The sequence below is a fragment of the Arvicola amphibius genome, chromosome 12 (assembly GCF_903992535.2).
Source record: "Arvicola amphibius chromosome 12, mArvAmp1.2, whole genome shotgun sequence".
In the NCBI taxonomy this organism is placed as follows: domain Eukaryota; kingdom Metazoa; phylum Chordata; class Mammalia; order Rodentia; family Cricetidae; genus Arvicola; species Arvicola amphibius.
The window spans coordinates 25,151,350-26,125,546 of NC_052058.2; the positions used below are offsets into that span (position 1 = coordinate 25,151,350).

Sequence of the window (974,197 nt, forward strand, 5' to 3'; positions counted from 1 at the left end):
GGGAATTCTGGGGAGCTGCTGTCAGTGCTGCTGATGCCATGGTCCTCTATGCAGCCCCGGGACAAAGCAAGGCAGGAGGGACCAGGAGAAAACCATGCTTGCTCTAGAGAGGGCTTCTGCCTAAGATGGGAACCAGACAGCTTGAAGCACTGCTACTTTGGGTTGTAAAGTTCAGCTATTAAGTTGTAAGAAAATGGGCAAGGCTCCTCAGAAAGCTGTTTAGTATTTCTGACAGCCTCATTTTGCATGGAAAGATCACCTTGGGCACATGAGCGACCCTACGCCTGAGGCGGGCAATGGCATATATGGGTCAGAGGTCAGTCTCTGTTAGACCTATCTCGGTTCCCTACAATCTACCATGGACATTATTCTTACCCCTGACAGCTCCAGGCAGATGACATCCAACCAGGCACTAACATACAGTTATCCTAAACGTCACTGCATGGCTGTTGTACCAGCCTCTGTTCTGGGCCTGGTTTCCGGCAGGTCAATGTGGGGACTGCCAGGTCTAGGTTGGGTAAGTGTTGACCTGAGCAATGCCAGTGACTCCAAAGAGAGGCCAAGCCCTGCCCTGTGAGAAATGCCCACAGCTAGCTCTGTCTAGTCCTGGCCTCAAGGACAAGGATGTTGGATGTTTACCTCTCTCTCAGCCCCAAACACAGCACTCGGAGGCTTAGACACTCATCAGCAAGAAAGACAGATTATGTTTGGTTTCTTTCCTTGCAGATTTGACCCCACAGCTGCCACGATACAGTAAAAGGTTTATTAGCTCAATGAGGTATTTCAGTTCTAGAGGATACAAAACCAACGACCACAAAAATGATGGTTTCTTTCTTCTTCTTTTTAATGTAATGTGATGTGACACTTTATTGTAGACCAGTTACAAGTCCACCATCTTCCCTTCCATCTGAAACACGTGTTTCTGTGACTCCCAACGCCAGTGGCCAGTGATGAACCCCCACCCCCACCCCCGGACAGGCAGCTGAGGTGGCCAAGGCTTTCTTCTCACAGCTCCGACCTCTAATAAATACCATGGGAAGAGAAGTTAAGAACCAAGCCAGGCAACCAACCAACCAACCAATCTACTTACCCACTCAGAACTCAAGCTGTTCAAAGCAAGGCTGACCACAGGCCCCTCACTGCAAACAAGCCTCTCACTGGAAGCTGTGTGAAACTTCATTTAAGACAGTGATACTCAACCTGGGGGTCGTATGACCCTTTCCATGGGCCACCTAAGACCATCTGAAAACACAGGTCTTTACATTGCAATTCATAACAGTAGCAGTATTGCAGTTATGAAGTAGCAACAAAAATAATTCTATGGTTGGGGGGGTCACCCCAACATGAGGAACCGCATTAAAGGGCTGTAGCATTAAGAAGGTTGAGAACCACTCATTTAAGAGCTAGCTCACATTCTTCAAAGTGGTGGCTGCCTGGCAGGAAGGGTCTTGGGGCACCTTTCAAATGAGATCGGGCGTTTTCAGGGTGGTATGGCCATAGACTGGGGCACCTTTCAGATGTGGACCCTGAGCTGTAACCTGCACTGCCAAAGGGAAGGTACAACTTCAATTTGAGCTTTTTTGTTTTCCCTGAGGAAAGAGGCAAGAGAAGGGATGTGAATACACGGCTCCTTGTTGCCTGGTGGTTCACAGTTTAAAGTTTGAGGCAGGAAGCTACCAACGTGCTTCAGGGCAGAGGGGTCACAGGCTCCTCCCTAACACATCTTGCGGCACACAGACTGAGAAGTCACCATCACATAGGATCTCACCATTCATCCTTACCTTTATCAAAGTCCCACCAACAGCCAAACGGAATGAAAAAGAAATTAACCACCATCTCTTTGAGTTGGGTGCCGGCTCTCTCTCGGTTTATTTCAGTTAGTTACAGAAACTCATTCAGGGCCTTGGCGTGCAGGCTTCTGCCGCCAATTTGGATGAACCAGACTGATGGCACACCACAGCTAAGAGAGTACTCCATTTTTATTTCTCCTAGCTTGGTGATGCCTGCCATTAGCCAGTAAAGGGTGCCACCTCATAAGGCACCTTGGAACAAGTGGTAGGGACACTGGTTCCAGGGAGGGAGGACAGCTCAGAAGAGCCCTCTACATCCACTCTACTGAGGCAGTGCACCACGGTAACAGGAAGGCCTTAGTGACCCGGGAGGCTCTCCTGAGGGGTGCAGAACTGTGTGAGTGTCTGTTTATGCTGATGTGTGCGTGCACGCATCCACACTGGAAGAGGGAGGAGCAAAGACACACCAAACCTGCACATAGACAGGGGCGGTATCAGATCCCTGTTGGACCTCCTTTCCTGCTGGGTCAGCTGCAAAGCTTCAGCTCAGAGACTAGAGCCCTTAGTGAAAGTCAGGACACAGAAGTACCTATTCGCTCCACTCTTCTGTCCCTCAGGCCCTGTACTTGCAAGGACCTTATGGATCACCTCCGCGAGGCCTGCGCAACTGGAGTTCCCACCCTCTGCAGCGGTTCCCTCGCCTCTGGCTGGTCTGCAAACCCGAGGCGCTCAAGTCTGAAAACGAGGTTCCAGCCCTGAGCTCCAGAAGATGGCAGGGGGCGGGGCAGCACGGGTTGTCTCTAGCACAGTGATACAGGAGGGGGTGTGAGGCTACATCAGCAGCGCCGCCAGGAACTGACCATCTACCTCGTCAGGAGTTCGAGCTGTACTCCACCCACAACACTCCATGGAACCTTCCTAGAGAAGGGGAAGGGAATGACCATGGTTATAGGATGGAAAGGAAATAGGAACAGCGCAGGGCCTGACCAATCCATTTCACAGGCCAATGTTGTGAAGCCTCCAACAGCAACCTCTCCTTTCTCAGTGGTGCTTGCACTAGAAGATGAGCTGAGAGAGACACCTCAGAGTATACCCTTTGTCTAGGACAAGTAAGACTTCAAGTGGCAGAGGACGGCCCTTACCCTGGATAAGGGCTTGGGTCACACGCCACAAGCATATTTAGATACCGGATGCTTAAGCAAAACACATTCTTACGTAGTTTTACAAGAGTCTGAGGAGAGTCTCCTCCTCTGTGATTGCCACACCATGAAGTAGTGAGACTGTGCCTGCCTGTCGGGCTGACAAGCCATCAGACAGCTCCACTCTGCTGCGTCTACAGCAGGTAGTGCCAAGTCAGCCCATACCACCAGATAAACTGTGGCCATGCTGAGAAGTGGGTGTAACCACAAGGAGGAGCCACAGTCTAGAAATAACTCATACTTTCTCTACAGTAAGATAATAGCTCTTGTGTATCTGCTCTGCCCCTGCTATTTCACAACTTTAGAAGACATGATAACAGGCTTTTCTGGCTAGGTAGAGTTCCCCAGACAGCTGAGCAAGCAAGCAGGTGACAGCTGGTGACAGGCACCAAGGTAAAGGCTGGCTCTGTGAGCTGCTGCACTGGAAGCAGAGGCTGGGACCATTCTCACGTCTGCGACTGGGAGGCTCTGAGAGAGGAGTGGCCTGGTGGTCCCGAGTCTTCCAGACACAAATGTCTAACTCTTGAGCTCCTTCCTTAATCAAGTTTAACCAAAGCCCCTGACACGCCAGCTTGTACGCCCTGGCAGGGCTCTGTTCCCACACACAGGAGCCCACAGATCCGTTCGGAACAGCTGCCTCCTGCTCAGGTCAACCTCAGCACACTGGATTTCTGACCACAGATAGATCCTTCATCTCGTCATCACCTGTCACCTAACAATACTCCCGGCTGAAAAGCTACAGACTTTTACCCGCCTCCCACCAGCTCACAACCCATGAAAGGCAAAGAAATCCATTTCTTTGGGGAGTAAAAAGAGTTTTAAATACAGTAGTATGAAAATATAACTTAAAAATATAAAAGTCAAACAGCATACGGAAGACTTAAAAATCTGTTTGCCCATTAGACCCATAGATACTTTGTAGGAAATAAACACATACTCAAAAATCAGTAACACTGTCACAGCTCATAAAACTGGCTTTAGAAATAAAGAGTTACAAAAGCCTTTTGAGTAAGAAAGTGTTCCTATTCCAACTTGGGTCAACCAGCGGCTGTTAACCCCAAGCTGTCCATGTCCACAAGGCCCAAGCCTCAGCACAAGGGCCCGGCAGTCTGTGTGTGCTCTGTTTTCTTCCACCATGCCACCCAGTCAGACACAGGACAGGGGTCTCACAGCACCCCAAAGGGACGACAACAAACAAAGCTCTTGGCTTGCATATTTGGTCAGTGTTTGTAGTGCAACTGAGCGGGACCTCCAGCTGCCCACAGCCCCCTCGGGCACGGGTCCTCTTCCCCTCTTTTCAGTCACAGTAGTCTGGGGCGGGCGGAGAGCGGGCAGAGACAGCAAGAGGAGTGGAGGTAGAGAGGAGAGATGAGAGAGGGAAGGGATGCTGCTGCAGGGCTGGGCCCCATGACTGTCATCCGCAGCGTGGGAATGTGTCATACAGGTAGCCCAAAGCGGTGCTTCTTCTTCTTCACAGGTTTGAGGGGGGTCAGTCTGCGGAGATCTTCCTCGGCCTCAGACTCCTCCATTTCGTCATCAGCTGAGATCAGGACCTGAGGTAGTGAAGAGACAAAGCCTAAGATGCCAGTGGTAGAAGCTCCTTTTGTGCTTATCTTCCTTGGAGGCCAGCCTTTCTGTGAGGCCTCAAGTCTCCTACATTCGTAGAGGAGGGTCCACAGTGAGATGTGCTGGCCTGCTGGAGCTAACATCAAAGTCACCACCCTCATCCGTCAATTTACTAATGCTCCCTTCCCCACGCCTTCCTCCGACTTCCAGTCAGACCCAAACCCTATCAAAGTCCCCTGGGTGCATGGAATCACAGGACCTCTTTCAAAAGGGAATGAAACCATGCCAGGGACCACACAGGGCGTGCAGCTCCAAAGGGGCTGTCTTGAGCCAACTCTGTCACTTCTGAAGACGAAGAAGGAAATTGCTTTACTCATCCATACAGCTGGGACACTGAGGACAAACTTGCTCATTCCTGCCATAGCAGCTGGCCTCACACCTCTGAGAACCATGGGGAATGTGGACTCCAGCTGCAGAGGGTGGGGCAAACACCTCAACACCCTTCCTGTGGACGGAACCACTTGATCACTCCCTGCTTTGGCTAATGCAAACTTCACTTTACTATCAGAGGCCAAGCCGTGTGGTTGTGAACGCCCATGAGCTGTAGCTCCTGCTCTATGGCTATCTGCCATTCATCAAGTGTTTGCCAAGTCTTATGATTCGAAGTGCTGTAACAGATTTATGAACAGAAACTTGAATAAACCGTGGGCCTTGCCCTCTATCTATCTACTCACCTTCTAAAGGTCCCCCCTAGCCTGCCAGGGTTCTCCAGGGGTGTCTGCCTATCCTTAGTTGCAGGCCGTCAACCATGATTGATGATATGAGCCATCTGTGCAGATCCTTTCTTCGCTCATTCCTCAAGCCTCAAGAGGATGAGTCTCCTCCCTCTCTCTCTCCTCTCTCTCTCCCCATCATCTCTCTCTCTCTCTCTCTCTCTCTAGTTCGATCTCTACCATCTCTCTCTAGGCGCTCTCTCTCTCTCTCTCTCTCTCTCTCTCTCTCTCTCCCTCTCCCTCTCTCCCCCTCCCCCATCTCTCGGACAGGATCTCACTAAAAAGCCCATACTGGCCTGAAACTTAATATGTAGACCTGGCTGATCTCAGACTTACAGAGATCTGAGTGTTTCTACTGTCCAAGTGCAGAATTAAAGCCATGTACTACCAAGTCTGGCTAATCTCGGCCACTTCTGCAGCTCCCATTAGCAGCACAGTGCTCGATACTATGGAGTCTCCTCAGGCCAGCCAAACCCGCTACAACACTGCAACACGCGAGGGCACAAAAGTGCAATGAATGCTGCAGACCAGCTAGAGCACACACCCCTGCCCCGGGCTGCATCCTTACGTCAAGCCCTTGAATTTAGACCCCAGCAGATAAAGGGAGATGAGGTTACCTCTGTGAAGTAGTCTTATATTTTCAAAGCTTGCAGTCAGTACTTCCCTTGATTGTTAGTAGAGGACAGGGCTCTAGGTACCTCCATGCTTCCCTGGAATAAGGTGCATTTCCCCTTACCTGGCTGTCTCTACTGCTAGTTCACAGGGACTATCTGTAGCAAGTCACCCTGACTACACACAGCATCTTTTTACCCTGGGAAGGCACATATGACAACATTGGGCTCTGGCTAGATGAGGCTCTGAGTGACCTGGGCTACTCTTCAGCTCAGCGTTTTCTTCTCCTCTGACTAGTGCTGTGAATCAGCATTCAGGAGATGAGATGCAAACATGAGACCTGAGACCCTCCAGAATCCAAGGTATGATGGCTAGAGTATGACTCTCCCTTGGGAGAGCCAAGGAGACCCCTACCTCAGACTCAGACTCCTCATGGGATGCTGCCCTTCGGTAGCGAACCTTGCTCCCATTCCTTGAGTCCTGGTTGGCTCCTCTTTCTTCTAGCTTAGCTTTCGTCTTCCCTTTTCTCATGAGGAAATTGTCTACTACCCAGAACATGAAAGCCTATGGGAAGGAAAAGTGCAGGTTACTCTGGATAAACCAAACCAAAGCAAAGCAGAGGGATCCATAGCCACCCTTCTATAGACGTAAGAGAACCTCACTCAGCCCTGACTATCTCCCGGAACACTCAAGAGAAATTATCACTCTATCTATGCTGTGCTTTTATTATCAGAGAACAGCAGGATAATTCTTGCTGTGCTCACTCATGGGTTTTTGTTGTATTAAATAACAGGCAGCCTGAGGCCAAGTGTGATGGTGCACATCTTTAATCCCAGCACTGGGGAGGCCATCGGGCAGTGGATCTCTATGAGTTCCAGGACAGCCAGGGCTGTGTAGTGAGATCCTGTCTCAAAAAAACAAAACAAACCAGGTAGCCTGTGTTGGGCCTAGAACCAAGGTCTTTAACTACCTGCTTTGAGCCCTCATGGGTCCTTCACAGGTGACCACACAGTCTGCTGCTTCAGGGAGCCCCGGTTCCTTCAGCACTCTACACCACTGGTTCCTCACTTTTGACCACTGTGCTCATGAGTTCCTCTGATGTCTGTACTCAGCAATAAATATCTGAAGAACACTTGAAATGATCCTGATCTAGAAGTTACAGATATCCTGGGATATTTCAGTGGGAAATGGCCTAGCAGGGAAGGCAAGCCACACTTCCTAGGATCCCTCATCTGAAATAGGGGCCCTGGAGAGGGTACCTAAAATTCTGAGGAAGGACTCCCACCATTTATAAGACTGGCTATGTGATGGCTACATACAAAGGTCTGTATGGGGGCTGCAACATGACTTTTGTGTCACTTGGGCTTTGAACAGGAACCCTTGAAGGCAGGGTACAAAAGCTGGGGTAAAACACGCAACAAGGCACTGACATTGACAAAGAAGGGGACTATCAGCATGACGATGGCCAGCTTCAGGTCTGGGTTTTCAATTGGATTCAATAGGGCCACCTGCAGAGAGAAACAGACACAGTGAGAAGCAGACCACAGAACGGCACACAGAGACTCAAACACTACCCAAGAGCCCTTACGCTCACGGTGGTGCGGACCCTAGATCTGACTGTTGATAAGGGACCCTCAGAGCCACTTTGGGTCATGTGCCCTTTAGCCGCTTCCCCTTGTAGACTTGAGGCCACCGAGTGGGACCCAAGTGGGACCCAATCCAGTAGGGAGCAGCCTGAAGCCCTGGAGAGGAGCAGCAGTGGAAACTCAGTGGGTGATCACTAGAGCCTTGGACGATGAGGTGCTAGACCATTCTCCAGCAGAAATCCCGTACAGCCATCACCTTGGAGCACAGCAGCTCTGAAAGACTTAGGCTTATTTTCTTAAAAAAAGCAAAACCTCAGTCACAGATAAAAGCAAAAGAAAGCCAATATCTGAGCCACATGTTTTAGAAGGCTCCTTGGCTATTTTATACAGGAATGAGTGGCATAGATGTATCTAGTAGCACTGGGGTCAGAGGGCTGTGGGCAGGGCTGGCACTGGGGTCTGAGAACAGAGGGCAGGATTGGGGATACTCCCAGGGAGTATGATATGTAGGCGGGGACAGACCTTAGAAACTGAACTGGCTAGCCCAGACACATGTGTGAAGGACATTGGCCAGGTAGACACAGTCACAGCTACAAAGTCTGAAGACTAACCAGACCAAACAACACCCCAGAAAGGACTATGCTTCCGTTACGTTTGCATGTGCCCACAGTTTAGTCTAGAGAAGACACGTATTCACAGGCAGTGCACGGACGCCAGTACAGGAACAACAGATTAATACTCTATAAAGAGCTGCTCTATTGGACCAAATCCAGGATTTCACGGAGCTAAAACAAAAACAAGCAGGCAGGGGCTGGGGCGATGTGAGATGCTGTCTGATGGCTCAGCGGGGGCTGCACATGCAGAGGGAGGAGGCAAACCTTTTTCCACTGGAGTATGAGAAGGACGATGAAGACGACAGACTTTTCAAAGATCATGATCACGATGTAAAGGGCACACTGCCCCCACCCAGGCCCCACATTGCAGAGGGTCTCCTGCAGGGACAGGGAGGTGCTTAGTCTCATGGGCCCAGGAGCTGAGTAGGACAACACCCACCCACAACCCCCTTGCAGCTTGTACCCCTAGCTCTATCCCAGAACCCTGGCTCTAAGGTATTCATGAATCCCTAAAGCTCTACAAAGCACCTCATTCCTAAGCAGGCAGTGCTCTGAATAAAGCCAGAATTCCTAATTTGGACATACCAGAATGTTTTTCTTTCAAAACCTCGTAGGACAGAACTAAGAGGCACTGAAGTTAGCAAGAGCTGACCGCTGGCTCTCTGGGTGAAGCGAGAGCACCACTACTATCTACAGCTGACTCCCCAGCGACGGGTGCTATCCCTTCCGTTCTCTGCCCACTATTGAGACTGGCACTGCAGTTAGAAATGCAGCAGTCAATTTGTTTGTCCACTTCCTCCTCCCGCCACCCATTTCTCAGTCCTGAGAACATCAAGCAGACCTAGAGAAGTCAGATTCCGAATGAACTCATGTAAAGGAACGACAAGTTGATGCTTTCCAGGGCCTTTTTAAAGAATTAAAACAAAAACAAATTTTGGGGGGCAACCTATTAACGTTGGCTAGGACAAAGAAGAGAGAAGCTCTTACAAGGGTGAAAACAGGCTGAGGCCAGCAGCTAAGACCGAGGCTTGTCTGTGAGTCTGTCAGTGGCTATGCTTAGGAAATGTTTGGGAAGGGCCCATCAGTCCACAATGGGGGTTCGGGCCCCAAAGTACCTCTAGAATGCTTCAAAAAGGGACTCAAAGAATGGTGGAGGACCAACCTCTCCAGAGCATGATCTAAGGGAGCACAGAACGTGATGAGAGGCCTCTCCAAGTGGGGAGAGCGGGGTGCCAGGGCTGTGCTCTGGATGCTCAACAAGAGCAGTCTGTGCTCCACTGACAACAGGGGCAAATTCACATTTCAGGAAGAGAATCTGGTCTGCAGAGAAATCTCTAACTTCTCTTGGATTCTTCTGTTTCCATAGCAAACCTAGGCATTCACGCTGCAGGCCCCCAGCTCTGCCTGGGCCTGCAAGCTGAACGTAGTGGAAGCAAGAAAATGCTTTTACATAGCTGTCATGGACGAACACCAGACTCTGCTGTTTCCTTTTCTGGACAAGGCTAGAAGGCAGGCAGGAAGCACATAGACACACACTAGCTGCCAGTTCTAACGCCTTCCTATTTACTTCTGCCCCAGGGCAGGGGGGCAGGGCATCTGAGTTGCAGCAAAGCACCTCAGAAGAATCAGCGCTCCTGGAAAAGCTGATAATCCAAGTTTTGCAATGCTTTTGGTAAATCACCTGACCTTACTGAGAAAAGGTCACTTGATCAGGAGAGGAAACTATTTGCTGAAACTTTTAGGCAAGAATGGTGACAGCCATGAAGGAAGTACCCCTGGGAAATGCCTGAAGGGGACCAGTGTGTCTGGAGGCCAGCAGACAAGTGACACGTTTGTTTACAAGGACACTCACTTGTCAGAGGTAACTTCATTCCATTTGCTTGTGAGCTGTGAATGACAAAGGAGAAATGACTCCTCCTCTTTGTAAGTTTGTCTATACAGTGGAGCTGCCACTGCCTTCTGTTTTTTCAAACTAAAATAAAAATATTCAAAACCGCCAAAGATGGAGAAAAGCACCCGTGTCCAGTTGACCCACCCCCACACCCTCTCCTCCTGTGTACCCAGGCCACAGGTCACTGAGGCTGGACTGAGTGCACACCTGACAGTTTGTTTGCAAGCTCTCTAGAGAGCAAACCCCTCTTCTTTGTTTACCCGAGAGCTGTGGGGCCTACATGGAGTTCCTGCCTCAACTGGACAGGGAAGATCACAGGTGTGGAAGGTAGAATGTTGGCCCTGCAAAGATGCTCACATCCCAATCTCCGGAACTCACGACACGTGATGTGACCTAGCCAAGGGGGGAATTCTGGCTGTTAATGGAATCAAGGTTGTGATTCAGACTCTAAGTGGAATATATGGAGTGTCCAGGTACAACCAGGGAATCACAGGGGCCCTTCAAGGTGGAAGGTCAGGCTGGAATGCCCTGAGAAGAGCCTGACTACTGGCTATGAACGCAGAGGGAGAGAATCATGAGCAAAGGGACCTAGAGAGAACTAGAGGGTGGCAGGGTAACAGAACAACCATCCCTATTACCTACTAATGCCTTCCTGTTAACAGAACTGGGTTAGACTTTTGGAGGAACTACAAATCAAATCAATGGGTTTGTCTCAAGGCACGAAGCCTGTGTGGTTTGTTATAACAGCAACTGAAAACATCGACAACAGACAACTAAAAAGCAGCTTTGGGGAAGATAGTCTAGGAGAGGAGGACTTGGGACATTTGCCTTGGAGACACTGAAGACTCTAGTCCCCAACAGCAGTGACTGAGTTAAGGGAATGGCCAAGAGGACAGGGCTCACACGCAGTCTCTGCTTCCAGAAGGGAGCGCCACAGTAAAAGCACACTGAGAGCAGTGGTGATGGAGGCAGGGGAGGTGTTAGGACTCCTGGTGAGAGGACAGAGCCTCACACTGCCCCAGCTGCTGTCACTTAACTCCTCTGGCTGTCCGTTTTATAAATGAGAATGACGCAGACTAGGTCCACATGCGGTGTGGCCCATTCTGTCCTGCAAGCTGAGAGCGCTAGGATTTGGGCATTGCAAAGGCCTTCCCTTGAGTCCTGCACGCATGCTGTGTGCGGCACTATCTTAAGTCAGTGACTCACGGGCATCAAGTAACAGGCTAAGAAAAGCCCTCCCCTGAGCTCATCTTCCCTCAACACAAACAATTACTTAAGATGTCTAGAAATTCCCAAGGCACTCCACAGCCAGCTCCGCCAATCATGTGCCTTTTTAAACTGTCAGCCCCTCAGAGATCTCAGCCACCTAGAAGTGAGCAGTTCTCTGGGCCCAGAGCCATGGGTTGTTTGGATGGCCTGACAGAGGAATGTGGATCCAGATTTCTAACCACAACTCTTGTGTTTGCCCTGGTGCCCTCTGGTGGTGAAGTTCTACTAACACTGTTTCAGAAGAGTAGCTCGGCACTAGCAGCCCCTACGGAGGCCAACTTCAGCTCTTCATATGCTAATAGCAGAAGGCAGCTTCTGACTCAGGATGTGACACGGGTCTTACAAGGTAGGCCTTGTAAACCAAGCTGCTGGCCTGAAGCCTTCTATCTAGGTGGTGATGACCTCATGTCTGAGTGACTGGGACAGCCACATGCTAGATGGGGGACAAGTGTATAGTTAACCTGACCTCAGAGGGGATGCACACTCCAGTCAGCAGAATGGCCAAGTGACAGAACAGACATTGTGGAAGGGTCAGGCAGGCTTTTACCTCCTTGTGGACTACCTTCCCAGACAAGACTCGCCCCTCTTTCTAATGTGTGGGCAGGTGAGGTCTTAGGGGATCTCAGCAGAATGAGGTGGCTTCGCAGTTCTGCAGGTGGGATCACAAGTGCCTCTGGTGGAAGGGCTTCCCCTGGCTTCTGCCATTTTCTCTCCCATAAAAGTGAGTGTTTTGGCCTTGAAGTACTTCCTTCCTGCCCCCAGGAAAGTGATATTCAGACCCTAAAACACACCCCTTTCTGTTTCACAGGAAGACAGCCAAAAGCTCCCAAGCCTCCAGATTTCCGAGTTACACAGGGTGAGTAGTCCCCAACACGCTCTACCCAGTGTCCATGGACATTACCATATTCTCCAAAACGTAGGGATTCCCACTGCTGCCACTCCACCAAGACACTGACAGCGCGTACGCCCACATAAATGAGAAGCATGCCTACAGTGGCGTCCAGAAGAAAGTTGATGAGGTACCTAGAAAGAGAGGCCATACCGGCATGGTCAGGGAACAAAACCCACTAAGCTGGGGCCTCGGTGAAGCACTTACCAGGGTCTGGAATCAGGCTAAGAGATCCAGTCTTTGTTTGACCTATTGGAGGAGAGTGGTACCCTTACGTGTATTTATGCAAGGGGCAATGGAAATGGCGGCTTCCATTTCTAGGTGTCTGAAAAGGCACTAACACTGAAAACTTGAAGAACAGGAACGAGAAGGACAAAGACACTTTATAAATTTCAAGTGTATGTGCCAAGGCCAAGATTCAATAGCATTCCTGGAAATAGCAAGGAAACTGAGAGGAAAAGAAAACCCAACTGACAACAATAAATCCATTAAGTAATTCTGCTCATTCCCTGATGGTTCAGGCCACATGAGGTCATAGAACTGTGCCACTTTCCCAGGGCATTCAAGGAAAACGGTTCTGAGACTTCTTAGATAAAGCAGACAGGGTCACACGGCCACATGTTCACCCCTATCTGTAATCATGTATGCAAACAATAGTTTCACTTTTAGTGGTGCTGGCGATGGAACCCAGTACCCTGTATATATGCTAGGCAGATGCTCTGCCATAACTTCACTCCCAGACTTGACTTTCACACTTCAGTGAGAGTTCTGCTGCTCTGAGAGAAGGCCAGAGGACTGGAGGAAGGGGTGTGGGGAGGCATGCCCATAGCGACCACATATTCCTGCAAGGCTTATTTCCATTCTCCAGACACAAAACCTTTTCTCACCAAGTCTCACCAAGGTAAAACATCTTTACCTGCCCTCCGCCTCCCCCCCACCCCCCCACCGGGCCCTATACCTAGATCTAACTGAGCACTGCTGGACACAGGCTCCAGCTATCCAAGAGAGACTAAGTGGGAAATGAGGTCACTGAGGCAGGTCCTGACCCTCTGTGACACCAATGGTTCTGAACTCCCTGTAGATAAGCTCAAGAACAGGGCTTCCGAGCTGCTAGGACCGAGACACTTCAGGCAGACTAGCAGACCTCTGCCCCAGCCTGGGTTATGTGATGTGCACAACACTCCAATATGGGGGCAGCATACTGTGCTCAGTCCCCAGAACCCAAAAAAACAAGCATGGAGAGGGAGGCAGGCAGCTTGCTCTTCCCCCTTAAAGACACAAGAGGTCACTCTCAGATCAGAGTCAGAAAGAACAGCCACAGCTTCCAAAGCAACTTCTACTCTGGCAGGAGGCTACCGCTCTAATTGGTGAAGAAAGCTATCCACACCTGCATTTCCACATCTGAGGTAAAGCCTGAAAAATACCAAGGAATGGGTACAGTCAGTCTTGCACTCACTTATATACTTGTCGAATACTTCCTGAACCCACTGTGTGCTGTCCTTGGAAACTACTCTGTATTCAACACAGGAGATCCACTCAGGCATCAGAGCATCATGGGGCCTTGGGCGCAGACTGGTTGAAGTCTAGCTCCACCATCTCTGCACTGTGTGAACATTTTGGCACCTCTAACTTGAAATTGAAGATGGGGAGTAAGAGTTAGGATTGGGGTAAAACCTCTGCCACTCTGTCTCCTAGGGGAATGGCCACTCCTCCTACTAGTAAGAAGTACAGCATCTCATATCAACATCGGAAAGCCTATGTGCTCTGTAACTGGCACAGAGCTGCTCCTGCCATGCTAGCCTGTCCTGCTTGGGGGGAGGGTGCTGGAAACATGGGGCTGCTAGGCCTGAACTTGGACTGATTAGTTAGAAAGCCAACACAAAAGGTAACTGTCAAAGCCCTAAGAGCCAACCAAAAGCTGAGTATATAAACTCATGAAGGCATGCCATAGGATGAAACTAGAGAGGAATTCAGAAGGGAAGGGATGGGTGCCTCTCCCAAGCAAGAGGGCTGCACTAGTAAGGGAAGAGAAGGCCAGTCCATATTTTCAACTGAGGTTGAATTCAAATACAAGACTCACAGTGAACAAGGGTCCTCTTCAGTGAGATCTGCTAGGTACACATTTGCAAAGTGGATGAACAGCATCCCTATGGCTTGTTTGGAAGTGTCTAAAAACCTGCACAAAACAGAACCAGCAAGGGTTACCAACCTGACAGGACAGCAGCCACAGATCACCCAGACCAAGCCTCAAAGTCATTCCTAAATGCAGTGTAAGGAGATACCAAACAACATGCGCAAGATGCAGAGGGTCTCGTTTTCCTCACTAGCTGTGAGAGTAGAACTAAATGACAGATTTGGGAGAATCAGAGACTGAGTGAGTACCAACACGAATTCCCCACCTGTGGGAACAATTCTTTAAGAACCAGCGAGTGCATGCATGACAATTCCTATGGCACTTATTGACATGACGAGGGGTCTTCTGAAGGGGAGCGGAAGTTTCCTTAGGGCAGGAGTGAGTTCAGGGTTCCACACTGTTCCCTGAAGCCTGCCTGTCTCCTGCCAAATGACTTACTGTTTGGGAGTTTCGTCTTTGGAATCTATTTCTGAAGCTTAACCATCACATAACGAACACACAACTGCTACTGTAGGGTCCTCCTACACAAAATGAGTATCTACACTCAACACTCGCTCTCCACCCCAATCCAGAGTCCCAAGGCCCCTGTAACTTCCCAAGTGCCAGAGGTGTGAGGAATATCTTTTGTCCTAATACTTGGTGTTTGGCCCCAGGTCCCCTCACAGACTTGCCAGTCCTGTGACTGTCCTGGGTGATAGGAGTCTCTTTTGTTCTAAAAAGGTGACTAGTTCCTACAAAGATTTAGGATGGCAAGGCCACTGAAAGACTAAGTTGTGATTAAACCAAGACCCACCATACTCCAGGGAGAAAAGAAGGGCTGTAGACTAAGTTAACAGACAGGCAAGCCTAGTGATTTAGCACACGGGGCGTGGAGTGCTTTGGAACCAGTGAACAATGAACTGGTACACAGGGGATGGTGTGTTCTAAAGCCATTGTCACAGGACTGTGCTCGGGACTTTCCAGCTCACTGAACTTCTCCGTCTAGCCATTTATCTGAGTCCTTCATAACAAATCAGGAAATATAAACACTGTTTCCTTGAGTTTTGGGTCACATCTGATAGGGGGTGTTCTAAGGATCTCTGGCATATGCATGACGAATCTCCAAATAAATTTGTATTTGTTTACACATACAGACTGCAGAAGTCAAGAATAATCTCGTAACAAGTTGAAACGAAGAGATCCGCAGCAGAGGCTGCCACATTTGTGCTGTCATCATCCACTGCCAAAAGCACATTATAAATAAAGGGAGGCGCAACAGTTATTTGAAAAAAACAGGACTAACTGCATATTACACAGCGTGCCTAAAACTCACGTGAGGAATTCCTCATCCTTTATATGATACATAATCTCTCCTATTCCATGCCCTACCTACCCCAATACACTGCTGCCAGTCCCCAAACCAAATCCCCAACAGAGCAGAGAGCTTTCTAGGGTGAGTCAGCACGCTGGTACATACCATATTCTCCATGGTCGTCTTTCATGCTTTGGTTCTCGGAAGCGTTTAACTGGAAGAACAGACAGACATCAGTAGTTTCTCAAAACAGCAAAGCAAAGTACATACACAGGTTGGGTTATCAGTCCACCTGCTACTTACACTGTTGACTTAAAATACATTGTTAGCTCAGGACATACACGTATTGCTCACATGAAGGTTACCGAGAGCCTGTACTGCTGTCTGTCTGCATGGATTCTTCAGAACAAGATATTTATTAAGCGAGACTTCTCACAGGGTGCACAAACCTGCATTTCCGGTGCACAAACCTGCATTTCCCTTCTGACAAAGCTTACTTAGGTAATTACTAGGAACGGCAAAGGACAATGCAGTGGCTTCTCACTCTAGCGTATGTTCTGTCTGAAGACAATCCACTCACTTATCCTGAGGTTTACGGTCTACTCCAAGCCAGACACTGAGGATACAAATGTAAAGTTAGCTGTCTAGGAAACAGGGAGAGCTATGTAGTCACACAGGATGGAAAGTGCTAGAAAACAGACAAATTTGAGTCTGGAAGCAGTAGTTAGGACTGGCTTCTAAGTCCTCAAGGCTGAGTAAGAGCTTACTGAAAGACCAGAGAGGAGCATGGACACCGAGCAGACACAGCTTCATGAGCTCACATGTACAGCAACACAACATGGCTATGTGCTCAGAATGATTTAATAGGTCTCACCATAGTAGATAACAAGAAAGTCTGCTGAAGAAACAGCAGGTAAGAGGGTGGAACATTGAACATGGACCAAATTGGGTAGTGGGGGTCCTAAGTACTGGGGTCAGGGAGTCTGGAGTGAATCCTGTAGGAAAGGAAGAGCCAGGAGAGTCTAAGCAAAGTTGGCTTAGAAGAGCAGCCCTGAGAACTATGCAGACATGGCTTCCTGGGTGGAGGCCCGGAGAAAGGATGCTGGCTGTGCCCACAGTTCTATGGAAGAGGCAGCAACAACCTGTTCAAACTGGGCTGGCAAAGAACTCACCAGGTTTGCACCTGTGCCCGAGTGGTCTGGGCATACTGTCCAGAACAGAGGAAATAAAGTTTCACTATTACAAGCATCCCTAAAGCTCTTGGCAACATTCCACAACTAAAACAATCACCACAAGTGCTGCTGGTGTGATATTTACCCCCACTGAAGTGCTAAGAAAGAAAAAGACTGACTGAAGGCATGAAAGATCCCTAATCACAACTGGTAGCAGGCAAGAACCAACTTCTGGAGAAATCCCAAGCTGCCAGAGGAACAGCAGGAGGAGGGTTAGAGAGGAAACAGAACGCAAGTCAATAAACCCTGCTCTCTGAATAAATACAGCAGTCCACATTTGGCAGGGCAAGGCTGCCCATAAAAGACTGCAATAGCAAGCAAACCTGCCATCTCAAGTCGTGTTGGTACAGAGACTGAAAAGCTGGTGCAGCTATCAGGAAGTCTGCTGCGTCCTTGACACATGTAGACCCAAAACCTCAACAGTGCCAAAGAATCTCGAGTGGAAGCCAAGAGGCCCTGTTGGCCTGGATGGCTTTTGAAAGCAGGTTTTCCTAGAAGCAGACCAAGGCTCAGAGGGGTAGGGGCTCACAAGAGAATGGTCTAGAAACTTGCAGCTGGGGCCAGAGCCATTTTATGCTTATCAGTCTTATCCTCATCATTATTAGTATTATTTTACTTTTTCATTTTCCAAAACAGTATTTCTCTGTGTAGCTCTAGCTGTCCTGTAACTCGCTCTGTAGACCAGGCTGGCCTCAAACTCAGAGATCCACCTGACTCTGCCTCCTCAGTGCTGAGATTAAAGGTGTGCGCCACCATGCCCAGCTCTCTCCTCACCATTATAAAGGACATCAAATATTCCAAAAGGATAATGTTCTAATTTCTACAATACACACATTTAGGTAACAGAGTGGCTATAATTTTCCTTCTAATGGCTTATGGAGAGAAATTATACATTATATATGTTAAGTAGATTATAATTATATATGCTAAACAAATCACATAAAATGATATAATTAAAATACATTATAAGTAATTATAGAATAAATTTATTGTTATACTACTACATTAACGTGATACATGGATAAAGGAAAACAATTGCAGTACTATGGAATAAATCCTTACTGACTATATTTGGAGACAGTGTTTTTGAAAAAGCAATTAAGATAAATAAGGTCCTTTGGGGGGTCCTAACCAGTATGACTGGTGTTCTTACAAAAAGGGGAATCCGGACACAGATGTATGAGTACACCAAGAAAAGACCATGTGAGGACATGGTAAGAAGTAGCCAGCCACACAATCCTGCAAGATGTGCTTGGGCAAGGGTGGCACAGAACTTGTGGGGGTGGCCTATCAATGTCTGGTTTAATTGGAGGCCAATGCAATGAGAGGGAGCCTTGACCTGATATTGCCTGGATGGCCAGGAACTAGAGACTGGATAGCCTAGAAACCTAGGGTAGAACCAAACATGACTGGCAAATAAATAAATAAATAAATAAATAAATAAATAAATAAATATCAATGACATGTTTCTTACTATTATGCTATCCACATAAATCGGTGCCTTGTCCAGTCATCATTACAGAGCTTCCTCCAGCAGCAGACATTATGCAGAGACAAGAGTCTAAATTGGAGGTCTCTATTGGGTCCCTCCCCTTGGAGATCAGGGAACCCTCCAGACGAGGGGGTGGAAAGAATGTAGGAGTCAGAGCAGATGGAGGACACCAATAGAACTCAGCCCACAGAATCAACTAAGCAGGCTCATGGGGACTCAGAGACTGAAGCAGCCTGCATGAGTCTGCACTAGGTCCTCTGCATGCACTCTGTGCTTGTTTAGGTTGGAGGTTTTGTGGGACTCTGAACAGAGGGAGTAGGGGTGCCTCCTACTCTTTTGCCTGCTCTTGGGACCCTTTTCCTCCTACTGGGTTGCCTTGCCCCACCTTGATATGAGGGTCTGTGTCTAGTCTTATTGCATCTTGTTATGCTGTGTTTGGTTGCTATCACTGGGAGGCTGCTCTTTTCTGAAGGGAAATGGAGGTGTAGTGAATGGTGGGGGGTGGGAGGTGTCCAGGAAGAGTGGAGGCTGCGGTCATTGTATTGTATGAGACAGGAATAAATAAAAGGAAAAAAAGAAGAAAAAGAGAACTACTGGCTTATCAAGAAAGATTAAAGGAGAGACCATGGGAGTGGTATCAACCAGAGCTCAGGCAGTCAAGTTCGTTCCACCATCCCTGCTTCTGTCTGTCTCCTCTCTTCTCTGGGTTCACCTTCCCATTCACAAGCTGCACACTATATTGGCTTCAGAAGTATATGAATGAGCTTGGCTACATCCTGACCTCTCCACGCCAGGTCCCTCCTTTCTTCCTTTCTTACAGGTGTAGGAGCCTAAGTCTCCCCACCTGTGCTCCCTACTCATGCTATTTTTTTTTTTTTTTTTTTGGTTTTTCGAGACAGGGTTTCCCTGTAGTTTCTAGAGTCTGTCCTGGAACTAGCTCTTGTAGACCAGGCTGGCCTCGAACTCAGAGATCCGCCTGCCTCTCTGCCTCCCGAGTGCTGGGATTAAAGGCGTGCACCACCATGCCTTTAATCATGCTATTCTTTCAGAGGCTTGAATGCTTCTTTGGCTCGTTCTTTCTCAAGCCTTGGGAGGCCATTCTCATAGGGTTCTGTGCTAAGGATACGGCAGTTTCCACACCAGCCACTGATGGATCTTCTGGACACATCTACTACCTATCTAGTCCAGGCCTTCATGATTTGCGTTCCTGTGCTGAGAGTGTTCTCTGACAGGCTCCCCTGCTCCTCCACCAGCTGGTGCCCACACTTGCTGTGAGTACTCACAGCAATGTAGAAGGCCTGACTTGCCTAAATGGCTCCCATCTCCTCCAATCTTAATTCACTTTTGAATTAAAATACACCTTTTAGAAAGTATACATATACAGGAAAAACATAAAATTCAAGGTATGTGTTTCCCTTTCTGAGATGAGATCTTGCTGGAGAGCCCAGGCTGGTCTTGAACTTGAGATCCTCCATCTCAGCCTACCGAGTGTTGGGATTACAAGTGTGACTACAATGGCTAGTCCCAATCCTTTTCTTTCTCTTTTTCTTTTCTTTCATCTTTATGTTTCAGGTGGGTCTGTTGTAAGCAGCACATAGGCAAGTTTCCCCTGAAATCTAGTTGGAAATTATCATAGGCTGAAACGTAACCCCCTAATCTCTAAACAGTGTAATCTCCCATGATTACACTGGTAATCAAGTCAACTACTGCCACCTCCTGTCATAAAGGACAGTGACTTAGATCAACCACAGATTTTCAGGTACTGGAAAACAGCAATGCAGAAGCTACCTTCAGAGAGGGACCTTTTCAATAGCCCTTGAGAATCACACCGCAGAAACAAGCATCACATGCCTGTCCAGTTCATGAGTCATCCTCAACAAAGAGAAGATGAATCGGATGGGCCTGTTGGCAGGGCAGAAAAATCCAGGCCACATTTGCTAACCACAATCAACAAGCACGTCTGATGGCCCAAGCTGAAGTCAACTGCCACAGCAACCGGAGTCAAACTCCTTCTCTTGGCCCCCACTTGGCCCTTTCCTGGGGCAGAGATGGCAAGAAGACAATATCAGATGGCACCTTCCGCCACTCTTTTCCAAAATTCAGTAAATAAATACCTGCCCAGAGCCATACTATGTTTTATAACAAGAAGGAATATTGTTTGTTCATCTAACTGTCTATCACCCACCTAGCCATCCACCCATTCATCCGTTTAGCTGTCACTGGCCTCTCCAGGATATAAACAGATTGCGCAGTCTCTTTTCACCTAAAACACAGTGACATATAAATTCATCAAACTTCACACTTGAGACGTGTTGCTTCACTTTAGTAACGAATCCCCTACCATTAAAGACACAAACAGAAAGCTGCCCCTCACTTCTCCCTAGCATTCAGGGGAAGGACAAACTCCTTCTCTAGCAAGGTCCCACATGGCCGGATCTCGCTTACTCTTCTGACCTGACTCCACTCCTCCACTCCTCCACCACACAGGCCTCCTCTTGCCCCAAACACCCACATTCTGTTTCTCTTGCAGCAGCACTCTGCTCCAGGCCAACAGTGACTGGCTCCCCATCCTGTACTGGTTCTCAGGTCCTCTCCTCAAATGTGGATGTGGGTTCTGCAGACACCCACACCTGCAGGTCACCAACCTCCTGTTCATGGTACTCAGAAATTACCAGGTTTCTTCTTTCTTATTTTTTTTTTTTTTTTTTTTTTGGTACTGGAGACTGAACCCAGGGCCACATGTGTGCTAGACAAGCACCCTGACACTGACCTACATTGGCAGCCCCTGTTGTATTTATTTTTATTTGACTATACTTTTATATTTTTAATTTAAGATAACGTCTAACTAAACCTCAATCTGGCCTTTGTAGCCCAGGGAGACTGAAATCATGATCTTCCTATCTCAGCCTCATGAGTACTTGGGATTACTGGCTTACGTCGGTAGGCCTGGCTTCTCACGTATTTTCCGGGCCGTTTGTCTTATTTTCAATAGCATGTAAGCTCTGTGGGGTCACGTCAACCATATTCACCAGTGGCACTCGGATGGAGCCTGGCTCACATTTGATAGCTGGATAATATCTGCTGAACAAAGGAATGTATTTAGATTGTCCCTCAAGCTCCATTTCTTGAGACTGTCTGGGTAATTATTTTGATTTCAGTAAGTTCCATAAATTTTCATGACAGGTTCTTTCAACTTAGGTGTACAGACTAAAATTGTTTTGGTCTGAAACAAGGAAGCTGCCAGCAAGAATGCCAGAGGACAATTACCCCTCAGTGCAGGGCAGAAGAAACTGGTCCACAAGGTCTTTGTCATAGTATCTGGACTCAGAAGCCAGAACCAGACAACTAGGTTTTTAACCACAAGTGCTCACAAGTAGTTTTTGGTAAGGACTTAACTTTTTCTGAATCAGCTAAGATTCTAAGGTAGCCAGATTTAGACCTATTGAACATGCTCAGTCAAGGGCTAAGAGATAAATGATGAGCTCTCAGAAAAGCTGAACCAGTCAATAAGCTTACTCTTTTGAACACAGTCCTGGAAGTCACAGCTTCCCCTGGGAGGAAGGTGGCAGTGCTACCTGCTAATGATAATGAACCAAGGAGGAGTGAGTCCCAGTATTATCCCTGACAGCACCTCACAAGGGACTCTGACGCAAAGCAATAGTAGCAGCTGATAAACACACAAGAAGATAGGAAGCCTTGATGATGCTGACTTTGAAAATACTAACTAGTCATTTTCATCAAAATTAATAAAGATTAATAGATGCTGTAAGAACTGAGAACAGGTATTGCTGGTGATTTCCCTTTAATCCAGGTATTTTGAGATAGAAAGATCCACCTTTAATCTGGGCCACATCTGCTGGCAGTCTATATAAAGGGCATGGAAGAAGAATGCTATGTTCTTTGCTTGCCTGCTCTCGCCTCACTGGCAAGTCCATCCCCTCACTGGCATTAGAGCATGCTTTTTCAGCATTCTGGTGTACAGTGGAGACTGGATGAAACATCCTGCCTCATGGACTGAACAACTACCGGATTCGTGGACCTTCCTATTGGCAGGCTGCCATCATTGGACTAGCTGGACCACAGCCTGAAAGTCATTCTAGTAAGTGTTCTTCACACACACAGACACGCACGCACTCACACATACACACATGCTCACACACACACTCCCTCTTCTCCCTCTCTAAATTCTGTTCCTCTAGAGAACTGTGATTAATGCAGATTTTGGTACCAGGAGGGGTTCTAGAGTCACAGAAGCATAAGGATGAGTTAGTTGTTAAGCCTATCTGGAATAGGCTTCCCAATTGGCCAACACCTACAGTTACTGAAGCCTCTCCTGGAAGCCCACGGTGTGAACTATTTTACAAACTTAAAAAGACAAATGCATTTATTATCCTGATTCACCAATTGTAGGCAATGAGTTTGGTGACCCTGTATATAAATGTTTTGACCATTTGTGGGAAAATGAAAAAAACCAACAATGATGCTGGTCGGCTGCACTCTAGCATCTCTGGACAAACTGACGAAAGGAGAAGAATGAGCTCCATGATAATTAACCAACCTCTAGCATCTCAGAATATGGTAAAGGACAACAATGAACTTAATGATAAAATAAATCAGTTTCAGACACGCATACAAAGTCTAAATATGCCCTGGAAGAGAATCTTATTTCCGACAGTCACAGAGCTCAAGTTGAGGGAAATCAAACCAAAGTCCTTAATATAAGGTTGGTTAAACATCTGGGGAAGAAGTATGTGCACAGATCTCTACAATGGGTGAAGGTTGTGAAGATACCTGTGTCCCACATAAATGCTCACTGAAGGTGATTTCAGCCGAGCAGTTCAGTAATCAAGTAGATAGGATGGCCTGTTCTATGGACAGTCTGCCTCTTCCCCAGCCATTCCTGTCACTGCCCAGCGGCCCATGAACAAAGTGGCCACCATGTTGACAGAGATGGGAGTTACGTATGGACTCAACACTTATTCACCAAGGCTGACCCGGTGACAGCTACTGCTGAGTGCCAGATCTGCCAACGTTGAGCCCCAGATAAGGAACCATTCCCCAGGTGGGGGACCAGCCTGGTGGCAGGCAGGCTGATTACATTGGAACACCTCCTCCATGGAAGGACAACACTCTGTCCTTACTGAAGTAGATACTTATGCTGGTTACGGATTTGCCTTTCCTGTATGTCATTCTTCTGCCAAAACTACCATACACGGACTTACAGAATGCATTCTCTACAGTAGCGGCATCCCATACATTATTGCTTCTGACAAAGGACCTCACTTCAGAAGTGTGGCAGTGAGCCCATGATCATGGAATCTACTACTCTTACCACTACTCTACTACCCTGAAACAGCTGGCCTGATAACAAGATGGAATGGCCTTTTGAAGACATAGTTACAGTACCAATAGGTGGCAGCAGCCTGGAGGACTGGGGAAGGGCTCTCCAAAAGGCAGGTCTACACTTTGACTCAGTGTCCAATATATGATATGTTTTTCCCCATAGTCAGAATCTGCACGTCCAGGAATCAAAGCTGGAAAAGGGAATAGTTTCACTCACTATCACCACTAGTGATCCACCAAGAAAATTTTTGTTTCCTGTTCCTGTGACCTTAAGTTTTATTGATCTAGAAGTTCTGGTTCTAGAAGGGAGGGTGCTCCTCCCAAAAGCCACAACAAGCATCCCATTAAACTGGAAGCTCAGACTTCTCCCTGGCCACTTTGGACTTCTGATACTCATACACCAGGCTCAGAAAGGAATAACAGTGTCAGGAGGGGTGAATGATCCAGACTACCAAGGGAAAACTGGATTGCTTCTCCACAAAGGAGGTAAGAAGGATTCTTTCTGAAGTGCAGGAGATCCTGTAGGGCGTCTCTTGGTGCTACCATGTCCTGTGGTTAACGTCAATGTGAAACCACAACGAGCTAATACAGGCAGGATGACAAAGGGCACGATCCTTCAGGCATGAAGGTATGGATCACTTCTCTAGGAAAAGGCTCAAGACCTGCTGAGTTCTCACTGAGGGTGGAGGAAATACTGAATGGGTGGCAGAGGAAGGTGGGTATAATTACCAGCTAAGGCCAGTTGAGAAACAAGGGTTATAGCAGACATGAGTGCTTCTGTTGTATTTTGCTAAGGTGTTTGTACAGATATCTGTGGTTACTTTCTTCAGTTTCTATAGCATGTAATATAACATCCATGGAGAGAACATCAGAAGCTACCATTGTTGAGATACCAGAAGAATGTCCTTCAAGGGACACTGTCACCTATTCTAAATTTATAATGTGTTAAGGGTTGTATGAGGAATAATTATATCATGTTAGGTAAAATTAAAGACCTTGTTAAGTACATAATGCATTTACAATTGTACATGGGATAGTTATATCATGTTGGGTGTAATTATGACCTGGTTATTGTTTCACTTTGAGATTAAGCATGATATAAGAAGATATAACTACGTGAAGTTGACAAGGATGGAATTGTGATGGCTAAACTTGGCTAACAACTGACTACATCTGTAATTAACTAAAACCCAAGAGACCGAGCATACCTGCGAGGGATTTTTTTCCAAATTAAATCATGTAAAGTGGGGGGACCCATTTTTAATCCAGATCTTTTGAGGTGGGATGATCCACCTTTAATCTGTGCCATTCTTTAGCCATTGTGAAGGGGCCACATTCACAGAGGCTCTTGGTCCTCTACAGCCCTAGTTAGCAGTCCATATTCCTATAAACAAATGGCCCATTAGGGAGAATGGGTTCATCCCAGCGTGGTTTCAGAACGCCTTAACACATCTTCTTGGACAAGCAGACTGAGCTGCCATCTAGACCCTGTGTGCACTCAACTGGGTTCCTTTGAGGATTTCTGAGGTAGTCTGACCAATTAAAATAGTGTCAGCTCAGTGAGACTGATAGTTCCCAGAAGGCACTCAAGATAAACTAACTCACTCACCCAAGGATGGCATCGCCCTCATTTCCGGGTGAAGAAACTGGTGCTCAGAGCAGTTAAAGACCTACAGGTGGTAACTGGTGATGCTGGGACGAGGACAATGCCCAGCTTCACTGGTCTGGAATAGTATCAGGTGCAAAGTAAAGCTTGTGAAACTCAGATCTCTATGTAATCTGGATTGCAAAAGTCAAGAAGAGCATCTCAGAGATGATCACCCTAGGAAAGGTAAATCTAGGGCTGGTAAGATGGCTCAGCAGGTAAAGATACTTCCTGTACAAGCCTGGTAACCTGAATTCAATCCCCAGAACCTACATGCAGACACCACACACACATGGTAAGGTAGAAGGAGAAAACCGGTTCCACAAAGTTGTCCTCTGACCTCCACATGCCTCCAGACTTCAGTGTTTTCAAAAAGGTAAATCTAGATGGAAAAACAGTTCCAGAAGCCATTTAGTCTGGAAGGTGGAGAGGATATCTATATAAGAATAAATCAAAGTTTTATGATATAGCATAGAAGTCAACCCAGTCTTAGTGTAGGTTAGAAGTGAAGGCATTTGACTATTAAAGTTCACAGATACAGACAAGAGGTCAAACTGGCTCCTCTGATAAGCCCTGCTTGTGACCTTTCCTCCTGTCACCCCTAGTAGTTCAGGCTCTTAGGCAACTCCACACCTGCTCTGCCAGTGGGAGTGGACCAGAGGAAAGAGAGCCCGTGTTTCCCAAGAGCACACAACATGCCTCCACCATCACTGCACTTTCAGCCACCTTCCCATTGGCTGCTTCTCCAAGCTCTACTTGTGGGTTGTTGTGGCCAAGGGCACAGTATTAGTTAGGAAAGTTGGTTACAGGTGGAAAGAGTTCTGTTCCTCAGACCATAGTGTAAAACAAACAGGGGACTCAGCAATGAGCATAACTAAATGTGCACCATAGCGAGGGCACAGAAACACCAGGATGAGTGGGCTGTGGGGGAAGCAGAGGCCTGGGAAGTAGGAGGCTGGGGTCTAGTCCTTGCCCAGTCTCTGGCCTGCTGGGAGGCTTAAGTGAGCCACCCTGTCCCTCCAGCTCCACATGTACAGGAGTCTTGGACTAAGAGGTGCATATTCTAGTTCTGCTGAGTGACGATACAGTGGGAGTGGCCTTAACTCCTAGGACCACCAACAGTCGCCAAAGTGGGGTGTGCTGGGCTAACTGTGAAACCAAAGCAGGAGCCACACTGTTACATATTTTTTTCCCAAAGATTCATTTATTTATTATGTATACAGTGTTCTGCCTGCATGTATGCCTGTATGCCAGAAGAGGGCACTAGATCTCATTACAGATGGTTGTGAGCCACCATGTGGTTGCTGGGAATTGAACAGTGCTCTTAACATCTGAGCCATCTTTCCAGCCCAATTGTTATACATTGTTATTAAAGCTCCATACCTTACAAGAGTAAGTTTCTGTTTCCTAAGCCATGGTATCTTGTAACCATGTTTTTCAACCCACGCTGAATCGTGACCCCACGATGTATAAACCACCCCTTTGCCTTACTAAACTCCTGAACATGTGATATGATTGCCCCTTTGCCTTGATTACTTACTGCTCTTCCACACGATGAATTCTTGCACTTATCTACCCCGCAGGCAGCCTTGAGCCGACTCCCACTCTTCTGTCCAGCTGCTAACACCCAATTATCTCGACAGCTGTTTTCTATCAACCCTAACCCTTCCCCATAAAAGGGACTTCAAAAGTCAGTGAGGGGCTCTCTCTGAAAGCCCGAATTTTGGGAGAGGCAACTGGCCAGCCAGTTCTAAATACAGTTTGCTTTAACCAGACAGTCATGGAATTATCCCCGCCCCCAGGTCTAGCGTGGACACTCACTCAACACTACCGTTCTAAGTACCTCATCCAGCACACTTTCCCTAAGAGCTATCAAGACTGGTAATCAGCTACCCCATCTTGAAGATAAGAAGTAATCTCAGAGGGACAAAATTATTCCAGATGAAGCCACAAAGCACTGGAACACTACCACTATGCAAAAAGGCACAGCACATCTATGAGTCCTTCCTCTGGATGACAAGTACTTGCCCTCCCAACTGTCCCGAGAGCCTCCCCAAATGTATTTCTATCCTGACAACATTACACAGAATCATGGCACCGCCTTCTCCAAGGACAAGCCGACAGGAACTGGCTTGTTTTGAAGCTACATAAGAAGTGGAAGTGTGTCTAAATGAGGACCAGCTCTGCAGTTTCAGAGGCAGCATTACTTTCTCAGCAGATGAGAGGCAGGGGATACTACCTTTAGAGCATACTGGTGGGAAAAATAATTTTAAAATAAAAGGTGGCGCTAGGGCTATAGCTTAACGTCAGAACATCTGTGTGGACATACAAGGCCATGGTTCAATGCCTAGCACCACAAAGCAAAAAGAAAACTGATTAAAGTCAGTCATTGTGACATACACTGGTAGGCAAATGCTAAAGATCGAAGGTTCAAGGCCAGTCTGCTGTACCTTTTTTTTTGGAGGCTCAGGATATAGATCCATTGGTAGAGTGCTTGCAAAGCATACTCAAAGCCCTGGGTTCTACACCTCCCCCCCCTCCACCTGCAACATATACACAGCACTGGGTCAGGCAGTGCAGGCACATAAACCCAGCACTCAAGAGGCAGGGGCCGGAGAGTTCAAGGTCATCCCAGACTGTACTACAGGAGACCCTGTCTCAAAATGAACCAGCAAAAATGAACACTATAAAAGCAAAAAAAGGAGCAAAGAGGTGGTAGCTCATACCTTTAATCTCGGCACAAGCAGGTGGACTTCTGTGAGTTCAAGGCTAGCATGGTCTACAAAGTGAGTTCCAGGACAGTCAGGGCTACACAGAGAAACCCTGTCTCACCCCCTACTCCCAAAAGGAACTAGTAGTGGCATTTCACTTGTATTTTAATAAATAAAGCTTGCCTGAAGATCAGAAAGTAAAACAGCCCCACTGGTCAGCTTTACAGACCAGGCAGTGGTAACACACACCTTTAATCCTAGTAGCCACACTAGTTGCCTTAGAAACCTGGCGATGCATGCCTTTAATCCCAATGGTGCACCTGTAATCCCAGCCCTAGGAGAATTATAAAATGGGAGGAGACAGTTCTCAGACACAGTCTCATTCTGAGATTCCTGGAGGCAGGATCGCCACTTCGGATGAGGTAGAGGTTAAGAGCAAGTGGGTGGCTGCTTTGCTTTTCTGACCTTCAGGTTGAACTCTAATTTCTCTCTCTGAGTTTTTAATTGTGTTTCAGGAGCTAATGAGACTGCTAATAACTTGGCAATGACTGGTCTTCAGAGAAACACTCTCTGTTGTGCTAATGAGGGTTGCTACAAGAACATACTTTGGCCTAGTGAGAACACTATATATCTACCCAGATGCTGCCTCTAGCTGTCCTTCCAACTCTTCTACCTCTCGGACCACCAAGACACTCTTTACAATTTTACTCAACAGGTGGCCTTAGAAGATCAGATGACACCGGAGGGACACAACTACACTGGAAACCTCCCCTGCAGACCCTCAGCCCAGGGAGATGAGCACCCAAAATACAATCATCCAACATCTGAGAAAAATGAAAGCAGCCTTGGGAGCAGAGTGGCAAGAGGCAGGAGAGCAGAGAGCAGCCAAGAACATTTAACTTTCCAATAACCACATCCCAAGAATGCTGTGGGTTTCAGTGAGGAGATGAGCCCAGTGAGGAGAACACGCAGGCTTCTTTGGCCATCCGTGGGAATCTCATCCAGAGTGGCCTGACGCTCCAGGTCCCGGGTTCTCATCTATTTCCACCTTTCCTCTCCTGAGGAAGAGCAGGTGGATGGTGAGAGCAGAGGTGATACGTGAGAAGAAAACCAGCATGGAGACATTCTGCCATGAACAAAGGCCCTTGGCAGAGAGGGGTTGTGGAGGAAAGCAGGGTTGTAGGCAGGAAGGACTAGCTACGAGAGCTCATCTTGGCCATGCTTGGATCCCTCATACTGGGATCTGTAGACAATGGTCATAGAGGCACTAAATGGAAAGGTCCCAATAACTAAGGCTGGGTAGACTGCTTAGTGGAAGACGTGTTGAGAGAGAGAGAGAGAGAGAGAGAGAGAGAGAGAGAGAGAGAGATCTGTTTTGAGGGTTACAAAGTCCAGCTACATGGAGTGAGGGGGAAGTCACTTCAGCATTTAGAGGTCTGGAGCAGGGCTTCCCTGATGTTGTTTTTGAGTCTGACTCAAAACTATATCCTCTCTTGGCTTTGGCTCCACCTTCCTAAGAGTCTAGAATGGATATACACCAATTCCAGAGAAAAGTAAGTCCTGGTTCTGCTCAAAACTATATCCTCTCTTGGCTTTGGCTCCACCTTCCTAAGAGTCTAGAATGGATATACACCAATTCCAGAGAAAAGTAAGTCCTGGTTCTGCTATTTCTCCTTTAAAACAGGTCTGCTTATGCCACCTACCATCCAAAAAAGCTGCACACAATTCACAAAGCCCTAGAAGAAAAAGGAGAGCTCTCCAACTTGTCCTTAGACTTTACAAGCAGGTGGGAGTGCTGGCCAGTGTTGACCTTTGGACTTGCTCTTCAGCCATGATACCTGGAGGATACTTGGCTAGGTTCTACCACACCTGATGCTATGAACAGGATCCAAATGTGGCAAGCTCAAGAACAGAGCCAAGGAAAGCAGAGTTAAAAGACACGGTTAAGAATCAGAACAGGCAGGGCCCGAGAGGTGGCTCAACAGTGAAGAACACTTGTTGCTATTCCAGAGAGCCAGGGTTTGGTTTCCACCACCTGCATCATGGCTCACAACCATCCATAACCCCAGTTCCAGGGGATCACCAGGTATGCACATGGTGCACAGACATACATGCAGTCAAAACACCACACATGAATAAACCTTAAAAAAAAGAATCAGAAGGGGCTGAGAGATTACTTAAATACACTAAAGTATCTATTGTGTTAGCTTGGGGACTTGGGTTTGGATCTTCAGTACTCAAAGTAAATTTCTGGCACCTTTATGTGGTTGTAACCTCAGCTCTGTAGAGTAGACAGGTGGAAGGTGGTTCTCTGAAGTTCACTGGCTCCAGTCAGCCCAGCTGAATTAATGAGCTCCAATTTGAGTGACAGACCTTTCCTCAAAAGCTGATGTGGAGAGGGACTGAGGAAGGTACTCAAGGTCAATCTCTGGCCTTCACAGGTGCATGCGCACACACGAGTGCACACTAAAAGAGCATCAGGAGAACGGTGACTGTGTGTAACCACACTCTAAAGGAGAGCAGGTGGTTGAACAAAGACCCTCTATGGTGTCTACTCACAACAGGACAAAACCAGGCTCTGAACCGCACATGAACTAGGACTTCAGTGCTTGAGAGAGGGCTCCTGGTGCCCCTTTCAGTGAGAAAGGAGCCCATCAAGTGCCCCTTTACACAGAAGAGGAAACAAAGCCACAACAGAAATTAAAATGTATAAAAGTGTCACCATATAGTGGGTAGATTTCTTTTCAAGCACTGCCCCGTTTGACTCCCACATGTAATTCAGAGCTCACCATATTAACTAAAACAGTCTGAACCCCAGGATGGATTGTAGAAGCAGATTTCTCACCAGTTAAAAGATAAACAGAGAGCAGTCAAGGAGGCTTGCTAAGAACAAGGCAAAAAGGTAAATCTAAGAAAGGCTAATTGATGCCTTTAATCCCAGCACTTGGAGGCAGAGGCAGGTGGATCTCTGTGAGTTCAAGGCCAGCCTGGTCTACAGAGTGAGTTCCAGGACAGTCAGGATTGTTTCACAGAGAAACCCTGTGTCAACAAACAAACAAACAAACAAACAAACAAAAAGACTAATTGTCTGAGACTCAGAAGATGGAAGAGGCAATCAGTGCCTTTGCTGGCTAAGATGTTTGCTGGGAAACCCACTTTCCAGAGCACAGAAGTTGGCAATGCTACAACCCAAGCGTGGGACTGTGGCAGTCGAGTCTACATTCCATCTCTCAGTTCTCACCTTCCCCCTATAGGCAGACACACAAGAATGGACCCATGTCCACTCAGCATACAAACCTGGACTGTGAGTTGCTTGTTCAAATCATCTGTTTTTCTAGTCAGACTGCAGGCTTTTTTTTTTTTTTTGGAGAGCAGCAGTCAAGTGTCCCAACTTCTCCATTTCAGTTTTGCTCTGTCATGTGACACTGTTACTTGCTACTCTGAAGGCCAGTGGCTTACAACAGACATCTATTACTGGTTTAGATGTGTTGTTCTGACATGATCTTTCGTGTGGCTGCATCATCCCTGGGCATCCACATACGTAGCCTCTCACTACATAACATTTTCAAGAGGTGCTTAACATCTGCCACTTACAGTATCCCACAGAATAATGGGGGTGGGGTGGAGAGAACAGTAAGTAGGAGGCACTGAGAGCATATGACTCCTATGTGGTTTGGAGGAAATCTAAAACCATGCTGTTTTTGTGCTACCATGGTAGGCATTGTATGTAATGTTAAGAAACTAAAGAACTGGACATTTGGTACATGGCCTAAAATCATAACGCTTGGGAGGCTGAGGTCATTCAAGGTCAGTTTCTCCACCATAGCAAGTTGGAAGCCAGGCCCTTCAGGGAAGGAAGGAAGGGAGAGAGGGAAGGAGGGAGGGAGTCAATTCTTTCTTAATGTATATAATCTGCTAACATCACATTGAACTGTAACTAAAAACCTTAACTGATAAAGAGATTCAGTAGCTAAGATGTAATCATAAGGCTGAATCACTTGCTTTGAGTAAAGAGGGATCAAAGTTCCTTTAGTCAGTTTTTTAAATTAAAGGTGTATTTTTTAAAGATTTATTTTTATTTATGTATTGTGTGTGCACACGCACCTCAGGAGTCCAGAAGAGGGTGCTGAGAACTGAACTCCAGTCCTCTGGAGGAGCAGGAAGTGCTCTGAACTGCTGAGTTCTCTCTTCAGAACCCTTTATTCACAAGCGACATTTCCCCCTGGATACAGAATCCCAGACTGACAGGCTTTTACTATGCACATCTGAAACATGATCCATTGTTTTCTGACTCAAATAATTCGGTGAAAAGCCCATATTATGTTTACTTCTCTACATGTAATGTCTTTTTCTCTTCTGGCTTTATAGTTTTCTTTCTACACTATTCTTCAACAATTTGATTTTCCTGTGGCAGTCGGATTTTGTTTCTTCTGACTCAGAGTTTCCATCAGCTCTGGAAAATATTCAGTCGTTATTAATTTTTTCTGCTCCTTCCTCTTTCATCCCTTTAGAATTTCAATTACATACCAGATTTTTGCTATTTTTATGTAAATACAGTAATATTTATTATTATCAGAGCTTTGTTCATTTCTCAGTCTGTCCCCCTCTGTGCTTCAATGTATAATGTTTGTTATGTTTTGGCATCCAGCATCCTTGTGTACGGCCTGATTCTGTTAAGTTGGTCTACGGAATGTTTTGGAAAAGTTATTTTCTATTCCAGAAATTCCATGTGATTCCCTTTAATGTCCCATCGCACTCCTTGTTATGGTCTGGTTTTCTTTAAAACATTAGAAGGGAGCAGGGAGACAGCTCGGTCTGTAAAGCACTTGGTGTGCAAGGATGAAGACCCAAATTCAGATCCCAGCACACGTGCAGAAGCCTGCGGTGGCAGCATGTGCCTGTAACCTCAGCATTATGGGAGCAGAGGAGACAGATCCTAGAGCTCACTGCCCAGACAGCCTTCAATGAGCTCCAGGTTCAGTGAGAGACCCTGTCCCCCCAAAATAGAGAGCAACTGAGGAAGACAGGTGATATAAACCTTGGACCCTCACATGTGTCTGCAAACTGACTGATTTAACTAGCTCTTCAGCCTTGCCTAGCACACTTCTACCCACCTGCTTTCTGTGTATATGCATTGGCCTTTCAAATATCCCATTGCATTTAGTCCCACGCCTACCAGCCCACAGTAACCACTAATTTATCTGTTGTCACTACAGATTAGAATTATATTTTTCTAAAATTTTTAATGGAGGCACATAATATATATTCTTTTTATATGGCATCTGTTGTGGAATATTAGTTGCAGATGTGCTACTTTCTTTTATGCTGCATCTGTTTAACTCTGCGAAGCTGTGTTGCTTTGCCTGTCTAAAACATCTGATTGGTCCAATAAAGAGCTGAACAACCAATAGCAAGGCAGGAGAAAGGATAGGTGGGGCTGGCAGGCAGAGAGAATAAAAAGGAGGAGAAATCTGGGAAGAGAAGATCAAAGAGTGAGAGAAGGAGCAGCAGAGGAGGACATCAGGGTCCAGTCACCCAGCTACATAACTAATAGTGGAGCAAAAAGAAAAAAGGTATAGAGACTAGAGAAAGAAAATACCAGAGGCAAAAGATCGATGGAGTAATTTAAGTTAGGAAAGCTGGCAAGAAATAAGTCAAGTGAAGGCCAGGCATTCTTAAAATTAGAACATTTCCATACATTTACTTGGGAGCTGGGTGGTGGGCCCCCAAAGAGTAAAGGAGTTAAAACAACAACAACAACAGGCATCTGCTCAGCATCTTCAAGCATGAGCATCAGCCATGCTCCTGCACCACACATCAGTGGCTTACTCCTGGTTGCCAACATGTACTCCATTGCTAAGACATACCATAGTTATCTGTTCACATATTCACGAACATTTGGACTACTCTTTTGTTTTCTTGTTATATTCTGTTGTGTTCTTTCTACTGAATAACACAGGGAAAACACTGCTTGGTTGTATGAGACATGGAACTGTATGGGAACAAGAAACTGGCAAGTGATTTTCCAAAATGCTTGCACTGCTTTAATGTCCAACTATAATGTACGTGATGGAGGACTCTCATTGGTTAATAAAGAAACTGCCTTGGCTTTTTGATAGGGCAGGATTTAGGTGGGTGGAGTAGACAGAACAGGATGCTGGGAGTGAGGCAGACGCCTCGGGCAATTGCCATGCCTCTCCTCTCTGGGTCAGATGTGATGAAGCTCTGGCCCAAGATGGAATTACGCTAGAATCTTCCCGGTAAGCCACCACCTCATGGTACTACATAGATTATTGGATATGGGTTAAAGCAAGACATGTGAGAATTAGCTAATAAGAGGCTAAAACTAATGGGCCAGGCAGTGTTTAAATGAATACAGTTTATGTGTTGTTATTTCGGGACATAAGCTAGCCAGGCGGCTGGGAACTGGGCGGCAGGAACACGGCCTGCTGCCTCCTCACTACATGTACGAAAGCTGAAAAGGTTATATTCTTTCTGCACTTGGTACTGTTGGTCAGTTTTTTAAAATGTTATCCAGCTATGTGGGTGGATAATGGTATCTCATCATTACTTTAATTTGCATTCCCTTGATGACTAAGATTGTCTTTTCATGTGTTTATTGGCTATTTGTGGATCTTCAGGAGAAATGTCTATTAATAGCTTTTGCCTTTTTAAAAAGAACATAGTCCCTTTTCACTGAGTTGTAAGAATTCTTCACATGTTCTAGTTATAAGTGCTTGATAATGTAAATACTTTCTCCTCGTTTATGATTTACCTTTAAAAAATGAACATTAATTTTAATCTACAATTCACATATTTAGAGGGCACACTCTGATGTTTTCATATATGCATACACATGGAAAGACTAATTTAGGTTAATTATACATCTATCATCTCATTTATTACATTTTCTCATAAGACACTTAAATTTTCCCTTTTCAATTACTGTAAAATACATTTTATAATCCTATTTCTGAATTGACTGAGACCAGTCTATTCCTGATTTTAGAATGTTTTAGATTTTGGAATATACACACACACACACACACACACACACACACACACACACACACACACACACACATATATATATATATATATATATATATATATATATATATATATAGAGAGAGAGAGAGAGAGAGAGAGAGAGAGAGAGAGAGAGAGAAAAAAGGCAGAGTCAGGGAGAAGCCATGGAGCTGCCCGGTAAGCCACAGTCATGTGGTGACACACAGATTAATAGAAATGGGTTAACTGAGAAATGAGTTAGCCAGACATACACTTATGCTATTGGCCAAACAGCATTGCAAATAATATAGTTTCTGTGTGTTTACTGCTGGACCGGGTGGGACAGAAGTCTCCACCAACAGAAACTATTTGGCTGGAACCTCCAGCTCACTCCTGCTTGACCTGGAGAGCCCCAGCCTATCTCTCCAAACCCCACTCTCCTTGAGACTCTCCAACAAAGAAAAGGTGTCAAAAAGCTCATTCCACATTCCTGGCGGTTGGGGCAGCTCCTCCCCTGAAGTTGCCAGCAGCCCAAGTCTCCACCTAAGCATTTCAGCTTGTCAAAAGTTGGGATTCCATACTTGGGCACAAACCCAGCTTGTGGAGACACATCATCATCCCTTGCCTACAGCGTATATATGATCCCAGCTTTAGTTTGGAAGCATGACTTCTCCCTTGATCTCTGAAGCTGGAGAACTCATCTGGGAGTTGATTTGCTCAAATAAACCTGTCCTTTGTCTTTTTCAATTAGGCTTGATCTGACTTACTGCATTGGCAGAGAAACCTATTATAATGTTACAGAAACCAGTAAACTGGATAAGAGAGATGGCTCAGTGGTTAAGAGCACTTGCTGTTCTTCCAGAAGACCCGAGTTCAGTTCTCAACACCCATGTACTGCAGCTTACGGTCATTGTTAACTCCCGCATTAACCTGCCCTCATGTGCGCATATCCACCCCTACACATTGAAAAGAAGAAACCGGTAAAAACCTAAGTGAGTGTTTCCCTGAGTTCTGGAGCCACCTAAACAAGTTAACCAAGCCTAGTATGTGAGCTGTATGGACCCCAACATCAGTGAGTCAGAAGCACGGATAAAGCAACTGGAGGCTTGAACTGGCAGCTAAACAACGGTGGCCTTGAATCCTGAGCCCTCTTGCAGGCTCAGAAACAACGCCCGAGGAGATGCTGCCAGAATGGAATCGCATGAGAGGACACTGCACAGTGTATGCTGCTGCAGAAATGATGGTTTGTTAGAGCTGCTTCAGCTAAGAGAAAAGAAACCCTAGTTATTCTCCCTGCCTCGGTGAGAGTTACGAGTCAAGAACAGTGAAGGAAATGCCCCCATTTCTGGGGTCAGCAGTAGTCCATTTTGTGACTGTGTGGAAGAAAATGAGCTTTCCTTTGCACTGTTTGCTGGAGCTCCACACTCCTCTGAGGATTTACTGAATGCCTCAAGTGTCCAGTAAGACCCCCCCCCACTGTCCCTGTGAAGAACTCTGACATCTCCGAGTCCTGGGAGAGCTTTGCTTACAGCTCCCTAGCAACGGCTCTTTCCTTTTCATCATGAGTTCACCACCACCCCCTCAGAGGTAAGTGTTCACCAAGAGTCCCTAGGAACCCCACGGCAGGTGTCTACAGCTTCTCCTGTAGCTTTTCCCTTCATACTGGCTCCTGCAAACTCAGCTGTTTTCACTCTCCTTGATTTTGTCTTTTTATTTGTTTTAATTTTTTGAGACAGGGTTTTAATGTGGGATGCCCTTCTGCATGCTGTGAATATGTCTTATTACCATTGGCCAACAGTCAGGCAGAGTAAAGCTAGGAGAGAAATCCAAACAAAGAGATGGGGGAAAGAAGGCTGAGTCAGGGATACGCCAGCAGCCGCGGGAGAAGCAAGATGTGAGGTAACAAGCCACAAGCCTCGTGGTAAAATACAGAATAATAGAAATGGGTTAATTTAAGTTGTAAGAGCTAGTTAATAACATGCTTGATCTTATAGGCCAAACAATTTGTAATTAATATTAAGCCTCAGTGGTTATTTGGGAACTGGTGAGTGGGAGAGAAACCTTAAGTTACAGGGTTTTTTTTTGTGTAGCCCTGGCTGTCCTGGAACTAACTCTGTAAACCAGACTGGCCTTGAACTCACAGAATCTGCAAGGCATGCACCACCACAGGGCAGGCCAGCACAAGTTTGCCTTCTTAATGTACCACAACTTTTAGCTAATGTGGGTTCCTCGCTGCTCTTAAATATGGCAAGTCTCCAGGCAGAATGTTGGGAGGAAGAACTCCAACTCACCTCCTGATCTTTCCATGGGGAAAGCTGTCAGAAGCAGCTGTTGTCCAATGGCTACAAACGAGGGTTTCATATATGTTTGCCTACTTTCTGGTTGCTTATAGAAGAAGGGTTAAGTTATTCTTTCATAGGCCAAAGCATCTTCATCTACATCTACTTTTGCACAGACTCAAATGTCAAATTTACCCATACAGAAAAGACTGCTCTGGCTTCAGTGATCCAGTCCTATTGATTCCTAATCTCAAGATGACAAACCTTTCTTTTCCCCCACATTGTCCATCATGCCTAGAATACACTGCACTGATGATCTCAGTGAAAACCAAGGGGTCATGGATAACAGGAACCAAATAATGCTGAAGATCTCTACTTACAGAAGACACAGGGGCCCACACTGCACATGAGAGGCCGAGAGGCAGGAAAGCCCAGAGCTGGACTAAGATCCATGGAGTGTGACCTCCACTTTTGTCATTGAACATTAACTTAAGCGCTTGGTGCCTCCATTTTTCCACATGTAAAACAGACTAACGTGAGTATCATCTGAGAAGGCTCATGAGGAGGAATGCACATACAGGACCCAGTTCCTAATAAGTTCTCTACACAGTAACCAGATCAAACTGGCCACGGCACCTCCACTTTCTGCTTGTGATCTTAACTGCACAAACAAGGGGATTTCACAGAGAACACTGACAAACAGATCCTGTATTTACATATTCTTAAAATATCTCTCTGGGGCTAGGAGTGGGTGTGCAGCTCAATGGTACAACATTTAATTAGCACTGACTAGCTCCTGTAAGATTCAGGGCTCAACACTCAGGTCCCAGCACCACCAAAACTCTTAATAAATCTCCCTCCAGGTTCCATATTAGTTAGAGAGGAGAATATAGCACAGCAGAGAGACTTAGGCCGGTGCTTCAGGTCAGCACCCAACGAGAAGCTAAAGTCACTTACACAGCAGCTCTGCCCCAAACAGGCAAACCAGATGTTATCACAAGCAAAATATAGGCCTGGACCAGAACAGAGTGGCCATGACAGCACCAGGGCGACTGAGGAAACTTCAATATGGGGCTGCACGCTGTACAAGTGCTTCCAAGAGGTCAGGGCAGGGTGTCACAAGTCCAGCTATTCCCAAGTCACCAGCATCATCTAATTGATCCTGAGCTCCTTCCTGCCACATAACACAATAGCAGCTGTGGCCTGCACGGTTCCCACGTCACAGCAGAGGCTAGGAAATGCCTCAGGTGGCACGCCTATCTACCCTCTACTTCCTGATGCCTTATATTACCCCAGCAAAAATTCAGCCTGAGTTACTATCCACATGAACCTGATGCCAGGACCCCCTCTACTAGAGAAAGAGACCACACTGTATGTAATGCAGCTACAGCTGGGAGTGATGGCATATGCCTGTTATCCAGCACTTGGGAAGTTGAGGTGAGAGGATTGTCTTAAGTTTAAGGCGAACCTACAAACTGAGTATCAGGCCAGGCAAGCCTGTCTCAAAAAGCTCAATAAATAAAAAAAAAAAAAAAGAAAGTAAAGGAAGAAAGGAAGGAAGGAAGGAAGGAAGAAAGGAAGGAAGGAAGGAAGGAAGGAAGGAAGGAAGGAAATAGCTGTCCTCAGAATCCTGTTCCATCCACATCAATGACACCTGTACAAACAGCATTCTTGTTGGCTGCTCCCCGGATATTCCTCCCTTTTTTTGTATCAGTTATTTTCTTAAATACATCGGGCGGGGTGTCACTTTTGGCAAGCTGGGCAATGATAGTGCATGCCTTTAATCTCAGGACCTAAGAGGCAGAGGCAGGTGGATCTCTGAGAGTTCTGTGAGTTTAAGGTCAGCCTGTTCAACAGAGTGAGTTCCAGGACAGCCAGGGCTACACAGAGAAACCCTGTCTCAAAAATCAAAATGAAACAACAACAGATCACTATTGTTAAATTAAAAGACATCCAAAACTACCTTTGTTCAATTTCATGTAAGAGTTAGAATGTTTTGTTATGTTGCCAACAGTGACAGGATTTCTCAAAGAAAAATCTGAGAGTAGAATTGTAAAACCAGAGTTTTTTCTTTTTCTTCTTCCTATGCTAGCGATCATGCATTCTAGGTCTATCATGGAGTAAAATTCCATCTGTCAACCAGGGTTCTTGACAAAATTAACAGTATGTCTTTCAACGCTGTGCCTGTAGGAACACAACATACTCTTGCCTCTGGCCGCTCCTGTGCTGGCACCACTTTGGGGAGCCCCTGGAACCAACAACTCAGACTTGCAGTTTGTTCCTTCAAAAATACAAGGGCAAGGCCAACCAAGGAGAGCCACAGGTGTGTCACATTTGTTCAAAGATTCTGTCACCCACACACTCTATCTCTAGGGCAGTGGTTCTCAACTTCCCTAATGCTACAACACTTTAATACAGTTCCTTGCGCTGTAGTGACCCCCAACCATAAAATTATTTTTGTTGCTACTTCATAATTATAATTTTGCTTCTGTTATGAATCATAATGTAAATATTTAATATGCAGGATATCTTATATGTAACCCTTGTTGGAGTTTCGACCCACAGGTTGAGAACCATTACTCTAGGTGAAAACACACACACACACACACACACACACACACACACACGTGAGCAAGCTTGCTCGCTGCACTCTCTTGTAAGTGTTTCATCTCAACTATATTGCTGAAGCAGAAAGACTACTCGACGGCCTCAGGCACGCAGCCAGGACACTCACACCAGGCAGGGTACCAACAGGACAGATTGTGCAGCTGCTGGGCTGCGACTCTGAAAACCCAGTTTCTGCCCTCTCTCTCTGCATTAGCTCTGATCACTCTAAAATCATCTAGGAAAATGGAGAGCCCCATGAAGGATACAGGTGAATTTAAGGGGCCTGAAAAAGCCTGAAGACTAGAAGACACTGGAAGGCGGGAGTATCTGGGGAGAGAGTGGGTTTTGGCACCACGTGTGGCCTGGTCTGCACACTCAACTTTGTAAACACAGAAACAAAGAAAAAGCACAAAAGCCCTGATACTTATCAACGCCAGGTACAGGAAAAGCCAGACCCTGCACCCTGTCTTTAAGAAGGACGATGCCTTATCTACCAGGCAACTAGAAGCCAGTTAACAGTGAGGACTGTGCTTGGTTTTCACCCACAAGGAGCCATCAAAGGTGGACTACAGGTTCTGCTTATTGACTGTGTGACCCTGAGCAAACTTCTCTGTGACTCAATTTCTACTCTACAAGGGGTACTATAAGTATCTGTACATCCACATTTCTTTTTTTAATTTATTTTCATTTTATTGGTGTTTTGCCTGTATATATCTATATGAGGGTGTTGAATCCTGAAGTTACAAATGGTTGTGAGCTGCAATGTAGGAGCTGGGAACTGAACCTGGTTCCCCTGGAAGAGCAGTCAGTGCTCTTAACCGCTGAGCCTTCTCTCCAATCCCCATAACCTAATGATTTTAATGTGGTCAACTATCAGAGGATAATTTAAAGTGAGAGACAGTATGGTGACAAGAAAATCACACTGGGCAACATGTGGTACACCCTGAAATCTCAGCACTCAAGAAGTAGATCAAGGAGACTGCCACAACTTCCGGGCCAGTCAGGGCCACAGAGTGAGACCCTGTGTCTCACTCACTATGAGTCACGAAAAGCCAGGTAGGGGAAAGATGAAGAGGAAAGCAAAAAAGGAGGAAAATCAAGATTGCTCAGAGCCAGAACTGTAGTAAAAAGCAGCCATGAACTGAGAGCCGTCAGTAGCTTTGTGAGGGGTGGACAGGACAGGCAGGAACAGGAAGAAGCCGGCAGCGGTAAGAGTTCCGCTCTGCATCTACGAAGGCATGAGGTGAAGCTCCTGGTTTACAAACAGATAGAACCCTTCCTCCTAGGACTCCTGTGGGCACGCCAAGTGCACAGCACAAGAGTCAGGAAGAGCCAGCTCTAGTGACCAGGACAACCAGCGACCACCAAGTGCCTGAGCAAAAGAAAGCCCACGAGAGGAGGCAGTCTGTCACCTGGAATGCTCAGTCCCAGCGTACCCCTGTTCTCTTGAGGCCCCCGTGAGAAATCACAGGGAAAACACAGGAAAAAGCTGGTGGAGCCGGTATGGAATCCTCCTAAGACCACAGCTCTGGGTACACGCTCATTTGAAATTCACACTGACCTGCTGGTTGAAATGAAAGTCTGTTTTGTTTTATATATATATATATATATTTATATATATTTACTATGGACTCTATATGAAGAGGGCCAAAAATACTGTTCAAACATTGTTTCATGTAAGAACACTGTACAAAAGAGGAGGGTAGAGAGGAAATTCCTATCCAAAAACCAAGTTAAAAGCACTTGGGAAATGTTCTTCCATGGGGCCTCTGAATGCACATGATGCACTAAGGAGGGTAATGACATCACCCCCACCCAGCACCCACAGAGGACCAGATGTAGCTGACACTGATCCTTGAAGAATTCCAATCCCCAGAAATCCAAGGCCCAGAAGAGAGAACTACCATTCCTATCTTACAAGGGAAGAAAAGCAGAGCTTTGAGGAATACCTACACTGCTCAAGGACAGAAGCAGAGACCTAGGTGTGGACTGGATCCACAGCCAAGGGTCCTGCTATTTTTAACTTCTTATGAAGAAACTCCATCAACACAGCTTCATCTTCATGTAAATGTTATACTAATTACAAAGGGTTTAAACAGATCATTAGAACAGCAGAGGTCTTATAGGCCCCTACAGAGCAACACTTGGCCAAGAGGTATTTAATAATTTAAAAAATGCATTTGATGAAATTATTTTAAAATTCAGATTGTCTCCTAATTCATGCAACTCCAAATTAATAAAATTTGATTATAAATGAAGTGGGAGGAAAATGCCATTTGGACAAATGTTATCAAAGAAATGAACATCTAGAAATACAAGTTTCTTCTTTTGTTTTCACAGAGGACGAGACTCTGTGGATTGCTTCTATCCCAATATGGTATGATAGACCACGCCCTCCTGAAAGGTTGCTATGAACATCTTCAAAAAATTACTTCACTCAACTGCCAACTGAGAGGAACCTAGCACACAGGTTACACCATAAAAGACCTAAATAACAGCGCCCCCATTCAGCAGGAAGCAGTTTGGAGAGAAAAAACTGCGCCCATTTTCCCAAATATTGCTTATAAATGTTCTTTTACATTTAAAGGGGGAGATGATATAGATATGAATTTGCATTGGTATAGATTTTAAGGTCAATTTTGTTATATGTATATGTATTTCTGATCTTGATTAAGCTATTGTGATTGTAGTTCATTTTAAAAACTGTAATGTATAATTAGGAAATATAGGTTGTTAATGGATAATCATTGATAATAGTTAAGCTTGTAGTCATGTTATTAGATTTTCTAGATATGTAGAGATATATTTCAGTTAGATAGACATTCTTCATATCTTTCAAAGACTGCAGAATATGACATTTAATGTTTTAATAACTTAGGGTTTTTCATGACAATGAGACACGTCTGCTCCTGGCAGCACCAATCTACTTCAAGAGGAAGATGGGCATCGAAGAGGCTACTTATGGAGTTTGTTAGCCATTTGGGCAAGAAACTGCTCTTGGCTGGACTGTTCCATAAACTGGACACAAAGAACCCGCAGAGAGAGGACTGCTAAACTTGCCTAAAGATGAGATGGTCTTTTGGAGTTCCTGATTCATAAAAGAGTCTGCGAGACGTTCTGCAGGACACAGCAAAAAGTGACTAAACTGTCTTTGGAATTTCCTGCTTCATGAAAAAGTCTGCTGGACACTATGGGCCTGAAGGCTGAAGATGGATGCCCCAACGGTACAGAGGAACTTTGGGTGACTGTCTAGGCAGCGAGTTGTCTCTGTCATTTCTAGAGTTTAAAAGTTACAAATGACTTGTTTACTTAGGTAATATTATATCCTTCTGGAGTCTTTGATGGAGTTGAAAAATAAATAGATAGTTATAGATTTCCTTAGTTATGATAAAAGATAAAATAGATTTAAATATTGTAACTGTAATACTTGCTTGATAACTGTTTTGTTATATGTAATTTTGCTATGTTAAAGTTGAAGCCTTTCTTTTTTGTTTAAACAGAAAAAGGGGAAATGATGGAGGAGAGTTATCTGTCTATGTTTCTTTCATTAGTTAATTAATAAAGAAAACTGCCTTGGCCCTTTAAGAGACAAAAAATTAGGTAGGTGGAGTAGACAGAACAGAATTGTGGGAACAAGGAAGTAGAGTTGGGGAGACGCTTCAGGCAGTCTCCATAGTGAGTCTCCATGCTGCTCCTCTCCGAGATGGACGCAGGTTAAGATCTCTCCTGGTAAGCCACACCTCGTGGTGCTACCCAGATTACTAAATATGGGTTAAAGAAAGATGTGAGAAGTAACCAATAAGAGGCTGAAACTATGGGCCAGGCAATGTTTTAAAAGAATACAGTTTCCGTGTAATTATTTCGGGTGTAAAGTTAGCCGGCGGCCGGGTGGCGGGACACAGCCCCGTCGCTTCCCACTACAGCATTTGATGAAATTATTTTAAAATTCAGATTGTCTCCTAATTCATGCAACTCCAAATTAATAAAATTTGATTATAAATGAAGTGGGAGGAAAATGCCATTTGGACAAATGTTATCAAAGAAATGAACATCTAGAAATACAAGTCTCCTGAAATGAATGCCCTGAACTAACCGGCGTGCTAACATCAACACACTACTTTCCCTAGTGGGCACAGCCTGGACAGAAAAAAGAGCGCTCTTTCTTTCCAAGTGGAAAGGGGTATGTGCCGTGTGCTGTGCCTGGAGACACTGCCTTTACAGCCTTACAGCCCCAGCTCACAGTGAGGTACAGCTTTTTCTTTTTTTTTTTCTTTTTTTGTTGAGATAGGGTTTCTCAGTAGCTATGGAGCCAGTCCTGAAACTTGCTCTGTAGACCAGGCTAGTCTTGAACTCACACAGATGCGCCCATCTCTGCCTCCTGGGTGTTGGGATTAAAGGCGTGTGCCACCACCACCAGGCAGCTTGCTTTCTTTACAAGGAAGTAACCTTTAGGTGAAAGGTTACCAAATAACAAGGTTTCCACTCTGGAAGCGTGGAAGTGAGAGTACTTTTACAAGGGAGAAATGAGGAATCCTCCCACTTTCAACCAAGGAGTAACTGGCCTTTCTCTTTCTTGATTTTTTTGGGTTGTTTTGAGATAGGTTCTCTCCACATAACCCTGGCTGTCCTGGAACTAGCTCTGTAGACCAGCTGGCCTTGAACTCTCAGATCCACCTGCCTCTGTCTTCCAAGTGTTGGCATTAGAGGTGTGTGCCACCACCGCCCAGCAAGGCCTTGCTACAGCCTCCTGACAGCATTAACAGTGACATGTAGCACCTATTATGGAGTGTTCATACATAAAAAGTTTATATGAATTTAACTGCTCCAAACTGGGGAGCCCTGGGGTCATTAAAACAACACAGACACCCAAGGAGTCACTCAGAAACCTGTGGAATGTGGACACTTTACATTTCCGCAGTGGAGTCTTCTGAAGGCCAGCGTCACTGAAAAGCAAGAGCATGTGCACAAGCAGGGGGCTGGAGATCTGGCCAAGGGGCAGAACACTAGCCTGTCATGGTGAGGCCCAGGCTCATTCTAAGCACTGCGACGGCAAAGCCACACTGAACAGTTGAGCTAACGGTTCAAAACTCAGCTGTAAAATAAATGGCATCTGGGGAAACGTGAACACGCAGTGGATATCAGATGATGATGATACGAAGTTATTCGTCCTCTTAGGAGGGCTGTCCTTTAGGAGATAGCTGAAGTATTCAGGTAATCACCACAACTTTTCTTCAAATGGCTCAGGAAAAATAAAGAGAAAAGCTTGACAAAGTGTGAACTTAGGAAACTAGGTGGCAGGCTGGCATTTGCTTTTCTGACATTTTTTAAAGATAAAACTGTAGTGGGATACAGAGAGGTGACTACAGAGACAATGCACCTACTTGGTATGTATACAGAGCACACAGGGAGGCCAGCTCTGCATGAGTGAGAACAACATCCATTTTATCCAAGATTAAGGCGTCAAAGCTGGTGGACTGCTGGGGATTTTTGCTTTGGGTCACAGGAAAATAGCTATCACTTCTCAGGGCCAGTATCCTGTTGGTACAATCTGGATCCATTTCTACCAGCTTGCTAGTCTCCCCTATCTGGGACATCAGAACACACAGGCACATTTACCCAAGCTGTCAAAATGTTGTTTTGTTAAAAGCCAATTGTGTCCACACGTCAGCTCAGAACCCTGACTGCATGGTGAAGGAAGCTTGAGTGTGCTCTGCACTCACAGTCCTGGGGGTCAGCACCCCCAAAAGCTAACACGCACAGGCCAATGCTGACCTTCGGCTGACGGCTAGATGGCTTTTCTACACTGGAATAGTTTGCCAAGCTCCACAACTGCTCAGCTCCATTCTGCTGCAACTCCAGTCTGAGTGACTTCAGTGAGTCAGACTCTGAGACAAAGATACCACACAAGAGGGACTGCTGGGCAGGCAGATCATGACAAAGCTCCCTGCTTACAGTATTTCTATGTAGATACCCAGTCAGTTTCATAACATCTCTGAAAACTCAGAGCGGCTATACAATCTATAATTGGGCCTGAGTTTGCTGGGCATTCCCTGCACAGGGCTCCTTAGCCGAAAGCTCTGGGACAGCCACCTACTTGATTCATAAAGTGATGCTGCCATGAATGCACCAGCGGCTGGTGGCTCTAATAGTCTGCATGGCTGCACAGAATGGAACAGGATGCATACAGAACCTAGCATAGCTGCTTTAACTACCTAGTCTGAGTCAGTCTGCAACTTCCAGACACAACACAAGACATCAACCAGAGCCCCAGGGAGAGAAATACTTGTGAGAACCCAAATTTTCTCCGGGTGATATTAAGGTACGTATAAATCCTTCCTCTAGGACAAAGCTCACCCTCACATACCGGGGTAGAAAACACAGCAATGAGGGCAAAGTGATTTTACACACAGAGAAAGAATAAACACAGGGGTGTGGGGACCCATGGCAAACAGGAGTGTAAAGGAGGAAACATCAGAGCCTCTCAGGCAGAGAAGTGGGTGTATCGTACTACAGCAAGGTCAGGTGAGGATGTAAGGTCCGGGTAGTCAGAACTGGGAGAGAACCCAGAGAGACACTCATTCCACTGCCTTAAGGGACACAGTACCAGGAAGGGGAGACCTGAAAGAGAACAGGAACTGTCAGTTCAAACTGTTCACAAGAATCTGAAAGGCATTTAAAATGTGCCTGAAGATGATAAAGATGGGATTGCTGAAGTAAGGTGGCTCCACCCCTACTCCAAGGGCTTCCAGTTGGGCTCTGGCTCAGAAGGCTGGCCCTTGGTTCCAGCAGCTCAGACAGACAGATTCTGTGACCAGGAAAGCAGATGTAGACCAACAGCTGGTAGCAGATGTGCTTCTCCAGCAAAAATCTAGTCCACAGGGTAAGGCAGCCCCTTAGGAATCCCTGCCTCTTCCTGTCTATTCAAAATGGAAAAGCCCCACAGTTGTATTTCAACAGGGCCAAGACCGTCCTGCAAAGGGTTGGACCTCCTGGTCATACCACAGTCGCATCATCTGGGCTTGCTCTACCTGCTCCATAGGTCCAAGATGGACCCGGTATGGCCTCCCGACTCATCACTCAGTGCCTACCGGCCACTCCCATAAACCTCTTCCACATGGAGCCTTCTCCTGAACGGGAATCTACTTTCTCAGTTAGTAAATCTCACAGGAAGTACTAGCCACACTGGGATGTGTACAGAAATTCGCGCTGAAGATTAAGTAAGGAGGTGAGAGTGTCCCTGAAGACTCGCAGGGCCAGTGCTGCCACTCTGCGCACTGTGACCCCAGCACAGTTCTCATCGGTGAGCAACTCTGCCCTGGCACAATCACATTTCACTCTCGGAATCACAAGTGTGAAACCCGAGGGGGCACACTGGACTAATAGCACCAATCGAGCCCAGGAGAACGGTCAAAATCTTGGGTTTTGCATAATAAAAATGAGACCTGTCGTTCCTAAGAAAGGAATGGTGGCTGAGGAGAGGAAGCGAGACAGGAAGAAGGCCCATTCACAGCAGTGTGTGCACCTGTCAGCAACCGAGTCTAAGTTGTCACCAACTGTTACTGTGGGAACGAACGAGCAGAGAAAATGGCAAGGCAAACAGGGATGGAAAAGAAAAAGTGACAAACACAAGCGCAGTTGCGCGCTTCTTGTTCACGGCCAAGCGGTCAGAAATAGCGGCCAGGAGCAGACGCTCTCCAGGGACAACTGAAGCCTGCTAGAGTTTGCCCAAAGAAACTCTTGTTACAGATAAGCAAGGCTAACCCAACATCTGCATTCAGCTGCAGGAGCTCCCCTCCCCCCCAGACTGAAGAGCAGATGTTGCTGGAACTCCCCATCCTGCCTACAGAGAACAGTTTTGAGAACAAACCAGTTTGGGAATTAGTGCCATAGTACATCTTAGTTATAACTACTCTCTAACACATCCCTGGGACACGCCAGGGATATATATATACATATATATATATATATATATATATGTATATATATATATGCCAATATACCTCCATCCTTTATTACAGGGAGGATGCCCATCTGGGAAACACAACCTTCTAATCCCGGGGGTACTCAAGGTCCTTACCCCAGCCCACAGGACAAGGGCCAAATGAGACTTCCTTCCTTACTACCAAACTCTCAGAGAAGAGCCTCTGGGACTTAGCATGGAGATCCTGAGACACTCAGCCTTCTCCATCGAGCCAACCAGGATGTCAGAGTTTCACGGAAAAAGAGGAAATTCAGACTGTAAATAACAAACATGGTTTGGGAAGAACAGCCAGGTGAAACTTCAGATACAACTTAATCAGGAAAGCTTGGGATAGAGCTGAACAGGTGGAGAAGAAAAAGAATGAGTCGTGGGGACCAAGGCAGTACGAGAGGATCTTTCCTGAACAATGGAGGGATTAGGACTCGGGACGCGGCAATGTGGTGACCGGGACTGCACAGCCCGAACACTACAGGTGGGTGTGGGTGCGGGATCCAAACGTCAACAGAGAGGGCAAACGTCAGGAGAGAAGGATCAGAAGAGTCTAGCGTTAGACTAGTAGGGACTTAAGGCTGTGCGGTCTAAGAGCCAAGGGGAGGATGAGAGGAGACCCGGAGAAGGAGCCGAGAGCCGTGCCACCTTTGGGGTGGATCTCGGTCCGTACCGGAAAGTGAGGTACCCTTAATTTGCGATGGCAAGGTAGGAGGGGTCAGTTTTAGGCTGGCATCTGGTAAGAGACAGGTCTAAGACGACGAGGGGCAGGGGCACTCCTGGCCAAAAGCAGCCGCGATAAGCCGAGGAGTGTGAGGGTCCGGGGACTCCCTTCTAGACTGCGAACGCCCAGCACGGTCTCGCGGGAGAGAGAGGCACCGCAGCCCTAGGGCCCAGTCCCCAGGCCGGAACTCTACGGGCAGGAGGGTCCCTGGGGTGGGGCTGGCCCGCGGCCGGCGACGGGGACGGGGAGGAGCTGGGGTCCCGGACTCACGCATCAATGTGCTGAAGGCCACGACGCCGAGCAGCCCCTGCAGGAAGATGCCGAAACTGTGCATGAGAGCGCCGCTCTCACAGCGGCCCGCCCCGGACGCGACCGTGGAGGCCGGCCCTCCCGGCAGTCCGCGGCTCACGTTCCCTCCCGGGCCTTGCATGGCGGCCTGGCGGCAGGGCGCGAGGGGCCGCCCGGCCTCGCTGCAGCCCGGGCCGCGCCGCCCAGCCGCGACCCGGGACCTGGAGCTGGGAGCCGGTACCTCAGCCCGCGGCCGCCCCGGCGCCGCGCGTAACCCTACGTCTGAGATCGCAGAGCCTGATTGGTCGGGCCAGGCGTGAGGCGGGCTTCGCCTCTCCGGGGGCGGGGCTCCGGCCAGGGCTGGGGGCGGGGCCGAGGGGCATCTGCAGGTAGATAGAGCAGGTGAGCCAGACTGTGTGGAAGGGAATCCACAGAATTCTGTGCTCTATCTACGTCGTGAGGGTAGCGTCAGGGACAGTGATTAAGTCTGTCGTTAGGTCCCTTTCCCCTCCAAGGTGAATGAATCTTTTATCCCTGGACATGGATTTTGCCCCCAGATTCGGATTCACCACTTCAGAAATGGAGCCCAATAACCTGCAGCCACATTATGCTGAAGCAAGGTGTTCAATCTCAGACTGTATTCTTGCCACGCCAGACAGAGTGTTCTACTTTTATGGTCAAAAGCCAGATGATTAGATTATTAGCCAATTCTCCAAAGTGAGTCGTCCCCCGAACCCTAAACATAATTTGTGGGGTTTTTGTTGCTTTGAAACAGGCTTTTGTATAGCCCAGGCTGTCGTCAAACAAGGATGGCCTTGAACTCCTGATCCCTAGCCTGCACCCAAGCTCTGGGATTACAGGCCTGTGACTCCAGTCTGATTTTGCTGTGTTGTTTGAGATTGGGGTCTTGTCTTGTTGAATTGCCTAGGCTGATCTGGAACTTCTGGACTCAAATGATCCTTTCACCTCTGCCTCCAAGGGAGCTAGGACTACAGTTCAGTGCCACTAAACTTGGCTCCTTTTTACTTCAACCCAGCCACTTTCTCTTTCTAGAAGAGTGAATTTAAATGAGAAGTCAGTATGTGCATGCCCCTGCTTTGCTCACTTATGAGGTACGACTACAAATTGAATTTTTTTAAAACTAGGTCTGGAATGTGTTATATAGACCAGGATCTGCCGGCCTCTGCCTCAAGGCATATACCACCACACCCAGCCTGATTTTTTTTTTTTTAATGCTGACGATGGATATTTGCTGATTTTCAATACACCAGTGTGCAGACACACACCCATTTAAATTCTTCCTACCCAGACTCCTAGACTTCTCTGGTGTCTCTCTAGACTCCTACTGGAGTCCCAGAGCCTTGACCTTCCTGCTCCATGTCAATGGACATGTGTGATACAGGTCCAACTTATTATTGTTGGACAATAAATAATATCTCAGAAGAAATTTCCCCAAGAAGTTCTATTAATCAAAGAGATCTAAATGATCTCCAAAGATTTCCTAGTTAGCAGGAATATTAACTGTATAATTCTGAAGAAAGTACAATTCTCCAGCCTCTCGACCTACCCACACAGCATTGACTGTATGGATGCTGCTCCCTCCTCCTGCACACGCAGCAAGCCCACCTGACCGCCCTCCCCACTGTGCTCTCACTTTTGTGTGCAGCGCTCTTCAGACTGTTAGAGGCAGGACAGAGACAGCCGTGTGTCCTGAGCATGAGCTTCCTGAAGGGAGAACTAGTCTTGATTCACTCTTGAATCCAACAGCTTTAGCATACAACAAATGTAAATTTAACTGAATTTTAACATAATTTTGAAAATTCTCCATAGATTTATTGACCATGGGGGAAAGATTAAGAAACTAAATGGATAAGGGAAAGTTAATACTTCATTATTCCCAGTAAGTCCAAGAAGGATCTTATAAAAAAAAAAAACAACCCACCTAACAGATACAGTTCATGTTCAGGAGAACCAGAGAATGTGTCTTAAAGCAGAAGAGACTGTAACTGGGCATGAGATTATTAGTTACAACCAGGTGATGGTGGCACACACAAATCCCAGTACTCAGGAGGCAGAGGCAGGTGGATCTCTGAGTTCAAGGCCAGCCTGGTCTACAGAGCAAGTTCTAGGACAGCCGAGGCTACACAAAGAAACCTTGTCTAGAAAAACAGAACAAAACAAACAAACACAATTATTAATTACTTGAAGACATAGTTCAAGAAAAAATTGCACATAGAGGTGAAAAATGTTTGGGATAAAACATTGCTCTGTATACATTCAGATGTGGATGATTCTAAGGCCCGCAGAGAACAAAAGACAAGAGGATTCTGCTCATTCTATCTCTTCTTAGAAACTTAAAAAAAAAAAAACAACTAAATCCAGAAGAGACAGCAAAAGGCCGGTGGCTTCTAGAGCTTTATTTGAGTAGGAAGGGTCTCTCTTACTCATTAGAGTTTGGGAGAATGTACTTAGCAATGAAGCTGAGGTCCACTGCAAAGAGTCTGGGAGAATGTACTTTAGCCAGAAGCTTTTCTTACTATGAAATTAGCACAAATGAAGTTAAAGACAGATTAATACCTGTTTAATTTTCTCACAACCATTTAAAACGGTCATATCACAAACTTACTAATTTGCCAAAAGAAAGAAAAGCACACATATATTCATTCAAAATAGTTTTGCTTTGTTTTTAATCCTTTAAAATTATATCCATCAAACTTGATGGGAAATAGGTATTCTAGTGCATATTTCTCCTTAAGTGTACTTGGTCTTCAAAGCATAAATTTTAAATTAAGAGTAAAAACAGCAAGCAGGTAGTATACAATGCCAAAAGCGTCTCATTTTGTTCCAAACAAGCAATTTGATTTTTTTTTTTAAAGCAAAATACATTAAATAAGGTGCATTACTTCCAAGGAGGGAGTACTGGAAAGGCCTAAGGACAGAGCTGGAACCAGCCTGAAGTCCCAATCCTGGCAGGCCTCTGATTGTCATTAGAGAAAATTCAACTAAAAAAAGAGGAGGGGGTGAGGGAAAAGCAAATGTGCACTCTCAAGAGAAACATTCAAACTATTTTTTCCAGAGACTTCAAACGGACTAGAGACTGCCTAAGCTTTGTAGACTTCTGTCTCTACCAATCTGCTTTGTGATCTGAGCTGCCCTTAAAGTCTATAACCTTCAACATTCTGTGACCGCCTCTATTCTGCCAAGCTAGACACAATTAGGCAGATAAGCCGTACAGGAACCCTTAGGCCTGAGTCTCCACACATCCTGAGTACAGTCCCTGTCACACATCAGCAATGGTGACACCGCTTCAGGGTCAGCAAGCTCACCCCCTCCTCCCCGCGGCTCAGCTCTGCACTCTAAGGCTGGTAGTGACAACTGTCTGGTGACTCTGCTGCCTGTCTCCCTTTCACAATGCTTCACTGTGGTAGGCCGGAATGCCACGCCAGACTAGCTAGAAAAAGCACTAGCAGAGTCTTAGACCTCCCCGACAAACCTTCACTCCTGTTTCTCCAGGTTACTGTGAAATTTTGACTTCTTAAACACAGCAGCAAGAAAAAAAAATCACCATGCAGTGCATTTAATAACCATTACCTTATGTCTCAAACTTAATGCTGCTTACAGAGCAAAGCTACCGGTGTGGCCGAAGACAAGCACTAAGGAAAACAATCCCCAAGTGAACCAACAGAACCAGATCCATTTGGACTAGACTTTGGGCTTAGATTTCTTACAACAAAACTCTAGGTCAATGGGTAGCTTATGCGGATAAATTCAAACTCTCCAAGTACATATATTCTCATACAAAGCAATCATCAAAATTCATAAGTAAAACATTTAAAGTGAATAAAGCTAATTCTGGGAAAGTGACCATTACTTCTTGGTTGTACAGGAGGCTCTGCCCTTACAGAGTTTCTAATCAAAACCATGGCCACAAGACAGCAACTTACAAAGGTCCTAAGACTGGAGACATCCAAATTTACAGAGGGAGTATCTTGTTAGCTCAAGTTTTCTACTTAGCTTCTGTTAGTGATTTGCCTTCCTCACTTCAAAAGGACAACATATGTCCTACTGATAAAACAGATTACTTAGGGACCTGTATGAATTTGCACACACATGGAATATCCCCAGTATGTAAGACAAGTTTGAATTCACTGTGTTTCCACAGTCCAAAGACTACTAGCACTTCTAATAATCAATGAAACCAGAAAAGAATCTCTTCAATCTAAGTTTTTGCTGAGAGGCACCAAGTAAGAATAAGTATCAGTGACAGGTTTTACAATGATTTTACATTGCTGTTACTTTTCATTTAGGTTCCCTGATGTTCTGTGTCTCTTAGAAACAATGTTGGCTTGAGAGGGGTGGGGTGTTGTGAGCCCTACCTGCCTTAAGCTGTATTCAGGCATCACACTAATAACTGAATTGGCTCTAGAGGGCACATAAAATGTACTCAAGTGTTCGGGAAGCTTTGGTCCGATGCTCTTTCCCTTGCAGTGAAAACCATTTTATTTCTAGGAAAAGAGACACATGAAGGCTAAACTCGGTGGTTTTCTAGCCTGCCTCTATCATAATTCATAAATATCTACCAAGATCATCCTTTCCAGAGGTTAACTAATACCTTTCCTGGACCCATATTATAAACACAGGGAACCAAGTACATTGCTATAGAAAGGCTAAAGATAGAATTCAAAGGTTCCATTAATGCATCCCTATACTTGAAAAGAATGAAGGTGCCTCACAAAGGAAAATAGCAGTCACAAGAAACCCAGGAAATATAGTCAAAACATTGGGGCCAATGTGCACGTACAGGTCAAGGGTTGGCTAAAAAGACCAGCATAGCTGTAGAGTCTAGTTTAAGTCCGCTAACTTCTCAGGTCTAGGAGAAGAGGCCTTCCATGTGCTTGTAAGTTTGTCAACCCAGGTTAAACATAGATCACAAAAAACTCGACAGCAGGCAAGCTGTGGGAACAAGTGCAGGGGAACTCCAGATAACACACCTCTAATAAATTTATGAGGTTTCTTTCTTTTTCTTTTCTTCTGTTTTTTTGAGACTTCACATACAAATGTCCAAAACACAAACCTCTTCCCCAACAACGCAAGATATTACCACCTTAAGAATCTCAGAATCATCATAACTGAACATGACTGCTACCCAACCTAACCTCAGCATCTTTGTTAGATAAATGGAAAAAAACAAAAACAAAACGAAAGCAGAACAAAACAGGGTCCCATATAGTCCAGGCTGGCCCAGAACTCACTACGTAGCTGAGGATGATCTTGAACTTCTGATCCTCATTTCCACTTCTCAAGTGCTGGGACTAGAGGTATGTATCACCATACCCAATCTGGGATTAGGATTTTATACTTTAAAAAATTTTTTTTGCAGAATTCTCATACAATCCTCTTATGTGTGACACCTGGGAGGAGGGATGGGGCAGATACGAGTATGCCGTATCCCAGTAAGTGTGCTCTCCTCACTTGCCTAATTTATGACTGGCCTTTCTACAGGAGAAAGAAACTAATGACGGTACAGTCAGACAAGACCATTGTGCCCTACCCCTCCCCCACTCGGAACTACTTAGGGCCTGTCATCTCTGATGGTTCTACATTCTGTGATCTTTGAGTTCAAGAAGAACGACATAATGGCACAGTCATTGTTGTCACCCCTCCTTTTACTACAACAATGTGAAATTCTATAGGTATACGTTTTATGTCCTCATGACACCCCCTCTTGTACTGACTTAACCGCTGAGGTCTTGGGGAAATTCTAAAAAGACAACCACTCCAAATCAGCCTGCCAATACCAGCTGTTTACTATCGAGAATGTTTCTCTCCAGCAACATGAAAACTCCAGTTATTTTTTAAAAGCTGGATTTCTAAGTAAGCTCAGACAATGAGCTGTTACTTAGATGAAGCTTCTTCCAGATATGCCTGATGGTGACGATGTGAATAGTCATTGTTTTAAGACTTGGCTGTCAGGTCAAGAGTTATCCAATGAAGAACAGGATCTAGACTACAGACTTTCCCAGTGTTCATAAAAACAAGTGGGGGTTGAGGTGAGGAAAGAAAAAAATTCACAATTTAAATTTGTAATATTACCTTATATTTGCAATTTGTATAGTTGTTCAGAATTTACTCAGTTTGCAATTTTAAAACATTTTCAATTCTTGAGGAAAAAATGCTAGGGTATAAATCTGTAGAGATCAAGGTAACCAAATAAATAAATAAATAAATAAATAAATAATCAACAAGGAAAACATTTAAAGGAGGCAACCTGTGCATGTATGTCTTTCCTTACTCATGGCTATAGCATAGCAAGTGCTATTTTCTATAATAGCTAACAATGTCATTAAAAGTGAAAATTCACCTGGAATTTCATGTCAACTTGAGTTTAATTGAAAAAAAATTCAAAGACTGAGCTAATGAATGGGATTTCTCAGAATGTAAATTACATTCAATTTAAATGGTGTGACTGGAGACAGGTATAAGCATGGCTACAGAGGTTTCCAGACTCCTCCACTACCTCTCCCATCCAAGCAAGTACCAATCAGCTCTGATTGGCTTTCCAGATGAAGCAAGATCTGGGACATTTGGGGTGGCGTTGTCACATACTTATAACCCTAGGATGCTACTAAGAAACTCCATACTTTGCTCTCCTGTGCTTCTTCCTGGACACACCTAGAGAACCGGGAAAATGGGCTTTACAGTGGAGCCAAAGGACACCACTGATTTTCACTGAGAGCAGAGACTCCAGAGATGAAACAGAGGTAGTCAAACAACTCTAGAGAGAAATAAACATAAATAAAAGCCACATAAGTATCTTTCAAAACTGAAATAGCAGACATTAGTCTTTGTGAGGCCGCTTAACAATGGTGGCCAGAACTGGGTAAAGATGAAGAATGTAACAGTAGAATTCTGAGGAGAAATTGGTTAAGGGACTGGTGTAAGTGCCACGTGATATTGTTAAGAAAGCAGACAGGGCCTTCTCTAACTTCTGTCATAGTTTCAGCATTCAGCTTAAAAATGGCATCATACAAAAAATGTCACTCATGGCTGTAAGCGCAGTCATCAACAGAGGTAGTAAACAAAGAAACTCCTACGAATAGATTTTAAAATGGATCAACGTTTAACTAGACATTCAAAACCCTAGAGCCATATAATTATCCCCAAAATGAACTGCTTTAATTTAAAAAAAAAAAGCTTAAAAACACAATGGCAATGAAGCACTGATGTGCCTTAGGCACAGTCCCAAGTCAGTGCTGACTTAGAGCTGTGTCCTCTCTCTTCAAGAACGAAGTTCAGTCTACAGTGGGAAGGGGCAGAATGGAGAGAACCAAACAGGTGCTGTCCAGATCACTCTGATTTTCCATTCATGGGAATCCACAGTTTTAAGGTTGTTTTCTCACAACTTTTAGAAACTGCAATCTTCCGAGCAGAGGTCGTATTTCCACTGCAGGAGAGCCATTTTTGTGCTGTTTGCGCTTCCTCAGTGCATGTCCTCCTTCCCTGAAAGTGCAAAGAAAGCTAGCCAACATCTGCAGGGCCCACAGCCCCAGGACGACTGCAGCCACCTTGAGAGCAGGGCAAACGGTTTACTGAACTGTGCTTCGAAGACCCGGCTCCCCCTGCTTGTCCTTCTCAGTTAGCAAACTGCTCATAAAAAGCAAACTTGATCCTCTCTATGTGATGGCAAAGCTTGATGGCAGGTCCCAACTTCAAGTCCATGCACTCTTGAACGGTGGGAAGGGTAAGGAGCAAAAGGGCTTGCCCATCAATTTCCTGTTGAGGACAAAGAACAGAATCCATGATGTGCGCACAAATGAAGCTTCTTCATGTCAGTTCCTACTTGCACTGCCACAACTACAGTTCTCTGCTTCCCTGCATTAGTTTCCCCTTTAAAAAGTGCCAGACTCCGTCACCCAGAGAAGCTTTTGGAGTTAGTAATAAATTTTACCAACCTTGAGACATTAACTTACAAATTCTGCTCAACAGAAATTCGATATCTATGAAGCCCTGTAACTAACAATTAATTGTGAAAAGAAAAAATGCTTTTAAAGGACTCTTTCTTTCTTTTTCTTTTCTTCTGTTTTATTGAGACAGGGTTTCTCTTGTGTAACAACCCTGATTGTCTTGAACTCTTTTGTAGACCAGGCTGGCCTCAAACTCAAGAGATCCAACTATCTCTGCTTCCTGAGTGCTGGGATTAAAGCCGTGAGACACCACGCCCAGCTAAAGAACTCTTTCTAAATCTAAAACTATTTGAAAATACTAATGTTCTCCTACTTTGTAAAATTCATTTAAAAAACTTCAAAGATGACCAGGCCTTTGTTTTATTTTTGGGACATGGTCTCACTATGTAGCCTAGACTGGCTTCAAATTCACTATGTAACCCAGGCTGGCTTCCAACTTGTGAGCCTCCTACCACAACTATCCAAGCACTGGGGCAACAGTCATAGATGCTGTTCTGAATATAGCTACATCTTCTGCCTTCCATAGCTATTTGTGTTTCACCATACCTGCATTAAAACTGGTCACCACTCCAGAGTCTGGTATATTAGAGATGCTAACTTTTTTAAGTTAAAAGCACCAGGGCTGGAGAGATGGTTCGCTGACTGTTCTTCCAAAGGTTCTGAGTTCAATTCCCAGCACTCACATGGCAGCTCACAACTGTCTATAATTCTAGTTCCAGGGAACCTGACACCCATGGCAAATCACCAATGCACATAAAATTAAAACAAATAAACATTGTTTTTAAGAAGATGAGGTCAATTAATATATGCCTAATTTTTATAGGATAGAATTCAATTTCGAGGGAAAACAAAGCAATAATCTGCTGCAATTATGGTACAAGTCCTATGAGTAGCAAAAGGGAACCACAACAATCTTTTGTATCAAAATATTATTTCCTAAATCTTGTAATTTTTGCCTATTATACACATAGCTCTTTACCAAACAGGCATACATTATTACAGATTATGCTCTTCACGCTTACCTGGTCCAGGAATATTCTTGCCAGTGGCGCACAGTCAGTGGATCTGATGAACCGCACGACATCTGCCACACTCCACTTCAGTGGGTTACTGTCCAGGTGAAGCCTTTCGTCAACTTCAATCCTTATTTCCTTCAATAACAAGATGACGCCAATTGGTTAAAGCACTAACATTTTAAAAACCTTTCCCCAAAGAAACTCCATAATCCTGTAAGATAGGAGTTAAAGTAGACTTAAGACTAACATCCCCCATGCCCCTATTCTCACTGTCTCGGACTGCTTTCTTCCAGCAAAGATAATAAGAGGCTCACATGCATTAGCTATCTGGAAAACTTGTAATATGAATTTTATCAAATTTATTTATATTTCCAATGTGTTTCTGGACTGTTTTGGTTGTTCTCTGATAGGATGCTAGAGCAAATGGTATTTCAAATGAGAACAAGAAGAAGAAATCTTGGTCTGGAGAGATGGCTCAGAGGTTAAGAGCATTGCATGCTCTTCCAAAGGTCCTGAGTTCAATTCCCAGCAACCACATGGTGGCTCACAACCATCTGTAATGGGGTCTGGTGCCCTCTTCTGGCCTTCAGGCATACACACATACAGAATATTGTATACATAATAAATAAATAATTTAAAAAAAAAAAAACCAAGAAGAAATCTTTTATTGTCCCCGTTAACGGGACATTTTAAAAGTCCAGTTCTGTTTATTTTAGAGGGGGTTTCATGAGGCACCCAGGATAGCTTTGAACTGATAGCTCCATCACCCAAGTACTGGGGTTAAAGAGTATGTATGTCATCATACCTGGTTTTATACTGTGCTGGGGATTGAGCCTAGGGCTTCATGCACGATAGGCAAGCACATGCTACCAGTTCTAAAGTAAGTTACCTGTAGCTGGAACTATTATATAAGTCATACAATGTGCATTTATGTACAGAGTAAATGTGCTAAACAAGACAGGTGAATAAGAACTAAATGGGTAAATGATGTGTGTTTCTAGAAAACCACACATATTCTAAAAAATTATTTAAATGACACTTTTCTCTAAACCAAATGGCAGGTTGCAAAAATAAGCTAGCAATGAAACTTTTTCTTTTTACTTAAAACCAGCAGCTCCTTGTGAATGTCCCTCTATAATAATATCCAGATAATCCTTGAAACACATGAAAACCACAGCGTTGAGGATAACTTTATTATTTAAGTATTTTTATTATTTGTATTTGTGTGTGTGTGTGTGTGTGTGTGTGTGTGTGTGTGTGTATGCACACAGTATACAAAGGGGCCAGAAGAAGACAACAGAACTAGAATTCCAGGTAATCTTGAGGGAATGGGTGCCAGAAATCCACCTGGAGTCCCGCAGAAGAGCAGAATGTGCTCTTAACTGCTAAACCATCTCTCCAACCCTAGAAATTCTTCCTAAGTTCATATGGAAAGTGAGCTAGCACCATAAATGAGAGAATATAAAGGAAAACAAAAGATTTCTTTTCCTCTAACAAGATACCTTTGGTGAAGGAGGCTTATTTTCATCATCTGAGAATGAAAGAGTGCCGGGTTCTTTTTTACTTGTCTGTGTGTCTGGGGGCAGTGGGGCAGACTTCTCACTCTGGGTGGGAGAAGAGGAGCTTGATTTTTTTTCTGACGTTTCGGATTCTTCCTGTAACTCGTCCTGTTGTTCAGATGTGCTGCCCTCACTTAAGGACTCATCATCTCCATCATCTGCATCATCCTCATCTTCTCCCCCACTTCCCTAAAAGAAAAGGAAAAAAACCTCACTGAAACTCAGGACAAACCAGTAGTCACTGAACCACAAAACCATCTACTGAGCAGAGAATGAAATTACAAAGATGTACAGGTACTGTGTGTGCAGACTGTAAAGCAGTGGTCACTTGCCCCTATAAAGATCTCATACCTGGGGTGAGCCCACTGGGGTATTGTCAACAGATGCAGAAGCCCGTTTCTTCTTATGAACAAAAATATTTTTCCGCCTTTTTCTCTTCTTACTGGCTTTTTTCAGGGCACAAGCTAAATTACTATGACCACCAGGTGGCCTCCCAATTCTTTTATTTTTCTTCTTTCCATAATAGTGTGCTAAATATAAATGACCAAAAAGAAGGAAAAAAGTACCTTCATTATTGTTGCATACCTCAATACCACAGGATTCCATTTGCACAGCAGAAAATGGATGTTATTACATTTATAGTTTAAACTCCACACATTGGGATAAGCAGAGAAATATATAATTTGATTTATACTAACATGTAAAAATATAAACAATCCTCACTTTATCAAGGCAGACAACATCTCCATCAATCAGAGAGTTCTCAGGCCCCAAGCACTCATTTGCAAGGCAACCACTTTTCTGATTCCTTCACTGCAGATGAACTTGCCTCTGCAGCACCTGCAGAGGGCACTGGTTTATAAATGCTTCTTTCATATAGTATGATTCTTTTAATCTCACCTGTGCTGCATATTTAAGTAGCCAATTCTTTATGTTGATAAGTAGGATTCTATAGTATCGATTTACCCATTCATCGATTTCACTGTTGATGTGCACTTGGGCCATATCCTGGTTTTGACCATAATTAATAAAAGTTGTAATGAACAGCTCAGGTTCTTTGCAAGAGCAGTAAGTGCTCTTAGTCACAAAACTATTTCTTTAACCCCTCAAACAAGGCTCAAACAGGGTGTTGCCAAAAGTTAGGCTTCCATATGATCAGTCTAAGAGTTATCTCCAAGAATAACAAGAGCCTTTGTCTTAAAGGAGGTAGATGACATTGCTGAGCATCATCAGGCCTCTGTCCTGGGGCCTCGACACAGGAGTGCACAGAAAGTGCACATGAACATGAAAAGCTGCCCCTGCAACCTGACTGCACTGTTGTACTCACCAAAAAACCACTCTGCTCCACCACCTACACATTCTCCCCGGGTTCTGGTAAGGAAGCACTCTTCTACTACTAACTGTAGCGTCCACATTTGTGTATCTGAGTTGTTTCTCTTATTACAACATACCTAAGTTCTATCCATGTCACTACAAATCTCAAACTTACATTGCCCAAGTAACAAACTGTACTGAGCTGTTGTTATGTGCTTACTATGTATTTGTGTATCTTCTTCCACAATGTTGTGCCACTTCTTATTGTTTAGTTTTCTTTTTACTTTATTTAAAAAACTAAAAAATGTGACACTGTAGATTGAACCCAGGATTGCACAAGTGTGCCACTAGTTGTAACTTGCTTTTTATTTTGGAATTTTTTAAAAAAATTACTGAGATATATTCACCTGGCAGTCTACTGTTTACTGGCTTCAGTGAAGTAACTGCTGTGTGAAATCATCACTAATTCTAGACATATTTCTATTTTTTTAAAAAAAAAATTTAATTGAACTGAAACTCATGTAACATACAATTAACTGTTTTAAGTATACAATTCAGTGGTAGTTAATATATTCAAAATGGCATGCAGTTATCAGCTCTGTATCATCTCATAACTTCCTTTTATATTACTGAGTTGTGGAAATTCATAAGATGTTCTGGAGAGAATTCTTGGCTGGACACACACATTAAGGATATTTCCTTAATATTATGGATTGGCTTTCTCTTTTTTTAAAATGGCATTATTCAAAAAACGAAGTTCGGATTTGGTTTTTCTGTTTGGATACCCATTGCTACTGGTGCCATGCTAACGTCAGTTCTTTCCTCACCGTTTGTCACCCTTGTTAAAGTCATCTGATTACCCAAGTTTCACTTTATCTCTAGATCCTCTATTTCAACCCACTCTTTATTCTTTAATAAATTTCTCAATGATTACAATTGTCTTTTATGGTTAAAAAAGAAAAAGTCCTTCAACTTTATTTTTGTTCTTTCTTTAGAATTAAAAGTTTTGTGTATTCTAAATACTTCTTGTTTTTAATTAAAGTTTAGAATATAGAGACAAAAACATGCAACAGCTTATATGGTGGTATATGCCTATAAGCCCAGTAATTGGAAGGCTGAGTAAGGTGGACAGAAAGTTTGAGGCAACCCGAGGCTACACAGTGAGTTCTAGGGCAGTCAGGGCTATACAGAAAGACTGTTTCAAAACATGAGCTGGGCATAATACTGCACAACTGGGCTACATAAGACCTTGTTTGAAAAAAAGACAAACCAAAGTCAAACTAAACCAATAAAGACCCCAACACTTCCAACCCCCTCACACACACACAAAGAAAAAAGGGGGACTTGGCATGTAGCATAGAGATAGGGTGTTTGCTTAGCATGCATGAAGTCCTGGGTTCAATACCTAATATCACACATGGAGGGAGGAAAAAAAGAAGGGAAGGAGGAAACAAGTGTGTGTGTGTGTGTGTGTGGGGATAATTCTGATTATGAAGTAAAGTAATATAAATTTTTTCTAATATAATTTCTGCAAAAATGAATTCCTCCTTGGTTCTTCTATTTTTAAAGATTTTTTAAAAGATAAAATATAATAAAACAACAAAACAGAATGAGATCACATGACCACAGTATATTATCATCTGATCCTTTATAGAATATTGTGCTTCTCTGATAGCATGCCTATCTCTATAAGATGTAAGATGACAAATGTTAAGGCTAACACATCTGAAAACCATTACTCACTGTATTTAGTCTTTGTAAGAACGGAGCAGTTCTCAGAACATGTATCCAGAACCATCCGCGGACCAAAAAGGTTAGGACAACATTCCAATTTGATACATGTTTGTCGGCAGAACTCAGGCACTCGATCTGCTGTCTTCACTATCTCAACAGTAGCTCGATAACTCTTCCCTTTGTATCTACAATCAGAAAACATCAGATGCCAAACGTATCGCACCAATGTTCACCCTAAGAAAAATTGAACACAAGTATGCTGAAAATAGCTTTACTTGACTTCAGAGCTTGAGAATTCTCTTAATGATTATTTTATTCTATGTGTGCTTATGTTTGGCCTGCATGTATGTCTCTGTGAAGGTTTTGGATGCCTTGAAACTGGAGTCACAGATAGCTGTGAACTGCTATATGGTTTCTGGGAATTGAACCTGGTCCTCTGCCAGTGCTTTTATCTGCTGAGCCATCCTTCCAGTTTCCATACTTTGAGAATACTTAAAACAAAAAGCAAGTTCTGTACTTACATCTGGTGTGGAGGCCCAGAAACGTGAGCCCATTCCACCTTGTCCAAAGGTCAGAGAGTTGGAACTTATCTCCATTCGGTCAAGGCTATTATCTGTTTCTACCTCAAACAAAGGTCCCACCTAGATTTAGGTGTAGTCTGCTGTCTCAAGGTTATTGATTGTTAACAGGTGTGGCTAATATCCAAACCTTATTTTTCAGGAATAGAGAAGTAGATCTGTTTCTACTCCAAACAAAAGTCTAAGAGTCCAACTGAGTTCCTACTCCTATAAGGAGATGACTATGGATTCCACCAGTGGGTGGTTTGCCAACAGAATGTTTTGGTCTAGGGTGTGAGCGATACTTGTCTTGTTCTAGAAATAAAATGTAGCCCACAACCTTCAATCAGTATGTTCATTTCCTTGTATCATGTTAATATAGTCTTTTTATTTTATCTTTGGGGTCAGGAGTATTTTAAGCAACTGGAAATTAAACGCAGGTGATTTTAGTATTCAATGTTTTCCTTTTTATTATTTTGTTTCCGTCTTCATCCTCTTTACTGTTTTTCTGATGCCCACGCCCTACCCTGGCAAGAGGTATTTTTGTCAAGGATGGTCCCTGACAATCTGGTACACTACAACTTGAAAATTTAATTATTTAAACAAGAAAGACAAAGCCTTTGCTTTCTGATCTTAGGTGAAAGTTTACATGTGTATGCAGTCATTTATTTATCCATTTACCTGAGCGATCAATCCAAAGGGCCTGAAGTATGCTAGGAAAGCACTCAATCAATGAGCTCTGTTTTCCCAGCCTTGAATTTTAAGTACTACTTTTACTAATTACTCTAAAAGCATCTTTTAATTAAATCTTCCTTTATCCTGAGCAGTGATCCTCAGAGGGTGGCTCAAGGACAATATGAGATGCCAACTGCTACCTTGCCACAAAAAAAGTTCAGGTCAGAAAGCAGTAATGAATGTTCATAAATTTTTGCAAAAGTCTTAAAACAATTTTCTCTATCTTCACTCTAATAAAAGTGTTATGTTTATGTTTCTTAAAATTTATATTTCTTAGAATTTGTTTTTATCATATAACATAAAAGAAATAAAAAAGAAAAAAATCAGCCTGGTCCTTTACCACAAACAGCTGCAGCAGCTACAAGAGTCGAGGGTGAGGTACTCTACTCACTTGGCTTTCAGGACTTCCCCACATCCATGCCACACAGAATCTTTGTCCAGCTGGAGCTCACGAAGGACACGACTGGGTTTGTAGGCTGCATTGATAAGTAAAGTGAGGACCTGAGATGGGTTTTAAGGCAGAAATGTAGATTCAGGAAGGAGAAAAATCAGATCATTAGACTATTAATAGAGTTGCCAACCTTACGCATTTTGAAAGCATTTTGGAGATTATTTCCAGTTAAGAATGTTAACAAAATAATAAAAGCAAAAGCATGTCAGCTACAAATTAAGAGTAATCAGATTCTTTACAACATTCAGGAAAAAACAAGTACCACAAATTTAAAAGTACCCTAGCATGTACTTTCAAATGCTTTTCCCATCATGGTGCACAGACAATTGTATTTACTTGGGACTGGGGAGAAAAGAGTTTACTTGACTTAAAGCTATAGTCTTTCATCGGGAGAAGCTACACCTGGTAGGAACCTAGTGGCAAAAACTGAAGCAGAAACCATGGAGGAACACTGCATACTGGCTTGTTTTTCAAGGATTGCACAGCCTGCTTTCTTATACAATCCAGGACCGCCTGCCCAGAGGTAGCATTACCCACAGTGCACTAGGCTCTCCTACATCAATCATTAACCAATAAAATGCAATAGAGACTTGCTGACAGGAGGCATTTTCTCAGCAGAAACTCTTCTTTCCTGATTACTCTAGCTTATATCAAGTTGACAAAAACCAGCAGGAGAACATTGTACAGGCATCAGTCTCCTGATGGCCAGGAGTCTGGTTCACAAACTCTAGGTTCCTCAGACTCTGCCTTGTCCTTTTGAAGACTGACAGGTTCAAGTCCTCAAACTTGTTACAAACAGTGCAACACACTGTGGCTGAAGGTACTGAAAGCCTGAGAAACTCACAGCTTAATCATGGACTCGAGTTAATACCACACAATCTCTTATTGGTTGTAAACCAATCTCACAGTGAACCCATACATTCATAAACATTTTTTTCTTTACACAAGGTCTTGCTTTGCACTCAAAATTCTACTCCCTCAGCCTCCTAAGTGTTAGAATCACAGGCACACACCCCTACCACTCCTATCAGCCATTCCATCCCCTCAGTTATCTGGGACTGCTTGGAGCTTTGAAGTTGGGAATTCCAACCTACAATTTCAGGCAAGGCCTTCCTAGAGTCAGTGGGGAGGGGTTTCATCCTGGACCATGTGAAGGTGAACCCTGATGCAGCGTAAGAGATCTCTACTTCGTCCTCATCCATGTGGTGTGGTGAAACAATGATCCCTAGCCCAATCCATGCCAATGCCAGTCTCCATGAGTCTGCTAGCCAGGGCTCTCTAGCCAGCCATGCGGTGTAAAAGCAAAAGTAATCTACTGTCTGGTACAGACTACTGTCTTGTTCCAGACCTATCCCTCCAGGCCCAGCACATGCTGTGCTCTGGTTTAGCCTGCTGAGTCCACCTACCTACTTCTGCCTAAATCCTCCCCAATTCACAGAAAACAAATGAAACTATAATTACTGAAACAAAAAAAAAATACAACTAAGAACACAAACCACAAAAGCAAAATCCTCACAACTAAATGACTACAATCACACACCTTTAAATAATAACTTCAAATATTAATGGTCTCAACTCTCAAAGACACATGCTGACTAAAGGGATTAAAAAACAAAAACCCATCTTTTTAAAAAAATATGTTTTCTTTTCTTTTTTAAAAGATTTTATTTTTATTATGTATACAGTGTTCTGTCTGCATATACACCTGCAGGTCAGAAGAGGGCACCAGATCTCATTACAGATGGTTGTGAGCCACCATGTGGTTGCTGGGACTTGAATTCAGGACCTCTGGAAGAGCAGTCACTGCTCTTAACCTTAACCTCTGAGCCATCTCTCCAGCCCCCCATCTTTCTTTTGTCTACAAGAAACTCAGCTTTAAAGGCAGTACCTTTTTTTGTGACAGCATCAGCAATTTAAACAAGAGGTCCTTAGAAGAACTGGAAACATGACCTCAGAGGGGACAATAGGTTTCCAGTTTTTTTCAAGTTTCTTATTTGCCAACAGAATTCTTCCTCACATGTATAGTCTTCACTATGATTAGACACAGTCAAGAAAAGCTTCACCACAAGCCAAATCAATAGGGATGCTTGGTCTTGAACTTTTTTAGCCTCCAAAACTATGTACTAAATAATACTCCTTTTCTTCATAACTAACCTTCCTCAGGCATCTTGTTACAAGAACAAAAAAGATTTAATACAATACATTCGGGGGGGAGGGAGGAGACAGATAAGGCTTGTTACTTTTCTCATTTCAAGGCACTATCTGATGTCTTAGAACTGTGTTATGGCTAAGAGGGAACTACCATACACGACAGTTAATTTGATTAAACCTATAGCTATTTATCGATGGCACATGATTCTCTGCATGAATGAGCCTAGGAGACTCCTGTTTAATTTCCAAGTTCTGTCCTAGGTCAGAACCTTACCTCTCTAAGTACCAGAACACAGTTCCCAGGTCCTACACACTGCGGCAGCTCAGCAATTCTTCCTTTGTTAAGATACGGTCCTGAGAAACAGCGGTGGTTGAAGTATATCTTTGGACAACAATATTTGCCATTGATCATCACTGGAAATGAAGAAACAAGCATTCATTCGCACTCTACTCCATGTCTCTAATGATGAGCTGGGGGTGGCAACCAACCTATACACCATTATATGAGTTATGAAATTACATATTTTTTGTATATGTGAAGTTTGTACATGCTATGCAAGCTTTGAACTATATTCCCAGCCATGTAATACATATTTTTAAGATTAGCATACTGTCTGACAATGCTCTTAAATATCTTATACTTACTTTTATGCTAACTTATGGAGTTTTTAACTATCCTCAATTACGTATGTTGTTTAACTCATGGGTAATGTACACAAATCTAGAGGCCCACACTTTTGATAAAAGAAGTAGAGGATCTACTCCATGAACCCAGTAGTTTTGATAGTCAGTTATTTCCAGTTCTTCAAATATCAATTATTCAATTATGTATTCTATAGCATTCCTAGAGATGAATGTTGAACATTATCCAGACTTACAGCTTGTCTCCTAAGCCCCACCTTAATTAATACTTCAAATACACAGGGGCTTTTTTTTTATTGTATTCTGAGATAAGAGTCTCACTATGTAGCTCTAGTTGGCCTAAAGTTTTATATAGAACCATTAAAAGGTAACCAAGGATCTCTTCTCTACAATGTCACAAATACTATACCTGAGTGTGTGGAGTTCAGCTGATTCTTCAGGCCCTCATGGACAGTTCTTGAAGAGAGTATTCTGGATCAAGACAATAAAGGGAAAAAAAACAGTGAAATTACCTTTAATACCAGCAAAGCCTTCAGGTTAGTTTCCTTCAAAAAAACAAATGTGGCAAGTTGTAAATCAAATAGAAGAATGTTCTTAATTCATAACACCTTGTTTTTTTAATTAGAAATTATTTTAAAATGCATACACACAGAGAAACCCTGTCTCAAAAATCAAAAAACACCCCAAAAACCAGCAACAACAAAACATGCATAGGACAACTGAGCCAACAATCTATAGACATGTGATTATGTATATAAGTGTATGCATATATATATACGTATACATATACATATAAATACAGTTCAGAAATTACAAAACTCTATTATAATCTCTGTAAATTTCTTGTGGGATTTTGATTGCTATTGTTTGAGGCAGGATCTTGGCATATACCTCTGGCTGATCTGGTATTCGCTATGCAGCCTGAGAGGGCCTCAATGTACATGGAAGTTTCTGTCCCACCCGGTCCCGTAGCCACTCAGTCCAGAGAAATACACAGAGGCATATATTAGTTATAAACTGTTTGGTCTATTAGCTTAAGCATATTATTAACCGTAATTCCTATCTGTATTTAGCCCTGTAGCTTGGTACCTTTTCTCAGTAAGGCATTCTCATTTTGCTTCCTCTGCTTCTTTATAGAACCTAAAACCTTTTGTATTTTTTATATTTATTTATTTATTATGTATACAATATTCTGTCTGTGTGTATGCCTGCAGGCCAGAAGAGGGCACCAGACCCCATTACAGATGGTTGTGAGCCACCATGTGGTTGCTGGGAATTGAGCTTAGGACCTTTGGAAGAGCAGGCAATGCTCTTAATCTCTGAGCCACCTCTCCAGCCCAGACTTTTGTATTTTTAAGATGCAAGTCAACCACCAATTGACTGTTTCCCAAAGGCTGCGTGTAAGAGTATGCTACAGATAGTTTCCTGATGGGCTCAAAGGAGGAGCATAGCTTTTCTTGTCCAGTTGCTGTTCTGTACATCAAGACACTGTGACGAATCATTCTCTGACTTACAACTCTTGTTCTTCTTTTACAAATACTTCCCTCTTTTATTCAAATGGCTTCAATATCTAAAAGCTAAAAAAAATTAATTTGGGGAGAACATATTGAAGATATATTTTCCCTTTTGTATATAGTAAGAATTTTGTTTGGACATGAGGGTTTTACTACATAACGCAGGCTAGCCTGGTACTCACTATACAACCTGCCTTTAAATGATCCTGCTGAGTCAGCCTTTAAAGTAGCTAAGATTATATGTAAACACCACCATGTCTAATATTACAATGCAATTTTAGGAAAGAACTATACTAAGAGAAATATATAAGCTATCAAATTTGACTTAAAAGTTTATGCTTCCATCTGAGAAGATAACATAAAGGAGATATATTCCCTTAAATAGTTATTTCCCCTACATACTCTAAATTGCAAACCTGAGCTGTTTGGACATCTATTATATTACTTACTGTTTTTCTGGTTGAACCACTGCAATTTTCCGTTGTTTATGCACTGTAAGAAAAAAAACACCAAAAATGTTTTAAAGACAAAGACTTATGCTTGTAATCAGCATATTTGGTACCTGGTTGTATGTAAATAATGAGCAAGTACTTTTAAATTAGACTTTAAGTGTTAACATTCAAAGGAACATTTTTCTGGGTTAGGATCATTTTAGAAAAAAACAACATTTTCAAGGATCACTAGGCTAATCAATACCTACAAATACTTTAACAGAAAAAATAGATACTGAAAAGAAAGGCTGATCTGACAAGGAAACTAGGACCAGTTAATGGAGTAGGAATAGTTTTCAGCATAGTGTTCAGGAAATAAGACATTCATATGTACAAAGCTAGACTCTTAACTTACATCATATATAAAAATAAAAGCAAATTACTAAACAGAGATAAAACTTCAAAACTCTTACAGATGAAAAAAGTTCATGGCACTGAATTTGTAGAACCTTTCTTAAATATGACACCAAGAGCCATGATAAAAGTGTGATAAAAGAGTCAATAAATTACACTGGAATACACTGAAATTAAAAACATGTTATAAAAAGAGAATAGAGGGTTGACAAGATGTCTCAGTGGATAAGGTCACCTGCTACTAAGTCTGACAACCTGAGGTTGATTCCCAACAGCCACTAGGTGGAAAAAGAGAATCAACTCCCAGGAGTTCTCTGACTTCCATATGTGTGCAATGGCATGCACATGTGCACATACAAACACAAATACACACACAATAAATGCAGAAAAACCCACTATATAACTAAATGAGAATGAAGGGACTGGAGTGGTGGCTTAGCAAATAAGAGCACTTGTTCTTACACAGACTTAGGAGACAGAGGTAGGCAAATCTGAATTCAAAGTCACCCTGGCCTACCCACTGAGTTCTAGCCCAGTCAGAGTCTACACTGTGAGACCTGGTCTCCAATTAAAAAAAAAAAAATTTAAAAAAAGGCTACCTCATTCCAATAGAAGCCAGTTTCTGAGCTGCCCTATGAAGAGATCCATTTGACAAAAAAACTTCAATCGCCAATGATCAGCAAAGAACTAAGTTCCTTGGTTCAGTAGCCTATGGAAATGAATTCCTGTTGCTATTGTCTGACTGTACTCTCAAATTAATTCTGAAACCCTACTTACCACAGTAGGAGGTGAGGCAGGTGGTAGTGGTAAAGACAGACCTTTCATGAGTGGGATTAGTGACCTTATGGAGGGTTCCCAGAGAGTGAGCAGTCTGCATTAGCCTGTGAGGACTCAGCAAGAACATCTCTGGGCTGGAGAGAAGGCTCAGAGGTTGAGTACTTGCTCTCTTGCAGAAGACCCTGGTTTAGTTCCCAGCCCTAACATGGTAGTTCACAACCATCAATAACTGCAGCTCCAGAGACTCTGATCCCTTCTTATGAACTCTGGAGACATCAGGCAGCTACATGATACATATTTATACATGCAGGCAAAACGCTAATATACATATGATAAAAAAATTTTAAATCTGAAAAAGGCCTTGTCTAGGAAACAGAAAAGAGATCCTAGTATCTGCTGGCACCCTATCACTTGACTTCCCAGGAACAGCAGACACATCACTTTATAGAATTTTGCTATCAAAACCAGAATGGACTAAGACACTTGCCAGTAATCATCTGAGTAAACATGGGGTGAGTCTTCCCAGTTCAAGTCCTAAGATGATAACTGTCCTGGTGGAATCCTTTATTACAACCTGTGAGAAATCAAGATTACCTAAATTTAGCCCACACCTCTAAGCTAATAAAAGTTTGCTCCAGTAACCGTCTATACAAAAGGTAATATTTTGATTTTCTCTGAAATGTCTACATTTACCATAACTGGTAGCACCTGTACAAGAGATCATCTGATAACCAATCCACTAATCAAGACATAGAAAAATACCTCGTGCCCGGCGAGGAGTACTGAGAGGATGGCCATTGGTTTCACACCAGCCCAGAGGAAATATATCCATCGACTCCACACTTACAATAAATTCAGGTATAGGTTTCTTAGAACCTGTTAGATTAAGAAAACAAAATTTTAACTATTAAACATCTTTCTTTATAAGTGTTTTTGTTTAATGTGATTTGTTTGTTCAGTCTTTGAGACTGGATCTCACTAGGTTAACATAGGCTAGCTTTGAAATCCCCTGCTTCAGCCTCCAAGTGGTGGCACTAAAGGCACTGCACAGCCATGCCTAGTCCTACACATGACTTTTTAAACAATGCTGTAATAATACAGACACAAATCTCTTAAGCAATAATCTTTCTCATGGAAGTCATATAGTTTGATATATAAATATTATGAAAAAATAAGTTGCTTTCTATATATAAATTATAAGAACCAAAATGGAAGTACATACACAGATTGACCTTTGGCAAGGAAACAGCAAAGAAGCAACTTGAGCTATGATTGGTGTCATTCATATGGCTAACAAGTATCATAGTCATTTCCTTGAAATAACCAGAATATGAGGGCAAAATATCACGTTTACTTTAACTAACTGGACTACTGTCTTGCATTTTTGGAATAAACCTGAATGTGGAACAATGGATTCAAATCAGGAAAAGTAACTTGGCAGATGTTGCAAGGATGTCTGCAGTAAATACTGTCCTTGACATCCGTATTACACATCAATTCTATAAATCAGAAACAGAATGCAATCATTTTAAAGACTATTTGGTAGCAGGATTTAAAAAAAAAAGCAGGTCACAAATAATAGCTAAAGCATTAAGGACTTACATAGCTTCATCCACAAACCTGTCCAATCACTAAATATCACTTTGAGAAAGACAAATCAAGTTGTCTATATTCTACTTGGTTCTATTTTCTTGGGGCAACCAAAATGTTCACCACTACAATAAGTGAGGCAGTTTATGTTACACAAATGTATTTTGGTAACTTCAAAATACATGTTATTTTGATTTACCCTTATGAAAATAAAGAGCTTTTATTGACTTTCATTTCTTAAAATTGAAAATCCAAGGACACAGAGTAAAATATTAGCTTAAAATTTTGGATTTCAAATTGTATTATTATTTCAAAGTCCACCAAGTCTAACAAGCTACACTACAGTGGTGAGCAGGAAGAACAAAAAAAAAAAAGCCACAGGAAACCTGTCAGGCGTGTTGGCCTACCGTCCAGCTGGAGCCACAGGTAGGAGCCTCTCACTGCAGTGATGGTAGCAATGCACACTTCTTCAGGGAGGAGAGGGTTCACAGCCTCCAGCTTCATGTTCTTCTTAAACTGGTGATCAGAAATTGACTACAAGAGAATCAATGAATCAAATTCATTAATTAGATTAATACTTAGTATTAATTCATGTACTCAACTAGAATGTTTTACAAGCAGTGTTTAATCACTAGATTTACAGTAAGGCAATATCTTGTTTTGTTTTCAAGGAAGCACAGAGAAAATAGGAGGAAACAAGTTTTGAGATTTAATTGTTTAATTCCTGATAACTCATTAAAAATTGCTATTGGTTTTTGAGAGTATAAACCTAGGGCTCTCTAGATGGGCTTAGTCGGTAAAGGTACTTGTTTGATCCCCAGAACCTATAAGGTAGAAGGTGAAGACAAACTTCCACCAAGTTGACCTCCACATATGTGCCATGACAAGTGCACGTGTACATTATGCACACACAGAATAAATAAATAAATTTAAAAATAAAGCCATAACCTAGTAGGATGTATAAAACAAGAGACGGCAGGCACAGGCTGGCAGTGAAGAAAGTTCAGAACTGTTAGCACCAGACTGATGCACGTGGAGACAGAAGAGAAGTGGCCTAAACAAGATCTGGCTGATTTGCAGGTTTCTTCTGTTTTGTTTCAGACAGGTCTCACATAGCCCAGGCTGAACTCTAACTTTTGCTACATGCAAAGATGAGACCGTTATTCTTGATCGTCCTCCTACCTTCCACCTTCCAAGGGCTGGCATTTCAGGTATGCACCACCACACCTACGTTCTGAGGTCCTGACTCAGGGCTCCATCATGCTAAGCACACACTCTAAAGAGATGATGAGCTACATTCCCAGTCGTGAATTTTTTAAATTAAAAATGTTCTTTTGAAATAGGGGTTTTACTATTTAGAAATGGCTGGCCTCCCATTTACATCAATCCTCCTGCCTCAGCCTCCTAGAGCACTGGAATTACAGATGTGTATTTTCATGCTTGGAGGACCTTTTTCTTTCCTTTCTCCTTTTTTTAAAGAAACATTTAAAAAGCATTTACATTATGCCATTATATACTATTACATACCTCAGGGCAACTGTGTCTTTCCCTTCCCTACAGAAAGTGAGATTTATTCTCTGGAAAAGACAAAATACAAGATCTTTGGGCAGGAGGACACAAATAACTGTTAAGGGTGTGTGCATAGTAAAGGCCAAGCTGCAGCCTCTATAATATCAGACAGGGACAGGAAAAGATCTCTTACAGTACTAGGACAATACACAAAGATTTATTTTTTCTCAATAAGTGGCCCGTGAGATCCCACTCTGTAAGAAAAATCAAGGTTGACAAGCCCCATCCAAACATGTTCAAACTTTCCAACCATTTTTTGTTTCACTTTCTCATTCTTAAATATAAGCAGTAATCTAGAATAATCAGATATTTAAGAATATAAAAGCTACAGACAATATCAGCAATTGGAGAAAACAGCATGCAAAGAAACTTTCACACCAGTGGTGGTGCTAATTAGCATCTTCTGGGAGACAAGAGCATCTATTTCACACTAAAAGTAACTTTAGAGCTGGGTTTGGTGCACCTTCAATCACAGCACCAAGAGGCAGAAGCGGAGAGATGTCTGTGAGGTTAAAGCCTGTCTTATCGATATAGCAAGTTCCAGGCCAGACAGTAATAGACAGACCCTGTCAAGTCAGTGATGCTGTATCAAAAAACAAAACAAAACAAAATAGAGAACTATTCAAAGAGTAGTTCTGAAAAACAAAAAATTAAAAAGTTGGGGCTGGAGAGACGGCTTAAGGCCAAGAGTTCTTGCTGTTCTGGCAGAGGACCTAGGTTTGGTGCCAGAATCTACATAGTGGCTAATAACACCCTGCATCTCAATTTCCAAGGGGTCTGATGCCATCTTCTAGCCTCTGAGGACACCACATGCCCAGAAACACAAAATACCGAGATTTTAAATGATTAAAAAAATCATTTTTTAAAATAAAAACTCATGATCCCTGCAATTAGTAAACTGAGGCAAAAGGATTACATGAGTCCAAAGACAGCCTTGGGCCTCCAGTGAGTCTGAAGCCACCAGGAACTACAGAGTGAGAGTAAATCTCAAAACAAACAAACAAACAAACAAAAACAAGACAACAACAAAAAGGCCAACTGTAAAGTTTTGTTTGTTTTTGGAGGCAGGATCTCAGAAATGTATGCAGCCATAGCTGGTCTGGAACTCACTCTGTAGACCAGGCTGGCTTTGAACTCATAGAGATCCATTTGCCTCTGCTTCCCAAATGCTGAAGTTAAAGGCATGTGCCACCAGGCTCTACAGAGATTCTGTATTTTTTATGAGAGGAAAAAAGGCAGGCTATCTGCAACTTTGCATAAAGGAGAGAGAAAAGGCAGGTTCATCTACAAAAAGTTAAGAGTAATCCTGTCTCAAAAAAAAGGTCAAGAATAAAATTGTCTTTTTACTTAAAAAAAAAAAAACCAAAACACTAGAAGTAAGAAAGTGAGTAATATTTTTTTTAAAATTCTGAAGTAATGTCCAACCTAACTTTCATATTAAAGCTAAATTATGAGTATGACAGTAGAGTGAAATTTTCAATATATAGAATTTGATAAATTTACATAGTCCTTATTACATATTTTAAGAAGCTATTAAGCAATAGCAGGCACCATCAAAACAACCAAGCAGGGGCTGGAGAGATGGCCAAGTGGTAATAGCACTAGCTGTGAAAGCAAGAGGACCTGAGCCCAAATCCTCAATATTACTAAAAAGCTAGAGATGATGGTGGATGCCACAGGCCCTCTGGGAATGTGTCAGCCTATCAAACAGGAAGCTTCGCTTCGTACGCGATAGACCTACCTTTTAAAGACTGAAGAGAAACAAGAAGACACCCAACATCCCCTTCTGGCTGCTGCATGTACACATGTCTGTCTCTGTCTCTCTATATCTAACTGTCTCTCTCTCACACACACAACCAAGTAAGCCAAGAGAGGAGGAAAGGGGCCATGAGTTACACACAGTAGTAGGGCGAGGGCAACTCCATGTGTGGCAGTGACAAGATCAAGTGGGAAGCCTCGAAAGCAGCCTTCCCAGGGAGAAAAAATACTAGGAACAGTCATCTTCCTACTGCACTGCTTTCGTGGATTAGTGACAAGATGCTACTAGAAGGTATGGGAAGAACTAGTAATGAATACAAAGAACATTAACCAAATAGCAACAAAACAGCAATTACTAACATGACAAACATTTTAAAAAGGGAAAAAAAAAATTTAAAATGCTGCAACAGTGAGCTATTTAAGTTTAGAATCACATAATGTAATGTAAAACTTTTTTTTTTCTTTTTTTTTTTTTTTTTTTACCCAAACGTCATCAAAACTAAATAATGATGGTTAAGACAGAAGGGAAGGTAACATGAAATAATTAAATATTTATTTACTATAATATGTCACCAACATAAGTTTCTAAATTAATACCTCAAAAGAATGCAGCATATTGTTTTGAAAATAATGAGGTATAAATGTAAGAATTACAACGAAAGAAAAAAGTGGTCACTGTATAAACTGAGGACATGGTCTCTCCAAGGTACGGCTGAGGATCTCACCGGAGGGAAGCACTTCTGGGGGGCAGCTGCAGCACCACACTGTTTGAGGTAGTCAGCCCAGTCAAAGTCCTGGCTCCGGAAGCCTGCCCAGAAACAGAAGAGCAATGGTTCACACCCAATACGCCTGCCAAAGTGTATCACAACTCCTAATGCTGATATCTATGGACTTTTATCAATGTGGAGGGGCACACTATAATACAAACAACAATTAATATTGTTCATGCTAGGGAACCGAACAAGGAATATACACAGCTTATTTTATAAAACAGAATAACTCTGGGAAAATTATAATTATGTAATAAAATTAATGAAGTGTTTAAACTTCCAAACTTCAAGTCAGATATTTTGTGAGCAGTACTAGTTACTGACAATTTGCCAAGAGTTTAAAAGAAAAATTAAAAGGACTGGATTTGATTTCATATATAGAAATTTTGTCTTATTGATTTTTATTAGTACTTTTTAACCAGTGAGGACTTTTTGTTGATAAGTTATTTGCTTTCCTTAACATGTCTTAGTTAATACCAATACAATGTCCTTTTTTTTCCCCTTAAGACAGGGTTTTAAGGGTATCCTGGAACTCATGTAGCTAAAATGACCTTGACCTATTGATAATCCTGCCTGACACCTCTACCACCTTCCAAGTTCTAGGATTACAGGCATAAAACACCACACCCTGGCTCTGCTGCAATACTCTTAACACTGTTTCCAGATTCATATTCTATATCTAACAGTCTCAGAAGTAGAGAGAATAGTGGGCAAAGGGATGCAGCTGGAGTAGGGGAATTATTTCTAATGTCCCTTCTATGGTTGACAAAATTAACTGAACATCTCAACACAAAGAAATGGTATTATAACTGACAGATATGTTCATTACTCTAACCTAATCATTATACATTGAATATATGCATTAAAATGCTACCCTGTACTCCATAAATATAGTATATGTGTCAATTAAGAAAACATTTTAAAACTCTAAATGTTATGCTATAATCCGAATCATAAATTCAACTCAAGACTAAAAGAACTCTCTACTTCAATCTATAAAGGTTCTAGGTAGCTATATCTCCAAACTAGTATCTAACTCAACTCCATATGTGCAGGGTGAGGAGCTACATGGTTGCTGTCCACTTTTGTCTAAAATGCTCTGTCTCAGAGCTTAATCACAGGCTACTCAAAACTGTGTCCTCCTACAGGCAACAGTCCCCACTATCCCCTTTCTTGCCCAAACAAAGGCCTCAGCTCTCCCTTTGACCCTATCTCACTTTCTGATAAAAACATTCTCTGGCATGTTCCTTTCTTAAATATTTCTATTTTTATATATGTATAAGTGTATGTATATATGTGAGCATGTTCACACGTGCATGCTGGTACCTGCAGAGTCCAGAAAGGGGCACCAGATACCCTAGAACTAGAGTTGCAGGCAGCTATGAGCCACCTGCTATGGATACTGGAAATTGGACTCTGGACTGTAGAAGCAGCAAATGCTCTTAGCCACTGTGCCAATTCTCCAGGCCCTACTGTCATTTTCAATTACATAATACCTTTAATACTTGTTTTCTCCTTTTCACACAAAGGTAGCAATCAGTGTAAGAACTTGGAAGTCTGCACTTTCCTACAAAGAAACAAGCTCCTAGCTTAAGTATTCAACACCACACCATCCGACCAGGTGCTCCTTGTGTTCTGCTCAGCGATGTGGAGAACCTGGGAAGTCCTGTGTATATTTTCCCTCTTGTGCTTCTTGAAGGGCTAGATTATACTCACCTCTGCCTTCCCGGTGATAAATTCAATACATATTCACAACAAACACCACATAAATGTTTTCTTGGATGAATGAAGGCTGGGTGGAGGACAGTTTGGGATCCTTGCTAACATGAGTGCTTCCAGCACAATGCTTCAGCAGTCAGCATTCAAGAGAAGCCTTGCTTCCCAAAGCCTACTAAATTGAAATAATCTGATTTGCTAGTATGATGGCTGGGCAGTGGTGGCGCAGGCCTTTAATCCCAGCACTCGGGAAGCAGAAGCAGGAGGATCTCTGTGAGTTCGAGGCCAGCCTGGTTTTACAGAGCTAGTTCCAGGATAGGCCCCAAGGCTACTTGGAGAAACATTGTCTCAAAAAGCCCCCACCAAAAAAGAAAGAAAGGAAGGAAGGAAGGAAGGAAGGAAGGAAGGAAGGAAGGAAGGAAGGAAGGAAGGAAGGAAGGAAGACTAACATCTGACATTTTCCATATATTCCACATTTAAAAATACTATAAATTTCAGTCAAATTCAGTGAAATCTTATTTCAGTACTTTGATTAGAAGGCCAAATATCAAATTTTACAAAGTTACAAGAACAAGTAAAATGAGCTGTTACTCCTTTTGGATCTTGATCGTAGCATCCCTGACTAGTCATCTGGATAACAAGGCCTCAACGCCTAAAAATCACCAGCCTTCTAGCTCAGGTCTACACGCTCAGCGTCTGCCAAGCTTACTGTCAACACACACAAACACAGGCATATCTGGGAAGAGAGACTCTCAACTAAGGGATTCCCTCCATCAAACTATCCTGTGGAGAGTCTGTAGGCAGTTTCTTGATTAATGTGGGAAGCCCAGTCTGCTGTGGGGGCTGCCACCTCGGGCAGGTGGTCCTAGGTTGTATAAAAAAGCAAGCCTGAGCAAGCCATAAGGAGCAAATCACTAAGCAGAATTTCTGCATAGTCTACTTCAGTGTCTGCCATGAGCTCCAGCCTGGACTCCCTTCAGTGACAGGTTTTAAGAATAAGATGAAAAAACCATTTCTTCTCCAAAAATTGCTTTGGTCCATGACTTATTCCAGTAAGAGAAGCAAAACAGACACCCATCTTTCTGCGACATCCCAACAGATTCCAAATGAACAAAGTAGGGAACCAGAACAGAATCCAGGCTTGAACCTGTCCTTCTGGCTGCCTATAAAAATATATGTCAAAGTATGAAAAAAAAATAAAAAAAAAAACACTAACACTTCAGCTTGTGACTTCAAATATTACAGAATGAGCTGGATGTGGTGGCATACTCTTTTAGTCCCAGTGCTCAGGATGCAGAAGCAGAAGGTTCTTCTCTGTGAGTTCAAGGTTAGCCTAGTTCACATAGCAATTTACAGGCCAGCCAGGCCAAATAGCAAGACTCTTCCTCAATAAGTAAATAAAATTATGGAATCTAGATCTCATTACCTTATCTTGGACAGAAGGTATAAAAGATCTTAGCAATGACATCCAACATATATTTCAAAGGCTAAGTCAGGTAGATAAGAAATTTAAAGCCATCATGGGTCATACAGTAAGTCTGAGGACACACTCAGCTACATAGAGAGATTCTACATAATTAATTATGATTAACAATAATTTTGAGAAACAACACAGAAGAACTCAAATGCGTACCCGGAGGAGGGTTGATGTGTAAACCATTCTTTAGACTCCATTGCACAGGAAAGATACCAGGACTGTTAGCATGGCACACAAATGACCGCCTTGTATGGTCTTCTGATCGAAGATCATCCATTTCCACCAGAAAGTACTTATCATCAAAAACCTGTATAATTAACAGATAAAACTGACAAATGGATTTTTTATATTATGTATATTAGATATACACACACATATCTATCACAAATAGATCTGTACTATCCTTAGCACAATCAAACATGTTACACAAGTTCATTTACACTGACACTGAGTTATTAAAATAGTCAATAAATGTTAGTTCTACATCAGGTACTATTTTCGTTAAATATCTTTCATATATTTACTCAGTTTTACTTTTGGTAACAATCTAATGAGGTAGGTACCATTCTCTGTCTCTCTGTCTCTCTCTCTTTTGTAGACCAGGCTGGCCTCGAACTTAAAGAGATCACCTGCCTCTGGCTCCTGAGTGCTGGGATTAAAAGAGTGTGCCATCACTGCCCGGTGGTAGGTACCATTTTCAATTCCATTTTACAGGTAAGGACAATAAATTCAAAGAAAAGTAATTTACCACAGGTTACATGATCAAGAAACTTTTCTTTTTTTTAAACCTGAACTCAAACCAATTATTTGGGTTCCAAGTAAAATTTAGTTTAAGCTTAGTAAGGGGTCAACTACATTACTCCATTAACAGCAAATGCCAAAGTGAGAAGTCCACAACTATCCTCTGTGTCTCTTCAGACTCCAGAGAAGGTTGGTGTGTCTTGGTGTCATGTCAGGTCTATGTCTACCTCTCTTTTTCTCTTTCTTTGTGTGTGTGTCTTAAAGATTTATTTTTATTCCATTACTTATATGTGTGTCTATGGGTTTAGGTGCTGAGGAGGAGGCCATAAATTAAACTGTAATTACAAGTGGTTATAAAGCACTTGATTTGGGTGCTGGGAATTAAACTAGTCCTCTGTAAAAAAGCTCTTAACCACAGGGCCATTTCTCCAGCTTTCAGAGAAGGTCTTAAGACTACTTATAGGCTCAAGAATCTCTTATAGCTCTAAGAATAATCTTCCACTAAAACAAAGAAAATGCAAATCTATCAAGTCAGATAACTAAACATCCTAGTAATTATTCCCATAGTTATAATCCACCTTGGGCTCTACTTACAGAAAATGGGGTCCTGCTCTACTCTAGTCCTAAACCAAATACTCTCTATTACACAGTAACTGCACAACTGACATAATGCACAATGTGCTCAGCTCCTGTGGTTGCTCTTAACAAGAGCCTCAGTTTTGTCAGCTGTTGGAGAGAGAGCATTCTGACTCCAGAGGGCACAGCTGTAGCTATACTAGTGGTGATGCTAACTCTGTGACCCCAATCTCTATGTCCCCAAACCCTTCCCTAGTTAGATGCGTGATGGCACTGCCTGGATTCACACTTTATGAACGCTGTGGCCCTAAGTCTTCTAGTTACATGAAGGAAGGCTTGCCTCTAAAGAGCATTTCTTTCTACTCTGCTGCCCTGACTGCTCTGCTCTGGCTATACAAGACTAAGACCTGAAGAAGAAATGGCACACAAAAAAACTGGGCAATACAATACAAATACAGAAGAGATTCTGGCTTCAGAGTGAACTGTATTAGGATAGCCTAAAGATCAAACCACCATCATTTCCTCAAGTAGTTACCCTGACGGCAATTCTTCCCAGAAGAAATAACTCCCACTTCACCTTAGCAATTGTAGCAGGAGAAATCCCAAAAGGAGACCATGGATCCACAGCTTCCAATTTCATATTTACAGAAAATTCATGGGTTCCAATAACTTGCTTATCCTGAAATATATACAACAAAAGAGTAAAAATATAGTGTCTTTGAATTAATTTATGCACATATGTAGCTAAATACTTGTAATGGTTAATATTCACTGTCAACTAGACTGAATTTGGAGTCCTCTAGGTGACATGCTTTGGGTGTGTCTCTGAGGGGATTTCCAGAGAGGTTTAACAAGGAGGGAAGAATATACTCTGAATGTGGAGAATATTACCCTCTGAACTACGGTCCTGAATTGGGTGAAAAAGTAGAAATGAGCTGAGCACCAGCACGCATTTCCCTTTGCTTGCTGACTGCATGTTTACTGTGAAGGGACACCTCAAGCTCCCGTCTCCAGGCTTCTCAGTCACAATGGTCTACAGCCCTTCAAATGAGTCAAAACAAGCCCTCAGCGCTTAGGCTGCTTTTGTCATGGGTGGTTCATCACAGCACAGGAAAGGTAATCGAGTTAATGAAAAGAACAGAGCCGCTAAGCTTCTGGTAAATCTTGCCACTTCTCTTCCTGGGAAAATCTACTCAGGACAAAACAACTCATGTAAAGCATTCCTCTCTATGTCTGCAATGCAATGGACATCTGGAAGAAAAAACATATTTATTCCTAACTAGTTAAGGTTATGCAGCTAACTGGAAAAGAAGGCATTTAGACAGCTTTCAGAGGACCTCGAAAGAGGATGATCAGCATCCCTGCTATCTGACCTCTCCTTCCCACACTGCAGGCCATAGCGCTCTCCTGCCTCCAGTGGTTCCTTCCCATTCTTTACCTCCCCCAAGTGCTATTTTTTACTATATGGTAAAACTTGTATTTATCATGAGTTTCTGTATTTACCTTAAATAAATAAGAAGGTAATGGCTCTTCCTCCTCCTCTTTTACTTTGGCCAGAATATCTTGCCAATCAGCTTCATTTTTCAGATGCCTGATGGCTTTAGTGAGACAAAATAGCATGATTTAAGAAGAGAGAACCTAAAAGATGTTTTAACTTCTGAAAGCATTTACATAAATAGAATTACTTTCTACTACGGATTAGGAAAAGGTTTAGGTTTACTACCCCTCCACCACCAAACTCCCCTCAAAAGAGGGTTTTTCAATATAGTGCTGGTTGTCCTGGAGTTTGCTCTGTAGACCAGGCTGCCCTCCAACTCAAAGATCCTCCTGCCTCTGCCTCCCCAGTACTGGGATTAAAGGCATGCACCACCATGCCCAGCTTTTTTTTTTCTTTCAGGGGTGAGTTCAGGTCCACCTTCATACAAAATAACCTGTATTCGAATCTCAGTATTCTGTTTAAGAGGTCAAAACTTAAAGTTTGTTAAAATAACTACAGTAAGAGCAGATGTAATGCTGCAGCCCACGAGATAATACAATAAATACCCAAACTGGACTACACAGTAATGAATGCAAGTAAACTATTGGTAAGGGAAAAAGTCTGAGGTATAGTCAATAATGTATGCTAAACTATAAGCGGTAATAACAAAATCAAAGAGAAATATATACTTAATGCAATTACTTTGTATAAATATAAAACACTTTTTAATGTAAATTAAGAAAGGTTTCCATGCCGGGCGGTGGTGGCGCATGCCTTTAATCCCAGCATTCGGGAGGCAGAGATGGATCTCTATGTATTTGAGGCCAGCCTGGTCTAAGAGCAAGTTCCAGGACAGTCAGGGCAACACAGAGAAATCCTTGTCTTGAAAAGCAAAAACAAAAATGTTTTCACGGCCGGGCGGTGGTGGCACACGCCTTTAATCCCAGCACTTGGGAGGCAGAGGTGGGCGGATCTCTGTGAGTTCGAGGCCAGCCTGGTCTACAAGAGCTAGTTCCAGGACAGGCTCCAAAGCTACAGAGAAACCCTGTCTCGAAAAAACAAAAAACAAAAAAAATGTTTTCATAATATGTAGAATATATTTTTCACCCTCACAGATAAAAGTGCTATGTTACTCTTTACCTGACGGGGGCTGAAGTTCATATCCTTGCTGAGCAGCCCAACCAATGTGATGAAGAAACGGATCTAAGTAGTACAACCAGTGTTCAAACTTGTCAGAACTTCCGAGTCCTTCATAGCGCAGCCTCAGCCGTCCCCCGATGTTCTCCACTACAGTAACAATCCAAGTGCTTAAGGAGTCTCGAAAAGCTTGACATTCTAGTCTGGACCCAGGAGCAATGAGATCTAAAGGATTCCTTCCATTACGGAGCTGCAGGTTAAAAACGTGAAATTGGAGAGGTTAATGTTTCTTAAAATTCAAGTTCTAAATTTTGTGAAACTAGTCTTCATACTGCTTTACTCACCCCACAACAGTGGGATTAATTACATTGTCTATAGATGGCCTCCCACAATACCACTTTTCGATGATATGAATATGATTATCATAAAGAAAAGCTTACTTAAAACACAAAATTGTTTTAACAAATATCTCTAATTATTATTTCATTTACTATAGTTTTAAAAATAGAATCTTGTTTCTGATTATGAAAGCAAATAAGATCATCATTAAGGAGAAATCAAACATGCCTACCCTCTTCTATAATCTTAAAGACCTGAAGAGACCACAGAGAGTAGCTGGTATAAACACTACACCCAAGCCAATATCTACTTCTGCTTCTCTTTGCTATGTTTTTTCTTTTTTTCAAAACATATGCTGTTTTTCACTTATTAGATTACAGATCTTTTTATTAGAGCAGATGTCAGCTTCCCTAGATTTTAAACTGTTCTTAATATTTTGCATTTATGTGAGCAATAATGTATCTACCTCATCATCCATTCATTTTATTATTTTTATTGTCCTGGGCAAGGATAAAAAAAATAATCTAAGTATAAATTTTTAAAATTTGTTTGAAACAGTGTTCACAAATGGGCATGGAAGTATCTATCAGCAGAACCTTAACTGGCAACTGATTGAGAAGCTTCTCAGGCACTAAACAAGCCACCGAAGTACAACTTCTGATACCACATTTAAACGTTCCAATCCCTATGCTTATGACTCTAATAATAACAATGATTCTTTTCCTCCACACAGTAAATGAGCTATCAGTTTTGAATTCCTTGCAAAAGTTTCCATACTGGTTAAAGAAGCAGTGATACTCACGCCCTCTAGCAAAGACACGGGAGGACCACAGGCTCCTCTCAGGGTCTGCTGTAGAAACGCATCCCAATCAGACACCTTATGTCGGATGCCTAAACAAGGGAAGTAGTAGTAATTATTCATGTCAGCCACTGAACACAAAGAAACCTGACATATAGAAATGACTTAAGGGTAGGCTTATCACTTAAAAATCTCTTTTTGAGCATTTGAAAAGACAAAACAAACTAGCTACAAAATGTCCTCATTCTTCACTGAGCCATGTGCTAGTTAGTTTTTTGTCACCTTGGTACAAGCTAGAGTCATCTGGGAAGAAACCTCCATTGAGACAATGCGTCCATCACACTGGCCTATACACAAGTTTGTGATGACAGAGGCGGGAGAGCCCAGTACACTATGGGTGGCAACCCCTCTGAGCAGGTGATCCTAAGGTATATAAGAAAGCCAGTTGAACAAACCACGGGGAACAAGACAGTACAATGTTCCTCCATTGCCTCTGCTTCAATTCCTGCCTTGGCTTCTCTTAATGGACTATAGCCAGAGATATACATGTATACCAAATAAACCCTTTCCTGCTCAAATTGCTTTTGGCCATGATCTTTATTATACCAATAGAAACCAAAATAAGGCAGCTACTCTCTGGCTCAATAAGAACTGTATCTAAAACAGAGACTATTAGTTGTACAGAAAATAATTCCCTTACTTAATTTTATAAAAAAAATTCCTACTTCATTTTTGTTATAAAAAAATTTCAAACATGAATAAAAAATACAGAAAGAGGCCTGGGTGTGATGATGTATGCTTGTAAGCTGGGAGGCTGAGGCAGGCAGATCTATATGTGCTCCAGGCCAACCTGATCTACAGAACAAGTTCCAGGCCAGTCAGGGCTACATAATGAGAATCTGTCTCAAAAACAAAAACAAAACAACCCACAGTAACAACAACAAAATACACACAGAAAAAGGTACAATGAATCTTCATGCAACATAGCTTCAACAACTGTCACCTCATGCCCAAATGTTTTATCTGGAGCAAGAGTTAGCAAACTGTCACTTGTGGGCTAACTCAGACCTACTTTTTATAAATAACACTTTACTGGCACATAGCCATGTTGATTATTGATGTTTTGTCTGTAGCAGCCAGCTTCACACTGCAAGGGTAGAATGCTGTATCTATGGCGGAGACTATATGAGTGACAGCTAAAGCATTCACTATCTGGTCCTGAGCAGATCATTTGCCAACCCCTGGCCCATACCCTCACAAATTTTACTGCTACACAATCAAGAACTAATTAGAAGCCAATTTTAAACATCATATAATTTCATCCATATATATTTAAAAAAATATTCATGAAATAACTTTAAATTTCTTTGTACTTGTGAGTAGTTGTCTCAATGTGTATCTCTGCACTGTGAACATGCAGTGCTCAGAGACACCAAAAGAGGTTGTAGGATCCCCTGGGACAGGAGTTACAGGCTTGCTAGATGGTATATGGATGCTGGGAATTGAACCTGGGTCCTAAAGAAGAGTGGCCAGTGCTCTTAATTGTTGAGCCAACTCTCTAACCCCAAAATAACTTCTTACAAAACCAGAACATCATGCTTATAACAAGTTAGTAATTCTTCAAAAGTAAATGTCTAGTCTACATACAAACTTCCTCAATTATATCAAAAATGATTTTTAACTTCTTTGATCTCACTGGGAACCACTTTAAAAACCATGCACTGCAAACAATTTGATATCAAAACTCCTTTTGTCTGTAGGTTCATTCTTCTCTTTCCCTTCCCTCAACTTTCTGGTAGAACACTTACTGAGACACACAGCCTCTTAGCATATCATTTTTCAGAATTTGTTTTAACCGGCTGCTTCCTCATGGTGACCTGTTGTCCCATTGCCCCCATGTTTTTTGTCTTTTCAGTGTGTGCATAGGTGTGTTAACAGGGACTGAAGCCAGTGCCTTGTACTTGTGTGTGTGTATTAGTAGGGAGTGAAGCCAGTGCCTTGTACTTGTGTGTGTATATTAGTAGGGAATGAAGCCAGTGCCTTGTACTTGTGTGTGTGTATTAGCAGGGACTGAAGCCAGTTCCTTGTACTTGTATACCAGGCAAGTATACTTCCACTGAGTTATAGCACCAGACTTGCCCCTTCTCTGTTCTACAAATCAAGGTTTAGAGCTCAGGTCTGATTTTCCTGGAGAGGAGAGAGTAAAAGTATTTCACAAGTGGAATTATATCCTTCCCCAAAGAGCACATAAGGTCTAGCTGTACTTCTGTGTCTTACTTAAGAGTTTCTATTGCTGCTACAAAGCACCATGACCATAAAGCAAGTTGGGGAGGAAAGGGTTTATTCAGCTCACACTTCCACAGCACTGTTCGTCATTGAAGGAATCAGGAAAGGAACTCAAACAGGCAGGATCCTGGAGGCAGGAGCTAATGCAGAGACCGTGGAGAGTGCTGCTTACTGACATGCTTCACATGGCTTGCTCAGCCTGCTTTCTTATAAAACCATGGGTCATGACTACCAACCCAGGAACAGCACCACCACTATGGGCTTCCTCCCCACCTTTTTCCACCCCCCACCGTAATCACTAGTTGAGAAGAAGGATTACAGATGGATCTTATGGAGGCATTTCCTCAACTGAGGCTCCTTCCCCTCTGATGACTCTAGCTTGTGTCAAGTTGACACACAAAATCAGCCAGTACATTCTGTAACATTAATAGCTTTGTTATAAACTATATGTGCACACATGTATGCTGTGATACAACTGTGTTTACAATCACCCATAAGCACACGAGAGGCCAAAAGAGAATACCAGGCATCCTGCTATACCATGTTTGTAATTATTCAGCCACAGTTAAGGCTGCACTTCCAGGTTCTAAAGGCAGGCACCTGCAGATGAGCCCTCGGGAACAAAGCCCCCACCCCCGCGTGGCCCATGTGTGACTCAACTAAAACCCCTGTGTGCATGCATGAGTCGCTCATCATGCCACCCCTGTGCGCATGTGCTAGGCAGCTTTTAAAAGCTGGATACGCCATTCTCTCTCCCTCCCTCTCTCTCTCCCTCTCTCCCTCCCTCCCTCCCTCCCCCCCTCTCTCTCTCTCTCTCCCTCTCCCTCTCCGTCTCCCTCTCTGCACACCGATCCCCAAGCCTGTACACATCCCCCTCTAATAAACTCCTAAGCGAGTTTGTTTGTCTCATGCTTTCTTCTCACTCGCGCCAGGTAATTTCAATGTTTTAATTTATTTCACCAAGATAACTTATATTCTCTTTGTTTTACATACAACTCTTATTAAACTAGCCAAAGAGAAATATCTTTGTTTGGCTTCTATTGCTATTGTCAGTATGCCAGCTCGCTAGCAAGCTGTAGGGATTCTCTGAGGTTTGCTTGCCACTGTGCTGTGGATACAAGCACATGTGGCCATGTCCAGCTGTTAAGTGGGCTCTGGGCTCTGGGAACGCAGGGCCAACTTTACACAGCAAGTACTCTTTCCCACTGGGCCATCTCCACAGTCCCCAACAGCTTTTACCTGTCACTACACAGATACACGGATTCACTGGGGGCCATCAATTAATCAATTTATTTCCATAAAAACTTCTCTTTATAAACTATTTGATGAACTTGAAGTAAAATATATGAAAAGAAAGCAGGCTATAAGGATGACTTTCATTCTTTCTCCATATCTGCTGATGTCTAAAAATAATCAGTTAGTGTCCAAAGGCCATCAATGAAAATTGTTTACAAATTTTACTATGAGGTCATAAACAAATGTTTGCATGAAGTCACTGAAGATATTGTCCTTATTAATGTTCAAACTGTCTTTAATCAGAGGATGTCTACAAGTTGAGTCCTGAGTCCTTTTGATATAAGTCATGACAGTATGGCAAGATATTTCTGACCCGAACCAGAACCAGTTACTTCTCTAAGGAACCCCAATGTTTCAATAAAAATAGTATTTAAAGTCAGATTTGGTAACCCACAAATATAATTCCAGTAACTGAGAGGTAGAGGCGGAAGAATTAAGAGTTCAAGATCAGCCAAGTGGGGTGGTACACACTTTTAGCCCCAGCACTCAGGAGGCAGAAGCAGGTGGATCTCAGAGTTCAGAGCCTGGCCTACAAAGCAAGTTTCAGGACAGCCAGAACTGTTACACCGACAAACCCTGTCTCAAAAAAAAAAAAAAAAAAAAATTCAAGATCGTCTTTGGTTGCATAGTGAGTTTTAGGCAATACTGGGGTTTACAAAAAGCTGTCTCAAACAATACCAAAGATGGTATTTAAAGATACTAAGTGAGGACTTGTGGGTACAACTGCAATGGCCATTAGGTTGGTTCTGGGCCTTTTCAGTGTCCAGAAGTAAAAGATCTCGTTTGCTGCTGCTTTAAAAGATCATGTACATTGTAGCTCATCTATATAGATCAGATTTGTTTTTTCTCAGGCCAAAGACCTTAGTTATCAATTAGATGTGATCATTTTGCTTTATTTCAAAATACACCAATAACAATTTCAAATACCATCAGTTCTACAATCGACACAATCACCAGTGAAAACAAAGGTTTTTGTTGTAGCCCTAATATACACTTCTATTAGGAATGGACATGCACATAGCATTTCAAGTGCTGGAGAGTTCTGTGGCCACCCCTCAAGTTCTATATACACACAGAAAGTTTTATTTTGATTTGGAAGAGTTGCTTTTTAAATTTTAATTCTGTTTCATAGTCAGATTTTATTGTACTTTCATATAACTTTTCTATATGATTTCTTATTTCTCAAAAAAATAAATTCACAAACACATTCATATCCTTTCTTATTCTTCTAGTGTATTTCAATTTTATTCCTTTCTGGTTTTTGTAACACTTAAATTTTATTTAGCATGCGTGTGCCTGTGTGTGTGTTGCACACTTGTGAGTGCAGGCCCAAGGTAGATGTCAGGAATCATCCTCAAACTATCTTCCATATTATTCAATGAGGCAAAGTCAAACTAGAAGCTGGCCAATAAGGCTAGTTTTGCTAATCAGTTTATTCTAGGGATCCCACCTCTGCCTTCCAAGGCTTGAAATACAAGCAGGTGGTCATGTCCACCTGATATTTACATGGGTTCTAGGAATCCAAATTCTAGTTTTATGATTTCATGCTTGAACAGCAAGTGCCTAACAACTGAACAACCCCCTGCCTTAAATATATGTGCATGTGTGTATACACGTGTACATATGTACACACACACACACACACACACATATCTCAACATATTCTGAGTTGGTAGGCCAAGTGGTGGGTCACTCCTTGGCTACATTAGACATTCAAGAAGATGATTCTTATTGATGACTATACCATTCAGCATAAAATACCCTTTCTCTCCTATTGTTCCTCTCTCACATATTAAGGTGGAAACTCCTGACGTGTTTGCTATTTGTACTTGTCTCTACACTTTTGTCCGTCCTTTTACTTGTCTGAAGCTTTAGAAATCTCTGTTTAGAAATTATTCCTGCATGTGAGACAAATGTGAGTTATGCTTCATCAGCTAATCTGAGTTTTTCGCTTTTAATGGAAGAATAAGCCCACTAGTTGTGCTTACTGATATACCCTCCCTGGTTTTCTCATATCACTTATGTTAAATGAATCACTGGTGTATGAATGTCATGCTTACTATGTGATTTCTATTTGAATATGAACTTTCTCTTTTAAAACCAATGTTTTGATATTTAGATAGGTTTGTATTTTCTACTGCTTACTTTTATGTTAACACATTTATTTATCTATATCATTTAGTTTGTGCGTGTGCATGCACATGTGTGTGCACATGTGGGTGTGGCAAGCCCCCATAAGTGTGTGTATACATATACCAGAGGAAAACATAAGATATCATCAACATATTTCTTTTTAAAAAAATAAAATAAAATCTCTAACCAAACCTGAAACACTATTTGACCAAGCTAACTGGTTGTCAAGCTCACAGGACCTGCTTGTCTTTGCCCTAAAGCTCTTGAGGTTATGGCCTTGGCTTTAACATGGGTGCTGGGCATTTGAACTCAGGTTCTTTTGCTTTTTTAAAAAGAAATTTATTTATTTAATATATATGAGAACTCCTGGAGCTGGAGTTACAGACAGTTGTGAGTTGCCATGTGGGTGCTGGGAATTGAATCTGGGTCTTCTGTGCTCTGAACCACTGAGCCATCTCTCCAGTCCCAGGTCCTTTCACTTTTACAAGTAATCTTACCCCCTAATTCATCTCCCAACCCCTATATAAATAGCTTAATTTTTTTTTTCGACTCTGTACAAAGTTTCACTATGTAGCCCAAACTGGCTTTACATCCCTCTTCCCTCTGCTAACTGGGTGTAGAAACTACAGACACGAGCTATCATGTTTAGCTCACAATAACTTTATACAATAACATTAGTCCTTTCTATTTGAGGATGAGTTTCTTATTTATGTTGTGGAATAGCATATTTGTTAAACTATGTAAAGATGTTTTGCATTTGCTTATGCTTTATTTAACTATGTAAAGATGTGTTGCTTTTGTTTATGCTGAATTTGTTTAACTATGTAAAGATGTACAGCTGTTTCACCTTGCCTGCCTAATGCATATGATTAGTCTAGTAAAAAGATGAATGGCCAATAGCCAGGCAGAGAAGGAAGAGGTGGGGCTGGCAGGCAGATAGAAAAGGGGGGCCAATTAGGGGCCTTACAGACACTGAAGAAGCAGGAAAGCAGGAAGGACAGTATGTAGATGAGGTAAGAGAGCTTCAGGAGCTCAAAGATGAATAGAAACAGGTTAATTTAAGTTAAAGAAAAAATGCTAGAAACAAACCTAAGCTAAGGCTGATCATAATTAACCACCGTCATGATTTGGTGGGGGCTGGTGATCCAAGAAAGTCTGCTACATATTTATTTCCTTTTACTCTTTAAACAACCTGCAAGTTGACTATGTTCAACCTCTTTTTTTCTTATCTCCTTCAATATTTTATCTCAGGTATCATTTTTTTACTTCTAGTCAACAACTTAAAAGCAACTGATTAATTACATGGTGATAAACATGACAAGAAAGAAAATAAACAGAGCTGGAGAGATGGGTCAGCAGTTAAGAGCTTTTACTGCGCTTGTACAGGACCCCGGGATAGATCCTAGCACCTACACAGTGTCTTTTCATTCAGAACTTCAGTTCCAGGGGATCCATCCAATGCCTTCTGACTTCTCAGGGTAACAGTGACACACATGGTACAGAGACATACATGATGGAAAAACACTCATACACACAAAATAAACACCACTAGTCACACGATCTCCACTGCTTTATTTATTTTTTTAGCAATGATACTGTATCTACATTGTATTCCTATATGTATCAGGTAGCTATAATAATAAAAAATCATTCATTTGGTTTTCTAACCCTCCTTTTTTGGGGAGGAAAGTAGTTTTAACACAGGGTTTCTTTGTAGCTTTGGTAGCTGTCCTGGACCTAGCTCTTGTAGACCAGGCTGGCCTTGAACTCACAGAGATCCACCTGCCTCTGCCTCTGAAGTGCTGAGATTAAAGGCACATGCCACCACTGCCTGGCTTAAGACAGGGTTTCTTTATGTAGTCCTGGCTTTCTTGGAACTCACTCTGTAGACCAGGCTGGCTTAGAACTCAGAAATTTGCCTGCCTCTGCCCCCCTCCCCCAAGTGCTGGGATTAAAGGTGTGCACCACCACTGCCTGGCCTGAACCTCATTCTTTAGTGGATTCCTTATGAAAGGCTCATGGGAACAATATTCCTCAAATGTTTTCGACTTTCCTAACAGTTTATACAGGGTTTTTTAACCAGAAGTTCATCTTGGATAGCGATAAAATCCTCTCATTCTCTCTTTCACTGAATTTCTTAATTAAGTGATGAAAGTTAGCAGCAGCATCACAGAACAGACCAAAAACATCATCTGGTGACAGAAGACACAATTGAATGTAAAGAATGTATTTGTTCTACAAAAAGCACACAATTTAAATTAAAGGACACATAAGTCAGACCCAAATTGGGGGAGGTCCTATAGAGTACCTTTCAAAAATGTCAAAATAAAGAAAGACTAAGAAAGCTAAAGAGATACAACAAAAGGCCCAGCTCCCAGACCAGAAACAGAGGAGACTGGAACAAAGCAGCAGCCCTGCTGGAAGCCTGGCCTGGCTATACCACCCATGTCCCAGTGACCAGAGATAAAGCATGAGGACTTGGTCCACATTAAAGGAAACTCTTTTTTCCCTGGCTGTCCCGGAACTCACTCTGTAGACCAGGTTGGCTCTGAACTCTGAGATCTATCTGCCTGCCTCTGCCTCCAGAGTGCTGGGATTAAAGGTGTGCGCCATCATGGCCTGGCTTGGTTGGTAACTTATTCTTGACATATGACAACAGAAAGCAAAGGTGACTTAGAGATATCATTTTTTTTAAATTGTTAGCATAATTTAAACAAGTATAAAAGGTCTGAAGACTAATAAATAGCATTTTACCAGACTTACTTTCCTGATTTTGATATTTACTGGGCTGCTCATGAATGTCTTATATTTTAGAAATACATTTCTATGAATAAAAAAGACATCATGGCTAAAGCCGATACCCAAGTTCTTTAAAAAGAAGCCTGTGTGGATAGGGAGAAAGGACCAAAGCAAATGTGGAAAAACATCAACACTTGGGGAAAATGTCACAAAATGTCATCAAGAATGTTTTTATACTATTCTTACAACTTTCTTGTAAATTTAAAACTAAATCAAAGTAAGGAGTTATAAATATAAAATGTCACCTGTTTTATTCAGTATGTAATCTCTCTGCAACCTTTATCTTCTCCGTTAAAGAATTTTTTACTTTTTTATATTTTCTTACGTTATTTTAAATATATGAATGTTTTACCTATGTATATGTCTGTGTGCCAAGTGCATTCTTGGTGTCCACAGAAGACAGAAGAGAGCATTAGACCCCATATTAGAGTTATGAGCTACTATGTAAGTACTGGGAATCAAATCCATGTTCTCTGCACAAGCAGCAAGTGCTCTAAATACTAAACCACCAAGACATCTCTCCAGCCTCTCCTCCCTCTTAAAATTTTATCTCTCTATCTATCTATCTAGTCTTTTGCATCTTCCTCCAATTTAATTGATGGCCTACTCTACATAGGGTACATTCTTGTAACAGAACTTCAGTCTGTTCATTTAAAGACCAATAGTGCCATGTAACCTATAATCCCTGCATCTGGAGGGCTGAGGGAATGAGGCTTTCCAAGTTTGAGGTTAACCTGTGCTATACAGTGAGACTCTGACTAAAAAAAGGGGGGAGGGGCTGTAATATAATTTACAAGTTTACTTTTAAGTAAGGAGAGAGGAAAATAAAAGGAGAACTTGAGAATGGTGTCACAGGCCTGGAATCTCAGTTCTGTGGGCAGGTAAGGTTGTCAAGTGGCAAGGGTGTTGAGTCTATCCATCTGGCCTGCAGTCAGGCCAGGTCTGGTAGCATATGCCTGTGATCTCAGCTCTCATGATGAATGTGAGTTAGAGGTCAATCTGTGCTACACCGTGAACCACAAAAAACACAAGGATGCAATCTATCCAGGAAGAAAGAAGCTCTCCTCAATCACATGTATAAAGCCCTAGGTTCAATCCCAGAACAAAAAACAACCACCGGATCTCAAAGTCTCAAACTCAGACAGCCTCAGTCTAAGAATGAAAAACGATAGTTTTGGGGCTGGAGAGATGGCTCAGCGGTTAAGAGCACTGCCTGCTCTTCCAAAGGTCCTGAGTTCAATTCCCAGCAACCACATGGTGGCTCACAACCATCTGTAATGAGGCCTGCAGGAAGAATACTGTATACATAATAAACAAATAAGTTAAATATTTTAAAAAAAGAGAAAGTATGGTTTTGATGGCCATCAAAAAACCTGAATGGTTTATAGTGGGGGGGGGGAGATTAACTGGGAAATACAGGGCCAGAGGTTCATTTGGTGGTAGAGTGCTTGCCTAGAACCAACAAAGTACTGGGTTTGAGGCCCCAACACTGCATAACTGAGGCCTGACAGCAACTGCTTGGAATGCTGGCATTCCCAAGAGTAAGGAGGATGAGAAGTTCAAGGTCACCCATGGCTATGTAGCAAATTCAAGACCAACCAGAGATATATGAGACAATGTCCCAAAAATTAAAAATAAATGATAAATAAAACAGAGTTTGGAGAGATGGCTCAGGAGAGATTGGCTGCTCTTCCAGAGGTCCTGAGTTCAATTCCCAGCACCCACATGGCTGCTCACAACCAATCCCAGGGAATCTGACCTCCTCTTCTGGCTTTCTCTGATTACAGTAGAATAAGGTTCCTGATTCCACTCGGATGAGCTGGCCTCTGAGGAAGCCTGTCACAGGAGGATCCAGAAAGACTAGGCCTTGGGGCACAAACCTCACGAGAGCACAGAGAGACACAGGCCAATGGGGAACCATGAAAGACACAGCCAAACAAAAACCTGGTAGCACACACCTGGAAGCCCAGCAATTCAGGAAGGAGAGGCAGGAGGATAGCAAGTTGAAGGCCAGCCGGGGCTACACAGTGAATGAATGAATGAAAGTGTAGCTTAGTCATAACAAAAATTTTAATTGGGTGGTGGGTGTCTGGAGAGATATCTCAGCAGTTGAAAGCACTGGCTGTTCTTTTAGAGGACCTGAGTTTGATTCTCAGCAGTTGTCAATTGTCTGTAACTACAGTTCCAAAAGATCTGACACCCACTTTGGGCTTCAGTGGGTGCCCCTATGTACATGCACATACACACAGTTTAAAAAAAAAGCTAAAGGGTTAAAATAAGATAAATTATAGATAATATGATTTTAGTTTAAAAACAGGCAAATTTTTTCATTAAAAATGTGAGCCTAAACTGGGTAGTGGTATCATGCGCTTTTAATCCCAGGACGTGGGAGGCAAAGGCAAGGCAAATCTCTGTGAGGTCAAGGCTGCCTGGTCAACAGAGCTAATTTCAGGACATTCAGGGATACACAAAGAAACCCTATCTCGAAAAACAACAAAACCAAGAAGAAAACAAAAAGTTAGCCTCACCTAAAACGCTGTGTAAATCTACATAGGAGTAGCCTGACAAGCCTCAAGACTGTGGCCAATCTAAATTTTCTTACAACAATATCCTATCACACCTTGAAAGGGAATATGCTACTACCTTCTGGAACTTCCAGGGTCTTCTTATTCTGCTCACACCACCCAAGGGGATAGAGGCCAGCTTTCCTGATATCACACCAGAAGTCTGCTTTCCGGTCTTCACCATAGCCTTCATAACGAAGTAGGAGTAACTGCTCACAGGCAGTAATGATGGTGGCAACCCAGTAAGTTTCGGGATCTTTTTTCACAGCTACCTCAAGCTTCATCCCAGGAGCAAAGCCATTTTGCAAACGTATGTCCACCTGAAAAAAGAAATGTTATTAGCCACCAGACAAAATGTATTTCATGAGTGTTTTTCTGCCCAAATTCTTTTTTAAGACCTAAGATTTTCAAAGCACTAAATGCCTATAAAACCTTCTCAAAGGAAACCTGAGAAATTCTAATTATAACTCATAACACTGATGAAAAAACCAGAAGTAGCTACAGGGCTCTGTCCACATGGCAGTGATTGAACTTGGTATTTTCAACAACACAGCCAGTCTATTATGATTATAGAAGGTATTTTCTAGAAAGTAATACATTACTAAACATTCACATTTTCATATCCTTCAACATGTCTTCAAGATATCCACAACAAAAGTTTTAGATAACCACAACAGGGAAATGAAAAAAAGTATAAAGATATAAATCAGTAGTATTAGTAATATTACGTACAATAATGCAGGAAGTCCACACTTCTGTCAGCTGTTATAATAAAGTGTTCTAATGTAAACGAAAAGTTACATGGTGACAAAGGTATGGGTTAGCAATTCTTAAGTACATTAAAATTAAGTATATATAAAGGTACCATGGGAGTAGTTACAAATTTAAAAAAAAAGGGCAGGGGGTGGATATGCTGGCACTCACCTTTAATCCCAGGAATTGAGAGGCAGAGGTAGGGGGATCTCCTTAAGTTCAAGGCTAGCCTGGTCTACAAAGCACTGGCTTTGTGGGACAGCAAGGGCTACACAAAGAAATCCTGTCTCAAAAAGCCATACACACACACACACACACACACACACACACACACAAAAAAAAAAATCTAATCTCAACCCCCTAAAAAGGGGAAGGGAAGACTGGAGTGAATCCTGTCATTGTGGACTGGAATCAGAAGTATCTAAATAAAAACATGAACTGATAGGAAAGCATATAAATGTGGGCATAAGTGCATGGGTATTTCTTAACCCTGAACAGATTTAGTGCCCAAATAGTTTTTATATCATCTTGCAATCAACAAAAACAAGGGATCATGGAAAAGCTACTAGTTACAATTCTGGTAAAAAAAATAAAGTAGGAGTCTCAAACATCTTGTGATGTCAAACAGAAACAATTAAAAAAGTATGGGGCATGTTAAAAGGAAACACAAGATAGCTAAAAGGATCTCCCAATGGTCACAGTTGCAAATCGAAAGATAAATATAAAACAAAATGGTGGAAAAATATCATCAGGTGGTTCCCAACAACAGTCCCAGTACTCAAGGGACTGAGGCAGGAGGCCTGCCTAGACTACATAATGAAACATCTCAAAAAACAAAAAGTGGAATGAAAATAACTTATCAGACAAGCGTCATATAAATATGCACAGAAAACAAGAATTACTGATAGATGCTAAAACTACTATGATAAAAAACAGTATTTGCATAATCTCAAAGGATTACTCTATACGATTCTTATCAGCTGCAAAAGGCAAAACAGTAACAATACAATGAAGAAAATGGCACATATCACTTTAAATTTATCAAAGTTAATATAACTCCTAAAACATCAATATCGCAATTGCATACATTTGCCTGATTCCATACAAGAAAAGGACTTTATTTCCTTTGGCATGCTTGACATATCTGAATATACTCAGTTTAATAAGGGGAAAGTTTCCCAAATCAAGAAATAGTGCACAAAATAACCGACATATAATATATATTCTTTAAAAGAGCCAAGTTCATGAAAGGAGACTCCGCTGTGACAAATGAAGCAAATAAAGTGGGTGAGATAGAAAGGTACCTGCCACTAAGTTCACCTGAGTTCAATCCCCGGGAGAACTCCAGCAAGCTGTCCTGACTTCCAGGCATGCACTGTGGCACATCCAAACAAATACATGCACGCAAATAAGCAAAAGTGTAATAGAAAACTTAAAATAATGGAAATGTAGTCAAAAATAACTAGAAAAATGAGAATGAAGTCCTGAAATGAGCCAAACAAAGTTCCATGTTGCTGTTGCTTTTTTTTAAAAAAAAAAAAATCTAGTTTTCTTATGATTAAAAGTTACAATATAGTATGAAGTTTACATTCAAAACTTGTTTTTTGCTCTTTCACTCACCAGATTTTATACAGTCACTCTAGGATGGGTCTAACATGCTAAGAACTGATGAGTCTAAAGACTCATCAGATAGAGCATGCTCCTTCTGAGGATTCTGTTCTGTGTTTCCAAGGGAACCACTACTCCAATATGCAGGGAATTTCCTGAAACCAGGGCACTGGAAGTCATTCAACCCTTAAACTGATTCAATTAAATCTGTGCTGCCCACAACTGAATTGTGCCAATAAGAATTTCTGAGTTCAGCCAGGCTGTTGTGGTGCACAGCACACCTTTAATCCTAGCACTCAGGAAAAGCAGGTGGGTCTTTGTGAGTTCAAGGCCAGCCTGGTCTAAAGAGCTAGTTCTAGAACAGCTAGGGCTGTTACACAGAGACTCCTGCTGTCTTAGAAAAAAAAAAAAAAGAATTTCAAAGTTCAAAAACCAAGGATACTTGAGTTTCTATCCTAAGAGTATGCTCTTCCTCTTCCTCTCCTACCACCCACAGCCCCACAGCCTGCAGCGTCTCCTGGAATGCCTCAGTTAGGGGCTTTACTGGACAAATTGAAGTAAGTTTTTTTCTCTAATTTTAAGAATTAGTACTACTGATAGATTGGTCTGCCTCTGTCTAGTTTTCAATAAAAGACTTCCTTTCAGTGAGTCTCCATCTCCCAAGTGGCCACTTGGTAGCGTAGGCTTTTTCCTTTGGGAAAGCTGAGCTCAGGTAGAGCCCCTTCATTTGTGGGTTTGACAAAATTATCTACAGGTATTATGCAGTATCTCAACCCTCATTTACAGCGCCAGGGAAATTTTGTTGAAAAAATAAAATATTCTGAACACAGAGTCACATTATTATTATATGTGTTTTTCATGGTTTTATCATTCCCCTAACGAGCGCCAAATATAAAAACAAACCTACCCAATCTTCCTCTCCTCACCCATTCCTCACAATTAAAAAACCCTGCAAAACTGAATGTGTAAAAGATACTGCCCATCATTGAAAAGCATCCCCAAAAACCAAAACATTCTTTCTTACAGTGTTAACTCTGCATTTTTATTATTCATCTGCCAAGCACTGGGATTACAGGTGTGCCGCAGGTGTGCCGCTATGCCCTTTTTATGTGGGTTCTGAAAATCTGAACTGAGGTCTTCATACTTGTACATTAAACACTGTATTGACTGGGCTGTCTTCCCAGTCCCAGGCTTCCTGTTTTCACACATCTGTCTCAGTGTACTCTGTTCACACACACACCCTGCAAAAAGGGCAAATTTTTTTGATGATGATAGCAGGAAGAAAGAAATGGAAAACCATTTACATTTTTTTCAAATTTCCTAACTTTTCTGTTTTGTTTCTGTAGCTTTGGAACCTGTTCTGGAACTCACTCTGTAGACCAGGCTGGCCTCAAATTCACAAAGATCCGCCTGTCTCTGCCTCCCAAGTGCTGGGATTAAAGGTGTGCCACCTTCGCCTGGCTCAAACACCCTAACTTACAAGAATTCTGAGTTCACTTATGCAGAAAGTGGTACCAGGGAGTAGGGCGTTGCTGTGACAGGTCTAACCATACTTTTTTTGTGGAATAGGGAAGACTTTGGGACTCTGGACTAGGAAAGTGGTTGAATGCTATAAACAGGGCTTACTTACTGGGTATCCTAGTAGGAGCTTAAAAGACAACAGCACTGAGATCAATGTGGACTATGGAGGCCCCTCTTTAAGAGGTTTCGGAGGTTACAATATTATCAACTGGGATAGAGACCATTCTTATAATATCTTGGCACATTCTTGTGGCTGCATGTTGCTCTTGTCCTAAGAATATTCCTGAAGCTAAATGTAAGAGTTTTGGACTAATTTCATTGGCAGAGTTCAAGACAGTCAGATACTGACTCTGTTTCTTATATGTATTCGCTCATATGCAGATCCACAATGAAAAAAATCAAACAAGGCAAAATGAAATACAAAGTATATAGTTTAAGGAGAAAGAGCACGAGGAAATTTAATGTTGAAGCCATGGATTGTGCTGAAAGAATAAGGAGAAATGAAATAAAGGGAATGGTGCCCTCAGGGCAAGACCTCAACCAGCTAACCCTGAGTCAAACTTGTGAAAAGGCCGAAGGCAGCAGTTTTCAATCGGCAGATCACCACCCTTTGGGGGACTGAATGACCTTTCCACAGGGGTTACACATCAGATATCTTGAATATTAGATTTTACACTACGGTCCATAACAGTAGCAAAATTATAGTTATGAAGTAGCAACAAAACTTATTTTATGGCTAGGGCGGGGGCTGGGGGGGTCAGCACAACACCAGGAACTAAAGGGGTGCAACTTTAGGTAGGTTGAGAACCACTGGCCTAAGGAATTAGCGGTTTCTAAAAAAACAACTGCAAATCAAAGCTTATGAAAATATAACTCAAGAAGGGCCAGGAGGCCAGGGCCCATCCCAGGTAGCAGTAGAATTTAGAAGCATCTACCATCTATCTCTGGCTTTAGAGTCAAGAAGGATAAAGGAGTAAAGGGGTCACAGAAACAGCATCCCCCAGGGGTTAGGCAAAGCCGCTGAGGCCAGATGTAGGGCAGGCCCAGAGAGAGCACTGTGAAAGTAAAGGATGTGCTGGGCCCGAAGATGGTAAAGACGCCAGAACTATAGGACATCTTCCAAGGACAGCTCCAAACAGACTGAAAGCAGCCCAAGGGAGGGATGTTGGAGGCAACAAAGCTGGAAGGACAGAGCCATCTAGGTCCTTTAGTATCAGACACAGAACAACAAGGTCTGGAATTTGTCCTGCTACGTTTCAACCTTGCTTGGTCCAGTATTTCCTTACTCTGCCTCCTTTCCTCCCTTTTAGAATGGTAATGTATATTTCTTGTCATTGTACATCAGAAGTATGTAATTTGCTTTTTGCTTTTATCCAGAGTTATAAATTAAGAGATTGACTTGAGTCTCAGAAGAAACTGGATTTTAAACAGTCTTGAGACTCAAAGACTGTGAAGCTCTGAAGGTGAACTAATGCATTCTGCATTCTGCTACGGCTATAGGCCTACTGGCTAGAATGAGACTGCTCCCTAAAGGACCCCAGCTGCTACAAGTGTTTGGGAAGGGTTAGGAGATGTGGTCTTGTTGGAGAAGGTGTGTCACTGGGGTAGGCTCTGACGTGTCGAAAGCCCACACCATTCTCAGTTTACTCTCAGCCCCATGGCTGTTGTCTCAACAATATGAGCGCTCAGCCTACCTGCTGATAATCACAGACCTCTGAAATTCTAAGTCTCCAACAAATTCTTCCTGTAAGCTGTCTTGGCCATGGTGCTTTGTCACAGCATTAGAAAAGTGACTAAGACGCAATACAAAGATAAAGAGAAAAGGGGTAAGCCAGGCATGGTGGCAAACATTTTTATTCCCAGCAGTAGGAGAAAGCAGGTTGATATCTCTAAATCTGAGCCCAGACTTGTCTATACAGCAAGTTCCAACACAGCCAGGGTTACAAAGTGAGACCCTGTCCCAAGAGAAAAAAGTAAAAAAGCCAAGAGGTATTGCCTACATGTTTAAACGACGCATAGGGAACTGTGGTGGAGCCTGTCTCGTCTAGATAATCCTCCCAGCTGAATTCTTCTACTTCTACACCAGGCACAGGATCTGCAAAACAAAACAACAACAAAAAGTTGCATCTCGAAGTAAACGCAAGGTATATAAACAAAATTTACTATAGGACAAATTCATTGATCTTATACAAAAAAAATTAAATACTTTTTGTCTTAATAGCAAGTTCCCTAAGTGCACTGACTGTCAATTTAATTCAACATAACAGTCATCTGATATACTCTCATGCTCAGTGTGGAGGTTTGAGTAAGAATAGATCCCATAGGCTTATATAATTAGATGCTTGATCATTAGGGAGTAGCACTATTTGACAAGGATTAGGACACTGGAGTGGATGTGACCTTATTGGAGAAAAAGTGTCACTAGGGATGGGTTTTAGGATTTCACATACTCAAGTCAGACCTAGTGTCTCTTTCTCTTTTCCTGCAGCCTATTGATCGGGATGTAGAACTCTCAGCTACCTCTCTAGCACTATGCCTGCCTGCATGCTGCTTTGCTTCCCACCATAATTAAATGGATTAAACCTCTGAACTGTGAACCAGCCTCAATTAAATGTTTTTCTTTTTTGAAAACTGTTTTTTATTGAACTATTTTTTCTCCGCTTCCCTCCCTTTCTCTCCTCTCCCGTGATCCCCATGTTCCCAATGTACTCAGGAGAGCTTGTCTTTTTCTACTTCCCATGTAGATCAGATCCATGTATGTCTAAATGTTTTCCTTTTGAAGAGTGGTCATGGTCATGTTTGTCTCTTCACAACAATAGTACACTGACTAAGACACTGGGAAAGCAAGAAATATTAAGTTTCCACAAATGAATCATATGAAACTAGTGTTAATATAAAACTATTCAAATTACTCTGAACTCAAATACAGTATCTAATACCAACATGTAGGATTCTTAATAGACATTTCAAATTTAAACTGTGAACCTGCTACTAGATAATATTTTCACTCAATATAGAAAGTGTGAACTTACTTTTGGTCCCCTCCTTCTTTATTCAGCCCTGATATACAATCCAATGAAGCATATCCTATCTCTATTTCTCATGAAGTCCACTGCTATCTCTAGAGCAAGGTCTGTCCACATACCTTTACCTCCACCCATCTAAGACTGCAAAGGCTTGACAGGAGCTGAGCTACCCTTCCACTTTCTATGAACCAGCTCACAACTCCCTGTGGGCATTGCACTCACATGCACAAATCCACATACAATCACACAAATATACATAATTTAAGATTAACCCCAAAATCTTTGTAAAGGGTAGGGACTAGAAGCTTCTTCCTTGATGACTAGTTTCCACATTACTAGAAGGTGCTACAGAGGTTGTAGAAGAAAAAAGTTATCAATTTTACTCAACCATAGACCCAATAAGTTTCACTACCAACCTATTGGTTAAGATGTGCCCACTAGGGCTAGAAAGATGATGGCTCAGCAGTTAAGATCACAGGTTGCTCTTCCGGTGCCCAACACCCACATGGCAGCTCACAACTGTCTGTAACTCCAATTCCAGGCATCTGACACCTCCACACCAAATGCACATAAATTTAAATAAATTTTAAAAAAGGATGTGCCAACCTGTGACTAGTCCAACCTGAGGCCCATGCCACAAGAGGGAGCCCATGTTTGATACTGTCTGGATGACCAAGAACCAGAGGCAGAGCAGTCCAGAGACCCAGGACAAAACTAAATATAACTGGGAAAAAAATGTCTATGAAATCATTCCTAATCATATTCTGCTGTACTCATAGATTAGTGCCCAGCCCAACTGTCATCAGAGGCACATCATTCAGCAACTGACTGGAGCAGACGCAGAGCCCCACAGCCAAACACCAGGCAGAGCCAGGGGGACCCTGCAGAAATGGGCAGAAAGAATTGCAGGAGAGAAGCCCGAGGGGCCAAGGACACCATGAAAACACGACCTACAGTGTGGGATTTCCCTCTGTATGATGTGATTACCATTAATGAATAAAGAAATTGCCTTGGCCTGTTGATAGGGCAGAACTTAGATAGGCAGGGAAAATTAAACTGAATGCTGGGAGGAAGAAGGTAAAGTCAAAAGAGAAGCCATGAGCAGCTACCAGAGACAGATGTGCTGAAACTTTGCTGGTAGGTCATGACCTCGTAGTGTTACACAGATTAATGGCGATGGGTTAAATTAAGATGTAAGCGTTAGCCAATAAGAAGCTAGAGCTAATGAGCCAAGCATTGATTTAATACAGCTTTTGTGTGATTATTTGGGGGCTAAGCAGCCTCCCCCAACACTACAGAATCAATTAAGCTTGGCTCTTAGGGGCTCACAGAGACTGAAGCGACTCACAAACGCATAAAGGGTCTGTGCTAGGTCCTTTGCATATATCTTACGGTTGTGTAACTTAGTGTGCTTGTAGGACTCCCAACAGTGGGAATGGAGGGTGTCTCTGACTCTTTTGCCTGTGCTTAGGGCCCTTTTCCTTCTACTGGGTTGCATTATCCAGCCTTGATATGAGGGTTTATGCCCAGTGTTACTATATCTTGTTAGACCATGTTCAGTTGATATCCCTGGGCGATGAACTCTTAACTTTTTTTATTTCTTTTTTAAAAAAGAAGGAAAACTGGAAGAGTTGTTCTGGGAGAGAGGGGAGGTAGGGGGAATGATGATGGAAGGGAAAAGAAGAAGAAACTGTAGTCAGGTAGTAAAAGTAATATGAGAGAAGAATAAAAAGATATGCCCACTGGTGCACTAATGACATGACTTTTATGGGGACAGACAATTGCTTTCTGATTGGATGTGAGGCTGCTCCACAGGAAGAAAATTCATACCTACTATCATAAATTTGGTCAAAAGCCCATGGCTGGGAGATCAAATAGCTAGTAAGGAAATCTCCCTCTTTTGTTTTGCTGAATGAATATACTATGTCCATTAAACCACCTTATAAATATATTTATTTAGGCCCACAGAGCAGTGATACTATCTATCTTTTTGTTATGGATGGACGTTACTTCCGAGACTTGTAACTGGCCAAAGAGCTAAAAATAAATAAATGCTCAGGCCTAAATAAGGCCTAGATATTACCTACTCTGCGAGGTTCAGGGAGCAGGGTGTTAAGGAGAAGAACAGAGAATGCTGTGGAGTGCTGTCTTCAGGGCACGGCTGTCACATTCATGACTTCACAGTAGCTGTGATCACCATGTACAAACTGCACAAGCCTGGGCCCAACAATGTCTGCAATGGAGGGAAAGGGGCCCAGGAGGTTCTACCCTTCCCTGAGGAGCTAGAGGCAGACAGTGGCTGATGGAGGAGGAAGAGACTTATTTGTCAGTGGTGTAGTCAATGGTAAATTGCCTAAGCTGCTATAAATAAGTTCTCACCAGGGCTCTTATAAGCCAAGGCTAATTAAACTTACTAGATCACCAAAAGAAGGAGTATGAAAGTAAACTGGGAACTAGTGGGAAAAAGGAGACAAGGGAGTATAAGAGGAAACGAATATGACCAAAGTGCAGTATATACATGTGTGAAAATTGCCATAATGAAATGAAACCTATTACTATGTATAATTAATATGCATGAATTAAGAAAAAAATGTAGAAGCTGGGCAGTGGTGGAGCACACTTTTAATCCCAGTACTCGGGAGGCAGAGGCAGGCGGATCTCTGTGAGTTCGAGGCCAGCCTGGTCTACAAGAGCTAGTTCCAGGACAGGCTCCAAAGCTACAAAGAAACCCTGTCTTGAAACACCAAAAAGAGGGGGGTGGGGAGAACATAAAAACGGTATGGCCGCCCTGGATAACAGTATGACATTTTATCACTAAGTCTATCGTTTGCAAATTGCACTCAAGATTGTAGGATACTCAGTCCCACATACAGCATCTACATCACACTGCTTTGACCTCAGTACTCAAGAGACTGGGAAGCTGCAACTTCATCAAGCACAAAACCAAACTGGTCAAAACTGCAGCACAGATGCAGGAGGGGCTCACAATACCATCAGCTGAAGAGGTATTAACAAGTAATGGCTGTTTGAGGAGAATCAGTTTTCTTTGGCTGCAAACCCTGAGAGGTTGCCCATGGTCTAGCAGATGCCCTCACCTGTGCACACATAGCCTAAGTACACTCACTAGATTTTTAAAAAGAGCACAAGAAGTTAAGAGGGAAAAATATAGCTAGGGGTTTTGGAAGAGTTGGAGGGGAGGGGGGTAGACAATGGATTTAATCAAAACACACATTCAGTAAAACCAAAAGACCATACAAAAGCAAGATATGAACAACCAAATATGGATGAACCAGAAGAAAATGACCTAAAAAAATAACCTCAAGAGAATGTTTGAAATTCTTAAAGATGAAATGAGAAATTAGCTTAAAGAAATGGAGGAAAAACTAACAAAAAATTGGAAGATATCAGCAAATCACTTAAAGAAAACCAAGAGAAAGAACTCAAATATATAAAAGAAAACTATTCAGGACTTGAAAACTGAGATAGAAAAACTAAAGAAAACACAGATAAAGGAATTATAGAAACAGACATCATGACAAAAAGATCAGGAACCACATATGCAAGAACGAACAACAGAATACAAGAAATGGAAGAGAGAATCTCAAGTGCTGAAGATAAAATAGAGGAAATAGACTCATCAGTTAAACAAAACATTAAATCTAACAAAGGCTTAACCCCAAATATCCATGAAATATGGAACACCATAAAAAGGCCAAATCTTAAAATAGGTATAGAAGGAGAAGTTCAATTCAAAGGCACAGAAAATTCATTTAACAAAATCATAGAAGAAAACTTTCCCTACCTAAAGATAGATATGCCTATGAAGATACAAGAACACCAAATAGACTAGATCAAAAAAAAAGTCCCCTTGCCACATAATAATCAAAACACTAAACATACAGAGGAAAGAAAAAACATTAAGAGCTGCAAAAAAAAAAAAAAAAAAAAAAAAAAAAAAAAGGCCAAGTAACATATAAAGGTAGACCTATCAGAATTACCCTGACTCTAGGCAGAGTAGACAGAACTGAATACAGGAAAGAAGGGCAGACAGAGAGCGGCCATGGAACTGCCAGGTCAGACATGTTAAATCTTTCCCGGTAAGCCACGACCTCGTGGTGTTATACAGATTATTAGAAATAGGTTAAATAAATGTGAGAGTTATTCAATAAGAGGCTAAACATAATGGGCCAGGCAGTGATTTAGTTAATACAATTTCTGTGTGACTATTTCGGGTGTAAAATAGCAGGCCCTCTCACACAACAGATTGGCGCTCCAATGTGAAAAACTGACTCCACATAAAATCTGAGAGAGCTTCAAAAAGAATACAGAGTTTAGCACAGCTTCTTGCTGTTTGCTGGCAGCTTGCCTCAACTACTTTAAGAGAGATTTTTCTGATTCAGCTGTAGCGGTGGGGAAAAAAAGCCATGCAGTTTTAAAATGCTGGCTTTCTGGGCTATGCTGCTAGCACAGCTACTGTCTCTTGTGGGAGACAGAGCTACAGTTTGATGGCAACTGGACTTGCTGTATACCTAAAAGGGAGGCACTGCGCATGGCTCAGAGGCACAACTGACTCACAGGCACAAGCAGCTTTGCCATGCACACGGCACATGGCGCAGTGCACATGGCACAGAGGCACAAGGTTCTGCTATGTTGGACTGGGTGGGGCAAGTAGGCAGTACCTGTATTTGACCTGGGATTGTCGCAACTTAGATTCTTAAGAGCTTAGCATTCTAAAAGTACAAAGCAAAAGTGTTCCTGGACAGTAAAGAATTACAGATTCACAATAGGACAGATTCAGACATAAGCGACCTCTAAATGGGTCACAATAGTGAATAAATGTACGGAGGCTTGGGAGAGAGAAGAAAGAGTATAGAGAGTCATAAAATAAAGTTAGTGATTTTAAAAAAGGGTAAAGTCTTTAAAAAAACAGAGTACAGACAATCACAGATTAATAAAATAAGCTACGTAAAAATGGAAAATTCACAAGAGTCTGGATTATGTGTATTATTCTGTTTTCTTTAAATTTTTTGATTGTGAAGGAGCTAACTACAGAGAGATGTTTCATTTATTTATTTTTTTATTTATTAAAAATTTCCACCTCCTCCCCTCTTACCATTTATTTCCCTCCCACTCCCTTCCCCCTCCTTCTCCAGCCCTAAGAGAAGTCAGGGTACCCTGCCCTGTTGGAACTCCAAGGCCCTCCCACCTCCATCCAGGTCTAGGAAGGTATGCATCCAAACAGACGAGGCTCCCAAAAAGCCAGTACATGCAGTAGAATCAAAACCCAGTCACTGGCTTCTCAGTCAGCCCCCATTGTCAGCCACACTCAGAGAGTCCAGTTTGATCACATGCTCATTCAGTCCCAGTCCAGCTGGCCTTGGTGAGCTCCCATTAGATCAGTCACATCGCAGAGAGACATTTCATTGTGTGGGCTCCTAAGCTAAACCAGAACGGATATTATAAAGGTATTATGACTTCAGAATTTGGGTCTAAGGATATGATGCTTTGGAAAAGATGTTCTTCTTTTGTTTTCATAGAGGATGAGACCCTGTGGATTGCTTCTGGACCAATATGATATGACAGACCACGCTGGTGCGGGAGAATTGTCTGTAACCTGTCAATCATGTGTTAAATAAACGCTGATTAGCCAGGCAGGAAGTATAGGTGGGAAAACCAGACAGGAAGTAGAAATGATGCAATGAGAACAAGAGAATTCTGGGAAGGAGGAAGTTGATTCCTCCCACTCCTGCCCAGATCATTGAAGCAGCAGGATGTGATCTGCCCCACTGACAAAGGTACTGAGTCACATGGCTAACATAGATCAGAATAATGGGTTAATATAAGTGATAAAAGCTAATAAGAAGCCAGAGCTAATGGGCCAATCAGCTTTATAACTTACAGAGATCTCTGTGTGATTTTCTTTGGGGCTTACTGGCTGTGGGGTACCAGGTGGGACAGAAACCCCAACAAGCAGGCCCCCTCATGTTATACCACGCCCTCCTGAAAGGTTTCCTTAAACACCCTCAAAAACTTACTTTACTCAACTGCTGACTGAGATTAACCTAGCATATAGGATACACCATGAAAGACCTGATTAACAGAGCCCCCATACAGCACGAAGCAGTTTGGAGAGAAAAAAATTTCACCCATATTCCCTAATATTGTTTATGTTTTTTTTAATTTCATTTAAATATAATATAGATATAAATAACTTGCATTGGTATGGATTTGGCTTTATTGATATAAATTTGAGGTCAATCTTGTTATATGTATATTTCTGCTCTTGATTAAGGTACTGTAATTGTATAGTTCATATAAAAATGTATTGTAAAATTAGGAAATATAGGTTGTTAATGGATAATCATCGATAATAGTCAAGCTTGTAGTCATGTTAGTTAGAATTTCTAGATATATAGAGATATATTTCAGTTAGACAGGCATTCTTCATATCTTTCAAAGACTACAAAATATGGCATTTAAAATGTTTTAATAACTTAGGACTTTTCATAACAATGAGACATGTCTGCTCCTGGCAGCACTAATCTACTTCAAGAGGAAGATGGGCATCGAAGAGGCTCCTTATGGAGTTGGTTAGCCATCTGGGCAAGAAACTGCTCTTGCCTGGACTGATGCATGAACTGGACATGAAGAACCCACAGAGAGAGAGAACTGCTGAACTTGCCTAAAGGTGAGATGATCCTTCGAAGTTCCTGATTCATAAAAGAGTCTGTGAGACATTCTGCAGGACACAGAAAAAAATGACTGAACTGTCTTTAAAATTTCCTGCTTCATGGAAATGTCTGCTGGATACTATGGGTCTGTAAGCTGAAGACGGATGCCCTGATGGTACAGAAGAACTTTGGATGACTGTACAGAAAGCAAGATGTCTCTGTCATTTCTAGAGTTTTGGAAGTTGCTTACAATGTACTTCCTGTTTAATTAAGTAATAGTATATCCTTCTGGAGTCTTTAATGGAGTTTGAGAATGAATAGTTATTATTATAGTTTTCCTTAGTTATGATACGAGATAAAGTAGATATAAATATGGTAACTGTAGTTCCTGCTTGATAACTGTTTTGTTATATGTAATTTTACTATGTTAAAGTTAAAGCCTTCCTTTTTGTTTAAACAGAAAAAGGGGAAATGATGTAGGAAGTTCTTCTGTCTATGTGTTGCTTTTATTGGATGAATAAAGAAACTGCCTTGGCCTTTTGATAGGGCAGCACTTAGGTAGGCGGAGTAGACAGACTGAATGCTGGGAAGAAAGGCAGACAGAGAACCGCCACGGAACTACCAGGTCACACATGCTAAATCTCTCCCAGAAAGCCACGAGCTCATGGTGTAATGCAGATTATTAGAAATGGGTTAAATCAAGATGTGAGAGTTAACCAATAAGAGGTTAGACATAATGGGTCAGGCAATGATTTAATTAAACAAACAAAAAGAAAAAAAAGAATTACACCTGACTTCTCAGTGAAAACAAGGAAAGCCAGAAGGTCATGGTCAAGCATTATGCAGATATTAAGAGACCATGGATGCCAGCCCAGACTACTACACCCAGCAAAACTGTCGATCACCACAGAAGGACAAAACAAGATATTCCATGAAAAATCTAGATTTCACCAATACCTAGCCACAAACCCAGACCTACACAAAATACTAAAAGGAAAACTCCAACCCAAGGAAGATGATTACACCAACAAAAACACAGAAAATTGATGATCTCATCACAGCAAATACAGAAGAAGAAAAAAATGCACAAATTAACATCACCAACGATGAAAGCTAAATTAACAGGAGATAGCAACCACTGGTCATTAATATCCCTTAATGTAAATGAACTCAACTCATCCATAAAAAGGCACAGGCTAACAGATTGGATATGAAAACAAAATCCATCCCTCTTCTGCACGCAAGAAACGCATCTCAACCTCAAAGATAGACATCGTCTCAGAGTAAAAGGTTGGGAAAAAATATACCAATCAAATAGACCTAAGAAACAAGCAGGTATAGCTATCCTAATATCTAACAAAATAGACTTCAAGCTAAAATCAGTCAAAAGAGACAAAGAAGGACATTTCATATTAGTTACAAGAAAAATCCTTCAAGAGTAAATTTCAATACTGAACACCTATGCCCCAAATATAAGGGCACCCTCATATGTCAAAAAAACATTATTAAAGCTTAAATCACATATTAAACCACACACACTAGTAGTGGGAGATTTCAACACTCCCCTCTCACCACTGGACAGGTCAATCAGACAAAAAATGAACAGAGAAATAAGAGAACAAACAGATATCTACAGAATATTCCATCCAAACAGAAAAGAATATACCTTCTTCTCATGGAACCTTCGCAAAAATTGACCATATACTCGGTAACAAAACAAACGTCAACAAATACAAAAAAACTGGAATAACCCAATGCATCTTATCAGATCACCATGCTTTAAAACTAGAAGTGATTCGAGGCCAGCCTGGTCTACAAGAGCTAGTTCCAGGACAGGCTCTAGAAACTACAGGGAAACCCTGTCTTGAAAAACCAAAAAAAAAAAAAAAAACAAAAACAAAAAAAAAAAAACAACTAGAAGTGAACAGCAATAGTAATATAGTAATTCCAGAAAACCCACAAACACATGGAAATTAAACAATGGTCACCTGAATAATCAATGGGTCAAGAAAGAAATAAAGGGGGAAATTAAAGACTTCCTAAAATTCAATGAAAATGATGACACAACATACCCAAATTTATGGAACACAATGAAAGCAGTGTTAAGAGGCAAGTTCACAGCACTAAATGCCTACATAAAGAAGCTGGAAGAATCCCACACTAGTGAATTAACAGAACATTTGAAAATTTTAGAACAAAAAGAAGCAAACTCACATAAGAGAACTAGACTGCAGGAAATAATCAAATTGAGAGCTGAAATCAACAAAATAGAAACAAAGAAAACAATACAAAGAATCAATGAGACAAAGTGTTGGTTCTCGAGAAAATCAACAAAATAGACAAACCTTTATCAAAACTAACCAAAAGGCAGAGAGAGAATATCCAAATTAACAAAAATCAGAAATGAAAAGGGGGACATAACAACAGACACGGAGGAAATACAGAGGATCATCAGGTCATATTTTGAAAACCCGTACTCCACAAAATTGGAAAACTTAAAGGAAATGGACAACTTTCTGGATAAATATCACTTACCAAAATTAAATCAAGACTAGATAAGCAAATTAAACAGACCTATAACTGCTGAAGAAATAAAAACAGTCATCAAAGGTCTCCCAACCAAAAAAAGCCCAGAACCAGATGGTTTCAGCTCAGAATTCTACAAGACTTTCAAAGAAGAACTAATACCAATACTCCTCAAATTTTTCCACACAACAGAAACAGAGGGAACATTGCCAAACTCTTTTTATGAGGCTATAATTACCCTGATACCCAAACCACAGAACTAAGAAGAGAATTACAGACCAATCTCATTCATGAACATTGATGCAAAACTACTAAATAAAATACTAGCAAATTGAATCCAAGAGCACATCAGAACCATCATCCACCATGACCAAGTTGGCTTCATCCCACAGATGCAGGGATGGTTCAACATATGAAAATCTGTCAACGTAATCCACCATATAAACAAGCTGAAAAAATAAAAAAAAAAAAACACATGATCATCTCATTAGATGCCGAAAAAGCTTTTGACAAAATACAACATCCCTTCATGATAAAGGTCTTGGATGGAGCAGGGATACAAGAAACATACCTAAATATAATTAAGGCAATATACAGCAAGCCAACATCAAACTAAATGGAGAGAAACTCCCAGCAATTCCACTGAAATCCGTATCTATTCAATATAGTTCTTGAAGTACTAGCTAGAGCAATAAGACACCAAAAGGAGATCAAGGGGATACAAATTGGAAAAGAAGAAGTCAGACTCTCACTGTTTGCTGATGTTATGATAGTTTACATAAGTGATCCCAAAAATTCTACCAAGGAACTTCTACAACTCATAAACACTTTCAGCAATGTAGCAGGATATAAGATTAACTCAAAAAAAAATCAGTAGCCCTCCTGTACATAGATGATAAATGGGCTGGGGAAGAAATCAGAGAATCAACACACTTCATAATAGCCACAAATAGCATAAAGTATCTCGGAGTAATTCTAACCAAACAAGTGGAAGACTTGTATGACAAGAAATTTAGATCTTTGAAAAGAAATTGAAGAAGACACTAGAAAGTGGAAAGAGCTCTCATGGTCTTGGGTAGGCAGAATTAATATATTAAAATTGGCAATCTTACTGAAAGCAATCTACAGATTCAATGCAATGCCCATCAAAATCCCAGCAAAATTCTTCAAAGACCTCGAAATAATGGTACTCAATTTCACTTGGAAAAGCAAAAAACCCAGGATAGCCAAAACAATCCTGTACAACAAAACAACTTCTGGAGGCATCACAATCCCTGACTTCAAACTCTACTACAGAACCATGGTACTGAAAACAGTCTGGTACTGGTATAAGAACAGACAGGAGGACCAATGGAACCGAACAGAAGACCTGGATATCAATCCACACATCTTTGAACACCCAATCTTTGATAAAGAAGCAAAAAATATCAAATGGAAAAAAGAAAGCATATTTAACAAGTGGTGCTGGCATAACTGGATATCAACATGTAGAAGAATGAAAATAGACCCATATCTATCACCATACACAAAACTCAAGGCCAAATGGATCAAAGACCTCAACATAAAGCCAGCCACACTGAACCTTATAGAAGAGAAAGTGGGAAGTACACTTGAACAAGGAACAGGGAACCACTTCTTAAATATATCCCCAGCAGCACAGACACTGAGACAAACAATTAATAAAGGGGACCTCATGAAACTGAAAAGCTTCTGTAAAGCAAAGGACACTGTCAACAAGACAAAATGACAGCCTACAGAATGGGAAAAGATCTTCACTAACCCCACATCAGACAGAGGTCTGATCTCCTAAATATACAAAGAACTCAAAAAAAATTGGACACCAAAAGATCACATAATCCAGTAAAAAAAAAAAAAAAAAATGGAGTACAGACCTAAACAGAGAACTCTCAACAGAGGAATCTAAAATGGCTGAAAGACACTTAAAGAAATGTTCAACAACCTTAGTCATCAGAGAAATGCAAATCAAAACAACTCTGAAATTCCATCTTACACCTGTAAGAATGGCCAAGATCAAAAACACTGATGACAACTTATGCTGGAGAGGTTATGGGGGAAAGGGAACACTCCTGCATTGCTGGTGGGAATGCAAGCTGGTACAACCCCTTTGAATGTCAGTGTGGCGATTTCTCAGAAAATTGGGAAACAACCTTCCTCAAGACCCTGTAATACCACTTTTGGGTATATATCTAAAGGATGCTCAATCGTGCCACAAGGACATGTACTCAACTATGTTCATAGCAGCTTTGTTTGTCATAGCCAGAACCTGGAAACAACCTTAATGCCCCTCGATCGAAGAATGGATAAGAAAAATGTGGTACATTTACACAATGGAGTACTACACAGCAGAAAAAAAAATAACGATAGCTTGAATTTTGCAGGAAAATGGATGGAGCTAGAAAACTTTATTTTGAGTGAGGTAACCCAGACACAGAAAGACAATGATCATATGTATTCACTCATAGGTGGTTTTTAAGCATAAAGTAAAGAAAGCCAGCCTACAAACCACAATTCCAGAGACCTTAGACAACAATGCAGACACTAAGACTTACATAGACATAATCTACATGGGAAGTAGAAAGTAGAAAAAGACAAGATCTCCTGAGTAAATTGGGAGTATGGGGACTTTGAGGGAGGATTGAAGAGGAAGGGGAGAGGCAGGGAGGAGAGCAAAGAAAAATGTAGAGTTCAATAAATATCAATAAAGAAAATGTTAAAACAAAAAATACACTCATTGGCATTTTTCCTCCCAAAATAGATTACTGTATCCATAATTATTGACAAAAATTTATTTGTAATGGCTAAAAATTAGAAAAATCAAAATGAATGAAAACATGAGCGGTTGATATAAGTGCAATACATTCATGAAATGTGACTCATAATACAAAGTAACAAACTGTAGCTGGCAAGATGGCTCAGGAGGCAAAGGCATTTGCTACCAGAGTTCAGCATTAGGGCTCACATGGTGAAAGACAAGAACCTACTCTCCCAAGCTGTCCTCCCCTCTTTACATGTAAGCCATGTCATGCTCACACCACACAAATACACATAAAAATTAAGTGATTAATTAGTTTTTTAAAGTTAATAAACTTTGACATGCAAGAGTGTCAACTCATCAAAAGTTATTTCAGGGGAAAATGTTAAATGTTCATATACTAACTTTATTCATGAGGCATCTTTAAATGGCAAAATTACAAAGATAGCAGATTAATAACTGCCTCAGATTAAAAAGTGTAGTGAGGGGGCTGGAGAGATAGCTGAGTGGTTAAAAGAGCTGACTGCTCTTCCAGAAGACCTGAATTCAATTCCCAGCACCACATGGTGGCTCACAACTGTCTCTAATTCCAGTTCCAGGGAACCTTATCGATGCCCATAAAATATATTTTATTACAGTTATGTGAGAGAAACTGAATGAAGGGGAACATGGAACCTATTGTCACTATCTTTGCAACTTCTATGAATTCAAAATATTTAAAAGCAATTATAAAGTAATCAGCAAAGTACAATTATGTAGAAAATGTGGCCTGTTAATAAAAACTTGTTTATTTTTCAGCAAACAGTAGTTGTAGTCCCTAGTGGCAGGTCCTCTGCCAGGCCCAAGCGACACCAATGAAAACTGTATGACTTCAAAGAGCGGCCAGTTCAGTGGTAGAAAAGACAAGTCAGACAAAGTAACACAGGCATCTGCACTCTAGAAAGGGGTTTAGCAGAACCGATACCTGCATCCAGCTGCTGCTCCCCGTTCATCTCCACAGCATATGGGCTGGCTCCTCCCCGGGCCAAGGATAGGTTGAGGCTCTCTGCTACGATATGACGATGATCTGAGGTTTCAAGTTTCTGTTCAGTGGGCATCCAAGGATCTAAACAAAGGTGTTTTTAGAAAGTTACAACCATGGCCAGCATTTGATTGGGTTGAGAGGAAAGAGAAAAGAAAACCACTTAGAGGATGTAGGGTTACAGTCATGGGGACATGGCACCTTTTCCAAATGTGAAGTTTGTCGAATGACTATGGATACCCAGATGTGTGTACAAGAAGACTTAACAACTAGGGATTACAATAAATGGTGACTGAAGAGATGGCTCAACAGTTATGAGCACTGACTAATGACTTCAGGACCCAGGTTCAAGTCCCAGTACCCATATGGTGGTTCACAACCATTTGTAACTCCAATTCCAGGGGATCTCGATGCCTTCTGGCCTCCTTGGGCATCAGGCATGAAAGTGGTACACAGACACACATTTAGGCAAAACACCCGCACGTATAAAATAATTTAATGAAGACTACAATAAATTAACAGATGGATGAGCCCTAACTTTTTTTTTTTTTTTTTTTTGGTTTTTCGAGACAGGGTTTCTCTGCAGCTTTTTTAGAGCCTGCCCTGGAACTAGCTCTTGTAGACCAGGCTGGCCTCGAACTCACAGAGATCCACCTGCCTCTGCCTCCCGAGTGCTGGGATTAAAGGCATGCGCCACCACCGCCCGGCCTAACTTTTAAACTTAGTGTAGTGGCTTCTATCCATAAAGATGCTAATTCTTCCATCGACAAAATCTTCAATACCGTCGGGCGGTTGTGGCTCATGCCTTTAACCATAGCACTTGGGAAGCAGAGGCAGGCAAATGTTTGTGAGTTCAAGGTTAGCCCAGCCTGGTCTACAGAGCTAGTTCCAGGACAGCCAGGGCTGTTACACAGTGAAACCCTATTTCAAATGGAAGGGAAAAAAAAGAAAAAAGGAAAAAAAAGGACCACTTTAACACCTAAGACAATCACTATGAAATAAGTTTCAAACCTATTTATGCTTTAAAACAGCTTTACTGGCCAGGCACTGATGGCACACACCTTTATTCCCGGGACTCAGTGAGAGGCAGTGAGTTTGAAGCCAGCCTGGTCTACATGGCAAGTTTCAAAACAGCCAGAGCTACATACTGACAACCTGTATCAAGGAAAAAAAACAAAAGAAATAAAAAAGAAAAAAAAAGTTTTACTGGAATAGAATCCACTACGGAAATGTACAATCTAGTAACTTTTAATTAAATTTACAGAGGATTTAGCTATTACCATATACTAGTCTTAGAATATCTGTGTCATCCTGAAAAGACTTCATGCTCATGCCCACTAAGCACACTAAAAGGTGACTGTCATCATCATGAGCTCACAGGTACAGAACAATTACCATACCTGCCCTGGAGCCAATAGCTAGCAAGCAGCAGAATCAGACTTTTAACCAAGGAGGATATCTACATTTCATGTCCTCGATTACTGTATTATCTCTCAAATCAAAGCAAATGATGACTTTGACCTCCTAATGCTCCTGACTGTACCTTCTGAATGGTGGGATGCATGGCTGTTATGGTTAATTCTAAGAAAGAAAATTCAATAACTATTTATCAGGTAGTTAAGGGGGAAAACCCACTAAGATATTTTAATTTGCAGACCTATTCCAATTCAAAAGACGTATACTTTTAAAGTCTGCTGTTAAATACGGTCGATGTCCAATTGTTCAGACTTACAGCTCTAACTCTGCTTCTGCAGGTACAATTCACTAAAAGCCACTCTATTTCCTGTTCCTTCACTCTCAACAGTACTCAACCATCATTCCCTGCATACGTCTGCTTTAGAGAGTAAATTAAACTAGTGTTCATATTTGTCAAATAAACTTGATTTCAGGATAAAAATTTTCTGCTGATTTATTAAGTTGTTTCTCCTGATTATTTTTATTGTTGCTAATCTACTGCTACATGTCTAAAAAAATTAAAAATTAAAGTCTGACAAAGTCCAGATTTTAAAGCACTGACAGACAAATCTTAGTCACCTATATAAACTAAATTAAATTTGACCAAAATGTAATCTTTTCAAGATTATGTAAATTCAATTACCAATAGCAGTATCTGTCTTTGCTCAAAAATTGGCACTAATAAATGCATTAAACACCTAAAATTATTTCCTCTTAGGAACAGGTTCTTCTAATGCCCAGGCAAGACTTTATTTCAAGGCTTAAGTGATTCTCCTGGAAGTCTCTCAAATATTATCACACTTGGCAAACAATGAGAAAATGTTAAGAAATACATGACACAAGAATATAAACATGTAAAATATAGTCATTAAATGTCTTGTTTTGAGACTATGTCTCTCTATAGAGCCCTGGCTGCCCTAGAATTTATAAAGCCAGGTTTGCCTTCAACTCAGAGATCTGCTTGCCTCTGTCTCCCTAACCTCTGCTGTGGTTAAAAGGCATGCCAACACACTCAGTCATTAAAAGTGTTATTAATGAAATATTTTTATTCTCAATCAAATTCCAAAGGAAGTGTTTTACTTTATTGATATGCTAATTCTTTAAGAGGACATGCATATCCAAAAGGTGTGAATGTAGACAGGGGCTAAGGATATAGCATAGTGATAGATCATTTGTCAAGCAGAGACACCCTGGATTTGACTCCATTAACAAGAAAACAGCAATAACAAAACAACAGTAACACACATACATATATGGCTTAGGATTGATAAAGCAGTTGCATAGATGGAAGTTTCCGTAAAGATTTGTCACTCGTATTGTTTTACTAAAATGCTGTTTGGTCAATAGTCAGGCAGGAAGAATAGGCGGGGCAAGCAGAGTAGGAGAATTCTGGGAAGAGGAAAGGTAGTGACACAGTCACCAGCCAGACACAGAGGAAGCAAGATGAGAATAAAGAGGTACCAAGCCATGTGGCTAAACACAGATAAGAATTATAGGTGAATTTAAGTTGTAAGAACTAGTTAGTAATAAGCCTGAGTTTTAGGTCAAACAGTTTATAATTAATATAAGCCTCTGTGTGTTTATTTTGGAATGAACAGCTGAGGGACCAGGCAAGACAGAAACTTCCATCTACAGGAATAGCCAACAGCTTCCTCATTAGATTTAAGGCCTGCTATACAGGGAGAAACACTACCTGGTACTGTAAATCTGGCCAATAATCCATGGCTGGGAAGCACACACGACCCAGGGATGAACCTATTACTATTATTTTGCTAAATGAACATAATATCAACTTGCTCTCTAATTTGTATCTCTCTACTCACAGATTAGTGAAACTCTCAAATCTCAGATCAAATCAGGAGGAATTGTGCAGTGGATAGTAGTTAATGTAGAAACTCACACCTTATCAGAGGGTCAGGAAGTGTTGGTGGCATGCTCAGTCACAAATGCACCATCTATTCTACTTATTTTATTTTTATTTTATGGGTATGAGTGTTTTGTCTGCATATATGTGCCTGAGGAGGCTAGAACAACAGAACCCTGGAATTGGGTGGGTGCTGGGAAGTGAACCTGGGTATTCTTTTAAGAGAAGCAAGTGCTCATAACTCTGAGCCCGATCTCCAGCCCAAATGGGATTTATCAATACTACATAAAACTCTACCCTGAGGCTTAGGGACCATCAAGGAGGGGAGAAAAAGACTATAAGAGCAAGAGGTCAAGAGAGGACCAAAGCAAAACACTCTTCTGAACATGACAGAACTGCTATTCTCATGAACTCACAATAGCTGTACCTGCACAAGATCAAGCCAGTCAACAGCCTAGCATGGAGGGAGAACTGGTTAAGAGCCCCTATCCCTGATGAGCTATGGACAGTTGATGACTTCTCTGGGAGGAAGAGTCAGTTTTCTTTAAAGATGGTAGATAAACCATGCGTCAGTGGATGAATAAGACCCAGAAATATATGGGCAGCACAAACTAGACTCTAGAATGTTTTCTTTTTTAAAGAGGAAGTTTAAATGGGTATAGAGGGGCAGGGGTGAATTTGGGAAGAGATAGGGAAGAAAATATGATTAAAATTATATTTATGAAATTCTCAAATTTATAAAAATATTTTTATAAAACTACCTTGTTCTTGAATATTTATTGCAACATTATTCATAATAGATAAATGGTAAAAAATATTCAAATGTTTACCAATCAATTAATGGATAAATAAAATGTGGGGTATCTAAAACAATGAAATCTAAATCATCCACAAAAAAAATATAATACTACTACATTTTATGATGTGATATGGTGGTTTAAACAGGTATGGCCCACACAGACTACTGAGTTTGAATGCTCAACCCATAGGGAGTGACACTATTAGGAAGTGTGGCTTATCTGTAGTAAGTGTGTCATTGTATAGGCAGGGTTTGAGGTCTTATATGCTCAAACTATGTCCAGTGTGGTACACAGTCACCATCTGCTGCCTGTGGATCAAAATACAGAACTATCAGCTCCTTCTCCAGCACCATGTCCGCCTGCATGCCACCATTTCCTGCCATGATAACGGACTAAACCTCTGAAACTGTAAGCCAGCCTCAATGAAATGTTTTCCCTGTAAGAGTTCCTGTGGCCATGGTCTCTTCACAGCAATAGAAGACTTTTGGGTACCTTAAAAATACTATAGTAAGTAAAAGAAGACAGACATAAAAGCCAAATTTTGTATGTTACCAATTATGTTAAACATCCAAGACAGGCAAACTGTCTTCACCTCTACAGGCACAAAAAGATTAATGGAGGCCAAACACCAGGGAGAGAGGTCAATAATTAACAGAGGGTGGTTTCTGTGTTTATTTTTTTTTGATGGAACACTAAATATTTGAAAACTGGATTGTGATAGGAATAGCTATATCATCCTGTAATAGCTGGTAATGATAGCTAAGATCCTGGTACTTCTCTGTATATTTTTTTTAAGAAATAAAAACTCAGCCAAGCATAGTGGCACATGCCTTTAATCAGAGCAGAGTTTGAGCTCACATAGTCTACATGGTAAATTCCACGACAGCCAGAGCTACACAGTAAGACTCTATCTCAAAAATAATTAACAAATAACTAAATGAAAAAAGAAAATACTCTAACTGTATACTTTGTGTCTCTGTATGTACATGTGTGGGGGTCAGAGGTCAAAGGACTATATCACCTTCCACTATTTTGGGGAGACTAGGTTCCTCCCTTCCTGTCTGTCTCACCTAATATGGAACTTACTGAATTGGCTAGACTGACTGGTCAGCAAGCCCCAGAATCTCTCCTGTTTCATCCCCTCCAGTGTAGGATTATAGGTTTATGATAATGCACTTGGCTTTCTTCTTTAATGTGGGCCATTAGGATCTGAACTCAAGTTCTTATGCTGTATCAATCAGGTGGTTTATTGATCAAGCCTTCTCCTCAGCCCCTATATACTTCACATAAGTGAATTTCATGACATGTAAAATACAGTTTTAGATTTTTCTTAAAAAATGGTATGTACACTGAAAGAATCTATTGCTGCGGGGTATTAGCACTCTATAAACCCCAAGACTGTGTTCTTTACTGGAAAAACCTGCCTAGTTATACTGTGGCCCAGTGCTAGCACACACTTTTAATCCAAGAGCTTTCCACTTGAATACTGTAAATAGGATTAAATAAAGTCAACCATAGGTTAAGAGGTGGAACAACCAAAAAGCTGACAGGAAAAAAAAAAAACATAGAGAGTGAGGAGGGGCAGGAGGACAGAGAGAGATGCACAGGAAGTAGAAGGGAGGGACATTCAGTTTGAGGAGTTTTGTTTGAGATGGTGTAGGAGAAAGTTCTCTTTTGGGGACACTGGCAAAGGAGGAAAGTCAGCCAAGTGCTTTCTCTGTTTCTCTGAGCTAGCAGGTTTTCACTTGAATCATTACTGGTAAAATTGAATGACTGAAATTTAGATTAAAAACAATAGTCTATGTTAATTGGATTTTGTCAACTTGACACAAACTAATGTCACTCAAGAAAAGGAACCTCAACTGAGAAACTGCTTCCATCAGGTTGGCTTATAAGCACAGTGGGGCTTTTCTTGGATTACTGTGGGTGGTACCACCCCTATGCAAGAGGTCCTGGTTGTATAAGAAAACAAGCTGAGCAAGTCATAAGGGAAAGTTAGTAAGCAGCATTTTTCCATGGTCTCTACTTCAGTTCCTGCCTCCAGATTCCTATCTGAACTCCTGCCCTGAGGACAAACTGTGATTTGGAAGTGCACACCAAATAAACCCTTCCACCAAAGTCATTTTGTTATGGTTTTATCACAGCAACAGATGAGAAACTAGTGCTGAAACTTCTGTATCAGTTACTTTATGTTGCTGTGAAAAATAGCATGACCAAGGCAACTTATAGAGGAATGTGTTTATTTGGGCTTATGATTCCAGGGGGATAGGAGTCCCTTGTGGTGGGGAAGCAGAGCAGCATGAAGCATGGCAGCAAGAACAGGAAGCTGAGCCATCAACTACAAGCAGCATCTAGGGGGATGGGAGAGAGCACATGGTAGACACACAGACAAAGAAAAACGTCAACTAGGAGTGGAAATGGAATAAGGATATAAGCTCTCAAAGCCCACCCCCAGAGACACACTTCTTCAAACAAGGCTGCGCTACCTCCCTGAACGTTGCTTCCAACTGTGGACCATGAGTTTAATAGCTGAGTCTATGTGGTCCCAACATTGGTAAACAGTGTTTAGAACTAATACTACCTTCCTCTAGAATTTATATGCACCATTAATATCAGTTATATAAGAAAATGCTATGCACTGATAGCAGTGGTATTATGATCTACCACAGAATTCTTTCTCAGTTACTCATTGTTTACTAAGCACATATTAACTAGCATACCATAATCTAGGTAAACAAACATTCTAGGCAAGAAGAAACAAGAGGGGGAAAAGTTGTTCTCATTGTTTGTTCTACAATGTAGTACAAGTAGATGGTAGATGAACCCTATAATATATTCCATGAAAATAAATGTTATAGGAAAAGCTAAAATTTGCAGGAGGCCAGAGAGTACTGCTTTTAACAGGCTGATAAAGGTCTTCCTTCAGGGGCCATGAGACAATAACAGGGAAGACAAGGAAATGAACAACACAGATACCCGCAGAAACAGGAAGTGCAAAGACCTTGAAGCAGGAGCTTGTTTGAATGGTAGAGGCTACTATGGTTGGAAAAGAATGATAATGGTTGAGACACCAGGAGATGAACTCGAGAAGGTTTTAGGGAATCACATTATATAAGAACTTAGAGGCTCATTGGTCCCAGTGGCACACATTTTTAATCCCAGCATTTGGGAGGCAGAGGCAGGAAGATCTCTATGAGTTCAAGGTCAATCTGGTCTGCATAGTGAGCTCCAGGACAGCCAGGGCTACGTAGTGAGACCCTGACTCATCACTCTCCCCTCCCCCTCAAAAAAAAGAACTTATGGAATGCTAGAAAGACTGGGTTTGAGGAAGCCACTGGAGAATTATGAGCAGAAAAGGGACATAATCTGATCTTTTCAAGGAGCTACTCTATAACTATGTTGAACAGTGTTGAAACAGACTGGAAATAAAAGCAGGAATAGAAAGATCAATTTAGAAGATACTGGAAGAGTCCAATGAGAGGCATTGGTGTCTAGGTTGAGGACAGTTAACAGTGAAAACTTTGAAAGGAATAAAGATGGATAAAGAGAGAAAATTCTGGGCCTGAACAATGGGAAGAATGCACTGTAACAAAGACTGGAAAATCTGAGAAGGGCAGTTTTGGGAAGAAAAGCCATGAATTCCAAAGGAAATCAGGGGAACATGCCTGTCTGCTTCCATCACAACTGAGGCCTTGCTCTTTGAGCTTTCAAAAAAAATGTTGCCAATTAGTAGAACTGTGACTTATACCTTATATGTGTACATTTTGGGTTTATAAGTTATTTTCATAAGCTATACTTTTACCTGATTATAACACTCATTTTTAAAAATAAAATCTAGAATAGGGTTGATTTTGGGGGTAGGGGTTGTTTTTGTTTTTTTCACTGTGGCAACTTTCTGATCAGCTTCAACCCCACCTTACACTTCATTTTCTCTAAATGTACTAATCAGCCACAAAAGGATTTCCCATGCTAATCATGCTCGCTGTAAAAAGTGTGTGACTTTCATTTTATGTATATGGATATTCTCCTTGCATATTTATCTATGAACCACTTGTGTGCCTGGTGCCCTCAGAGCCAAAAGGAGGCACTGAATCCCCTGGAACTGGAGTTAGAGACACCTGTAAGCTGTCATGTGGGTGCTAGGAATTGAAGCTGAATCCTCTGGGAGAGCAGTCAGTGCTCTTAACTGCCAAACCATCTTTCCAGCCCCTATGCTAACATTTTTAGGTCTCAATTGTGACACAAATTTTCTAGTAAAGGCCCTTGAATGTCAATTTTTCTAAGTTTTAAAACACATTTTAAAAAGTCTCAGGTATAAATACTATATTAACTATCCTATAATAATATTGGAAATGTAGTTCTGATAAATTTATAAGTTCCTGGTTCACACTATTGAGTATTTTACAGCCATTTCCACAGCAATTACTAATTAGTACCTACTTCTATGAAATATTAAGATTATTAAATTATGATCTTTGAAATTTTTGTTCATGGTATCCAAAGTTGATAACCATTTTAAAATCATTTATTTATCCCACTATTTTATAAGCTAGAGAAATAACAAATCTCCTATAGCTGATATGATCATATTTTTTCATAAATTCAAAGTTTCGCCGGGCAGTGGTGGCACATGCCTTTAATCCCAGCACTCAGGAGACAGAGGCAGGTGGATCTCTGGAAGTTCGAGGCCAGCCTGGTCTACAGAGCTAGTTCCAGGACAGGCTCCAAAGCTACAGAAAAAACATGTCTCAAAAAAACAAAAAAAAAAAAAAAGGAAAGAAAGTTTTCTTTATAGATACCAATAACAAGAACACTTTTTGTTGTTGTTTCCACTTTTAGACAGGATCTCACTGTGTAGCCGTGGCTAGCCACACCTGGATGCTCTGTAGATCACACTGGTCCTGAACTCACAGAGAGATCCATCTGTAGATCACACTGGTCCTGAACTCACAGAGAGATTCACCTGCCTCTGCCTCCCAAATTAGAATTAAAGATGTACACTATCACATTCAACAGATAAACACATTTTCTAAGTCAGTATATCTTTTCTTAAGAAATAAAGAGAACTCTAATTCACAAGAATAAGCACTGTAAAAATGTACTAATTTATTATTAAAGGACTGAAAAGGCTGGGCTGCTTGGTAATCATTATCAAGAAAAAGTAGTATTTTAAGTGCCTTCAAGTGAACTGGATAGTTCTAAAAGGTAGCCAATAAATATATTTAAAATTCTGAATTTTTACACGTCTGGGAAAAAGAAATCAAAACTATATTGATTCCATCTTACACCAAAAAGAATGGCTTACCAAGCAAATAATAAAAACAGACACTGGCAAAGACTAGCAGGAGCATCCCCTTTAAGCATTGTTGATGGGAACGTAAAATTGTATGTACACAGGCCCTATGAAAATCAGTATGGTAGTTCCTCATAAAAAACAAAACCTACAACTATCATATGATCCAGCTTTATCACTCCTGAGTATATTTTCCAAAGACCCTAAGTTAAAAGTACATGAAATGCATGTGTGAAAATGTTATAATAAAACTCTTAACTTGCATGTCATTTTTTAATTGAATAAAGTTAACACAGAGTACCCAACCTGTATGTCCCTGTCTATTTTTATATTTTAAACAGCAAATAAATATATCTTAGTACATGGCAAATTTAGCTGTCAACTTAGGATACTATATGTTTTTAAATTTAACTACTCTGCTCAACCAATAATTGCATTTTACAGGTGAGGATGTGGAGGCTCAGAGACATCAAACAACCTTCAGTTCATGGGTTCGGGGCAGCAGGGACTGGAGTTTTCCAAGTCTTTGCAGGCTCCCAAGCTTCTCTGAATATCAGGAAAAACGAAGATGACTGTCAGGTATCATGACTGAGAACATACCAGACAACAACTAATTTTAACATCTAGTTGGCTGGCCCAAAGCTCTTAGAAACTTGATTAATTTGTACTAAGCAACTGGCAATGTTTTATTTAATACTTAAAATTAATCACAGAAGACAACCTGGAATAACTATGGTGGTTTGAATGAGAATGCCCTCCCCCCTCCCACTGGCTAATGGTTAAATATTTAATCTCAGCTGGTAAAAACTGTTTAGGAAGTGTGACCTTGACAGAGATGTATCACTGAGCAAGAGTTCTGAGGTTTCAAAAGGCATATGCCATCCCAGTGTGCTCTCCCTCTCCCTCTCCGTCTCTGTCTCCCTCTCCTTCTCCCTCTCCCTCTCTCTCTCCCTCTCCCTCTCCCTCCCCCTCTCCCTTCCCCCCCTCCTTCCTGTTTGTGAGATGTGAACTCCAATGGTCCTTGCCACTGCCATGTCTTTGCTCTGCCACATGGACTCCAACCCTCTAAAAAAAAAAAAAATCATAAACCCTGTCTCGAAAAACAAACAAAAAAATCATGAGCCCCATTAAATGCTTTCATTTGTAAGTTTCTTTGGTCATGTTTTTTGTGACCGCAATAGAAAACTAAGACACTGACTCAGATTATTTAACTAACTCTAAGAGTTGAGCTACAGACAGAATAAAACAGAAACCTGAAAATAAAGCCCTCTAAATGCTTTTGATGTTCAAGAATGGCCCTATTCAAGAAATGAACCTCAAACTAAAAATACTCAGCAGGCCTAATGAGTTCTAGGGATTTACTTGATTTCTTCTACATCATGAATAGCTATGGATGTACTCAACTGAGCATAGGCAGCCTCTTACCTAAACAAACAAACAAACAAACAAACAAATAAGTGACTACTGAGAAAGAAGAGGATGGAGGGAACTGGGAACCCTCTGAATACCACAGTGAAAGACAAACTAAACAGGGTCAATTAGGGCATTTTAATTTTTATGTTTAACCCATTACTCAGAGAACCCTTCATGAGCTATGTGTATAAATGGCTACAGATCAATGGTGGAGTACTTGCCCAAATACAAGTATTTTTCCACAGAAGCACTGCAATAAGAATAGGAGCAGGAACAGGGTTACTCCCAAGATCACCAAATAAAACCGGAAAACCAACAAGTATGTAAACTGGACAGAGAAATACAAGAAACATAAAAAAGGCAATGAGACCTTTGAAAGATCATACTCCTCAATTATCAAATAAAAGCATATTGAAATGGTTAAAATCTGAAAAAAACACTACTAAAAAATACAAAGAAAACTTTGTTATGAGAAATGGCAAATATTTTGTATTATCCCTCCCGAACCCTAGGCCACAGCTCTACAAGTAAAGCACCTGAAGACTGGTCACCCAGAAGCTGCTCTCGGAGCTGCAGCTCCTTGGTCTAACGTGACAAAAACATTTTCCACCTCTTTTACTGGTGGCCTTAAATGGAGACAGGACAGCCCACTCATAAAACTTGCTAAATTATAGCACTTACATTACAGTGATTTGTGCTCAAACTGATAAAAGGTGATCATTATTCTACCCTCTAAATAAAAACAAAATAAACCTCCTCTATTCAGAGCATAAAAAAAAAAAAAACAAGCAAAATACCAGATAAACCTAAACCAAGTTAGAATAGCACCTTGGGTACAATCAGTGATACAGAGTTGTCCAAACCTGGCCAGAGAAAAGGTTTCTGCTGAATTTACTTTTCTACCAAAACAGGAAACTTTCATATTAAATACAACACAAGAACTATGCCACCAGATTAACAATAATACTGGACAACAGGATCCTTGCAGAGTCTGAATTTATTCAAACTGTAAGGGGCATTTGATGTGTTTATGGAAAGCCTTGCTCAAAATGCAAAACAAACTCCACCTATAATGATTTGCCAGTGGCTTAATTCATATAAAAGTAACAGTTTTCTCAATTAAGACATAGCCATGATTTTCAGTACAAGGATGAAATAAAAAAATTCTTAAAATGTATAACCTGTCTTGTATCAGCATCCTCACAAACTACGGATGCAAAATAAAAACAAATTAGTAACTGGCTGGACAGTGATGGTGCACTTCTTTAATCCCAGCACTTAGGAGGCAGAGGCAAGTGGATCTCTGAGTCCTGGGCCAGCCTGGGCTACAAAGTCAGACAGCCAGGGTTACATAAAGTAACTGATTCAGAGTACAAGTAAAAATCTCTTCCTGTAAATAATCTGCACTTGACAGCTGGTTACTACTACCTTAGTTGTTAGTTTGTTTGCCTAGCTTACACAAAGCCACGGTTTGAAGCCCGGCACTATAAACAGGGTGTGGTCACTATAATCCTAGCCCTAGGGAGATAGAGACAAAAAGTAGAAATTCAGGGCCACAGTGACTTGGTGCCATCTGGACTACAAGACTCTGTTCCCAAAAAGGAGAGAGAGAAAACAGTATTTTTTTAACTAATACTATATCTTGAAATAGTAAGAGACTAGCCAGGCATATTGGTTCATACCTTTAATCCCAGCACTTTGAGAGACAGAGGCAGGCAGGTGTCTGTGAGTTTAAGGCCAGCTGACCTAGAAAGTGACTTCCTGGACAGCCAGGGCTACATAGTAAGACCCACCTTTTTTTTTTTTTTTTTTGAAAAAAAAAAGGGGGAGGGGGAAGAAGAAAGAAAACAGAAATAGTAAGAGTCTAGAACTGATTTTTTTAAAACTATAAATTCTAATAATAGTGGTTTTAAATTACATCAATTCTTCAGACATTCTTATAAATTATTAAAAGTTGAGTATCTTTTATATGATGCCTGTCATCATAAGTGTTTTAAATTTCAGATTCTAGAATATTTGCATAGACTTTGCCAGTGAGCATCCCTAATGAACAATTCAAATTAGAGATGCTCAGTGTGTATAACTAAGTACATTACTATATTTACTCTTGCCAAAATGGTCTCATCATCTTGTTACTTTGAGATAACAACCAGTTTAATTACTTCAAGAAGGAACACTATTTATTTATAAAAGATCTTCTTTAAATAAACTTCTCTGGGGTGAGGGAGAAACAGAGAGTGATCGCTGCACCAAACACAGTGCATACGATTGTTTCACCCATCCCAACAACATCTGAAACACTCCCATTTTAGAGGCCAGGGAATGGAGAACCAAAGAGGTTGTATTACTTAATTTACACACAACACAAATTTAAAACCTAAGTCATTTCTCCATCATGCTAATCTACTGGCTATCCAAAAAAGAAACGCTTTCTCCCACCAAATGGACTTCCTCATCTTCTGTCACTTCCTCTCAAAACTTTATGTATGTTCTAAAGCCTCAAATACAGAAAAAAGATAGAGAACTACTTACAGAAAGCTTTTAGAGCTACAACCCAATGAATCAGCTAACAAAAAGTAATGAGCACGCCTGAGTATTGTTCCTGGTGACAGGTCTTCCTCATAAAAAGCTCTAGAGAACAATCGCATGTGAGTGTACTTTACACCTAGCTCAGCTATGCTACACTCTTCATAAAATCAAGGGTCACCAGTGTATGCTCTAGTTCTCTCAGAACTGGACTTTTAGATAGTTTTCTTTCTTTAAGATTTCTCTCTCTCTCTCTCTCTCTCTCTGTGTGTGTGTGTGTGCACGCGCGCGTGCGTACACACACACACACACACACACACATACTTGCGCACTATAGCTGTGTGGAGGTCAGAGGACAACTTGGTTCTCTCCTTCTACCTACCTGAGTTCCTGGGATCAAATTCAGGTCATCAGGATTGACAAGTACTTTTACCCATTGAGCAAAGCCAAGAGCCCAGGACTGGATTCTTAAGGACAGGCAGGCATGGGGCCCACATTTATAATATCAGCAGTCTGGAGGCTGAGGCAGGAGGAATGCAAATTCAAGGCCAGACTGGGTAAGTTTCTTTTTTTAAAAGGGGTGGAAACGGGGAGGGACCGTCCCTCAACACAGGCTGGCAGGGTGAGTAGATAAAAAAGGTTCAGGCAGAGCTAGGGAGGGGTTAGTCCAAGGGTAGCAGTACCTACCTGTTATGTTCAAGGCCCCAAGTTTCATCCCTTGCATGGTGAAGAGGAGGGAACACAATCAATATAAGCGCTAATTGGAAACTGGAGGACTATCCAAAATGAGAACACAAAAGCAGCACTATCTCAGCAAGAGCCACTTAAAACGCTACCAATCTGGAAGTCATATAAAAAAATAACAGACCTCTATATAGTCATTTCCTATGGTCATAATTTTAAATATTTACAACTTTAATGAACATAAAATGGCATTTTGCTGTATTTTAATGTGTTGTATTTCCAATTAAGCCCACAAGGATAACTATAATAATAATAGTTTTAAAAGAAAGAAAAATAACTTGGTGAGGCTGCAAAGAAACAAAAACCTTCACAGAATATTCACAGGCATATACAATAATAGTATGGACCAAGTCAGGTGTGGGGACTTCACAGAATATTCACAGGAATATAAAATAGCATGGACAAGTCAGGTGTGATGACTCAGGCAGGTGGCTCCAGGCCAGCAGGGTCTATAGAGTAAGTTCCACAACAGCCAGGGCTATACAGAGAAACTCTGTCCCAAAAAACAAAAACTACAGTTATGTCCCTCTGGTAAACAGTTTGATAATTTCTCAAAAAAGTTAAACATAAACAATTCTATTTCCAAGATTAATTAAAACATATATCCACACAAAAATCAGTACAGGAATATTCACAGCAACATTGGAGATAGCCACCAAAAAGTAGTAACAACTCAAATGTTCATCCATGGAGAATGTATAAATGTCATGACCTATATCCCTTCATCAGAATATTATTTAACAATAAAAAGAAATGAAATACTGATACACTAACTCATGGATGACATTCAAAAACTTTATGTTAAATTAAAGAAGGCTACCAAAGGAGATCACATATTATAAAATATCACTTACACACATATCCAACATAGGCGAATCTAGACACAGAAAGTAGATTAGTGGTCGCTTTGAGCTGAAGTAGAAAGAGATGGGTAGAGAGTAACTGCTAATGTAGATAAGACTTCTTTTTGGACTAATAAAATATTCTAACATTAAACTATGCCGATAATCACTCAAGTCTACAGGTATACTAAAAAAATTTTTAACTGTATATTTTAAAGTAGACGAGCCTTTTCTCCTAAAAAAAAAAAAAACAAAAAAAACCAAAAACCCCAAAAAAACAAATATTTCTTGTTTTAAGGATGAAAACTTACAACTGACTCTATTTACTTTATTTTTCTTGATTAGATGCCAAGATTTTGTCAAAAACAATGAGGTTAAGGTAACAGCACATGCCCTTAATCCCTGCACTCAGGAGGCGGAGGGCAGGCAGACCTCTTTGAGTTCAAGGCCAGCCTGGTTTATAGAGTGAATTCCAGGACAGCCAAAATTACACAGTGAGACCCTGTCTCAACTCCAAAATACTGCGTGTACATGTACACACACACATACACACACACACACACACACACACACACACACACTACAGTTAGGATGAGGAATGTAGCTCAGTGGTACAGTAATTGCCTGGCATGTGTGATGCCCTGGGTTTGGTTTCCAGAACCCCAACAATAGTTGCTTTTCATTGTCTTTCTGGTACTTGCCATTTAATAATGAAAGGAAAGCACTTAAGATACTATCTAACACTGAAGACAGTCATTTGTAAACTTAAAGGACTAACTACAAAAAATTATTAGAACTTCAAGCTCACACACCTAAGTACAAAGTAGGCAGTCTGGATGGTTCTGAACTCAGTAGTCCTATGGAACAGCCCAACACTCTCTGGTGTACAATTACAGCCTTAACTCACAACAACACAGATTTCACAGACTGCCTCTGGACATGGGCATGCCAATCCAGCTTCAGTGCAGAGGAAGTACCAATGAATTTTCACCCTCTGCTTCTTTAAGACAAAGTGGAAGTCAATGCATACTTAGAAAATTGAGATACAAGAACTAGGTGATTTTTTTAAAGTTAATTTTGCAGTCATGTGAATGCCAAGAAAATAAGATTCCTACCACCTGCTGCAGTTGCTTTCATTCTCTAGATCACTGTTTCTCAACCTGTGAATCGAGATCCTCTGGGGTGAACGACCCTCTCACAGGAGTCATAGATCATATATTATATTATGGTTCATAACAGTAGCAAAATTACAGTTATGAAGTAGCAATGAAAATAATTTTATGGTTGGGGGTCACCACAACTTGAGGAACCATATCAAAGGGTTGCAGCATTAGGAAGGTTGAGAACTCTAACTACCAATGACATCAATGTTCTTGATCTGCAGCATATCACCTCTAGCTATCCCTGTGCCAAGCTCTACTGCACTGTTCAAAGGGGCAGCAAACATGCTCTAATGCAGCTTCAAAAAAAAAAAAAACCCTCAAAAACAAACAAACAAAACCTCTCCTGTTGTTCCCCCGCCAAAGGAAAATGTTGCATCTCCTTTTCTCTACTTCATTTTCACAGTAAGATGTCCAACCCAGCCTTGTCTACATAAGCCATTCCCTTCCTTCCTCTTCAACCTCGACTTAGTTTCCCCTACTGCACTGGCACTGCTTGTGTAGATCACCAATAGCCTATCACCAAATTCAATATTTCCCCTCCATCCAAACTTCAGGTCCCTAAAGCATTTATCTTCTCTGCTACTGACTCTAGTCTCCTGGTTTCCTTTCCTCCTCTATAGCCAATCCTAATCCCCTCCTACTAACACCTAACTCTAAAGGTTAGAATTCTACAAGGTTTGGTACTGAGTTCACTTTTTCCCCATTCACGTTTGGCTTTCTCTTCTCAGCCAACATCATGGAAATTCATGGCTATAAATATTACCAATTATTCTTTGGACTCACTCTCTGGACTCCCAATTCTAATTGCAAATAATTCTCCTTAGGTTTTCTCATCTTGGTACTGTACAGTCAACCAAGATTTGCCCTCACTCCATCTACTAGGAAATCCTACTAAGTCTGCATCATCATACCATATTAAAACTGGTCACTTCTCTTTTCAGTGCCATCATACCTATTCATCTTGACAAGTTCAGTTGTCTCCTCAACCAAACTTCCAAACTGTCTCCTCAGTCTTGAAGAAAATCCATTTTCCATATGCGTATAGATATCTTTTAAAAGATAAAACAAGCTAGACATGAGGCTCACACCTATAATCCCGCCATTGAGGGAGGAGAACTACTCTGAGTCTGAGGCCAGTTTGGGCCACACAGTGAGCTTGAGGACAGTCTGGAGTATATAGAGAGACCTGAATTCATAAAAACCAACCTCCCATCTTAGTTATCCTTGTCAACTTGACACTGCCAAGAATCATCTAAGAGAAAAATCCTCAACTAAGGAACTGCCTAGATCAGATTGGCCTGTGGAATATCTGTGGGTGGAGCTATTTTGCTTATTAACACAGAAGGGCCTAGCCCACTGTAGGTGGTACTATTCCTAGGCAGGTGGTTCTGGGTTATATAAGAAAGCAAGCTAAGCATGAATGAGCCTGTGAGTGAGCCACCAAGCAATGTTCCTCAGCGGTTCCTGCTTCCAGACCTGCCTTAAGTTCCTGCCCTGACTTGTCTCAATGATAGACTGTGACCTGGATGTGTGAGCTAAACCTTTTCTCCCTAGGCTGCTTTTGGTCAGAGTGTTCTATCAGTAAATTAGAACATAAACTGGTATCAAGAGTGGGGTTTTGCTTAAATGGACCTGACCCTCTGGCTCTTATGCTTTTTGACTATTTTGTTGGACAACTGTGGAAGATTTTAGAACTTTGCTCAGGGAAAGCATTTGTAAGTACTCAGGACTTCATGAGCTATTGTTACAGGAAGATTTAAGAGAAAATGAACAATGTAGGATTGGCTTGTGAGGTTTTGAAAGGAAACAAAGAGCCCATCAAGGCCATCTGTGTGATGTTTTCTGGAATAGGAATCTACAGTTGCCAGGCAGCTGAAACTGAAGAATCAGTTGTGATTAACAAAATATTAGCACCAGTAAAGTAAAAACCTGTGCTACACTGAAAAAAATAGATGCTGGTACACTAAGATTGAAAAAAGACAAAAAACACAGAATGGCTAAAATCAAAAACACCAATGATAGCCTTTGCTGGAGAGGATGTGGAGTAAGGGGTACACTCATCCATTGCTGGTGGGAATGCAAACTTGTGCAACCACTTTGGAAAGCAGTGTGGAGGTTTCTCAGGAAATTTGGGATCAACCTACCCCAGGACCCAGCAATCCCACTCTTGGGAATTTACCCAAGAGATGCCCAATCATATTACAAAAGCATTTGTTCAACTATGTTTATAGCAGCATTATTTGTAATAGCCAGAACCTGGAAACAACCTAGATGCCCTTCAGTGGAAGAATGGATAAAGAAAGTGTGGAATATATACATATTAGAGTACTACTCGGCGGTAAAAAACAATGACATCTCGAATTTTGCATGCAAATGGATGGAAATAGAAAACACCATCCTGAGTGAGGTAACCCAGGCCCAAAAAGATGAACATGGGATGTACTCACTCATAATTGGTTTCTAGCCATAAATAAAGGACATCGAGCCTATAATTTGTAAAAAATCCTAGAGAAGCTATATAAGAAGGTGAACCCAAAGAAAAACATATAGTTATCCTCCTGGATACTGGAAGTAGACAAGATTGCCGGACAAAAAATGGGAACATGGGGGTGGGGTGGGATGGGGGGATGGGGAGAGAAAAGTGTGAAGTGGAGGATGGGAAGAGCTTGGGGGAATAGGATGGTTGGGATATAGGAAGGGTGGATATGGGAACAAGGAATTATATATCTTAGTTAAGGGAGCCATTCTAGAGGGGTCCCCAGGTGTCCAGGAAGACGCCCCCAGCTAGGTCCTTGGGCAGCTCAGGAGAGGGTGCCAGAAATGTCCAGATCCTATTGCCATACTCATGAATATCTTGCATATCACCATAGAACCTTCACCTGGCATTGGATGGAGAAAATGACAGAGCCCCACATAGGAGCACCGGACTCAGGACCGTGAGGAGTGCATTTACCCATTGAGACGGTGGGACAGATCTAACGGGAGACCACCAAGTCCAGTTGGAATGGGACTGATAGAACAGGGGACCAAACCGGACTCTCTGAATGTGGCTGACGGTGGAGGAGGACTGAGAAACCAAGGACAACGGCAATGAGCATGAACTCTACAGCATGGACGGGCTCACTGTGAGCCTTGTCAGTTTGGTTGCTCACCTTCCTGGACTTAGGGGGAGCTGGGAGGACCTTGGACTTAACATAGTGAAGGGAACCCTGATGGCTCTTTGTCTTGGAGAGGGGTGGAGTGGGGGGAAGGGTGGAAGGGAGGGGAGGGAAGTGGGAGGAGGAGGGGAGGAGATGGAAATTTTTAATAAAAAAAATTGTTAAAAAAAGATTCTGAAAAAAAAAACAAAAAAACAAAAAAAAAACCAAAAAACAAAAAACACTTGCCTTCATTATTCTTGAAACAGGGCTTCACTGTGTATCCTTGTCTGCCTTGGAACTCACTAAAACTAGAGCGGCAGGGCTTGATGAGCAATCAACATCAGTGAGGTGAAATCTCTGGGAAGTATTTCCTCATCACATAAAAACTGTATGTGTGTAAGGGCAGGGGAGGGGAGTACAGGACTACTTTCAAAGTAGCAGAAAAAAATTGGTAATGTGTAAAAGTCCCCATGAGTCACTGTGTGGCAAGGTTAAAGTCCCTGAAGAGGGCAAAAGAGGTCACTGGTAAACGTGAAGCTTCCATAGCAATGGGAACCCCAGGATATAGAAAATACCAGGACCAAGGGATGTCCATCAAGGACAATAAAAAGTGTAGAATGAAATCAGTCTCAGTCTACAAGGCAAGGTGTGAGTACAAAGGATGGTAGCGCTAGAGAGGTAGGTAGGCTGCTGGACACTGAACTACAGTATCTTCATTACACTGCTGTATGTTGGGTTTGCTTTGATTTGATTGTTTAGAAACAATCAAATGAGAATTCTTGCCTTTCAGGAAGTATATAACCTAACTTTCATTTTACAGGGTCCCGCAATTAAGAGACTGGATTTTTATAAGAGTTTGGACTTTTAGAGTGTTGAAAACTTTAAAGACTATAGTACTTTAAAGTTGGGGCTATGTTTTATATTAAAATATTAACATGAGCTCTATGGAACAAGGAATTAAAATGTGACTGGAGCAACACAAGCAGTGAAGTATCCGCATCAGGTTTCACTGTCAACACCACACAGCCTAAAGTCTGAAAAAGCCTTGAGTGACAATTTTTCTAGGTCAAATTAGCCAGTGGGCATGTCTATAAGGGGTTATCTTATTAAATGAGGCAGGAGAGCCCTGCCTGCTGTGCACAACAACATTCCTAAGCAGGCGGTCACAGGCTGTATAAGAAAGCTAGCTAAATATGAGCCTGTGGGCGAGAGCAAACATCATTCTTCCATGTTTTTAGATCCAGATTCCTGCCTTGTGTTTGTACCCTGAATTCCCTTACTGTGACATGAAAACATAAGTCAAATAAATCCTTTCCTCACCACAGTGTTGATCAAACTACTTTATCACAGCAACAGAATGAACTAGGAAAGTCAATCTTTATGAATCAATGACAAAGCAAACCATGTCAGAATCCTAAAGGCTTTGAATAATTACCTAAGTAGTGAAATCCAAACTCCTTATTAAGATCTCCAGTTCCTGCAAGATCTGGTTCCTCTTTGCCACTTTATCTTTCCATTCAAACTCCCTCTGTTTTTGTTGTGATGGCTAACCTTGATTTCAACTTGATTATATCTAAGATCAACTAAATAGCACATCTTTGGACAGGACTATTACAGTTTTCCCAAAGGATTAACTGAAGGAGAAAGACACTCTCTCCAAGCGAGCAGCAACTTCTTGCACAACCCAGATACAGAAATGATCAGGTGTGGGGGCTCACACTGGTAGTTATGGCAGCATATTGTTTGGGTTTTAGTAAATAAACCTTGTCTGAAGGTCAGTGCAGTCATACCCGTTTAATCCCAGCAGCCACACTAGTTAGCCACAAAGGCAGAGCGGTGGTGGTGCAGGCCTTTAATCACAGCTCAAGGGAGGGATATGAAGCAAGAAAAGACAGGAACTTGCTCTCTTTCAGTCTGAAGATTTCAAAAAGGATAGAACTCTCTAGTGGCTTGGTTGTATTTGCTTTCAAATCTTCAGGTTGAACCCCAATACCTGTCTCTGAGTTTTTATAATTTGTGCTACAATTGGCACCCAACATTTGGAGTATGAATTCATTTGGAGTATGAATTCACAAAAAAAAAAAAAGCCATTTGCCTGTGACTTTTTAGCTATTGGCAAAGGCCAAAGCTGCACATGGGGCTCCAGCCACACCCAGCTAGGCTTTCTTTTCTTTTATCTTTAAATCTCTGAGGGAGTTTGGGATTTTTTTCTCTTGTAGCCTCTCTGAAACAGTATCCATCTGCTACCCAAACTCTAGAAGCACCTGGGACCCAAATGCCACAGGATTCATCAGCTCTAGGCTGCTGGTTCTGCCATCAGGCAGTCACCCGCCACACGTGCTTTTTCCCTGTATGGGGGTTAGGCAATGCCTTTAACAATAGAAAACTGCAGGCTTTAGAACAGCTGGTACATGAACAACTAGATGCTCACCATATTGAAGAATCGACCAATCCTTGGAATTCCCCTTATTTGTTGTTAAAAAGAAATCTGGAAAATGGAGAATGGTAACAGACCTAAGAGCTGTTAAGGTGATTCAGTCAATGGACTCTCTACAGTCTGGCATTCCTTTGACTTCTCTATTGCCTAAAAGGTGGCCTCTTATATTTTTTGATTTAAAAGATTGTTTCTTCACTATATCTTTATGAGAAAAGGACAGAAAAAATTGCCTTCACAGTGCCTACTTATAATTCTAAGCCTGCTAAAAGATATCAATGGAAAGTTCTCCAAAGAGAATGTTAAAAAGCCCCACCCATTGCCAATATTTTGTAAGTCAACCATTGGAAACAAAAAGTAAGCAATTTCATCAATCTATACTTTACCATTACATAAACAAGATTTTGCTACCTGATTCAAATGTAGATACTTTAGAAAGAATGTTTGAAAAAGTAAAGAAAAATTTGCCTTGCTGAGGATTACAAATTGCTCCTGAAAAAAAAAAATACAAAGAGGTGATTCTATTAATTATTTAGGCTATAAATGAGGTTAATAAAAAATTAGACACCAAAAGGTGCAAATTAGGAGAGCTAGATTGCAAACTCTTAATGACTTCCAAAGATTGCTAGGAGACATTTCCCATCTATGGTGCACTACTGGGATATAACCTGATAAACTGATTAATTTAAACAAAACCTTAGATGGTGACAAGGATTTAAATAGTCCCAGGGAATTATCAGCTGAAGCTGGAGGGAACTGGCTTTGATAGAAATTACAGAAGGTGTAAGTGGATTGTGTGGATCCGCATCTTAACTGTTCTGGTCATATTACCCTCCAGACATTCCCCTACAGGAATTTTAATGCAGAGGGAAGATATTAACTTGGAATGGATATTTTTGTCATATAAACCAAATAAAAAATTAAAAACTTATATGGTCTCTGAGTTAATTTATAAATAAAGAGGAACAGACCCAGCAGAAATTACAGTACCTTTTAATAACAATGAAATTGACAAATTATGGGAGCGCTTGTAATTTTTTTGAAGAGATTACCAGCAATTATCCCAAAGCAAAAGAATTCAACTTATAAAGAGAACTAACTGGATTCTTCCTCGCATTGTATAGGACACACCAATAACTGAAGCACCTACATACTATACTGATACCAATAAACCAGAAGTCAGATTACAAATCAAAAAAATTAAATAAAGTGGGATCAAAGTCCTTATGATTCTATCCAAAAGTCAAAATTGTATGCTATTCTCATGGTACTAAGGGATTTTAAAGAACTTCTCAACATAGTTACCAATTCGCAATATACAGAAAGAGCTGTTTACATATTAAAACCATTGAATTTATGCCAGATGATATAGAATTGAGTTTATTATTTATTCTGTTGCAAGATATAATCAGAAACAGGCATCATCCAATGTACATAACACATGTCCAATTCCATACAGATTTGCCAGGTCCTCTAGCACAAGGTAATACAGAAATCAATCAATTATTGATTGGAAATTTGCTGGAGGCATTAGAATTTCATTAAAAAAACCATCATGTCAATAGCAAAGGTCTAAAATAAAAAAAGACTTTTCTATCATGTAACCACAAGTCGAAGAAATTCTAAGAAAATGTATTTGTTCTTTATACAAACAAACACTGCTACCTTCAGAAAGTAACCCAAATGGTATTCAAAGAAATAAAATCTGGCAGATGAGTATGTTTCATTTTCTAGAATTTGGAAAACTAAAATATGTACACTACACCAATGATACATATTCAGGATTTCAATGGGCAACTGCTTTGAGTTTGGAAAAGGATGATTCAGTAATCACACATTTGCTAGAAATTATGGCCATCACGGGTATATCTGCACAAATAAAGACAGACAATGCTCCAGCACATGTCTCTAAGAAAGAAAAAAAAAAACAGTTCTTTGCTTATTTTCTTTTTTTTTTTTTTGGTTTTTTTTTGGTTTTTTTTCGAGACAGGGTTTCTCTGTGGCTTTGGAACCTGTCCTGGAACTACTTTGCTTATTTTCATATAAAGCATATTACAGGTATACCACAATCCTACAGGGCAGGCAGTTATAAAAAAAAATCAAATCAAACTCTAAAGGATATGTTAAATAAACAGAAAGGCATGATAAATACCCCCCAGAAATAGAGTGCATAATGCATTATTAACTTTGAGTTTTCTAAATGATAATGAGAAAGATTAAAGCTGGCTTTGGAGTTGGGGTATGGTTCTCTCCCTTCTCTAAACCCAAGCATGCTTATGAAAGTGAAATCCAATATCTCTTTCTTATGTCAGAAGAGCCACCTGATATAGAACAGAAGAAAAGCAAAAAATCTAAGGACTATTTTCATAATCCTTTAGTTTAACAGCTTTTCTTAAAGGTATAAGATTTATAAGATATATACATACATGTTTTGGGGTTTGAGTTTCTACCAGTTTTCTGCAGTGAACCATGAGCATGCCTAACAGCAACTTTTCAAATCTTCAAAAGGAGGAAAGGGCCCACAAAGACCATTTATCCAGGTCTACGATAACAACATTAAACTGAAAAACACCACCTAAAAATCAGCTTTGGGCTACAAACTACTCTGAACAATTTCAAGGTGGCTACTTGAGATAATCCAGCTTAACAGAATGCAAAAGCCAGGACTTTAGACCAAGTCCTGCACTTTCTCATTATGCAGAGACTGGACAACAAATGATATAGCTATCTTTCCCAGGACTTGATAATTAACCCAAATTTTTCTTTTCCAGATCCCCTAAAGATACCATCACCCCCAGACAGCAGGAAGTAAATTTAAGAATACAATGCCCACATTCCCAAGAGATGGGGTGGGTGGTTTTGGATCACTCAATGGTTTATGGATGTTTGTCATTGTTTAGAGGGGTTGGTTACAAGCTGTTATTAATAATGGTTAGGAAAAATCCTAAATAAAGAAAATTAGACTCAAGGTTCTTGTTTTGAAAAGAAAAAGGAGAATATAGATATAATAAGGTAGATTACTGCATCTACTTTTAAAAACTATTAGTTTTAAAAGTTTTACATTGTATTGAAATTTTGAATATTGTATACAAATTTTGTATATTGATACAAATTTGAGACTAATTTTGTTAAAACATACTGTACATATGTTTCTAATAGTATGTACATGTATTCAAGGTATTGTACCTATACAACTCATTTAACAGTGTAATGAAAAATTCTAGTCCTTGAAAATTATTATCAAATGTTTAGGGTAATAAGGAAATGCAGGTCGGTAGTTAATCATCTATTATAATCAAACCTGTAGTCATATTAGGTATGTTTTCAAGGTCAAACAAAGATAATTTTAGATAGTCATCTTCAAATACTTCAGAAATCTACAGAATAAGACACTTAAGATGTTTTAATAACATAGGCTCTCTTATTTTGTGACAATGAGACATGTCTGCTCTTGGCAGCACCAATCTACTTCAGAGAAAATAATGGGCATTGAAGAAACTTCACATGGAGTTTACTTTCCTTGTGGCAAAATTAAGCCACGGGCAAGAAAATGCCCTTGACTCGATTAGTGATATTATACTGTACTAACTGGACAAGCAGGATACAAAAGAGAATGATTGCCAAACATTGTGAAAACGAGGAGGTACAGCACTTCAGGACATCCTATTTCACAGAAGTCTATCAAATATGTTAGGCCTGTAGGCTGAAGAAGGATGCCCCAATGTTGCGGAGGAATTTTAGGTAATTGGCCAGGTAGCCAGCTGTTTCTGTCATTTCTCACATTCTCTGGAAGTTGCTTGCTTGCACTCTGCTTACACAGTTAATATTATTTCCTTCTTGGGTCTCTGAGGGAGATGAAGACTAGATAGTTACAGCTATAGTTTTCCTTGTTTACCAGATGCAGAAAGCAAGTTATGATAGAAAGTAAATTAGGAACAAAACTTTGAACTTACCGTGATAGGATAATCAAGTATTTTCTCTGAATTTGTCAAATGCAAATAGAGTACACATTTTTATTTACTAACTCTTACATCTTAAATTAATCCATTTTTATTTTCTCGTGTATTGCCACGAGGCTGTGGCTTACTGGGTAAAGTTTTGGCATCTGTCTCCTTCGGAAGCTACATAGTGCCTCCTTGACTTCATCTACTTTCTCTTATTATATGTATCTCTTCCAACCTAGCTATATTATGCCCTGCTATAAGTCAAAGCAGCTTTATTCATCAACCAATAAAAGCAACACATATACAGAAGGACATCCCACATCACAGGACAAAGCAGCCACACAGTCCAGGGCAGTGGCACACCCTTTTAATCCCAGGACTCAGGAGACAGAGGCAGACTGACCTCTGTGAATTCTAGCCTACACTGGTTACACATGTTCCATTCAGAAACAGATACAGGATGGATGGTGGTGGCACATGCCTTTAATTCCAGAACTCAGGAGGCAGAGGCAGGTGGCTCTCTGTGAGTTTGAAGCCAATTGGTCTAGAGGAGCTAGTTCTAGGGCAGGATCCAAAGCTACAGAGAAACTCTGACTCGAAAAAACAAAAGAAGAAAAAAAAGAGGAGGAGGAGGAGGATGAGAAGAGGAAGAGGAAGAGGAAGAGGAAGAGGAAGAGGAAGAAGAAGAAGAAGAAGAAGAAGAAGAAGAAGAAGAAGAAGAAGAAGAAGAAGAAGAAGAAGAAGAAGAAGAAGAAGAAGAAGAAGAAAAACATGTAATGGTGGCTCACAGCTTAAATCCCTATGTTTGGGAGTCTCACTTTAATCCCAGGACTTGGGAGAAGGACACAGGAGTGATATAGCTGGACATAGAGATGAATATAAAGGGGAAGAGACAGGAACACTGTGGAGTGTGCAATCTGAGGATCTGTAGAGACAGGATCTTGCCCTTTAGGTTGGAAGATTTGGTAGAGGTAAAAGGTCTCTCTAGTGTTTGGCTGTTTTGCTTTTCTGATCTTCAAGTCGAACCCCAGCATCTGTTTCTGGGATTTTATTATTCATGCTACAATGCAATTCTCAAAGGAAATTATTTTCCCCTTACAAACAAAACATTGGAGCCAATCACAGTGGTGCACACCTTTAATCCCAGCACTCAGAAGCAGGTGGATCTCTTGTGAGTTTGAGGTCAGTCAGGACAGCCAGAGCTATACAGTGAGACCCTGGCTGAGAAAACAGACAAACAACATTTGGAGTAATTTTCAGTCCTTTAAATAAAATGGGAATAGGGCTGAAGAGATGGCTCAGCAGTTCAGAGAACCTGCTGCTCTTGTAGAAAACCTGGGTTCAGTTCCCAGCACCCACATCAGGTGGCTCACAATCACCTACCTGCAAAGCCAAGTCCAGGGGATCCAACATCCTCTTCTGGCCTCCTCAGGCAGGCGCACACAGACACACACTCATAAAATTAATCTTATACACTGAAAATTTAATAAAGACGTATTTTATTTGTAAAAATCTTTCTACATGAACATTACTTATTAAGCAACTAACATATGATATACAATTATGACTTTTATTTTTGCAATGAAAATCTCTAGTATAGCTAGCTGGCTTTGAACTTACTTAGTCATCCAGCCTAGTCTGAACTCATGACCCACCTCCCTATGTTTCTCAGATGCTAGGATTCAAGTGTGCACCATTGCATCCAGCCGTACAGTTATACATTTAAAATACAGAAACTCAATTGACACTTTATTGTGCATAAAGAAAAACATTGCCTGCATCCAAGAGAACTAAGGACTTGGACTTTCTTTAGATACCGCTTAGCTGAAAGAGGAATTCACATTTAAGAGATGATTTTGCTGATAGAAAAAAAAATGAGCCACAAATCTATACTTTAGACTGCACAAGAGTCCTAACAGTCTAAAGACTGAACCTCACTAAGGTTCAGATTAAATGAAAATACTAAAAGTCTATTTATATGCAGAAAGAAAAGTTGTTCAAATGCAACACAGAACTTCATGTTCTTTAAATCTATTCCCAGAATAGTATACTAAGTTGACATTACAGAATAAACATCACTATTCTCTAAGGTTATAAACAATACCACATATTACGAGATGTTTTTTCTCTTGTTGCTTTTCTCACTGTAGTACAATATAATCCAATGTTTTCTGGTCCAATTTAAAGCTAGTTAATATCTTAAAAAATAAAGTAGATATTCAAAGTTTGTTTTTTCTTCTGTGAACTTCTTTCACATTAGTCTACTCTATTTCATGTTTTATAGTAAGAAGCCACCAAAGAAATACTGAAGATTTCTCAGAGATTAAGAGCTCTCTAATATTTGCCTGCTTTTGCTTTTCTGATCTTCAGGTTGAACCCCAATATCTGTTTCTGGGTTTTTATTATTCTTGCTATAGTTAGGCCCAGCATTCAGAAGATAGAAGCAAATGGATCTCCAAGTTTGAGGCCAGTATGGTCTACAAAGAGAGTCTCAAACACATAAACAAAAGTTTTACAAGGAAAAAGGAGGGCTGCTTTGGCCTGTCTGCTTCCACACCCTGCTATTACATGCGTCTACCTTGTTGCTACAACTGCTATTGCCATCCTTCTCTGACATTAGAACCCAGATTCTTCATATGTCCAACATGAACTGAAGACTAACAGCTCTCCAGGAATCTTCCAGGTATTCAGTACAAAAGGTTCATCTGCACTAGAACAGTGAGTAAACTATAAGACATACTCACTGCACTGTTTCAGTTTCTGGAGAGAAGCCAAAGTAATAGAATATTTAAATCACCCAGACTCCAACCTCAGGGCTTTGCAAGTTCCAGTTCTGAGAGCTATTCACAACTTGTACTGTATTCCCATTCGTACCAGATCACTTAGATTTGCCGTCTAGCAGTTATTACAGTAACCAGGTTTCATTTATTTCCTTGTGTTTGTCTTTTGTCTCTTTAGGGTAGTGTACAATGACAATGGATATTTGTACAACGAACGGCAGGCACAAAGAATGAGTCAAAGATGGAGAAAGGGAGCAAGGAAAAGTGAACACATTTCCAACCTATATCTCAGTTTTGTAATAACAATCCTAAAGAAGACTTCATAAGACTGTCAAGCCTTCGACTACTGTGAGTCACAGGCCTATACCTTAGCGCCTTCCTCCAAGAGTCTCCAATAACCACTCAAGAACAGAGCAACTTCAATAAAGGAATAAGATCATATAAAAGGCAAAAAAAAAGAAAAAAGAAAAAAAGACCTTTCTAACTTCAGACCATTTCTCACAGTATTTTGAAGAGCTATAGTTCTAGAGTGGCACTTCAAACTGAGGAAGGCATTTATAGTACACTACACAGAAACACAGCAGAAGTTAGCAAAAGAAAGCCTTCCTCTCCAACCTATATTCTGTATCCCAGACCCTTCCTACAATATAAAGTAATATGGTATGGCTGTCAGAGAGTAGAAGGTGAAAATCTGAGTGCTCATTTACTAGGTGAGACAAAAGACAAAGGAATCAAAAATAGCAGGTTAAGCAGGTGAGATGGCTCAGTGGGTCAATGGGTTTGTAAAGCATTTGCTGTACATGACAATGGTTAGATCCCTTCAACTCACTAGGGAAGGGTAGAATTAGCTCCCAAATGTTCTCGACCTCCAGATGCACACTGTTGTACACATGCTCTTGCTTATACAAATACATGTCATACAGGTCATAATACACAATAGTAATGTAGTAATGTTTTGGAGTTTTTTGTTGTTGGTGGTGGTGGTGGTGGGTTTTGGGGGGTTTTTTGGTTGTTTTGTTTTTCGAGATAGGGTTTCTCTGTGGAACAGCCCTAGATGTCCTGGAACTAGGTCTTGTAGACCAGGCTGACCTTGAACTCACAAGAGATCCAACTGTCTCTGCCTCTCGAATGCTGGGATTAAAGGAATGCAGCACCACCACCACCTGGCAATCGCAATAATTTTTAAAAATACTACTGCAGCCGGGCGTTATCTGACAGACTTTTTTGTGAAGCAGGAACTTTTGAAGAACTGTCCTACATTCTCTTGGCAAAGCTCAGCAGTCTCTTTCTCTTGTGTCTTCCTTGTCCAATTTGGACAGTATAGTGTCAGCAGTCAAGGCAAAGGCAGTTTCTTTCCCAGTGGCTAACACTGCCACTGCTACAATAAAAAGCAAATGCCATATGGAAGTTCTTTGATGCCCATCATCCTTATTTTTTTTTTAAGTAAATTGGCGCTGTGAGGAGCAGACAGGTCTTACTGTCATGAAAAGCCTTAGGTTATTAAAACATCTTGAATGCTATATTTTGTAGATATCTGATATATTTGAAAACCATCTGTCTATCTAAAATATATGTGCTTGCTTGGCCTTGAAAACATACCTAACACGGCAAAAAATCTGTTAAATGACTACTAACCTGTATTTGTTAATTATCCTAAATAGTTTGTAATAATAACTTTAAAAGACTGGAAATGTACATTGCAGTTTTAAATGAGCTGCATAGGTACAATACCTTAAATAAAAGTAGAAATGTGTGTGTGTGTCTACATAACAAAAATAACCTTAAAATTTGTATCAATATACAAAAAATATCTTAAACAAAAGTAGGAACACATATTAAGTAATAAAAAAACCTTAAATTTGTATGAATATATAAAACTTTATACCAATGTAAAATATTTAAGATTGATAGGTGGTTCTTAGTTTACTGCCTTTAGTTCCTACCTTGGTCACCCTTGATGACAGAGTATAACCTGTTAGCCAGATAAACCCTTCCCTCCCAATTTGCTTTTGGTCATGTGTTTTATGACAGCAACAAAAAACAACTAAGACAACAGTTCATCATAATCAGTATTTGTATAGTTTTCATGCTATTAAAACATACACATATACACACACGCAATCAAAAAACTTTCAACAAATCTTTACTGAATATTACAATAGGCCAGACCATCCTCTAGTCTGAAGGCCAGGAAAAAAAAAAAACAGACAAAACTTTGTCCTATAAAAACATATAGTCTAGAGTTGGAGAGTGGTGGTGTATGCCTTTAATCCCAGCACTCAGGAGGCAGAGGCAGACACAGGCTTACACATAGAAACCCTGCCTCAAAAAAGAAAGAGAGCTGATGGAGGAGTGTCTATGTGTTAATTTCATTGGTTAATAAAGAAACTGCCTCGGCCCTTTAAGAGGACAGAAAATTAGGTAGGCGGAGTAGACAGAACAGAATTGTGGGAGAAAGGAAGCAGAGTTGGGGAGACACTTCAGGCAGTCACCATATGCAGTCGCCATGCCTCTCCTCTCTGAGATGGATGCAGGTTAAGATCTCTCCTGGTAAGCGACCACCTCATGATGCTACACGGATTACTAAATATGGGTTAATTAGCCAATAAGAGGCTGAAACTAATGGGCCAGACAGTGTTTAAAAGAATACAGTTTCTGTGTAATTATTTCGAGTGTAAAGCTAGCCGGGTGGCGGGACAAAGCCCCACTGCTCCATCTACAGAAGGGGGGGGAGGACGGACGGACGGACAGACAGTCAGACGAGAAATATATAGTCTTGCAAGGGAAAAAATAGTACACAAAATAAATAAGTAATATGAAATATTGGAAAAGGGTGAAACTTTAGTTATACTAAGATCATTTCTGGGGAAAAAAACCCAAGGCAACAAGAAAGCTAATCACATTCACCTCTACATAAAAAACATTCCAGCAGAAGGCAAAACATGTGTAAAGGCCCTAATGAAGGAGTCCAATACACAGACTGGATATAGCAGATGTCATCTGTGGTGACAATAGTTAATGGGGAAACTGCAAAGTCAGGAGGGAAGCAGATTCTGAACAGAGGAGCAACATGACGCAACTCACCTATGACTGGAGTCCTGCTGTATCAGCAACAGATGGTACAGGACAAGGGCAGAAGACAGGAAACAGACAAATGAGCTTGAACAACAACTGAAACCAAAGTGGTAACAATGAGGATGCTCAGCAAATTCTGATCCTTAGAAATCCAAGAGCTGGTCCCAGAATCTGGAATTCAAACAAGAGAAATTTCTATATAAGGCTAGAGAGATGGCTGGATAGGTAAGAATACTTGCTACCCAATCTAGCAACCCGAGTTCAATCCTGGAACTCACATGGAAAGACAAAGCCAACTCCCAAAAGTTATCCTCTGACTTCCACATGGGTACCATCACACACACACATACACACACACACACACACACATGCAAAAAACATACACAATAAATAAATAAGGAACTGGAGAGATGGCTCAGTGGTTAAAAGCATTTACTGTTCTTTTAGAGGACCCAAGTTTGGTCCCAACACACATACCTTGAATTCTAAAGAGGCAGAGCAGGCCAATCTCTATGTGTTTAAAGCCAGCTTGTTCTACATAGCAAGTTAACAATTCCAGGCCAACTTGGGGAAAAGGAGGAGTCATGGCTTGCCAGTTGCTGTGAGAAAATACTAACCAAAATCAACTTGAGGAAGGAAAGAGTTTAGTTCAGCTTACAACTTTCAGGTAAAACCCCATTACTGAGGAAGTCAGACCAGAGCCTGGAGATGAGAAGTGAAGTAAAGGCCATGGAAGAATGTTGTTTACTGTCTTCTTCCCTATGCCTTGCTCACCTTGATAATTTTTTTATTTTACTTACATGCACACACATACAAATAAATAAATAGCCAAGTGTGGTGGTACGAGGAGAGGCAGGTGGGTTTCTGAGTTCAACAGCAGCCTGGACTACAAAGCGAGTTCCATGTCAGCCAGGGCTGCTACATAGAGAAACCATGTCTCGAGAAAACTAACTAAATAAATAAATGTGATTTAAAATTTTTAAAGAAAGCATTAAGTTTTTAATTAAAACAAAATTAAATTTCTAGCGAAATATTAACACTATAAACTCTACCTGAGAAACCAAATTGCCAATATAATGTTTAATTTTAAATAAGTACCTTGAAAGTATAAACAGAAAGAGTATACTATTAATAAAGGGTACGTCATCTCTTCTAAAACTTGGTACTCTGCCAGCATTCTCCAGTAACATACAGGAATTAAATTTTTTGGCCCTTTTTCTTCCATTCTACTGCAGTCAAATTCATTTTAAAAATTAATAAAAGTATTTTATTATTCCAGAAAAAAATGCTTTAAAATACCCAGAACATGAATCAAAACAGCAACTGACTAATATGTAAGCACTCCACACAACTCTCCTCAGCAATCAGAGAGAAATAGGGAGCTTTATAGAGAACAGAGATTTTGCTGGCCCATTTATCGCACAGTGTAATTCTTGCTGCACTGTTATGTTCACAGCCCCATGCTAACAGTTACCCACATTCCTGATGTCAGGTAGCTGGCTCACCACAGTCCCAGGAAGTCACTGTGGAACCACCCACCCACAGTTCTCAGTCTAACTGCCCCGAAATGGCTCTGGATGCTGCTACTTTCAAGGAGGAAGAACTGGTAGGGACCTCCCAAAAATGAACAATTACAAACGCTCAAGTCTTAGTAAGTTATTTTAAAAGAAAATGTCAAAATACTTCCTAATTTAAACTCACTTGCTCCATCGGAACCTGAAATATTTTGCCTGGTACAGTTGTGTATACCTATAAGCCTAGTACTTTGGGAGGAGCTGGCAGGAAGAGCAGAATTTCCTAAGTCATCCCTGATGCACAGCAAGTCTGAAGTCCAATCTTGTCTCAAAGCAATATAAAAATCTTTAAATATTTAAGCCTACTAGTAATTTCTATACTAACAATATAATATCTGAGTATCCTCAAACCAATTAACTCTGTAGGTTGCACTCTGACAATAACTGTTTCTCAACACATCCTACAAAGATGGTAGCCCATACCTTGGTCAACATCTTCTAGAGTAGATGATGTCTCCTTCTGACATCACTTCAATCATAAGTTCTTTTGTGTCATATCCTCTCCTAGGACTGTAAACTTCTCAAGGGAAAGAACTTACTCAAATGTGCACTCTTTAAACCTTCTAGACCAATGCTTCCCAACATAGCTCCTTAGCAAGTGTCGTGTGAATTTCTGTATGAGATTAAGGTACTCAGCTCACTAAGGTCTAGTCCTAGAGGGCCCAGTGCAGCTAGCAGAAAAACTGGAGGAGTCAGTGAAGAGGCCCCTGTAAATCCCTTAGGTAGTATCCAGAAGCAATTTGATTGACTCTCAGTTCTCTTAAAACACTACCACGTTAAAAGAAGCCTCCAAAATATTGGGATATTTTTCCCTCCACTTGTTGTGGAAACATTGTATCATACAACTTGTCAGGTTGCTCTGTTACTTATAAAGTCTTTCACAGTACAAAGAACTAGACTAACCCTAAGCAGTTACTATTGGTGGTCAATCTCTCAACTTGAGTCCTCAATCAACTGAAAACAAGAAGCTTTTGACCGTACTTGTGAGGAGTTATCTTAGTTAGGTTAACTGGGATGGAGAATCTACTCCCTGAGCTTAACAACTTTCCCTAGGGTTGATATGGGAGTCCCCTCTGAGTGTTGTGATTACCATAAATGAATAAAGAAACTGGAACTTTGCTGGTAAGCCACGACCTCGTGGTGATATACAGATTAATAGACATGGGTTAAATTAAGATGTAAGAGTTAGCCAATAAGAAGCTAGAGCTAAATGGGCCAAGCAGTGATTTAATTAATACAGTTTCTGTGTGATTATTTCGGATCTGGGCAGATAGGAACAACCAAGTGGCTCCCCTGCAACAAATTGGTGCCCACATGTCCAACTAAATCCAAGTAAAACCTGAGAGGGCTTGAAAAGGAATTCTAGACAAAAAAAAAAAATTACAGAGTTTAACACAGCTTCTTGCTGTTTGCTGGCAGCTTGCCACAGTTCCTTTAAGAGAAATTTTCCTGATTCAGCTGTAGCAGGAAAAAAGCCGCAGCCGTTTTAAAATGCTGGCTTTCTGGGCTATGCTGCAGCAAGCCGTTCGGGAGGTGGAGCACTTGAGTGGGGGTTTGTGAGCAGACTGTTGCAGCCTGCTTAATGGCAGCATGGACTGGCTGTATGCCTAGAGATGGGGCACTGTGCATGTCTCTCAGAGGCGGTGAGCAGCTCCACCATGGCGGACTGTGCTGAGCAAGCAAACAGTACCTTATTTGACCTAGTAATGTTGCAGCTTAGATTCTTAAGCATTTAAGAAGTGCTTCTGGTCAGAAAATAATTACAGATATGCAATAAAGACAAATCCAGATTTTAAAAAAGACCTAAATATGGGTCACACTACTGGATAAATGTACGTAGGCTTGGGAGGGAGAAGAAAACGAGTATAGAGAGTTGGAAAAGAAGTAAATCATTTTTTTTAAAAGTCTTTAAAGAGAGAGTACAGACAGTCATAGATTAAAAGAAGTAAACAAAGAATAAAGCACATAAAAATGAAAAGTTCACAGAGAGTCTGGATTATGTTATTGTGTTATCTTTGAATTTTTTGACTGTGAATGAGTTAAGTAAAGAGAGACATTTCATTGTATGGACTGCTAAGTTAAACCAACATAAAGGTATCTTGATTTCAAAATTTGAGTCTAAGGATATGTTGCTTTGAAAAAGAGTTTCTTCTTTTGTTTTCACAGAAGATTAGAACCTCTGGATTGTTTTAGACCAATGTGGCTTTTGGACCAAGGTCCCCTGAAAGGTCGCCATGAACACCCCAAAAATAATCACAAAGAAAATCACTTTGCCCAATAAACAGCAGGAAGCAGTTTGGAGAAAAACTACACCCATATTCCCAAATATTGTTTATAAATGTTTGTTTACATATAAAGGGGGATATACTATATAGATTTGCATTGATATGGATCTTGGTTTACTGATACAAATTTAAGGTCAATTTTGTTATATGTATATGTATTTCTGATCTTGATTAAGGTATTATGTTTGTGTAGGTCATTAAAAAATGCAATGTATAATTAAGAAATATAAGTTAATGGATAACCATCTATAATGGTCAAACTTGTAGTCATGTGAGTTGGATTTTCTGAATGTATGGAGATATATTTCAGTTAGATAGGTATTCCTCAAATCTCCGAGACCTTCAGAATATGGCATTTAAATATTTTAAATATTTTAAGAAATTAGGACTTTTCACGACAGTGAGACATATCTGCTCCTGGCAGCACCAATCTACTTCAAGAGGATGATGAGCATTGAAAAGACTCCTTATGGAGTTGGTTAGCCATTTGGGCAAGAAACTGCTCTTGCCTGAACTGCTTCATGGTATGCTGCAGAATCTGGACATGCAGAACCCACAGAGAAATGACTGCTAAACTTGCCTAAAGGTGAGATGATCCTTCGGGGTTCCTCCTTCATGAAAGAGTCTGCTAGACATTCTGCAGGATACAGAAGAAAGTGGGGGGAACTGTCTTTGAAATTTCCTGTTTCATGGAAAAGTCTGCTGGATACTATGGGCCTGTAGGCTAAAGATGGGTGCCCCAGTGGTATAGAAGAACTTTGGGTGACTGTCCAGGCAGCAAGATGTCTCTGTCAATTCTAGAATTTTCGAAGTTGCTTACAATGCACTTTCTGTTAACTTAAGTAATATTATATCCTTCTGGAGTCTTTGATGGAGTTGAAGAATTTATAGTTATAGTTTTCCTTAGTTATGATAAAAGATAAAGTAGATATAAATATTGTAATTGCAATTCTTGCTTGATACCCATTTTGTTATATGTAATTTTACTATGTTAAAGTTAAAACCTTCTTTTATTATTTAAACAGAAAAGGTGAGGTGACGTGGGAGTCCCCTCTGTGTACTATGATTACCATTAATGAATAAAGAAACTGTCTTGGCCTGTTGGTAGGGCAGAACTTAGGTAGGTGGAGAGAACTAGACTGAATGCTGGGACAAAGAAGGGTGGAGTCAGAGAGATGAGACTCTATGGAGCTGCTGCCAGTCAGACATGCCAGAACTTTGCTGGTAGGCCACGACCTTGTGATGATATACAGATTGATAGACATGGATTAAATTAAGATATAAGAGTTAGCCAATAAGAAGCTAGAGCTAATGGGCCAAGCAGTGATTTAATTAATATAGTTTCTGTGTGATTATTTTGGTTCTGGGCGGACAGGAACGACCAAGCAGCTCCCCTGCAACGTAGGGTTGTGAACTGTGTAAACAGAGGGAGCTGTTTACCAACAGTGGGTGAATAGGACCAGTTCTCCCAACCTTCCACGGCAATGATCTTCCTACCAAGACAGACCATACCTATAAACCGTGAACCAAAACCACTTTCCCCCATAGGCTGTTTTTATCAGGGTATTTGGTGACAACAGGAAAAGTACCTAGTATACTGTTAAGATCCACATTTATTTTGCTCAGAACACTTTTAGAATTTCCATAAAACTCAAGTTTTGACTACAGTTGAGACTTTCTTTGTCCCAAGTACAACTTTCTAACACACTTTTGTCTACCTTCAAATAAACTTGCTAGAACACAAAATAAATGTCAGAAAGGCAGCCATGGAAAAATGAGGGCACTGAGAATGAGAAGGACTCTCACAGGGAAGAAAAGCACCACTGTTCCCAGAATTATCTGTCCATAACAGCTATGGGCTAGTAATGTACCACCATGGGGAAAACAGAAATACACTAGCAGGGATTGCTAACTGCTGCTGTAGTTTGGGTCTTTTAAAAATATTTTTATTACTTTTAATTATGTGTAGGTGTGTGTGTCTGCATGTGGGCATGTGAATGGGAATTCAGGCACCCTCAGAGGTGAGAGGTGTTGGATCCCCTGGAGCTGGAATTACAGACACATGAGAATCACCTAATATAGGTGCTGGGAAGCAAACTTGGGTCCCCTGAAAGAGCAGCAACTCTCTTAATTACTGAGCTGTCTCTCCAGGACCCGAAGTCCATCTCCACAAAGGCCCATGGAGCAGAAGATTTGGTCCCTAGCCTTTGGCACTTCTGGGAAGTAGCAAAACATTTAAGAGACTGAGCCTAATGGAAGGAGATTAGGTCATAGGGGTGGGCTCTCAAAAGTGACTGTGGCACCCAAGTCACTTTCTGTCTTTGCTTCCAAGCTACCACAAAATAAACCATGTGTTCTAGCATAGCTTCCTACCTTTTAGGAACTGCCTTGTCACAGTCTGTCCCCAACTCACAAAGCCAAGTGATCAAAGACCAAAACCACGAGCCAAAATAAAGTTGTTCTCTTTATAAGTTAGTTATGTCAGGTATTTCTTAGTGACAGAAAGCAAGCCAGCACAGGGGTTTTCTTTGGAAACATGGTCTCATATATCGGAAGCTGGCCTGGAACTCCGTAAATAGCCAAAAATGACTTTGGGCTTCTGATTCTCCTGCCTCCATCTCTCAAGTATCAGTATGATAGGTATGTGTCACCATGCTCCATTTATGTGGTTCTAGGTGTCAGACCCTGGGCTTTAGGAATGCTAGGCAAGAATTCTAACAATGGGCTACATCCCAGTAACATTCCCTGCCCCCCCCCCAAAAAAAAACACTTTTTAGGAAAGCATTTCATTTTTTTTTATTTTTTTAACTGAAAAAAAAGTTTTTATGATATATTCTGATCATGGCTTCTCCTCCCTGCATCCTACCCTCCTGCCTCCATGCCCTGTCTGTCTGTCTGTATGTATGTATGTCTCTGTCTGTATGTATGTCTGTATGTCTTTGTCTCTCTCTCTCTCTTTAGAAAACATATCAGAATTTTTAAAAAATAATTTTAAAATAATAAAAAAGGCAAAAAAGAAATATGGGCATGCACACACATACCCCACCCCTCAAAACCCCTAAAAACACAAAATTGGAAGCCATGATACACAAGCAAAAAACTTGTAAGACAAAATGTCCAAGCAAAGTTGTATGTGAGAAAGTCTACCCATATCACTGAGTTCATTTTGTGTGGGCCATCTACTACTGGGCATGGGGCCTACCCTTAGTGTGGTTATTATACCCACCCAGCAAGACTCCACAGGAGAAAACTAATTGATTCCTTTTCAAGTGGATGTCAACTGGAGAGAGCTTCTCGACTAGTGAAAGGAGCCCATGTCCACGTCTCTCTGCAGCACTGAGATCCATACAGCTCTGACCCATACAGGCCGTGTACGTGCAGCCAGTCTCTGTGAACTGGAATGTGCAGAAGTCTGCTGTGTCTGAAAGATCCTTGGATCCACCCATTTTTTCTGGCTCTTACAGCTTTTTGCCTCCTTTTCCACATAGCTTCCTGAGCCCTGGGGGCGGGGGATGTTGATGAAGACATGCCATTTAGGACTGGGTGCTCCAAAACCTCTAGATTTCTGAACACTGTCCACTTGTAGGTCTCCATGTTAGTTCCCACACACTGCAGAGGAAGCTTCTCTGATGACGGCTGAGAGAGGCACTGATCTATAGGTAGGTACAGCAGACTGCCATTAGGACTCATTTCGTTCTTTAGCAGAACAATGGTATTTGGTTTTCCCCTAGGCCCATGACCTATCCAGTCTCAGGTTCTTGACCACCCAAGAAGTGTCAGCCATGGTTCTATCTTGGAAAGTGGGCCTTAAATCCAAGCAGAGTAGCTGGTTACTCCCACAATGTCTGTGTCACTACTACACCAACCTATCATGCGTACTTCACTGTTTTGTAGCTGGGCTGTAGTTACCTTTCAGTACCATGCAGAATACCTTCCAGTACTGTGAGTAAGTAGTCACTAAGGGTGAAGGCTCTAGTTAGGCACCAGCTCAACTTCTCTGTATTCAATGAGATATGTAAGTGTTGTCTTCAGCAACAGGGCCTTACCTATGTGGAGAGCAACTGTTTTAGGGTTTCTATTCCGTAACAAAACACCATGACCAAAAAGTTGGGGAGAAAAGTTTGGCTTACACTTCCAAATCATAGTCCATCACTGGAGGAAGTCAGAAAAGGAACTCAAGTAGGGCAGGAACCTGGGGGTAGGAACTGATATAGAAGCCATGAAGGGAAGCTGCTTACTGGCTTGTTTCCCATGACTTGCTCAACCCACCTTCTTACAGAACCCAAGACCAACAGCCCAGGGATGGCACCGATATCCACTGATGAGCTGGATATTCCCCCACTGATCACTAATTGAGAAAATGCCTTATAGCTCTATCTCATGGAGGCATTTCCTCCACTGAGACTCCTTCCCCTCTAATGACTCTACCTTGTGTCAAACTGACACACAAATCAGTCAGTGTCACAACCAACAGCCTTCGCAATAACCTGCTGTTTGGGGTTTTCCATAGAGTACCTTTGGCCAATGACTTCAACTAGATGTAATCCATTCCTGGCACTGGAGAGTTCAACTGGTGGTAAAACATATCGAATTGGGGCACTGTCTTCCTTGTTATTTAGTGATTCCATTTAGATTTCTTTCATGCATGTATATATTTTAAAAACTTCTACAGTAGTAGGATAGGAAAGCACTTTAATGGAAACAATACAGAGAAGTATTCTAAAGTTCTTCCAATAAAGAATAATAATTACAAATTTTGCCTGTTAAAATTTATACTTGTTTTCACCAAGCTAAACAGCCACCATCTTTGTAAAATCATCTGAGCCTGCTTGTAAGTGCCAATCATAATAGGGCCTGTAGACTGCTAATATTCCCTTATGGAGGAGAGGGTGTGGAGAAGCACTGTGACCTCGCCTGAACTGCTCCAACCTCTAGTTGTTCCCTCCAGACTTTTGTGTGCAATTCTGCCCTAACTTCTGCAGGCAGAGAGAAAGAGAGAGAGAGAGAGAGAGAGAGAGAGAGAGAGAGAGAGAGAAAGAGAGAGAGAGAGAGACTCATGCTCCTCCTACAAGTAGCTCTTCACCCATGCTCTGAGTGAAGGTAATGAACTCATTGATTCCCATAGGGCGAATTCTTGTGGAATCCAACTTTGGTTTGACACTGGGGCTTTATGAGGAAGCAGACACTGTTTGTTTCAAGGCAAAACAATTCTCACAATGCTGTAAAGTTTAACCACAGAATATCTTAGGATTACAAATAAAAATTCTCTTAAAATTCTACAACACACCTGGAATACCATGTTTGATATTCTAAGTACCCCAGATAAAAAACAACTTTTGGGGCCAACAAGATGTCTCAGCAGGTAAAAGACCCTTGCTACATGAGCCTGACCACCCAACTCTTCACTCCTAAACTCTCATGTAAAGGATGTAGTGTTTTATACCTGCAATCCCAGCACTCCTGTGGCGAGACGGGAGGCAGAGATAAAATACTCACCCTGAGGCTCACAGGCCAGCTAGCTTTCAGTACACAGCATAGCAGAAACAATAATAAAGATCTGCAATGACAAGGTAGGGGAGAACCAACTCCCAAAAGTTGTCCTGTGACTTCCATATACATGCAGAGTGTATGTATGTATGTGCTCACAAACACATTTACACACTCCATACATACATGTATACAAACATATATATAATAGTAACTTTTGAAGTCAACTTTTTAAAATGTGTCCATATTTCTGTCAATAAACAAAAGAATACTTAATAATTTAGAAGTCAATATTAATCAATGCTGTAAACTCTGTCATCTAAGCATAATACCCATCACCATTTTAATCAGAGCAGCTGTCATTGCTCATAAGACACTCTCAAACTTGGGTCTTTTGAAATTCCCGCAGAAAGAAAGTATGAGAAGAACATCTGAGACTCCAGCTATTCACTCTTTGTACTCCACCTGACCCCTAGCTACATGTAATTCTGCCCCAGATCTAGGAGATGCTAGATGAAGGTTGAAAAAAGGAGGTGGAATGTTCATTCCATCTATGCAGTTATAGAGTCCTCTCCCATGCTAGGGTGAGACATTTCAGTAGTGTGTCTCTTTGGGGGTCACACCTTTGAGTCCAATAACCTCACTGACTCAGCAAGCACAGTTTAGTGGAAGCAGTCCTTTAGGGTTGGTGGCAGCCTGCCTGGGATGAGTAGATGTTTATTCACCAAACAGCCAATTAAAGTGTACGAATTAACTACATTTTTAACAAGCAACACATGCACAGGCCCTAGACTTTAACAGAATGGTTAGCAAGTTGGTAGTTTACTGGCATCTTCAGAGGCTTTTTTCTCCTAAGACTCAGAAGAGAAACTAATGCCTGATACGAGTACTCTCTCTGTACTATAGCGATGTGCCACCCAACAACATTCTGTCATTGATGGATTGTGTGCACACATTGGCCCCATTAGATTCAATCTTCTAGAGGAGCTGTAGTTTTCATAGATGCCTTAGAGTCTGTGTAAATACACACTATGTCCTCACTATGATGAAACTGCCTAGTAACACATTTCTCAGAACATGTCCTTGTATGACCACCTTTGGGGCACAACCTGTGAACAAAGGATCGAAAGTACGAAGAAATCCTTTCTACTCTCCTTCCTTATAACTATAGTAACTTTCAATTTTGTGCCATATAAAAATATTCCACTCATTTTTAAAGCATATTCCAGTTTGTACGTGTTTAGTTCCATGACACCCAGTTTAAAAGATTCAGATTATCTAGTAAGTCTGCAACCAGTTATATTTCATGTTAATATGAAATGTATATCTGTATGAAAAATGTTTTTTCTTTGTGAATTAAGAACTATAAAATTGTCCGGGTGGTGGTGGCGCACACCTTTAATCCCAGTACTTGGGAGGCAGAAGCGAGATTAGCCTGGTCTACAAGAGCTAGTTCCAGGACACGCTCCAAAGTTACAGAGAACCTGTCTTGAAAAATCAAAAAGATTACTTTAGTAATCAAAAATCAAAAAATTACTTAAGTCCAAAATCAAAAAATTACTTGAGTCCAAATTTCTCAAATTTGCCCCCAATCAATCCCAGTCAGTAAGACACTGAAGGTCACTGCTCACAGATGCACACTTCAGAATTTCCCTGAACTTCCCTATATTCAAGGAAAGGAAAGGGGAAAAAATAGACAAGCCTATGCCTGTGAGGTCCTCTTTCATGCCTGTGGCTGTCTGCCTGTCCAGGGAACAAGAGGTTCTCCCCGATGCAGGCAGCATTGGTGCTCTCCAGTAAGAGTACACATTTATTAACAACAGAGGAAGGTAAACAGATCAATAGACTTATTTCTGAAGTTGCAATCCTGCTCCTCCATGAAACAGGTCTCATCAGTCACCCCTGTGCAATGGACATCTGAGTTATTCTACCCAACTCCCACATAAAACCTGAGCAATGGCTGCTTCTTTGTAACTTCTACCACAAAAACTAAAGCAAATGACTGGTGCTAAATACTGAAGGTTTTTGCAAAAGCAAAGTGCACTGCCAGACATCTAAAGATGCTCAGTCTTCTTGAGAAAGGGGATATTATAAATTACTATGGATTTTTTAGTATTTTAAACATATTTAACATGTATGTGTGTTTTGCCTGGTATAGAACGAGAGTTAGTCAGTTGAGAGCCACTATGTGGGTTCTGGGAATTAAACCTGGATCCTCTGGGAAGAGCAGCCAGTGCTCTTAATCAGCCATCTCCCCAGACCAAACTAATATAATTTTTTAAAAGTGAAGTTGAACAAAGAAACTTTGCTAACCTAAAATGTTAATCAAAATAAGCACTGTTAGCCAGTGCACAGCTTTAATCCCTGTACTCAAGAGGAAGAGGCAAGCAGATCTCTGTGAGTTTGAGGCCAGCCTGGTCTACAGAGTGAGTTCAGTACAGCCAAATATACACAAAGAAACCCTGTCTGGAAGGAGGGAGGAATCGAAAACGGAAAAACCAAACCTTTAACCTTCAACTCACAGCTTAACAGAGACAGGAGACATTCAACAAATAATTAGAATTGTAATGAAGGAATAGAATATGACCGGATAGTGGTGGCGCAAGCCTTTAATCCCAGCACTCAGAAGGCAGAGGCAGGAGCATGGTATAAGGTGGACATGGCCTATAATGGAGACAGGGGAATGCGAGTTCCAGGTAGTAGACAGCGATGACTCAGACGGTAAAGCACTTGCAGGGGAGTCTGACCATCTTAGAATCCACATAAAGTGAAGGGAGAGAAGGGATTCCACAAAGCTCTACTCTGACTTCCACACACTTGTCTTTACCCTCCACACATATGCACATTACATATATGCACAATTTAAAAACAAAAACAAAAAAAAACCTTTAATAGCTATTGTTTTCCATGGTTGGCATTTTCTTTGGGCTGCCAACCAGTTCCCAAATAAAGACATAGAGACTTATTATTATGAATTCCAAGCCTTACCTTAGGCTTCTCCCACTAGTCTTTTAACATATTTTAACTTGTTTCTATTCTTCTACATTTTGCCTCTGGGGTTTTTTACCTTTCCTTCATTCTGTATGTCCTACTTTCCTGCTTCCTCCATGTATGGTTGGCCCCTGCATCTCCATCATCTCCTTTTCTTTCTTCCAAGCCTAAATTCCTCCTCCTACTTATTCTTCCCGCCCATAAGTCCCCCCTACACCTACTTCCTTGCTATTGGCCATTCTGCTTTTTATTAGACAAATCAGGTGCCTTGGACAGGCAAGGTAAAACAGCAACACATCCTTACGTAATTAAACAAATGTAACACATCTTTACACGTTAAACAAATATTCCACAACAGTTGTCACCTTCTGCTGCTCCACAGAGATCCCATCTCATCTTAGAATAACTATCACCCAGGGGGGAAAAAAGACTTTAACAAAATTCTGGAATACAAAAGAGTCTAAAATATTCAAAATGCCTTCTACCTTTGACTAAAATATTAAAATTATTTCCAACTCTTTTAAATGCCTCATTATGTAGCCTGGCGGCCGGGAACTTACTATGTATCAAGTTGGCCTTGAACTATAAGAAATCCTCCTACCTCTGTCTCTGATACTGGGATTAAAAGTATGTACCATCAGGCCGGGCAGTGGTGGCAAACACCTTTAATCCCAGCACTCGGGAGGCAGAGGCAGGCGGATCTCTGAGTTCGAGGCCACCCTGGTCTACAAGAGCTAGTTCCAGGACAGGCTCTAGAAACTACAAAGAAACCCTGTCTCGAAAAAAAACAAAAAAAAAAAGTATGTACCATCATGTCAGCCTGATCTACAAGAGCTAGTTCCAAAGCTACAGAGAAACCTTGTCTTGAAAAACCAAAAAAAGGGGAAAAATTCCAATTTACAAAGCTCTACTCACCACAGTATGATGCACAGCTGCAGCACCACTTGAAGACAACAGATAAGACAATATTTATCACTACAAATACTTAATACTTTATTACGCGTTGAATAAACCTGCAATAACAGTAAATAAACAAAATGAAACCAACTTGGGTTTATCTTGAATGTCCATGTTGGTAGCAATGTGATTTAATGAGAAAAAAAAGGATCTAGTATGGTGCTATAAACTGACAATGTCAGTGCTCAGGAGGCTGAGGCAGGAGGATGACAAATTCAAACCCAGCCTCACACACACTAGTTCCCTGACCAAAAACAGGGTAGCGCTAAATGAAGAAACCTTGGCTACCTTTGAAGCATCTGATGCAACATTAAGATTTATTTATTTTTATTTATGTATATGTGTATGTGTGTCTATATGAATTTGCATGTACCACATCCATGCAGGTACCCATGGAGGCCAAAAGAGGGCATCAGATTCACTGGGACTGGAGTTAGTGATAGCTCTAAGTCACCTGAGATGGATTCTAAGAACCAAACTCGGGTCCTTTGCAAAAAGCTCTTTAATGGCTGAGCCACCTCTCCAGACCCCTGGAAGTCTTTTTTTTTTTTAAGTTTTTTTTATTTGTCTGCATGCCTACATGTACACAGGCATATCACATGCCCCCATCACACACAATGATGTAGGTGTGTCTTCTATCTATCTGATGATTTCATTGGTTAATTAAATAAAGAAACTGTTGGCCTAATAGGTTAGAACATAGGTGGGTGGAGTAGACAAAACAGGAAGAAGGAAGTGAGGTAGATGCCTCAGGCAATCGCCATGCCTCGCCTCTCTGGGGCAGACCACCGTGCCTCTCCTCAGGGAGACAGACGCGAGGAAGCTCCAGCCCAAAATGGACGTACGCTAGAATTTTCCCGGTAAGGCACCACTTTGTGGTGCTACACAGATTATTAGATATGGGTTAATCAAGATGTGAGTAAGAGGCTAAAACTAATGGGCCAGGCAGTGTTTAAATGAATACAGTTGTGTGTTGTTATTTGGGGGCATAAGCTAGCCAGGCAGCCGAGAGCCAGGCGGGACGAAAAGCAGGCCCACACCACCTCACTACAGAATGGTGCCCAACGTGGGGCTCGAACCCACGACCCTGAGATTGAGAGTCTCATGCTCTACCGACCTCACTACAACACACACAAAAAATAAAATTTAAGGGGCTAGAGAGATGGCTCAGAGGTTAAGAGCATTGCCTGCTCTTCCAAAGGTCCTGAGTTCAATTCCCAGCAACCACATGTTGGCTCACAACCATCTATAATGGGGTCTGGTGCCCTCTTCTGGCCTGCAGGCATACACACAGACAGAATACTGTATACATAATAAATAAATAAATATAAAAAAAATTTTAAAAAATTTAATAATAACAAAAGAAAACATTTACAACTCTTTAGTCCTCTGAAAACATGTAATTACTCAACTCCTAAAATCCTTAATTCTGTAAAATCTTCTTACTCTCCATCCATGATTAGGTATTTGGACTTTACAAATACAGAATAAAATATTAAACAACTAAGAAAAGCACTGTGTATAGCATATGTATATATATTTATGTAAGCCAATAAAGTTACCAAATACTTACTAGTTTTCCATTAATTCGGACATGAGTAAAAGGTGATGACACTTAGCCTGACAGCTAGGGTAAGTCACTGACTGTATGATCCTGCTTATAAGAGACAGCCAGGGTAGTCAAGATCAAAGGTAGACATTACAGTGGTGGTACCACAGCTGAGAGGAAAGGAAAATGGAGTCACTATTGATTAATTATCTTTTCACTTTTATTTTTGTTTTTATTGAGCTATACATTTTTCTTTGCTCCCCTCCCTTCCATCCCAATCATTCACTTCTAGTTCACTTTTAAGAAATGAAGAGATGGACGAAGGCAAGAACTGCATAAAATTATGAACATATTTAAGGTAGAATGGTTAAAATTATAAAATTCCGGTCATACTTTATCTCTAATTTTTTAATTTAAATAATAATAAAAATGCACTTGGGACTGGAAAGATGGCTCAGCAATTACAAGCACTTGCTGCTCCTGCAAAGGAGCTAAGCTTGGTTCCCAGCATCCACAAGGCAGCTCAGACTTGCCTTTAACTATAGGTCTAGAGGATCCAATGCCCTCTTCTGACCTCTCAGGGCTCTTACATGTACATGATGCATTTACATATACTCAGGCACAGAGCATCCACATAAAATGATAAAATTGCTAATGTATCTCTTAATTCTTTTCATGCTCTAGATAGGATATGTTAAGTGAACCTGTGTGGTTACCATCTAATTATCCCAAGGCTGTTTCACAAAGACATGAGTAAAACCAATCTAAATGTTTTCTTGAAATTATGTCTGTAAACTGCTATACATTATTTTTAACAAGAGAGATTGTGTGTACATGATGTGTGTTCGAGTTTTGAGGAGTGATAAATGAGTATGACTATGTATGCAAGCAAGAGGAACTATTGTTTCTCAGATGCTGCCCACCTTGTTTGTTAAAACAGGTTACTCGCTGGCCTGGATCTCCAAGTAAGCCAGGCTGACTAGCCAGTCACCTCCAGGGATCTACCCGTTTTAGCAGCCCCAGTGCTGACTGACCCCATACATCTAGCTTTTTTTTTTTTTTTTTTTTTTGGTTTTTCGAGACAGGGTTTCCCTGTAGTTTCTAGAGCCTGTCCTGGAACTAGCTCTTGTAGACCAGGCTAGCCTCGAACTCAGAGATCCGCCTGCCTCTGCCTCCCGAGTGCTGGGATTAAAGGCGTGCGCCACCACTGCCCGGCTACATCTAACTTTTTAATATGGGTTCTAGGAACCAAACTCAGGTCCTTATTCTTGCAAGACAAGCACTTTATTGACGAGCTACTAAGTAAGCACTCCCAGAAATAATCATTAAGAACACTGGCAGAAACTAAGAGCAGAAGAGCACTAAACATGAGTACTAAGCTAATGCAAAAGGATATTAAAACCAAACAGCAACTCATAGACAGCTTTACCACTGAGGCCACTACAGATACATTTCAAAAACCCCTGTGATGCGGGGAGGGAACTGAGAGATTGCTCATCAGTTAAGATGAATCACTTGCTGCTCTTACAGAAGACCAGGGCTCTATTCCTAGCACCCACATCAGGCGGCTTACAACCACCCATAATTCCAGCTCCAGAAGCTCTGAAGCCCTCTTCTGAATTTCTCCAGCACCAGGCAGGCATGTGGTACATATACACATGCAGGCAAAACATTCACACGCATAAAATAAATAAATCTAAAAAAAAATGTTTTAACCACTCAAGATATAAAAACATTAATTTTGACCTCAAGCAAAATATTTGTTGCTTAAGTAGCTTTAAACTTTAAACATCAAAAAGTAAAATAAAAACAATTGTACATCAGGAAGAAAACTTTTTGAGCTATTTAAATAACTGCTAAATATCTTATTTCTTTCACCGTATACTGTCATTCCATGTGTGTAACAGCTAACTGCCAGAATGACTAACTTGGCTGTCGACTTTACTACAACTAGAATCAACTAAAACCCAAGCAGCTGGGCATGCCTGCGAGAGATTTTCTTAATTGGAACATTTAGGTAGGAAGACCTACCCTACATCTGGGCCACACCTTCTAGCGGCAGCCCACATAAAAGGACCTACAATAAATAAGAAAGCTTTTGCGCCAGGAGGTGGTAGCTGCGAGGTCAACCTGGTCTACAGAGTGAGTTACAGAAAAACCTGTCTTGGGAGAAAAAAAGGAAGCTTTTGCTTTGGGCCTGCTCATGCTCACTGGCAAATTCATCTATCCTCCTGTGGGGGTATTCTTTCGATGATATCAGAACCTACTTCTCTGAGATTCCAACACAACTGAAAACCACCAACTCTATAGGAATCCTCTGAGGCTCCAGCACCAGACTGGATCTGCTGAGATAGCCAGTCTTATGGACTGAAAAACTACCAGACTCTTGGCCTATCAGGCCTATCAGTTGGGGGAGACTACCCAAATCATAGCCTGTAAGCAACTCTAATACATCTCTCATTCATTCATATATGTGTGTGTGTATGCTTTTTTTATGCTTATCAGTTCTGTTCCTTTTGAAAATACTAAAACAACTACTAACAAACCATGTTTCATCTTTCAGTCCCCAGCACCTACACTGGGCATCTCACAACTGCCTGTAATTCCAGCTCCAAGAGGGTCCAAAGCCTCTGGATTCTGAGGGCATCAGCCTCATCCATGTGCATATATTCACATGCACACACACGTATAATTTAAGATAATAAAAATAAATCTTTAAAAAATGCTCTCTAAATATTACCTCATCCCAAAATCCAAATCTCCCCACAAAGCAGATACTCTTTAACTACTCTATCCACCCAAAATTAGTTCAGCAATTAACTTCTTCCTATACTATGCAAAGCATTAAAAAGGAACTAATCCACGACGTACTGTACACATCAGAAATGAGGCACAGTGTTTAGTTCATTAACATTATCTACAAAGTTCACATCATCTAACAGAATATGGATGAGGGGCTGGAAAGACGGCTCACTGGTTAAGAATGAGTACAGGTCCCAGCACTTACGTGAGGTGGCTAACATTCACCTGTAACTCCAGCTGCAGGGAACCCAACACTCTGGCCTCCTCAGGTACTGTAATTCATGTACACATCACACATACACACCTACACCACACATGACATACATAATTAAAATTAAGTATCTCCAACAGAAAACAGACTGAATTTCTGCTTTTAAAAAAGTCTTGCTGGGAGGCAGTGGGGCAACCCTTTGATCCCAGCACTAGGCAGGCAGAGGCAAGTGGATATCTGTGAGTTTGAGGCTAGTCTGGTTTACAGATCAAGTTCCTGGACAGCCAAGCCTACACAGAGAAACCCTGTCTCAAAAAAAAAAAAAAAAAGTCCTGAAAGATTACCTAAAGACAGAGAGAGCTTAATGAAGTTTGAGATTTTTTTTGTGTGTGTGTGGTAGTTTTTTTAAATGAATTTTGCCTTTATTCAGGTTAATTTGATATTATACCGAACTGGTGTTTACTTTGTTTTGTAAGTCGTTTTTGTTTTTTTACAAAGTCTCTCTATTATGTAGCACTGGCTGTTCAGAAACTCACACTGTAGGCCAGGCTGGCCTTCAACTCACAGAGATCCACCTACCTCTGCTGCCTGAATGCTGGGAAAAAGGCATGTGCCACCACACCCAGTCTCTGACACTGGATTTATTTTGGTTGAATTATAATTACTAAATATTTTTATTCCTTCTATAATATCTTGACTTTCCGTTTACATATTTTTATTTTATATCTCTTAAAACATAACTATAATCTTCACATCCAATTTAGTAAATTTTCTTTAACAATAGCATGTTCCATTGCATTTTTATGGCTATAAATACAACTGTTAGATCTCACTATGACAGGATAAAAACACAGGGAAGTTTTGGAAATAAAAAGGAAAAGGAGCCTCTCATCTAGGAGTCTGCCAGAGGTTCTTGCCAATGGAGAAGCAAGAATTTTAGCAAAACTACTAACATGTTGTGAACCTCCTAACATAGAAATATACTTCTTTCATATACCAATACTTTATGCTAAAATAGAAATAAACTTGGTTTAAGGTCTAAATGACCATGGATAGGGCCCCATTCCTTACCCCGAGTGGATAGTTGGTTGTTTGCTAGGACAGTATCACACTACATAGCCTATGGTTGGTTCTGAATTCACAATCCTCTTGCCTCAGCAACCCAATACTAGGATTACATGGTCTTTGCCTCCCAAGTCTGAGACTAAAGGCATGTGCCAACACTGAGCCTGAATATGGTTTTATTAGCATCCCTTTGAATAAAAACAGACTAGAAGAAAAATTATACACATATCCTCAGTACTTCGTTACTAGAAAAGGTGTGCACTGTGCAGGGAGCCGCATTTCTGACATGGCATACAGCAACGTACTGCATGTGTCAGTTCCTTTTCTAAAGCTTTGCTTAGGACAGAAAGAAGCTAATTACTAAACTGACTTGGAGTACAGAGTACTCAAAGAGTATCTGCTTTCCGGGAAAGATTGGGTTTGTTTGGGATGAATGGGACTTAGAGAACGTGTTTTTAAAGATCTTTGTTAAAGCTTCTGCAGTGGGCTGATGAGATGCCTTAGTGGGGGGGGGGGGGGGAAGGTAGGGGAGCTAGATTCTTGAGCTGGAGAGAAGACTCATGCTTAGAGCACTGGCTGCTCTTCCAGAGGACCTAGCTTCAATTCCTAGCACCCACATGGCAGCTCACGACTGTCAATAACTCTAGTTCTGACCCCAAGAATACCAGGCACACATGCTATGCATGGACATATACATAGGCAAAACACATGATAAAAATAAAATTTATTTTAAGCCAGACAGTGGTGGCACATGCCTCCAGTCCCAGAATTCGGAGGCAAAGGCAGGTTTATCTCCATGAGTTCAAGGCCAGGCTGATCTACAAAGCAAGTTCCAGGACATCCAGGAATGTTACAGAGAGAAACCCTATCTTGAACCTATCATGCAAAAAAACAAAATGAAACAAATTTTATTGTAAAAACTCTTTAAAAAGCCAGGCGGTGGTAGTACACACCTTTAATCCAGCACTCAGAAGAGAAAGGCAGGTGAACTCTGTAAGTTCAATACCAGCCTAATCTATAAGAGATAGTTTCAGGACAGCTAGTGATGTTACAGAGAAACCTGGGGGGGGGGGGTGCTTTTCAGAGGCGGGAGGTAATCTGCAATCCTGGCTTTCCTGTAGTGAAATGGGAGGGAAGTAGAGACAAGAGACCAATATGCAGTGCAGCAGCAGAAATAGCAAGAGACCCTCCTCTGCCCAGAAAACAGGCAGAAAGGACTGGAAAAAAAGCACTTGCTGTTTTGTTTTTCTTGACAGAGGACAGGGGTTCACAAAGTGGCTTGAAACCATCTGTGACTTCAGTTCCAGGGACTCTGACATCCCCTCTTCTGTCCTCACAGGCACGAGGCCAGTGCTACATATACCTATATCCAAGCAAACACTCCTTCATGTAGAATCAGATAAACACATTTAAAAACAAAAACCCAAAATGGAACAAGTGAACAAACATGCCATGCCCACAATCATACAAAAATAAGTGAAAACCTTTATAAAAAGAAATGTTTTTTGGTTTTCTTTTTAATTTTTATATACAGTGGTGTTTGACCAGTGAAGTTTTTGTACTGGAGTCAGATCCATTGGAACTTGAGTTACAGACAGTTGTGAGCTGCCATGTGGGCGTTGGGAATTGAACCCAGGTCCTCTGGAAGAGCAGTCAATGCTCTTAACCACTGAGTCATCTCTCCAGCCCTTGGTTTGTTTCTTGAAACAGGGTTTCTCTGTGTAAACAGCCCTGCCTGTCCTGGTCACTCTATAGACCAGGCTGGTCTCGAACTCAGAGATCCACCTGCCTCTGCCCCCCTGAGTGCTGGGGTTATCGCTCTTCAGTATCACACACAACAGGCCCATCCCACCACTCTTGGTCCACTACTTCTTCTTCTTCTTCTTCTTCTTCTTTTAAGACAGGGTTTCTCTGTGTAACAGTCCTGGTTGCTGTCCTAAAACTCACTCTGTGGACCAGACTGGCTTTGAACTCACAAAGACCCACCTGCCTCTGCCTCCCAAGCACTGGGATTTAAAGGCGTGTAGCACCACCACCTGGAAGAGAACTTCTGCAGTAAAATCTACATTTGTTTTCTTTTAGTAACTTGTTTTTATTCCTATCCTTACTCTCACTTTTGAAAACTTTAAACATGGATTTCCAGCAACCTAACTACATCCTTTCTATTTTTAACCATTTCCAGTGGGGCTAGCATCACCTGAAGAACAGCAGCAGCCTAACAAAGCCCACAGTCTCCTGGGAAACCATGATCCCCAGACACTTTAACCAATCTAACAACTACGCACATAGAAAAAGCTGTCTGCAAACACAAAACACACAAGTTGGAAAAAATTGGAGCTCCCTAAGAGAAAACACTCTGTCATGTACCTTTCTAAATTTCACTGAAATTGTTATAAAATGTTATGGGTCAAATAATGCCATAAAGTCTGTTTACATTTTTAAAATGGAAATCTTTAACATAACAATATTTAGCATTCAGAAATGCCTTTATAAATATTCTGTACTTGTCACTTCATTGAATATAACATAAGGCCATTATAAAAGGTCAATAAAGTTTGGTTCATTCATCTTTTCTACAGTTATTAAAGTCAAATGACATCTGCTACTACACCACATTTCTAAGGCAGAGCTGTGTCTAGTTACCACCATGAAAGCAAAGGTCACCCTACAAATGTGCGGGCAGGCAGACTTTTGCACTTCGGTGGCTGTTTGGTTTATTTAGTACACGGTTCGGTTTGGTGTTTTGAGACAGGGTTTTATGTAGTCCATAATGGCCTAAAACTCACTGAGTAGCAGAGGATAACTTTAGTTTTAACCCTTCTGCTTCCCAAATGCTGGGACTGTAGGCCTAACTCACCATGCCCTGTTGGCAAAGCACTGTTTCTCCTTTATTTATTTAAAATCTCTGTGTACTTGTGAGCACATAAAGGGGAAAACCACGGTTCCCAAAGAAACAAACATTTAAGAGAAACACCCTTCTGTATTTTCTGTTTCTTATATATGCCTTCGATTGCAACCCAAAGATTCAGCAGTTTTCACAAAGAAAAGCCAAGATTTCAAAAAAAGAAAAATCAAGTAGTTCATTAATGCTGGCTAAATCATCAGGTACTCTATTAGTTTATGAAGACTATAAACTTTGAGTTAAATGACCAAATTCAAATCAGTTGCTGGCCCATCAACTAGCTGATTAGACGGAATTATTCAGAGAGAAGCCATTTCTCTCTCTCCCTCCCTCCCTTTCTCCATCCCTCCTCTCTCTCATACATACACACACACACACCCTTCCTCTCATACACACACACACACACACACACACACCCCTCCTCTCTCTCATACACACACACACACACACACACACACACCTTTGAACTTTGTGGAGTAATCAACATGTATCTCTAAACATGGGCAGTAAACCACTCCCACTTTCTATCAAACAGAGTGGGGGGGGCACAACAGGACGCAGGCCTTTGCAAGACACTAACAAGATAAGCTTTCACTTAGAACCTAATGTGCCTCCTGTAGCAGTAGAAACAATGGGCACAAAGATATATTAAAAGATATTTGGGAGATACAGGCAAATTATTGCAGCACTTACCTAAATTTCAACCTTTTGCATAGGGTTATAAAAATGGCTTAAATCAAAGGGACATATTTTTATTTATGTTTTGTTCTTGCTTTTACTGTTGGACTTTTAATGATTTGATAAACCAGGTGTACATCCTACATGCATAAATCAAGTTAACTGCTGTCATTTAGAAGGTTGTTAAAGCTTTATACCCATATTATTAATTCACTGGACTTTAAAAAATCAATTTTCATTCAATTTTCTTTGCAAATTCTATGCTTTAAGGAATTACCTCACCTACTGATTGACACCTTAAACTCTAACTTGTTGGGAAAATCCATGGTTCTTCCTTCAGACCTAGATAGATCTGTATCCCCAAATGGGCAGTGATATAGCAATGTAACTTTAACTGTGAACATAAAAACTCTCAGAAACACAATTCAAACACAACAAATCCTACTCAGCTAAAATGTCCTTCAGACCACAAAGATCAAAGGTCGAAATACTAAGACACTGTAGATACTGAAAAGGCCTACAGCATTACAAAAACACAGCATCATAACTAAACCACCCACAACCCCGAGGTCACATACTTGCTAATCTTCAGTTATTAATACTGCCCCTTTCACATTCTAAGAGATCCTGCTATGAGGGAAAATTCACTGGCTGGGATAGAAGTAAGAATGGTGGTTGTCTTGGGGAAGGGGCAGGTATTTATTTAATTCCAGGAAACCCTTTGGGGGTGGGGGCTGAAAATCTTCCATTCATTAATGTGTATGTGGCCATCAGGACATACATAAAGCAAAACAAAGCTGCCCTGTCCTCTTAGGACTTCGCTGTTAAAAGGCAGTTTTTAATTTTTAAAACTTTAAAATTTTTATTTATGTGCATTATTGTTTTGCTTGCATGTATGTCTGTGTGAGGGTGTTGGGTCCCCAAGAACTGGAGCTACAGACAGTTGTGAGCCACGTGGGTGCTGGGAATTGAACTCGGGGCCTCCGGAAGAACAGTCAGTGAGTGGTCTTAACCGCTGAGCAATCCAGCCCCAAAAAGCTAATTTTTTAAGTGGATTGAAATGCCATCTCTAAATGCCTATGTCCAAATAAAATTCACAAAATTATCCTAGCTATAGCTAACAAGATGGCTTTTCCAATCTACTTTTATAAAGGCACATATCGTGAGAGCTTTCAAAACGCTGAAATCCCATTTTAAGAAGTCTCCAAATCTTAGAACCAAAAGAATGGTGATCTACTTATCCTACTTTTGCAAACAAGGAAAATCAAATCTCCACTGGGTAGAAACCTACCCCAAGCTAAGGTAGCTTGTCAACAATGTAATAACACAACTGTTTCCCCTCTAGCTCCAACTGGCAGCTATGGTCGTGACATTGCAAACAAATCTCAACTCTGAATCTACCTGTGGCCTAGAAGCGCTCAACATCTGCCACGAGTTAACAGGCCCCAATATGGATTTATGAAAACGCATTCATCTTCCACCCTATCAAGACAGCTGACAAGCCAACAGTTACATGCTCAGGCATTTTGCTTCAGATGAAATAAAGTTAAGCATGACATCTTAAAAATCGTGATTCGGGAGAGGACAAACGCAGATATTGAACAAATGCATCTTACTTCCTTCAAATCCTTTTGATGAATACAGGACTCACCAGACACCACTGTGGTCATTAACGGCTTTGAGTGACCCGCAGGGAAGAGCTCCCACCAAGTAAAAAAGCCCTACTTGAGACAGAAGCGTCCCAGCCCACTCTGGGCGCACAGCAAGCTCTAGGGGTGACCTGGGCTTGACAGCTTAGTGCGAGACCCCACGCGAACAGCTGGCGTCTTGGGAAAAACTTAACACGACGTCCATCCTTTCCGCGGGAATTTATTTCTCGTCTCACAATCTGCTCCGCAAAGAGCAGGCCTTGCTTCGCAGGACGCTCGGCTCGTCCCTCCAGTCGTCTTTACGGCGAACAAAACAAGACTCGGGAACAGAAATCGAAACGGTCACGGACCTCCCGAGCGGCCTCGGGACGCTGACCACGGGTCCGGGCGGAGGGTCGGGCGGCGGCGCCTCTCGATCCGCAGCGCCGGGGAGGCCGGAGCCACCGGTTGCGGCGGAGGCAAAGACGCTCGGCCACCGCGCGGCTGCTGCCTGGGCCCTGCGAAGTTGAGCGGCCGCGCGGGCTGCGGGTTCGCGCCCCGCCCGGAGCGAGCCCGAGGGGGGGGGCGGGTCCGCGGGGGCTCGGCGGGAGGGAGCTCGATGGGGAGCTGGGCGGGGGGGGACGACCGGAGCCCGCAACTTGGGCGACCGCTACTGCCACCCGGCCACTTCGGCCTCCCGCGCCCAGCTGTGTGCCGACGCGCGCTGCTCGCCGGTCCCCTCGCCCCGGGCCACCAGCCTCCGCCGCGGCCGCGAGGTGCCCGGGCGCGTCCCCGTAGCCCCGGCGGCCGGCGCGCCGAGCCTCGGGACCGCGCCAGGCCGCGCGCCGGCGCCGCGTTACCCCCCGCCGTACCCCCGCCCCACGCGCCGCCGCCGCCCGTTGGCGCCTCCAGCCGCGCGGCCGCCCCCCGCCGGGTCCCGGCGGTTCCCGCTGGCAAAGTTGCTCGGCCTCTCCGGGACGGAGCCGCACCGCCCCTCAGGCCGCCGCCCGCGCGGGAAGGCCCAGCCGGTCGCGCCGCTTTTTTACCTGACGGAGTTTTCGCGCGCGCGCTCATTCGCTCGCTCTCCCTCCCCTCTGGCTCGCTCGCTTGTTTTCTTTCTTTCCTATTTTTTTTTTCTTTGCGCTCGCCCGCGCGGGGCGCCTTTTCCGCTCGCGCCGCCCGCGCCCGCCTGCTCGCGCCCTCCTTCCTGCTGGGCCCGGCAGAGCGGGGCGGCCGGCAGCTCTCCCCGCCCCCCTGCACCCGCGCTCCGGCGGAGGCGGCGGCGCCGCTCCGCGCTCCGACTCATTCCAATATGGCACGGACGCAGGGCGCATGCGCCCGCGCCCCCCACCCACCCACCCCCACCTCCGCGGTCCTCCGGGCGACCCGCTCCCCTCGCCTCGAGCGTGGGGCGCTCACGGCCCGACCTCCCCGGTGCGGCCGCCGCCGGCTCGCGGGGCTGGAGCTGCACGGGAGAGGAGGCGTCCACGGGCCAGGGTCCATTGCTCTGGTCGCGTCCCCAGCCGGCACGTCGCCGAGGACGCCCGCGAGGCCGGGCAGCGCGCCGTGGGCCTCTGATCCCCGACGGCGCCGTGAACTGAGCGCGGTCGGGAGCCGAGCTCTCGGGATGCGGAGGCGCGTCCTGGCCCCTGCTTGAATTTTTGGAGAGAAAGACCTCACCTTGGCTTCTGGGCAGAGCGGCTCGGCGGGACCCGAAGTCCCTGAACCGTCCATCCCGGGCGAAGCGCGCCACTGTAGCCCGCACGTGACCACCTCGAGCAAGATGGCATTAGCAGAGAGGCAGCGGCTCGGCAGGTCCCCAATGGGCGCGTGCCGCTGCCGAAAGGGCTGCGCCCGCCGCCCCGACCACATCGGGAATCCCGCGTGTCCCTCTGAGACCTAGCAGGGCACTCTAGTGCTTACTTAGCTCTACCAATGCGACTCAGGCACATCGGCAAACCTGATGTCCAGGCTTGCTCTGGAGGCACAGGGTGACCTAAGATCTCCAGAGATCAGTCTCGAATCCGGAGGTGTCCACGGGCAGTTCGGTTCGGCGACTCAACCCTTCCTCTGTAAGCACAGGTGTCAGTAGGACGCACACACACCTGCTCCAGAAAGTTCCCTCAGAAGGGAAACTCAGCACTCCTAGGACCCGGGAGTGCCAATGAGACCAGACTCTCCAGCCCTAGATGGTCAGTCAGGGCTCCTGCCTCTGAGCCGAGAGGCACCCACACACACACGCACCCCACACACAATGTCTTGGGAGCTTTACATTAGGCATCATTCTGGCTTTGGCCACCTTAGGAAATACCCACATTACAAAATCCAGATGATTTTTTTTTTGTTTTTTTAAGTACCACTGAAAAGACAAAGTAACAAGAAAAGAATGTAAAAATATCCGTTTCTACACAATTGGACGTTCCCAAACAAAACCTTCTGCATAGATACTTCTGCATGCTTGCAAGCACACATTTTCTTTCATTTTCTACTTTCACTAACATGTTTTGTTTGCATGATCATTTTTTAAGGTACGCAGTTCCTGCATTTTTGTGTTTTATTTCGTTGCAGTTATCTGCTTGCATATCCTTGAGTTCTACACGTGAGGATTAATTTCTGGGAGTGGGGAAGTTTTCAGGTGGGAAGCTGTGAATGGCCCTGTATTGCCCCACTTGTTCTCATCAGCCAGGAACAGCATAAGAAATTTAAAGCACGTTTCTAAACACTGAGTGACATCTTTTCTCCCTACGTTAATAATGCCTATATTAATAATCTTCAGCTATCAAGATTACCTTATTTGACATTTCTTGGATAGCTAAACACTCAAAATGTCCCCATTTGCTCTCTATATTTCCCCTTCTGTGAATGACCTGTGGTTCATATCCATTTTCTTGGGGAGCTGAATCTCTTCTAACTTTACACAAGCCTTTTTTTCTGTTAAAGATGTTTCGCGTTTGGTTTTGATGCAAATATTGCCCAGCCTGATGTTCCTTTTTGTTTTAGTTTACAATTCATTTGTCATTCTAGTCCTCTGGTTGTTGTTGTTGTTTGGTTGTTTGGATGCTAAAAGTGAGCCTTTATGTAACCCATCTGCTAGCTTGTATAATTTATTTGAATATTGTTATTTTATGATCACCTGTCCAATTTTATTTTTGCTGTATTTAGGAGTAAAATGTGGATTTAATTCACCTCTATCACAATGGTTATTGTTTGCGCAGTCTCCATTTATTAAATAATTATCATGTTGTTCTTTGCTTAGCAAAACCTACTTGTTTGCTACACTTTTGCTTTCGGCGTGTGTATTTCAGAATCCTCCATTTCCTCCCATACACCTTGGTTTCAGTAAATACTGTATAGTTATGAATATCTGTTCTTTGAAATAAGTTTTTACATCTGATGGGGGTCGATTCTTTTTGAATAGCACTGGTTTACATACCCATACACATCCTAGGGTAATTAGATAAGGGTTAAGAGCATCGCTTGTGAGGGCCAGAGAGGTGGCTCACAGTTAACAGTGCATATTGCCCTTGCAGGAGACCCACAGTTCAGTTCCCAGCACCCATATGGAGTTCACAGCTGCATGTGCTTGAGCCCCAGGTTATCCAGTGCCTCAGCCCTCACACTCGTGCCCACACAGAGACACATAATTACCAGGTTCAACACTGAACAGCCCTGTGACCTTGGCAAGTTAACTGCCCCAGGCCTTACAGTTTGGGTCTGTAAATGGGGATCAAGTAACACTACCTCACAAGCTCAGTGGTTGGCACTCAGTAAATCCTTAATGTTGGCTACTGCTGGCAATCATGTTTTCTGTTCCAGAGAAGAATATGTATGAAAATGTAACAATGAAACCCATTTCTTTGTACTCTAACACTGATGATGATGACGATGATGATGATGACGAAGATGATGATGATGATGATGACAGCTAAAGGTATCAATACTAAGGTTGGAGCTGGGACTGATGGTATATGGCCTGTAGGCCCAGCACCTGGGAGGCTCCTGAAAAGTAATCCAATCCCGATGGCATAGACCTTTAATCCTAGAACTCAGGAGGCAAAGACAGGCAGATCTCTGTTAAATCAAAGCCAGGCTGGTCTATATAACAAGTTCCAGATCACAGCCAGTGCTAGCTACATAGAGAGGCTCTGTCTCCATACATACATGTACACACACAAACACAGTTGCAACTGACATGGAGTTACATTAATCTAGGAACTTCTTTTTTTGTTTGTTTGTTTGTTTGTTTGTTTTTGTTTTTGGAGACAGGTTTCTCTGTGTATCTCCGGCTGTCCTGGAACTCACTCTGTAGACCAGGCTGGTCTCGAACTCAGAGATCCACCTGCCTTTGCCTCCCTAAGTGCTGGGGTTAAAGGTGTGCGCCACCACCGCCCAGCTGAACCTATTTCAGCAGATCAAATACTCCATAACATTTCATTTTTCTACCCAGGACCTACTTAGGCTTTTAATTTATTCAAATCCTCAGGAGCCAAGTCCCTTGTTGCCTCCAGTATTTCTCCACTGCTCACCTGGTGACCCCTAATGAAGAAGGGCAAGGGCGACAAGGAACTGCTGAAATTTCCATCTGAACACTTGTTTTTTGTTGCAGCTGTGTGGATGTGGGTGCATACCCCTTCCAAGGTCCCTCCAGAAAGGTCATGGGTGTTTTCCCTAGAACAAATTAGGTTTCAGGTCATCCGCAATGAGAGACAAAGTTAGGCCACAAGGGCTGCCAGCTCCTCAACCCTTTTAAAACTATGTGTTCGCTTACTGGGGGGAGGGGTACAGGTGTGGGTGTGTGCCATGGCGCCGTGTGGAGGTCAGAGGACAAGCTAGGGAGTTGGTTCCCTCCGTAAGTCATGTAGATTTCGAGGCTTGAATTCAGATCATCAGGCTTGGCGGCTGCAGCACCCTAACCCACTGAACCGTCTCAGCAGCCCCAGCTCCTCCACCACCAGGAAACTTGGATTGGGGTGGTTGATTGAAGAGGCACATGAAGACAGGGGTAACATGGCAGCCTGATTTATGGTCATAATACCCCCCCATAAAGGTTTTCTGGTTGCTTTGTACAATTCAGAGAGCTTCACTTGGAGATGCTGTGGGATTGGCCCCGTTCCTTCTTCCACTGCATCCCACTCGCCCACTTAACCAGCTGCACCAGTGTTTGCCAACTTGATCACCAGAGACAGTGCTTCAGTTGCAGCAATTTCCTTTCCCTCCCATGAGTATGCCACAACCCTTCCTGCCATGGGGCACCAACTGGCACACTCCATCCTGCCTCCTGTATTCACCTTCCCATAGTTACCATCGTCTCATTGTTCCTGTACCTCTTTAATGAGGTAATTAATTCCTTAGGCCTCTGATTACTCCATCTAAATATGTGAGTGAGTCAGGCTTCCCCCTCCCTCCTCCCTCCCTCCCTTCTTCCTTCCTTCTCTTCCTCTCTGCTAGTTCCATTGACAGTCTATACCTCTCTTTCTCTGACCTAAGACAAAGACAACAGTCCCCTAAGAGAAGGGACATGCTTGACTCATCATTGAGCCTGAGCCAGGAGAGGGGACAGTAGCTACAACAACTAGCCTATCAGATGGCAGCTTAAGAACAGAGGCGGGTGCCCGGCAGTGATCACACACACCTTTATTCCCAGCACTCAGGAGGCAGATGCAGTTGGATCTCCAACTACAGAGAGAATCCCAGAAAAGTCAGGGCTACACAGAAAAAACAAAAACCAAACAAAAGAGGAACAGAGGCTGGCATTCCCCTGAGGAACCTTGACAATCTGCCGCTTACCATGTCCTCAGTGGCCAAGGGTCTAGGTCTTTTCCGGTAAGCAAACCTCTCTTCCCAAAGCCACACCTACTCACAGGTGGTAGATATCAACTTGGGACTTGGTACCAAGTGAGAATGTGAGGTCTGGACCCAGGGAACAGAAAAGCATCCCTGATTCATCAGATTCTTCCCAACACAAGAACTTAAACTCCTCAGCCTGCTAGGATCTGCTGTCAATAACCAGTGGCTCACCACTGTTACTGCTTCCTACACCCCAAGAAAGGCAGGTCACATAATGACTCCCCATGGCCAGTCACCCAAGTGAGCATGTGACTGCTACCAAAAAGTCCCACTTACTGCATAACACTCTCTGCTGATGACTTGGATAGCCTGCTGACCTGGAAGTCACAGGCCATTGCTACATGACCTCTGACACCTACCCGGCTCCATATCCTTTTCTTGGCACCTGCCAACATATTACCACCGCCATTGTCTGCACCATGTAGAAGAGAAAGTAATAGGTTCATAGGTAGACAGCGTGGGGTCGAGTTCAGATTTAGTCCGTTTTTCTCAGACCTTCTGTGGAACTCACTTTGTGGAAGCTCAGTTTCCTCATCTCTGTAACCAGGGATGAAACCTCCTACCTTTCCAAGTCCTGAGAATCCAAGAATACACTCTGCAAACTGTAAATCGCATCAGAATTAAATAATTGGATTGAGGGGACTGAGGACATAGGTCCATAGTAGATTTTCCAGCATACTCAAAGCTCTGCATTTTGACCGGATGGTGGTTATAAGTGTTACAGCTCTTAAGGGAAAAGTTGGAAGTCAGGCCTGTTCCCGGGGGGATGGTTTCCCTGCTGGAACTAGCAGTTCTGGTACTCTGCTCTGCTAAGGAGATGTCCCTGCAGAGATGCAGCAGCTTTGCCCCTGCTCAGGCGGAAGTTGTTACTTCTCTGCCCACTCCACTACCTCTGCTGGAGTAGAAAATGGCAGCCCCAAACTGACCAGGTACAGGGCCTATATAGTGTTTCTTAGAGACAGAGTTTTTATTGTTTTGTTTTTTGTTTTTTTCTGGGGTGAAGAATTGAGGGTGGGAATTGGCTGGATTTCAATCCCTGAGCTAGAACAAACTCATAGATTGTCTGGATTTTGTGCTCAGAGATTGGTTGGGTTTTGTGCTACCTTGGTCAGGGGCATCATGTGTTTCTTAGGCTCTGGTTTCAGGGCCAAAGCATATTTCTTTCAGTGGCCCTTTTTCAGGGGCAGTGAATTGGCTCTGGTCTCAGGGTCAGGGTGTATTTCTTTTACTGGCCCTTTTACCCTACAGAGGTGACACACACCTTTAATCCCAGCACTCGGGACACAGAGGCAAACGGACCTCTGTGAGTTCAAGTACAGTCTGGTCTACAGTGTGGGTTTCAGGCCAGCTAGGGCTTGCTTCATCCTCAGTCAGTCACCTTGGAGCATTGGGACAGGCACATTTCCCAAATCCCATTTTCTTTTTCTTGTTTTTTATTTGTTTGTTTGTTTGGTTGGTTTTTGTTTGTTTGGTTGGTTTTTTTAAATTATTTTTGTTTTTGGGTTTCTCTGTGTAGCTTTGGAACTTGTCCTGGAACTCGCTCTGCAGACCAGGCTGGCCCCGAACTCACAGAGATCTGCCTACCTCTGCCACCCGAGTGCTGGGATTAAAGGCATGTGCCACCACTGCCAGGCCCAAATTCCATTTTCTATCCTTAAGTACCACAAGCCCAGTGTGTACCCACTTTATACCCACAGCCCTTTCTTTGTATTTTGGGAAGGGAGAGAGAATTGATAATCACAAGTTTCCCATGACTTTCTCATTAATCTTTTTTATTCTCTCTCTCTCTCTCTCTCTCTCTCTCTCTCTCTCTCTCTCTCTCTCTCTCTCTCTCTCTCTCTCTCTCTCTCTCTCTCTCTCTCTCTCTCTCTCTGGAGGTCATTATAGCCTACACTGGCCTTAGTTCTATGTAAAGCTAACTAGATGAGGGAGTTGGGATATAGCTCAGTTGGTAAACTCCTAAGTATCTGACTTTCATACCCAGATCCGGTATTAAAAAAGCAAGGACAATGGCAGCATGTTCCTGTAATCCCAGTGCTGGAGATGTGGACACAGAGACCACCGGGCTCAGCCTATGTGCTGAGGTCTAGGCTGCTGAGAGGGCTCAGAGCATGGAAGGGCTAACCAGACAAGCCTGGAAACACCAGCTCAAGTCCCAGAGCACAGAAAGGTGGGGAGGGAAGCCCCACAGAATTGTTCTCCAATCTCTGCACATATACATCCCTCGTGTGTCATGTCCACACACAGTAATAAAAATACATTTATCAATTAATTAAATAAAACAAAATCAGGAGGATGGCACTGCGGGAACAGCACCAGATGTGCTCTGTCCCCTATACACATGTGCATATGCTTACACGTGCACACATATGCGCCCACAGAGACCCCTTACACACACACATGGAGTGAGTTTACTGTTTGTTGATCTATACACATGTGCGTATGCTCACACGTGCACACATGTGCACCCACAGAGACCCCTTACACACACACAATGAGTGAGTTTACTGTTTGTTGATCTATACACATGTGCGTATGCTTACACGTGCACACATGTGCACCCACAGAGACCCCTTACACACACACATGGAGTGAGTTTATTGTTTGTGGATATTATTTGGATTAAGTAGCAGGAGAAATGCATATGGTGACTGGTACAGATAACTCGGACTGGAGGCCCTTATGCCAAATGTGGCCCCTGTGCTGTTTTCTTCAACCACCATGGTCACCACACACGCGCCTTTGTTTTCAGGAATAATTTATAACCAACAGAACATGCGCATTTCATCCACATACAGTTTTCCTGAGAACCGGCCGAGGCATAGCCCCTGTAAAAACCTCCACCACCGTGCAGGATGTGGCCCGGTGTACCGGCATGTGCCTATAATCTTAGCTGCTTCGGAGGCTTGGGCAAGATGGCTGTGTCCCAGGCCAACCTGAGCAATGCAGCAAACCCCTCATTCAAACTTTTCTTCCTTAATTTAAAAGGATGGGGGATGCGGCTTGATGTTAGGGCGCTTGCCTAGATAAAGACCTGGGTATCAGCGCGCCTGCCACCCAAGATCAGGGAATATCACAGAAGAAGGGGTAAGAGAACGTAATGAACACGGGTGCTGGTCTCTGTCCCTGTCATGGCCATTGCGCTCAGGAAGCTGTGCTTCCAGGCTTAGACCTACACAACATCAAACCAGCCAAAATTCCGGCTTGGTTAGGGGAAGAGCTCACAAAGCCCCACCCCAGCTTAGGGACTGCTAGGGGAGGGCCAGGACTGTTGGGGGAGGGCTATAACTGCTGGGGGAGAGCTATGACTGCTGGGAGAGAGCTATGACTGCTGGGGGAGGGGCTATGTCTGCTGGGGGAGGGGCTAGGACTGTTAGGGGAGGGGTAGGACTACTGGGGGGAGGGGCTAGGACTGCTGGGGGAGGGTTATTTGTCTTCGTGGAGGTGACTACCGGTGAGTTGTCCACGCTTGAGCGGATGCTCTGACACTCTCATGCATATGGGCAGCAGTAGGTGGACTGCGGGTTATTAAAAATGAGAAAACATGAACTTGAGGAGAACATGTAATGGATAGTGATCCTGGAGGACTTAGATAGGGGAAGAAGATAGTTCTGATCAAAACACTTTGTATATAACTGGGCATGGTGGTGCGTACCTTTAATTCCAGCACGCGGGAGGCAGAAGTTCCAGACCAGCCTGGTCTACAAAGTGAGTTCCAGGACTAAAAAGAGAGATTTTGTCTCAAAACAAAAACAAAATATTTGTACATATATTAAATTCTCAAAAAATCAATAAAAATACTATTTTAAAGCCCTGAGATGGGTCCGTGGGTAAAGTGCTTGTCACAAAACATGAAGACCAGAACACAGATTTCCAGCATTCAAAGTATGTCAGCCCAGAGTTTGGGAGGCAGAGATGGGATTCCAGAAGCAAGATGACCAGCTAGATTAGCTGAATCAGCAAGCTCTGACTCAAAATATAAGGTAGGGAGCAATCAAGGAAGACCATGGATGTCAACCTCTGTTCTTTTTTTAAAAAAAATATTTATTTATTTATTTATTATGTATACAATATTCTGTCTGTGTGTACGCCTGCAGGCCAGAAGAGGGCACCAGACCCCATTACAGATGGTTGTGAGCCACCATGAGGTTGCTGGGAATTGAACTCAGGACCTTTGGAAGAGCAGGTAATGCTCTTAACCTCTGAGCCATCTCTCCAGCCCCTCAACCTCTGTTCTATATGTAAATACATGCACTCATATGCATGAACACACATGTGAACATGTGTTTATTCATGCACACACACAACATATATATGCAAAAACAATCGTGCATCTGTACACATGGACTTGTACAGGAATATTCAGAACAGTTGTGTTCATAAATATCCAACATGGGCAACAGGAGGCTAAAGCAGCAAGTGTGGGTCACCTATTCTGACAGCTATGAGTTTCAGAGGTGACAAGGAGCACCTGTCTCAGAGGGCAAAAAGAATGGATCCAAATAATGCCACATTGCCCAAATAAGTCAGAAACAGAAGAGCTGACTACCTTTAGCTGAAGTCTTGGGATGGCAAAACTGACTTTCGGGGGTAGAGACTACATGAAGTGTACTTCTGGGCCAAGGACACTGCCAGTAAAAAAGAGACAAAGGAGTCGCCCAGAGTGGCAGACCCTGCTCGGGTCAATAGTTACATGGCGTGGGTCTAGTCAGTCACCCAGTCGACTACTGGTGGTTTCATGCATTTGAGCAGGTGTACACTATTCCTCAGTAAAATCTAAAAAAGGAAGGAAGAAAGGAAGGAAGGCAGGAAGGAGGAAGGAGGGAAGGAAGGAAGACGGGAGGAAGGAAAGAGAGAGGGAGGTAGGGAGGGAGGAAGGAGGGAGGGAGGAGGGAGGGAGGGAGGGAGGAAGGAAGGAAGGAAGGAAGGAAGGAAGGAAGGAAGGAAGGAAGAGGCAGGCGGGAGGGTAGGAAGGAAGGAAGGAAGGAAGGAAGGAAGGAAGGAAGGAAGGAGGGAAGGAAGGAAGGAAGGAAGGAAGGAAGGAAGGAAGGAAGGAAGGAAGGAAGGAAAGAAGGAAGGAGGGAGGGAGGGAGGAAGGGAAGGAGGGAGGGAAGGAGGGAATGAGGAAAGGAGGTAGAAAGAAGAGAGGAAGGGAGGAAGGAAAGAAGGAAGAGGCAGGCGGGAGGGCAGGAAGGAAGGAAGGAGAGAAGGAAGGAAGGGAGGAAGGAAGGAAGGAAGGAAGGAAGGAAGGAAGGAGAGAAGGAAGGAAGGGAGGAAGGAAGGAGGGAGGGAGGGAGGGAGGGAGGGAGGGAAGGAGGGAGGGAAGGAGGGAGGGAAAGAAGAAGGGAAGGAGGGAAGAAAAGCAGGCAGGCAGATCAGCCTCCAAGGCTTCTCCCAGAGAAGCCTCTCAGGCCCCACAGCAGTCTGCACCCTCCCACCCTTCAGGACTCTGGATGGGGACCTGCACCTCCAGGTGCAGAGTTGGGACACCAGAGTCTGTGAGCCGCTGGCTAGTGAATGAGGTCATAAACATACAAATAGCAGGGTTACAGCAATTTGAGAGACTTTTATCCCCAGTATGCCAGTGCCTTTTATGGCAACTCGTAAATATACCTCCTATTACAGTTGTAGCCATCACAGCCAGAGGGACCAACTGACCTGCAGCTAAGAGTAAAGGAGGAGAGACACCACGTGGCACTGCCAGACACAAAATTTCCCTTTTTACTTTTCTTTATGAGCCACACATCACAGGCTGGCCTCAGACTCTCTATGTAGCTACTAATGACTTTGAACTCCTGAGCCTCCTGCCTTTATCTACTAAGTGCTGAGATTATAGGCAGGCATGACCATGACCAGTCAGTCTTCTGTGGTGCTGGGGATTAAACCTAGGATGTATGCACGCTAGACAAACACTACCAACTAAGTATAGGCCCAGTTCTGAGCCTGGGCTTTTCTGAAGTCTGGGAACTCCATGTCTGGGGTGGGGCATGATTGCCAGCTGAAGGCAACCTTGCTCAAGGCACTTAGTCCAGTACTTTCTTGTGTGGCACATGAGGACAGAAAGGGGATCTCAGCAACCTTAACAACAGCATCCCATTTAGGCTAAGCCAGTCCCATTCTCCCCACTGTGTCTTCTCTCTGTTTACTTTTTCCTTCTTCCAAACACTGGCAAACTTCAGACTCTACATACCTGCTACTTTCTGAGTACCGGCTCTGCAGGAGAAATCACCCAAGGGCGCATGTACACATGTGCTGTCATGGTGCCCCACGTGTGAAAACATCACACGCAGAGCAGTGAGCATGAACGTACAGATGTACACAAGCACCCACAGATCTGGGCACACATCTGAACAGGAACTAAGACAATGGTTTCCATTCTCCGGGCTCCTGATAAACACTTAGGATTTCTGATTGAGAGTTTTGCCTATGAGCTGGGCAGTGGGGGCACACACCTTTAATCCTAGCACTTGGGAGGCTGAGGCACATGGATCTCAGTGAATCTGAGGCCTGCCCAGTCTACAAAGTAAGCTCCGGGACTGTTATACAAAGTAACTCTGTCTCAAAAAACATCACACACACACACAAAAGAGTTGCTTATGAGCTAGCACAGTGACACATCTTTAATCCCAGTTCCCGGGATGATGGGGCAGGCAGATCTCTGTAAACTGGAGGCCAGCCTGGCGTACATGGAGTTCCAGGACAGCCAGAACCACACAGTGCTATCCTGTCTCAAAAACAACAAGAAGTTGCTTGTGTATACTATGTTATATTAGATGTTGTGCCCTCAATGGACTCTGGTTTGGTTTTGGTTTTGGAGATGGGTTTCTCTGTATAGCCCTGGCTGTCCCAGGACTCACTCGGTAGACCAGGCTGACCTCAAACTCACAAACAGCTGCCTGCCTCTGCCTCCTAAGTGCTGGAATTAAAGGTGTGCGCCACCAATCAGCTCTCTAATTGATTCTTAATCCTTACCATAGACCTGGGTGGTAGGCAGTATATTGCCCGTTTTACAGATGGCAGAACAGATTTAAAAGCTACCTTCCTATGATCCGCCTACCCGCTGAGCCCTGGATATTCTCCAATGCAGCTCTCACGAGCAACAGCAACAGAAAGCCTGAGTCCCATCCTTCCCCCTGCACGCTTCCTCTGGTCACCTTCTCCCACACAGGTCCTTCTGTGGTTACAGTGAGGTGAGCTCAAGACTCCCAAGAGGTTGTTCCCATCTTCAGCTGTTTGTCCCTATTTCCCTAGAGGCCTTCCTTGGTGGCTACTAGCCAGGAATTCTCAGGTTCTCTGTGAGAGGGCAGGAAATGTGACTGAGCTTAGGGGTGTCTGAGACAGCCCCAAAGGCCCCGAGCCTCTCCCAGAACTTGGCCATACTGAACTCTAAGGACCAGGCTTGACTTGCCAGCAGCTGCCTATCACCTCTCTACTTTGGCTCCCTAAGATCTTTTTTGCCCAGTTTCTGAAGAGAAAGAATGTGATTTTCTCACAAAGAGCCAGAGGTCAGGAAAAGCCATCTTTTTCAAGTGGGTCACTTTGGGACAGTAACCCCTAGTTAGGTTTAGCCCATGCAGGTCATGTCTGTCACAACTTCAGCCAGACAGATAAAAACTGTTAGGCAGGAACCTCAGGCTGGGTAGAGGTAGGCCCAGTCTCACAGAGGGAACCTGATAGACTGCTGACTGAAATGTGCAGAATTTTCTGGAGTCTAGAGCTAATAGTCTCTGTTTCAAGAGAGGTTGGTGCAGGATCCGGCATCTGGGTACTGCCTGTCCCTCGGTGTGGCCTGATGGGAGAGCAGATGTGGGCCTGTGACCCAGTGCGATTCTGGGGCTGGGCTTGTGGTGGGCTCGTAGAGAACAGTAGTAGCGGTGGTGGTGGAGGAGGTGAAAGAACAGACCCAGATTCCAGGATTGCTGACAAGAAGGCCAGCCAGGCCCCTCAGATCACAGTCGCTTAGGGCCAGGGAGATGAGCCTCAGAGAGGGGGCGGGAGTGGGGTGGGAGTGGGTTCTCAGCCAACAGACTGAGAGGACACTAAAGGCTTTTGAACTGCTTGGGAAAAGGAGGGGACTAGAGAGGAGGGAAGGGACTTCCAGGAGAAACCTGAATGTACAGCGGTCTCTACGTGGGAATGCAGAGTTTAGGGCCTGAGGAGCCGACCCTTCAGGCCAGAGTGGGAGACATCCTAAAGGCCCATCCTACTGATACTGCCATTAGCTCACTACTGCCAGGGGCGCCTCTGATCTCCACGGCAACTCAATCCATAGAAACTACCCCAAATCCCCTTAATTGCCATAAAGACCGAGGCCCACGCAGGATTGCGCTTTGACATATCAGCAAGCCTATGCCTTTAGCCCCTATCCTGTCTCCACCATGGGCTTCAAGCCTGGAGTTGATCTGTTAGATACATTAAAGAACTTAAGCGAGGCCATCACAAGACAGAAAGAATGTAAATATCTATAAGACAGGTGATGTCAGCATGAATTCATGGGATAAGCAAAGGATGCGGTGGGGGGGGAGATTGCAACACATTAAGAAAGGAATGGTATCCAGGATGTATAAAAGCCCCAAAATCAATAAGAAAAACATAAAAATATAGTGAAAACAAGGGCAAAGGCTACAACAAACTCTTTATAGGAAGGAAATAAAGGGGCTGGAGAGAAGATGTGGTACCCAAGAGTACTTACTGCTCTTCCAGAGGACCTGGCTGTGGTTCCCAGCACCCACACTGGGTGGCTTATAACCACTAGTAACTCCCATTCCAAGAGTCTGTTGGTCCCTTCTGACCTCCAAGCATGGCAGGCACACACATGGTACACACACATACCTGCAGGTGAACACTCACACACATAAGATAAAAATAAATTTAAAAATTAGTTTAATGAAGAAAAAGAAAACGAAACAAAAATAATCAAGGGCCAGAGGCAAGATGACTCAGCAGATAAAAGTGTCCTCCACTAAGGCAGATGAACCAAGCTCTGTCCCCAGGACTCTTACAGAAGGAGGAGAGAACCGGTTTCCTCAGGTTGTTCTCTGACCTCCCCATGTACACATACAAACTCAAACAAATAAACCTAATTACAATTTTCAAATGATCACTAAGTAATTTTATCATTTGAGGATTTCTAACTTATGTGCCTTTTTTGTTTTGTCTTGTTTTGTTTTGTTTTTCGAGACAGGGTTTTTCTGTAGCTTTGGAGTGTCTGTCCTGGAAACTCGCTCTTTTTTTTAAAGACTTATTTATTTATTTATTATGTGTACAGTATTCTGTCTGCATGTTTGCCTGCAGGCCAGAAGAGGGCACCAGATCTCATTACAGATGGTTGTGAGCCACTATGTGGTTGCTGGGAATTGAACTCAAGATCTTTGGAAGAGCAGGTAGTTCTCTTAATAGCTGAGCCATCTCTCCAGCCCGGAAACACACTCTTGTAAACCAGACTGGCCTTGAACTCACCAGAGATCCGCCTGCCTCTGCCTCCCAATGCTGGGATTAAAGGCGTGTGCCACCACCGCCCGGCTAGGACACAGGTTCTTTAGAGCATGATGCTATACATCTTCCACACAACTCAGCAACTCAAATCCCAGAACCTGGGGACAGCCTCAGGGAGGGGCCTGCACTGGGGGGTGGGGGGGCGGGGAGGGCGTGTCCGTAGCCGATCTGTAACAGCACTCCACTGGAAACAGCGAGGATGTCCAGGGACAGGGATTGGACTAACCTCCCCTGCTGCCTCTCGCAGAAGTGATGTGCCAATTACAAGGACCGAAGAGAAGAGAAAAGGAAATGGTCGACTTGGGTAGGCTGCGTCTATGGAGAAAGCATACCCCACGTGCCCCGCAGGAAGGGTGGACTCCTCGGGGAAACAGTCTAGATCTGGGGTCTGAGATATGGGGTTGGAAACCAGTTTCCCTCATCTCCCACCTGTCCCCTCCCAACTAAAGCCTAACTGTGGTCAGTGGAAGAAAGGAGAAACTAAGTTCTGAAAATTGAAGTTTAAGGGGTCTTTTCATTTTCAGATAGGGTCTCTCTCTAGCCCAGCTAGCCTAGTACCTAGGCTACCCCTAGGTCAGGCTACCTCTGAGTTTGCAGTAATCCTCTTGCCTCAGTTTTCCTGAGTACAGGGATTGCAGGTATGAGTCATTCTGCTTGACATGAGTTTGTTTTTAATTATTTCTTTCCTTGTGTGTGTGTGGAGGTTGGAGCACATCTTACAGGAGTTGTCTTGTTCATCAAACTTGGCAGTAAGTGTACTTGTTGCTAATTATCTTACTGGCCTGAGGTTTAAGGTTTTAAAGAAACAGCATTGAATTTTGAATACCAAAATGATATCACATGCTTTGTTGCCTACAGGGTCTTCTACAGAGATGGCATGACCTCAGGAGGATAAACCAAACCCGGTTCACCTAATTTGCCCGATGAACCAGTTATATGTCTTGCATTTCTTAAATATCTTCATAGTTGTGTATCTGTTGATGCCGGGTAATGGGCTCCTGCCGCGGGGTGCTCGCGGAGGTCAGAAGACAGCTTCTGGGGTTCAGGTCTCTTCTTCCACCTTTGTATGGGTTCTGATAGTCAGGCTTTTTCACAAGTGCTTCCGGCTGAGCCATCTTGCCAGCCCTCAACTAGTTATATGCCTTAGGTACACAAACACCAAAATGCTTCTTAGAAACATAACAACTTGTTTTGTAGTACAACTAGTGTTATTCTCTCTTTATGGGGGGGGGCAAAAACCAAATTGCTAACCCTCCTGAGATCTGAGCCTGTGGAAAGCAGATAAAGGAGCTTCTTGGTTTCATTTTATTGTATTGCTTTATTTTCCTTCACACGGGTTTTGCTGGGAAGCCCAGAGTTGCCACTAAAGTCCTTCTGTAGCCCAGGATGGCTTTCAACTGAGATCTTCCTCCCTTAGGAGTCCTGAGGTTACAGGCACTGACCATAGTAGCAGGAATAGTAAAAACCAAGATACAGATATGGGGTTAAAGCCGAAGGTCAGAGAAGCAGAGCAGTCAGCCACTAGAGAGACCTTTAACCTCTTTATCTCTACCAATGCTCTCAGCTCGAAGGGGCAATCCAAGAGAATTCAATTTATGATTATGATTCTGCCTAAAAGTCAGAATTATATGGTATTCTTATGGATTAAAGGATTTTAAAGAACCTCTCAAGATAGTTACCTATTCGTAATATGTAGAAAGAGTTGTTTTGCATATTGAAACTGCCGAATTTATACAAGATGATGCAAAATTGACTTTGCGACTTATTCAGTTATAAGATATAATCAGGAATCAGCATATATGTAACACACATCTGAGCCCGTATAGGTCAGCCAGGTTCTCTAGCCCAAGGTAATGCAGAGATTGATCAATTATTGATTGGAGATGTGTTGAAGGCCTCAGAATTTCATAAAAAATCATGTCAATAGCAAAGGTTTAAATGTGGGACCCTCACCCCTTATTCTCAAAGGGATGAGAAGGAATTTCCTAGCAAAATGTTTTAAAATTAGAAGCACAGACTAGCCTCACGTTCCCCCCCCACACACACACCCGTGAGATTCCAAGCACAAGGACACTCAGCTCAACCCAGCCGGCCACCTGGTACAGGCTGATAAAGATGGCCTGACTCAAACAGGGTGGCCTTGCTCTAAGAACAAAAAATTAGCTGACACAGTAAGATTGGACCTTATTGCAGCCGGGGTTAGAGATGGATTCCACACTAGTTTTTATTATGCTAAACAAACCTTGCTTATTACAGTCTGGGCCTCTCTGGTGGTCTCTTTAGGGGTCGTAATCTGGGAACAACATTAAAAAAAAGACTTTTCCATCATGTGTCCACAAGCTAAGGGGATTATAAGGAAAGGTTCCACTTTTTCTTTACATAACCAGTCAGTGCTACCTGCAGAATTAACCCAAAGGGTACTTAAAGGAATGAAATCTGGCAGATAGATGTGTTCCATTTTGTAGAATTTGGAAAACCAAAATATGTACACCACACCATTGATACCTATTCAGGTTTTCAATGGAAAACTGCTTTGAGTTTGGAAAAGGCTGATTTGGTAATCACACATTTGCTAGAAGTTATGGCTATCATGGGTATACCTGTACAAATAAAGACAGACATATGTCTCTAGAAAATGAAACAGTTTTTGCTTAGTATTATATAAAGCATATTATAGGTATACCACACAATCCTATATGGCAGGTAGTTATAGAAAGATCAATTGAATTCTAAAGGATATGTTAAATAAACAGAAATGTATGATGTTTACCCCCAGAAACAGATTGCATAATGCATTATTAACTTTGAATTTTCTAAATGCTAATGGGAAAGGAACAACAATTGTGGAGAGACATTGGATAGTAGAAAAAACTACATAATTAAATCAGTTGATATACTTTAAAGATGTACTGACCTCAGAATGGAATTCAGGACATGTGTTACATTGGGGAAGGGTTTTGCTTTTGTTTCCACAGAAAAAGAAAAGCTACATATACCATCAAAATTGGTAAGATTCAATTTAAACAAGAGACACCTCTGAATTAGAAGAGATGATAGTTCAAACAGCATGGCCGTTTAATCTAAACTAAGCTATAAAACTAACAAATGCTTTCATTTGATCAGAAATAACTGCCAAAAGAGGACTTACTGCAAAATTAAAGTTGGGGAAGAGTTTTGGTTTTGTCTTTTCAGGAGAATAAAGATATCCAGCTAAGAAATCTGAAGACCACTGCAATAAACAAATGGGATATCTGGTTTTTTCTTTTTCTTTTATTAATTAAAATTTTTATCCAAGGCCCTCCTCCCTCCATCCAGGCTTAGGAAGGTATGCATCCAAATAAAATAAGATCCCAAAAAGCCAGTACATGCAGTAGAGACAAATCCCAGTGCCATTATTATTGGCTTCTCAGTCTGCCTCAATTGTCAGCCACATTCAGAGGGTCCAGTTTGATCCCATGCTTGTTCAGTCCCAGACCAGCTGGAATTGGTGAGCTCCCATTAGCTCAGGCACACTGTCTCAGTGGGTGGACCAATATGACACACATATTTCCAAGAGGTGGGGTGGGTAGTTTTTTCGTTCAATGGGTTATGAATATTTGTCATTGTTTAAGGGGGTTTGTTATAATTTGTTTTTGGTTACAGTCAGGAGGAAAGCTGAACAAAGATTAGATTCAGATTTGTTTTGAAAAGGAAAAAAGGGGGATACTGAAATGATAAGATTAAAAGGTAGATATTGAATCTACTTTTAAAATACAACTACTAAATTTAAATATTGAATTAGATTTTGTATTTGTATACAAATATTGTATATTGATATAAATTTAAAATTAATTTTGTTAAAACATATAAATTTCTACTCTTGATCAAGGTATTATACCTATACAGCCCATTTAACAATGTAATGCAAATCTCTAGTCCTTTAAAGTTACTATTACCAACTGTTTAGGATAATAAGGAAATGCAGGTTAGTAATTTGTCACCTATTACAATTAAACGTGTAGTCATCTTAGGTATATTTTCAAGGTCAAACAGAGATATATTTTAAATAGGTCATCTACAAACAGTTCAGAGATCTATAGAATATGGCATTTAAGATGTTTTAATAACATGGGTTCTTTTTTATGACAATGAGACATGTCTGCTCCTGGCAGCACCAATCTACTTCAGAGAAGATGATAGGCATGGAAGAAACTCCACATAGAGTTTGCTTTCTTTGTGGCAAAAGTAAGCCACTGGGCAGGAAAGTGTTCTTGCCTTGACTGCTGACAATACACTGTCCAAACTGGACAAGCAGGACACAAAAGAGAGTGACTGCCAAACCTTGCCAGAACAAGGTGGAAAGTCTTTCAAAAATCCTGCATCACAGAAACATCTGTTGAATATTCTAGGCCTTTAGGCTGAAGATGGATGCCCCAATGTTGCAGAGAAACCTTGGATGACTGTCCAGGCAGCCAGCTGTTTCTGTCATTTCTTACAATTTTTGGAAGTTGCTTGCTTGCACTTCCTGCTTACTCAGTTAATATTATTTCCTTCTTGGGTTTCTGAGAGAGTTGAAGGCTAGATAGTTATAGTTTTCCTTGTTTACCAGACACAGAAAAGAAACTCACTAAAAAAAGTAAAGTGTATAAGGTTGAGAGATAGCAAAAGATTCTTTTAGATGGTAATGCTAGTTATGATAGAAAGTAAATTAGGTACAAGACTTTGGATAGATAATGGAGTATTTCCTCTGAATTTGTCAAATGCAAATGAACTAGACATTGTTGATGTACTTATTGCCTGTATATATTGTATAGTTATTGTATTTATTTTATATAGTTTTTCTTATATTAGTTATAACCTTCTTTTTAAATTTTAGACAAAAAGGGGAAATGTAGTAATATTTCATTGTATTTTAATAAGTAAAGCTTGCCTGAAAATCAGAGTGCAGAACTAAGCCACTAGAGGCCAGGGAGTAGCAACACACACTTTAATCCCAGGACTCAGGAGCTGGATCTCTGTGAGTTTAAGGCTACCCTGGGCTATACAAGATATATCCAGAAACAGATCCAGGTGGTGGTTGTTCATACCTCTAATCCCAGTGTTTGGGAGTCACACACTTTTAATCCCAACACAGGAGTGATATGGCTGGGCAGAGAGAGGAATGGATATAATGGGAAGAGACAGGAACTCACTGGAGTGTGGGGTCTGAGGTTTGGTGGAGACACAGTGCAATCAAGGCAGTCTGAGGATCACCCCTTCAATCTGAGCCTTGGTAGAGGTAAAAGGTCACTCTGTGCAATCAAGGCAGTCTGAGGACCACCCCTTCAATCTGAGCCTTGGTAGAGGTAAAAGGTCGCTCTAGCGGCTTACAGCTCTGCTTCTCTGATCTTTAGTTTTAACCTCTCTATCTATCTCTGGGTTTTTATTGTTCATGTTACAGACCACCACTGATCTGCTGGAGCCTGGGGTTTGTGTGAGTTGTGGTGTTGCTTTGCTACCTAGGCAGGCCTCCTACCTGTCTCAAGCAAGCCTCGCCGTCTCAACAGTGGAATACAGATGTGTGCACCATCTCGCCTGTGTTAACATTTTCTTCTTTTCATTTTGTTTGTTTTGAGGCATGGTCTTTCTATGTAGACCATGTTTCTCATCATGTAGACCAGGTTGACCTCACATTCACAGAGATTCACCTTGCTTCTGCCTCTTGAGTACTAGGATTAAAGGTGTGGGCCAACCTGACTTGTTACAGTCCTTTTCTTTGTTTTGAGACACGATCTCACCGGCAGCCTTTACCATCCTAGAACTCCCTAAATAGACCAGACCGGCCTTGAACGCACAGAGATCCCCCTGCCTCTGCCTCCCAGATACTAGGATTGAAGGCGTGCACCACATGTTGTATCACCTGTGCTGAGGCCGTACTGATGTTTCTAGTGTGACTAAAAACGAAGTAACCGGGCTGGGAAAATGGCTCAGGAGTTCAGATCGCTGGCTTTACAAACATGGAGCATCCGTCCTCTGGGATAGTCAGAGCTACATAATAGAGACCCCCCTCTAAAAAGGACGAGGTTCAATTCCCAGCACCCACATAGCAGCTCACAATATCTGTAACCTCAGTCCCAGGGGATCCAACACCTTATTCTGACCTCCTCAGGCACCAGACATGCATGTGGTACACAGACATATATGTAGGCAAAAATACCCAAATACATAAACTAAAATATAAATTAAATAACTAAGCAGCTTTCTTCTCTGGAAAACACTAACTGGCAGACTGCCCTAGTACAGCAGATGCCTTGTAGAGCTTCAGGTTTGGGAGTTCAGGGAAGCTGGGTCAAAGGCTTGGCGGCCTTGGCGGTGACTCAGGTCACAGTCTGATGACAGCGACTATAAAGGGGAAGGGTGTGAGGTCTCCATCCCAGCCTGGACAGAGATACACTTCCATCTCTCATTAACTGTGCTGATGAGTATTCATGGATGCCCCAGTGCTCGGCACTCGGGCCTCCCTCTTCGTGGCCTGAGACCCTGTGGTTCAGCCTAGGACTCCTCAGGGCCTCTAACTGGGGGTTACCTCTAGAAACAGGGATCTCAGGAGTCAAGGGTGTTTATATATCAGGATCTTTGGGTCACATTTCTTGGTACTTCTGCCCTTGTGGCATGAACCTGTGTACCAGGCACTGGAGAAAGCACAGGGGCCTTGGGAGCCTTGAGAGAAGAGCCGCCGCTAGGGGGCAGGACTCCCACGTGTTTCCTCTGAGCTGTGAGCAGACGAGCCAGGCCAAAGCACACTGTAGCAGGAGCCTTTCGCTGCAGTTCCAGGAAGGCCTCAACCAAGGGTCAGCAGAGGTTATGTTAGCCAGAAGTCCGTGTGGAGCCTAGGCCTAAAAAGACAAAACAAAGCAAAACAAAAAGCCTTCAGAGGGTAAAGGTGCTTGCTAACCAAACCTGACAGGAAGAACACCACAGTATCTAGAGAACCTGACCCGGGCTTGACATAAAAGATGCTTAACCTATGGGCACCCCATCTCGGAAGCAGAAACACAGGCTGTGGGGAATGGGAAGCATGGTGGAAGTCTCACTTCTCTAGGAAGGGCCTCTGGACCTGTTCCCTGAGGGGAGAGGAAGAGCAGATGTGTACCAACCAGGAACGAAGTTCTTCCTTTATCAAGCTGCTGACTAGGCTGGACCGAGGAGCAGGGAGCTCCCAGGATGCCCCTAGTTCCTCTATCTCTCTCTCAATGGCTCTGAGCCCCTCAGACTTCAGCTTTAGAACCTGGGACCAGTGAAGAGCCTTGGTGAGGAAGACTCCTCAGAGATAAAAGGGAGCCTGCCCTGCCCTGTCCTGGGGCCACTGGCATGGGTTGTAGGTGTACTGTGTGGGCTGAGCCCCCTGGAGAGGGGAGGACTCATTGTTCCTAGTTCTAGTGCTCAGGAAGCCAGGGGGAGTTCCTGAACAACACTGACATCCCCAGTTGATATCTGTTCATGGAGGGAAGAACCTGGCCCAGGAAGCTCAATGTCACCAGGTTCTGACAAGGACATCGGAGCTCCAGATCTGTGCCTGTCTCCCGTGCACACTTCCCGATTCCAGTTAGCACTACCTGGACAAATGGGAAAGCCCGCCGCCATGCAGCAAAGATAGTAAGATCGGCTGAGTCTCTCACGGAGGCAGTGCCTTTAAGGGGCCAGATGAGGTAGGCTAAGTGGGGTGGGCCCTCAGGTGTCTGTCTGGGGGATCCCTGTGATCCTTCTGGAAGATGGAAGTCATTCCTGGGACAGTAGATGGGGATGAGGAGCCAAACAAATACTCTTTTCTCAGTATAGCATTGAAGGCCTCCCAAGCTCAAGCCTACCAGATTCCTCTCCTCAAGTCTGGGCTGTTTCATTTCTTCTGTTCCCACTCCTGACTACCCATACATCCATTCCTGTTTCCTGAGCCATCCCTAGGGACCATAGAGATGGACATGCCAGACTTGCTTGGTTCAGAAGCCTCAGAGGCTTGTTCAAAGGGCCCAAGAGCATTGATTGGTCAGAAGGAGAACAGAGATAGGAGTGGGACTGGGGTGGGACTGGGGACAGGGAAGGCTTCAGATGCCTAACAATTTCCCCACTTTATAGCCTTCTCCTCTGCCCATCCAGGCCTGGGCCCAGGCATAGACCAAGGGAATGCCCAGCTAGCTCTTTCTGGTTCAGTGGAAAGAAAAGGGCCAGGCTGGTAGGCTAGGTGTTTGTAAATGGGGTATCAGCTGTTGGCACTCTGGGTGAGACTGTAAGTTTTCTGATCCTTCAGATAAGACTCTGGGGATGTGCCATGCTGTGATTACACACCAGGCAACAGGTGGCAGCTGAACACTTAGAATCAAGGCAGGAGGAGTTTTTTTTTTAAAGGCTCTAAATATGAGCTCTCCGGGTGGGGCTATCCCTCGGGATAAGGGCACAGCCTGAGACACCTAGTCCTTAAGAACGGCAAGCATTCCCTGAGCAGAGGGTTGCCTCTGAAATTTGGTATGGGCAATCTGGGCACTCCCCTTCAGAGTGAGGAAGCAGGGCCAGCCTGGCCCATGGTTCCTACACCAACAGTTCAGACACTTAACCCGAGCTGGAAGTCATGGGAAGAATTGCTTTTTATTCTTCTAAACAATCTCTACCAAGGAGGTAGAGGCTTCTTAGCTCTGCACACCCCACCCCCCTTAGAGACCAACCTGGTCCTGGGCAATTCAGTGTTGCCATGACAACCACACACTTCTTCCTTAACCGATTAAATCCAAGTTGCAGATTAAATCCTGGTGAGTTGTCTTCATACGTATGAAGAGATCCATGCCTCTTCCATCACATGCATGCCTCGGATACCTGCTCCTTGTCTCTTACTGTCTGAGGCAAAGAAGAGGCATCTTGTACACTCGTATGCCCCTGGGGTCGACTTGGTGGTAGAGCTCACTGGAGATACGGCTTGTGGGAACACACCCACAGCAGTATTGTAAACAGCTGCTAAGACGAGCAGTCTTGTAACTGAACAGTGGTCCTTAGATCTCTCAGTTTAGGAGGTTCCCTTAAGGCAGTGGCTCTCAACCTGTGGGTCGAGAGCACTTTGGGGGTCGACTGACCCTTTCACAGAGGTCACCTAAGACCATTGGAAAACACAGATAGTTACATTATGATTCATAACAGTAACAAAATTAAAGTTATGAAGTAGCAACAAAATAATTTTATAGTTGGGGGTCACCATAACATGAGGAACTGTGTTAAAGCACGGCAACATTAGGAAGGTTGAGAACCACTGCCTTAAGGACTTGGTTCACCAAGTATGGGGCTTGCCTATGTGTGAACTAGCATTACTGTGTGACTGAGACCTTGGACCTAGGGCTCCCAGACTAAACCTTTTTGAGTTTCCATTGATTGACCTCAGCCTCCTCTGACCAGGAAGAGAGAAGAACCACCTGCAGTGTGGAGCTTTTTGGCAATGGGCTCATGGCTTAGCCTTGCAGGATAGAAAAGAGGCAGAGCAGCCGGGCGGCGGTGGCACACGCCTTTAATCCCAGCACTTGGGAGGCAGAGGCAGGCGGATCTCTGAGTTCGAGGCCAGCCTGGTCTACAAGAGCTAGTTCCAGGACAGGCTCTAGAAACTACAGGGAAACCCTGTCTCGAAAAACCAAAAAAAAAAAAAAAAAAAAAAAGAAAAGAAAAGAAAAGAGGCAGAGCAAGTCAGGCATGGTGGCACACGCCTTTAGTCTGGTACTCAGGAGACAAAGGTAAATGGATCTCTGAATTTAAGGCCAGCATGGCCTACAGAGTGAGTTCCAGGACAACAAGGACTATCCAGAGAAAACCTGTCTTAAAAAATAAAATAAAACAAAACAAAAAAAAGAAGAAAAGAAAAAAAAATGAAAGAAGAGGAGGAGGAGATACGGGTGTCAGTAACCAAGAATAGCCCTGTCTGCAATAAGCAAGGTGCAGGTGGCCCTGGGAAGACGCCTCAGCTTGGTAGGAATGGCTTAGCACATTTAGTAGAAGGCAGCTATGTTGTAAGTATAGAAACGTGTGGACCTCCATGTCAGGCCAAAGTTAAGGTCTAGCCTGCTCTCAGGTCTGTCTGAGATAGAGGTCTTGGAGTCACTAGAGTCACTTAGGAGGGACACGAAACCTGTCTCTGTCTGGATGGTCAGAGCCCCCTGCTCTGTGCTCCTGACCTTGCATGTTGAATGGTCCTATGCACAGGGCTGTTGCCCAGCTGGGCTGCAGAATCCTTTGGTCAGAGACAGTCCATGACCATAACTGCACTTCTGCCTCATCTTTCTACTCTCTGAGACTTAGTTTCTTCACTCTGGGGTACAACAGTGGGGACAAGAGTCGGGCAGGAAGGTGAGCAGTTTCTAGAAGAGCACTATTTTCAAGATGGTTGAGATCCACAACACTACTGGGCTTAGACATCTTGAGAAGAGCTTACAGTACTTGGTCAGAGTTCTAGATTTTGAAAAGAACATAAATATCCATCCCCCCAAAATTCCAGGCAAAAGAAAAAAATAAGGAACTTAGTTACAGCTCAAGGGCAAGATGTGGTGGCTCACGCCTGTAATTCTACCATTCAGAAGGCATAAGACAAAGGGTATCACCAAAAGTAGAGGTCAGCTGGGCTTCATAGTACCAGGACAGCTCTGCCTACAGAGTGAGACCCTGTTATACACACACGCATGCACACACAAAACAAACAAACAAAAACTATAGTACATATCTGTAATCCTAGAATTCAGAAAATTGAGAAGGAAGGATTACCATGAACTTTAGACCAGCCTGGTTTATATATAGCGAGAATCAATTCCATTAGAGCTGCATACTGAAATCATGTTTTAACAAATAAAAACTCAGCTTAAGGAAAAACAAAAGATTGTAACTGAGAGGAAACAGAAGCCCACTTTTGGTTTAGCAGAGAACAATGTTCATATACATTATCTTTTAACATATAAACACTGAACATTAATTGACCCTGTATCATGACATGGAGGCATGGAAAGGATGAAGAGGACACGTGTGGAAGTGTAGCCAGAGTCCCTTCTCACAAAAGAAAGGTGACGGAGCAAGGAACAACACAGGAACATCCTGAGAGGATGGCACCTCACTTGTCACATGTAGACAATATGTTACATAGCTGACAAGTAAAGAAGATGTGTTCAAAGTCAGTGAGCCACATATAAACACACACCATACACACATGCATGTACATGTGCATGCACACACACAGACACACACAGAAATGCCTGATGGATGCTTAATAGAGACGAGGACATAACCCAGTTTCTCCACTGATAATGTACATAGAAGAAACGAGAAGACAGGACACCCTCTGGTGGCCTCTCACAAGGCCTCCTATCCCAGGTCTGCTACAGGAGAGCCAAAAGGAAGCAGAGGCAAGCACAAGGCATGTATTTGGGCATTGTGCCCATGAGCCCTGCTGGCAGCCAGAGCACCATATGATTTCACTGAGTTACAAAAGAAACTAACCTAAGTGGCTCTGTCCTTCAATTGCCCCCTGCAGCCCGATATCTGCATACCTACATGAACATGTTCTCGTCTTTAGTGAAATGCCTCTTAGGGGTATGAGAAGCCACATGGGGAAAAGAGCGATCTTCGGTTCTAATTTGAGAACATAAAGACGTACCATGCTAATCTGTCTTTTTATGGAATTCTGTCAACACACCAGGGAAACAAGGAAGGCTCTCTTAGTAACATGGCTATTTAAATGGGAACGTGTACAGAGGAAAACATTGCCGCTTGCCTTCTGGCTACAATGTCTCATTATCTGGGGTCTTTGTGATCTCCAGGCAGGCTCTGTCAGGAGGAGGAGAGCAGACAGGGCTCTGGGGCTGGAGAGGCTCAACCTTTACCCGTGAAGGACTGAAGTTCCAGGGTTCCCAGCTTCCCTCTGGGAGTTGAGCCTCTCCTGACACCTGAAAGAGGACTCCAGCAACCTTCTTCACCAAGCCACCATCATAATGCCCTCTTCTTCCTCTGCATCTTTATCCTGAGCCAGGGTCTCTGTAGCCCAGGCTGGCCTCCTCTGCATTTTTATCCTGAAACAGGGTCTCTGTAGCCCAGGCTAGCCTCCTCTGTATCTTTATTCTGAAACAGGGTCTCTGTAGCCCAAGCAGGTTTCCTCTGTGTCTTTATCCTGAGACAGGGTCTCTGTAGCCCAGGCTGGCGTCCTGTCTCAGCCTCCTGAGAGCTGGCACTGTAGACTCATGCCACCACACCTACTGTTTCATGATTTTCTACAGGAGGTTCATAAAAACAAGGCGTGGGTGAGCTAGGCAGCAGTCAGGCTACCCAGAGTGAAGCCTGCTTTCCTCAGTCAGGCTACCCAGAGTGAAGCCCGCTCTCCTCAGTCAGGCTACCCAGAGTGAAACCCGCTCTCCTCAGGCTTCCCTTCCTCTCACCCACCAGGGCTGGAGAAAGTCATGCACTATTAGTTCCAGATAATTGGAAAGAGTGTCAGGATCTCCCAGACAAGAACTAGAAACATGTTTTCAGTTGTTGCCTCCCAATGTGACTAAAGCAGTCATGTCTTAATTAGTCCGTGCTCACGGACGAGCTCTGATGGAGTGAGTACCCAATTCCTTTCCCAGGCCCAGGCCTCTCACAAGATGGTACAGATGACATTCAGAAAAAGTGGCTATTGGAAGACCCAAGGCTGTGGAATTTTCAGCTTCCTTCAACACTGAGCACAGTGAAGACAGATTGCTTCTGCCTAAGGCATTTGTGAAGTCAGAATGACATTGTGACAGTAGCAAGTTTCATCACTTTAGGAGAATGTAACAAATGCTGATCTAAAAGGCTTCTTTGCAAGGGATCTGTTCTGTGACAGCATCAGAGGCTGGAAGGCAACCAGGGATGAACCATGTTACACTATAGAGCCTCTACCACAAACAGGTGGGCTAGGGTTCACCTGATGCCGAGTGATGTATCTACTGACTCACTTATGACGTCATTTACATAACCTATATAAATTTGTATAACCTATAGCAGTTGTCTAATGGGACAGCCCTCTTTCCCCTTTGGAGGTTCTGTGCTTGGAAGCAAAAAGAAATGATGGAAGGCTAGGGGCAAAAAGCGGCGAAAATGATTGGCTGAACAACAGAGAAACAAGCCACTACCTTATATAAAATCTTCCTTTTTTATTTAGACAAAAAGGGAATATTCCTTTACACTGTCTGAATATACGTCACTGTGATTGGTTCAGTAACAAAGCTGACTGGCCTATAGCTGGGCAGGATAAGCTTAGGCAGGTGAGCCAGACTAAGAGAATGCTGGGAAGAAGGGGAGGAATCTCAGGGTCTCCAGGCGACACAGAGAGATGAACATCCCATGCTGAAAGAAGGCACTGCCACATGGCAGAGGGTAGACAAGAAATATGGGTTAATTTAGTTGTAAGAGCTACTTATTAACAAGTCTAAGCTATCAGCTGAGCATTTATAATTAGTAATAGGTCTCTGGATGGTTATTTGGGAACTGGGTGGCAGGACAAAATTTCTCTTAACCTGAGAAAGCGTAAAAGAATTCTAAACACACAAAAATAAAGTCAAACTTAGCTTCCTAGTCTCATGTTTCTCATGCTGGCGGCAGTACAGAGATACATTTCCCAGTCGCTGCCTATGTGTTTGAGCCACCAGCACAAAAACCACCAGAGAGAGCCCCACCAGCACATCATGAACAAAGCCACAGGGTGTTGTCGGGGATTTCTGTCCTGCCCTGTTCCTGCAGTCATTAAGTCCCAAAGAAATCCACACAGAGGTCTACATTAATCATAAACTGATTGGCCCATTAGCTCAGACTTCTTATTAACTCTTATAACTTACATTTAGCCCATCATTATTATCTGTGTTAGTCACACGGCTCAGTACCTTTTTCAGCGGTGTAGTCACATCTTGCTTCTTCTGTGTCTGGACAGGACTGCAGAGGGAGCTTCCCTCTTCCCAGAATTCTCCTTTTCTCATTGACCCGCCTCTCCTTCCTGTCTGGTTGGCTCACCTATACTTCCTGCCTCACTACTGGCCAATCAGTGTTTATTTAAAACATAATTGACAGAATATAGACAATTGTCCTGCACCAACAGGGTATGTATAAGTTTTGCTTATATAGCCAAAAGAGAGTACAGATATGTAGTAAACATGGATCCAGGTGGAAAACCCTCTACAAGAATTACAGTGTAATTACAGTGTGTTTAAAAATGTACATAGGCTTGGGAGAGAAAAGAGAAATGATATTGACAGTCATAGATTAAAAAAACAGTTTCAAAACAATAAAATAAAGTTCTTCTTGAATTATTTCCCCCTGTGTCCTAGCCTCTGTCAGCTAAAACATCTGGACATGAGAGGTGTGGTATTATTGACCTTAGATCCTATGCCTCTCTGAGTTCTGTTACAGAATGTGGCAGACACTTTGCAGTCCCTGAACACTTTGCAGGGTTGTAGGATGAAGGACTCTTATCTCACTGACCTCATCCCTGCCCTCGGCCAGTGCTCACGGTTCACTAAGGTTAACTTGTATGACGACTTCTCCATGCCCATCCTGAAGGACCTTTTGTACCACACAGCCAACTTGAAGTTGAGTATGGAACAGTACCCTGCCCCTCTGCAGGGCTATGATGAGTCTGGTTACATCTCCATAGAGAGATTTTCCCATCTTTGCCCTGAGCTCATGGATACACTCAGGGCCAGAAGGCAGCCCAAGGGAATCTCCTTTGCTACCCATACCTGCTACAAATGTGCTGAGCGCTGTGTCTATGACCTGGGGCCCAGACTTTGTCCTTGCTGGCAGTAAATAGGGAACATGACTTCTGATTTGAAGACATGGAAGGCTTGGGACACATCTCTCACCTGGGGTCTCAGAGCTCGTGGCATCAGACACTGCTAACATGCTAGGAACAGAATGATGTGCAATGAGGTGGACCTTGCAGGGAGAACAATGGGACAGTGGGGGCAGCTAGAGTCTTGTGGAGTCAGAGAGACAATTTTGTGTTTCTACGTGGCTTCTGTCGGTGGAACAGTGGCTTTGTCCTGCACCTGCAAACCTGGATGCTCTCCCTCTGGGGTCTTTTTCAGTTATTAACCTCACTGCCAGGTTCAGGGTCAGGAGGGTTCAGGGACTCAGGAATGGAAAATCTCTGGCATCTGGTGAGTGAAGCAGAGGTCAAGGTCATACTGGTGTCAATAAAGTAAAAGCTGCTGTGACACTTCCCTCATTCTTGTCCTTGGCCTGTGAGTTAGTCACATGCCTTTTGTGTGGTTTTTCAGTTATCTGCACCAAAATTCCAACTTAAGGGAGAGTATACATACTTCACAGGGCCAACATTCAGTGTATTCAGGCCTCGGGGTACTGTGATCTATCAGAGATGGCTGAAGAAGACACGTGGGGCAAAGGGAACAGGGTTTGTGACCTTTATTTTTCTTCCACATTTGAAATTTTATTTTTCTTTTATAGCCTCATGTTCTCTAAGCTGGCTTGAATTCTTGATTTTTTTTTCTTGTCTCACTGATAATACTACCATGAGCCACTATGTCCAGCCTGCTTGCCACGTGTCTGAAGGGTTGTATTCCTATGGACTCTTAAACTCTGAAGTAGCCATAGAGTGTATAACGGTGTTCAATAAATATGTCTCTACTGGTATAAAACATTTACTTTTAAAAAGATTTTTAAAATTGTATTTTATTGTATTTTATGTCTTTACTTGTGGTCTCTGTGCTGATTTATTTTTTTAAAAAAACTTCCTAGGAGCCGGGCGGTGGTGGCGCACGCCTTTAATCCCAGCACTCGGGAGGCAGAGGCAGGCGGATCTCTGTGAGTTCGAGACCAGCCTGGTCTACAAGAGCTAGTTCCAGGACAGGCTCCAAAGCTACAGAGAAACCCTGTCTCGAAAAACCAAAAAAAAAAAACAAAAACAAAAAACAAAAAAAAAAAAACAACAAAAAAAAACTTCCTAGGCCTAGAATTAGCTTCCTATATAGTAAGATACCAATAAAATAATTTATTATTGCTCTGCTAAAAAAAATAAAGTCCTTAAAAATAAATAAAGTAAATCAGGCAGTAGTGGCACATGCCTTTAACCACAGCACTCAGGAGGCAGAGACAGGCAGATCTCTCTGAGTTCAAGACCAACCTGGTCTATAGAGTGAGTTCCAGGATAGGCTCCAAAGCTACAGAACAACAACAAAACAAAAGGCTGGAGAGATGGCTCAGAGGTTAAAAGCACTGGCTGTTCTTCCAGAGGTCCTGAGTTCAATTCCCAACAACCACATGGCTGTTCACAACCATCTGTAATGAGATCTGGTGCCCTCTTCTGCCCTATAGGCATACATGCAGGCAGAATACTGTATACATAATAAATACAATTTAAAAATAAAGTAACAAAATATAATAACCCATATAAAAATAGGAAATACACAGAGAGTCTGGATTCTGTATGCTATTGTGTTGTCTTTAGATTTTTGGACTGCCAATGAAGGAATGACAGCTGCTAAGACATATTGGATTATGAAAACTGCTAGATTAAACCAACCTACATAGTTTAAAAATGTCTTGACTTCATAATGGAAGTCAAAAAATATGTTACTTTGGGGGAAGAGGTTATACTTTTATTTCCACAGGAAATGAGAGGCTGTGGATTCATCCAGGTTGATATAGGTCAGGTTTGATCGAGGAAGATCCCTAAAATCCTGACTACAGGCATAAAGAAATAAACCTAAAAAAAAAACTACAAGACATGTGATGTATATGCTCAAACACAAAACAAAAAATAATCTTTGGCTGACTTGTATACAATGCACAGTATATACTTGTATTAACCCAGATATGTATGTATATTACTCTTAAAAGTTTATTTTCAGAGCAAGGAGACAAGATACCAATAAAAACAGATGGCCCAGGTGATCCAGCATCCAAAACAGTTTCAAGGCTGCTGGCTGAGATGATCCAGCCTCATAGAATACTCTAGTAAAGACTTAACAATTATCCTCATTTTTCTCAAGGTTCCCTTAAAGATACCAGCACCCACAAACAACAGAAAGTAGTCTAGAGAATGACTCCAGTAATCCCAAGAGTTGGAATATGGGTGGGTTTGGGTTATTCAATGGTTTATAAATGTTTGTCATTGTAAAGAGGGCTGGCTACAAGTTGTCATTGGTCATGGTCAGAAAAAAGCTAAACAAAAGAGTTAAATTCAAAGATCTCTTTTGAAAGGAAAAGGGGGATATGATATAGAAATGATGAGAAAAAAAGGATAGATTACTGAATTTACTTTAATCCAGAAAACAACTATTAGTCTCAAAATATTTTACAGTGGTATGGATTTTGGTTTATTGATAAAAATTTAAAGTTAATTTTGTTATACTGAATGTATATTTCTACTCTTATTTAGGGTATTCTGTTTAGACAACTTATTTAAAAATGTAACATATAATTAAGACATGCAGGCTAGTAGCTAGTCATCTATAATAATCAAACTTATAGTCATGTTAGGTATGTTTTCAAGGTCATACACAGATATATTTAGATAGACAGATGGTCTTCACATACTTCAAAGACCTATAGAATATGTATTTAATATGTATTAAATATGTATTTAATATGTTAACATAAGGCTTTTTATGACAGTGAGACATGTCTGCTCCTGGCAGCATTAACCTACTTTAGAGAAGATGATAGGCATCAAAAAAAAAAAAAAAAAAAAACCAAAAAACCTCCATATGGAGTTTGCTTTCTTTGTGGCAAAAGCTAGCCATCTGGGCAAAGAAACTGTATTTGCTGCGATTACTGACAGTATTCTGTCCAAACTGTATCAGGAAGATGCAAAGAAAATGACAACCAAATTTTGCCAAGACAAGGTAGAATAATCCTTCGAAACTCCCTGCTTCTCAACAATGTCTGGCAGACATACTAGGTCTGGAGGCCAAAGTTAGACGCCCGGATGGTACAGAAGAACTCTGGGTAACTGTCCAGGCAGCCAGATGCCCCTGTTGTTAGGTAACATTATACCTTTCTGGGGTTTTTGAGGGAGTTAAAGATTAAATAATTAGACTTAAAGTTGTCCTTAGTTATGATAAAAGCTAAATTAGATACAAAACTTTAGACTCACCTTTGCCCCGAGCAACAGGAGCAAGGAACCTCAAACTGAGTCCCATGAAACTGGAGCCACCATCAACCTTTCCTTCATCGAAACCATTTAGCTGAGCAGAGACATTTTGTCACTGCCATAGACAGCTATGGCAGGCAGACTCGGAATTTACTGTGTAAAGGTAAATAATAGAATATTTTCTCTAAGTTTGCCAAATAAAAAGGATAGTGTAACTGTAATTCTTACTTGATAACTGTTTTTGTTGTATATAAGTTTACTATGTTATAAAATCTTCCTTTTTAAGTAGACAAAAATGGGAAAACGCTGTGGAATGATCCTTCTGTACACTGTGAAGATGTGTTGTTTGGTTATTCAAGACAGGGTTTCTCCACATAGCCTTGACTGTCCTGGAACTTGCTCTGTAGATCAGGTTGGTCTCAAACTCAGAGATCTCCCTGCCTCTGCCTCCCGAGAGCTGGCATTAAAGGCATGCGCCCCTACCATCCAGCTAAGGATCATAAATTTAAGGCCAATCTAAGCAACTTAATAAAACTTTGTCTCAAAATAAAACTCTTACAAAGGGCTGGAGGTGTAGCTCAGTGTCACAGTATATGCACAGCTCCCCAGAACCACAAAAGAACAAAATCCATGTCAAGGTGACTGGGCTCCAGTGTAGACAAATAATAGAGATCCAGGGACAGATGTGGGAGTTCAAGATGAAGATCAGAAGTGGCGCACGCCTTTAATCCCAGCACTCGGGAGGCAGAGGCAGGCGGATCTCTGAGTTCGAGGCCAGCCTGGTCTACAAGAGCTAGGTCCAGGACAGGCTCTAGAAACTACAGGGAAACCCTGTCTCGAAAAACCAAAAAAAAAAAAAAAAAAAAAAAAGAAAAGAAAAGAAAAAGAAAAAGAAAAGGAAAACAGCCAAGCCACTAGGGAAGTCTTGTCTCTTCCATCTTATAGTCCCCGTTAGTGCTGGGTAAAGGCACATGATACTCTAGTACTGGAACTAAAGGTGTGTGACATCACTGCCTGGCGTTTAGTGGCTCAGTTTCACCCTCTATCTTCAGGCAAGTTTTATTTATTAAAACATAAATATCACTACAGTTCTGTTTTTTGTCTAAAATTTTTAAAAGGCTATAACTAATATAAGAAAAACTAAATACAATAAGTACAATAACTATATGTACAGGCAATAAATACATCAACAATGTCTAGTCCATTTTCATTTGAAAAATTCAGAGAAAATACTCCATTACTTTTCTGATGTTGGTGAGTCCAAAGTGTCAAAGTCTTGTACCTAATTTACTTTCCATCATAACTTGTGTCTGATAAACAAGAAAAACTGTAACTGTAACTATCTAGTCTTCAACTCTCTTAGAGACTCAAGAAGGGAATAATATTAACCGAGTAAGCAGGAAGTGTGAGCAGGTGACTGCCAAAAATTGTGAGAAATGACAGAAACAGTAGCTGTCTGGACAGTAATCCAAAGTTCCTCTGCAACGTTCGAGTATCCGTCTTCAGCCTACAGGCCTAGCATATTTGAAAGATTTTTCTGTGAAACAGGATATTATAAAGGGCTGTCCCACCTTGTCTTGACAATGTTTGACAGTCACTTTCTTTTGTGTCCTGCTTGTCCAATTAGGGCAGCATACTGTCAGCAGTTGAGTCAAGGGCATTTCCTTGCCCAGTGGCTTACTTTTGACACAAAGAAAGCAAACTCCATGTGGATGCCCATTAGCTTCTCTGAAGAAGATTGATGCTGCCAGGAGCAGACATGTACTTTGTCATAAAAAAAGAACCTGTTATTAAAGCATTTTAAATGCCATATTCTGAAGACCTCTGAAGTGTTTGAAGATGACCTGTTTGTCTAAAACACATCTTTGACCTTGAAAATATATCTAATGTGACCACAAGTTCAATTATAATAGGTGATTAACTACTATAACCTGCATTTCCTTATTATCCTAAACAGTTGGTAATAATAATTTTTAAGGACTAGAGTTTTGCATTACATTGTTAAATGAGATATATAGCTACAATACTTTGAACATGAATAGAAATGTATGTACAGTATGTTCTAACAAATTTAATCTCACATTTGCATCAATATACAAAATTTGTATATAATATACAAAAGTCTAATCCAATGTCAAACATTTAAAACTACTAGTTGCTTTTTAAAAGTAGATTCAATAATATACATTTTTATCTTATCATATCTATATCCTCCCTTTTTCCTTTCAGAGTAGACTCAATAATCTACCCTTTTATCCTATCATATTCTATATTCCCATTTTATTTGTTTAAAGATTTATTTATTATGTATACAGTATTCTGTCTGTATGCTTGCTGGCCAGAAGAGGGCACCAGATCTCATTAAAGATGGCTGTAAACCACCATGTGGTTGCTGGGAATTGAACTCAGAACCTCTGGAAGAGCAGTCAGTGCTCTTAACCGCTGAGCCATCTCTCCAGCCCCCCTTTTTTTCTTTTCAAAACAAGAATCTTGAGTTTCATTTCCTTTGTTTAGGATTTTTCCTGACCATTACCAATAATAACTTGTAACCAACACCCCTAAACAATGACAAATATTCATAACCCATTGAATGACCAAAAATCACCCACCCCACCTCTTGGGAATGTGGGCATTGTATTCTTAAATTTACTTCCTGCTGTCTGGGGTGACAGTATCTTTAGGGGATCCGGAAAAGAAAAATTTGGGTTAATTATCAAGTCCTGGGAGAGGTAACTGTATCATTTTTTTTGTCCAGTCTCTGCATAATGGGAAAGTGCAGGGCTTGTCTCAAGTTCTGGCTAGAGCAGTCTGTGAAGCTGGATCATCTCAACTAGCCACCTTGAAATTGTTCTGAGTAGTTTGTAGTCCAAACCCAATCTTTAGGTGGTATTTTTCAGCTAGGTGTTGTTATCATATTCCTGAATGAATTGTTGTGGGGCTCCATTCTCCCTATAGAGATTTCATAGTCACCGTTAGGTGTATTCATGGTTCAGTACAGAAAACAGAGATTTAAACCCAAAATCATGTACAGGAAGGCAGATGAAACCTTTTTCTAGAATTAGTTAGTATTCTATATGACCATTAATATCATGACAAAAAGTTAAAGAATATATATATTCTTTAAATCTTATACCTTAAGAAAAGCTGTTAAAGAGTCAATATAAAACTAAAGGATTATGAGATTAGTAGCAATAAAATAGTCCATAAATTTTTGTTTTTCTTTTGTCCCATATCAGGTAGCTCTTCTAACATGAGACAGATTTTGTATTTCACTTTAATAAGCATGCTTGGGTTTAGAGGAGAGAGACACACTCCAACTCCAAAGCCAGCTTTAATTTTTAATTGAACTGGGACTATAAAAAGACCATTTGCATTACATGTCTGTAGAAGACAGTAGCAACAAACATTTGGGAAGATTTATGAAATTTTATCCTTTTGGAAATTTGTTATATGAAGAGACCAATTTACACTTTTTCTTGAGACATTTTTTTTCTGGATGATTTGTCCTTTTTCTTGAGATGTCTCATTTGTCCAGTGTTCTTCAGATTCTTTAGCTGGATACCTTTATTCTCCTGAAAAGACAGAAACAAAACCCTTCCCAAACCCTAATTTTGGGGAGATTCTCTTTGGCAAGTTATATCTAATGAGATGAAAAGTATTTATTAGTTTTATAGGTTAGTTTAGATTAAATGGCCATGGTGCTTAATAAACTATCATCTCTTCTAATTAAGAGTGTCTCTTATTCAAATTGAATATTCATCGATTTTGATGGCATCCATAGCTTTTCTTCTCCTGTGGAAACAAAAGCAAAACTCCTTCCCCAATGTAACACATGTCCTGATTTCCATTTTGAGGTCAGTACATCTTTAAAGTACACTGGCTGATTTAATTCTGTCATTTTGTCACTGTCCAACGTCTTTCTGCAGTTGTTGTTCCTGTCTCATCAGCATTTAGAAAATTCAAAATTAATAATGCATTATGCAATTTATTTTGGGGGGGTAACTATTATCCCTTTCTATTTAATTTAACATATCCTTTAGAGTTCAATTTGATCTTTCTATAACTGCCTACCTTGAAGGATTGTGTGGTGTACCTGTAATATGCTTTATATAATAATAAGCAAAAAAACTGTTTTTTTCCTTAGACATATGCTGAAGCATTGTCTATCTTTATTTGTACAGGTATATCCATGATGGCCATAACTTCTAGCAAATGGGTGATTACTGAATCAGCCTTTTCCAAACTCAAAGCTGTTTCCCATTGAAATCCAGAATAAGTATCAATGGTGTGGTGTACATATTTTAGTTTTCCAGTTTCTACAAAATAGAACACATCTATCTGCCAGATTTCATTCCTTTGAGTACCCTTTGGATTATTTCTCCAGGTAGTACTGATTTGTTGTTTAAAGAACAATTAGGACATTTCCTTATAATTTCCTTGGCTTGTAGCCACGTGATGGAAAAGTCTTTTTTAAACCTTTGCTATTTCATATGTTTTTTATATATAAAATTCTGAGGCCTTCACCAAATTTCCAATCAATAATTGATCTATTTCTGCATTACCTTGTGCTAGAGAACATTGTAGACCCATATGTGAACAGATGTGTGTTATGTAAATGGGATGATGCAACATGACCATGACAGCAAAGATCTGATCTGCATCTCTTGGTTTCTTTCATTGTGAGGGCTGGGAATATGGATATAGTTCAGTTGTGGAAGCCCTGGGTTCAATCCCCAGGACTGTAAACATTATTTCAAATATGTCAAAATATTTCTTATTGAGCTGGATTTTTCTTCTCTAAAAAATAAAGCCACAACACTGACACAGGGAAAGTCACAACTTTCAGGCCACACTTTGTTCTTGTTTGGTGTGTGAGTTCAGGGGCTCCCTACTACTTTTACAGAATCTTGTGATGGGTCAATGGCTACAGTGCTTTTTCTTGGTCAAATGATGACTAACCATTAACATCTAAGACAGTTCGTTAGAAGATGTAACTTCAAAGGTCAATCACACGCAGAGGGAATTAATTCATTAAAAAATGGACTTTTGGTCTTCACTTAAAGGGATATTCCTCCTTCAGTTGGAAGGCTTCAACTAGGCGTTCTCTTCTTTGGCATCATTTCCAGGGTGACGCTCAATCACAGTGGGACTTTTGCACAGCGACACACGCTGTCCAAGAACCACTCCACGGTGGGTCCAGGTACCAAAAGGTCAGAGCAGCATCAAAGTCATGTCATTTTGTCACTGAGTCTGGATCTACCGAACTGAGTCCTGAGAAAGTGGACTAGCTTGGTCTCTGTGAAGAATGCTGTCCCAAGGGTCACTCCTAAGCAGATGGTCCCCACAGCGATGTGTGCCAGTCTAGCAGACCAGCCATGATCACAGCAGAGGACCGCCTGGGAAGAGAAACTAGTGTCACTGCCAGACAAACCAGGGCACAGTTACCATACAGCTGCTTCTTCTTTTAGGTTTATTTTATGTGTGTAAACTTATGTGCATATGTGCCCTCTGGGTGTGTGTGCCCCAGGCCTTTAGAGAGACCAGAGCTGATATGGGTGCTGAGAACTGAACCCAGGTCCTCAGGATGAGCTGTGAGTGCTCTTATTCATTGAGCTAACTCTCCAGCCCTACATCTGGCTTCTAAGTCATATAAAAGGCACAATGATGAGACTAGGGGTTAAGTACTGCCCTTTAAGTCTGATCAATCTGTTTTGGATGGGAGTGGGGAGTCTAGAGGGAAGGACACTGGCAGCTTGCAGAAGTAGGGTGAAGGCTGAAGGGAGTCTTACCTCTGAAACACCAGTAACACCACCACTGAGGGCAAACACCCCAAGGAGGACTGGCGACAGGCGCAGGCCAGCCAGGGGTCTGTGGGGGCTCCTCTGGAAGTAGTTATGGATGAAGTGAAGGCTCTGTGTGATCCGAATGCCCATGTTAAAGCAGTTGGCCAAGATGAAGCCCACACTGCCACACCAACTGGTCAGGAGGTAGGCTAAGACCAGAAATGAGGAAGACAGTGCCAGCATGGTGAAATTGTACCTGGGGAGACAGCAACATGGCGAGGACAAGAACATTACACAAAAGAGTGGCCATATTAACTCACAGAGAGATCTGAGCTCATATTACTCTTAATCCAATGTTTTTATGTGTGCTGTGGGCTGGGATGGGTTGTTTAGTTCTTGTGCTAGAGAAACCCAAGGCCTTACATATGCTAGGCATGTTCCTTTGCCTTTGTATGCTTTTTCTTTTTTCAACAAGGCATATCACTTTGTAGCCCATGTTGACTTTGAATCTCCAGGGTACAAGGATTATAGACCTGAACTACAATACCTGGCTCAGTCCTTGGTTTTGTTGTTGTTGTTTTGTTTTGAGACAGTCTAGGCTTACCTCTACCTTACTATATAGCTCAGGCTGGCTGGCCTTCCGGAATCTCAATCTCTGTCTCTCTGTGTGTCTCTCTCTCTGAGGTACTCAGAGAGTACCTCACAATGCACAAACCAAGCATTCTTTTTTTTGTTTTGTTTTTTGTTTTTCAAGACAGGATTGCTCTGTTGTAGCTCTCGTTACAACTGGAACTTGATTTGTAGATGATGTTAGCTTCGAACTTGCAGAGATCTACTTCCCTCTGCCTCCCATGTGCTGGGATTAAAGGTGTTTGCCACCACCTAGTTAAGCAAACATTCTTTACTGAGCAACATCTACAACCCTGGGGCCTTAAACTCATAATCTTCCTGCCTCAGCCTCCAAGAGCTAAGATTACAGGTATGTGTTCCCAAGCCCAGCCATAACCAATGTTTTTGTAACCCTGAATATGACATAGTTAACATGCAAATAAGACCCCTAAACAAAACACATACAATTCAAGATACTTACATTTCTAAGGATAACAATTTATGAGGTGATTCTTTGTAATCAAAACACAAAAATCCTTTTCAGTTGAAATCTCCAATGAATGTGACCTGAGTAATAATGCCAGCTCTGTAAAGGACTGTGAGGGCTGCTAGAGACACTGGCAAACATTAATATGCATGGCTCCTATCCTGTGGAGCTTACATTTGCTCAGCAGAGAAATGAATCAGCACACTGAGGCTGCGAACCACCCAAGGACTGACCATGATCACAGCTCTACAGAAACTTGCTTTATTAGAGTGCATGATAAGACACACACACACACATGCCCATACACATACACACACACGCATGTGCACACACACGCACATACACATACACACACATGCACACACACTGTACTCCAACAAAGGATGTATAATTTCATCCAGAATTAAAGAAAGAACATTCATTTACTTCTCAGTAGAAAATCTGGTTTCATGACCAATGAGCATACAAGAGCTTGTATTTCCATTCACACTACTACTCTGAGTTCCTAGCTCCAAATCTTCAGATACAAATGTAATTCTCACCCCCATCACGGAAACTTCTCTTTGCAACAAACAGATAGCCAATCAAAATGCAGAGTTGTGGAGCACAGTCCCAACTGATCCATCTACAACACAACTCCTACACCCGAGGCTCAGGGGTCGCGGCAGAAGAGGAGACACAAAGACTGTAAGAGCCAAAGGAACAGGAAGTTTACTGTGAGGTTGTGTTCCCTAGAAATGGAAGAAGCTACACCAATGAAATATTAACATGGCTGCCTGCACATGACCCAAACAAAGACAATACCAATAGCTATGTTAAAATGGACAGGGGAAAGCACAAACGGCAACTGAACTACAGGCAACTAAGTGTAGTGAGACATTTTAACTAGGCAACAATGTGTTACATTTATTTATGCTGCAGAATATTGCTTTAACTGTGTAAAGGGTGTTACTTCTGTTTATGCTGCATTGTTTAACGATGTAAGGATATGTGTTTTATTATGTAAAGATGTGTTGCATATGTTTTACCTTCCTGCCTAAGGCACCTGATTGGTTTAATAGAGAGCTAAACAGCTAATAGCTGCTAGGCAGAGAAAAGACAGGTGGGACTAGCAGGCAGAGAGAGTAAATAGGAGAAATCTAGGCTTGAAGAGAAAACAGGAGGAGTGAGAGGAAGAGGTGAAAAGAACAAGGGACACATCCAGGGCCAGAAACTAGGCAGCCATTAGCCAGCCAGAGAGAGATGGCAAGAAAGTAAGAGAAGGTAAAAAGCCCTTAGGCAAACTGTATATAAAGAGAAACAGGTTACGTTATAAGAGCTAGCAAGAAAGAGCTAAGTTAAGACTGAGCATTCAAAACCTAATAAACTTCCTGTTTCACAGTAAACTTCCTGTTCCTTCAGCTCTTACGGTCTTTGTATCTCTTCTGCAGTGACCCCTCTGTGTCATGATTTGGGAGCTGGTTGGTGGCCCAGAAGAAAAATTCTGGTACAACTAAGGACTGCTGGGAGTGACTGAGAAACAGTCTTCCCCAGGGAAGAGCACACCAACTGCTTATTCAATACCAAACGGTCAGCCCTGGAAACACACATACAAGTGACATACAGACTGAGTGGGTTGTATTTATATATTTAAGAACACGCACACACCAATTAAAGGACAAGAGGTCGTGAATTTGAAAGAGAGCAAAAGGGATGAGTAGGAGTTAAGAGGGGAAAGGGAATTTGGAAATGATTATAATCTTTTAAAAAATAATTCTTTAAAAAAATGCTACAACATGCTGTCTAAATTTCTTCATGATTTGGTCATAAGACCTCTGTTTCTCTTTTTGGGCCTGGGTTACCTCACTCAGGATGGTGTTTTCTATTTCCATCCATTTGCATGCAAAATTCAAAATGTCATTGTTTTTTACCGCTGAGTAGTATTCTAATATGTATATATTCCACAGTTTCTTCATCCATTCTTCCACTGAAGGGCATCTAGGTTGTTTCCAGGTTCTGGCTATTTCAAATAATGCTGCTATAAACATAGTTGAACAAACGCTTTTGTAATATGATTGGGCATCTCTTGGGTAAATTCCCAAGAGTGGGATTGCTGGGTCCTGGGGTAGGTTGATACTGAATTTCCTGAGAAACCTCTACACTGCTTTCCAAAGCGGTTGCACAAGTTTGCATTCCCCCAGCAAGTCCAGTTGGAATGGGACTGATGGAACAGGGGACCAAACCGGACTCTCTGAATGTGGCTGACGGTGGAGGAGGACTGAGAAACCAAGGACAACAGCGATGAGCTTGAACTCTACAGCATGGACGGGCTCACTGTGAGCCTTGTCAGTTTGGCTGCTCATCTTCCTGGACTTAGGGGGAGCTGGGAGGACCTTGGACTTATTTGGCCTGGAGAGGGAGAGAGTGGGGGTATGGGTGGAAGGGAGGGGAGGGAAGGGGGAGGAGGAGGGGAGGAGATGGAAATTTTTAATAAAAAAATGAGGAAAAAAAAGACCTCTGTTTCTCTTAAACATTTCAAATGTGTTTTAGCATTGCCTCACCTCTTCCACATTAACACTGAAATTATTGTTAATGAAAATTCCCTTCAAAATGTGGATTCTGTCCCTGCATGTTAGGGCACACCTTTAGTACCAGCGCTCAAGAGGCAGAAGCTCATGGGTCTCTTTGAGTAGGGCCAGTTTGGTCTACATAGCAAGTTCCAGGACAGCCAGGACCACACAGAGAGAAACTGTCTAAAAAAAAAAAAAAAAAAAAAAAAAAACACAACAACAACAACAACAACAAAATGTGTAATACGTGGTAGAGTCCTAGTTTATGTATTGCCACATCTCTCACTTAGCAGACTTTAGATTATATTTTATTTTTAAATTGCTCAATGTTAGAAGCAGCTTTCAAATTGAAATATGGTATTTTTCAAAGTTAAACTTTTTATCCATGGGAGAAAGGGTAGACTCAAAGCAGTTCTGCAGCTATGAACTAGCTAAGGTGAAGAGGATGTATAGACAACTATTTTAAGATTATGGGTTGTGATCTACTAATAGGCTGGCAAATTAATTCAATAGGTCATATTGTGTCTTTAAGACTTTTAAATTGTATTTTGTTTGTATGCGATGGCTGTCTGTGTGTAGGTGTGTGTGTGTGTATGAGAGTGCACATGTGCTGCAGTGCACATGTAGAGATCTAAGACAACTTGCAGGAGTTGCTTCTCTCCTTCAAGCACAGGTCAGAACTCCAGGGTTCAGGCTTGGCAGCAGGCACCTGTACCTACTGAGCCATCTTATCTTACCTACTCTGAGATGTAGCTCTTTTGAAGAATGAGATAGAAGAGAAAAAAAAGAATCAATGTATCTTGTGCATAAGTGAGATGCTTCCTGCTTTATGGAAGCTTGCTTCTGTTACACGCATTTACATGTGTACCGGGTCATGTTGTACTCAGACCAGTCGTTTCCATGGCTTCAGATTCAGGATTGCTTGGCACTGGTAAAGAATAGTTTCCCTGGCTTACATCTTCTAAAATTCCAATTCTATTGGCCTGGGAGAAGACCAGAACTCCCTAAGATAATGGCTTCAGTCTGGGCTAGTATCTTGGCTACACTCCAGTCACGATGCAGCCAGGCCACCAGGTTCCTATGTGCAGCAGTCTAAGACAAGAACAGACAGAGGGTGCTGAGAAGGGAGAAAGACTCCCTGACTCTGGGCTACCCCTTCCTCACTCCACCCTTAGACCAAGCCTCTGAAGTTTGCAACAGTACTCGAGGTAACAGAGGCAGCATGGAGACCTTCAAGGATCCAGAACTCAAGAGACAGTGGTTAGTTAGAGAGGAGGGCAGGTACCTCTTCACTCACACCACCCTTCAGTCTCTCCTTATCGTTTTATCCTTCTCCTCATCTTACAGTGACATCATAAAACTCTATCCTAGTATTTTAGTGTGAGGATATAAAAAGCAGATGGACTTTTATAAAAGACGAATAATGAGGGAAAATTTTAAATACATGTATGTGCTCAAGGGTCTACTTTGTACAGAAGTGACAGGAGAGAGTAGTAAAAGTAGGGTGAACAACTATTCCCATGGAAGATTTTGAATCACAGTCACTGTTAGAACCACTGATGAAGGATCCAGGGCAGAAGTCCCAATCTGGAGCTAAGAGATAAGAACTTGTATTGAAATACATATCTGCCTTTGAGCCTTCTTCTTAAGAAAGATGTCACAGAGTCCTGAGATTCTCGGAGAACTACAAGTCCCTTAGGGACAAGAATTTACATATATATAAGTGATTTGCCTACATCCATGTCTGTACACCACCTGCATGCATTGCCCAAGAAGACCAGAAGAGGTTGTCAGGTCAGGTCCCTGGAGTTCCTGAAGATTGCTAGCTGCCATGTGGGTGTTGGGACTTGAACTGGAGTCTCTTGAAAAAAAACAAACAGCCTGTGTTCTTAACCATTGAACAATCTCTCCAACTCCTAAGAGTCTGCTTCTTGAAAAAGCAAAGTAACCAAGTAAGCCCTGAGCTGAGGCCCACTCTTGAACAGGGATGAGGTGGGATGAAGACTAACTTTTTCTAAGGTTGCCTACAAACCTAACAAAAACAATGCTCTCAGGGTGATACCCATCCCCCACTAAAGGAAGTGGAATATTGGTTTCCTAGACCCATTCTGGGAAGCACCAGGTAAACTGTGTCGCGGCAATGGTGGTCCTAGGGAGACCACACTAGCAGTATAGTACGGCCTCTGAGAAAAGTGTAGCCAAATCCACGCTCAGAATGCAAAGTAAAAGATGAGCACGCTACTTCACTCCATCCAAGGCGATGATTGAACGTGCACTTTCCACGCTACCCACCTGTCAACCTCCTCTTTGCTCATAGCCGCAAACGTGAAACACTCGGCCACACCGTTGACTGCGAGCAGGAGGACATAGAGACAATAGGAACGCATCAACACAGGACCTACAGAGAGACAATCCACAGAGATTCGAGAGTCAGAACGGGGTGTGCCCTTAGCTCCACCATGTGTTCAGAGAATTAGGTCAGGGGCCTGATGGCGACAACGGGAGACTGCATGCCCACCTGAGGACTCCGCAATGACCAGAACACTCGGGTAACACCAAAAGGACAGTGACATATTGTGGTGTATTATTTTTGTTTTAATAAATAAAGTTTGCCTAAAGATCAGTTCAAAACAGTCACACTAGTCGGTCATACAGGCCAGGCAGTGGTTGCCCACACCTCTAATGCCAGCAGCCACACTAGTTAGCCATCAAGGCCGGGCAGAGGTGGTGCACGCCTTCAATCCCAGCTCATAAAAAGGGAGAAGACAGATCTCACTCTCAGTCTCAATTTGAAAATTCACAGAGACAGGAGAGCCTATTTCAGTCTGAGGAAAAAATAAGAGCCAATGGCTGGCTGATTTGCTTTTCTGATCTTCAGGCTGAACCCCAATATCTGCTCTGGATTTTTGTTATACATGCTACATTTGGCACCCAACATTTGGGGTATGATTTCACAAAAAAAAAAAAAAAAAAAAAAAAAAAAAAAAAAAGCCACTTGCCTGTGGCTTTACAGCCACTGTCATAGGCCAGAGCTCCAAGTACCTAGGTTTTTCTTTTTTCTCTCTTGGCTGGCTCTCCCTTCTTGGGCTGCTGCCAAACTAGGCAGCTGCCTTGAAATCCAGTCAGGCTTTTACTGTTCTATGCAGCAGCAATAAGCCTCACGTCTTCATCAACATCATTGGCAGATTTGGTAAGAAAATTAACATAATGGCAATTAATTTATATTTTAATAAGTAAAGCTTGCCTGAGGATCAGAAGAGTAAAACAGCCATGCTGGCCAGACTTACAGACCAGGCAGCAAGGACATAACTTTAATCCTAGTAGCCACACTAACTTGCCATGGAAACCAGGCAGAAGTGATGCATGCCCTTCGTCCCAGAATGAAAGGATTATAAGATGGGAGGAGACAGCTCTCAGTCTCATTCTGAGATTCCTGGAGGCAGGATCATCATTTCAGACTCAGGTAGAGGTAAGAGCCAGTGGCTGGCTGCGTTGCTTTTCTGACCTTAGAACTGAACCTGAATTTCTGGGTCTGAGTTTTTATTAATTGTGTTACAAATTGGGAATTCTTAAAGGGAAGGATTAGTTAGAAGAGTTTTTTCTCATATTAAAAAAGGGAAAACACCATTACATTAGAGGGATTTGTGTCTGTATGGTAATAAGCTAGACAGTTTGAAAATGGAACAATTAAATGAGAAGATAACTAATTTAGAAGGGATTTATGTAATGTCAACTGTAAATGTCAACATTATCATTTTTATGGTATCATTTAAAAAGTTGGCTAATCTGAGTGCTAGGATATAGGCTTTAGAGAAATCTAATAAAACAGATCATAGAGATATTCAAATCCAGACAGAGGAATTTAATGGAGAACCAATTTCTGCATTGCATTATAAGAATAGAGGGGAACAACCTAAGGTTTTCAAACAACCAATCTTAACATATCCAGCAACCTTACAGGAGTTGTCAAATGACAGAGTAAAAAGCTGAAATGGACTCCTAGGCCAATGTTAGATTTAAGGAGATTCAGGAAAGCAATAGTCTCATAGGGCCTGCATTCACCTTTTGTGAAGCGAATGTTAAACTCATGGTCAGTTTGTAATAGAATTATCCCTAATAACTGGATAGAGTTGGTTAAGTTGTTTTAAAGCCTGGTCATAATTACAATGGAGTAGCTTGTTCAGAGAAGAGGCCAAAACTATTAAAGAATGCAGTAAAGCTAGAGGTAGGGAAATCTCTTATAGGCCCATATTCCAAATCTGGTTCAGTCGTTTCCTGCAATAGTAGAGGAAACACCTTCCCAGAGTAAATAAAGAACCTAATGCTTACTGGAAGAAACAATACAGCTTTGGATAATACAAAAGGTATAGAAGAGAAGAGAGAACAAAAAATTCAGAAAACTAAAATATGTACAAATTTGAGATTAACTTTGTTGGAAAATACTGTACATACATTTCTACTCTTGTTCTAGATATAGTACCTATACAACTCATTTAACAATGTAATGCAAAACTCTAGTCCTTGGAAATTACTATTGCCAACTGTTTAGGATACTAAGGAAATGCAGGTTAGTAGTTAATCACCTATTATAATTGAACTTGTAGTCACATTAGGTATGTTTTCAAGGTCAAACAAAGATATAGTTTAGATAGAGAAATCATCTTCAAACACCTCAAAGATCTATAAAATATGGCATCTAAGATATTTAAATAACATAGCCTTTTTTTTTAATGACTATGAGACATGTCTGCTTCTGATAGCACCAATCTATTTCAGAGAAGATAATGGGCATTGAAGAAACTCCACATGGAGTTTACTTTCTTTGTGTCAAAAGTAAGCCACTGGGCAAGAAAGTGCCTTTGCCTCAATTGTTGACAGCATGCTGTCCTTATTGGACAAACAGGACACAAAAGAAAGTGACTGCTGAACATTGTAAAAACAAGGAGTGGGGGCTGGAGAGATGGCTCAGTGGTTAAGAGCACTGCCTGCTCTTCCAAAGGTCCTGAGTTCAATTCCTGGCAACCACATGGTGGCTCACAACCATCTGTTATGAGGTCTGGCACCCTCTTCTGGCCTGCAGGAATACACACAGACAGAATATTGTATACTAAATTAATTAATTAATTAATAAAAAAAGACAAGGAGGGACAGCCCTTCAGAATATCCTATTTTACAGAAAAGTCTGTTGGATATGCTAGGCCTGTAGGCTGAAGATGGATGACCCAATGTTGCAGAGGAACTTTGGGTGACTGTCCAGGCATCCAGTTGTTTCTGTCATTTCTAAATTTTTTGGAAGTCTCTTGCATGCACTTCCTGTTTACTCAGTTAATATTATATTCCCTTCTTGGGTCTCTGAGGGAGTTGAAGATTAGATATTTATAGTTTTCCTTGTTTACCAGATGCAGAAAGCAAGTTATGATAGAAAGTAAATTAGGTACAAGACTTTGAACTTATCAAGATAGGATAGATGTAGAGTATTTTCTCTGAATTTGTCAAATGCAAATGGACTAGACATTGCTGATGTATTTATTTTCTGTAAATACTGTATATAGTTACTGTACTAATTGCACATAGTTTTTCTTATCTTTGTTATAGCCTTTTTATTTTAGACAAAACGGGGAATATAGTGGTATATTATTTGTTTTAATAAATAAAGCTTGTCTAAATAACAGTGCAAAGCAATCATACTTATTAGCCATATGGGCCAGGCAGCGGTTGCACACACCTTTAATCTCAGCATCCACACTAGTTAGCCATAGAGACCAGGCAGTGGTGGTGCATGCCATTATTCCCAGCACTAGAGAGGATTATAAAATGGAAGACAGGTCTCACTCTCAGTCTCAATCTGAGAATTCATGGAGGCAGGACTACCCATTTTCAGTCTGAGGTAGAGGTAAGAGCCAGTGGGCTGGCTGCTTTGCTTTTCTGCTCTTCAGGGTGAATCCCAGTATCTGTCTCTGGGCCTTTATTTATTTATTTATTTATTTATTTTGGTTTTTCGAGACAGGGTTTCCCTGTAGTTTCTAGAGCCTGTCCTGGAACTAGCTCTTGTAGAACAGACTGGCCTCAAACTCAGAGATCCACCTGCCTCTGCCTCCCAAGCGCTGGGATTAAAGGCGTGCGCCACCACCACCCGGCTTCTGGGCCTTTATTATACATGCTACAGTGAGGAATAAAAACACAGATCTTATGCTGAACAACTAAAAGTTTATCTAGCCACAAAGCAAAGCTGTAAGCATTTCAATCAGCATGGAGGTGATGCCTGCAAGTTTGAGCTCTGAAAATACCAGCATGTATCAAGGGAAGCTCAACTGAGCAGGCTGCAAAGGCCCTTTTGGGAATAGCCAGCGCCAGGACCAGCAGCAAACTCCTGAGACAGAACTTCACAATCCACAGTGAGAATCAGAGGCCCCAGTGGTACATACGGTGTTACATTCAGCAATGCATTTTTAAGAACTTTGTTGATCCAGGGCAGTGGGTTGGCTCAGTGGGTAAGGTGCTTGCTGCAAAGACTGACGCCTAAATTTGATCCCTGGAACCCACACAGTAGAAGAGAACTCACTCCTACAAGTTGTCCTGACTTCCACATACTTGTGGTACCTGTATACACACACACACACACAGTGTCATTTTTTAAAGTTACAGACTAGATACTAGAAGCTTTATCATGGGTTTGATTCTTCACTTTTCAGAGGGCTATTATGATACAGAGATGAGCAAGTAATTTCTCTCTCTCTCTCTCTCTCTCTCTCTCTCCTTCCTGTTGTTGTTATCATTTGATTTTGGGGAGACAGTGTTTCATGGAGCCACGGCTGACCTCCAACTCTTTACCTTTTGTTTCCACCTCCTGTGTATTGGTATTTCAAGCATGCAACACCATGATTTTCCTCTAATGAGCAATTTCTAATAAAAGAAATGATCGTTCAAACTATAACCCAGCAATTGCACCCGAGGTATCCATCCAACAGAAATGAATGCACACGTTCACAAAATGTGGACTGGCTCTATTCAAAATCACCCAAACTGACCAGCAATAGAAAAAAGAACAAGCCAACTGGTGCCTTCCATTCAGAGTAACACTCCACAGCAAGAATACTTTTAAAAGGGTGGCTAAAGAGATAGCTCAGCAGCTAAGAGCACTTCCTGTTGTTTCAGAGAACCTGGTTCCATTCACAGCATCCACACAGTAGTTTGTGACCATCTAAAATCCACTTCTGGTGACCCCATGCCCGCTTCCAGCCTTCAAAGACACTGCACATGCATGCGGTGCAGACACATACACACAGGCAAAACATTTGTACACATAAACTTTAAAATAAAAATTTAAAAACAAAGAAAAGATTTCTGGACATTGTGGTACTGTGGTGCACACCTTTAATCCTATCACTCAGGAATCAGAGGCAGGTGGATCTCTATGAGTTTGAGGACATCCCAGTCTACAAAGTCAGTTCTAGGATGGCCAGAGCTGTTACAAAGAGAAACCTTGTGTCGAAAAAACAAAACCAAACCCAAAAGCCCCAAACAAAGCAGAACTGAAGAAGCTTGGACTGAGAGTGGTTAAGAGTCTGCTTGGCATCTGCAGAGCCTGGAGTTCTATCCTAGCACCAAATGAATCAATACACGCAGCAAATAAAGTAGTAAGGCCAAACCATAGAGACAGGACATTCTTTTCTGCTTAATGCAGGAATCCTTTCTAGGCAAAGTCAAGTTTTATGAAAATACTTAAGTCATCAGAAAAAAACTTTCAGGCTGGGCTGGGAAGTACTGTGACGTGAATGCTTTCTGACACACAGCACTAGTTAGAGCAAGGAGAAGAGAAATGGAGTACGGGAAACCCGATAGACAGCGTGTGCAGAGGCCCTGATGCTACCCAGACAGTCCATGGGCTTTGCAGTGTAGTAGCTTGGTGACAGCTTGGCCAAAAGTAAAAGCAATGAGCCAGGTGTGGTGGAAGAGGCAGCATGATGATGGCAGTTAATGTATGTCTGTAGGATGACTCGCTCTACCACATGAGCACGGTAATCACTGAGCAGCCCCTCTTGTGGCTGTGTTGAAGCAGAGGCTGTTTCTTGGGGACTGTTTTCTCAGGGGGCAGAGTTGGTATGAAATAGTTGGACCCAATCTCTGCACATAAACTTTCCAATGGCTTCCCAATGAGGCTTCCCAAGCAGTTCCCTGATGGAAATGTGCTGCTTAAGGCGCACACCCCAGGGAGCCACAGACCAGATCATAGGTTTCACAGCAAGTGTTTCCTCAAACTTAACAGCCTTTATTCTGGTGTAGAAACATGGTCTTTTCCCCAATACCAAAAGTCTGAGCTCCACTGTGGTCACTGAAACATGGAAATGTAAACTTGTATTGGCAGGGTTCTTTATATTGAGATGGGTCAGCAGAGAATCTTCCAGTTCCTTCTACTGATCTGAGAAAGCAGAAACATCTCTGCTTATTCCAGGATAAAAACTGCAAATATATGGTCAGTCTAGAGCCTAGCATAGTTTGAAAGGGTAAAAACCCCCAAGGAGTAGAAAGTACAGTGAAATTCTAGGCAGCCTGGGAATCAAGAATTTCTTCTATTTCTTCTATTTCTTCTTCTTCTTCTTCTTCTTCTTCTTCTTCTTCTTCTTCTTCTTCTTCTTCTTCTTCTTCTTCTTCTTCTTCTTCTTCTATTTCTCCTCCTCCTCCTCCTCCTCCTCTTTTCTTGTTAATGTTTTGTTTTGTTTTTTTAAGACAGAGTTTCTCTGTATAGCTTTGGAGCCTGTCCTGGAACTTGTTCTGTAGACCATGCTGGCCTCAAACTCAGAGATCTGCCTATCTCTGTTTCTTGACTGCTGGGATTAAAGGCTACCACTGCCTGGTGTGATCAAGTGTTTCAATGATAGATATAGTCTATGCTTTTCTTCTTCCAAATCAAGAGTCCATAGATTAAATACATACTGTGATTTGCCAAGATCAATTTTATTCTAGGCAAATGGCTCTGGGTTATTTTTCCAAGGCTTTTACTAAACACACTCTGAGATTTACAAGGCACTTACTATCTCAGATGTATTTAGTACACAGTAGAGACCCAACATAGGCCACACTCTGCTTTCCTCCCTCACTTAGAGGAAACACAGATAAGTACTTGGCAAAATATTTTATGCCTGAGAGGAACACCACCAACAAGGAGGATTTACCACTTCTTCACATGAAGGTGGAGAACTGATCTCCCTGGTGCAAGCCCAGACTGCATAATGATTGTGCACTGATAGTGAAGGAACAGCCCCAAAGCCTCGGCTATCCAGAATTTTGCCCCACAATGACACAGAGGTCACCCAAGTGTGCACATGGCCCGAATTTCACAAGCCACCTCTATTTCTCTTCAGAAATCAGAACAGACTGTTACAAAGTCTAGCACATACCCGATCCTGAACTAAGCATGGCTCCTCCATAGATGTCCAGAGCCAGTTGAGAATAGGCAAAGCCAAAAACAGTGATGGTCAGGCCAGTCAGCACGGCCAGCTTGAGGAGAGACTCCAATACCGCAGCAGCCACAGCAACGTCCTCCTGGGCCAGGGGAAAGGAAGGAAGTCAGAGTCCGAGCTGAAGTGTCCTGATGCAGGCCAGCTCTCCCAGGGAGGGCTGTGCACCTCTGCTTTTCAGCTCTTCAGGAGAAATGTCCGGTGTGCTGAGGAGACACTGCTCTATCCCCACATTTCCACCACACTAGCCAGATCTGTGCTGCTTCTGACTGATGGCCAGGAACTCTGCCCTTGTCGCTGCACACTTAGGAAAATATTGCTAAGTCAGACTTCGAACCAGATCTTACTTTCAGATACCGGGCATAAATTGCATTTTGTCAAATACCTCCTAAGACACATAACAGGTGGATATGGATTGCTTTTAATTGCAAAATAAGTCAGAGGGAGGCAGAGGAGAAGGCTCCTCAAGTAAGAGTGCTAACTCTTCATGCATGTGGGCCTGAGTTCAAATCTTCAGCACACATGTCAAAAAAAAAAAAAAGAGCCAAAAATGTTTTAAAGTAAGTCAGAATTTTCAGTGGTTACGGTGCTGAGGATCTAGTTCAGTTGGGAGGGTGCCTGCCTGCCATGTACAAGGCTCCTAGTATGACCCCTAATGCTGCACAGACTGCCTGAAGGGACACATGTCTGAAATCCCAGCACTTGGCAAGTTAAAGCAGGAGACTCGGAAGTTCAAAGCCATTATTTGCTACATGAAACCCTGTTTAAAACAAGCAAACAAACAAAAACAAAAATAGAAACCCAAGAATTAACTAGTTAAAGAGTAAGGTCAGACAGGAGGACAGCCAGGAGCAAACGAGAAGTAAACTGAGTCCTGCCAGCAGTAAGAGTGTGACAGGAGAATGACCCAGGTGTGATGACACATGCCTTTAACTCCACTATGTAGGTAGTACAGGCAGAAGGATCAAGAACTTCCAAATCTACCTTGGCTACAAAGGGAGTTCAAAGTCAGCCAGGCTACAAAACCCTGTCTCAAAAAACACAGCAAGGCAAGGTGGTGGTGGCGCACGCCTTTAATCTCAGCACTGGGGAGGCAGAGGCAGGCGGATCTCTGAGTTCAAGGACAACCTGGTCTACAGAGTGAGTTCCAGTACAGCTAAGGCTACATAGTGAGATCCTGTCTCAAAAACCAAACCAAACCAACCAAACAAACAAGAAAGAAACCAAAGCAAAACAGGAGAAAGAAGAGGTCTAGAAGAAAGTGTCAGCTCAAACTGAAGGAAAACCGACTGCCCACATTTCTTCCCATCCACCCGAGAGAAGTCATGAGCGCCAACCTTACCTGCTTCTGATGTGCGGCATCCTTTTCCCTCTCTAGTACCTTAGCAAAGAATATATAAAAACTCTCCTCTACTGGCTGAAAAATTAGCCTGGCCACAAGGGACCCGAGATTATTCACTATATCATATACGCCTACAAAACAGAAAGGAAGAACAATAATCACGTTAGTTCTTAATTTCACAGCACTACAGGAAAATTACTTCTCTAATCTTTAATTTAAAATTTTTAATTGTTTTTTTTTTTCTTTTGGCTATAGGATCTCATGTAGCCCAAGCAGGTCTTGAACTATCTACGTAGCCAAGAAAAACCTGAACTTCTGATCTCTCACCCTCATCTCCCAAGCACTGAGACTACAGGTGTGTGCCACTTTCCACGGCGTGGAGGATTAAACTCAGGGCTCTGAGAATGCCAGACAAACACTGTACTAGCCAAACTGCTTCCCCAGCCAAAAGTTTGCAAAGTTGAAGATAAACTGTATATTCCCATGTGGTTGAAGAAATGCTAGATCTATGCACTAAATGATAGTATCTGTTAAATCTGGAGCATAACCCCAGCCCCTGGCACCCATCCCAGCCCCCTGATCTGGGAGTTGCTTTGGTCTGGACTCCAAATTCCAGCATGCCAGGCCCTGACCCCTCTGTGCGGGGAGAGGATCAGGACCACTTCCACAGGGTATTCAAGTGGGCTCCCAGAGGATATACACATGGTTCCGGGTTTGCATGTGCTCCCTGCTTTCCTGTCCCCCACCATGTGCTCAGCCACCCGAGAGCACCGTATTTAATAAAACAATGGGCCTTTTAATTCAGTTTGATCTGATCTAATTGGATTTCTTTGTGCCAGTGGAGCTGCTCGTCTTAGGATTTTTTTCTAACAATATCTTGCAAAACCTGCAGTACAGTATTGCAACCATGATCCTGCCATTGTCACAGTCATGAGAGAGGTGCATTTATCGCTAGCCCTTTAGAAAGTAAGTCATCAACTCAAAACTAACCTTTTCTCTACTTCTACTTCCATGGCTCCGGTATCACACTGGAAAATCAATATAAAACAAACCCTGAGAGACTTACCCAGGAGCACTACCTGGGAGCAAAACTTTGTGACTATGATGAGCTCCACCCCTCAAAGTGACTATAGAAAGCAGGTAGAGAGTGAGGGTCCAAACAAGCCTGCCACTCGGGTCACACGACAGGGTATCATCAAAGACCTAGCGTCCATTAATGGCATACATCTTTAATGAAAACACTACAGGATTTCATCTTACCCTGGTCGCCAAAGTTTAATACATTCAAAAATGTCATCACATATCGCTCGCCTATAATAGAAAAGCAAAGTTATTAGCATTTCAAATGAAATAATCATTTTTTCTTTCCTTTTCTTTATGATCTATCAATGCTTCCAATTGATAATTATACTCCCCACCCCCACCCTTTTTGTGAGTTCAAGAACGGACTCAATCTTGAGAATCTCCTGCCATACGTTCCTGGGTACTGGGCTTACAGGTGTGTGCCCCCATGCCTGGATCTAGTTCACAAGTATTCTCAGAGAAACATCAGATAACCTAAAAGACCAAAGTCCTAGCAGAGTTTCCCACCACATCACAGCAACAGTTCAGAAAGTGCTGAGACCTTAACTGATGGAGCCTTGAAGCCAAATTAAAACCAAATAAAGAGTATTTCAAAATCAGTCTATTAACAATAAAATATGGTGAGACTACGCTAATATTAACAGTGAAAATGGCTTCTAAGTTTTAAGGGAGGCCACATATACACCCTCCCTCTTTTCCTCCCTCCCTCTCTTCTTCCCTCTCTCCAGGGTTTCTCTGTGTAGCCCTGGCTGGAACTCACTCTGCAGACCTGGTCTCAGACACAGAGATCCGCCTGCCTCTGCCTCCTGAGTGCTGGGATTAAAGGTGTGCAATATCATGCCTGGCTTGAATTTTCTTTTCCACAAATGAAACACCCTGGCCATGATAGAGACAGAGTACCAAACAGTGGCCACAACCCTAAGGAGCAAGTTCTTGCTTCCTGGAAACTCAGAAGGAAAGTAGCATAAGGTCAAACTCCCATCTTCTCACAAGACTCCTCTCTGAAAAGACGAGTGAGCATGAGAGGGACCCTGTGGGTCCTCCCAGGCTCCCATCTATGCTGCTCTGACGCTCCCTCACTGCAGACAGTTCCAGCTTTTGGAAGTAGTCAGACTCCACATCCAAGAGTTTGTGATTCTAATGATCAAACTAACTGTAAATCAAAAACATTCAGAAAAAAATGCATTAGAACTGAACATGTTGGACTTAAAAGTTTGAAAAACAGTGTGTGGAATTTCTCATTTGTCAGTGTAAATATAAACTGGTCGTGTCATCTAGAGGATTTTCATTATATTGCTTGTTTTTCCTAAGTTTATAGGTACTGTTCTTTTGTCAGTTTATTAAAGCTGTTGTTTTCAAAAAAAAAAAAAAAAAACAAAAAAAACAAAACAAAACAAAAAAAAAACCTGAACACATATGGCTCCTTTAATTATTATATTCTCTAAACAATACGGTATAATGATAGCTTTATATAGCACCTGCACTGTACCAGGTACAATTAAGGACTTCTGAAATGATTTAAAGCATAAAGAAGGATATGCTTAAATCATATGCAAAAAAATACATTTTTTACACAAGGAATTTTAGTATACCTGGGATCGGTGCAGGAACCAAAACCTGATATCAAGGGACAACCGTGTAGTTCCCTATCAATCCCTGAGTTCACACTTTCAAATGGCTCAAACCCAGAGGTAGCACACGCCTTTAATCCCAGCATTCTGGAGGCAGAGGCAGAGGACACTATACACAAGGCTAGCATGGTTTACTGAGTGAGTTCCAGGACAGTCGGGGCTACACAGAGAAACCTTGGCTCAAAAACCAAAACTAAACAAAACAGTCCAGAACAAAACAAAACAAAAACCCCCAAAAGCCCGAGGGGTCCTCAAAGAGCACGTGCTGACTGACTGAGATCCAACCATAGTCCACAGGCGTGTACAACTGTTGCCCATCTGTCTTTGTTCTCAGCACCTGACACTGTGTACAGGAAACACGGGGAAGAAGAGGAGAACGTGCACACTCTCACTACTGTACACAAGACAGGTTTTTTTGCTTTATTTTTCTGAGACAGGGTTTCTCTGTGTAGCCTTGACTGTCCTGAAATTCACTCTGCAGACCAGGCTGGCCTCAGACTCAGAGATCCACCTGCCTCTGCCTCCCATGTGCTGGGATTAAAGGTGTGCTCCACCATTGTCCAGCTGAAAGACAGTTCTTAATAGAGTCAAAAAATGTATAAAAAGTTAGGTTATGATGAGATTATATGTTTTTCTCTAATTTTCAAATTTTCTGTCATTGATATAATAATTTTATAATAAATTTATTAAATGATATAATTTGGGCTTTTCCAGTTAGATTTTACTTGCAGTTTGGATGTGAAGTGTTCCTCCAAGTTCCATGTGTTTAAGCTTTGAGCCCTGGGCATGGTGCTACAGAAACCTCCAGGAGGCAGGGACTGGAGGGAGAAAGTCAGGTCACTGGAGCACGCTGCTGAAGGATATATTAAACTCTGGCCCCGTCTGTTTCCTGGCAAGCCTCCTCTGCCATGCACTAGCGCCATGATACACTGTGTTACCTTGGGCCCAAAGCAACAAGGCTAAGTAGCCATGGGCTAAAAGTGTGGGCCAGGTTGAACCATTCCTGCTTTTAAGTGATTATCTCAGGTGTTCGGCCACAGGAACAGACTTAGATCTTAGTTAAGCTATCCTTTGTTACTACAGGACTCCCAGGTCGACCCACACAGAGCACAGCCCCCAGTTTCCTCATCCCTACACAGAGGGAGAGAATGTCTTTTATAAGGCTGTGGACACGTGTGCTCCTAAACTAGACAGCTCAGGTAAAACAGAACGCTAAACAAATAATGGTTCTCCACCTTCATTTAAAACGAAACACAGCAAGCATTTTCTAGGTGTCCTCTGTGAGGACCCCAGATAGGCGCTCTGGAGTCAGCGCCCCGTGAGGTCTCTCGCTTCTATCATGATCTCCCAGTCGCTCAGTGTGACCTTTTGCTTTACTTACCTTCTGTCAAAATCTGTTTCAAGAAAGACTGTTTGAAAAAACTCCAAGTCAATTTAGCCTCTTTCCAATTGACAAATGCCTAAAAGGAAAACAAATCATAAAACAAAATTACCAGCATTTCAAAGCTAAGAGTTACCTGGGAGACAAAGGCCCATAAGGTCCCAACTCGAATAGTTTCCTCTGAATCTTCAATCAGAGATAAGCACACAGAACCAAAATATACCAGAAAATAATGTATACGGTAGCTATAATTTAAATCTTGAATGTTCCTGAAGGCCTTGTGGTGAAAGCCAGGTCTTCAGTAGGACCTGACTGGAAGGTGGCAGAGCCTTTCAGTGGTGTGCACTGAGATAGGACTAAGGCCACTAAGGATGGGCTGTGGAGGGCACTGTGACAGCCCCTTCTCTTCTTTCCCTTCCCAGACAGGAAGGAACTTTTTGTTCAGCCACGCACTTTCGCCACAATGTGCCATCCTGACACAGGCCCAATGCAGCAGGACCAACTGACCATGGATGGAAAGCTTTTCTGGACAGGCATCTTGTAATCTCAGTACCCAGAAGGCTGAAGCAGAAACATTCTGAGTTCAAAACCAGCCTTAGCTATAAAGGGAGCTCTAGACCAGCCTAGATTACAAAGTGGGCCCCTATCTCAAAAAAACAGAGCAAAAAAACCTCCAAACAGGAGTGGTGGCTCCTGTAATTCCAGCATCAGGAGGCAGAAAAAAGGACTGACCTCCATCCAGAATATTCTGATGACAGTGAGTTTGGGGCCAGCTAGACTATAGAGTGAGACCTTGTCTATAAAAAAACTAAAACTGGACTAAACTTTCTTTATGATTTATTTCGGTTAGTTGTTATAATAACAGAAAGCTTACTTCCAAAATTGGAAGGCAAAGTCTTAGGCATATCTAAATCATACATAAAGAACCCTAAAGAATTACTGGTGTTCCTTTGGATGCCTTTGCAAATACTACCATATCTAAAACACAGTTCACATTCAGTTCTTTCCTTAAAAAAAAAAAAAAAAAGATAGATAGACAGACAGACAGACAGACAGACAGACAGACAGACAGATAGATAGATAGATAGATAGATAGGGTAGATTAGTTCTTCAAATTCCACCTCTTGTATTCCGTATCTTAAGGCTACGTTCGGCCACTTAGCCTTGGCACAGTTATAAAGTGTACTCACATATTCCAGAAGAAAACCAGCCTTCCTAGGTCAGGTAAACCACTCAGAATCGTACAACAGAGCAAAGTCTAGATTAATAATCACAACAACAAAACCCTAACTTTACCTCTGCCTCTTCTGAACCTTCCAGGAGCCTCAGGCTGCCACTTCCTAAAGACAATGAAGGTGAGGAAACAAACACTCAGCGAGGCTTCAAGCCAGAAAGCCACAAGTGAACAATGGATAACTGGTTTCCCTCAGTTCCCAGTGGGGACTCTCTGTCGCAGGCATCCTAGAATCTCAGACTTTAAGTCCAGAACAATGCTGCCCAGTAGAATTATAATGCTTAGTTTTCTGCAGCTATAGAAAACAAGAAAAAGAAACAAGGGAAATCATTCTGTTTTGGCTTCCTTCCTTCCTTCCTTCCTTCCTTCCTTCCTTCCTTCCTTCCTTCCTCCCTCCCTCCCTCCCACCCTCCCAACCTGCCTCCCTCCCTCCCTCCCTTCCTTTCTTCCTTGCTTCCTTTCTTTATTATGTATACAATATTCTGTCTGTGTGTATGCCTGCAGGCCAGAAGAGGGCACCAGACCTCATTACAGATGGTTGTGAGCCACCATGTGGTTGCTTGGAATTGAACTCAATGCTCTTAACCACTGAGCCATCTCTCCAGGCCCTCTGTTTTGCTTTTCAACACATGCTCTAGCTATATAGCCAAATAACTTTAAATTCACTATGTGGCTTAGCCCTCTGTCTCATTGCCATGACAAAACACCTGATGCAAGAGACTCAAGGAAGGAGGTTAGGCTGGCCCACACTTCCAGGGTCCGTTCTGGAAAGCCAGGAGCTGAGGCAGCTGGCCGTGCTGTATCCACAGTTAAGAAGCAGAAGACAATGGATTCCAATGGTCAGCTCCTTTCCCCTTCAGTTTATCTAGTCCAGGACCCACCCATGGCTGGTTCTGCACACACTAAGAGTGCGCCTCCCCACCCCAGTCAACCTAATCTAGAGACTCCCTTACAGACCTGCTTAAAGGGGCCTTTTCTAAATGGTTCTAGCTCCTGTTGGGTTGATAATCAATATTAGCTATTATAATATATAACCCAGGCTGCCGTTACTGATGATCGTCCTGTCTCAGCCTCCCCTCCTGAGTGCTGAGATACAGATATGCAACACCATAACTAGCTAATTAAGACAAACGTGTGTGTTTGTGTGTGTGTGTGTGTGTTTGTGTGCATGGTAGTCAGAAGACACCTCTGGGGAGTCAGTTTTCTCCTACGTTTACATGGATTCCGGGGTTTGAATCCAGGTTACCAAGTGTGCTCAGCCGAGCAGCTCTTCCAACCGGGCCATCTCACTGGCCAGACGTGACTGTGAACGCCCTGCTTTCTCGCCTCCACACCCGAGTGCCAGGACCACAGTCCCACACCACCCCACCTCATCTCTTTTAAGACAGGGTCTTATCTAACCTTGAACTCAATATGTAACAGAGGATGACAGTGAACTCTGGATCCTCCTGCCTCCACCTATCAAGTGCTGGAATTATGGGCATGCCATCACATCCTGCTACATAATTTTAATATACTTAACTCAAAATATTATTCTGCTGGGCAGTGGTGGCGCATGTCTTTAATCCCAGCTCTCAGGAGGCAGAGGCAGGTGGATCGCTGTGAGTTCAAGCCCAGCCTGGCCTATAGAGTGAGTTTCGGAACAGCTCTGTCTTGAAGAATCAAAAGAGAAAAAAACATAGTTCTCTTACCACGTGCTGAAGATAAAGACACAGCGCAGCACTTCACACTGTTGCTTTCACCCCAACCCTTCTACACTTACTGCTCCCTCAATTCAGACTATCCCAAAATGCTCCACAGCTGCATGCAGCTCAGGCCAGATGACTACTTTAGCCAGGGCAATCCTAGAACACCTCTGAGAAAGTGGGGGCTCTTTTTCAGCCCTGATCCTTCTCCCCTTTTCTTTCAGACAAGAAGAGGATGGGCCTGAGTCCCCACAAACTGTGCTGCCTTCAGGGCGTCAAAAACTCTGAGAAGATGCCAAAGTATCTCTAGCCCTGAAGGGAGCCTTCCCCAGGCAGAAGGAAATAGGGCCAAAGATGTTTGTTCTCCAGAACAAAAGGTGCCAGACAACTTAACACCACAAGAGGGCACTGTGCACCACTTATTCAGAAGAGAGACAGCATCTCCCATCTCCCATCGCCTCCGCCCCGGAACAAGGGTGTCCTTCTGAGGGTCTGTGCTGTAGCACCTGTGCTATTTCAAAGGAAACGAGAAGTTCAAGTTTGCCCATGGGCTCTTGGGTCCTGCCACCCCCGCCCCCTTTCCGAAGACACTCACTTAGGTGGCCCAAGCTGGCTACCTCAAAAGCTTGTAGCCACTGTCCCTCCCTATCCTCTCAAATGCTGGGATTGGAGGTGTGCGTCACTACATCAGACCCCGTGATACTCTTGTTGAAGCCTACTTGCCAGTAAGTAGTAGTATATGTGTTTGGGCGATCGGTTCAGCTTTCAGAAGAGAAAAGTCCTTGGGAGAGTGAATGCTAATGCCTTCAGCATAGATTCAGAAGGAAAGGCCACACTATTTACTATGGCCAAAGTGTTCATTAAGGACACGTTGGCAGGAAGTCCACTCTGAGGCTTGGGTTCTCACGCCGCTAAGTGATAGAAAAGAGGAAGCAAATTCTGGGAACTTATGTCCTCCTATTTAGAATGGATCCACCAACTATTTAATAAAGCTGAGCTAAGACAGGCATGAATTCCTCTGAAATCTCCTAAGCAGACATCTACAGCCTTGCTGTGTTAACTGGCACCGAGACTCAGAGGGTGAAAGGTGAAAGGCACTGTATGAACGGAGACAGGCTTAGAATCAGAATCAGGCTCGTCCTGCTGAGTCACTCTTCCCCTCCCAAACTCTTCTGACTCAGGATGAGCAGCTGTAGCCCTCCACACAGACAGTCACTGGGAAGCCTGAGGCCACGGGCGTCACGGGCATCGTCGCCTCCACTGCTCCACTGCTCCCTACAGCATCCTCTCCCTTCTGCTTTCTCTTCACACACCAGTCCTCACAGGCCACTGGCTGCCCCAGACTTGCCCATCCTCCCATTTTCATCACCTCACGACTGTCCTCATCACTTCCTCCCAGCCAGACTTTTCACTTAAACTTCTGGTCTAGCCCATCCTTTTCCTGTAGGTTCAGGCTCTGTACTAAGCTTAGAGCCTAGTTTAAACTGCTTCTTGACTTAGCCCAAAGACCATGGGCAAGACAGCTAACTTTGCTAAGGCTTGCTTTTGTCGTCTGCAAAATGAGATAAGCTCTATCTTACAGGAAGATTAGTTAGGCACTCAAACTCTGAGGCACAAGGGACTAAGAGCTTAAGGCTATATATAGTGAGACCCTGTCTCAAAGAGAGAGAGAGAGACAAAGAGAGAGAAGTCCTGTTTCACGGAGATCTTAGGGGCTGAATGAGAGAAAAGTCAAACACTATAAAGCCACCCAGCACAACTAAAAACCTTTCAGATGGGTATAGTAGCCCAGCACTCAGGAAGTAGGGACAAAAACTACAAGTTTAAGGGTATCCCTCAGCTACATGGTTAGAAGCTAGCCTGGGTTACATTAGATCGTGTTTCAAAAACAAACAAACAAACAAAAACAAAAAAACAATCCTGAGAGAAGACCAACCATTGTCTTCACTTGTATACCTACTGCTGAGCCCACCTAGCTCCGGCCACACAGAAGGCCCTTGCTGAACTCAGTAGGTCACAAAATACAACAAAAAGCTGTGGAGTCACCACAGCAAGCATGTGATGGAATACCCAGTGCAGACTCAGCCAGCCACGCTGTGCTGCGTCATCACATGCACAGGACTGTGTGCATCTAGTGTCATCAGAACAGAAGCTTGGGACGGCTGAGAATCCTATCTGCGTTCAGGAAAGCTTCCTGGAGGAAGCTGCCTTGAGAGAGAGCTTAACAGGGGAGGACAGAAGCGAGCCGTGCATGTGTGTGGTGATATTCAGAACCGTGGGAGAACTAAAGAGATGCTTCAGACTATGGGGTGACTGGGCTCCTCGAGTGGGCCAGATCGGGAGTGGCAGAATAAAGGGTGGCTAGAGATTATGAAGGGAGGTGAGCATGGCATGGGGCGAGCACCAAGAAGTGGTAACCCTGGTTTGAGCTTAATTTGGGAGCCAGTGGAGTTTAAAGAAGGTTTTGTTTTGTTTTAGAGTAGAAAAAGATTGGTTATTTTTTTTTTTTTTTTTTTTTTTTTTTTTTTTTTTGGTTTTTCGAGACAGGGTTTCTCTGTGGCTTTGGAGCCTGTCCTGGAACTAGCTCTTGTAGACCAGGCTGGCCTCGAACTCACAGAGATCCGCCTGCCTCTGCCTCCCGAGTGCTGGGATTAAAGGCGTGCGCCACCGCCACCCGGCAAGATTGGCTATTTTTAATTTTTTAAAATAAAATTTGTTCTTCAACAAATTTGCACACACATACAGTACTTTACTGACCTGGCTCACCCTTTCCCAGCTCCCTATCAGCCCTGGCTACCTGCCATTCCCTACAAATTGTTCACATTTCATGACAAGAATGTCCATACTCTGAATCCCAGACCAGTGATGGGCACAGCGCAGGTTAAACAATGCTTTTGTTCTCCCTGAGGTTTTGAGTGGTTTTGCACAGGAGCCTGGGGCAGACTGCCACTCCAGGGAGACAGACAGGCTACTGCTCACGGGAGAGCTGAGCACACACAGACTATTCTCTTCTTGACGTTTGTTTTGTTGTTTTTGAGGCAGGGACTCACTATGCAGACCAGGCTGGCCTTGAATTTACAGAGACCCACCTGCCTCTTAAATGTTGGAATTAAAAGAATACACCACTACATCTGGCTTAAACTCTTATCTTTACCCCATTAAAAATAATAAGCCTGAGTAATTTTTCTACCTGGAACTTCTCAATATTTAAGTAAATAAAAACTACCTGATAAAAAAAGCCCGATTCTTTTGGAAGACTAGTTAACCAACCACATAGATCAGAGCCAGTCCACAGAAAGCAATCTCAAGGAAGTGGATTCAAATCAAGCTTCATGGTTTGGGGTTACAGTCACTTAACTCCTCTGACCTTCAGCTCTCCCATCTGTAAATGGAGACAACATTTACCTCATAGGACCTTGTGAAGATGTAACACAAAAACCCACGTTAGTGCTGGCAAGAGCGGTTCCTGTACTAGACTGCTTTTTCCTCCCTCCCTGAAGCTCTCTATCTCCCCCTGCATCGCTTCTGGCACTACTTAGAATTGAACCAGGACCTTACAAACATTAGGCTATAATCTTAGACTTTTTCCTCTTTTTTTTCAGTTTTGAGACAGGGTCTCACTAAGCTGCCCATGCAGCCTGGAACTCACTATACAGCCCAGGCAGTCCTTGAACTCTTGATCCTTCTATCTCAGCTCCTTGTGTGGCTGTCATGTGTTATCAGGTCCATCCTTAAATGGCTCTTTTCAAAGTTCGAATGACTTTGTGGAGCTCCTGAAGTCTTCAGATGAGCCTCATGAGTCAGATAAGCCAATTTTAAATATAACGACTCTGGTCAGGTGTGGCGGCAGTCTATAGTCCCAATTATTGGTGAAGAGGAGACAAGAAGATTGAGCCTAAGAGTTCAACCCTAGCCCAGGCAAAAGAACCAAGTCTCCTCTCAAACAAAACAAAACAAAATCAGAGTCTGTAGGCTTCAGATCTATCCCCGATGCCTTCCAGACCCACAGGAAGCTCTCTGAGACCTAGAAATGTCTCTTCCTGTATGCCTGTGTTCTGAGTCGCACCAAGCATGGGGATTGGGGCATCTGTCCCAGCACTACAAGTGCAGGTACTTTCAGTGTGGACTGCTTGTTAAACTGTGATGTTCTCATGTCATTGCCGTCAGAGCCTTGCTCCAGCACAGCCATGTGAAGATGGTGACACCCACTTGTGCCACGCCAGCGTTCAGCCTGTACATGTCCCATCTCATTAGACTCTCAAGACCTTATAAGGGATGTGCCATCATTACCCTTATTTGGCATGTAAAGAAACTATTAACAATTCAATTGCCCCTTTCCAAAACATCCTAGAGAGCAGAGCTGGTCCAGTATGAAAAGCTAGTTAGATGGCAGTGGGCACTGGAGAACAGGGTAGCAGAGGGGCTCTTCGAACCTGCAGTCCTAACGATCTACACCCACAGAGGAGGAGACGCAATGGTCGCCAACTGTCCCTGACTCAGGTTTGCTAGGAGCAGCTGATGAGTATGGCGCTCCTTGTTAACACCTGAGAACACACCTGGCTCTGACACAGACTCTGGTCCTTCTTAAAGAGCTGTACAACGGGACTCCATAAACCCTGAGACTATTTACATGTGTTTGGCTACCTCTTCACGTAATGGCAAGAGAGAAGTCCAGTGGATACCCTTCTACTAAAAGCGAACAAGCAAACAGGAGCCGAGAAAAAGGCACGTGCTCAACCAGGAGCGAGTGGGTCTGAGGAAAGGCTGTGGTGTACTGTCCCACAAGATTCTTTGGCTCCAGGCCAGCCAGAAGCACTGACCCAGTGGAGCTGGAAAATACACGGCAAACAGCCCGAGAGTGAAAGAGCTGAGTGGAACAAGGCTATGCTTCATCCCCACATGCCAGCACCCAATTCTCTCATTTGGTCTAATGGGGAAACAGTCATGTGAAATGCTGGCCTCATGCCAAGATTAAAAACAAAACAAGACAAAAGTGACCACCAGCTAGACATGGCGTCTTTCCTATCTTTCACACCAGCACTCCGAAGGCTGAGGCAGCAGGATTGCAAGTGAGAGGCTGGTATGGGATAAAAAGTAAAACTTTGTCTCAAAAGGGTCCAAAAAGAAAGAAAGAAACAAACAAACAAAATAACCACTGGGGGTTATTCCCGCATTCTCATATTTTGGACTGCCTCTGCCAGAGGTCAACACAGACTATAGGAAAAGGCACAGATGAAAGTGGAACACCGGTAACTTGATCCCCTGCAGGCTCCTAACTTCACTCTACCCTCATCTCCGGCAGGTACTTAATGTGCTCAGTCCCTGAAATACAGAGTCACAATGCCGGCCTTCAGAGTAGGTACGCCCACTGGCTGAGAACATGAGGCACTTATAGGGCCTAGCACAGCTTTTCCTCTCCCAGGAGCAGGTCCGTCTCTGGGGAGACACTGCTAAGTGCGATATTGGTGGGCGGAAGTGTGAGAGCCACCGAGAGGCCAGGGATGTTCAACATTCTGCAGTGCAAACCACAGTCCTTACACCAAAGAGCATCCTGCCCCAAAATCACCAGTGCTAAGATTTGGAAATCCTCACCTGGTATGTGGCAAGGACTCACTCAATAAATACAACCTGCAAAATTATCTTCCTATTATAATAAGGCAGTGCAGTTTCTTTAATTCAAGGCCAACCATCATCTGTGAATTAAATGATAAGAGATAAAAATGCATTACTCACTCTGCTTCTTGTAATAGTGGGCAACAGTTGTGATATTCTGGAGACAGGAAGAGTTAGTTGCTTGGTTGATTCTGGGGAATGCAGTAATTTTATTAAATAAATCACATAGCAGAGCACCAGAACAGCAGTATACAAAAGCTGAAACAAGAAAATAAAGGGTTGAAATGAAATTGTTTTTCTACAGGCATAATTACAACAGGACTATAAATATCCTCTTCAAGGTAAATAGAACTCGTGATTAACTTTCCAAAGAGCAGCACAGCACTGAACTCAGGCCAGCTCCGCTGCAGCGCCTTCATGCACAGGCTCCAAGCACTTCACTTGCTAGAGAACTGAAGCACCGTGGCAGATGCCACCAGCTCAGATCCAGCAATGTCAGGTACCCACCCAGCAAACTGCGGCTCCAGGTGCCCCCACCGGGCTGACAGCCAAGAATATGCCATCATTTAGGACTGGCTTTTCCATAAACCGTGGAACCTGTGCTATTTATGATTACAATGGAATTGGGCTACTGGCTCACTCCTCTGGCAGGGTGACAGCTGATTCAAGCTGCAGGAGGAAAAGGTGGGGTCGTAAGAAGGTCCCCCTCACACTCCGCCCATCTGGGACAAAAGAATCAATTCTGGTCAGAAGTGGGCCATCCAGCTTTTGTTTGCAGGTTGAAAATGAGTATCCAAAAGGGCCCCTTGCACAGGCTCCCTTCTGCCCTCCTTCCTTTCTAAGAATGGCAGTGCACCCTAGCTCAAGAACTGGGGCCACCAACCCCCTCTTTCTACTTGCCTACACCAAGGAAGCACCTGTCAAAAGCCATGTGGCAGGGAAAAAGAGGAGCCGTGGTTGGTAGGCTGCCTCCTGTGCGCTCTACTCTCAGCCATGCATAAGGCCTGTCCACCAGCCTTCAGGCCTCAGGCCCTTAAAAGACAAGCAGTGTGGTTGGGAGAAATAGCAGCCATGTCGATTTTCTGCTGAGCGGAGTTTTGGGGAACAGTGGCAAACTGAAGGCAGGGTACCACAGCCACAGGACCCTCCCTACTGTTTCCATAAGGACAAAGTCACATGATAAAAGTTACCGTTTTAACTACAGGATTCAGCGGCTTGTAGTATACTTATATTGCTGTAAAACCATCAATGTATCACCACTATCTAATTCCTTAATATTTTCATCACCTCAAAACAAACTACGGACCCTTTAAGCAATTACTGCTCATTCCCCATCACTTGGCAACTGCTAATTTGCTGTGTCTGTGGACCTGCCTATCCTGGACATGAAACATCAAGGGCATCATATAATTGGCCGACTACTTCTTTCACTTAGTATGTTTTCAAGGTTTACCTCCATCGTAGAATCTGTCAGTAGCTGTCTGTTCTTACCACTGACCTCTGGCTGTCCTGGGACTCTGAAGACCAGGCTGACCCCAAATTTATATGGCTCCTCCTGCCTCTGTCTCCAGAGTGCTTTGATTCATATAAGCCATCATGCAAGGAACTTCTTAGAACTGAATAACATTCCATTACATGGACACATCAAATTCAGTGGCTAATGGGCATTTGGGTGTGTCTATCTTTTGGTCACTATGAACAGTGTTATGGACATTCTCTTTGGTGTGCATACTTGAGAGTGGAAATGCTGGGTCATATGATAGCTGTTTAATTCTTAGAGGCACTGTCATACTGCTGTTCATGGCAGCTGTATTTTTTATGTGTAGACCAGAGATGAACTAGTTTCAACTTCTCCACAACCTTGTCTACAGTTGTTAATCTATACCTAATAAAAACAATACCCGCCCTAGCAAGGAAGAAGTAATAAAAGTGTGTTTACTGTAGAATATTATTTTCCAGTGTGTTGCTTTTGTTTATGCTGCATTTGATTAACTGTGAAGCTGTGATTCTTTGCCTGTCTAAAACACCTGATGGTCCTGATGAAGAGCTGAATGGCCAATAGCGAGGCAGGAGCAAGGATAGGCGGGACTGGCAGGCAGAGAGTAAATAGAAGGAGAAATCTAAGAGCAGCGAGAACGAGCAGCAAGAGAACAAGGAGAGGAGGCCATCAGGGGCCAACCACCCACCTACACAGCAAGCCACGGAGAAAGAAGCAAGGAAAGGTGTACAGAAATAGAGAAAGATAAAAGCTCAGAGATAAAAGGTAGTCAGGATAATTTAAGAAAACCTGGCAAGGAACAAACCAAGCTAAAGCTGAGGAATTATACATGAGAATAAGTCTCCATGTGTGATTTACCTGGGAGCTAGATGGTGGGTCCCTCAAAAAGCCAAAAGAGTAAAAATCATATATTTGTTTATTCAGTTTTAGTCAGATTTTTTCTGTGTAGCCCAGGTTGTCATGAAACTCACAAGGTAGACCAGGTTGGCCTTGAACTCCCAGAAGTGCCTGCCTCTGCCTGCCCAGTGCTGGATTTAAAGGTCAGGACAGGCCCTCGCTATGGTTTTGACTTGCATTTCCCTAATAATTATTGATCCTAAATATTTTTCCATGTGCTTATTGTCCATTTATTTTATATATTCTTTAGGAAAATGTCTGTTCAAGTTCTTTGCCCAGTTTTTATCTGAGTGGCTTATCCTCTTTGTCAGGTATAGGTATTCCTTATTTACTCTGAGGGGAGTTTCATGGGCAGTTCAAGGAAGACCTGGGAGGCAGGTTTGACAAGGGGACTCTCAGTGCCCGAGCAAGGCTCACGTGCTGCTCTGCAGTGTCACTGCATCTGTTACACATCTGTCAGTGACTGTCCTGTGTCTCACTGTATGGAAACAAATGCCTTCCGTTTCCTTTGCTGAACTAAGACCCTACCATGGGTAGGAGCTGTGCATTAGAAACACGTAGTGCCAAGTGCCTTTCCCACAGTAAGAGCAGATCACACTGGGTGTTCCTGAAGCCTTCTATCCTACCAGAGAGAATGCATAAAAACAAGGATAATGACGAGAACTACGGGTCTAGGTCCAATAAGACAAGGGAAAAATAACCACAGATAATCTCTCAAAACTATGTATCTCTTTTCAAATTGGCTTTGTAGGCAATTTTCATTCTTAATTAATTTTAAATCTAATTAGTTTGTGTTCCATAAAAAATCTGTAGTTTTTAGAGGACATAGGAAAGAATGTCAAATAAATCATTACTAAATCATTTGCCTTCTTAAACATTAATAAAAACTACAAACTAGAAATCCAGGCATGGAAGTTCATGTCTCTAATCTCAGGAGTTTCGAAGCTCACTTAGGAGCACTGCCGTAAGTTCAAGGTCAGGCTGGACCACAGTGTGAAACTGTCTCCAAAACGAAAACCACAAACAAAACCAAAACAAGGGAAACCTACAAAATGAAGCCAGGAAAATTGTGAGTGCAAGGTTACGCAGCAAGACAGCAAGACCCTGTCTTCAAAATAAAAACAAAAACAAACAAACAAACCCTGCAAACCACTTCACACATCTTTTGATACCAGCTAAATATCTGATCTTAGGCTTCATTTTGGTTACTTTCATCTTGTTTATTTATTTAGGCCTTTGAGACAAGGTCTCTCTGTGTAGTTTTGAACTCTAGCAGGCACTGAGCTTGTAGACATGAGCCTGTCCCACCTCTTGAGTGCTGGGATTGAAGGTGTGAGCCCCATGACCAGCTTTAGGCTTCATTTTTACAAACAGTACTTTCAGTCCAGCACAATCTCTGTTAGAGCTGGAACTACAGACCACAGCTAAAATACAAGATGGGCGAAAATTGCTAAACCTGAAAATGGACTTGCTTGGACTTGAGTCATTCAGTTTGCATTATGCGAGATTTCAGTCTAAGTTTCCTCCTATTCTGCCAACAGCTGATGGAAATTCTAGGAAAATAATACACATACAATTTGATTCCTACCCCACCCTCTTGTTCCCCCCCCCCACTCCTCCATTAGACTATGAGACAATCACAGACCAGTTTGATATGGGCCTGCCCACAGAATGTCTAAAAGGAGTTTTTGATGCTGGACAACTGGAAAGGATGACCTTCCCCAGGTCCCTAGGGACCCTAGTGCCACTGTGTGAAACAGGACGGGTACAGCAGCTGGAGGGGCGGTGGCAAGCCACAATTCTGGAGTTTCCAACTATTCCCACAAGCACGAATACTGTGAAGATAAACACGTGCTAGTGGGAACAAGGCAGGAAAACAGATGTGGACAATGTGGAGTAAAGCATGAGCCTCACCTGCGCCAGAGAAAAAATGTACAGACCCCAGTGAGGCAACCACAGCACAAGGAAAGCCGTCAGGACACTCCGGAAGATGACGGCCATGCTCTCAGCAAGGACCTGCACACAGAGAGGAAATATAAAAAGTCGTCACACACACAAAACTCAGCATGGTGGTTATCCTGGTAGAGAGGGTGGGGCATCCACAGTAATGCTGTATTTCTTGGGATAGATGAGCAGTTCACTCATCTTTAGTATGCTATGCATTAAGATATAATACACATATATGCTACTATTCGTTAAATAATGTCTTTTAAAAGAGGAAACGAAACATCAATATTAGCATACAACTTAACAAGATCACTAAAAAAATCTGAAATATCTTATAGAGCTGAATTTTAATTCTAACTATCATCTTCCTTATTACAAAATCTACTTTTCATTTATACTATAGAGAGGTAATCCCCCTTGCTATGTGTGTGTATGACCAATGCGTCCATACATGTATATGTACGTATAGCAGGTACACAGGCGTGGGCACGGCACATAGGGGCCAGTGATCAAGGTCAGGTGTCTCCCTCTGTGGCCCTCCACCTTATATGTTTTGAGACAGGGTCTCTCGTTGGACCTGGAGCTCAGTGATTGGCTAGGCTGGCTGGCCAGCAGGACTCAAGATCCTCCTGTCTCTGCCCCACAGTGCTGGGATTACAGGCATGGTTTATAATATGGGTCCAGGGATAGTAACTCAGGTCTTCATGTCTTGAAGAGCAAGCACTTCGCTGACTGAACCATCTCCCTACCACCCCCTTGTCTTTGAGATACAATCCTGCAGTGTAGCGCAGACGAGCCTTGAACACACCATCCTCCTGCTTCAGTCTCTGGAGTACTGGGATCGTTTGTGTTCACCATCATCACTCAATAGTCAGGAACAAACTCTAGCACAGCCCATCTGATAAATTCAAAATAATAAATCTATCATGCTACCCTTTTCCAATTAGTCCTCTACTCTCAAATCTAGAAAAATCATTCTCTCCTATAAAAAGTTTTTTAAAAATACCACACATCTGGAGGCTGGAGAGATGTCTCAGAAGTTAAATGCACTAACTTCTCTTCCAAAGGACCTGGGTCCAGTCCCCTGGACACATATAGTGGCTTGCAACTGTCTGTAATTCCAGTTCCAGATCTAATCCCCTCTTCTGGCCTCCAGAAGAACCAGGCACCAAGCTAGTGTACAGACACAAAGGTAAGCAAAACACCCATACACATAAAATTAAGTAAAAAATAAATAGACTGCACTTCCAGACATGGTGGCACACACCTTTAATCCCAGCACTTGGAAGGCACAGGCAGGTGGATCTCTGTCAATTCCAGGCCAGTCAGGGCTACATAGTGATAGAGGACTCTCATTGGTTAATAAAGAAACTGCCTTGGCTTTTTGATAGGGCAGGATTTAGGTGGGTGGAGTAGACAGAACAGGATGCTGGGAGTAAGGCAGATGCCTCGGGCAATCGCCATGCCTCTCCTCTCTGGGACAATCGCCATGAAGCCAGCCACCAGGTCAGACATGCTGAATCCTTCCCGGAAAGATACCACCTCGTGGTGCTACACAGATTATTAGAAATGGGTTAATCAAAATGTGAGAGTTAGCCAGTAAGGAGGCTAGAAACTAATGGGCCAGGCAGTGTTTAAAAGAATACAATTGGTGTGTTGTTATTTCGGGGCATAAGCTAGCCAGGCGGCCGAGAGCCAGGCGGCGGGAAGCTGCCTGCTGCCTCCTCACTACAACATAGTAAGACCCTGTCTCAAAAACAAATAGTCAATAATGACTAAAAACCCACACTTTCTCTTACTGTCCACATTTCCTGTTCACAAGAGGGTCACTGACCTTGAGCTTAACAAACATGTGTGCTTGTGCCAAGACCCAGAAAGGCTCTCCCAGAAGCTCCAGCACTGCTGAGAGACCAAAGAGCACCACTCCAGCTCCGTAGTGGGGCACCACATCTGGATCGGGCACTTCAAGCAACTGCAACCAGACCCAGCCCAGGAGTAAGGACCAAAATACACCCAGGGGGACACTACAAGAATAGAAAAGATGTTTTTTTAATACACAAAGTTTTGTCTTAAGTATAAAAACACATTAAAATAATAACATTGAATGAAAGCAACCATCATCATAAAAACAATCTCCACAACAAGAAGCTGTTAGCGGGGAGTACAGACATCACCGACATGCCTGGCACTATGACTGAACCCTTCATCTCACTGGCACACCACAGTGATCCTCAGTCATTATCCCCATTTGGAAGGAAACTGAGGCTGAAAGGGACCGGTGATTTGGCCAAGAACACAGGACCCAATCATGATCTAACGCCCAAGCCTACAGCATACCCACTGGTTTAGACTATGTTGATGTGGGAGAGTCTTCTGTTTGCGTTGATTTCATTGGTTAATAAAGAAACTGCCTTGGCCCATTTGATAGGCCAGCCCTTAGGTGGGTGGAGTAGACAGAACAGGAAGAAGGAAGTGAGGCAGATGGCTCAGACAGTCGCCATGTCTCTCCTCTCTGAGATGGACACAGGTTAAGATCTCTCCTGATAAGCCACCCCTTGTGGTGCTACACAGATTACTAAATATGGGTTAAAGCAAGATGTGAGAATTAGTTAATAAGAGGCTGAAACTAATGGGCCAGGCAGTGTTTAAATGAAGACAGATTGTGTGTTGTTATTTCGGGGCATAAGCTAGCCAGGCGGCCGGGAGCTGGGCGGGATGAAAAACAGGCCTGCCTGCAGCTCCCCACTACACTATGTGAAGGAGAAAAGTTTTCAGAAAAGCCTGTTTGTTGCCTATACTTAAAATGGCAACAGACATTATACATCTTGCACCCCAAATAACCAATAATCCCCAGCATGGCACTGATTTCATGTGTGTATCACAGGGCACACAGTTGACAGTCATCTTGCCAATCAAATGACACTTGCCAGCCCTTCTGACAGGCACTTCTGTGAGGCAACAGTTATGCAAGAGTGGCATTGGGAAACACCTCCACCACCAGCCTCCTGGCGGGGATCTAACTAAAGAAACCATTTTAATTTTCAGCTGACATACTTGGTCTATAAGAACATTCTAAAGAATGGAAGAAAGGTGTAAAGAAGCCTTACCAGACTTTTTAATACTAAAAAAGTAGTTGCTAAAAGCTCAAAAGAAACCACAGGGCAAAAAGATTAGGAATAAAAAAAGTGGAGCAGGAAGACAGGAACCCTACCGGAGAGGAGACCAAGTAAGCAGTATCTCCAACCAGACTCCCTTCCTGCTGCTACAGTTAGTGCCCGAAACCCAGTCTGGAGACAGTTAGATGTGGGCAGGCTCTGTCATTTCACTAGGCACTCTCGGCATGTGTGTTCTTAAAACTCGTCATTTCTAAAGCACAACTCACGTTAGCCACAGGAGGTTGAGGGTCTGACTCCAATCGCGCTGAGCACCGCCACTCAGACAGGCTCTTCGGAAGGCCTCCCTGGCCAGGAAGACGGTCGTTGAGTAAAGAAGGGTTAGTCTACAAAGCAAATGTAGAAATTGGTAAGGCCTCCAGGCTAGTTTTTAATTTTTTATTGAAAGACTCTGAGATTTTTCTAGTAAGTGAGACAAAAAAAGACATTGGTCACAAACCAATGGTGAGCCCAGTGACCCAAACTTGTGATTCCAACTATATGGGAGGCTGAGACAGGAAGACAAGTTCAAGGCCTGCTGGGCTACAGAATGAGTTCAAGGCCAGCCTGAACAACTTAGTGAGACCCTATCTCAAAATAAAAAGTAAAAAGGAGACTAGGGATGTGGCTCAATGGTACAGCACTTGCCTAGCATGTTCAGAGCACCTCAGAAAAGACAGACAAACTCCCAAAGCCCCACACCAGATGGGGATATAGAGCACAAAGTCTCTTACAAGACCCCACCAGTCTGATCCACATGGCAACCAGCGTTAGGAGCCACACAAGGTACACCTGACTGTGTGTGCCTACAGCTACATCTGAGACAGAAAGTGCTGCAGTGACCTGAGAGCCTACAGCCTACGGCTGTGGGCAGAGGTGTGGTCCTGGCCATAGGAAGGAAAGACAAGTTTATCAGCCCACATAGCAAGGGGACCTCCTGGTGACACTGGAGCTCTGCGAAAGAAGCAGAGGTTCCATCACACGGAGGTGCTAGCCAGAGAGTTTTAGGGCAAACAGCAATGCAAGCAGCCATTAGATGCTGCTGCAATTCCACTCAGTAGGATTTGCCTGAGTTCCTTGCAGGTGGCCAGCACCTGGGTCAGTCTTCCTGTACCCAGAGAAAAGCAGCTATCAAGTGCATCCTGCTCCCCATTAGCCCACCCACATTGCAGATGAAGAGCCAAAGCCACACCTTAAATAGTGAAGATGTCAGGGCAGGCACCTGACAATCTGGAGGAGAATACACAGGAGAAACCTCTGATCCCTCTTCCTTTCTGCTTTTCAAATGCATATCTCAACGACTCCTCTCTGCTTCAGCTCAGCCTCGGGACTCTATGAACCCCACCTAGTACAAAGCTAAGCTTGGGAACTGCCATTAGGCTCTTTGAAAAATGTTGTAAGCATTTGGTTGGTAAATACCAGGAAAATTCTGTATGGAACATACTGTTTGTTGTCTTGTTTATCAGGAGATGAAGAAACACCCGAGAAGCTGAGCGATTCCAAGGACATCATTTCATTTGTCTTTGTGTCACTTGTGAAGACAAAATAAGTGTGGGTGTCCTTGAGCAGAGAAGAAACAAGCTGGGTCTAAGACAGAACATGTTCGCTTTCCACAGAACCAATCGCAAGGATTCAGGCTCTGATCCTAGCTACCCTATCTCAACTCTAAAAGCACTGAGGCGGAAGTGTAGGGGGCTGGCTGTTCCAGCCCTGCAATTATGAAGCACATCCTCACGAACTACAGAACTCTTGCTTCCTGCATTGTGTCAGCAGGACAAGAACACTGGATTATACCTGAGACAAGGTTTGCAAAGAATTACTCCCACTCTCTCCTGGCTTCTAAGAGCAGAGAAACCGGAAGAGCTGTGGGAGAAATGTGCATTTGGAGGTTGCTAATGGAAAACCCTGCATGGGTCCATTAAACACAGCAGGACCCGCTCATCCCCCCCCCCTCCCCCCCCCCCCCGACCCTGCACTTCTCTTCAGCCCACTGCTAAAGCACAGGGCTACTGGGAAAGGTATGGTTCTAAATTCTGAGGGTGGCACATGGGTACAGTCTGAAAAAAACTGTGACTCGTGACGAGAGTTGCGGACAGCGCCAGGGTGCCTTCCTCTTACCTGACATTCACTATGCCCACGATCTCCTTAGACAGGAAGCGAAGGATAAATGCATTCAAGACAAAGGTGATTAATCGAAACAATACCTGTAAGAAAATACAGATGAGTTATGTTTAGAGTATTGACTTCACTGAAAGGAGGACTGTGAAGCTGTCCTTCCCAATGCGATGTGACATCACAGGCAGCTCTGCTATGGAGACTCATCTCTACGATCCTTACCTCATTTGGTTTCTGTAAACTGTAATTCCTTAGAGGCTCTTGCCATGCTGAGCAGGGAGCAAAGAACCCAGGAAGGAATGTGGGAGTCTCCCTTATTTACTAAGGAGATAAGAGAGGCTGGGCAGACTCAGTCTTCAGGCTCAAAGTCAAGGAGACAGAGCGAGAACTGCAATAGTGGTTCACATTTCTCCAGGGCCCTAGCTAAATCTCCAGACACATCCAGCCTACAGCCAGTGGGCCACTTGCATCCCAGATAGTTATGGAGGACACCCAACACATTTCTGGATGACAATGTCAAAAGACCAGACATGCCCAAATCCTATTTAGAAACTGAACACACTGAAGCAAGAGGCTGCAGAGTATGGTAGGTTCACCAAGAATCTGGGATATAATTTCTTCTTTTCTGCCCGGCAATATCTAGAGATTCCAAGGATATTTAATCTCTTTAAAATTGATTTTCTTAGTTACACAGAAAATACTATGTTTATTGAATACTTACCCCTTTCCAGAAAGGAGTTGATGCATCTTTTAAATAACAATTGTAGTAATAACATGAAATGGGAATGGGAAAATAGCATCTAGTTATTGTCATTTAACACAGACACATCCTAAGACTTTCAAATCTTTCCATTAAAGAAAACCACCCAAGAGCCAGGCAGGGCAGTGGTGGTGCCTGCCGTTAATCCCAGCACTGGAGAGACAGAGGCAAATGAATCTCTGAGTTTGAGGCCAGCTTGGTCTACAGGGCAAGTTCCAGGACAGACAGCCAAGGTTACACAGAGAAATCCTGTCCTGAAAAGCCAGAAAGGAAGGAAGGAAGGAAGGAAGGAAGGAAGGAAGGAAGGAAGGAAGGAAGGAAGGAAGAAAGGAAGGAGAAAGAAAGAAGAAAGCCATCTAAATAAAGAGTCCTTCCCATGAGATATAGGAAAACCAGAACCTGCAATTAAATGGGGCTCCCAAATGGAGCTGCTGAATAGGATGCAAGTCTCACTCATGCGCTCTCCTCCCAGTCACAAATGACAAATCACTTCAGTGTTCAGCATGCTCAAGGTTACCCACAGAAGATTCGATCAGTGGAGACTAGAGGACTACCATGGTCTGAAAATGTCTGGGCCATTAACACTCTAGGCCATTCCTAAAGTGTTACCAGTGTCAAGAATATCACCATGTTTATGAGGTCAGTCATAGGTGATCCTCTCTGACAGAAGCTCTGAAGCCTCTTAGAGACATGTAGGTTCATATACACATGCCAAATTCTGCACTCAGTGCTGGTGGTGGGGATCCAATTCGTAGTCTTATTAAAGTACTCTGCTGAGTCTCAACCCATCACTTAGTTTTAAATGAATGCATCATCTTCTAATTTTTACAAGCCTCAACTTCCTCTGTCGAACAAGGCTAAATATCTCATAAGGTTGATTACAGACTAAAATAAGATTATGGAAATGAAAGCATTTTTAGTGTATAAAGGCAATAAAAACATAATATGGTCACTAGCTCAGAATTAAGACCACAAATTACATAACAAAATGCTGCTGCAAAGCTACCATAAGTATCAGCATTATAACTTAAGGAAGCATAAAGGACTGAACTAAAACAATCAAAGAATATGTTATATGACTTCGAAAAATCCATATTTACAATTATAAAGTCCATCATTTTGTACAATCATATATGCTGATTACAAATTGTACATTTAAAAAGTTATTATTATCCAAGACACTTAAAGTCTTAAGTCATATCAGTATCTTCTAATTGTTCTGAATAAAGATTTGTTCTAATAACTCCTGATAAACCTAAGAAAGGTTCCTAGAGCGATCCTGTGTTTTAAGGCCACCAAGTGGTCCTTATTAGCAATATAACCTCCTTTCATAAAGGACTTTACATTTATAAAAGCTTTTACATTTATTAATTATTTAACCCTTAAAAACAACCAAGCAGGGGGGCTGGAGAGATGGCTCAGAGGTTAAGAGCATTGCCTGCTCTTCCAAAGGTCCTGAGTTCAATTCCCAGCAACCACATGGTGGCTCACAACCATCTGTAATGGGGTCTGGTGCCCTCTTCTGGCCTGCAGGCATACACACAGACAGAATATTGTATACATAATAAATAAATAAATATTTAAAAAAAAAAAAAAAAACAACAACAACAACCAAGCAGGCTAGTCATGGTGGTACAAACCTTCAATCCCAGCATTCACAAAGCAGAACAGGCAAACCTATTGAGTTTGAGACCAGGCCTGGTCTACCTAGAGAATTCTCATCCAGTCAGGGCTAAATAGATCATGTCTAAAGCAAGACAACAGCAAAAGCCAACCAGAGCTGAGAACATAGCTCGGTGATAAAATACTTGCTTAGAACATGTAGGGCTCTAGGTTCAACTCCCAACACCAAACAACAACCAGGCAAATGTGCCACAAGCAAAACTCAGAAAGAAAGGTCTGCCTAAGAACAAACAGCAAAAAAGTGAGTTCTACGGTTAAGTCATTTGACTCCGACTCCTGTGTGTCTTCTATAATCTGTTTCTTTTTCTCTGGAAAAATAAACACTATGTATAACACACTGAAGTCACATACATTGTGAAGTAGGAAAACAGAACTAGACAAATGGAGTTAAACAGAGTGGCCAGCACTCATTAAGCACACACTGTGTGCAAAGCGCTTTTCTCTATCCTATATCTGTATTTATGTAGCTTACCTCATTTCGTCCCTACACTGCCGTTCACAAACTTATTACACTTAAGAAAAGTAGCTGACATTGGTAAGCACCATGTAATGTGCCAGGACATAACAGGATTTTATCTAATCTTCCTAACGGCCCTGTGAGGCTGTATTTCTGTTCTCAATGAGGACGCTACTGGGATGGTGGCGCCTGCCTGTTATCCCAGCACTTTGTAAAGAGAAGCAAGAGTATCGAGAATTCAAGACCAGCCTGGACTACAACACAATACCTTTTCTCAAAAAATAAAAAAATTAAAATGCAGGAGTGGTGGCTCACACCTATAAACCCAGCACTCAGAAAGCAGAGGCAGAACAGATTTTCAAGTTCAAGGCCAGCCTGGTCTACACCGTGAGTTCCAGGACTGTCAGGGAGGCACAGAGAGACCCTGTTTCAAAAACAAACAAACAAACAAACAAAAAACCCAAAAGACTGATGTTCAAAAAAGCCAACCAATTTTTTTTTTACTTTAGTTTTTTTTCTTTTTTTTCCTTCTTTTTTTTTTTTCACTTGGCCCTGCCTCCTGAGTGCTAGGATTAAAGACCACCACACACACATACCTAAGCCAAGTAATTCTTATCTTAAAAGCAGTCCTCTAACCCGTCTAACTCAGCCAGGTACTCTCTCCTAACCTCTTTGTGCCTAAGATAATGGTGAAGGGCGATTCTGGACCTCTGTGCAATTGGATTGACAAGCTGGAGAATGAGGGCATTGGGAAAAATGAGGAACTTGACTTAGAAAAACTGACTAATCGGACAGAAAGACTATATACTATTCGGATCAGTGGTTCTCAACCTTCCTAACGCAACGACCTTTTAGTTATAGTTCCTCATGTTATAGTGACCCCCAACCATAAAATTATTTTCATTGCTACTTCAAAATTGTAATCTTGTTACTGCTATGAATCCTAATGTAAATACTCTTTTAAGATAGCGGTTTGCAAAAGGGTTCACAACCCATTGGTTGAGAAACACTGATTTTGATGAACTGGCAAATGTCACCTGGAAAAAAAAAGGGGGCAAAAATGTCTGTCAAAGACACACAGAAGAGGCAGTTTATTAAGTGCACACTAAGATACAGGTGCTGTGCTAAGTGTGTTTATTCAAATGATCCCAAGTAATACTTGCCAATTGCTTTCTGAATTAGATACTATTACTCTCATTCTGTCAATAAGTAGCTAAGACTCCGGAGCTGAAGTGATTTATCCTGAGTCACGCATCAAGTACTGCCTGAACCCGGATCCCTGTCTTAGCTATGCCATATAGTCTCTCTAAATAGTGCGGATCAGCGTTGCTGAAAGGTGTTTGATAACCAAGAATGGAACACACAAGAAATGAACCCCTTAAAGTAAGATAAGTGGACCTAAGTAGCCTCTGTCTCCCCCATTGGATTAAACGGTGTCCTACGGCTACATGGAAATGCAATCTTCAGAAAGAAAATGACAAGTTTGCAGTCATTCCGCCAAGACTCCGACTGCGGTCTTCCGACTCCTAACCCGGCGCCCCTCCCCGCCGCCGTGGACTCCCGGGGAACCGGGTAGCGCGGGAAACCAGGACAGCCTCCCCGCGAGGCGCTGAAGTTGGCGCAGCAGAGTACCTGCAGCAGGAGACTCGAGGAGGCCAGCCGGGCTGCCTGGCCCAGCACCTCCTGGCTACCCATAGCCTCAGTGCCACCGCTCAGAGGAGGAACCGCGCCTTCCGCCCCGCTCCGTCGCGGGAAGACGACGTCACGAACAGGTGCGCTCCTGATTGGGGACATTGACGCGGGGGCGGGGCACAAGAAGCTGCGCGCCCGAACATCTTGTGAGGCTGTGTCTTAGTCGCCTTTTGCTTTTGTTTTTGTTTTGGTTTTCCTTTCTTTTCCTTTCCTTTCCTTTTCTTTCTTTCTTTTGTTATTATTGTTGTTTTGAGAGTATGTTTAACTTTGGACCCTGTAGTCCATGTTGGCCTAGAACTCGCAGCCGGAACCCAGGCCCAACTGTTGTCTTTTGGTTTGTTTGTTGATTTGTTTTGTTTTGTTTTGTTTTCCATAGGATTTCGTTATGTAGTTTTGGCTAGCCTGGAACTCGATATGTAAACCAGGCTTGCCTCTAACTCAGTAATCCACCTGCCTCTGCCTCCCAAGTACAGGGATTCCAGCTCTTATTTGAAATAAGGTCTTGCTGTGTGGCCAAGGCTGGCCTGGAATTCACTTACAGAGTCTAAGATGGCCTTGAACTCCTGATCCTCCTCTCTCCAGCTCCCAGGTGATGAGACTACAGGAATAAACCACCACACCAATGTGTATATCAGAGAACAACTCTCGGGAGTCAGTTATATCCACCTTTGCATGGGTTCTGGGATCAAACTCAGATTGGCAAGCTTACAGGGCAAGCACTTAACTTGCTGAGCCAATTTTGTAGCCTGCTTATGTCCTGCCCCACTTCCTAGTACTGGGGCTTGGACCTAGGACTTCATGTGTGCAAGGCAAGTGCTCCACCGCAATGATTACAGTCCCAGCCCTCTTTTATGAGTGCATGTCTCTTGTAAATCAAATACTGTGCCAGTCTTGGAAGGTGGCCTCATAGGCTGAGAGCACTTACTTAACACAGAACTCTAGGTTCAATCCCAGCACATGTTCCTACTCTGGTGGTGTATTCCTGAAATCCAGCACTCAGGGTGAAGACTGGAGGATCAGAAGTTCAAGGATACCCTTCACCAGTCTATGATACAGAAGACCCTGTCTCCAGACAAAGCAAAGAAAGACAAACAATGGTGTTGGGGACAAAGCACTCAGGAGAGACTCGATAGCCGGATTCTGGCCATCGGCTCTCACACAAATACAGTCATAGCACCCTTTCCCAGTTAAACTGGACAGGACTTCTCCCCATTTTACAGAGGAAGAACTGAGGACTGAAAGTTAGACACAGCATTTTCATTGTAGAAATCTTCCCAAAGCTCTGATGCTTGGGCCCCACTGTCAGAGTGAAGGAAAGGAAGCCTTGAGGGTGTAAAATGCCATGTTCAAATCTGCACCGCGTAGGCCTGGACAGAATGGATCAGAGTCAAAGAACACACTAGACATTTTTTTTTTGCAAAGTCCCCAACATACACAATCATCTTTTTCTAACCTCTTAAGCCTTACTTGATCTCAACAAACTCTTTTTCCCCTTCACATCATCACTGTCTTCATCAGTACGTTCTAGACCCCCACCAAGTTTGGAGCCCTTATTCACGATACTCAGGAGGTAACTATATCTTTGTGAGTTTGATGCTAGCCTGGTCTACACAGCAAGTTCCAGACCAGCCAGGATGACAATGAAGTTCTGTCTCAAAACAAATGAGCAAATGAAAAACCTGGAACCCTTATCAGTCCTCAAAGAGGCCTTGCTGGTTTTTCTTTGTTTCTGTCATCTTCTGTGCCTAAATCTGTTCCCTGACAGTGCTTTTCTTTTTTTTTCTTTTTTCTTTTTTTCTTATTTATTTATTTATTTATTTATTTATTTGCCTTTCCAGGGCCCTGATCCTGACTCCTAACCACCCACAGTCAGTACTAGCTATGGACTAAATGTCTGTGTCTCCTCAACATTCATATAACGACAGTACTAAATGTGGTGGCATTGGAAAGTAATTAGGTCATCGCGATGTAGCCTTAATAGTGGGATCATTGGCCATATAAAGAAAACTCAGAGATACAGTGTTTGCTTGCCATGTGCAAACACGTGGTTTGACCCTCAACACCTTGGAGTTTCTCTGTTCCTGCGAGAGGCTACAGGAAGAAGGTGGCTACCTACACACCAGGAAGGGTCCCCCTCACCACAACCAAGCTGGCTGGCACCCTGATCATGGGTGTCTAGGATCCAGGATTGGAGAGATCAATTTCTGTCATTTAAACATCACAGTCTATGAAATTTTGTGACATCAGCTCAAGCTGACATTGTCGGTGCCTTCAAGCACTTTGTACTCTTGTCTGGATCTTGGCGTGGTCTGCACTACAGTGAAGAGATGATTTAACTAGCCAGGGAGCTTCAAGCAGGCAGGAGTCAGCCCAGCAGGACTTGTGTCCCACAGTGCTGACAGAAAACATCCCCTAAGCTCTCATAAATGCCTCCTGGCACGTCACTGCTGCTGCCACAGCCGAACTGCATGGCTCAACGCCTCTCTGTGCTCATCTTCCCAGCAGAAATGAAGTCACCAGAGTGTTGAGACTCTGAACGTGAGGTTTTGACCATCAGACAGACTTATCCTCGAATCCTCACTCACTAACCGGGTGACCCTCTATGTGCTGATTGTTTTAAGTGGAGATACTAGGATTGGTTCTATAGCTCATTAGTACAGTGACTGCCGAGCATGTGTGAAGGCCTGGATTTAAGCCTCAAAATCTATGATATCAATCAGGGTATGGATGTAGACATAAATACAGATATCACCTGTCCTGTTAAAGTAGGTGTAAGAATTTTAGCAGTCAAGTTTGGCCTACAAGAAGCTTAAATTCTACTGAGAGACCAAAAAAAAAAAATCGGAGAAAAAAAGCTAATGCACAATTGATAAAAACTCAGAGAGAGAAATTGGGGTTCACTCTGAAGATCTGAAAAGCAAAGCAGCCAGCCACCAACTCATACTTCAACCTCAGTCCAAAATGGTGATCCTGCCTCCAGGAATCTCAGAATGAGACTGTGTGTTGAGAGTTGTTTCCTCCCATTTTATAATCAATCTTCTCTAGGGCTGGAATTAAAGGCATGCACCTCCCGGTTTCTATGGCAACTAGTGTGGCTACTGGGGTTAAAGGTGCATATTACACCCTAGTCTGTAAGGCTGACCAATGAGGCTGTTTTACTCTCAGATCTTCAGGCAGGCTTTGTTACCACACAGCTGAAATGCCACTACAAAAAGCCATAAAATCCCAAATAAGAATCAATAATAAAAGAGTAAAACAGACTCCTTGAGAGTTTGAGACTGTAAACGGTGGCCACTAAGGAACTGTCTTCCTCAGGTATCCCCCCCTTCCACTTGACTCTGTGCCAGGCGACCTCCCTGCCAGGGAAAGATGATCTGAGTCTCCAATTCCATTACTAAACTGGTAGGAGGTGCCAGGACTGGTGCTAAGCCAGTTAGACTTCCAGGGCAATGGGGTAGGATGGGAGGCTGCCAATGGGCAGAAGGCAGAATAAAGGCTATGACAAGCCAAGCCCTGGGCCTCAACTGGGTGGCATGTTCCCACATAACAGCCACTAGGGGGCATGACTTGCTGGGCAAGGGCTTTCCTAGACCAAGCCTTCCACCAGTCCAGAAAACCTTCAACAGGTTCCCTCCTTGAAATAAAACGTCAACTCTCTGCTCCTCACTTGAAAGTCCCCGGGGCCATGAGAAGGCTTCTGCGATCATAACAGAGCCACACTGTTGGGTCTGCAAAGCAGGGCGCTGGCTCCTGTATCTTCACGATCTCACTGAACTCTTCTAGCAGTCCAACAGGACTGTTGTCTCCTCCGTCTTACAGACCAGGAAGCAGACATGGCGTTTGAGGAGCAGTGATTGGAAATGCCAGAATGTGAACTGGGCAGTGTGATGGTCAGTTCCATAATCAAGACTACACCAGAGGACTGACCCATTGTCCCTCCTGATCCCTGGGTTCCACCTCAGCAGCCATGATTCAGGAAGGGTTCTGGAGTCTGCATTGTTTGTTTGTTTTGTTGTTTTGTTTTGGTTTTGGTTTTTCGAGACAGGGTTTCTCTATGTATCTTTGGAGCCTATCCTGGAACTTGCTCTATAGACCAGGTTGGCCTCGAACTCACAGAAATCCACCTGCTTCTGCCTCCCAAGTGCAGGGATTAAAAGTGTGCGCCACCACTAACTGGCTCTGTATTGGTTTTTGTGGTGTTTGTCTGATTATTTTGCCTTTGATACAGAGTCTTACTCTTTAGCCCAGGCTGGCCTGGAACTTTTTATGTTACCTTGATTGGTTATGATGCCCTGGACAAAACTCTGGAGAGTATTGCCTGAGGGTGGATCTTCAGGAACCTTAAGAAATTTGTCTGCCATAGTGGGCTGAAGTAACTGTCTGCCCAACGTGGATAAAGCGAGCCCTGAGGTCTGTCCTGAACTTGTTTAACCCTCCAATAGGCCATGCTTCCAGGGCTAGTGGTCAGGACATCAGCATCTAGAGACAGTGCCTAGTGAGAGTCTTAGAGAACATCTGTGTCAGGAATTATGCACACAACAGTCCCTGGACCCCAGGTCTTCTATAGAATGGTGTGAGAAGCTTGGAAGGCAATCACAAGACCCTGGTTTTACCTGGCTCCTCTGAGCATTGATCTGTGCAAAGTAGCCTGCAATACCCACGGTATCGATACAACTCATTCCCGATCCAGTGCCCTGAGCTGGGCGTTGGAAGGGGCACGAGAGCAAATGAGCCCCCACTGGGTTCAGGGGTCTCTCGTGGGAAGAACCCAGAGTGAGAGTGAGCAGGTTGAGGCACTGAAAAGTTGCAAGGGAAAGTAGGGATGGGAGTGAGTAGAGAGCTGCTTCTGGCTGAAGCAGCAAAGAGGAGTCCCTTCAGGGGATGTTTTGAAGGATAAGAGGGACTGATCAAACAGAAGCACATTTAGGGCAGAGAAAGCAGAGTCAATGAAGCCTAGAGGAGGGTACTTGCTGAGTCTGTGGGTGGACCCAGGAGTAGGCTGTGGCTATCCTTGGGGCAGAATTCTTGAACCCACCAGCCTGTGGCCAGTGTTGAGCTGGCAGCCCTGAGAACAGCAAGTCCATGGCGGTGAACACAGCATGTGAATGAATACATACTAAGGGCATGGTGGTGACATTTGTAATCTCCGGAGTCAGGAGGGTAAGGCAGGAGGACTTGCTGTGTGTTTGAAGCAGCCTGAGCTACATAGTGAGACCCTGCCTCAAAAAGCAAAATCAGGACTGGAAAGATGGTTCAGAGGTTAAGAGCACTCACTGCTCTTCCTAAGGTCCTGAGTTCAATTCCCAGTACCCACATAACAGCTCACAATTGTCTGAAGTCTTCTTCTCATGTAAAGCAGGTGGATCTCTGTGAATCTGAGGTCAACTTGGTCTACAAAGTGAGTTACAGGACAGTCAAGGCTACCCAGAGAAACCCTGTCCAAAAAAAAAAAAAAAGCCAGCCACCAGGTGTTTATGAATGGGGGCAAGGTCAATGTGAATTTTCATGGTCTTCTTACCAGAATCTGCTTTGAAATAGTGTGTAGGGTACATAGGTGCACGCATATGAATAAACATACTTGTGAGTTTGTGGATGTGAAAGTCAGATCACATTCATGCAGTATGAGAAAGTATGAAGATAAGCATTGTGTATGAATGTGGGGCTTAGCATGCCTGCAAGCTCATGAAGCAGTGGTATACATCTGCAATTTTAGCATGTAGGAAGCTGAGGCAGGATATTCATGAGTTCAAGGCCAGCCTGGGCTACATGTCAAGACCTAGCCTCATAAATGAAAAAGTAGATAAACTGTGTATTAGTCTGTCAGTTTTTGTTTCTCTGATTCCAGATCTTCATCCAGGCCCCATTTTCTGCATTCACCTCAATAAATCCTCCCATCAATCTTATAAGGCAGGCTAATTACAGAATATAATTACTTCCATTTTACAGGTGAAAAACTGAGGCTCCAAGGGGTGGCAGAGTTGGGATTGAATCCTAGCTGCAGGGTCTCAGAGGTTCCCCTTTATTGTTCCCATCAATCCACTTCTTAGGAATTCAAAAAGTTCCTGTTAAGGAAATGTCCCTGGCCTACTCATGGTTGGCCTGGACCTGGCCTGGCACAGAGTTCCTCATGGGGTGGGTGGAAAGGAACTGCTCGTGGGGCTTGGTTCTTGAGGCCCAAGCCTACACACATAGAAAGGTCACATGAGGCTGCCCTTGTATATCCAAAACCCCAATGAATTTCGGTGAGAACCAGGTGAGGGTTTAGGCCACCCCTCCTCTAAGCACATTCTAAGTTCCCTGTCCCTTAAAACCACAGTCTGGCTGGAAAGTAGCCCTGCATGTTCCCAGACCAGCTTCCCAAAAGCTACTCACAGGTGCCAGTCACTCCTGGTTTATGCCTTGCTGAGGATTGAACACAACACTCTATCATACTGGTCCAGCACTCTGTTAGCTTAGGTATATCCTTGGAAATACCCAGCCAGGAACCTGGTGCCTCCATCCCAGGCCCTGATAGCCTGGAGCAGCAACTTGCATTCCTGTCTTTTATCTCTCATTGTGGGTGTGAGTTGCCGTGTGAAAAGAAGACAGGCAGGTAACACAGAACCATTTTTTTGAGCTTCAAAGATGAACTGATCCAAACTTAGATACTCCTCTGGCAAGCCATTTTGCCTCTGGTCACTGTTTCATGGTCTATAAAGTGGAAGAGGTAGTAAAACCTGCCATGTGGGTTATGGAAAGAATTAAATGAGACAATATGTATGGAAACACCTACATACATTACTAGGCACTAAGAATGAACACGCTCAACAAATACAAGTGATGGCTATCATTTTTGTCATATTTACATCAGCAGGACTGACATTGTTTCCTCCCATGCACAATGAAAAACATTCACTATTTTTGAACCTCTGTGTTCCACTCCCATAAAATTATTTTTTGAGACAGGGTCTCCGTATGTAGCCCCGGAGCTCACTATGTGGACCAGAATGCCTTTGAACTCAGAGTTCCCCACCTCTGACTTTCAAGTTCTGGGGTTAAAGACATGTACCATCAAGCTAGGCCCGTAAAGATTCTTTAAACTGGCCTTTTCTTTCTCTTTTGCTCCCTCCCTCCTTCCTTCTCTTTCTGTCTCTTATTCTTTCTCAGGCTTCCTTTGCTGGCATATAATTTTTGTATGGCTCGTCCACATCTGTGGTTGATGGACATGTTTGTTGCTTCCACTTGTTTTTTACTGTAATGAATAATGTTGTGCTATGAATTCCTGTGTCCACGTTTTTATGTGGACATCTGGGTTCAATCCTCTAGAAGTGGGATAGTTAGGTCTTGTGGGAACTCACGTTACCATTGAGGGGCTGCCAGGCTGTTTTCCACAGTGATTGTACAATTTCAAATTGCTCTTCACAGTGCATAAGGTCTCCAGTTTCTCCACAACCTTGCCAATACTCACTATTTCTCTATACATGTGTGTGTGGACACTTACATTGTGTATGAGCTTCCGTGTTTGAGTGCATGTGGAGGCCTGAGGTGGGTTTTTGCCTCGGTTGCTCGCCACCTTGTGTATTAAAACAGTGTCTCTTGCTGAGCCCAGAGCTCTGTTTCAGAGTCTTACTAACCAGCTTGCTCTGGTGCTGTCTTTCAGGCAGTCACTACACCCACCTGACTTTTTTTGTAGTTTTGGGGGATCCAAATTCTTAAGTCTGATTGGCAAGTGATTTCCCTGCTGAGTTAACACTCTGATCCCCAATTTTCCACCACAGACTGTTGTAAGGAGGGGGCTGCTTGTTGGTTCCTGGCCGCTTAGCCCTGAAATAATCACACAGAAACTGTATTAATTAGATAACTGCTTGGCTTATTAGCTTTAGCTTCCTATTGGCTAACTCTTACGTATTAATTTAACCCATTTCTATTAATCTGTGTGTGGCCATGTGGCTGTGGCTTACTGGCTAAAGTTTTGGCATCTGTGTTCGGCAGAGCTACATGGCTTCTCCTTTGATTCTGCCCTTCTTTCTCCCAGCATTCCATTTAGTTTTCCCCGCCTAGCTCTGTTCCCCTATAGCTCTGCTATAGGCCCAAAGCAGTTTCTTTATTCATTAATCACAGCATACAGAGGGAAATCCTACATCAATAGATATCATCCTAATGGGTGTGAAATGGTATTTTATTATGGTTTTGATTTGCATTTCTCTAGTGACTAGTGATGTCGGACAACTTTTATATTCTTACAGTCATTTGAATGTCTTGTTTGAATACATGTACATTTAAATCTTTAGTCCACATTTAAATTCTTCTGATTTTTGCAAACATTTACTAAGTGACTGACTAATTCCCAGCATGCCGGGGAATGAGAAAGGACACATAAAGCTAAGACCATGCTTGCCACACGAGGGTTTGTCCTGCTCTGCATTCCCGGGCTGCAGAATGAGAAAGGACATGACTCCAAAAGGGGAAGATGTACAGATCGGACAAAGAGCTCAGGTTTCAGAGACTCTGTGCAATCAGTTCTCCCTGAGGTGGGCCTCACCACACCCAACACTGCTGCGGTCAATACCTGGCAGCTGGAAGCTGACCGGATATGGCAGCTGCCTAGGGAAGCGACTGAGTGGGCGTCCTGCAAGAGAGTGGGCAGCCTGTGACAGAGTGGGCGACAACCTCTATGCGTACAATCTTGAGATTTAGTTTAAATCCACCGGCACACAACCCGCCAATCACACACAGAGCCCTTGGCTCTCCAAGGGTGTGGGCTGGAGACCAGAGAGTGTTAGAGATTGAGACTAGAAAGACAGAAGGACCCCTACTGCCCTGACTAATGCACACCTACACCCGTCCCTTGAGCTCCCTGAGCCTCAGTTTTCTAATCTGTAAAACTGGAGAATTGTGATACAACCAGATTGGTTATGAAGCTAAAAGAAGGGGAACACGGAGCCGGGCGGTGGTGGCGCACGCCTTTAATCCCAGCACTCGGGAGGCAGAGGCAGGCGGATCTCTGTAAGTTCGAGACCAGCCTGGTCTACAAGAGCTAGTTCCAGGACAGGCTCCAAAGCTACAGAGAAACCCTGTCTCGAAAAACCAAAAAAAAAAAAAAAAAGAAAAGAAGGGGAACACGCACAGGTCCTCTTGTATGTTAGGGCAAAAGAAATGATCGTGAAATTTTATTTTTAACCATATAAAAATTTACAGAGACCAGAAGATCTACAATTTTTATTTAAAAAAAAAACAAGGCGAAAGCAGGCGGTGGTGGCGCACACCTTTAATCCCAAGACTTGGGGAGCAGAGGCAGGCAGATCTCAGTGAGTTCGAGGCCAGTCTGATCTACAGAGTAAGTTCCAGCACAGCCAGTGCTACACAAAGAAACACTGTCTCCAAAAACAAAAATGAAATGAAATAAAATAAAATAAAAATAAAAATAAGAAGCAAAGTGATAAGGGGCAGGGAAAACCCAGGTCAGGAGGAAGGAACGAGGGGGTAGGGCTATCTTCTTCAGCTACAGCTGCTTCTGTGAGGGTGACCAAAAAGGTCGTCAGAGGCAGAACCCCCAGGGAGCCTTCCTGACTCTGACTGCTTGGTTTCCATCCTAGTGTGACCTTAGCCATCACAGCCCACCACATGGCAACCGGGAATCTTCTCACTGATTTGCCAAGCTCATGGCCAGGGGGAAATGTGTCTTCAGATAGGGTGAAAATAGATCCCTCACTAAATATGCTCATCATAGCTAAGAAAAATAAATAGAACCAAGAGGGGAAAGAGAGCAGAGGCAAGCTGCCCATGGGGTTGGGACTGAGCTAACACACAGGAAAGGGTGTGTATGTGTGAGTGTGTCTATGAGTGTTCGAGTGTATGGTTGTGCATGTGTGGATGTGACTGGATGAGCTTGTGTTTCTGGACGTCTGAGCACGCACAACAATAAACGTATGTAAGAGTGGTAGTATTCATGTATGAAGGGGTGTATGTGCTGCATAAGTAGTCCTGCAGGTCGGATATGAGCATGTGAGTAAACATATGTGTGAAAGGTGAAAGCATGTAAGCCTATGAAAGAGTGAGCATGAGATTATATAAGCACTGTGGGCATGTGTGTGAGTGTAACTACATGTGTGATGTATGATCATGCAGGCATGAGAACGTGTGTGATTGCTGGGCTGTGGTGGTGCACGCCTTTAATCCCAGCACTTGGGAGGCAGAGGCAGGAGGATCTCAGTGAGTTCGAGGCCAGCCTGGTATACAGAGTGAGTTTCCAAGGCAGCCTGGACTGTTACACAGAGAAACTCTGTCTCAAAAAAACAAAAACAAAACAAAACAAAAAAGTCAAAAACAAACAAAAAGCAAAAAAAAGAAAGAAAAGAAAAAAAGGAAATACGTGTGATTGTATGTAAGGATGCATATGTGAGGTTTTTGTGTGTAAGGATACACTTGAGTGTGTGCATGCAGAGTAGCAGGTGAGTTCAGGGTGAGTTTATGTGTGTGCTTCTGAGTTGGTGTGACAATGTGGGGTGGTGGCAGCTACCAACATAACTGTACAAAAGAGTGAAAATATGTGTGATCATATTTCTGTGCTCTTGAGTATGTGAACATGTATGAGGATGTATGAATGAGCTCTGTGTATGGGGAATGTATGAGTACATTTGTGTGAGTGTTCACTTCAATTGTGTGGTGTATACATAGGGGCATGTGCAAGCCCATGTGTAAGGACTACATGAGTGTGCGTGAGCTTGTGCGTATGAACATGAATATTGTATCCTCTCTCTGCATGTGTGTGCGCGTGTGCGCATGTGTATCCCAAGTCATGTGCTCTCAGAGGCTGCCCCAAGGGAAAGGAGAATTCTCTGGGCTTAGTCACAGACATTCCGAGAAAATATTTCAAAAATAAATATGCTTGTATTTGTCATGGCAACTTCCTGCTTCACAGTGGCTAACAAGGCTTCTTAGAGTTATAGCCTGGCAGGGGTCCCTTACAGACACAGACTATTGGGACCTAAACGGTCTTGAAGCCTGAAAGACCTAAGGATATCCGTAGAGAGATTGAGGCCGCAGGTCCCCCAGCTATCGAAGGCAGAGCTGTGTCTGGAACCCAGGCTGGCTGCATTCCAATCTGCTGTTCTTGTACCTCTCTCCAACGTGAAACTTTGCCTGTGTGTTTATTCAGAAAGCATTTGTTAGTGTCCCTGCAGTGCCAAGCACCATACGGACTGCTCTAAGATACATGCAAGGGCCCTGAATCGAGCAGGTGCTGGAAGGTAGACAGTAAACCAATAACTATCACCAAGTCAATAAGGTAATTACAGGTCCAGATAAGTGCCTTAAAGTCAAGAAGGCTGTTGATGTGATCTGGGGCCTGCTTCAGCTGAGGGCGTCAGCGAGGAGCTCTGCAGATTGACAATGGAGTTGAGACACGGTAGAAGGCGCCAAAGCCTCACAACTGGTGTCCTGACCCATATCCCGGTTGACCTAATGGAGGAAGAGAAGCCAGTTCAAAGGGCCAAAGGTCAGAAGGCCTTGGCCACACCCCTAACCCTATTTAGTGATGGAGAAGCTCTCTTCCTTGTAGGTACCAGGGAGATTCTACCGCAGAAAAAACAAAAACTGGGGGATAAGCTTTATGAGCTTCCTGGGAGCCAGGAACCACCCTCGGTTCTGGATCAATCTCTGGACCAGCCCTCATGCATACCACAGAGACCACAATTATTAAATAATCATAATCCCTGGCATTTGGTAAGCTTGTGTCAGGTGCACAACCAGCGCTCTGAGAGGTTATTACATTCTTATTAGGACATTGTCATCTGGGCCTGGTCACACTCGTAGGAAGACACAGAGCTGCCATTCCCCACAGGCCAGAGCCCCCGAGCCCATCCAGTGGTCACTCCGGTCTGACCTTCATGTCCTCCTGACATGGTCCTCATGGCCACCTTATCCCCTTGGGCTCACCCTTCTTGTCCTCCCATCAACTTGGGCTTCGGGACCTTCCAAGAAGTTTTGAATCATGTCTCAATCTTTACGGGCCCCGGTCATTGTCCTTGTCCTTCTGTACCTGTGCTCCAGCAGAATCCAGACTTTTACGGGCCAAGCACAGTCCTCAACAGAGTCCTGCAAGGCCTGACAGGTGTGCCTCCTCTTACCACTCGAGAGGGAAAGCAGTTAGCTTAAGTTTACATGACTATAGAAAGGGGTCAAGTGACCTGACTCCACACCTTGATTGTCCCCATGCCTTCCCGATGGGGTGCTGGTCAAGAGCCTGGCTCTCTTCATTCCAGCTTCGAAGTGTGGGACTCTCTCCCAGCACCAGAATTGACTTAGGCGGGACTCAAATTCTACTGCCATGATGCTAAAACAGAAAATGCCTGATCTTTGAGGTCATTCTCAAACACTTGAATCCCAAATGTTGACATGGTGAGTACCAAGGGCTCTCCCTGTCCATGCCTTAGAGCAGAGAGAAGAAATGTAAAATTGTTCAGCTCCATCTTAGTGTAACTTGACTCTGTATGGCCTTAGTTTTCCCATCTGTAAAATGGAGATATATAATAGTATTCACCTTACAGAATTGGAGTTAAGTAAAACTAAGATGATAATGCAATGCCTGGCATACTCTAGACTCTTAGTGAAGATCCGTAGGTCCTTTGGATGGCTGGACATTGGCCTCAAGACTGAGTGGAATGGACATGTTGCTCCCAGCATTTGGGAAGATGAGGCAGAAGAGTGGCAAGGTCTCGAGATCAGTCTGGGCTATACCGCGAGACCCTGTTTCAAAAGAAACAGAAAGACTGAGTGGCTAGTGTCAGACTTCAGATATAGGGCAGAGATTTTGGTTTCCCAGGGTGTTGCTCAAAGGGCCATGGTCGTCAGTCATATCCTTGAGTTCCTGATGCTAGGGTTCAGCAGGCCCTGCTGTCCCCTTGGGTATGACAGAGCAGAGGGGCAGTGACAAGGCCCTAGCGTCTCCAGCAACCCTGCAGGAGAAGCAGAGGGGGTTCCAGCCAGTGGCATCTGAGAGCTACAGATGAAGGAGTGAGTTGAGCCTTCCATGCAGTAAGTTCCCCCAAAAAATGCTGTTGAGAAGCCTGGCAAGAAAATCCCCGAAGGTGCCGACGCAGACCTCATGGGGAACTGTGCACAGGGCCCTCGCCTGCTTTGTTCCCTTTAGCCTGGTGGTTTCCTCTCTGGTCGCCTTTCTGCTTCCTAGAGCTCCTCCACTCTTCTGCTTCAACAACCGGTTTCCTGTATCTGACTCTAATTCTGAGAATGAATTATCGAAGAATGGCTTCTCCTCTGCTGGCCGCTGGGTGTAGAGGCTGGGCACCTCTGCCAAGGACAAAGATCAAAGTAGGGGAAGAAGACAATTTAAAGCAAACAGGTTTGGAATGGGTACATTCTGAGTCCCCTGCTGGGGAACTCAGCCAGATAATTGGAATGGGTACCCTCTGGGTATGTGCTGGGGAATTCGACCAGTGATTGCTTGGTCTGGCTAACTGCAAGTTCTCAGATCAAGGACTTTTAGAGTGAGGGCACAATTTACCTGATTTCTGGTTCCAATTCCAATACTATGTGGCCTTTCGATCCTTCATGTCACTGGCCTTAGTGTTCTCAGTGGAGTGAGGTGGTTCAAGATGCCCTGGGGAAAGTCCCTGGGTGTGTGGGCTGAGGCTTGTCTCCATTCAAATGGGAAGCTACTTTCAAGAATCTGCAGACCTCATCGTTCCTGCGCTCTTGACATATTTTCCATTCTGCTGACCCATGCTGGAGCCCACAAGTCTTGGGCTCACTCCCCCCATCCCTGTCTCCATAAGACCCCACTTTCTGGAGCCATCAGTTTCAGCTGTGCAGAACTCTACTTTTGCCTAGATTGAGAATCTCTCTTCTCAGGGAACTAAGAGGCACCTCCTAGCCTGTGCTCCCCCTTGTACCCTTAGATTCCTGGCTTTCCCCAGAGTCCCTTGGGTGAAGGCTACAGGTATATTAGAAGAGCTTGGGGCTGTCTAAGGGCCTGGTCTGCTGGTCTTCTTGAATACCACCCAATCTCCCTCTCACAAGTGGATTGCAAGTCGAAGGCCTCCCTGGCCTACAGAATGAGATCAAGGATAAGCCAGGCAACTTAGTGTGACCTTGTCTCAAGAAACGGATTGTGGTGCTGGGGAGTGATGCTCAGTTGGCAAAGTGCTTGCTGTAAGAGCTAAGAACCTGAGTTTGAATTCACGGCATCTCTAGGAAAGCTGGGTGCAATTGGAGTGCCAGTGTTGGAGAACAGGAGAGTTTGGTGGGTCCTGGGAGCTAATCGGCCAGTCAGCAGAGCCAATAGGTGAGCTTCAGATTCAGTGAGGTATCCTGTCTCAAAAACTAGAGTGGAGAGCAACTGAGGAAGACATTCAGCATTGACCTCTGACCTCTCTCTCCCTCCCCCCTCTGTCTGTCTCTTGTCTCTTACACACACACACACACACACACACACACACACATGCACACTCAAACAACAAAACAAAGAAACTACCATGCTATTGTTAGTCCCATTCTACCATAACAAAACCAGGACAAGAGGAGTTCAGCTGTCCAGGGCCACATGGCAAGGGTACTGGGGCACCATTCTGTCTTGCTCTAAAACAGGGCTCTCCTTATAGCCTGACCTTTGTCTGGGCTTCCCCTTGTCCTCTAGAGTCACAGTCTTCCCTGGAGTTCATTGATTGGGGACTTCAGGCCTGCTAGAAGAGCATAGAGTTAAGAGCCCTCTCTGTTTCAGTGCCCTGAGTCTCCTCCCATGGGTGAGCTGCAGGGCTCACAGTTTACCTGGAAAACAAACACCATAAATGATCAGGAAGCCATGTAAATATTTTATAGCCAAGGCAGTAAATAATGCAGCTTTCTGGCTATGCCCAGCCTGGTTTGTCTGTTCCACATCCAGGACGGTCTGTCTGGGTTCCTGTCTTGGGTTATTTATTAATTAACTTATCTATTTTTGTTTGTTTTTTGAGTCAGGGACTCCCTCTGAAACGCAGGCTGGACTTGAACTTGCAGCAATCCTCCTACCTCAGCCTCCTTACAGGTTTGGGCCACTGAATCTGGCCTGACCTGTAGTTTTAAAATAATTGCTGTGTTCTTGGCTGAGCTCCTTCATATACACCAGCAGTTTTCAAACTGGGGGCCGCATATCAGATAGCCTGTATATCAGACATTGATATTACCATTCATAATGGTAGCAAAATTACAGTTATGAAGTAGCAAAGAAAGTAATTCTATAGTTGGGGTCACCAGCACATGAGGCCTGTATTAAAGGGTTGCAGCATTAGGAAGGCTGAGAACCACCGTATTAAAGAGTCGCAGCGTTAGGAAGGCTGGGGACCACTGCATTAAAGGGACGCAGGCTTAGGAAGGCTGGGAAACACTGCTTTGCAGCATCAGTCCTGCCTCACCTGCGCTCAGCCTGGACTACCCCTCTCCTTTGTCTTTCAGAAGTCATTCCTTCAGAAAGCTTTTTTTGACTTCCTGGGAGGGAGTGGGGTGTCTCGTGACTCCTGGGACACCTCTCTTGGACTCTGCACTCTCTACATGGTAACCTTCTGCCTCTTATGACGTGACACATGGTGAGTTATCGGCTTTTCTTTTGTCAACTCTGAATGAGCAGTCGTCTGTCTTCCCGGCGGCGGGATATAAAGGCTGGTGTGTAGTAGGTGCCCATCAACAATGCAGAGGGGAGAAGAGAATGCCTCGTTTAGTTTAACTCTTCAAATTTTGTGGTGCTGGGATGAGACCCAGAGCCTCACCTGTGCCAGACAAGCCCTCTACCACTAGGAGATGAGCATTGCTATGTTTATCTTATTTTACAAATCAGAAAACTTAGGTCCAAGTGGCAGGGCAGGGCTTGAGCTCAGTCCACCTGATCCAAGTCTGATGCTTTCTCAAGAATCCTCTGAGAAAACCAGGTATGGCAATGCACGTAAGAGGCTGAGGCAGGAGGGTTGCTGTGACTATGATGTCTACCTAGACTATATAGAGAATTCAAGGCCAGCCTCAATAAAATAAACAAAAGAACCTACTTGGGAACTTACTTCTTTCCGCTGCTGGCCTCTAGGGCTTTGGATCAGGCCCCTCTGCTTCTGCTCAGGAAGACTGTAAGCTTCCTACCCCACCTCCAGGCTTAAGTAAACTGTGAGTTTTGATCCATGAGTTTGAATGGCTGAAACAGGTAAGGGAGAAGGCAGCTCTAGCCTTTTCTGGGAGGCAGCAGAGTGAGCTGCCCTGTGCAGGAGGTTGGGCCACAGCCCTGCAATCCTCAGGTCCCATAGCAACTTTGGGAAGACTTGCATCAGCCAAGGGCCCAGGATGGAGACAGGGCTACGCCCTGTTGTTCTCGGACACAGTTCTCGGACACAGAACTTCTCAGACACAGTTGTCTAGAGGTACTGCGCCACTTTGGGGCCATGTCCCCAGCCAGGCTATCATAGTCTTGCAGGAACCTGAGACAAGCAGACAGACGATCCTGTCTGCCTTTCCCCATCCTGGGCCAGGCAGTGAGAATGAGGACAGAAATCAGGGCACAGGCACTGTGAGGTGGCATAGGACGAGGACAGCATTACACAAGAAGTCCTGGCTGGAGCCTGGCCTCGATTTTTGGTAGAAGATAGGGCATAGAAGTGGGGGAGTAAATAGGTTCCTACTTTCAGGAGAACTCTAATTGGTTGCCTGTGGCACCTGGAACTGTGAAAGATGTTGAGCTATATTCCTGAAGGACTGGCAAAATATTCAGTGATCAGCTAGCATGGTAGCCCATCTAGACCCATGTATCCCCTCCTTCCCCTCAGCAGTCAGCACAGAGTAGGTCCCCAATAAGAGGTCTGTGTCCCTTGTTGATTAGTTACAGGGTCAGTGCAGAGGTCGTTTGGAGACACCATTCAGTGCAGAAAATGTGAATATGGATCTTTTCACTATAATGTAAGAGCCAGGGAGGGAATAAGGAACCAAAGAATGGAAGTCAAGACCGTGTTATGAGAAATCAGCAGCTAACAGATGCTTATAAGAATTTCCTAGTCAGGGCTGGAGAGATGGCTCAGTGGTTAAGAGTATTGCCTGCTCTTCCAAAGGTCCTGAGTTCAATTCCCAGCAACCACATTGTGGCTCACAACCATCTGTAATGAGGTCTGGTGCCCTCTTCTGGCCTGCAGACATACACACAGAATATTGTATACATAATAAATAAATATTTTTTTTTAAAAAAAGAATTTCCTAGTCATACAGATAGAAATCCTGAGCCCAGGGACAAAGAAGGCGGTCACAGCTTGGTCCTCACTTGTCAGTAGGGACCAGGAGTATTTCAAAGCAAATTCCAGAGATAAATCTTGGCAGAGGCCCAGGCAGTAAATCCCCGTGCCAGAGGAGGTAGGGCCTAAGCCTCCATGCCTGTCAGACTTAGACATCCCTGCTAGGTCCAGCACAGGAAAACAGAAGGGATAGGGGTTCTTGCAGGAGACAAATAAGCAGGAGGCTCCTGATGGGCTGAGAAACTCGGAGCAGGCTCAAGGGAGGTGGCGTAGCAGAGAGGGCAGGCAGTCAAGAGGCCAAACAAGTTCCTGCTGTATGTTTACCTCTCTGTCACCTCCTCCAGACACTAACTCACAATGTCATTCAAGTCTCTACAATTAGGGTACACTCCGACAGGCCATAAATTCCATCTGTTCCCTCCAGCTGTGGGCAGTGCTGGGCCACTCCTCTCACTCCATCTGGCCTAGTTACCTGCTTACCTTTGCTCCGCTAGCTGGTGGTTGTGAACTCAGCGCAGGTTAAGATGTCAGGCCCACTCTGCTGAGTGACAATGGATGTGGCTTTTAGACTTCCTGGGCCTCAATGTCTCCTATAAGATGAGGCTAATGATGGTACCTACGACACAGGGGCTCCGTGAGCAAGTGTCAGCCCAACGGCAGGTGTTAGCTCAGGGCTTGCCAGGTACTGAGCACCCTGTGTGTGTGGAAGCTGGAATTGCTGGTTTTAATACAAATTCTAAGATCACACTCTCCATACCTTCTTCAGAGTCTAGAGTTCACCCAGACGTCCAAGGGGAACCCTAACAAGATTGGGGGGGCATGTGAACTGATAGCATCGTAGTTGAGGATTCTAAAGGCCTAGAACAGAATAAGACAGGGGGCGGGGAGAGAGCTCCATACAGTCCCTGGCCCTGGGCCCAGTAAGCACTAAACTATGGGTAGTGTAGGCCATCCCAGGCCACCTATAATTACCTCTCAGCAGAGTTCTGAAGTACTGGGCGGGGACAGCATTTTTCAGCTTTTATTTGGATGCACAGACATTGCCCTGAGGCAGCCTTGTGCCAGCTGCTCCCAGATGAAAACAAAGGTTGATTCCCCTCCCCCTGCCAGACGGTTATCACTAACCCTGATCCCCCCCCCCCCCCTGTTATCACTAACCCTGGCTGCCTTACCTGCTTGCAGTACCTGAACTCCTAGCAGAGCTCTGATGTCTCCAGGACAGGGCCTTCCTGCACAGTTGGGTGCAGAGACCCACAGAGAAGCAGAATAATCCTATCCACTTTGACTGCCATGGATAAGACCCCCACTGGCCTGTTCTATACAGACATCCAGCATGCAGATGACAAGCATGTTAACAGATGTTGCTGGGAAGCCCCCATGACCCTCAGATACGGGTGTGGGGCTACAGCTAAGGCGTGAACAAAGGCAGCTGGCAGGATACTGGCACCTGGGAACCTAGACACACTTGCTGAGTTTTAGAACTTGACAGTGGTCCGAAGATAGATAGCTCGGTGGTGAAGTGAGTGCAAAGAGCTGAATTCCATTCCCCAGCAAGGGAGGGATGGGGGTGGGGGGCGGGGAGATGGGGGAGATGAAGAGAAAGAGGGAGGAACAAAAGGAAGGAAAGGAAGAAGAGAACATAGAGGAAAAAAGAAAGAATCGATGGTGAAGGAGAGGAAGGGTCTTCTCAGCAGCCCTGGGGCTCCCTCCACGTGTGCGCTGATACCCTTATCCATGAGTCACCCGTGGGTCTCCTTGCCAGGCTCCCAGTAGCCCATCATTAAAGGCTGAGCCAGCTAAGTTCTCTGAGCAAAGGTCAGAAGGGCAAAGGCTGAAAACGGTTCCGTGGACGGCTCCTTGGACTCACTCATGTGTACCCTTCCATGTGGACGAATGCGCACCTGAAATGGGCTGTAATCAGCCTCGGCGCTTCCGGGCAGCTGGCTGTAGCGGCAGGTGGAGGGTGGCGCTCGGTTTTCAGTCTTGCATGGCACACAGGCATTGCCTATGAGGCAGGGCACTCTGGCCCCAGCTCTGGTGGACCTAAACCTGTATAAGGACCGTGCCTTCCCCATTTCTTCAGTCAAGGACCCAGTGTAACCCACAGTGTTGGGCTTCCCTTCCCTTCGGCTTCTGCCTAGAAAACCTCTTTTCTGGAGTTTCATTTCTCAATCTCCTCGATATATGCCCGGGCTTCTGCATGACATTCTAGGTCACTAAGGGTGCTCTCCTCGCTGATGCCTGGGGTGAAGCCCATGCTCCAGCCCTCAATCCACACCCTTTCCCTTGGTATTTCGGATGAGCCATTCTACAGTGGCTGTACTGCTCTCACGCCTCTGCTGGCGCCGTTTCTGCCACCTGGAGTGTCTCCTCAGCCTTGCCCCCTCTGACACTAAGGAATTCCTTCAATCATTGTCTGGTGCCAGAGTGATCCACAGAGTCTGTTCAGCTTGGTTAGCCCTAGCGCAGAGGCTGGCATCTAGGGGGTACTCACTCCTGACTCCAGGGAATGAAGTCTGTTACTGGAAAATCACTTGGCTTCTTGGGGCCTTTGTCTCTCTATCCTCGAGGTTTTGGTGGGGACTACACTGGCAAGATTTTCAGTGAGCTTCTGCAAGCCTGAGAAATTAGATGAAAAACTTCAGGCCATGTTCGTTTCCTGCCTCATTTTGAAACTCACCTTGCTAATAACAAAACTATACAAAGGCAGCCGGGCAACAGTGGCGCACACCTTTAATCCCAGCACTCGGGAGGCAGAGGCAGGTGGATATCCAGGTTTGAGGCCAGCCTGGTCTACAGAGTAAGTTCCAGGATAGCCAGAGCTGCTACACAGAGAAACCCTATCTTGAAAACAAACCAAACTAAACAAAAAAACCAAAACTTTATAAAGGCACAGTAACAGAGGCAGCAGCGATCTACCGAACACTTAGTCTGATGTAGGCACTTGGCTAAGTCCTTCTTTTGTCTGAGTTCTGGGGGTTTAGGGGGAGCTACTATCAACACCATCTACAGATAAGGAATCTGGAGTCAGAAAGGGAGAGTGACTTGCCCAAGGTCACGTAACTGTAACTGAGTGACTGAGCTCCTCCATAGACTGGCAACCCACAGTCCAAGGGGACTCTAGACCTTGGCCATTTCCCTTCAATATAACCTGTAATGTTGAGGCAGGCCCTCTGCATGCTGACTTCTGACTGCTTTGGGAAGTTTAGATTCTGGGAACTGGCTAGATGCATACAGAGGAACAGGTCAAGGACCCTATAGACAAACGCAGGACCTAAACTAATTCAGCCTTAGTCCCCTGTAACATCCTGTGTGGCCTCAGGCAAGGATTTACCCAAGCCTTGCTTCCTTCATCTGTGGCACGAGTGGGAATATTTGAGGTACCCCAGAGGTAGTCCATTAATTAGACAGCAGGAGGGTCTCTTGTCTAGCCATTTGCAATCCCCTCTACTCAGGACACTGCCCGAGTCACCCCCTTTGGGCATGGGAGAGGCTCCTTGACAAGGGCACAGAGGCAAGAGGACCTACAGACACTTACTTGGGCTCCCTTCAGATCCCAGTGTGCAGCTGGGGAGGGAAAGAGGTAGAAGACTGAGGGTGGGGGTGGGGTGGAAGGTGGTGGTGTTGTAACCCTGCTCCTCCACAGCCTCACTCCATATCTCATCGTATCTCGTGACCACTGACAGTTGACACACTCATCATCTTTTAGAGAAACTGAGCTACATAGTAAGGGGTCACATAGTAAGGGGTGCTGGGCTGGGGGGCAGGGCTACATAGAGCCTAAACATCCTTGCCTCTGTAGTCAACAGGACTGGCCTTCCCAGACTGAGGGAACATGGCTGGGGCGTCCCACCTATGAAATGGCCTTGAGCACACCTTTCTGAGCCCTGGCAGGGGTGGGTAGGGGGTGGGGTCTTCAGGGCTGCTCTGATCTGAGCACTGAACAAGCTGAACAACCTGGTCTAGTATCCACTACCTACTGCTCATCTAGTCTCTCCTCACCATCATCCTCTAGGCTCCCTGGGATTGACTTCTTGTGGGAAGCATTCTCTGCCCTCACGTCTTCCTGGTTATGTTCACACTTTCTCAGGAACCTGGGTTTGAGGTAGAGCATCAGGCTGGGGCTTGGCACCTGGACAGGGATGGTGACAGAGGCAGGGAAAACAGACATTTTACCTGAAGGCGGTATCACCAGACCAGCTCTCACTTAAACATAGAGAGGACTTAGCTAGGTGTTATATCTCAGGCAAAGCAAATGCCATGTGCAAAGACTCAGAGGAAAGATGTTGTGAGATGTGTGTATTCATCTTCCTGGAGTTTGGAGACTGACAGGGGTGGGAGGAAAGGCTAGGTCACCTGTGTTAATGGCAGATCCGAACTTGGGATCTCACTCACTCTAAGAGGTTTGGGATGAGCCCCAGGGCCAGGAAGCGATTCCTGGATACTTTGTAAGGGGGTCACACAGCTGCTATGAAGAGAAAAGATTTCCAGGGCTGAGGGAGGCAGTCTCTTGAAAAGAGGGGATGCAAAATGGGCAGACAAGAGACGCAGGGCAGTGAGACAGAAGTGGGGACAGGTGAATGGAGAAGTCAGGTTGGGGATACTGAAGCATGAGGGTGATACAATGTGTGCGAGTTCCCACACTGCCTGGGGGTTGGCTGGGGTTGAGGCTAAGAATAGGGGCTGGAGTCAAAAGCTGATCAGGCAAAGGCCTGGAAACCTGTGCCTCTGGTGCCCTCTGACTTGAGAAGGCTCATCCTAGGAAAGAAAGGTCATCCTGTATTCCTCAATGTTGTAGCTTACTGCAAATGTGTCACCCCCGCGGGGGCTGAGACTGGGCTGACCCTGGCCTTCTTGAATGTCTGGGGGAAGGAGCAACATTCTTGGGGCTTCTGGAGGACTCCAGCGTCTGGTATGGATGGTGTGGAAGCAGAGGTTTGGAGACACAAGAGGAGAGGTAGAGTACTTCCCCAGTCTCTATTCCTGCTAACCTTCCTATTCATAGGCCCCTGCTGGCACCTCAAAACACATGCATGAACTCACCCCTACTGCAGCCCCTAGAGGCCAGCACTCTGAACCCACTGATCCCTCTGCGTTCTTTCCTCAACTTTCTGACCTCCAAATAGTGCCCCTTCCCCCATTCTGGCCAGAAGCAATCGACATCCAAGGAACCTAGCCTCCCATTCTACCAAACCAGCAGGGTTGGTCTGGGAACATAAGGGAGCTAGGGCAGACCTCAGCATGAACTTCCCAAGCATCTAGGTTATAAAACCTGAGGACAAATTAAAAGTCTAATTCATCTTTTTCTTAGAGCTTTCAACTGGGTCTCAGATCGCCTTTGCACCTAGAAACTCCTGTGATCCTGAGCCTGGTACCTGTGTCTGGGGCCTCATTTCCAAAGCCTACTTTAAGAGAGTTCGGTATGGCTGGATGGCAGAAGCCAGCTGACTCCCTACCTACATGTGGCCTACTTGGGAGCTTAAATTCTGTACTCCAGCCCTTGACCCAAATTCTACCCCATATCCAGAAATTATAGCCTTGTCCTGGCAGCCCATCTACCTTGTAGTCATAGGTCCTGGGGTGCTGGCATGAGTACTGACTGTGGGCTTTTTTTTCCCCTTCTTTTTTCTTTTTTTTTTTTTTTTTATTTTTTAACCTCAAGGGCTCACAATTCCTCCTGTCCAAGCCTTTTCAACAGCCTGGCTGCCTGCCTAGCCACTGCGGCCAAGATGGCCACAGCCTATGCCCACAAAAGGCTGTGGGCAGAAGCTTGGCCTAGACCTGTGAAGGTGGTGGGTTGGGGTTAGGTGGGCAGCAGCTGAAGGGGAGGATTCATCCTACACTAAGGAGGCACCTCCTTTGCCAACTGCTGCCTACCACGAGCTGCTGGGATTGGCAAATGGGGCAAGGTCTGGAGCAGAGGGATGGGCAAGCCCAGCTGCCTGTTTCTGGTGCTGGACACAGGGCTGGGTTCTCTGTGGCTAATGTTAATTTGGTGTCCAGGTAGCCCCAGGGGGTGTGGCTCTTACAGCTGAGGAAGATGAGGCTGAGAGAGTCACACAGTCAACATGGTGACTGCATACTGCCTCTTACCACCCGGGGCCTCTGCCCAGGGCTTAAGCTTCCAGAGAGGCCCTGTTCAGAATGTAGTAGAGTTGGGCTCACGAGAAACAAAGGCTTTCTCCAGAAGGGTCATGTGTGTGGGGCCTGGCTGGATGCTAAGAGCTGGGTGGAAGCCGGGCGGTGGTGGCGCACGCCTTTAATCCCAGCACTCGGGAGGCAGAGGCAGGCGGATCTCTGTGAGTTCGAGACCAGCCTGGTCTACAAGAGCTAGGTCCAGGACAGGCTCTAGAAACTACAGGGAAACCCTGTCTCGAAAAATCAAAAAAAAAAAAAAAAAAAAAAAAAAAAAAAAAAAAAAGAGCTGGGTGGAAAGGCATTCCAGGGGCAAAGCAGAAAGTGAGCCGAGACTGGAGAGTGGAGGGAGAGGAGCAGGGCTTGGATAAGCGCCCCAGGGCCTCTCCTACCGCCAAAGGACTTGACTGTAGGCTGCTAGGCCGGGATCTGCTCGTCCAACTGGCCCAACCACTTCTCCTGGGCACTACCCCACTGCCTCTTTGCAGAATCTTACCAGGAGATGCCAAGTGAACTCTGCCAGGGGCCTCAGCTCCCTCTTCCCATTCTCCAGACAAGGATAAAGAGGTCATGAGCTCCAGGTTGCTCTGTTCAGCCTGAAAGAGTCGGGGGCCAGGTCATATCCCTCTGGAAAGGGATGTGGGGAAACTGTCTGGGGAGACCTGTGCAATTACACTTTCTTCTTTAAATGGGCTTGTTTCGTTTGCTTTAAAAGACACATTCTTTTCCCATTCAAACAGCCAATCAGCCAATGGATTCTTTTTTTTTTTTTTTTTTTTTTTTTTTTTTTTTTTTTTTGGTTTCTGTGGCTCTCCCTGCCTGTCATCTTCAGCTTTGGGTCTTTACCGGGCTTGGTCCTCACCAGCAAGGCAGTGCCAGGGCAGGTGTTGGTGTCTTGGCAGTGTCCAGGTAGCTATGTGACCCAGAAATAGAACTGGGTCTTTTATAGTGCGGCCAGAATCACATTGAGGACTGGCACCTCCCCCTCCTTGCTGGGAAATGCTTCCCTACTGCACAGTCCCAGCGCACAGTCCCACTGCACAGTCCCACTGCACAGTCCCAGCGCACAGTCCCACTACACAGTCCCAGTGCACAGTCCCAGCGCACAGTCCCAGCGCACAGTCCCAGCGCACAGTACCAGTTCACAGTCCCAGCGCACAGTCCCAGCGCATAGTCCCAGTGCAGCAAGGGAAGAGGGACTGCAAGGGTGGTGGTGGTACGGTAGAGGCTGGGGTGGAAGGGTGAAGGGTAAGGGTGTGGTGTGGTGTGGGGGGGGATGCAGTTGTAGGTGAGGGCTTGTGTGGCTTGAGTCTCTGGAGGGACTGTCTACAGCCCTTGGCTTCCTCAAGGACCTTTCATCCCAGGGATACCTCATCCCCTGTCCTCAGTTTCCTGTATCTGCCGAATGTTCAGGAAGCCATCATCCACAGAGGAGCTGAGACAACCACGTAGGAACAAGTAAGGGACTGATAAAGCCATCCCTGTCTCACTCTCCGGCCTTCACCTCTGTGGTCAGGCACACCAGTGGAACCCTGGCCTTCACCCCTGAGTGGGTTCTGGGGAGATCAGGATGTTCCTTGTAGTCTCTAGCTGACACTGGTGACCAACCCCAGCTCCACTGCCCATCCTTGCTGCTCCCAGGTCCCTGTGAGGAACTGGTACAAGAGGGCTTGCTCAGGAGACTGTGCTAAGCTCAGTGCTGGGCTCCACCCACGAGAACCACAGGGAAGCCCTGTGCTGTGCTGTCTCCTAGGCACTTTCCTCATTTCTTCCCAGGAATTCTCAAGTTTCACTAAACAGATTTATGGAAGAGGAATTTCAGGGAGGATTAGGCCAGCCCTGCTGACTTTGTGTTGACAGCTGGAACTAAGCCAGGTTGAGCTTGCTCCTCTGGTCTCAGAAGCTCCATCTCAACCACCAGATGTCATTATTAACATCTCTAGTCCACAGATGAGGAAACCTATGCATAGTAAAATCACAGGTTCAGGGCAGAGCAAGGCAATCACCGTTCAGCTCTTCCCCTGCCATGTGGCACCACCCATAAGGTCTTTCTGGTCTGACTTGGCTTGTCCTTCACCTAGTGCCAGAAGCTGAAGCCCCTGTGGCTGCCTTGGTGACTGGAGGCCTGGGCTTGCCCTACGCGCCCTTCCCATCTCGCTACCCCCAACAAAACCCTGCCAGGCTCCGCTATTCCCAGCAGTTGCCCAAATATATCATTCCTGCTGCCTGTGTTTCCTGTCCCAGAAACATGAGTCCACTCTCTCTTGAGCAGGCCAGTGTTCTGGGTGTGGTGGAGGTGGCTGCCCTGACAGCCAAAGCTTCAGGGCTAGAATAATGACACAGGCAGAAACAGAGCAAATGGTACTGAGCATGGGACAAAAACTAACTGCTGACTGAGATGAAATGGGAGACCCTGTCCCGTCTTCAGCTGGTGGCTCTCAGGAACAATGGCTGGTCTTTTCAGGTTGCTTCTTTGGATCCTAGACTTCTCCTTTAGAGGTCATAGGATCCTATTTTGCTCATGGCTTGGGATAGTGCCAGGGTGGCAGGAATCTCTGTCCTTTTTTCTGGACAAACCCTCCAGAGAGCCCTTGGTGGTTACTGCTCAGTTCCATCCACCTCTGGTCCCTTGGCTTTTCCTTAACCTGGAGAAGAAGGGGTGAAGAGGAGGAAGTGGGGGGAGGAAGGAAGAGAGAAGGAAAGAACCACGTCTGGGAGCTGCTTTGGGCCCAGCTTTCCTGAAGGATTTAAACCCATGTCATGAGAGACAATCCAGAATCCTTTCAGGGCCAAAAGCCTGTGACTTAGCACAATGGCCATTCCTATAACCCTAAACATACAACATAGCGACCAAGTCCTTAGCAGACATCCACCCTAGCTGAGAGTGTATCCATTCTCTCCTCTCTCTCTCTCTCCTCTCTCCTATCTCTCTTTACATGGCCTCTTTCACAGGTGAGAACGGGTTGGAGAGGTGTGGTCCTGAGGATACAGTCAGGGTCATAGACTCAGCATGTGATAAAGTTTCCTTCGTAGCCTCAATAGGTCCTTATTAGGTTGGCTGGTGACAGCTCATCTTGATCCTGCCTGGGACTACCCAGTGTTGTACCCAGCTCCACAATGCAGTGGTTCTAGCCAACCCGGTCTGAAGCGCTGACTTCTACACAAGCCTATCTTCTCTAAGGACCTTTGGCCAGTCTCTGGAGAGAAGCCCACCTGCATCTCTCTTCTGCCCTTGCCAGAACATGGCCAGGTCAGTCTTAGCCGCTCTGCATCTCATTACGTCACAGTCCCCCTTGCTAGTCAGTCAAGTTACCCTTAACTATGGTCCTCACTTCTGGGTGCTTGAAGACCGTACACAAGGCACACATCTAGCACCTGGGACAGAGCCCAACCCTGGGTAGCCCCCATTATCAAACACAGTTCTTCTTCATTGCCTTTTTCCAAGGAGAGAAAGCAACAGGTGGGAAGAAAGGTCTGCTGGCTGGCCCAGAGCTCCCCAGTGGCTGGCTCTCTTGCTGTGGTCCCTGGCACGGGGTAGGTCCATTGTTGATGTTAATGGGAGAGGCTCAGTTTAGCTGCTGTGGATCTGGAGGAGGAGCTAGATAGGGTGATACCTGATTCCAGGTGGGCAAAGGTCGGTCACCTGAATCTTACCTTGCACACCCTTTCCTTTAGTCCAGCCCCAGGAAAGCTAAATAGGGCCCCTCAGCTCAAGGAAAGGCCATGGCTAACAACTGGGCATCAAGGAGTCCTCTGTGAGGAGACACAGCCAAGATAGATATAAAAATGTTGGTAGGAAATGAACCAGGAAACGGCACATTCAAAAGCCTGATGAGAGAAAAACGTTGACTGTCTTTCCAAAGGAATTCAATCTGGCCAGAGTCAGCTTTGTGGAAAGAATCCACCGTCATAGGACGGGGCTGGGGACCTAAATACTCATTTTCAAACTGGGTCCACCTTTCTTCCAGGGAAAAGGTACCCAGGAACCTTCCTCTGTCTGTAGTAGGATGAGTCGCTGTGGTTTCTTCTCCCTAGTCCAATCCTCACCGGACATTTAAAATAAGGTTTAGAGGCCGGGCGGTGGTGGCGCACGCCTTTAATCCCAGCACTCGGGAGGCAGAGGCAGACGGATTTCTGTGAGTTCCAGGCCAGCCTGGCCTACAAGAGCTTGTTCCAGGACAGGCTCCAAAGCCACAGAGAAACTCTGTCTCGAAAAAAAAAAAATAATAAGGTTTAGAGCCCTCCATCTGTGTCAGGTTCCCCTATGCCTGGAAGTCTCAGGCCTGGGGGGGGGGGAGGGTGGGTGTCCACTCCTCTGAGAGTCAGATCGCAAAGAGCTGTCTAGATTTTTATTTCTTCTAAGTGGTACCCCTAGAAGGAGTTCAGGTACTTCAGAATCCTAGAACCCTCTTTTAGCCTCCTGGGAAGGGTCATTATTCATTCATTCATTCATTCATTCGTTTGTTTGTTTGTTTATTTATTTATTTGGGGGGGTTCGAGACAGGGTTTCTCTGTGTAGCTTTGGTGCCTGTCCTGGAACTAGTTCTTGTAGACCAGGCCTGCTTCTGCCTCCCGAGTGCTGGGATTAAAAGTGTGCACCACCACGGTCTGGTTATTTTGTTTCTTTTCTTTTCTTTTCTTTTCTTTTTTTTTTTTTTTAGAGACAGAGTCTTACATGCCCAGCCAGGCAGACCTCCACTTGCTACGTAGCTAAGGCTGAACTTGAACTCCTTTCCTGCCTTCGCCTCCTGAGTGATGGAGTCTCTCTCACTCTGACCCGCCATTTGTGGTTTACTCTGTAGCGGGAAACAAACGCAGGGCTTTCTGCAAGCTAGACAAACGCTCTATTATTCGAGTTACATGCTCGGCCCGGGAAGTCACTACTTTGGGTAAGTATAATGTAACATCTTAGTGCTCTGGGCTTTGGGGACAGAAAAATGGACTCCCTGGCTTCCATTTGGTTCTCAGACTTTGGGCCCAGGGGGCCCTTAATGAACAAATGAATGAATGAGTTACGGCTGATGATCAAGTTCCTCTTCTGGAAAGAAAGCTTATGCTCTGATTGAAGCGAGGGGAGCTCGGGACCATGGGCACAGGAGAGATTGGGAACATGGAGATAGAGGTAATTCCCAGAACTATCTGAGGGGCAGCGCCTAGCAGACTGGCTAGAGCGTTTCGCCCTGGAGACCTCCTAGCTCCTTCTCTCCCGCAGGGCTGGATCGGCAGGCCTGGCGGCGGGCACTGAGCCCGTTCGTTCGCAGCCCGGCTCAAGCCAGCAGGAAGAGGAGTGAGGCCAGGCGAGGCGGGCCAGCTGGCCAGTGGGGAGTCCCGCGCGTGGGCGCGAGTAGTTGGGGAACCCCCGCCGGTGCCTCCCAGGCTCCATTGTGTGTGCTGTGCCCCCACCTTGGCCTCAGAGTATAAAATAGTCCCCAGAGATGGGATGGCTTGCGTGCCACTGGCGGGTGAGGCGCAACTGAGAGCCAAGGAGGCCGGAGAGATCAGGGGACTGAGACCTGAGCTGAAAGAGGCAGAGACGCGCCGGACCCCCGGTTCTCGTGGGCGGAGTTTCGAAGGGGCGGGAGCCCGTGGGGCGGGTCTTGAGTGTGGGCGGGGCCGGGGCCGGCACCTGGGTGAGGTCGCGCAGCCCCGCCCCTTCGCACTTCCGTGTGCCGCGGCGCCAGAGCAGGAGGCGGCGGCCGCGGGATCCCGCGAGCGGCCCCCGGACTTCTACCCTCGGTGCCGGGACCCTGCCGGTCCCCACTGGCCGCCGGGCCAATCCTCACCAGGCCGGTGCTGACCTCCCCGTCCACGCGCATCGGGGAAAGCCGCGCCGCTAGACAGACCCCGGTCCTCCGGGACCCCTGGCGCCTGGCCCTGCGTCGGGAGGTGAGTGCGAGCTGGGCCCGGGCGCGGGGTCCGAGCTAACTCGAGGGCGCAGAGGCCTTTTGCCCATCTTCTCTCTCCGCTGGCTTCCTTTCCCCTCTTCCTTCCCCGGTTCCTGGTTCTGAAACTGAGAAACTGAGCCATTAGAAGCCGGAGTCCCGCAGAGCACGGAGACCCGCCGGTGCCTCGGTCTCCTAGTTGGTCTGACTTTCTCTTCGACGGCAGGAGCCCAGGCCTTACTGCCCCCGCATCTTTACCCTTCTGGGTGCCTTCAACCCCGCCGAGGGTCCGTGCGGTCCTCCGGAATCTCCCTGGGGGCCTCTACACGTTCATCGGTCCCCACCCCCTCTTGCCTGGTCCTCCTCTTCCAGGCCGAGTCTGCCTGCCCCCTTGCCGTCCGTGTACTCCGTCTCCCTACCCCCGCCAGGCCCGCCGCCCCCTCGACCCAGTCCTCCTGGAGCCGCGCCCCCGGCCCACGCTCGCAGGCCCCTGCCAGTCTAGCCTCCGGTCCTTTTCCACCACGGGGCGGAGGCCGGGCCGCCCGTGGTCCTAGCCTCCTGCGCGGCGGGCGGACCGGCGCGGCGCCTCCTCCTCGCCCTATCTTTTCTCTCGGTCTCTGAGTCTTTCTTGGCTCTCCGTCTGTCTCTGGGCTGGGCGTGGCTCCAGTTCTTACCATTTCCCCTGTCCTCTCCGCCCCTCGGAGCCCCCTCTCCCGGTAGCCTTTGCCTGGTGCTGTCAGCCTCTGTCCCACAAGAGATGCCACTCCCTCTGGGGGGCCTAGTAAGGTGATAGGGCAGCAGTGATGGGAGTGCCCTGCCCTGCTGGCTGGCACGGAGAGGGAGACCAAAAACACCACCACAACGGTTCCCACTTCCCCAACTTCCTCGGTATAGGGGAGGGGAGAGAAGAGGGCCTCACTAAGCAACCCACTTAAACCTGTCAGGAGGATTTAGAATGAGTGGGGGCATGGGATTCCTTTCTCCTCTGGTCCCTACCCTGGGCCCTTGGAGGAGCTTAGCTTCTGTTGCTGTCTCTGTTTGGGCCTGTGGGTATGTTATGTATCTTGTCTCCTTGTGTATTGTCACTGTAGGACTTTCTCCGTGTGCCCTTTTCCACGTGTGACTTGTTTGTATGTTTATGACTGTCTATGTGTCTTGAGGCTCCATGCGTGGCCCTTACAACGTCATGTCTTGGCGAAGGCGAATTGCCATTGGCCTCCCCTCTATTTTGTGATATGTGTCTTTGCTTGCTCATGTATGTGTATATATCCCTATGTGTTTGAAAAGTCCTATGTGCACCATGTAATGGTGACTATCTGGCCATGAGTAGATCCTTTAATTATAGGAGCTGACACTATTGGCGGGCCAACCCACAAGGCTTGTGTGTGAGTGTGTCTGTTTAAGAGTGCGTACAATAGTATTCGGTTTTCGGTTCTTCCCCCGCTGCTGCTGATCTTCTGTGACCAGGCTGATCTGGTACTGAGGGAGGGGACTGGTCCTTGGGTTTCCTCGTTCCTGCTGTGGATTAGCCTGGGTGTGGTGAGCAGCCCAGCCGAGGGTGGTTGTGGTGTGCTGGTGTGTTTCCTCAGTGGCAGTATCTGTGTGATGTTGTAAAGGCTCTGGTATAGACCATGCTGAAGGTGACACTGGCAGTCCGGGGCTGTAATGGGAGAGTGTGACTGGTAGGTGATGCGCGGTCTGACTGTATGCAGGTGTTGAGGCGTGACAGTGGCTGTGGGTAACAGCAACAGGAGGGTGTGAGAGGGTAATGGGCAGTAGGACTAGGAGGGATGCTGGGTGCCCAGCTGTGAATAAGCTTACGGGAGAACAGGAGGTGCTGGGTGTGTGCTCTGCATGCAGAAGCCCAGCCCTGGCTGCTGGAGAGAAGGGGAAACCTGGAGAAAGTTCTGGGTTTGCAGTGGTATGCTCAAGATTTCAGGTTCTGGACCAAAAACGCCATGGGCTCAAATACTTCCCATACTCTGTAAGAGTAGGAGTCCCTGGGAGGCAGAGGCAGGCAGGTCTCTGTGAGTTCGAGGCCAGCCTGGTCTACAAGAGCTAGCTCCATGACAGTCTCCAAAGCCACAGAGAAACCCTAACTCAAAAAACAAAACAAAACAAACAAACAAACAAACAAAAAAGAGTAGGAGTCCCAAGCCAGGCCTCTGTGTGCTGAGTTTTCTTTGTAGAGCAGAGAAATCGAGGACTCAGATTCTTCAGTAGTCTTGGCCACCGCACATGTGAGGTCTTATGTGGGGACCATTACTGGCTGGCTGTCCTAGTCTTCTGGAATCTGGGACCATATTTCCCTTGTAGCATAGCGTGTCATCTGCCTCTTGCTGCCTCCCTGACTAGGCTGCAGGCAGGAAGGAGGATTCTCCAGAGTACCAGGACACAGACCTGTTCAACCCTGCTCAGCCCCGCCCCAACCGGCCCCCAATCTCTGTAGCTATGGTGGGGGGAGTGGGGGTGACTCAGAACTGTGATTATTGCAGGGTTCCATTTATCTGGCACAGCTAATTGGAGTTTAAATTTAAACTGGAAATCATTTGAAGTACTGATGGCAAGATAAAGCCTGAGGCTGCTGCTGCTTCAGGAAGTAGAGATGGGGTCTCTAGTTGGGGGAGTGGGACTTCTTTGTTGTTTTTCGAGAAAGTGTTTTTCTGTGTACCTGTCCTGGAACTCGCTCTGCAGACCAGGATGACCTCTGACTCACAGAGATCCACCTGCCTCTGCCTCCCAAGTGCTGGGATTAAAAGTGTGCACCACCACTGCCCTGCAAGGGGGTGGGACTTGTTGAGGAGACCTAGCTTGCAGTGGGAATGCCAGATACTTAGGCCAGGGCCCTGTGCTGCCTTTGCCATTCCTCCTGGTCAGGATATCTCTAGGCCTCAGTGTGTTCAACTGTACAAGGGTGCGATAGTCATGTGAGAATCACCTGAGACCATGAAACAAGGACTGAGATGAATTACTATTACTACTCTGTCCTCTTGCTTTCTTAGTGGCGCTGAAGACTGAACCTGGGACCCTACTTGGAAGGATCACTGAACTCTTTCATTTTTTAGTTTTTGAGACAGTAACATTAGGTTGCCCAGTCTGGCCTTGAACTTTCTTTCCGTGTAGCACACATTCACCTTGAATTTTTGCCTTTTCTGCCTCAGGTCCCCGAGTAGCTAGGCTTACAGGTTATGTTTCACTGTATTACGGTCATCTCTTGCTTTCACTGTGAATCTAGCACAAGAGCTGGCAAGACATGTTTTGAAGCCTTAGAGCCACCTGGGGCATTGGAGCAGTAATATTCCCCCACACACACTTAAAAATTAGGCTTATAGTTGGGCATAGTGACACACCTTTAATCCCAGTACCCAGGAGGTAGAGGTAGGTGGATCTTGCAACCAGGGATACACAGAGAAGCTCAGTCTCAAAAAAGTGGGGATGGGCAGAAAGGCTCACTCAGTTTACATAGTGAATTTGAAGCCAGTCTGGGTGAGATGAGACCCTGTTCTTATCTAAAACAAGAAGCGGGGGTGGGGGAGAGGCTCAAAGGAATTGTCTGAGGTTGGTGCGTCATTGCACCTTGCAACTCCAAAACCTTTAGGTCTACCTCCTTGACAGGAGGGTCAGAACAGGTGTTCATCCCCCATCCCTACCATGTTCCATGGCCTCCTTACCATACTTGAAATGTTCTGGGCAAGGACACAATGTTCTAGACCCTAACATGGAAGGGACATGTAGCTGGTTCCCAGGAGAATTGGAGCCTAACAGCCAGCGGCAGAAGAGAAAGTCAAGCCCAGGGAAGCCTGACCTCCTTCACCCAGCAACTCTGAGCCGGCCTGTGCTGGCTGTGCAGAGGCTGGCTGGTGCTGGAGCCTGTTTGGCTGAGCCTCCCAGCTCAGCTGTTTTCTCCTGTTCCTACAGGTCTGCTGGGAATTGGCCCAGGCAAGGGCGTTGGGCCTACTTCTGGTGGTTAGTGAGTGACTGCTGCAGCAGGAGCCGGGAGGCCTGGGTAGGATGGATTGTCTAGGGCAGATGGGCACTGTGCCAGGGTACCCTTTCTCTTCAAGACTTGTCTTCTTCCATTGGGACTGGCTGGATCCCAAGTTGCATTAAAAAGCTGTGATCTGGGTGTGAAGCAGAGTGTCTAGTGGAGGTGCCCATTGCTTTGTCCATAAGGGGCTTTCCTGCCTGATACCTGGCTGTGGCTTTGACCTTGGAGCTCAGAGGACTGGAACCCACCAGTACTGAGAGGGAAGATGCGATGATACTGCTTTTGATCAGTTTGAGGGACAGTAGCATGTAGACCAAGGGTTGCATCAGCTTTCCCGTGCTTCCTCAAACTGCCCTCGTGTTGCAGGAAACGGTTCACCTGTGCCCCGTGGTGCGTCGAGTGCTTGTCTGGAATAGGTTGGCATCTCCCAGAGAGACTGAGTGGTCTCCTACTTCTCCCTCATCTCCTCAGCCTCCTGATTCAGAGCTGAGCTGTGCTGGGCACTGTCTTTGAGGGATGCCAGGGGAAGGTTGCAAGTCTCTGAAGTTAGCAGTGCTCCCTGTTGGGCCAGGCTTGCTTCCTTGAGCCCCTGTTGACATAAAGTCCTGTGACCTAGGTGCCCCAGCTCTGTGGTAGTGTGCTTAGTGTGTGAAGCCCTCGTAGAAGCCCCAGCACTCAAAACAAACAGAAAAAGATAGAAGAAACAGGAGGAAGGAGGAAGGAAGTAGTTCTGTGTGTGCTTGGAGGAGCCCCCGTGAGCAGAGAGAGGTCTGCATGTGCGTACACACATGCATGTGTGTGTCCTGGAATCCGTGGAGTAACAGGGCAGGCTGGCAAGGGTGGTTTCCTTCAGGGGCCCCTTGATCAGCCCCCATTCCCACTCCCTGGCTGTTAGCCACTGTTAGTGCAGAGCTTGTGAGGGTGTTTGAAGCATCTCAGTGTGGAGAGGGAGGAGGTTGAGGTTCTCACGCCAGTAGGAGTAGGATAAGGGTCTTCTATCTATTCATCCTACCCCGGACCAGGTAGGGAGGGGTTGATCTGCTTGGGGCTTTCAGCTACCTGAAGTCAGGGAAGCCAGCTCCTTCCAGCACTTAGCCTTAGGTTTATCAGCCGAGGACCCGCCTCCTGCAAACTCAAGCATCCTCTGGCTGGCTGGCAGACTGCACGTGCTCACACAGGTAGACAGTGCCAAGCTGCACTGGGCATATTTGCCCCAGGCACACACTGCCTATGCGTAAGCACAGTTGTTCACATGCATCTCCTCAAGGGACACACTTATACACTCCTGCAGAGACGTACTTCCTTCTCTGACTATCCACACACATCACACAATGCCCATGCTAGGTCAGATGGGGAGCCCTGGTCTGGATTGTTACCCACTCTGGCAGTCAGAGTCTCTCACCTGACTGTGAGGGTCCAGGTGGAGTTGAGATCACCAGGGCTAGCTGGGAGGTGGTAGCACACGCCTTTAATCCCAGCACTCAGGAGGCAGAGGCAGGTGGATCTCTGTGAGTTCAAGGCCAGCCTGGTCAACATAGATTGCCAAATCCATACAAAGAAATCCTGTCTAAAAAAAAAAAAAAAGAAATCACCAGGGTTGGAGGAAGTTAGGCCATAGTGTGAGGGGGATCTGCCCACATGACCTAGGCCCCCAGGCTGACAAGGGTTTGATGTTGGAGATACGGGCACAAGTGTGGAGGAGGGCTCTAGTCAGCTGCTGCAAGCTGTGGCTAATGCCACAGAAGAGGAAGTGAGTGGGCTGTTTGGTCATGGGGCCAAGGTGATCATAGGCCAACGGGGGACCTACAGCTGCTTTGTCCTCACACTCTGCCTGGAGAGAGTGGAGTTGCTGAACTCTGTGGCCTGTCCAGCAGCACATTTTCCTCCTGGGGTCCACTCTCCAAGGCTTGAGCCCAGGAAAGAGACCCAGCTGGTCCAAGATGTTTCTGGAGACTCACTTCCTCTGGGCTGCCCAGGAAGTGGTTTCAGAGTAGGACTGACCAGCTCTGCCTGTGGCTTGCTTCACCCCAGTTCTGCCTGTGAGGGGAGTAGTGTCTGACCTGGGTTAGGCCACTTGACCAGGCTTTCCATACCAAGACTGTCCAGGCTTGTCTGAAACTCTGGTAGGAGACAAGGGCCTGAGACCAATAAGTTGCCTGCAGCCCCACAACCGCACGTCCTCCCCTGTTCCAAGCCTGTAAACCAGAGCACAGGAACTTCAGCACCAGTAGGCACTGCCACCTGCAAGGGGCTGTGTTCTGAAAATTAGGAAGCACCAAGCAGCCGTGTGGATAAATCTGTGCAAGTGGTTTTCACACCCAGTACCTTGGTTTTTTTCTCTGACAATGATGTTTATATTCACTTTTATGAGCTACTTGGGAAACAGCAGATAATGTATGCAAAAAAGCAGGAACTGGCTGAGTGGTGGTGGTGCACTGCTTTGATCCAAGCCCTTGGGAGACAGGCAGGTGGATCTCTGTGCGTTCAATGCCAGCCTGGTCTACAAAGTGAGTTCCAGGACAGTCAGGGCTACACAGAGAAACCCTGTCTTGGAAAAAAAAAACTGTAAAGCAAACAAAACAATAGCAGGAACTGAAGGCATGGAAAGCACTTAGTGCCTGGTGCAGAGTGACTAACTATGCAGGCCTATTAAATGATATTAATAATGTGCCATTATTGTTTGATGGGCTGGGACTGGCTGGGTGCCACAGCCACATGGCTATCAGGTCTGTGACTCTCTCATTCTGTTAGTTCTGCTGCCACCCACAAAGGTAGGCATTGGGGAAGGCTCTGTTGATTCGGGGTTCCTATGTCCTCTTCAGAAGGGGCCCCGGGGCAGAGTAGCTATGCCCAGTCAGCAGCACAGCCTGTTCCTATTCGTGTCCCCCTCGCTCCCTTTCAAAATGAGGAAAACAGATCTCACAACAGTGTATGACGAGAAGGGAAAGGCAGCCCAGAAGTAGCTGCTTAGGGCTCTTCTCCGCTCCTCTCTGCTTGGGCCCATAATGAGGAGGTGGGTGGTGAGCCCTCTTATCTGGCTGCCTATCCTTGGGACCCCTGAAGTCAGCCTTTGGGTCAGAGAAGGGTCAGGCATTTGGAACTGATTAGGTTGGAAAGTGGGGCTTGTATGCCCATCCATGTTGCATCACTGATGTGTAGCACTTAGTGGGAGGAACCGTCATGTCCCAGGAGTACAGAGAAGGTCAACTTGTCTTTGCCCATTGCTGTTTGGGACCAAGAGGCTGGAAGTCTCTGGCGATGAAGAATGGTAAGGATGGTGGTGGTGTAGCACACAGGCCCAGGAGGTTGTAGGGCTAGAGACCAATGGAAGCTTGTGCCAAGTGTAAGGGTGTTGTGAAGTTACAGGGGCAAGACCTCTGCAACAGCAGACATTCTCAGATGTAGTTGTTCCTACCTCTGTACCCAAGCCAGAAACTAGACTGCCCTCAGCCTGTTACCTTATCTGTGAGATGGGCAGAGCAGGGTGTCCATGTGAGACGTGATGGGAAAGAGCCACTGAGGGGTAGGGCATAGGAAAAGAGAACACTGCACATACAGAAGGTCCTCATAGAAGGAACTTGGTTTCAGGGAAGTGAAAGGGTCCCTATAGCCAGGGCACAGGGATGAGGAGAAGGCAGCTACCCTTAGGGAGGCCAAGGCTATAGGTAGAAATATCTGGTGGGAAACACTAGGAGTTGAGTCAGGGGTGACAGGGTTTACTTTATTGTCTTAAAAGTCTTGAAAGCCCTGTTGGGAGCTGGGACATCAGAATTAATGGGGGAAGGTGAGCTGTAGGGAGGCAGGTGCCCAACTGGGCTTGGCAGTAGCGACCAGGTTGGGGTAGGAGGTGGAATCAGGAGAGGCCTGGAGGATTGCTACAAAGGTAGGCTTGGGAGTGGGCTGTGTGGGGAAGGCAGGCAAGCAGAAAACAGGCCCCAGGTTTCTGGCCTGATGACTGTGAATGTGGGCACTCTGGCAGAAGAAGACACATGGAAGCAGGGTATCAGTAGGCTGCTGTGGGCTAATTTGAACTTTTTTTTTGACTCATTCATGTGGTGAGGTTGGAGAGCCAGGTGGGCACATACGCCTACAGTATAGGGTTCTAGGTCCAAAGTGAGACCTGAGAATCTAAAGCTGGGTTGGGGAGGAAAGGACCTCCTTTTGGTGGGAAAACTTGGAAGACCTCAGATACAGGATAGAACAGCTGTCCCGCAGAGGTCCCTCCTGGGGCCAGGAGGGCAGGCCTGTGGTCACTGAGCTGCTGTTTTCACAACAGCAGAAGCTTTGGATCACATCTCTAGACATGTTGAGTAAACAGGCCTGCCACTAGGCCTAGGCTGGATCAGATGTCTATGTGGTATAGACTGCAGGGTTGTTGGGGACATGGTAGGAGGATATCTGGGGTTCACCAGTGGCAGAGCCAGAGAAAGCTTATGAGTCTAGGTTATCAAGACACAGAGATTTCTGGGCCATGAGGAGCTATTGTTGACTGTGGACTCAACGACACTAGCCTAGCTGGGATCCTGGAGTAGTAGGCAGTTTAGGGCATTCCACAGCTGGATTAACCCCAAGAGGATCAAAGACAGCTAGAGATGGGTAGTGGGGCAGGTGGGAGAGAGAGGACTAGGTGGAGGATGGCAGTGTGCACAGCTTCTGTGTATATCTCTGCCTCATTCCAGGCCCTGTGCTCAGCATGGTCTATGGGTGTGATCATTCCCATATTGCAGATGGAGATACTAGAGAGGCTTGGCCGTATTCTAAACTATATCCACCCAACCCATTTATGCCTGAGCTCACCAGTTCATTTATTAACTTATGAGGGGGATGGCTCACATATGGGTGCTCCCAGTTTTTCCAGCTTTCTCCAGATCCCTGAGGTCCTGGGCCTGTCCTCCACACACTGCCCATCTTGGAGGTTATAGACAGATAGCAAAAGACCAAAGTGGCCATTTTGCCTTCTCCTGGACACAAAATAGTTTATTGTTATAAATCTGAACTTTCTGGGGACCCTCTTTGAGAGAGGAGGGGGAGAGACTTGGGACCACCAACTGGGGGGGCCACCAGAGCAGTCCCCCCTGCAAACAAACATAGTCCCTCAGCCCTTATACGTCTGATGGGCAGGTCTAAGAGTTTGAGCTGGAAACTCTTTCCCTTCTCCTCTCCCTTCCCCCTCCTGGCCCCCATTGGCTTTGTGGCTTTGATTTAATTGCTCAGTCTCTTGGTCATCTTCTGTAGTGTGAGTCTGGGGCTCATGGAGGGCATGTGTGGGCTGCCCCCACCACAGCACTTAAATTTCTCCCTCAGTCACCAGGCCTGTGACTGCCACCTGTGAGCTCCTGCTTCAACATTGGCTCACTTCCCCTCAGGGCCCTGCAGGCAAGTAGGCAAGCTGAGGCCTGCCTTGGGATGTGCTTGACCAGCCTGTCCTTTCTCTTCCGTATTTTGGAATTCTCTTTGGATCTTCTGAAGAGGAAAACTCATCCTGGCCTGGTTCCTTGCTATCCTTCCCATCCCCTCCTTTTCTCTCCAGCCACTGTGCTCAAGGATACTGTGACAGGAAAAGCCATACTTGGTGCCAGATCTTATCGGGTATGCAAGGTCCTTCCAGGCCTCTGAGTTTGTCTCTTTGCCTAGAGTGTGTCTGTTACCTGTCTGTATATTATGACTTATCACACTATGTGTATGTGTGTGTTATCCTAGGGCAGTGTGTGTGTGTAGCTCTGTGTGTGTCTGCCTTCGAAGGAGACTCCTTAAGCGTATGTTTAGGTTAGCTGGTGTGCCCGTGTGTGTACATGTGTGTGGTTGTTTTGGAGAATCCTGGATGTTCCCCTTCCACATGGCTCCTCACAGAGAACCTCTTGTCCTCAAAGGAGCTGGCTTCAGGCTTGGGCCATGAAGGGCTTTTGTTTTTCCTTCATGGGTACCTGCAATTTTTCCATTCATTGAGCTCAAAGAGTCCTGATCCGGGGGTCTGTGAGAAAACTACAATTCTGAGCCCAGTGCAGGCTTGAAGCGTTCTTACCCAATGTGTGTTGGCAGAGGACTTGTGAGCCAATTGACAGGAACCCGAGTCCTGGCCCTCAGGCTGGATGCTCTCCAGCCACCCCAGCCAGTAGACGTTTGTGGCCTCGTTTCTACTTCAGTGCTCTCACTCCCTATCCTCACTGCCTGAGCAAACCCTGGCCCCATCCTGCTCAGTCCTCCTCTGCCTTCCACCACCCTGTGTCCCATCAGCCTGTCCTGTCTGGGGTACTCACTCATGGGACCAGCCTGGGACTAAGGCAGACTTTTGTGACTCCAGTCTCCACCCTGTTTTGTGCAGAGTCATGTCACTGCGTGCGTATTTTCCAGAGAAGATCCCAGCTTTCACTTGATTCTTAGGGTAGCCCAACCCCTGTGCATCTGGAAAGGTACCACTATGCCACGCAGAACCCACTTCCTATGCCCGTGCACTGTGTTTGGGATTCTTTTTGGTTTTGAGGTAGGGTCCTTCTGTAGCTCTTGCTGAGTGATGGAATTACATACGGACAGTGCCTACTGGCATGTAACTAACCCAGGTTTTCATGATTTGTTTTGTTGTGTTGTTGTTGTTTTGTGTGTGTGTGTGTGTGTGTGTGTGTTGGATTGAGTTGAACTGAGGGTCTTATACTGAGTTCTACCAGTATAAACTCTTAGCAGTGAGAATCTTGAGCGGCCATCATGTAGCCAGGAGAGAGATGACGGAAGTCGAGGGAGAGACACCATCCCACGTACAACAAACCCAAGTCCCCAGCACTTGAGACAGTGGCACAGGTTACTAGTCAGCAGCAGCTGCCTTCATCAGGAGTGAGGAAAGATTACCAGGGCTGGCTTTTGGTTGGTACATGAGAAGAAGGCCATTCTGGCTAAGGGGACACGCACAGGTTCATGGGGGCTGACAGGTGAGGTGCTAAGCAGCCAGAGGGATTTGAGATGGAGACCAAGATGGGGCCAGGGTATAGGAAGCCTTAAATGGCAGGTTAGGTATCTGACTTCTAGCAACAGTGCTAGCTGAGAAGGTTCCATGCTGTGGGAAGGTCACAGCTGAGAGAGGGTGCTGTGGTGGATAGCAGGGAGGAATAAGAGTATTGAAGGCATCCCTGCTTTGGGACCTGGCTCTTACCTAAGACCATGGGCTCTGGTAGAGGCCATCTCTCTGCTCTTCCTGCTGGCCCTGTTTTCTGAGTTGTGAAAGCCCATGGCTTCCTTGACTTGGTTTTGTCTGGGAATTCCACCATGGAGGTCAGCCTCCCAGGTGCTTCTGTTCACAGGCCCAGATTGGTTGTTCTTCATGCCGACCCTGTTCTTTACGACTGCAGGGCCAGCTTCTTCTACTGTGCTTGTCACAGCACCTCTCAATCCATCCCATCCCGTGAGCAGACCTATGTCTGCTCTTCTTTCCCTCGCAGGCCTATACACCAAGTAGGGTGACAGCCCCAGGAGGGCATCACTTTGCTGCCACTGGCATCTAGTCCAGCTCTGTACTACAAGGAGCTCTCATTTGGAGATGTCTCCAGCTCCTTGTAGTACAGAGAAAACTAAGGTCAAGGTTCTGCATAAAAGGTCTCAGATCTCACAGGCTCCCTCTACCTGGTCTGGTTCTGTCTCGCAGGCAGGCCGTAGGGTTTTGTCCACTGGACAGTGGGGAAGGCTGGGGCTGGGGGTGAGAAGAGAGACTTCGATCAGACTGCTATGGGAAAGTGTGGACAGGATCAAGAAAACCTCAGCTGAAGCGCCTGGTGGGTCATCTGACTTCTTTAACAGCTACCCGGGAGCAAAGCCCTGAGGAACCCTGATCCTACTTCATGTAGCCTCTGCCATCCACACCTGCCTACCTCAGACTAGCACTCTCTGCCTGCCATAGGAGGTGCCATTCTGCTGCCAGCCCGTGCCTCCCTGGTCACATTGAGGCTAGCCTCACTCAATACCTTGGGCTGTCTGGAAACAGGTTTCTATTTGCTCTGGAAAAGGTGACCTGTCTGCTGTGACTTAGCTACTGCCTTCCTTACCTCAAGGCTTCTGATTTCTGGCAAGGATAGGGACCCAGGCCAGTTCATGTTTTCAGAAGTGGAGGAAAGACAATAGTTAAGGTGTCTGTGCAAGAGGAGAGGAGTGGCCTTGAGGGCAGGCCTAGGGCCAGTCCAGGATACAGGATGAGTGTAGAAAGAACTGCAGCATCCAATAGGCCTGTGTTCAAATCTTCCCACCACTTACCGCTGTGTGACCTTGAGTAAGTCACTTACCCTCTTGAAACCTTGATTTCTTTCTCTAGAAAATCCTACCTGGGGCTGCACAGGGATAAAGTGTACAAATATAATTACAAGGCTAATGCAGTATGTTGTCATCTTGGACAGGACAGATTCTCAGAAGCAGGTGAGCTGAGATTGACATCTTGGCTGTTTGGCTCTTTCCCTTGGTCTCTTTCTCATAGACAGACTGGGAGAGCAAGAGCATAGAGGCTCAGAGCTCCCAACAATGGGGAAGGCCCGCGGCTCCCCCATGGAATGCTGTGAGGATAGCCCCTGCTGTCCCCTGGGCCTGCTAAGTCTGAGGCTGAGGCAGTATCCTTCTTTTGGGGCCTGTGGCCCTGGGCCTATTTGCATGGGGTTTATAAATACTGGGCACACCTTGCCTTTGTGTTCTGCTTACCCCTAGTCTTCCCACCACTGCACAGACACAGCAGTCTGTGGGCAGACCGACTTCCCTGTGCAGATGGGCACTGTTGCCCAGAGCCTATCTCAGGGTCACCCTGAGATGGCAGCAGATGCTAGCTTGTTTCCCTTCTAAGGTCTGGATACTCCAAATAAGAGCCAATGGGCATTAGCACTGGCAGGCGCCTTTGCCTTCATTTTTGTCCCAGAAACTTGGGGCAGGGTGATTTGACTCCTGTATGACTCTTGGGTAGTCCATGGCAGCCCACAAAGACCACGACTCCCCAGTGCTGGTAGCACTGTGGCCTGGATGCAGGTTCAGGGCTGGGGCCCAGACCTGCTGTGGTTGTGGTTTTCCCTCCAGTGGCTTGTAACAGTAAGCTGTGATGAGTGGGAGCTGAAGTACAGACCTCAAGGGCAGCCCACGGGTCAGCTCCTGCATCACCCTCCTGTGGCTTCTCTGATTCTTTGTCTTCCACACAGCTCTGTGAGCCCAGGGCAAGCTAGGAGCAAGGAAAGCCTTGGGCCTGCTGGCAGAGCTAGACACCAGGGGGAGCTGTGGGAGAGGCTGGCCAGCAAGTTTGTGGAGTGCCAGTCCAGAATCAGTTGCCACATGCTCCTGCAGACATGTTTTTCCTATCTCAGAATTAGGGACTGTTTCCCACCTCTCACTGACTTGTGGACACAGAAGAGACACAGTAGGGTACATGAGCAGACTTAGAGTGTCTCATAGGGCATGGGGGTAGCATTAACAAAAGGGCATGTCCTAGGCCCGTCGGGCTAATGCAGGCCCTTATCCTAGTAGGCTTCTCATCAGCACAACCTAGAGACCAGGGACAAGTCCTCACCTGGAGTAGGAAGCTGCAGAAACTCAGAGCCCAGAATACCTGCATAGCCACACAGCCAAGACAGCACTGGCGTCAAGGACCTGTGTCTAGCCAACCTTACCATTTGCCACTGGGATGGCTCTAATCTCATGTCCCCGAGGAGCCTAAGCCCCTTCTCTTATTTTTTCTATGCCTGTTCAGCTTTACCTTCTGAAGTACGAAGCCAGCTGCTCACTACCCTGCCTTCTTCTTCCTCATTGAGACTTGGGCCTGCTGTGATTTGGCCTTTGGTATGTGGCCTATGGCAAGTGTGTGCTAGGAGGGGCCCTGCTTCTTACTTCAGACCCTGAAAGCACTCACTGGGGCACTTGATGCCTTAGACTCTGAGGGCAGTAGGAGGTCCAAGATGTCTTTTTTCCTTGGGGATTTGGGGCGTCTCTCCAAGATTCCTACATGTGACTAATGCCAGTCCTCTGTATCTTGCTTTTCATGCCACCATTTACTGACCTCCCATCGTATCTTATTCCCACAGGGTCTCACATACATTCACTTCTATGACTGTCCTTGTGCTGGTTAGTTTTTTGTGAGCTTAACCCAAGCTAGAAAGAAAGGGATCCCCAATTGAGAAAACACCTCCATCAGATTGGCCCACAGGCAAGTCTGTAGAGCATTTTCCTGATGGATGTGGGAGAGCTCAGTTAACTGCAGGCAGTACCACCACTGAGCAGGTGGTCCTGTAAGGTACAAGAAAGGTAGCTGAGCTTGGTGTGGTGGCGCGTGCCTGTAATCCCAGCACTCAGGCAGAGAAAGGTAGATCTCTGTGAGTTTAAGGCCAGCCTCTACAAAGCAAGTTAACAACAACAAAAAACAAAACTCAAGAAAGGCAGCTGACAGCCTGAAAAGCAAGCCAGGAAACAGCTTGGTCTCTGGTCAGGTCCTGTCCACACTCCTGCACTTTATGATGGACTGTAGACTGTAAGATGAAACAAGCTGCTCAAGCTGCTGTGGTGGTGGTGTCTATCCTAGCCACGGAGAGCACACTAGGGCCCTCTTATTCTTGCTGATCTGTCGGCCTGCAAGCCCATGCCCATGCATACTCCAGGCCAGGAACCCACAGCAGCTTCTCTTTTCTGCCCTCCAAATTGTCACGTGCACTGGTCCAGCGCTCAGCATTTGCCCACCTGCTGGTTTCAGGTCAGAGACTGGGGGCAGGGGCACAGGCTGAGACTGCACACCTGCTCTGCCTTTTACTGAGTAGGAGCCAGACCCGGGCAGCATTTGGTGGAATCCAGCCTCTTTAGTCTGTCTGCTCTGGTGTGGGCCTTAAACTCTGGCTGGGCACTCTGGGCTGGTCAGTGTTTCCGTTGAGCTCATTTGGACTGGACTCTGGGCAAACCTGGCTGCTGCTCTGATTGCCCTGCTGAGGAGATGGAGGGAGCTGCCTCATGCTGGGCAACCGAGTTTTGGTGGTGGTTTTGTTTTTGGCGTGTGTGTGTGTGTGTGTGTGTGTGTGTGTGTGTGTGTGTGAGGGTACCCTGAGTCCATCCTTGTATATTATAGTCAACATTAAAATACAGTTTTAGATTTGGAAGAAAATGTGAAACCGCACCCCTTTCCCACATCCCCCCACCGTGTCTCTTTCATACCTCCTTACCTGCCTGGAAGGGATCTTGGTTGCTGTCTCCATTCTCAGTTTGAAAAGACAGGAAATCTAAATAGGTAGGAGGCATGTGACCTGAGGGCCTTCTGTTCAGAAGGGTGGGGTGTGCTGAACCAAGTCAGGGTAGAGTTGGTAGAGCCTTCTAGTCTGGCTCAGCCTGGGTCTCAGTTTACCCATCTTAAGAGTGGGGTTTTTTGGTTGATGAAGCAGGACTCAGTTTGGCCATGCTTCTCTGCTTGAGTGGTTATGAACAAAAGCAGCAGAGAATCAAGAAGTGGGCATTGCTGACACTGTGGGGGGCCCAGCACATACTGGATCCCTGGCCTGCTTAGGCCCCTGACCATGAAAGGGGCATTCAGTGTCTTCCCACATGATTGCTTCAGGATCACAGATTCAGATGTCTCCAGGGTCCATTTCAGGAATGGGGACAGAACCCTGACCTGTCAGACTGACAAAATAGCTGTCACCATAGTGGCTGTCACCCAATGGGTCTGGTTTCCCACCTTTTAGTTTTACCAGAAGTGCCTCAAATCCAGACTTAACGTTTGACTGCCCAGCTTTCCCCTTTGGCACTATTGCCTTTGGTGTACCATGTGGGGCAGTTCAGGTGGTGTGAGCTCTGTGGAACATGGGTGCCTGGACATCCCCAGCAGTGGTCTCCACTGCCTCTACTCTACTGTCTTGCCGTCATTCATCATGTGCACAATCTCCCTGCAGGCTTCACCATGGCGCCATTCCTGCGCATCTCCTTCAACTCCTATGAGCTGGGCTCGCTGCAGACAGAGGATGAGGCAAGCCAGCCTTTCTGTGCTGTGAAGATGAAGGAGGCACTCAGCACAGGTAGTGTTGGAAGCTAGTCCCTAGAGAGACATGGGACCTTCTCGCCTAGATTCTTCTTATCTCTCTGACCTACCCAGCTGAGGACCAGAAAGACAGAAACAACCCAGTTCTCTCCAGGGTTTGAAACTGGTTGAATTGAGCCTCCTATGTCTTAGGTTTCACCCCACGATTTCTACATGTCTGCCGGGGCCAGGCCCTGAGCTGGACACTGAGGCTATTGTGTTCCAGAACTGACTTGGCTTTGCCCTCTTCCCCCAACAGGGATAGGTGGGCAGGTCACAGGAGATGAGACATCCCCCTCCCACCTCTGAGGGAACCTGGGGTCAGGGTGGCTTACTGGGGATGCTTCCTTCACTTGGTCTCACCTTCTGCTCCCTGCCGGCTACTGCCTACACCCATTAGGTTCTAGCTAAGCTGCTTCTTCCTCCAGGAAGTCTCTGAATATCAGGGTCACTTGATGGCAGGAAGGTTTAGAAACACTGTCACTGTCCTTGTCCTCAATCCCATCATGGCTGTGGCTTAGTTGTTACCTGAGGAATACATTGACCCGTGTCTGGGACTCACGACAAGGCCAGGCCGTGTTCCTTGCCACCAGTCCTTGGCTGTCATGTGGGCACGCTTCCGTGTGTTCACTGGGTAACAGAAAGGGAGGCTGAAATGGAGGTGGAGCTGAAGGGTTACAAGAGAGGGAAAACCATGAGTAAAGCACTGAAGGTGGGCCACCAAAGTACCCTGAAGGCGCAGGAGCCTGCTGCATGCCCTGCGGGCTTGCTGGAGAACCATAGCAGACCCTCAGGACTGGGGAGAGAGTAGGTTGTGTGACAATGAGGGATAAAGAGGGAAGGAAGGGCTTGAGTCCTAGCCTGATGTTGTCTGTCTGGCCCTGGTTGCAGAGCGAGGGAAGACCTTGGTACAGAAGAAGCCCACCATGTATCCTGAGTGGAAGTCAACATTCGATGCCCACATCTACGAGGGCCGTGTCATCCAGATTGTGCTGATGAGGGCAGCTGAAGACCCGCTGTCTGAGGTGACCGTGGGCGTGTCAGTACTGGCCGAGCGCTGCAAGAAGAACAATGGCAAGGCGGAGTTCTGGGTGAGAGGGTCATGTGCTGTGGTCCTGCATGTGCATGTGTGCTTGTGGGGTGAAACTTGGTGAGTGGGCATACCGCAGTACCAGTTACCAGTACGACTCTGTAGCTACTGTGGCCTGGGCTTGAATCCCGGCCCTGACGTAACAGGTCCTCAACCCCCTGAGCCTCTATACTTCCATTAAAAGGAGTAAAGACATCCCACCTCCGGGTCCCTTTGTGGAATGAGCACTAGTCTGCAGTGCTTTATTGCAAGTCAGCTGTGCTGTCCTGACTTCATAATCCTATGTCCTTGGGAGGCAGAGACAGGATGGTTACAGCTTTAAGACATGGTGGGTAACCTAATGAGATCCTGTCTCAAAATTTAAAAATGTAAAATTAGACTTGGGGCTTACCTCAGTGGCAGAATGCTTGTCTAGCACGCACAAAACCATAGATTCAGTCTCCAGCAGCGCCAAGTATGGAGACACTGCAGAATGTGACACCTTGTAGGCGCTGAGGGAAATTATCGTGATTGCTGTGACTATTTTTCCCCACCTGTTAATTTTGGAAAGGCAGGATATGCACTATAAAGTGATGTGCTCCCACTCAACGCCAGGCCTCCTATGCAGAGGTACCTGTTGTTTTATTTGGGAGTGTTTTAAAGATATTACAGAGATGGATCAGAGGTCCTGAGTTCAATTCCCAACAACCACATGGTGGCTCACAACCATCTGTAATGAGCTCTGGTGCCCTCTTCTGGCATGCAGGTACATGCAGGAAGAATACTGTATACATAATAAATACATCTTAAAAACAAAGATATTACCGGTCTAGCCAGGCATGGGACCAAGATCATGCTACTTAGCAGTAAAGAGGTGAGAGAAGAAAGCCAGCAGCTTGCCCACTCACCTGCTCTAGCTGGGACTCTATAGACACGTGCCTCTGTCTAGTATTCTGTCTGGTATTCTTGGTGGCAGTAGAATGCCAGTGCCAATACAATCCTGTAGGCTTCTGCAGCCAAACTAAAAAGCCTTAGTGACCATTGGAAGCACTGATCAGCCTTCAATGAGGAATGAAGAAGACACTCAGATGGAAGAGAGAGTGCTCAGATTCTTAGCCAGTTAGGCAGAGACTCAGGAACCCATGGGCATGTGCTCGCCCTGAGGAAATGCCCCTGGGTCTGGGTCCTGGAATAGAGGCATAGGCCCTTCCCTCTAGGTGGTCTGGGCTAGTGCAGAACCTGTCCCAGAGTGCAGTGTGTGTGTTTCAGGCATGGTGGTGTGATGTCTGCATGTGCATAGGGGGATGGGGTGGGAGTTTCCCTCCGTGCTGCTCTGGACCACATGGCTAACAGGGTGTGGGCTGAATCCTTTCACTTCCCCAAATGTAATAATACCCTGGGTGCAGAGTGGGGCGGGGCTTGGGCGGGGGCATGGCCCCACCCTCTCCTCCCCGCCCACCCTCTCCTCCCTGGCCACTGCCTGGCCAGGCTATAGGGCCCCCCTTGGCCTTGGGGGAGGCCTTGGGGTGGGTTCTGAGTCTCACCTGGGCCAGGCCCACCCTCACTGATTTGACATCCCCCTCCCACCCCTGCAGCTGGACCTGCAGCCTCAGGCCAAGGTGCTGATGTCTGTGCAGTATTTCCTGGAGGATGGGGGTAAGACCCCCACCTGGGCAGGGGCAAGCGCATTTGCCAGGTCAGGGGAAAACTTTGCACTGGTACCTAAGGAAGCAACTCCCATGGGGACATGTTGGGACCATCTTGGGAGGTTTGCAGGGGGAGTGACTTTCATGACCCATGGGGCTGACTTCACCCTATGGCTCACAGATTGCAAACAGTCTATGCGTAGTGAGGAGGAGGCCAAGTTTCCAACCATGAACCGCCGTGGAGCCATTAAACAGGCCAAAATCCACTACATTAAGAACCACGAATTCATCGCCACCTTCTTTGGACAGCCCACCTTCTGCTCTGTGTGTAAAGAGTTTGTCTGGTGAGGGTGGCGACACCTGCTGGGGTGGCCCAGGAGGGAAGGGACTGCATATCTTCACTAGAGTATCTACCTTCACTCACTCTTCTGGGGCTTTGCCTTCCAGGGGCCTCAACAAGCAAGGCTACAAATGCAGACGTAAGTCTCTCAATGCATGCGTGTGTGTGCTTAAGCGTGTGCTGTTGTTTGTATCCCTGGGTCTGGATGGCATGTCTGGGCAAGAGGCCTGTATATGAGTGTGTGTGCTTGAGTCGGTGAGTGCCAGGCTGGCTTGTTGCAGCTTGCCAAAGCCAGTTCTGTGCTTCCCAACTCTGTGCAGGTTCTCAGGTTGTTTCCAAAAATAGACTATTGTAGAATTTACATGGAAACCAACCCCAAACCAGCCACGGGCACACACTCTATCCTCAGGGGTGGGTGTGAGATCTTCACTAGCACTCCCCTGACTGTGTGTGCTTGTGGATGCAAGTATCTCTGATGCACAGGTGTGAACACACCTTTCACCATGACACACAGTGTGGAGCAGGCTTTGCAGACTGCAGGTGTGGGCAAGCATAAGCTGCTCTACTATTTATTCACTGCGAGGTCAAGTTCTTCACACTGACCAGGTGTCTCTGTTTCCTTGTCCATGAGCTAGGCATAATAGATCCAAGTGTGAAGGCCCACTGGGATGAAATATGTAAGCTATGTTTTAAGGGCTTAGCAGGTAGTGAGCGTTTAATAAAAGAAGCCTACTGTGATTATTCAAGCTTTGTATGCATGTACAGGTGTCTTTGTACTGGGGCATGTCATGTGTTCATGTAAAAGAGTTTACTTACTAGCTATTTGCTATCTTGAAATAAAGAAATGGGAAAGAGAGGCTCTCTGGCCCCTATACATCCTCCCTTCTGCCCACCCCCCATCCCACCCTAGGAGTCCTTAAGCCTTCTCTGTTTTCTACAGCCCTTTAGATTGGCCCATCTCTTGCCCCATGCTTTCCAGGCCCTTTCTGGAAGGGCTGGCAGGAGGAGGGAAAAATGAAGCCCTGAGCTGAGGCCTGTGTAGGGTGAGGTGTGGGCGGCCAGTGAGAAGGCTGGCTTTGTGCAGAGGGCTGAGCTTGGCCAGCAGTGCCAGCTCAGACTCTGCATCTCTTGGTAACTCCCACTTCCCTGTCCTGGGCCTGCGCCCCTTCAAGAATGCAACGCTGCCATCCACAAGAAATGCATTGACAAGATCATCGGCCGCTGCACTGGCACTGCTGCCAATAGCCGGGACACCATCGTGAGCTGGGTCCTTGGGGTCGGGGGGATTGGTTAGATAGGAGGCTGTGGGTGCCCTAGCCTTCCTTTCCTTTTTGGGCCTTTGGGTTTCCCAGACCTTAGTGGGACTCTGTTATGAATCTGACAACACACAGGGTTGGGGGAGAACTGGCATGTGACCCCTGACCTGTAATACCCTTCCCCTCCAGTTCCAGAAAGAACGCTTCAACATTGACATGCCACACCGGTTCAAGGTTTACAACTACATGAGCCCCACCTTCTGTGACCACTGTGGCAGCTTGCTCTGGGGACTGGTGAAGCAGGGGTTAAAGTGTGAAGGTGTGTGCTACCCAGATCCCAGCTACCCCCAACCTCCTAAGCCCCAGCACCCACCATGATACCTTCACCCCTTTCCCTGATACTTCAAAGGACTCTAATCTGTCCACACTTCATTTGGGGTGAACCCTTCATTTAGGAGGAACCCCTCCCCACTGCCCTTCAAGTCTCCATCCTGAGCTTTATCCTCAAGTGTGCAGTTAGGGACTCACTGAGGAGAAGTGACTGGAAGTTCTTAACCAAGGCTTGCCACACACTAGCAGGCCCTGCTCCCGGGCTCCCTTGTCCCATGCTTCCTTTTAGGAGAGTCTCAAGGTCCTGAGGAAGCGGCCTATCTCACTTGTCCCAGATGTTAAAGGGATTATAACTAGCTTCCATTCTCTCTCCTTTTCTCCCTCGCTGTCCCCTCCTTTTCCTTCCCTCTCCCTCTCTTTTTCTCCCCCTTTTCTCTCCTTCACACCCTTTCTCTTTTTTCCCCTTTCTCTTTCTCCCTTCCAGCCTCCCTCCTCCTTTCTTTCTCCCCCATCTCTCTCCTCTTCTCTTTCTCTAACCGGGATCTCTGTAGCCCAGGCTAATCTGCAACTGTGTAGCTGAGGCTTGCCTCAGATGCACAACAGTCTTGCTATCTCAGCTTCCCAATTGCTGGGATTATGGGTGTGAGTTACTGCATCCAGATATTTTCTTTATCTTTACTTAAACCATGAAATATTCGAAATGCTCATGACGGCTTCAGATGCCCTCATCCCTGAAAGGAAGCTCAGAAGTCCAAAAGTTCTTCTGTCTCTTCCCCTCCCTGCCCCCCTCCCCTTTTCTCTTCCTCCCTGCCCATTTCTGAGACCTAACACTGGTTGCTCTGCTTCTGTCTCTTACAGACTGTGGCATGAATGTGCACCATAAGTGCCGAGAGAAGGTGGCCAACTTGTGTGGCATCAACCAGAAGCTCTTGGCTGAGGCCTTGAACCAAGTGAGCCAGGTAGGCAGGGGCATTGGGGTCTGGACCTAGGGTGATGCAAGCAGAGGCTCTCAGGGCTCACAGAATGCCTGGGAGCCCTAAGGTGAGGCTTCTGTAAGATGAATTTAGGTAACAGAGAGGTGGCCTTGTCATCTTGGGAAATTCCTCATTAACAAGGGTCTGTGTTATATCTGTGTCATGTATGGTATATCGTGTGGTGTTTATATGTATTTTGTGTGTAAGGTGTGTGTGTGTGTTTGTGTGTGGTATTTATTTGGTATGTAGTGTGTCCAGAGTGTGTTATCTATGAGTGGGTGGTATATAGAGTATGTGGTATGTACATATATATGCTGTATGTGCATAGTGTATATGGTTTGTTTACATGATGTGTGTATGTTGTATGTATGCAGTGTGTGATATGTGGGGGTGGGTGGTATGGCATGTGAGTGTATGTTGTGCATACATGTTTATGTTGTATATGCATAATATATATGACGGGTGCACGTGTGTATGGTGTATGAATGCACAGTGTGCGGTGTGTGTTGGGTATATAAGAAAGGGTTCTCGCGATGTGTATGTATTTACCTATGACTGGAACTTAAGGGATAGTAAAACTTTAGAGTAAAATGCTAGAGCAGAAATGAAATGAGTGACTAGCAGGATGTTTCATGGGTAAAGGCTCTTTCCACTCAGGCTGACAGCCTGAGTTCCTGCTGCAGAACCTATGGACTAGGAGAGAAGCGCCCCACAGGTTGTCCTGTGGCACATGCATGTGTGCATATATGTGCTGCACATATGCACAAATAAATGTAAAAAATATTTGAAAATAGGAGGTTAAACAGTTTATTATTGCTTAGGAAGGTATGGTTTAGTCACCACAATCCTGTGCCTGTAATCTGTGCCTTTGAGATTGCTGGGCCAGGGGAAAGGAGGGGAGTGTCCTGGGAGTCCTGGGCTCTGCCCTCTGACGCCACTGGGATTGGGGGGATTGGGACTGGGGATCCTCTCACTGGCCTAGCGGTTCTGACAGTGGTCTTACCAGTTGGCTTTCTTCTTGTGCCCTTTCCCTAGAGATCCTCACGGAAGCTGGATTCAGGACCATCAGAGACTGTTGGAATATACCAGGGATTTGAAAAGAAGACAGGAGTCTCTGGAGATGATGCCCTAGGTGAAGCTGGGTCAAATACCCCCATTAAATCTCCCATTCCCCAACAGGGCAAACAAAGGTGCCAGTCTTTCATGCTGAGTGAGTCCTAAGATGAGGTACTGAGCCCCTTTCTCTCCAACTCCTTCCCCAGCCCACCCTTGGGATTCCAATAAGCCTTTTTGTCTAGTAAGTTCTGGGAAGAGGTACCACCCATGGGGAGTGAGCCCCTTCTCTCCTCTCTGAGACCCTTGCCTCGCCTACTCCTAACCCCTGGAAAGGGAGTCATGTAGACTGAGACCTTAGTTTCTCCATCTCTCTAACAGACAACAATGGGACCTATGGCAAGATCTGGGAGGGTAGCACCCGCTGCAACATTGATAACTTCACGTTCCACAAAGTGCTGGGCAAAGGCAGCTTTGGCAAGGTGAGAGCAGCCTGCGACCAGGGCTCAGGGCTTTCCTGTTGAGCATCAGAGGCTGATAACCTCAGGGTCGTTGCTCAACATCTTTCCCTTTGGTAGGTCCTGCTTGCAGAGCTAAAGGGCAAAGACCAATACTTCGCCATCAAATGCCTGAAGAAGGATGTGGTGTTGATCGACGATGATGTGGAGTGCACCATGGTGGAGAAGCGGGTGCTGGCGCTCGCCTGGGAGAATCCCTTTCTCACCCACCTCATCTGTACCTTCCAGACCAAGGTCTCTGGCCTTCCCATCGTTGCCCGTGCCCGACCAACCCTGTCTTTCCCCATGGCAGGGCTGTGTCTGTTGCAGTCACACCTCCTAAGTTGCTACCCTCAGCCCAGGTCCTGTGTCTCCTCCTTCCTGTGGGGGTTCTGTGAGCTTTACCTGTGCTTACCCCACCCTACTCCAGGACCACCTGTTCTTCGTGATGGAGTTCCTCAATGGGGGTGACCTGATGTACCACATTCAGGACAAAGGCCGCTTCGAACTCTACCGTGCTACGTATGTGAGGGCCCTGTGTGAGGAGAGGTCTAATGACTCTTTGGCTGAGTCTAATGCCCTTTATCCTTCATTCCTTCCTCAGGAAAGGCTTGAGTCAGGACAGGGCTGGCACTGGGGACACTTGGGACACTGTGTGGGAAGCAAGCTCTGGCTATGGGGCCAGCACAGGTCCTCTAGGCCCTTGTCCTCTCTTTTGGCCTCAGGCAAAACAGCAGAATGGATAGTGCCCTCTACAGACCATGGTGTGCGGCTCCCAGACTACAACAGTAGTGCCTTCAAGCATGTGTATCCTCTAAACTAGTGGCGTGTGTTTGCACACTTGTGTCACAGAAATACCCTCCTACCACAGAACATTGTCTAACTTCTCTTCCAGTTTGCTGCCTGGACTTCCAGCCTCCACTTACCTGATAAAGACTGTGCTTGGTTGGGTCCATGGTGTCAGTAGGGTTATTGATAGCATTTCCTGTCCTGGGGTGGGGAATGGGACTGGTGGGCAAAGGCCTGGATCACTGTCTCTTCCTCAGGTTTTATGCGGCCGAGATCATCTGCGGGCTACAGTTTCTACACAGCAAAGGCGTCATTTACAGGTATTGGTGGTATTAGGGCCCCTGGACTTCTGGGAAGGGTAGTGCCTAGCCTGATCACAGTTCCAGCACTGCTTAGAGTGAGTGTTTGGCTGAGTATCTGCTTAAACCCCTAACTCGGTACAAGGATTTTTCTGCCCCTTCAGCTGAGGCTGGTGCAGCTCTAGGAGCTGGGAGCTCACTGTCCATATTCAGTGCTCTTGGAAGGGGGCAGCCCTGCAGGCACAGAGTCTCCCTACTTTATGCTTAGCATATGCAGACAAGCCTGCACTCTGTATCTCGATGTGGGATGACACTAAACTATTTATCAGGCAGGAACTAACTGTGGAGCCAAGAGGTGTTTTCACACCTCTGTAATCCCAGCACTTGGGAGGCAGAAGCAGGCAGATATCTGTGAATTTGAGGCCAGCCTGGGCTACATAGGACATCCAGAGCTACATAATAAGACTTGTCTCAAACAAAAAAGAATTAAAAATCAGCCTGGGCTGTATATTGAGACCCTATCTCATAAAAGAAAAGAAAACCAACCAAACCAAGCCATGTGACAGTATGTATCAAATACTGGTGCTAACCAGTTTTCTGGAATGGGAGTGAGGAGCTGCAGAGATAACAGTTTAGAGAACCTGCTTCCCTTGCAGGGTTGGGTTCTTGGCATCCATGTCCAGTGGCTCACAACTGCTTGTAGCTCTCATTCTAGGGATCTGATGCCCTCTTCTGGCCTCTGTGGGCACCTACACTCATGTGCACTTACCCACCCACAGACACACATACATAATGTGTAAATCAAAAATAATAATAATAAATAAAAAGTGGGAGTGAGATACATATTCCAATTTGCTTGTCCATGCCTAGAATGACTGGAGGCTGTCTGGTGGCTGAAGTTCAGGATACACGTTGTGCTGTGTGTACATTCTATTATTGTTCCCATTTAGATGACTAATGGGGAAATCAACACAGTCCCTGCCCTTGTTGAGTCAGATAAACCAGAGCTGGGGAAGGGGGTGGGACATATCTGCCAGCCAGTTAGGGGACAAGGGGCAAGTGGTGTCAGTACCTCTGAACTTCACTCAAGGCTTCAGGAAGTAGGATGTCGTGTGTCCCACATTTAGCATAGAGGGCTGCTGCCAGAAGGCACCTGTGTTTAGCACGCTGAACTCACCTTTTTCCTCTGTGTTCTCTGTGCTCCAAGGAAAAGCTGTGGACTTGCAGGGCTGAAATCCAGCATGTGGCAGTAAGGCTAGGGAGGATTAGAACTGGCACCCAGGGATATTGTGTCCCTTTTTCTCCTCAGGGACCTCAAGCTGGACAATGTGATGCTGGACCGAGATGGCCACATCAAGATAGCCGATTTTGGGATGTGCAAAGAGAATATATTTGGGGAGAACCGGGCCAGCACCTTCTGTGGCACCCCTGACTACATCGCCCCTGAAGTGAGTAGATGTCTCTCACTCAGCCATCCGTTTGACCTTGGTAGGGTAGAGTCATGGAAGCTTTCTAAAGAAGGCTGGTTCCCTACTCTGTCCACTGTTGCCCCCAGATCCTGCAGGGCCTGAAGTACACATTCTCTGTGGACTGGTGGTCCTTTGGGGTCCTCCTCTATGAGATGCTCATTGGTCAGTCGCCCTTCCATGGTGATGATGAGGATGAACTCTTTGAGTCCATCCGGGTGGACACGCCACACTATCCCCGCTGGATCACCAAGGAGTCCAAGGACATCATGGAGAAGGTGAGCCTGGCTGACACATGCTTTGGGTTCCAGGAGCTCCCTCCCTCGGGCTCTGTGCCTGACATATCCCACGTCTTGATCTGCCCCTGTTCCCAAGGCACTCTTTTCTAGGTCTCCTATCTGGACTCAGCAGGGTGTGGTGACTAAGGGTTCAGAGGGAGACAGACAGACCTGAGGCTGAGTCTGGCTCTGTCTGTGACAAGCTAGTGACCTTGGGTGGGTCACTTAACCTCCCTCTCCGCATCTTCAGACTGCTTCAGAATTAGTAGAAGCACTAGAAACTGGGAACACTCAGCACCTGACTGACTGCGAGTGTCAGTAAAACATAGAGCTCTACCCTCAGCCCCAGAGTTCCTGGGCTGAGTCTGTCCGGCCTTGGAGCCCTTGATCTGCTAGCCACTTCCAAAAGCTCCAGTTTCTCATGGCCTTGAGTCCTGACTGAGGCCCCTGTGGATTGCAGCTGTTCGAGAGAGAGCCAGGCAAGAGGCTGGGAATGACAGGGAACATCAGACTTCATCCCTTTTTCAAGACTATCAACTGGGTCCTGCTGGAGAAGAGGAAGGTGGAGCCACCCTTCAAGCCCAAAGTGGTATGACACCCACCCCTGTTCCAAGCCTGGTCCCACCCTTGCCCTGCCCCCTTCCTGCAACATTCCCACACTTGCCCCTTTTCCTTTCCCAACATACCGGCTTCCTGTTCTCCCCTGGCATGCTCTACCAAGCCTGTGCTCTCGTGTTCTCATAATCTCCCCAGTCCGACTCCGGCAGTCATTCACAGACATTTGGAACTGTGGACTAGGGTCGTAGGGTCGTGAGCTGGAGAACATGGCTCAGTGGTAGAGCACTTAACCTAGTGTGTACAAAGCCGTAGGTTTGATCCTCGGCACCACCAAATAAGAGGCAGAAACAGGCAGGCCTGATAGAGCATGCCTCTAATCCCAGTACTTGGAAGGCAGAAGCAGGAGAGTAACCACAAGTCTGAGGCCAGCCCAGTCTTCATAGTTACTTCTCAGCTGGCCAGGACTATGCAGCAGAACCCTGTTTCAGAACAGCAACAAAGAAGTCGTGTAGTGGTGGTGGCAGTGAGGCACCTGGTGCTGAGGCAAGAGATCATTGTAAGTCCAGGTCAGCCAGGGATGCATAGCGTGATCTTGTCCAAGAGGCCAGGGACCAGGAGACGGGACCTCACTGTATTGTTCAGTCTGACTCAGACTCCTGCACTTACACTGGCCTCTTACAGGTGCGCACCACCATAGTCAGCCGCCTTGTAACTAAACTCTTCAATATGTTGTGCTTTGGAAACCATGTCTTGGCCACCAGAGTTAGGGTTTCACCTCCATCTACTCATGAATCATATTCGTTTTCCAATTGATATTGGACGTGCTGAGCCCTTGTTGGAGCAGAACGCTGTGCTGGGCTTTGGTGAAGTAAGAAGACACCCTAGTGCTGGAGGAGCCCCACCTGGTGACAGTCTGATAGACAACCACTGTACTGGAGATGTCACAAGGCACACATCTATGGGTTGCTTTGGGAGTGTATATCAGTAGGAGCCTGGGATGCAGAGTGGTCTGAAAGACTGCTTGGGAGAACTGCTCTGTGTTAGTAGGGCTTGGGAGTCTTCAGACCAGACAAAGGGCAGCTCTAGAGGGCATTCCTGGTAGTGAGCGATGATTCCATCAAGGTCCCAGATCCTCAGAGGCCACTGGACTGGTTGGAATAGGGAGTGGATAGCACCTCTGGGAAGTTGGAACTTGCTGGTTGTGATGATGTACATGTGTAATCCTAACACTCAGGCGGACACAGGAGGTTCTCAACTTGAAGCCAGAATACACAGCATGGTCTTGTCTTTGAAAAGAGAAGTTAGGGCGCAGTATCCCTTGTGATCACAGCGTCTTCTGCTTGCCTTTATCTCGCTTGCTTCCTGTCCTCTTCTGGGACACACTGTTCCCACTGGGAACACTGGGCAGTCTCTGTGACATGCCCTACACTTGTGCTTTGAAGCAGCAGGCCACTTTCCTGTGTGGATCTTGTATTTATATAAGTTCCTGTGTATATCTTATATTCCCTTTTGTGGATCTTATATTCAGAGGCTTCTGGAGCAGGGTGACAAGCTGACTCAGCTCTTGCTACAGAGAGAAGTTTCTTCCTGCACACACTAGTCAGGTGTGATGCCCCACTGGGGGCAGGGCAGGCATGTGAGCAAGGCAGTGGACTCTCAGCCCCAAGCATGGGCCTAATAGGAATTGAGCCCAAGGGCTCCAGTGTAGCTAGCTCAGTGGCAGAGTGCTCACCTAGCATGTCAGTGTCCTCCCCAAATAAAGGTAAAAATAAAAAACTAAAGCCAGGCATGGTAGCACATAACTGTAATCCCAGCCCTTAGGGAGTGGAGGCAGAAAAATCATGGGTTTACCACACAGCAAGGCCTGACATCTCTGAGCCTGTTTTCCTGCAAATAAAAGAGTAGCATTTCTCTGGGACTGTGGTGTAGGGTAAGATGAAAAAAGGAAGTGAACCCAGGGCTCCCCTAATCTACCAGTTTTCAGAAGAAGTCAGAAATCTGAATTTCCCTGTTAAAAATATTGTTTCAGAGTCTATCAAAGCCTAGCACTGAGGTCTAGGAATGTAGCTCAATCGTGAAGCACTTGCTACACACACACACACACACACACACACACACACACACACACAAGTCCCTGGATGTGATTCCCAACAATTTGCCAAACAAAACCAGTACTAGCTAAATACTTGTGCCTTCCAGCTCAGTTTGGCCCGAGGGTCACCAGCGACCTATCTCATCCAATCCTTCGGGGCAGTGAATTAGGAACTTTTCTTATAAACAGCCAGAGAATAAATATTTAGAGCTTTGCAGGCTAGGCAGTCCCAATGCAGCCATACTCCATGTGCCGACGAGTGTGGCTGTATAAAACTTGATTTGTGGGCACAGAAATTTGCATTTGACTTCATTTTCATGTGACATTGGATATCCTTTTAATTTTTTTTTCCTAACCGTTTAAAATCATAGAGGCTAGAACTGGGAGTAGGGGTGCTTGGTGATGATGCCAACACTTGGGAGGCTGAGGCAGGAGGATCATGGATTTGTAGGCAGCCTGAGCTACATGAGACTTTGTTTCAAAAACACCAAAACCAAAACCAACTAAACAAAAATAGCAAAAGCTATTCTTAGCTTATAGGCCCCTTTAAAAACAGCAGGAGACATGTGGCCCACAGGCTGAGTTCACCGGCCCTGTCCTGGAGGGTGCCCCCTATCTTTACTAACCCTGCACTCCCCTCCCGCCTTCTTCATCCCTTGGGAAATTAGCAATACCCACTGGTGGGACTGCCCTCAGGCGACCAGTGATACCCTCTTTCCTGATTGAGTAGACTGCCCTGGCTTCCCCTACCAGACCTCAGAGGCCTGGGTGCCTGTTGTGCCTGTGAGGGCAGACCTTGGAGATACCCTGGTGGTCACCCTCACCCTCTGCTGCCTTCTGCTCACAGAAATCCCCTGCAGACTACAGCAACTTTGACCAAGAGTTCCTGAGTGAGAAGCCCCGCCTCTCCTACAGTGACAAGAACCTCATCGACTCCATGGACCAGGCAGCCTTCCGTGGCTTCTCCTTCATAAACCCCAAGTTTGAGCAACTCCTGGACAAGTGAGCTTCCCAACCTGCTTTACATGCCAGTAGAGCAGGCCATTCTGCCCTGTTCCGCATCCGCATGCCCGTGGACAGCCGCGGGTGACTGGGTGTTTGCTGCTGCTGCCTCCTCACCCTCAGAGGGTTCGGCTCTTGTTGCCTGGGCTCCCAGTACTCCCTCTGTGAACTGTTTGTGAATTTGCTTTCCCTTTGCCGTCCGAGGGAAACTGTAAATCCTGTGTTTCATTACTTGAATGTAGTTATTGAAATATATATTATATATATGCACATATATATAATAAGCTGTATATATTGCTTAGTATAGAAAGCATGTAGGGGACTGGTAATGTGTTGACTTTTTTTAAAAAAATAAAAAGCATGTATGTGTATGTATATGTTTATATACATACTTATACATATATATGTATGTGTATATATACGTGACCAAAAGAAAAAGCACAAGCTGTCTGAACCACAAGGTTCTTTTATGTGTATCTAAATAAACACTGAATGGTACCAACCTGGCTGTGGGGACATTTATGTCCCAGGAAGCTGGTGTCAGGTGCTCCTGTTACTTTTAACTGCAGTCACAGACCCCTGAGTCTTCATGCAAATGTGTTTGTATTTAGGGGTTTCCTTATTCTTGAGGGCCCTGGGACTGCAGGAGCCCCAGATATCTCTGTGGGGTGATGGTAGGAGGTGAGACTGGACAGAGAGGGTCAGCCCAGAAGTTGAGAGAAGCAGAAAGCCAGGTCTGAAAACTGAAGCCAAGGCTCTGAGTTGGGAGTCTCAGGGCTGGAGTACGTGCATAGTGTGCATAGAGCTCTGGGTTCCATCTGGAGCTCGGTCCTTGCGCACGCACACACACCGTTGGTAGAGTACTTGCAAACATGCCTGAAGCCTCGTCCGCAGTGGTGCATAAACTCGACCTTTGGGAGAGGGAAGCAGGAAGATTAGGACTTCGGGTTCATTCTCAGCCACACGGTGAGTTTCAAGGCCAGTCTGGGCTATAAGAAACCCTGCCTCAAAAATAATAATTTTAAAAAGATTTAGAGGCTGCCCCCTGATTAGGCAGGAAGACAAAGAAAGGAAAAAGCTTTTAAGTATATCTGGATTCGAATCCCAAAGTAGCTGTTCAGCAAAGGTCATAACCCTTCATTGTTTTAAGCCTCAATTTCTTTTTTTTTTTTTTTTTTTTTTTGTTTTTTGTTTTTTCGAGACAGGGTTTCCCTGTAGTTTCTAGAGCCTGTCCTGGAGCTAGCTCTTGTAGACCAGGCTGGCCTCGAACTCAGAGATCCGCCTGCCTCTGCCTCCCGAATGCTGGAATTAAAGGCGTGTGCCACCACCGCCCGGCCAAGCCTCAATTTCTTTATCTGTGAAATGGGATCAGGGCAAGGAGGGACCAACTGTAACTGCATATCTTCTTTTGAGACAGGGTCTCTCTATGTAGTCCTGACTGTCCTCAAGCTTGCTATGTAGACCAGGCTGGCCTCGAACTCACAGAGATCCACCTGCCTCTGCCTCCCGAGTGCTGCGATTAAAGGTGTGTGTGTGTCATATGCCTAATTGTAACTGCACATTGTATTATCGCTTCTCTTCTTTGGGAGATGAGTCAGCCTCTAAATTCTAGAATGATTCTACAAGAGTCCTTGCCTACCTGGAGGAGGGGAAGGGAATGCCTGGATGGGTGGCTGTAAGGCTTGCTTCAGTATGCTGGGAGCACAGACTGCGCTATCAGGGAGCCTGGGGGCTTCCTGGGAACCAGCATGGCCTTGCTGTGCAGGGGCCCTGCCTGGGCTCTCTCCACCACCCCCGTTGCTCCCATTCTACAAGCTACCAGTTTGTCCCTCCCTCCCTCCCTGCTGCTGCCTGGGGCACAGGTCTCAGACAGGGCCCTCCCTTGGGCCCCTCTGGTCCAGCCCCTGGGGCCCAGCTGGCTCTTTGTCCAGGAGGTGGCTGAGGCAGTCCTAGTATCTGATTGGCTGGTCCAGTAGCCATGCTGCTGACTGCCAGCAGTTCATTCTTCTGGGCTGAGGTACAAATTTCCACAGCCTGGAAGGCAGGATGGACTGGAACTGACCCAGGGAGAGGGCTGTAGAGTAGGAAGTGGTGTTCCGTCCTCTCTCTCAGGAAACACTCCTGTCTCCCACTGTACCTGCCCAGGCCAGCCTGGACACAGGGAGCAGTGATACTCATTCTCCTTACACTCACAGACAGTGTGACAGGGGCTGTGATGGAGAACACTGGGATAACGGAAACCTCGAGGAGGCGCTTAGGGTCCCCTGTCTCCTGCTGCCACTACAACATTCAAAGGCCTCCAGAACCTCCACGAGGCCATGGGCAATGGCTGTAGCCCAGGAGTGGTGGCATTTAGGACCACCGCCATTCTGCAGCTCCAAGTCAGATTTTTGTTCACAGCATTGCATGCAAAGATGGGGTTCCTCCTTTGAAAGGAAGGGCTGAGTGGTTTATCAGTGTCAGGGCAGGCATTGAGGAGAGGCTGGAACACAGTATATAGAAACCAAGGCTGAGGTTTGAGTTTCGCTGTGCTACCCACACACTGGATGATTCTTGCCAGTCTCAGTCTCCTCACCTGTGGAAGGGAACCACCAGTCTGGTGGAGCAGCCGGTTCGAGAAGCCTTCATCCAGGGCCAGTGACTGGTGGGTACAGTCTAGATGGGAACCTTCCTCAGGAAGCCTGATTCCCTGTGGGAAGTGGCTCTCAGGGATGCTGCCCGATTACCTGGAAGGGCACACGTCTCTAGACCTGTTCCCAGCTTTTGAGTAGGTGTCAGGTCTGGCCTATGGCCTAAGGAAATAACTTCTCATGCTAGACCCAAAGCCACTTTTCCTGGCATCTACAGGCCTGGAAGAAGGCAGGTTGCCCTTTTCCTTGCCAGGCGGGTAGGCAAGCAGCAGGAAACTCCATCCTCAGTGTCTAGGAAGAGCAAGTACCCCACTCAGTGTGGCACAGACTCCAAAGTCAAATTGTCCTGGTTTCAGTACTGTGGATCCCGGTGACCTCAACAGGTGACTTAGTTTCCCAGAGCCCCACTTTCATTTCCTCCACTGGAAAAAGGGACTGGTCATGATATTGCTGTTGACCGTGATGACACAGTGGTGTCGTGTATTGCATAGACTCAGCTTAGTGACCATTAGCCACTGTGCCCTGCCCTTCCGTGGGAAGAAACATTCTACCCCACCCTGGACTCCTAGGGTGTCTGGCTAGACTGTAGTTAGCCACCCAGTCACCCAGTGCTCCCCCTTCAGACAGGGATACTCAAGAACCTTAGGCCCAGACGTACTAGGATGCCACTTCTGCATGTGTTACCCAGAGGAAACTGGAAGTGAGCAGAACTCTGGGCATTTGGGAAACTGTTTAAATATTTTCCTGACAGGTGCAGGGCCAAGAGGTTGCAAAAAGAGCTCAGTAGAAAACTAGTGTTTCAGTGGGGTTCTTCCACCTTACTGCTTCCATGTGTCTGCTTTAGAACATATTTTTAGCTGTGTGTGGTAACCCGTGCCTTTAACTCTGAGTTCAAGGCTAGCCTGGTCTACAAAATGAGTTCCAGGGCAGCCAGAGCTGTTACATAGAGAAATTCTGTCTCAAAACAACAAATACTGTTTTTAAGTGTGTGTGTGTGTGTGTGTGTGTGTGCGCGCACACGCATGAACATGTGTGTACACACATGCGTGTGTTAAGTGTAGGTACCCTCAGAGGCCAGGGGAGTCAGATCCTGTGGGTGGGGCTGGAATACAGGGAGCTATGAGCCACCTATTTCAGGTGATGGCAATCAGACTTGGGTCCTCTGAACCAATGAGCCATCTTTCCAGCCCCAGATATACCTGCGTTTGTGGGCACTGGCATCTTGGGGTACAGGAAAGAGCTATGGAGAAGAAAGATACCCAGGTGAGTGAATGAGTGTGTTGATGGATGGATGAAGGATCAACCGGACTCTGCCTGTCGGACCACCTGGAATTCCAGTGTCTGTCAGCAGCGCACAGTGATGAGGGGTACAGTCTCCATGCGGGGGTTCGGTCATGGCTGAACCGTGGGACCCAGTGCCCAGGTTGGTCAGCTTGAAGGAGGTCCAGACATCACATTTTGAAAGCTTTCCTGATATTTATGTGCATCAGGGTGGCGAGCCAGTTAGGCAAGGTGAGAATCTGCATGTTTCCTACATTTCCCATATTTCCACATCTTGGAAATCGAAGTCACCTGCCAGCATCGCCAAGCTAGCCCTTGTGTGGAGGAGGCTCGGCTCTCTGGCCTCTGGAGTATTGCCCTGTGTCTGGGACTGCAGTCAGAAAAATTGGTGGGTCTGTGAAGTGGCCAGGGCTGCATTGCCTACTGCCTGCCTGGGCTACATCGCCCCCTAGTGGAGGCCATCTAGCAGGCGCTGCAGGCGGCATGATTGAACACTTTCTCACAACATTTGTTAGTCTCTAGCTGCTGGAGACCCTCCCTCTTCTTCCATAAACAGTGACCTTTTTGTCCCAGAGAATGGTATCCATCCTAAAGTGGTAGCCACTTTCCCCAACACATCCTTGTTGATGTATGAGCAGCTGGTACAGTAGGGAGGGCCACATCTGCAATAGGTTCTACTAAGAGGAACTAGGGGGTTATTCAGAATCTGCCAGGGTGGGAAGGGCTCAGAGGGCTCCGGGACCTCCCACGGCTGTCTCACCTTAGCAGGACAGTCCTCTGCAGCTCTCCCAGGCACTGCTTCCACTTTAGAATCATCAAAGCTGGATGGGACCCCTGGATCCCTCCACCCGTGACTGTGCCTTGGGTGACTGCCTATGGAAGACCAGAGGCTGGATGGCTGGGTCTGGTCTTCTGAGTTCTGACCACCAACCAAAGAGGGAGGACATTGCACGCAAGATCTGAAAACAAAGAAGGGGATCAAGGACAAAGGAAGGTTCCCCAAGTGGGGAGCCTGGCTAAAGTCACCACGACCTAGATGGCATCGGTGTTCCCTGAGTCTCATTATCTGACTGACTTCAGCCCTCCACCTCTATAGCCTCCATGATTCCAGTCTTTGAAACTTAATGTCTGTTCCTAAATCAGGCTTTTTAAGTGGGTCTTAGAAGACCCACGGTTTCTTCCCTCTGCCTGTGTTAAATACACACTCAGCCCTGACATTTGCTGCTCAGCCCACGTTAAGCGCTGCACAAAGGCCAAGGCCCTGCGGGAAAGAACTCTTCTCTGAGATGCCTGCTGGAGTCTGCCTTTCCTCTGATTTCACTTGGATAGTGGGCACATGTGCTGTGGGCGGTGATGGTGTGTGCGCTGTGTGCCTGAGTTCTTATCTTCCCTGGAGAAGCGGGTGCCTGCCGTGTGCCAGGAGCACGACAGGTGTCTCAGAGCCTTCACCCAGCAGATGTGAATGAGCATGCTTAGCATGCACTGTGCGTGGCCCACAGGCTCCTGACAATGACACTATGTGAAGCTCTGTTCTTCTTCCCTGCACCGTGGCCTGTAATTAATCTTCACAGCAGCCCCTGCGGAGATGGGTGTTAAGCCCCACAGTTCACCAATGAGTCAGCAGACGGTCTGAAGAGTGAAGGATTTGCCCCATAGCTCCAGGAGGCTCCTTGGAGTCTATGAGTTAGTTCCCTGGTCATGCTTTCTTTGGCAATGAGTATAATTGCTCGCAGGCCACTGGGTTTGCTCAACACTAGTCAGGGGGAGAATGGGAAGATGCCCCTCCCTGGACCACAGAAGCCCAAAGAAGAGAGAACATGAGCAGGAACTGCAGAGGATAGCCAGGAGGGGACATAGACAGCTTGACTTGGCCCTGGAAAGCCTTTGAAGATTATAGATCCCCAGTGGATACCTTTGTGGATTCACAGTTTGGTAACTGGAGGGAGCCAAAGGGGAAAGGGATGGTGTTGGACCAGGTTTTCACAAGTAGTCACGGGGAAACTTTCAAAAGGGACAATCAGCTATGTCCCCAACATACTACCTCCTGTAGGTCAGAAGCCTGCCTCCTCCTTTCTGTCCTCCGCAGATTCCCAGACAGCACAGTGAGCCTAGATCACAGCTAGAGGTCAGATACTGTGTCCAGATGCGTTTGGGTAAGCGAGTGAGCACACGGCAAAAGAGAGCTTTTCACCTAGGCACGGCCCTGCACCCGGAGGAAGCAGAGCTGATCTTCAGGCCTGCCTGGGACCAGCAGTGGCCAGCAGAGGTGTGGAAACTGACTCAGGGCTGAGGCAGCCACAGGAGGCCCCAGCTTATTAAGACACCTGCCAGCAACAGCGCAGCAAGGCTGCTCTAAGCTGCTTCCTGGCCTTTAAGTCCTAGGTTCAGAAATAAGCCAAGCAGACACACTCTGCCTCAATAGTGAGTCAAAAACAACACATTTCACAAAATAGGTTTTGTTAGCTTAATTGTTCTTGAATATCCTGTTTGGAAACAAGGTTTTATGTTTCAAATGTTTAAATTTTTTTTAAACTCTGGCTCAGGTATGTTAATAGCTCAGTAGTAAAGGCCCTGTTGATAATGGACCCATACTCAACCTCCACCTGGCATGCCTAGGAATTAGCATTGCTGGTGGTCAAATTCTAGAGCATAGGCCTAGAGTGGAATCTGGGTCTATACCGGCTTGCTCCATTCCATGCGTCAGACCCTAGCCGGTTCCTTGTTGCTGCTGTTGTTTGGGTCGTAGGCAGTCTCCAAAGGCTTCTGTGGAGTTTTGTTTCTTTCAAAGCTATGTTTATTTAATTGTATGTGCATGTGCACACATTCACATTAGTGTGTCATGGCATGTCTGTGGACATGAGGGTACAACTTACGGGGGTTGGTTCTCTCTACCATTTGGGTTCCAAGGATAGAACTCAGTCTTGGTAGCAAGTACCCTTATCTGCTGAGCCATCTTGCAGGCCCTATTTCTTTTTAAAATCTATTCTCTCTCTCTCTCTCTCTCTCTCTCTCTCTCTCTCTCCCTCTGTGTGTGTGTGTGTGTGTGTGCACATATATGCCCATGGAGGCCAGAAGTGTGGCACTGGATCCCCTTGAGCTGCAGTAAAGTGTGGATAGTCTTAACAGTGCCAGGAATCCTACAAGGTAGGGGGGCACATTCCAGGCACAACAATAGGGTAAGGAGCCCTGGATTGGGAGTCAAGAGTCTACAGTAGGGTCCTTCATCTTGCCATCCCCCTCTCCCCTACACCCGTGGACTTGGAGTCATCAGCCAGCTCAACAGTAGGAAAATAAGTGCCAGAGGCTTATAGGAATGGCACACAGATCCCATGCGGCTTTAAATTATGAGAAAGAAAATTTGAATGTCAAATGTCCCAGTTCTTGGCACAATTTAAAATAAACTGATATGAACAGCGGTAGTTCCCACTGTCACAAAACTCCACCGCAAGTGGCAGCGGCAGTAAGAGCCAGCGATGCCTGCGGTGTGGTTCCTTCTCTGCTCTGGTTTGGTGTCATGACCCACACAAAACTCTTGTCCCTTTCTGCTCCTATTTCAAGAGCAGCACAGCTGGCCAGTCAGGCGGCCTCCATATCCCCCCACCCCTTGGAGCATCCAGGGCCTGGAGACACTATAGTGTTGCAGGCCTGGAGACACAGGTCGCTACAGTGTTGCAGGCCTGGAGACACAGGTCGCTACAGTGTTGCAGGCCTGGAGACACAGGTTGCTACAGTGTTGCAGGCCTGGAGGCACAGGTTGCTACAGTGTTTCTTGAGTAGGTTCTAAAGGCAGATCCTGCACTAGAGGATTCCCTGGTGCAGGAAGGGTCATGACCCTGAATTTTTGAGCAATTAGTAAGCACTAATTGTGTGTGAGGGAAATGGGCAGATAAGGAGCAGGCCTGGAGGTCTCGTGAAGACAAGGTTTTGTGAGCATGGAGATGTGCTAGCTTTTCTCGAGTGGGCACCAACAACCAAGGAATGTTCCCTGGAAAAGGGTACAGCTTATTCCTGATACCCCCAAATAAGTAAGTCCCACAATAGGATATGCTTTAAGTCGTGATAACACCAAGTGCTGGTGGGATGCAAAACACTGGGCTCCCTGTTGGCAGCAGTGGGAATAGAAACTGGCCTCATTTCCCACTGAAAGCAGTTTGGCATCAATGCTGTAGCCCCCCAGTGGCTCCATTCAGAAACAGTTTGGTGGTGGCCTAGAGTGCCCCACAGGCAAGAAATACTTGTGGCCAAACGTGTGTAAGGAAGCAATTAGAAATGACTGGAATGTCGTTCACAGAAGACGCCTAGAACAAGGAGCACAGTGCATTCCCTATACAATACTGGTTCTATTTTGAGATCCAAGCATCAAGCCTCCTGTTTCAATTCCACTAACATCCCCAGCTTCTATGAAAGGAGTAGTTCATACCTGTAATCCGGGTATGTACTACATGGTGAAACCATGTGACCAAAACCTAACCTCCAAAACACTTTATTTTATTATGTATTTATTTTGGTTTTTTGAGGCAAGGTTTCTCTGTAGTTTTGGGACCTGTCCTGGAACTAGCTCTTGTAGACAAAGCTGGCCTCGAACTCACAGAGATCTGCCTGCCTCTGCCTCCTGAGTACTAGAATTAAAGGCTTGTACCACCACCGCCCAACTTCCAAAACATTTTTAAAAGGGGTACAGGAAATAAGGAAATAGAGGGGAACTGTGAAGCCCCCTTTCCTCCTCTTCCTCTTGCTCCCCCTCTTTTTTTCTAGAAGGATATCATTCAGTAGCCCAGGCTGACTTCAAACCCACGATCCTACTGCCTCAGCCTCCTGCATGCTGGGACTGCAGGTGCATGCCACTCCTTGTGACTTGTGATACCCTCTGCCTGAACCAATGCAGACTCTGAACCAATTCAGGAGACTAGGGTCATCCAGGCTCTAGAGTTGAAGGGCCTGAGAGTCTGAGGGAACCTCACAACCTTGGCTTCCATCAATAACATTTTACTTATTAAAATCTGTGGTCTAGGGCATGGCTTCATAGTAGCTCACTTGAGCAAAGGCAGGTCCTGGGTTCTAGTCTAGCTGAGTGGAACATGCAAGGGAAGATATTAGAATTTTACCCCGGAGCACAGCAGAGGTCTAGAAAGGCTTATTTTAGTCTCTGTGCTTATGTTCAAAGGGGCTCGTGATTTAAAAGTGCTTTTAAAAGAACAGCTGTCCTAACTCTTGACCCGTCAGCTGGCTACCTGGGTCCTTTTATGACGGTTCTGTACTCAGCGTTTCTGCTCTATGTTTCTTCTTTATGGATGTGACATTTCCAAGTTTTGAAACATTAAAAAGAATGAGTAGGAGAGAGGCCAAGGTCAAGAAAGCAGCCAGGGGCAGAGAAGCTGCAGCAGCAGAGAGGCCTGGGGCCCACGGGCATAGAATGTGGGGATGTGAATGCAAGATCCCTGAAGGTACATCCATCCTGGTGGCTGTCCCCTGTCCCCATTGTTGAGGGGAGTACTGGCACTGAGAGCACAGGCCTGGCAGTCCTATTAGCCCTGGCCAAAGGGGAGCTGACAGGTTTAAATTACCAGAGTGGTTTAACCAGCACCTGGGGTGGCAAAAGATGGGCATTGGGACCTGCAGGTGGTGGGAATTATGGAATCCCCCGCCTCTTTTTTTTTTTTTTTTTTTGTTTTTTGTTTTTTGTTTTTTGTTTTCTGAGACAGGGTTTCTCTGCATAGCCCTAGCTGTCCTGGAACTAGCTCTGTAGACCAGGCTGGCCTCAAACTCACAGAGTTCAGCCTGCCTCTGCCTCCCAGGTGCTAGGATTAAAGGCATGGGCGCCACCACTGCCTGGCCAAGTCTGACACTTCTGATTAGAGGAGTGACCATTTTTCATGGGAACTCAGCTTGGCCTCATGACTCTTGCCCCGGGGACAGAGGACAAGCATGTCCCAGCCCTAGCTGTCCTCTGCCAATTCAAAGGCCTCAGGGGTTCAGGGGAAAGCAAAGATTTCCTCAGAAAGCAAACAGTAAACTTCAGCCCAAGAGGCTACAGCACAGGGCACTATGCATCTGCGATCTTTCTGAGGCCGTGAGAAGAAAGCAAAACTGAGGCCTTCTCCACATGCAGAGGGACGGGGCCCAGACACTGGGGAGGTGGAGGCTCCTCCTGACCAATAAAATAGTTCTGCAAACTTTCAGATACTAAGAACTTATAACGAAAGACTGTCCCGGATCAGGAAATAAAATACTGGAGATGGAATTGCAGCCCTCTGAATCTGCTTGGAAACTCCTGCCCAGCTCCAGCCCATTTTCTCCTTTACCAAGAGGCCAGCGCCTACTTCTGGTTGTCCCATAGGCCCCAGGCTTTCCCTAGCCTGACTTGTGTGACTTTTCCAGGGTGTACAAACACCCACTCACCTCAAATAGGACCCTGACAGACCAAAGAATGATTCCACCCAGGTCTACCCTGGTGAACTCGGGAGTTTATTGGGGTTACCTGAAGGAGCATGGTTACTCACTGTCAGCTGTCGCCTGAATCTCATCCCGGTCCGGATGACTCACTCAGGCTGTGGCCCTGCAGTTTCTTATGGAGCAGCAGGTGACTGGGGAAGAGCCACTCCCCGGGCAGCCCTTGGCTGCTTTTGTCTCTTTGGGGAGGGGCCTTGAAGTCCTGAGTCTCTGAGCTTCCAGAGTCTTCTAAACTTCCTGAGTTTCCCACACCTTTGAACGTCACCTCAGGAGGGAATGTTCCACCTGGGAGGAAATAGCACAATAGCACAGTCCAGAGCAGTGTTTCTCAACTGTGGGTCACGATCTCTTTGGGGGGTCAAAAGATCCTTTCACAGGGGTTGCCCAAAGCCATTGGAAAAAAACACAGATATTTGAGGGTTCATAAGAGAAGCAAAGTTACAGTTATGAAGTAGCAACAGAAATAATGTTATGGCTGGGGGTCATCACAACATGAGGAACTGAATTAAAGGGTCACAGCGTTAGGAAGGCTGGGAACCCCTGTATTAAAGGGTTACAGTGTTAGGAGAGCTGAGAACCACTGTGATAAGCTTTGGGAAGTTTGAAAACCACTGTATTAAAGGGTTGCAGCATTAGGAAGGCTGGGAATCCCTGTATTAAAGGGTTGCAGAAAAAAAAGGGTTGCAGTGTTAGGAAGGTTGAGAGCCACTGTATTAACGTGTCTCAGCTTTAGGAAAGTTGAGAATGTTTTGTGTTTGTTCTTTTGATTTTCAAGACAGGGTTTCTCTGTGTAGACCTGGCTGTCCTGGAACTCACTCTGTAGAACATGCTGGTCTCAAACTCAGAGATCCACCTGTCTCTGCCTCCAACACCGCCCAGCTCATATCACAGTGTTTTATACTTGTTTATTAGTGTGTGTGGCTGCATGTGTCACAGTTTGAGCATGGGGGTCGGAGGACAACTTGCAGGAGTCAGTTCCTGCCTTCCACTGTATGAATCTCGGGGACTGAAACCCAGGTCATCAGGCTTGGGGATAAGTGTCTTTACTCCTGAGCCATCTCATCCCACCGCACACATTGGTTTATATTTAATATATTTTCAAGCCTCATATAAATAATGCCTGCATGCATTCTACCACTAGCCTATGGGACAGACATGCTCCGCACTCTAAAGGTGTTGTCCTTTATATGTTTTTGACATTGGTCTTTCCCAAGCCTACTCACTCAAGCATTTCTTTCCTTCCTTGTTTCTGATCTCAATAATTTTATTGAGAAAGCCATATAATCCACCCACTTAAGGTACCCAGCTCAGAGCTTGTTGTGGTGCTGTGTGCCTTTGATCGCAGCACCCGCCAGGCAGAGGCAGGTGCAGCTCTGGGAGCTGCAGCCTAGCCTCGTCTACAGAGCCAGACTGGGACACCCAGGACCACACAGGAGACTCTGTTGCAAAGGTACAGAAAGTATTTTGGAACTGGAGGTATGGGTCAGCCGTCTTCTGACCTCTGTGGGCACCAGAAGGACATATGGTACCACATATATACATGAAGACAAAGCACTCATGCACGCAAAATCAATCTGATAAAAATGGGGCTGAGGAGTTGGCTCCATGGCTAAGAACACTTGCTGCTCCTGTAGCAGTTTGAGTCCCAGCAACCATACAGTGCCTCACTATCTGGAATGCTTCTGACCTTCGCAGGCACCAGGCACATGTGTGATACACATACATACATACATACATACATACATACATACATACATACATACATGTAGGCAAAGCACTATTCACATAAAATAAAGAAATCTTGACAATTTAAAAAAGTCCCCACTCTAGTGGCTTTTACTCTGGTCAGAGCTTATGTGTATCAGCACAGTTACAGAACATTTCTGTCACCTAAACGGAAACCCATACCCTTCCACCATTACTCCAAGCCTTTGCACTCCCGGAACTAGGTGTCCACTGATGTCTGTCTCTGCAGACAGGCCTGTCTGGAACATCTCAGACAATATACCATTTTGTGTGCATGTGACTGGTTAAGTCTATCCCTTCCCATGGTGTTCCATCATATATACTTACCATAATTTATTTATTCAGTAAAAAAATAATGTGAAATTCTGCTTTCAGCCAAGATGAAATTAAAGAGATCATATTTACGTTCCTTCCTGGAATGAACAAACAAGCAGACATTTAAAAACCTGTAAAAGGGTTTGAAACGACACCTCTAAGCACACCAGTGTTAGGCAACCAAGGCCAGGGCCATCCAGGACAACGGAAACAAGCTCGTGGCCACCCCAGCCTCGCTGCTTGTCAGTGGCCTCAGGCTGTGGACATCCAGGAGGCCAGCGTGGATGCAAACCCAGGAGCATGACCACAGTGATCTCTCTGTGGAGACAAGAGAGCCATGGAGAGAGAAAGACAAGCCAAGACGCCTGCAGAGGCCCTGCTTCAAACCCTCAGCGGAGAGTACTACATGAGGCCAGGGAAGAGAACCATCTGAATGAATTGGGACAATCCTTAGACCTCGTGTGGGTCTGGGAGTGGAGCCTGACACAGCATCCAGACTGGGAAGCCTCGTGATTCAAGGGTCATAGTGTACTGAACCCAGAGAGGTTTACTACAGTCGCAGAATAAAAATTTACTCTAGGCTAGATATTGTTGTGGTCCTGCCTAATAAAACTCAGAAGCAAAACCCAAAGGATCCATCGGTTTCCAAGAAATTTAAGCATATTCTAGAATGAAGTTTAAGAATATCTATGAAACTAGAAAACAAACCATTTAAAGCCAGGCACGGTGGCACACACCTTTAATCCCAACCCTTGAGGGGCAGAGGCACACATATCTCTGAGCTTGAGACCAACCTGGTCTGCAGAGAAAGTTCTAGGACATTCAGGGTCACACGAGAAGCCCTGTCTTTAACAACAAAAAGCACTGGATGGTGGTGGCACATACTTTTAATCCTAGCACTCGGGAGGCAGAGGCAAGCAGATCTCTGTAAATTCAAGGCCAGCCTGGTCTGCAGAGTGAGTTCCAGGGCAGGCTCCAAAGCTACACAGAGAGAAACCCTGTCTCAAAAAAAAAGAAAGAAAAAGAGAGAGAAAGAACAGAAGGAAGAAAAAAGAGAGAAAAGGAAAAATAAAAGAAAACAAAATATTCAAATAGTTGGATGTGATGGCTTCCACCTGTAATCCTAGCACTTAGGAGACAGAAGCAGGAAGATCACAAGCTTAAGGTCAATCTGGTCTACATAGCAAGTTCTTGGCTGTAGTGGGAGGCCGCTGGTTTGTTTCTAGCAGCTCAGCCCCAAAATAACCGCACAGAAACTATGAATTAAATCACTGCTTGGCCAATTAGCTCTAGCTTCCTACTGGCTAGCTCTTTTTTAAAAAGATTTATTTATTTATTATGTATACAACATTCCTTCCATGTATGCTTGCATGCCAGAAGAGGCACCAGAACTCATTATAGATGGCTGTGAGCCACCATATGGTTGCTGGGAATTGAACTCAGGATCTCTGGAAGAGCAGTTAGTGCTCTTAACCTCTGAGCCATCTCTCCAGCCCCCTTACTGGCTAGCTCTTACATCTCTCTTTTTTAAAAAATATTTATTTATTTATTATGTATACAATATTCTGTCTGTGTGTATGCCTGCAGGCCAGAAGAGGGCACCAGACCTAATTACAGATGGTTGTGAGCCACCATGTGGTTTCTGGGAATTGAACTCAAGACCTTTGGAAGAGCAGGCAATGCTGTTAACCACTGAGCCATCTCTCCAGCCCCCTAGCTCTTACATCTTAATTTAACCCATTTCTATTAATCTGTGTATTGCCACGTGATTGTGGCTTACTGGCAAGATTCTGTCTGGTGTCTGTCTCTAGCAGGGCCACATGGCTTCTCCTGGCTCTGCATTTTTTCTCCTAGCATTCAGGTTAGTTTTTCCCACCTAGCTCTGTTCTGCCCTGTAATAGGCTCAAAGCAGCTTCTTTATTCATTAACCAATAAAAGCAACACATAGACAGAATGACTGTCCACACCATTTCCCCTTTTCTGTTTAAATAAAAAGAAAGATTTTAACTTTAACATAGTAAAATTACATATAACAAAACAGGTATCAAGCAAGAATTACAGTTACAATATTTATATCTACTTTATCTTTTATAATAATTAAGGAAAACTATAATTATAACTAACTATTCTTCAACTCCATCAAAGACAATGATCTTGTACCCTGTCACTTGTATTGTTTTAATAAAATGCTGATTGACCAGTATCCAGACAGGAAGTATAGGCGGGGTGACAAGGCAGGAAGTAGAGGTGGGGCAACGAGAACAGGAGAATTCTGGGAAGAGGAAACAGTCAGTCAGTCTGCAGTCATCACCCAGATGCAGAGGAAGCAAGATGAGAATGCCTCACTGAGAAAAGGTACCAAGCCACGTGGCTAACACAGACAAGAATTATGGGTTAATGTAAGTTATAAGAGTTAATTAGAGGCCTGAGCTAATAGGCCAACCAGTTTATAATTAATGTAAGCCTCTGTGTGTTTCTTTGGAACTGAATGGCTGTGAGACCAGACAGGACAGAAACCTTTGTCAACACCTGGCCAGGAACTACATGGTGAGAATGCACCCAATCAACAAAACTTCAACACCTAGTAAGATAAAATTGACAATATACGGTATCCATTCAGAATTTACTAGGTTCCGGGATGGAGACACATGCCTATATCCCAGCATTGGGAGATAGAGACATGAGGGTCACAGTTTGGGGTCATCTTTGACTACAAAGGGAGTTGGAGGCTGGCTTGGACCACATGAGATCCTGTCTCAGAAAAAAAGAAAGTTAAAGCCAAAGAAAAATTATTCCAGATGGAAACTGGAGTCAACACAAAGGAACAAAGAAGACTGGAGACAAGGGCTTCATGGACTACTAAGGTAGCTTTAGTGACGTCTTACCTAGAACCACACAGGCATGCAACTAGCCCCAGAGGTCACGTGACATAACATGACATTATCATACACACACCATCATTCTTGGGACAGTTTTGTGCAGATGAGCCTGAAAGTCCTCAGTAGCACATCCGTGTGCCACTCTTCCACTCACAGTCCTGACGCCCTCTCAGGGGGATCCGTCAACACATGGCTGTACATTTCTCTAGGTAGCCACTTCACTGAGTAGACATTTATGTGGCCTCTGCCCTATGCAAAACAATATGCCCCACTATAAGAAGAAAAGCAAGCTTATCCGGAAACATCCCCAAGTGTTCAATATTTCACAGTCTACAACATACCACTCGAAAGCAGTGGTTCTCAACCTTCCTAATACTGCCACCCTTTAATACAGTTCCTCATGCCTGGATGATCCCCAATCATAAAATCATTTCATTGCTACTTCATAACTGTAAATTTGCTACTGTTATGAATCATAATGTAAATATCTGATATGCAACTCCCAGAGGGATCCCAGCCCGCAGATTGAGAACAAGGAAGCTGAGAAACACTGAGGCAAATGGACAAGTTCTTCCCAGCAGAGACTGGCAGCCCTCACACATGACAATTTAGAAGTATGTAGCAGTGATGGTGAAGCCTTATTGGCACCCTTGGTTGTTGGGAGTAGTGAACCCCCAGATTCTGAATTTCCTGTAAACAACTTGTTTTCCTCTGCTCTGAGACAGTTTGCAGCTGCTCTGAGCACGAGACCCTCAGGAGTTACTGATGGCAGGGGAGTGGTTTCTGGTGGGTTTGGCTGGGGCGTGGCTATCAGTTAAGGATCCCTATATGAGCTGCGCCTGGATACAATAAAGGGGGCATTCCTGTTTCAAGGATGACCCGTGTCTCTGTCTGTGTGTCTTTGTGTGTTTTAATCTCCAGCCCCTTGCCCGGTTCACAAACTGTATGATGGCGTATAGAGCGCAGACTGGCGTAGTGCGGTGCCCTTGGTGAGATTTACAAGCGCACAGGAGACCAACCTCTGGGTACACCTCTAAAGGTGTTTCTGTAAAGATTTAGCCGAGGAGGGAAGTCCTTTTCTGAGTGAGGGTAGCACTATGGACCTGGGAGATTCAGACGAAAAGGGGAAAGTGAGCTGAGCACCAATATGCATCGTTCTGTGTATTTGAGCGCAGATTCCCTGGAAGCAGCTGCCTCCTGCTCCTGCCACCATGCCTTCCCCTCCTCAACGGATTGGACCTTCCATCTATAAGCCAGAATGAAAGCTTCCTTAAGTTACCTTGTTAATGAGAAAAGGAATAGAATTGTTGTTAAGATGGGCTGCCTCCCAGTTTTTGATCATTGACAACTTTTAATTAAAATATTTAGTTTCTTTTTTAAATATTAAAAGTTTTCCATCCTATCAACTGTCACTCTACCATGTTTGGGACTGCAGGAGAGAGAGGGGGGAGGGAGAGGGAGAGGGAGAGGGAGAGGGAGACTCTTCATGCCACCAAAATGTATATTAACCTGAAAATAGGACCCCAGTTTGGGCTGGCATGCAGATTTCTCAGCTGGGGTGTGTGTAAGCAGAAAGATTGTTTTTGGAAGGTTTAAGAATGTATGGAAAAATCCAGTTAATGCTATACTTAAGATATTCCACAGCTTTGTTTTCTTTTTTATTTATTTTTATTTTCTCTTGGCTTAGTAGATGTCTTCAGAAATTTCATCCCATTTGTCTATACTAGAGAATGCTGCAAACCAGATGTGGGGATATTTTAGGGGTGTTCTCCCCTTCTTCCTTTCCATGGGTTCTAGGAATTGAAGCATGGGTAGTAAGTGCCTTTATTCACTGAGTCATCTCACCGTACCTGATATTCTTTTTTTTAAAAGATTTTATTTATTTATTATGTATATAGCATTCTGCATGTATGTCTGCAGGCCCAGAAGAGGGCACCAGACCTCATTACAGATGGTTGTGAGCCACCATATGATTGCTGGGAATTAAACTCAGGACATCTGGAAGAGCAGCCAGTGCTCTTAATCCCTAAGCCATCTCTCCAGCCCCTTGACATTCTTTTAAAGATCACATGTCATAAAACAATTCTCAAAGCCTGGTATGGATTATACTACTGTAATTTCAGCATTTGGGAGCTGAAGGCAAGAAGATTTCCATAAATACATAGCTCAGATTACATAGGGAGACTCTAATATAAACAAAACAAAGTCAACACCCTCAAAATAAAACAAAAAACCAATTTGCAATAAATATTAAGTATTCGGGTCACATGAAACATGTTTTCTGACCACGTGGTATTGAACTGGTGGACAATATAGGAAGATCTCTGGAAAGTCACCGAATGTTTGCAAACTTAAATAATATAACTGCAAACAATGCATGAATAAAAGAAGAGATTAAAAATAGGAGCTCCTAGGGTAGAAGCATCTAAAGTAGCAGCACAGGATAGATCATGTCTTAGTCAGGGTTTCTATTGCTGTGAAGAGACACCATGACCACAGCAGCTCTTATAAAGGAAAGCATTTAATTGGGGCTGGCAGGCTTACAGTTCAAAGGTTCAGTCCATTATCCTCACAGCAAGGAGCATGACGGTGTGCAGGCAGACATGATGCTGGCTACATCTTGATCAGAAGGCAACAGGAAATGGACTCCCAGACACTGGGCAGTATCTTGAGCATGGGAAACCCCAAAGCCTGTCCCCACAGTGACACACTTCTTCCAACAAGGCCACACCCACTCCAACAAAACCACACCTCCTAATAGTGCCATTCCCACTATGAGCTTATGGAGGCTAATTACATTTGAACTGCCACAGATGAGAAGAATAAATCCCCAGAAAAATGCATTGCAGAAACTTACCCATGAAGAGGTTAAAAGACCAGGTAGTCCTACAGCTGAAAGAATTGATTCTGGGGATTGGACCTAAGGCCTCAAGCATTCAAGGCAAGTCCTCTATCACTGAGCTATAACCCCAGGCCTTGAAATTAGAGAAGTCTATCAAGCATGTAAGGTGTGCTTACTTCAAGTGGTACATACATTAAAACCGGAATGCTCCAGAGAAGATTGGAGTAACAAGATGACATGAAAATTTATGAAGCATCTTCATTTTCTTCAGAAAGACAAACAGCACATGTTCTTTTGTATGTAGAATCGTGTGTGTGTGTGTGTGTGTGAGTGTGTGTGTGTGAGTGTGTGTGTGAAATGAAAGCAAATGCTGGACTGTTTGGTGCAAGTTAGTGGACAGCGATAGAGGCGGGAAGGGTGGAAGGAGAATGCATGCGATCAGACTATAATGATCTACTTATATGAAAATATCATAATGATCCACTGCTTCGTGAGCTTTGTTTAAATACTCATTTCATCTTTCGCGTGGGTATTCTGCCTGCGTGTATTTCTGTGTGCCATGTGCATGGCATGTCTGTGGGGGCCAGGAGAAGGCACTGGACCCCATGTAATAGAATACAGCTGGTTGTGAGCTGCTATGTGGGTGCTGGGAATTTAGCCTCTAAAATTTAACCTACATTATTTTCTATATGAACCAAAAATTATAATCATTTTAAAAATTAAGTAAGGGATAATACCAAGACTACAAATTAAATGATGTAAAAAGTTATTTTTTAAAAAAAGATTTATTTATTTATTATGTATACAGTGTTCTGTCTGCATATATATCTACAGACCAGAAGAGGGCTCCAGATCTCATTACAGATGGCTGTGAGCCACCATGTGGGTGCTGGGAATTGAACTCAGGACCTCTGGAAGAACAGCCAGTGCTCTCAACCACTGAGTCATCTCTCCAGCCCCATAAAAGGTTATTTTTTCCGATATTACGCCACAAGAGGGCACCAGAGCTCAGGATGGTCGGCCGAAAGCCACTCTGTTGCAGCCGGGAATCGAACTCGGGACCTCTGGACACGTAGGCAGTGCTCTTAGCCGTTGAGCCATCTCTCAACTCGAAAAGGTTATTTTTAAACTACATTTTATAGAGTAAGAAGCAATATTTTCCTGTTGTATACATACAATACACACACACACACACACACACACAATCTTTTTGAGAGAGAGGTCTCACTAGGTAAATCACACTGACTTTGCATTCAGAATCTTACTTCGACTTCCAGAGTGCCAAGATCACAGACAAGATCACTGAGGCAAGCTTTTCTAAAAATATTTTTATCTTTCACATTTGTTTCTATTAGTAGTAGTATTAGTATTGTTGTGTGTGTGTTATGTATGATGTGTATAGGGGGGTTCAAGAATGTCATGCAGTGTGCATATACAGATTACAGGAAGACAACTTTCGAGAGTTTGTGGGATCCTGGGATCAAACTCAGGTTATCAGGTTAGCTTAACAAAGGCTGTTCTTATGAAACAGCCGTGCTGATCCCAGGGATGGAATTCAAGTCATCAAGCACAGTGGCACGTATCTTTCCCTACCAAACCATCAAGTCAACCCTCTGGCCAGCTCACCGATGACATTGTCACCTTCTGTGGTCTCAGAGGTATTAGATGGGGCTATGTCTTGATTTCTATGTGGCCATTTTCCGCTGTACCCATATTTAATGTACCTAGTTCTACACAGAGGGCAGCTATCCTGCTGTTCTTAGCTCTTGTAGTCCAGGCTGGCCTTGAACTCAGAGATCCACCTGCCTCTGCCTCCCGAGTGCTGGGATTAAAGGCATGCGCCACCACTGCCCGGCTTATTTTTTTTTTTTGAGACAGTGTTTCTATTATTTGTTTATTGATTGTTTTTGTTCATTTGTTTTCTTGAGACAAGATTTCTTTGTGTAAAGGTCATGGCTGTCCTGGAACTCTCTTTGTAGACCAAGCTGGCCTCCAACACACAGAGATCCACCTGCCTCTCCCTTCCAAGTGCTGGGATTAAAGGTGTACACCACCACTGCCTGGCGATTGTTTTTTGTTGTTGTTGTTGTTGTTGTTATTTTTTTCTGAGACAAGGCTTTTTTTTTTTCTGTGTAAAAACCCTGGCTGTCCTAGAACTTGCTCTGTATAGCAGGCTGCCCTCTAACTCACAGAGATCTACCTGCCTCTGTTGGAAGCAGTTTTTTTTTTTTTTTTTGGTTCTTTCGAGACAGGGTTTCCCTGTAGTTTCTAGAGCCTGTCCTGGATCTAGCTCTTGTAGACCAGGCTGGCCTCGAACTCAGAGATCCGCCTGCCTCTGCCTCCCGAGTGCTGGGATTAAAGGCGTGCGCCACCACCACCCGGCTTTACCTGCCTCTGTTGGGATTAAGGTATTGGCCACCGCACTAGGCTTAATTTTAATTTTAAAATAGCATTGTAATTGTGGTTTTCATTTGTATTTTCATTTTGAGACAGATAATAATTCAAATATTTTTTTCATTCTGTTCTGCTTTTTTTTTTTTTTTTTTTTTTTTTTTTTTTTTTTTTTTTTTGGTGTTTGGAGCCAGGATCACATGATATAGCCCAGGCTAACCTCAAACTTAAAATTCTCTTGCCTCAGCCACCTGGATGCCCCAGTTTCTTTGAAAGATGTGGTTCACTGTGGAGGAAGGAACGTCCACAGACACAGAACCAAGAGGAGTACATTCAGCACACAGGCTGCTGGTGGGTGGAGACACTTCTCCCATAAACTTCAGGTGCATCCTCGTATTCTCAGCTTTGGGGTGGGTGGGGACCAGAGGCCTCTCTGGTTAGTAATGCATTCTTAGCAAGTTTACCTACTAGTCACAATAACGTTAGGTAGCTGCAGAAGTTAAGCTAAGTAGTTGTCAAAGAGCCCAAGGCAGAATACGAGCTGAAGGTAACTGTTCTGTTCATTTTTAATTTTATTATTTATTTATTTATTTATTTATTTCTGAGACGGTCTCTCTGTGTATGTAGATCAGGCTGGCCTCAGATTCACAGCTCTCAGAGATCTGTCTGTCCCTGCCTCAATTGCTGGATTTTTTTTTTTTTTTTTTTTTTTGGTTTTTGGTTTTTTTCGAGACAGGGTTTCTCTGTAGCTTTGGAGCCTGTCCTGGACCAATTGCTGGATTTAAAAGCATTTACCACCATGCCCAGCTGGTAACTTTGTTCCTTTTCTGTTGGATTTTTGTTTTTTGGAGACAGGGTTTCACTCTGTAGACCAGGCTGGCCTCGAACTCACGAGGCAGAGAGAAGTCACTGCTTCTGCCTCCCGAATGCTGGGATTAAAGGCGTGTGGCAGTGGACATGCAACAAAAATGGAAAATTCTAGAAGTTAAAGTGTGGGCTATGGATATTTTGTTGTTAAAACTCTGTCAAATGTCCTTCCTCCATGGAAATAGGTGGAAAACCCTGACTGAGTATGGTCAGGTCTGAAGTCATGGCAGGGATCATGGTACATGATCATGTTCAACTCTGGGGACAGTCTCGCTGCTGAGTCTTGAATGGGGATGGAGGCAGAAGGGGACTTGGAGGCAGGGAAGGAAGGCGTGACTACTGATTTTGGAAATGATGGGATCTGGGCTTCGTTCTGCCCTGGGTTTAGGTCTATTAGGGGCAGTTAGGGGCCTGTTGATAGATTTCCCACTCCCTCTGTGTGTGTCTAGGGGAACGTACTAGTCATGCACATGTATGTACCGGTGTACTCACCAGGGTGAGGGCACAAGTGGAGGCCAGAGGTGGGTATCAGGTGTCTTCCTCAATCCCTTCTCCACCTTACTTTTTGAGACAGAGTCTCTCAGTGAAACTGAAGTGGAATTTAAACCAGACTGGCTGGCCAGCAGCCACCCTATAGGCCCTGCCATCTCTGCTCCCCAGGGCTGGGTTAGACACATGTTGCTACCTGGCCATGCTGGGTTAGACACATGTCGCCACCTGGCTGTGCTGGATTAGACACATGCTGCCACCTGGTATTATGTGGGTTTTGGGGTCCCCATGCACAGCAAGCTCTTTAGCTTCTGAGTCCTCTCCCCAGCTTTCCTTTTTTTTTTTTTTTAAAGATTTATTTATTATATATACAACATGTATGCCCACAGGCCAGAAGAGGGCACCAGATCTCATTACAGATGGTTGTGATCCACTGTGGTTGCTGGGAATTGAACTCAGGACCTTTGGAAGAGCAGCCAGTGCTCTTAACCACTGAGCCCTTTCATGTCTGAGGACTCCTCCCTCTCCATTTCAACCCCAGATACTTTCCTTCTCCTCTTAAACCGCAGGTTCCAGACTAGTCTTAGCCTGTGAGAAGATGGGCAAACCTAGAGATGGACAGATTGGGAACGGTATTTGGCCAGATGATATCCTTCAAAATTCCTCTGCAGAAGCCACTCTTCTTTGTTCTTATTTGTTCCTCTCCCCCACTGCATGCCCCGTGACCCTTCCCTCCCCTTCCCTTTGTTCCCCCAGTTAGTTCTCACTTCTGCTTTTCTATTACATCAATTCCATATTCTTCTCTATTTCCCACCCTCCCTTCAGAGCTGGTCCACTCTCACGATCCCTTTTCTAGCTCACCGACCTATATAAACACACATCTGAATCCATATATGCCTGCAAATTTAAATTTAATTTCCACATCTAGGAATATGCAGCGTCTCTTCCTGAGTGCTGCAGGACTCAGTCCTGAGGGAAACAGCCACCATCTTCCTCAGATCAGCTAACCCTGCTTTGGAGACATCATCAGATGCCTGCCTGTTGCAGGGGGAGGGGAGTGTTGCTATGGTCACTGGACCCCCACCTCTAGCCATTTCCCATTGTTCCTTGAAGTCTTCTGTATACAATTCTGCCCTAACTGCAAGTACCTAAGGGTAGGTGGGGGTTAAGCTGATGTTTGTGCGGGAACCACGTAAAGAGGCTCTATGAGGCTATGGGCCAGCCATCGTTCATGCTGGATGAAGGCTGTTTGGGGTCCTAAATGCTCCTCTCAGTATACTCCTACCCACAGGCAAAAAAAAAAAAAAAAAAAAAAAAAAAAAAAAAAAAAAAATTACTTTTTTCTTTTTTTGGTTTTTCGTGACAGGGTCTCTCTGTGTAGTCCTGGCTGTCCTGGAATTCACCTGCCTCTGGCTCCTAAATGCTGGGATGCATGTGTACCCACTTCTTTCTTTTTTTTTTTCTTTCTTTCTTTTTTTTTTTTTTTTTGGTTTTTCGAGACAGGGTTTCTCTGTAGCTTTGGAGCCTGTCCTGGAACTAGCTCTTGTAGACCAGGCTGGTCTCGAACTCACAGAGATCCGCCTGCCTCTGCCTCCCGAGTGCTGGGATTAAAGGCGTGCGCCACCGCCGCCCGGCTCTTTTTTTTTTAATATTTATTTATTATGTATACAATATTCTGTCTGTGTGTATGCCTGCAGGCCAGAAGAGGGCACCAGACCTCATTACAGATGGTTGTGAGCCACCATGTGGTTGCTGGGAATTGAACTCAGGACCTTTGGAAGAGCAGGCAATGCTCTTAACCGCTGAGCCATCTCTCCAGCCCCCCACTTCTTTCTTAAATTAACTTTTGTGCATTGGTGTTTTGCCTGCGTGCATGTCTATGTAAGGGTGTCAGATACCCTGGAACTGGAGTTACAGACAGGTTGGAGCTGTCATGTGGGTGTTGGGACTTGAACCCAGGTCCTTTGGAAGAGTAATCAGAGCTCTTAACAATGAGCCATCTCTCCAGCTCCCAATTTGCTTTTTCTTGTTCTCCTTTTCTCCTTCCCTGGCTCTCACAGACGTGGCTTCTAGTCTCCGTTGTGCTTTACTGTGAGGTCAGAGCCTAAGACTGGCATTTCTGTGGCTTTGGACTCCTCCCTACCAGACTGGGACATTGTTAGTTCCAGTCCAGAGGGCTGGGAACAGGACCCTTCCTGTGTCAGGTTCAGGCTCTTGGGGGACAGCTCCTAGGACAGAGGGCTCATGCTTCCCAAGACTATGACTTACCTAGCCTATGTCTGTTCCCGAGCTAGCTCCATGCTGCAAGGGCTCCACCAGCACCCATCCCAGTCCAGGCTTGGGGGATTCTCGTGACTGACATTGACTGCACTCCTGCCCATATTTCTACTTAGGTCTATAAATCCCAGGTCTCCAGAGAGGCCGATTTCTGGAACCTCACCCAGAATTTCCACTATGGCTTTTTCTTTTTTCTTTTCTTTTCTTTTTTTTTTTTTTTTTTTTTTTTGGTTTTTCGAGACAGGGTTTCTCTGCAGCTTTAGAGCCTGTCCTGGAACTAGCTCTTGTAGACCAGGCTGGCCTCAAACTCACAGAGATCCGCCTGCCTCTGCCTCCCGAGTGCTGGGATTAAAGGCGTGCGCCACCACCGCCCGGCTTCCACTATGGCTTTTATCTCACCTTTTCCCATTCTCAAAGGGAGGACACCCAGGACAGAGGTCCAGAGTGCCTCCACATGCCACCACCTGGGAAGGGACGCTTGACAGGAGTGAGGATGGACAACACCCAAGCTCTGCAGCCAGAAGTGTGGACCCCAGCCATGAGGCTGCTGGCTGAAGCTGCATATCTCCCATTCAGGGATGATAGAAATGCTCTCCAACTTCATGAGTAGTGTACTGAGAAACCACTGACTTGTATTTTGAAAGGGTGAAATTGTATAGCATGTCATTAGATCTCAACAAACATGACAGGGCCGTGTTAATAACAGTCATCATGTCTAATAGCCAAGAATTCTGGTTAGCTTCCTGAGTTCTGGACCTGACTCACATATTACAGATGGCCCCATGTCTGTAATCTCAGGAAACCTGGTGCCAAAGGCTACTTGCCCTGAATGAAGGGCTATGAAAAGCAACATCTTCAGGCCCTTATCAGTCTCACAATGTCTGATGCATTATTTAATGCCCATCTCATCTTCCCAGTAGCCTAAGGAAGTTGTCATTATTCCTATTGCACAGATGAGGCAGCAGGAACCTGGGGACAACGGAGGTGGGACTCCACAGATATGTTCCTCTGGAATTGAGCATCCACCACCCTGCCACCTGTGTAGCTGGTGGCTGAGAAATGAGCAGGGCACCCTCCTCTGCTGCCATGTCACATGCCCTGGCCGTGAGGCGGTGCGAGTTCTGCCAGCTGCAGGAGGCTCTCACTGGTGGAGGAAAAGTCAGACTTGTGACCTTTGTGCAGCCTGGAGCCTTGGCTCTGAGCAAGCCCAGAAGCTAAGGATGCCTCAGACGTCCTGCCCAGGCTTCCCACCTCTCCAGGGGTTACAGGAATGAGGGTTCCCTGGGCTCTCAAGGCTGGAGTGTCTGGGATTCTAGCACACCCTGGAAACCTACATAGCAAAAAAGCAGCAGCAATATCGCTCACTCCTCAGAGCCCCTGGGTCCCTGAAGGTCATAGTTCCCTGAGTCTTTGATGTTGTAGAACTGGATCTAAGTGACTGCCACAGGCCTTGGGAGCTCTGCTAGCCCTCCCTCCCCAAGCATCTGCCTGCCTGCTCAAGCTCTCACACTCTCCAAGGCCTTGGGGAGGCTGGGCAGTCTGAAGGTGAGGAAGCATCCCCTCCCATCTCTGCTCTGGAAGTCAAGTGCTCCCCCGACCCCACCCCTTGCTGTGCTAGGGACTGAATCCAGAGCCTTATATACAAGCTAGCAAGTAGAGCCACCCCCACCTGCTCCTCCATCCATCCATATCCAAGTCTGCCCCAACTGTACATTCTCACCGCATGGCACCGCCTCAAGCCCTTGCCCCTCTAGTTCCCATCACGCTGCCTAGCATTCATTAGCTAATCCTGCTCAGATCCTTGGTTCACAGCAGGGGGAGGCTCAGCAGAGTCTCGTGGGTCCTGCAGCTGGGCGTATCCGTCCCATTTTGCTTTTGGGAACATCTTTACATACATGCATAGATAGTGCAGCAACTTTGTTGACACATATAGGCACTAAGCTGAAGGCTGCTCCCATCATCCTTCAGGACAAAGACTGCATAGTTTCTCCTATAAGGAGGCCATAGGGACAAAAAATGTCGAGTCACAAGCTGTGGTCCTTTACTGTTCACACTGGGCCAAGGATCACATTATCTTGTAGTAAGAAGTAAATAAAGTGTGTGCGTATGAAGTAGTACCGGAGAATTTCAGTAATGCCACTGTCACTTCCTCCACCTGCTGCGAGCAGTTGCGGCCCAGAGCTCAGAACACAGCACCTTCCTCAATCTCCTTCCTCCCGATTCCTCTGTGTACAGGGTGTGCTTAGCATTGTAGTACCACAGATGACCACCAGGTGGTGACTAAGCACTCCAGACCTCGGGTTTTATGGTTTACTAGTTTGTTGTTGTTATCGACTATGTAAAAAAAAAAAAAAAAAAAAAAAGCCCTGTAATTATGCCAGGGCTCCAAACTGTTGGCTAAGAAGCAGTTCCTTCCTACTGTCCCAGATAGGGAAATGGCCTGCCTGCTTTTCTCAGATACGTAGGCTCCAAGCCTCCCGCGGTTTGCCCTGAATCCACTTACCCACTGCGAAGTCCCAGTCATCTTCCTGAGAGCTACCTTCCCTGCTGTTTCTGGAGTTGGTGCCACACAGTCCCTGGCACAGCCAGATCTAGCCAAACAGCTCACTAGCTGATCAGTGTGACAGGATTCCTCTGCTCAGACTCAAGGGAAGACACGAGAACAGCTCTGCAGACTGCTCATCCTTCCCAAGGCACTGAGCACTTCCTAGGAAGCCCGCCAGTAGCTCATGTCCCCCAAAAGACAAAGAACAAATGAATCCTACAACTTTTGACAACAGAGTTGCAAGAACTTGAGGGACATGAGGTAGCCATGAAGGATCCAGGCAAGTTTCTAAGCAGGGAGCCTTAGAATACTGCTGGCTTTGGGGCACACTGGGGAGGGAGGAAGGGGCTGGATCCTAGTCTGGCTAAAAGGCAGGGTGCAGTGAGTGTCCCCTGGTTGTGGCTGGGAGAGGCTGGACAAGGGAAGGTGATTCCTGGGGACACCCAGATCCTGACCCCAAGCTGAGTGTCAGCTGTCTCCCTCCTTCTTCCCTCCCCCCTTTCTTCCCACAACTCGCACTGGATACATTCACAGGAAAGAGAAAAAATGGTCTCAGGGTTCATTTTTCTCAAAACATATATTTACGTCTCTTCTTAGTACGCTTCTCAGCACCTTGCTAGAACCTTGCAGGAATGTACGGTTCTCCCACCCAGCACCCCATGCCTTCCCCAGGGCTCTTCCTAGCCCTTGGTGACAAGGCCCTTCACAGCTTGCACAATGGCATCCTTGTCAATACCAAACATCTTCAGCAGCTCAGCTGGCTTCCCACTTCTTGGCACTTGGCTGACAGCCAGGCGGGTGACAGTGACTCCGGGTTCGCCCACGACTGCGGCAGACACGGCCTCACCTATGCCACCTGAGAAAGGAGAGTCAGATGGGTCTCAGTCTGAGCCCAAGATGGCAAAGGTTGCACATGCCCCCCACCCCTTGCCAGAGCAGGCATCACTAATCCATCATAGCACTCAATACTCACTCCAAGTCCAAATGTACACTTCAATATGGTTTTTCCTGAGATAGCTCAGGAGGGCCTCAAACTGATCACAGTCTAGGATGGCCTTGAACTTCTGATTCTTTTAATTCGACCTCCAGAGTGTTGGGATTACAAGTATAAGCCACCTGCCCGATTTTGCAGTACTGGGAATGGAACCCAAGACTTCATGCACCCTAGGCAAGGACTCTACCAACTGAGCCCTACAGCCATTTTTGTTTGTAGCTTTGTCTGGTTGAGAACTCCCTATGTAAATCAAGGTGACCTTGAATTCACAAAAGATTCACCCATCTTTACCTCCTGAGTGCTGGGATTTAAAGGGACATTGATTGCCAGGACACTTAGCTTTACACAACTTAAAAAAAAAAAATCCAAACCTTTTTAAAAATGTGCCCATTGAGCATGGGGACCTTGGGGAGGGTTGAAGGGAGGAGGGGAGAGGCAGGGAGGGGAGCAGAGAAAAATGTAGAGCTCAATAAAAATCAATTAGAAAAAAAGCTGAAAAGAGTGCCCATGGGACATCTTTTTTTTTTTTTTTAACTGGTCCCCTGGAATAGGAGTGTTAAACGGTTGTGAATGACTATGTGGATGCTGGGGATCAAACCAAGGTCCTCTGGCAGACTGCCGAATCTTTCCAGCTCCTTGCCAAATCTTTCCAGCTCCTTTAGCTTTTAAACATTTATTTTTTTATTTAGTATGTGTGTGCACACGTGGTGGAAGGCAACTTGACCCCAAGTTTTGGACTTGACCTTAGAGTCTAAGCTCACATCTTCCCCGGAGACACCTTTAAGAAATGTGGCAGGTGCTTGTAGGATCTGCTTTGAAAGGATCAAAGATGACATTCTGTATGTAGCCAGAAAACGCACAACCTTACGTCAGTACAGCTGGGACTTGGTCTCTTGTGAGGGCTTTGGCTTAGGGACCCAGCTAACTTACAGCTGTGGACTGGCTAAGCTCCACGAACCCTTGCCAGGGCTGAGAATGGCAAAGGCAGAGGAATTTAATGCATTGTCTACCCCTTGGCTCCCTGCCCCTGCCCCTTTCTTTAGCCTTTCCAACCCAGTCTGGTGCAGTCCAATTACCTTCATAGTAGTGATCCTCCACCGTGAGGATCCTGCCTTTGGTGGCACGGGCAGAGTCGAGAATAAGCTTCCTGTCCAGGGGCTTGATGGTGAAGGGATCCAGCACACGGATATTGATCTTCTCTGTGAGGGAAGACCAGGACACAGCTAAGAGAACAGCTATGTGCTGTGCTATGCCCTGTCGTGGAACTTCAGGGTCTCCTTATCCTAAGTAGGGTGTCTCGGAGATTGTCTCATAGCTACTGGCCTAGAAGAACTGCTCTCTGGGGCTGTCTGTCCCCTTGTCCCCACTGTTGAGGCTTTGCTTACCAGTGCCCTCTGGGAGATCCATGCTACAAGCCATAGTCCTGTTTGCCCCCAAACCACACAGGCCACTCTGAATACCTACCACCCTTCACTTCCTGATCACAGCTTGAGAAGTGACGAGTCTGGTGATCCTATTGAGAGGTTAATGCCTGCCCTACGATATCACTAGCTGACATTAATACCTATAATAATAGTACAAATGCAAAGTCACACCTAAGGCCTCAGGATAGACCCAAAGGTTAAGGACCAGTTTACAGATGGGCAAACAGAGGCACAAGGATGGTGAGTAATGTATTTAACTAGGGCTTGGTTGAGCTGTGGTTCCAGTCCCAACATCAGGCTCCAAGGCCTCTGATATGATACACTGGGACCATAGGTTCTAGAACTCGTGTCTCGCTGGACATGGCAGAATGACTCAAAGGGTGGCTTCAGTGACTGGCATTTAACTAGATGAGATTCTGCGACGGCGCCAGTCTGGACCCCACCTGGGTCCCTTTCTCCTCACCTTTCTTCAGCAGCTCCGCAGCAGCCAAGGCCTCATGCAGAGTCACACCGGCCCCGATCACCGTCACCTGGTCATCTTTGCTCTTCAGAACCACCTGGGGGTGACATGGGGCCAGTGAAGTTCAGACTACGGGCCAGTGAAGTAGGGTCTAGTAGTGGGAGCAGCAGCAGGGTTGGTGGCTCTCTGGGGTTCTCTCAGACCCAAGGACACAGCACTGACCTTGGCTTGGCCAACCTGGAAATCCTCATTGTTACTGTAGATGATAGCATTTTCAGGGCGGCTGGTCCGGATGAAACAGATGCCCTGAGATTGGAACAGATAAACTGAGAAATACAGGACAGCACTTAGACCTGCCCTATGACAGAGGGGGGAGTTTTTAGAGGGCCGCTAGGTGCAAGCCTCCTCCAGCCACCAGTCAATGATAAGCTATAGTCATTGTGTCCCAGCTGCTACAGCCAGGAGCTGGGGCTTGGTCTCTGTGGCTGGCACCTCTAAACACATGAGAGGCAGCCTCAGCTTAGCTAATCTCAGACTGCAAGCAAGAAGGGGGACTCTCTCGACCTCTCAGTGGGGCTACTCCCCAGAATGCCTCAGGAGAGAAATGGGAAACCCCATGCTAGTCTCTGTCAGGCAGCTCTTGATCTGAACCATGAGGCTCAATTTACTCTGTTCCTCAGCTCAAAGAGGGCAAGCATCAGCGGCTGTCAATCCGGCAGGTGTTGGTCATTCGGCCATCACTGCCATGAAGCACCGAGAGCGGTGTTCTTCCTGGCCTTGTTTCTTTAAGTTCTACAAACACCAGGGACAAGGTCAGGAAATGCCTCCCTGGGCACCCAGTGACCGACTCTGTGCTTGCTTGCCCACCCCCTTCAGTCTCTCTATGGAAGAGCTAGTTTCAAGAACGGTCACGTAACTAACCTTCGTATTGGCTGCCAGCTCCACTGCCTTCTCTGTCGCCACTCCATCGCTTGGGTAAAAGACAGTTGACATGGGGACCGACCGAAACATGGCCAGGTCTTCCAGGGCCATCTGAGAGGGCCCATCTTCTCCTGGGGTATTGAAGAGAAGAAGATGATTGGCACCCCGGTTTCAACCCCTCACACCCCTGATCTAAGGAAGGAACTGGGTGCTAGCATCCGGTCTCAGCTCACCAATGGACACGCCACAGTGGGAGCCACAGAGGTTGATGTTGCTCTCAGAGATGGCTGCCATGCGAATCTGGTCGAAGGCCCGTGTAAAGAAGGCCGCGAAAGTGCTACAGAAGGGCACTGTCCTGTCGCGTGTGGCACAGCCCACAGCAATGCTAACCTGAGGACAGGAAGGGCAGGTCAGCCCTGAAGACGCAGGGAGCCCAGAGCCCTCCCGAGGCCACATGTGGGAAGTAGAAGAGCCTGCGATCCTAGCATGCTAACTCACGTGAGACTTCAGTATGCCTACAATCTGTTAATAATCACCGCAAAACTTCTCAAAATCATCTTCCTTCAATGCACAATATAGTCAACAAGTGTTATATAATAGGGCAGAACAGGTTCTTCTCCTAAGATTGTTACTACATTTGCTTTGTTAATTTCCTTTTCTTCTTTAATAGTGAGTTAAGAATTTTAATGTGTTTATTATCTGTAAAATAGAAATAGCTATGATAACTATGTTATAAATATTTTGTGTAACCTATATTGAAGAAAGTGTTAAGTGTTTGTACAAAGACTTGAGAATATGAAAGTGTATGTTTATCTGTTATCTGGGAAAGTTGTGGAGGAAAAATCATTTTCCTTTGACACCAGGTATGGTAGCAGTCTGCAATCCCAGCACTCAGAATATAGGAGTAGGAATTGAAGGCTAGCCTTAGCTACATACTGAAATCTAAGGCAGCCTGGACTAATAAGAGCCCATCTTAAAAAAATAAAAGGATTCTATAGACCAACAAGTCCCTTTACCACCATACCTGTCCTACATACAAGATCCTCCATGTGTAACTGTCTCTTGGGAATAATCACCCCCAAAGTGGCTATTCAAGATCAAAGGTCAATATGGCTTCCTTGTCGCTCCTATGGTTTCTCTGAGCTGGCCCATAGCTGGCAGTTGGCATTGCCAATATGGCTGCCCTAGGGAGGAAGAGGACTTCATCTTGCCCCCACCCACATCATGGTGGTCCTGCAGCTGTGGCTGGCTGTACCCCTCAGCCTATTCCAGCACCTACCATGTTTTGCTCAGCAATGTAGCACTCAATGAAACGGTCTGGGTGCTCTTTTTTGAAGAGCTCTGAGAAGGTGGAATTTTTGGTGTCCCCATCCAGGGCAATGATGCGGTCACTGGCGTGACCCAGCTTGGCGAGGGCCTGTCCGTAGGCCTTCCGGGTGGCTATCTGTGGGGAGGAACGAAGGCTCTGAGTACCACTGGGGCGTGTGTAGGACTGAGGCTGTGCACGGCAGCAGCTCATGACTTAATTCCAGCACCAGGGAGGCCAAGGCAAGCGTATGTTGAATTTAAGGCCAAGTTTGGGCAATACACAGTGAAACTTGGCATCAAGAAACTAAAAACAACAACACAAAAAGGGAGACAGAACAAAAAAGCCCAGCAAGACCTGGAAATGGCCGAAACACAAGATCAAAGGCCTGGGTATCAGAAGGCTGCAGGCTGCATGAAGGGTTTTACTCGGCAAAGCACAGACTAACACAGCGCTGCCTAGCTTCTACCAGACCACAAAGGAGCCCCGAAGTCTGCATTCTTTTCAACTAGAAGCTTACTGTGTGACCAAGGGTAAGTCCCTTGCCTTCTCTGAGCCCCTGGGAGTACATAACTCCCCCATTAGGAGCAGACAGGAACCTGAGCTCATTCCTTCCACAAACCTCTGGAGGCATCTTGGCTTAGACCTCAGGAAACTAAAGAACCAGCCCCACCCCAATTCTTTCCATTTCACAAAAGAGCCAGCTAGGTACCTTGTCCCCCACTTTGTAGCTGGGTGGGGTGGGCATGCGGATGTTGGCAATGTCCACTGAAGGGGCATCCTCCTGAGGGGGCGTGGCCAGGATCTTCTTTTTACTCTGGACCTGGCTGTAAATCTCCTGGATAATCTGATCAGCCATGTTTTTGGGGAGGGGCTTCCCATGCCATGACTCTTTGTCCTCGATCCCTGTGGGTACAACCGGAGAAGAGAGAATGTCGTCAGGCAGGAATGTCCACAGAGGAAAATCCTGGGGATGGTGGTGTCACAGGAAAGGAGAACAGGACATCATTAGGGACAGAAAAGGAGTAGGAGCCAAGCATGAGCAGATGTGGATCCCCTTTGCCATTGTCCCCATAGACCTTGCCCCAGACTCTGCAGGCCATGCTGGAGAACGCAGACTCAGTTTTGCAGTGAGTAGGGAGGAATCCCCGGTAGAAGATGAAGCTGACAGTCGGAAGGGAGAGAATACTTCTAACTTATGTCACTGCAGCCTAAGGAGATCCAAGAACAGATCAACCCTCGCAGTCAGTACCAGGCAGTCTGAGGCACCCCCAAACCTGAACCTCCATGTTGGTTCCAGGGATTAACTGAAATCAGCCAACTTGGCAGCAGCAGGCACCTTTACCTACCATGGCATCTTGCCAGCCCCCTTTTCCTTTTGAGTCTCACATAACCCACGTTGGCTTAAAGCTCATTAAGCAGCTGAGGGTGACCTTGCTCTCTTCTGCCTCCACCACCCAAGTGCAGGCACATGCCACATTCTTGGTTCTCTTTCTGTCCTTTTTAATACAACCATCAGAAGTGAAGTGAGATGTCTCATTGACTCTGATTACGTAAGGCTTGATGTTCCTCCATCTTTAAGGAGGCAAGGGTTAAACAAGGCCTTGGCATCTGGAGTTCACCCCTGGGTGTTGAGGAGGGACTATGCTCGCTTCATTCGATGCAGGGAGCCATCGTCTACAGCCCGGTGAAGGAAAGCCTCTCCCCAATGCACTACTTCCTTGGGGGAGAATTCAGGTCTTTCAGGAGCTCCTGGGCTGTGCAATTCCAGGCTATGCTGCAACCCAGGGCGGATGGCTGGAGCTGGCAGAAACACTCCATTAAATGACACCATACACTAAGGTCGGGTAGAGGGGCTGTCTCACTACGAAACGTCTGCCTGTCTACATGGCTCACTCAAGACCAGCCACTTTAGGAAAATGACCAAGAGCAGGCATTTCTCCAGGCACAAGGGTCTCTGTGGGGGTGAGGAACACACACAGACCTGAGATCCCACGGCCCTTGAAGGTCTTGGCGATGATGGCTGTTGGTTGGTGCTTAGCCTGGCCAAAGGCCTTGCACAGCTCCTCCACGCTGTGTCCATCCACGATGATGGCGTGCCAACTGGGGAGAGAGGTGGCACAGGGTAAGGGGCAGCCAGGTGCCAGAGTACCCACAAACGCCCTCAGGAAAAGATATGGCCCAGCATCTGGGAGCTTGCCTGCATGCCACCCCATAGCTTACTCCAGCTGGAAAGCCTAAGACACTACTGTTTCCAATCTGGACTTCCTTCCTTTCCCTACATTATTCTGCCTCCTTTGGTTACTTTTAATTTCCCTCCTTTCAAATAATTCTATGCTTAGGTCATGCACCGTCCTCTCGTCCTGATCCACTCATTTCCTACTAAGAGATGTTTTGGAGACAACGCACGGAGTTTGGAACGCACCTGTTATTAGATTAATAAAATGTTTGGCTCAGTGTCCACCAGATTCCTCCACAGATGCTGCAAACTTTGAAACATTCAACCGTGTTCTCTAACCTCTGTCAAGGAGCTGGGACATCTCTGTGAACCTGAACACCGTTGGGGACTGAACCCAGAGCCGTGTGCATGCTAGGCAAGGGCTTTACTATTGAGCTATGCCCGCACCACCACCTTTTTGGTTATTAATAAAGATGGCAGTAGACCGAAGATGTAGCTCAGTGGTATTAGTGCTTGCCAAACATATGAGGTCCTGATTCTATCCCTCAGTAACACATGTGTGCACATATACACACACAGACATACACGGTAATTTGTCCAAGGTCATAATGCAAGTTGTATGAGGACACAAGGAATTACAGACACAGACCCCAGGGGGTATTGCCAGGTTTATACTCAAGTTTCCAGACTGGTACAATCTTGGGGAAACCCCGTATAGGCACCTTGTGGCAGTGTCCTTATCTGCCCAACAGAAAGAATATTCCTAACCCCCCTTTCCCCCCTTTGTAAGGCCAAGACAACCTCAACAGGTGTTCTCATCAACAACCACACAATTCACCACAAAGGGAAGCCATGAACACCCCACCCAAGGCTCTCGAGCCCCACATTTCCCCAGCCCAGCTTGCTTCCCAGCCAGCCGTCCTCCGTAGCCTCCTCAGCCATACGGCACCTTAGAGTCCCCAACCTCTTGTCTTTGGGGCTGAGGAGAAATGCTGAGGGGGGAGCCCTCAGGCTCACACCCACCTTCCCTGCTTCACAACACTGGATTCTGAACTCATTGTCCCTGAAGGTTGAAGTGGGAAGTTGAGAAAACCTGATTATTATTTCACTAGCGAGGAAGCCTGCTCCTACCTTCCAGGATGCTGGGGTTGGACTAGCCAACTCATGTTCACTTTGCTACATGTCCTTCAGCCTCATGGACTGAGCTTATGTGCATTTGCACCTGTGGACTCTTCCCCCGTAAACAGACTAGCATCTAGGTGATGAGATATGCAACCATGTAAATACGCTTGCTTTAAAAGAGTCCTTCTCGGGCCACAGCCTCACACATACCCAAAGGCCTCACAGCGCTTCTGGTAGATGTCCACCTGGTGCTGCAGTGGGGCTGGGTCACTCTGGCCCAGACGGTTGACGTCAAAAATGGCAACGAGGTTGTCCAGCTTGTAAATCCCAGCAAAGGCCATGGCCTCCCAGACAGAGCCTTCGGACACTTCCCCGTCTCCCAGCATGCAATAGACGCGGTAACTGTGGACAAAAGGCAAGTGGAGAATGAGACCCTCAATACCACCCTCCCAAGAAACCTACTAGACAGAGGCACAGCCAGACACAGATGGCTATGTAGAGCAGGCAGCGGGGACACGGCTAGGTCAACAGTGTCACTAGGACCATAATGCCCAGCCCACTCTCCACAAGTAAGCTGCCAGGAGCCACAGGACTAGCTGCTGAGATGATGCGGATCTGGGCAGTAAGAATCAGAGTTGGGGCTGTTGGGGAAAGAGTTACAAGGTTGAGCAGGCTGGAGAGCAAGCCAACAGCCCCTCCCCACTCCCCCAACTCCCCTGCCACCCCAGAGTAGGATAGATGGGACCTTGGAAACCAGGCTCATTCCACCTGGGGGGAAAGAATAGGCACAGCTGCTCAGCATAGGGTCCAGATGCCTCATGGGTAGGCTCTCTTGTCCTTGGCCTTTCTCCAGTGGAGCTTTCTGCCCTCAACACAGGCAAATGTGGGCATCTCAAAGCCGGGTGTGAAGGTAAGAGCATGAAATCAGGCTACATTACTGGGAGGGTGGGGTGAAGTGGAGTGAGGCTGAGGCAGGGGACTGGCTCAGAGACTTCCTAGCCTGGAGAGTGAGGCTACTACCTCTCTCCATCATGGGTCTGCTCATGGTTGGTGTAGGGCCCTGAGCTGTGTGACCTCCCTGAGATGAATTCCCCAGATCCACAGAGGATAGGAAAACATTCAGATCTGCCAAAGGACTTATGTCTGAAGGTTGCATATCTGTGTCCTGGACTGTCCAGCTTGCTATATAGGAAAACACATGGGAGTTGGGGGGAATACCCTTCACCTTGCCCCATGTTCAGCTGTGTGGTTCTCTCTGGCCAGGCTCACAGAGGATATATACCCCTTAGCTGCTCATGACAGCAGTTTGAATCCCCAGAGTGACTGTAGGCCAAGAGCCAGGCAGCTAGAGCTGTCAGCATGACTCAGCACTTCCTCAGCCAACAGGCCAGAGAACTTTCTGTATGCTTCCCTGCCTGGGGTTTTTCTTGTGAGCCATCTACTGGGTGGGGTCACTGGTACCCTGGCCCAAAGGGCCCACATTTCAGACACATGCTTTTCTGGACCGTGGTTTTCCTCAAGTCATCTTTTCTCTTCCTAAGGTTACCAGGAGCCCAAACACCCCAAAGGAGTTCTGGTCTGGCACAGAGCTCCCCAAAAGGACCTTCATGATAGGAGCCAGAGAGGCAGGCATGTGGGGATCCTGTCTAAGGAGGCTGAATGGCTATGTCCCATGCCCAACCACTTCCATAAAGTGAGACTGGGGCCAAGCAGGGTCACAGCATGGTCTTGTACTTCAAGATTGGAGACAGAGACAAGGCTGGCCTCATAGGGTCAAAAGACTGAGGAGAGGAGGATATCCTAAAGTCCTGAGATGCTGGGAATCGATGAGGGGACCTAGCTAGAGATGCCAGACCTGTCCAATGCTAGGGACTGGTGCTACACTGTGATCCACTTGAGTACCCGTCTCAGTACGGCTCTCCAGAGGCTGTAAACTAAGAACTGTCACTAACAGAACTGTCAATATCAGACTTACTCTGTACATCAGAGTTAAAAAAATTCAAAGATGTTGGGGCTAGGGGAGCAACTCAGTGGAGGAGCGCTAACTCAATTAGACAAGGCCTTTGCGCCCCCTGCGAAAAAACAAAGACGTGACACGTGCTTAAAACCATAAAGACTTAGGCCAGTCAAGAACCGGTTAGCTTCAGGTAGAGGTGCCTGCCTAATGTGTGTGATTTGTTGTTTTGTAGCTAAGACAGGGTCTCACAATGTAGCCTTGACTTACAGAGATCCACATGCTCTGCCTCTTGAATGCAGGGATCAAAGACTCACACTGCCTAGCATGCCAGCCTAATGTTGATAGATCCTATTTACTCTATTCTTCTTTTTTTCTTTTTTTGGTTTTTCGAGACAGGGTTTCTCTGCAGCTTTTTTAGAGCCTGTCCTGGAACTAGCTCTTGTAGACCAGGCTGGCCTCGAACTCACAGAGATCCGCCTGCCTCTGCCTCCCGAGTGCTGGGATTAAAGGCGTGCGCCACCACCGCCCGGCTACTCTATTCTTTAGATCACAGAAATAAAAGCTCTACATCAACAAACAAGGGCCAGGGGCTGCAAAGGTGAAGTCATAAAGGTCAGGTCAATGCTCATGGAAACCATCTTGTATGTCCAACAAGATGAGCTAACTGGTCTATGGTATGCCCACAGGACAGGGCATTGTAGACACCAATGCAGCTCTTGCTAGTTTAACCCCAAGGAAATGCCTAGGATAGACTGTTAGCATGTTTTAGGGCTCAGCGGGTGAAGGCACCTGATACTAAGTCTGCCCGACTAAGTTCAATTCCCCAAGTTCCTGATTGTCCTCAAGTTATCCACGGACCTCCAGGGCACGCACATTCGCCTCTTCACTGCCACAAACAAATGGAGACGGGGGATGTCTAGTATTTTAAAAAGCAGAATGTGAACTTATATTAGAACTACAAATTTGTAAATTCTTTTATGAAGACTTAATGTGGAAGAAATATATTCTTAGATTTAAATTAGGGAAAGGAAAGGGAGCCAGACTTGGAGATGCATGCCTATAATTCCAGCCGCTTATGGAAGAAATCAAGGCCGGATGATCACAAATTCAAGGTTAGCCGCAGCAGTTAGAACTATAAATAGATAATAAAACAGAGAGCTAATCCCTTTTTTGTTATCACTGTTCTATAACTTCGTGCTAAACAGGCAGGGTCCAGACGTGATTCGACTGTGACTGTTCTTTCAGGAGACCTGAGTTTTACACTATCGTCTTCCACTTAATATCGCTCCAGGTTGTAGTTTTCTGTAAGTGCTACTAAGTGTAGGTTATTTTATTCTGGTAAACAAGTATTTTAGCCACGCAAATAAGAGCATGAAGACTGTTAGGCATTTGTCTAAAATATCAGAATTTTGAAAGCCCTGGGACACTGACTGATTGTCCCTGAATCTCAAAGGGTAACATACCAGGAATTTGAAAACTGAAAAACTTGGTTTTTTTGTTTGTTTGTTTAACTGTATCACTGCTGGTGAATAAATATACTTAAAGAAAACAAAACAAAAACTTTTAAAAGAGACTGCAGGGAGAGAGAGTGCCAGCAACCTCTTTGTCTCTATCAGCATGCCACCTCTGAGCGCCTGGCTGGGCCTGATAATCTCCTGGTGCCCTGGCCCTTCACCTCCACGCCCCCATCCCCTACACAGTACTGTCTGAGGTCCCAGGCCTCAGCTAAGCCTGGCTCTAAGCCACCACAGCCTCTGAGAACCCACTAAAGCCCTTCTCCCTATACTGGACGGATAGACATGTTCTATTATGTCGAGGTCAGGAAACACTCCTTCTCAGGGAATTACTTCAAGCAACTGTGGGAATAATTAACTCACACCTCTGGATCGAGGCCAGATAAAAGGTTCTTAAACATACACCTTACTCTGTGTACTTTACCTCAGAATGAGTCATTTCTGGGTGTAGCTATGCTCGCCCTAAAGCTCGGCCAGGAACTGCAAGGAAGACTGTGCTGTGGGTGACTCTGGACTGAGGGGTTGGGTTCTGGAAGGGCTGGGGCTCTCCTAGAGAGCTGATCCAGACCGCCCTCCCCCCCAAGAACTTCCCATGAACAAGTGCTTCCCAGTGTGTGGGCAGGGCAGTCAGGCTTCCTGCAGCCACCTGCCCCCAGAGGGACCTGGCCGTGCCCTCTCTTCTGCAGATTTGACCTACGGGGAAGTGGGATGTTCCTGGCTGTAGGCCAGTCCCCTCCAGCCCTCCTAGGAAGCTCCTTGCCCACAGGGCACCTGGGATACTCAGAGTCAGACCAGAGGCTCTAGGTAAGTGCTCTCCCCAGTGACACCTCACACCCTCTCCTCAGTGGGGCTTCTAGTGAAACCTGGCACTCAGCCTTGTTCCCACTTGGCGGGCTGGAGGAACTGTTTGGACCAGTGGTTATTCCTAGCAGCTTGTTAACTTCCTTGATGCAACCTGCAGCAGACTAAGTGGCTGAAATCTGTCCCGAGGGTACTGGAGTTCTATAAACCACCTGGTCCAGAACAGCTAACCCAGCAACCAGGCTGTACCCACCCACCAGTCTCTTCACCAGCTGATGGGAGGTGACAGGACCCAGGAACCTTCCAGAATAACCCAGGCCAAGCTTCCTGGTGCCAGTCAGACATGGGGGTAGGGAGGCAGGCTTCTCTGACACGTCCAGGATCCAGGCACTAGATTGAGGGCATGTGGTGGCACCATGTACTTACTCAGGGTGCAAACCTGGCCTCACAGCCAGACTCTGGAAGGGTCTCTTACATCTGATTCGATATAATCTGAAAAGGGTGTTGGCCAATGCTGTGGAATAACCCTTCTGTACGCTGTGAATAAATGTTGCTCTCATTGGTTGATAATAAAAGCTGCTTTGCCCTATAACAAGGCAGAATACTGCTAGGTGGGAAATCCATGCAGAGCTGCAGGAAGAAGGGTAGAGTCTCTCCCTGACTCCTGACATGAGCCAGTCACCCAAGAAGCAAGATGCCAGCAGACCAGTAAAGCTACGGTCATGTGGCAATACACAGATTAATAGAAATGGGTTAATTTAAATGTAAGAGCTAGTTAGTAATAAGCCTGAACTATAGGACATACATCCTGTAAGTCTCTGAGTGATTATTTAGAAGTGGCTGCGAAACAGGACAGGATAGAGCAACCACTGTTTGCAGACCATGTCACCATCTTCAGGGCTTCGAGGGCAGAAGGGGGCACAGGTTTATTTTACTTAGCCCCAGTTAGGCAAGAAGAGAAGCCAGGGGTAATGTAGGAGGGGTTAAGCCTGGACCACTGAGGAACCTCCCTCAAAATTATCAAGGGTAGGAGTAGGGAGTGTGGGTTACCTGGCTTTGTCAAAGTATTTGCCTGTGTATGCCATTCCACAAGCAGCTCCCAGGCCCTGGCCCAGGGAGCCAGTGGCCACATCGGTGAAGGCTTGTTTCTGTCATAAGAGAGATCCACAGTTATTCAAGGGGCCAGGAAAGAGCCGTTTGCTTCCAACTCACCCCCTAAGACCCTGGCTTCTCTGGCCACAGCAGCCAGGGCAACATTTCCACCTTGAACCAGTGAACCGCTCCCCTGCAGAAGGCCCTTCTGGAGACTGAGTTCTAATTCAGACAGCAAAGTCACCATGGGAGTGGGTTCAATTCCAAGCCCTGTCCTCCAGTGAACTGTGTGACCTCAGGCTGGGAACTAAACCACTCTGAGCCTCATCACCTCACCTGTAAACACAGCTCAACACACAAAGTGACTAGAGATGGGTAACAGAGATTATACATAGAGAGGTTTTAGCACTAGCAATACCTACACCACAGTGTGCCTGTGATATGCCAGTATGTGCTGGGATCAACCTGGCACTGAGGGTACCACAAGTACTCTGCCATCACCTCCTCTGCCTCTTTCCTCTCTGTTTGTGCATAGGAAAGGGGAAGATGAGCAGAGACCAAAGAGGCCCCCCATTGGGTGACTTACCGGGACAGGATGCCCATCCAAGTCGGAGCTGATCTTCCTCAGGTTCAGCAGCTCTGCCTCGGGCAGGAAGCCAGCTTCAGCCCAGACTGCATAAAGGATGGGCGCAGCATGGCCCTGTGGGGACGTGCACAAGGAGGAGGTCAGAGGCAGAGCTGCAGGGGCCGTTCCCACCTTACGTGCAGCTCCTGGGCCTGGCTGAGCTGGCCAGTCAGGATATCCATTTCAGAGGAGGAAGCCAGTGAAGGCTACTTCTCTGCTTTCATCCCTCTCCAGACTCTTGGTTTTCAGCCCAAAGTTCCCACAGTCCAAAATCGGGAGGCACCATGACAGGTGCAGGGGGCACAGCTGTGCAGCTGGACAAGTCCAAAACCCCAGCAGGCAGCAGCCACCCTAATCCCTGTTTCTGGCAAGGGACATACTTGGATAGACTTCTAAGCCCCACAGCCTGCCCCAGGAAACCAGAGGCTGCTGAGCCAGGCCAGAGGACAGGTGGATTTTGGGTAATTGTGGATTTTTACTAGAAGAGGAAACACAGGGTGTCCACACTCCCAAACTGCAGTGGACTGTCACGCACAAGGAGGGCACACTTTGGCCCTCAGAATGTTGGCACAACACAGAGGGACTCAGGCAGAAGGCGACACAGGGGCTCCAGACCTGGACAGCATCAAAACTGAGCACACACCCCGCAGACACGCAGGTTCCACGGTAGTGTACCCCTCTTGTTAGTCTTTCTGATCTGCCAGGCTACTGAAGAGTAACCCATTAATTCTGGGCATTGGTTCCTTAGCTCAAGTTCAATTTATCAGATCGGCACAAGGCATGATGGGGGAACAGGACAAGCAGATAGTGAAGGAAGGATGGGCTGGGGCTGAGCTACCACGCACTATTCCAGGGTCCTCACAGGGCCCAGCCACAGGTAGGTGTGGCTGGCAGCACTCTTACCTTGGAGAGCACAAAGCGATCATTGTGAGGGTTTCGGGGATCCAGGGCCTTGTAGCGCATGGTATGGAAAAATAGGACAGCCATGATCTCAGCGGCGCTGCAGCATGATGTGGGATGGCTGTGGCCGAGGAGAGAAGACAGACATGAGCATCCTGGCCATAGACCCTGACCTACAACATCTACTCTGGCATGTGTCAGGGACCTGGGGATGCCTGCTCTGAGGAGACTCATATAGGCCTGGCTCATTACAGTCATGGGCTCCCAGTCCTTAGAAACATGGTACAGATTTCAAGGAGGCTACTATTGGTGACTTAGGATCTAGAGTGGCCAGTGGGTACCAGAGGCTGCCACGCTTTCCCAAGAGTACCCAGTATAGAGGGTGGAGCTTAGTACCTACCTAAGTGTTCCTAGAGGGACTCTAACGACTTAGCTGAGAGATGGTACCCACACCACTGACCAAGGAGTCACATCCCAGAGACTGCCCAGAATCCACTTGCTTATATAAGGAGTATTCTGCCCACTCCAGGGTCCATTGGAGCCACGGGCAGAGGGGTAAGGGAAGGTTTGCAAACCTGAAACACTAGTCTTTAGTTTTCTGAACAGACACTCTGAAAGCTGGCATCGAGAAATGCATAACACGCAAGCTCATCTTCCGCAAAAGGCTATCCTTGTAAAAATAAAAAACCCCTTCTGCCTGTGGATAAGAGCCGAGGGGGCTGGCAGAGCAAGGACCCGCCCTTCCAGTTCTGGAGTGGTAGGGTCTCTAGTTTAGAATCTTATTTTGATAGCCTAATGGTTTTAGAAAGCGCAAGGATCGTATCCTAGAGGCCAGATTAGTTCAGGCCTCACAGGATCACTTCTTTGACCTGTTCCCTACCCCGGAAGGGGGCCCAGCAGCTGCAGTTCCTGGCCAGCTGCGGAATCGGCCTAGCCACACTCCATTAAGTCACACAGCCTCCTCCACATGCAGCCACGCTCAGCCCTAATGCTAGTGTTCGAGATGTTTCATACTAAAACATAACATGCCAATACCAAGCCCAAGGGCACATGCAACCCTGGGTGGGAACACACCAGCAGCCTCCTCCCGTCTTGGGGTCCCCATCAGGTTAGGGGTAAATCGCTCCCAGCATAGACAGGTTAGTAGAGGAATCCAGAACTGTCCATGCTGGTTTAGTTCCCACATCCCCAACACACAGTAGCTTCATACTTAACCATCTCTATGAACTCCTGGTCAGGGGGGAAAGACACTACACCTGGAAAGAGGGAGGGGAGGACATGTAAACTCTTGCCTGGCTCCCAGGGACCCTAATCCCTTGTTTCCAGCATCAACTTCAGCTGAGAGCACCCAGGCCAACTGCCTTTCCTGCCCTTTGAGTACAGTCCCCTTCCCAAGATGACTCAGCAGTTAAGAGTTCACACTGCTCTTCCATAAGAGCCAAGTTCTGATCCAGCACCCACATGAGGAGCTGCCTGTAGCTAACCCCAGCTCCAGAGGTTCAGACACCTTTCGGCCTCCACAGGCACCTACACTCGCATGCGCATACCCATATACACACCTAAAAATAAAATAAATCTTTTTTAAAAAAAAATAAGTGCAATAAAAATTTAAGGGGGGATGGGAAATGTCATGGCTTGTTATGAGGAAGCCCCAGTGGGGAAGGAAGGCCCCCAAAGAAGAAAGATAGAGGCAAGGATTCTTGGCTACTGGCCACAGGGTGACACTCTGGCATGTCCATAACTAAGGACCTCTCGAGAATTACACGGCAGAGAGATAACTGCGGCAGAGGAATGCCCAAGCTCACACACAGCAGACAGGGAGGTTTTTACAAGCGAGGAATTTACAAGAGATGCCCCAAGTTGATAAGTGGATCAAACCATTGATTAAAGCTTTCCTTGTTCGGCCCCGGAAGAGGATACCTACAACACATCTGGCCAGCTGCTGCTGAAGTCCCACTAAGAAAGCCCTGCAAAAGGAGCCCAGTCCTCCCTGCGTCGCCCACAGCAATGTACTTCTGAGCAGGGAATATGGGCTGCATGCCGTAGCAAGTATGACGTAGTTGGCTCATCTCCCTAAGGCTCAGTTTGTTTATGAATATGGACGCTGTGAAGGGGCTTGGGGGGTCCAGTGAGAGCTAACACAAAGGTACACAGTGGATTGGCCACTGCCACTAGTGACTAAAGGCACAAGGGGCCAAACCTCTGAGGGTCTCCAACTGCTCCCCCACAGGTCAGGACTCTGCTTCACTCGTCACTCCAGCAAGAGAGTGGAAATGAATCAAACATTGAGAGAGGATGGCCACTTTTAAGCCCAGATTGCTAGAACATCTGTGGGGTCAGAAGTATAGGGACCTGCGGCTTCAGGACTGAACTCTCCTTGCAATCCAGCCTGCCTGTGGGTGCCATGTAGACCATACCTGAAGATGCGGGCTGAGCAGAAACGGGGTGAGGGTGGAGGTATTTGTGCCTCTCAGGGGTTACAAGTAGACTTGGCTGCTTGATAAAAACTGCTGCCTTGGCCCAAGAGGGCATTTAAAATATTGACCAGTTCAGTTTACCCAGGAAATGTGCAATGTTTCCCCGAACTGCCCCCGCCACAAACACACACACACACACACACACACACACACACACACACACACACACACACAAAGCTTCCTTGGTCCCCTCTCCAGGAGGGCTTCTACCTCTATAACATTCATTCCTGCTCTTGGGCTTCCTACAGGAAAAGGTCAAAGATCTCCCAAGGAGCCTCAAGCTTTCTCAATGAATGAACAAACCAGAGGGGCTAAGCACTCACCATGGCCTTACCATGACAGCCTCCAATGCTTAAAATCTACAAAGGAAAAGACCTGGACACCCAAGGGAGTACTGGGAACAAGTGGACTGGGCTTAAAGAGAGCAGAAGAAAGATCCAGATGTGATGTGTTCAGCTGCACACGTGTGTGCATATGTGCATGAAGGAGCCAGGGTATGGCCTTGGTGGGCTTTCCAAACTGGCAGGTTCTCTGTGTAAAAGCCCAAGCTGGTCTGGAATTCACTTTGTAGACCAGGCTGGCCTCGAACTCACTGAGATCCACCTGTCTCTCTGCCTCCAATGTGCTGGGGCCCTTGGTTAATTTGGCCTGGGATTCCCCAGTTAAGCTAAACCGGATGGCCACTGAGCCCTATAGACCCAGCAAGCCCATGTATAGGAATATACGAAGCATGGAAACATATGTTCCATGTGCACCCTGAGGAACAAACAAGAATGTTCCCACATTAAACAGCAAGGAACGACCCAGAACAAACCCTTGCATGCATCAACAGAACAGATAAATGTAACAGAGTGGCATATATCCAGCAGTGGCCATGAGTGACCTACCATTTACAGACATGACATCAGCGTCACCTCACAAACAGCATGAGGCAGAGCAGGGCATACTTGTTTGGGAATACATACAAATGTAATTTATGCACACTATAAAACAACAGAATAAAGGGGCATTCAGGATGTGTTTCTGGGAGAATGGGAGATAAGGAAAAGACAAAGAGATTGCCTCCCTCCACTGCTTCCCATTTTAGTTTTTGAGACAGGGTTTCTCCTTGAACCTGGCTAGACAGACTGATAGTCTGTGGGGCACTCCACCCTGAGCTGGGATTACAGGGTTACTGCCACACTCAGTATGCACATAGCCCCCCCTTTTATTTTGTTAGTGCACACCTATGATCTCAGCACTTGGGAGGTAGACTGTGTCCCATGAGTTCAAGGCTATCTTGCTGTATATAGTGAGTTCCAGGCCAGCCAGGATTATATAGCAAGACCTTGTCTTTAAATAAATTCAGGGCATCAAGTCCCTCGAACAGTGAGCTGATTCTCACCCAAAATGAACCTGATCCTGCACCTCAGACCATTCCTTCAGATCTTTGTCTCACCTCTTCCAAACCAGCTCTACTAACACCAAAGATCAGCTCTAATGTGCTTCTCATTTTGGGGCTGAGGCTGTAGGGTCTTCAGAAGTCAAGTGAACTGTTCAGAAACCCAGTGCCTGCCACCAGCAGAGGGAGGACAGAAACAAGAAAATGTGACATACAGGGGAATAGGGGTCTGTAAGAAGAAATGAGGCATGAAAAGTCATGTTACCACGTGGACAAATATACATATTATGCCACGTGAAAGAAGCCAGACCCAAAAGACCTCATTCTGTCCAATTCCATTATGATAAAATATACAGAAGAATTAAATTTTCAGAGACAGGAAAGCAGACTCAGTGTGGGGAGAGAGAAAATGGCAGATGCAGAAGGCCTTTGCTAGGGAATGTCCTAAAAGTGATAAATTCACTAAAATTACCATAAATATGTATGTAAGTGTGTGTGAGTGTGTGTGTGTGTGTGTGTGTGTGTATAAAATCTTGGCTGGGTAGTGGTGATGCACGCCTTTAATTCCAGCACTTGGGAGCTCAGGAGGCAGAGGTAGGTAAATCTGAGTTCAAGGCCAGCCTGGTCTACAGAGTGAGGTCCAGGACAGGCAGAGCTACATAAAGAAACCCTGTCTCAATAAGCAAATGAACCAAAAACCAAAAACAACAACACAATCTCAGAATTAGCTGCGAATACAATTCAGTGGTAGAGCACTTGCCTGGCTCCGGGTCCACTAACGCCACAAAAACAAAGTGCGTCAGAAGCCCACATTTCAAAGCTTTCACTCCGCATAATGTGCGTCCTCGGAGCAGTTACTCATCCGTCTGCGGAAGGACAGCAGTGCTCAGGAGTCTACACTTCCAGACAAGCCGCACAGCCCTCGCCCATTGCACTCTTCTCTATCCATGGATGCAACCAACTTCTGGGCAAGAGGCCCCAGTGTGAGTCCTGCTCTACCTCACTTCTAGATACAACAGCACCCAACCTAAACCCCCAGCTCTGTCCAGGTCCCTGGTCTCAGGGGTGTCGTGGACACCGGGAAAGAGAACTGCTCTTGATTCTATGGATCCAGGCTCTACAGACAATAGGCCAAGTCTAGGAGCCAGTGTGAGTTCACAGGAAGCCACAAGACAGTCCCCAGCAGAGCCTAAGCTAGTGCACATACCTTGGTCTCAGCTTTAAGGAATCCTGGCCGTTAGCTCTGCTGACTCAGAGCTTGCCCAGGCAAAGAGCCCAGTAGCTCAAGAGCTGCCAGGTGTCTTCACCCTGAATTGAGAAAGGCTGCTGCTGCTGGGGCAATCCCAACCACTTTGCTCTTGCCTCAGCTTCAAGTCAGGCAGGGGCAGGAGTCACACAGGGGGGACTAGTATCTTGAGAAGGCCCTCTGCACATGTCCCAGAATGCCTCTGAATGCCAGAGCTGGGGAACAGGGAAATAGACCCAACCACTTGAGCAGGGGAAGGGACCCCAGAGCCTGTCCACTCTGAACCCTCAGTCTCACTCCTGAGGGACCTGATTTGAAAGCCATGGTTTGGATGCTGTTATGTGGTACATGTTGGAGGTTTAAACCTGGGTGTAGAGGTGCTATAGAATGTTGGAAGGTCAATGGGGGAACTGGAGGTATGCTCTTGGACTTCCTGTTTTGCTAGGTTTCTTCCTCTCATACATATTCCCACCATGGGCCTCACCTGGACAAGCTACTTGAACTTTCTCCACCTAAAACTACAAGTTTAAACAACAACAACAAACCAAAACACCCAACAACCTTTTCTTTGGGCTGGAAAGCAGACTCAGGGGTTCTAAGTACTTACTTGTTGCTCTTGCCAGGGACCTAGGTTCAATTCCTAGCACCCACATGGTGGCTTCACAACCATCCACAACTCCTGTTCCAGGGGATCCAATGCCTCTTCTGACTTTCATAGATATGTGTATGCTACAGGCAAAACATTCACATAAAATCAAGAAATCTAAAAAAACAAAACAAGACCAGGTGCTGGTGGCATATGCCTTTAATGCCAGCACTTGGGAGGCAAAGGCAGGCAGATTCCTGTGAGTTTGAGGTTAGCCTGGTCTACAGAGCTAGTTCTAGAACAGGTTCCAAAGCTACACAGAGAAACCCTGTCTCAAAAAAACAAAACCAACCCCCTCCAAAAAAAAAAAAAAAAAAAAACCAAACTAAAATAAACGAATGAAAAAACTTTTCTTCATAAAGTTGACTGCCCCACTATCTTGTTATAGTAATGAAAATGAGACTAACTACATTTCTAGGATCTCATCAGTTAAAGATGGAGAAACTGAGGCTCAGAGAATGGTAGGATCTTTTTGACAAGGACATCGCTGTTCAGAACAGAGATGGAGACCTATCTCCTCAAGCTTACAAGCCAGGTCTGAGCCTACCCTATCCTCCCAGGTACTCTCCCAAAAGCTGTGGGTCAGAAACTCTAAGGGACTAGCTGAAAGCACAGACTACTTTCCCTTTAAATCAGGCCTGACTGTGGTGCATTGGTTTGGCTAACACAGCCTAACCCTGCAAGGTGAGGGCTGAGAACTTTTACCACTAGCCTCAGCAACCTGGCCACTTCTGGCAAGGCCACTGGAATTTCCTTTAGTTAAAGATTGGATGAGTTGGACCCTTGCCACACAGCTGCCTCCGCACGTGGCAGATGACCCCAGAGAGTCCCGCCACTGTGGGTGCCACCTTAACACAAAGGCCTCTGTGGATGGCCTGTCCACCCAGCTCCCCACACAGAGGCCTGTGTGCTGACTTTCTGGGACCTCGTGGGGTCTAGGGCATCCAAGGCTGATGATACGATACTGCCCACTTAGGACTTGCCATCCTGAAATCAGCAGCCTGGATTCTAACTGGTAGGATGTCCGGCCTCAATGGGCAGCCGGTGAAGGCTGGACCAAAGTGTTTTTTTTTCTCTGCCAGATTCCAAATTATCTCAGAAAATGGGACACATTGATTGGGTGGTAAGTTCAGTTGGTTGCAAATGACTGGGTCAGAACTTCAGTACCGAGCCTGCCTTCACTTGGTGCCTTTACTTGCTGGACCCCATTTACTTGCAGTGAGTCTCCAAATAAGCATTCAGGAGCCCCAAACACAGTCACATCTCAAGCCTTCCCGGAAAATTTTCTGTACACACATACACTCTTTGCACACATATTTCAAAATCATTCTTGTGACAGAGCTTGAGAAGCAGTGCCACTTCCTTCTGAAAAACATTTCTCCAAGTAGTACGTTTCTGCACCTAAAATAAATCCGAACATGCAAACACACATCATGTTTTACATACCCACCTCTTCCATTGTGCACATGGATACTTTCAGAGTTCACTGAACTCCCAAGGCTACAATGTAAACGTCAGTGTAACTCTGTAGCGGCTTGCAACCTTTTCCGCTGGAGAGATCACTGGTTTCGGTTTCCGAAGTAAGCCCCCTTACAACTGAAAATGTTACTTAATTTCTCTCTAAGGGGTACCTTCCCCCACCCCTTGATTCATTCTCCAGCCTGATAACCGACCCAAGAGGATTTTGAGAGGCCAGCCCCACACCAGGCAGTACTAAATAGCCACGGACTACCAGTTTGTGCAGATCACTTAACACACTGCTTCTCAATGTCTTCACCTGTAAACTGATTATCAGAAAGGAATCAAGGATGTTGTGTCATTCCAGGAATACCCAGTTAGCTGCCCCCTGATCTTGGCAAGGTTTGTGTGCTTATCCGGCTTTGCAAAATGCTCCCCGCACAGGGACCAGTTAGTTAATGCTCCGCCTCTCTGACTCGACTTCAGACCTGAAGGGAATCATAGGGCCGCAAGGAAGACGGTGTGAAAGGAAGTCAGGTCTCTACTTGGGCAGGGAACACCCTATACCGCAGGCAACGATCTAAATCAAAGAGAGATAACAGGTCCAAAGTATGTTGGGGAAGTACGGTGGGCAAAGGGCTCTCAAACCTGAGAACACTCCGTCTCAAAAGCACGAGTAGGGTTAAGTAGGAACCCACGCTAAAAGGCCAGAGAGATTAACTCCTTTAATAATATGTCCTGTATGGAACTGGCCAGAATCCAGATTTCTGGTCTTTGTTCACAGCTTGGTTGGGCTCCTGAACACTCCCAACCCAGTCCCCCAAACCATTTCACAAAGCCCACACCTCCGTTTCAGCGGTTTCACACCAGGCCCGATGGAGATCTCAGAATTTCTTGAAATCACCCAGTGTGGAAACACCGTTATCCCAGAACTTCCCTTTCTGTGTGGGCCTTGCTCCTTCGTTCTACAAGCTTTGCAAACCTCCCGCCTCGGGTCTGTTCTTGCCTATATTCTTTCCTCCCAAGCCTAGGGTGTAGCGAACACGAGTCACCTCCCCGCCCCCACCCTGAAGTCCTCAGCAGCGCTGGGATCCAAAGCAGGACCCCAACCCACAAAAGTCAGGAGTAGGAATAAGTGTCGAGGAGGGCAGCGTGGTTAAAGATTCGGAGATGAGTGGGCCCCGAGTTTCTTGCAAAATGGTGGACTCTCCACACAATTTTCTGCTTACACTGCAAGGGCTCAAATGCCAACTCTCGCTGTGACCTTGAACAATTGCTATAAACCCGAAACCTCAGTTTCCCCATCTGCAAGTCAGTGTAACCAATAGGTTGGTGGAGAGGGCTAAGGCCCACACGTGCGCCAGGTTCTCCCGCCAGCAGACATGGTGGCCACCGGGTGCAGCCGCGGAGCTCGGAGGCGCGCTCGGGTGGAGCGGGAGCCGGGGAACCCGGGCCGGCGGGAGGCGCTCGCGAGGCCCACGCGGCCGACCCCGGCGGCGGAAGGCTCCGCCATCTGACCGCGCCCCCGCCGCCGCCCTCATGGCGACTTCGTGCTGCGCGACACGGAGCCGGTGAGACCGCGGGACCCGGCTCCCCGCCCCGCCAGAACTGCGCGCTCACCCCGAGCCTGCCGCGGTGGTGGCCTGGATGGAGCTGATGCGCAGGCGATTGGCCGTGTCCTTCAGGGCCTGCAGCTTCTGCTGATCCGGCTTGTGGTAACCTTCCATGGCGCGGTCGGGCGAGGACGAGGACACTGAGGCTAGAGACGCAGAGCCAGCGGCGGGTCAAGCGGCGACAGGCAGCGGCCGAGGCCCGGTACTGCGGGCGGGCGCATTAAGACTCCTTAGGACCCACCCAAGAGGGCGGGGCGGGGGCGGGGCGGGGCGCCGGATCACCCCAGGCCGACGAGTGCCCTCGGGCCCCGCCCCTCGCTTTCTGGACACCAGCTGCCTGGCCTGGGGTGTCTGTCTGGGCACACGCTCTGTTGGCATTAACCACGTATTCTAACAGCACCAACAAAGTAACTTTACCACTATTCCAGGTTCTAAGCGTGGCTCAGAGTTCGCCGGCTGACTTGGGTGGGGTTGAGAAGAGAGATTCTCAGTGCACTTCACTAAGGAAAAGGCTGAGACTTGGCAAGGTCAATTAAAGTCACAGAGCTGGTGGGTAGCTTGTGGGTCAGCTGCAACAGAGTATCCCAGCCCCCAAAAGTCCCGGAGCTTTAGGGACCTGTACAGGGCATGAGAATCAATACACAGTACCAGTCACGGTAATACTGAGAAATTACTAGAGTAGGCTGGTTTCAGACTACGAGGGCCTATGGAGAGATTACTGGGTTTGCCTCTAGATCTGTAGGCGCAGGAGTACCACTGTTCTTACCAGAATGGGAGGAATGAGGCTCCCAGTGTGGAGGTAATAGAAAGCATTACCATCCCAGTCTCTCTGGATCCATGCCGCACGCTCAGGTCAGTAGTTTCTGGAGGAGAAAGCTGCAAGCCTGTGAACCTGTGAACCGGTGCTGGACAGAGGCAAAGGCACGTGTACAGCCTCAGCCCAGGTCGTCTCTGCGTCCTCCACAGCGCTCAAATTCACAGTCGTGAGACAATGGGCCCTGTGCTAGTGAGCGCCCAGCCCCCAGTGCTCCCTGTCAGGCCTGTTTCCCAGGTGTCCCAACCAGACTGAGTGTGGCATGTGATAGCTTCTGGCTTCTGCTGGCCCTGCCCAAAGAGGCTGACCCTCCCCCAGCTGTATACTGGACCTGGGACTGGAGTGATGTGACCTCAGAGTGTTCCACCGTCGAGAGCCGTGGCAAGTGCCACTCTATCCTCAGGCTGCTAACTGGTCAAGGAGGCAAACTTCGAGAACCCTTTGGGCCTTTCAACCCTGTGACCCCGAGGGCAGTGATTCCTGGCCCAGGCCTCCTTTTCTACACCTCTCCAATGGCACAATGCTGACTTCATCATCTTCTTCACAGTGAAAAGTTATCATAATCTATTTGGGAATGGTAAAATAAGCTAGAGAGGTATATGTTTTTATTTCTGAATGTTCATTTCTGTATATCTGAATGCCTTTTTAAAAGATTATAAAGTAGTTACCTTTCTCCCTTCCCTTTCCTTCCTCCAATCCCTTTCCTTCCTCCAAACCCTTCCCTACACCTCTCCTTGCTTTCTTTCAACCCTGCTCAAAGATCTCCAGGCAACTAAGGAATCCCGAGAGCAGGAGAAGTAGTCTTCCCCAGGAAAGAGCACACCCATTGGCTACCATAACCCTGAAAACATATATCCAAGTGACATTCTACAGACCAATTAGGTTATATTTAGGTATACGTATCCTTACTTGTATGTGAAAACAATTAATGAAAAAGATGCTAATTTCTATATCCACTCTAGTGAAAATGTCCCTACCTCCACTCCGGGAATCCAGGACCTTGGCTATCATTAGCTTCTAAGATCTTGTTTCATCCTGGGTTTCCATATTAATTGGGTTCAGGTCATCCTGGATTCAGCCATATTTCAGTTCTTTTGGTCTTCCCCAGGGTCAGCTTTGGATTCAGAATACTGGGCTGGCTGGAGGTTTTGCCGATGTCCTGTTTGTTGGGTTTGGGTCTTTATTCAGAGATGTCATAAATCACATGGTACTTGGGAGCAAGACTTGGATTCCACCTGGCTTCCAGCTCTCTTCGAACATCCTGAGATCTGTTGAGTCTCCTATTCATATTCTTTGTGGTTGCCAGAGAAAGCCGTTGCTCCCTTAGTGGTTTCCCTCCACTGCTGGAATAAAACCCAGCATATACACCCCTAGCCTCCCTCCCATTATCTTGTGTTTTATTTATTTATTTTTTTGGCACTCACCCCCATCTATTTCAACATAAGCCTTGCCTTTTGTCTTAGTTAGGGTTTCTATTACTGTGAGGAGACACGGTGACCACAGCAACTCTTACAAAAGAAAACATTTAATTAGGGCTGGCTTACAGTTCAGAGGTTCAGTCCATTTATCGTCATGGTGGAACACGGTAGCACACAGGCAGACGTGGTGCTGGGGAAGGAGCTGAGAGTCCTACATTTTGATCCACAGGCAACAGGAAGTAAACTGTTTTCCACACTGGGCATAGCTTGAGCATAGGAGACCTCAAAGCCCACCCACAGTGACATACTGCCTCCAACAAGGCCATACCGACTCCAAGAAAGCCACACCTCCTAATAGTGCCACTCCATATGGGGACCATTCTTTTTCAAATATCACACCTTCCTTTAAGGACATTAAGCTTCCAGATGGAGAGATGGGTCAGTTGTTAGGAGTACTTGCTGCATTTTCAGGGGACCCAAGCATGAGAACCTAGATTTAGTCTGGCATGGCATCATGTGACCTTGAAATCTGAGCACTGGGAGGCAGAGACAGCTGGATCCATGCTGCTCACTGGCCAGCTAGTCCATTTAGCCTACTTAGCAAGCGCCAGGTTAATACTATCTAAAAATTTTTTTTTAAAAAAAAGACTAAAATTAGGGGTACGTCCCAGGAGAAAAGAAACCTGAGGCTGTTCTCTGGCCTTTGCACATGTGTACACATGTGTATGTGTACACGTATGCACAGAGGCACATATGCAACAACATGAAACTCAGTTGCACATTGTGGTGTACAGTTTAATCCCAGCATCAGGAAAACTGAGCCAGGAGGACTGAGGCAGCCTGGGCTACATAAGGAGATGTCTCAAAAACAAAAGCCTACTAAACCCACTCCCACCTAGAGGTTTGTCCCTGCTGTACCCTGAGCTAATAAAGCTCTTCTCTTGGTGTTTCTCATTGCCAGGGTTTGAAGAAGGACTGCCTCTCTCTCTCTCTCTCTCTCTCTCTCTCTCTCTCTCTCTCTCTCTCTCTCTCTCTCTCTCTCTCTCACACACACACACACACACACACACACACACGCACACACACACACTTTCTAGTCAGGGTCTCACTATATGTAGCCTCATTTGGCCAATAACTCACTATGTAGACCAGGCTGGCCTCAAATTCGCAGAGATTCACTTGCCTCTGCCTCCAGAGTGCTGGGATTAAAGGCGTGCACCACCAAAATATCCTGTGTCAGTACCAGTGGACTAGAGGAGGAGGCCCTGCAGACTCCAGTGACCTCTTGTACATAGTAGGAGCAGTGGAAAGAAAGCATTGCCATCCAGTGTCTGAGATAATACAGTCAGCAAGGGTCAGAGCTGCACCCAAAGAGAGGCATCAGGAGGATGTCACCGGAGGGAATCGGGTCCTCCAGCTCATGCCCTTCATTCTAACCTGTCCACCTTGAGACACAAAGGTGCTCTGTTGAAAGGCAGGAAGTGGCACAGATGTCCTGCCGTCAGCATCAGGTGACAGCAAAGGTCGTGGCAACCGAGAGCAGAGTCCCACACTGAAACGAGCCAGAGATCCACACAAGACTTCCAGCAAAGGGTAGGCACCCTCTGTGCTCACAATCTAATCTCCCCCTCAACTGACTCCAGGACATCCACGATCACCAGAATGTACTGGGAGGCTACTGGGGGTGCTGAGCGGGCAGCATGCACCCTGGTATTGTGATTGGGATGGTTGCAGGAGACATCACTTGACAATGATGATGGATCAGAAAGGTCAGAGTTCACCTCAGCAGGAAACGCCAACACTGCTCAGCTAGGCTGTGCAGGGCAGCTATCATGGCACTTGGAGCAGGCTGGAGGAAGCCCAGGTGTGACGTTGTCTGGCACACACACACTCTCACACTCGCACACACTTACTCTCACATGCTCTTTCGCATACACACACCTTCGTCTTTCTCACAATGCTGGCTCGTATGCCCTCTGATGAGCACTCTCTACCCTCACAGTCTTCCACATAGACCCTGGCAGGACACACAACCCACTAGCCAGCTGCAGCTCTTGGCCCTGATGCTCTCTGATGCCTCCACTGCTGGCTTCCTCTCCTGTTGGCCCCATGTTGTGCTCGTCCCTGGACAGAGCTTGTAGCATCTCTATAGCATCACCCTGGTCTCCTACAAGGTCTCTGTGCCTTGGCTGGGGCCCTGGGTAAAGCCAGAGTCCAGCCCTTCTGCTATCAGCCTGAACTGGAACCTCAGACATGGAAGCTCCGGTTTCACAGCCAGGTCCTGGCAGAGCTCATGCCCGTTGACCCAGAACTCTACGTCAAGAGGTAGTCCTGAGGGATGCTCCCCGTGCAGGCCTCTGTGGTGGTAGTGGGCAGAGACTAGGGCCAAAGTCAAGACCAAACCTCTGAAGTTTTTTTTTTCTTTTTAAAAACAGAGTCTCAATAGGTAGCCCAGGCTGCCTTAAACTCCCAACCCTCCTGAGCGCTAGGGTTATAGTCGTGTTCTATGATGCCTGGTCCCAAACCTCTTGAGAAACTGAGTCTTTCTAAAGCACATTGACTGAGGAGTAGAAAGTAGAAGGACCCATGGGGAAATGTCGCTCGGAAGTGGCCCCAGAAGATGTGACCTCACATTAACTTTTTGACCTGTCTCTATAGAGCTGGGCCAAGGACTTTGCATTGGTAGCAAGACCCTTGGGCAATTGTGTTAGGGTCCTGGGGGTTCTGACATCCAGACATAGGGTGATAGAACTGGTCCGCTTGGACTTCGAGCTTTGCTGGGCTTCTGAACACAATCTCATCACTTAACAAGTTGAGACAGGGGGACTGAGGTTCTATGCCAACTGGGTTACCTAGGGGGAAAAGCTGAGATGGCCATTGCACACTATTACCAGAATAAAAACAAGGGACAGGAAAACAGGTAGATATTTGTCAAAAACAAGGGACTGGGTGTGGTCTACACACCTGTCATTCCAGTACCTGAGTGGATTTTTGTGGGTTGGAAGGCAGCCTGGTCTACAAGTGAGTTCAGGACAGTCAGACTGCATAGTGAGACCCTGTGTCAAAATAAAAACAAATCATTTTTTAAAAAAGCATTTAAAGGGGTGGGGGAGGCTGGGGAGATGACTCAGTGAGAAAAGGAGCTTCCTGCCGAAGCCCGAAGCTGACATTCTGAGTTTGCGGCCCAGCACCCATATGGTTGAAGGAGAGAATTGTTTTCCTGCAAGTTGTCCTCTGACTTCTAAATCACACACACACACACACACACACACACACACACACACACACACACACACACGAGTAACCAATTGAAGCATCTGTGCACGGGTGCGCATGCGCCATACTCATACCTATTCACAGGAACTTAGTAGAAATCAGAAAGGCCGCACACACACCACACACACACAGTAACAAATTGAAGCATCTGTGTGTGTGTGTGTGTGTGTGCACATGAGTGTGTGTGCGTGCGTGTGCGCATGAGTGTGTGTGCGTGTGTGTGCGTATGAGTGCATGTGAGTGTGTGTGCGCGCGCGCGCCATGCTCACACCCATTCACATGGACTCAGCAGAAATCGGAAAGGCTGCAAGGATGAGTGGAGAGCCTAGAGAGATTTGGCGGGTGGGACTGGGAAAGGCATACGGTTTCTTCTTTGCCCGTTCCTTTTTTTTTTTTTTTCCTTTGGGGATTTGCTGGCAATGACCACAGTTGACTTTTATAATCAGAAGAAAGCAAAAAGAAAATTCTGTCTTGAAAAACCTAGTGCCGAGGCTGGGGGCCGAGGCAATCATGCCCTCTCCATTCCCCATAGTTATGTAAAGCTGGGCCCGTGTTTCATAAGTCAGGCTGCTGCCTGGGATGTTTGGGGCCGAGAGTACAGCCTCAGGCTGTGCATGTGCCCCTGCCCTTGTTTGGCTGTCTGGATGCGGCTCAGGGTGAAACTATCTTGATGTACTCTGACACATCTGCCGCTCACCATCCTCCATCTACTGAGTGGGCACCGATGAGGCGTGAATGGCTTCTAGCAGCTGCGTTCCTGAGTGACAGCACTGGCATTGCTCTGGCGGCCCTGAGTCCGTGTGTGCACTCCTGGGGCATGCCCCAGCTGGGTGCTGTGAGCCCCAAGCCAGCACAGGCCTGTACTGAAGCCAATCTCCATGGCTATGGCCTTGAGACACTTCCTTTGACTCATAGCCAGGGCTCCTGGCCAGCATGGCCCTGGGATGAGTCTTTATGGATAAGTATCTAGCACTGAGTCCCACAGTGCCTCACAGAGAGCACCTGGCTGAGGCTTGTAGATTGATTTATAAATCTACTGTCCTCCCTAATACCAGAATTCCCTTCCAGAGGATTTTTTTCTCTCTCTCTTTTAAAAAAAAAGTTTAATTTATTTTTTATTTTATGTGTATAAGTGCTTTACCCATGTGTATGTATGTGCACCGTGTGTGTGTGCCTGGCATCTGAGACCAGAAGAAGGAATTGGATCCTCTGGAACTGGAGTTACAGATGGTTGGGATCCACCACGTGGATACTGAGAACTGAACCCGTGTCCTCTGCAGGAGCAGCGAGCGCTTGAAGCCACGCTTTTTAGCACTTTTGACAAGGCGCCCTAGGGAGAACACCACCTCTAATTTATCTTGACTGGAAATATGTAAACAAACAAACAACATCCAAAACCAACCAATCAATAAACACTTCAAATTTATCATCATAAAAGTAAGATATGCTTATTATATGCACCTAAAAATGAACCAGGCCTGTAATTCCAGATGCTTGAGGCTTTCTTGGTCCACACATTGAGGCCAGCCTGGGCAACTTAGTAAGATCCTGATTCATAAGAAAAAATTTTATTATTATTATTATTATTATTATTATTATTTTGATAGTCTCTCATGCAACTCAAGCTAGCCTTGGATGCACTGTGTGGCTGAGGGTACACTGAACACTTCATTATCCTGCCTTCATCTCTTAAGTGCTGCATTCCAGATGTGTAACAGCAAAAGAACAGAAAACAAGGGTGAAGAGCCAGGAATGATGGCAGTTGCCTACGGTCCCAGCATTGGAGGATGAGGCAAAAGGGTTACAGCAAGTTCAAGGCCAGCCTGTCCTATGTTGTGAATTCTAGGCCTGTCTGTGCTACCTAAGATCCTGTCACAAAGAAATAAAAGAAAGTTCAAGGCCATTCTGACCTAAAAAATATTTTTTTAAAGACTGTGTTTGTAGCTCAAATAGAGTGCTTACTTAGTCCCTACAAGGCCCTGGGTTCAATCCCAACAAATTACAGAAAACAAAACCATACATGCCCAGGAAATAGAGAAACCTTGTAAGTAAACTAAAATAATGTATAATTTCATACAAAAAGGACCACTGTTAGCCTGCTCATTTGACAAATGCTGACTTTTAGATTGAGCTGAGGAACCACTGCAGAACAGGGTTGGGGTCCCTGTGCACCTCGGATGGCCATGCAGGGCTGAAAATGGAGAGTCACTGTCCAGTGTGTGTTTGTTATTATGTCTCTTGAAAAATGTTATCAAGACTCCCCCTCCCCCCCCTTTCAGGAGCAGTTGTGCGATCAGATCGATCTAAGATGGCGACCATAGAACTGGAAACCACACCTACTACTAATCCCGCACCTGCGGAAGAGGAGAAAACAGAATCCAGTCAGGAGGTTGCCAACCCAGAGCACTATATCAAACACCCTCTCCAGAACAGGTGGGCACTCTGGTTTTTTTAAAATGATAAAAGCAAAACTTGGCAAGCAAACCTTCGATTGATCTCTAAGTTTGATACTGTTGAAGACTTTTGGGCTCTATACAACCATATCCAGTTGTCTAGTAATTTAATGCCTGGCTGTGACTACTCACTTTTTAAGGATGGTATTGAGCCTATGTGGGAAGATGAAAAGAACAAACGGGGTGGTTGATGGCTAATTACATTGAACAAGCAGCAGAGACGAAGTGACCTCGATCACTTTTGGCTAGAGACACTGCTGTGCTTTACTGGAGAATCTTTTGATGACTACAGCAATGATATATGTGGAGCTGTTGTCAGTGTTAGAGCTAAAGGTGATAAGAGAGCAATATGGACTCCTGTGTGTGAAAACAGAGACGCAGTCACACACATAGGGAGGTTATACAAGGGAAGGTTAGGACTCCCTCCAAAGACAGTAATTGGTTATCAGTCCCACGCTGACACGGCTACAAAGAGCAGCTCCACCACTAAAAAGAGGTTTGTTTAAGAAGACACCTGAGAGGCTGGAGAGACGGCTCAGAGGTTAAGAGCATTGCCTGCTCTTCCAAAGGTCCTGAGTTCAATTCCCAGCAACCACATGGTGGCTCACAACCATCTGTAATGGGGTCTGGTGCCCTCTTCTGGCCTGCAGGCGTACACACAGACAGAATATTGTATACATAATAAATAAATAAATATTTAAAAAAAAAACTTAAAAAAAAAAAGGAGACACCTGAGTGTTCTCACAGGACACTGCGTCACACAATCGAGATTGGGAGCTGAACCAAAGCCTCATCTAAGCAGAGTGGACTGCACCGAAGTTTGATTCCATCTAAATGTTGCTAAGATATAAGAGAAGTCTCATTCGCCTTTGTCTTGTATCTCTGTATTCATTTCTTCCCTTCCTTCCCCCAATTTTTGCTAGTGTGTTCACTACCCCAATCAAAGAATTACAGTATACACCACCCCAGACTCCGCAGGTGTGTTCCTGGCCCACACTGTAACAGCTGGGTAGAACTACCATGATACACACATTTGCCTTTCCACAGTATTCGAAAAAGAACTTGCATTTCTGTTACCTTAGCAGGAAAAGATCTGTTTCTGCTCCACTCTGTGCAGGAGCGTGTTTTGCTGGTGAGAGTCTGCGTGCAGTTTTCCAGCAACCTCATGTCCTTCCACAGCGTTCTCCTTGCTGGCCTCTTGCTGAGGGCTGCTAGAGTTTATTTGCTTCCCTCCTTGGATAACATTACTGATTCTGATTTCAGTTTTTCATTTGTTTTGCTTTGTTTTTTTCCTCATATAACATTGGTGAAGGATCCAGGAATATAACATAAACGTGGAATAAACATTAAATTTGTGTATTCTTTGGTAATTTTTTGTTTTTTTGTAACTACAAAGCTTTGCTACAAATTTATGCATTTCATTCAAATCAGTGATCTATGTCTGTGTGATCCCTAAACATAATTGTGGACTATAAAAATGTAACACCATAATTACATTCCTAACTAGAATTAGTATGTCTGCTTTTGTATCTTTATGTATCAAAATACAAATACACTTTTATTTTGTTTTTGTATTTGTTCTTTTTTTTTTTGTTTTGTATTTGTTCTTTTAATCTGGTTACAAATGGCTCAAGTAGAAAAGCGGTCCCATTCATATTAAGACAGTGTACAAAACTGTAAATAAAATGTGTACAGTGACTTGTCTTTTTTAAAAAAAATGTTATCAAGATCATCAGCCCATATCACTTATCTAACATTTTCCGGCATTTAAAAATTCTTCAGAGACATCATAAAAATCTAAATTTAATTAATTTGCTGCATGTGTGCGTGTGTAAGCGGGACATACGTACCACAGTGGAGGTCACAGGCTGGCTTGCCCGAGTCAGTCCTCTCCTTCTCCCACGTGAACCTCAGGGACCAACTCGGGCGGCAAGCACCTTTACCAGCCAAGGCTTTTATGTCACCTGCCCAAAGATAATCTTTACATGGGTGCGTGCTATCCAATCACAAGGCTGTCTATCTCAGAGATGTCTGAACTCCGCTTTTCACCATGAGGGGAACCTATGTACCTCTTTGTCTTGGTGGCATGTCAGAGTCCTGTACCAGAAACAACTGGGTCAGAGGGCAGCCATCCTTCTAGAGCTCAGCATGTATTTGGCAAAGAGCTCTCCAGAAAAGCTGGTTCTGCTGGCTCAGTCACCTTTGCCTTTAACTGATGAAGTCCCATCTTGGGTGGGAAGGGATCTCAAAGAGAGCGACCAAAAGCCTATTCCGTGTTGGATGGCTCTCTGACCATCACTGGATCTCAGAGTCTTCACATCTTTAAAATGGGTTTTCCTCACAATACCCATTGTAACCAAAGTTGGACTCCCCTTTTGTGTTAGACCATGTGTGCTGGTTCAGTGCCTTAGGGCTCTGTTCTCCATCTGGGAGGAGCAAATACCACCAGGCCATGCCATCTGAAATCTGTCTGCAAGTTCAGACAATGCTCTTCTTAAGCAGTGGGATGTAGGGGTGCAGGGAAGTTACTGGAAACCCATCCTCCTAAGGTTTTGATTGCCGTGTTAAAGACCATGGCCAAAAAACAACTTGGGGAGGAAAGGGTTCGTTTGGCTTATACATCCTGATCACAGTCAGTTATGGAGGGAAGCCAAGCAGAATTCAAAGCAGGAACTTCGAAGCAGGAATGAGACAGAGGTCATAGAGGAACATGGCTTCCTGGCTCGCTCCTCCTGCTTGCTCCCCTGGTTTGTTCAGCTTGCTTTCTTGTATCATCAGGACCATTTGTGCAGGAATGGTACTGCCCACAGTGAACCAATCATTAACTTTAAAAAATGCCCTACAGAGATGTCCATGGGCCATTTAGTGGAGGTGTTGTCTCAATTAAGGTTCCTATCTCCCAGTGACCAATTTGTGTCAAGTTGGTGACGCTAACTAGCACATGCCTCACGGCCCGCAAGCAAAGGACTATGGGACAAGAGGAGAAAACCGGGAACACCCTACAGACTTCTTACTCGATGACCTCTGTAGGCTCTGGACCCCGTGTGGCAGCCAGGGCAGCCACCATGAGAGGAAATGGTGTGTGCAGAGGGTTGCTGCAGCTCCTTAGCTTTGCTGGGAGCTGGCTCACCCAGGAACACATTGTCTCATTTTCTCCTTGTTCATTTGTTGGCTATTTCTGTTGTTTTGTTTTAAATCACAGTCATATTGCGATGTAGCAAACACACCATGAAAGTCACCCTTTGGTTTTTATTTATTTATTATTATTTTTTTAAGACAGGTTTTCATGCAGCCCAAGCTTGTCTTGAATTCACTGTGTAGCTGAGGGCGTATCATTCAGTGATCTGGAGTATTAAATACTGGGGAAAGAATCCAAGTGAAGTGCTTGCCTATCCCCAGACCCCCTCCTGTGCTTCTGTGTTTCTGTGGCCACTGGTCACCAAGATGCGTGGGGATTTCTCCCCAGCAGCAGTCCAGCCTTACACACCATCTGGACTCGTCTAATTCAGTCCAGTCCTGACTCCATTTACCTCATCTGACCTCCCAGGTTGAGGTTCAGTCCCAAGCCATTCCATTCACAGGTCTGGATTTCCAGAACTTCTGGCCAACCAGTCATGTTGCAGTTCCCACAGCCCCCTTCAGGGATGGATACTTTATCAGGATGGCTCAAAAACTCAAGGAGACACTTTCCTAACATCTGCCCCTGTGTGTGTGTGTGTGTGTGTGTGTGTGTGTGTGATCAGTTTAAAGAGTTTATTTAGCTAGTCTGTAGTTCCCATATTCAATGAAGCACTAACTTAGGTGTTGCCGTGCTGTTGTGTAGGTGTGATTAAGTCAAAGATCTATCCTGGATGATCCGGCGACTCGGGCTGCTTGGGTGAGAGGACAGATAGGAAAGGGTTCCTCTGTGGAGAAGAGCTTCAGTGTGAGAGCCCAGCAGCCTGATGAATTTCCAATTTGTCAGCTGGCCTGGGTGCACTGGGCCCCCTCTCTGCAACAAATCTCTTCGGGCCCATTTCCTGTAGGGTATGTTTTTGAGACAGGGTCTTCCTGTAGGGTATGTTTTTGAGACAGGGTCTTGCTAGGTATCCCAGGCCAGCCTTGAACTCACGATCATCCTGCCTCAGCCTCCTGAGTGCTGGGTTTAGGAATCTGTGTTCCCAAGCTGTCCCTTTCCTTTCTGCTTCTGGATCACTCTGGTACAGAGAAAGGTCAAGCATCTGTTTCCCATTGGGTAAACATTAGCAGGGTTTTTATGCTTGCAACACACGCGCTTGTGAACACACCACACACACACACACACACACACACGTATGTACATGCTGGCCCCAGGGTGAGGAGCTGCTACAGACAGGACCTTGCATGTCCAGACTGTGTGGTTGACCCTCTGAGTCATCCCATAAGCCCAGCCCATACTGCTGGCCTTGCTTTCCGTCAATGTACGGAAAAGGTGCCAAGTCATTCTAACTTGTAATTTCGGAAGGCAAGCCCCACCTGGCATTGCCCAAGGCGTAGGTATCTCCCTGGGTGGAGGGCAGGCAGCGTCTGTGGGCTCTGCCCAGGTGGCCATGCTATGCAAGGCTGGGCTGGAGGTGAGCGGTGCACTTTTAGGGAGGTTGGGCTGGAACAGCAGAGTGATCTTCATCCCTGCCTCATTTCTGATAGCTCCCGGATTACCCTGTGCAGGAAGAGGTGATGGAAGTATTTGCAATGATCCCATGGATATAGGAATGAATTTTGTTGGAGGCTAGAGAAATTGCTCAGTGGTTAAGAGCACTTGTTGCTCTTGTAGAGGATCTGAGTTCAGTTCCCAGCACCTGCATAATGGCTCACAGCCATTCCTAACTGGTTCCAGGAGATACCGTCTTCTGACCTCTGGGGACATCAGGCACACGTGTGTTATACAGACATACATGCAGGCAAAACACTCATACATACAAAATAAAATAAACAAATCTAAAAATGTATTTAAAAAATAAATTTTGCTTTGTTTTATGGGTGGACTGTCTTTCTGGGCTCAACTGTCTGACCCACAAGCACCCTGGGACACTTGGAAACCACTAACTGTATCATACTCATGACATTGGGGCAGGGACAGCGAGGAAAAACATCAAGTTCCATGCTCAGGTTCTCTGTCCCACCTCTCAGAATGCCTTCCAAATATGGAATTACAGGAGGGGCAGCCATACCTATCTGGCATCTCTGTGGGTTCAGGGGGCATCTCCCCAGCCCAACGACTGCTTCTTGCACTCCCTGCCTCCACCTTGATGCTGTCCCCTCACCCTACACGACTGTACCAGCTCCAGTGTCTCTAGACCAATCGCTCCTGACAGCTCTGACACCAGCCTTCTGGCAGCACCTCGTCCGTGAGCCAAGAACTGCCAACGTGAGCAAAAGACTCACAAGTCCCTGACCTTGTCTCGTTCATAGAAACAGCTGGGGCTGGAGAGATGGCTCAGAGGTTAAGAGCATTACCTGCTCTTCTGAAGGTCCTGAGTTCAATTCCCAGAAACCACATGGTGGCTCACAACCATCTTTAATGAGGTCTGGTGCCCTCTTCTGGCCTGCGGACATACACACAGACAGAATATTGTATGCATAATAAATAAATAAATATTTTTTAAAAAAGAAAGTTCTCCAGCTTATTCAGATTCTGGTGGATTTAGTTTCTCACACAATTCCAGAAAACCAGTGGCCTCAACTCCTACCTAGGTGTGTGTATGTACAGTGTACTATCGTATGTGTGGAGGCTAGAGACTGACACTGTCTTTCTCAATCACTGTCGACTTCAATTAAAAAAAATTCCAAGCCGGGCGATGGTGGCGCATGCCTTTAATCCCAGCACTCGGGAGGCAGAGGCAGGCGGATCTCTGTGAGTTTGAGACCAGCCTGGTCTACAAGAGCTAGTTCCAGGACAGGCTCTAAAGCCACAGAGAAACCCTGTCTCGAAAAACAAAAAACAAACAAACAAACAAACAAAAAAAATTCCACGCCCTTATTTGTGTCTCTGGGCATGACACATGTAGTGGTCAGAGGACAATCTGTTACTTTTCTTCCCACCACGAGGATCCAGGGTTTAAACCACAGGTCATTGAGCGTGACTGCAGGTGCTTTACCCACTGAACCATCTGGCTGGTTCTCCACGTGACTTTGAGACAGGGTCTCTCACTCAACCTCATCAATCTGGCTAGGCTGGCTAGTTCTAGAGACCTGTCTCTGTCCACCCACCATCCCCACTCACTGCCAGGGATGCAGCCATATGCTCTCGATGGGCGATGGGGCTCTGAATCCAGGTCCCTCGTTTGTGCAGTAGGCACCTTACCAACTGGGCCATCTCCTGAGTTGATAGCCTAGCCTGCAGCGTCCTGAGCTCTAGAGCTTGGGAGTGACCTTGGGGTGACCTTCTACTCCTTCGGCAGCTATCTCCCAGGTGCTGCAATGAGATACATCTCTTTGTATGATGTGGTACTGGGGATGGAACTCGCACAAGATGCGTGGCTGTGAGTGTGTGAGGTAGGTGCTCTAGCAAAGTTAAGCTGCATCTACAACCTAACTGTTAATGACTAACAGCAACACGAATGACCCAAGAACCTATGACACCGAATAATTTATCAGGGAGGGGATGGAGTAAAGAAAGGCTTTCTAAGAAAAACAGAACAAAGCAGGTTCTTACTATGTAGCTAGGTTGGTCCCTTTGGATTCACGAATCTTCCTGCCTCTGCCTTCCCGAGACAGGTTTCATTTATATAGCCCAGACTGATTTTGCTATGCAGACAAGGATGGCCTGGAACTCACCCCACCTGCTGCGTGCTAGGACCCAGGTGTGCGCCACCATGCCTGCAGAGTTCCGGACAGGACTCCTCTCAGATGTGTTTTCTTCCACTCAGGGGTGGCCGCCTTCATTCTCTTGATGTTATGCCCCAACGCACAAAGTATTTTTAAGAATGTATTGGTCTTTGACAGTTCCCATGAGACCAGTTGTAGCTGGCATGATTAGGAAGGTCATCTGCTCTAATCTCTATGAAGAAGAGTAGCCGAATTAATTTGCTTTCATTTTCTGCTATAAAGACCAACTTCCTAGGAAGTGGGAGTGTGGTTCAGTGCTGGAGTATACGTTTAGCACACACATAGCCCTGGGCTGAATTAAAAACAAAACTAAATTTAAAAAAAAAAAAAGAGGTAACATTGCAGAATTCTAGTTACAAAGAAAGTCAGTTCAGATCTAAGTGGAACATGCTGTAATGTGGTCATGTGGCACACTAAACCTCTCCGGTAGAGACGTCTTTGTGTGGTGTGTGCCTGTGTATGGATGCCTGTGGACACTTCTCGAGGCCAGAGGCCGACACCCTGTTCTCTAAATCACTTTTCCACTTTATTCTTTTGAGACAGGGTCTCTCACTGACCCTGGAGCTGTTGAAAGGGTTACAGTGACTTCCCAGGATCCAGCTGTCCCTGCCTCACCCACACTGGGGTCAGAGGCCTGTCTTCACACTGGCAACAAACAAAACAGTTGCTGAGGATCTGAACTCAAGCCTGTATGCTTGTGGAGCAAGCACAGACCCATACCACACACCCGTGCCGGTCTTCTGATGGCCGGACTTCTGGAGAAATAGAAGCCGAAACAGGTATACATGGCTTGTCTTGATTTTGGCTGGTTTTGTTCCCTGCCCTTATGCCACCTGAGCAGTACAGGGCTCTGGCAAGGTACAACTCATTCGACAGTTCCTATTTATACAAATTAAATAAAAACACAATTGGAATTTTTAGTAGGTGCTAAAACTTGATTTTGAAATTTTATTAAAAAAATATATTTGCAAACATATAAAATTTAGGATGAAAAATGCTCATTTTAAAACATGTAATAACTTAATATTTGCAAACATACACAGATGGTATAAAATCCACACCACTAAAAAGGTTAATGAGGTGGCACTGCGCTCATGGAACAAAAGCTTCATGGTGGCGAAGGGCTTCTCTCTCCACGAAAGAGCTGAGAACCTGGTACAATGGAAAGTCATGAGAGCCACATGGCCAAAGCAGTACGAGGAAGGACCACTCACAGCACGTGCACTAACTCGCTCCCTAAGGATTCACAGATCAAAGGGAAATACAACTTTGCATTTCTCCCACTTCAAAGTGATCGATATTGCAATGCAGCATTTTAAAGAATGACATTGAATCTGAATCCATGTGAAACATTGCACATCTCGCCTGCTGAAACTTGAAGAAAAGACAACAAAGCAAAATAACCCCAAACCAAAACCCCAGCAGGCTCCTTGAGGCCCTGGCTGCTTGTGGAAATGCTCTCAGGCATGGCCTTTGAAGTCTACTGTAAGGAGTTCTGCTCAGACCCAAACACGGGATTCTTGAAAACAGGGCACTGTTGGTTTTAGATGCTCTGAACACAATGGAAGAAAACCAAAGGCAGGCAAGAACAAACTCATGGTCCACAGTAGATGTGCCACAAGGACACAGGACTTAGGCCATGGCCCCTCAGTCCTTGCCACTCACAGGGTCCTGCTGTGCCCAGTCCTCCTCCCTCCACGGTACAGCGCGATGGCTAAGTCTGCTGTGTAAGCAGCGAGGCACCTTCAGTTTCTTTTGCATCGTTAGTATCTCAATGGCAGTTATGGCCTCTACTACAGAAATGAGAAAACTCCAAACAATGTTCTTTGGGGAAGGAAAACAATAAAGCTGCATGGTTTCAAAAGACTACGTACTAGTGGGTTCAGTAGAGTTTATAATTCCCACTAGAAGACTGAGAACAAACAGAACCAATGCTCACACATGCAAAATCTAGTCATTGGTATCTAAGCCAAGCCTGGGCCAAGGCCTTGCACAAAACACCACTGTCCAGGGCAAACTGTGGACAGTCCGTATGGAGAATGCAGGGGTGTCTCTCCTGATACTGATGGTCATGGTCACTTGAGACTTAGGACTCAAAGTCAAGTAGATCAAGTGGCAAGCGCCATGGGGCCCAGAAAAGGTGTATAACTGGGAACAAGGTTGTCTGTACTCCAAACTCTGGGCTGCTCGTCCCAGGCCCTTTGACCACAGGGGTGAGGGATGGGATGTGTACACAGACGGACAGAGCGGCCTAAATGCGGTCTCCTGGACTCTGCCAACCTAGCAAGAAGTATCTCCAATGTCCCTTTTAACTCAGCTATGGTTCTAGCAAAGACACTGTAAACATGCAAGCTATGCTAGTAGAGTTTCTCGATCGTATGCCTGAATGAGGAATAAGGCAATGGAGCTGACTTTGAGGCCAGGCTCATCCAACTGCAACTACCCAGGCTTGGCCTGGCTCTCTGGGGATTCATTATAGCCTGACATCCTAGTAATCATGAACTGGAACTTCTGGCTTCTGAATCTGAAGTAAATGCTTGGAATCTATAAATCTGAGAGTTGAAATAGGTTTACCCTTTTCAAGTCTCCATCACTTCGGCACTTAGAAGTTTATGTTTACACTGAGGAAGCCCTCTAGGAGATTCTACTTCAGGTTTGTCTTAGTCATTCCTAGGATTCAGGGTGAAAAGTAGCAGATCTGATTGCGGATGCTCTAGGGCACCCACTCTTCTCTCTGATATCACACACACTCAAAAGCATCGCTAAATTCAAACTCCTACTGGAAGGAGGACGCTGACTCACGTTCACTGATGTGCACTACAGCCACACCCGGGCGATCACACCTACAGAGTGTTCCCTTTATAAGCACAGCCCTGTGGTCTCTTGACCAGCACCTTCTACTGTCAGCAACACGTCATCTCACTAAACTTTATCTTCCTTAGATGACATATGAACAATTAATTTTTGGTTGCTAAATTTATACACTATCGTGACAACAAACTATCCCTAATTGAGTACGAAAAAGTAGGCTTCCCTGAATTCTGCACACCGCACACAAAACTAGACAGACAGCAAGAGGAGACACTGGACCGAGATGCAGAAACGCTGTCCAGGAAGCATGTGGAGATCAGCAGGAGCCAATCCAAGGAGTCTCTAGGCTAAAAAACTAAGACCAAACTAAAATAAGTAATTAATAAGTAATTATCTAAAATTTCAGCTAGAAAGAAATTGATGAGCCTTTGATTGAGTTCCCATTAAAGCTTGAGCGACTGCTCCCGCGGAACTGTCGCGCCTGTCTGCATTATTCACAGCGAATCCTCATGCCAGCTGGTTGAGCCAACTGGGTTCTTACCCATCATTAAATAGTGCTCAGGAAAGTAAGCAGTGCATCTTAATTGGTTAAATACTACAAAATGACCTGTATCATAGAAACAGACACTTTTCATTCAAAGAATATCTCAAAATTACTATTGCTGGAATAATCAAATTCTACATTAAAATATTACTAAACACCATTACATGCCATAAAAGAATAAATAGAAACCATGGCAGATCAATAGCAGCATCACAAAGCGTCTTCACAGTCGCCCACAGGCTGGAAGAGCTCCCAGCCTGGGATACACTGGGGAGGCTTGGCGGCTCACGTGTGCTCTCTGCCTCGTCTTCCACACAAAGGAAGGGCAGTGTGAGTGCAGCTCCCTTTCCTGCATAGCTTTAAAACTGCTCTCAGCGCACTGGAGGAATGGACCCAGAATGGCTTTGTCAGATCGGTCCACTGGTCCTTTTGTCAAAGCATTAAGGAAACAATCAACAATAACTTTAACTGTTTAGACAGAAAAGGAAATAAGGCTGTGCTTCACACACAAACTCGACACTTCCAAACCACTGCAGAGTTTACTAAAAGTGGAGCCTTCTGGTAGGACTGGAATCTTGGCAGCCCCAGACTCTGCTTCCAAGGTTCTCTGTCTCCTCCACCAGAGCCCAGCCGGGCCCTATCCAAACAGCCGTGCTTCAATGGTGTGTTGCGCACGGCGGGACCAGGAACACATAACGAAACACAAAGAAATCCCAGAAGTTTTAAGGCCCAAGCGGGGTGCTCATAGAAAACATACTTCACTTGAACAATACCTTCTAGAGAATCAACTTAAATTCTGATCCTTAAAACTTGAAGCTACTTTGTGGAGCTGACATTCAGTTCAGAGCTTGTAGGGCCGGAAGTGGAGGGAGGGCATGGGCTCCACTGAGCTCTGCTGCAAGGCTGGTGGCTCCTCCTTCCACACACACCCACGGAACTCAACACAATGGTCTGCTTTGTTGTTTTTGTCAAACAAAGGTCTGCTGGTGATGCTTCACAGTGAAACCTCCATCATCACTGAGAATGTTCTAGAAAACATCCTTAAGGACCAAAGCTCTCTCAAAGGCTCACACTCAGGCTTCTCAAAGCTCCACATTCTAGTCAGATGGCCCACAAGATGCCTGCTTGTTTCTGAGGTGCGCCCTCCACCTTCACACGGACTGTACTCCAGTCATACGTTGTGGTTGTCTTTGTTCTTGGTCAACATCTGCAAGTAGACTTCATGAAGTGTACTGAGGAAGCTAGAGTCGTTCTGGAAGAGATGGGAAACGGGGAGACACAGTGTCAGCTACCTCTTCAGAAATGACTGTCTCGCTGACGACTTGGGAGGACACAAACATGGTTGGTGCAGCTAACTCCCCAAACGCAGAGACAATGACAGCGACAGTCATCACCCCGCCAGGAACGCATACCCCGAAAGAGCGAGCTTTCTCTCAGGCAACCATCTGAATTTGTATTTTTGCTGAGATACAAAATTAGAAGCTAAGCTGACACCCTCCATACCTTTATTAGATGTATCAGTGTGTCCTGGAGCTGAGACTTGCTGAGAATAATGGAAGGCTTTCTCTGACTTTCTGGTGTCCCAACAGTGAGCGGGGAGGGAGAGCTTGCTTTCCGCTCTAGGTCTGTGGACCTGGGAACGGTCTGCTGGAACACACTGGGGGACAGCAGGACAGAGGACACTGCTGTGGTTGCTGCAGCAGCCAGTGGGGGCCCCGCCATCTGTGGAGGAATGACAGAGCAGCGGTCACTTCGCACTGCAGCACAGGAGCAGATGTCCACGTCCACGCCGGGGACATGTGACCACAGAGCTGGTAGCACGAGGCTGGCGCAGAGCAGAGCTAAACACTAAACTCTTAGATCCTCATTTTCCTTTTAGAGAAGGCCTCACTCTGCAACCTTTGCTACCCCAGAACTCACAACGTAGATGAGACTGGCCCAGAATTCTATCTCCCAAGTACAGGATTAAAGAGGTGCCCCACACTCCTGGTCTCTTTTTAAAATCTCTGTGTACTCCACTGTGAGCTCCATGAAGCAGGGATGGAAGTCAGAGGACAGCCTTGGCTTGGTCTTCACTTTCCACCATTTGAATCTGAGGATTTTTATCTGAGCCACTGTCTGCCTTTCCTTAAGACTTTACGTGTGCCTGAACCTCATGGAGGAGAAAGTGGGAAGTACACTGGAACACATTGCCACAGGAGACCACTTCTGAAATATAACCCCAGCAGCACAGACACTAAGAGAAACAATTAATAAATGGGACCTCCTGAAACTGAGAAGCTTCTGCAAAGCAAAGGACAAGGTCAACAAGATAAAAACGACAGCCTACAGAATGGGAAAGATCTTCACCAACCCCACATCAGACAGAGGGCTGATCTCCAAAATATACAAAGAACTCAAGAACATCAAAAGAACAAATAATCCAATAAAAAAAATGGGGTATAGACCTAAACGGAGAACTCTCAACAGAGGAATCTATAATGGCTGAAAGACACTTAAGGAAATGCTCAACATCCTTAGCCATCAGAGAAATGCAAATCAAAACAACTCTGAGATTTGATCTTACTTACACCTGTAAGAATGGCCAAGATCAAAAACACTGACGACAGCTTATGCTGGAGAGGATGTGGGGTAAATGCGGGAACACTCCTGCATTGCTGGTGGGAGTACAAACTGATACAGCTGCTTTGGATTTCAGTATGTCAGTTTCTCAGAAAATTAGGAAACAACCATCTATCTCAAGACCCAGAAATACCACTTTTGGGTATATACCCAAAGGATGCTCAATCGTGCCACAAGGACATGTGCTCAATTACGTTCATAGCAGCATTATTTGTTATAGCCAGAACCTGGAAACAACCTAAATGCCCCTCGACCGAAGAATGAATAAGGAAAATGTGGTAATTTACACAATGGAGTACTACACAGCAGAGAACATGATGACATCTTGAAATGTGCGTGCAAATGGATGGATCTAGAAAACATACTGAGTGAGGTAACCCAGACACAGAAAGACAATTATCATATATACTCACTCATAAATGGCTTTTAAACATAAAGCAAAAAAAAAAAAAAAACAGCCTACAATTCACAATCCCAGAGAACCCAGACAACAAAGAGGACCCCAAGAGAGACATACATGGATCTAATCTACATGGGAAGTAGAAAAAGACAAGATCTCCTGAGTAAATTGGGAGCATGGGGACCATGGGAGAGGGTAGGAGGCAAGTGGAGAAAAATATATAGCTCGATAAAAACAAAAGGAAAAAAGATTTTATGTGTGCTTTTCCTTTTATGTATATGGGTTCTTTGCCTGTGTACCATGTGCATGCAGTGCCCAGAGAAGCCAGAAGAGGGCATTGGATCCTCTGGAATTAGAGAGCACAAATGGTGCTCAGCAACTGCTGAGTCAACTCTCCAGCTCTTTGTTTTTCTTTTGCTATAAAACTGGGCTGGGAGCATCTCCTGATGACCACAAGAGGACAAGCTTTCCTAAAGCAGACAGAGGTGAACTTCTGAATCCAGGAGAGGGTACAAGATCAGCAGCAGGCGAGCAAGCGACACGGCAGAACTGGTTGGTGGACAACACGTGTCAAAACCAGGGCAGTGTTGGAAAGAAGGGGCGAAGCGTGCAGGCCTAGGAGGCTTTGCCATCAGAAGTGAGGGGCTTGTCTGCAGGGACTCTTTGCTTTTCCAGGTCAAGGTTGATATGGTGCCCAGTACCCACCCAGTTACAAATAAGGCCGACAGCCCACCCAATGGCTGACCTCCCTGCTGCAGTCAATGCTGACATCTCCGTAGAGTTAGCAGAAGGTCTGTAAGGCTCAGTACCTCAGTTCTAGAAGGGACACCTTGACAGGTCAGAGCTTGAGCGCCTCAACTTTCACTAAGGTGGTAAGAGTGGACTTCACACCAACGGAACCAAAAATGTTCAATGTGCTCTTCAGAGAAAAGGAAGTCCCAGGGCTAGGGAAATGGCGAAGTGCTTGCCATGTCTGCTTTAGGTTAGCTTGAGAGGACCTGAGTTTGGATCCCCAGAAACATGTAAAAAAATCTGGAGGGCTGTGGTGGCCCACCTGACATCTCAGTGCACAGGAAGTGGGGACAGCAACTTGGTTAGGTTCAACCAGAAGCCCTGGCTCAGCACTAAGGTCGGCGCTGGCCCTCCACACATGTATGTGTGTACACACACACACACACACACACACACACACGTGCGCGCACACACACGCACAGGGTGGGATCCTTACCGGAACGGCGCTGGGCAACACCTTAGGCTGGGCAAATACTTCAGGATCCTGGTTTTGCTGCATAGACTGAAATGTTTAATGGAAAAAGAACAGACAGAGCAAGTTTTGCTAGTTAGTGGTGACAAATCTTACTTATCTACAAGGAATGGTTCAGAGGCTGAGAGAAATTTGTTGGCAATGCAATCAAGGACTCCTCTCCACCATGAGAGCTTTGGGCCGAGGATCCACGGAGCCCCCTGGGAAGATGCACTGGCAGAACCTTTCAGGTGGCTCTAAGAAGTGTGGTGGGGGCTGAACTCAGGGCTTGCAAGTCAGGCAGACTGTACTAGTGACCATAGCCTCAGTTTTGGGGTTTGTATGTCTAGAGTGCAGGCTGGCCTTGAACTTACATTCTTCCTGCCTCAGCCTCTTAAGCAGCTGTGAGTTTTCTTTTTCTTTGCAAAAGCAAGATCTTAAAATCAGTTATTCTCATCTAAGTATTTACACATATGTAAGTGGTTTCTGCCGGGCAGCATGCAAGAGTGTTGTGCTGATCGTGGAGAAGGCAATGCCTGAGCTTCCGGATTAACTGACCCTTGGGACAGACCCTTTCCCTCTGCAGTCAGAAACCAGAGTAAACTTCCTTCCCTATGCTTCCTCTGGTATTTTATCACAGCAAAGGAAAAGAGCAGGATCCTACCTCCCGACACAACCCTGCCCCTAGAGCAGAATGCTCCTTCCAGTTGATGCAGTCAGATCCCAAAGCGGGAAAGGCAGCCAGCAGTCAGAGCAGCCACTCCACTCCCTTCCGGCTGTGACCAGGCACCACTCACACAAACTCAGCTCCTTTCCCCTCCATACCACTCTACCATGAAGCCTCACTGACTGGACATTAAAAAAAACCCTTGTCCACACTGCCCAACCCAGGCCCCTACTGCTCAGGCCCAAGTGACTGTCAGCTTGTTCTGTAACGAACGGCCTGATCCCTCTTTGCCATTTCCAACAAGGTGTATTTCATTCAGAATGTTTCAGTGCCTTCCAAGGTCTGAGAACAAAACTCAAACTCCTTAACTTACAATTTATTCATCTCCCAATGCTAACTCCTCCAGGTTTGTTCCCATAGCAAATTCAGTCACCACTGACCATGGGCAGGGGTGGGAGCGGCTAGTGTACAAAATCACACACACACAAAGACATATAACCGTGTCACATCACTTACAACCAAGGCTCTTGCAGTTTAATCCCTTCACTCCTTCCTGCTATTACCTGAAGGGCTGGAGCAAGCACCATGTTGCTCAGGGAGGCTGAGGTTGCTGCTCTTGCTGCTGCTGTCTTAGAGGGAGGCTCTATGAAGCTCTCAGGGGTGGCCAGCTGGCCAGCTGCTGAAGAAAAGTTGGGTGCCATTGCACCTTTTCCAAGCGGCTGTGCCTGTATTTGGTCATGCTGTGGGGTCAACCTGAGTTTCTGGAGCAGATCAACGCTTGGAAGGGGCGTGCTAGCTGTGCTCGACAGGCTCCCTGGGGCTCTGAAGGGGCTCTGGCTAGCAATCAGACTGCTGTGGCTGAGCTCAGGGACTGGCTGGTTCAGGAGTGGAGACTTCTGTCGAGGTGTGGTCTTCACTGCTTGCATTAAGGTACTATTCCGAGGTAAGTGGGGAAGCTGTGCAGCAGGAGCTTCGGCTGGCAGAGTGGGACTGAGGACAGGGCTTAGTGGGATCGTGTAGCTTGGGGCATGCTTTTCACCAGCCTGTGCAATGGAAGCAGGAGTGATGAGCACCGGGGTGGTGGTTTCAGGCTGGACTGTGTGGCGAGCGCCAGAATGGACACCCAGGTTTTCAGACTGAGGTGCTCCCCCTGACTGCTCAAAGGAAAATGGGAGGAATGAGCTGGGCTCTTTCTGCGCCGTATCTCCGGGCAGCTTCTCCACGTCTTCTGACTCTAGACCCACGACTGCTGGCTGCTCCTTTGGCAATGAGGTTCCAAACAACTCTTCTACTGTCAGATGCTTGTGCCCAGATGAAGCAGACTGAAAAGTAAAATCTCTGTGAACAACTGTAACCAAAATTCTTTTTCATTACATAGAAATACGTAGAAGCAAAGAGTGTGAAAAAATGCCTGAGGTAACCTAGGATGCAGAAGGATTCAAACAGCGCCTACCAAAGGCTCTCCAGGTTCAAGGATAGAAATATGCTTAATAACAAAGTCTGTACTGTGGAGTTCCAGGCAATAGTTTAGCTTACTTTGTTCCCCTTGGTGAATTTAGCTACAGTTAAGGGGCACTTGTATCACAACAAAGCTCCCTGTGCTGAAGTGCCCATTGTTACTGACATACCGGGACATGATGCCAGCAAGAAAGGGGACCAAATTCTAAGAAATTAATTTTTACTGTCTAGCACTGAACTGCAGGAACCTAAATACCCAAAACAATCTTACCCATTATTATGAGGCCTTTGCTGCTCCGTGCCCTCAAATTCCAGACTACTAAAGAGGAAGGGAACCATCCATCCACACTGAAGACTGGAGATAGGGGAGGGGCTCGGTGGGGACCCCGCTACAGCACGTGCGTGTGCAGAGGGTATTCTTTATTCCTCTTTTTGCTGTGCTCTTAAAGTTAAAGAGAGATTCTGAATCTGGAGTGGTTTTGTTTTATTTTGAGACAGGGTTTCTCTACTGCCCTGACTGTCCTGGAACTCACTATGCAGACCAGGCTGGCTTCGAACTCTGAAAGCTCTCTTACACAGTGAGGCTACATCAGAATGTCTTTTTAAATTGTAGAAGTAAAAAGGAATAATAATAATAATTCACATGGCTCAATTTCCTCATATTTTTACTTCTCTAGAGCCCAAATTCTAAATAAAAATTATCAAGGTTAAATTCTTGAGTACTAACTGGAAAATTCACAAAATTGTAAAAATTACATAACCACATCACATACCCATATGTGACCATTAGTTCACAGCTCTCCTGCCAGGCTATGCACACCTCAGACCTGGGGTTGTTTATACTCTTTTGGGGATGTATCCAGGCTGGCCTTGAGTTTTCAACAATCATGTTTCAGCTTCCTGATTGCTCAATGTCCAGCAATTAAAAAAATTCTTTATGATAAAAAAATGGTTCAAGATTGTGTGATAAGAACTTGGCTGTGGTAGCTCATGCCTGTAGCCCTGGATGGCGAGTGGAGGTAGGAGAATTAGTCTGAATCTAAGGCAAGCCTAGCCTACGCAGTGTGCTCCACATTGGACCAACCAAGACCAAATCAAATAAAACAAAAATTCCAAACAATGTCCTCACCATCGAGCTGGGAGTAGAGCACAGCTGTACACCAGAATCCAGGGGACAGTGGGGAAGAGGAGAGGTCCAAAGGTACCTCAGACACCTAATGTATTCTCAGCTAGATGAAACTATCCCCTAGGATCTAATCCAATCCAGCCCAAGTTAACTTAAACAAAACCAAAGGAAAGTAATGGAAAACAATATTCTTATTTATTAATGCAAATTAATGTAGATTACAAAATCATACTGCTATATATATACACCACATTTAGATCTATTTTGGAAAATGAAGTATTGGGCTACTCTGCAGAAATTTCAGGTAAAAAGCCATATTTCTATGTTAAAGAATAGGAATAATTAAATCACATAAAAAAAAACTAAAGAAGGGGCTGGACAGATGGCTCAGAGGTTAAGAGCACTGGCTGCTCTTTCAGAGGTCCTGAGTTCAATTCCCAGCAACCACATGGTGGCTCACAACCATCTGTCATGAGATCTGGCACCTTTCTCTGGTGTGCGGGCATACATGAAGGGAGAATGTTGTATACATAATAAATAAATATTTAAAAAAAAACCAAAAAAAACCTAAAGAAACCACACCAGAGAAATATTACCAAGAGAATTTAACAAGTGTATTATGAAATTGAAATGCATTTTTTTGTGAGCTGTATTTGTGGTATACAGACAAGTTCATGTGGTGTACACATGTGCACACGTAGGTAACGTGCATGTTTGTGGAGGACACAGTCGATGTCCGATGTTGTCCCCTAGGAACCAGGGCTCACCATTCAGCTAGAGCGGCCGCCCTGCGAGCTCTAGAAGCCTGTCTGTCTGCCTCCTCAGTGGCAGGCTCAGCTTTCGTGTGGATGCTGGGACCCACACTCTGGCCTTCATGCTTGCATGGCTAGCACTGCACTGACCTAAATCCCCCTCAGCAGCCCTCATGAAATGGGATTCAATACCAAGGTTTGGCAGCATCATCTCTACCCAGCACTAGATGGCAGTGTTACTAAACAGTCTTTCTGTGTAGGGGCAGAGGAAGGATTTTAATTGTTTCAGACAATCACACAGCTTCTGACAAAATCCAAATCTCAATATTTTATAATTCCTTGGTTGTAGCTGAAAAAAATAATAGTTTTACTTTATTTCATGTTTTTGAGACAAAGTCTTGCTATACAGCCTACACAGCCTTCACATTTGGGAGTTTCCTGCTCAGTTTTGTGCTTGTAAGCCCAGTGCTAGGCAGGTGGAGGCAGGGGTGGGGTCATAGGGACTTACTGGCTAGCCTAGTCAGCCATGGCGAGCTAAGGAGAAACTCTGCTTGCAACATAGAATGAGCCAGGTCTTTGATTCTAGTGTGTGAGAGGCATAAACAGGAGGATCTCTGTGAGTTTGAGGCCAGTCTGCAAGTTCCAGGACAGTCAGGGCTACACAAAGAAACCCTGTCTCCAAAAACCAAACAACAAAACAAAACAATAAAATAAAAAGGTACCCCCCAAATGCACACAAGTCAGAGTGCTGTAACAAGGCCAGGACTAGGTGGGCAAGGAGATGATAGAATTGTTGGCACAGGCAGATGCCAGGTAGAATCTTGTGGGCCAATGCTATGAGTGAGACAGGACCCCATGGGAAGCTGTAAAAGCAGAGGCACGAAAGCTAGGCTTTAGCAACTCATTCCGCTCGTCTGGCTGAGCACAGAGAAAGGAGGCAGTGTCAAGAACAAAAGCTAGGGGACTAGGAAGGAGGCTGCTGCAGTCTGGATGAGAGTTTCATGGGCCTGGGAAAGGAGCTGGGGACATGTCATTATGATGTCATGCATATGATCTGACAGACAAGTGATGAACCAAGCTTGCCCAGTGGTTCAAATCCTAAAATGTCACTGCTTTGTTACTTTGACAAGGCTAGGGCTTTAGCTGTACAAACCTTATCTTGTAACCCAGAGGGTGTCTCTTCTAGAGTCTCGGTGCTTCCCAGATTGGAGAGCTGAGTGCTTGGCTGTAACCCAGGGCTGGAGATATTTGAGCCGCCCATCTGATTCTTGGAAAAGAATTAAAAGAAAAAGTCTATCATCTGAAAAAGGATTGCTGTCTAAAATTTGGTTTACATTTGAAGTTATCAAAAAATTCCTTAATTAAAAAATACGCAAAAAACCTCACAATGTTTCTATCAATTCTCATAACTATAAAGTGAAGAATCTATGTCTATGTGTGGTAGCTCCAACCATTTTGGTTTTAATCACTCATTTTAAGAAAAAAATATCATTTTTCTACCAGATTTTTCCATAATTTAAGTTACATAGGACACCTTTAACTGTTGGGAGCCACAGCTCGATCTGCACGCCCCCTCTGACAGCCTGCTGAGATCATGCCCCTGAGCACTCCAAGAAACCAGCAGTTTGTTCTCTGCCATGGCTTTGTCTTTTAAAATGCTCCATAAAGCAGAATGGAATACAAGCACAGCACTGGCTTCTGACACATGGCATGATGCCTTTAATATTCGTGCAAGCTAATTTATAATACCAACAGCTCGTTCCTTTTCAAATGCCAAGCATACAACATCTGGATTACTTTCACCTTTAAAGATTTTTATTTTATGTGTATGTGTGTTTTGTCTACATGCATGTATGTGCACTGTACGTGGGGAGGTCAGAATGGGGCACTAGATCTCCTGGAGCTGGAGTTAAAGACGATGTGATCTGTTGGTCCTGGGAACTGTAAGAGCAGCGGGTGCTCTAGACCACTGAACCCCTCTCCAGCACACTTTCAATCTTTAAAAGCTACCTGTCTATGTGTAGCAATCACGTGTGTGGGCATGGGTGAGCACCTGTGAGAAGGAAGCCAGAGGAGGATCCCGGGTCACTCCCTCTCACAATGAACCTTGGCTCACTCTCGTCTCACTGTTTAGGCCAAACAGGTTGGCCAGCAAATCCTTAATTTTTTTTTTTTTTTTGGTTTTTCGAGACAGGGTTTCTCTGTAGCTTTGGAGCCTGTCCTGGAACTAGCTCTTGTAGACCAGGCTGGTCTCGAACTCACAGAGATCCGCCTGCCTCTGCCTCCTGAGTGCTGGGATTAAAGGCGTGCGCCACCACCGCCCGGCCAAATCCTTAATTTTTAAGCCAAAATTCTGAAGCCTCTGTTCCTCCATCCCATCTGTACCTGTTGAGGGTACAGGCTGACACAGCATGCTTTTTTATGGGGGTGATGGGAATCAAACACTGGTCCTCACACCGTACACTAAACTATTTGACACAATGAAACATTTCCCCAGCCAGTCATGAACATAGCTTGAATAACTGTACAGACGAGTTTCATCTCATTAGAGTAGACACCTAGCAAAGACAAATCAGGGTATAATTGGGCAAATACTGTTTTCTTCTAAAAGTTTTCTTTCATTTCTTTCTTTCTTTTTTTTTTTTTGAGACAGTCTTGCTATGCATTTCAGATTGACTTTGAATTCATGGTCTTTTTGTCTCAGTTTCCTAACGTTCTGAGATTACAGGTGTAACAACCACACTTGACTTAGATTTTACATGTAGTTTTTAGGCTGGGGTTGAAGCTGGATGTCCTCAGCCACTCTTCCTTTATTGAGACAGGTGCTGCGCTCACAGACTCTGCGATACTGAGCAGCCACCAAGTCGCAGACATCCTCTAGTCTCTGCCTCCCCAGCACTGTCCTGAACCCAAAGCACAGCTGGGGGTCCAGCTCAGGTCCTCATGCTTGCATAACAAGCATGTACTGCCATCCTTCCAGAACTCAGGGATCAGCCTGATGTTTTTTCTGTTTAGATGTACAAACCAGTCTGAGCTGAATTTTGAGTTATATGCTACAGTTTGGTTAAAATTCATTTTATGTGGACATGTATGCATATGGACACCTAATCCATTTCAATACCACTTAAATTTGCACTTGCTAAAAGTGATGTTTCACTGGGCATGGTGGTGCACTCCTTTGATTCCAGCGCTCACAGGCAGGCAGATCTCTGTGAGCTCGGGCCAGCCTGGCTTACAAAGCAAGTTCCAGGACAACCAAGGATGTTACACAGAGAAACCCTGTCTCAAATAACCAAAGCCAAAAAAAAAGTGATACTGCAAGTGAAAGTATTTTTGTTATTAAAAAGAATCTTTGGTCGGTCCTAGGTTCAAATCCTAATACTGAAAAATAAACACAAGGCAATGTAACATACATAAAAATCCTTAAAGATGACCACTGATGGACATACAGTTATGCTGTTTGGAAACCTAAGTCACATTTTAGAGATCTGTTCCAGCTTTTGTTAAGTACTGTCTATGTCAGGATAACAATAAAAACAAACAGCAAAACAAGAAACATCTCCAAACTTCACCACGCAACAGAACAATTCTTTTTTTTTTTTGTTTTTTTGCAACAGAACAATTCTAACAAGAAAAATAAAAGTTAATTTTCTTGATATTATACTTTTCAGAAACATGCTCAACAGAGGACTAGGGACTCAACATTAACTAAATAGATAGAATGCTGCATTTCTCCTATTCAAATGATAATTCTTATATTATTTCAAAATATCATTTTTTTTTTTAAAGACAGAGTCCCTTCAGACTAGCCTGAAACTTACTAAGTAACTAAAGCTGGTCTTGAACCCTGACCTTCAGTCTCTGCCTTCTTGGGATCATAGGCCTGTGTTACTACGCCTAGTTCCAGAACACATTCAACCCGTGTCACCCATCTGAGTTAAGGTGAAAACAGTCTATAAAAGGCCACAAAATATTTTAATCTACCAGGGTCTTCATCAGTCCACTCAGGAACACAATGCTGTCCCTAAGAAACACTTCAAGGCAGCAGGTATAATGCTCAGACCATGCACGGGTACCTCGTGGGCGCCTTAGTAGCCGACTGGAAGCACTTTAGGGCGTGGCGCCTGTGTAAGTCTTTTGTTCAAGGTCCATTTTCTGTGTTGATGATGGCCACCAGCCATAAAATTTAGTAGGAGATATGTCCAATCACATACAAATTTGTTGGAGGATAATAATATTTCCAAAAACTTGGAAAAAAGAATCAAAATCCAGAATTCTGTCCTGTGGCTAGAAGCAATGCAAACTGGGCCAGCCGTAAAGGCAGTGGCTTTAGCTCTTTCATCAGGCACATGACCTATTTGTGCTGCTGTGGTAGTGTACAGCGGGATTTCAACAGTCAGGAGGCCGAGTCAGGAGGATCACTTGTTTGAGTTAGAATGAGACCCTCCAAAGGGGAGGGGGGAGGAAGAGATGATTATCTTATATAAACTGACTGAACAGGGAAGATTTAGAACTGAAAGTGAATCTCATTAAACCTGAGGCCTTGCCTATCCTTCCTGCTCTTGGCTGCCACTCTCTTAAGTCCACCAAGGAGATACAGAGAGACCGTCTGCCTCCGTGCTGCTGGGGAAGAGTCATGCACACACTAAGATCCAGAGCCATTTCTAATGGCAGCTCCATATGTCAAAACAGGCAAACAAGGCAGAAGGCAGAGCTTGTATTAAGGAAGCTCTGCTTATTTACAGCCTTTAAAAACAAAAAGAAAACCCTATAAGTAAAATGTTAAAAGATTGAACAAATCTTCAAGCATTTCATTTGAATCTAACTTTAATTAACATCTTATGTATTCCAGCATGTTTTTTTTTTTCAATAGAAGATGCTTTCTGTACGATTTGCTTTTGCAGTAATTGAAAATAGAAACCTTATCAGATTTTCAGATTGTGCACTTGACACTAGCATTTCTAGTGTCTAGGGGTTGGGTTCAGTAGTGGAGAGCATGCTCAACTCCAGGAAAAGCGCTAAGATTTAAAAAGAAGCCTTCTTTCCTTTTGTGGTTTTTTTTGCTTCTCAGCCAGAGATGTAAGCCAAGGACACATTTCGCAACATCTGTCCTACTTGACAGTATAGTTTCTGTCTTACAGGGACTTCGATCCAGTTACCAATCAGGCAGTAATGATCAGCACCCATGAACACAGACAGCTAACGAGAACTGCACAAGATATTATGAGATGATATCTATGGAAAATTAGTTAACATTTGGACCAAGCCGGATGACAATAACAAAAAAATAAACAAACCTCAAATTTTATTTTTATTTGATTTTTTAACAATCATGACTTAGCCAGTTGGTGGTGGTGCATGCCTTTAATTCCAGCACATGGGAGGCAGAGGCTGGTGGATCTCTGAGTTAGAGGCCAGCCTGGTCTACAGAGTTCCAGGATAGTCAGGGCTATACACAGAAATGTTGTTTCGAAAAAGCAAAACCTAAACCAAAAAAAAAATAAAACAAAAGTAAAACTAAACAGACAGCCAGATGTGATGGCATACACCTTTAAACCTAGCACTGGAAGGCAAAGGTGGGTAGATCTCTGTGAGTTCAGGGACAGCCTAGTCTACAAAGAAGTTCCCCGACAGACATGACTACGTGGTGAGACCCAGTCTCAAAAAAAAAAAAAAAAAAAAAAAACCAAAAACAAAAAAACAACCAGGAGACAAAATATTCCCAAATCACCCCTCCACCCAAAATAAAAAGAAAAAAAAGTCACGCCTCCAAACAAACAAGAGCTCGATAACGCTGAATTTCAGAAAAGTGTCACATTTGGATAAAATTCCAAATGATGGGTTCAATGACAGAACACAAACATGCCATTTACTATTAAGGGGCACAAATTACCAGACTGTTTTCAAAAATCCACATAAATTCCCAAGGCCATCTAGCACTGAACAGGACTGCAGGGGTGAGAGACACTGTGACGCTTTCCCTGAGATACCCGTTGAGCACCAGCCTCCACCCTCTATGACCATCTTCTCCCACGGTAGTGCTATGATGGCCACAGGAACAGAGAACGAATTGTATGATTCTTCCCTAACCACTCACTCTGAGGGAAGCAGACTGTCCTCAGTCTGTTAGGTTTGATCTTGTAGACCCTGTTCTTTTCTAAACTAAGGACTGCTGTAGGCACTGGAGTGGCTCTGCCCATCTCCGAGACAGCAGGACGCTCTCTCTCCTTTGGTATTCCCTGGTCAGCACCCAGAGAGCCTTACCCTCTCATACTCATCCTTGGCTCTGCTAAGCATCTCCAGGATGTCGATGGGCCTCTGGTCACTGCAGCCATTGGCTTGGCTGGGACTCTGCTTATCTCGAGCAGCCTGCTGGGATCGCCGTGTCTCCTCTTCTACCACACTATAGGAGGAGAAATAGGTTTCAGAAAGGCCACTTCACACAACTGGACTCTGGGACTCTATTGTCGACTTTCCAAGTAAGAGTGTCACAAGACACTGTCCTTGCAATAGATGAAGAACCTTGGTGACCTCGTTCCAGAGAATACCTGACTTAACCATGCCACCATCTTAGTCACAACAGTGAACAGCCCTGACCTTAAGTAGACAAATAGAACCCCTTTTGGGAGGTGGTAAAAATAGGCCCATTAAGAAATCCGTTCAAGCATCTCCTTTTCTCCCACAAGTAACTCAGAGTCAGTAGGAATAAGTGGTGAGTGGACGTTACTAAGACATTGAAAACTGAGCAGGATACTGTGAACTAGCCTTGAAAATGGCTATTGGTGAATTCTCTACAAGCAGACAAAGGGCTCTGCGCTGAACGGGTGACCAAACTCAGGGCAGTTATGGGTATGTATTAAATTTTATTGCCATTATTTAACTCTTCATTTTAAGTTCCGCAAGTTAAGAATGCCACGGACAGGGCTGGAGTCTTCCACTCTTCCTACAGCTTACACTTTAAATACCACCTTGCTCCTCCTTCATCCTCCACCAAAGGAAAGGTTTGAAGCCACTGAGCAATTTCAGTAAAATTGTTAGGAACTAAAGGCTGGATGGGGACCACATGGGTACTTTATTTCCTGTATAGATTTTAATAATACAACTAATTAAAAAATACATTCATGCCTTTAATCCCAGCACTCGGGAGGCAGAGGCAGGCGGATCTCTGAGTTCGAGGCCAGCCTGGTCTACAAAAGCTAGTTCCGGGACAGGCTCTAGAAACTACAGGGAAACCCTGTCTCGAAAAACAAACAAACAAACAAACAAAAAAAAAAACCCAAAAAACCAACAACAACAACAACAAAAAAAAACATTCAGATTTCAGTCACAAACTACAATGACTAGGCCTTCCTGATATGAGATTTTATAGTTGCAAGTCCCACGTGGTAGTGTTAACTGAGATCTCACGGGCAATGACTACAGCGAGTCAAACAATTCAGTACAAAAGGCTCATCATGAGAGACAAGAGTAACACGAACAGCAGAAATAAGGCTACGTTATTCAGCGTCAGTTAGGACAGCCTGCCCAAGACCCCCATGTGGGATATGGCAATGATGGTCATCATTCAACACTAGGTTAAATAATACTGCGTCTTAAAAAGATGGCAGAGCTAAGTAAGACTAGAGACATAGCTCAGCTGCTACGCAAATCATGCTCTGCAAGCTAGTTGGAGCTCCAGAACTTACATAAAAAAGATGGGAGTTGCTGTGTTCATGGTATCTCTTCAGAGCAATAGAAACCCTAACTAAGACAGAAGTATACAGTGATATTTCATTTGTATTTTAATAAAGTTTGTCTGAAGTTCAGAGAGTAAAACAGCCAAACTGGCCAGCCTTACAGACCTGACAGTGGTGATACACATCTTTAATCCCAGTAGCCACGCTAGTTTGCCATAAAGATTGAGTGGCAGTGGTGCATGCTTTTAATCCCAGCCCTAGAGAGGAATTTAAAATGAGAGGAGCCGGGCGGCGGTGGCGCACGCCTTTAATCCCAGCACTCGGGAGGCAGAGGCAGGCGGATCTCTGTGAGTTCGAGACCAGCCTGGTCTACAAGAGCTAGTTCCAGGACAGGCTCCAAAGCTACAGAGAAACCCTGTCTCGAAAAAACCAAAAAATAAATAAATAAATAAATAAATGAGAGGAGACAGCTCATAGCCCCAATCTCATTCTGAGATTCCTGGAGGCAGAATCAACATTTTGGACTGAGGTAGAGGTAAGAGCCAGTGGCTTGCTGTTCTGCTTTTCTGACCTTCAGGTTGAACCCCAATTTCTGTCTGGGGTTTTATTAACCATGCTACAGAAGTATTAAGAGATTCAGCCTTGTCAGAGGAGGTATGCCACTGGGGGTGGACTCTGAGGTTTCATTCTCAGCCTGTCAGTCTGTCTGTCTTGTGCGTATAGATAAGACGTATGCTCTCAGGTGAGTATAGTGGTGTACCTGTTTACTCCTAGTACTCACCTGAGAGGCAGAGAAAGGTGGGTCGCTGAGTTCGAGGCCAGCCTGTGCTACATAGTGAGTTCCAGGACAGCCAGGGCTACATAGAAAGACTATCTTAGGGTTCCTATTGCTGTGATAAAACACCATGACCAAAGCCACCTGGGGAGAAAGGGTTTACTGTGCTTACTCTTCCACAGCACTGGTCATCACTGAAGGAAGCCAGGGCAGGAACCTGGAGACAGAGCTGACGCAGAGCTCATGGAGGAGTGCTGCTTACTGGCTCACCCCAATGCTTGCTCAGCCTTGCATATTTTTTTGTTTTTGAAACACAGTTTCTCTGTAGCTTTGAAGACTGTTCCAGTGCTAGTTCTTGTAGACCAGGCTGACCTTGAATTTACAAAAATCTGCTTGCCACCCCCGGCTTCAGCCTGCTTTCTTATAGAACCGGGGACTAGATGGGTGTGGTGCATGCCTTTAATCCCAGCAGCAGGGAGGCAGAGACAGGTGGATCTTCATGCATTCAAGGCCAGCCAGGACTATATAAAGAAACCCTATTTTGAAAATCAAAAACAAACAAAAAAATCCAACCCAAACCACCCCCCCACCATCAAAAAAAAAAAAAAGAACAAACCAAACCAGAACCACCAGCCCAGGGATGGCCCCATCCACAATGGGCCTGGCCCTCCCCCATCAATCCCTAATTAAGAAAATGGCCTACAGTTTGACCTTATTAGGTATTTTCTCAACTGAGGCTTCCTCCTCTCTGATGATTCTACTTGTTATTAAGTTGACATAAAAGTAGCAAGCACAGAGACCCTGTGTCAAAAACAAAACAAAACCCAAACCCCCAAAACCCAAACAAAAGGCACTCTAGCACCATGCCTGTCTGCTCCCACGCTCCTCAACGTGACATCACGAAGCCCTAAACCCCAGTATATGTGTTTCTTCTGTAAGCTTCCTTCACTATGATGTCTCTCTTCACAAAGAAAAGGCACCCTTTCCCCTCTCCCTTCTCAAACTCCAAAAGCATGCACCTAAGATAGTAAGAACAAGACTAAAACACACTTTCACAATCTCTCCAAAGTCTATACAGTCATTTCTGAGCAAACAGTTAAAGGGTTCTTTGTTTGTTTGTTTGTTTTGGTTTTTTTGAGGGGGGAGGTTTCAAGAAAGGGTTTCTCTGTGTAATAGTCCTGGCTGTCCTGGAACTGATCTGCCTGTCTCTGTCTCCTGAGGTGCAGAAATTAAAGGCATGTTGCCATCATGTCTTGCTTCAACATTCTAAGTTTTAAGGTTAAGTTTAGAACTTTGTCTTTGACCAAAGATAGCATCTGAATTTTAGATCTAGTATAGGTTTAGGTAGTCACTCAATTTCCCATATGGCCCCTCAGCTTTAAGTTAAAGGATTTTTATTATATTGTGGCTATCAGAAGTTCCGAGAACTGTACCTAACAGACTGTGAACTGACAGACTTGCTTCATTTTGGTGCCGGAAACTAAACCCAGGGCCTGCCTACACATTTGCCAATGACCTTCATCTTTAGCCCAAATTCATTTGTTTAAATGTGCAAGATGCCCAAGTTTTAGTAGCATTAGTCAGTGGGGTGATAGTCCGAACTACACAGAGAGCAGAGGTACATGCAGGCAGAGAGACAACAACGAAAGACGTTTGTGTCCCCCCTCCCCCTTCTCCTTTTTCTTCAATCTTTGGTGACCAGGGTCATTTCTCCAAAGTTAGTGGCATCATTTGTGAGGCATTCTCTTCAGATATAAATAGGCCAAGCCCTCAAAAAAGTCACTTTCAACTAGGCACCCTTTAGTCACTGTTTTGGGACACAAAGTTTCCCTCCTCCCATAGCTGAGATGTGCTGTCATCCAGGCTGACTGTAAACCCACAAACCTTCCTTCCCTTGGCACTGGGAAGTCACACAGACAGCTGCAAGCACTCTAGTAACTCAATTCCCTTTGCTAGTTCCCTATCTATTTCCAGGATCAATGCAGTCTTTTCAGATGGGCCTTCTGTCTTCAGCTCCAAAACCCACTAAGGTTAGTGTCTGGAGTGCCTCCAAGGCCCTCAGAAGAAACTTCAGTAGTTGTTAGAGCTCAAACAGACAGACTCTCTCATTCGGGACCAAATACTCTAATTTGACAGGAGAAAATATAAATGTATTAATATATTCCAAAGTTTAAACACACCTGCCACCTTTACAAAACAGCAAGCTACCAAATAAATGCCTTGGTTGAGATCATGAGGCAGTGGCCCAGGATCTCAGAGCTAGCATGTCCTCTGCCCATGCTAACCCATGCTCCTGTCCTCCTCTATATCATACCTACAAGCAGGAGCAGAATAAATCTTTGCTTCTATAAACTATAAAATAATGAATGCCATTATTGAAAAGTAGCATAACTTTACAGAAAAAGTATTTTAAAAGGAAGTGTTTCTAGAAAGCCAACAGCCCTCCAAGGTGCAACCAGCAGTAAGCACAACAGGTCTGTCCTGCAAGCTCCCAGTGGAGCAGATGACAGAACAGTAGTAGATAAGCATTCAATCAGGCCACATCAGTAGTCCTGGGTTATTAACTTGATTTTTGTATGTGTACCTTCTAACGACATGTAAACATGCCTAGAATTGAGGCTACTAGGTTATTATACTTTCAGGATGATTAATTAATACAGTTAAAAAAAAAAATCAAGACTGCCAGGCGGTGGTGGTGCACGCCTTTAATCCCAGCACTCGGGAGGCAGAGGTAGGCGGATCTCTGTGAATTTGAGGCCAGCCTGGTCAGGCACCAAAGCTACAGAGAAACCTTGTCTTGAAAAAAAAAAAAAAAAAAAAAAAAAAAAAAAAATCAAGACTATTTCCCTCCAAATATACAGTTACAAATCTTGAAGAGAGTTAACAGAATTTGGATTTGGCAGAAGTAAGAGTTCACTGCTGAGTCAAGCAAAAACTAAAGAGGACATATGCCAACATATGCAGAACACACTACTCCCTGCACGCTTTCCTCTAGTTCTGAATCATCCCACACCCCGTCTAGCACTATAGTGTCCTGGGTTCCCAGAATTCAGACGGGCAGTCTTGCACTACGGTCACTCAAGAGGTGGCTTCTACAGGCAAGCCAGCACGACAAGAAGTCATCCTTTGGATCTTAATTCATCGAAAATTATTTTCCAGATTTCAAGGTTGTGAGTTTTAAATATCTTTTGGAAAACAAACTGTAGATCAGGACTTGCTAAACTCAGCCTGTGCTCAAACCAAGTTCATCTAAAGAATACATAATCTGTATCACGTTACCGAACACAGTACCACTCCTTACAGTCTAAATTGGCATAGTCATTGTATATGGTGGTCAGGCTGTCTCCTGATGTACCTAATGTTCTCTGCCAGGCAATTTGGCAGCTGTAAGCACAGCTAAGTATCTGCTCAACTGAACTGTCTGTAGGATTGGATACAATGGATAAATGTTACAAAGGAAACTTTCAAATCCTGAAAAAATGGTATTGACATCAAATCATTAAACAATTACATTTGTAGATAACAATCACATACATAAATCTAATGTGTACACAACAGATGAAAAGGGAACAGACATTTGTAAATACACAGGGATCAGTAGTATTATATGTAATTTTTAGAAAAAAATTTGCCTTTGTCACACTTTTGGCAGTAAAAGGAAATGAGAGGGATATGCATTAACTACGAGATGTTAGTACAGAAGAGAAGCTGGGGTCAGAGTGGTGTTTATCTTTCATTCATCTATGGAATAGATATTAATCTATGGAATAGATATACTTACTCAGCCATGAGTTTTCATTAATCTATGGAATAGATATACTTACTCAGCCATGAGTTTTGCTATGCGGTGACAGTCATTCTTGTCATAAAACCAGATACTGTATATTGACACTTGTAAAACAAAGAGAAAAAAAGAGATAAGCATAAAGTTTTCAAGTTTGAGTACATGAACAACATAATACTGGATTTACCATCAGATCCTCAAATTATTAGTAATCCCTCTAAAGGAAAAAAGGATAAAACGAAGCATAAAACCTCTTCCCCAGAAGTCCATCAAAACCAGGACAGGTAAAACATTCAAGATGTTAAAAACAAAAACCAAGTGAGGTATGGTAGCATATTCCTATAAACCAGCCTGGGCAACTAAGTAAGGCTGTCTCAAAATAAAATTAAAAATCAGTCAGGAATATAGCTCAGCGATGCTTAGGTCATCCTAGTAAAACACACACACACACACAGAGCCACTAAATATCAGTGTTTGGGTAGAACCTCCAGCTCACTCTTGCTTGATCTGGAAACCCTCATCTCTTCTTTCCCCCGCCCCTCTCCAAACCTTGCTCTCTCAGAATCTCCAACACAAAAAAGGCACCAAAAAAGCCAAGTTCCAAGCCGGGCGGTGGTGGCGCACGCCTTTAATCCCAGCACTCAGGAGGCAGAGGCAGGCGGATCTCTGTGAGTTCGAGACCAGCCTGGTCTACAAGAGCTAGTTCCAGGACAGGCTCCAAAGCCACAGAGAAACCCTGTCTCGAAAAACCAAGCAAACAAACAAACAAAAAAAGCCAAGTTCCACATTCTTGGCAACTATTACCACTTCCTCCCATGCTGCCACCAGCAACCCAAGTCCCTGCCTAACGTGTTCAGCTTTTGACCATATTTGGGCACAGACTCGGCCTGTGGTGAGCATGTCATCACCCCTCCCCTACAACCTATATAATCTCCCTGCTTTAGTTGCGGTGTGTGGCTTCTCCAGCACTGATCTGAGACTGGAGAACCCACCTGAGAGTTGCTTTGCTCAAATAGACCTGTTGTTATACTTTTTCAATTCGGCTTAATCTGGTTACTGTGTAGGTAACCTATTATGACATAAGAGAGACCTATTATGGGGGGGGAGGGGGCAGACCACCTATTAATCAGATGCAGCATTACTTACATACTATCAAAAAAGAAAGACCGACAATTAACTAAGACTCAATCAGTACTGATGATTCCGCACATGAGAATACAAAAATGTCTTAAGGTTACAATGAAAAGGTTTTAACAGAAAGTTTTAAAATAACTGCTGACCAACTGTCTGTACTTGACATCAGCCAGTAATGCTTCTTTTGCCACCTTTTCTTATTCCCAGTACAGTGATCCACATAACTAAGGACTTCAACATTTTTGTTTTTTTTTTTTAAAGATTTTATTTATTTATTATGTATACAATAATCTGCCTCCATGTATACCTGCAGGCCAGACGAGGGCGCCAGATCTCATTACAGATGGTTGTGAGCCACCATGTGGTTGCTGGGAATTGAACTCAGGTCCTCTGGAAGAACAGTCAGTGCTCTTAGCCACTGAGCCATCTCTCCAGCCCCGACTTCAACATTTTTGTTGCAACATAACTGACTTTTATCATTAAAGGTGGTGATATATAAATAAGTTTCTAAAGCAGTTTTTGGATATGGTGTGTAGAAATACTGAAGATGTAAGTCAAAGCAAACACATGGCTGGGGAGGCCTACCGACTGTTCTAATGTACCACTGGGGGATGGAGTCTCTCTCATCCTAGAGATAACTCACTTGGACAGGAGCTTGAGGCGTTGATCTCACTACCCCACAGCCAGAAAGCAGAGTGATGGATGCTGTCTGGAAGTTAGGACAGGTCTTCCCACACCAACCAACCTAGTCTAGCTAACCTAGGGCTGTCGCCTAGGTGACTCTACGTCCTGGCAGGTGGCAACTGATACTAGCCATCACATCATCTAAAATATCTATTTTTTTCCTCTTAGAAACGATAGTGTCATTCTATCCAGGAATCTTTTCTATCTCTGTAAATACCAGTGGAACTTTTTTGTTAGTGCAGTACACCTGTATGGGGAATTTTGTTTTTGTTTTTTAAGTTTTATTTTTGAGGCAGGGCTTTGTTTGTTTTGCTGTTTCTGAGATAATCTTGCAATGTATCTCAGGTTGACCTCAAAACACTGATCCTTCCTCCTCTGCTGGTGTGTGTCACCAACTCAGACTTAGGCAGTGTTTTGTTTCTAACATGTTGATTTATTTACTGTGGTACCGGAGACTGAATCCAAACCTCTGCCTTCTTAACCATACCGCAATCCCCAGCCCTGCAACTGATTTTGTGTGTTCTGACCTTGTATCTTGAGACTTACCAAACTCCTTTGTCAGCTGCAGAATTGTATACAATGATATCACTGAACAGCAGTGGTGAGAACGAACATCACTGCCTGGCTCTTGATCTCAGAAGGAAACACATTTAGTCCTTTACCCGCCCCCCCCCCCCACACCCTATTAGCCGTAAGTTTTTGTAGGTATGCTTCACCAAGGAACTGGATCACTTCTATTCATAATTTGAGTATTTATCATAAATGGACAATGGATTTGTTGAATGGTCTTTTAGAAAAATTTAAAAAGCTGGGTATGCTACTGGACCGTGGAGCACATGCCTAGCTTGTGCAAGGCCCCACTATCAAAAATAAAAACAATAACAAAAATCATATGCTATTTCGTCTTTAGATTATTGACTTGGAAGAGTACATTTGTTGATTTTCAATCATGAAGTCAACTTCTCTTATCTGGATGGTGCTCCCTTGGGTACCGAGCATACTTTTTAAATGTATTAACGGACTTGATATGTTAGTATTTAGTAGAGGATTTTTGAATCTATGTTCATAAAAACATACAAGCTGGTAGTTTTTCATCTTTCTTTTGGTATTATAGTAATAACGGTCTTACAGGAACATTTGAGAAGTATTCCTTCTTTTCCTACTCTTGGGAAGAGACTAACATTAGTATCAATGTTTTTGAATTTCTGGTAAAAACAACCTGGGCCTGGATTTCTTTTTCAGGAACTTGTAAATTACAAATAAAATTTCTTTAATATGGTTCAGTAACATTCAAGCTATCTATTTTGTCTTGGTTGAGTGTCATTTGAGCTTTTCAGGAGTTATTCTATTTCTTCTAAGTCACCAAGTGTTTATGAATGCAAAGTTGTTCATAAAACCTCAAGTTTCTAGACAGTTGCAGGATTTGCAATATTTCATCCCCTACCCCCACCTGAGACAACTCTGATTTTGTTCTTTGACACTGGGCCTCATTTTGTAGCCTATGCTACCTGGAATTCATGATTTACCTGTCTCAGGATCCCCGTATCCTAAGAACTATAAGCATGTGGCACTATGTGCAGCTCTCACTGTGTCAGTGCTCCTGTTGGCTTTGCTAACATCTGTCTGTATTTCACACAAGCCTTCTGCCCCAGTGATTCCCTCAGTCTCTCCAGCTTCACTATCTGTGTTCTGCCCCAGTGATTCCCTCACTTTCTCTAGCTTCACTATCTGTGTTCTTTGTGTTCATTGGTTTAAGCTTTGAGTTAATTTTGCATCTTTTTTCTTTCCTTTCCTTTTTTTTTTTTTTTAAAAAAGATAAGGTTTTTCATGGCCAGGCTGGCCTTGAACTCCTTAATCCCCCTTCATTTACGAGGTGCTTGGGATCATAGGCATGTGCCAGCACACTTGGCAATAGGAATTCAGAAGGTTCTCAGCCAGTGCTGCACAGAAAGGCAGACATTTCTCATGGCTTGCTAGGCCACTGAAACTTCTTAAAAATCATGTCCCAGGCCTGAATGGAGTCATAAGCCATTCCCATCCTGACTTTTTCCTGGAGGAGAGGGAGAACATCTCCCTGGTGGTCACTTCTTATTAGCAGAGCTTCCAATCCTTCTTGTCAGGTTTGCTTGGCTTCCCTAGTAAACCTGGCACAAGTCCCATGCCATCTATGGGAGGCCAAGTCCACCTGGGCTACCTTCTGCTTCTTAGGCAGGCTTGCATTGTGTTAAGACCGTGAGAGACATCTTCCTGCTGGGTTGGTCTGTGCGTCTGTCACAACCCCATCACCCTGCTCTGGCTATAGCCTGCAGAGGTCTCCATTGCTTTGCATTCTCTCCAGGTTTTACAGTTGTACTTATCAAGAAGAGACAAGCCATTCGCTTGATTGTTCATGTCATGTTGCATTTTTGTGGTTGGAAAACAGGAGTGTAAGAAGACAGCTAGGTGGTTTATTAATAAACCAGAGAAAAAGATTTGCTTTAGGATTATAGCTAGAACACAGGCTGGTGCATCCAGAGAGCACCAGCACATCTGGTTTGCCACCGCACACCGGGCACCTAGATCACTGCACAAGAAGTAAAATAAAACTAAAAAACCTTTTTTCCATCTATTTATGTCTGCGTCACAGCATACTTATAGAGGTCAGAGGACAACTTACAGGGAGCTGGTTCTCTCCTTCTACTATGTGGGTTCTGTGGCTCCAACCCAGGCAGGAGGCTTGGCAGTAAGTTCCTTTATATGTTGAGTCGTTTTGTCAGCCTCCCCCCCCCCCCCCCCACCTTCGAGACAGGGTTTCTCTCTGTGACGGCCCTGGCTGTCCTGCTCTGCCTGCCTCTGCCTCCAGAGGTGAAGGCACGAAGATCAAGTTTGAAGCCAACCTGGGTCACATAAAGAGATCCTGTTTCAAGTTTTTAAAAAACCCTTTTAAATAAATAATTAAATAAGCTCTGTAAAGATATTATTAGAACATATTGATCTATAAAGCCAATTGATAAAGGCTATTTATTTGCTGCATCCTGAATTAAGACCACCCTTCTGCAAGACTTCATGGCAAACCATCTGATAATCTGCTATTTAATTTTCATAAAAGTTAAGCTGGATTTTTCTACTGTTACTGCCGTGTGAATTAAGATACTATTAAACAGAGCAAGCAAATGGCTTCATCTTAACGAATGGAGAACATGAATAAGAATTTTTTCCCTACTCTGTTTACAAGGTTCCGTGTTCTGGCATGGAAAACCACCAACTGTATGAAAACTGCGCTAAACATTCAGAGTCCTGTGTGCCCACAGATCCTTATGGTACTTGGTCATAGAGCTGCTTCCCATGCCTGGGACCCATTTTTTATTAAAGTGATTCTTCTAGTCACAGAATTTCAAAACACTGCATGTGCTGTCAATGAACAGGAATTTTGTAATGTTTTAAATAATGCAAATTAACAAATTAACTCAGCTTTGACATCTCAATGGAAGGACACAGAAGCAGCCTTGCTAGAGAGAAGATGACGACAAATTATCTACTTTACTGGTCTAGAAGCTGAATCTCACCCCATCACTAATTCGGAGCAAATCACACTAAGGCTTTCAAAGATTCCATATATGGAAATTACAGGCAATCACCTTTCTTTAAATATCCCTCTTCCCAACCTTGGCTCGGAACACCTAAAACACTAAAGCCCAGCTACAGCCACGTAAGCTGCAGCGTGGACAGAGTGCTTCTAACATACAGTGCATCAGGTGTGGACTGCAGCAAAGCTCTTTCTGGGCTAAAGGGCCAGGGATTCCAGTTAAACAATTAGAATTTAAACTGAAAGCCAAAGTAATTTCATCAGAGCTGCCAGCTTAAGGCAAATCTTCCTTAAGTTCCTTCTTCCTTTTTCAAGAAATCCAATGTAATTTAGAAATAAGACATTTGCTTCTATACTTGTCCATTATCAAACAAACTGCCAAAAAAGAAGCAAACACTTTCAAAGGCATGTTTGCAGAAGAAACCCAGATAAGGAGGCCAGGATGATAGCTTAATGGGCAAAGGATAAGAGTCACACTCAATTCTGCCAGAAGCAGACCTGTAGAGGTTCAGAGACGCATCCAAGAATCAGTGCTGTCTGCCAACATATCAAAAGCTCAGTGCATGCAACTGGCAAGAAGGCTCAGGGAGCTGCCACCAAGCCTGTCACTGCCACTAGTGAGGAAAACCAGACAGCCAAGACCGAGGACCTTGTCTCTCAGCACAAGCTAAGCGTTCTTAGAGAACCTACACTGAAAGGTCCCGCACATGCTGCCCACAACTCCGTGCTGAGACGGCCTGAGCTAATCTCTCCACTAACTGTCCCACAGACCCAGGCTTCTGGCAAGGCAGTACTATTCTGCCACAGCAAATAATGATTTGTACCCGTTTCATAAATAGTTTTCCTCAAGATCAAGGGGAACTAGCTGATGAATGCTACCACACATCTTGATGCTGGTCCCCAGACAGTCACACACCATGGCAGCTATTGAAAAGGCAGGGTGCAGGATGTGGCTCTGCCGCCCTTCCATGGAAACACCTAGACAAGCGCTTCTCCTACTTTTCAATTGGGGGCCTTTCCTTTTGAAAATGAAAAAAATAACTATTAAAAGCATTTGGATTATCCAAAATTGAGAAAAACTTATAAGCTGATGGGAAAAATGTTCTACTTCTCAGGAGTCCTGCATGAGGGACTGAGCTACTTAGGATAATTTGATATTTTACTCAGCTTTATTTAAGCTGTATGGGATACACACAAGATCAAGAAAATTCAAAGTAATCTGGAGACTTGCCAAAGCCTTGAAGAATTCTAGAGCTACAGCAACTGACTCATTTATCATTTATACCTGACCCATTTTCTAAAATGATCTGGGGAGGCTGGTACTTTTCTTAATACTGAGCCAAGTAAAGAAGGAGCTTCTAGTGGCAGTGTTAAGAGTTCTAAAACTTCTGAGGGCTAGAGAGATGGCTCTTAGGTAAGGGACTGACCTAACCCAATCCCTGGAATTCACATGGTAGAAGAGAACTGACCCCCTGCAAGGTGTCTTCTGATTCTGCCACATTGTCCATATGGTATTGTACACATACACAGAGAGGCACACATACAGAGGCACTTGTGTGCGCGTGTTTACACACACACACACACACACAACAACATTAAAGAATTAAGAAAAGAAAAAGATCTATGAATTTCTGGGCTGGAGATGTAGCTCAGTGATAAAGCACTTGCCTAACAGGAGAAAGAGGAAAAAGAGAGAGAGGGGAGAAAGAGATTCCTGAATTCAACTTCTACTACTGTGAAAACAAAAGCCAAACCCCCAAAGTAGAAACAATTCTAAAGATATAAAGAGGGGCTGGAGAAATGACTCAATGGCTCATTGCTCATACAGAGGACCTGAATTCAGTTCCTACGACCCTTACACCTCCAGGGGCTCTAACAAATTCTGACTTCTGAGGGAACATTATATACATACATGACACATATAAACTCAGTCAGACACATGTAAATAAGATTTACAGATATGAAGATTTCTTATAATAGGAAACAAAAAACCCCAAGAAAATCAGCTTTCAATATTGTCAAATACGCTTTAATAATCTGAAATGAACATTGCAGCTATATAAACAGCAGTCTGCTCCAGCTAGCAAGAACACAAATGTCTCTACCTGATGACAGATCTTTTCAGAATAAGCCTGGTAGGCCCTGTGCAGAGCCAAAGACAGACTGGCCTTTGACTTGAACAGGAGATACTTGGAGGCTGCCAACACTTAGGAAGATGAGACTGCGCTGTGCATCTCAAGAAGGCTGGCAAAGGTGGCTTACCCTTCAGTCTGAGAGTAGTCACCCAGGCTGGCAATGGGGGGCTTACCCTTCAGTCTGAGAGTAGTCACCCAGAACAATGCACACTAATATGGTAGGAGAGGAGCCCAAATCTTCAAAGTTAAGTGAGATAATCTACTTATTGAATACTGGGTAGAAAATTTGAATCATGTGACTTAAAACTGCTACTCTGCAAGCATCTCAGCTTATTTTAAAAGGGTTGCCTTCTCAAAATTAGATACTGTGAAAGCAATGTGAGCTCTGAGTGGGATGCAGGCCGGTGAAATGGCCACTGGACTTGGGAATTAGGAAACAAATTCAACAGTACTATGACTGATGTTCCCATTTAGCTAAGTTTTTTCCCCCTTTCTTTTTTTCTTCTTTGACACAGGTTTTCTCTGTGTAACCACCCTGGCTGTCTGGGAACACGCTCTGTAGAGCAGGTTGGCCTCAAACTCAGGGATCTGCCTGCCTCTGCCTCCTGAGGGCTGGGATTAAAGGTTTGTGCCATCATCATCTGGCTCCCATTTATCAAAAAATTCTCTCTCTCTCTCTCTCTCTCTCCTCGCTCCCCCTCCCCCTCTTCCTCTCTTTCTTTGTAAAGGTTTTTCAAGACAGGGTTTCTCTGTAGCTTTGGAGCCTGTCCTGGAACTAGCTCTTGTAGACCAGGCTTGCCTCAAACTCACAGAGATCCCGCCTGCCTCTGCCTGGGATTAAAAGCGTGTGCCACCATCGCCCGGCTCAAAAATTTTTTTCTTAAATGAAAGGTAACTCCAAAAAAGGGGAGAATCACAGTAAAGTTTTCACTTGATATAGGACTATAGCCACTATTATCACAGTGCTCAGCACTCATGGTAGGGCTTCCAAACTCGCTATGTATGACTTACGGGTGTGGCACAATGTTGGGCATGTCCACCACTTGCTAGTCAACTATTTACTCTATGTTCCACCCATCTTATCATTTTAAGATATTGGATGGGAAAGATAAAGCATAGAAAATGGCATTTGGCATTTACAAGTATGAATTCTTATTTCTTAGATTTCCAGGAATCTACAATTAGAATGTCAAGATACAGGATTATGATTTAACCATAAACCTGTTTTCCCCCTTAGCTTCTGCATTCCTATACATTTTCCTGTTTATGAAGAGATCATCAACTCAGAGTTGTAAGCACCAGTGCCTATAGCATACAAGGGATCTGTTGTGTCATTAGCAATAGGCATGTCCTCCCCAGTGCTGTGGCTGGGATCAGTATTAGCAGTGAAGCCAGCACTCTGTGGTGCTAGAAATCCAGGTGTGTGGGATGTACCTGTGGCTCAGCTGGTAGAGCGCTTGCCTAGCGTGCACTCAGCGCTGGTCTCCATCTCCAATACTACACAAACAGGGGCATGGTAGGTGGGAGATCACTAATTCAAAGTCAACCCTGGTTATATTGTGATTTTAAGGCCAGTCCAGGATATGTGGGTCTCTACCTTAAAATAACAACAAATCCAGGATGTGAGTGCTTAAGAATCAAATATATAATTTTTATAGGTTGGTTTAACTGAAAAGACAAAGCTGACCATACCTGAACACAGTGACATTTCTGTAACTGTGATCTGCTTAGACTCCAGGTCACTGAACCTGCAGAGCTCATCTCGAGGTTTACTGCCCACTCCACAGGGCTTTACTTCTTTGGCTAGTGGTTAATTTGTGCTTCACATTTTATAGCAGCCATGAATTTTATTATATAAACACAACATTAAATCTATATACATGTTGACATATTTCTATCTAGATATGTGACTATACTTACTGACTTCTCAAAAGAAAAAATTCAAAGAATTTACAAAACAATATAGTTATCTAACTTACAACCAAGATAACACTGGAACACAAAGATAAAAGTTGCTTTTACAGGATAAGACTACCTTAGGGGAGAAAAAGCCAGTAATTAGTGAGCTGCAATAAAAATATTGGTTTTTGAACATTCTGAACTGATTGAGGATTCAAAAAAAAAAAAAAAAAACAAACACCAAGAGGGTATTTAGTAGCAGAAACAATGAGAATGCAATGTCTGACCTCACAGCGGCAGAGTCAGCTCCCAGTCTGAGCTCTGCATGTTCTCAGGGTGTTTTACCTCTTCAATCTCTAACTGCGGCAAGAGTGAGGAGGCTCTTTCCTTATCTTGGTCCTGGAGGCCAGGCTAATGCAGTTGCCACAGGTCCTTTCTCCCTTCTGATTACAGCGTCAAACCAACCTCAGGGCTGCAGCTGCTGAGACCACCTGCCTTTGCTCAGGCTGTGAGCAGCACTGTTGAGCCGGAGATCACAAACGACGAAGTGCTGAACTTTTTGTTGTTTATAAATTCCTTTTTCAGTCTGGAGGTAGAACTCACATTTTTTGACTTGATAAATTATAAACTAATCTTGCGAGGAAACTTCTTGCACTGTGCTTTAAGTCTGAAAATCCGTTCCAAATGCCAAGAGCACCCACCGTCTCTTCTGCTCTGCCTTGCCCTTGAACCGAGAAAGGACACGGAGAAAGACAAGAGCAGCAGCTCCAGCGTTTCTTCACTAAAACTTTCCACTTGGCAGCTGCACTTTCAACACTATGGAAATGAACCTTCCGACATTTTCTAGTGATCTAATTTTAATTAAAAATGCTCTCTCCCAAGAGACTGATATCCGGTACAAAGGCAAAGTTGTGAGCGAAGTGGAAACCAAGGAGGACTTCTCCCAGGCCTTTTCAGGTGAGTTCAACAGTAATATTTTTACTATCAGCTGTATTTGTAGGTAACTGAGTGTTGGGAAGGCTAAAGGGTAACATATGAGACTAGAAGCTGTATGCCATTAACATTCCAGATTGGGTTTTATCTAAATATGATTATTTTCATACTGCTTTATACAAACACAGATCTGTTCTTGCTTAGAAGTGTCAGGTAAGATGAAAATCAGGACACATCCAAGTGTTCTTGGGAAACCAGAAAAGGACTTTGCTCATCTGGGATTATAGAAAAGATCTTGCGATGAGGGAAGTGGCCTTCAGTAGAAGGCCCCTTCAGGTGCGGAGTGGGGACCTGAATGGGTATTTTCCTTTAGAGAATTCTCCCAGTAATTAACTCTAACAAAGTGCACAAAATACCCACTCCTCTTTTGGTTAAAAGTATCACCTAGCTTCCCCCAGTACAGAGTAAGGTTAGGGCTGAGAAGAGAAAACCCACCAGACATTTGTTTTCTAATTAATGGGTATATTCTTGAAGCTTACCAAGAAAAGCATACAAAGTAACATCACATCTGACAGATGAGATTTTCAGCACAAAGGCTAACCCTCAAGTTTACAATTGGTAACTCTTTTAAGTTACAGACCTTATCATCAGTTTTTGCCACTCTCCTACAACTGTCTAAGAATGAAACATGTACAGCTCCAGCCTTAATGAAGTAGCCTTACTTTATTAAGAATCTGTCTCTGTGTGCATTGTGTGTGCATATGTGTGTTTGGAGGGGTGGGGGAAAGAGGTCTTGATACATGGTCCTTCTGGCCTGATACTTGCTTATGTAGTTCAGGCTGGCATCAGCCTTGGTCAATTCCGTCTCAGCCTCAGAGTTCTGGGAATTACAGGCATGAGCTGCCACTGCTGGCTTCACTAAGAATCATACTCCTTCTCAAGAAGATAGACAAGTCACTGAAAGCTCCAGATTATTTCAGTAAATTTTACTTAACAGTTCTCCAAGAAAACAGAGAGAACTTAAGAACCAAACAACCAAATTAAAGTCCTTTGAAAGTACATAAAAGTTTTGAAATTTATAAAGCACTGCACCTGGTCAGGTGCTAGACAGATGACATATCTAATAAATATTACTGAACTGGCATTACCTGAGTTAAATAATCACCTTTTTTTGATAAAAACAAAGTAAAAAGCAGTTTGAGATAGTTTTGGTCAAAGGAAATCAATGCAAACAGTTTGCATAAAAGAAAATGACTGAAGCCGGGTGGTGGTGGCACACGCCTTTAATCCCAGCACTGGGGAGGCAGAGGCCGGCGGATCTCTGTGAGTTCGAGACCAGCCTGGTCTACAAGAGCTAGCTCCAGGACAGGCTCTAAAGCTGCAGAGAAACCCTGTCTCAAAAAACCAAAAAAAAAAAAAAAAAAAAAAAAAAAAAAAAAAAGACTGAATGCCAGAAGATTCTACAAAGCTCAAAGGTATCACAAACTCAGTATTCACACTCAATTTAACTGGGTTATTACAGTCTAGCTGTAAGAAAAAGAAGCTTGCTTGGTTCTTTTTTTGTTGCTGTTGCTGCTCAGAATGTAATATTTTGGTGGTAGTCCATTACTAGGTAAACATGTGCATCAGAAACTGATTTCGGGTTAAATCACTGTAACTCTATGGTGCCCATAGAAACAGCTGTCAATGGATCCTTGGCACTGGGGAAAACATGACCTTGGAGAAAGAGTGAGGCATCTTCTGGAAGGGAAAGTGGATCGTGAGGCATGGGTTCCCCAGTGCAGAAGCAGACTTTCCTGTGCTGTCAGAGCAGAAATGTATGGGACCTGGATCTGCCTCCTCAGAGTCTGCTCTGCACAGAGAGATATCCTAGTTGGTATCACTACCAAACACCACGCCTCTGGAAATGTCTTAACAAGTGACGGGGGAGATTTTTTAGATTTTAGACCATTTGTTGTGCTGTTTGAGACCATTTAGGGGCCTGAGGACACTTCTGTTAAATGGGACACTTCCAGGAAATCCCTAAGTTTTAAACTCAGGCAAAAAGTTCACTATTGGTTTCTAAACCTGCATATTAAAAAGATACCTCTACATATATCTTTTTTTCTCCCCGGAGACAGTGTTTCTCTGTGTAGTCCTGGCTGTCCTGGAACTCACTGTATAGACCAGGCTGGCCTCAGACTCACTGAGATCCGCCTCCTCTGCCTCTGCCTCCCAAGTGCTGGGATTAAAGGCGTGCGCCACCACCGCTTGGCTTAGGTTTATCTTGGCATGACTACTGTACCTCTTCTGTTTCTATTGTTGATAGGTCAATCATACTAACAGATGAGGTTTTGTTTTGTGTTTACTCTTGCAATGCAGTTTCTGCCTTCTGCAATGAATTTCTACACTCACTTTTACTTTCCTTCATCTTTATCCAGATTTCTCTTTTTCTTTCCTACCTCCTTGTCCTAGAAAGCCTAACTATACTATCACATAACCTTACTTTGCAATTATGGGTTTCTAACATTCCATTTATAACTTTCATATATATTTGGTACAAACTAGTTCAAAATTGTTTGCATTTGTATCCCTATTAATATTTATCAGTTATGTATTCTTAACAGTTACCTCAATCTTCCTTGGTTAAAATTTGCCTGATGTAGCTCATTCTACCCACCATTTTCAACAACACATGACAATACCATATTCATCTATTCTGATTAAATTATTGATCTAATTATTCTGGCATTTTTGCTTGGAGTTTCTATTTACTTTCTCCTTTCCTAGACTGACAGGGTAACTGCAGTAGCTATCCTGGATCTTTAATTTTTGGGGGGCTGAGAATCAAACCAAGGACTTTGTGTACGTTAGGTAACTGATTTACCACTGGGCTATTCTCCTAGCCCCCAAAATGGAACATTCGTAATCTCATTTAAAAATTCTCAGCTAATCAATTCAGTTACCCTCATTTCCTTTTTTACCCCTTTCTTCCCTCCCCCCTCTCTCTCCTCTCTTATTCTTCCCTCTATTTTTATTTTACTTTATTTACTTTTGTGGTTCTTTGAGACAGGATTCCTCTTTGTAGCCCTGGCTGTCTGGAACTTACTCTTAGACCAGGCTGGCCTTGAACTCAATGGAGACCCACCTGCCTCTGCTCCTGAGTGCTGGGATTAAAGGCGTGGGCCACCACACTCAATTTCTCTTTCTTTTAGAAGCAAGGTTTCAGTTCGCAGCTCAGGCAATCACAGCAATGACAGGTGGAACCCATAGCAGTCATTCGCCTGAGCCTAGCAGAGTGCTGGGATTATAGGTGTGAGCCACAATGCCTACTTGTAACTATTCTTGTCTTAATCTTGGGGTGCTTTTAATGCGAAAAACTGTCTATGTTCCTGCCCTCTAAAACCTTCGACTTTCTGTATGTGTTGCAGACCTTGAGTACATTAGGCAATAAAGCAGCTGCTCCACCCCAAGCTACTCTCTGAAGCTCAGTTTTGCTTTGCATATTAGAACTAGACATTTCATTGCTCTGTACAGCCATTGTCTATCTTGATTGGACTTTTTCTTTCCACATCATTCTTTTTTTTTTTCTCCCCTTCTACTCTCTTCCATGGTCCCCATGCTCCCAATTTACTCAGGAGATCTTGTCTTTTTCTACTTCTCATGTAGATTAGATCCATGTATGTCTCTCTTAGGGTTCTCTTTGTTGTCTAAGTTCTCTGGGATTGTGAACTGTAGGCTGGTTTTTCTTTGTGTCTAAAAGTCACTTATGAGTGAGGATTTTTATTATTTTTAATTATATGTGTGTTGTGTGTCTATGAGTGGGAATGCAGGGGAGGCCTTGGAAGCCAGGGTATGGGATCCTTTTGGTAGGTGCTGAGGCTGAATTCCAGTCCTCTGCAGAGCAGCAAGCTCTCTTACTGCTGGGCTATCTCTCCAGTCCCCACCATTAGTTCTTATTTCTTCTGTGTTCAATTTTTTTTTCTAAACTGTACTTTTGGAACTATGCTACTGTTTATACTAACTGAAATTAAGGATTAGGGATTAAAATGAAATTCAATTAAAAACTCAGCAGCACTAGCACCATCTCAGTCACACACAGTTGGTGGCTGTGCATCGCACAGGCTGCTTCGGAAGTCCCTCCAGTCAGGGTCTCCAGAGACAAATGCTCTGTTGCTGCTGGAATGCCTATGCTCTCTTGAATTACTCACTGTTTAGTTGTCTGCCCCAGCCCTGGAGCCTTAAGTGGTCAGTCTGAAGGGTGTTCCTTTGAGTTGGGTTGCTCAAGCAACCTTTGGTTCCTTCTGCCTCTGCCATAATGCAGCAGGCCCAGTGTGCCTGGGCCTCTTTCAATGCCTAGATGGAAGACTTACATCTTCTACAGAATCTGGAAAGTCTTCCATTAGAATTTCTTCGAATAGTGCCACTTTACAATCGATTTTAACATCCCGTCAATCTTGTCATCACACTAAACTTTAGAACTGTCCTACTTTCAGTACTTTCCCCCTTTTAAGGATTCATTCTCAGTTTCCCCAGATAATCCTTCTAGTTTACCAATGTGTGTGTATTTAAAGCTGTTGCTAAATTCAGGCAGTGGTTCCGCAGTCTTTAATCCCAGCACTAGGGAGGCAGGGGCAGGCAGATCTCTGTGAGTTTGAGGCCAGCCTGGTTTATAAGAGCTAGTTCCAAGACAGGCTCCAAAGATACAGAGAAATCCTGTTTCAAAAAACCAAAACCAAAACAAACCAAAACAAAAAGCTGTTGCTAATTGTTGCATCCAGGTAGAGAGTCTATCTTAGTAACTAAAATCTTAATTTCTGTAAGTTCTACTTGGTTACTTCTCAAGTCTACTTGTTATTTTTAATAGCATTTGGTTCTGTAGTTATTTCTTTTTTTTAACTTGTAATCCCCATTTGATGGGTATACCCACTAGATTCTCCATGTGGTTACTCCATCCACTGAGGTTCTGGGAAGGGCTGTCCAATGCTTTTCTTTGTTGTACAGTGCCCTCACTACTCATCGTGAATTACCTCCTGGCATATCAGTAACTTTGTACACAATGCTTATGTGACATCTGAGGGCTACCTGGGTTACAGGCATATCAAAGAGTCTTGCAGCTGTTTCTGCTCAGTATTTCTGAATACTTACTGGACGGTGATTAATTTTATGTTAATTTTTTGCCTCAGTTTAACTCAAACCCAGAATTTATGATGAAAAACATATTCACAACATACAGGAGGAATCGCACACCAGAAAGGCCTATGGTCACAACTCTTGGGAGACATTTTCTATTGAACCTATAACTCAGACTTCAATACCCTTAGCTGTCAACCCACTAGACTGACAAATGTATCTTCTCAATTGACTGATATGCATAGAGCATTAGATCTGGCTAGATACTGGTTTCTGTGTCTCAGCTCTAACTTTCCACACTTGTGAAATCTTAACTCCTCATCATATCACACAAAATAATAGCATCCTTAATTTAGGAGACTTCCTAGCCCCAAGGGTCCCAAAACAGTTGGCAGCAAGTGTTAAGCTCACAGGCCTCTCATTTAAGTTTTCTGTTTTCACTTTGGTATTGGTTCATGGAAAGCTACTCCTTCTTTGGTTCTGCTATATATTTAATGTTTCGTATAGCAAAAGAACTTTGCAACACCATGGCCTACTTGTCAGAAGTGCTTCTATTGAGTATTTTAAAAAAAAAGGAAATCTGGGTATACCTGTAATTCCAGTATAAAATCAAGAGTTTAAGGCCATACAGTGAGTTGGAGTCACCCTGGGCTACGAAAGGCACTGCTTTAAACAACAGTAACAACCAACCAAAAGGTGGGGGTGGGGAGAGCAAGGGATGTGGCTCTGTGGTAGCCACTACCTTAGAATGTTCAAAGTCCTGGAGTCAATTTTTAGCCAACACCTGAGTACTTAAATAAAAAGCAGCCTTAAAGACTTAATTTTAGCATATGTATCTTTTTTCAATAGATATCTCAAGTTATCTGTATCTAAAATAGTTGAAATAGAATTGCGGGTTTAGCTTAGGGGAAGAATATTTGCCTAGCATGTCTAAGGCATTGGGTTTGAGTACCAGCGCAGCAAAAACTAGGGGTAAGAGGAGTGGAGAGAACTTCTTGAGGAGCAGCTTGTTTGTGGTTCCTGTGAGAAGTGATAAAGGAAACACTACAGGCCCAGGTTATAAGGGAATCTTGGTTATAGTTAAGTATTTACAATTGTTTCAATAATAAGACCACCTGGTTTGAGTCTAAGATGGGGATACAATCCAATACTTACAACAGGTTTAAGGAATTCATACAAAGTCACAGTCAGTAAGATGGCAAAGCTCAGAACTGTCAGCAAAACAAACTCCACTCTAAGAAAGTACTACCATGCTAAAGTCTTTCTTAGAGACTTATTCTGCAGCTTTTGAATGCAGAAATCATTTATAAAATTTAAAAAAGGAATGTCTAAATAGGAGGCATATTTAAATAGGACACAATAAATGGTATGCTGGACGACAGGTTCATGCTTTAAACCTCACTGTTCAACACCGCAAATTCAAATATGTTAAGCAAATTAAAAACATTATTGGCCCTCGGCAGTCAGTCCCATATGGCAGGCGGTCAGCCTTCCGCCACTGCAGAAGTAGACAGCACTGCTCTCTGCCAACTGTGTCATTTTACTGGAGCAGTGCTGATGGAACACTGGCTTAGCTTCCTAACTCCTGAGCAGGTTTCTAAACACCGAGGATCTTATCTGCTCATCTGTAAAGTTGGGGGCCAGAGAGAAGAGACAGGAGCATGACTACTGTTCAATAACTGCAGAATATGCAGCCCCTTAATTCCTCCCTCCAGTCCAATTAAAGCCTTGTGTAGCTACCGAAAGGCTCTTAGAATGAAGATACAGTATTTCTCAAAGATTCAGGAGAATCACTGAATCCAATGAAAGTACCTTCTCTAAGATTGTACCTTTTTGTGGGAGGGTTGAGTGCTTTGTATAAAGAAAAAGCTAAAAAAATAAACTAAATAGAACAATTTAGAACTGGAAAAAGTTACAGTTCAATGTTTGCTCCCCACCCTCATTTACTCTAAAACTGAACCTGAGTGAGAAAAAGTTGGATATAAACGTATAATTTGAGCTAAATGGGCCAGGTATCTTGGTGGCATCTCTCGCGGGAGAATGATGAAAGAGCAGCTACAGGATCAGTATAATTACCCATACGTGGAATCGGATCCTAGCGCTTATTTAATGGACAAATCCCCAAACAACTCAACAGTTTCCTGACCTGACAGAGTTATGTTCTATGTTTACTACTCATTAGACAATCGTACACAGTCCTAAGACCCCACATTACTTTATGCCAGGAGTTCTCAACCTATGGATTATGACCCCTTTGGGGGTCGAATGACCCTTCACAGGGGTCACCTAATACCACTGGAAATATCAGATACTTACATTACGACTCATAACAGTACAAAAATTACAGTTATGAAGTAGCAATAAAAATAATTCTATGGTTGGGGTCACCACCACATGAGGAACTATATCAAAGGGTCATGGCATTAGGAAGGTTGAGAATCACTGCCCTCTGCTGCCCTGCCACCTCTAATACAACTCCTTCTTTAAATGTTGCCTCCAATGGGATGGCCTGGGTAAGTGAGCTGTTTCTGTATTTTTTTTTTTTTTTTTAGACATAAAGCTTTATTAAAGGAGAGAGGGAGAGAGAGAGAAGAGGGGGGAAAGCAGAGAAGTGGGGAGAGAGGCAGAAGCGAAGCTGCCTCTCCGAGAGGAAGATGGAAAAGAGAGTCCTGTTTCTGTATTTTTAAAATGCTTTCTAAAAAACTCTATAAACCAAGACAAACAAAACAAAACCACAAACCAAGCACATTACACTTTTCTCCACAAAAGTATTTCAATTAATGTTATGAATACTGCTGATGGTTAAAGTCTATGATAACATGATGGGTTAAACTTACAGGACACTGACAATTTTGTGTCGGTCCTAGTTACAGTCTACAGATGCTAGGTTTTCACACGATGAAACCAGATGACAGTCTGCCTGTAAGTTACAGTCTACAGATGCTAGGTTTTTACACGATGAAACCAGATGGTAGTCTGCCTGTAAGTTACAGTCTACAGATGCTAGGTTTTTACACGATGAAACCAGATGACAGTCTGCCTGTAAGTCTGCCTTTATTTGTTCTGCACAAGCACAAGAGAATCACTTCCAAATAACCAAATTCTGGTAGGTTAGGTTATTTGCTTGTTTGTTTGATTTTAAAGAGAGGATTTCACTGTGTAGCCTTGGGTGGCCTGTGTGGACCAGGTTGGCCTTGAACATACAGAGATCCATCTGCTCTGCCTCCTGAGAATAAGAGTGTGCTTCATCTCCACCATGCCCAATATAAGTCAATTTCACAGGACTCTAAATGTGAAGGACTTGGGCATAGGCTAAAGATAATCAAGTCTCTTGAGGATTTTCCTCTGTGACCAGGAGGAGTAATACAGAATTGTCAAAACAGTAAAAAGCAGAACTTATCCAATTTTATTGTAAAAATGTAGTTAAGTGTTCTTTTGAAGAATTTTCCCACAATGAAAATTTAACATAAAATGGCCATTTGTAACATTATACTTTCTACTAGTTCATATAAATCCTGAATTTACAGGTATTAAATAACATGTCTTTTTTTGTTTGACTCTTTGAGATATGAATTTAGATCACAGGCTGCCCAGCCACCAAAGGGCTGAGATTATGAGTGTACACTACCACTTCTGGCTCACGAAGTGTCTAATAGGTCTGTAGGACTTAAAATCTGAGCGGATTTAAAAACCCAAGAAATAGTTTACTGAAAAATCAAGAGATATATCTTATTTTGCTTAGATACTTAAAAATGAGCAAAAAAGAATGTGGGGTTCCTGGCTTTCTAAACCACTGTTTTGATATCCCTAGGGGTCAAGGACAAGCAAACTGCCCCTGTCCTCAATCACACCTCTAACACCTGTACTGAACCATCAGAACCCAATGGACATGGTGTGTGTTGCTGGAGCTCCAACCCAAAGCCTATGAATGCTAAGGATCTATCTACCACTGAGCAATGTTCTTGCTCTTTAAGTATACTCTTTTGTACAGATGGTCCCACACTTATGATAATCTAACTTAAGATTTTTGCTTACAAAATGCTGTGATAAGTAGCATTTACTGAGTGAAAAATCGTATTTTGGACTGCACATTTCCTTTGGAGTAGGATACATGGGAGACGCTACTGCAGTGCTGCAGAAACAACCAGCCGCAGCCCCCACTCCCACATGGTCACAGGGAGACAACCAATAGTCTACAGTGTGTACTGTGGTGCTGAGCTATGATATTTGGCAGTTTAAGTATATTAGTGAGCTTTCAATTTATGACAGATTTGTCAGCAAGTAACTCCAATGTGACACCATGAGGAACTTCTATACGTTTTTGAAAGGGCGACTCTGAGCTTTGTTACCTGAACTTCAGTCACTATTAGAACCTGTTAAAACACTTGATAAGACCTTGGACTAGGAACTCTCCAACTAACTGTATGCCATGCACCTCGAGTCTACCTGTGTATCCTACATAGGGTACTCTTCACCATTAAAACACAAGAGCTTCTGACACAGTATCTGTACCTACTAGACGACACTCTATTGACCGAGAAGGTTAAAAAGTGCATTGTCCATGGCAAAGTCCTGTGGAAAGCACGAGTGTCTGCTCTCATTTTGTCTCCCATACCAAGTTCTGTTGCTCAGGGATATGAACTGACAAGAACTCAGCACCACGACAAAAACAAAGGACTAAATATTTCATAGCAGAAACAAATACAGTGCTAACAATTGAGCTAGATAGTATAGCTGACCAAAATAACCTGAGTTAGTTATCTGCAAAAGTCTTCAATTTTAAAGTTAGCTTAAAATGTTTGCTTCTGGGGCTGCTGAGATGGAGTGGTGAGTGAAGGCACTGGCCATCCAGCCTGACAGCCTGAGTTCCATACTGGAACCCACATGGTGGGAGGAGAGAACTGGAAGTTGTCTGACCTGCACACATGGGCTGTGGTGAGTGTGCACTAGGGTACACGGTCACACAGAGATACATTTAGAAGAGTTTGATCTTTTACCAAGACACACATTTATAATCAGAAAGAAGAATGTAGGCCATATTTTGTAAAATCTGAAACTCCAAAATCCACTGTCCTGAAATAAAAACCCCTGTTAACTGTAAACAGATTACTCACAGCTTGCGTTTCTATACAGAAGAAATGGTTCATGGAGCTGAAATTCCAAATCTTTATTCACTGGTTCAACCAGATTGTGCATGTTCAGTCGGTTGACAATGGTAAAGCCATGGTAAGGCGAAGCTGACCTTAGATTTAAAGCAAGGGAACACATGTTACCTTTTAATCTATAGAAATGCTATCTACTACCTTATTTTTACACACACACACACACACACACACACACACAAAGCCTATATTACCACATCACATGAACAATTAGCGTTTGAAACCATGAACAAAAATACAAGGCTGGGGCTCTAATTCAGTGGCGGAGTGCTTGCCTAGCATGAACAAAGTCCTGGGGTAAGGCCTCTAAAAATTAATTAATTAATTGTCAGGCCATTTCCCTCTTTGCTCCTAAGTGTTTCTAAGGATTCAATTCCTCAATATAAAAGGCGAAGTCACCAGGTTCCCCGCCCCCTTCACTGCCTGTACCTCTCCTGTTCTGCCACTCTGGCTCCATCAGTATCTCTGCAGGTGTGCTTCCCTCTCCAGACTCACTGAAACTAGACTACAACCCCCAAACTAGCACCACATCTTCTCTGCAGCAAGTACCCTCTCACCTCAACACCCACTTACTGCTTTCCTATTTACCATCTTTCGCCCACTACTAGAATGTAAGCTCACTGTAACTGAGGATCTGTTTCTCTCCCCCATACACGTATACCAAGATTGATATAAGTGAAGAAATGCCATTTTTTAAATACAGTACAAGTATGTCTATGACTGCCATCCATTGCAGCAATCTTTCCTATAGTAAATCACTTTTTTGTATGTTTTTCCCGAGTTAGATGGACTTGAGTTACACAGTAGGAATGCTCTTAGTGTCCTTACCAAGGGGATTCATCAACAATGCACTCAACACTCTTCAACATAACACAATACAAAAAAACCAGACATCAATAATCTTGCTGCTACCACCCTAAGTTTTAGAAAACAAGGGAAGGACCTGCCTCTAAGAACAAGACTTATAGGCATCTAGAAAGACAAGTGTCCCCATGACTGTTATATCCTGTGGTCTGTCTTTTAAGTATCTATGTTGTCAAACAAGGTAATATTGGAAACTATTGCAAATCAACAATTTAAAGAATTTTCAGAAGCTTAAAGTAAAATATATACAAGTATGAATAACCCAGGCATTCTAAACAACTCTCAAACTAAAATAGATACAATAAAGACTATATAACCCAGGAGTTGGGAAAGAATTGAGAAAGGGGCAGAACCAGTCACAGAAGGCAAATTTTCATTAGAAACTACAGATTAGCAAGACTGATATCTCAACTACTATCACTGATGTATTATGTCCAGTGACATTCATATGTCTATAATCTTAATATGGGATAGTTGATAACTGGAAAAGGCTTTCTATCCTGAGATAATTTTGTCAGGCTCTAAGAAGAGAAGCAGCTAGGGTAGGATATACAGTCTGAATGGTTGAAACCTGGAAGAAAACGAACAGGAAGGCTCCAGAGACAAATACACACTAGAAATGGACCATGTTGCATGAGACTGCTCACCATTCAAGTGAAACAGAAACATACTTTAAAAACTTACCTTCGATATACAAATAGGGTCCCTTCTATATCAGTCTTCTCCTGTAACAGATAATAATTCTGTTAGTTTCTCACTAATAATAACAATCATTCAATGCCAAATGGTTTCAGTGGAAAAGAAATGCTTTAAGGCCAACTTGTTTTATTTATTGTGAAATCTATTGTGTGTAACTACGTAGAGGTCAGCAGTCACCCTCAGGAGCTTGTTCTTTTGAGTCAGGGTCTCTCCTGGCCAGAAAGCTGGGCTTGCCGGTCAGTGATCCTGGGAACCACCTGCCTCCACTTCCCCAGTGTTGGATTGCTTTGTTTTGTTTTTAATGACAAGGTTTATCTGTGTAGCTTTGGAGCCTTATGTCTTGGCACTCACTCTGTAGACCACGCTGGCCTCAAACTCACAGAGGTTCACCTGCCTCTGCCTCCCGAGTGCTGGGATTAAAGGTGTGCACCACCACACACGGTTCCCAGTGTCTTTTTCTGTGGGCATCTCAGGTTCCTTACAAATTGTGTAACCATTCAACTCTGTAGGTATTTATATAAGTGCTGCAATGTCCAATTCAAAATGTCTACAACTGTAGCATTTTTCTATTTTAGCCACTAAGGAACATTAAAAAAACAAAACAAAACAAAACAAGAAACAGAATTAGTTTTATTTTTATGTATTATTTTTTTAAATTAAAAATGTGCCTGCATGTTTTGCCAGCACGTATGTCTGTGCACCCTATGTGTGCCTGGAGCTCACAGAGGATAGAAGAGGGTATTGGATCCCTTGGAACTGGACTTACAGATGGATATGAGTGACCATGTGGGTGCTGAGAATTGAACCCAGGTCCTCTGGAAGAGGACTAGCACTCTTAGCAACTACTGAGCCATTCCTTTAGCCCCAGCTTTAACTTTGGAAAAGCCAAAACCTTCCAACTAGGTCTCTTAATAGGGAGTTGAGGTATTTTATGTTGCAACTTCAAAAATAAAACAAACAAGCCCCATCAAACTTTAACAGTCTATCAAAGTTAACAGAAAAAGAAAGTAAATTGATACAAGGGCTGGACTGCGAGCCTGATGCTGATGCTGCACAGCAGCAAGCGCTGAGCCAAATCCCCAGCCCTCCGGGCATTTTCTTAGAGGATACTTTGTTTCATCTCTAGAGAATCTTTTCATTAGTAACAAATTCTGTAGTTCCTTAAGGACTACTACTATACACAATTCATTATTTTTCAAGCTTGGTTAAGCATAGTGGCTAGAAACTATTCTTTGAGTAGGCAGTTCTGGCAGGTTTTAAACACCCGAAAATGTGACTAAGAAATTGTAACTTATACAGCCTAGTGGCAGAAGCACAGTGCTCGCATAGCATCATGAGGCCCTGGGTTTGATCTTCTGCACTCCAAGAAGTAAACAAGAAAACACAAGCCATTAGTGTTCTTTCACTTGTGACAGTGGCATAGTCAAGTTTTAGGCATAGTGCTTTTATTTTTTGTCTAAAACCAAAAAAATCCTGTCAGTTCATAGTTCGTGGCCTACACTGGATCTTGAGATTTTAAATGTAACCAAAAAATTATAAAAATTTAAGGTTATATCAAATTTGTTAGGATAAAAAATTAAAAACAAATAAAAATCTGTTTCTTGTACACGTCTTCTATGTCACTATGAAACTTTAACTTCTTGAGGCCTTTTCTTGCCTTTAAAAGTGTTCTCATTAGAAGAAAATGGCAGTAGTTGTCTCAGAGTAAAAGTAAACTTGCCTCCCAAAATACATTGGGCAAAATTACAACTCACCCTAAAATATGAGAAAAGATGATGGCGAGTGCACTGTGGTAGGAGCCAAATAAACAGCAGCTTAGTTTGCTTGCTTGCCTTCCTTCCTGCCTTCCTTTCTTTTTCTTTCAGCTTTTAAAGACAGGGAACTGGCTCTTGTAGACCAGGCTGGCTGGCCTCGAACTCACAGAGATCCGCCTGCCTCTGCCTCTCGAGTACTGGGATTAAAGGCGTGCACCACCACTGCCCAGCACAGCTTAGTTTTCAATTTCATTTTTACACAACTCCATGGGTAAAATCCTCAAGTGTTGTAAGCCTTTGTGAAGAACTAAAGCGGTAACAGTAACAGATAATTTGCCACTTCAAATTCTCTGCCTTAGCCTGCGCTGCAGTTCTGATTACACACACACACACACACACACACACACAGAGAGAGAGAGAGAGAGAGAGAGAGAGAGAGAGGAGAGAGAGAGAGAGAGAGAGAGAGAGAGAGAGAGCGCAAACAGAAAAATGACGCAAACCACTTCAAACTAAAGCACTGTTCAAAACAGGTATACCAGTAAAGCGGTTTGTAATTTCATCCTTCGGGGCTTCCTACATCCCTTTCTCTTCCAGATGGAGGAGGAAAATGATTATGGAAACTTCTGAAGTACCTTTCATAAATGACAATAAATTTCTACAAAATTACATCTATGTATCAGTATCACACTGAAGAAAAGCTATGACAATCCTTCAGCGTTTGTTAGTTTAAGGACCTCAACACTTGGTGAAGTGTGAATACCAATCACTGATAAATTCTATCCAACCAACGGTTACCCACGGGAAGTGTGAAGCTTTTACAGCTGAATGAGTTAATTAGGAAGAGTCCAGCACACACACAAAAAAAATGGGCAGCCACGTGCACTAAGCGACCAAAGGTGTTTTAAGTTGAGGCTAACCGGTTGGTGAATGGGCACCGTAACTTTCTGGAACGCCGTCGCCACTCACAAAATTCAAAAAGTACTCAGATGTGAGCCATCAAAGATGGTTGTCACTGCTATCTTTTCCTTGCAAAAGGTCTCCAAGAAATCCAATTCTTACCGTAGTAGCCCTTTCCCTAAATGCCTTGAAACCGTTCCCCAAACTCTGGAGATACACAGTAGTTCGATTAAAGCTGGACTAACTCTTGAAACTGACTTTTAAGTTTCAAATCCAAATCACCTTACTTCGGTTGGTTGGGGAAGAGGGGTGGATCTTGTAATTAAATACACGTAATTTGTCTACTAGTTCTCGAAGTCTCAAACTCAGGTTTTCAGTCACTTTTTAAATAACCTTACTTGTCTCATATCTTTCCAAAGCAACCCGTAAAGAAGGTAAATTACTCAAGCACCGAGAACCGACCCCGAAGGGCTGATCCTGCCTCATTCCTCCCCTCCATCTGATTTTCCTTGCTGTGTCTCTGGCAACTTCTTCCGCCTCTCTCCTCCAATCCCGCGTATCCCCGACACCCCTCTGGCTCTGGCCGGACCCTTCGGTGAGGTTCTGGCCTCGCCTTGGCGGTCCAAGTCTCCTGCTTCACTCCCCGCCCCCAATCCTAAACTGCCTGCGCGGCCCCTTTAAGAGGCGGCAGCGGCCAGGTTGGCACCCCCGCGGCTGGGCCTCACTCACCCACTGGTTGGCTTTAGGGCAGAAAGTGTACAGCGCGACCTGGCCTGTGAGGTCTGCGATGCTGGTGATGTAGGGGTCGTGCTGCTTCAAGGCCGCCAGACTCATCTCCTGCCCAGCTCGACTCAACGACTCCATCTTGAATCGCGGAGCCGAGCCCCTCCGGCGGGGGCGGACTCGAGGACAGGAAAGTGCCACCTAGGCAAAGTTCCCCCAGCTCCGTCGGCGCCTCACTTCCGCCTTTCGGCCTGGCCTTATGGAGGGTGGTACTTCAGCTATTCTGCTCCGCCGCTCCCACGCCCCGGAAGCCTGGTACCGATCTCCTTAGGTCCGAATCGGCCGGAAGGTGCTGCGTCTGCGGCTGCGCCGTGGCGAGGTCGTCGTCCCGGGTCCTTTCTCACCTGGCCGGATCTGAGCTCATTCCACGAGCGCTCCCGGCTCGGCCGGCTGGGTGGGTGCAACATCAGCACGGAAGCTGTCGCGGGTTCGGGCGCAGAATCGAAATGCTGCTGTGGAAATGAGATCTCCATGGACCTTTTAGAAAACTCAGAACAAATGAGAAAATGTGCTCTGTGTGTGTGTGTGTGTGTGTGTGTGTGTGTGTGTGTGTGTGTGTGTGTGTCGTATGCTTTATGCTACCTCCGACTTCAGACTGCACCTCCTCGGTTAACAATTTGGAAAGAAATATTTCAAGGCAACTAAACTAGCTGGCCTGGAACCACTCAGGCTCCCAGGACTCATTTTCTTTTCCCCTTTGCTCGTATTTTTTCTCATCTTAGTCCCAGGTAAATATTTCTATCGTTCTAGATGAAAAAACGGCAGTATTTTATAAGATCTCTTAAAAACCAAACAAATAGAAAACCGGGCGGTGATGGCACACACCTAGTGGTAGCGCACACCTTTAATTCCAGCACACGGAAGGCAGGGACAGGAGGAGCTCTGTGAGTTCAAGGCCACGTAGGTCCACAAAACAAAACAAACCCCAAATATTTATTGGGCATCTTAAGGAGTTAGGTATTACTAAAAAGTAAACAGCACCCAGCCTCTTTTCACTGACTTGCTTTAAAAACTGTTTTCCTTATTGAAGACCCAAATGAGCATTTTTTTTTTAAAGAACAAACTCTACATTGTCATCAAAACAACACATATTGCTTATGGTTTTACATCCCAAGATCATTTACTAATGGAAGGACCACTTCGCATTCTGTACAGAATCGTGTGAAGCAAACAGAGGGAACCTATGATGTATTCACGCTCCTCTCATGTATACTTTAGTTGAATTTATAGAGTAGTGACCAGTTCTGAGCTTCCAACTCTGTTTTCGCTCTGGGAGAAGCTGAAAGCAAACAAATAACCCCCTTATGTTTCTCTTTGAATTCCAAAGAGTGGAGCCCTTAATCCCCTTTGAACCAGAAAAGCTTTGAGGAGGAGGTTCTGCCTGAACTGCTGCTTTGGGTGAATAGGTGTCGCCTGGGAAAGCAAAACAAGGGTTGAGATTTGCTTCACAGCCCGGTGGTGAGAGGGAACCTACCATGTAACTGATGATTTAATTCGGACTCCAGAGGAAGAAGTCAGTGACTCAAAGTTTTCACAAAACAAGAGGATTCTGGTATTAGAATCTCTAGGATCCTTTACTTCATGTCTGGGTCCTTTCACTCAGTGGTGGAGGGTAGGACCCCCATTACTTTCCGTGTCTTCCATTCCCCTCTACCTTAACTTTAATGTTATTGTTTAAATTTTTTATTCATCTATGTGTATATGTGTCTGTAAGCTTATGTAACATTCGTGCACAGGGCTGCCTATGGAAGTTAGAGAGGGTGTTGTTGGAAGCCTTGGAGCTTAAATTATAGGCATTTGTGGGTCTCTGGACCTGGACCGTGGGATCTGAACTTAGCTCCTCATTGTTGAGCAGCAAGTGCTTTTAACAGTGGAGCCATCTACATAATTTTAAATTAGGTTCTAAATTCAGAGACACACTTGATAACTGTATTAGCTTTCTTTTTCTTATATAGATATTCTAAAATAATCCAAAATGTTTCCTTTTGTTATGAAACGTTGTCCCCATGCTCTATTGTGCTGTTGCTGTCTTAAACAAGGAGCAGCTGTGATTACCTAGAAAACCCCTCATAAGCCTGGGCCCATTAACACATGCCCTTGGGGAGAAGGGCGGGCTCACAAGTGGCCACAAGACGACCTGGGAGGCCTGGTAGATGCCCAAGGGAGGAGCTGCTGTGGATGATCCCTCATCACTTCATCTGTGAGTTAACAAGTTAAGTTAGACCTGGGGAGAAACCCTTTCTTCAGTCTGTTGTTTGTGCCCTGGGGTAAGCAAATGCTTGTTCACATGACCCCAGGAAAAAGTTAATGCACACCATTTAATCCACTATTTTGGATTAAGCAAGGGTAGACTTGTGATGTAGACCAAACTTTCATATTTTGGAATAGAAAATTCTCATCAAAATGCTTTGTTTTCAAGACAAGGTCTTGCGGTGTAGCCCAAGCTAGCATGAAACTCGCCAATTAGGCTAGGCTGGCTGCTGAGTGAGCTCCAGGGAGCCTCCTGTCTATGTCTCCCTAGAGCTGACATTTTTGTATGAGTTCTGGGGTAGAACATAGGTCATTATGAATGTAAGTTTTTATTGAGCTCTCTCCCCAGCCCTGTTATTATATATCAGATTGATCTCAAACTCCCAAACTTGTGATCCTCCTCTCTCAGCCTCTGAATGGTGAGCTTACAGAGTTGTGCCTCTAAACAGGGCTTCAATAATTAAAAATAAGTAAGCTGAGTGGTTGTTGCACAAGCCTTCAATTTCAGCACTTGGGAGGCAGAGGCAGACAGATCTCAGTGAGTTCAAGGCCAGCCTGGTTTACAAAGTGAGTTCTGAAAGGCCTCCGGTGTGGGGAGACTCTCACTCAAGTCTCGGGATAATACTGATCCCCCTCCCCCCAGTAACTCATGAGACTGTCCTTGCTGCAATCACATGAGGTTTAATCGACAAGAAATCGACAAGACAAGAACCAGTGCACTGGGGCCGAGACTCATAACCCACGCAGGGGAAGAGTTCGACCCGAGTGACCTGGAGAGGGATTTTTAAGGGAAGAAACCACAACCCAGTGATCCAAAAGGGGCAGGGAAGGTGTCACAGAAAATTCCGAAAATACCAGTGATGATCACAAGGGGGCAACTCCCTGACTCTCAAGATCACTCTCAAGATCATAATCAGCTAGTTCCTGAAACACAGATTCCAAAATACCAATGATAATCACAAGGGGAAACTCCCTGTTTCTCAAGAATTCTCAAGATTACAATCAACTTTATCTTCAGCTAGTTCCTGAAACACAGTCACTGAACTGGCTAATCCTAGATTTCTGATTCTCTCACCCTGCTTAGATTTTTGGCTATTTTTCCTGCTGGGGGGTGGGGGAGTGGGGACGACCTGGATTTATCCAGGGCTTTCATTGGGGAGACCTGGATTTATCCAGGTCTTTCAGTTCCAGGACAGTGAGAGCTACATAGAGAAACCTTGTCTCAAAAAAACAAAACAAAACAAGATAAAAATAAATAAATAAAAAATAATTTAGAAAAGAAAATCTGAGAGGCAGCAATCAGTCCTGCCTCTCCTCCATTCCTAGCTGCTTTGTGGCAAACATGAACCCTTCCTGCGATGTTTAGTGCTCAGTGTCAGGGCTTTTTGTCACAGTAGCCAGAAGTGACATTAGAATCTTGCCTTTTAAGTGCCAGGCTTAAGGGAGTGTGCCTCCACGGCCCTGGATCTTGCCATTTACAATCCCCGGGCTAAGCTGGGTGTAGCGGTGTGCAGCCGTAATTCTTGCTACTCGGAATTTTGGGACAGAGCCACTCATGGTGGCTCCTGACTTACATCCTAGCATTTGGGAGGCAGAGGCAGGCAGATCTCTGTAACTCTGAGGCCAGCCAGGTCTACATATGGTAAAAAATAGGGTCTACCATAAAGAACGCTGGAATACCATTTTTTAAAAATGGTATAAAGTCCCAGGCAGCAGCTGTAGGTAGGCAGCGGACTCTGGGAGCAGCCAGTCCCAAGGCAGAGACGACTGTGGGTCCACGCAAGATCCCTGGGGGCCACGTGAGCAGGCGCAAGCTCACAGAGCAGCGGTGCCCAGCGGGTCGCCGTGAGTCCTGAGCGGTTTGCCCAAGATCCCTGGGTGGGATGCGGCGGGTAAAAGGGACATAGATACAGTAGGCAGGCATAGAACTGGACATTTATTACTTAGAGGAGAGAGAGGGGGGAGAGGGGGAGGGAGGGGGAGAGGGAGAAGGAGGAGAAGGAGGAGAGGGAGGGGAGGGAGGAGAGGGAGAGGGAGAGGGGGGCGGGGGGGAGGGAGAGGGAGAGGGAGAGGGAGGAGGGAAAGAGGGAGGGAGGAGAGGGAGAGAGGGAGAGGGAGAGGGAGAGGGAGAGGGAGAGGGAGGGGGGGAGGGAGAGGGGGAGGGAGAGGGCGGGGGAGAGGGGGAGGGAGAGGGAGAGGGAGAGGGAGAGGGAGAGGGAGAGGGAGAGGGAGAGGGAGAGGGAGAGGGAGAGGGAGGGGGGGGCACAGGCCAAGAGAGGACAGGAAGAGAGTGATCCAAGATGGCGGCGAGAGGTCAGGGGTTGCTGGGAGTGGGCGTGGCTTGCCTCTTAAAGGGCCAAAAGAATAACATTAATCATATAAATCGAGCACTATTTTTTAGTTCCAAATCTAACAGCTGTATAACTGTGCTAATGAGTTACAGCTTTCTCAGCTCCCCAGCATAAAATCCTTAAAATCTGAAGGCCTAAAGGCCTGGAGATAATGCTCCAGTTAATGAGCTTCTTCATAGGAGCACGCGCTTGCTTTTCCTCCTTCCCTCAACCCTCTCTTGCCCCTGTCTCTACCTCTGTCACTTCTTTTCTTTCTGTGTTTCTCTTATATGTCCTCTGTCATATGTGTTCATGTATGTGGCAAGTGGATATGCATGCATGCACATGTGGGGGACAGAGTGGAAGTCAGGTGTCTCCCTCAGTTGCTCACTAACTTTTTTTTTGAGACAGGGTCTCTCAGTGAACCATGAGCTCCCTGATTTGACTAGACTGTATGTCCACTGAACCCCAGGGATCCCCCTCTCTCCCCATCCCCAGTGCTGGGATTATAGGCATGCTGCCTTGCTGATCTTTCTTATGTGGATTCTGAGGGTTGAACTGGGATCTTTAGGCTTATATGGCAAACACTGAGCCATCCTTCTAGGCTTTTCCACCCTCTCTTTTAGGCAGGTCTCCATATGTAGTTCAAGTTGGCCTGGAACTTGCTCTGTAGCCAGGGTAGCTATAAACCCTTACGCCTCCTGCTTCTGCTTCTGAGTACTGGGAGCAAAGTTGAATATCACCATACCTAGACATGCTCACTATCTGTGACAAAAATCGGAGAGAAGACATAGGAATTTTAACTTATCTTGATGCCTGATTTGTTGGGAGCAGTGAGACCCCAGATCCTGAATTTCTTGTAATCCCCTGATCTGAGTGCCTACAGCTGTTCTGAGCACGAGACCTTCAGGAGTTCCTGATGGCAGGAGAGTGGTTTCTGGTGGGTTTGGCTGGGGCATGGCTATCTCTATATAATCTGCCTCTGAACACAATAAAGGGGGCATTCTTGGGGAATTCAAGGATGACACGTGTCGCTGTCTTTCTGTCTGTATGTGTTTGTGTATTTTAACCTCCTGCCCCTTGCCCGAATCTTGGGAACTGGGTGCCAGCGCATCAAACGCAGACACGGGTGCACGGCAATTGGATGTCTCCACCGACAATTGTATTAACATATTTTTAGCTTACATGCTTTCTAAAAGCAAACATACTGTTTTTAATATAGTAGAGCATAACCCTCAGCCCCTTTTCAATACAATTTCTCCACTGTTATGTCCATATTGTGGGGACCCCCAAAAGACTACCATGGAGACCGAATCCCATATGTAAAAGCAAAGAGCGAGCCTTTATTCAAGCTCGAGCTTGGACTCTCTGTCCAAAGCCGCGATTGAGAGCAGAGTATCCAGCCCAAGTGGTTTTTCTTTTTTTAAAAATCATAGTAGAGGTTAGGGTGAGGGGATTTCCAGGGTTCAGGACCCTGACTGGCTGGCATTTGTCTAAGGGTCTTAAAGGGGAATAGGTGAGTCCTGGGCTTGGGAGTCTGACGATCTTATCTAAGATTTTCTTTTTCTTTTTTTTTTTAATATTTATTTATTTTGTATACAATATTCTGTCTGTGTGTATGACCACAGGCCAGAAGAGGGCACCAGACTCCATTACAGATGGTTGTGAGCCACCATGTGGTTGACTGGGAATTGAACTCAAGACCTTTGGAAAAGCAGGCAATGCTCTTAACCTCTGAGCTATCTCTCCAGCCCCTTATCTAATCTTTTCTAATGGTTGGAATGTCACGTACTTCCCTTTAGATGCTGGCTCTTCTTGAGTGGTGTCAATTTATGGCTTTTCCTGGAACCCAGCACTGCCCACCAGTAAACTGAGACACTCAGGCCTACTTTTTAGCTGGTTTATCAGGCTTGCCATGACAACTGTGTGGCCTGGGCCCCACACCCACGTGGTTTTTTTTCTTCTTCTTTTTTAAAGTATTTATTATGTATACAACATTCTGCCTCCATGTATGCCCTCACGCCAGAGGAGGGCGCCAGATCTCATTACAGATGGTTGTGAGCTACCATGTGGTTGCTGGGAATTGAACTCAGGACCTCAGGAGGAGCAGTCAGTGCTCTTAATCACGGAGCCATCTCTCCAGCCCCCGTTTTTCTTCTTCTTTTCCCTTTATCTTTATCATCCCAGTCCCCCTGCTTAGACTTTTTTAAGGTTTATTCGAGAAGTCTCTGTTTATTTCTGTTTTCATTTTTGAGAATTGAAAGCTCACTTTCCCAAGGTCATATCTGATTCTTCTGCTGAGCTGGGATTAGTGTCTTTTAGCTCCGGTGTCCAGGTAGGTCATGTGTCTCGCTACTGATCTGCATGGCTCGCTCTTGAATTACACTGGCTACGTGTGAGTGAAACCCGTTACCTCCATGCTGCTGTCCACCATGATACCAGTTCCTCTGCTGTCCACGAGGCGACAAGCTTTTCGAGAGGTTCACAATTCGGTCCTTACTGGTTTCTTAAGAGTCATTCTTTTATTTCCTTTAAAGGTCTTGGCTTTTGTATTTTAAAATGTCATATAGAAGTGGTTTTGTTTTTAATACCAGGTTCCCCATGGTTGCTTAGGATGATCATGATCTTACCTCAGCTTCTAAAGCATCTGGAACTAAAGGCATGGCCACCATGCCTAGTTTAGACCAGTGCTTGCTTGCTTGCTTGCTTTTTTTTAATGCTCAAAGTGTTTTCTAGAATTAGAGTTCAGTATGTGAATTGGTCTAGAGCAGAAATACATGTTTTGAGACTGGGGAGACAGTTTGATCAGTAAAGTATGTGTCTTGAATGCATGAGGATCTGAGTTCCATCTCAGAACTCGAGTTAAACACACAAACAAACAAACAAACACCCGTGAGTCTAGTGACTCATGCTTATAATCCCAGTTAGGGAGTCAGAGGTAAGTAGATTCCTGGGGCTAGCTGACCCGACCTGTCTAGGTGAGCCAGCAAAAGACCCTGTTTCAAAAAACCAGGTGAAGGTGAGTCTCCTTTGAGAAGCCTGCATTTATATTCTTGCTGTGTCTTTTCTTCCTGAGGGTCTTTTTTTTTCTCTTAACCCTAGTGCTGAGAATCTGTATTGAAATCTCCAACCATGTTTCAAAACAACAAGGCACATGGCACATGAAGAAGCCCACCCCAAGTGGATCACTGACTTTCTCACTCATACATGTACATGCTTCATTATATGTACACACACACACACACACACACACACACACACACACACACACACACACACACACGAGGTGGAGTCTGGGGCAAGGGAAAGAAATACAGGTTCAGAAGAAAGAAAGAAGATAGGACAATAAACCATCATTTGCTTGATCCATTGATTTCCAGACAAAATCTCTCTTAACGTAGGGTTTTAAATAACATTCTCAGGTAGAAAGTTTTGTTCTTTTCACTGTCACTTAATTTAATATAATGTCCCTGCCAACTGTATTATAGCAATGTCCTAAATAATAGCCACACAGATTGTTACCAAGGTGGTTCATAGGTATATATATTAATAACTTCTTAATATGAGTACCGTGTATATTTTGTCACCTGCTTATAAAGAAAAGAACCCAGAGGCATTAGGAAACTGGTTGACTTGCCTGTGACACAGGTTGTTTTCGGTTCAAGGACAATCTCTCTTACCCATTTCTGTCCTGACAGGCCAGTTTTTTAGGTGTGGCTCTGGGACCCAATTCTAACTAGTGGACTGTAGAGAAAATGATGTGTACCATCTCCAGACTTGGCTTTCAAGGAGCCCATAGCCTTCCACATTTCTTATTTCACCTTTAGTGTGGGCAGGCAGCAGTGGTGGAGCTAGGAAGCATGTCATAACATAGAAAGTAAAGACTGGTATTGAAACGCCATGGAGTAGCCTGCTTGGGGTGAGGAAATGTCCTTCTTTGACTCCTCTATGAATGAAAGGAAGGCATGTGGGGGTCTTCTTTTTACCCTAATGTCCATCTAAAGAAGTTATACTGTTCAAATAGTTTAGAGACTCAGCAACAAAAATCCACTCTTACTGGGTGGTGCACCCCTTTAATCCCAAGCACTTAGAAGGCAGAGGCAGGCAGATCTCTGAGTGAGGCCAGCTTGGTTTACTGCGCTAGTTCCAGTACAGCCAGAGCTGTACAGAGAAACCCTGTCTTTAAACAACTGAGAAAAAAATCCCCTCTGAAACAGACTAGAAATGAAGCACATGGTTTACCAGAACGTGCTGCTTTGGGCTCTGGCTCTAAGACTGGAAAGAGCTCCAGTCAGCTCTGCATTCACAATTAGTTGCAGCCACAAATGTGCAGAGTCACAAAGTGGCTAAAGAGCAAAATAATCTTTTTTCCGCCTAGACCATTAAGCAATTGATTTCGCATTTGCATCGTGAAGCAATCTGCTAAGCAAAGTGGGAGACTGTAATTTAAAATTTGCTTTTCTGTGTCAATTCCACAGATGCTCTTAGGTACCGTTAGCTCTAAGGCATTTAGGTAAATGTAGATGTGTTTCCAAGTGAACACAATAGGAAGAATTTGATTACAGGTGACTTTGCCATGGCAGTTCTGGAAACTGCAGGCTCCTTTGCTGACTCAGAGGAGATGTCAACTGCACTCTCTCTGTTCCGTCTTTTCTTGTGTCCTAGCTTCTGGTTTTATGTCACCATTATTCACTTATCAATATCTGTTTTTCTAAAAAAGTTACTTAGCATGGTTTGTCTTACCTTGTTTTTAATTCCCTTAATGAGTTTTGACTGAAGACCGAGTGTCAGACCTGAGACGTACTGACAAGCTGTTGAATGCCTATGGATTGAATGTGCCCAGGAGCTCGGATAAGGATTAATTATTTATCTTCAACATTCTCTACTACTATGAGATAAAACCACAGTATCACGTTCTTTACTCACTCGGTTGGTTTTTGTTTTCTGTCTTAATTTGGATTTTCCAACACAGGTCTACTTGGAGCCAAGTTGATGAGATACCATGAAGTCTTCCTTAGATAAACCACTTTATGGCTTCTAGAATAACCATGTTTTGTTTAGCTTGGATTCAAGCTATAGAAAATGTTCTCTCTTACTCACTTGCACTTACATAAATTAGTATAAAACAGGAGATATTAAAATTTACTTTGAGTTACTGAAATGGGATAATTCAGTGGCATTATTTTTAATCACAGTAGAACTCTCACAGTATGGGAAAACATTTGCTCATCTGTACGTTGCCTGTAGCCTTTAGCATAAGGAAAAGCACCTGTTCTAGACCTTGAAGGGACTCAATATTCATTTAATAAGGAGAATAATAATAAATTATGCTTTGCCAGTCAATAAGTACTGACTTACAATAGGACAACCAATTTCTCTTGTACAATAAGATCATTAGTGGTACCGTGACAAGGGATTGAAGTAGGTCAGGTGTTCTCCTTTCTACATTGCTCAAGAACAGAAGAAGGATTAAAAATGTATGCATTACCTTCTAGAAACAATGATCTGGGGCAGAAATGTAATAAAATACCCTGTCTCTTGTGTCGTCCTAAGCGGCTCTGTGCTTCTCAGTTTGTGATTGCATTAGCACCGTGGCTTTGGGAGCTCTAGAAGCTGTTAGCAAAGATGAAGATATACAAACCCCAAGAATTTTTTTGCTGAAAATCCAGAAGCAGATGGTTTAGAAAGGTAAAATAACAAAGAGAATTGTGTTTGTTTTTTTTTTATGCTCCACGTGTTAAAATATATCATATAAATGTCTTTCTGATAAGGTTATTTGAAAAATACAGAATAGTTATTGTGTAAAATATTCCAGCAGCCGAAACTACCAAAATGTCTTCATAAAAGAGCATTGTTGAATTTGGAAATATTACTTGTTAATGTTTTATTAACTTTTTAGACATTTCTCGGTCTTTATTTTATGTCATAATATAAAATTGTAATATATTGTTTAATGCTAAAAACAACATAAGAGAACTATGTAGCACCCATGCAGCTTTGTCTTGAGGAATGTTGCGCAGCATTGTTTGTGACTGTCTAGCTGTTGTGTCTGGAGCCGTTGCTCTGAATGGGTGCTTTGCGTAGCAAAGTTGTTGCTTCTGTTTCCAGTGGCCCCGTTTGTTCCTGATATTTTCCCGTTGATGACCCCTCAGTGTTTAATAATGGAGCACAGGGAACATACTTTCAAACCTCCCATCTGTCTGGTTGGGCTAAATTTCCTTTTTAGCAAAAGTGATTAAAATGAAAAATCTTATGGGTCAGGCATATTATTTTTCTTTCTGCAGATTCCAGCAGCTCAGCGATATACTGAGGGTTGAGACTTGAGTGGAAAAGAATGAACCATACACACAACTCTTTATTTTAAAATTCTTTGTATGTCTATGTCATATACATGAGTGTGTGCCGTGTGTGTGCAGGTGTGCCTGTGGAGGCCAGAGGTCAGTCCCCGGTGTCTGCTCTCTCTTCCCCTTGTTCTCTGAGACAGAATTGCTCACTGAACCTCACACTCACTGACAGCAGAGACCGGCTGGCCAATGTACACCACTCCCCCCAGCCTTCTCTGTCTCTGCCCCTCAGTGCTGGGATTACAGGTGCACACCACTGTGTCCAGCTTTTTGCATGGGAGCTGGGGTTGTCATGCTTATACCCACTGAGCTGTTTAGTTTTCCTTTCCCTTTTTTCTGTTGGCACTGTGGGGATTGAATCCAGGGTCTCCCGCACTAGTAGACACTCTCTCCACTGAGCTTTATATTAGTCCTATGTAAGTAAAATTCTTGAACTCATGAGCTACAGCTCCAGGTGGAAAACAGCCCAGACATCTGTCACACCATAGCGCATAGCCTTGTAGCTTCTAATGTTGAGACTAGATCAGCAGGACTGAATTGAGAAGGAGTTTTTTGTTGTTGCTTTAAGACAGCCTTACTCTGTATTTTCGGTTGGCCTGAACCTCACTCTATAGTCTAGATTGTCTTTGAACTTGGGGTACTCTTTCTGCCTCAGTTTCCAGAATGCTGGGAGGACATCCAGGAGCCACACGGCAGCTTCAGACAGGTGTTTCCAGTGTTGTACTTTGCTATGCCTTCTCAAAAGGACAAGGAGCCTTTCTCCCCAGTGGGACCCAATGCTTGTTAAAGTTTGAATAGTGCCTTTCTGATCTGAATAGGAAGGTCTTTTAAAGAAATATATCATTAACTATAAAGAGATCCACTCTTCGAATTTTTCCCTTCCAAACTGGTGACTGTATTGCAAAAACAGTTTTCAGAGGCAAAGGTGATTAATTTATATCTTTCTTTTTAAAACTAGTGGAGGGTCAACCTATTAACATTATGAAAGAGGTTTCCCTCAAGTATCTTTGATTAGGGTTCTAATAAATCCCCATTTTCTTATTAGGGTTCTAATCCCATTCATGAGGATCCGCACCGTGACCTTATTGTCACTTCCTGGGACCCCGTACCCAAGCACCACAGTCTTAAGTTTTATTTGAGACAGGATCTTACATCTCACAGACTCTAGGACCAAGGTCTGTGCCTCCATGCCTGGAAGGATTAGGATTTAACTTAGGAATTTTGAGGCACAAAACCTTTCATCCCATAGTACATCCATATGCATTAGCTGTGCCGTGGATGCAGGACTGAGCAAACAGACTGCCAACTAAGCAATGGGCTATGGCCGTGGTGGCAGCCTCCTCCTCTGCTTCGGGCTTCCCTGTCTCTTAAAGATGAAGAGAAAATAACATCTTTAAAGTGGAGGGAAAAACGCAGACCTGGTCTTCCTTTCAATTTCTACACAGGTTTTTTGTTTTGCTTTTTTTTGTTTGTTATTGTTGTTTGTTTTTGTTTTGTTTTGTTTTTCGAGACAAGGTTTCTCTGTGTAGTTAACTGGCTGTCCTGGAACTTAGGACCAGGCTGGCCTCGAACTCACTTGCTGCCTCCCAGGTGCTGGGACTAAAGGCATGTGCCACCACTGCCCGGCTTCTACACAGGTTTTATTTATTTATTTATTTATTTATTTATTTATTTTAAATATTTTTTATGGTTTATTTAACTTTATTTTATGTGCATTGGTGTGAGGTGTCAGATCCCCTGCCATGTGGGTGCTGGGAATTGAACCCACAATTCCTCTGGAATTCCTCTGGAAGAGCAGTCAGTGCTCTTAACCACTGAGCCATCTCTCCAGCCCCTCTACACAGGTTTTAAATTAAGTTTTATTTAAAACCAAAACCATTATATACATTCAAGATATACTAAATCACTAACTTCAACCCCAAATTCCCAAATATCTTAACAGAATGCAGGAGATTGGGTGATCTAAAAGGACAAGAGGGTTGGTTATTCTGGTTTGTATTTCTGGAAGCTGGATAGGGTGGGCACATCTGGGAAGGACCTCACATTGTCTCAGTTCATAGTGAACAAACAGAAGGACAAGCAAGCACACTGAAGAGTGGCATGCAGGGTCTGATGCTCAGACTGTGCTCCTGTTTGCACATGGTGCACATACATACACACACTAGGATTAAAGATTTATTTATTATGTATATGGTGTTCTGCCTGCATGTAGGCCTTCACACCAGAAGAGGGCACCATATCTCATTACAGATGGTTGTGTGTCACCACATGGGTGCTGGGAATTGAACTCATGACCTCTGGAAAAGCAGACAGTGCTTTTAACCTCTGAGCCATCTCTCCAGCCCCCTCCTTTTTTTCCTTTTTCTTTCGTTTTTTCTTTTTTTAAGATAAAGACTCACATAGCACAGGATGACTTTGATTCTCTTATGTAGCTGAGGATGACTTGGAAGTTCTGATTCTCTTGTTGTTATGCTCTAAATGCTGAGGTTATGACATATGCTACCACCATGCTTGGCTCCTGAATCCTCCTTCTCAGAACATTTGTGGCAAGGATATTTCCCCTTCAGCCCATTTGACAGACTAAGGCAGCATCTTGATGGCTTTAAGGTACTCAGCAGGACTGGTCCCCTCCACCTGATGGCTGGCAGCTTAGGAGACGATATAAGGTGTTTCTAGATCTGTTTTCTCATCTGAAAGCTACAGAATTAAAAATAATCATATCCTAGTCTCATAGACATTGAAAATTTGCCCATGTTAGGAAAATATGAGCAAATTAACACTAGGGTTCTTTCAATAACGAGGTCCTCTCCCCCGCTGCTGGACCATAAGTGGTAGATTTGTCTTATGAGCAGGGGACAGTCTGGACAGCTCCAGGCACTGCGTAGAAATCATAACTGCTGAAAGGCCGGTGTCTGGAATATGGTTTAACCTTCTTGCAAACCCATGCCTCATATCTCTCGGATGGCTGTTCAAACACCCTCGTTTCTGTCTGGGAAGTGGATGGGGCCACTGCAGTTCACACTTCCTGTGCTTTGCGACCCACAGGCCTCAAGTGTCGCTAACAAATGCCAGCAGCTGAGAGAAAGAAAGTCAGATGTTAGAACTTCAAAATGCTGAGCCCAGGCATGTGTTAAAAGTGAGGGTATTTATTGGCCAAGGACAAGTGCATATTGCTGGGTAATGAGAATCTGTGCAGTGAGCCTGTCCAGCGCAGACTGAGCAGTTTCTCTTAGGCATCTTTTTCTGGATGGCCTTCTAAAAGCCAGGAGCAGTGCAATCAGATGGGACAGACAGGCCAGCGAAGCCTGCTCTCCTTAGCAGACAGACTTGGAGAGGTGGCTTTCCGTGCTCGTTAATCAGGACTATTTACTGTGGAAGAAGTCATCGTAAGAAAAAGAAACTAAATCTGAGTTTGCAGTTTTTTTTTTTTCAGATGAGAAACTGAAGCAAGGTAGGGTTGTATTACCAGAGTCCCCCTCCTCCACAAGCTAAATACATCCGTTTGTGGGGCACAGAGACTCTGAAACAATGTAGCTCTGGTTGTCTCAGAACTCACAGGGCTCCACCTGCCTCTGACTCTTGAGCTCTGTGGGGAAAGACTGTGCTACCACACCCAGCTCACTAAACAACATCCTTTAAAAAGACCAGTGTCAGGGCTGGAAAGATGGCTCAGCGCTTAAGAGCACTTGTGGCTCTCCCTGAGGACCCAAGTCTGGTTCCCAGCACCTACACGGCAGTTCACAACCACCTTGAACTATTCCCAGGGCATCTGGTGCTCTTTTCTGGCCTTTGCAAGCACTAAGCATATATGTGGTCCACATACATACAAGCAGGGCTAAACATATTTCAGAGGGAATCAGGTAAAAACCAGCAGGCCTTACAACCGTACAACCCAGGGTTTTGTTGAGAGCATACCCATAAGAAGAGCAATAGACACCAAATGACAAAGTGATTTTGGTCAGAGAAGCAGATCCAACATCTTCTTCTATTCTGTTCATTCATATCTGCCAGCATGAGGTGGGAGGAGCTTTTGTGGCTCTGAAGGTTTGTTCAGTGGGTGTCCCCGTACTGCAGCACCGTTGTCTAGGTGCATGGGCTTCTCTTTCCTCTTAGTACTCAGCAGAGAGGGGATTCATGTGAGAGAAGTCCTTACTTTTGAGAGGTGAATCAGGATTGGTGTTGAGGATAGGAAGGAAAAGGTCTGGGAGGTGAGAAAGTTACATTCGTATTACTGTGTGTATGTGTATGGTGTGTGTGTCTATACCAGGCACGTGGGTGCTGGTGACAGCCAGATGATGGTGTCACACCCGCTGCCGCCATTGTAGTTGGGAACTGCCTGATAGATGTGCTGGGAACTGAACTTGGGTCCTCTGGAAGAGCAGAGGACTCTTAACTACTGGATTGTCTCTCCAGCCCCTGACAGTACCTCATCTATGCGGAGACGAAAGCTCTAGGTATTTTGCTGTTGTTTGATGATGGCTCCAGATGTCAGCCTCATCTGGATGGGGATCTGGGCCTGTGTGGGAAGCTTAGGACTCAACAGAAAAGGACACCCTAATTAGAGTGGGGGTTGAAAATAGGAGAAGAGGGGCTTCTCTGTAGGGAGCATTTTGCCTGCCTCAAAGCCACATGGCAAAGATTGTCTGCTGCTAAGATTCATTTTATGTCCAGAGGTAAATGGCTAATTGACATAATGAATCCTGTATACGTTTGGCCCCTCCTCTCCGTAAACAAAACCGGCTGTTTGTGTGGTTTGAATTTTTTAGTGCAGGCAAAAATTGACGTGGAGCAATTATTGTATCATCTATGTCAAATCTCAATTTAAGTATCTTTAAAAATTGAATTATTTTTCTTTTTATTTTTTTAATTATTTTTTTTTGGTTTTTCTAGACAGGGTTTCTCTGTAGCTTTGGAGCCTGTCCTGGAACTAGCTCTTGTAGACCAGGCTGGTCTCGAACTCACAGAGATCCGCCTGCCTCTGCCTCCCAAGTGCTGAGATTAGAGGCATGCGCCACCGCCTCCCGGCAGCACCACACGCGCTTAACAGGCTGAGCTACCGCCCAACTTGCTTATTTTTCTTTTTAAAATAAAAAGTCTTACTATGTAGCCCTAACTAGTCTGGAACTCCCTGTGTAGACTGACCTTGAACTTTTGATAATCCTCCTGCCTCTGCTTTTCAGCTGCTAGGTTCACAAGCATGCACTACCACACCTGACTCTGAATTACTTTTTCAATGGAAAAATTAAATTAAAATTAAATTAAAAAATTTAATCAATTAATTTGTACTTTTGAGATACCATATCCTGTAGCCCAGGCTGGTCCAGAGCTCTCTATATAGCTGAGGGTGACCTTGAACTTCTGATTCTCCTGCCTCTACCTTCTCACCTCATAAATCCTGGGATTACACACAAGAGCATACCACTGTGTAAGTCAATCTTTCTTTTTCTTTTGTCCTAGGGGTTAGACATAGATCTTCACACATGCTAGGCTAACTCTCTACTACTGGACTACATCCCCAGCTAACGCCTTCTTAACTGTGCATTTTGACGTCTTAGGTAATTCAGAATGGTCTCAAATTTCCTCTGCAGCTGAGTCTGTTCTTTCACGCCTCATCCCCCTGCCTCCACCTCCCAAGAACTGGGGTTATTGGCAGGTGCCACCCCTCAATCCTCCTCCATCTCCTCTACCTCTCCTTCCTCTCCTCCCCCTCCTCCTCTTTTTTATGTCAGAGTTTTTTGGTTGTGATAACCAAGATTATAATGACACATTCCTAAATCACCAGACGGAAGAGCTGATAAAGATACATCTTACTTTAGAGTGTGGGATGCTCTTAATTCAGATGAAATGCTACGAGGAGGGCAAAGGCGGCTGCGGTGCTGCTGGAAATGTCACCTGGGGACCACTGGGAGGCGCAGTGGTATAAGTGAGCGGAGACCAGCGTCTCCAATCACCTCAACTTCCATCTCCCCTGAGACCTTGGACAGGCCACTTGATCTCATTCTGGGTCAGTTTTCTTATCTGCAAAATAGAGATAATTTTTTTCTCACTGTATTTTGATGAGACTTAGATATGATAAAGTTCAAAGCACTCTTAAAAAGGGCACTGGCCATGGAAATCAATGCACTGGTGTGGACTGGCGAAATTTGAAGCATAAAGGGCAAGGCGGAGACCTTAAGGGCCCTGGGGTTTGTGTGAGAATTTTAATGCAAATGTTTGTAAGAGGTGCCTGAATATTTGCTTGAAAGATAAAGGGCCATGGTTATCCTCAAAGACTGGAACTAAGAGTGTTTGAGGGCTGTTTCTGCTTTTCCTATTCCATCTACTAAAAAGCAAGCCTGGGTGGCGAGATCATAACTTTGTTTCCTTTATTGTTTCCTCTTTAAAAAGCCAAGTGTATCTTTCCAGGATTACGGAAAGGCCCTGTGGCACTTGTTTTTGGTGAGAAGTCATCATGACCCTCAGAGAAAGCAACCTTTTAAGGAAGATCTCCCCAAGGATCTCCCAAGATCATGCCTCAAATGTCACAAACTACGTGACAGGTTTTTTCCCCACTAAGAAATCCCCTTCTCTGCTGTAACATTTCTGGAAGAACACACAGTTTGATGTGCTTGGGGCAACTGCTCAATGCTTGCACTAAAGCATTGTAACACGGTTAATAAAAACCCAGAGACAGATATTTGTTCAACCTGAAGATCAGAAAAGCAAAGCAGCCACGCCACTAGAGAGCTCTTACCTCCACGAAATCTTCAGACTGAAAGAGAGCGAGTTCCTGTCTCATCCCACCTTATATTCCTTTCTAGTGCTGGGATTAAAAGCCTGCACCACCGATCTCTATGCTAACTAATGTGGCTGCTGGGATTAAAGGTGTGTGCCACCACTGCCTGGCCTGTATGGCTGCCTAGTGTGGCTGCTTTGCACTGATCTTCAGGCAAGCTTTATTTATTAAAACACAATTAATATACCATGATAGAGCATTGTTCCAGAACATTGTCCTTTCCCCAGGAGTCTCCTTTTGTCCCATTTCTTGGTTCCCTTGTACCTTTTCCTTTGCTAAATTATTCTCCCCAGGGCCTCTCCTGTAATTCTACCAACATTCTTGTGTGTGTGCACACAGATGTGTGTGTGTGTGTGTGTGTGCGCGCATGTGTGTGTAAGTTAGAGGACAACTTTGCGTAATATTTTTTAGGTGAACCCAACTATTCTTATTTTTTTGAGACAAGGTCTCTTTTTGCTTTCTCTCCTCCCCCTTTGCTACAGGGTTTCTCTGTATAGTCTTGCCTGTCTTGGAACTTGCTCTGTAGACCAGACTGACCTCAAACTCAGAGAGATCCATCTGCCTCTGCCTCCTGAGTGCTGGGATTAAAGGCATGTGCCACCACTGCCCAGCTTGAGACAGGGTCTCTTAATGACCCCAGACTCTCTAAGTAGACTAGGTTGCCTGGCTAGTGAGTCCAGGAATCAGTTCTTGGTTCTAGGGTTACAAACACAGGCTAACATGTCTTGCAATTTCTCCCCCTTGGAGAATCAAACTTAGGTATTTGTTCTGGAAAAGCAAGCATTTTATTTACCAAGCAATCACCTCAGCCCCTGCATTAATTTCTCAAAAAAATATATTAAACCAGGACTCAATTCTTGATCTGGATTCTGCTGCTTGTATCTTTGTGGGGCAGATAAAGGGCCAAAGGGGGAGGCCAGTCAGTGTGGTCTCAAGGAGGCATGGGCAGGATGACTTCAGAAGTGGTGATGATGTCTTCTTCTATCAGGAAGTTTGCAAAGTCTGGTGGGATGTTAGTAGGGGCTGATGATCAGTAATATTAATGAATTAATGCATCTGTATTAATTAGAACTCCTCAAATTCTGGTGCACATGGATTAGCCAGAATGACCTCTTAAAGGAGACATTCACCCTCATTTACTAGTGGGGACTCTGTGGAACACTTTGAACAGAAAAGAAAGACACTTTCCCCTTTATTTACAAATCTCAAAAAAGTGAACTTTTGTCTTCTCATCTCTCAGTTTGATTTTGAGTTCTTTACTTGTGATTTCTTTGTGAGTCTCATTATAAACACATGGTTTGGCTTAGCAGGTGTACCCCAACTGCTAGCACCTGTGCTCTGCTCTTACCATTCTCCTCCCCCTTTTCTCCTCAGACCAGTGACCCCCACCGGCTTTCTCAGACTTGTCATCGGCATTTACAGAGATGAATCCAATGGTCAAGCCCAAGACTTCACTATTTTGCATATTAAAAAAATTGAGCTGGGTGGTGGTGGTGCACACCTTTAATCCTAGCACTCAGGAGGCAGAGGCAAGTGGATCTCAATGAGTTTGAGGCCAGCCTGGACTACAAAGTGAGTTCCAGGACAGCCAGGACTGTTACACAGAGAAACCCTGTCTTGAAAAACCAAACCTCCCCACCCCCCAAAAAAATCGAGATCAAATATATATGTATATACACACCATAATATTCCCTTTGACAACCCCTCTTCCTTCATCTGCCTTTCAGAGCATCCTCTCTTTCATGTGCTCCTGGCTTGGGGTACATGTCTCTACTTCCATGTTTCCTCCTTACCTTCCTATTCTCTTAATACTGGGGAGCCCTTGCTCCTTGGTGGAGAGATCTCTTTTTCACAGGGACCCTCGGGCTCATCAATTTAAACGCTGTACATTTGTTCTCAACTCCTACATTTGATCTTAGCCAAGAATGATGTCATCAGTCCCTCTACTTCCAGAACTATTTGTTCATCTCCTCTCTGTTTCCAACATGCATTGCACAATCAGCATGCCCAGAGCTGACTGCAGGGGGTCATCCTCCTGCCCTCTCATGTCTTCCTCCCACAGTTTCCTCTCTACTTGTGCAGCTCAGAAGCTTTGTGTGTGTGTGTGTGTGTGTGTGTGTGTGTGTGTGTGTGTGTGTGTGTGTGTGTGTGTGTATGTGTGAACATGAATTTAGAGAGGCTTGAGAAGGATTCAGGCGTCTTACTCTATGGCTATCCAGGTTATTTTTGGAGACAAAGTCCCTCACTGAACCTAAAGCTCGCCATTTCAGCTACTCTAGCTGGCCAGCGAGTTCCCAAGATCTGCCTCTGCCTGTTTGTCTCTGCCTACCGTTCCTCTTACCCGCCCGCATGCTGGAGTCACAGACATGGCTATGCCAGCTTTTATGTGGGTGCTGGGGATTCAAATTCAGATTTTCTTGTCTGCATAGCCAGCCCTCTTCCCCACAGAACCATCTCCATAGTCTATCGGGTAATTGGATACTTGTAGTAGCTTTCGGGATTTTTTTTATTGACTGTTTCCCATTTTTATTTTTATTATTTTTTTTCTCATTTTCTTATTAAAAATTTCCATCTCCTCCCCTCCTCCTCCCCCTTCCCTCCCCTCCCTTCCACCCATACCCCCACCACTCCACCCCTCTCCAAGACAAAGAGCCATCAGGGTTCCCTTCACTATGTTGAGTCCAAGGTCCTCCCAGCTCCCCCTAAGTCCAGGAAGGTGAGCAACCCAACTGACAAGGCTCACAGTGAGCCCGTCCATGCTGTAGAGTTCACGTTCATCGCCGTTGTCCTTGGTTTCTCAGTCCTCCTCCACTGGTGGGACAGATCTAACGGGAGACCACCAAGTCCAGTTGGAATGGGACTGATGGAACAGGGGACCAAACCGGACTCTCTGAATGTGGCTTTCGGGATTTTTTAAAAGATAAGTTGAGTTATGTCTCTTTTCGCTAAGAACCGTTCACTAGACCACCATGTTTCTCAGAATAAAAGCCAAAGTCTGTACGTTGTCCATCAAGCCCTACAAGTGATGCTTCCCTTCACGCCATTACTCTTGTTACTGTCTCCCTGGATGTCTCTGAGTCGGCTACAGTGGCTCTTCACAATTCCTAATCTCAAATACACACCCCACAGTTTGCACGTACTGTTCTTTCTTCCTGGAATGCTCTTTCTCCAGAGGCCTCAAGTCCCTGTGGTTCAGTTCTTTGTTTCCAAGCTACTTAATCAATGCAACCTCACTCTAGCGACTTTGATTAGTTAATTACTTACACACAGGGTCTCATTATCTCAGACTGGTCTCAAACTTGTTACATAAGCAAAAATGACCTTGGACTTCTGATCCTCCTGTCTCTACCTTCCAAATGCTGGAGTTACAGGTGTTATCCATAAATGGTCTATGAGGTGCTGGGAAGCTGAACCTGGAGCTTCGCGCATGCTAGGTAACACTTTACCAACTGCATCTTCCATGTCCTGTTCATGACAGAAACTTGCTCCCTGCTCCCCACACCATTCTCGATACCATTGTCTGTTTCTTTAACCATTTCCAAAGCCCTTACCAGTGGACACACACACACACACACACACACACACACACGCACACGCACATGCACACACACTTATACTTAGGTAGACAGATACACAGGCGTGCACACATATGTACATAACGCACCTACATGTATGTGCACCCATTTGCTTGACTGCATTTCTTCCCCGCTTGCCTGCAGACTCTGTGAGTACAGAGACTTTGTGCTCACTTCAGCAGCCCATACACTAAAATTGGAATGAGTACAGAGGCTTCCTTTTGTGCCCTGCTGTATTCCCAGGAACTGGAAAAGTTTGACATCATAAGTTGTCAGCATGTATAGATACCCCTTTCTCAGCCAAATGGCAAGAAGAAGAAACAGTTTAAGAATTGTTGTTTTTTGCTTGATGCACACTAGCTGGTTGTAGACCACGTGAAATGGCAGCAGCCTTCTCTTTCCTTCTTCCAATGACACAGCTCCTCTAAGCTGTGGGCTCACATAGTGATTTCCCAAGATCATTTGTTCTGTACATCTTCCCTGTGGTCCTTGGGGCATCAAACATTTATACCCACCTGTGTGCTTGGCCTAGGAACTGCCTCTCCTTCGCATGTATGGTTGCTTGATTCTTGGGTAGAGATTCCATAAGGAAGGGAGATTATTTGGGGCGTTCTATGTTGCTCACTAAGGCCAATGTGGCAAGAGTGTTATCAGCAAGGTTAGCAAGCGCATATATGAACGCTGGCTGGAACGATGTTGCTGCCATAGAGTTGCAAGGAGATTTCGGCATGCAATGTCTGATCACCGGATTGGCAGGCTGGGGTCCTCTTCTTTTTTCTCTCTGCCCAGTTTCCTCCCTCCCTGGCTGGCTACCCCTCCCACCTTCACTTCCTTCTCCACTCGCTTCTTTCCTGTGTCTCCTCCCTCTCCTGCTGTATCCATCCCTCAATCAGGACACAAAGAGTCAGGGAAACAAGGCAAATCTCCAGGGTTACAGAGTTAGTGGGGACACCAGAGTCCAGACTCATGGTTTCTTGATACTTATTTCTTTTGGAATCTATTGTGTTACCTTCCCAGAAAACAAGGGCACAGTCAGGAAGACGATGAATTAAACTTTCCTGGAGAAGTTAACTGACTTGCTCTCAAAAACTTAGATCTAGTGGACAAGCAGCCGGAGTTTAACCAAAGACTGAAAAGCATATCTTTGTCTTTAACTTTTCTGACATTTCTAGGTTTTCTCTCTAACCCTCCAGACATCTCACATGGCCTTTTATTGTAAACTCTCATCCACTCATTTGTGTGTATAGAGCCTAATCTTCCATGGGCGAGAGAGGATGGAGAGGAGCACGACAAAATATATTTTACGAATTATTAAAACCCATTTATATTACATATAAATATATAATTAAAATTTGCATTTTATAATAAAATATAACATATATATATAAAATTATAGCAGCTGATATTTGTTGGCCATGTTTTGTGTGACACGTGCTATTTTCATTAGGGAAACAAATCACAATGAGATAGCGTTCTCACATCCATAACGATAGCAATATAACAACAACAACAACAACAACAACAACAATAGCGTTGAAATATAAGTACAGACAAGGATGCGGAAAAATTTGGAAACTCAAACGTTGCTGGTAGCAGCACAAAATGTTGTAGCCATCTTGGAAAGCAATCTGCAGTTCCTAAGGATGTTAAAATTATCACATGGCATAGAAATTCCATTTCCTGGTATGTGCATGAGAATTAAAAACATGCCTTTTTATACAATGTGTACACAGGTGCTTATAGAAGCATTGTTTCCAACAGCCTAAAGGAGGACACAACCCATAATGTCTATCCTTTGATGTATATATAAAGAAAATGTGGTATGTCTACATAATTTGATCATACAGTCACAAAAAGAAATGAAGTTCTGATAAATGATATTTCAGTGAGCAACGGACAACCCTTGATAGTATCATGCTGAGATACTAAACAGAAAAGGCTATGGAGTATATATGAGGTATCTACATAGGCATATCTACAAGACTTATCGCCAGGAAATGGGAGAAGAATTGGGGGTGACAGATACAGGTATCGGGCTGCTTTTGGTGAGATGAAAAAAAATTTTTTTGAGGAAAACCCCAACTATCCCAGATTGGCTTTCAACTTGCCATGTAGTCAAAGCTGGCCTTAAATTCCCAATTTTCCTGTCACCAGGTCCCAAGTGTTGGAATTACAGGCATGTGACGCCAGTCTGGTGGGAAGAAATATGGTGCAACTGGGTAATGGTGTTTGGTGCAGAACCCTGTGAGCATACTGACCCACACATCTTAGGATGGTTAAAATGGTTTGTTTTACGTTATGTGACTTTTATCTTAATTAAAAATGGCATTTTACAAGTTTTAAATGATATATAGTTGAATCAATTTGTTTAAATTTAGTTTCTGGCATATTTATTGTAAGCAAACTTTGAGTTTTTGAATTATGTTAAGAAATATCCATTGGAGGCTAGGGGAGATGACTCAGTGATTAAGAGCATTTGCTGCTTTTCCAGAGGACTGGGGTGTTTGATTCCCAGCATCCATATGGCACTCACAACCAACTGTAACTTCAGGTCCTGGGGGCATGGTCCTCTCTTCTGAACTCTACAGGCACTAGGCTCACATGTGCTATACAGGAAACACACACACATACCTACACACACACACACACACACACACACACACACACACACACACACGAAGAAATATTCTTTAATTTTTGCTGTTTTTTCAGATGGGTCTTACTTTATAGCCCAGTCTGTTGTTGAGTTCCTCATCCCCCAGCTTTTGCCTCCCAAGGGCCCCCATAATTAACTTCCTGTCTGGGTTTGATTTTAAGGCAACTCCAAGTCAGAATTTGTGTGTGTGTGTGTGTGTGTGTGTGTGTGTGTGTGTGTGTGAGAGAGAGAGAGAGAGAGAGAGAGAGAGAGAGAGAGAGAGAGAGAGGTCTCTTGTATGCTGGTCTAGAATGCACTAGGTAGTTAGGCTGGCCTTGGATTCCTGACCCTCCTACCTCTGTGTGGTTCTTGGGTTGTATGTGTTGGTTGTATTTTAACTCCATCACACACCTTCAGGAGATAGGAGGTAAACCTGGTCATCACTTAACAGTGAACTTAAAAGCAAAACATTTGATGAACTTAAATCGGCTTTGGGATGAGACATCAATGGTGATGTGTTGGAGTCTCTGGGTTTGCTTCTCATAGCTAGAAATACTATCAAACTAGGTTTGGGGATACAGTTTAATGGTAGAGACTTAGGTTTTACCTCCAGTATGTGAAAAGAAGAAAGGAATGAAGGAAGGAAGGATGGAAGGAAGGCCAAACAAGTTGGAATAACCAGACTTTTCTAAGTCAGGATTGTGGTTGTCTTTGGTTGGGGGAGGGGATGATGATTTGGAAGGGAATTACTATGGGAGGCTCTTTAGTACTTGAGATACTAGATTTTTGGATCTAGATACTGGTTACAGGGTTTGATTTTTCTAAAAGTCATTCAGTTTACACTGATACAGTGTACCCTGTTTTGAGGAGTTCAACACCAAGTTTGCAGTTTAGTTAAGTCTCCCAAAATTTGTATATTATGCCATCAAGCTTTGGTAATTAGTTGGGGACAAGAACCTATGGTCCTGAGCTGATGCCTTGGGGAACACAGCTAACAGGGACTGTTCTGTAAGGTTCTTTTTTCACAGACAGGCATGTGGATGTTCTCACAGCTGAGTGTCAGGTTCCCGCTCTTCAGACCACCAGCTAGCAACATTTCCAAGAGCTGGGTCATAGCTATGATGTCCTTCCTGTGGATTGTTAGCTCCTTTAGAAGGTGAGGCAGGAATAGTGTTATCAGACAGCTGGGTCCCATTTCTTGCTGCCATGGTCCTTTTTCTGTGTAGACACAGAAATGCCGTCGAGTGCCCACAACAAATCAATTCAGTTGGCATTTGGGTGTCTTAGGCTCATAATAGCACAGTTAAAATATTTGATGCCAGAAGCATTTTGGCATTCAGACACTTTTGGATTTTGGAAAGGTAATATGTTGCACACAGTATTTGTTATGTAACACTGCCAACAGGGCCTGGGACTGAGCTATGCAATTCGACAGCGGTGAATATTTAGACCAAATGGTCTATTTACACCAAATTTGCTCAAATAATCTCATGCCAGCTCAGGCCAGGGTGAGCTCCCAAACGAGTTCACATCAGACTGCCTTTTTGGTTTTCAGCTTTTGGATCTTTGGAGTTGCTGCTGAGAACAGTGGATCTGTCTCAGTCAGTTTTGCCACCAAAGGTGTGAGTCTCAGTTCTCTCTTGACAGAGGATTTCCATGGGGCAGATGTGGTCCTTACTAGGGTTGGGGGTGCAGACGAAGATGTACAACACCAGGAGGAATTAGATGGTCAACCTAGGCTAAAGCATCTAAGTCAAAAAATATGTGAACCAACGGCAAGTTGATGACCTTGAAGGCACAGAGCACTGTTGACCCACAATTCCTTTAGGATTTCCGTCTCCTTGGAGAACCTGCTAAGCTGTCAGAATGTGTTAGCATTCCATTGATCCCCGTAGCACATTAGGGCCTCTTGGAGCGTTCAACCATAGCTAAATTTATAAAGTAAAATTTCTGGTGACTAATATTTATCTAAATTAAGTTAATTATAGGGATGATAAAGCTCCCCTAGACATGTGTTTTGAAGAGATTAGGGCGAATTGTCTAAATAAGAAGCAAGAGAAATTTTTTCCCCTGGCAAATTGATTTGCTGTCATTCCTGCTGGCCATTCATGGGCACAGCTGCACTTCTAGGTGCCTCTGTTCAGAATGTTTATCGGCACTAAAGGGGGGAAATAAACATGTAGTAGCATTTCATTTGTATTTTAATAAATAAAGCTTGCCTGAAGATCAGAAGATAAAACAGCCACACTGGCCAGCCTTATAGACCAGGTGGCAAAGACACACACCTTTAATCCCAGTAGCCACACTAGCTTGCCATAGAAACCAGGCAGTAGTGGTGCACGCTCTTAATCACAGAACTAGAGAGGATTATAAAACGGGAGGCGATAGCTCTCAGTCTCAGTCTCATTCTGAGGTTTCCTAGAGGCACAATCACCATTTTCAGACTGAGGTCGAGGTAAGAGCCAATGACTTGCTTCTTTGCTTTTCTGGTCTTCAGGTTGAACCCCAATATCTGTCTCTGGGTTTTTGTTAATTGTGCTTCATAAACAGGCACGCTCAATCTCATTGGGAAGGTGTCCCCTTCAATCACAAACACAGGTATTGGTTTAAATTGTTTAAAATGAAGATAAAGACAGCAGTGGTGTGAGGTTATGTATGTTTGATTGCAGGATGGGTGATGGAGCCAAGGGTAGGGGTTCAAAGGCTGATTCCAACTGTAATTGATGACTACATTTATTCTCCACTCTCCTTCCATCCCTCCTTCCTTCTCCTCCCCTCCTTCCTTCCTTCCTAGCTATACTAAAATCTTAATATGCTTTTCTATCTCGCTAACCATCTACATCATCTTCTGCTCATCATAAGTTTCATTTTGATGTACCAATAGATACAAAAATCCAAGTGGGTTTGTGTGTATGTGTGTGTGTGTGTGTGTGTGTGTGTGTGTGTCTCATGCTGGAGATACCATAAAGGTGTAGTTGTTGTTAAGTATATATAACCATTAAGACTTGTTTTTTACCCTAAGGTTATAGACAAATTCAGTAGCTGTGCACAACTGTAGGATCCTGTGCACTATATATACCGTGTACTCTACAGCTGTGCACAACTGTAGGACACTGTATTATATATACCGTGTACTCTATTGCTGTGCACAACTGTGGGACACCGTGTGCTATACATACTGTGTACTCTGTAGCTGTACCCTATAGTAGGACAGGTTAGCTCTGTGATAAAAGTGTTCAGAGGGTGCCATGGGGCCACTGAAGAAGGCTGTCTCTATGAGAGTATGATACGTGTGGACCTTGAAGGGAACTGGTTTTAGGAAATGATGCTTTTTAACGTCTTTTTTTTTGTTGTTGTTTCTTAACATTTAAAAATTCTAAACAAAGAGCAAATCGTAATGTAGCTCAATGAATGTTGATAAATGTATAGATCTGTTGAAAATACCACTCTAATTAAAATGTAAATTGTTTTCATTTCTGGAAAGAGTTTCCTTGTATTTCTTTCTAGCCAGTTCCTCACCCAGTTACCACCCTAGAGGCAATCAGATGAGCTACCATTGGTCTAGGCATTACCGGTAGGTAGAAAGAATTGGGGGAAAAGCAGTTCCATGAGGACAACAGTGTAGGACAGCGTGGACATGGGAGAGAGACCCCAGGCCTCTGATCTCATGTTGCTAGCTAGCTAGGGCTAATGGTGGTGCATCGCTGGTGGGTGGATATTTGAGAGAGATGAGACTGGGAGTCAGGATACCAGGGGGAAAAAAGACAAAGTGAAAAATGGAAGTGAAATACTTCCATTTAATTTAACAGAACACATTTAATGTGTTCTGTTGTTATAACAAAATTCCTGAGGCCGAGCATTTTTTTTTCAATTTGACTCTACAACTATTTATTGACTAGCGTATAATCAGATAACAAGTTTATAATGAATGAGATCCACAGTTCACAAGATACCTCGGCAGCATCATCATCATTTGTGGAGGCCACGCTAACATACACAGACACACACTGAGCTATGAGATACAAAGACATGAAAACCAGCCCTGTGCCTCAAGAAATTTGTATTATTAATCCTTTAAATCACACTAATACATTCTAGATTTCAATTTGCAAAATACACTTGTGTCTATCATTTCATTTAGCACCCTCACTAGCCTCAAACAGGTGGAACGGTTTCCATTTCATAGACAAAGGAGAGCCTGGAGGCCAAGCATTTCATAAAGAAGAGATTTGCTTGCCTCATTGCTAGAGAGTTGAGGCTATGGAACTGGCTTCATCTTGGTGCTAGTGAAGATCTCATGGTATGTGGCATCGTAATGGAGGGAACGTGCATGAGAGGTCACACAGTGGGACATGAAACCATGAAGATTTATATTCAAGGGACAAGGTCACTGTTTCCTTTTTTAAACTGATATTTATTGAGCTCTACATTTTTCTCTGCTCCCCTTCCTGCCTCTCCCCTCCCCACTTCAATCCCCTCCCAAGGTCCCCATGCTCCCAATTTACTCAGGAGAGCTTATCTTTTTCTACTTTTTACTTCCCATATAATTAGATCTATGTAAGTCCCTCTTAGGGTCCTCATTGTTGTCTAAGGTCTCTGGGATTGTGGTTTGTAGGCTGGCTTTCTTTGCCTTATGTTTAAAAACCACCTATGAGTGAGTACACGTGATAATTGTCTTTCTGTGTCTGGGTTACCTCACTCAAAATGATGTTTTCTAGCTCCATCCATTTTCCTGCAAAATTCAAGCTGTCGTTATTTTTTTCTGCTGTGTAGTACTCCATTGTGTAAATGTACCACATTTTTCTTATCCATTCTCAGTTGAGGGGCATTTAGGTTGTTTCCAGGTTCCGGCTATGACAAACAAAGCTGCTATGAACATGGTTGAGCACATGTCCTTATGGCACGATTGAGCATCCTTTGGATATCTACCCAAAAGTGGTATTGCTGGGTCTTGAGGAAGGTTGTTTCCTAATTTTCTGAGAAATAGCCACACTGACATCCAAAGGGGTTATAGCAGCTTGCATTCCCACCAGCAATGCAGAAGTGTTCCCTTTCCCCCACAACCTCTCCAGCATAAGTTGTCATCAGTGTTTTTGATCTTGGCCATTCTTACAGGTGTCAAATGGAATCTCAGAGTTCTTTTGATTTGCATTTCTCTGGTGACTAAGGATGTTGAGCATTTCCTTAAGTGTCTTTCAGTCATTTTAGATTTCTCTGTTGAGAGTTCTCTGTTTAGGTCTGTACTCCATTTTTTATTGGATTATGTGTTCTTTTGATGACCAATTTCTTGAGTTCTTTGTATATATTTGAGATCAGACCTCTATCTGATGTGGGGTTGGTGAAGATCTTTTCCCATTCTGTAGGCTGTCATTTTGTCTTGTTGACCGTGTCCTTTGCTTTACAGAAGCTTTTCAGTTTCAGGAGGTCCCATTTATTAATTGTTTCTCTCAGTGTCTGTGCTGCTGGGGTTATATTTAGGAAGTGGTTCCCTGTGCCAATGTGTTCAAGTGTACTTCCCACTTTCTCTTCTATAAGGTTCAAGGTGGCTGGCTTTATGTTGAGGTGTTTGATCCATTTGGACTTGAGTTTTGTGCATGGTGATAGATATGGGTCTATTTTTATTCTTCTACATGTTGATATCCAGTTATGCCAGCACCACTTGTTAAATATGCTTTCTTTTTTCATTTGATATTTTTTGCTTCTTTATCAAAGATCAGGTATTTGAAGATGTGTGGATTGATATCTGGGTCTTCTATTTGATTCCATTGGTTCTCCTGTCTGTTCTTATGCCAATACCAGGCTGTTTTCAGTTCTGTAGTTGTGTAGTAGAGTTTGAAGTCAGGGATTGTGATGCCTCCAGAAGTTGTTTTATTGTACAGGATTGTTTTGGTTATCCTGGATATTTTGCTTTTCCATATAAAGTTGAGTGTTGTTCTTTCAAGGTCTGTGAAGAATCTTGGTGGGATTTTAATGGGCATTACATTGAATCTGTTGATTGCTTTTGGTAAGATTGCCATTTTTACTATATTAATTCTGCCTACCTAAGAGCATGGGAGATCTTTCCACTTTCTGGTGTCTTCTTCAATTTCTTTCTTCAGAGATTTAAAGTTCTTGTGATACAAGTCTTCCACTTGTTTGGTCAGAGTTACTCCGAGATATGTTATGCTATTTGTGGCTATTGTGAAGGGTGTTGATTCTCTGATATCTTCTCCAGCCCTTTTATCATCTGTGCACAGGAGGGCAACATTCTGTGGCATTTTCATAACAAGAGAACTAGTGTCTCCCATATTTCAAGATTTCATGTTTCAAAGTTACAACTAACTGATGGAGATTACTTGCACTCAGATCTCTGGCTCCCTGTTCCGGTACACAGAGACAAACCCTTTCTGTCTTATTTTCAGCACTCCTTAAGTGTCTCAAGAGTCAGCCAGCTCTTCAGCTTAAACAAGTCAATCTTATGCGCCTCTCCTCAAGGGTGATGGCTTTTATTCAACTCGTGATTTGAAAAAATACTATTTTTTATAACTTACACAATTCATGTGCCTTTTAATAGTCCCATGTAAGCGTATTATTGAGTGTTTTAAAATATATTCACAGATCAGGCAGGCATCCCAACAATTGATATCAGAACAGTTTTGTCACTTCCAGAGAAATCCCGGACCTCTTAGCAATCATTTCCCAGTGCCCCTCCTTGCTCCCAATCTTCTTTCTTTCTCTGCAGATGTTCAGACTCTAGAATGTTCACGTAAGCCACCCCGTGGGACAGGGAGTCCTTCTTCACTACCTCTTTCACGTAGTATTGCCTTTGGAACTTCACCGTGTTCTATCTTGCTTCAACGGTTCTCTTTGTAGTGTTGAATAATAGTCCTTTGTATACATATCCTAAATTTTCCTCAGTTGATGGGTCTTAGGGTTGTTGATACTTTTGGGCCCTTATAGATAACACTGCTTTGAAATTTACATAGAAGTCCATCTGGGATATTAAGTGGGACGGCTCTCTGGTAGAGTCATGAGGACTACAATGTTCTGTACATGGTGACAAAGCAAATGGTGACAGCAACAGCAGAAATCTCGTCAGCAAGGGGAGACGATGCTGTGATGGCTCCAAACATTTGTCTGCAGTTCTGTCTTATCCCAGGACTCCCTTGGATCTTCCTCTAGTTTTTCTCTTTTGCTTCCGTGTCCCTTTCCTTCTCGATACCCCCTTATGAGTCCTGTGCCTCCTCTAACACTGCTGGGTGCCCTGCAGCTCAAAGACAATGCTGCAGCCTTTGTTAACTCTGTGGTAATGAACTTGGGCATGAGTAGGAATGTAGGGGAAATAACTGTTTTTTTTTTGTTTGTTTTTTCAGACAGGGTTTCTCAGTAGCTATGGAATCAGTGCTAGAACTTGCTCTGTAGATCAGGCTGGCCTTGAATTCACAGAGATCTGCCTGCCTCTGCCTCCTAACTGCTGGGGTTAAAGGCATTTGCCACCACCGCCCAGCAGAAATAACTGTTTTTTTTTTTTTTTTTTTTTTTTTAAAAAAAGTCATGAGGAATTTTTTGGCTTTTCAAAGGTTATATTTAGGTGGCAAGACTTAATAATAACAATAAGTAGTATTGTCTACAGATGATATACTGTAATTACTACTAACACATTATTCTACTGTAATAGTAGAATTTTGTTTATACAAGTATTCAGAGTTTCATGTCCTTCAATCATAAAGGTCGAACTTTATCTTTTGCAAGATGATTATCTTCATGGGTATTTGTCTTAATGTTGATACTAACATAAGTTGTTAAATTTATCACATTTAGGTAAATTATTAATCTGAAGAAGGAAATAATTGTGGTGACACTTGTGTCAAAGCTTTTAACTTTATTACTAGTGCATGTCTGAGTGTGGGTGCGCGTGTGGCACAGTGTGAGCGTGTGGAGGAGAGAGGACAGCTTTTGGAGTCTGTGCTTCCTTCCTCCGTGGGTTCTTTTTTTTGGGGGGGTTGTCTTTTTTTTTTAATTGAGCCTCACTTGGTAAGCAGTAGCCGAATGTATGTTTTCGGGTGGGGTGCACCCCAGTTACTCAAAGAGATAACCAACCACCCCAGCACCATTCAGGAGGTGTCCATCGTCTGGACAGCATCTCAATCTCCAGAGAGGTGACTTTCTCGGTGTGGACAGCTGTAGTGCCTCTCTCACACCTGTACCGGCCAAACCTGGTCCCCTTCTTGTTGGGCATGGAGTAGTGATGCAGGAAGTCCAGCTTGCTCTTACTGATGACACACAGATCAATGTTGCTTCCAGACCCCAAGTCATTAAAGACGCCAGCTGCCATAGCCTCCGTGGGTTCTTGAGATCTAATTCAAGTTGTCAGGATTAGAGGCAAGTGCCTTCACCTGCTGAGCCATTTCCTCAGCTCCAGCTTCCTCAGATCTACCTTGCATTCCACTTTTATTTATTTATTTATTTGTTTTGGGGCAGGGCCTCTCTGTGTAGCTCTGGCTGTTCTGGAATTTGCTGTGTAGATCAGACTAGCCTTGATCTCAGAGCTCTGCTTGCCTCTGCCTCCTGCATGCTGGGATTAAAGTCTAGTTTACCTTTTGAAAGTTAGCTGATTAAAACAGCTTGAGGGCAAAGTTCTTTTTTTATTGATGGGAAATTGCTAAACTTATTTTTTCTGTAATTTCCTTTTATGTTCAGAGAGACAGATATCTAATTAAATGTTATTGTTTGACATCAAACAATTGATCAAACATTTCAATAAAGGCAGAGCTGTCTGTTCAATGTTGATGCTGAATAGTGTCTGCCTCCAAAATGGCCTTTCATAGTAACTCATAATGTCAGTGATTTCTCTCTTTGATTTGCACGAAGGAGTCAGAGTTAGTTCTCTTTTGTAAGGAGGACCTCAAAGCAGAGGCTGAGCTGGCACTGCAGAAGTGGAACAAGACTCATCAGGCGTTTGGGAAGAGTTACTTGGAGCAGTTTCTTTTGACACTGATAACTTATTGGCTTTTGAAGTGTGAAACAGGAAAGTTTCCCTAAACAAGCTTCCAGTCTCGAGCAAGGGTGGCCTACTTTGGAATTCTTGGCCTAAAGTTGACTGGATGGTTTTTGAACTTCTTTTCCTATTTTTCTCCAAAGGAAACAAGAGTCTGCAAATTTGTTTTTGAAACTGTGTCATTAATTTTTCATACTTTAAAAAGTGGACTTGAATGATAAACCACTTTTTTTGTTAATTAAATCTGCTTTCAAACAGTTACATGCAGGTACACAGTAGACCCCAACTATGCTCCCTAACACCTCCCTGTGACCCCCACCAGCTCCACCTTCCTCACCACAAATCTGTACCTCACTTTTATAATATTCATTTTGCTTTGTGACCCACTGAGTTTAACCAGGGTCTTCTGTGTGACCATGGGTTTGGAGCTATTTTTTTGGAACCTGGCAGGCTCAGCAGTAGGTACAACGGCCCCCACCCCAGCAGTCTCTTAGCTGTGAAGAGTTCAAAGGTAAGGGTTAGGAAGTGTCTTGTGAGCCTCTCCTCGTTCCCTGACTTATTGCTGACAGAGGCAGTCTTGCTGGGCGCAGCTCAGGAAAGTAAGCATTGTGTGTAATTGTATTAGCTGTGTTGTGTCTAGAATGACATTTTATAGCTCTTCACTCTGCCTTCTAGGTCATGCATACTTCCTGCCCCCTCTGCAGCGTTCACCGAGCCTGAGAGGGGCTAGCCTAAGTGTCTTGTTTGGCCCAGGCCAGCAACCATCGCTTATGCTCTGCATTCTGGGCTGTCAGGACCCTCCATGCTCACTGCTGCTTACTCTAACAAGCTTCTCTGACTAAGGTGGAGCAGTTTTGGTTCCCAGGTGTAAGTTTAGATATTGGAAAGTCAGTTTACTGTGTTGTCAACTTGGTTAAAAAGCAGTAGCTCCTTGCCTGGGTCTCTAGCCTCCTTAGACAGAATTGTTACACGGTGTTACAGTACCAGGGGTGAGATGGCGTTCTCCTCCTCCCCTCTGTGGAGCAGTCCTCAAATCCAGTCATAAGGCAGTTGGTTACCCCATGACACTCTCTGGGTTTCAATGTTTCTAGGCATAAAGAAGCAGCATGGACAAAATGCTTCTGAAGGCAGAAGAGAGATGGAGCACAGTAACAGAGTGTTTCAAGAGAACTAAATGGCATTAACATGACAAAAGATACAAAAACATTGTGTCACTCAGCTCACAACTGTCTATAACTCCAGTTCCAGGGCATTTGATGAGACATTCCAACCCCACCTTCTTCTGATTCATGAAGATCAAGGATGTTGGCACGAAGTCCCTAGTAACACATGAGGAAATAATCCTAGTGCCCAGTTTAGGGTCTCGAAATGCATTGTTCTGCCCAGGCATGGCTGAGCTTACTTATAATCCCGACACTCAGGATGCAGAGGCAGATCGACGGTGAACTTGAGGCCAATCTCACCTACATCGTAATGATGATGTCTTACATAGCAAGGCCTTGTCTCACAAAATACAACAACAACAAAAAAAAAAAACCCCAAAAGACAAAAACAAAACACTTAGGGCTTTTTGGAAAAGTGGCTACTTAGATCTAAAGTGGGAAGTATACAAGATGAACCAACACCTTGACTATCACACAGTGGGGAAGTTAGGGAAGACGGCTGAAGCTATGGACAAGAGACCTATGCCATTGGGAGAGGCTCCTGCAGGTTAAAAGCCAACAGGATTTCAACTGAGTGTGGTGGCACATGCATTTCATCCCAGGACTCAGAAGGCAAAGGCAGGAACTCTATGAGTTTGAGGCCAGCCTAGTTTATAAAGAAAGTTTCAGGTCAGCTCGGGCTACAGGTAAGACCCTGTGTTTCAAATAACCAAATACACAAACATACAAAACAAAACAAACAGGAAAAGAACAAAGCCCCTGGGAGTTCACAGTATTTTAAAGGAAAGACTAGTTGAAGGACATATATCAGTTTGCTTTTTCTGAAATTGCAAGTAAAATCAGTTGGTGGCTTACCATTCCCTGTAGAGCCGTATGACTGACTGGTAAAGGAAAACAGTGGGGTAGAATTAGGAGATGATCTCCCTGTCTCAGTTGAGTCAGGAGCGCAGGTATTTAGTGAAGTAGCTGTGCCGTTGGTGTTTTTACTCCTCACTCTGGGCTGCTACCCAGCTCCCAAACAGTCATGCCCAGCCTTTGCTTGGCTTGTTTCTAGCCAGATTTTCTTAAATTATCTCATCGACCTTTTGCCTCTAGGCTTTTTAATTCTTTTAATAAAAGATTAATTTATTTAGTATGTATATATTGTTCTGCCTGCAGGCCAGAAGAGGGCACCAGATCTCGTTATAGATGGTTGCGAGCCACTACGTGGTTGCTGGGAATTGAACTCAGGACCTCTGGAAGAGCAGCTAGTGCTCTTAACCTCTGAACCATCTCTGCAGTTCCACCTCTAGGCTTTTTCTGTTTTCTATTTCTGTATATCTTATCTGTTTTTCTTATTTCATGTCTGGCTGTGTGGCTGTGTGGCTCCCCTGGTGTCCTCTCTCCTCCTTTTCTCAATCCTCCATCTTCTCTTCCTGGGTTTCTCCTTCTATTTATTCTCTCTGCCTGCCAGCCCCGTCTATCCTTTCTCTTGCCTAGCTATCAGCCCCGTCTATCCTTTCTCTTGCCTAGCTATTGGCCGTTCAGCTATTATTAGACCAATCAGGTGTTTTAGACAGGCAAAGAAACACAGCTTCACAGAGTTAAACAAATACACCATAAAAGAATGTAACCCATCTTTGCATCATTAAACAAATGTTCCACAGCATAAACAAATGTAACACATTATGAACAAATATTCCACAACACAACTGCCAATATTTTTCTTTTAAAGTGAGGGCAGTAGAGATGACTCAGGGGTTAAGAACACTTGTTGCTCATGCAGAGGATCCAGGCTCAGTCCCCAGCACCCATGTGCTGGCCCATAGGATCTTAACTCCTGTTACAGGGTATCTGATCCCTTTTCTGTCTTGTGTGGACACCAGGCATGTATGAGGTTCACATGCATGCGTGTAGGAAAAGCACCCACCTTCACCTTTAAAATGTTTTAGAAAAAGCAGAAAGCAGCCATCAAGGGAGATGGCGAGAACAAACCATTGCTTAGCTCTGCCGAAGGGATGGATTAGATTCTTGTCAATCTGGTTTCAGGTGCTCATCTTCTGGCACTATAGAGAACAGAGGGCAATGGAAAAAGGCACCGGAAAGATGTAGCTGCCAAAGTCTATAGTGTGGAACACATCCCAGGTAAAAGTAGCCTTAGACAGATACACCGCAAGAAAAGGAAAGGGTTGAATGAAGATGTACTAAGTTTAAAAGGGATCAAACTAAGCTACTGCTGTGTTTAGGGATGCGTGCATGGATGGTAAACCAACAAAATGGCACAAAAAGTCATTTCTTAAAAGAGGGAGAGAATGGCTATGGCTAATATGGGGCACATGGAAGAGTTTCTTGTATAGCTGGAAAAAGTATTATTGACTCAGGTGGGGATTATAATAATATTCTCCTGAAGATCTGTTTCAAAGCTGTTACTATTCTTCTTCATCACATTTGTGGGCGCCCATCCTTCCTTATCTGGCTGTTAAACTACGGTAGTTTTGGAAGAATTTCAAAGTAAATTACAGATATATCTTTCCCCTCAATACTGTATCACTCTAATAACACCAACTATTTTGATATTTGTTTTCCCTTATGATGTGAAGTTTATATAAAATGAAATAGACATATCTGAAATGTATGTCCACTGAGCTTTTGTTGTTGTTGTTTTTTGAGACAGGGTTTACTCTGTAGCTTTGGAGCCTGTCCTGGAACTAGCTTTTGTAGACCAGGCTTGCCTTGAACTCACAGAGATCCGCCTGCCTCTGCCTCCTGAGTGCTGGGATTAAAGGCGTGCACCACCATTGCCTGGTTTATCCACTGAGTTTTGACATGTCGCTCACAATCTTACGAAGACAACCATCACCCCAAAACTTCCTCCCAAGTCTCTAAGGTCTGAATGTATTCTTTTTTCCCTTTCAAACTCAAAGATGGAAGATGAAATTAGTTGGGCATGGTGCCATGCCAACAACCCAAGATTTTGGAAGATTAAGTCAGGAGAATCACTTGAACTAGGAGTTCAAGGACAGCCTGGGCAAGCCCCATTTCAAGAGGAAAAAAGAGAAGAAAGGAAGGAAGGTAGAAAGAAAGAAAGGAAGGAAGGAAGGAAGGAAAGAAGGAAGGAAGACATTGATCTTACTTTAAATTCTTTTCTCACTTCTCTGGAATCCCAGTTTTAAAGGTCTACTCGAGTATCACTGGAATGCAGTTATTAGATTAATATCAGTAGTAATACTGAGAGGTGGCATAGAGCAGGAGCTAAGATTCTGGGGCTAGACCGCCCCACTTTTATTCGTGGGCCTCTCCCTTATCTCCATTACTTCTTCGCCTCAGTTTTGTTCTGTGAAAGATGGAGCTAATGATGACCAGGTGATACTTGTGAAACCTAATGAGGAATTATATGTAAAGTATTTAGAATAGGGCCAGGCATATAGTAAGTGCTTGCTTTTATCATTATTAAATTATTGTTCTACATTGTGTATTATTTCTTCCAAGAACCATCTGACAATTGTGCCCATATTTTAAATTATATTAGCAACACTTATTTAGACTTAATTAGATTGGAGGGTGGATTAGATGCAGCTAATGCCTTAACCATGGCCCATCATGTAATCTGAAGCCATTTGTTCTAGCAGCCTCTAGAGGCCAGCCATTTAGAACATTTCCATGTGGTCTTGATGCAGCCTGCGCCTTCCCTCGGCAGAGTCCTTCTGCATGAGATATGTACAATAGCCCAAACTGTGTAGGAAATGCCTACCAGGCTCATCATGGGAGCGGCTTGATTATAAATTAGATTATTACCAGGAAAACCTTGGAGGTCCCAAGGAAATCAATACTTTGCAAATGCCCATGATTGTTCTATTTATCATTCTCCCAATGAGTTGCTTCTTTTTATTATCCAGGCGTACTAATGGAACAGATTGGGTCAGCCTGTATACCGTCAGCTATTGGTGTCTCCTCATTTGTTTCTCCTTGGCTCATTTTCTCTGATGTTGTCCCTGTTTCCATCACCACCACCTCTGAGCTATTTCTGCTGTATAACGTGGTCGGCAGTACTTCAATGGGTTCAACCCACCCCAAGCTTTTATAGGGGCTGGATCCACTGTTTCTCTGTGAGTAAGCAGGAAGATACCTTCTATTTCTTTTAAAGAGTTTAACTTTGCAGCTTTGGAATTTAGTTCAGTAATTTGAAATTCTGTTTGATTTTTCTACCAGTGTATCAAATAGCTTGCCGACAATGTAGCAGATCCTTTATTCTCTAAAGATGATTTTTAAATTAAAAATTACTTCTCTCTCTCTCTCTCTCTCTCTCTCTCTGTGTGTGTGTGTGTGTGTGTTTGTGAGAATTTGGATATCCACATGCAGAAGATTCAAATTAGACCTCTATTTTTCATTCACACAGAAACCAACTCAAAATGGACCAAAGGCCGTCATGCAAAAATCTGTATTAATTAACCGGGTGGTGGTGGCGCATGACTTTAATCTCAGCACTCAGAGGCAGAGGCACGGGGATCTCTGTGAGTTTGAGGTTAGCATGGTCTACAGAGCGAATTCCGAGAGGCTCCAAAGCTACACAGAGAAACCCTGCCTCAAACCAAACACAGCAAAACAAAAAACCCAACTCTGTATTAATTTATGCTCTGTTACTGACAAAAACTAACTTGGGGGAATGGTTTTATGTTCCTTTATTAAGGGGATCCAAGGCAGGAGCTGAGCAGAGACCACGAGGATGATTGTCTAGTGCCTTGCTCATCTACCTTTAGTTTTTCTCTATGGATGGTGGCTTGCATATTTTTTCAGCTACCTACCCAGGATTGGCACTGCCCACAGTTCATTAACTGACCCATATTAATTAGCAATCAAGAACATGCCCTGCAGACATGACTACAGGTCAATGGGATGGAAGCAATTCCTCACCTGAGACTTCCACTTTCAAGGGTGTCAAGTTGATGACTGAAGCTAACCGTGACAGACCACAAACCCCAAAACTAGTGGAGGAAAAATAGGGGGAGTACTTGAGGATTTTGGCACAGATGAGGACTTCCAAGGACTTTAAGAGCATCAGAAACTAGCAAACAAAGAATAGATGAATACAACTTCATCTAGTTAAAAAGCTTTTGCACAGGAAGGGAAATGACAGAAGGGATAGATAACCTAGAAAATGGGAGAATTTGCTAATTATCCATCTCATAGAAGATTAATATTCAAAATATATAAAAACTTCAAACCATTAATAAAACCAGCCAGCAAGCAAATGACCCAAACAGACATTTCTCAAAAGAATACACAAAAATGACCAATTCATTTATGAAATATATGTTCAGTGGCTGAGCATGGTGGCATATATCTGTAGTCTCAGTACCATGGAGGCAGAGGCAGGAGGATTGCCATAAGTTTGAGGCCTTTCTGGTCTATATAGCAGATTCCAGAGCTACATGATGAGACCTGTCTCAGAAGAGGAACAGAACAGAACTGCTCAATACCTTTATCCATCAGGGAAATCCAAGTCAAGCTGCAAAGAAAGTTGGATACAGTGGTGCAGACTGTAACCTAGATACGGTAGCGCAGGCCTGTAAACCCGGTCCCCGGAGGGTGAGGCGGGGCAGTTCTGGGTTTAAGAGCAGTCCAAACTGCACAGTAACACTTCACTTAAAAACAAGCTGACCAAAGACAACAAACAAAACGCAGTAGACACCCAGTGAGATTTCCCCTCAGGCCCATTTGATGTAGTCACGTTGCTATGGCTGTGGTGGAACACCGTGGCCAAAGCAATCTGGGGAGGAAAGGGTTGATTCAGATCACTCTTCCACAGCACAGTTCTTCCTCAAAAGAAGTCAAGACAGGGGAGGAGCCTGGGGGCTGGAGCTGATGCAGAGGCTGTGGAGGTGCTGCTTACTGGCTTGCTGATCATGGCTTGTTCAGCTTGCTTTCTTATAGAACCCAGGACCACCCAGCCTGGGAAGGACACTACCCACCATGGGCTGGGCCCTCCCTATCAATCACTAACTAAGAAAATGCCCTACAGGCTTGCCTGCAGCCTGAGCTTACAGAGACATATTCGTAATCGAGGTTCCCTTCTCTCAGGTGGCTTTAGCTTGCGTCAAGTTGACATAAAACTAGCCATTGTACCATTAGATCAGCTATTTGTAAGAAAATGCCAGAAGAGAAAGAGGTAGAAGAAGTGTGGCGAATATGACTGACACATGACACCTGTGTGGAAATGTCACAGTAAACCTCAATAATTTGTACAATTAATATGTGTTGATAATTATAATAAGGAAAGTCCACTCAAAATACATTGCTGTTCTTCAATCTGCAGAAGTTCAAGGATGGCATCTTTGCAGAGGGTTCTATTTCTCTCTCCCTCTGTGCTGTTTCTCTCCAAATAGTTGATATTGCACCTCCAATGTTTCTTATTTTCATTTGTACCCATGAAAATTTTCACATAATAGTTTTTAGTCAACCGTGTTCTACAAGAGATGACAGTTCTAGACGGCCAGTTGCCTCCTACTGTCTGATTGCATGAGCTCACATATTGCAGCTGTACGATTCTTAGAGACACATACTAAGCTCACTTGATCTCTCTCCTTCTTTTGGTCTGTGAATTTCTGAGTACATATATTCTCCTGATCGACACTAGATCTATCTTATTATTGTTCTGAACTCTACGTCTTACCCATGTCTTAATTACTTTAGGGTATCCTCTATACTTCACCCTTGCCAGGGTGTGAAATACAATACAATGTCTTTTCTGTGCACTTCCCAAGATGTCAAACCCTGAAGGCATTGCACACAACAGACTTGTAACAACATGAAAAACTTTTAAAAATGCAATCATTGGAGACTCCTGCCCTTCAATATTATTTCTCATGGGTTTCCCTGCCTTCTACCCATTGACATGAGGAATCTTAATCCTGTGGCTTCTCTTCCACCCTTGGGCCCCAGAAGATCATTCTGCAATGGCAGGTGGCTGAAGGACTTGCATTCTGCTTCTACAGATGGCACCAGTAAGAACTGAGCAGAAACTCTGTCAGCGTCAGAAGAACGAAGCAGACCAGAACAGCGCTGCCAGGGCTCTCAAAATTGAATTCTCCTTGAAACTAAATCTCACAAGGATTTAGATAGAATCAAGACTCATGTAAAAAAAAAACAATACAAACAAAGTATCTAGTGACAAGAATTATTCATTACACTAAAAATTAGGAAAACCACAATTCATAGAAAAGAATAAGAATTCTTTAGAAAAAAAATAAGAAAAGACCATCAGCTGATGTGTTGGTGCCAGTACTGATATGGATCAATTGCTGAAATTATTTGGCAAGGATTTTAGTCACCATCACAAAAATGCTTCAACAATCAATTGCAAATGTTCTTTAAACAAGCAAAAATATTAATGTCAGCAAAGAAAGTTATAAAAATGTTTCAAGTAGAAAACATAAAATTTAAAAATCTAGCAATTAAAAGAAAAATTTTGCTGGACAGATCGAGAACTGGGGTGGATATGACAAAGAACAGAACCAATGGACTTGAAGATGAGCCAATAGAATTTAGTTATCTGAACAACCAGAAGAAAATACACTTAAAAAAATTGATCAGAGCCTTAGAGACCTATGTAGCATTAACAACATAATGCACATTTGTGTCATGGGAGTCCTTTACGGAGAGAAGGAAAGGAATATTGTTGACTGTGTATTCATAACAAGTAATAATAGTTGCTAAGAATTTACCAAGTTTTGTAAAAGAGAAACTCTACATATTCAAGAGCTGAGTTAAACCCCAATAGAATAAATACAAAGAAATATTTATTAAGATATATAATTAATCTTCTGGAAAACAAGAAAGAAAAAATCTTAGAAGCAGTTTAAAAGAAACTGGGTGTGGTGGTGCATGTGCCTTTAATCCCAGCACTTTGTGAATTCGAGGCCAGGTTGGTCTATAGAGCGAGTTCCAGAACAGCTAGGTCTGTTACACAGAGTAATTTTTCTCAAAAAAAAACAAAACAAAAAAAATTGTTTTTCCAAAGGCCAGCAGATTTCACAAGCTGAAAACTATGAAGGTCATGGAGAAGAGATATAACATTTTTCAAAATTTCAAGTGTTAAAACAAAAGAACCTTGAATCCCAAATGCTGTATATCAAGAGAAATCATTCTTTAGGAATAAAAAAAGATCAGTGAAACTATTTTGATGCTGTTATTATTGTTTATTTGGTTCCCAGAGATCAAATTGCTAAGCAAGACATGATCACTTGTGCTATAACGGCACTACAGGTATGGGAGTAACCAATTTCTCTCTGGTTGGATTCAAGGCCAATTCCACTGGAGGGAATTCATGCCTGGTACTAGAAACCTTGTTAAAAAAAAAACTCGTGGTAGGGAGGGTCAGATCCTGGGTGGGAACTGAATAAAGTTCTTTAGCTAAATTAATATAGTGTGTCAAGAAGCCCTCTAGAGATTTACGTTTACACCCATGGGTAAACATTACTCTCAGCATTAATGCGAAAAACTCTCTTTCTCTCAAAGGGTGGTGAGTGAAGAAACCAATGCCTGCATAAGGTGTTGAGTCCTATACAATCTTTCCTACCATCCTACGGCTCAAGGGTCATTAGAGTAGAGAGGGTAGAAAGGATAGAAAAATCAGAAATAAGAAGATCTGGAAAATAACATTTTCTGAGCAAAATGCAGCCGTTCCAACAACAAAGTCATAGTAGATTTGGGTATTGGCACGATTGGCACCAAGCACGGGCCCATCCACAGTCAGCATGAATGGAGGAGGACCCTTACTGACAGATCCAGGGAGAGGGAAAATTTATCCCTTGAAAGCAAGACTTTTTCTTGTTCCAGAGATTGGAGGCTGAGATAGGATTTGAATTTGTCTGTTCAAGATCGTATAAGGAGCCACAGATGGAACCATGCCAGGTGTCAGAAAATAAAGGTGCCTTGGAGTCAGAGAGACATGCTCTTCCAGAGGATCCAAGTTCAGTTCCCAGCACACACACTGGGGGACTCACAACTCACAATGAGCAATTCCAGCATTAGGGGATCCATTTTCCTCTTCTGGACTCTGCACTCATAGTCTGGTCTCAAACTCACAAAGATTCATATCTGCCTTTGCCTCCTGAGTACTGAGATTAAAGGGACCACCACTGTGCAGCTGGAATTTTCTATCCCTCATTTCTTTATAGATTTAAAATGTAAAAATGATGTATTATTTAATTGTGCATTTTGAGCGGTAGGTAAATTATCTTTTATATTTTGAGGCAGGTTCTTACAATGGTTTGCACACACACACACACACACACACACACATGTTTAAAATGTTCTATCTAGCTGAAGTTCATATTTTCCCACTGTTGTGTTATTATGGGACTCTCAGAGTGTTTTAAAGCTGTTGTCCTGTTGCTGCAGACTTCAACAGTTTCCAGCAATATTCCCACCCACACTGGAAAGGCTACAAGAACATGCTTGTCCTACTTCCTAGAGCAGAGGTGGAAGTGTTTCTCTGAGGTATTTGAAGTTCTTGGTTGGATTTGTTCTCAGCTCTGCAGCTCTGCTTTGTGTGGCAGGTGACTGTCACCCCCAGACTGTGTGTTTCTGGCTTCTGTCTCTGCTGGGTTGGTAAGTGGGAGGTGCTACTTGTGGAAAGACTGCAGGGCACAGCCAGGTATACCTCACCCCTGAGCCATTCCTGGAGTAATATCTCTGGAAATGGCGATGGATAAGTTAGATCTGGAGCAGACCTACTAAGACTCGAGCTTCTGGAAGGTGACTGCTGTCCATGCCATCACATTGCATTCTTCCTTTGGCTCTCTGTACTCAGGGTCAGCACTGTGAAGGGCAAAGGAGTAAGTATTTTAGGCTTTGTGTGTCATACCACCTCCATTACACTGTATTCAGCTCTTTGAACAGATTGTGTCTCAGTGAAACTCTATTTCTAAGAACTGGTGCTAGGCTGGCTTTGTCCATTAGGCCATTGTCTGATGACACCCATCAAGCTCAAAGATGACGACAGCTGCCTGCTGTTGCTGATATTCCCATCACATCATTGTCCCCCATGTGATTTCTTAGCTGTTCCATCATTAATGGGTACATTCCCCTGTCCTAGTTACCATGTATTAGTAATATGTGGGTGCTCTATTGGGCTCTGGCTATTCCTGTGGCATTGTTGGATGCTTTGGTAGTTTAATTTTTGTGGAAAGCTTCTGTCTTCACCATGCCAACCTCAGATTGGCAGAGCTTAAAGTCCCAAGTTCTGTCATTCCTGTCATCTGCTCAAGGCTGTCCCATGGCCTTTTGTTTGTTGTTGTTTATATATTTTGGGTACAAAATCTTTGTTTTAGGAGTGTTGCAAAGGCATTCTCTCAGTTTATGGGCTTGCCCTTCTTTTATGAACTCCTGATGAATATGTCATTATTATTTTTATTATTATTGGTGGCACTGGTCATCAAATCCAGGATTTTCCACGTATTGGGCATTCTTACCATTCAGCCACATGCCCAACCTCAGAATCATGCAGTAAAAATTTTCAAATGTTTAGTAATGTTAGCACATTTTCATTTATTAAAACATCTACTCCAAACACACGAGGATAATCTCCTTTAAAGTTTTAACTCTGTCTTTCCCAGTCTGATCTTATTTCTAGTCCAGAACGCTTCTTGTTTTAAAGTGTTCTTTTTATTTAAAAAATTTTTCGTTACATATTTTAACAGACAATTAATATTTGTACACGTTTATAGGTGTTTGGGCTGATAATTCACACATGTACATAACATGTAATGATTTCATTAGGATGACTGGCATCTCAGTTTCTTCGAACACTCATCATTTCTGGAAGAATTCTTTACTTTGCATCCCCTCCTCTCTTCATCTATGATATCAGTTCGAAAGGAGGTGTGGAGGCCTGGAGTTGTGGTGTGACTTCCTCTCAGGCTTTCTTTCTTCTCAGAGCACGCCTGGAGCTGCCACTTGATCTGGAACCCTGTGTAATATGTTTAATGTCCACACCCATTCAGCCAGAAGATTGGAAAAGGAAATCAAGGGGAGGAGAAATGAGAGGGGCAGATAAGCATCACATGACCCTGGGTTGAGGCGGTGGCTCAGCGGGTCAGATTGTCACTGACTCTGAGATCAATCCCCAGAACCCACATTGTGGAAGGAGAGAACAGACTTCCACCACTGTCAGCTGGCCTCCACACAGGCACTATGACACACACATGCCAAAATAAATAAATAGATGGAAGAGAAAAGTAGGAATCATATGACCTCAGTAAGATTTCATGTGCTTCTTAGGTTAAATTTAATGTTAACTCAGTCATGTTGAATCAGTGGTTGTGTTTTTAAGAGGCTTGTTTTCTCTTTAAAATATAGTAATTATTCGTTTTATTAGGCAAAAGTTGAGGTCACTCTCACTTAATGTGGGCTACCATTTTGTACAACGTTGGGTGGGTGTGGGGCTTGCCTCTCAGCACACCATGGCTGAGGATGAAGAAGTCGGGGCACATTTTTAGCAGCTTTCCCATCTTTGAGGATTAGACTCCGACTTTTGTCTTTAGCTTCTCCTTCTTGGCCCATAGCCAAGTTATCTATCTAGTCTAACCCTGGACCAAGGTATCTATCCCAATTTAACCTGAAACACTTACCGTTTTCTATTATAATCTCCCCACCATGAGTGAGATACACATATAGCCTTTTCAAAACTTCCATTCACCCATCTTTATTTCCTTTAAAGAGAGGGTCTCGCTGGCTTGAGATGGGAGACCCTCCCATCTCTGCCATCCATGTACACCACATCCAGACTTTGCGTTCAAGTCCTGAGCTGACCAAGAACCAGAGCTGGGATTTCCCCATTATAAAAGGAAAGCCCTACATAAGAAGTTGCAGATCAAGGAACAGGCCATTGGTGCAGCAAGTGCAGTCTGAGGAGAGTCTGCGGTGTCTGCTGATGCAGCTTGTCCCACCCTGCCTGCGTCTACTCCCAGATGCACTGCTATCTTCTGATGGGTTCCCGCTGGACTTGTAACCTTAAATCTTGACCAGGCTCATACTGGATTCTATATGTAATTCCTTTGAGAATAACAATCCTGGATGCTTCATCTCCACCATTCCAGGAATAGGTTTTGAAAAAGTGGATGCAGCTCTGTTGCAGAGGGCGTCACCTTGTTCTAGAATTTGAAGCTCTCCTGTCATGATTTCCATATTGTGTGTTTCCTAAAATCCTTAGGACAGCCCTCCAGTCTGCTGTGTTGTATAGGCAGAGCAGAAGAGCTGCGTCTGTCGCAGCCTGACCCTGCTGCAGAACAATTTCCCATGCTAGAGTCTTCTCAACACTGGTAATCACATACCTGGCACAGGGTTACAGTACCATCGATGGTATGAAGTGTGGGTTTTCAACCCTACGGAAGCCTACTGAGCATGGTTTCTTTCTCTTAAATTTAAATTTCCTTTTTTATTTTTAGCAGGATGTACAAGATACAGTCATTTGTCCTTAAACATGGGCACACGCTGGCATGCCAGAAGTAACTGGTGTTACTAGGGGGAAGACTCTGGAGTTTGTAGGACTTGTTTCTCACCCTCTGGAGACCTTAATGTGCTGGGCAATTGTCCAGCTGGCCAGACTTACAGAGCAGTTATACACACGGTGATCAGCATGATGCTTTGTGGGAATTTCAGGCTGGTCTGGCTGAGAGCCTGGTGGACTGGTAGGAGAGTCATGTGACTGAGGGTCAAGATTGTAAACATATACCAACCACAAGGTTATGAATGAATACTGATCTTTGTTCTAAGCAGACTTCAACTGTTTCTGATCATCTTTTCTGTAAGAGAGAGACAGTGACTCGGTCATCCCACATACCCGAGGCCATGTCACTTTGCCCCGCCAGCAAAGTTACCCCAGGCACAGCACTGTAATCAGGGTAGCTAATTGGCTGGCTTTACAGCATCCATGCTGAAGCTTTAGGGTCCTACTTCATTTTTCATTTTTGCAGAAACCAGGCTGGTGAGTTAAGGGAAGTCAAGGATAGACCAGGCCCTCTGCATCCCTTTGATCTGGGTTCACTGATTTTCACCATTTCTCCTGGAGGCGGTATTGATCCGCATTCCCCTTTTGGCCTACAGGTACTATAAGGGCTGGAAGTGTCCAGGGGCTTCCGCCTCCTGCCCCACAGGATAAATGAACAATATAGCTGTTCTAAGTACTAGATGTGTCTGTCTGTCTGGTAACGTGTGAGGATCAGGGAGATGATGATTGTGTGGGTTGCAAACCTACTTGACTTCCTGGGGCCTGGGCTTGCGCCAGGACTGAAGTGACATCTATATTTCCTGTCACCCTCTGTGTTTGGGGGTCCTCAGTGCTATTTTGGGACTCTGGAAGTGAATGTCATCATGGACCCTGTATCTGGATGTCTCTTTATGATATTTTCTTTCTTGAGAGTGAGGTTAACCTGAGGAAGTAGCCACAGGCTCATTTGAAAACATTATTCTGAGGGAAGGAAAGAAGAAGGGGGAAGCAGAGAGAAATGTATAGCTCAATACAATCAATAAAAAGAAGGAAAAAAAGAGAAAAAAATTACTCTGTGTAAGTGTCAAGATGCTCTAGGATCCTTCAGAAACGAGGCAAGGGGGTCCTGATCTCCCCAAGTTCTAGTAATAGTTCCCATTACTTTGTGTCCCAGAACCCCTACTCCCACTTCACGCCTCCAAGTCTCTCCAAGCTTAGTATTGATTATGATTATTTCTCTCCTGGGGTCTCTGACAATCAGGCGTTGACCACCACCTGGCCTTTTCGTTGTTGTTGTTGAGGACAGGGTAGGAGTCTAGGAGAAATGTCCTGCCATCTCTGTGCTCATTTCTGCCAATGAGCTCCATTCTGCAATGGAATCTCTATGGTCAGCCCTGACCCACAAGGGACAGCCACCTCTAGCTTCTCAGTGATTCCAGGGAAGCAGCGTAGCCTCTCCGGGTCCTCCTAAGAAATACAGTCTTAGGTAGGTTTTCTAGGCGTGTATAGTAGCTATTCCACCTCCCAGACTTTTAATCCCCCTTTCCATCATCCGCTGTGGCAATATTTGTATGTCTGTTTCGCTTAATGCGGCCCATTGCCTGGGATGCTTGCCAGGGACTTATATCATGTATCCCCAGAGAGCACTCTCGAGGCAATAAGCTCTCCATTCTTCATCCTTATGTTTCCCTTTCTTGATCCAGCACCCTTGGAACCCAGTTCCCTGCATCTTGTCTGCACTCTTCAGGAGGTGCTGGCTAGGTCCTCCCACCCCCTGAGCCCACAGCATCTGTTCCTGTCTTATCTCTCCACTGAGGGCTGCTTCAGCATAAGGAGCCCTTAGTCTTTGCGCTTACTTGTTGCTGTTTCCTAGCTGGTTATGCTGTGACTTAAACTCATCAACATGGCGGTCAGGAGGGAGGTTGAGAGTACATGTTGAGGAGTGTGTGTGTGTGTGTGTGTGTGTGTGTGTGTGTACATACATATTGCTTTCCTGGAAGAAGCTGAGGGGGGAAGAAGGCCCAGCCAATCGTGGGTGGGGCTACCGAAGGGCTGGTGGCTCTAGGTACTATAAGAAAGCAGGCTAATCAAGTCATGAGGAGCAAGCCAGTAAGCAACACTCCTGCGCCGTCTCTGCATCAGCCCCTGCCTTCAAGTTCCTGCTTTGTTGAATTCCTGCTCTAATAGCTTCAGTGATGAATGGTTATCTGAAACGGTAAGAGGTATAAACTCTTTCCTCCATCATGCTGTCCTTAAGCCATAGAAAGAAGCTCAAAGACACTGACCATGGCTCCGTTCTTTGGAATTCAACTCTTATTAAGAGCTGGGTTCACCCTCTGGCTTTTTGTTAAATAAATAGATATTTATTTATTTAGTGTGTATGTGTGTGTCTTTGCGTGCCTGTCAGAGGGCAGCTCTGAGAAGCCCATTCTCTCCTGCCACCTGTGGGATGCAGGAGTCCAGTTCAGGCTGTCAGGCTTGTGGGTAAGCTCTACTCACTGAGCTATCTGGCCAGCCCAGCTCTCTTCTTCCTACACCATGTAAAAGGCTGTTCAGCGTTCACACTTAGCTTTCATTTGCTGTTAATCACTTTCACTATTCCATTGCCTTTTCCACATGGGCAACCGTGTGTAGCAATAGTCACTGGATTTCAGTATCCTTATGGCTATTGTTTTGTTCATATTTCTCTTAACACTTGGTCTATCATGCCAGACAGTGCTTCACTTTCTTTCTTTTTTTTTCTTTTTTATTAATTGATATTTATTGAGCTCTACTGTCCCTGCCTCTCCCCTCCCCCAAGGTCCCCATGCTCCCAATTTACTCAGGAGATCTTGTCTTTTTCTACTTTCTACTTCCCATGTAGATTAGATCTATGTAAGTTTCTCTTAGTGTCCTCATTGTTGTCTAAGATCTCTGGGATTGTGGTTTGTAGGCTGGCTTTCTTTGCTTTATGTTTAAAAACCACCTATGAGTGAGTACATGGGATAACTGTCTTTCTGTGTCTGGGTTACCTCACTCAAAATAATGTTTTCTAGCTCCACCCATTTTCCTGCAAAATTCAAGCTGTCGTTATTTTTTTCTGCTGTGTAGTACGCCATTGTGTAAATGTACCACATTTTTCTTATCCATTTTCAGTCGAGGGGCATTTAGGTTGTTTCCAGGTTCTGGCTATGACAAACAAAGCTGCTATGAACATGGTTGAGCACATGTCCTTGTGGCACAATTGAGCATCCTTTGATTATTTATATACCCAAAAGTGGTATTACTGGGTCTTGAGGAAGGTTGCTTCCTAATTTTCTGAGAAATCGCCACACTGACATTCAAAGGGGTTGTAGCAGCTTGCATTTCCATCAGCAATATAGAAGTGTTCCTCTTTCCCCACAACCTTTCCAGCATAAGTTATCATCAGTGTTTTTGATGTTGGCCACTGTTACAGGTGTAAGATGGAATCTCAGAGTTGTTTTGATTTGCATTTCTCTGATGACTAAGAATGTTGAACACTTCCTTAAGTATCTTTCAGCCATTTTAGATTCCTCTGTTGAGAGTTCTCTGTTTAGGTCTGTACTCCATTTTTTTTTAAAAATTGGATTATGTGATCTTTTGGTGTCCAGTTTCTTGAGTTCTTTGTATATTTTGGAGATCAGACCTCTGTCTGATGTGGAGTTAGTGAAGATCTTTTCCCATTCTGTAGGCTGTCATTTTGTCTTGTTGACCATGTCCTTTGCTTTACAGAAGCTTTTTTCAGTGTCAGGAGGTCCCAATTATTAATTGTTTATCTCAGTGTCTGTGCTGGTGGGGTTACATTTAGGAAGTGGTTCCCTGTGCCAATGCGTTCAAGTGTACTTCCCACTTTCTCTTCTAAGGTTCAAGGTGGCTGGCTTTATGTTGAGGTGTTTGATCCATTTGGACTTGAGTTTTGTGCATGGTGATAGATATGGGTCTATTTTCATTCTTCTACATGTTGCTATCCAGTTATGTCAGCACCATTTGTTAAATATGCTTTCTTTTTTTCATTTGGTATTTTGCTTTTTTGTTTTGATCAGGTGTTCAAAGATGTGTGGATTGATATCCGGGTCTTCTGTTTGGTTCCATTGGTCCTCCTGTGTGTTCTTATGCCAACATCAGGCTGTTCTCAGTACTGTAGTTCTGTAGTAGAGTTTGAAGTCAGGGATTGTGATGCCTCCAGAAGTTCTTTTATTGTACAGGATTGCTTTGGCTATCCTGGGTTTTTTGCTTTTCCAAATGAAGTTGAGTACCATTCTTTAGAGGTTTTTGAAGAATTTTGCTGGGATTTTGTTGGGCATTGAGTTGAATTTGTAGATTGCTTTTGGTAAGATTGCCATTTTTAATGTTAATTCTGCCTACCTAAGAGCATGGGAGATCTTTCCACTTTCTGGTGTCTTCTTTAATTTCTTTCTTCAAAGATTTAAAATTCTTGTGATACAAGTCTTCCACTTGTTTGGTCAGAGTTATTCCGAGATATTTTATGCTATTTGTGGCTATTGTGAAGGGTGTTGATTCTCTGATTTCTTCCCCAGCCCTTTTATCATCTGTGTACAGGAGAGCTACTGATTTTTTTGAGTTAATCTTGTATCCTGCTACATTTCTGAAAGTGTTTATGAGTTGTAGAAGTTCTTTGGTAGATTTTTTTAAGATCACTTATATAAACTATCATATCATCAGCAAACAGTGAGAGTTTGACTTCTTTTCCAATTTGTATCCCATGTTCACCCTTTGGTGTCTTATTGTTCTAGCTAGGACCTCAAGAACTATATTGGATAGATATGGAGAGAGTGGACAACCTTGTCTTGATTCTGATTTCAGTGGAATCTCTGGGAGTTTCTCTCCATTCAGTTTGATGTTGGCTGTTGTAGTGGCTCACTTTCTACTGCTGTATTCAATCCCATTCATCTAGGTTACTTTGTGCCACCTACACGGCTGTGGGCTCTTCATTGCCAGCCAGGTATAAAGTCGTAACCTCAGACTGCTCTTCTAAGGTGGCTGGCTCCAGGTGAAGATTAGCGGTAGGCTTTGTTAACCTTTGCTTTGGGGATAAAAGCCCATGAAGAGGAGGAACAAGCTGAGTTTCAGTGTACTCTCAGTGGAGGCCTCAAGTGGCCCAGTGCGGAGTTTGGAATCTGTGAAGGTGTGACCATGGCGATTGTAGTTGGAGAAAGAGTTTAGCTTAAGTGCTGATGCCTTTGTGAGTTTATCTTTGGTAAGATGTCACAACCTTGTCAATGCCACTGTCTTCCACATGGGTCACTCCTGTAGGGATAGTAAACCAGAAGTGAGTGCTTTTTAAAAGGGAGATTAGATGGAGCATAGTCACACCCAATACCAGTTGATTTCTCTGGTTTGGGTGATAAAGTAGATGTGTTGGGGACGGGAAAGATGGCTCGGTTGGTAAACACTTGCCACACAAGTGTCAGAACTGGAGTTCAGATACCTAGCACCCATGCAAATGCAGGGTGGGTGTGGAGTTCTGCCTGTAATCCCAGTTCACAGAAGGCAGAGACGGAATTTCTAGTGTATTTGGCTAGCTAAACTAGCTGTACCAGTGAACTCTGGGCTCAAGAGAGAGACACAACCGTGATGAATAAGATGGGAAAGCAGTCAAGGAGGACTGAACATCAGTCGGACCTCCACACATGTGCATCTTCCCACATACAATACCATAGACACGTTAAAAATAGATATTATCATCTTTTTTTCCCCTTTTGTAGTGAGTGCTGGGGATCAAAACCAGGGCCTTGCCCACACGAGCACTGAGCTACATCCCCAGCCAGATGTTTTCATCTTAATACCAATGAGTAAATAGAGAACCCCAAAGGCTAAATGCTTTTGAGGTTTTGGCGAACCAGCAAGGAATTGAGAGAAACAGGCCCTGACTGCGCATGCTCCATTGATCCTCTTCCTCTCTACAATGGAGTGGCGATCCTGCCCTGCTTGTTGTCTGTCACGTCGAGTCTCATTAGTCGTTAGATGTTTGAAAATGAGCCCTGACTGAAAAGCTTCAGCCACCTAGAGCTGCTGCCCTTCTACTCAATGTGTTAACGAGGGGCAGGTGACGTTCGCACTTAAACACTTCAGAGCCTGCGGTCCCGAGAGAGACAGCTTATTTGGTTCCCATCACTCAGTCACACTCTAGGGCACATCAGAGAAGCCTCCAGGTGTGACCAGACGGTTTCAGGAAGGTTCTCTGTGAGGCTATAAAAACTAAGCTGCCTAGCCTGGCTCTGCCAGCGCCACTTACCTCACCGGGTACGGAGTTCAGATGCGTGCTCCTGCCACTTATTGGCCTTCTCTGAGTCGCAGCGTGGAGCTTTCCCACTGTAACACGGGGGCTTGTTTTTCTGGTTAGGACCCAAATCACCAGTGTTTTAATCAAGTCTACTAATTTCATAGAAACCCAGAAGAGGTTTCCAAGTCCCAACACTCCTGGGGTGTGTGTGTGTGCTAGGAACCGTGCAGGTATTCACGCCATCTACCCAGTAGCAATGGAGTGGATAAAGGGAGCGGCTCTCAGATTTCCCCATTCATCATGTCTAGTGCTTCAGATGGGAGCTAGTGCACTCCACTCAATCACTCAGCTCATGGCAGGAGGTAATAATGACACCTATTTTGGGCAGAGTGGGTAATGATAAAAATTCTCTCCAGCCGTAGAAGTGCTTGGTTCACGTTGCGATTCCTCACTCAGCTTTAGCCTGACGACAAAGCAGCCTGTGTTATTCGGAGTCTACTAAGAAGCGGATCCCAGGGTCGGATTGGACATGCAAGAGATTCCTTGGTGGGAGAGAGCTAGAGGCACAGACCATGGTACATGCCTGACATCTGTGGGGTGAGGAAGAGAAGAAGCAGGGCTGGGTACCAAGAGTCCTAACCTACAACACACACACTTCCAAAAGAGGTCCAGTCAGACCTTGGGGAGAGCTCCAGTCAGCGTCCTTCCAGAGGAGTTCTGTGGCTTACTCAAATGAGCCTTCCTGGATATCCCACAGGCCTAATCACTGGGCAGGGCTGTTGGTCAGCTGCGTACTCTATAGCAGGAGATATGAACCATCCATTTTTGTGGCTGCCAGTATTCGCTCCTTGCAATGTACAAATCTACCTCTCTCAGGAAGTGTTTGTTCACAGTTCCCCTGAGACTCTCCATCTAAGGGGAAAATGAAGAGGCTGGTGGGATAACTATAGGGCCCCTCACTGTGACTGGATCAGGGTCATAACTGGAACCCATTCTTTCCCCTCTCCACTCTCCATTCTAAGCCTCCTCACCCCAACCCCCAGGCCATCATCTCGGTAGGTTTTAGAAACTTACTGGCTGTGTGACTCAGATTTTCCCTTTGAGGGATCTCAGCCCTTGATAATCATATCCCTCTAGCTGATGACAGTCACCCCATTGTTGAGGCAAGGGGGGAAGAGGAAGCACCACCCAACACCTCTTTCCAGACTCCCGAGTAATGGTCAGGCAATTTGACCATGGCTCAGAAATCTTGAAATAATTTTCCTTTAGGATAAGACTATGTTTACTTCTTCACAAGGTGCATGTCCTGGTGAGCTGCTTGAACCTGCCCACTGGGATGACTTTCTTTCTGCTCTGTCTTCATGGCTAATTCTGAGCATGGCTGTCATGCAGTTTCTGGACATTGTAACATGTAACCACATACGGCATGTGCCCAAGACAGAACTAGGATATAATTCACTTACCATTTTGTTAGCCATTTGCAAAGTAGATCTATGCCACTTCCCACCTCGTCAATGGGTTTTGTAGGACTTCCAGAATGGCCATGGGTGTGGGCTGAGAGGGGAGTGCTGGTCTATTATGGTGGAGATCTAGAGTCTGGGTCACCTGTTCATGCTTTATCTTATGCCTTGTTCCTGCTTAGGCTGGCTCACAGATAATATCAGCTCTATCTTGAGGTGGCAAGTTGCTGGGACTGTCACACAATTTTTTTTCTGCTGACTTGTTCAATGGAGTCCAGCTTTTAATGGGCAGGTGTGGCCACTCATTTGCTTCAGAGTCTAAGGAACTATTTTCCAAAGCCCATGCAATTCTCTGTAGGGGCATTGTCTTACTCCAGGATCCCAAGGGCTGGTATTAAGATTCTCCCTCTGGGGCTTGACGATACAGGTTCCACACTTCATCTTTTGTCCATTCTTGACACTCCTATATCGTAGAGTCTCCTGGATCATTTAACACAAGTGGCTGGACAGGTCTATTGTAGATGACATGTAGCCAGCCCTTTTCTGCTCTGGGATCTGATCACAGTCGGCAGCCTTCAGGTCACCTGATATGGGCTAGAGCAGTCTTCTCAGGCGTGGAGTTGGTTGACCACAGGATTCAGGCTCACCAGGGCTGCGTTTGATTTGTTAGATGAACACATGGAATATGAGTTGATTGTCCACACCCTGCCTTGGGTGTGTTACCAAAGCCTCTAGCATATAGCTACCTTCCGTATAGATGAACATTGCATTGGTATCATGTGAATGTAGAATGAAACAGGATGCATTTTCCAAATTCTTGTCTTCTATATCCCATCTCCAAGGCCTAATTAGGCTGTGTGGCATTCATACTGTGCACAGCACAGCAGCAGCAATGAGGACCACTGCTTAGCAAGGTTGTGATCTTCTGTAGGGCATCCTTTGAGATCTATCCAGTTTCTGCAGGGGACAGACTAGAGAACTGCATGGAAATATGATTGGTCTTGTATCTTTCAGGTCTCTAGATGGAATTAATCTATACACATTTAAGTATATGTTGCTTTTATTTAATATCTTGGCTCAGAGCTCCTATATGGCCCTCCCTACTGTGATAGCCCCTGTCACACACTTAAGGGTGTGTCATAAGCTTATGACTAGGACTCTATTGCTTGGCCTTCAAATAAGGGTCACCATGATGTTTTAGGTCTGTAGTTATCAATTTGACTTAGAGTCAGTGTTCAGTAGTTCTCAAAAAGTCTAGAAATTCTTTATCCTCATGTTAATGGAAGTAGTAAAATGCCCAAGATTCTTTGAAAGACTGAAAGGGAGTGGGAGTGAGTCTTGGTTGCCTTTGTTGTGACAATGGCATAGCGTTCCAGAAACCTCATTTTTGGGGTGCAGTAGGTTCTAGATCTAGCAATTGCCTTGAACTGGACTTAGAGGAAAACTCAAAGATAGGTGCGTAGGGATGGGAGAGCAGAGAGGATGGTATGGGAGTAGTTGGGGAAAAAGAATGAATTATTTAAAATGCATTCTGTGAAGTTAAGAATTAATAAAAATATTGTTAAAAAACAACAAAAAATGAAAGTCACCACGTAAAAAATTAGCCTTGGGCCTAAGCATTGAGTAAGGGAGGCAGCTCTTTCCTGGGAAGGATACCCACAAGCCACATCCTCTTACCTTCTTATCTTTCTTTTTCCTGCAAATGTTGAAGAGCATTGGGTGACTGTCCACCTACTTTGCTCCTGGACCCCCACAGTGTCTTAGTTGTCCCTTGTAGGATGTGAGACCCCCTCGACTGACCCACTTGCCCAGCCCCTCGTTCCTTGATTTCTCATCATCTGTGTAAGTATTAACAAGGTCAGGTATGATTGCCTTTTCCATCAGGAGCTCTGGCCTGCAGAGAGGAGCTAGTACTAAACTTCTCAGGGGCCAGGTAGATGGGAAATGCTGGAGTCAAAGCCGGCTGTGAGAGGACTCATGTTCTTGCTGGAATGAGGCTGCCTTCGTGTTCCTGCTGTGCTCAGCCATTGGCCGCAGCCTGCAGAAGCCTAGCACAAATGCGGCTGCAAATCCAGAGAAGCAGCAGCTGGGCCATCAGTCAGCAATTCTCCTTGCAGCGGGGGGCCTGAGCAGTGTGCTGTCGAGCCTGCTCCACGACCTCTCTCAGGCCAGCAGCTCATAAAGCTGGTCTGGTTTCTGGGTTGCTTTCTATCTCACCCTAAATTATTTCTGGGAATCTCATTCACAAACACTATCCATCTATTTCCCCAACATTTCACGCAGCTGAGATAGAATCCACAAAACAGAGCATTCACCTGCTTAAAGTGTAAAACCTAGTGGCTTTCACTACACTCAGAGCTGTGCAAGCGTTCATCCACATACAATTTCAGACCAGTTCCTATCTCCCAGGGAAACGTCCTAGTCATTCACAGTGGCTTCGACCCACTTCCTCAGCCCCATCCCTGACAACCAGCATTGTACTCTCGTTATCAATGGGTTTGACTGGTTGGACATCTTAAGTAAATGAAATCATACAATTTATTTACTCTCAAATCTGACTTTCACTGAGCATAGTGTGTTCACGGTTTATTCACGTTGGGGCATGTATCAGTACTTAAGTCCTTTTTGGAAGGGAAACAAGCGGAGGGAATGACACATGTACCTTGCAAAGTTAGGGTCATGTTGCCTCAAGCCTTCTTTTTCTCGCTTTTCTTCAGCAATAGCTATAACAAGACCACCGGAGTCAGAAATAACAGTACCCTGAGGGGATCCCTTCTGTTGTCTCATTGACATATTTTAGATTAAGAAGCTGCTATGGGGGCTGAGGAGATTTTGGCTTATTCTGTAAGAGTGTTTGTTGTATTTGCTTAAGGACCTGGGTTCAAATCCGCAGTCTCCATGCAAAAAGCTGGTCAAGGCTGTAGAAGAGCCTGTGTCCCCAGGACTGTGGAGGATTTCTGAGGCTTGCTGGCTGCCAGCCTAGCTCCAGGCACTGTGTCTAGAAGACACTTTTTTGATTAAATAAGGCAAGAGCGATCGAGGAGGGTACCTTATGTTTTCCTCTGGTCTACACACACAACATCACCACCACCACCATCAAAAATAACAACAAAACAACAATCAAAACAAAAAACTGGAAAAAAGAAAAGGATTTGATGTGGTAGGCTGACCCACCTGGAGAATATTTTTAGGGATTGCTTTTCTTTGAGTGACCCTAAGCTTGGGGGGAGCTGCTTCTCTTCCCTGACCTGGCCGCCATTGTGATATATGGTGTAAATTTGCTGACTAATCGGTTGGAGTTGATGGTAAAAATCTGTGGCCAAGGAGCAGGGAGAAAGCAATTACTCTACAGAAAGAATGATCACGGCTCTATGCATTCTGGACCACACGGAAAGAAAGACTGCGCGGTATTTTCTGGTGCATGCCAAGCTGATATTAGAGCATTGATATTCTGCTTTATTCCTCCTACAGTGGTCACATTGGATGGAGTCAAATAGTCTCTGTTTCCTAGCCTTTTATCTGCAAGAGACCACATAAATAACAGGATGGAACTTGTTCTCACGGAATTATTCTGAGATACTACTTATGAAAAACCGGCCTCATGTCTGGTTTGTTTGACTTTCATATTTCCGGTGAGCTTTCACTCTGGGCTACTGGCAGCTCCTCCTTCAGCTTTGGGTCCTCAGTGTCCTTCAGGAACAACTCAGCTGTCACTAGCAGCCCCGACAGACTGCTTACCACGTGCTCTCACCTGAAAATGCTCACCCAGTTTGTCTCTCATGGGGAGATCTGTTTTGAGCGTTATATGCGTCCTCTGTTCTGAGAGTCTCCTCCTCCTCAAGGCCAACATTGGTTCTGAATTTTAAGAAAACATGGGGGCAGGGTTTGTGAGGAGCAGAGGAAGAAACCTTCCTGCTTGGTGCATTAAGGTGTGCACTTGTTTTTCTTTCCAAAGGAGAGCATTGATAATAGACTAGCTCCCTTCACTTCTTAAATCCTCATCTTTCAGCATATATATATATATATATATATAAACACAAATTGCACGGTGAATCTGTCTTTATTTTCTCCATGACTAAACACAGCATTTTTCACCACTTAACAAGCCATTGTTCTGAAAAATAGGTTTCAGACCCTGCTTCCTAATGAGGTGAAGACTTAGCTGGCAATATATTTTTTTCCCCAGGACTCTAAACAGCAGCGGGCATGAAAAAGGCACAGAAGATGGATGGGAAATAAAATTGTGCAATTTTTACTTTCCAGTGGGGTTTGTGTGTGAGCAATGAAAAATTGATAGAAATCCAGTTTTTTTTTTTTTTCTGGAATTCTATCAATCAGCAAACTCTAATTATATAGCTACTGTAGGAATGGCCCTAATTATTCTTGGGGATGCAAGGAAAGGAGACTGTTCCTATCTCTTCTGAGAGGCAAAATGTTAATCTTTTAAGAAATTTCATTTTTTAAATGAAGTTTTTATTTATTCTTTGAAAACTCCCATTTATTTATGCAATATATTCTGATCATATCTATCCTTCCGCTGCTACCTCCCTTCAGCTCCATTTATAATGCCCCCACCTGTCTCCATGTCCTCTCTTTATTTTGTTATTAATAATCTTCTGAGACTTAACTAGTGCTGCTTATATATGCACAGGTTTAGAGCCGTCCACTGGGAGTGTGGGCACCCTCCAGAAGCCATGTCCCCTCAGGAGAGTGACCCTCCCTTCAGGATCTATCAACTGCCAATAGCAACTCTGCCAAGGGTGGGCCCTGGGTCCTCCGTCCAAGCAGGAAATTTCGACTGGCTTGCTCTTGTACAAGTTTTGTGCAAGTACCCACAGCGGCTGTAACATGTGCCAAAGCCAGCATTTCACAGCTCTGCTTCCCATCTACTGCCCCCTCTGCTACAGTGTTCCCTGGGCCTTGGATGGAGGGGGCTGGATAGAGATGATTCATTCACTGCTGAGCACTCTGGACTACTTACATCCAGCACTTTGGCCATTTAGCAAAAACAATAACTATAGTCTCTTCCTACAGCAGATAAGCTCTTGAGTCACAGGCTTTTGATTTGGTTTACAGTACCAGGCTCCCTTCCGTGGAGCTGGCCTCAGCTCCAATCACAAAGTGACTGGTTGCTGTAACTGTCAGGTCAGTCTTTCACCAGTGAACACATCTCGTCAGGCAGGTTGGTATTGTCACACCCAGGACCTAGCTCGGGGTGAGACTGTAGACGGCTTTTCTCCTCTTGGAGCTTGCCCAGCACCATCTGGCACTGTGTAAGTCAACCACCAGGGAGCCAGGTCCCCCGTCAGCTGAGGTTGTTAATTTAAAAATTAATTAAGAGGGGCTGGAGAAATGGCTCAGCAGTTAAGAGTACTTGCTACTTTTGTAGAGGTTCAGGGTTTAGTTTCCATGGTGGTATACAACCATCTGGAACCCCAAGTTCCAGGGTATCTGATATCCTCTCTGACTTCCCTGAGCACCAGACACGTGTGTGCTGCGAATACATACATTCAGGAGAAACACTCATTCACATGAAATCAGACAAGCAAATCTAATTAAAAATAATCAATCAATTTGTGTGTGTGCCCACGTGTGTGCACTTTCATGCTGTGGCACAGATAAGGAGGTCAGAAGACAGCTTTTCGTGAGTTGTTTCTCGCCTTTCATCTTGTTTGAGGGCCTTGCACCCTAAACTCCACAGCACATTTCCCTTGTTCAAAACACCATTCTTCCTTTCTGTGATGTCTGATGAAGCTGCACTGCTTTTGGAAGCTTCTCCTCTCATAGTAGTACATCTGCTAATCATTTTATCCTATTCTTTTTTTTAATTAAAAATTTCCACCTCCTCCCCTCCTCCCACTTCCTTCCCCCTCCCCCCTCCTCCTCCCTCTCTCTCTAGCCCAAAGAGCAGTCAGGGTTCCCTGCCCTGTGGGAAGTCCAAGGTTCTCCCCTCTCCATCCAGGTCTAGGAAGGTAAGCATCCAAACAGACTAGGTTCCCACAAAGCCAGTACATACAGTAAGATCAAAACCCAGTGCCATTGTCCTTGGCTTCTCATTCAGCCCTCATTGTCAGCCACGTTCAGAGAGTCCGGTTTGATCACATGCTCCATCAGTCCCAGTCCAGCTGGGCTTGGTGAGCTCCCATTAGATCAGTTCCACCATCTCAGTGGGTGGGGGCACCCCTCACTGTCCTGACTTCCTTGCTCATGTTCTTCCTCCTTCTGCTCCTCATCTGGACCTTGGTAGCTCAGTCTAGTGCTCCAGTGTGGGTCTCTGTCTCTATCTTCATCCGTCGCCAATGAAGGTTTTATGGTAATATGCAAGATATTCATCAGTATGGCTATAGGATAGGGCCATTTCAGGCTCCGTTGCCTCAGCTGCCCAATATCCTATTCTTATAGCTTCTATCTATAGTAAACAAATCTAAGTGGCTTCGGAGATGGCTCAGTCAGTCAAGTGTTGTTGAGCCTGAGGTTCTGAATTCAGATCCCTGGAACCTACCAAAAGCCTTCCATTGTGCTTGTCTGTAATTCCAGCCGTGGAGGGCTGGTGTGGAGACAGGTACATTGACAGCAGCTCACAAGCCAACCTGGGAAAGACTTAGCTTCAAAAATTAAGATGGGAAAACATAAGGTGGAAAGGGACAAGGAAGAAAGCCGGCATTGACCCTGGGCTTCACATATGCACATGTACGCATACATCACACACACGCACACGCACACGCACACGCACACGCACACGCACACACACACACACACACACACACACTAAATCTTTAACATGTACTCCCAGCATGCAGGTAGCTGAGACAGGATTGCAAGCTTGAGGCTGGCCTGAGCTACAGAGAGAGCCTGTCTCAACCTATCATTGGATTCCATATTGTTTAACAGTTTCAAGAGTTCTGTGAAAATTTTCTTCATAGTTCAAAAAACAGTTTATGCTAATTCAGAGCAGTGACCATCCAGCCACCAAATCAACAGCTTTTGTGAAATGTTCATCTTGTGTCAACACAGTTCAAGGCCCTGAACGGACAGTGGGATGAGACCAAGTCCTTGTCCACACGGATCTTATATTTCAGTGGGGGAGGCAGGCAGTAAGTAGATAAAACATAATACTCTGAGCTAGGGCAACAGTTCTCAACCTGTGGGCCATGACCCTTTCACAGGGGTCATATATGAGATATCTTGCATATGAGACATTTACATTGTGCTTCATAACAGTAACACAATTATAATTATGAAGTAGCCATGAAATACTTTTATGGTTGGGGGTCGCCACAGCATCAGGAAGGGTGAGAACCGATGTTGTAGGGAGCATTAAGGTATGAGCACAGTCCTATGCCATCCTTCACCTAGGTTTTCAAGAAATCACCGTTTTGGGGAACAAGTAGAGACAAATTACATAGTAAACACTCTTAAGCAAATCAGCGGTGCATTTTGTGATGGATCTGTAATATGTTCCTGGATATTTAATTGTAGTGTTTCAGTTTCCTTGACTCTAAGCTGCCAAGGCTTTGCCCCCCTGTTGGAATATGCTTCCGGTCATAGTTATTGACAGTGCTAATACCTGGATATAATAATCCTGCATCGTATCCTATGATATGTAAATACAGAACCACATAAAAATAACACCATTCTCTTCCACACTCCAATAAGCACACCTGCTTACTTGCATAATTCATTGGTGTACGAACTGTGCAAAGCCAATCTGATAATTAGTCATCATTTTGAGTTAAAAGGACTTCAGAATTACTTGGTTCACTACTTCATGTTTCTATTTTTTATTGATTTTTATGGAGCTCTACATTTTTCTCTGCTCTCCTCCCTGCCTCTCCCCTCCCACTTCAACCCTCCCCAAAGGTCTCCATGCTCCCAATTTACTCAGGAGATCTTGTCTTTTTCTACTTTCTACTTCCCATGTAGATTAGATCTATGTAAGTCTCTTTTAGTGTCCTCATTGTTGTCTAAGTTCTCTGGGATTGTGGTTTGTAGGCTGGCTTTCTTTGCTTTATGTTTAAAAACCACCTATGAGTGAGTACACGTGATAATTGTCTTTCTGTGTCTGGGTTACCTCACTCAAAATGATGTTTTCTAGCTCCATCCATTTTCCTGCAAAATTCAAGATGTCGTTATTTTTTTCTGCTGTGTAGTAATACACTGTATAAATGTACCACATTTTCCTTATTCATTCTTCAGTCAAAGGGCATTTAGGTTGTTTCCAGGTTCTGGCTATGACAAACAAAGTTGCTATGAACTTAGTTAAGCATATGTCCTTGTGGCACGATTGAGCATCCTTTGGATATATACCCAAAAGTGGTATTACTGGGTCTTAAGAAAGGTTGTTTCCTAATTTTCTGAGAAATAGCCACACTGACATCCAAAGGGGTTGTGGCAGTTTGCATTCCCACCAGCTATGTAGAAGTGTTCCTTTTTTCCCCACAACCTCTCCAGCATAAGTTGTCATCGGTGTTCTTGACCTTGGCCATTCTTACAGGTGTAAGATGAAATCTCAGAGTTGCTTTGATTTGCATTTCTCTGATGACTAAGAATGTTGAACATTTCTTTTATATTCCTCTGTTGAGAGTTCTCTGTTTAGGTCTGTACTCCATTTTTTTTAAAAAATTGGATTATGTGATCTTTTGGTGTCCAATTTCTTGAGTTCTTTGTATATTTTGGAGATCAGACCTCTGTCTGATGTAGGGTTAGTGAAGATCTTTTCCCATTCTGTAGGCTGTCATTTTGTCTTGTTGACCGTGTCCTTTGCTTTACAGAAGCTTTTCAGTTTCAGGAGGTCCCAATTATTAATTGTTTCTCTCAGTGTCTGTGCTGGTGGGGTTCTATTTAGGAAGTGGTCTTCTGTGCCAATGCATTCAAGTGTACTTCCCACTTTCTCTTCTATAAGGTTCAATGTGGCTGGCTTTATGTTGAGGTTTTTGATCCATTTGGACTTGAGTTTTGTGCATGGTGATAGATATGGGTCTATTTTCATTCTTGTACATGTTGATATCCAGTTATGCCAGCACCACTTGTTAAATATGCTTTCTTTTTTTCCATTTGATATTTTTGCTTTTTTGTTAAAGATCAGGTGTTTAAAGATGTGTAAATTGATATCCGGGTCTTCTATTCGGTTCCACTGCTCCTCCTGTCTGTTCTTATGCCAATATCAGGCTGTTCTCAGTACTGTAGTTCTGTAGTAGAGTTTGAAGTCAGGGATTTTGATGCCTCCAGAAGTTGTTTTATTGTACAGGATTGCTTTGGTTATCCTGGGTTTTTTGCTTTTCCAAATGAAGTTGAGTACCATTCTTTTGAGGTCTTTGAAGAATTTTGCTGGGATTTTGATGGGCATTGTGTTGAATGTAGATTGCTTTTGGTAAGATTGCCATTTTTACTATGTTAATTCTACCTACCCAAGAGCATGGGAAATCTTTCTACTTTTTGGTGTCTTCCTCAATTTCTTTCTTCAAAGATTTAAAGTTCTTGTGATACAAGTCTTCCACTTGTTTATTTAGAGTTACTCCAAGATATTTTATACTAGTTATGGCTATTATGAAGGATGATGTTCCTCTGATTTCTTCCCCAACCTTTTTATCATCTGTGTACAGGAGTGTTACTTTTTTTTTTAGTTAATCTTGTATCTTGCTACATTACTGAAAGTGTTTATGACTTGTAGAAGTTCCTTGATAGAATTTTTAGGATTGCTTATGTAACCTATCATATCATCACCAAACAGTGAGAGTTTGACTTCTTCTTTTCCAATTTGTATCCCCTTAATCTTCTTTTGGTGTCTTATTGCTCTAGCTAGGACCTCAAGAACTATATTGAATAGATATGGAGAGAGTGGACAACCTTGTCTTGTTCCTGATTTCAGTGGAATTCCTGGGAGTTTCTCTCCATTTAGTTTGATGTTGGCTGTTGGCTTGCTGTATATTGCCCTAATTATGTTTAGGTATGTCGCTTGCTGAATCCTGATTCGCCAGTGTTCCGGGACTGGGTTGGCTCTTGGGACTGGATTTGTTCATGGCTTCTGCTCCTGGTGGAGCTTGTTTGCTCTGTAGTGCTTTGATTATTATGTGGCTAGGAGACTTTTTTTTTTGGTTTGGTCTAGTCTATTTGGTGTTCTGTAAGCTTCTTGTATCTTCATAGGCATATCCTTTTTTAGGTTGGGAAAGTTTTGTTTTGTGATTTTGTTAAATATATTTTCTGTCCTTTTGAGTTGAACTTCTCCTTCTTCTGTACCTATTATTCTTAGGTTTGGCCTTTTCCTGGCATCCCATATTTCCTGGATATTTTGTGTTAAGCTTTTTTTAGATTTAATGTTTTCTTTGACTGATGAGTCCATTTCTTCTATGGTATCTTCAGTGTTGAGATTCTCTCTTCCATCTCATGTATTCTGCTATTTATGTTTGCATTTGTGGTTACTGATCATTTTCTCATGATTTCTGTTTCTATAATTCCCTCGGCTTGTATTTTCTTTATTGTCTCTATTTCAGTTTTCAAGTGTTGAATGGTTTCTTTTATGTGTTTCAATGCTTTTTCTTGGTTTTCTTTAAGGGATTTGCTGGTGTCTTCCTTTTTTTGCCTTTTCCTCCATTTCTTTGAGGGAAATTCTCATTTCCTGTTTATGAGTCTCAAACATTCTCCTGAAGTTATTTTTTAGGTCATTTTCTTCTGCTTCATCTATATTGGTTGTTCAAGTCTTGCTGTTGTAGGTTCTCTAGATTTTACTGGTGTTGTGTTGCTCTTTGTGGTGTTGCGTCTGTTCTTACCTCATCTACTTATCTTTTCCTCTAACTGGTGTGGATGGGACTGTCTGTGACTCTGGTGACTAATCTTCTAGGTGCCAGTGGATCCAAGGCTCAGATGGTTGTTCGTTATGATCAGTCAGTGCCACAGTTTTAGTTACCCTGTTGGTAACTCAGTGTTCCTGGAGGTTGCTCAGCGGTTCCGGGGTTTGCTCTGCTCCAGTGGAGTTTGCGGTCTCAGGCCTGCTCTGGTTGAGGTTGCCGGCTCAGACCTGTTTCTGCAAATGTCCCTGATCTGGATCTGCTCCTGCAAAGGTCTCTAGCTCTGATCTTCTCCCTTGGAGGCCCAGACTTGGGTGCGCCTGGACCAGCAGAGGACCTGGTTCTTGTTCCCTTGACCTAAGAGAGTTCCTCATTCAGCTATGTGCCTTTTTAAAACTTTGGATCATCTTCTTGGGTTTTCCACTTCAAAACTATTTGACAAAAACATCTTAATTTAACTTTAAGTTATTTTCAAAGCTTTGTTTTGGTTATTATACACTCTGAAACCTGTGAACTCATCTCCCAACATTAAGGTTAAAATAATTTAAGCTAACTGGGCTTCTGGGAGTTGACTGTTTTTCTTTTTTCTTTTTAAAGATTTATTTATTTATTATGCATACAGTGTTCTGTCTGCATGTATCCCTGCAGGCCAGAAAAGGGCACTAATCTCATTGTAGATGGTTGTGAGCCTCAGTGTGACCGCTGGGAATTGAACCAACTACCTCTGAAAAAGCAGCTAGTGCTTTTAACCTCTGTGCCATCCCTCTAGCCCCTAAATTGTTTTTTCTTAATCATTAACACAAGCCACAGTCTATACAACTCCTCAATGGAAACATGTTTTTAGTTGTGTGACACTTCCTTGTTTATATTTTTATCATAAAATGCAATTTAAACTAACATTATTATTATCACTTGGACAGTACATCTTAGCAAGGAATCATCTTCTTAAAAATCCAGAGATAAAAACGCCCAGTAGAACAGGATGTTTCCATGAGATTAACACACAGGATTACAGGCAGTGGGGCTCTCCTCACACTCCTTCTCACCATGCCAGATAGCACAGAAAGATAGCAGCAGCAAACATGTAAGGGCACAACAGAAGTAAAAGACATTCTGGGTTCTGCGGTCTCGGTGTTTTGCCTATCTGAGATTGACCCATCATGGAGTTTCCTCCTGGTGGGCTAATACCTTGAACTTCTATTGCCACCTGCTGCTTCTCTGACATGGCCACCGACACCGGGAGATTAATATTTTGAGCCTGAGATAAGTATTGTAACCTGCCAATCTTCATGAGCGTCCTCTTAAATGTCAACTCATTGGCAATGCTTCTACAATGGTCTTTGTGACCATCAAAGTCTCCTTCCTTCTGTGCACCCTGGGCCAGCCACGGTGCTTAGACTCAGTGTAGGAAGAAAGCATTGATCACAGAGAAGCCACCGCTGGTGGGTCAGGTAGTAAATGATTATTTTCTTTGTAGGACTATTCACAAGTTTGACATTTATCAAAAGAGTGGAGCTGGGGAAGTGGATTTTGGGAATTTTTTTTTTTTTTTTTTGGTTTTTCGAGACAGGGTTTCCCTGTAGTTTCTAGAGCCTGTCCTGGAACTAGCTCTTGTAGACCAGGCTGGCCTCGAACTCAGAGATCCGCCTGCCTCTGCCTCCCAAGTGCTGGGATTAAAGGCATGCGCCACCACCGCCCGGCTGATTTTGGGAATTTTTGTCACCTTGTTTCTGCTCTTCCTTCGCCAACCTTTCTCACTTTGATACTCGTGGCAGGGCCTGAGTCAGGCAAAAACTTTCCTTGATATCCTGCCCTTTGAAAAGAATAAGGTAATCCAGACAAACTTAGGTGTTAATGTTGGGCCATAGCTTCCTTTCCTTTCCTTTCCTTTCCTTTCCTTTCCTTTCCTTTCCTTTCCTTTCCTTTCCTTTCCTTTCCTTTCCTTTCCTTTCCTTTGGTGTCTTATTTTGTGTTTTTCAGACAGGAACAGGAACTTGCTAGGTAGGCCAACCTCATCTGGAATCTGCTATGTAACGCAGGGTGAACTGAACTCATGACCCCCCTACATGTCTGAGTTCTGGGCTTACACACATGCATCACTGAACCTAGCAGTATTATAGTTTAATGAAAATGAATTTCTTTGTCATCCGGAGCATTCTAGAAGATCATTTGGTTGAGTGGTGAGGTCCCTGAATGAATAGTTAGCAGCTTTCAACAATATCAGGTCTGATGTCATCACTTTTACTTGAAATGTTTTCTTTATTAACCCAAAATGAAATTCAATGTAACGCAGATCATTGATAATTAGGAACTGATGTAGTATATCAACTATAATATAAAAAGAAATGAAAGGATCTTACATTAAGTAATATATATTTTAAATCCACCTGTACCTGAAGATACAGTAAAACAGCTAAACTGAGCAGGAGTGGCACACGCCTTTAGTCCCAGCACTCACGAGGCAGAGACAGGCAGCTTTGTGAGATTGAGGTCAGCCTGGTCTACAAGAGCTAGTTCCAGGACAGGCACCAAAGCTACAGAGAAACCCTGTCTCAAAAAACAAAGCAAAACAAAAACAAAAACAAAAACAAAAAGTTAGATGTTTGCATCTCTATGTAAAATCCCCATAAATGTGATATCTTCAAATGCTACAACTCTGAATATGTATTATAGGATTTCATTGACCATTTCTATTGGCCTTCAGATACAGCCAGTTTTTGTCAGCAATGAGATTTTTCTGAAATGGTGAACAGTTGGTAAAGTTCCAAGCACAATAAAATGTGATCTTCCTTTCTTAGTAGTGCTCCTAAAAAATAAACCCTCAGTCTATATTTAAACCGTACAGAAAACATGTGTTTATATGTAAGAAGGAGTTTTGTTATAGTTTTGGGTTCCAGGGAACAAGTTTTTTACCCATGTGTTTAACAGGCTGGATACTGGTTAGTCAAAGGGCAGGTGAGATGATTCTGGGGGTGTGGGCTTCTAAGACAGTGTGATGAGTCCTCACACCAGCCACTAGACCCCAGGAGGCTCTCTTCAGATTGCCGGGAGAACGGAAACACCCACGATAACGTCTAAACTGGGGAGAGTGGTACTGTTTTCTCTGAGAATTGCAGAAGGAGATTTCTAAGCCTCTTTAAACTGTCAAGGGCAGAAGTTTCAATTATTGTGGGGCCAAGACCTTACTTATTTTGGGGGCCCTCTTCCCCAATAAAGATCAAAATAGAAAGCCCAAGCTAAAGCACAAATAGAAATGTATTTACAATGGGAAAAGCAATGACAAAAGGCTCCCAGTGATCCACAGGCTGCTGAACAACACACTGTCACACACAGCAGCCTGACCTCCTCTCTGGTGTTTTTACAGCACATCCTGATCCCCTCCTTCACCATCTGTGAGTAGCATTTTATGCAGAGGTTAGAAAAGAAACCTTAGCATGATTGATCCAAGTTTCTTCCTATTAGTGATAATTTAGATTTATTAATGATGGATTATAAACTATAATTAATATCAATCATGGCTCATCACAGATTACAGTGTAGATGATTATAATTACTAACAAATTTGAGGTAATTCCTAGTATTTTTTAAAAAATTAAGCGATGAGATTATCTTATATTTAAGCATTTTTCTATTAATTTATTTGTTTTTGTGTAAACGTGGGAGGTGACGGAATCTTTAATAGGTGAGATCTGTAGGGAGGTCTTTGGGCTACTGGAGATCTGCCAGAGAATGGGATTTGGGGGCCTTGGTCCCCCTTGCTTTCCATTGTGCTCACTGGCTATGAGGTGAGTAGGTTTTGTTTTGCTTCGCACTCCTATGACTTTATCCCTCATCATAAATCTAACAGCAACAAGGCTCATCCACCAGGCACTGGAACTTTCCAAACTGTGAACCAAAACTGTGTTTTCTCTTTTTAAGTTGGACATGTCAGGTATTGTTTTGGGACCAGAGAGCTGACTAACACAACCTTTATCTACATGTTTTTACATTTTATTTACATGTTCTACATTTACACGTTTTAAATGTTTGACTATTGGAGCAATAACCTTCAGACTAGCAGCTTCTAAATATGCCCACTTCAAACCTTGCTCCTCTGCTGCTCCCAGGTATCTGGTGGTGGGTACTGGAGGGCAGGTTTTTTTTTTTTTAAATCAGGACAAGGCGTTAGTCCTGTATCTCCACATGAGGGACACTGAGCCGACCGAGAGGCAGTGAGACTATTCCTGGAATCTCCCCTTAGGTTAGGACTGAAAGCAAAAGCAGAGGCGACCATGGGCCTTGTAAGTATCTCCCAATACAGCAAAGCCAATGGACTTTTATTCAGTCCCCCTTATCTAGATTTTCCTCAGCTTTAGAAAGTGTGTGATGGAGGAGAAGTCAGCCCTCGAAGAGAAAGTTATCCCTCTTGTGGTGGAAAATACTTTGTTTCTGTGAGCAAGCTGTAAAATGTGTGCATACTTGGGATTACGTGTTATGTATGTGCATATTTAAATATGCGAGTAGATGTGTCTATAAATAAAAAGCCCAGAGCTTAAGAGTTTCTTCTGGGGCTTTACTCACACCTATGTGTGGTGGTTCAAATGAGACATGTAACAACCATAGCACAATGAGGGGACCGGAATTTCTCACATGTATGAATAGCTGGTTTCCAGTTGGCAGAACTGTCTGGGGGAGGATTAGGCCTAGTGGCCTGGTTGCTGTCTGTGCTGTGAGCTTGGTGTGCTTTCTGCTTTCTCTTTGTGGTGTAGGACTTGGGCTCTAACTGTTCACAGACTAACTTTCTGAAAGCAAAAGCTCACTCAAGCTCTTTGATAAGTTGCACGGTCATGGTGTTTGACCAGGGTAAGAACAAAGTAACTGAGACACTTTGCTAACTCGCGCACCGTTACTTTTATGACAACATGATTTCAACGCCCGACTTTATAAATGTATCCCTTCTTCTGAGGGGTTACTGTAGGAGCCTTCCTGAGGCTTCTAGTATTATATAATGTGTACTGTGCCCTGTGTTTGTGACAAGACAGTTTCTTCTCTTATGACATGACCTGTTATGTTTTCCCTTGTGATATTACCAAATTACTTTTAAAATTTCTAGGAGCAAGTTTTACTCTTGGCAAAATGATCCATCTGTATGTTTTATTTTTTTTTTTATTATTATTTTTTTTTTTGGTTTTTCGAGACAGGGTTTCCCTGTAGTTTCTAGAGCCTGTCCTGGAACTAGCTCTTGTAGACCAGGCTGGCCTCGAACTCAGAGATCCGCCTGCCTCTGCCTACCGAGTGCTGGGATTAAAGGCGTGTGCCACCACCGCCCGGCCCATCTGTATGTTTTAAAAATGGAAATAATACTAAAAACAAAGCAGCAGTCTTCAGGGGTCTCCTTATCCAAGAATTCCGAAGGCCTTGCTCTAGGTACTCGTTATATTAAAATATTTATATAACACTATTTCTTGGTTCATCACGTTAGTTGTCATCATCTACCGGCTCATATTCAAAATTTAGCTTTTGGTTTCATTTTGTTCTTTCTTGGGGATGTCTCCTTTAGAGGTCTCTGCCATTCTTTTCCAGTCTGGACTCAGGATTCTCTAGGACCGCATGCTATATCGCTAGGACTCCCTGCCGTCACCATGGGAAGTCCTTTTGTCTCTCCGTATATAGTTTCTTCTAGTATCTATTAATTCTTTTGTTACCTTGTTGATATATTCTTCAGTAGTTTTCCAAAAAATTGTATATTAGAGACAAAATTTTAGATTGTGCAATTTTATTATTAGAAATTACGATTTAAAGACACCTTTGAATCTTTTAATCTGGTGTATAACTAACTATACACATGCACAAACATATACAAAGTAAATGTTACCATGAAAGCCAACATTCTACATGCCAACTAAAAATAATCAAGTAAGAATTTAAAAAGTTCTTCCAATCTTGCATATATCAAAATAGTATTTTCAGTGTGCCATGGGGGCATTTTTAAAATACTTCTGATATTATTTGTAAAGGGGCTTCCAAGCCATGGAGGCTCCGCCACAGTCATAACCTCTTTCCTGAAGCTATATTACCTCTGATCTTCCCTGGGAAACACTGAGGGCGTTGTTTAAATACCAGAGGAATGATGGTGAGCAGCCTCCATCTCTCCAGATGGACCACTTCATCTTGGTTCATCTTTGCGTGAAGAACCAGATGGGTTGGTGGGGATACTTAGCGGCAAGAAGCCCCTTCCAGGTTGCACATCCATCACTGTTGGAGCAGGCTTGGTGACTATATGCAGGGCTTGCTGAGGACCCATCACAAGCAGGACAGAGGAACCCTCCCACTGGCCAGAAATCAAAATTCCAGTGTAGGTGGCCACGTTGCTCTTTCATGGAGATTTCTTTCCTGCCTTGCAGGCATGATTCAAAGACAACACAGGCCCTTCCTGGCATGGGAAGCCACCGGACCAGTCTTCCATATTTGGACAGTTCTGGTTCAGTTTCAGCAGAAACAGCCCATCTGTCCTGTGGGAAGGGGAAGCAGTTTAATATGGCAGGTGGAGGTTGGGACCTCAGGATTTCCCATGGCTTCTGGCCCATCTCTTTTTTCTAGCTTATACTTACATTTCCTCTTTCTTCTAGAGTTCTTGGGGACAACTTAGCTTTTATTCTACAGGCATTTCCCTTTGGATGTCTTCGGTTTGACCTTTCTCTCTTCTGTTGAGCCATTAGTCCTCTTTTGTCCCTCTACTTACTGACGTCGTGTGACGTTTCTGTCTTTTTCTTCCATGTTTTGGACAGAGTTTTGAGTGGGAAAGAAGGGTCATCTGGTTACTGAAATCGCCAAAGAAGGCCGTTTTTACCCAGATGTTTAGCATCTCCTTTGGGATAGGCTGAAAGTCTAAAAATACTCATGACAAGTGGAAAACCTTATCAGAGGAAGTGGGTATGAGGAAGAGGATCCCAGAGCCCTGAGTGTTAAGTGGGACCAGAGGAGGAGCTGGGAAGAGCCCCTGAGGCCAATATTTCACATTGCGCATGCCTTTTTTGGCTCTGAAATTGCCATTTATGACTTTGTCTTAAAGGACTAACAAAAAGTTTGGCAAAAATAAAGATGCAATCATTGTTAAAATGAGAGAAGCCAGGGATGGAGGGGGTAGATGGCTTAGTGATTAACAGCATTTGCTGGTCTTCTAGAGGCAGTGAGTTCAGTTCCCAGCTCCCATCCCAGGTGAATCACACATCCACCTCAGAGGATTTGATGCACTGGCTTTCTCTGGCACCAGCACACACATGTGTGTTTGTGCACATGCACAGACACACACAAATAAAAGTAAAAATAAACTTTTTTTTTTTTTTTTTTTTTTTTTTTTTTTTTTTTTTTTTTTTTTTTTTTTGGTTTTTCGAGACAGGGTTTCCCTGTAGTTTCCAGAGCCTGTCCTGGAACTAGCTCTTGTAGACCAGGCTGGCCTCGAACTCAGAGATCCGCCTGCCTCTGCCTCCCGAGTGCTGGGATTAAAGGCGTGCGCCACCACCGCCCGGCTTAAAAATAAACTTTTAAAAATAACGTAGAGAAACCTTAGTAAAAGAAAAATATGCATCCATTGGAATATTATGCAGACATTCAAAGATGTTTTTTGAAGATACTTTTGAAAAGAGAAAGACAAAGCAGTGATTTTCCCAAGGTAGCTTTTCAGGAGAACATTACTGTGAACATATACTTAAATATTATCTTAATGTTCAAAGTGAAAATAAACTTAACAAAAAAGATAATTGTGGCATTCAGAAGGAGCTGGTTTGGCTAGTTCAGCTTTGCTATGTAGACAGGCTGCTCATGAAAGCTTCTCTGGGAAATAGGATGCTAGCCTCACTATGTGCACGGACAAGGGAAGTTTCTTAGCCAGTTTTGAACTACAGAATTCAAACTGTGACCCAGAGTGCGGCTTCTTGTTCCCATCAACTGAATCCATCCAGTGAGGTTAAGTATATATCACTAAAAATATTACTCATGAGAAAGTCCGTTCTCTTCACAAGCATATTTTAATAGAGTTTTTGATATTCGTTTGATAGCATGCACTTATTTGAAGAAATACAGCAGAATGAAGTCTGTGAACTCATGAAAAGTTTTGACGATTGGAACCATTTCAACAGACTGTGTGACTATGACTTAATACTGTCTAATGACGTTAGAAATGCTCACAATACATTGGGTAATAAAGACAACATGACAGCACAGTTTTATCGTAAGGAGGTTTTTTTAAAGGCACAACTATGGTAGGTGCTAATTTAACCCAATTGAAACCATTTTTAAGGTCCACTGAAAACGAAGTGTTACATCCATCAGAAAGTGCTGTTCTGTGGTTTATAAATCAATTCACAAGGCAGTGTCTGCTTTCTCTCCTAGGCACCTATTTCGTCTACAGATAGAAGTGCAAGTAAATTGAGCCGTCACTCCCTTTCAAAGAAACCAATTACCTTTCCTTCTCTCTCTTTGGTAAAGCTACAGGCCTCCAGTTTTCCAAAATAATCTTTGTACGTACTTTAAAAAGACAACCTTTTCTAATACGTTGCCAAGATTTTTTTTATTTTTATTTTTTTTTCAAAAGAACTATTCTTGACCAAGTTTGGAAGCACGCATAGTGTTCATGCCACATAAAACCAGTGTGTTCATTTTATAGGAAAGTCCTCAGGGTGTGGGATTTTGAGAGCACAAAGATGCCACGGGCTCTGGCTGGTTCCTAACATGAAGAGGAGGTTAGTGGAAATTACCCGCGTAGTGAAGATGCTGGATTTTGTACTTCGCTACATAAAGGTGTTGGGAAACGTCAGGGCTTGACAAGCAGCCATCGCAAGGAATTTTACCGGGTGCACACATGTGATGCTTTGTAAACATTAGACCCTCGGGCAAAGCAATAGTGGAATTGTAAGCAGACATTGAAGTGGGGTGTGTGTCCCCTTAACTCTTTTGTTCTTTTTCTCCTCCCAGGAAATTTCACATACCTGGGAAAGGGGGTGCTGAATATTTGCTGTTTAACCCCAGAGGCTTCTCAAACACGCATGTACCAGCACTTCATATGTGCCCACGTGTCATCTCTCTGACGTGTTTATATTTTTGGTTTATATTGTGGACTGAACCTGGGGTCCTTGTACATGCTAAGCACATGCTTAGCATGTGTCCCTCAGCCCTCCCATACATATTTACTGAGCATCTGTTTATATAAGGTGAGTGTGAGACACTAAGCCTAAGGTGCTTCTGGCGGAATACGCAGTTGAGGGCACTAGTATCTTTTGTGTGGCAGAGGTAGGCAAGGGAGCACAGTGGCTTACATCTTAAGGACTAACATCTGTTCTGCTCATTTAACTTTTTGGATTGTTTTCTTTTTTGTGAGTTTTTTTATAGTGAGCATGAATTGTTTCTTATATTTTCCGGGAAGCTGTGATTATCGGACAAAAATGTAGCAAACAGACTTCCTTGGTTGAGAAATTTGGGGCTCTGCTACTGAAAGCTTGAGCAGAACTTTCCCTGGGTTTCTGCAGGATGGGAGGATTTGTTCAAAAAAATATTAGAGGCAGACACTATGAGTAAAGATGGGTTAATTAAAAGTAGAGCAGGACTGTCAGTTTTTTTAAAATCTATTTTAAACATCCAAGGTGTTTTTTTTTTTTTATTTAGATAAGTTTTACTGGCCTAAGTCGAACATCTGAATCTAGTCACTTTAGAGCCCTTTTGGTCCCAGCTTTTAATTCTCTGCCTTGCCTTTGGTAGGCTTAGCATCTCATTAATAATCTTTTACTTTTTCTGACATTTATTTAGCACGTGTGCATGTATGTGCATGCCAAGGCATGTGGAAGTCAGAGGACAGTCTGTGGGAGTCCTCTTTCTGCCTGTGGGTTTTGGGGACTCAGGCTCAGCCACAGAACACTTTCTGCAGCGCCATCTTACCAGCCCCTCTTAAATAATCTCGTGTCCATGTGGCAGAGGCTGAAGCTACTTGAAGGGGAAGGTTTGGATGACAGTGATGTTTCTGTAAGTCCTAATTCACTCTTTGTAATCCGCTACTGTGTGTTACTGCAGTGGTTTTACTGTACATAAAAAGTCTTACAGGGGCCGGGCGGTGGTGGCTCACGCCTTTAATCCCAGCACTCGGGAGGCAGAGGCAGGCGGATCTCTGTGAGTTCGAGGCCAGCCTGGTCTACAAGAGCTAGTTCCAGGACAGGCTCTAAAAAAGCTGCAGAGAAACCCTGTCTCGAAAAACCAAAAAAAAAAAAAAAAAAAGTCTTACAGGGGCATGATAAATTAACCATGGAAAACAAAGGCTTTGAACATTTTCTTGCCATCATTCTTTAGCATATTTATACATACATACATACATACATACACACACACATATAAATATGTAGATACACACATGCACACACACGTATATATCTTTGAACTGGATTGTATTTGATGGTTTGATTTTAAAAGTTGCTGTTGTAGTTGCTGAATTGACTTTCATTTTGTAAAACCAGAATTCGGGGAAGTTCGGTTTAGTATTGGGACTGAATTTCCTAATAAATCATTCTAGAACTCCACTGCAATAAAATACGGAGGTGGATTCATTACTGACTCAATCTGGGATCTTTATATCAGGATTTAATCTCTGAAGGGCTTAACTGAACACTAAGTACACATGGGACTTTCAACCAGCGAGTCTCTTGGGAGCAAGCACTGTTATATGTGTTATATTTTAAGGATTCATTCTCTTATGTATCATGTAAAGCAATGATATATATATATGCATATATATATGTACACACACACATATAGTTTTCTTTTTAAAAGTTTCTCACATGCTCTATTTTGATCATATTCTTGCCCTCTCCTACTCAAGCAATGATATTTTTCAGCGCATCTGGATATTAAGAGGGGATTCTGCTGGGAGGAAGGAGGAGGTTCTGACGCATTTCTGAGTCCAGCTTCATCTCCTGACAGTTTGCTGCCAGTTGGCGTGCCTCTTGCCTTCCTCCGGCATGCAGATCTCACAGTCCCTGCACACACTATCACTTCCCTCATTCCAACCCCAGCTGCAGGCAGGTTTTCACTGCTTCTGCCAAGTGCTGTACGCTAGGGCTTCTTCGTTTCTCCACTAACTTCTTTCACCTGAAAGTGTTCACGACCCCGAGTATCGAGGTATATAAAACGGGAATAGAAATCAAACATTCACTGATATTACTTGGTATACATGCCATCTAAATATTATTGGTTTCAGTTTTTTTAAAGATTTATTTACTTCATGTGTCTGAGTGGTTTGATGGCTTGTAAGTGCACCATGTCCTACAATGCCAGCAGAGGCCAGAGAGCGAGTCAGATCCCTGGAGCTTAAGTAACAGCTGTGAGCTGTCGTGTTGGTGCTGGGAACCAAACCCTGGGCCCCTGCAGGAGCAGCAAGCACTCTTAATCACTGAGCCACCTCTCTAGCCCTGTATACATATTATTATTTTATCACTTATTAAAGATGAAAGCAAATATGCATACTAATGAGATGGATGTTTGCGCTTTCATTTTTCTTTTAATATAAGGAATTCAATCTTGGCTGAACATTTGCTACTGCAGGGCATAGAGCCTCTTCAGTGTTTTACAATGTTGATTAATATTTTGATTTTATAATAATAAATGCCGAGTCAGTCACTTTGCATTAACGTATAGTGTAAAATGGCAGAAGCATGTTTGGGACTGTTTCAGAAGTTGTTGGGAATTCTGCCTCATTCCCAAGCCAAAATTCACTGAATGAGTTTTTTTTTTTAACAAAATGAAAGTTAAGTCAGTAACTACAACAGCAATTTATTATTATTATTATTATTATTGAGACAGGGTCTCTCTGTGTAACCTCGGCTGTCCTGAAATTAGCTCTATAGACTTGGCTGGCTTTGAGCTCAGAGATCTGCCTGCCTTACTATAGCAGCTTTTAAAATCTAACCCTTTAACACAGTCTAGTCAAAAGATACATACGCTGAGGATTGATGGTAGAAAAATGTTCAAAGTCTTCATTTTTTAATGTTTAAATCATCATGCTTTTAGAGCAGAAAGCTATATATATATGTGTACACACATATTTATATACACACATATAAACACACACATATATATATACACACACACACACATATACACACACATACACACACACATATATACACACACACAGGAAAACACTGCATTGTACAATGTACAGCAGTCTTGACTCTGAGCCAGTGTCTTAGGCAGCATTGATTGGCACTCACTGCTGCTGTGTGGCGTGTCTGTGTGTGCCATGCAGTGTCCAAGCTCTGTGCTCAGAACCATGGTTGCAGCAAAGCCCATGATGCAATGTGGGTAAATGCTGCCAGAATTACTGGGGGTATTTCCGGGGTATTGAGTTCTGATGATTGTCCTGGAATTTTTTATGGTTGTCAAATTTTTGGGCCACCCACATTCAGTTATGTGACCCCATATGGGATGGTGACTTGCAGTTTAAGAAGCAGCGTTGAATCAGTGACTACTGCCTGCTTAGGTCTTATGAAGAATAAACAATGCATCGAGGATTTCTGCATTTGAATATATCTTGCAACAGTTTTAGCTTTTTCCAGGGATTGTTTTCCACCTTGCTCATCCCATTTTCCTCTCTCAGTGAGGGCATGTCTCACCAGTGCTGGGATAGCAAGAACATCCCATGCCTGCCTGTTATGTAAGCCCTGGGGATCCAACTCTTCCCTCATGTGCCATCTCCCCCATTCCATTTACTCTCTGGATTGCTCGTATACTTCATTGTATTATAACTAGACTTGAAGTTCTTTTAAAAAATGTTTATCATTTGTTTGGTGGTTGTACAAAGTACAAAGTAAGGGGATTCGTCGTGGTATCTTTCTATATGTATGCCGCTATAGCTGGTTTTCTATATGTATTCCGCTATAGCTGGTTTTCTATATGTATGCCGCTATAGCTGGTTTTCTATATGTATGCCGCTATAGTCGGTTTTCTTTTCCTCCTCTCCTTCTTTAGTCTCTCCATGTCCCTCATGCTCAGCTGGCCTTTTCCTTTGCCCAGGGAGTCTCCATTTCATCTGTTTTTAAGCCCTATATTCCATTACCCTTCTTCCCGGCCATGAATCTTCCCCTTAAGATCTAGTCCTCCTTTCTCCATATCCCCTTTCATGTTTTGTGAACTTCAAACATATGTGTAACCCAGACACATATACATATGCTTTTAAATCAAACATACATGTAACCCAGATACATATGCTTTTAAATCAAGATTCCATATCTAAGAGAAAACCCATGCAGTTTGTCTTTCTGAGTCTGGCTTATTTTAATTAACAGAGTGGTTTCTGGTTGCATATGCTTTCCTGTAAATTTCACGATTTCAGTTTTCTTTATGGCTACATAAATTTCCATAGTGTATACGCCCCATGTTTTCTCTACCCATGCATTTGTTTACCCATTCCCAGTATTTTGAGTCATGCAATAGCAAGTATGGTTGGACAAGTGTTCCTGAGAATCCGGATAATTACCCAAGAGTGGTAGGGCTGAGTGCTGTGGGAGTTTCTGTTTCAGACTTTTTCGTTTTTGGAGAAACTTTTATACTGATTGCACAGTGGCTTGGACAGTCTGCATTCTCACCTGCAGTGAGCTAGAGTCCCGCTTTCCCATAGTTTGGCTGCTCTTGCTGCCATTTGTTTTCTTGATGAGAGTCACTCTGGTTTGGTTGAGATACCAAGCAAGGCAATTTTGATTTGTATTTTCTCTGAGGGCTAAGGATATTTAGCGTTGTACTGCATATGTGAAATCAAAATAATGGTGGTAATTGAACTCATAATTACTAGTGTGTAGGGTTAAGTGAAAAGGGAGCTATTGGTCAAACAATACAAATTTTCTGGGCCAGAGGGATAGCTCAGCAAGTAAGGACTCTTAGAAAGAACCCTGGTGACCTGAGTTCTAGTCCTGGACCCACGTGGTAGAAGAAGAGAACTTTCTTAAGTTATCCTCTAGCCTCTACATGTGTGTTATGACACACAACCATACATACACACACAAACGCACGCGCAAGTGCAAAGGATGCACAAGTTCTGAAAACATGATCGACAAGTTGGTGACTAAATTAGTGATATTAGGTTGTATACATTTTGCTGAATGGATAGGTCTCAAGTGTTCCCATCACAACATAAAGGGCAACTAGGTGAGATGATAAATGTGTCAGCTTGGTTATAGAAATCATTTTACACTGTGTGTGCATATCTCTGTGTGAATATACACACATATATTGAAGACATCACATTGCATACCTTAAATATACAGTTTTTTTTGTCTATTAGATCCCAATAAACCTGGAAATAGAAGAAAAGATATGTTCTTGATCTTTTAAAATAGATCAAAATGAAAACATATGCTACTATTATAGGTCATTGGAGCAGTCTACTATAATATTTTCTTGGAAGCTGCATAAAAGAAAAAGCAACTGCATCAATTAAAGGCAAATGTTCATTGATTGATTAGGGCAACCACAGGTTGTACATTTACTCTATGAGCAACATGGTCTCAAGAATAATGAAGCTGAAGCCGGGCGGTGGTGGCGCATGCCTTTAATCCCAGCACTCGGGAGGCAGAGGCAGGCAGGCGGATCTCTGAGTTCGAGGCCAGCCTGGTCTACAAGAGCTAGTTCCAGGACAGGCTCTAGAAACTACAGGGAAACCCTGTCTCGAAAAAAACCAAAAAAAAAAAAAAAAAAAAAAAGAATAATGGAGCTGAGAAATTCCGGTCCCCTCATTGTGCTATGGTTGTTACATGTAGTGAAAGGCATCATTCACGTGTTCGTAGTGGTGTGGTAACTACAGTTGCTCCACTGTCAGTCAAATGAATGTGTAAAACATATAGCATATAATATTCCACACTTCAATTAAATAATTAGGTTTCTTTTTTTTTTATTTTTCGAGACAGGGTTTCTCTGTGGCTTTGGAGCCTGTCCTGGAATTAGCTCTTGTAGACCAGGCGGGCCTCGAACTCACAGAGATCCACCTGCCTCTGCCTCCCGAGTGCTGGGATTAAAGGCGTGCGCCACCACCGCACGGCTAATAATTAGGTTTCTTATTTATGTCTTTGCTATAGTAGAGCTTTTGTCATTATTTCCAAAACTATTTTCATTTATAATAAAAAGTTTTATCACAAAGAAGAAAATTAAAGTGGGACCTGTCAAAATACTTAAAAAACAGAATATTTAGCTTAGAACAATATTATTCATATCTACCTGCTATCTATCTATCTACATATCTATCTACCTATCTATCTATCTATCTATCTATCTATCTATCTATCTATCTATCTATCATCTATCTATCTACATATCTATCTATAATCTATCTCTCTATCTCTTTCTCTCTCTCTCTATAATCTGTCTATCTATCTATCTATCTATCTATCTATCTATCTATCTATCTATCTATTCCATCCATCTATCTCAGACGTCTTCTGTGTTGCCCAGGGTGACCTTGAACTTCAAGATCCTCTTGAACTACTGGGATTACAGCTACCCTGCTCAGTCCCAAACAAAATAATATCGAGATTTTTCTTTTTAAAACTGACGTGAACTTTGATTCTAAAACCTGAGTTTCCTTCCTGGTGCTACTGCTAAACGGAGGCATGATCTTGGGCGAGTTATCCAGCCTTTGGGGAGCCAAGTTTGTCCCCAACTAGGCAGAATGTGACCCTGTGCCTGGTGAACACGGAACAGCCTTGTGGCTGCTCACACATTATTGGTGCTAGGTTTTGAATCTTGCTAAGCCTGGGAATTTGACTATGCTTTCTATGCTTAGTGTTTACACCTGTTTTTGGTGGTTGAGGACACTCTCACAGCTGTGGGAACACTCTCTTTGGGTCACTCTGTCCTCCTGAGAGGTGTTCCCCAGGCTCCGCAGTCGGTGAGCCCACTCTCCTGGCCTCTCCTTTCACAGAAGTGGTCCTGATGCGGCTGTCTTTTCACGTCTCTCCCCTGAGGCCTCTTAAGCTGGAGGACTCATTTCATTTCCCATCGCCAGCTGGGAGAGCTTTGCCGTTCGTGGTAGCTTGCTCATCTCTAGCCGCAGATCCTTGTGTGTGATGTGACCCGTGCACACTGCTTGGCTTTCCTCCCCTGCACTTTCCTTTCCGTTTCTTTGTTAGTCTGCTTTTTAACCATCGCTGTCCCATCCAGAGCTGTCTCTGCTGTCAGAGCCAGTGAGTGCTGGACACAGCAGTTCTTCCAGAGGGTGCCATTTATATGCTACCTCCTCTACTTCAGAGCAAACACTGCAAGGAAGCAAGAATCCAATAACTGTCTTTTCTCTTTCAATTTATAGAAAAGAAATGTATTTCTTTGGTGTGTGTGTATGTGTGTGTGTGTGGGGGGGAAGGGGTGTATTCACATGCATGCAGAGGTCAGAGGGCTTTGAGGAAGTCGGCGATTTTCCTCCACTGCATAGGTCCCAGAGGCTTCTCCAGTCATCAAGCTCTCCAACGGAGCATCTCCCTCCTGGAGTATCTCACCCCTGGAGTATCTCACCCCTGGACCATCTCACCACTGGAGCATCTCAGCCCTGGACCATCTCACCCCTGGAGCTTCTCACCCTGGAGCATCTCACCCCTGGACCGTCTCACTCCTGGAGCGTCTCACCAACCTTTTCTTCTACTTCTAACCACATGCACCCAGCTTGAACAAAAGGTCTGGCCAGTATGCACAGGATCATACAGAAAACATGTGTTTTGGACAAGTTGGTTATTCACCCATGTTGGAGTCACAAGATACTTTCACCTCAGCTTCCTTTCTACATGTGTGGTGAATTCAGGGACCACCTCACTTACCTCAGTCTCCCAATTCTTTACCTGCACAGTGGGGTTCAAAGACTTGCAGGCTAGGGATGTGGTTCAGTTGGTAGAGTTTTTGCCTAGTATGTCTGAGGTGCTGGGTTAGATCACCTGTAACACACAATCTGGGTGTGGTGGCCCACCCCTGTGATCTCAACATCTGGGAGATCGGGGCAGAATGACCAGAAGTTGAAAGCAAGCTTACGCACAGCAAGGTCAAGGTCAGCCAGTTTATAGGAGATGCTGTCTCGGAAACCAGAAAGGGTCTGGGCTGGGGAGACGGCTCAGTAGATTAAAGTGTTTTCTTTGCAAGAGTGAGATCCTCAGCACTTACATAAAAAGCTGGGCAAGGCGACAGTCTCTTGTAGCCCCAGCGCTGAGGGGCCTGTCCAGTTGTCTGGTTAGCCAGTCTAGTTGAAACAGTGAACTCAAGGTTCTTCGAGAGATCCTACACCAGAAAATAAAATGGATTGAAATTAAAATAAAAAGTGATTGAAAAGGACATCTCCATGCAGTGGTACAGAGGACTGCAATCTGTGCAACACACACACGCACACACACACACACACACACACACACACACACACACACACACACACGGTGCTGGGAATTGAACTCAAGGCATTGCCAATGTTAAATGTCCTGAGATCCCTAGCCCCACACTTGGCATTTGGTATTTTGGACTACAGATGCTGAACTGTCTTTTCTGGCACACCAGCTTTACATATTGTTACTAACTTGACATTGGTAGGTGAAGTCTTAGCTCCCTTGTATTTCTCTTTCCTCTTCCCACAATACCGATGTAGTCCTAATTTCATTACTTTGTCAATATGTCATTTACCTTTTGATACTTACAAAGTCATTGCATTCTTAGTACCATAAAATAGCTATAATCTCAGTTCTTTCTCCCAGTCCCTGGGGGTCAGAATTGGAAGGGTTGACCAGATGACCCTGAGCATTTGGTGTGACTGTAGTAGACAGGGGATAATATGGAACAGAAGGAGCTGGTCAGTTCCTTCCTTACAGATAACCTTGGGCTTTTCCTGTAGTCTCTTCCCATGGGCTAACCTGGGGCTCCTCGTAGTGAAAGTATTCTAATGACTATGAAAGTTGACAAATCCCTCAGCACGTAACACCTCAGAAGTCACTACACAATTAGTTTGTCATAGACATGCCCAGAAACAAGGGGGTGGAACAAAGTTGCTTTTACATGGGAGGGTTAACAAATAACTGGGGATTATATATACATGCATACATATTTTATATACATATATTTGAGAAAGGGCCTCTCAGTGTTGCTTAGACTGGCCCTGAACTCATCAAGTTACCCAGGCTAGCTTTGAACTCTTAGTGCTCTGGTCTCAGCTTCTCAAGTTGCTCGGATTACAGGCCTGCATCATGTCACCCAGTTTGGGGCTATTTTTAAACTGCCAGAATCAAAGTTTTCATTGTGACCGAAGAAATACAGCTGACTCCTGAGGTGAATGGGGCGCTAGGAAAGGTCTCACAGTCATGGCAAAGCTTTGTGGATGTTCATCCTTTGTTGTATTAGAACCTCTAGCTGTGTCTTCCTCCAGCTCTTCAGCTTTCCACGCGATCAGGCATGTTAAGTAATGCCAGTAACATTTCTTCCCCTGTCCTCGCTCTTTCTGAGCAGCTAGTTCCTCTGCTAGCTCCAGCACACAGCACACAGCTGCTGCCTTTTTTTCCTGTGAGTGTGAGAACTTCCTCTATCTCTCTTTGGGTTAAATTTGTTGATTCCTGGCTCATATGCCTTCTGTTTTTGTCCATTCGTAACGTATTTCTTGAGAAAGGCTGCCTAGTGGTAAGATTTTTTTAAAGACTGGAATCTAAGGATTCCACGCCCCCTCCAAGCATCACCCTGTGTGCAGAATTTTGAAGGCATGATTTCTTTGCTGTGTGTTTACCAACCTGCTCATGGGGAGTAAGATGCCGGTTGACTTTGGAACCTCTGCGCCAACTGCCCTTTTCTGTTTGGCACTTTTAGGCTTTTCTCTTCGCTCCTGGCGTTTGTGCTTTAGATCTAGATCTTCCTTCATCTTTCTGGTTAGTAATTGTTCATAGAAAGTGTCTTTATGTAGAATAACAGAAGTAAAAATGCACTTTCTTGACTGGAGAGTAGACTGATCAGGGAAGGATGCTCTGGGCCAACTCCTTAGAGAAATTCCCTTCTGGGGTTGGTGCACAAGAGTACAGGGTGAGTAGAGCCTGGGTGCTGGCCCATTGCTTTTTTCCTGACTAGGCATGGAGTGTATGGCTCCTATGCTACACACCAACTCCTTCTAGGCCCTCTGTGTGCACTGACTGTGTGCTAGTAGACTGGTGCACACTGGCTGCACAATCTGTGACCACAGTGCCCACTGACACATCCTACATGACCACAGCACACACACACACACAGGCCACACAACACATGACTCCTGTACTCAGGGATACACTAAGAGACTGAGATTCATGCTGATTACATGGCACATGATGGGCTCATACTGGCACACACCGATGATGGTACATTCTGACTGCAAACTACAAGACCATGGTGCCCACTAGCTGTGGTGTTAAGCATTTGACAAGTGGGCCTTGCCAATCTGGAGACTTGTCGCATTCCATATGTGGAGATTTCTTTGAGTTTTTGATAACTCCCTTCTCATAGCCTCTTCTATCTGGAAGCCTGTTTTTAGATGTTAGACTTGCTTATAGACTCACCAACTTCCTTGTCCTATTATTATCTATCTCTTGATTCTTCTGTTCTTAAACTCGGTTCTCAGTCTCAAAAAATTCATGTAAAAAAGTTTATTTACATGTCTTGTTGCTATTTATTTATTCATTAGACTGAATCTATTCTGTAGCCCAAGTTGGCCTTGAACTTATGGTTCTCCTCTTGTGTCAATCACTTGGATGCTGAGATTACATGTGTGAACCATCACACCTTGATTCTTCTTCTTCTTCTTTTTTTTTTTTTTTGATAAAATAAGAGGAAGTTTATTGACCTGTCCAAGGATGCGGGAAGGGGGAAGAGAAAAAGGAAGGTAACAGGTGAGTGGGATTCAATACAATATATACATATTACACTAAATTCAGAGTTAATCCATTATTTTTTATATAAATAATATACATTAATTTTCAAAACTGGAGAAAGTTTTCCCAAAGTAGTTGACATTTCAAAACTCTCTTTTGAAAATAAAATGCATTTCTGCTGTAGTTCAATTATCTTTGACAATGAACTGACTCTATCAGTCAGCTATAGATATTTTTTTTTTAGTCCTGTTTTTTTTTTATTTCTTGCAAGAAGTTTTATAATATTTTTTTTTCTCATGGTTTATTTTTTTTATATTTAAAAATTTCCATCTCCTTCCCTCCTCCTCCCCCCTCCCTCCCCTCCTTCTCCCCCTTCCCTCCCCTCCTTCTCCCCCTTCCCTCCCCTCCCCTCCACCCATACCTCCCCTCCCTCCCTCTCAAGGCCAAGGAGCCATCAGGGTTCCCCACTCTATGCTAAGACCAAGGTCCTCCCAACTCCCCCCAGGTCCAGGAAGGTGATCGACCAAGCTGAGAAGGCTCCCACAGAGCCCGTCCATGAAGAACAATCAGAGCCCAGAGCCATTGTCCTTTGCTTCTCAGTCAGCCCCCGCTGTTGGCCACACTCAGAGAGATGGGTTTGGTCGCATGATCCATCAGTCCCATTCCAACTGGAGTTGGTGATCTCCCATTAGTTCTGTCCCACCGTTTCCATGAGTGAACGCACCCCTCTCGTTCCTGACTTTCTCCCTCATGTTCTCGCTCCTTCTGCTCCTCATCTTTTTTTTTTTTAAAGGCAAAACATTACACTAAACATGTATAAATATAAAATGTGAAATTCATGATATTTTGGTCTACTGTTTGTGTGGTTTGGACATGGGTGTGCTCATGAGTAGGATGTTGATGTCCTCCTCCAATGCTGTCTGACACACTGCCCTGAGACAGGGTATCTTAGTGACCTGGGAACTCACTGTTCCAGCTATGTTGTCTGGCAGGCTAGCTCTTGGGACTCACCTGCCTTTGTTAGGAGATTATCAGAGCTTCAATCTTGATGCTTCTGATAGTTCTAAGACATTCGTATCCTCTTCACTTAATTTGGTAGGTAATGTGTGTCTAGGAATTTATCCTAGAATTTCTTGTAGATTTTCCAATTTTGAGAGATGAGATACATATTTTAAAAATATTTCCTAATTATTCTCTGAATTTTAATGGTCTATTTTTAATATCTTCTATTTAATCTGTAAATTTACCAATATATGTTTCCTCTCCCTTTCTTTTGGTTGGTCTGGCAGTGAGTTTGCTACTCTTATGTTTCCCAGAACTCTTTGTTTCATCATTTATTCATATCGTTTATTTCCTCTCTAGTTTATTACTATCTGGATTGTATTAGTTCTCTGTCTACTGCTTTTGCATTTGGTTGGCTTTGCTTTTGTAAGACCATGAGCTGCATTATTTATTGGAAACCCCTGCATGTTATGATAAGCACTCAGCGCTATAAACGTTCCTTTTAGAACTGTCTTTACCATCTCACAGCATTTCTGGGAAGTTGTGCTTTCATTTTCATATTTGCGTAGTTTCTGTAGCTTTTCTTGCTATCGATTTCTAATTTTATTGTACTATAACCTGATAAGATATAAAGAATTATTTGATTCTTTTGTATTTCAGAAGAGGTGATTTGTGGATTAAAATGTGGTCTTTCTTAGAGAAAGTTCCATGGGATGCACATTCTGTGTTTCTTAGATGGAATATTCCACATGTATCATTCTGATCTATGGTATAATTTAACTCTGAAGTTTCTTTGCGGAGTTTTAGCTCGGGCGGATGTTAGCATGAGTTCTCTTTCTATCATTGTCTACATGTCCTCCTATGTTTAGTAATTTCTGTTTTATGAAACTGGAAATTCCAATAATTGGTAAACAACATATTTATAACTATTGTTTCCCTTTGATGAATCTTATCTTTATTAATATTTAGTGGCTTTCTTTATTTCTTTGGAGTAATTCTGGTTCAGTGTTTCTCTGCCAGACATCAGGATAGCTGTGCTGACTTAGTTTCTGATGTCTGATTATTGGTACATTGACTTCCATTATTTTACTTTTAGTCTATTGAGTGTCTTTGTCAGGGGAATCATGCATGTTTCTCGGAGACAACTTAGATCTTGCTTTTAATACATTCAGCTACTAAGTATCTATCCATTGTGGAATTAAGACCATCGTTTATATTTGGAGTTATTATTGAGAGATATTTACTATTATCTGTGGTTTTGTTAGTTGTTTTCAGGTTGGTTAGGCTATTATTTGTTCTTTTTTTCTCTCCCCTCTCTAATATTTTGATGGATTACTGAGGTGGTTATAATGGATTCTTGCTAGTTCCCTTCTGTTTACATGTTCTTCTTATGAAATTTCATCTTTACCATACTATCACAGTAGAGACTATCTTTATCCCATTCCACCCATGGTTTGGTGCTCAGGAGTTGCTTTAGCTTGCCTTTGTTTGGGAATGTTATTTTCCCATCATTTTTAATGGATGTTTTCACTAGGTGTAGCAATCTGTGTTGGCATTTGTTTGCTTTCAGGGTTTAAAATGAGTCACTCCATGATTTCCTGGTCTGGGGGTTCTGTTGAAAGATCTGCTGTATTCTGTCTCTGCCTCCTGAGCACTGGGATTAAAGGTGTGGACCACCACACCCTGACTCATTTAGTTTTTACGTTTATGTCTGAGTATACTATATCCTCAGCCTTATCCTACATCCCTACGCTATTTCTTACACTTAGTCTGGTCTATTGGTGATATTATTATTATTATTATTATTATTATTATTATTATTGCATTTTGATAGTTTTATTTGATTTATTGAGTTTAATTTTCAACATTTATATTTAGTTTTGTTTGTCTTTTTAGACAGGGTGTCATGGAGTCTAGGATGGTCTTGAACTTGCTATATAGATGCGGATGACATTGAACTTCTGATCCTTCTTACCCCATCTCCTGAGTGCTTGGATTACAGGAGTCTCCACACGTCCTACTTGAGTGCTAGTGATCGGAGTCTCCACATCTCATTTATGCTATATTAAGGACTGAACAGGGCTGTGGCTGCCCAACACAACTGCTCTGCTAACTTAGCTACATCCCCAACACTTACTTTTTTGGAAGTGCCAGTTTCTTTGTTCAGTTTCTGGTCCATATTGTTTTCCCACATGTGTTTCTGACTTTCTTCTCCAGGCCTTGGGTTTCCTTACTTCATTCATTTGTTTCTTTTCTATCTTCTTTTATGTCACTAATGATTATGCAAAAAAGCTTTCAAATTCTTCACCTGGCATTTTATCCATTTTTATATCTTTAAATGTTGCAGTTGAGGAGGTCTCATCTCTAGTTGGAGTCACGCTACCTGGCTTTTCATGTCCTTTGTGCTCTGTGTGGCAGTTTGAGCATCTTTGGCTTAGTCTCCTGTCGTTTGGGGAAGTTAGCAGGAAGCCTGCTCTTGAGGGCTCAATCTCTAATGGCACTCAGAGGGGGGAAAACAGGCTGCTGTAGCTGTGAGCGGAGCAAACTGTCCAGGTGTAGAAGCACAGTTAGAAGGGATGGAAGCCCACGATCACACGCCAACACAGTAGCATAGAAACGACAGAGGATACTGCAGGCTACGCAAGGTCTTTAACTGCAGTAAGTCTATGGGACAGAAGGAAATGATAGGGAAAGACGAAAATTAGAGCAGAAGCAAGGGCAAATTAAAGAAGAAGAAGAAAGGAATGATAAATTTTACAAAGTGGAAGAGGAGGGACTGGCTCAGCAGTTAAGAGCCCTTGGGACTTTTGAAGAAGACCTAGGCACAGTACCCAGTACCCACATGGTGCTCACAGTTGCCTTCAGTTCCAGTTCCAGGGGATTCAGTGTCCTCTTCTGGTCTCCATTGGCAATGGCTCATACATAGAACACATACATATATGCAGACAAAATACTCATAAACATAAAATAAAAATAAAAACCTCTCTTAAATAAGTTTTAAAAATGAATCAGAAGGAAAGTACAAGATTAATGAAAGAAAAACTCAGATGGTTGCCCAATAATGAAAAAAATACACAAATGAAATATATAATGGAAAAAAGGGAGTAAAAACTTTAAAAAAGTTTTTCTCAAAACCAATATATATGAAGCCAGGCATCATGGTGCATGCCTTTAATTCCAGTACTCAGGAGGCAGAGGCAGGCAATTTCTGTGGGGTTGTGGCCAGCCTGGTCTACATAGCAAGTTCTAGGACAGCCACAGTGTGGTGATAATCTTGTTTGTACTCTAACAAATAAAGCTTGCTTGAAGATCAGAGGGCAGAGCTAGCCACTAGTTAACCATAGAGGTCAGGAAGTAACTCTATGGTTATGACAAGGTAGAGGAGACAGGAGCTCAGCCCCTTTTTCGGCTGAGGCATATGCAAGGTAAAAGTTGGCTGTGGCTTGCTCCTTTGTCTCTCTGATCTTTCAGCATTTTCCCGATATCTGGCTCTGTTTTTTTTTTTTTTAATTAAGACCAATTAGAACTCATGCAACAATTGTTATTTTATTGTGCAACAGTTTACATAGTGAGACCCTGACTCAAAACAAACAAAAAAACCAAATATATACCATAAAATTATACACTAATAAAAGTATAATAAAAGAGAGCTCATGAGGGAGAGGAGGGATGAGGGCTTGAGTTTCCCCTCGACTGGGCCCTTTAAACTTGGAGTCCGCTGGGTGGATGTGTGATGGAAAGGGCCCGTTGAATCCTCTGGCTTTTCTAATGATTTTACGGGGTGCTGTCCTGGACAAGATAAGTGGTAGATGTCTACAGAGCGGCGTTTACTTTGGCAGCCTCTCTTTGTGTATGTGTGGGCCTTTACCTATTGAAGCTTTGTTTTCTGAGGTCTGGTCAGGTTCCCTCACCTCCCAAGATGCCCCAGTGTGAGACTTATGTTTGGGCTAGGAAGTTTTCTCCCAATGGGATATTCTGGGAAGCAAGCACAGCACTGTGGCCTGTATAGACTGACCTGTCTCTGGAATTCTAAGGCCTGCTGGGCATTTCTTTATCAGTTACTGAGAGACAAGTCTATGGCGATCAGCTAGGTCAGCGGAGCTTCAGTTTCCCGACAAATTTGGGATTGAAACGTGTAGATTTTGCCTTGGAGATTGATCCCACTGATCTCAAGTTACAGAATGGTGAGGTGAGTGTCCAGCCAGCCACTTCAGGCTACCTCACCCTGTGCAATGAGCTGCTGGAGGAAGACCCCCGAGGCTGAGCTTTTGAGCTTGCTAACATCTGCTCCTTTTACTATCCAGGACTGTCTCCACCAAGGGCTGTTCATCTGGGCTCTGTGATGGGCTCTCTTCGCGCCCTTTGACTTGTAAAGGCTCTGCAGGTAGTTCAACTTGAAACAATCGGTTTCTTCTCAGATGGTAGCCAACCACAGCTCTCTGACACACGGGAAGGGCCTACCCTCCACTTCTGACTTATTCCTCGAAGGAGTCGTCGTCTTGCCAAAGCTCAGGATTTGAGGCTCTGGAGAATTGGAGGCTTGTCCTGTGCTAGGATTGTCACTGTCTTCACCAGCCTGTGCTGCCCCCACTTACCTGTAGGTCCAGGAGGCTTCTTTTTCCTCTGCCCCACTACGGGGCCATGTGGCTGGGCTCTGTGTCCCTTGGCCACACCCCTCCCCAGCTGCACAGCTCCTTGCTCTGTTCAGTTGTCCCTTTGTGAACTTCGGATGTCTGCCCTCTCTTTTCGTGCCTATTATTTTAACTCTTTGTATTTGCTGCACCATGTGGAGGCAGCTTCTGATCTACTACCTCACCTCCAAGTGCCCTGTTGATCTATTTACATGTCCTTACCTACGAGTGCCCTGTTGATCTGTTTATATGTGCATAAGCACATTGTGTGGGTCATCTCAACTCCATGCTAGGTCTTAATGTTGCTAGGCAAGGTAGGTGCTAGAAATTTGTGTTTTTCTGAAATGACATGTATCTACCTATTTATTATGTACGTATTCATCTTCTGTGCTTATGCAAGTGTGCGCGCACACAAGAGTGAGCGTGTAGAAGTCAGAGCGCAGTTTGCCGGAGTCCATTCTCTCATGGGGTTCAACCTTTTCACCATGTGGGTTCCAGGATGAAATTCAGGTTGTCAGGTCTGGTGGTAAATGCTTTTACCTGTTGAGCCATCTTGCCAGCCTCTAAATTTGTGTTCTCAAAACTACAGACATACCTCAGCTTATATGGTTTCATATCCTGATAGAAGCACAGGCCGAAGCTATCCTAAGCGAACAGCACGTGCTGCAACTACCCTGCCGACCATGGCAGCCCAAGACACTGCAGCTGTGCAGGTCTCTTGTCTGATGCTTTTACTCTTTTGGCTTTTTGGGCGGCTCACCACCTAGCTCCAGATAAATCACACATGGAGTCTTATTCGTTCCTATAATCACCTGCCTTAGCTTGGCTTGTTTCTTACCAGCTTTCCTTAACCTAAATGATCCCAGCTACCTTTTGCCTCTGGGCTTCTTCCCTTTCTTACTTCCGTGTATCTTACTTTCCCTCTTACTCCATGACTGGCTGGATAACTGGCTAACTCCCCACTTTCCACGTTCTCCTCCCCTCATTTGCTCGTTCCTCCTCTTTTTCCTTGTTTCTCCTTTACTTATCCTCTTTGCCTGCCAGCCCAGCCTAACCTTGCTCCTGCCTTGCTATTGGCTGTTTAGCTCTGTATTAGGACCACCAGGTGTTTTAGACAAACAAAGAATCACAGGTTCACAGAGTTAAACAAATGCAACATAAACAAAAGTCACACACCTTAAAATAATATTCCCCAACAGAGTATCACTGTTTAGTCTTGGAAGCATGTGGCTGACCAAGAACCATAGCTTGCTGCCTCTGCCCAGTATCTTGGGAGCGTGTTTCCTCCCCCAGGAAAAGGTCTAAATTCAAAATTTGAAGCACAGCCTGTATTGAAGTGGTGTTGTTTTCAGAGCACTGTAAAATCCAGAGACTCACAAATCAACTGCTGTCACTCTTTGCTCCATTTACTGAGAGAATAAAGACTGTGTCGACAGTCCAGAAAACGTCGGCATCACTCTGAAGGGCGGAGGGACTTCAGTCACACCAATATAGAGCTGAATCGCCTTGCAAGAAGAAGAGGCACCGAACTGACAAGTGGTCCAAATGGTGGGGTACCAGAAATGAACTGGCCACTGTCTGAACCATCTGCAGTCATGGTCAGAACGCCATCAAGGGTGTTGTACTGAGCTCCCATTACAAGACGAGGTCTGTGTATGCTCACTTCCTCATCACGGTTCCTATTCAGGAGCATGGGTCTTTCGTTGAAATCTTCAATTTGGGTGCTGAAAAAATACATCCACAGGGTTTGGGTGAGGACAGGTGTTGCTTGTTCTGTCTCTCAAGCCCAGAAGGATGAATTAATCCTTGAAGGAAATGATATTGAATTCGCTTCAAATTCAGCGGCTCTGATTCAGCAACAGTTAGAAGCAAGGATACCAGAAAGTTTTTGGATGGCATCTGTGTGTCTGAAAAGGGAACAGTACGGCAGGCTGATGAGTAAGACCTAAGTTACCAGCTCCGGAAACAAGATCCTGAATTAAAAGACTTGTATTGAAAAAAAAAAATCAACTGTTGTTTATCAGGCGGTAGGCATTTGCAGTACTGAATCTTCTTTCAGTTAGAAGTTCAAATTTTCTCTCAGCCGTGCTTTGTGCTTCTCTGTGTATAGGTCTCACACATATCTTTGAGAAATTATCACTGCATATTTCATGAATTTTAATGTGACTGTTAAGGGAAATTATTTTAAGAACTTTTTTGTAGTTCTTACTTTCTAGGACTATAATTAGCTTTTCAGCATCAACCATGCACTGCTAACCTGAGAGACTCACTGATTAGTTCTAGCAATATTTTGTGGATTCTTTTGGGAGTTCCACATGTATATGAACAGAACGTTTTTATTTCTTTTCAACTTCTATTACTTTGATTTTTCTTGTCTAATTCTGCTGGCTAGTCCCTCTAATAAAGTGAGGAGTAAAAACAAGGAAAGCATTCTCTGCTTTACTTATCTATATGTTTTTTTTGAAGATTCTATTTATCAACTCAGAAAATTCCTTTTCTTTATTAAAAATAATTTATTTATGAGGCTGTATGTGATATGTCTTGTGCATAAGTATGTGTGCATACATTCATATATGTGAATGTGGGCACATGTGTGCCATGTGTATGTATGGGGGTCAGAGGTGAGCCTTGGCTGTCGTTTGTCACCTTCTACCTCTGTTGCTTTGCTGTTGAGCCTGGAAGGCTAGTTGGCTGGCCTGAGAACTTCCAGGGTGTTCCAGGCCCGTCTTTCATCTCCTTAGGGTAGTGCTGTCATGGAAGGGTCACCTTTCTGTCTTCCTGGTCTTTTACATAGAGTCTGAGGACTTGAACTTTGGGCTATCTCCTCTCCCCTGCCCCAACTTTGGAAATTTTATTTTTAAAAGAAAATTTAAGTTTTATTTATTATTAATATTTTGTGTCTACATGAGCGAGTGTGTGTGTGTGTGTGTGTGTGTGTGTGTGTGTGTGTGTGCGTGCACATGTACCACAACATGTGTGGAATCAGAGGGTGATTTTCTGGAATCGGGTCTTCCTTCCACCTATGCTCCAGGGATTGGTCTCATATCAGCAGGGTCGCCTTCAAGCACTTTCACCTGCTGAGCCGTCTTGACAGTCCAGGAATTTCCTTTCTGCTGCTAGATTCATGAGTTTCAATTTTGAATGCATGTTGAATTTTTGTCAAATACCTTTCAACCTCATATTTTCCTTGTTTAGTCTGCCGATACAGTGAATTACATTCTTTGATTTTTTTTTTATTCTTAAATGTCTGTTGAATTCAGGGTTTGCCTATCCTTTTCTATAGTGCTAAATTTGATTTTCTAATACTGTTCACAAAGCATGATGATATATAATTTTATCTCCCATAGTGTTGCTGTCAGTCTCTAGGAGCAGTGTTAGCTGACTGTATAATTAGCTGGGAAGTTCTGAAAGGCTTTGTAGAAAAGCAACAGTCATTTTCCTTAAACAGCCGATAGAATTTACCAGGGAAACAATATGGATGTGATGATTTCTTTGTATATAGGCTTTTGATACATTTAATTTTAAACATTTGCATTATTGAAGATTTCTACTTGTTTTTTCTTGTTAATTTCAGAAAGTCTTAGTTTTTGTAGGAAGTTATTTCATTAACTTGTTTTGTTAAAGCACACATATTTTCTACTACTTATTTCTTATTTATTAAATTGCATATGTTTCCTGATACTAATTTTCTTCATCATACTTTTGCTCTTCAGTATTCTTGGGGAATTGGTTTTAGGCTCCCCACTGATAGCAAACTCTATGGATGCTCATGCTAAGGACAACATCGTAACTATTTGCACAGAAGCCACACATATCCTCCTGTACATTTTAGATGGGCTCCAGGTCACTCGTTGTGGTGAACACAAGGGAACTTCTATGTCAATAGTTATTGTCCTGTATGACTTAGGGAAAACACCAAGCCAAAGTTATGTATGTTCATTACAGGCACACATTTCCCCAAATACTTTTGATCCCTGGTTGACTCTGCTGAGACAGAAACTGTAGACAGGAAGAACTGTAGAGTAGACCCTTTTCTACAATATTGACAGTTAATGTTTTCTGTCTTGTTCATCCAAACCAGGAGTTTATCAGTGTTTTTCTCACTAAAAAAATTAGTTAAGTGGTATAATTCTATTTCTCTTAGACTGTTCTCCCTTTTCTCCCCACCCAACTGTGTGTCTGCCCTTTTAAAAAATCATCTAGTACAGTTTATGATGCTCATATATTCTTGGATATGGAACCATTTCCTGGAACACAGTTGACATAGCCATGGGTTCTTGGCCCCTTAAAGAAAGCAGATATATCCTCTTCCATTAGCTACCAATTGCCAGTAGCTGCTCAGCTAAAGGTGACACTTTGTGCCCACCTTTGTTGTAGGAGGCTGCTAGTATGTTCCTGGCTGCCCTAATTCTTGAAATAACCACCCAGAAACTGTATTAATTAAATCATCACTTGGCCAATTACTTAAGCATATTGCTAGCTAGCTCTTACATCTAGAATTAACCCATCTCTATTATGGGTGCCAATTTGTAGTAGGAGGCCACCTGTTCGTTTCCTGGCCACCCAGACTCCTGAAATAATCACACAGAAGCTATACTAATTAAATCACTGCTTGGCCGGGCGGCGGTGGCACACGCCTTTAATCCCAGCACTTGGGAGGCAGAGGCAGGCCGATCTCTGTGAGTTCGAGACCAGCCTGGTCTACAAGAGCTAGCTCCAGGATAGGCTCCAAAGCTACAGAGAAACCCTGTCTCGAAAAACCAAAAATAAATAAATAAATAAATCACTGCTTGGTCCATTAGCTCTAGATTCTTATTGGCTAACTCTTACATCTTAATTTAACCCATTTCTATTCATCTGACTATCACCATGAAGCAGAGGCTTACCAGCAAAGTTTTAGCGTGTCTGTCTCTGGTAGCAGATCCATGGCTTCTCTCTGACTCTGCCTCCTTTCTTCCAGCATTCAGTTTAGTTTTCCCCACCTAGCTCTGTTTTGCCCTGCTCTGCTATAGGCTCAAAGTAGTTTCATTATTCATTAACCAATAAAAGCAACACATAGACAGAAGGACCTCCCACACCACACCTTCCCTCTCCATGCTGGTATTTGTTCTGACTTGAGCTTGCATTGGCCTTATGCACATTATCACAACCACTGTAAGTCTGTATGTACAATTGCTCTGTCATGTCCATAAGGCACCATTTCCTTGATGTTATTCACTACCTCTGGCTCTTAGAATCTTTTTGTCCCCTCTTTCACAATGATCCCAAAGCCTTGGGAGGGGGTGTTATAACTATGCCTCCCATCTTTCTCTTTCCTCCCCACCTGCTTGATCTTCCTATTCCATTCCACCCCCAATCCATTCATAGTTACTGATTTTATTTCCTTTTCCTAGGAAGACTTAGGTGTTCCCCAAGTCCCTTATTGTAGCCCTAACCTCTGTGGTTCTACAAATTGCATCTTGGTTATTATTGACTCACAATTAGTATTCATATATAAGTGAATACATATATTATTAGTCTTTCTGTGTCTGGGTTGCTTCACTAAGGATGATTTTTTTTCCAGTTCTCTTCATTTACCTATGTATTTCATTTTTTAATTGGCTGAGTAATATTCCATTGTGTGAATTGCCACATTTTCTTTGTCCATTCATCCGTTGAGGGACATCCAGGTTGTTTTCATTTTCTGGTTATTATAAATAGAGCAGCAATGAACATGGCTGAGCAAGTGTCTCTGTGGTAGGATGAAACCATTTTTTGGGTAAAAGAATGGTGTCTTTGTCATCATGACCAAGAAAACTTTTATAAAAGAAAGCATTTAATTGGGGGCTTGCATAGAGTTTCAGAAGCTTAGTCCATTATTATGGTAGGGAGCATGGTGACCAGCATGCATGGTACTGGAGAAATAGCTGAGAGTTACATCCTGATCCACAATGTATAAGTGCGCGCGCGCGCGCGTGTGTGTGTGTGTGTGTGTGTGTGTGTGTGTGTGTGTGCGCGAGAGAGAGAGAGAGAGAGAGAGAGAGAGAGGGAGAGAGAGAGAGAGAGAGAAAGAGAGAGAGAGAGAGACTGGGCTAGGGATGGGCCTTTGAAACCTCAAATCCCACCCTCAGTCTCTAACAAGGCCACACCTCCCAATCCTTCTAATCCTTTCAAATAGTGTCACATCCTGGTGACTAAGCATTCAATATATGAACTTATGGGGGCATTCTTACTCAAGCCACACAAGTGTTATAGCTGGATCTTAAGGTAGATCGATCCCCATCTTCCTAAGGAACTGTCACACTGCTTTTCACAATGGCAGTACAAGTTTGCAGTTCCACCAGCAATGGGGGAGTTCCCCTTAGTCCACATCTGGCCAGCATGAGCTGTCACTGGTTTTATTGACCTTGGCCATTCTGATGGGTGTAAGATGGAATCTCAGAGTCATTTTGATTTGCATTTCCTTGTTGACTAAGGATGTTGAATATTTCTTTAAGTGTTTTTCAGCCATTTGAGTTTTCTCTATTGGGAGTTCTGTTTAGATCTGCACCTTACTTTTAGTTGGGTTATTTGTTTAGTATCTAGTTTCTTGTTTTTTAAAATATATTTCGGATATTAGCACTTGATCAGATATGGAGTTAGTAAAAATCTTTTCCCATTCTGCAGGCTGCTACTTTATCTGAATGATGGTGTCTTTTGCCATGCAGAAGCTATGGGTTCCCAGGAAATGCCTGCTAGAGTCCGGGGGAGGGAGGAGTCTGGAGGAAGATCTGTGTCCTGCATTGGGGCAGGGGTGGAGAGGAGGCCACAGCAGGTCATTCACTGCAGAATTGGGGATGGACCTAATGGAATGGATTTGGAGGAAAGAAGGAGAAAGATGGGGAAGATCTGCAGTTAGACTACCAGCTTCCCTGCTGGAGCCTATAACGTGGTTTTGATCACATCAGCATGTGATAGTCATGCATCTGTTAAAGCAATCAAGACAAGAAATTAGAGGATTCTACATTTACCTACTTTCCCCCATTTTTGGTGCTTTCCCCCAAAGATTCAAATTTCTGTCTAGGCTCCAAAGGACCTGGCTTTCTCTTGAAGAACTTAGTTTTCTATTTCCTTTGAAATTCTCTCTGTTTTAATTTATTTGAAAATGACTTGCTTCCTCTTTAGGATACAGGGATCTGAGCAGCGTGGCTTTGTCTCCTAGTACTTTAAGGATACTTAATCCCCCCAGATAGGGTTTCATTGCATAATCCTGGATGTCCTGGAACTCGCTCTGTAGAGTAGGCTGACCTTGAATTCATGGAGATCTGCCTGCCTCTGCTTCCCAAGTGCTGGGATTAAAGGTGTGCTACCACCTGGCAAGAATACCATCGGTCAGGGGCAGCTTTGTGGTTAGCCTGGTAGGTGCTTGCTTTGTGGCTCCCCAGTCTCTCTGTATTGTATTGTTTTCCTTGACCACTCAGAATCTGATCTTTAGCTCTCAACAGTTACAGTGTGTTGACGTGTGCTTCTTGCTGCACATTTCCTGCTTGCATTGTCTTTCCACATCTTTCTCTGCTTGAGATTTATATTAGACTGCTTCATATTGCACCACAGATCCTTGAGTTTCACCCGGCCAGTCTTCAGGCTCACGGAGTCTCCTTCCATTGGCGCCATTTCCCCCACCGGGTCATTTTGTTATTTTTCTACTTCTGTCACTGTAATGTCATTTCTTTGCTTCTCAGTTTTATAATTTCCATTTTCTTGCTAAAAGTCTGCATCAATTCATTTATTATGCCTATGTTGTCATTTAAATCACTCGATACATTAATAGTGAAAATTCTTGTTTAATTCCAAAATGATTGTGACTTTGGGATTGGCTTCTACTAGTTTCCTTCCCTTCACCGCTTCCATGGCGGTGTATATTTCTGTTTTCTGTAGCTAATAACTTGATTATATACAGGACGCTGTGACGACTCAATCATAGAGAGTCTAGGTTCAGTTAATTTTGTTCAAGAAGAGTAATTTCTTGTTCCTTGAATTAGAAATGTCTAGCTTGACTCCGACTCTACACACTCTTGCGCCAGCTAAGCAGCAGTGAATAAGTCCCATGATGCTCTTCCAGCTCCTAGCTGTTGTTTCTGTTGACTATTTTGGAATTTTCTTCTTGAAGTCATACTATGTTGTCAAGGAATTTGGGTCCAGCTTATATTCAGATTATTTTTAGCGTAACACCTTTTGTGGGATTCTTTTTTAGTACCTTCCTTATAATTCCAGGTTTTCCACTAGCCTACACCCTGTTTTGGGCTTTTAAAAACACATTTTTATTCTATTTTATTTATGTGTGTGAATGTTTTGCTTGCATGTGTGTTTGTCTAGCATGTTTGTGTACCATATGCATACCTGGTGTCCACAGAGGTCAGAAGAGGGTGTCAGATCCCCTGGAACTGGAGCTACAGAGGGTTGTGAGTCACAATGTGAATGCTTGGAGTTGAGCCACAGTCCCTCGGAAGAGCAAACATTTCTCTAAACCACTGAGCCATTTCTCCAGCCCCAGGCCCCAATTTTTAAAAGCTCACGTCTCTTCATGTTATGTCTGGTTTTGATCATTTTCTAGTTATTTTATACAGTTTAGATACTTTGTTATGATTTTGTAGTTTTTCTCTGGAGGAAAAATACATTTTTCAACTTACTTTTAACTTTCCAGTGTTATGAGCCTAGAGCCTCAACAATAGATTTACCAGGACCAAGCACCTCCAACTTCTGTCACCGTGGTTTTCCATTGAGCAGCAGGTTGGATAGATTGGCTTCCTGCCATAACTCTCGAAGGTTCTGAGTTTTTACCTTCCTCTGTTGTCATTTACTTCTCTCCTTCTTTCAGTTAAAGATTTCTATCACGCCTCTCCTCCTATCCCCCAAGTCATCCCATATATGTATATGTATACATATATATTGTGTATAAGCATATATACATACACATATAAACATTAAAAGTTAGGATACATAAAGTAGGGAGAATATGTGATTTTTTTGTCCTTCTGAAACAGAATCACTCTGTTTAATACTTTTCAGATCTATCCATTTCTGATGAATTTCATTATTTCATTTTTTTTAATTTACAGCTGAGTAAAATTCCACTGTGTATAAATGCCACATTACCATTATCCATTCATCTGTTTATGAACACCCAGGCTGGTTCCCTGACCCAATATGGTGAACCATACTAAACACATCTCACGAGTCGCTCCCTGTCTTGGCTAGGGTTTCTATTGCTGTGAAGAGAACCATGGCAGTTCTTTCAAGGAAAACATTTAATTGAGGGGGGGGGGGCTCACTTAGAGTTTCAGAGGTTCAGTCCATTAGCATGGTGGGGAGCTCGGTGGAGTGCAGGCAGATGTGGTGCTGGAGAAGCTGAGAGTCCTACCTCTTGTAGGCAACAGGAAGTTGACTGAGACACTGGGCAATATACTGAGCATAGGCAACCTCAAAACCCATACGCACAGTGACACATTCCCTCCAACAAGGCCACACCTACTCCAACAAATCCAAACCTCCTAATAGTGCCACTTCCTATGAGATTATGGGGGCCAATTACATTCAAACTCCTGTACTTCCCGTCCACGCAGAGACATGGCTTGGCCGGTTTGACCATGTGCAGGTCCTGTGCAAGCATAGCCACAGCTATTGTGAGGGCCCCGCTGCAATGGTCATCAATGGTCATGCCATGTGTAGCAGACAGTAGTTCACAGCACTCTTCCCCATCTTCTGGATCTTATGATTCTGCCCACTCCTTCTTTTGTGATGGCACCTGGGCCTCGGTTTTGGTTGATATAAATGTCTCATTTAAGTGCTTGTAAGATGCCTCAGTGGATAAAGGTACCTCCTGCCAAGTCTGAAGACCTTAGTTTAATCTAAATGTCCCAAATGGCGGAAGGAGAGAATCAGACCGTTCAAGCCGTCCTCTGACCTCCACACCTATGTTGTGGCATGTGCATGTGCTCACATACATACAAACCCAGTGTAACAACAAAATAAACATTCCATTTAGAGCTGAGCCCAGCACAATCATTTCTTCTCAGCACTTTGATGAGTTAGGCGTCTCTGCTCTGACTCTGGGGCCTTCAGTTTACATCAGTTCTTAGAACACAACCTCCTCTCCAAGCCCTGTCACTACCAAGGGATGAAGAGGTTGGAACTGGAATTGTCCCCTTGTCAAATGGTCTTCCTGCTCAAAGTGTCACAGCCACTGCCACATCTGCCTGCTTTCTTCACTCACCGCTGTCCTACCAGTGCTAGTGAGCCCTGGTTCTGGCTTCACAAATCCCTAGCTGTATGGCCTTGGCCAACCCATGCCCTGGGATTACAAATCCAGTATGCTTCTTTATGAATCAGAGGTCATAATGTCCCAGTCTACCTCAGAGGCTTACAGAACAGCATAGAAATGAAGAAGCATTGTGAAAATAAATTATTAGTGTTGAAGCTCAGAGAAATTTGCTTCTGAGGGAAGTGGGCTAAAAAGAGAGTTTTGGTTGTTTCATGATAGAGCATATAATTCTGAACAATCACAGAGTCTACACCAAGGTGGCAGTGACTCCATTGGAAGTGTCACTCCTACTGCCATGTTCCCATAGTGTCTTCCACCTGACTGTCCCTTGCAGGTGGAGATAACAGTCTGCATGGCAATATTCCCCCACCGGCCACCACAGTGGCCAAAGGGCGTGAGCACGGTGCTTGTTGACAAAATCAGCTCCCTGCTGCATTCTCATGGTTCAGAATTCAATTAAACATCCCTGGCCACAGCACGACAATCACCTGGACTCCACACTGTAGATCTTTACCTGCAGAGGCCCTAGGAAGCCAGAGAGAGAAGTAAGCTCCTTTATCCTAGGAGGGTTAAGCCTGTAGTTCCATAAGGGCTGAGCCATTGGGAGGTGGACACCCACATTCACTGGGACAATTGCTACATCCTCAACTTCAAGATGTCAAAGGGGCTGTGTCCAGAAGCAGTCTGCTGCTTGGTGGGTCACTAAACATCTTGAGAAACTTACTCTGTGTGGAATGGTTCAGCAGGGAGGGATGCTGGGAAATTAGATGGGGGCTTTGTGCTGGGCTTTGTTTCAAAAGGACACTTAGAAACCTGGCACTGGACTGGGGGCCTCACCTTTAGGTAGAAGGCAAGAGGATTCTACTACGTCCTCTGTCCGGCCTTGCACTTTGCTATAATTCAGCATTTCCCAGTTTAATTTCTGACATAGAGCAAGGTCGCCATTTCAGGGGAGGCTGGATGTGGAGTCATCCAAAATTCAGAAAGTTATGTTCTGGTCCCGCATCTGCTGCTAAGAGAGTGACTTATGGGGCTTCAGTCTGCTGATCAGCACAGCAAGTGTGAAGGGGACAGCTGGGTGGAATGAGGCCTATGTTATGGATCCTCTTGAAAGTTCACAGCAGCTGCTTCAGCTCCTGCCTCTATGTCTCTCACTCCTCAGCGTCTCACATGCCCACAGGCCCGCACGTTGCGGCTTCTGAAGATGTTTTGAAGATAAAACAAACGCCTTGAAAAAAAATCCCAAGATCACTGATCTAATTTAGCCATTACCAGGTAGGCTTTTATCATTTGTGGCAGACGTTAGAAAGGAAAATGACGTGCCAGCGTGGTGCCCAGTTTCTAGATTTTCTTCTGTCTCATTTCCTTTCCATCAGCAGCTGGAGAGCTTCCTGTCTGGGGAGAGAATCACCGACTCTATCTACCACTGTGAGAGAGCAGAGGGAGAGAGGGTTGGCAAACTTGAGTAGGCAGACAGAGGTGGAGCCTGAGCTGGGCCCTGGCATTCGGGTGAGATTGAATTAGACGGAGGTAAGAGTGTCAGGCATTCCAGGTGAAACCAGATGGTGTGGCCAGTCTACGGGGCAAGAGAGCTGAGCTGACCTCATGAGAGCAGTGGGAGAAGAAGCATGGGCCTTATACAGGCAGGCCTATGAGACACTGTCCTGCTGGGGCTCTAGGCTGGTGCTACTCAGAGCGTGCCTGGAAATGAGGGTCATCTAGATAACCTCACAGAATGTTGGCTGAGGCAGGAGGACTGCTACCAGTTTAAGCCACCTTGTGATACACTGAGTTCTGGGTGAGCCTGGGCTATAGAGTGAGACTCTGTCTCAAAACAAAACATAGAATATGCCCACTTCAGGTATCCTAAACCTAAACGTAACTTTTATTTTTTTTTTTTTTTGGTTTTTCGAGACAGGGTTTCCCTGTAGTTTCTAGAGCCTGTCCTGGAACTAGCTCTTGTAGACCAGGCTGACCTCGAACTCAGAGATTCGCCTGCCTCTGCCTCCCGAGTGCTGGGATTAAAGGCGTGCGCCACCACTGCCCGGCTCTAAACGTAACTTTTAACAGGGTCACAAAGTGTATGTAATATGTACTTTCTATGTACTCTAAGTCCGAAGGTCCGGGACAATGGGTCTCCGTGATACTGATAAACCCCCACATCAGACCCCATTAGGGATGAGCTCAGATGCTTTGAGGAGCTATAAGCTGTAGCAAGGGTCAAGGAACTATGGCTTCAGAACTGTAAAGCAAGAATGAAAATGTTAGTTGGCAGAATGGAAGACCAAGAAGTCATTAAAAGCACGTAGCAGAATGCTGAGTGTGTTCGTGAGACAAAAGGCAATGACGAGTCAAACGCTCGGGAGGCGGCACCGCCATAGTGTGCCCTTGATGGCTAAGAAACGGCTGACTTTGAGTTGCTGCTGGGCGCCGGTTGGTAGAGGACGCTGAGAAGTTCACTTAGTATCACAGTTCCACTTAGATTTGGCGATGAGCAATGCCTGGCAGGGATTAAGTGGTGTCACACTGGAGGACAGGTCCTGAAGAATGAATTTGTAACTTATTACAGAGCAGAGAGCTGGAGGCTTCGAGATGTGCCAAGGTTAAGTTCAGGGAACAAAGGGCTTTGTCGCGCGTGTGGTAGAATTGGAAGGCGCTTTAGAACAGCTTCGGCCACGCTGACCTCAGTGACAGAGCAAACATTGTCTTTTCTTCCTGGCCTCAACAATCCTCGGCCTAGAGTCAGGGAAGGACATGCCTGGGCCACCTTCAAGAGAGCCCTGTCGAGCGCACTTCCAGAAGGGCTGCGGCCTATGAGAAGTTCCTGCCAGCTCTGTGACTCATCCCCACTCTTCCCCAGTGGTATTTTCAGAGTACAATTATGGGTAGCAGACTCTCTTTCCATGGCTGACAATGTTGCCCATCTGTGAAGTCATTAAGCTCCTGTGCTCTGAAAGCATGTAGGAGGTAAACCGTGGGAGTAAGCCGGGAACCCACGGAATGGTGGGGGCCTGGGGTTCACACGCCTCCCCAGGGTGCTGAAGCCCTGAGACCCTTCTTTGAGTGAGCATGGGAGTTGAGCATGGCAGTGTTATCTCTGCTGCAGGGCACAACCAAATTGGAAAATGCACACCGAGGTGATGAAGTAGGCTTAGAGTTGGGAAACGCAGATTCATATTCAAGCTCTGCCATTTATTAGCAATAGCCATGGCCAAGTCTCTTCCATGGCAATTGAGACCTTTTTTCTTTCTCATAGTGAGCAAGTCTGTGTGAGCATACTCTCTAAATCGAACGGCACAGTATAAATCCTTTGTTTGGTTTTATGAGACAGGCTTTCCTCTGTGTAACCCTGGCCATCCTGGAACTCACTCTGTAGACCACCCTGGCCTCAAACTCAGAGAGATCCTGCCTGCCTCTGCCTCCAGTACTGAGGTTAAAGGTGTGCCCCACCAGTGCCTGGCTAAAATACTTTATAAAAGGGTCACCAGAATGCCCAAGGTCAAGAAGCAGGGGGCTAGGCCTCTGCGGTAGAAGGCCCATTTCCTTGATGGTCATGTGGTGCTGTTTTTGTCTTTCACAGGACACAGGTAAATGCAAATCTACACATCTGCCCCTTTCTCCGGGGGTCTGTTTATCACCTCTCTCAGCCTGATATCCCAGCGCCAAGCTCTAAGTGTTTGATACATCTATGATTACATACCTGCAGGCGTACTCTGCCTTTGGGGAAATGTCAAGAAAGCAAAAGTTGTCTACAGTGACCCCAGATATTCACTTTGGGGTATTCTTCCCAAAGTAGGGCTGCAGGCATTCTGCCTCTGAAGAACATGGGGTCAATACCCTTTTTCTTCCATTTCTCTTACTTGGGAAGTATAGAGCTTTTTGTTCCTAGGTCACTGGTGTTTCTGGGAGCAGAATAAATGTAGCTTATAGAAGTCATTGTGATGGGATTCCTGGCAACAGTGCCAGGTAGAAGCACACAGAATTCATCTCTGGTATAGTTAAAGCCATAAAACGGCTTCCACTTAATTTTGGGCTTCTTTGTTCAGACTGTCCCCAGCCCCTCAGAGATGTCAGCAACTGCATGATGCACAGCGTAGGCATTATGGGCTGTGAACTGGCTCTAGTGGCCTGATTTTGAAGGGTAGTTTAAACTGAAGAACAGACAGAAGATAAACTGTCATGTTTCACACACGATAGCATCATGCAACCCGGAGACCCTAACATTCCTTATGCTGGCTCAGTCTCTCCAGAACCATAGAGAAAGGCTTGTAAAGTACAGTCTTCAAAGCAGACCGTCTCAGCCAGTCATGTGGAGCATGCTGGCATGCAGACTGTGGTATTCCACCTCTAAAACTTCCCATCCCATAGGTCTGTGGCCAGTTGGATAATTTGCATCTCAGTTCTCAGATGCTGTAGTTGCTAAGGCATCAGTAATTACACTTTGAAAACCATGGGTCTTGTGGGTTTTTTTTTTTTTTTTTTTTTTTTGGTTTTTCGAGACAGGGTTTCTCTGTGGCTTTGGAGCCTGTCCTAGCTCTTGTAGACCAGGCTGGTCTCGAACTCACAGAGATCCGCCTGCCTCTGCCTCCCGAGTGCTGGGATTAAAGGCGTGCGCCACCACCGCCCGGCCCATGGGTCTTGTGTTTTATGACATATAAAATGCTTTCTCATCCAGTTCCCCCATGTCACCGTACATCTGTGACCTTACGTGGTAGGCCTTTGTGCATGAAGAAACCATCCAGGAAGACGGGCTGCTGGAACTCCCACAGCACTGAGGAGTAAGGCTGGACTTTTGAACCTCTCACCCATACTGTTCTCCTCAGTTGAGCCATTGCAGAGTTCTAGAACATCAACCGATGTGGCCCAAAAGTGAACTTTGACCTTCTGATTCTGAATCTTCCGTGCATCAGGCTGTAGTGAGTGACAGAAGCTGAAGATCTATGAAGATCTATTTGAGAAGGAAGTAAAGGGACTGAAAGAAGTTCCCAAGAAAGCTCTGTGGGTGACAAAGGAACCAAGTGAGGCAGGAGCCAGGAAACGAAGCCAATGAGAGCCTGCTGCAAAGGAGGGGAGTGGGGCAAACTGTGGGTTCGGGTGAAGAACCCCAGCAGCCCTTCCACCTTGCTCAGGCTTTATACTCACGGATGGAATGGGCACTCTGACTTTAGCTACTTGGTTACCACAGCGCATCCTCAGAAGGCTGTCTAGCCTGCTTGTGCAGAAGGAAAGCTGGAAAGCCCTCCTACCCTCTGGCCCACGCTGTCATTCTTAGCTGTTTGCTGTGAACGTTGCCCCAGCCTCGGAAAACCGTGGCACTTTTTCTATGGTTCCCTTTCAGCTCCATGTGTTCCTTGTATTTATCAACACGGAACACTAACAAATATTTATCCAGTTTCATAGATGTGTTGACAATGAAGACTACCATGTGTGTCTCCCTGCCATGCTGCTTAATACTTGATTTTGCTTAATACTTGACTGACTGAGATGTCTTCAGTGTGCTATAAACACATATTAAAAACAGCAACCTGAAAAATGGGTAGAACTGAACAGAAAGCTGTGCATTTCTGGATGTGACACAGTGCCTACCTGGCCATTAGAGCATGAAACAGACAGTCTTTACTGAATTATCTAAATTTTTATAACAATTCTTCAAAATAAGTGTTTTTTGGATCTTACAATGTGTTTTTTAAACATATATAAAATTTTCTCAATCTGGAATTTTAAGCAGTTCCAGTATATTTTAGTAACGTAAAGAATACAAAATCTAGCTATTCTATCAAAATTTCAAACTCACCATCCAATTCCAATTTTTAGCACCCATTTTTTTCCACCCCAGTCATGAAGCTGAGAGGTCACTGCATTTACACACACACACACACACACACACACACACACACACACTCCAACATTGGTTGAGTACTCTCCACTTTGAAAGGGATTAAAGGAATTTGGAATACTTAAGATTTATGCTTCTTTCTTTTTTACCCTGGAACCTTCCCCTTACATGTTTATTTGTGTGTATGTGTGTGCATGTGTGTGTGCACGTGGGGGGAGGTCAGAGGACAACTTGGAGCAATTAGCTCTGTCCTCTTACCCTGTGCATTCTGGAGACTGCGTTCAAGGTGTCATTGTTGCTGGCAACTCATTGACCTGCTGAGCAATCTCATCTACCAGACAACACCTCAGGAACACCATCATCAACCTCTTTTGAGACAGGGTCTTTTCTTTAGCTTGGAACTCCCCAATAGATGAGGCTGGCTGGCCTCAGGGATCTGTCTTCCTGCCTCCTCCCTGCTGAGGTTGCAAACTTGTGCCACCCTGCTCAGCTTTTAATACATGGGATCTGAGAGTCAAACTCAGAGCCTTATGCTTGTAAGGAAAATGCTTTACCAACTAAGCCATCCCCAAGTCCCCACGTTATAGAATTTCTGTGAATATATATTACCCCTTGAGGGTGTTTTGTTCCTTTTCCTCCACTTTAGATTGTGCGTGGTAGGTGAGCAATTTGCCACTGAGTTACAGTCCCCATCTTATTAAATTTTCAGGGATGGCCTTGAACTCATGATCCATCAGTCTCAGATTCCCAAGTAGCCAGGATTACTGGTGTGTATCACACGCTGGCTTGAGCTACTGCTCACTTCAAAGGGTTTTGTTTGTAAGAAGAAATATGAAGGAAATGAAAACTTTTTGAGATGGGACCTCATGCTGTCAGATGGGCCTTAAACATGTAAGCCTCTGCCACAGCCTCTGGAGTGGCTGGGATTAAGGGCATGTGCTACTGTGTCCAGCTGTGGGGTCTTCATAGTCCAGCAGTTTCCTCTGTAATGCCTCTTTTCAAATATTTTAATTTAAAATTAAAAAAAGCTTACGCTAGAATCAAAGATTTATGATTCAACTTTTTAAAAGTGAAATAGCGAGAAAGCCAGGCCTACATATACAGCAAGACTGGCTCAGAGAGACACTGGTGACATTTAAACTCCGGTTTTATGGTGTGAATTAAATATTTAAACAACTGCTCGGAAGCAGCAAAAAGGAAACTCTAACATTTGAACTATAAAATTTCTGACGTGTGTTTACTTGCTGGACCCCTCTAACAACTTCCTGTCCTTGGAAGCTTGCTGGAGTGGTTGACTGGATGCAGGTTGGTGTGACTTTCCCCTCGCAGTGTGTCGCGGTCCCAGTCTTGTTTCTAGTAGCTGGCTGTGCTGTTAACCCGGAGGTGGCTGTGCTTCAGTGGTGTTGATGGCCAGCTTGGTTCATATGCGGCATCTGCTGCCAGACTGCACAATGTAGGGGGCCAGCAATCACTTTTCCATCATCTCTGGCCTGCTACCTGCTTTAGAGTTAGCAACATTAACTGTTGTGCTGGGTATTAAATCAGAAGAAAATACAAAGGCTATTAAAAGTGCATTGTGTTCCGCTGGTTTTGGATTATATTGAAGGACAGAATGCTGTCAAAGGGAGACCTATTATGGTACAGGGGAATCATATCTTAATTGGGGAGTTGTGTTCAAGAGCAGGGGATAAAGATAAGATGTGTGTGTGTCAGAAGCTGTGCATCTTTTACAATTAATCAGTACAATTATTCTAGGTGGATCTCTCTCTCTCTCTCTCTCTCCTCTCTCTCTCTCTCTCTCTCTCTCTCTCTGTGTGTGTGTGTGTGTGTTTATGAAGGAAGACAGGGTCTCGCAATGTAGTCTAGGCTGGTTGGGAATGTATCCTGATCCTTCTCCCTCGGCCTCCTCAGTGCCGAGACTCCAGACTCTAATCTCATTGTACCTGGTTTTATACCAGTTTTTAAGCTGAGGAATCCAAGGCCCTAAGTGGTGAGTGACTTCCCAAACAATAAAGCGAGGTGGGGCCAGATTTGGAGCCTCAGTCTACCTGAGTGTAAAGTCCAGTCCCCTGACATGCCATATGAAAAGCCTTAGAAAGCATATGTTACAACTGATTCCGTTTATTTCACAGAGGGGAGACTTAAGAATTATGGCCGATGGGATATGGCCTGCCTGTATATATTAGATGCTGCCAGGATTTCCCAACTAGGGAAGTAGGGATTTGGTGCATGAGAAAGCGATTTAAAAACTAGGTTAAGGGAGATGGGAATGAAGCAGTTAAAGGAACTGGGATTACTCTTGTCTGATGTGAAAAGTTACTTGATGGAGGATAAGGACCGGCTGGACTCTTCTTGCAATGCAGCCAAAGCATGAAGAAAGAACTGCGAATTTGGTTGGGTGGGGTCTTAGTAAGTTATAACCGAGACATTCTGTTGATGGAGCCAGGGAAAGGCTGAAAGGAGTACAGGGTGGCTAGCTGTGCTCCAGGGTAGGGACAGGGACCTCCCTTCCTGAGTGCTGCCTCCTGCAGGGTTGCTTTCTTTCTGCCCAATCTGAGGATAATGTTACCCTTGGCAATAACTGCAGTTAGTAGGTAACATCTTCTTAACTGACCTACCAGCCCTTCCCCGTGTTCTGCAGATCTCTCTACCCTCTGCTCTGTCTTGCTTACTGTAGATGGAGTTATTTTGATCACACACAACTCTGATATTTCTCTGCTCAGAAGTGGCCAGAGTAGCATGATCCCACTCTTCCCAAGTGTAGTCTATAGACTCTCAGGGTAGCAAATAAAAATACAAGAAGTTTAATTAAATTTGTATTTGAAATAAGCAATAAATAACTGTTTTTTTTAATTCAAGCTTGTCCCAGGCACCAGACACCCTGTATCTTATCTTCTAACTCTACCTGGGGTAGGGTGGGTTCCTTGTAAGGGACCTTAGGACTCAAACCTACTTCCATAGGTTTGAGACTTACTTGATCGTTCTACTATGTTGCCATTTGTACTGACAATACAGAATCAACACCAGTGAAAGTGGTATTGTTGTTGTCCCACAAAACAAGGCCGTGAACTGGTGAGCACTGCATTATTCTCTACATGCATGCACACCCAACACACACACACACACACACACACACACACACACACACCCCGCACACCTTAAAGCCTGTTTTATTAGGAATCTCCTTGGAGATGGGGAAATAGCTTGCTGCACAGCCCCAAGTGTGCTGTGAGTGTGATCAGGCACAAGGCTCTGATTGTGATTCTCAGCATGCAGGTAGAAAGCTGAGCTTTTGACCCTAGCACAGAAGGCAGAGGGAGGCAGAGACTTAGAACTGGCTGGCCAGCCAGCCTAATCTAATTGGAGAGCTCCAGGGCCTGTCTCAGAAACTGTCTCCTGAGGACCAAACCCAAGCTTGATTTCTAACCGCTACATACATGCTCATATGTATCTGCTCACGCCCAAACATACACACAGAAATAAATGCACACAAATGTCCTTGATGAAGCAGTAAGAACTACTAACGTGAGTAAATCTTATTTACCGTGTACCTGTCTTATTGACATTCTGGGTGACAAACTGGAACAAGTGCAAGGCTTATTTCTCACACAGGGTACAGTGGCAGTGCCACCTGTGGGATGGATTCCTTTTCCATGGAATATCATTTTCACTGACAAACTTTGGCTCTTTAGACCCACGTATTTGCCAGATATTTTCTTGAAAGTGAAGTGAGCTAGTTACTTCAAAGGAAAGACTTGACAGTATTTGTGCCAATTATAAAACTCGAGCTCTCAAGTGAAAATTATAAATTTGAAAAACTTCTCTCTACCGTCAAGAGCTTGACAGCTTTCCAATATTAAAGATTTTCTGATGAGATTGGTAGTGATAAAAATGAAAGCTTTTTTTTATATTGTATGATAAAATGTGTTGACATTTGGGAAATGTGTGTCTAAGTAAACAGGTATTTCCTAATGACCAATGCATGACATTACCAAACCACCGGTAGGTAAGACAGCCATTCAAACTGCAATACAGACATGGGTTTTAGTGTTGCAGAGTAAAATAGGGTTTCAAATTCCATATTTCAAGCAATCTTTAAAAGAGGAGTTGGTGTCATAGCAAATAACAATACTCCTGGGTTATCTGAAGGGCGATTCAAATGGTCCATCCTTTCCCCCACTGCATCGATGGAAGGCTGGGTTTTTGTCACCTGCTTCAATCCGTCCAGCTACTGCTGTGGACTGCCTGCAGTGACAGGTACAGGAATCTGTCTTCATTCAGTTAGGAAAGACATTTGCAAAAACCTAAACCATTGCCATTCTTGTCATTAGTTTGCTCTGAAAAGTTACTTTTCATTAGAAAAAATACCCAGTATGCTAGCATATAATGATATTACTACTTTAAAGTTAAATTTTCAACGTTCTCAGTTTTAATTTTTGAATATGGTAGATATCAATCGATGAAAATCTATCTAGTAGAAGCTTCATGGGAACTATCATAATTAAAGACTCTTTTAGGGTATGCATAGGTATTGCCAGCCTATAGGAAAACACCCTGACTAGAAAGCTAGAATTAGTGACCCCCTGGCCCTGATTTTACATCTTCCTACCCTTCTCCCCTAAGCTCTGCTAGGTCCCAGCCAACTGCTGGCTTCCTGATCTCTGTTCAAGTTCACAGCTTCGGTTATGTCATCGGACACACAGCCCCAAACCACCTCATTTCCTCTTCTGGTGGTTAGTAGGTCAGAGCCAGTCTCTCTGCACCAGGGTCTGTGGGTGGAGAGACTCATTCGGACCCCACTTCCCGGTGTTTGCGGATAGATTCTTCATATAGCCTTCAGGATGTATTTGCTTGTCTCTCTTAATTAGGTTTCCTAGTGTGCAAAGGACCCGATTTTCTATTTTATATTTTTACCATCAGAGGGCCGTGTGTGCTGCAATAAACTTTATGGGATTTTGGTAAATATTAGCTGACAATTTCTAGAGACATCTATGAGCTTTTATGATCCCATGAAAATTAATCAGAATATTTAGTGCCTGCTGGGAACACAACACTTGGTGGCTGGAGGAGGGGTTTAGAGAGGATCCTTGCTTAAGAATCTGAATTGTGTTTGGAGACTCAGGATTTACAGGTTTACACTTGGCACAAAAGCCACACTACTAAAGAAATAACTGGTGCTACAGACCTTTAGGGAAGGGGTGGGAGGTGAGGGGTTCACCCATTAGGCAGGTGGCTGGAACCATCACTGGAGGCTCCTGGTAGGAAGGAGGGACCCTCACAGAGGCTTGTTAAATAGGGAGGGTTTAGTCAGAGGTCAGCAAGGCAGGGATTTCAGGTCAGTGAATAAATTGGAGCCAAGGCAGAGTCAGAAATGAGCACAGCATGTTCACGGCCTAATGAGGAGCCAGCTGACCACAGTGAAGGTGAACCCAGCAGAAGGATAGGCTGGAAGCTGGTCACGGGAGTTTAGGCTGGATGTGGGGGCAGAGGAGAAGCATCTGATGGGTACGGAAGTGACGCGAGGTCTCTTCACACAAGATGGATCATTTGTGAGAGGGAGGTCAGAGTTGTTTGTGATAGGGTGTCTGAGCTAGTAGAGGCCATGCTGGGGTCAGGAGAGAGCCTTGAGATGCAATGCATGTAGACAGCCACATGTACGATGCCAACTCTGTGCCTTTAAGTGGGGATGTTTTCTATTTTAAAGGCATGGAGAAGAATGCCCTGGATCAGGGCTAGTATACAGTTGAATGCTTGCACATGTGGTTGGTTTAGAACTAACATCTATTTTTTTGGCATTTAAAAAAATCGATTAAATTTACTCTGACAATTTCATGTGGATAGTGCATTCTGTTTCCCTCCTCTTCCTGTGGTCCTGGTCTGCTCCCTAGAGGTCCCTTTACTCAGATTCAGGCCTTTTTGTTCTTTGCCTGTGACCTGAGTTTAACCAGAACCATCTGTGAGGCTGAATTTGAAACTATCCAGGAAAGCTTGGTGGGCTCGCTCTTTCATACACAATCTAAGGCAATGACTTTCCCTTCCCCAGAAGCCATCAGAATAGATAGAAGATGTCCATTCTGGCCTTTCCCCATGTCTTAGTGCCTCTGCACTAGGGAACTGTGTGGTTTGTCACAAGTTGCCCAACTCCTAGGTGTCAATCTTGTCTGCTGCAAAGATATGAAAATTTACAGCATTTTCCTCATAGGCTTAGTATGAGAATTAAATGAGTTAATACAAGCAAAGTGCTTACATTAGAGCCTGACATACAGAAAACCTACAGAAATACTAGTTACTACCCGTTTCCCCAGAAACTTACCTTGTCATGGAAATAAGTATATTTAAATCACCCAGACGGAGCAAAGCATGCAGAACTGTGGAGAGTGGGGAAACAGAGCAACAAAATCCCAGAACCCAACTTCTGTCTCAAAAAAGAAAACAAAAGTAAAAAAAAAAAACCCACCAAAATTCCAAATCCTCAAAACTTGCTGATGACATCAGAAAGATGGAAAGCCCAAAGCTTCAGTTCCAGGGGCTCAGTGGGTGACGGCATTTAATGCCAAGTTGGACCACCTGTGTTCAATTCAGCGCTAGCTGAGTCCTGAAGGTTGTCCTGTGACTTCTACAAACACATTGATGTCACAACATTAAAAAAAAACTTCAGTTCAATAAACTCCATCCATATCCTGAGTGTAGAACCCAAATGGCAAGGTTGATAATCCTCTCAGTTAAAACACCTTCATTGGTTCCCAGACAGAGGCGCCCTGGATAGTGTTAGCCAACCAACAAACGGCTTTCTTCACTGGGTCTGAGCCTCCTTTCTCCCCGAGTCCACATGAACTTTGTGCACCTGCTCATGGTCCACCAGCTCCCACCCCGAGCAACAGTCTTCTCTCATGCCTTCATTCTTCCCACCGCTCACTCTTCCTGCCCTATAAAATTAGCACCGTTTTTTAAAAAAATAGACTTGAACAAACTTTGAGATTTACAGGGAATTTACACAGTAGAACTTTCATGTCTTGGTTTCCACCAGTTTCTCTTATTACATCTTGTATTGGTGTGGTACACTTGCTAGCACTATTGAACATACCAATGGGTTATTACAACTAATGTCTGCAGTTTGTATTATGGTCCAGATTGGTGGTGCACAGGACGATGGGTTCTGACAATTGTATAATGCTTTATGTTCATCACTTTGATGACATGCAGTAGAGCTCCACTGCCCTGTGCCCCGCGTCCTCCCCGTCCTCAGTTAGGAAGCAGTGAATAAAGTTAGACTTTTGTTCCTGTCACTAGGTAACTTATTCTTGAGAAAGGGGCTGTGCCACAGATTCCAGATGCCCTGTGAACACTGGCAGATCCGGACCATGAGCCAGCGTTGGGATGACATTCTGGTATATGCCTCCAGAGGCTAAACTTTGAACTTGGAATTCTGATAGTGACATGTGCTTCCTTGCCAATCTGTCCTTCCAAAGAATAAGTAGACAGTCACATGTATGATGAAATCCTTTTAGATTTCAGCTAAGCAACAGTCACAGGTGAGGTGGCTCAGCCCAGCTTCCTATGACAAGCAGAATTCCCAACCTTAGCTTTTTCCAAAAAGCAAATGAAGAATAAGAGAAAAGCATGGTTGTTTTTCTCTTTTCCTGACCAGGCCCCATTTCAGAAGAACCCTGGATATCCATGCTTCCTAGGTGGATCCCTGCAACAATCAAAGATGCTCAGCATGTGGTCCTTGAGCAAGGAGCACCTTCCCATAAACATTTATTTTCTTAATTCACGCCGAGTCTTTTGCTATAAAGACACTGTTCTCAACCGTTCTAAAACTCAGCGGGAACAAGCAGATCCGAACAAAGGCAAATAAATCGAATCCTGCAAAGTAACAAAGCTGACGCCTTTTCCCAACAGCCAGCGCCAAGCTAAATGAAAAATATCAGTCATCCACTAGATACAGTATTTCCCCCCCTCTAGACAGGAGCTGGGGCCTGTAGACCTCCCCCACTCCAAACAGGAGGCCGAGAAGGTACAAAACAAAGTATTCATTCCCAAACGAGTCATCTATCTGAGCTGCACTGTACACCTCTCGGCACTAGTGGTTTCAAAGTCCTTGGCTGTTACTTCTCTGTACCTGCCTCCAAACACACGTGGAGGTGGTTGGTGAGAGGGAGGGAGCCCACCGCCACGTATGCAACGGGCGAGGGAGGGTGCGGAGGAAGGGAGTCAGGGCTGAGGGCAGTTACCGGAGGACAGTGGTGCTCCCTAAAGAGCAGGGCTCTCTCATTCCTCTGCACCCCAAAACTGGAGGAAGTGGGGTGGGGGACGCCTGTCTAGTTCAGGCAGAGCCAGCGAACCGTGAGCTCTGATGCCGCAGCGGCGATCGCCTGCGGGCACCTGGGTCCCCCCCGGGGGGGCGGGGCCTCCCCCAGGTGTGCCATGAGCTCGGACCTTCTGAACTCGATCAGCGGACCCCAGGAGCCCCAGCAGCCCCCTTCCGGGGAAGCCTTGCCGAGGAGCGGCGCATCCGTGCCCCCTCCAGCAGGCACGGGGCCCAACGGGCCTGGCTCGGGGAAGGGGCGCGGCGCCGAGGGGGTTAACCCGGCGGCTGGCGGCTGCAGCGCGCTTAACCCTCGGTCGGCCGCGCCAGGCCGGGGGTGGCGGCATCTGAGTCGCGCGCCGTGAAGCCCGGGGGGCGTGTGGGCCGCAGGCCGGCAGCTGGGGCGCGGCGCGGCCGGTGGGAGGCCCGGGCGCGCGGGGGAGGGCGGGGGACGGCGGCGGGCGCGCAGCGTCGCCAGGGCGAAGCCGGCGTGCAGCGCGGCGCGGCGGGCGCGGGGCGGGCGGGCGGGCGGGCGAGCGCCTCCGTCCCCGGATGTGAGCTCCGGCTGCCCGCGGTCCCGAGCCAGCGGCGGCGCGGGCGGCGGCGGGGCACCGGGCACCGCGGCGGGCGGACGGGAGGCATGGGGGGCGCGCCGAGTGGCCCGGGAGGCCGGGCGGGCACCACCGCGGCGTCCCTCTGCTAGAGGAGGGGACCAAGCCAATTCTCCTTTGCAGCAAAAAAATTACATGTATATATTATCAAGATAATATATACATCTGATTTTATTTTTTATAAAAAGTTTATTTTGCTCCATTTTTGAAAAAAGAAGGAGCGTGGGTGGCAGGCGGTTTTTATAAATTATCCTTATTTTTGGTTATTTGTCTCTGTCCTTCCCCACCCCCTGCTGAAGCGAAAATAAGGGCAGGGACCGCGGCTCCTACCCATCCGTAACCCCCCTTACCCGTTCCTCCCCCTCCCTTACGCTGAGCATAGTGCCCTGCACACAGTAGGCGCTCAATAAATGTTCGTGGATGATGATGATGATGATGATGAAAAAAATGCAGCATCAACGGCAGCAGCAAGAGGACCACGCGAATGGTGAGCAGCCAGAGCCCGGGTACCCGCTGCTAAACCTCATCCTATCATGATCCTCCTCTTCCAACGCCCCCCCCCCCCCATCTCCCATGCACTGGGTGGATTGAGGGGGTTGGAAATGATGCTTCTGCCTTGGTGTCATCTACATAGAAAGGGGAGATGCGCGGCAGCTACTCCGCTCTCCCCCTTCAGGCCCTGAATGTCAGAGTTAATTCTGCATTTGTTGGGGTGGGGGGCGGCCATTGGGTGTGTGGAGTACTGTGCAGCCAAGGGGTGCGAGTGAGGTGGTTCACGTTCAGTGTCCTCGGGCTCAACTTTCTTCTTTCATTGCCCCCGAGCGATGGAAGAGGAGGGTGTTAGTCTTCAGCCTGAGCCCCCTCTCCAGCCTCTTCTCTCCTTCCCCTCCTCCCCCCCACCCCCCCGCCCTGGTTGACTAAGAAGAAGGTCCCTAGCATCAGGAAAATTCTAGGACCGTTTCACTTTTACCCCCTGGGTCGCTTGGTAAAGCGCACATCCATTCTCTCTTGAGAGAAGCCCAGGTCTTGGGATATGGGGGAATAGGGTCGGGTGGAGTGTGTATTCCCGCTCCCTGCGGCTCCTGTGCACACGTCCGTAACCTAGCAATGCCCAGAGAGTCGCTGCCGCTGTGGGGCTCTGCAACTCATCCCCGGTCACAGCACCACGTGCAGTTTCCACACCAGCGGGGCTAGGTCTAGGGGGTTGGGGTGGCTTTTGGCCAGCCTCCCTCTTTGGAGGTCGTTGCCATCTCCCAACCCTGGTATGCTTGACACCTTTCCTCGTGAGCGCTTCTCAAAGGAAAAGCTTGGCAAGACTAGTCCCTGAGCTCAGATTGTGTGCTGCCTGCCTGCTTTTCTTCTGTCTCAGTCTTGCCGGCCAGGAGACCTGTGATTGCTTGGACTCTTTACTTAGTGATAATTGGTTTGCAAACGCCCACCCCTCCTTCCTCTCTGTCACCACTCTAGCTTTGACTTCTGCTTTAGCAGAGGCGATGGTGACCCAATGTGGGCACCTGTGAGACCTTCCAATGAATGGCCTGTCGCTCAGGGACATTGACATGGAGGCCCCCTTGGGTTTTCCTCTTGTGTATACCTGGATGCTACTCTGTAACAGCTCCTGGCAATGAGTTAATTCTTGCATAGGCCTTGAGGCACCCTGGCATAATGCATCCTGTCTCTTAGGTGTAGGGGTGCAGGCTGACTGGATGGTGGCTTGGCTGCCGCTGCCACTGCCGCTGCTGCTGCTACTGCTGCTGCTGCTGCTGCTGCTGCAATTTAAAATGCAAAAAAGCCCTAAAGATGTTTTTCTGTTTTCGGAAGCTTGTGGAGGAAATGAGTCTCAAGCATCATGAATTTTCATTTGCAGGAAGTGTTAGTGCATAATCTAGATATTTGTTATGGGGCTCTTGGTATTGCCTGGTGCCAGAGAAGACTTTTTTTTTTTCTGGGAAAAAAAGCATTTGTGGCTGTGGAAAGATCTTGGAGGAACACCCTAAAAATGGTTAAGACTGTTTAATTATTGGCTGTGTGTGTTAGTACGTTCAGAGAAAGGCAGTTGTGCTTATCTGTTAGGCCATGAGAGATCCATGTGTTTTCAAAGTCAGAGAAGACACAGGGTGAATTGCGAACAGCCTCAGCGTGTCAGAGACATGCACTAAAAGATTCCTTTTGAAGACACAGGGATGGAAGAGTATTAATGTGATTGGGGTGGTGCAGCAATGACCCTGCATGATTGACAGACACTCAGAGCAGAGCTCTGTGGACTTTTCCTGTTGCTTGACCAAACCCCAGTACTTGTGAAAAATGGGACACAAAGTTCAAATGGAAATGCAAGAATGATTCCTTTTATTATTGATGGGAGACACCTTTGCTTTTTAAAAGATAATACGGATGGAAATTTTCTTTTCTTTGTTTTGTTTTTAAATCTCTTTTCTCCTTCTCCTCAGAGGCAAACTATGCAAGAGGCTCCAGACTCCCTATTTCTGGTGAAGGACCAGCTTCTCAGCCGAACAGCTCCAAGCAGACTGTCCTGTCTTGGCAAGCTGCAATCGATGCTGCTAGACAGGCCAAGGCCGCCCAGACCATGAGCACCTCTGCCCCCCCACCTGTAGGATCTCTCTCCCAAAGAAAACGTCAGCAATACGCCAAGAGCAAAAAACAGGGTAACTCATCCAACAGCCGGCCTGCCCGCGCTCTTTTCTGTTTATCTCTCAATAACCCCATCCGAAGAGCCTGCATTAGTATAGTGGAATGGAAGTATCCTTTTTCTGTGGGAAGTCTTTCTCATTTACCATCTGTGCTTCAAAAGGATTTGCTGTCTGCAGTGACACTTATCGAAGGCTTCTTCAGCATTCTGGAATGTGAGCAATAGAAACTGTAGGCAAGGGGTTTCATGGACTACAGCTTCCTATCTTCTCAGCTCCTCTCAGCTTGTGGAGGGCGGCTCCACGGGTATATTTAGCCTTGATTGTGTGTGTGTGTGTGTGTGTGTGGTGTGGCGCTGGGGGAAGGAAGTGAAGACTGCAACTTCAAAGTGGTAGGGAGTTAAAATATGAAAGTGACCTTTGGTCATAGGCTGCCAGATAGTTTTAAAGCTGTTAGGGTTTTGGGGGCAGTTAGATGCATTTAACTTGTTGAAGATGAGGTATGCTGATTCAATAAATAAATAAATAAAAAACAAAAAGATTGAGACTATCTTCAGTCTGTCCCGGAAGTGACCTTTAGTGGAGTCTGCCTTTGTGTTTATAGTGAATGTTATGGTTGCTTCTGGCTCTGCTATTTGGTGATTCTAATTGTTCAGGTAGCTGTAAACGTGGACACTTGCTTCATAGGGAGGGATTGCTTTTGCTGCTATTATTACTTATTATCACTGGCTGATTAATGCTATGATTTCCTGGAATTTCCTTTTGTTAAACTAAAAAAAAAAAAAAAAAGTGCCATGTAGCCAGGAGGACACAGGAGCAGTGTAGGGGAGGCTGGTGAACGCGCCTCTTCCTTCAAGCACTGTGAGTGACAGTTGTCTGGGGAGGAGCTGGCAGGTGCCGCACATGTGTGTGTATATATATCCGACTGTATCCTCAGACTGCACCGGAGTTACATTTCTGGGGGTCTCTGTATTTTTAAAACTGAACTTTCATTGCCCTCAGGATGGTTGCCACACCCCAGAACTTGGAAAACAATATTGCTTCTACCTCCTTATTCCCCTCCCCAGACTTGGGGGCCAGGCTTCCCCACCTAGAAAGGTTGGCAGAAGCCTTCCTTCTCTTGAGCTCATGCTCTCTAATTAATCATATGCTTTTTCTGGGCTGGGTAAAATAAAGCATTCCATTTTCCCAGAAGGGTGTTTGGGGCCAATGGGCCCTCTGAGTATTTCCTGGCAGCAGGCAGGGGTGTGTAGATGGCTCAGAGGAGGGAGAAACCATGTTGTAAGATTGCTGGGTGCCAGCTAGAAAGTGGGGATGAAGACCCCTAAAAATCTAGGTACCCACGGAGGCAGCTGTCTGCATGATCTCTGTCTTAGCTCGTTTATTTTGTCTGCTCATGGACAGGAGTTAAAATGAAGCAACTGTCTAGAAAGGTTTTGGAGAGAGCAGCTGAATGCCAGGGCAGGATATGAAGGTTTTCACGTGCTTTTTCTCCTAGCACAGATGTCTCTCCTCCAGAGTGAGTTATGGCGTTTCTCACATACTTGGGGCTGTGGGTGTACATTTTCTCTTGAAAGTCTCTAGTTTGAGGACAGAACATCACACAGGCCAAGAGGGGGCTGCTAAGTTAGGGTGTGCTTAGGTGGTCTCACTGGAGTTGAGAGGCAGTGCGCACTTGCTGGTAACATACCCCGCTTCTGAGGTTGACGTGAGGCGACTTGGAGTAAGCAGAGACCTCTGAAAGGAGGCATTCATTTTTTGAGGAACGAAGTGCTGCTTCCCTTTGCGCACAGGAGTTTGTATGTCAGAATGAATTCCTGGGTCGCACGGCTGTCTCCCTTTCTTGAGCTGCCAGGTGCAGGTATGTGGCTGGGTCTTAGGAGACATGGCTGCCAGTTCAGGATGTCTGTATACAATGGGGGCCATTTCTATAACAGACAGGTAGTAAGCGACCCCTTCCATTTTAGGGAAAGGCTATAGACATCATTCTTCAGCAGCTCAGTCAGTCAGCCCTGGGAGAAGCCACTTTGTTGTTATAGGCTGGCAAGCGGGCTGAGGTGGGCGACATGTTCCCCTCATAAGAAGCTGTTGTTGGTTGTGGTAGTGAGACAGGCTCTGTCTGTTGACTGGAGTCCCAGCACTGCCAAGAAGGACACACTCAGAGTCTTACATTTAGCCTGCCTGAGCAGTGTTCACAGTTCTCAGATTTGCAGCTTTATCATTTTAGGTCTTTCCTGAGACCTAGGAGAGGAAGCAAGGTGGTGTGGGGGAGGGGAAGCTCTCAGTGTGTCTTTACAGGGAATAACTTCAGGGCTGTTGACTCAGTGTCAGGGGGGACCTGCAAAGAGGAAAAAAAAATGAAAAGAGAATTTGAAGTCTTCCTAAAGTCAGATCCATGGGTAAAAGATTTTATAATGGAGTTGAGAAATCAATATGATTAAAGCTAACTGGCTTAAAAATAAACCCATCAAAGTTAGTAAGAGGATAATGTGATTCCTGTCCTTGCTCCAGTGAGTTTTCCAAGCTCTTCAAAGAGGTGAGGCTTTATAGAACCCCAAGTTATCTATCTCCAGGCAGGCAAGGGGTATTTGTTTCTTATGTCACTTTGGGGGTTCACAGAAGGCCATTAGCAGGAGACTGTTCCTATCCACAAATCTTTAGCACCTGCGGGGGATTTAAGAAAACTGTTGCCTTACCTCTTGTGGGTGAGTGTTAGACATGAGCACTGCTGAAAATCAAGCTCAGGAATCTGCATATCAGGCCCATGCTCAACAAATCTGCTGTTTGGAAAGGGATGAAAAACAGCTATATGGGTAGATGTCAAACTCTGGGTTGCCAGTCTTGACAATGCCTCTTACTAACAGAATGCTTAAGCAAGTGTCTGCTAAAGGCTCATCTCAAAGTGACTCTTCCAGACAGCCCTCCAAGATTTTAAATCATGAGAGTCTGTTTTGAAAGTGTCTGGTGCTGATTTCTGGTGGCTTTTAAATTTAATTTGTTTATAAATTGAACACAGAAACAGCACATTATGAAGTGAGTGGAGCCTAGCTCTAATCTGAAACAGTTACAGTTATTGATTACTCTGGTAGAGAAGGCAGAGGAGGGAGCTGGCAGCCTGATTATCACAGCATCTGAGGTGCAGGGACATGTCACACAGGGTCACAGAAAAGATGGAGATAGTCCCAATGTCTTTGCCTGGACAGGCCCCCATCTGGAGTTTAGACTGACCCAGCCAGGAACAGTCTCTGAGGAAATGGCTCTAACATGGGGGCAAGGGTCTGTGCGAAAGGTCAGTGTCTACTGGTTACCTTTCTGTGTCTGTGACTGCTGATTTAGTAAGATCCTTGTCACTTTCTAAGTCACAGAAAGCAGAGAACTGCTTTACACAGTGACCTACCAAGATGCTTTTTATTCCCAGGTTTTAATATACAGTGTGCACCCATGAACGAGTGTAACATGATCCTCACAGTAGAAGAAAGGGCTGATGGAGGTCACAGGATAGGACAACCTAGTGTGAGGGGCCAGAGAAAGTTACTTCTGCTGAAAACTCAGTAATCACAGAATGGTGTGTGCAGGTGAGGGGATGGGGTGGGTGATGGGTGGGTGATTTTCATCTTAAAAGTAATGACTGGGGACATGATTAGAGGGGTGTCTGATGTTCGCATAATGCATATGTACCTTGACAAAAATCTCTCAGACCATTTGACATATTTATATTATTGGCTATTTTTGCCAATTGTGTGGCCTTAGCTATTTACATCCCATTCCCTGAAGATGATTCTAATTCAACAAATCATAACTTGGTAAGTGACTTAGAATTTCTGCCTGCGATGGTGTACAGTTGCCCTGTCTCGTACCTAAGCTGGCAGTCAGCTTTGTGCATGGTGTGGTTTACGATTATGTGTGCTGTATTTTCCAAAGCTTTGGAAGGTGGGGTTATGTTGTTGTTACTGGTTTTTATATTTGACCTGAATTCTTAGATTTCTGCTGAATGAAAGTGTTCAAAGTCACGAGTCTTATATAAATAGAAATGGAACTTTTATGGGAGAAATCTGCGGAAGGGTTTTAAAGTAACTTTTCTTGTTCCACAGGCTTTTGGTGCATAATGTTAGCTTTTAAAAAATACAGCATTATTTTTGAGTGGTAGATACCGTGGTTAATTTTTCTGGTAAATAAGAATTATCATGGATTTTGTATGCAAACCATTATTTTTTATAGATGTAGACTACAACAAATCTAATTATATAGAATGCAATTTGGGAAATAAATCAGTATGACAATGGAGTTTATATCCCACAGCCTTCAAAAATAATTCAAGTAGATTTTTAAACGAATCTATGGTTAAACGCTCCAGGATGCTTCCATATACTTTATTGCCCTCTTAAAAATTTATAGTGTACATGAGTTGAGAAAAATCTCTGGGAAGTTGTACAGTTCAAAACAGATTTCATTTTGTTTAACACAGCCAGTCACTGAAAGTAATTGGTTATGCATTCTTTAAGCAGTTTTTTGGCAGAAGAATTTGATATCATGAAACTCGTATTTCATGGAACTTCCTTTGGGGAAAAATTGATAGAGTTTTTAAAAAGAAAGGCACTGAGGAACATTGGATTGAAGTTTGGATCTTGTCCCACTCAACTGCCCACTAGGTATATTGGGGGGCACATCTTGGTTCCTTTTTACATTGTCATTCACCCACATGACAGTTAAGGAGACTGGCTTAGATCTCTAGGATTATTTAAAAACCTGTAACATTCTGTTGTCGTTCTTGTGCAGAAGCCATGTTGGTACTTTTTGGCCTTGCCACATCCTTCTCACAAGGGCTAATTCTTCACAATCCTAAACCACGTAGAATGGTAGACGAGGGAGGGAATGTTGGATAGTAGGAAGCTCGGTTCTCTTTTAGGTGCTCCATTTGCTTTGGATTCTGGTGTGGAAGTATTTTTAGCTAAGCCAAGGCTGCAAAGGCAAATGCGCTATGCACTAGGTTATCCCTGGTCAGGCAGAGGTTGGCTGGCAGCCTGAGGTGAAGCTATGTTTTTATGAATTGGGCTTTCATGGTTTATGTTCAGGATTTCTTATGACATTTTAAATGCTGTATATATTTCAGGTGTAACATGATGTCTGTTTGTATTTGGGTTTTGGCAGTTTGTTTTCTAAAGAATTAAAAATTTTGGCTGTCGCTCCTGAAAACTATGGCCTAATAAGAATGAACACATACACAAACACACATACACACACAGACACACGCATACACACACGCACGCACACACACACCCTCTCTCTGCTGTGAGAGATTACCTGCGGGACTTTGGACATTTTAAATGACCTTTAGTTCAGTTGTAGACTTTAGATTATCACTTTAAAAAGGAGACGCGGAAGTGGTGGAAAGCCTCCGTCAATGGGGATGGGTCATTGTAGTGTAGGCCACAGATGGTGTTAGCCTTGTTACCAAATTTAACAACGTGAGTGGTGACCCAGTTTGTTGCTTTTTGTAGCTCAAGAGATATGATTAAACAAACGTAGAAAATAAATACCTTTCAGAATGGCAGATTAATTTCTGTCAGTTGAATAATTAATGTAGCTGAATGGGTAAGCCAATTAATAGTCAGATTTGTTTCCTCCTAAAGAAATTCAGGACACCAGTAGAAGTGCCAGGCCATTTGGACATCTCAGCTAAAAAGTAAGGAAATAAGATAAGAGGGTAATAGCGAAGTCTCCCCTCTTCCCCTTTAGCCCTTCCCAGTGGGTCCTTTCTGGGTAGTTCTGAAGTACTAACTTGTTCTGACCAGAGGTGGGTCATGTATTAGCTTGGCCAGCCTTTCTAAAAACCAATATTTATTCCTTTGATTTTTTCACTGAGCATCCCCAAACTCTGGGCATTAGAGTCCCAGATTTGCTTTCACTTGGATGGTCACACGGTCAGATAAGTTTATACACTGCCTGACTTCAGACGTTTCATTTCCCACTATGGGAAGGGAGGATCTTGGTGAATTTACCCCTGACTCTGAATCAGGTCCCATGGCATGTCTCTCCTCCCACTGGGGAGTCAGGTTTTTTAAGATTTTTTTTTTTTTATTTTTTATACATTTGACCCAATTTGTACCAAAGCAATTGCTCTATTTTTGGGATTGGTTCAGAGGCAGCTGGGCAAAGCTCGTTCTCATCTGTAGTAAATACCTTTCATTTAATGTGAATGACAAAGCAAAGGGCAGAAGCCTACATGGCTTGCAAGGCTGGGTGGATCCGGGCTCTGGCAGTTTTCTCTGCCTGGGAGGATGTGTGTGTGTGTGTGTGTGTGTGTGTGTGTGTGTGTGAGAGAGAGAGAGAGAGAGAGAGAGAGAGAGAGAGAGAGAGAGAGAGAGAAAGAGAGAAGTCCTCAGACTGAGAAACAGGGCTAGCTTATGGCTGATGTGTGTCTGCCCATTTCAGGTCGTTTGTCGTGATGAATACTTTTGTTGGGTAAGGCATGTGACCATCCCCCTGGGGTCCAGTCTGCGTTTGGTCTGTGTTGTGTGTAAACACATCCAGCGTTGGGGACTTGGAGACTACCTTGGTGGCAACAAGTTTTCCCAGGGTTAGATTGTTGTTATTATTATTTTTTAAGCGTGGACACTAAGTCTCTGTGCAGCTTTCATTTGTGGACTTGCTGAGTGGAGGCTGAAGCCATGGAAACAGTGAGGCTCACTGGGTTCCCACAGTAATACCCTCCTAGGAGCTGGATTTCCTCCATTCCTCTTAAAGTGTGTATGGCTTCCTTTCTGTCCTTGCTGGCACCAAGGAGAAAGGTTTTTCGGCGTCAGGTGTCTTGAGTGGAGAGTGATTGTAAATTACATTTCCCTGGGGGAGACACACTGAACTTTATTCGTGTTCCAGCCTTCGGCTTCCCAGTCGCAAAACTGATGTGGTGGGCAGTGTCCGTTCAGTACAGCTGCCCCTCTCCTCTTTCCTACAGGCTCTCCCTCACTCCTCTGCCCTACTCAGATTGTCTGAGAGGGGCCTTCCCACCTACCGTGCAGAGCACCCTGGCTGTCTGCCCCAGCCCCCTTGGCACCACGGGAGGGCTAGCTTCTCCATGAGTCAGCCTCCCGTTCCCCCCCCCCCCCCCCCGACCAGGTCTCATGAAAGAAGTTTTTAAACTGAACAAAAGTTTTGCCAACTCTTCACCTCATCTTGTTGAGATTCATATGTCTGTGGTTTTTAAAATGTTGCCATCTTTCCCTTCCTCTTCATCCCTCCAACTATCAGACGCTTTTCTGGCATGGACCTGAGGCTTCTGTGGCTCCCATGGCCCACAGGGGAGAGACCTAAGTCTGTGGCGTGGGGCCACCTGGCCTTTGTTGTTCCTTTTCTGCTCCTTAGCTGTGTCTCCTCTGTTTATTCACCCCAAGCTCCCAAGTGCTCCCCTCTTCTGCTTGTCATGTCTTGTCCTTTTCTTGGTGCTGTTTTCTTCCCGAGATGATCCCACATAGCTGCACAAACGTCTCAAGCCTAGGTCTCCTGTATGAGACCTTTCTGACCCAGATCTGAAGACTTGAACAATCTTCCTCTCATGGTCCTTCGTGGGTTGTCTTACTCAGTGGCCCACTAATCACCTCGACCCACGCCTGGCACAGTGGTACACAGTAGATGTTCAGTAAGTCGATGTCTGGGACTGCCAAGTGCACAGGCGTCTCAGGACTGTACCTCCTGAGGCACCCTGCCCTTTTTCTGAGGTAAATTGAGGATGTTCTTGAGTGACAGGCCTCTATGAGGACTTTTCAGGAGCTCTCAGAGATGGAGTCAGAGACAGGGCTCTTATACGTTTGGGGCTCTGATTCCATGACTCCAAGTAGTAGAGCGTGGTAGGGGCCCTCTGAGAAGCTGTCCTGGGGTGCGGACGCATCAGTGGGCCTGGGTATACCACAGAGACTCTGGATGCTGTCAGATAAGGCGCTGTGGTGGCTTTTCTCAATGTCTTGTGGGTAGTGTTAATTGGACAAGCTCCCCCCATCTGCATGGCCATGTGGTTTGCAGAGTGGGGTGAGCTGGAATATAGTACCAGCAGTCACATAGCCTGAGTGTGGGCTTGGCAATAGGGTGGGTGTTAGTTCCGTGTTCACAGACATGGTCTTTGCTCTGTTGTTTCCACTCCTGTTGCATTTCTTACGTAGTGCACCATGCCGAGCTTGTAGCTGCTCTTCCAGGACAGCTCAAGGACCCCAGCCTTCTCTGACCCTTGAGCGCCCCTTGCTTCCTACCCTCCCTGCCCACGTACATACTTGCTTCTCCACTGGACTCTGCAGCATGGTCCATGTCTCTATTTATAGCCACTGCCCTTTTCCCGCTTTGTTTAGTAGCTGTGATGGGAAGTGACTTGAGTCCAGTGGTTCCACACATGGGCTTCGGGGCATGCGCCCACCGTTTGGTTGAATTAGTTAGCAGACTTTGGATGAAACTCTAATAGGAGTTCGTAGAAGGTGAAACTGGAGACCGGTTCAGGGATGTAGCTCTGTGGACACAGGTTTGCTCCTGGCACACAGTAGGCACGTCAGGAAATGTAGGTCAAATGAGCAAATAAATGAGTAACCAATGAAGACTCCATGGGTGTCCTTAGAGATCATTAGTTAATTTTCAACAATTGGCTAATGATTAATGTGCTACTGACTTCTTGTCCAGTATTAATGAGATTACAGGAAACACCTGTCAGAGTTCACCTGTAATTTCAGGATTGTGTCTTTGTTTCATGACAAATTAAACTTTTCATATGTGAACCCGGGAAGAAGGATGGAAGTGCTCCGTGGTACTTTCTGAATTCTGCCAAGAGTTGGCTTTGGTGTTCAGTGGTATACACGGGTTACAGGTGAATAATTTCTTTTGGGGGGATTGTCACATTTCATGGGAGAACTGATAGAGGGGAGCCACAAAATGACCAGAGTAGATGGACTTGTAAAACCTTACCTCCACAAGGTGTGGATACTTCATCTTTTTCATTGGCTCACTATGCTTTTGACAAGGATGGATGTCCAGTTTGATCTTCTATTGAGCAGACCTGACTTTGGCTGAGCTGTGGCGGTTTTGCAGAAACAGCATCCAGCCTTCAGGATCCACAGTCCCACTGTTAAAGCTCCTTAAGGAAATTTCTAGCAGTGTCTTCATTTGCATCTTCGCTTTTAAGAAGTCACTCTCACGGTCACATTAGAGACTGAGACTGAGACTACCTTCAAGTGAGAACATTTGGTGGTCTAGAGGGTCGCCAGAACCCTCTGGACTGTGCTCCGTGTGCTTAGCTGAAGGAGAAAGTGTGGATCTGGGTGCCTGTCGTTAGTGTTTCCTTTTCGTGGTGCTGGGGGTTTAACCCAGAGTCTCAGGTATGCGAGATGAGTGCCCCACCTCAGCCACACCCAGTCACAGCTTAGCCGAATTGAAAAGTTCAGGGAGTGAAAACTGCCTCGGATGTAGCTGGGAAAGGGGGAAGTTAGAGACAGCGGCAGGGTTTCCTGGTCTCCCCCTGCCCCCACCTCCATGCTTCGGAGACCAGAGTCTACCTGATTCCTGTAGACCACAGGCACCTGCTACCCTATTCTCCTGGGCTCCCTGCGGGGAAACTGCAGGATGTACATTCCTTTCTTAATCTCTGCTCAGGTTTATACTGAAAATGACTGGGGCGGCAGAGACCCTTGGAGTAGACTGGAGGCAGGTCTGCCTCCCCCAGCATTTGTTTAATTCTTAATTGTTTTCAAAATACGACAAGTACCTGATATAGAGGTTACAGCTTGCCTGGCGGTGAGGACACATTTCTTGTTAGATAGAGGGAGGGCCCTGAGTAGACTCCCACAGCTCCTCGCCAAAGAAAGGTCCTGAAAGTGGCACAGCTAATGGAGACTGTGCCTACGTTGCTGCTGACTGGGTGCGTGCACTGTGGACAGAGCTGTCGGCAGTGGCAGTGTCTCTGGTCCAGGAGGAGCTTGCAGGCCTCCCAGGAGAGGCCATTAGAATCCCATTAGAAGTTGCTAGGGGTGCTCCTCGAGTCTATTCTGGTCATGTGGTGGAGTCAGGAAAAGGGTAGCTGGTCCGCTGCCTTTCCCATGCAGCTGCAGTTGGTATTCTCCAGGCGGAGGCTCTTGTGGGCAGTAAGGATGTTTTGTTGGGCAAGTAAAGTTGGGAAATAAATTGTAAGAGCAGCTAAAGGTGGAGGTGAAAGAGGAACAGCTTGAGGTGATCAGTCAGTCTCACACCACCCTGCTGTGTGTGGGCGCACAATGTGTGTGTGCGTGTGTGTATGCACATGTGCGTACGTGTGTGGTGGTGGGGTGTGTGTGTGCGTGCGTGCGTGTGTGCGTGCGTGTGTGTGCGTGTGTGCGTGTATGCACGTGTGTGTGTGTGTGTGTGTGTGTGTGTGTGGTGGTGTGTGTGTGTGTGTGTGTGTGTGTGTGTGTGAAGCAATTGCCTGGGGGAGGTGTTATTTAACACAGGCCTTGAAGGGTGAAGCCTTATTCACGCCACAAGGATGGAGAAAGATCCCAGACACTGCTCAGACTGGAAGAAAAAAGCTTTTTTGTCTGAACTTCAAAGTAGTTGTTTTTCTTTTGTTTTGGAGATAGGAATGTTTTGTAGTTTAGGCTGGCTTCAAATTTAAAATTCTCCAGTCTCAACCTCACTAGTGCTGGGACAACATAGTAATTTCTGCTAATTTATTTGTGTATGTATGAGTGTGGTATGTGTGCATGTTTATGTGGGTGTGTGCATGTATGTATGTATGTATGTGTGCATGTATATATATATATGTGTGTGTATGTATGTATGTATGTATGTCTCTGTTGGGCATCTTCTCAGTTGTTGGAGAACCTTATTTTTTTATTTTTTTTTTTGAGACAGGTCTTTCACTGAACCCAGAGCTCATTGAGTTGGCCTGACTGGCCAGCCAATGAACTCCAGGGAATCTGCCTGGCTCCGCCTCCTCAGCATGAGCGTTCTGGACCTGTACGCTTTCATGCCTATTTTTTTCCATAGGTGTTAGAGATTCAAACTCAGGCTGTCATGCTTGTGTGGCAACTGAGCCATCTCCCCAGATCCCCTGCTGTGTTTCTTGTTTCTTCTGCTTCCCCCCGCTAGGTGAGTGGTAATTTTAGAAGTCCAGAACATCTGTTGAAATTGCCGAATGATTGAACATGAGGGTCAGGCTGGAGGGGATTGTGGAACTGACTGAGGGGAGGGAAGGCTCCTGCCGTCTGAGAGGGATGTGGTCTGTTGGGCAGTGGGCTCTGTGGGAACCGGACTTGGAAGGAGGAGTGTGGGGATATGCAGGGTTGAGAGAGGTTCAGGCTTCTCTTTCCTGTCTCCATGGAGGGCCCACCTATCTCAGTGCCCATGGGGAAGACGGGCACGAAGAATTCACAGATTATTTCCAGACCTGTGAGGACACTTGATGATAAGAAAGGAGTCAAGGAGGAAGGGCACGTAGATGGCTCAGTCAGTGTAGTGCTTGCTGAACAACCGTGAGGATCTGAGTTTGGTCTGTAGCACCTACATTAAAAAAAAATTGGTTGATGTGCATCCATGATTCCAGTACTTGGGGAAGCAGAGAGAGGAGGGCCGCTGGGGCTTGCTGGCCAGCCAGACTAGCAATTCCATGTTCAATAAGAGACCCTGTCTCAAAAATAAAAGTGAGAGCAATTGAGGAAGGCACCCATTGTTGACCTCTGGCCTCCACTCACACCTGTACACATGTGCGTGTACATAACACACACACACACACACACACACAGGTAAAGAGAGACAGACTGAGAGAATAGGAATATTACAGAGTTGGCTCTGTATCCCCTTCTTCCAGCCCTTTAGAGTATGGTTTACCATTTGCTGCCTTTTCATCAGGGCAAACTTGTATTGTGAGATTAGAGAGCAGCCATATTAGTTTGTTATATTTTGAATTCTTACTATATAGCATCATTTCAAATTTATACAAATGATACATGAATACATTCTTTTAAATAATTAAAATAATTCAAAGTAATGTCGCTTTTTATCCATACAGTTTTTTTTGTAATTGCTGTAATTAGTCTGGTATAAACCTTTAGATATGTGTAAAATATGTATCATATATAATGTGTATCATATAATCTGTGGCTTTTGAAACATACACACATAGTTTGTAGCAACACAGTGTGTGTATTATGTTATTTAATGTAGCCACATCTGTATACAGAGATCTGGCAGTGTCTTAGCTGTCGTGAAAATATCCCATGCATGAATGTACCACAGTTTAGACAATTGTTTTCCTTCTGATGAGCATGTACCATTAATTCCTAGAGTTTGCTGTTTTAAGCGGCACCCTGTTGAACATCCTCATGTGCTTCTTGGTGTGCACAGGCGGACACCTCTTGGGTTTAGGCCTTGAAATCCCGTGCTCTGACTTTCAGGGCATATGACTGTGTAACTTGAGCAGACTCTGCTCTGTCGTCTTCTTCCCAGACCACACTTTGATGAGTGACTGCTCGCTCTGCATGTCAGCCTATAGAGACAGGGCTCCTGGGGCAGAGGATGGCCCTTGGGGTGTAGGCATCCTGGAGCCCCTGCAAGAAGGTCTATGACCTAAATCCCTAGATAGTAGACTTCTTTTTGAAGACTTAGATAAAGGGCATTAGACTTGATTCTTTGAAGCTTTGGGTGCCATGAGCTTGGGTGCTGCAGGATTTTCAGCTGCTGTATTCTTTGCAGCTACTAAGAAAATAAGTAATAAAAAAATCGAGTTTTTGCAATGATTATTATTGTGTGTGCACATGACGGCATGTGTGGAGGTCAGCGGATAACTCTGGAGAGTCATCCATCTTCTCCCACTACATTTGGGCTCCAGGGCTTGGATCCAAGTCACCAGACTCGTCCAGCAGGCACCTTTACCCATGGGACTACCTTGCTGGCCCCCAAACTGGGTCTTTTTGGGTATGTTTGCTACACTTGAGTTTGAAATAGATGCTCATTCCAGTCCTTACTAGTCGGGAAAGAGAAAAAAAGTCACATGATAATTTGTGCATTCCCCTGCTCCCTGTATGTTAACAAGTTTATTTTCATATATAGTAAACATGTTCTGTTTTATGAAATTTACGTAGGGTTTATGCCCCTTCTCTCAAAGTCACTGAAGGGTGTTAGAGACAAGGAGTTTTAAGGCGCTGGAGAGATGGCTCAGTGGTTAAGGAGTGCTGGCTACTCTTCCAGGGGACCTGAGTTCTATTCCTACCACCTATATGACCACTCATAATTGTTTGCAACTTCAGTCCCAGGGGATTCAACACTTTCTTTTGTTTCTGTGGTTTCTAGGCACAAATGTGGTGCACAGAACTGTGCAGACAAAACACTAAAGTACAAAACAATACGTAAATTTTAAAAATTGGAAAAGAAAAGCAAATGGCATTTTACACTTATTGAGAGTGCGTACACATGTGCACGTGATATGTGTGTGCCACAATGCTTGTGTGTGGAGGTGAGAGGACAATTTTGTGGCGTTGATGCTCTTTCTTCTATCTTTTAAAATGGGATCCATGTGAATTCAGGTCTTACTCACTTAACCATCTTATGGACCCAGAAAAATGGATGCAATGGGGAATTGAAACAGAGCAGAGCTGCCGGGTGCTTCAGGTGCGTGGGTCACTAGCACCTGAGCCCCTCACTGACCGTGAGTTCCCAGCAATGGCAGCAAAAGTGAGCCTGCCCACACTCACACTGCTTTTATCCTCTCTGCAAAGGGAAGCAGTCCCACAGTTCACAGAGCACTTCCTAGGATCAGCTCCAAAGAGGCGTCTACTGCATGGTTCCTTGTACCGTGTAAGGTACAGTGCTGGGCGCTGTGAGCCGTGTTTCTGCACAGTGCTGGGCGCTGAGCCGTGTTTCTGCTGTGTTTTTCTAAGAGTCACAGGCGCTGTGCACACAGATGGTTTCTGCACTCCTCTTTGTCTAACGGGTTAGGGCACTGCACTCACTATCATATGAATGAAAGCATTTTTATATTCTAAAGTAATCCTTTGATTACATAAAATAGGATGAAAACTGGGACTATTAAAATGAACAGCTTAACACAGCTATCACTTAGTCATTGATGTTTCTGAGCATTTATTAAGTGTAAAATCTTGTCCACTAAGTGCGTTTGCTCATCGTGCAAACCTGCTTCGAGCCGGAAAACAAGGGATAGTATGGACTCATGAAAAGGCCTTCGCCCTCATCCTCCAAAAAACATCTCCAAGAGATGTTATTTTATTAGTTTAATCTTAGAAAGTGGCCATTATTGTTAAGTGCTGACATTCTTGCATGTTCCTCAGTAAATAGATAACATTGGGACATAACGAAGCGCTGCTTGTGTTGAGAAGACTGCTTTTAAATTGTCCAGAAACTTTTTAAGTGGGTAAATGGCGAGCTGCTGCCTTTTCCTATCAGGAGCAAGCCCTTCGTTCTTCGTTCATGGTGATGTGCGAGTGACCCGCTCTGCGCTTACACAGATTCTGAATTGTGATGTAAATTAATGGTGAGTGTACCCATGGCTTGTTTCAGAGTTTGTAACCAGGTGGAAGTGAAGTGAAGACATTTGAAATTACAAATCAGAATGTAGAGAACTGGCAAGAAGTTGGTAAGAGAGACACGATTCTTAGATCTTTTTGTCTAGAAGGCTAGTGGGGGTGATAAGATACTGTTGGGGGCACAGAAAGCTCTGGGGGGAGTAAGTTGGCCTAATGAATTAAGCTGGTTGGCTGCATTACAGACAGCTGGGGCCATAGCAGGCCGGATGCGCTGGTGTTGATTTGCCTTAAGAATGAACCACAGATTCCCCAAAGACCTCAGAGACTTTTCCCATAGATGAGTCACTCTCGTCAGACCCAGCATTGTGACTTGACCACTGTCACCCAGTGAAGGGAATCAAGCTGAATCTTAGGCTAGGTAGCCTGTTCTCTCTGCCCACTCCAGGAACAAGGTGACATCACTGAGTGCCAACGTTTGAGAATACCAGGGGCAGAGGCAACAAAAGATTGTCTCTTTTAAAGCAAGTTGGGGATTGAGTCAACTTTTAATAAACGCAAGTGTGGTTTTTTCCCTCTGTGTGTCTGTCACACAGTCATTTTGCTTACTCCTTTCTCTCCCATCTGGTTTTATAAAAACACCATTACTGCCCCCATGGTGTACCAAACTGCCAGAATCATTTGGCCAGAGACTGTCTCAAGAGTTTGGTGAGAGTCGCCAGGAATGGGTCCATGGCAGTTGCAGTGCTGGAGAGAAGCAGCGGGCTTGTTCTTTGTTGTTTTGTTTCCTGTAGTGCTCTCTGCTAGAGGTGCAGTCGTGATGGCCTTTGTCACCAGCTCGTGGTTAGCATTCCCCGAGCTAGGTGGGCAATCCTCTCCATATACAACCTGTAGTCCTCTGTTATCCTTATTACACATCTGCCAGCGAGACACTGTTAAGATCTTCATTGTACAGGGGAGGAGAGGAAACAAGGCTTGGGTGCTTCAGCTGATTGCATGAGGTCACTCTGGTGATGGGCAGGGCCGGAATTTATGCCAGGGTTTCTGACTTCAGTCCAGGCTCCGAAGGCTGAGAGTACCTACACACTGAGCGGGGAGCTAAGGAGGGTGGCTGCAGAGGAATGACTGGGTCTCCTGGTTAGGATGCACATTCCTGATACACTTCACACCCACCTCATTCCCTTCCTGGGGGCGTTTCCAGGCTTGGGGCAGGAACCATGCTTGAGGCTGAGGAAATCATAGAGGTTTCCATAGCTCCATAGCCCTCCGAGGACCCTCTCAGTCAGCAAGTTAAAGTGAGAACGGTTAAAAGGGTTGAATTTTGGGCATCAAGAAGATTTTATTTCGTTAATTTCATTCTTAACCCTTTGGAAGTGTCGACTTGTGGAATTTCAGCTGAGTTTTGCCTAGTGTTGGGAGTTGGCTGGAACTGGCCTCAGAGAGGTCTGGTGGGTGCTGGAGTCACACCTGGGCTCAGTCTCCAGCTTTGCCTTTACAGCTGTGTGACAGGAGCAAACTGCCTTTTCCTTCCTGCGGAAGAGGTACTGATGTCACTAGAAGGTTATCCCAGGTCTGGTTCCAGGAAAAGCAACTGTTGTGAGCCAGGTTTATAGATAAAGAAACTGAGTCTCAGGAAGACTGAAGACTGGTTGTCTTCTCCTCAAGGCTTCCAGAAAGGGGTAGCAGGGGGCCCTTATAGCCATACGGAAACGTTTCTGGAACCTTTTGCCACAGTGGGGACTGTTTTCCAAGGCTGTCCTGCAGATGCAGCTTTCACCAGGCTGCTTCAGTCCATCTGTCTCATTGGCCAACTTAAGTCAGCTTGTCTGAGGGAATACTGGTTACACCGGTGAAGAACTGAATCGGGCATTCAGCCTGCTGGTTCTAGGTGGGCAGAGCCTAGACCACCACTGCTCCTTAAGTAGACAAGAGCTCATTTAACTGTAGCTGTGGAGGTTGAATTGTGTGTGTGTGTGTGTGTGTGTGTGTGTGTGTGTCTAACCATTGGACACTCAAACTGTGCCCATGAAGTCTTTACGTATTACTCTGTCAGCTGAATTGAACTCTACGGCATCTATGGGCTCTTGTTCTATGTTTAGCCCAGGTGGGGGCCCCTTGTGAACTTTTGATTGGCATATTGCTCAGAAATGGAAGGAGAACAGTGGTAAAGTGCAAAGCAGAGAGGTCAGGGGAGCTCTGACTGTGTTGTTCTGTGATTCCTGGAGTTGAGATAATGATGCTAATGGCTAGTGTGTGTGCCAGCCACTATGGGACTCACATCAAAGTGCCTGCTCTCATTTCATGGGGTCTTGTAAGTATTGCTCACATCTGTAGATGAGGCAGAGATATTGCCTGCTCTTTCTGACATGTTGTTTTCCCGGCATCATGGAGTTTCCCCACCAAGTGTCATTCAGGCCAGGCTTATACGTGGATGATGTCTTCCCAGAGACAGTGCTTCCGAGGGCTTAGGTGTCTATAGTCTTCACCATGGTCCCTGACCTCACCTGGGAGACAGGAGCGCTAATGGAAACATTTTCCTGTTGAGACAGTTAGAGATGCTTTCATGTGGAAACGGCAAATGCTGTCCCATTAATTTTCTCGCCCACAAGCCTCTCTTTCCCAGGCCATTAAAGTCTTCCCTGGGCTAATTCCCTTCTTACTGAGACAGTAGGGATTTTGGGAGAAGACAGGCATGGGTTTGGAGCTCACATTTGCTGTTGGTTGGATCTATGACTAAGCAAATGGCCTTCCCTGAGTTGGCTTTGCTTTTCCATCTTGAGGGGGCAGGGTGGCCCTTGTTTCACTTGGCATGGAGTCTGGAAGAAGTCGAAGTCAGTAAGATTATACCCAGGTGAGCCCTAGGTTACCAAGACATTAATGGGCTGAGAATAGCTGTGGAGGGTTTTTCCCTGTCAGTGAGGTTCAGAGGACTTACTGTGGCCAAGCACTCTGGAGCAGGCTTTTCTTCTGCTTCCCCTTGGCAGGGCTCTAGGGTTTGAACAAACCAACCGCAGGGTGAACCCCCGTGATCTTCTGTGAGGGTGTTGCTTGGTCTTTCCCCTGTGGTAGCCACGTCCACATGGTGTGGGGAGCATGCCTTCTCCCTTTCTTCTTACCAAGGGTCTTGCTCCTGCTTCTCACTCAGGGTTTACCAGCCCCAGCAAGTGGCAGGGCCAGAGAGTGTGTTGGTTCTGCCCACCGGCTGCTCTTTTGAGGCACTGAGGTCAGCATCTCAGAGCAGAGAAACAAGCCTAGGTATGACCCGACTGTGGGTTGATACTTGTGCTCCACTGATGTTTCCCTCTGTGCCCATGAACTACGAGGGCCCGTCTGCTGGGAGTTGCGCTGTTCCTAGGGACTAGGTCTGGTCCCGTATGGAATTTTCTTGTCGTTAGTTTTCAGCAGAGTAACATGTAGCATTCCTATCTTGAGGCAGATGGAGCCCTGAGGAGTCAGCCGAATCACTGCTGAGAGAATCAAGCCACAGAGGGCCAATGGTCCACTGTGTGCAGAAGCAAGTTGTGAGGACTGGCCTGCAAAGAGGGGAGTCTTATCAACTGACTTTGAGTCTCTGCTCTGTAACTTCACTTTGGTGTGACCTCCCCCCGCCTGCCGCTTTGCTCAGTGGTTACATAGCGTGCAAACTCCAGTCAGATGTATTTCATGATCTCCATGGCAGGACATTAACACGAGGCATTATCCTCATCATGGTCTGTTGAAGAATGCTACAGAGAAAGCACTTCAGGCTGTGTCCTCCTCCTAGCTTCTGTGTAAGTTACACAGCACCCTGTGCTCCAGTTGCACTCTTGGGGTCTCCATAATACCATTGCTAATCTGGGTCCCACATGGAGGAGTCATCCTGGTTAGTGTCGTCATGGCAAAAGTTCTGGTGGAAGGTTGAGGATGCAGGACAGAGATGGGAGCTTAGGGAGAAACTGACAACTGCTTAGACCTGGAGCTGCATGCCCCTCTCCTACCCACCCATCCATGGGTCAGGACTTCAGGATTTCAAAACCAGCTGTTCTTTGACATCTGGACTGCTCCTTGGGCTCCTTGAGATTTGTGGAATTCACTGTGCTTGTGAAATGCAAACTACAGCCGATTTGCCTAGTTATAGACAGGTTCACTAGCCTAGTTATAGACAGGCTCACTGGCCTAGTTATAGACAGGTTCACTAGCCTAGTTATAGACAGGCTTACTAGCCTAGTTATAGACAGGCTCAGTAGCCTAGTTATAGACAGGTTCACTAGCCTAGTTATAGACAGGTTCACTAGCCTAGTTATGAACAGGTTCACTAGCCTAGTAATGGACAGGCTCACGAGCCTGGACCTCCATGCAAGCCCGTGACATTTCCAGGCTCTGAGTGTGAACAGAGCATAGTTAATATCACATCTTTAGCCTGTTCCTTGATCTGTCCTTATTTTGTCTATGACTAAAAACTGAACTGATGCATCTGGTCACTGCCCAGCTGGGTTGCCATCTGAGGTTGGAGGTAACTCCAAGTGGGTCTCCACTCTTTCTGTGGGTAGTGGTTGTACACTTGGGGTGTTTTCTAGAACACCGAGTGGACTAGTTCCCCAGGGAATCCAAGCTATAGGTCTGCTTGTATTTGATGTGAGGCTATTTTTCTAAATCTACCAAGACTGAGCTTGAGGGCAGGAACAGTCTCCACTTTATCAAAAACCCTTCTATAGCCTCTGAGTTGGGTGCTCAGTAAACACCTAATCATTAATGAAGCTCATGTCAGCAATGGTAACCCCGTGGTTGCTTGAATTGCTTTGCCTATTTTGTTCGTTTGCTTTCTTTTATCATCCTCCCCACTTTTCTTTGTTACTGAAGTCCATGTTGGCTTCAAACTTTGGATCCTCCTTTTCCTGCCTTTCAAGTATTGGGATTGTAAGTGTGTGTAACCACTTTTGGCTTGCATTGACACCCCCCTCCCAAAGTTGTGTATAGCCCTGACTGGCATCTAACTTGCTACCTAACTGAGGATGACCTTGAACTTTTGATTCTCTTGCTTGCTTCTTCACTGCTGGGATTCAAGGGATTCTGCCAGGCTGGGCTTATGCAGTGTGGAGGATCAGACCCAGGCTTTTGGGGTGCTAGGCAAGCACTCTACCAACTGAGATATATCTCCAGCCCCTGATTATCTTCTTTAAATTTGTGTGTGTGTGTGTGTGCGCTCATGTGCTATGGTACATGTGTAGGGACCAGAGGTGTGTGTGTGTGTCTCTGTGTGTGTGTGTCTGTGTATCTCTCTCTGTGTGTGCTCATGTACTGTGGTACATGTGTAGGGACCAGAGGGGTGTGTGTGTATGTGTGTGTATCTGTGTGTGTGTGTGTGCTCATGTGCTGTGGTACATGTGTAGGGACCAGAGGTGTGTGTGTGTGTGTGTGTGCTCATGTGCTATGGTACATGTGTAGGGACCAGATGTGTGTGTGTGTGCTCATGTGCTATGGTACATGTGTAGGGACCAGAGGGGTGTGTGTGTGTGTGTGTGTGTGTGTCTGTGTATCTCTCTGTGTGTGTGCTCATGTGCTATGGTACATGTGTAGGGACCAGAGGGGTGTGTGTGTGTGTGTGTGTGTGTGTCTGTGTATCTCTCTGTGTGTGTGCTCATGTGCTATGGTACATGTGTAGGGACCAGAGGGGTGTGTGTGTGTGTGTCTCTCTCTCTGTGTGTGCTCATGTGCTATGGTACATGTGTAGGGACCAGAGGGGTGTGTGTGTGTGTGTGTGTGTATCTCTCTCTGTGTGTGCTCATGTGCTATGGTACATGTGTAGGGACCAGAGGGGTGTGTGTGTGCTCATGTGCTATGGTACATGTGTAGGGACCAGAGGGGTGTGTGTGTGTGTGTGTATGTATCTCTCTGTGTGTGTGCTCATGTGCTATGGTACATGTGTAGGGACCAGAGGGGTGTGTGTGTGTGTGTGTGTATCTCTCTGTGTGTGTGCTCATGTGCTATGGTACATGTGTAGGGACCAGAGGTGTGTGTGTGTGTGTGTGTGTGTGTGTGTGTCTCTGTGTGTGTGCTCATGTGCTATGGTACATGTGTAGGGACCAGAGGGGTGTGTGTGTGTGTGTGTGTGTGTGTATCTCTCTGTGTGTGCTCATGTACTGTGGTACATGTGTAGGGACCAGAGGACAGTTTGCAGGGGTCAGTTATCTCCTTTCACCATGTGGGTCTTGGGCATCAAACTCAGTCATGTGGCTTGGTGGCAAGGACACACACTCACCGAGCCATCTTGCCAGCCCCTGACTATTTTCCTCAAGGGGGTCTTTATTTCCACCTGGGAACAGCGCTGGGGATAGTAAGAGCTCTCCCTAACACCCAGACCCTTGGAGAGAGCCTGGGATTGCCTAACATCCAAACATACTCAGAGCAGTCTCTCTAGGGCTGCACCAGTGACATTGGACACATGTCTTCAGGGTTGCAGCCAGACCCTGTTAACAGCCAGGCTGTTTGACTTTGTCTTCTTTTGACTGGAGATGGGCAATCCAGGGTTAAGGCCAACCTTACTCTCCAGCCAGCTCAGGGAGAAACTCTTGGATGTTTGTAAGAAAGTAACATCTGTCTTCAGAGAAGCTGTCTTCCTGCTTTTGATGCTCTTCAATGGAATGTGTCAGGGGCACTGAAGAAGGTCTTTGCTGGCATCTAGAACATGTTCTGAGGAATGGCAATATCGTCAGAATTGTGTGCTTGGCTCCCGAGGCTCGCTCCTTGGAAGCGATCACGTATTTACACGATTCTGGTGTGTTTATTAAACAAAACAGCCCTACTGTTTGCTGTCACGGTTCTCCAAATCTGCAGTCTCGTCCTGCTCCAGCTTCCTCCTGTGCCCAGATTTCTCGAACCCCGGCTTTTGCCTTTAGTCTCTGGCCCCAGGAAAATGCCCCGTGAGCTGTTTTATTTCCTAGCAAGGCACTCCTTCATGTCACCCCTAGAGAAAGGCCAGCCCAGGGACTCAGACTCTCCCAGCTGTCTCTGCTTTACAGAACTGCACTAACTCTGGTCGCCAGCAGGGCTCTCTGGGCTTGACTTGGAGATTGTACATTTCTGGATTGGTTTCCCGCGCCCCCCTCCCTTTAAAGGAAAGTACATTTTTAATATCAGAAAAGTTGGGACAACTTAATATTACCTGTAGCCGTATTCTACTCTTGTTGAGTGAGACAGCACAGTCTGCCTTACAAAGGTCCCGCCCTCACTCATAAGGGAATGTCTGACCTAAGTCATTGTTCCGCAGGCAGGCTCTGATGAGCAGTTCTGGCCACTAGTACCTCGCGCTAGGACCTGAGGAGAAAGAGAACACGGTTAATCGTGTAGGAAGTGGGCACACTCAGATTTTTCCTTTCTTTAGATTTTTCTTTCTCTTTCCTCTTCCTCCTCCTCCTTAAAAAAAACCTCACTGAGTAAGATATTCATTTACCACATAATTCACAAGTTTAAACTGTACAATCCAGTTATTTTTACTATATTCACAGAATTGAGTAACCATTATCAAAACCAACCCTAAGCCCATCCCCCTTAACCTAAGTCGATTAGCCGCCCCCTTACAGTCTATCCATCATCCTGTCCAACCTCTGCATGTGATGTACTCTTTATTCTGACCCCATCAATATTTGATATAAATGGGCTCATAAAACAGGTGACCTTGTCATCTTGCATAGCATACTGTTCAAGGATCATCTGTTACAGCAAGTATCATTTTGATGACTGAATAACCTCTCATTGTATAGGTGCCCATATTTTACTTATTCTTTCATTGAATAACAGACATTAGAATTGCCAGTATTCTGGTTTTTTTCTTTATCTTTTTCTTTTCGGTTTTTCGAGACAAGGTTTCTCTGTAGCTTTGGAGCATGCCCTGGAACTAGCTCTTCTAGACTAGGCTGGTCTTGAACGCACAGAGATCGCCTGTCTCTGCCTCCCGAGTGCTGGGATTAAAGGCATGCACCACCACCACCTGGCTTGCATTCTATTTTTAAAATTGTTTTTATTGAGCTATATGTTTTTCTCTGCTCCCCTCCCTTACCTCTTCCCTTCTACCCTCCCATGATCCCCACGCTCCCAATTTACTCAGGAGATCGTGTCTTTTTCTACTTCCCATGTAGATTAGATTCATGTATATCTCTCTTAGGGGTCTCTTTGTTGTCTAGGTTCTCTGGGGTTGTGATTTGTGGGCTTGTTTTTCTTTGCTTTATGTCTAAAAGCCACTTATGAGTGAGTACATATTATATTTGTCTTTCTGGGTCTGGGTTACCTCACTCAAAATGATGTTTTCTAGCTCCATCTATTTGCCTGCAGATTTCAAGATGTCATTATTATTATTTTCTGCTGTGTAGAGTACTCCATTGTGTAAATGTACCACATTTTCCTTATCCATTCTTCAGTCGAGGGGCATTTAGGTTGTTTCCAGGTTCTGGCTATGACAAACAATGCTGCTGTGAACATAGTTGAGCTCATGTCCTTGTGGTATGATTGAGCACCCTTTGGGTATAATCTCAAAAATGATATTATTGGGTCTTGATGTAGGTTGTTTCCTAATTTTCTGAGAAATTGCCATACTGATTTCTAAAGCGGCTGTACCAGTTTGCATTCCCACCAGCAATGCAGGGGTGTTCCCTTTACCCCACAACCTCTCCAGCATAAGTGTTTTTTATCTTAGCCATTCTTACAGGTGTAAGATGGAATCTCAGAGTTGTTTTGATTTACATTTCTCTGATGACTAAAGAATATTTCCTTAAATCATTTTAGATTCATCTGTTGAGAGTTCTCTGTTTAGGTCTGCACCCCATTTTTTATTGGATTATTTGTTCTTTTGATGATCAATTTCTTGATTTCTTTGTATATTTTGGAGATTAGACCTCTGTCTGATGTGGGGTTAGTGAAGATCTTTTCACGTTCAGTAGGCTGTCGTTTTGTCTTGTGTTGACTGTGTCCTTTGCTTTACGGAAAATTCTCAGTTTCAGGAGGTCCCATTTATTAATTGTTTCTCTCAGTGTCTGTGCTACTGATGTTATATTTAGGAAGTGGTCTCTTGTGCCAATGCGTTCAATGTACTTCTCACTTTCTCTTCAATGAGGTTCAGTGTGTTGGTTTTATGTTGAGGTCTTTGATCCATTTGGACTTGAATTTTGTGCATGGTGATAGATATGGATTTATTTTCATTCTTCTACTTGTTGATATCCAGTATGCCAGCACCATTTGTTAAATATGCTTTCTTTTTTTCATTTGATATTTTTTGCTTCTTTTTCAAAAATCAGGTGTGTGGATTGATATCTGAGTCTTCTATTCAGTTCCATTGGTCCTCCAGTCTGTTTTATGCCAAAATCAGGCTGTTTTCAGTACTATTGCTCTGTAGTAGAGTTTGAAGTCAGGGATTGTGATGTCTCCAGAAGTTCTTTTTTTCCCTTTTTTTCTTTCTTTTTTTTTTTTTTTTGGTTTTTCGAGACAGGGTTTCCCTGTAGTTTCTAGAGCCTGTCCTGGAACTAGCTCTTGTAGACCAGGCTGGCCTCGAACTCAGAGATCCGCCTGCCTCTGCCTCCCAAGTGCTGGGATTAAAGGCGTGCGCCACCACCGCCCGGCCCCCTTTTTTCTTTTTATTAAAAATTTCCACCTTCTCCCCTCCCTCTCCCTTCCCCCTCTCTGCTCCCCCTCCCCCTCCATCTCCAGTCCAAAGAGCAGTCAGGGTTCCCTGCATTGTGGGAAGTCCAAGGTCCTCCCCACTCCATCCAGGTTTAGGAAGGTGAGCATCCAAACAGACTAGGCTCCCACAAAGCCAGTACATGCAGTAAGATCAAAACCCAGTGCCATTGTCCTTGGCTTCTCAGTCAGCCCTCATTGTCAGCCACATTCAGAGAGTCTGGTTTGATCACATGCTCCATCAGTCCCAGTCCAGCTGGCCTTGGTGAGCTCCCATTAGATCAGCCCCACCATCTCAGTGGGTGGGCACACCCCTCGCGGTCTTTACTTCCTTGCTCATGTTCTCCCTCCTTCTGCTCCTCATTTGGACCTTGGGAGCTCAGTCCAGTGCTCCAATGTGGGTCTCTGTCTCTATCTCCATCCATCGCCAGATGAAGGTTCTATGGTGATATGCAAGATATTCATCAGTGTGGCTATAGGATAGGGCCAGTTCAGGCACCTCTCCTCAGCTGCCCAAGGAACAAGCTGGGAACATCTCCTTGGACACCTGGGAACCCCTCTAGAGTCAAGTCTCTTGCCAACTCTAAAATGGCTCCCTTAATTAAGATATCTACTTCCTTGCCCCCATATCCACCCTTCCTCCATCCCAACCATCCCATTCCCCCAAGCTCTCCCCATCCTCCCTTTCTCCCTTCTCTCTCCCCCTCTTCCCTTACCTCCACCCCACCCCCAAGTTCCCCATTTTTGCCTGGCAATCTTGTCTACTTCCAATATCCAGGAAGACAACTATATGTTTTTCTTTGGGTTCACCTTCTTATTTAGCTTCTCTAGGATCCCGAATTATAGGCTCAATGTCCTTTATTTATGGCTAGAATCCACTAATGAGTGAGTACATACCATATTCATCTTTTTGGGTCTGGGTTACCTCACTCGGGATAGTGTTTTCTATTTCCATCCATTTGCATACAAAATTCAAGATGTCATTGTTTTTTACCGCTGAGTAGTACTCTAATATGTATATATTCCACACTTTCTTTATCCATTCTTCCATTGAGGGGCATCTAGGTTGTTTTCATGTTCTGGCTATTACAAATAATGCTGCTATGAACATAGTTGAACAAATGCTTTTGTAGTATGATAGGGCATCTCTTGGGTATATTCCCAAGAGTGGGATTGCTGGATCCTGGGGTAGGTTGATCCTGAATTTCCTGAGAAACCACCACACTGATTTCCAAAGTGGTTGCACAAATTTGCATTCCCACCAGCAATGGATGAGTGTTCCCTTTACTCCACATCCTCTCCAGCAAAGGCTATCATTGGTGTTTTTGATTTTAGCCATTCTGACAGGTGTAAGATGGTATCTCAAAGTTGTTTTGATTTGCATTTCCCTGATAGCTAAGGAGGTTGAGCATGACCTTAAGTATCTTTTGCCCATTTGAACTTCTTCTGTTGAGAATTCTCTGTTCAGTTCAGTGCCCCATTTTTAAATTGGGTTAATTAGCATTTTAAAGTCTAGTTTCTTGAGTTCTTTATATATTTTGGAGATCAGACCTTTGTCTGATGCGGGGTTGGTGAAGATCTTCTCCCAATCAGTAGGTTGCGTTTTTGTCTTAATGACAGTGTCCTTTTCTTTACAGAAGCTTCTCAGTTTTAGGAGGTCCCATTTGTTCAATGTTGCCCTTTTTGTCTGTGCTACTGGAGTTATACGTAGGAAGTGGTCTCCTGTGCCCATGTGTTCCAGAAGTTTTTTTATTGTACAGGATTGTTTTGGCTATCCTGGGTTTTTGTTTTTCCATATGAAGTTGAGTATTGTTCTTTTGAGGTTTGTGAAGAATTTTGCTGGGATTTTGATGGGCATTGCATTGAATCTGTAGATTGCTTTTATTAAGATTGCCATTTTTACTATGTTAATTCTACCTACCCAAAAGCATCGGAGGTCTTTCCATTTTCTGGTGTCTTCTTCAATTTCTTTCTTAAAAGATTAAAGTTCTTGTCTTACAGGTCTTCCACTTGTTTGGTTAGAGTTACCCCAAGATATTTTATGTCATTTGTGGCTGTCATGAAGGGTGATGTTTCTATGATTTCTTTCTTAGCCCGTTTATTATCTGTATAAAGGAGGGATTCTAAGTTTTTTTGAGTTAATCTTGTATCCTGCTATATTACTGAAGATGTTTTTGAGTTGTAAAGTTCCTTGGTAGAATTTTTGGGATCACTTAAGTAAACTATTATATCATCAGCAAATAGTGAGACTTTGACTTCTTTTCCAATTTGTATCTCCTTAGTCTCCTTTTTGTCTTATTGTTCTAGCTAGAACTTTAAGTACTATATTGCATAGATATGGAGAGAGCAGACAACGTTGTCTTGTTCCTGATTTCAGTGAGATTGCTTTGAGTTTCTCTCCATTTAGTTTGATATTGGCTGTTGACTTGCAGTATATTTCCTTTATTATGTTTAGGTATGTTTCTTGTTTCCCTGCTCTCTCCAAGACTTTTTATCATGAAGGATTGATGTATTTTGTTGCAGGCTTTTTCAGCATCTAATGAGATGATCATGTGTATTTTACATTTTGTTTATATGGTAGATTACATGGACAGATTTTCATGTTGAACCATCCATACATCTCTGGGATAAGGCCTACTTGATCATGGTGGATGATTTTTCTGATGTGTTCTTGAATTTGGTTTGCCAGTATTTTATTGAGTATTTTTGCATCAATGTTCATGAATGAGTTTGGTCTGTAATTCTCTTTCTTAGTAATGTCTTTGTGTGGTTTGGGTATCAGGTAATTGTAGCCTTATAAAAAGAGTTTGGCAATGTTCCTTCTGTTTCTATTGTGTGAAACAATTTGAGGAGTATTGGTATTAGTTCTTCTTTGAAAATCTAATAGAATTCTGCACTGTAGCCATCTGGTCCTGGAGTTGGGAGACTTTTGATGACTGCTTCTATTTCTTTAGCAGTTATAGGTCTATTTCATTTGCTTATCTATTCTTGATTTATTTTTAGTAAGTGATATTTATCCAGAAAGTTGTCCATTTCCTTTTAAGTTTTCCAATTTTATGGAATACAGGTTTTCAAAGTATGACCTGATGATTCTCTACATTTCTTCCGTGTTTGTTGTTTTGTCCCCCTTTTCATTTCTGATTTTGTTAATTTGGATAATCTCTCTCTGCCAGTTGGTTAGTTTGAATAAAGGTTTATCTATTTTGTTGATTTTCTCAAAGAACCAACTCTTTGTCTCATTGATTCTTTGTATTGTTATTGTTTTCTTTGTTTATTTTGTTGATTTTAGGTCTCAATTTGATTATTTCCTACCATCTAGTCCTCCATGGCATCCATGGTCTCTTAATGGCTGCATAATGCTTGATTAGGATCTTCTGGTTTTTATTGTTGCCATTGAGAAGTCAGGTGTAATTCTGATAGGTTTATCTTTATATGTTACTTGACCTTTTTTCTTTGCAGCTCTTATTATTCTTGAGCTCTATTTTTGGGAAGCGGGAAGGTTAGGTAACATATTAAGGGAAAGAGAATTAATAGGCTCAAAGCACATAGATTTCCAAATATATATATATATATATATATATATATATATATACACATATATATATGTGTGTGTGTGTGTGTGTGTGTATACAAATGCAACTGACTTAAAGCACTTCCATGACTCTCTCTCTTTCTCTCTCTCTCTCTCTCTCTCTCTCTCTCTCTCTCTCTCTTGCTGTGTAGTCCAGGCTATCCTCCCAACTCTGTCTTCATGCCTTCACCTCTGCTGTGTGTTGGATTACAGGTAGCAAATGCCATGTTCAACTAAGTCATTTGTTTTTAAACAAGTGTCCTTTAGGAATTTGGTCCTTTTTTTCAAAACATACTCTGCTTGTGAGGACAACTTTGGACCACACTGCCCATTAGCATAAAATGACAAGTGGCCAAAAGACTTAAAATGATTGAAATCAAGTATACACTACCATTTCCTGTGTATGGCTAGCAGGCAGCATGCATGTGGGATGCTTTCATCATTCCAGCAGCTTCTCCTGGACAGTCCAGGCTCCAGTCACTCCTAGCCTCTGATTCACCTCCACCCAGGTGTTACCCTCTCCTAGTTACCCTGGCTCCTTGCTGTCTCCGTGTCTTACCCTGTGGGCATGCTACTCAAGCTTTCTGCTCATGCAGGTGCAGGTGCCTCCCCTCTGGCTAGATGGTGGATGCCTTCTATGACTGAGATGCTTCTTCTGTGTGCTTTCTAGACTTGGTTACTAGTACCGAGACAACTGTCCATCCTTCTGTCAGCCAACAGATATGTGTCCTTGGCTAGTTGTATGTCAGCTTGACAAATTAAAGTCATTCGGGAAGAGGGAACCCTAGTTGAAAAAATGTCCCACCAGATTGGCCTGTGGGTAAGCTGTGGTATATTTTCTTGATAGATGTGGGAGGGCCTAGCTCACTGTGGGCAGTCCCATGTTCACCAGGATCATAGAAAATCATTAGTGGTCAAACCCAGGTTAGACTCTTGGTCTGCGATACCTTGTCGTATACACATTCCAAACACCGTGTGCTCTGCTCCAGTCTCACAAAGCCTAGCACTTTGGATGCACCACCAAGCAAAGGAACTTCTTGTAGAAACTGCCTGACCTTAGATATTAATTTGTTTAGCCCACATCAGGCACCAATCCTACCTCCAAGATTAAGAAATCTCTCAATTATGGCAAGATCACCAGGGCTCTTGTTTGGCTGCCTAGCCTATCTGCAGAATCTGTTTTTTTGAAGAGAGATCTGCCCTTGATTTAAAAGACAGCTCCTGAAAACAAAGAGCCTTGTTGTTGTTGTGAAGGTCAGCTACCTCCACTGGACCCAGCCTTGAGGGCAAGGACAGCATGGCTTCTCTCCCTGCTCAGGGCCTGGCACAGAATGTTCTGCAGGCAAATGTCTGTGACAATTCTCTCTTCTGGGAGAAGTCCCATTTTGATGGGTGTCTGAGGAACGAAGTCTATTCCCTCTGCGTTTCAGAAATATTATCAGTCCCAGTTTGGAAGCTGTAACCATCACAGTAGGAGTTGCACAGGCGCCAGCTGCACCAGTGCGCAAGCTGCAAGATAAACTCATGCACAAGTGTAGCTCTTGAAATGCATTTTAGGAAGAGATCTGCGTGGAAATCTTCAAAACGGCTGAAAATATCCTAGGTACAGCTGGTGCACTTCCAGATCAGTTATTAAGGACAGTGCTCTAGGGACAAGGTCTTGAGCAGAGATGTGGCCTGGGTCAGGGCACCTGTGCAGCTCACCTCTGAAGCCTTGTTGGGGTTCATCTTGATGAATTCCTTGCTCAGCACTGACCAGGGCTGAGTTTCTCTATTTGGAGCAGAGGAGGTTTTAGGCTGAATTGCTTGGCTGCCTGCCTTTGTTTTCCTTTTCACATAGCCTGTGGATATCTGGCCTTTTCAGCCAAGGAAAATGGAAATGGTTTTAAACACTCACTTGAGCCATGACTTTCAGCTGTGTATTAATTTGATGCTCATTCCTTGACTTTCACATCCTCTGAGAAGCAACGATAACACGGGGCAGGTAGCCTGGAGCTGTGGTAGAGGGTAGGGAGTGTGGACTCAGGCCCCTTGGCTGGCATTGCCCACAGAGTCCTCTCCTGCTCGCTCACTCGCTTGTTCTCCATCTTTCCCTCCATCCTTTGTATGTTGAGCTTTTACTTAAGATTTAATTTTAGAGAAAAGTTTCCGACAGCTTCTTTTGTAGGCAGTAGAGGTCTGCCGTGGCCCTACTTGAGTCAGTAAAGAAGGGCTCAAGTTCCTGTTCCTGTTGGCTAGGGTCGAGCCTCTTGGTTGACTACGATTACATACTAAGACCTTACTTTTGCCTCCAGCTCATAACTGTTGCTTAGCTCTTTGGGAATGTAGAAGTAAGGCTCCTGCGACCGTGAATGAGCACAGTCCCTATAAATAAATGCTTTCTGTCTATTACTGACACTATGACAAATAGTGTCACTCCATTTTAAAATGAAACAGTGGGGCTAGGTGAGGGCATGCGCTCATCCTGTTCCCTTCACAGAGCTGTCTCCTAAGGAAGAGGGGCACAGGGAGGCAGAGGAGGAGCTAGGGAGCCCTGGCTGTCCAGGAGGGATGTCGGGAATCTAGCAGGAGTTTGCTAGAACTGGTGACGAAATGATCAATATATGGTTTTTTTGTTATCTTTTGCTTCAGGTGTATGTTTTTCTTGGCAAAGCCTGAAGGTGACCTATTTAATTCCTGTATATCTGGAGCTCGCAGAGTGTGCCAAGAGTCAGGCTAGTTCACTGAGGAGTCAGAAGTCAGTCTCTGAATACAAGAAGCTTTAGTAGACAGACAACCCTTCACGTGTGTACGGATTCTACTGGTTACCAGTAATGGGCCCAACCAGCACAGGGTTAAGTGGAAAAAGAATGTAATGGCTCACGTAACTGACCCGTCCAGTGGTAAATCCTGGAGTAAGCTCCGGGGCTCAAATGATGTCACTGGGATCTGGTTTCTTTCTCCCCATTCTGGCTCTACTTCCTGTGTGCCGACTGCCCTCCCCTCATAATTGCAGGAGTTGGCCATCCTTCCATCTTCTTTCCAGAGATTCCACCTCACTTCAGTGGAGGAAAGTGTGAGTCGTGGTCCAGCCTCCCAGACAGACTTGCTTTATTGTATTGATTCAGGTTGGATCACTTGTGCAGTCTGAACCTGTCATGAGCAGAAGGCCATGGAGCATTGGCTGACCAGCCCACATCTTGTGCCTCACCTCAAGACCCACAGAAGGAACAGTTTTTCCCTAAATTGCCTAGTAATAGAGAGAAACTCAAGCTCTGATTGCTAGACAGTTCTAACATGGTCAGGCCTGACCTCTGGCCTAACCCACTGTTGGGGTTATATTTCTAATCGTTAGACTCTTGGCCAGAGTTTATTCTGATGTGAATTCTGAAGTGATGTAGTCTGCAGGTTTGACTGCACTTGGATTTGGATCCAGCATCTTCTTTTTCTTGAGAACATTGTGCTTGCCGGTGAGCATTAGGGATTTAGTATCAGGAATCTTCAGGATGACAACTGTTTGAATTCTAAGCCACACAAAGGTAAGTGAGGACAGTTGGCCATGTTACTCGGATAAACATGTCTTAATCTGTCTGCAGTTCTGCATAGCCGGGCAGTGATAGAAGCTTTAGGGCTGTGAGAGAGCAACCGCCTCAAATGTTTTGACTTCATCACCAAACCTTGGATACTTTTGTCTTTAAAACAGTAACCACCTCATGGGACCAGAATGTAGAAGCAGCGTAGGAGGTGACTGTTGAGCATCCTAGCTTGTCAGATACGCAGGGTGTGTTGTCAGGTGATCTCTTGAAATCTTGTACCAGGGTTAATATTCTGTGAACCTGGGAACTCTTCCCTCCTGGGAACATGTCCACCAGGAGCCCGAGAGCCTCCTTGATGGGGAGCACAGGTAGAGGAGCATGTTCTCTTCTCTCATTTGATCCTCTGACAAGCTTGGGAAGTGAGGCTGGAGTCCAAAGCGCTTGCTACTCTATAGACGGACACTTGGGGCTCAGAAAGATGGCGTGAGCTACCAAGGACATAGTGACTAGAAAGTTATAGGGCAAGGCCTGCTCTCAGGAGTCTTTTTGGGTGTTCCACATCCATTGGAACCTTCATGCTCCTCCAGCATGGCTTTTACTTTGTGATTCAGTTTGTTGGCTTTCTCAGATATGCACCACAGCTTTTGATGGATTTGCTTAGAGAGCCATATGGTGCAGCTCATCCTGATAAATGTCGAGTTTCTGTAGTGGACGCAATTGTCCCTTCACTTCTGTCTTGTTCATTGGCTTGATTGATCAGTTATGTATTTGCAAACCTCTTCTGCCATTAAAACAAATTACTACAATTTGTATTGCTTGAAATAACATCAGTCAAGTTAACACACTTCGGTTATAGTCAAGGAGTTTCCCAATTAGAATATGGAGGAGCTTGTCTAGCGCTTTCAGGTCATTTGTCTTAGTATGCTAAATCCAGGTAAAGATTTCTCAGAGAATTGGACGGCTGTGAACCAGTACAAAGACACTCAGCTCTTGATTGGCTAGCAATGCCTCGTGTGTTTCTGTCTAAAGCTCTCCTTAAAGCCTTGCATAGTGTTTGTACTTAGAACATAGGACCATAGTTATAGCATTAATTTACTTGTACAAAAGGAGCATGTCTAGCTGACTAGCTGACTGTCATTAGTGCAGTATCAACACTGCTCTGGATTTCTTGCTTGCATGTTTTTTTGATAGGACTGTATTTCAAGACTTCTAGAAACATGTAGATTAGTCAAGAGACTAGCATATCAATTATTAGGCAGTTTTAGGGCAAATGATATCTGGTTTATTGGCAATTGATACTAAAATCAGGTTGCCTAGTTTTATAGAATGGGTATTCTATAAAGATACTTAAAACTTTGACCCATGCCTCTGATCTAAATAGTCACAGATGTTTTCATGATCCTGTCTAGAGAAAAGCACAACAGGTGTTTTTGAGATATGCCATTTATACTGTGAGATACATAAAGGGCATACTTGTGATGTGTATTGCTTAATGAACACGCACACACACACACACACACACACACACACACACACACACACAGTCCCGGGGTTTCCTTTCTTGCCCACACCCACTCCCACTCACCCAGACTCACTCATAAAATCATGATTTTTGTTTCTGTGTGCATCATATACAGTTGTCTGTGTCATTATAAATGGAATTCTATAGCTTATGCCGTATGTCTGGCTTCTTTTGTCAAATATCATGTCACAAGCACGGGTTTTCAGAAGTTACAGCTGACTTGTGAACCCAGCCAGGGGTGGAACGGCTTTGAGAAACTGTGACTGGTTCTGGTGGGCAGCATGCACTCAAGTGTTGGAGGTGTCCTCGAGCCACAATGAAATGGACCGCTTACATGGAATGCAGACGTCCCATGGGAAGAGCTTCCTGGAGCTGGGAAGTCTGGACAGAACATCCATTCTTTTCCTGCCCTTGGTGGTCAGTGCCACTGCCACAGGGCACTGGGTGAAGGTTGATGTGTGCTAGATAGCATTAGAATTTTTGAAGCGGTCAGTAATTGCTTCATTTTCTGTTCTATAGCAAATATTTCTGTCCGATCGGGGGAAAAATTCACTAATATGTGGTGCGAACGGAAAACATTTTACAGGAAGAGACTCTACTTTTTGTTTTTATTACTTATTTTCCTTGTTTTATGTTTCGTATCTTGACAGTTATCATTTTTCTTAGTTTTTACTTTAATTAAACCCTGAAGAAGATTCTTTCTTAACGGTAGTCCTTTGATTTGCAACTGTACTTGCACTGTTGCCCATATTTGGATATGTTATTCAATAGTATTAAGTAAGCAATGCCCCATACAACAGTATTATCTTTTTTTAAAAAAAAGCTTTAGAAACTTCTGGAATTGTTCTGGTATATATCTAGCTGGACCATATTAAATTTATATCCAAAAGAAAATTTGAATTATAAAGGATTTGAAGAGATATCTAATTTTATTGCTTTTAACTTTTTCCCAGTGCTAGGAATCAAATCCAGGGTCTTGGTCATTGTAGGCAAATGCTCTGTCGCTGGGGCATAGCCCTAACATGTGCAGTATTGTCGCTGGGGCATAGCCCTAACATGTGCAGTATTGTCGCTGGGGCATAGCCCTAACATGTGCAGTATTGGTAAATTATCATGTGCTGTTTGAACTCACCGAGAAGCTTACCGAAGAGGGTTTGCCCCCTCCTCCATTTCACACCCAAGCATGTTTGTTTCAAAGTGTCCTGAGACAGACTAGTCCCTTAGCTGCCCATGCTGTGGTAGAGAGGCAGTGGAGAGTAAAACATCCCAGGACTAGAAACGTCCCGTCCTTAAGGACAGCTGGAGGGTGCATCATAGCGGCAGGGGCTCAGTGGTCACTGTTGTTTATGTCAGGACATAAAAGCACCGCAGTGAGAATGGGAAGATAGAAGTCCAGTCGTGGGAGAGAGTCCCCAGCTGGTTGCTGATAATGCCATTGGTTGGTCCTCATTTGATGACGTCACCTTTGCTGTCTGAATTGGGCTCCTCCAGTTGTCTCTGCTGGGTATTGCGAACTCTCGAGGATATTTTGCTATCTCCTCCTTCTTCTTATCTGCTGCTTGCTATTATACTTTTACTTGCCCTGAGCATAATAAAGCCACTCATTAAAACTTAGAGTATGGCTACCACATATCATACAGACCATACAGAACAATCGCCAGCTCATTGCTTTTCATTTTGAAATAAGTTCTGATTTTTTTTGTTAATTTTTTATTAATACCAAAGCAGATTCTAAGAAAAACAGCAAAGGTACTCTTACATTTTCTTCTAGGGCAGTGGTTCTCAACTTCCTAATACCATGACCCTTTAGTAATTCCTCAGTGGTGGTGACACCAATTGTAAAGTTATTTTGTTGCTACTTCATAACTGTAATTCTGCTGCTGTTATGAATCAATGTAGGACATCCGATATGTAGCCCCCAAAGGGGTCGTGACCCACAGGTTGGGAACCACTGTATATTTAGTGTATTTCAGCTTATAAATTTAGATTTTTGCCCATTCCAAATTTGTTATTTTCCTGTGGCGTGAGGTGGCTGTCAGTTACTCTCCACACAAACCAGCAGCTCTTCGGTTATTCCAGTGACTGCTGAAAGCATTTTAATGTTTTTATTGAATCGCTTTGGTACCTTTGAAAAAATTCAATGGACCATATAAATATAGTAGACTTTCTCTAGCATGTTTTGTTCCATCGATCCATTATCTTTATGTTGTTTCTATACTGTTGATTACTATGCTAAATCTTAAAATTAGTGGCATTAATGTGCTAATTTTTGTTCTTTTTTTCTCCTCAAATTATTTTCTGTTCTTTGCATATCAGTAGAAAATTTAAACTCATACTATAAATTTCTACACAGTAGGCTCTGGCATCCTGATTGAAACAAGATTAAATCTGTAGGACAGGTTGAGAACAGCATCTCAGCAATACTGATGCAAAGTTGACCTTTTCCATTTATTTGGATTTTCCTTTAAGTTTCATCAATGTTATGTGATAGTCTTACACACGTTTTGGTGGGTTTATTCCTATAGCTTCTACATATTATAAAGAGCATTTATGAACAATCTTCTTGCTTGGATCTATGGAAACTTGCACCAGTTTGGTCAAAATGACTAATTAGTTACAATATTTTTGAAGATTCTTTAAGATTTCCTTTACACACTATCGTGGTGTTAATAATAAAGACAGTTTTAGTTTGTTCTTTTCCATATTTATGTGTGTGTTTGTGTATATTTGTTTGTATATGTATGTGTGTGTTTATGTGTATTTGTGTATGTGTATGTTCGTGTGTTTGTTATCTGTGTATGTGTGTATGTATATGTGTGTATGTATTTGTGTATATGTATATGTGCATTGGCATATGTATGTATGTGTGTATATGTTTATGTGTATATGTGTATGGCATATGTGTGTATTTTGTATGCATATGGTATATGTATGTATGTGTGTACATGTATTTTTTTGCTTCAGAGCATTGGCCGGAACCTCCAGAGCAGAGTTGAAATAGGCGGTAGGAAGGCAACTATCCTTGCTGCCTTCCTGAACTGGAAGTGTTCTTTCCTCACGGAGTACAGTGAGTTGTGAATTTTTCACAGGTGGTTAGTACTGGTTAGGAAAGTGTCCTGTTTCACTTTGATAAGTGTTTTTGTTATAAAAGGATGCTGAATCTTACTAGATATGTTCTCTGGATATACTAAGATAATCATAGAGTTTTTTTCCTTTGAATCCATTGAATATTAGCTGTTAAACCACCAATTCTGTGTTCCCATGGTAAACCTCACTTGATCTTAATTCCCTTTCTATATGTTGATGAGGTAGATTTTTAAAAAATATTTTGTTACAGGTCTTGGCATGCATGTTCTTATCAAGTCTTTGGTTTTTACATCAGGGTTTGAATAAAAATGAAGACCAGTTTTATACTATTTACTATGGCATGGCTAACAATAGAGAGCACAGCTACTCTAAAAGAAGTAGAATTATTTCACTGATTATGTAAGATTTGTGCTTATTCACTTAGGCAGTATCTACAGAACAGCATATTTGTTGTGTGTGAAGTAATACAGCCGAGATGCTGGAAAACATTGTCAGCGGGTTGAGCAATTCATACCATCACTTATGTTAAAATTGTGTTTATGTAGTTTCTGCAGTTTCTTGTAACACTGGCAATGAATTCTTCAGTTGCCAATCATTTGTAGTTTATGGCCTGTTCAATTTATATGCTTTTATTATATGCGAGTATTGGAGTCTCACCCTTCCCCTCTATATTCCTTTTTGGTTTCATTTCTCTCGAATAAAAGCTTAGTCATAAGCCAGCTAGAATTATTTTGCATCAAGTTTCCAATTGCTTCTGGGAAAATAAAATACTTTCCATTTATGTCGGAGGCATCATAGGTTGCCACTCTGACTGTGATTTCTGGCTGACATAGGATTGTGGATTCAGTTTAACTCAGAAGAGGTTCCATACAGAAAGGAGGTCAGAGAGCTGAGATGGTTGGTGCTGGGGAGATAGGGGCTGTGCTTTGATAATGATGGAGGGAGGGAGACTTGAGAGTGACAGCCTCGTGCCTCCAGTGTTGCTGCTCCAGGCCATGCTCAGAAAAGAGTGGTGGTCATGGAAGAGTTTGGGGCACCAGCTTCCCTGCCTGTCTCAGAATGACACATTTGGGTGCACATCTAACCCGTGTCCACCAGTACTAATTTTGAGCTTTGTCATAAGGATGGGACTGTATGAGTCAGGAAGATGTTTTCTCTAATTTTTCTTCCAAGAACCCAAGAAGGTTGAATTTATCGTGGGCGAAGCCTGGCACCTGTAAGCAAGAACCCACAACATTGTGTGGAGCATCTGGAGGTTTGTGATTGACAGGTTGTGTCTCTCTCCTGCTAGCATCCCTTCTGTGGACTGTAGGTAGAGACATCTGTGGGGTGGTGTGCAGTTCTCAAATGCTACAGGCCTCACCTTAGTGGGCTCTGCTTTTCTGGGGAACATTACATTCATTAATCAAAGGGGTATGAGATTGGGGCCATAATAGAAAATGTTCCTTAGCATGAAATGCGGCTCCTGTGTCACCCTTCATCCTCCCTATTCTTGAAGGCTTTCGTTTGAAGTCCAGGCCCCCAGTGTCCTCTCTGACTTGGGACTCACAGTCCTTGGCTTCCTACAGATGGCCCCTGACTTATGGTGGTCTGTCTGACTTAGGATTTTATTTTTTGCTTTATATTGGTGTGAAAGTGGAATGTATCCAGTAAAAGCCATTCCTCCGTGTGATGTGTTGCCTGTCCTTGAGCAATGCCGAGCTATGACTGTAAGCCATGGTTCTGTGTGTGGTAGCCAACTTGCTGAGCTCCGAGATTACTCGAGTAAATGCATTAAGAAGCTTCTAGCTCACAGTAACCACTTGGCAGCCTGAGAATCTGTGCTCAAGTATCTCTTTTCTCTGCACGTGTTTAATAAATGTATCCCAAAGAATAATATGTTCTGGGTTGTGCCTGAGAAGACAAGGTTGAGATCACAGAAATAATCGGGCTTTGACTTTTAAAAAGTGACATCAAATGATGCTTAAGAAAACCTTGACATTCTTAGGTATGCTTTAGTTAATTATAGCAAAAGATGGTTTTAAAATACACAGAGGAGAATGTAGTGTCTGCAAAAGCCAGGGCATTTAGCATATGAGGAGTGCTGGAACAAATGATTTGGACCGAGGAAAACATGATTAAATTATTTGGGGGCTTAATTTGTCTGAGTTAACCCTCTAGATCAGTGGGTTTTAACTGTGGGTTTAACCCGCCCCCCCCATAGGGGTCTCATATTAGACATCTTGCATATTAGATATTTACATGAAGATTCATAACAGTAGCAAAATTAAAGTTACGGAAATGAAGATATGAAAGTCCCAAGTCAGAGAGGACACTGGGGGCCTGGACTTCAAACGAAAGCCTTCAAGAATAGGGAGGATGAAGGGTGACACAGGAGCCGCATTTCATGCTAAGGAACATTTTCTATTATGGCCCCAATCTCATACCCCTTTGATTAATGAAGATAAGAAATGAAGATAATTTTATAGTTGGAGGTCTCTGCAGTGTGACGAACGGTATTAAAGGGTTGCAGCATTAGGACGCTTGAGAAGCAGTGGTCTAGGTAACTCTTACCTTTCAGAGTGTGCTGTGTGACTGTTCTGCAGGTAACTTCTTGGTCATGAAGTCTTCCCTTCTTACTCAGTCTGCTGGCTTTGGAGAGAACTTCTTTTGTGGTTTCCAGACCTCTGCTTTCTTTTAGGCTTGAAAAAAAATGGTATTGCTATTGGAGCCAGGTGCTCCAGGGGTCAGCCCTTCTCATCTTCCTTTTTCCTTCCTTAAAAACAAGCGTGATAGAGTCTGCCTGGTGGTGCTTAGAACCCAGGTAGCTCTGGTCTCTCCCCACAGCAGAAGCTAATGGAAGCCAATAGCATGTCTGTAAGGTGCGTATCGTCTCTCGTCCGCATGTGCTCTCTCAAATGATTGTGGCCTTACAGACTAGGATCACAGGGATAGTTACAGACAGGGAAATGAGGGTTAGCAGGCCCATGTTTGTCCAGCTGCATTGCTGCAGTTCTGGAATGACATGCTACACAGTGTTTGTCCTGTTGCATTTACAAAAGGAGAGTCCCTTTGGAACCAAGCCTTCATCAGTCAATGGCTGTTTTATTCTGTATCCTCTTTGGAGAGCTTAGAACAATGAAGGGAGAAGGAGAATGCAGAGCTACAAAGGTTGCTTCCTGGAGGGCTTTCTAATTAACTATATATACATATATATACAGACATACATACATGTACATATATACACATACACACATACACGCAATATTGAACCTAAGGTTTCAAGGGTGCTAGACAAACACTCTTCCACTTAATATATTCCGTGTCTTCCCACACCCCTTCTCATTTTAAACTTTTGAGGTGGGGTCTCCCTCTATAGCTCATGTAGGCCTTGATTTTGTGATTCTCCTGCCTCAGCCTCCCATATACCCGGGATCACGGGCCCGTATCAGCAGACCTGGTTTGACGATTTCTGAGAATTGTGGTAACCGAGGCGTTGCTTTCATGACCATGTCCTGCTGAGGCATCAGCCAGGCCTCCCAGAGGCTGTATGTTGAGGGGTGTGTGTAAAATTTGGGAGAGTATGGATCAGCCATTTCAAAATTTAGAAAGCGGTAAGAGGTGGGGATTGGGGTTTTAGGGCTTCTTCAAAGAACTAGAATTCTATACCTTCTTATGCTTTAGTCTCCTGGGTTTTCAATAAATTGACTACAATATGACTTTTTTTGTCAAATTGCTGAGTTGGCTTTTAGGTACGAATGTTGTTTATATCTTTAGATACTCTGTAGACGTGCTGTGTTTTCTACTCTTTCTTAGTTTGAGCTGCTACTGTGATAGCCAGGTGGAATCGAAGAGAAAGTTGCAGCCTGAGAGTTGGGGACTGCCTACATGGGTCTGGTGGTGGGCCAGTTGAACCCAGCACCTCCTGGTTCAGGCTGGGGGTCAGGCCTCACGGCCTCTCCTCTGGGACCCTTGAGTGAGCATGCTCGAGGCCAGGAGGAGGTCCTGTGCGGGGGGAGGGGGTGGTGGTGGCTTGTGCTGGGGCGGCTCCGGCAGAGCCGTCTGCAAGCGTGACTGAGGTTTGAGATGAGAACAAGCGGCACAAGCCCTCTGCTAGGTCAGATTTCTTTTGATGTCTACTCTGTGCTTCTCTGAGATATATCTCTACGGGTCTTTACGATATCTGGGTTTCCAATCATGTTTTTGTTTTTGTATTGGCTTCAAAGAAACTGAGTGGAATTTATTGTTTGGTTATAGTTGCTGGACTGGCCAAGTTTTAAATATGTATTTTTATTTTATTTTTTTAAGGCAACTCGGGGGAGGTTTATTTGGCTTACATATCCCAGGTCACAATCCTTTGAGGAAAGCCAATGGAAGAACTTGGAGGCAGAGGAAAACTACGCGCTGGCTGGCTCCAAATGGCTTGCTCTTGCTCGGTCTGCGCTCTCTCTCTCTCTCTCTCTCTCTCTCTCTCTCTCTCTCTCTGTCTGTCTGTCTTAAGATTGTTTTTTTAGCTTTATGTACTTGAATGTTTTACCTGCATGCATGTTTTGCATGTATGTTTGATACCTGGGAAGGCTAGCAAAAGGCACCAGATTCCCCGGACCTGGAGTAATAGACAGTGTTGGGCCACCACGTGGGTGCTGGGAATCAAACCCTGGTGCTCTGGAAGAGCAACCCATGCTCTTAATTGCTGAGCCAGATTTTTACTTTTCTTTTTTGGTTTCTTGAGACAGGGTTTCTTTGTGTATCCTTGTATCCTTGGCTGTCCTTGAACTCACTCTGTAGACCAGGCTGGCCTCAAACACATAGCGATCCTCTTGCTTCTATCTCCCAAGTGCTAGGATTAAAGGCCCCCTCATCACTTTTTAAAAATCCGATGTAGTTCCCTATTTTATTTTGATAATCTTAGTGTTTCTATGACCTTTAGCATATATATGCCATTTAAACAATAGGTCAGGTTCATATTTTCAAATAATTTTTGATAGAGGCATGCTACCAAATAGGAACAGATTTGAATGACTGTAGTAAAATGTTTAGGACAGGCGTCTGTATTTTTTCTTATTTTTTTTTTCCATTTATTTTACATACCAACCACAGTTTTCCCTTCTCTCCTCTCTCCCATTCCCTCCCCCACATCACCCCACCTGTCCCCTCCCCATCCACTCCTCTTTCATCTCTGTTCGGAAAGGGGTAGCAAGTTGAGGCAGGTCCAAGCTCCTCCCCCTGCATCAGGACTGAGAGAGTCATTCCAGCATGGCGAGTATGTTCCCAAAAGCCAGCTCAAGCACCAGGGACAGGCTCTGATCCCACTGCTAGGAGCCCTGCAAACAGACCAAGCTACACAACTGTCATACATGCAGAGGGTCTAGGTCAGTCCCATGTGGGCTCCCTAACTGTTGATCCAGAGTCTTTGAGCTCCCATGAGCTAGGTCAGCTGTCTCTCTGGGTTTCCCCACTATGATCTTGACCTCCCTGGCTCGTACAATTCCTCTTCAACAGGACTCCAGTGCTTGGCTGTGAATCTCTGCATCTGCTTCCATCAGTTACTGGATGAAGGTTCTTTGATGACAGTTAGGGTACCCACCAATCTGATTACAGGAGAAGGCCAGTTCAGGCACTATTGCTAGGAGTCTTAACTGGGGTCATCCTTGTGGATTCCTGGGAGTTTGCCTGGCATCAGGTTTCTTCTTAACCCCAAACTGCCCCCCCCATGAAGACATCTCTTTCATTGCTCTCTCCCCCTCCATCTTTCCCCAACCCACCCAGCCCAATCCCTCATATTCCCATCCCCTCATCCTCCCACCCCGCCCCCAGTTTACCCAAGTTCTGAATTTAAGCTAAGCTTCATTTTGTGTTATTCCCCACCACATAGGGTCTCCAGCTCATCTTTCTGGTTTCTCATTTGCATTATGCATCCAAGGAGATTTTCTCTATAAAAAGTGTTTTCCTGAGATGACATTCCTGGCAGGGTGACCTTCAGTTCTGACCTAGGATCCCTGAGGCTGCTCTTGTTCTTCCTGTGGTAGGTGTGAGGAAGCTCCCCGGCTTCTCACTTCATTTCATTCCTGAAATGCCCTTCTCCGGTCATGGTCGTGAGGGGCTGGGGCCACCGAGCATGTGCAGCCCTGGCTGGTCTTACTAGAGTGTGAGGGGGTGAGACTCGGGGTGTGGTGTAGCACTGGCTAGTCTGATTGGGATGTGAAGGAGTGAGATTTGGGGTGTACTGACTAGGTGTCATGGCCACCCTTCAGACTGACTTTTAGAAGTAGCTTTTGATGTCTTTATTTGGTGTCTATTCTGTGCTGGGCCCTGAGGCAGGCATCGTATTTTTAGGTACTTAATGATGGCAACAGTAGCACCAGTAATTATGGATACTAGATTCATCGTCGGCACAGTGCATTTTAGAGCACTTGTACTGGAAGATTCATAGGATGTACGCAGCTCTAGGAGAGAAGCTGAGTCCATTCTCTGTGGGTCCAGCCTGAGGTCTATTCGCCACATGACTCCCAGGATAGCTATGAGTGAGGTCCAATACAAAACTTTAATCTTATTCTAAACATTATGAGATTTAAACAATTATTGTTATTGTTTGTGTGGGCTGTGGCATGTGTGTGGAGGCAGGAGGACAGCCATTGAGCTGGTTCTCTCTTTTGATCTTGGTTTTCTCGGATCTCAGGTCACCAGATTTGCATGGTAATGCCCTTGCCCCAGCCCTCCCATGGCCCACAATAGGAGAGTTTATTGTAGTTTTTTGTGCCTCAGTTGTGTGGTTTTCAGTGTGAACTTTGTAGGTGGTGGTGTTTATCTATGAAGGTTGCATGCAGATGCCTGCTCTGTACCTACTCTTGCCACGGTGGGCTGAGTAGGGAACAGAATTCCCTTTTGTAGGATGGAGTCTTTGTATAAGGCTCTGGAGAACCTTCTCACAGTGATTCCACATACATAAACTTACAAGGAAAGTACCTCCGATCACTCAGTTCTTTAGAGTGGCCCCCAGATATTACTTGAGTTATTTCCAGAAGTTTCCCGGGGGTGGGGAGAGTATGTGAGCTGGCCTTGCTCACTCTTCCCCTTTCTTCCCCTCCCCTCCTGTGACTATTGCTTTCTGTAATTCAACTGATTGCTTTTCTTTCCAAATTGCTGGCTTAAGCTTCGTCTTATCTAATTTTATCTCTCCCAGCCTTGTATATCTAGAGCATCATTAGGGCCTGTGCTCATTCTGTCCCTTCCACTTCTCCCATGTTCCCTCCACATCCCTAGGGGATAGGGACTTGATTTGCATACCCTCTGCCTTGTGTGGAGTCGGGGGTGGGCAGTGGGTGTGCTTCTTGTCTCTGGAACGTCACTCTCTGAGCTGGCACTTCTGGGCTTTCCTAGGGCCTGCTTCCCATCACCCACAGCTTGCTTGCCTCCTCCTCATCTCCGGTCTACACTCTGGGGCTCCTGGTTTTCTTCCCTTCCACCTCATCTACGTATTCGTTATCCTTTCACTCCAAGCATCTGTTCCTCCAAACCACAAAGTCCACTTGGTGTAATTAAAATATATAATACGTTTATTTTAACATCACTGTGTCTCTTCATACATGTTTTAGTAAGAGACTTGGCTGTCAGCACAGGGCCCAACTATTTGTAAACATCCAGTCGTGCCAGCTCCCCTTCAGGGCGCTTGTTTTTCTACCAATTAATGTTCTTCCCGTCTCTGCCTTGGCTCTGCATGTGTCTCTGTGCTGCATGTGTGTCTCGGTGTCCTTGGCTTTTTCTCTGACACAGCTTACTCAAATAGATGACGTCTTTTCTTTACGTGTCCCCCGTTTATGGCACACTCGAATGAGTGGGGAGGAAGTGAAACACAGCCTCTGTCTCGCTCACCTGTCAAGAGCCAGTGGGGACCTCCAGGTGCGTGCCTTCCTTGTTATTGCACTGTCAACTTCTGCTCATACAGGGGCACTCCTAGCTTGGCACATGCCACCTGGGCACTCTCTCCTGAGGACCTTGCTTATGCAAGCAGAGCCTCTCCTGGCCTATGGGTCAACTGCCCTCTTAAAATGCATGCTAAGGAAACCCTCCCATCTGCTGGCATCTGGAGCAGAGCACGGGATGCCGAGGGTCCAGCATCAGAACAGATTATGTGGTATTTGTCTGTCACTTCCGCTTAATGGCTAATAAAATCTATTTTTGGCTAAGAATTCTTGCCTCTTGACCTGTGGGTGAATACTAACTGACAAGCTTTACCTCCCATGTAGAAAAGACTTGCGCGCTGGGCCATCAGCTTGAGCTCTGCATTGATCTTAATGTTTTTTTCCCAGTGGAATTAGAACATGGTGTTTCTTTTGAGGTTACAGAGAGCCAGCAAGGATCCTCCTCCCAGACTAGGGGAAGTGAAGGAATTACTTGAAATCCTCTTTCGGCCATAAAAGTAAGATGGAAGCTTACTTTTGGACGTTAGAAGGATCTTGGTATATTTGGGACCACACATTTCTATTCCTTTTCTGGAAGGGAAAAACTACATTTTGTTATGTTACTTTTTAACTTTATTTTGTCTTTCGAGACAGGATTTCACAGTAGCCTAGAGTCTCATTCTGTAGCCAAGCTTTGAACCTGTGGCAACCCTCTTGCCCCAGTCTTCCAAGTGCTGGGCTTACAGACATGAACTACCATACCCAACAAAACCGTATTTTAGATGTAGGGTTTTTTTTCCCTTTTTCTTTCTTAAAATGTTATCATATAGCAGGGCTGGAGAGACAGCTCAGTGGTTAGAGTGCACACTGCTGTTTCAGAGGAACCAAGTAGAATTCCCAGCACCATGTTGGGCAGCTCACGACTGCCTATAATTCCAGATCCAGGGGAGCCAATGCCCTCTTCTGGGTTCTATGGTCATCTGTGCTCATGTGCACATGACCCCTGCCCCAGCATTTACACATATAATTAAAAGCTAATAGAAAAAACTTTAGTGAAGCTATCAAATAGGAAGGTTGTTTCTAGAGTCTCTGAGTGGGGCAACATTCTTTCCTGCCTCCTAGATGGCAGTGTAGATCAGACTGGGAGCACGCAATCTGTGCTCAGTACACAGTTGTGGCAGATAAGCCCTTTGATAAGGCCTGCTGTGAAGGCCTTGTGGTTCCTTTGTTCTCATTTGTTGGCTTTATTTTGCTTTTTGTGATGTATGGCCCTAAAACAACATGTGTGGTGGGCGCTTCTGTGGAGCCTGGTGCCTTTAGGCTTGGAACGCTAGTTCTGAGGAAACTTTAAGAGGATTCATGACTCGGAAAAGGGCAGAAAAGGTTTGAATTTCCCTTTTCCTTTATTTGTAAAAGATTTGAAGGCTTAAGTTATATGATTAATCATGGAGGAGGTTAAGAGTCAAAGTTTTTTCTTTTGCTCTGGTCATTTTTTTTAAGCTGAACTTGGCATGACTTGAAGCAAATCTGTGTCTTCCTGACTATTCCTTTTTTTTTTTTTTTTTAAAAACCAAGAAAGTAGATTCTATCTCTAATGAAATAATTGCAAACAGTCCTGTTAGCATATGGTAGTGATTTTTCTCAGAGGCTCGTTGAAAAGTATGGGAACTACCAGGTTAAAAGACATAAACATGGGCTGTCCATATATTCTAGATGCTTATCTCCAGACCACAAGGTCTCAATGACATGAGAAACTGTCTTGAAAGACAGTAGACATTAGCCCTCAGGCCAGTCCTAGCCTTATTTTGGTATGGCCTGAGAGCTAAGAATGGTGTTAGCATATTTTTGAACCTTTGAACAAAAATCCAGAGAAGAATAATATTGTGACTTGTAAAAATGTCACATTTCCATATCTGTAGGTTTTATTGGGACCTAGCCCCACCCCTTCATTTATATAGTGTGTGTGGTTTCTGTCCTTCAACAATGGCTGAAATGAGTAGCTGTGTAAGCTATTTACTGTCTGGCTCTTTATAGACCAGAGTTTATAAGTCTAGAGACTAGATCGTAAAGAATTTTTGCCTCAGTATTTATCCCTACACGACTTCTTTTGGAAGTTCAGCTTTTGACTTGGTTTTCTTTTAAAATTCTTCTTATTAATATGTGGAGAAAATAATCAAATATTACCCATTAATCTCATTATTTAGACCACATCCTCTATAATGTTTTTAATAATAAAAATAAAAATGCCTATGTTTAGTTTTCAGATATCATAATGAAGGTATAAAGAAAAACTGCCTGGCCTTTCCTACTGTTTCAGCTCCTCATGACGTGCCTGATATACTCATGAAGCACTGCTGGTTGGTTAGCGTTCTGGTTAGAGGGCTCTGTGGAAGACAGAAAGGCATAGGGGATCCCACGTGGCCATCATTCAGCTTCAGCATTGCTCAAGACGCGTCCATTCTTGAGTTTCTTTGCCGCCGACTTCCTATAGTACTTTGAAGCAGATCTAAAGCACATTGTTTAATCTCTGCTTACCCCTAAAAGAGACATAACCAGCGTCTGCTAGCTCATGTGAAAAACAGCAGTGATTCCTGGATGTAAACTTGAACACCGAGTGTTATTTATAGTGTCTTTTAAAGGTTGGTTTCTTGCGCTGTTTGTTTGAATCAGGATCCAGATAAGGTCTCCACAGTGATGTTGAGCTGTGTGCTTCACGTCCGTCCTAACCCACTCATTCTCCCTATGTCTCTCTTACTCTGTTGCTTGTTCTTCAGAGAAACAAGGTTATTTACTAGGTGGAAGTTTCATGCCCTGGGCTATTATTTAATATGCCTCTCTGGCTCCTGAGCTTCTGGGGAGTTGTACTTAGATTCTGAGATTCTGTCACATTAAGTTTTTCTTTCTTCTTAGCTAGACAGTTTCTTTCTTGTTTTATGTTTATTTCTCTCTCTCTCTCTCTCTCTCTCTCTCTCTCTCTCTCTCTCTCTCTCTCTCTCTGTGTGTGTGTGTGTGTGTACATGAGTACAAGTGCCTGTGCAGGCCAGAGGTGTCACATTCCCTGGAGCCAGAGTTACATGTGGTTGTGAACCCGATGGATATGGGTTCTGGGAACCAAACTCAGGTCCCCTGGAAGAATAGCAGGAGCCGTTAAGTGCTGAGCCATCTCTCTAGCTACTAGCTAATGTTTCCACAGGTGATCTTTATTTTTCCTATGGGAGATTCATTTTTGCCTCTTTGTGATGTTAGCATCAGTGTTTAATATACAAATCAGGTCATTTCATACAGGTCATAGCCACAGAGACTCTGATTCTATCACTGCTTTTTTATTGTTGAAAACTGTTTGATTTTTTTTCATGTATTTTTCAGTTTTGGATGTTTTGAGTCGGCTTATTATTTGGCAGTGTGTTTATTTTTGCACCTGCTGTGACCAAAACATGTGCTAGCAAAAAACTTAATGGAGGATAGATTCATTGGGGCGCATGGATTTGGACGACCCATTCTGTCATCGTAATGACTTGGAAAGCTGGCCAGAGCGGCTCGGTGTGTGGAAGACAGCGGCCTAAGGAGCAGAGAGGAAGAGGGGAGAGAGTGGAGTAAATCTTCATCCTCAAGAAAGAGGGGAGGTGTATACTAGATCTTCATCTTTAAGGTCCATCCCTACTAACCCACTTTGAGCAGCTAGGCTTCATGTCCAAAAGGTTCTTCAGTTTCTTAAAATAGTATTACTAGTTGGTGAACAAGCATCCAAAACAAAATGTGTGTGTGTGTGTGTGTGTGTGTGTGTGTGTGTATAAGAAGTGGCCACAACAAACAGATTCATTTTGCTTTTGTAAAATATTAAGTGCTGTGAATTTAACCGTATTTCATGTGTTCCCTGAAAGTTACCTATGCTCAGATTGTCCCCTATTTACTTAAGTGAGTCATCTCAAGCTGATTCTCAGTTCTTTTGACATGAAGTCTAGTTTGGTAATTTCTTTGAATTTATTATTTTTTATTTTTATTAAGCTATACATTTTTCTCTGATCCCCTCTTTTCCTCCCCTCACCCCATCTACCTTCTCCTGTGACTCACACGCTCCCAATTTACTCTGGAGATACTGTCTTTTTCACCTTCCTATGTAGATCCATATTGTCTCACTTAGGGTCCTCTTTGCTGTCTGGGTTCTCTGGGGTTGTGCACTGTAGGCTGGTTTTTCTTTGCTTTATGTCTAAAAGCCACTTATGAGTGAATACAGATTATATTTGTCTTTTTGGGTCTGGGTTACCTCACTCAAAATGATGTTTTCTAGCTCCATCTATTTGCCTGCAGATTTCAAGATGTCATTATTATTATTTTCTGCTGTGTAGAGTACTCCATTGTGTAAATGTACCACATTTTCCTTATCCATTCTTCAGTCGAGGGGCATTTAGGTTGTTTCCAGGTTCTGGCTATGACAAACAATGCTGCTGTGAACATAGTTGAGCTCATGTCCTTGTGGTATGATTGAGCACCCTTTGGGTATAATCTCAAAAATGATATTACTGGGTCTTGATGTAGGTTGTTTCCTAATTTTCTGAGAAATTGCCATACTGATTTCTAAAGCGGCTGTACCAGTTTGCATTCCCACCAGCAATGCAGGGGTGTTCCCTTTACCCCACAACCTCTCCAGCATAAGTGTTTTTTATCTTAGCCATTCTTACAGGTGTAAGATGGAATCTCAGAGTTGTTTTGATTTACATTTCTCTGATGACTAAAGAATATTTTCTTAAATCATTTTAGATTCATCTGTTGAGAGTTCTCTGTTTAGGTCTGCACCCCATTTTTTATTGGATTATTTGTTCTTTTGATGATCAATTTCTTGATTTCTTTGTATATTTTGGAGATTAGACCTCTGTCTGATGTGGGGTTAGTGAAGATCTTTTCACGTTCAGTAGGCTGTCGTTTTGTCTTGTTGACTGTGTCCTTTGCTTTACGGAAAATTCTCAGTTTCAGGAGGTCCCATTTATTAATTGTTTCTCTCAGTGTCTGTGCTACTGATGTTATATTTAAGAAGTGGTCTCTTGTGCCAATGCGTTCAATGTACTTCTCACTTTCTCTTCAATGAGGTTCAGTGTGTTGGTTTTATGTTGAGGTCTTTGATCCATTTGGACTTGAATTTTGTGCATGGTGATAGATATGGATTTATTTTCATTCTTCTACTTGTTGATATCCAGTATGCCAGCACCATTTGTTAAATATGCTTTCTTTTTTTCATTTGATATTTTTTGCTTCTTTTTCAAAAATCAGGTGTGTGGATTGATATCTGGGTCTTCTATTCAGTTCCATTGGTCCTCCAGTCTGTTTTATGCCAAAATCAGGCTGTTTTCAGTACTATTGCTCTGTAGTAGAGTTTGAAGTCAGGGATTGTGATTATTAATTCTTCTTTGAAAATCTTGTAGAATTTTGCACTGGAACCATCTGGTTTTTTTGGTTGGGCGATTTTTGTTGTCTGTTTCTGTTTCCTTAGCAGTTCTAGATCTATTTAATTTGCTTATCTGATCTTGATTTAATTTTGGTAAGTGATATTTATCCAGAAAATTGTCCATTTCCTTTAAATTTTCTAATTTTGTGGAGTATAGGTTTTTGCAGTATGACCTGATGATTTGCTCTGTGTCTGTTGTTATGGCTCCCTTTCATTTCTGGTTTTGTTAATTTGGATATTCTCTCTTTGCTTTTTTGGTTAGTTTGGATAAAGGTTTATCTATTTTGTTGATTTTTTCAAATAACCAACTCTTTGTCTCATTGACTCTTTGTATTGTTTTCTTTGTTTCTATTTTGTTGATTTCAGCTCTCAGTTTGACTATTTTCTGTCATCTAGTCCTCCTGGATGAGTTTGCTTCTTTTTGTTCTAGTGTTTTCAGGTGTTCTGTTAACTCATTAGTGTGGATTTTCCCAGCTTCTTTATGTAGGCATTTCGTGCTATGAACTTTTCTTTTAACACTGTTTTTATTGTGTTCCATAAATTTTGGAATGCTGTGTGGTCATTTTTGTTGAAGTTTAGAATGCCTTTAATTTCTTCCTTGACCCATTTGTGATTCAGGTGAACATTGTTCAATTTCCATGTATTTGTGGTCTTTGTGAAATTAGTGTTGCTGTTGAATTCTAACTTTAAGCCATGGTGATCTAATAATATGCATAGGTTATTCCAATTTTTTGTATCTGATGAGGTTTGCTTTGTTACCAAGTATGTGGTCAATTTTTGAGAAGGTTCCATGAGGTGCGGAGAAGAAGGTATATTCTTTTATGTTTGAATAGAGTGTTCTATAGATGACTATTTTTTGTTTTGTTTTGTTGGGTTTTGTTAGTTTGTTTTTTCGAGACTGTGTTTCTCTGTATCTTTGGAGCCTGTCTTGGAACTAGCTCTTGTAGACCAGGCTGGCCTTGAACTCACAGAGGTCTGTCTGGATCTGCCTCCTGTGTGCTGGGATTAAATGCGTGCATCACCACTACCCTGCTTTATAGATGTCTGTTAAGTCCATTTGAGTCATAACATCTGTTAGTTCCCTTATTTCTCTATTAATTTCTTGTCTGACAGACCTGTCCAGTGGTGAGAGTGGAGTGTTGAAGTCTCCCATTATTAGTGTGTAGGGTTTGATGTGTGATTTAAGCTTTAGAAGTGTTCCTTTTACATATGAGAGTGCCCTTGTGTTTGGGGCATAGCATAAATGTTTAGTATTGAGATTTTCTCTTGATGGATTTTTCCTGTGACAGATATAAAATGTCCTTCTTTGTCTCTTTTGATTGATTTTAGTTTGAAGTCTATTGTGTTAGATATTAGGATAACACATCAGCTTGTTGCATAGGTCCATTTGATTGGAAATTTTTTCCCCAGCCCTTTACTCTGAGGTGATGTCTGTTTTTGAGGTTGAGGTGTATTTCTTGTGTTCAGCAGAAGAATGGATTCTGTTTTTGTATCTATTCTGTTAGCCTGTGTCTTTTTATAGGTGAGTTGAGTCCATTTATATTAATGGATATTAATGACCAGTGATTGCTAGATCCTGTTATTTTAGTTTTCATTGTTGGTGATGTTAATTTTTCCTTTCTTTGGGATTTGCTTCTGTGAGATCATCTATTATCTGTGTTTTTGTAGGTGTAGCTGACTTCCTTGGGTTGGAGTTTTCCTTCTAGTTATTTGGTGTAGGGCTGAATTTGTGGCTAGCTATTGTTTAAATCTGGTTCTGTCATGGAATATCTTGTTTTCTCTGTCTTTGGTGATTGAAAGTTTTGCTGGTTATAGTAGTCTGGGCTGGCATCCGTGGTCTCTTAATGTCTGCATAACACTTGATCAGGATCTTCTGGTTTTCATTGTTTCCATTGAAAAGTCAGGCATAATTCTGATAGGTCTACTTTATATGTTACTTAACCTTTTCTCTTTGCAGCTCTTAATACTCTTTCTTTATTCTGTATATTTAGTGTTTTGATTATTATGTGGCAAGGGGACTTTTATTTTTTGGTTCAGTCTATTTGGTGTTCTGTAAGCTTCTTGTATCTTCACAGGCATATCCTTCTTTAGGTTGGGAAAGTTTTCTTCTATGACTTTGTTGAATATATTTTCTGTGTTTTTGAGTTGGACTTTTTCTCCTTCTTCTATCCATATTCTTAAGTTTGTTCTTTTCATGGTGTCCCATATTTCCTGAACATTGTGTGTTAAGCTTTTGTTAGATTTCACATTTTCTTTGACCGATGAGTCTACTTCCTCTATCATATCTTCAATGCCTGAGATTCTCTCTTCCATCTATTGTATTCTGCTCTTTATACTTAAATCTCTGGTTCCTTATCATTTGTCCATATTTTCCATTTCCAGAATTCACTTAATTTGTGTTTTCTTTATTGTCCCTATTTTGGTTTGCAAGTCTTGAATCATTTCTTTCACCTGTTTGATTGCTTTTTCTTGGTTTTCTTTACAGGATTTATTGATTTCTTCCAATTTTTTGTTTGTCTTTTCCTCTATTTGTTTGAGGGAATTTTCATTTCCTCCTTAAGGGCCTCAAACATTTCCCTTTAGGTCATTTCTTCTTTTTCATCTGTGTTGGGATGTTCAAGTCTTGCTGTTGTAGAACCACCAATTTTGGTGGTGCCACATTGCTCTTTGTGCTATTGAGTATGTTCTTACCTTGTTGCCTACCCATCTTTCCCTCCAATTGGTATAGTTGGGGCTGTGTCTCCAGTGATCACTTCTCTAGATGCCAGTGGATCCAAGGCTCAGATGGTTGCTCCTCGTGATGGAGTCAGGGCCAAGCTTCTGGTAAAGCAGAGGTTGCTTGCATTCCTGGAGGTTGCTCAGCGCTCTCCGAGGTCAGGCCTGCCTGATTTTGAGGAGGTTAGTTGGGCCTTTCCTGCTCCTGTGAAGATCAGTCGGGCCTTGCCTGATCCCTCAGAAGTTGGTCAGGCTGTGACTCTTGAATTTATTATTAACAAGAATTTAAATGGTACTTCTCATCTGCCACCCTATCAGTCCCCATCTCTGTTGTGGATGATAAGGAAGAGGAGACTTTGCAGTTGAGTTAGTATTTGTTTCTTCCCAGATGTGTATAAGTATAGATGTAGGTTATAAAAGAACCTACATGTATGTGTGCTCTCAATGCCTGCCTGTACTTGGGTAAGCCATGTGGGCAGTACCCAGGAATGTGGCAGCCAACAGCAATGAACATAAATAATAAATATTGTCCTAACAGTAGCCAACTCTTCTTGTTTACTGTGTGCCAGGCCTGCATATTTGAGCACTGTTGTAAGAACAGGAAAGCACCCAGCACAGAGGTACCACTGCTGCTTTGTCTTTGCAACTGCTGGGCCAGGAGCCATCTTACCTTCAGGTGTTAGGAGACTGACTTTCAAAGAAGTTGATACCTTGCTCAAGATCACATGGTTTCTAAGTGGATTCAAACTCAAAGCTGTCCAGAGTCTGAACTTATTCTTGCCTAGGGAGAAGGACCATGGGATTTTTTTTTCTACCAGTAATGCAGATTAGATGACAAGAAATGGGAAGAAGGAAATAAAAACCATCCACAATTATACCACATGGCTGCGCAATCCTCAGTGTTCCTGTCTAGCCTGTGCTTTTGTGTCTTTTGATTGAATTTTGTATGCACTCAACCTCTGTCAGGCCATCAGTGGAGGCTGTTGCAAACCCACTGAAGGACCTCAGGACTGAAGACATCTCAGTCACAACCAGGACCTTTCATGACCTGGGTACATGGGGCAGCACCTACACCTGTCCAGCTCAGTCGTGTCCAGCTCAGGGAAGCTCTTGTAGTTGCAATGGCCCACTTCCCTGTTCCTCTGAATAGTAAATGGTCTCTGCCGCTGAACAACTGAAGTCACCAATGAAGAGAAACTCAGTCTCCTAACGCCTGAAGGTAAGACAGCTCCTGGCACAGCAGTTTTCCTGCATGCCCAATTTTAGAATGAACATGATATGTTCAAGGCTGACAATAACTGGTTTGGGAGTTCATGGATGGATACAAAGAATAGAAGGGAGCTGGGGCAGAGGCAAAAAGGCTTCCTAAGATAGGTGGGCCCTTGGCTGAAATCTGCATGTGGCAGAGAAAGTTCCTCAGGATATGATAGTCATGAGAATCCCAGTCCTGGGAGTCTCTACACAAGGAAAAAGATTAGGTGGGACATAACTTAACAAACTATTAGGCATTTTCCAGGTGACCAGTGGGAATCACTTTCATGTTGGTTCCATTTGTATGGAGCAAGACTAAAGCGCCCTCTCTGAGTTAATATGAGAAGACTTGTGTTTACAATCTTCATTCATCTCTTGTGGGATTGGCACGGTGAGATGCAGAGGCTGTTGAGTTGATGGGTGGCATCATGGATGGCACAGTGAGATGTAGACCCTGTAGAGTTGATGGTGGCATCATGTACAGGGCAGTAGATCTAGACACTCTAGAGTTGATAGGTGGCATCTGGCTTAAAAGCTCAGGCTGTTGTCCTGCAGACTCGGGTTCTGCTCTCAACTGTGTCACTCGCTCACAGTGTACCCTAGCAAATTGTTTGGTCTCTCCTCTGTGGAATGTGGGGCCACTACAACACCTCCCTCATGTGCTCACAGGGGATGGGAGGCTGAGAAGAGCTGAGATGGATAAAGCACTTAGCACCGTCCTTGGCATGGAGGAAGGACTCTGTGGTGATTAGCTAATGGTTTATGGTTCTGAAAGGGAAGCAGGCAGAAGGGTTGTTCAGGCTGGAGCTCGCTGGGTTCTGTTTTAGTGACAGAAACTGTGCTTGAGGCCTTGGGTTAGAGGCTTTAACTGGGCAGGGAGCTCTGTTTCCTCAGCTGAGAGGAGAAGGTGGTTCTAAATGCTGATTTAGGTTGTGTCCTTGACCACAGTCTGTGACTGAGCATTTTGAAGGTATCTTTTGAATACTGTTTCTCGGAATGTCCACTTTGATCTTTCCACTGTGTTGACAGGGTGCTTGTCATTCCTGCCATTTCCCCAGAAGACACAGTAGCGTGGCTCCTGCTCTCACGAGGCCTCGGAGCTTGCGAAGGTCAGAGTCCCCATTAAGCAAACATGTATGATCTGTAGATGCCTTGGTCACTCTGTTGAAAAACTGAGCTTGAAGGAGATTCTTAAAGAGCTAGTGAGGGTTTTGAGGGTGATGACTCCCGGGGGAGAATTTTAGTTAAGATGGTCTCAATAAGATAGTAATTTAGGGGCTTCTGATGGACAAAAAGGACATAGTGCTCTTTTTTGGTTACACTTGAACACTTAAGTGGTGTGGGAAGTCCTTCTGTATGTGTGTTGCTTTTATTGGTTAATGAATAAAGAAACTGCTTTGGCCTGTGATAGCATAGAATAAAGCTAGGCGGGGTTGGGGGAATAAACTTAATGCTGGGAGAAAGAAGGCAGAGTCAGTGAGATACCATGGAGCCGCCAGAGAGGAAAGACATGAGCTGCCAGCTGGAACCTGGTTGGTAGGCCACGAACCTCATGGTAAAATATAAAATAATAGAAATGGGTTAATTCTAGATGTAAGGGCTAGCCAGTAAGAAACTAGAGCTAATAGGCCAATCAGTGATTAAATTAATACAGTTTCTGTGTGGTTATTTCAAGTCTGGACTGACAGGAACGAACAAGCGGCCTCCTACAACCCTTAAGCAGCTTAGTATCCAAGAGTACAAGGGCTCATGAAGACAGATCTAAATTTTTTACACTTAAAAATCGCATTTGATGCAATTAGCCAAACCTAAACACCGTTTTCATCCCAAAGTAGCCAGATTCAGGGTAACATAGGGTATGGGTGGGAGTAGGAAGGAAGTGCTCTGTTTCCAGTGAGTTCTCTGATGGGTTTCTTTGGGTACCCTGTGTGAGTTATCATTTTCTATGGTGAGCACACTTCCTATAAGCAGTTTCAGAAGCAGGAGTGGGGCCTGGGAGCGACCAGTAGGGATAGGAGTCAGTGTCTTTGGAAAGGAGAGCTGGTGGCAACAGGGTGCGGAGTGCATCTCGTGGTATGCATGGCGGACAAGGAGACTCTTGCCCTACAGGATGATGAAGACATTAAGGTCACAGATTCATTGCTGGACCTCTCCAGCCAGGTTCTTGAGCCCTGGGTTCCTCCTGAGCTGCTTGTTGTCTATGCAAGGGATGTGGCTTTGGCAGTGACCACAACACTCCAGCTTATAATTTAGGTGTTGCCACTGCTCAGCCATCAAAGGTCAGGAACAGGCAGATCTGTGCTGCTTAGGGAGGAGTGGGTGGGACCCGAGGGACTGGGGCCTGGATTGGGAGTCTGACTGATTCCCAGCGCCAAGCAGAACCCAGATAGAACCCTCACCTCATTTGGGACCAAACTTGGAATTGTGATTCTCAAATCCCACTATGGCCATTTTTTTTTTTAACGACAGAATTTCTCTTTGAAACTTTGGAGCTTGTCCTGGAACTCTCTCTGTAGAGCAGGCTGGCCTTGAACTCACAGAGATCTACCTGTCTCTGCCTCCTGAGTACTGGGATTAAAGGCAGGTACCACCACCATCGGTGGCATGCTTTTATGTATAGGCTGCTTAATGGCTAGGGTTCTGATTAGTCTCTTCCTTTTAGGGTAGCTTTTGACCTAGGCTTCTGGTGATCAAATGGTCACAGCCATAATTTGGTCTCCAAAAGACCAGTAAATGTTGGATTTGGCTCTCAGGAGGGAGAGCCCACTGTGATCAGTATTGGACATTTCTTCTGCATTCTCTGCAGCCCAAGTTATCCCATGCTGAAAGTTTTGGGCTTAGAGTCTCCAGGTTTCATTAGTGTGATGATTGCTAAGTACACAGCACCATACAGCAAAGTAAGTGGAGAGGGAATGACTTTAGTTATTTAGAGTAGACAGCTGAACCTTCTGTGCCTCATGGAGGTTTGGTTGTTTTGCTTTTATGAAGGGGGATGATACGAATGTAACTGTTTATGAACAATGGAATTCTTGCATATGAAGGGCTTAGGAAAGCGAGCCTTGTGAAGTTGTGGTACATAAGTTGCATTATTGTATACTTAATGTCTCTTTACACACTACTTCGCAGTAACAAGAAGGGCCCCCCCCCCCAATGTGTGCAGGTGCGCTCTCCTTCCGGGGTCCGGGGCAATCCCCAACATAAATTATCTCTCTGGACCAGTATGGAGGCACGGGAATAAAGACACAAGTCACATGGCTTTATCAGGAGGGAGATTCTCTGTGATCCCTCATGAAATCCTGAGTTCATATCCTGAAAAAATTCCTCTGCTTTATTCTCCAAACAGCCTTATATATCAAAACATAAACTGAGGGGGAAATTCCTTAGCATTCTGTTTCCTAGGTAACCAGGTGAATGGCTTTTAGTCACGTCCACATCTACCTGTACTTGCTGTGACGTCTTCCTGGTCAGTATGCTAGTTCAGTCACGTAGGCTGAATTAACACCTCTTTTCAGGCATCCTCCAAATTACAAAGAAAGGAGCAAAACAACACCCTGACCCTTTGTTAGGTTAGCGACAGCCTGTCTGGAAGGTTACACGACTACTTCCGGTACGAATTATGGCTTGATAGCCTGGCTGCCATATCATATAGAAATATGGGCTTACACTCTCCCATGCATTTGTGTGTAGAGCCAGAGGTTGACATCTGGATGTCTTCCTCAAATGCTTCTCTGCTTTATGGTTTTTAGGCAGTGTCTCTCGCTGAACCTGGAGCTCGTTTGGATCGACTGTCTGACCAGCCAGTCCTCAAGGTTTTCCACTTGTGACTTGTGATTTCTTTTTGATCCTGTCTATAATCACTTATGAGGAAAACCAAGAATTTTACACCTTCCCATTTCACAAGTTAGGGACAGTTAAAAGGCACAGATGCCAAGTGACCTCTCCAGGACTCCTCCCTGCATAGATGGCAGAGGAGTAGCACAGCTAGGCGTCTTTGCCCAGTACGCTCCCTCCCTTCCCCCTTTACCTCTTGGTCTCTCTGTCCCTCTGTCCCTTGTAAATTGAAATCTCTAGGGTGTCACACATGCTAAGGCAAATATTCTGCCCCTGAGCTGCACCTCCAGCCTCTTTATTTTGACACAGGGAGTCACTGCCTCACCCAGGCTGGCCTTGAACCCACTTTGTAGCCTATGGCAGACTTGAACCTAAGTCTTCCTGACTCAGCCTCTTAAGAAGCTGGGAGAACAGGCCTGCATCATAAAACCCAGATCCTATCATTATTATGTGCCAAGTGCAAGTCAGTGAGACTCCTTGGTGGGGCCTCTGCTGCTCACCTACCTTGTTACCCTATGCATTTGCCTGTGACTTTACCAGGTTAGTTTTAAGTCATGGCCTCTGCCGAGTGTCAGAAACCTCGCTAAAGAGCAGCCATGACTGCTACCTTCTTAAAGCCTCGCTCTAGTAGTAGATATAGACTTGGGGGTGACTGTACTTGCTGCTGGAGAGACAGCTCAGTGGTTAAGAGCGCACACTGCTCTTGCAGAGGACCTGAGTTTCTCAGAATCCATATGGGTTCACAACCACCTTGAACTCCAGCTCCAGAGAAATCCAATGCCCCTGGCCTTCATGGACACCTACATGCATATGCACACACTCACATGTATACAATTCCTTAAAATCACCGTGTCAGATCTCTCCTCCCTGTGTTCTGGGAACACACAAAGGCTGAGGGCGAAGGGGTTCCCTTCTTACCCTTCATTCTACCTCAGAGAAGCCATGAGGTAGCTGTTCAGATGAGCTTCTCGGTCAGGATTCTGCTCACCTATAGTTGAGAGCATGTGCTTGGTGGTTGAAGAACACGAAGGCTAAATTTTTGTAAGCTGGGAGGACTTTGAGAAGGGACAGAGAGATGAAGCGTGATTAATAACAACTCAGAAACAGAAATTGGGGTTCAACCTGAAGGTCAGAAAAGCAAAACAGAGCTACTGGCTTCTACCTATATCTATACCTCAGTCTGAAATGACGATCCTGCCTCCAGGAATCTCAGAATGAAACTGTCTGAGAGCTGTCTCCTCCATTTTAGAATCCTCTCTAGTTTTGGATTAAAGGTGTGCACCACTTCTGCCTGGTTTCTGTGGCAAGCTAGTGTGGCTACTAGGATTAGAGGTGTGTGTCATTGCTGCCTGGTCTGTAAGGCTGGCCAGTGTGACTGTTTTACTTTTCTGATCCTTAGGCAAGCTTTTTTTAAAATTAAAATACAAATGAAGTGCCACTACAGAGAGAGTCTTTTTCAGGGAAGCACATTTTGAATGAGCTCTTAAAGGTGCTGCCTGTGGTATGACCTGATGAAGGAGCATTGGCAGCTTTCACTGGGGCCTCTTGTGCCTCTCTGAACTTTTCACTTTGCTGTGAGTTTGGTGGGGGTGGAAACAGCAAGGCTTCGACTCTTGCCTATACCCCTTTTACTGCCCTTTTTCCCCCATCCAAAAATTTTCCCTACCGATGCTTAAACTGCCAGCCTCTACCTTGGCATTGCCAGGCAGCCCTTCTAGCACCAGCCACAAGGATAAGTTCCAGAAGACAGGAGTGCCAGGCTAAGAAAGATTGTTCTAGATACCACAGCCAGGTGCAGACTCAAGGGAGGTCCGAGTTCATTAAATAAGGAAAGTTTTCTTTTCCTTCCATTAAGCCAACGAGGTGATTTGCAGATTCCTTTGGTCTTTGGTTTCCTTGGCCATCTGGGCTTCGTCTCTACTCTTCCTGTCTGTGCCTTGTTCTCCTGAGTGCACATTTGGCAGAATGGTTAGAAAGACTCCCATTAAGCACACCAGTGTTGTGGCTTTGCTGTTGTGGCATGAAATAATGGAACAGGAAAACACACCTTGATGCTGTGTTTTCATGGATTGATACTTTTAGAAAGTCGAATTTTCCACAGTGCAAAAGCTGACTTTTGCCCATTGTAAACAATACAGCATACACACATGCACACACACACACACACACACACACACACACACACACACACACACACATGCACACATGCACACACACACGCACATACTCTTTTAAAGCCTTTTTGGAAGAAAACTCTAAGGTAGATCACACAGTCCACTGCCCTCAGAGATAGACAGGGTGGCATGTGGCCTGCTGCTGTCTCTAGCTTGCAGGGTTACTGTTGAAGGGCCAGGGTATCTGCAGGTGCTACCCATTGCCGGGCCCTACAGTGGGTGGCTGCAGAGTCTTGGATTTGACTGATTCTTGTTTCTGGTCCTATGTCATTAGATCTCTTTTGCTATCTCACCAGCTCCCAACTATTAAATTTTTCTTTATTTTGTAATTTCTCTCTCTTCTAATCTGTGTGTTCAGAAATAAGAATGCAATTTATTTAGAGACATAAGAATGAATTGTACCATAAAGGAGCCCCACACTGTAGATGCTGCCTGGGTGCCCCCATTTGAGGCCCATGACAAAGGTGACATCATTTGCATTTTACAGAGGAAGCCACCAGACATAGAGCGGTGATCACATCTGCTCTCCTTGCTTAGAATACAAGAAGTCAATTCAGTTGTCACTCACTGGGGGCTTCTGTGGGACCTGCTAAGTATCTCTCATTAAAAAGAACTGGTGTGGGAGGTATTGAACTATTAACAGCAGAGGAACAAATAATAGAACATTCTCTATAAGTTTGGATATTTACAGGGTTTCATAAATCTTTGTGCCATTTTAGAGCATGGAGAGTTTGGCTTGAAGAATGAATAAAAGAATATAAATGGAATGAAAATGCAAATGTCGTCTCCCTGCTGCCGTGAGATGTAACACTCCAGTCAGGACAGCTCGGGGCACCAGTTTGTTTCTCTCCTGTGCTGATTTCACAATGCTTTGTGTTCCTCTACGTAGCCTAATTTTCTTAACCTCAGTGTGCTTTCATTTAGATTACTCACCAACTTTCTGAGATGGGAATGACGCAGGCATTTGAATGAATGTGTATCTCTGTCTTGAGACCACGTGGGAGGGGGAGAGTTAATCCAGGCCTGGGTTTCTAGTTTTGCCTCTGCTGCCATTGGACTTGGTGTGGAGAGCACTGGGTAGAAATGCTTACTTTTCTGAACCTTATACCCGTCAACTGTGAGGCGAGAAGATTGAGGAGATTTTGGGATTTCTGTGGGTGATTTCGTTTTATACCCCAAATGCATCACCCCCTGAGACAGGTCTCCACTGCTTACTCTAAAGAAGACTGTCATAAGGAATGCCATTTAAACTCTGAAAACTTCAGAATTACATAATCTTTAAAAGTCTACTCTCTCGATATTATATTTATTATTGTTTATTTTGAGAACGAGTACCTTCACTCCTCCCTCAACTCTTCCCAGATCAACACTCCTTTCCCTACCCACTTAACTTTTTATCCTTTTTTTCCTTAGCTCATCAGTAACTGTACATGTTGGTCATACACTCTGAGATATGTGGCCTTCCATTGGAGCATGGCTGACTCACTAGGGGTCACAACCTTAAAGGAAACTAACTTTCCTTTTCCCAACATCTGTTAGTTACCAATAGCTCCTTATTTTTAAAATTGATACAGAACTATTCTCCATTGGATTTTCAAACACTCTCCTTGGCAGCAGTTCAAAAGCAAAATGCAGAGATCCCGGTGAACAGACCACGCGCTGCATCCTGAAATCTGAGTCCGCAGATGATCCCCAAGTGGTCTTGCACCTGTCCCTTCACCTTAGCCCTTTAAACTATTATGATGGGAAAGTCCTTTTGCCTCCAAATACTCAACATTCTTTTCCTCTCGAACATTTCTGCATGTCTACTATATAGGGTAAAATATTAAAGAATATGAGCCTTGAAGTGGGAGATTGACTGCATGGAGCCTGAGCACTCTACAGTGTGCTGGCCTGAGCAGGCAAGAGCAAGAGACTGGATCGCCAAGCTTCCCCTCTACACATGGGCCTGTGATCCTGAGAGTGAATGGGGAGCAGACGTGAGGGGTCCTGATCCCGCTCCTCTCCATGTGTTTGTTGTTTCCTGAAGCCCAGAGACAGTGAGTAGTGGTGCTGGTGTCCCAGGGGCTGTGGGCAGGCTTAAGAAGAACATTTCCCCTTCACCACCAGGATCCCTCGGAGGCAGTGGGAGCCTCCTCTAGTGCATTCTTGACTTGCCATAGCTAGCAGGCTCTCCTCTGAGTTTGGCTCAGGCCACTGTGTGACCTGCCCACTGCCAGTTTCTTTGAAGATGTTTATTTCATGGCTCATTTGGAAGATTCTCCATGGATATATAACATGGTCTCAGAGTGCTGGGCAATTCCTCACTTGTTCTTCGAGACTGCTTGTTTCTCTGTCTTTCCTGCAGGTCACTTTTGGTTCTGAGGAGTATCTCTACTTATCTTCATTTCATGACTTTTTTGAGGACAGCTACATGAGCTGTCCCCAGGCCCATAGGAGGGTGGTTTGCCTGAAAGATTGTGAGAGGAGACTGGGGAGGAAAATGCAGATTTTAGAATTGTAGATATTTAAATAAAAAGATCCCAAAGTACTCTTTACTTAAACGAGCAATTCTTTAACTTGGGGATGGAAATATGTTCTGAAATTTGTTTAGTCAGCCCCCTCTGAAATAAATATAATTACAGCAATGATATCATTTTTGTTTAAAATGTTTGAAAAGGTATCAAGACGATGTGATTAAGGCCCTAATTGTTTGCCAAATTTTCTTTAAAGTTACCTTTTTCGGGGGCGTTCCATGCCAAAAAACATCTTAAACTGATGAACATATAGTTCTTCTTGCTGATTTTGGCTGAGTTTTAATTAGATGACTGCTTTCATAGTTGAAATACATTTAGGTTGGTCCTGCGCCCCATGGTGCCAGATTTCAATCCAAGAAAAAAGTCTTCTCCCCCAGTTTAGTGCTGATGCACATTTAAATAGTACAGGCATGAGGTCTTTTCCTTGGCCAAGGGCACACAGTGACTTTCCAGAGGGTTGGTCCCTTGTGGAGTCAGGCAGATTTGAGATTCTGTGCCCTGGCCTGCCTTCCACCTGCTGGCACGGTGGCTCTCAAGCTTCCTGTAGGCCCAACCTTCAGAAGACAGACAGGGGCCTGAGCCTTGGATCCCCAGGTCAGACTGAAGCAGGCAGACCCAGATGGGCACAGAAGCTGGAAACTGTAGCCAGTACGACCCTGTTGTCATCAAAGTGAGCTCCAGGACAGCCAAAGCTACACAGAGAGATTCTGTCTCAAAAAGAATCAAACCAAATGAAAGCAAAATTAGATTCTCTCTCCTCTAGCCACTATCCATCACCAGTGGCTCTTCTCTAAGACCTGGGGCGTAGAGATGGCATACGCCACCTCTGCTAGGACTGTGGCTGAATTGGCTTTATATAGATCTTGTGCAAGTAGCAACTGCTGCCGTTAGGTTGTGATCAGAAAACAGCAGTCCTCCCCATCCTCTGGTGATTCTGTTCTTTCTGTCTGCTCCTCTGCAGTGTGCCATGAGCCTTGGTAACGGTGAGTTAATGTAGATGTCCCGTCTGGGGCTGAGTACTCTGTATCTTAGGCTCAGCGCTGTGACAAGTTCTGCATCTCTCCATGACCACTGTACTGAAAAGGTGTCCTGACCAAGGCCCGAGAGCAGCCTGGGTCTACAGGTATAATCGTAAATGTTTAGAGTGTAATTTGACAGCATGTTGATCTGTCATAAAAACAAGCAGGTTCTGTTTTCAAGGCTGCAGACGCTTTCTTCCCGTCTTCTCTCCAGCTTGGAGCTCGTGAGTGAGAACGCATGGGATTTTGTCAGTGAGTTCATTTTGGCAGCTGGGTCAGGAGTGTCCACACTGCCACCTTCCACTGATGTGATTCTTCTGTTTCTATTCCTTTTGTAGATTATTTTCTTCAGTTTGTTTCTTCTTCCTTTTCTTAAGTATCCTCCATTCTGAATTTAGTATTGCCATGATAAAAGAAAAGAATGTAGTCTCACCCCCTCTTTCCTTCCCCCTTCCCTTCTCTCCCTCCTTCTCAGACTCTCCCCTGCTCCCTTCCGTTCCCCTTTTCTCCCTCACACCGCCTCCTTTCTTATTCCTTCCTTTCTCTTGTCTCTTTTTTTTTTTGGCAAGACTGACCTGGGATTTGTGATCTTCCTGCCTCAGCCTTCAGAGAGCTAGGATTATAGCCACCCGTCACACCTAACTTTCTCATGCAATTTCTGTCTTCACAAAGCCCAGGCTCTCTCAGGTCAGTAGCTGTGTCTTGTCCTTGTGTGAGTCCCCAGCACAGGCACATCCAAGTGCTGCAAAAACCCAGGCCTGTGGGAAAGATGCTGCACCTGCGCGAGAGCAGCTGCTGCTGGCTCTGCCGAAACTTCCCAGCACCACCAGCAGCAGCTTGCAGGTGTCAGTCAAGCTGTCTGCCTACGCCAAGTGCCACTATGAAGCGGTGACCTCAGCTTCAGATGGTAGTGAAAATGCTGCCGTTTCAGGCACTTAGCGACACAGAGATGCAGAATGGCCCTACTGCCAGTTAGCAGAGCTGTGCTAGCAAAGGTTTTAATAAAATCCCAACTTCTCTGACTGACAGGGTGGTGCTTTCGTTCACATAGACCTAGCCCTCCGTAAGTTGTACAACAGTGTGGTTTACACGGGTGCTACAGGTAGTCCGCACACTTACCCAGATGGCACCATCTGGGTCACAGGCTCCAGGAGTGCTGGTGTTTTGGTCTGCTCCTGCTTTTGAAGACCAGGCTCCTGCAGGGTGCACAGTGGTGATGTGGGGTCATCTTACTGGTGCTGCCACTGTCCTGAGAGACAGCTCTCTGCTCAGATGGGTGCACCAATGCCTTTAGACTGGTTGTAATGGAGACCTCAGTATGAGGTGTGTGTTCTCTACCTGATTATGTGTTTATTTATATTTAAAAAGGAATAGTTGTGTTAAAAGTTTGTCATGGGAACCATTTCTTCCCAAGTTTGTAGTGGGGAGCTGCGGGCCTGCTTTTCGTCCTGCCCAGATCCCACATGGTTAGCTTATGCCCCGAAATAACAACACACAAATTGTATTCTTTTAAAGACTGCCTGGCCCATTATTTTCAGCCTCTTACTCACATCTTGATTAACCCATATCTAATAATCTGTGTAGCACCACGAAGTGGTGCCTTACCGTTTAGTTTCTAGCATACGTCCATCTTGGGCTGGAGCTTCATCGCATCTGGCATCTCTCTCTGAGGAGAGGCACGGCAGTCTGCCTAACTTAGGAGAGGCGTGGCATCTTACTGAGCCATCTACCTCACTTCCTTCTTCCTGTTCTGTCTACTCCGCCCACCTAAGAGCTGGTCTATCAGATGGGCCAGGCAGTTTCTTTATTAATTATCCAATGAAATCATCAGATAGATAGAAGACACACCTACATCATTTCCCCTTTTTCTGTTTAAACAAAAAAAGCTTTCACTTTAACATAGTAAAATTACATATAACAAAACAGTTATCATGCAAAAATTACAGTTACAATATTTATATCTACTTTATCTTTTATCATAACAAAGGAAAACAACTATAACTATCTATTCTTCAGCTCCATCAAAGACTCCAGAAGAACACAATATTACCTAAGTAAATAAGAAATATGCAATTTCCATATAACTCTAGAAATGATAGAGACATCTCGCTGCCTGGACAGTCACCCAAAGTTCTTTTGTATTGTTGGGGCATCTATCTTCGGCCTATAGGCCCACAGTATCCAGCAGAGTTTCCCATGAAGCAGGAAATTTCAAAGACAGTTCAGTCACTATCTGCTGTGTCCTGCAGAATGTCTCGCAGACTCTTTCATGAATCAGGAACCCAAAGAGATCATCTCACCTCTAGGCAAGTTCAGCAGTCCTCTCTCTGAGGGTTCTCTGTGTCCAGTTTATGCAATAGTCCAGGCAAGAGCAGTTTCTTGCCCAAATGGCTATCAAACTCTATAAGGAGCCTCTTCGATGCCCATCTTCCTCTTGAAGTAGATTGGTGCTACCAGGAGCAGACATGTCTCATTGTCATGAAAAACCCTAAGTTATTAAGACATTTAAAATGCAATATTCTGTAGTCTTTGGAAGATATGAAGTATGCCTATCTAACTGAAATATATCTCTATATATCTAGAAAATCTAACTAACATGACTACAAGTTTAACTATTATCAATGATTATTCATTAGCAACCTATATTTCCTAATTATACATTACATTTTTAAATGAACTACACAATCACAATACCTTAATCGTTATTAGAAATACATATACATATAACAAAGTAGACCTTAAATTTCTATCAATAAGGCAAAATTTATACCAATGTAAATTATTCATATCTATATCATCTCCCCCTTTAAATGTAAAAGAACATTTATAAACAATATTTGGGAATATGGACGTAGTTATTTCTCTCCAAACTGCTTCCTGCTGAATGGGGACGCTGTTAATCAGATCTTTCATGGTGTAACCTGTGTGCCAGGTTCATCTCAGTCATCAGTTGGGTGAAGTAATTTTCTGAAGGTATTCACAGCAACCTTTCAGGAGGACGTGGTCTATCATACCATATTGGGATAGAAGCAATCCAACGGGTCTCATTTTCTGTAAAAATAAAAGAAGAATCTCTTTTCCAAAGTATCATATCCTTAGATCCAAATTCTAAAGTCAAGGTATTTTCAAGATATCTTTCTTGGATTAGTTCAGCAGCATTTATAAACAAATATCTTTTAGCAGCTGTTGCTCCTTCCTCAGCATTCAAACAATTCAAAAAGAGCATAATAGCATACAGTATCAAGATTCTCTGTGTATTTTCCATCTTTGTGTGGCTTTATTTTAACCTCTATTTCGTTTATTTTTACTTTTATTTTTTGAGACAGGTTCTCTGTATATCTTTGTCCTGGAATAACTCTGTAGACCAGGCTGTCCTTGAACTCTCAGAAATCCGTCTGTCTCTGCCTCCCCAGTGCTGGGATTAAAGGTGTGTGCTACAACACCTTGAACTCACAGAGATCTTTCCGTCTCTGCCTCCCAGGCATTCGGATTAAAGGTGTGTCCTGCCACACCTTGAAGTCACAGAGGTCAATCTACCTCTGCCTCCCAAGTGTTGGGATTAAAGGTGTATACAACCACAACAAACTACTTCTTTTTTCTTTCTTTCTTTCTCTTTTTCTTTTAACTGTAAGAACTTTAACTTTTAGCCTGCATGTATTTTTAACTCACTGCAAACCATTTAGAGATTTTCTTTGTCTTTGAATCTCTCTTTACTGTATATCTCTCTTTTTCTGACCACACGAGTCTTTAATTTACCAAGCAATATAGGTAGGATTAAAGCCGTGGCTTTGACAGCAAGATCCAGCCCATTCCTTAGCTTTCTGTGATTCCGGCCTTGTGGCTGAGATATTGGCCAGAGCCACATTCATTGCCATAATTCTACAGTGTTTCAAGGTCCCTGCCAGCAAGCAAGCTGCAACAGTGTTAAACAACACTCAAAAGCTCCATAGTCAGGACCGCCTGCTTGAAAGAGTCAGAGTTTGCCCTGGCAGGATGGCCCAGAAAGCTGGCATTTTAAAACGACACAGCTTTTTTCCTGCTACGGCTGAAAACCGAAAAGCATGCAGTTAATTTTCATCAACAGCATTTAAGTGTTTTGTAGCAGGACCTCTTAAAAGAGCTGCAATGTTTTGCACCTGAAGCTGAGTCAGGAAGCCTCTCTTAGATGAGAGCACTTTCTTACCTCTAGCAAGCAAAGCCAAACCTGAGAAATAGCTGCTACCAAGAAAACATGCTTTACTCTATTCTTTCCCAAGCTTTCTCAGGCTTTCTGTGGATTCAGTTATCCACATGGGCGCCATTCTGTAGTGATGAGCTGCGGGCCGCCCCAGCTCCCGGCCACCAGCTAGCTTTACCCGAAATAATTACACGGAAACTGTATTCTTTTAAATACTGCCTGGCCCATTATTTTCAGCCTCTTACTCACATCTTGATTAACCCATATCTAATAATCTGTGTAGCACCACGAGCGGTGTCTTACTGGGAAAGATTCAGCATACGTCCATCTTGGGCTGGAACTTCGTTGCATGTCTCTCATGGAGAAGAGGCACGGCAGTCTGCCTAACTTAGGAGAGGCGTGGCATCTTACTGAGCCATCTACCTCACTTCCTTCTTCCTGTTCTGTCTACTCCGCCCACCTAAGAGCTGGTCTATCAGATGGGCCAGGCAGTTTCTTTATTAATTATCCAATGAAATCATCAGATAAATAGAAGACACACCTACATCAAAGTTAATTGAAGCAACATAACTCTTACTAATTTTTTCTGTTTTTATTTTTTCTTTTCTACTTGAAAGACAAGGTTTCCCTCTATATAACCCAGGCTGAACTGAAGCTTATTATGTAATCCAGTCTAGTGTATCCTCCTTTCTCAGCTTCCTGAGTACTGAGATTACCATCTGCTGCCGTGCCCACCTGACACATATGTACATCTACACACAGGCTCCCAAATTCTGTAATGTTTATATATATTATATATTATATATATATATTATATATATATATATATATCAGGCTCATGACCAGGGAATCAAATACATTCACTCAATCCTAAGTTGTATGTGTATTTCAAAACAGGAAGTTTATATTATTGTATCACAAGAAGATACGTAAGCTAATTAATAAAAATATTTTTTAAAAATGGCCAGAGTTTGGAAGCCAGATTTATTGTTACTGACCGTGTAAGCAGATTGTTTCTTTCCTCCCCCTCCTCCTTACACTTGGGAGAATTCCTCCTGCCTGCCAGGCCTGCCAGCCAGCAGTTTCTCTGTGAATATGCCTTGATGAAGTCAAGGACTTTTTTCTTCCCACTGCCATCTTTGAACCCGGAGCAGGATGGCTCCTGGATTGAATGCGCATGAAGTTTCCCCCATCAGACCCTATCGCTCTCCCGAATGTGTTGTTCGGGTCCTTCAATTACTTTGTCTCTGGACCAGATTGTTCTTTCTCCCACAGAACAGTGTGTGGGCATTTGCTGCCCGGATGTTAAAACACCTGGGGGGATGCAGCCGCTGAGGATCCAGAAGGTGGCCTTGAACCTAATAAGGAACCACTGAGTGTTGTCTTGACTGATAATTCCTAAAGCTGGGTAAGCTTCTGGGAGCCTGCCTTTGGCTCCGAGTGGGAGAGGGTTCTGCAGCGTGTAGGGAGACTGCTACACCACCCTACCCTCCCTCACAGCCGTTAACCCCACATAGAAACACCCCTTTTACGTTTTCATTCTGAGTGCTAATGTTATCGGAAAGCACTTGGTACTTATGAGCTTTTAACGAAAATAGACTGAAATGCGATAAACACGTGAATCGAAGTGACTTTGGAGCAAGCCTTTGTTTTCCTGCAGCCTGTACGGCACTCTTTCTATGAAGTGCGTTTAACAGTAGTCTGAGGATGCTCTAGCCAAACAGCTGAGCTGGAAAACCAAAGAGACTTAAGCATTCATCATCACAGATTCATAAGATGAATCAGTATTGGATTTCCAACTGTGTTTTTTATGCCCTGTCTTCCAACACCATGAATGATATTGAACATTAGCAAAGATTCAGCCACAGCCATATCACAAGGGGTAAGGCAGGGCTTTGCCCATGGTGCCTTGGAGGATGGGCCTCTACCCCCACGCTCTGCTGCCTCTGGCTGCCTCTTCTGTTTTCCATTGGTTACTTTCCAGAGGCTAGTGAGGCCTCTAAAAGGCCAATATATATAAGGTATTAAGGCTTCTAACCCCGAGGGTACAGTACTGTCACTCAGTGCCTCATGGGTTCACTAGTGCGTCCGCTTGAAACCTTTCTCAGTTATGTTTATGTCTCACTTCTTACCCCTTTTCTATGGCTGGCTGCGCCTTTCTCATTGGGGAGGAAGACTCCCAGCTCTGTTGGCCTCACAACAGAGAGCCCGTCTGGTTCTCATCCTGGTAACTCTTCCTACCTTTAGGCATTCTTACCTGATAAGCCCTTCCAGATTTATTTCTTATTTATTTTAATAAATATTAACATAAAGTGTGTGTGTGTGTGTGTGTGTGTGTGTGTAGTTCCCTGGCTGTGGCCTATGAATTATTTTAATCGACCACCACAATCAGCATAGATAACACTTCTATTGTAGTCCTCCATATTTATTTATCCTGTCCCTTTGTGATCTCATTTCTCTTTCACCAGAACCTTGGCAGCTAGTGATGCATCTGTCATATAGATCTGTCCTTTCTAGAATGTCATAGCATAGAATCACTTAGCTGAATGTCCTGGAGACTCACCCATGCCCAATAGTGTACGTCACTTGTTAGTTCCTTTTTTTTTTGGATCAACATTATTGTATCTGTGGGTGGTTGTCTTTTAACCATTTATATGCTGAAGGAAATGTGTGTTTCTTATAGTCTCTGGTGATCACAAACAGAACTTTTATGGACATACAGGTTTCTGTGGAAATGCTACTTTTTCATTTCTCTGGTTGTTCACACTTAAGGGCTGGAACCACTGGCTCATACACTTAGTGTGCTTAACACCATAAGAATCTTTCCCGGAGCGGCCATTTGACATTTCTGTTGGAAATGCATAGGAATTTCAGTCGTTTACACCCCTTTGTAACACTGAAGAGTGTCCACACTTTTTATTTAAACCTCTTCTAATAAGTATGTGTTAATTTTTGCTTCCTTGGTGGATTCTGTTGAACATCATTCCAGACTTATTCCCATTTGTTCATCCTCCTTGGTGGAGGGCCCCTTCCATCCTTTGTCCATTTCAAACACTGGTTTGGGGTTGGAGAGATGGCTTAGCAGTCAAGAGCACTGGCTGCTCTTCCAGAGGTCCTGAGTTCAATTTCCAGCAACCACATGGTGGTTCACAACTGTTTGTAACTCCAGTTCTAGGGGATTCAATCCTGTCACACAGACATACATGCAGGGAAAACACAATGCCATAAAACAAAAACAAATAAATTAGGTTGGGTGGTGGTGCATACTTTTAATCCCAGCACTTGGGAGGCAGAGGCAGGCGGGATCTCTCTGAGTTTGAGACCAGGGTGGTCTACAGAGTGAGTTCCAAGATAGCCCGGGCTACACAGAGAAAAACCAGAAAAAAAATTATATGTAAACACTGGTTTGTTTGCTTTCTTGCTGAAGAATTGAAGGAGTCCCTCATGTGTCCCGGATCCAGGTCTTCTAATGGGAAACATGATCGGCCAGTGTTGTCTGGAGCTTATCTTTTCATTCAGTGTTTTTACAAACTGGCCATTTTCAGGTTTTGTTTTGTTTGGCCTTGTTTTTTGTATCATATTCAATAATCTTTGCCCAGTTGTAGAGGATAAAGATTCTTTGTGTTGTGTTCTTCTTGGAAACTATGGTTTAACATTAAGATTTCGGATCCATTTTGAGTGACTTCTGTGTAGCCTGTGTGAGGCTCTTGTGGGTTCCTGTTCTCATGCTTTCCCATTGTTTCCCCACTGTCTTTCCCAGACAACTCGGCTCTGAGCATTTGTTAAAGACCATTTGACCACGGTGACTCTTTTCTAGTCTGCATCCGATTGTCTATCAGTAGACACAGATTTCTGCAGCTTCGTTGCAAATCTTAAAACTGGATGGCATGTGTTTTCAATAATAGAATTATTATTTAAAATTATTTGATCTACTGTAAGAGGGAATTCTTTTAAACTAAACTAAAAATACATCTAAAAACCTGATGCAATTTTGATTACTATTAGTCTCTAGATCAATTTGGGGAGAAATGATATCTCAAGTATTTCAGGTTTTTCCAGTTCATGAATATAATATGCTTATATAGATCTTCTTTGAGTTATTTGAACATGCTATTATTACTTCATTTAAATTGAGTTTATCATTCTGAATCATTGGGGAAACATTACATCCTTTCCCGTTAAGCTGGATGTAGCCAGAGTGTTGTGTGGCCCTCATGAGATTGAGGTCCCTCTGTTCCTCTTGTTACTGGATGATTATTGTAAGGAGCTCCCGGAGTTTGTCAATGACTTTTCTACTCCTGTAGAGGGGTCATGTGCTTTCCGTCCTTCATTTCATCTGTGTGGAATACTCCATTGTTTCTTTTTTTTTTTTTAAAAAAAAAATGTAATCTCGGGGCTGGAGAGATGGCTCAGCGGTTAAGAGCATTGCCTGCTCTTCCAAAGGTCCTGAGTTCAATTCCCAGCAACCACATGGTGGCTCACAACCATCTGTAATGGGGTCTGGTGCCCTCTTATGGCCTGCAGGCATACACACAGATAGAATACTGTAAACATAATAAATAAAAAAAAAAAAAAAAAAAAATATTAAAAAAAAAAAAATGTAATCTCATCCTTTTGATATGTGTCTTATTTGATCATGGACAAAAATTTTATATGTTCAGTTTGCTAGTATTTAGTTGATGATTATTTTAAAATTTTTATCATTTATTTAAAGTGTTTGAGTGTCTTGCCTACATGTGTACCATGTGTGTACCTAGTGTCCCCAGAGATCAGAAGAGGGTGTCAGGGCCCCTGGAACTGGAGTCACTGATAGTTGTGAGCCATTGTGTGGATGCTGGGAACTGACCTGTGTCCTCTATATGATCAGCAAGTGCTCCTGCCCACTGAGCTATTTTCCCAGCCCTTTGATGATATTTTTAACGTCTATCTTCATAAGCGATGCTAACCCTTCTTTATATCTTTGGTGTTGATATATATTCCCTCTACTTTCGTTTTGTGCTTATGAAGGAATGGTATGAATGTTTTCAACACTTGGAAGCATTTACCAGGGAAGTAGAATGGGCTTATACTTTTCTCTTGTAGGAAGTTTTAAGATTCATAACCAGTCTATTTATTATAGGCCTGTTCAGAGTTTCTATACCTTGAGTCTTCTTTTTCAGTCAGTATTTCTGCCTAAGAACACGTCCATCCCATCCAGTGCATCTCTTTGTTGGTAGAATTTAAGAGTGATTTAATTTTTGTTCCTCTGAGATTTTCATTTTCCCCTCAGTTTAAAAGGCTGTTTATTGCTGATACAGAGTTCTAAATCGACAGTTTTCTTCTTTTAGCTCTACATTGTGCCTTGTGATTGCCATGGTTTCTTCTGGGAAATCTATAATTATGAAAGATATTATTCCTGATATATATCGCTTTCTTCTAGATTTTCAATTGCCTCTAGTTTTTGACTCTGCATTTCTTGAAACCGTAGATTCACCTCTCGCCAAGCATGAGAACTTAGAGCCTGCATTTTTAAGGTAGTTGTCCTTCTTCTGCGACTTTGGTGATGTGAATGTGAGACACGCTAGCATGCCCCCAGGCCTCTGAGGATCTCTTTGCTATTACACTCCTTTTCTTATGTTTCTTTGGACAATCTCCTCATCTGTATTCAGGTTCACCCACTATTTCTTCTGTCCCTTCCATCCATCTAGTGACATTTTGAAAGTTTTGTCATTATGTTTTCTCTCTTTTTTTCTAGCTCTAGAATTTGTGTGTGTGTGTGTGTGTGTGTGTGTGTGGTGAGACTGAGTCTACTGTCCTCTAGTCCATTCAGGAATATTCTGACTTGCTGGGGATGCTCACAGTAGCCCCTCTGAGTTGTTTGATTATTCTAATACCCATGTCATAAGGGTTGATTGTTCTTCCATTGCAAGGTGACTTTCCTGAATAAATTTGAGTTATATTATGGCCGTTCTTGAATATAGGTTGAACATATCTAATCTGAAAATCTGAAATCCAAAATGCTCCCAAATCCAAAAGTTTGAAAACTGACGTGATATCACAGTGGAAAATTCTACGCCTGTACAGAGGCACAAATGTAATGTACGATCACCTTAAATACAAGGTCCAAATGAAATGTAAATACATGTTGTGCCTCAATGTGCATCCCATTTCAAAACTACCTTGTGAAGTATATGCAAGCATTCCAGACTCTGAAATGTCCTCACCACTCCTGGTCTCAGGCCGAGCCATAGGGACCCTGAGTCTGTTTTATGTTATGACACTGTCTGCGGGTTTTGTCCATGCCTTGTGCAGGAGATAGCTGAGCTGTTCTACTTTCCTTCTGTGGGCTGTGTCTGCAGTTCCCCTTCAGCCTTTATGATGCCGTTTGTGTCTGTGTCTCTTCAGCCTGTTCTCTAGGTTAGAAGCTGGGGAGTGAGCTGTCTGAGAGTGGAAAATCTCAAGACCCCTGACACTGCTGTTTAGGGGTCAAATCCAGAGCCAGTAGTTCAATGTGACCTTAAAGGAGAACGTGGCATTTTGTTGTATAACTCTCTTGAGCGCTCTGCAGTCTCTGATAACTTCTGATTTCCCAAAGTCCCCACTCTTGACATCTTTAAGATCTTAGGTCAGAGGATGTATTTCTCTACTCGGATGCGTTATTTCTCTGACTGTGTCTAGCATCAGGCAGCAAAGAGCTAGAAAAAAAAAAGGAAAACTCAAAACGATGGGGCTCCATCCTGTGTCCTGGCGATGATAGCTTTTCTCGTGAGAATCGTTCTCTTGGAGTTTTGGTGTCTGCCCAGCTGGCCCAGCTGGTGCTCTTTGGCACTGCAGGGCGTCCGGACTGGGGCTGCGGTGGGAGCAGTCAGTGACAGCCAGGCTCTAAGTGAAACTATGAGTGGGTTCTGTTTTGTTTGCTCCTTGGGCCGGAAAACAAGGAGGTTCTCTTTTCGTCTGGGTTCTTTTTGTCTATATACGCTGAACATTTTTGGATGTTGGGCTGCCTTTAAATCCAAACTGGTTGATGCCGAGAGACCAGGATGATAAGGAGAAGTTCAGCACTGATTGAAAGATTGAGCTCCAGTCAGCGCTATCATTTACCTTTCATGGTCCTTAGATGCCCCGTGTTTTCTACCCAGCTTGTTGGTGTGAACTGGGTCAAGGCTGGGTGTTCTTACCCATCTTTTTTTGCCCGCAGCTGCAGCCCTCATGTTAGAGTTAACACTGTTGTTTGTAACACAAACTCTGCGTGGGTGGGGACAGTTGACCAAACTTGTTTCTGTGGATTTCTGTGTTTTAAACGTGCATTATGGCATTGTCAAGTGTTACCTGTGATGAAATAAACTTAAGCTCTTATTTAGCTCAGAGGATTGCAGACTGGGTGGAAAGGGTCAAAGAGCAAACATTTTAGCTGGTCAGCAAGGCTACTGAGGTGAACAACAGCCACACACAATGACAGTCGATGAGGATGACTGTGCTAGACCCTGGTGACTGACGCTGAAATGTTGTCTTTTACTTTACGTGTGCTTTTATTTTTCCTTCAAGAAAATCGTGAATCCATTCACAAGGGCTCTGCCTCCAGGCCCCTCACATCTGCTAAGCCATCCCTGTCAGCACTTCCCTGTGGAGACCAGCAGAGCACTCAGCGCAGGCGGGGATCCTGGGGAAAGGTAGCAGGCCTCATCCTCGAGGGCTGCTGGCGGGAGAAGCAGAGAGCAGTCTGATGCTGGGACCATCTGTGGTGGTGTTGACTGAGAGCTGGGTAGCTATAAAGGGAAATAAAGTAAACATTTTACTTCCTTCTGATCTTCAGTTTTTCACAGTATATCCCTAGATTATGCTTTGCTTATTTTAGAGTTAGCTCCTTAAGCTAATGCCATCCCCTCCCTCCCTCCCTCCCTCCCTCCCTCCCTCCCTCCCTCCCTCCCTCCCTCCCTCCCTCTCACCTACCCTCCCACCCTCTCACCTCCCCCCCCCTAGGTCTTTATGTTTTTGAGACAGGGTCTTGCCATGTAGCTCAGTGACCTCAAGCTCCCCACCTTAGTGGCTCTGGCTGAAATTTGGTTTTCCTCCATGTTTTATGTGATGCGTCCTCTTAAGAAAAGCAGGGCCCATTCATTCAGCTCCTCAGTGCTGGCACTGTGCTGTATGCTACCAGTACCCAGCTTAAGTCACTATGATTTCGTTAGCATTTTTCTTTTTATGAAGTCAGTGATACAAGCAGGAAAGTAGAGGCCTTGATGAAGTACTGAGTATTCCTGGTTTGTAAGGTTTTGGCTATAGGAAAGTATTTCTTTAACACTTGCTATGAAAACATTTTTGATGCTTTTGTTTATTCTACAGTTTGAAAAAAAAACCAACTCCCCTTTACATGCTTGTTTTGATTACATGGTTCATTTAACTTGGTTTTTATTTTATGTGTATGAATGTTGCCAGTCTGTATGGATAAGCACCACATGCATGCCTGGTGCCTTTGGAGGTTGGAAGTGGGTGTTGGATCTTTTGGGACTGGAGTTAGAAGTGGCTGTGAGCCAACACATGGGTTCTGGGAAATGAAGCTGGGTCCCCTGCAGGAATAGTGCTCTTAGCCACTGAGCTGAGCTCTCTCCAGCCCTTTGTGGTTCTTTTTAACTGTGATGAGAAAAGGGAACTACAAAGAGCCATTTAAGTAAGGAATGAAGCTCCAATTGCTTTTTTCTCTAGTTATTTTTGTAGGAAACAGCATTCCGTTTACCTCCGTGAGTCAGATGTGGTCTCTACCTTCAAGGAATGGAGAGTTCAGCCACCTTAAATAGTTTCAACTGCCTCTTGCATTCCTCAAGAGCATTTTAAGGGGACAGTGAGAAGCAGTGGCCACAGATGGCTCTCGGTGCGTTGAGGATTCAGTGTGTGGGTCTTTATGCACTGATTTCTGCTCAGATTCACACAATGCCGTGCCAAGAAGCACAGGGCTGAGAGAAGTCATGGTCATGGTCACAATAGACAGTGTGGGTCTCCTGTGTGCCAAGGCCTGTGAGCACAGCTGCCTGCTTTCTGCTGTGTAGCGAAATGCATAGCCCTTTAAAGCAAGTGGGGATTTTTATTGATCCATTGGTTGGTAAAACATGACCCGAATTACTGGAGCCCAGGCCAGAGCTGTATTATTTTTCTAGCAGTATTGAGAGATAGTTTGTGTACTGTGCTTCTCAGCCTTTTGGAGTGTATCCATTAATTCTTTAAAGTAAACTTAGAGTTGTTTTGTAGCTAGTAACCACAGCCCAGTGTGCTACAATGTTTATTGCCCAAGTTCTCGGCATCCTTCTGTGGGGCTTTTTGCTAATTTCTGCTCCATTTAGTGCCAGCTTTTAGGGTTTTCACCCAGGGCATATCAAAGGGGTTTTGCCTAAGACAGCAAATCTGTGTTGTTCCATATCTTTCTGAAATGTCGAATATTCATTTTCTGAAAGCTACAACTCTTTGAATTCCAGAACACACCTGATCATAGAAGTTTCCAGTAAGGGACTGCAGATGGTTTGAGTATCTCAAGTCCGAACAGTGACTCTGTGCAGTACTTCTGTGTTCTCCAGTTCTCAGTGAAGGCAGTGTAGGCCCACGGAGGGTGAGGAGCCGTCTGAAGTAACACAGTTCTGTGAGTGACGAAACTGAGCATCAACCTCCCTGTGTGATTACAGCCTCTCCATGCCCACTGCTGCCCCAGGTATTCTTGACCAGATAGGAGGCCCTGAGGGGAGTGGGTAGTGCTGGCCCAGAGAGAAAGCACTGTGGCCGCCTGTGGAGGAAATCACCTTTTGTTTTTGAGTTGATACAAACTGAAGACTTCTTAAGAGAGTTAACTCGAGAGGTGAAATTGTGAGCTCACACTTCCTACTAAAGCACTTATTACTGTGTTCCTTTCCATAGCCTGACACTCTCACAGTAGGGGCACTATCCAGAATGTCATGGCTTATGTTTAAAAAATTAGAGTCTTTTAATTTTTAAGTTTATTATATAAAGCAATGTGTAAATGGAGGCTCCTTTGTTCCACCTGATCCCCCAGCTGCTTTTAAAATAATCACTCAGAGGCTTAATGTTAGTTACAAAGCATTTGGCCTATTGCTCGGGATCATTACTAACTAGCTCTTACAACTTAAATTAACCCATTTCTATTAAACCATGCCTTTCCAGTGCCTGGCTGGTGTCTCTCCAGCTTTGCCCTTCTCTTCCAGTCTCTCTGCTTGGACTTCCTGCCTGGCTCCATCCTGCCTTGCTGTAGGCCAAATCATCTATTTTATTAACCAATGGGAATAAAACATATGCAAAAGGGTTACCCCACAGCAGCAATGTTTTTTGTTATAGCATTTTTATACATTTATATCATTATAGTCTGTTCTTAATTTCTTCTCCCCTACTGGCGTTACCCTCCCATGCTCTGCTTCTGCTTCCTTCCTTCTGCTGTCCTCTCTTCCTCCCCCTCATGCCTCCTTTCTATTTTTTTTTCTCGAGACAAAGTTTCTCTGTAGCTTTGGGTCCTGTCCTGGAACTTGCTCTGTAGACCAGGCTGGCCTTGATCTCACAGATAGCTGCCTGCCTCTGCCTCCCGAGTGCTGGGATTAAAGGCATGTGCTACCACCACCCAGCCTTCTTTCTATTTTTAATGATCTTATACAACATACAGTCACACACATACCACACATACACACACAGCACACATACACATACACTCACACATATGCCACACACACACACACACCACATACACACATAACACATATACACACACACAACACAAACACACAGACCATAATTTTAGATCTATATTCTGTATATGAGGTATTCAATATTTGCTTTCTGAGTTTGACTTATTTCCCCTAAGGTGACCTCCAGTTCTGCTGATTTTCTTACAAATGTCATAATTTTTCTTTCCACCTAAAATGAGTCCATTGTGCATCACATTTTCTTTACACGTTCGTCTGTTGACGGGCACCTGGACTGGCTCCCTGTCTCTGCTATTGTGATTAGTATAGTAATAATCAAGAACGTGCCTGTGTCTCCATGCTGTGCTGACTTAGATCCTTCAGGTGTGTACTCAGGAGTGGTGCAGCTGGGTCATAGGTAGTGAGAGGTGAGGGAAGCCCAGATCTCCTGCAATGGCTGTCCCAGTTTGCACACCCACTAGCAGAGAGTGAGGTTTTCTTGTCTCTGTGTCCTCAGTCCAGCACTGACTGGGTGGGGTCAATTCTCAATTCACTTTAATTTGCATTTCCCAGATGGATGGGGACATGGAACACTTTTCCAAATATTTATTTACCATTTGTATTTTTCTTTTGAGAGATATTTATTCAGTTCAGTAGCCCATATATTGATTGAATGATTTGTTCTCTTAGTGTTTAGTTTTTTACAGATCTTTATAGATCTTAGAAATTAATCCTTGGTCAGATGTGTAGTTGGCAAAGACTTTTATTCCTGTTCTGTAGGCTGTTTCTTTATTTTGGTAAGTGTTCTTTGCTGTGCAGAAAGTTTTTAATTTCATAAAATTCCATTCCTTGGGTCTGATTGTTTTCTGTGCTACTTGAGTCCTTTTCAGAAAGTGTTTGCTATGCTTATTTGTGATGATTCGAGTGGGAATGGTTCCTTTAAACTCATACATTTGAATGGTTCCCAGTTGGTAGAACTATTTGGGAAGGATCAGGAGGTGTGGCCTTGAAGGAGGTGTGTCACTGGGGACAGACTTTGAGGTTTCCAAAGCCCACAGCAATTAGTTTGTTTTCTGCTTCATGCTTTTGGATCAGATGTAAGCTCTCAGCTCCTCGTCCAGCACTATGCCTGCCTGCCTGCCGCCATGCTCCCTGCCATGATGGTCATGGGCTCACCCTCTGAAACTGTGAGGACCAAATTAATTGCTTTCCTTTATAAGTTTTTGTGGTCATTATATTTTAATCACAGAAATAAAAAAGGAAGTAGGGCACTTATGTCTTAAGGTGCCTTTCCTGTGCTTTCCTTTAGCAGTTTCAATGTTCCGAGTCTTAACCTTTAAACATTTGGAATTGGTTTTTGTTCAGGGTGATAAATACAGATCTAGTTCATTCTTCTACAGTAAAGATAACGAATTTTCTAGGCCTGTTTGTTGAAGCTACTCAGTAGGTTTTAAGTCTTTGTTGAAAAGTTAGGAAGCTGTGCCTTTCTGGTTTATTTCTGGGTGCTCTGTTCTACCCCACTGGCCTACATGCCTATTTTGTACCAGCACTGTATTTTTTTAATATATGACTATAATATAGTTTAAGATCAACTGTTGTGAAATGCCAAGATTTTCTCCTGTTCAAGTTATTTGTGTTCTTTATAGTTTTATTAGAACTTTTTATACTTCTATGAAGAATGCAGTTGGAATTTTGATGGAGAATGTGTTGAAACTATAGGTCATATTTGATTGTAGCCATCTTTTACAAAATTCTGCTCACCCACGAGCATGGGAGGGGGGTTCTTTCCACCTTCTAGTATATTTTTCAGTTGTTTTAAATCAGTATCTCCAAGTTTCCATGGAAGAAAAGAGAGAGAGAGAGAGAGAGAGAGAGAGAGAGAGAGAGAGAGAGAGAGAGAGAGAGAGAGAGGGGATCTGTCACCTCTTTGGTTAAGCTTATTCCTAGATATTTTATTTTTAAATGCTATTATAAATAGAATTTTTCAATTCCTTTCTTGGCAAGCTCCTACTTGGTTTATTAGAAAGTTACTGATTTTTTGTATGCTGGTTTTATAAATTGCTACTTTGCTGAAAGTGTTTAAAAGTTTTTTGGCATGAACTCTAGGGTCTTAAATATATATGAACATGTAGCATGCAAATAGATATTTTTCTGACTACTTTTCCTGATCGGACCCTGCCATTCTTTTGTCTTACTGCTCCAGAAGAGACTTAAGTGCTGTCTTCACTAACAGATTGAGTGGGCTCTCATGTCTCATTACTGAATTTAGAGGAAATATCTTCTCCCTTCCATATAATATGGGCTCTATGTCTGTCATATATGATCTTTCTTTATGTTGAGGTATGTTTCTTCAGGGCTTTTTATCATGAAGGGGTGTTAAGCTTTGTCAAATACCCTTTCTGCATTTTTGAGAGGACTATGTGATTTACATCGTTATGTTTGTACACTGTATTGTATTTATAATATGTGTACTTTGTTCCAACCCTCATGCATGGGATTAATACAACTAGTGTATGATATTACTATGCTCTTGGCTTAAATTCACAGTGTTTTTATTTTTGAGACTTTTTGCATCTATGGTAATTAGAGAAATTGGTCTATACTTGCTTTGTTGTATCTTTACCCAATTCTGGTGTCAGAGGAACACCATTGTAGTGTGCTTCCCTCTATGTTTAATGCAGCAGTTTGAGGGCTGTTAACATTAACTGTTCCTTAAAGATCTGGTAGGATTTGACAGTGAACCCATATGGTTCTGTAGCATGGATAATAAAAACCCAGAGACAGAAATGGGGGTTTAACCCAAAAATCAGAAAAACAAGGCAGCCAAGCCATTAGAGAAGTGTTACCTCTATTAAGGCTGGGTGACCGCATCTTATGGTTTAAATATTTCCTGTTTTCTTGGGGAAGATCTTATTTAGAAGCCTACTGTTGAGGACTCAATCCTCAGTGTCAGTCTGAAAGGAGAAAGGAAGAGGCTTTAACAACAGTGATACCGAACAATCAAGCTATAGAGATAATTAAAATAGATTTAAGTCCACTTAATACATTACCAGTGATCATGAAACTAAAAAGCAAAAGTTAATGCAGAATGCACCATGAAGGTCAAAATTAGTTATGATGAATATGGAAGTAGTAGATGAATGAGATAAAGGCAAGACATAGAAAGGAAATAGAGAAGCAAGGTTAAATGAAGGAAAAAGAGGCGGAGAAGAATATCACGAGGAGGAAAGAAGTCAGAACAAATAAGAGGGTGAAAGAAAAATATTTTATGTTACAATAATCAAAAAGTTTTAAAGCAGAATTTGTTAGATGTAAGAAGAGTAATAAAAATAAAAACATAAATTTTTTATGTTTTAAAAATGAGATAAAGTAGGATGCTACTAAAGGTGTCCAGGGAGAGGAGGGGGAGTATACAAAAACAAAGGGAATGAAAGAGAAAAAGGAAAGATTGTTTAAAAGGGAAAATGTGTATGAACAAAATTGGATGAATATATGAAAGAGAATATAACCAAAACTAATTTTGAAATGCAAACTAAAAATTACTGCTAAAAGTGCAATTATACAAATGAAAAGCGGTGCCCACGGCGCTAAGGGAAGAAAAGGGCAGTGGGGCAGCTTCTTTCTCGTGCTTCAGGGATGAGAGCCTGCAGGTGAGCTTGTGAGCTGCCGTCTGTGGGCAGAGTCCGTGCTGGTCCAATGTCCACGAGAGCTGTCTTCCTTTGGTGTCACTTCCGCCTTAGTGCTGGTCATGCCTCGCTTTGCAGTCTGCCAGCACAGGAGGTTGTCTTGCCCTGCTGAGAGCCGCCTCGTCATTCTGGCTGGTGTCGTTGATGTTCTACACGAGGAGGGACTATGGGAAGCAACCACGGACAGATCTGTAGAAGTAGAGTGCCTGTCTTTGTGCTCTGAAGACCAAGTGCTGGTCATCTGCCATGTTGACGATGTGCTGTGTGTCCTGCACACTGCTGGAACTCCATTGTTTTGTGGCACAATGAGCAGAAGCTAGGAGCCTCCAGAGGTCGCTGCACCCTCTGCCCTCAGGCTTGGGACTGTCAGACTCCGGGTTATTAGAGTTGACCAGGCCTGTTTCTGCAGCAGGCCTCACTACCTTCCACACCCACCTGAGCTGAACCTCCTGCCCCCTTCACTCTCCAGCTTGTCAGCGTTTGACCCTCCTCTTCGCCAGGACTGCCTACCAATCTCTTGCCTGGGATTGTGTGGCAGGTAAAATTCAGGCTCCTTGATTTGTGATTGTTTGCTGTGGCCAGGCCCTTGGGATAGCTCAGGTTTAAACAGTAGGTCACCTCTCAAGGTGGTCACCTCCACTGGGCTTTCTCCCCACTGCTGACCCCGTCGGCCAGACAATCACATCTCACCAAATCTCAAGCCTGAATCTGAAGTTGTGAAGGCTGTGGTTTGTGCTGAGGGAAGGATGGTCTGGCCTCCTTCCCTCCCTGCTGCTGGGAGCTGCTGGGCTCCAGCACTTCACTCTGGCTTCTTGCTTTGTGTTCCATCGTCTGCTCTTTTGGCTGCTGACATTTGTTTTTCTCTGGGCATTTTCTCAGCTTTTTCGTCACCTCCTTTCTGTCTGTAGTATAGCTGTTGGGTTTGTATGGACTTTTCCTTAAGCAGTTCACATGAATGCAGTCTTACACCATCTTACCTGGAAGCTTTACTTATTGTTTGTGATGAATACTAATTCTTCAGCAACATTTCCTTTAGCTTTGAAGCATTAAAGTTTGAATAAATAACATTATAACAAGTTTGTTAGATTTCCATTACAAAGCACTCGAGAGGGATCAGCTTATAGAGAGGAAAGGTTTCTGTGACTCATGGATTTGGAGGGGCCAGTGCTGGGTTGGGCCCGTTGCTTTAGGTCTGTGGGTAAGCTGTGCCTTAAGTCCAGGAGTGCACAGCAGAGCAAACAGTTCAATTCATTTCTTGTCCAGCAGCCAGATACAGGGGGAGGGGAGTGGGTCTGCAGTCTCCTCCAAGGGCATGTACTCAGTGATACCTGGGCCCCACCTTGTGGCTGGAGAGTTGGCCCAGTGGTCAGAGCACAGGCTGTTCCTTCAGAGGATCCAGGTTTGATTCCCAGTACCTACATGGCTGCTCACAACTGTAACTCCAGGTCCAGGGGATCCAAGCCCATACACATAAACAAATAAATAAAATTAGAAAATACAACTTTTCCACCTCCTAGTAGCACCACCCTGTGTGGTCAAACCTTCAGCGCAGGACTCTTTGGGAGGCATTCTCGATGAGAACCGTAGCACCAGAATCTTCTATAGCTCATTTCCCCTCTGTCAGGTTCAGCACTTTTCCTATGATTTATTTGCTTAAATTTGCTGTCCATCTGTTTGCATGTTTGCTATTGGTGGGTCTGTGTGCTAGTGCTTCTCTTTGAGTCAGTGGTACTTGTCATCTGGGTTTCTGTTGGCGCACATGTGCAGAGGGTGACTGCGAGGTGAGGCGGTGAGGCTGGAGCGTGTGCGCCCTCGCCCACTCTGCACAGACCTCTGCCGCCTGTGTTCTCCCTCAGCGAAGCGCACACGTTCTGACGGCCTCCATGTCCTTGCTAACGCTTGGTGTCAGTGTTCTAAAGAGTCCGTCACTGTGATTTTATTATTCGTTTCCGCAGTCCCAATGACAACGGGCATGTTTTTAAACCACCACTTAGTTTGCTATTTCTGTGAAATGTCTGTTTAGTTTCCTGCCCATTTTTCTCCTTTATTGTCTGGTTCACACAGATTCACGGAAACTCCTTATGTAGTCTGTGGACTAACCGTTTGCTGATTACATGTAGTAGATAGACTTTTCTGGTTTGTGACTTGTCTGTTTGTTTTTGTGTGTGTGTGTGTGTTTTCTTTTGATAACTGATCATTAATTTTTATTTCATATGTATTTCATGCGTATATGTATGTGCACCATGTGTTTGTGGAGGAGGCCAGAAGAGGGTTTTGCATCCCCTTAAACTGGAATTATAGGCAGTTGTGAACTGCCTGAAGTTTTTAACAGTTAATAGTACCTCCTGCTCCTCCAAAGAACCTGGGTTCCAGCACGGCCAGTTCCAGGAGAATGACACCCTTTTATGGCCTCTGTGGGCACCCACATACATGTGGTACACAGACATACATACCTACAGGCAAAACACTCATACACATAAGAGACTTCTTTAATAAATCTGTCCCAGCTTGTTACAATGTCTGTGGGTTGTTTTCTAAGACTTTCTTTTCTTAGGATTTAGGTCTTCAAATGCTGTTGTAATAAGCCGTTGTGTAGCGTGAGGTGGCTCGGGTTCGGCATCTCTGCGTGTCGTTCTTTGCAGTACAGAGGACTCCCAAGGGTGGGATGGCCTTTGTTTAGCTCTCTACAACGGCAGTTTCATCCTTTATGTCCAGCTCTTTCTGGGGTCTCTGTTTTTTGTCAGCAGTAACATGGTCTGTCTGACCCTCTGCACCCTGATATGTGAATTAACTATACTCTTGTAATAGTTCCTGATGTCTGGTAGGTCAGATAATTTCATCTTTCTCTACTTTATCAAAAGTATCTTGGAAAGTTTCTTACTCTTTGAAAGGAAATAACAGATTTAAAAACCACGTGACAATGTGTGTGTGTTGGGCTCTGGAACGGGATTTATCATTGGCGTTAACATCATTTGTTGTCTGCAAGTCCTTCTGTTTCATGGGAGTGCAGGGCGTGAACTCCTCGGCAGGTGTTGTGTGACTTGTTAACTGGAGGCGAAAGAGAAAGAGAAGGAAGAGTCCTCGAATGGACTAGCGTCTCCTCCGGTTAGGTTCCGCTGCCGCGGTAGTTCTGAAAGGGTGGAGGAGTGTGAAAACGGCTCTAGGACCGTGTTTCATGAGTTGAACAAGGCTGGCATCCCTTGCAGCCGAGTTGTCTTGTGCAGTAAATGGGAAGCAGCTGGTTGGTGTTCCGTGACTGGTGTATGGTTTGCTGTTAATAGTGCTTTGATTCCATGGGAGGGGGATGAGCTGGAGGCCTCGGAGACTATATCTTGTCCTCTGACTGCTGCAGGAGACCGACAGCAAACAGAATGTGTAACGTGTCTACCCAGGCACGAACAACCCTCCCCTATGAACCTCTCTATAGAAATGTTTGCTTTGCTTTCTCTTACGCTGCCGCCGTCCCACACTCTATGACACTTGTGCAGATTGAAGCCTTTCCCGACACTGCTGTGTTCTCACGGTACTGAGGGCTGAACCCAGGGCTCCAGACACTGCGGGCAAATGTGCTGTCATTCAGCTCAAGCACTGTTGTAGGTTTACGGATGTGCTTTTGAGAATCCTAGATGAAGAGGAAGCATCTCCAAGGAAAACTCTGTTCTTTGAAGCCCTTGCAGCCTTCACACTGCCAGGGTCTCACCACAGCCCAAGGAAACACACCATTGACTAGTGCTCCCTTTCATGTCTCAGCAATGCCCTCTTTACATCTGCACCAGCCAGGACGGCTTCCCTGATCACATTTCAAACATGGAGCACACTGTAGTTCCTGGCTTTCTTCCTCCTGCCTTCTACCTGGGATGTGCGTCTACAGGCAACCTTAATCGTTGGGGTTGTAGGTCAAACGTCACCTCAGAAAGGTCTTTCCTAACTCACCTGCAGTCCCGGGCATCCTGTGTGTGATTCCCGTGTACACCTGGCACCCGTATGCTCTCCTCTCCTCTCCAGCTCCCTCCCAATACCCTGTATCTCCTAGAGAGTGGGCTCTGCCTTCTTCACTGCTGCCTTCGGTGCCTAGGTCAGTGTGTGCCTTTATCAGTAGAAGCTGTTTGCTTAAGGAAGAGCACAAAGAGGCCCCTGGAGCAGGCGTGGACCACCAGCCCCTCCTTAGAGCCTTGCAGCACCTTGCTTGCCTCTGTTGGAATGCACACGCCATCTGAGCAGCTCTCTGAAGGGTATTTATTTGATGATACTCCAAGCATCTTGAGGCAAAGGTCTCTCTTAATTTTCCCCCTTCTGTTGTCCCTGCTGTCTTCCTCCGGGGCTCAGGAGTGAGCCTTACATGCTGCTTTGCTTGTGGTAGACCCTAGCCGTCTGTTAACAAGGAGTGCGGTTAGCAGTTGTCTTTCCCCAGGGACCAGAGCAGTACATTAGCAGTGTGATTGTCATAGGCAGACTGCTGGCTGAAGTAGCATTTCCATCCCGGATTCCTTTGTATGCTTTTCTTGAGTCTTGTGTGAGAAAATTCTTGTACTATGGTCTTTGTGAGGAAGGACCAACCTTTCTTGTTCACTGCTTTTCCTTTGGTGGTTGGTGTGGTGCGAGATACAAGGCTCCTGCCCTCAGTAAATGCTTGCTCATGTTTCATGACTGATGTTAAATTCAGCTTGCAAGAAATTTCTGTTTGCTATCCAATCACTATTTTAAAATTTCAGGATTTATTTATCTCGTTCATACAGGATCCTGACGGAGCAAGCAGGTGCTCACTGTGAAAAAGCCTCTGTCGCTCACCTTCCTTCTAATCCTGACTAGCAGGGCCGGAGTGGCATGTGCCTGCTTCCTAGTGGCTACTCATGCCTGTCAACCTCGAAGTCTCTGCTGATTAGATGACTCGGTCTGCTTTGAAAGGTGCCCCATGATCCTAAGGAATATGGACACCTTTCCAAACAGCTGTAACTGACTCCCTCATCCCAGAACCTAGCCCCACGGGTGTGATTACAGAACAATGATAACCTCCTATGCCTCAGCGTCAGAGTTACGCGGGGTGGGCCGAGGACAATGTAGCCACCCCTAGAACATTCCGTATTTGTAAAGAAAAAGCATTTGTAGTTTGGAGAAGCTCCACTGATACGTCATTGTGATGTAGACATGCTTTGTGAGTGAGTTTCTGGGCACTTACAGGTGTGTCTTCTGTATGTGGCCTGCAATGGCAGAAGCCAGAGCAGGGATGTGGCCAGTTTGGCCAGGCAGGATTGTGACAAGAGTCTGTGAACAATTGGAGCTCTGGTTTATGGGTTTCTCTCTCATCAAAGCTGCACGGTGAGCCAGAGCCAGGGACCAGATGACTGGAGACTTAACCCTATGGCTCTTACCTTGTTGAACCCGGTCCATCCTCCCTCGAGGGAGGCAGAAATGTCAGAGGGACTGTTTGGATTTTGGAAGAGAAGACGCTGCTGTTTGGGAGCAGTGGGGTGGCAGGGCAGTGCAGTGTCCTTCTCGGATGGATGTTTGTCTGGCCGCTGTGAATCTTCACCTCCCGACACCCCCCTCCCACGCCAAGGCAGCTAAGACAGTTGGTGCTCTTTAAAATGACCACTGACTTCTAGCAAGAACTTAATGCCATATGGTATTTACTCATTTCTAGACAGAGGTCCTCATGCTCCCTTCCCTCCCGTGGCCTCTAGCACCTCCCCTTGTGCTGTTAGTTGATGGCCTTTCTTTCTGTTTGAGAAAAGCGGAGGCCACCAGAAGCTTCAACACACTCTGTCTACATTTCCTTCAGCAGTGCCGCAGCCTCCCATGGTTGTGTGGAAGAACATCCATGCTTCTCGACACCCTGCCTCTAGCACCCACAGACCCCAGATGCCTATGCCCCTAGCCATTCTTGCCCCTAGCAGTTCTTGCTCCCAGGCACCCTGGCCTCTAGCTGTCCATGCTCCTAGTTGCCCGTGCCTAGCTGATCATGCCTCTAGGTGTCTTTGCTCATTGCATGCCAGGTTGATCCGGTCTTGCCTGTCAAAATGCATGTCACTGCAGTCCTCCTGTCTCTTTCTAGCTTTTATCTTTATTTTATACTGGATCTATTGAGTCAGGGTAAAAATAGGCCATTTTTGTTTCTTCTGTGTGGGTAACAAACTCTATATGAGCCCCTTTAAGCCACTAGTTATATCCTCATTTCTTTCTCCTTTGAATGGTGGAAGCAGGGCCCTGATCATGAGTCTAGTATAGGCAGATGGTCACATTTGGTTCAAATTAATCAAATTGTCCCTGCCAGAGAGATGTACAGGACTCTCTCATCAGCCCATATTTTCTTTGAAGGACTGGGACAAGTTCATGAAATGTCTGAGCCTTCACCCTGAGACCATCACTTGTGAGCAGGCTGTGCACTGGGCCAGGGTCAGCCAGGCAGGGGGCGGTTCATAGCCTGGAGCCGGACAAGGAGAAGGAGAGAGGGAGAGAGGGAGGGAGGGAGAGAGGGAGAGAACGGGGAGAGAGAGAGGGAGAGGGAGAGAGAGGAAGAGGAAGAGGGAGAGGGAGAGAGGGAGAGGGAGAAAAAGAGAGAGAGGGAGAGGGAGAGAGAGGGAGAGGGGGAGGGAGGAGAGAGAAGGAGAGAGAGAGGGAGAGGGAGAGAGAGGGAGAGAAGGGGGAGAGAGAGAGGGAGAGGGAGAGAGAGGGAGAGGGAGAGAGGGGAGAGGGAGAGAGGGAAGGGAGAGGGGAGAGAGAGGAGAGAGAGGAGAGAGAGAGAGAGAGAGAGAGAGAGAGAGAGAGAGAGAGAGAGAGAGAGAGAGAGAGAGAGAGTTTGTGGGAAATGTTTGTGTGGTTGGCTTCTCCGGTGTCTAACTTCCTGTTGATGTGGTTGTCCTGGTAGATAATATGGAAGGGAAGGAAAAGGCAAGTTACTTTTTAGACAGAAGAGTCATCGTGGATACAGGCCCCCAAATACTAAGTAGGTCCAGGAGGCTGGGACTGAGCAGTGCAGCGGCTGCCGAGTGCTTGGATGCCATCAGCTTACTCATCTCTGGGCACTGGCTGCTTGGAGCTGATAGGTATAGACGGTTGCTTGAAGCAGCTTCAAATGTCTCAGTCTCATCAGGCTGTTCCTGATGCCATGAAGCCATCTCTGTTGGCAGAGAGGCTGAGGGGGAGGTGGGGACACTGGCAAGGGAAGGGCTGTGATTGTCCTGTGTCCAGGATGCCAGTCACAGGACAAGTGCAGGTGTGTGTTTAAATTATCTGCGAGTCCTAAGTGCCACAGTAACTGTGTCTTTTAGACCTCCCGATTTGTATCTCTGTGTAAGACTCTATTGTGAAAATCTAGTTACGAGACGGTCCAGCCAATGCCATGACTGTGACGGTCCCCAGCTTTTTCGTTTGCTAGAACATTCTAGACCACAACTGTCCAGCTCTAATTGGTGCTTACCTTCTCTCTTTCCCTCTCTCTCCTTCTATTTCCCTCCTCTTCAATCTCTCCCACAAACTCCTGCTTTTGAGTGGCTCTCTCATAGCCCAGGCTGGCCTTGGGTTTCCTTTGTACTTGAGGATAGCCTTGAACTCCTGATCCTCCTGCCCCCATCTTCGGATTGCTGGGATTAGAGGTATTTGTGCCATAGCTGGCTCTTTTTGTCTTTTTCCTTCATCACATTACTTCATCATTATTTGCTTTCCGGTTTGATTATCTTCTGTCCCACTTTCTGTCAGAGAAGGACTATGTCTGTCTTGCTCATGGGTGTGACTCACCCTTGTCTCTGCTAGCCTCTGACTGCCTGCTCTTTATTCCCTTTTGTCTTCTTGCTGTTCCTCACACGCCAGACTTGCTCTGCCCTAGGGCCTCTGTACTTGCTGAGCCTTCAATCTAAAAACTTTTTCTTTTTTTAATCGTGATTTCTGCCTGACTGGCTCTCATCCTCATTGACCTTCACATAGTGACCTTTTAGTGATGCCATCTCTGGATCTTTATCTAAAACCACACCCCCTAACCCTTTATGCCTTGCTCCCACCCCATTGTCCCATTTGCATCTTACTTAATGTTCTCCACTGCGGTCTTCTCCCCTGGAATGAGAGGTCTTTAAGGACAGGAAGTAAATTCTGCTCTCATTTTGTGGGATGTCTAGTTTTGGGGGGTAGTTCTGGGCCTGGTGGACTCTCTGCAAATCTGAATGAGTGGATGAGCATGAACAGTGTATGCGTGGAGACTGATGTGCACTGGGAGTGGCTTACTGTCTTTTGTGTGTGTTGTTTTCTGAGACAGGGTCTCTTATATTACAGTGTAGTCCTGGTTGTCCTGGAATTCACTCTGTTGACTAGGTAGGATGGCCTGGAACTCAGAGAGACTCACCTGCCTCTGCCTTCTGCTATCCTGCTATCCCACCTAAGCAACGAAACCCCACCTCTTTCTGTCTCCTGTTCTCTAGTTGGAGTCGTTATCATTCTCTTTGCATTTGTGTATGGTCATCATCCCCAGTGCTGGGCACTTAAACATAAATGAGTTTCAGGTGGGGGAGTGGGAGCAGGTGAGGGGAGAAGGAGGAGGGGAGGGAGTGGGAACTGGGACGGGTATGTAAAATGAGAAAAGATTGTTTTAAAAAATGAATAAATAAATAAATTTTAAAAAGAGATATATCCAGCTCCCCTGCAGGAAAGAAGAGTTTCCCACACCTGCTCTCCCTCCCTTCTGTTACCCTTGCCTTCTCCGTTGGTTGCCTTTGTTCCCCAAGTTCTGCAGCTACTTTCATGTCACATCTGCTCACGTGGCTTTATGTATGTGAAAGATATCGGCACTACAAATGCGGGGAAATGGGATACTCGTTTCAGAAGCTGACTGACTAGGGCAGGGAGATGTGCCAGGAAGTCCAGGGGCATCAAGAGTGCAGCACCTGAGCTGAGCCTACAGCATGGTGGCGTTTCCTAGACATGGCTAAAGGGAATGGAAGCAGTAATAGCTAGGCAGGGGTGAGGGAGATGGAGCAGATTCACTCATTCTTGGTGTCCTCTTGATACCAGGTTCTGTGCCTGCCTCTGTCCCTGCTCTGCTAGACAAAGTCTCAGGTGAGATAAAGTCTTCATCAGGGGTCTGATGAAGACAGGAGGGAAGCCTTCATCCTCCTCCTTGCTGGGGAAGATTCTGAATGGAGCATCGAGGAGGGATGATGAAGGATGAATCTGTATCATGAGTTTCTGGGGCTTGAGGGCCACCCATGTGGTTTGGAAGGCCACATGGTAAAGATCCTGCAGTGGCAGAACTAGTGTCTAGTGCCGTGATTTGTTAGATGCTACTTCTGCGGGGTTACGTGTGTCCAGGTGACCTGGTCCTCATTCTCGGCTTCATGATCTTGCCACCTTGTAATTCCCAGACTACTGATGGTGCAGCGTGGGGGCAGCATGCCACAGGTGTGGCCAGGCCAGTGAGCACAGGCTAAGGCTGGGAGGCCAGAGTCAGCATTGAGCTCTGGGCCGAGGGGTCTGATTCAGAGCTGCTCTGTGCTGGGGCTGTAGGTGACTTCCGTGGAGAATGCTGGTATTGCAAACTGCACTTTAGAAGGCTGTCTTAATATTTTTACTCTCAACAGTAAGCTAAAGCTGACATTGGCAGGCTTGTTCAACAAATGTAAAATAACCAGAAAAGACATTCTGAAGCATTCTGGAACGAAACAGATGGACCAAGCAACCATGTTAAAAACAGCAAATCATAGCTTGAACTTCAGTTAATCATAATCAAATTTCTCTATCCTTAATTAATTTGAAGCATCTCCCTGAGTAGTTTTCTATTTTGGTTTCCTTTACTTAAAAGACCTTGTTATTGTAGGGCACCCCAGTTAAAGATGCCTCACGCTTGACATCTGAGCCAAAAACCTTGTCATTTAGGAAATGCTATCCTTTGTGAGGTTTCCAGAGTGGCTGTTTGTTTCTCACAGATTCATGGGGGGAATTTATTTCATCTTTTGCTGACATAAGAATGAACAAAACTGTATTCACTTAGTGACTTCAAAACCTCCCCGTGCCTGAATCAGGGTTGTCCTGGACTTAACCTCTGCTCCCAGCCGGCTGTTGGCAGGCTCTGTCTTTGTCAGGTGAGCATGACCAATAGACTGGGATGGGCAGATTGTCTGTGCTTGTCAAACTTTAGCCTATACCGTGCCTTGTCTGTGTGCACACGAGCCGAGCCCTTGTGCTGCAAGGACACCATGCGGCAGAGCTGTGAGGCCCTACACATGAAACAGTGTTGGGGCCTTTCTGAGGCTAAGGAAGCCGGATTGGGCAGAAAAATCCAGAGGGAGGCGGAGGGAAAGGGGGAAAGGGTGTTACTGTAGCTGAGTGGAGCGGTGACCACATCTTTCAGATTCCATCCCAGACGGGCTTCAGTCAGGTGTCTGGCTCATGGGCGACCATGGCTCACTTGCTCTCTGACACTCTCGGGTGTCACCAACATGGCTTTCTCTACTTTGCATAGCCTCTTAGGAATGGGAAATTTGGTAGCATCTGTGTAGGCCATGCTCTAAAACTGACTTTTTCGTTTGAGGGGATTGTGGAGGAATGCAGCGTGTGGTCAGTGGGAGGTCCATAATTTAACAAGGGAGTCACACGATCCCTTGTTCTGCTCACTTGTCCTCAGTGATAGACGTGTGTCTGATTTCATCTGGACACTGCCCTTCCACAGACCGTGGGTGTTTCATACTTAGTGCTCAGTACTGATCACTTAGTGCTGCTCTGTGTTTTTCCACTGACTGCTTGGCACTGAGTTCTCAGTGCTGAGATCCTCTCTTCCATAGACAGAGGGTGCTCAGACTGCTGACTGTCCATCAGTGAGCAGTGCTCAGTATTGCTGCCAGCCGCTCTTGGTCACTAACCCAGTGAATAGAGCAAGTGCTTCATTCACACTCGGCCAGCTCCTTTGTGCCTTCCACCGCTCACTACACTGCTGCCTATGCAGTATGTACTTGTTTGGACAATTAAGTAAATGTGCATCCAAATTAATCCCATTTGCCTGACTAGAGAAGAGGCTTTCGCTGTTGAGGAGTATAAGCCGGGGCTTCCTCCTGGCCAAAGACAGCTTTGGATGAGAGCAGCTTTGTTCCTTCAATAGGCGTTCTTGGCAGTAGGAATGGGGAGAGGGAGACCCTGTCAGTTTTACTAGACATTTTTTTCTCAGTGCTGACTACAGCACTTGGCATGGGGCAGGTACTGAATAATTGTTCAGTGATTGAGCGCACAAATGAGATGCCCCTGCTTTTCTTACACTGTGATGGTTGTTCAGTCTCAACTTCATCCTTTCTCCTCAGCATCTTCTTACAGGTATGCTTCGTAAGCATTCATACACACACATACATAATATACACATACATACACAATACATACATACATATGCATACATACATAATACATAATATGTACACACATACATAATACATACATACACAATATATCCATAATACATACATGCACACATACACACAATACACACATACATAATATATACATGCACATACATGAATAATATGCACATACACAATACATGCATAATAATAATACATGCATATACATACATACATACCTGCATGCATGTATGCATACACACACATATGTTCAACATAGTGGTTGGCACATGGCGGTGACATTAGGATGCACTAATAGATGAGGGAAAGTACACTGAGCAGGAGTTGGAAGATCCGGGTCTGGCTGCCTGACCAATCACAGGACCTGTCACACCTCGTAGAGACGCCAGGTGTCCTGTCTCAGGGCAGAAGAGTCCTGCTGTCCAACTGCACTGCTCTACTCATTGCTGCCCTGTCTCCCTTGAAGATGGCTGGTGCAGTTCATTGAGAGGGAGGGAGGGAGGAAGAGAGAGAGAGAGAGAGAGAGAGAGAGAGAGAGAGAGAGAGAGAGAGAGAGAATGAGAATTCTTAGTACTGATTGAGCTTCACACACGAGTGTCTTCTCGTGTCATGGAAACATGGAGGAACCCTGTGATGCTGGACATGTGGCTAATGGGCACACACTTCCTCCATGGCCTCTGAGAAGCTATTACTTTCCTATGCCAAGATAAGTGCATGAGTGTGACAGATGCACGCCGTCAGTGTAGAAAACGTGGAAATCACAGCGAGCTGTTCACAGCTGTCCACAGGAGGCGGCCCCGAGACAAGATTAACGTTAGATATATTTTATATTGTCCTAGGCAAGTACATATACATATCACACACCGTTGAGATCGTTTCTGTCTCTTAGCAGTTATTCTGTATCTTACGTTCCAAAGTAAATTGCCGACTAGGAAGCCTTGTTTTGACATCGCCTCTGTAACCTGCGCAGGGCCATGACCAGTGTGAGGCACGGCAAATGCTAAATGCTCCTTGCCTTTCTTTAATATCAAGGCTAGAAAGATACTGAGTCGTGACCCAACATTCTAATTTAATATGGAACAATTAAGACAAGGAAAGAAACACCCAGTGTCCAAGCATGGGACGGTAGCAAAGCTGTACCGGTCAACCATGCCTTTCGTCTCCTCTCCACCTCTGCCTCTGCCATGAGTTCAGTGGCAGGCACCAGAAAGGCCCTGGGCTGGGGCTTTTCAAGGAGAGGCCAACTGAAATTTGGTTCATTTTACTGTCATCTCGGGTTCTCGGTGGCGGTGGCTGCTGCTGCTGCTGCTGCTGCTGCTGCTACAATAACATCTGGATGTCTTGAAGCAGCTGCCTGCGGTGGAGCCTTCGGCTGCTTTCACAGCCTTGGTGGATTTCTGGGTCAGCTCCCATCTGAGGCGTCTGCCTGGTCATCATCGCTGGTGCTGTGTTCTGGGTTCTGCAGCCCTATTAGCATTCTAGTCTTGGCGGGAACGATCCTCCCATGATGCTGTGTGACTGTCCTGACATGTCTCTTGTTCTGCCTTGCCTTTTAGGAACAGTGGGAAGGAATCCTTCCCATAGAAGGGTCTTTCCATGGGCCCTGATAAGCATGTAAATCCTCCATTGTTGCCTGCGGTTTCTCTTACCAAGCTGTGTTATTCACCAGTAAGATCCCTCCTCAGTCAGAATCTTCCATGGAGGATCTAGCCTTCTTGGGCTGTCCTGCCTAGAGAGAAAGGGGGCATATGTCTAGAAAGCCCTTCAATCTCTGGTCACCCAGTAGCAAACAGAAGGAGCACTCTGGACAGTCTGTGGCTGGAGGCCTTCCTCATGGTGGCTGGGGGCGGAGCTTTGAAAGGAGGGCATTTGACTTAGAATGTGTGATTAAAAATGGAACTCATAGAGGTTACAGGCTGAAGAACAAGCATGGGGTGAGAAGGGTGGGGGCTGAAGTCCTAAGAAAGGCAGCCAAGGAGGAAACTCAGTCAGGGGCTCAGTGGGGCGGCCCGAGCGCCTCTCCTCGTAGGCTGTAGCTCTTGGGTGACTGCACTGCCCAGTCCACCTCCTCCCCTTCCACTCCAGCTCGTTGGTGCCCGTGGCCTGGCAGGCTGGAGCATACAGCAGGTTTTTACTTTACTTTATTTATTTATTTATTTATTTATTTATTTATTTATTCTTTGAACAGGCTATTGAGCAGTGTTCTCCTGGCTGCTTAGGGTTCTGGCGATGGGTGTGAAGTCGTCTGGGGCCTCTCTGCAACTGTGGACATGAGTTTGGCTGTGCATGTGCCCTCTTTGCTCTTCAGTCTGTTAACTCTTGAAAGACCATGCACCTTGCTCATACATAACCTTAAAAGCTCTTCATAACTCTGGGACCATGGGAAGATTATTCCGGGCGAGTTTTCATCCCACTGGGAAGCTTCCCTGAGCTTTAACTCCTATGGACAGTGTGTTGTCATGGACCTTGGTCTTGGAAACTGAATTGTGGTGTTTGCACAGGGAATAAAACGCAACAGAGTGGAGTTTTTCAACAGTTTCACCTGTTCTGGTAGCCTGATGCTGACTTTGACAGCAGACATTTCCACCTTCAGTCCTGCTGCCTACCCGATCCCACCTGCTCCTGCCATCTAGTGCAAGGACGAGACTCGGGGCGCCCTGCCAGCAAGCTAAGTGTGGGACTATGTGGCTAGCACCCCCAAATGCAGCTGAGCTACCTCTTCCTAGAGAACTCTTAAACTTCATGGTCCCCAGACACAGGTGTGGACCCAAGTAAGCATCCCTACCTCTTCCTAGGGCCTGCTTGGATTCCTCCCGTGGTCCTCCCTTGACTTGAGGAGAGCTTGCACCAGCAGCAGCTCAGCATAGGAGACAAATATCCCTGAAGCTGCAAAGCTGCCAGTTTGATGCTCTCCTTGGGGACTTTCTTCTTGGTGAGACTGAATGGCTTATAGTCAGGGGGTAAGGGCTCTACCAGGTTGGATGTGAGGTGCCCAGCTGAGGGCAGGAATGTGGACCACTGCCTTGGCATCTTGTTAAAGTGCTGGCCCATTAAAGAGCTGCAAGGAGCTAGGTTGGCATTTGCTCCCCAGTCTGGTTCAGTCTGCCCTGTAACAGTGGTGAGATCAGGAATGAAAGCACACCCTTCATAGTTGTTCCGAGTCCTTTTGGGAAACCCAGGAGCAGTGTGTCCGTGCTCTATGGCTGTGTCCTCTGCTGGAGTCAGCAGCTATGCTGTATAGTATTTTAGGCCCCTGAGCAGATCATCAACTGGCAGCTTTGCAGCTTCAGGAATACTCGTTTTCCATGCTGAGCAAGGGCTGCTGCTGGCGCAAGCTCTTTTCAAGTCAAGGGAGGATGGTGGAAGGAGTCCAAGCGGGCCCCCTAGGAACAGGTAGGGATGCTTACGTGGGCCCACACCTGTGTCTGAGGACCATGAGGTTTAAGAGCCAAAAGGAGCAAGGCCTAGCCCAGGTGGTATCTCGATACCCCAGTGTGAGCGTCTCTCTATTCCCCTGTTCCTCTGGGCGATTCTCATTCATTTGATAGCTCATTGGTGGTTTAGGAAATGCACTGAGAGGGAGACAGAATGTGTGCTGTGCTCAGCAACATTTTCAGTCAGGAGGCAATGGACACCAGCAACTGTAACTAATACAAGGTCATAGGTGTCATAAGAAACCTGGAGACGGGTGCAGCATGGGGGCGGGGTGGGGAGAATTAGGTGATTGGCGGTCACGTTTGCTGTGTTCCTTCCCTGGTGGTTTTCATATCCTTGCGGTTATCTAAAACTTCCATAACAGCCCTGCTTGTTTCTACCGTACCATATTGTTGCCCCAGAAGCCCTTCTGCAATGTGGGTTACACGCAGTTCCTAGAAGCCCTAACATGGGAATCATAGGATCAAAGGCTCGTCTGCCCCTGCTCAGGGGGAGATGACCTTTGGGTGCCTGCTCATGGCTCCAGCTGTATTGGGCTTCTGTTCCCCAGCTAAGCCACAGTGTCTCCTTGAAGCACGAGGAAGATCTATTCTTCAATATTCTTGGCCATCAACTGCTGTCCTGCCCATATTCGCTTAAGGAAAGGCTTAAGAGAGAGGTGCCTGCCTCCTGCCTGCTCCGGGGCCTAAATCACTCTGTTAGAGTCTGGTGGTTCTGGCTTGGAAAAGCAGAGTGGTGGAAAGGCACAGAGAGGCTGTCGGGAACACGTAATGTCTCAATAGACAAAGCCTTGAGGCCTTCCTGAAGAACAGAAAGCTTGGTTCACACCCTCTCTTTACGCTTTTTGAAAGAAAAGGATGTGTCAATTTGCGCTGTCTAATTCCTTTTTGAATGTGGGTCAGAGCTGCCTTCCCCACATGCTTTTGTCGAATCACACCTAGACTTCTGGTAAAATGCTTGTTTCATAAATCAAATTTAATTAATAGGAACAGGGAAGGTAAAACACAGGGCTGACAACCCTGGTGAGACGTGACTTCCTGCCTGCCCAGAGGGGCCTCTGGGGTCAGCCGCCCTCCCACTTGGGGAGCCAGGATTCTGGGAGTGAGGCTGGGGCACTGGCCAACAGTGTGTAGCTTGGATTTGCTTCTGAGCAGATATGACTGGCCCACTTCTAGCCCTCACGCCAGAGAAATTGTCATTGCCTTAAAATCTTTTTGACAGGAAGAAACAAACAAAACAGACTCTGGGTTGGGGCCAGGCTTAGAACTTGAAGCCAAGCTGACCTACTTTCACCAGGGCTTTATCAAAGCCTGCATTGTAATTCCACCTCCCAACTGCTGGCGTCTGGGGAACTGAGCACCTGACTCTGAGCAGGGGAAGAGCAAGCATGAGGAGCTTGTCCTTGTCCTGGGAACTATTCGCTGCTGGGCTGGGGAGCAGGGGAGACTGAGCCTTCCCAGAGCCCACCTGCTGATGACTGCTCTATAGGAAGACCTCATTGGGGAGGAGTGGCTGCCCTCTCCTTCCTGGTACAGGGTCATTCCTTGCCCAGTGGGCTTTTATAACAGCGCCACCCCTGTTTGACCTTGACAACTTCCCAGTGAGGGAGGTGCGCTCACTATTTTATCCTTGACCCATAGTGGAGGAAACTGCAGCTCACACGGGAACGGGGACGTGGTGAGAGGCCTTCATGGCGCTGTTACCATGGCATGCACAGGTCACAGCTGAGCACCCACATAGAGTCTGCGCCTCTGGAAGCCTCCTTCTTTTCAGATCGTTTATTTTCTTCCTTGTTTGGTTTAAGGAGTTCTAGCTTTGGTTCAGAAACCAAATAGGTTCCAAATCGAACATAGGGTCCATGGATAATGGGCCAGAAAGCAGTCTCCTCTTGAAAACACTGGAACTCTCCTGAGGGTTCTAGTGACAGTCTGGGCACCTTGTTGATATGGATATCAGCTCCATGTAGGCTGGGAAGCAATCTCACCCAGTGTAGTGGCCAAGGGAATTCAGGCAAAGAAGAGGAGTTTCCCAGTATGGTTTCCCTGCACTCATAGTTTCTCTCTCTCTCTCTCTCTCTCTCTCTCTCTCTCTCTCTCTCTCTCTCTCTCTCTCTCTCTCTCTCTCTCTCTCTCTCTCTGTGTGTGTGTGTGTGTGTGTGTGTGTGTGTGTGTGCACGCAAGCTTCCTGGGTCATCTATTCTTTGTCTATTCTCTAGTTTTTCTCATTTTTCTCTGATGTAATAATTCCGTATCTGTTTTTTTCTAACATTATATTGTTTTCAGTAATGAGGGAATCTCGTTTAAAAATACTAAAGTTAATTCTCCCCAGTTTTTGAGTCATTGTGGACCACAAACAACAGCATAAGGACTGAAGACAGGCTCTCATGTAGCCCTGCCTGACCTGGACCTCACTCCCAGAGCGTCACCTGCCTGTGTCTTCAAGTGGTGGTTATGGACTCTGCACCACCACACTCTTAAAGAGAGGGCCGGTTTGAGGAAAGGAGGTAGGACTGTGGACTCTGTAGGACAAGCTGAGTTTTTGATGTCTGCAGAGTGCCAGTAGAGACATTAAGCAAGACCTTGGGCACATGGTTTTGAAGGGCAGATTTCAGATTCATATATACATACATACATACATACATACATACATACATACATATATAGATATGTATACACACATACACACACACACATATGAGTAACTGAAGCAGTAGACATGAACTAGCCCACCACGGTCTGTGTTCTTTCATTCACCATACAACCGTGTTTGTGTTTGTTTAATGAAGACGGTTCCTCAAGTCGCAGATAAGATCCTGTAATGCCAATGGGAAATCCTGCCAGTAAGCAGGGTGACAAATCAATACTGTGTCTGTGTACCATGGCTCTAATGAGCCGTGGGTGAAAGACGAAGTAGTGGACAGGCTTCTGTAGCCACACCTATTGAAGGCCATGCACATCCCACCAAGTTGAACCCTAATTTACTTAATTAACTTCTTGCGGTATACGCTTGCAATAAGGAATAGTTCAGCAGCGTATTCAGTGTTATCATATTTGGGATTAATTCTTTGGATAAATTCCCAGAGGCATTTCTTCAATTATAAGGTACATGCATCTTCATGACCTTTACTACCACAGAGGCAACTGAATGTGAATAAAAGGAAGCTCGTACAGGCCGGGGGAGAGGCGGGTGACTTCTCCCACTACTCCTCGGAAAGGACTATTCTCTTGGGTTTCCCAGGACCCTGCATGAGGCACACTGAAAACACAGGGACAGGCTCCTTCTCTGACTCACCCATCAGTGTCCTCCGAGCACAGAATGACTCAGAACAAGCCCCGATTTCAGCCTGGGGCTGGTGGCCTAATAGCTGGGTAGATCTGCAGATAATTGTCACCAGGATGCATCTGCTTGATTTGGGTTCTCTGCAAAGTTGGGGGCAGGGGGAGTTCATAGAGGTTACAGTGAAAAATTGAATCTGCGATGCCATCTGATAGCTGGACGGAGAGGTCAGCAGCCAGGCCCACTCCACCTGTGAGCAGTAGAGACTCAGATGTGGCCAGCAGTTTTTAGAAATATGCTCTTTAGTCTTTGAAGTGTTGGAGGTGTGGAGCAAGTCTGGAAGCTTAGAAAACGAACTCACTCTTCAGAGTTCATCTGAGGTGAGCAGGCCCTGATCTCCTTTGTTGGTGGGGAGATAACAGTGATCTTTAAGTCAAGAGAGCGTGAGAAAAGCCTTGATTAAGAAGCGCTTTGGTTTTTCCAGCCCCGCCATATACGGTTCCATTTGCTGAGTGCCACAGCTATAATCGCCGCAACTTCTGACTGGCAGCAGATGAGAGAGCCTTTAATTCTTCAGATCCATAGGGATTTCCTTCATGTAGAAGTCTGTGTCTTTCCCCCTATTTAATTAAGCCTTTAATGAATATTTTATCAAATGAAGTCCATGTCTTATATTTCATTATTCATGCTGTTTACAGGCCCTTGCCTTATTAGCATAATTTATAAACTAAGATTATAGGAGGAACGATGGTTTAAAGACAGTGGTTTCACAGTCTTCCAAATATGGGCAGAAACGAACATCTTGGATGCTACAGGAGAAAGCGGGTCTCTGAAGTGTGTGTTTTGCCTGGGGTGACAACTCCAGAGTTCAGGGGCTGCGTGTTAGGTTGTCCTGTGCACTTCTGCAGTGTGGATGACTGCAGCTGTCTGGGGTCTGTGGAGGTAAGTTCAGATGGGCTGTGTCCTGACTAGGTGACTGCAGCCCTTGTCCAAGGTCAAGGTCATTTGTACCCGTTCACTGCCCAGATACGGCCTAGTTCCCTGGTGGCCTTGCTAGCCAGCTTATAATGTTCCTTTCTACTTCCAGCTAAATCTTATGGGCCTCCCCTCCTTCATGCTGGCCTTCATTTTCACAGTGGAGCTTGTCCATCATTTACTCCCTTCCCCCTCCCCCGTCTCTCTCTCTCTCTCTCTCTCTCTCTCTCTCTCTCTCTCTCTCTCTCTCTCTCTCCCTCTCTCACTCCTTCCCTCCATCCTTTTCTCCCCACCCTTACCCTCTCTCATCTTGACTTTGTAGCATGTATAATGGTTCCATCTTCAGTAGCCCGTGTCTCCTTTCTGTCTGCATGTGAGCAGGCCCGCCCTGTCTGTCTCCCTCACACCCCTCACACATGCCCTAAACCTTCACCTCTCTTCCGTGTACATTCTTCCCTTTGGTTCTCTGCACTCCCAGCTAAGGATCAATCCAGCTAGCTGTTGTCATCCTTCCTGCCCATCACCCTCAGCTCATGCTGGTTCTTCTCTGTGACTGTCCTTCCTTGTTGGGCTCTTTCTGTTCTAGTAAGGAGTGCCCTTGCTTCCCATCCGAGCCCCTTGCCGAATGATCCTTCCTTCCCTTTCTCCACTGTAGCAGTGGATGCCTGGCCATCTTCCTGGGAGGCCTCTGAATGGCTGCGATCAGCTGGCTCGCCTACAGCACCTCTCCCGTTCTACCTCAGAATTGTTGCTTTTTGCTTATGTGCTTATCTCTTCAAGACCTGGCCTAGGCTTTGTAGGGCAGACCCAGTTTCAGACCTTCTGTTTCTTCATGTCCATGAAATGCCCTAGAAATCCTGTTACTTTGGCATCCAAATGCCATCCTGACTGTCTCTCAGAATCAGAAGTAGATTAAAAAAAATCTTTTCTCAGCAGGAATGCCCTGATTTTTAGTTCACAAACTTTCTGTGGTCATCTTGATTATAATTTCTATTGTCTGGACATGTGGTCTAGAGTTTGGAGGGCACAAGTATTGGAGCAACTTCTTGAGCTAAATCCTAACGTCACTAAGTGTAGCAGAGCGACATCGAGTCAGGTGCCTCTCAGAACCTGAGAGCACAGAGCATCTACAGCAGAATAGTACCCACCTCCTAGTGGCTGCTCACACAGGAGGGCACACAACACCTGGGACGCACTGACTGCTGTTCTTGGAGGGTATTGTCTACTTCCTGTGGGACCTTGTGTTTGCTTTCCCCCTACACATGGGATTTTAGTAGACATTTGTAGACGGAAACACACAAGTTGAGGAGGAACAGAACCAAGACTGCCTTCTCAAATGGCCCAGACTCACCCTCTCGGGGTCACTCCACTGCCACTCCTGCGTCGCCTACACAGTGAGGCTGTTCGTTTGTCATTCTGTCTGGGTGACAGAGATTCTTTCCTGGGACTCGGCATCTTATTCCCCGATCCACGTCTCGATACCACCATCCCCAGGGCCCTTCTGATGTCTTCTAAGCTCTGCTGATCCTACATGTGTACCCGTGTCCACTCACTCTGGTATTGATTTACTCGAGGATTTTGCTTTGCAGTTGTATGGTTATAAACTACTGAAGACAATGGGATATTTTCTCTACCCTGGGAACGTCACAAAGCTTGGAGCAACTCAGAACTCCCTCGTCGTTTGAGAAAAGCTCACAGAAAGAAATGACCTCTTGACCTAGTTTGTTGTTACCTTATTGATTCCTGGATGTTAGTTCACATCCTGGGTGCATATTAAATTTCCCGTCACCTAGCACGCTTTCTTACCCACTTTTGGCAAAACTCCATGACAGGTTCTTTATCCCTTCTGTTACTTTTCTTTCTCTGTCTTTGTAGAAACAGCTGATTCTTTTTATACTAAATGTCCCTTCTACACCCAGCTGGTGAATGAAAGTGCCAGGGTCCTACCTGTCTACATGTTTGTAACAGGTGCCGTTTGAAGCACCAAGGAGCAGCAGTGAAATAACCAGGCAGGGTCCTATGGAACTGCATTCTGGTGGGATGAGACAGATCTGACAGATCTTTGTCTCTCTCTCTCTCTCTCTCTCTCTCTCTCTCTCTCTCCCTCTCTCTCTCTCACTCTCTCTCTCTCTCTCTCTCTCTCTCTCTCTCTCTCTCTCACACACACACACACCCACACACACACCTCCCTTATATTCTAGAGGGAAAGGCAATGAGGGAAGAGACGAGGACAAGGTGATACCATTGTGTTCTGGGTGTCCAAGGAAGGCCTCTGCAATGTAGCATGGGAAAGCTTCCAGGGAAAGCTTGAAAGAGATAGCAAGAGATGGGAGTACACACACACACACACACACACACACACACACACACACGTATATGTTGTCTTTGGACAATAAGGACGTGCTCTAATTGGAATGGAGGGGATTTGAAGAGTTGGAAGAGATGCACACAGAAAGTAGAGAGCCTCTGAGAAAACCTTAGTCTCACTGTGGATTAGCTGGAGAGCCACTTGAAGGTTTGAGCAGAGGAAGGACACAATGTAATTAATGTAAGATGCCTCAGGTCTCTCATGTGCTTCGGGAAAGTGAACCAATAACTTGGGGAAGGACAGAAGTTACTTTTAGCAGATGGCCTGCTCTTGGACTCTCCTGCTGAGCAACTGTTGTTCGTGGGCCCTTGGGGTCTCTGTTCTAAACTGTAGCACCCCAACACCCACCCCTGCCCCCACCTTACCTTTCTTAGTCTATGAGCAGGCTTAGCAGTTTTCAAAGGTAAGTTTAGCATGGGAACAGACGTGCAAGCCGTTCTTATAGTCTTCTAGAGCTAAAGCAGTTTAAAGCAAGTGAAGGGATTGAGCCTGGTGGGACCCAAAGTCTACCATTTGACCCACAATGTAGTCAGTATTACAGAACTCACCTTCACCTGTGGATAGATCAGGATGAGAGGTTGTTTTCAGTAAAAGATCTGTTGCAGCGAATGAATTTTTATGGGACAATGTGATACCAGAGCAGGGCTTCCTCTCCATTTCAGCCAGCATCTTTCGCCTCTAAGCCTCCTCCTTCATGACTGATTTAGCCCCGATGGTAAGCAAGAAAGAGATGGCTTAAGTGGATCTGACTGATCTCCTAAATGCTCCCTGCATCTCTCCCCGAGTAGATTGTGTGTAAACAGTTAACACTTTGGAAAAAAAATATACCCAAGGCCAGCCTACTCAGCTGTGCTCCTGGAACACCCTCACAGCTGATGGTGACCAGGAGGTAGTCTGATTATAGTTCTGCTCCCCTCAGGGATGTTGAGGTTACCAGGATACTGTTGGCACTGAAATGTGAGGAAATAAGGAGAATAAGAAAGAGTGATGGCTAATTTTTACCACCCTACCCCTCCCCATGTAATGCCATCCCATGTCACCACCACAGCCACATATGAGCCAGGGCATTTCTTCTCAGCCTGTGGTCCCTTCTCTGGACTCACAGCGAGCAGGTGGCCCTGCCTTCTGCCTGCACTGGGCAGTTGGTTCTTCCTCAGCAACTGAGGCACCCACAGTGACACGGTGATGGCCGTCCACCAGCTTTGCATGAGCTCCAGACAGAAGGCGTGGTGTTGGAATGTGTGCTCCATGCGCTGAGTGCGCTGCTTTCCTTAGAAGGTGTGGAAGGAGACAGAAGCAAGGTAGACCTTAAGAGGCAGACAAGTAGTTTAGCGGCAGAAACCACCAGGCCTAGGCAAGGTCTCTACCTGATTAGGAGCACATGGAGTAGAACACTGACTGCTTTTTCCTGTGAGCACCCTGGCCTCCTGGAGTCCCTTTTTAGTCTGTCATGCTCCATACTTGTGTCTGTGTGGCAGTCACCTTGGGGGTATGGTGGGCATGGTGTTTTTCTTTCTCTGGTCAAGATGTAAAGACTTCTGGTCTGATCATGAAGTCCCATGAGGCATGGAGAGTGTCTGCCTGCCATTTTTCTCCCCAGTTATGCAGATGTGAATTAGATCATTGTTAAGTTTTCGATTGGTCAGAAACGGTGACAGCAGACTATTCCCTTGCAGTCTTGATTCCTGCTCTCCTCCTATTAGTGTCTTTCCAGGTTTCATTATGTATTTTCTCCATGTTCTCTGCCCATTGGTTGTCTATTTTAGTGAAGCCAGTTGTTTAGCTCCTCAAATGGCATATTAGCTGAACCCAGCATTGTAGACAGCTGCTTAAAGGGGGTGTCTAACCTTCTTTAGTCTGAGTCTATCTTCAAGTGGGGTCTGTGACAGCATTTCCCACAGATTGTGTGGTCATGAGAGGACCCTAGTGAGAGGCATTTAGAGGGTTTCAAGGCTGATACAAAGAATATTTTCATTTGGAAGACAAGGGTAGACGCTAAAGGCCAAAGGAGAACTCTGGCCCACAATCTAGAGCTAGATTGAGGCCTGGGCATGGTGAAGGAATAAGTGGAGTTCCCTCTGTTCTAATGTTCCTGCTCTCCCCACGCTTCATTCAGCATCCAGGTTTGCGTCCCTTGCGGGAACCATGTTTCCATGGGTTCCCATCCATTCCACCATGACTTGAGTCTCTTGCAATGCCTACCAGACTTGACTGTGTCTGCCTAGAACACAGTTGAAGTGGTAGCAGAGAGATGAGTGCAGGGTAAGAATTCAAGAGAAAAGAGCAAACTTGAAAACGTTTTCTGACTTCTTTTAATAGCTAGTGCTCATGAGGATACATGCTCAGTTAATGATGAGGATGCAGGCTCAGTTAATGATGAGGATGCAGGCTCAGCTGATGATGAGGACACATTGTGACATGGTTCCAGAGGTGACTTAAACAGATGGATTGGGCAGAGGGAAATGCCAAAGTGTGCAGAGTAAATGCATTACTAAATGGAGGCATCTGTTGCTAACAACTCGTGTTGGTATCAGCATAGACTAGCTCAGTCTCCTGGGGGTGTTTTCAAGTTATAGGATTGGTTCACCCTAAAAGGAACCAAGATTTAGTCACTTGCTGTTCTAAACCCTAGAATAGATGGAACTGAGTTTGTTACCGATGAACTTGCTTAGTGGTACACACACCACATTGTCCTCTTGTGGCCCCACAGTGAGCTTCTGTCCACTGTGTACCGGATGCTGTCTGGTGTTGGGAATAAAAATCTCAGGGAAGATGAACAACGACAATCAGGCTTGGGATAAATTATCAAATGACAAAATAAATCATCAGATATGCTGGAGATGTGATTGGTGTGCAATAAACAAAACGGAGCATAGTTGGGGGTATGGTATAGTCAAGAGAGCAGAACTCTGGGTGGCGCCATCACTCAAGACCAACCCCAAAGCGGAGGGGTTGGCATCTGCAGAAACCCAGAGACCAGCTCGGCCTTATTTTGCCTGCTGGCACCCCACTTTGCTGAGAGCTGAGTGTTTTCACTGCCAGCTGTTGCTAGATGTCTTGACATCTTTCTGATGTCTTTTTTTGAGCTTCTATGTCATCGCTGCAATAAAGCCTGCTGATAGCTCCAGCCCGCATCTTAGAAGCTGCTAGCCAGTGCTCCTGAGGCTTGAGAGTGAGGCTAGAGCTCGGGCGTCAGTGTCTTCAGGGACCTTCCTGCTGGGTCTTAGAGGAAAGTTGAGCTGTGTTCTTCATGGGTGGGGGCTATCAATCAGATTCCCTTTTGAGAATGGAAGACGCTGGCAGTTACAGTAACGGAAGACAGCTTTTGGTTCTACATATTGTCAAGGTATAATCTATAAGTAATAAAGTTTACTGTAGACGTCAGTGCTTGCTTTTGAATTGACTTCTGTTGATGAGGGCTCCAGGAGAGCCAGTGCTTCGTGTGTTGGTTCTGAAGGCCTTTCCCACTTGTTTTGGCTTAATGCTACTTTTCTCCAGAAGAAAGGCTTGCTTCCAAAAGGCTGCCTTGTCAAGCCCTGGGCTACCTGGGGGAGAGAATGAAATTTGTTACTCAACAAAGATAGACAGAGAGAGAGCTGGCTGGCCAGAGGTTGACAGATGTAGTCCAGCTCTGCACCTGTCTGAGTCATCTGGAAAGACGGACACTGAGGTGACTGAGGAGACTTGTGCATTGATGGCTTTCTGTAGGGCGCCAGCAGATGAGCCAGTTAGAGAAGTCTTAGGTGGCCAGATGTACAAGTTATTTGTGTGCCTTTGTTTTAGTGCTGCACCTGTGGCCCTGGTGGGAAAACGCTGCATGCAAGTTGGATGTTCAACAACTTTTCTCTGAACTCAGTATTTGACTTATTCCTGTTGAGTTGGGGTGTGTAGGTGGGTGTGTGCGCCATGGTACGAGTGTGGGGGTCAGAGAACAATCGCGGAAGTTGATTCTTACCTTCGCACTGTGTAGAAGTCAGGTTAGCAGTCTTGGTTGAAAGTACCTTTACCCACTGAGCCATCTTACCAGTCTCTCCTCCTCCTTTATTGAGGGTGCAGGGGGCAGAACTTAAGGTTCTGGGCAAGTGCTCTACCCCTGAGTGATGCCACCAGCCCTTTTGCTTTTTAAATGTAGCAACTTCTCTGGTGACATTTCTGCTTCTACTTCCCTTTTCATAAAATAACTTCAAGTAAAACCTTGTTTATTTCAGAGCATATAGAGCAGATAAACAACAGAACAAAATGTAAGTGATGGAAATGGGGCCATTTAAAACCTATCTGCTCACACTGAACTATACTGTGCATGTATTTATCATACTACAGGATCTTTTATGCCCGTTGTTACTGATTACATAATGGTTAATGGAAATAGGTGTTCTGTTTTATTCACGTTCTGTTAGAAATGTTGGCAGCTTTCCTCTTTGAAGCACTCTACGCTGATTGCAATGAGGATCTTGGGGGAACTAAGTCATCGTGGGCCCCCCTGATTGCATATTAGAATAAGTGTTAAGTATGGCTCTGGACAGATGACTCAGTGGTTACGAACACTGGCTGCTCTTTTAGAGCTCCTCAGTTGGATTCCCAGCAGCCACAGCACCTCTAAGTCCAGTGCCAGGGACTGGATGCACTTTTCTGGCCTCTGAGGGCGCTGGCACACACTGTCATAGACATAGATGCATGCATAGCTAAACATAAAGATAAATATTTTTTTTCCAGAGCTGATGACCAAATGCAGGGCCTTTCACTTGCTAGGCAAGCGTTCTACCACTGAGCTAAGTCCCCAGCCCCTATACAATTAAGTATTAAAAAAAGAAAGAATAATTCTTAGGTATGAAATTCTTAGGTGTTAGGGACTATATGAAACTATATAGTTTTTGATAGAACTTACAAAGTATTTTCTTGTTAATTCTTTTAAAACATAAAAACTTATAATTTTGGGGGGTGGGGCAGATGGTAATTCTTCCACCTAAGCCTCCTAGGTGCTGCAATTATAGAGGTAGAGGTAAGTCTTGCACCCAGCTCCAAACTGGTAAATTTTTGATATTCAACTAATGAACAGTTAAGAGTTTGAAGCTGGGAGTGAGATGTACCTGAGTTTGAATCCTGGCGCTGACTTAACCAGTTTCGAGACGCCGATTAATTACTTCATACCTTGATGCTTCAGTTTCCTAATTTATAAAATCAACATAACAGTTCGAGACCAGCCTGGTCTATAAGAGCTAGCTCCAGGACAGGCTCTAAAGCTGCAGAGAAACCCTGTCTCGAAAATAAAAAACAAAAAAAAAATCAACATAACATCTGTCCCTTACATGCAAGCAAGGACTAAATGACAGCATCCAAGCAGAACATTAGCAGGCTTAGGAGCTTGCATAGGGAATACATTCTTATTAGTCTGAACCTGGACCTTCATGTGCTTTGGTCTCATCCCTTGCCCACGCCTTTCCCAGCAGCAACCCTGGCACAAGGACACTCACATCCACCTTGGTGCACTGTAGCCTTGGATGAGATGCCCATTCTAATTCTGAGAGCTCCCTTCAGCTGTTTATAGGTCCAGACAAACTAATCATGCTGAAATTTCTCATGCTTATTTGCAGCTAGTTGAAGCAGTCAGTTCTGTTCGGTTGCTCTGGAAATACCGAGGCTTGGAAGGAGCCAGCTTTGCAGCCTTCAGAAATGCTGTAGGTGTGCACATATAGACAGTAAGACCAGAATGGGGGATGCCTGGACGTGATTCTGAGGACCTACTAAAGTGGAAACTCTCCATCTGACCCCTTTTGATCTCACCCTTTGAGGAACTCTGAACTTCAAAGAAAGTCTTTCTTTTCCCCTTAGAGGCTAAAGAGATTTAGTAGTTGCTTTCTGATCAAAGCTCAGGGATGAAATATTAAGGTTATCAATAAGGGCGGCGGGGCTCACACGTGAGCTGTGTTGGGGGCAGGTTCAGGAGTATGTGAGTCTTTCTTCAATTGGTCTTCACACTTCATGAGGTGAATAGTCAAGGTCGTATGCCCAAAGACACTGTCATAGTTAGGTGTCTATTGTGTGATGAAACACCGTGCCCAAGAGCAGTTTGGACAGGGAAAGGGTTTATTTCAGTTCACAACTCGCAGGTCCCATATTCCCACTGTGGGAAGTCAGGAAGGAACTCAGGTTGGGGACCCGGAGGCAGGATCTGAAGCAGAAGCCATGGAGGGATGTAGCTTCATGGCTTGTTTATTCTGTTTCCCTATACAACCCAGGACCACAAACATAGGGGTGGAGCCTCCCACAGTGAGCTGGGGCCATCATACATGAGTTGTTATTCCCGGCGGCTCTCCACAGACTTGCATGCGGGCCAGTCTTTTGGGACTGTTTTCTCCATTAAGATCTCCTCTTCTCAGATACATTGAGGTCTGTGTCAAATGAACCAAACCCAGCAAGCACAAGCATGCAGTGTGGAAGCCCTCGTAGAATATGGCTCCATTGCTGGTGACTCTCAGCCACCAACAGGGCCATAGCATTCCAGTCTGTTCGTCAGAATGGTTTATACCCGTGTGTACCAAGGGATCCGGTGTCCACTCACCAGTTACACAGATGAAGTAGAGAGACAGCAAGAGAGACAGATTGCTCCTTGCTCCTGGGGGCCTGATTGACCTGTGAGTGCAGCCATAGAAATTTCCTCTTCCCTCTAGACAGCCATAGGAGGACATTTCCTCTTCTGTCTAGACCAGTGGTTCTCATCCTTCCTAACACTGTGCATCTTTAACACAGTTCCTCATGCTGTGGTGACCCCTAAGCACAAAATTACTTTCGTTGCTATTTCATAATGTAATTTTGCTATGGGTATGAATCATAATGTAAATACCTGTGTTTTCCAATGGTCTTAGGTGACCTCTGTGGAATGGTCATCTGACCTTCCAAAGGAGTCACGACCCATAGGTTGAAAAACCACTGTTCCATAGCATTGCATCCCACATTCTCTGCAGAAATGAGTTCTGAATGGTTAAGACAACAATTCTCATGCAGAGTGTGCACCGCAGACAGACATGTAGCCTGGTGTGCCCCCTTCAGCTCTCACATCGTCTTTGGACTCTTCCTACACCACACTTCCAGCACGCTAGCTCCACAGCTTAGCAGTCTGTCTTGCTCCTCCAGTCTGGTATGAGGAAAGAACTGTCTCGTGCATGTGTTTGTGTCCCTGTCCATGAGTTGAGGGCTAAGCCCTCTTGTTAGGCATTTTATAAAACTCCATTGCCTGCTTTAGACCCTGACACCACATGCATGCCCACGCCCCCCAGACCCTTTTGGGAGTTATTGCTATGCAAAGAGGGTTATGTTTCTTTCTAATACAAACCAAGCTTAGCTTTCTGTCATGTGTATTAAGGTTCTTAATTTTGAAATCTGAAGAAATCGTAATGTTAAATCCTCTTCTTTAATCTCTGTGAGCCCATCCACTTTGCCAAGATCTGCTTCTCCCTGATCTAGTAGCAAAGGAGAAAGCAGGGACTGATTACAATGAAACCCAGGGTTCTCTAAGTCCTGGAATTTTGGAGGCTGTAGAATTCTAAAATAGCTGGAAGATTTTCAGGAGAGAAAAAGCCCTGCCACTTGAGTCATCTCTGAGAATACTGTTCTCTTGTTCTTTTATAGACTGCAGATTTTTCCTGACTGCTCAGAGGAAATGTTACATCAGGTTGTTAGTGATGGTGGTGGTGGTGGTGGTGGTGGTGGTAGTGGTGGTGGTGGAGGTGGTGGAGGTGGTGGAGGTGGAGGTAATGGTGGAGGAGGAGGTGGTAGTGACAGTGGTGGAGGAGGTAGTGGTGATGGTGGTGATGGAAGTGGAGGAGGTGTTGGTGATGATGGAGAAGGAGGTGGAGGTGATTGAGAAGAAGGTGGTGGTGGTGATGATGGAGAAGGAAGTGGTGGCGGAGGAGGAGGAGGTGGTGGAGGGGGTGATGGAGAAAGAGGTGGAGGTGATGGTGGTAATGAAGAAGGAGGTGGAGGAGGTGGTGGAGGAGGTGGTGGAGGTAGTGGTGGAGGTGGTGGTGGAGGTGGTGGTAGTGGTAGAGGAGGAGGTTATGGTGGTGGTGGAGATGGTGGTGATGGAGGAGGAGGTGATGGTGATGGCGGTGGAGGTCGTGGAGGAGGAGGTGGTAATAGTGACGGTGATGATGGAGGTGGTGGTGAAGGAGGTAGTGATGGTGGTGATGGAGGTGGTGGTAGCTCTGACTTCATATCTGCTAATAGTGGAAGGAGCTTTTCATAGTTATTTAATCTTAATAATGACCGCTGCCTGTGGTGTCTCACCACAGTATTAGCTATAGACCAGCTTCCAGAGGCACACTTTTTCATGTTCTTCTGAAACAGATGGAGAGGCTGGAAGTTAACCTGTGCCATCTGAGTCTGGCAGACATGTTGGTTTGACACTGTGCCTTACTGCAGCCTTTGAAACATGTCTTCAAAGCGGAGCGTGCTCCCAGCACTGCTGATGACGGAGTTTCCAGTGTGACCTTGATTTTGCTGTCACAAACCCTGTTTAGAACATGATCGTATGTGACCACATAGAGCCTCATCCACCTGCACATAGTTCTGTTGTTGTTTGACTAGGGCTGACAACTTTTACCCTGCTAGAAGCTGTTGTTATCAGCAGGCAGTTGTGCTTAGGTGGATATGGCATGCTTTTGTTATCAGCAGGCAGTTGTGCTCAGGTGGGTATTGCATGCTGTTGTTATCAGTAGACAGTTGTGTTCAGGTGGATATTGCATGCTGTTGTTATCAGCAGGCAGTTGTGTTTAGGTGGATATTGCTTGCTGTTGTTATCAGCAGGCAGTTGTGCTCAGGTGGATATTGCATCAATGCTGATGCAAGATCTAAGACTCCTAGCTCTGGTTGTGCCCATCATGAGGTCGTTTATCACCCTGGGAAACTCAGTCGTGGGCCAGGATGGGTCCCCAACAGTGCTTAGACCAGCATCTGGCATCTGGTTTAGTTTTGTTAAACTCTGATGTGAAACAGACAGGTAGACCAGTTTTTACTCAGATAAGGTGGATTATTTGGAAGGGGATATGAAAGTCCTTTTTAACTATAAAGTGTCATGTGTACTCATAGGAGTATTTCTGTTTATGCTGGGGTGAAGCATGCCCTTGGTATTAGGATGAGAACAGATTTTGCTCCTTCACAAGGAAGCACTGCCCCAAATCTAAAGATACAGTGTGATGTGATATTCCCTTCTGTGTGCTATGAATATGTTTTGTTACCATTGGTTATTAAGAAGCTGTCTCAGCCAATGGCTTAGTAAAGTAAGTCCAAACAGAGATATAGAAAGAAAGTAGGCAATGCCAGCTGCCAGCCAGAACCTTTACCGGTAGGCCACACCTTCATGGCAATACACAGATTAATAGAAGTGGGTTAATTTAAGATGTAAGAGCTAGCTAGGAATATGCCTAAGCCATTGGCCAAACAATGTTGTAATTAATATAGTTTCTGTGTGATTATTTGGGACTGAGCAGTCAGGAAATGAACAAGCAGTCTTCATCTACACAGACTGCATCACTGACTTCATTTTATGGCCGTGTATAAGGGACCATGGCCCTTCCTAAGGTCTTTTCAGGGCAGAACATCAGGAAGGTTGCTATTACTGATAGCATGCCATGAGTAGATTGTCACTATGGCTGTTGCACCAGGCTGGTAGATGGTCTATCCATCCACCTCACAGGTGGTGCTGTAACTCTTCCTTTCTTTTCTACAGGAGAGAGCACACCATACATTTACACAGGAAGAACCTCCTTGAAGAGGTAGCCTTGAATATAGCTGAGTTTAAAAAGATAAGAAAAACATGTCTGTCACAGTAGCACACATATATCTATGATTCCAGCACTCAGGAGACTAAAGCAGAGGGATTGTAAGTTGGGAAGCTAGCCTGGGCTATATAGCAAAGCTAGCCTTGGATACAGAGGTAAATGCAAATAAAAAAGAAAAAGAAATACGGTAGCTGACCCACATAACTTTAGAGGTAAATAATACTATATAGTTGCTACATACTATACAACACCCTACATAGTTACTGTGGTAAGAATCATGGCTCCAGGTAGGTTGATCCTTCAGGCACCAGCAGCTGTCATGTGCTGTGAGACTCTGTGAGGCTTCTATGTAGGCCTGGTACTGTGTCAAGTTCTCAGGGAAGCATTGTATCATCTTCTGGCCCCCAAAAGTACCCTCCTCTTCCTAAGAATGTGTGATCATGTGTTCAAATGAATGTAGATTCCTAGGTCTACTAATGCTTGTTGGAGAAAGAGAGACAAAGTAATTGAAATAGTATAATTGCTCAGCATACTGACAGGTAGCTACACAAAAATAAAAAGCAAAACAACTCCCCCAAACCTGAATAATACATAGCTTCTAGGTAGAGTGTTATATAGCTTATATAGCATTTTGTGGTGTGTGAATTTGTGATACCTTTTTGGAAGCTAAATGGGTAATGACAATTAAGGACCCAGTTAAGAATACTGCAGGGATTGTAGCAAGCAGAAGGGCATGTCCCACCTTAAAGCATGGCTACTCAAAGTTTAAAACAGAGGCTTGCTGTGCACTTAGGATTTTCAGAGAATGTTTGCGGATACCACCCTGATTAATGCTCATGCCATCCTTAGGAGGCCAGTCTAGTTTCGTTTCCCAAACACAAGACTTAGCAAGAGCAGATCAAAAGAGCTGGAGCGTGTGGCCTTGAGCCTGCAGTGCCAGCTCTCAGAGCTACAACGTGTCTCCCAGGACTAAGCCCCCTGGGAAGAAGGCATCTTGCTTTCCTAAAATGCCTGCCCTCCCCCAGAGCTGTTCCAATCATTCCCCAGGCAAGACTCTGGAGAGATGGGCCTCAGAGCCTCTTTGTTTCTACGTCTGCCTAGTTTTCTAAATGGACCCAAGGGGCAAGGACTGGGAAACCCCAAAAGGCTGAAGCTGAAGCCAGAGTGCACTGTCAACTGTGTCAACAGACAGGTCCTTTTGGACCCAGTAGTAGGTACAGGTGCTGAAATCAGCATTGTAGTCATGCTTAATTGACTGACGTGATAGTTCTTCTTTTTGGAAGAAAGGAATTTGACCACTTAGTCATTTTCCACGGAAGGAAAAAGCAAAGGTAGAGAGAGGTGCAGAGATCCCGAGGACGCCACTGGAACCCAAAGTGAAGAAAGCCCAGATTGGAGCAGGCTATGCCTGAAGGACAGAGGCTGTGTCGGTCACAATTAATGTGAACATCATCAGATGTGACCCCTGGTTACAGCAAATATGACAACATGAATTACCTTCAATTATGGTGAACGATATTCATTGCTATATTCGTTGCCGCACACCTTAGTGGGAATCAGTTCTTCTGATCACCTTGACGGTGTGAGAAAATGGTAGCAGGGAAGACATGGGAGAGAGACACCAAGGACCTGGTCCTAGGGCACAGCAGCGGGGCTGTGGGTGTGGTCATGCTGTCAACAGAGGCTATGCTTGGTTTGGGACCTAATTCATACAATCCTATGGGAAAGGACTTGAACTAATTTACTATATTGAGTTATTATTTACATATAGTGCCTTGTGTGTGTGCCTTGAAGCATGCAGATTTGAGCCTCAATAAACGTGCTTGCTTCTACAATCCCCCTCCCCCCAACGCCAAGTTAAGATACAGGATGTTTCATTACTGCTGGTTTTCCTTGTCTTCTAGCCAGTCCCCACCTGTCTTAGTCATTGTTCTGCTGCTGTGAGGGGACACCACAACCAAGGCAACATTTTCAGAGGGTTTGTTATCATCATGGGGAGTGTGGTGGCAGGCGGGTAGACAGGCGAGGTGCTGAGATTCACTCTGATCCATGAGCATAGAATGAGACTTGGCTCAGCGCAGGATTTTGAAACCTCAAAGTCATTCTCATTCAAACTACCACACTGCTCAAATTCCTGACCCAGCAAACACGGGTGTGCCTTTTGCTGTTGTAGGTTGGATTTGTCCCTCCCAGAGTTTCATACAAATACAAGGGTCCAGGATGTGTTCTTGTGTCTGTATCAGGAGTTTATCATGTGGCTGTGTGCTATGGCAGTGTATGAGTATTCCATAGTTTTTATATTTTATGTTTTGGTGTATGCATAGGCATGTGAGAATGTGGGCATGTGTGATAAGAAAGACCTTCAGGGATCGGTCCTTGTCTTCTGTTGTTCTGCTGTTCATAGCCACGTAGGCCAGGCTAGCTGGCGCGTTAGTTACTGGGAAGTGCCTGTCCCTGTCTCCTCTTCTGTGTCTGGTAGCAGGAGTCCTGGGATTACAGATATGCATACTATCACATCTGGCTCTACACTGAGCCTTGTCCCTACTCTGTAGAGAACAAAATTGTATCCTCCAAACTACTGCCCTGAATATTTTATATAAAACTAACTGTGAGTATGCTCTTAGGGGAAATAGTAAGGATTAGAATTACTGGGTCATATGTTATAGAAGGAAGGTAACCTCTTGGCACAACATCTGTGAGTATGAAATGTTGCGGGATGCAAGGGACTTGCAGGGAATTTAACTGGCTGATCAACTGGCTGATTAGGAAGGTTTCATAGGTATGCCCAGAGTTACCAATCAGATATCCTTAAGCTGAGGAAGAGGGGAAGTAGGTGCCAACTAGGTACTGAAAAGAGAAGAATTAGACTCTGTGTTGCTGTCTTTGTGGATGGAGAATGGAATGAGTAATACCAGCCAATGCTGACAGCTTCTAAAGATGAGAATGACCCCAAATGATAGCTGGTAGTAAGACTAACCTCAGTCTTAACAGTGTATATAGTTAACTCCACCAGTAACAGAACAAGCCTATAGGTGGATTCTCTCAGAGTCTCTGGGTATGTATGTAACCAGACTCACCACTGTATATTTCTACATGTAATCCATTTTTAGGTGATACATAGGGTGTATGTGAGGGAAGAGTTGAAGTTTACATGTTTGTAGAAAGATTTTATTTATTTGTTTATTTATTTGTTTTTGAGATAGGGTTTTACCATCTAGCTTCCCCATTTAGACACCTACATAGTAGTTGTCCCCCCATGTTTTCTGAAGCGGCCATATAGTTTGTCTGTTTTTAGTACACTACCATAGTGAGTAACATTTGCTTTCAAGTGTTGAAGCAATCCTGTCTCCCTAGGATATATCTCACTAGATTGTGGTGGCTTACTCTTGTTATATGTTGTTTAATTTGTTAATATTTTGTTAGGGATTTTTTTTAAGTGCATGTGAACATATGGTGTGTTGGTTTGTAGTTTTCTTTCTTTAAATGTCTTTGGTTTTCTGGCTTCATTAAATGAATTGGAAAGTCTGCCTTTCTTTCTCTGGTTTCTGAACAGCTTTGTGTAGGATTGGCATTCTTGCATCCTGAAATGTTTGACAAAATTTACTAGTCAAACAATCTGAGTCTGGAGTTAATTTTTAAATTAGGAATTCAGTTTGTTAAATAGATATAGGACTGTTCAGGCTTTCTACTTTTTTCTAGCTGAGCTTTGAAAGTTTTTATTGTTGGAGAAGTTCTCTCTCCTTTCTCTCTCCTTCTTTCCTTTTTTCTTCATTCCTTCTTTCTTCTTTCTCCTTACTTTTTTCTTTCATTTGTCTAGGTCATCAATTATATTGGTATAAACTCACAGTATTGCCTTATTGCAGACTCTGTAGGTTCTATAGTAATGTTCTTTTTTTCACTTTTGGCACTTGTTATTTGTTTCCCTATCTTTTTCTGATGATAAACTAGATATAGAATTGAAAGCTTACTTATTTTAAGGGAAGGATGTTGTAGGAGTCCACTTGTGTGTTCTCAGCTGCCGAGACTTCCAAAATAACCACACAGAAACTATATTATTTGCAATACTGTTTGGCCAATAGCTTAAGCATATTTCTGGCTAACGCTTATATCCTAAACTAACCCGTCTCCATTAATCTGTGTATTGCCACATGGCTGTGGCTTACTAGCAAAGTTTCAGCATGTCTGTCTCTGGCAGTGGCCCCATGGCTTCTTACTGACTCTACCTTCTTTCTCCCAGCATTCAGTTTAGTTTTTCCCACCTAGCTAAGTTCTGCCTTGCTATAGGCCAAAGCAGTTTCTTTACTCATTAACCAATAAAATAAACACATAGCCAGAAGGACCTTCCATACCAGAAAGAATCTCTTGGTTTTTCTGTGTCTGCTCATTTTAAATTTCATCCATTTTTAATAGTGTCCTTATTTCTTCTGTTAATTTGGGGCTTATTCCTTTGTCTCACAGAACTCTGCATTTTCTTCTTAATGCTGCTGTCCCACATACCATTTTTTTATTCAGTTCAAAGCATTTTCTTTTTTTTTTCTTCTTTGACTATGGAGCTTTTAAATGCCTACACATTTGGAGTTTCCCAGATATGTTTCCTGTTGTTGATGTTTAAACAAATTCTGTTATGGTCAAAGAATGTTCTTTATGTTCTTTTAAATGTCTTAAATGTATTGGTACTTGTTTTACATTCCGGAATATCATATGTCTTGATCAATGCTGCATATTAACTTGAAAGTAGTGTTTATTGGATAGACTGTTCATAAATATCAGTTCCTGTAAGTTCGGTAATGCAAGTGTTCTGATTTTCTGAAAATGTGCTGATTTTTTTACACCTCCTTTATTAACCACTGGAAGAGGAATGTCAGCTATAGCTGTGGGTTTATCTTTTCTTTCTGTTAGTTTTATTTCTTGTATTTTCAAGTTCTGCTGATGTATCAGCATGTATTTAGAGTTGTATGTTGGTCCATTTTCTACCTATAACAAAGTACTCAAAGCTTGGGTAGTTTTTAAAAAAGATTTATTTAAATGTTTTGGAAGCTGCAAGTCCAAAGATCATGGTGTTGGCTCTGGGGCGGACTCCTTGGCAGTGGTATCATGATGCAGAATTAGCATGGAAGCCAAAAGGTGGATGGAGTTCCACAAGAGCTATATTATTCCCTTCCTAGGACTACCCCCAATGAATTATGGTTACCTACCTCTGGGTTCTGCCTCTCACAAGACCTACCACATTTTAAGATTGTCACATTGGGAACTGAACTTTCAACATACAAATCCATGGAATGCACACTCAAACCATACATGTCAGATCTTCTTGACAAATTGCTAACTTCATGGTTATGAAATATCTGTCTTTGTCTTAGATGATCTTATTCTAAAATTTGTATCTAGTTTTATGATATCACCTACCCAGGAGACCCCAGATGTAATTGTGCCTTACTATTTATTTCAGCATTTTATCTGAATAAGAATAGCAACTTTTTTATGAAAAGGACAAGGTAAAAATATGTTATGCTTTCCAGGTCATGTGACCTTTAACAGCAGCTCAGCTCCCCCATCATACCATAGAGGGATCCAGATGTAATTCCTATAAACTTCATTTACTGCTGGAGAGGTGGTTCAGTGAGTAAAGCACTTGCCATGCCAAGTCTGAAGACCTTAGTTCAAATCTTCAGAATTCACATGGAAGCTGGAAGCATGGTGTGAACATCTAATACCAAGACTCCTACTGCACAGTGGGAGGCAGAGACAGGAGAATCCTCTGGAAGATTGTATCCCAGATAGTCTGGCATACACAGTAGAAAAAAGAGACAACATTTAAACAAGGTAGAAGTAAAAGAAGATCAACACCCGAGATTGTCTTCTGACCTCTGTGTATGCACTGCGACATAGGTATACATGTTCACACACAGTTATTAAAATAAAGAGGAAAACATAAAACTCTTTATTTGCAGAAATAGGCTCTGATCTGGCTTAGGACTGTGAATCACCATTGCCTGGAGTCTGCTATACTCATGTTAGCTTCATAAAGTCATTAAAAATATTTTAGAGGGGCTGGAGAGATGGCTCAGAGGGTAAGAGCATTGCCTGCTCTTCCAAAGGTCCTGAGTTCAATTCCCAGCAACCACATGGTGGCTCACAACCATCTGCAGGCATACACACAGACAGAATATTGTATACATAATAAATAAATAAATAATAAAAATATTTTAGATATCTTCATTTAGAAATTTTGTTTCCTTAAACATTTTCTATTTCCTTTTTACTCTATGGTTTTCTTTAAATTATTGAATAAAATTTTATCAGCTGGTTTTGATCTTAATTTATCTCATCATTCCAGATGTTTTAGTAAATAAAACAACAACAAAAACAGAAAGAAAAAAACTGCTATTTCCCCTACTTCTCTTTGCATGGTAATTCTAGTAATTTTTGTGTGTATGTTGGGCATTGTGAATATCACAGTTGAACCGCTGAGGCTCCCTTTAAAGATTGTGGGTAGCACTGTGTTGGCAGTTAATATCCATACTTGACAGTTATAGTGACAGCCCTTCCTGCTTTTCATCTTTTTAAGGGTCTCTAGGGCCTAGAAGATAACAACTTTTGGCCTTAGGTTGCTGGAAGGAGCCCTTCCCCCTTTGAGGATTTGACTTGGTTGTAAGGTTACTTTTTGCATACCTCACACCCTTGACTTAGTTCTCACCAAGGACTAGAGGAATGCTTGAGTTCTTTTTCATATAATGTCTACTGACCTCAGACTTGCTGGATTCCAGTCCACTTCCTCAATTCAGTGAGACCTTGGCATTCTGCTTGGAGTGTCTCGTCTCTGCTCCATGTTCCGGCATGTACCTCAGACAGAAAGGCTGCAGTTATCGGATATACCTTGGTGTGAGAGATTTGCCTACTCTTGGAGACTAGTTACCTGGTGTACTGTTAAGTAGATTTACTCTCTAGTGTTAAGTATTTGAAAGCAATTCCCCACCATGCCCTTTTTCTTCCAATATTTTAGCTGTTTAAGGTAGCAGGGCAAACTTGGTCCTTTTTATTCATCATGGTCAGATGTCAAAATCAGACACCCCTTTTTGTGGCAGGGATTGATCAGGCTAAGGAATACAATTCTGTAGGATTAGAAGACATCTCAAGTTTGACTTTTGTTAAGATCATGGTTAATAGGTTATAGAACTCAGAAGACACCTTGCTTCTGCAGTCAGAATGTTACTGGATTCCTTTGATGCATCAAATCCCAAATAAATGAACTTAAGCTTGTGAATTAAACTGCAGTGTAAACCACTTGCAAGTTCCAAGAAAGAGCCATTAGGACTTTTCTATGCTTTTCTATGCTTTGTATCAAATTCTTAACAATGGAGTTTCATTTTTCCTTTGACCTAGAAGAAATTGGCTTTGTTCACAACTCATCAGACTTTATTATCTCTTTCTTTCTCCTTCATTCCCCACTCCTCATCTCCTAGCAAAGACAGTGGAAAAAGCCCAAGACCTGAATAAGAAGCTGGATGTTTTAATTCTGAGTCCACATTTGACTCTTGGTATTTACTGTAAGAGGTGTGTGTCCTCAGTATCTCATTCCTATTCCCTACTTGTTGTCCTTAGTACAGCTACCTGTTGATGTCCACAGATTCAAATAAGGCGGCATGAGAGAGGCCTTTGCAAATGTCAGTAAGGTAGTTTTGAGGTCACTGTGAATTTTTTTTAAGAATTGATAACCCAACAGTTAAAGCAACTTCTGATTGACATAAACTCCTGCAAAAATCTCCCCGCATTTGTGTGGACTAGGAACAGTTACTTTTTTTTTGATAGTTTTCCTTACACTGTGGTGTTAAAAGGTTTCCCGTCCTTTTTGCTAGAGCTGTGCTACTGAATCTCAATCTTGGCCACATAATAATTTGAACAGCCAAAATTTCCCAAAATTATTAACCACAATGGGATTTGCATAATGAATGAGTGGCTAGTAAGAAGCAGATCAACCTGAGAAGACAAGACAGAGGGTGGCGGGCAGACACTACCCCGAGGAGAGAACTAGAATGCTGCAGAAGTGTATCCACCAGGGCCAAAGGCGGGAGCTTGTTGCGCAGGTCTTGGCTGTCGTCCACTGACTGACGAAGTTGCTGAGGTATCCTGCAGATGATGGAATCGCCACTCTGGCTCTGTGCTGGTGAACTTGCTCAAACTTTGCCCCTTTGAAATCTATCTGCAACTCATCCCATAGAGCACCAGGGAAAGCTGCTCGTGGGAGCTGTCTCTCTGAAGACACTGTAGAACATACCCAGGAAAGAGGGCAAGGATGCTGAGGAGAGTGTTGGGTGTTGCCTGGTGCCGGAGAAACCACTTGTTTTCAGGAGCCTGCTGGGCAAACAGGCTGGGACCAAGAAATGATACCTTCTCATCTGGCAGTTTCTTTCCAGCATCCTCTGTCAGTAAAGCTTAACATTGTGCCAGTTGGCACAGGAAGTATCTAAAAGGTCTAGATACATCTTTATAGAAGCGGCCAAGTAGGTGATGTGGAGTCAAGAGGCAGTTGATCAATAGCTAGCACTTGTCTCCTCTCTTGGTTACTCAGCTTCCATCTATATTCCCTTTGTACACATTTGAATTATACAACAACATAAGTATTGTGACCCACCAAGGCAGAGCTGACTTTATTACCAACAAAGACATTCACGCCATTCTTGCCAATGAGGATGCACACAGTTCCAAGAGCTACTGGATTTCTGTTTGACTGTTATCACATCTTCAAATTTAGTCATAGAGCTATTGAGTATCTGTTACCTAAACACTAAGTTATACTTCAATAAGTTTACTGAGTTGATTTTCCAGCAACTTGTATATAAGATCAAAATGAAGAGAGGAGAAAAAGATATTAACATAGACAAATAAAACTACATATATAAAAATAAATAAGCAAGTTGTTGCTATAATTCTCATTTCTACAATTAGTTACAGTACGATAGTAGACTTCTCTAGCTTTCCTTTCCATTACATTTTGGATTTGCCCTGGTCTTGACCACACCATCATTCACCCTCTGTCCCTCCTCCCCTACGCTCACTCCTTCCTTTCTTTCCTTGGTCTGTTATTCTGACCACCCTTCATCTCCTGGGCTTACACAATTCTACTTCAGCCTCCGAGTAGCTGAGAGTGTGGGGATTGCCACAGCATCCTCCCTGGTTTGGGGTGCCATGGTTTTACATTAACTTCTACTATATGGCATGGAAACATGAAGGGGTCCTAGAGAATCAGATGGATTCCAGAAATTCCCTGCTCACTCCCGTTATGTGGAAGCAGTTTCCCTATGCTGAGAATCAGCACTGGAGCCAGGAGATTACTCCTTCTGCCTGTTGTGTTGGTTCAGTGGCATCAGGGACCAAGATGTGTGAATGAGAACTCCATGTACAATCTGCACAGAAGCAGGGCTGTGTCCTTGTGGAAATCATCTCTCTCATCCCTCAGTATTCTTTATGGAGGGGATAACCAGAAGTCCCGTGGCTAACTAACTTGGTAACTCCTGTAGGTGGAGTTTTTCTTCGGGACCATGATCAGCTTTGTTCCGTTAGTCACTTCCCAAATAACCACTCAGAGACTTATTATTATAAATGCTCGGCTGATAGCCCAGGCTTATTAATAACTAGCTCTTGCAACTTAAATTAACCCATTTCTATCAATCGGTGAGCTACCCTGAGACTTGTGGCTTTTACCTCTCCTGCATGTCCTGCTTGCTTTTCCATCTGACTCTGCCCTTCTTCCCAGTATTCTCTCTGCCCTGAAAAGCCTGCCTAGCTATTGACCAACCAGTTTTTTTTATTGACAATGAGAGCAACACATACTTACACTGTACAAAGATTGTTTCAAAGCAAACTCTGAGCCGCTAGTCATGTTTTCCAAGTCACGATGATCTTTTCAAGATACCAGCTTTCGTGATCTAGTTTGACTTGATAGATTGAAGACCCCTCACAGCATCATGCCACCCAGCAGAGGTAACTCAGCCTCAGTTGTACTTATAGAGAACAGGTTGAGACGGAGACATGAGAGGCTGCCAAGTGCCAAGGCTGCCTAGGTACTGCTCATACTGTTGCTAACATGGAGGCTCTCCTCAGATGCACCTAGGCTGGCTGGGCATTTCAGGGCCACTTCACTTGTGGAGACGACCTGGAGATTCCTGATGGTGCCCAATGCTGTTCATGAGCTGTGTGTGCTACCATTTTTACTGGGGTTCAGAGACAGTTGTACAACTCACGGGCCCTCTGCTGCTCAGAAGCCACTATTATCTGGTTGGCCACAGTGTGACATTTACAATCCTTGTGACGCTGTAGTCCCCACCTGCTTTCCTCAGCTTACCCCTCACTACCACAGGCTTCCAGCACTCACAGCAGCTTCCCCTAAGCCCTCCGAAACCACCCGCTTCTGGCTCTTCCCAGAGGCTACTCTCTCCTGCTGTTCTTCCTTGGTATACAGTGCTAGGTCCTGGGCTTCTCCACAGGCCTGCACATAGTCTCTGTAAGGAACATCACCTTGCTGGGAGCTAATCCTTGTCTACATAAACTCCAGCACCAGGATTGTTCCTGTTTTCCAGTATGAGTACAGAAGCCTCTCTGATTCCCTGCACAGAAGGAAGCTGAGTTGGTTTTCTCATCTTTTCATGCCTTATCTGTGGCCCTCATAAGGCTACCAGTCAGAATTAGAAATGCCTTCTGGAACATTCTCCATTCTCTTTCCTTTGTTTTTCTATAAAGGTCACTGTTTAGACGTTTTTCTTTAAATAAGCATGCAAATGTCTGAGAAGTATTGGAGATGTACTGGGGACTGGAAGGGGCTGGAAGTCACAGCCAGCCCTCTTATAGAGATGTGTGTTTTCCATGATGTGCTCAGGGTGGGCTGAGCTGGGATCATGGTCATCACTTCACAGATGACTAGGCCCATATACCCAGTCTCTGAGGAGGGGATCCTTCCCCGCCCCAGCCAGGACCTCCCTGACTCATATCTCTACCCCTGGCCCTTGGGCCCTGCTTAGGGGCAGCTGAAGAGTTGGCGCTTGTCTGACCCAGGTGTCAGAGTACACAGCTGCTTCCTTTGATCCATCTTTATAGCAAGGGTGAAGAATGTGGGGAAGGCACAGAAGACATGGACCCTTCCTTCTAGGAGTTTGTAATTCACTGCGGGGAGAAGGCATGTGTGTCTTTGTTTCATTGTTATGGGTTGTCTGATGTTTAAGTCATGCTGTACTAAGGTTTGGTAATGTGATAGTCGACTAGCCACAGCAGATGTTTCTGATGTTTCTATCCATGGCATGGCAGCGAGGATGGAAAGAGAAGAACAATTGAGATAGTTGCCCATTCCTGTAGGTGAGGTAAAGGATGACTTTGAAAAGTTGGGGTGAGATGGAAGTTCCTGCCGAGGGACCTGTGACAACTCTAGAAAGGCCTTTGCTTCTCTCCATCGCAAAGGCGTCCAGATCGTGAGAGGTGGCGTGGGGCCAGGACAGATGCCTCTCCTCCGTGGCCTCTCCGTGGCCTCTCCGTGGCCTCATTTATGCAGAGTGGGCTGGAGCAAAGAGAGACCTTTTTGATGAGGGTGTTGAGCTCTTTGTTTTACCGACCTGCAATTCTAGTTTCTCTTTGAAAGAAACATTGGGCGGTTCTTTGAAAGGCACTAGGAACTTTCCACATTAGGTGAGGTCTGCAGGTAAAGCAGGCAGAGACTAGAAGAGGAGGAAATGCTTCCATCCCCAAGGGCAACTGTAAGTCCAGGAATGAACATAAGCTACGATAAATTCCTGGGAATCCATATAAATGTCCGCTGGTGCAGCTGCTGTAGCTCCTGAGGTCCCAGCAGGAGACCTTCCCTGGCTTTTTCCACACACTCACTGAAAACCCAGAAGTAAGCTAGTGAGCGCCCATGAAGAGACTCAGAGGGGCCCAGCCCTTTGGTTTCCTGATGCTGAGCTTGAGGCTAGGGTGGCAGGCTGCACTCAGGAGCTGCCTTGCCAGTGGCTCAATGAGGAGCCATGCAGACCAGAATGTTGTGAGGAAGATACAGGCTTCGGACATGAGCTGAGACTTGTGAGGCAAGATGCAGGAAGCCAGAACCCTGGAGACTGACACAGTCACGTCAGCAAAGATGCAGGGAGCCAGAACCCTGGAGACTGATACAGTCATGTCAGCAAAGAAAGACTAGCACTCTCCAAAGATGCGGTTGAAAAAGTGAATGAATAAGCGAGTCACCATCTGGGAGGAAATATCTGTAAGACACTTAGCTTTTTACGTTTGTGTTCAGGACATATAAAACAGCCACACAACCCAATCACGAAAGGCAAATTTTCTACTTCATGAATGGGTAAAAGAGTTAACACATGTTTTTAATACATGCAGCAAAGGGCCAAGAAGATCATGAAGAGGTCTTCCCACTATTGTCGTCAGGGAAATGCTAATTAAAATCGTAGTGATAGATTATTACATCTCCATACAGAGTGACTGAAATGAGAAAAGAAAAACAAGACAATCCAGATTTATTCAAGGATTTGAAGGCTCTGACCTATGCATGGAGCATTGGTGGTGCTCTGCAGAGGAGCGCATTCCACAATGGAGGAATTTCGGGCAGCTCTTTCAGACTTAGCACCGGTTCTTATTTTGTCTCTGTTGCTGTGCTAAGATAGTCTGAGAAATGCACCTTAGAGAAGGAAGAGCTTCGGGACGTGCAGTCCCAGGCCACAGTCCATCATGCTGGAGAGCTGAGGAAGGACGTGAAACCCTATCTGCAGTCAAGAACAGAGTAATTACGTAGATCCGTGCTTGCTTTCTCTCAGGGCCTCCATCGTAGGGAATAGTGCTGCCTACAAGCAGGTTGGGTCTCCCCAAGTCAGTTAATAAAGCAATCCCCTAAAGACATTCCCACATTCCAGCTCAGGGCAGCCTGAGCTTGGTAATTCCTTATTACTGTTCTCTTTCCCATTGAGTCTAGGTTGTGTTGAGTTGACAGTTAAAACCAAGAAGCACACTGCCCAACAATTTCATTCCTCGGTATTGATCCAAAAGAAAGGAAAACCTGTATCCACAGAAAGATTTATTCACAAATTATGACAGGCTAAAACTTGGAATGGTGTGGATGCTTCTCAGGAGGGCAGGGATGAACAAACCATTAGTATTTATACCATGGACCGATATTCATCAGTGAAAAGGTAGGAGCTCTTGCACATGGAATGGTGTGCTGCATGGAAGACAGCTTTCTAAGTAAGCAATGTATTCTAAATCCATTAAATGGCAAAAAAGATTCATCCATTTCTTGATGCATGAATTATTCTTTAGCAAGCCCATTAAATACAAATTAAATTCTAGATAGTAATATTAATCAATCCTCTCTCCCTCCCTCTTTTCTTCCCTCCCTTTCTTCCCTCTTCCCTCTCCTCCTCCTTCCTTCCCTCTCTTCCTTCCTCTCTCCCTCTTCTCCCTCCCTCCCTCTTACGTTTTCAAGAATCATGATTAGTAGCCCTAGCTGTGCTCGACAATCTTCCCGCCTTGGCTTTTCTGCCTCAGCAGTCCTCCTGCCTCAGCTTCCAAAGTGTGAGATTTCAGGCATTTGCCACACCCCGTGCTATGGCACATGAACTGTTTAGTGGGGAATCATAGATGGGCCTGTGCCTTGCTCTCAAGTGTATCTGAAAGGGAGATGTGTTGCTAGGTCAAGTCAGGGAGAACTAAATATATCATAAAGCAGTCATGGCAGAATTGTTACCGGAATTGGTGGAGACACGTGACCATCCACCTCTGAAATCCTCTCAACTGCTCCTCCTGAAAACATTTACAGTCAGTGCTGAAATACCAGGTGAGTGCCCATTGCCGTTCACAGGGGTGGGGGAGATAACTGAGGTTATTACTCTTTCTTACCCAGCAGCATTGGGCTCATCTTCCAAGTTTCATTAAAACCCATGGAGTCTCTGCAACAGAGTTGACTTACCAAATATGGAAAAAAATTCTTCTGACCCCTCCAACTCATTCCTGCCAAATAAATGAATTCCTTTGAGTTCAACTTCCTGTTACAGCTAGGATTTGATCCCACTTCCCTACTTCTTAAATGCAGCTGTGGTGAATGTAGAGTGCTCAGAATAGGTTTGTAATGGGGTTTTTTTCTGTGCCATCCTCTGTACAATAAAGAACCAACAAATGGGGAAGGTTGGAAAATTTTGTGTGTGTGTGTGTGTGTGTGTGTGTGTGCACAACACTCAGTACATAGTTATTAATATACCCAGTGACCAAAACAGTTGTCTTTCAAAGGAGATTTCAGCAAAGGTGGCCCGCTGTCTTTTCCCGCAGACAAAAGCCACCCATTCACAAGGCAGTGGTAGTGCCGTTCATGTGAACTCTGAGGGTTTTGGACAAGAATGTTGGCTGGGTTCTTCCACTTAGCATCAGGTAACCTTCGAGTGTGGAAGGAAACATTCTTAAGGCCACAGAAGACTGGAGTGAGCTGAGGACAGAGATTAGATCGATACTCATTCCTTCTTTCTTTTTTTGGAATGAAGTCACAACAGCACTGCTCTCCTTTTTTAATTGCCACGAAGCTCATTCTTAACCGATGTACTCAGTGATAAGTACAAGAAAGGAGAAGTAAAGGAGGTTGAGCACATTGGCCTGCTTGCCCTTGTGTGCTCACGGAAACCAGGACTTTGCTCTGCTCTCCCCCTCCTAACATTAAACCTTGTTCAATCTGGTGGTTTGCAAGTGTTGTTGTTTTTTTTTAACTGTCCTTCCCCCTGCCAGCCCAAGCTCAACTGTAACCACCCATCTGGGAGGCCTGTTCTAGTGTTGACCTCCTGTGTTGGGGTGCTTCGCTTGGGAAGTACCCACAGGAACATCCCGATGCAACCATGCACAGGAGCATCCAGCCATGCAAGCCCTCAGCAGGCTTTTTGTTAGACCACACATTCCTCAGCCAAGGAGCGATGGCCTTAGCAGATTAGAACCAGGATTTCTATGAGGGTCAGTGGGTTCCTTGGTGGATAGGTATGGGATGGACTTTTGCAAGAGATGCTTCAGGATTGTAGTGTGTGTTTGTTAAAAGATGCCCTATTGAGGTACAGAGAAAACAAACCGGAAGCACCCCTAAATGTGCTTCTAGACTAGGGTGCTAGAATCTGATAGATGTTTCTGTTTTTATAAAGCGAAGGGAGGAAGTGGGGGAGAGCAGATGTGTGCTGTGGAGTTTGTCCATCATTCTCTTCCTGGAGTCTGGGAGCCCCTGACCCTCATCCCAAGCCACGGCCTCAAGCTCTTTCTGATTGTTTTTAAGAGTCAAACATGGGTAACGGGATGCTAAACGCTGTGGTCTAGAGACGGTAGAGATCAGTGCCTAGACTCTCAGGACTACCTTCAGTTGCCTTCTTGGCCGATGATGTTGGACAATTCTCTTCCTTCTAAGCTTCGGCTTCCCCTCCTTGCTTTTCTAGTCGAATGTTGGGGTTCTCGGTAGAAATCCCTACAGAGAGTCAATCTGTGTGGAGCAAGAAGGAAATCCGATTCAGTACAGCTCAGTGGCTGGGGTTGGTTCAGACTTCTAGAGTCTGATGCCGGACAGTTTATTTTAGGTGTATTTGGGTACAGTACAGTTTGGAAAGAAGTTTCCTGGTGTAATCCAATCCCGTGTGCACAAGGAGGCATAATTACATCGAAACTTTCTCAAAGTACCTGTTGCTTCTTCCATGCAAATGGGTTCTAGAGATAGGCTACCTATGCTATCTTAAGGGCCGAGGGTGGGGAGTCTGGTGTGGTCTTCGTCATACAGTACAGAGGTTGTCAGTCTGTAAAGTGCATGTGACATCTCCCCTAAGGATGGATTCTAATGCCTGAGAAAAATGCTCAAGACAAAGCTCAAAGGAGGAAGAGTCTGGGATAAACATGATAGTCCGGGGCACTTGGGTGGCGTCTGGCCCTACAGATAGCACAGATCACCAGTTTAGTGCCACATCCCAGGGTCTACATCTCTTCCATTGCAGGCAACCCTGTGTGCTTAGCATCTTGCTCTCCCTAGCGCTTCTCTGTGTGCTCTCTACAGCTCTCTACAGCTGAAGAGCCGCACATTCTAGCATGGAAGAGTGCAGTTTGCAGTCTCTGCTCTCACCTATGGTACTTAGGATCTCTTCGTCCCCTTTATATCTACACCCAAGCCAGACTAGATCTTCCTGGTTGTTTTTGATTATGGCGATGCCCGTGTCATAATCCCTGTCTTGGAGGTAAGCAGTGTGGCATCATCCCTGTCCCATATGCCACAGCTCAGGCATGCTCCATTTTTGAAGAAGGGAAAGAGGAAGAACATCTTTTCCTGGTTGGATTTGTAGCAGCTTCTCCAGCTAAAACTGGCCAGGTGCCTACATACTCCATCTGACAGGTGCCCACAGGCAGATTCCCCATGGGATCTGTAGAGGCCACCCTACTAAACAGGTCTTGACAGGGACATGTGGCTCTAGTCAGCCATTCTGGTTTCTTCTTCCCAGCCTATGGTTGCTCGTGTGACCTTGCATAGCAGCCAGCCCCCTTGGGTGAGATCCCAGAAAGAGTTCCAGTCTAGCTACCCTGTGTGGCTCACTTGGCTCGTCCGGTGCTCAGAGGAAGCCGGTGAGCCCTGCCAGACCACAGGGAGGCATGACGACTGTCCTTCTAAGGCCAGCAGAGGATCATTTCAGGAATCTGCCAAAGCCAACAGTGCTCGGAGGGTGGGGTGCTAGCTGCTTCTTGGAAACAGGACTGACTATCCTTGATTCTGTTAAGTCCTTGGTATTGAGTTCTAGGAAGGGAAGCTTCCTTTTGTCGTTGCTCCTCCCCTGGGCTGCAGACATAATTGTATCCTATCTGGGACAGGAAGGTGAAGTGGAGAAGGCTCAGAGTTATGGAACCCGTTTGTTGCTTTCCTGCACACTGAGGTGTTTGGAGCCTCTTCCTTTCAGCAGAGAGGCCTGTCCCACTGGTTCCAGAGCACCTGGAAGCACCTCATTCCTTTTTAGGTAAAGCAAAGGATTCCATCATGACCCATGCTGCCATGCTTGGACGAGTGCGTAAGCCCAAGCATCAGGGGTACAAGCTTCGTCCTTTGGGGCGGTGTGTTGTGGGTTTGGGTACTTTTTCTTGATGGTATGCTTTGTTAAAGCCCGAGGGGAAATTCTTATAAAAGAATGGATGTGTAAAGCCACTGGAGCCATCCTGTCCCCCGAATCTTCCAGTCAACACATGCTGTTCTGGACCTGCTGTATGCTGAATTTAGGGAATATGTGCTCACTATTTTTTTTTTAAAGGTGAATGTCATGGCCCTTAAAGTATTTTGCAAAAAAAATTTTTGACTCATTTTTATAGTGGCTGTGGGATTTTTTTTATAGTCTTGTAGGAGCTTTGGTTAATGCGGAGTAAAAACTGAAAGCCTTTTTGGGAATAATGAAGAATTAGGGCCTTTAAGGTCTTAAAAATAAAATATTCTCTAGCAGTTCCTTTTTTGCCTGAAATTCTGAATTGTAGTGTCTCCCTCCAAAGCAAGCTGGACACTGTGATGCTGGCCACGAGGGTTTTTGAAAGTCCTACTGTCACTGAGGTTCCAGCACCATTTGTATCCCCAGGAAGCAGGCAGGGAAAGGCTGTCAGGGCCTGTTTGTAGAAACATTTGCAGTGACATTCACTAGTCTTGTACACATAGCCCAGCTATTAAGCAGAAACACGACACCATTCATCTTGGAGAAGCAGCTAGAGTTAGATAACCAGCTCCGTGTCTTTCTGGCAGAGAAGTAAAAGCTGAAAGTGGTCTGTCTCCTGGGTACTGCTGGTCCAGACCTGGTCAACCAGGAACAGAGACGCCTTCTGCTTTGTGTACCCTGCAGTTTCTGTCCCCACCATTTGGCTCTGTGGCCATGAACGAAAGCATCCATAGTTAACACTCAAATGAGGTGGCTCTGTGTAGTAAGGCTTCATTTACGCAGGCAGCTGGCAGACCAGCAGGTGTAGCTCACTCTGGTCTGGGACAAGTGCCAGTTTCGAGCTGACACTGGCAGTGTGGCTCAGGAAGCTCGCTCTTCTTGTCCTCCTGCCTCCACTTCTCCTCATCTATGAGCTGTTGTTGATGAGGCCCTGAGAGTAGACATACATCCCTCCACATACATATACCTCTACATGGAGACACACACACACACCACACACACATACGTTCATACACACATGCTCCCACACACACACACATACCCCTCTCACACACCCAATACAAATAAGTACTTGTACTCAGGCATGGTGGCACATGCCTATAATCCCAACATTTAGGTGGTAGGTGGGAGGATCAGGAGTTTAAGGCTAGCCACAGCTACATATTACATGGAAGGCCAGCCTGGGCTACATGAGGCCTTATTTTAGAAGGTGGGTGGGGTGAGCGGAGAGATGACTCAGTAGTTAAGAGCGTTTGTTATTCTTGCAGAGAACCTAGGTTCAGTTTCCAGCACCCACATGGCAGCTCTCAGCCATCCATAACCCCAGTTCCAGGAGCTCTGGTGCCCTCTTCTGACCTGTGGGCTCTGGGCACACACATGGTGCACATACGTACATACAGGCAGAACACTCAAACACATAAAATAAACAAATCTAAACAAATGAAAAAAAGGATGCTGTTGTGGTGGGGATGATAGCAACGCAGGGCTTTACGTAAACACTCGCCCCACTTAACTCCCAGCAGATGCTCAGGGTTTGCATACCTAGCAGGGGATAAATGGAAGACTCCTTGTTGATGTAAGTGAAGTTGTCACATTAAGGGCAGCACTGAGCACCAGGGTGATTGTTTTGGGGGAATTCTAGCTGATTGCCAATTTCTGCCAGAAGTTGCCCAGGGTCTTCTAAGTGCTACTGCGCAGATGTTTCTCTGTTGCTCTCTCTCCCACTTAAGTTCGTGCACGTTCTTTCCTCTCTCCCCCAAACCCTCCCCCCCCCCCAACACACACAATGCTTCAGACACTGTCTCTGTGTGGCGCACATGCATGCAGCGCGGTTCCCTCTTTTATGGCACACTAAGAGGACAGAGGCAGGCACAGAGCATATGATTTTGGATAGGTTGCTACCTCAAGCCCAAGTGCACATGCAGCAGCAGTTGACCCTTATTCCAAAGATATTGGGAGAGCCATGTGATATTTATTGAGTTCTTATTGTGCCATTGACTGTGTGTCTCTATTTATTATCAGTTCCTGAGACAAACTCCTGGCAGTGCCGTCCTGGAGCTCAGGAGACACCAGAAGACAGAGGAACCCTGGTTGGTTTCTCTGACTCTCATTGTGCTTGTCTTTTGTTTTTGACCCTCTCAGCTTGGTTCCCCGGGAAAGTCAGCTAAAAGACTTGTTTAAAAAACATGAACGCATCTTAAAGAGTCTATTAATCTGAGTGTGACTGGACGTTGGTCTGCTCGTCTTCTGAAGTGGGCCACAGGCTGTGTTCACTCTTTGTTTTTGTTGGTCAGCCTGCCCATTTTCTCCGATAAATGACACCTACAACATGAATCTACTTCCCAGTTGATACAGTAAGGATCTGGGTGCACAAAACATGTGTCAGGCCAAGCCAGACTAAGTTCCATCATGGAATGGGGATTTGAGCACATGATCCCACCGCTAGCCATCAAACCATGGACAATTGGGAGCTGCTCGGAGAACAAGGCAGTTTTCTCTAAGAGTGGAGCCCCTGGGAAGTTGACTGCATGCCAGTAGGAGATCACACATCCAAAAATATTTGGGCAGCACAAATTTGTCTTCTAAAAAGAGAGAGAGAGTGAGAGGGGACATGGGGGTTGGATAGCGGGACATAAAGATTGATAAGGGGACATAGAGGGTGGATAGTGGGACATAGGGAGAATGATAGGGGGATATGGGGGTGCATAGAGAAGTGGATGGGGTGGATTGGGGTGGATGGGGGACATAGAGGAGTATATAGGGGTTTGATAGGGAGGTGGAATGGGGGTGGATGGGGGATGGATAGGATGGTGGATCTGGGGAGAGTTGGGGAACAGAGAGCAATATGATCAAATGACACTGTGAAATTTTCAAAGAACTAACTTATTTTTTGAAAGAATGAGGAGCCAGGTGTGCTGGAGCCAGGCGTGTAATGGTTCTGTGTTTGTGGTACAAGGAGGCAGGGATTTAGCATTCAAGGCTGTCCATCATAGCTGCATTGCCAGTTTGTGAGAAGTCTAGGCCACCCGAGGACCCCATTTCATCAAACAGACAAACAGAACTTAAACACTCGAAGAGAGCAGAACAATCTAAGAGTTTATGATTTCTCTCTTTTGCTGTTGTCTTAACTATATCTGACTCAGCACTAATAAAAAGATACGTCAACATTCCTTCTCGGGATTCTGGAAGGGTTCTGCATAGTTCTCATGGGAGCAACAGCACTTCTGGGTTTGTTTTATTTTCGTATTTCATCACAGTTACATTACGTGGCTACAGTAACAAACCAAGTAACAAGCTTTGGAACAAATAGAGCCAATTCATAGTAAGCATCCATTTCAAGTGTTGGGAATAAAAGATGTGTATCTTTCTAGAAATTAAAAGGAACCCTCTTAGGTCTGCATGTTTTGGGCATCAGCCACTGTACTTTAGCCGGTAGAACAAAGAATGCCGGTTCAGTCATGTAGCTTAAAGGAAACCAATGTAGAAACCTGTTAAGTTGCTAGCTTGAACTCTAGTGTCATGAGAGCCTCCACCGAGTGTGCATTCTGTGCCTTGGGCATTGCACACCCGTGACTAGAAAGGGAAAGTCTCCATAGCCAGACCAAATGGGAGTCTTACATCTGACTTATCTGACTTGAGTTGCATTGTGCTACAGATTAAGAAAGTACTAACAGGAAGTCATCCTGTGGTGTTTCAGCTGGCTTCATCTCGGCTTAATAGAGGCCGCTGTCTGAAAGCCACAGCACACTGCTCCAATTACAGCTCTTTAGAGCTGCTCTCAGAACCCACCCACCCACCTGCTCTGTGGTCAGGACTGTCTTCTGACGGCCCACTGTCTTCCACTGGACTCTATCTGGGTTGTCAAACAAACAAAACTATTCTTAAAAATACAAGCCATACGTTTTAGCTGAACCACTTATTCTGTATTTGGGTTTTTAAAGTTTAGCATTTGAACAGCATCCCAAGTTGTAAAAAGCAGTAATTTCCAGACATTTGAGGTCCGATTCACCAACATTACTGTAATTAACCGAAAACCTGTATTTGCTCACTGCATTTTCTCCCAGCTCACCAGAATGGTTTATAAATAATATAGTTAGACATTTAGAAACTAGCTTCTCTTCAGCTGTTAGTGCTTCCAGGAGTTGGTGCTCAGGCATCTCAGAGGCTGGTGCTGTGAGAATATCCAAACGCTGAATCTATAGGTGTGTGTCCGTGGGGAGCGAGCGGTGCTGACAGGTGAAGGTAAGCAGATTGAAAATGCAGGTGACGGGGCGAGGGTAGCTGGGCAGCCTCCTCCCAGGTGTGGCGCCCGAGCGTGATGCCCTTGTTGGTCTCCATCATGAATGAATTTTGACTGAGGCCATGGTATTAAGCCTGTTCCCTTTTCCAACACTAATCGTCATTAAAGATGACGACTGATCCCGGCAATTATGAAACCATTAAAAAGGCATCTGTCTGGGCTGAGTGAACAGGATGGATGTGGTTTTGAGCTCTCAAGAAGCCACACAGGTCTTTAATCATGGCTGTGATGATTTCAGGATGCTTGTTCACCCTCCTGTACACACACACACACACACACACCAAGTTTCCTGTTAGTTTTTGAGATAGTCTGCTGTAGCCCAGGCCTGCCCTTGAACTTCCTATAAAGCCAAGGATGACTTTGAACTTTTGATCCTCTTTTCTTTACCTCCCAGGAGCTGGGATCAGTCACCTGGTTTCATGAGGCGCTTCTTGCACACCGTGTTGCCTGAGCCTTCAGTACTCTTTCTCCACAGGGACAGCTGTGGTGAGCTGGGCTTGTATGCACTCTTGGGCCTGAGCATTGAGGCACTGTATAGTGAAGTCAGGGGAGTTGTAGTGACATTTCATTTGTATTTAAATAAAGCTTCAGAGAGTCAAACAGCTGCACTCATCAGCCTTACAGACCAGGCAGTGGTGATACAACCTTTAATCCCAGTAGCCCCACTAGTCGCCATAGAAACCGGGTAATAGTGGTGCACGCCTTTAATCCCAGCCCTAGAGAGGGATATAAAATGGGAAGGAGACAACTCTCAGACACAGTCTCATTCTGAGATTCCTGGAGGCAGGAGAGCCAGTAGCTGGCTGTTTTGCTTTTTTGACCTTCAGATTGAACCCCGATGTCTGTCTGTGGTTTTTTATTAATTGTGCTACAGGAAATGGTTTCTTAGTTTGCATAAGCCTTCAACCCTGATTAGTAAGAGCAGGCAGGGAACCTGGTGTGTAACATCCACAGCATGGTGACCTCGGTGACAGAGGTTTTCCACAGGCTGCCCGTTTCCAGTGCTGCTAATCCTCAAATCCCCCCACTAGTGCTGATGCCCCCATAGAAGGATGTGAAGGTTGTAGTGTAGGGAATCTCAGTGCTATCTATGCCTTGGGGCCACACAACTGGTGAGGGGCAAGAGTAGCCTCGGGGATTTGTTCACTGTGCTCATGGCTGCAGGAGGGTGGTAGTCTGGAACTCAGCCTGGGGCCCTCTCCTACTCCAGCCTGGTTTCTTTCTCCTGTGCCCCTCACAAGGACATGCGACTTCATCCCAGTCCCTTGTGTTCTTCCCATCCCCTCTGCAGACAATCTGCAGGTGACAGACTTCCAGGATGGCCTCAGGTGCTCTTCTGTGGACAGGACTGTTGGCTTACCTGGAGAATATCTTCTTTCCAAAACCAGCTGTGACAAATGGCCTTCTGTCCCTCAGCACTCCAGATCCTTGGCTTCTAGCGGTGGATTGTTCAGCTGTTTTCCTTAGCCAGTAGTGTGCCATCTGAAACAGGAGCTGGAGGAAAATACGCATGTTGTTAGTACATCCTCCCTCTCCCTCCCCCTCCTTTCTCCTTTTATCCCCCTCCCTCCCTTCCTCCCCGTCTTTCACTTTATATCCCTGGCTGACCTGGAACTCATTATATAGAATATGCTAGCCCGGAACTCACAGACATCAGCCTGCTTCTGCCTCCTGTGGGAAGTATGCCCAACCACATTTCGCCTTGGAACATTCTGACATTTCCTGAGTTCTAATGTTTCCCATTCTGTTTTATTTCCACTTTCAAAAATTGTTGGCCACAGCTCCAGCATTAATTTTATAAGTATTTAATTGAAACCCCCTCTCCTGTGTCACGGTGTAAAATGCACAAAGACAGGAAGACACTCTTCTGCCTCTGTAACTGATGCTCCCTTCCTCTGGTCACTTGGTTCTTTTTGCTCTGCTGTTCTCTCAAGAGAATTTCCTTTTCTTTCTGTGTTGCGAAACAGTTTCATCTAAGGACTAAGGGAACGCAAGTCTCACCTTCCTTCTTACTCTTGGGGTATTCCACACCGCGGGGACAGATGAGTAAAGTTTCACGGGACACTTCTTTGTAATGTCTCACTTGTTTCATTTCTTCCCCGTGTGGACAAACATTTCCACCTTCTTCCATCCTAAATATTTCAGAGTTGCTGCTGCTTTAGAATAAAGGATGCTCAGCTGGACCTCCTCAGACAAGAAAGAGATAATCGAAAGCAGACCTAGAAAGTGTTTCCAGAGCCCTGGGTGTAGAGTCTCTTGTAGGAATCCCGTGTGAATGTTGTGTACATGGGGTCAAAGGACAATGCAGAGTCCTCTCTCCTGGCTCTGGAAGGTGGGCAAAACAGTGAGAAGCCACCGTATGGACCAAGGCAGTGCAGTGACTGTGGCTCCTTCGGCTCTCCACTAGCAAGGCACGGCCGAGTCTCACTTCTCTACTGCAGACTTCTTGGAAGGCCATGGCATTGACTGACGTAGAGATGTAAAGCTTCCCAGTGTCTCTTCCTTGGTCTAATTTTACTCTCTAATATTAAAACAGTGGTGAGTTGGAGGCATGGTATTTTTAATCTTCTGAGAATATATGTATGTATGTGTATATATGTATGTATGTATGTATGTATGTATGTATACATGAGACAGTAATCTCAATTGTTGACTCTACACTCTTAAGTATTTATAAATCTTTTTTCACTTGTTTCTTATATTTAGTTTTGTTACTTAAGACAATTTTAAATCTAAATATATTATGATCATATTCTTCCCCTCACCCAAGTTCTTCCAGATAATCTCCCCTCCTTGGCCACCCAACTTTAAGTTCTTTCTCAAATAACAAACATAAACAACAGTACAGCAACAAACCCCCCTAAACCAAGAAAGCAAAATAAAACCATGCTTCCCTCCTTAAAAAAAACCACCAAAATTGTAACCAAATAAAACCACACATAAAAAGCCTGTGTGAGTCCATTCTATGCTGGTCAGCTACTCCTTAACGTGAAGGCTGTCCTACAGTGTCACTCTAGTGGAGAAAACTGGTTTCCCTCTCCCAGCATGTATAAGTCACAGTTCAGTGGTTAACCTGTGCCCTAGTGGCTACATTCATTCATCCACTCACAAGAACCATAAAACAAAACTATCTCTTTAATGTGGTAAACAAGACAAACCATAAGAAGACAAAGTACCCAAGAGAAGGCCCAAGAGTCAGAGCCCCACTTGTTTGCTCAGTCAGGAATCCCATAAAACACTAACCTGGAAGCCATAGCTTACACACATAGGACCTGGTACATACCATTCTAGTCTCTGTGCATGCTGCCCCAGTCTCTGTGAGGTCACATGAGCTTTTAAAATTTTATTTTATTATTTGTTTTTATTGAGCTATGTATTTTTCTCTGCTTCCCTCCTTTCTTCCCCCTTCCCCTTCTAGTCCTTCCTATGATCACCATGCTCCCAATTTACTCAGGAGATCTTGTCTTTTTCTACTTCCTATGTAGATTAGATCCATGTATGTCTCTATCAGGTTCCTCGTTGTTATCTATGTTCATTGGGATTATGAATTGTAGACTGCTTTTTCTTTGCTTTATTATGTCTTATGAGTGAGTACATATGATATGGTCTTTCTGGGTCTGGATTACCTCATTCAATATTATGTTTTCTAGATTCATCCATTTGCCCGCAAATTTCAAGATGTCATTTTTTTCTGCTGTGTAGTACTCCATTGTGTAAATGTGCCACATTTTTTCTTATCCTTTCTTTGGTTGAGGGGCATTTAGGTTGTTTCCAGGTTCTGGCTATGAAAAATAATGCTGCTATGAACATATATGAGTACATGTCCTTGTGGAACGATTGAGCATCCTTTGGACATATACCCCAAAGTGGTATTACTGGGTCTTGAGGAAGGTTGTTTCCTAATTTTCTGAGAAATCGCCACATTGACATCTAAAGGGGTTGTAGCAGCTTACACTCCCACCAGCAATGGAGTAATGTTCCCTTTACCCAACATAAGTTGTCATCAGTGTTTTTGATCTTGGCCATTCTTACAGGTGTAAGATGGAATCTCAGAGTTGTTTTGATTTCCATTTCTCTGATGGCTAAGGATGTTAAACATTTCCTTAAGTGTTTTTCAACCATTTTAGATTCATCTGTTGAGAGTTCTCTTTTTAGGTCTGTACTCCATTTTTTATTGGATTACTTGTTCTTTTTATGGGCAGTTTCTTGAGTTCTTGTATATTTTTGAGATGAGCCCTCTGTCTGATGTGGGGTTAGTGAAGATCTTTTCCCATTCTGTAGGCTGCCATTTTGTCTTGTTGACCATGTCCTTTCTCTTACAGAAGCTTCTAGTTTCAGGAGGTCCCATTTATTAATTGATGCTCTCAGTGTCTGTGCTACATTGGTTTTTTAGGAAGAGGTCTCCTGTGCTAATGTGTTCAAGTGTACTTCCAACTTTCTCTTCTAAGAGGTTCAGTGTGGTTGGTTTTATGTTGAGGTCTTTGATCCATTTGGACTTGAGTTTTGTGCATGGCAATAGATACAGATCCATTTTCATTTTCTACATGTTGATATCCAGTTATGCCAGCACCATTTATTGAATATGTTTTTTTCTATTTCTTTGTCAAAAAAATGTTTTTTTTTTGACAGGTGATCGTAGATGTGTGGATTGATATCCAGGTCTATTCAGTTCTATTGGTTCTCCTGTCTGTTTTTATGCCAGTAATGGGCTGTTTTCAGTACTGTAGCTCTGTAGTAGAGTTGAAGTCAGCGATTGTCATGCCTCCAGAAGTTCCTTTATTGTACAGGATTGTTTGGGCTATCCTGGATATTTTGCTTTTCCATATGAAGTTGAGTGTTGTTTTTTCAAGGTCTGTGAAGAATCTTTCTGGGATTTTAATGGGCATTACATTGAATCTGTAGAATGTTTTTGGTAAGATTGCCATTTTTACTATGTTAATTCTGCCTACCCAAGAATATGGGAGATCTTTCCACTTTCTGGTGTCTTCTTCAATTTCTTTCTTCAAAGATTTAAAGTTCTTTTCATACAGGTTTAACACTTGTTTGGTTAGAGTTACTCAAAGATATTTTATGTTATTTGTGGCTATTGTGAAGGATGATGTTTCTCTATATCTTTCTCAGCCCATTTATCATTTGTGTAAAGGAGGGCTGCTGATTTTTTTGAATTAATCTTCTATCCTGCTACATTACTGAAAGTGTTTATGAGTTGTAGAAGTTCCTTGGTAGAAATTTGGGGATTGCTTACGTAAACTATCAAATCATCAGCAAACAGAGTTTGACTTCTTCTTTTCCAATTTATAGCACCTTGATCTCCCTTTGGTGTCTTATTGCTCTAGCTAGGACCTCAAGAACTATATTGAATAGATAGGGAGAGGGTAGACAACTTTGTCTTGTTCCTGATTTCAGTGGAATTCCTGGGAGTTTCTCTCCATTTAGTGTGATGTTAGCTGTTGGCTTGCTGTATGTTGCCTTAATTATGTTTATTTCAGGTTTTTTGTATCTGTTGAGGTTTGTTTTCTTACCTAGTATGTGGTCAGGCTTTGGGAAGGTTATATGAGGTGCTGAAAGGAAGGTATATTCTTTTATGTTTGGATGGAATGTTCTATAGATGTTAAGTCCATTTGAGTCATAACATCTGTTAGTTCCCTTATTTCTTTGTTAAGTTTCTGTCTGGCTGACCTGTCCAGTGGTGAGAGTGGAGTGTTGAAGTCTCCCACTAATAGTGTGTGTGGTTTAATGTGTGATTTAAGCTTTAGAAGTGTTTCTTTTACATATGAGGTTTCCCTTGTGTTTGGGGCATAGATGTTCAGTATTGAGATTTCCTCGATGTATTTTTCCTGTGACAAATGTGAAATGTCCTTTTTTGTCTCTTTTGCTTGATTTTAGTTTGAAGTCTATTTTGTTAGCTGTTAGGATTGCTATACCAGCTTGTTTCTTAGGTCCATTTGATAAAAAAAAAAAAAAATGTTTTCCCAACCCTTTACTCTGAGGTGATGTTTGTCTTTGAATTTGAAGTGTGTTTTTTATATGCAGCAAAAGGATGGATTCTGTTTTCATATCCAGTCTGTTAGCCTATGTCTTTTTATACGTGAGTTGAGTCCATTTATTTTAAGGGATATTAATGACTAGTGATTGCTATCTCTTGTTATTTTAGTTTTCGTTGTTGGTGATGCTAATTTGTGTGTTTTCCCCTTCTTTAGGATTTGCTGCTGTGAGATCATCAATTGTCTGTGATGATGTAGCTAACTTTCTTGGGTTAGAGTTTTCCTTCTGGCACTTTGTGTAGGACTGGGTTTGTGGCTAGGTATTGATTAAAACCTGGTTCTGTCATGTAATATCTTGTTTTGTTCATCTATGGTGACTGAAAGTTTTGCTGGGTATAGTAGTTTGGGCTTGAATCCATGTCTCTTAGTGTCTGTGAAACACTTGTCCAGGACCTTCTGACTTTCAGGGTTTCCATTGAGAAGTTGGGTGTAATTCTGACAAGCCTGCCTTTATATGTTACTTGACTTTTTTTGGCAGCTCTTAATATTCTTTCTTTATTCTCCATGTTTAGTGTTTTGATTATTATGTCGTGAGGGTACTTTTTTTTTGGTCCAGTCTCTTTGGTGTTCTGTAAACTTCTTGTATGTTCATGTGCATATCTTTCTTTAGGTTGGGAAAGTTTTCTTCTATGATTTTGTTGAATATGTTTTCTGTGCTTTTATGTTGGAATTTTCCTTCTATCCCTATTATTCTTAGGTTTGGTCTTTTTATAGTGTCCCATATTTCTTGTATATTTTGTGTTACACTTTTGTTAGATTTAGTGTTTTTCTTTCTTTCTTTTTTTGACTGATGAGTCATTTTTTTCTCTATTGTATCTTCATCACTTGAGATTCTCTCTTCCATCTCTTGTATTCTGCTGTTTATGCTTGCTTTTGTGGTTCCTGGTTATTTTTCCCTATTTTCTGTTTCCCAATTTCCCTCAGTTTGTGTTTTCTTTATTGTCTCTATTTTTTCAAGTCTTGAATCATTTCTTTTACCTATTTGATTGCTTTTTCTTGGTTTTCTTTAAGGGATTTGTTGATTTCTTCCAATTTTTTGTTTGTCTTTTCTTCCACTTCTTTGAGGTAATTTTTCATTTCTTCTTTAAGGGCCTCAAACATTCTCCTGAAGTTATTTTTTAGGTCATTTTCTTTTGCTTCATCTGTATTGGGGTGTTCAAGTCTTGCTATTGTAGAGTTACTAATTTTTATTGGTGTCATGTTGCTCTTTTGTGGTGTTCTGTTTTCTTACCTTGCCTACCCATCTTTTCCTTTGATTGGTGTAGTTGAGGCTGTGTCTCTGGTGATCACTCTTCCAGGTACCAGTGGATCCAAAGCTCAGGTGGTTGTTCCTTGTGGTGGAGTCAGGGCCACAGTTCTAGTCACCCTGGAGGTCACTTAGCATTCCTGGTATTTGCTCTGCACTTCCGGGGGTCACTCTGCAATCCTGGAGGTCTTTGGGCCTGATCCCACAGAGGTCACTTGCTTGAGCCTGCTCCTGTGGAGGTCACTGGCTCAGGCCTTCTCCCCTGGAGGTTGCTGGCTCAGGCCTGCTCCCACGGATGTGCCTGGCTCAAGCCTGCTTCTGCAGAGGTGGCTGCCTGGTCCTGGTCCTGTGGAGGTCACTGGCTCCCACCAGCTCCCGCAGAGTTCGCTCACTCAGAAGTGTACCTGTAGAGGTTGATTGCTCAGGCCTGCTTCCACAGAGGTTGCTCCCTCTTACCTGCTCCCGTGGAGTTCACTGGCTCAGGCTTGCTCCTGCAGAGGTCACTGGCCTGGGCCTGGTCCTGCAGAGGTTGCTGGCTCATGGTTCCTCTGGCAGAGGTTGCTGGCTTGGGCCTGGTTTTGTGTAGGTTGCTGGCTTGGGCCTGCTCTCATTGAGGCTGCTGGCTTGGGCCTGCCTCAGCGGAGGTTGCTCACTTGGACCTGGTCCTGTGGAGGTTGCTCTCTAGTACCTGCTCCTGCAAAGTTTGCTGGCTTTGGCTGGTCCCACAGAGGTTGTTGGCTCAGGCCTGCTCCCTCCAAGGTCACTCACTCCCTAGTACCTGCTCCTGCAGAGGTCACTGGCTCGGGCCTGCTCCTATAGAGGTTCTTGACTTGGCTTTGATCTCTGAGCTTAGAGGATCTTGTTTTCTTAGTGTTCTTCATCCCTTCTGACTCTTATAATCTTCCCACCTCCTCTTCCTTGGGGTTCTCTGAATTCTGAGGGGAGGGATTTGATGGGGATATCCCACTTAGGGCTGAGTATTCCAAGGTCTCTTTCTCTGTGTGTATGATATCTGGCTATGGGTCTCTGCATTTGTTCCCATCTGATGTTGGAGGAAACTTCTCTGCTGATAGCTGAGCAAGGCACTGATCTAAGAGTGTAGTAGAATATCAGTAGGAGTTGTTTTATCATTATATTTTTTCTTTGTTTATACCTGTATTGTTTGGTTTCCCCATAGGGCCCTGAGCTATCTAGTCTCCAGTTTGGTCACCCAGGCAGTGTTGGGTATGGGTTACATCTCATGGAGTGGACCTTAAGTCAGATCAGTTATTGGTCACTCTCACAAGCTTTGTGCCACCATTGCCCTGGAATATCATGCAGATAGGACACCATTATAGATGCAAAGGGTTTGTGGCTGGTTTAGTATTTATGTTTCTCCTTTGACAGAATGCAGAGTACCTTCCTGTAACAAAGATGGTGCAGTGTAGGGTACAGGTTCTATGTAGGCTCCAGGTTGACATCTACTTATTCAGTATAGGTGTTGTCTTCAGCAGTAGGACCTTGCCGTCGGTTTGTGGAGAGCAACCTATAGTCTTGCCAGCAGCCTGAGTTCTTTGGGGATTCATATAATACCTCTTTGGCCAACAACTCAATTAGATGTAACCCAGTCCTGGTACTGGAAGCTTTGTTGGGTGGCAAGAGATGGCCAGTTGGGATTCTCTCCCCCATTATTTGGCAATCTCATTTAGATTGCCTTCACATTTGTATAATATTTTAGGAAGTTTCTACAGTATTAAGTCTCTGTGCCCCTTAATTTTAACTGTGAACTTTCATACATAAGTTTACTTGGAAAGGCATGATCCATGTTCCTCTGCCCTCAGCAGATCCTTAGGGGGAAGGTTTTCATGCATTCGGAATAGTTTCTGAGGTGAGATGAACACAACCTGCTCGCCACAGAACCCTAGTCACTTGTTACTTTCCATTCACAGAGTGGCGAGTGGGTGACGTGAAGCCTAGAGAGCCTTTCTCTTACCTGCTGTTGTTCAGTAGCCTGCAGCTTTTGCAGAATGGCCTAGGGTGGTGCAGTGATCTTCCTCAAAGTGGAGCCAGTCCTCTGCCAGGGCCCTGTCTAAACTCCAGGGTGCTGGGTATGTTGTCCTTGACTGAATATTTATTAGTCACTCTGCTAGGTGAGAGGCTGCTCCTGGACTGTGGCCAGGGCAGTGCAGGAAGCATCACATGGATACAGTTGTCATGGCCTGCATGCTATGAGAACTTGTGGAGTTGGCTACACACAAACCCTGGCTTCTGTGTTTTATTTTGTGACATCATTCGTACTGAGCAAATCTGCACACCTTTTCTTCATACTCTTATTTTATAGTAAAGAAGAACAGTAGCCTCCTTTGTCTGAATCCACACAGCTAGTAGTGGCAGTGCCAAGACCAGGACCCAGGCTCTAGGCCTCCCTTCTCTAAGATAAAAGCTGCCTGTGTGGTCCCTGCCTCAAGGCAGGAGCTTTACAGCACTCCCCAAGGGGCAGCTGTGAACTGGGTGGGCGGCTTTATCCCCAAATGGCACCATAATCTCCTAGATTGAATGGCTAGATGGGAGTTCTTTAGGCTTTTTCCACTCATGATTACTTTGCCCTTGAGGAAAGTTTTATGTAATCCTGGATGTGATAGTTTATATCAAATTTCAACTTGACTCAGAATTGTCTATAAAAGGAGCCCATGAGGGGTCATCTAGATTAGGTTAGCCCATGGGCATGTCTGTCAGGAGTCATTTAGATTAGGTTAGCCCCTGGGCATGTCTCTCAGGGGTCATCTAGATTAGGTTAGCCCATGGGCATGTTTGTCAAGGGTCATTTAGATTAGGTTAGCCCATGGACATGTCTGTCAAGGATCATCTAGATTAGGTTAGCCCCTGGGCACGTCTCTCAGTGATCATCTAGGTTAGGTTAGCCCTGGGTGTGCCTGTGAGGGATCGTCTAGATTAGGTTAGCCCCTGGGCATCCCTGTGTGTGATTTCATTGACTAGATCAGTTGGGGCAGGAAGAATCCCTAATATGGACAAGCTCCATTTCAGGGTCAGCTTGTGTCCTGACCAAATTAAACCGAACTAGGGAAATGAGCATAGACATTCACTACTCTCTGCTTCTTGACTCTGAACACAATATAGTCAGCAGCTTTCCTGACACGATGTCTTACCATCATGCTGTGGGCCGAGTCATCCTTTATCCCTTAAATCTTCTTCGTGTCACAGCACTGGGATGGTAACTAAGATGTGGAGTGCATGGGTGAGTGAAATAAACGTTTACTGGTAATAAAAAGAAATGTACATTAAAGCAATTCCTTGGTGTGCTTATAACTTTACCATTTATTAAAGAAGAAAGAAAATTTGCATACTAATGAGATAGGTGTGCTTGTTGATTTTTTTAGAAGAATTAAATCTTTGCTGCATATCTGATACCATAAGACATGGGGCATGTTCAATGTTTTTCAGAGTTGATTGACAGTTGGATTTTATACCACCATGCTGAGAACACCACTTCACATAAATGTAGAACACAAAACAGCAGAAGGATGTTTAGAAGCATTTCAGGAACTGTTAGGAATTCTGTCCCAAACAGCAGTTTTAAAAATCAAAACTTTGAACAAAATCCAGTCCAAAGATACACTAATCTGATATTTACTTGCATAGTTAGGCATGATGATAGGGAAATGTTCAAAGCCTTAGTTTTCCATAATGAAGTCATCGTGTTTCTATAAGAGCAGAAGACTTTCTATGTACAATAAAAAGCACTGCATTTCCTGGTATTTGGTAGCCTTGACTCTGAGCCCAGGTGTCCCAGGCAGTTCATTGGTGTTTGCTGTTGTTGTGTGGCGTGCCTGTGTGCACAGTGTGTGGTGTGAGCACACTGTGATCAGAACCAAGGCTCCAGTGGCGCTACACGGGCGAGCACCACCAGAAACACCTCAGGGTCACCACACATTTGAGTTCTAATTAAATTTTGGTCCTTGAATGTTTGGAAACTTTATACCGTTGGCAAGCTTTTTGTGACCTTCACATTCAATTGAGCTTCCCTATATGTGATCACCACTTAGAACCCTTGTTGGAGGCCAAGACAGCTGCCCCAACTTCTCTGGTTTTTGGTTCACCAATATCATTCTGGTGTGACTTAGGTAGAACAATTGTTGTGGTTTGAATGAGAATGGCTCCCATAGGCTCATGTATTTAAATGTTTGGTCCCTGGTTGGTGGAACTGTTTGGGGAGGATTAGGAGGTGTGGCCTTGTTGGAGGAGGTGTGTCACTGGGGTAGGCTTTGAGATTTCAAAAGCACATCCCATTTCCAGTTAGCTCCCTCCCTCCCTCCCTCCCTTCTCCTTTTCTCCCTCCCTCCCTCATGTTTGTGGATCAAGATTTAAGCTCTCAGCTACTGCTTCAGTGCCTTGCTGGCCTGCCTATTGCCATGCTCCCTGCCATGATGGTCATAGACTCTAACCTTCTGGAACTATGAGCCCCAGAAGTAAGTGCTCTCTTCTACGACTTCCTTTGGTCATGGTGCTTTGTCACAGCAATGGAAAAGTAACTGTGATAGAAATCTATCAATGTGTGTAGGAGGTAGTAGGTGTGAAGACAGTGTGGGGCAGTTGTTCGCCCATCAGGTAGGTACACTCTGGGCTCTTCAAAGCAGAGGGCATGTTTGTTGTTTTTGGTTGATGGTGGGGATTTTTTCTTCTTATTTATTTTATTTTATTTTTTATTAAACTATATAATTTTTAAAAACTTTCACCTCCTCCCCTCCTCCCATTTCCCTTTTTCTCCCCCCACTTCCCCTCCCCCTCTCTCTCCAGTCCAAGGAGCAGTCAGGGTTCCCTTTTTCTTCACCTAGAAAATGTTAGCATTTAACAACCTCCCTGAGTGACTTCAAGCTACCAGAACACAGGCATCTCCAGCACCCTTAATCTTTTTCCAGTTTTTCTGCTGAAGAATTTGGCCCCAATGTGCCCGGCTGCTTAGGGAGCTTTCCCTTCCCCAGACCTTTGTAGTATAGCCTGTTTGTACCACGTCAGTGATGCAAGCAGCTGTAGTCTTGTGTCTCTTTGTTTGGCAGCGTGTACATGTGTCTGCTCGCTGGCCAGTGTCTATAGTTTATTCAGACTGACAGACAGAAGCTCTGCTTCCTCGTTAAATGGTAAGGCCTCATCCCAGCTTTTTCTGATGACCTTGTCGGAGTTGCCCCTGTGGTGATGCTTGCCTCCAGCATCTCCTGGCCTCCTGGGTACTGGTGGTGCTTCTAATACTGTTGTGGCCATGGCTCCCATGGCCCCCAGAGTTTCTAAGTCCTCCTCAGTCTGGATGGCATGGCAGCAGCCAAAACAAAAGAGGGAGGCGTCTGCAAAGTCTCCTCAGTCGCTGCTCAGTGCCAGAAATAGCTCAGTCTGTGGACTTTATACAGGACATGTAAACCATACCCTCTTCCCAGCCTCCCTCTCTCTAGCTTGGATAGTTGACAAGAAGAGATGGGAAAGCCATAACTTTAGCTTCTGTGTCCCAGTGTGTGTGTGGCCCAGTTAGAGGAATATGAATGGATATCAGGAAAATTAAATGAGATGCCATTTTAGATTCAGAAATTGATGGGTTTAACCATAGACAAGTTGAAAAGCATTTCTCTAGTTTTGTTAATGGGGAAGGAATGTCTTTCTTGTTGAAGTGAAAATGCTTGATATTTTTGTAACCATACAGATTCCTGCCATTTTTTAAATGTTTCTGATTTCTGTTTGACAAAGGAGGTAGACATGTTGTAAGGTTTGATTTGTGTTGTGTATAACTGCTATGTCAAGACTTCTTTAAAATGATAGGCATTTCAAATTGTAGCATGACATGAGCATCTTAAATTTCCCAGGGAGTCAGGACAGGCCTTGGAGAAGAGAGTTCCAAAGATTAGATGATCCAAGGAGCTTGTCACCTGAGCAGGGCATCATGAGAGTTGGCAGGCTGGAGCAGCGGTGCTCAGAGGTGGGAGAGGAGGCCGCTAGGCGAGTGGCCATTCTCGTGGGGCTGAAACAGGCTGTTGGTTTGTGGGCTTCATCCGGTTGCAGAGGCTCTTGGTGTGCAGGTGAAGAAGTTCCATGGATGTTTCACCAGTTGCTTCCTTACCAGAGTCTCCCAAGAACAGTTCCTCTAGCTTGGTTGCCATTCTGTTGGGCTTTGAGATTTTTGTGTGTGCATCTGCCATCCCTCTGGAGGCTGTAGACCGTATTTTAGCCATATTTGGATCAAGCACATATGGATGGACCCAGTAAGTGTTGTTGACTTAAATCAAAATACGGGGTCTGAATGGCTGGACAGTGCCTTTGAGGACCAGGGTAAGGAAGTGGGAGCTGCCAGCTGTGGAATGACCCACTCCCCAAAGGAACCCAGGGTTCTTTTCCCCCTCAGGGATCAGATGGGAAACTGGCAAGTGAAAGTGTTACATTGCCTGAGTGCAGAGTGCAGGAACCCAGGAGGGAATATGCGTGAAGTAGTCAATTTGGAAAGGTTTGCTGTGTGATCTCTTAAAGTAGTGGCTGGCAGGGCCCATAGGTCTTCTGTAGAGGGACCCTTCACTGATGTTGTGTGTCAGAAGGTGTTTTCAGTGGACTCTTTTCTTGGTAAATGAGCTTAGGGCTTTTCCATGTGCATCTGACCACAAGCCAACCCCTACTGGATTTTATAACTGAGGAATTTCAGGAGGTGGCTTCTGACTTCAGGCTTCATTCACTTCAGGGGCTTAGAAACTGGCAGTAGGGGCAGTGGCTTCTTCCATCTGAATTGGTGTCTAAATTTTTGTCTGACTCACTTTCCCTGCCCCCAAATTTTGACTGAACCTCCCTTGGCTTCTCTCTCAGCTTTAGACTTACAGCCTTTGAGGTTAAGTCTACCGCCAACTTCTTATCTGTTGCTGATGTGCAAATTCTAGAGCTGACTGGACCTGGTTGGGGTGGCCGGGACCTTTGCCTGCCCTGAGCCAGCTGCCCAGCTCCTAGGCCAGCTCCCAGGCCAGCTCCTGCAGTTCTTGGAATGAGAGCAAGGGATGAAGTTGTTCCTGGAGAATGGGTAGGGTACTGTCACCTGGGAGTTTGCTGGATGGCGGGGACTTTCAGGATTGCATCTGAAATGACTGCTCTCTGCTAATGATCCACGGGAGCTCCACCAGCCTCCTCTGCTCCTGGCTGAGACATTCTTCTGCTCAGAAACCAGATGTGTTTGAGGCTACCCTGCTGGCTTCTTCATGTGTCATTTCTGGGCATATTGGGGACAGCTTCCTAGGCAGGATTCTCCCCCACCTGGTGGTTATAGGGTCTCTGGTCTGCCATGGGGGTCTCAGGAGAAAGCTTTCTAGAATTACAGAGGCTTTTGTAAGGACTGCATCTTTGCACACCCCCATAGACAGGGACACTGTCTCTCTACTGGCCTTCTTCAGGGCAGCATTTGACCATGTCACATGGCACAGTGTGCAAAGCTTCCACTGCTCTGTCTAGCTGGATTTTCACTGTAATTTGGTTAGACATAGCCAGCTTGACTTATTCCTGTTTTCCAGGTGAGGGATCTGAGAATTAGGAGCGGTAAATAGACAGGGTGGCACCAAACTTGGGCTCAGGGGACCCAAACGTCATGTAAAATAAGTACTTTTAAACCCAAAATGAGAAAAAGCAAGGACACATTGACTATTGGAGCCATTTTTCATGTAAATGTGCCATTAAACTACCCAAAGGGGGCCTCTACTTCATTGGAGCTTGCAGGAAACCAAATTAGCTTTCTCTGCAGCCATCTAGTTAGAGCAGAGGCCACCTGCCTGTGCTTCACCCAGTAGCGTTTACTAGGGTTTGCACTGACTTATCAAAATGGAGAAGAGCAGCCAGTGGCCAACATGTGTGCTCTGTGAGCTCAGATGACCCAGACGCTTGGGGAAATAACAGCTGGCTTTGGTTCTTGCTACCCTGGAATGGCTGTCTTCCGGGTCTCTGAGATCCTCCAGGAGCTCCCGGTGAAGCCCTTGTTTGAGCTTTGCCTTGCATGCCTGGTAAATTGTAGTTTCCAAGCTGGATGAGACCATCTAATTGTGCCTGCTCTTTTTACATAGGAGAAAGGGGGGCCAGACCCTGCCACCTGCATGTAAGGCCTCTCATGCCTTGATCTCTTTTTTTCCATCCTCGTTCATCATGCTCCTGACTCGGAGGACACCTGCCGCCATTTGCACAGATTCTTTTTAACGTCAAGAGCCTAGTGCCCTGGCCCCACCATGAGGCCCAGGGAGAGGGCAAGTGGCTCACCCAAGTGCACATTTCCCTGCAGCTGGGCAAAAGCGAAGGGGTCCTGGTAGTGTAGATCCTATCAGCAGGAAGGGATATTTAATCCTGGTTAGTCAAAATGTGTAGCTTTGCCCACTTGCTTATATACATCGAGTGTGTAGCCCACTTGTTATTCACTTACAGATACTGAAGGTCTAGCAATGTGATCTGCCTTGGAAATTCAATGATACATGAAGCAGAAATGATCCCAGGCCCTATAGGCATGGTCAGTTTTTGAGAGACAGTATTAGAGAGGTAATTTTAAAAAGTTGTTTTGGACTGATAAAGACTGTGCATATTTATGATATAACGTTTTAGTGTATAGATACATTGCAGAATGGGGAAGTTAAGCTAATTAACATATCCATATTTACCTACATACTTTTTATGGCAAGAACATTAGAATCTTCTCTTAGCAATTTCCTACCAGTCTCTTTGTTGTTACTCATACTGTTGACGATGCCATCCCAAGCTCTCTCCTATCTCACTGAAATCCAGCTTCCCTCCGACCACTACACTCTGCTAAGTTCTCTGACTCTTTTGGGTGCTACATACAGTTGAAGTCATGAGTGTGTGTGTTTGCCTTTCTGTGCTTAGCTTGTTTCACTGAGTATAATGTCCTCCTTCTTCTCCCATACGTTGTAAATGATGGCCTCTCCTCCGAAGAGTGTTTTTCTCTTCAAAGGAAGCACCTCTTCTTTATCTGCGCATCCTTGATGGACTCTTAGGTTAGTTCTACACCTTGACTGTTGTGTGCCTTCCTGCAGCGAGCACAGCAGCACCCGACATGCTCATTTCATTGCCTTTGGGTATTTTGCTTGTGTGGAATTGTTCTATCAAATGGTAATTTCATGTTAAGATCTCAGTGGAATCTCATCTTGTTTTGCACTTGGCGGTGCTAGTTTATCAACTTACCAATTGCATGCAAGGATTCCCTATTTCCATGTTTGCCCCACATAATCTCTTGACTTTTGTATGATAGCCATTATTACCATCAGGTATGAAGTGCGATTTAGTTTGAGGTACAATTCCACTTATGTAATTTTTGCTTTTGCTGCCTATACTTTTGAGGTAATATCTAAAAAGTCTTGGCTCAGATTAACTGTAAAGAAAATTACTCTTTTCTTCTAGTACTTTTTACCAAATATTTAATTTATGTTTCCATAATAATTAGTGATTTGAATTTTTTTCAGATTATTATTGATCTGGAAAATTATTTTTATTAATTTTTTTAAAAAAAACTATCTTTTCTCATTTTACATACCAATCCCTGTTCCCACTTGCTCCTCTTCTCTCGCTCCCTTCACCTTCCCTCACCACCCTACCCCCATCCATCCCTCAGAGAGGAATAGGGAGTCACCAAAGTCTAGCACATTGCTTTGAGGCAGGACCAAGGCCCTCTCCACTATATCCAGACTGAGGAAGATGTCCCTCCAAAGAGAATGGGTTCCAAAAAACCAGCCATATAAAAAAAAAGCAGCCATATAACTGTCACCCATGTTTACAGGGCCTAGTTTGATCCGATGCTGGTTCCCTTCTGTCCTGCTGGAGTCTGTGGGCTCCCATTAGCTCAGGTAAGCTGTTTCAGTGGGTATCTCCACCATGGTCTTGACTCCTTTGATCATTTTATTGCTCCTCCCTCTCTTCAACTGGACTTTGGGAGCTCAGCCCAGTGCTCCACTGTGGATCTCTGCATCTGCTTCCATCAGTTGCTGGAGGAAGGTTCTATGATGACATTTAAGATAGTCATCAATATGATTACAGGACAAGGCCAACTCAGGCACCCTCTCCACTACTGCTTAGAGTCTTAGCTGAAGTCATCTTTGTGTATTTCTGGGAATTTCTCTAGTGCTAGAATTCTCTCTAGCCCCATAATGGCTCCCTCAATCCAAATATCTCTTTCCTTGCTCTCCCTCTCTGTCCTTCCCCCGTCTCGATCATGCCATTCCCTCAAGTTCTCCCCCTCCCCTCCTCCACTCTTTCTCCCCTTCTGCCTTTCCTTCTCCCCCTTCCATTCCCACGTTCCAAATTTTCTTGGGAGATCTTGTTTATTTTCCCTGCCCAGGGGAATCTATGTATGTTTCTCTTAGGTTCTCTTTGTTACCTAGCTTATCCTGGTTTGTGGACTGTAGGCTCCTTATCCTTTGCTTTACGACTAATACCCAGTTCTGAATGAGTATATACCATGCTTTTTTTTCTGGGTCTGGGTTACCTCACTGAGGATGGATTTTGTTCTAGTTCCATTCATTTGCATGAGAATTTCAAGATGTAATTGTTTTTGCCCTCTGAGTGGTACTCCACTATATAAATGAACATTTTCTTTATCCACTCTTCGGTTGAGGAGCATCTAGGTTGTTTCCAGGTTCTGGCTATTACTAATAATTCTGCTGTGAACATAATTGATCAAATGTCCTTATAGTATGATTGAACATCCTTGGGGTGTATGCCAAAGAGTGGTATTGCTGTGTATTAAGGTAGGTTGATTCCCAGTTTTTTGAGAAATCACCATACATGTCTGTACAAGTTTGCATTCCCACCAGCAATGGAGGAGTATTCCTCTTACTCTGCATCCTCTCCAGAATAAGTATCATTTGGTGTTTTTGATTTTAGTCATTTGACTGGTGTAAGATGGTATCTCAGAGTCGTTTTGATTTACATTTCCCTGATGACTAAAAATGCTGAACATTCCCTTAAGTGTCTTTAGGCATTTGAGATTCTTCTGTTGAGAAGTCTCTGCTTAGATCTGTACCCCATTTTTAAATTGCATTATTTGATATTTTGATGTTTAGTTTCTTGAGTTCTTTACATATTTTGGAGATCAGTCCTCTGTCGGATGTGTAGTCGGCAAAGAGTTTTCCCATTCAGCAGGGCTGCCTTTTTGTCTTATTGACTGTGTCCTTTGCTCTACAGAAGCTTCTCAGTTTCAGAAGGTCCCATTTATTTACTGTTGCTCTCAGTGTTTGCAACCTGGGTTATATTTAGGAAGTGGTCTCCCGTGCCAATGTATTCAAGTGTACTTCCCACTTTCTCTTCTATGAGGTTCAGTGTGGCTGCATTTATGTTGAGGTCTTTGATCCATTTGGACTTGAGTTTTGTACACAGGGATAGATATGGATCTATTTTCATTCTTCTGCATGCTGACATCCAGTTATGCCAGCACCATTTATTGAAGATGCTTTCTTTTTTCCATTGTATATTTTAGCTTCTTTGTCAAAAATCAAGTATTCATAGGTGTGTGGATCTTCAATTAAATTCCATTGGTCCACCTATGTGTTTTATGCTAATACAAAGTTGTTTTCATTACTGTAGTTTTATAATAGAACTTGATATCAGGGATAATGATGTCTCTGGAAGTTCCTTCATTGTACAGGATTGTTTTGTCTATTTTTGGTTTTTTGATTTTTCATATGAAGTGGAGTATTGTTCTTCCAAGGTCTGTGAAGAATTGTATTGGGGATCTCTCCAAGACTTTTATCATGAAGTGGTGTTGAATTTTGTCGAATGTATTTTCACATTTTCAGCATCTAATGAGATGATCATATAATTTTCTTCTTTCAGTTTATTTATATGGTGGATTACACTGTTAGTTTTTTCATATGTTGAATCACCCCTGCATCACTGGAATGAAGCCTACTTGGTTATGGTGGATGATTTTTCTGATGTATTCTTGCATTCCGTTTGTCTGTATTTTGTTGAGTTTGCATCAATGTTCATGAAGGAGATTGGTCTGTAATTCTCTTTCTTGGTTAAGTCTCTGTGTGGTTTGGGTATCAGGGCAACTGTAGCCTCATAGAAAGTATTTGGCAATATTCCTTCTGTTTCTATTGCGTGGAACAATTTGAGAAGTATAGGTATTAGCTTTTCTTTCAAGTTTTGGTAGAATTCTACATTGAAACCATCGGGCCCTGGCCTTGTTTTGGTTGGGAGGCTTTTGATGACAGCTTCTATTTCCTTACAGGTAATAGGTCTATTTAAATTGATCATCTGGTCTTGATTTAACTTTGGTATATGGTACCTATCCAGAAAATTGTCCATTTCCTTTATATTTTCCAATTTTGTGGAGTACAGGTTTTTGTAGTATGACCAATGATTCTCTGGATTTCCTCAGTGTCTGTTGTTACATCCCCCTTTTCATTTCTGATTTTGTTAATTTGGATGTTCTCTCTCTGCCTTTTCATTAGTTTGGATAAGGGTTTGTCAATCTTGTTGATTTTCTCAGAGAACCAGCTCTTTGTTTCATTGATTCTTTGGATTGTTTTCTTTGTTTCTATTTTATTGATCTCAGCCCTCAATTTGATTATTTCCTGTTATCTACTCTAAGCAGGGTGAGTCTGCTTCTTTTTGTTTTAGAGCTTTCAGGTGTGCTGTTAAGTTGCTAGTGTGAGATTTCTCCATTTTCTTTGTGTAGGCACTTAGTGCTATGAACTTCCACTAAGCACTGCTTTCATAGTGTCCCATAAGTTTGGGTATGTTGTGCATTCATTTTAGTTGAAGTCTAGGAAGTCTTTAATTTCTTTATTTATTTCTTCCTTGACCCAAAAGGTGATTCTGTTGAGCATTGTTCAATTTCCATGAGTTTTTAGGCTTTCTGCAGTTAGTGTTGTTGAATTCTCTTTAAGCCATGATGATCTTAATAAGATACAAGGGGTTATTTCATTTTTTTGTATCTATTGAGGTTTTCTTTGTTACTGAGTATGTGATCCATTTTAGAGAAGGTTCCATGAGGCGCTGAGAAGAAGGTAATTTCTTTTGTGTTTGGGTGAAATGTTCTATAGATGTCTGTTAAGTCCATTTGAGTCGTGACATCTGTTAGTTCTCTTATTTTTCTATTAAATTTCTGTCTGGCTGACCTGTCCATTGGGGAGAGTCAGGTGTTAAAATCTCCTATGAATAGTGTGTGGGTTTGATTGTGATTTAATCTTTAATAATGTTTCTTTTACATATGTGGGTGCTCTTGCATTTGGGACATAGATATTCAGAATTGAGACTTCTTCTTGAAAGATTTTCCCTGTGATGAGTATGAAATGTCTTTCTCCATCTCTTATGATTGATTTTAGTTTGAAATCTATTTTGCTAGATATTAGGATAGCTACACCTGCTTGTTTCTTAGGTCCAATTGACTGGAAAATATTTTCCCAACCCTTTACTTTGAGGTAATGTCCGTCTTTGAGGTTGAGGTTTGTTTCTTGTATGCAGCAGAAGGATGGATCCTGGTTTTGTATCCATTTTGTTAGCCAGTGTCTTTTTATAGGTGAATCGAATCCATTGATATTAAGAGATGTTAATGACCAGTATTGTTAATTCCTGTTATTTTTTGTTTGTAGTGTTTGTGTGTTTCCCTTCTTTGGGGTTTGCTGGTATGAGATTATTTGTTGCTTATGTTTCTGTGGGTGCAGCTAGCTTCCTTGGGCTGGAGTTTTCCTTCTAGTACTTTTTTTCAGACTGGGTTTGTAGATTGTTTAAATTGTTTAAATTTGGTTTTGTCATGGGATATTTTGCTTTCTTCATTAATAGTGATTAAAAGCTTTGCTGGGTATAGTAGTCTGGGCTGCCATCTGTGGTCTCTTAGTGTCTGCAGTACATCTGCCAGGACCTTCTGTCTTTCAGAGTTTCCATTGAGAAGTCAGGTATAATTCTGATAGGTCTACCTTTATATGTTACTTGACCTTTTTCCTTTGCAGCTGCTCTTAATATTCTTTCTTTATTCTGTATGTTTAGTGTTTTGATTATTATGTGGCAAGGGGACTTTTTTTGGTCCAGTTTATTTGCTGTTCTGAAAGCTTCTTATACTTTAATAGGTATATCCTTCTTTAGGTTGGGAAAGTTTTCTTCTATGATTTTTGTTGAATATATTTCTGTGCCTTTGAACTGGAGTGCTTCTCCTTCTATCCCTTTTATTCTTAGGTTTGGTCTGTTATGATATCCAAGATTTCCTGGATGTTTTGTGTTAAGGATTTATTGGAATTAATATTTTCTTTGACCAATGAAAGCATCCTCTATTGCATATTCAACTCCTGAGATTCTTTCTTCCATCTCTTGTAATCTGTTAGTTATTCTTGCGTCTGTAGTTTCTCTCTGTTTACCCAGATTTTCAATTCCAGAATTCCCTCGGTTTGTGTTTTCTTTATTGCTTCTATTTCAATTTTCAAGTCTTGAACTATCTCAAGTCTTGAACTGTTTGAACTGTTTGTTTCACCCTTGGTTTTCTTGGCTTTCTTTAAGAGATTTATTGATTTCTTCCATTGTTTTGTCTTTTCCTCCATTTCTTTAAGAGAAATTTTCATTTCCTCTTTAAGGGTCTCTATCATCTTCAGAAAGTTTTATTCAAGGATTCTTTCTTCTGCTTCTTCTGGGTTACAATGTTCAGGTCTTCCTTTTGTAGGTCCACTAGGTTCAGGTGTTGCCATATTACTCTATAGGTTGTTGAATGTGTTCTTGCATTGACGCCTACCCTTCTCTTCCTCCAAAGGGTGCAGGTGGGGCCTGTGCTCCGGGTGGGGGGGTTCTTTTTCTCCAGTTGGTGCAGGTGGGGCCTGTGGCTTAGGTGGTCACTCTTCCTCCTGGTGCAGGGGGACTGTGCCTCTGATAGTTGGTTCTGGGGTTCTGGGGTTCTGGGGTTCTGGGGTTCTGGGGCTCCTCTCCAGGTGCAGTGAGGGCCAAAGCTCCAGTGGCTGTAGGTGTAATGGAGGATGGTTGTGGGTGTGGGAAGACTGCTCTCTTGGGCCTTGCTGGGTGGGGGTGGGGCATGGGATCTTCCTCTAGGGGTCTAGGGTCCAGAGAGTTGGGTCCTCTAGTTGCAAACCCAAACACTCCGATTATTGCTCATTCTTATGTCTTTTTCTTTAGAAATATCTACTCATATCCTTTGGGAAAATTCTTAAAAATATTATATTCTTGCTAATAAATCAAGTTCCTTCAGTATTTTGGATACTAGCCCTTTTCAGTTGCATGGTTTGCAAATATTTTCTTTCATTCTGTAAGTTGTCTTTTATTCTACTGATGTTATCTTTTCTGTGCATAAGCTATTTAGTTTGGTGCAATTCCATTTGTATATTTTTTTGCTTTTGTTGCCTATGCTTTTGAGGTCATATCTAAAAAAAAATCTTGGCTCAGATCAAACATAAAGAAAATTTACTGTTTTCTTTTAGTACTTTTACTTAATATCTTAAGTTTAAGGCTTTGATTCATTTTGCTTGGTTATGTATATACTGTAAGATAAAGAGCCTGTTTCCTTCTTTTGCCGATGGATGCCCAGTTTTACCAGGATCATTTATTGAAGATGCTGCCCTTTCTCCATTATGTGTTGTTGACACCTTTGTCAAACGCCAACTGGTTGTAAATGCATAGGTTTATTAGTAGAGAGGTAACTTTTTAATGAATTGGGAATATGAATTTAATAGGTATTGATAGGATATATCAGTGAGCTCCAGTTTTGTCTGGGAAGTCAGTGAAGGCTTTGCTGAGAAAGTATTCATTTAAGTCGAGACTTGAAGGATAGGTTGAATTTATCTGATGATAAATGGAGTGGAAAGATTTTATAGAAAGAGGGAACAGATGTGGAATGGTTCCATGATGGCCCAAGGTCATGCATGGAATGAACCAGTGGCTGAACGCGGGTTAGGAGAAAACAGATGTGATAGCTGCATGCTCTGCACTTTCCCCCAGTCAACTGCACGGGGCGTGTTTTCTCCGTGTGTCATGACACTGTCGCAGCACTCTGAGGATTAATGTTTTCATATTTGGTGGCAGTAACATTGGGGTCATGGGAGCAGATTGGGCAATGGCAAGCAAGAGGGCCACATTGGTGTGCGTGTGTGTGTGTGTGTGTGTGTGTGTGTGTGTGTGTGTGTGTATGTTTAGACTGGCCATGTGCACACTAGAGAGTTCTCATAGATGGAAAAAGTCAAGAGACCGACTATAGTGTGGAGATACAAGGATGGCTTTACCCCTGATCTGCAGATAGGATGAAATCTGAGGGATTTCTTAGTCACTGTTCTTTCACTGCTAAAGATATCATGGCCAAGGCAATTCATATCATAGAAAACATTTAACTGGAGACTTTCTTAACTGTTCAGAGGTTAATCCATTATCATCATGGTGAAGATCATGGCAGCATGCAGGCAGGTGCTGGAGCAGGAACAGAGGGAGGGAGGGGGAGAGAGAGAGAGAGAGAGAGAGAGAGAGAGAGAGAGAGAGAGAGAGAGAGAGAGAGAAGAGCATCCTGATTCATAGTCTGGGGGGGAGAGAGAGTCAAAAGCATCCTGATTTATAGTCAGAGAGAGAGAAAGTCGAGAGCATCCTGATTCATAGTCAGAGAGAGAGAGGGAGAGAGGGAGAGGGAGAGATTCAAGAGCATCCTGATTCGTAGTCGGGGGGGGGGGGGAGAGATAGAGCCTGGTGTCCTTGGAACCCATCCTACGACACACTTTTCCAACACAGACACACCTCTTACTCTTAATCCTTTCAGTAGGGCCACTCCTTAGTGACTAAGCACATAAAATTTATGGGCCTAAGGGCTCATTCTTATTCAAGCCAGTTGTGGGATAATTTTTTTGTGTACATTGTAAAGATGTGTCTCTGCCAAGGCACCTTCTGATTGGTTTAATAAAGAGCTGAATGGCCAATAGGTGGCAGGAAAAGATAGGCGGGACTTCTGGAGAGAAGAACTCAGGGGAGAATCTGGCATAACAAAAGCCCCAAGACACTGGGGAAGCAAGATGTGCTGTGTGTCGGAGAGCCGTGTGGCAGAATGTAAATTAATATAGACAGGTTAATTTAAGTTTTAAGAGCTAGTTGGGAACAAGCCTAAACTAAGGCCAGGCTTGCGTAATTAATAAGAAATTTCTATGACATTTGGGAGCTGGCTGTCCAAAGAAAGTCTGACAACTTTCAAACTACCACAAGATAAGATGAAAGCAGACTTTATCCAGCAATTTGGCTGTTTTACTACAGACTTGCTCTAGGAAAAATTTATAATAACTTAGATACATTGTTTCCTTGTTGATACATATCCTGGGATCACAGATTGTCCTGTTTTTATAGTTTTCTTCCTGTCTGGTTGTATTGCTTTATTCTTCTCCCTCTTCCTTCACCATTTCCTGTTAACACCTGTGAGCATTTTGTGCATGCTGTGTGTGGTAGTGGGCGCTAAAGTTACAGAGGCAGAGAGGAATGAGCCTTGAAAACAGGGGCACTGGCTGCGCACACAAAGAGGCACGTGGGACGGCTTCTCACTCTCCAGGAAAACCTCTCAAAGGGCCACGTGGGTGATGAGCAAAGCCAAGAGCTGAATGCCGCTGGCCTGTAGCAGTCTCTGTAGCCCTGTCAGCCAGCTGGGAGCTCAGGGCTAGATGCTAAGCTACACTACGGAGGAACTAGCTCAGGATGTCTGGACAGATAGATGCACGCATGGACAGATGGGTGGGTAGGCCAACAGATGGATGAATGCTGATACCACAGCACACAGCACAAGGACCCTGGAGAAAAGAACCAAATATTCTGGAATCTCCCAGTCCCTGCTAGTTGTTGGTTTGGGTTTTCTAAAGGCCTTTTTAAGGTTAAATGGCTTGGAGACTGGAAATTAGTTCAGAAGCTTGACTTAGAGACTGTCCTACTTTTAAAAATCTGCTTAAGAAGGTAAACTAGATACCAGAGTTAGATTTGAGGGTTGGGGAAATGGCTGGTGGGTAATTGCTTAGTAAGCAGGAGGACCTGACGTTGATCCCCGGAGCCCAGTGAAGACTCTGGGCATGTTGCTATGCACTTGTGAGCCCAGAACTAGGTGGGCAGAGATAGTCGGATCCCTGGTGTTCTCTGACTAGCAAGTACAGTTGGTGTGCTCCAGGCAAACCATAAAACAAGGCTGATAGCTCCTGAGGAAGAATGACACTTGGGGTTGAGCTCTGTGCTCCACACGTGTGTGCATGTATATAAGCACCTGTACTCATATGCTCCCAGAAGAAACCCTTAATCCTCATACTAAAAGAAAACCAAAAAAAAAAAAAAACTAGATTTGAGCCTTTATTTCTCTGATAGCTTAAAGTCTCATGGGAGACTTGGGCCCTAGAGTGGTTTCAGGTGATATCTTTCAGAAGGCTAGTTTGACTGGCCCTACCTACTCGGGACCTCCTGCCAGAGAGAAGAAATCCCAGCTGGGGATGGCTGAGTCATCTAGCCTTGCTGTGCTTGGCAGATAGCGGGGGTTAGAATCATGCAATCTTCCTGTTTAGGTTGTGGGGGTCACTTTTTTGATGCAGCCTTGGCCTAGGCTTTGTAGGGAAGGGTTATCATTTCAAGTCTGGGGGTTCTCTCCCGTCATTTTCCGGCTTCTCCTGTCTTCTCCTTGCCATGGCTCCATCTTCAGTGCTCCCATCTGTCTCTGCTACAAACCTCTGTGCCGCTGTGCTAGAGGTCACCTGACTTCTGGGCCTCCAGGCTCTTTTCCATGCTGTCTGGCCATCTTCTTACCTTCTTTTTCAAATCTACTTTCTTTCTTCAAATGAGCAATCCTTTTGATATAGGTAACTATCAAACTTCCTCAGTTTTTGTTTTGCCAAAATAATAATAATAAGTAATAATAATAATACTCTGTTTAATGTAGAGGTACCCTTGTCTCTCAGAAGTCTTCTACAATGTCAGAATTGAAGTCACTGGCTTATAGGTGCCACTGGCTTATAGGTCAACTGGTCTACCAGGCTGTGCTTGTTCATTTGGATTTGGCAGAATCTCTGTAACAAAGAACCATATTATAGCTAGCTTCTATTTCTTGCAACTTGTTCCATCAAGCAATTCACTAAAGATTTTGAAAAGAGGAGCCAACATCTTTAAAAAGGAGGATGAGGAGAAGAAGGGAGAGATATAAAAAAGCCCTTCAACCATTCAGTTACACTAATGGCCCTCATTATTGTGGCACAGTTACTTATAAATAAAAGGCAGAGGGAAAACCAAGTGTGTTTGGTAGGTGTACTCTCTGTTCTCTGTCTTGTTTTTCTGCTCTGAAGTATGGCACCATCTTGACGTAGGGATGTAACCACTATGAATATTGATGGCATGGCAGCCAAAGCTTTTTTTTTTCTGTCTGGCCTACTAAATAAAGCAGAGAGGATGAAAGGGATGGAATTGTCAAGTCAGTGTGCTGTTTTTAGATTATCTCGTTCTCTTAGAACTAGTAGTCTTGGAAGCATATTGACGATGTACATTTGGTGGACAGGGCAGCTCCGAGCACAGCAGGTGGGTATTTTCAGAAACTGGGACCTCTGGTTAAAGTCACAGATTCTTGTCTTTGAGCTTTCAGAGGTCACGTTCCTTCCTGACTCTCTACACAGTGCCCCTCGCTGTATTTATTGCATTGTATGGGAGGTTGTGTGGTGTCTTCTGTGAGGACATCCACCTAGGACGTGGCGAGGGAAGGGTAGGGAAACTAGGGTGCCCACAGCAGTAGCCTGCAGGTCCACATGTGGCCTGTGGTGGTGCATGTGCCCCTCTGTGGTGTCTTCAGGGCTGCCTAGCCCAGAGGAGCTGACTGTAGGAAGGAAGGAAGGGGAGGCATGGGAAGAATGACCAAAAGGTTGAGGGAGGGGGTACCCAGGATGACTCAGCTGAGAATTTAACCTGTTCAGAGGGCCGGAAATTATGAATGGGTGTGAGTTAAGGCTTTAACATCATAAACTTACTGATTCTGACCAGCTCAAAAAGAGAGTTTCTTAAACTGATAACAGTCTAAGATGATGTTCCAGGGATCCAAAGAGCACTGGAGGCAGGTTTAGAAGTGATAGGTGCCAGGACTGACTAGGTAGAGCAGTGGGTGGGGATGCCTGATGCCAACCCTCATGACCTGAATTCATTCCCCTGAACCCACCTGGTAGGAGGAGAGAAATGACGCCTGCTGACTTTCCATTGGCCTCCACATATGTATGTACACATGTGTGTACACATACACACTCACACACTCACACGTGGGCAGGGGGAAGTTAAGAGCCAAGAATGGTCTTAGGTTAGAGGAGGCAAAGCTGATCAGTTGACGTTCATGTAACCAGTGAGGGGTCAACAGGGTGGGCACTGACCTGACACATAGGCTGCAATTGGAGAGTGCCCTGAGGGAAGGTATGGGTGGACAAACCATGAGAGAATTCTGTCCTGGGGCAGCAGAGACAGGATCCAGCTGTCTGGCAGCAGAGGCCTGCAGCCTAGGGGGAGCTGAGACACTGAAGTGCAGAAGTGCACTGCAGCTACTGCAGGCACGTGTGTGCAGAAGTGCACTGCAGCTACTGCAGGCACGTGTGTGCAGAAGTGCATAGATATGTAACCCTTTCAGGAAGGCAGGCCAGTAGGACTCATCCTGAAATGCACATTTTAAAAGATGATTTCCAAAATAAGAAGTTTCTATGCAGAAGCATTTCTTTTAAAAGGCATAAATTAGCATTTATAAATACACGTCTGCGATAGTGGTCACGTGTGACAGCAGTGTCTGCCTTCCCCTGTGTGAGCAGCGGGGAAGGAAGGGCGCAGGCAGGCTTCAGCTTCTACACAGATGGTGAAGTATTCTCCCGCTAACTGGTGATTTCAGAGGCTCTCTGTATACATGCCTGGAACTCCGTGTCTTCCACCAGACCAAAGTTTTCAAGAGCACGGCCAGAGTTGGGCTGTTTTTCTAATCCTGGCTCCTTCTGTGGTGGCTGTCATGTGAAGGAAGAGCTCCCTGTTTCCAAGTTTGTTGTAGCCTCCTGTATACTAATGAGTAAAGTCCATGGTTCTAGGGATTGGGCTTCTAAGGATGATGGCAGTAGAGGGCTATAGAGCCCACAGAGAAGATTTCTCCTTGATTTTGTTTGTTTGTTTTGTTGAGTAGGTTAAAACTAGAAAATGGTGCTTGGTTACATGTGGCCCTGTTCATCTTGGTTTCTATCCATATTGGGGCTGTATAAAGAAAACATTTATAGACAGAGGGCTGGCATGGTTTAGGTCTGATGACTGAGGTCATGTGGGTTGGAATCACAGAGGTTCTAGCCATCGGGCAATAATGCTACAGAGGTGTGTGGCAGTGAGATGGGAATAGCCACGGGTACTGAGAAGTGTAATGATCTGTCCTGTCTCTTTAAGAGACAAGCCCCCCCCCCCATCCCTGTCCATGAGGCAGGCAGATCTTCCTTCCTGATGGCTGCCTCAGTTTCTTTCTTTTCCCTCTCCCCCTGCTTCTGCCTCTCCCCACTTCTCCTCTTCCCCCTCTGTTCCTCTACCCCCTCTGCCTCTCTCTCTCTCTCTCTCTCTCTCTCTCTCTCTCTCTCTCTCTCTCTCTCTCTCTCTCTCTCTCTCTCCCTCCCTCCCTCCCTCCCTCCCTCCCTCCCCAAGTCTCCTTCTCCCTTCCCCTCCATGGCTTGTCTCTTAAAGAGACAGGACAGATCATTACAAGAAGGAGGCAAAGCTGTATCCCGGAGGCTGCTTGAGAGTCCATCAGTGGTTTCAGTCAAGAAGAGGAGACATGCCAGTCACTAGACGGTGTCTTCTGTGTCTGAGCTCACTGCCTTTCACCCTGTGGGTGAGAGCAATAAAATCTAGATTAGAATAGGTACTTGTCCAAGGTCACCTTGCCACACAGTGACAAAACTGACTTGGATTTAAGGTGTAAGAAGAAACCCCACGAAGAAATAAGTGTTAATTTTATTACATCTTTGTTTTTTCCAGAGGGAATTCTGTTCAAAGTGGTTGTTGGGATGTTTGCTCATCCTTGTGCTTTTCTGGGCCTGATTTGGAAATCTCCGGGGGTGGGGGGAAACATACTGTGTTGTGCAAATGTGTGCAAATAGAAAACGTGCTCATTATAGCCTAGGCAGACTCATTGCACATGCATCAGGACAGGCGGCAAAATGCAATAATGCAGCCTGTAATGATAGGGTTTAACATGTAGCTGCTCATGAGAAATTCAGCATTAAAATGAAAATGCTTTCCCAGCCCAGGTGCAGGGCAGTGGATTTGGTTCTCATAATAGAATTATCGTCTCTTAGCAGTCTCTCTTTCATTCCCCGTTTCACCCTTGGTGCATTTGTTTCTCTTTACAGGAAAAAGTAGAATATGCCTTCCTGATTATTTTTACAGTGGAGACATTTCTGAAGATTATAGCGTATGGATTGTTGCTGCACCCTAACGCTTACGTTAGGAATGGATGGAATTTACTGGATTTTGTTATAGTAATAGTAGGGTAAGTCCCTCTTGCTTTGGGGAAATGTTGGTGGGGACTGGGTGGTAAAGGGTATGCAGCCTTCTTAGGGAAGATGATTGTTCTTAGGCCCAGTGATGGCACCAGTCCTGTCTGGAGTTTCTTTGGTTGGCTGGATGTTTTAATGCTGAAGGAGCTGCTGTCAATCCCTAGGCAGAGTCAGGTGTGAAGATCTCTCCTGACTGGTGGCATGGCTGAGGAAGTCTAATGCTAATGAGGGATGATTCACCTCCCAGGGCCTTGAATCTCCACAAATAGACCCTCCCTGTGGGTGGTTGGAGGCAAGTGAACACAGCTCCTGAAACTGCGCCCTCCTAGTTAAAACCACGGGCATCATATGATAAAGCTTCCTGGCAGCGAGGCCCTTGGCTGTTTAATATCCCTTGAACTAAGCTATTATGCTTTTATGCTGACTTGTGGAAGAAACAACTCTGGCATGCCACTTTCCCATTTTAAATAACAAAACAAGTGTCTGAATACTGTCACCTGGCTGCCATAAAATAGAAAACTAGGCAATGCAGAGAACCAGGTGTTCGTTCAAACCCTGTTGAGGAAGATGCTGGAAGGTTTAGTTAAAGGAGAATGTTGGGGAGAAAAATAGAGGTCTGTGTTGTTCTGTTCCTTCCGCACCTGGAAATGTTGCCAGCAGAGGAGACACGAGTCAGGTCTCTGCAGCAAGTCCCCACCACGAAGGACATGGCACAGCCCTGCTCTGGGGCTGTGCTCCCTCACTGTTCTATGAGTTACTCCTAGAATTATACTGGTGTCCACCAAGAGTGCTTTTAAAGATGTACTTATTTCTACTTTATATGTATGAGTCTCTCACCTGTATGTATGTCTGTGTACCACATGCATGTCTAGTGCCCACGAGAGCTAGAAGAGGGCCTTGTGTCCCTCAAAGTGGAGTAACAGATGGCGTTGAGCCACTTTGTGGGCGCTGGGAACCAAACACAGGTCCTCCGTGAGAGCAAAAGCTACTCTTAACTGCTGAGCCCTCTTTCTGTTATGAGAGAGCTTTTAAAATCTTCCCTCTGCTTTCCTGTCAGGGACTTTATTCAGCTCTCTTTTGCAGTTGAACAAGCTGAGTTATCTTTTGGATTATCTGTATCATGATTCCTCTGGTTTTTTATTGGAGATGACTTTTTCTGCCTCTTTGGAGAGCAACTTAAGTTTGGAGATGTCCTTTTACACTAGAAAGTGAAGATGGGACCCAAAGTGGTAGCCCATTGGATGGTTAAACTTATCGCCAAGAAAGTTACCATTTGCAAAACCTCCCATTGTACATTGGCATCTAAGCCGCATTGCAGAGATAATGCACCTAAAATGAGCAGGTGGCAGATAGGCATGAAGGCAAATAACTCCTCTCACTTGGTACACCTGTCAGGGAGTCATAAGGGAGCCTGGGAGGTCTCTTGGTTGAGTAAGAATCGTGTGCCTTTCCTGCCACTGAACTGTTATTCAACTAGAGAATGGATATACTAAGCTTCATTTCTTGTGTCCCCATCCTACGATCACCTTGGCTTTTTATTTATTATTTATTTTTCTGATGGAACAATTTCCCACAGCAGCACTCCACAGGAACAAGGAATCAAGTTTAGGATATAAAGCTTCAGGAGCCCCGAGAAACCTAAAGTGGGGAGGGCGACAGCTAGTCAGAGAGCACTGGAGAGACATGAAGTGGGGAGGGTGACAGCTAGTCAGGGAGCTCTGGAGAGAGCGAGCTCTGCGCCTGCACCTTGGGGTCTTCTGAAGCTTGGGCTGCATTCCACAAAGTCAAGCAAAGAAGGTGGTTATGGAAAAGGGAAAGACAGGGAGCAGAAACTATAAAATAAGTAATAGCCATAGCTTGCCTAAGATTGAAAGATGCTTGTCATCCAAATACCCTGAATAAATTACTGCATTGAGCATCCTGGGTTGTCAGTAGACACCCCAGAAGAACCATTAGTAATGGAGTTAGCCTAGATCTAGGGTCGAGTTTGGCAAACTGTGGCCATGGGATCAAATCCTCGTGTATCCAGCCTGCTTTTATAAATAAAGTTTTATTGTAACATAGTCAGCTCCTTTGTTGGCGTCATTGAGTTGAGGTCTATAAAGCCTTAAAATATTTACTGTCTAGTCCTTTACAGAAAAACTCTGTTACCCCTGCTCTAGAATAAAGACTCCTTGAAGCTTGGATGGCAGTGTTTGAGGAGCCTGAAGGGGAGAGAACTGATAAGCATGTAACTTAATTACCTGAAAAACAAAACAAGACTTTTCAAAGGACAAATAAAATCTAAATACTTAGATAATCATTCTAATTGTCTCACCTGCAGTCAGGTAATACTAGATATATTTTCATATAGTGTGACCACTAACAGGAGGAGAGTCTGTGACCAAAAACAGACCCAGAAACTACAGACATGATGATGGCAAGGGACTTTATAAGGGTATAAAAGCAGCAACCATGATTGTGTTTATGGACTTAAGGTTATACATGGCTACAGTGGAGAAAGATGAACAATAAAAGAAAGAAAACATGAAACTTCAAGTTGTGAAAAGTATGTCTGAAATGAAAAGTTCCCAAGATTGGCTCATGAGTGTATTAGGCAATATCAGAGACAAAAAAAAAAAAAAATCAGGAAACTTAAAGATATAGCACTAACAATAATAATTAAGGAAAAATGAACACTACCTTACTAACTTGTGAATTATCACATATTCTAACATGTTGTATTTGGAATCTCAGAAGAAGAGAAAGACTGGAGACATGGCTCAACAATTAAGAGCTTTTGCTAGAGCCCACATGCCTGCTCTGTAGTCCCAGATCTAGGGGATCCAATGCCCTCTTCTGGTGTCTGTGGAAACCTACATGCATATAGTGTACATAAAATTCATACAGGTACATACACATAATAAATACATCAGTAAATCATTTTAAAAGGGAGAGAGAGAAAAAAGAAAATCCTTGAGGTAATAATTCTAAATGTTCTAAATATCAGATGAACTCAGATGTTGAAGATACTCTGCAAAACTTGATTAAAAAGCCACAGAGGAAAGCACATCCTAACAACAGTCAAAATGCTAAGAAATAAAAGGAAAAGAGAATCTGAAAACAGAAGAAAAGACATCTCAAGTCCAAGCCAGAAGACAATAGATTCATCCTCAGAGTTCTGGGGGAAATGTCAACTTAGGGTTCTCATCCAGTAAACTTCCACCAGATCCCAAGTCAAAATAGAAACCTTTCAAGACAAACCAAAGCTGAGACTTCATGACTGACAGACTTAAACCTCCAAAAATGCTGACAGACAGCTTTTCAGGCTGGAAAAAAAATGACATCAGATAGAAATGAAGATCTACATGAAAAAATGAGGAGTTTCAGATAGCGCGAATATAAAAACACTCATTTTCATTTTAAAACCTCTTTAAAGGTGGCTGTCTAAAGAGATCCAGTAACAGCATACTGTGCCACTTATACCTTTGGTAGCTCTGGAATCTGACAGTAGCACCGGGGGCAGAAGGATCACTGTGGGCTGTTGTCAAGTGTGTAGACAGTACCTAGAAGGAGAAGATGCTGTTTTGTTGTTGCTGTTTTTTTTTTTTGTCTGTGTTTCTTTTTTGTTTTTGTTTTTTGTTTTGTTTTGTTTTTTTGGAACTCCAGGTTTTTATTTTTTATTTTTTTAATTTCAGGTTTTTTATTTAACAATAACAACAACAAAAAGTTCAAACAAAATATATTATTAACCTGGCACAAATTCGTAACATTGTATTTTCTGATGTGAACTGTCAAAAAAATGGCTACCACTGGTTATTATTCAATCACAATAAAACTCCAAGAAAACACAACAAAAACTCCTTGAAATGTATGACTTATTGGCATCTCTTCAGTTGTGTTAGTTAAAAAGGCACTTAATAAATATTTCCTGAGTGGCAGACATGATGATGTCATATACCTGAAGCCCCAGCTACTACTTAGGAGGCGGAGGCAAGAGAATCACCTGAACCCAGAAGTTCCAGTCCAATCTGGGCAATATAACAAGATTTCCTCTCAAAAAGAGTAAAACAGGGGCTACAGAGATGGTACAATAGCTCATTGCATTGTCTGCTCTTCCAGAGAACTTAGGTTCAATTCCCAGAACCTACCTGGCTGTCCCAACCATATATTGTATATGTATTTATATACAAACACACATACATATTATGTACATACACATACAAAATATATCTATGTTTATATTCTGTATGTATATAGGTAGATATAATTTAAAAAGTGAAACAAGAGGCTGGAGAGATGATTCATCATTCAGGAATATTTGATGCTGAGAAGATGCTGTTTAAAGACAGATCATGAGCACTGCAAGTGTAGATAGTAAACCTTGGAGCCTAGATTGGCAAACTACCAGCCCTCTACCCTAGGATCTAGAGACAGACATCTCTACATTAAGTCTGCTTCTCCACATGAGTTAGGCATCTTGCTACCTACTTTTGGCAAATAAGGTTTTATTGTAACCCAACTATTCTGTATGTGTGTCTGTTTGGTCTACTTGATTCATTACCTCAAAGATGCTGCAGTCTGCAGATCTTCTGTTGACAGTTTCTGTAGATGAGCCATGAGAAACACAGCTTGAATTATTAATAGTAAGGCAACAGGAAAGACTAAACAGGAAGGCAACACAACAGCAAAAAATTCAATTCAGAAAAAAAGTAGAGAAGAAAGAAAAAACAGAAAGCAAATATGGAAGGTTTAACACAGCAGTGGCCCAGTTAACACCATGTGTTTATCATATTGCCATATGTAAAAACAAGACAACTTTCTAATGTATATCTTTGACATTCTTAAATGCAAAGACAAATAATTTGTGAACAACAGGACAGAAAAGGCATCAAGAGGGTCTATATCAATATCTAACAAAGTAGACTTTAGAAAAGGGTTATTGGGCACACAGAGAGATTTCATAATAATGAAAGGTATTTATCAAGATGATGTAAGAATCCTCATCACTCAAATGTCTGGTAACAGAGCTTTAACGTGCCTGAAACGGAGCAAGTAGCTGTTAGAGCTGAAGAAGGAGCGGAAAGGTGTGAGTCCCATTGTGTATCCCAGATCTCTGTACTGGAGTGTGGCGAGGACCTGTAGACAGGCAGACATGAACATTACCACTAACCACCTGACCCTTTCTTTCAAAGAACTCTCCACCAATAAAAGTAGAATACATACTCTTTTCACATGCATATGACATCTTCCCCAAGAGAAGAACCACAAAAAAAAATCTCAGCAAATTTAAGACTTAAAATAAAATCGTAGAGAATCAAGTTTTCTGAATGAATATAGCAATGTTTCTGGATTTAAAAGTCACTATAAAAAGCATAGGAACTTCTGGATATTAGCCATGGGCAATCAGAAAACAAAAGTATTAAATGTTCCTATTTACAGTGGCACTAAAATGAAACATTTAGGTATGGATAGCTCACTAAAATGGCAAAGTCTTTGTGGGAGGAGCCAAAGATGAGCTGAAGAAATTGAGTGTGGTGCCACGCTCATGTGTTGGAGGAGTTGGTGATTGTAGGGTTTCCGCTGCTTTCCGAATCAAGGTATGGAATGAATACTAACCTAATTAGTATTCATTACTAATTGGCAAGATTTTTGGAGCATCTGTGTGGACATTAGACAGACTCTAAACTGGCCAAAGCAATCTTTAAAGGAAAAGATGGAGGCTGGTCTTCCAGTTCGCTCTAACGTTATTGGAGTCAAGATAGTGCAGTATTGATGTTAGGAGTTGACAGGAAGATCAATGGAGTCAAAGGGGCTTCTAGAAATAGACGTGCGTAAGCCATCAATTGATTTTAGAAAAAGATGCCTTAATAAAGCAATGACGTGACAAGTCGGTTTCCAGTAAACAGTGCAGGGACAGCTCGTTGCCAGCGTGAAAGACCAGTCTTGCCTCCGACCATGCCTGAATGCTGCTTCACGTGGACCAGAGACAGACATATTTAAAGCTATAAAATTCCAAGGAGAAAATGCTGCAGAAAACTTCTGTGATTCCAAGGCAGGCAAAGATTTCTAAGGCAAAAATAAAATGAAATAAAAAAATAATAAAAATTCTAAGGCATAGACGCTGATAGTGAACTCCTTAAATACCTGCGCAAGTGGAGAAGGCTGAGGAATTCAGTCAAGGTCTTCCTCAGCTATGTAGTGCGTCTGAGGCCAGCCTGGGACACATGAGATCCTATCTCAAAAGAGAAACAGGCCAAAAGCAGCACCCATTGAAGAGACGGTGAAAAGATTCAACTTTACCAAAGTTTAAAACTTTTCTTCAAAAGCCAGTGTGAAGAAAATTTTTTTAAAAAGCAGTCCATGGAGGACAAAAAATGCATATAATGTATACTCACAGAGGGTTAAAATGTATATAATGTATATTCACAGAGGGCAAAATGTATATAATGCATACTCACAGAGGGTTAAAATGTATGTAATGTATACACACAGAGGGTGAATGTGTATATAATGTATCCCACAGAGGGTAAAAATGTATATAGTGTATACTCACAGAGGGTGAAAATGTATATAATGTATATTCACAGAGGATAAAATGTATATAATGTATATTCACAGAGGGTAAAAAAGTGTATACCCAGGACTTGATCAGATGTATACATTTAGCATGAATAAAGGCCTATTCAAGAAGATAGCACACTACATAATAGACAAAATATCTGAATGGATCTTCATTAAAAAATAATGTGATTGGCCAAGTAGCCCTTGAATATTGTTAGTAATTAAAGAAATGCTAATTAAAACCACAGTAACAGCACTGTGTTCCTACTGAGACAACTGGGTGTAAAGAGACCAAATGGTAGCCAACACGTGGGATAATTGAAACTCTTGTTTACCACTTCTAAAAATGGAAACAGTAAAACCACTTAGAAAGATTCCCCCCCACCCACTTCCTTCCAGTATTATAAACATTTACCACGTGACCCTATTACTAGCTTTCTGGTATTTATCCAAGGAAATAAAAAAAAATGTGGCCACAGGAAGACTTTATTCAAAATAGAAGAAAACTGAAAATAGCTTAATACCACAGAACAGGTAAATTGATAAAATCATCATGGTGTGTTTACTTAATTGAATATTTTATTTAACAGTAAAAGAGACTTATAAATGTAATAGCTTGGGTGAATCTCAAAAAATATGATAAGCAAAAAAGTGTGCCATGTGTCCCTCTGTAGGTGAGTGGCCCTTCAGTGGGAGCCATGCCCAGGGAGGGGGAGGACTTGAGAGGCCGGAGTCCTCTGTCTTGTCTTAAGTCTCCTTACACGGTTGTCATAACTCAGCTAATTTAGGCCGTAAGCAGGTGCATTTCTCATGTAAACTAAGCTGTGGTGAAGTTGATTGTAATGATAAAGTAACTTAAGGTACAGCTAGACTCAATGTTATTTTGTTAGTATAAAACTCATGGATTGTTTTTCTGTAAAATAGTAATCCAGTTCCTACCACAATGAAAAAAAAAAACACAAAGTAAAATTCTTGATTGGTTGTGACAAGAGAAGAAAAATTATAGAAAAGAAAAGGATCAATGATGATGTCTTTGAATCAAATTTCCCACATTGCTGCTTCCTCCTCCTTTTGTTCAGGTGCTGACATGCATGGCGCTTTGTGTTGTTATTGGTAGGAGTAGGAAAGAAACAGACTGTAGAACCTGAGATCAGGGAGGGCAGAGCTCTGAGATTTTGAGGTTTTCTCATTTTACTGAGAGGGAAACAGCCCTGGAGAAGAGAGCTTCGTAGCTCATGCCAGCCACAAGTGGCAGGGGCCTCCTCTCTGACTCCGCCTCTTTTGTAGTAGCAGAGACACTAGTCACCTGTTTTCATGAACACTGTTGAAGAACGGGGTGTAATGACTCTGAGGCTCATATTGCAAAACTCCAGTGCATGGGATCAGTCTTCAGTCACCCCATGTGGGGAGCACTCCTCAGCCACTCCATGCTGGGGAGCACTCTTCAGTCACCCCGTGCTGGGGAGCACTCCTCAGTCACCCCATTCTGGGAGCACTCCTCTGTCACCCTGTGTGGGGAGCACTCCTCAGTCACCTCATGCTGGGAGCATTCCTCAGCCACCCGTGCAGGGAGCATGTCTCAGTCACCCTGTGCTGGGGAGCAGGCCTCAGGCACCACCTGCAGAAGTTGTTTTTCTAACCCTTTGGGTTGAACATTTCTGCTTTCCACATTTGCAGGGTTTGAAGTTTGCCCTTCTTCCTGTTACTTGTTTTCTCTGAAGCTGTGAACTTGGTTTTTGGAAGAGAGATTCTTTTAAGCATTAGCCTTGCTGCAGTTTACAGTCATTTTTAAAAGCCAACATACTAAGAATCCTGTCCTACCTTGATCAGTTTCCCCAGTTGCAACTCAAGCTAGGGCCCCATCAGCCTGGCTGGTTTCCTCTCCTGGGCCCTTGCTAATTGCTGTTCTGTTATTAAAACATTTGCCCTGGAGTGACAGAGCTGTGCCCAATCAGGCCAGCAATCAGACCACCCTGTGTTTTATGGACCTAGTGTCTTAGTGACCCTGAGGCCTGTCAAGGAGGGGGCAGGATTTCTGTTTTGGCTGCTAATTAAACTTTAAAAACCTTTTCTTTGTTGCTGGGCCAATCATTCCCACAATCTGATGGGCAAGAGGTAATGCTGTTTGCAATGAGCAAATTTATATTTACTCTGAAAAAAAAAATGACCAGCCATTCCAAAGAAAAAATATTTATTCTAAAAAAGCAAAAGTAACTGTCAAACGAGATTGTCCAAAAATAGTGATATCCAGAAAACCTTCTGAGAGTCGGGGAAAAAACTTATCATTGCTGCCAGATGTAACATTACTCATGTTCCAGAAGAGAAAATGGTGGTATTGATGCCTTCCCTTAGATACCTCTTTTAGCCTTTGCACACCACAGCTCCTTGGCATCTATCTGTGGTCCATATTGTTTTGACAAACACCCCAGGGAGGCTGCAGGTGGCACGTGTCAGTGTCTGCGCAGGGAGCGGTGTAGCACATTAAGATGTGGGACTTTGACGTTATCCATCTATTTCCTCCTCCGGACATTTCTTGGGTGCTTTGTATGTGTCAGGAACTGTTTTAGGAACCAAGCCTGAAACAGACAAAATGAACAGATAAAAACTCACTGCCCTCATGAAACCTACATCTTATCCTCATCAGCCACAGTATCTGGATTCAAATGTTAGCCTGCCACTGGTGGCCCGACCATAGGCAGATGAGCCTTTCCTGTCAATGTGTATGTAAAGGACAGAATGCTACAGAAGGCTTTTGTGAGGGGAGCATGGTGGCAGATGTGAAGTGATTAGCATACAATTCAGGCTCACAAGCCATGACTACCAAGACCATTGCCATTGTTGCAATGCCCTTTGTTCTCAATGAGTCCCTGCTTCTGGTTGCTTTGGTGGCATCCATCAGAGACCCTTCAGGTAAGCAGAGCAGGCCAGAGTCCCATGGCCAGCTTCTCCCCTTTGTTTAGCTGCCTTTTATTTAGTTAACTGTGGCCCAGAATTAGCTGTTGTTAAAATAACCACTAATATCATCCTGTTTTACTAATGCATGTTTCTCTCTTCCTCTTTCAGATTGTTTAGTGTCATTTTGGAACAATTAACCAAAGAAACAGAAGGCGGGAACCACTCTAGTGGCAAATCAGGAGGCTTTGATGTCAAAGCCCTCCGTGCCTTCCGAGTGTTAAGACCACTTCGACTTGTATCAGGAGTACCCAGTAAGCACATTTTGCTTCCTACCCCCCAGAAGTACTGCTTCTTCCCTCTGGGGTGGGTCTCAGGATCAGGAGAGTGTGCTCTGAGGTAGGGGCTCAGCAGCAGTGGCCCTTCCTTGGTGCTGGAGGACTTGCACACCATCACGGTGGCTCTCTGGGACATTCCTGAAAGAGGGACAGGTGGTGTTTATTGTCATCTGCTTTTCAGAGTCTTTTCACGAAGAGAGGCTGGGTAGCAGTGGGCTTCTGACCTCTGGTGTCCTGTCTAGTTCTGCACTCCAATAGTATCCTGGGCTTTTCTTCCTTACTCCCAAGTCTGTCACCTAGAAGTATCAGTATTGAAGTTCCACTCTGAGTGGAAGAAACAGGCAGGGCTGGCCTCCTGGAACTCCAGTTGGCCCCACTAGCAATGACACCTGTCCCTCTCCGAGAAGAGGGATGAGTGTGGCAGTCTCCATACCTGGATGGAAAGCACAGCGCTACCCTGCGTGATGGTGGCATAAGAACCCCACCAGACCCTAAAGGAAGACCCTAGCAGGAGTGTGAGGTGGATTGGTGCCTTCCAGTAGACCTACCACATCAGTCAGTGCCTGGCTCCCGCTTGCCTTCTGACCTGTGGGCAAGTTGAGGCTAACCTGGGCTGCAAAGGGAAGCTCCCTCCTTAAGAAGCCTGCCTAGCCTTTGCCTCATTAGCTTCCCACTTGGTAAGAGTGCATTTCCTGGGGAATGTCGACACCCTCCCTCATACCTGTCCTGGCATTGGTGCTTCTGAGGAGGTGGACTACTCAGCGGGAACCAAGGATATGGGGCTGCTGAGTACAGCTGCTTTCCACAGCTCACAGCACCATCGGAACACTGGCTCTTCTCCTCCCAGCCTGTCTTCAGGAAGTTTTATTAAACCTTAGGCACTCAGAACGCACCAAACACCTCTGGAAAAAAAATGCTACATTTCCAAATTTAACATTTAAAATGTAGGAAGTGGTGTTTTAAGTGTACTTATTTTTCCAGATGGCTCATTTATTTTCATTGAAAAAGATCAGTGCAAGTCAAAAACCACAGAGCTGCCTGGAAGCAATTGAGAGAAACAGAAATACCTTGGCAGTGGCTGGCACTGTTAAGTGTAACGTGATGAAGTGAAGGGCTCAGCGAGCAAATATGCTCTTTCTGATTTAGTTGTCACAGCTTAATCTAATTTCAAAGTAACCATGACAGCCCTTTTCCCCTAAAGAGCAAACGACAGGACAGCCTGGTTGCAGCGTGTGCTGTGTGCAGAGACGGAACTGTGGCTTGTGTGTACATGAGCGGCCCCGGCCAGGGAAAACTCTCGGAACTGGCCTGGCCTGGCCTTGGCTCCTTGGCTAAGGAGGTTTCTACAGAAGGGTTAGTGTTTCACAAACACCACAAAACAGTTTCTGTTCTTCCTTCCTGCAAGACACAAGACTATGTGAGGTTTGTGGTGGCCTGTGTCTTGCTCTTCCATGGGTCACTAGAGAGAATTGAGGCCCAACCTTCAGCCCATATTTTAGCTGACTGTGTCAGGGGACATTTTCCTCAGATCCGAATGGGTTTGGGGAGAGGAATTGGGACTCACAGGCCATGTTGTTTTCAGCTCTGGACTTGGTGATTTCTTCTCCAGCTCCTGAAATCATTGAAGATGCCCAGGAATGTTAAGCTGTCCTTTCAAAGCAAGCATTGCCTTTGCCCTCCTGAAGACTGAGGCTGTTGCACAGAATTTAATTTTTGTGTGCACACAAGTAGATAATCATTAAGGGAAAGATAACCGTGTTTCATAGTTGCATAGTTGAGTCATGTGGAATTACTTTTTAAATTTTATTACATTTTTTGTGTACACACACACACACACACACACACGCACACGCACACACACGCTCATACATGTGTGCCATGGCACACATTATGAAGGTTGGAAGAGACCTTGTAGGATATTTCTTTCCTTTTACTCTGACTCAGGTTATCAGGGTTGGCAGCAAACTCTTTTACCTGTGGAGCCATCTCACTAGCACATTAAAAATTATTTAAAATTATATTTGTGTGTGTGTGTGTGTGTGTGTGTGTGTGTGTGTGTGTGAGAGAGAGAGAGAGAGAGAGAGAGAGAGAGAGAGAGAGAGAGAGATCGAGATCTATGGACTTTTGCACACCTACATTCAAAATGTTTATCAGAATCTAAGAGCACGAGGTGTGTGGTGCTAACACTAACCCCAACACTCGGGAGGCAGAGGAAGGATGAGGTGTGTGGTACATACACTAACCCCAACACTCCAGAGGCAGAGGAAGGCAGATCGCAGTGAGTTTGAGGCCACCCTGGTCTACAGAGTGAGTTCCAGGACAGCCAATGCATTATAGTGAGACCCTATCCTAAACAAAAGAAAGAACAAAACTAGAATCCAACACCATAAAGATGGGAAAGCACACTGGAGACACTCCGGCCAGTTCTCTCCATCTTTTGGAGAAACTCAGTGAAACTAATTAGGAGGCAGTGACTTTTGAACTCTTATAGCTAATGAGAAGCCATGAGGGGACAGTCCTGGGTTCCTTGCCCTGGCATGGCAGCCTTCCCAGGCCCTCACACTGAGTATGTTGATTATGTCCCAGGGAGCTGGATGTAATGAAAGCATGCGTGCTCAGTTTGTGATACAACTTGATATTAGCTCCTAAGTTTGGCCAATCTGAAATACAGTAGTTATACTAAATATAACTACATTCCTGAGACAAGTGGCTCACTGCAGTAGGGTTTAAGAGATAACTAACTCTTAGGTGCTTTAAAATGGCCTTATCCATGTCTCAAAACAGAAAAGCAGAAAAGAAAATATCAGAATAGCAGCCAAGAAATTCTGTTCATGTATATGGGAGCCAATGCTCCCCCACTCCATTTATTGCCTGCAATAAACAAAAAATTTAAGAATCATCCTGTTAGTCTTATTTTCAAAAGAACCCATTTGAACATTTAAGGATGAGCCTAGAATTTTAGCAGCAAAGAAGGTTTTGGGGAAACCTGGTCTTGCTGGTCTTGAAGGCCCCTTGTCCGCCTCTTCTTCTGCCCCCCCCCCTTCTTTTCATGTGCACTTACCAGAGGAGACAGGTGGCTGTAACTGCTAGGGTTGCTTCTTTTTTTGGCTTATTGTGGCTGCTGCTTTGTTTTAACTCTAAGGAGCTCAGCTTCGTCTGTTCTTATTTCTGTCTTTGAATAAATGTTGGAAGAATAAGAAGGGGAAGAAAAGAAAAGGAACGAGTCACCCATATAGAAGCTGATGCTTGGGCGGTGGGAAGAGTGCAAGATGCTGAGCAATGAGCCAGGAAGCCCGGTGCTAGTGCAGGCTCTGGGTCCTCCTTCTCTTCCCTCTGTCTGTTCCCAGTCATGTCTTCCTTGGTATCTGTCCCTGCACCGCAGCTCTATTGAGGCTCTCATCTCTCAAGCCCGCCTTCTAGATGCAGGACACCTGTACCCTAATGTTATACCGAATATTGAACCCCGACCTTCCCAAACCCACTCTCGGCCTCCTACTGCCCCTGCTTACACCCTCCATTCTAGAGGGAGTGCCTTGAAAACACTTAAAGGGATTTCTTCTCTTTGGGGTGCTGGAGGGCAACTGTAATTTGCCCCCAAGCCTGCACGAGATCACGGGAGCGCCCCTGAGGCTCCCTCTCTTCATTCTAGCCTGCAGTTGGAGTCAGGCCCCCTCCTTCCCTGTGTTCCCACCTCTCTCGAGCCATTTCTCTGCCTTCTGAGCTTATTGCTGTCCATTTGTTCTCTCTGAGGCAGCTTCTGCTAGTGGAGTCAGGTCTGATTCCAAACCCAAATTCCAAACCCAGAACCGCATGCTGTGACCACGTTGCTGATGGCCTTTATGACTAGCTGTGATGACAAACCCACCCCAGCTCACACTGTACACTGCTTACTTGTGTTGGGTTTTCTGCCAAGGCCTGCCTTTGACAATCTGTCTTCAGGCCCAGACCAGTGGGAACTTTCTTCAGATCCTCTGCCCTCATCCTGCTCAGAGGCAGTACCTTTTATTCCTCTTTGATTTTCTGTTTGCTGTTTCTCATACAGTGTTTGCATACTACCTGAGAGTGGTTTGTGTTAGATCCTTTTACTTCCTTCTAGACTATAACCTCCTTGAGGGAGGTTTGTGTAATTCATCTTTATATTATCCAAAGCCCTAGCCTCCGTATTTTGCATATTTGGGTGGTCTGTTAAATGGAATTTTAAAAAGTACGTAAGTGAATAAATGATTTTATTACTGGCTACTCCTCTCTGGGCATTCATTTTTCACATCTGTCTAGTGAAGGAGTTGGATTAAATGATCTTTAAGAGTCCCTTTTTATCTCATCTCATATCCAGGCTTAGTATTATTAATAACCACTTTGAAATATCTCTACATTTTATTACTCTATGCCATAAATAGAGCAAACATCATTGGGGATTATATTTGTGATACATTTGAAGTGTCTCCCTAAACTCACAAATGGATTTTCCTCTCTCCTAGGTTTACAAGTTGTTCTGAACTCCATTATAAAAGCCATGGTCCCCCTCCTTCACATAGCCCTTTTGGTATTATTTGTAATTATCATCTATGCTATTATAGGATTGGAACTTTTTATTGGAAAAATGCACAAAACATGTTTTTTTGCTGACTCAGGTGAGTAGTGGCAGTAATTATTACCCAAACATGAAAACCTTTTTTGTTTGGGGGAGGTGCTGGTCCTTTTATTCCCATCTCTTCTCTCCGTGTGTGTGATTTGTGTTGAGGGAATCTGTTCTCCTTTTCCATCCCGATTGCAGATAAAGATGGGGACTTGCTCAGGGTAAAGCAGGTAACTCTATCCTGTCAGCCCAGGAAATGCCCATGAATGTGTGGGCAGGGCAGGGAGTGGTAGGTGTCTAGAAGAAGCTGAGTTCCACTGGTAAGGGAATGTTCCGAGTGAGGCCGCAAAGGTGCCAGTGTCTGGTGTTCTGGCTTGAGCGGAGTCCCGGTGCTCGTCTTCTGAACTGTCCTCTGCTTCCTTCCTTCCCTGTAGATATCGTAGCTGAAGAGGACCCAGCTCCATGTGCGTTCTCAGGGAATGGACGCCAGTGTACCGCCAATGGCACGGAATGTAGGAGTGGCTGGGTTGGCCCCAATGGAGGCATCACTAACTTTGATAACTTTGCCTTTGCCATGCTCACTGTGTTCCAGTGTATCACCATGGAGGGCTGGACAGATGTGCTCTACTGGGTAAGTAGCTCAGGGGCGTTCACAGCATGCTGTTCCCTTGTGAGAGCAGCTGGCTGAGGTCAGAGCCCTGGGGGTCAGTTCTTTGGGAAGGGAAGCAGACCTAGGCCCGCTCTTCACTTGGTGAGCCCCCTCTGCCTGCTCCTGGGAATTCCCCATCCCTAGAAGGCTACTGCATAGTGTTAGCTCCTGGCTAACACCTTCTCCACCTCCCCAGCACCGCTTGGGGTCTTATTATTAACTGTAGTTGCTCCTGCCCGCTAAGCCCTCTGGGAACTCTGGAGGCCAGGGCTTGTCCTGACACAACTCAGCGAGCTAGAGCAACATTTCCCGATGAAGCAGTGCCTGGATTCCCAGTCCACACATAAAGGCAGTTATTGAACCAGATCCTAAAGGGAAGGCAGCCAGGCCCCTCTCATGCATCCATAGCTTTATGTGATCATGGCACACCATCAGTTGTTCTCCTGAAAAGTGGAAACACTTGCTTCTCGTATCCCCAGCATCAATGTCAGCCAGGCCAGCACAAGTCCTGCCTCCACTGTGCTCTTTCTGAGCCAAAGACCCCTGGTAGAGATGGTAGGCAAGACAAAGGGCTGGTTGACCCGCCAACAGGTGACTAACCTCTTGGTGACGAGGGTCTGATTTCTCTCATTCCTGGCAGAGCCAGGAGGGTTGGCTATAAATAAAGTACAGCAGCCATTTCCCCCAGTGACTGTGTATAGGCAGAGCTTTTAAAGCTCACAGAAATTTAGAAATATTTTTTTACTGCATAGTAGACGAGTTTCTGGAAAACAGAAAAGCATGTAGATTTTTAAGCCCTAATCTAAATTTGTCAAACTAATACCCCAATAGTTAATTGGAGAAGTGGTTCTCAACCTGTGGATCACAACCCCTTTGGAGGGGTTGAATATCAGATATATAAATTACAATTCGCAGCGTTAGGAAGGCTGGGGACCAATTGGGAAGGTTGAGAACCATTGGTTTAGAGAAAATTAATAGTATTTCTTGAATAGGCAGCTTCTTGGTTAAAAGGCTTAGAAGAGGAGAAGCAAGCAGCTTCTGTGAGTTCCTAAATCCTGAACTTGGCACGTTTCCTATTGCTCTCTCCTGTCAGAGAACGCACCATCTGATGCATAGCCGTAGGTTTGCTTCCCTTCACCGGTGACCACTATGCTTGTGGGGTTATAGGCAGCCCTGTACAGCTGGCCCTCGTATCTGCAGATCCTCCGTCTGTAGGTTCCATCCACGTCTGATTGAAGATTGAACCAAATGCCGATGGAAAATAATTCAGGGAAAAAAAAAATCCTCATTGAATGTGTCCAGACTTATTTTGTATTTATTCCCTAAATAATATGTATATAGGGGTATATGGATACAGGCCATATGCAAATACTGTGCTGTTTTATCTAAAGGGCTTGAGCAGCTTTGGCTGTGGCTGCTTCCTGCAGATACTCCGGGTCGACTGTGTATTCTGCTAAGTGGGGAATAAGAGTCACCAACTTGTATCTTGTTTGTCCTTCACCCATTGTCCTGATTGTTATAGGAGTGTGTGTGGTGTGTGTGTGTGTGTGCGTGCATGTGTACATGTATCTATAGACACAAATGTTAGTTATAGCCACAGGCAGTACCTTCTCATGGAGAGGAAGGCCAGGCATTGCCAGCCACTGAGCTCCAGGGTTGGATGAAGTGTTGATTTTCACTCCTGTCTCCTAAACTGTAACTCCCAAGCAAAGCAAAACCTCAGTCCCAGTGTCCCCTGCAATGGCTGATAAGTAGAACACATCATCCGCAAAAGCCCCAAGCTCTGCCTTTCCCTCCCCCAAACAGGAAAGAATTTTTTTTTTTCATTTTTTTTAAAGTAAAAGTCTGTGACTGCCTCGGTCATGGCTTCTCTCTGTTGTCATGGTGAATTGCTAGCTGCCGATCCAACATGCCTTGACTAATGGACAGTTTTGCAGTTTATCTTACGTTTTTGCACGTCGATTCTCTCACAGCGATCATGCTGCCATCAGAGACACTTTCAGGAGCGTGTGGTGGAGGAAGAGAAAACACCCTGCACCCAGAAGCACCAGTTTCCTCTTGCTCTTTTAAGACTGTCTAAGTTTCATCTGCGATGATGAAATGATCTTTATTGTTGCTATGACAATAAATAGTGAATAACTTGACAATTTAGTTACATGCTCTGTAAATTACCCAACACCTTTATTATGATGGAGGAGCACATGGAGCCCCTCAACATCTCTCTGTCTCTAGCACGTCCTAGCAGATCTGAGGTCCTGAAGATGGAGACCGTGCTGTAGAAAGAGACCCCTGAGCATCCTCAGGGTCCTCCAGCAAGTGTTTGGAGTCCTTGATTAGTGGCAGGAATCTGTGAATATTTTAATAAGTAGCTTACGAGTAAATATGTTTGGCCTTGCAGGCATGTGATCCCTATCCCAGCCATCAACTTTGCCATTGAGCTTGGAGCCAACCATGGGATAAGCATAATTGAATGGCTATGGCTCTTTCTTGGTTGGACTTCACTTATGGGCCCTGAAACCTGAATTCCCTATGCCTTTTCACTTTACCCCGTGGACACAACCATGTAAAAACATGAAGCCAATTTTTAGCTTTTGAGAATCATATAAAAAGAAAGGTGGATTCAGCCTTCAGATCACAGATGAGGGGCAGTTGGCCTTGACTGGAACCCAGTAGACTTTCCTTATTATTCTTCCACTTACCAGTGGTTTATGGACCCTTCTGTAACACTAGGGGGCAGCTGAGTAATGTCTTCCAGAGTGTTCTTTAAGACCTTACTGTCTGAAACACGTCAGGATTATTTTTAATCACTTGTTGATGGCATTTATTAGCTCATCATAAAGATAGGCAGGAGCCGAGGAACTAAACTTTCCCAGTATTTTATGGGCCACAGTCAGCTGGAAGCCACACAGCTGTGTCCTAGAATAGAACATCTCTGTTCAGCACAAAGCCTGGCCAAAAGTGAATGCTCAAAAAATACACATGACAGTTGCCACCCTGAACCCACCGGACTGAGCCCATTGCTTCACTGGCATAGATGGGCAGGGAAGAGAAAGAAGATTCAGTTTTAAATATCAATTGCAAACAAACTTCTCAAAGTTTAGGATTTTGTGTATGGTGGACCAAGTCTTCGTATCTAGACAAGGTTCTATCTAGTCTGTGTTCTCCGGTGCACTAAGGTCCTAATTCTCAAGAGTATCTGGCAAATGTCTGGCAGGGATGGAAAGGGACGTGCACAGAGGCACACCTGGAGCAGAGCTATTTGGAGATGTGCAGAGTTGGGATCATGAGCTGCTGCCGGGGAAGTGTATTGTAGACTCTCCATAAACTGAGCCCCACAAACGTATTTAAAGTGCTGTTCAGTTCACACAGATGTCCATAGAGACAGTGGTGCAGCACAGAGAAAGTGCTGGACAAGGCAGGCTCTGGATCCCTCGCGTTTGGTGCCCTTGTTTACAGCTGCACAATTAGCATCTTGTAGACATGATCTTTTTCCTTCAACTTCGAGGATTTTGTTTGTTTACTTCAAAGGAGATGTTTGAAATGTGGGAAATTAATGGCAAAGCATTGGTTTTCAGAGAGCGCTGTATGAGACCCCATGGCCTTTTGTGTTAGCACCAAGCTTTTTCTTCAGGGGTGCACAGGGCTGTGGACTGTGGACGTGCTGGCTGACAGACCTTAGTTAGCAGTACTTGATCACCTGACAGCACCTGTCCGGCAAAGCACCTGGGAAATTCTTCTATGCCCAAGCAGCCAAGACTTGCCTTCCCCACAATCTGTGCTCTAAGGCTCTCCAGCTGTTTCTGAGAGTTGGATAAACCAAAAAGCCTTCTTGCTTTCCTTTAACTTGAGGCATCCATGGGCACTTAAGCCTTTAAAATAAGAGAAAACTGAAGCGAAATAGAAAATTGGCTTGGGTGGCTGGTGGCCCTCTAGGATGAGACTGACATGAACACTTTAGAAATTAATATAAATCCAAGTTCTTTCCCTCGTGGTGGTGTCTCCATTGTGGATGAGGAAGATGCAGACAAAGCCTGGGGCAGATAGTGTGTCTGTGATGTGGGGACCAGCCCAGAAGTTGTGATTTTCCTCCCCCCTTCTGTGTATGATGAGCTTTAAGGACTCAGTTGTGCAGCAGGTGTGTGGGAGAAAGGCCTGGCCTGGGAGCCTCAGTTTCATTTCTCCTGACAGAGAGAGAAGATGCTCCTGTTGGCTGTGGTTAGCTCCTGCCTCCCTCAGTCCTTCTCAGCTGTCCTCGGTGACATTGATTTGAGAGGACGCAAGTCTGCAAAGTCCCTACTCCCAAGACATTCAAAGGCATCTTAATTTTCTTAAATGAGATGTTCCCTTTGCAGCTGTCACCAAAGCTTTACTCAGATGCCACCGAGGCCCGAGGAGGGCAGGTAGGAAATGGCCTGACCAGCAGACTTTGCCAGTCTCAAGAGTAAGGTGTCTAATGAGAGCCCTGCACTGGCTCGCTCTCCGCTGCCTCATACACACCCTGCTCTGGTAGAGGCTAGAAGATTAAGGCCACACCAGGCAGCCTTACCCCCCCCCCCCCCCCCCCGCATGTGGGTTTTTAAATAAGTTTGGTGGTGTAGTTGCTTTGGAAGAATTACCCTCTGCCTTCCTGCTGAAATTAGTTTATCCAACTTAATTAGATCAACAATTGGAGCCATAGCCCTGGCTCATTCATTCCTCTAATTGCCGATGTGCAGATGGATAGGGGTTCTATTAAACACATCGGTTTTCATGTGGCCAAACAGGTGTTTCATAAGGGAGTTAATGCCCTCTCCCTAGATTTCAACAACAGATGTTATGTTTTTCTGTTTTTTCTGTTCCCTTTTCCTGTTTGGCTTCTGCGTGAGGCAAACACTGTGAGATGCACGAACCTCTTTCTGTAAAGCTGAAACCTGGAAGCAGATCATGGGCAAAAGGGCACGGAGCTTAAAAACCCTAAGGTTTGCCCCTGACAGGAAGAACACTCGGCCTGTCTGGATTATCCACTGGCTGAAGATTCAGGGTGCTTCTGCAGAGCAGGGCCTGTTACCTGATCGGTAACATCGGAGCATCTCCTTTCTCAGCGAGGCGTTTGTCCCGTGGAACCCTGGCCTGTACTGCTGGAAAGTTCCATCCAGCTGTGACCCCTCACACAGCTCTGTGCAGGCTGCTCACTTCCAAACCATTCCTGACAAGGAGGCTGTGCCTGAGTGGGCAGTTGAATTCTTCCAAGTAGTCAGCGGCTTCTCTGGCCGGGTTCTGCCTTTTAGAACACCTGTTAGGTCACAGAGTCGGGGTGGGGCAGATTGCAATTAAAGCCAGGTTCTTTTACTGGGTGCAGCTGAGAAAGAAGCCCGGTCCCAGAGCATCCCGAACACTGACAACTATTGACTCTGGAAACGCTTTCTTGGTTCCATGTTTATTTAGTGGTCCCGTGTTCACAGGCTGCAGATAATCCAAAGGTGAGGGGGGCCAGGCGTCCTTGGTTAGATGGACAGGATGATTACTTTCGAATAGACAGTAGTTATTGGAGATACATTTATTTATTTTGAGAGCAGGTCTCCCTGTATAGGTGACTGGTTGGAACTCTCAGTGCAGACGAGGCTGACCTTGAACTACAGGGATCCATCTGTCTCCCAGGTGTTGGATCAAAGGCATGTGCCACCATGCCCGGCTAGTTTTTTGTTTTCTTGTTTTTTGGTTTTTGGTTTCTCTAGGAGTTTATAGAGTCACATGTTACAGGTTTGACTCTACAATTAAGATTTTTCCACCAAATTTTAAAAGCCGTTAAGGCTAACTCCTGGGGTGGAATAGCCACGAGGATCTGGGATAGCACTAGCTCTCCCTTCTACTGAGACTTCCCCTGTAAGCTTCTTAGCAGGACAGGGTCCTGAGATGGAGCCGAATCTCAGCTCATTTCCCTACCTGGGACCAGGCCCTGCTGTGTGGCCTGAAGCCTCCATGAGTCTTGTCTGGTGTGTGCAGGCATGCTTGTGTGCCTGTGTATGCTGGGAATGTGTGATGAATGTCTGCTGACTGTTGTTGTGTCTGAGTTCAGTCTTAAGGAAATGTTTAGTTGCATGTATAGAATGTTCTCTCTAACGTGACCCTCTCTCCTTATTAGATTGCTCCGTTAACCCGCTCCTGTGAGCCCATCTTGTTTCTTACAGATGAATGATGCTATGGGATTTGAATTGCCCTGGGTATATTTTGTCAGTCTCGTCATCTTTGGGTCATTTTTCGTACTAAATCTTGTACTTGGTGTATTGAGCGGGTAAGCCACATCTCTTTCATCTTGAAAGCAGAGTCCTGGGGACAGCTGCCAAGACGACACAGCCTTTGCTGGAGGGGTCAGTGGGTGCATACCAGTCCCTTTGTATTGCTTTCTCTTCTGGCGGGGCACCCAGACCAAGCTCTTTTCTGGAACTTCACCAGCTGTCATGAAAGAAAGCCATGGAGAGATTATTGACCAGAAATTAATTAATCAGTATTGTTGCTTGGGATTTAAATAATTTCCCTTGCTTGGCCTTTTGTCTGTCCTAAAATGAGATACATTTATAATTGCTTTCTTGGTCTGGATCCAAAAACAGTGCCCATTAATTGGCACAAAACTAGCTAACTGAGTGGTCTAGGCTGACTTTGGAAAGTCCCTTCCTGAAGACTTCAGCCTCCCTGCCCTGAGGAAAATTGTGCAAGGAGCCCCACCCCACCCCAGCTCCTCCAAGCCCTTTCCTTACAACACTGACCTTCAGCCAAAGCCCTGAGTGGTCCTGCAGCTGCAACCAAGGCTCTGTTCTTTTAGTAAATGGATAACTGATAACTGATCTCCTTACATTTTACAGGTAAATGATGCGATAGGATGGGAATGGCCTTGGGTGTATTTTGTTAGTCTGATCATCCTTGGCTCATTCTTCGTCCTTAACCTGGTTCTTGGTGTCCTTAGTGGGTAAGCAGTTGGATCCGTGTTGCACATCCTCCCGCTGCCACAAGGGGGGCAGCCCTGCCTGTCTCCCAGCTGCTCCCTGCTGGCTTCTCTGCATGCCTTTTGACTCTGGTGTTCCCTCTGTGTGCTGCTTCTGGGTTGAACTGTGATTCTTCCTGCCTGTATCTGTCTGTGAGATTCTGTGTTTCTGATGCTTGCCAAGCCCTATTAACTTAGGAAAATAGTTTCCCTTAGAGGTGAATTACAGCAAGAGAAAGGTGTCCTAGCCTTGGCCTCCCCCAGGGAGGGAGTGCGGTCTTTCATGGGTTTCACTCCCGAGTACATGGCCTGGCCTTCTCTAGTCACTGTATTGTGAAGAGTGCAGTTTCAGAGCTTGTGTGCAAGCCTAGATTAGTACATAAATACCCAGTGTTAGTACATAAAAAGCCCAACTTCCTGGGGTTGGGACCCTTTATTGGCTTGACTTGTCACTGCTGGTACCATGTGAGTTATGCGTCTGATTCAGCTTTCATCTTTCCTTAATACAGAATGATGTTCAGCTTTTACACACATGCTCCCTATGCCCTTATTGTCCCCATCATTTGGTCACCATTTTAAAACTTCATTTTGTTTAATGCCCATCTCTGTACTTACCCTCCATTCAGGGAAGATGGGCTTGGGAAGAGCCCTTGGGCCATGGGCTGTGCCCCACTGGGGTGGGAGATGATATTCCAAAGCTCCCGTGAGCAGATGTGAATCTCAACATCTCTGAGGTACCCCAGAAAGTGGAGCACTGCCATCAAAGTGGGCTGGGGGCTCTCTCAAAAGCATCTGGATATTGGGAGATGGATTTTGGCATGGAAAATACTGTGGGTTCCTCATCATTAGAGTCTTACTTATTTAATTCTATCTGTATTGTTGCCTTATACTTAAAATATAACTTAGGTAAAATATCTAATTAAGAATTGTATTCAGTTTTAAACAAGCATTTTAAAAATGCTTTGTCTTAAGAATTAGACATATAATATTTATAGTCTGTACAGTTTGAAATTTTAAGGATTAATTTTTTTAAAATAGCCAACTTTTAACTCAAAAACAACAACACCCCCAACAGTACACACACAACCAGTTCCAGCATACAGCCATTGCCCTGAGCAGCCCAGAAGGCACCCATATCCCCCCCACCCCGGCCCTAGCCACTGCATTGAGCCCAGAAGTTCTCAGGAAATCACACTGATGGACTTCATCCCAAGTGAGTTTATCTACTTGCTTGCTTTATCTTGCTCTCTCAGAGGCTGTATCTCGGGACACGATGTCATCATGTTGCTGAGTTAGTAGAGTGAACTTTATCTCGATTTTTGGAGATACTGTCTTTTTCAGAGCAGAAGGCAGAGCCTGCTTATCCGTCTGGACCCGTTTCTTTGTGTTCCTCCAGACCTGCCTTGCCATGAATTGAGTGTGGTCAGTTCTGCGTCATGAAACACAGTCATGAAAGTCCCTTATCTAGAAGAGGCTCAGAAGCAGTGCCTCCCTCCACCTGTGAGAGGAGCAGGAGGTGGGGACTGACTGGGAGAACAACACCCAGCACCCACCTCAGCTCCCTTCTAAGACTGTGAACTTTAAAAGGCCTTCCTCCCTGACTTTATCATTCATTTTGGTTTTCTTTTTATTTTCTTTTTTTTTCCATTTTTGAAACAAGGTCTTAACTCTGTAGCCCAGGTTAGTGTAGAACTCACTCTTAAGCCCTTCTGAATACTGGGATTAAAAACATGAGCCTCCATGTCCAGCTGCAAGACCTTCTTCCTTTGGAGCCTCTGGTGGCCTGAAGTTGGGGTCAGTGTGGTGAGAGTGGCGGTTCTAGTTGCAGAAGCGTTGCCACAGGAACTCCCCATACAAGGCCATCAACTGCAGCTGTGTCGTGAGTTCCTTGGCGCCCCATGTCTCCTGAACCCAACTCAACTGACGGAGGCCATGGAAACCACTAATTTTAACAGTGCCAGTGACGTGCCTTATCTTTAGCTCCCCCTCTCTGGGCAGGAACTGTTGCCCCGGCATGATGGAGCAGAGATACAAGCCAGCCAAATCGTGAGGTGTTTTAAAAAAGCTAAGAACAGAAGATGGGGGCTGGGGCTTCCCATTATCATGACATGGGTTCAACATGAAGCCTTGTGGGAGGATCCCCAAACTAGAGGGTTTAGAAAAGCACACATCCCCACCAAACAAATAGTTTACTGGAACATATCTTGAAGGAAAATAGCAAGTTTTTGAAAGGCATTATTTTTATATTAAATGAAAACAAGGAAGGAGAGACCAGATGATGTTTCGGTGTTAAAAAGCAAGCCTAAGACTTCCTGGTGCTTTTAGCTGTCGGCTCGAACTGTGCTCAGACCCCCAGGGGATGCACACTCCCTCCCCTACCTCTGTACCCCCCAAGCCACTTGGGTAAGAAATGCTGAGGCAGGCTCTGGGTGGCGTCAGAGCTGCGTCTGCAAAGCTCTTTGGCTAGCATCCTCCCCATTCCTGATGAGGGCCTGGCTCTGGGCCCGAGGCCTGGGGTGCCAAGGTGTCTAAGATGCAGGCTCCAGCCTCGGGCCCAGGCTGTAGCCCCAGCTGTATGTACAGCAAGCGCTACAGCTGGGAGAGCCGGGGGCCTTCAAATAGAAACTCCCTGGGCCCTCCGACCTCCCCCACCTCACCACCTCCGAGGGTTTCTGTACTAATCTGCCTGCCTGTGCCCTCTTGTTAGCCATTTGTATTTTTTGTTGCTATTGTTAAAGCAAATTTAGAATTGTTACTTTAATATTAGAGGGGTTATAGAGCCAGAAGGACACTAAAGGCCAGAAGACATTTCTGTGGCACAACCCTTAAAGGACTTTCAGACTAGCATGTGATCTCAAAAGCACTGGGTTCTAAGCATCCCATCATAGGTCAGTCAAGACCTGGTGCATTATGCCATTCTAATGTGGCCTCACTGTGACAGTGACACCGGATGTGTCTGACATTAAACCCTTTTGTTTGTTTACTTGTTTGTTTTAGTGTGTGGTGTGTGTATGTGTGTGTGTGTGTGTGCGGGCGCATGCGTGTGTTTGAAACAGCATCTCATTGTTCAGTTCATCCTTACCTCACACTGGTGGTTATTCTCCTGCCTCTGCCTTCAGTTCACAGATCTTCTGCCACCCCTACCCCATCCCTGGTAAAGTGGAGGCAGCCCAGGGGGATCTGTGGAAATTCTTAAGAGGAGAGTTTGTGCATTTCCCAGGAAGTAACCTAAGAGAATATTTATCATCAACACATACCCCACACTCCGCACCAGCAGATGACCGTGGGACATAGGAGTTCTTTGTCAGTTGTGTGCAGACTAAAGTCATTGTTACTGGTATTAAATGTGATGAGGGCTCCTTTTCCTCCACATCCGTGGCGGGGACGGACACTTCCAAAGGCAGTGCGCAAGCACCCCAGCTTACGGAGCTGCGGTTTGAGTCTTTCTGCCTTTTGCCATTTGTGTGATTTGGGCCAAATCGTTCCCTCTTTGAGCTGACTTTCCTCATTACGGTGTCCGCACATGGAGCCAGTGCTGTCCCCGACTTTGTGGAGGGAGCCTTTGGAGAACTGCAGAACGCAGACCCCATTGGGGCAGCTGTTGGGCTCTGGGAAGAAGGCACAGGCGAGCTGGAATAAGACAGCCTTTCTAAGCCAGCTAGTAATAGCGGTTGGCCAAGACCGGTTTGTATTAGTGAGAAATCAAAGCTATACAATCTGTTTAAATGTTTTATTCTATAAGTATGTAAATGTTGTAAGGCAGTCGTCTAAAATATATTACTAAGTAAGCTCCCTCCCGGGCCTGCTTGAAATAATAGGTTAAAGTCATTTGTCACTGGTTCTGGGAATTCAAGGCTTTTGCTAACATCTCACAAAAATATTTGAAATATTTTTTTCTGAAGCGGGCCTTGTATGTTGTCAGGCAATAAACGTTCTTCATAAACCCGCTTTCAGCACATAAAACTGAAAGTAAACTGAGCCTGTGTGTCTGTAACTTCAAAACCATTTGGCTCTAAATTAAGTGTGCGTGTGTGTGTGTGTGTGTGTCTTTTGTCCTGGTAAGACCTAAATCTACCAAGTCCCACCCTTCCCTCAAAATCAGACACCAAACTAGCTGCTAATAGAGGCCGATACTGGTTCCTTTCCTGGTAGTTGTGACAAATTGCCTGGTAGAAGCACCGTGAGCAGGAAGGGTCTGTTTGGGCCTGTGGCTCGAGAGGATACAGTCCTCAGTGATGGGGACGGGTTGGCAGTGAGCGTGAGGCAGCTGTGTCAGGAGGCAGAGAGATTTGAATGCTGCACTTGGCTTGCTTTTTTTCCATTGTATTCAGTCTGTGACTCCAGCCTGTGGACGGTGCCATCTTCACTCAGGGTACGTCTTTCCTCTTCCATTAAGTCTTTCTGGGAATACCCTCACAGACTGGCCAGAGACAGACCTGTTGAACAGTCCAAGCCCAGTCAAGTTGACAATGGAGATTAGCCATCACCAGGCCTGTTTATCTCAATTTGAGGAGGTTGAGGGCAAACTGGGTAAAGTAAACATTGAGAAAGAAAAAAAAAAGCAAGGGCAATTTTCAAAACAGTTCATCTTTTTGAAAGTCACTTCCTAGACTCTATTCTGAACACACAAACCATCAGGCCTAGGAAGGGAAAGCTTGGCTGCTTTCATGAAGCCTTGGCTTCCCCAGATAAAGACTGATGGATTACAGAGCAAGTGGGGGGTGCATGCTACAGGGGAGAATATGCAGGCTGTGCTATGGCAGAATAGAGTCAGGCTTGCAGCATGGTGAGGCAGGCTGGTCCATTTATATTCATGGCATTGGGAACTAGGAAATCTCTGGTGTCTCTCGAATACTGGCTCGCGGGGCAGAGCGCACCAGGAGGAGGAGGTATCACTTGCAGCTATTTTCTGAGCGAAGACATATGCTCTGGGAATAGTCGTGCTGCATATTTTCCATGACAACTTCACTTTCCCTACCGGGATGTACTGATGGAGAGTGAGCAGCGGAATTCCCTCAGGCATCTCCACCTCTGGTATAGCTGCATCTTATTAAAGAGGGAGAGCACCAGGGTCCTGAGATAACCGTTATCCCATCCTGGAGAGGAGAAATGCAATGTACCGAGTTGGTAAGAATCCATGTCTCGGACAGCAAAACCCTTCTGGCAAATGACTGACAAGGCACATGGAAGCCTAGTCTTGACCACGAATGGTGGCGCACGCCTTTAATCTCAGAACTCAGGAGGCAGAGGCAGAAAGATCTCTATGAAGATTCAAGGCCAACCTGACCTACATAGTGTGTTGCATGCAACCAGGGCTGTAGAGCGAGAGCTTGTCTTAGAACGGGGTGTGGAGAATGCCTCACTGAGACCTCTTACGTATGTTTCCCTTCTCAGTGTGATTAGTACTCTCCAGGCTTCCAGAATGCCAGGGTAATCCCTGAGGGCCACTTGAAGGAAAAGACTCTGAAAATTTGCATAGTTTCACTTTGGTTGGTTGAGGCTATCTGGAAAACTCATCCTCTTAGTGGGGTGTCCTCCTCCTCCTCCCTGACGTCATGTGAGTAGAACTAAGGTTGGGGTACCAGAAAAAGCCACATCCTTTTAGCGGGGTGTCCTTCTCCTCTTCCTTGAGGTTGTGTGAGTGGAACTTACACTGAGGTTGGGGTACCAGAAAAAGCCACAGTCCTTTCGGAGCCTCCTTGGTTTGGCTTTGGTAAAGTAAGAAATTAAGTCCCAATTTGGCTTTCAATGGAAATTTCTCTATTTTTAGTAAAGAACAGAGCTAAACATTCATATCTTCTCTGGACCCTGAACTTCCTTGTTACATAGTTGACAAATGAATCCTAGTACCATGAGCACCATGGTCCCCGGAAGTAAGTGTACAGGCTGGTAGCCACACCTGACATTAACAAGTAAATGCAACCTCTCTGCCGCTGGCAGGCAGCTGCTGTTTCCATAGAAATGGCTGTTGGATCAGTGGAAACGAGGTAAGAGAAAGTTTTCACTGATGCTTGTTCCATCAAGCTGACGTCTGTCTCCCTGGCAACAGCAGTGGACAGCAGCCAGGCTCTAGAAACAGACTGAGTAGAGTGCATTTGCTTGTCAGCTGTGGCTGTCATCTGCTCCTGACCACATTGTCTTCGATAACACCTAGCAAAGGCCTCTGAGGACCTGGGAGGCACTGCTGGCCTCATGTGACCTCCTGGGCATCCGTCTTGCCCATGGCAAGCTGTGTCCAAAGCAGACCGTCAGCAATCTCCTCTCCACTTGGGATCATCTTGTTTATACAGCTTAGGAGACGGGAAAAGGTTTTCGAGGGCGACGGTATTGCGGCGCAGACTGTTGAGTCTGTTGATCTCAAAAGTCTTGGGGGAGTAGAATTCATTGCTGTGATTTTATGCACAGGCTCAGCTCCTCACAAAACTGGTGATACCTTCGTAGTTGAAATTAAAGCCATAATTTTCATGTGTTCCTTATTCTGTTGATGGCATTCACAGTCTCCTACAATGAAAAGGATGTTTATGAGTTTAATAATTTGGCTTCTTGTGAGAAACATGTTGACGTTTGTTTCTGAGACGTTACTTCCAGGTTCGGCCAGATTTTTTTCTCCTCTTCATTGTTCTTATGCAGGCTGGTAAACTTGCTTTAGGAGCTCAGATATTGTAGAACTTGGTGTATATACAAAAATAGTAGTCTACATATCTGGAGCTTTTCACCGTTTCTGTCCATCAGTTGTTTCTTCTTGGATTTTCATTTTATCTCTGTGTATGTGTACTTCCAAAGCGTGAGTCACCCCTGCCTGCACGAGACAGCATCTGTAGGTCCCACAGCACAAGAGAGAGCCTTGTTGCTTGATGTGTGGAATGGGGCTTGTGAGGAGATCATCCAGGTAAGTTGTTTGCCCTAAACTCCACAAAGATACATTTGCTTTAAAAAGATATTTTTCCCTGAAAAGAATAAATAATTAGTTAAAAGCCCTGTAATTCACAGCTATATCTTTGAGAACCAAATGAGATATGGATGTATAATATTGGCAGAATATGGATTTGAGCACCCAGAAGAATCATGAGAAGCTGTGTAGGTCTCTGAATAACTTTTCTTCAGTTCTCTGGAATGGAGAGACTGTGCCTGGAGGCTGTGCGGAGGCCGGCCCTGAGGTACTTCTGTACCATCTAGTTAGGTTCACACAACAGATGAGTAGAAGTGACAGTCTTGTTGGGGTCACATTAATCCCCTCTCCTCTCCTTCTACTTAAGAAGAATGGCTTTTCTGTTTATCTCATGAGTAATTTGTAAATGTCTACACAGAGGAAGACGTATTTGCCAAGTCTTGCACCAGCCACTGGGGTTACTATCTTGAGTTCAAAGTAGAGACCTGAGCATCATATTGCATGCCTGGAATTCTAGTATAGGGGCTGAGGCAGGAGAATCACAAGTTCAAGGCCAACCCTTCTCTATTGAGTGGGGTGATTTTTTTAAAAGAAGTTTTTGTCTTTATGAAGCATGTTTAATTGAGAAGGCAAATATGATAAAAGAAAAAAACCTTAGAAATGCTTTGAAAGAAGAACAAATGATGCCGTGGCATAACTGGTGCATGGCCGAGGCATGTGGAAACAGTCCTGAGGAACTGCAGAAGAGTAATAACCCCTTAGGCAAGCAAGGAGGGAGAGGCAGTTGAGCCTGAGCTGTCCATCAAGGCTAGACAATAGGAAGAAGCAGAAGACATTGGAGAAACTAAACAAAGCTGGATGACAGGGACTGAGGACCTGAGGGCTTGGGGAAGGGGGGGACCAGGGAGGGCATGCTGGCCTGCAGAGCTCAGCTCGCACGCGTCCTTGTAGATGGAGCCTGTAGTAAGCTTCAGTCATGGCTAAAGTGTAGAGAAATCACAGAAAAAAAATAATTTTTTTCATTTTAAGAATTGATGAGATTTAACTGGGCAGTGGTGGCACCTGCCTTTAATCCCAGCACTTGGGAGGCAGAGGCAGGCGGATCTCTGTGAGTTTAAGGCCAGCCTGGTCTACAGAGTGAGTTCCAGGACAGCTAGGGAACTACACAGAGTATCCAGGGCTACACAGAGAAATCCTGTTTCAAAAAAAATTTAAAAAGTAGAATTGATATTTAAATTTTATAAAAATTGTGATATTTGAATGTCTTCAGAATACCTTTAAAAATGTACCAGGAGAGAGGATGACTTGGCAATCATCTAGAGAGAGGCATAGATTGATGATAGTGGAAATTCAGCAGATATTATTTGTGGAATTCAGCTGGTAGGCATACAGGGGGTATTCATTCTATAATCTTTTATGAATGTTTGAAAATTTTCTTAGTTGAATGCTGGAAATCTCCATATAAAAGACATCATTGCTGCAGTGATCTGAATGGACTTATTGCAAAGGGGACATGAAGAGGCCAACCTGAGGCTGCTGGAAGCCACCTCCAGCCACCAGGTGTAATGGTACCAGTGCGGATAACTCACCATAAAGAAGTATTAAACAGGACAAAATACAACATGGCTGTTTTCAGAAAATGGAAATGAACATCCCAGGATTGGGATCCATTGCTCCAGAATTTCCTGGCTTCATGCCTACAAACACTGGGAAAATTGCTGTGGAGGGCGGCAAAGCTCAGCAGAGCCTGTCAGTCCGTTTGCTGAGGAGGCAAAGAGTAGTTCAGGGCTGCTGGGACAGCTGGAATTCGTAGGGCAGGGTAGTGAGGGGTCATCTTCAGAGAAAGGGCTCCAGCAGTCTGAAGAGAGCTCCTCTGACGTCCGTGGCCATGTGCTTAGCCAATCGTGTGCCGATTATACGCAGAAGCCTGTCAGAAAACAGCTACCGAGAGTTCAGAGCTGGCCTCTGACCAGCTGTACTGAGTAAACCCTAAAGAGCATGTGTGGTGTTTGAGACGAGGTTTCAGGAAAGGTAGGCATTGACAGGAAGCCACTTTTCACTATAAAACATCAAGCTTCTATAGAACCAGGCCAAATGGCCAATAAATTAGACCCTTGCCAAAACAAAAATTTGTACTCATTAAAATTCCCCCAGCTATTTTGTCTCATGGTCAAAAATTGTGAAAAGCAACAGGGAAGACCCCATAATCAAGGGGAGACAAGAGAAACGCATCAGGAGATGACAGCAGCACGGCTATAGGTGATAGCTAATACTTATCCAATCAGTAGGTAATGGATTCTGAAGTCACTGCTTTAAAGCCATCCAAGAACTGAAGGGAAAGGTGCATATCCCAGAGAAACGGATCGCACGCATCAGCACAGGAATCATCCCAGGTCTGGGAATGACTGCGAACTGGGGGGAAAAGTCGAGTGAAGACTTAGAGACATGCAGGGCAAGAAAAGGCAAACTGGTGGGTGTGACATTAACAGAGAGGACGGGGAAGTCAGTGCGTGCAAATAAAATGCATTTACTAAGTGGGACAGAAAACCAGTTCTAGGCACATCAAATTCAGGTGGCCAAAGGTTAAAGATAATACTTTAAAGGAAGGATAGGTGGAGAGCATTGACCCCAAGGATGCCCTCTGGTCCCCACCCTTATGTACACATACATACTACCACATACATGCACACACAGATGAAATTAGGTAGGGAGAAGTACATTGCATGCTAGAATAGGATAAAATCTATTGACTCCTCTCCCAGACATAGTAAAAAACAGTCCACTGTTCAATGGAATGGCATCTTTAAGGAACTGAAAAAGATTTGGAGGTATAGGTCAGTGGAAGAGGGCTTGCTTGGCATGCGCAAGGCCCCAAGGTTCAAGCCCCAATATTGCAAAACAAGGAAAAATGGTTAAGGAGCTGAAAAAAAAAATGTGGAGCAAAACTACTCATCAAAAAAAAGTAAAATGAAGCAAAAAAGATTCTAAATACAAGCAAAGAAAATGGATCAACAAATCATACCTAGACTATAAGAAATGTTAAAGGAAGCTCTCACGCTAAAAGAAAAACAATTTTAAGTAGAAACCTGTACTTTAGAAATAAGCACCCAAAATGAGAAATGGAAAGACGAAAGGGTTTCTTCTCATTTCTAAATCTCTTGAAGTGACGTCATGTAATGTAAAAAGTAGCATCATGCTACTGTGGAGAGCATAATGGGCTTTACAGGGAACTGCAGAGCAGCAGGGGGCAGGGCTCAAGGGGAATCTTGTTGTGAAATCCTTAATTAGGGATTGTCATGCTAATGTAAGGATGCCTATGAGTCTTGATATTTTAAAAATAAAAAGATCACAAGCGGTAGAGGAGATGAGGCAGGGTACTAAGCAGCTGTCAGTTGTCCCGAGTCTGTCAGGAGAGGAGGAAATGGAACGAAGCAAGTGCAGTACATGCAAAAAGCAGGCAGCACTAGGCACGGTGGCTCATGCTGGAAGTTCTAGGCTGAGGCAAGAAGATTGTAAGCTCAGGGCTCATCGGAGCTATATAGTGAGAACTTACAAAAAGCAAACAAAACAGATGAAGCAGCAAGACGGTGGACAGCTTGCTTCATCAGTAACCCAGTGCTGCGAAAGTGACCATGCCATTCATTAAAGACATTAATTAAAGACATTAATTAAAGACTGCTAGGCTGAGTGAAAATGCAAAGCGTCATAAAATTTGATACGAACTCCAAAGGAGTGAGGTTAATATTAAATGTCATGACAATAGGACTTCATGACAAGGAGTATTTCTAGCAATAGGGAAGAGAGAAGAAGGAGACAGAAAGGGAGGAAGGGAGGGACGAAAGGATGAAGGGACAGGGATGGAGAGGAAGAAGAGATCCTGTGATGACCAGGTCGGCTCACAAGATGCAGTAGTTCTGCTTGTTTGTAGTAACAGATACAATGTTCTGAAAGCCAACCTGTCAGAATTAAGTAGAAACATCGGTGAGCCTACAGGTGTGGGTGGAGCTGGTCAGAATCTCTTACCCATAACTGATAGGGTAAGGGGATAAAAACAAGCAGCAAGTGCAGTTAGTATCCAGATTACAATTAGGTCAATAACTATCAACTAATTACCTGACTGACTTTATCAGAACGCCATGTACTGTTCTTTTCCAGAACAAACAGAACAGCCACGTCATGGCTATAAAACAGATTTCACCGAATTGCAAAACAGAGCTGGATAGATGGCTCTGTGATTAAGAGCATGTGGTGCTCTCCCGGAGGACCTGAGTTCGGTCCCAGCATGGCAGCTCATAACTGTTTGCACCCCTGACGAAGGGGATCTGATGCCTTCTTCTGGCGTCTGAGGCTACAGGGATACATGTGGTGCCCACACGTACATGGGGGCAGAATGCATGTTTTTTTTTAATAAACCTCTAGAGATTGACTCTTAATAAAGTAGGTTTCTCTAGGATCTGAAGATAACACAGCAGGTACTTGTCACCAAACCTGACAACCTGAGTTTGATTCCCCAGGATCCCTGAGGTAGAGAGAAAGAACTGACACCCACAAGTTGTCCTCTGACCTCCACATGCCCGGGATGGGATGTACTCCAACATAAACAATAAACAAATAGATGTAATTTTCAGAAATTAAAATTTTAAACAACAGTTAAAAAGTATATTTTCCTAACTCTTGTGGCTTTAAAAGAGAAATCAATGACAACCTGTCTAAAATCTCTTAAGTATGGAATGTATCCATCTCTAATATGATCCAAACTACCAGAAGCATTTGAAAAATACTTTAACACTGAATTCTGTGTGCCAGCATTTGCACATCCATCTAAGGTTGTATTCTGGGGAGGTTTGCCCCCCCCCCCCGCGCATCCCTCGGAGGCAAGTGTCAATTGTGTAGCCCCTGCCCCTTGTGCCTTCCAGTGCAGAAGGGGAGGAAGGATGGCAAAAGCATCAAGCCCGAGAACAGATGGAGACAACGTGAACTCTGAAAAGCTCGAGAGCAATAAGCCCAACTAAAAATAATTTTAATAAAAAAAAGAGTAGCTCACCAGTAGTAATAAGAGACCTCACCACAGAAAATATAGACATTCCTATGCTGATAAGAGAACAGAACAAACATTTTATGACAACGTATTCAATAATTTGCAGGGGAGCAAATTCTTTGAAAACTGTTTACTAAGCATTTTTATAACTGGTTAGCCATATATTTGTTCCGTTCTTTTGAGATAGGCTCTAACTATGTACTCGTGGTTGTCCTGGAACTCATTATGTAGACCAGGCTGGCTTCGAACTCACAGAGTCCATCTGAATACTGGGATTAAAGGTGTGCACATCCCCTACCAACCGTATCTGCTTTTTAAAGAGAATACAGGAATGAAAGCTTTCAAAGAACCCCAGCAGCCTACATCAGACTCTGTCTGCTTAGGAGAAGTTTTGTCATTCCTAGAAGAATGCCTATCTGATAATAATGCCAAACACCCAAACTTACAAAGCCGCGAGAGCAGGAGCCTTCCAGGCTCCAGACACAAATGGCCCCAAGCATTAGCAAGCAGCATTTCTTTTGTCAGTAGATCTTAGACTAAGTGAAACAGAGACGCAAAGTGAGTCCATTCTTGGAAAAATTCCCAGTGTGTTTTACCCCATTAATAAGGGGAAGGAGCGTTTGTGTGACCCTCATGCTGAGCACAGAAAGCACCACTGACTGTTTATTCCAGCAGCATTGTTAATTCTCAGCAAACGGGGACAACTACGCAAGAACATTTACAGCCTGGAAATCATCCTCTACAGAAACCCGTAGCTGACATCATGGTTAATGTTTAAGGACTAAACGACTTTATTCCTAAGACAAAGCAAGGTGTGGCTGAGTCTATCAGCCCATCTGTTCAGCAGTGAACTGATAATATTGGGCAGTGCGTTAAAGCAAAAGGAAATAAAATGCAGTAAGATTTGGGAGAAGAAGAATGCGTTTCTATTCATAGACCGCATTATTGTTGACATGGACTAGATAAAGAGGAAACCATGTCAGCACACAAAAGTTAATCTTATCCCTACACGTAAACTGTAAGGAGGGTACACAGGGCTGAGCAGGAGGCATTAAGGTGTGTTTGGGTTCCTCTAGAAACAGATTAAGGGTTCAGAAGAGTTTGCCACTCTGGGGCAGCATCCCAGAGGGTGCAGAAGGGGCTAGAAAGTTGAAGAGAAGGCTGAGTTAGTGACAAGCCAGCTCAGCAAGGATGAGGGTGCATGTGGCGACCAGGGAGCAAAGGCATCAGAGTGCCAGAGACTGAGGAAGACGTGCAGCTGACTGAGGACTTCACATGGAAGCCGTCCTGCAGCCTGGCTTGGCTTCACCTAGCTCAGGGTGTGGAGGTTTCAGAAGCTGCTGTCTTGGCATGCACACCCTGGGATGCTGGGTCTCTATCTATGCTGAGATCCCCTAGTGTATGGGGAAGGTGGGATATCAGAAGTCAAAAGTCCTGGCTCCACTCCTGTCCCACTTCCTAGATAGGTGTTTTGGATCATCACAATTCACTTCCCCATACCAAGGCTTTCTTGTCTAAATGGGACAACCCCATTTCCTGAATGTCCTGAGAAGTGAGGAGACAAATGGAAGGGACTTGAAAGTCCGAAAGCCCTGAAACATGTAAAGATGTCACTTGTGTCTGGCTATGCTCTCTGGGAGAGGAAACCCCTCTAGTTCAGGTTTTGAATGTTCACTTGCTAGTGTTTCTCTGCAGGGTTCCACATCTTTCTCGCCATTATAAGACACTGGTTTGGATTCCAGGCTAAAAACTGATCCACTCTGAACTTCTTCATTCCCTTATAATTCTGCCATAAAATAAATCTTGGTTTAAGTTGTCTACCGGCATCTTCAGAGCCTGTAGAGATTTGGGGTTTCCCATCCTTGACCCTTGGGGACTTTTGTGTCATCTAACGGACTTTAATGCAGAAGGAGGCAAACTCCACCTGCCACCTCTTCCCAGAAGAGCCTCTGTCAAGAATTATTAGCTGCCATTTGTGAACAGGACAGCAGACATGCCAGGGAATTCCAGCTGCAATGATCCAGCCTAGGGTTTGTGCCTAGGAGTGTGGTGGGGGTTGCCAAGCCGGAGAGGGCTCCCCTAAGGAGATGGGGCTGAGTGAATGTTGAAACATGGACAGTTGATAAGATTGTCTGGGAAAGGAAGCGCTTCCCACCTCCTTGCAGGAGGTGAGCAGGAACTGGTGCCTCGGGCCTGTGGGAGCCCTTCAGGGAGCTCCAAGCTGGCCGCCCAGCAGCGGGGCAGGAGAGTGGGTTTGTGGCTGGAGGCTCCTGCTGAGGAAGTGTGGGTGCTGTGCAAGCGTTCAGTGGTTCAGAACTATAAAACGAAGATTGCAGGGAGGAGAATTGGGGGGCGGGGGATGGCGTTGGGTACAGTATGGAGATGAAGGTGCAGACCTGGGAAGCAGGATCTGTGGGGTTCAGCTGTCCAGTTTGGGTGGAATTGTGTGAGAACTGACATTGAACTGTTGTTCATATCATTGTTAATATGGCCGCTGGAATTATATCCTGCCACCAACCGCATGCTTCATTTGGTTTGTGCCCTTGGGGCCTCTGTACTGCTTTGGGAAGGTTAGAAGTCCCTGCCTGTTTTATAGATGAATAGGGCTCATAAGATTCCTATCAGTGAATCAAGACTCAGGGAGGTCCCTCAGTTTCCTCAAGGAGACACAGCTAGAAGAGGCGGGGCTAATGATTAAATGGAGACCTTGGAGTGGCCAGAACACAAGCCCCTTTCCCATTGACCAGGAGCTCTTCCTGTCTGGCAAGGGAAAAGCCTGCGCCTGCCTGGGAGGTCGCCCACCCAGAGGCTCAGCTGCTACCTCCTGAATGGCTTGCTTCTTCACGCTCTGTCGGTTGTTTCTCTTCCCAGGTCTAATTACACAAAGCAGATTGAAAGTCATAATAGCTTCTGAGAACTTGGGTCCCTTTCCCATGTGCCTCATAGATCTTGTGAATAAGTCTCTGTGGTTCCAGTAGTCTTTTGAGAGCTGTTAGATGGGGAGTACGTTTTGGAGTCCCTGTTCTCTGCAATAGGTACTCTTGCCTGTATTTTCTTACCACTGTGCTTTTTGTTGGGGGATTCCTCCTGAAAGGGATGCCTGGTCCCCTCAGTGTAGCTCACCAGGTGGTTTGCCTTCTACACAGAAGGTAAGATTTGAGTTCCTAGATATTTCTCTGGGTGCCTCCTGATGGGTTGGTCCTATTCTAGCCTCCATGGGTCTTTGTTGTTCATCTGTATTGGGTTGCCCACCCCCCTCCCCGCCACATGTTGCTTATCTGGTCTTCAGTCTATGGCAGGCAGTCTGATTAGGCCTTTTATGAAATATCCTGTTTTGGATATAAGAAAGATGTGTCCTTGGATACTGGTACCTTTGAACATGTTTATATTTTCCAGTTCTACCACCCTCCCAAATCTCTTCAGGTAAATACATTTACCATGGTTTTCAATAAAAAACAAAACTATCTGATACACTTAGTGAAGTATATTTCTTAAATTATTTCTTAAGTAGAAATATTTAAAAGGTATCACAAAATATATGGTTAATGCTAGTCTGGTTCGCCTGGTCACGTGATGGCGTTCATTCAGAGAAAGCCACATCCGATAGGGAGCTTGTGTTGTTTTATAAATACCTTTTAGAGCCCGCCTTTGAAAGGCTGAAAGATGTCTGTAGCTTTTAGCTTGAATCCTACAGAGATTTCATCAGCTCTCTTGAGAAACAACAATTTTCCCAGGATTTTGATGTCTTTGATGGCTGTGGAGTCTAACTCTTTGAAGGGAGACGTTCTTGCACCCTCAGACAAGTAAATGTAGTAGTTTCATTCTAAGGTGTATGTGAGACTTTGCTGCAATGTCTATATATTTCAGACTTAAAGAGGATTCTTGTTTAACATTTTTTAATGATGCTGTAGGGTATGGGTTTCAAGTGGTTAAACTTTCATGAGTACTTAAACCTGGATGGTCCAGCACAGAGTCTGGGTCCACATCTGGCTATCAGTGCCATTAAGACAATACCTGTACTTATACAAGCACCCACTTATTGATCTGATTCTTATTGACTGGTCAGGGCTTGTGATAAGATCTAGCCCCTCTTTCACAGCGTTTACAGGCTAGTGTGTGGGAAAGATTGTTCAATAACCAACTGCATGGCTGTGAATCGAATCCCACAAATGCAGGACCCTCTAATCCTGGGGATTCACAGGGGGAAATGGCCTCACTTCTGCCTCAGCCCAGGGCATGGGCTCAAAGAAGCTGCCGAGGGACTCGCAGCCAAAGAAGAGCACCGAGGCTTGGGGTGCGGAGGTTGGGGGGTGGATGTCAGGGGAGGCATCCGCAGCCAGAGAAGAGCACCGAGGCTTGGTGAGGGACAGATGTCGGGGGAGAGTGATTCTATGATGGCCGAAGAGAAATAGGGCTAGAGATGAGGCAAGAGATACAGGTTCAGGCAGCTGGAACATAGGCACACACACTTTCTCCCGCAATGCTCTGGCCAGGGGGAGCACTACATGGGAAGAGTCCCTGAGCCCTCCTGGTGGCGTAGACTCTTGAGTCCTGGGTTTTCTGTACTGCAGCTAATGCAGCCTAGTCATCCGAAGCAGGGGACACTTTTCAGAGCGGGCTGTCCTCTCCCATGATAGAAACTTCTGTTTAGAGCATCTTCACAGCCTTCTACGTCAGTGGAAGCATGACTGACTTGATAAGAAGAGACCATACTGAGATAATCTCGCACCGGATACCCAGGGAAATGCTAGAAAACACAGTTCTAGGAAGCACTAAAATCCCTATGTGTCATCGTGGAGTTGATTTCAGTTGAGAATCCTCCCAGGGGAGCTGTGATTAATGATTAACCCTCCTCTACACAGTCACCCCATCCACAGGGCCCTTTGGCTTTCTAGTGCCTTTGGCCTGGCAGAATTCCTGATGCACTCTTGACATCTAGCAGTGGCCGCTGTAGTGTTCTCTTACAGGCAAGCTTTAGCCCCCTTCACTGATACCATCCACAAAGGAGCAGTTCCCCCTGGAAAAGTGCAGGGGCTGAGTCCCCACCCAGCCCAGATGCATAGAGACCATGCCTCTGAGGGGAGCGGGATCTCATGATAAAGGAACTCCTAGGATAAGGATAATAAAATAATTGCTTTGGGTGAACTTTGACCTGAACAGGTATGAATGATTGAAATTCCTTTGCCCTCTGCGAAACATCACATATTCCTGCTAAATCTTGGCAAAACTGTTTCTGAACTTTTGTGTTCTCCAGAAAGTTGCAGGCACAAGAATATCCTTTGAATGTTTCACCTCATCTTCCTTCTCTTGCTCCCTTCCTGTCTTCATTACTTCTATTCCTTTCCTTCTTCCTGTTTTAGACAGGTTCTTATGTGGCCCAGGCTGCCCTTGAATTTGGTACGCAGCTAAGGTTGGCCTTGAACTCCTGATCCTCCTAAGTGCTAGGCTACAGGTGTGTTTCCGCTCCAGCCAGACTGCCTTCTCATTCTGTCTTTCCCTTTATGTCTGTATATGGATGTGATTTAGGACTAAGGAAAGTTGTTTTCTACTGGGGGAACCTTCAACTTCCCCCTTGTCTTTGCTTTTTAAAATGCCTTGTTCATTTTTGGTGAGTTTCTAAGTCCTTCGTTTTACTAGAAATCAGCATCCTAATGGTTCTTTTGGCCTTTCTTGTCTTAGGGCTGGTGAATGAATGTAAGTGTGGGTATAAAGGGCTTTCATTTGCTTGCCTTTCATTTATTCAAGTCTGGTTATTTAAAAAAAGCAAGAACAAGCCCCATGTCTAAATTAAGATGATTCCCAGTGGCCCATTTATTTTATTTATTTTAGAGGGCGTTTGAGAAACGAAACTTCCCAGAGCAAACTGCATTTGGAGCAGTCACGTTTAATCTGCTCCTGTGTTTGTGTGCAGTGGCCTACTGCAGGCTGACTGTTCTCTCTATAGGATTTCTAGCTAATCAAGGGGTTCCATAATTCACTATGTCAGGATCTGGAAGTCCTAGGATATCAGGGCTCTCTGCCTAAGACTCCTTCCAGGTTCCTGGATAGGAAGCAGAGGTCTCTCTGAAGTGGTGCCCTCTAAGGAGACATGAGAGACAGCCACAGGGAGATAGGAATGAAGGGTTATCACTAGTCCTGAGTTAGGGACTCTGGAAGAAAACCAGAACATGTGGGAAAAAGAGCTACAGTTTCTACCTTGCTGGTCCTTCCTTGGCTCATTGAGTGTCTTTGGTGTCTCCTCCACCAAAGTGAGGTCAGGAGGGTCATGGAAAGGATGCTTGGTTCAAAGCCTTGTTGGTAGCCCAGTTGTGAACTGGGCGTGTGACAGGACCTTGTTGATCCTCTGTGTTGGCCTTTGTGAGATGAACAGGAACACGTGCGTCCTGCCTGTGCCACTCTGGGATGGGACAGTGACTATAAAGACACAGCAGAGATTCTAAATACAAATGGCAGCAATGGTGAGGTTTATTTCTGTTGGGGACACACAGTGCACAGACTCGGCCTCTCCTGCAGAAACCCAGGCCACTTTCCCTCACAGTGTACACTCTGCTTTGGCTGAAGTCGCTGCTGTGTTCTGTTGCTCTGGTCTTTGGGGCCTTTTGAGTATGGGGGAGTGACTGACTGCAGTCAGAGGGCCCCGTCACTAAATCCACCCAGCCCTTCACGCTCTCTAGTGTTGGTGCTACATAACATCCTGTCTTCCAGGCAGGTCTAGGAGGGAGTCAGACTGCTGCCCTGGAAAAAGAGCAGAATGGCAGAGACCGGTCCACAGCAGGCGAGTCCAGGGAGATGGGAGCTATAGTTCAAGATAGTATGTAGGCGTGCTGGCTCGGGTGGACGGGGAGTGTCTGTTGGAGAAGGCAAACTGTTATTACAGACCCATGTTAGGCATTGGTTCATCCTGTCTGCACCCCTCCTGAGATGTCGTTGCTTCCAAAGGCACCGATTTCTTCACTGGAGAACCTGGGCTATTAGGAACTGTACTAAAATCCACAGTTTTCAAACTCATTGGCACCTGGGGACCCTAGCACATCTGCCTCCTCTTTCCCATGACAGCCTCTCCATCCAGCCCACCCCACCATTGCTTCCCGAAGGCAAGGAATATGTGCGTGACAGTTGGGAGTGCATCACCCGGCTCACAGGGTTCATAGTGGCTAAATGATCACACTGGTGTACCAGACCTAACAGATTAGCATAAACAAGGCTGAAGTGACAGTGACCTCAGGGTGGGGGCTGGATCAGCAATGACAAGTCCTGTGAGCCTGTTTTCAAACCATAGTGTAAGAAAATCAAGGCCTTAGAAACTGTCACGTTTTTGTTGGTGCTCAGTGTAACTCGTCATCTGTGTTTGCAGAATGCCCCTGGCCTCGCCACCATCATTTTCTCCCTACTTTGTTCTCTGCTTCACAGATGATTCCTATAAAGCCAAGTTAGTGGCTTTCAGATTTCTGCAGTCCCTATTGCCTATCAGGAAGCAATTCAGAACCGGGGCAGGTTGCTTTTCTGTAAACCCAGCACTCACAAGTTAAAGGCCAGCCTGAGCTTCATAGCAAGACACTGTCTTAATGTTCTGCCCTACGAAAAGGAAGCAGTCTAAGCCCCTTGTTTAGAATCTGAAGGCCTTTCTAGACTGCCTCAAACTTTCCCTCTTTGTGCTGGGGATTAAACCTAGGACCTGGGCATCCTAGGCAGCTACTCTCTGTTGAGCTCTGTTCCCATCCCTCTGACATGTCTTGATTCTCCTCCCTCCATGTGCCTGCTCTCTGCCTTGTTCCCTGTGTGTCTGTGATGTACTGAAGAGTGGTATTCAGCAGCTGGATAGGCTGTGTGCCTGGCCTCGCAGAGCCTCAGGACCCATATAGTGAGGTTATAGCCGCCCCTTCCTCACAGTAAGCATGTGTCAGTGAGATGGCAAAGGCCCTGTTGAAAGAATCTATCTAGGGGAGGGGACAGGAACATATCTGGGTCTTGATTCTCAATGAGAGAGTGCCCTAATGACTCAGAGGCTTGCAGATCTTATTTGGAGGAAGTAACTAGGGATCGTTCCCCCCAAATGTGAAGCTTGCACTGGAATTCGAGGATGAGAAAAGAAGTCTGCTCTGGTCCCCAGAATTTTGCAGTGGCCCAGCGGGTTGAGGGATTGAGTCAATTGATCGGGGTACAAGGTGCACACTTGTAGGCTAGACACATAAAGATGAAGTAGCAGCGGGGAGAGGGCCTTGACTCTGGGAGGTGGTAAGAGCCAGTTGGCATTCTGAATGAGAGCCCACCAAAATGAAGCCAGGTTTGTGGTGGTCTCCTGGGGAAAGAGAGGCACCCATTCACCAACTCCTGTAGCAGCCGCCATGGCCAGTAAGTTGCACACAGACTGGACTATACAAGACTCACAGTAGTCCCTAGGCTGTGCCGGGGAGGGATTGTTGAGTGATGGCTCCTTAAAGAGGAAGTAAAATGGATGGCTTTTAAACCAGCCAGCCATGTAAACTCCCCCCCCCACACACACACACACAAGGCTTGTGTTCATACAGGAGTGGCAGGCTGCCGGTGGAAGCCACTCCAGATGGCATGTCTGGATTTGGACACATGATCTCAGCAGTCACAGGCTTTCTGTCCCATAGGGATGGGCTCTGGACTCTTGAGAAGGAGTGTGTGGGTTTATACTCTGTCTTCCAGCATTCCTGTTTGAAGTGGACATCTTGGGAGAGAGACCCGAAAAAATGCTCTGGAATGGACTGGCAGTGGCATAAATTTGCAATTGATTAGAACAATTACAGGGTCTTTGTTGGTTTGATTTTTTTTTGGTCAGGCTCTCACACTATAGCCCAGGCTGACTTTTAACACATACAGCCCTGTGTCTCAGTGCTTCCCCGGGGATGGGATTACAAATTTGTGTTGCCACATTCGGCTTTTTTATGCCTTTGAGTGAAGAATATTCTGAGAAAGTAGATCTGGTCACCCAGTGTTCTTATACTGACTAGGAAGACTGTCTCTAGACCCTTGCAACAGATAGAACAAGGACACACGCATTTCTATACACATATGTACATACACACAGAAACATGTTCTTAGGCATCAATATCGACAAAATGTTTTAGAAATCCTGAGTTCACGGGTGTACCAGTTCCAGTTACAGGGTATGCTCCTGTAATCTCAGCACTCACAAGATCACTTGTCCCAGCTCCTCGGCGCTCTGAACCTATGCAGATTCCCCAGACCAGAACATCCGGTCTCTCAGAGGCTTCTCTCCAGTCTTCTGCAGCCCCAGCTTCACTGTTTCCCACTGTGAGAGCCCTAAACATCAGCACTGTTCATGCCAGATCCTGCCCTGCTTCCAAAGCCGTTCCAGAATCATCTCATTCACACGTGAACACAATCACACAGACACACCCATACAAACACACACACACACACACACACATGCGCATAGCCGTACAGACACCACACACACACACACACACACACACACACAGCCGTACATACACACACAACCAAACCCAGCAAACAAAACTACACAAACCCCAGGCATTTCTGCATTCCTTCCCCTTGTTCCAGTCCTGCCCAGGACTGACTGTTGTGTGTTTATGAGTTGTGTTTGTTACCTCTGTCCTCCTCCTTCAGGGTGGTTATGATATTTATTTACAGTACATTCAGATGAACTGGTTTTGGCTTTCATTGTGGAGGCATTCTTGCTTTATCCTATACTTGATTTGCTTTCTTAAAAAATCTATAATGTAAAAGCCATCTAGTTCCAAAAGTCAAAACTGGACAAAACGATATACTTAGGAGTTACTTCTTCCCCACTCATCCCTTTCTATGTTTTCTTCTTGTTCTAGGTGCGTGTTCAAGAAAGGGCTGGGAAGGGAGTTGTATGATTCATTGCATAGGCAGGAGCCATGTGTGTGCACGCAAGGGCCAGAGGTCAATGTCAGTTGCCCCCTCTGTATGTCTCCATCCTGTTTCTCTGAGACAGTCTCCTGCTATACCCAGAGCTTGCCAGTTTGGCTAGGCTGGCTGGTTAGTGAGTACCTAGAGCCCATTTGTCTCTGTTTCACCAGTGCTGGGGTTACAGGCGTATAACCATACCTGACTTTGCCCCTCGAGTGCCTAGCATCCAAACTTGGGTCATCATGCGAGCCCTTGGCCCATGGAGCCATCCCTTCAGACGCTTCCAGCCTTGTTCTCTGCTATTTCAGCTACATCATGTAGAAGTATGTCTATTTTCTTATTCCCCCCTCCTTCATGTGCAGAAGTCAATGTATTATTGTGTATTTTCTGTATAGACACTGTTTTATTTTCTCTTGGCTACACGTACCACAAAATTCTGGACCCAGACAAGTAGGCTCCTAGAATGTTGTTGTTTTTCCGATTTCCTGGTCACTTGCAGAAATCTTAATCATTTCTACCAGTAACTTCATTCCAGTAAACCTTTGCAACAATGACTTACCATTTAACCTCTTAGTATAAGATGATGAAATTCTATTAAAAATGGAGTTATGTTTCTCATCACCCAGTGAGGTTAATACCAGATGCAGTGGACGGGAGGTGAGACCTTCTGGGTCAGGAAGTTGTGGTGGTGGGAGGGTTCCTTTCCTGTGAGAAGACAGTGGTACAGGTACTGACAAAGTTTCCATTTTGAGAAATGCTACTTCCAGCAGGGTTTTACATACGCCTGCTAAACTCTATCCCACCGCTATGGGCAAGAGACATAAGAGGGATTTTATAGTTCTAGTGTAAACCAGTAAAGACAATGGTAAAGCAAAATTTCACTTTCTGACATTCTTAGCTGCACAGGGTAACATTTTACTGACTTCTATCATCCTTTTTAGAGAGCTCAGATCATGTATGAATCCTCAATAAGAACTTAGTATGTAATAATCTACATTTAGTGTGCTAAGATCAGAATCAAAACATGACAGAGGTCTACAGTATAAATAATAATAACGTAAGTAATAGGATTGGAGGCCCACTGATCTTCGCGGGTTTTAAGAGAACATTGTCTCATGCAGCTTCCCATGGATGCATTTCACATAGGTATTCTGGGCTCTGCTCAAGGATGTAGCTCTGGATGGAGTGGAACTATTGGAGTTGAGGACAACTTAGCGAATGTCCCCAGCTGAGCTGTGCGTTGTGCATGCTCTGGGACGCTCTGGTGGACTAGAAACCTCATCTGTGCTCTGCATCCTGTTGTGTGAGCAGCAGGATGCAGCCCTTCAAGTCCCCTTGTGTTGAGACTGGAAGATATTATCATCCCCGAGAGTGCTTTGGCTGGAGGGCAGGGCACAGGTCCTGTACACCCTCCCTCTTCTCCTGCCAAGTCTGTGCACTGTACTGGGAGCTCCCACAGACCTACCTCTTTAAAGGACAAAATGGAGCTGGAGCATCCTTCCTGGGCCAAGAATGGGTCCTAGGGTCCGAGTGGTGATGAGAATCAGGTAGTGAGGGGGAGCAGAGAGAAACCCCTGAGCAAAGATTCCAGTTTTGCTGCCTGCTTAGGTGCCCATTTAGCTCCCCAAAGGCCTGGAGTGAGGGAGGGGCCTGAGGGGGAGAGAGTAGGGAGCTGGCTTGATGAAAGCAGGTCCTAGCCCTACTGCCAGGGTTAGTGAGGTCATGAAAGGGAGCCATGCTGACTCTGAGTTGGTTAGCAGGTAGGTGGGAGAGGGCAGTAGCTGTATTGGAGTGCTGGCAGAAGCCTGTGTGCAGAAGCCGCTCTTCCTGTAACCTCACCCACTCCCTAACAGCGTTAATGTGCTCCAGACTATCGTTCACGTATCTTCACATATGTTCACATATGTTCCTGTTAACAGTTGGGTGGGCAGATGGTTCCTTGGATGTAAAACCTGACCAGTCATGCACCCAACTGTCAGAATTGCCTGCACAGGTGTGGGATTTTGTCTATGTGTTGAGATACAAGTTATGGGGTTGCAGCCACGGGAGGCAGAGAAAATGGCCAACAGTTAGTGCATCTGGCAGCAGGCTGTTCTACCTCTCCTCTTCCTACGGGGCAGCCTGGGAGAGATCATGGCCAGGGGCAGAGGTTGAGACAAATGGGAGTGTGTCTCCAGTACTGGAGGTCCTGCCCAGGAGGGGAGACCTGGGCTGTAAGATGGGTCCAGTGTGTCCCTGCCTGCTGTTCTGGGTGCTCTCTTGGACCTCAGCTTGGGTCACAGGTTACCCTTCTTTAGGAAGAGGGTGGACAGAGTGACAGCCCAGGGTGTTTGGGGCTGGGCTGCTTTAGAAATCGTCCTGCAGGGAGTTTACTTCCTAATAAACCATGCATGTATGTCAGTGTGGTCTTCGCAACTCTGACGCCCACGGTTCTGCTTAGGGAGGCACGGTCTTCTGTTCTGTCGCGTGTGTAGCTCCACCGCTGTGTTCTGTGGTTGTGTCCTGTTGTGAGACCACTGCACAGCAGGGCAGATGGCTCGTGTTCTGGTCCCCACAGAGGCTCTGACAGGTGCCCTGTTTCTCTGTCCATCTCTCAGAGAATTCTCAAAGGAAAGAGAGAAGGCTAAAGCACGCGGAGACTTCCAGAAGCTTCGAGAGAAGCAGCAGTTGGAAGAGGATCTTAAGGGCTACTTGGATTGGATAACCCAAGCAGAAGACATAGATCCTGAGAATGAAGAGGAGGGTGGAGAAGAAGGCAAACGAAACAGTAGGTGCTGCCCTTCCTGCTCTTGATCACACAGACCTGTGTGTGATTGAGAGATCCTGCAATGTGCCCCCATCCCCTGTGCCTCTGTCCCTGGGCTGTAAGTAAAACACTCTCCCAGCCTCCCTCTCCCCTGCGCCCGTTCACATCAGAGAGAGAACAGTGCATCTGTGCACACTCTGGGTCTCCAATGAGGCGCAGATGGGGTTTAGGTTCATATGAAGAAGGCTTCCTAGCTGAGAGAGCAGCCGTTGGCATTGTGGGCCTTGGAGACTCAGTAAGGCCATGTGGGGAGAGGGTAGAGGGCAGAGCTAGGGGGAGGGCGTGTGCCTTCCCTCACTTCAGTGAGTAGCTCGCCTGCACAAGGACTTGAGGAGCAGGCTCCTCCATCTCTGCCATGTGAAATGGCCCCCTCCAGTGTTCTGCCCACCAAGCTTAGGTCATCAGGGCAGGGAAGAAACCAGCTGGTGGTGCTGGACAGTTGTTAGGAGGCTGGTGAGCAAGTCGGTGCTGACTGCTTTGCAGCCCACCTGCCTGGGCTCCACACTGTGACACTGGGCGCCCTTAAGTGCTTTCAGCAGGAGGCCAGGCCCGATAATCAGTCAGCCACTGGAAGTAATTGCTTTTGTCGATGCCAGTGTCTCTCTTAGCACATTCCTGCCCCACAGACGTGCTCTTAGTCATCCTGGGAGCGTTTGGGCCTTAGAAAGGGTAGAAATTGAACTCTAACAGTGCATTTGACTGTGATGTTTTTGCTTTGTTTCCATTCTGGAATAGGTGATAGTAAAGACCAAGAACATATTTGGATAATGATGTCCATTGAGAGGCCTGGGAAGCCAAGACTGGTCCTTCTATGTAGAATGTGTTAAGTAAGCTCTTGCTTTGGGGTCATGATTGGTTCCTTTTTTGACCCACTTACAAATGACCTCAGGTCATACAAGGGACAGTGGTACCTCAGGAGCTGTGATGAAGATCTAGGACAGGTGAGGGTACTTGACGTGGCCTGGAAGGTTGGTGCCTAAGATAGAGCAGCTGAGTGGCAGGAGAAGGCTTTTGACCTAGAACTAGCACGCTGTGGGCAAAGACCGCATAAGGTAGAGGAACACATAAAGCTAGAGAGCTGTCACGGTCCTCTGCTCGAGGGAGAGAGAGAGAGAGAGAGAGAGAGAGAGAGAGAGAGAGAGAGAGAGAGAGAGAGAGAGAGAGAGGAGAGCCCTTATTTCTCTTAAAAACCATCACATCCTCAGACAGAAGACCAAGGCCCGAAGTCCAGAATCCCCAAAGGCTATTGGCTGAATGAATTCCCACTACAAAATCCCATGACAGAAAGCAGCTTGGGAAGGAAAGGGTTTATTTCAGCTTAATGTTTATAGTCCATCAGAGAGAAAAGTCAGGGCAAGAACTTCAAGTAGGAACCCCAACGCAGGAACTGAAGCAAAGAACAAGGAGGAACACTGGTGGCTAATTTCTTCCTCCTGGCTCACTTGTTTCTACTACCCCAGGACCACATGTCCAGGGAATGGTACTGTGGGCTGGGCCCTTCCACATCAATCATCAGTCAAGAAAATGTCCCACAGACTCATAGGGCTATCTGATGGAGGCAATTCCTACCTGAGGTTCTAGCTTGAGTCAAGTTGACTAAAACTAGCCACACAGAGCCTAGCCAGACCTGTGAAAGCCCACCTGCCTCTGCTTTACCCTTCAAAGCTTGAAACGCAGTGTGTTATGTATGAACAAGAGAAAGTATTGTCTCTTCTTCTGAGGCAAGAGCCTTCTTTTCTGGTTTAAATGTGCCGTGCATGCCATCGGCTTGCTGCATCCTTGTTGATCCACATCTAGAGATAGGCAGGGATGCAACTTCTTGGGTTGCTATGGTCCCTTGTGGTAGAGGATTTTATTTTCATTTTTTTAAATGACCTGTGCTGTGAAGCATGGGTTTTCCTGGGCTTGATGTCCTCTGATAGTCCTAAAGGGATCACTGTTCTGTGTGAGGTTTGCATCTCCTATGTCCTGCCACCTTCTATAAAGACGCTGACTATGAGATGACCGATCTATGAAGCCTCCGCCTTTCAGAGGGGTTGCCATGGAGAAAAGGAGACGGCAGTAGCTTATATAGGCAGAATGTGGAGGCCGTCACTGTAATGAAAGACCAACAGTCTGCTCTTAGAGCCCAGAATGCCACTGTGATGCTGGAGTAGAAGAGGCAGCATCCTTGCTGGGCTCTGAGAGAGGAGCATCCCATAGCTACAAAGGTAAGGCAGAGGAGAGTCAGACTGAAGAAATGGCATGGGAAAGAAGCAGAAAGAGCGCTCAAATGCATTCTTTAGAAATACTCTTGTGGAAAGAAACAAAACCCTCTCTGAGATTCAGACCTTCAGAATTAATTAACCGAGCATCACACTCCTGAGCCCATACCTGCACTGCACCTTTTGGGTGTGGGCATGGATTCTCCAGTGCGTAGTGACGAGCCTCTTACAGTTTGCTGGAAAGAGCAGTCCTTCCGAGGCAGTCCCTTGTTTTTTAGCCAGGTGCTGGAGTTTCCTTGGCATGAGGCCGGGCTGCTTCTCATCAGATTGCCAGAGCCTCTGTGATTAAGGCTTTAACCAAAGGACTCAATCCTCGACTGTGAGGGTCATGATGAGAGTCATGTGACTTGGGAGGAGAGCCTCCAAGTTTCCTCCTGGTGAGGATGGAGGGAGTCTCCCTGAATATCCTGGAGACGCTGTCCTGCTAAGGTGGCCCTGGCTGCCAGCTGCTTTCTTTCTGTTATGGCCAGAAAACCAACCACTAGGGGAAAAGGATTTCAGTCAGGCTCAATTGTCCCTGACTACCAGACCTGCATGTGCCAGGCCTGGGACTGTCCCTGTGCATCTGACTCACAGGTGGAGAAGTGAAGGTGTGTGGTCTCACTGTGGTGTCAGCATTATACCTGGGTATTCAAGATGGCCCTCCTCTAGGCTTCACACCTCAGCCCTGCTCCTGGAATGTCTCTGGGGGAGGGGACAGCATGGTGCTGGACTCCTGACTTTATCCCCCCCCCCCCCCCCCCCCCCACACACACTGCTGGCTTAGGATGTTGATTTGACTGGCGTCTGTCTTCAGCTGGATCTTGGGTGCAAATTGGCAGTCTCCTGAGATGTTGAGTGGTCACAGACTGATGCTCATTCTTTACTGGGTGTCTGGGTGTAGATGCAGGGGCTGGGAAGTCCTGCATCAGGAACCAAAGCTGTTTTTTGCTGCTGTCTGACTCTGGTAAAACTTGACCTGCGTAGCGGATTTCTGAAGATTCTATCAGATCTCCAGCCAATCTCAGACTGAGGACCCTTGATCTACACTTTTGTTCAGAAACTGTAGCGTTCCCCGAAGGGATGGCGAACAAACTTTCTACCCCAGTGCCTTCTGAGATCCAGCGGAACTCTTTCCTGGCTCTGGAGGTTCGTTTCTGGATTCTTGGGCTTGCTGTCAGGGAGTAGGTGTGACATCAGGTATTTGGGGACACTCTTGCTTTATCTGCTCTCAGATCTACATAGGTCGCAGCTGAGTGGGCTGAGTCTGGTCTCTGAGTGTACTAGCTTGCACTCCCTGGCTCAAAGGCTCTGATTCTTTAAGCAAATGGGAGGGACCTCTCTTTGTATGAGGGCCTCTCTTTATGTGGGACCACCTCTCTTTGTGTGGGAACCTCTCTCTTTGCATGCTCCTGGGAGAGTCTTGTCCTGTGTCTGTGGCTGGATCTCCCACTGGTCTAAGAATTCCCTGGAGGGCTGTGCAGGGCTGCTCTCTCACCTGGCTGTCTGGTGCTGCTGACGGGAGTCTCATGTGAGCATCCTTGGACTATTTAAGATACTGGCAGTGTAGATTCGTTAGAGAGCGGCTGCTCCGCAATTAATTGAATAGACAAAATTATCTCAGAAGTTAGTCCCTGAGCATTTGGGGAATTTTCAAGGGTAATTTATTTAACTTTTTGCTGAGCTTCAAATTTCTTTAAGAAACCATGCCAAGTCTTTGTGTGTGCGCGCGGTTGTGTGTGTGTGTGTGTGTGTGTGTGTGTGCATGTGTGTGTGTGATTTTTTGGACATGTGCAGCTGCTTCTTCATGAACAATGGTGTTATTCTAGGGCTATTAAAATCTGGAAGCCTGAAATTCTATTTTAATCTCTTCTCATTGTCAGTGATTAGTTTAAAAAAAAACATTAAAAATAAGGAAACCATTTTAAAGGGAGCTCATTCTAAAATTCTGACCAGATGAAACAGGGCAGCCTCTTTGTGGGGACTCTTAGGGACCAGGAATCCATCAAAGTAGTGATAATTGATACCCAAAGAAAGAAAGAGGGGTACCTGCAGCCCCTGCCACTCCTAGAGTGGTGGCCACATCCCCACTGCCTATCACTGCTTCTGCCATGGACCTCAGTACACGAGGTCACCCGGTTGCCTTTAGCCTGTGCTACCTGATTGATTTCCCCCAGAATTGTTTGCGTCAAAGGTCGGCAGAGAGTGAGGGGTAGCATAACTGTTAGCAGATAAAACTCTCGGGCTTTGCTGGCCTCTTCGGAAAGACTGTATCTGAGGGATGTAGCTCAGTGGGTAAGTGTTTGCCTGACAGGCACAAAGCCCTGGGTTTGATCCCTAGCGACTCATAAACCTGACATTGTGTTCTGTATTCTCAGCACTGGAGTTCAAGGGGGGTAAGGAGTTCAAGGTTATCCATCCTTCTAGACCTGTCGCAAATCAAGCAACCAAACAAAGATTGAGGGTTTTTTTTTATTTATTTATAAGATTGCTTTTTATAATCACAAAGTATCCCAGGGAAGAAATTCAGAATTGCAAATAGTCTACTAAAAGCTGCAAAGCAAACAGCAGCAATGGGTGGCCCATGATAAATGTGTGTCCTGGTCATCTGCCCTCTCTGGACTGGGGAGACTGATGGAAGGGGTCACCCCTTGGCGTCAGAGGTCTGATGAAGTGTCCACTGGTTAGCCTTGGGCGCACTCATCAGCCCTGGCCCTCTATCCTCTGGGATGGTTAAGTCAGCACTGCGTGACGGGTGGAGTGTGGCATTCGTCACGCGTTTAAGCATTCTCTTATTTATTTGCTCAGCGGTCACAGAGTAACGGCTCACATTTATCAGGCACTTGGTGTGCATCACTGGGCGCTGTTCCTGGGGCTGGGGCGCATGAGTTCGTATTCTTCACCCTGCTGGATGAGACAGGAGCGTGATGGATGAGGACACCAGAGCACATGGAAGTTGCATAGCCTCTCCAGCTGCATGGTTGTAAAGTGGCTAAGCTGGGGTTTGAACAGAAGCTCTACACCTCCATGAGTGTGCCGCTCTAGTGGGCAGCCGCATGAAGTTGGGAGGCTGGGGCCTCAAGATAAGGCAGACAAAATAAAAGCTCATGCACTAGCCAACTTTATTCAGAACACCAGTCAATTTATACTCTGAGGGTTAAGAAGAGTCACCTGAGTAAAGGGTGCAGTCATAGGGACAAAAACCTGGCTTTCCACAGAGACACAGAAACAAGTAACACTAGCCAGCTGTGATAAATCAGAGGTAAGCTCACTCCTGTCCCCCGCCTGGAAGGGGCGCGAAGGCGCCTTCCAAGAACAAGCATATTATGGAGGAGCAGAGGTCACCAGACTCTGGTCTTCCTCACTCGGAGCTTTCTCACAAGGTCCCAGCAGTCTCCTCACACATCTTCATTCATGGGCCATGTCCCCACACACGAGTATTTGAACATTTGCATCATGTTCTTCTGGGGTAGATTAGGAGGAGGAAGCTTGCGGTATTGAGAACGCATGCCCTTTATAGGAATGTGCTAGGGCCCATGTATCCTTGCTCTTGCCTGCTCCGGCAGTGCCCCCGTGACCCTCTGTGCCTCCACACTCCTGTCTCTGAGCATGGAGAGTCTAATTTAAAGGGTAGCCAGCTTAGCGTGATGGTAGGGACACAATACTGCAGGAGGTTGGAGACTCTAGGACTGTTCTCCTTGTGACCATAAGGAGATCTGTAGTAATGGGGATGCCAACAGCTATGGGTGGCTATGCCCTGCTGGAGCCAAGCACGTTGCCCATCTTGCTGTGGAAGTGTATTCAGACCCAGCCATTGCTGGCATCTCTCAAGCAAGCAGCAGTTGCCCATGCTCCTGCAGCCAGTGTGAAAGTGTAGTTGGAGGGAGGCCTGGGCTGTCAGAATCAGAGTCTGTTCTCTTCACTCCCATCTGCCCCAACCCAGAGAGCAGTCCTGGTTGGCACCACACTACCGCTCCCTGCCTCGGGCCAACCATAGGAAACCTGTGTCTTAGGCTAGTTGATTGTTTATTTAGAACAGGTTCTTAAGGACAGATTGTGTAGTAGCTATGACAAATGTCCCCATTTCTTCCGATCCTGAGCTGTAGACAAGTATCCAGGAGAGGAGGGTTGGCAGGTGTGGAGTCCAGTCTCAGGCCTCCTCTGTGGTACACTGGGACCAGCTGCTCCTGCCCTGCCCTGCCTGCCTGCCTGTTTGGCCATCTTGTTTGCGTTGCTCTTGCTGCCCTCTGCTGTGTGGTAATGGAATTGCCTGTGTTCAACCTGAAGGGGTCACGGTGGCTGACTTGTTAAAGGACGATAAGAAGAGAAGGAAGTTCTGCTGCTTTCGACGACGCAGGGCTAAAGATCACGGTAACTTGCTGAGGTGGACTTGCTGTTTGGAAGCTCCTTGCCTGACGTTTCTGGTGTTCTCTCCTTTCGCATAGGCGTGAGCTGCATGTTTGGTGTGGTACTTTCAGAAGATGCCTATGTTGTTATGAACTTGAGTTCTCTGATGCTTGACCATGCTGCGTTCCTCTTTCTTTCCCCTCAAGTGTGTGGCATTGCCAAGATGGTATCCTTTTGTCTGGCCTGTCCCTATTAAGAAACAGCTGAAGCAAGTGAGGCAGTTCATTTGATTCACTATGAATATTCTTAGCCTGGAAGACACACTTCAGAATGTCATCCCTTAAACGATGTTCTTAAATTTAAATTGTTTAGAAACGTTAATAATGAAGAAAAAGAAATTCTAATAATGTTATTTGACTGTTTTTTTTTTCCCCAGGATGCATGTTTCAAATTTCTCTAGTCTCTGGCTCATCTACCCCAGGCCGTGCTAAAGCTAGTAGTTGCAGATCAAAAAGACTGAGATCAAAAAGAAAAAAAAAAAATCTGGGGAGACACGCATCTGTTCAGTGAGAATAGTCTTATTTGGGAAGCAGTTAAATATAAAGTTATGTCTTAAATAATGTTGATTGCTCCCCTCACCCAATCCCCCAACCCCTTGGCAAAGCAGTTAGAGCCATTATCATATAGATTTTTATGGCACAAGTTGGGTCCTTGCCCAGCTACCTGTGAGTCACTGCTGTAGTTAGACAACAGCACTGGTTTTGCCTGGATATACCGACCAGCTTTGCCAGCCTGGTGCTAACACCAAAACGGACCCCAGTCAGGAAGAGGAAGAAGCTTGAGAAGATATGGATTGGGGGACAAACAGCCAGATGCTAGGACAGAAGAGGGTCACAGTGCATGGTTTTCTCGGCGTGGTTACCACCTTCTGCAAGAATGATGAGCTCGGAGGTTAGGGGAAGTGGGGCGGTCTGATGGAGGCTGTGTTAGGGACCTGAAGGAGGGCAGGAATCATGGGAGTGTCGCATGGAAAGCACTTGGCCCACAGGGCCCCAAAAGAGGATGAAAAGGACAAACTCTATAATGCTTGGACATCAAGTTGAGCCAATGATGGATCTGACCTGTTTGGCTTTAGTCTTTATAGTGAGAGCTTTGGTGCTGTTCTGAGGGGAGATACCGGCAAGAGGGGTGATCCCTTCCTTGGCCCCACACCTCAATAGCAGCTTGGGCTCCATGACATACCACAGATGCTTGTGAACGTCTGTTTTCTGTGATAAACAGAGAAAGGAAACTGGCTTCCTTGCATGAGAAATGGCCTCATATTGACAGGAACAAGGACCAGCTCTGCCGGTGACAGTGGGGCAGGAACCTTGCGAGGATGGTTGCACCACCTTTTCCACTGTTACAAAGGAAGAGTAGTTTTCTAGGCCCAGTTCTTGCTTTAGACCCGGAGACCTTGGTCTGACCTTGACCCACATTTCCCAAAATGGGCATGGCTGCCTGTGTCAACAACATGTATTAGCACAAGCGTGTTCCAGTGCCTTCAAGGGCCACCCGGGGCCTCTGGAATTTATCAGGCTTGTCACTGCACGGCACTGCTCATTCTTGTCACGAAAATGATACGAAAACAGAAGAACTTGAGGTCAGCTCCCTTGCTCCTTGGGAAGGGAACCCAGTTCTACCACTGACCAGTTGTGTGCCTCACCTCTTGCTCTACCCCAACCCCCAATTACTTGAGAAGCTTTACCATCACAGAGGGAATGCTGAAAGGAATTCCCAAGTGTGGAAGAAAAGGGGACTGGAGAGGCGGCTCAGTGCTAAGCTAAGTGCACATACGATGGCTCTTTCAGAGGTCTGGAGTTCGGGGTCCCCTGCACTGACATAGTATAGCTCATACCCACATGTAGCCCCAGCTCCAGGGCATCTCATGCCCTCTTCTGGCCACTTGCATACACAAGGCTTACATTTGCACTTAAACACACACACACACACACACACACACACACACACACACGTGCAAGCTGCTGTTGTGGGTTCCAGAAGAAGAGGGGGCGCTCACTGTGACTTGTAAAAAGCTGCCTTTGGGGACTGCTGTGGCCAGAGGATTCAGGTCTCCTGGGCTGGCTTAAGGTCTTCAGGAACCGCTCTATGTTGTGTTCTATTTCCTGAACATTAGGCCTGGAGAGGGGACTCAGAGTCAAGTCCTTCTGTGCAGACAGCAGGACCCCTGACTACCCAGGAGGGTGGCGGACAGTGGGGTGCTGCTTGGGCCCTGGTCTCCATGAAGAGCTTGGGGAAGTAGCAAGAAACTCCACTCAGCTGCTGGTACTGAAACCAGACAACTTGTGGCTGTTGATTTTCTTGCTGATAGCAGGTCAGAGGTAAATGGATCCGGGAGGAGATACTGTCTTACCGCTCAGGTAACTAAGCATAGACACAACAAACACGTGACCCAAGTTGAGCCCTAGGCTTTCTTGACCTCTCTTCTGGAGTCTTTGAGCTCACCGAAAGAAATGATCCGACATTAGCAGGGAATGCCATTCCCAAGTGCTGCCTGCTTGAACCCGCTCATAGACTCGTTTATCAGCGTGTGCGCATGCGCGTGTGTGTGCCTGCCTCTTAATTCATACATCTCACATATTTGGCTGAGAAACATCTTATCTATAGAGTGAAAGCTGATGGGGAAATCTCTGTACACTGGTTAAAGATGCTCAGTGTTGACCCAGCCTGAGGAATGTTGGTCCTTCATTTATTTTATGGAGTGCAGTTCACAACGGTAGCCAGGCCCAGTACTGGGTTAAAGAGTGTAATCCGCATCCCGGATTCTGCTCATCTGGCCTCTGCTTCGGACACCTGTACCTGGTGTGCCTGGGCTTAGCTTCTAAGCTTTCCTCAGTTTCTTGAGGGTCTGCAAAAGGAAAGGGCTTGGGGATTTCCCTTTGTGCCCTTGGGAAACATGGCTCTCTGACCTCTGGGTCTGAGTCGGGTCCCACCTCCATCCTTGTGGTGAGCTTTTTCTGTCTCCTAAGCAGGGACTGAGATTTGAGGTGTCCTTGTTCAGGATACTGCCTGCCCACAGGAGCAAGGCTTTCCTGTGGGTGGAGTTACCACTGTGATTCTGCCCCAGGAAAAAGATGTACATGTTTTTAGGGGGCTTCCCCATTTGCAGCCCCTCCCCCAGTAAAATCAGTTATCTCTTATCTGAGAGCATCTTGCACAGAGCCCCGAGGTAGCTCCATTCAGGGCTGCCTGTCCCTCACCCTCCAGGTGCCACATGTCAGACATTGGCTCTGGGGAAATCCCTGAGCCTCCAGGCACTACCAGGTCAATTTTTACATTCTGCTACTTCTGAGGATCCTGATTTGGACACAGGGTTCAGAGATCTCAGACCTAGGACTGCAGTCAGCCCTGCCCTGCTCAGTAGCTGGCAAGAACCCTCACCTGCTCCTAGCTCCAAGACCATTTCTTCCTACTTCCTTTTGCTGGCTTATTTGGGATTTACCTTCTGCACGTTGACTTCGGTGAAACTTAGGTATCAGGTCAACTGCCTTAGACTGAGTGACGCTCCTAGAGTTTGAAAAGGGTCCTGTGCATGACCTCATCGTGCACCCCGGCCATAATAGCTTCTCTTCCGTGTGTTGTAAAAACTTGAGTGTGAGCTGTGACACTAACCCTTGATTCACAAGGAAGGCAGCAGGAACCGTTCCACACTGAGGGGTTCAGGTGGTTTCTATGGAAGTGCTGAGGTGGAGAGTTTAAACCTGTCCCGGGCCTGGTGGCTGGGCTCAGTGTGGCACCTTCTTTTCTTGGAAGCATCTGGGCTGTCAGACTTGTCTCTTAAAGTCACCTACTGGCTTTCTCTGCATCTACAGGAAGCAAAGGCTCCTGTGCAGTAGAGAGACCTGGCTGCTCAGCCTTGTGCTCCTGATGGGCCTCTTTGCCCTCGTTCCTGGTTCCTGAGACTCTGCACCTGGCCCACCCGAAGGCATGTCACGCCACAGCACGCTGTCTCAAGTCTTTTCTTCTCCCCACAGCTAGCATGCCCACCAGTGAGACGGAATCTGTGAACACGGAGAACGTAAGTGGTGAAGGCGAGAGCCAGGGCTGCTGTGGAAGTCTCTGGTGAGTGTGGAGGCTGCCTGTCCTCCTTGCCCCGTAGATTAGAGATGCTAATGCTGAGGAGACACCCCAGAGGGCATAGGAGTCTTGGTCTCTGGTAGGAAAGTAGCTGGGCTCCATCAGGCTGCCTCCATCCCTTTGGTACCCCTCCCCTGTACCAGGCCTCTTGGGGGCATCCCAGCATCTCACATACCTCTGCCTAGGAAGTTGTCCTGCTAAGATAGAGCCTGGGGAGTGTGCTCCTTAACCCAGCCACCTGCTGTGTTCATTAGGTGCTGGTGGAAAAGAAGAGGCGCTGCCAAGACTGGGCCCTCTGGGTGTCGGCGGTGGGGGTAAAGGCCGAATTCTCCTTCCGGTTGGGTTTGGCATCTGTGCTTTGAAGGAAGAGCTTGAATGGCCGAGTTGCTGACTAGAATGTGCCACATACTCAAGTTTTCTTTCATCCGTGGGGCCTTCCAACCTCTTCTCCAGGAGCTGGATCTGGAGGCCCCGCCCTCCCCTGTTCACAGCCCCTTGTTCTGGAGCCATGCCTGCACTACCCTTTCCTGACCACGAGGGGCACCATCCTATTAGGCTTCCAGGCTTTCTCTAGATGATTGGGCTGCAGTAGCAGAGGTTGGGGGTGGCGGGCAGCAATGCCAAATGTGCTAAGAACTGCCTGCTTTGGGGAGCCCCATGCTGTTTGGATTTGTTTGCTTCCCACCTGTGTCCTTTCCATCTCATTCTTGTAAAGTTCAGGTGTCATTTTTAAGAGAACTCAACCTCATTTGGGGCAGAGTTTTATAAAAATGACACACTATGTTATGTGTCATAATGGCTCATGGAGTGATTTCGCCTCTGTTCTCTTCCTGCTCTGCCCTCCCAATGAGGTGAAGTAGGCTGGGAATGGATTTGCCATCCCCATTTTACAGATGAGAACACTGGGCTTTTAGGGCGTGCTATGTCCCCATCCTCACCCATTCGGTGATCAGGGGAGCCGGGATGCAGTTCAAACAGGAGCAGTCTTGCTATTGTTGAGTTGGGGGCTGCAGGCGACAGAGGCCCTCCTGGCTTCCTCTGAGGTGACAGGAGAAGAACCCCACATCTGGGCTGTTCCAGGGCCACTCTGGAAGGAAACCAGAGTTTTCTGTTGCCTGGGCTCTCATGGGTGCTGCTCCACCCCCTCTTGGCAATACTAGTAGCACTTGGACATCTGCTCTGCCCTTAACCAGCTGGCCGGCTGTAGCACGGGGGACCAGAGTTCTGGCTTCTGTGCATGGCTTTAGCCATCTCTGCTTCGGCAATGGGAGCATATGCTTAAGCCTTGCGAACGGGAGTCTGAAGGTTGTTTTCTTCCCTTTCAGTCAAGCCATCTCGAAATCCAAACTCAGGTCAGTATCGTCTTTCCATTTTTATCCTTTACCCCCTGAGAGCTTGTGTTGGACTTTCTATGTTATGTTTTAAATTCTAACTTTTACATAGAGTTAATTGGTCTAGACTTGAGTTTAACCGTGTACCCCCAAATTCCAGTCAGTCTAAGTATTACCATTCTGCCTTGGGGGAAGCAGGACAGGGGAGTCAGAGTGTATAAGCTGGCAGAGCGCAACACACGAGCAACATTTTGCCCTTACCCACCCTCGCGCCACTGCTCATAGAGGTTTTCCCTACACTTCGGGAAGACATCTAAGGCACCTGGTAGTATTCCGTTCCTTGACCTGGATGCAGACTGTGTGTCCACTTTATAATCCCATGAACCCTGGGCCTGCATTTTGTATACATTCTTCTATGTGTACTTTATCAATTACAGCATTTTCCTGCTGCACACAGCAGTGACCAAGCCTAAATATAACACTCAAACCTGTAGAAACTCTAGAAGAAAACAGGAAAAAGGCATTGTGACCATGGGTTAGGTAAAGATTTCTTAAAATTCATTGATCCATGTTAGAAAAAAATGATAGATTGGTTCCCCATAAGAATTAAAGCTTTTAGCCAGGCAGTGGTGGCACATGCCTTTAATCCCAGCACTCAGAGGCAGAGGCAGGCAGATCTCTGTGAGTTCAAGGCCAGCTTGGTCTACAAGATCTAGCTCCAGGACAGGCTCCAAAGCTACAGAGAAACCCTGACTCAAAAAACCAAAAGAAAGAAAGAAAGAAAGAAAGAAAGAAAGAAAGAAAGAAAGAAAGAAAGAAAGAAGAATTAAAACTTTTTGACTTTGTTTTATTATAAAATAAAAAGATAAGTTACAAACCTGATAAAAATATTTGCAAACCATATTTGATAAAAGACTAGTATCTAATATAGAGAGAATACTATGTAAAGATAGTGTCAGTGGCAGAACAGCCATGTAAAAGTGGGAAAGAGGTTCCAGCATGCAGGTCAGAAAGAAGAGAAAAGCATGCTATAGAAGCATGTGAACACGGTTTACTAGGAAAATGCAAGTTCAACAATACTGCTGCATACTGGTACAAGCAGATCAGACTCAAGTGTCCAGTGATGCCAAGTTCTGACAGGGATGCCGACGGGTATTTTTGTGCAGCGCTAGCAGGCACGTTAAATGACATAATTATTTTGGGAAAGCATTTATTAATTTCTCACAAAATTACATTCATGATACGGCATAGCAATTCCAACTCTAAGGTGTTGATGTAAGAGAAAGACATATGTAACAATTATACGTGTTTGTAGTGGTTTGAGCAGAGCAGTTGTGATTTATCCATAAAGTGCAGGACCTCTCAGTGATAGGAAGAAGGGGAAACAATACTGAGAAGGTCGCTGAGATGGCTGCGTGTTGAAGGTGCCTGCTGTGACCCGAGTTCTACCCCAGGGCACACCTAAGTGGAGGAGAACCAGCCCAGCAGAGTTATTTAACCACCACACATGGCACGGCCCCTGTACCCACCACACCACACAACGTTCCTCCTGTGCGTGTATACACACACAATAACATTAGGTTTTTAAACACTACTGATAATATAGCAACATTGGTGAATCTCAGAAGCATTTGGGTGAGAAAAAAAAAGCCTTAAAAGGATACCTATCACGATTCTGAAACAGAACAATGGGCATAGAAGGCAGACCAGGAGTGTTGCTGTGGGATGCGGGCCATGAGCGAGCGCAGAGTGATGGAAGTGTCCTACAATCTGACCAAGTGTGGACATAAAAGGAATAAACTTGCCGCATGTAAATTGTATTTCAGCCTGACTTTGAGTCAGATTTTAGAGTTGTTTTGTTGGTCTCTGTTACCAGACCATAGATGCTTTCGAATCTGTCCCTACTTCTCATCTTCTGCCTCAGCTTTTGAAATCCCTTCCCAGATTCACACCCCCTCTGCCATGACTCAGTGACCATACCACACCGCCCTGTTTTCAAAGGTGTCTTGCCTTGGTGCCTTCACCTCTAGGGTCTTTGGCCTGATGTCTCCTCTCGGGAGACTTCCACTGCCCGTGGGGAGCTCTTGGTCATTGAGGTGTAGCCCAGCTCTTTGCTTTGCAGACAAGTACTTCTCCCTGTCCCCCACCTTCAGTCTGGGGCTGGACATGTGTGAATTTGCAGTTATCATTTACCCATAATGCTTCATGCATATCAAGGCCAACAACCCTGGAAAAGTGCCTCTGCAACCCCATTTTACCAGCGCCAGGCACCTACATAACCCGTGTTCAGGAATACAGGCGTCCTACCACCCACACAGAACTGAGCACAGGGGAGTCCAGCCAGTAGTGCTGCATGTTTCCAGGGGATATGACACTGAGTCTTCTAGATGTTGTAGTTGCTTGTACCTTGTCACTGCTGTGAAAGATAAACCCATCATGCATAGCCTTTTGGGACCACCTTACATATGTGTGTAGGGTCATGTGTCCCGGGAGAGCTCAGCTGTAAGCCATTAGAGTCCTCAGAAGAGTTGTCTGTGCTGCTCATCATGCGTCCAGATGCTCTTCGTCCCATTGGAAACTGCAGAGCAGAAGAAAGCACAGCACAACTTGCTGGGTCCAGGTCTACGTGAAACTGCCCAGTGCCTATTCTTCACTGGCTTCCTGGGTTGCAGGTGTTTAGCACTGCCACACAGTTGAGTCAGCCAGGGTCATATTGAAGCAGCCTAGATGTCCCTCCTGAGTCGTGCCTCTAGAGGAAATGCCCTCTTGATGGACACTAAGACAGCATGGCCAGAAGAGAAGGGACTTGAGACCCGGCTGGTACTTCCCTGCGTTCCAGGTTGCTAAGCAGCAGTCTCTGGTGCCTAACTGTCCCCATGACAAGGAGACTGGGAGTGTTTTCCAAAAAGAGACAGGCAAAAGGAGAAAATGTCTTCCCTAATTACAAACAGAGACGGAAGGTGGGCGGAGACATGTCACGTGTCTGTTTGGTTCTGTTGGTTTTATTCTTATGAAAACATGATTCAATATTGGATCTGCTCCTAAAGGTATATTTTGAGCATTGCTAGTTAGAAAGGGCACCTTATGACTCAGCCTGAGACACATGTCCCACTCAGCTTTGACACTCACCAAGGTACCAGAGGAAAGGCATTTGAGAAAGGACTAAACACTTCCCTAAAAAGAGTTATGGTCATGGATTGCTCTGCCACCTAATACGTTCTGTATAATGAGAAGCTGCTATACAGATACATATAATAAGCTGAGTGGTTCTGCCCCTCTGCCCTTAACAGATCATGTGCCCTATGGCACCTACAAGATCTTTATGTGTGTGTCCCAGTGCAGTCTTGAATCTGCACGTGAGTCTGTGGATGTCTAGATTCTTTAACCCACTTGCAGGCATTACATGCACATTATATACCCACTGAATATGTCAGATCCTGGAGTTATTCATAGCAGCAGGGAAGTGATAACAAAATTCGTCCAAGATGATACTGTTGAGAGCTGCATGTGAAGACTAGCAGTTTTTGTCATGGGGTCTGCTCACACCTGTGCTGGTAGCTCGTTCTTTCCATCCTAAGACATCTAATGTGAACCTCTCCTATTGCTCAGTAAAGTTTGTGGGCCTCTGAGATGCCATCTTTGTCCGTGGTCTAGGGAGCAATGTTTGCTTGTTTTTCAGCCGACGCTGGCGTCGCTGGAACCGATTCAATCGCAGGAGATGCCGGGCTGCCGTGAAATCTGTCACGTTTTACTGGCTGGTGATCGTCCTGGTGTTTCTCAACACTTTGACTATCTCCTCCGAGCATTACAATCAGCCAGACTGGCTGACACAGATTCAAGGTATGGCGGGAAGGTGCTGCTCTTCTTTTGTTCTGAATTAGAGATGCTTACAGATAATTGCTATTCGGTATTACCCAAGTGAAGTGTAATAGGGTAGTAGAACATTCCAGTTAGAATTAAGAAATAGTAGAACAATTCAGACTCAGCGAGCCCCAGAAAAGGTGTCTTGCCTGCATTATGCAATATCGGCTAACTTACACCACAACCTTGAGATAGCCCAGGACCCAGGAATTTTGGGGCTGATACGTACCTCTCCCTGGCACATTGGAAGCTTTATCCCCACTTTAGTATTTTTGGTAAGTGATTTCGATTCTGTAGCTTTGGATGGCCAGACCTAGGGTGCATGGAGGTCATCCCTGGAAGAGCCCTTTCTAGACTGGACAGTTTTGAACTCTTGAGTTGTCTTTCTGTGTATTCGCTTCTGCTGCCCTCAGTCTACAATGTTTGTTGCTACTGACAAATTACGTTGGGACTTTGGAGATGGCTCTGTAAGTAAAGTGTCTGCTGTACGAACATGAAGACCTAAGTTCAGATCCCCAGACCTGGTCGCCCATGTGAAAAGCTAGGCATTGCAATGTATGCTTGTAACCCCAGCTCTGTGTGGTGGACAGAGACCAGGGGGTCACTGGGACCGGCCTGGGTTCAGTGAGAGGCCCTGCCTCAAGGGAAGAAGGCAGGGAGTAGTCAAGGAAACCATGCAGCATCTTTATTTGGCCCCTGCACATGTTCACCCCCCCCCACACACACACATGCTGATTAACCACACATATGCACACGTGGACATGCACATCACACTTCCGCATACACAGAGAGAATATAAATAAATGAAAATAAAAGCTGACACTAGGATTCTGCAAGTGGTCACTCCTCGATGTCAGGTTTTATTATTTTCCTTTATTTATTTTCTCTCTATATGGGGGAAAGTATGTGTGGGGGGTGAGGGTGTTAAAGAAAAAACTAACGTGTGGTCTCAATGCACAGTCGTAAAGGTTTAGTGTTGGGAGGCTTAGGGACTCATGTGATGACTGTCTCTACCATTCATAGTCAGTGAAATGGAGGCCCAGAGAAAGCGAGTGACTTCTCCAGACTCACATCTGGGTTGTGGCCAGCACGGCAGAGGGGCTGACGTGAGGCCTCGCCGTGTCTGCTGTGAGCACTGATGGAAAGGAGGTGGTGGGAAGGTGAGGAACATGCCTGCGCTTTGTCTTTCCAGATATTGCAAACAAAGTCCTCTTGGCTCTGTTCACCTGTGAGATGCTGGTGAAGATGTACAGCTTGGGCCTCCAGGCCTACTTTGTCTCTCTCTTCAACCGGTTCGACTGCTTTGTGGTGTGTGGGGGGATCACCGAGACCATCCTCGTGGAACTGGAGCTCATGTCTCCTCTGGGGGTCTCTGTGTTCCGGTGCGTGCGCCTCCTGAGGATCTTCAAGGTGACCAGGTAAAGATGTGGGCGCCACGGCGGTGTGTGCTTGGTTGCTGTCCCCCACCCAGGGGATGGTCTCTGAACCCAGAGACCCCTGCTTGTCTTGTAGGCACTGGACTTCCCTGAGCAACTTGGTGGCGTCCTTGTTGAACTCCATGAAGTCCATTGCTTCGCTGCTGCTGCTGCTCTTCCTCTTCATCATCATCTTCTCCCTGCTGGGCATGCAGCTGTTTGGTGGCAAGTTTAATTTCGATGAGACCCAGACCAAGCGAAGCACCTTTGACAACTTTCCCCAGGCACTCCTGACTGTGTTCCAGGTGAGCCCTCTCCCCTCCCCCACCCCGGAAGCTCTTGTTGTGAGTGGAAGTCAGAGAGCCAGAACCTTTGCCTTCTTGGATCTGCCTACAGCTCAGTAAGACACAAGGATGCCGTTTTATCAGTCATTCTCATCCCATGGTCCTCTGGGGGCAGAATTTTATGTCATGTAACTTATTTTACAGTATCTTCCACTACCTGTGTGATATGACAAACTGAAACACTTTTGTTTGGTCTTATGAGATCTCTGGGACCTAGACTCTAAAATCCTCTTGTCATTCATTAGTTTGTTTGCTTTTTATATATTACTAGGCATGTTTGTAATCCATTATAATAAATTAAAGCCAAGAAGTGAATTTGGAAGCCGTATCTGGAATGTCTCGATGTGTAGTCAGAGGAGTCTGGGTGGTAGGGGCTGTGCCAGTCTCTGCCCTTGGCTTGGAGGCTCTGAAGCTAATCGTGCTGTGGAGCCTCTGACAGTGTCCCATGGGGGCCCTGTCACTGGAGAAGCAGCACATAGCACTACCTGTGAGCTGGGGTGTACTGAGCCCTCCTCCTATGCTCTCAGCTGGGCCCCTGCTGTGATCAGAACCTGACAGGTTAGCTCCTCATGCCATCCACCCCACCAGATTTCTCTGTGATATCAGCAAACATCTAAATGTCTAGTCCTGAGGAAGAGACAGGAAGCGTCATGGGAAGGGCAAGAAACAGGTATTATAGTGGCTTTCCCTGGGCTCGCATCTGTGACTTGGATAAGTCACTTGTTCTTTTCTGAAGGAGCACAGAGTCTAGAGAGAATGATCTGGAAGGTCTCACATGGTCATTTGAGATTCACAGAATCACAGCGTAAACATTCTGCTTCTCACAACCATTTTTACCCCCAAGAAGTTTTTTTTCTAATAACTCTATATATATTGGTGTGTTCGGGCATTCGTGTGTGTGTGTGTACAAATCAAACTATTGCTTGTAATGAATCATAAAGAATGAAAAAACTTTATGCCTAATAAACACTCACACTCACTCACACATACAAAATTAAAAATAAATTTTAAAAAATTTAAAGAGCATATCTTTGGTAAACATACGTTTTCAACATTTATTAAACATAAATACAAATTTGCATACTAATCTATATAATAAAGAAGTCTTGGGGCTAGGTAAAGTTGGTAAGAACCTGACACATATGAGGACCTATGTTTGGGTCCCCAGTACCCACATAAAAGGCTGGGCATGGCAGTTCTTACTAGTAATCCCAGTATGGGGGGAGGACAGTAGAGACAGGAGGGTCCCTGGAGCTCATTAGCCAGACAACCTAGCCAAATCAGTAAGTTCCAGCCAGCTTCGGTGAGAGAACCTGTCTCAGACACATGGTAAATAGTGACTGATGAAGACACCCGACATTGACGTCTGACCTAGACCTGCTTGTATACCATACAACACACACACACACACACACACACACACACACACACACACACACACACTGAATACTGCAAGATGTACAACATAGTCATCAATTTCAAATTAATGATGTTTTGATTTTATAATCATCCTCTCCTAGAATGTCGGTTAGCATACATATGTATACTACAAAACAACAGAAGTATGTTTAAAGCCCTTTACAGAAACTACTGCAAATTCTACCGTATTTTATATGACGAGTTGTTTTGTTGTTTTTACAAATTTCAAACCATCAACTGAAACAGAAGTTTTTTAAATCAACTATTTGAATACAGTCCAGTTCAAAGTTACCCTACTGTGAGAGCGGCCTGAAGAGGAGCTGTTCTAGGAAAACAGTGCGCGGCTTTGTTTTCTGCAATTAAGCACATGTGTTTCTGAAAGAGCAGAAAACCTAGCATGTGCAGTAGAAACGCTGCTGTTCCCAGCCTGCAGGAATCTGCAGCCCAGGCCGCAGGAGCCCAGGCCGCGGGAGCCCAGGCCGCGGGAGCCCAGGCAGGGTTCCTTGACACTGTGTGGGATGAGATCGTGCCCAGTGCTCAGTGGAAATGTTGTGAGTTCAGATCTAAGGCTGACGGACGTTATGCAGTGCAGCTTGGGTGACTGCTTCCAGGAGCATCTCAGGCTCACTGAAGGTTTGATTTTTGAACTCATCTTTGTTTGCCATGTGTTCAGAAACCTTTGACTCTTTCCAGGGCTTTTATGACCTCCTGCCACTTAAGTGACCTCCTAGGAAGTCACACCCCACAGTTTGAAACCCATGATAGACTACAGTCTTTCTTTAAATTATTTAAAAATCATGGTTGCTGGTTAGTTACTATTTTTTTCTCTCCATTTCTTTCAAGAAACACGTTTCCTCTTCTTGCATTACATTCATATGGCACAAAATGTTAAGTGTTACATAAAGATACAAAGTGGCAATCCTCCCACCCGGCCACCAGTTCTTCCTGGGTGGTAACCACTCCTCACCAGGTTCCTGGAGTACTCTTAGATAGACGGTCGCTCACAGTCATTCCTCCTGCTCACTGTAGAGAGTTGGCACAGGGGTCGCCTAGTCTGTCCAGAGCCTTGTTTTAGTTTGCTTTCATCATTACGAAATGGGCCACCTACTTGACCCATAGAAGTGACACCCTCCTTCCAAAACCATCATAACGATGGGTGTGAGCTGCCATTGCTTGAGTGACCAGTCCCTTCCCAGTGCTCTGGTGGATGGGTCTGAATACACAGGATACACTAGGCATGTGTGAGAGAGCGGATGTGCAGAACAAGTCTTCCATGTGGGACTTCTGGGCAAATGGCCTTCTTCGTATTTGGCCCCCTGACAATGCTCTGCTTACAGTGGAATTTATTTACTCTCAGGCAGCAGCATAGAGGCAGCCCGTGCCTCCCTCCTTCCCTTTGCTGAGGTGGGTGTTTATCCTTCATAAATGCTGCCAGCCTGACAGGCGAAATGGTGTCTCTTTATAATTTTCTCAGGAATGAAGTCAGGAGCCTCTTTTCTAATTATCTGCCCATTTGCTGTCTGATTTTGGTTTGCACAGAAGATACACTCTCTTCCAAGTGGGGTAGCATTTTAAAAACTGCAGTCTGTATTTATCTGATTGGATTTCAGAATGGATTGGATTACCACGTATCATCAATAGAGAAGATTACATTTGAAACTGATTATTTCTACTCGAGACAGTTTATACACATTCATGTGACAGAATTCTCTGATTCTGAAAATGGATAAAGTCCCCTGTCTCTGAAGGACATTTGCTATGTGGAATATTACTTACTGAGTAAAATGAATGAGAAGAACCTATAGTCAGGGTCTCCAGGAATATCATTGAGTGGAGAAAAGCCAGTTGTAAAAATATGGTATGCTTAAAAGCATAAGAAAAGATACCAGTGACCCCTCTCTCTCATTCTTTTCCTCCCTCCCTCCTTCCCCCAGCTCTCTCTCTCTCTCTCTCTCTCTCTCTCTGTGTGTGTGTGTGTGTGTGTGTGTATGTGTGTATGTGTATTTTAATCTATAAATAAAGGCACCAGAAAAACAAGTACCAACATCAATCACTGAAAACAACACAAGAAAATCACAAGAGAAAAACAACTGGGCAGTGTTGGTGCATGCATTTAGTCCCAGCACTTGGGAGGCAGAGGCAGGCAGATCTCTTTGAGTTCAACTCTGGTCGACAGAGTGAGTTTCAGGACAGGCTCCAAAGCTTCAGAGAAACCCTGACTTGAAAAACCAAAATGATGATGATGATGATGATGATGATGATGATGATGATGAATGTTGAAGCTTCAATAGGATAGCAGATAGATCCATTTCATTGTGAACTGGGTTATGAAAAATGCCGGATGCCAGCGTTACCAGTGGCCTAGGACTCCAGCATAGCATCTGTGGTTTGAGGCATCTGCCCGTGTCTGACCCCAGCCTTGTCTTCTCAGATCCTGACAGGCGAAGACTGGAATGCCGTGATGTATGATGGCATCATGGCCTATGGAGGCCCATCCTCTTCTGGAATGATTGTCTGTATCTACTTCATCATCCTTTTCATCTGCGGCAACTGTATCCTTTGGAACTACTGGGGCTGTGTGATCCCCAGCACTGTCTTGTTCTCTCTGAATTTTCTGGTGCTTGTGATGATGGGAGCAGCTTTAGGGGTAAGGAAAACAAATGCCTTCCCCTTGTTAGCTCCATGCTGCCTTTCTCTCCACATGGCCGATGAGAGCCATATAGTCTGAGTCACACAGGAACAGGTGCCCACACAAGTGCTGGTAGATAAAGGGTTTCATGTCGTGTCTCCACACAGGACAAGCAGGGAAGCCTGATGTTTGATGGTTTATGTCACTGGGAGGTCACGGCTGCACCCATGTCACCCAATGAGCAGTGAGAGCCCCTGGGGGATTGTTGCAGTCTTTTTGTTTGTTTGGTTGGTTGGTTTGGTTTTTCGAGACAGGGTTTCTCTGTAGCTTTGGAGCCTGTCCTGGAACTAGCTCTTCTAGGCCAGACTGGCCTCGAACTCACAGAGATCCACCTGCCTCCCAAGTGCTGGGATTAAAGGCGTGCTCCGCCACTGCCTGGCTGGATTGTCATGGTCTTGCTTTGCTCACTTGTCTTCTATATCATGGCATGCGACCATTCTTTGGCTTGGTTGGTTCCTCTTCCCGTCTGAGATGGATCCTAGACCTCAGCAGTTGGCTGTTGGGTCACTTCATTTACCCCCTCCACCAGCCCCTTCAGGGTCTTGTGAAGTTTGCTTGTTGTGTCTGTTTTCTCTCTGGCTTCTCCCTGCCTAGCACAAGCCCTACCACATGAAGAACCTTCCTACCTGTGGCAAATAAGCATGTGTACAGACACAAACACCCATGTAATAAGCATGTTTACAGACATGAACAGCCCATGTAATTGATAAGCATGTGTACAGACATGAGCACCACATGTAATAAACATGTGTACAGACACGAGAACCCCATGTAATAAGCATGTGAACAGACATGGACACCCATGTAATAAGCATATGTACAGACACGAACACCCCATGTTCTCCACCCTTCTGATTTAAAAAGTCCTACTATGAATGAGTCTCTAGTGGTCCAGATCCCTGGAGTCCATCCCTCTCCGTGCTCTCTAGCTCTCCACTGGGCTTTCTTCATGGTGGAGACCCTCGTGCCACCTGCCCTGCTGTCCTTAGGGGCAGTGCTTTTCTCTGCATGTCCACCACATCTCTGCGTTCTCTGGGCTTAATTCTAGTGCCCTATCCTCGAGGGAGCTCCTCTGAATTCACCCTAGACTTTGTCCATGCCTGTTGTTGGTGTGCAGAGTCCACTGTCCACTGAGCTTCGGTGGGCAGACCTCCTCCTCCCAACCAGAGGACAGCTTCATGGGTCAGGAGTCTGCACAGAGGCCTGTGAGGACACGGATAGGTTTCCTCCAGACAGATGATAGCCACTCCGGAGTCTCCGCCATTGCTCTCTGGATCCATGTTGAAGCTCTTTGGAGTGTATGTCACCATACTCGGTCCTTAAAGAGCTGCTTATGTTGTCTGTCTCCACTGGAACAGACGCTCTGCTATATCATGTTTCCTCTCGTCCCTAGTGCCCAGCAGGGGCTGGCCTGCCAGAGGTGCTCTGTCTGTCTTTCTGAATGAATCCACAGCATACCCCTGTTTAGGAAGTCTGGGCCATGCCTCCGAATGCAGGTGATATAGTGATCCAGATTTGTGCTCCACTTCCCACAAGTTTAGTGTCGTTTCAAGGCCAGGAATGGGATTATCTATTCATGAGATCCATTTAGAGACATGCTTGATACAGCTCTTCCCAGGGCTGACCCTGTCTAAGCCACCATTGCAAAGCCTGTCTGAGGAGCTTCCATGTTTCCCATGCTATCTCCAGCCCAGGGCAGGTGCTTTTCCCAAGTTTCAGCATGTCTCCATCCTCTTGAAAGACTTAGGCATGGCATTCCTCAAAGCAATCTTACCATTAGGCCTTTGTTAGCTTTCACTGACATATGTGTTCAGCAGCCCATCTGGAAGTTTCTAATACACAGGGCACATGGGCCACAGTCTACTGCTCCTGTCTCCCCTCCCCCCGTCCCTGCTGTAGGCTGAACATCAGGCTTAAAGAAGCAGCAACTCAGCACAAGACTTTCTCGTGGATGATGCTCAAGTCCCTAGGCTCCTCACTTCATAAATACTAGTGAATAAGGATGTAACCGCATCTTCTGACTTGAGGTTCTCAGTAGAAAAAAATGTTGTTTGTTTAAAAACTCTGCTAAACACACAAGCAGTTTTATTATTTCAAAACCTAAAAGCTTATTTGCCTGATATATTACCATTTGCAAAATTATGTTCAACCCTGAGTCTAGTTGCAGTGGGGCCTTCAGAACACAGCCTAGCCACCCCTGGCAGGAGATCTAGCTTACCGTCCCCAGCGGGTATCCGCAGACTGAAGAGTGGAGGAACTGACCACAGGCTCTAGAGCCTGCGTTAGAGGAGAAAGCCTCCTGCTATTTTGTGCGATGAGATTATTTCAATTACATGTGGCCTTTGAAGGCCTCTGGTTTGTGAAGGGATCCCTTGAATGTGTGTGTTACAACATGTGCTTTCAAAGAGAAGAAATCACGCTGTGCTCCATGAAGGTAAAGCAGTATATAAGCAAGAAGACAGTAAAATGTGTGTTTCAGTGGGTCTCTGTGGATATCCAGGAGAATATGTATCTGTGCTTTTGAAGGTGGGATTTTACCAAGTTCTCCAGTTGTACTGAGTATCACTTTAGGATCAGTCACCCGCTCCCAGCCTCCACAAGCAGACGTGTGTGACATTGCCATTATCAACTGCTGCATCTAAAAACACGTTGTACCCTTAAAATTTTCAAATCAGACATCCTGCTGAATGTGTTCTTGGCCATTGCTGTGGACAATTTGGCCGACGCTGAAAGTTTGAACACTGCTCAGAAAGAGGAAGCTGAAGAAAAAGAAAGGAAAAAAATTGCCAGGTAATCCTGTTTGCACTGAGGCGTTTCCCCAGAGGTGCTAGGAGCGCCCAGCCATGCTGCAAGGGGTGCTAGGGACTCAGCCACGCTTCCCAAGAGCTGAGATGATTATGGGTGGCCACGTGGTACCAAGTGAAGAGAAGGGACTCTTGGGTAGAAGCCAGGTGCGTGACTCTTATCCTCAGAGTGAAGAACGGACGTCACACATCTCTGCACTTAAAGAATCCCTGCAGTTAGTTTTGGTGTTGTGAATTAAATATACATCCAGTGCTGATTAGCTCTCGGCCGAGGATTTTAATAAGATGAGCTGTGTAATGGCTCCATTGCATTCGATGAACAGGAAGCCCCGGGTTTGTGTTGTCCTACTGTCTTGTCATCAGTGTTTCCAGTTGAGTTCTGGTCCCTCATCCAGCACTCTTGATTCGGAATCCTGGCTAGCCCTTCAGTACACAGCAGTATGATTATTCGGTTTCTTGTGTTCTTTTCTCTGTAGAAAAGAAAGCCTTGAAAACAAAAAGAACAACAAACCAGAAGTTAACCAGATAGCCAACAGTGACAACAAGGTATTTTTTTCCAAAACAACTTCTCTGTGTTTCAAAGTGATTCTGTACCACTTACACCGTGAAAGCATCTGCATTCTGCTGTGGAAAATACAGCCTACAGTATAGGAACTGAGGTTTCTGATTGATTTAGAGAAGGAACAGATTTGCAAACATTACACGGTAGGATGTGGACATTCGAGCAGTTGGGTGACTTGTTTTGTTTTGAATTGCAACTACATGGTCAGATGTAACCCATGGTTGTGATTCTGTTAGTGTCTTCTTAGTGGGGGATACAGTCAGGGTTTTTGGTAGACGACTCTTCCCAGACATGACCTTGGAGTCCAGGTGTGCTGAGAGGCTTGAAGGCTGCACTATCAGCTCCATCACACTGATGACAGCTCTGGACATTTCTGTGATGGGTTTGTTCATCGAATTGATAAATCCCGAGTGGACAGGTGCACATCAAACACTAGAATACCTCCATATAATTCACAGTCTAACTGAGAGACAGGAATCTAGATATGGCTCTCACACGGTGGATGTGCCTGCACTGGCATGGCAAAAGGAGACTTATAGACACTGCCCACTGACTGGGCCCCGAGCGGTGGCCTATCTCTTTCCTGCTCTTGGGCCTTTTGACTGAAGCAGAATCTCCAGCTACTATCTCTGCACACCTATGTGTGCATGAGAGCACATACTCACACACACACACACACACACACACACACAGAGAGAGAACCCTCATACTGCCGAATGGTAGACCGGCCCTCTGACTTTGGCCCTTTGAAGCACATGAAGTCAGCATTCCCTCTCCCGTCCTAGGTTACAATTGATGATTATCAGGAGGAGACTGAAGATAAGGACCCTTACCCACCCTGTGATGTGCCAGGTATGTGGGGCAGAGAGGCCCAGAGGTTTGGAGATATGGCATGAGGAGTCCTCACACAGGGCTGCTGAGGCCACCAAGGCCAGGGGCCCCATTGTCTTAGAGAGCAGATTAGCTCTGTTTTTCCCCAAAGTCACAGGCAGCACAGATGGACTTAAATCCCAGGTTGCGGAAGAGGAAGAGGGACAGATAGGCACAGCTCTTGCTGGAGAAATGGTTGTCAGGAGTCAATGTCTGTGACTGGAAATCCACAGATTTTTCCAGCGAAAACTGAGCAAGGGGTGGTGGGGAACCAGACAGATGTTGGGAGGATGGCAGTGAGGCTCTCACCGGTGTCTGTAGCCATACTGCGCCCTGGAGGATGCTTCCTTCCTATGTTTCATAGCTCAGTGCACCAGACGTGGATGGGTGTTCCACCCATGCGCATGCAGCCCCTACTCTGAAGGAAAGGGAAGGTTTCAGTTGCTGGAAGCAGTAGATGTTGTCAATGTGTAAGCCACGTTTTAATGTGTCGTTGAGAACAATGGTTCAGACCCATTTGTAATCTTTCACACCTATAAAAACCATTCCATTTAAAGTAGGTGAAGAGGAAGAGGAGGAAGAGGAGGATGAGCCTGAGGTTCCTGCAGGTCCTCGTCCTCGCAGAATCTCAGAGTTGAACATGAAGGAGAAGATCGCACCCATCCCCGAAGGAAGCGCTTTCTTCATTCTTAGCAAGACCAACCCGTAAATACTTTCTTCCTAATTCCATTGCTGCCGTCTCTCTACAGTGACTCTTGAGGGTGGTGGGGGTGGAGTAAAGAAAAGTGGTTGGTTTACCGCCCCCCTCTGATCCTGAGTGTTCCTGGACCCCACAGGTTCCCCTCAACCCCTCCTCTCTTCCTTGCCTTAGACATGCATTTAACCCAAGGAAGTGTCCTGTTCCCTTTGGGGTGTGACAGAGTCCTGGAAGGAGCCTGCTGTAGAAGCCCTACCCCCACCTCCCTGCATGGGAAGAGCCATAGGGCAGTGTCTAGCTCAGTAAGGTGTTATGATGGGGTCCATAGCTCTCCTGATGTGTACACTGGCCACCTCTGGCACCCTTTCTTAACTAGTGGATCTTGTCTTTTTTTTTGTGAGACAGGGTTTCTCTGTAGCTTTGGAGCCTGTCCTGGAACTAGCTCTTGTAGACCAGGCTGGCCTTGAACTTACAGAGATCCGCCTGCCTCTGCCTCCCGAGTGCTGGGATTAAAGGCGTGTGCCACTGCCACACGGACGAATCTTGTCTTAATATGCTTTGTGGAATAAGAATTTGGTCTGCGGGTTCTGCACAGCATCTTCATGTTTAGATCCTTCTAGGTGATTTTCCCCCCTGTTGAGTTTTATGGTATTGCTCACAATGCTTTATAGGGTGTACGCGTTTGACTCAGCTCTATGAAAATGCTTAAAATAGCATTTCTCATATTAAAATGATAAGGTGCTCACCAGGAACATGGGGATGACTCATAGACTGGGAGAGGAAGAAGTCTTGTTTACTAGCTGGTTTCTAGGTTTAAAGTGTCTGGGGTTAAGCGGGCTGCCAGGGGAATAGGTAGCTCCTGGAAGGTTTCTAGAAGAATTGCAGTAGTTCTTGGCTGTCAGGAAGGAGCACTGTGTGATTCACAGGACCTGCCGAGACTCAGGCGGGAAACAAGGCAGGCTCAAGTCCTTAAAACATTGACAGTTTCATGATCTTTACGAAATTAATTTGTTGATATTGTGTGTGAATGGCAGAAGGGCACATGTGCCACCGTGTGTAGAGTTGGAGGAAGGCTTTACAGGTATGGTTTTCTCTCCACTTTGTGTTGGTTCTGGGGTTAAATTCAGGCTGTCAGACTTGCATGCAAATTCTTCACCTGCACAGTTATCTGGCCCACCCTGATGATCTCTATACAGCTCCTCACTGAGCATCCTGTGGCACTTTTGGTGATGCCCATAGTTCATAGAGTGCGTGCGTGCGTGCGTGCGTGCGTGTGTGCAAAGAATGGGTTTATTTTCCCAGAAGTCAAGAGTACCCGTCTTCATTATCTTGGAACGTCTTCTCTAGACCCAGTAACTACAGTGTGCAAACCTTCCAGGAAGTGCACAATGCTGAGTAACCCAAGATGGGGGAACTTGAAATGAGGGGCCACCATCATATAAAGGTGACTCAGTTTAAAAATTAAGTTATTTTTCCCAAGGGAAAAGGTAACTCTTTAGATATGAATATTGAGAGTAGGATGTTTTGACCTGGCCCCATGGCACCACAGGAGAACAGGAGAGGTTCTCATGGGCCCCACGAGCCATCATGAAAGACCTGGATCTGGGTTGAGAGACCCAGCTGCCCTGCTTACTTCTCAGGGTTGAAGGATTCAGTGAGAAGTCCATCACAGAGTGCAAAGAGAGCCTTGCGTGTGAACAGACAATACAGCACTTCTGCTTCACCGTCTAAGGAGTACCTGTGGATCGGTACTGAATTAGAAATACGACATTGACAGGCCAGTGAGGGGGCTCAGTGGGTAAAGGTGCTTGCCGCCAGTCCCGGGGATCTGAGTTTGATCCGTTCATATCCATATGAAAGGAGAGAACTGACTCCCAAAAACTGTCTTTTGAACTCCACATGCATACTGTGGGATCTGTGCCCCCCCCCACACACACACACGAGGAGGGAAGAGAGAGGCGGGAAAAGAATGAAAATAGACAGAAGTAATAAAGTATTCCCAAAATAGGACATTTATGACAAAATTTTCAGACAGCAAGAGACTTCAACTCTCTCTTGTTGCAGATCATATTTGCAAGACAATTCCTTTGTGGATAAAGAAGGGAATGTGTCCTAGTCTTTGTGTTAAAATAAAAACTTGGGGCCAGTTAAATTCGACAGTTTAGTGGAGCAGCCGTCAGACAGAAGCCATCCCATGAACTGTGTTCTGCAGTGTGGAGTTAACGTCATGGACAGACTCCGAAGTGAAGGAGAGACCCCTCTTGTCTGGCCACAGCACTGCCTGGGCCATACTTGAGCATGGGCTGATCGTTTGGCGGCCCATGATTGGCCGAGACTCGGAGTCTGTTGCAGAAATGTCTTCCTATGCTAGGCCTCCAGTTAGTTTGCAACTAAGTTGGGTTGTAGTTTGTTGTGTAGTTTATTCAAGGAACTTAATTTGGCCCAGTCTTCTTTCATAAGTCAGACTTTATGCTGTGGTAGAAAAAAAATTGGTGGTAGAAATGCCTGGATTTGAAATCTACCTTGGTCCTTACTAGCTTCATTACCTTAACATATCCTTCATATCTATAAACCTCCATTTTCTCATATTTTTATGTGTATGATTGTTTTGCTTGCATATATGTCTGTGTGCTACATGTATGCAGTGCCCACAGAGGCCAGAAGAGGGCATTGGATTCCCTGGGACTGGAGTTACAGAGGTTGTGAGTTCCCGTGTAGGTGCTGGTAACTGAACCCAGGTCCTCTGGAAGGGCAGACAGTGCTTTTAACCACCGAGCCACCCCTCTGTCCCCAGTCCTGCCTTTCATCTTTTGGAGGACAGTAACCCCATGTGTAAGGATTTGATGAAATGGTCTCTGTGGAACTCCCAGCCCCAAACTGCTCACACCACAGGTTAGCTGTAGGCTTTGTGGGACTAATGATGGGCCAGCCCCCTCCTGGTTCTCCTCCAAGAAGCCCCGCAGCCCAGAGGAGCCCAGCAGGCACAGGCCTGCATCCATGCCATGCTTTTCTTGACAGGATCCGTGTGGGCTGCCACAAGCTCATTAACCACCACATCTTCACCAACCTTATCCTGGTCTTCATCATGCTGAGCAGCGCCGCCCTTGCTGCCGAGGATCCCATCCGCAGCCACTCATTCCGGAACACCGTAAGCCTCTGAGAAAGATGTGGGTGGGACTGCCCTGGGGGTCAGCTCCAGCCTGTTTGTGTCAGGGGCCATCCTGGATGGGGCCCAAGCATGGGAGCCTGGGGCTAGGGCTTCTCAGTACGTGTGCTGAGGGCTTGCTTTCTCTGGACGAAGCTGGTGGAGATGCCAACTTACTTAGAAGCCTCTGCCATACCGCCAGTGTCTTCAGGGACCTCTTTGCTCCATTTTCCTTACACTGGGGTTCCCCTTTCCCCATCAGAGGCACAGTGACGACTCCTTAGAGGTTTAAGTCTAAGGGGAGAAGGTGAACGTGAGTCCCAGCCTGCCATAGGTCGGGGACCTCTGCCCTTGAGCTAGTGAAAAGAATTCCTTCTCTCGGGTATTTACATGAGGTTGCTCAGCTACTCTGCTGGTGAGAAGCATGGGTCAGGAGAAGATGGGGGCAGGTTGAACGGGGCAACAGGCGGGGGTTAAATTTTCAATTCTTCACCCAGTGTTGTAGCTTACAGATGGGGCCACTGGTGCATCCACGTTAGAGCATACTTGTTTCTAAATTAGTGTTTGCTTCAGGCTCTCTTTCTTGGTAGTTTATATAACTCAGCCCTGAAGAAACTCCAGAGACATATTCAGACAGCTGTGGGCCTTTCCAGTGACTGCCAAGGTGCTGCCCAGGAGAGGCAGCAGGAGCTTAAGGCTGTCACGTCTGCCTGTCTCCTCTGCACATCAGCTCAAGAGAGATTTTAGGATTAAGACACATTTGGCTTTGCCTTGATGATCGCACCCTCGTACTGTAGCTCCCGGTTTCCAGTTCCTGTCAGGAGACAATGACTAAGACTTTCCCCTGAGGCTCAGGAGTCCGTGTCAAGACGAAGGCACCGAGTCCGCCTCAGTCCACCCTGACAGACACGGCTTTGACTTAGAGATTCTGAAGGCTCGCTTCATTGTGCATTCCAATGGAGGGAGCACCCCCATCAGGAAAATGAAGTATGAGGCAGAAAATGTGTCTGGAGACAAATCATGTCATCACAGGTCAGGAGCCAGTCCAGGCTAAGTGTCCACAAGGAATGATTTATGTTTCTTCTTATCGTAGTCTTTTTCCTATGCATCTGTTGCCTTGTTTTCCTATCTTCTTAGACAGGTGTGCGTGCATGTGTGCACGCGCACTGCTGTTACATTACTGCAGTGTCGCATTTGAACAGTAGCTGAGTTTTTAGTGAAAAGGGAAAGAGAGGCTGCGTGAAGAAAGTCCTTCAGCCTAAGACCCTGGATTCGCCCTGGGTGTCACAGCCATGTGACGGCCAAGTACTTTCAGTAACAGAGGAGGGAATGAGGGAAAGGTGGTTGGGGCCTGATAATCAGCTTGACACAGAACTCCTCTAGCGATGTCTCGGAGCCCAGAAATGGACTCCCCGACTTCCGTAGAAGATGGGCACAGGTCCCTCTCCTATGGAGGAGAGGCAGTGTGTGCTCAAGTGGTGGCTCCAACAGAGGCGACATAATGAGAAGAGGAACCCCAAATGGTCTCTCCAGTCCTCCCAACACTGATATCTTCAGTTCTTAAAGCTGCAGATGGACTGGCGAGATAGAGCAGCAGGTGAAGGCGCTGGCCACCATGCCTGAGCTAAGTCCCTGGGACTCACAGTCAAAGGAGAAAAGTGGTAGCTAAAAGTTGTCCTCTGCCCTCCATGGGTGGGTGGGTGGGTGGGTGGATGGATGGATGGATACAGACAGATAGACAGACATGCAATAAAGCCATTTCCATGAGATCAGCACACAGTACAGCCTTGTGTACTGGAAGCCTTGGCTGTTCTCTTTCGAGTTGAGAGTCATAGTGTCAGCAGCACACCGAGTAACTCTGTTGGAGTGGTCAGACTTCACTTGCCCTGCCTCTGAACCTTGAAGGATCAGGAGCTCACAAGACTCATAGATACTATGTGGGATTCAGGGAGGCTGGTAGAGAGGCCTATACCAAATATTGAAACTCAAGGCCAGTCTATTCTTTCTATGGGCCCAGAAAGGCAAGGGGACCAGTCTTGGGAGAAGGCAGCGTTGGTTATGGAGTATGGCAGGAGGAAGACACTGAATACAAACCCTGCCTCTCAAACTGAACCATTCTGGCGTATGAGGGTGGGATGGGCAGATCACATGATAATTAAATCGTCCTGGGCCCACAGGAACATATGAAACTTTTTGACTCGATTTTATGGCATTAGTATCTTTTTATTTATATTTTGAATATTTAAAATGTTAACCTTTATGGTGCAGGGACCAGATTCCAGGCCTTACTCTTGGGTAGCAAGAGCATCTCGCACTAGGCTGCACCCTCAGCCACACCAGCCTCTCTCCACTAATCTGGAGCACAGCTAGATGGCAGCCTCTTTCACTCAGCCACATTCACAGCTGCACAGACATGTGTAGGATTCTCATTTATCAGGGGCTGCAAGCACTAGTAGTTCGCCCAGAGGGAAGGCTGTGAACACAGGACTTTCAGAAATCGGCCCCTGTGGGCCAGGGTAGGAGAAGCCAGTTGGCCTGAGCAGGTAAAGGAAGTGAGGCCCCAACATCCCCTGGCAGTCACAAAGAGGAGCCCTGCATGGGTGAGGTGGGCCCTTCATGTGTCTCAGCCCCCCTGAGGATGGTCCTGCCTGGGAGAAGGGTCTCTGGCCACAGGTTGGGGGTTCTGCCCATGGGCAGGGATCTGCCGCAGCTTACCGGGGTGCCTTGTTCTGATTGCCACGTGTTGTGCCTTGCAGATTCTGGGTTACTTTGACTATGCTTTCACAGCCATCTTTACGGTTGAAATCCTGTTAAAGGTAACGCATTTCCCTTGCCCCCCTCTGCTAATGCAGCCACCGCAGTAACGGTTGCGTTCTTCGCTTCCCTTCCAGGTGCTAGGCTATGCAGACTATGTCTTCACTGGTACTTTTGCATTTGAGATCATTTTGAAGGTAACGGGCCAGGCAGCTGTGTGATGCGGCCCGCTCCTGTGGAAGGCACAGGAGAGATGCGTGAAGTGCTTTCAACTTTTTTTTTTTAACTACAGATTTTTCCTGTTACCATACCAATGTGTTTTTGCAGTTTTTCTTTTAGCTTTGAGTGCATGCAGGAGCTACTTTGGCTTCACATTTCTAGTTGGAATTAGATTTTTGTTCCTTTTTTTAAAAAAAAGTCCTCTGAAATTTGAAATGGACATAGGACTCTGTGTGAGCTTCCCTTTCCCCTTCCTGACATCAGGTAAGAGGAAACACACTCATGCTATGACAGAAACACCCTCTCCTTGCTCCTGGGACTGCAGTGTGGTCCCCGTGTTCTTGAATAGGAGCACACTATTTGCTTGCAACAGGTCTTGCAAGATAAATTGGGTCTACTTGTGTGGAGATGTCCTGTATCTGTTGCGGTGAGATGGGCTTACATCTGCACAAACCAGCGGTGTATCTGAATGTACTGCCCATGCATGCCCTAACAGGTGACATCATCGTGTGTCCTCTGTCCCGACTGTGAGCACCCCAGGGGGAAGTTCCTTCCTAGATGATCAGAGGTCTGGAGGCACAGCTAAGAGTCTCCAGGAGTTGGGCTTTCTGATTCGATTGTTACAGCCAACTCCTCGTGGGAAGAAGCTGAGAAATGAAGAATTTTTAACATAGTTGTCATTAAAGTATTTGGAAGTTTCTGTGTGTGCATCTTTAAAAAAAATGTACTTTATGTTGGGCTACTGGGGATGTGGGCTCCTCACAAAATCTTCTGCTGAGGAAACCTCGATTAAGGTGGGCAGGGAGCATCCCCTGTGTCATTGATGACAAGTTCAGAACCACCCACCCCAAATATGTTCAGTTCTGTTTCAAATTGTAGAGAACTTGGCGTTTTCTTACCTGAAGGTAAGCCAGTATTTTCAGGTTTCGTCCTCCCTTCATCATGGCGGGGCAGTGGCCAAGGCCAGATCCTTGTTTTTGCCTTTTGCTGCCTCTCCTGTAAGCTGAATGAAGAAGCCTTGTTCCACCAATTACTTGAGGCTCTGTTTACCATCTGCCTTTCTGAGTTGTCAGATGAGCACTCAGTCATGGGCTTTGGGCCAGATGAAATCCTGGGTTAACACTGTATCTTCCCACCTGGAGAATGTGCCCATTGAGCTCCTCCTGTTACCAGCAGACACCCCACCGAGCGCCCACTCTGTGTGTTCGCTGCTTAATGTGCAAACGAACCCGGCGCTTAGTTGTAACATCATCATCCTGCACCTCCTTGCTGCTCCTGATATTGCCGAGTCTCTCGTCTTGGGAGAAGCGGGAACTGGAAAATTATTACAACTGGAGCAACTAAGTTAAGGGGGAAAGGATCCCAGGAGCGCAGGAGCCGGGCGCTGCCTCCAGCTCCCGCTGAGAGGGTTTAATGAAGACAGTATGTGCTCCGTGACCTTAGAGAGGCCAGGCCAGCCATGGATAGGTAGGCTCAGCTTGGCATTCTCACCAACATAGCCACATGCAGGCTCTTTGCACGTGCCAGAGCTGTGTTCTTACCTGAATTCTCTCACTGGACGGCTACCCCTTTTCATTTTTTTGTAACTTACTTTGAAGCAGGACTCACAGTCACTCAGTCCTGTTGTGTTTGTCTTCCTCGTGGGCAGTCATTAACAGAGTTGTGCTCCTGTCAAGATTTTGTGAAGAGCCCAGGTTTTTTTTGTTTAATGGTTTTGGACCCTGGAGGGGAGGAGGAGGAAGTAAATGGTGCATGATTCTGTTTACAGATGACAACTTTCGGAGCTTTCTTACATAAAGGGGCTTTCTGCAGGAACTACTTCAATCTGCTGGACATGCTGGTTGTTGGAGTGTCTCTGGTGTCATTTGGGATTCAGTAAGTATTCAGAAGGAATTGTACATAGGGAACTTGAACCTAATTCATTCAAGCTGGGTGCTGTCTGATGACTCTAGCCAGGATGGCTTTCCTTGCCCCGTGTCAGAAAGCGCTGGGGCCATTCATGCTTTCCTAGTTCTGCCTTTTTGTTTGTTCATTTGTCTTGTACCTACTGCTAGGTTGAGTTTATTGTTTCTGTAAAACTGGCTTTCATCAGCAGATGAAAAACATCTTGACTAGGAGAGAGCAAACTGAGTTCTCCTCTGGCCTGGTCCAAAACTCAGGGTCTCCTCTCTGGGTGGCAGTTTTCTTTCAGTGCAAGAAGAACTTGGCCTTGGTGAGCTCTCAAGACCCCTTTGGCTTCCTGTGCTTGCAGGAGACATAGCCGCTATAACCTTTGGGGGCAGCTAAGAGTTTCTGGTGGGGCTGAGCGCTGCCTTTTTACCCTATGCAGTCCCTGGGGCCATCAACCATGGTTGCAGCTTCCGCGACCTCACTTAAGCCTCCCGCTAGCCTGTGAGCAATCTCTGCCCTGGCCCTACCTGCTAGAACCCCAGTGTGAGCACACGTGTACGTAATAAGTCCCATAGCTAAAGGGAACTGGAGAGGACTATAAACAAAGCACAGTGGAACCGCTGACCTAGACCACTCTGTGGAAAGAAGGACAGTTTATTTGAGCATCAATGGCTGGGCTGCCTCTGGGTTGGGGCAGAGAACAGTGACTGGACGGAAGAGCCTTGTCAGTTCTATGAGAATAGGTAGCGGCAGAAGAAGGGGTGTCGGCCAGAACGGCCTGAGAATTAGCTGGTGGGGCTTGGTCTGCTGCAGGCTGTTTGGGTTAACCAGGAACCCTTTGCACAAGATAGTTGACCATTGGGGCAGATAAAGGAAGTCATGTCTTTTCTTGACAAATAGAAACCCAACTTCAGAGGAATGCTAACTTTAGGTTATGTTTCCTAAGTTAAACTAAGTTTAGTTAACTTAGTTAAGTTTCCTTCTGCTTATCCGGCCAGCGACCAGCGTGAGCTGAGCCCAGGCTGTCGGTGAGGACATTGTCAGCAGCACTGCTATTTAGGGGGCCGCTTTGGCCCTAACAAGAACCAAGGATTCCGGCCTAGAACGGCCATCCTTGTTGTCGCTGAAGCTGCTGCCTGGGGAAGAAGCTCTGGAGTCATTTCCCAGTCGAACCTTCGATCTAATGCTTTCACAGTTCTCACCAGCACTCAAGCTGTCCCCGTTCTTCCCAGCTTTTCCTCTTGCACACTTCCTCCCAAGCCGGCGCTGCAGCCACACCCAACTGATTAACTCAAATAGCCTGCAACAGATCAAAGCCCTCATGCCAACTCTCAGGCTGTCTGGGCCTCACACCATTACCCACTTCCCTCATGCTAACAGGCTGTCTGGGCCTCACCACGACCTGTTCCCATACAACTGATGAGGCTCTTCCTGCCACCTGATGCAACCTCACTGCGAGGCCTTCCCAGGTGCCCCTAAGGTCATGCCCTCCTTCCCTTCCTTGGAGGAGAACACCGTTTACCCCCCACCCCAGGATATGTGCTGCTTAGGTGGTGCTGCCCATCTCTCCTACCAGATTTAATGCCCTAGCATAGGTCCCCAAACTTAAACACTGAAATCTAAATGTCAGGAGACTAGTGTTTACATTGGAATAACGAGGTCCGTTCATAAATGCCTCTGTGAAGGCAAGTTGTGTGCCTGATGGGGGGCCACTGTTGGGGCCCCTGAGCTCCCTCAGGAGCAGGAGGCAGGAGGCCTGCTTGGTGGCAGAAAGGAGCGGGACCGACTGAAGTCCTGAAGAGAGACCAGCCCAACTCCACATGGTTATGTAACGTCATTTAAAAAGATGGCCACATGATGTCACTGATGTCCAGGCTCCCATCCTGCCCTGCGACATGCCGTTTGCTTTCTTACCATTACCTCTGTCCTCCCTCAGATCCAGCGCCATCTCCGTTGTGAAGATTCTCAGGGTCCTGAGGGTCTTGAGGCCCCTCAGAGCAATCAACAGAGCAAAAGGACTTAAGGTATTGACCCCTCTCTTGAGTGAGGCTAGCGTGGGCTGGGGATGCCTGAAGTTAGTAGCTGTTCTAGTCTGGAGATGAGCTGAGGCTCGAAGTGGGACCTTTCCACCAAAAAAGCTACCTCTGCCTAGTTCTATCATTCTGAAAATGAAATGTGGCTCAGCAGGTAGTAGCACTTGCTGTACAAGCACTAGGACCTGAGTTCAAATCCCCAGATCTATTAAAAAGCCATGCATGCTCTCACACTCTTGTAACCCCAGTGCTACGTGTGCTGTGGCTGAGACAGTGAGGGGCTTCCTGGTGGCTGTTGTAGCTCTGAGTTCCATGAAAGACCCTGTCTCAAGAATATAAAGTAGAGGCTGATACAGCAGGACATATAATGTCCTTTTCTACTGTCTTCCATGAGCAGGCATGCACATGGAGGCATGGATCCACATACATCCACACAGAAAAATTACTTTCATTTTATTAATGGGAGACATTGGTTATTGTAATTGCAATAATTGTTACTCCTTTATCAATAGCATCTCTCCATGTTTATTTTAAGTTGTATATCATTCTCCTATGAGTTATACAGCAGGATAAAGGGTTGACACCTCTGTGAGGTCTTTCGGGGATAGGTGTCTTATGTACTTAGGTGCAGGTGGTGTTTCTTTCAGTTAAACCAACTTCTTTGGAGGAAACTCAAGAAAAGGCACATAAAAAGTGTGCTTGGACCAGGGAATGGCTCAGTGGGTTAAGGCGCCAAGCCTGATGCCCGAGTTCAGTTCCTCTAACTGAACAAGGAGAGAACCAGTTCATGCATGTTGTCCTCCACATACACACATGCATGTACATACAAATAATAACTAAATATAATAAAAAATTTAATAAAAATGAAAGCACACATTATATTGACAGTACTCATCAGTAGGCAGCCAGGAAAACCAAGCATAAGGTTGGAACAGTTAGATATTCATATTGGGAGGCACCCAAGCATAGAAGCCGGCTGGCGTTGACTTATGACTAAAACAGGAAGGAGGGGTAGCAGCCTTCTGTACTCTCTCTTTTCTCTCCCCCAGCACGTTGTCCAGTGTGTCTTTGTGGCCATCAGAACCATCGGCAACATCATGATTGTCACCACCTTGCTCCAGTTCATGTTTGCGTGCATTGGGGTCCAGTTGTTCAAGGTAAGGGGACCCTTCACCTGGGACTGGGATTGGTTTCTGTAAGAAGAGCCCTCCGTTGACTCTCCGTCTGCTTTGTATTTAGGGGAAATTCTACCGCTGCACAGATGAGGCCAAAAGTAACCCAGAAGAATGCAGGTGGGTATCCTGAGGGCAGGCTGGGGAAGCTGGAGGAAGAGAGTCACTCATGTTAGCACGTCAGGGGTTTGGGTCCGGGAACGAGAGGCCTGCCCACTCCGCTCATGCCTGCAAGGATGGTGATCTTTGACTTTCTGTTCACAAGTCCTGGTGCAATTCAAGTGATGTGACATTATAGTGTAGTCACATTTGAAAGCCAGCACCTCTCTTAAGGTTTAAAACATTTTTATCACCCCCCCAAAATGAGTAGATGGCTCTAGCTGTTTAGTATAGATCTTATAAACTGGGGGAAGAAATCCTGAAATAGCAGTGACCAAAGGTCACCAGTGTCTTCCCTGCTATCCAAGTAGACTTTGAATGGTGTTCTCCCAAGCCAGACTTGCAGCTTGGTTCCCCAGTGTTCAGGAGTGGGCTACCCTGTTCTACAAGGCTTGGAAGACTTCTTTGCTCCTGTTCCTGTTGCCCACATTTTGGACATATTTCTGTTCACAATGGCCAGCAATGGAGAAACAGCAAGAAATGTTCACACCTTATACTCTAAGATGTTCAGTAAATACAGAATATTCTCAGTCCATGTGTACAAGGCCCAGAGCTTAAGACTACAGAAAACCCATGTCCCTGACCTTGAGTTACAACTGGCTGGGGTCCAGCTGTTGCCCTGTATGCATTTGTTTGGGTTTCCTTGAACAATTGATGTGACCATAGGGCATCAGATATAATCTCCCTATGACAACATATGACTCCAGAGATGCTATTGGCCTGGACTGAGGGATGCAGAGCACCACCCCCTCACCAAGCTGATCAGTGCAGCCACGGTGTCGTGTTGTGGGCCCCTACCCCAGCTGCCTGTTGCTGTCAAGTCACAGCAGTAGACTTTACCTTGTGAGCTCCTCCCACAAGCACAGTTCTGTAAGAAGTGGCGTGTGACATTGATTACAGAATTCTGTTGGAAAGAAGATTGAGGATATCAATGGTATGAGAGGGATGAGATTTGTTGAAACTAAAATGTGTATAAGCATATACATTGGCTTGCTTCTCAATACTTTGTGGCCAAAGTATTTGTTCATCTACAGTATTTCTAGACTGTCTTATGTGAGAAGCATTGACTGTTGGGTCATGTCTGACTGCTAACAGGTGCACCCTGGATCTCCAGCCCCTCCTGCCCTGGAGAGTGCACTTTCCCCTAGTCGTTACCGGCAAATTACTTGAAGTATAGAGCAGACTAAATGTGGAGGAGCAAAGGAGAAACTCCATCTGGGCTGTGCTCGGGTGTGTGGCCTGGTTGGGGCTGCGTGCAGTGTTCTGACCCAATGCTGTCATATGTGAAGCTAAGGCCACTCCAACTCCTTTCTTCTCTAGGGGGCTTTTCATCCTTTATAAGGATGGGGATGTCGACAGTCCCGTCGTGCGTGAGAGGATCTGGCAGAACAGTGATTTCAATTTTGACAATGTCCTTTCGGCCATGATGGCCCTCTTCACTGTCTCGACTTTCGAGGGCTGGCCTGCGTAAGTACGAAGAATATCCAGTCTCCCCATGAGGCCCCTGCTTGCTCTTTGGGGACTCTGGGCTGTCATCTTTCCAAAAGAGGGGTTCTACTTTTGCTCTTCACAGCCAACAAGCTTACCTGTGACTAGCTTTGGGCAACTTGGCATCATTTCTTGCTCATCGTGGCTCCTCCATCTGAACAGTCAGGCCTTAAACATCTGCATCTTACTTCTGGCTTCAGTCGCGAAGGCCTGGGGCAGCATCTCTGGGTGTGGTTAAGGAGATCCTGAGAGGCATTTGCTGTATAAACTGCTGTTGGCAGATGCCCTTCTGGTGTTCGTCGAGAGTATCTGACAGCATCCAAACTGTCATTCACTCACTCACTGTGATACATAATGAGTACTAAGGTGTGCCAGGCATGGAGCGTGCCACCATGCCGTTTCCTTCATGAAGGTGCTTAAAACACTCATCCTTAAATTATGCCTTCGATATCAACCCCACGCAACATGCTGCATTAAGGCAACGTGGAGGAAATCACACGACAATGGCACTGTTTCTCCCTCAGCGCCTAGAGTTAATAGAAATGCCACATAATCATACCTAGTATGGAATGGGGTCCGGATGAATGGCTGGGGTCTGGGAGAGTTAATATTCCAGAACATAAAGAAGGAAGAAAATGAAAGGCAGAGGGGATCTCTGGCACTCTGTTGGCTCCCTTCAGATGTGCCGTGCACACGGGAGCTTCAGGAGGGGAGTCCCCAGGCTGGTCCCTGCTAGTTGCCAGGACTCTCGGGTGACTGTGACTAACATTCTCAGAAGCTTCAGCTTCAGTGGACAGCTGAGTAGTACTCGCTTACTTGGATGCTGATCTAGGAGAAAAGGAGTGGAGTGAGAGCCAGGCATTGTGGTGATGCCAGGTTTGGGACACTGTGCCCTAGTGAGCTATTGGGACAGCTGATGGGATGTGATCTAGCCTGGGGCTTGGAGCTACAAGTTCCTGAGCCCAGCTCTGTGCCTGAGGACTGTGACTGTGGCACTTGGCTGCTTCTTGGCCATCAATAGGAAGGGGATGGCAGTAACATCTGCCCTTCTAGAAAGAAGCAGAGGTAAAAAGAGAGGGCGTGGAAGTGCACGTGGGGCGGGGTCGAGAAGGATTGACTGCATTACAGTAGGTTGGTTGAAGTTGGGGTGGTTTATGGTAATGTCCTTCTTAAGAGTTCTGTCTGACTCTTGAATGCCCCTTAACTTGAGAAATCCTGTTTGGGTCCTGGGTGTCTGTCTGCACACATAAATTATCAGTGCCTTCCACATGGCAGTGTGATGTTCTTTTTCTTTTATTTGTTAATAGAAGGCTGCATTGTTGACTGTGAAATCCTTTTGAGTTTTCGGTTCTCCAGATAGTCTCTGAATGACTATATCTGGGTAACCCCTCACCTAGATATTAGCTATCTGGGCCTAAGGCTTAAGATGCCTCCATGACCAGGCTGTGTTCATGGTGTCCCATCCCCCATGACTGTGCAGAGGAATTCTGAGAGCTTCTTGTGGGGCTGGGTTGCTTGGACTGTGGGGTTGACAGGTTCTCACCCAGTTTTCCTATTCCCCAGGTTGCTGTATAAAGCTATCGACTCAAACGGAGAGAATGTTGGTCCCGTCTACAACTACCGTGTGGAGATCTCCATCTTCTTCATCATCTACATCATCATCGTTGCCTTCTTCATGATGAACATCTTCGTGGGCTTTGTCATCGTCACCTTCCAGGAGCAGGGAGAGAAGGAGTATAAGAACTGTGAGCTCGACAAAAATCAGGTTAAAGTCACACACTGTTCGTGTTTCTGCCCCTCAAGCAAGAGCAGAACACCTCCTCTTTCGGTGGCTTTTGCTGCACAGAAGAGAGGGTTCACCCCAGCTCAGGTCCCGTTCAGACCACACCCTCAGTCATGTTGAGTCTCTGCAGAATTAGTCACCAGACACAGAAGAGACAGTGACTGGGGAAGCCAATCCCCAAGCTTGTGGTGAGGAGGCAGAGAGCACTGAAGCCACAGCCCACGGCCGTGGCTGCCCAGTGATGGTGAAGTGGTGCCACTCTTGCATGGCACTGTGACCCCGAGCTGGAAGCCATTCAGACTCACACAGTCCCCACAGAGAGGCTCTTTGGTATCTGTTGGCTGAAACTTTCTTCCACCTTTGTGCTGATTCTTCTCACCTGTGCTCCCAGGGCACAGCTATAGAGCAAGGAGCTGTGGCCTCTGCCCACTCAATGCGCTGGCATCCTCTTCCTCTAATAGGGAGCCAGAATATTCCCAGAGGTCTTCTGGGGACCACAGTTGTCTTCAGTGAAAATATGCTGTCATTCAGTAGGAAGTGTGAGGACTGTGGCTTTGCTGGCCTTGTCGTCTCCTCCCTGTCTTGGCTGACGTGGTAGAAGTAGGAGCCTTGACTCTGTCTATGTGGTGAAGCAAGGAACCCAGGAGCCTGCGCTCTGGCCCTGCTCTGCCTGCACCTGCTCAGTGATGTTAGGTGCATCTGCTCCTGGGATGTTGGCCCCTTATCCTATTTAGAGATTATTTATGAAGCCATGAAGGAGTTACCCCACACACATTCTTTTGAACCTTTAGCATATGAGTTTGCAAGTCTGTTCCGAGGGTTTTCCTTTGTCTTCTGTCTTTTATGGTGACTTGGTGAGCAAGAATGATCTGGCAGTGCAGGCTTCCTGCAGGGGTGGCCATGGTATATGAGGTATTCTTGCCGAGGTGGGATAACCTCATGTGTAACCATGTGTGGGCATGCTGGCTTGGTTTGTGGAAGAACTTGGCTGTGTCAAAGTGTCCTTGTAACCCCTACCAGTGATAAGCTGGGGGAATTTGGCTTATTTCTTTGCTTACCCATGGAAGATGGGTGAAGGCGAGGCTAGGTAAGCCATGCGGAGCTGAGGTTACGTGTGTGCAACCTAAAGTCCCATATAAGCTTCACTCTGGTGTCCCTAGTCAGAGCGACACTAATTCCAAACAGAGAACTTTTCTGAAGCCTGTTGTATCTGGAATGAAGCTGAAGGTGAGGGGTAGGGCGGTGGAAGAAAGGGTGGAGGGAAGGGTGGAGGCAGGAGCAAGCCGGGAGGTCAACTGGAGGATCCCTCTCAGCTTGCTCCAAAATAGGAACTAGTGTCTGTCCCAGAGCAAGCAGAAGACCAGTGGTGTGCTTAGAGCCAAACTTAGATTGTTCTAACCATTCTCTGGAGATGCTGAGGTGAGCATGGTAAGTTCCCACTCCATTAAGATTGGACAGACATCTTCTATGGATCTGGTATAGGATCCAGAGAGCATCCAGCCTCAGGAAGTAAACTCAGCCTCTGGGCTTCTTGAAGATTCCATGCCTGTCATTAGCTGACTTCCTCTTGTGGAGGACAACACAGGCAGACTTTGCATCACCACCTGCTGGCCAGGAAAGACCCTGACAAGGCTTTGTCCAAGCCCCCCACCCCAACCCCTAGTCAGAGACACTGCAGAGCTCAGCAGAAGCTGCGTGAGCTCTGTCTGCAAATCTGAGCCAACACCGTAGCTGTTCCACCTGCTTCCGAAGTTACCACAAGGCAAAGTCTAGATCCTTCCAGAGACTCGCTGTTGTTCGTGGTCATTTCCTTGAGGGCCAGAGTGAGCTCTTTAGGCCGATGACCACTGTGTGCTCCTCCCTGGAAGCTCTCAACCCCCATGTTTGTCCTTTTCTACCTTTGCAGCGTCAGTGTGTTGAATATGCCTTGAAAGCGCGCCCTTTAAGGAGATACATCCCCAAGAACCCCTACCAGTACAAGTTCTGGTATGTGGTGAACTCCTCGCCGTTTGAATACATGATGTTCGTCCTCATCATGCTCAACACGCTCTGCCTGGCCATGCAGGTAAACATGGAGGTCACTGTGGGGACCAAGTCTCGGTGTACCACACAGCCCTGTACCCTAGATCCTGAGGATAGCATGCGCCACCTCCCTTGAGGAGGGGTTTGACTCTAGTGCGGTCAGAGTTTCATTCTTCCTGACTGTTCTCGTGGTGGACACATAGGTCACTTTTATGTTTGGGTCCATCTGGGTGACGGAGTTGTGGGTAGTGCTTCCGTGGAGCCTGTGTGTGGTGATCAGTGTGGATTTTGAGACCCAACAGTGACTGAGTACCAAAGCCCTGATGCCACAGCTTCTGTCCTGGTTTCTGTCCTTACCAGCTGGTGGCACTGAGAATCTTACCCCAGGCCATGGCATGAGAGATGTGAGAAGTCTTCTATGCCTACCTCAGGCCAAGGATTCTGCTGAATTACTCAAGTCTGGCACCTTGAAATTAGTTTTAGGTTTTTTAAATTTAATTTCACATGTATGAGTGTTTTGCTGCCATGTATGTATGTGCACCATGTATGTGCCTGGTGCCCACAGAAGTCAGAAGAGGGGTTGAATCCCCTGAAACTGGAGCTATGGATGATTGTGAGTCATCATGTGGGTGCTGGGAACTGAGCCCAGGTCCTCTGTAAGAACAAGTGCCTTTAACCTTTGAGCCACTCTTCAGCCCCTTTGCCCCATGTCTGACACTTTGGTCTGCACCTGTCACAGCGGCTTTCAGTGCAGAAAGGAAAACCCAAGTTACATTTCTGTCTTCGGGGGCTCCCAGTGTGATAGTGCAAGATTTTATAGGTTTTTTTTAATATTGACCTGAATTACAGTAATTTCTTGCTGACCCTGACCAAGTCAGATTGCAGAACAGTGCTGACAGTTACTGTCTGATAGATAGGACACTAGGTCAGGAAGTAAGAACCAAGCTCTACAACCAGATTCTGCCCAGGCTTAAAGAACTTAAGCAAACCAAGCTCTTGATTCTTTGCAGAAGACAGGTCTAGAGTCAAACACACATTTTCACACACGTTCTTAAAGTTAAAAATGATAAGATCTGTGTGTTGATCTAGGGGAAGGTGTAAAACCTGGGTAATACCACCTTTAATAAGACATCAACCTAAATAGTATATGATTTATCACGAATCAAATTCTACCTTTATCCATAGACATTTAGGTGTGCAGTGTGTTAGTCAAGGACCTGAGCATCATTCCCAACAGAGAAAGGGTGACTCCCCGTTACCTTGAACTGAAAGAACGGGCATGTTATTTCTTCCATTGGCCAGTCATCCTCATCGTGTTATGGACACCCACCCTGTGTTTTGTGGACGTTCACCATATGCCCTTGCAGTACTGGGTTGAATTGCCCGGAGAAGATGCTATACTGGAGGGTGGGAAGTGCCCCCAGGGTGCAGATGGCAGGGGACCTCCTTGGCAAGGATGTGATGTTCTGAAATGCTGACAGCTTTGCCTTCATCCGCAGCACTATGAGCAGTCCAAGATGTTCAACGATGCCATGGACATTCTAAACATGGTCTTCACGGGGGTGTTCACTGTTGAGATGGTTTTGAAAGTCATCGCATTTAAGCCCAAGGTAAATTGCTGAATCTGCTTTGCAGAGGTTGTTGTTGAATTACCCCAGAGAAGGACCTGCTTCCTTTTAGCCTTGTGTTGCCAAATTACACTAAACTGCTCTGGTAATTAAGTAGGTTACCACCTGAGAACATTAAAATCTGATTAGGACATCTGTATACACGTGGGAAAATAAATGTGCAGAAACAAAACCTTTTGAAAACAATTCTGAGAAAAAGAGAGGAGAGAATTGGGAATTTGTAGGCCGATTATCACTGAAAAACCTGGTTTTTCTGTTTTTGACTAGCATGTCGTGCTGGCTCAGGAAAATGTAGCCCATTATCTGAGCACTGGGGGAGTGTCCGATAATCATCAGGAAGACTCTGACCCTGATTTCACTCTGAGATTGCTAGCACGAAGGCAGTTTTTATCTGTTGCTGGTCTCTAGCTTCCTTTTTACCTTCTATGGAAAGCTCTGCTGCCTCTCATTGCTACACCATCTCTGTTTGTTGGAGTTAGACAAGTCCTCTTGTTTATGAGAAAATGAGCGTGAACTGTGCTACACCACACTGAAGGGGTGACCACATTGTGCCTCCTTTGGGAAGGAGTCAGTTCGGTCCCACAAAGCCCAGAGGCTGTGGCGTCACAAGCCATGTAGCTCAGCATCAAAGGTCACAATTGTGAAACACCTGAAATCCATCCTCAGCCCATCACAAGTTCCTTCACTGCCCCGCGCCCCTCTTCCTGCTCAGTTCTATGAGGAGACTCATAGTCCAGGTGTTGGAGGCTATTGTGGACAGTAAGGGTTTATTACATTCAGCGTTTCAAGGGTGCCTGGCATGTAGCCCCATGCTGGAGACTGCTCATGCCCCCACTACACCATTGCCACCATCCCCAAGCAACAATGTTCCTTCCCTCCAAAGCCCTAGACTGAAGAGCTGAGCTGAGCTGCCATGCGGGGGTGGGGGGGGGAGGGTCTCCTTTCTAGCATAGACCCTGACTCTCAGAAGAGAGATTGACAGAGCCTGGTGCCTAGGTGTTCGTACTCCATCTGGAGGCATCGATAACTATGGTACAGCTTCAAAAAGGGTTGGGTTCGTGTACTCTACAGTTATACAGAATTTGAATTCTAGCCTGTTCCTTTCTTTAATTTGAAGTAATTCTTAGGCAATCTTTAATCGGATCTTTGTGGACCAAAAAGAAAGGACATTTGTAAGTGATTAATTGGGGTGATTGCAGTGGGGTCAAATTTGGCACCTTACGCATGGTGAGATGTTACGTACTGTGACTTGTCCATACCTACCTACATGAACATTCCCTCCTTTTCCAAGTTCATCAGAACCTCCTCGGGGACTTCGGTTTGCTTCTCTTTTGCCTATACTTCTTTGAACAATATTTGTCTGAACTGATGGGAAAGGTTGCAGAGTCAGAACGTGGGAAGTTCTTGAGAAATGTACATGGAACGATCCCATTGGGCATTTCCCAGCAACTCTGTGCCATGGCTTCCTGTGTCTGGTGATTGAGCTCTACAGTTGGAGAACACACACACCCCACAGCATGTGAGCGTGTGAGAGTGTGCGTTTACTTGTGTGCATACATGTGTGCCTATGTGTATTTGGGAGTGTGCATCTGAGCACATACCCTCAAAGGATAGTGCATCAGTGGCTTGTAGAACATTGCTTGGCCCAGTGAGTCTCCAAGCCTGGGAGAAGCATCTAGTATCATGTGGACAGATAGGAAATACTCTTACGCTATAGAAGCTAATTTGCAGCCAGTGCTTGTAGATCAGAGCATTTAAATGGGCGAGTTCTACCAGCAAGTGCACTGCTTTGTGGTTTTGCTCAGCAAGACATTTCCATGGCCACAGATGACCTCAAATTATGATCCAGAGAACCTTGACGACAGCCGCAGCATCCTTGCTCTTGAAGAGCAGCGTTTCTGTGATGGCTTCTACTACTTTGTGCCAGACAGTGGAAGGAGAATAGATCCACCAAGACACAGGGCTCTCCCCAAAGTCCCAAAGTCTCCCCAAAGTCTGGCCTTTAAAACCCATCCTCTCACGAGGCAAGCCCAGTGAGAGTGTTCTCTTACCAAGCAACTGGTGAGGGCCCGTCTGTCCTAGCTGGTCAGGTCAGCAGCTACCTCCACACACTTACACACTGTAGGACCCCACCCTTGAAATGGCACCAACACACCCAGAGTAGGCTTTCTCCCTTTCAGTTAACTCTGTTAAGAAAATTACTCACAGGCTTGCCAGCATAGCCAATCCAGATACTTCCTCATTGAGATTATCTTCTCAGGCCAGTCTAGGTTATGTCCAACTGACAATTAAAGCTAACTAGTGATCTACATAGCAAGTTCCAGGACAGCCAGGGCTACGCAAGGAAACCCTGTCTCGAGAAAAATAAAAAACAAACAAAAACTAACCAACTAGCACAATAACTTAAATGCCAGAGTCAGAACTATTTCTGACTAATAAAAGCTATTACATGTGGCCATCTGACTTGTTCTTTGCAGGCAGTAGAGCTGAAGAAAGGATAGAAGGGAGGGAGGGAGGAAGGAAGAGGAAGGGAGGGAAGGAAGGAGGGAGGGAGAAAAGATTTGATTGCTGGCTTCCCCTGAGAAGCCCCGGCTTCAGAGATCAGTTATAGAAGAGTGTGTCACTCCTTCAGCTAGAAGAGTAGGTGGGGTTGGGCCCTGTGTGAAGAACCATGGTATCTCCAGTGTAGGAAGGGTGGAGGAGCTGAGTCATGCTGCCAAGGCAGTGATTTCATGAACTAGGAGGCTGCTAAACAGGGAAGGAGTATGTGGGAGGAAAGGGAGGGCTGGCATTTCTGCCTCCCCTGGACTATCAGAGCCACCTGGCCAGAGGCTGGGGTGCCCAGTCACTCAGACCATGAAACCTCCCGTGTTGTAGGTGAGGGATGTCAACCTTTAGTCTGCACCACCGGGATTTGGGCAGGGCACCATTTTGAAACTGTGGAAGATTTTCTTAGTCTGTCAGATTTATAAAAGGTTCCCTGAGTACTGGCCCTTATATTGCTGATTCCGAGGGATTTTATCCACCACAGTGTACCAGCAAAGGCTCCATGAAGAATATCTTATACCCAGACAGGAATGGCCCAGAGTGGGAACATGCTGACCATTGTGGAAACAATATTGTTGCTGTGCACGTGAGGTAGAGCCGACCGCCTGCAGATCCGGCAGGCAAGATGAGAACAGTAGAGCATGTGATCCAGCATGTGATCCAGGGCCAGTCAGGAAGTGAGGGAAGGGGGCTCAGTCTTTGGTGCTCTGTGAGTGCTTGTAGTCTGAGTGTGGGGTTGAGGAATACGTTCCACCCCACTCAGTGAGGAAAAGGGAAGGGCCTGCCCATCACCAACCAGAGTCTGCAGTGACGTTGCCAGGTGAAGAACTTGCAACAATATAAATAATTTAAGAGGACTCTGTGATGCTGGAGGCCCCATGTGACCAGGCTGCTGTCAGGAGACTACCTTGAGAAGGAAACTGGCTGTCTTGTGTCCTGGGGCCAGCTCCTTATCCTGCCTCTAGCCCTCACCTCACAAGTCCATCCTCACAGGTGCCTGTCTTCTTCCTGTTTGGCCAGCTGAGAATCCTGCGTTCGTGAGAAGTAAGCAAAGGAAGTGTGAACTGTACTTTGTAGCAGACAGGCCTGTTGAATTTCCTGCAGGACAATTCCATGTGTCCAACCAGTAAGGGGCAAGTACAAGAGACACCATGGCTGTAAAGGAGAGACCAAGAATCAGTCAGAAGTGACTAAGGTTGAGTCTGGGGAGTCATTGTCAGTAGTGACAAAGGGGAACAGAATGGATGCCTTCCTGTTGGTGGAAGGTGGTGCTGTTAGTAGGAAATAGAAAGCCATCCCACTCCAGTTGTTAGGAGGCAGCATGTCCCCCTTTTCCACAGTGCCACAGAAGGCCGTGCCTCTGTAGAGGCTTCCTCTAGCCTTGCCTTTGATCACAGGCTTCTGGACCTTGACACTTCAAAATACCTCCTGTTCTGGTTTTCTTAATTTGTCTGTAAATGTGCCCACTGTACACATACTGAACCCCTCTTTGTAGAATTCAGACCTGAATTTTTATCCTTAAAACATGCTCCTCCTTTTCAAGATAGAAGTTGGCTTATAGACAAATCTTGACAGTATAGCCCCGTAACTAGAAGCTTCCAGTTCTGTACAGAATGTAACCACCATGTCTAGTGTGGCTTTCTAGGGAGTGTCAGGAGTCAACAGGCACCAGTTAAGCATGAAGTGTGGAGATCCTCAAAGGCATAAATCACACAGAATTACATCTGAATTCGTAAGTCACAGGTACATTAAAGCTGATACAAGATACAAGAGCCTGAAAATTGGGAGCCAGGAAACACTAGGGTACGAGTTTGTGGAGAAAGACATGAATGTGTCTCAGACACAGACCAGAGTCAAGGCTCTGGGGGCTGACAGGGTTGGTGGAGGTGATGACAGAAGAAGCTATGTGGTCCTCATCCTTGGAAGGCTGTGACGTGGCAGACCTGGATGGAGGCTTGAGAAAGGTGTGGTCACTAAGAGAGAATGCAGATAGTGAGAAGGACCTGGGAAGCTCCACGAAGGAGCTGGCATCTGTCTGAGCTCAAGGGAGGAAGTGGATTTGAACTGATTAAGGTCAGGGGAATTGCAGAGGTATCAGGGAAAGAGTCAGGGACGATGTTCAGGGAGCCAGAGGAATAAACTTAAGCTGGAAGATGGAAAGATAGAGAAAAGCAAAGGTCAAGGTAGAAGGAGACCATGGGCCCTCTGAGACCCCTGAAGCATCCTCTCCACCCTTCAGTCTGTTTCCCCTGCCTTGGCTTGTTTTTACGCCACAATCAAGAGTTTCTCTGCCCTCGGCTCTACCCTGAGGCTCTGTGCATCTCTTTGTCCGCCTCCCTAAAAGCTACAATCTGTAGATAAAGTCACCCTGTGTCCTGTAAGCCAAGAGCTGTTGAGAATCCTGCTGCACTGTGTGGCCTGTTATCTTTGCTGAACTGGTGAGGATGCGGGAGAGGCTGGCCACCTAGTGGCTTTTAGTGGGAAAACACGTGAAGGGCACTTGGAGACTCTTGGAAGTATGGAGGAAACTCAACTCTTGCCTCAGCTCTTGAGGGCGTAGGGTGAATACTCTGGGTAGCAGGGCTGGGTTACCCTATATCTGCCCAGGGCCATACATACACCTGTAGTGTGTGTGTGTGTGTGTGTGTGTGTGTGTGCATACACATATGCTTGTGCGCATATATGTGTGCGTGTGTGTGTATGTCTATGCCCATTCTCACTCATGCCCTCTCTCACACATACAGGAGCACAGCACAACCACCCCTCTGTACCCCTTTCCACCAGTAGACAGTATTGTTTTCTCCCCTTTGGCTTTCCTGACCCCTTCCCTGGTTGCTATGGGTGCTGTGGGGACTCGGATGTGTCCCCTCATGTGATCCGTGTGATGTTCCCTTCATAAGTGCTCATAAACATCTGCCCCTGCCTGCTCTGTCCAGGGGTATTTTAGTGACGCCTGGAACACGTTTGACTCCCTCATCGTAATCGGCAGCATTATAGACGTGGCCCTCAGCGAAGCTGACGTAAGTATGCACCTGTGTGGCCTGCGTCCTCTCTCTTCTGTCTTCACATTCTGCTCCCTGCCCTGATGTGGCATCACCTGGACAAGTCACAGACCCCAGTCATACTTGATCGGAAACTAGACATTTCCTCACAGAGACTGTGGGAAAGAACCTTCTAGAGTAGAGCCTTAGCCCAAGGCCTCTGCAGACACAAGCCACCTTTGCAGGGCTGACTCGGGCACCATTGACCCCAGGCACTAGTGGGCAAGGTAAGATAGGGTGTCTCCGGTTGTTCCATCTGCTCTGTCAAAACCCATCCAAAGTGACGTATTGATGATGTGTTTGTCTTGGGGCAATTTTTCAAGTAGTCGAGTGGCATATTGTTAACGTTGTCCTTTTCTTCTTTTTTCCTGTTGTGCTTCCTGTCCTCTGTGGCTTCTGAATGCTTGCCTAACAGCACTATTTCACTGATGCATGGAACACTTTTGATGCCTTAATTGTTGTTGGTAGCGTCGTTGATATTGCTATAACTGAAGTGAATGTAAGTAGCAAACTTTGTGTCCTTAACGTGATTGTTTTCATTAATTCTGGCATAGAAGAAGGCCCGCCCGTGAATCTCCATGCCCATAAAAATTGCAGGCACTAATTCATTTTGAACGATGAAAGTCAATTTGTAGTCTCCCATCCCTAGTCCTGTCTCCATCCGTTCCCCTAAAGAAATGGAGATAAAAGCATAGGAGGTAAAATGGTTATTTTTAAAAGATCATCCTCAAATCTCACGGGTGCCATCACTCTCTAGCTAGGTAACCTTAACAGATCTCCTGACTGCTTTGCATCCCAATGTCTGCAGCTATAGGATAGAGTCAGTAATGCATGCCTTGTGCCCACATGATGGCACAGGAGACCCCTATAGCCACGCCTGGCTTTGAGGTAGTTGCTGCCACTATCCTCCTACCTTTGGGTCTGCTCTGAGTGACACTGGCCCTTAGTCCTCAAAGAGTGTTGGCGGTGTGCGTCAAGAGAGTGTCGCTGCCCTCTTTGTCACATGCAGTTTCTTCTTGAAAAGGGAGCACATGCATACTGGGTGGAGCAAGCCCACAGCACAGGCAGGCAGCAAAGGGTCCTTTCCGTGAGCCTGCTCAAGTTCATCAGTGGGCTTTGTGGACGTATGTCAGTGTGCATGTCCTGCAAGGCGGTGAGCGGAGCTTGGGGAAGAAGTACCATTGTGTGGTGTCGACTTTTGTTCTGTGTTGCCAGTCCAGTGCTGCCTGCTGCCACCCCAGTGCTCAGCTCTGCCTGGCTGATGTATACAGGGCTGAGAATTGTCAGGTCCATCCTGGTACCCAGACTGCCTGCACCAAATGGAACAATGGTATTCTTGGATGCCCACTGATGCAGCAAGGCTGACTTTAGTCAGTATGGATGGTTGGACAGCCACCACCCTATCAGTTCCTGCCCTACTTCAGTCTTCAGTTTCCTCAATTATAGGTCCAGCAGAGTCGGTATATCTGCTGGGAATAAAATTGTGTGAATATTTATGAAAATACTTATTAAATAACAGGTTATGAAGATGCACTGTTATTCATGCAGTATTCCTGTATACTATGTAAAATAGACTGTAAGACATTACCATGGCCACCAGAGTATGATGTAAGCCCCCTCACACCAAAATCCATACCATGCCATGCCAAGATACTAAGATGACATTTTGCTAGGCCTGGCCTGAGCACATACCCCAAACTCCTTAAGCCTAGACTTACGTAAATTCAACTTTACAAGACATATTCTGTAGGCAGCTATAAAATTTCCATTCATGATACGTAAATGTGATTTGGGTGTAAAATAATCAGTTGTTGCTGAAAGGACAGCAGGACCGTACCTTGATTGCCGTGTGGCATGATATCTGACTGCTTTAATCATCTCAGGGTATTTGAAGTATCTATGCTGTGTTCAAAGAACTTCCCATGGATCAGAAACAATCTATGACAGATGTTAGCACACCTAAACTGTCCTATGACAGATGTTACCACACCTAAACTGTCATTCTAGCAGACTTTAGGTGCAGTGAGCCAGAGGTCATAAACTCAATATTTTCTGGGTACCAGGATGTAGCTGAGGCTTGTTCATTAGCTAGACACCCAGCTGTCTCATGCTGCCTTCCTGCTGACTAGCTAGTGTAACTTGGTACACTCAGAGGCAACACCTGCTTCCTGGGCTGGGTGCTGGCCCTGCTCTTCAACTCTGGCTTGGCCCTGCCTGTCAGTGTCTCAGGGCAGTCCTGCTTCTCTGTGGATGGGGAGGTCTACGTGTAAGTGTCCAGTTAGCACTTTACGTTACGTGTCTGCGCAAGGCCTCTTTCATGATGTCCAGTTCTTATAGAAGACTCACACTGGGGAATATTACCAGTTCCCAAACCTGCTGGCAGTCAGCGACCTTTCCCTGACTAGCTGTATTCTGAGACCCAACACTCCTTAGCCTTGGCCTTGGCAGCTTCCTACTCTGGGTTACCTACAGAGATCTGTGTCTGTCCACTGTCCCTTAATACAAAGGTCACACTCCCTGCTCATTTATCCCATCTTCAACACCACTTTTACTGGGCATCTACCACTTGTAGGCTGGAGCTAGGCTCTGGGAATAATCAACAATTAAAAAAATTCTTATTCTCTGACGTTACAGATATTTCAGGATGGGGATGTTTATTCCTACACCCTCCCTTCACACACACACATACAGTTCCCCAGGAGAGCAACGCATGTCACATCCCCAGTGGCCTTGTCCTGATGTCGGGAGTCAACTGAGCATGGATACCCTTGGTCCATTGTTGGCTGGTCTGAGCTGTCATCAGCATCATGTTTTGTGATGTTTAACCTGCTATGCTCTCTCCCCCAGACTCTGTTGATCTTCCTTTTCTGTTGCCTAATTGATTTTCATGTTGGTTTTATTTTTAGAAAATTGTAGCGGCAAGTATATATAATCATATATACGGTGAAGTCGTTAAGCAAAAATGCTTCTAGAGACTGTATACTTCATTTCTGCTTCTCACCTTTGGTGTTTTGCTGAGTGTCACAGGACTTGCTAAGGATCATCCATGGTCATTTTAACTGTTTCTTCTCCCGTATATCCTTGTCCCTGATCAGGGCCTGGACTCATGCTTGCTTGGTCAGTCATATTGGCTCTGCGATTTGCTGGCACAGCCTTCCAGAATGAATAATATGACCTGGAAAATAAGAAGTCTAGCTTGTTTGTAGTCTTTGCAACAACAAAAATTTTTGATGGCCCTTTGCATTGTCCTGTTTGCATGCTCACCTGTCCTTTCCATCCTTCTGTCCCCTCCATGCTCCCACCTGTTTGCTCATGGTGTGATGGCTTTCCTGGACCTGTTCCCTTCACCTTTGGTTGTGATGTCACCAAGCTGCTGAAATGTTGGATGACACTAATAGACTTACTTTGCTTTCTCGCCAATGACTGTTTGTTCTTTGAGTTCTAAAACAATCAAGCAACAGTTCTTCTGGCCCAGGGATGGGTGTTGCTGACAGTCAGACTTTTTTCATCCCATTGTTGCCTGGGAGAGGGAGGTCTTGCTTAGAAACTGGCTGCTTTGTGTTTATCAAAGAACATAGGAAAATTCAATGGGGGCTCACGCTCAGAGCCTTGTCAAGCGCCCAGCTTGGACACTGTCCCCACTGTTTCATTCAGCTTGTTATCAGAATGAGACACAACAGTTTGGCTCTCAACCCCATTTGGTAGCTGGGGATCAGGCTGAGGAACGTGACCTTGCAATAGCAGAAGCTACTGAAGCTGTCTGTTCCAAACCGTTAAGTGACAATGAAATTCTATTGAACATGCATCGCCCAGGTCCTTGAGGCCATTCTTGATAAGAAAGGCATGTGGAGAGCAAGTCTTTCCTTTGCTTCAGGTGCTCTAGTGTTATCCATGGGTGACTGAAAAGTCGAGCATAGTACCAGGTAACTTATGCTCCTTGTCCATCCTCTACCTTTCCATTCCCAATGTGCCTCCTCTATCCCTTAGAAAGAAGATAGAGGTGTTCAATTCCCTTGCATCCAAATTCTGATCCCTCATCAAATCCCGAAGGCTTGCTCAGTTGTACCAGCCCAAGTGGGCTTTTCTAGTGGTCCTGCTCTCTGTTCTACTCTGTTGCAGTGAGCTATCTGCTGAATACTTGGCCCAGCATCACTATGGGCTAAGGACCATAATTCTCAACTCTGAGAGCATATTAGAATAACCTGGTGGCTTTAAAAATTCCTGAAGTGTAGAAGGACCCAGATCAATATAGGAAATAGCTTGGGCGGCACGTGGGCGTTGGTGGCTTTAGAGTGCAGCCCAGGATAAGAGCAGCTGCCCTCTCTGCAGATGGAGCAAAGCCATCCTAGGGGCCTTCCAGTTTGTCAGTTTGTCAATTTGCATGGTCCCCCACTGATGTCAGATACATCCCCCTGATAGCAGTTCTTCCCGCCCTACAGTGTGTGGCGGCAGGGCCATGATGTTTCAGGCCACTCTGGGGGTGCATGCAGCCTGAAGGGCTTTGTTCTTTTGTTCCTGTGTTGCATGGTCCACTGCTTTGTCTCCTGACAGATGCTGTATCCTCTCCTCTCCATAAAACAACAACAACAACAACAACAACAACAACAAAAAGTTGACTAGATGTTGTGATCCACACCTATAATCACAGTATGTAGGAGGTAGAGTTTGAATTTAAATTTAATGATTGATGATTGTCATCTTTCAGATACACTTAAAAAGATACACATTTCCAAAGTCAATTTAGCCAACTTTTATCAGCCCAAAGAAAGAGGATCACAAATGACCTGTCATGGAGTAACCCAGAGGAGCAAGGATAATGGATAGCCAGGAAGAGCAGTTGCCTCTAATGCTGCACATCCCACATATGCTACGGGGATTTTGGTCACATAGCTGTAGAGGGCTCTGCTCTGCCCCCTCCAGTCCTCTGGGCATAGACAAATGGAGGTGTACATACACACACAGCTACACAGATGCTCACACGTGCACTGTCCAGCTACCTGGTCAGGTGGCCCTCCTCTCCACAGCCCTTAGGGAGAGCGTTGTGGGGGACAAGAGTACTGGGAAGCTAATTCCTGTATGTGTTTTAGTCTTAAATTAAAAAGCAAACAATAACACCAAACCCCATGATCTAAGTAAGGCATAGTGGCTCACACCTATAACCCCAGAACTTCGGAGGTAGAGACAGGGGGAGTCAGAGTTTGACAAACAAACAAACAAAAAAAAAAACTCATCCCTTTAAGGATATGTCGCTGCTTCTGGGGTGAGGCGATAACAGATATAAACAAAACTGATGGACCCTAAGTTCTGACATGCCTATGGCAGAGCTCCCGTCCTCAGCATCCATCCAGGTGGATTAGAGCCCTTTCTGGTGATCAGGACCTGTTCCTGGGTCCAGAGTCTCTGTTGAGTTACAGGCACAGATGACATAGCCAAACCCATTTACTTCTTAAGTCCATAAAATTCTTCTCTTTGGGCTCAGGAATCAGTATAAGAACCAAGTCTTTCTTCCCCCTGTCTCCAGGGGAGGAAGCATCTAGCCGCGTGCCCACCTGCCTCCCGGTATAGTTTTACTGTGTGCTGCCACAGAAAGCCTGGGTTGGGAACCTCCAATAGCCTTTCCTTTGTCCAGGAAGACCCACTACTTCAGTGGAAGTGATAGTGGGGTGGGGGGGGAGACAGGAGGCTGTCTCCTTCTTTCATTCTTGCTATTATTATTTAGAGATGCTTCCCGGTAGGGAATGCTTGCCTCCAGCATCTTTGTATTTTCTTAAGCAATTCCCTGAAGGTACTAGGGTGAGCACTGGAGTGGTGAGGAAGGGCTCAGCCCTTTGTGGAGGTGAGAGAACAAATGAACACCAATCCTTGGTGTGCTCCTAGGTCCAGGGTACCAGGCACACAGTTGGACCTGGGGGAGACAGAGCCGCTGGGGCTCAGGCAAGCTAGCCTCATGATGTCCTTCCAGAGTCCTGAAGACTCTGCTTGCCTGACCAGGGCCAGGCTGAACTTCTGGCAAAGCAGTGCAGGTGGCTGGAAAGAAGCCTGCCTCTGTCCTGCACACAGACCAGGCCTTCCAGCCCTTCAGCAGAGGCACCGATCCAGTGGAGTGCGTGGAAAGTGTGGGGACCATAAGCAGAGCCACCCTGTTCTCCATGGTAGAGGCACTCGGGGGCTTGCTGCAGGAGGTCAGCTCCTTTGACTGAGCCAGAGAGACAGAGCTGTCTCTGAACCTGTCTTTAGAGACCGTTAAGATTTGTTCCACAGTCTTTGACCAGTCAGTCACCTGACACATCAGCCCCTGGAGGAAACTAGACTAGCGTAGTGTGTCTGCTCCTGTCAGCGACTGTCCCCACCTCCAATCCAGTTCCAGAAGGAGGGACTGGTGTTTTCTCAGGAAAGGAGCAGCTGTGTTGACCAAAGACATTAACACTGGTAAAAGGGGGGGTAATGTTTCCTGAGCCATCGCTTCCTTCCCCCTTCATTAATACATTTCAATCTTTGATTTCTTAAAGCCAACTGAAAGTGACAGTGTCCCTCTCCCAACTGCTACACCTGGGGTAAGATCAGTGACTGGTCCCCAGGGGCTGGGCCTTCGCCTTTAGTTTATTTGACCGTGTTGAGTTCTCCACCGGTGTTCTGTATTCTCCATGGTTGTCCTTCCAGAACAGTCTGCAGTGGCTTGCATTCCTCATCAGTGTCCAGTACTCTTGAGCAGCCCAGCGTTCTCCTCTAACACAGTAGAACACGTGGACGTGCATGTGCTGTGTGGATGCAGTTTCCCCCCAACCCCTGTGTTGTTAGCATGTGACTTTCCATTCATACCATGCTTTCTGAGGTGGAAAGGTCCTAGAAACACACCTCCAGTTCTTACTCTGTCACCTCCGCGTCTGTTGCTGTTTTCTCAAAGTGTTGCATGTTCTACTTTCCACTGGGTTTGACCTCTCCATGATAACCCTTCAGAACTCTGAAGAGAGCAATAGAATCTCCATCACCTTTTTCCGTCTTTTCCGAGTGATGCGCCTGGTGAAGCTCCTCAGCAGGGGTGAAGGCATCCGGACACTGCTGTGGACTTTCATTAAGTCCTTTCAGGTAAGAGCCGTGCCAGGCCTCCCCTTTCTGTCCTGGAGGTGGGGGGGAGCGTATGTAAGTCAGGGATTGTCGTCTGCCCTGGAAGACCCCCAACGCCCTCTGAGGGACCACCGGGTCAGTGGTGACTGTGGGGTACCACGCAGCACTGCTTCTGATGAACCGAGTAGGAATCGAGAGGCAGAAAGAAGACCCTGAAACTCCGAGAACTGCTACGGTCCCCAGATGGAAGGAAATGGAAGTCTTTGGAATGTCTGATTGCCCAGAACGTCCATCAGTAGTTGTGTCTGAGAGAGGGAAGGCATCACACATTCCCCTAGAGCCTGGTCACCTCGTCTTAGTTACTGTTATAGCACCACGATGAAACGTCATGACCAACGCAACTTAAAGAGTAAGGCATTTAATTGGGGCTTGTTTGCAGTTTCAGAGGGTGAGTCCACGATCCGCTAGGCAGGGAGCATGGCAGCAGGCTGGCAGGAATGGGTGCTGGAGAAGTGGCTGAGAGTTCACATCTAACCTGCAAATGATAAGCAGAGAGAGAAAGAGAGAGAGAGAGAGAAAGAGAGAGAGAGAGAGAGAGAGAGAGAGAGAGACTGAGAGAGACAAGAGACAGAGTTTATGTGGATCATTCTCATTCAAACCATCACATAGCCTCTCTCTAACTTAGATGGATTCTCTACTTAAACCAGGTTACCATAGGGTGCTTGATAGAATTCAGGTTCAGTTCACTTAGGTATCCACTGGGCCTTATTTGACACCTAGGACTCCTTCCTTCGATTGGTTCTAGTCAATTCCTGAACAGAACTTTCTGGTACCCTGCTGTAGACATCCCACTCTTCTGGCCAGAGTCGGCTGAGGCGAGGCATCGATGCAGATTTGTGAGAAAAGGTGCAGCCAGGTAGGGCACCCGTGCACATGCACGGGTGCTGCAGAGTGAGCCATGCACCTTCTCCGCTTCATTAGTTGTAGTTCGTTCAGGAATTAAGTGTTCATGTGAACCAGCGAAGTCATATAAAGAAAAAAAATCAAGTTCGCCCCTCACCTCCTCAGAGATAACCATTTAAAAAAATCCCAAGTAAAATGTATTTGTTTGTTTGTTTGTTTGTTTGTTTGTTTGAACTGGGCTACTAGAATAATGGAATGCATTCATGCAAAACAATCCTGTTTCTTGAAGAAATTATTAAATTAAAGAAAAATAGTAGATAAAGAAGCCAGGTAGTCAGTTGCCTGAAAACACTATTCTAGCACAATCCTCAAACATTTGGATGCCTTGGAAGAAAATGCAAAGAGCTTTTGTGGAGAGACTGCAGGATGCAGGTCATCAGCCCCCCTGTTGGTATGGTGCTGTAGCATTGGACCAGGCTGCAAGTCCCAGAGCCAGTAGCTGTAGGTGGCCTGTCCGCTTTCTCATGTACTGTCCTAGGTGAGAAAGGGCTGCTGGAATCACATGTGCTTGGAATTAAGCCCATCAGCCCAGGCAGCCTAGAGGCACACCATACATACACATGGGTGCATTTGTCATGTGTGGCGATGGAAACATGGGGGACAGGACTCAGCTCTGGCCAGGCACACAGACTTGTTGGGGTGCTTTTAAATAAAAAGAGCTTGTGCTTGTTACCACTCAGGTAGCTTCTTTTCATCCTGGGCCCAGCCCTTGACTTGGTAGCTCTTTTCGGGCGAATGTCTGGTTCAGTGGACGGTTTTAAAGACAGCCTCAAATGCACCAAAACACACCCAAGTTGCAGTTAGAAAAGAAAGCTCAGCAGATCCCCTGTGATTTGACCAAGAGTGACCCCATGTTTGAAGTTCCACATTTCTCCCTGTCTTCAGTCTGTGTGTAGTTGTGGTGGCTGGTGTGTGTGTCATCTGTCGATTGTATATAACTCATCTGTCCCCTTGTCTTGTCATCCTTAAGACTGACTGATGTCTGACTTTCCCTAAGAAAGGGCTTTGCTCTGTACTGAGCAACCTAGAAAGCATCACATGCAGAAGAAATGAGGGGTATTTTGCAGAAATCTTTAACAGAGTTTTACAAGAGAATGAGTTATTTGCACCAGACTCCAGAGCACTCAATACTGCAAATGCACCATCATCAAGTTTTATCCGTGTGCTGATTCCAATGTTTATGGCAGATTTTGTTGCATAAGATTGTTTCTAATCTATTTTCTGTTTTCAGTATTTATTACTATAATATACACACACTGCTTTTTTGGTCAGGGCCATAGAAGAATACATAACTTTTCATAGTTTTGAATTATTTTAGGTTATAAAAGCTCATTCTACAGGAAATCTGAGGCAAGTAAGGATGATTGATTCATTCTTACAGACAAGTTAAGCAGGTTGAGTATACAACAGGATTAAGGACCAAGTGACCTCAAGATGTATTAACTATGAAGTCTAGCAAAACGTGTAATCTCTTTGAATATAAGATATTTTCATAAAATGTCTTACTACTGCATTTTAAAGTGTTTTGCATTCAGAAATTGTTTTTGACCCTCTGACTCAGTAATTCTACTCCTATGCTCCTACTCTAAGAAAACCCAGAATCAAGGTGATTTTGCATAAAGATGTTTCTCGACTCCTCTACAACAGCTCCCCAACCCCCACCCCGATACAGAGGAAATTGAAGCAATTGGGGAATCTGATATTTTGAAATGATTTGGTCAATTACAGTTTTATGAAGGATGCAGGGTATGCTTTAAACTCTCTGAGGACTGTGTGTCTATAAGGAAAACGGTTCAGGTTAGCACGGGGCAATACTGAGCTTGGAATGCACACCCTATCTGTGACACTGTGTAAGTCAAGGTGTGCAGGTGTGTGGGTCTCCAGAACTGAAGCACTTACGCTGGGCTAGCCTCATGTGGGATGAGCACACCAACCCCAGTCTTGTCTCTCACAGGCACTCCCATATGTTGCCCTGCTCATTGCCATGCTCTTCTTCATCTACGCTGTCATTGGCATGCAGGTGAGTAGTAGCTGCCTTTCCCTCACGGAACCCCTCAGATCTGTACTTAGGCCAGGTAAGGTAGAAAGACAGGACTTGATGTTTTCAGCCAAATGCTGTGGCTCCTGAGGAGATAAGGAGAGAGAATGTTATGGTCCCTTGGGTGGGATTGAACTCCCAAGATAGAGCTGCTGCCAGAGGAAACCAGACACAGAAGGATGCAGAGTTCCAGATGCAGTGGGAGCCTGTTGTGCTAGCCCTCTGCCCCGACCACACCTGCACTCCTGTCTTAGGAGAATGAGATAGACAGGAAGACTTGTGGTTGATTGGAGCTGCAGAACACCATAGATGCCCGGGTGGGGAAGGAGATGCCCAAGTCATCAGTTGGCGATCACATGCTCTGCCCTAATGATCCGCATTCCCAAAGCCTGGTGATCACACCGGCATTCTCACATACACCCAGACGCTATGGTTAGGACTAAAGCTGGGCATGGACCCAGGCCCTTAGGCTGAGAGACTAAAGCGTGTGCTCCAGGGTTGGGAAAGATTTGGGGCCCTCACTGACAGCTGGGTCCTAACATCCTGGGGTGGCTGGAAGACAACGAACAGCTCTGAGTACCCGGAGTCAGAGGCAAATGTCCTACATTGGTAGAATGTTGTTGCTCTGGCTGCAGAGAGGTGCACCTGGGAGGAGTGACATAGTTCCAGCACAGAGTGATATTGTATTTATTTATTTATTTATTTATTTATTTATTTATTTATTTATTGTCCTGGAGGCATAGAAGTACTTGTAGGAATTTTATTGGGAGTTCCAGGAAAGAGCCACCATCACACCAGAGCCCCTGTAATGGACTAGCATGTGATGCTGCTGTGGCTGTTGTGATGAGAGGTAGCTCAGGGCTCTGCGAGCTTCATTGCTCACCTAGCTCCAGATTCTCATAGCAGGCATCTGCCAGAACCCAGCCCCTTCTGACATGCCAGTCTGCCCCATCATTCCAGTGGGAAAGCTTTGCTGGGCAGGCGGAGCCCACAAGGCCCCGCTTGTAGTGAATATTTCATTTGTATTTTAATAAAGCTTGCCTGAAGTTCAGAGAGTAAAACAGCCACACTAGTCAGCCATACAGACCAGGCAGTGGTGGCACACACCTTTAATCCCAGTAGCCACACTAGTTAGCCCTAGAGGCAGGGCTGTGGTGGTGTATGCCTTTAATCCCAGCACTAGAGAAGAATATAAGATGAAAGGAGATAGATGTCAGCTCAGTCTCCTTCTGAGGATTCATGGACACAGGGTCCCCATTTCAGACTGAGGGTGAAGAGCCAGTGGCTGGCTGCTTTGCTTTTCTGATCTTCAGGTTGAACCCCAAGATCTGTCTCTGGGTTTTTATTATTCATGCTATACCCAGCCTGGGGAGGGCAGGTCCTCAAGACTTCATCCCATTCCCTTTGTCTTATTTCTTTTCTGCTCCTCTTCCCTCCTCAGGACGTTGTGCTCCTTCCAGGAGATGTTCCTGCTATCTGGAGAACTCTTGCCTTTCTCACCTAACTGACTGCTGCTTCTCCTTCAGTTCTAGGTTTATGGACTGCTCCCTCTGGGGTCTTCCTATCCTGTCTGCCTAGCACTGGGGAAATGAGCCCCTTCCCTGTTCCCTGTTCCCTGTTCCCTGCGACGTTGGGTCAGGTTCCAGCACTCATTGTGGCTGTTTGCCATTGCTTGATCACCCTTGTATTCTCCTCAGGGCAGAGACTCCTGCGGGGTGACAGTGTACCTCTCTGAGACAGTGTATTCCTAATGTCCAACCTGGTGCATGGCACATGCTGTGCCCAGCAGATCTGTGCAGCATGCAGAAGGTGCCATGTGTCCTAAAGAAGCCTGGGTCCTAAGGGAGTCCTGAATTAGTTCTAAAAGTCACATGAGTCTTTTTCTATGACTGTGTTAGTCAGTATTGCATGACCATACTGAATTATTGGAGATAATTAACTTATAAAGAGAAAGTGTTTATTATGGCCTGCAGTTTAGGTGGTCTAATCCAGGATCGACTAGCCCCATTGCTTTGCCCCATGACGAGGCGGGACACCATCGTAGAAATGCATCATGGAACAGGCTCAGAGAGACTTCCCATATTCTCCTGTGAAGGCACACCCCCAGCAACCTGAGAACCTCCCACTAGGCCCGACCTCTTAAAGTTGTACCTTTCAACAATGCTACCCTTAGGGACAAAGCTGCTAATCACATGAACTTTGGGAGAACATTCAAGATCCAAACTGTAATAATGACAGAAATCTGATTTTTTTTTTCTCCCTTAATAACTTCCTCGTCTAGATGTTTGGGAAAGTTGCCATGAGAGATAACAACCAGATCAATCGGAACAACAACTTCCAGACGTTCCCCCAGGCTGTGCTGCTGCTCTTCAGGTGAGGGGGTCTGCTACGGTGGCGGCGGGTGGTCCTCCTAGAATGTTTGCTCCTCTGCTGGCTCTTGGTAGACTTTTGTTTTGTTGTTGCTGTCGTTCTATATTCGTTAGTTACTTTGTTTGTTTTGAAATAGGGTCTCTGTCTGTAGTCAGGGCTGGCCTCAAACTCATGACAATACTCCTGCCTCAGCCTCTCAAAATGCTGGGATTGTATGTTCTTCTGTGATCAGCTGTTTTATATCTTTTTAATGTGTTACTATTATTTCATGTGTATGTATGAATAGGATCAGTGTTCATGGGTGGACATGGCACTGTGTGTGTGTGGAGGTCAGAGTCAGTCTTCTCCTTTAGCCTGTCGTGGGTTCTGAGGATTGAGCTCAGGTCATCAGGCTTGGACAGCAAACACTGTTAACCGACTGACCTTTCTCCCTGGCCCCAATTTTGGCTTCTTAAACAGAACTAGTGTTTCCATCGCATTGTTAAAACTGTTGGGGGTCATTCAGATTATAGCTGATACTTAGACCACCAGAAAAAAAACACTGTAGGCCAGATACCTATGCGTGAAGAGTGTTCCAGAGCACAGCCAGGAAAGCAGAAATGCAGAGAAACACAGGGACATTATGCAAAGCCAATTACAGCCTCTTAAGATGTACAACCTCACACTTTATGGGATTATCTTTAGCCCCAGCTAACTAACTTTGCAAGCAACCCTCCTCACACTGAGAGAACTTTCCAGAAACCAAGAAGCATTGTCTGATGACTCCATCAACTGTAAGGACTCATTGATAACTTGGGTGGTTTCAAACTCTTCCCTTTCAACAAAATCAGTCAGGACGAGTCATTAAATCATTGCAATAGGCATGTTTGAGGAAGAGAGAGGAGAGAATGAATACCCATTTATATAAGGAATTGCATCAGACACGTTTATAAACCATATTATACCAGGGCCTCTAGTTACTAAGTTATATCTGAAAGTGGGGCTTCCAGACTGTCACTAATCCAAATGGCATTGCTACACTTACATATATTTTACACAAGAATTTTCTTCCCAAATGTTTAACACATCGTTTCCCCAATTAAAACCCTTTCCCTTCATTTAAACAGGTGTGCCACAGGGGAAGCCTGGCAGGAGATCATGCTTGCCTGCCTCCCGGGGAAACTGTGTGACCCGGACTCAGATTACAACCCCGGAGAGGAATACACTTGCGGGAGCAACTTCGCCATTGTCTATTTCATCAGCTTTTACATGCTCTGTGCGTTCCTGGTAAGCAGCCTCAGGGACCTTGGTTTCCATTTTCAGAACCACTGTGGCATTTGGGGTTCAGACCAGTAGTGCCTCCTTGTCGTGCTTTGAAACAGTTGGTACGCTCTCGACCCCACCAGGCAGGTGGCAAGTCTTGCTTAATCTGGCCCATGTCACAGCTCACTGATGGGCTGGGCATAATTTCCAGCCCCCCCTTGCTACTGAGGGCTGCTGTTTCCTTTCTAACATTTCACATGGCTTAAGTGCCCCCAAAGTGTGAGCTGTCTCTAGCTACAATTAAATTACAAGATTACAGGGTGCTTTAGGGTGCTAGTTAATGCACCCACCCACCCCTCCCGAGTGTGTGTCAAGCCATCTGGCCAGATGCTTGCCCTTTCCTACAGCAAGAGAGTATTATGGCCTGCGACTGCAACGTGGGTTCCGTGCCTCTGTAGTTAGGAGGCAGATAGAGTGTAAGGGATCTCCCCTACCATCTCTGAAATACCCTCCTGATCCACTTTTCCAGATCATCAACCTCTTCGTGGCTGTTATCATGGACAATTTTGACTATCTGACCCGGGACTGGTCTATTCTGGGGCCTCACCACTTGGATGAATTCAAAAGAATATGGTCAGAATATGACCCAGAAGCAAAGTAGGTTGGAAAGCACCCACCTGGCTTGTGGGCATCCTTTGGGGATGTCAGGGGAGGCTCCCATGGAAGGGCGGGTGGAAGCAGGGGACTGACCACTCCTGGAAGGCCGTGCAGCCTAGGACCGCAGACTATGCTTTCTTCCAGGGGAAGGATAAAGCACCTTGATGTGGTCACTCTGCTTCGACGAATCCAACCTCCTCTGGGGTTTGGGAAGTTGTGTCCACACCGAGTAGCATGTAAGGTGAGTGTCCTGCCTTCAAACGTGACAGCTTGTTTGCTGCTTTGCTAATCACAAACACTGTGACATTCAGCTAGGCCCTCCTTAAGGTGGGCCTGTGGAGAGAGTAATGAATGTTTTCTGCACCGGAGGCACCCTCAAGTTTACAACACCTAGAATCCCACCAGGAACAATAAGAAGAGGAAGGGGATGCTACAAGCTGTCACCTGGTTAGATGTCCGAGAAAAATGATATTGAGGACAAGGCAAGGGGGTCGTGGATGTAGCTCTGTGACAGTGTTTATCCAGCATGTAAAAGGCCTTGGATTTGAGTCCCCCGCACCACCAAACCAACGTAACAAACAGAGGAAACCTAGGAGCCAGTCAGAGGCAAGAAAGGCTTCACAGAGGGAATCCAGAGTCCAGGCTATGGCAGAAGGAGCCTCAGCTTGACTGACAGCAAGCCACTGACTAGAACACCAGAAGTGACAGAGGGCTCCATGCATAAGCTGAACCTGACTGATCACTCTGTGTCACACTGAGTCCTGTGGAGAATGATGGAACTAGGGAAGGAGCATGGATTTCAGGTTACCATTGCAGAGCTGACTGTGTTCGCATGAAGAAGCAGACTGCAGGACAGAGCGAAGCTGGGCAGCCAGGATGAGGGCCGTGGGTATGGGCAAAGAGGAGAAGGCAGCATGGAGACCCTCTGAGGAAGTACAATGGGGAGTACCTCACAGACAGATGAGGAGAGAGTAATGAGGAAAGAACTAATTTAACCCTTAACTTGGGAGTTGTAGACATTAGAACCTAGCTTGGCGATGGTAGACATTGGGTCCTACTTTGGCAGCGATAGAGACACTGAGCCCTAGATTGACGGTGGTAGAAATGGTGACATGTCGCGTGTGGCCTCCTTGCTGTAGAGTTCTAGAGCACCCCTCCCTGGGGCATGAAGCTGAGGTATCTGTGGGATCCCCCACACTGGTTGTTTGGAGTCCTTGTTCATGTTAGTTTTTCTCTCATACAGCCCACAGAAACTATCTCATGTTACTGTAGTAACAGGAATATAAGGTTTGCCTGTTGAACTTCTTGCGGAAGCCCATCCAGAGCACAGAACCCAGCTGGCTGAGTTTATCTTTGTTTGGATTCCACATTCCTTTACATAAAGGATCTAAGGGTTCTTAAGACACAAAGTCACTCATTTTATTGACTTAGTATTTGTCAGGAAAGCGAATGGTGGTCCCAGTCATCCTGCTGCACTGATTTTGGAGACAGGAAAGGTTGACGGTAGAACTTGTAATTTAGGTAGGTTTCCCAGGAAGCTGAATTCTAGTCCTTCAGTAGGATAGGGGAAAAATTTAAATCTTTCTTTTGCAATAAATTGTTAGCCAAAAACAAACAAACAAATAAATTTGGATTTTGTTTTGTTTTTTAAAGAGGGTCTCACTGTGTAGCACTGACTGACCTGGAAGACCAGGCTAAACCAGGCTAGCCTCTAACTCAGAGATCTGCTTGACCCTGCCTCCCAAGGATGAGGATGTGTGCCACACCCAGCTAGAAAATTTTAGCATATTAGCATTACTTAATTAACACTTATCATATGCCAGGTATGAAACCTTGGTGTGTGTGGTCTGTGGTCTTCTTCAGTCCTCACAAGACCTGTTGGCCTGGCCTGCTGTCTGAATTTACAACAAGCTGACTGGGGCCCAAAGAGGGTGTCACTTACCCCATGTTCTCCTGCACCTTCCCTTGATGCTGGTGTTAGAGGTTCCTGGAGAGAAGTGAGAAGCAAGAAGCAGGAAGTGTTGATCTATTTGGAAAGACCAAGCCTTCAGAGGAGCCATGGAGACCTACCTGAGATAGCACATGATGTCCTGTTTCTGGAAATGTCCTGAAAGAACACACTCTCTGGGTTGTGATCAGTAGCGAGCTCTACTAGTGGGCAGCCCAAGACTCAGTCCCTGTGCCTGGCCTATGTATCTGTTGTATCATAAATTTGACTATCATAAATCCTTAAGGATGTACCTAGAGGGGATACCTGGCCCCAAGATGCAGAGAGCTATGAACGAGACAAGAATGCATGGACAATGACCATTTATTTATTTAACATCAATTAGCAGCTGGTTGTCAGCATTTATATTTCATGACTGAAATTTGATCTCTGTTATCCCAGGTCCCTCACAGATGGTAGGTTGTATTCATGAGCATTTTCTGGAGAAACAGAACTGATGAGATGGTTGTGGCATACATATGTGTATATCTGTATGTGTGACCAGTGTATAGGTATACATTTATAGATAGATACATGCACATATATGCATACACATGAAGAAGTTTATTATGGTATGGGCACATGTGATTTTGAGAAGTTCTTCAGTTTGTCGTCTTCTAGTGGGGAACTCAGGAGATCTGTGGTACACTGCTGTTTGAGAACTGAGGCCAGAGAACCAAGGGGACCAGTGAGATTCATCTCAGAGGCCAGAGAACCAGATGGTGTAGCACTATTAATAAAACCCAGAGACAGATATTGGGGTTCAACCCAGAAAAGATCAGTAAAGCAAAACAGCCAGACACTAACTCCTACCTCTGCCTCAGTCCAAAATGATGATCCTGCCTCCAGGAATCCTCAGAATGAGACTGACTGAGAGCTGTCTCCTCCCGTTTTATAGTCCTCTCTAGTGCTGGGATTAAAGGCGTGCACCACTACCGCCCTGTTTCTATGGCAACTAGTGTGACTACTGGGATTAAAGGTGTGTATCACCACTGCCTGGTCTGCAAGAGAAACCAGTGACATCTTAGTCAGGAGATTGATGTTCTACCTCCAACAGGAGGCAAAGAGGAAATTCAATCTCTTTCCTCATTTCTATGCTATGATTGATGGCTACCCATTTTACAGGCATCTGCTTTACTCAGCCCATCAATTCAAATACTAATCTCTCCCAGAGTACCTCACAGACATGCCTAGAAATGATATTTAGCCCAATATCTGGGTAGCCCGTAGACGTTGATACTTATAATTAACCATCTCAGAAATGCTCTCAAATGGCTGTTGAGTTGAAGTGAGGGTCAACTAGAGCATGAATGAGGGATAAACAGAGAATGGATATCAAAAAGGGTCATGGCCGTCACAGAACACCTGCGTTCTCCTGAGTGCTCTTTCTCATCCACAGAGATTAGTCGCCATGAACATGCCTCTCAACAGTGATGGGACGGTCATGTTCAATGCAACCCTGTTTGCTTTGGTCCGGACGGCTCTAAAGATCAAGACTGAAGGTAAGTGCTCCCTAGAAGCAGGATACAGGACAAGTAGCAGGAGGGGGAGATGTTACCCCCCTCTGTCTCTGTCTCTGTCTCTGTCTCTGTCTCTGTCTCCCTCTCTCTCTCTCTCTCTCTCTCTCTCTCTCTCTCTCTCTCTCTCTCTCTCTCTCTCTCTCTCTCTCACACACACACACTTTGATTTTCCCTTCTGGGCTTCCTCTTAATGAATGGGATGCCTCAGGAAAGGCCATGAATACAGGAAGAATATCTCTGGCCAGCTGACTCTCCAGCCCTTCTGTTTTTCCTTCATACTTTGCTTTGTTCCATAATATCTCAAGTTGATTCGCCACACTGTTTACTATACTGCAGGAGAAACAGGCAAGGTATTGGTGCATAGATAGAAACCACAGATGGTTCACTGCAGCTGGCCTTCAGCAACACCATCAGCAAGGCAACCCACCCTTCCAAGCAGTAATTTCTTTGTCCACAAAAAGGAAACACATGCAAAGATGTCGGGGAAAGTTCTAAGCAGGCGGGGTGGACAGTGCAGACACTACTGTGCACGTGTGCGCGCACACACAAACACACACCACATGCACCACATGGTTAGCATGTGGGACGTGTTAGCAGCTCCAAATCCCAGCTGGACTTCTTATCATGACACTCAGCCCTGCGCAAACCTGGCTAAGCAGGCAGTGGAATGTGCCTCTGGGTTAGCTCAGAGCCTGCCTTATAGGTGGCATGGGAAGCAGCTTGCTGCACAGGCTGGGGAACGAGCCTGAGCTGAGGAAGTAGAGGCAAGAAGGGAACTGAGAGAAGACAGTATCTAGTCAGAGGATAGGTGCTCTTCACAGCCCTGGAGCTCTACCTGGCAAAGCCAATTTCCTCAGGCCTAACATGTGCCTCTTAGGCTACAAACACACATCATTAATGGTTCTAGAAGGTAGGATGGTCCATGTTGATGTATCAGTAGGTAAGACATACAGGGAGAAGTCAGGTTATGAGGTGAGGGTGAGTGACTAGAGAGTCTGCAAGAACAATGTCACGATTGGGGTACAGGGAACTTGGAGCAAGCTAATGAAGAACTAAGTAGAGGCGAAGGAGAAAGAGAAAGAAGGAAAAGGGGAGGCGGGAGATGGAGAGGAGCAGGAAGAGGAGTTAGAGAAGAAAGGAGAGGGAGGAGAAAGAAGAAAGGAGAGAGGAGGGGAGGGGATATGGGGACAAGGAAGAGGAGGGGAGAAGATGAAGGAGGATAAAGAAGAGGAGGAGGCAGTCACAGAGGCAGTTGGTCTGAGAGTCTGTCCGGAGCAGGGCAGAGCCCAGGTGAAACATGACTGTCCCCCAGTGGTGGGTCTTCCAGTTGCATGGGCTTGTCAAGTATTTCTGCATATATGAAGAGAATTTGGCACACACAGTGAAGAGCCCAAGGGGAAAGCTCCATCAGCAAGGCAATCCAAGAACCCAACAGCATAGTGAAGGGCAGGAGAGAGCTCTGGGCCACAGAAGCAAGGCTTGTCCATGCCACGTCCACAACCCCCTCTTTGCCTTTTGGATTCAGGGAACTTGGAGCAAGCTAATGAAGAACTCCGAGCTGTGATAAAGAAAATCTGGAAGAAGACAAGCATGAAGCTACTTGACCAAGTTGTCCCGCCAGCTGGTGGTCAGTGTGATCTGCTTCCTAAGTAGTTCTTGGTCAGGAGTTAGTGTCAGTGTAGCACCTGCCCAGAGGGGATTGTGGAATGCCTCACCAAACCATAGAGCGGGAGCCCCACAGCCAGAGGAGTCTTTGGCTTCACAGAAAGGTATTTGAGGTGATACGAAGGCAGCCTAGCCAAAGAGCGGCTTCAGTGAGCAGGAGTCAGACCCCACGTGTCTAAGCAGGGTTTTTGCTATCGGTAGAAAAATCAGTAGAAGAGAATGACAGCACTCACAAAATTCAAAGTTTGTGACTTTTGCCCCAAAAGAAATGCCTAAATCTAGTTCTCACCTTTAAATGTCTTGAGAAAAATGGGTAGTTTTTAGGAAAGAATACTTCTAAAATAGTTTTAAGGTTGGACTTACCACCATAGTTACCAAGGATGTCCTTTAATGAGAATCTAGAGGTAGAACTAACAAGCATGCTTATTTATTTCCTTTTGTTATTTATCACAAATTAACTGACTAAACATTTAAACTTTACATATATATAATATCTACATATTATATATATATAGTGTTTCTCTATTTTTGTTTAAGTACATGTGGACGTAGAAGTGAGATGGTTATTTTCCAACCGTTTTGTTTCAAGTTTTAAAAGTGCAGAATCTGCTCACCCAGTGCCCCCGCCCCCTAGCTGTCCAGCTCACCCTGGCCTGGATGCATGATAAACATCTGCTATGTTTTATAACAAATCGAGCTTTAATAGGATGACGTGGTTCTGATTTGGAAGCCGAATCCTGTGCCTCCTGGAGAACAGAGGGAGCCATGTATTATTAGCCAGTTCTGCTTCTTAGTGGGATTGGCTTTCATTGGTGATTCAGGCCACCCATAGCTGGCCTAGCCACTGGCTCACCTCTGGGAAAACAACTCGGAAAGAAATGACCAAAGTTGGGGGGAAATTCCCACTTGAAGACCCCCAGCTCCCCAGACCTGATTCTGCACTTTTAAAACTCCTCTTGGTTTCCTTTTTTTTTTTCCTTTCAGCTGCACATCCAAGTGGTCGCATGGCTTAGATGAACTGCTCTTTAAACTGTTGTAACCACTACGCTTGCGCTCTCTCTGCAGCCTCCATTCCTTTCAACTCTCAGAATATTCTGAAGCAATTCTGTTTTAGGGTGGTGGCATGGAATCAGAGTTATCTCTTGCCAACTGGATTCCCCTATATTGTTTCTTAAAATACAGATGCATGCTTCAGAATAGTGGGCTGTGCCTGTCTGTGTAAACCTTCTGCACACTAACCCGAGACACTCACCTCTCTCTTGTTCCAACTCTGTCTCTTTGGAAACACCACCTCCATGGTGGCCCATCTAATGCCCGCAGGAATCGCCCCCTCTCACACAAGGTACGCTTGAAGAGTGTCCCCTGCATCACTGGGATGCCCTGCTTCTTTTTATCTTACTAGGAAAACCAGTTCAGAATTTGGCTTATGATCTAAACTCCCTTCCTTTGAAAAACTGATCAACATTTATCTCTACTAAACTTCTCAGAAAGGATGAATACATCCCCCATTTGTGGGGCCTGGTAGTTCTCTGTGTTTCTTTACATGGTTTGGGGTTTAGGATAATAGATGTCAATCTGTTCCCTGATAGCAGCTAGAGGCATTATGATACCTGAGAAGAAAGAACTAGAGTCTTAGGAAGAGGTGGAATGCTCCACAAGATTTTGTAGTGTCTATTCCTGTGCCCAATATAACACCTGCTTATCTATTTACACCTTATTTAGGGACATTTGCACCAAAGGAGAACAAACAGCAGTGCCATTCAGGCTTAGTGGATGGCTCTGGTTGGGTTTTAGTGTCTGTATTCATCATTGGTCTATTTCATTTTTTTTCTCTTATCTTCCAGTAGACCAGTAGTTCCCAACTTTTTCCTCATCATGGCACACTAACATGACATCATGGTCCATCCCTTGTGACAGACAGACAGTGGTTCCAGGTGTTAGTGTCTCCCGCAGTGTGATGTGGTTAGGGAGAGCAGACTGAGTGGTGGGCCTGTGCCCTGGGGGGCTCGGGTGAACTCAGAGCTGGTGATGTTTGTCTAGGCAGCTTTGCCGCTGGGATACGTTCCCAGATGTTGCAGCTCACAGTGAGCTTGATGGACAGGTGATGTCAGGAACCAGCTGGGGAGGACATCCTGGCATCATCACATCTCTGCTGTGTGCCTGCAGCCTCGCCACTCCTGCCATGATGCGGAGATGCCTCAGACTGGAGTCTTGCCTGGGCTCTCAGTGCCCTTTTGTCTCTGCTCGTTCATGGATCCCTTTCTCTTTAGAGGCTCCTCTCCCTCAGAGATCCTCCTGCCGTCTGCCTGGTTCTGGGTCTGCTCTGTGTTCTACTGAGCCCAGACGCCATTTCTTCTCTCCATTCCTTCCCTAGCCTGCTCAAGCCTTAGCTTTTCTTGATCTTTGGAGATCTTATTCATCCAGGTCTCTCAGCACTGTTTTTTCTCAGGGAAGATAACCAGGTCATCCTTGAATCCTGCCCTGCCACTCCAGAGCTGAAGAGAAAGCCAGAACTTCTTTTACCAGAAACATCCTGGTATAGATGAGCACAATGATCCTCTACGTTGAGTCAGGGAGTCTTCCAAGGCTCATGGGGCCTTGAAATACAAAAGACATCTGCTTGTTGAAGGTGGCAGAGATTTTGGGCTCTGGGGCTAGGCTGTCCCAGCAGCCATGGCCTACTAGGAGAGCGCTAGGAAGAACTTGAGAGGCCACTCAAAGGAAAGTGGGTGTTGGACATGGCTAGAGCCAGGCTCTTAGTGGAGAGCTAGGGCTGGAGGAGGAGAGAGCCCTGGGCTCAGGTCCAGTCATGTAACCTCTCCCTTTCTTAGACGGGTAAGCAGAACTGTATGTAGATTTTGTGTGAGGAACATAAACCGGGTTTGGACACAGTCCACCCCCCCCCCATACCCAGACAGGGTGCCTTGCTGGATGGGGTAGATGAACTGGCCCGTCAGAACCCGTCAGGGTCAGTCAGAGAGCCCTCAGTTTTCTTCAGCAACCCTTCCACCACATCAGGGCTTTCCTGTCTTGGGCTCAGGAGGAATTTAACATTTATCATGTCCAACCCACCCCAAAACAGCCTTTCAGATAATGCTGAGCACCTTCTGGCAAAAGGGATTGGAGAAGCTGCCCAAAGTGGCCCAGCAGTCTCTGGGTGCTACCACGCAAACGGGCACTAAATAAAACCCACCAAAGTTGTATCAGTGGACTCAGTGGGTCCCAGCAGCCCCAAACCACCTATGTGCTACCATCCACTTCAGTAAGTGATCGTGTTGGCTTGCTTTGAAAGAGTAGTGACTGACGGCTTGTAATCGAAGGGCACTCGACTCGAGGGCAGCCTACACCAGGGTTCTAGTGCCTTGTACACCTTCTCTTCCACATCCTCAGTTCTTCTGAGACGGAGCTCCATTTTATAGGGGAGAATATACTCTTAGACAGGTTGATCCTCTTGACTCTACCCACATGACTCTTGCAAGGCCAGCTTTACCAGAAGCCCAAGCACCCACAGCTGTTCCTCTTCCCATGCTTTTTAGGTCCCATCAGACAGCATGCAACCCCCAACACAGCCCCACACAAGCTCGGCTGCTAATGTAGCTTTGCCAGTTTCTACCCAGAAGACCTCAGCACCCTACAGGTGTGGTGGCATCACCCTTAGGGGCAGGGCACGGGACACACTGACATGTCCCCTACGGTTTACCATGAGACAGTCGGAGCCCCTATTCTGCCTCATGCATCACCTTCAAAGTTGCCAGCAGAGTTCTGATTCCCGAGCGATACATGCTGGAGGTTGTTTCTGACCAGAGCAGAAATAGAGCCTGCTCAGTGCTGAGGTTAGATGGAGCTGCCATTGCCATGCAGAAATCCAGTAGTTGTGAATTTCAAACCAAGAAATGGTCTCGGAGCTTATTGGCAAAGAGCGGGGGAGCGCGTGAGATCTGGAGCTGCAGTCTCTGTTCCGACCTTCCTCTCCTTCCAAGCTCACGTCACCTTTCTAGGCCTCCATCTGTGACTTGGGGATTTGGATGCTTAATTGCATTCAATGCTTATGGTAATTACACATGCAAATCTCTATGCACAGGGCGGGAAATGTGGCCTGCAAGGCCTTTCTGTTTTGTAATGTTTATTTTAAGTAAATAACCAAGGTGGCGCTGCCTACTGTTACTAATACGCTACTCTCTCCAAACTCGTGATAAATATGCATTACCTTCTGCCACTCTGAGGATCCGTTTGTTTTAACTGACTCTAACTTTGAGCCTTAACTGCTTTGCAAAGCTTTGCTTCCTGCTAGACTGAGCCACCCCTGTGATAGACTGAGAGCCTGGTGCCTTTTGCGCACTGCCCCGCCCCACCCCTGCCCTGACCAGAAGTGAGGGTTTAGGCTCTTGGTCCAAATGTGCTGATTCGGGAGAGCTGTGTCTGGTCTCTCCGTTTAGATGATGAGGTAACCGTGGGGAAGTTCTATGCCACTTTCCTGATACAGGACTACTTTAGGAAATTCAAGAAACGGAAAGAACAAGGCCTGGTGGGGAAGTACCCCGCGAAGAACACCACGATTGCCCTGCAGGTGAATTGTCCTCTTGTTCTGTTCTTGTCACTAACTGTGTTGCCAGCTTTAATTTGAGCTGCTAGAGAGCTGACTATTGATGGTTGAGCAGTGCCAGAGGATTTTGTTTAAACTGAGATACCGCACACTCCCCACACTGTGGACTAGCCCTTTCTGAGCCACAAGGTAAGTCCTTCCTCCCTTACTTGTCTTCTCCGTTGAACCTGGCACCTGCCGCCATCTGGTCTGTGCAAGGCCCCCAGGACAGCCATGATGGGAAAAGAGTGAATGCTCACCTCATGCCCTGGCCACCTGGGTCTTCTCCAAAGGCAGCGTCCCCTAGGCCAAAGGCAGCATCCTCTAGGCGGAGGGCAGCGTCCTTTAGGTTGAAGGCAGCGTCCCCTAGGCAGGCTCCTCTTCCCGTAGCCCTGGGCTCAGGGACTTGCTGCCCAGTGGACAGCTTTCCATCTGAACGCAAGTGCTTTGTTTTGTTTTCGTTTGTTTCTTACCCCACGGCTTGTTGGTTTTTGGTCCATTTCAATAGCATCCATCACTCCCTAGTATGTACTCTGTGTGTGTGTGTGTGTGTGTGTGTGTGGCGTGTCTGTGTCTGTGTGCTGTCTCTCAATGGCAGTGAGGCTTGCTGTGCAAGTACTATACACAGGCCAGCCTCTGGCCCATCCCCCTTCCTCTAGGACCTGCCCCTTCACACACACACACACACACACACACACACACACGCACGCACGCACGCACGCACGCACGCACACAGGCACCTATGCGTGCATGTACAAGGTTATCCCTTCCAGGCCCCTAGAGTGTGGGTGTGACATTTAGGAATATCTGGTTCGATCAGGGCTCAGGCATTCAAAGGCGAAGGGCCATAGAATCCTAAAGATGTCCAGAGCTCTGGGTGGGCAGGCTTGGAGAGGCAAGGTGTCATGCTAGGATCTGTAGGCAGGGGAGCTAGAGAAGGTAGTTCAGGGGCCTGTGGTGTTTAAGAGAACTGGGGACAGATGCTAAGAGGCAGAGCAAAGGGATATATGGAGAGTGACGAGCTGTCCTAAGTCCAGCTGTCCATGCTACCCGGAGTGCCTTCAGTCCATCACAAACGAAGATGTTTTCCTTGCTTCTCCAAAAGTTGACATGAAAGTTACTCTTATGTCCCTGTTCTCATGGTTCTTAAATGTGGCCTTGTGAGTGTTGACATAAGACACAACATGGAGCAGTCCTGCGCTTTGTTCCGGAGCAAATCCGCAGCATCATTGTGTGTTCCAAGGGGTAACTGGAAGCCGAGGCCTGAGTGTGATCTCGCTGGGAGAAAGAATATGAATAAGGATGAAGAATTGTGGTGGTTAAGGGATGTGGGGTGTGTGTATCACAGGTTAGCAGATGACCTGGGGGCAGTGGCCGGATGAATCGTGGCAAGATCCTAGGGGTTGAACAAATATCACCCACATCTGTTCGAGTCAGTCTGGGTTCTTTCGTCCCCTATAGCTGAGTGAGTTATAGGCTCAGCCATCTGGTTTGCTGCCATCTCAGGTCATAGGCTTCGATGTAAGCTCTCACCTCCCTCCTGCTGATCTGGTTTGCAGACGTGACTGCTGTGACTCTAACTCATAAGCAGCCTCTCATGACAAAATCTGAAAAGCTTGAGTTTGCAGATTTGAGTCAGTCCCTGGTTTGTATGCTCCTGGTGGCAGCAGGACGAGGTTGGCCACCAGCAGAGAGCATTAGCACATGCCCAAGGCTGTCCCCTCACGTGATCTTCAGCCCTGTAGGAGAGACTGACTGAATTTCCGAGTTTGGTGGATACACCCTGCCTACCCAGAATGCCTTGCTGCTCTAGAACTCTAGTCCACTCTAGATTTGATCTCTCTGCTGCAGTTTACGGTAGAGTGAGGTTGTGTCTGAGTTACGAGACTCTTGGGTTCCAGGGAATGGTCTATATGGAAACACTCGGAAGTGTGTGTGTGTATGGGGCGCGGGTTAAGAGCTTTTCTGAAGCCCTAAGGCTTGCTCTGGTGGCTGGATGCATGTTTCGGTATCTGAAATAGTGTAAACAGCACATGGCTTAAATAGTCACTGCATGTGGAGTTTACTGAGCCTTGAAGGAAGGCTCAGATGGTACCAACAGTATGCCATGAAGGCACTGGGTGGAGACAACCACCTTATGTTAAAATAATGTTGAGGCTTTTCTCCCGTTTAATACTTTTCATTTTTATTATTTAAAGAAAGTTTAATTTTATTGGTAAAAGGCAAATATTTCCAGTTAGATGATACAAATACGTTTTCCCATGGTTCTATTGAGAATTGAGGATAGGGCTGTAATTTATATTAAGTATACAGCATAGAAAATTAAGTTGTGTTCCTAATCTTGACAGTTAAACTCTGAAAAGGCATTTGATTCTGAAACAAGCATTAAAAATAGAAAATGTTTGTCTCCTTGATGGATAATCCTAATTACATTTTTGGCTTCCTCTGCTATAGAAATGGCTTTAAGTGTGAGTGTTATTCTACATTTAATTAGTGCATAAGAAGGCCTCCATTTCTGCATTATGAAATATCATGAGTGATGTAGCAGGTAGGGAACTGGGCTCGGTCGTGGGAGGAAGGCGCCCTTGAGACAGCTGCCGCGGGCCTTTGGCTGATTGAGAAAGGAGCAACATGATTTTGGCAACAGGGTACCTCAGGCATGGTTCCCGGGCTGCTTGTAGTGGGAAGTGGAGTGTGGCACTACTGTGTGAACAGCCTAGCTTGTGCGTGCTGGCCTGCAGAGTGGGGTCTGTCTGAAGAGCTCTCAGAACCGGCACTCAGGCTCCACACACCCATTCCATGTCATGGCTCTTAAGGGCACACAGACACACTGTGGTCTGAACCCTGTGGGCTCATCCTGGTCTCCTTGTGTTCAGACCAAGTGTTGTTAATCTTCCCTGTGGCGGGTCATGGCTGAAGGTGCTCCTGCCTCCGCATGGGGTGGAGCTGGGCACCTGTGCCCTCTGGCCTCTGTGGTCTGAGTGAGTGTGCACTTTCCATCCACCCCTTCATCCATCCCTTCATCCCCATCATTCACTCTCTCGCCCTTCTAGGACAGGAGCCAGAGAGAAGCTGCACACAGCCGTTCTGTTCTAGCCCACTCATCGCAAAACATGTTCCCTTTAATTTGACTCAGCGTTTGCTCTTCATCCATGTTGCTGCATCCGAGTGACCTACAAGTTTCCACAGTGAACAAAGAAATAAAGAAACATAGCCACGCAGCCCCAGAAATTCTCAGCCCCCTCTCTCCTGCAGGCCCATTGCACCCCCAGAGAGGGCATGCCCTCTGGGATGCCACGTGCTCCAAAAGGCCCCAAAGTGGGGAGAGTTTTGTTCATTTCTCTTTGACATTCAAGTCTTTTGTCTGCTCTCATGGAGTCTGGGGACAATGTCCTCCATGTGAGAAACCACCCAGATGAACCACAGGGAACCCCAGGCAGCTAGTCCTCTGTCTGTCTAGAAGTTGGATTTAAGGAGCCCGTTCTATAGCTCTGCAGGATTAGGCGTTTAGGCTGAGTGGCATTAAGGTCTATGCCTTGGCCACAGACGGGGGTGGTTGGGAGATGCAGGTGGTATTGAAACTAGCTATTAGTCTCCAGTGTTCCTCACTGTGGCCTTCTCAGGCAAGGCGCACCAAGACAGCTTAGTTCCTCCCAGAGATCTGACCTACGTGTGGTCCTGTTAATATTGTCACCTTAATCTGGAAGGCAATGAGATTCTTTTTTTTTTTAAGAACTATGATTCCACCTGAAGCCGTAGCATTGCTCTTTCATATATCTATATATGTTTTCCTTTTTTAATGTAAGAGGAGAACAGATGCTAACAGATGGGATTTCACTGGCTGATTCGTTTGTTTCAGATGCTTGAACGGATGCTTTAGAGTTCTCTGCCTGAGCTACCGCACCAAGCTGGTTAGTCCGAAGGCGCTTGTGGCTAAGGCCTTGAAAGGGCAAGCTCACACTCGGGCTTATTTCTACTGACGCAGCATTTCAGGAGAAATGCAGGCAAGAGCAATCCCAAAGCCCCGGGGAGACCCCTTCCGAGCAAGGCACTCCTCTGGAAGGCAGAAGCGGGGCCGTGGCTCACCTGTGGAGCCATGGCTGCCTGTTGCGGACACTGCTCATGGTGGCTCCTTTTCATGAAAGGGAAATGTATGAGTTACGGTTTTTCCCTTCCAAACCAGAGACTCAGTGAAAGGGACAGGAGTGAGAGAGAGAGCAGAGGAGAAGGGCAGCTGCCCCGTAGAGAAATGAAATGAACACAACTTGCTGATGCTGGCCAGAAAATAAATAAATAAATACAATTAAATGATATATATATATTAGATATATATATATATATATATATATATTAAAAAGGATTACGCAGACCTGCCTAAGGTGGGCAGCTGACTCCATCTCAAAGTCCTGCACCCCTAGTTTTTGCCCAGACTCCCAAAGACTGGCAGGCTGATTGGCACTGAGCAGAGAGTTCCGTTTTTATGCCAGTGTGCCATGCCCTTCTGACTGAGTGCCCGGCCCTGCTTGCTGCAGTGACCCAGTCCAGAACGCACTAATAAGTGGAAGGCCAGGAAGCTCAGACACACCCACTGACACTAACACATACACCCGCATGCCAAAACCAACCAGGCAGACCTCAGGTCCCATCTTACCGTGTCTGTGGGAAATGCCACCATACCCAAACCTCATCTAACATTGTCTGTCTCTAACTCGCGCTCAGAGCCAGTCTGGGATGCCTCTTTGGAAGCAGTATGGCCTAGTTTCAAGGACACTGGGAGTCAGGGAACCTGGGTTCTAGTCCCAGCTCCAGCATTCACTTGCTGTGTGACCTTGGGCAAGACACTTAACCTCTCTGTGCCTCAGTTTCCCCATCTGTAAAATGGGGGTAACAATGTCGACCTACCTCACAGGGCTGTTGTGAGGAATAGCTAAGTGACTGTAAAGCTCCTTGGACGTATAATTGCTTATTATTAAGACTACAACAATAATAATATCATATGCCTGTTTACTACCAGAACTTTAAGAAATTCTTGGTTTGGTTTGATCTCTTTTCTGTTCTGTACTGTAGTCATCCATCGAGAGGAATTCTCCCCCTTTTTTAAGACACTAGGTAATGTGCAAAGATGCAAACAGGTAACTTGTCAGGTCACGTTCTCACACAGTAACAACAGCAGACTTTTTGCCCAAAATGTTGTCTGATGAGGGCATTGCTCTCAAACCCTAAACCCATCCCCAGAATGGGTCAAGTCTAGACCTCTGCTATTTGCTCAGGATGCCCAGAATGGCCAAGGAGGGCCAACATTCAAAGAGAGGTAGGGGGAGAGGAAGAAGGACTTCCAGTCCACTGCTCCATTTTGCTTGGCCTGGAGTGGGGTGTGTGCCTGTGTGTTTATGACATGAGTGGGTGGGGGGAGAGTGGGGTACGGTGGAAGGGCGAGGAGGAGGAAGCATGACTCTGGGCAGCCCTGTTCTGGTACAAAGGAGAGCTCCTCCAAGAATCTGTGGGGTGCAGCTACCCTGAAGGCCAGGCTGAAATGGCTAGTCCCCCCCCCCCATGCAGTGGGCAGCATGACTCCTTCAGGCCTGTTTCAGGTAAGCCTAGAGGAGTCTTCTCTAGTGACACATTGTGCCTGTGACATTTGCCCCTGACCACAGAGGTTCCTTGCCATGTGGCTTAACCTTCCTACACCACAGTGGGCCTCACCATGGAGACAGGCCCGGCTAGGACCCTTCTACAGACAATAGTGAAGCTGGGAGTTGGGGTGAGTGTTCTCCATCCTCATAGTTTGAAGACCCTCGTGGGTGGTGTGGGAATGCATGAGCCAAGACGTACACCCTGGTATGCCTGACCCCTTGGGAGAGGTCAGAGCCCACTCATGTCTGATAGCAATGATCTGCCACAGCTGTCGCCTCTAGCATCCACGTCTCTCAGATTGGGCCAACAGCCTGGCCCCTCTCCCAAATTTCTCCATGCTCCAGCGACCACAGGGCTAATGCTCATCTTAGTGGGGGCCTCCGGAATCACCACTGTGAAGATGGGGCAATGCCCAAGGTAGCCACTGTAGCAGAGAGAACTCATACGTCACCCATGAGAGAGAAACTGGTTAGCCTTGCAGACATGGGTAAAATAAATGATTATCCCTTAGGCAAGCAGCTTCCCTGCCTCACCCTCCCTACCCTGGCCTTGGAATCACTTCTGGCTCTAGATTCGCGTATAGTTCTAATGGGTAGAGTTACACAGGCCCTTCTCCGTGTATCACCTAAACCCACAGAAACTAGGAAATATTCATTTGCCTACAAGGCTGACGTTGCAAAGGAACAGAGTTGATCGTGGAGAGGATGGCCCCCAACTTCCATACACAGGGGACCAGGCTTCCTGATACTCAGGTTGCAGTCAAGCCTCAGAAGCCTCTGTCATTTTCTCTCTCAGGGCCCTGGCAGAAGAGTGAGCGTTCAGTAGAAAGGAAGACATGAAAGACTAATGAAGTCATGTCTGAAATTCCCAAAGACAAACCTAATACCCAGCTCCTGGATGGATCCATGATGCTAAACTTTTAGTTCTTGGACCAGATGTGACAGAGACCAGCATCCATCACAGGGAAGCCAGGTTAGGGTGGGAAGGAGGCTCATGGAATCTCCAGTTCAGAATCAGTCCACAGGATGACTGAGAGCTTCCTGGAAGACAAAAATTGGTCTGTACTGAAAGGAGTCATTGTTATGTCCCAAAAGCCTTAATAGAAAAGAAGTTAAGGCAAATGATCAAATAGTAAAGGCTCTTATTATGATAGCATGTTATTACTAATATGCACCTAGCATCCCTCCATAGCCTAACATACCACTGCTCAGTTATCTTTAGGAAGGAGCTTGGTAAGTAAAACGTAGGGTTCCCAGGTGGGTGGGTACCTGGGGGAACTTATTCTCCTTGGCTTATCTTAGGCCTGAGAAAGTTGGCTCTTTGGGATAATGGGAAATTAAGTCATGGCGAAGTGTTGAAGGCAGCCAGATGTGTTAGTGCATGCCTGCAATACTGGAACTTAAGGAAGAGGCAGAGGCTAGCGTAGAGAGGCCACGTAATGAACAGAGGTAGGGAGGAGTAGAAGAAGGCTGACACTGTGATCATGGTGGTGTCACTTGCTGGAAGATGGACTTGTCAGCAGTTCTAAAACATCTTGGTCTTAGGGCCTTTCCTATTACTAAGATGTATCCAGAACCCTTGCATATCAATATCTACTGTCTTATAAATTAAAGCTGATTAATTTTATAAATGCAAGAATACGTAAGCACAAAGATGCCAGGGTGGTGGTAACATCATTGTCACCCAGCCTTTGGAACCCTCACAGCATGCTCATGAGAGAATGAGAGTGTACAAGGCCAAGGACATCCAGTGATATACAGATCTCAGTGACCTCGTGGACCCCTGGAGGAGTCTCAGAATGCCAAGAGGTCCATGAACCAACCCTTGAAATACATTGCTCTGGGGAGATGACCCAAAGTTCCCCTTAAAGGTAGAAGATGTAGCAGCCTCGTTCTGATGATCTGTGCTCAGGAGGCTCCTCACTAGGATGCTCCTCTCTGTCCGTGCAGCCCACATGTCCATCGGAGTCAGGCCAGGGGTCACGTGGTGTGGTCAGGCTTCACTACCTGCCGATCTGGAAGAGCAATGGTTAGAATTAGTAGTGTTCAATTAGAAATGTGTTCCAAATACTCAGCACCTCTGGGTAGCACAAGCGAGAAGGAGGGTGTGTGTGTGTGATGCTGTGTGTTTCCCGTGCTGTGGGAGCAATGTAATAGGTTACCTAAAAGACGGGCAACCTTGACAGAGGTGTGTGGTTGAGACTCAGTCACCACCCTCTCCCTGCAGACTTGTTGCCTTTGCACCCTGGGTAGAGCAAAGCTAGGGCTCAAGGATCCTTGCTGAGCCTTCAGCTAGTTCCAGAACGTTATTTAATCCATTGCACATCATCTTGGATCATCCTCCCTCAGTATGCAGGCTCACAATGACAGGAATATGATACAATCAAAGGAGCCTAAACTTTTGGAGCCTCAATTTTATATAATGCTATCTGCATTTTTAAGAAACATGCAGACATGTCTCTGATTCTGAGGTTAAACTTAAACCAAGCATCAAGGTGGAAGGGTGGGGAGTGTGGCTCAGTGGTGCTTGCTTAGCATATAAGAGACCCTGTTTCAATCCCCAGCCAATACAAAGCAGAACTGCAACAGATAGGTGTCTCGGAACCAGGGCGAGTCACAGGTGGTAAAGCTTTTAAATATCCCCTTTAGCTTTCAGAGTGTGGTGGCACACATCACTTTTCCAGCCCAGGGCCTACCCCTCGGTAACTCATGATCTCGGGAGAGGAGGGCTCTCTGTAGATGAATAATGGAGTGTCATGCCCATGATTCTAACCTTTTCTGTCTAACAGAAGGCCTGTTCACAATGGATACAAAGGCCACACCATGACATTTTCCCCGGAGGAAAGCAGTGATAGAGCAAGGGGTGTGCCCATGTGTGCAGAAGAGGCGGGGGACAGCCTATAGATGAGCACGTTCATTCTATCAGAATTTAACCCTGTCTTCTAATAGAGCTAGGCTAAAACTGTCCTTTGTAATTGAGTGTGGGCCAAAGCCTGCCTCCCCGAAAAAATTAACCAGAACTTGTCAATAGCGAGGTGACTGCATAGAGCTGGCTTTGGCTGAATGAGGCGTGTCTGGGTGGAGGAGCAGGCTGTGCCAGAGTAGCATTCTTTGGCAGGAGTCTGAAGCCTGGCACCCAGCTTGTGAAGATGGAGGGTCTCTCCAAGGGCTGCCTGGAGACTCGCCTCTCTCTCCTTCACTGCTACAGCGTAGGTCTGGGGTGGGTTTCTGGTTGTTTGTGTGTGCATGCTGTGCAGCTGAGGGCTGGCAGAGGGCTGGCATGCCACAGGGAGCTAGTCTGGGGAAGCAGGCAGCAACGCTTGGCACCTGCAGCCAGCTAGCCGGCACTCAACCCTGAGTGAGCAAGGTCTGGGTTTCCCAGTGGGCATTCCTGCGCCACAGAAGGGCACCGTTTTCTGCTGTTGCTTCAGAAATGTTTAGAGAGAATTTATTTTTGGTGAATTAATCGTTAAGTAGAGTAAATATCTATAAAATTCCAATTAAATGGTGTCTAAAACTTAAAGGAGCAGTCTACAGGCGCAGCGCCAACATTTCTTTTTTAAACAAATATTTATGATAACAGCTAGCATTTTAAAGTCAACCAGAGACTGGGCTTGATCCTGTTTAATATTTTGTAAGATTGGACATCTTAAAACAAGTCAATACTGTTTATATTTTATAGCAATTCTGTGTTTATTCAAAACCATAACTCTACTGTGATGTCAATGGAATGACTTTATATGGCTTTGTGTGGGTTTAAGTGCTAATGACCACATTTCAAATTTAAACAATATTTTTGCTGATAAGAGATAGATACTTATACAAATATGAAAGACTAGAAAATTTTGCTGACTGTAAAATGTTTTTTTTTTCAAGAAAAAATTTTAGTGTTGTGAACAACTAAGTAATTTCTCTGAGGGTTTAAGGTAGTTGACTGTGCTTTTGAAACTGGATTCTGTGCCTATGGGATTTTGGAACAGCCTAAGCTACCTTTTAGCTTGATATGTGTGCTAGAACAATTCTCATTCTCATGTTTTGTGATATGTAATAAATCCAGGGTGCTGTGCTTAAGCTTCATTTCAATTCTAGTTGGGAACCTATGTGTTGGTTCCCTGCCCCCAGGTCCTACGCAAGAGAGCGAAGCCAGCCCCACTCTTACCTGGTGTGCTTTGCAAACTAGGATCCTGATTTCTGAACCCTCCGCTTTCACATCTGGGAAGAGTGATGCCTAGACTCTCCTCCTTTGGTGTCTCTTTAATAAATATGTTGTCATTATTTGTTTTGGGAAGTGGTACTCCGAGCCACCTCTCAACCCTGTCCATGATTTATGTTGCAAACCAAGCCTCTGTCCTGTGTCTGTTTACTGCCCACTCTGTCAACGGAATCCCGATCTCGTGGAACCCTGAAGGTGTGGTGGGGACAGGTTCTGTTTTCACTCTGCAACTGTCACATGTGTATTTCAGTGAAATGTCAACTCATCAACAGAGGATGATGTGAAAAATTATCCAAATAAATAGTTTTCTATTTCTTGTAATCACACCTAGTCCAGTTAGTTAAATGGCAGCAAGACTGCTGTCTAAGCTGGGGAACGTTCCTGGCCCCTAAGCCTTGAAAATATGCATGGATGTGCACAGTTTACCCGGGAGTGTTGGTCACAGCGAATAGAACCCATGTTTGTCTTGTGGGTACAGCAGCAGGTGTTTCAAGCCTTGTTCTTGTTTGAACCTCAAATATGTAACAGCCTTTTCTCCCAAAGTCAGACAAGGGGTTTTTACCAAGTTTATTGTCTCTTGATAATTGCACCCTAGAAAACTGAATGAATGGTTATGGCTTTTCTTCACATACCTGCGCCTATGCTGGGTAAGAGCATCTACCAACACACGCTGGGTTTGCCTTTATGGTATCTCCAAGGGATAGAGCTGGGTCTGCTGCAGACCTGGGAAATAAACTGGACTTAGCAATCGAGAGAGGGAGCATGCATGTGTGAATGTGTGTGTATGTGTGTGTGTGCATGCATGTATGTGTATGCAAGTGCTCGTGTGTGGGTGCATGTGTGTGTGTGTGTGTGTGTGTGTGTGTGTGTGTGCAAGTGCTCGCCAAAGCCTCTGTGCATTAGTGCCTATGATCTGCCGGCAGCAGAACAGGAAGTAGCTTTTGTGTGGCCACATCATGAAGTGTTCTGGAACTCTGGCATATGCCTGTCTTTCCCTTCCTCTACATTGACATGTATGCTAGAAAGATTTCATCGCCATGTTTTTTGATGCATAGTAAGTTTAGGGTGCCATGCTATGCTTTCAGCTTTAGTTAGGAGTGTGCTGTGTTTGTCCCCTGCTTGCCTAACACTCCTAGGCAGGACATTTTGACTCCAGCGTGAGGTTTTTTTCCCTGTAATTTGTGAAGTGGAAGGAGCCGCTAGTCTCCAATCATAACAGAGATAGGACCGAGCCAGCCTGTCTATCCTTGTGTGTAGAACCATCTAATAACCTAGATGATGTTGTGGATGTGGTTGCTTGAGAAATTTCTGAACAACTCTACATTCTGACCACTTTACATTCACCATTGTCACCACTGGTGTCTACAGAAGACCAGTTTTGAGAATTTTCACACCAGGGTTTCAGCCTACTTTAGCCTCACTCTGCTTCCCTCTTCTCCCCACCCCATTCCCCTGCCTTCCCTCTCCTTCCCCCATTGCCCTGCCTCCCTTCCCCTTCCCCCTGCCTTCCCTCCCCTCCCCTTTCCCCTTTCCCTTGCCTTCCCTCCCCTCCCATTTCCCCTGCCTTCCCTCCCCTTCCTCCCCAATCCTCTCCCATTTCCCCTGCCTTCCCTCTCTTTCCCTTTTCCCTCCATTCCCTCCCCCTTTCCCTGTCTCCCCTCCACTTCTCCCTGCTTCCCCCCTTTCCCCTGCCTTCCCTCCCTCTCTCTGCATCCCCTCCTTATTCCCCTTCCCCTGGAGTCTCCCCCACCATATGAGTGTCTCAGGCATGGACACTGTTCTTTATCTCAGTCCTTCCCATAGCTCCACACCCTCTGTGTAGTGCTGAGGAGATAGTATTGGAAAGCGATCTGCACCGGGGACCCAGCACTCCACAACTTTCTTCTGCAAATGGCCCTGAGGTTGCAACACAAGCTGCGGAAGGATGCTTGCCCAGCTGGTACCTTAGGTGCTTTGTGAGCTTGTAGAGGCTCTTGATTGCAGGTGGCGGCTATAGCTGCATGGATAGTGGAGGTAGACCCAAGATCAGAGAGAAACTGTAGAGAAAGATGAACCCCATTAGTCTGAAGTCAGCCTCTTGACCTTCTTCAAATTAATGCTGAAATTCAAATTTCTCAGAGCTAGTGACTCCACCTTCCCCTCTCTACGAGTCATGTGCACGTCATAATGTGTCCCTGGCGCAGCTGTGGACAGTGCAGAGGCTTAGCCAGGCCTGTCCTGAGGGATGAGCTGTGTAGAAGTGTAGAGCGTAGAGCTGTCACCCATGGGTCTTTTACTACCTGTAGATGGTAACAAGACCGCCATTCGTGTGGCTTTCAGAATCCCGATCCCTCTGCTGGTGAGTTCTCAACCTGCATGAACTATGAGCCAAGGGGACCCTGATGGCTTGCGTGGCCCCACTGCCCAGCAACCTCAGCCTGTGTGACTGTTGATGTCCTTGTGATTTGAGTGTGTTGGTGACTGCAGGGTATGATGTCACTCACCTGTTCCATGCTTTACAGTGAGGCAGTGGCCCCAATGGCTGCTTGCTTATTTGTATCCAGGCCAGCCCAGCCTCCATGCAGCCATGCAATTCTTGTCCCTTTATTTATTTATTTATATATTTTTTAAGGAAGACCAGGTGACATTCCTTGCTCTGTTCAGAGATCCGGATGTGGTTCTCTGCAAACAGCCCTTCTGAAGACTGTCAGTTAGTCAGGGCATGCGTTCTTGGCTGTGACAGTCCCAGTACCTAATGTGCTGTAGGAGGAGTATTTGCAGGCTTTAAGCACTCCAACCTAGTACCATTGTGACCTCCTGGCCATATCCCATACACCCTAGGTCACATTAGTTCCTTGACTTGGCCTTTGGAGACGGCCACCCCTCTCAGTACTCCATCAGGCTGGATCAGGGCCCCTTGATGTCTAACCTCTTCTGCCATTTTCATTGACCCAGGCGGGATTAAGGACTCTGCATGACATTGGGCCAGAAATCCGACGTGCTATATCCTGTGACTTGCAAGATGATGAGCCGGAAGAATCAAAAGCAGATGAAGAAGATGTATTCAAAGTAATTATTCCGTGCCTAGCTACTCATTGGCCACATGGAGAGAGTGGGGCAGGACTTTGGTTGGGGTGGCTCTGATCCACAGAGGAGTGCGGAGAATACAGACCAGTGGCAGGGTCTAGAGGGGATGGAACAACCTGCCCCTGTTCATGCTGGGATCTCTCCATCCACCAGCACCTCTTGTGGGCCAGACCATCCCCCTTCCTGAGCTTTCCCCCATCCCCAGCTGCCAGCTTCTCAGCTTGGCCACAGCAAACTGACCAGAGTCCAGGAACATTCTGGGTCTTTCTAGCAGTTGTCCACGCTGCCCTCCTTCTGCTCTAGCCCAGTTCTTTGATCTGCCAGCCAGCCTCAAAGCTCAGAGAAAATGTCAAGTGCCCCCACCTTGGGGCTACTCAGCAAGCCAGCTGGGCTTAAGTCACCTCATCTTGGAACGACTGGAAGAACAAACCCAAGGGGCAGCAGGGAACTTGCTCCCCAGCTCAGGACTTGGTAACCTTCCTCGTTTCAGGTGGGCCAACTGCCACATGAGTACGTTCACCTGACCACTGAGACACTCAGGTTGTCTCACAGGGTTCCTCTGGAGCTTGCCTAGAATTTGTGTTTCATGTAGAAAAAAAAATGACCTAACGTAGCTAGCCTGCATCAAATACTTGTTAAATTACCTGGTGTTGTCTCCCATTATTTTGCAGAGAAATGGTGCCCTGCTTGGAAACCATGTCAATCATGTTAATAGTGATAGGAGAGATTCCCTTCAGCAGACCAATACCACCCACCGTCCCCTGCATGTCCAAAGGCCTTCAGTTCCACCTGCAAGTGATACTGAGAAACCGCTGTTTCCTCCAGCAGGAAATTCGGTGTGTCATAACCATCATAACCATAATTCCATAGGGAAGCACGTTCCCACCTCAACAAATGCCAATCTCAATAATGCCAATATGTCCAAAGCTGCCCACGGAAAGCGGCCCAGCGTTGGGACCCTTGAGCATGCGTCTGAAAATGGGCATTACTCCTACAAGCATGATCGAGAGCTCCAAAGAAGGTCCAGTATTAAAAGGTAACCTTGAAAAGGAGATGCACTGTCTGCCCTTGTCACGTCCATTCTGCAAAGCAAGGCGAGTCTTCTGTCCTTTGCTCTGGCACGTGGTAATTCCCTGCAGATGCTTGTAATTGAATTTGAGTCCACTCGGCTCGTGGCCTGTCCATACATTGTTTATGTGAGGGACCTACCAGTCCACTATCCACCATCCTGCTGCGTGGGTTACCACAAAATCCACCTTCCCCAGTTTGACAAGATGCTTTGGGCTGGGGGGTTACAGAATTTCTTCTGTAGTTTTTGAGGACCATTCAGCCTCCCTCGCAGGCACACCCAGCTTTGCCACAGTGGGGTGGAAGCAGCGAGGGAGCACTCCTCAGTGAGCCAGTGCTGTTGTCTTCCCAGACAGCTGTGGGAGTAGATACAGAAACCTGAGCTCTGTAGGATTAGAAAGGCTGAAAGGGTCTCTTCTTCTTACTTCATTTCTGCCCTTTATAAATGTAAACTCTCTTCCGAGTTCGTGGGTCACATGAAAACAGATAGTAGCCCATATGTAGCCAGCAAGCCCATATTTGCCCACCCCCAGAAGGCGGGCTGGTGTCTGTACTTTTGATGCTTTTGGAAATGTTTAACTGTTCTCTTCTCCCTCCCTCCCATGGTATGCCTTTCCTGGATAGAACCCGCTATTATGAAACTTACATTAGGTAGGTGCCCATTGCCGTTGCCTCTGTCTTTGTTTTAAATGCCATGCTGCCCTGTTACCCACGACTTTTGCTCAGTGTCAAGGAAGAAGAAATAGGTCTTTTAGCCAAGTCACCTGAAAGCTCTTCAAAATGCCGGAGCTTACATTCAGGAATGAGCAATTCCCACTTATTTCTAGCAGAACTTTTAGGTCCAGGCATAGATGCTGTTGCCATCCAAGTACCAGTACCCTCTCATCTTCCCCCTTTCTCTGCCCCTGTGTCTAACTGCTTTGGGGGTCCAGATTCTCATAGGGCTTAGGAGAAGCAAAGCCCAGATGATAACCTGTAAACCAAGTGCCAGATCCCTGGGGTTAACTTCCCATAACCCTCAGTATGTGTCAGATATGTTCTTATGGACACGAGTTGCCCTGGGTGAAACAAGTAGGATGATCATTTTGTTGGGGACAAGAGAAGAAAGGGCTCCAAGCTCATTGCTTCCAGTAAGATCAGGAGGCCCTGGGTTGATGTCACGGAGCCCACTGGGTCTCCCGCAACTTGAGGCCAAGAGTAGGCAGGCCTTACAAAAATACTGCACTGGCCTGGCACCGAGCAGCCTATGGAAACTTCAGGAGATGTTTTCCAGGAACATTTTCTGGTAAAACCCAGAACTCACCCAGTAGCTGTACTTGATAGGATGTAGTCAGCGGGACAGAAGTCTCAGTCCCAGGCTCTGAAATCACACCGATTGGAGCTGGGGTGGGTGGGAATGAGCATGGAAACCTCATGTCTTCTCTCGAGACTACTGACTACAGAATACAGTGCTACTCCAGAGTGGGTCTGCCTTGATCCGTTACTCAAATTACATCTGTGTCTAGGTCTCAAGGTCTCTAGGCACATTTGTTTGGCTCAGCAGTGTGCAAGATACAGAGACCACAAGCACACACACACAGAGATGCACATACACACAAAGAAGCGCACACACAGAGATGCGCACACACAGAGATGCACTCCGAGACTACAGGCGCACACACACAGATGCACATGTGCACAGTCACAGAGCATCTCGGCCAGGGCCCGAGTAGTCACATGGTCAGGGGCAGGAGTGTGTAGGAAGAAGCAGACACTCTGAGGGAGGACTGGGGGATCTGGGCACCGCCTCCTCACACTCTGAGATCTCTCTCCCAACTGCAGGTCTGAGTCAGGCGATGAGCAACTTCCAACTATTTGCCGAGAAGACCCCGAGACACAGGGCTACTTTAGAGACTCCCACTGCTTGGGGGAACAGGAATATTTCAGTAGCGAGGAGTGCTGCGAAGACGACAGCTCTCCCACCTGGAGCAGGTGAGGGCTTCAGCCTGGGCTGATCTCAGAAGACCAGCCCTCCCCCACTCTTCCCGCTCCCACTCAGTGTTCTGGTAGCCACACCAAACAGGAGTTCAAGCTTGTCTTATTTCACCTTGGGCCTCCGAGAGCCTCAGCAAGGACTCTGGACCTGCCATGGCTGACAGTCCCCTGTCATCTCAGTGATGAGTTCTTTTTTAGGGGCCGGTGTTTTTAAGACAGGGCCTCTCCACATAGCTCTGGCTGTCCTGGAACTCACTATGTAGACCAGGCTGTCCTCAAACTCTCAAAGATCTGCCTGCTTCCACCTCTCAAATGTACCACCACACCTGGCCTGCAAAATAAGTTCTTATGAACTGACTTGGGAGCACTAACCTTGGCCCCTGCTTCCTGCTCTATCAGATCTATGAGGATCTTTCCCGGAGGTAAGGGAACAGGGTGTTAGGACAGCCTCCCTCTGCCAGAGCTGCTTTTCCCAACTTCCGTCCTACAGAAAGAATGCAGCAGGCTAACAGAAGCCCTTTGCAGTGCTTGGGGGTGAAGAGTTCTTGCGGAGGACACAGAGGACCCAGGGTCAGTTGGTCGCACTCACATGGCAGCTAACAACTCTCACTTACTCCAGTTCCTAGAGGAGATGATGCCCTCTCTGGTCTCTGTGGGCACTGCATGCACAAGGCATGCATACATGCAAACCGAACACTCACATGTAAAATGAAAATAAACAACCCTTTTTTTAAAAAAAAAAAATTAAAAATAGAGACTTTGATTTAGGACAGTGCAGCCATTCCAGGAAGACAAAATCACGTACCACCATCCTTCCTGACTTACACATCACTATCTTATCAGGTTGAGGGCCCGCACAGTTGAAATGGCGTTATGTGTCCTAACATAACATAAGTCAGCTCCTGAGACACAGCTGACCCCTACCTGTGCACTACCTCCTACTAACACTCAAATTCCACATGCACTGATTTGGAGCCAAAAGGACCTGTGGATCCCACTTTGGGGGCTTATCCATCCCAGGTCCCTCCTTAGGTGTCCTTAGCCATTCTGCTAGCCTTGGGCTACTTTAACAGCAGCAACAGGCCAACCTTTTTATTTTCTTTTTTGGAGATGAGGCATGCCCGTCAAACAAGAACCCAATCATGGACCTGTCCATGCGCTTCCATTTTTCACGCCGTACGGAGCCTGCATGCCGATGGCATTCCTCTGTCAGGTACCTGGAAAGGTCAGGTCCTTGGGACAATGGTCTCCGAGAGATAGATAAAGGGTAGTCAGGTCGACAAGGTCCGTGTGATTACCATTTGCTTTCAGCCTGTGCCTGGCATGAAAACATCTATCATGTGGCTCATCCCAAGCCCCAGTTCCCTCAGATGGTCCTTGGTCTTCACCTGGAAGCTTCTATTGCTCGGAACTGACTGCAAAGGGAGCAGGGTAGGCTTTGTCCAAGCTAAGGTCAAGGTCGTTGCCCAGAACCTCATGTGTACCTTCTTGTTTTTCTCTTGCCAAACGCCAGGCAAAACTACAGCTATTACAACAGGTACCCAGGCAGCTCCATGGACTTTGAGAGGCCCCGAGGCTACCATCACCCCCAAAGTTTCTTAGAAGATGATGACTCACCCATTGGCTATGACTCGCGGAGATCTCCGAGGAGACGCCTTCTACCTCCCACCCCACCATGTGAGGCCAGCTTTCTTGTTTAGGGTGAAGCCTCCCAGAGGGTACTATGCCTGCCCCCAGTCCCTCCCATAGGATGGATGGATCTGTGTTACCATGGAGATGCCGCTAACTCCTAAGATCAGCCAGTACCCTGGTAGACAGTGCTTTCCTGTTTGTCATCTATGTCCCCAGAACTGGTTCTTTCTGAGAAAAGAGAGGCAGAGTGTGGTCCCAGACTTCCACACTCCCTCTAAGTGGAGACTTTTTGTGTACAGGGCATTCATTGCCTTTGAGCTTGCATCCATCTTGAGAGGTAGGCAAGACTCATAGTCCGTTCGACTCTCCTATTCCACAGTGGGAAAACTGAGCCTCTGATGGATAGATAGGTAGACAGCAGACAGACAGACAGACAGAGCTCCCTGGCCCAGGACTGTCTGGAAAATCCTTGCCTCTGAGTAGCACCTGGGTCCATCCTAGGGACCAACCTTTCCTCTCCCTTTCTTCCCTCACTCCAGGGCAGTCCTTGATTGACCCCCAGATGGAGCAGGCCCCTTCTGGGCCAGAGAGAAATGGGGTTCTCCTTTCTCCTGTAGTTGTGGTTATCCCCAAGTCTCTGCCAATCCCTTAGAGGGCAGCTGAATTCTGCCAAGCGTGGGTGTTTTATAATGGTTAAGAATATCCATTTCTTGTGTTTATGAGCAGCGAAGCTTAATTGAGGGTTCTGTTTAGTAACCAAAGCAGCTGACTCACAGGAGCTCCTGAACCTGTGCATTGGGGAACAAACATGGTTGGTTGGCCCTGTCCCACTCCAGCTGTTGGCCTGTTGGGGGTGTAGTCAGAGCCGTCTGAGTGCTTAATATTTAATTATCCCCAAACACATGCTGTTAAATGAGGCCTCTCCCTCCCCCGTAAACACTCACTGAAATAGGCGGAAGTAGGCCGAGCACAGTCCATTCCCTTCCATTCCCAATGCCTTGTTCAGGTCATTTGTCTTCACGTGCTCCCTCTCCATACAGCCTAGGGGACACCAGTGCCCTGACCCCACAGCAGAGGATAGCCACCTTCCTCATCTGAAAGGGCACTGGCACTGCTCTCCAGTTTGCAGACCTGGGGTGGGGGGAACATCTGCCTACACTGGCCCACATTCTTAGCCAGTGGGAGTGGGTGAAGGCTGATGAAAGAGCCACATCTTCCAGAGACTGTAGAGCCCACTAAATGAGAGGGCCTGGGGTTTATTTTAGAGGTAGGATCCGGATGTGTAGAGGGTTGCTTTCTCCCAGTTCTGAACTGCTGACCTGTCTAGGTATTGGGTATAGTGGTTGTGCTGACCGAGAGGCCCATTTTCTGTCGTCACACTGATTACCAGACAAGGAAAGGCTTTTTGTACAAGCAGCGGCAGCTCGGATGGGAGGTGCAATCTTGCCTTGTCCCCGGGTACAGCACGAACTCCGCCTTTCCACTGGCCATCCATTCCAAGGGTTTGACCTGCTCTACATTGTAGACCTGTTTATAAAGCTTTCTGTGACATCCAAGATGGATTGGAGGCCTCTTTGGGCCAGTCCCTGATCTCCCATACATGAACTGGGGACATGTGGAATTTTGCTGGGCTGGGAAAGCCTGGCACCTCAGAAAGAGCAGCTGGATTAATGCAGAGTACAGACAGGACTCCTTGGGGTCCACAGCTGAGTAGAAGGGCTTCTAGGGCTGCCCTGGCTTTGCGAAGGGACCCCAGAAACCTAAGCCTGTGTCCTATAAAGCCAGAAGCTCTGGATCATCAGTGAGCCTCTGCCTGAAGTTGCTTTCAGCACATGGCAAGTTCTTAGACATACTCACATTTAGGCCGGGGAAGGTGGCTTTTTCTACACAAAGAATTTGATTATTTTGCCTGCTTAAGCTGATCGGCAGAATTAGTTTAATTTTAAAAGAGAGGCTCAAGTATGGGGACCTCAGAAAGATGGAGGTGTGTGGAAGGCAGGGATAGGATAGTGTGGAGTGCCTAAGATTCTAGAATGGATCTCTGTGGCACATTGCAGAGCTTGCGACTGAGCACAGATTCCTCTGGGCCACCTGAGGGCAGGCAAGCATTGAGAGGTGGTTGCTACCTTATAGAAATATTCTACAGCAGGCTTGCTTCGTCTAGTCTCCCATCCCTGGGTTGGGGGATTGTGCAATTATTTCTCTTGGATGAGACATACGGCCGAATGCCCCAGGAAGTGGTCCTGACTCCTGAGGTCACATTGTCCAGACTTATGTCACCACCTGTCACGCGCTTTTACTTCTCAGCCCATCGGAGGTCATCCTTCAACTTTGAGTGTCTGCGCAGGCAAAGCAGCCAAGAAGACATCCTTCTATCGCCTGCCCTGCCTCACCGTGCTGCCCTGCCCCTGCACCTGATGCAGCAGCAGGTGAGACGCTTTGGCCTCACCCCTGCTGGGGCCCGACCTGGGATGCACTCTTCCCTGGTATACATATGGAGAAAGCAGAAAGCTTGCATCTTCCTATCTGGTTGTCCCTGGAGCAGGTCTCCCTGGGAGATCCCGCAGGGCCCATTCTCCTAGAGTCCCATATGCAACCAAGGGGGGACTGGGCAGCATCCTTGGATTTCATACATCCTATCCTAGAATACTGGGCCTGGAGCAGTCTGAATTAAGGCAATTCAGCCACTTGTAATATTCAGATAGCTACTGCTATTACTCACTCACTCAGAGAGGTGGTTCCTCCAATCAGTCATTCGTGCAGCTTCTGGTCATCAGAGTGGGTGAGCTTCCTCTGTGAACTGAGGGGATCACCAGCCCACAGGAAAGGCAGCTGAGCCAGAGGCAGCCAGTATACCCAAGCTCATTTACCAGGGGATTAAGGATATATGTATGCATGCATGCATGCGTGTATGTATGTATAGATGCATGAATACATATATATGTGTATATATACAACATATGTTCATACACATGCATATGTGTGTGTGTTTCTTGAACTATCTCATCAGAGATGCTGTGTGGGGTGATTGATCAAGGGAGATGCCAGAAACCTGCACCCAGGCAGTCAGTTAACAGACCCAGATTTCCCTGAGGTTCTGACCCCAAGCTCTGAACCTATAAGTACTTAATGGCCATTGAAGATTTTCTCGTCACCTTTGCCAGCCCTTAAAGAATGCTTTGCGTGCATGTGTGTATGCTCATCATCTGTATGTCTGGTGCCCTTTGTTTAGAAGGCAGCAGATTCCCAACACTGGAGTTCCAGATGGTTATAAACTACTATATGGCTTCCGAGATATGAACCTGGGTCCTCTTGGAAGATAAGTCAGTGCTCTTAACCACTGAACCCATTCACCTGCACTTTTAACACTAATTTTACTTCTTTCCTGTATATCATGGAAGAAAGATGAACTTTTTGAAATCCCAGATCACCAGTGACCCTTCACTCAGACAGTGAAGGCTGTCTCTAAGGTTCTGTGATCCAGCGGGCACAAGCCCGGGCTTGTCTCAGCTCCTGGCCTGGACTGGCCTGCATCCTTGGCTCCAACTACAGAGTCAGTGCAAACAGGTAGCAGTAGACTTCTCAAGATGGCTGTGCCACTGGGGGACATTTGAGAGTCATGACTGTGCTCAGTGCTTCAGAGAAGACAATACTCACTGCAGGATGAGCGAGAGGCACTAGCGCAGAGAAAAGCTGACTGTTGTCCTGCGTGAGCCAGAGTCCGTGGATTGCCCTGCCGTGTGCATCAATACTGAGTCCCAAAGAGATGTGGGCAGTGTTAGCTTATTTACCTTCCCAGTTCTTCCTCATCTGGGGCAACTACAGTCAAGGAGAATGCCTTATGGCTTTGAGGAAGAGGAAGCTCACTCTGCTAGGATGCCCCAGTTCCCCCGCCAGCTCTAGAGCAGTCTCTGGTATATTTGCATCTTTTCCCAGTCTTCTGAGGGGTACGGCAGTCACAAGCCAGCCTGACTTCTTCCCACTTCCCTCCTCAGATCATGGCCGTAGCAGGCCTCGATTCCAGTAAAGCCCAGAAGTACTCTCCGAGTCACTCCACACGGTCATGGGCCACCCCTCCAGCCACCCCTCCATACCGAGACTGGACCCCATGCTACACTCCCCTGATCCAGGTGGACCGCTCGGAATCTCTGGACCAGGTCAACGGCAGCCTGCCATCCCTCCATCGCAGTTCCTGGTACACAGATGAGCCCGACATCTCCTATAGGACTTTCACACCAGCCAGCCTGACTGTTCCCAGCAGCTTCCGGAACAAACACACTGACAAGCAAAGGAGCGCAGACAGCCTGGTAGAAGCAGTGAGTATCAAGGCAGCATGGGGAGGGGGAAGTGGTGACGTGGTAGCTTCTGCAGTCACACCACCTGAGGGTGGCTTCTCAGCGGCAGGTGTGGAATTTCAGACCCAAGTGAATCCCAGCTGGCACTGCCAAGTCCTGTCAGAGTCCCACCATCTACCCAGTCCACGCCACCTTCCCTCAGTGCTTTGGCTCCCGCTCAGTCCTCTGGAGCTTTTCAGCTCTTGGACACGGATAGCGCTGAGGTCGTTTTCAGTTAAAGTCTAGCAGATAGAGCTGACAGGGTCCCTAAAGCATGCCGTGCAGTGAGAGCTGAGGTGGACCTTCCTACACATGCCACCGATCCTCTTTTCTGCGCAGGTCCTGATATCCGAAGGCTTAGGGCGCTACGCAAGGGACCCAAAATTTGTCTCAGCCACGAAGCATGAGATTGCCGATGCCTGTGACCTCACCATAGACGAGATGGAGAGCGCGGCAAGCACTCTGCTCAACGGCAGCGTGTGTCCTCGAGCCAATGGGGACATGGGCCCCATCGCACACTGCCAGGACTATGAACTCCAGGACTTCGGTCCCGGCTACAGCGATGAGGAGCCAGACCCTGGGCGAGAGGAAGAGGACCTGGCGGGTGAAATGATCTGCATCACCACCTTGTAGCCCAGTGAGGGAGGCTGGCGTCAGCCTGGGACGGGCATGGGAGGGCCAGGGATAAAGTGCCTCATAGTTAGGACCGTCTAGGCACTAGTTGGGAGAAAAATGCTCAATTAGAAGTTTGTACAAGTGATATCATGCCCCCAAGGAAGCCATAACCTGGTAGGAACAGGTTCTGAGTGGCCAAGCGTGTGGTATGCCACATCCTCAGGCCCAGCCTCAGAAGACGGTATGTCTGGCCCCTCGAGAGGATGGGTGAGGAGGGCAGCCTGGCCTGCCCAGAGGCCAGAAGGGCTGCACAGGAATTCAAGTCTCACATCCGGGACACATGCCCATGCCCATTTACCTGAAGGCACGACAGAGGTTCAAGGTGATGGCGGTCACCACGTCTGTGTCTTTACCTCAGTCCTCAGCCCAGCATATCAGACACTCACTGGGCCCAGCAAATCCATTTCTGAGCCCCTCCCCCAACACACTGCTTCCTGACTCCTGTGCAGCTGTGTCCAGTACACATCAGACCGAGGGGAGAGGGAGCAGACGGACACGGTTTTGTTATGTGACGCCAGTTTACATACAAGAACATCACTCAGGTGGTCAGTTCTGTCACACGAAGGGCAACTGTAAACTGGAGGAATAGCGCACTTGCTAACCAGGTAAACTTAGATACGTTAGTTTGTTTAAAAACACAATAGATTCCTGTACATGACTTGTAATATACAATTTGTATTTGTAAAGAGATGGTCTATATTTTGTAATTATCGTATCGCATTTGAACTGCAGCAATATCCATGGGTCCTAATAATTGTAGTTTCCCACCAAAATCTAGAAATTATTAGTATTTTTACTTGGGCTAAACAGAATTAGGAGAATTAGAGCCAATTCTCACGTATTTAGTAAAAAGAATCTTTTGGGGATAAACTTTTGAGTTCAAAAGAACTTGACACTTCAGAAATTTTTCTAAAATATTTTGAGTCACTATAAACCTATCTTTACATAAGATATCAAGATGACTATTGGCTCTTTTCTTTGGGTTCTATGAGTTTATACCGTACCTCTTATCTTTGGTTTGGTTTCACTTTGTAATCCCCTGGTCAGCTGGTTATATAGCAGGTCCATCCACTGGTCCGGCTTCCTGAGCTGCCCATGCAGGATGCTTCTGATCTCTGATGCTGAAGTAACCGCGCAGGCGAACTACAGGCATCGGCTCACATCCCCAAGGATGTACTGGCATGGGGGAAGAGGGGAGCACAGTGAGGACCGGGAACGCTGGGGTCTGTCCAGGGTGACCTGTTGCCTTTCACAGCTGCTGTGTGCACTGTGTTCTCTTGGAAAGCGGTTAGACGCAACTGAACGAGGGCTGGAATCTTCATGAGAACACACGCACTGACTGTACGCCCAGGCACGGTCAGCTTTGGGATCGGTCAAACTATCCAAGTTTCCCATTCTGTCAACAGTCATGTGATACCATCCTTTTTTTTTTCTGATAAGGATTCTCTGCAATCAAAAATACAGGTAGCGATCTGGGTTCAAAATTTTTATCTAGTACACAGACAGCCTGTGGAAAAACAAAAATTTTGGGGGGTTTGTTGTTTTTTTGTTTGTTTGTTTGGGTTTTTTTTTTTTTTTTGTAACTAACACTTTTGTTACAAAGACCTCACAAACCTCTTCCTAGGACATTCTTACTCCAGATGCAGGCAAAAAACACTTCAAGGTTTGTAAATGACGATTTCCTGACATAAAGCCTTTTTTTTATTAAAATGCAAAACGTTCTTCAGAACAAACTGTGTAATAATTTCATTGTACCGGGAGCTCTCCTCACAGAGCTGGCTCTGCTGGGAGAGCTTCAGAGGGGCAGGTGCTCTCGGCAGCCCTGGGCTCAGGCAGCTTTTTCTGCCCTAGGGCTCCTCCAAGGCCAATCGTCACTTTGCACCAGCTGCAGAGAGGGTTGCTTCTCCTAAAGGGCTAAACCACCATCAGCATTTCTTGGACTCTTTTCCTGCTGGGTGTCTGTCTGTATGACTGTGCGACTTAACATCAGCAGATCAAGCTTGCCATGCCGGGACTGCGTGTTCTGGAGCGGGTGATGATCTTTCCCAAAGTCAGCCCACCAATGCTGCCTGGCTTTTCAGGCTGCTTCACGTCCCAGTGTGTCTGCTTTAAGTCTGGTTCAACCTCTCATCTAATATTAAATTTCTCTTTGTAAGAAAAATTTGAAGTTGTAGAGCATGGTTTTTTCCCCCCGTTTAAAGAAGTTTTAAGACTAAAGACCTCTGCTTGTTGGTTCCCCACCCCACCCCCTAAATGACTTTGAGTTCCCTGGACCACTGCTTTTAGTTGAAGGTCATGCTTTCTAATGGACACCAGGAAGTGTGGGAATCACTATGTCCGCTAACCAACAGCAAGAACCTCATTGGGAAAGCCCGTCACTCTGTGACCCTAGAGGGGCGTGAGACAGTAGCTGGGTGCACCACCCACTTCCAGAAGCCCAATTCATCAGCAGACAAGCTTCATTTCATGCTCTAAGTTTTACCGTCTCTATTATCTTTGCCTTTATTTGGGATGGGGGAGTGTTGGTTTACTTGTCAAAGCAAATTACCATATCATGGACACCCCCCCACAAAACCCACCCAGCACATCATGGGCACCCCCCCCACACACACACAACCCACCCAGCACATCATGGGCACCCCCCCACACACACACAACCCACCCAGCACATCATGGGCACCCCCCCACACACACATAACCCACCCAGCACATCATGGGCACCCACCCCCCCACACACACACAAAACCCACCCAGCACATCATGGGCACCCCCCCCCACACACACAAAACCCACCCAGCACATCATGGGCACACACACACAAAACTCACCCCAGCACATCATAGACACCCATACCCACACAAAACCCACTCCAGCACATTGTGGCACCCCACACACATACACACACAAAACCCACCCCAGCACATCATGGGTGCTCCCCCCCCCCCACATAACCCACCCAGCTCTGCTTTCTGGGAAGGGGGAGGGCCGTGGGGAACTAGGGAGAGTCTCAGACAGGCTTCTGGAATCAGAATGGTTGGAGAATGCACTACAGAGCTAGCAGCTCAGCCAGCAGGGGCCACCCAGGCCATCAACTAGGGCCTAGGGGTAGGTAATATTCTTTTCCTCCCTAATTTTGAAGATAAATATCTTTGCATTAGATTTGATATCGTGACTGTTTATCAGTGGAAATATGGAAACTTTTGGGGCCTGTGGGACGCAGGGTGGTGGCTGAGAAGAACCGATTTGAATTTATGGAAAGTAACCCTGCAGCCGGCACTGGCGGCAGAAGAGCTTCTGTGTCAAAATGCTTCCACTTCCTGCTTCAGTGACCGTTCCAGTCGTGCTGACCAGCTGTTCCTGTCTCCCTCCATGGTGTGTTCCTTACCCTGTCAGGAACACATTTGGCCAACGGTGAGGTAGGCTCAAGTTCTCTCAGCAAAGCCGGGCTCCCCACAGCTCTGGGCATGAGTGCAGCTTTTTCTTTTTGATTCTAGGGGTCAACCCCAGGACATAAGCTTGCTAAATGTGTGTCTACCAGTTTGGGCAGCATATGGCCTTTCCATGGTTTAGGTATTACAGACTTCTTGCTAAGGAGCCTACTCAGCTAACAAAGTCTGCCAGGTTGCCCACGAACTCAGTCTAACAGTGCTGGTGTGAGCACCACTTTCTAACCAAGCAGGCTTGTGTCTCTCTGCCACTCTGACTCGCTCGTGGCACTGGGATTTCCAGGCAGCCCTGGCATTTGGATTCAGCACTCCAGCAGGACTGTCCTGCATGTCCGTCTGTTCTTGAGCTGGAAACGGGAACAGCAATGTTAGGCCATCAGGACTTCAGCGAGGAACCCTCCAAATCACATATTCTGTGTCCTGAGTCTGAACCCCAACGGCAGTTTCCCACTTGACATCTTTGAGTTCTGGGCCCACAACCTTCGCTTTTTGTCTCCAGAAACACACTTCCTTATGCGGCTAAGTGGTATCAACATGCGGAGCCTGCCTTGGTTTGCCAAAGTGAGAGAAAGGCCTGGATGGAACTGAGGAGCACACCAGAGTTAGTCCTCTTATCTGAAATACCGCTATGCACGAGAGCAGAACGTGGCCCTCCCATGGGTGGCACCTCCACGGCTAAGGGCGCTACTGATGGATGCTGTGTGGCACCTGCTCTATAAGACTCTCTTGGCAGACCAAGGATTTTCTTTTGACTTTCTTTTGGAACAGGGTGGCACAGGTAAGATGAAACAAAACAGAAGCAGCCTGGTTTTCATAGAAATGCGATGGTTTTTACTTTAACCATTCTGGAAGATCTTTCTCAGATGCAACTATCTGGACTCAACCACCCAGAAGGCAGCTCCTGCCACTCCCAGTCAATCCTGGTGGAGGCTGGGATCCCGATGCCCCCTCCCCGATACTGCTCTTGGTCTCGCAATGCAGGTTTCTATACAGTTATCCTGCTCTTCCCCATTAGAAAAGGTGGCTTTGCATGTCTTAGAGAAACTAATCCAAAATGTGTCTGGTCTTCATTTTCTTGTAAGGACAGCCAGCACGAGGCAAGTGAGTCATGCAGTCACTTGAGCCCCCATTCCTGTACCTCACTCCGGATTTGAATCAAAGTAGGAGAAGGGACAGCCAGTATCCTCCAGCTGGCTGCCTTTCCTCTGATCGCAGACATGAGCTCAGGTACCAGCCCTGGCTAAGCTTCTTCCTGGCTCTTGACCTCCGCTAATGCTTCCTTGGAGAGCCCCAGTTCAGCTCAAGAACCCTGCCTTTGCAGAAGTGGCCTTGAGGGGATGCCAGGGAAAGGATCGTTCCACTCCTGGCAACAGAACACTGGGCTGGAGGTGGCTAAAGGGCTTGCAAGAAATCACGCAAGAGTTAACCTTCCTAACTTAACTCCGGGAGGTCAGGACGAGGCCCCAGCTTGCATGCTAGCCTTTCTCCAAGGGTCCTCAGAGAGACACTGGGAAAAGGGACTTGCCTCACGCACTGCCACAGCTTTATTTCCTCAGATACCATGAAGGTCTTAGCCATGAGTAGGGATATCTGGGTCCCAAGAGTCTACAGGTTCAGAAACTATCTGGGTCAGGGCTGCATGAGTTGGATCTCTTGGCTTGATATGAATTCCTCTGTCATCCTCAGGCAGTGGGCCGCCTTAACGCTGGGTGGCCAGAGTCTGCGGCTCGTAGACAGGAACATCCTTGTCCAAGAGTGCTGGATACCCCTTAATAATGTCAGCTGCTTTCTCTGCAATCATTATTGTGGGAGCATTCAGGTTGCCACTGACCATGCTGGGCATGATGGAAGCATCGACGACTCTGAGGTTTTCTACCCCGAGGACCCTGGTTTGCAGGTCGACCACAGCAGTGGGGTCAGAGGGCTGGCCCATCTTACAGGTGCAGGAGGGGTGGTAAGCACTGTCTGCTTTTGCTCGCACAAAGGCATCTATCTCTTTGTCTGACTGGACATGGCTTCCAGGCTGTAGCTCTTTGCCCCGGAAGGGAGCCAAGGCTTCTTGTGCAAAAATTTCTCTGGTCAGTCTCACACACTGACGGAAGTCCTGGATATCGGTTTCTGTGGAGGAGAGATAAATGAGTTCCCCTCCCTTGACTCTGCTGGTCAAATGGAACTGAGAGACAACGATCAGGGACATGGGGAACCAAGCTGCAAGCGCTTGTCACCTGCCCAGAAGCAGTTATGGTGCCAAGAGGCTCACGTTGGTGTCTGAGGTTTGGTTTCTCTGGCAGTCAGGGGTAAAGATGTGCAATCTACTCTGTTACCATGTGGCTGTCAAGTCCCCGTGCGACGGGGGTTAAACCTTCCACGTGGGCTGTGAGTATTGACGCTGCTGCAGTAGAGGCCAGCCTGGGAATGCAGCATGTTCTCAAAGCCGAAAGGAAGGGCAGGGAAGGCCAGGCAGGGACTACGCATGGGCCTGGCATCTGTACCTCCTGCAGATGGGTCTGCAAGCTGCACCCCTGTCCTGCCATGCAAAATGAGTGCCCCCCTCCTGGCTACCTTGTGTGACCCCAAACTGAGAGCATCGCCAGTGTTAGGAAATAGGATCCCGAGAAAGGAACCCTATATATAAAGATTCCTTAAAACGATGCCAGGCCCAGGGGACACAAAGTAGCCTGAGTTACCTGTTGACAAGTAGTTGGGGTGAATCAAGGGGTGGTCCCGAGGGTTGGCACTTCTCAGTTTGAGCCAGCCTACACTTGTGCTCCTCATGGGTCCCACGTGTACCTAGGAGGATTCGGAGGAAACAGTGCACAGTAATCTCCATTAACTACCTCTCAGAAGCTTAGAGAAGGCCCTGCTTACCTGTGGGTGGGGACTCAGTATTCAATGTAGAGCATAAAGGTTTAGTATCTGACCTTCTTAGAACCTCCCCACCCCTGTCTGGCCTTTACTCCTTTGTCTGAAACTTTCAGGGCATGATCCTGGGGCTAAGGTAGTTTGCCTGGTCACTGGTATAGATGCTGCCCTCTATACATCCTGCAGACTGGCTCCTGGGCTCTCTCCCTGGCATAAGGCTTGGGTCCCCTTTCCTCTTCTAGTCAGAGAGTAGCCACTGGGGAGCAGAGTACCAAATGAAGGTCTGCATAGTGGAACCAATAACACCATGAAAACCTATTCTAATGCAGGATCAGGAAGGCACAGTCTCTGGCCATGGTTATCTGCATACCTGGTAAGCATCCTGCTGGGTGGGTTTCCGCCCATGGTCAATCACTTGGGATGGCAGGAAGTGAAACTGAATGTCTGGGTGGGGGATCCCGGGCCGGCTGCGGATGAACCCTCCTGTTTCAAGATGGGCCGTGGCTCCATACCCTGAAGGTCCCATGAAGACAAGGCAGAAGAGCCAGTCAGGTTATGGCAGGTGGGCCAACTGTTCCCATGTCCCCTTCTCCCTTATGTTGCTCTTCCTGGGCTTGGGGCTTGGCATCAAGGTCTGTCCATAACTGTTTTCTTTCTCCAGGTGGCCATACCCAGCATCACAACTTCAAATGCCAGCTACGTGCCAAGTGAGGGGCTTCAGGTCTGCAAAGGCCACCTGCTTTATGAGCCCATCCCACATCCTGCTCAGTGGGCATCACCTTGAGCAAGGGCCCTATGCTCACACCTCAACATGCGTTACTGCCTCCTGTCCCCTTACGGCAGCCTGCCAGGCAGGACCTTGGTGTCCCCACCTTGCAGATAGGAAAATGGGCTCTGGTGACTGTCATCTGACTTCATACCTAGCAACTGAAGCTCATCTTAGCTAATCAGGAGGAAACGGTGATGCCCACGGACCATAGCCACCAAGTTCACCGGGAAGCAGGCCCACCTGTGAACCTCCAGAGCCACTCCAGTCCGATGCAGACCCTCCGCAGAGGCTTCTGGGCCGAGTGGAGGGTGATGGGCTGTGTGCAGGCCTGCTGAATGTAGATCTCCAGGTGGTCTTGCAGGTTCTGCCCAACTCCTGGCACAGGATGGAGTGGTTGAGAAAAATGGCTAACACAGGGGCAAACCCCTCCAGTCCATTTATCTGTTAAGCCGGTTCTTGTCTGTCCTTGGTCCCAGCCGACAAGTTGTCCACCTCAGTCACTTCTACTGTCTTCAACAAGTCTGGCCCTCTCTCAAACGCTAAAGCCACCTGCCCTGCCGCCCCCTCTACAGCAGCCGCTCAGGTGCCTTTGACCAGCCCATCTCAGCAGCACCCTCCAAGGACAGCGCCCACAATTCTAGCAGGTACCACTTGGTAAGGGCCGCTGTGTGTCTCCTGGACAGACTGGCAGCTGTCAGCCCCATGCTCTCCCCAAGTCTGTCAAAGGAGGAAGCAATCCCAGCCTGCTGTGCAGACATGACAAGCTCATTCAAACTCAAGCGCACAGAGGGCAGTCAGGACACAGACCACTTCCATAGGCTTCTCGAGGAAAGCTCCCAGGGAAAGGTCAGCTCCTTCTATGTGGAGGATGAAGAAAGAAACAAGACCGCTAAGCCCTCGAGGGCATTACAGACAATTGAAAAGATGAAGCTTGGGTCTTCATATGGACAGTGACCTTGGCAGGCCTGTCCTGGTGGTGATCTTGGTCCTACTGCTAACAGGAAGCGCTCGCTCGCTTGCTCACTTGGAAAGGATACAGAGGCTGCCTGACTGGGGAGGGGCGAAGGAAAGTGAAGACTCAGGGGGCCTGTAATAGGAGTGTCCAGTGAGGCCCAGAGGCCCTCAGCTGTAGGAAGGAAGGCTGTGACACTTTTAAGACGTGCCATCTCCCCACTCCAAGCGAGAAGCTGCTGGCCTCCCCAGAGCCACCCTGTGGGCAGCAGTCGGAATGGGAGCTCACCAGGCAGGTGGCACACCACAGGGATGCCCAGCTTCTTGAGGTCATCTGCATTTCCGATGCCAGAGAGCATGAGCAGCTGTGGAGAATTGATAGCGCCCCCACTCAGGATCACCTCCTTGCTGGCATAAGCCTGGAAGAGTCAGGGGAACCACCAGTCACATTTCTCGAGAAGCCAGCTGACCTTTACTGCCATGACCACAAGAATGTGGCCTTGGGACATGGCACTATGTGGAGAGTCTGCTCCCAGGTCCTAGAGTGAAGAGTCGGGGACGTTATTGTTAGCTACTTCAAAGCAACCTGCATGTCCAAGTCACCATGTGTGAGTTTCACTCATAGCTGTAACAGTGACAGGGACTTTGAGAACAGGGACAGTTGAGCTCTAAGGAGATCAATGACAGCAGGCACTAGCATGGTTTGAAGCAAGCACACAAATAGCCCCCCTCTCCTGGGGAGGGAGGGGGGGCAAGGCACCATGTGTATATAATATGATTATATTTGAGGGTTTTTAAACTTCTAGGATCAACCTAATGGCTTCTGACAGGCCAGGACCCTGAAACTATGTAGAAGATACTAGAGGGCTGCTTGGGGTGGATACGGCAGACAGAGGCTTCTGGAGGCATTCGCAGCAGGGTACCATTGAGTGTACAGGCACTGGGACTGGAGGCTTCTGACCTCTGTCCCGTGAGACCCCAGGGACATATCCTGCCACCATTACCAGCTGTTAACTCATCATAGGGACAGGAACATTTGGCTGACGAGGACAGCCTGACTGCCAGGTCAGTGCCCACCCCTTCCTGCCCAATCAGTTCCCACCATTTCCATGGGAGTCAGCACACCTTGCGGCTCTGGCCATTCTTGAAGTACTCCACGCCCACTGCACGTGTGCCCTCAAACAGCACTCTGCTCACAAGAGTCTGGACCTCAGCCCTGAGGTTGGGACGGCTCAGTGCTGGGTGCAAGTAGGCGGAGGCTGTGCTCCAGCGTTTCCCTATAAGATGGAACAAGATCATGTGTGACCGACTGCCCTTCCTCTCATTCCTGGGCAGGGGGAACATGCTGGAGTAAGCAGCTCTGTCCTGTGCTGCCCTTGACTGCGCAAGGCCTGCCTTCAAGGTATGTCTGGGGCCTGGACGCCCCACCCTGAAGTCTAGGCTGCTAAGAGCCCCGTGGCTTGTCCTGTTGTGATCAAGGCTCTGCACCACCCATGCTGTGTCTACCTGCACCCATCCACACAGGGGTGATGGTTAAGGCAAGCAGTCTTGTGCCATCTCTTTCTGCCTCAGCTTCTCATCTGCAAGTCTGTAAGACCACGGCTTATTCACTATGCAGAGCTGCTGCTTCACTCTTCCAAGGCCTTTCCTGCCCCCAGCAAGGGGCCACTGTGTTCATCCTGGCCATAGACACCAACAGGACTGAAATCCCTGCTGGTCTCGGCTTCCTAGATCTGTGGCTATAGGGCTTGGCTGCCCTGTCAGGATAGACAGGCCCCTGGAGAGTCTGCATTCATCTTGCTGCTCCCATGACCTAGAGACTCAGCGGATGTTCAAGAGGTTGGGCCATCGGGCGGTGGTGGCGCACGCCTTTAATCCCAGCACTCGGGAGGCAGAGGCAGGCAGATCTCTGTGAGTTCGAGACCAGCCTGGTCTACAAGAGCTAGTTCCAGGACAGGCTCCAAAGCCACAGAGAAACCTTGTCTCGAAAAACCAAAAAAAAAAAAAAAAAAAAGAGGTTGGGCCATGTCCTATGACTCCTAGGGGCATGAAGAATCTCCCTCCCAGCTAACGCTAGCCTTATTTTGGCTACTTATTTGACATCAAGGCATCAGGAGGAAAGACTATAATTAGAAGAAGGTTAATTAAAAATCAGTACCTTGGTGGATGGTCATATCCATCCAGCCGAAGCCCTCCTGTTGGAAGCCATTCATGTCTTCGGTGAAGGGGTAGCCAGCCTGATGTGCAGCCTGCAGGAAGGCCTGGTGAAGAGGGTGGTTGGTCTTGCCCCGAGACACGTGTAGTGGCCCATCACCACCACGGTACCTGTTGGCCCCCAGCTCATGTCTCTGTGCCTTGCGGAAGTAGGGTAGGCAGTGTGCATAGTCCCAACCCTCAGCACCTTCGCAATGCCAGCGGTTATAGTCCTCGGCATGTCCACGGATGTAGACCATGGCGTTGAGGGATGAGGATCCCCCCCAGACCCTGCCTCGCGGCCAATACAGTACACGGCCATCCAGGCCCGGCTGTGCTTCAGTGTGGTAGTACCAGTTGTACTTATCATCGCATAGGTTGGCCACAAGAGCAGCAGGCATGTGGATCTTCCACTGGAGTCGCTTGCTCCCCATCAACAAGTCCTTGGGACCTGCCTCTAGCAGCAGCACCCGATGGCTTGGGTCCTCAGTGAGCCGACTGGCGAGCACACAGCCAGCAGAGCCTGCACCCACCACCACAAAGCTGTACTCATCCTGGTCCACGGAGGTTGCACCGGCTGCGGCACTGGCCACAGCACGGCCACAGGGGTAGCATGACTGACGCAACACAGCCCATGCCAGGGCTCCATGAGGTCTCGCGCATCCTCTCCTCCAGCCTCTAAGGACCGACCACATGCTTCCAGCCCAATTCCTCTTATCCACGCACAGGAGTGGGAAGACTCTTCCTAGAACAGAGAAAATGGCTTCAAGACTCTGAACTCCAGAGCATATGCAGAGGCAGTCTAGAGCTCGGTACCCATGCTGACCCACCAAAGGATCTGCCTCGCTGGGCAAACAGTTGCATGTGGTAGGCACTGCCCCAGGGAGTTATAACCTGGGGTAGGAATCGCATTACAGAGAAGTTAGTCCACAATTAGGGTTAGGGAAGAGGGGAGGCCCCTTCACAGACTTTGTGTGTGTGAGGGGGGTCCTCTGGCCAACTTCCCAGTGACATCCACAGGAACTCGGAGACTAGACATCCAATAGCTGAATTGACAGAAGGCTTTCCAGCCTGTTCTCCTTACTTCAGGCAGGACATTGCATTCTATTACAGGAATACACAAGGGAAAAAATGCTCTCCAGATGAAGACGGACAAAGTGGGCCCCTGGAAGAAGGTCAGTGAAAGTGAGGGGCCAAGACTGTGGAGGGTATAGCCCTGGGGTGCACCAGAACACAGGGCCACAGCCGCACTCTGCAAGATCACCTTGTAGAGCGGTAGAGTTTTAACAGAGAAATGCCAATGGCTTAAAAATATGAGCCCTTCCCTTTCCTCCTTCCAATCCGTCCTGGGTACCCCACTTTGCTCTCTTCCTAAGCCATGGTCTCTTTTCCTCCAGTGGTTGTGACACTTAAATATATGTGTGTTTATAAATACAACCTGCTCAGTCCACATAATTGATTTGTATGTATGTATCATTGACTTTTGACAGCTGGCCCACGTGCTCAGTGCAGAGGTTGCAGAGAGCCTGGGTATGGTATTGAGCTCCCGGTGACAAGAGCATCTGTAAGTCCCTGACAACGTCTAGTCTCCACTGATGCTGAAGTCAAAGGACTGAGAGCCCTTGTCCTCTTTGGCATGCCTGGGTACAGATCATAACAAACCACTGTAGCTCTCCCACAGCCCTGTGTCAAGTGATGAGGGTCTGCCCTGGAAGCAGACGGAGGGGACAAAAGGCCGCTTGCATGGCAGAGCCTTCTGAACACTGCGTCTGACATAGGACACAAAAGAGTCCCCCACCCCAACTCACCCCACCTCTGAGCTCCAGGCCCCATGTCAGCACAGGGTAGCAATGGCCCAATGTTCAGCTCTCCAGTGGATGAACTGGTACATCCTTTGTAAGCAGACGCTATTCACCCCAGTCTCCATTACCCTGTTACACAGTTATCAGTATTCCATAACAACTGGAAACTCACGTACACTCCTTACAAAGACAGAAGGCATGCAGCAGAGGCAGAGCCAGCGGTGTTACAACCAACCAATGCGGACATTCCGTGAGTCAAGACGACAGCCATCAGGAATGGTTTCCTTGACAAGTAGACATGCCGAACAGAATTTCAAGGAAGTTGTCAGTGGACTGGGGAGAGGTGTCTGTGGGTTAAAGTACTCACTTCACAAGCCTGGAAACCTTAGTTTAGTTACCCATGTAACTAAATAATAAAAGCCAGGCACGGTGGCACAAATCTGGAATCCCAGCACTCCTACATAGATGAGAGGTGGAGACAGGGGACTGCCTGGAAGGTGTGGGCTCAGCTAGCCTAGAGTCCACAGGAAGGCAGAAACAGGAGAGGCCCTGCCTCAAATATGTGGAAGGAGAGGTCCACCTCCCAAAAGTTGTCTTGTGACTTCCACATCCACACTGTGGCATGTGCATAACCCCACTAATAAACAGAAATTTGAAATGATCAACCTTCTTTAAAAAACAAAAATGCAGGCTGGAGAGATGGCTCAGAGGTTAAGAGCACTGGCTGCTCTTCCAGAGGTCCTGAGTTCAGTTCCCAGCAACCACATGGTGGTTCACAATCATCTATAATGGGATCTGGTGCCCTCTTCTGACAGAATACTGTATACTTAACAAATAAAATCTTTTTAAAAAATTCAAGAAAATACAATACTAGAGACAAATGAGTTTTGGTTAGATGTAACGGGGGGATCCATGAGATTGAAGATTGGGGAGGCGAGATCTCAGATAAAAGTGTGGGGAAAGAAGTGAGAAGGGGTGGAGGAGAAAGACCGGGACCGAGGAGCTTAGACCATCAAGCTAAAGGGTGGATAAGCGGATTCTGAGCAGGATAACTAGATAAAAAAAAAAGTCAGTTTCTTGAATGATACAATGTGCCAAATGTACACCTTGAGAAGAAACAAGACTCTAAAGTAAGCCAATGTACATAGTAAGTAACCAATAAAAAACAATAAAAATAAATAATAGCATTCCAAAATGAAGCAGTGAGCCCAGAGAGATGGATCCTCAGGAAGGTCTCCCAAATGCTTATGGATGAGAATCTGCCGATTTCCTCTGGTCTCAGTCAGAAGGGAGAACACATCTTCACCCATTCTGCAAGGCCTGCTTCGCACTAATACCAAAACCAGACAGCAGCATCAAAGAAAAGAGAACTACAGATCAATATCTCTTATGAACGATGACGATTAAATATGCTGGTGTAGCCATTACAGCTGGCGGGGACGGGCAAGAAAAATCCCTCAGCTAAATATTAGTAACTTGAATCTAGATTATTTGGGGCCAGCAAGATGGTTCAGAGGGTGCTTGCTCTCAAGATCGATGACTTGGATCCAATCCCTGGAGACCATATTGTAGAAGGAGAGAACCAACTCCCACAAGCTGCCCTCTGACCTCTGAATACATGCCATGACATTCTGTCATGCACTTATAAATTTAGAACATTTTAAAAGTGTGCCAAATCCATTTATATATAAAAAGATGGATGTGCCACGTTCACGTGGAGTTGACCCCAGGATGTTCATCATTTGAGACAATCAGTTTATGATGCTCCAAGTTTGCTTACATCCCTCACAGGCCTATAGGCTGGCTTCCCTATCTCCATTTCCAAAATGGAGAAATCATTCACCCATTTCATGTGCAACAAGAACTTTCATCCACCATCCAGAAAGTCGGGATGGCAGGACAGAAGACATCACATGACAAAAGGAGAAAGAGAATCCATGCAGCAGTGCCTTAAAGAACAAGTGTCATGGGATGACAGGTGACTTGGGGAAGATGAGCGGGTACATGGCCTGAATATGGTGTATGAGGTCCCACCAGGAGTGACAGAAGAAAATAAAGAGAAAGAAGAAATGGAAGGAGAGACAGAACACAAACATGAGTGGCAGAAACGAGATTCCTTCAGGTTCAAAATGTAAGGTGTTTTAAATGTCATGCGTGGGGTCATGTCAGCACAGATGGAGACTGCCCCTCATTTGGTCTTTCTGGAATCAATTTCTACTGAGATCTCGGGGTCTATCGATGTCCCCCTTGGAGCTAATATCCGAAAATATCGGAGATGAGAAGCTGTGGGTTTGCACTGAATTGAAATGTGCTGGGGAGAAACTTGGCTGCCGTGATGCATCACAGGACTGTCACACGCGATGGTGAAGAAGAGCCTGAAAATAAATCCTCACCTCCATTTGCTTGGGCCTGACTCCCAGGACTCCTGCTTCACATCTCCTGCAGCAAATGGAGGTGAGGGGCTGAGCACCACAGAGTCCCCTGAAGAACAGACATTAGAAAGGACACCAGGAGCCACAGTGCCCATGGTTCCAGGAGAGCACACAGTGAGCACCCTGGAGAGGAGCACAGCAGTGCCACACAATGGGGAGGGAGAGGCGGGGGGGGGGGGGCGGGCACTGGGACAACTGCCTGAAAATAGAAGGGCTCCATTTCTTTAGCAAAGGCCAACTTACACGTTATTGTCTCTCTAATCTAAAAATCTCTTAATTTTCTGTCTTTGTGAATCGTCATTTCAAGTATAAAATAAAACAACTACACAAAGACTGAAGTGTGCAGACAGCGGTGGTGGCCAGACTATTTAGGGGGAGAGAAAATAATTCTTCTATTGGTAGTTGTTTCTTATGCCTTGTACAGGATTTAAAATAATATATAAATAACTCTGTGACTTTATTTTTTATTTATTTATTTTGTTCTGAAACACCATTTAAATAGTGGCAGAACACTGAAAGAAAAGACAGAGAGAATCAGTTCATGAAGTCAAGTGTGGTGACACACATCTTTAATCCCAGCACTCGGGAGGCAGAGGCAGGTGGATCTCTGAGTTGGAGGCCAACCTGGTCTACAGAGTGAGTTCCAGGCCAACCAGAGCTGTTACATAGAGAAACCTTGTCTGGAAAAAAACCAAAAGACAAAAAAAAAAAAAAAAGAAGGAAAAGAAAACAAATGAAGAAAGAAACAAAATTATTTCAAGAGATGTAGAAACAAGAGATACAGAAATGGCACGTGACAAAATTTCTTGAAATTGCCTTTCCATTGTCCAACATGATCAACAAGATTATCTACAGAGCTCCGATCATGAACTCCAGGGCTAGTGGTGAAGAACTCAAAAGCTTTTCCACCAAAACCAGAAGCAAGGCAAAGACACCCTCCTCTCTGACTCTACCACCCCACCGGACATTTCAGCTGACTCAACAGCCAAGTGGAAGAAATTGAAAATGTATTCAGATTGGGAAGGCAGACATGAACTCTTTCCAGCCAACATGATCATCTATGCAGAAAACCTGAAATAACTGACCACAAACTAACAAGCAGTCCCAGCAAGACTGCAGGAGACAAGTTGAGATGCAAGCATCCGTCACTCTCTCATATGCCAGCAATGAGCATGGGGCAGTTGAGAGGAAAATACAATGCCATTTAACTTAACGTGCCAGATAAAAAGGAATAAATCTAAAATACATTTGCAAAGGACAGCTACCAACCTATAGTGAAAGATGTCAGCGAAAAACCAGCTACCTGGAGAGACAATCCTCTATTTGTGGGTAGAGAGATTCAACGCTGTCTGTAGTCTTTGCAATTCTTTTACAATTGCAAGTCAATGTGATCCCAATAGATTCCCCAGCAAGATTTGTGAGGATTGACAGCCTGATCTAAAATTAAGATGCAGCGGCGAAAGGCCTCAAACAGCCAGCACAATGTTTGAAGAGAAGAACTGAGTTAGAGAGCTGATATACCTTAATTCCAGCCTTGCTGTGAAGCACAGAAATGGAGACGGTGTGGCACTGCCAAAGGAACAGCCAACCATAAACAGAACAGAGCACAGCCCAGAAATAAAAATCACAGAAACAGATCACCTGGTCTTTGTCTAAGAAACAAAGCAGCGAGAAGGAGAGAAACGATCGGCCAGAACCACTGCACACAAACAAATGAAGCTGGACCTGGACATATCTTAAAGGTTCGTGAGTCACAAACCCACGTGTAAAACACGGAGCTGTAAAAAATCCTAGAGCACAACAAGAAAGCTCAATACAAGGGGCTGACGATGGTGTCCTAAGATAGGACACCAAAGGCACAACCGGAAACAAGCAACCAAAAAACAAAACCTAAACTGATAAACTAGATTGCATCAAAAAATTTTTTTTAAAAAAAGAAAGATACTATCAAGAGAATAAAAGGACAAGCCACTGAGTGGGCTTGCAATGAAGGACTGTCACATAAAATATATACGTCATGTCCTCCTAAGGCCATAGGTCAAAGACATTAACAGACACTTTAGTAAAGATCTGGATCTCAAGCGTTTGAAGATAAGCACACGCTGCCAGGGAGCTAAACTGAAAACCAACTGAGATGGCTTCGCAGTCACCACGACAGCCATGCAGACTGTAGAAGTGGTGCCCTGGAGTCACATGAAGACACACACACATCTGGGCATGACTGGGTTCTCAGCACCTGCAAGTCTGAGGCAGGAAGACACATTTTTATTTATTTATTTTTAGGCGAACACAATTTTAAGACCAGTATGGGCTACATAGAACCTATCTCAGAAAAGAGAGAAAAGATGAAGAAAGAAGAAGGGGGGAGGAAGGGAAAAAGGAGAAGGGAGAGGGGGGGAGGAAAACCCCCATATAGCAGTGGATGAACCACAGCATCTCAGATCAGCGCAGATGGATCCTAAGAGTCATCTTAATAAAAAAAAAAAAGAAAAGAAAAGCAAGGAGCTTGTAATCTGAATGAATTTTAAAGCATGCAATTCATATATACAAGAAAGACAGATTTCAAGGGAAAACAGTTCTATGATAACTGAAGACGTCCATGTTCAGAGTTCAATAGTGATAGATTAATAAGGTAATAGAAGGAAAAAAACACTACAGGCCAACTGGACATAACAGATATATACAAAACATTCAAACCAACAACAGAAACACATTTCCCCCTGAAGTGTACACAAACCAACCTCCAGGACAGAGAGTACATTTTAAAAGACAGAAAAAAAAAAAAAATACCAGGATTCTATTTGTGCCACAGTGGAACAGAACTAGAAATTAATAAACAGAAGAAAAACTCACAAAAATATGAAATTAATGCTCCTAACGCCCCACTGTGTCAGAGGAGAAATCACAGAGGAAATTAGAAATACGTGCAACAAACGAAAAAGAAAGCATGGGACACCACAACTTATGCAACATGGCGAAAGCGCTGTTATCAGACACTCATAGCTGCATCTGCTACCTTCAAACAGAGGGAAGATCTTTATCCTGTGAACAACTAGGCCAGCAGAGGGAAGGAAACACTGGAGATCAGAGCAGAGATAAAGAGAGAGAATGGAGGAGACTGATGAAGATAAACGCTGGCTCACAGAGCAACAGCAAAATCGATAAGCGTTAGTGCTGTGCTCGATGCTCACAGCCAGAGAGCATTTCAGCTGAGAACAGGATCAACACGCTATTGTAAATTCTTTCCACAACAACCACACACACACACACACACCACACACACACACACAATTATAGCTATTAAATTTAATAGTTACATAAAATCAACATATAAAAATCAGTTGCATTTCTTTACAGTAATGACAATCTGAAAAATGAAAGAGGAACTTCCATGTGTAATAGCATAAAAAAGAATCAGATACGGGTTAGAGAAATAGTTGAGTGCAGAGCCTAATACCCATGTGAAGAAATAAGCCAAAACAGCTAGGCATGTCTGTGCTTGCACAAGCAACCCCAGCACCATGGTAGGCAGAGACAGGAGGATCACTGGGGCTTGGGCTCAGCAAGCCCAGCTCTAGGTTCAACAAGAAACCCTGTCGCAAAGGAATAAGGCAGAGGAAGGGAAAAGGTAGTAGAGCAGGCACCTGAGAGCCTCCTCTGGCTTCCCTGTGTGTGCTCATCGAGGGGAGGGAGATGGAAAAGGAGGGGGGGAAGGAGAGAGGGAGGAAGGGATGGAAGGAGGGAGAACAAAAGATTAGGATGAAATTTAGCTTTTTAAATTTACTAATTAAATTGCTAATTTACTTTTTAAATTAGGATTTTAAAAGTACTGTGTTACTATATCATTGTTGTAACAAAACGCCTGGCGTGAAAAGGTGCTTGCTACCAAGTCTGACACCCTGAGTTTGAGCCCTGTCGAAAGCCAGCAGAGTCCAGTCTGTTGACTTCCTCCCAGGGTTCCCTTAGGTGGCCTCAGAGTAGCGAAAGGGACCTAGAAAATTTCTGGCCTGTGAGGTCAGGGAATGAACTCACGCCTGCGGCTCCAGTCGTGGCTCTTTACCGTCCTGCATTCATTCTGAGCACCTTGTCCTAATTGTCTATGGAGTCTTAGCGCCAATTCTCTGTCTCAACGCTATTCCAATTCTCTGCTACAAGTCTGCGTTCCAGTCCATTCTTGTTCTAAGTACTCTACAATCTTTTTATGTCTTCTTCTCCTTCTTCATTTTCCGGCATTCTTTACTCTTCCAATCTTATTTCTTCTGCTGTTGCAGATTCCCAAGTGCGCAAGCGCGCGTGTGTATGTGTGTGTGTGTATCATCCATTCATTAGCAACTTGTTAGTAACTAAAAAAAAACGACAAGGAAAATTCTCAGGGACACAGGCACTCTTTGAAGATACTCAGCGAAACTTATCAGCTAGTTTGTAGCTAACCATAGCTGAAGCTGTGGGGAGGTCCCGGCCATCTCTTAAAGGGGCTGCTACAGGTTACAAAAGGAGTAAACTAAATTAATGAGAGATCTAAGGAAGGGGCAAAGAATACGTGTATTATTTTACATTTCTTAAGTGTGATTAATTCTATCTGGACATGGTTAGTCAGTTAGGTGCTACTGATCTCTCGAAGATCTCTCAGAACAAGAACAGATACCTGCCACAGCGCCCTAATTCATCATAAATCTTTGAGGGACTTAGATCCAGCGAGGCCAGACATCTGCAGTTCCGCTCCATGCAAGTTCCTCCTGCGATCACCCCACAAGGACTTCTGTCTGGCCAAATCATCCTGTTAGGGAGCTAATTATAGAGAACGGGTTTCTAAGTTTTTTAATTGCAGTGTGGGGCAAAAGGTTTGACTGTCTTATTTGTCAGAATTATAAAGTTTGGGGGGAAAGTCATTCTACTCACAGACACAGGGAAACTGTGGCGGACTTATGAGGACCCCACTGCAGGGGAGCATGCTATCACACAAGAGAATTTGCAGTTAGAGATTGCCAGCTATTTGAAAGGCAGTATTTCTCACGGCCTGTGCCTATGTGGTTTATCCTCCATCAGATGTGTAAATCTCTGGTTGGAGGCTTTCTAAACACCAGCTCATCCAGTGTGTTACCTTGTGGATCCCATGAGAGCCCAGACCTCTGTGCTGAAAACAGACAAGTGACTCCCACAAATTGTCCTCTAATTCACGTGAGCACAGTGGCACATGCACACATGTCAGATACAAAAATGTAAATAAAGGCCGGGTGGTGGTGGTGCATGCCTTTAATCCCAGCACTCAGGAGACAGAGGCAGACGGATCTCTGTGAGTCTGAGACCAGCCTGGTCTACAAGAGCTAGCTCCAGGACAGGCTCTAAAGCTGCAGAGAAGCCCTGTCTCGAAACACCAAAAAAAAAAAAAAAAAAAAAAAATGTAAAGAAAGAAAAAAAGGGAAACGTGTTTAAGAAAATATATGGACTCTCAAGGGTCTCCAGTCGGAAACACCACAATAACCAAACACCAAACCAAAACCCGAGGAAGAAGAGCAAAGCTACAAGACTCAGAGTTCTGGTTTCTGAAATGACTGCAAATCCATAATCACCAGAACTGCAGCCCTGTCGGGAGCACAGACATGTGGGCCAATGCAATAAAGCAGAAAGCAGCCCTTGCATGGATGGCCCAGCTGGTAAAATCATTCAAAGAATGAAACAAGCCACAGGCCAGAGTGTGAACATGAACCTTTGCTTTTGCCTCAGACAGAAATCAACCCAAGAAGTAGGGAGACGTGTTTGCTGCGTCAGCCTGAGGCCCTGAGTTCAGATCCCCAGCACCCATGGGAAAAACCAAGTGGAGGGACTTGGGGAGAGGGCTCAACTGGGAAGAGTGCTCGCTGTACACAACGATGAGGAGCTGGGCTCAAGTCTGCAGCACCCGTGTAAAAGGCTAAGGATTTGGGGCTGGGGTTGTTACAAAGGAATTGGAACCAGAATAAAGTGCGCACCCATGGTTTCCCTTACTTGGGATACAGTCTACAGTCTGTCTGCGGAGCTGTGCGGCTGGAACATTAGAGACCCTCTGAAAGAACCTTCGGACAAGGCTCCTAATGGCATGCCCTTCCTCGTATGTGTGTGTGTGTGTGTGTGTGTGTGTGTGTGTTTCTTTTCTAATACTCTCCCAGAGCATACTAAGTACATACATACTATACTAGGGCCAGACCCATGGATCCCAAAGGTCCTAGCTTGCAGTCATCCAAAAAGAACCGGCTCTAAAGAGAGCTGAGCACCCCGAGCCAGGAGGCACAGCAATCTGGTTTCTCTTCCACCCTGACCTGGTGAAGCCAGGCCCTCTCCACTCCCTCCCTTCCCTTCACCACAAACACCGATTCTCAGACCCCTTTCTCTCATTTTCCTGTGCTCTTCCACACTGAGTCACGGGGCTTGGGGGTTCCAACCTCTCAGACCAATAAAGTCTGTGCTCCCCATTCTGAGCGGAGTCCGTTCGTTTACTGTCTACTCCCACTAACTTCATACACGAAGCAGAGGTGGCCAGGAAACTCTTGAGAGTTGGGAACTCTTCGAGGCTGATGCCACATGTCCCAGGGCCTTGCCCTTACAGAATGATCAGGCAGTGAACCCCAGTTGGGAGCCTACGTGCTGACTTCAGAAGGCTCCTTGGACGGAATGCTGCTCTTCCACCTCCCTTCCCACAGCACCCACTCCAGCTCAGGGGCACACAGGGCTCAGCATTCAAGAATCTGCCCTGTGTCTATTCCTTTTTTTTTTCTCGGATCTCCCTTCTTTCTCTGTGGCGGTCTTCATCCAAAGCAGAACAGAGGTAGGGAGCCCTGGGGACCTAACATGAGCTAGACGCCCACCTGCTTTTCATAGTGGGAATGGGAAATATCTCCTATGGCTCACGTGTTTGAACACTTGGTCCCCAGCTGACAGTGCTGGCTAGGAGGTTGTAGACGCTTTGGGATACGCTGGTGGCAATGGGTTACTGGGTGTGGGCCTGGAGGCTGTAGCCCAGCCTCACCCTGGCCTGATACACTCTGTTGGCTTTACACGCAAGCCCATTGCTACAACTGGTGCCCACTAACTGAGCCACTCAGCCATGTGTCTTCCCCATCGTGACAGACTACAGCCCCTGCCCTGGCTCACAGTGAATCGTCTGTTAGATATTTGGTCACAGTGATGAGAAAAAGCAGTCTCTGACTGCTGGGAGGGTGAGAACTACCTGCCACTTCCTTCCCTTGAAGGCTTAGGTGGAAACTGACCCGCATTGCCCAAGGTGTGTGTAAGGAAGGTGTGGTAAGAACATTGGATGAAGCAAGGTTATCGGTTGGGCCCTCGCAGAGGTCAGTGACCAACAGAGGGGGATGGCAAAGCTCCAGTTGGCAAAGGATGGTACACTCCAGTTAGGAGTTTCCCACACATGGTGCGGAGCTGTACCTGGGCCAGTGGACTGAGCAGCAGAGAGGACCTCGGGGCAGATGGGGACATGGTGTACTGGCTCCAGCTGAGCAACTAGGTCTCAGTGTCTGTAACAGGGCAACAAGGAGGAAATGAGCTTCTCGTTCTTCAGGGTTGTTAAAGGCCCTCCTTGTGATGGGCCCAGCAGCACAGATGTCAGAGCCATAAACAGAAAGGCTGTCTGGTGGGCTTACGTTATCAGCCTTCGCCCAGCAGGGACTAACATGGCAGTGGGAGGTTCTTTCCTTTACCAACAGCAATGAGGGAGCCTAAAGCTGCCAGAAGCAGTTACAGGGTGAAAATGTGCTGGAAAAGCAGGTAGACATGGAAACATGTTCCAGAGTCCTCAGTAACCACGTGTCCACTTCCGTCTACCCCACAGACCCAGCCAGGCTCCACACCTTCCCTAGAACCCTCCCCAGGGTCCTAACAGTGTCCTGACGTTACTACCCTTCCTACACACCCCCCAGTACAGTTCTCCACAACAGGTGCTGGTATGTCCTCGGGATGGGGGGGACCAGAAGAGGGAAAAGAAATGTTAAGGGTCCATCCGCTTGGACCTCACCAAACTGACATCATGCAAGGAAGACAACCGAAAGCAAAGATAGAGTCTAAATGGGAGACGGCGATGCCCTCTGGGAGATGACCTGCCTAGGAAATACTCAGTAATGTCAATTAATACTTAAACTGGAATGCCATTGCATTTTTCAGAACATCAAACATGTCCCATCAAGCCCAGGATATACAGAAGACAGAGCGGTGTGCTGGGGGGCATTGTCCACAGAATCCAGGTGGGGAAGACACATACATTTCTTAAAAATGACTTCAAGTAAATAAAATTGGTGGTGGGGGCGGGGACTCCACGTCTGTGAGAGAAGAGGTGTGTGTATCTGTGTCTGGCCCTGTGGCTCTTAGCTAGAACTCAGAGGGCAGATCTGAGGGAGATAAGACACCATTGTCTGTCAGAGGTGACCATGGTCTTGAGGTAATTACCACCCTTTCAGCTGTGAAGACTGAAAAAACTGGCAGAAAAAAAAATGAGACTCATGTGTAGACATTTTTTGCTGTCGTTATTTCCTCAACACTGAATTTACATAGCATTTGCATTGCAGATTACAAATTTTTAAAAAAAAATCACAAAGACTAGAATGAAAGAAGAAAAAAAAAAAAACAAACCAGGGTTACCCACAGGTGATAGATAGGCAGGAAACTTAGAGAAGGGAACGGAGCAGGATCCCCCTCCCCATTTCCCCGCCAGCTAAATTTGCATCTGCTTCCAAATTTCCATAGGAGGGAGAACTTAGAATCTCAAATATCACCAGCAAGAAGGGAAAAAGCACCAAGCAGGGAGGCAGAGGCTGGGCCTAGGTGGAAGGGACAGACCCTGCTAACTCTTCCCAGGGGCCTTCTGCAGAGGCACTGCTACAGCTCTCTCTCAAGTGGGCGAGAACTTTCTCAATCTCAGTTAACAAGCACTCAAGCCTGAAGAGACAGGATAAGGTACAGTCCCCACTGGGGTGACCTGATTGTCTGTGGAAGGTAAGTTCAGAAAGAAGGCAGAGCTGAGAGGGTTCCCCAGGCATCTGTTTGAGTGGCCTTACCGCGGCTCTTGCAATGGACACAGCTTTTACTTGGTGTAGCTTGCTTTATTTATTGGAGCTGATTTTCAGTGTATTTTAAAAATCAGCCCCCAAGAAATTAAAAATCTGAAACTAAGTAAGGAAACGAACACCTACTCCTTCACCACAGAGAATCTGAGCATGTCATGAACTGCGTCTGGACGCTGGAGCCTCCCCAGATGGAGCGCTCTCTCTCTCTCTCTCTCTCCTGCAACGTCTCTCCAGCACCTCATTCAGACACCAGCACACAGGTGGTGTGGGAGAGGCTCTTACGGAGAACTCAGGCCACACTTGGGCTCCCAGGGCAACCGAATGCAGGACGGCAGCCTAGCTGCCCTGTCTTCATGTTGTGTGTGCGGCTTGACTCTGCAGCAGAGGGTGGATGGCTGAAGAGGGACCTAGCCCGTCTGGTCCCCCTTGAAGACTGGAGGCACAGGGCTAAGTTATGGTCTTAAGCCTGCAGTCACCCTGGAGCCAACCATCAGCAGAACCTCCCAGGACCGAGGACAATTGGGTGAGGCCACCTCCCGAACCTCCAATCAGGAACTGCTTCGTTGTCCCCTCAGACAACAAACACTTCCTCAGACCGCATTGCAGTACCAGAATTGAGACAGTGACCAACTAGACCATACCTTAATCACGACTGCACACCCCAGTTCTCACAGAAAACTAGGTTGGGGACCCCTGGGCTCTTTACCCATTCTTCCCAGCTGGCCACAGCCATTCAGCCACCTCCCTGCTTTTTGCCATTACTCTCTCTAACTGCATACGGGGATGAGTGGCTTAGCCTACCCTGCTGGGGCTGCTGGAGCCAGGCTTTTGCTATAAAACTCTGGTCACATAAGAGCAACAGTTCCTTCAAGCCTATGTGGTGTGAAGTCTATGCTCTCCTGCATGTTACCAACCACCTCCAAGCCCAATGAGAACAGGTTGTGGGTCCGTAGTCCCTGCCCTGCTCAAGGCCTTTTGTATCACGCCCAACTTACATACATGCCCCCTTCTAAACTTCTGGATAAATTTAACCACAGGAGGTCGCGTGGCAGCATGGAGAACAGTTTAAAAAATGAAAACTATGCTGTTGCTAATTGCAAAAATAAATCAGGTTAGAGATCACCCAGTTCCCACAGCCCCAGGTTCTAGAAAAAAGTCACACAAAATAAAAACACAAATTGTCATCAGGCGGCGGTAGTGGTGCATGCCTTTAATCCCAGCACTCGGGAGGCAGAGGCAGGAGGATCTCTGTGAACTCTAGGCAAGCCTGGACCGCAAGAACTGGTTCCAGGACAGCCAGGACTGTTTATACAGAGAAATCCTATCTTGAAAAAACAACAAACAAACCACCACCCCCCACGCACACACAAATTATCAACTTATAAAATAAACTCGCACTAGGATACAACTTATATGGGGCTGGAGAGATGGCTTAATGGTTAAGAGCACTGGCTGGTCGTCCAGAGGATCTGGGTTCAATTCCCAGCACCCACATGGCAGCTCACAACTGCCTGTAGCTTCAGCTCCCTGGAAGCTGACACGTTTACACCAATGCACATAAAATAAAGTTAAAATAAATTATAAAAAAAATACATCTTATACATTGGGGTTCCATGTTCAAGTCACAGCCATTAGGAGAGAAATGAGAGCTGTCAGTTAAGATCTTTAGGCTGTGGTGACAGCGCAACCACACTCCGGATGCAGCCTCTCTGGGATGCATCTTCATTTATAAAATGGAAATGGGGCTGGAGAGAGGGTTCAGTGGTTCAGAGCATTTGCTCTTCTTGCAGAGGACCTGGATTCAGTTCCCAGGCCCCACACAGTGGCTCACAATCACTTGTAGCTCCAATTCCAAGGGATCCATTGCTCTCTCCTGACCTCCATACACACCAGGCATGCATGCAAGCATATACATACATGCAGGCAAACTCTCATATACGTGGACCTTTAAAACAGAAACAGCCATCTACGTCTCGGTTTGTTTTTCTGGGGGCAGAAGGCAAACTTGCTGAGCACAGTGGAACACACCTATGATCCCATCACTTAGGAGGTCAAGGCTAAGGCAGAGCATCATGATTTTGAAATCAACCTGTGCTGTACAACGAGACTTATAAAAACAAACAAGCAAACCTGATAAAGTTAAAAAGAATTTTAAAAAGCTCAAAGCACATGAAAATGTCTCCCAGATCACAATTCATGCCCTGAACTCTACCCTCCCTCCTCCTTTCTTAATCTCATCGATGCATTCCATTTTCTCTTCCACGACACGTGACCCTACAACTATAACCAATAATAATAGCAACTATAGGTTAATTCAACTATCAATGACCAAAAAACACCCCATCATGCCTTCTACTTCCAACGCAGTGCCAGCTGCCTTTCCTTGCATCCCTATGAGGCGGACTCCATCTCCAGTGCAGCCTTGAGCAGAAAAAGGATGCCCATTTCTTCTATTGTCTGTACTTTCATCAAAGCCCCAATGTAAGAATAATAGGCATGGAAACCAACATGAGACAGCGTTTGCTACCATGAACTGTTGGGAGCAGTGAGACCCCAGATCCTGAATTTCTTGTAATCCCCTGATCTGAGTGCCTACAGCTGCTCTGAGCACGAGACCTTCAGGAGTTCCTGATGGCAGGAGAGTGGTTTCTGGTGGGTTTGGCTGGGGTGTGGCTATCTCTATATAATCTGCCCCGAAAACAATAAAGGGGGCATTCTTGGGGAATTCAAGGATTGCTGTCTCTCTTTCTGTGTGTGTCTGTGTATTTTAACCTCCAGCCCCTTGCCCGAAGCTCGCGAACTGGGTGCCAGCACACCGAATGCAGACACGGGGGCACGGTACGCAGCAATGAACAAACAGGTCATGCCCTGGCATGGCTTCACCCCCTGCAACTGGCTGGGGTGGCATTAACACTGAGTTAAAATCATGTCTGAGTCTGGGGTTCCTCTGTGTGTGCGAGCCCCTCCTATTTGGAGAGAGACTATTCTACACCCATACTGGGAATCAAGGAGTGCAAGCCCTGGGTGACTCTTGGGGTCTCTGACTCAAAGTTAGCATTAAATTAGCCAAGTCCAAGTCCAAACAGTTGGAGTGGACCACAGGGCAACAGAGACTAGAATGCTCCAGTGTCGGCTATGCCAGCTTGCCAGCTCGGGCTGACCAAAGAGGCCTGGCAGGACGCAGGCCGTCGGTATTCACTAGAACAAGCTCCCCGCCTCCACAAGACAATGAATCCACTGTTAACTGCCCAGAGACTTGATTAACATTTGCAAAAGAACAAAGTGGAAAATTCCACCTGTGTGGGTGGAAGCTAGACTCAGGGCAGGTCAGCAACCCTCACAGCCTTGCTCTCTCAAGGATGGATACAGCTGAGTGAACAAAGGCTATGTGTCCAAGGGAATTTCCCCATTTGGGAACATGAGCTATTAGAACAAAACAATTGTTTTTAATTGTCCTGCGTCCCCTGCTCTGCATCTGTGCCGTGAATTTAAACCCTTCGACTTGCTTTCCTGACTCTGGCTTCTTCTGAGTTCCTTGCTGGCCCTGCTAGAGTGACAGAGCTAAGGTTAGTTCCGTGTCATAAGTGCATGGGAAAACCGAGGTACCAAGAGACCAAGAGCATTGGTCATAGCCAAGAGACAGCAAGTGAATCTTGGAGTCTCACCTGCAGGGACAACACAAAGCCTGTTGGAAGTCTGGGTGACAGACAATTCTTCCAGGCTCTGAACTGGACTGTGGACTCCCCCTAGATGATGGGGAAAGTCCAAAGCAATCTTCCTGGGTGTGCAGAGTTAGGCACGGTTTTGGAGGAAGTCATGTCTAATTTATTCTGGAAGTTAATGAGTACCCACCAAGCCCCTGGACATGAAGACTTCTTGTGCCAAGTGACTCTTGCAGACTCAATACATGACTGAAGGCAACATGTGGAGGATCTCTGAAGCTTGTTTCCTCCGGGTTCCAGTCACTTCTTCGCAAGCATGGCTCACACACTTATTGTGCAGGAAACGAGAGGAAGCAGAGACTCTGAGAAGAGCAATAGCTTGCCATACATCCAGGAGAAGAAGCTAAGCCCTTTGACATCCATGGCCAAGTCTCTGGCTATTAGGGTTAGGCACCTAAGCACGTGGGTCCATCTAAGCAGATCACCTTAGAGGCTGCGTGTTCAACCAACAAGGATCACTGGCTGGTGAGGAGGGCGCTTGGGGTCTGAGGCAGGATAGAAATTCCAGAAGATAGGCAGGTACATCCTCTTGGTCCAGGGGTGACCCCATCTGTCACTGCAGGACCCAGTTTATATTGCCTTCCACCACCCACTCTGATGCCCTGTCCACAGGCCACAGGTACACACTCCCGTCTGTCCCAGAGTGAGGGCGGTGCCATCCTAACCCTGTATCACTGGCTTTGGGAGGGGAAACTGCTCAGGCTGGCCAGAAGGCTGTCTGGCCCCCTTGCCTGGACATTCTCCCATACCCACACCCCTTTCCTACCATCACCTCACCCATTCTTCCTCTCTCTTTTGCCACCAGAGTCTTCTCCTAGAGAAGGAACCCAGCTAGCTGCCTGACTTCTTTCTCAAAACTATCCCATACCCATTATTCCAATTCATTTCCTCATATTTACCCCACCTTCTTTTGGCAAGGTCAGGTAAAGCCACTTGGGGTTGCTCTGTTCACGTGACACCAGGGCTAGATGAAATACCTCCTGCCCTGCCCACCGTTACCCCTCGAGGGCCAAGAAATGGCTGACTCGCAGACCTGTCCCTGGACCTGACCCCTCCATCGCCGCTGTTCCAAAGACCTTGCTCTTTGTCCTGAGCTTACTACAGTGGGGTGTGTTCTGCCAGGTCAGTGCCAAGCCTGGCTAGGTGTTGGCACTCAGCTACTCACTGAAAGAATACATGTTGGCAAAAGTAGGGAGTGTTCCCCTACTTGCTCTGCACAGACACGCAGGTTGTTTTCCAAAACTGAGGAGTGACTGCCATCTGAACATCTGCCCCGTACCTCAGCCCCATGAGACAACATTCTCAGGCTGAAACTGGACAAGGCCACCTCCACTTTGGATTTGCATCAGAGCAGGCACTTTGGCCTTGGTCCAAGAGCACGCATCAGCTCTTCACCTTTGCACCCTGGTAGCCAGCAAGAGTTTACTGTTCACTAAGGCCACCATGAAAGCTAGACATGTTCCCAGGGACCACTGGGTCCAAGCAGCTCACAAAGGTTGAGGAAGGAGCCCAGGGTGGTTCAGATGCAGGCTGGGGAGAGACTACACCTTCCTTCTGTGAACCTCCTTGGTCAGGAATCAGGACACTATTCCTTGCACTCCGATAGAGGCTGAGGACTGAGGCTGTTCCATTTGGATCAGAAATACAACCTCCACTGGCATCCCACAGAAAAGCTGAGTCTATATCTCAGTAGGGTTTTCAGCAATCACAGCTGCTTGACTCTGCTCAACCTCTCAAGAGAGACAAGTCAAGCAGAACTTCTGCCCTAGGGCTCCCTCCGATTCCTGATCTACAGGCTTGGTAAGCCCATTTCCCTTAGGCTGAAGCAGCTGAATTCAGGCTCTAAAGCCCTTCTCTAATGACACTGGACTAGGCCCCTCTCAAGCAATTTCATCTCAGAAGTTTGGTCTCTGGGCCACCTTCCCAGAATTAAGGTCTGAGAGGTGGAGAGCTGGGCAGATGTCATTCAGACAGCAGGCCTGCCAAAATGTCAGAACTTCAGCTCTCAACCCACAGTGCTGAGACACCAGCTTTGGGACCCCAGATGTAGATTCTATAGAAATACACTTAACCAGAAAGCCTGAGCGGCTGGGGTGCAGATTCCTATCAAAATTACCTTGTAACTGTAAGTTTCTGTCACTGGCTCCCCCAAAGAAGCCAAGAAGGTTTCGGTGGCTTGAGTCCCTCCCCCTTTTCTTTCTGGTACTCTTTCTGGGTAGAGGAGGCTCCAGCTCCTCCCGACCCACCCAGCCTAGAGTCTGAAGCTCGGTACTCACCGGAGTAGGGGGTGGGTCAGCGCCTCACTTGGGCCGTCGGTCGAAAGGCAGGAGCCGGGCGCACAAAGAAGGTGGCCGCCGTCCGTCCTAGCCCGCTGCGCTTTAACTGGCGGCCTGCAACGTCGCGTGATCTTCTTGGGAAGGGCCGGGGCTGCACGAACGGGCTCCGGGCGCGGGTGCGGTTGCCCCACCTAGCTTGAGGCACACTCCTGTGCGCGGGACTCGACGCGCGCCTCTGAAGCTTCCTCATTCGCACCCCGCCCACCCTCGCTTGCCCCGCGGGCAGAAGGGCCGCTACTTGACGGTCCTGGGACCAGGCCAGCGCCCGCCCCGGCTAGGGCAGGGCGGCGTTGTAGGAGGCGGAGCCCGGAGAGAACTGCCCCAGGCGGGCACCTGGATAAGAGGACGGTGGCTCGCCCGCGCCAGCTCCGCGTGGTGGTGGGCGGTGGCTGGGTCATGTTGCTGGTGTTGCTGAGCCTGGTAGCAATGTACAGGAGCGTCCTGCCCGGAGAGCCGGTAAGCATACCCCCCACCCCCCCACCCCCCGCCTCTCGTGTGAGCGTCTTTTTTTTTTTTTTTTTTTTTTTTTTTTGGTTTCCCATCCTTTTAGCTGAACCCTGACCCGCCAGCCCAAATTTCTAGGAAATTGTCCATGGACCAGATTGGCACCCCTGAGATAACCACAATGGGCTTTGCACCTCCATCATCCTTCTATTCCCAGCCTGGAAGGCATCTGCTGTTAGACTGCTTGCTGGAGACATGAACTTTAACTGTGTCGCAGATGCCATCCTCGGCATTTGGGCTCATCTAGTCTTAGCGGTCTCCTTAAAAAAAGGGTGCTACTCAACTCACACAGGTGGTACGCCTCGCCTCCTGCTTCAGGGTGACCAGACAGAATCCCTCGCATCTGCTCTGCCCACCGACTGGATCACCAGAACACAGTGCACCTGTCTGCTTGCTTGCTTTTCCTATTGGTCTTGGACCACGTAGATTCCTGAAGGCAGCATTCCTTCCTTCTCTGGTGCCCAAGAACGAAGGAATCTTTCTGGACGTTCCAGAGGAAAAAGCTCCTCCTCAGAAAGGCATTAGATGCAATCCTTGCCAGGTTCACACGGCGCTCGGTATCCCTGATGACTGGGAAAGTCCAAGCTAGTATATGGTGTCGCCAAGCCACCAGCTGCTGTGTTTGCCCTCTCTGTGCCAAAAAAAAAAAAATTGTCCCTGGGAGTATTTGCTGTGAGGACTACCGAATGAATTTTGTGAGGGTTCGTGCTGGTGCTTTCCTTTTCGCTGTACCTTGTCTCACTACCGGTCAACTAGATCTTAGTGGCTCATTTGTTTAAAAAGAATGTCACAAAGCAAAAGACCATGGATGACTTCACCCAAACCAAATTTGTCCCACCAAAACCTTTGTTTTCTGCCCTCACAAGGTTTTTTGGAAATAAGGAAGCTGGGGTCCTGGAGCCCTTTGGGTTGGTCACGTTGCATCTTGCCGCTGAAGACTAACAACTGGAATAAATGTTTCAGGCCCGAACCATACTATTCATTATGCTTCTTTTGTAAACTTCAAGGGATTTATTTAGTACTGGCCTTTCTTAGGCTTTGATGAGTTTCACTTTTTTGGAAGCTGTTTTAGGAAGATGTGATGAATCCTAGATCAAAAAAGAAGCATGATACGAACCTGGGGGAAGGTACAGTGGACTGCATCCATTGCTGCCTGCTTTCTTCTCCTCTTTGTATAGTCAAATGTTAACTTGGAAAAATCAATAAATGTTACACTGTCCTGAAAACATTAGATAGTCAAGGTGCCTCACAATGGCCATCAGTAATCTGAGGCAGGGGAGGTGTGTTTGTGTGTGTGTATGTGTGTGTGAATGCATGTGTGCATGTATGTGCACATGTGTGCATGTATGTGCATACGCACACTCACATGCACACATGCCTGTGAACATGTCCTCAGAAACCAAATGCATTGACTTCTGGAGCTGGAGTTATAGGCAGTTGCGAGTTGTCCGACGCGGGGGCTGGACCGTAAACACAGGTCCTCTGCAAGAACAGTGTGCTGTGTTAACTGTTGAGCCATCGCTCCAAGTCCCAGCTCACTGTTCTTTGAAAAAGTTGTCACTTGTGCATGCATCTAAGGAAAAAGATAGTGTTTTGCCTAATTTGGTAAAATAAGCATTGTGGTTTGCTGGCTTTGACATGACATTTGGTTTCTCTCTTTCCTGCAGACTATTCAGTGTGGCTCTGAGCCTGGTAAGTGCACTAGAAGAATGGGTATTTGGAAGCCCAGGTGGACAGTAAGAAGGTCTGAGTCAGGAGGAGGGTTCTGGTAGACCAGGCACATGGTGATAATACATTGCCTTGTTAGCTAATGGGAGTAGGTTTTCAAGGCAGAATTTGGGGAGTAAGGATGCGTTTGAGATGGGCTGGCCTCCCAGTAAATTAGCACACAGGTAGAGTGGAACTCACCAGGCTGAGTGGGAAGCAATACTGTCATTCCACAGAGGGACACTGATTGTGCTGGGAGGGGCCATACCATTGATTGTTGGGACTAGGAAGCAAGTTTTTTATACATGGGTACCTAACATGGTACTTTGAAGATTGAGTAGGTTTTGTCCAAGGAATGTGAATAGAGAGAGTGAGCAGGAGGGGAGGTGAGCAGTTTAGAAATGGTTATGGTGAGGGCTAGGTGGTGGTGGCACACGCCTTTAATCCCAGCACTCGGGAGGCAGAGGCAGACGGATCTCTGTGAGTTCGAGACCAGCCTGGTCTACAAGAGCTAGCTCCAGGACAGCTCTAAAGCTGCAGAGAAACCCTGTCTCGAAAAACCAAAAAATAAAAATAAAAAAAAAAAGAAATGGTTATGGTGAGGGCTCGCTGACTGGAGTCCAGGACTGAGGCATGGAGAAAGCATGATTGTCGTTAATCGTACATGCACACACATGCACCTGGAACACCCCAAGTGCCTTGGAGTTTAAGACCACGAGGCTGAGAGAAATTATTTAGGTGTATAAAATAGCCAGCATCCAGAAGAAGCCTGGCTTTCCTTAGCAGAAGTGGGTTGGAGGAAACAGCTTCTGACTGCGCCTGAAATGGGAGTGTCATTGGAAGTGTTCTTGCCTTTCCCCAGGGCCATCTCCAGAGTGGATGGTGCGACACAATCTCACCCCAGGAGACTTGAGGAGCCTCCAAGTGGAACTTGTTCAAAAAGGGGCTACAAAAGAGGATTTTTCAATTTTGATGAACATAAGCTGGATACTCCGGGCAGATGGTAAGTCTGCATCAGTCAAAGCATCTACTAAGCCCGAAACGTGAAGGATATAGGACACATTAATTCTACTTCTAGGCACAGAGCACAGATGTGCATACACCAAAAGCCATATCATAGAATGTGTACAGTAACACTGTTGTTCATAACAGCATCCAGGTGACCAAGGGCCTAAAGGAACCACAGAGTGGAAACTATGAAACTCAACAATGAGGATCCTTTCTGTGTATGTGACGATATGGATGTCCCAAGCAGCCAGACTCCAAAGAGCTATCTAGTTGTATCTGTAATCATGCCTATGATAGCACATAGAAGAACAAAGCTAAGCTAGAGGTTTGTAGCCAGGATGGGAATTTGGGGGCTGCTCTGGCTTGGAAGTAATTGAAAGGAAGCACAAGCAGCAAGTGGGTGGGGGGGTTCTTGCCCTCTGCCTGTTGTAAAATGTGCAAGGTCACTGCGGAGGAGCAACGACACTCTGCAGTCACACTTCGTGGAACAGACGGGTCCCCTAGTTTAGGAAAAGCTCTGGCTTCGGCTAATTATCCACTTCCAAATGACATCATGAAAGTCCTGGCATTTCCTCCAGATTATACAGTAAGCAACATGTAAGTTCCTTAGACAAGCCAGTCCTAGGACCCTAATGCCTATGCTCGTGGTTTCCATTCGCCAACGTTATACTTGGTTTTGTCAAGAGTCTAGCACCTGGGAGACTAAAACAGGGAAATTGCTGCAAGTTTGAGACCAGCCTGGGCTATTTACTGGATTCCAGGACAGAAGGATTCAGGGTGAGACCTTGTCTCAAAAAACTCAAAGTGGTTCATTTATCTGGGAAAAGGAGTCAATGACAGGCTTCATCAGTATGTTTTTCAGAGTAGTAGGAGAGGTAACCACAAGCAATGTCAAGGGATGCCCCAAGGGGAGCTTTGCTCTGTGTGAGGACCAGACAGACCAGGGCAGGGCTCCAGACAACTTCTGTGAGATGCTACAGTAGGCTCTGGCTCCACACCAAGCAGGGTGAGGTCTTTGGTCGATGTTGTTATGCACTTTAAAGTAAACTTGGAAAGGGTAGAGATAGAGAAAGAGACCCATGAGAAAGAATGGCCTGCATGGACCTAGGGCAGTTAAAACAGTGCTGATGCTTGGGCAGTCTTTATAGAAAGAAAAAAGCAGTCAAAGCTAAAGCCTGAAGCATCTTCTAAAACCAAAGAATGCAGTGCATAGGACCCATTAATTCCATCCCTAGGCACATCTGGAAGAAGAACCTATATGCATGCACTGAAAGACAGGCATAGGGTATGCACAGCGCTCCAAGCAATTCATCTCCTTCAAGAGACCTAGAATGGGGCAGATGGCATCACTAGCCATGGGTACTTTGTATAGCTCAGGCCAACCTAGAAGGAATAGAGCTCTTGGGCTTTGGAATTTGTGTTTGTATCTACTGCTGCTGAGCTGTGAAAGTTCAGACAGTGCATCCCCCAAGACTCCTGAAGCTCCCCCCCCCCCCATTTACTCTATCTGAACATTGGATACCACAGTACACACCAGCTGAGATGAAGCCTTGGCACTATCGAATACCATGTGAGCCATGTAAGTGCCAATGAAACAACTTCCCACTTCATTGTCTCTGCAGCCAGCATCCGCCTGTTGAAGGCCACCAAGATCTGCGTGACTGGCAAAAGCAACACGGAATCGTACAGCTGTGTGAGGTGCAACTATACAGAGCCCTTCCAAAGGCAGACCAGACCTTCTGGAGGCAGAGTAAGCACGTTTAGGCACAAGGCTTGCTTGGGAAGCATCAACAATGGACCTCAGAAAGCCTGATGGTGTAGAGTGAGATGCCTGCCTGGGTTTGCACGCCACTTGTCTGCCCTAGGGATGCCAGCATCTTTGAGACTCAATATCCAACAGAGGGGAGCTAGACTTCAGTTTTATCCTTCCTCTAAAATGCCACTCCTCTCTGACTCTGAGTTATATCAGCAAACTGGGCTGGATCCACTCCCTGCATAGACACTGGCCAGAGACCTGTTTCAGCTGGAGCATAGAGACAAAATGACAAATGAAAAGGGGGCTGCTAAGCCTGATAATCTGAATTCAGTCCATAGGACATACATGGTAGAAAGAACAGACCCTTCAAGTTGTCCTGACCTGCACGCACACACACGATGGCATGATCCCCAACTAGTGTGTATACATACACACCCCATGGTATGATTCCTCCAGTAGCGTACACACACACATACTCACACACTGTAGCATGATCCCCCACTAGCATACACACACAAACACACACACACTATGGCATGATCTCCCATTAGCGTGTATATATATATACACACACACAAACACCACACCATATACACACACACACAAACACCACACCATACACACACACACACATACTCACACACTGTGACATGATCCCCCACTAGCATACACACACATAAACACACACTATGGCATGAACTCCCACTATTTTATATACACACACACACACACAGTGACATGACCCCCCACTAGTGTACACACACACACAGAGTGACATGATCCCCCACTAGTGTACACACATACACACACACACAGTGACATGACCCCCCACCCACCCAGCGTATATACATACTCTATATAAATGTGAAAAATTTACAAATGAAAACAGCCCCACACAGAGACTGCTCCTGGACTGTACACCTGCCCTGCTTTGCTTTGCAGTGGACCTTCTCCTACGTAGGCTTTCCCGTGGAGCTGAGCACAGTCTATTTCATCGGGGCCCATAACATCCCCAATGCGAACATGAATGAAGACAGCCCTTCTTTGTCTGTGAACTTCACCTCTCCAGGTAAACATCCTCACTCTTTGGTGATTCTGTCTTACTATCGCACCTGTGTTGTGGCATGTGGTTTGGTGTGGAGTCTTGGGAAGCCTTTGAAGCCTTAGCTTCCCCATCCGTGGACAAGGTGCTAATCATTCCACACTCAGGGTGGAGAGTGTTGTTAGGTAAGCATGAGGAAACCATGTTCCTGGGTGCCAGGCAGGAAGCAGGATATACCATCTCTCCAAGCACTTGCCCTGGGTCCTACGCACAGCAGTGGTTATGTCCTGACTGGGCTCCTTTGTGGTTGGTACCATCCAGGGTGGCTTTGGTGCCACACCACTTACTATATGGCGCTTTCCAGCTTTCCTAATGGCACCAAAGCTCACCGGGATTTTATGAAGTGAGTTTTATTTGGGGATGGTTTTAGAGACGCTGTAAAAATAGACCAAGTTTCCATCCCGCTCTCAGTTCCTCTTGCTGTCAGCATCTGCTTTCCAGAGTCCACTTATGAAAACTAGGAAGATAGCATCGGCATATTTCTATCTACTCAACACCAGGCTTTGGGGATTTCAGCTGCTTATCCATTGCATTTTCTTCCTGTTCCAGAGGCACTTAGCCCCTTATGGCACCCCAGCCTCCTCTGGTTGTTGTTTTCCATGACCTCATCAAACATCAATAGTTTGTTGCCAATTTGAATTTGTCTGATGTTTGTTTCATATGTAGGCCAGGGATCTGAGATTTGGGCATGAATCTCACAGGAGGCATTGAACTCTCCTCACTGTGTCCTCCCTGGGGTGTGTTAATTAGGGAGGGTCATCATGCCTACTAGGCAGCTGGGTACCTACCACCTAGAGCCTCGTGTCTGGAAGAGGCGGAAACTACATGTATTATCAACTCCTACTTTTTGGTTTTCAAGTCACTTTTTGGTGACCATTTTGATAAAGGCTGTACTTAAAATGAGACTCCTTACAGCTTCCACGGGTGAATGATTTTCTGTTTAACTGTAAAATGATTTTTTTAGACCTGACATCTCTCTCATGTCTGAAGAGAGTATATGTGGTGTGTGTGTGTGTGTGTGTGTGTGTGTGTGTGTGTGTGTGTGTGCGTGCGTGCGTGTGTGTGTGTGTGTGTGTGTGTGTGTACTGGGAAAGGGGTTATAGTTATAGTAGAGATACCTTTTACCCAAATGTAACAACTTTCATTCAAATTCCCAGGCTGCCTAAACAATGTAATGAAATATAAAAAGCGGTGCATTGAGGCAGGTAAGTAGATGTAGCATTTTGCTTTTGCCATTTAGAGATCCTCCTAACTGGGACCCATTCAGCCGCAGACAGATAAAGGAATTGAGATGTAGAGATGGAAGCTCTCTGTCTAAGCCACTCAGTGAAGGAGCTGCCTTGGGTTAAGCAGCTATCCAGATTGGGACAGACTCTTAGGTTTACTAGAGCAGCAACAGCTACAGGAAACCACCCTATCCCTTGACTAAACCTGCACGTTATCCCAAACCCCACTTAACAGCATGCTCAAGGAAAGTTGCTTTGTGATTGGAGGAGAGCCCCACTAGCCTTTACACCTCTTCTCACAACCGACCTGTTGTCAGTGGAGGCTCTGGGTACCTTCTGTTTGGATTAACAAACATGGTCAAGTGTTGGTCCAAGTAAGGCCCTGGAGGCCTTCTCAAAAGACTACCTCCTATCCTCAGAAGATTCTTTGATCTGTGAAGGAGCAGCTTTAGGATAAGTCAGTACCTCATCCCAATTTCTAAGGGTGAGTATAAACTTTGGGGCAGTATAGTCTTGTGACGCTAATGAGGTTAGAGATACTGGCTGGGGGTAGGGGATCTTTATTCCTACCAAGAAAGCACTCTCAAAGAATTTTGAGGCTCTAAAGTTATGAGGTACGGGACCTAGAATGAGTCCTCCTCCAACCCACTCCAAGAACCAGCTCCCAGCCAGGGGCCGAACCGGTCCCATCAGCAGGGAAGCTAACTTGTGCTATTATATAGACATGTTCCTTGAAATTTGCCCGGTCTTATTTGCAAGTCACATGAGCGAGACAACTGATTCCTGTAAGCTGTGTGACATTTCCTTCCTTTGTATCCAGTGACACTGACCGCCTGCCTCTGAGCTCTGAGCTTCAGTTCACTTACTCCATGTTGTGGGGCATTCCTCCTAAACTGACGTCTCTCCTCTATCCCAGAAAGGAGAAAACAGCGATCCTAGCTCTCTTACCTCAAAATATAGGGTGACCATTGAACTGAGTCGTAGACTTTGATCTGTAACTTCCATTCCTAGCTATTTTTAGTAAAGTAAATGGCATGGCGGCGGGGGGGGGGGGTTCCCTAAACTTTCTTAGACATCAGATGCTTTGCAATTCTAGAAACAGTGTCGGAAGATATACTATAGTTGAGTCCATGTCTCTACCTAGTGTGCCTAAGGATTTAGATTTGTTTCTGTAAAGCCCCCTTGGGGACTCAGATAAGGGAGGGGTTACCTGGTCACCCATGTGGTTCTCTCTCAACTTGTAGGAAGTCTGTGGGACCCAAATATCACTGCTTGTAAAAAGAACGAGACGACGGTTGAAGTGAATTTTACAACCAATTCCCTTGGAGAAAAATACATGGTTAATATTCTACAAAACCAAATACCACTGGGGTTGTCTCAAGTGTATGAGGTACTTTCCCCTTTACCCCCTTATTACCACCCCGTCCCCAACCCCAGATACTTCAGTCTCTTGAAGTATAGACACTTTAGACTCCTTTGAATAAGTTTTCTTCCAAGAGCTCCCAGAGCTATCTGTTGTCCAAGTCCCTGTAGGCATCCTATGGATGATGAGTCTAAAGCCAACTACGACAGAAGTTTGAGGCTTCTTCCCATAGTCTGATGCACCAGAACTCAGTTAGGAAGTGGCTTCATCACTGACTCTCTGTCTACTCATTCGTGACTACAGCTCTGACTGTCTCTTACTTATCTGCACCAGAATAAACCGACGCGGAGGTCCGTGGCCTTTTCAGTGGACAAGGAAAGTGAAGGCATCGAGGTCGAGGTGAGTTAAATAGCGGCCTATGAAGGGAGGGCCACGACAGAGCTGTTTGTTCCACCATGGATGCTTTCTGTATGTCTTCATGGGATGCTAGGGGCTGAACCTAGGACTTCTTGAATTCTAGGTGAGTGTTCAACAACTGATACACACTAGCCCTCCACATGCATTTTAAGGATGGCAAGTCTCCCCCCAATATCCCCTATCAAGCTGGGTGTCGGGGACTCCTTAGTCTACAAGAGTGAAAGCAGACACTACAGTTGTGGTATCTTTGCTTGGGTTGGTGGCTGTTGACTTCCCAAAGGGCTTTTATTTCTATCTTCAGTCCTAGATCCTCAGAGTAATTCTGAGATGGGACAGTCATTTTATTTCCCCAAAGCCTTGGTTTGAACTCAGAAGTGAAGCTGAATGGGTTGAAGCTGGAAGGCTGTCCAGTGTCCAGGTCAGTGTCTGAACTTAGGAGAGTAGCTGTTCACCTTCTAGGAGCCTCAGCTGGCCCAGGTAGAAACAGGAAGTTGGAAGGGTAGGTACTCAGAGGGTCACAGTCCACGACTGTGCCCGCGAGCCATTCTCCACTCCCTCGAACATGAAGCGCTCAGGATGACCAAGAAGTGGACCCTGGCACGACAGCACCTGCACCTTCCGGGAAGTCGTGGACCTACCCTAGTGCTGGGACACTTACTACTGTGGTCCAGGGGAGAGATCTGTATGTTTATTAGGATATAGCCGCCCTACCAGATAAGGAAACCTCCGCAGCTGTAACGTGAACAAAGCTCAAGGGCATTGCTGGGGCATTGCCAGTATCTTGGTCCGGAGTCACCAGACTGTATCTGTGGGCTACAGAAGGGGAAACAAGGGGAAAACTGTTGATGCCAATGCCATGAGGTGAAAATAACATTTCAAAAGGGGAAAGGGCTGTGCTGGAAGTGTGAGCACTGTAGTCTTCCTCTCCTTTTCCCCAGCTGACACCGTATTTCCACATCTGTAAGCCTGACTGCATCCGACGCAGAGGACCGGTTGGGCTTTGTATAGAGACAAGTGGCCCCTACCGTCCAGACAACAGTAAGTACCAGTCATTACCACAGGATGATCAGAGAGGCTCAGGACACACAGGGCCCCTTTGAGATGTAATAGATTATCCTGTGTCTGGGAAGAGCACTACGAGGTCCCTGCTGGTGTACCGTGAACAATACCTCTGCTACCCCAGAGATCTCATAAGCAAGTAAGAACAAAAGATCTAATTACAAACACAGTATCTTTTCAAAAGCAGGATATACAGAAGGGGGAAAAAAGAGCGCAAGATGGTTGTTTGAAGTGCCGCAGACAATGAAAAGGGTTACTGGGAATGAGGGGCCAGTGTGAGGGGCCAGTGTGAGCAGGGGCTGGTGTAAGGGGAATGAGGGGCTGGTGTGAACAAGGGCTGAGTCCACAAGGGGTATTCCAGTTATCTCTGAATCCTATTTGGTTAACAAATCAGGAATACCGGCACCAAAACATGCCTCCCTGGTGCCGGAGAGCATGTTCTTGAAAATGTCTCTGCATTTAAAGATGCGTCAGTTCTTTTTACTAACAATGGACAGATGTTCTGAAACTAGCCCATGGGTTACAAAAGACAAAAAACAGCCAGCCAAACTTTAGATAGCTATTCCCCCAGGCCCTGACTTCTATGTGGGCACACTGCTGTGTGTACATTATGTTTGTAAGTTCTTCCTGAGGAACAAAGATTCTCCAGACAACAAAAGCCATCATTCAAACCCTGGTTGCCACAGTGAAAAGGAGTTTGGAGAAAGTCCCCTAATTCCCTGTTGAGACTCTGGGGAGGAGAGGGCTGGTGAGATCACTCAGTGGGTAGAATCGCTTGCTAGGAAGGTCTTACAACCTGGGTTTAAGCCCTGGAAGCCATCGTGAAAGGACAGAAGAAATGACCCCTTGTTGTCCTCTGACCTTCACACACACTCTGGCATTGTGGGCCTGCATTCACACACATCACAGTAATACTTTCAGCTGTTGGTTGTGAGCTGAGCCTTTAGTGGCCGAGCCGTCTTTCTAGCACACAGCAATACATTTTTTGAAAGAGACCTGAATCCTAGGAAAGAACCCTTAATCAGAACCCCCCCCCCCCAAAGATCTTCTAGCCCTTGGTTAGAAAAGGTCTAAACCCCTACCAAGAAGAGTAAAAAAAAAATCCATGTACAAGTAGAGGCCAAGTGCAGCTTTGCTTGCTAAAAGTGACCAAGCTGTTTCCTGCAGACAGAAGCATGCTGGAAGGCTGGGTGCCCCTCATCTTGGTGCTGCTGGTGGCTACATGGGTGCTGGCAGTTGGGATCTACCTAACTCGGAGGCAAGGTAAGGGCGGTCACTCTGAAGATACCCTGAGATCCTCCCCACCTGCCTGGACAGAGAAGGGAATCTAGCTAGACATGGCGGCAGAAACCTTGCAGTCTCTGCCCTTGGGGGGGGGGGGGGGAAGGAAGTGGGATCAGAAGTTCAAGGACAGCCCCATTAGTTGCTGTTCCAGGGCAGCTTAAGCTAAGCGAGAACCTGTCTCAAAGAGCCAAAAAGAAGGTCTTAAGAGTACTGTGAGTCCCTCCTGTGTTTTGGCAGAAGATTAACTCTGTGCTTTAAGGTAAGAAAGCCACATGAACGAAATTTCACCTCAGGAATCCGTGCACTAGAAGATGCTGCTGGCGCTGTTAGCTACAGGGCTACAGTAGCTTTGGACCTAAGTCTTGTTGCATAGCACAGTGTGGGGCTTAACTTTATAGCAAAATAAAGGAACTCTGCCACCTGCAGGTAGAAAATAGACCACAGAGTTGACCCAACTCCTGATGTGACATGTAAGCGGTCACATCTGTGTCGAAGTACAGAAATTTTTAACAGTTGGCTTCAAACTGGTGCCCTCAAGCCTAAACGGCTGCTCTGAGCTGATCTGAAAACGGAGCTAGACTATGGTGGCTGACTTACTAATAGGGGCTTAGAAAGCTGTGAAGATTTAAGAATCAGTTTTTAGGTGTTCCAAAGGACTATCAGGGCTATTGTTCCCCTGGCAGGAACAGATCGCCACCCTGGCTGACATTTCTCAGTGATGGTTTAGACTACTGTAGAGGCTTGCTATTTGCTGGTAACTAACAAAGCTCTCCCCACAGGCAGGAGCATGGAGACATCCTTCCCTGCCGCCAGCATGCTCCTGCCCCTCATTAAGGTCCTGGTGGTTTACCCGTCTGAGGTATGTTTCCATCACACGGTCTGCCGCTTCACCGACTTCCTTCAGAACCACTGCAGAAGCGAGGTCATCCTTGAAAAGTGGCAGAGGAAGAGAATAGCTGAGATGGGCCCAGTGCAGTGGCTCAGCGCGCAGAAGCAGGCGGCAGACAAGGTGGTCTTCCTTCTTTCCAGCGAAGCCCACGGTCTCTGCAGCAGTGCCTGCGGCCCAAACATGGGCAGCGCCAGCGAGAAAGCTCAGGACCTCTTCCCTCTGGCCTTTAACCTCTTCTGTAGTGATTTCAGCACCCAGGCGCATTTGCACAAATACATGGTGGTCTATCTTGGAGGAGCTGACATCAAGGGCGACTATAACGCTCTGAGTGTCTGCCCCCAGTATCGTCTCATGAAGGACGCCACCGCCTTTCATACAGAACTCCTCAAAGCAACACAAAACGTGCCAGTGAAGAAACGGTCACAAGCCTGCAGTGGCAGCTGCTCCCCGTTGTAGTCTGTGCAGGAGAGGAAACCCTGAAGTCCTCCTGCTCTTTCAGTTCCAGGGACAAAAAGCTTTGCGATGGCCCAGAGGCTTCCTGTACAGGCTGTGTGTAGGGAGTACTACATCACAGAACTTGCTTTAGACCCGGAGTCTGCAGTCAGAGCTTGCGCAAGCAAACATGCCCGAGGCTTGTCACCAGCAGGTCTTAGGCACACAATACAGTTACAGACATTAACGAATGGAAGCTAAATTTACAAAAGCTCAGTCACATTTATCCCCAAACCCCAATAATGATTATCCCTGAAAACTAAGCATTCTGGCAATAAAGTAATAAGGCATTTCCCAGTCAGGTGTCCAGTCGTGCACTGCCCATGTCCTGTGCTGCACACGGGACTGTTCAGCCCTGTAATATTTTAATGTATTAATGAATAGTCCATTTAAGAAGTGCTCACTAATTCAGCAGCTTCCTAAGAGGTCTATTACACACACAAGCTGGACACATCTTGTCTGACCAGACAGCCCACTGTACTGTCTGCTATCTTTATAGTACTTTCCCTTGTCAAACTCCTAGACCAGCAACCTTTATTTTTGTCGGAGAAGTGCTAGGAACTGAACCAAGGCTACTGTACAGGTTAGAGAAATGGCTTGCCATTCAAATGAATGCCAGTCCCCTTCAGGAAATAGAAAAATACTTCGCCAGCCAGGTGTGGCAGCACACACTTTAATCCCAGTGGAAAACTAATGAACTCAAGGTCAGTCAGAGATAAGTAGCGAGATTGTCCGAGACAAACAAAAACATTACACATAAACCCAGTGGCTGCTTTTGCCCAGTTACCATCCACTGTTCTAGTTCCCAGAGTTCATGGTCAGTGCACATTTCCTATTCAAGTCAAAACTAATTCACTGAAATTAGCTCTCTGGAAGTAATAGTATCCTTTTATAATCTATTACTTTAAAAAACCACCAAGGGCTGGAGAGGTAGCTCAGAGGTTTAGAGCACTGACTGCTTTTCCTGAGGTCCTGGGTTCAGTTCCCAGCACCCACGTGTTAGCTCACTGTCATCTTAACTCCAATTCCAGAGGGATCTGACACCATTTTCTAGCTTCTAAGGGCACTCTATATACATTAAAAAGATTATTATATGCACACACTACCAGTGTTTTGCTTGCATTATCTGTGTGCCCTGTGCATGCTTGGTGCCTGAGGTCAGGAGAAGGTGACGGGGTCACCTAGACCTACAGCTATGGACAGGTATGAGCCACTGTGTGGGTGCTGGGAATCAAACCAGGGTCCTCTGCACGAACAAATGCTCTCCACTGCTGAGCTAGCTCTCTACACCCCCTAATATAAATAAATCTTATTATTAAAAAATCCCCCAAACCCAGAACAAGCAATAACAGTGCACAGATCTGTAACATCTTGAGTCTTCTAGCTCTTGACTTTCTTGAAGCAGCTTTTTCTTAATGTAGAAACCACAGAAATGGATCTATAATAGCATATGTATTTGTCTAGTAAGGCTTCATATACCATAATAAAACTGTTTTGTAATGTTATCCAGTTTTAGGTAGTTGACTGTAAAAATGTTTGTAACTGGAGGCTGGGCATGGTGGTGTGAGGACCTGACTTTGCAAGCTTTGTTTTAAAGAAGGGGCTTCATCTTAAGTCATATAATGACCGGGGGTGGCGGCGGAGGTGGGGCAGGGGAGGCGATCTCAGCTCTAGAAATGTGCTGCCATAGAAGAAATTTGGACAGATAACTTAAAAAATGGGCAATTAAGAAGATAGGGAGAAGGGCCATAAAATTTAATGAGATCCAGATGTTCATAGGATCTTGTCAGTTATTAATGGCTCTTTGTTAGGTTTTCACACCCAAAACTGACCAATGGTTTTAGAAATTACCTTACCCTAAACCCTCCTTCCCCAGTCCCAAGAAGTCATGCCATGAACTCCCGTGACTACAGCATTTCCCCTTTAAAGGTTCTACCCTCTCGGGGCTCCCTGCCACACTTTCTGCACCCACCATGCTGGGGTGCTGGAAAGGTGCTGGTCCAAACTTGAATTTGTATATTAAAAACCCTCATGCAGTTTGCAAGGGAAATCTGGCTCCATGAATTTATCTGGGCACCAGAAACTTGAGCCTAACAGTGGCACATGCCTTTAATGGCAGAGAAATTTGAGTTCAAGGTCAGTCTGGTCTATATAGTTCCAGAACAGTCAGAGCTACATAATTGAGAGACCTTGTTTAAAAACAAAAGCAAGTTTGTGTCTAGTCAGGTATAGTGCCACTTTTGAAAAATGTATTTTTAATTATGGTAGGTGTGTGTATCTGCATGTGGGTGTGTACATGTGAGTACATGCATCCACTCGGAAGAGGCCAAGGGCATCAGATCCCTTAGATCTGGAGTTACAGACGGTTGTGAGCTGCCACGGGGGTGCTGGGAACTGAACTAGGGTCTTCTGAAAGAGAAGTGAATGTTCTTGAACACCGAGCTCTCTCTCCAGCTTGTGGCACACATTTTAAATCACAATGCTCCAGAGGGACACATGGGCAGAGCTGTGAGTTCCAGGCTGAAGGGTGTCTCAGGAAAGCTGGTAATTGCATATTCTCCTCAAAAGTCATGTCTTGGGGTTGTGGCTTAGTGGCAGAGAATTTGTGTATGATATATAATGCTCTGGGTTCAATTTGCAGCAATATAAATAGCAAATGTGAAAGATTACATCATGTGTTCTAACACATGCCTTATGGATAAAATAAAACCCAAGATGCATGAAGTGCAAACTCCCTGCATCCAGCTTCGTAAGCAGATACTTGGTGATGGTGGAGGTAGTGCCTAGTGTGGGAAGGCTGCTACTTGGCAAGATAGCTATCCAATGCTTCACAAATGTACTGATAATAGAGGATGGATATAGCTTGTGTCACAACTTGGACCAGAAACCAACTTCCTCTGAATCAACACCTACCACGGTAAGAGAGACTCATGTGGAGGACAATTACAACAGGTAGATTATACATCTGAAAGCATAGGGCTGATGGTAATCTCTGTTCCAACGACCCAGAAACATAAAATCACATTCTGTAAGTTGAGGCAAAAACATAAAAGAACAGGTAATTTTCAAACTTGAAAGTATATATCCAAATCATATTACCTGGTTAACCATTGCTACATCCAAGGACCCCTCTTGGTCCCAGCCAAGAACTTTACCTGGTGACTCTTACAGTCCCACAATTCCCCATCTTACACATTCTCTGACTAGCTCCAGGTCTCATCCGTCTCTACTTTTCTCTCTCTCTCAGTCCTCCCCAAGCCCATTCTGGTGATGGTGATGGCAGGAGCAGATATGTAACAGCAGGCTGAAGCCACCTGCTCCACCTAACCTACCTTCCTTGTGTCACAGCTCCAGGGACTGTTCCCTGCCCTGCCCTTGTCTATACCATGTCCTTTTGGTAACTTGCTACAGCTCAGAGGCTCTCTAAAGGTCCAGACTAGCTGGCTATATTTAGTTCAGCTTCTCTCCAGAATGTTCACAGATTGAAGTTGGCTGATCATGCTGAACTCCAAAAGCTTTTACTTGTTCCTCAGGAAAAGGCAAACTAGAGGCTTAAAGATGAAGTTAGTTATAAACTACGGCAGCCACCTGATTTACCTGTACAGTACAGGCTAATGATTCTAGATTCTTCTTTCGTTTTATTTTTTGGGGGTGGGATGAGGTGGGTGGGATGGAGTGTTCTCTGTGTAGCCCTGGCTGTCCTGGAACTTGCTCTATAGACCAGGCTGGCCTAGAACTCATGATATCGGCCTGCCTCCTAAATGCTGGGTTTAAAAGTGTTCTAAATAAGTCTTCAATCCTGTCTGTTTAATTCTAGGAAGGGAACATAGTCTCCTTTTAAAGTGCTGTGTTGTCCTTTCCCTAAACCTGCCCTAGAGGGAACAGAGCAAGAAAACCAGCCAGCCTTGCCCTTCAGTCCTTGCCTCAGGAAACTTAGCTCCGAACTGGTACTTTGTAAATAGAACCTTGTTAAAAAAACAGCAAAACAAAACAAAACAAAACAAAAATGAATTAAAAAAAAACCCCTTTGTAATTAAGCAACGTACATGCTTCAGGGAGGTGGGAGAAGCAAAGACAATGCTTAGTTCCAAGGGAACCCAGAGTAGACTGCTTTAGATCTAAGTACTGCTAGAGAAAAGGGCAGACACCACAGCTGGTTCCCACAGGCACGCAGCACCCCTTGTGGCTGACCAGGCTGGAAGGCTGGACTGTAAGGTTACCCGTTGTGGAGAGGGTGGGGCGCAGTGGGGAGGGAGTGAGGTGGCAGTATGTAACCTTGAAGAAAGGTTAAGAGAGTAAGTTCATATTTTTCTCAATTATAATTTCAAATCAGTGTCATACTTTAACATGAAGATGAATTCATTTAATTCTAGGAAAATTAAGCTTCAAATCCAATAAATTAAATACATATATTCCTCAAGTATTTATGTCCAGAGACTTGGTTTTGGTCGTCACCACACAAAAGCAGCCCGCTCCCGTAACATTCGGACGCCAAAGCGTTGCCATTCTCGCTGATAAATCCACAGCTCCTGAGTGGTATCCAGGCACGCCAACACTGCCCCTCCTTTCCATGCAATCAGCCGGGGGTCCATATCCTGCACAAAACGTAAGGCTATTTTGGCAAATGAGACACATGACATCATTTTCTGCAAATGGGGTTGGGCTTCTGCTCAGTCGATAGCAAACAAAGCAGGTTTTACATCTGTGTGGAATATCAGAAAACTAGCTGGGGTGTACCTCAGCCACGGAGCATCTGTCTAACATGTAGGGCTGGGTTCAACTCCCAGCACTACCAGCACCAGTACAGAAGACTGAACTGACACACCCATCTCTGCTACAGCTTAGGAGAATTTCTTAATTTTTAATACTAAAGATGCCACTCTTCACTATCCCACAGACAAGCCCCATACCAGTAGAGGAAGGGCACCTCCAAAGAAAAACACAGACAGGACCTATTTCTAAACTTCTGGCTTTGTGTTGCTTTTCAAATTAGTTGAAGTCAAAAGAGGCCCCGGAAGATCTCCAGTCCAAGGCCCAATACCCACTCCTTATGATGGCCAGGGAGGGAAAGGGAGTGGTCCAGTTGTCAGGAAAAGGGAAGAAGTCATCTCCTGACCCACCTAAAATTAATTCTATAAGGTTAAATCCAAGCAGAGCAAGGACCAGAAAAGCCAGTCTCTCAACACCAGGTAAGCCAGCATACTCCTTAACCTCCAAACTTGGGGGGAAGCAGCAGGAGGATCAGGAATCCAGGCTCTACACCATAAGCTTAAGTACCTATAAAACCAAATCAGGGCTAGAGAGATGGATCAGGGGTTAATAACCACTCTCCCAGGGCATCCAGGTTTGGTTCCCAGCACCTTCATGCCAGACCATAACCATCTATAACTCCATTTCTAGGGAATTTATCTAATCATCTCTTCTGGTTTCTGCAGACACCATGTACACATATGAGCACACACATACATGTAGACAAAACACTTAAACATATAACATAAAATCAACCTTAAAAAACAAAAACACCAAACCAAAAGAAAGCTAGTTAAGAACTCCTACTACATTTGTGACCCTCTGAAAAGTAATTTTCCACATCTAAGTCCTCAGAACTCCAGTCACAAGCCAGTGCCTCCCTAGATGTCACTCTCCACATGCATAACAATTAGATGTGACCAAGGTTGGTCTCATCTGAGTACTGCCCAACCTGCAACATGAAACAACGCACCTTAGGCCTTGTGATCACGTCCACATTTTCAATAATTCGCCTGAAGGAAGGTGGCATCTTGTTGAGGATTCTGTGTTGGAGAAATTCTTGAGCTTTATGGAACATCAAACCGCCTCCCACAACCAGGATAGAGCTGTACATCTTCTTCTTGGTGTCGTCAGACGCTGAAAAGACAGGAACATCATGCCATTTACCCACCTACATGGCCAAGCCACTATCTGTCACTTGGATAACTTAACAGCCTCAAGAAACTCCCCCAAAATCCATCTTCAACACTGCAGATGGGGTCTGCTGCCCACCTCCCATCTCGCTACTCCCAGGATTAGAACCAAACTTCTCAAGGAGGCCTATGGGGGCTGCTGTGTGGTTTGGAACCTAGGCTGCCTCTAGCTTTATCCTGGCTAACCATGGCTTTGCAGGCTTCCTCAGCCCAGAATGCCCCCAGCATTTAAATGCTAACTCTCCAATCATCCCTCACGTCTCTCATAGATTCAAGAAAGCCACCGCTAACTCCTCCAGAGGACAAATTTCTTATTACATGTCTTAATCAGAACTCAGCTGGGATTCCGTAGTTCAACTCTAGCGCCTACCAGAGCTGTGATTTCATGGTCTGTGTGCTAATCTTCATCGCTAGCACCAGACTACACAGCAGCGCAAGTGTTATGGGGCCAGGAACCAACTGCACTGCGTTACTGTGTTCACAGCACCTGGCAATGCAGGGTGGAGTAGGCCTATGGTTCTGAGAGAAAATGCTGCACTGCACACAAGACTGAACCGTTCACTTGGCTGCCACCCCACTCCACTGTCTACTGGGACGCGCGGTGTGCTCACAATCAAGACTGAACCAGTCGCCTAAGCCACCGCACTTCTCTACCAGTGAGCGGGGTGTGCTTACAGCAACAGTCCACGCTGTGCAGGATGGCCTTATCAAGGCCCAGGGCTTTTCCTTCAAACAGGGAGATGGCAGTTTTCCTGGACATCAGCGCAGTGAGGGCCTCCTCAGAGTCATTGCCGGCCATCAAACAGTCCCCCTGGGAAGAAGCCAGATCCACCTCCTGGGGATGAAGTCTTTCTGGGAGATCGGAGGCCTGGCCGCGGAGATCCCCTTCAAATCCAATGGGTTTGGATGCAGACTTGCGGTCAGCAGTAGCTTTTGCAGACTGTAAATAAGTTAAAGAGAAAGCAGTAGATGGTCTGAGCACAGGACACTGCTGGTGTTGTCCAGCTGGACTCTATCCCTATTTCCTCAGAACACCACAAGCAAAAGTCACCATGGTACACACACACAGCCTAGCCCCATGCCTACGTAGCCTGAGCACACAGGAGAGGATGCTCCGGGAAAGCCAGAGCAGGCTCTGGACATGTGGGCAGGTTTCAGAACTGTACATCAGAGAACGGGCTTACAGCAGAAATGTCAAATGTCAATATAGACTTTCTTCAACTAAGCTGACTTGTCACTGGATGTTTGAATGGGATGCATATGCCTGTGGCTATTACACATCCATATTTCCAGGTCCAGTCTTCCTCCTCTCGTCTAGGACAGGAACAAAGACGAGCAAGTTTTCAACCCCTGGTTCCATATCAGCAATGAAAAGAACTACAGCTATGTACATAGCAGACACCAGGTTACTGGGGACCCACCAAATAAATAACTCAGATGTATTTCTACTTTCTATATTAAGTACAAAACAATTAAAATTTTACCAAAAGTACTGCTAGATTACACATCCAGAAGTAGATAAGTAAACAATACAAGCCAAAGGCAAGTGTCTTCACAGAATTAACTTTTAAATGTGCAGACTTGCATTTAGAAAACGAGTTAGTATCTGCTAATGAGGAATGAAGATATTCCTCAGGCAGATTTTGAATTGAGACTTCATTTTGTATGCAGTTCTGAAAACAGTACCAGGTTGGTCTATTAAAGCTGCACTGATTATGAGGATCTGTTCGCTCTGGGCAAAGTTCTCCTCTGTGAGGAGATGTTTCTCCCGCAGAGGGCTGCGCACCTGCTCCTGCTTGCTCTGTGTGGCCAGCAGGTAATGCTCATCATGCGGGTCCTCAGGGTCTCCCTGGGATCGGTGCTGCAAGGTCGTCATCTTCTGGCCGACGATCCCAAAGGTTGCTGGGTAAAACAGCGCCATTGGAGCCTGGGCATAAAAAGGAGGATGCTTAGGGAAAGATGCTGTCTCCTTGGAAATGGTGGACCTTCATTCTTCCCCAGACAAAAGTCACCAAACAGGTGCTCCATGTCACACTGGGCAGCAGCCCTCCTGGGAAAAGGGTTGTGTAACAGACCAGAAAACCCCTCATCCAGCTGGACAGATGGCACACCATGTGAGACTCTTGAGGAAATGCAGAGTGAGCGCCTTACCATCTGCTTTGTGATGTCCTAGCAAGGCCAGTGCCCATCTAAATTCTACCATGTTCTGAATGATTAAAAGAAAAGCCTGGGGACTGGAGAGACGGCTCAGTGGTTACGAGTACTCTTGGAAGAGGACCTGAATCCAGTTCCCAGCACGTACATGGGCAGCTCACATCCATCTGAAGCTCCAGCTCCAGAATATCCGATGCCTGCTCTGGACTCTGTGGGCACCTGCACACGTGCATGCATGTACCCATACAGATATATACACATACACCTAATTAAAATATAATATATAAAAAAGAAGGGGGGCAGATTTATTCTAATCTGTACCCTAACGGGCCATGATGGCTTGGGGACCAACCAACAGGGAGCTGGCATTCTGACCTGACACACTGACAATTCTCTCAGCTTCACTGGCCAGGGATAGCTTTCCTTCCACCTGTGAACACATATGTCTGCCTGGTTACCTGGAGTTTTTCATCTCCTAATCGAAACTGGTAGAGCAGGGCAGGAGAATCTGGGTGCCGAATCTGAAATTCATGGTCCTGAAGCCCGGAGATGTCCTGGTTCCAGGAAAAGACGCTGTCAGTGAGAACGTGAGTAAAGGCCTCCAATTACGCATAGGCCATTATAGAAAGGCCAACACAACACGGCTGCCCGACTCAGAGCCACTTACCGTAAACTACAGTCCTTTGCTTCTCTACTTAATTTCTGGAGTCTCTGCCATTTGTCCTTTTTGTTTTATTCATCACTGACAGACATCAGGACTCAGTAAGAATGTGTCCTCATTAGCTGTGATATTTACAGTCTTTATGTTCCCCAAGTTTTATAAGATTCATAATTGTATCATCTGAATAAAGTTTAAAACTGAAGCAATGGGTGTCGGCGGTGGTGGTGCACACCTCTAAGCCCAGCACTCGGGAGGCAGAGGTAGGTGAATCTCTGGGAGTTCCAGGCCAGCCTGGTCTACAGAGCGAGTCCGGGACAGGCTCCAAAGCTACATAGAGAAACCCTGTCTTGAAAAACCAAAACAAAAAACCAAACCAAACAAACAAAACCCTGCAGCAATGAGTGATTAAAAATGCTGCTAATTCACAATATAAAAGTGCACACAGCCACATTTAATTAAGCAGCGCACCTATCTCCTTACGTGTTACATCCATTTCCCCTCAGCTGTCACCTTCACCCTTTGGTGCCGTGGCCAGACCCCCATTGGCATCAGCTGCCTACGTCTCTTTATACAACCTGAGACCATCTTCACCACCTGCTATATCCAGGAGCGGCTGAAGAGCTTCAGCTGCCTTACCATCTCGGTGAACAGCATGGGATTAGTAAAAGCTGTAACTTCCTTTTAAATGCCTTACATTTTTCCTGGCACCAAAATAATCAGCAATATTAATTCTGTTCTCACCTGGTCTAGATGACAGAATGTTTCTTTAAGGTGTTGCAAGAGGAGGCAATCCATTTTGTTTGTTAACTGACATTCTCTGTAAGGGAAGCCCGCTCGCTGCATGAGCCAGTAAAAACACCTCGACACGTCAGAGCCCCCATATGCCAGACAGAGCCTGAAGTCAGGAGAAGAGGGAAAGGTGGTTTAATCTGTCAGTTAAGAATATACACATCATGTTTTTGAGAAATATCTATGATAAGGAAAGCAAATATTCCAAACGCTAGAGAATTTAGACCTGAAAAATTTGGTTTGTTTCTGTAAGACTTGCTTAATAAAGCTTTGCTATAAGGATGTAACGAATCACAGGAACGACAAGGAGCTAACCTGCACAACACCTACTATGGCTCCCGGGAACTGGTATTATGAATGTGGGCTGAAAGCTCCCTAAGGGCAAGGTCACCGGCATCAATTTCACCTGGCTAGTACTTATCGCCCAGGCTTGCTGGACACCTACGCAGACAATTTCTGGCTGTGGTGTTTCGAATAGACAGTGCTGGGAGAAGAGCCGTACCGTGTGTTCCGATGAGACACCCCATCTTCCACACAGCACACGCTTGTTTTCTGGTCCCCAACATCTACAACACAGGTGCTGCTTAAGCCACTGCCAAACGTAGCACACACAGACTCCTGATGGACAACAATCCCTAGCATCATAAAGAGGCAGAGTGTCAATAATCCGATGCACAGCAGTAGACACCCTCAAACAAATGATCAGCTCTGTTCAGGAACCCAGAAATCTCGGGGCAAACACCCAAGGAACATCAGTCCGTTCCGAATGCACATTTAAATTAACTGGTGAACCCCATTAACTTTGTCACTGAAAAAGAACAGTTTAAAGGGTGTCACCAGAATCTTGGGCATACCTGAGAAGCCCATCTTCATCAGAATCATATGCACTAGCTCTTTCACATGCTGTTTGTTATAGATATCAGGGATTAACAAGATGCACCTGTAATACTAGAGAAGAAAACCAATGAGAAACAGAAAGTGTCAGCTTCCACCTAGTAAGTCCAGTCCCATAATGCCACCTTTCGCGAGGCTTCCCTGTGCAGGAGAAGCAGCTATGACCATGGGCCCTGAGCAAAAGCCCGAACCTCTGTGCTGCCTTGCTTCTTGGTTTCAGAAGGAAACAGGAACAGCTATGTTTCCCTCGACTCCTTAGAGTCCTTGTGAATGTGTGACATGGAAACTTGTGGAGTTAATATGTCTGAGTGAGGTATGAAGAAAGGCCGCGGACATGAGCAAGCTTGTGGTTTCTCCAGTATTCAGAGACCAAAAGAAACAGAGGGAGAAATCGCTGGAGGAGAATTAAAGAAAATAAGATATCCCCACCACCCCACCACTGAGACTACTTCCGGACACTGTCACACACAACTCAGTAATGTGCACTTGGACTCATCAAGAATCTGAAAGTCAACCCAAAGAATTGGGAATTTCCCCTCACCTTTAAATCTTTCAGTGGGATTTCCAAATACTTTTGTATTGCATGAGACCATATCACTTCAATATCTGCCAGAACAGCTGTCAGGGAGCCCCCAGGACCTGGGTGGATATTCAGCTGACCCCGTCTAATCGGCCAGTGAATGTTGTAACAGTCCAGCGGGTTGACGTACAAGGCCTAGGGCAGGAAGAAGCGCATCATCAGAGCTGTCCCTAAGGGTTGTCTGGACTCACATCCGAACTCTAAGACCAGAAGTCAAACTCTTCTGAGTGCTCTAGACCCTGAGTGTGGTGTCTGACAACCCGGAGGGGCAGAGAAGTATCTGGTCCTCAGAAACAGGATCAAGAAGTGTTAGGAAACAACCCCGAACTCGGGACTCTCAGTTGTTTGGTTTCCATTCCTTTCATTGTCCAAGTTTCTTACCTCTTCTCCTACCAAATACTCGGGCTGGTGAGATGTGTTTGTCCATTTGTTTCCAGAACAGTGGTCTAGAATGGCAGGTCGCATCTGCTTGTTGTAGGAGCGTGCCTGGGATGAGAAATCAGAAACACACTGTATTTCTGCAGGCAGGGGGCAGTGCAAGAGTCCCCTTGTCTCCTCTCAAACACTGAGACACATGGGCAAGTACTAACTGGTTCTCCCCTCAGAAGTACTAACTGGCCCCCTCCCCCCATTTCTTTCTTCTTGTATTTTCTACCTCGTATTTGCATAATGACTTATGGAACATATGAGGCTCCTATGGCTGCCATGGCACAACAGTGACACGCCACACATGGCAGTGAAGGTGCAGGATCACGGAGGAGCTGAGACCTTCTGATGGCATACTTACAGGCACACAGCTTCCCTGGTCTAGGGCTGCTGGTGCCAGCAAGCTGCAGTCGTACAACAGGACGGCATGTACACCACAAACAATGTAGGCACTGAATGAGCAAACAAGCCTCAGCGTGCACTACTATTGATGGGGATATAGTCCTCCTGGTTACACATTTCTTTACAAACGTGAAAACGACCAGTCCTAAGGAAGGTCCTGCAGGAGGTGATGCAGAAGAAAGCAGTTCTCATAGGTCCTCACATGTTACTGCCCATGAAGACTTTCTCGTGGAACAAGACAGTGATATTGGTGATCTTGAACCTGTGTGGACTTGGAAGGGTATGCTTGTCTTAGTTTTCAATAAAGTTTTAAAGTGAAAGTAATTTGTAATAATAAATAATAATTTACAGAGTATAGATATAAAGAAAGACTTTACAGCTCCACAAGGCTTGTTACTCACACCAATATTTTTAAGTGTTATTATGAAAGCATGAAGTTATGGTATGTGGAACATTTCCTGCATGCTGAGGTCAGGTGCACACCCCGTCTGGCAGCTAAGGATGCCCTATGCAGCTGAATAGCTTGGTGGCATAAGGTCAACATCAAAATAGACCCCAAATCCCATCTGTGCTGCCGGCACTGAAGTGTGCTGCTACAGACAGTGGAGTGGTTGATAAGACACGCCGCACACACTAAATGGCGGATCAGTCTCTAGAATGGTGTTGGTCAAATCCTTCCCACTCTCTCACACTTTGACTCCTGCACAGTCACGAGTCTGAGTCCATGCTTGTCATCATTTAATTCTTTGTAGATGCACTCTTTTCCAACCCAGCAAACAAACAGAAGCCTTCGCCAGAAAGGGAAATCACTTATGGCACAGTGTTTATGACGTCTACAGTAGCGGGCGGAAGTGGCTTAGCCCTTCACAAAGCACAAAGCCTCGTTGCTCATTGGCTGACGCACCCAGGACAGTGTCTGGTCACATTCCATCGTGAGAAGTGCCCTCGTGCTGTATACTGGGGCTTTACTGTTTTGCTTCTTTTCCCCCGAAAAACCTGTTTTTATTTTACATATATGAGTGCTTACCTTGCATATATGTCTGTGTACCATGTACATGTCTGATGCCCTTGGAAGGCCAGAAAAAGGCCTGAGATCTCCTCGGACTGGAGCTACAGACGGTTTGTGAGAACTGGGAACTAAACACGGGTCCTCTGCAGGAGCGGTCAGCGCTGTGAACCACTGAACTCACTCTCCAGTGCCAACTTTTTTGTTTCCCTTTTTTTTGGCTTTTCGAGACAGGGTTTCAATGTCTATCAGCCCTGGCTGTCCTAGAACTCCCTTTGTAGACCAAGACCAGGCTGACCTTGAACTCACAGAGACCCATCTATCTCTGCCTTCTAGTGCTGAGATGAAAGGTGTACACTAGCACCACCATGACGTGGATTCCCCTCTGTATGCTGTAATATGTTTATTACCTTTGGTTAATAAAGAAGCTACTTTGGCCTAAGGCAGGGCAGAATATAGCTAGGTGGGAAAACTAAACTGAATTCAGAAAGACACTGGAAACTTGGTAAACCACAGTCTACGGCGATATACAGATTAATAGAAATGCGTTAATTTAAGATGTAAGAGTTAGCTAGAAATACGCCTGAGCTGTTGGTCAAACAGTAATTAATATAGTTTCTGTGTGATTATTCGGAACTGGGTGGCTGGGAAGCAAAAGTGTGGTCTCCATTTATACCACCACCCAGCGTACACAGGACCATCCCTGTGGTCAAACTGCCCACCGTATGCAGCATAGTAACATACTATATACCAGAGTCTGGAGCGATAGGCTGTGCCATATGTAGAACCTAGGTGCGCAAAAGATACGTTACCTAGTCTTCTGTCATGGATGCCACTTCTCTAGGGTTTTATGACACATCCCCATTGTTAAGCAATACACAACGAAATCAATAGAGGTGCAAAACTAATAATAAATTTGAAGGAAAGGAAAAGTTGACTGAACCTGTTCTGGTGACACAGGGATTCGTCTGGTACCATTTGACATCTTTTTAGACCATATCGCCTGGTCCACCATTTTAAGGCCATTTTGTCTCTGTTCATTACTTTCAGGTTTCTGGAGAGAAAAATGAAAGGATGATCAATATAACATATTTAATAAAAACAGAAAATAAGACATGCTACTAACTTAACCAATCCATCAATGAGTACATAATCTCAACAAGTAGCATTTCTTTAATTTCCCCCCTCCCCTTAGCCGTGATAACCCTAAGAATTCCACAGCATCCAAGCACTGCAGAGGCTAAGAGACAGGAGGATCAGGAGTTCAAGACCAGCCTGTACTATAAGGGCAGATCAAACAAACAAAATATAAAAATGGAAACCAGACCAAAGCCTACTGTCTGCAAAACCCTATAACCTCAGGTGCCTTGTGGCTAATATATGACTAATACAAATTTTTCAGCACTATTCAAATTAATACTGGGCATGGTGCTGCACAGGAAGCAGAGGCTGGCAAATTTCTAGGAATTCAAGGCTAGCCTGGTATACATAGTGAGTACCAGGTACGCTGAGGCTACACTGGGAGACCATGTCTCAAAAAACAACAACAACAACAAGAAACAGTATTTCAGAGATCCTTGCCCTTGCTCAGTGGTTAGGAGCATATACTGTTCTTCCTGAGAACCTGAGTTTGATTCCCAGCACCCTCATCAGGTGGCTTACAATTCTAACTCCAGTTCCAGTGGATCTCACCCCTCTGACCTGAGTGGGCATCTGTGTTCATGTGCACAAACTGCCCCTATACATACTCTAAACTTAAAATGAAAATAAATTAAAAAATCTAAGACTCTTCAAACATCTATATAATGCTTATCTTTATGTTTCTGTAACAATATCATATTCCTTTATATATTTTTGGTAAATCAAGAAGTGTTTCAAGTCCCTAAAATACTGTAAATTATTTTGTGTGGGTGGCAGCAAGTCTGAACTGTCCATGAGCGGAGAAAGTGAGCTGTGCACAGGAAGCGTGCATGCATGATTCTCAGCAGGCTCACGACTGTGGATGTGCTCGCCCGCTTCATGTCCCTGCCGCCCTGACTTCCCCACAATGACAGACCGTAACGTGAATTTGTGAGCAGAATAAGCCCTTTCTCCCACGGTGGCTTTTGTTTAGGTATTTATCACAGCAGCAGGAATTGACACCAACTCACATGAAGACCATACTTGTAACCCTGGATGATACTATTTTTACAAAGCACAACTCTGGAGATGTTTATTCAAGATTCCTAGGAAGACTGGGTGTGTAAGCCTTCCCAAGGGAACACCTCCCCACCCCCACCAGGCTGCTCCCCCGGGCGCTCCCCTCAGACTTACATTCAGCCCTTCCCTTAGCAGCCAGTTGTCCTTGTACAGCGGCTGCCCTTGTTGTTTGTGTCTCCGTGCAATGACGTGAGGAATGCTGGCAGGAAGTGTATCTGTGGCTCGACCAATTCTTAAAGTTGTCGAACCTGGGTGTATGACAACAATAAAGTTGCTCTGGATTTGCTGCAGACATAAAAAAAATATAGACGTGAATTTAGCAGTCCAGTTAAGAGGTTAACTAACACACATTATACATAACACTTTATACGATGTTTCCTGTAAAAACCACCTTTTAGTCGGGGTTATATTGCTGCGATGAATGATCGTGACAAAACCAGCCGGGTGACACTTCCATGCCATAACTGTCCATTGTTATAGGAAGTCAGATGGGACCTCAAACAGGGCAGGAACCTGGGGGCAGAGGCTGATGGTGCTGCTTACTGACTTCTCCTCATGGTTTGCTCAACCCGTTTTCTTACACACCACAGGACCAGCCCAGGGATGGCACCACCCACAATGGACTAGGCCCTTCTATATCAATCACTAATTAAAATGCTCTACAGGTTTGCCTACATCCCGATCTTATTGAGACATTTTCAGAATCGAGGTTCCCTCCTCTCTGAAGACTTTAGCTTATGTCAACTTGACACAAAACTAGCTAGCACAGACCATTAGGCTAAAAAGCATAGCAATAATTTAGTAAAGAGAGATATCCCATTACCCTGGTTCATCTGAATGCAAATTCTTTGGTGTCCCTTGAGGGGACTTACAGTAAACATTTCAATAAATTCTTACTTATCTGAATGAAGCCCAAATCCTCCAGTGCAAATTAACACATAATTATCGAGTGTTTATATGCCAGAAAATGTAGGTAGAATGGCAGCCAGGACCAACTCTCTACTATCGAGAACCTTCCATTCACTAAGAAATACAAGTGGGTACACCCGTGAACAGAAGAGGAATGAGCCCAAGCCTTCCCCTACAGATTCTGAGGCTGAGAAGCTCCAGCAGGCCTAGAAATCAGCTAGTTCAAAAGCTCTTGGGGGTGACATCTACAATCAGCCAGGTTTGCCTGCAGCATTGAAGGAAGAAAATAATGTAAGCAAATGATTATTGCTTCATAATGTTGGAAACTAAGGCTTCACTCAAGAACGGCTTCAGCATGAGTTTGTCACCTATATTTGGGTTACCATGTGTGTTATTTACCTTATTTGGCAAGAGCCTGGGGTTAAAAGCCAGAGTCTACAACGCATTCCAGTAAGTCAGAAGAGAGAGCAAACAAAAACTCACAGTGCAGCACAAATTCAAGAGATGGCAGGGACGGGTCTGTAGCTCTTGCGGGAGAGAATTCGGGTTCTCTTGGGAAAACGTCTGCCCCCAAATTTGTTGAGGCACGCAAAGTTTCAGCAGAGAGTAAGAGAAGGACAGACTTTGGCAATGCCTCTGAAGGCAGGGGTTTGGAATGGACAGACAGACGGCTCAACCGTGAAGAGGGCATACAGCTCTTGCAGAGAACTCCAGTTTGGTTCCCAGCACCATATCAGGCAGCTCAATACCACTTACTCCAACTTTAGGAATCTGACGCCGTCTTCTGAACTCATGGGTACCTGCATTTACATGAGCATGTACCTCCCAACCCCTGCTCTCCACCCCCTCCTCACATGCATTTTTTTTTTTTTTTTTTTTTTTTTTTTGAGATAGGGTTTCTCTGTGTTGCCCTGGCTGTCCTGGAATTCACTCTGTGGAGCAGGTTGGCCTCAAACTCAGAGATCCACCTGTCTCTGCCTCCCAAGTGCTGGGATCAAAGGTGTGCACCATCATGCCCAGCCTAATCGTTTTTTTGTTTTTTTTTTTTTTTTAAGAGCTTCTATTAGGCCGGGCAGTGTGTGCACATGCCTTTAATCCCAGCACTCAGGAGGTAGAGACAGGCGGATCTCTGGGAGTTTGAGGCCAGCCTGGTCTACAAGAGCTAGTTCCAGGACAGGCTCCAAAGCTACAGAGAAACCATGACTCAAAAAAAAAAAAAAAAAAAAAAAAAAAAAAAAAAAAAGAGCTTCTATTAGAAAGCAAACAAGCAAGCAAGCAGAATTATCTACTGAGAACCACAACCCCAGCCTGACTGCTGGGTACTCCTTCACCATGCCCTAGCGGCAGGCAGAACTCTCTAACTCCAGAATTGCTGTCCTTCCAATCTATTTAATCCTCAAACCTAGATTTTTTTTTTATTTTTATTTTTTAAAGACGGAGTCTTAAGTATGTAGCCAGGGCTATACTAAAATTCACAAACTCCACTTCCCAAGTCCCAAGTTCTGGGTTTCCAGGCATGTGCCACTATGCCCAGCTTGACTCCAAACTTCTGTTAATTACAAAGCTCAATGGCTCTGGAACCTTCATCAGTGTAACTCCCTTTGCCTGAGATGTTCTTTCTCTCAGCTACCTAACTCTTCACTTCAGGGATGAATTAAATGTCATCATTAAATGTTCTGGTCTCTCCATAACCCGATGTATAGCCTTCCTTTCCATGACACGACACTCTACAGTCTGTCGTCCCAATAGACAATAACTCTCTAGTGGAGAGGGGCACTTCTGTCTTGTTTACTGCTCTGTGCCAGCACATATGGCAGACCGTCAAGTATGCCCTGAATGGCGTTGGCATCCCTGTGCTATGGTGGGCCTCTTCCCAGTAGACTGGGGGAAAACAGGTGAGCCCGCTACCCCTCACGGATGCCTAGACCTCATCAAAGACCCACTAGCTGCACTACATGGTTTATGAAACTCTAGAGAACACAGCTTCCTGGAGCACAGGCAATTATTGTTTAGTAATTGCATATTTTAATGTGTTAGCAAAGGAACCTGGCGGTACATTCCACATTATCATTTCATAGATATTATCACTAAGCTACGACTAAGAAAAGTCAGTGACATACAGATGCCACAGAAGGTATGGAAAAGTCCAAGGTGTGACACACTCACGGGTGTGTAGAAAAAGGCCCAAGCCCCAGATTTACTGATCTGCTACAAACTCAGCTTGTCACTCGCTCTAATGAAGCGCCTACCGCATCAAGTTCTCGTGAGAATGCCAGAGCTGATCATGTTGCTTGGATGTGGCACTGGTGGCATCTAGAAAATGCTAACTGTTCAATCTGAAGCCCAACAGAAAATCGCAAGATTTTTAAATTTTGTCTTTTTTTTTTTTTCTTGGTTACTCAAGTGAGTGGCTTCTCAAGCATGAACTCTGTCCAAGAAAACAATGCATCACAATGGCAAAAGGTTGGACACACTCACAAGTCAAGAATTTGCATCCCATTCCAACATTCTCTGCCACCTTCTATGAAGTGACCAGGCTACGGGCTTGTGTGGGTACTGGAAAGGTCTCCAGTCTTTCTTAACTCTAAACGGCGATGTCTCCAGGCCTTTAAAGTCTCTCAGGTACGTTCTCTTTTCCAGAACTACTCCATCTACACCTTTGGTCCCTCTCAATCTCCAGCGCCCCCGCTCCCACCTCTACCCTCTCCCTGTCCAAGAGTTCACCCTTGTCAAGGCTGAGGGAAACACACGTGTTCACCATCCACCCGTCCTCTGAACTAGCTTATCCCACACCATACTCTGCGTTTCACAGCGGCCCTACCAGTTAGGTCATTTTAACCCGCGCACGGGAGAGGAAGAAGGTTCAGAAAGGGCCCACAGGAAATCCTGAGCATTTAATCGCTCCCGATTTCTTCTGAGAGCTGTGCACTGCCCCCGCCCATTTCCCATGGGGGAATGTGTTTACTTATCAGTAAGCCCTGGCCAATCAGAGTGTGTGCCACGCTGCTCTAAATAAATGTTTTTGACTTAAGCTTGTTCTGTTTTTGAACAAACTCTTAATGCCGAGTTAAGGGGACTACCTTCCCCCTGCTTCCAAACAGGGAATGACTCCCCCTGTCTGAGATCTGAGAACAAAGGAACAGACTAAGTTCTGACCATCCCTGAACAAGTGTCGGCGGACGTCCGGTCTGTGCTAAACTGTGACATCTCACGGTCCGGAGATACGGAGGCTGTGCTGGGCGACTCCGCACCCAGGAAGACCCCGAATCCTTCCCCGACGCCGGGCACCCGGGCCCCGCCAGCAGAGGCCCAGGCTAGGCGCGGTCTAACCTCACCTCCTGCAGCGACTCGGGGACCAGCGCCGGCACGATGGGTCGCTTCACGCCCCGTTGCTCTTTCTCCTTCTCTCCGCCCTTCTCCTTCCCGTTCTCCGCGTCCCCCTTCTCGGCTTGGGTCATCTCTGCTACCGCCGAGCAACCCCGGCCTCAGCAACACGGCCTGCACAGCCAGCGGAGGAGAGCCACCGCGCAGGCGCAGCGCCCCTGGCTGCCCACAGTCAAGATGGCCGCCGCTGGCGTCGGCCCTAGGGAACTGTGGGAAGTAGGGAATGACAGGGTTGGAGTTTTGTTTTTTACATTGTAGTTTTTGATGATGGTGGGCACAGAACCCAAGGACTTTTATTGTTTTGTTTTTTTGTTTTGTTTTGTTTTCTCTGTAGCTTTTGGAGCTAGCGCTTGTAGCCCAGCTAGCCTCGAACTCACAGAAATCTGCTTGCCAATGCCTACTTGAGTGCTGGGATTAAAGGCGTGCACCACCACCATCTGGCTAGATTCCAAGGACTTTTAAAAGGTGAGCACGATCTTTTTTACCAGTGAGCTACATCTCCAGTGTAATACATTTTTTTTCTTTTTTTAAATTTTCTTTTAGACAGGGTCTCACTACTTATCCCTGGCTAGCCTGCAACTTGCCATATAGATCAGGCTAGCTTCTATATCAAGAAACTAAAGGCGTGTGCTGCCCCACCTAACCCTTTTGTACTCTGTGTGAGTCTGAGATGATCAGTTTCATTTCCACCCTGTGGGTCTCTTCACTCACAGGAGCCATGATGCTCCAAGTTCTCAGTTTGCTGGGCCTGTTCAGTCTGGTCTCTGATGCTGGGTTCTCTAGGACTAGGTCTCTCTCTTCTTGACACATTTCTTGAGTAACTGCTTCTAATTTCATGGCTTTACCTATATGATTTCTGAATATATTATTTCCAGTTTTGGTCTGTTCCTGAGACCCAGTCTGATAGCCTATTTGATATCTGTACTTAATATTTCTCCAAAGCATTGTAAATTTAAATAATGAATAATTAGCCGGGCGGTGGTGGCGCACGCCTTTAATCCCAGCACTCGGGAGGCAGAGGCAGGCGGATCTCTGTGAGTTCGAGACCAGCCTGGTCTACAAGAGCTAGTTCCAGGACAGGCTCCAAAGCCACAGAGAAACCCTGTCTCGAAAAACCAAAAAAAAAAAAAAAAAAAAATGAATAATTAATCCCCGCTCCCTGCAGGAGGTGGAGCAGGGTTGACAAACCCCAACAATAAGCCAGACAGGTAATTTGGCCGCTCACCTATTGCTCCAATGTTCAAACCATCATGAGACTGAAAAGTATCTTGACTTGGTTCACTTCTTTGAATGTCATGTCATTTACTTAGCCCACCCCTGCCGTATTACTCCAGCAGTCTCTAAACTGGGGTCCTGTTTAGTTCAGTTCCTGAGAAGCCGCCCATGCAGCTGCTCGGTGTTTCCATCACAACTTTGTTGTAGCAGTACAGACATGCAGTTCCAACACTCCGGAAGACTGCCTCAAGTTTAAGGCCAACTGTCTTCTAAAGCATACTTGCTCTAACTCTGTCATATTTCTTTGTGTGCTATAATCCCAGAGCCAGGAGGGCATCAGCTGTCCTGCTTTATCAGAGTCTCACTAAACCAGCAGGCACGGGATCATGTCTCCACCTGACACCCGGGGTTACAGGAGAGCACAAGGTCTTACCCAAGCCTTTTATGTGGGTGCTTTGATCTGAATTCAGGCCCTTAAGAGGGCATGGCTTGTGGCTACCCACTGAGCAGCCCTTCCGCCCATTTCTAGTGTTACCTGTACTCTTCCAGCTACACTTGGTTTTCTTGTTTTCGTTGTGTGTGTGCACTCATGCTAAAGTGCCTATGTGGACGTCAGAGGACTGCTCTAGGGAGTCTTTTCTCCCACGTGGGTCCTAGGAATAGGACTCTGGTCAGCCAGGCTTGATAGTGAATGTCCTTACCTGCTCAGCCATATCAGGAGCCCATACACTTAATTTCTAACGTCAAGTCCTTTCCATCGCCAGGCTGTTGCTGTTCCTTTGCTTTGTTGCTGCTTCTCTTGCCTGCATGACTTTTCCCTCAGCTGGACTTGAAGCCTCCCCGGGTATCCTTTCCTTCTGGCTCCTTAGACACGCAAGCCATTTATCTGCAATTATTTTTCCTGTGCACTTTCTCCCACACTAGAACGTAAGATCCGCGAGAAGTGTGCCATTGTCATCCCCAGGATATGGTGTGAAAACTGGATAAATTGATCTCAGGTGGGTGTGGGGAGCACCTTGTAATCCCATGTGCCTGAGAAGGGCAGGAACGTACTGAGTTGAATACGCTCCTGCATGAGATTGTCTCAGTAAACCAAAATAAACAAATAAATAAAAAAGCAAGACAAAATGAAACAAAAAGCTTGGTTCACCCTTCCTAATGGTTTCTTTTAGCTGACAAAGATGCAGCAGCAATCCCGAGTCAGGAAGGCTTACATCACAAGGTCACAAGCACGAGAGGCCACTGCATTCACCAAGTCATCCACTAAGGCCACGTTCTTACAATTCAGTGACACTTAAATGTTTCGGCCAGACACAGCCACACAACCTACGGGGTTGTTGAGTTCTAGTGAGCCCTCACAGCTAGCTGTATAATCTGAGAATCACCTGCACACTTCACTTTGTCAGAATTAAAAAAATAAAGCAGGTTGAACATAACTGAGTCGTCAAAAACTGTTTACTCTTATAATCACCTTTCTTTGAACACTGGCGTCTTGTGATACTATGTCCCCATTTGTTATTGACAAGTAGGTAAAGCTTTCCTCTAAATATTTCAGGTTTCAACATGTGTACATTAGACGTGCACCGTGATTCATTTTTATAGCATCTTAGTGCCTATTTCATGTGGTCACTGTTCACAAGACTAGGGGAAACCAAACAAACTGTAATCCGTGCAGTTCCAGCACTCCAGAGGCAAGAAGATCTCAAGCTCCACTTCAAGGCTAGCCTGGGTTATAGATTTGTCTTTGTTAGTTTCTGGCAACTTAATCACGTGGGATGAGGAACCTCTATTGAGAAAATGTTTTCATCAGACAGGCTACAGACAAGTCTGTGTGTGTGTGTGTGTGTGGCGGGGGGGCGGGGTTGTTTCTTTTCAAATATTTATTTATTTTATGTATATTTGGCATGAAGGTGTCAAGATTCCCTGGAACTGGAGTTATAGACAGTTGTGAACTGCCATGTGAATGCTGGGAATTGAACCCAGATCCTCTGTAAGAGCAGCTAGTGCTCTTAACCACTGAGTCATCTCTCCAGCCCCAATCTCCGGCGTTTTCTTGATTGATGCATGAGGGACCACTGTGGGTAGTGCCATCCCTGAGAAAAACAGGCTGAGCAAGCACGAGGAACAAGCCAGTAAGCAGTGTTTCTTCCTCAGGGTCTCTGTCCTCACTTCCCTGATAAGGATAATCTTTATCACGGCAATAATAAAGCCAACTAAGACTCAGTCTCATAAATGGCCTTAAAGAGCACGAGTGAGCTCAACAGGGCTATTTAGGGGAAGATCGGAAAGGAGTCTAGACAGAACTGAAAGGAGATAGGTAGGATCATAAGCAATGGGATCAAATTTCCATTTGTCCAGATAGCATAGAAGTCCATGGTTTTGAAGATTGGCCAGTATATAGTCAGTCATTTAAAGCTCAGTTTTGATGATTGTGGCCATATAAATATCCTGATATTTTATCTGGTAGTAAATAAAGATGCATTCATAAAATAAATACATTAAAGATAAAAATTTAAAAGCAAATATATGTATGCTACTGAAATAATTATATTGTGGCTTATTTACAAATGAGAGCAAGAAAACATTGAGCAGTATTTCAGAAGTTGGAAAAAGGCAACATGAACAGGAGTAAATACATTAGTGCCAGGTGGTGGCACACGCCTTTACCCAGGGCTTGGGAGGCAGAGGCAGGCGGATCTCTGAGTTCAATGCCAGCCTGGTCTACAGAGCAAGTTCCAGGATGGCAACTGATACACAAAGAAACCCTGTTTTTAAAAAGCAAAAACCAAAACCAACCAAACAAACAAAAAACAGAACTAAATACATAGCCTTTATTTCTTCCAGATCAGAGATTCTGGGTTTAATCATATAAAGATGAGGAATCAAGTTTAGCAACCTAAAAATATGTACTTATTAAAACTATATTAACACTTTAGTAAACTATACAAAAAGATAAGGAGACAAACATGTACATTTATCGAACTGCATGTCAGTCAGGCCAGATCCTGCAGAGGGAATTCCCAGCACGACCTCATTCATCTGTGAGGACACAGAACAGTCCTTGTTTAGACACACACCATCTTCTCCTGCATGAGCTGCTCTTCTCGTGGTGGCTTCCTTCTACACACACGTGTGTCTAGTTGTCTGCTTCTCAGAGCAGACGTTTACCTAAAGGATGGTGAAACAATTAGCTCATGCTTATTACACTGGAACGCACATGCACGCACACACACACACTCGTCAACATGAAATGCCTGAGGGGTAGGAAGAATGAAGGGGGCTGGCAGCCAGGAAAGTCCAAAAGAAAGGAGGGAAGAAAACAAAACAAAATAAAACAAAATCTTTTCTCGACTGATATTTTGATAATAAAGTCAATGAATTCTCAAGAATTAATATTGTAGAATATTATTTTAAGATGTATTATATTTGTTTATGCTGTAGAACATTTGTTTTAATGATGCAAAGATGTGTTGCATTCTTTTATGTTGCATTTGTTTAACTCTGGAAGGTGTGTTACTTTGCCTGTCCAAAACACCTGACTGGTCTTATAAAGAGCTGAATGGCTGTCAGGCAGTGGTGGCGCACACTTTTAATCCCAGCACTCAGGAGGCAGAGGCAGATGGATTTTGGTGAGTTCAAGGCCAGCCTAGTCTACAGAGCGAGTTCCAGATCAGGCTCCAAAAGCTACAGAGAAACCATGTTTTGAAAAACCAAAAACCAAAACAAAACAAAGAAAAGGCTGAATAACCAATCAGGAGAAAGGATAGGCGGGGTTGGCAGGCAGAGAGAATAGAAGGAGAAAAAGAGAAAAAGATCACGGAGCAAAAGAAGGAGAAGGACTCAAGGGGCCAGTCACCCAGCCACACAGCAGACGCAGAATGAGGAGGAAAGAGAAGATAAACAGAAATAGAGAAAGGTAAAAGCCCAGAGTCAAAAGATAGATGGGCCAAGAAACAAGCCAAGCTAAAGCCAGGCAGCGGGCATTCATAAGAAAAAAGTCTGTGTATTTATTTATTTGGGAGCTGGGTGTTGGATCCCCTAAAGTGTAAAAGACAAACAACTACAAATTAAGACATATCTTTCTAAATAATAAAATACGTATAAAATATGCAACTTCTATCTAGAGAGATAGCTTGGCATTTAAGAGCATTTGCTGCTCTTGCAAAGAACAAGAGTTGGGTGCGGCTTACCAAGACCAGTAATTCCCCTTCCAGGACTCAGCTCTCTTTTCTGATTTCCATGGGCACCCAAGCACAAATGTGCACACACACACACACACACACACACACACACACACAAAATCCTAAAACTCCAATTGCAGGGGATCCAGCGCCCTCTTCTGGACTTCTCTGGTATCACGCACATATGCAATGCACTTACATGCAGGCAAACATAAAATAAAAATAAATGTAAAACAAAAAACAAAACCAAAAAAAAAAAATCCCTCTACAACTTCTGTTTTCCTGAACACAATATTCCTAAGGAGGCATTTTCAAATAAAGTCCTGCAAAAATAATTTTAGATTTTAAGTTACCTTCCTCATCCACCACCCATTGGAGGAGGGCTGGGGCCTTGAAGATGATTGATTCGACCCATTCTTCGTGGAGGGTTTCCTGGTGGCCTAATAAAAGAAATATCTACTGTTTGGTAAATCCAGCTTCAGTTGGTTCTCTCTTTTTATAGAGCGTCTTGCTATGTAATCCTGCCTAGCCCATAATTTGCAATAAAGACCAGGTTAGCCTTGAACTCAGATCCTGTGTGCCTCTGCCTCCCAAGAGCTGGGCTTAAAAGCCTGCACCTCCACACCTGGTCAATTGGTTCTTTTCATTAAGCACAAGACTACACCCTTTTCAATTAAACACAGGAAAATGAGCACGGTAGCCTCTAAGTGCCATCTCAGCATCTGCGAGGCTGAGGCAGGAAAATTATCAGAGGTTAAAGGCCAGCCTAGGAAATGTAGCCAGGAGCAGGCTATAAAGAAAACCCTACCTCAAAACACAAAAGGCGCACAACCATGTTAAAACAGTAACTACAGTGTGCTACGTGTGGTAGGTAATCTTGGCGGCCAACTTGACACACTTGGAAGATGGAGTGCCAGCTGAGGAATTGCCCCCATCAGACCAGCCCACAGGGCATGTTGGTGGTGCATTTGATTGCTGATTGCTAACAGCCCACTGTGGATGGTGTCATTCCGGAACAGGTAGGCCCAGGTGTATAGTGAAGGTAGCTAAGCAAGCCAAAGGAAGCAAGTCAAAAGCCAGCCTTTCTCCACGGTCTCTGCTTCAATACCTGCTTTGACCTCCCCGGATGAACCTGAAATAAACTTTCCTTGCTCAAGGTGCTGTGATCAATGCTTTCTTTTCCCCAGCAATGGAGAAATGAACTCTAAGTCAGGAATCAAAAATCCAAACACTTACGATCAGACACAAGGCCAGGGAACGGCAGCTGCTAAGTAAAGCCGTGCCCAGCCCAGCGCCACGCCCCATCTCCACTGGGCGCTGGCAGCTGCACATTCAGACCGCACCTGAAGTCTCTCGATCCGAAGGGTGGCCATTAGTTTTCAGCCTCTACTTTTGCTTTTCCATGGTATGTTTAAAAATGTATCATAGTTTGGCCAGCTTGGCTCTGCTGGTCACAAGAGGCAACCTGACTTTTAATTCATAGTAACTTGTTGATTTTGTAAAATGGGATTTAATGTTTTAATTTCTCTAAGTCTAACTCTGTCTAAAATAAGAAAAAGAAGACACACAGGAGAAATACTCATCAGCAAGAGAGGCCACACGCACCCCCTTCCATCATCGTATCTGGAGCCGGACGAGCTTCCATAGCCTCTTCTCTTCTTCACATCTTGCTGAAGCAGAGTTTTGAAACTGAAACAAGGGGCAGAAACAACAGAGGTATCACTTTCGACACCATTGTCAAGTATATTGCCATGACTTTAATTATCATCTCCGTGAGTGGAGACTAACCCAACTTATTAGCTCAAGCCTACACTTCCTGCTGGCCATATCTAGCTGGACAACATCCAGCTAAGTATGTCGAAAACAGGATGAGCCACATGCGATGCCAAAGCTACCGTCCCCGCACCTCTCGTCTGCTAGTGACTCCCGTAGCAGCCTGAAACCAGAGTCCCCATTGCTTTCATCCTTCCGGTTAGGTTTCAACAGAATCTATTTTTTTTTTTTCAGTAGTTTATAGCCATCACCCCCACTGACTCGGTCTCTGGTTTTCCAGTATCTTACAGTCACCAAGACTGCAATCCCTGCCAATAGCCTACCTGAAATCACCCCGAAGGAGGGAAGAGATGAGGACATTGAGTTTCTCAGAATACCAAAAACTGCAACTTTCTTTCTGTTGTTCTCCTCCTCCTCCTTCTTTCTAAAGACAAGGTCTTCTGTGCACAGCCCTGGCTGGCCTTGAACACTGCCAGTCTCTGCCTCCTGAATGCTGGAATTAAAAGTGTGTGCCACCACACCTAGCCTAGTTTTCTAAAAGTGCTAACTAAGACAAAACAGCAAACAATTAGGTTAGATGAGATTTCTAAAAGCCATTAAATGTTTTGCACTGGAAAATTCAAGGTAGGGTCTTATCTTGTCCCTTCTCGGGTGACTTCCCCTGATGCACACCTTGACACTCATCTCACCGTTCCCTGTAATAGGAAAACAGTTACTGATCTTATGCGTGTCTTAGTTAGGGTTCCTGTGGCTGTGATGAAACACCATGACCAAAAGCAAACCGGGGAGGCGAGGGTTTATCTGGCTTACACGTCTACATCGTAGCCCATCACTGAAAGAAATCAGGACAGGAACTCAAGCAGGGCAGGAACCTGGAGCTGATGCCCAGGCCATGGCAGGGTGCTGCTTACTGGTTTGCTTAGCCTGCTTTCTTATAGAACCTGGGATGTCCCCATCCACAGTGGGCTGGGCTCTCCCACATCATTATTAATTAAGAAAATGCCCTACAGGCCTGCCTACAGCCAATCTTACGGAGGCATTTTCTTGATTGATAACTTTCAGATGACTCTAGCTTGTGTCAATTTGACATAAAAGTAGCCAGCACAGCACTGTATGAAGGGAGGGGCTATTCTCCCACATCTGCTCCTTACAACTTTGTAACCACGAGACAGACAAACTCAGGATAAAAAAGACTTGTAACTGACTGGTAATTTTGATAAAAAAAAAAAAAAAACAGCCTGTAAAAGACAAAAGGTAAAACAGAAAAATAACCCTTAAATAAGGAACTGCTTGACATGACTGGCCAGTTTAAATGTTTGTCTCTTCTTCTATTATTGACCTTTAATCTTTCATTAAGTGTTCAGACCCAGGAGTGTGGTACATTCCTAGAATTGCAATATTTAGGAGGCTAAGGCAGGAAGATTACAATGGATTCTAGGCCAACTCAGACTCTCTATGTAACACTAAACCAATTATTCAGGGCTATATAGTACCACTTGGTCTCAAAGGCAAAACCAAATCAAACCAACCAAACAAACAAAAAAACAAAACCCAAAAACCAAAAAGCAATCTGACAGCAGAATGGACAGATCTGGCTATAAGCTGACAAGGTTACCACAGAGGTTCAGGCACAGTCAAGCTCACTAATTCAACATGATATTTATAATCATAAGAAGCCTTAATTCTACTCTGTAAAGCTATTTAAATTAGTCCTTCGCTTCTCTGTGCAGCAGACCTATGAATACAGAGACTCGCGGCTGGTCTACGGCACGCTCAGCCATGAGTGGGTATCTGTATCACACAATTCCTCCCAAAGATCAGGGAACAACATGGAAAAAGGGGAGAAAAGAGTCTAAGTGCCAGAGGTTGGAAGAAGGGACAAAACATGTCTCTTACACATTTTGCACCTATGAGTTCTCCAAACCTGTGGGTGCTTGCATAGGATCAAGCCAGGCAATAGTGGAGCATGGATGTGGAGAGGAGCACACGAGCCCCTACTCCTAACCCAAGAGCTGTGACATCTGATGATTGCTAAAGGGAGGGAGAGTCGTTTGTTTCCTTTGGGGGTGTGGTCCCAGACAGCGTTCCCGGGGATGGGCCCACACCCATTTGGGCAGCAGTAAATATACTTAGTGGGTCATAAAAATAAGAGAAAGAAGGGAATGAAGGGGCATGGATGGCATGGGGTAGGTAGAGAGGAAAAGGGGATGAATACCATCAAAATACATGGCATACATGTATGAAATGTTTAAAGATAACCAATCATCGTAATGTAATTTGATCTGCTTAAGTATAATGCAACTAACTGTTTTTATACTTACAAAAAAACCACAAATTCTGCTATTCCCCAGAAGAAATCTGTTATAAAAGACAATCTCCACGGGGACTGATTCCGGCTGTCCAACACTTGTCCTAGAGAGAATAATAATAATAATAATAATAATAATAATAATAGAGTAAGTGCCACAAGCCCACAACTTAGCATTGCACTTAATCAATAAGCTCAGGTTTTAATTTGCCCACTATTTCAAATTAGTCAACATGAGAGGTCCGTTGTGAGTGAAGTAAAATTCTGAGATCTAGAGTCCATCCCTTGGGTGGTATTTTGAGATCTAGAGTCATCCCTTGGGCGGTATTCTGAGATCTAGAGTCATCCCTCGGGCGGTATTCTGAGATCTAGAGTCCATCCCTTGGGCGGTATTCTGAGATCTAGAGTCCATCCCTTGGGCGGTATTCTGAGATCTAGAGTCCATCCCTTGGGCGGTATTCTGAGATCTAGAGTCCATCCCTTGGCGGTATGTCTGCAGCATTTACCATCTTTGAGTGCGCAGCTGTATGAGCACACCCACAAACACCACACTGCGTACTTCCAAAACTACTTGGTGGTCCCCAGCTGAAATTCTACCCCTTCAACTTTGGCTTCCATGACTTCTTCCCTGTAACCCTTGGAAACCACCAATCTTTTTTGCCTCTGTAAATTACTGTAGAATCTCACAAAAGGAATTAAACCACGTCCATCTTTTGTGATCAGCTTGCTTCAATTAGCATAATTTAGGGTTTAGCCATATGACAGCCAAAACAAAATTTCTTTCTGTTAAAAAGATTGACCAATATTCCATTATATATATTTATAATCCATTCACCTGCCAAAGGACATTTCAGTATTCTATTATGAATCATGGCACTATGAACATAAGTATACAAACATCTTTTTTCCAAGAGTTTTGAAGAAAATCAATGGTTTGGTTGAGATGCTTACACTGCCTCCAATTCTTCTTTAGAGATAGAGCCCCACTTTGTAGCCCTGGGTGGCCTTAAACTCAAGAGATGTGCCTACCTCTGCCTCCAGAGTGTAGGGAGTGTAGTGACATTTTGCTTGGGCTGCTACACAAAGAAAGCTTGCCCAAAGATCAGAGTGCGGAGCTAGCCACACTAGTTAGCCATAGAGAGCAGTGCCTTTAATTTCCCCAGGACTCAGGAGACAGAGGCAGACGGATCTCTGTGAGTTCTAGGCCACCCTGGGCTACACAAGATTGAATTTGTCTAAAAGAGAGACAGAGCTCACACAAAGATGATATCAGCACTTGGGATCCCATGCCTTTTATCCCAGCACTAGGGAGGTGGAGACAGGAGTGATATGGCTGGGCGGAGAGAGGAATAGACAGGAGCGCAGAGTCAGCTGAGGATGCAGTCTGAAAATTCATTGGGCCAGGATCGCCTCTTTGGTCTGAGAATTGGAGAGGTAAGAACTTCAGAGGCTGGCCACTCTGCTTCTTTGATCCTGCAGTGTTCAGCCCCTGATAGCTGACTTCAAGTTTTTATTATTAAGAACAATTAGAATTTGTGCTACCTAGGGGTTAAAGGTGTGCACCAACACAAGTGACAACATCTACTTTCTTAAAGGTGTCCAGAGAATTTCTCTTCCCACTTCCAAGGTCTCTCGCCTGTACAAAAAGTTATTTAGATACACAGACCTTTAGAGTAGCTATTTTGATAAAATTCTTTACAGAGAGTCTATATGGTCCAAGCACTGACAGGAAGTTAACATGTTCTTTATTAAAATACCCAGCATTTTCTGTAATACTGTGCTCTTGAGTCAAATAACAGACTCTTCTTTATCACAAGTAAAACTGAATCCATATGATAAAAGCAGGGAACAGCTGTGCCTGAAGCACCTGTCTTCCCCATTATCTGACGGGCTTTGCCAGTTTCCCCCATCCCTCTTTCAGGGCTTATTTCTCTCTCCTTTACCAGCTTCTTCATTTGTTCACTTGGATTTAATCTCAGTGAGGCAGAGAAGAAAAGGGCGAGACAATCAAAGGGTGAGTGCCCAGCTCTGCTATGCCGGCTTCTGAGGAAAACTAGTCCAGAGTTCACTATCACTGGGATAAGAGGCATCATCTGGCATAAGAATCATCAATGAAGTACTGATACATTCAGTCCTTCGAAGATGGATCCAGCTGGAGGCCATCAATTATCCCTTTGCAATTCTAAAGAACTACCTGCACATCCGCCACTCCACAGGGCTCTTTGCACTCCTAAATTCTAAAGTGCACCCCGCCAGCAGAATCCTCCTGGATCCCTTAATCTCTGGACGTACACAGATGAATCAAATAAAACCACACCTACTTCCAGGGACGCAAGAGAGGCTTCCAGGATTGCACAAAGGATTTCCACATACATCACACAGGTTCTGGCACTGATGTGGCCCAGACATGCAGTATCTCTTCTAAGTTTCTTTGTGAATTGTCTCGGATTTTCTATTTAATTAGAGACTTGCCCCCCAAGTTCTTTCAAACTGGGGCAAAACCTTGAGTTTGGAACTAGCTACCCTCTTAGGGGAGGAAACCTATCAAAACTTTTGTTTTGCCTGACGTGGGGGGTGCGATCTTTTAATTCCAGCACTTGGAAGACAGGTAGGAGGATCTCTACCTGACATACACAGTGAGTCCAGGGCAGACAAAACTACAAGGTGAGATCCTGTCTCAAAAACTTTTTTCATGTTCGTGCTAGTTCTGCCTTATTGTCGTCGTTGCGATTATTTTACACATTATAGAGGCAGTATGGTAATACTGGAGCCAGCCTGAGTTCGAATTCGACCGAAGTCATTCACTGCCTTTGTGATAGTGAGGGAGCGTCTCAGCCTGCATCCGAAAACCTGGGATAGTAAAATTTTATCGGAACAGGACAGTTACAGAGATGAATGCGGTGGCAAGCAGAGAATGCTGCCACAGTGGCCCCAAACAAAAGCTCTCTGGATGCCGGGTTAGAATCACTGTCATTACCGGGGAAGAACACTCGCGCCGGAGAAGAACACAATCGCAAATCCAAAGTCGGAAATTCGCTACGTGAGGAGGCTGAGGCCCGCGGGGCTCCGGTGATCGTGTTGGTCCGTGACCAACCGAGACCACCCAGCGGGATGGCAGTCCGGGTCGCCCGGGATGCGCCTCGGGTCCCTCCGCCTCCGTTTCCTCCCGGCCACCGGGCAGCGATGTGCGGGACCCGGTGGGCTAGGACTGAAGAACCCCACGGGAAGGCCCTCACTCACCATTCGAGATGTAAACCATCTTCCCTCCGGGTGCCCGCTTCGAGACGCCCGGGGAGACCAGCTCAACTCGCCTCTCGCCCCGCCCTTGACGTCACAGGCCACTAGGAGACAGGCTAGAGGTGGGCAGCGCCCATTGGCTGTGGGGAGACGCGTCCAGACCGGAAGTCCCGCCCAATCGCGGAAGTGAGTTTCGCTGGCGTGGAAGCCGTGCCTGGCAGGAGGGTGGGTGTGACGTTAAGCTTCTCTGTTTGAGGGGCCTCTTTTCTCTTTATGTTTCCGGTTTAGTGGTGAAGTCTTCGATGCCACGGCCCCACCGACAGGAAGTCGCTTTCTAGTGGGTAGATAAGCGCAGGGTTTGGGCCAGCGAGGCGGTCAGGTGTTGCAATGACTCGGAGATCCTGGGCGGCCGGAAGTTCCTCAGCTTTCCAGATGTGTTACTATTTGATGGTGTGGAAGGCACAGGTCCTGAGGTGATTGGCTCCAGCGTGAAGAACCCCAGCACCAGGCTTTGGGGAAACTCACTGATAGGTCCCCTCTGGACGTATTTATTCCCTTTAAACCAGGATTTCTGCTGAGTTCACAAGACGTGGTTTTTGTTTCGCTTTTTAAAAAGTCTCACTCTGTAGTCCTGGCCTGGAACTCACGTTATAGACCAGGCTGGCCCTGAACTCAAAGACAGGCCTGCTTCGGTCTCCCGCCTGCGGGAATTAAAGGCGTGCTCCACCACACCCGGCTTTGTTTTGTTTTGTTTTTGTTTGTTTGGTTTTTTGAGATGGTGCTGGTATCCCAGGCTGCCTTGGAATTCACTTTGTAGACCACGCCTTTAATCCCAGTACTTGTGGGAGGGGGGTGGGTGGGTGAATTCGGGAAGTAGCATTGTTTTTTGTGTTTTTTTTTTGTTGTTGTTGTTTGTTTTTTTGTTTTATTTTGCTTTTGATCCTCCCCACCCCGACAGGGTTTCTCTGTGTAGCCCTGGCTGCCCTAGAACTCACTCTGTAGACCAGGCTGTACTGGAACTCAGAGATCTATCTGCCTCTGCCTCCCCAGTGCTGGGATTAAAGAAGTGGAACTTTTTAATAGCTCTAGTGACCAAACTAGGAGAAATGAAATCAACTACAGAGTGACAGTTTTCTCTGTCAACATTGCTGAAGTGGCATATGCGTTAGAAGGCGGTCCTATGGCGTCTGTAAATGTGAATGATACTCCTTGCTGCTCCGGCTCCTAGACTATTTCTCTGCTATAAGCATGATACGCCACGACTGTTGTTTCTACTGTAGGGCGCTAACATCCTTCCCTTTTCCTTGCTTTATTTTGTTTTTCTTTTTAGTTTTCATGCTCCATGTCATTTGTGGAAGAACTCCATCCCCCTTTTAAAAGGAAAATATATAAGATTTGGAACCAATGATGCTTTAGCAATGTTAGTTAAGAAAGCATTTTAAACTGAGCCTTTAATCCCAGTGCCCAGGAAGCCAAGGCAGGTCAGTCTGTGAGTTCAGCCTGGTCTACATAGGATGTTCCAGGATAGCCTGGGCTACATAGCGAGCCCCATCTAAAACAAAGATATATTGAGTGAGGTTTGGTGATATTTGCCTGTACATGAGTACACTCTGTTCCATAGTGACGTCCTGTCTACATACACACAAATAGTCTATTCTAATACCTAGAACTGACAGAGTTTTAAATACTTGTTCTGGGAGGAAGCATCCCCTCCCCACCAAAAATTGTGTAATAGGACAGAACAACCAATATCCTTCACTTCATTTGAGACTGTTATGGTCCAATCATAGAGGATCATTTTTGTTAAGATACTGAAGGGAGAGTTAGTATTTTTCCTTTGTGGTGTGTGTGTGTGTGTGTGTGTGTGTGTGTGTGAGAGAGAGAGAGAGAGAGAGAGAGAGAGAGAGAGAGAGAGAGAGAGAGAGGTGCTTGTGGAACCCAGAGTTGATGGGTGTTTTTCTCAATTGCTTTCTACCTTAATTTTTGGCATATTGTCCTCACTGAACATGGAACTGGCCAACTGGCTAGACTGGCTAGAGAACTCTGGCCACCTGCCTGTCTCGTCCTCCAGAGCCAGGGTTACAGTTGTATACAACCACACCTGGCTTTTATGTGGATCCTGGGGAATCTCAATGCAGGCCCTTGTATCTGCCCAGCCGTCATTTTACTCACTGAGCCTTCTCCCCCACCTGGTTAGTGGTGTTTTCCAAGGGCCTTTCTAGTCCTGAGCTGGATCATGCTAATCTCTTGCTTCCTGTCCTCCAGTTGCCTTCGGACAGAAATCCCAGCTTATACTTTTGTCGTACTTAAGCTGTTCTCCAAATTGCAGTAGCAATGATTTGTTTTAATCCGTTAGACTCTAAACTGTAGCAATTTCCCCTTGCTCTTACAGTCTAGGTCCCTGTCATCGGCTACTGATGGACCAGGACCCTCAAGGGCCCCTCTAGCTTCCTGCTACACATTCCCGCCCAGAGCATACTCTGGCAATATTTTTTTAAGCTTTGTGAATACCCCAAGTTTTTTCATTTTCCCAAACTTGCATATACCTTTTCTTTCTGGACCAGACAAACTGACTCGTTGCCCATTCAGCATCTTTCATCCTTAGCTGTCGGTTGACGCGGCCTCATTTCAGAATGTCCTTCCTTGACTTCTCCTCTCCGGTCATTTTAGCCATACTTCGTATCACAATATGAAATTATTAACTTAATTATGTAGTTCTGTGACGTCCCCAGTAAATACCAAGGGATTAAAAGTCCTACCAGTCTGGGCCACATAGTTCCAGGCCAGGAGTTGTTACAGAGTGAGACCTTGTCTCTATACACAGCACCAGGGGGCACACAAAGAAGGGAGCAAACACCAGCTCCTGACGTCTGGACTCTTCATTCCTTTAGTTAGAGTTTATTCCAAGTCTTAATGAGTGATTTGCTAGGAGCTATCTCCACTAAGCCCTCCCTCCCTCCCTCCCTTCCCGTCCATGTTACTTTCAGCCTTACAAATTTCCTTCTAGCCTTTCTAGCCGCCACCTGCCAAACATCGCCCTGGTCTGTTGCTGGTTGCCTTGATAGAGCTTATTTGCTGCTTACATTCACGTATTCGCTCTGACTTCTAATTCCTTAATAGACCGTTGTTTTCCTGAATTCTTACTCACGTGCAAGCATCCTCTTGATGAGAACATTTCCTGCCTGCTAAAAGTTTACTACAGGGTTGGAGAAAGGGCTCAGGGTTGAAGGCACTGTCTGCTTTCAGATGTGCCTAGTCCAGTCCTCCTAAATTTTTCCTCAACTTGCAAACATGTTACTTACAACATGTTACTTTATTTGCTGAGAATATGTCTGTCTTGCTTTGAAGAATTGATTAAACTTAAAGATTTTTTTTTTTTTTGAGACAGGGTTTCTCTGTAGCTTTGTAGCCTGTCCTGGAACTAGCTCTTGTAGACCAGGCTAACCTCAAACTCTCAGAGATCCACCTGCCTCTGTTTCCTGAGTACTGGGATTAAAGGCATGCGCCCCCATGCCCAGCTCTAAACTTAAACAGTTTTAAATGTGTATGGGTGTTCTGCCTCTCTGTAAGTCTTCATAGTTGGTGCTCATGGAGGCCAGAAGAGAGAGTCAGATCTCCTGGATCTGGAGTTACAAATGGTTGTGAATTGCAATGTGAATTGCAATGTGAATTGCTGGGAATTGAACCCTGGTCATCTGAAAGAGCAGTGAGACCACCTCAAAACCAGAAAAAATATTTTTTTAAAAGTAACTTTATCTTTTTACATCTTTATATGATTACTAGAAAAATTTACACTACATATATGGCTCACATTTATAGTTTAAAGTAAATTCCTAATAGACACGACTGTTCTCATAAAAGGACATTATTGGACCAACACAGAAAAGGTGAAGTAGAATAAGGTAAAAAAAAACCATTTGTTAGACTGATTTATTTAGTGATTTGCTTAAAGCATTGCTTGTACTGCCTGTTTGCCAACTGTTACTTCACTTGCTGCCTGAACAGAATGACCTGGACAAATAGCTGAAACAGTTGTTTGTCCTTCATGACCTGCTGACTGCCATGGGCATTTTATAAAATCTTGCGCGGTTGCTTGCCTCACCTTGTGGTTTAGAGTCTTTGACAATACAGACTAGATGTAGCACAGGGCCTTTCAGGATGGAGCTTTGCTTTGGTTCCCTGGTGGCGTCTCCTCTCTTCTGCTCCTGTTGGTGACTGCATGCTTCTTCTAGAAAGATTTATTCATTCAGTTATCACCACAACGGCAGTGTTTGTGTGACAGCCTGTGCCGGACAGTATTCTGAATGGTTTTTATCTCAATGCTAATAAGTGGGTTCTCTTACTATTCCCATTTTACAGGTAAGGAAACCAAGTCATAAAGACCTCATGCAGAGATGTAGTTTCTTCGTCCTGTAGTTTGTGACCTTAACTTTCCCCACAGGTGGAGATATCACCCTGAGATGCAGTCAACCAGAGTATGCTTGTTATAGAAAGGCAGATCTTTCTAGAAACTATTTGAATGTATCTCCGTTATGCAAGTTGCAGGAGAGCTATCCAGTTTTTCTCTTCTAGCTACCCTAGCAAAACCCTTCTGAATGTCTCAGAAGTGGGTTACCTTATTTCTGCAGCAGTCCCTGGCCAGGGAGACAGGTCAATCAGAAGCTAGAGCAGGCGATTTCACTACTCTGTACCCACGTCAGGTGGCTCCTAACCACCGGTGACACAGCTCCATGAGATCCAATGTCCTGTTCTGACCTCAGTGTCACCTCAACACCATAGCATTCATACACTCAAAATAAAATCATCTTAAGTATCTAGCCTTAACTTTCTGGTTCTGTGGAGGTTAATGCTGATAGTCAGTTCGATGAGATTTGGAGCCACGGTGGGAACATGGTGGGTCATGCCTATGAGGGAGTGTTAAATTAGGGTACCTGAGGGGAAGACCCACCCTAAGTGTAGGCAGCACCATTCCATGGACTGAAGTCCCAGACTGAAGAAAGCTGAAAGCAAGCTGAGCATGGGCATTTCTCTGCTCCTTGGCTGCAAATGCAATGGATAGAGCTGCAGCTGCCGGAAGCTCCTGAGGTTGACGCCCTCACAGTGGTGGACTGTGTCCCACAGTGTGAGTCCAAATCAACCCTTTCTTTTGCTTTCGTCACAACAACAAGGTAAACAACTGGTCCAAATTTTCTTACTAAAGGAGAAATAGCTGCTCAAATGGTGACTTTGTAACCTTTGCATCCTTCTTGCTCTAGCTACTCCAGCGACTGATGCAGACTGCAGTAGTTACAAAAGGGATGTATTGGTCTCGGTTTCCACAGTAAACCAGTAGAGGTGTAAGTAATGATTGCCTCTTAGGGGTGCTAAGTCCTCATTGAAGTTTTTTCTTTTTCAAAATTGTGTTCTGTAGTCCCCAGATGCTCTCCAAGCCAAGTAGGATGACTCAAACATGTAATCCCAGCTAAACTGAATCCTCTCTTTCATTTTGTCTGGGAGGGGAAGGCAGAATTGCCATGAATCTCAGGCCAACATGGGATGCAGTATTAAGACCCTGCTTTTTTTAACTTTATATTCCTATTTATGGAGTACAAGAAACAAGAGAAATATACATTTCATTAACATGTTTATGGATCTCAATATATCATCAATCGTTAGATTTAATAAATTAGAATATAGGTTATGTGCTATGTCACTTCAAGTTCTATATTATTAACTACTTTTATTAACACACTGACTTGGTACAATACATTTTATGGTTCTTGCATCTTGTGTTTTTTTTATGACACCTATAGTAATATTGAAATAAAAAGATACAGCACATACCAGGGTGTCCCTACAACAGGATTCAAGGTTCATCTTCATGCCTCGGGTCGCTCAGAGACATTTTTCTTTATTTTTTTTTTATATTTTATTTGGTTGTGTGTGTGTGTGTGTGTGTGTCTGTGTCCATGCCACTGTATGCATGTGGAGGTAAGAGGACAATTTTTGGGAACCAATTCTCTTCTAGAATGTAATTCCAGGGAATCAACTCAGGAAAAAGGTTTGGTGTCAAAAGTTCTTATCCTTGCAGCCATCTTGTACTGTTTTGAGATGAAGCTCTCCTGTGTAACTTCGGGCTAGCCTCAGACTCACAGTCTCCCCACCTCGCCCTCCTGTGTAACTTCAGGCTGTCCTCAGACTCACAGTCTTTCACCTTGCCTACCTGTGTAACTTCAGGCTGTCCTCAGACTCACAGTCTCCTACCTCACCCTCCTGTATAACTTTGGGCTAGCCTCAGACTCACAGTCTCCCCCACCTTGCCCTCTCAGCGCTGAGAAAACAGGTGTGTGCCAGTATACCCAGATAGCCTGATTCTTTGGTTTATTTTGTGGTTGGCTCACACCATTCAGCCCAGGCTGGCCCTCCTTCATCCTCCTCAGTGCTAGTTACTGATGTGAGCCACCAAGCCTGGATTCTCTCTCCTGTTGACCAAGCAATTCCTCATTTGATCGTTAGCCCTCTAATTTTGAAGAGCCTTTTCTCGTATTGTTCAGAGCCTTTTAGTTGCCTTCCGAAGGAGAGTTAGTATATATTACCTAATCCTCTTGGACAGAAGTGGAAGACGTCACATGTATTTTCCAAATCAACATGTTAGATTCGGGCTTAGATCATCAGATGCCGCGTGGGTTCGACTTTTGAACATTATGCTGCTTATGTGTAAGCTTCCCAGGAGAGCTACCGTTTTCCTTGTGTGGTCAAACACATTATTATAAGCAGAAAAGAGTTATGAATAGTAAACTAAAATGTGGGTGATTTAAAAACACATTTATCTTGCAGCAAAGGTTCATGACTAAACAGACAGATAGGATCTGATTTTCTTTTCTTTTTTCTTTTTCTTTTTAAAGATTTATTTATTTATTATGTATACAGTGTTCCGTCTGCATTTACACCTGCAGGTCAGCAGAGGGCACCAGATCTCATTAGAGGTGGTTGTGAGTCATCATGTGGTTGCTGGGAATTGAACTCAGGACCTCTGGAAGAACAGCCAGTGCTCTTAACTGCTGAGCCATCTGTCCAGCCCCCTAGGGTCTGATTTTCATCGATGCTCTCTGTCCTTTTAAAGATAGGGTCAGTGAAAATGATTTGCACTCTAGTCTGTTAGGAAAAATTTTGTTCTTTTGGCCCATGGATAAGTGTTTATGAATGAGGTCATTAGCTGGGCTTAAAAGGACTTGGTGGCTGCGTTTCCGTGGCTCAGGTAGGTGGCCAGAAAGATTGTTGCCAAAGCTTGGTCCTTCTCTCACTAGGTGTCTGTCACAGTTCAGGCTTCAGTGAGGACTGGCTTCCCCAGGATCATGTGTCTTAATGTTTGTCCTCCAGCTGGTGGCATCGTTTGGGGAGGCTGTGGGACTTGCTGCAGAGCTAGTGGATAGAGACCATTAGCAGCAGGGCCTTCGAGGGCTACAGCCCAGTGTATTTCTGGTTTCTTCTCTCTTTCTTGATTGGCTAAGATATGAAGAAGCCAGGCTCACATTCTGTCACCATGGGTAGAGCTGCTTCAGAAGCCATGCTTTCCCTGCCAGGCTCAATTGTGAGTCTAGGTTAACCTCTCACCCTTCAAGTGGCCTCTCTCTGCATCAAAACTAGTAACTGTTACCTGAGGCAGAGATGGGTCTTAGCTTCAGAACATCATCCTTTTCAACTATGAGCAGCTAATTTCTTTTGCTGTAGAACCCTCTCTCTCTTTTTAAAAAATGATTTATTTATTTATTGTATATAGTGTTCTGCTCGCATGTGCCTTTGGGCTAGAAGTGGGCATCAGATTTCATTACAGATGGTTGTGAGCCACCATGTGGTTGCTGGGAATTGAACTTAGGATCTCTGGAAGAACAGCCAGTGCTCTTAACTGCTGAGCCATCTCTCCAGCCCCCCTCTCTTGTTTTCAATGGGACGTCTGAAACCAAAATTGGAACTGGAATCTGGCAATCGAAGAAGTGTTGCTTGATATTCTTTCATTTCTCTTGAATGTCTTTAGGTGCTCCTTAGTGGCACCCCATCTTTCATGTTCAGACTGAGATATTTCACAAGTATGGTGGGGACTGTATGTGCAGAAAGTAGAACAGCAAGTGGAAATGCTGGTAGCCTCCTCGGATCCTCGCCTGCTTGGTCTCTCGGTCTTCTGCCACCGAGCCCAGGCCACAGGGGAGGGAGTCTGGCAGCAAGACACAGAGCTGTGCTCAGACTCCTGTTTAGGGAGGTGACAGTATAAACAGTTCCTACTGGGATCTGGTAGGCTTACTAGGAACCTAGGGCTCAACCTCTGGGGCTCTTCTACACGGGGAAGCCGCCCAGAATGTGCCTTTGACATTCCTGTCAGGTCACTGAACTTAGAAAATACAAGATTCCAAAGACTCCATGTGGCAGTGCATGTTTCCCCTTAACTTTGGAAGTGTTCGTATCTTTAACCCAATGTTTTCAACTTCGGAATTAAAGAACAACGAGGAATGTTCAGAGAGATTTGTGTGCAGGGATATTTATCCTAGGTCTGTTAGAAACAATAAAAAAGGAAGTTGCAGTTTGTTATATAGTAGAGATTAAATTTTAGAATACAGTGGCATACTATACCTTAAAATAATTCACATTAAGTTAAATAAAATGAAAACATATGCAAATGCATATGCAGAAGTGTAAAAACAGAACTATGTTTGTGCAGATACATTAACAGGGTGATGACTTAGAAGCTGTAAGTTTTCCTTTGTATGTTTTTTGTTTACAACTTTCCCATAACAAAGCTTGCTTTCCTTTTATAGTTAGAAATAAATAATAATACTTTTTTGTTGAAAGTTATACCTGTTAGAAACTGAGAGTTCACCTCAATGGTGTGAGTCATTCTTTAAACTCTTTCTGTCTGGCAGCAGTGAGATAGCTCGGTAGGTAAGTGCACTTACTGCCAAGCCTGAGACCCATCTTCCGTGGCTGGGACCCGCAGATAGAACCCACTGACACATGCTATCTGCTGATACCCCACATACAATGGGGGGCATAATAAGTGGTGCACATCTGTCAGCAATAACTTCCTATAAATCAAGAAAATTTATGAATTTGATTGACAGAAAGCCAAAACAAATATATCCTCAAAATAAAACAAACCTTTGAGGTTGATGTAACCCACTGCCTTTGAAAGAATTTAGAAGGTATAAGAAGTTGTCTCTTTTTGACAGGGAAATCTGGAATGCTCTCTAAAATAAAAATCATGAAGAAATCATGAAAATAAGGAATTTAAATTTGAATACAACAAAATACAAGAAGAGCTGCCTTCTAAAAAATAATGGACACGGGAGCAGAGAATTTCCAAACACACACACACACACACACACACACACAGAGAGAGAGAGAGAGAGAGAGAGAGAGAGAGAGAGAGAGAGAGAGAGAGAGAGAACTTAGGCATGCAGCATCGTGCTTAGGAACTTCTGTCGTTGGTTCCCTTAGCTCTTTTCTTTCCCCACCACGCTTATCTCCCTAGCATGCAGGCCTAAGGATCTTCAAGGGCTAAGGGAACCTGAGGAGGTGTTCCACATGATAGCCTGGACTACTGTATGAGCAATTTATTTTCTCTAACCCAGACCCTTGGGAAATGGTGCTTCAGCTTTATGGATGAATAAAGTATTTTATTTATTTATTTATTTATTTATTTATTTATTTATTTATTTATTTTTCTAGACAGGGTTTCTCTGTGGCTTTGGAACCTGTCTGGAACTAGCTCTTGTAGACCAGGCTGGCCTTGAACTCGCAAAGATCCACCTGCCTCTGCCTCCTGAGTGCTGGGATTAAAGGCATGTGCCACCACCGCCCGGCTGAATAAACTATTTTAAAACTAAAACCCAGTAAAGGAAATGGTTTTCCTTGATCTCTGAGCAATTTGGAGTTCCTTTAAGGACTTTCCTTATTGTTATGACAATGGTCAGGTGTGTGTGTGTGTGTGTGTGTGTGTGTGTGTATGCACACATTTATGCCCTTATCTTTCTATTTTAGATATCTTCTCATCTTTCCTTGGGTCACACATGTTATGTCAGTATAATACTTAAGACTATCTAGTATTAATATCTGAAACCCCTGGTCCCTTAGGCAGGAGTGGGTGATGCTCCTCCCCACTGTGGCCCCGCTGTCCCTGTGTTTTACCTCTGTAGCTGACTTGTAGAGTGGCTTCTTGCTCTGGAGTGGACAGAAAGCTTGGTTGAGCACAGTGGTCCTAAACCTCTGATGCTCACAATCTAAGTTCTGGGTCTTTGAATTCAGCTTGAGGAGACTGAAGGGAGGAGATTCTCTCATCTGCTAAAGATCAATCACAAATAGCATCTCTGCTAAGGTCCAAGAAGCCATCCCTCATCCTGACTCTGGCAAGCTCATAGCTCCTCCTTCCTCCTGGTAATTTTAAACTTCCTCCCACATGTTCTACTCGAATGCTTTTGCCCTGCCAAGCAGCCTTCTTGATAGGATTTGCCCAATGCCAGTTTTCCCACAACTTTTGCTCAGTATTCTGGGAGTGTTAACCAATTTAGCTCTCTCGCTTTCTTCTCAATCTGCAGAAGCTACCTAGGGCCAGTGGTCTTCCTCTGTCAGAGAGGTGCGGGATCTGGCCAGTAGCTATAGTTTGTCAATTAGCCTATCGAGGGGCAAAGAAATTTGTTTGTGTGTGTGCTTATTATTTAAGTAATATTGTATTGATTATTTGATAATTTCATATGATGAATGAATTCTTTTGCTCATATCCACCCTCAGTTCCTCCCAGATTCAGCCCCACCTCCTTACCCATCCAACTTCACGCTTGTTTTTTAACCCGTCAAGTCCAATTTAGACCTGAGTATTGTGATACTATTATTACTTTTTAAAAAAAATACTTGATTTTATTTAATATGTTTAAATAGTATGCTTGTATGTTTGTCTGTGCACTATGCGTATGTCTGGTTCCTGAAGAAGCCAGAAGAGGGTGTTGGATGCCCTGGAACTGGAGCTACAGGTTCAAGGATACTGGGAATCAAACTCAGGACCTCGGGAAGAGCAGTCAGTGCTCCTAACCACTGGGAAACTATTATTATTTTGTGTATGTATGTGTGTGTGTGTGTGTGTGTGTGTGTGTGTGGAGGGGGCACTTGTACATTTGCTGAACAGTCTGATATTTTTGTTTTTTATTTGTGTGTCTGTGTGTGCACATGTGCACATGCCATGCATGCCCTGATTCATATGTAGAGGTCAAAAGACAGGTTTGAGAGTTGGTTCTCTCTTACTTTGGGTTCTGAAGATTGAACACAGGTGGTCAGGTTTTCTGGGTAAATGCTTTTACCTGTTTAGCCATCTCTACAGCCCTGTGTGTGTGTGTGTGTGTGTGTGTGTGTGTGTGTGTGTGTGTTTGACAGGCTGATTCTAGCTCAGTCTAGCTTGGAACTCACTATGTTGTCCAAAGGCTGGCCTCACACTCAGAGCTCTCCTCTGTTTCAGCTTCCAGAGTGCTAGGAGTATAGGTGCGAGCCAGCACGCCTGTCTAGCAGTGGATTTTATATGCATCACTTGGACAGAGCAGAGCGAATTCTGCCTTCTGTTGCAGTAGTAAATCATTGACCCAAAGAAAAGGGTTTATTTTCTTTACAGAGTAGTCTGTCATCCAGGGAAGCCAGGAAAGGAGCTCAAGGCAAGTATCTGAATGCAGGAACCGAAGCAGAGTCCATGAAAGAACCCTGCTTAGCTGATTTGTGCCCTCTGCTTGCTCAGCTAGTTTTCTTACACAGCCCTGGCCCACCCGCCTAGGGATGGATGCTCGGGATGGTCTCTCTCTCTCTCTCTCTCTCTCTCTCTCTCTCTCTCTCTCTCTCTCTCTCTCTCTCTCTCTCCACAATGATCCCCAGGCCTGTACGCACTCCCTTTAATTGTAGAAGGAATGGCAGAACTGTGTCCCGCCACCCGGCTAGCTTTCCACCCGAAATAATTACATGGAAACTGTATTCATTTAAACATTGCCTGGCCCATTAGTACTAGCCTCTTATTGGCTAATTCTCATATCTTGCTTAACCCATATTTAATCTATATAGCACCATGAGGTGGTCACTTACCAGGAGATATCTTAACCTGTATCTCTCTGGGAGAGGAGAAGCATGGTGACTGACTATGGCGACTGCCTAAAGCGTCTGCCTTCTCTCTCCCAGAATTCTGTTCTGTCTACTCCGCCTACCTAATTTTCTGTCCTATTAAAGGGGCCAAGGCAGTTTCTTTATTAACCAATGAAAATAACACAGAGACACTCCTCCATCATCTAATAAACTCCTAAGGTTTGTTGCTTGTTCCGTGTCCTAGTCTGGGACACCCCAAACCCCTCCATTGCTAAACACCATTCCCCCACTGTTATCCAATTACAAGATCCTACTAAGTACATTACTCAAGCTCAGTACCCCCTCTCTCTCTAGAGCCTTAGGGGACTTAATCCTTTTATCTCTGACCTTTTAAGAAAAAACCTACTTTGCCCCACCTCTTCTCCCTTTAACACCCCTATACTTGCCATTAAGAAACCTAATGGAACCCATCGCCTGGTTCAAGACCTCTGGCTCATTAACTCCGCAGTGGTCCCTCTTCATCCTGTAGTGCCTAACCCTTACACACTTCTCTCCACTATCCCTCTAGGAACCTCCCACTTCTCAGTTCTAGACCTCAAGGATGCTTTTTTTCTCTATTCCTCTCAGCTCTCAATCTCAAAACATCTTTGCCTTCACCTGGACTGATCTTGACCCTCACCTCTCCATGCAGCTCACCTGGCCCCTCCTTCCCCAGGGATTCTGGGACAGCCCACACCTGTTTGGTCGGGCTTTAGCCTCTGACCTTCTCTCACTGTCTCTCCCTAAGTCTAAACTCATACAGATGGCTATGGGCAATAAGCACACTATTACTCTCAGTATCACCAGTTACAATGAAAATGTATCTCCATTGTGGCGAGAGCCATTCTCACTCACAAGCAGTGAGTGCTGGCGCAGATTTAGAACACCTCACCCCCAGACAGGGTCACAGAAGTTGAACAGTTATTTGTTGTAGTTGAGTTATATACACCCCATAAATAGATGAATGAATTATTTATTTGGGTGGGGACAGGGTCTCAGGATGTAGTACAGGCTACATAAATTGTCGAGTCTCAGTCAGTCCCCCTACCTCAGCCTCCTGAGTTCTAGGAGGGCAGATGTGTGTCACCAACCCCTAAACTCAGATGCTACAGTCTAAATCCCAGTGTGGCAGTGGAATAGAGACTAGAAAAGCCTGCACCAAGATTGGCATGCGCACTGTATTGTGTATGAAGTTCTCCAAAAAATAAGATTATATATATATATATATATATATAATCTTATATATATATATATACACACACATATATATATATATATATATATATATAGAGAGAGCACCATGAAGAAGATCAACATATGAAAAAAAGCCAGTTTGAAGAGAAACACTCGAAGTCTTTCCCCACCTGGGACTCTAATAACATAGTACATTCTAAGGTCAATTTACAGAGAAAACTGGAAGCCATTTTCCACCTGGGACTTCATGGTTTGACAGAGCATACATGGTAAAAGCCCACACTATAAAAATATGGAGAAGCTGATACTTCATAAATGGCCTATTGAGGGTCATGGACCTCATGGTGGACATTGTTTGGTGTTTAACCCTTAACTCACAGCCTACTCCCGTTCTCAACAGTGGTTTCCCTTTCTAAATGAACTGTCTATTCCTATTTCTAGTTGTCCCCAGTGCGATCCTTTGTCTTGGGACAGACACAAGAGCCTGGTACTTCATCAGGAAGCCGAGGGCTCAGATCTGAGTCTATTACACCAGATTCTCAGAATGTGACCATATATGGAGATAGGATCTTTACCGTGTTCTCCATTCTAAAGTAAAATCATTAGGGTGAGATTTAACCCTGTTGTTGCTGTCCTGATGAAAGGGAGATTTGGGGACAGAGCCATGCATAGAGGAAGACAGTGCAGAGCAACACGGTGATAACAACAGCCAGGTTCAGGCCTTACAGAAGGTCTGGAATGGATTTATCCTTCGGGGAACCAACCCTGCCCCTACCTCAACTCTCAGCTTCTCCTGCTCTCGGGACTGTGAAACAATGCATTTCTGGTGATTAAAACCGTCTGGTTTGGGTGACAATTATTAGAACAGCCCAAAGCTGACCAGCACGTTATTTCTAGAATTTTTAAAATAAGCAAGCTGACCCTTAAGTTATAGACATTGGAGGTTTGAATAAGAATGGCTCCCATAGGCTCCCATAGTTGAATGCTTAGTCATCAGGGAATGGCACTACTTAGAAGGATTAGGAGGCGTGGTCTTGTTGGGAGTGGGTGTGGCCTTGTTGGAGGAAGTATGAAACTGCAGGTGGGCACTGAGGTTTCATGGGCCCAAGTCAGGCCCAGGGGCTCTTTCTTCCTGCTGCCTGTTGATCCGGATGTAAAACTCTTAGCTACCCCTCCAGCACCTTGTCTGCCTGCATGCTGCCACGCTGCCGTCTGCCATTATGATAATGGACTAAACCTCTGAAACTGTAAGCCACCCCAATTAAATGTTTTCCTTATAAGAGATGCCATGGTCATGGTGGGTCTTCACAGCTATAGAACACCTACTAAGATAGAAAGATTTTTGTGAATATTTTTATTTTGCCACCTTTGAATGTCACAGGCGTGTGCGGGTTGTTTCTCGGTCACACATGTAAATGGAATTCTGAGTCTGTGGACTGAGGAAACATTACGCTTGCCTCATTTCTTCCCTTTACCCACAAGGAGTCCCGAGCTTCAGTGTTCTCAGGCAGGCTTCCCCTTTCATGAGCCTTGCTGGAAGGGAAAGCTTGCTTTCGAGGTCAGTCTACTGAAGGCATCGGTGCTTCTGGCTTCTCAGCACACAGTCCTGCAGCAGGAATGCCTTACCCACTGATGGCTGGCTGCTGAACATTGTGAGGCCGGAAAATGCCTGATTTGAAAGGAAATGGATAGTATCAGTCCTTCCTAGAATACCAAAGGCTGTAGGATACGCTGCTCACAGACTCCGGCAACTGCCTAGGAAACCATCTTTGGAGCGGCAGCACATGAAGCCTGCTGAATTTTGATCATCTTTACAAATCTGTTATGGGATCATTTGATTTTTGAAACTGTCTTCTTACATTTCATGGACTGTGTGATAATTTGCATAGACAAAATGCAACCTTCCAGACTGTGGATCTTGCTATTTTTGGTTGTTAAATTGTGTGTGCATGCTTTGTGTGTGTGTGTGTGCTCGCGTGCACTCACACACACACTCGCGCGTGCAGCGGCACACATCTACACATCTGTGCTACCATAATCCTCAGAGCAGAACTGACGTGCAGGCTTGGAAGAAATTAGCTGATTACCACTTGTGATGAGAGCTTAACAGAATCTATTTGAGCACATCTCTGAGGGATTATCTTGGTTATCTGATTGATACAGGAAGACTCAGATTAAGTGTGAGAGGAACTGTTGTCTGAGCAGGATATTCTGGATGGTGTAGTGTAATGGGGAGAGGGGCCTGTGCAGCACACATGTGTTCATTGTTCTCTTCTTGGCTGTGGATGCAATGTGAGCTGCTTTAAGCTCCTGCTGTCTGGATGTCTCTGCCGTGATAGACCTTGAACTATAAGCCAAAATAAACCCTATTTCCTTTATGGTGTTTTGCCAGGCTATTTTTTTTTTATTAAGACACTGTTGATGGTAAAGTTGATTTTGTCAGTGATGGCAGTGAATTCCCAAGTTTCCCATTTCTAGGTTCTTTGATGGAATTGGACTCTTAGAAGACATTTGAGACATCCAGGTCTTCATATTTAAAATAACTCAGAGATTCTCTGTGTTGGTGGGGATGAGAGTGACAAGTATGTCGAGTCCTTACGAATGGATTGAGACTTATCAAAGCTGCAGAGCTTGGCACTTTCATATGGAGAGTAGAACTATGCTTCACCTCGGATGAATCCTTCTGTCAGTTTGCAGAGAAGATGTGGGATGAGACTCTGCCTTCCATGTAAGGTGAGTGACCAGAGGGACAGGGTGACCAGAGGGACAGAGTGACCGGAGGGACAGGGTGACCCGAGGGACAGGGTGACCGGAGGGACAGGGTGACCGGAGGGACAGGGTGACCAGAGGGACAGGATGACCCGAGGGACAGAGTGATGGAGGGACAGAGTGACCAGAGGGACAGGGTGACCCGAGGGACAGGGTGACCCGAGGGACAGGGTGACGGAGGGACAGAGTGACCCATGGGACAGGGTGATCGGAGGGACAGGGTGACCCGAGGGACAGAGTGACGGAGGGACAGAGTGACCCGAGGGACAGGGTGACCCGAGGGACAGGGTGACCCGAGGGACAGGGTGACCCTAGGGACAGGGTGACCAGTGGGACAGAGTGACCAGAGGGACAGGGTGACCCGAGGGACAGGGTGACCGGAGGGACAGAGTGACCCGAGGGACAGGGTGACCCGAGGGACAGAGTGACCGGAGGGACAGGGTGACCGGAGCAGAGGGACAGGGTGACCGGAGGGACAGGGTGACCCGAGGGACAGGGTGACCCGAGGGACATGGTGACCCGAGGGACAGGGTGACCGGAGGGACTGGGTGACCGGAGGGACAGGGTGACCCGAGGGACAGGGTGACCCGAGGGACAGGGTGACCGGAGGGACAAAACAGGTTGATGTTTTTTGGGAGGGTGTGAGCTGACCTGGCAGATCAAGGAGCTTCACGCTTTATCCTACATGCTTCATTTTGTTTTGTTTTGTTGGTTTCTTGTTTTATTTTTTCTAAGACAAGTCTCCCCATATAACCCTGGCTAGCCTCCAACACACAGAGATCTGCCTGTCTCTTTCCTGAGCGTTGAGATTAAAGGTGTGTAGGAATACAACGGAAACACTGAACCACGTGGAACATCATCTGGAGATACTGTCATTTCGCTGGGTTATTGAATGATGAATTGGTCAAGTAGAAACAGGTATAGTTGTCCTCTTCTCTGAGTCATGATGATACCACAAGGAAATGAATCTCCAGTGGTTACACCGTGCTGTCCCTCAGTACACCTGTGCAGCTTGCTAACATTTGGGGTTTGGGCTTGAAGATCAGAAGAAAGGAAGTGTCAAGTGTATGAAGAGAATTTATGACTGGGTATGAGAGTGAATGCCAGTAATTTGAGCATTTGGAAGGTGAAGGCAGGGGCATCAGGAGTTAAAAGCCAGTTTACGCTACGTATCAAGTTTGAGACCAACTTGAAATACCTGAGATCCTGTATGAATACAAATGAACTGAACAAAAACCCAAACAGTAAAACTAAGAGAACTTTCTCATAGAGGCTATTTGACTGAGTTAGTGCTCATATAGTAAATATTTCAGATAACTGATACTGAAGTATCGAACTTAACTATCTTTACTGTTGGGAATGTTTACAAACTGCATAGTTTGCCTTGACAGTATGGGGCACGTGGGCACTATACTGTATACAACTTAAACTTGTTAACTCATTTATCATAATTTCCATTGTTTTTCTGTGCTAGAATATGAGATAACATACTTTTGAAAGCTCTTGCAATGCACACTTTCTACTGTATGCGATCCAGTTCAAAACAGTTTCCTCGTGTGGACTTAAACTGTTTTGTAGCAAGTCTTTCTCTGTCCGCCTGCCAGCTCCCAAATAACAATATGGAGACTTCTTATTAATTATGAAAGCTTGGCCTTAGCTTAGGCTTGTTTCTAACTAACTCTTGTAACTTAAATTAATCCATTTCTATTAATCTACGCATTGCCATGTGTCTTGTGTCTTTTATATCTCCTCAGCTGGCGAGCCCTTTTTTTCTTCCCAGAGCTCTCTCTGTCCAGAAGTCTTGCCTAGACCTCTTGCCTAGATATTGGCCATTTAGCTTTTTATTAAACCAATCACGATGACATATCTTTACACAGTGTGATAAAATATCTCACAACACTGTTTTAACAATGCATATGTATATATACATAAGTGTATATGTATATACAATCTATTTATATAAACTAACTGTATAATGTATTTGAATACGCCTTAGCAATGTCTGTTGTTCACTGGGGTATACCGATCCGTGCCACCGGGGCTGTAAGGCATCTTCTCACACTGTTGCTGCTATCTGCCCATTGGTCACTTCACAGTCATCTCTACTTTTCAGACCAACTGACGCAGCACCACGGTGCTTAAGTTCAAGTGACTCTTAACCTCCAAGGCACAAGAGTAGTAATGAGATTCTGCAACTTAAACACACTAAAGAAAGTGGTCCAGCGCCTCCTTTGGGTGAAAGGATGAAAGTCCTCAACTTTCCTGTTCTGAGGCAACTGCGGAAGGAAAGAGAGCCCATGCTAGTTTGGCAGTCCCCCTGCAGACTGCAGAGTCCGGCGACAGCTAGACACCTAGTCATTCACCTTGCGTCCTGCCAGCACGGGGACTCTGCCATGAGAGCAGCAGCACACCAGGACATTCTCAGAGGAATGGCCACACCGTCCTTGTTATGGCATCTTGCTGGAGCTGTTCTACAATATTAGTCTCTTCCTTTCTGGACCTGCTTGCTTTTGCTTTTGTTTTGAGACAGGGTCTTGATATAAATTCCAGGCTGACTGTGGCTTGTTACTTACTCCAGGCTGGCTTCAGACTGGTGGTCTTCCGCCTCAGCCTCAGCGTGTTAAGATTAGAGGCATGAATCCTCACACCTGGCTCCAGTGCTCTGTTTAAAAACTTTATTATATGTATGCACATATAGAAAAAAATCACAGTATGTGTCTTCCAGCACTTATTTCCATAAAAGAAGCTCCAGGGTAAAGCCCAGCATTGGCAGGCAAGGACATATGCTCCCTTCATGAGGGTTGGTAGCAAGTAGATGGGATGTGTATACTTTCAAAATGAAAACCTAAGCATCTTTGAAGAAGAAGTATGCCTTTGGCTAATGAAGCAAATAGACAAAGATCAGTCACTGGCCCTAAGCTGAGTCACCTGGAGCTGCATGGCACTGCTGGCATCTTTGGGGTATAATGAAAGGTAGAACTCCTGGCCCAGAAACACCTTCCTTTCCTATCCAAAACCCTTTCTCCTTCTTGATAAAATGACATTCTCTTTACAAAGTCTTTGCCTCTGAAGTGTCTGACTGAAAAATGAAGAAATGACCAGAGTCTAAGCTCGTGGAACATCGGCCTCATCTGCCCTTGGCCTGAGCTTTGTCCACCTTCGTCTCTGGCCGCTGGTGTGTGACAGGCTGATGACAAAGGACAAACATAAGCCTGGATTATCTGGTCTCGGGGTATCTGGCCTCAGTCCAAGAAGTGTGGCAGAAACCAAGTAGTTCTTCTGCCACACTAGGGGATCTAATCATCCATATTCCTACCTGAGTTTGTGTCTGAATTATTTAACTACAAACCTTCCCCACCCCCACTCTTATCCTAGGTGAACTACATCTCTGTCTTCAGTTTTATGAACCTCTTCAACTGGCTGTTCGTTTGTCTACCTAACGATATCTTGTATGATAATCCAGCTATAGTAAAGCCTTTTCTGGGTTGTCTAAGTTGTTTTAGAATTCCCAGCTGAAGAGACAGTTGCGGGAACCATGTAGACGAAGCACCAGTTAGAAGTAACTGTGAAGACCTGGGACTAGGGACCAGTGTGAGACTCTGTGGTGCCTTGCACTATGGGGCCCTTACCTTGTGGGCCTGCTGCTAATCACGTTAGCTACTGAGTTGGATGGAAGGGTACCCAGCTGCTGTTGGGGAGTTGGAGTAGCCCCGGAGAAGCTCCAAGAATCTGTCATCAGAGAGAAGGCAATTTGGGAGTGTCTCATATTCCTCTAACTTCTGTCTCACCTCTCACCTCCCAGACTCCATCTCCCCGCTGCCTCTGCTCCATCTTCATCAGGATCTAGATATCAGCTCATTGCTGTCACCATGCAGGGAGTTCCGGATCCATCTAACAGGATCTAATACACACATTTTCTTTCAGATTCTTTAGTAGTCAGTTTCTCTCAACCTCAATTCACCTTTCTTCCTTGGAATGTTGGCGAAGCTTAAAGCAGCGCCCAGGGAAGGCGGGCTCTCTGGCTTCCAAAGGGAATGAGTCACACGATGGCAGCATATTGGCACGGGACCTGGCCAGACCACTACTACACGGCCCTACTGCTTTTTCCCTTAAGTGAAAGAGTTGTCCGTGATCTGAGTGACTCTCAGGCAAAAATTGTCATTTCCACAAGGGCATGTGTGGTAGATGGAACAAAGTTTATTAACTTCTCACATCTCTGCTTTAGCAAAGGAGGAGATGGGAGAACATGTTGAAACTGGAACTGGTGGCCCTGAGGAGCAGTTTCTCTAACTTCCACGACCCTTTTTTTGCGAGTGCTACCTCTATATTGCCCACTAGGTGGCACCATAGTACCCAATAATGAGAAAAAATGCTAGACAAGGTTGCTGTAAGGAAATTCACTAGATCAGAGAAACAACGTCTTTAGATTAGCTGTAAATTGGGTGTCATTAGTTTATTTAATAAACTGTGTCTTTCAGATAGGGCAATCTTGGAGCTGAAGAGACGGCTCAGTGAGTGGCTAAGAGCACTTGCTGCTCTTCCTGAGGACCTGGGTTTGGTTCCCAGCTCTCACACGGGTGGCTGAAAAGCTACCGTAACTCCAGTCCCATGGGATTCAACAAATGCACGTGGTACATTTACAGACAAGTAGGCACACACATATAGCATAAAAATAAATAAGCCTTTTCAAATAGATACGACAATCTTAGTCACACTAGACTGTCAGTAACCTCGTTCATTCACGTTTACTCTTGTAAACAACAGAGAGGCTTGAAGTTACTGAGTCCAGCAGTAACAGCCTTGCTGGGCTAAATCTGGACCCCGCCCGTGGACCTCATCCTTAGGGTTGCGTTACTGCCAGATCCCTGTATCGCTAGGGCTGAGCTCTCGGAGCGGCTGGGGTTAGACATGAGCCTCCTCTACGGGTCAGCGCCTTCACGTACTTCTCCATTCGTTCTTTTGTGAGGCCCAGATACGATGCCAGAGATAAAGGAGGGGCAAATGTGGTCACCTCTGTAGCATCTTCTTCCTGGTACCCAGCAGCCAAGCTATCCTGGTGACAAAATACAAGATATTCTTGGTTCCCCTGAACCCCTATCCTAAACAGAACATGCCCACATGTTTCTCTGCCCCATGTTCAGTCCAATTCAGGATGAGGGTTACTCAGTGGGAAGCAGAACCCAGCTAGTCCAGGGTATGTGTCGGGATGAGTGATGTTGAGAGATGCCTGGTGAGTAGTATCGAAACCCAGCACCACTTAATGTACTGGACCATAGACCTACTGCAGGCCACATCCAACTTCCCTAGGATAACAAAGTAACACTCAGCATCAGCAAGCGGGTGGCTCAGAATCTGTGTCTTGTATTATGGTCTTTTGTAGTTGCCATGCGTGCACACCCTTCCTTTTGGTGTGAAGCTGATAGCTTATTTCGGCTGTGTCTGGGTTGGCTATGGAAATGTCTGGGGAGCTTGTAAGCTCTCAAAGAGAGAACTGGGAATTAGCTCCATCATGGGCATCCAGCAGCATTCATTTGTGCCTCGTTCAGCATGAGTATCATGTGCTACAGCCCACACAGAACACTTCCCCACATCTTCCTCTAAGTAGGAACAAAGGTTATGCTACAGCTTCTGAGGTTAAGGGTACACACCTCTGGGGGTGGGGCTCATTCACATTGTCATTGCCATAACCATCACGGGAGATGGCAACACCCCAAGAGAAAAAGATAGCGTTTCACTAAAGTAAAAGTTATCCTTTTCAATTTTGAACCCTTAGTTAATAGTCATTACTGGGACACTTCTCCCTTTCTGGTGAGAACACAATTTTGAAGTCATGCGTTCGACTTCCAAGTTGTCATCAGCTATCCCATCTCAGACTGTGTAGTGACAGAATCACTGTCTTCAGTGTGTGAGGGTGTGTGAAGGCGCTGACGCAGTTAGACTCTCAGAAACACCTGGATCAAACATAGGTGCAAACGGAGTGGCAGGGAATCACAGTTTCTGCAAGGGGAACAGAACCAGCTACCAAACACACACAGCGCTTCAACCAGTGATCTCACGTCTGCATTGTTATCAGATCTACTTTCAAATAAGAAAACTCATCTGCAGACGGAGCCTTTCACTGTAGCGTCAAAGCCTAGATACGACTTGAGTGTCCAGTCAAGAAAAGAAATCTCACAAGGAACATGGAACCTGAAGGTACCAGCAGGGAGGGACCTCAAGGTCCTAGGAACAGTGCCAAGTACAGAACTTTGTGAATATAAGTCATAGGTGTTGCCTTCCCTCCATCCACCCACATGTGTTATGTATGTGTGTATTTTTCTGCTTGCATTTGCAATAAGAAAGCTCTGTACAGCTACCCTAGAAATGAACAGCTTGGCTTGACTACAGGGAGAGACACTGAATAGCATGGACAAAAAAGAAAACACACTTGTTGGGTACCTGTTGAATTTGTGTTAATGGATATGTGTGTTCATGTGTGTGTGTGTTGGGGGAGGTCAAAGGATGCTGTCAGGCATCAGGTGTCTCCCACAATCACTTTCCCTTTTATTTATCTATTTATTTAGAGAAAGGGTCTGTCACCAAACCTGGAGCTGCTTGATTTGGCTAGACTGGCTGGCAGCGAGTCTCGGAGGCCCTCTGCTTCCATGTGTGCTATTAAAGGCAAGTTTGACCACACCTGTTTGGTTCTTTGATCGCTTGTTTGTTTTTTGAGACAGGGTCTCTCTGTAGCTTTGGGCCTGTTCTGGAACTAGCTCTTGTAGACCAGGGTGGCCTCAAACTCACAGAGATCCACCTGCCTCTGCCTCCCGAGTGCTAGGATTAAAGGCGTGTGCTACCACCACCTGGCATTACTTGTTTGCTTTTAACATCAGGATTGAACTCAGATCCTCTGCTTAGGAAAGCGTTTACTGAATGAACCGTTGCCCCAGCTTCTCCTGGTGAGTTTTGAATCATGTAAACGTGTTTACCCATTTAAGCAACAACAGTGAAAGTCTTTACTAACACCCAGATCCCCCAACAAACAAAACAAACCTCACCAAAAGCCAAACAATTCCAAATTCACGAACATCACTGTCACAGTCTAAACTATGATGACCTCATGGCGTTGCCGATTTAGGGTCATTTCCCTTCGGCTTTTTTTTTTTTTTTTTTTTTTTTTTTTGTGTGTGTGTGTGTGTGTGTGTGTGTGACTTTATGGTAGGGTCGCTTCATGATTGACAAGACCATGCAAGATTAGGTTGAATCTTTCGGTTAAATTACAGTCTTGTCCTTCATACTTCTTTGTGTCCCATCTCACATTTTAATGGCCAGTAAATCCTACTTGAGAGGGTTATTGCGAGGACTCTCTGAGTCCACACCTGTAAGGCATCGAGTGAAGGGAGAGCCAGCTGAGACGCTGGCAGACACGTGGCACACAGGGGCTGCAATGCTGTCATGCTCAGTAAGAGACTAGACACCGCCGCTGACACACAGTCGGCACGGCACGAGCGACTATCAGTTCCCCCACAGCCCTACCTATTGGGCTTCTCTGTCTTGCTATGCGCTAGCTGAGAGACTCTGAAGTAATTTTCCGCTGAACAGCGTGAGCGTTCTCCATTTTAGTCTGCAGGTGGCCCCATCGAGCTGCTCTGACAGGTTCAGGCATTTTAAATACAGAATCTGTTTGGCTCTATTATTTCCATGTCAGTTTCTTAGGTTTATCTAAATAAACATTTCCATATTCTTTCTGTCGGTGTTTCCGTGGATTAAGTTACGGCACGGGGAGTGCAGTGTGCCGTGACGCACGGCTTCTTCTCAGCCTTCGGAGTCAGCCAAGAAGTGCCAGGCAGTTCTTTGAATGACTCTTAGAAGAACAGAAACAGCCCTTGGATAAGGAGACAACATGTTTGAAATGTGGGGGTCACCCCTCGGAAGCTTTATCTCTAACTTCTTTGGGAGAATCAGCATGGCCTGTTCTAGTTAGGATTAAAGCCCAAACCTGGATCATTTCAGGCCCCCACCTTCGTATCTCCCCTCAGGCAAATCACCATGAAGCAAGACGCATAAGCCTTAAGCAGACATTGATTATAGGAGATGATTTCCTAAGTGAGAGGGGACTGCCATTCCTTTTTCTGTTTCTGTTTGGTTCGGCTTTGTCTCTCTGGAGCCAAGGCTAGCTTTGAAATCATGATCCTTGTGTTTCCCGAGAGCTGGGATTACCCGGCTGCTGCGACACTCAGCCAAGGCTTCCGGTTTATGCACATCGGTCTCCTATGCATTACTTAGGAACAGTTCCTATATCCGCCCCATGAGCTAATGATCATTCTCATCAGATGAGGGAAACAGTCCTTGGAGAAGTAACGTTATCTGACGTTACAGAGCAGACAGGGAAGAAGGAAGGCGTTTGAGCCGTCTGCCTCCTCCTGTAGCATCCAGACGCAGCTCAGTAAGAAAGAACCTTCCATCTTCGATTGCGTTTCCCTCAGTCTCTGCTGAAGTAAGAGCTCAGGGTCCTTGACACCTCCCAGAGATCTCTTCCTATTGGTCCGGTATCCCTGTGACTAAGAATTTAAAAAGGCTTTCTTATTGCGGTTGTTGGTGCACGGCTTTATAGCCCGTGATACCAGTGCTCACGGGCTGGGGAGAGACCACAGGGCAGTTGAACTCTGAGCCTTGGGGATGAAGATAGCTGGGCAGTGGCCAGAAGCTGGGAGGGTGGAGTTCTTCAGTACGTAGGATCACTGAGTGTCTGATGTGTGCCAAGCGAGGTGCTGAACACACCCCAGGGATCGTTTGGCTTAACCATCATGGCACCCCTGCTGCTACTCTTGCTTCACATATAAGAACTTTAGATTCTGAGGTCAGTCAGCCCCTTCATCCAAAGTCCCACAGCCAGTAAGAGCGGGAGACATGATTCAGTGCTAGCCACTTTGGTTTGGGAACTCGTACCTTGTCACTTGCTCTGGTGACCCTGATGCCAATTGAATTACCCACCCGTGCATTGCCCAGGCAGGATGTTCCCTGTGCAAATGCACCAACATGTATACTGTAAACGGAAGTGGGTTGTGCCTCTTGGGTGATTCGGTCGTGATTCTCTCTTGACAATTTGCTCTGAAGTTCCTTCTCCTTTTCCAGGTGAACTCGCCTTTCCCTCTTGGCATCCTTGAGGGATGCAAGGGTACAAGGGTACCAGGGCTGCTTCGCCTCACTATTCAAGACACACACACACACACACACACACACACACACACACACACACACACACACGGAGCCTTTGAATGACCCCAGACAGCCAGATCCCCATCAGCAAAGGGAGAAAAACAAAGACTTTTCTTGGCTGTGTTTTGTAGCTTCCATTAGCTTAACTGTCATCAAGAACAATGCTGACTCAGGATCTGAATTATCTCTTTCTCCGCTTGGGCTCTTGCCTTTGGCTTGCTGCCACCTTCTGCATGCCACCAGGCATGAAGACAGGTCTCCACCTCATCTGTCTCTCAGCAAGGAGACAGATAGCATATATTCTGGAACGAGGAGCAATATAGCTTATTGCTTGGGAGAGTTCATTCAAGTCCTGGCTCCGACAGGACACTGCAGAGCTGTGTCCTTGGGCACACTGCTTAATCAAAGGTTTGTCTTTCTTTCTCTGTCAGCCACAGACTCTGAGGCTGCCTCCTTGTGATGATCGTGTCAGGGTCCATATGGCAGGCAGGGACAGTGCTCAGGGTAGTGCACAGCCCTGGCTCTAAGCTGGGTGGTAGAGATTTCTATACCCGAGCTTTCTTCGACTTCATGGTGTTAGGGTAGTGTTGTGCTACATAGCAAGGCGCCCTTGAGTTCTCTGCCAAGACATGCATGCTTTACTGTGCAGGGCCTGGGGAACCCTGGGGATCTGTGAACTGCTAGGCTTGTTGGCCTCAGAGCCTAGCCCATCCTTTCTCAAATGCCCAGGATTATGTGTAGAAGACTGATCTCCCCTTCTCTTTCCTCTTTTAAAATTACTGTTGTTAGTTAATATGGGAAACGATGGATCTCATTATGGCACTCCCATGCATGTATATCGCGGGACTCCTGCCATACATGTTTGTGGGTCTAAGGCGATGCTGGGGTTCCATAGTCGAGCAGCAGCATGGTCTGCCGTCTCAGAAGCATCCTGTCAGTCTCTGGGATCTACTTCACTGGTCGATGCTGGTCTTGCTGGCCTCTGCCCATGTGGCTACTGTAGGTCCTAAGCAGGTGCTTCAGGGGACAGTGAGTGCATCAGTCTCGAACACATGTCTACATGCAATAGGTATTGCATCCATGCTTGAGACTGTCTGCTCTAACTGCCAAGTGTGATTTTTTAAGGTCCTTCATGCAGTTTTGTACACAAAAGAGATAATTCAGAATTAAGTTAGGCTTTAAAATTTGAATTATTATGAAGCTTAGGTTTAGAGTTAAATTTGTATATCTTGGAGCTTCTAAGTTAAATTATAAATATTTTATTTATCAGTCCAGCAAGTTCTAGCAATCATGTTTAAGGGAGATTTTATTAATGTTTGGCTCCATTCACAAATCTGGTCAAATGCCTTTCAAACTGCTTTTATGAATTCAATAGATTCTATTTATTTTTAAGTATTATACTTGCCTTACTTAAAATATTATGAATACTTAAATAACTTGTATAAATTTATTATGTTAAGTTTATAAATATGGCAGACCTTTAGTTTTTAAAAATATTAAGCTCTGTATTGGATCTATTAAGATTTAAGCTAAAAGACTTCACAATTTTAAATCACTCATACATGTAAAATTAGAATGACAAGCTAATATCTTATTCTTTTAGATTAGGTTCTCATAAATGTCATAAATATATAAAGTGCTAAGGTTTCACAGACTTAGCGGCTATAGCTATGCCTGACTGTGATCCCAGCACTCAGGATCCTGAAGTGGGAGGATCGAGACTTTGAGACCGGTGTGAACTGCAAAATTACACCAAAACCTCAAACCCCCAAGGAAACAAAAATGGAAGATTCCAAATCCCTCCCCTAACCTAGTCCTTGAAGATATTGGTACTATATATTTTAGGTTCTTAAATAAGTCTATGCTTGTTTTTTAAAAAGATTCTAAATCAAAAGATACTGATGTGTAGAGGCCACTGTAGCTCCAGGGTCAGGCTTCTTCTGGACCAGCCCTTGCTGGGCCTGAGTTCACTTTCAGTTTCTGTGCCCTGCTAGGTCTCAGTTTTGGTTTCAGTTCCAGTATTCTGTTAAAGAAGAGAAAGGAGCCCCACCAATCCGGTTCGGGATGACCTAATCCCCTTTCGCAGCCATTTTGTCGTCTGGCTGGCTGACCCCAGCGTGCCATCATTAACTACACCCTTGCTGATTGTATATGTGAGTGATGTCTTTGCTTCACGGGGGTGTTCCGCGAACCCTAACAATGCGCTGGGAAAACCACTGTGGATCCGAAATAATCTTTTTTTTTTTTTTTTGGTTTTTCGAGACAGGGTTTCTCTACAGCTTTGGAGCCTGTCCTGGAACTAGCTCTACTAGACCAGGCTGGCCTCAAACTCACAGAGATCCGCCTGCCTCTGCCTCCCGAGTGCTGGGATTAAAGGCGTGAGCCACCACCGCCCGGCCCGAAATAATCTTTTTTCTCTTTTCTTTTTCTCCTCTATTCATTTGTTCTCCCAATCAACCCGATGACATCTCAGTAAAGGTTTTGGCGCCAGCAGCTTATGTGACCACCCACGTGACTGTCCACTTAGGATTTCTGCTTCCATGATCTTTGAGGTCTTAGCCATAAATTTGCAATTCTTATTTTAGATGTATTTCCAAATATGTTTTTCTATTTGGACCAATGCAAATGAGTAGAATTACTGAAAACAGAATATCCGTTACTTGTGTAAAGACCCCATCAGAGAATGGTAAAGACCACGCATGGATGCCTGCTCTCTCCTTGAAACGCTGTTGCATAGAGATCCTAATGACCACTTGGCCTTTTGACCAGAAGTAATCAGGACTTATGTCTGGAAATGTGTACCTTAGAAGAGTTTAAAACCAGGACGATCTATTTGGAGATTACCTGGTCCAGCTTATTTAGATAACCCTGATTGCTGGGCTATACCTTTGCCCCCATTCTAAGGGTGAGGTGAGTTGATGGAATTAGGTCTCTTCCTTTATTCTTTTATGGGAAAAACATTTTATACAATATACTGTGATCAGTTCCTTTTCCCCAACTCATCCTGGAGGTTCCCACTTCCCTACCCATCCAATGCCACACCCTTTCTCTTTAGAACACAGTTCAACCAACCAACCAACCAACCAACCAACCAACCAACCAACCAACCAGAATTTTAAAAAGGAAAGAACAGAAGAAACACACACACACACACACACACACAAACACAAAATCTGAAGCTGTAATACACAGGCAAAAGATCAGCAAGAAAAAAATAAGCCCCAAACAAAGCAATATGAGACAAAAAGTCTATAAAAATACTAGTGAGTTAAGTTTTGTTTGGCTATGGGACTTAACCTTAAGTATGGTTAATATACCTAGAAAGACTTCATTGGAGAAATCTAATTTTTCTTTTGTTAGCAGTTATCGGCTTCTTGGTAGGGGTGGAAGCTTGTGTTCTCTACCCCTCTCAGCCTGATGTACCTATCAGGCTCCAGGGCAGCCAGATTGACAGAGTGAGATCCCATCTCAAAAGAACAAAAGAAAACTTCACCAAGAGAAATGTTGAAAGATTTAAAAAAGTAAACGGGGAAGGGAGAGTCCATGTTATTAACTGCCAACTCTCTTTGTATTGGTCGAAAGATAAAATATAAAATGAAATATCAGAAGCCCAGCAGGCTTGCCTTCAAAATTAAGAAGTAAAATGGCTCAGCTCAGGCGGGCGGGCAGAAGATAGTGGCAGAGACCCGTCTGCTGCCGGTGCCACTGTGACAAGCAAACATGTGGCCGAGACCAGGCAGAACTGGAGATGTGACCAGAGAGGAACAGGCAGATGTGAATAGTTGCCCTGCATCCTGAGGCCATGTGATGTCCGGGCCTGTGTTGCCTCTAAGGGCACATCCGGGTTCATGACCCTACCATAGGCAGGGTCTGTGCTGATGTCATGGATATCCACGCTCTGTATCGCCACCTGAGGCCATGTGATTGGTGTCCAGGCCTGAGCAGCAAGCCAGGGACCATGTCTGGGTCCATAACCTCTGTTACTATCAAAGGCCACACGGATGCCTGCAGTCTGGACTGCTGCCTAAAGCCATGTTGATATTTGAGGTGCTGAGCTGGTCCCACCTCTCATGGGAGAGCTGGCCCTACTCCTCACTGGCCACCACATGAAGGGAAGCTGACCCTGCCCCTCGCAGGTGCATGTAGGCAGAGCCGGTGTGGGAACAGTGCTGGTCCTGATGACGTGGGCATTGAAGAACTGGCCGTACCCCTTGCCTGAGGTGGGGTAACTCCTGATGGAGGCCTGGGCTTACCAACTCAGTTACCACCAGGCCCACATCCAGAGCTTTGAGTTGGCCCAGCCCAACATCTACCCTACGTATGAACTCCTGGAGCACATGATGTCCTGTGGGACCATAATCACAGGATCTCCATGACTTCGGGCAGCAGCAGGATATCCAAGAGAGGAGTCCAGTATTGATGGTATACCAGAGCCAGAGGCCCTGAACCAGACCAAAGACTCACTGCAATGAACATTTGCAAATAAATCTGTTTGGGCAAAAGAGTTTTCTGTGTGACACACAGCAGCTCCCAAGGCCACCACAGCGAATGAACATGTGGTGGAGAGGTGGGAGAGACAGAGGAGCAAAGTATGTTTTATTTTGTTTTGTTATTTTTTTCTTTTCTCTTCGGGGAGCGGGGGCGGGGAGACTACAAAGGTGGAGGGAAGATATGGAAAGACTGAGAAATGAGTGAGACTGGAGTGCAGGATGAGAAATTCCCAAAGAATCAATAAAAATTAGGCAAAAGTAAGTAAAAATGAAAAGACAAGAAACAGACTGGGGTAGGGTTGTAAAACACACGCAATAAAAGGCTGTGGAGAGTTACACAGAGCAATTATAACCTATAATTTATAAGAAAATAAAGTCTCAAATGGACAAAGGACAGAGACATGTTTTTTCTTTCAGCAAAAAATGATATGTGTGTGTATGCATGCACACGTGTGTGTGTGTGTGTGTGTGTGTATGAATAATGAAAAAGAGGTCCTGAACTATTAGTCATTAAGGAAATGCAATTTAAAACCATAATAAGAGATAACATTTCCCATTCCTCAATGGCTCTTGAAAATAAGGCAGTGAGAACCGTTGTTGAAGAAGTGGAGAGACAGAAGCTCCATACACCGCCCGCAGAAATGTAGCACAGTATGGAATACTTTACAGTTTCTTAAAAAGAATAAGCATAAATCTTCTGTATACCATTTCACTCCCAGGTAGAGAGAAATGAAAGCATCATTGCGAGAAAGACCTGGCCAGAAATATAACAGTGTTACTCATGGTATCTCAAGACTGGAACAATCCAAGTGTCCGTGGACTGGTGAGTAGATAGACAAAAACCTGGTATATCCATACGATGGAGTACCAGTAGTCATTGAAGAAGGATGAATGAATGACATTCTGTGTTGTGGATAAATCTCTAAAAGATGCTACGTTAAAAAAAGCCAGTTTTACAAGATATATACTATATATGTATGATTTTGTTTTTATAAAATGTTCAGGAAAAGCAAACTTACAGAGAACGAAAGTAGATTAATCATTTCCTGGGGTAAGAATAGGAGAATAAATTAACTATGAAGAGCATGAAAGAGTCAGTTGGAGGGATCGAAATGCCTGAAGCTGATTTATGGTCACAGCTGCAGCACTGGACAATGTTACTAAAAGTTATTGGATTATACACTTGATTTAATAGATCCAAAATATACATCAGTGAAGTTGTCAGAGAAAAGGCCTGTATAGGCTCTGAAAAGATGTCTTCACTTTTCCATGCTTTAGTTTATTTACTTGTGAAATGAAGATGAGAGCGTTTTCCTCACAGGGACATCGGGTCCAATTATATAAGAGAGTAGGGACCTACAGTTGAAAATTTGAATGCCTGTCATGTTGGTTTGAATGAGAATGACCCCTAATGACTCATATGTTTGAATACTTGGTCACCAGTTGGTGGAACTGTTTGGGAAGGAGTAGGAGGTGTGGCTTTATTGAAGGAGGTGTGTCTAGGGGCAGGCTTTGCGGTTTCAGAAGACTATACATCTTGCCCCTTAGACTCCTTGCTTATGTTACTCATTAATATATTCTCATAATTATATGGTGGTAGAGAATGTTCTTCCCATATTTCCTCCAGTAGCATGGTGCTTGGTTGTGTGGATTTGCTGTGGTTTCTTTGGATAGTTTCCTGGCGATGCCTCTAGTATCTGGCTGCTATTCATAATGCCACAGCTCATGGCCTTGGAGATGCAGTAAAATATATATATATATATATATATATATATATATATATATATATATATATATATATACTTATATAACCAACCTAGTACTGTTTGGGAAGCAAGTCCATTTTGTAGCACCCTTTGCTTTGAAACTCTGAAGGTGCTCATTTGCTCAGGCTACTAAATTTCTGTGACAACAAGACTTTGATAGTTACCATGGTTTATTAATCATCTTACATGAATATCGAATTATTTAATACCTACAACCAAACCGATGGCTGTGCAATGCTCCGGTGACATCTACTGGCCTCTGAGAAGAGAGCACTGAGCTGTTTGCTGATGTGTCCCAGCATGCTGATGAGAGATTTCGCAAACAACTTAGCTACTCAGAGCTCCAGCAGGAACCCAGATGAAATTCAATTTAGGCAGAGCCACGCCTTTGGCTTCCTGTTTGCTATGGGACACCCACAGAGCCCAGACCTAGGTAACTCCATTCTTGCCAGTAGTGGGCAATTTTCATTGCAACTGTTGGATTTTGGGGGAGAACCTTGGAAAGACAGAAGATTTCCTCATCTGTAATTTAAGGATAATGACAACCGTTATTTACGAGGATTATTTTGAATACACACAGAAAATGCTTATCCACATGCCTGGCCTATGGTCAGGATTCATAAGCTGTAACTACTACTATTATTAATCTTTGGGAGAAGTTCAGGATCAAATTTCCATCTTTTCATGCCTTCATTTTTGTTATTTATGCCTCCTTCCCTTGCAGAAAGGAAAGCAATTTGATATGTGGAATTGAAAGTCAACAGATTTACCTACGATTTCATGCTAGGCCATCTCAGCTTATGTTTGGAGTCTATAGGAAAAAAGAATCTTTTGTTCATTTTGATTCCCCTCAACACAGCTCAATTTCTTATCTGACAATTTGTATTGGTCATTATGGCAGCCCCGGAAAATTATCCGTCCATTTCCTGCATAGAGACTTTTTAATTTTAAAAAGTCTCCCATAATTTTTGGACATTTTGGTTTTAAATGGAGCAATTTATAGTGCATTAAATTTACTCAGTGAGTTGACATTAGGCAGCATTCTTGGGTCTGTCCTCTTGTGCCGATTTAATGTACTTTCAAATTCTAAAATGTTTCTATGATAGCTTTATAATTGTGACTGCTGCTTCTTAAATGTGCTGGCCACTTGGAGAGGAAGAGGAAGAAGCAGGAAGAGGAGAAGCACGCCTCTCTGGTTTGCAGGTTTTATGTCTTCCACTTGTTCTTCAATGCTTCAGCTTCACCAGCTTGGAGGAGGGGAACACTTGAGTTACGCAAGCAGCCAGTTCAGCTGTGGGAATAGTGGGAACCAGGCACACGGTCACTACAGCGTGGCGGGAACCTGTGCTCCGTGTTGTATTTATTTGATAATTTAACTTGACCATGGAGAAAACTGTATTCTTTGGGGAAATACTCTTGAGTGGAGAAGTCCAGTTTTCGTGTTTTATTAGAGGCCCAGGAATTCTGTTGCCTGGCGGGAGAGCCCTCTGCAGCAGGCCCTGAACCTCGGGTGTTACCGCTACTTCCAGACCGCAACAGCAACGGAGAAATCTCGTGGGTGGTGCAGCTGCTTCTTTCCACACCCACGCCCTTTCCCTCACATAATTTAGTAAGGGTTATCCAGTGCCTGAATGTGACCTCAGAAATGCCTTTGAAAGATTCTCTTTAAAAGTCAGCTGTTAAACGCCAATAAGAATAAAGACAGGCAGATCTCTGTGAGTTCAAGGCCAGCTTGGTCTACTTTCTGGGACAGCCAGGGCTGTTACACAGAGAAACCCTGTCTCGGAAGAAAAAAAAAGAATAATGATGTTTGTTTTGGTATGAGGGACCGGATGCCAGGCCTAACAAATGCCAGGCAAGTGCCCATCACCGAGCTATGTCATTGACTCTCCAGATACTTTTTATATTTGAGACAGGATCTTTTAAGTTTCCTAGGCTCTGCCCTTACTCAAGAGTCCAGGAAGTCCTCTTTTTTAGCCCCTTGAGTAGCTGTGTTACAGGCCCTACAAAAGAATGTATTTTGACAAAGCTTTTACTTCCCAGACCATTGTCTTGCTATGATGTGGGCTGCTTGAGTAACTAAATGTGGTATTATTATATCTGGCAAACACGCAGCAGTGTATGAACCACATTTGTGAAATAGCCTGCACTTATGCAAAAGCACGTCAGTAAGTGTGAGTGTGTCCAAAACTTCTCTTCGAAAAAGATTCCTCACTGACCTTTGTTGTGTGCCGTCCTCTCGGCATAGATAGAGTTGTTTTCTGCCCCATCAAAATTCATCACCGTCTCCCAGTGTTACAGCAGATGGAGAGATGTGCGGCCCAGCGTCGTTTGGAGGCCTGCTTACTGCAGCTGAGCTGTTTTACAACATGGGCCGTTTAGGGAGAAAGGGGACCCGAAGCTGATGTGATGCCATATAGCCCCAACATAAAAATACCCCAGAGCCATCTCTAGAAAAACAGTTAAGGTATGCATTTGGGAGCTGTGGGAGGGAGTTCTCCTTGCTTTCAACCCTGCTAGTATTATTCTACAATTTGTGACAGTGCCCTCAACCAAACACCAGGGACTGGGACCTCCTCTGATGTCCCTTTGCTCTGCCCTTCTAGGTTTCTTCTGATGAAGACAGAAACAGCTGGGAGGAGGAAGGAGAGGCACTCTTATCTCAAGCTGACTGCCTGAGGCTCTTTGGGGACAATCTTCACTGTACCAACACTGGTGTGATGTTATTTAGTCTATGAAACAAAAACATGAAAGAATCAGTATAAGCCCAGTGTGGTGGCCCATGCCTTTAGGTCCAGCATACAGGGGGTTAAGGCTGGAGGATAATGATTTCCAGGCTAGCTCGAACTACATAGTAATACCCTTTTTCAAAACAAAGAAGAACAAAAAATCCACGTAGATCAGTAATAAAGTGCAAAGAGATGTTTGATTTTTTTTTTTAAGGGAGTGTACCCCTTTCAGATGCTTGCTTCCTTAGCAGCTATTGTGATCCCCACCCTTTCTTTTGCAGGTCACAACAGTGCTAGTGCCAGCAAGTCCTCTGGTTTGCCCTGGATAAACGCACACACTGCCTCTTCCTGAACGTGAGACGTACTGTAGAAAGAACTGTGGTCCAGCAGCTGTGTGTATGAGCGTATTCAGTATTCTGTCTTCATCCTTTTGCAAGATCTGCCCTGCCGGTTCCCTCTCTTGCTTGTGGTCCCCTAAGGTGTCCTGGCAGCCCAAGGCTGCAGCCAACGCCCCAATTTGCAGTTTCCAGGATAGCTCAAGTCCCCAGGCAGTGAAGGTCATGTAATGACTGACTAATTTATTCTCTTTTATTCTGAAAATTAGGGAATTTTTATTAAATTCTTTGCAACAGGATTTTTGATCCAAACGGTCTCTTAATCTTGTGTTTGATAAATAATAAATGGCTCACTGCTCACCAAAATGTGCAGTAGTTAATGATCACTAATGCCTCATTTGCATGTGGGATTAATATTCCATATGGCTGGCCCAATCATTTAGGCCTATCCCAACAGGGGTAGGCAAATTAATTTGAGAAGTTTGAGCTGCAAACTATTGAGTACTATTGAGTCACTATCAGGAAAGACCTGGAAATTTAGGTTCTGGGTAAGATGGCAAAATTAAAGCTACATCTGTATGAACCAGTGGAGCAGCAAATCAGAATAAGAAAAACTAGGCTTGATCTCAAAGAGAGAAATAGAAGAGCTTCAGAGAGCCACAGAGGAAGTCAATAGCAGTACTTTTGTGCTCTCGTGGGAGTCCTGAAGGCTTCGCAAGAAGGGGCAGATTTTTGGTTTGGGTTCTGACTTCAAAATAGTAAATCTGTCCTGAATATTAGTGGCCATGAAGATCGCTCCACCAGTCAATGACAATCACCCCGTCCTCACTCATGAATATTCATTAGATCCCTGTGGTACACTTGCCACTGTGCCCAGAACCCCTGTGCTACATACTTGTAATTATTGTTAGGAATGCAGTAAGGAAGAGGAAAATTTAACTCCTTCTTAATGTGCAATTGGTTTCTAGATGCCATGTACATACCAATGGTGGCTTGACCTATTGTTAGCCTGAGCATGTAACCAAAGGTTGTTCCTTGGAATCTGTGGTTCATCTGCCATTGTGATCAAGGGCTTTGTCCACAGGCAAAGAACATAATGTCATATAAAGGACTACAAAAGCTCTCTTTGTGATGCTGAGGACTGGACTATGGCATCACATGCTAAGTACATACTCTGCCACGCTGCACTGCTAGCACCTCAAGGCTCCCCCACTGTTTCATTGGATTTCTCTGTGTAGCTCTGGCTGTCAACTGTCCTGTCCTGGAACTCACGCTATAGACCAGGCTGGCTTCAAACTCACAGAGATCCGCCTGCCTCTGCCTTCTGAGTGCTGGGATGAAAGACTTGTGCCACCACCGTCTGTTTTTTGAAGACAGAGTCTTACTATGTAGACCAAGGTGGCCTGGAACGAACTCACAGGGTGTGCCTCTCTGTCTCTTGATTTCTGTGATGAAAGGCACATACCACCATGCTCAGCTCGACGTTCACTTCTATCAAGGCAACAATATAAAGGTTAGTACTTTCTCCTTATCATCTTTCAGAAGACCTTCATACATAATTTAAGAATTGAGTCTGATGGCTTACAAGTGGCAGACACACTCCAGCATGGGTGTTATGTCCTTCAATGATGTGGTTATTATTTCCCTTCTCTCGGTGGTGGCACCGAAGAGGGCACTTCTAGTTCACAGAAGGGCCTTATATCGATTACTCTAGACAATCTATGTCGTAGTAAAAACAGGCCAATTGGCTTAGCATAGGAATAGTTCAACTGTCACTTATGCGAGTCTGCTGTCAGGCAGAGCCGGTCTCCACACAGCTGTCCTTTTATGTTGCCTCGCAGTTCCAGGAACTGCTGTCCTTAGGCCAAATCCTTCCCAACACGCTCACCGGCTCACCGGTGAGCACCGTGGCAAGAAAAGGAAGGGCTGGAAAGTGGCTTTCCATTGGATGCTCATTGATGGAACAGAGAGGATGTATGCACTTCCAGGCTCACATCACCTGGCTACTGTCAAGGAGTAGGAGGAGCTTAGGAGTGGCGCCAAACTGGAAGCCCATGACAAGGATGCTTATTGTCCTACATCAGACCATTAGGATACCCAGGGCAGATTTGATTAGAGAGTCAGGAGAATAGGAATGAACGCGACAGTGTGACAGTGATGGACTAGACATGGGAGAGGCCTCTGTGCTACTGAAATGATAGTACCACAGAGACTGAAAGTGGCTTAACGCCTCATGGGTACTGTAGTTGCCTGTGTATGGCTGGGCATATGGGTGCACAACAGTAATCTCATCATTGGGGAGGCTGAGGCAGGAAGACTGAATCTGAGGCCAGCCTAAGCTACGTAGTATGCTCTGTTTCAAAAACAAACAAGCAGACACACACAGAATTTTACAAGTTTTAATGGAGACTCTACCAGTCTTCCTCTTCAAGGATTCAGATGCTTCGGCTGGGAGAGTCACCATCCCCCAAAGATGTCCACATCCTGAGCAGGAAAAGCAGTGGCTGGACTGCAGTGGACAGCGAGGAAGGTGTGGAAGATTGGCATTTGCTGGGGACTAGGAATGAAAACCACAGGACAGCCTTCTGTTGACACCAGTGTCCCTACGAACAGTCTGCGATGTCCTTGCAGGAAGAAGAAAGCAGGAAGGACATTGTGTTTTAGAAAAACCCCAAGGCTGCATCTTTTTTATTCTCTCTCTCTTTTTTTTTTTTTTGGTTTTTTGAGACAGAGTTTCTCTGTAGCATTGGAGCCTGTCCTGGAACTAGCTCTTGTAGACCAGGCTGGTCTCGAACTCACAGAGATCCGCCTGCCTCTGATTCCCGAGTGCTGGGATTAAAGGCGTGCACCACCGCCGCCTGGCCTTTTTTATTCTTCTAAATAGGCTTGTTAATCTGCTGAAAAAGTCACACAGAATAACAGAAGAGGAAAATGGAAAGCAGCAGTTTTTATGAGAAACTCAATGTGTCATTAGAAACACTAGATTTTGCAGCTAAATTTCAACAAGTATTCAGGGAAGTCACGGATGAATTACTTTGGAGCAAGTTAGGCCTAGGGATGAAAAGTTAGAAAATAGCTTTAAGTATGATCATTTATTGTGTTAGAAAAAAATATGAGGATTATGGAGAATGAGTTCAGCCAGCCTGTCTGCTCAAATCTAGGAGGTCCCCAAGACGAATGGCAAAGTCCCAGTTTCTAATGTAAGTACACTTGTCATTGCATAAATGCATGAGTGTTTAGATGAACGGACAGATAGGTGTACAAGCAGGTAGAGGCTAGCTATAGCAGAAAAGCTGCTATTTAGAATAGCATTGTAACCCAGAGAGACACCACAGGGAGGTAAGCATTTGATTCAGAAGAGCACTGTTGAAGAGTGTTCAGTGAGAGTCCCTGAAGGCCCTCAGTGGTAGACACCCAGACTGACTGACAGGTTCCAAACATCATTTATATCTTACAGATCTGGGCGGACAAGGATTCTTTTCCATTATTTGATAAACTCTGCATTGAATAGAATCAGAAAATATCCTAAAGACTTTTTATGTCTATGCCAAGCTATGCGGTTTGTAACCATTCTCCCGATTCCTACCCCAGTCAACCATCAGGAGTCACACTCGGCTTGAGTGTCACTTGTGTTTATTGTTAGTAGTTGCTTTGCAGTGGTTATAGCAAAAGATAGCTAATACTACTTCTTCTTAGAGACAGAGTCTCATGTAGTCCGGGCTGGCCACCAACTCACTATATAGCTTGAATTTCTGGTTTTCCTGCCTCTGTGGTGTTGAGATTATAGGCATGTGTCATCACACCTGACGGGTATCAAACCAGGGCTTCCTGAATGCTAGGCGAGCATTCTACCAACTGAGCTGAACTCCCAAACCTATAAGCCTACCTTTTACCTACTTTTTATCTTATTTCTTTTTCTACTACGCTCCAACAAGGAGTCAAGGTGGGGCCTCCCACAGCCATGCATTAGAAGACGATGAGGAAATGAGGGGGAGAACCACAGAGCCTGGGAGTGTGTCGTGAACCCCACCAGGCAGAGTGAGCCCTGTGGGACGGGGTGGGTCACAGGTTTGACCCTAGATTTCTGGCAGTTCATGGGGGAAAATTATCAGTCCCATGACAGGTCTGATGGTCAGAGCCAGAAAGGGAGAAATTTGCCCCAGCGGTCATTCAGAGGACCCTTGTAAATTCAGTGGGCTGTGTTCTCAGCAGTACCCTCCCCGAAGACGACAAACTGCTCAGCTACATTTTGTCACATCTTTAGGTATGAGCTTGTGGCATCATTCCCTCATAGACTTTAGCCAGCCTACCAGCGGTGGTGGTGAGAAGCACAGATTTCTGTTTCTCTGTGTGTCAGTGGTTTAACCAAGGGATAGGTTAAGAGTATCCCGAGCTATGTCTGGTGATGCTCGCCTGTACTCCCAGAGTTCAGGATGCTGAGGCAAAAGGAGAATTTGATGAGATCACACTGGGCTAGACAGTAGGATTGTGTCCAGAAATTCTACAACCACACAAAATCTTAAAAAGGATCCAAAGGATGCCACAGGGCAGGCAAATAGCCATCCAGACAAATCCACGCTCTGCTGGGGTCCTTCAGGAGTTTAGCTTCTGTGTTCTCCTCTTTGCTTTGGTAAAATGGTACAAGGAAAGGGGATAGCACCTGCAGAGTTTCTGAGTCTAGAATAGAACTCCATTCTTCCTTTTCACATTAGGGTGTTCTAGAAAAAAGGTGCGTAGGTCTATATGTCCATAGTTAGTGGAGTGTGTGTGTGTATGTGTGCTGGGCTGCTGTGGGGTGGAAAGTGTCTTCTCCCCAAAGCCCAAGTCTGTAAGGGTGCTTTTCAGGGGACTCAGTGGGCAGAGAACTTCTCCTGTGTGTGTTAAGGAAACCGATAGAGACCCTGTGACTAGGGCTGGCTGGGGCATTTCAGTCATCAGTGAAGATCAGAGGTACCAGCTGCCTTCTCCTCCCCATGTGCAGGCCTCCCCTAAGGCCCTACACATTCATCCTGTGACCTGACATGTAAAGAAAAGCCACTCGTGCACCCCTCCAGCAGCTGTACGCTGTCCTTTCCTTGAATCCCGAGGCCAGTGAAGTTTGGGAAGGCCTCCAATATCCAGCAGTAGCCACTCACATTGTTGGAGTACCATTCTCCTGGTACATCTCTTGGCAGGAAAAGGAAATAGCAAACACATGTTCTTCCAAGAGCACAGCAATCGATTCTCTATGCTGCAGTCACTAGGATCTTTTTAAAACACAAACCTTAAACTCCACAGGGAGCAGAAGCCAGGAGCAAATCCAGCCCTGGGAGCCAACCCAGTCCTGGGACACTGGCAGACCAGGATTGAGCTGACGACCTGACTCAGAGTCTGCAATCTCCACCGGAACTGGAGTGGGACTGAACCAGTTACCTAAGACACAGAGAGAACAAGCTCCACCAGGAGCAGAAGCCAGGAGCAAACCCAGTCTTGGGACATGGGTGGATCAGGACTGAGCCAGCGACCAGATCCAGAGTCAGTGATCTCCACCACAACAGGCCCAATTCCAAGCCAGGAACTTCTGCAGGAGGAGATCCAGACCAAGACTTACAGAAACAGATCAAAGCCAGCAGCCTAGGCCAAAGTAGGCCTGGACAGCAAACTCCAAGGGAGCAGAGCAAAGCACAGGAGCACCGAGCTACCCCCAGGAACAGGAATAAAACACAGACCTTATCATGTAACTTCCCTGATGAAAACCCTTTTGTGATTTCCCAAGCTCTTCAGCACAAAGCTGTAGGTTTGTGGGATGGCTAACAACACCCTGAGATTTTATTGTTGTCGTTGTTATTATCATTATTACTAGGCTGGCCTTCAACGTGCCATGTAGCCAAGGGTTATCACAAGTAGACTCTCCCGCATCTACTCCCCAAGTGTTATTATTAGTATGGACGTGCTCCACTAGAGCTATGTTTACGCCGTGCTGGGAACTGCACCCGTCTGCATGCATATTGGGCAAGTGCCGAACCGACTGAAGTATGTGTATCTCCAGGCCTTACTACCATTTAAGATTTGAGACAGGGTCTCCCTAAATTGCCATGCCTCCTGTGTCTCCTGACTGGTGGGGAGTACAGGCTTGTACCATCGTTAGTTTTCCCTGACCATCTCCTCCCTTCTCTTTCTCCTGCTCCTTTCCCTTCTTCCTTCTACTCTACTTGTTCACACATTTCAGTCCCTGGAGCTTCCACTTTCCCTCTTTCTTCCCGAATGTCCAGACACAGGCCATTCCTTCTTTTTAGGAAGCTATTTTTTCCCCTTTCTTCTGTTAGGCCAACCCTTATGGACTCTTGCTTCAGGTTAGAGCCCAGAAATCAGTCTCCTCATGGAGTAGTTCTGGCCCCTCAGGTGACATGGTGCTGGCAGTCCCTTAGCATCTTTGCCTTCTTCAAGTGTAGGGGGACACTAGAAATGTGGCAGCGCTAGCACTAACCTACACACTGGGGGTTTAAGGCAATAGATTTTCTTCCTCACTTGGTTAAGCCTGCAGTGCAGGGCCCATAAAAGCCAAGGAAACCTCTCTACCAGGTGACTCGAAGTCCCACACTCTTTCACAGGGTAGTTCTTCCATCCACTCGGGCCTCAGAGGTCCCAACACCAATCCAGGGCAGAAGAAGAGAGGTGCCAACGTCTTAACACGGAAGGAACACAGATGTGGTGGGCACACTGCTCTCATTGCCCACGACTCAGACTCTGATCTTGGGGAAACAGACGAAAGCCTTACTCACCCCTATACCCATTTTGCCAGCTCCACACCTGGCACCTTGGTTCAGGGATCACCTGAGAGTTTGCCAGGACTTGGGTGGAAGAAGGAGGCAGTCACTGAGGAGGAGGGCAAGTCACCCTCCTGATAACTCTCCCCCACTCTGTGCAGTGGTGAAGAGAGGGGCTCAGCAGATAAGCTAGCTTCCCTTGCTTCCACTGTCAGCCAGTCTCCTGTAGACGGTATCCATTCCTTCCACAGATTAAAGCATCCGTTGTGGGTGGATGGGCTCTATAACCATGGGTGCCCTTCAAGGCATGAGCCTCTTCCTGCAGGATGAGGCCCTCTGATTACGCTTGTTGCTGGTATTTTATGGGGCAGAGAGAAAATTGTGTTGCTTCTATGACTGGCGTTGCAGCTCCGCTATGCATCTGACACCTGCCTCTGAGTCCAAGGAAGTGGTGGGCAAGCCCATCTTTGCCCCTTGTCTTTGGCAGCGATGTCTTTGAAAGTATTTCTTCAGCAGTCACTGGTGTGGGTTAGTGCCGGGGATACAACAGTAGGAAATCAACCACCCATCAGACAGTTAGGGGAGAAGAAAAACTGACTAAACATGGTGTGTAAGGCTGATGACCTGGAGAAACAGAATCCAGTCTCAGACAGTATGATCTTATTCTGATCATATCTTATTCTTAATCCCCACGTAGAAGACTCTGGACTGTTTGGTTAACATTTGGGGACAAGCCTTGCTTCTCTCTTTCAGGGACCCCTTTAGCTCTGGTACCTGGAGGCTGTGTAGACGGTAGCCTAGCCATGCCCTAGTTCTCCACAGACAATCATGGTCTCTGGAGGCTGTGTAGATGGTGGCCTAGCCATGCTCTAGCTCTCCAGAGCCATGTCTCACCAAAGCTTCTCTCTTCAGGTGAGCCAGGGCAGGGAGGAATGGTCTTGTTCCAGGCTGTCCACATCACGGCAGAAATGAAGGAATTCTCCAGAGACACTTAGCTACCATTAGCTAGCAGACTGTTGAGATAACGGTCCCCAGGGAACTGGAATTCCCCCAGCAATCTCATGCCAGAAAAGGGAAGAGGCTGGAGCCTGGTGCCAGTCAGAGGAGGAACTTGTCTTCCAGAAAGAGATTTCACACAGTCCTGACAACTTGTGAGAACACCCTGCACGAGAGAGCCGGGAGCCAAAGGAACAGCGATGGGTGGAGCTCTACCTTTACCAAACTGCTTAGTGACACACACGCTTGCCTTCTACTTGGACCCTGAAGATGGACTTGTGTGTGGTGAGGGCCGGGACCAGGGCCACTCTGTCATCCTTCCCAATGTGACCACACTGTAACTCCTCCTCCACTTTTCCCGGCTGTTTCCTTTTCCAACGGAGGATGAGTGACTTCATCTCGCTTGTTATGACTGACAGCTAGGGCCTAGGATGTGTCCCTAGGCTGGTAAGAGATCATCATCACCCTGCTTGTGGTTTAGCCCCAGACACAGAAGCTGTTTCCGTGGAACTGCAGGGCTCACTGACCCTCTCAAGCCCTTAACTGGGGTATGTCAGGCAGGCCTTCACGGGCTCCCATGCCTTTGAACAGAGAACACCTAGGCTTTTCCCACTCCTTCCCTGACAGTCTTCCCTAATCAGTGAGCAATGCACCACTAATAATGACCCCGGCCCTTAGGAATTTCGCCTGGGAGCCTAGCATGCTTGCAGTCCTATATATGGACTAGCTCTTGTTATCTTCACAGCTTTTCCCTGATGTGGGCCCTAGTATCAGCACTGTAGGCGGAGGAAGCAGAAGCACAGAGGAGGCACGTCCTCCAAGTAACTGCAACAGGACTGAACATGGCTCCCAGCCTGTTCCTTGTGGCCTCTGCTACATAATAGAGGGTGGTCCTTCAAAATCAGGTTAGCTATTAAGGTCACGGTGGCTCTCCGATGTCATTATTTAAAATGTAAACAATGGCTGAACATGCCCGCATAGGCCTGTAATACTAGGACTATGGAGGTGGGAAGCAAGAAGATTGTGAGTTCGAGGATAGCCTATGAAGTGAGACCGCATGTGTGTGTGTGTAAACAGAATGTATATATAATCAGAATTAAAGATAGAAACCTTCAATTAGTGTTCTTCACTAGAGGCAACAGCACAATGATATCATGGTGTAGTTCCAAACCTTTCTCAGGTCTTTATGAAACCAGAACGCTTTTTACAAGATAAAGATAAAGATCAGGACATCAGTTTTTTGGTTTTTTTGTTTTGTTTTGTTTTGTTTTTTTAGACAAGTGTGGTCATCTGATTCTTGTCACCCACTCACATCTTACCCAAATGTGGTCCTTAAGATCATATCACTTAACGATGCAGCAGCATCTTAGGCTGGAAGTAAGCTCCATGATGTTTGCTATGATATTTTCAATTTGTTTTCAGACTGTATCCCCATCACTAGGTGGCAAGAGACTGTATTTGCAGGAAAGCTCTATCTAGAACCAGATGCTTGGCAGAACTTGGAACTAGGTGAAAATTTCCCCAGCACCTTAGCTGAAGTCCATTTCCTCTCCTCCTTTCCAGCTCTCTTGCTTGTCTTCTGTTAGTTTGGGTTGGTGGTTCTCAGTCTTGAAATGGATGTGAGTACCAACAAATTAATTCTGCTCTACACCCTGGGGTGGCTAATTAGCATATGAAGAATCCTAATCTGAAATCCCTAGGCCTGGTTAATAAGCATAGGAAGATTAGAGGTAATTTTTGACTGGAGACTTTAGTGTGGCTGCAGAATGCAGGGTGGATTTTTCTGGATTCCCTGCTAAGTGGAATTAAAGATCTCTTGTCAACAAAGCAGGAAAGGATGTGCTGTTTAAAGGCCCACGGTTCCCTTTCTTTCACCCTCTCTTAGCTGGGGGCTGTGGTTTGTCCCCCAAAGATTCTTGTCCCCAGTGTGGCAGGGTGGAGGTGCCTTAAAAGTTGGGGCTCAGAGAAGGTCATTAGGTCATAGACAGTCCACCCTCCCGAGGGGATTAATTCTGGCCTCCTAGGACTGGGTCAGGTCTTGGAGTGGAAGATCCTTATACAGACAGCCGCCCTGTCCTTAACCTGGTCTCTTGTTTCCTGTCTCCCCATGTGATCCTTCTCTTCTACGTGTGTCCCCTCTTCCCTGATGCCATCTGCTGTGTCTTGACACAGATGGAAAGCCTTCGCCATATGCCACGCAGACGAAGCCCTCCTTACTTATCCTCCAAAACTGTAAGCTGAGCGAATGTCTTGTCTTTATAAAGGATCTGGCATCAGATATTTTATTATAACAGCACAAAATAGATTAAGACACATCATGGTGTCTTCAAATTCTCTGTCTAATGCCACCTTCTCCCTAACCACCAAGAAGGAAGGTCAGGGGAGCTTAGGCTGATCTGGAAAACAGGGACTGCCTCCTTTAAGAAGGGCTGCTCTGGGCTGGACTCTCACCTCTACCCCACCCCTACCCCGTGGGATCTGTTTGTTCTAACAAAGTCTGTAGTTTTGTTCTCTCTTTTCCCTGTGCCTGGAATATCTCTGGAAGGGTTGCTTTCACTCTGTCAACTGCCCTCAGCATCAGCCCCTGTTCCTTTCTGTCAGGGAGCCTCTGATCTCTGCTTTCCATCCCAGGCAGCTACTGCATTAACATCCCTCACCTCAGCTCTCTGGCTGTCACCGGTCAGTGGCCCTTCCCTCTCCAGGGCCCTTTCACTTCCTTCTCTGAGTGGCTCTTCTTCCACAGGACAAATTTGACAGCCACTCCTCACCAAGGCGTGGCGAAGGCAGATGCTCTCGGGTTCTCCGGTGGACGTTCAGATTCCTGTTTTGTGACTCAGTTGACCCACAGAGCCCACCAGCTTCTGGGTTCCAATAAATCATAATGAGCACAGAGGCAAATACGTCAAGGCAGGTATCTATTCTTCCCATAGACGTATTCCACAGTCCATGGGGGTTGATGACTCCGGGAATCTTGTTACCTCTGAACTGCAATGCGCAAGTATGTGACTGAGCTGGGCAAGAGACTTCCCTTGCCCTACTACCAACTGCGGACTGGGGAGCAGAGATAGTCATTGCAATGTCCCACTGAAAACCACTACGGGACACCTGAGCTAAGCCCACGGTACCCACGGTTATTCCTTGATCCCCGATGAGGGCAAAAACCACTAGTGATCATTAATAGGACAAGGAGGTGGAAGTGGTTACGTGCGGTCCAGGATGCCATGGGTGAGGGAGTGGAAGGCCGAGAATCCACCGAGAAGGCAGCCGGAGCCAGGTTGTAGCTCTGCTCCTCCAGCATATGTGGCTGTCCTTTTGTCTATCACTTCTGGGTAACTGTCAGCGAGATGATCGCAGCATAGGAAGCCAAATGTGAGTGCTTTTGTGAGTGCTGTAGCAGTTGTAGGAAATACCTGCAGCCCGCTCCAAGACCAGGAGGGCTGTGGCCAGATTTTAAGGGGATGGAAGCTGGCTGTTGGCAGTCAGGCAGGCGGTAGTGTTCTTGTTATAAAGCCACGTCCCTAGTCTTAAGTGCCCTGCAATTCTTTCTTTTGCTGTCAGTGTTGCTCTATGCGCTAAGGGCTGGATAGGATCTCTCCCTGTCTGGAGACAGGCCAGGGAGTTCGCCTGCAGAGAAGAAAGTTTTTGTTCACAGTTGGAATATGATAGAGATTGCTTCCTCAGTGACCTTGGAGGAAGGTTGTGGTAGGGTGGGTGTCCACTGCCCCCATCTGCTTTTAACCACTCAGAGCCTCTGACTGATACTCCCAAAGGAACCTGAAAAAGAATCAGGGAGCGTGGTTGCTCTATCCCTTCTCTTGGTTTGTAATTATAGCCATCTCTTGATATCTACAGAGAGTTGAGTTCAGGACTCCTGTGGACACAAAACTGAAGTGATGTTTGGGTCTCATATAAAAGGATATAGTGTTTGCATATAACCTATGCATATCCTCTCAATTACTTTATTCATTTTTAACATTTCATTTAAGCAAACTGTGAGTTCTATGTGTGGAGGCCAGAGGTCAAGGTCAGTATCTCTCTCACGCTCCGTATTTTACTTATTTTAAATGAGGTCTCTCGCTGAACCTAGCTCTCATTCGCTCAGATTGGCTGGCCAGTAAACTCCAAGGACCTTACTGCTTCCTCCACCCCACCGCTGGGATTACAAAGACATGCCACAGTGCCCTGCAAGTGCAGAGGTCAGAGGTCAGCTCAGGTGTCTTCTTCATCCCTTTCCACATTATTATTATTGTTAATTATTATTCACCTGCATCACCAAGTCTAGCTTTAAAAAGATCTCTCTCTCTCTCTCTCTCTCTCTCTCTCTCTCTCTCTCTCTCTCTCTCTCTCTCTCTTTCTTTCTCTCTGCCTCTGTGCACCACAGCACACACGTGGGGGTCAGCAGACAGCCTGCAGAAGTGAATTCTCTCCTCCCACCAGGTGAACCCTCAGAATTAGACTCGGATTATTGGACTCAGTGGCAAACATCCTTACCTGCTGAATCCTTTGTCCAGCTCATTGCCTGGCTTTTATTTAAGAGCTTAGAATGTGTCCTCAAGTCTTGCGCTTGTGGGGCAGGCAATCTGCCATTGGTGTTATCTCCATGTCCCTCACACACTTAAAATAATTTCTAGATCATTCTCACAACCTAGTGCAGTGTAAATGCTACATAAATAGTGACGACACTGTTCTTGTTTAAGAAAAATGACAAGAAAAATGTCTATATGTGTTCAATATGAATGTTGTTTTATTGGAGGGTGTATCAATCCATAGTTTTGATGCATTCAAACGTTGCCCATGGGTTATTTTTTTACTTACATTTTAAACTAGCAACAAAGCAATTATTCACCAATAAGACAATTTAGATTTATAACCTACAGGGAAACAAAGGAGTTTCTCGGTGTTTCAACTTCCTGATGTGTTGATCAGTATTTCAAGTATTCTTTCAAAACTATGGTTTAAAATACTCTTCTAGCAAGTTTTACACTGTACTTTGCAAGTCTTGTTTAAAGAATAGAGCACACTAAGTTTAGTAGCGCTTACAAAGAACCACATTCAATAGAATATTCACTGAATATTTAAAAGTAATAGCGCCTCATGGAATCACGTGCAGATACTGCCCACAAAGGGTTTGCTTTGCATTGAAAACGTGTTGCACTTCAGAGAGCGTTCAGAGGCATGCACACCGTACACGGTTTATGTGAACTCATTAGTAAGAGCGTTCCTAATTTCTAAACTCCCCTTTCTAAATGTCATACTATACCTATAAGTCCATTTGTTTACTTGTAGACACATGCACTTTCTAGGCAAGGATTTGCACTTGAGGAGGAACATGCTTTTTAGCTTTTCTTTCTGAGATTAGGTGGACTTGCTGAGTATTATACACTATATGTCCATCTAGTCTCCTGAAAATGTTGTGGCTTCATTTTTATTTAGAGCTGAATAGCATTTCGTTTTATGTATGTACCAGATTTTCATTTTCCAATGATCTGTGCTGGACACCTAAGTTGGTTCCTTTTCCTTGCTATACTGAGAACAGCGTAAACAGGGGGGAGCAAATATCTCTGTGGTAGGGGACGGAGTTCTCTGGGTATATATCCAGGAGTGGAATAAATGGGTCATAGGTTACTTCTATTTTTATTATTTTGAGAAACGTCCAAACTGATTTCCATAATGGCCGTATTAATTTGTATCTGGCTGTAAATGAGGGTTCATCTGATGTTCTCGCCAAAGTTTATATCCGTATTTCTTGATGGTAGCCATTTTGACTGGAGTGAGGTAGAATCTCAAAGGAGTTTTAATCTGCATTTTCCTGATGACAAGGGAAACCGTATTTCCTTGTTGAAAACTGTCTACTTGATTCGTTAGTCCATTTGTTGACTGGAAGTTTTATTTCATTGATACTTAATTTATACAGTTCTTTTTAATTCTGGTTATTAGCCCCTTGTCTGAGGTGTAACTAATAAATGTCCCCCCATTTTGTGGGTTGTCTATGTGCTCTGCTGATAGCTACTTTGTGCAGAAACTATTAAATTTTATGCAGTCCCATTGTTGACCCTTGAGGCTAGTTCCTGGGCTATTCCTGTTCTGCTCGGAAAGTTCTGGCCCACCCCAGTGTCTTGAAGAAGCCTGTATTTTCATCTGTAACGTTCAGTGTTTCAGGTTTTATTTTTAATTTCCTATTATGTTGGTGTTGTGGTGGTGGTGCTGGAGTCTGAATGTTTCAGGTTTTAAATTGAGGTCTGTGATGTAGGCTGGTGGAGGAGTCTGGATTGGGTCCAGGCCTAGAAGGAGGAAGCCTGAGTTCTAAGGAGTCATTAGGCTCCACTAAAAATCCTCTAAGCCAGCAGGTAAGTCCTGTGGCCAGTGAGATTATTCAAATGCATGAATTGGCTTGTGTCACTTCTAATCAGAGACCTGCCTGCAGCTTCCGGGTGACTTGGGTTCTCTTCTGTGGCCTACAATGGTCCTGCATGGCCTCCTGCCTCTTGTCACATTGCTATCTCCAGTCTCTATTGTTCCCTGGGTCTTTCTCCGGCAACTGCCTTGGGTTTAATCAGTTCTTATGTTCAGGGCCTCTTTGGTCTAGAACGTCTTCTTGCTGGGGTGCTTATTCTAGTTCCTCAGAAGGCTCACTCCTCATCCTCCAGGAGTCCCTCCCTG

At 45.1% G+C, this 974,197-nt stretch overlaps 12 protein-coding genes and 2 pseudogenes across 29 annotated transcripts; 5 read left to right on the forward strand and 9 right to left on the reverse strand.

Annotated features, from left to right (window-relative positions):
* Nucleotides 1–3,859: 3,859 nt before the first annotated feature.
* On the reverse strand, nt 3,860–49,159 carry Stimate (STIM activating enhancer). The gene is given in 9 exon segments (XM_038349669.1): nt 3,860–4,542; nt 6,355–6,504; nt 7,371–7,448; nt 8,405–8,488; nt 8,490–8,518; nt 12,202–12,323; nt 14,270–14,365; nt 15,780–15,828; nt 48,895–49,159. Coding segments are annotated over 9 exon segments (885 nt in total). The 5' UTR covers nt 49,055–49,159; the 3' UTR covers nt 3,860–4,425.
* Nucleotides 49,160–51,471: 2,312 nt separating this feature from the next.
* Nucleotides 51,472–172,510, reverse strand: Sfmbt1 (Scm like with four mbt domains 1). Of its 5 annotated transcripts, none has more exons than XM_038348645.1 (22): nt 172,380–172,510; nt 146,580–146,741; nt 115,041–115,181; nt 101,081–101,175; nt 95,278–95,518; nt 84,124–84,212; nt 82,986–83,232; nt 81,872–81,966; nt 80,946–81,047; nt 79,208–79,358; nt 75,814–75,896; nt 72,169–72,295; nt 70,934–71,047; nt 68,999–69,041; nt 67,445–67,506; nt 66,668–66,807; nt 64,183–64,292; nt 62,509–62,684; nt 59,803–59,981; nt 59,395–59,640; nt 57,899–58,027; nt 51,472–56,685 (listed from the first exon to the last, which is right to left on the reverse strand). In XM_038348645.1, exons 3-22 carry the CDS (start codon nt 115,171–115,173, stop codon nt 56,545–56,547), a joined length of 2,703 nt encoding a protein of 900 aa, XP_038204573.1. In that variant the 5' UTR covers nt 115,174–115,181; nt 146,580–146,741; nt 172,380–172,510; the 3' UTR covers nt 51,472–56,544. The 5 variants fall into 5 exon arrangements, with proteins under 5 accessions (XP_038204573.1, XP_038204572.1, XP_038204571.1 ...); XM_038348644.1 differs by lacking the exon at nt 172,380–172,510 and adding an exon at nt 171,746–171,898; XM_038348643.1 differs by lacking the exon at nt 172,380–172,510 and adding an exon at nt 170,723–171,194.
* Nucleotides 172,511–195,895: 23,385 nt separating this feature from the next.
* On the forward strand, nt 195,896–200,825 carry LOC119827076 (annotated as a pseudogene).
* A 7,436-nt stretch (nt 200,826–208,261) lies between these two features.
* On the reverse strand, nt 208,262–251,241 carry Rft1 (RFT1 homolog). 4 transcript variants are annotated; one of them, XM_038350149.1, is made up of 14 exons: nt 251,129–251,184; nt 246,600–246,685; nt 245,926–246,041; nt 244,712–244,828; nt 243,164–243,353; nt 241,297–241,398; nt 237,108–237,245; nt 228,456–228,534; nt 225,621–225,671; nt 224,361–224,491; nt 222,959–223,103; nt 215,853–215,958; nt 209,922–210,171; nt 208,262–209,528 (listed from the first exon to the last, which is right to left on the reverse strand). In XM_038350149.1, exons 3-14 carry the CDS (start codon nt 245,991–245,993, stop codon nt 209,361–209,363), a joined length of 1,545 nt encoding a protein of 514 aa, XP_038206077.1. In that variant the 5' UTR covers nt 245,994–246,041; nt 246,600–246,685; nt 251,129–251,184; the 3' UTR covers nt 208,262–209,360. The 4 variants fall into 4 exon arrangements, with proteins under 4 accessions (XP_038206077.1, XP_038206076.1, XP_038206079.1 ...); XM_038350148.1 differs by lacking the exon at nt 245,926–246,041 and having other exon boundaries at nt 251,129–251,241; XM_038350151.1 differs by lacking the exons at nt 208,262–209,528; nt 245,926–246,041 and adding an exon at nt 215,316–215,421 and having other exon boundaries at nt 209,928–210,171; nt 251,129–251,241.
* Nucleotides 251,242–280,230: 28,989 nt separating this feature from the next.
* Nucleotides 280,231–310,639, forward strand: Prkcd (protein kinase C delta). Its single transcript, XM_038348966.2, has 18 exons — nt 280,231–280,440; nt 296,298–296,420; nt 297,314–297,513; nt 299,087–299,147; nt 299,319–299,481; nt 299,585–299,616; nt 300,650–300,735; nt 300,923–301,052; nt 301,922–302,022; nt 303,073–303,169; nt 303,472–303,572; nt 303,669–303,842; nt 304,018–304,109; nt 304,634–304,696; nt 305,985–306,123; nt 306,231–306,419; nt 306,880–307,008; nt 309,917–310,639. Exons 2-18 carry the CDS (start codon nt 296,306–296,308, stop codon nt 310,073–310,075), a joined length of 2,031 nt encoding a protein of 676 aa, XP_038204894.1. The 5' UTR covers nt 280,231–280,440; nt 296,298–296,305; the 3' UTR covers nt 310,076–310,639.
* A 16-nt stretch (nt 310,640–310,655) lies between these two features.
* On the reverse strand, nt 310,656–315,452 carry LOC121676943. Its single transcript, XM_042054008.1, has 4 exons — nt 315,304–315,452; nt 314,743–314,941; nt 312,647–312,760; nt 310,656–310,982 (listed from the first exon to the last, which is right to left on the reverse strand). Exons 1-4 carry the CDS (start codon nt 315,450–315,452, stop codon nt 310,773–310,775), a joined length of 672 nt encoding a protein of 223 aa, XP_041909942.1. The 3' UTR covers nt 310,656–310,772.
* Nucleotides 315,453–337,341: 21,889 nt separating this feature from the next.
* Tkt (transketolase) lies at nt 337,342–361,123 on the reverse strand. The gene is made up of 14 exons (XM_038349168.2): nt 360,907–361,123; nt 352,082–352,199; nt 351,140–351,253; nt 350,512–350,609; nt 345,400–345,591; nt 343,873–343,991; nt 342,601–342,794; nt 341,862–342,026; nt 340,816–340,972; nt 340,583–340,713; nt 339,884–339,967; nt 339,665–339,758; nt 338,854–338,976; nt 337,342–337,639 (listed from the first exon to the last, which is right to left on the reverse strand). Exons 1-14 carry the CDS (start codon nt 361,011–361,013, stop codon nt 337,464–337,466), a joined length of 1,872 nt encoding a protein of 623 aa, XP_038205096.1. The 5' UTR covers nt 361,014–361,123; the 3' UTR covers nt 337,342–337,463.
* Nucleotides 361,124–368,715: 7,592 nt separating this feature from the next.
* LOC119827942 lies at nt 368,716–369,366 on the forward strand (annotated as a pseudogene).
* Nucleotides 369,367–376,640: 7,274 nt separating this feature from the next.
* Nucleotides 376,641–425,317, reverse strand: Dcp1a (decapping mRNA 1A). 4 transcript variants are annotated; one of them, XM_038350017.1, is made up of 10 exons: nt 425,132–425,317; nt 421,737–421,777; nt 420,141–420,268; nt 399,605–399,671; nt 393,594–393,732; nt 388,483–388,596; nt 384,557–385,315; nt 383,312–383,368; nt 380,565–380,783; nt 376,641–380,313 (listed from the first exon to the last, which is right to left on the reverse strand). In XM_038350017.1, exons 1-10 carry the CDS (start codon nt 425,264–425,266, stop codon nt 380,233–380,235), a joined length of 1,740 nt encoding a protein of 579 aa, XP_038205945.1. In that variant the 5' UTR covers nt 425,267–425,317; the 3' UTR covers nt 376,641–380,232. The 4 variants fall into 4 exon arrangements, with proteins under 4 accessions (XP_038205945.1, XP_038205944.1, XP_038205946.1 ...); XM_038350016.1 differs by having other exon boundaries at nt 383,312–383,377; nt 425,132–425,316; XM_038350018.1 differs by lacking the exon at nt 383,312–383,368.
* Nucleotides 409,806–850,723, forward strand: Cacna1d (calcium voltage-gated channel subunit alpha1 D). Of its 5 annotated transcripts, XM_038350012.1 has the most exons (49): nt 541,129–541,195; nt 543,156–543,465; nt 547,051–547,156; nt 706,761–706,900; nt 716,514–716,656; nt 721,159–721,311; nt 721,691–721,887; nt 728,745–728,848; nt 753,273–753,442; nt 764,106–764,193; nt 764,463–764,522; nt 765,534–765,560; nt 769,219–769,379; nt 770,593–770,818; nt 770,913–771,120; nt 775,010–775,130; nt 777,943–778,057; nt 778,548–778,617; nt 779,419–779,485; nt 780,061–780,208; nt 783,219–783,348; nt 786,102–786,161; nt 788,087–788,193; nt 790,145–790,232; nt 791,291–791,398; nt 791,481–791,533; nt 792,893–793,039; nt 794,624–794,825; nt 796,750–796,908; nt 798,365–798,475; nt 803,977–804,060; nt 810,591–810,635; nt 811,039–811,167; nt 814,064–814,129; nt 816,429–816,520; nt 817,624–817,783; nt 818,289–818,416; nt 818,561–818,657; nt 821,803–821,905; nt 823,449–823,550; nt 828,025–828,155; nt 840,951–841,064; nt 841,754–842,118; nt 842,775–842,801; nt 843,972–844,121; nt 845,638–845,801; nt 848,064–848,185; nt 849,752–850,072; nt 850,430–850,723. In XM_038350012.1, exons 1-49 carry the CDS (start codon nt 541,129–541,131, stop codon nt 850,721–850,723), a joined length of 6,540 nt encoding a protein of 2,179 aa, XP_038205940.1. The 5 variants fall into 5 exon arrangements, with proteins under 5 accessions (XP_038205939.1, XP_038205940.1, XP_038205942.1 ...); XM_038350014.1 differs by lacking the exons at nt 728,745–728,848; nt 764,463–764,522 and adding an exon at nt 728,073–728,176; XM_038350011.1 differs by lacking the exons at nt 541,129–541,195; nt 764,463–764,522; nt 810,591–810,635 and adding an exon at nt 409,806–409,938.
* Nucleotides 850,724–855,019: 4,296 nt separating this feature from the next.
* Nucleotides 855,020–880,559, reverse strand: Chdh (choline dehydrogenase). 3 transcript variants are annotated; one of them, XM_038348689.1, is made up of 8 exons: nt 880,269–880,559; nt 860,952–861,731; nt 859,919–860,070; nt 859,083–859,212; nt 858,083–858,217; nt 857,444–857,586; nt 856,899–857,001; nt 855,020–856,329 (listed from the first exon to the last, which is right to left on the reverse strand). In XM_038348689.1, exons 2-8 carry the CDS (start codon nt 861,679–861,681, stop codon nt 855,911–855,913), a joined length of 1,812 nt encoding a protein of 603 aa, XP_038204617.1. In that variant the 5' UTR covers nt 861,682–861,731; nt 880,269–880,559; the 3' UTR covers nt 855,020–855,910. The 3 variants fall into 3 exon arrangements, with proteins under 3 accessions (XP_038204617.1, XP_038204620.1, XP_038204619.1); XM_038348692.1 differs by having other exon boundaries at nt 860,952–861,727; nt 880,269–880,447; XM_038348691.1 differs by lacking the exon at nt 880,269–880,559 and adding an exon at nt 869,304–869,526.
* Nucleotides 880,560–880,563: 4 nt separating this feature from the next.
* On the forward strand, nt 880,564–894,640 carry Il17rb (interleukin 17 receptor B). The gene is made up of 11 exons (XM_038348693.1): nt 880,564–880,784; nt 882,500–882,524; nt 883,402–883,542; nt 885,170–885,297; nt 886,246–886,372; nt 887,563–887,610; nt 888,876–889,021; nt 889,328–889,393; nt 890,350–890,449; nt 891,638–891,733; nt 892,534–894,640. Exons 1-11 carry the CDS (start codon nt 880,725–880,727, stop codon nt 893,097–893,099), a joined length of 1,503 nt encoding a protein of 500 aa, XP_038204621.1. The 5' UTR covers nt 880,564–880,724; the 3' UTR covers nt 893,100–894,640.
* Nucleotides 894,641–897,435: 2,795 nt separating this feature from the next.
* On the reverse strand, nt 897,436–912,643 carry Actr8 (actin related protein 8). Of its 2 annotated transcripts, none has more exons than XM_038349737.1 (13): nt 912,433–912,643; nt 908,303–908,473; nt 906,933–907,043; nt 904,537–904,641; nt 904,117–904,290; nt 903,536–903,629; nt 903,184–903,316; nt 902,634–902,787; nt 901,690–901,785; nt 900,864–901,004; nt 899,753–900,017; nt 898,858–899,021; nt 897,436–897,730 (listed from the first exon to the last, which is right to left on the reverse strand). In XM_038349737.1, exons 1-13 carry the CDS (start codon nt 912,553–912,555, stop codon nt 897,587–897,589), a joined length of 1,875 nt encoding a protein of 624 aa, XP_038205665.1. In that variant the 5' UTR covers nt 912,556–912,643; the 3' UTR covers nt 897,436–897,586. The 2 variants fall into 2 exon arrangements, with proteins under 2 accessions (XP_038205665.1, XP_038205667.1); XM_038349739.1 differs by lacking the exon at nt 912,433–912,643 and adding an exon at nt 911,919–911,988.
* Nucleotides 912,644–918,226: 5,583 nt separating this feature from the next.
* Nucleotides 918,227–925,594, reverse strand: Selenok (selenoprotein K). Its single transcript, XM_038350174.1, has 4 exons — nt 925,199–925,594; nt 921,972–922,062; nt 919,483–919,566; nt 918,227–918,317 (listed from the first exon to the last, which is right to left on the reverse strand). The coding sequence occupies exons 1-4, from the start codon at nt 925,215–925,217 to the stop codon at nt 918,227–918,229; spliced, it is 285 nt and encodes a 94-aa protein (XP_038206102.1). The 5' UTR covers nt 925,218–925,594.
* Between the last annotated feature and the right edge of the window lie 48,603 nt (nt 925,595–974,197).

Excerpts from the sequence above, each read along its gene's own strand:
- Sfmbt1 (XM_038348645.1), bottom strand. The coding sequence starts at position 115,173 with ATGCCCACTGAACAGAAACTTGAAACCTCAGATCATCGTCATATCGTA. Across the intron at positions 84,213-95,277 it reads GACCCTGGAAGTTCCAGAAG|GCATCCGACATAAGGTGTCT; the intron begins GTAGTAGCATAT and ends TCCCTTGTTTAG. Across the intron at positions 72,296-75,813 it reads CCCAGAAGTGCTTCCCTCCG|TCAATTTCTGATCACCAGTT; the intron begins GTGAGATCCTCA and ends ATTCTCTTGTAG.
- Rft1 (XM_038350148.1), bottom strand. The coding sequence starts at position 251,191 with ATGGGTAGCCAGGAGGTGCTGGGCCAGGCAGCCCGGCTGGCCTCCTCG. Across the intron at positions 243,354-244,711 it reads CTCAACCTCCTGTGGCTAAC|TGTCCCCCTGGGTGTATTTT; the intron begins GTGAGTTGTGCT and ends CTATTCTTGTAG. Across the intron at positions 210,172-215,852 it reads AGCAAAGAGGAGGTTGACAG|GTACAATTTCACCATGCTGG; the intron begins GTGGGTAGCGTG and ends CTGTCTCCCCAG.
- Prkcd (XM_038348966.2), top strand. The coding sequence starts at position 296,306 with ATGGCGCCATTCCTGCGCATCTCCTTCAACTCCTATGAGCTGGGCTCG. Across the intron at positions 299,617-300,649 it reads GCAAGGCTACAAATGCAGAC|AATGCAACGCTGCCATCCAC; the intron begins GTAAGTCTCTCA and ends CGCCCCTTCAAG. Across the intron at positions 302,023-303,072 it reads CCTTGAACCAAGTGAGCCAG|AGATCCTCACGGAAGCTGGA; the intron begins GTAGGCAGGGGC and ends CCCTTTCCCTAG.
- LOC121676943 (XM_042054008.1), bottom strand. The coding sequence starts at position 315,452 with ATGCTCATTCACATCTGCTGGGTGAAGGCTCTGAGACACCTGTCGTGC. Across the intron at positions 314,942-315,303 it reads CACATGTGCCCACTATCCAA|ATCTTGCGTGCAATGTCCTC; the intron begins GTGAAATCAGAG and ends CTTTGTTTTCAG. Across the intron at positions 312,761-314,742 it reads CAGAGGACTGTCCTGCTAAG|GGAATCAGGCTTCCTGAGGA; the intron begins GTGAGACAGCCG and ends CACTTCCCACAG.
- Tkt (XM_038349168.2), bottom strand. The coding sequence starts at position 361,013 with ATGGAAGGTTACCACAAGCCGGATCAGCAGAAGCTGCAGGCCCTGAAG. Across the intron at positions 340,973-341,861 it reads ACATTGCTGAGCAAAACATG|GTTAGCATTGCTGTGGGCTG; the intron begins GTAGGTGCTGGA and ends TCCTGTCCTCAG. Across the intron at positions 340,714-340,815 it reads CCACTGTGGCGTGTCCATTG|GAGAAGATGGGCCCTCTCAG; the intron begins GTGAGCTGAGAC and ends TCAATACCCCAG.
- Dcp1a (XM_038350016.1), bottom strand. The coding sequence starts at position 425,266 with ATGGAGTCGTTGAGTCGAGCTGGGCAGGAGATGAGTCTGGCGGCCTTG. Across the intron at positions 420,269-421,736 it reads ACCCTATTTGTATATCGAAG|GTCAGCTTCGCCTTACCATG; the intron begins GTAAGTTTTTAA and ends TTTAAATCTAAG. Across the intron at positions 385,316-388,482 it reads CCTCTGGGTTACAAGATAAG|TCTGCTTCATCTGGGCACAA; the intron begins GTTTGTACAGCT and ends TTTACTTTTCAG.
- Cacna1d (XM_038350012.1), top strand. The coding sequence starts at position 541,129 with ATGATGATGATGATGATGATGAAAAAAATGCAGCATCAACGGCAGCAG. Across the intron at positions 765,561-769,218 it reads ATCTCGAAATCCAAACTCAG|CCGACGCTGGCGTCGCTGGA; the intron begins GTCAGTATCGTC and ends CTTGTTTTTCAG. Across the intron at positions 818,417-818,560 it reads GAATATGACCCAGAAGCAAA|GGGAAGGATAAAGCACCTTG; the intron begins GTAGGTTGGAAA and ends GCTTTCTTCCAG.
- Chdh (XM_038348689.1), bottom strand. The coding sequence starts at position 861,681 with ATGTGGTCGGTCCTTAGAGGCTGGAGGAGAGGATGCGCGAGACCTCAT. Across the intron at positions 860,071-860,951 it reads GGATATGACCATCCACCAAG|GGAAACGCTGGAGCACAGCC; the intron begins GTACTGATTTTT and ends TCCATCTTATAG. Across the intron at positions 857,002-857,443 it reads CCCAGCAGGATGCTTACCAG|GTACACGTGGGACCCATGAG; the intron begins GTATGCAGATAA and ends GAATCCTCCTAG.
- Il17rb (XM_038348693.1), top strand. The coding sequence starts at position 880,725 with ATGTTGCTGGTGTTGCTGAGCCTGGTAGCAATGTACAGGAGCGTCCTG. Across the intron at positions 880,785-882,499 it reads GCGTCCTGCCCGGAGAGCCG|ACTATTCAGTGTGGCTCTGA; the intron begins GTAAGCATACCC and ends TCTTTCCTGCAG. Across the intron at positions 891,734-892,533 it reads CTACCTAACTCGGAGGCAAG|GCAGGAGCATGGAGACATCC; the intron begins GTAAGGGCGGTC and ends CTCTCCCCACAG.
- Actr8 (XM_038349737.1), bottom strand. The coding sequence starts at position 912,555 with ATGACCCAAGCCGAGAAGGGGGACGCGGAGAACGGGAAGGAGAAGGGC. Across the intron at positions 903,317-903,535 it reads GATGAAGATGGGCTTCTCAG|GGATTGTTGTCCATCAGGAG; the intron begins GTATGCCCAAGA and ends TTATGATGCTAG. Across the intron at positions 899,022-899,752 it reads GCACAGCGTGGACTGTTGCT|CGTCTGACGACACCAAGAAG; the intron begins GTAAGCACACCC and ends CTGTCTTTTCAG.